We start from the raw sequence: 1,153,433 nt of genomic DNA, 5'->3' as shown, positions 1-1,153,433 counted from the left end.
AAAAATGAAATAATTCGGAGGTGTACAGATAGTCCAGGACATGCAATAAATGTTTGTTAAATGGACTCATGAAATAAGTGTGTATGTGGAAAGGGTTTTTTGGTTTTTTGGTAGTGATACCACACAATATATGAGTTTACATTTGCTTTTTTTTTATTCAGTAATATGTGATTAGCATTATTCTATATGACATCATGTATTTTTAAATTTTTCTATATTTAACTCTATTGAAAGATACCTCAATTATTTCAAAATATTCTGTATACAAAAAACATTCAGTGAACAACCTTGAATGAATGATATTCATTGCACATTTGTGCTGGATTTTAAATACAGAGCTGCTTGTCAGAAGTTTGCTTATTTAAAGTGTTGAAAAAACAAATTGCCCTTCAAGAAGTTTTTACTTACTCTGTCACTCCCAAAAATATATGAGAGCACTTCCCTCCCACCCTGTTACCAACACTAGATGTTATTGGTCTTTAATTTTTGCCAAACTGATAGTTAGTGGTTAGTATTTTATTTTAATTTGCATATCTGGGTCTTTATTGTGGCTAAGTGTTTTTAATGTGTTCATTAGCCACCTCTCTTTCTAAAAGATATAAGTTAGTCAGGTTTTTTAGTGGGAAAAGGAATTGAGAAAAAGTCTAATTTCAGAAAACTGTTTTTAAGATGTGCTCTGAAATTTAGAATACCATTTTTCCCCAGGAAGCCTCCCGCTCTTTCTGCCCAAGCAGGTGCACAAGTGCACGCAGTTGCGTGTGTGCACACACTCAGACCAGGCAGTTTCACTTGTTACCTGCTAGCCTTTGATCATCAACAAAGCTTTTGTTTATGTGTTCAGAAATGTCTGTCTGGTAATTTACCAGACTCCAGTTCACCTCATTTGAGACCTTATGTTACTTGCTTGCTTTGTCATCAAAACTAATTATTAAAAAAGATTGTCAATAAAATTTTTATTAACTACTTTGTTTTAGGTTTGTACATACATACATATATATATAAAACACATCAGAATCTAGAAATCAGAAATTTAGACCAAAAGTTGTCATCCTTAGCAGGTTTGTTTGGGGGAGGCATGTCTGAGGACAAGTCTGGCAGCATTATGAACAGCACTGGCACCAAGGGCAACTGTAGGGGGTTAATGGGGACCCTGCATCATTCCTTGCCATGTGCCTGGTGAGTAAACTCCTAGAAGTTTCCGGGAATGGTAGCAAGTGAGGAAAGGCTGTAACCAACAATCAGTGTCACAAAGTGGGGATGACTAATTTGCTGAGGACCCCATTGAGACAGATGTTTAATTAGCTGAAGTCAGAGTGGATAAATTGGGAGAGGACTGCCTATGCAGGGAGATGCCTTTTCCCTCATCTCTCATTTAACCATTTTGTTGTTGTTGTTGTTGTCCTTAACATTTTCTTTTTGAAGGCAGCATCCTTAGATTGAGGGGAGAAGAGAAGGTAGAAAGTACCAAGGGAATAATTTTTATTTAATTACATTCTACTTAAAACTTACTGTAATCCAGGTATTTTTGTATTTAACCTTTACAAAAGACCTTGTGAGATGAGATGGGCATTATCTTTGTGTTCTTTTTTTTTTTCAGTCAAGAAAACTGAGGATATATATAAAATAGAAGATATGTATACACACATACACACACACCTATGTATATAGTGTGTGTGTGTGTGTGCATGCACATGCATTTTGCTAGCAAGTAATCTTGATGAAATTTGACTCTTTTTTTTTTTTTAATATTTTTTAGTTGTTGATGGACTTTTATTTTCACTTATTTGTATGTGGTGCTGAGAATCAAACCCAGTGCCTCATGCATGCTAGGCAAGTGCTGTACCACTGAGCCACAACCCCAACCCTGAAATTTGATTCTTGATCCCTGTGTGTTTTTCCCTATATCACAGCTTCCTCAGTTAAAATGGAAGACTGATCCAGAGCTCTCTGGAGTCAGGGTAATAGTAAGGATTTAATCTGTATAATGACAGGGAATCTAAGTATTGGCAGGAGCTGGGATCAAACAGGTATATGTCCTTGTTAAAACTGTCAAATTGTATTCATGAGATTTGTGCATATCATCATTTGTAAATTTAACCCAGAAGTAAAAAGAAAATCTTAAACATCAGACTGGAGTTAATGGTTTCCTCACTAAAGTGTTTAGAGCAAATGTACTGGTGTCTGTTCCTTGCTTCAAATGCATTTTTAAAAATAGAATGGATTGATGGGTCCATATGTGATGAAGCTAATATGGTACATTGTTCATTGTAGGACCTAGGTGGTAGGCAAGTAGGTTTTCAATGTGTAGCTGTCTCAACTTTCCTGTGAAAAGAAATTGCTCATAATAAAATAGGAAAAACTCACCAAAATTAAAAATATAATTTAGACTTAGCTGATATTAATGGGAATTTCACACACACATACATATATATGCTTGTGGCAAAGAAAACACTAATCTTTTCTTTAGGATATTTTATTTTTCATTACCTAATATGTTAAATAACATGTTTGAGGTCACAGTTTCTGCCATTGACCTTTGGTTTTAAGTTGTGAACATATTACAGTGTAATAATGGTTACCACTTACTGATACCTGGTCTGCTAAACACTTTTTTCCATTACATTCTAATTCTTAAAAACAACTATTTGGATTGCTTGTTATTTTTGTTTTAAGAGAGAACTGAAGCTCAGAGGCTGTAGAAACTTGTGAAGGTCGCACAATCTAGTGGGAGAGCTGAGATGTAAACCCTTATTTCCACAGGCCATCCTGTTCCCTACTGTGCTCCCACTGGGTAAGGTTGCAAACCCAAGCTCAGAGGAGGCAGGTGTACTTTTCTCCCTAGAAACACCAATGACACCTTCTTATTTGGGTGTGGCAGCATGAGTGGATGGAAAGGACGTAGTCTTTGGAACCAAACCAGCTCAAGTCCTCAGCCCAGCTGTACCTTTCACAAGCCGTGAAGTTAGGCAAATCATCATCCCTTCCCCCCTCAGCTATCTTTTCTGAAATAAGGGTAATAATAACTACCTCTCAGCGTTGTGGTTTTGAATGGACTCATTAAAAACCCAGTCTATAAAAGTGCTCACTGGATCTCAGTTGCTGTCATCCCTTTTGCCACCACTGTGCCAGGTACACCAGGAAACCTGGCTTTGTCTGCAGGATTCAGTTTGTTTCCTTTTCTACACATGAGACTTGGCCTTCTCCTGCACTTGTTGTTTTCCAGTATATTAAGTCTATGGAAAGTGTGTCCCCTGTGACGGAATGAGCCCTTGGATTGTGTTTGAATTTGATTCTGCTGGAAGCACTGTTTATTTTGAACAAAAAGAAAACTAGATCCAGAGAGTGAGCTCTCATGATTTTTAACTAATAAGGTAACCATACCCTATATAGGGGGTTGGTTAATTATCCCAAAGCTCCTTCATCATGTGGCTTATACCAGCAAATTTGATTTCCTAGGCCAAATATTCTAAAGTGAGCAAACTATAATTGCCTGTAACAAATTTATTTACTAGTGATTTTTAAAGTTTTTGTATTAATAGTTTAGTACTTTCCAGAGCCTATTGCTTCTTCTCACAAAACATTTAGAAGAAGACATGTACTAAAACATCAATGTGATTTTGGAGAGAATGATTATAGAATACACAGAAGCTTGGAGTGCTGCATCTGCCCCTTACATCTCTACAGCCTCAAGGAAGAGCCTGTCTGTCCTAGCAGAAGGCCCTTTCTCCAAGTGGTTCCTGTGTTTATCCTGTTAGTGGCTATAAGGAAAACTCTTCCTCCACCAAGACTAGTTTTAGCTATTTTCCAAGAAAAACTGTTGCTTCAGAAGAGTAACCTTACTCCAGAGATGACTTTGAGACTTGCCAGGGACCTAAGACACCTCATTCCTGTCCCACTGCTTTCAGAGGCCTGACACCAGAGCAGTTTTCCCCCAAAAGCAATTTAAAAGACAGTTTTTAACAACTGCAATAATGTTGTGTAGAATTTTCCTTTTTGAGTCAAATAGTGGCACTTTCTCTTGCGTATCTATAACAACGTTAAATACGTTAAGGGGGAAAATAAGAAGAAGAAAAGTAGCTAGTCAGAGGATATTTTTTCTGCCTTGCAGTGACAATATCCAGAGACAAAGATCAGGCAAATGGCACTAGATGAGCACAGGGAGGTAGGTCTGGAAGGGGAGGTATGAGCATCCCCCTCTCTAGTTCACTAGCTGCTGATCACAGTCAGTGAGGCGTGTGGATGCCAGTGTCATCCAACCAATTTTTCAAACAAAATCGGTGAGATGTGATTAAAGCTGAAGTGCTGCAAAAGATACAAGGTGGTCTATTGGAACTCTTCAGTCTTCCTGGAAACTGTCACCACATGATCGTAGAAATATCAAATCATAGCAAAACTCAGCTAGCTTACTCGCTTGCTTGCTTTTTTTTTTTTTTTTAACCCATGCTACATTTAATAGCAGAACAGTGTGAATTTTAAGATAAAGTGTGATTTAAATCTTAAAAAAAAAAAAAACCAAACCTGAGTGTCCTGCAGATCTTGCAAGTACAGTGTATTAGAAAGCAAACTGAACATTGAGTACCTATTTATGGAGCCTGTACTGTGTTCCAGGCAGCTCACGTTCTAATGGAGAGATGGTGAATAAAAAGTAAACAAATCAACAAGACACATTTGATAGGGATTTTTGTTTGCAACATTTATGAGTTTTTCATTTTCCTACAGAAAGGACTTCCTTGAGTCCCCAGGTTTGTGAGTTCCCCTGCTGAAGAGAGACTCTTGTTCAGAGTATCAGGCACTTCATTCAGTCTTTCCACTTATTTCCATGCAACTCTTATTTTGGCCATTCCTGCTGCTGGGAGAAATGGACCAGGCAGCAAGAGCTGGGTTAACTCCTGAGTTGTGAGTGTCTCCATCTGGATCAGCATAGACCATTAAAAGGAAGAGCCCTATCTCAGTCTTGGACGCTGATAGAGAGAACAGTCCCTCAGCGATTTGGCCCTGCGGCAGAGGCGTCCTGGGACTGTCTCCAGTAAACCCCTAATGCAGTGGTGTTGTGCCAGCTGTCAGTGAGAACCTTGAGAAGGAAAAGGATGTGAGCCTGCCTTTTCCTTTGGGAGAGGCTGTGGGAGAATGGTGTTGAGCTTTAATTGAGTAAACCATGTAAATGAAAGTCCCTTGAGGACAGTTACGATTTCCTTTTGGGTTACGAGTACCACTGCTGGCCAGTTGGTTCATTGGCTAACGTCTTTTGTAAAATGAACTGAAAAGTCAATCTATCACCCACAGCCTCTTCACTCCCTGCCAGCCCAGGCCACCGCTGTCTGTTTAGGAGCAGATTCATCACATTTTGATTATCAGAAGTCAGATTTTTTCTGAGAATTAAATTGAATCATTGAATGGAAATGCTAATATCTTAAAATGAAAAGTCATACACATTGGTTGAAATCATTGTTACCACACAAGTTCCCGTAATGACACGGTCTCTTGGAAATCCTTGAGGAGCCAGAGGAGTATCCCCCAGGCAGACACTGGAGGAATGGTAAGGGGCCCAGCAGGAGGAAGCCACTGCACTGTTACAGAGGAAGCAGAGTACAGCCCTCTGGCCTTCAGGAGAAGTGTGGGGTGGGGAGTGCGTGTTGCACGCTCATCTTCTGTGGTAGAAGCTGCAGATACTGTTTGGTATTTATAGTAGTTTTTACAGTAGCTAAATAGGAGTGCTAATAAGCAAGCAAGCAAACAAACAAACAAACCATGAAGATGAATACCTGAAGAAATAGCCAAAAAAGCTTGAACTATTTGTCTACAAGGAGGAACTTGGGGGGAGGGGGCAGGGAGTTACTGTTTTTGACTATGGTACTTGCAGTATTATTTAGTTTTAAAGCCATGTATGTTACTTTGATGAAGTAAAAATAATTTTCAAATTTGTAAAAAGAAAACAGCTTACATTCAAATTCTAGGGCTCAGGAACCTCTCTCCCTTACTTACACGAACCTTCTCTATTTGGAAACTTCCTTCTCTAAAAGCTAGCATCCTTCTCATTGGATTAGATGTCAACAAGAACATCATTATTAAATAGTTGCTTCCCATTATAAATGTTTCCAAACTTTTTAAGAACAAAATGTCATGAGTATAACCATCATATTGTGATTTTTGCTAACGTTTTTGTCTCTGTGACCTGTGTTTTCTGTAGGTTAAAGCATAAGCTATTAGCTGAATACTCTGTCCCAGTCTAAGAATGACTAATATCTCTAATATAAATGAAAACAGCTGCTTTTCCATAACATTAGAATCCCAAACAGCTGTCACATGTGCATTTTGACATTCTTTTTTCCTTTTAAATCAGGACAAAAATTAGTTTACTGGATCTACTAATCTGGTTAAGTATATAGTCTAACTTCTTTGGAGAGGTAGAGGAGAGGTCACAGAGAAGCCAGAGTTGAGCTGGAACCTAGACATCCCCAAAGGCTTGGCTGTACTTAGGATGAAACCCGCGATGAGACCCTTCTGTACCGAGAGCATAAGGCCCCCATGGGCCTGGTAGTGGCTTCGCACCACTGTCGCCGTTGCCGGTGAGCCTGAGCCTCCAGAGATGGCCATTGCTTTCCTCTTCTACTGAGGATTATCTCCTGAAAGTCTGTACGGGGACCTTTTCCTCTGCAGCCCTGATGTCAAAGGCTGCTGTGGATCAGAAGCTCGTGCTTTCTCTGTTGGCGAAAGCCGACCCTGCTGTTGCTCACTGATGACCTTGGTCCTGTCATTTCCTGAGCTCCTTGCTTTAGTTTGCTCTTCAATAAAATTAGGTCCCATCTACCTCCCAGGCTCTAGGGTGCTCTTGACTGTGGAGGGTAAGTCCTGGCTGTCAGAAGACCCTGCCTGGCTCCATCTTGCCCTGTAACTTCTGCTAGCTCTGTGTTGAGTTTTTATTTATGTATCTTTCGTTTTAGGTTGATACATTAGTTTGATTTCATGTGCTGCCGAGGATCTAACCCAGTGCCTCATGCATGCTAGGCGAGCACTCTACCACGGAGCCACCACCCCAGCCCCCTGTGTTGAGTTTTTTAGCCTGTTTGAACTACATTTTCCTCAGTTATGAGGGCAATTGGTGATAGTGTCTTCTTCATAGCACTTTTGTGACAATTCAGTAGTCTTTGCTGCTACTGTATTTCTTGATCAATGTCAGTCTCTGAGACCCAGTCAAACTCAGTTTTGTAGTATAACTTTGTGTTGTTGTTATTGTTGTTTTAATGTCTATTAATATTTTGAGTCATAATTCAATAAGATTGTAGCTGCTAAGGAACACAGCTTAAATTTAGTTCATGTTAGGTACAGACCAGAGTGTGTGCATCTGTCTGCTCAGCTGCTCATTTGAGCTTTTCCAGGGGTCTCAGGCCTTTGTCAGAGCAGCAAAGCATCAGCAAGAACCCAGAGTATGCTTGTAGGCATGACCTGGCCAATTCCTCCGGAGCACCTTGCATCTGGAGCTGGATATGCAGAAGGGTTAAAAGCAGGAGAAACTTTTGTCATAAATTTTCTTTTCAGCAGGACTTCCCAGGGAACATCTGACATTAGCAGAGAGGAAATGCTGATTGGCCCGGGAGTCAGCTGAAGGAGACAGGAACTGCAGTGGAAGCTGCTGGATTTACTGTTATTAGCAAGGCAAATGGAAAGCCAGCAGGGCAGCCCGCTCCCAGATAATAGATCTAACAAAGAAAACTCCCAGAAAGGAAAATGGCTGGCAGCCACCACGCCTCTCTGTCATTTCTTTCCATTGCTCTTACCTTTTTGTTTTGTTTGAAGCCAAAGGAAAACCATATTTTAACATCTTAGTTATAAGTCACAGTTGGCTTAAAATAAAACAGGATTTTTATATAATTCAGCTTCTACCTGTTTGAGAGCTTGAGGGTCACACATGGCCAAATGTGCAAAGTCATATTGGTATAGTAATAGATAGTCGCTCCTGAGTACTTAGGTGCCAGGCTAAGTGCTTTCCTTGTGCTGTCACCTCATTTAATCTGTACAAGAGCCATGTGAGTTAGGAATCATCTTGCCAAGGCGAAGAGGTGTCTCCATACTGGGGTCCAAGGAGTTCCCAGAGAGAAGGGGGAAGTTGACTCAGGACCAGAGGGGTTCTTGGCGAACACGACAGACAAGAGTTTCAGCACGTGCCAGATAGAGGCATCGATGGGCTTATTTAGGAGAGTGATACACATTCAAGGGAGAGTGCCAGCAGTCTCCAGAGAGATGTGATTTGCCGATTCTCAGCTCTTCTTTTAAAAAAGGAAACTTGGTAAGGGGCAGGTATGGGAAAGATATATAGGAATAATATCAGTTTGGTGATCTCAAGATGGTTTATAGTGGTCTGATCAATCTCGGGATTGTAGGCTGGTCTTCATTATCTGATCAATAGATATCTCTGGAAACTACCCTAAATTATAGCTTTCTGAAAATATCTTATCTCTCTTTACTTAATCTATTTATTGGGGGTTAATTAACAGAGCTCAAGATAATTATCATAAGTGAACAGAATTATGGTTGACCTTAAGATTTTCAGATTTCCTATGAATTTGGGAGTGACTGGCCCAGGAGAAAGCATTAGAACAGATGAAAACTAAAAGTCCTTACCTTTAAATGTTAAAATCAAACTTATCCCAGAAAGATGCTCACAGATTAAAAGGGGCTAAAAGACTGAGACACTACATCTACCTAGTTAATTCAGTTTGTCAAACATTTCCCAAGTTCTGAGGTTGCAAAGATGAGTAGACTCCTGCCTCTCAGTCATACTTCTGGGGCTCATTGGGTCATGGAGAGTCATGGCAAGTGGAATCCTTCAAAATACTGAAATTGTTCTCTTGGTCAGGTCTTCTTTTTTCCAAGCAAGTATGGTTGAATTTAGATAAATTAAATGTGTAATCGATGCACAGAGAAATCCAGGCAGGCAGGTGATGTCAGGGGAGAGGACGAGTGGAGAACCTAGCAGGGCACCAGGCCTCGGGGCAGGGTTCTGGGCCAGGGGCAAGGGCAGTTACTGGAATGAAACCTGAAGGCCAAGCCAAGTTTTTTGAAAAGGAAGCCTTGCTTTTGGTTGGCCTGGGATTGTAGAAATTCTTTTTGCTTGGAGCTGAGCCTACAGGGGAGAGGAATGCTGAGGGTGTAACCATCTCTTATAGGGAAAGGAAGGAGGCCACCATGGGGATCTGGTAGGGCCTGATGTCACCGGAGTCAGAAGGAAGGACTTAGGGAACACCCATAATGGAGGAATGTGACTTTGACAAAGTAGAGGAGCAGGTGATCTGGGCACAGCCAAGGCAGGGAGGAGGGAAGCCATGAGGTGAATGCACTAAACAACAGGGAGACCAGTTCAGCTGGGTCCTAGAAGACAGGTGGCAAGAAGTTAGAATGGGGGCAGGGCCTGGGCAGTTGGGTGAGGACTTAACATCTAGATTGGTAGTCCTTGGGGAAATCACAGAAGCCATAAGACTCCAGAGAGCATCCTCCAACAAGAAGGTAGAGAGCGGATGACTGGAGGCCAGGAGATGTTGGGAGGCCACTGCTAGGGGCAAAGGAGCGTTACTAGTGGGTAATGAGACAACTTGGGAGAAGGTTGAGTAAGACTGTTGTTAGCGCTGTGTTCACCACGGAGTCCACAGAGCTTCTTACTCATCTTCTCGGGCCCAGTACATAGTAGGAGTGTGGTAAGTGTTTAAAGAAGCACTGAGTTAATTGATGGCAAGAATTGGGTGTCATCACTGGAAACACCATTGCAAGGAAAAAGAGCTGGTTTAGGAAGAGAAGATTCAAATGTTCATAGTTGATTGTTCTAAAAATTAGAAGCTAAAAGAGGCCTGGAGTGTTCTCTGTCCCTGCAGAGGAGGGACCAGCCATTCATGCGAGTGGTGCTACCCTGGAGGGTGGTGGAAGCCCCCGAGGAGCCTGTGGCCTGCCGCCTATGCCTGAAGGGTCTGGCCCCCCACAGCCGCTCTCGCTGAACTGTTTATAGAACACTGTCACTGGGCCTCACTGAATCTGCTCAAAGCCTGTTCAGTACACAAGACCGTTATCCTCATTTTACAGAGCAAGAAACTGACACGCAGAGAGGACGTGGTTTATCCAAGCCATTCTCTGACCTGAGCAGATCTGCAGGGAAGTCTCTGGATTCCAATGTCCCATTACAGAGCTGAGTCTGGTGATTGAAAACAGTCTGTCCCGAGTGTGCTCTCCATTGGCTGTGGTCGGAGTCACTGCTTTTATGTAGCTCAGAGAAGGCTACAGACAAATGAAGTCTCCTTTTTGATTGTTTCTTTTGTTTTTGTCCTTAGGTGCTTGTGACTAAATTCACTAATTTCACTGGCTGTCAAGGCTGTGTTAAGCAAAATGGGTTTGAACTGCTGTGGTTTTTGAGTACTGGACTGGATGTCAGAAACCTTTGCCATCACGGGAAATTCTGTCACTCTGGATTTACTATCTGTTCCCCTCAGCTGAATTCCTCAGCAGCGTGATTTAGCGCCCTGGCTCCCCATCAGCCGGTTTTGGCATTTATTTGAATGCATTACCCCACTGGTTTCCATAAACTATTTTACAATTGTTTAAAATAAATGACTGTTTATTTCCACAAAAACCATCTGTATTTTTTTACAGAGCAACCGATAACTGTATGTAAAATTTGGTAATGTCACAGTGACTCAAGTTAAGAGAAACAGAGTGGATTAAAAAATCAGATGCTCAGGGACCGAGTTAAAGACTCCCATCCCCTCTAATAAGCAATACCTGGATTTGAAGGAGGAAAGGTATTTCTTCATTACAAGTAATATCAGGCTCCCTTCTCTGTATGTTCTCTGGCTGGATAGTGATAGGGTGTAGACGGAGCACACCTCATGGTAGCTACATTTCTGCCCCTTCTAGCACATTCTCTACATGTGATGGTGGATGGGAAGCTCCTGTCGATGACTTCCTGCCTTCTCCACCTTTTGGAGTTTAGGATGTCCATGCCTTCCCTCTTGTTCTGATGTCGAGTGGGTTCCGCATAGGCTGGTGGATTGTAGCTAAGTTGACCCTAGGAGGAGACATGTTTGGAACAGGGCGCTGTGGCAAGAGAAGGTAGCCATGAGGAGGGAACCAGACTGATCAGGAGGGGCCTCTGAAGGCAGCGATCTTCCATTCTCCAGCCAGTGTCCAGGTAAGCCAGCTGGGTCCATGCTGATGCAGTTGGGGCCTTGATGGAGGGCTCTGACAGGGCAGGGTCTGGAGGCAGATGAAGACGGAGCTCCAGGGCTGCTTTCAGCCTCCACTTCTCCCTAAACACCCTGTGTGCTAGGGCTGTGAAGAGCACTCTCCACCCTCAACTTCATGCACCTAGTGCAGGAGATCTTCTTATGGGTTACTCTGAGAAGTCCAGAGGCAGTGCAAGGAGCAGAGTTTTGCTCCTTGGGTAGAACACATGGACTGTGGAAAAGGAGGGAAGACTGTCTCGGATCATAGGGACACTAGGAGCAAAGGCACGGAGGCTTTGGAGTCTGTTTCTGGGTTACCACATCAGTTGAGGGAGAGATGAGACCAATGTGGCAGCCCTCCAGAGGTACCAGCCACTGCCAGACAACTAGATTTCTCTCTTCATCAAAAGCAGAAGCAACAGCCCAGGGACATGGACCACATGGCCAAAGCTACACACTTGCTGTAAACTGTGGGCTTGGCTCTTTACCTATATTAATTTCTTAGAACAAGTCTGAATAGGTGCTGTCATTCCTGTTCTATAGATGAGAAAGTAAGGCACAGAAAGGGTAGGTAACTTGTCCAGGGCCACACAGCTGATAAGTGATAGAGCTGGGAATTCAAACCCAAGCAGTCTGACTTATCAGTGTTATACCATTCTGTCTCAGAATTTGCCAGGCATTCCCTAGATACATGCAATATTAAGCTTAGGATAGAGATAAAATCCAGATCTTTCTCCTGTCCCTAGCTATAGGGATGGACTTCTGACACACCATTTCTTACCTCAGAACCTAAGTGAATTTTTAAGTCTACTGTCAAACCCTAAATGGTATCAAAATTCATAAGGTGAGAAGCAAAAACTGCCTTCTTTGTTACTCTTACACTCCTGAGGTGACTATAGTTAACAGAGCAACTGTAAGAACAATGTGGCTCATACCCTTTCAGATTGTATTTGTGGCATACATGTGTATTGCATGTATTTAGTTAGGGTTTTACTCTATTAACATGTAGCATACTCAGAGTGTATGTGTGTGTGTGTGTGTGAGAGAGAGAGAGAGAGTGTAATTTTTTTTTGTGTGTGTGGCAGTACTGGGGATTAAATCCAGGGAAATTTACCACTGAGCAATATCCCCCCCCCTGCCCTTTCTTTTTATTTTTTATTTTTTTAATTTTGAGACAAGGTCTTGCTAAATTACTGAAGTAGCCTCTAACTTGTGATCCTCCTGCCTCAGCCTCCTGAGTTGCTAGGATTAAAGACATGCGCCATCGTGCCTGGCTCAGCTGTTCAGTTTTAAATGCCACCCTGTTGAAGGCAGACTGTTTGCCAGAGGTTGTGGGGCGCCAACAAAGCCTGCTGCTGTGCTAGAGCCCTATGATTTCAGGTGGAGTTTTTAAAAAGACCTCTAGCCAGATCTTCAAAGAGTGCCTTAATAATGGATGGGGGGATGAGAAATAGGCAAAAAGCATCTAATCCAGCCTTCTCAGTGTACTAGAGAAGGCAAGGTCCCCAGGAAGCTGGGTTGAAAGAGCTCTTGATTCTGATGGGGAGTCAGGCACGGCTGCCGAGAGGTGGGGCTGTGCCAAAGGTATGCTCCTGACTCCTCCCGCGAGCCCATCCCTGCAGCTGGGTATTCAAGAAGAAATTTGTTCTGAAGAATTATGATGCTCCTGCATTTTCTCCTGCACAAAGAAGGAAACTCGGCTGCACGCCCTTTCCTTTCCTCCTCTTGGCACTTTCTGATTGATGATTGGAAATGATGGCAATACATAAACTATTTTTCTTTTTATTTTATGACCTGGTAATAGCAGTAACATATTTCCAGTAAATGTTTTCTATCGCAATAAAAAAGTTGTAACAAGACTAGAAATGGGTATAGTTAAACCCTAAAGAAATCACACTTTCAGAACTGTGGATTGAGGCAGTAACTCTGTAAATCATTTAACTTGGAAAAAGAGCTCCCCCTTAAAAAACAGTCAGGGCAAGCGTCTGGAGTTCACCGTAAGTGCCTGCTGCAAGGGCCGCTGGACTCAGTTCTGACCCTCAGGACCAGCTGCCCACTCAGTCCTCCCACAGTCTTGTCCTACCCAACACCCTCACTCCTTTCTGAACTGATAAATCATCTCAACCTTGTGGTGCTCTTTGTGTGTGTGTGTTTAACTTAAAGATCAAAAGTGATACTCTTTTTTTATGGGATGTGGCCTAGGAGAATGGCTAAGAGCCCTGGCTGTGGAATCCCACACCCTGGATTCTTATCCTGGCCTCACCAGGGCCCGTGACTGCATCACTCCAGGACAGATTTTCCTCCTGGGTAAGTGGGGCCCACCTCATAGGGTTTTAAGAGGATTTTGGAAGCCAGTGTGTGTAAAGTGCTTTGTTAAGGGCCTGGAAAGTCCTCTGTGTTAGTTTTGTTATAGCGTGGAAATGAAGCCATATTTGACTTGCTTTCAAAAAGGGCAAGTTGATCATTTTGTCAAATTTGTACAGCAGCATACTACCTGACATTCATTGACTGCCTATTAGGAATGAGGCATTGCGTTCTACATTTTTGTAGTTATTTCGTGAAGGTCTAGATCAGCTAACTTGCCCAGTATTGCACAGTTTATAAAAAGACCCAGGTTCTCACACCATTCTTTCTGTTCTGAAACCCACACTCTGACCACCTCCCGCTTCTCCCTCTCCTTCTAGCTGTAGATGCTCACAACAGGAGAAATGTGAGTAGTTCTGAATCACACCACATACAGCCTCCTTTGGCTGCTAAGGACTTTCCATGACAACACTGAGAGCCTTTGCTCTTGGAACTCCAAGGCAGCCAGAAAGCAGCGTTTCCTCTCCCCGCTTGCAGGCAGAGCCACTGCTCCTCTGCTCACCCTTGTTTAGGCTCTGTTATCCTTCAGAGGATGAATGGCTGCTGCTTCTATGTGTCTGGTGTTCTTAATGTGCTCTAAAAATTAGGCCTTTCCCAGCTTTTGTCTTTAATTTCTGATTCTAGCTGACACCTTCATTAATGGTCTAGTCCAAGCTTTCTGTCGACTTGAAGACTACTGTGTAAAAGTGGTTTTGCTGTCCTATCAATAATGGTCATAATTTCCCCAATACTCTCATCAGCAGTGAATTGAGTCTTGCAGCAAAGAAATGGAAACCCCAGTACAGTGGTTTGAGAGCGATTTGTCTTACAGATGGCGTCTTCTTTCAGTAAAATCAGGTCAGTGCGGCACTGCTGGGTTAGGTGTGAGTCTGAGACAAATTAGTTGGAGGAAATTGATCATTTGAACCTTTAGTTATTTTTAGCTACAGTCGCCTTATCATATCTGCTTTTGCTTTATTTACATTTGTTTTAATAAACTGTAATCACTGGGATCATCAGGCAAATTAAATGCCTTCCCAGTTTCAGCCAAGCCTGAGGTAGAGGAGAGCTTACGCTCTGTCCACCCCACACAAACAGCCTTCCCCATAGTTGTGGGGTTTGCTTCCATTCTGAAGGTGGTATTGTTTAAACTGGGAAACCCACCCCTCCTCGTCCTCTGGCCCCCTGGCTGGGGTTTGTTTATTGCACAGACTGGCCCCTTGACCAGTCTCTTCTTCATTGCTATTGAAAGTTAATGGGGGCAGAATTGCATTCCCAAACATTTGAACCTGAAGAGGCCAGGGCAGAACTTAGTTGATCTCTGGTGATCGGTTCAATTTAGTTACGATTTTTTGCCATTAGGCTGGGGCTGAATGATGGTGATTTGGTTGAGGCCAAATGTCTGAAGAAAATTGGCTCTCTGATAAGAGTGCTGTTATCGGAGGGGGCTACCTTCTCATTTACATTTAGATGAGTATTGATTATTTATTTACTCAGAGAAGTGAGATTCGTTTCCAATCTTATCTTTCTCGTCTCTGCTTGTCAGCAGAAAGAGAGATAGAGCTCCTGACATCAGGCCAAGATAACAGCACTTTGTAGTAAAGATAAAAGTTGGAATGGGCCTTTTTCTAGACTTGACTGAAAGGATAAGTTTTAAAAATTAGAACTGATGGGTCATGCTTTCAAAACCTTTCCTGAAGGTTCTACAGTTTAACTAGGCAAGAGAATTGGTTCATTGGAACAGCTCTGGTCTTTCTTCTTTTGTAATAGGAATTGTATTTAATTTGATTATATTCAGCTGTTTCACTGAGAGCAAATTGTGTATTGGCTCAGAAGAAGCTGAAGTGTGACCTTATTGTCATGTCAGCTTGTTCCTTTTTTATTATTTAAATTCCATATTATCCAGTTTGAGCCATAGAAGGGTATAGGCTGCAGTGGTTATCGCTTACATACTGTTCGGTGTTTGTGTTAAGATCAAGCAGAAAATGATTGTAGTGGCCCCTAGAGGAAGAGCTGTGAGCGTTGGAGCTGAGCTCAGTGCAGACCTATTGGAGGAGCTGATGTTGGGTCAGAGCTCTGATGTGGACACTTCAGCTTGTTGCTGATGGCTTTGGCTCAGTGCGGAACTTGGGATTCAACTGAGCAGACAAGGCTTGGCACAATTTGCCTCAGATGGGTCTCCCTGCCGCCAGTCTTCTCCAGCCTATTGTCAGCAGTGCCACCGCATGAGTCTTATCAAAACATAGAGCTGATCATGTCATATTCCTGCTGTTAGCATCTGCAGCTTTTTTAAAATATGCTTTTAGTTGTTGATGGACTTTTATTTTATTCATTTATTTATATGCGGTGCTGAGAATCGAACCTAGTGCCTCACACATGTGAGGCAAGCATTCTACTGCTGAGCCACAACCCCAGCCTACCATCTGTTACTTTTAAAAGAAAATCCAAGTCTTGACCAGCAGCCTGGGCCAAGCTTCCCAGCCCGCTTCCCCTTGCATCCCCAGGCAGCTTGGGCTTCTTCCACATTGTTTCCTGTGGCCTGCCTGGGGTCCTCAGGACCTCTGGGGGAGTGCACTACCTTCTCTGCTTCTTTTTTTTTTTTTTAGAGAGAGAGAGAGAGAGACAGAGGATTTTAATCTTTTATTATTATTATTATTTTTTTTTTTTTAGTTTTCGGCGGGCACAACATCTTTGTTTGTATGTGGTGCTGAGGATCAAACCCGGGCCGCACGCATGCCAGGCGAGCGCGCTACCGCTTGAGCCACATCCCCATCTGGCTGGCCATCCTCTTGCCTGAGCCTCCCTTTGTGGGATTACAGGTGTGCACCACCATGTCCCCTCTCATTTAATCCTCACAGCAATCTTCTGAGGGAAGTTCTGTTATCCCCATTTTACAGATAAAATTAAATAACTTCCCCAGAATGTACAGCTGGCACTGATACTCATCCTAAGGGTACAGATACCTGCAAGAGTCAGGAAAAGAGCAATGGGAAGGTGAGAGCACCCATCCTGATTTTTTCTGTTCAGATTCGGCCTTCACTTTTATTTGCTCTTACTTAGCTTTTTCTGACCATAGTCTCTCCTGGATTAAACCAGATCTTTTAAGTGGGTGAATGGAAAAAAGTTGTCAGGAGGCATAACCTAGGTGTGTTCAGTCTTGACTATCTTTTCCCCCTTACTAGAACGAATTTTCAAACTCGTTCTAGCATTCACAATAGTAGTGATAGATTACTTTATTTACTCCTACCTCCATCCAAAAAGTATTTGGAATTTATACAGTAGGCTAAAACATGCACTGACCAGCGAGGAAATCACATGAAGTAAAAGGAAAGCAAAGGTTAAATGGCAAGTTGAATGTGGAGGAGGGGCTGGCACAGAGACGTGTGCTCAGGTCACCACAATTGGGGAACACATTTAGTGCTGAGCTTCCTAGTGGGCAAAGGAGAAAGGCATGTGATACCAATCGGAGACAAGATTTGTGTTGAACAGGATACAAGAGCAAGCCAGTTGCCTGACACCAAGGATGGAAGGCAGTTTTTCTTCTTTAGGAAGAAGTAGGGATAGGAAATGCAGTATGGCTTCCCTCTTCAGGCTTTGACAGACACTTGCTTTCCATAGGGTTTCAACGCTCAGCGAGCTCTCAGCTGATAAAGAATTGGTGCTAAAACATTTTGGGTTTCAGTCTGGGGTTAAAGAGATCAAGGAAGTGACACTGAACATGTATCCACCATCCAACAGATTCTGCAGATTTTCTTTGAAAAAATCTTATGTGTTTGCCTCAGGTTTACAAAATCCCATAAAAATCTGTCTGGGTATGAAAACTTGGAACCCTCCCAAAGTGCCCAGAGCAGTATTTTGTTCCCAGACCATTCGATGACATAGCATTACTGCGATAAATACATCATTGAATGCCCAAGCAGGTTTTCTCAGGCTGCAGAGTAACTGCTTCCCAGAATCTTCCCTTTGTGTTCCCCTCTGCTGTGAGGTGGGGGGCATATGGCTTCATGTGCAGCTGTGACATTTTAAAACCTTTTTCCAAAGGGTGGATGTTGCCTTGAGAACTACGTCCTGTTCAGTGTGAAAGAGCCTTTTATATTTCATATAGTCATTTCTTTGGCAAAAGTATATTCATAGAAACTGACCTCACAGTGTGTCTTTTTAAAATGGCTTTTGGCTACTTTTGTTTTCTTTCCTTCCATGTCAGCTGCCCGCCAATTAAACAAGCAGCTGATGGAGACTCATTTGATATATAGTGGGTCTGGGTTATCATGATCTGGATTATGTTCAACAGTCACCTATTAAGAATTTGATATGAGTGAGGTGCTGTGGTTCACAATGTGTGTAGAGAATGCAGACCTAGTGTCCCTGATCCTGGTTCCCCTTCTTCCTGAAGGACATCATGCTTAGCTTCTTTAAGAAGCTTCTGACTTCCTCTGTAAAATGGAATTTGTACTCTCCGTGTCTTATGTGACTAAAGAGTGAAGGAAATGATCTATAGAGAAGACATGGCCCAGCCCCTGGCACGAAGTAGGCCCTGTGTTGGTGAGGAGTGGTCAGGGATATGGTCTCGTATCCTGGTCAGTGAGTCAGACTCCCTGCTGACTGCCTCACAACTCTAGCTCACTGACTCCTCAGACAGACAGTCGGTTGAGGTAGGTCCTGTCATTACCCCCATCTTACAGATGAAGAGATAGACAGAGGTCAAGTAAGTTGGCCCAAAGTCATACAACTGAATTGCTGAGCCAGGAGTCAGAATAAGGCCGTCAGGCCCACCCCATGCTGTCTTGCCTCTTGTGTGTATCTATTGTCCTGTCCTTACACTGTCTGGCCTGAAAGTTGGCCCTTTTCTGAGGAAACGTATGAAAAAGTCTTTATATGTGAGGTCTTTTAACTGGTATCTGGGCAAGAATTAGGAGAGAAATCGATTTGTAAGAGGCAGTTTTCTGTTTGGGTTTAGATCTCAAGTCACATCTTCAGCTCATCCACCCTGTCTTCTCCCAAATCAAGGCCCATCAGCCCCTCCTATGCTCAGAAGTGGATTTCCAACTTGTTCTTTACTGTTATGGGAAAGCAGAGAATACCCAGAGCAGAAGGCAACACTCAGAATTTCCATTACTGACAAAATTTGGCATGGGTAGGATTATTCTTAAGGAAAAATGGGAAGGTCGTTCCAGATAGATAGGAAGATAAGGAGATCATGTCTTCATAAGGGGGCTTTGTCTACCACGAACCCAGAATAAAGTGATAGTATGAGAGATTTAGTATGTGTGTACTTTGTTAGCGTAAATTAGATCATTTTCACTTGAATTTATAGAAACCACAAGTTAAGTGATTCAGAATCCAGATGAATCCACAAATCTACAAAAATCTATATTTATAGTATAAACTATGGCCTTTTATAATTGGTCAATAATTTATAGTTTGTAAGAGGAAGAAAGGTTCAAAGCACACAAGCTTTAGAACCTTGGGCTTTATTTTCTCTTCCTACTCCCTATCTTCATGATCTTGTGCAGGTCACTTCAAGATCCCAATGTGGGAAATGTGGATGATGACATCGTCTCCCAGGGTTGCTCTAAGGAGTCAGTGAGGTAACACACAGAACGTGCTTGACACATGATGACCACGTGGTAGAGATGAATGTCATTGTCCTACTAGGATTCAAGGAGAAAGTCCTCAAAACCACTTTCAGGAAGGAAACTGTTTTTAATAGAAGTATCTCAAAGTCCTTTAAAAAAAAAAAAAGGTAGAAATGTCAAAATGGTGGCATTTATGGCTGTGAGAGTAGGGTAGGGAGTTGTGGTTAAGGATAAGGGACCTTTCCTGGTGTTCGCTGAATCCCCTGGCTTCCCTGATCCACATTTCCTAAGCAACTGCAAAGACTAGAAGGAAAAAATGTGCAAAGGAAACCAGCCTGAAATCCTCTCTGATGCCCAGGCCTTGGTTCCCAGTGATCAGAACAGAGGGGGCATGTGGACAGCCCAGCTGTCGGGTAGGCTGACAGCTGGAGAAGTCCAGTGCCAGGCACTGTTCTCAGAGTGCCCATGCCAGGGCACAGGGTGACTTAAGATGAATGTCAGTCTGCAAGAACAAATTCTATCTGGTTTTGAATAAGTTATTACATGTGAACGGCCCATTGGAGATGCTACCATGTATGATAATTATTTTATTCTCAGAAAAGTGATAGTAAGAAGTTTCAGAAATTGGGGGTGGGTGGGTACCAGGGATTGAACTCAGGGGTACTCATCCACTGAGCCACATTCCCAGCCCTAGTTTATATTTTATTTAGAGACAGGGTCTTGCTGAGTTGCTTAGCACTTGCTACTGCTGAGGCTGGCTTTGAATTCACCATCCTCCTGCCTCAGCTTCCCAAGCTGCTGGGATTACAGGTGTGTGCTACTATGCCCAGTGAGAAATTTGAAAACTTTTAAACATACATAACATTTGTTAAATTATCCTAGATAATAATAAGTACTTATTTATTATTAGGAAATTTGAAAAACACAGAGAAGCACAAAGGAAAAACAAAAGCACTCATGATCCCACTAATGTAACTACATTTTAGAATGTAATATATTTTAGAAATAAATACCTCATAGTGTTTTTGTCCCGTATGCTTTACAGTTGTAATCATCCTGCAGATTTTGTGCTCTAATCTGCTATTTTCAGAAACTAGCACAGTAAAATTTTTTTTCTGGTACCAGTGATTGAATCCAGGAGTGCTTAACCACTGAGCCACATCCCCAGGGCTTTTGATTTTTTATTTTGAGACAGGGTCTCACCAGTTGCTTAGGGCCTTGCTAAATTTCTGAGACTGGCTTTGAACTTGCAATCTTCCTGCCTCAGCCCGCTGAGCCACTGGGATCACAGGCATGTACCACCATGCCTGGTTAACATTAAATATTTTTGTAGGATAACTTTTAATATCTTCATGATATTTCACAATATTTTACTTAGTCAGTCTCACTATTAGACCTAAGTTCTTCCCAAATTTTGACTATCATTTTTTTATAAAATGAACATTAAACTATCCCTCTATATCCATGGGGTATTGGTTTCAGGAACCCCTATTGGTACCAAACCTATGTGCTCAAGTTCTTTATGTAAAATTTGCATGAAACCTGTGCACATCCTCCCCTATACTTTAAATCATCTCTAGGTTATTTACAATATCTACTACAATGTAAGTGCTATACAAATAGTTGTTAAATTGTATTTAGGGAATACTAACAGTCTGTACATATTCAGTGTAGACAATTTTTTTTCCCAAAATATTTTCCAACCTCAGCTGGTTGAATCTGTGGCTGGTATAGATGGCGACTATATTATGGCTAAGCATTACCAGACTTCACTGTAAATTCATAGGTGTAGCCTCAGTACCCCTACACATTGTGTTGCTGGGAGGTATTGGGGCTGGAGACAATCAGGGAGACCAGGCCAGTGTCTTAGAAAGCAGCTCTCCAGGTTCAGGGATGACTCCTTCTCCTCTAAATGGTCCAAAGAGGTCCACAGAGAAGTTATCTTGAAATTCAGCTGTGCATGACATTTCTGTGAGTCCTTCCTACAATGAATGTGCCAGGATCTGGTAATCAGCAGCAAACATGCCTATCAACCGACAGATGTTGGCACTGGCAGGTGACAGGTAGCAGGGATTGTAACAGTCACCTACATTTCCATGCTTTTATTTACATAATTTTTTTGAAATTAGAATTTTGCTATGTGTGTTGTTGAAACACAATACCTTCTTGATTTAAATGCTTCGCATTGAGTTTGAAAAATTGTGTTTTTGAATATATAATTGCTTAAATAGTATGAAAAGGACTGATTGTAAATAAAAACTCTGAGAGGAACTCTGTAAGGACTCTGGCAGAAATGCTAATATTAATTAGAGAAAAGATAAACATGAAAATCAAATGAACCTCTACAGTGCTACAGACGGACATAGAACACGGGAGAACTACTGGAAATGAGTAAAATGCCCAAGACTGATGAAGGGGAATTACTGGTCGTGAATCAACAAATTGACAGTGGCTGAAACATATCTAAAAATATGTTATCCACCTGGGAGCCCCACACGGCCTCTGCTGCTTTCCTCAGATCTCTCCCACCTTCTTCTGTCTGACTAAACACACCTTTCAAAGTCAAAATAATAAGACAGTTTCTTATGCCTCTCATCTTTTCTCTTTTTGGTACCAGAGATTGAACCCAGGGGCACTCAACCACTGAGCCACATCCCCAGCCCTTTTTATGTTTTATTTTGAGACTAGGTCTCGCTAAGTTGCTAAGGCTGCATTTGAACTTGTGATCCTCCTGCCTCAGCCTCCCCAGGCATTGGGATTGTAGCGTGCACCATGCCTGTGGGCCTCTTATCTTTTCAGTTTCCATGAACAAATCATAGGAGCAGTCTTTTGTTTCTGACCATTGGGCCCATTCGTTCCCATTTGTTGTTATCTGAGAAGAGCAACATTTTCATTTGGGTTAACTAAGAAATATATGAATGAATGTATAAAATGCCCCAGTGTTAGTAGTACAGTCTGCCCAAACCCTTTGATGAAAGATAGCTAGAATTCCTGACTTTCAGTTATTGAACTTACTAGTGTCTGTTGTGTTTTCATAAATATTTTTTGACAAAAACATGAACTAGGAGTCACTGTCAACCTCATAACCTGGAAACCTGAGATTCTTTTTTTATGGTTCTGGGGATTGAACCCAGGGCCTTATACATATTAGGCAAGCACTCTACCACTGAGATACATCCCATCAGGAGATTCAGTTTTTTGTTTTGTTTTATTTTAAGTTTTTTTTTTTTTTTTTTTTTAAGGTGGACACAATATCTATAATACATTTACATGGTGCTGAGGGTCAAACCCAGTGCAAGGCAAGCACTCTAACACTGAGCCCCAACCCCAGCCCTGAGATTCACTTTTTTAATTTTCATGTTTTTAAAATTTTATTTTGAATTTTGAACTGTTTCCATATTAGAGTTTTAAACACTGTAATGATTGTTTAACTATTATCAATAAGTACCTTTGTAGCAGTGCCTCCTATGAGGCAGGTACATTCCTAAACAGACATTTTTCCTGTATCATCACTGATTTTCACAGTGACATAAGGATTTATACATTACACATTAAGAAGCAGAGGTTCAGGGCTGGGGCTGGGGCTAAGCGGTAGAGCGTTTGCCTGGAATGTGCAAGGCCCTGGGCTCGATTCTAAGCATCACAAATAAATAAATAATTCATTGGCAACAACAACACAAAAGAAACAGAGGTTCAGAGAGGGTGGGTGACCTGCTCATAGCTAAAAACAGTGTGGCCGTACTTGCTTGTAGGTCAGTCCGCCTCAGAAGCCACTTACCTGTCACCTGGTATGGGGAAAACTGAGTGAGAACAGACAAGTGCGGGAAACAAAACCCAAACTCTTCTGTCCTGGGTAACTAGACCCTTGAGACAGACTAGCGTTTTCCTATGGCTTTCCCAACTTTTCATCAGCATGCGGTCATTTCTAAATGTTAAATTCACTATTTCAGACTCGCTCCCCTCCTCCTGCCCCTTTGATCTTCCAGGCCCTCAGTACCGCCTGGAGAAGCAGAGTGAGCCCAACGTCGCCGTTGACCTGGAGAGCACGTTGGAGAGCCAGAGTGCGTGGGAGTTCTGCCTGGTCCGCGAGAACAGTACGTTGGCTGTCTCCCTGCGTGCCCACTTTGTCTTTTGCAAACGTGCTTAGAAGTCATGGGTTTGAACACTCGCTGGCCTGGCTTCCCTAGGCAGATTGAAAGTGGCTGTTTCCCAAGGCAGACTGCAGCCTCTGTGCCAGAAGTGTATCCCAGAGTGAAATAATAGATTCCGTGCTGTTGGCTAGAGTCCACATCCTGTTTAGCAGCCCGTGATTCATATTTGTCTGTTGAACTGTGTCTTCCTCTGTTAGGAGCAGCCCTGAAGACAGTTTAGAAATAGGAGGCCCTTTCTGAGGCAAAGGCAGTTTTGTATGTAAAGCAGCTGGGCCTGTATCGCTGTTCAGACATCAAGTTCACACAATTGTAGCCTTTTGAATACTTAGCAGAAGGCAATGTTGAGATTCCTAGAGCCATGTTGAGCACTTCTCTAACACTTCAGTTAATTCCTTTCCTTCTCTCTTCAGAGCTTCTGGGTTGTGAATTTTTCCTATCCCTCTTCACTGTACTCCCACGGACACAGAGGATAAGTGATGTGTGACAACAGATTGTCCGTGGTCACTCCTGCCCAAGGGCTTTCACAAGGGCTGTTTCTTCCTCCTGAGACACTCTTTCTGCCATTCTGGTTTCTCATCCTTCACTTCAGTTTAAATGTCACATCTTCAGAGAGGCCACCATGACCTCCCTTTCTCCCATCACCTAAGCCTGATCCACCCCTCATTTGGCTCTTCCATTATACTCTCAGAGGCCATACTTCTTTTTAATCATTGCATTTCTATTTACAATTATATGTATATTTATTTACACACACACTTATTTATTATAAATAGATATACATATGATTATAAATATTTATAAGTGTGTGTATAAATAAATTTTTCTATTTATAATTATAATATATTTATTTACACACACGCTTATCTATTTTTCTCAGTCATTGTCTGTCTCTCCCACTAGACTGTCAGGTCTGTAAAGATGTTATAGCAGCTTGTCTTTCATTAATTCACTAGCCCACTAAAGAACGTGTGCTGGAGGAGCTCAGTAAATATAGACTGAAGAGTGAATGAGTCGTCGGTCTGTAGTCACACCACTGACCCTCTAAACCAGACCAGACTGCTGCTTTTCGACCAGGATTTCTGACACCCTTTTCTGGAGCCGCATGCACACAATTCACTGAGAGTGTGAAATGTGCTCTTGGCGTTCAGCAGCAAAGTCTCAAAGCTTGGTGTCCGCACAGTCTGCAAAAATTGTTTGTAAATACACAGCAGTAAAAATCACTGGTTCCCAAGTGATCCAAAAATGTTCACATAAATAGTAAACATTTGTTAAATTGTTCTTCCCTATCAACATCTTAAAGCAAAATGTAGTACTTGTTACCTACCCCATAAGCCAGAACTTTCAAGCAGAATCCTGGTGGTGGAAAAGCACAGGGAGAGAGACCCCAACACTGGCAGCAGGAGTGTGAGGAGTGTGCTACAGCTGGTGCACCGAGCAGCATCAGAGTGCTTTCCCCAGTGTTTCTTTTTGGAAATCTGTCTTGAGAGTATCTATAAAATGCAACAGATATTTATATATAATACTTTTCAATGTTATTTCTAGTATCTGACATTAGAAGAGTAGTCGGATAATTAGTGGTGTACTCCTACGTTGGAGAATCATGCAGGGTTTCATATGGGATATGCTCTGGGATCACAGTGAAATGAAGCTGAAACCAAGAAAAATACAACTAGATATTTGACAGTGTTTGTGTATATTTGGAAATTGAGACATAAGCTTCTCTGAACCTGTAGCTTAAAAAAGAAGTAACAGAAATTTGAAACTATTTTGGTGGGAAGATAATGAAAATTCTACATTTTAAAATTTGGGGTTATGGCTAAAGCAGCACTTTAAGGAAATTTTACAGTCTTCAAATTTATGTTATCAAAGAAAAACTTAAAAGTAATGAGCTAATAAACATTCAACTCAAAAAATTAAAAGGAAATCTAAATAAAAGGAAGGAAGCAATAAAGATAAGAGCAGAAATTAATGAAATAGCAAATTCAGAAACATCAAAAGGAAGTTGGTTCTTTGAAAAGACTGGTAAAATTAGCAAAGCTCTAATGACATGGATCAAAAATGTGGAAGAAAAATAACAAGAGAGACAAGGAACAGGAAAGGAATGGAGACACACTACAGATTCTGCAGTCAGTATGCCAACAACACGAGGTTATCTTGAAAACTTCATTCCAAAACTTTGGAAAACTCGGATGAATAAATTCCTGGGAAAAGACAACTTACCCAAAAAGACAAAAATAAATAGAAAACCTGCATGCTCAGATTCAGTTTTGAAAAATGGAATTAGTGATTCAAAACCTTCCCACTTAAAAAAAAAAAAATCCAAGGACGATGATTTTACTGGCTAGTTCTACCCAATACCTAAGGAATGAATAACTACAGTCAGTTGTTCCAGAGACTAGAAAAACAGATTACCCTCTCCAGTTCATCTGAAAAGGCTATCTTAAATTGTGGTTCCAAACCCCTGTAAAGACCATACAAGACAGGAAATTTTAAGGCCAATCTTAAAATATAGCTGTAAAATTCCTAAACAAAATGTTAAAAAACTGACTCCAGCATTTATTAAAAGAGTTATATGTTCCCAAGTTGATTTTTTAAAATATATATATATATTTTTTTTTACTTGTTGATAGACCTTTGTCTTTTTTATTTATTTATGTGCGGTGCTGAGAATCAAACCCAGTGCCTTACACATGCCAGGCAAGTGCACTACCTTTGAGCCATAGCCCCAGCCCCCAAGTTAATTTTTTTGAGTTGAATGTTTATTATCTCATTGCTTTTCAGCTTTTTTTTTTTTTTGATAACATAAATTTGAAGGCTGTAAAATTTCCCTGCTTTAGCCATATCCCCAAATTTTAAAGAGTATAGACTTGGTTTACCATTATAAAACTCCAGTCCATACGATTTGCCACAAGAGTTTAGTAGTGAGAGCAAGAGAGAAATAATTTTGATGTAATCTTAAAGGGAAAAAATTAGAAGAATAAAAAAGAGCACATATAGGCTAGTCCCAACAACATAAAAATAAAACAAGCAAATAAAAGATACAGAAGAAAAATTGGAAGGATTTTTCCGGTTGACAAGATTCCGGGTAGTTCATTTTCCTTTCTTTTGGTACTTGTACTTTCCAGATTTTCTGAAGTGAGCATACATGACTTTCTAAGAAGAAAAGCGAAAAAAAAAATAAGGGCAAGTTCACATATACAAGACTATATAATGAGTACATCGATTAGTGCTCTTCTTGAGACAATTGAAATTTCAAACCATTTATACAGACATACACAGTACCACACCATGACATGTCAACAGGAAAGGTTTGCCAACACAAGCCTTTGCTTTCGCAGCTTGCTTATCTAAATTCTTTACCTGATAAAAATAGATAATGGTGCCCTCCTTCCCTGTCATTTTCCTTCATTCTTTAAAGATTCCCAGGTTTTTTTATTTGGTGGGGGGCGGGAGGGGGTGATGCTGGAAATCAAACCCAGGGCCTTGCACATGCCAGGCAAGTACTGTAGCACTGAGCTACATCCCCAGCCATTTTTTAAGTTTTATATTTTGATACAGGGTCTGCTAAATTTTCTGGCTTGCCTAGAACTTGAGATCATCTTGCCGCCACCTCTTTAGTTGCTGGGATTACAGGCCTGAACCACCAAGCCCAGTTTAAGGCTCTCATCGTAAACATACTTGGGGAAGTAATTCACTTATAGAAACTTTGTAGTAGATTCTGTTTCAAAATGTTGACCTGTTTTTATGCAAACAAGATAAAGTGTATTATTAGAATCTTGGTAAATATTTTGGATAAGTAATACACATGTAAAATTTTTTTTCAGATAGTACAAAAGTCTATAGTAGAAACTAAGCCTCCCTCTTCTGTTCTGTTTCCCTCCCAGAGACAGCAGTTGTGCAATCTTTCCAGGGATCGTCTGTACGTGTGCAGTCATTCTGGCATGTCTGTGAAGAGTTGTGTGTGTATATGCAAGCACACATGCACACACTCATGTTTGTATTCCTCCATTTTTAAAACCACAAATGATAGCAAAATATTATTGCACTTTTCTTTTATCATTTTAACAATTTATAGAGATTATCCCATATTAATTCACATTTTTTTCTACATATAAATTCACCAGTTTTTTAACTGCTGTACAAGCACAGTATTCCACAATATGTTGTGGTTTCAGATTAGTTTTGTTTTTGTTTTTAGGATGAGGCCCAACTTTTATACATAGGAAAGAAAAGCTGAGAGGATTCATGGATAAAGCTTTGAAATCTGTGCTCTGGTTCTTATTCCACTTCTAAGTATGAACAGTCTTAATTTAGTTGTATGACCTCTGTGAGCCTCAGCATCTCTGTCTCAAAGGATTTATAAGATACTTGTAGTTCTTACACTTTGTGAGTCAAAATCACTGTTAATGAAGGAAGCCCTTGCCAGCATTTACAAAGGTAAAGGCAGGCAGTTGCTGAAAATCAGAGGAATATTATAACTAGTCTTATAAAATAGAAGTAAATTATGAAAACAATACATTCTTTTTTAAAAACAATTTTTGTTAGGTGTCGATGGACCTTTATTTTATTCATCTATCTGTATGTGATGCTGAGAATCAAACCCAGTGCTTCAGGGGCTGGGGATGTGGCTCAAGCGGTAGCGCGCTCGCCTGCCATGCGTGTGGCCCGGGTTCAATCCTCAGCACCACATACAAACAAGGATGTTGTGTCCACCGAAAACTAAAAAATAAATATTTAAAAAAAAAATTCTCTCTCTCTCTCTCTCTCTCTCTCACACACACACACACACACACACACACACACACACTCTCACTTTAAAAAAAAAAACAGTGCTTCATACATCCTGGCAAATGATCAACCCAGCCCCAATATGTTCTTTTTACAGAAAGAGATTGTTAAATTTCATTTATTATTTTGTGGTACTAGGGATTAAATCCACGGACACTTTAACATTTAGCTACATCCCCAGCCCTTTTTAAAATCTTTAATTTGAAACAGTTTTTCTCTAAGTTAGAGAGTATAACCTTGAATTTACGGTCTTCCAGTATCAGCCTCCTCAGTAGCTGAGATTACAGGCTTACACCACCATGCCCAGCCAAGAATGATGTATTATTCTCCAGTAGCTACCTATTAAGAAGTTGGATTAAAACAAAGAAAAATATATCAAAAATTGAATTTTTTTCATTTCTCTTGGTTGTTTGATCAGGACAGGCTCATATCCTTAAAGTCATTTTAAAAATGTATTTATTTATTTACTTTTGGTACTGGGGAAAGAAACCTAGGGGCACTTAACAACTGAGCTATATCCCCAGTCCTTATTATTTTGAGACAGGGTCTCACCAAGTTGCTAAGAGTCTCTCTAAGTTGCTGAGGCTGACCTTGAACTATGATTGTCCTGCTTCACTTTTCAAAGTCACTGGGATTACAGGCATGTGCCACCATACCTGGCCATGAAAGCCACTTTTGAAGTGAGCTAAGTTATGATCAGTAAGTATTAAGCACTGTGTAAAAGAATGTGCTGTGGAGCCAGACTACCTCAGTTCACATTCTGACCATGCCCCTTCTAGTTCTGGGACCTTAGACCCTTTACTTTTATCTCTTTTGGGTAGTTGATCTGCCCTGTCAAGTTGACAGAAGGATTCAGTGAGTTTTAATCTTAAAGAGCTTAGAACAGTACCTGGTCATAGTAAGTACCATAAACATTAACTGTAATTAATAAATAATGAAAGAACAATATTCTGTGGCTGACAGAGCAGATGGGCACAGATGTGGAGGTCTGGACTCACAGAATTGTCAGAGCCCTCAAGGAGATGTAAGGAAGGGATGATCCAGATGGAGGGAAGGAGAGTGCTGGGAGGGGGCTGTCTGTAAATCCATGTCATAGGACCAAAGAACTTAGAAGCAGGGTACTTTCCAAATGTGTTCTGGTGTCCCAGAAAAGCTGTATACTTTATATTTCAAGAACTGTTTGCCATAAGTGTCGATAGAAGCCTTTCATTTTTTTTTTTTCTTCAGAGGAAGGATAGGGCACAATATTTTGTATCATCCACATCAAAGGGTATTTTTTAAATTATTTATTGTAAGGCCTTGTGCTAGATATTTTGCAAAATGCTTTCTCTTTAGTTTTCATAACTACCCTGCAAGACATTCTCGTTGTAAGGAGAGGTTGTGACTTGTTCAAAGTTAGCCAGCCAGTAACTGTCCTAAATTCTAAGACAGCTGTCTGATTCCAGTGCCTAGTCTCAGGTTGTTGCTAACCTTTCCATCCCAAGAATAGTGATGACAATTGTCTTTATGCATTGTGAGAAAAAAGCTTGCAAATGAAGCTCATACAACAAGAGTATCTGCCTCGGGACTGAGAGCTAACATTTGTGCTTGGATCTTGGCCTAAATAAGAAAATGACAAGCCAAAGTCCTTGAGCTTTCCAGTTTGGATTCTTGTCTGATAATCTACTGCATCCTTCAGCCAACTGTCTGCTCGAAGCTGGAATCAGACCAGAAGGAAGCAACGAGTACATTATGGAGAGGATGTAACATTAGAAGACTTCCATCCTTGTCCAAGCTTCTATATAAATCCTGGCACCAAACAGCCTCAATTTTCTTTTCTGCCAAATGTTCCTGGTGACCTTTCCCACTGATCATATGTGGATAGTCCATACAGGTTCTTAAAGAAAGAACCAATTTATTCCATAGCTTTAAGAGAGAAACTCTGGAATTTTCCATCATCAGGGCCAAAATAGGCATGAAATTAAACTGGCTTTAGGAAACACCTAAAGTGTCAGATACCGTGTCTTTCTGTTTTGTCGCTCACTAGGCTAAGCACAGTGTTTAAATAAATCATAGTCACCAGGATCAGGCAGACCTCGGGTAAACCACTTGTAACTGCTGACTTCAGAAAAATTGTATCACTCCTCTGAGCCTTAGTTTCCTATGTAAATGAAAATGATTGGATCTATTCCACAAGATTTTTCTGAGAATTGCATGAGATATGGATGCCGTAATATAACATTTTAGGCTAGTGTGGTCATCACCTTTATTTTATAGAAGAGGAAACGGGCTCAGAGGGGTGAAGTGGTTTGCTAATGTCACACAAATAATAATGAGGAGCCTGGAGAACTGTGTCTTCTATCCATTAAGTCTGGTAAAAGAGCTGAATCTAATTATTTTATTTCCTCAATAGAAGCTGCTGTAGAGAGGCATCAGTTGCTTTGTAAACGTCAGCTTCATCTGCTTGGATCTCCTTTTCTTTTGAAGGAGATTCACAGATGCTAAGACCTTCCACTATTGTCAGTACTTTATGAACTTGTTAATTTCCTTATTTTAAGGTGTTCTGAGGAAGGGTGTGTGGTCCTCCAGGTAGACCCCATGGCTAGGGAGAGCATCTGAGGGTCACAGTCTGAGAGTCCTCATTCACTGCCTTGAAGACCCAGGAGAGCAGGCAGTTCCTTCTGGAAGGCTCTCCAGACTACTCACTGGGCTCAGAATCCCTCTCTGATCATTGATTTCATTGCATGAATTTGCCCACTCCCATACTAGACTGTCGCTCTCACTAGACAGGGACCAGGTGTGCATTCGCATGTCTAGCCAGACCTGGCTCCTTCCCTTGATGGAGTGAGCCTTCTACCTCCCTGACATCATCAGACTTCTCACTGGGGGTCCAGGGTCAAGTACATGATGATTTTTAAGGACAGGTCCTCCTGAGTTTGGGTGAGTATCTTTGTCTGCAGAGGTTTCTTTGTGATGGTATTTGGACCCTCCCCCACTACTAAATAGAAAAGGAAAGTGAAAAAGCAACCAGGAGAATGCAGAGAATGAATGTGCACATATGCTGGGACGTTTCCAGATCCTTTTTTTGATGCTTATTCATAATGGGCCAATTCCTCCTCCTGCTTAACTGTGTGCCAGGCCTGGAGACTCCCTGGTGGTTCCTCTCTGCTTCTGGAGGCTTTGCCTTCTTCAGTTTCAAATTGCTAATCTCTCCAATTTCTGTCATGTGACCTGATTACCAGGGCTTTAAGCCTCTTTTATTATGCCACAATAATACTCTTCAAATACAAAAGAAAATGTGACCATGCAAATAAACTCTATTCATAAATAGAAATGACTTGTGATGCTCGTGGTGCATATTTTAGGTTGAATTATTGCTGAAAGCCAGTCACAAGTCTTGGCATGGGCATTCATGGTAAGGAGTTTTCTATATGGGTGAGGGTTTTTTCAAGTTGATGTTGCACATTAGCTCCCTGGACACTAATAGAATTTAAATGAAACAGAAATATTATCCCTGAATACCTGTGTCCACCTCCTGCCATCTGGATAATGTGGGCTGGAGGCAGTGTCTGTAGGGGAAAAGAGAAATACTTGGCACCACTGAGTCACCTTGGGCAAGTCCTTCTCCCTTGTGAACTTCATTTTTCCATCTATCAAAATGTGATGGTAATCTCTACCCTGGAGGGCTTGTGTGAGGATTAAACCATTGGAACAAGTCAACAAGGCTGTACATCAAAAGTGCTTTGTGAACTATGGTGCACTGTATAAAGCATCTGTGTGCCTGAGACAGAGGGCAAGCCCCTGTCACAGATACCGCAGCAAGTCTGAGCATGCATGTGGTAGCCTTTTCCCTCCCTGTTAGTCCTCCCTTCTCTCTAGCTTCTTGGACTTTTCACAGGCCCCTTTGGGCAATGGAGTAGCTGATACCTAGGACAAAAAGCTTTGATGACCTGTACAAGAAGCAGACCTGCCCATGTCCCCACCTCCTTCAGTAATGATTATCTGAATTTTGCTGTGTGGGCTGAGAACTTCCATGTGAATTGTATTTTTCACCCTCCCCCTTCCTCAAAAGGTCCCCCCTTTTCATTTTATCATTAGGTAGTAATTAGTATTCAAGGGAAATTGGTCTTAATATATTAAAATTGGTTAAGTGCATTTAGACCTGTACCACAGCCAATGTCTTATTGGAAAATGTAATTGGGGACTCTGTGTATGTAATTAATTGAATTACAATTAAGAACTTTCATTAAGCGATACACTGGTACATTAGAGCAGTAAGGAAACATGTTTGACGAGCCACAAACCCTGTCTGGGCTCTAAGTGAGGGCATAGAGATTTGCATTCCTCCAGTAGGCTCCTGCCCCTGCAGCCCCTGACTAATGTTTGGGTAATGCATCAGGTGACGTTTCTGCAGTGACTCTGAGTGGGAGGCGAGGTTCTTCTAGCAGATGTGTCCTTATTCCCTGATTCCAGTGTCAGGGAGAGGGACACCTCAGGGTTGATCAGATGTTACAGCTCTTAGATATTTTACCATGTAAATTGTCAAAAATGCCAGTTTCCTTAGAAAACTCCATTACTTTTCCTGTGCTTCAAACAGGAACAAAGACATTGAAGGAAGAGGAAGTCAAGAGAAATCTGTCACCCTAACTTCCAAGCAAATCTGAAATGAGCTGTATAGGTCCAACCCTTTAGTGGTCACAGTACATCCTCCAAAGGCTGGTTGGATGCACTTGGAGCACATATTTGTTAGTCTGTTCCCCAGCGTTAACATTGGAGCCCTCCTCTGGGCCAGCCATTGTTCTGGTGCTGGTAGGTGGTAATCAGTGCTACACAGGTGGAATAGTGGTTAGCAGGACCTAGAGCTGGTGAGAGCAGCAGGGGAAGGCTTCCTTGAGAAAGGAAAAAAATAGTTAAATAATGAGTAGGAGAAGAATGTTGCAGGCCAAAGGACTGCTCATCTGAAGGTCTTGAGACCAGAAGGAGCTCAGCACACTTGGAAGTGAATAAATGTGTGCAACAGAATGAGCAGGGGCGGGTGCTGCAGGGTGAGCCCGAGGAATAGCCAGGTCCAGAGTGCAGAGCCTGTGGGCCCCTTCCACGTTCTGATTGTTTTAGAAATTCTATGAATCTGAAACTGTTTCTTTCTGATCACCTCATAAAACAAGATTACCTTGAATTATTGAAGGAGATCCAAAATTTCCATGTGGAAAGTCCTCCACCCTGGCAGGCACTGGCTCTGAGAATCCAATCAGTTAAACACTGGGACAGCAAGGATCCCTGCCCTGGTTGGAGCGTAGCAGATTCTAGTGAAGCATCTGTCCTTACTGCATGATCCTGATGGCTCTAAGAGATTACTGAAGAGGCTTGTGTGTTATTGTATATCACCTATTGATCGTTTTTTAGAGACCAGCAAAAATGACTAGCAGCTGAAGGGGAAGTGTTTAATAGAAGAGAAGCTTTGGGCTTATGAGGCTTTGGGGACCTAAACTGCCTCTGGAAAAAAATGTGATGGATGCAGAGAGCGAAGGAAGAGTTTTTCTCCATGACTCACTTATGCAGTCAGCTCTGAGTCTTACTGAAGGAGTCAACAGTTAAGTTTTATCCCTGATTCCTTTGTTATGGCAGGGCTAGGCGGAATTGAGTTCTTAGATGTTGTTGTGGCCCATACAGTTGTATTTTGCAGCCCATCAAAGGAATGGTTTTACCCACAGGGGGTTATGTAGCAATTAAGGGCACAGGTTTGGAATTAGACCTGGGTTCAGTTCCTGGCTCTAGCTTCTACTAGTTGTATAGCTGTAGGAGCAGCATGACAGTCTGAGCCTCATTTTTTTTCTCACCTGTATACAGAGGATACTCTCCCACATAAAGGAGCTTGGAGAAAATTAAGTGAGAGAATGTGTTTGAAGTGCCAAGCGTGGTGTCTGACATAGAATAAGCACTCAGGAAATGCTGCTATTGAGAAAGGATCCCTGTTCTCAGTGCACCCATTCTGTTGAGGAGTCTAAATGGCATGTTAGGTTCTATTAACCATGGTAAGTACAAGGAATGGTGTGTAAACCTGAAGTACTGTTACGGTTAACATAAAATTTCACTGCATTGAAGTCTGTGGTTGCATCAAACTTTGTTCATTCCACTGGCAGCATTTACTGAACATCTGTGATGACACTGTGCTATGTGAAGCAGAATTTTCCTGGCTGTAAGGGTCTAGCTCACAAGGAGACTATGGATGCTAATGTAAGAGACTCACCGTGAGAGACTTCCACAGAGGGCTGCAGATTTCAGGGGACCAGGGAAGGCTCTATTTGGACTAGACCTTGAAGTATATAAATTTTGAAGAGTGGAAAGGGCATCCTTTCCCGCAGGTATAACCTGAGCCATGTCCAGCTTGGCAGGAGCAGGGTGATTGCTTGTACAGTTGCACCTGGGACCTGGGACCTGGGACCGTGGAGTGGAGGATGGTTCACTTGCCCTTTGCTCAGGCAGTTCCTCGCACAGCAGTGTTTTATTGTGAGTCCGGGCCTGAGCTGAATGTTACACCTGACTTGAAGAACTTTCTTCTCCCCTGCCCTGCCACTTCATTTTCCACGGCTCCCCTCCACACTCTCTCTGCTGCAGCCAAAGACAAGCACTTGTGTGCATGCTCACCATTTGTGCACTTCCTGTTTTTCCCATCCTGATCCCCTGTGGATTGCTGGGACCCCCTTCCAATGATGGGAGAAGCTCGCCATCCTCCTGAGTTCCTGAGCACTGGCACAACACTGGGTGTGTGGCAGGCTAGTAACTCTTTCTGGATTAGAAGGAGAGGTCAGCAGGATTGTGCTATGGAGAGCTGAAAGGTGGGGGTGTAACAGTGGCCGTTGATCTTCTGGTTGAGTTTTAGAGTTGGCACAGAGCTGTTTGGAAAAGGGAGACTGAAGTTGCTTTAGCTTACACTGGATTAGGGCCTTTTATAATTGGTCTAAGATTCATTGAACTGTAAAATGGATTTAAGTTCCATGTAGTTTATATCTATGAGTATAGAAAATCTGCCAATAATATACAAGTTCATATGAGCTTGGATTTAGTGATCAGTGCCTGCTTGTTTGAAAAAAAAATCATATACCTCTATGGTCTCCCTCAATTCCAACAAAATCACATGAACTATAAATAGTTCAGTCCTCAGTACCAAGAGTGGGAGAATGTAAGCTTGAAAACAATATTGGCTGTAACTAGCCTTGATCTCATCACTGCTAGCAGAGCTATTCTTAGATGTGTGAACAAGCCTTCCAGCTGTTGTCAGGTGGCAACATACACACAGCTGTTACTATACTATGTGTCTATCATGGTTGTGCAAACCCAGGTCCAGGGACAATAAAAGCACACCATGCTAACCAAGCAAGTCAGCAGCTCTCAAAGTGTGTGGTATCAGGACTTCTTTACACCGTTAAAATTATCAAGGTGAGCCAGGCGCTATGGCACATACCTGTAATCCTAGCAGCTCTGGAGGCTGAGGCAGGAGGATCACGAATTCAAAGCCAGCCTCAGCAACAGCAAGGCACTAAGCAATTCAGTGATACCCGTCTCTAAAATGCAGAATAGGGCTGGGGGGTGTAGCTCTGTGGTTAAGTGCTACTGACTTCAATCCCCTGTACCAAAACCAAAAGTTATGGAGGTGGGCCTGGGGATGTAGCACAGTGGTAGAGCACATGCTTAGCATGTACAGCTCCCTGAATTCTACCCCAACACCAAACAAGACCAAAAATGAAGCCCATGGAGAACTGTTATTTATTGGATTATATCTATCTATCTATCTATCTATCTATTTATCTATATATATATATATATAAAATTAATCATTTAACATTAACATAAATAACAAATTTTATGAAAAATATATTTCCCTTAAAATTTTTAAGGAGAAGAGTAGTACTATTTTACATTTTTTGCAAATTTCTATAATATCTGTCTTAAAGAAGATTCAATCTGTTATGAATACATTATTTTGATTGAAGTATATGAAGAAAATTTGTCATAACACAGATATAATTGTTGAAAAAGAGAGGAGTGTTTTAATAGCCTTTTTAGACAACCATGGATATTTTTATTGTACCCAAACTCAAGTGATAGTTTCTTAAAAATTATTTGCAGTGTAGAATCAGAACTATTTATTGCTTCATGCACTAGGAAGAGAATGGGCATGAAAAAGGCAAATGATGTCTTCCTGTTATTATTCTGAAAATAGTATTGAAATTACACACCCCCTGAAAGGGGTTTGGGGATATGTCCCATAATGGGTCCCTGACTGCACTTTGAGAATACCCAACTTAGAATTTACCCTTACTTAAGTCATTAGTCTCCTTATCCTGCTCATAGGAGCATGGTGAGGTGGGTGGGGCAGGAGCGGCCTTCAGCACCACTCAAAGGAAGGGAAAGGAGCACTGGAGGGCAGACTCTAGAGTCTGGTAGTCTGTCCCAGCTCTGCAAGTTGGCTCTTGGGAAAGAGTTTGACCCTAGAGTCAGGGTTTGAATCAACATTGCTGAACTCTATATTCATGTCCCATCTAATGTAATTGAGCCCAGGCCACTTCCCTGCTGTCTCACAGCATTCCTCTTTCTTTGCTGCAGGCCCCAGAGTCACCTTCGTTCGTCCTTCCTCTCCTCCTCTCTGGTTCCCTTTATCCCTTCCTGCCCCATCCTTGTTTGACCATTCTTCACCTAGGACAAAGACCTGACTTCATTCCTTCATTCCTCTTTCCTATTTCTCACTCCACAGGGTTAAACCACTTCTCTGGATCCTCTGCCTGCTGCTACCTCTCACCTTTCCACACTGTGAAGAACCCTTGTCTTGTTTCCAGAGCCTGTCAGTTCATTTGAGCTCTGGTCCCCATCAGTAATAGGCCCCACCCCAAAATTTGATCTATCACAATATATCTATGAGTTATTGCAGCTCGAGCGTTTTGACACGATACATTATGGTAATCCATGGCACATAGAGACATTAACACTCCCGACTTTGACAAAATACATCGTGAAGTCTTTGAAGGCACCATTACAATTTATCTTGTCATTCAGGGAGAGACTCAGTTCAGCATTAATGTAGATGAACACAGTGTGGCTTTTGTTTCATTTAATTGCTTGTGACCTTTTTAATTGCAAATTTAACAAAATACAAAAGGTTATATTTCAATTAAATTAATGGTTTAGGGAGTGGGGGGTTTTTTTGGTATGTTTATTTTTAAGACATTCTGGCACACCCTACTTTTCACTTCTAAGATGATAAAAATGGCTTCTCTCAAACACAAGCGAGTTTTTTAATGTGAAGTTTATAGTACAATAATGATTTTAATATGCCAGTGGTGTAGTCCCAAGCATCTTTGTTGTGTGGTTGGGTTCACCCTTTTCCAGAAGAATACAAACACTAAAGGCATTTACATCAAGGCATAGAACATTTCTGGTCTGAAAACATAACTTTTGATATAATGCTTTCTTCAAATGTTGGTATTTAGATAAAGTGTCCGTGGCATGTCTCTTTGGGCTTTTCTCTCTGCCTGTTTCTGTGCTCTGTAGTCACCTGCAGCCACACCTCACCACCACCACCACGCTGCCCCCCCACAACCCCGTGCCCCTCGCCCCCCCCCCCCCCCCCGCCTTCCCACAGCCTTGCATACTGCTGGCTGTGGGGATGTCACATGCACACACAGACATGCCCCTCCAAGCAGAGGCACTCCTGGGTCTAATTTGAGAAATGGCACCGGAGCTCCCAAGTCCAGCGTTTGTTCCTGTGCAGCAGTTAACCTGCTTTGGAGCAAGCAGCATGAACTGGAGACGAGTGCAGGACTGTTCCTTCCCCACTCTCCAGGTGCTGTCGCCCTTCTGATCATAAAAGCAAACACACCCCTTGTCAGCGGGAGCAAGGCTCAGAACTCACTCGAGTATCAGGGTGACTTAAGTCCTCAAATGGGATATGAATTTACACTGGCAGAGAGTAGAAGGTCAATGCACAGAGCATTAGTGTGCTGAGCGGCTCCAGCTCTAGAAGGCTTGAACAAAATTAATATAAGGAAATTGACAAGCCTTGCTGGTTATTCCGTAGCTTTAAGACCTCTACTAAAATCCTATCATCTCATCTGCCCATTATTAACATTTCAGCAAAATATAAAGTTTTCATTAATCTCCCACAGCAAATTTAGGAGTGAAAACTGGCACTTGTTTGAGCTTTTAGGACTACATTAGCTGGTGTATTAAACAAAATATGTCATTCTTCAGTAGCTTCTGTAAGAAGCTAAATCAATTTCCAGCCATATTTATGCACCACTTTATCTAAAAGCATCTGAATTATCATTTACAGCTAAGATGCTTTATTAGCAGCTGGCATTGAGATTGCTCGGTAAAAAATTATATGTCACGTTATAGTAATTTTTAAATTGGTTTTAATCCAACATCATAAAATGTAAAAATCTTATGTGTGGATTTTTTTTCTTTTAGTAATTGGCATTTTAGCATAATGAGCTGTTACCTCTTTCCAAATCAAATACCTGCAATATTTAAAAAATATTAATTAGTAAAGAAAATAGAAGTTCTGGAATTAAGAACTAAGTTATATCTAATGCATTTTCTCAGAAAAGAAGGCTTTAACCAACTTTTTAAACATTAAAGAATTTTAATATTTTATTAAAATTCCCTATAATTCTCATGTATAAAAATGTTCTAAAATAAAAATAAACTCATTTTGGCAGTTAAGTGTCAGTAAAAATATAGATTGGAAAAAGTGAATGATTATTTTAAACTCTAAACTTCTAGCCAGCCTCTCAGGTCAGATGTGAACACTGCTCAAGAGACAATAGCGACTGTGATTGTGACACAACTGTCCAAATTCATAGGTGTTGCAAAGAAAGGAAATGGGTCATGCAGTGGCCCCTGCAGATGTGTCCGAGCAGTGTGATGTTGGTTCAGTCATGCAGCCTCTCTGACCATTGCCTTCCTGTGGACATGACACCTGTTCACATTCGTTCAGTAAATTTTCATTGAGCTCTTGCTTCCTCCTCAGTACTGTAGCACTGGCAGAGTCTGGGCCTGCTCTCTGGGGTCTACAGTCTAGTGGCAGGCAATAAACTACTTATGAAAACACGCGGCACAGTGGCATAAAGAGCCAAGCTAACATGGGGGACTGGGCTCAGGGAGCATTTCCCTGGAGCACCACTTGATCTAAGCTCTTCAGGAGGCCTAGGGAGATAGCAGGAGGGAACAAATGGGGAGAAGGGTTTGCTGGGCAGAGAGGACAGCATGTGCAAGATGCTCCGAGGTAGAACTCAGTTGGAGGCATCCCACATCCTTACCAATTAGAAGGCCTTATTGAGAGTGCTGAAACTGCCCAATTTGGGAATAACTTCAGTGTCCGAGTTCAGTGTGACAGCATCAGAAACCAGCTTCTTGAAAAGCTCGCCCTATAGACAGTGATTAGGGGGGAAAAAGGCATATAGCTGTCAGACTGCCAGTTATGTAACAGAATTTTCCAGTTTGATACCCAAGCCTATAGTTTTCCATTCCCCCAGCCCTGTCCCAAGCCATTACTATGTGGGTTTCCCTATGGTCCCCTACACAAGGCCTATGGCTCCTGCTCTGGTTGACCTCTGCTAGACTGGTACTCCCCTCAGCCCTAGAAGACGAGCAGCATCCACAACTTCAGAAGCCCACATTCCAGACTCTAAAGACCAAGGGGTAGTTTGCCTTTAAGTTGTGTAGCCTTGGCCATATGACTTGGCCTCCAAAAGCCTTAGGTTCATCATCTGTATAGGATGGAAAATCAGTTGTCATGAGCCTTAAATGTGGTGACATGTATGATGTGCTTAATACCATGCTTGGCACATAGTAAGTCCTTGTCCCTACCAGCTGTTTTCTACTTGACAAGATTTAGTGAGCATGCCAGTTGCCTATACTGCTTACAGGAGAAAATACAGACATAAATAAATACTTTACTCACCTTCACCGAGCCTCCATATTAGGACAAAGCAACCACTAAACAATTTTATTGCAAGGCTGAATATCATCCTGAGAATTGAATAAATAAACAGTAGCCATGATTATTTTAAGCATATTATTTGATTTTTTAAATGAATTGTGACAGTCTGTGAGTGGCAGAAACTGGAGTTCAAAACTGGAGTTCAGAAAAGTAACGTCACTTGTTCGAAGTCACACAGCAAATTGGAGGCAGAGCTGTGAATTGAGACCAGATCTACCTGGCTGTAGGGTCCAGTATCCACTAACCATTGTGGAACTCACTGCCAATGAGATCCATCAGAAAAGAATTCATGGAGAAGGTGGAGTTTGAGCTAGCCTGGGGGAGGGAGCAGATTTTGACAACTCTGGGTGAGGGTGGAGGGAGCACTGCATGAGCAGAGGCCCAGAAGCAGAAAACCCTGGACCCGTGTGCAGTCTGAGGAGCATGGGAAGAGCTCCCCAGGGAAGAGAGGAGGCATGTGTAAGGAGTGACAGAGGGTGGGAAGGTACATTTCAGCCAGATTGTGGGCTGCCTTGATTGCTTGGCTGAAAAAAAGTCTGCTGTGTTCAGGAGGCTCTGGGAAGCCAGGGAAGGCTTTGGAGCGCCAATCTTCCTATTTGTCTCCCGAGTCACATATCATAATACTTAGCATGCACAGGGCTCTCAGTAAACATTTGGTGAGTGAATGAATGATCAAACCTTTGGAAAGATGAATTGAAAAGTCTTGTGGTGCAGAGGGAGCCTGGCGGCCAGGCAGCCAGTGAGGAGACTGTCACAGACATCCAAGCGCCAGCAGGCTTCCACCTGAACCAGCAGAGACTGGAGTGCAGGGCGGGGAAACCATTCAACAGACGGTTGGGGAATCCTGGAAGGAATAGGGATTCTTCAAGGAACATGAATTACTTCTCTGATCAGGAAAATCACATTTAGAAGAAAAGCAAGAGGTTCGGCCACCCATGCTCTTGTGATCTTGACTTAAGTCTTACGGAGACTGAGCTCTCACGGAGAGCAAGCAGGGATTTTTCTATCCTCCTCTTATCCTACTGCCCAGACGAGACCTGGTGTAGAATAGGCTGTGTTTGTGGAATTAATTGTTGAATGATTAATATGTTACCATCCTCTGTTTACTGGAATGGCATTATTAAGTCATTGCTCAGCCTTTTCTTCTCCAAATTAAATAGCCCATATTATTTTAATTTATCCCAAAGCATTTTAAGCAGACACCATTTGCCAAGCCTCATGTATCTTTATGTGTTAAAGTGCTTTTTTCCTCCCCAGGTTCAAGGGCAGACGGGGTTTTTGAGGAGGATTCACAAATTGACATAGCTACGGTACAGGATATGCTTAGCAGCCACCATTACAAGTCATTCAAAGTCAGCATGATCCACAGACTACGATTCACGACCGATGTACAGTTAGGTAAGTACACGGACAGGTGATGAACTGAACTCTTTCTATCAGTAGTCCATATAGAAAGAGGGAAAGAAGTGACATACAACTTTTATGTGACCTGAATGATTAAAGCTAATTTGTTAGCTGAGGACAGTGGCGCACATTTGTGATCCCAGCAACTGGGGAAGCTGAGGTAAGAGGATCGCAAGTTTGAAGCCAAGACTCTGCCTTAAAATAAAAATTAAAAAGGGCTGGGGATGCAGCTCAGTGGTAAAGCACCTCTGGGTTCAATCCCTAGTACCAAAATAAAAATTAAAAAAGGTAGGTTGTTTTCTGAGAAAATGTTGAATGATGATGAAATTTAAAGTACATCTTTTCCCACCTCTGCTCTATCTTGTGTCTTCTTTACAAAGTAGATTAGAAGTAGAGCCAACTTGAGATTCTGTTCAAGCTCATTGACTTTGGTGAAGTTCTGTGATCTTTTCATTCTGTGATTCTGTCCTCAGGTCTGTTGTGTGACATCACTGCTGCCTTTTGTTCCTCTGTGAACTCGTTGTTTTTTTCATTCAGGAATATCATAATAGTAATATTAATACAATATTGTCATTGTTGCCATCTTCATCGTCATGGCTACCCTTTGTAGGTAGCCACTGGATATTAGTCACTGTGCTGAGTGCTTTGTTTGTGCTACTTAACTACCTAAAACATAGGTATTTTTACTGTCCCCATCTGACAGAGAATGTAACTAAAGTACAAAGAGATGCAATCTCATCCATCTCACAGGCGGCTGATGGTGGTGTCAGAGTGGAACCCTGGGGTGTACCTGCTCCCTATCAAAGGGACTCCACATATGTTTGGGGAGAGGAGGAACAGGTAGGGATGCCAGGTTCTCTCAATCAGGGAGCCAAACCCTCCTGACTCTGCCACATCACCCCTTCCTGGCTCTTGTGTGCCTATTGCATAGAGGAAAAAAGCTTAAATTCTAATTCTGGGGCCCACTGATTTTAAGTTTCTCACAAATGCTTTGTTTCTCAATTAATTCTTTTCTGTGTTGGCATTACTCTAAATCTGGATAACATGTAATAAGCCTCAAAAATCTCACATATTCCTTCCCAACTTGATTGACAGGAACTTGCAGCCTGCTGACAACACAGCTTAATAATTAAGAGATGGACCCATGAACCTCGCTGGGCATAATGCTGTATCCATAACTAGCCATGTAACCATAAGCCAGGGTCTTCATCTTCCTGAGCTTCAGTTCTGCCCTATTTAGATGAGACTATCAGCAGCATCAACTTCTGAGGATTGCAGAGGGCCTGGAAAGCAGTGAGTGAGCAGCGTGTGAGGGCTGTTAGGTGAGAGGCAGTGTGGCTCAGTGTGTAGAGGATGGGCTCGGCAGGTAAAGCCTGGTTTCAGACCCTGGGCATTTGTTAGCTGTGTTGCCATTGGCAAATGATTCAGAGCCCCAATTTCCTCATCTGTGAAATAAAGATAATAATAGTCCCTATCTCTTAGGGTAATTATGAGGATGAAGTGTCACAGCACATGCAGAATACTTAGAAAGGTGCCTGGTGTATGGTAAGTGTTCGGTAAACAGTAGCTGCTAGGGTTCTGTGGTGTGACTCAGCATTTGTGAGGCCCTGGATTCAGTCCCCAGCACCAGAAGAGTAACACACAAACTCAAACGTGAGCTGCTAGAATGATGATGATCACAACAAACTAAATAAACAAATCAATAACTTTGACCCAAAGTACAAAACCTACCTTCTCCCCGCTATCTATACTTGTATTGTCTCATCAAAAACAAAACAAAAGGGCCAGGCGCAGTAGCACACATCTGTAATCCCAGCCGCTAGGGAGGCTGAGGCAAGAGGATCAGAAGTTCAAAGCCAGCCTCAGCAACTTTAGTTGTAAGGAACTCAGTGAGACCCTGTCTCTAAATAAAATTTGTAAAGGGCTAGGGATGTGGCTCAGTGGTTAAGCGACCCTGGGTTCAATTCCTAGTATAACAAAAACAAAAAAGTATACAGCTAAAGTAGTAAAAATGTTATTTAATATATAAAAGTTGCTTAGAGAATAATAGAAAAAACCCTGGGGCTGTTTTTCCTGGTGACCTTCTTAGAACTAAAAATAAGAAGACTGTTCAAGAAGAAGCCAGATCTCTAGCTTAGGGATGTCGCACGATGATAGAGCACTTGCCTACCATGCATGAAACCCTGTGTTCAATCCCCAGCACTGAAAAACAAATGAAGGAGAGGAAAAAGAAAGAACATGCCACATAATTCTACTTATATAATGTTCCAAAAAGTCATCATCAAAATACCCTTGTGTAAGGAGTGAGGATATCAGAAGCTGGAGGGAGAGGTAGCCCCGTTCTAGGTGGGGCTTCTGGGAGACTGGCAAACTTCTTGTTCTTCATCGATTCTCAAATAGGCTGATTTGTAAACTTTTTGGCAAATTCAAGTTATATGTTCAGGATTTGTGCCTTTTCTGTGTGTGCATTTTTAATTAAAAGTTTTCTAAAATAAGATTATTCTACAACATCAGTTTGTGTTTGGCAGCAGTATTTGCTCAGTAGCAAAGGATCTGCTTTTTTCTGAGTGGTCCTGGTTTTAAGAAGTCCAGTAAGTAGCCCAGCTTTGGTCAAGACAGTGGCCCAAGGCCAGGGATGTTCCCTAGTGGGCATGATCCGCAAATTGTGGTTCGTAGTGTGACAAACTGTGCCTGGGAACCATAAGAGGTCCTGCGCTTCTCTCCCCCACTTTCTTTTAAAGGCAGAAAGACAAATCTTATTGCCCAGATTCTGATTTTATATATTCATTCAAAGGAAAAAGTGAACAGAAGAATTTGTGGGAGGAGCCAGCTCTGCACTCATTCAGGGTTGGCTTTGAGTCCCCACTTTGCCACTTGCCTACAGCCAGCCTGGGCAAGACCCTTTGCTTTTCAATCTTAAGTTTTTGCCATTTATAAAATGAGGGGCTGGGGCTGTGGCGCAGAGGTAGAGCACTCACCTAGCACGCATGAGGCACTGGGTTCGATCCTCGGCACCACATAAAAATAAAATAAAGGTTATTGTGTCCACCTACAATTAAAACAAATTTTTTTTAAAATGAGGATTGTGGTGTTTTAGTCCATATGAAAATGGTCCGTAGAACTGCATTCTAAATGGTACCTTAGAGGTGGTGTTATCACTGTCATTATTGTTTATTTTGCCCATTGCCATCTCTCCTAGTCCCTCATCTTGTAGGTATTGAACCAGGTCACTCAGGTTAGGTGGTGGCTCTCCTGGTAGAGTTTCATCTGTGGCTACAAAGGAGTCTAGAAAGTTAGAAATGGATGGTACCAGTGATGCAGGTATCTCTCCCCAAAATAGTGGTTCTCTGGAGGGAGGTCCTGGTCACGTGGTGATGCTTCCAGTGCCACACATAGCGCCCCCTGGTGGAGTGTCACAGTTCTGGGGAGTTTCTAAAACAGATGGCATTAGATCCTGTGAGGGTAGATCTAAGTTCAGTCTTTAACCTTAAAAGCAGAAAGTTCATTAATAAGTCCTAAGCAGTTTTGTGACAACCAGATAAATCATGCCCATGAGTATTGTATCATGCTAAGAGTGAATAGCCTTCTTTTCCAACAGAGATTAGGTCAGGTGTATAATTTCATACTTTCTCCCTCCTTACAAAGCATGTAACAGCCCCCCTTTACTCTCACAAAAACAGCAAAAACCTGCACACAGCAATCCAGAAATTCTTTCCTTCAATTCTGCTGCAAAACACAGGCCAGCAAATAACCCTTTATGAGCATTCAAGAGAGCAGCTGGATTCTGAGATCAGTAAATAATTTATTTTATTTCACCTGACTAGCCAGGTGCTTCAGATCTTTCTTGACACTGATGGATGGTCTCCTCTGCCCGTCCATCCTGTGTCATTCAGAGCAGAGATTTCATGTGGCCCCTGAGACAAGTCTTCTAAGTGGTAAGTGTTCGTGTGCAGCATTTACCCAGCTTCCCTGCTGATTCCACAGAAAGCCACTGTCCCACACTGAATCCATGGTATATGAAAGCACGCAGCAGAGGAGAGGAATCCTCAGGCTGGGCAGTGTCAGTGCAGCTACTTGTCTTTTGTGGGGCAAAAGGGACTGGTGCTCCAATTTTACCATCTGCCATTTGTTTCTTTTTTCTTTTTTTTCCTTCTTTTTTTAAACTTTGAGACTTAGGCTCATTGAGTTGCTTAGGGCCTTACTAAGTTGCTGAGGCTGGCCTAGGAGGCCTGTGATCCTCCTGCCCCAGTCTCTCAAGTCCTGGGATTACAGGTGAGCCCCATCATGCCTAACTCAAGATCTCTTTTAAAATGATATTAACAAATATTACTTTTTTAAAAATTGTTGTTATCTATCAAAGGTTTAGTATATGCCAGGCACTTTTGCTAATCATCTTAATCATCTTTTTTTATTATTATTATTTTTTTTTAGTTGTTGATAGACCTTTTTTTTTTTTTTTTTTGAGAGAGAGAGAGTTTTTAATATTTATTTTTTAGTTTTCGGCAGACACAACATCTTTGTTTGTATATGGTGCTGAGGATCAAACCCGGGCCGCATGCATGCCGGGCGAGCGTGCTACCGCTTGAGCCACATCCCCAGCCCTGTTGATAGACCTTTATTTATTTATACATGGTGCTGAGAATCAAACCCAGTGCCTCACATATGCCAGGCAAGTGCATTACCACTGAGCCACTAATCACCTTTTTACATGCATTGGCACTCGAAATCACAGCACTATTATTAGATTATGTATTGACATTCATTTTTTCTAAAATTTTTTTTAATTAAACATAATATTTTTATGTGGTGCTGAGGATCAAACCCTGTGTCTCACACATGCTAGGTGAGTATTCTACCTCTGTGCCACAACCCCATCCCATTGACATTCATTTTTTATATGAGAAAACGAGTGTAGGGGAAAATCTAGTAAGTGATAGAACTGGGATCAGAACCCAAGACTGTCTAAGGCAGAGTCCTGAGCCTGACTACTGACTGCATTATGTCCTAGGTGCAGATTATTGTTTAGCTAATATTCTTGTTAGTTCTGTGACAAATGACAGTTTGCAAATGACTTTTACCCCTGTTAGTGCACATGGCACATTGATATTGCAGTTCCGTTTTATAACTGAGGAAACTGAGGCTTGAAGGAGTTAATGAAATAATGTGGTCTATGTAAAGAATTTAGTGTTTACTGGCACATAGCTAGTACTTGATAAGCACTTCCCTTCAGCCTCTTGATTGGTAGGGGTTGCTGATAGGGCTGTGTAGGAAAGGTGAAATTAGGTCTGGGCCCAGAGAGAAGAAATTAGTCCCAGTCTCAGAACTGGAACAGAAACCCAGTCCCTTACCTGAGCCAAATTCAGCATGCCCAAGATGTCTCATTCATTCATAACTTGGCCTTCTCAAAGGAAGTAATCCTTCCAGTTGGCTTGTTCCAAAACCTGTACGTCCTTCCCTCTTCTCTCCCCTAGTTCTGGTAACGGATGTCCTCCTCCATTCTCCTTTAAACATTTTTGTAAAAAATCACTGTTCTTCTTCCCTCTGTGCCCAAACCTAATCTCACAGTCCTTTCCTTTACAGTCCTATAATCAGCCCCTACCAATCGGTTCAACAATTTGATTCTTAAGTTGATACCCATTTGCCAAGCCCTGCTCTGCCAGCATGGAAAGCTCAAAAACAAAGCCATCATGTCTGACCACTGCTGTATTTCTCTTAAACATTCTCTAAAACATTTCTTCTTATCTGCTAGGGTTAGGCATAAAGAGCAGATGCCCTTTAAGTGTACACCTTGCCTGAGTTCATATACCAAGTTGAGGCTATTTTCATTAACCTGATCTTCCATTTGCTTGGTCCTGTGCCTGGTTGTTTTAAGGAGATCAGGAACTGAATGAAGCAGGGTACTACCCAAAAGTGCCAGGGCTGGTAGCAGGAAGTAGGTTTGAGAGACAGTGAAACTGAAAGGGTTGGATGGTAAATGCCAGCTGTGACCCAGAAAGCCTATAATACTAAGTATTTGTTGGCTGCCTGGCCAAAGCTGAGTTACAGTGCCCCAGGCAACAGACTACCCAGAAACCAGGGCCAAGGCATCACCATAGTGATACCTCTCATCTGCAGAGCACCTTAAAATGGCGATTCTAACCGACCATGTATCAGAGCCCCTGGCCTCATCCAAGTCCCTGGCCTTGTACCAGACCTGCTGGCTCAAAAATCCCCTCCTAATTTTGGCATTTGGGAAGCACAACTCACAGCATTGCAAGAACTCTGTCACCCCTTTTTGTTTCATCGCACTTGTTTTAGCTGACTAGGCCAGTCAGTTTCCCAAAACCAGGGTCTCAGGCTGAGAAGTGATTTGATGTTGTGGGACTTGTACTAAACTGCTTCCTTTGCCTTATCATTTGTCATTGTGGACCCTTCCTGTGTCATCAGAGACATATTACTGAACACATGACATGCCATGAATTCCATGTGTCGTAATTGCATAATACAACCCTATGTAGGATATATAGATTCTATAGAAGATTTACAGATAGTGTATTCAGTAACCTCTATGGAAAGGTTCCATGGTTACCTCCATTATAAAATAATCTATTATGTATATTCATAATACTTGTGATCATGATAGTTATTTATCAAAAGTATCAAGTACCATACCACATATCTTAGAGAAGACAGAAAGGTTTTGCCTCTAATCAGGTTGGTAACGGCTGCCCAGAGCATTGTGCTGAGACAGCATCTCTGGCTGTGTCTGAGGGCAACCTGAAGAAACTCTGTGATTGATTAAAAATGTCTGCCCTGGGCCTGAGCATGATGAGAGGCAGCAGATTTGCCATCTATTGTCTTCTCCACTTTATTTGTCCTACTGCAAGTATTATTTAACTCCCTAATCAATTACTATAAGCCAGTATTCAGTAGTCATAATAATAAAGACTTTATTAGAATTAAAGGAAGACTTTATTAGGATAAGGGAAGATTTTATTATACAGTGTTATCTTTCAGTATACAAAAATGCAAACTTAAGAACCACACAAGCCTGAGAGGGAGTAAAAATGAGCAGCTGTGGCTTGGACTTTACTACTCCTCAGGCTCCCAACATGGAAAGTTTCGGTGGCTGTGCAAATGAAGTATTTCCCTTGTTAGCTTTCAGTGGGGCCCCTATAGCGTACAGTTCAAGGTATTACATAATACATGTTCTTAGGAAGTAGATTGATCCTCCATGTTTCCATTTCCTTGTCTCCCTGAACATTAAGGAGATACCTGCTGGGGTTGTGCCTTAGTTGTAGAACACTTGCCTAGTATGTGCTAGGCCTTCAGTTCAATCCCCAGCAGTTGGGGGAAAGATACCATTTGCCATTCCAAGACACTAAAGAAGACATGCACAAAACCTGGCTCCAGAATCCCTATTAGTCATTTGAGAAAAGCAATTCTACTGTTAAGGGATTGTTCTGTCTCTACTTTGAAAACATTTCTGAACCAAAATTCAGCATTGTGTTTAATACTAATGGACTTATGAGGTAGCAGGCACTAACAAGACTGCTTCCAGAAAATTCTTTTACCACACTAATGCTTAATGCAGTGATTGGCTTGAAGGAAAATCCCCTGACTACCAATGTCAGCAATTCTATGGGCTTTTTCTAACTACATACCTTCTTCTAATTCCTGATCTCAGAGCCCCCTTTTTTAAGACTTCCCATAGAGTAATCCAGGGTTACTCATGACAATGTGCCAGGTTCTCTGGGTGGTTGAAAAAGAACTGAGTGTCAGAAAAAATTGAGAAGCACTAGCATAATAAAATTAAGGGGAGCTAGATTCCTGAGAGCTCACCCAAGGGTCTGAATTCTTTTAATGACCCACTCTTCCTTGGTGTTTGAGCTCCAACAGTGCAGCTGGACCTGAACTTGGGAAAGATTCAGGTTTTCCCACTCTGTGAGTGACATGATAAATTATCTTAGGAAAGGCATTATGGCTTCCTAACTGGCATCATAAACTCACCTGAAATGTACATTCCCAAAGGAGTATTTAGTTTAGTGATCTAACTACCTCTCTACAGAAAGATCTTGGCCCTCATGCAGAGACAGGTGCCATTGGGCTAAACAGTCCTGGGTCCCTTTAATGAGCCTTCCCTGGTGCCCAGCCCTGTGCTAAGTTCTGCTGCTCAGATATGCGTAGGCTGTTGTTAGTTTGCACGCATGCCAAGGGTAAGTCTACTCAAGTGTGCTCTCACCTCTCACTGAGTCTTTTACTGGCCATACTCTGGGATTGTCAGCTATTAGCCATGGTTCCCAGACAGTTTGGATGGTTAGCCCCAGGCACAGCACCCCACTTGATCTCAAGAAAAAAGGGCTCTCCTGGACTTTAACTGTGCCCCAAATGGTTTGGGGTGCCTAACCTACTACTGGAGGGTGCTTTTTATATTGTGATTCATCTGATCAGTGTGCGAATAGACCCACTAGACAAAAAATGCATTGCAAGGCAGGAGAGCTGGTCTGTCTAAGCTCTGGCCTGGTGGTATGGAGATATGAATTATGGTTACAGCTCTGTCATTAATGGTTGACATCAGACAAGTCATGTCCCAACCCTGAGCCTCAATTTCTTCATATGGAAAGTAAAGCCCCAGACTAGGTGATCTCTAAGGTCTCATTAAGCCCAAAGAAGCTGTGTGTCTGATCCTGTGTGTAAATTCAGACAAGTTTCAAAGGCTTCCCTGACTGCTCTGTAGATGTTATCGATTGGTTGTATATATTCAGCAAAATCCACTCTGGCCAAGAGTTGTTCAATGGCTCTCCCAGGGGCTTTTCCAGGCTTTCATAGGCTCTAGGTAACCTGAAGACAAGAGGGTTGTAGAATTGTATAAAAAACTACTCCAGGATTTAACAACAGGGGGGCTTTTGTAGTCTTAGATTCAGAGCTGTAGGAAATTGATGAATGAACCACAGCTCATGAAGTCTAGGCAAATAAACAGTAACTCAGGAAATACACTGAGACGTGGAACGTTAAATGCCTGAATATTTGCCAAGGTGTTGTTTTAATTTGGGGGAGGCGAGTTTAAGTGTGACTTAGGACAGGATGTGACTCCTCAGTCAAATATTTTCCTCTGGTACAACAGAAATAACCAGTGGGTGGGAGTATGTCCTAGACTTAACCGGACCTGGGCTTCAGATCCCACTCTGCAGTTTACTAAGCTGACTTGCCCTGGGCCAGTACATCATTTTGCCTTTCTAAAGTTCATCTTTAATAATAATTTGATTTATAAGGAATTGTGCGCTCCTTGTGCACATCACATGCCAAGTGTTCTATGTGCTGTGCTTTTCCATCTTCACGACACCCCAGGAGCTAGTGCTGTTGTCACCCTCATTTTACAGAGGGGGAAGCCCAGGCTCACCAAGAAGTTTCCTTGCCCAGGATAATACCAGCGGGGATTCATGACCTGGCAACTATGGGGTGAGCATTTTCTGGCACAAATGTTTCCACAATTCCATGTCTGGGAATGTTTTATTCCTGATGCTGAATTGAATTCCTGGAGGTTCAAGACATGCCCAGTGGCACTTGGTGATGGGAGGTAGTCAGAGGAATTCATGGGGATAAGGGCATTGGGGCCCCATCTGAGTAGTTGTTCTGGGTCCAGGAGCTTCCAAGACTGGAGTATAGAGCAGGTGTCAGGGTCCAAGCCTTGGGTCCTTGTTCATACTCCTCCCATGGATCCCTGAGCTCCCCAGTTCTGACCTTCATCCCCAAGTCTATGTCACATCCCTCAGCCCACTGCCTGACTGATTGGTCATTAGAAGTACTGGTATAGTAGGAGTAGTAGTCGTCATCACTACAGGAACTGTTAACAAGCATGTTTCATGCCTTATTTTACTTATTATTCACAGCAGCTCCATTTTACAGCAATTTGCCTAAAGTTACCTCATTAGGACGTAGGAAAGCTGATATTTCAACTTAGAACTTCTTGACTCCAAAATCCTTGTCCCTAACCTCTTTGCACTCTTTAAATATAAAAGGGGCTAATGCCGCCTTCCTGATAGAAGCGTTGTAAGCATTCAGTAAGCAGCTGGACACAGGAGGATCTAGCTCAGGAGCTGCCAAAAGTGGGTACTCCATCTGCATTAGCAGAAGATGATATATAGTGCTAATTTCCTTTTATGGAAATCTTTTGGTTAGTTAAAACAGACGAGGGTCCCCTTGTGATAACTCTAGAGCCTTGGACAAATGGTTTCCCTGGGGAGTTGTATATACATTAGAGTTGTGTTTTGTTTATTTTGAGCTGTCTTGTTAAGGAAGGATTTATATGCTGGCGTTGATGTAGGACAGCAATCAGGCCGTGTTTTCTGCCTTTGACAGTTGGTGTGATAGTTTGCTTCCAGTGAAGTTTGACTCACTGTATCTGGAAGCTGTCAGAAGTGGGAGCATGAAAAGGTCATGATGGATGGCGATGGGTAAGTGGGTGGGGAGGAGAGCTGGTGGAGGAGACTGATGGCTTCCCTGTATCCCGGGGAAGGGCGGACCCTGCCCACTCCAGGCCAACCCCTGTGTTTCCTCCACACCTGCCAAGGCTGATGGGGGCACCTACTGGGCACCATTTTTGACAGTGGCACCAAGTTGAGTGTAATGGTGCTCATAGCAGCCCTTCCTAGCAGCTCAGCCCTTTGGGTACATGCAAACTGCTAAATGGAAGTATTCTTAAAATTAGGGTCACTTTTTTGAGGGGGAGGTACTGGCGACTGAACTCCAGAGCACTCGACCACTAAGACACATCCCCAATCCTTTTTTGTATTTTACTTAGAGACAGGGTCTCACTGAGTTGCTTAGTGCCTTGCTTTTGCCGAGGCTGGCTTTGAATTCATGATCCTACTGCCTCAGCTTCCCAAGCCACTGAGATTACAGTTGTGTACCACTGCGCCCGGCAATTTAGGATCACTTTTCATGATTATCAAGTACAGGATTCAGTATATTTCTCTTCCCCCACACTTTAAAAATTAGGACAGGGAACTAAACTCTGAGTTGGAATCAAAAAAGTCAACTTTTTAAAAAAATATATTTTTCTTTAGTTGTAGATGGACACATTGACTTTATTTATTTATTTTTATGTGGTGCTGAGGATCGAACCCAGTGCCTCACACATGCGAGGTGAGCACTCTACCACTGAGCTACAACCCCAGTCCTCAAAAAGCCAACTTTTAAAATAATTATTGGGCTGGGGATGTAGCTCAGTGGTTTGATCCCCAGCACTTAAAAAAAAAATTATTTTTAATTTTTGGCAAGGTTTTTATTTTGGAAAAATACAGAAAAGGAAAGAATGTAATCCTACTGACTAGAAGTGACCTCAGTTATAGTTTGGAACATAATCCTTTTCATCTCCTTTCTATAAATATTTTCCTGCCCTTTTCATTTAGCATTGTGTCATAAGAATTTTTCAAATCAACTTTTTGGACTGGGGATTGAGCCTAGGGATGCTTTACCACTAGGCTACATCCCCAGTCCTTTTGTTTGGGGACAGGGTCTCACTAAGTTATTGAGACTGGCTTTGAACTTGCCATCCTCCTGCTTCAGCCTCCCAACTTGCAGGGATTAAAAGTGTGCACCACTGTATGCAGCAAGTTAACCTTTTCTTATGCATAATTTTTTTGGTTATGTGTTGACTATTTAATTTGGAGAAATTTAAATTTGACAAAAGTCTGCTTCCTATATTTCCTTGGAAATACATTTGTAATTTGAATTACTTTAAGTCATGCGTAAATAACCCTCTAAGGAGTACCTCTGCCTTTCCTTCAGAGATTTTACATAGAAATTTTAGCCAAGGAATACCATGCGCAGTAGTCAAAAGAAAGAATATTGATTGGGTTTTGCGCTCCAGTTTGCCACATATGAACAAAAGTAGATGTGTGCATTTGTTGGCACCTCTGAGCATTTACTTTTTCCTCGTTGAAAGTTGAGAGGAGTGGGGGCTGGGGTTGTGGCTCAGCGGTAGAGCGCTCACCTCACACGTGCCAGACCCTGGGTTCGATCCTCAGCACCATATAAAAATAAATAAGTGAAATAAAGGTATTGTGTTCAACTACAACTAAAAAATAAATATTTAAAAAGAAAGAAAGAAAGTTTAGAGAGGAGTTAAAAGGTGGCCTGGATAGAGTTTCTGTTCTGTCTTCTTGACTCAAGTGGATGAGGCTGGGCAGAGCCAGGGAAAGAACCAGGACTTGAGAACAAGATGGCTCAGGGTTTGGAATGGCTTCTCCACTTGGAAGCAAGCACCTTCCACTCTCCCAGAGTATGCTGTGTAAAACACTTAACATAGTTCTTGCAAACAGTGTAGTGACTGAGAGCATAGGTGCTAGAACTTCCTGGGTTCACATTCCAGCTTTGCCCTTTAAGAACTGACTGGCCTTGGGCAAGTTATGTGACCTTGTATTTCTGTTTCCTCATCTATAAAACAGGGATGAACGCAGGAACCAAGTTCATAAGGTTGTTAGGATATTTGAATCAGTGCACACAATGGAATTCTAACCATGCTTGCACATCACTCGTGCCAGTTAGTTGTGTTAAAATGCTGTAGACACTTAATGAATGGTGTCTGTGATTAGCATAAAACCTGCTGGGTCTTGAGGAAGATGAGCCTCAGCAGTTCTTTTGGTGTTCCACTGTCACATGGAAGTAGTGCTGCTTCTGGCACCTAATCTCACTTCCTTCCCTTAGCAGTGGAGAAGCATCATTCATAAGTGGGTGGGGCCCATCTGTTTGACCTCACCGCTTGAAGGTCCCACCAGCTGCCTCCTCCACAGAACTACAACCTACCTCAGTGTCCCCATCCCTGACATGGACTGTGGCTCCAGCCTCGTATATAACTGGTCTTCCTCTGCCAAGCTAACTACTACTTCCACCCAAAAGAAGACCAGCCAGGGAAACCTCTAGGCTGGAGTCTGTGACTCTCTTCAGCTACAGGGTCTAGGCCAGCTCAGCAAGGTGGGCTCCACAGTGGGTAGCCTCCAGCCCGTCCAGACTGGGTGCAGTGCTTGTTCAAGAAGAGCAAATAGGGCCCTGTGGGGCTGAGTGCTCAGCTTAAGAAGCTGAGAACTCACACACTTCTCAAATAGAGTGAAGTTATTTAAGGTACAAAGGATTTTTCCCATCAGGAAAGATTCCCCTACAGGTTCCTTTAAATAGTGACTCCTGGAGGCAGGCAAGAGTTTTACAGATCATTAACTACTTGACTGAAAGCCTGCGGGGCAGAAAAACTTCAAACTCAAGTGAGGGGAGTCCCTGCCAATTACAGATCAATCCAAAATGAAGATAAAGTATCACTGGAATAAGAAGTCAGTGGAAAAATGTGATTCGATTCAGGGACAAAAAAATCCGATTTAATGCATCTTTTATGTTAAAATGGTGTTCTACTTGTCTGCCCATCTTCAACCTATTGTGTTCATTTCCCACATCTCCTTTCCAAAGCCCCAGCCTTGGGGTTCCTCTCTGGGTACAGTGACTGCACAGTAACAGCAGGAAAGGGTGTCATTGGGAAAGTGCTCTTGTGGCCAGGCAAAGCTTAGGCAACTGATGCAGAGATACAGCCTGTAATGGATGAACCATACAGTAACAATTTGCAGATAAAAATAATAGAAGTTAAAGTGTACTTTACATGATAAAAGAAAGATGAAAGAGGATGAGAGTCTGTTACATCTGAGATGGTTACAAAAGTCCTGCTTTGTGAAGTAGGCTGTGTTGAAAAGATTGATGCAATGGGGAGTGACCTTGGCTTGGAGCAGGAGCTGGTGATGTATGTATGAGCATCCCTCTGCTAAATGGACCCAGATTTGTAGCACTAATATACATGGGAGCCCAGAACCAAACTCAGTATGGCAATAAATCAACAGCCACTTTGGGTGTCATTTCTGGTTTATATTCCACTATTGTTCTATCACTTTAATTCATGTCACTATCATCTTTTCATCTGGAACAGTTTTATATAATTTTCCAGTGGAGTTACCTGACAAATCCTATCAAATTAACAAGGTACATTAACAATATTGACTGACTACGGCTTCAGGAGTTGCAGGGCCACAGAACAAAATTCTAAACCACCTCTCTCGGGTGATGATTTTTTTCTCTCTTTCTAAGAAAGGAATGTGGGGCAGGGTTTATTTCCACATAAGAAATATGCACATTTATTTTGCTCTGCTCATTTCAACTTTTACAAATGTCAAAATAAAATAAAAAGAAGAATAAGGAAGAAACACTTGTACACACACACATACACATATATGCTACTCACACCCATGGCTTAAGTACTTTTCTTTCAGGAAACTGTATATATGTCCAGATCTTTTGCAATCAATGACCAAATTGTAGGCAAGAGTGTAACTGGGAAGTTGTAATCTATTTTAAGTGAAATGTAATAAAATTGATCTCCTGGTACTTTCTCACTCCCTGAAATCATCTAGACCTGGGCATCCAGTGTCAGTTGGACTTATGACATGATACCTAATTGAAATATGATGTTCCTGAAATGTGTCGGATGACAAATCTCAGTGTTTGATTAATTAAAAAAAATAAAAACCAGTTGTTCGTCTTTACCTAAGACTACGTAATGACCAGGCTTAAGCACATCACTGCCCTGTCTCTTCCGAAGACAGCAGAGCCCTGCTCTCGTCCATCTGTCCACCGGCTTTTGCCTTTGTCTAACTGGAATTTGGAATTAATCTATCCAAAATATAAAATAGGAACAAATGGAGTGTGTGGCAGACTTAATCACCAAGATTGGGTGTTTTCTTTTTAATTTCCAGTTTTCTGTCAGACCGTGGTTCTTTTGTGTGTCTATATTTTGGTTTTTTAGGGGACATTAGTTAAGCCCTTTCTTTTATCTGCCACCTCTTCTGGCTTACTATTTTCTCATATTTTGTTCAAAATTTTCTAAGTATAATCCATAGGATGAAATTTATTAACCCCAATTGTTTTTTCTATTACACTTGAGTATGTACATTTGATTATTTTAATTGTTTCTTATATCTTGACTTCATTTTGCTTTTTTTTTTTTCCTTTTGGACTTTGACCCTGACCTTTAAACTATGGCCTAAAAATTAATTACTTTAAGGTTCCATATGGGGCTCACTCCAGAGTGTGTATTAAAGGTTTTTGTCTCACTTCATGAACACATTCTTTAATTTTCAGCAAAAGAAGAAAAAGAGTGCATCTAGGTTAGATCATGAGAATAAAGTTAAGAATGAGAGCACGCTCCTGAGATGCCCAGAGACCCACTTCTGTGCGTGTCCACGCTGACACCAGTGTACCTCCTGTGCCAGGCGCTGTCTTTATTCTACAAACACCTTTAATCCCGGCCACTGTGCAACATGATATGTCTTTCACAGCCCTAAAATAAAACCTGAAGTGCCAATATTTAACATTCTGGCTTCTGGCTTCGAGGTCTTTTGCATAGAGCGCATACCCAGTGCTAATCTGTCCCTCAGCAGAGAACCCAGTGGCCTCCATAGCCTGAAGCCAGGCTCCAGGACTTGAACTTGGAAGGCTTTATATAAAAGACTCTTTGATCCTCCCATGACTTCTTCCTTAAATATAGTTCTAGTAATTATTTAGTGTCCCAGAAGGAAAGAGAGATTTTTTTTTTTCCTGTTTAATTAGTGTGTAAAAATTTCCAGATCAGAAATTCTTCATGGGTAGCTTAGCTCTTTAAGCATAAGTAATATTAATTCGTCCATCCCAGGTCATCGTTTTAAAAAAAAGAAAGAAAGAAAAACACTGATCAAAACTATTTTTAAATGACCCTGAGTTATAGTTTATTTCATTAAATGTAGAAATCATGTAGTTAATAATATGTAGGTAAATTCTCTATTGTGTCTATATTATATCTCAAAGGCATGTTTACCAAGACTAGATTTTCCTCTAGTTTTGGTTGTTATCTGCCCCCCATAGCTCACCCTCTTAGGAAACCAAACTGTGCAACTTTTCCATGCCATTTAGAGTCTCTGTTGTAAGAAGCCCGGCATTCCTCGGGGCCGTAAGAGGTCTCGTGTTCCTCCAGTTCAGGATTTATAAAGTAGGTCAGATTATTACATTGAAATCACTTACACCTTCCACTTCTTCTTTTTTGTCCTCCCCTTGGCCTTCCAGGTATCTCTGGAGACAAAGTAGAGATAGACCCTGTTACCAATCAGAAAGCCAGCACGAAGTTTTGGATTAAGCAGAAACCCATCTCAATCGATTCTGACCTGCTCTGTGCCTGTGACCTTGCTGAAGAAAAGAGCCCCAGTGAGTAGTCCCTTTTATTTATGTCTCCTCCTCTCTTTCCCCTCTCTTCCCCCGTGTGCTGGGTGCCAGGAGAATATATTACCAGTGTGTCCTTTTTTCCTTGGGTCTGTTTAATTCATTACCAGAAATTTCTTTTAATCAGACAGGATTATATTTTGGTGCCCAGAGCCTGAAGTGAGCCCCTACCCTGATCATTCTTGATGGCGCAGAGAACCTCACAGCCCTGCCCTGGGGGCTGGAGCATGGGGCAGATTTTTCCTGGGAATCCCATCTCACTTTGTGCTCCTGTCCCTTCCCATTTGGCCAATCAGACCTGGACCTGCTTTCCTTCCATGCCAGATCAGGGGAACCAGGGGTTTTCCCAGCATCTAAAAGCTAGATTTAGATATCCATCATGCCAGAAGTGTCAGCACCTCCAGGTTATTGGCACCTGCATGACCCACCAGCTTGTAATTCAAGTCCTGCCTGGCCTGACAGAAGAGATAGCTGCTGGGTTAGCATTTCTCCACTTAAATTATCACAGCAGATACAGTTTGGTTGTATATTTTGACATATTGTATTTTTGCAGTTAAGTAATTAGATATAGTATATAGATTAATCAATCATTTTTAGGTCTTCAGTCTCATCAGGGGGAAGAAAGGACACACTGAAATTCCTCTATGGAGGGAAAAAATTTAAACTATGTAAGATTTCATGAGCTGCCTGGAGAAGGCTATGAATAGTGGTTCTCAAACTCTGATACTACCTACCAGCATCGCCTACAGAGCCTGTCTGAGGTGTGGCCACACAGAGCCCACCCCATAGATACCGATTCAGTACTAGACATATGGATCGAGCATCTAATTTTTATTAATCCCTCATGTTTCAGTGTCCACAAAATTTAAGAACAAATGTAATCCCATACTCAAAAGGAGCAATAAGAAGTGTCAAGGCCAGCAAGTATTTCATATAATGTGGCCCAAGGTTGGTTTTTTTTTTTTTTTTTGGTTTTGTGGTCCAAGATTTTGAGGTAATACTTACTAACAAAGGGCCTACAGAACACTGAGCCCTTTCAGGGAGCTCACAGACTAGACACATGCTGCATGGCCTCATTTAGGGCTGGGTTATTTAATTTCTTAGTCAAATTCAGCTATTCTCCTTTCAACTCAGCCTCTAATTTAGCAAGAAGGGGAACTTACTGGGGCTCAAGGAAAGGAGTAGAGCTGTCCCCACTCCCCTCTTTCATTCCTGTCATCCCAGAGAGACCTCTGACTCTGCAAGATGGCTGCCTGAAGAGGCAGGGAGAGAACTGCCCCATGACTGCTGGACTCCCTCTGCCTTTGGAAAACATCATCTTAGTCCCACTCACTCCAGCTTGTCAGCCAGTAAAGGTGGCACTGTTCTGGCATCTTTCTTCCCGAGAACTGAGGATCTTTTTAAAAGTAACATTTCTTGAACTTCTTATGTCTTGGAGAAATGAGAGGCGATCACTTGTGTGTTGCATGGAGGGATGAGCTGGAGGAGAAGGTCAGGGAAGAACCACAGCCAAGCTCCAGGTTTCTCTCACACTCTCACCAGGCACGCACTGGGCCTCAGAAGGCCGCAGCTCAGCCCTGGAAGCTGCAGGTGTCGCACACCTAGCAAGTGGGGAAGGAAGGACAGACTCCCTGCTGTCTCCCAGTTGCATCCTGGGATGCCCAAAAGTAATTATCACAAGTGTGTGGGTGAGGCCACTTTTCAATATCGGAGATACAGAACATACGTGGGCCTGCCGTTTCAGTATTGACAGTCTTGGGAGAGTCTTGTCTTATTATTAGGTATACTAGATGGTTCTGTGTAAAAACTGCACACATGGATCTTACAGAGGTTTCCTTTTTTCACTGTGACTCCAGAGATCTAGAAACTGTGGTGCTTTCCTGAACAGAGTCTCACTGTCCCATAATAGTTTTTAAGTCCCTGTCCCCCGTAGCAGTTCCTTTCATTCCATGTTCTCAGAGCTCAGGGGGGGGAGAGAGAGAGAGAGAGAGAGTGAGTGAGTGTGGGGGGGGTGGGGGACAAGATTAGGCATAAGGCCTTCCCTCCAACCAGAAGAAATCTATTTTTTACTATTTTGGGACTCTGTATTTTAAAAATTCACAGATAAAAGGATTTTGGTACTTAAAAAAAAAAAAAAAGAAAGAAAAGATTTGAAAGTTACAGGCTTACAGAATAAACTCCAGACTCCTCAGAACAGCCTCTGTAGACATTGACAGCCACTGACCACTCTGGCCCCATAGACTGGAATTTTTCCATCCTAAATGTGCACCACGGTCGGTCACTGTGAGCTGCTGCACCCCACTGGCAGTCCACCTTCCACTCTACCTTCCACCCCACCTCTTCCAACTCAACCTTTCTACCTCCCACACTCTTCTCTCAAGAGCCAGCTTCACAGCAAGGCCCTGTCTATTAACTTGGCCCCCAGGAGACTGTACAGACCCTGTGTACACACACTGTGCATCTGCCTGTGGTCTGCCCCTCTCTCCCACCCCCTTTCCCTGTGACAGTTGGCCCAGGGCACCCTACCCCACTCCAGCATCCTCATTTCCTCACATGGCGCCTGCAGAGTTGTCCTCAATAAATGTCAACTTGAAACTGATCTTAATGAGGCTAAAATTTAGAAACCAAAAGTTATTAGGCGTAATTTATATTGTGAAGTACCCAAACAAGGAGGTGTTAAATGAATCAGATTGATGCTGTGTGTTTTTATGATTTCCAGTATCTTCACCAAATTAATTCAGTGACTTAATCTAAAAAGTTCATCCTCAGACCATCATGAGACCAAGAATTAATCTCTGGGGCTGCTTCTTTTTCTTTCTTTCTTTTTTTCTTTTTTATAGGATTAATGGTAACCCTTTTTATCTTTTGTGTCTGTTGAACCTTAGAAAAAAGTTATTTTAACAGCACTAAAGAAATGAAAGTCACTATATTTCATAAGTTTAGCCTGTGATTTTTATCAGCATAGTGATGTATGTTTGTAGCTGAGTTTACATCAAAAATTATTCTTGGGGCCTTCTTGAATGAATTATGGCAAAGAGAGCCAGTCTAGAAGTAGATAAGGTTTTTGATTTCTGCAATATATTTCCTTTTTCATGTTTTTATCTCTCGTAACACAAGTGTCTTGCTGAAGACCAGAACGTGTGACCAACTGGAATAATTTAGTTGTGGAAACAGCAGGCGTGTTATTAAACAGCCTTCTTTACAAAGAGGCATTAAGTGTTGGGAGGATAATGAAGTTGTCCCTAGTCTTACTTGAGACATGTTTGTCAGAATTTTGAACAGAAAAGAAACGGTTTTTAAACCCTTCGAATATGGCCAGTTTGCAGTGTTTATTGAGAAAGCCACTGTCAAACCATTAATTTGGTCGTCATAAGGAACACAACTCAGGTTTAATTGATGCCATATCCCAAAAGTGTGTGAATAGCTGATTTGGCAGAGGGACTGAGCGTCAGAGCGCCTACACAGAGACACAGTGACATGTGCCGTGGAGGCGGAGGCCGCACTGCGAGGTGGCAGTTGGCGGCTCCTTCCTCCCTCCACTTCTCCCTTTTAGGTGCTCAGAGGGAAGATTTATTGCTCTGTCCCTGTGAGTGTTTAAGGACCTGGAACTTAATGACTAAATAGATACGTGTCTTAAAAAAAATTGTACATAAAAATACAGACTCTCAAAAGAGCTGAGAAAATCTGCGTATCACAAGCTCTGAAAAATTAAGAATAATTTCTGCCTTCTAGATTTAAGAGAAAACCACGCTGCCATTATTACTCAAGGCACTGACATCTCAGTCCAGTTTGCCACTCCTCAGGCTGTCTTTTGCTGCTTATGTATTTATGTCACAAACCTCCCAAAAGGTGAATTAACCTTAATTTCTTTTAACTGACCAAGGATGTGTCTGGCCCCAGGAGAGGAGAACATTTCTAGGTCGCACTTCCCTGCTTACGTTGTCCATCCTCACACAGGTCTAGGCGCAGGCTTTGGACGCTGTGGGCTGTCTTTTCAAGGCCAGCCTCAGATTCCTCTGCTGAAACACAAGCCAGAGACCTTTCTGTGAAACTCGTCCCCATCAGAGACTCTCCACCAGGCCAGGCCTGGTCTCATCAGAAGCTTGTGCAGGTTCAATCTTTAAAGGAAGTAGCCTATCATTAAGAAATCAGATTTAAGCCTTAATAAAGTAGCTGTCGTCTTTATAGCTGAAAAGAGCTCTGTATCCCAATTAAGTATAGATAATATACAATCTTAAGGAAGCAACATAATAGAAGTAACCTGATTATGTTCTCTTGCAATAGTATAATCTAAAGGAAATCTGATTCTGTTTATGCTGGTTATGTTGGTGGGGGATTTTTTGGTTTATATGTTTGTTTTGTCCAAAACACTGTTTGGACACAGAATAGGAACTCTTTGGGGTTATGAATTAATCACAGCTGCAGGAGGCTCTTAAGCCCTAGTAAACTGAACCTGGTGGATATTTGAGATGAGATTCCGTTAAAACTATGAGTTAAATTAGCTGGGCTTATTGGTGACCTCCCGCTTAAATGAATCTTTCTTTCATAAGTACTTGACAAGATCTGTAAAGTAGTGTATTTAATTTACTAATTAAATTAAAGCTGCTGAATAATGATTTGTCCACATTGATTTAACTTAAGCAGAAAAGATCAGCATTGTTGTGATCTTCAGCAACCTTAATGGCCAAGCCAGTTAGACACAAAGGCCTCTTGTGTTTTGTGGGTCAGAAGTACAGAGGTAAGCCCAGGCTGTAATTGAATTGCCTGCTCCGCACCCTGCAGTTGCGCTTTCCTTTGCCTTCCCTTTCCATTGTTGCACTGGGGTTTAAGAGAATGTTAACGCGGTAATAGGCACAGGGCCTTCCCCATTATACGTCTTGCTATCGAGCGGTTCTGCATGACTAGTTAAAGAAGATGGCAAGAAGATTAATGAAAGCCAGGCTAATACAGAAGGGGGTACTTTTGCAAGACTTCTACCGAGGAGATATTAGAGCTGAACCAGAGCTTGGCTTTTTCTTTATCCTGTGACCTTTGAACCTGCCTTACTGTTGAGAGCTGCCAGGGAAGTCGACATTTTGATTGATGTTGGTACACGAGTCAGTCTTTCCCATTGAATTCCACATCTGCACGAAAATAGCTTTTCCAGCAGAATTCATACTGGCTAGAAGTGATAGCCAAATTGATGGCTGAAATGCTTTTATGTAGTTTTCATTTAAGCCTAAAGGTGTTTGATGGTTTAATTCAGTATCCAGTTTTCATAGATTATATATATATTCTCTTATATGTTCTTAATGGGCTCATCAACCCATAGTGAAAGACTAATATTAAGAATGTTCAAAGGTTTGCAGACAGAGCTCCAAGCAAGCTTTATGGGAGAGTAAAAGCAGTCATCAAACAAACCCTTCACCGTCCTTAAAATAGAAAATTCAGTCTGAGGGCCCAGGGAAACTGACTTTAAGGTTTGTATAAATAAAGCAAAGCATCCAGTAGTTTTGGGGAAGACTATAGATGGAGAGGTCTGAAGTCTCACCCCTCACCATCTCCCCCACCAGCGCCAGTTCAGAAGCTATCTTGATAGACCCAGTGCTGCTCACCTTGACCTGGGACACTAGCATTCCATCTGAAAGGGATTGTCACAGCCTACTTAAAAGGCAGCCCTGTACAGATACAGACCTCTTCCTCACTAATTCAGTTACCTTGGTTGTGGAGCTGTTTGCTGTGTGTGTATAAGAGGTTGCTGGGGAGAGAAAAGAGGGAGAAGATGGGCTGTGTGTGCACCCCCCCACTCCTCTTCCAACAAAGGAGAGCAGGGAGAGTGGCAGCAGGGCTCAGGTTTATTCCCTAAATCTCCTTGGCACACCCCAACCAGTACATTGAATCCCTTGGCCACCCAGTTTCTTTTCTCCCTTACTTGACAGGGGCAGTTTCGAAAGAGAATATAAACTGTACACTCCCCCACCCCTGCTCTCTCTGACATGACAGTTTCTGAAGAAGGAGATACCCAGGAATTCTGTCCTATTCTTTAGATGCTCCTGAGAATGTGTGCAAGAGGAATAGGTAGGGTGGGTGGACAGATGGCCATGGCCATGCTGGACTGCAGACCCCTGGAGGTGAGGCACCTACGTTTATATGCCAATGGCACAGGAGCCCAGGAGGGCTGCAGCCCATTCTCAGACTCTGCCTGACGCCCAGGAAGTCTGGGCACTCCAAACATTAGTAGACAAGCTGGGCTGTATTTTTATTCTCTGACAAGGACTTATTTCATAAGTTCCAGATCAAATACGGTAAGTACTGCCTGATTACAGAACACAACGGACTCTACCATATTAAATGCCCCAGTTATTGAATTGCCTTTTCATAAGAGTACTCTGGAGCACAATCAGGAGCAGGCAGTGCCTCATCCTTTTAACAGATATGTTTCCTAGCCCTATTAAAAGGGGTCTTCATCTATCCTGTCAAAGGGAGTCTGCTGGGGTTTTTTAGTTTAATTACACTATCCAATTAAAACTCCTTGCTGCATTTGGATGCGCCTCTCCTTGGGCCTGAGTGGATATGACATTTACAAGGCTCGCCTTTCAAGCAGACAATAGTGTGATTGATGAGGTGCACATTCAGTGAAGGCGGCGAGTGCCTGTGGAAGTGCTGCTTAGTGCGTTTTGATTTATTTATCATCTCCTTCCAAAACAAGGGAGCTGCCGGTGAGATGGGCTTAGGCAACCAGGGGGACCACCTCAATTTTTCCAAGAGTGTGGGAGGGAAAGACCTGGACTGTGGCACAGGAGAAAGGTGAAGACAAACAGCTGGGACCAGCTTACATCATCAGATGCCAGCTCTGTTCTTAGGTTCTCTGACCCAATTTGGTTTCCAGCAACCTCAGGCTGCGATCTGCTGTTAAGTGGGCCGTCGCCATGTTTCAGGAATGGTTCAGGCCCCTGAGAACTTGGCCAACCAGCCTTTGTCCCATTGACTGACCTGGTCATGTTCAGCTGACACCTGACTTTCGCACTGGCCATGCCTGCTTATGCTTCTAGCTGCACTTCCAGAAATCCAGCAGCTTCTCCAGGGGCTCCAGCCAGTGCTCATGGCTCCTGCCCTAACTGCCAAGGCAGGCTGAACATTTAAAAGTGCTTCCAGAATTGTAATCAGCCAAGAGCAAGTGTGGCTCTTCAGCAAGGAGAAACGGAGGCACAGTGGGGAAGTCTCCAAGGTTGTAGTGACAAGGCAGATGCAGAGTCTTACTCTGAAACTGCTACTGCTGTTTACTCTCAGCGTGTGATAGATGGGACCATAGTTTCTGGAAAAGAGGTGTTTCGGTCCAGTATTCCTGGAAGGGTCAACACTCATGAGCTTAGGAGGCGGCAGTTCTCCTGGGAACCTCGACATTTGGTAAGAGGAGCGCATTACCCAGACTAGGTGTCGGGGCTACAGCTGCTCCCAGGGCTGCTGGGGCATGTTAGGTGATACGCAGAAGGTCTGCATCCTGGGGAAGATTGGCTGGTGCTGAGATACTAGTTGAGTTTTCTTACATTCTCTGCAAATTTTCTTCATTTTTTTCCCTAGGACTTACTAATAAACAAGAAGGAATTTGCTTGTGTTGTTTGGAATGTTCATTAGAGTAGAAGACATTTTGAGGGTATCAACATTTTTCCACCTGAGAGAAGCCACCTTCTTGCTATTATGCTTCCACTCAATTGTTGACTTGGGCTCATGGACCCATAATAACAGAACAATTTTCTATGTATAATGAACATTTTGCACACATTTTCATTTTTCTAGATTTCCTTGATAGTCGTTTCTTCAGATTCATTCTTTTCTTGATTTTTAACCTCAGGAAGAGACGAAGAGACCCTGAGAAGAGGCTCTTCCCTACTGAAAAACAGAGAGAGATTTCTCAGCTGGATAAATAATGGAGAAAATCTGTATTCTTTTGCCTCCTGCCAAGCTCCAAATTATATTTTTGTAATAAGTAAATGGGGCACTTAGATTTTAAGTTATTACCAAAGACATGGAAGAAGCAAGCATACTTTCATTAAAATCAAAATGTGTCTTGCTTATGAGAAGCGCATGTGTAACATGCAAAACAGGGTAACTGCTACCAGATTCACCTTTCTATCATAAATGATTAGAAAATGGACAATTTTTTCCCCCTGTGGTGCTGGGGATTGAACCCAGGGCCTTGTGCATGTGAGGCAAGCACTCTACCAACTGAGCTGTATCCCTAGCCCTGGACAAAATAGTTTTAAAAACTTGTTTCAGCCCTTGGAGAACAGGCAGTTCAGGCTTGTGATCTTGGGAGAAGAGAAGTGAATGAGGCAAGGCATCCCGTTGGCTTTCCACCTGCCTTTTCAGGGAGGGAGAACCTAAGGCCAGTGTAACAGTCTCATGAGCCAGGAGACCAAGAGAAGAGCTGGGGATACTGAGGCCTTGGAACTCACAGAACAAAGGACAGAAGAAAGGAGCTGGGACAGAGCTCTCAGAAGAATCCTCTGTCTTTCATTGCATGCCAAGCTGTGCAGGCCCAAGGTAGGGACCTCACAAGGCCAGCAGAAAACAGCCATAAACCAGAGATTGGACTAACCAGAGTGGGACATCCAGGGCATTTAGTAGTGACTCTAGGGAGGCTGTGCCTTAGGAGCAGGACTGCACTACCCTAGGTTGAAGACTGCTCTAGTCCTTGCCAAACAAAGCTTTAAAAGGAATCTTGAAAGGATCAGACTGATCCATAAGTAAATAATCTGCCTCCAGAACAAAGCCCAGTTCTCTCTAAAGGACAGCAACCCGTCACAGATGTCACAACCTGTGTAACATTGATAGTGTCCAGCATTCAATCAAAAATTAGACATGCAAAGAAGCAGGAAAATGTGTCCTATAACAGGAACAAATTCAATCAATAAAAATAAAGTCAAAAGTGACAGGATTGATAGAAATAGCACACAAGTATGCTTTAAAATGGCTATTATAAATGTATTCAAGAACTTAAAGGAAAAAAGAACTCAGAAGAGAAATGGAAACTATTAAGAAGAACCAAATGAAAATGTAGAGCTGAGGGCTGGGGCTGGGACTCAGTGGTAGAGCGCTTGCCTGGCGCTTTGTGAGGCACTGGGTTCGATCCTCAGCATCACATAAAAATAAATAAAATAAAGGTATTGTGTCTGACTACAACTAAAAAAAAAAATTTAGAAAAAGAAAAAATGTAGAGCTAAGAAAATAATAACACATTGGGCTGGGGTTGAGGCTCAGCGGTAGAGCATTCACCTAGCACGTGCAAGGCCCTGGGTTCAATCCTTAGCACCACATAAAAACAAGTAAATAAAGGTATTGTGTCCAACTACAACTAAAAAATAAATATTAAAAAAAATTTTTAAAAATGAAAATAATAACACATGGATCAAAATATTCACTAATGGGAGCAAATTAGATTAGGAAGAAAGATGAGTGTGTGTGTGTGTGTGTGTGTGTGAGAGAGAGAGAGAGAGAGAGAGAGAGACAGAGAGACAGAGAGAGAGAGAGAGATCGATCTATTGCTACATAACAAATTGCCCCCAAATTTGGTGTTGGCTTATGGTATAGTCTGGTGGGTCAGGGATCTAGCATAGCCTCATAAGACCTAGTAAAGATGTCAGCCAGAGCCTGAGCCATTTGTTCAACTGGGATGGAATCTGCTTCTAGGCTCACAGAGGGGTTATGGCAGAGTTGAGTTTGTTCAGTTCCTTATCACATGGGCCTCTCCATAGGGATGCTCCCAAGATGGTAGTTGGCTTCATCAAAGTAAATAAGAGCAAGAGGGTGGTAGCAAGGAAGAAGTCAGTCCTGGATAGCCTCATCTCAGAAATGACATCCAGCATGTCTGTCAAATCATTTATCTATTAGAAGAAAGCCACTATAAGTCCAGCCCATAAACAATACCAGAGAATTACATAGGAGCATGAAGAGCAGGTGGTGGGATCAATGGGAGCCACTTCAGAATCTGCCAGCACAATCAGTGACCCATAAAACAGAACAATACAAACTATTCTAACTGAAACACAGAAGGAAAATTGGATGAAAAGAATAGAGACTGTGGAATAATGTCAAGTGTTCTAATATACATACTTACAGTGTCAGGGAATAGAAAAACTATTCAAAATTTGGTTAAAAATATCAAACCACCACTCTTGGAGGCCCAGCAAAGGCTAAGCAGGATAAATATATATTAAAAACACATTAAGGCACATCATAATCAAATTTCCAAGAACCAGTGACAAAGAGAAATATCTTTAAGCAGCCAAAGAGAGAAGATATGCTGTGTAAAGGAACTGAGATAAGATTGATTGCTGACTTCCCATCAGAAATAATGCAATTCAGAAGACAATGGAGTGGCATCTCAACATGCTAAAAGAAAATCTGTCAACCTGAAAATATTCAGTGAAATATCATTCAGAAATGAAGTAGAAATAAAGACACTTCATACAATCAAGAAATGTGAGAATTTGTCACCACTAAACCTTCACTACAAGAAATGTTAAAGGCTAGAGGAGGAAAATACCAGATGGGAACCCAAATCTACACAGAAATTAAGAGTGCTTGAAGTGTCACTGTTAGCAACTGTATGGAATGAACCAAGAGAAAGGAATTGAGCAAGCGAAACCTCTGAGCAGGGATTGGCAAACTGGCCCACAGGCCAAATCCAACCCACCCCGTTTTCATGTCTTGTGAGATAAAAATGATTTTTTGCAGATGAATATTTGCAATCGATTTCATGATAGGGAACAGTTAATTTAGAATTCTATTTAGGTAAAATATCATCCCCCAACTAAGCCAAAAAAAAAAAAAAACAACACTATCCTCATAGTAGACCTGTATTATAAAATATCCTTAATTTTGCCCCTTGGCTCATAAAACCTAAAATATTTACCCTCTGGCCCTTTATAGAAAAAGTTTGTCTTGGAAAGTGTTCCAAGGCTTCACATGTGTCACTTAACTCTTGCAGCTATTTTGGGTTTTATCTACATTTGTTATGTAACTTCAAGATCATTTGACTTTACCCTAGCATTGTATACTCCTAATAACTCTGGGAGGCAGATATTATTCCCACCCATCAAGTGAGTAAACTGCGGCTCAAAGAAGTTGTGCCGCTTGTCTTATGTATGGAAAGGTTAATAGGCTGTGCTTTTCTCTCTGCCACTGACACAAAACCAAACAGTCAGATGTCTGTGCTTCTCGTAGATGACTAGCCCAGCACCAGCTCAGGCTTTATAAAGTCTTTTTAACAAACTTCAACCATGCTTACTTATCTGGCCTCTTTTCCTAGAGCTGGTTAAATGCAGGTGATTCTGGATAGATGAGGCCTTGTTATTGTTAATTAGCCTCACATAGAACACTTGTAAATTCTAGCTTGTCACAGACTGAGGTCCTTCCATGGAGGAAATTTCCAGATACAGAACTTATTTTTTGCTAACTTTCAAAAGCTTAAGAATAAGAGCTTAAGAATTAGTCAATACTTGGTTATTGAAACAGCTTAGACTTCAATGAAATCATCAAAAGGCCCCCTAAACCTTTGCTCTTAATTCACTTCCTGAAGTACACACAAAGCATTTCTGCTGCATACGGAAGTAGAATTCTTGTTTCTTAAGGCAAAACACTTACAAAGTTATTTTTATTTGAAAGAATGACTGACAAACTATGGTTATCCAAAATTGAGTCTTTGGCAGACATTTTTTTAAAAGTAAAGGAAGTGGATCTATCACTTCAAGAAAAACAAGTGACAGTGCTCTTTGCCAGTGATGAAATTCAAGTCTTCGGGTGAAAACTAGTTTTCATCGCTGTGAGGTTGGCTTCTCGTTGCTTAAAGACTTTTCTGATGGGCACCAGTGGTGCTATTGATGAAGGTAATTTTTTTTGATGGTGTATAATAAAATATTTCAACATCTGGAAGGTCAGCACAGCTTAGTAAACCAATATTTCCCAGACTACTGCACAAAGTTACAAAAAGATTCAGAGTGTGAAACCCAACTAATGGATTTTAATGTAACTGAGTACAGAAAGTTTACTAATGAGGTTTTATTTGTTTGTTTGTTTTTAAAATACATTTTTTAGTGGTCAGTGGACCTTTATTTTTATTTATTTATATGTGTTGCCGAGAATCAAACCCAGTGCCTCACCATGCTAGGCAAGCGCTCTACCTCTGAGCTACAATTCTAGCCCCAAGGTTTTACTTTAATAATTTCTTGTTATTGTAATTTTTATACCTTTATTTTTTAAAACATTTATTTTTTAGTTGTAGCTGGACACATACTTTTATTTTATTTATTTATTGTTTTATATGGTGCTGAGGCTAGAACCCAGGGCCTCACACATGCTAGGCAAGTGCTCTACCACTGAGTTATAACCACAGCCCCACTAATGAGATTTTAGATTCCATATTGTAACTAATCTTTAAGAAAATCCCATTTATCAAGTTTGGGGTAGAATCAAAAAATATTTAGCTGGCGCTGTGACACACGCCTGTAATCCCAGCAGCTCAGGAGACTGAGACAGGAGGATCACGAGCTCAAAGCCAGCCTCAGCAAAAAGTGAGACACTCAACAATTCAGTGAGACCCTGTCTCTAAATAAAACGCAAAAGAATAGGACTGGGGATGTGGCTCAGTGGTTGAGTGCCCCTTAATTCAATCTCTGGTACCCCAAAAAAAATTTTACAAAGAAAATTTCTTAAATTTACCTCCTGGACTAGGGGTATGGCTCGGTGGTAGAGCACTCCCCTGGTATATAAGAGGAATTCCTTTTTCTAAGAACATATCTGTGTGAAGCTGGCTTTTCTTCACATACCTCAACTAAAATATATCATCACACATCAAATGTAGAAGCACATAGGTTAATCCAGCTGTTCTGCTAAACTAAATATCAGAATTCAAAAATACAAAATAGTGCTACTCCTAATTGTTTGTTTGTTTAGGAAAATATAACGATTTTTCCATTCATTAAAAATGAAAATGAAAGAAATGTTTATGTTAACTTGTAGTGTTTTTTTTTTCCAATGAATAATCTTAGATTTCTGTTTTAATTCTAGGACAATAAATATTAATGGGTATAATCCTCATAAGCAAAGCTTTTGGTCTCTTCAATAATGTTTAAGAGTATAAAGAGGCTTCTGAGGTCAAGAAGTTTGAGAACTCTTGATCTGAAGTCTTGATCATCTTAAGATGCTTGGACTTGGGGCTGGGGATATGGCTCAGTTGGTAGAATGCTTGCCTCACATGCACAAAGCCCTGGGTTCAATCCCTAGCACCACCACAAAAAAAGAGAAGAAGAAGAAGCTTGGACTTGATTCTGATTCTCTTGATTCTCTCAATCCTGATTCTGAGGATTACAGGAAAAGAAGCATTTTAGAGTCTTAAGGAGGGAAGGGAGGCATTCTGATGTGCTGTGTTTTGTTTTGTTTTAGGGATTGAAACCAGGGCAGTTTACCATTGAACCACTTCCCCAGCGTTTTTTGTTTGTTTGTTTTTGTTTTTGTTTTTTTTTTGTTTGTTTGTTTTTTGAGACATGGTCTTGCTAAATTACTTAGGATCTCACTAAGGTACTAAGGTCTTAGCTTTGAACTTGCAATCCTCCTGCTTCAGCTTCTTGAGTTGCTGGGATTATAGGTATGTGCCTCCACTCCTGGCTCCTGTGGGTAGGTGCTTAGATCTGAAGAAGACATGATCCAAAGTAGGAGAACCAGAGAGGACTCAGTGGGTGATCGGGACCTAGGTGAGGAGTCCTGATTAGGGAGCACTGGAAGGTGAACATGTGAGAGCTATTTAGGGGACCAAACGCCTAGAACTGGACTTGATGTGTGGTGAGGCCTCCAAAAGCACTGACCGCACATTTTCTTTAAGGGGAGATGTTGTTCCGGTCATGCTGAGATGCTGGCCATGTGAAGATGGCCGCAGAAAGAACTGCGGGTCTGAAACTCTGGAGAAGGGTCTCGGCCAGATACTTGCTATGGGATCATGAACACATAGGAGTAGTAATTAAAATCCAAGGGGCAAACTTGACAGAGGACACAAGTAAAGTTAGAAGAGGTGAAGAGCGAGGTGGAACACAGGAGGATCACCATTAACAGGAAGGAGGGAGTGAAGACAGAGAGGAAACAGAAACTGGCAAGAGAACTGGCCTGAAGAACCAAGTGGCTGTGGCTCCATGGAAACCCAGGTACGGGGTCGAAACCCAGGTACGGGGTCTTCAGGAAATATCGGATACAGCTGAGAAGGCTCTTCAGAGGCTCTCAACATTGAGTGTGTAGTGGCCTTAGCAGGAATGTTTTCACAATATTAGAGGAAGGGGGGAAATCACGTTGCTGTCGGAGTTTTTATAATTAGACTTAATTATGTTTACAGAAAAGAACCAAAGAGCGAGTTTGAAAAGTACAGGCAGAAGTGTAAATAGGTCAGATGCAGCTGCTCCAACAGTCAGAGAGGTCATTATAGTCCCTCCACCTCTGCTTCTGGATGTTCAGGGAGGAGCAGCAGTTGAATTGCCAGTTGAGTTACATTGAACTGAAGCTCTGCAGGCAACTCAGGGCTGATGCTCACAGCGAGGCCCAAGAAGGCATGCATGTTCAGCTCCGAGACCAGAGTGACCCAGCCCAGCCTTTCCTACAAGCACCTACAGAAGAGTACAGCCTTTCCCAAAGAAAGTACACCTCCATCAGTTTCTCCCAAGAAGCCCACACCCTTTCCAAACCAGGGGGATCAGGAAAAATCGGACCCTAGAAATTCATTTTTTTTTTAAGTATCATGCCTATTATAAAGGAATTGAGAAATCCTTAAAAAAAAAAATTCCTCTTGGCCTTCTTTATGATGCTGGCCATTTATGCTAAGCCGGATGCCCAGGAGTCAGCAGCATGAACTGTGGTGCACATCTCCATACTGGTGTGAAGTGCAGCCATTGAAAGATGGCTAGGGCCAAGTGTGGAGGTGCACACCTTAACCCCAGCTGCTCAGGAGGTTGAGGCGGGAAGATCCCAAGTTTGAGGCCAGCCCTAGCAACTTAGTGAGACTTTGTCTCAATATAAAAAACAAAAAGTGCTGGGGATGTAGTTAAGTAGTAGAGCACCCCTGGGTTCCATCCCCTGCAACAGAAATGGTTGTAGAGACAGACTGTGTTGCAGCAGAGGCAGGGGTATGATAAAATGTTAAATTTAAAAGAAATTTAGCTCAGATTTTAGTATACAATGCTGTAGGAATAAAATGATTACAACCATGTGAAAAACATGAGGACAGCTAGAAAAGTGACCATGATGTCCTTGTGTACCAGTGTTAGGATCATGGAGTGAAATGTGTCGAGTTTTCCTTTGTCTTCTGTATTTCTAGCAATTTTTCATGTAAATTTTTAATTGAAGCAGAAAGAAATTCAAGTTTATTTCTGGTGTTCTTGACAAGGAATTTTAGACAAAGGTGGGTGCAGGCTCATTTGGAAGCCCCAGCTTTGACTAGTCATTACCAGCCACAGTGCCACCAAGTATGCTAAGGGACCCTCCTGTCCACAATCTGCAGTGGGAAGCTAAGCACTGTTTTGGCAGGGGGTGTCGAAGTCGCTGTCCTCTTAGCCTGAGCTGCCCCATTTCTAGGTACCAGCAGTCTTTCTAGGGTGGCTTCTCCCCTGCAAGGGCCCAAGGAACCTGTTTCAAATGCATAATGCAGAAGATAAATTAAAGCACAGAAGCTCAAATGTCTCCACTTCTGACATTCATGCTGCTAATTGGTTTCTGCTCAGTGTTAGATTCCATCTTCTCTGGTTTACTTTGAAAAAAATATGTTTGTGTAAATACATTTTTGCATATCCACATTTTCATTTCAATATTCAAAAGCAGATGTATAGTTTCAGTGTCTTCCTTGAGTGTGTGACCAGTACTTAGATGCCACATTTATACCATGTTACATTGCATTTTATTCCTACAGCACTGTAAAAGCTAGACTGTTCAGACAAGGACAAATTAAAATCAAAATCTTTAAAGTAATGAGCATTTTATCTTCAAATATCAATTCCATCACAGTTGTAACGAATTACCACCACCCATTGAGCCCAGGGATGTATATGAGATAGACACATTCATGCATGTGTAGGTGTAATGTGCATACATCGTGTAGTTGTGATCATATGTGTGGAGGTGATGACACGAAACCCCACAGGTGGAGCTCACCCCAGCTCTACCTCCAGGGTTCATGTTTTTATTCTCAGCATGTCAGGTTTCCAGGGTTGCCTTAATTTCCAAACAGAATTTAACAGTCCAGGCAAGTTAATTGGAACTAAGTGGAATATTGACTTTGATATACAGTTTTTCTCAGCTGACACTTTGATAGAGGCACTGTGCTCCCATGGCTTACCCCTTTCCTATGAAACTGCTGGTATTCTTTGAAATTTTGAGGGTAACTTGCCCACCTGATTCCCTCTAATGCCCCGAGACAGATGCCCTGGTGGGCTGCAGCCAAGAAGGTGGCCTGAGCCCTCTTTATGCCTTCCCAAGGTGACCTGGAGACACTGAGGCTGGCAGAGGGTGACACAGACTCTTCTTACTCAGTTCATCAGTGTTCACATGCAGCTTGTTCCATCTTCCCAGACACTTCTAGTAAAAATTTAGCATGTAGCATTAATTACTTGTGTTTATTGACAGATTTGTTTTCAGCAAGTGGTGAATTAACTTGTTATGTTTGACTGCATAGGTTTGGATTGGTTAAAGCTATACAGTGTGCGTTCTGATGATTAGCTGTTATTCTGATGGAGAAGTCCACAGTTCTGCCGTGTTCCCTTCTGTGTGGTCCTCTAGCAGTCCCTTTTCAGCATGCTTCCTGCGCCTGTCAAGATCAAAACCACATCCACACCTACCTTTGTGACTGTGCATCTGGTCTCGCTGCCTCCAGGGGTCCAGGGAACATCCGGAATCACAGTTCTCCCATTTATTTTACTGCCTGCTCAGAACACATTAGTGGCCCTATCAGCTCATGAAGCTCACGTTTTCCCATGTCACCTCCTACTTGCCCATCATGCATGACCCTGCTCTACTCGGGGCTCCCACAGAGCCAGTTTGTCAGTGCTGTGTCCTTGCTGTGTGGTCCCTGCCTTGTTACACTCAGCTAACACCCTGTCCTCCAAGATTGCTCAGGTGTCAGCTCTCCAAGAAACTGTCCTTGAGGGCCCTCCTCACTCCAAGCCAGCCACCTCTACCTCCACGTCTCCACGGCAGCTCCCTGTGCTCACCTTCCCCCTAGTGCTCACTGCACTGGACTATCTGTGTTCATTTCCTGTCCCTTGTACTAGCCTGTGCTCTTGGCAGAGCCTGGACTGAGTAAAATTGCCCTCCTGGGCATCCATCAAAACAGCAGGCCTTCAAGCAAGAGCTCTTGGGAGTGAGCTCCCCTTTGTCCTGTGGCGTCTAGCATGGGTGAAAACATGGCTGCTGCCCTTGAACTAGGCTCACAGGACAATTATCAGCTAATTTTTAAAAAATTACCAGCTAATTTTTTCAGTATACGATTTATACCCCAGGGCTCTTGCTCCTGGCTCTCCACTGCTGTGGCTGTCCACCAGCCTTAGCCTGGTTACTAAATGACAACTTTAATTGTTTTGGTACAAACACAGCACTCCAGATGGACCCCTCCATTCCCTCCTGGTGGGGTGAGCGGTTTCACTGGGAGGGAAGAGCACATCAGAGGTCGGGCGAGATGGCTCTTCTTCATTCTACCTGCTCCTCTCCCTCAGCCGGACACTAGAATGAACACAGGGGACAGGCAAGGGACCCACAGCCCCCCATGCACAGCAAAATACAGAGCACAGGCATGGGGTCAGCTGACTTTTCAGGAGACTTGGTTTGGGATAATTTTTTTTTCTTCCACATGACTATTGTCCCTCTCCCCTGTGAGCCTGCAGTTGATAGGCTCCATGGTGACACAGCCCCAAGGGGAGAGTATCCAGGCATCCTTCCTGAGGCCCCAGGCCCATGCAAGCTGCACATCCCAAGTGCCATTTTTAGGTTTGACTATACCTAAAGTCCCAGACTGTCTTTAATGGTGTCTCAGCTTTCCAGGCAAGCATGCTCCCTGCATCTTGAGATTTAGTTTTGTCAGTGACGAGCAGGAGCAGGTGGTGTAGACCGTGCATGAGATCACTTATCAGAGGGGCCAGTGAACCCCGAAGCTTCAGGTCTGCGGGCCTCCCTAAGACCTTCTGGTCCTTTCTAGCCCTAGGCTCTGGTATCTGTGTCTGTCATGGCCACGTGTCAGCAGTAAGGGCTCCTGCGGGGGTTGTCTCTGTTCGTCCTTCACAGCCCTGTGTCCTTCATAGATGGCCAACAAAGGTATCTCTGTTGTTCCTCCACATGGTGATGTCACCAGCAAGACTCCAGTGTTCTATGATGATGACTGCAGACAGACACACACCCCGATTTAAGTAAGATTCACTCCCTTATCAGAAATAAGTAATTTATATATTAACAGTGATTAGCTTCCAGTCAAGCATTCTGACTTTTAGTGCCATGATTTAGAATCAGGCTAAATTTGTCAAGTGACCGAAAGTGGGGTTTTTAAGAAATTATCAGCTAATTTTTTCAATATACGATTTATAGTCACAATTAGTATTTCATAATGATGTTTCCAGGATAAAATGCCAGCAGCTCAACTTTTCTGGCCACAAATGTACAGCATATATCAGTTTATTTTTGGAGATCTGAAAAATTAACTACTGTAAATAAAGTCTCCAAGATTTCTCCCGGAAAGAGGTGAACTTACAGTAATATGGGTGATATATTATTAATTAATAACTGACCAGCCACAATGAAAAAGGAGGTCTACTGGAAGGATATGCTGAATTTTAATCTTCAGGCACTGAGATCCACTGGAGCAGACCAGGGGAAGCGTTTCTGGCTGATGCAGGAGGCCGGCCACAGGTGGATATGGGACCCCCCTGCTCTTGGCTTTAGGCAGGTTTGCCGAGCATCAATGACGTGTCGCTCTTGGACAGTGTTCTTTTGGTGCCAATAATGGAAACCAGTTTCAAAATAGCTAAGAATAAAGAATTAGTTCTTAGAGAGCTGCTGGGGCTCCCAGAACCCAAGGACAGCACATGCAGATAAGGGACCTTCACATGGGCTAGACCAAGAGTCGCCAGGCAGGCCGGCATCTGTCTCAGTTCCGAGGAGGGATCTGGTTGCTGTGTCTGGCCCAGAGGTCAAGCACAGGAAGCGCAGACATGGCTGCAGGTGTGGCAAAACAAGAAACAGGTTTCCTTAACAAGCCACGTGCAGCAGGGCAGGCCTCCACCTGGCCATGCGTCTATGAAGACTCGCCCAGTGTGGCACCATTTGAGCCAGGTCACCAAGGGCCAGCAAGGCCTTTGCACAAAGGTCAGTAAGAGGGCATCCGAGGTAATACAGAGCTTGTGCAGAGGTCAGGGCAGCACCACAGGCTGCCTGTGGGGATATGGGGACATGGGGACATGAGGCTAGATGGAGTAGGCCCAGAAATGACACTGTTATTCTGTAGGGGTGGGAAACAGGAAGGAGTTGGACTTGGTGGGATTTGTGTCAAAAGAGCTGGCCCCTTAGGCAGTCTGCTCTGTGAGGCGCCACCCATGGTCTGTAGAGCCGTACCCTGTCCATCCTTCTGGGGCGGAAGTGACCAGCAGCTCTTGAGAACAGCTTCCATCTGGGGCACAAGGCCAGGAACCCCTCCAGCAGGACTCCTGCTCCTCTAGGAGCCCAGGCCGTGGAGCAGAAGCTCCAGGAAGGGGCTGTGGTTGGCCCTGCCCTGCCTGCTGTGTTTACTTGACTTTAAACAGTGTTAGTGCATTTCCAGAGTAATAATTTGGCATCAGTTGGCTCTACCTTAAAAATATTCCCTTTCCACACAGTTATCCTATGGAAGCAGCCCCGTGGTAATGCAGAGCCTGTGCAGGAGCCTTCCTGGGGTGGCACTGCCTGCACACACTCCAGAGTGGAGTGGGCCCAGCTGGCCACTCAGTCTGTTCTCCTTTACTGTCCATTTTACACCCAGCCTGGGACGTGAAGACCAGCCACTCCAGGAACAGGAGATCTGCCCAGCCTCCACCTACCCTCCAGTCGGGATGGTGAGGGGAGCACTCATGGGACCCTCATCACTGCCTCCCTCTCTCTGTCTCTCCAGGTCATGCAATATTTAAACTCACGTATCTAAGCAATCATGACTATAAACACCTCTACTTTGAGTCTGACGCTGCTACCGTCAATGAAATCGTGCTCAAGGTGAGTGCTTCTTGACTCAGGGATGGGTCGAGTGCTCCTGCCTGTGCCCTGTCTGTCTGGCCTGGCTTCAGCCACTTTCCCTCCCAGTAGGACTTGGCTCCTGGGCCCAGTTTTGTAGATGAGGGAACTGGTGGCTCTGCTGATGCGCACCAGGCCCAAGCCAGGCCTTGAGGTCAGCAGCTCCGTGTCAGCCTAGCTGAAGCAGGACCCCCTTCAGCTGCCTCCCAGCCCCTAATGGTCCTGCTCCTCCTGTATCCCTGTGGTCCTTCCATGCACCGTTTATCTCCCTCTGAGCCCTGGCAGCAGCTCCTCAGGCCCCTGGAGCAGACCCAAGGAGACAGTTGCTGGGAAAAGGCTTCATCGTGCTTGGGGTGCCCATCAGCACCTGTTGAAACGCACCAGCTCCTACTGGGCTTTACCAACCACAGCAGTCCACCCTGAGCTCCACATACCATGGTGTCAGGCCAGTCCCTGTCCCCAGAGAGCCCTGCCTTTGTCAGGGGAGACGGAATGAAACAGAAAATTCACAAAAGATGTTAATAGTCACAGGGTGCCAGGTAGATGGGAGTCTGGGAGAGCAGGACCTGAATGACGTGAGAGAAGGCACAGTGTCTAGCAGCCTGCAAAGGGCACAGGCAGAGGGGTTTGAGCCAGAATTGACCCCCCACCTCTGGTTGTGTGACCCCACCTCTCTGAGCCTCGGTTTTCCCACCTATGAGGTGGGGTCATGGTACTGATGCTGCCCCACCCCACCAAAGGGCTGCCAGCATGCAGAGCAGATGCCGCATGCCAGGACTCTCTAGGCATGGTCCATTCTTTTCTCAAGAGGAGACTCATCAGGCAGTGACAATTGAAGCCATGAAGATACGCTGAGGGACTGCCCTATGCAGGACCTGGGCCGGGGGCTTCTTAGACCCAGTCTGGTTGGTCCTTCACAGGGCCACGAGACAGGCACATCCAATTGTTCCCATTTTCTGGGTGATGAGGCTCAAAGAAAAGTAACTTAGCCAGGATGATGACTCTTAGCAGAACTAGAACTCGGCCCTAGGCTTAACAGTTTCCAGAATTTATGTTCCTAATCCCCCAGATGTGTGTATCCTTAAAGAATTGAATGGGAGATTCCAACCAAATGGAATCGCTTCTCAGGCATATTCTGAGCTCAAGTCCCATGACTGCAAAGGTCTTTGGAAGTAGCAGGAGAGAAGTCAGAAGTCTCATGCTGCTGGGAGGATAGTTAGGACGAGATGGTCAGTGGAATGGAAGGTGGGAGATTCATGACCACCTTGACCAAGCCTCCCTCAGATAGAGAGTGAGAACAATGTACCCACCCGGCACTGTGGCCACCAGCAAGCTGAGATCATCACAAGACAGCCCAAGGAACTGCCAAGTGTTGGGGAGTAGGTGAAGAAATATTCCAGTACCCCGTCAGGGACTGGACTTATTTTTATAGCTAGCATTAAAATATTCAAGACTTGAGAAGGATTCTAGTGAAATTATAATCCTGTGTTTGACATCAAAATAATTTTCACAACAGCAGATTGATGACAGAAACACAGGTTTATGACTTCAATATGAGACTGTGGAAGATCAAGTGCAAAGAAATCATTTTACAGGACCAAATGCTCCCTGGAAGCAGATGCTTTTCTGCAAAATCCCTGAGGCCTGTCGCCTCCCCTAAAATGTCTGTTTTCATATCAAAATGTTTGTAGAAATATTGCATCATGCAGAAGACTCCAGGAGAGTCGCAGCGAGCCCAGGCCTGATTTACTCAGAGCTAATGATCATGGTCCTGATGGAAGATTAAACTTCACTTCCCCCACTTCTGATTTTTATGGCAATTGGAGTACTTAGTCTTAGCCACATTCCCATGGTGTCGGGGCAGGCACCAGCACTGGCTAATAGAGCCCAGCCCTCTGCCCAGGAATTTAGCAGAAATGTTGCCCTTAGAGGCTCTGCAGGGTCAGTCTCTCTCAGGAGTTTTACATGAAATGAGAGCTTTCATCAGAGGACAGGTTACAAGGAGAGGTGAGAGGCAGAGCTGATGCTTTCCGTCACTTCACCTCATCGTGTCTCGCCCCTTGTAGAAATATTAACATCTCCCAATTTTTTGAGACTGACTACACATATTTCATGTCCGTTATCTCATCCAATCTTCCCAACTGTCCTGCAGAATGTGGATGTTGTCCCCATTTTATAGATGAGGAGTTGGAGGCTCAAGGCCACAAAGCACATCAGAGTGGAGCCTCAACTTGAACCTGGCCCCGAGGACTTCTAGAGCTGCCCTAATTCCACCAGAACGTAATTGAGCTAAGCCATGTGTGGTCCCTGATTCTGCAGGCTTGGAGATGAATCTCCGAGGAATCGTTGGGCTCTTCAAATCAGGTTCTTCTCGTGATCGAGTGACGGACGCTGTGGCTTTATTGACCATGAAAACTCCCTATATTTTTATGCCTTAAGCTGTAAAATGCATTGAAAGTGAAACACTCTATAGTGCATAAAATTGTGCAAGTTTTAAGACACAGCATATTAACCAGCTAATGGCAGACCAAAGGGCGTTTTTATCTTTTGATTATTACATTAATCTTCCATTAAAATTATCTATGTGATTATCACAAAGCACTGAAGATAATAAATTTAGGAAATAGTTGGCTTGTTAAGGATCATTTTAAAATGCTTTTATCAAATTGCATGTGCCAAAACTACACTGAAAACTCTAGGTTGGCTGAGTGTGCAAACAATATAATCCAAAGATTGCTTTTATTAAAAATGATAAAACCTCCTGTTTCCATACATTGTCTGCATTGTCCCAGACGTGCACCCGGCCTGCAGGCCTCATGATTTATTGCTCTCAGCTGGTGCCTTGGCGAGGCAGTGGCCGAGCGTGTCAGGCCTTCTGGACCCACATGCCGGCCCTCCCCGCCTGCTGCTGGCGAGGATCAGAGCAGAAAGTTAGGAGGGACAGTGTCAGAGCCTGGGTCCTGCAACTGCCATTCTTGCTGTCTCCTCCAGAGCCTCTGGTTCCTTCTTGGCTAAGCAGAGGCCCCTCCCTCCAGACCCAGGACAAGTGGCCCTCAGAGTAGAACCAGCATGGTGCCAGCTGTCTTCCCTCGCCAGGAGACTTGGGTTTCTAGTCTATTTCTAGACTAGAAACTAGTTCTATTTCTATAACTTGTAGAAACGTGAGGGCTCAGAGAAGCCATGGGGTTCACTCAAAGCCCAGCCCGGTGACAGCAGGCGGTGTCTGAGGAGGCTCTGTGCAGTGTGGGTGCTGCTCATGCGACCCTGAGAGACATACACACCCCCGCAGGGGAGTGCAGAGAGCAGCAGACGGCTGAGCATCTTCACGGCCCTGGCCCTGACTTCAGCCCCCTCGGCCTCCTTTCGGAGCCTCCCTTTCCTTAAGGTTGAATGAGCCTTGGCTTCAAGGCCCCGGAGCATTAAAGGAAATAGTGCTGGAAGCTGATGGGGGTCTGAATGGAGAGCCCTGTCTTGCTCTGTCGTCCCCACGATGGTTTCGTCTGTCTCCTATGGAAAGTGAAGCTCGGAGAGGTTCTGTGCAAGTCCGAGTAGGCAAGGGCAGAACCACAGCCAGGGCAGACCTTGGGGCAGCTCAGCTCAAGGGGGGGTGGGCACTGGGGCTAGGGTCAAGAAGCCCCAGCACTCGGGGCAGAGGAGCCTGAACCAGAGCAGGACCGTATCCCTCCTGCCAGCGTGCTGGGTGCGGGGAGTCCAGCCACACAAAAGCACTGGGCCTGTGGCACCCAGCCCAGAGCGGGCCTTCCTCCTGCCCTGCTTTGCCCCGGGCAAGCAGCACGCATGGCTGGCAAGTGACGAGCTGTGTCCTCTTGCTTCCTAGGTTAACTACATCCTGGAATCACGAGCAAGCACCGCCCGGGCTGAATATTTTGCTCAAAAACAAAGAAAACTGAACAGACGTACAAGCTTCAGCTTCCAGAAGGAGAAGAAATCAGGGCAGCAGTGACACTGGCCCCCAGCCTCAATCTGTTGCCACAGATTGAGCTGCCTGCCAGGGCCAGGTGGCCCTAGAGCCCACCCCGTGCTCTGCAGTGCTTGGGGGAGGCCAACTTACGGGCACAGGGTCAGTGGGCTCTTGGGCAGGGGGTGGGGCCAGGGGGCATCTAGGTTGGAGGACAGGGGACATTGCCAGGGGACTGCAGCCTGATTGGGGGTGGCTTTGAGTAACAATGCCCAGGGCCAGACCACCCCCCGGCAGAGCCATGTGCTGTCCAGCCGCCTTCACTGCCCGATGACCCTGCCCGAGGATGTACATAGCCATGCCAGATATTTCCTTGCAACTTGATCAAATTTCTTAAAGCAAATGAAGAACAAAGTGTATATTTCTTTTTTCCTTTTAATAAACAGGTGTACTCTTTATCATGGTTGGTATGATGGACCATTCTTTGGGGTGGAGATTGATTATGTTATTCTCTTTAAAATCTGTTCCCATATTGAACAGGCAGATTGGAAAAGCTATGGTTCGATTTCTCAGAAGAAATGTTTAAGGCTTAGTCAATAGTTTTAACTATGCCATTTGTTTAAATGAGTGCATTTGCTCTGAGGATAGTTAAGGAAGTAACTGAGTTAGGAACGAGGGCAGGGTGCTGTGTGTCCAAGGCTGTCACTTTCCTCTTCAGGAGCCTTCCTCCTCAACACACCCCAGCACCTCTGATTTCAGAAATGGGTCTTGGGACGATGTGGAGACATCTTCGGGCCATGCTGCTCCCGGCTAGAGTGGCCTCTCCATTTCTTAATATTAAGTGTAGATTTCTGCTGATAATTAGACCTGCGCTCAGGTTTTCCTGGACCTGGAAGAGTCTCTGCTTCTCTGGCTTTGAAGGGCCCCATCTCCCCTCCCATCCTCCATACAGTGCCTGCCCGGCATGCGCAGGCCAGAAGCTGCTGCCGTCCACCGTGTCCTGGAGAAGCGACATGGAGGGAAGCCGCCTTCCTGCCACCTCGCGCCCTGGTGGGAAAGGCAAGGGGTCGGGCACCCCTGACATCACACCTCTGGCCACACCAGATGCCTCTGCAGGTCTTGCCAGGGTCCCTCCCATGATGACATCCTTTCTACTGTCCCTGGCCAGGGCCAAGAGCTGGATGTCTCACTGACGGCCTGCATTTAAAACATTTTTTAAATCATTGTACAAGAAGAGATGTGTCTAAACATCTCCAAGTCAAGTGGGTTTCTTGCGCAAGGGGTCCTTTTAATGACTTCCTCTTTCGCTCTGCTCTTCATCCGGCCGACAGGAGCACCCTTTTCTAATGTCTTCCATTCCTACCCCCAGAAATAGAAGAAATATTATTTGTAGCTTGCTACCTGTATTTGAATTTTTAGCAATTTTCTATTTAGATATCTTTGAAAAATGTAAATGACTAATTTGGTCATTAAATCTTGTGGCATTCAATATTAAAAGTCCTATAAATACCCACCTTTGCCTATTGCTTTGCATTCCTTGAGTCTTGAGCACGTAACACTGCAGACGGTGACTCTACCAGGAATCTTCTGGGGGTGACAGGTGCTGGCAGTTGACGAGGTGCCCAGTGTCTCTGCAGTGCTCTGAGAAGCAGCGCAAGAAGCAGGGCCCCTTCTCTCAAGGGTGACACCGACATTGTCACCACCTCCAGTTACCACATCAGTACCATTCCTGCCCTGGAATACAACACACTCAGTTTACATAAAATATACGTCCAGCTCAAGGAGTAGTTTAAGGGGACCACTGTGGCCACCACCAGATGCCAGGACTTGACACTCAGGTTTTCCTCAGCGCTCCCTCCCCGGGCCTTGAGGCTAGCCCATGAGCTCCAGGACATGAGCATCGCACACCTTCCCCGGCCCCAGCATGCAGAGTGGGAGCTTGTCACGACCCAGGTGACACAGGCCCACTTGAGCTTTCCACCAAGCCACCTGACCTGGTGCCCATGTGACTCCTGCCTGACGTGACGCAAAATACCAGTGCGGATCATCTCTCCCAGCTGGGCCTCTGAACTCAGCGTGTTCTGAGCGACCTGGCCTCGGCTGGCTTTTGCCCACCGCCTGCATCTTGTGCGGGCCTACTGTGCGCAGGCAGGCCACATGCTGGCCCTGTGCAAAATGCGCGCCATCCCATGTCACTGCCACAACAGCCCCTGGTGGGTCCTGTCGTTACTTCTACTGCAGAAGGGAGGACCCGGGGCTGGGGTCACCTCGCTGCCCAGACACACCACGAGCAACGGGCGGGCACCACTCCTTGCTCTTCCCTGCCCCTTGCCTCTGCCCCCTGAGGTTGGCAGCCTGCAGCTCTCGTGGGTCGTTGCTGGCCAGGCCTCAGAGTCCCGGTGAGCCAACCCTGCAGGAGGGAAGGGGTTCTGGGGTGAAGATGAGGTCATGCGGTCCAGCCTCCTCCCTCAGGGCGCTGAGTGCCTGTCACCGTCCCCTCTCGGTCTGCTGCGTGCCTCTGGCCATGGCTGCTCACTGCTGGATTCCACGTCCACCTCGGCCATGTTGGTGAGCCTACGATGGCTTTGACTGTCGGATCGGAATTCGCCCAGCTGAGCCCAGGTGCCCTCCTCACCGTGCAGCGCCTCTCTGGCTCTGAGCCGGCAGCTTCCTCCACACACCATCCCTCCCAGGCCCTGTCCCTCTCAGTCCTCGCTTCACAGGGCCAAAGCCTGGGAGCTGGCCTCCGCCCTGTCATGTCCCTGACGACCTGTCAGCTGCTGCTTCAGGCTCCGGGTTCCCAGCTCAGGGGCTGCAGAACGTCAGGGATGCAGGGGGGATGGAAGCCCCAGCGTGGCAGCCGGGACCTCTGCCTAGTGAGGCCAAGGGGTGGGCAGGTGGCCCCAGGCCACCCCTCAGGTGTAAGCGCTTGGAGACCAGTGTGCTGGCCAGCAGGCTCAGGTATGAGGAGCAGGGGACTCCTGTCAGCCCTTCCCGGTCCTGATGGAGAGAACCCCACAGCTTCCTGGGCCCTGACAAGCCCCTCCCTCTCCGTGCCCCAGGACAGCTGTGACATGGCGGGTCCCTGAGCTAGGAGGATGGGGCAGGGCTTCCGCAGCCTCCCAAGGGAACTGAAAGCCCCAGGAGGGCAAGGCCAGTCCTCTGTGGCCAACACAGGATGTCAGCAGTACCCCCATAGCATGGGACGGGTCCCCAACTTCTGGCAGAGACTCCTGCCCCGACCCTTGCCTCGCTGCCACGGAGCTGCTTCCCTTCCTCCAGGAGGAAGGGGCCTGGCTTCCCCCAGACTCAAGGTCAGAGGTCTCAGGGCACAGACCTGGAATCAGAGCCCAGCCCCCAGGCCCAGGCTGTGAGTCAAGTTAGTCACGTCACTTTCCTGCCTTGGAGTTGGGGAAACCCTGTGGACCCACTTGAGCTCTGGGGACCCATCAGTCAAGGGTGGCTGGGGTTTAGTGTCCAGGCCGGGACCAAAGTCCACCTCCTCTCCTTGCCCACTTTGTGCCTCCAGGTAAGGGTGGACCTGTCTGTGCCTCACTGTCCTTGCCCATAAGCGGCCGTGAAAGCCTGCCCCTCTGCGCGGGTCGAGGCTCCATGGGTCAGATGCACAGAGCCGCGTGCACAGGGCTTGAGGATGGCAGCAGTGACACTGGTGTGTCCTCCCACCTCTTCTTGATGCCATGTTACCCTGTGGTGCTGACCCTGAGGGGACCCCAGCTTAGCCCCAGAGCCCAGCTGCCTCCACGCCCAGAAGGAGGGCACAGAGGAGCCAGGCCTTTGCCTGGGCGGGACACAGGTCTCTGCCTCAGGGACCTGCAATTCTGCCTGCTGCCAATCCCTGAATTTACTAGAAGGACTCAGACTCAGATGTGACAGGCCAAAGGAAGGTTTTAAGTCAAATGTGCCTGGATTAAGGACTATTTGCCACAAATTCCACCCGGGTGAGGTCAGCATCAGCTTTGGCATCTGCAGAGTGGAGCTCCCATAATGACCTCCTCGGGAAGACAGCATGATCAGAAAATCCACTATGCCTAGGTACGTTCCCAAATGGATTGGAAGCAGGGACTCAGACACTGGGTCCTTACAATGACAATGGCGAGGACTGGACATGCTTCCTGGTCAGGATGGGCCAGGCTATGCTGCAGTAACAAACAGCCCCCGAACCTCACTGGCTTACCAAAGCAAGTTACTTCTCCTTAGCTGTCAGCTGTGGGTCCAACATCGTCCTCGGGCTTCCACAAAGGCCAGGGCAGGGATGGGAGGGCTGGAGATGGAGGGACATCTGCAAAGCTGTGTGGAAAGGAACACATGCTGCCACCCACTCCCACTCACATTCCACCCACTAGGTCACTCCCATGCTGACACCTACCCCAGAGGGCCTGGGGATATAACCACCGAGGATTCAGCCACAAATGTTTGAGAAGCAAAGGGCTGCCACCTTGAGATGACACCGTTCTTCCCAAGTGTCACCTTTCATAGGCCACTTGTCTACAATTTAACATTTTCCTTTAATCTAGGCTAATGTTCCCCACCTTAAACCCTATTCAAAACAAGGATAGCCATGAAGTCATGGAGTTGGAGAGCCGCATGTTTTCTGGCACACGCTCCAATAAATACACAGCTGTCCTAATTAAAACACGGGTCCTCACTGGATGCAGTGACGCATGCCTGTAATCCCAGCGATTCAGAAGCAGAGGCAGGAGGCTCACAAGCTTAAGGCCAGCCTCCGTGACTCAGCAAGACGCTGTCTCAAAATAAAAAATAAAAAGTGATGGGGATGTAGCTCAGAGCACCCCAGGGCTCACTCCCTGGTGCCAAGGGAAAAAAAAAAAAATCCCCTTACCCCCCAAGTCCTGTGTGTGTGCAGCATGTGACCATAGGTGCATATGACTCACAGCAAACAAGTGACATCAGCGCTTCCCGGTCTTTCCCCAGTGCCCACCTCCTGCCAAGCTGTCAGCAAACGTCACGGTTTCGTTCTCCCCCCAGCCTCATGCCCACCCAGCCCCCATTTTACAGACGAGGAAACTGAGGCAAAGTCCCTCCCCTGAGGCTCTTTGTCCCCCTCCGGCCTCCATCCCCACCCCAGCGTCCCTCCTCTCTCTGGGCCCAGGAGCGCCAACACGGTGGCCCCTGCAGGCCCCTGCGGGGAAAGCAGTGGAGCGGCGGGGAGCTGTCACCTCCTGTTCCCACCAACCACCTCCGCGCAAAGGCGAGTCCCAACAGGGCGCTCTCCGGAGGCCGGCGTGACTGGTGAAGTGATGGGATTGTGTCCCCGGCCTGTTCATTACCCGCTTAAGTCCTCCACAGGAAAACTCAGAGCTGAGCCTAAAGTGGAGGACTAATGTGCCCATTTATTCATTTTTCTGACAAGTCACAATAGATTTTTAACTGCCAATGAGTGGCCTCCCGGAGGTGTGGCGGCTGCCAGGGGCCGGCCAGGCACTGAGTGGTCATTTCCGCCGCAGCCCCGCTGGCCCGGCTGGAATTCCTCCCGGGGCCAGGCAGCTGCCAGCCCGAGCCCCGCACTCGGCCCCGGAGAGGCCAGCGCGGCCGGCCGGCGGAGCTGCCCACTGGGCTTCCCGCTCCTCTGCACAGAGGGCCGGCGGCCGCACAGAGACAGGTAGCTTGAAGTCACCCCAGGTGCACCCGGGGACCCACCCACCCTGCTGTCCCAGGAACAGCCCCTGCCTCCCGCGGCCGAGCCGGAGAGGGCACCGTGAGGCGCCCGCACACTGTGCAGTTCCCAGCCCACCACACCCCAGCCTCTCTCCTGGCCCTGCGTGGCTCTTCCTAGAAGCGAGGCCCACAGGTAGACCTGCTCTTGGGGCGGGGGCGGGTCAAGGGATCTTTGGGTCTAGCACAGGGCCAACATGGAGCTGTGGCCAAGAACGGGTGCTTCTGACTCACCCTGCCCACCCCTGACATCCGTGGAGCATGTCCAGCCAGACCTGTTCTGGGCCCTTGGAAAGCAGGGGACACAGTGTGGTGCTCCCTAGGTCCTCCCACCTAGCAGGGGAGGGGACTTTGTCTGGAGAGCCCCAAAGAGATGAGAGCTATAGTGGGGAGAGGGACAGGCTGGGCTCAAGGCCCTGCTCCAGCCCCAGGGAACAATAAAAGCCCTAAGAGTCTGAGAAGGAATGAAAATCCTCTTCCCCGTGCTGTGTGACCCTGGACCCCATTACTCAACTCCTCTGAGCCATTTTCTTATCTGCACAAGTGAGACAGAATCCCACCTTCTTCAATGAGGAAGAAATATGATAATGGGCAGAGGCCTGCCACACAGCTGGGGACCAGGAACAGGTAGCCATGGAGCCATAAGACCCAGTTCCATAGTCACTGAGAACACTCTGGCCTCAGCCTCCTTGGCCGGCAGGGCCTCAGAGTTCAAGAAGCAGGCCCAGCCCCACCAGGGAAGCCCCAGAGCACAGACAGGAACTGAGCCTTCCCTCCCGGGGCACCGGCCACCCTCCCCTCGCCCCCCCCTGCCTCAGCCAAGAGCCCCAGGCAGGGCTCGGTTCTGTGTGCATTGACTAGGAATCCACAAGAAATAGGCTAATTCTTTTTAAAATGATAGAATTTGTCTATATTATAGCATTCCAGCCCCCAGCTTCCTGAAAGCTAAAAATATTTTAATGTCATATTTCCATGTAAATTTTAGTTTAGAATTTAATACCCTTTTAACATACATTAAATTTTTAGCATTCTTTAAGCCCTTGACTATTTTAAGGGCTTAACTGATGTGCGTTGAAGAAAACGGCTGGAGGAGGCTGTAAATTAGGAGAGAATGTTCTAGAAGCAAGGTTTCCCCAAACCTCCGTGCCCTCCTCATCTCGGAGATCACTCTTCCCCCCAGACCTGGACTCCTGGGGAGGTGTCAGAAGTCAGTTCCCTCCTGGAAAACTGGCTTCCCTGGGGGTGGGGAGGAGTGGGAGGACCTAGGCCGGGAGGGGAGGCTGCAGCCCACCTGAGTTCAGACCCAATTCTACCCCTTGCCCACAGGTGGCCTTCTTAGGCTTGTCTGTCACCTTGCCCAGGAACGGGACCAATGTCAGGGTCCCTGAGTGGGAGATGTTCCTGGGGAAAGCAGACGTTCTGTGGGCTCCACAGAAGAGGGGAGACCCAGGGCGGTGGCCGGCCTTGTAAGGGCTCCAGATGTGACAGGTGTGGGTGACAGATCAGGCCCAGGCCCCATGGACTGCCGACTCCACAGCCCCAGCCCTCCAGACAGGCGCCCGGGAACACCCGGTGCCAGGACATGAGCAGCTCACGGCTGCCCGGCTGGCCTTGGGGTCCGGGCTCCTCACACTGCTGCAGAAGGGACCTGCTCAGGACGCTGGGACCCTCGCATCTGGGCCTCTGGGCTGGAGAATCGCAGCCAGGTGCTGAACAGAGCAGCATGTTGTCCTGACTTCGCTGTGCACCCAGGTCCAGCCACCGGGCCCCTGGGCGCAGCCCAGCATGGGCCTGTGAGTTGCCCTCAGTACAGTCCCCCCACCCTCAGGGCCAGGCCCAGGAAGGTCCGGAAATGGCAGGATGAGGGGGGTCTTCATGCCCCTGGGCTCAGGAGACAGGTCTGGGTCCTACTGGGGACACTCAGCCCACATTGGGGTCCAGGCTGCCATGAGTGCCTGCACCAGAGCTCTTGGGTGACCCCTCCATCTCTCCAAAAGCGCATCTGGGAAATGGGGACAGAAGGGACAAAACCTCCCTGTAGGGCTGCTGAGAGGGCCAGGGATGGGCACAGGAGGGGCCCAGTGCTGGGAGCTGGTTGTAAGATCCACCTCAGTGAGGGGACAGCTCTACGTCCTCCTCCTTCTCAGGCACAATGCAGTGCACTGACGGCAGAGCCCAGCCAGTCTGGGTTCCAGCTGGTGTCCGCCCCCCAGCAGGCTGCGAGGAGCCGATGGGAGGACCCAGGGCCAGGCCTGCCTAGTGGGCAGGTGGCCACTAACGAGATGTGAGCAGTTTCCTGATAAAGAGGCGAGATCCTGCCCAGGAGGGTGTGAGCCCGGCACCCATCAGCAGGCCCCACCCTGCCCAGGCCCGGCCCTCAGCACCCTACAGGTGCAGAAATGGCCCTGCTCAGAGCCTGTTCTTGGGAGACCGACAGTCCATGGGGCTTTGGCTCTTTCTCTAGTGCTCAGGGGACTGGACGTCTGTTAAGGCAGCCATTGGGCCGGGTGGGACAGTCCCCATCTGCAGCAAGGGGCTGAGGACTCCACCTGGCTCTGATGGGTCCCTTCGGTGATGACAAGCTGGTGGAAGCCTGGAAAGGACAGATTCCGAGGCAAGAGGAGCTTGTCACGTGACAGGAGGGACCAGGGTGACGCAGAGAGGGTTCTCACCTTCCCTGGGCTCAGAGGCCTTTGCGTGGGGCTGTGGACCACAGGGGTCAGAGGTCAAGGTGCTATAGAACCCGGCCTCAGGGTCTTCTGAAGGAGAGGGAGCTTTGCCCAGCCAGGGAGGGGCACTCAGGGGACCTGAACCTAGTTCTGACTCTGAGCCCTCTGCCTCCACCATGCAGCCACCTTTCCGGGCCCAGGAGGGAGGCAGGGCCCCCGGGGACAGCAGCCAGTGTGTGTCTGTGGTCTGATGTGAGGTCGGTTGTGTGCACAGGTCAGTGTGTGAGACTTAAGTCCCACGTGTACGTGTGGAGTGTCTGTCTGTGGTGCACACGTATCTGTGCATGTATGCACACGTGTGCATGTCTGTGCCTGTGGTGTATGTGCACGCCTGTGTCGTGTGAGTTCCTCTGTGGGCGCTGGCCCATGCACACACCTGCGCCGCGGGTGGGCCTGCAGCTCTCGGAGGATGCCACGGAGGTCTGGGACTCGGCCTGTACCATCTCAGGGGCTCCAGGCCCTGAAGTCAGGAGCAGCCACCACAGAGGCCCGGGCAGGCAAGGGGCCCCCCAGAGCAACGTGCACCCCAGCACGGGGGCAAGAATCCCCCTTTCTGAGATGAGGTCACCAGGCACTTCTCCTCCTCCCTCTTGTCATCTGGTGGTGAAGACACCAAGGCCACCAGGCCAAAGCCACCTGGACGCCCAGGGTCCCTCTCAGCCTCCCAAGCTGTCCCTCCCCCACCCTGAGCACTGTTCCTTGAGGCTCTGGAGGTGGGACAGGGCCCAGTGGGAGCTCTCTGCCTACCCACAGGAAGTTGGGGCAGTAGAGGCCAAGACCAGGAGCCTCCTGCAGAGACCAGGGCCGTCCCCCAGGGTGGGGACCCAAGGAAGTGACCACAGACGGTCCCCTCTCTGAGGGCAGGGATGACACTGGCTTCACCCCATCAGTGTCTGACAGGAGCACACGCTCCTCAGAATTTGTTAAAAGGTGTCCTGGTTCCCAGAAAGATTCTGTGGACACAGAGGTTTGGGTGGACATTGCTAAGCAGGGCTCTCCTTGGGACCCCCAGAGCCTTTTACGGCCACCATGAACTGTGCTCCAAACGGGGTGACAAGCAGCATTTCCCTTGTTGCCAGGGTCTGTGGCCCTATCTCAAGAAATGGAGTCGCTCAGCTCAGAAGCTGCGTCAGCACTGGGAGGCGGGTGCTGTGCGCAGTCAGGCAAATCAGCTGGCCACCCTCCCTGTGGCCTGGGATGAGCCACCGGGCCCCTCCGAGCCTCAGCGCCTGTACACGTCCCTGCAATCCTCAGGGCCACGCCCGCCTTCCTCCAGGCTGCACATCACCCTCCGTCACCCTCCTGGGCCACCCTGCAGAGGCCTCCTGGGCTCCAGTCTGACTCCTGCCCGAGGCTGAGAGCTCTGTGCAGGACCCCAGTCTGTCCTCTTCCCCCCCTGGCACAAAGGAACCTTGTTGAATGAATGAACGCACTGACCAGCCACCCCTGCCCGAGGCCCGGCTGCCCCCTCCCACACCTGGGACCTTCAAGTGGGACTTGACCCCAAAGGAGCCCCACGTCCCACTCAGCAAACATCGATCCCACTCAAATAATCATGTTGATGGAATTGCCAGATGGTGAGAGACGATTCAAAGAAACTCACGTGCACATAGAAACACTGACTCCTGTCCCCACAGCCGTGCAAGCCACCAGGCTGGCCGCAGCGCCTGGCACACGTCAGCCCTTGACTCCGGGCAGGACCAGAGCTGCCCACACTGTCATCCTCATGGCTCTCATCTGAGCAGTAGGGACACTGGGAAGAACATGGTTCTGGAGCCACGTGATCTGGGTTGGAATCCTGGCTCTGCTCATCTCTTATCTGTGTGACGCTAGACCAGTCCCTTGTCCTTGCTGAGCCTGTTTCCTCATCTGTGAAGTGGGCTAATGCCCCTCCTCTATGATGCCCTGAGAAACCAGTGAGCTAGAAGACCAGAGATTTCCAAGGCAGAGCCAGCATTGGGGCTGTGCGTGCTCAGAGGCGGGCAGAGGACCCCAGGAAATGCTGCCCAGCAGAGGAAGCCCTGGGCTGGGCCCCGAGGCTCAGAGTCCAGCACGGTGGCCAGCCTGTAAGGTGCCAATAAACATTTGTGAAGTCAACTATTACCTTCTGCTGGCACAAGCTGGGGCACAGACAGCACAGGGCAGGACCCAGGGTCCCTTTGAACAGATGACAGGAAAACAAGACCCAGCCAGAGCAGGGAGGCTGAGGCCCCAGGCAGCCCAGGTCCACTTTCCAGCTTCGAGAACTCCATGGGCACACAGCCAGACGACGGCAGCTTGGGTCAAGGTGGCCACACCTCAGGATGACCCTGCATCAGCCGAGGTGGCTGCCACACAGCAGCCACATGGGCCCCCAACACAGGTCCATGGGCAGCAAGAGCCCCACGGTGATTAGCCCGGACAGCCCAAGCCCTCCGAGGGATAAGAGGAGACCCGAGAGCCGCCCGGGGCCCTGAGGATGCTGGGTAATTACTTTCCCCTTTGTCTTTGTCTTTTCTTTTAGCAGAACCACCAAGAAGCAGCCACAAAATCAGTTAAAGCTTCCAAAGTGCTTCTTTCTCCAGAAATCTTTTATAAAAGGTGAAAGATTTACAAGACCTGAAGAGCAAACCAAGCAGGATAATTGTTTTTGGAATGACCCCAATATTTTCACCCCGGCGACCCTGGCTGGGCATCTTGCCCCATATTTATGATTCCTGGTCCTCTGCGCACTGCTGGGCGACCTTTCTGAGCCCCCTCTGCAAGCCCCCAGTCTCTTATCAGGCCTGTAACTCACCCTGACGTTATCTCTCGGGAGGGTTTTATGCACTTTAATTTACCCCTCATCATTATTTCCCGGACTTCAAGGTTCCTCTTTGGAGCTGCCCTTCCTGGGACAAGCATAATCTGTTTGCCATCAAGCCCAATAAATATGTTTGTGCAGGAGCTGGGAACCGTTTGGGGAAGCAGCCCCGGCTCTCACCCCCTTGCGGGCTCCCAGGCTGCTCTGTGTCCTTGAACCTCTGTGGGTGGGCAGGGGAGGAAGCTGCCCCCGGTAGGGCTCAGGCTGGGTGGCCAGATCTGGCAAAGGAAAACCCAGGACACCCGAGTAAATGTGAATTTCAGATAAACAAAATGTTTTAGTGTCAGTATGTCCTGTGCAAGGCATGCTCATTGTTTATCTGAAATTCAAATTTAACTAGATGTCTTGCGTTTTCTGTGTTATCAGCTCCTAAGGTGCGCACACACACACACACACACACACACCCCTAAATGCAGATTAATACACTGAGGGTGTCTTGGCTTACTAGGGCTTCCAAACAAAGTGCCAAACACTGGAGGCTTAAACAAGAGAGATTTACTGGGCTGGGACCTGGCTCACGTGGTAGAGCACTTGCCTAGCATGTGCGAGGCCCTGGGTTTGACCTTCAGCGTGGCCTCCCAGTTTGGGAGGCTAGAAATCCTCGTCGAGGTGTCGGCCTGGTGGCTTGCTCTGGGCCCCTCTCCTCGGCCTGTGCACGCTGACTTCCCATCAGCTTCCCTCTGCCTGTTTCCTGAATTCCTCTTCGTTTGAGGACTCTGGTCAGCTTGGACTAGTGATTCCTTTTAACTCAATCCCTTCTTTAAAAGTCCATTTCCCCTAATGGTCGGTTTGCGAGGTTCTGGGGGTTAGAAATTCAGCATGTGAATTTGGGGTTGGGGTGCCACTCAGCCCACAGTGGGGTGTCCAGCCACTTCCCACCAGAAAGCTCCAGAGTCTGGTCTTCTTGTGGGGCAGTCCGGTCACAACAGGGACCTCGTCTGTCTGGCTTATCGGTACTTCCCCCGTACTTGACTCAGAGCAGGCCTACAACAGGCCATTTGCGATCAGGGACCTGGTCAGATGTCACCCACACTACCCCTGACCTCACCACCACATAGCAATGCTGGGGTCAGGTGTGATTGCCAGAGGTGCACAGCGAAGGAATGAGGACCAGAGAGGTTGGGAGCAACCCTGAGCACACAGCAAATGAAGAGCAGCTCCAGGCTCACAAGTCGGCCCCAGATTCCATGCCTCCTCCCACCCCACCCAGTTTATGCCTTTAATGGTCTTAGGATCCAAACAAGCTGACTGCCCTTGAGGGACCTTTTTGCAGGAAGCCATGTGGGGGATCCAGCCAGTCCAGAGGGACAGTTTGGGTCCATGTTAGGGACAGCCTGTGAGAGGAGCCTCCCCTCCCTGGGCTTTCTGGATGAGCTGGTCAGGCCAAGGCTCCAGGGCGACCGGAACTCAAACCTGCCCAGCAGCTTCCGGACATCTGTGGCCGCACTGGGCCTCAGTTGCCTGTCGGCAAGAAACCTAAAGTAGGACAAGATCCGAAAAATGAACCAAGATGCTTGTCCCCCTGGCCACCCCTGCGTTCCTGAATCCTGCCCATGCCAGGGAATTGTGTCTTTCCCAAACAAGGCTGCTGTTGGAATTTGGGACTGGACCAGTCTGCGTTTGTGGGACCATCGATGTCTTGAAGGGTGTGTCACATTCCTGGGCCTGTGGTTCTACCTGCCCGCTCCCCCACCTCTCAACTCCTGCCCATGCAACAATCCAAACATGGCCCCATTACCCGGTGACCCCTGGGGGAGGAGCGGCCCCTAGATGAGGCCCTCAGACCCACTGCTCCGAGAAGGAGCTAAGACAGGCTCTAAAGACAGCAGGGTGGGAGGCACTGAGGGACTGGGGGTCTTTGGGAAAGGGAGCTCTGCCGCCAGCCTGGGGAGGGGGACAGAAATGACAGAAGACCCCAGAAGAGGTCTGTGGGAGCCAGAGGAAAGAGTAAACAGGCCTGGGCGGCTCCCGGCACTCTCTCCTGGGTGCTAGGGTGGTGCAAGTGTGCCAAGGATGCCACCGAAGCCACAGGGTGTCAGCGGACCCCAGGAGCCTGGCGCTGGGGTGCAGGTCCAGTGTGGGTGGGGCTGCCAGGTCAGACGCCTGCTTGAATTGAGTTCGAGCACCTTCCCATAAACCTGCTGGCCAGTCGCGGCTGAGAAACGTCTCTGCAGGTTCTTTGCCCGTTTTTCACTGTTGGGTTTCAGGTCCGTTGAGACTTTGGATACCGGGTGAGTCCATTCTCAACATCACAGAATGGGTAAGTTTTAAAGAAAAAAGGTTTATCCCAGCTCATGGTTCTAGAAGCCTCAGGTCCAGGCGGGGCCTCTCACAGGCAGAGTCCCTGGTAGGCACAGGGCATCTACTGTGTCCTGGACCCCTCCCTCTGCTTTCAAAGCCACCAGTGTCCGATCATAGGCCGTCCACCTGCCTTCACACTGGAGGCCTGGGCACCTTATGCTGCGGGAGCTACACCTCCGTCCCAGAGGTAGGAAACCCGGGACGCGGTGCAGCGCCGCGCCTGCCCCAGACCCTGGGTCCCAGTGCGGCGGGTTGCGGTGGCGCCTGCCTGTCATCCCAGCTCCTCAAGAGGCTGAGGCAGGAGGATCTCAAGTTGGAGGCCAACCTTGTTAACTTAGCGAGACTCTTTCTCAAAATTTAAAAATCAATAAAGTAAAAGTTAAAAGATTTCAGGATGTAGCTTAGAGGTACAGTGCCTCTGGGTTCAATCCCCAAGGCTGCAAAATAAATAGATAAATTTAAGAGAAATTAAAAAAAAATACTTGTTAAATGTGTGTGAGTCACACAAATCCGTACATAACTCTAGATTCTATAAACACACACAGAAACGACCACAGGTAAAACCTGATGAATCTGCATTGAGCTGTGTCTACTTAACAGTATTATGCTGGTGTCACATCAGACCCTGGGGTTGATACTGTGTCCCAGTCATGTAAGATAGCACTTTGGGGAGAAGCTGGGTAAAGGGCACTCAGGACTCTCCACACTTTTTTTTTTGGTAGTGGAGGGAAGTACCAGGAATTGAACTCAGGGGCACTCAACCACTGAGCCACATCCCAGCCCTGTTTTGTATTTTATTAGAGACAGGGTCGCACTGAGTTGCTTAGTGCCTTGTTTTTGCTGAGGCTGGCTTTGAACTCCTGATCCTCCTGCCTCAGCTTCCAGAGCCGAAGGGATTACAGGTGTTCACCACCATACCTGGCTCTCCACACTAGTTTTTCAAATTCCTGTAAGTCTATGATTACTTAAAAATGAGGATTTTTTAACTTAAAACTATGACCCTCAAAACAAAATCTTTATTTACATAACATTTATTAACCTCCAGGGAGAATACCAAACATAAGTGAAATACCAAATGTCAGCTTTCAATATTTCTAAATATTATTCATCAACATCTTAGCTTTGATACTTGATAGCCCAGATTTTTTTTTTAAAGTGGAAAAATCATGTTCTCAAGACAGAGAAATCTACAGACCCAGCAAAGTTCACGGGGTGAAGCAGCGACTGGGGCAGGCTGTACCCCCAGAGGGCAGGGCCATGTTTTTCTCCCTGTCTCATTCCAAGGCTGGCACAGAGAGGTGCACAGCGATACTGTTGTTGTTGTGTGAATGAGTGAGTGAGTGAGTCCTGCTTCAGCCGACCTCACTGAGGGGCGACCCTGCTCGGGTCCTGGAGGCCCAGCATCCAGATGAAGGCAAAGAACACCACTCCTCCCCAAAGAGGCCTCAACTGCGCACTGCACAGGAGCGGCCAAGGCCTGTCCCTTCCCTGACGCCCTGGCCCCAGGAACCTGCCTTCTGGGTTCCTGGTGGAGCTGGCTGCGGCAGAGGGAGGCCACCGGGAAGGGACAGTTGCCGGGCTCCAGAGGCCTGGCAGCGACCCGGCTGCCTGGGGAGGCTTTGGCCCTGGAAAGAACTGAGCTTCTGCAAGGGTCCCCTGACACAGTCAAAGATCATCGGCTAAATAAAACAAGAAGTGACTGGGGCCACTAGGCCTGGTTGGACTGAAACCGAGTGAGCAAAATGGCTCTCTCTGAGAGATTTATTTCTGGCGCTGGCTTCAGGCAGGCAGCCCAGCTGGAGAGACCAGGGCTGGTCTCCCTCCATTTGGGGGAGGGGAGTTGGGTTTTTTATTTAATCTTCCAATGAGTGGAACAGTGGAGATGGCGTGAATGGACATTAATTCTGAAACAGATTATTAAAGCAGGATCTGGGATTCCGGGAAAGCCGTCTAGCCCTGCCTGTCCACCACCTCCCTCACCCAGGCTGAAAATGCCTCCCCTGTGCTCAAAACCCAAGGCCAGGCCAACTGGGCCGGATATGGGCTAAGGAGAAAGGCCCTGAATGCACCCACGGCCAGGGCCAACAAAGCAGCAGGCCTAGCTGGCCATCTGCTGCCTGGGCGGTGGCCTCTGCAACTACCCCACAACTGCCTTCTTGTTACTTGTGCTTGCACCAAAGGAGAACCTAGGCCAAGACGCTGCTCTCCACATGGGCTCAGCCTCCACCACCTCCACCACCCTGGGTCTCCAGGTGTGAGAATTCTTGCTCTCAGAGGGCAGAAAAGGGCAGTTTACGTCAGCTGGATGACACACCAGGCACTTGGAGAGGGAAGCTGTCCCATACAGGTGGTGGCAGCCAGCTTTCCAGAGGACAGCATTAAGGGCTGGACAGGACCCCCTCAGACAGGCACTAATGTTAACAGTGGAATCACAGCTCACAGTCTGGCCCTTTCTGGGTACCGGAGCCTGGACTAGCATTCTATGTGATTCCCCAGTGGAGGGGACTCCCATTACCATGTCTGTCCTGAGATTCAGAGAGGGTGTGATATGCCTGTGGTCACACAGCTTGGAGACAGGAGTCCTGTTCAAATTCCAGAGTCTGTGCCCCTAGCCACTCTGCCCCAGGCCTTGCATTCAGGGACTGGGGTCCCTAAAGAACACAGGTCACCCAGCACACACACACCCAGCACCCAGCACCCAGATGGGGGCACAGAAAGAGCAGAAAGTAGAAGGGAAGCCAGGGTCCTTAAAGGCACTTAGGAAGTCAGGACCTGGTCCAGAGGGCAAAAGGGAATCATGGCTGGGTTTTAAGCTGCGGAACTTCATGGACAAGTCTGGGCTTTAGGGCTGCCTGGGAATAGACAAGAGGAAAAGAGACTCCAGGCTGAGCAGGAGGCAGGAGGCATCAGGTGGCCAGGGAGAGAGGGGTGGGGTGAGGAGGGGTCCTCACAAATGTGACCACAGTCCCAGGTGGCCTCCAGCTTTGGTGACCTGAGGTTGGACAGGAGCCCTTTTCTCTGGCATTGAGACCCTCCGGGCTCTGGTTCCTGCAAGGCCGTCCTTTCCCCAGCCCCCTCTGATCACATCATCCCCCCGGTACCAGGCATGGATGAAGGGTCCTTCCGGCTCTGCAGGGCCAGAGATCCCTGGATGGGCTGGGACCTCCTTGTCACCTCACCTAAAGGCCCCAGCACCTGCTAATGACATGTGTAGCTTTTGGAGTCCTGGGAATACCTAAAAGTCCTTTGGCAAGCCAGCCTCTGGACAGCCAGCTCTGCAGATAGCCCGCCTGCCTTCCAGGGCTGGCTTGGGGCTCATCAATCCCACCTCCAACCCCGATGCTGGCCCTACTGTTAGTGGAGCCCCCAGGCCCGAAGTCAAGACACCACCCAGACTCAGATGCCACCTTCAGGCTGGGTGACTTAGCACAGTTCTGCATCCAGGCTAAGGAGAAGATCAAAAGGCTTTCTCCAGGCCCACGCAGATTCAAGAGGACGCACACAAATGTGGGGACGGTGACACTGTCCTATTCAAGGCATTTCCTTGCAATCGGAGCCAGGGAACCGCTCAGAGCAGCCCCCGCTCCCGCGCTCCCCGCGCCCCGGGAACAAAGGCCGCGCAGGGCCGGCGGGTCGCCATGGGTCCGCCGCCTCCGTCGTCGCCGAGGCCCTGCGGTGGCAGCTGCGGGACCCGGCCGGGCCGGGGAGGAGGGCGGCCGCTCCTGGGTCCCCAGGTCCGCCGCCCGCGCGTCCGTCTGGGCCTGGTCTCGGCCGTGGCCTTGGCCTTGGCATGGCCCCCGACGCACCAGACTCACACGGGGTCCGCGGACAGCGGCGGTGGGGACGGCCCCGCGGGGTCCGGGCGGACGAGGCAGCAGCGGGGCCGCGTGGCGGGTCCCGGGCCGCGAGGGAGGCCAAGTGCAGCCTCGTGGCGCCACCTGCGGTCCGGCCCCGCAGGCTGCCGCCCGCTCCCGCCGCGCAGGCCCTGCGTTTGTCGCTCCCACCCTGGGCGGCGAGGGGCACCCGGGCCACAGCCCCAGCCTCGCCATTCACCCCCCACTGGCCCAGAAGCCCCGACGCAGCCCGGGGAGCCCGAGTGCAGCTGGGACCCCAACTCCCGCCACAAAGAGGGGCCACTTCCACATTACGGAAGGGACCTGAGGGCCCCTGCCTCACAGCCAGGCCCGCCTGGGGACAAGTGGAATTGAGCACCTGACCCTGGCCGGCGACCTCCCCCAGACCACGACCCTGCAGGTCTCCCCAGGGCCCTTCACCCAGGCCGCAGCCCTCCCTCTGGGCCTCAGCACCCTCCTCCTGCTCATCTGTCCCCAGGGCCACCCACTGTTCAACCCCGTCCTGGATTCCTAGGAAAATCACACCAAGAAAAACGATTCTTGCAGACCTGGGCTCACCTCCAACCTGGACCCCAGAACCAAGGCCACCCAGAACCTTTGCTCTGGCCTGATGGTCTCCTTGTCTGTCTAGATTAAGAACCTTTGGCATCCCCTCCCCCCATCAATACCCTACAGTGCCCAGCAGGGACATGGCACCCAATGTTCATGTGGGTTGACCACTGTGGTCCTCAGAACAAGGCACCCCTGGGTGTTGTCACTGCTTCTTCAGTCCACAGACAGCCGGGCTGGTCAGGAGACGGCCCAGGCTCTCAAGCATGTGAGTGGCAGAGCTGAGATTCCAGGCTGATTTTTTTTTTCTAAGAGAGAGAGAGAGATAATTTTTTTTTTAATATTTATTTTTTAGTTTCCGACGGACACAACATCTTTGTTTGTATGTGGTGCTGAGGATCGAACCCAGGCCGCACGCGTGCCAGGCGAGCGCGCTACCGCTTGAGCCACGTCCCCAGCCCTCCAGGCTGATTTAAGACCTGCTCCGGAGCTCTCCAGGGCCTCCTGGCCAGCCCACAGCCGGGACCTGGAACCCACACTGACCCCGTGGCATGACCCACCCTGGCATGGGAAGTGGCCACCCCTCACATACATCAGATGAATCAGTGTCACGTGGGTCACATGGTGTGAGGGTGCAGCTCAGATCTGGCCTTCAGGGTCCGCAAGTGTCAGATGCCTGGGGACGGAGTTCACAGAGGCAGGCCCTTGCTCGTGGTCACACAGAGCAGTGATGGTCTAGGCTGCTCAAAGCCCCGGGACCCGAGACCCTTGCATATTTCCGGAGCTGTAATCCTCACCCCTGAAGGGGCTCCTCTGCCAGAGCTCCCAGTCTGGGGTACAGGAGGAAGTAGAGGGACAGGTACTGACATCCTGATATGGCCACTGAGCTGCAGGGCTGGGCTGGGCTTGGGAAGGCCCAGAGGAGGGTAGAGGTGGAAGGGGTCAGTCAGGCAAGGATTTCCAAGGAAGTGACATCAAATGGGTTTTGAAGGATGAGTAGAAATTTACCAAGGGAAAATGCAGGGAGGTCCTTGGGCGTAGAGGGGGCTTAGCTGGTTAATCTGTAAGAGTTGACAGTGTGGCCTTTAGGGGACAAGTGGAATTGAGCACCTAAATTCCACAAGTGGAATTTAGGCCAGCCTGGGCCAGTTCTGGGTCCTGCTGGGTGACCTCCAGCAGGTGACCTAACCTTTCTGAGCCCCTAATTCCTTATCTGTAAAATGAGGATGCCATAGCAGTGCTGCCCTCAGCCATGGGACAGGTGGAGGTTAGCACAGGTTGGGACACACAGGAACTCACCAGGAAGGACTCAAGACTATGGGTGGGGAGCAGCTGAGGAGAGAAGCTAAGGTTGATGAGGTGGTAAGGTCATCAGAGGTCAGTCAGACCGTGAGGGGTCTTGAATGTCACTTTGAAGACACTGGGGAGTCATGGAAGTGGTTGGAGCCGAGGAGTGACAGATCTGATTTGTGTTTCGGCAGGTTTCCGCTAGGCAGGGGTTAGGGTCTCCTTGAGAAAGGACAGAGACCAGGACCAGGAGCTCTAAGCCTCAATTCTGTCCTTACCCAGGTCCCCCTTGGTCCCATGCCTTCCCTCAGCCTCTGCACTTCGAGAGTGAGGAGCCACTCTGCCCTGATACCCACCGGGGCAGGAGGGAGCTGCCCTGAAGCCCCCACTGTCCCAGCCCAGATACCCAGGCCCAAGCTCCTGCACCCCAGAAAAAGAAGCGGGGCTCCCTGCGTCCTGGCCTCCCCAAGCTGCCCTTCCCCCACACAGACACTGCACCATCCCCATTACAGAGAAAGGACGGTGGCATCGCCATAATTTCTATTTCCTTCTAAATAGATGCTCCCAGGCCTGCTCCCACAAAACCAATTAAAGCACCTGCCGGGACGGCCTTTGTCAGCAAATTATTTTCAGCCTTCGCGGCCCGGGAATAAATCCTGGAAGGATGAAGTGGATGGGGTGAGGAGGGGAGCGGGCGACGGGGGACAGGAGTGGCGGGGGTCACTTTGTTCCAAGAGACCTCAGGTGGGGTCTCTTCTGTGACCTCCCCAGGCTCCTCACCCTGGACTCCAGTGTATGGGCACACACATGCACACGCACATGCACACGCACACACACATGCACACGCACACACTCACAGAGAATAGCTGCCAAGGAGCTGGACATCCTGGCTCCACATCGGCTTGGGATGGAAGTGGCTCATGTGGTCCTAGGGGTGGGGGGTGGCCTGTGTAGCTCCACCCCTTGTCCCCAGTCTCTCCTGCACCCCTTAGCCGCTTTCCCACCATGCAACTGTAAGCAGGTACAAACAGCCTCCTAACTCACTGTGGGACCTCGAGGGGCACCTCCCTGCTCTGGGCCTCCAGGTTTCTCTCTGTAAAATGGGCAGGGTGGGCGTCTGGCCAGCACTCCCTGATCCAGCTTCTCAGGCACCTGTGAAATTCCATAGGTTCAAGCCCAGCTAAGTCTCTGTCCTTGGGCAGAGGCTAAGGCCAGGGATGGGTGGAGTCCTGATCCAGTGCAGCCACCGCTGCCCAGAGCTCACAGCCTGGCAGAGAAGGGAGGACTGGGGCAGGCCTGGGTAGGGAAGTGGGCAGTGACTCCAACACAGAGGGGGAAGGGTCAGGGGACCTGGGCTTGAAAGAATGAATGGGAGCTCACCAGATTTCAGATGTCAAATTCCCAAAGAAGAAATGACTCTGATTCACGTGGCATCTCCATGAGAATTATGGAAAGACACCCTTTACTCCCATCTTTCAGAAAATTGTTCTAATCTTGGAAAAACCTGCTGTGTCTATGACATGAAGAAGGTCCCTAGTATTGTGCATTACACAATGTGGGTAACAGGGCACGGGGACTCTAGGAGAATAAGCCAACGAGGGAAGGAACTGCCCGTCCCACCAACCTTGAGAGAATCTGGGGCCTCCTACCAGCAGAGGGATGGGAGTGGGGTGCCTCCAAGATGACATCAATGTGCTCCATCCCCAAACATTGTAGATTTAGAACTTTCAAAGGTACTGAGAGGGCTCCCCCAGTTTGGACCACAACCCTCAAGGGTACACAATGCAGACTCTGGGCTCAGGGATGCAGTCACTTCACCCCAAGAATCTCTGCCCAACCCTGCAAACAGGATGTGGTGGAGGAAACTGAGGCAGCTGCAGGTGTCTCAAGCAGACCATGTACCTAGGCTCCGAGTCAGCAAAGGCCCCGCAGGCCACTCAACACATGAGCTTTGATATGGGGCATTCAGTGTCCACCCCACTGGTGCCCAGAAAGGACAGGACAATCACCCAACATCCTGTACTTCCCCCACAGCAAGGGGTCAAGATATGTGGCCATTAGTGCAGCAAATGGGACAGCCTTCTCTCCAGATGTCAAGCCAAAGGACATCTGTACCTGTCTGTCCCCCTAGCCTGGCCACCCTGCCCTGTGGTCCAACAAGGGGCTCAGGAAGGACTTAGGAGGGCACCCTCATGGGCATCCTACTCTGACCACCCCCAGACCTCATGACCTGTCCGGAGCGCAAGGAAGTCAAGCACTGTGCAGTCACAAAGTTCCTGCATCTGGGACTGGATTGCACCCAGGTCCCCCGGATGCCCCAAAGCTCAAGCTAATTCCCAAGGTGCCCAGAAGTGGGACTCATCTTTTGATGCACAAAGCAGGTCAGCCTGGCCAGAGAAGCTGCTGGGGGAGCCAGGGTAGAAGGTGGCTGGGATCCAGAACCTTCCAACCTCTCCAGACAGGGGATATTGGTGGCATCTGGTAAGTGCTGCAGGGCATCGGCCCATGTTGGTGGCCCCAGCTGCAGGCCCAGGGCTGTAAGCAAATCTCCAGCTCTCAGCAACAGTGGCAACCACGGAGAGGTGCAGCCTGGGGGACATGGGAGCCCAGGACTCTGTGGCTCAGCCCACAGCCACACTTCCCAGGCCACAGAGGACCAGCATGGCTGGCTAATGTTGCTGCAGATAGTTTTATCCTAACTCTGGGTCTCTGAATTAGCCTGAGGAACCCTGGCAGCAGCTCCATAGCTAGGCAGCTTGACTAGCCATTTCATAGCTACGAAAACTGAGGCTCACAGGGTGGCCGTCACTTGCCCAGTGCTGCCCAGCTGACAGGGGGGAATCACAGTTGGAAGCCAGGCTGGGTGGGAGGGAGGGCTTTCCAGGGTCTCCACAGGATAAGTACTATTGCACTCCAGTGGTAATGAGAGAGCAGGGACCCCAAGAGGGCAGAGGCAGGGTACAGAAAGACCTGCTGGGCCAGCCAGGGAGATGAGTCAGCATGTCCCCTTACCATGAGGAGTAGGGCCCATGAAAAGGCCCACTGCAGGCGTGGTGTTCTAAAATAACCAATGGGAGCAAGTGGGGTGAGGTCTCAATCAGGTCCGCACAAGGAAGAGAACGGCTCACAGCTCAGCATATGACGGGTCTTTCCAGGCTTGGGACCACGAGCTTCCCTCCCTGGCACCCCGCCACCCTACCTTGGAGACTGCTCCTTTCACCTTCGGCTTCCATACATCTGCACTTAGCCGGTTACTTCCGTGTGTTTTGTTCAATTCTTTGCTCGGGACACAAAGGATCTGGATCCCGACGGGACATTCCCAACTCCAACAGTTACACACTTAATGTCACCAAGTCAGAGAAAAATATAGGCAGCCCTTGAAGCCCAACATTTGGTGGACATGACAGATGAACAAAATTTTGAGCATATTTTTTGTGAAGCAAGAAAAGCCATAAGTAAGTGAGCAGCAGGGGTGACACTATCACGGACCGCTGAGGGACAAAGGTGGCAACCAAGGCTCAGGGCAGCATCCAATTCTCTGCTCTCCAGCCAGCATTCATGCAGAAACTGCTGCAGGTCCCAGAGTGAGGGGACCCAGGCAGAAGACCTGAGGCCATTTGTGTGCCAGGCTCTGCTGGGACTGGGGACACACAGAAGTGCTCCCCTTCTAGATGTGGCTAGAGGAGAGAGCAGAGGCTCAGAGAGGTGGGACCACATGCCCAAGTCGTCATCATCCCCCATCCCTGCCCCCAAGGACAGCAGGTGACAAAAGAGCTGAGAAGCCAGAAAGGACAGGAAGCGACCTGCAGATCATGGTAGCAGGAAGCCATAGGCGGCCCTGGGGCAGCTGGCGCTGTGAACTGAGAGAGGGGAGAAATAGCCTGTTGTCGCCATTCCTCCCCTCCTGCCCCCCGCAGTGCCTCCTGGTGACCATTGAGGGTTCTAGAAACAACTTCAGGGCGGGCCCTGTAACAAGGAAAAGCCAAGACGACCAGGGATGGTTGGAGGGCGTTTGCACAGACTCGGGGGCGGCTCAGCGGGAGGTGCAGCCGGGTTTGTAGATGGCCCTGACCCCGCTGGCCTCCTTTCTGTGTTAACACAGCGCGGGCTCGCAGCGCGTCAGGACTCTGGTTGTGACAATCCCACTCAAGCAGACTAAACACGGAAGAAGGGAATTTAACAAAAAGCCACAGGGGAAATCCAAGGACAGGACCACAGCCTGGAACCATAATCAGGAACAGCTCTGGGGTCCCTCCGGCGTCCCCCGAGGCCTCCTGCTTCTCCCCGGGGCTCCCTCCTGGGGGACCAGGCTCCTCACCCCGCAGGCAGCTCCGCATTCACAGACTGAGTCCGGGCTTCCTGAGGCCTTTTCCAAACTCCTGGGGAAGGAGTTCTGATTGGCCCTGCCCAAGTACTGAGCCTGTTCTCACCCAATCCGTTATGGTCAAGGGGGTGGAGTCAAGCCCCCCTGGGTGGGGAGCACAACCCATGGATGGATGGATGGATGGATGGATGGATGGATTGATTGATTGATTGATTGATTTGTTGTAGGTGGACACAATACCTTCATTTTATTTATTTATTTTTATGTGATGCTGAGGATTGAACCCAGGGCCTCACACGTGCACAACCCCAGCCATGGATTTTGAGCTGGGAAGTCCCCCCCAAATCTGTGTCATAAAGAAAGTGTGAGAAGGTATATTCTTAGAATCTTAAAGAAACCTCTGATGCTTCTTTTCAGATTTGCCCATGTGCATCTATTGTTCTTATAATTTTGAGATCATGCTAGATATGCAATTTTCATCTTGCTGTTATCAGTTATTGTACCACAGTCATCTTCTCATCTCTTGGAAGAACTTAATGGTGGTTTTCCCTGATTTTATTTGTAACATAATAAAATGGTGCCTCAATCAGCAGTCCAGCCCAGGTGTTCCCTGCTGATGAGTCCCTAAACTCCACCAGCGGCCAGGAGGGACCCTTTCTGCCTTTTTTGTCACAAAAGGGCAGTAACTGCTGGAGTTTTCTAAAATCCTTTTTTTTCTGCAGAAGGAAAGCCCAGGAGCCCTCTGCCACTGGGCTACATCGCAGACGTGTGTGTGTGTGTGTGTGTGTGTGTGTGTTGGGGGGCTGAGGAAGGGTCTCGCTGAGTTGCTGAGGCTGACCTCGAAGTTGCCTCCTACTGGGATCACAGATTGTGCCACCCCCCAGACTCTTCCGAGTTTTTTGTTTGTTTGTAAGATTTTTCAAACACAGAAAAGTTGAAAGAACTGTGTAATGCGCACTAATATTCCCTCTCTCCTCTTTTTCTCTTTCTCTCTCTCTCTCTATATGCACACACACACATATACATGTGTATATATATGAAATATTTATATTTATATATTCCCTGTATGGGGAATTATGACCAATGCTCCGTCCCTCTCCACCCACTAGGCATTAGTACCTAGCCCCCCAGTGTCTTGGGGCACAGAGCATTTTGTTATAGTTTCCCCATGTGAGTGACCTGCTACCACCCTTTTGACACCAGCCATTCTGAGTTAAAAGAAGAAGGAATACCTCAAGTGTGGATCTGATGAGGTCTTTATAAATATTACATAAATATTATACAAATTTATAAATATTATATAAATATTTTATATTCACATTAATATGTAAATATTTGTATATTAAACATTATGTAAATATTTATATTCATATAAATATATGAATATTTATGTTATATTACATAATATTATTTTATTTATATGATTTAATTAAATTTATGTAATATATGTAATTAATAAAATTTTTCTGGAGCCACTTGGAACTAACTGGCAAACATCATAACCTTTCACTTCCAAACTTCTTTTGATCTAAGAATAAGGACACTTATACTCATTGTAACTACAATGCCATCATTACACCTAAGAAAATTAACCATGACTCCTTGGTTCTGTTAAACATTCCAAGGGACTAAGTCGAATTTCTGGGAGACGAAGTACCATGGGCAATTTCAAGGAATGAATGATAAGTGTAGAAGAACCTAGTGTGGTGCCTGGCCCAGGGTAGGAACTTGGTCAATGTCAGTGTCCCTCACCCCCAGTCCCCCACTTCAGAAGCATTAGATAGATCAGAGCCAGATTCCAATCCAGAGGAGGGCACATCTTGGTGAAGGAAGGGAATCTGGAGGAGTGGTTTACACTGTACATTTTTTTTTATTTGGAGACAAGCTCTTGCCAAGTTGCTTAGGGCCATGTTAAATGGCTGAGGCTGGCCTCGAACTTGTGATCCTCCTGCCTCAGCCTCCCAAGCCTCTGGGATTACAGGTGAATGCCACTGCTCTTAGCTCTGTCCAGATTTTTAATTGTGATCATCATTAAGGAATAGAAAAATGTTTGACTATTTCTCTGCTCTTGGAAAAATCCAATGCTCTCATGAATAAGAGGAAAGAGAATTACTTTTAAATATTAGGACACTGACGGGAGATAAGGACAAACTTGCCAGTATAAGAATTCCAGGGGGTGCTGGGGTTGTGGCTCAGTGGCAGAGTGCTTGCCTCGATGTGTGAGGGCCTGGGTTCGATCCTCAGCACCACATATAAATAAGTAAAAATTATAAAGGTCCATTGACAACTCAAAAAATATTTTTTAAAAATAATAATTCCAGGGAGCAAGAGAGACTCCCTCTTCCCAGCCTGAAGACTGCATTTGCAAAAAATGATCACACATCGGCACCTTCAGAGATGATGGGGAACATTCCAAAGCCACTGTCAGAGAATGTAGTCTCACAACTTTGTGGAAAGATGATATGAATTTAAATGAAGATAAAAAGCCCTTTCCACTGTCGGGGAGGGTCTTCAGTATCAAAAGAGAAATGATGAAGCAGGGTGTTAACGCCGCTTCTAGCAGGGGCTGGGGCGGGGGCGCAGTGGTGAAGCCTTTCTGTGCCATGCAAGGCCCTGGGTTCCATCCCCCAGCACTACACAAAACCACTGCTTCTAAGACAGGAGGTCTTAAAATTAGCCAATGGATTCCACTTCAGGAGTTCATCTATGAACTGAAAATGGGGTCTGCAGGGGAGGGACTTGGAACAGACCTGGAGCCCCTCCGAGTGTCAACCAACTATCCTGAGAGGGTCTCTCAGGAGAAATCTGATGGGGAGCAGCTCATGGGGAATTATGACCACTCCCCCTCCCTCCCCCCCTAGGTGTTAGTACCAAGCCACCCAGTGTCTTGGGGGACAGAGCATTTTGTTACAGTACCCTCCTCCCGCCATGAGTGACCTGCTACCATCCTTTTGACACCAGCCATTCTGAGTTGAAATAGAAAGGAATTGAATACCTTGAAGGTGGATCCAATGAGACCTTTAAAAGCCAAAAGTTATTACAGACTTTCAGACTGGAAATGAGAAGACCATTAAAGTATCCCACAAATTTTAATTTCTAAACGAGTAAATATCAGCCTCCAAAACCCACTGAAGCCAAAAGCTTGCAGAATCCTTCCTTACTCTTAGGACTTCCCTAAGCAGAAAAGGTCCTGCAGGCCCCAAAGTGAGACGCCCCAGGGGCTCTGCCCAGGTGTGACCGGGCCATTTCTTGCTCTAACCTCCCAAGGACACATGGCGGGGAAATTTCAATCATGGCTGTATAAGGACCTGGCTGGCTGGGCATTTGTCCCTCACACAGGAGCTCTCGGAGGTGACATTTTGGACCCAGTCATCAGGTGGTTTGGTGGCTCTGGTCTTTTTACACTGGTTTTTTGACTTGGGTTTTTTGTTTGATCTTGGTTTTCGTTTGGGGGCTTTTGTTGTTTTTGCTTTGGTTTGTTAGCACTTTTCTTTTTAAGCTAGGATCCTTCTGTTGCTCGGGACTGTAGTGAGAGTCGTCAGAGCAGTGGGAGTGGCAGAGGCCCAGCTCCCGCTAGGAGACTGCCCTCAAGGACCGTTAAGGGTCCTGAGGGACATTGGGCAGCGAGGCTTTGCCCAGGTGAAAGTAGCTGGCCATTGGGACAGAGGTGTCCATGAAAGTCCTGCCAAAGGTAGATCAGAACGTCCCTGTCCTGTTGGAACCAGATGTGACGAAGACCCTGAACACCCAAATGTGATCCAGCTGTTTCAAGTTGTTGAGACCATTGGAAATATGTGCACCGTGGTGAAGCATGCAGGTGGGGCAGGTGGGGCAGCTCCGGCACCCTGTCCCGGAGGCCAGTGGCATGCAGGAGAAGGAGGCCCAGGGTGCTCAGGCAGATCCTGGGTGTGGTGCACTACTGCCCCGAGAAGGGCCCCGCATGGAGACCCGAAGGCCGAGCGCATCCTGGCGGACTCCGGAGGAAACAGCACACTCACCGCCTTGGGTGGGCCTGAGCAGCCCGTCCACAGCTGGGCAGAAGCTGGGCAGGTTCTGAATACGAGGGCCCCCTGGTGGACATCTGGAGCCGGGGGGGTATCATTTTATGTTTCATGGTCACTGGGGGCCACTGCTGGGCAGCTGAAGCAGCAGGTCTGCACACAAGGTACCGCGTTCCCTCTCGTTTCCACCAAAGCGTGAAGCCTCACAAGGCCCTAGGCAGAGGCCCCCAGTGGACCAAATCATGGGGCACCATGGCTCAGCCAGGGTGAGGAACATGTGCCCAGTCATTCCAGGGAGCCACTCCTCAACGTCCAGACCCTGAAATAATGGCAGTCGCGTTTGACGTGGGACGTAGCCCCCATAATACCTGGGTGTCTCATAAACAGGCAGTTCAGTGAGGCCTTGGCCTCGGACCTGCTAACCCAGGGGCCAGGCTGCATGTCAGGTGAAGTCCCGGCACCCTAGGTGGGGTCTCCCCATGCCCCACAGATCCTTCCATTTTCCACCCGATGAGGAGTGCCAGTGACCCTGCCCCTCATACTGTCCCCTTCTTGCCCTGTGAGCATCAGCTGCCCGAGGAGGCCAAGCAGCAGGGCAGACAGGGCAGCCTGCCTGGCGTTGCTCCCCAATGCCTATGTGCGAGGACCCCTCACAAACCCCCCAGTGGGTCCCTCTGTCCCCCACACCCAGCTCCTGGAGGATCATCAGTCAATGGGACCCAGAGTGCTGCACGTCCTCCCAGGGCACGTGGTCAGAGGAAAACTCCTTCTCCACAGGGCCACACCATGGGGCCGAGACCAGGGGTCCCCTGTGCTCCCACCTGCGAGAGACACCAGAGACTGTTTCCCTGGGACATGTCCCCTGCCCTGCTCCTCTCTCCCGGTCCCCCATGCTTCTGGGTAGCAGAGGATTTCTGTTTCTCACAAATCTTATAATAAAAAAATAATTTAAAAAAAGAGACGTTAGGTCATTCCAACCAGTTTTCCTCTCTGTGAGGCCATGTAAGAGTCACGGCCACCCAAGGAACGTTCCAGATGGGCTCCCCACCTCTCCACAGCAGCCACAAAAGCAGACACTGAAGGCAAGAGGAAAATTGCTGGGAACAAAAGACAGAGTCACAGGGCGCGAACTTGGCCTTGCCAACCTCCCAGTGATGGCGCCAGGGAGGGGCTCGGTGCCAGCCACCGCCGCTCAGCCACAACGTGGCAGACAGAGCCGGGCTCCTGGCCGGGGTCCCTCCACTTACCAGGGCAAGAGTGGGATTTTTTTTTAATTGTTTTCAAAACAGATTTCATGTGGTCCCAAAATGAGACCATGATTGTAAATTAAAGTGTAATTAGCCTTTACGCTTTTATATTCATTAACTCCTCTCTGTTAATGATGCTAGGCTGGAGCAGAAACCCTGCATTATGAAACCACATCCAGGAAATAAAATAGTGATTTAGATAATGGCCACAATGTATTGCTACTTACACATAATTAAACAAATGCTCCATTTGCACTTGGAAACATGGCTGAGTGTTGATTACCCTCGCCCGGCAATTCTGCCCGGGCCTGGGAAGGGAGGCCGGGAGCTGGTCCGGAACGGAGAGTCTGGGCCAGCCACGGGGGCCCGCCCTGCCTGCCTGCCACAGCCACCAGCCACACCTGGGCAGGGCGGGTGAGTGTCCCTGCCCGGGAGCACAGGATGACCACAGGGTGACCACAGGGTGACCCTCGGACCACTGGGAAACCACCACGCTGAGCAAAGTCAGCCAGACACGGAGGACACGTGCTGTCATTTCTATTCCACTTCTACGAGCTCCCAGCAGAGTCACGTTCACAGGGACAGAGAGCAGAAGGGTGGCTGTCAGGGGCTGGGGGAGGAGGATTGGGGACACGCAATGGGGACAGAGTGCGGCCTGGGTGATGGAGAAGTTCCAGAGAGGGATGGGGTGACTCTGGCACAACTATGTGACATGTGCCAAATCTGCTGGACATGACACCTGAAACGCACAGTTCCCTGAAGCTCAGTGTTATCTTACGTATGTTTCACCACAATTGTTAGAGTTCATTTAAAGCATAAGGACAAGAGAGGGTGTCGCCCCAGCTCCGTTGCCAGCTGGGGGCAGGAAGCTGGGAGCCCCCTCCCCGGCATCCACTCCCCCAGCTCAGCGTCGGCCTAAGGGGACCCAACCAAGGTTTTATGGAGGTACTTTATATTTTTAAAAATTAGAACGAAGAGTTGTTTAAAATGTAAACAGTTCAGATTTGTATTGAATAATAAGTCAAGTTTCTGGTCCTGGAGCCACCCCCATCTCTGGGGCGGGAATCTTTCCCAGCTGCTCCGTCTGTCCTTGTCCTATGTGTATATTTTCCAAAGAAAGCCTTGCCTTGGTTGGGCCTCCCCAAAGCAGACCCTGAGGGGAGGCCCGGGGTGGATTTTGATTTGGGAAGTGAGCCAAGGAAAAACCGGAAGGGGGTGGACAATGAGGGAAAGCCTTGCGTGACAAATGACCCCCAAACCCCCAAACCTAGTAGCTTGAGACAATGATTCTCGGTGGCTCAGGGATGGGGGGCGGTGGTTGGCTCGGCTGCAGGGTCGGGGCCCAGCTGGGAAACTCAGGCTGCAGCTGGGCATCATCTCAGGGCTGCCCACTCGCACATCTGGCAGAGCTGGCCATCCACTGAGGGCCTGGCTGGAGCTGGCAGCTGAAATCCCCACCTGTGGCCTCTCCAGGTGGCCTGGGCTCCTCCACGGGGTGGCTGGGTTCCAAGAGCGAGCAGAGAGGGGGGTCCAGGTGGAACTCCCGGCCTGTTCTGAGCAGCCTCAGGGTCCTGCAGTATCTCTCTGGCCTCCAGCAGCACAGGCCTGCCCAGGTTCAAGGATGGAGCCATGCCAAGGCAGGTGATCGGCTCCCCACCTGCGGGCGGGCAATGGTGTCACCAGTCCTGAGGGCCACCCTGGGCACTTCTGGCCTGCAGGACACCTCCTCAGAGCAGGCTGGGCCGCCAGAGAAAGTCCTCCAGCAAGAGAGGGAAGCTGGGGCTGGGGGTCACCCTGTGAGGCCAGAGGGAGGAGGAGGGGCAGGGACCGTTTCCCAGGAAGAAATCAGTCACCGCCATGAGGTCACTGCGATTGACAGAGACTGACCCAAATCCACCTGCTAATCTCCCCTGAGGCAGATGCAAAGTTGGGATTCTGTGGGGAAGGAAGGGAGGAGAGAGCCCCACTGTGTCTGCAGCACTCCCCACAGGCCAGGCGCTGCACAGGGACACAAAGATCACGCACACTGGGGCGGGAGGGGTGTTGGAGAAACATCTGTTAAGATGCAGCCTCAGCCTCAGCCTGGGTCCCTGAATCACCTCGTGGAAGAGAGCTTCTTCCCTCAATCTCACCCCCTCTCCACACACACCTGAGGCTGTCAAGTCAGTAACAATGTGGGGTTTTGTTTGTCTGCTTTTGCAGTCCTGAGGAATGAACCCTCTGTGCCATGGAGCTACATCCCAGCCCTTTTCATGCTGAGATAGGGCCTTGCTAAATTTCAGAGACTGGCTTCAAACTTGCCTTCCTCCTGCCTCAGCCTCCAGAGTCTCTGAGATTACAGGTGTGAGCCACCGAGCCCAGATCATTTTGACAATTTTCAAACTCTTTTAAACACCACCAACCCAACGCCACAGGAAGCTCATTGGGTGTTTTTCTGGGCAATCGTCACAATACTTCTAGGGATAAACTTGAAGCCATGGAATTTCTGGGTCAAGGGTGAGGACATTTGTAAGGCTGGAAAGCACATTGCAAAGTTGCTCTTAGAGAGAACTCACGGGTGGCTTCAGGCCCCTTGGCGGGCTGGGAGAGCAGGGCACAGGGACTGTTCTGACCTCGTCGGTCCCCATACATGAGTGGGGCCTGCCGATGGTGACCGTCCTCACTGACCTGGTTTCAACTGATGTGCCACATGGAAAATGTTCCCAGAACAGAGCCAAGGAAAGCCCTGAAGGCAGGGTGATCTGGAAGAAGGGCTGGCCCCTGGGAAGCGTCCTCCCCTCTCTCTTCTCTGCCACCTGTCGTGGGCCCCTCCCCTCCTCCCCCCAACACACATGGGGTGAAGGCCCATCTGCAGTCCCACCAGGCTGTAGGGACCGTCCCCAGCAGGCCAGCTCAGGCTGCTGAGCAGGTTCAGTGGGGACACTGGGGACCAGGAGGACCCCTGACCCAACATCATGAAGAGTGGTAAGGTGGGGACCTAGGGACCCAGGCTGGGGGCCAAGGGAAGCTGCTCTGAGGCAGCAGCATTTAAGAGGGAAGAAAGTTCCAGAAGGAAGGAGCAGCACATGGGGAGGCCCGGGGTGAGAGAGGAAGGCACTGAGGGTCCCTATTAAGGAGGCTGGAGCATATCCCAGAGCAATGGGGAGCCATGGAGGGATTCAGAGGTATCCCTCTGACCACTTGATGGGACATGGACCCAAGGGGCTGAGCCTAGAAGCAGGAGAGAACTTAAGACCTAAGTTTCTGTTTTTATCTCCTGTTTATAGCTTCTGTTCACACCATAAAGATTACTCATTTCTTATCTGAACAATACCATCCTCCTTCATAGTAGGAATCTTCTCCAGAAATCAAAACCCAGGCAGGACTCCAACCTAGAGTTGGGGCAAAATGAGACACTCACAGCATCAAAGGTGTGTGCCCTGGGCTTCCCTCCTGGGTGGGCACAAGCCACGTTCCCTGTTTCAGTCCATTTATGCTGCTGTAACAAATATATAAGACTGGATAATTATACAGAATAGAAATTCAGGCCGGGTACTGTGGCACACACCTGTAATCTCAGCTACTGGGGAGGCTGAGGCAGGAGGATTGCAAGTTGGAGTCCAGTCTCAGCAACTTATCGAGACCCTGTCTCAAAATAAACATTAAGGGCTGGAGATATAGCTCAGTTGTGAAGTACCCCTGGATTCAATCCCCAGTACAAAAGGTAAGTAAGTAGATAATAAATAAACTTTATAAACAGGATTGAGGTGCATTTTCTTGCAGGGCTGGAGGCTGGAAAGCCCAAGATCCAGGTGCCAACAGCTGCTGTGTCTGGCGAGGGCAACTCCTTCACACAGTGGCAGGGAGACAAAGGGACCAACGCTGTCCTCATGTGTCAGAAGAGATGGAAGGCCAGGCAGCCCTCCAAAGCATCTTTGTAGGACACTGATCTCATCAATAAAGGCAGAATGACCAGACCTGGTCACTTCCCTGAAGGGCTCCGCCTCTCAACCGCAGGACCTGGGGGTTAAGTGCCAACATTTGCCCTTTTTGGGGGTGGGGGTAACCAGGATTGAACTCAGGGGCACTTGCCCACTGAGCCTCATCCCCAGCCCTATTTTTTTATTTCATTTAGAGACAGGGTCTCACTGAGTTGCTTAGTGCCTCGCTTTTGCTGAGGCTGGCTTTGAACTTTTGATCCTCCTGTCTCAGCCTCCCGAGCAGCTAGGCAACATCTTGCCTTTTGGAGGGACTTAAACATCCAGGCATAATGCTCTCAGCCTGTGCACCTGCTCCCCTCCGCAGTCCCAGCCTCCCCTGTGCGACCTTCTGCAGGAAGTCTGTGCTCCCCGCAGCTATCAATGGCTCTGCTTTCTCTGAGCTCCCAGCTTTCACCCCAGCATGTTTCCAGTTCTTCAGGTTGTTCAGGCTCAGCTCAACTCAGCCTCCTCCCCAGCCCAGCTCACTGCCCGTGACCCCCTCTGCCTCTGTCTGACTTTTCTCTGTTCCAGCACCAGCGCCAGCCTGGACCCAGCGAGCACCCTCCATTCACTCACTCACCCATTTGCCAAGCAGGCACAGGGCACCTCTCTGTTCCAAGCGTGTGCAGAGGCTGCTCGCACTCGTGTGGCGTGGCGAAGACCCGTCCAGCACTGCGGAGCTCACAGAGCCGGGGCGGCCCAGCAGGCACCAGTCTGCACAGGGAAGTGGATGGGCTTGGTGCAGCTGGGAAGCAACTTTCCCAGAATGCCTTTCTGGGCGGATCCTGCATGTGAGCATTTGAAATTGGAAGTGAAGCAGTGACCTCTATTCTCTGAAGGTCACAGTAGTCAGATAGGGTGGCAGAAAGACCTAAGTGCTTCTCCTTGCTCTCCTCCATTCTGCCTCCAGCCTGCTGACCAACGGTGGCCCAGAAGCTCTGTCAAGAGCCTACAGAAGCAGCGACCACAGGGACACCGGCTCCCATGGGCACCCCCCTCATTCACTTCAGTGGCTGGACATGTCTGGCTTCTCGGATGGCCTGGTGGAGTCACCTTCTCTACCCTCAAAGTCTCCTCTGGACCTTCACCTCCCTGGGTTCTCCCACAGTTGGGTCAGGCTCCGTCCCCACAATGAACCTCTGTCCCATATATAAAGCCACTGAGGCTTTGCTTCCTGACCGAACCCTAAGTGCCATGGTTGCTGGGCTGGGGAGCTTCCAGGGAAGAGGAGCTAGAGGCTGGGGACCTGGCATGGCTCTCTGATCAAGGAGATTTAGAAGGATGCTGTCCCTGGGGGTAAAGAAAGGGACATACTGGTGGTCCACACCATGAAGTGAAGTACTTACCTAAGCCCTGGAGTCGGGTGCCTGAGAGGGCTCTGGGTGGCCACGTGGCTCCTGGCATGGGAGGCGTCAGCGGGAATGAGGAGATCTGCTGGGGGTGGTCTCTAAGTGCACTGGAGAAGGGCAGGGGGAGATGAGCCCAGGCCTTTGAATTTCCAGGTCAAGTTCTGAGTGAAGGGCAGAAGAGTCTCCCTGTATCTACACGGCCTCCAGTGGCCTCTCCCAAGGTGATGTCCTTGCAAGACATTTGGGATCCTCCTCAAAACTCCCCCCACCTCCAGGTGCTTCTAGACCTACAGCCAGACTCAAGACCTGACAAGTGTCAAGGGATCAGGTGCAAAGTGGGACCCAGGAGGAGGCATCACCAGCACCAAAAGAACTAGGAGATGTTGCCAACCCAGGCCCACAGGGGACACGCATGGGAGTGGAGCCCGAGGAGCAGCACGGGGTCTGGCCTAATTCACAGGTGCAGGAGGGGCACTAAGCAGGCGCTGGATTTGCTGTACTGGCTCAAGCAACAGGGGTGGCCAGGAGGGTCGGCTCTGTTGGCTCATGGAGACTGAACTCAAGGACGGTCTGCATCGAGCAACTCGGAGATGGCAGAATTTCCAGAGCAGTGCAGGTGCGAGGTATCCAAGAGATCAGAGAGACGAGTGGACTGGCAGGTGGCAGTCTGCTCACTCACTCAGCCTTCAGAACGTCCCCTGTGGGGGAGAGAAGGGACAGGGGAAGAGAATCAATAGGTCATGGCAACCCCAAGAGCAAAACAAGTAAGCCAGCCGCTCTGCCCGGCTGCAGCAGCGCACGCCTGTCCACCCAGAGGCCCTTGAAGCCAGGGGAGGCCGGATCCCCATGAGGAAGGACCCTGCCACAGCTGAGAGCACACACCATAAACCTTCCTCCTGCTTCTCCCCAGGGGGCCAAGGCCAGAATGACTGTGCACTGAGAGGGAAACCCAGACGTTTAGGGATTATCGAATGGTGGCTCTGGCTGACACTAATTCCAGGAGACCCCAAATGCCACTGGGATCCAGGCAGAGTAAAGGTTCTGGAAGCTTTCCGGACGTGTGTTGCTGTGTAACAAATGCTTTCCTTGGGTCTCATTATTTGGGGTCTTGGTTTGAGGCAGGGCTTGGAGACGACTCTCCTGTTCCTCATGGTGTGGACTGGGAGCATTTAGTGGCACTCAGCAGGCGAGGGGCTGCTGGAGGGTGTGTGTCCGCTTCTCTCAGGTGCCTTGGCAGGGCTGGCTGTTGACCAGGGTGCCTGGGGTGGTCAAGACTCAAGGGACCCATGAGCACCCTCTTGTACTGCCTGTCCTCAGAAGTCACACCGTGTCACTTCTGTTATACTGGATTGGTAAAGCAGACTCAAGAGAAAGTTGACTCTACCGCTTGGTGGAAGAAGTGTCAAGGACTGTGCGGCCATGTTCGAGTGACGTTGTAGGAATCGGACAAACAGGAGAGTTCGCTCGGGTCCCACTCACATGATCCACGGATCCCTGAACACAGGGCTAGTTTCCCAGTGCAGCAATGCACGGTGGAACTAATGTTGTCTTGGTCTGTTGCTATGACAAAACACCTAAGTCTACCTGCGGGTGTAGCTTATTAGAGCACTTTCCTGGTGTGCACAAGGCCCCAGGTTCAATCCCCAACAATGAAAAATAAAAAATGAAAAACAAACAAAAAAACCACCTGAGACTGGATACTTTATGCAGAAGAGAGGTTTATTTAGGTCACAGTCCTGGAGGTTCAAGGGCACGTGCTGGCATCTGGTTGGCCCTGGTGAGGACCTTCTGGCTACAGCACAATATGGTGGATGGTATCATAGTGGGAGCGTGTGGGGCAGAGAGGTCACGTGGTGGGAGAGATCACACAGTGACACGGAGGCCAGAAAGATTCAGGGGCCAGATTTGCTCTTCTTATAAAATGCCTTCTCGTGGGAAATAACCAGGGTCCTGCAAGGACCACAGTGTTCCCTTCTAGGGGCAGTGCCTCCGGTGACCTGATTACTTCCACTAAGCCCCACCTCTTAGAGGTTCCATGACCTCTCAACCTCACCACATTGGGGACCAAGCTTCCAGCACATGAAACTGTGGGGGACACACTCAGCCACATTCAAACCGTGGCAGATGTACCCGCCAACTGCAGTTCGTCATCTATGGAGCTGTGTGGCGGGAAAGGCCAAATGGAGTCTCCTACCAAAACAGTAGGCCAGAAGCAGACCACACTGCAGGATGGCAGAGATCAGTGCCATCATCGACACCTTGAGGGATGCAGCCGTGGTGGACGCTGACCACACCCCGCTCACTCACCTGTTGGGTCTGTACAGAGGCAGATGGCTTTTGGAGATTGGCAGCAGAGCACCATCAACTTGAGCTGGCAGTGATTCTGATGGCAGCTACCATTCCAGATGTGGTTTCCTTGCTAGAGCAGGTCCACATCTAGAGCCCAGAGACACTGGTTGCCATGCACTTCCACAGGACTAGCAGACTTGTCTGCCATCCCCCAGGGAGACCAGATCCCACCTGGTGGCAGGTCAGTGACTGAGGACCCCTTCTGTCATAGATGGAACTGGTCTTTGTTCTCGCTGCCATGAACCCTTATTCTGAATATCAATTTGCTTCCCAACCTGAAAGGCTTTTGCCAAGACCACCATCCACAGAGGTGCAGGAGGCCTTATTGGTCCCCATGAGATTCCACAAGGCTGCTTCTGCCAGGGAACCCAAAGGCTGCACATGACATGTGTCACGGGGCCTGTGGAATTCACTGGCTCATCATGGGATGGGGCCTGTGTTTCCCGTCAGCATCCCGCTATTCCTCCCAAGCCAGGAGGTGGAGGGTAGGATGGAGGAGTCTCGCCACTCTCACCCAGAGGGACCCTCCAGCAAATATTTGTTCCCATCCTTGCAGTTATGAGTTCCCACCGAGGGACAGCAATAGATCCCCTAAACCAGAAGCCATCAGGCCACCATGGTTCCTTCACACCTCTGAACAAGCAGGTGGTGACTAGTCCTGGCTGTGAGGAAAACTGCTTTGCTAACTATCCCACGGGGCCAGCCGGGGATACAGTGGCCTCTCAGAACCGTTGGGGGATTAGTTCCAGGACACCCACGGACACCGAAATCCACAGACATTCCAGTTTCCTCCACGGCAGCGTGGCATTCGCATAGAGCCCCCTCCCGTGCACTCTAAGTCATCTCCAGATGACTCGTAGTAACTAATGCAATGCAAATGCTATGTAAATAGCTGTTATACTGTATTATTTAGGGAATAATGACAAGAAAGATGCCTGTACCTGCTCACCGCAGACACAACTTTAAACAATATTTTCACTTGGAGGTTGGTTTGAGTCCCCAGATGCAGAACTTCTGGATTCGGAGGGCCGACTGGGATGGAAATGACAGGAATGAGGACACTTTAAGTCACCCTGCCAAGCCAGGAAGCACCACCCACCTGGGTGCCGGGTGGGAGCACCCACAGTGTGGAGAAGCAGTGGACGCCGCGTCCACTGCTGCACTGGTCTGGTTTCCGCCAAGTGTCTTTGTGTTTGTGACCCATTTTTCCTTTTCTTTCTCTCCCGTCTCCTTACACTATGAAGTGAAATGCACGGAAGTAGTTGAACTTGGGCATCGGTGCTCAAGTTCTAGGCTCTCGAGGGGGAGAGGGACCCCACCAGGAGAGGAATAAGCATGGTCCAGGAAGGAGGAGGGCCTCTGGGGCCCGTGTGCACCCGTGGCTGGCGACGCACAGGGCAGCCCTGCACCCTAGCCATGGCTCCTGTGGTCTTCTCCAGGGGGCGCCCGCACAGTCAAGTCGGGTGCCCCCCTCGCTCTGCAGACCTACTGACAGGCAACGCCTTCCCTGATCCTCATTTTTCCTTCCAGATTGTTGCTTTCTAGATCCTTCCACAAGGGTGCCAGGGCTATTCCTGCTGTTAAGTCCCTTATCTCACAACATGCTCGGGGATAGGAGTGCATGAACCCCAACAGGTACAAGGAACCCTGGAGCGAGGACTTGGAGCCGAGGGTGTGCAGGTGTGTTCTGTCTGGACCGAGAGGCAAGGCCAGGAGGATGCCGGTCCTGGGGCCTTGGAGCCCTGGCCCAGGCCCCATTTCCTGCATGAGGAAGTGAGACACAAGCCCCAGGCCACTAAGTCCACCTGGAACCCAAAGTGAGCACAGAGCCCTCTCCACCCATCAGCCCCAACCTGCCGCTGCCACCCTGTCGGCCTTGGGCCAGTCCCGCCCCTGTGTGTCTGTTCACAGGCAGAACACTCGTGTACAAAGAGCTTTCCCAGTTTCCAAACTTGCCAGGTCTCTTAAGGGAAGAATCTATTTTGGGAGAAGAGAGCCTCTCAGCAAAATTAAAAATAAAAAAAATAGCACATTAGCAGGACTGTAAATTAGTACAGCCACCATGGAAAACAGCATGGAAAGTCCATCCTCAAAAGATTAAAACTAGAACCACCACATGATCCAACAGTCCCACCACTGAGGGTGTCCAAAGGAAATGGAGTCAGCGTGCAGAAGACACGTTCCCATTCCCACGATCACTGCAGCGCTCTCCACGACAGCCAGGAGGTGGAGACGGCCCAGGTGCCCATCAAGAGACGGATGGATGAAGGAATCGTGGTGTATCCAGACCGGGGAGCACCATCCAGCCGCAACGAGAAGGAAAGCCTGCCATTCACGTTGACGTGCAGAGAGAGCAGACAAGAACCGCAGGTGCCCCTCATGCGTGGGGCCTAAGAGAGCTGACCTCAGAAGCTGGAGCTGAGTGGTGGTGACCAGCAGGCGTGGTGAGAGGGAGTGGTCACGGGGGAGGGTGACCAGTGGACACTGAGTTACGTTAGGAACAAGAAGCTCTGGTGAGCTCTTGCCGCAGGGTGATGACAGGCAACAGTTACGCCCTGAACATTTCAAAAAGCCAGAAGAAAGGATTCTGAAAGCTTTCACCATAGAGAGATGGTAGAAGTGTGAGGAGAGAGAAATACATTGAAACTATGTGAACAGTATGCAAAACGCACACCTGTATCGAAACCCTGCTCCATCAGTATGGACAGTTTTTATGTTTCTGTGTATTCATTAAAAAATAAGAGGCTGGGATCTGGCTCAGTGGCTGAGGCTTACAGAGCATGCACGAGGCCCCGGGTTCCCCCAGCACCACCCCAAATAAACAAGTTGAAACACACAACAGCCAGTTACACTGGCCCCGCTTTCCTGACTCAAAACATGCCCCTACCCCCGCCAGAGAAGACTCTGGGCCATGGCTAAGGCCAAGAAGGGGCAGCACTGTGCCTGCTGAGCCCAAGGCCTCAGGACTATGGCTGTGGAACAGGGCTGAGCATAGGTAGGACAGCCCCCTCCAAACTTCAGGACTGTGGCCAGTGACATTACCAACAGCCCTGGTGGGGTGACTGGGCAGGAACTAGATACTTACTGAGAGGTTAAGTGTCCTCAGGCCACAGGAAGTAGAGGGGACAAGGTCCTGCCTCCAAAGCCCTTCCTGGTGGAGGCTGTGACCTCAGTGCAACCTTAGCTTCCTGGGGCTTCTGGAACTAAGTTCCACAGCTGGGTGGCTTAGACCCTGGAAACATAGCATCTCATGGTCCTGGAGGCCAGAGTCAGAGATTACCGTGTCACCAGGGCTGTGTGGGCAAGTTCCCTGCCTCTCGCCTGGCCTCAGGTGGTTTGTGGTGACCTATGGTGCTGCCAGGCTTCCAGCAGCCCCAACTCTGCCTTCACCTCGTATGGGGCTCTCCCCATTTGGGCTTCTGTCTAGAAGGACACTAGTCACCAGTCATGTTGAATTAGGCCTCACCCAGCGACCTCCTTTTTTGAAGTTGGGGGACTTTATAAATACCTGTCTCCAAATTAGATCATGTCCTTTTTTCCCTCTTTTCTTTTTTTTTTTTTAATTTTGAGATAGGATCCCACTAAATTGTAGAGCCTGGCCTCAAACTTGCCAACCTCAAGCCTCAGCCTCCTGAGTGGCTGGTATTACAGGCAGACACCATCACACCTGGATCAGGTAAGGTCACATCCTGATATCTTGGGTTTAGGGTTCAAGATGAGCCATAGTCCTGCCCTTAACAATGGCTGAGAGGGGCTGGGGTTATGGCTCAGCAGTAGAGCGCTTGCTTAGCACATGTGAGGCCCTGGGTTTGATCCTCAGCACCACATAAAAATAAATAAAATAAATGTATTAAAAAAAAAAAAAACAACGGCTGAGAGTCCCGACTCACTGGCCCAGCTCTGCTTCACCCCAAACCTCCCCAGGATGGTCCCCTTGTTCAATCCGCAGCAGGCTGGTCACAGTGGGCTCAGAAGCACAGGGCCAGGCTGCTTCCTGGAGCCAGGTCTGGATGAAGCAGGTGGTCACCAGTGGGCGGCAAAGTGCCCTCCCATCTCCACCCAGCTGTGTCCTTGCTGGGCACCTGCTAGGGACACCTCATACATGCTGTCACCTGCAAGATAAGAAAAAACAACTCCCATTTTAGAGATGAGAAAAACAAGACCAGAGGAAGGAATTAACCTGGTCACAGTGTCACAGATGACAAGTGACAGAGCTGGAATCCAAGGCCCAGCAGTCTGGTCTCACCCCTCACACTCACACAGAAATACACTATGGGGCCCAGTCTCTCGCTGGCAGGGCCAGGGGAAGAGGTGGACCCAGGCACAGCTGGCAGCCAGCTGGGCCTCAGGACGCACTGGGCCAGGGCTGTAGCAGCTCTTACGGGCGGGCTGTCCCCTCAAGCCCCAGTTCTGCAGTAGCTGTACAGAAGGGTGGAACCCAAAGCTCTACACCACTGGGGAGGCCTCAGCAAGGTCCACCAGGATGGACTTGTGTCCCATGAGGGCAGGGCTGCCTGTCTTACCCACTGCTGGGACGCCATGCCTGGGGGAGCCTGGCATGCAGGAGGCACTCAGTAAACACAACACTGACTTCCAGCTTCCAGATAAGAGGGTGATTGGCAAAGTCACAGCTCTTCCAAGCTGAGGTCCCGAGACAACCAACCAGCCCACAAGGACAGCTGGGACCCAATGGCACAGATGCTGGGCACCACTCAAGCTGATGGCAAGGAATCTGTCTACTGTGATTTGAAGGTGCCTCCCAAAATGTGTTAGCGATTCAGTCCCCGGAGCCACAGTGTTGGGAGGTGGGACCTAATAAGAGTGAGTGGGCCCAGGGCTCTGTGCTCTGAGCAGGTTAATCCAATCCTGTGAGTGGGTGGAACACAGCCACCCAAGACCAGTAAGACATCGGCTGAAAATTCTTGCAACTTGCCTAAGGTAGAATGTGAGCCAGTGTGAGGCAGAGCACCCCTGGGTGCTGTGGACACAGGACTTCCTGCCCACGTGCAGGCTCCTAAGTGTTCATATGGAAGATCACATCCCCAGCAGAGGCCCAAGAAAGCCTCCTGCAGTTCTGGGTCTCCAGTTCCCCTCTCTCCACTATGGATTAAAAGCTTTCAACAGCTAGGGACAGGGTGGGAAAAGCTCTCAAGGACAGATGAAGACACTTTGTGGGTGAAGGAATCAAGTAGGAAAACCCTCTTAACTTAGGAGCGGGGCAGAAATACATCTTGCACTCTGACCCTGGGGATCACTGACCAGTGCCTGCCTCACACTAAAGCTGAACACTGGAGAATGCCACCAGACTTAGCAGCATTAACAAGTGACCATGATCTAAGGCAGAGGTGGGGGCAAGAACAGAGAGAGGGCACTTTCTGAGGAGCAAATATAACAGGAAGACCTAAAGCTGAGGATAGGGTAGATCTTGGGGAAGAGCTTCTTGCAAACCAGGTCCACCTGTAACACCTACCAAGGCCAGAGGAATATCAAGCAGCAATAAAAATGGGCAGAAGAGCTGGGCATGGTGGCACACTCCTGAAACCCAGCGATTCAGGAGGCCAGACAGGAGGATTGCAAGTGTGAGGCTCACTAAGTTGTCAGCCTCGGCAATTTATTGAGACCCTGTCTCAAAATAAAAATAAAAAGGGCTGAGGATGTGACTCAGTGGTCAAAGTGCCTGGGGTTAAATCCCCAGTTCCAAAAAAAAAAAAAAAAGCAAAGACTTTAAATCACTCCATCAAAAGATACACTTATAGCAAATTAGCACGTAAAAGATGCCTTGTTATCAAGTGAGGTAAATCTAGAGGCACACCGAGCACCGCAAGTAAACAAAACGACAAAACCAAACCCAGCTCCATTGCTGGCTAGATCGACTTCACTCCCTGGAGGAGAGGCCTGGAGTAAGATGTGCGCCCATTTTCAGGTGGTCAGTCCTCTACACCAGGTCCAGCTTTCAACCCAAAATTATGAGACACACAAAGAAGCAAGGAAAGAAAAAAAAAATCCACCATGACAAAGCAATGAGCGGAACCAGACTTAGTGACGGCCCAGTGGCCTGCTCCAACTGGGTTTTTCAACTTTTCAATGGTGTGAAAGTGGTATGCATTCAGTAGAATGCCAGACTTCAAAATTTGAATTTTGATCTTTTCCAGGGCTAGAGCTATGGATGCTGTCTTGTGGCGCTGGGCAGAGCCCACCTCCCAGTCAGCCACAAGCTCAGAGTGGAGACTCCACAGTGCACAGTGTTGCTGAAGCAGGATGCTTGGCAGACTAGGTATATTAAATACATTTTTAATTGGACAAAACTTTATTATAAGTTGAGGCACATTCATATTAAGGCCTTTTTTTTTTTTTTTTTTTGGTACTGAGGATTGAACCCAGAGGTACTTAACCACCAAGCCACATTCCAGCCGTATTTTATATTTTTATTTAGAGATAGGGTCTCACTGAGTTGCTTGGGGCCTTCCTAAATTGCTGAGGCTGGCTTTGATCCTCCTGCCTCAGCCTCCTGAGCTGCTGGGATTATAAGTGTGCACCACCACACCCAGCCTATATTAAGGGGTTTTCAATAGCTATGATTAATGTTAAAGGGTTTGAGGGAAAATGTGAACATGTGTGATCAGTTGGGGGGTTTCACTGAAGAGATGGAAACTCTAAGAAAGAATATAATGAAATTGCTAGGAAAAAAAAAAAAAACAGAGTAAAAGAAAATGACATTGGGCTGGAGGTGTGGCTCAGAGGGAGAGCACTCATCAAGCATGTGCAAGGCCGTGGGTTCAAACACCAGCACTGGGTGGGGGGGACTTAAAAAAAGAAAGAAAGAAAATGACTCTGTACTTAGACACAAGTCAATGGACATTGTCCAACTGAAATGCAAAGATAAAAGGCAATGGGGTAAAAACAGATGCAGAGCAGAGCATCCACAAGACTCATGAGACAATGTCAACCAGCCTAAAATATGTGTTATTGGAATCCCAGAAGAAGAGAACAGAAAGGAAGAAATATTTGAAATAAAAATGGCTACAAACTTTGCAAAATGAACAAAGGATGTCAAACAACCGATCTAAGATGTTCACAGACCTGAAAGTAAAATATCAAACTACAAAACTTCTAGAAGAAAACATAGGAGAAAATTTTAAGATCTTAGGTTTCTTTGACACAATACCAAACCCACAAAAGAAAAAAAAAATTGATAATTGGACTTCATGAAAATTAAAATTGTTATTTGAAAAATACTATTAAGAACATTAAGACAAAAAAGAAAAAAGAAAAAGCAGATAAATTTTGGCACTCGCCGCACAGCCAGCTCACTGTTCCCTGCTGTGGAGTGAGCAGTGGAGTAGCAGCGTGAGGATTTGACTGGGCTGGAGCCCACATGGGCCTGAAGTGTGGTGGGCTTCCAGGGCTGCTAGGGAGCCAAGGAGCACCAATCTGTTGTCTGCAGTAGCCAGGCCCAGGCCAGCCAGCCCGATGCAGGCACCCAGTCCAGGCAGCTCCAGACACCCCCACCCTGACCCACCAGGCTTGCAGATTCACTGACTTCAACCCCCTGCTTCTGGAGAAGAGGGGAGAAAATGGAAGGGCCCCTCTCACCTTGTGGGAGTTCTGTTTCTATGCACACATGAGAGGGAGAGAAGAGAGAATTTTTTAATATTTATTTTTCAGTTTTCGGTGGTCACAACATCTTTATTTTATTTTATGTGGTGCTGAAGATCGAACCCAGCGCCATGCACATGCCAGGCAAGCGCGCTACTACTTGAGCCACATCCCCAGTCCCACACCCTGCTCTTACAGTCACTCATCCTGGTCTTTGGATTTCGTTCTTCCAATGCATGAGACAAGAACACAGAAAGAAGAAATGGATGGTGAGCTGCTGGGGTCATGGCCCGCCACTAAGAGCTGTGACATGTTTCTCAGCTGCAGAGACCTGCAGCTTATGCAGACCTCACCTGCCACAGAAGCAGAGAATAGAGATTCATCTCAAAATTTGAGTTTCGACTTGACTCTCAAAATTAAAAACATGTGCATCACAGGAAATTATAAAGAAAGTGGAAAGATAACTTGGGGACAGACAAGAGGGAAGAAATCTTCTATCTGATAAGGAGTTAATAGACAGAATATATAAAGAATTCTTCTAACACAATAACAAAAACAAACAAACCCAAACAACCTAATTAATACAATGGGCATGGCTGGGGGTGTGACTCAGTGGCAGAGCACTGGCCACACATGCATGGGCAAGGCCCTGGGTTCCATCCCATCATGGAAAAGAAAAAAGTTGGTAAACATATTATTGACAAACATAAAATAGTAAATAGTTGCAAATAATTACTTTTGGGGATAAGAACTTAGGAGGGAGAGAAGAAGGGCCAAGGGACCACTAGCTTCTTTCTATTTGTAACTTTTAGTACTATTTAATTTTTTTAAAAACTATGTATTTATACTACTTTGGGGTGAAATAAAAATGATTAAAATGCACTAAAGAAAAGGGTGGGGTGCAACTGGTGGGTCTCAGAAGCCTTCCACCTCTGCCAGTCTGTGGTTCTACAACTGTAATGTGGGCCTGCGAGGGCCTTCAGATCTGGAAGATATTATCAGCCCCAGATGCCTCATTACAATGAGGCCCAAGCATCTGAGAACCCCATTTGCAAGTTCAGCCAATTGTACTAGTCTTTGTCTAATATTTTCTTTAATTGTTTAATTTCATGGGTATGTTTCAGAAGGTCTCATGGGTTACATTGTGTTCCCCCAAAAGATGTATTGAAATCCTCACCCCTGATACCTGTGAATGTGTCCTGATTTGGAATTGAGCTAAAATAAAATCATTAGGGTGGGCCCTAATCCAGTTTGATTGATGTTCTTGTCAGAAGAGGAGAGAGACAGGGTGAAGATGACCATGTGACAAGGAAGCAAAGACTTGAGAGACACAGCCACAAGAGACACAGAATCCCAAGGACTGAAGCCACCACCAGAAGCTAGAGGCACAGAGAGATTCTGTCCAGAGTGTTGGAGGGAACATGGTCCCATTGGCACCTTGATTTTGGACTTCTAGCCTCCGAATCTGTGAAAGAATAAATTTCTGTTGTTTTAAGCCACCCAGTTTGTGGAACTTTGTTATGGCTACCCTAGAAAACTAACTCAGCACAGAGCTGGATTGGGTGGGTTCTTTACCTTGCCAATTTGAAGAATGAAGTTCCCGGACACAAATATTGGAAGGTGAGAACAAAACAGCAGGATTTATTAAAGTAATAGAAAGAAAGCAGAGCTCCCAAAGGGGGTTGCCAATGGGTATCTGTTGTCTAGGGGTTAAAGTAAGAGTTAAGTAAGTTGGCCCCCACCCCAATCCTGGGCAAGGCACTCAGTGCCCACAAATTCTTCACTCATTCTTTGGTCCAATCAGGTTATCTAACTGGTGCCTTTTTGGAGGGGTCTGGACACAAGGCAACAGATGTCTCACTATCAGTTTTTCTGCTTCCATAGAAATTAACCTGATCTTGATGAGGCCTGGCTTTTTTTGTCTGCAGTTTAAGGAGCCCAAGTTTCCTTTCTATTTTAACTCTTTCTCCTTCCTCACTAAGAAGAGAAGGCAACTGGAAACCAGCATCCCTTGCTGTAAGCCTAAGATAACTATGCAAGGACTGCTTGTTCCACCTGAGCACCACTTAGCTCCTCTCCTGCCTGCAGCCAAGCTGCCCTTCCGCTCTGCATAGGTGGATTCTGCTTCCTGCTTCCAGGCAGGGCCTGAACTCAATACACCAGAGCTCTTTCTCCAAGCCAGACCCTCTGCTGTGACAGCACCACCCTTCTGACTATTTCTGACTTGCTGCAGAGGCTTTTAAAATATTCTCCCTTGGATGGGAATGGGAAAGACAGTAGAATGAATCAGACATAACTTTCCTATGTTCATATATGAATACACAACGTGTGTAACTCCATACCATGACAACCACAAGAATGGGAAGTTATACTCCATGTATGTACAATATGTCAAAATACAGCCCTACTGTCATGTATAACTAAAAAGAACAAAAAGAAAGAAAGAAAATATTCTCCCTGCCTCAAGGGAGGGCCCCTACTGGGTTGGGAGCTCCCTGTGTGATTGGGAGCCTTCTCTTCAAGTAGAAGAGGCAGGTAAGGGCCCGGGGTCTGAATATTCTATAGTCCAAACAACCTCACTCCAGGGAACTTTCTGGCCACAAGTGCAGGACTCACACATTCTACACCAGATAGCTGAGGGACTCTTGTTCACAGGACCATTTCAGGGGAAACCTCACCCAATAGATGGAGGGACCCTGACTTGTAGCAGATGAGCACAGGCTCTCCTTGAAAAGGCTTCTTCTCTCATTGTCTCTGTCCCCTCCCTCCCTTACCCCCAGGGTCTCCTGGCCCACAGCCTTTCTCTGTTAAACAAGTTCATCATTCTGGAAGGCAGGTTCATGGAGTGTGCTGGAGCTAGGAATGTTCTGGAAGGGGATCCAAATAAATAGGAAAATAGAGCATGAGTCAGGAGGCTTGAGCTTGAAGCGTGTGTGCATGTGTGTGTTGTGTGTGCACCTGTGAGTGACTGTGTGTGTGTGAGTGTGTACTGGACCAGAGCAAAGGGGCGCTCTAAATTCAACCAAGCCCACCCAGATGGCTCTCCACCCCCAAACTTTGTGCCAGGTTTTCATTGAAACACCATCCCACCCCCTTTCTCTCCCCAGTCACTACTGATCCCAATGATCCCAGCCTCCGCTCTGCCAATGGGAAGGGTTTTTCCAGCCTGGTGCTCACCAGCTTGTGACCAACTTCCAGGTAGAGTAAAGGATTAAATGGAAGGCGCAATAAGAAGTGAAACAATTAGAATTTCTGCCTCATTATCATGGTAATCTTATCAGTCGGATAATGAGGTATTAATGGAGATTTAATGTGCATCTCATAACAGAATCCCTTGGAGAAAACACACAGGGAAATTGCTGTAAATCCACTTAATGATGGAGAAGTCCCAAAACACCATATTCCAAAGGATGAAAAATGCAGGATGCAAATGAGAAAGAATCAAGGTCAATAACACCGCGGGGACGGGCCTAATGGCAGATTTGGAGATATATGTAATAAAAATTGCATGTTGCTTTTAAACCTCACCCTCTGTTGTTTTCAAATATGCATTCCTAGTAATGAAACACAGAAGTTCAGCCAGAATGATTTGTATGTTTTAGAAACCGTAGGGGGGATGGAAACACGTCTGGAAACCCATCAGGCCCCCCATGGGGAGCCATGGGAAATGGGGTGTTTTACCAAGAGTCCTCCAAGTGAAGGGGCGGGGGCAGAGAAAGAGCCCTTGGAGAGGGAAAGCAGCCCAGCCAAATTCAAGGTCATTTGGGAAATGCATGGGAGGGAGTCAATGCATTCACTTCCTCTCTTTCTGGTGCCACTGGCAGGTCAGCTCAGGAAGGTGGACAGAGATATAAGCCCAGGATAAAGGCTCCGATAGACAGAATGCCTACTATGAGCCAGACACTGTCAAAAGGTCAAATGTGAATCATCTCATTTAATCTCATCAGCAACACTGGGAAGCAGAAGCTATTAAGATTCCCATTTTTCAGATAAGAAACTGAAGCTCAAAGAGATTAAGCTACCTCAAATTGCACCTTGGCCTGAACTTCATCATTACATTAGGCTGAACGCTGTGAGATTTCCCATGTTTGACTGTTTGGGAGCCACACAAAGGGAAATTCAAGCTAATACCTATTTCCCAGCTCGGACCCCTTGTAAATATGGGAGCATCTAAGAGAAAAGGCAGAAAAGGGGCAGAAGCTGCATGCTGAGCAGAGGGCTACAGAATCCAAGGAGCTGCCAGGTCTGCAGCCTCAATGGGGGTAAGGGAAGAGGATCCGATGATCTTGCCATGGGACTCAGTGGGACTCAGTCAGAGAGTACAGCGTAAGCAGAAAGGAAGCCCCAAAATACTCATCCAGTGATTTAAAAACACCATGTAAATCTAGAAATACTGAGCAAACATTGGCTGTTTGGATCTTGTCATTTATTGATGATCATAAATAACCTTGGGTCTCCCAGATGTTTCTCAAGATTGAAGGTAACATTAGCCTTATTTTTGGTTTATTTTAGGAAATGGGGAAGGAGAGTTCCGTGGGTGCCAAGAGTGAAAGTGACCAACTGTCCTGGTTCACCTGGGACTGTCAGGATTTAGTCCTAAATGATGCCACATCCAGGGAAAACCCTCAGTGCTGGGCAGATGGAGATGGCTGGTCACCCTGTCCAAGCACGGAGGTCTGGACTCCCAGGGTTGTAGTCAGGAGGTGATGCAAGGCCATGTGCATCCAGTGCTGGGCAAGGATCAGTAGATAAGCTTGCTATGGTCATGGGTTGTCTGGACGAGCCTAGGTCCTCTGACTTAGTGACAGCCCGTGAGTGTACAAAGACAGAGGAGGAGGCCAAAGAACAAACTTCACCACACAGTGACTGACCGGGCTCTGGAACAGCCAGGGGACACCCAACATCTCCCTTATTCCTCTCAGGAATCCTGCAGCAAGGGCATTGCCCACTTGACAGATAAGGGAGCTGAAGTGAGGGCTGCTGCTGGGCCTTGCCCCAAAACACTGCATCCCGTGGGCAGCTGAGGGGCAGAAGAAGGATGACAGGACCCTGCTTGAGGATAGGTGTGGCTCCCTGAGAAGGGGTCAGCCTGATCCAGGGAAAGGCAGGAATCGGGCAGTGTTGCTGGGGCCTTGCAGCTGTGTTCCGTTTAATCACAGACTACAAATTGAATGAAGTTAAGACAGTGTTGCCTCTTTGAATTTCCCCCAGGCCCTGTTGAATGAATAAATAGGCATGATTTGTAATTAGCTTATCCATTGTGCGAATGCTTCGAGAGCACCTGAAGTGAGTTAAGCCAGCCCCCTGCAATCTTGTCAACAATATTTAATCGCTCTGCAAAACTTCCTTCCTGGTCCACAGTGCATGTGACCGAATGATCACATATTGCTCTGCAGTGGACATATTGAGAAAAATTGGGATTTTTTCAGTCTGGAAAGATGAAGACACAGTGTCCTCATCAGTCCTGCCTCCCAGTGAGGGATTTGGATGCTGTACGCATGGTCGTTTTCATAGTGGATGCTAAATAAGCCACAAGACAATCCCACATCGTCTCCCTCAACCAGCCATTAAAATCCCTTAACCACAGGAGGAAAGGTGTCTGGTCATTAACACCACCTCACTGAGGGCTGAACTGGGCCAGGGGTCTTCACCCATCTGGGCTGCCTTTTTCTTGTGCAAGCTGTTGTCTGTTGCAGTGGCTGCCTGACCCCCGAGGCCGCTGTCTGAGTCCGCTAATTCTTGCCAGGCTAATGGGTGTCCTGAATCATTTATCCTGTAATTGGGGGTGTTGATCAGTTTTGCCTAGTTTCTGTGCTAACCATGTGACTGCTGCTACTGAAATTCCAAATCCTCATATTTTCCTGCTTGGGGCTGGTGGGAGGACCCCTCAGCTCAGGTAGCCATCTCAATTGCAACCACATTTTCCAGCAAAGGGGTTTCCATTCATCTTCATCATGGGTTCAATCTGTGCACAGGGAGGAGGCAGCCGCCCAGTGGGACTGCTCTACCCTGTCACCTGGAGGCTTTCTCTCATCTGTCCCTCCACCTTCACAGCCATATTGATATTCTACCTACCCTGCTACTTTCTGCAGGGTCTGCAAGGGATCCCCAGCTACTGTCTGGGCCCTGCGGGGGGCGGGGCGGAATTCAGATGCCAGCCAGCTGCAACAAAGGAGGAGGTGAAGGTCACCTACCCCTTCTCTTTCTGAATACGGTAGATCAGTCTGTCCTTGCTGTGGCCTTGATACTGGGATTGCACCTGTACTGGATTTGGCAAAGTGGATCTTCCCTCCTTGGGAGTCTAAAATCCAATCTGATTTGCTGATGTCCTCCAAGTGCCACACTCTATGCTGGGTGTTCAGCCCTGACCTCGAGGACTCACATGCACAAGAAGTGCACACCAGGATTGGGATAATAGGAACTGTCATGGGCAGCATCCTCCACAGTTTGAAGAGCCCCTTCCTCTCCCCAGATCCCATGATCCCACACAGTCCTGTGAGGCTGGCTTTGTAGAAGGCAGACAAGATCTCATCATAGCTACAAAATACAGACTTGGGAATACTTAAGATCCGGATTCAGATCGTAGCTCTGCCATTTATTTATTTATTTCAGTAAGGTTTTGAATAAGCCACTTCACCCTTTCTGAGTCTCAGCTTCCTTTTCAGTAAAATGGGTCTTATAATGCTGACCTTGCTGGAAGGCATTGTGTGTAATCACTCACACTGCACCTGGCACATGAAAATAATGGTCTTGCAGCTCCAGGTGTGACTGTGACTAACAACACAGGTACCTCCAGCAGCGCCTCCTTGCAGAAAGGGACAGGTGGATTCCTGTGATTCTCACGACTGTGTCCAGAGAGGTCTTTTAGAGAGGTCAGAGCTGTACTCAAGGCACTGGCTATGCAGCAGAGCTTTCGCAACACCTGTGAAGTTGGAATAATAACCTTGTCATTCAGTTGCTACAGAAAAGCTTAATGTGATGGAAATAATGACTATTTGCCAGAACTCAGGTTGGGCTACAAGGGATCCTGGTGTATTCATGGAACCTGGTGTATTAGTGTGTTTAAAGCAGAGAACCTGGGCCAGTTCTGAGGTCTGTCTAGAGCTGTCCTAGTGAAGGGCTGGGCTGATTCCATGCCCCAGAGCACCCCCTCCCTCTGGGCATCCTTACTGCTCTTCCAGAGGCTGGAGGAGCCCTTTGCTAAGCTGCCTTTTCAGCCAATGGTTTGTACCTATACTTGGCCACAAGATGTCACTCAAGGAACAGCAAAGCAGGGCCCTGGGAGGAAGTTGGCCAACCCAGAAACCAATCCAGGGAACAGTAGATTCTAGAAAAGCACCTGTGCAAGGCAGGTGGCACCCTGAAATGAGGTTAAATCTGAGGATTTCCAAAAGAACAGCACATAGGTTTGTAGATGCCACCTCAAATAATAAAAAGGATGAGAATGATTACTTCCCCCAATAGGAGGAAACTGCTCTCAGACAAGGGGGTGCAAACTGCAAAGGGACAAGCACACTTGGGTGGGATCAGGGAGTCAGCCCGGCAGGATGAGGTATCCTCCTGGCTGTCCTGAGCCTAGTCGGCTGCAAGTAGACAGGAGAGGCTACAGGGTGTGGCATGTCATCTGCCCCATGCGTTGGTCTCAGCCTTCCTCCTCCGGGTTGTTCGCTCCCACGTGGTCCAGCAGCACCCACGCGTGGCAGCCCACAGGGCGCCTGGATCCCAAAGGGGAGGAGGGCAGGAAGGTCACCCACCCCGCGACCCGCTGGGGTCCGCGGCAGGAGCCGGCCACTCCCCCATGTGCCCCCGAATTCCCAGACCCGGGCCCGGTGGCGGCCGAGGTGCCCATGGACCTCCGGGGTTCTGGGCGCGGTGGAGCCTTCTCGCGGGCCGAGACTTGGTGCTCGGTAGTGCCTCCGCCAGCCACACCAGCACGGCGAGGCCAGGGGCTGTGGGCTTGGTGAACTTCCGAGCCCCCGCCCGGGGAGGTACAGGAGGGAAAGTCCCTCACTTGGCAGGAGCCGAATTAGGAAGGAAGGGAAGAATACTGGCACTGAGGAGTTCCTCCAGCTACCCATCACCCCCATCAGCAAACATTTGGGGCACCTGCCATTTGGAGACACGAGAGCTCATGTTCCAGGGGTATCACTGTCATGTAGAGGGATAGGTTCGGGGGCAAAGGGGGTCATGCCTCAATGAGGAGGGTAGGAAGGGGGTCATCTGGGGAATGTCCTCCAGGAAGGGCCACTTGGGGCAGAGTAGGGGTGGTCATATCAGAGACATGAGCAAAGGCCTAGCTGCACTTTGGTTAGAGGTGACAAGTTTTGAGGGGCTTGGATGGAATTGGAGGGGGTGTACTGTAAAGGTAGGCTGGAACCCAAACAGAAAAGATTTCAGGCAGAAGAGAAATCTGATCAGACTTCATTTCTCAGGGCACCTAGGAGGGGCTCGAGGGAGGCCTGGAAATGGCAGGGCACTGTGTGCAGCAGAGGCAGGTTCAGGAGAGGTTTCCTCAGGAAATTTGGGTGGAGTAAGGGGGCAGCCAAGAAGAGAGGCTAAAACAGGGCAAGCCGGCGCTGAGGAGGGATGAGTAGGGAACTTTCGGATTAAAGTTTCAAAACCAGGACAGGCATTTCATGATTCCTATTCATGGCCACGGATCATAATGGAACTTAAGCTCTCAGCTGGTGTTCCTGGGCCACCAGAGCAGAGCCAGTGCTGGCTGCCTTCAACCAGGGTGTTGTTGGCCTTTGTCTGAAGGGTGTCTTTCCAGGATTTCCCAGCCTGAGCTGTCTATATGCTAGGTTGGAAAGACTCTTGGCACCTAAAATTTCTGTTCATTGGAAAGACTCAAGTTCCCGTGGAGTCAGCTCAGTGGAGAGCATTTCCTATCCAGGAGTCCAAGCACCCCTTATTCCTGGCAGTCTCTGGTAACTTCTTGCCAGTTACGTGCCCTCAGTTAAGTGCCAGCAGCACAGGAGTAATAGTTCAAGATTTGATACACGTGACAAAACTAGAGACTGCATGGGACCCATGAGGCCACAGAGCCAAAATCAATAAACACTCTTCCCAGAGGCTGTCACTTGCTTTAGGTCTGGTTCTTGGCAGAGATCAGATGAGACCCACCTTCCAGTTCCTGAGCCTGGCACATGCATGTCCACTTGAAACCCTTGGATTTTCAGTTAATGAAAAGAAAGTCCTTGTCCAGGGAGGGGCAAGACCTCTTTAGGTTTGTTGGTGTGGTCCTATCTTGCTGTGGAGGTTTGTTGGACATTGCTGGCTGCACTGTGCCAGTCGGATGGCCCTCACCCCCTCCCTCCCACCCTTTACTGCACAATTGCCTCCTCTGGCCTGGTTGACTTGAAGCTCCCACCCATCCAAGCAGCAGAGGTGGCCTCACCTATCACCATCACAGCCACAAGAGAAGGAAAACAGGGTCACCAGAGGTTAAGATGTAAGGTGGGCCAGAGGAAAGAAAATAAATCCAGGAGTGGGAGTGCCCGTACTGACTGGGGAGCTGGCAGCTATGACCTGTTTCCAGTAGGGCAGGCTGGCTGCACTGGGGGGAGGCTAGGGACTGCGCTACTGTTGCTGCTGTTAAACAGGGGACATAGGTTTCAAATGGACACAAGACACAATTGAAACAGACATTTTAAAAGCATACAGTGGAAAATGAGACAAAAAGATGAAACAAATTTGTGTATATCATTGACTACAATCCTCCTGGGATGTGTAGTGACTTGAGGTTAAGAGACAGCATTACATAACTCAGGGATTGTGAATGAAGAAAACATGTGGACTTAAGCATGTGAAGAGACATCTTTAGAGGGTTACTGGACTGGCAGCAGGCAAGAGTCCTCGTCCCTTGTAAGGGTCGACTCCCATTCATATAAATGTCCCTGGTGGGATGTGGAGCCAGGTGTTTGTGTGGATTCTGTAATGAATCCCAAATTTTCCTGAGTATGAGTCAGCTGGAGGCCCCGTACCAGAAATGCAGATTCCTGGGTTCTTCCCCAGAAATTGATATATGGTTATGGGAGCACAGGCATGCAGCTCTATGAATAACAGTCCCAGGTGGCCATACAGGTGGGAAGACAGTGGCCCTTACTTTATGAATGCTGGCTCTCCTGGGATTCTCACTCATCTGAGTGTAAGAGTCACCTGGAGGACTTGTTTAAAGATTCCTGGTGCCACTGCCTATGGATTCCAATATAAGCCAACAAGCACACCAGGAAAGTCTTAACAGGAAGTCTAAGAGATAACGGTAGAGTTCCCTAGTGCGCTGAAAAAAAAATGGACTAATTCCTGGGTCCTACCCCAAAATATTATAATTCATTTAGTCACGGAGGGTCAGGTCAGCAGCAGTGTCTGTCAACAGCCCTGGTTACAAAAGTTTTATCAAAACTACCAATTATGGGGGTAAGGAAAGCAGATGAGAAAATATCTATTTTAAAAAATAATATTGGATACTCTTCGAGAGAGTATAAGATTTCATGCAGTTAGCCAGCAATATGCTGATTTCTGTACAATTAACAGAAATAAAATTACCATGGCTTCATTTTCATTGTCTACAGCAGATCCAGGGACTCAGAATTGAGCTTTTTCCATTTTAGCACAAAATGTGGAAGATATTTTTTGGGTCCCCACAACCAGAAATTTTCCAGCCAATATGGTTTTTTGGTCAATGTTTTCTGAAGTATGAGGACTGCATTTCACTACCCTACGCAAATAGAAAGGACTCTACCGAGGCATAAGCTCTTCATGTAATTATTTAGGCAGGGGTCACATTTATAGCTGCGGGTCTAGTTTGGCTTTCCAGGGTCATCTTCAGGGCAGAGCAGCACCTCAGGCAGGCAGGAGGAGCTGGCTCAGTGTCTTTTGGAGAAAAGTTACAGCGCCACTTATCTAGAGAGAGGGTTGAGTGGACAAACGTTACTAACAAGACATAGGCAGCTCCAAGTTGGGAAGTTGAATTCTACTTTCAACTTCAGACAAGTCCTCCCACCTACTTTAATACTGAATCAAATGAATGAAAACCAACCCCAAAGCCAGCTTTCAAATGCTTCCTTCTAAATGAAGTGCAGTCCACATGGAGAAAGCACCTGTCCACCAGTGAGGAGACTCAGAGGAGCGGGCCTATGTAAGCTGGGGCTCCTGTCTAGTAGTAGCCACCCTCTGCTGAAAGGGTTGTACAGGCTTCTGTACATATTGTACAGCACTTCCATATTCAGAACTAAGGCTGAGGAACAGCTACAAATGTCAGACAGAAGTGTGCAGAAACAGCGGCTGTTCACCATCTCTCAGCACTGCTGGGCCACTTGGATTCCTTCCCGTCCCATGTGGACAAGTATCCTCGGATGTTCAGATGAAAAGGACAGTGTGAATCCATGGAGAACATCAATCATATTCGAAAAGCCAAATAAAGTTTCAGAAATGCTTCTGAATACAAAATAGATGATGGAAACATGAAGGCCAGTGAATGAAACTGCTCTCCCTTTTAATCAGTTTTACAGATTGACGCCATACAGCAGTAATCACATTGGGAGACAGGATGGGCTTCTTGTTCATATACAAGATTGTGCAAGCTCATGGACTGAGGCTTCAAGGTGTTACCAGTTTTGAGACAGGAGGCAGTACAAAGCTTTTTAGTACAGGGGAAGCACAGGAGGAGACGGTAGACAAGACGATTACCTTGGCAGAGGCGAGTTAAGGTGAGAGGCCAGTGCTGCTGGGCCTTCCTCTATCCTGAGCTCTGGTGGTGGCTCGTGCTGCTCCACAGGACTCTGCAGCTCAACCACAGCTCTCCTGCTGCAGCAGATCTACCTTCATGTCTCCAAGTGTTCTCATGAGTAATAGAGCTATTCTTGGTCATCCTGCTTCTTGGTAACCTACATTCTAACATACATTAAGTCATTAAGTAATTACTAATCTGGCAAATCTTTCAAGAATTTTGGCATTCAGAACATCTCAAATACCCCATTACTGTTAATCCACTTACTAAAACTGTTTTTGAGTTTCAAGAAGACGGTTTCTGACCCCTCCCCCCATTATAACAATTACATATAGACTCAACTAAAGGGAGGGAAAACAGATTTTTCTTTAAAGGAACAAATCTGGAAAGGCAGAAGGCCACCCAGGCTACACCGCTGAGGACGCTAACTGCACTACATTTCTATCACGTCTATGCAGTCCACTAACGCTATTCACCAGCCTTTGAACAAGCATGTTCCTGCCTTCCCTCTTCACACCCACTGGCAGCAGAGAAGACATTTTCAAGACTCATACATTTAAAATACCTAGCTGACCTTTACTTGGCCCAAACTGGAATTCTTATAGCAAGCAATAGGAAGATGGTGCCTAGGTTTGGCAACTGTCAGGTACCAGTTCATATGGCAAGAACACAGCTCCATACTGTTTCGGCTGGATTTTTGTTGTCCTGCTTATGCACCTTAGGAACATGTATTTGTAAAGTCCACTTTAAACACAGGCTTCCAGGATATAACAGAAAAAGAAAACCATGCATCATAGCTATTTTCAATCTCCCAGAAAGCCTATCTGTATAAAAGACTTTCCTAAGCAGGTTTTTATAAAGGAAAAAAAAAAAATGCAATTATTATGGCTGAGGTTTTCCCTAAAGTGAAGAGAAACAACAAAATATTCACTAGGTTTTTTCCTAAAAAAAAAAACTTTATAAGAAAAGACTGTGTTCAATCTGTATTTCTCTTACTTCCAGAAACAAAATATTAATACAAAATGGTTTTTCTTTTAAGAAAATTCCACGAGACTGCAGTGAGCTGAGCTACTATCTCTCCATAGAATGTGCATTAACTCTGTAAGTTCTGTATAATAACTGGTGGCTCCTGAATGTTCCCAATGGTGATTTTGTACCTTTGCACTAATTCTTCATGTAAAACAAGTATTAGAAGGTAGTAAAAAAGCCTTGAAGAACAACTGTTCCTCTTTCCTCCCCAAAATGTAATAGTCATTTTTCTGTCTCACATACTATCATTGCCATACAGAGAATGACTGATTCAGAAATCAACACTTTAAGAAATACTATCATGAACCCAGAGAGGTGATGGTTAATGATGAAGTCCCCCTGCTCCTGAAAGGGACTTTAGGGGGAGCTGTCCCTGAAACGGCTGTCCTATGCTTCTTGGTCAGCTTCTGAATCAATGGTTCTACGTCAATACTGCTTGAGCACTGCAGAACCCCAATTCTTGCCTGCAATGTAGGCCAACACCCCAAATCCACAACCTCTCTTCCACAGAAAAGAACCCTGGTGCAATGTCCACATCTTCATATTTATTTCCACAGTGATAAAACATGGAATATATTTAGCTACCATAGTAGAGGGGAAAAAAATCTTTCATTGATTTATGATTTAAGTCCCATAACAATGAATCCAACTCTTCTAAGTCTTCAATTGACTAACATTTACTCAATCAAATGCTGAAGTAAATGGACCCCCATCTAGGTCTCAGAAGTCATGTCATACAGTTTGTCTTATAATGTACTTATGATGGGTTGTGACTTCTAATACTCAAGCAGGGTTGATAGTGAGCGACAGCCCAAGAAGCACATGGCTTTCTACATGATTTTTTTTCTTTGCAGTGATGGAGATTGGAACAAGGGCCTTATGCATGTTAGGCAAGTGCTATACCACTGAGCCACAACCCCAGCCCCCAAATTCACTTGTTTTTTGTGTGTGGTACTGTGACTTGAACCCTGGGCTTTGAGCATGCCAGGCAAGCATTCTACCACTGAGTGACTTTCCAGCCCTGTACATGGATTTCTTGACCTAACATTCAAAAGGTCATTTTGTAGTACTAATTTAATTTTGATCTTTCCCTAAAAGACAGAAACCACATCCCACACTCCTATGTATAACTTATTATTTGGGTGTTTTAAAATAAATGAGCAAGAAGTGGAGGCATGAAAAAAAATCCAGCTTCTTTTGGCATTAGGAGACACAGAGATCTCAAGAAGAGAGCAGACAGCTTTTGTATCCACCTGCTCATGGCTGGTTGTCACAGTTCCCTTAAAAACAAATGCCTAAAATTGCTGCCAGCAATGAGGGGCTCAATGGGACTGTGTTTGTTATAAAAGAAGATAAACATGTTTAGGAAACATACAAAGCAGAACAAGTTGGTGATGGCCTATGTACAAGATTTGTGCTTGAAGCTTTGGTGTACCTCCTGGGCCAGTTGCTCAGACACCAAAGCCCATTCCTGATTAATTATCAATACACAATTCAAACCAAACTACTGAAACATATTACTTTTTTTCAGAATAGGGAAATAAAGGCACAGAAACCTGTCAAAATAGATTTTTTTTCCATAAGAATAGTATGGTTGGTTAAAATAGTTTATCACTAGTAAAACCTGTATCACTAGAGCAGACAATACAAATTAGTTTTAAAAAAAAATGACATTCACTGAATTCCTGGTCTGTGCATTCAATGTGAATAATCATCAAAAATATATTACAATTAAAGGAGGTTTATAAGGAGCTCCGTCTGGGGTTTCTATAGCATACTTAGTATTTTAGATGAGAAGTACCACACTGATATCTTGGCTGTCTACTGTTCCTTTTTATGTCACCTAGAGAGTCTGTCTCTTAGGAGTGCAGGTTCACGTGCTTCCACAGAATGCTGTGCCTACATGACCTCCTCAGGGACTTCCAGACTCCTCATCAGATTCCACATCTAAGAGTTCAATGACCTGTATGACACTTTAATAAATATTTCTGTGTTTTTTGCTTTTAAGCTCAGCTTAAATTTTGTCAAGGAAACCATTTCACAAGAGGGTTTTTCACAACCTACTATCAGCAATATTCCTTGTTTATTAGAATCTGAAGATGTCCATATTACATCAAATATAAATATATATTATATTTACATTTCCTTCTTAGCTTTTCAACTTAGGTGAGTGTATTTATAGATAATGCCACAAATGCACTACTATTATAACCCTCAGTGCAGCTGGTATCTTTCTTCCATTAGATGCATATAAGACAGCATCTTAAAAGAGGTGTACTGTTCTTTTTAAACAATAGGAAAGAATGGGGTATCCACGAATGGACGTCTAGGAATTCCTTAAGAGATTCTGTTCTGTTTTTCAATATTTCAAAATACCTGAAAAAATGTGGTCCCTTTTTGCAGTACTATTCTCTACTTGGGGACAAGAAAATTAAATATGCAACTTAGAAAGGAAAAGAGCCCAAAGAAAAGAGAACCTGCTTGTTAGCTCATTAATCTGTTTTAGTAAAGATCTGTTTTAAAATGTCTGAATGCTGTACAATATTATACAAAAACAATCTTCAGCCTTCAAAGCAGCTGCTGCATTTTCTTAGAGATCTGTTTGCCTGACTAACAGTCTGCTGCCATGGTGGGCCTTTGTCTTGGTCACTTTCGGTCATCAATGGTTTTAATGAATTCTACTGCTGCTGTGAACTGCATCCACCAATAGGACTCTTCTCCAGACAGACAGCTGGCATAGAAGCTGCTGATGTACTGCACAGTGGACAGCAGGCAAGGTGGGTTTGCCTAGAGAAGTGAAAAATGAACAAGTCAATTACTCAGATGCTAAGCTCTGCCCAAGTCATCTTAGCATGTGTTCTTTAAATGTTTTTTTTTTTTTTTTTTTTGTGTGTGTGTGTGTGTGTGTGAAAGAAATACCAGTCCTTTTGAAAATAAACTCTACATTGCTTTTTGGAAGTAATCTATAAACAATATACTGGAAAGGCAGTTGGGTTCTAATCCTAGCTGAACTACCCAGAGCCTTCCATCCTGGCAAATCACCTAATCTTGGTAGCCCCTCAGGTGGCTGAACTAATCTCCATAATCTTCTTCAACAGTCCAGGATTCCAGCAAGTTAGATAAGAAAATAAATGCTGTGGGCTAACTGATAATATCTGGTTAGGAAGTCCAGGTAGAATCAGCTGAGAGTAAAAAAAAAATAAATAAAAAAGGTAATGTGCCCCCTATAGCCCAGAGGGGACACAGAACATCTTCTGTTTGTTCACTTTCTTTCACATGGACAGAAAGGACATATGCTATTAAATAGTTTTTAAATAGGACAAGCTGAGCCCCCTTCCTTAAAATCTGTTCAAAATGGCTCTGCAGAAGGACTAGCCAGATCACACTCAGAATAGAGAACAGCAAAGGCCAGGAGAAGTTGCACCTGCCTGTGTGCGGGGTTTCTGACTCTGAGCCAAAAGTTTCAGTTGCAGAAATACCACCAACACTAAAGATTAGGAAGATATATGTCAGACGTACTTTAGATATCAGCGGCTGGGGTGTGCTAATATTCAGTGATGTCACTTGGGGCTGTGTGCACCCAAACTGCATGGTCACACCCAAAATGTTCAAAATAAAATGTTTAAGTGAATTGTAATTTTAGAGTTCAAAGAAAGACAAAGGGATATAGCTCAGTTGGTAGAGTGCTTTCCTCACATCCACAAAGCCCTGGGTTCAATTCCCAGCACCATAAAAAAAAAAAAGACAGACAAAAGATGTCAATACTTTTTAAAATAACGAAGTATAATTATAAAATAAGAGGCTCAAAGAAGATAGAAGTGATTGGTAAATCTGGTGGTCTATTTAACAACCATTATAAAGAATTCCATGTGAAAGAAGATTACAAAAGTACAATAAAAAGAACCTGTTTTCATTCACTCAAGGATGACACATTAAGCCCCAATTAAGATCTATAGGCACTGGGCTGGGTTTGTGGCTCAGTGGTAGAGTGGTCGCCTAGCATGTGTGAGGCACTAGGTTAGATCCTCAGTGCCACATAAAAAAATAAATAAGTGAAATAAAGGTATTGTGTCCATCTACAACTAAAAAAAAAAAAAAAGAAGAAAAAAAAAGAACTATAGGAAACTACTTAGATACTGAAAATGTTCATCTAGGAACTGATCCTCTCTTGCTTTGTTTTGAAAACTGTGACTTCTAAACAGAACAAATCTTGACATTATACACTTTCTTTCTGGATAACACAGGACTTGAGATGGAGAAGAGTCCAGGTCTCTAACACTACACCACATTAAGCCCTGTGCCACCCTACTCAGGATGCCACCTAAACTCTTTAACTGATAGTAGATAAGAGACCCACCTTTATCAACACAAACACCAACACAGGAACAAAGTCATCTGCTCCAGGGACAGAGTCCTCATTGGCCAGGCTCAGGAGGTTCATAATTGTAGAGCACATTCTCAGGATGCACTGCACTTTGTCCCGGGGGGTTTTATAAGCACTTATTGTCCTGATTTCTGATTGTGCAGATGGCCACGGTGCTTCCCGAAGATAAACCTAAGTGAGACCACAGATAATAACAGACCCTCAATACAAGGGCAATGATCTGTTGGAGTGACCATGGCAACCTCCAACCCAAGTCGGGGACAGGCTAAGGTGGCTGCTTTCCTCTTTCTTCAGTAAAACTGGACTTTAGGTCCTTCCCCTTCCACCCAAGATTATAGTTATCTTTTAAATGTTTATGTAATATACTTTGTGTTTTAAAATAGAGCAACACAGATATACATTAATAGAAAGGGTATACAATAACAAAGAACCAAGAATTCATAAAATTTCAATGATCCTTTTTTTTTTTTTTAAGAAAGAGAGAATTTTAATATTTATTTTTTAGTTTTCGGCAGACACAACATCTTTGTATGTGGTGCTGAGGATTGAACCTGGGCCACACGCATGCCAGGCGAGCACGCTACCACTTGAGCCACATCCCCAGCCCCAATGATCCTTCTTAAATAGCTAGAAAAGGACTTCTGTACATTTAATAGCATGAACAAGCTATTAAAACAAGATAATTTAAGAATTAATATATACTTTCTTACAATGGTTCTTGAAATGAGATCCAAAAATAAAAAAGAATTAAAAATTTTATGCCAATTAATGTTTCATTTGTGGGGAATTTAATAAAAACAACCAGAACTAGCTCAAATAGCTGAAATTTTCCAGATTTCTTATTTTGTAAGAGATGTATGCCAGGTAAAAATGCTAGTATCAATAACTAAAAGGTAATCTGAGACCATGCCATATTTAATTACTTCTTTTGGAACAAAATTCCTCACCTTCTTTGGAGTCTCACAAGCCCCTTCTTCAAATGGGATGGCTGTGTAGAAACAAGACTGTAAGAACACCAAGACAGCTCGCTGCCCAGGAAGGCAGGGCTTGGGACAGAAGCCAGCAGCTCTGGGGAGGCACTCTCCTCCTCTCCTCTACTGAGGTCCCTTTCCATGCCAGGGAAATTTAACCCTGGGAACATGACAGAGTGAAAAGTATCTAGTGCAAACGGTGCTTTCTATTTTATCACACTCCAGTTCCCTGACATAGTGGTAATATGCACATGGTACACCATGCAAGTTAGTTAACATGTAACCCATGGTACATAAACCTGTATTACCTCTGGGATCTGAAGAGCTCTGTGATTTGCAGTCACTACTTTAGACAATCTCTGGATATGTTCATGAAGAACCCTAAAAACCAAAATGCAAATGTAAATATACATTTCAGAAAATAAGGCATAAAAAAGCCATAGTCAAATTTTTTCAAAACACTCAAAGTATTTTAGACTTATTTATTTATGCAGGTTACAAGTACAGTTGAGACTCTCATGGCCATAAATTTTCTTTTTTATCAGAAAAGGTTCAGATTTAGGATCTGCTTAGAAATGCCAAATGAGCTGTGGGGATGCAGATAGGGTAGGGGAATCCTCCTTTCCTGGACTAGGACAGCATTCCAAGGAACAGAGGAGAGAAGCCCTTAGCTTGAACACACTGCTTAGTAAAGGAGAGGAAAAAGAAGAAAGTGAGAGAAAGTAAGAGGGATCAAGAGCCAGAAACCAAAGATCAGGCTTTCAGATGGAGAAGGGACTCTGCCATTCACCAGCCCCTCACTTTCTATGTGAAAACAGGATTAAAAGGTATAGGATTTGCCTCAGTAGCAGGAGCTAGAATAGCTTCTTGACTTCCAGTGTCTGGAAAGATCCAGACACTGTTTATTGTCTTTAAACCTGCAGAAATGCCATGAAGGAGTGGGTAGGAATACTCTACTTCAAAGTTGCTCTCTGCAGTAAATGTAACTTCAATATCCCATTCTATATTCCATGCCGAACACCAGAAATTGGTGCTCTGGAGAGAGAAAAGGCCCTGGGGTAGGCTAACAACCTCGGAGACGATGAATACATGAGAGAGGCAAGTTGGAACAACTCTAAGTGATTTCACAAGAATGTGAATTCTCTCAAATTTATGTGCAACCTCTTAAAATTTCTGTAGGCCTGGGGGTGTAGCTCAGTAGAGAGTGTTTGCCTAGCATGTATAAGGCCCTGGGTTGCATCCCACAAAAACAAAAACAAAACTTGCATGAACTATTAATAACCCTTCTCTGAGATACTATTGCACAGACCCCTATTAGTTACTGGGCTGGGAAGCATGGAAATAACTGTTACACACTTAGGGCAAAAGTAGGACTGCAGAGCAGTACTTAGGAAAAAAAAAAGGGTAATAACGGATAACACACTTAGGGCAAACGTAGGACTGAAGAGCAGTACTCAGGAAAATTAAGAAGAGTAATAATGAAAATGATAATCCCTCCATAGTCTCAATCCCCAAAATACCCAATGTCACTATTCTACATTTTTTTGGGGGGAGGGTGGGAGTGGGATGGCGGTTGCCTTTTTTTTTTTTTTTTTAATTTTTATTTTTTGAGACAGGGTCTTGCTAAATTGCTTAGGGCCTTGCTAAGTTCCTAAGGATGGTTTTGAACTTACCATCCTCCTACCTCGGCCTTCTAAGCCACTGGGATTACTTCTTATTTAATATTTTTGCAGTAGGCATCAAACCCAGGTCCTTTTGCACTCTACCACTTAACTACATCCCAAGCTCTCAGTATTACTTTCTAAAACAATTTTATTCAGACATAACTCACATACCATATAATTGCTGATATTTGTTGATAGTCAAATATATAACTGTTCATTCCTAATAAATATATAATGAGTACATATTAGAAGCCAGGCACTGTGCTTGATGCGATGACATTCATGCTCTCACAGAAGGGACAATCCAGTAGGAGAGAGAGCATTTATCAAATGATTACACTAACTAGTAATCAAGAACAGGAGAGAATCATTACCCTAAGTACATGTATGAAGATACGAATGGTGTGAATATACTTTGTATATAACCAGAGATATGAAAAATTATGTTCTATATGTATAATATGAATTGTAATGCATTCTGCTGTTATATATAACAAAGTAGAATAAAAAATAAAAATAAATAAGATTAAAAAAAAAAAAAAAAAAAGAACAGGAGAGAATTTTTGGTTGTCACAATTGGTTGGGCATTACTATACCTAGGGTGTTCAGGCAGGAATGCTGCCAAACACTCTACCATCTATAAGACAGCTTAGTCTTCACAAAGAGCTGCCTGATCTCAAATGTCAGTAGTGCTGGGTTGAGAAACCTTGACTTAAATAAATGGCAAATAACAATCATGCAAGTGTTAAAGAGGGGTACTAGGCCTGAGACAGCCCTAAGGGGATTTAAGCTAGTCAGGAAAAGTTTCCCAAGGAAGTGATGCTTGAATTGAAATCTGAATGATAAGTAAGAGTTAATCAGACAGAGAAGGCAGGGAAGAACATTTGAGGGAGGATACAAAGCTGTGCCTTCCAAAAAGGCCACACAAATTCATATACCTGCCAGCCTGATGACCTTCCTGAAAACTGGGTATTTATTATTATTTTTTAAATTATTATTATTATTATTATTTTTGGTGGTGCTAAGGATTGAACATAGGACCTCATGTATACTAGACAAGTATATACAACCACTGAGTTATATCCCAGGCCTTTTTCTAATTTTTTATTTTGAGACAGGGCCTTGCTGGCCTCAAATTTGTCATCTTCCTCATGTATGTCCCCCAAGCATCTGGGATTACAGATAAGCCCCTCCATGCCCTACTTATCATTCTTTTGAATTGCATAACTCTCATGGGTGAAAAATGATAACTGAGACATTTCCTTTACTATCAGATGCTAAACCACAGGTACGGCTTGCCTAAAGTATGGGGCTACCTGATACACACATCCAGCACAGGCACTCAACATAGAAGCACTCACTGGTCACGAAGGATATCCCCATCCTGATTAGGGTAGAAGGCAAGCTTGAAAATGCGATTCATCACACTTCGTTCGATGGCCAGCTGAGCATCCTGCAGCTGCTCTTCACTTGCATTTTGCCATATGACATCCTGGGCCATTGCACCATAAAGAAACTGTAGAAAATCTTCTACCTGAGCAGTTTTATCATCAGCTGCTGTGAGTTTCTGAAAATCTTCAATGCACAAACAATAACTTTTAAAATACATCATATGAATAAACTTAAAAAGGAAATTTTAGAACTTTTCCCCGTTTTCCTCTGTTTCATTTCCCCTCAATCCAACATATTAAATGGAAAATTCTAGAAATAAACAATTCATAAGTTTTGAATTGCAAGCTGTTTCTTGGTAGGCATCTCATTATAGGTTATAGGTATAGCATATAGAGATCAGTATTAGACACAGTTTCAGGCATCCGCTGGGAGGAGGGGGTGTCTTGGAACATATCCCTTGCAGATAAGGGGGGACCAATGTATTAAAATCCGTTTTTTTTTTTTTTTTAAATATTTATTTATTTATCTTTTTTTTTTAGTTATCGGTGGACACCACATCTTTGTTTGTATGTGGTGCTGAGGATCGAACCTGGGCCGCACGCATGCCAGGCGAACGCGCTACCGCTTGAGCCACATCCCCAGCCCCTTAAAATCCGTTTTTAAAATATTTTTTTGTAGTTGTAGATGGACACAATACCTCTATTTTGTTTTTATGTTTCTTGTTTCCTCAACAAGTGTGGTGCTGAGGATCAAACCCACTGCTTTCCACATGCGAGGTGAGCACTCTACCACTGAGCTACAACCCCAGCCCCTAAAATCATTTAATTGCTAGTGATACAGATATTAAAGCCTAAAGGTTTTGGAGTGCTTTATTTTAGGACAATACACAGCCAAGTCATTAAAATCAGGAAAGAGTAAGAAATATCTAAATATTTACGTGCCAATGAATTTGTTTAAAAATATGTTGTTTGTAAAAATGAGAAAAATTGTGTGAATCCAAAGTTTTACCAACTTCCCCAATTTTTAAAATAAACTGATATTCAATCTAGGAGAAAAAGAAATTTAGAGATTTGATATCAAAGTGTAATTATTAAGAATCCACAGGGGCTGGGGATATAGTTCAGTTGGTAGAGTGCTTACCTCGCATGCACAAGGTCCTGGGTTCAAGCCCCAGCACCATCAAAAAAAAAAAAAAAAAAAGAATCCACAAACTAACTAGGTATTTAAGGAGCTGGTCTAAAGTATGCAGGTACTTACACAAGCTAGCAAGCAAAACAAAACAAATTTTCCCAATCTTCCTAATAATAAATGGTTGAAGACATGCTTCCTCTAACAGTAGTTACCTTGAATGAATTCCCTGATCTTCTTTTCTTTGCTCTCAAGCAGTAACCTCACACAGACAGTGGTAAAATATCGATTGGCTACCTCTTTGTCCCGTAAAACCCTTTGCAAGAGCCTCTCCAGGTGAGCCTGCGTAGTCTGCAGTCCTTGTCGACAGCGAGTGAGGTAAGCGATATATGGGGCTCTTTTCCTAAAAGGAAAAATGCTTTGCAGGACATCAGATATGTACGGTGCTTACTTTTTTTTAAAAAAACTAAGAGTTCTAATTTTTTTCACTTCATAAACTTTGGCTTTACAAATTGGCATGTCAGGCTACAGACAAATGTCCTGGGGAATATTTATGCTGCCAGCTCAAGAAACAGAATCCTGTTTTTCTTAAGCTGGCAGCGTGAATTGTGCATGTCTGTGATGAACAGTATCTTTTGAACTGAATGTTTAGCTCCCTAACTCAGTGAATATTACTAAGGCTCTTCAGATTCTAGGTTTATTTTATACTGGAGCACAGTCTCCCCACTAGTAGAACCTCTTACTTAACAGGAAATGAACAGTTACAGAAAATTGAAAATAAGTTGGGCATGGTGGTATACACTTGTAATCCCAGCTCACTTGGGTGGCTGAGGTAGGAGGATTACAAGTTTGAGGCCAGCCTGAGCAACATAGTGAAATCCTATCTCAAAATGAAAATTAAAAAAATAGCTGGAGATACAGCCCAGAAGTAGAATACTTCTGGGTTCAATCCCCAACCATCACGCCCCCCCACATACAAAAAAAGAAAATGGTGATGATTAAAAATAACAACAAAAAACAAGCTATACAAACTAGTTCGTTAAACACTCCCCACCAGCTATTTGCTTATGGTGTTAATGTGGAGCTCGTCCACTAGGACATGAGGCCTCCACACTGCCCATGCATCTCAGTTACACTCTTCCCCATAACCATCAGCTGGCAGCCAAAGAAAAATATACTACTACTTCTGTAGTCCACTAAAGTAGTATTTACTAATGTCCCTTTAAAAGAAAGTAATAAACTAGTTATCCTAGCCTCACAATCTAGACAAACCTCTTTACTGTTTTTGTGCAAAGCTGACATAAACTGCACTTCTCTATTAGGAAGAGCTGCTCATTTGTAACTACATTTCTGGAGTGTGTAGCTTAGAAATCTATATCCAGGTAAACATAGACATGCACTTGGTAGTAGGCCTAGACTGGTTTGTGAAACAAGGACTAAAAAGAAAACACTTGCAGCTGAGAATGTCTGTTGAATGGGTTGGGTATGTTACCTGTAGTCCTCAGCAATGGATGCCAGCAGTTTCCTACATGTCCTATTATCAAAACGGCATACACAACGCATTGTTTCTTGAAGTTGAGCCATTAAGTTCTTATCTTGTAAATTAATTGCTTCAGCTATTTGAACTTTTAAGAAGCATACAATTTCATTATCTAAATAAAAAAATAAGAATTACATTACTATAGAGAATTTCCATGGGCTTACATATATACTGTCCCCAGCATTCGGGACATTAATTCTACTGTACCATTTATCACCAAAACTAAGCAGTAGTGCCACTGCCATTTAGAGAAAAAAAAAATTGATAAACTATCAGTAATCAAAGTGCCCTTAAGTGACATGAAAACAAATGTGTTAAGTTGAACCATGGAATATTAATACAGCTGAAGAGTGAAATACTGGCAATTTCATTGGTTCAAACTGTAAATACAGAAGAAACTAAACTATCCAGAACCAACTTGCCTTCTGGGTCTGTATGGTCTGGTAATCCGTTCCTTGTTGAATGGGTTAACACTGGGAAGGCAACAGAGTCCGCAGAGCAAAGAGCAAGCCTCAGTTTCTTTTTCGCATCTCTGAATAATGGGTATAAAACACATTAATTTCTTTGTCCAGAATGGTCACTTCTTTTTTGGGGTGCTAGGAATCAAACCCAGGGCCTTGTACATACTAAGCATGTGCTCTATTACTGAGCTACCTCCTCACCCAGAAATGATCACATTTTATAAATATTTACTGTATGAGGGCTGGGATTGTGGCTCAGAGGTAGAGCGCTTCCTGAGCATGCAATCCTGGCACCACACAAAAATAAACAAAATAAAGGTATTATGTCCATCTACAGCCAAAAAAAAATTTAATTTACTTTATGAATAAATATGCTACTTCAGGATTCAAATATTTCAAATGTTTATTTTTATGTGGTGCTGAGGATTGAACCCAGCGCCTCACATGTGCTAGGTGAGTGCTCTACCACTGAGCCACAACCCCAGCCCCACAAGTATGTGTGTGTGTGTACGTACACACACACACACATTTATATATATATATTTTTGAGGGGGTGGTGGTGCTGGGGATTTAGCCCAGGGCCTTAGGCACAGGAGGCAAACACTCTACCAACTGAGCTATATGCCCAGCCCCCTAAAAAAATAATTTTAACTTACATCTCACTCTTGCTTGAAAGAACACACTTCTAATTACCTGAGGAACAAGGTTATAAAAGTGCTCTGGGCAAGGACCTCCCCATAGGGTCACCTGAATCAGTCAAACAAACCTTTTCTGACCTTCCGTCACATGCTGAGTTTTGCCTCAGGAACTCAGGAGAACCAGACAGCATATGTGCCAGAGAGGTCGCCAGCTCACCCCAGCACTCACACAAGAACACCTTCTATTGCATCTCTTGAAAAATTCTGGTCCTGCCACAATATAAATTTGCCCACTGACAAGAAACCCTTTTTATTGCTCTGTTGCTTGAGAGTTTTTGTATTGGATTCCTCTTAACTTCCAAATGCTGAACCACCTACTTCCACCCAGTAGCTGAGCCCGCCTCAGCTAGGGGCTACCCTCCACAGCAATGCAGCTCTCCCTAACGGGGAAGCATTGAGGCTCTCTTATTTGTTAGTGCCTCTGGTCTTTTCTGGTCCTGTGGGTCACAGACCAGAATGTCTTCAAAATAATCAAATCTGCTATCTAGATAAAGGAGTTTGAACACCTTAGAGAAAGGCCAGAGAGTGTGCCTCCTCTGTAGGATGTCACTTGTCCACCTCATGCTAGCTCTGAGTCTTTCCCTACTGGATTTCTTCCTATAAAATGAGAAATTTAGATATCAAGATGAGGTAACATTCACCTCATTTGCCAAAAATATTATAAAATACATAATGGTAAAGTCACTTGATGAGTTTTAGAAAGTAATTCATGCTGGAAGGTAATTCTATCTGCTATTCCCCCAATTATACTGCAGGAAAAAAATATGGAAAGTTCCAAAAAGATTTGTGTTTCTTTTTTTTTTTTGGTACTACAGATTAAATCCAGGGGCACTTAACCACTGAGCCGCATTCTCAGTCCTTTTAATTTTTTAAATTTTGAGACAGATTCTCACTAAGTTGCTTAGGGCCTCACTAAGTTGCTGAGGCTGGCTTTGAACTTGAGATCCTCTTGCCTCAGCCTTCTGAGCTGCTGGGATTACAGGCGTGTGCCACTGAACCCAGTAGCAAATTTTATTTACAAATATTTTTTGCATAAATATAATAATATATTATATTATTTTAATATATAAATATAATAATATAATATATAAATATAATAATATATATATTATTTTAAGGAAGAGTTTCCTTAAAATAACTGGGAGGAGGTAAATATGGAATAATACTGGTTATGTGTTGGTAACTGTTGGATCTGGATAATGGGTACATCATTGTATCTATTTGAAAATTTCTGGAATAAAAATATAAGCCAAGTGCAGTGTCATACATTTGTAATCCCAGCAAATCAGGAGAATAAGGCAGGAGGATCACGGGTGCAAGGCCAGCTTCAGCAACTTAAACTTAGTGAGAACCTGTCTCAAGGCATCCCTGAGTTCAATCCCCAGCACCAAAATTAAAAAAAAAAAAAAGTAAAGGAGAGAGAGGTGGGGGTGGGGATGAGGGAGACATGGGACACGGGACTTTGCAAGTCCACAAGAGATAACTAGTGCTTTAAAGCTGAGGCTTCTTGTCTGAGGAAACCGAGGATCGCTATCAAAGAACCCTGAAGTCATTTTTTTTCTCAAGCCCTATTAGAAATAGAGGCCTGCCCACGTAATGAGGATGACGACAAAAAGAGAGGTTTACTGAGATAGTGAGTTGCTCCATCACTGTGTGCAGGGCGATTCCAAACTACCCATGCCCTCTCCTAATGTGAGCCACACACACTCATAGCTTTGCACAGGCAGGAGCACTGCAACTTGTTTTGTTTGCTTATGTGTTTTATGTGGGTATATGAGTCTTTTTTTTTTTTAAATCTCTGAATTATTGCCTTTGATACATGACATCCAGAACTGAAGCAACTCTTCTCAGTAACTATTTCATTCTTATCTGTTTCATAAATCTATTATTAAAATGACTTAATGAATCATTTGAATTGAATTGACTGCAATAATGATTAAAAGCCCAAACCCCAAAGTCCCAAATACTACAAAAGAAATACCTATAAGAAAAAGCTGAATCCTGAGGGTGGGCTGCTTGGCTCGCAGAGTCTGGGAGATCATCAGCTGAGATGTTCTGTAGTGTTTCATCCCGAGGAGAATCATGTGCACTTTCACCATCACCCATGACCTCTGGAGAACAAAACCCATCACCGAGAAAAGAATAGTTATATTAATTTGTAATATTCTGGTATTGGTACTAGTAGGTAATTCAGAGCAATTCAATCTTAAATTAGTAATATCTTAGAGTAAGAGTTCTTCAGAAGATAAAATAGAAAGAAGGAAAAACTCAAAACATTTGACCAAATGGTCAAAGCAACAATAATGTATCATGAGAGCAGATGCTGGGAATGGTTTTAATTCTTTTTTTTATTTAGTTGTAGATGGGAACACTTTTTTTTTTTTTAATTTTTTATTCTAATTTGTTATATATGACATTACAATTCATATTACATATATAGAGCACAATTTTTTTTCATATCTCTGGTTGTATACAAAGTAACAATTATCTTTATATATATATTTTTTAATGTGGTGCTGAGGATAGAACCCAGTGCCTCATGCAAGCGCTCTACCACTGAGCTACAGCCTCAGCCATGGTTTTAAATTCTTATCACAATCCTAATCCGAAACAGTGAAAGTCTGAATTAATAAAGTTAATATTCCATAATCAAAATCACTGAACCACAAAACTCAAAATCTTCAAAAGTCATTTTACATAATAATTCACTTTAGAGACATGGACTCCTTCCCAGTCAAAAAAAATTGCTGGTTCTACATCCCTTTGTTGCACAATGGCTGAGGTGGACCAAGCGCATGGATCTCCAGACCTTCCCCCCACAGCCCTCTCACCATACCCAACAAAGAGCAAGAGGACTACCACAGAAAAGCCAGATCTGTGGGTCCCTCTACTTGTTCTGTTTTTAATTAGTCAATCAAGAATACAGATAAACAGGTGCTGGAGTTGTGGCTCAATGCTAGAGCACTTGCCTAGCATGTGTGAGGTACTGGGTTCAATTCTCAGCACTTTATATAAATAAATGAATAAAATAAAGGTCCATCCACATCTAAAAAAAATTTTTAAAAAATAGAATATAGGGGCTGGGGTTGTGGCTCAGCGGTAGAGAGCTCACCTAGTGCGTGCGGGGCCCTGTGTTCGATCCTCAGCACCACATAAAAATAAATAAATAAAAACAAAGGTATTGTGTCCAACTACAACTAAAAAGAAAAATAAATATTAAAAGAAAAGTTAAAAAAATAGAACATAAACATACATAAAACAACATAAAATCAAAGGGAATAAAAAAATTCCTGAATATAAGGAAGATTCTGTGTTTTTATAGGAAAACATTCTTATTATTCAGAGAAAATTTCAAATGCTTCAGGAAAAAATGGAAAAACATATAGAAAAAATGTTAATAATTGTAATGTTTACAAAGAAGGTATATGAACGTTCAGAATAGAAAAGTGGACATTCTCTTTTCCCATGACTCCCTCTCAGGCCCCTACAGTCTTTCTCAGAGCTAATTCATATTCCCAGTTTCCTGGAGATTCTTCTAGAAGATACTCCCAGCACACATAAGCATAAATGGGTGCAGACACTACTTAAGCTTTTATACACTTTTGTTTCCCTTTAATTTGAGGACTGTGTCATATTTTTCAGACAAATTATTCAATATTCTACTGTGAGAAAAACATAATCATTTAAAAAATAAGAACCAAGCAACAATGGATAACCTAAGAGAGTGCTGCCTCAGCTACCTGAAGAGAGATAACTGTATGAAATTACAGTTCTATAGGCAGTTGCAAAATAACCTCTTCCCTCCCGCTAAAGCATGCATCAGGTCACTCTGGGCAGTGACTCCAGGATTCATGGGATGATAACTCAGGCATCTGAACATCTGACGTGCCCAGGCTTAGTGGGAGAGTACAGAGAGGGACATCAATTTAATCTGATTGGGTTATCAAGTTTGTAATTTTAAAATAGTATATTGATTCTCTAGCTATTTTTTTAAAGGGTACTTAAAAGATTTATCTTTATTACTATGGTAAAAATGACTGTTCAAATCTTTATCATGATTATCACCTGCATTTTCATAGTTTGCCATTGCTCCTTCACTGGGGCTGGTCCGTTTAATGGCATTCCGGTATTTGTCCAGAATATCCTCAGCAACCTGAGCTTGTGCAGTGAGCCTAGGGATGGGATCATCTGCAGGGGAAAGGAAGGTGAGAGAATTAGTTCCTTGGGTTTGTACTAGCGATGATGTTAGTAATGACACCAGTAGCACATCCCAAAGGCAGATTAGGAGGTCAGACTTAAAAAGAGCACATATCTCAATGTTAAGAGGCACCATGCAGCTGCCTGCTCATCCCATTTCTAGGTCTAAGAGCCTTGTCAAAGCAGAAAATTGGGAGGAGTCACTCCACCTTCTCATCATCACCAGAATTCTGCATGACAGTGACAAACTTCAGTGCAGACTGAATGGATAACAGGTTTCTAAAGGGCTTACACTGAAATCACTGTTAATAGCAATTCATGCTAACAAAACTTCCAAAGATGCACTTTTATATGCAGACTTCATTTAATCAAATATCTCTATGATGAACAAAAAAGAACTATTTAAACTTAAACTCTTTTTAATGATGAGATGTGCCTTTCTCTATTCTTTCTTAATGAATTAATTCCTTTCTACACCACATCTGAAAGTTATAGATATTCATATACTATCTCACTAGATCTCACCACGATAGTGCAATTGCTGGCACACAGCACTTTTGTGCATACCATGGTCAGCAACACTCAGAGAATCTAGACATCCTGAGAGAGTGCTGGAATGGTACCTGAATGCTCTGAGAAAAACTTAACATACCCACAAAACCACAGCTTTGTTTACCTATAGAACTGTTAAGCTGACAAAAAAAAAAAAAAAAAAAAAAAAAATCAGCACATCAAAAGTGTTATCTTGGAGTCTTAGAAGTTATTCATTAATTGACTGGGCTGTCAAAGCAAAGAACTGCTATGATCTACAGGACAAAATAAAGTTTTATGGTAAAGTACAAACACCTGGGATAGAGCTAGGCCAATAGATAACCAACCACACCTACATTTAGTTAGAATCCCATTTTATCTATTTTTGGTTTTGGGGATTGAACCCAGGGTTGCTTAACCATTGAGCCACATCCCCAGCCTATTTTATTTTTTATGTTGAGACAAAATCTTGCTAAGCTGCTTAGGACCTAAGTTGTGCCACTGCAACTGGCAGAATCCGTCTTTTACTAAGAAATTCTAAAATCATATCAAAATCATTAGATTTTATACATATGCATATTAATAGTGGCTAAAAGGCTGAGGGTGCAGCTCAGTGGAAGAATGCTTGCTCAGCATGTGCAAAGCCCTAAGTTCAATTCCCAGCAAGAGAGAGAGAGAGAGAGAGAGAGAGAGAGAGAGAGAGAGAAGTAGCTAATATTAGCAGCAGCTAACATTTACTGAGTGTTTACCATGTGCTAGAAACTGCACTAAGCACCTTAGGTGGGCTATCTCAATTAATCATCAAACAATCTTATAAAGAGGCACTATTATCACCCCACTTTACAGCAGAGCAAATCAAGGCACAGAAGTGAAGCAGCATGTTCGTAGCTTCTTCTTTTGTTTCTATGAAACAATAATTTGGTGTTCATGTCTCTGTAGAATTATATTCAACTATATAGAAAAAGAATTTCCAAAGTAATTTAATCATATTTAATTTCATGATGAGATCCCTAATAAAATTTTATCTTTTTAAAAATGTCAATTGATAGAACCTTTACTATTACAGAATCTTGTTTTGGAGGGGGAATACTTTTTGCTGATAGCTTTTGAGTGCTAATAAAGGCTCTGAAAAAGGGGCAACGTAATTTGGCTACACACAGTAAGAACCATAACCATGTTGTTATAACCTATGTTTCTATTAACACCATTCTTAAAATTTTTAACCCAGGAAAATACTTAAAACAAAAATGCTATGTATACAAAGCAGTAAGGACGATTTTCATGGCTAAAAACTGGAAAATATTTAAATATCCAATAGAGAATGTTTTACTATAGTAAAATCAGATTATTTTATTGTCAATAAAAATGATTCAAAAGCCAACTAGATCTGGTAGAAATTGAGAGTTCATAAAATGTCATGTGGTGAAAGAATACAAAGTTTCAAATATAATCTAATTCAATCATGAAAAAGCCACTATGTACAAACACAGAAAAAACATTGGAAGAGAATATGAGAAAAATAGTAGTTAGGGCAGCAGGATTACTGCCAGATTTGTTGAGAAATGTCCTTTTGTAAGATTTCTAATTAATTTAATAACTTTCAATGGGTCATTAATTAAGACTGGGTAAAAATTTGGGGGGGGGGGGGCGGTTACTGGGGACTGAACTCAGGGGCACTTGGCCGCTGAGCCACATCCCCAGCCCTATTTTGTATTTTATTTAGAGACAGGGTCTCACTGAGTTGCTTAGTGCCTCATCATTGCTGAGGCTGGCTTTGAACTTGTGATTCAGCCTGTCTTAACTCCTGTCTCAGCCTCCCGAGCCACTGGGATTAGAGGTGTGTGCCACTGCGCCTGGCAGGACTAGGTAGAAATTTTTACACCCACAGGGAAGCTTAACTACTTGAGTCGAACCTAAAGAAAATGAATCACTATATTTAAAACAAAAAACAACAAAAAAAACCACTTATTCTACCTACTTAGCTTCTAGTGTCAATACCAAGAATTAAAAACATATGCCAAAAGGCCCAATAATTTATAATTTCACCAGTTATTAATTATTTTTGCACCCAGGGCCTTGCACATGCTAGGCAAGTGCTCCACCACTGAGCTACACCAAAGTTATTAATTTTAAAAATTAAATATTAAAGTAATTTTACCCAAAATAGTTCAGTTTGTATGTACTGGTGTTCTTCTAACACTAAGAACTAGGAAATGGAAAATATACATAAATACCTTGCCAAAAAGACAATCTCTTTCTCTTTCCAACCAGACTGACAAGTCCCTATGAACCAGGGTCCTATGCGATTTGACTGAATACCCACAACATGTAACACAGTGCCTGGCATGAGTCAGATGATCAACAAGTATTTGCTGATTAAATAAGACAAGCTGGGCTGCTCTCAACAGGGAACTGTGGCCTGAACACCCTTTCTTACAGGGAAGTCACCATACCCAATAAAGAAGGTATGCTTTATTTGCTATGCCAGGACATGGAGATATAGCTAAATATACAAAACTAGGTACTAGAACTATAAGCATTAAAATGGGATGCTACCTGTACCATACTGATCTCTTTGAGGAGGCTGTTCTTTTGAGCTTTATCCCATTTTTTAATTATAAATCTTCATTTTATACTGGGCACCAAAGCAAACATGTGATCCCAGCTATGTGGAAGGCTGAGGCAGGAGGAAAACAAGTTCAGCAACTTAACGAGACCTTATTTCAAAATAAAAAAGTAGAAAGGGCTGGAGATGTAGCTCAATGGTAGAGCACCCCTGGGTTCAATCCCCAGCACCACAAAAAATAAATAAAAATTAAAAAAAAAAATCTTCATTTAAACTATAGTAGGACAGTAGGATAACTTATTTTAAAATCAAAATTAGGGGAAAAAAAGAGGTGAGAAATGAACTACCTTCTAGGTGCTCTATAGCATTTAGGAAACAATACCTAGTTATCAAATTCAAGGTTGGGTCATTAATACTACCTCTCAAACTCTTTTCTTTTAGGGTACTTATTTATAATGGGCCAACAAAAAGGTGCAGGAATACAAATGCTGGATACAGTAAAAACCCAATCCCTAGTTGTATTTTCCTTGGGTCAGATAGCAATGTTAGAATGGCTCAAGCTGTAAAAAATTAGTAAAGTTTTAAATCTTTTATTATAATAGTTGACATTTATGATACTGTTTGAACACTTTATCATGGGGGAAAAAAAAAGGAAATGATTAGGTAAAAGAGAATTTCACTGTGCTCCTGAATAGACAAGAACAAACTGTAGATGGAAATAAATTTAGAATTCTATGATCATTGTTAGAGAAAATTACTCAATCAATGATCTAAAGGTCTGGCATGCACAGTACAATTGTCACCACTCTCCCATAGGCACTATGCCATCAACCCACTAGACGGCGAGCTGTGGAGGGTGCCCAGAGGCTCAGGATCAGGGCCCTCGTCATAAACGTAAGTTATGACAATGAGGATGAGGATGGTGGTGGCGGTCTGCAGGAAGAGCACACTGAGATTCACTGTGGCCACCAACTGGAAACCACAGGGCTATGAAGAACACACTCCCCACCGTGCACACACAGACACACTCTTCTAAAAAGGCAACACTATGGCACCCAAGAAAAAGTGTTATGAAATATGTGCTCTGGGAATGAAGGAGCCAGGAAGTCCATGGGTCTACAAACCTGTGAGTGTTGAGAATCTGTCAGGCCCCAGATCATCTTTGTCTTTTTCTTGTTTTTCTTTCTTTCTAAATGGTATAGGAGCTGGAAATTAAATAAAGTCAGTAGTGTGACATATAACATACTGCACTACTTGGAAGTTAACTGGTGTGCCAACATTTCTAAGTGAAAGGAGGAGGAAAAGTTTAAAAGCTAAAAAATTCCCAAGCGTCGACTGATAATCATTCTTAAAAAATAGCCCTGAAGGTTCTTAAAGAAGCTTTCAGAATCTGCCTAGAGTCATCCACCATAAGAAGAATAATTTAGGCGGGATCATGGGGACTAGATCAAAACCACTGCCTCTTAACCTCTCCGCAAATCAGCACAGTCAAAAACTCTTGCTTCATTCTTTCTTCCCCACCAAGTGGGCTTGAGTATGGCATGGAAGCAGCTCTCCTCAGTGCCTAGGTGCCACAGCACTGGGAGAGGCCTATGGAAGAGGTTCCTAGCTGCTGCTGATCTCTCCTTTCAAGAAGAGAGGTTTTTTTGCCAACTCAAATGATGCCAGGATATTCACACAAAAAAAGAAAACAATATTATACAACTACCTTCCAAAATAAACACTGCATAATACTTAGGGTATAAACATTTTCAATGAACACAGACATAAAAAGCTTAAATTTGTTCCAGGACTACAAAAGATGAATTTTCAATATTAAATTACCAATGGCATCCATTTTCCTGCAATAAATGATAGCAATACATTTGTCAACAGTCCAACATGTTTAACTTCAACAACATATGACCAGCATGACTTCCATTTATGAAACCACTACCATTTTCCTGCAAAGAATATTTCTAATCTCTGCCTTAGCATTCTTCTGAGTGAACCCATTTCCTACACTCGCAAAACAGCTAGAAACTTAGGCCCATGAAGCCTCACAGAGGAGTTGAGATATTGGCTCTCCAAGAGAGATTTTGGGGTTTTGTTTCTTCTTGCTAATACAGTATTCTAAAATTTTATAATATTACCTTTAGGCATGGCTGAAACAAAACGTTTTCTCCACCAAGGTCTGTTCCTGTCTGACTTCTCGTCATCGCTATCTTTGCGTTCTTCAATCTGCAGAAAAAGTTTAATGCTTTATTTGGTGTTGATACCTATGGATAAGTTACTATAAAAAAGATTTCAGAAAGTCTATGAAATACAAACACCAGGCCTATGTGCCTTAAAGCAAAACTGTTCGTTTTGCCATGTAGGTAAATTCTGGAACATGGAAGTTACCTCTCAAGCACTAGACTGTGATCTGCTTGAGGGTTTATCTCATTACTGTTAGTTAACTAGAAGTTTAAGGAAGAGCCTGATATAGAGTAGGAACTCCAAAAATACTTATGGAGGGCTGGGAATGTGGCTCAGTGGTAGAATATATACTTTGTATGTGTGAGACTCTGGATTCAATCCCTGACAACACACACACAACACACACACACAATAAACAACAACAACAAAAAACTGATGGATAAGTAAACACAGCTTAAATAAACTCTAGAGGGGTAGTAGAGATGGTGGAAGTAATAGTATTAATAATAAAACCAGGTGTGAACTGTGTGCAAAAAAATAGATATTATCTCATTTAATCCTCACAGTAGTCTTAGAGACAGGCTGTATTATTAGGGCTTTTTATAGATGAGAAATACATAGCTAATTGAGATTATCTCCCTATCTTCCCCAAGTTACACAGTCTGCATGAGGACAGCTAAGACTCAAACTTAGAACTAACGGACTTCAAAAAAATCCAGATTTGAGCTGGACATGGTAGTGCATGCCTGTAATCCCAGCAACTCAGGAGGCTGAGGCAGAGGCAGGAGGATCTCAAGTTCAAGTCCAGTCTTAACAACTTAATGAGACCCTGTCTCAAATTTTATTTATTTATTTATGTATTTTTGGTGCTGGGTATTGAACCCAGGGATGCTCTGCCACTGAGCTACAACCCTAGCTCTTTTCATTTTTTTTGAGACAATGGTCTCACTAAATTTCTTAGGACCTGAATTGCTGAGGCTGGCCTTGAACTTGTGATCCTTCTGCCTCAGCATTCCCAGTCCTGGGATTATAGGTGTGCACCACTGAGCCTGGCTCAAAATTTAAAAGAAAGACTGGGGATATAGTTAATGGTAAAGCACCCCTTAATTCAATCCCTGGTATGCTCCCCACCCATCAAAAAAGTCTTGGTTCTGATCACCATTATACAGAGTTATATTTAATTTTGTCATGTCAAAGAGAAAGGACTATAATTCCTTCACTAGCCTATGGTGTGACCTCACACAAATCTCTTAAATTTCTTTTCCTCACCTATAAAACTGGGGTTGAAAATACCTTCTCCAAGGGCATCTATTTGAATAGAGAATCAGACCCTAAGCAGAGAGATAGGGGCCTCTGTGCCAGGGAGAAGTTAGCAATAGTGATGGGAAATTAAATACATATAAGGCAGACTGATCAAATAAGTACATGAATAAAGAATAAGAATAGCAGGGTTCTGGATTGGGGATGGGATTGTAGCTCAGTGGCAGAGCATCTGCCTAGCACATGTGAGGCACTGGATTCAATCCTTAGCAACACATAAAATAAACAAATAAAATAAAGGCATTCTGTCCATCTACAACAACAACGAAAAATTTAAAAAAAAAAGAATAGCAGGGTTCTCACTATTGAAGAATGGAGTTATAAGCATGGAAGGAAAAAGATAAATGAATACACAGGTAAATGTGTAGATAGACAGACATACACACACACACACACACACACACACACACTCTCTCTCTCTCTCTCTCTCCCCCCGCCCCTTTACCTAGCTTTGTCCAATGAGAGGTCCAGGGAACAGCAACATCTCTATAGAAATGGATGCTGATTGATCTCAATTTCTAAAAACTATTTTTCACTAAAAAGAACCAGGGCTCCTTGGAGAAATTACTGATTTCAGGACTAGAGCCGTCAAAGTACAATATAAGCTTGTAACATCTCATGCCAGGAAGCAAAAACAGAAACAAACTTAAAAAATGATGGAGACAAGTCAAAAGAACCCTGGAGTAGGCATGGTGGCGCACACCTATAAGTCCAGCAGCTCAGGAGGTTGAGACAGGAGGATCCCGGGTTCAAAGCCAGTCTCAGTAATTAAGCCAGGCACTAAGCAACTCAGTGAGACCCTGTCTCTAAATGAAATACAAAATAGGGCTGGGGATATGACTCAGTGGTCGAGTGCCCCTAAGTTTAATCCCCGGTACCCCCCCCCCCCAAGAAAAAAAGAAAAGAAAAAGAACCCTGAAACCAGCTTGAAAGGTTTCTAACTAGCCAAATAGGGACAACTGGGCTTCAAAAATAAACAACACTAATAAACCCACTGACCACAAGAAAGAACCAGAAGACCATAAATATAATCGTTAAGTATACAAATTTAAAATTTTTATAAATAGGATAGTTACATTTTTTCAAAGTGCCTCCCCCAAAATACTCATTCATTACAAAGGAAACAGAGCAACTCTCCAAGAGGTAAACCTTGGCAGATACCACCTTCAACAAATGATCCAAACGAACAAATTAAAACTGTGTACTCCTTAATTGGATGCAATGAAAAGAATGCAGTGACACCTTAGTGATAAGATTGCTAAAATAAATAAATAAATGAACTAAATTTAATTATGAGAAAACATCAAATTCAAACTAAGGGACATTTTAGAAAAGAATTGGCCTATAAGTTTCAAGAGGATCAAGGTCATAAAAGTCAAGGAAAAACTGAAGAACTATTGTAGATTCAAAGAAACTAAAAAGGCATGACAACTAAAAGCAATGTGTCATTCTGAATCAGGTCCTTTTACAACAAATAACTGGAGACACACAAAGAGGGGTGTGAGAATTAAATGGTAGTCATGTATCAGCATTCATCTCCTAATGTTTATGGTTGTTTTATGATGTGTAGAAGAATGTACTTATATGTAGCAAACTTATTCTAAAGTTTTCAGAGGTGAGGGAGAATCAGGTTAGCTTCGAACTTATGCTCAAAAGGGGAAGAAGTGTTCTTTTGTTGTACATCCAATGTTTGTGTAACTTTACAATTATTTCAAAATTTAAAAATCATACTAATAGGTGTGGTGGTGCGCATCTGTAATCCCAGAAGCTCAGGAGGCTGAGGCAGGAGGATCACAAGTTAAGGCCAGTCTCAGCAACTTAGCCAGACCCTTTTTAAAAAGAAAAAAAGGGGGTGGGGGGATGGGGGTTCTGAGATTGTGGCTCAGTGGTAGAGCACTTGCCTAGCATGTGCAAGGCACTGGGTTCGATCCTCGGCACCACATAAAAATATATAAATAAATAAAAGTTATTATGTCTATCGACTGATAGCTAAAAAAATATTTAAGGGACTGGGATTGTGGCTCAGTGGTAGAGTGCTCGCCTACCATGCATGAAGCACTGGGTTTGATCCTCAGCACCACATAAATGTAAATAAAGATATTGTGTCCACCTAAAACTAAAAAACAAATATTAAAAAAAAATTAAAGGGCTGGGGATGTGGCTCAAGCGGTAACGCGCTCGCCTGGCATGCGTGCGGCCCGGGTTTGATCCTCAGCACCACATACAAATAAAGATGTTGTGTCCGCCAAAAACTAAAAAATAAATAGTAAAAAAATTCTCTCTCTCTCTCTAAAAAAAAAAAAATTAAAAAAAGAAAAAGGGATGGGGATGTGGCTTAGTGATAAAGCGCCTCTAGGTTCAATCCCTAGTAACAAGAAAAAAAAAAATCATACCTCATTTAGCCATCTCAGAGGGATACTGTGAGTTTTAAATGAAATTAGATACAAAAACTGCCTGGAGAAAAGTGAAGTATTATAAAAATACAAGATAGTATTATTATAAAACCAAAGCTATACAAATTTCCTATGGGTTGTGGCAATGGTCATACTAGTCTAACAGCTCATCTTTAGTGAGTATTACAGTCTATCCTTAATTTGGGAGTTACATATTCATGTTCATTTCAGAAATCTAGAGAAACTGGCAGGCAGAACTCTGAGCCGAGCACAATCAGCAAACTCTACATGGCTGTGTTCCCATACCTCTCCTCTTGAAGAGTCCTTACTCGGGGATGACGATGATGAGTGAGGTGCAGCCACCAAAGAAGTAGCACCAATGGCTGCAGCTGGAGGGAGTTCTCGCTCTTCATTCCCTGGACGACGGTTCCAGCTGGGGTCACTCATGGGTCTCCGGACAGAAGATACTATATCAGAGCTCCTGCTGCGAACTAGTCTCTCAGGGTAAGAATGCCTTTGCTTAAAAGCCTCCATTTCAGCTGGAGTTAACATGTGGGAACCAAAGTTGGGCAACCTGGCCTCATTTCCTCCCACTGCTCCTTCCAGGATCGGGGGGTCTGGGGGTGGATGTGATGGCCTGGCATAGTGAACCTTTGGCCTTACTACAGCAGAAGCCCCTGCAACACAGCAAAAAAGCTTTGCAGTCAAGACACAACCAATTCAATAAAGGCATTACCAAAAGAGTCTGGTTTCTTTCTTCTATGACAAGAGTCCAGAAGTTCCTTTCATTAGTTTACCTTCATGTGAAGACAGAGGATCAAACATGGCGAGCAGAGACTCTGCCTGAGAAGGAGGAGAGGTCAGCTGGTGGGCGCCTGGAACAAGAGGGCAAACTGTGAGACCACACTAGAAATCAGAGGACTTCAATACACGAGTGAGTGGTCTAGTGTTCTTTATAGTTTTCTTTTTTTTTTTAAACAAATTTTGTTTTTATATGACAATGGAATGCATTACAATTCCTATTACACATATAGAGCACAATTTTTCATATCTCTGGTTGTATACAAAGTATATTCACATCAATTTGTGTCTTCATTCATGTACTTTGGATAATAATGTTTATCCATTCCACCATCATTTCTAACCCCATGCCCCCTCCCTTCCCCTCTCATCCCTCTGCCCTATCTAGAGTTCATCTATGCCTCCCATGCTACCTCTCCTTACCCTACTATGAATCATTCAGCATTTGGCTATTTTTTTAAAAATTTTTTTATTTTATTTATTTTTTATGTGGTACTGAGGATCGAACCCAGCGCCTTGCACATGCAAGGGGCTGGGTTCGATCTTCGTACCTCATAAAAATAAATAAATAAAGGTATTATGTCCAACTGCAACTAAAAAAATTTTTTTTAAAAATTGAGGGTCACACCAGAAAAAAATGAAATTCTGATTATTTCAAATTCATTTCATTTTCATCTTCACACATAGATATTCATTACTTTAAGGTTTCTAGAATACATGTGCCTATTAATTCTAATGACCCAATGCTACTATGGTTAATACAGACAGCACAGGCCCAGAGACCTAAATTATTACACTGAGACTTACCTTCCCCCCTAGAAAAATAGGGAAATATTATCTATAGAAGATATATAAAAAAAGAATGGTAAAATTTGAAATCCTAATATTGCTCTCTGCAAATGATTTATTGATTTTATTAATGCATCTAAATATACCCATTAAATGGTAACATCAACTACCTTTCAAAATAAAAAATAACTATTTTCCAAAGTAATGAGAAGAATGGCACTGTTTAACATTTTTGAAAATTTCTTTAATGCATGGTTTAACAGAACCCAGTTGAATTCTCATATCTGCTTTGTTTGCTTTCTTTTAGGTGTAGCACTAGGGATTGAACTCTGGAACAGTCTACATCTGGGCTAGAGCTCCAGTGCCCCCAATCACCCCCGCTCTTTTTCTTTTTGAGACGGGGTATTACCAAGTTGCCCAGGCTGATCTTGAACTTGCAATCCTCCTGCCTCAGCCTCCCAAGTTACTGGGATTAAAGGTACACAACACCAGCATTTGAATCTCTGCTTTCAATGTGTTCGGTATGTGTTTTTGGTTGTAGTATATAAGAAAAAAACTCTGACTTCACACAGATATGTAGTTGGAAAAGGGATGATTTTTTTTTTTTTAATTGCAATTCTGGGGGGATCAAATCAGGGCCTTCCTGGCACATGTTAGGTAAATGCTCAACCACTGAACTACGATCCCCTGCATAAGATGATATATTAAATTGTGGATATTCTTTGATACTCTACCAAATCTTGAAAAGGGCTAGTTTTTTAAAAACCAGCTACAAGGTGGAAACTGAAATCAAATCAGTAAACTTTTATTCTCTATTACATTAAAGTTAACCGGTTTGTCTTATACTTTGAATGGATCTTGTAACTATGCATAATTTTACAAGCTCGTGAGTTGATCCTTTAGAAAATACTTTTTTAATAAGTTACATAGATCTTCCAAATGCTGACATATTTCACCATGTAATATAAAAAGACATTGGTATAACCTCCAATCTCACCAAAAAGAATTTAAATAACAATGCTGTCAAACTCATGAAAGTGTATATAGGTTTCCAAAATTCTTAATTTTTATCTGTTTGAATTTTACCATTGGTACAAACTATACTAGTAATTTTCCTTGAAGTTAACAGGCTCACTTTGTTAATTTTCCAAAAAATGTTTGCTGAGTATATATTCATAAAACCACAGTTTGTCAGTTACTCAAGTAAAAATGTTTTTTCAAGAAAAATAAAACAACTGGCTGTTAAACTAACAGCTCAATCATATAATTGCTCTTCCTTAAGACATCATATTTCAGAATGCAGCATTATAGGTATTTCTATTTCTTCACACAGAATATTAAAAAGATGTGTATTCACGGGTTGAAATGTAATGAAATAATATTTACTGCCAGGTGAGGGGGTGCATGCCTGTAATCCCAGCAACTCAGAAGGTTGAGGCAGGAGGATCACAAATTTGAGACAAACTTCAGCAATTTAGCAAGACACTGTTTCACAATAAAAAGAGCTAGAGATATAGCTAAGTGCTAAAGCATTTGCCTAGCATGTATGAGGCCCTGGGTTCAATCCCCAGTACCACAGGGGAAAAGAGAGAGAGAGAGAAAAAGAACAAGCACAACAACAGTATATATAATTTGCTTCATTCAAAGACATCCATGATCAAAACTTCCCTTACTTGTAACTGTCAGTGAAGAATTCATGGTGCTGATATGGTTTGGTGCCCTTATTTCTTGCTAAGGCCCCAGCAAATTTTATCCACCTTTGCTTGTGTGCCACCAGTGCAAATAGCAACACCATGAAAAAGGACAATAAATTTTTTTAATTTTTTTTTTTTTTTAGTTGTAGATGGACATAATACCTTTAGTTTTTATTTTTACATGCTTCAGGGATCGAACCCAGTGCCTCGTGAATGCTAGGCAAGTGCCGTACCACTGAGCCACAACTCCAGCCCCAGGACAATAAACTTTAATAAATAGTTTTGACCTCATATTCCCCTATTCTAAAAAGAGTCTTAAAGACCGTCAGTTGTCCACTTTGAGACTGCCGCTTTAGAACTATGGTTCTCAACTGGTGGCTATTTTTTTCCCCAAAGGGATCATTTAGCAATGACTGGAGATAATTTTGGTTGTCATGACTCTGGAGGGTGGCAGGCATGAACTACTGGAAGAGGTCAGGGATGCTTCAAATAATCCTATAACATGCAGGACAGGCTATCACAACAAAGAATTATCTGGCCCAAAATGTCAACAGTGTTGAGTTTTAAAAAGACCTGGGTTAGAAGTACTAGAGGTACAGTTCAGTGACAATGTGCTTGCCTGGACTGTGCAAAGCCCTGAGTTCAATCCCCAGCACCAAGAAAACAAAGCAAAAAACAATTCCAATTTAGAACAAGTGTAAAGAAAGAAAAGCTACTTCAAAACCCACAGTCCCACATATAATACCACTGTTAGCATTCTGGTACTTCTTCCCAGTTCTTTTTCTATGCATATAGGTTTTCTTACCCCTACCCTGGAAAGGCTCAAATATGCAGAGTTTTTAATGCTTTATTACTTTAATTATAAAATTCTATAAAATATTTTCCCTGTAATATTATATTCAAGGTATTTCTCTAAGTTATTTCATATTCTTTAAGAGCATCTTAAAAAATCTGCATAAATTTTAATTAGTGGTTACTTAAAAATTCACTTAGTCATTCTGTTTTTCAATTATTGGTTACCATTTTCTACCAATATAAATGTTATAAAGGCCATCTTTGTGCATAAGAATTCTCCTTCTCCACATATGGAATTATTTTCTCATGACAGATTTCTAGAAGTAGACTAACCAGACAAAATTTAGAATACAAACACTGCAAGTCTTAAGTACATATTGACAAATTATGCCCTAAAGTGCTATACCAATTGGTATTATGACCAGCAATGTGGAAGAATGCCAGTTTCGACTACACATGAGATCGAAAAAAAATTTTTAAAAAGTCATTCTCATTTCCCCTTCTTACCATGAGTTATTTCATCCATGTCCGGACTAGTGACAGAATCTTTACCCCCAAAATCAGAGCTACACTCAGATCTTAGGTCTTCAATCTTATTAGGAATATCCTCAGAGGTTGCACTTATACCTTTAAGAAAAAAATAGTAAAAAATAAACATCACGAAGGACAAAATAGCCACACAAAAAATATTTATAAAGTTTAAATAAATGTAAACATTCTCAATTTATGTATGTCCCAGGTGTATACATGTGAGTTATTTAGAATTTATCCTTTATTATACCATTGCTCAAATATACTTATCTTGCTTTATACAGCATAATTAGAATTATCCTATGGTATCTAAATACTGTAGCAGAGGCTACCAAGAATGGAAACAGTTGTATAGGGATCATTTGCCAATTACTTCAACAGGCTCTAAAAGCCATTAAATTTTCAAAGATTAAAGGGGCCATAGAAATCACTTGGTTTCCTGGAAATTACTCAGCTCTCAAATAAAACATATCTCTTTGGCATCAACCTTACAAAGGGGGACGGGGGGAGATAACATCTTCTAATTCCTAGACCGACCTTAAAACAAGACAGACATACCCGACACGACACTGAGGCCTGGTGTGCTGGGGCGGGAACTGACCTCCCTGACATCTGTATCATCAGATGTGCTGCCCAGTCCAGAACAGCTCTCCAGCTCTTGTAGGCGCTCCTCCTGCTTTAGGTCCGGGGCCTCTAAGCAAAAAACAGAAGCCACATCAGTGATTCTGTCAACATGCCACAATTTCAGCTTTTGTGACCTAGATAAACAAAGCTCACCAGGTATGAATGAAATCAGTATAAATAGCTTTCTAAGCATAGGCAAGTTAGCAAACTAGTTAGATTAAGTGTTAAAGAAGTTACAGTTGTGATTTCATCCCAATGTAAGTCAGTTTGTTGGGTTTCTAGATCACTATTATAAAGTATGCTCTTGGTTAATATGTAAAGTGGAAAAGAATATATGGAATAGCTTAGCAGTAAATCAACCAGCTCCTAAAAATGAACTTGTACTTAGATGGATACTTGATAGATGATGAGCTAATCCTACTGTCTTGCACTCATCTCCTAACAAGGTTAGCATGTCTGAATGCTTTAGTATAGCATTATAAAACATATCAGGATCACTTAATCATTCTTACACCAAATAAATCAAACAGAATGTAATGCAGAAATAGTTACTTATATTTGCATTCTGTAATTGACATTTAGTTGAAGGTAAAGATTTGTCTTCAAAATCAGAAAAAAGTAAGACTGTAATACATACATAAGAAAAAAGAAAAGTACAAAATACTTTATATATATTTATAAAAAAACCCTACACAGAAGAATGAATTCTTAGGAACACAGTGCTTCGACTTTAATTTATGTATTTTAAACTACATTAAACATCTTTTAAAGGGTAAAATGTTCCCCTAAGATAAACCTAGGCATGCTCACCAGGAAGTCAACCACTCAGGACCTGAACTATGTTGCTACTCTTACCTTGGGATAAGTTGGTGGGAGACACTAAACTCTGTGACCCATTTAGAACCCTAAAGAGTTACAAACAATTGCTTCCAAAATAACTGAACACAGAAAGCACCTTTCATCTTAGTCTGTACTATCCAACAATGTGTCTTTTCTTTTTTAAAAAAAATATTTTATTTTAGTTGTAGTTGGACACAATACGTTTATTTTTATTTATTTATTTTTTTTATGCGGTGCTGAGGATCAAACTCAGGACCTTGCATGTGCTAAGCGAGCGCTCTACCACTGAGCCCCAGCCCCAGCCCCATGTCTTTCTTTCTTTTTTTTTCCAGCTTACTACAGTGTCTTTATTTATTTACTTTGTTTTAAATAAATGACAGTGGAATGCATTACAATTTATATTACACATACAGAGCACAATTTCCATGTCTTTTCTTAATGGGAGGAAAAAACTCTAATTTTCCATTTGAAATTCTTAGCAATGTGATTACTTGTCAAGTGTACATTTGACATAACATAGAAATTAGGAAACCTTATATTTAAAACTTCTGTGCAAATGAAAAAGCAAACAATGATAGCCTACTAACCTGAGTCACTTGGTAGTACCTCTACACTCCAAGCTTCACTTGTTGTCTCTGAGATGGTAGAACCAGTGCAGGGGTCAAGAAGTACTGACCCTGAACCTGGGAGGCACAGCAAACTGCCTAACATGTTCTCCGCGGCTGCACCTGTGTGATCAGTAGAGAGCAAAGTATGAAGAGAGATCTGATAAGAGGCAGTGATGCTGGGGGAAGGAAAAATATTAAGCAAGCAAACTTTATTTTCTACCCACAAAAAAGAAGCCAAGATGAGAGTGATTTCAGTTGGGCATACTTCTAACAACACAAAGTTCCTATTCTAGTCACAACGGCACAAACTCCTGTTCTTCAGATTCCTCCTGCTCAGCCTTGATCCTCCACAGAGAAAACAAATTTGTATTTCAGCAAATTTTATATGTGTCCTAAAGTGCTTTCTAATATTTATAGTCCTACAGGGATTACAAACACTCAAACAAATAGATTTAGCCACAGAAAGTTATACTGACCCAATATGTTTTCTTCTGGCACACTAGTCACATATTCAGAGCAATAAAATATATTTGCAGAAAAATACACAGCTCCTTTATACTACTCACTCAACTTCAAATATAGCTCATTGCTCAAATACTGCCAAGAATAATACTACTTTGGCATCTGGAACAAAGTAGTGCAAAACCAAATAAGAAATCTATTTACACTATTTAGGAATACAAATAGAATTAAATATTATTGTATGCCTGTGTTAAAAATACTCAAGAAGAGAATGCTCCGTACTTTTGATTAAACCTAGTAAAATAATGATTCTATTCCCTACATGAAAATATTTTGAAAGCAAGTGCATGTCTATAATCTCAGCTACTTGGGGGGCTGAGGCAGGAGGACCACAAGTTCACCAACTCTGGGCAACTTAGCAAGACCCTGTCTCAAAATAAAAATCAAAAGGGCTAGGATGGAGCTCAGGTGTAGAACTCTTGCCTAGCATGATCAGGCACTGTATTCCATTCCCAATAATGAGGGGAAAAAGAGAAGAAGAAGAAGTTACAAGTGAAGTTACCTTTTAAAGATAAATCACAAAAGAACTGCAAATAATGGGGGGCCAGGAGATTAAATGCAGAAAGGAAAAACACTACCTATATTTAGATAAACAAAAAAGTAGCCAAACATCTCGTTCCGTATAGTTAACCAGTTTCCCAGTTAGTGCTAACACATCTGTGTTAACACTCTAATCCATGAAGGGTGGGTGAATCTGAATAACTCAGTAGCAATCTTCCAGAGACACCGAATAGCAGTTACCTGCAATTTCTTGCAAGCGATCTTCATCGATGTTAGGGTCAAAGTCACTTCCCAAGACATCTGTACTCCAGGTCTCACTCACTGTTTCTGATATGTCCCTATCATCTGTTAGTCCCATCATGTCACGAATCTCAAACTTCCTTAGCTTATCATCAAGATTATCTTGTGTCGTAGCTAACAAAAACAGAATTAAGCACTTTGACAATGGAAGCACAGCTATGATTTTTTAATTAACATTTTAATCAACTTTAAAGAACTTTACATATTTGAATTTGAAGTTACATATTTTATCATTATTAGGCATGTATTACCATACCATTCTACACCTAACTGGGCCAGTCTGTTTCCCACTGACCAACTGATCCTTAGTTAAGATTAGCAGAGCTCCCTGCCACCACCACTGGTGACTATAGATGTCTGAGTGAGCCCAATGCAAGTGAGAAAAACCAACCAGTTGACCCAGATCTAAGAGCAAAAATATATGTTTTGAGGTGGTTTACTGTGCAAGATTAGTGTAGTAATAATTAGCTGATAAACACACACTAAAAATGTTTTTCACTCGACTTGGATAATTGCTATTTACTTTCTAGAGTTTTCATTCCTACCCAGACCAATTTTTCCTCAATTCACATTTTTTTCTTTGTTTTTGTTTTTGGTGCTAGAGACTTGGACTGAACCTATGGTCTTGTGTCAACTCACTTCTTAGAATTTCACAAAATGTAAACTGCCAACTGCCTACATCCAGATCACCCAGAAAGCTTGTTAAAGAGATAATGTTCATTTAGCTTGTCATAAACTAATATTATTTTAAGTTTTTCTGTTATTTGCAGCAAATCTAATTTTAATTGATACATTGATGAACTGATCCTGTAAAACACAGCAATGCTTCTACTCAAGCCACACAGTCAAATGGCAACATTCTTTTCTTTTCTAAACATGGACTAAACCAGGGGCTGGGGCTGTAGTTCAGTGGCAGAGTGCTTGCCTAGCTCATGTGAGGCATTAGGTTCGATCCTCAGCACCACATAAAAATAAGTAAAATAAAGGTACTATGTCCATCTGCAACTACAAAAGATTTTTAAAAAAATGAACTGAAGCAAGATTTCTAGAAGAAAAGCTTGGGAAATAAAAACATGGAAATGCTCCCCATGTACACTAAAGTCTAAGAATCACTGCCTCCAGCCTACTTCAGGGTATGTGCCCTAAGCTAGAAATCTTACAATGAACAAATCCAAAAAATGTTTCAAATTAATCTTCCCTAAAGCACTAGAGTAATCCCCCACAACCCCTCATTTTCATTAAACCAAAAACTTTCAATGTTTTTAAGTTTCAATTCAGGTATAGACTTCCTCCTCTCCAGATCTCTCCCATTTTTTAATCTTTACCTCCTCACTCATTGCTCTACTTAACACCTGAGTAAGCACTATGGCTTCACTTCTTTTAATTGTTTGTATACTGGTCCTTTTTCCTACTCCTACCCACTGTCACTGGCCTTCAGGATAGTGTGTTCTTCCAATGTTTTTATCTATACCTCAATGACCAAAACAGTCTTCCCATATGTTCAATCATTTGTGTACCATTCTTGCCCTATTCTAAATTCCTTGAGCCCTAAGTATTTATTGTCATGTCCCTTAAGTATGACAGAATTGAGATAATATAACTGAATTAAAAATAATTCCTACTGGTGTATATAATTTGAACCTAAACAATTCACTTAACAATTTAAACATTTTTTTTAACCTTTATTTTGTTTAGTTTTTTTATGTGGTACTGGGGATTGAACCCAGTGCCTCACTCATACTAGGCAAGTGCTCTACAACTGAGCTATAACCCCAGCCTGACAATTTAAACATATTTTTATAAGAAATAAAGGAACACGAATAAATACAAGTTTAACAGTCATTATGTAATGAAATTTACTCTCTTAGTGAACACAGGCAACTTCTATGCAAACATATTGCTCACCTTGCAATCAGGTGAATTCTTTTCTACTTGTACAACTGTGTTCAACTTCACCTTACCTTGTTCATGTTCTAACAGCTGTAGAGCTTCAACTCCATTACTCCCAGAAGGTCCTGCTCCAAGTTCTGATACAGACTCTCCTTCCAGGTCTAGAGAGGACACTGAATTGGACCGATTTGAAGGACCTAGAGAAATGTTTACTCTATGAGCAATCTTTAAAACATTCATGAGTCACCATGCAATTTTCATGCCTTGATAAGAGATTAAATACTAAAGTGTTTTTAAAAATATACATGCCCTTTGAGAGAGCAATTCTGCATCTAGGAATTCATCTTAAGGAACTTATCAAAAATTAAGCAGGGTGTGGCTGAGGCAAGAGTATCACAAGTTCAAGGCCAGCCTTAGCAACTCTGCAAGACCCTCAGTAATTTAGCAAGACCCAGGGATGTGGCTCAGTGGTAAAGCACCCCTGGGTTCAATCTCTAATCCCTCTCACCGCCCCCCCAAAAAATAATCTAAGATGGCTTGTTGCAGAACTTATAATGTCTAAAAAGTAGAAGCAATCCACTCATTTACTCAGAAGAATGCTGAAATAAATTATCATATGCCCATTTGAAGTTAGAGAAAAAAGCCATTTGAAATCATGTTATTCAAGAATGTAAAATTACAAAAGGACATGTTAATGTTATTAAACAAAAAAGGTTATGAACTATCATTTTCTTGCTACAAATAAGTCAAAGTGTTAACTAATATTAACAGAATGGTAAGATTATAGATGATTAGATCTCTTTTCTAAAATGAATATGTTATTGAAGCTGAGGTTGTGGCTTACTGATAGAGCACTTGCCTGGCATGTGTGAGACACTGGGTTTGATGTTCAGCACCACATATAAATAAATGAATGAATAAAATTAAAGTCCATCAACATTTTTAAAAAGATATTAAAAATAAATAAATAAATTGAATATGTTCTATATTACTTTTGAAAATTTAGAAAAAAAAGGAGAAGTAATTACGATTACTTCTTTAAAGTTTATTTATTTTAGTTGTTGATGAACCTTTATTTTTTTTATTTATATGTGGTGTTAAGAATCAAACCCAGTGCCTCATACATTCAAGGCAAGCGCTCTACCACTGGGTCACAACTCCAGCCCTATATTTACTTTTTTTTTTTTTTTAATACTTTTAGTTGCCAATGGACACAATACCTTTATTTTGCTTATTTATTTTTATGTGTTGCTAAGGATCGAACCCAGTGCCTCACACATTCTAGGCAAGTGCTCTACCACTTAGCTACAACCCTATCCCCCTACATTTACTCTTAAATGTTAGCAAACTTGGGCTTCTTTTCATTAAAAAAGAAAATTTGTCCTAATATGTAGAATGACATATTCTCACTTAACAATCTTAGCTTTTAATTTTCTTTTTTAATTCCTATTTCCATTGTTTCCTACTTTATGAAGGTGTGTGTGAACAGAGGAATGCAGAACATTAAAAGTATATACAACATCCTGAAATACTAGTTAGTCCATTTTTCCCCATGTGTACATGCATTATATCCTTCTAAAGGAGCGCTATAAGCTTTGGTATATATTTATACTGAGAAACAAAACTTGCTATTATTCTATTTAAGTCTAAATAAAGACTTATATCTTCTTCATTTTATATGACTAACAGCCTCTTGCAATCTTAATTTTATTCAGGATACAATCTTTACAGCCAACTGTTCAAGCTCATTAGAGGAAAATTTCATTACTCTCCTCAGTGAGAGGCACAGATGGTATATTATAATTTATAAGGCTCCTTTAAAGAACACAAAACAAAGTATTACTTGAATCACACAACTCCTTGAATGAAGTAACCCTTCACCTTCAGATATGCCTTCCAGATTATCACTGCAGAGGGAAAAGCGCAAGGTTTTATCAGGTTTACCGTGGAGTTTGTTTTCATCAACAGGGACATCTCCTTGTCCTCCATCGGAAAGCTGCATGTTTAGGACCTGAAAAACAAAACATCAACTTTGGTTTATTACAAATTAAAGACTGCTAATAAAATAAACCACAGCAAATTCATATTTCAGTTCTTCTTTTTTTTTTAATATTTATTTATTTATTTTTTTTAGTTTTTGGCGGACACAACATCTTCGTTTGTATGTGGTGCTGAGGATCGAACCCAGGCCGCACGCATGCCAGGCAAGCACGCTACCGCTTGAGCCACATCCCCAGCCCAAGTTCTTCTTAAATTACCATTTTTAATTAAAACTCATTTATAATGTCTATCGAGCTTTTAAAAGAGTATTTTGGGGATGGGGTGTACCAGGGATTGAACTCAGGGGCACTCAACCACTGAGCCACATCCCTAGCCCTATTTTGTATTTTATTTAGAGACAGGGTCTCACTGAGTTTCTAAGTGCCTCACTTTTTTCTGGGCTGGCTTTGAACTTTTGATCCTCCTGTCTCAGGCTCCCAAGCCACTGAGATTACAGGCATGCACCACCGTACCCAGCTCTACACGCTTTTAAATCCCATAGAACAAAAAGTCTATCAGTTGAGGGCTAGCCTTGCCTAGCATGCATGAGACACTTAGCACCATATATATATAAACAAATAAAATAAAGGTATTAAAAATATAATAACATTATTTTTTTTAAAAGTCTATCACTTGAAACAATGGAAGCTATGCCTTTCCATTATTCCACTAGTGCCACAGACTGAACAATGAGACATAGGATGAACAGTAAGTAAGACTATAGATCAGAAAGCTTCAGTCTTTCTTTGTCTGTATCATGTCATGTGTGACCACAGAGGTCCATTCTGTTAGCTTAGTGGTCAGCAAGTGATTTGGCAGATATAACACCTGGAATACAAAACAAAAACAACTGAAAACCTTCCCAAGTCACTGCAAACTGGCTCTGATTGGGTGCTTCTTCCACCCTTAACCAGACAGTCTGCAAATACATCTTACCCTTCACCATCTGCTGGTAGTCTTCTATAGTCTTTCACAAGTGTATTTATAGCCTTCCAGTCCCTGGATCATGAGAGTTTTTCAATGCCCTATATCTCATATTATGTCTTTCCCTGATCTTTTACTTCAGCTTTTTCATCTGTCTGCTGCTTTTGAAGCTTTTTTTCTTTTTTGGTGGTGGTGATAGGGATTGAACCAAGGGCCTTGTGCATTGTTAAGTATACACTTTACAACTGAGCTACATCCTCAGCCTCTCCATGCTTTTGACAAATGCCAGCTGTGAAAGTGCTACAGCTCTGGGGAACATCAGAGGCAGGAGAAACAAAAGCAAGCCCTTGAGCTGATCATTGAAGGATCCACCAGACAGATAAAACTCACAATGATGATTCTTTGAAAATAAGGTCCATATTGCTCTCTTAGACACTAAAAAACTGCACAAGAACGAACACAAGCTGCTCTCTTCAAGGCAGCCACTGAATTGGGGATGGGGATGGTAATTGGGTGAGGTAAAATGTCACAGAGGTCTCTTATAAAACATTTTTTTTTCTTACTTAAGCATTCCACTGTCGTTATAAGTCCCCCGACCAAACACACACATACTATGGACTGAGTCTAGGGCCTTGAACCTGAATGTTCTATCACTGAACTACACTTGCACTATTTCTTAATCTAAGTTTTGAGACAGGGTCTCACTGTATTTCTGAGGCTGGCCTCAAACTTGTGAACCTCCTGGCTCAATTTCCCAAGTAGTCGGGATTACAGGTGTATAACATTAGCTAACAGAGACAAAAATTCTTGAGGTATACTTTCTATTCTTTGGCTGATCAGGAAAAAAAATGGAAGAGATAACTGAAAAGAAAACCAAGAAAGCTGGACATGATGGAGCATACCTGTAATCCCAGCTACTTGGGAGGATGAGGCAGGAGGATTGCATATTTAAGGCTAGCCTCAGCAATCTTGCCTCAGTATAAAAAATTAAAAGGGCTGGGTGTGTAGTTTAGTGGTTCAGTGTCCCTGGATTCAATCCCCAGTACTGGGATGGGAGGGGGAAGACTTTTTAGCTCTGTAAAGCAGGAATACCACTAATGTACCACCAGAAAATAAATAAATAAATGGATGGATGGATGAATGAATGAATGAATAAATAAATAAATACAGATCATTTTCTACAAACCACTGGAAAAGTCTCTTCAATTTCCACACCACAATTTCTTGGATTCCTGGCTCTTCTACTACTAGGAAAATTCCTTTTGAGGTGGGTCTGTTCAGTAACTTCAGTGCCATAGATGTATGTAATGTGAAGGGCTCCCTCTGCAACTGTTTTTAACAAGCTTGGCTTCTGATTATGTGTCATCAGTAGACCCATTACAGATAATGAAGAATACATATTAATACATATTAAATACATTACATATTAAATAAAACTTTAAAGTTTTTCCAGAATTGATATGGTAAAATCCTAACCTAACAAGATGATGTTAAGTATTAGGAGGTGGGGCCTCTGGGTGGGCAACTGGATCATGCATAGGATTCATGCCTTGTAAAACAGGCCCAACGAGTTCATTTGCCCTTTCCATCATGTAAGGACACAGTGCAGAGGCACCATCCATGAACCAGGAATTGGACTCATAAAACACTGAATCTACCTTAATCTCAGAATTTCCACCATTCAGAACTCTGAGAAATAAATTTATTATTGATAAGCCATCCAACCTCTAGTGTTTTGTTATAGCAGCCTGAACAGACTAACATATAAATATTGATTTATTGAAGCAAGTGACCATTAATTTGAAGAAAGTAATTAAATTTCTTAATATTAATAGTTGTTAAGTAATTATAGCCATAGATTCATACCTCATTTTCTGACATCATCCCTGGAGTAAGCTGGGGACCTGTCCCTAAGGAAATGACCAACACTTCTTCTGGTTGGACCTCCTGGATGGTTTCTTGAGATGATCCTTCATGGTCCATATGTAGGTCCATTAGCATATTAGTGCGGCTTCTGCTCCGAGTTGCTAACAATTCAAATAAAACCAAATAATTTAAACAAAAAGTCAGAATAAAGAAAATAGCACAATGAATAAAAAAAAGTTTTAGTGTCAAACATTTGCACATGCACAAAGACTGATGAAAACAAGGATAAAAAGAAGCAAAACAAAACTAAAAATTAGAATCAATTACTCCATTGATGACTATCATACAGATTCTCCTCCAAAACTGATAATCAGAAACAATAATCCACTGACAGGGAGTACCACATATGATCACATCCGCAGTCCAGCAAAACATGCCTATCGATTAAGACTTTTGGATAACAAGAAGAGCACTACCTTATTTCTTTTCAGAAAACCTTCACTATTTTTCCTATAAAATGATTAACTGCCACAGGCTTCCCATAGTATTAACTGAACTTATAAGTATTAGAAACTTTCATGTGGAGCTAGATGTGGTGGCACACACGTGTAATTCCAGCAAATCTGGAGACTGGGGCAGGAGGATCACAAGTTCAAGGCCAGCCTCAGCAATCTTAGCGATACCCTGTCTCAAATAAAAAAAAATAAAAAGGACCAGGGATGTAACTCAGAGGTAAAGTGCCCCTGGCTTTAATACACACTCAGAAAAAAATAAAAAGTAAAGAAATATTTTCATATGGAAACATGATAATCATATAAAGTAATATACTTTAGACAATTACAGACAAAACCACAGTTTTTGAAAGCACATTTTTTTTTTCCTGAAATGTATTAACCACTTTTCAGAGATGCAAAAGAGAAGCTCTTCCTATTTTTGAATATGAGGTCTTTATGAGGTCTTTTCTGCTTTATGGAAACATTTTGAATAAATAAAGGATTCAATTATTTTTGCTGTTTTCCCTTACCTATAATTAAACAAACAATACTTCAGAAAAAAAAAAAAACTGCATATCTTTTAAGAACTTTTTGGGGGCTGGGATTGTGGCTCAGTGGTAGAGTGCTTGCCTAGCATACGCGTGGCCCTGGGTTTGATCCTCAGCACCACATAAAAATAAATGAATGGAATAAAGGTATTGTGTCCAACTACAACTAAAAAAAAAAAAAAAAAGAACTTTTTGGGGAGGCTGGTACTGGGGACTAAACCCAGGGCCTTGTACTCTACCAGTAAGATACCTCCCAAGCATATCTACTTTTTTTTTTTTTTTTTTAATGGTACCAGGGATTGAACTCAAGGGCACTCAACCACTGAACCACATCCCCAGCCCTATTTTGTATTTTATTTAGAGATAGGGTCTCACTGAGTTGTTTAGTGCCTTGCCATTCCTGAGGCTGGCTTTGAACTGGTGATGCTACTGCCTCAGCCTCCTAAGCTGCTGGGATTACAGGTGTGTGCCAACGCACCAGCTCCCAAGCATATCTTTTAAGAACTTTTAGACATAAAACATTTAGATTGCTTATGACAAGTTCTCTAAGAGTTTTGGTCTTCTGTGATAAGTTTCCATTTTTCTCAGAGCAATAAAATTAAATTCAGCTAGAATACTAAATAGAAATTATCTTTCATTGCAAAATAATTAAAACACACATAAAACAAAAACACTTTATAGAAACAAAAATCTTTCAACTTCACTTTGAGTAAAATCTGACCTCCTTGAAGACAGAAAGAGGCAGAAATATAAACAATTGTCTTTAATTCAGAATGTTGTACATCAGTTCATTCACTACTTTTAGTATGACACTTTAGGACACATATCAATTTCCAAGAGTCTAAAATAGTCCTATTCACAACTTTATTTGATGTCTTTCACAATCTTCTACTGAATTGTGAACTTAAATTCAACTTCATGAGCAAGTCTATGAATTTAAACTTTATAACTTACATAAATGCAAGTAATCAAATTTCAAGTAGCAACTTAATAAACAGCAAAAGCAACATGCACACCGAACATACTTGTAAACACTATTTCTTAAATAAAAGTTATATAAGAGAAAGAACAGCCTGTTACCCACCAAATGGGGTTACTAGTGTAATATGAGCAGTAAGATTGGTGGCTGAGGAATCCCAGGCAGTGATGGCTGCTAACTGTTGTCCTGGGTTGCGAAAACATTAAATAGAAAGAAAATCAGCCCTTTGAAGAACAGATACATTTTTTAAAGTATGCAATAAATGCAATGACCAGGACATGTGGCTATACAAAACAATACTGGGCAAATATTTTAAATCTCTTTTCCATTAAACACAATTTTAATGACACTTTCAGATGTAGGAAATGAAAAAAACTAATGCACAGCAATAGACAATGTGTGTGTGGGGGGCCTCTTTATTTACCCAAAATTGTGTAGTTCTTCATGTTAAGAGAATAAAAATAGCCCATATTATTAAAGATTACTAAGTATAAAAATGTTATTTTTTTTTCTATTTTTAACTAGAGCTGACATTTTGAGATGCAGAAAACCAGACTTGAAGAATCTGAAATCATATGCCTGATGATCTAATTCCATATTATATTAAATGTAAGGTACATTAATTTTAAGAAGTTGTTCTTAACAAATCAGCTCATGGAAGTTTAAAAAATAAAATTCCATTCTTCAAAATGCATAAATTATAACAGCTACTCATATTCCTACATGTTGCTGACCTCCTCATCCTTACAAAATACTCTGCTCCTAAATACTTTCCCTGCTTGTTTACTCTAACTTTATTCATCCCTCAAGAGAGAGTGTCAACTTCAAGATCCTCTCTTATACTACCACCATTTGGATAAATTAGTATCCTCATGCTTATCTCCAGCAGAACACCTTAGTAATTTGAAACACACTGGTCTTCTTCCAAACTACGTATCAGCAGCTAACTTAAGAGTATGGGTGTGTCCTAACGGTCTTTTTATTCCCAGGGCCTAACACAGTGCTTCATGTGCAAAGTAGATATCAGCTGTCCTCATAGGATGCTTCCATGGCTTAAATAACATTTATAAATGTCTTACCTAGTATCTGGTACATTCTACATGCTCAATTAATTTTTGTGTATATGTAAGTAGATGGATAATAAATGTTTGCTAAGTGAATAAAGCTTAATAAACATAATTCTTAAATGAATAAATAAGATAAAGTGAAACTTTTGCTTTATAACATTAAGATATTTTAGCTGAACTGCTAAGAAACTGATTAGTAAGGAAAATAATGGAAAACAGTAACTATTATTTTCCACCTAATTAATGCAAACTTCTAACAGAATATTACTTATTACATTATTACATTATTTAGAACTTTACAGAAAGGAAACTGCTACCTAACTAGAATAATGATTACTTTTAAGAAATGACATTTTCTATGTCTAGATTAAAGACTGCTGATAAACCTTAACTAATCTTGTATAATTTTTAAAAACTGAAATACTATCAGTAAACATGGAAAAAAAGAATTTTTCAAAGTATTTAAAACTATATTCTAAAACAAAGCAATAACAGGGGCTAATGAAGAAATACTGAATTTAAAGAAAACTCCAATATGAGAAAGTCTCATTACCTATAGGTAATCGATTCTTTTTATTTGCTGGAGTGGTTGCTGGGGAGAGCTGAGGGGTATTATAAGGAGTCATTTCTAAACTGCTGCTTTTTCCTGGCTTAGCCTGGGGTAGATTTGCCAATAAATTGTCAAGAGCCATTCTATCTTCTCTCAGTTGATCTCCAGACATCACACTCTTCATGAAATTTACCTGGCAAAAGTAAAAAAACACTGGCTAGTGAAATCAATTTTTCAAACAGAATTTATATTTCTCACACAATGTACTCATCTATGACTCTGTGCATGCTTAGCTAAAATAATTTTGAGAAAAATTCTATAAAAGAATAAAAGCCATTACCAGAGTAATAAGCTGACTGTAGGTTATATAAACCACAGTTCTGCTCAACCCTTCCAGAAGATTAACAGAGGACATTGGAGGGGTCTCCACTGCACGGCCCCCAATCACAACATCAAGGAAAGCAGCAACACAGCTCTGTTAAAACAGAAAAATATCAAAGTGAAAAATTTCCCCTTTAAAATACTGGAACAAAATTTCTGATTAAGGTAGCATAAGCAAAGTTTAATTTAATAAAAATTATTTTAAACTCAATTTAAAAAGATGAATCTCTTTATATAATGGTAAAGAATAATCTCAAGATATTCAGGCAAGGAAAACAAATATAACAGGGAACATTGTCTACATATGCCATTTCTGAAAAAGAGAGAGGTGGTGAGTGGGACAGCATATGTAAGAATATGCATATATACCTAGACCTTTAGGATACACACAAAAAATGGATAACTTCAAGAATATTTTGAAGAAGGAGGTTGGAGATGAGAGGTGAAAGGGAAATTTCACAGAATAACCTTTAAACTGAAAACCAGGATGAATGAATATCCTACTCAAAATCTGACCAGTGAAATTTTTATTTAACTAACTGAATAATATTATAAATGTTAATTTATGAAATACGCTAAATATTATAAGATTTTTGTGATTGATATATCCATAGGTTGGATTAGTGATAATTTTTTGAGGCCAGCCTCCACAATTTGGCTGGTTTAGTAAAATTTAAAATAAAATAATCTTAATAGTTCTTTCATTCTCATTAGAACGACATCTCTCCAATAAATCTGTAAAGGAGATAGTAATCTTTAGTGGAATCTTCCTGTTATGAGGAAGATTCCACTAAAAATTCACATGTAAATCAATGCAAAGAAGGTTCAGAGGAGAAATGATTGGGTTGTAAGAGTCTTGACCCAATCTCTGATAGGGATTAACAACATAACTGAAGGGATAGGGTGTGGCTGAAGGAGGTAAGAACTGGGGCATGGCTATGGGATATGTATTTTTTATCTCCAGAGGGGAGTCTCTGCTTCTTGATCACCATGATGTGAGCTGCTTCCCTCTGCCACAAATTCCATGATGTTCTGCCTCATCTCAAGCTCTGAGGAATAGAATGCCAAACTTGTATGGACTAAGACCTCCAAAACCATGAGTCCTCAAATAAACTCTTCTTCCTCTATAATTGTGCTGGTCAGGTTCTTTAGCCACAGCAGCGAAAAAGCAGACTAAAACCCTTCCTAAATTTAAAATGCTGCTGATTCAAATACTGTAGCTAATTAAAAAGCTAATTAACCACTGTATTTATTAGTTTACACATCCTCTAAGGACAAGATTTAAGAAAGAGAAAAGTTAAGATCAATGATACTTTGCCAGAATTTTCTACAAACAGTATTTCACATGGCACAATATTAATTCTTACTTTGTCAAATTTTCCAAGGCTGCTTTTTGTCCGAGGATCTCCCTCTTCAGAGCCAGTCATTGCTAACTGCTGCAGAAGGCGGCCAACCTGCAACCCAAAGCAGTGGTGGGCAGACACAGGCTACAGATACTTATGAATTCTGCTCTGTGAAAGTACTCCTGTTCTATTCTAAAATTCTATTTCATAATAACATTCAGACTCACCCAACCAGGCATACAAAATAGTGTCCCCTATAAAATGTGTATCTTGTCTATGTTAACTTTTACTATTTTCAGATTAAGTGTTATAAAGAGGAGTAGAAAATCTTGCTGTAATTTCTCTTTAACACAACATATCAACATGATAGGAAATTAAAAGTACATTTGTTTCTCATAATGTACTTTCATGTGTTAGGAAAATTTTAAAATAATTTATAAAGAATGGGGGCTGGGGATGTGGCTCAAGCGGTAGCACGCTCGCATGGCATGCGTGCGGCCCGGGTTCGATCCTCAGCACCACATACAAATAAAAATGTTGTGTCCACCGAAAACTAAAAAATAAATATTAAAATTATTAAAAAAACAACTTTTATTAAAAAAAAAAAAAAAAAGAATGGGCTGGGGATGTGGCTCAAGCGGTAGCACGCTCGCCTGGCATGTGTGCGGCCCAGGTTCGATCCTCAGCATCACATACAAACAAAGATGTTGTATCCGCCGAAAACTAAAAAAATAAATATTAAAAAAAAAATTCTCTCTCTCTCTCTCTCCCCCACTCTCTCTCTCTTAAAAAAAATAAATTATAAAGAATGACTCACTATTGCTGAGGATATAGCTCAGTTGGTAGAGTGCTTGCCTCACATGCACAAGGCCCTGGGTTCAATCCCCGGCACCACACACAAAAAAGAGAATGACTCACTAAACTACTTCAAGGTAACATGAAGGACTTTTCCCTATAGAGTCCACAAAGCCCTTAATAGAAGTTTTTGGGTTTTTTTGCTTTGTTTTGCAGCACTGGGGATTAAATCCAGGGGCACTCTATCACTGAGCTATATCTTCAGCCTTTTTTATTTTTGTTTTGAGACAGGGTCTTGCCAAATTGTGGAGGCTAGCCTCAAACCTGCATTTCTTTTGTCTTAGCCTTCCCAGTAGCTGGATTACAGGTGTGCACCACTGTGCCCAGATAAAGTAGAATATTCTTTTTCTAGATTTAAATGCAAACAATTTGGGGCTGGGGTTGTGGCTCAGTGGTGGCACACTAATCTGGCATGCGTGAGGCACTGGGTTCAATCCTCAGCACCACATAAAAATAAAATAAAGATATTGTGTCCATCTAAACCTAAAAAATAAATATTTAAAAATAAATAGATAAAATAAAAGTATTGTGTCCATCTACAACTAAAAAAAAATTTTTTTTTAAATGCAAACAGGGGCTGGGGTTGTGGCTCAGTGGTAGAGTGCTCACCTAGCACGTGTGAAGCCCTGGGTTTGATCCTCATGACCACATAAAAATAAATAAAATAAACGTATTCTGTCCAACTACAACTAAAAAATAATTTTTTAAAAAATGCAAACAATTCCCACAAAACATAAGCTGTTAGATAAATACTAATTCATAGAGGAAGTTCCTTATTGCCAAAAAATGAATTATTAATCTATTCTCTTTAAGGACTCTGTGTAGAAAGTTAACATCATTAGAGCTTTATCTTCTTAGCATCTGGGATAACCCTCTTTTCACTCATTTTGGAAATATGCTATTCAGTATGTACTAGAATGATGAAAATAAAATTACAAATGCTATCATGAGGAAACATGTAACATTTACAGAAGACAAAAAATTAAAAATTTATTTCAGGGATTTCTATATAATGAATTGCTAAATTCCCAAGATGATAAAACTGATCATGAAAAAAGGCTTATTACTACCTTAAAAAAAAATTCCAATGATAGTCTATTCTAAACAAACCAAATCTCTTTGTCACAGTATTTTGGGGGGATAAAATGATTAGAAGACTTGTAGAGCACATGCTGAGCACTTGCTTAGCATGTATGAGGCCTTGGGGTCAACACCCAGCACCAAAAGAAAAAGGAAATCTTCTACAGAAACAACATGATTTCAATACTTCAGATGATTAAAATCCTTTATTTGAAACTCTTAGAGCTAAAAGAGCTTCAGACTTCAGAATTTAAGAGATTTTCGAAAGGTAATTTAGTGTATATATGCAGAACATCCAGTATATAGGGTGGTGGCATCCTATAGTCAAACACATTAACATATCTGCAACAAGTATCTGCTAGCACTAAAAGGAATATCAGGACTGAGAGTGCTTGCCTAACACTCAGGGTCCTGAGTTCCATCCCCAGCACTGCAAAAAATAATAATAAATAATAATAAAAGGAATACCAATTTTAAATAGCCTTGTGTTAGTTCAGTTCAGGTTTTGCTCCAGCAAATGAAGTACAAAAGACATTCTCAGTTTTTAATCATTCTGGATTTTGAAATTATAGAACCAGGATGGTAGAACTGTCTCAGAAAATCGAATCAACTATATATTTAAGGGGTTGGGGATGTGGCTCAAATGGTAGCGCGCTCGCCTGGCATGCGTGTGACCTGGGTTCGATCCTCAGCACCACATACAAACAAAGATGTTGTGTCTGCCAAAAACTAAAAAATAAATTTAAAAAAATTCTCTCTCTCTTTAAAAAAAAAAAAACAACCTATATATTTAAGACTGTGAGGGCTGGGGATGTGGCTCAAGTGGTAACACGCTGGCCTGGCATGCGCAAGGCACTGGGTTCAATTATCAGCACCACATAAAAATAAATAAAGATACTGTGTCCACCTAAAAAAAATAAATAAATATATATAAAAAAAGAGTGTGAGGATTCCATTTTAAAATTAAACCCAAATTTTTTAATGACTACATTATTTTAAATCCCAATATGACTGCTTTTATTTCATAAGAAGCAAATACTTAGGAGAGTTGGAGGAAAAGAAATGATAAGAATATATAAACACTGTCTTCATATTCTCTGTTCCCACCCCCCAGTCCAAATCAACTGATTTTAAAACCAAATGCCACAATAATAATAATAGTAAAAGCATACCTGCATTAGATTAAATCTTGCCACTTCATTAATAGGAGCATCAGAAATTATGCCATACTGTTCTGGATTGACAACTGCAGGACAAATAAAGCAAGCCAAGAGGAGATCAGTACACATTGCCCTGACCTCTCCGACTTCCAGTCTGTCTACACAGGAAAGAGTTTTGTACATTTGTGACACAATCCACCTCAAACTATGTGGAAAGCAATATGTATTCTGTTTGAGATAACCAATAAATTTGTTCACCAACGCCACCAGTTTGGCTTCATTGGATTCCACCATCTCTTGAACCTTTTGCCTAAATCTATCTGAGCCTTTCTCTCCAAAGAGTTTTTCCTGTTGATAAGGGGAGAATCTTTCAATTAACTTGTTTGGATCTGTTTCCAGGTGATCTTCATCTTCAACAAGCAGTTGCATGATTGGCTCGTGTAAAGTAGCTGTGAGGAAAAGTTTGGCAGAAAAGAGTCCCTCGGAAAAAAGTTTAAATAAGATGCTGAAGGCACAAGTTCCTCTCCTCAAAAGTCGCCTGGGGTTGTCACTTTCTTTAAGTTCAAATTCAATCAAGTATCGCAAAACCTGAAGGAGGTAGCTTTCATCTTCTTGCATAATACAATTGCCATATAGAGAGGTAAAAACTGTGTAAATAACACTTTGTGTGTTCTCCTGATTAAGTTTTTCTCCAGCAACCAAAGAGGAGGCAATAAGACGAGGATTCTCCCTTAATCTACTCAAGAATTCTCCATAAGCAGTCTCCTGAAATCCTAACTGCTTATAACCATCAACAAACTGTGTATCTTCCAAAATCTTGGCATGCTGGCAACATTCAGCAGGGGAAGCTTCAGCACTAAAAAAATAAGCAAATAAGCAAAATAATATCAATAGCAATAATAATATAAGACATGTAGTATACAGAAACATGAAACTATGAGTTGATTGTAGTCCCCACCTAAAGATCACTAAAACCTGCTAAAATCTTTTTTTTTTAAATATTTTTTAGTTGTACACGGACACAATATCTTTATTTATTTATTTTTATGTGGTGCTAAGGATCGAACCCAATGGCTCACGCATGCTAGGCAAGTGCTCTAGCTGAGCCACAACCCTGCTAAAATCTTTTAGAACAATAGCATATGAATTAGTAAATATAAAACTATAAAGTACAAAGGAGTCTAATTTCTTCATATAAAATCAAGCTCAATGAAAAATATCAATTTGAAGGTTCTAACAACTATTACCCAGAGATGCACCCTATTAATTTAAAAATTAATTAAAAAATTCGGCCAGGATAGTGGCAATGCCTGTAATCCCAGCAGCTTAGGGATCTGAGGCAAGAGGATCATGAGTTCAGGGCCAGCCTTAGCAACTTAGTGAGGTCCTCATCAACTTAGTGAGAACTTGTTTCAAAATAAAAAATAAAAAGGACTGGAGACATGTCTCATTGGTAAAGCACTCCTGGGTTCAATCCCCTGTATGATAAAAAAAAAAACTGCTAGTTAAATACTGCTTATTTATGGTTATAAACACAAGAAAGTGTACAAATATTCAAGTACTGGGCTAGGGCTGTAGCTCAGTATTAGAGCACTTGCCTACCAAGTGTGAGGCACTGTGTTCGATCCTCCACACCACATAAAATAAATGTATTGTGTCCATTTATAAAAAAAAAAAAAATTCAAGTACTAAAAAGTGATCAAAACTAAGTCTATGTGTGGTATATTGTACAACCTTTTTCAACAGCAATCTATACTTCAACCAGGATTTTTACTTCTGGAAGCAAATCTTAATAAAATAAGCCTTCAAGAGGATGTAAAAATTGTCAACAATGTTTATAGCAGCACACATTCCCCCAACTTACCTTTATTGAGGTAAAATACAACAAAGTGCCTAAATCTCAAGTGCATAGGTTGGTTGATTTTTATGTATGTATGCACCCAACACTCGGATTAAGATGTTAACAGTCAGATGCAATGGTACACATCTGTAGTCCCAGCTACTTGGGAGACTGAGACAGGAGGATTACTTGAGCCCAAGAGTCTGAGACTAGCCTGGGCAACATAGCCAAACCCCATCTCAAAAACAAAGCAAAACAAACTGAAAAAAAAAAAAAGTACCGTGTTGGTGGGGCCTTGTGCATGTGAGGCAAACACTCTACCAACTGAGCTATATCCCCAGCCCAAAATGTACCATTTTAAGCACCCAAAGTATGCTTTTACATGCCCATTCCTAATCAATACTATCCTTGCAAGTCCAAGAAATAACCATTATTCTGATTTCCATTATCAAAGATAAGTCCTGTCTCTTTTTGAATTTCAAAATGAAATTTTTTTATATCTGACTTCTTTAAGATTATACCTCAGCACTATTGAAATTATGGGGATTGAACCCAGGGGCAATCTACCTATCACTGAGCTACATTCCTAGCCCTTTTTACTTTTTGAGACAGGACCTCCCTAAATTGCCCAGGCTAGCCTCAACCTTGTGATTTTCCTGACTCAGTCTGCTGAAATGCTGGGATTACAGGTGTGTATCCAACAACATTCCTATTCTTAGAATTAAAAACTGCTTCTGGGAACAACAAAACATTGAGAGATTAACACAATGAAATATGTGGTTTCTAAACCTAAAATATACATATAAAATATCAAAACATGGAAGTGTATATATTAAATAATATTATGAGAAAAGTAGAATACAAGGTAATTTACTCTCTACAAAAATAAAATATCATATGTATAAACACAAAATTAATTAGTGTAGTATAAAATCTTAATACTGGGGCTGGAGTTGTGGCTCAGCGGTAGAATGCTCCTCTCGCATGCGCGGGACCCTGGGTTAGATCCTCAGCACCATGTAAAAAATAAATGAGTGAAAAAAGATATTGTGAATAAATATTTTAAAATTAAAACAAAATGTTAATCCTTAGTTATAATTTTCTGAAGCAGTACTTAATAAAATAAACTATTTTATAAGCAAAGACTCAACATTGATTCAAACTATCTTTAACCGTGCACTTGATTGGAAATAGACTGTTAGTTACAATTAGCATAGAATTACAGTGGTTCATAGAATTTCTAACCTGAAAATATTTTCTTTACCTGGTTATGATAAGCCGATCCAAATTAATTCTCTGTTGCTTTGCAATCCATGCTGTACGATACAACTTTTCAGCTGTCTTAAGTACATCCGCATTGAGCCTCTGAATGAGCTGTTTCTCAGAGTTTACATATAAGCGCTCCTGCTTGAGGTGATGTGCCAAAGTATGAATATCGAGCTTCACCATTTTCAAACGTGAAAAAGGTACAAAAATCAATCACTAAAAGTAAAAGAACAAAATTTAAGTTGGTCACGTAAACCCTCTTCTAAAATCAAAAGGGGTGGGAGAATATACTAAGATTTAGATTACACTTAGTAACACTATTAACTCTAATTTTTAAAATAATCTATATATTTTTATTACAGAAGCTTTAAAGGTTTAGTTTTTAAAATTGGTAAACACAGGTAAGAAAAAAGAAGGAAAAAGTTCCTAATAAGGTCATTGCTCAGAGACAGCTTCTGCAAACACTGTTAAGTCCAGTATCTACCTACTACCCTGAAGTCATCCTTGACCATGCTCTTTCACATCACAATCAACACATTCTGTTGATTCTGTCTTCAAAATATAACTCAAATCTGACTATGCCCTGCTTCCACTGCTAGCCAACTACCATCTCTCACCTGGAGGTCTATAATCACCACTTCCTAACTCACCTCCCTGTTTCTTGTTTTGAACATTTGGAGTCTGTTCTCTTCATAGGGTTAACTCAGATCACTTTATCCAGCAAGAAACCATCTGAAGACTTTACCTTACATTTAGAATGAAATATGAAGGTCCTACCTGATCTCCCCCAGCTATTTCTCCAGTCCCATCTTCATCATTCCACCCTAGCTCATGCAGCTCCAGACATACCTGCCACTTTGCTGTCTCCTGAACAGGCCAAGTTGCCCCTCCCTCAAAGCCTCCACATTTGCTGATCCCTGTCCAGAAGGTATTTCTTCCAGATAGCTCCAAGACTAGTGCTTTCACTTCACACAGGTTTCTCTTGCTTAAATATTTTCTTAGGCCTATCCAAACAACTGTTTCTAATATAGAAAAGATTACTTCCTAAAAGCACTTGCTCCTAGCTGGCATTCTGCTACAGACATGTACTTGCATGTTAGTCAAACTTATTGGATGGCTTCTCTGCTAAACAGTAAATGCCACCAGAGCCAGGACTGAATAAATAGTTGCCAAAGATATAAATGAAATCACATAAATTTTGTCTGTCTTGTGGCTAAACAAATAGCCCATGTATTTTAAAGCATTATTATTTAAGATATACTCTTGAACCTAGAATGTCTGACTAATGTTTGTACAATAATAGAAACATCTATTACACAGATCACAGAAAACAATGTTGTGTGTCCAGAAATGCATTAAAAATGAAACATACTGGTCATGATGGTGCATGTAATCCTAGCGACTCAGGAGGCTGAGGCAAGAAGATTGCAACTTAGTGAGGCCCTAAACAACTTAGTAAGACTCTGTCTCAAAATAATAAAAAGGGCTGGGGATGTAGCTCAGTGGTAAAGCGCTCCTGGGTAAATCTCCAGTACCGAAAAAAGAAAGAAAAACGAATATTTGCCAGACATAAAGAAGATGGTGGGCAGGTAAACTTCTGAAGAAACAAACAAGCAAAGGCATGCAGTATAACAAAGTACATTCGGAGGGGCTGGGGATTTATCTAGTGGTAGAGTGGTTGCCTAGCATGCATAAGGTTCTGGGTTCCATCCTGAACACTGCAAAAAATAGAAAAGGCGGGGGTTGTGATAGTACATTTAGAGACCTACACATAGATTGTTATAGCCTGGGGCTATGTGTGTTTCTATGTGTTAAGAGTGAGGACTGGGGAAGGAAGAAAGTCATAAAGAGAGAGAAGGCTACAGGGACAGAGGGTACAAGAAGTTAGAGTTAAGAAACATGAATTTTGCCTTGAGTTAATGGGAAGAACTTTAAATGAATTAACATGATTAAATTTATATTTGAGACTATAAAAGATGAGGAAGTAGAGCAGGATACAGTGGAGAACAATTGTAATTCCAGCTACTCAAGAGGCTAAGGCAGGAGGATTACAAGTTTCAGTCCAGCCTTGACAATTTAATGACATCTGTCTCAAAAATAAAAAATAAAAAGGGCTGGGAATATAGTTCAGTGGCAGAGCACTCACTTAGTACGCATGAAGTCCCACGTTTGATTCCTAGGACAAGAGAGAAAGGGAAGAGGAAGTGGGGATGAGACTAAATAGAGACTAAGAAACTGTTCAGCAAGGAATGTTGCAGTTGGGCAAAAAAAAAAAAAAAAAAAACGGACAAATTTGAGAGAAGTAAGGAGGTAGAAAATCGAAGATTTGCTGACACCTACATATGGAAGTAAGGTACAAATTTCCAACTCTGATAGACAAAGAGGGTGTGGTGTTATTCATTACAACTGAGCACATGAGAAAATACTTTATAAATAGAAAATTGTTCCTGGTGTAATTCAAAGTTCTTAGAACTTTGCACAATATCCCTGAGACAGGTACTTTATAGCTAAGGAATCTAAGCCCAGGGGTATTAAGAAACTTGTATACCACATAGGTGAGAGGTGAGAGCACCAATACATGATTATTATTACTTTGATCTCTACATATGCCTTGAACAACTTTCCATCACTTTAACTCAATTATATTAATTATAAAAAAAAATACTCTTCTCCCCTGAAAACACAATCTCTCAAAAACCCTTTCTTGTTTTCCAATTTTTTTCTACATCTGTTCTTCCTGTAGAATCTCAGTGTATCTCCAGCCAGCATTCTTCTTCATACTGTGTCATTTGACACTTAAATTCCATCCTTGTAGCATACTTGTGTCTCAATTATTTAACACCCCACCAAATGAATATATTTAAAGCACTTACCACAATTATGTTACTTTTCTTCTGCTTTCAACATTTTCAATGGTTTTCTATTACTTTCAAGTAAACAGCTCAGTATTTAGGTATATGGCATTTACAGCCTTCTGAAGCCGAGTCCCAAATAATCTACCTGCCATTGCTCCATTATATGAATCTTTTAACTTCACAAAAATCTTTTACTTGATAACCTAACAAAACCCTTTTTTAGTGACCTTGCATGCTCCTACATTTCTGCAGTATTAACATGAAAATCAAACATGCCCTGCACTATACCCCTCTATTGCCCTGACTGCTATTTAAATATCTTACTAACTCATATTTCTCACATGTTCACATCCTATCACCTTCTGAAAATAGATAAGACTTTCAGGCTAAAATACCTAATATTTTAGCCACTAGACACATGAAATTATTGAATTAAAATTAAAAATGTAGGGCTGGGACTGTGACCCAGTGGCAAAGCGCTTGCCTTGCAAGAGGCACTGGGTTCGATCCTCAGCACCACATAAAAATAAATAAAATAAAGCTACTGTGTCCATCTACAACTAAAAAAAATTTTCTTAAAAATTAAAATTTATGGGCTGGGGATGTGGCTCTAGCAGTAGCATGCTCGCCTGGCATGCAAGCAGCCCGGGTTCAATCCTCAGCACCACATACAAACAAAGATGTTGTGTCCGCCAAAAACTAAAAAATAAATATTAAAAAATTCTCTCTCTCTCTTTAAAAAAAATTAAAATGTATGAGGGGCTGGGGTTGTAGCTCAGTGGTAAAACATTGCCTCGCATGTGTGAGGCACTGGGTTTAATCCTCAGCACCACATAAAAATAAATAGATACTGTGTGTTCATCTACAACTAAATAAATATTTTTTAAAAATTAAAATGTATGATACATGGAGCTGGGGCTGTAGCCCAGCATCAGAGCACTTGCCTAGCATGTGGGAGGCACTAGGTTCGATCCTCAGCAGCACATAAGAATAAATAAATAAAATAAAGGTATTGTGTCCAAATATAACTAAAAAATATATTTTAAAAACCTTATAAACATGTATAATACACATCTTTTATTTATTAATATTTTTAGTTGCAGATTGGCACAATACCCTTATCTTATTTATTTATTTCATTTTGAGACAGGATCTCACTAAATTACTGAGGATGTCCTCAAACTTGCAATCCTTCTGCCTTGGTTTCCCAAGTCACTGGGATCACAGGCATGCACAACCATGCCTGGCAAATTCAACTTTCATAAAACATTTTAGTTGAATTTAAATCCAGTCTCATAGTCATACTAGCCACCATTTCCATTACTAAAGGACCACACATACCTAGCAGTCACTATATAAGCAGTGCAGACAGAACACTTCCACATCACAGAAAATTCTACTGAATAGCACTGCTCTAGAGCACAAATAATGTCTGAATCATCTCTGAACTCAAAAAAAAAAAAAAAAAAGAAAAGTATCTTGCACAGAGTAAGCACTTTAAAAATTACCTGTTTCTTTTATTTCAATTCAATACAAGCAAGCTTACTTTGCCAGATTAATATTCATATAAGCTTTTCTATTATACCAGCAAAATTATTCCTAGCATTCTTTTATTTTTTTAACTCAGAGTACTGTAATTTTTTTTTCAGGGGGTGGAGTATCAGGGATTGAACCCAGGGGTGCTTAACTACTGAGTCTTATCCCCATCTCTCTTTATTTTGAGAAATGGTCTAAGTTACTGAGGCTGGCTTTGAACTTTTGATCCTCCTGCTTCAACCTCCCCAAGAGCTGGGATTACAGATGTAAACCACCACACAAGGCAATTCAAGAGTCTTGATGGGCTCTTGACTGAGGGAAAAAAGAAACAAAAACCATTTTGGTGACACCAGAGAAATCTTAATATGGATTAGATATCTGTATTTAAAAAATAGTGTTGATGGGCTGGGGATGTGGCTCAAGCGGTAGGGTGCTCGCCTGGCATGCGTGCGGCCCGGGTTCGATCCTCAGCACCACATACAAACAAAGATGTTGTGTCCGCCGAAAACTAAAAAATAAATATTAAAATTCTCTATCTCTCCCTCTCTCTCTCTCTCTCTCTCTCTCTCTCTTTAAAAAAAAAAAAAAAAAATAGTGTTGATTTTATTATATATGACACTGGTATTATGGTTTATACAGGAAACTATTGTACTTTTAAGAAATGCACTCAACAGGATGTGATGGCACACACCTGTAAACCCAGCAATTTGGGAGGCTGAGGAGGAGGATCACAAGATCAAAATCAGCCTCAGCAATTTAGTCAGGCCCTAAGCAATTCAGTGAGACCCTGTCTCTAAATAAAATATAAAAAATAGGGCTGGGGATGTGGTTCAGTGGTTGAGTGCCCCTAAATTCAATCCCCAGTACCAAAAAAAAAGTAAAATAAAAAGTTGTTTTTTTTTTTAATTAGCAAAATGTTAAATGAGTTGTGGGTATATTGTTGAATACTGTTGAAATGAGTAGTGGGTATATGGTGATTACTGTACTAACCTTCAAGTTTTTATGTTAGAAAATTTTTATAACTAAAAGTAGGAGCTAGGCCTGGTAGTACGTACTATAATCTCAAATACCTGAGAGGCAGAGGCAGGAGGATTCTGAGGCAGAGGTCAGCCTGGACAACTTGGAGGGCCCTACCTCAAAATAAAAAAATAAAAAAGGCTGGGGATGTGGCTCAATGATACAGTGCCCTGAATTGCAAACCTCCTGCCTTAGCCTCCTGAGTGGCTGGGATTATACAGACATGCCCCACAGCACATACTTGGATTAATACTTGGAATCCTATTTTGTTTAATAAATGGCACATGCCTCATTACAATGATATTATACCTTTCTCCATTGCTCCCAGTAGACTAAACTCAGGATAAAGGCTAACTCAACTTGAGGGCTGAGGTTATGGCTCATTGGTAGAGCACATGCTCAGCACATGTGAGGCACATGTTCAATCTTCAGCAACATATAAAAATAAGTAAACAAACAAATAAATAAATAAAAGAATTTTTAAAAAATTAACTCAGCACCCTAGTAGTTAATGATAGAAAGAAGTTCAGAAATGTTAACTGAACTCAATTCAGCTAGTACCAAATCTACTGGCTTGCACAATTTGAAAAAAAAAAAAAAAAAACAATACATAAAACATATAACAATAGCAAACAGGTTATTTTTTGAAAACAACAGTTAGAGGGGTGGGGATGTACTTCAGTGGTAGAGTACGTGTGTAGCATGCTAGGCACTAGGTTCAATCCCCACCACCAAAAAATAAAAACAAAAAACGTTAAGGAAAAGGGTTTGCTGGGTACCCAGGTGAAATTCCAGCTACTAAAGAGGCTGAGGTGGGAAATCACAAGTTTGAGGCCAGCCTGGGTATCTAATCAAGAAACTGTTAAAATTAAAAAATGAGGCCCATGTGGTGGCCCATACTGTAATCCCTGTGACTCAGGAGGCTGAGGCAGGAGGACTGCAAGTTACAGGCCAGCCTCAGCAACTTAGCAAGGTCCTATGCAACTTAGTTAGATCCTGTCTCAAAAAATAAAATTAAAGGGACCGGGGATGTGGCTTTGTGGTTAAATACACTTGGGTTCAATCCTCAATACAAAAGAAAGAAGAGGGCTGGGATACAGATCATTAGTAGGGCACCCCTAGGTTTAATTCCTAGTACCATAAGTTAATTAATTTTGTAAAACTGCTAGGGATGTAGCTCTGGTGGTAGAACATTTGCCTAGCATGTGCAAGGGCCTGGGTTCAATCCCCAATACTGCAAAACCAAATAAATAAATAAAATTGCTTTACTCTTCTAGAATACCACTTAAAACACAAGAGAATTTAATAGTCATAAGTTAAGGAATAGCATAAATAAAATATAGACATAAATAACTAAAAGTAGAAAAAATTTACCATACTGAAGAAACAGGAAAGCAGAGACAACTGGCAAATAAATTAGTTTTTTTAAAAGTGGCACATGCCTGTAATCCCAGCGACTCAGGAGTCTGAGGCAGAAGGATCAAAAGTTGAAACCAGTCCAGGCAACTTTGCAAGACCCTTTGTAAAAATTATAAATGAAAAGGACTGGAAGGATGGGTGATGTAGTTCAGCGGTAGAGTGACCCAGGGTTCAATCTGCAATACAGAAAAAAAAAATGTAAAAATATCAGAATAACAATAACATCAAACTAACATTTCTTTAGACTAATTATGTCAAGAATTCTGCTGTTTTTCCTTGGGGAACTCTCACAAACCTGTGTCATCTCATTATCTTCATCTGGCAGTTTAGGAAGATGATGACACAAGTAGTTAAGTAGCCAAGTAAAGACTCAAACAATTCAATTTTTACTCCAAAGATGCACTTGCTCTCAACCAACGAACTTAAGCATTATGTCAGCAATAAAAACTGACTCCTGAAAGTTTTTGTTTGTTTGCTTTTTACTATCAGTTTTTACAGAACTTTGGGTTCTGGCAATATCTACATCACTTGAGTTTTCCCTCAAATACAATATGAATTGGCAAAGAGGTAGAGAAAATTGAACCCTTGCACACTGTGGGTGAGAATGTAATTTTGTATAGCCACTATGGAAAACAGTGTGAAGGTTCCTCAAAAGATAAAAAATAGAACTACTACATGATCCAGCAATCTCATCATTAAGTATATATCCAAAGGAAGTCAATATAGCCAATAATATATTTGTACTTCCAAGTTTACTGCGGCATTATACACAATGGCCAATATATGGAATCAACTAAGTGTCAATCAATACACGAATGGACAAAGAAAATGTGGCATATATACACAATGGAATACGAATGAAATTTAACCATGGGAAAAAAAAAAAAAAGCTGGGGGGGGGGGTGTGGTACACACCTGTAATCCCAGACACTGAGGTGGTTGAGGTAGGAGGACCACAAGTTCAAGGTCAGTCTCAGCAATTTAGCAAGTAGAGACTTAGTGAGACCCTGTCTCAAATTAGAAAATTTAAAAAAGAAAGGAGGACTGGGGTTGTGGCTCAGTGGTAGAGCACTCATCAGGCACATGCGAGGCACTGAATTCGATCCTCAGCACCACATAAAAATAAATAAATAAAAATAAAGGTACTGCACCCAACTACAACGGAAGGAAGGAAGGAAGGGAGGGAGGGAGGGAGGGAGGAAGGAAGGAAGGGGACTGGGGATGAAGCTCAATGGTAAAGAACCCTGAGTTCAATCACCAGTATGGGGTAAGTGAAATCCCCTCATTTGCAACAATATGGATGGAACTGGAGATCATTATATGAAGTGAAATAAGCCAAGCACAGAAAGACAAGTACCACATAATCTCATGTGGAATTTTAAAAAATTGATCCCCAGCCCTCATATGAACTTAAATTCTTTTTTCTTTACTTGCAGTGCTAGAAATTGAATCCAGGGTCTTAAGCATGCTAGGCAAACACTGTACCAATGAACTATACCCATCAACCTCAAATAGTTTTAACATCCTAATATGAAACTAGAATCTCAGAATTGGAAAAGCTATTAAAAACTATCTTCTATTGCCAGGCACAATGGTACACCCCTGTAATGCCAGCTACTTAGGAGGCTCAGGTAGAGAAAGGCAAGTTTGAAGCCAGCCTAGACAACTTAGTGAGACTCTGTCTCAAAATGAGATAAAATAAAGGACTGGGGATGTACCTACATGGTAAAACACTTGCCTAACATATGTGAGGCTCTAGGTTCAATCTCCAGTATAGCAAAAGACAAAACCAAAATAAAACAAATAGTGCTGGGGCTGTGGCTCAGTGGTAGAGTGCTTGCCTAGTATGCATGAAGCAGTGGGTATGACTTTCAGCACCACATATAAATAAAGGTCCATTGACAACTACAAAAATATTAAAAACAAACAAAGCAAACCCAACATCTTGTCCAATTTAATTCAATTCAACAAACATTTTCTAAATTGTTTCACTATGACAAACCTTGATAACATAGTTCAGAACAAAAAGACACAACCACTGTTCTCATAAAGAATAAATACCCAGCTTTGGGGCTGGAGCTGGGACTCAGCAGCAGAGCACTCGCCTAGCACATGCGAGGCCCTGGGTTCGATCCTCGGCACTACATAAAATAAGTAAAATGAAGGTATTGTGTCCAACTACAACTAAAAAATAAATAAAAAAAAAAAAAGGAATACTCAGCTTTTAAGTTAGAAGCAAGTAAATTATGAAAAAAGGGGAAATAAGAGTCTAACATTCAAAAATCTCCAAAACAAAACACAACAATATCCCTTCTAAAACCAGCAATTGTTTCGGACCTTCTTATTTTGGTCATGGCAGAGACTCCTCAAACACATCTTTGTTCTCAGCAGTAAATCTGCCATCAAGTTCAACTCTCTGTCCTCAACTTTCTAATTCCTCTGCAAATAACCAAATTCATTACCATGACAACTAAAAAAATTTCCTAATGTGTACTCTTCTTGGTTTCTTCTCTCTCCAATCCATCCCACATTGGCAGATTAGTATTTCCAAAACATTTCTAATATAAAACTTCCCAATCCTTCCCAAGACCCCTTTAAAATCCATTGACTTCCTAATAGTGTCAGAATATATTAAAACATCTGCAGATGTCAGCTGGGAGTCTGTGTGCTCAATTAAGGTTGCCCCTTAATTAAATCTCTTTGTTCCCAATAATAGAAATCAAATGGAAACCCCAGAAAACTCTGAGTGTATTTGGCAAGAAAATCCCTCTGCTTTTTCTCACCCCCTCACCAAGACCACCAAAACCTACTCTGGCCCAACCAGGTCTAAGGTCTAAAATTAGCCTGCCTTTACTTATTTTCATGTCCTCCACCCAAGAAGCCCAGAAATCCCAATACTTCATCCTGCAGAACCCAATTCCTAGACAGCTTACCTCCTCTAACCTCACCTCCTGCCCTACTCATCTCTTCCATCCTTTTCAGTTACACTTGCAGCACAAATTCAAAGATCAGAAATTTCCCTGTAACTTGAACCTTTTCTGGAAAGAAACCCCTTTACCTTCTTGCTTTAACTGAATCCTGGTTTCTCCACAGGAACATTGCTTCTTTTATACACCTGTCAGGCATAGCTGTTTCCTCTCCCACACCCTTCACTTCACACTCTTACAAGCACTTTCACACCATTCTCTGTTCCTCATTATTAAAAAACCCAGCTTTGACTCTCATATGATCAGACTGTATTACTGCAGTCATATGCTACAATCTTTCCTTACACCCCCAATCACCAACAGTCACATGACCCTACCATGACTTTCAGGTTGTTAATCCTACCACCTTTTTAAACTCACCCCTCCCTCTCTTACCTACTAACATAAATCGAATGGCAAACATTTTATTTTTTTTTAATTTGTTCAGATTAGTTATACAAGACAGTAGAATGCATTTTGACACATTGTACACAAATGGAGCACAAGTTCTCATTTCTCTGGCTGCACACATTGCAGTCACACCATTTGTGCAATCATACATGTACACAGGATAATAATGTCTGTCTCATTCCACCATCCTTCCCACCCCCACACCCCTTCTCCTCCCCCCTGCCCAATCCAAAGTTCCTCCATTTTTCTCTACCCATCCAGTTACCCATTATGAATAAGCATCTGCTTATCAGAGAAAACATTCAGCCTTTGGTTTTTTGGGATTGGCTTATTTGCTTTGCATGATATTCTCCAGCTCCATCCATTTACCTGCAAACACCATGATTTTGTTCGTAATATTCCATTGTGTATATTTTCTTTATCCATTTATCTGTTGAAGGGCATCTAGGTTGGTTCCATAGTTTAGCTATTCTGAATTGAGCTGCTATCAACATTGATTTAGCTGTATCACTGTAGTAGGCTGATTTTAAATCCTTTGAGTATAAACCAAGGAGGGGGATAGCTGGGTCAAACGGTGGTTCCATTCCAAGTTTTCTGAGGAATCTCCAAACTGCTTTCCATAGTGGTTGCATCAATTTGCAGTTCCACCAGCAATGTATGAGTGTACCTTATTCCCCACATCCTCACCAACATTTATTATTGCTTGGATTCTTGATAACTGCTAAAGACAAACATTTTAATCACTTTCTTGAATGATGCACACCCTCAATTTGCCCCTCACTATACCACAATCCCAGTAAAATCCAATGCTCTGCCTTATTGACACCTGTGGATAGGAAAACACACATACACTTGGTCCCACTAACATCACTTTCAATTCATGAACATAAACTCCAGATGGAACTTCATTGCTGCACAGCATGCACACTCTTACTTCCAGTTCATCCACCGCTCTCCTCGTCTCCAGTCAGTAAATTCATATCATCCTTTCCACAAACCCAATACCTCTTTATTCTCCACAAACCCAACATCATTATTCTCAACTCTTTGATTTCTACCTAAGAAAACTAAAGCAACAAGATTTCCCACAGTACCATATACATATATGTATGCACACACACACACACACACACATTTGTACATGTGTGTGTTTGTGTGTGTGTATGGTGAGCTCTCTTTTACTCTGAATGAACTGCCTTGCCTTTGCTGGTCAAAACCAACCCTTTTGCCGGGCACAGTGAAGCACGCCTATAATTCTAGCAGCTCGGGAGGCTGAGGCAGGAGGATCACAAGTTCAAAACCAGCCTCAGTAAGAATGAGGTGCTGAGCAACTCTATGAGATCCTGTGTCTAAATAAAATACAATAGGGCTGGGGATGTGGCTCAGTGGTCAAGTGCCCCTCAGTTCAATCTCTTGTACACATACACATACATACATACACACACACACACACACACTTGGAGCACCCCAAGGCTAGACACTCAGACCTCACTCTTTTCTTTCTATACACTGCCCAGGTAATCTCATTTAGTCTCATGGTTCTGCCATCAAAATACTGATGACAGAGGCTGGGGCTGTGGCTCAGCAGTGGAGCACTTGCCTAGCATGCACTAGGTCCTGGGATAGATCCTCAGTACCACGTAAAAATAAAGGTATCGTGTCCAACTACAACTAAAAAATAAATATTAAAAAAAATACTGGGGGGCTGGGGATGTGGCTCAAGTGGTAATGCATTCGCCTGGCATGCACGGGGCACTGGGTTCGATCCTCAGCACCACATAAAAATAAAATAAAGATATTGTGTCCACCAAAAACTAAAAAATAAATATTTAAAAATTCTCTCTCTTTAAAAAAAAAAAGAAAGAAAAGAAATACTGGGGCTGGGGCTGTAGCTCAGTGGCAAAGTGCCTGCCTAGCACGCGTGAGGCACTGGGTTCGATCCTCAGCACCACATAAAAATAAATAAAATAAAGGCATTCTGTCCATCTACAACTACAAAAAAAAAATTTTAAAATACTGATGATAGTCAGGCATGGTGGCGCACACCTCTAATCTCAGTGACTTGGGAGGTGGAAGGAGGAGGATTATAAATTCAAAGCCAGGTTCAGTAATTTAGTAAGATTTTGTCTCAAAATAAAAAAATAAAAAGGGCTGGGGATATAGCTCAGTACTAGGATACTCTAGTTCAATCCCCAATACTGGGGCAGGGGAGGGGGACTGACAACTTGCCAATTAATTTCACCAGTCTTAAACTTTTATCCTGAATACCAAATCTGTACATGCAACTGCCTACTCGGCATCTCAAACTAAACGTTCAAAATGAAACTATCTCCTCCTGCAAAAAACTCCCCATCCCCACCCCAAAACCCAGCCTTCTTCATCTCTATCAACGGCAATTCCCTTCTTCCAATTGTTCAGACCAAAAAATTGTGTCATCATTTTTACTCCTTTTCCTTGTTCCCTGCATATTTTGTCTAGACAAGATTGTCCTTTGGTGGGTGAGGGGGAAAAAAAAGTGAACAGTAATAAAATTATCTTTAAATGTTAATTAAAATAAATGTACTATACTGAAAACATTAAAAATCACATCTGTGAGTTTCATGAAAGACTTAAAGGAAAAATGGTGCTCATAATTTTTAATCATTCCTTACATTCAAGAGGATAATTTCCAATTCCTTAGCTTAGTGTTCAAGGCCCAATCTTCCTTGGCCCACCCCTCCAATCCTATTTTACACTATTTCCTTATATTAAAACAGTTGAGTAAGACAGGCCTTCTCATTTTTTTTTACTATTTTATTTTAGTCCTTTGGGTATAGACTGAGGAGTGGGATAGCTGGGTCAAATGGTGGTCCCATTCCCAGTTTTCCAGAGATTCTCCATACTGCTTTCCATATTGGCTGCACCAATTTGCAGTCCCACCAGCAATGTATGAGTGTGCCTTTTTCCCCAAATCCTCTCCATCACTTACTGTTGTTTGTATTCTTAACAGCTCCCATTCTAACTGGAGTGAGATGAAATCTTTTTTTTTTTTTTTAAGAGAGAGAGAGAGAATTTTTAATATTTATTTTTTAGTTTTTGGCGGACACAACATCTTTGTTTGTATGTGGTACTGAGGATCGAACCCAGGCCGCACGCATGCCAGGCGAGCGCGCTACCGCTTGAGCCACATCCCCAGTACCAAGATGAAATCTTAAGAGTAGTTTTGATTTGCATTTCTCTAATTGCAAAAGATGAACATTTTCTCATATATTTGTTGATTGACTGTATACCACCTTCTGAGAAGTGTCTGTTCAGTTTCTTGGCCCATTTATTGATTGAGTTATTTGTTTTGTTGTTGTTTTTGTTTGGTTGGTTGGTTATTTTTTTTTTTTTAAGAGAGAGAGAGAATTTTAATATTTATTTTTTAGTATTCGGTGGACACAACATCTTTGTTTGTATGTGGTACTGAGGATTGAACCTGGGCCGCACGCATGCCAGGCGAGCGTGCTACCGCTTGAGCCACATCCCCAGCCCCGCCCCCTTTTTTTTTTGGTGTTAAGATTTTTTTAGTTCTTTCTATATCCCAGAGATTAGTGCTCTATCTGATGTGCATGTAGTAAAAATTTGTTCCCTATTGTAGGCTCTCTATTCACTTCACTGATTGTTTCTTTTGCTAAGAAGAAGCTTTTTAGTTTGAATCCATCCCATTTATTGATTCTTGATTTTAATTCTTGTGCTATAGGAGTCTTATTAAGGAAGTTGGGGCCTAATCCCACATGATGAAAATTAGGGCCTACTTTTTCTTTTAATAGGCGCAGTGTCTCTGGTTTAATTCCTAGGCCCTTGATCACTTTGAGTTTTGTGCATGGTGAGAGCTAGGAGCTTAATTTCATTATATATATATATGATGTTGATGGACCTTTATTTTATTTGCTTATTATATGTGGTGCTAGGAATCGAACCCAGTGCCTCACACATATGAGGCAAGTGCTCTATTGCTGAGCTACAACTCCAGCCCCTTAATTTCATTTTGTTGCATATGGATTTCCAGTTCTCCCAGCACCATTCGTTGAAGATGCTATCTTTTCTCCAATGTATGTTTTTGGTGCCTTTGTCTAATATAATATAACTGTAATTATGTGGGTTAGTCTCTGTGTCCTCTATTCTCATACTATTGGTCTACAAGTCTATTTTGGTGCCAATACCATGTTGTTTTTGTTACAACATTGCTCTGTAGTATTATTTAAGGTCTGGTATAGTGATGCCACCTGCTTCATTCTTCTTACTAAGGACTGCTTTAACTATTCTGGGTCTCTTAATTTTCCAGATGAATTTCATGACTGCTTTTTCTATTTCTATGAGGAATGTCACTGGGATTTTGATTGGAATTGCATTAAATCTGTATAGTGCTTTTGGAAGTATGGTCATTTTGACTATTAATTCTGCCTATCTAAGAACAAGGTAGATCTTTCCATCTTCTAAGGTCTTCTTTCTTTCTTTAGTGTTCTATAGTTTTTCAAGTTGATTCCCAAGTATTTTGTTTTATTTTTTTTTAGGCTATTATAAATGGGGTAGTTTTCCTCATTTTCCTTTCAGAGGATTTGTCACTGATATACAGAAATGCCTTTGATTTATAAGTATTGATTTTATATCCTGCTACTTTGCTGAATTTATTTACTAGTTCTAGAACTTCTCTGGTGGAATTTTTTGGGTCTTCTAGGTATAGAATCATATCATCAGCAAACAGTGCTAATTTCAGTTCTTCTTTTCCTATCTGTATCTTTCGTCTGTTTAATTGCTCTGGCCAGTGTTTCAAGAACTATGCTAAATACAAGTGATGAAAGAGGGCATCTCTGCCTTAATATTTATTAAGTTTTTAGAGGGAATGCTTTCAATTTTTCTCCATTTAGAATGATGTTGGCCTGGGGCTTAGCATACCCATTTTTATTTTCAATTCAACTTCATGTTTATATCAGGCCCATCTAATCTACATCCTCTAATTTCCAAGCCCTAACTCAATAAAACCTTCCTCCCCTCCCATACAGGCTATCCCCCAGTGACAAATCCCAATTCTGAACTCATGAAGCACTCACTATTCATATCACTAACTTGACACTGGTTCTATTTTTTTTTTCCATCTGTAGTTTCTACATCCTATCTTTTCAGCAAGAAAGAAGGTCTCTTCAAAGTCTGAGAGCATATCTTAGACCTATGAGTTTTGCCCCATCCAAATATCATGGCCAAACACAAGAAATTCTTAATACGCATCTGCTTAGACTTGCATTGTCACAAACTGCTGTGGAAAAAGAGCATGAATAATATCAAGGAATTTTAAAATGAACACTAGGTATACCTAAAAATAATATATAATTTTTCCTAAAATTTGTAAGCATTTTTCTGATTAGTGGACGGGTACTAGGGATTGAACCCAGGAGTGCTTTACCGCTGACCGCTGAGCTATATCCCAGTCCTTTTCATTTTGAGGGAGGGTCTCTCTAAGTTGCTAAAGGGCTCATTAAATTGCTGAGACTGGCCTCCAACTTTGATCCTCCTACCTCAGCCTCCTAAACCACTGGGATTACAGGCATGATCCACTAGCTCATTTATTTTTGAAATGGTCAAAAACTAGACTTTGACCACTTAAGTTTAATACCACTTACCACTTTTTCTACAAAAATAAAATAAAGCTAGAGTGGTATAATCCCAGCTATAATTCTACACGGGAGGCTGAGGCAGGAGGATTGTAAATTCAAGGCCAGTCTCAGCAACTTAGTAAGACCCTATCTCAAAATAAAATATAGAAAGGACTGGGAATGAGGGCTGGGGTTGTGGCTCAGTAGTAGAGAGCCCGCCTAGCATATGCAAGGCCCTGGGTTTGAACCTCAGCACCACATAAAAATAAATAAATAAAATAAAGGTGCTGTGTCCAACTACAACTAAAAAATAAATATTAAAAAAATTCTTTCAAAAAAAAAAAAGGCTGGGAATGAACTCAGTAGTAAAGCAAACTGAGTTTCAATCTCTAGTCCTCAGAAATTAACTAAAATGAATAGATTATACCAATGCATATTAAATATTAAGCTTTTGAAGAATAAATTTAAGCTTCTCAACTCACATAATTAATATGCATCACCAAGAGCCCAGTGGAGAGATTTTAATGGAAATAGTTAAGCACAATGAGTTTCCGTATACTTCCACAATGATAATGGAGTAGGGACCAGCAAACCATGGCTTCTGGGCCAAGTTTAGCCTGTGGTTTCATAAAAATGAAGTTTTATTGGAACAAATCCATGTCCATTTGTGTGTGTGTGTGTGTCTGTATATATAAATAAATAAAATCTGGCTGCATTCATGCCACACAGCCACGATGGTAAAGTTTAATAGTTTTAAGACTCCTCCATAGTCTTTATGGCCCATAAGCCTAAAATATTTACTATCTGGCCCTCTAAAGAAAAACATTTGCCAACCAATGCATGATAAGCAATCATACCTACACTAATGCCAAGCATGAAGAGGCAGCACAGCCTAATAAGGTGGAATTCGTGAATTATAAAATACATTAAAAATTCCAAGGAGGGGCTGGGGGTGTGGTTCAGTGGTAAAGAGCTTGCCTACCATGTGTGAGGCACTGGGTTTGATCCTCAGCACCACATAAAAATAAATAAATAAAATAAATATATATCAATAACTAAAATAATTTTTTTTAAAAATTCCAAGGAGGGCCAGGAGTGGTGGTGCATGCCTCTAATCCCAGTGGCTTAGGAGGATGAGGCAGGAAGAGCGTGAGTTCAAAGCCAGACTCAGCAACTTAGCAAGGCCCTAAGCAACTCAGTGAGAACCTGTCTCTAAATAAATTATTTTTAAAAAGGGCTGGGGATGTGGCTCAGTGATTAAGCATCTCTGGGTTCAATCCTTGGAACCAAAAAAAAAAAAAACAGTTCCAAGGAGGATAAACATTACAAATGTTAACAATTACACTTAAATGAATTCCTAAGACTCAAGAGAAGGTCTCAAAAGTAGGAAAAATATTTTAAAGTTTCTATGGGACAAAAATCACATTCCAAGTTTTTACTGTTGAGAATTTCTAATTAAAGGCATCCCAACTTAATGATATATATCCAACAGTTCTAAACTGTGACAACTAGAGTTGTCAGGTGAACAAACTAATCACCTCTTTATCAACCAGATAACACTCAGGAATAACATTAAGACAGTCAATACAAGAAGACCCACTTCCTATTTTCTTAGTTTAATACAGAATACTTTCGTTAACACAGTGGAAAGGATACTAAAACTGGAACCAGAAAATCTGAGGAGTTGAGGACCAGGCTGTGACGCCCACTGGCAAGGTGACTTGCAATTGATCACTTCAACAAAGTTGAGATAATACCCTTATCTACCTCAAACAATAAACTGTGAGAGGTCTAAAAAATGACTCCACAGTGAAGGATGTCATTATTCTTGTTAAATAAAAAGTAATTTTAGGCAGACATCATTACCCTAAGTAATGTATGAAAACATGAATGGTGTGACTCTACTTTATGTTTAACCAGAGACATGAAAAATTATGCTCTATTTGTGTAATATGAATTGAAATATATTCTGCTGTCATAGATAACTAATTAGAATAAATAAAATATATATATATTTTTTAAAAGAAGAACATCATGGGAAGAAGTGTCCCGTATTAGAAACTGCTCAACCTTCCTGAAGTTGAAAGTTCAGATGGGCAAATGCTACAAAAATAATAATAATAATAATAATAATAATAATAATAATTTTTATTATTTCACTGGGACAAAGCAGACAGACTCTATGTCCATCAAATGACAGAACTGACCAAAATGAACCTTTTCATAAAAGTAAGTGGCAAAGACTGAAGTCCTAACTAAAGTGGTAAGACAGACTATTTGCTAACATTATGGAAACTATGCTGGAAAAAGACTAAAAGTGAAATTAAAGGGCCAGTTATCTTCAATCTAAGAGCATAATTAGTAATATAATATGCCTCAGCACACATGATATGGCTTTGAAATTTGAGAATAAAGCAACATTTGCAAAGATCTAATTTAAGATAATCCCATTAAAAATTATACAATGACAGGGCTGGGGTTGTGGCTCAGCAGTAAAGCACTCGCCTAGCACATTCGAGGCCCTGAGTTTGAACCTCAGCACCACATAAAAATAAACAAAATAAAACTATTGTGTCCAACTAAAAAATAAATATTTTGAAAAAAAAAAATTATACAATGAGAACTAAATATAGTATGCTGGAATAGAAAAACAACATTAGGTGAAAACTGAAGAAATCTGACTATAGTATGAACTTTATAGTGAATAATTATATATCAATATTAGTTCACTCTTTGTAACAAGTACACCATTTATTTATTTATTTATTTATTTATAGTTATAGTTGGACAACACCTTTATTTTACTTATTTTTTTTTAATGTGGTGCTAAGAATAGAATCCAGTACCTTGCCCATGCTAGGTGAGCACTCTACTGCTGAGCCACAATCCCAGCCCCCAAGTACACCATATTAAGGTAAAGCATTAGTAATAAAGGGAATTTGGTACTGGGTCTAAATTTAATTTTCCTATAAATTTTAAACTGTTCTAAAAAATAAAATCTTAAATTTTTTAATTACACAAATAATATACTTCTAACTTCAAACATCCAATTTAGCAATTATTTTCAGTAAGAAAACTTAAACTTGAAAAAAGAATTTGAACACTGTAATTTATCACTCTCTCTAAAAACCATCACCTAGAAAACGGACAAGCTACCATGTGATGTTCTAAAACTCATTAACATCTGGTAATATACTGCAAGGTTTTAATAATCACACAAAAATGTTCTTTTAGTTAACTGTGATCAGAAACAAAATACATAAATCTGACACAAAATTTCCATAACTCTACTACTTTTTGCACTAATTTCTGCTGTCCTAAAGGAAGGCAAATATATTTCTATTTCTTGTTTAAGAAAATCCGGGTGGACTGAGGTTGTGGCTCTGTGGTAGAGTGCTTGCCTAGCATGTGTGAGACACTGGGTTCAATTCTCAGCACCACATATGAATAAATGAATAAAATAAAGTCCATCAACTATATTTATAAATTTTTTTAAAAAGTACACCAAGTGTGGTGGTGCACACCTATAATCCCAAAGGCTTGGGAAGTTGAGGCAGAATTGCGAGTTCAAAGCCACCCTCAGCAAAAGCGAGGCACTAATCAACTCAGTGAGACTCTGTCTCCAAATAATATACAAAATAGGGCTGGGGATACAACTTAGTGGTTGAGTGCCTCTGAGTTCACTCCCAAGTACCCCCTCAAAAAAATTTTTTTTTTTAAAGTACACACTTTACCACCCTATTATACCCCCCAGCCTAAAAGATATGCTTTTTTAATATTTTAGTTTTTAGTTATAGGTGAACACAATATCTTTATTTTATTTTTATGTGGTGCTGAGGATGGAACCCAGTGCCTCATGCATGGTAAGCGAGCTCTCTACCTCTCAGCCACAACCCCAGCCCCCTAAAAGATATTCTTAATCACAATTTACAGCTGGGGAAATTGGAAAATTTAAGTATTTTCCCAAAATCAAATTAGTTACTAGCAAAGTTAAGAACAGAATCCAAGTATATCTGGCTTCAGAAATCAGTTTTAACGACTAAGCCAATCATCTTTTAATAATGAATGCTTTAATTTATGGTCAAGGTTACTACTTATAATAGCCTCACTCTTTCTTCAACTACTAATATATAAGTCAGCAGGTGTACAACTTTCTTGGAAAGCTTCCAATTGCTTGACAAAGTAGCTGGACTTGAGGACCAAGTAAATTCTCTCAACTTCTAAGTTAAAATGCTACATGGAAGTATATAAAAAGTTCTTAGGAATTAATACAGAATGGTGCAAAGATAATAAACACACTCAGCCATACACAACAGGTCCTCCATATATTTTAAGACTTAAATATACTAATAAAGTTCTGGATAGGAAGATTCTAAAGAATAATGCAATGAAACTAAAACTAGCTATATAGCCACGCATGGTGGTGCACACCTGTAATCCCAGCTACCAGGCAGGGGGAGAACTAAGGCAAGAGGATCACAACTTCAAGATCAGCGTGGACAACTTAGTGAGACCTTGTCTCAAATTTTTAAAAGGTCTAGAGATATAGCTCAGGGTAGGACACTTACCTAGCATGTAGAAGGTCATGGGTTCAATCCTGAGTACTCCCCATACACAAAACATATCCAAAAAACAAACTCCATATCTATGGCCGGGGGAGAAGGCGGGAGAGACACACTATCAAAAAAGTCATTAAAGCCAGACATGGTGGTGCACACCTGTAATCCCAGTACCTTGGGAGGCTGAGGCAGGAGAATCACAAGTTCAAGGCCAGCCTCAGTACCTAGCAAGATTCTTTCTCAGAACAAAAAGTAAAAAGAAGTAAAAAGGGCTGGGGATGTAGCTCAGTAGTAGAATGCCTCTGGGTTTGCTCACCAGTACCACCACTACCACCAAAAAAAAGTATTAAATAAGTCTTGGAAAAAATAATATTATGCAACTAAAAGATTAAGCATAGGAAAGATTTTTATATACCGATGGCTACATTGCCATAGAACTGTCATTTTAAAAATTACACTGCCAGGTGCAGTGGCATAGGCCTGTAATCCCAGCAACTTGGGAGGCTGAGGCAGGAGGATATAGTAAGTTTTACGCCAGTCTCAGCAACTCTATGAGACCCTGTCTCAAAATAAAAAATAAAAAGGGCTGAGGATATTGTTCAGTCAATAGTAAAGCACCTCTGGGTTCAATCCCCAGTATCAATAAATAAATAAATAAAATTATAGACACACTTTTCCTCATAGTATTTAACATTCCTATTAATGTGATAAGACGAAAAAGGACATGATTACCATTTTTTGTGACCTGCTACAATGTTATCTCTGGTGTTCTGTCAATCAAATAATTTTAACTTGAGCTTCTTAATTACCCAACACTTTTCAGTGAACTAACCAATCCATATAAGAGAACAGTGCTCCTTGCAAAAATTTTTTATAGATACCATACTGAATTACAATGATTTGTCTACACTTGTTTCCCCTTACAACACATATCTCCTTTAGTGCTAGAACATTTCTTATTCATTTTATAATGTTTTATTAAATTTCATTATCTAAAAATTGCCAGGTAATAAATAACATACTAATATAATAAATTAATTCTCTTTCCAAAAAACTGAGACAAATACAATAAACTTTAATACTTCCTTCACTCATATATTCAATGAATGTTTATTATTAAATACCTACTATGTGCTAGGCAGTGATGAACAAAATAGACAAGGTTTGCCCTTAAGGGGCTCATGTTCTCTTAGGGACATACAACATTCCAATGACAACTCCAACTGTTTCTCACAAGACAGTCTTCTGTGTACCCTCTTTTTAGATGTTCTGCCTACTCCTTTCATTGGTCTGTTAGATCCCATGTAGGCATCTGGCACAGCTCAACACAACAGAGGCTTAAGCCACCATTTCCTTGACTCAGACACTTCCTCATTTGGGCCCATCTCTCCCACTGCAATTTCACACTGTTTGCAGCAAAATGTGTTTTCACAACAAAATTCCCAAGTTCCCCAAAGTAGGTATATACCCATCTTGTTACCCTCCATTACTCAGCACAGTGACTGGCCTATAGCAGGTGCTGAATAAATGTTTCAGTTTATAAATAATTAATTGCACCACAAAAAATAAATAAAGATATCGTGTTCAACTAAAAAACTGAAGAAAAGTTGAGGCTGTAGCTCAGTGGTAGAGTGCTTGCCTCGCATGCACAAGGCCCTGGGTTCCATGAACAATGAAGAATGAAGGGCAATGCTTCAGATTAAAAATTAGCCATGCTGGGCTGGGGTTGTGGCTCAGGGGCACAGTGCTTGCCTAGCATGTGTGAGGCCCTGGGTTCGATTCTTAGCACCACATAAAAATAAGCAAACTAAATAAAGGTATTATGTCCAACTACAACTAAAAAATAAATAAATAAATATTTTTTTAAAATTAGCCATGCTGTTGCTAAATAGTTCCAAAATGATTAAAAAACAGCAACCAGGGCTGGGGATGTGGCTCAAGCGGTAGCGCGCTGGCCTGGCATGCATGCGGTCCGGGTTCGATTCTCAGCACCACATACAAACAAAGATGTTGTGTCCGCCGAAAACTAAAAAATAAATATTAAAAAATTCTCTCTCTCTTTAAAATATATATAAATTAAAAATTAATTAATTAATTAATTAATTAAAAACAGCAACCAGGAGTTGGGGTTGTGGCCAGCGGTAGAGCGCTCACCTTGCATGTGCAAGGCCCTGGGTTCAACCCCAGCAACACATAAAAATAAATAAAGGTATTTAAAAAAAAAAAACAGTAACTAAATTTAAGTTGAAAATATATTCTAACTTTCCAGTGAGCATATTTGAAATCATTCTTGTAGTAAGGACACAGCTCAGTGGTAGAATGTCTGACTAGCATGCTCATGGCCCTGGGTTCAATCTTCAGAATCACAAAAAAAGAAAGAATTAATAATGTACTGAAGAAAGTTTTTGCTCATAATTAAGAAATAAATATTGGGTTGAGGCTGTAGTTCAGTGGTAGAGCACCTGCCTCACACATGTGAAGCACTGGGTTAGATCCTCATCACCATATAAAAATGAATAAAGATATTGTGTCCATCTACAACTAAATAAATATTTTTTAAAAAGAAATATTAATGAGGAATAAAATTTGAAACTTGATACTTTAATATCTTCATCTGGTGCATTTGAAATAAGAGTAAAACATGGCAGAAACAAAGAATGTGCTTAATACCAAATATTCCTGCCTGGAAACACAATAAAGAATCAAAAGGCCCATTATTTGAAGATACTAGTAACAAAAAGTCATTTAGTATTCAGAATTCAAATTAACATTACAACAGACTTCTTGTTATGACATCAGAATTCCAGATCACCAAAAGTAAACAAAATAAAAACAGATACTGATTTTACCTTAACATACTAATTTTCCAGAACTAAAGAAGATTGCTAACCAAAAAAAATAATGAAACTCATGCATAACAAATCGTGTGTGGACTAAGCTCAGATTTTATTACACTAAGACAATATCAAAATATTTGAACAGCTAATATACATTACTTAGAAACAACAATGTTGGCTAGGATGTAGCTCAGTGGCAGAGCGCTTTCCTAGCACTGTGAAGCACTGGGTTCAATCCTTAGCGCCACATAAAAAATAAACAAATAAAATAAATGCACACTGTCCAACTACAAAAAAAATTTTTTTTTAAAAAGAAAGAACAGGGCTAGGGATATAGCTCACTTGGTAGAGTGTTGCCTCACATGCACCAGGCCCTGGGTTCAATCCCCAGCATCACAAAAAAAAAAAAAGAAAGAAAGAACAGGAGCCAGGGCTGGGACTCAGCAGTAACGCACTTGCCTGGCATGTATGAGGCACTTGATTCGATTCTCAGTACCACATATAAATAAATAAAATAAAGGTCTATCACCAACTTAAAAAAAATAAAAATAAAAAAAAGAAGAAAGAACAATGTTTCCTTACCATGACAATTCATTCAAAATCCTTGATGTTTTTATAGTTTTACTCAAAATCATTTTAAATGAGATTAACAGGATTGTTTCAAAGTCATGAAATTAAATAAAGTCACAGTACATCATACCACAGAATACTATCATTATTAAGGAGGTAGAATTACAAAGAAAGATGCTAGGAAAAACAAACCATAGAACACTAAAAATGGTAAAATTCCAAAGGCACTCTACTACTTGGCAAAACTACTTGGGCTCGGGCTGGGGATGTGGCTCAAGCGGTAGCGCGCTCCCCTGGCATGCATTCGGCCTGGGTTCGATCCTCAGCACCACATACAAACAAAGATGTTGTATCCGCCAAAAACTAAAAAATAAATATTAAAATTCTCTCTCTCTCAAAAAAAAAAAAAAAAAGACTACTTGGGCTCAAATCTCAGCTTTGCCACTCAGTAGCCGTACAATACTGGGCTAGTTGTTTTATTTCTCTATGCCTAGCTTTCGTCATATGCAAATAGATAAAACACAACCTAATATATAAGATATGTTCACAGAACAGAATTCTGAAAGTTAAATAGTTAAGGTGTGTAAAGCATTTAGCAAACACATATAATGTTAACTATAATTCTGGGGGAAAAAAGAAAAACTTTAAATCATACAATATATACACATACTATGTGGGGAAGAAATTTGCTAGGCATGATGGTGTACTCCTGCAATCCCAGCAACTTGGGAGGCTGAGAGAAGAGGATCACAAGTTTGAGGCCAGTGTGGGCAATTTATTTTGAAGCAATTTAGTGGCTCAGAATAAAAATAAAAAGGACTTAAAGATGTAGCTCAGTGGCAAATCCCCCAGTACTGCACAAAAAAGAAAAGCTTTCATATTAGCATTTTTTAAAACAAAGAACATTGATTACTTTAGTAATTAAAAAAAATAACAACCCAGACACAGTGGTGCACACCTATACCAGCTACTCAGGAGGCTGAGACAAGAGGTCAAATGTCAAAAGCCAGCCTCAGTAACTCAGCAAGACCCTGTCTCAAAATAAAACATAAAAAGGGCTGGGATGTAGCTCAGAGGTAATGAGCCCCTGGGTTCAACTCTTAGTATCAATAATAACAATAATAATAATAACAACTTTGCACTGAGAAGTTGTCTGCTGATGATCGCTAATGCAATTACTGAAACAGAACAAATTCTGTGAATAAAAACATATTAAAAGAAATTTTCAAGTGCAATAGAAAAGACACAGTACTTAATTTCAAAATAAGACTTACTTCAACAATAACAAGCTATAACCCAGTAAGCAGAACTGCAATGACATTAAAATTATATCCCTTTATTTCCCAGAAGAAATAAATGATACAAAACTATCCATGCCCTGTAATCCCAGCAACTCAGGAGGCTGAGGCAGGAGGATAGTGAGTTCAAAGTCAGCCTCAGCAAAAGCGAGGCACTAAGCAACTCAGTGAGACCCTGAAATACAAAATAGGGCTGAGATGTGGCTCAGTGGGCAAGTGCCCCTAAATTCAATCCCTGGTACCCGCCAACCCATCCCCAGCCAAAAACAAGACAAACTATCCATGCAATCTAGAAAAGGGTATCACGAACTTTCATAAATAGATAAATTTCCACTAATTTTATTAGGTTGAAATTAAATACCACTAAATTTAACTTTCTCCAATTCAACAATCTCTAATGAAAACTAAGATAGATATATATATATATATATATATATATATATGTATGTATGTATGTATATATGTATATATGTATGTATATGTATAAATTTAAAAAAATTTATATTTTATAGATGTAGTTGGTCATAATACCTTTATTTTACTTATTTATTTTTATGTGGTGCTGAGGATTGAATCCAGGGCCTCTTACGTGCTAGGCGAGCAATCTACTGCTAAGCCACAACCCCAGCCCAAATTTTGAGATCAAGATGAACCAAATAACTAAGAAAAATCTAAAATCCTCAGGGGCTGGCAATGCAGCTCAGTGGTAAAACACCTGTCCAGTATTTGAGAGGCCCTGGACTGGATCTCCAGCATCACAAAAAAATTAAAAATAAAATAAAATCCTCAGAACCCTCTGGAAATTTCTGAGAGGAACACTTCCCCACCCACATGCTTTGAGGAAGCTCTAGTCCCTGGGATAAACTTAGCTTCTTCCATAAATATAGTGGGCGTACAAAAACAACCAAATGGAGGAGCAGAAAGAGAACTCTGAGCTTCTGCTGCATTTTTGCTGAGCAGTAATACTAGCAAAGCTTGCTTCAGACTTAGGAGTTCATATTCAAAATTAAAGCATGTAAGCAAACAGGCCATTATGTCTGTTTCGTTACATTTACCAGAATGGTATTTCATAAAACTGATAAATATTTGTTGTTTGTATTTTTTATTTTGAGAATTAATAATTTCAAACAGTTTATACAATGACTTAGAAAAAGAGAAGGAACTTAATAAATGTTATCACTCTTTATCATTACCATTATTATTAACGTTTTGAGATGATGAAATAGAAACTTACTCATAGAAGAGTTTGATTAGTTACTTTTGTCAGAATTCAACTTGTCCCATCACAACATTAAATGGTTAGATGTTAAAAACAAACACTAAAGAATTCAAACTTAGATTCTTTGGTTCAAAAGAAGGCAGCGTAGATGAAAAAAATTCTGCAAAAGGAATTAATCCACCAGGCACAGAGGTACATGGCTATAATACCAGCAGTTTTGGAGGCTGAGGCAAGAAAATTTCAAGTTCAAAGCTAGCCTCAGCAAATTAGGGGGCCCTGTCTCAAAATTAAAAATAAAAAGGTCTGGGGATGTAACTCAATGTTAAAGTGCCCCTGGGTTCAATCTCTAGTATTTAAAAAAAAAAAAGATTGTGGGTGGGTGTTATAGTCCCAACTATTTGGGAGAACGAGGCAGGAGGATTGCTGGGGCCACAGGAATTTGAGGTTAGCCTAGGGAATAAAGCTAGACCCCATTCCTTCCCCTCAACCCCCCAAAACAAAAAAAGACTGCTTGAAAGAATACTGACTGACTCTGACCCTGAACAAAGTCTAATATCCCTTGATTAATTTGTGTTTTAAATTTTCCAAGAGAAAAATCAGTTGAACCCTTCCAAAGACTCACAGAAAATAATTAATAAAACAAATTAGTAAGGAAAAAAAATTGAACACGTTTTACAACATGCTTTCCACTAGTCTCTGCGTGGATGTACTGGCACTATATAGGAGCAAGACCAAGAAAGCACCTTTTGGACAGACATCTTAAGTAATAAGCAGACATCATGCCTGTTTTTACAGTTAAAAGAGTATGTTTAAAGTCTTATATTAAGAAGATAGCATACTAAAAAAAATGTGCATAGAAATACACACAAGGGCTTGGGAAGTATCCCAGTGGTAGAGCAGTTGCCTAGGCTTGTGTAGCATGCTCAAGCCCTGTGCTGAATGCACAACACAGCAAAGACGCAAGCACACATGCACATACACGGTTCTAAAATCAAGTTATGCTTTTCTTTCAGTTATAAGTATTTAAGGTATCTGGTTCACCTTGAAACTAAATTATACAGACTCCTATGAAGTATGTTTTTTCCCTTTTTCAAACATTTGTTCAACCATCATTTTATTTATATATATATAAATAAGAGAAGGCAAAAGTATCAATAGATATCCACCACTTACTCTGACAGTGCATTGCAGTGTCAAGATTAGGTTTCAGTTTAGGAACAAAAAAGAAATGACCTTCTCAAAATGTCTTTTAAAAAATTATAACACATACTGAAACATATTCAGAAAATAGAGATAAGCATTTTAAAAAATATTTTCAGTTGTAGATGGGTACAATACCTTCATTTTATTCATCTTATGTGGTGTTGAGGTTCGAACCCAGTGTCTTACACATGCTAGATAGGTGCTCTACCAGTGAGCTACAACCCTGGGCCCCAGATAAGCATTTTTTAAAAGTTCTTTAAAGACAAGAAAAGAGTCAGGTGCAGTGGCATCTACCAGGAATCCCAGTGACTCAGGAGGCTAAGCCAGGAGGCTAAGCCAGGAGGCCTGCAAGTTTGAGGCCAGTCTTAGCAACTTAGTGAGACTCTGTCTCAAAAAAAAAAAAAAAAAAAAAAAAATGGGCTGGAGATATGGTGCCCCTAGGTTCAATCCCTGGTACCAAAAAAAAAAAAAAAAAAAGTTAAAAAACTTCATATTGTTAGCCAGGCACGGTGGCACATGCCTGTACTCCCAGTGGCTTGGGAGGCTGAGGAAGGAGAATCGCAGGTTCAAAGCCAGCCTCAGCTGCAGGGCACTAAGCAACTCAGTGAGACCCTGTGTCTAAATGAAATACAAAATAGGGTTGGGGATGTGGCTCAGTACCCTTGAGTACCCTTGAGTTCAACCCCCCCAGTACCAAAAAACAAAACAACAAAAAAAACCTTTATATTGTTAGCTGCACCAACAAGTTAGTATATACTGTCTCAATTTTCAGAATGTCATTATCAGGCAGTAGCACCTTGTAAGACAGTAAGTGCTGTACCCCATCTGAAACACAGATCACAACACTCAATAAAGCCCATCAGGTGAAGTGGGAAGTGAAAGTACTGTGACAGTAGCCAAGAAGACACCAAAAGAGCTTGTTTTAAAGTATGGGATAAGGTACCAAGGTGGAAAAGTAATGGAGGTAGATTTAGAGGTGGGGCACCAAATGATAACTATTAATGACTGAGTAAAAGCCATGTTCCTATGTCATTAGTAGATTTAATCCTACTTGGCAGGTACATATCTCCTCTTCTTCACAGAGGAGGAAAAAGATTCAGAAAACTCAAATAACTTACTGCCTGATCATTCAGCTATTATATAGCAGAGAAGGGATTCAAACTGAGATTTGACACCAAAGTCCCATACTCTTCATTTTCCCCATGCAGCCTCTCTGGTTCTTTGCATGTACACTGAGTTCAGGCTCCCTGTAAGCAATTCACTACAATGGGCTCGAGGTAGGGTGGTGACCTGAGGCAAATGATCGCTCTCATAGTGAACTTCTGGTTATAATGGAGAGAGAAGGTGGGTGGCCCAGATTTTTCAGCCTTTCTTCATCTCAAACTACCTTTATAATCTTTCCTACCATTTTTCTCTTTCAGATTTAATGCACTAGGGCCCAGAAAAGGGCCTGGATGTTTTCCCATTCAATTTACAAATTCCTTTGTCCTTGTCTTTGTTCAAGTTGCTTCTCCACTTGAAACCCTTCTCTAATATCCCTAGAGCCATATATGACTCAAGGTGCAGTTAAAATGTCATCTTTTCCATTCCTGGATTCCTCATTCTGCCATTTAGTAGTAAGTATCTCCAATCTACTTTTTCTTTTTTTTTTTTTTTTTTTGTTGTTGTTGTTGTAGATGAACCTCTATTTTATTTATTTATTTAAATGTGGTGCTGAGAATCTATCCCAGTGCCTCACAAGCTCTCTACCACTGAGTCACAACCCCAGCCCTCCAATCTACATTTTCATGACCCTTCTGACAAGCACCTCTATTAAAATCATGACCTCGGGGCTGGGGTTGTGGCTCAGCAGCAGAGTGCTCACCTAGCATGTGGGAGGCCCTGGGTTTGATCCCAGCACTACATATAAATAAGTTAGTAAAATAAAGGTATTGTGTCCAACTACAATAAGAAAGAAAGAAAGAAAGAAATTATATGACCTGGGCTGGGGATGTGGCTCAAGGGGTAGCGCGCTTGCCTGGCATGCGCGGGACGCTGGGTTCGATCCTCAGCACCACAAAAAAATAAAAAAATAAAGATGTTGTGTCCACCGAAAACTAAAAAATAAATATTTTTTAAAAAAAGAAATTATATGAACCTTTTTTTGGGGGGGAACTGGGGAACCCAAGTGCACTTTGTCACTGAGCTACATCTCCAGTCCTTTTTATTTTGAGACAGGGTCTCAATATTCCTGACAGTCTTGCTAAGTTGCTGTAGGTAACCTCAAACTTGTGATCCTCCTTCCTCAGTCTCCTCATTATGGTATTAGACATGCAATACCATGCCTGGCTAGAAATCACAACCGAAAAAGTAAAAAGGATAGTCACTCCGCAAATTATTTATTAATTCAAAGGAAAAAATATGTCTTTACAAGAGAAATCTAAACGTTACCTTAATCAAATTTACATCAATGACAAAACTGGTATCATGTTCCCCTGATGAGCTACACTAAAAGAGACCTAAAATCACTTGTTTTAATCTGAATCTGACCATGAAGGAATGTTCAGACAAACTGCAATTGAGAAGCATTCTACAAAACAAGTGGTAGGGATGCTTTAAAAATGTTACTGGGGGTGGGGATGGGGGCTAGAGTTGTAGATCAGTGGTAGAACAGTTGCCTAGCAAGCATGAGGCACTGGGTTCAATCCTCTGCACCACATAATAAATAAATAAATAAAGGTATTGTATCCACCTACACATAAAAAAATATTTTTAAAAAATGTTACTGTCTGAGGCTGGGGATAAAGTTCAATGGTGAAGCAAATGCTTTGCATACATGAGGACCTGGGTTCAGCACCACAAAAATAAAAAAAATAATAATAAAATGTTACTGACACAAGAAACCTCAAAAAGGCTGGAAAAATATCCTAGATTTGGGACTAGAGTTGTGGCTCAGTGGTAGAGCGCTTGCCTAGCAAGTGTGAGGCATTGGGTTAGATTCTCAACACCGCATATAAAAAATAAAATAAAATGGGGGCTGGGGTTGTGGCTCAGTGGCAGAGGGCTTGCCTCACATATGTGAGGCACTGGGTTCGATCTTTAGCACCACATAAAAATAAATAAACAAAATAAAGATATTGTGCCCATGTATAACTAAAAAATTTAAAAAATAATAATAAAAAATAAATAAAATGAAGTCCATTGACAACTAAAAAAAATAAAAAACAAAAAGATCCTAGATTTGATACCATGCAATACCATGCAAGATCTTTAACTAGATCTTGAATCAAAAACAAAAGACAACAACAAACTAAGGACAGTATTAGGAAAAGTTGAAAGAGTAATCATATTACATCTATGTTAAAAATCTTAATGTAACAACTAAATTGTAGATATACAGAGTCCTTGTTCTTGCGAAATAAAAGCTAAGTATCTGGGAATAAAAAGAACAAATAATATCCATATTCACACCTAACTTTCATATGGTTCAGCAAAAAGTGTATGCATTCTCTGTGTAAAGCAAAAATGACAAAATGTTAGCAATTTGCAGATCTAGATGAAGGCTAAATGGGTGTTTATGTATTATTCTTCTATAGGTTTGCAATGGGGGGGGGGGGCCGCAGGTGTTACTAGAGGTTGAACCCAGGGTGCTCTACCTCTGAACTATATCCCCAGCCCTGTTTTTAATTTTCTATTGAGTCAGAGTCTCGCTAAGCTGCCCACATTGGCCTTGAACTTGTGACCCTCCTGCATCAGCCTCCAAAGTCCCTGGGATTACAGGCATGTGCCACTGTAGCCAGTACACTAGTTATTCCTTATAGAGCTGCTTTTCTCTTTTGACAGAGGCAAATCTGTAGGCCTCAAAATATAGAATGTAATTAGCAGGGTGTGGAGTAGCTACTCAGGAAGCTGAGAGAGCTGGTTTTGAGACCAGTAGGCAAGTGAGGATATAGCTAAGTGATAAAGCACCCATAAATTCAATCTCTAGTAAGGGGGAGAGAGAAGAATAGGAGAGTAATTAGGAAATAAAACCACTAACCTAAGATCACACAGTAAAAATACCTGAGCAAAGCAGAGACCTTTTCTTTTATCACATCATCATAGAAAGTTAGGGGATAACCAAAACCTGCATAGCAGCAAGCACTAAGAAAAAGTAGTGCCCAGGGCTGGGGTTGTGGCTCAGTGGTAGAGTGCTCACCTAGCACGTGCGCCCTGGGTTCCATCCTCAGCACTACATAAAAATAAATAAAGGTATTGTGGGGCTGGGGATGTGGCTCAAGTGGTAGTGTGCTCGCCTGGCATGCGTGCGGCCCGGGTTCGATCCTCAGCACCACATACAAACAAAGATGTTGTGTCTGCAGAAAACTAAAAAGTAAATATTAAAAAATTCTTTCTCTCTCTCTTTAAAAAAAAATTGCTATATGCAAAATATGACTGCTTTCCTTAAAAAAAAAAATAAAGGTATTGTGTTCAACTACAACTAAAAAATAAATATTAAAAAAAATAAATAAGTAGTGCCCAGGGCTGCAGTGATACAGTATTGGTCCTAGTATGACCAAGGCCTCAGGTGCAATCCCCAGTATCACGATAAATAAATAATTAGTACCCAAATGGAACCAAATGCCCACAAAAGCACTACACAGTGTTCAGGAAATAATATTCTATCTTTTAAAAAATATACAAGATGAAGTCAGGCATGGTAGCATGCTCCTGTAATCCCAGCAGCTTGGGAGGCTTTGGCAGGATTGAAAGTTTGAGGCCAGCCTCAGCAACTTAGTGAGGCCCTGACCAACTTAGTGAGACACTGTCTCAAAATAAAAAGGGCTGAAGATCTAGCTCAGTAGTAATACACCTCTGGGTTCAATCCCCAGTACTTCCCCAAAAAAATTAGATGAAAACTTTCCGTTTCATTCAATATGGATAATACTATTTGCAAGACTTTAAAAAAAAAATGACGTACTTTATTCTTAGAAATAAAAAAAATAATCTAGTTCCTGTGAATTAACACATTTATTCAACAAATATTTACTGAGTACCTATTATAAGCCAACCCTTACTATGACAGAGCAGTGAGGACAAGGTCCCTATTGTCACAGAACTGACATAAAAGTAGGAAAGAAAAAGATTAAAATATTCAACAAATATACAAATAACACATGCCATAAAGAAAACATAGGGGCAGGGCTGGGGCTGTAGCTCAGTGGCAGAGAGCTTGCCTAGCATGTGTGACGCACTGGGTTCGATCCTCAGCACCATATACAAATAAAATAAAGGTATTCTGTTCATCTACAACTACAAAAAAAAAAAAAAAAGAAAAAGAAAAAAGAAAACACAGGAGCAGCAGGCAAAGAATGATAAAGGCAGCAATGCAAGGGCACAGATTGACAGGGATGACCTCTCCCAGGCAGGGACTCATAATGGAATGTTCAATTCTACACAAATACCAATCATATTTCATAAAATAGTTTTCTTTAGGAGCTGGGGTTGTAGCCTAGCAATGGAAGGCGTGCCTAGCATATGTGACACATTGGGTTAGACCCTTAGCACCACATAAAAGTAAATAAAATAAAGGTATTGTATCCATCTACAACTAAAAATATTTTTAAAACATAGTTTTCTTTACATTTTAATACTCCCTCTTAATTATTTTCCAGAAAAAAATTGCTGCAGTGATTTTTTATTACTGCTATTATTTCAGAGGTGGAAAATCCCACCAAATGTTGACAGGTGTTTCACAAAGTACAAATTTTAAGATACACATATTCTGGGGGAAAAAAATGCTGAGTGATTTATCAATGAGAAGACTAATAGAAAAACAAAGAACTCCAAGAATCTGAAACAGAATTTAAAAAAAAAAAAAAAAAAATGACTTACCAACTCTTCAACTCCATAATCTCTACATTTACTTCCTATCATATATGAAAAAAAGGCTAACAGGAAGATAAATTTGGATAGAGACTCTGTTATTTTTCTCTTAAAGGTAAAGAAAATTAGGATATTCTCCTCTTTAAAAGCCATACCACCCTCATGATTTTAAGAAAAATCAGCAAACACTAACATTTCCTTTCACAGGATTACACAAGAGCTTGGAGGACTTAGATTACTCGGAACTAGGGAAGCGCCTTAATACAAAAATCTGAGGGCCAAAATATTCACTTCCCTTTCTTCCTCTGATTCTTTTGCTGATTAACAGTACCCTGAATGAAAAATCTATTGTCTGTCAAACTACCACTGTGGTATAAACAACAACTATAAATCAACTACTCTGATTCTATCCAAATCTTTGATTTCCTTGATTATGAAATTCTTTTTCATCTACACTATTATCCTGTCTACTTTGTCTTCTGTTTTACCTAATGACAGATATTTCCAGGCACTCATAGATGCCCCAAAACTTCTCACTTTTTTAGGAGTTTTTAGCCATTTGTGCTATGGACTGCTTTGGAAGTCTGGTGAAGCCTATGGTCTCAGATTGATTTTAAATGCACAATATATATGAATATGAAAGAAACCTATTATACGGAAATACTAGCAAAACAATAAAAAAAGATATGGAGATTATATATATACAGCTTTATAATCACATTAGTTATAAGATCTGGTAACCCCATAAATTCGAAGAAATGATAAGCGTAAAGAATATCTTAGATATGTACATCAACTGTAAACATGATACAACAATATCTGTGATTTTTATTGGTAACAACTACAAATCTAAGACTGTGCATTTAAAATCAATCTGAGACCAATATTATTGTGGTTTGTTGTCTACTTTCCTAACTGAAGGAAATAATAAATTTCAGCTAGTGGTCAACAAAAATAAAGATGCAATTTTACCCCTAATCTTGTTACAGGACCCTTGAATTCTATCCACATTCTTTCCACTAGTGAACCCTAGATTGAAACTCTTTCCAAGCCCTGCTCAAAATGATTTTTGTCGCTAATTTTAAAACACTGATTCCTCTCATTGAACGTTAACACCATGTCTCCTTGTTCTCATGCAGATTTATGTATAAATTCCTGTTTATTTCTGGGGTTTGCCTAGCCGGCACTCATGACAATTTTGCCAGTCTATAAAACGTGAAGTTCAAGGAAAACAGAAGCAAACAAACGACCCACAGCCCCTCACTTCCAGACCTCCACCCGCAAGTGGAAAGAAGCCAAGTAAAGGGTGAGCGTTTACGATAGATGAGCTGCCCCAGACCCGTGCGTCCAGCTTGTCAAGATTCCCCGGTGCGCGACATCCCCGCCAGAGTCCTTCGGAAGACACCCCACCCGCTTCTCGCCTCGGATGCTCAGTGTCCTGTCTGCCGGGGGCTCTCCCTGGCCCGCACCCCCAGCCGCCCCGCGGTTCTCCGGCCCCTTCCCACCCCATCCCCCATGCGTCCCTCCCTCCGGTCAGTCCCAGGCCGGCCGCCCGGGCCCCTGCGCGTTGCCTCATCTCCTCCCGGGCCTCGCCGCGTGTCCCCCCCACCACCGCCTCGCCAGACATTGAAGGGAAGGGTGCGGGGCCCAGGGGTCAGCTGCACCCGGCCGCCCGGCCGTCAGGCGCAGGCTGCGGCCCAGGCCGGAGCAGACGGGCTGCCCAGCACGGAGCCGTGCACTCGGCGCAGGATAGCCCGGGACGCGCGCTCACCGACGGGCGCATGCGGAAGAGGGCACCGAGGTCCGCGTCGGACGGCCACTCGGCCACGGAGCCGTCGCCCTTGCCGCGAACCGCCGCCGCCGCCGCCGCTCGCTAGTCGGCTTCCCTGCGTCCTGCGGCGGCGCTGCCGCCACGCCAGCGCGCGTGCGCGGCGCCGCGGGGGCCCCTGGGATCGGCGGCGCGGCCCGGCCCGGCCCGGCCGCCCGCGGCTTCCCTTCCGCTGTCCGCTGCGGACCCGGCAGCTGCGCGCGTCCCGTCCCGCCTTCCTGAGAACCGCTCGCAACACCCAGGCCCTCGCCTCCGCGCACAGGAATGTTGGCCGTGAAAAATCCGCCTGAGCAAATACATGTAAAGACTTTCACGTGCCAGGGACATTATTTGAATGATTTTCACTCTCACCCCTGGCACACTTGCTCTTCCTTTTAGTTGAAAGCGTCGTGAATCGGTTGGGTGGTAGCTGGATTTGCAATATTAAACCTGGTTTCCCACTTGCCATTTTATCGAATTTTACATATGGTAAACTTGACTTACAGTTATTTTAAGTCAGTCAATTGACAATTGAACAACTACTTTTGGGGGGGGGGGGGGCAGATGAGGATCGAACAACTACTTAACAGAATACTCAGATGTATTCAGAGGTTAGGTTAGCCCAGTTTAACAGCCATAGAAACCTTAAAATTGGAAGACACCTTAAAGGTCATTAGTGCAACTCCTGCCCAAGCAGGAATCCCTTCTTTTACATTTAGCCAGATGGTCATCTTTTTAACAGTTCACATTTCAAGGAACTCATAAGTATTGCAGCCTGCTCCACTATTGGACAGCTCTAAATGTTAGAAAGTTCCACCTCCTGCTGAGCTGAAATCTGCTTCCTTTAACTTCTTTCCAGTGCTAGTAGTTATACTGTACAGCATGTTTTTCATTTGGCAAATGAGCCTCTAAGCACAAAAAATAGTAATAAAAAAAAAATCATTTTCCCAACCATTTCAGATGTGAATCAAATCCCAGACTGCTCTCTCCATCTAGTCACCTTCCTTGATATACCCACTTTAAAAATTGTTAGAATTTGCTTTATTCTCTGGTAGCTAGTTAGGTACTAATGCTATCATGTTGCCCATTCAACTGATTCAAGGATTCAATTCAAATATTACTTACCAGCTCTTTTTTTAAATTTTTAAAAATATTTATTTTTCTGTTGTAGTTGGACACAATACCTTTATTTTATTTATTTTTATGTGGTGCTGAGGATGGAACCCAGGACCTCACACATGCTAGGCTAGATAGAGTTCTACCCTGAGCCACAACCCCAACCCTTATTTTTTATTTTTAACCAGGAATTGAACTCAGGGGCACTCAACCACTGAGCCACATCCCCCAGCCTTATTTTTGTATTTTATTTAGAGACAGGGTCTCACTGAGTTGCTTAGCACCTCCTCATTGCTGAGGCTTTTAGCTCGCCATCTTCCTGTCTCAGCCTCCTGAGCCCTTGGGATTACAGGAGTGCTTACCACTTTACCTGAATCTATTTACTAGCTCTTGTTACATTGTACAAAGCAGCAGCAAGATGAAAAAAGCAACAGGATACAATTTATAACCTACAGTGGAAAAAACTCCTACAGATTAAGGATTGTAAACTGAGGTAGGAATACTACCAGATTCCCAGATCTCATCAGGTTGTCCTTATGGAGGAGGTGACACTTGGAAGTTAATTAATGGCTGAGTTCAAGATGGAAAATGGCATTAGTGAATTGCTAAGAAAGAACCCAGCCTGCATAAAATGAACTTGTTCATAGTGAGTTCTGGAATACTGAGTACTCTAGACAGACTGGAGCACACAGGCCAGAGAGGAGGGGAATAAAAGGCCTCCAAAGTACCTACAAGAATCTTGAGGGTCCTCAACCAACTATATTGTACATAGTAAGTGAAAAGAGAACTGGAATGGTTAGTTAATAACTAAGCCCTATTCTGTCACCTATGAATGAAGAACTTGAGATAGATAAACAGTTTCCAATCTTCTTTCCATTTGGCACACCCAAGGAATTCAATTCTCCTACCAGGGCTATGGATTTACAATTCTTGCAGAACGTGGACTAGGTAATACACTTACCACGTTTTACTCCTATGGGCAGAGAACCTGGCTGTCTTCATGGAACCTGTTGTAATAATATTTCTTTTGGCAGGGGTGAAAAAAATTTTTTTTTCTTGATTTTTGGTTTTTGGTATTGGAGACTGAACCCACAGGCATTTTTAACTACTGAGTTATATTCTCCAGTCCTTTTAATTGAAGCTGGTCTCAAATTTGAATTCTTCCTGTTTTGATCTCTCAAGTTACTGGAATTACAGGCATGTGCCACCATGTATAGCTGCTATTATTATTTATTTATTTATTTGGTACTGGGGATTAAACCAAGAGGCACTTAGAGATTGAGCCACATTCCCAGCACTTCTTTTCTTTTCTTTCTTTCTTTCTTTTTTTGATACAGGGTCTCACTAAGTTGCTTAGGGCCTTACTAAATTGCTGAGGCTGACCTTGAATTAGTGATTCTTCTGCCTCAGCCTCCTGAGTGGCTGAAATTACAGGTGTGTAACACCACACCAAACTATTTTGTTTCTTAAATAGGTGGGATAAATAAATTGTGACCTCTGTCCATTTTTTTTTCCACTATACCACTCAACCATCCCTGACATAAAGGGATATTTACTTGTCCATAGTCACAAATTCTTACTGAATCTTGATAAGAGTTCAGTTCTTCAGACATCCAGCTTCTAATTTCCCATTAAAATATCCTTCTCAGAATCACAGAGCAATGACAAAATGAGAATTTAAATATATAAAAAAATTGTCTATGTGTGCATAGCCGGTCTTAGAAGTAAAAAAAATTTTTTTTAATATTTATTTTTTAGTTTTCGGCGGACACAACATCTTTGTTTGTATGTGGTGCTGAGGATCGAACCCGGGCCGCACACATGCCAGGCGAGCGCGCTACCGCTTGAGCCACATCCCCAGCCCGTAAAATTTTTTTAAAAAGATGTTAATAATAATAATAAAAGATGTCAGGCTGGAGATAAAGCTCAGGTGGTAGAGTGCTTGCCTTGCATGCACAAGGCCCTGGGATTCATCCCCAGCACCAAAAAAAAAAAAAAGTCTATGCCAGGTAATATGAGGGGACTCTGGCAAGTGTTTCTGGACAAAAACACTGTATCACCAAGTCTATCAAAGACCCCCAAACTTTGTCATTAGTTATAGATATTTTTAACTAAAGAGGCTAACCATAGAGGTGAAAACTTGCTCAAAAGCAATAAATAGTATTCCCTGAGGTTGTCTTATTCACCATTGTCTTGCTGGAACCTGGTATGCTGCCTAGAAATAAATATTTGCTTGGTTTTTTTAATATTTATTTTTAGTTGTCGTTGGACACAATACTTTTATTTTATTTATTGTATGTGGTGCTGAGGATCAAACTCAGGGCCTTGTACATGGTAGGCAAGCACTCTACGCTGAGCCACAACCCCAGCCCTATTTGCTTGTTTTCAAATGATCTATTTAAGTTCAGAGTCTCAGGGATCATCTACTCTACACCCTCATTCTTTTGGAATTTGGAGGCTGTTCTTCAAGACATCCTACCATGCCACTGGGAAAAGAAACATATTAAGATATTAATATGCTCAGCACCTACAAAAAGGAAAATATGACAGTTAAGTGAGTGCAAACCATACCAGAAAGAAAAACATGGCTGCATCTAGAAATAAAGAAATATTAAGAAGAAGAACAAGATTAAAAGAAGAAACCAGGACTTAACCTATGGCATGTTTTTATCTATTGGGCACACAGTTTGAAAAAGAAAACACACAGAAACGTTAGTATACACCTGTAAAGCTTTTGCCTGTGGAAAGATTAGTGTCTCATCTGAGTCAGTTAAATTATAGGTTAAGTGACAAGGAAACGCAGCTACAACAGAAATAGACACCAGTACAGCACAGAATTCATAACTTTACCATGAAATAAGTCTAAAACTGTATTTTCAACTGTAACACAGATGGTACCAATCCTACCTATCCCACTTGGTAGTTATGAAGATAAGACCAAAAGATTACCAGGCACAGTGGTGTGTACCTAAAATCCCAGTACTCAGGAGGTTGAGGCAGAAGCATCGCTTAAGCCAAGGAATTCAAGACCAACCCTGGCAACCCAGCAAGACATCAATTCAAGAACAAAGGATGCAGGTCAAAGCTGTTAACATAGAGCAAAACAAAAATGTAAGATGCTATATTGTGTCATGGTTCAAACTCATAAACTCCAGATGAGCATTTAAAACATCCAATGCTGGGCTGGGATTGTAGCTCAGTGGTAGAGTGCTTGCCTAGCATGTGTGGGGCATTGGGTTTGATACTCAATACTCCAAGTAAATAAATAAAGGTATATTGACAACTAACAAACATTTTTTAAAAAGATCTAATGCAGAAAGCAACAAGCCCTTTTTAGTTTATTACCTTTAGGAAAATTTTTCAATCAAATAATAGAGGAATCCATTTTGCTCTTTAAAAACGTTATCTAATTATACCCAGGGAGGATACTGTTGTCAATTTCAAAGGTATCTGTCCAAATTTTCTCTCTCTCTCTCTCTCTCTCTCTCTGTGTATTTAACACAAATAAGATCACATTTTACATACTATTCTACAGCTGGCTTTGTTTGTTTGTTTGTTTGTTGACTAATAAATCTTAGCCACTTACTTGTTATCCCAGAGACTTGAAAGGCTGAGGCAGGAAGATCACACATTTGAGGCCAGCTTGAGCAACTTAGTGAGACCCTGCCTCAAAATTACAAATGAAAGAGGAACTGAAGATGTGACTCAGTGTAGATTCTTCTGGGTTCAATCTCCAGTCTCAATAAATACATAAATGAATAAATAAAGCGTAGCATCTTTTCATATCAGTGTGTAAAAATTTATTTTATATTAAACTTTGCACAATTTATTAATTGATTGATTGGTTGATTATACTGGGGATTGAACCCAAGGATATTTAACCACTGAGACACATCCCCTGCTCTTTTTGGTATTTTATTTAGAGACAGGGTCTCATTGAGTTGCTTAGGTCCTCACTAAATTGCTAAGACTGGCATTGAACTCATCATCTTCCTGCTTCAACCACCCAAATCACTGAGATTACAGGCACGTGCCATGTATTTCCATAGTGTAATCCACCATAGTTTATTTAGTATTCCATACATGGACAATCAGATTGACTCATGACTTTTTTTTTTTTTTTTTTTTTTTTTGGTACCAGGGATTGAACTCAGTGGTGCTTAACCATTGAGCCACATCCCAGCCCTATTTTGTATTTCATTTAGAGACAGGGACCCACTGAGTTGCTTATACTGAGACTGGCTTTGAACTCAGGATTCTCCTATCTCAGCCTCCTGAACCATCATGCCCAATCAGCATGACTCATGACATTTTGAATTACAAAAAAAAAAAAAAAGAGTAAATTAACCACAAATAAATACCTATATACATAAATCATCATCATCATCATCATCATCATCATCATCATCAAGTGGTTCTAAAGCTCTGGGAATCCTATAAGTAAAAAAATTCAGAAAGACATGTTCAGAAGCTGTCTTAATACCAGGTGGCACAAAATTATCCTTTAAAAAGGTCCTTTTGGGGCTGGGGTTGTGGCTCAATGGTAGAGTGCTCGCCTAGCATGTGTGAGGCCCTGGGTTTGATCCTCAGCATCACATATAAATAAATAAATAAATAAAATAAAGATATTGTGACCAACTACAACTAAAAAATAAACATTAAAAAAGAAAAAAAAAAAAGGTCCTTTTGTTGCTGGGCACAGTGGTGCATGCCTGTAATCCCAGCAGCTCAGGAGGCTGAGGCAGAAGGATTTTAAGTTCAAAGTCAGGCTCAGCAATTTAGCAAGGCCCTAAACAATGTAGTTTAAATAAAAAACACAATATGTGGTTCAGGCTCAGTGGTTAAGCTCTTTGGGTTTAATCCTTGGTACAAAAAAAAAAAAAAAAAAATCCAACTGCACTTTGAAAATGGGACAGAATACCAGTTACAGCCTTAGCCCATGTATGTTCTGGGCCCTTGTTTGTCCTGCATGGATTGGCCGAGAAATAACAGTACTCAGGAGGTCAATTTAACAGGTCACTGATAAGAGATATGATTTAAGATCCCTTACTTGCTTGGCGACCCTTCCAAGGCCCAAGGGATGTATTCATGTAGTCATATGGCTTGACAAAGTTTGCTAAGGAATTTTAAATTATTGGACAAGTTGAGGGCAACAAAAGCCTTGAATTTGCTGGGCACAGTGGCACTCACCTGTTATCCCATGCGGCTCAGGAGGCTGCACGAGGATCCTTAGTTCAAAGCCAGCCTCAGCAAAAGCAAGGCGCTAAGCAACTCAGTGAGACTCTGCCTCTAAATAACGAAATAGGGCTGGGGATGTGGTTCAGTGGTTGAGTGCCCCTGAATTCAATCCCCAGTACCCCCCCCCCCACAAAAAAGGCTTAACTTGAGAGAACAGGGTCTCACTAAATTGCCCAGGATGGCCTTAAATTTGGGACTACAGACGTGCACCACCACACCTGGCTAGAAATTAGAAGGATTTTTTTTTTTTTTTTTTTTTTGCGGGGGGAGGGTGTACTGATCTACATTTCTACCCCTTTTATTTTTTATTTTGAGCAAAGTCTTCCTAAGTTGCTTAGGGCTTTAATAAAGTGCTGAAGCCGGTTTTGGACTTGCAATCCTTCTGCCTCAGCCTTCTAAATTATTGGGATTACAGAATGTACCACCACATCCAGATGAAATTAGGAGTTTTAATGGCTGTATATTATTTCATCATACTGATATATCATAATTTGTTTCAAAATAGAAATTATTTCTGATAAAACTTATGCAAATTTTCTAAAAATATAGAAAAGTTAAATAGAAATGTGAAATTTTATAAAGTTTATTTTACAAATAAATGTTATAGGGCTGGGCATGGTGGTGCATGCCTGTAACCCCTTGATTATGAGGCTGAGGCAGGAGAATCAGAAGTTCAAAGCCAGTTTCAGTAACTTAGTGAGGCCCTAAAGTAATTTATCAAGAGACCCTGTCTCAAAATAAAAAAAAAAGGGCTGGGAATATAGCTCAGTGGTAAAATGCAGCTGGGTTCAATCCCCAGTATCAAAAAGAAATAACAAAAGAAATAGATGTTACAATATTATCATACTATAACTCATTTTTTGGACTTAACAGATATAACAGATTTGTTTTATGAACTTGACAAGCTGATTCTTAAACTTATATGGAAACACAAAGCTCTAAGAATAGTCAAAGGCATTCCTGAGGGAGAACAACATGAAGGTTTGTTCTTCCAGATATCAAGACTTACTATTAAGCTATAGTAATTAAGATAAAGGTTAAAACTATGGTAATATGAAAAAACGGTGCTAGGACAATTGGCTATCCGTGAAGGAAAAAAATGAATTTGACTTATACTGTATACAATCCATATAATACATTTAATTCTAGGTGACTTACAGCTCTAAAAGAAGTTAAAAAATCAGTTTTTAGAAAATATCTTAGCTGGGTGTGGTGGCACATGCTTGTAATTCAGGTACTGGAGAGAATGAGTGGATCATTTGAGATTGAGTAATCAGGGAAATAAAAATTTAAACCACAATGAGATGCCAGTATACATTCACAGATTGTCAAATAAAACATTTATATTAACTGCTTTGGGGGAGGGTACACAGGATTTTACCCAGGGGCACTTAACCACTGAGCCAAATCCCCCAGCCCTTTTTATATTTTGAGACACAGTCTCACTAAGGTGCTTAGGGTTTCACTAATTTGCTAAGGCTGGCTTCTAACTTGCAATCCTCCTGCCTCAGCCTTCCGGGCTGCTGGGGTTACAGATGTTTGCCACCATGCCTGTCTTGATTTAACTGTTGACAATGATATGGAACACTAGGAAGTCTTGCAGATTTCTGATGAGTGTATACATTTCTTCAAGCACTCTGGAAAGCAAGTTTGTCATAACTTACTAAAGTGGAGGGTATTCAAACTTTTCTGTCCTCCCCCCATAGTAGAAATGGAACCCAGGGGTGCTCTATCACTGAGTTACATTCCCAGTCATTTTTATTTTGAGACAAGGTCTTGCTAAATTTCCCAGGCTGACCTCAAACTTGCAATCCTCCTCTTTCAGCTTTCTGAGTAGCAGGGGTTACAGGCATGCACCATCACACCCAGCAGCAATTTTACTTTGAGAATTACACATACAAAAAGACTACACGATTTATCCCCACTATTATTTCCAGCTCACGGATTAAGAGTGAAACTTGTTTGATGAAGTGATTTTCTGCTAGTTCCTCAAACAAAAATGCACCTATGTGCCTAATATATGAAAATAAGTAGATGTACCAATTTAAAAGCATTTACAAAAATCTTTGTCAAATTAAAAGTATTTATTTTCCATTAAAAGAAATCTTGGGGGGTGGGCTGGGGATGTGGCTCAAGCGGTAGCGCGCTCACCTGGCATGCGTGCGGCCCGGGTTCTATCCTCAGCACCACATACAAAGATGTTGTGTCCGCCAAGAACTGAAAAAAAAATAATAAAAAAAAAAAATACATATTAAAAAAAAATTCTCTAAAAAAAAAAAAAAAGAAATCTTGGGGCTGGGGTTGTAGCTCAGTGGTAAAGCACTTGTCTTGCATGCATGAGGCACTGGGTTCAATTCTCAGCACCAGATAAAAATAAATATTGTGTCCATCTACAACTAAAAAAAATAAAAATAAAAAAGAAAGAAATCTTGGCCAGGTATGGAGGCACATGCCTGAAATCTCAGAGGCTCAGGAGGCTGAAACAGGAGGATCACAAGTTCAAAGCCAGCCTCAGCAAAAGTGAGGCACTAAGCAATTCAGTGAGACCCTGTCTCTGAATAAAATACAAAATAGAGTTGGGGATGTGGTTGAGAAAAGAAAAGAAAAGAAAGAAATCTTTTTAAAATTTTTTTTTAGTTGTAGATGGACACAATACCTTTATTTTGCTTATTTATTTTTATGTGGTGCTGAGGATTGAACCAGTCTCTCACATGTGGAAGGCAAACGCTCTACCACTGAGCCACCTCAGCCCCAAGAAAGAAATCCTGAAAGCTGATCCTCAAGAGGTGACATTTGAAGAGCTTCTAAAATTTCCTCTCAGTATATTATTAATAATAACATTACCATGATTACACAATTTTCAAAGAACTTTCACATATAGCATCTCATTTGAGCCTTGAAACAATTAACTAAGACAAGACAGAAAGCACCCCCACCCATTAAACAGATGAAGAAAGTAAGTTTCCCACGTACATATATGAAAATACCTAAGTGAATCCCACCATTATGGGTCTTAACTAGAATAAGGTATATTCCATGCTTATCCAATTGTGTCAAAATGGATTCTAGTAATGTCATGCATAACTAAAAAGAACTACAACAACAACAAAACTAAAACTGGGGCTCTGAAAAGCATCCCTCCCCAACAAGGTCACGTGCCCCATCTTCTATTTTTTTAATATTTATTTTTTAATTGTAGGTGGACACAATACTTTTATTTAATTAATTTATTTTTTTGTGGTGCTGAGGATAGAACCCAGGTCCTCACACATGCTAGGTAAGCACTCTACTGCTGAGCCAAAACCCCAGCCCCCTATTTTCTATTTTAATGTTCTCTCCAACAAATCATGTAGAAGATTCTCAATTATCAGTGTCTAAATGGTTAACTTATACATTACTCAGACCCTTCCATTTTCATTCCTGTTCTCTGCCTTTCATTTATCATTTTCTTTCAGAAAGATTACCTGGGAGGTAAATGATATCCAATCCTAATCGGTCCAACTTTAGCTCTCTGAAATGGCAAATTGAAATCTATTTTCTTACTCAGCCTCTTGAATTTGTGGGATTATAGTAACGTGCAAACAGTTTGTTTTTAAATATCTTTATTTGGAGGCTGGAATGTAGCTCAGTTGGTAGAGAAGCACAAATCAAATGAGCTAATTTAAATTAGGCAAATTACACTTAGCCATCATAAATTATCAAAATATGTGACTACTGGGTATCCTATAAACCTGAAGCTCAGGATGACAACCTGGACTAAAAAGGTTAGAAATCAAACTTCCAAGGGTAAAATTTGGGGCTCATTTCTTCACAGTTGTGTGATATCCTGGGCAAGTTTCAGATTCCTTAGTTCTAAAATAGGGGTAGGGCTAGGGTTGTGGCTCAGTGGCAAAGTGCTTGCCTTGCACATGTGAGGTGTTGGGCTTGATCCTCAGTACCACATAAAAACAAATAAACAAAGATATTGTGTCCATGTATAACTAAAAAAAAATAAAGTAAAATAGGGGTAAAAATATTTTCATAAGAATTAAAATAAATATGTATAAATATTTAGCAGTGTCTAGCACTTAATTATTGATAATTTGACAGAGATACTATTATTGGCCTTTAACATTCAGCAAATTGGTTTTGCGTATGAAATTTCCTGTTCTACCTATAAATAATCATGTTTTGGATGCACTATAATATGAACCATAATATACATAAAGTATTTAAATTTCCAATTCTTTGGAAGTTAGCCGACATTGTTTTTCTAAGTCATAGAAAAAGGAGAGTTGCAAAAGTTTTCACTAATCAAGGGTGAGGCTGGAGGGTTTTATATATATCATACTAGGATTGAATATCCAGTCGTGCTCTACCACTGAGCTACATCCCCATCCCTTTTTATTGATTTGTTTGACAGGGTCATACTAAGTTGCCAAAGCTGACTTTGAACTTGTAATCCTCCTGCCTCAACCTCTTGAACTGTCTGGTTATAGTAATGTGCAAAGAGTTTTTTTTTTAATATCTTTATTTGGGGGCTGGGGATATAGCTCAGTTGGTAGAGTGCCTGCCTCACATGCACAAGGCCCTGAGTTCAATTCCCAGCACCACATAAACAAAAACCCACAAACTTTAGTTTTATGTGGTGCTGAGGATTGAACACAGTGCCTCACATGTGCAAGGCAAGTGCTCTACCACTGAGCCACAGTCCCAGCCAGAGTTTTGTTTTGCTTGAAATGGCTTAAAGCTGTAATATGGCCAAATGATGAATTCTATCTTGCTACTGGACTGATATAACCCAAAGAAGGGTCAATGTTGCAGCAGTATTACATGCCCTGTAGAAAGAGATGCATGATGCAACCTCTCCAGTAAGAATGGAGTCAACTCTGAGTCATCAGTATAAACTTTCAGGAGCACTAAAGGAGAAAGCAAAATTCTTGAGTACTGACTTATTGGCTCAACATCATAGTGAACTGGTATAAGATGTTTGTTTACCATTTGGATACAACATACCCTTAAATCTCAAAGAACGCATTTAGGGATTTGGGTTATGGCTCAGCAGTAGAGCGCTTGCCTAGCCGGATGAGACACTGGGTTTGATCCTCAACACCACATAAAAATAAAATAAAGGTTATTGTGTCCACCTACAACTAAAACAAATATTAAAGAAAGAATGCATTTAATAGCAATACTGCAGTCATCAGTACCTGACAGTGATAATGTACCAAGCATCTTCTTAAGTACCTAAGAATATTTTGTATCAGGGCTTTGGCCAGTCCATAGTAGATGGTCCAAAAAAAAAAAAAAAAATTGTTGAATGGATGAATTATAATAAAAAGTTATTAGGAACATTGGCGGGCTGGGGATGTGGCTCAAGCGGTAGCGCGCTCGCCTGCCATGCGTGCGGCCCGGGTTCGATCCTCAGCACCACATACAAACAAAGATGTTGTGTCCGCTGAAAACTAAAAAATAAACATTAAAAATTAAAAAAAAAAAAAGAACATTGGCTATGGAGTAAAGTTGACCTGAATATCAATACTAACTCATTACTCACCAAACCAGTGACTGGTCTAATTATTTAGTCTCAGTGTTCTCACCTGGAAAATGGATTTCCCTTTTTCAGCCTATTAATGACTTAATTATAAGGCCCAAATAACACATGAAAAGCACACAAAACGATGCTTGGCACATAGTAAGCAAAGTAAATGGCACCCTCTATTATTTTTCTATTACGATATTATACAAGAGTAAAGAAGCATTATCAAGACGACCTCTGACAAATGCATTTAGGATACCCATGCATTGTATAGGACTGAAGATAGAAAGTGTCCAGAAGGGATAAGGAAGGACTTGTAAATGATAACTTGAGCCAGAAAGGGAGATGGGCAGGGGAGAGGAAGAAAAGGGGTGGCAAGTGGCTTTAATATCACAGGAAAGGGTTATCACAGTAGGGAAGGAAGGTCAGGACTAGGAGAAAATTGCCTGGCCAGGCTAGTCCTGGGAACTAACGAGGGTCAGGGTACTTTTGGAGAAGCCCGAAATAGACAAAAATAGTTAGGAAGGGTACAGGGGTGATTTAACTATTTGGGAGGAGCCATGATTCGCTGCCCGATAGCCCCAAACAGGCCCAAGCTCAAGAGCTGCGGGCCGGTGATTAACAAAGGGCCCTGAGGTTCCGACATTAAAAAACCGGCAGCGGATGCGTCGGGTGGAGAAAATAAGTTCTGGAGAGTTCACCGCACCTACGCTGAGGCCAGTCTGGTTTGGACGGAATAGAACCCGGGAGGAGAAAAAGCTGCTTCCTGCTTTGGGATTAGGAACAGAGAAGGGGAGGGCCAGCAGTAAAGCTGGATCTCAGGTACCACAACCCCAAGGGAACAGGACCGCGAAACCGGCGCCAGTCCCCCAGGGGCCATCGTGAAAATACGTTCAGAGCGGTTACCGGCGGAAGCTGCGTCGGGGTGAGAGGTCACACGAAGGACAGGCAGCTGCTGAACCAATGGGACCAGCCCACGGTGCGGATGTTGCCTCTCATTGGTGGCTGCGAGAACGACTAGCAGCCAATGAGTCTGCCCGGGGGGCGTAGCGGTGACGTAGATTGCGGAGGAGGCCGCTTCGAATCGGCTGCGGCCAGCTTGGTGCTCTGAGCCAATCAGTGGCCTCCAACGAGCAGCACCTTCACCAATCGGAGGCCTCCACGACGGGGCTGGGGGCAGGGTATATAAGCCGAGTCCGCGACGGCGCGCTAGTCATTGGCGGAGACAACACAGACGGGTAGAGTTGAGACGTTTGAGTGTGAGAGGTAAGTGCTGCGGCCTGCTTTCCCGGGTCTGCCTTTTACGTTGTTCGCAGCTCCTTCTGATGCCTTGCCCTTGCCATTCTTAGACCCGTAACCTCACTGCACTCAGCTGCGGCCTTTTGCTGGATTGCCTGCGATTTCTGGCTGTCTGCTTCCCTGCCTGCTGACCGAGAGCAAGTGGCCGACAGCTACGGAAGATGAAGCTCTCTCTGGTGGCCGCGGTGCTGCTGCTGCTCTGCGCGGCGCGGGCCGAGGAGGAGGACAAGAAGGAGGATGTGGGTACCGTGGTCGGCATCGACCTGGGGACCACTTACTCCTGGTAAGTGGGGTTTGCAGAAGGGGGAGAATGGGGCGTGGCCTCCTGGTGTGAGAAGTGCAGTACTGATCCCTTTGCTGTTGGGTTTTTCCGCCAGCGTCGGGGTGTTCAAGAATGGCCGCGTGGAGATCATCGCCAACGATCAGGGCAACCGCATCACGCCGTCTTATGTGGCCTTCACCCCTGAAGGGGAACGTCTGATCGGCGATGCGGCCAAGAATCAGCTCACTTCCAATCCTGAGAACACGGTCTTCGACGCCAAGCGGCTCATCGGCCGCACTTGGAATGACCCGTCGGTGCAGCAAGACATCAAGTTCTTGCCTTTCAAGGTTCGACCAGGCTATTCTCCTCCTGCTAGAGAGTGGGTGGGATAGTGGGAGTATTTAGGGTTAAGAAATCTCTAAAAATAGTTTTAAGAGAATAACAAAGGATAGGGATGAAATGTAATTGAATGCTTTTTTAGTTTGTTACGAAACAGAACCTTGAAGTTGGCGAACAGTCTTTTCACAACAGTTTAGGAATAAAAGATAATTTGAAGAAAATTATAATAAACCTACATACCCCTAGTATTTCTAGGCAATATTCAGCTTCAAGTGACCAAAATAAACCAAATTATGGGCGAAAAAGTGGGTCTTTTTAAAGCCTGGATTATAGTTGTTTGAAATATTACTTATTAAATCTTTCTTTAAAATAGGTGGTTGAAAAGAAAACTAAACCATACATTCAGGTTGATATTGGAGGTGGGCAAACTAAGACATTTGCTCCAGAAGAAATTTCTGCTATGGTTCTCACTAAAATGAAAGAGACTGCTGAGGCTTATTTGGGAAAGAAGGTAAATATTTCTAGAACAATGTTAAGTGTTTATTTTTTTTTAAAGATTATTTGATTCTTGGTTGATTTGTGGATGCCTTATGGTGTTAAAACTTTGAATCTGAATGACATCCATGTTTGTCAGGTTTACTTTTTTAATGCTTGACCATAGGCCAAACAAAATGGCCAGATACTTTTCATGTGTTATCATTTCATGCATGCAATTTCTTGGATATAAAGTTGTATATAATATACTCTTCCTACCAGTAAACTGGCATAGATACTAGAGTGGTAGTTTGACTAATTTAAATAAGGGTTAAACCATGTATAATAATACACTTACTTTCTTTTGATATTCTTTTAGGTTACCCATGCAGTTGTTACTGTACCAGCCTATTTTAATGATGCCCAGCGGCAAGCAACCAAAGATGCTGGAACTATTGCTGGCCTGAATGTTATGAGGATCATCAATGAGCCGTAAGTATCAAATTCAAGGATATGGCATATTTGCCAATAGGGGAAACTTGAACCTGACTAAGCATTTTCCCCCTTTTTCATTCAAACAGTACAGCAGCTGCTATTGCTTATGGCCTGGATAAGAGGGAGGGAGAGAAGAACATCCTAGTGTTTGATTTGGGTGGTGGAACCTTCGATGTGTCTCTTCTCACCATTGACAATGGTGTCTTCGAAGTCGTGGCCACTAATGGAGATACTCATCTGGGTGGAGAAGACTTTGACCAGCGTGTTATGGAACACTTCATCAAGCTGTACAAAAAGAAGACTGGCAAAGATGTTAGGAAAGACAACAGAGCTGTGCAGAAACTCCGGCGTGAAGTAGAAAAGGCCAAGCGGGCCCTGTCTTCTCAACATCAAGCAAGAATTGAAATTGAGTCCTTCTATGAAGGAGAAGACTTTTCTGAAACCTTGACTCGGGCCAAATTTGAAGAGCTAAATATGGTGTGTTCCTTGTTTTCTGCTTTGCTAATTAGATGTATTTAGCCTCTCTGAATTTAAGATAATGTGTCCAATATCTAGGTATAACAGGCATCACAATAACCATGTCTCTTATTTTAGGACCTGTTCCGGTCTACCATGAAGCCTGTTCAGAAAGTACTGGAGGATTCTGACTTGAAGAAGTCTGATATTGATGAGATTGTTCTTGTTGGTGGCTCTACTCGAATTCCAAAGATTCAGCAACTTGTTAAAGAGTTTTTCAATGGCAAGGAGCCATCCCGTGGCATAAACCCAGATGAAGCTGTTGCATATGGTGCTGCTGTCCAGGCTGGTGTACTCTCTGGTGATCAAGATACAGGTAGGTTACAAAGCTTTGGTAGTTTGATAGGAAGAATATAATTAGCAATTGCTTTATAAAACAACAGAAGTGTAAGCTACAAATTTACCCAGCTAGTAAAGGTATAGTGAAGACAAGTCCTAGTGCAGTCTTAAGATTCTTAGCAACAACTGTGTAATTCATTTATCCTAAATTGTTTATGCCTAGAACCTAAACAAATGACAAAACAGAAAAATAAATTTTTAAAAGTTTGTGGAGAGATTGCTTGTAGTGTTCTTGCATCAGAACTTACCTTGATTAATTTACCTTTGCAGGTGACCTAGTACTGCTTGATGTATGTCCCCTGACACTTGGTATTGAAACTGTGGGAGGTGTCATGACCAAACTGATACCAAGGAACACTGTGGTACCCACTAAGAAGTCTCAGATCTTTTCTACAGCTTCTGATAATCAACCTACTGTTACAATCAAGGTCTATGAAGGTAATTACTTACATTTGTTACTATTGTGGTGTGCTTTAAAAGAATGTGACTCCTTGTTTAATATACACTATAAAAATGGCTAGGTAAAGGAGAAGCTGCTGTTTTCAAGATGGGGGAGGAGGTCCTTAATTTGATGCTGAGTGTCATATATTCAGTACTTATTTAGCACTCTTTCCCATTAGAAATAACTTCTGAGCTGGCTTCTAGAATATAAGAACAAAAGCGAGTTTTCACTTGAAAACAGGTGAAATTTAGTTAAGGGTTAGTAATAGTGTCACCCAGTTGCTGTCTTCAGTAGACCAATAAAACTTTTGGTTTGAAGTGCCCTTGCCCCATTATGTGTTCTAATAGACTGAAATGTAGGGATCCAGAGTTGTCAGTAACAACTTTTTCTGTGTGTAACTTCTAGGTGAACGACCCCTGACAAAAGACAACCACCTTCTGGGTACATTTGATCTCACTGGAATTCCTCCTGCTCCCCGTGGGGTCCCCCAGATTGAAGTCACTTTTGAGATAGATGTGAATGGTATTCTTCGGGTGACAGCTGAAGACAAGGGTACAGGGAACAAAAATAAGATCACAATTACCAATGATCAAAATCGCTTGACACCTGAAGAAATCGAAAGGATGGTTAATGATGCTGAGAAGTTTGCTGAGGAAGACAAAAGACTCAAGGAGCGCATTGATACCAGGAATGAGTTGGAAAGCTATGCCTATTCTCTAAAGAATCAGATTGGAGATAAAGAAAAGTTGGGAGGCAAACTTTCCTCTGAAGATAAGGAGACCATGGAAAAAGCTGTAGAGGAAAAAATTGAATGGCTGGAAAGCCACCAAGATGCTGACATTGAAGACTTCAAAGCTAAAAAGAAGGAACTAGAAGAAATTGTTCAGCCAATTATCAGCAAACTCTATGGAAGTGCAGGCCCTCCCCCGACAGGTGAAGAGGATACATCAGAAAGAGATGAGTTGTAGACACTGATCTGCTAGTGCTGTAATATTGTAAATACTGGACTCAGGAACTTTCGTTAGGAGAAAATTGAGAGAACTTAAGTCTCGAATGTAATTGGAATCTTCACCTCAGAGTGGAGTTGAAAATGCTATAGCCCAAGTGGCTGTTTACTGCTTTTCATTAGCAGTTGCTCACATGTTTTGGGGTGGGGGGAGAGGAGGAATTGGCTATCTTAAAAACTGGATATAAAAATGTGGGTCAGGATGTGTGTTCACCTCAGAAATGTTCTATTTAACAATTGGGTCATGCACATCTGGTGTAGGAACTTTTTTCTACCATAAGTGACACCAATAAATGTTTGTTATTTACACTGGTCTAATTTTTGTGAAAAGCTTCTAATTAGATAAAACATTCCAATTTAAGGTTCTCATTTGTGTGTACTTGGTTTGAGGTTATTTGAAATGTTGAAATAAGGAAACATTTCTGTTTAAACTAGACAAATTCCCTGGAAATATTCATCTAAGAAAAGGTGAGGAGGTTCACTGTATCCTGACCTAGTCAGGGGCCATTTCAGAGGCCAAGAGTGGAGTTTTCTTGAATATAATTAAAATTTCCTACTTCCCCTTCTTAAAACTTACTATAAATGATGCTTACTATAAATGATGCTTGTAGCTGCTTAGGTTATCTTTTTTTTTTTTTTCTTTTTTTCATCCCTCTGAACTCAGGGGCTGTACAGTGAGCTGTATCCTAGCCCTTTATATTTAGACAGGGTCTTCCTAAATTGCCCAGCTAGTTTCAAAGTTTGCAATCTTCCTGCCCCAGCTCTAGTTGCTGGGATTACAAGGGCAGGCCACTGTGCCTGGCTGGATTCTCTTCTAAGAATTGATGGAATTTTCATTAGATTTTTCAATTTAAAAAGACTTAATTGCACACACACAAAAAATGGGGCCTGATCACTGATATTAACTTTTATATACACTTAGATTTTCATTTTTTAAATTTTTTTTTGGATTACTGGGGATCAAATCCAAGGCTTTGCACTTGCCCAGCACACACTGCCGCTTAGCTGGATTCATTTTATTTTATTTTTTAATTTTTTATTTTTTTTTTTAATGTTTTATTGTTGGTTGTTCAAAACATTACATAGTTCTTGATATCATATTTCACACTTTGATTCAAGTGGGTTATGAACTCCCATTTTTACCCCATATACAGATTGCAGAATCACATCAGTTACACATCCATTGATTTACATATTGCCATACTAGTGTCTGTTGTGTTCTGCTGCCTTTCCTATCCTCTACTATCCCCCCTCCCCTGGATCCATTTTATAATTTTAAAAAGGTAAAAAAGGAGGACTTTTTAAGCTCCAGCTACAGTAGAATCCTCCCTGAAATTTCTCAGTGGTAGTAGGGTGGCATCTAGATGGTGGCCTTAATACTATATTAAACTATCCCATTTGTAAGACAAAGGTATTGGATGTGACATATCTTAGGACTATTTGGATTGGCATTTTGAGCAAAGTGATATGTAGGTAGATGACTAGTAAAACTCAATAAAGGTCTTTATTGTCTGGTGCTAACATGAAATCCTGCACTGTCCAAGGAAAAAGTATTTTGTGATGGGCAACCAGCTGAAAGGTTAATTTTTTAAGGATGGGGACCCAACACCAAATTTTTCTGAATACTAAAGCTTAGACTTCTGCACTTCCTCAGAAGCATTTGGGTAGGCCTGTAGTGTAATAAGGTCTGCAGGCCAAGCCCCAGCAAATGTTAAAAAAAAAAAGTGACCTGTTGGGCCCGGGTTGTGGCTCAGGGTTAGAGCACTCTTCTAGTACTTGCAAGATTTCTATCCTCGGCACCACATATAAACAAAATAAAGGTATTGTGTCTACCTACAACTAAAAAAAAATATTTAAAACAAAAAATAGTGAACTGTCCCCACAGGCTATTACTACTATCAAATAGTCTGCACCTCTTTATGAGGATCAACTAATGAATATTAACAAGAACTTTCAACTGGCAAATGTCCACTCTAATACCTATGACTTGTCTTTACTTAGGGTCCTCCCCCCAGGACTGAGGATTAAACCTTGGGGTACTCTACCACTAAGCTACTACATACATCCTCAGCCCTTTATTTTGAGACGGGGTCTCACTGAGTTGCCCAGGCTGGCCTCAAACTTTTGAACCTCCTAGGAGTTCAAAATTGCAGGGATTACAGACATTCCCCACCATGGCCCACTTTTACCTAGGTTTGGTTGCTGGTAAAACCATTTTTACAATAGAATTTTTTGCACTGGGCTGTCAAGTCATTACCTACCAAAGTAAGATGGATATATTTTGCAGAAAAAATTTGGAAGCAGAAAACTGTTACAGTTTCTCTTAACTTTAATGAAAGTAACAATATTTTCTTTTTTTTTTTTTTTAGTCAATTACAGTCACAATACAATCATTATAGATTTCCCCTTCTGTATTCATCCCACCAAACACAAAACATAGAAGTATGTCACTCTGGCTTTCCTCAGGTGTGCTGCCACATGGTGCCACTCTGTCGGTGGAATCCCCTTTCTCAGTTTCATAGTTTAGGGTAACAGAATTTGAGTCTTCTTTCTCAGAAATAGATGTCACTGGCCATGGAATAATACACATGGAATGGTCCAAACGTCCAGGGGGCAGCAAAGTATCAAATTTAAGCAGAGACCATAGCTGTTTTTCTGGCAGGGGTAAAGAACAAAGGCGCATGTTATGAAATTTCTTTTTTTTTTTTAATATTTATTTATTTATTTTAGTTCTTGGCGGACACAACATCTTTGTTTGTATGTGGTGCTGAGGATCGAACCCGGGCCGCACGCATGCCAGGCGAGCACGCTACCGCTTGAGCCACATCCCCAGCCCCCATGTTATGAAATTTCAAGAGATGTTCTCTGATTTACTGCATCAGCTGAGTGAGGGAAAACAAACCCAAAAGGCAGTGTTACTGCTTTAATGATGTCATTCCCTGTAAGTTCAATTTTCATTCCTTTGGATTTAGACATGGAGGAACCAAATTGAAAAACCAAGGCATTATGTCACTTTGCAAAACACGTTTGCACCACTCACCTATGTGATACTGGTACATTTTGTCCAGTGCTCCGGTGGGAGTCATTCCTCCAAAGACATATATATGTTTTCCCAAAGTCACAGCTGAGTGGGCAGCACAGCCTGCTGGGGCCACCCCTGTGGGACTGAGCTTCTGCCACTTCATGTCACCTGCAGAGAGAAAGAGTTAGCACTGTACAGGCTAAAATGTGGTTTCAAAGTTATCTAATGCAGTTTGCAAATCAATCACTCAAAGTCATTCACTTGGAACTCTAGAGAGGTGACAGAGCAAGGTCTAGTGTGCATAAGAACTACTTGGAGGTGGGGCTTGAATGGGTAGTCCAGGGAGGGAGGGGAAACACAATTAACCTAGAGGATTCTGATGAAGCACACTGAGAAATGTGATACAGCCTTATTTAGTGATTATCACCTTTGTTCACACCATTAACTGCCCAGAAGCAGGTAAGTTGTATTTTAAATACCAAGTTATTCAGAAAGCAACTTTGTAAGCACTGGCTGGCTACTTTCAATATCTCCTTCACTTAATTCTCATACAAGCTCTGTGAATTGCTATTATTTGTGCCTACCCCCCACCTCCCCTTTTTTGTGTGTGTGTGTGTGGTGGTGGGGATTGAATCCAGGGCCTCTTGCACATGTGAGGCAAACACTTTACAAACTGAGCTATATCCCCACCCCAGCCTACCACTTTCTTACAGATGAGCACAAGGGGATTATTAGAGAGGGAAAGAGGCTTGCTTGAGATCCCACAGCTTGTAAGTGGCAGAGCTAGACTGAGGTCCTGCTCCAAAACCTGAGTTCTCTACAACTTGCTGCCTTCCTTAGCATCTATTTCCAAAACTTTTTTTTTTTTTTTTGGTACTGGGGAGCCCAAGGGTGCTCTACCTCTGTGCTACATCCCCAGTCCTTTTTATTTTATTTATTTTGAGACAGGTCTCACTAAATTGCTTAGGGCCTTGCTAAATTGCTGAGGCTGGCTTTGAACTTGTGATCCTCCTGCTTCAGCCTCCCAAGCCGCTGGGATTACAGGTGTGCCCCACCTTTCCCAGCTAATTTGAATCTTTTAAACAAGAATTTAAGAAGCATTTACATGAGGCAGGATATTATTAGATTTTAGGTTTAAGAGAACTATTTGGGTAGGCAGGAAAAACAGACAGGAAGTAGTCCTTCAGCACAAGAGAAAAGGACTTCCTTTTGAAAAATAAGCATAAAAACCCCATGGGACCACCTGCAAGGAATGCTTCTTGTAAAGAATGAAGATCATGTTCTAGGATTGTGGCTCAGTGGTAGAGTGCTTGCCTAGCACTCATGAGGCACTAGGTTCAATTTGATCTCCAGCACCACTAAAAAAAAATTATTTTAAATAAACAAAGGTTAAAAAAAAAAGAATGAATATCTGTTTCCACCTGTCAGTGTGAAGGGGGCCAAGTATTTGGGGTCACAATTCTAGCCAATGTTAGAATCCCAGTCAGCATCCCCAGGCTTCAAAGAACCCAGTGCTTGGTAAGGAAGTCTGCACAGGAGTTCCCATGCCTTTTGCCCATTGTTCCATTGTTCTTGAGTCTAGAGTAATGTACAACTGTTCATTTATTAATCTACCCACTCATAAACAGATGTGTATTTCATCACTTAGAATGTTCCAGACACTGTGCTAAGTGCTAGAAATACACCAGCAAACAAGAGATGAGTCCCTGCCCAAAAGGAGCTAGAACCCAAAGGAATAATCCAGAAGGAGACCAGGCTCTCCAGGGCCTGTCAGTGCACGTAAACTACTTAGAGACAATTCTCATGTTCTAACTTTCCTCTTCCTGTGTTTTCAAATGTTTAGCCTGAGAAACATGTAATTCTGGTCTTTTACCTTCAGACACATCCTAAATGTTATCCTGGTCTGGTGTGGCTAATGCCTGAAAGAAATCCAGTTGTAGAGCACAAAGCATAATGAGCAGAGCACAATGGTGCATGCTTGTAATCCCAAGGACTGGGGAGCCTGAGGCAGGAGGATCGAAAGTTCGAGGCCAGCCTCAGCAACTTAGAGAGGCCCTGTCTCAAAAATAAAAAATATAAGAGGTTGGGGAGCTCAGTGATTAAGCACCCCTGGTTCAATCCCCATTACCAAAAAACGAAACAGAAAAGAACATCTAATAAAGAACACACACACACACTTTTTTTTTTTTTTGGTGGTACAGGGGATTGGACCCAGGGACTTGCGCATGCTAGGCAAGTACTCTACCACTGAGCTGGATCGCCATCCCTTTTTAATTTGAGACAGGGCCTCACTAATTTGCCCAGGGCTATCCTTGATCTTACAAGTATCCTTCTACCTCAGCCTCTGGAAAAGCTGGGATTATAGGAGTCCACCACTGTACCCAGCTTCTTTTAGGAAATAACATGTTAAGCAGCCAGATGTGAGGAAGCATGTTTATAAACCCAGCTACTTGGGAGGCTGAGACAGGAGGATCACAATTTCTAGGTCAGCCAGGGCAACTAACTTACCAAGACCCTGTCTTTTTTTTTTTTTTTTTTTGATGTTATTTATTTTTTAGACACAACACAATGCCTTTATTTTTTGTGCTGAGGATAGAACCCGGGTCTCACCTGTACTAGGTGAGTGCTCTACCACTGAGCCACAATCCCAGCCCTAAGACCCTATCTTAAGGTCTATCTAAAGGTCTGAGATGTAGTTAATGTGCCCCGCTAAGGGGTTCAATCCCAGTACCACAGACAGGCCTCCACACACTCTACCCTACTTACTTGTATCGATGCAATGGAAATCATCAAAGAATTTGTCCCCTGCCAAGCCTCCATGGATGAAAAGCTTTGTCCCTGCTGCCACCATCATATGACCATGCCGGGGAGATGGAGGACTTCCAAATGTCTCTGGCTGTGACCAGGTCAGAGTATCTAGAAAGTAAATTCATTGACATCAAGTGGCAAAGCTATGAAGCAAGAACGAGAGCAACACATCCAAGCTTCTTGATCACCTCCCAGCAAGCAGAGATGCTCTAAGCAGGAAGCATCCTTCTTAGAGACAAATCCATTCAGATCTCCCTCACACTACAGCCTGCACAGCCTCTGCTTGGATGCTCCCAGGGCTGGAGAGCACACTACCTAACATGCCTGCCCCTTCTCTGGGGCATTAGGAGACCATTTCTTATTATATATATATATATATGTATGTATATATATAAACACACACTTTTGTTTTTCAGGTGGAGATGAACACAATACCCTTATTTTATTTTTATATGATGCTGAGGATCGAACCCAGTGCCTCATGTATGCTAGGTAAATGCTCTACCATTGAGCCACAACCCCAGCCCCTATTTCTTCTTTTGAATTGAAATGATCTCCTCTTAAGTTTCAACCTAGAACTTCATGAAAGTTAAAATGAACAAATACACTTCTTCTGTGACAAGATTTTTAATTTATTTTCTTGGTACTGAGAATTGAATCTAGAGGTGCTTTTACCAATGAGCTACATTCTCTCTTGCCCCCCCTTTTTTGGGGGGTACCATGGATTGAACCCAGAGGCATTCAAAGCTGAGCTACATCCCCAGCACTTTATATATATATTTTTATTTTGAGACAAGGTTTTGCGAAGTTGCTTGAATTGTGACCCTCCTGCCTCAGCCTCCTGAACTGCTGGGATTACACATGTGTGCCATGCACCTGGCTATTCCCAGCCCTATTTATTTATTTATTAAAATATTTTGTTTATTTAGTTGTAGTTGGACCCAATATCTTTATTTTATTTTTATATGGTGCTGAGAATCGAACCTAGGGCCTTGCATGTGCTAGACAAGTACTCTACTGCTGAGCCACAACCCCAGACCCCTTTTTATTTTTTGAGACAGGGTCTCACTAAGTTGCTCAGGGTCTTGGTAAATTGCTGAGGCTGGCCTGGAACTTGTGATCCTCCTGCCTCAGCCTCCTGAGAAACTGGGATTATAAGCTTGTGCCACAGCACCTGGGAAGGATTTAGTTTCTATGGGTGTACAAAATGGGGAGAGAGACAATACCTACTTCTTAGAGTTGAGGTATGAATTAAATGAGATAGTATACATAGTGCATCTCTTCTATATGTTTGTATAAATTAATATATACATACAAAGATTAATATATACAAATGTTCATTGTTCCAATGTCAGCAAAAAGCTAATCAGTAAGAAAATCAATGAATAAGATACACATAGAAGGATATGCTTTGCATGGAAATTGGTACTGACTTAGCAAGCTATTCATAAAGTATAATTAAATGAAGAAATAATAACAATAATAATATAAATATAGTTAATATTTATTAGGTACTTTTTATGTCTCAGGAACTTTATCATATTATCTCATTTAATCTCTCTCTTTTTTTAAAAAAAAATAATCTTTACAACCTCTTACTGGGCATGGTGATGCATGACTTGGGAGACTGAGGCAGGAGGATCACAAGTTTGAGGCCAGCCTCAGTAATTTAGCAAGACCTTCAACAATTTAGTAAGACTGTCTCAAAATAAAAAAAAAAAACAAAACTAAAAAGATCAGGAGCAGTGGCACATTCCTGTAATGCCAGTGGTTGGGGAGGCTGAGGAGAGGGATTGCAAGTTCAAAGCCAGCCTCAGCAATTTAGCAAGGGCCTGAGCAACTTAGCGAGACCCTGTCTCTAAAGAAAATATAAAAAAAGGGCTGGGGATGTGGCTCCATGGTTTAGTGCTCCTGGGTTTAATCCACGGAATTAAAAAAAAAAAAAAAACATTTTTTTTTTTGTGTGTGTGTGTGGTGAGCACTACTATTTTCTCCATTTAACAAGTAAGCAAACTAAGGCTAACAGAGATTAAGTCACTAGCCTAAAGTAACAAAGAAACCATGTATCAGATCTGGTCTTGATCCCAGTTGTATGGTTTAGAAGTGTATACTTTCAATTACTAAAAACCTACTCCTACTCTAAAAGAAAGGTGTACTTCTGGGTGTGGGGGAGCATGCTTGTAATCCCAGTGATTTAGAAGGCTGAGGCAGGAGGATCTCAAGTTCAAGGCCAACCTCAGCACTTTAGGGAGGCCCTAAGCAACTTAGAGAGACTCTGTCTCAAAATAAAAAATAAATAAAACTGGAGTGTAGCTCAGTGGTAAAGTGCCCTGCCTTCAATTCCCAGTGCCAGAAAATAGATAAGATAGATAAATGAATATAAGATGCAGAAAAGTGTATATAATCTGATTTCATGTATGTGTTTTTAAAGTTTTTTTATATGATTTAAAAATTCACAGAATATTTATATATGCACCTATACACAAACCTGTATGATTTATAAATGCGTAGGTAAGTCTGAAAGGAGAGAGAAGAAATTGCTAATATCGGGCTGGGGATGTGGCTCAAGTGGTAGCGCGCTCGCCTGGCATGCGTGGGGCCCAAGTTCAATCCTCAGCACCACATACAAACAAAGATGTTGTGTCCGCCAAAAACTAAAAAATAAATATTAAAAAAATTCCAAAAAAAAAAAAGAAAAAATTTAAAAAAAAAAGAAAAAATTAAAAAAAAAAAAAAAAGAAATTGCTAATATCATTTACTTATCTAAAGAGTAGTAAGGATAGGCTGAAGAGGGAACGTTTACTTTTCTACTTTATGAAGTTTACTGTTTAATTTTTAAAAATTGATCATGGATATCTTTTCAAAGCAAATGTTGCTACAAGAAAAAAATACATATCAGCAAAAAAGTCTAGAAGTGAAATATTTGGCCACAATTTCACTTTCCAATATTTGCTTCCTATACATTAGGTAAACTACCAGCCAACATAACCCTGAGCAGGTTAAATGATATCCCTGATACTCCATACTTGCGTCAAACACATGCAGCTTCATATCCTGCACAGGCTGGGCACCTCTCTCTCCACCCCCAAAGACATAGAGCTGGTTTCCAATAGCTGCTGATGATGTGTGGAATGTTCTTGGAGACGGTGGGGGGCCGGTCACTTCTGGCGTCCTCCAAATCCTGGTTTCTGGTCCGGAGAGAAGGCAGGGTTCTAAAACATCCAGGCCAAGGGGACCTCTGACCCTTACTCCTTTTGTGTGTGTGTGTGGGGGGGTGCTAGTGACTGAACCCAGGGTCTTGTGCATGCTAGGCATGCACTCTGTCACTGATCTACAGCCTCAGTCCTTGACCTCCAATCTTGGTAGGGCTAGGCAGGGTCACTTTATTACCCTGATCCTTGAGAAGGACAGCTGAGTTTTAGGTAAGAAGCTGAAATTTAGCTGAGCACCGTGGTGCACAACTGTAATCCCAGCAGCTTGGGAGGCTGAGGCAGGAGGATCTTGAGTTCAAAGCCAGCCTCTGCAACAGTGAGGTGCTAAGCAACTCATTGAGATCCTGTTTCTAAATGACATACAAAATAGGGCTGGGGATGTGGCTCAGTGGTTAAGTGCTCCTGATTTCAATCCCTGGTACCCCATCCCCATGGGGAAAAAAAAAAAAAAAAAGAATGAAGTAAGCCACACACAGTGGCATGCACCAATAATCCCAGCTACCTGGAAGGTTAAGGCAGGAAAACCATAAGTTCGAGATCAACCTCAAGAATTTCATGAGACTCTGTCTCAAAATAAAGAATAAAAAGTACTGGGGATGTAGCTTAGTTATACAATGCCCCTAGTTCAATATCCAATACCAAAAGAAAACAAACAAACAAAAACCCCTCAATATCCTCTTTATATTATACACTTTGTTGACTACCCTGTTCATTCAGAGGAGCTCAAAATTTGCTAAAATTCATTCCAACTAGATGCCAGAGTCCAAATGTGCCAAATTTCCCAGAAAGTGTAGCCATTAAATGAAAGCAGACAATATTATTACAGTTTCAGTGCCAATAATAAGAGTCCCTACAAAATAATAAAGCAGTGCAGTGGTACACACCTGAAATCTCAGAGACTTAGGAGGCTGAAGCAGGAGGCCAGCAGATTTGAGGTCAGCCAGGCCAACTTAATGAGACCCTATCTCAAAATTTAAAAAAGCAAAACAATAACAAAAAAACTTTAAAAATGGCTGAGGATGTAGATCATGGTAATGCATCCCTAGGTGGCATGCGCATGCACACACAAACGAAGTACTAAATAAATGTTAGATTTCCCCTTTTACAGAGAAGGGAATTTAAGCAGAAATACATTAAGTCACTTTTATTTACAGTGACCAGGCTAGTAAATGGCGGAGTTGGGATTTAAACTCTGTTTCAATAACACTAGAATCTATGATTATTCTCCTCTTCTGACTTGAGAATAAAAGCTTGCCACCTCGTAGATACATAGAAACAGACGTATCAACTGAACAGCTTCTGTGTGTAAGATCATTGCCCTGAATATTCTGCCACTCCCAACATCCTCACTCACCTCTTGGAGGTGGGTAAAAAATATTTCCATTTTGGAACGAGGAAACTGAAGCTCAGAAACTTAAAATCCTGTCCCCCAGGTCATAGCACATCTGAGAAGCAGAGAAGGAGCGTGAACTCATCTCTGTCCCATACTTGCTCCACCACAACATCTCAAGGATTAGTTCTGTTCCTTTTTTTTTTTTTTTTGGTAACTTTTCCTTTTTTATTTATTTATTTTTATTTTTAGTACCAGGGATTGAACTCAGGGGCATTCAACCATTCCCGGCCCTATTTTGTATTTTCTTAAATTTAGAGATAGGGTCTCACTGAATTGCTTAGCACCTCACATTTGTTGAGGCTGGCTTTGAACATATGATTCTCCTATCTCAGCCTCATGTGGCTCGGTGGTTAAATGCCCCTGAGTTCAATCCCTGGTACCCTGGGATTACAGGCATGTGCCACTGCACCCAGCTTATTTTTTATTTTGAGACAGACTTAATGAGACCCTATCTCAAAATTTCACTAAGTTGCTGAGGCTGGCTTTGAACTTGCAATCCTCCTTCCTTAGTCTACTAGGCCACTAGGATTACAGGCATGTGCCACTGCATCCAGCCTAAGGATTATTTCTTGCCTGGAAAATTCTATGCCTTTTGTAAAAGGCCTGCATCCAATATGCAAAATGCTGCACAAAGCATCTGCAATATGTGTGGAACTCAAACATGAACTTGGAGACTGAACAAATCCCAACCCACATTCAAAGCAAAATATAATCGTCTTGGTAGCTACAGACGTTGGACAGCTTTTGGGACTTGGAGTTAGAAGGTGCAGAAGTCAAACATCAACACAACCACAAAGGAGTCTTAAGCCATTTGAAGGGCTTGCTCTGGTAATAAAAGCAACTAATGATTCACATTTTCCATATTTCTTGGGCACTGTGTCAATTATACTTTCCAGGATAAAAAGGGATACAGTGAGAAAATCAATTCCTTTGTAGAAGCTTTCCAAAGTTTCACTGTGTTTTGCTTTTGTATTTTTGCTACCAGGGATTGAATCCAAGGACACTTAACCACTGAGCCACACCCAGTCTTTTTAAACATTTTTTATGTTGAGCCTCACTAATTTGTTGAGGCTGACTTCAAACTTGAGACCCTCCTGCCTCAACCTCCCAAGTCTCTGGGATTATAGATGTGTTCGACCGTGCCTGGCTCACTGTATTTTATTTAAAGAATGCTGTCACCAAGAATCAAAAGGGTAGGTCCAGAACTGATTTCCATTTTCCAAAGCATACCTACATTAACCACAACAACTAACAAATATTGAAAGTTAAGTCTTTGCCAGATATCAAATTAATTTGAACCCTTGTCAAATTAACAAGGGATGAAACATTTCTATCCTAGTGTGACACAAAAGAAATCTGAGGTAGAAAGAAGTTAAATCACTAGCTCAAGGTCATGGTTAGTGCCCAGCAGAGCATATCCTGATTAGTGTTTTTTGTTGTTTGTTTGTGTGTTTGGTGCTAGGGATTAAACCAGAGACTGTCTCATGCTAGGCAAGTGTTCTACCACTGGGATACATACCAAACCCTTTTTATTTTATTTTTTGAGACAGGGTTTTTCTAAATTGCCGAGGCTGGACTCAAACTTGCAATCTTCCTGCCTTAGCTTCCTAAGTAGCTGAGATTGGTCATGTGCCACCACATCCAGCTTGTCAATAATATTCATAAAGAAAAAAGCAAAATTTTAAAAATGACAAAAAGACAAGTCCACCTCCCACAAGTAGTTCAGCAACCTCCTCCTGGGAGTGATGCTCTCAAATTGCTTTTCCTTTGATACAACTACTAGTGAGACTGGAAAGGGATCAGCCAGTTTTGGCTTAAAGAAACACTAACAAGACCTGAGGCAGAGTATCTTACCTTTGGTATTGACTGGCATTTTAGAGCAGTCCTGTGCCTCACAGGACATAAAGCAGCATCTCTGAGCTCTAACCACCTGATGCCCATAGCTACCCTGACCCCAGCTGTGAAAACCAAAAATGTTTCCAGATATTGCCTGATCTCACTTGTGGGACATAAAAGTCCTCACTAGAGAACCACTGATCTAGGTAACCTGGGTTCTATCCTGGCTCAGTTACTGACTCCCTGGTAACTTTAGGAAAGTCACATCCCTCTCCTTGGATCTGAGCTGCCCACTGGCATAGGTGTTCTCTGAAGTCCTTTCCAGCTTGGATATTTAAGGAGTTGATAAATTCATGTTTTTTATGAGGTCAGAAAAGTTAAATGAATTAATTAGTTCAATCCAAACATACTGAAATTATGTGTGCAAGATGAAAATAAACCAACCTTTGGCTACTTACCAAGATTTAGGACTTGGAGACAATTTCGATTTCCTGAATGGTCAGCCCCTCCAAATACCCAGATGCTGCCAGGTGTGCAGGAAGGAATGAAGCTGGCATGTTCATACCGCGGCAAGAGGCCCCCATAGGTAGCTAAGTCCCACTGGTGTGTCCCTAGAAAACATTTCACTCAGTTCCTCAATTGGGGCTGTCAAATGCTTATGTTGGTTGGCAAATTTGGGGAGGGTAGTTAAAAAAAAAAAAAGACCAATAGCATAAATGAACAACTATTAAGTCACTTAAGGGAATGGGGTCAACCTATGAGATGATTGATAATAGACACTTTGGGGGCTATCTGCCTGTCCATATGCCCTAGTCTATGGAAACTATCCTCATTCTCCCTTCTAACCACATGGGTAGAGCCCAGACAAAATGTCTGTATCACTTTGACTTTCTAGTCTCAGTTGACTGAATAAGAGGTAGCCAATTAATCTAAATGGGCCAGCAGATTCACTGTTTCCACTCTCTCATGAGGGGATGTGCTTCCTGCCCCTGGATTCTGCAAAACATCTCTGATATCTTTATAAATTTCTCCTTTTCTCTCTCTTTTTAAGTGGGTGTCTCTTACTATAACTAGCTGATTTTGGCTAAACCAAGTTCACTGAAAAATAACACCTGACCTATTAGTTGTTTTATTTTATTTAAAAAAAAAATCTTATTAGTGGGCTGGGGCTTAGCGGTAGAGCACTTGCCTCGCTCATGCAAGACCCTGGGTTCAATCCTCAGCACCACATAAAAATAAATAAGTGAAATAAAGGTATTGTGTCCAATTACAACTAAAAGATAAATATTTAAAAAAACTTATTAGTTGTAGATGGATACAATGCCATTATTTTATTTATTTATTTTTATGTGGTGCTAAGGATTGAACCCAGTGCCTCATACATGTTAGGCAAGTACTTTACCATTGAGCTACAACCAGAGCCCTATTAGTTGTTTTAGTTAGAAAACCATTTCCTAGGATGTTCCAAGGCACCATCTTTTTGGATCATTATGGTGGCCAACAGAAGCAAATTATATCCACACTACATTGTACTCTGAGGTCCAGATGGTTTAGCCAGGACCACAAAGCTAGTAACAGGTGGCAAGGTGTAACTTTGGGCTGGGTATGAACTTAGTGGTAGAATGCCTGCCTAGCCCTGAGTTTTATTCCCACATCACAAACAGAACAAAACAAAATAAGATAAAATTAAAAAGTGAGTTCCTTGATGGCTGAAAATGACTTGCATTTTTTCCTCCAGTCCTGAGCATCAAAATCAGGGTCTTGGGCATGCTAGGCAAGCATTCTACTAGAAGAGATTCAATTTGCCTTGGATTTCCTAGTTCAAGGAGTAGAGATTCAAATGCCTAGAGTGGAGAAGCAAGGACTATGACAACTTGGAGAATCAATGTCCCATCAATAGGTGTAGCTCAGCACCAAATAATTGTTACCAAGTAGCCATGCAGGTCTAGAGATGTCAAACCATTTTAAATTATCACGAGAGAGACAGTTGTAGTTCAGAGGTAGAGCATTTGACTACATGTACAAGGACCTGATTCAATCCCCAGCACTGGGGGGAAAACAAAAACAAAATAACAACAACAACAACAACAAAATGATTTGGCTTCTTAGGATAATATGTGTGTGTGTGTGTGTGTGTGTGTGTGTGTGTGTGTGTATAGTAGGCCTTGCATGTCCTAGGCAAGCATTCTATCACAGGGCTATATCCCCAGCCCATCAATTTTTAAATGTAGACCCCTGCTTATTTTGTAAACAACATATGACTAAAACAAAACAAAACAAATTATATGGAATTAACAAAACATGTATGTGGATCACCAGTTTTTAAATTCTTCCCTAAGTATAGCACATAGTAGTCACTGGTTCATTAGTTTGTTCACTCACTCATTCCTTCCTTCATTCATTGATTCATTCATCCAAATACTTAAAAAGCACCTGCTCTGTGCTAAGTGCTCTGGTAGTGGCTGGGGATACAATGATAAATAAAATAACCATGTTCCTTTGTTTCCAAAGAGCTTACACTCTGTGGGCAAGAGCCTTAGGAAACAATCCCATGTGCTATGAACCGTGAAGGGGAAGAGGTTTGGACAGTGCACAATACTGTGGACCACAAGAAGGTAGTGACTAAACTAATCCAAAAGTACCAGGGAAAGAATCCTGACAGAAATAATTAGTTCTTTCTTTTCTTTTCCTTTTTTTTTTTTTTTTTTTTTGTACCAGGGATTAAACCCAGGGGTGCTTAACTGCTGAGCCACATCTCCAGCCCTTTTCATGTTTGAGACAGGGTCTCACTAAGTTGCTTAGGGCCTTGCTAAATTGCTGAGGCTGGCTGTGAACTCGTGATCCTCCTACTTTAGCCTCCTGAGTTGCTGGGATTACAGGCATGAACCACCATGCCCAGCCAGAAATGACATTTAATTTGGGATTTGGGAAGAACTTTCCATGCAAGAGTATGCCATGGCTTGGAGGGGGAAGTTCAAAATGTATTCAAGGAGGGCTGGGGTTGTAGCTCAGTGGTAGAGTCTCGCCTAGCACATGTGAGGCACTGGGTTTGACCCTCAGCACCACATAAAAATAAATAAAAGATATTGTGTCCAACTACAACTAAAAAAATATATTTTTTTTCAAGGAAATGAAGGCTATTCAGTGTAGCAAATGTGGGTTGGTGAGAGCCAATAAATGAGGTTGGGAAAGGCTTAAAAAGGAGACTGATGGGGCTGAGGCTGTAGCTCAGTGGCAGAGCACTTGCCTAGCATGTGTGAGGTAAGGGGTTTGATGCTTAGCCCACATAAAAATAAACAAATAAAATAAAGGCATTCTGGGCTGGGATTGTGGCTCAGCGGTAGAGCGATTGCCTAGCACGTGCAGGACCCGGGTTCGAGCCTCAGCACCACATAAAAATAAAGGCATTGTGTTGTGTCCATCTACACCTAAAAAAATAAATATTAAAAAAATATACATATAAAATAAAGGCATTCTGTCCATCTACAACTATAAAGAAAGAAAGAAAGGGAATTGGACTTGTATCTAAGACAACATTCTCTGGCTAGGTCTAGAAAATGCACTGTAACCAGGCTGGGGATATATCTCAGTTGGTAGAGTGATTGCCTTGCATGCACAAGACCCTGGGTTCAATCCCTAGTGCCACAAAAGAAAAAAAAAAAAAAAAAAAAAAGGGCTGGGGCTGTAGCTTAGTGGCAGAGCGCTTGCCTAGCATGCATGAGGCACAGGGTTCAATCTTCAGCACCACATTAAAAAAAAATAATAAAGACAAATAAAATAAAGGCAGTCTGTCCATCTACAACTACAAAAATATTAAAAGAAAACTGGGCTGGGGTTGTGGTTTAGTGGTAGAGTTCTCGCCTAGCATGCACAAGGCACTTGGTTCTATCCTTAGCACCACATGAATGTAAAATAAAGATATTGTGTCCATCTAAAAAACTAAAAAATAAAATTAAAAAAAAAAGAAAATGCACTGTACAGTGGGTAAACTTGGAGACAGGGAGACCAGTGAGGAGGTGATTCCAACAGTCTAGTTGAGAGGTAACAGTGGTTTGGACTACAGTGGTAGTAGTGAGAATGGACCAACATGGATAAAGATCGGAGATATTTGTGACCCAAAGATTCTTTGAATATGTGAATGGAAGGAGAGGTGGGAGTCACTGATGTCTCCTGGAGAAATATTTGATGAATCAGTGATTGGATGTCCTGGGCTCCATATGGGCCCATAGGAGGTCTGACCCCCTAAACAAGGAGGCACTGGTCAGGTGAATATGTGCCAATCTGCTGAAACCTGTCAATGATGCACTTTTTTTCCTGCTATCTGGTTGGAGCTGGTATTCTGAAGAATGCTCTGCTCACACCTGGCAGCAAAAGCCAGTTGCATTCTGCAGCTATTGATCTTACCCAGATTCATGGTGTACACATCAGAGAAGCTTCTGTTTGGATTTGCTCCTCCAACAATGACAACCTTCCCTCTCTTGGCATCACCAACTGGGGGTAAATATGAGCAACTGTGGCCAACTCGAGCACAGGGGCTGTCTCCAGGGGGAGTCAAGGTGTACCTGCCAAAGGGAGGATGTATTCAGGAGACCTAAGCACAGAACAAGTGTAGGGGTGTGTTCTTTTCATTGCTCATGAAGCATTCACAGAAGGAAGGACCTGATACATACACAGACACTTTAACTGTATCCAGCAAAACAGCACTTCCCTGATCAACAGGAGTATCTTCCTATGTTCACAGCTTTGGTTTTTCAATTTTGTCACTACTTCCACCTTATATAACCTAAGGGAGATGCACTGGGCTGGTAATGACCCCATATGGTGGACAGGGAAATGACATCCAGAAATGTTCACTGTTATGTCTTGACACAACAGCATAGTTAGTGGTTATAAACGCGGTTTGTGAATTTGGACAGACCTGGTTCTAGTCTCAGCTCCAGTACTTTCTAGATGTACGACCTGGAAGTCACTTAACCCTTCCGAACTTCACTTTCTTCATTTGTAAAACAAGGAGAGCAACAGGTCTTACCTCAAAAGGTGGTTGTGAAGACTCAAAGCCAGTAGCAGTGTAGGAAGGGTCTTGTTAAAGGGTGCCTTCATGGGGATGCCTACAGACTCAGGTTCTTGCTACTAACCAGTGATGTCTCCCTGTCCAGAAAAGTTTTCTAGGATTTGTGGATTTTAAGAGCCTTTCCAGATTACTCATAAAGCTCAACCTGATGCAAGCCAAAGCTAAGACTTGGAAAATTGCATACAGGATCCAGTCATTCCATTCTCTAAAGTTATTCTGAATGCTAACTGAGAAAACACATTTTAAAGTTTCATGCTTAGAAAAGAAAATTCCCCGGGCTGGGATTGTGGCTCAGTTGTAGAGCGCTTGCCTAGCATGTGTGAAGTACTGGATTTGATTCTCAGCACCACATATAAATAAACAAAATAAAAGTCCATTGACAACTAAAAAATATATATATATATTAAAAAAGAAAAGAAAATTCCCTAGCTGTTTTTTAGGCCATGTTTTATTGACATCTCTGATGTCTGGTATTCCCAACCCTCCCCTCCTCCTTTTACCTTTCCCCTAATCTTGCTTCACCATACCTCTACCTTTTGAATCTCCATTCACTTTTCTGTTTCCTTCTCTGATTTCTTTCCTGACAGCCTCCTCCTAACTCTCAGTATCCTCAGAATTCTCTTTTTCTCAGTTTATGTTTGCTTCAATTACCACCATCTCTATCATCATCCATGATTTCCAAATCTCTACTTCATATTCAGATCTCTTCTGACTTCCAGATCTGCATACCCCATTACCACCTGGATAGTTACTAATAATGTGCCACACACACAACTCTGACAATGTGCTGACATTACAACCCTGGTTTCATTTCATCTGCATAGAAGCAATTTGAGGATCAGTACTATTATCATCATTTGAGTTTTACAACCGAGGAACTGAGGCTTAGAAAAGCCCAAAGATTAATAACTTACCTAAGAACACAAACATATCTAGATAGATGGTTAATAATACAAGGCCTCAAAGCCCTTACAAACTAGTTGGGAAGAAACATTAAATAAGTTCACAAATATCTATTTCAGGACAGGACTAGCTATTTGTCTAACACAAGACAAATAAAATGGGAATGTACCACAGGAGGGCTTCACCCTGTAAAGAGAGGTGGGGGTGGAGCGGTCAGAGGCAGCTTCCTGAAGAAGGAACATTTGAACTGAGATGTGAAGTAGGAGTAGAAATTAGCTGGGGAAAGAGAGATGAAAGTTGAAGGGAAGGAGAGGTCCAGGTGGAGGAACTAGCATGTACAGGACCTGAGTGGGACACTGAAGACAATGCTAAACGAAGAGAGAGCAAAAAAATAGGTAAGGATATTTGAAGTTGGAAGGAAAGGCAGAAATAGAATTATGCAGGGACCAGTGGGAGAGTATAAGGAGTCTGTCAATTTTTCTTTTCTAGTGCTAAGAATGGAACTCAGGATCTTGCACATGCTAGGTAAATACTCTACCATTGGGGTCCACCCCCAGCCCTCAAAAGGGTTTTAAGCTAGAGAATGCCATGATCAGATATGTGTTAGGTACCCAACAGGATGGAAACAGGGGAGCCATAGGAGGTTCTCCTTCAAGGTCCGTGGAAACACTGCCACTTCTATGCAGCTTTCTTTGACCCTGCCTCAGCACTGATCACATGCTATCACCAAGACCTGCTTAGTCTAGAGGCCCTACTACACAGAGACTGTTGATCTTTGGACCTCCAGACCCTCCACAGCAGCTGCTTCTGTCAGAACAGTATTATAGAATGAAGGGTTGGTTGAACAAACATCTAAGAAACAGTGAAGCCAGTGAATTTGAATGCAAATTCAATTCCCTAAAAATTTTAAAAATGAGTCACAGCTCGGGGGGAGACACCACATTGGAGTTGAGGATGCCAGATGGTCAGTGCCTTACTCTTCTTGGTAAAGGATTTTAATAAAATTAACATCTGCTCTGTGATAATTATTGCCCCCTCATCTTTCCTCTGGAGACCTTCTCAGACAGTTGGAGTCTAATTACCAGAAATTGCAGACAGTTTCATCTCTACTCTTTTTCACTGATGACCAAATACATTAGTAAACTATTTATAAATGAAACAAAAGCTTCTGTGTGTGTGTGTGTGTGTGTGTGTGTGTGCATGCACATGTGAGTGAATCCTCTTTTACAGACCATGTTGCTTTCCTGGGTTTGTCTCCAGGCTCCAAGACTGGCAGCTGCTTCATGGTGTCCTACGCATAAGAATAAAAGACACTTTTAGATATTTAAGATTATCTTCTTCATAAAACACAGAACAAATCAGGTTACCCTCCCCTTTAAAACCTCTCCTGTTGAGGGGTTGGGGATATGGTTCAGTGGTTGAGTGCTTGCCTAGGATCCCCAGTACCACAAAACAAACAAACAAACAAACAAAACTTTCCTGTTGAATGTACCAATGTCTAAGGCCTGATTAATCTGAATATGAATCACGAAACTTTTCATATAATATTTTTCTTTTTTTTAGTGCTAGGGGTTGAACCTTGACCTAGTGTATTGTTAGGTGAGTCCTCTACCTTTGAGCTACACCACCCAACCTTAACATAACTTTCTTAATATAACTATATGTTTTTGTTTTTGTTTTTGCTAAAGTTTTCTATGTGTCCTGTGATTCTCATGGGGAAGGGGCATATGCCAAAATTTTAGAGTTTTTAAGATGTTTGTGTTTATCAAAAAATAAAACATCCTAAGAGTCTGAGAAATATTGAACTCTGGGATAAATCTTGGCCTCATCATGACAGAAGGTCAGGCCTTCTGGTGTTAACTGATTTTCTGCAAAGTGACTTCCACAATGTCTTGCAATACTGGGCTTTTTGTTGCTCCTATTATATGGCAGGTCGTTTTATCACTTGCAGCCCAAGCAGCTTTCCCTACTTGGAATGTCCTTTCCCTTCTTGTAAACTTGCAAACTCCTAGTCAGCCTCTAAAGCCCAGCTCAAATATTCCTTCAAGAAAAGCTCTCTCTCTCTCTCTCTCTCTTTTTTTTTTTTTTTTTTTTGCTTTTCACTTCTACTCCCCCAAATTATTTCCTTCTACCTGAGGGCTGACATTTTTTATTAAGCTATCATTGCAGGGATTATTCTTGGTCTAAGTATCTATTTAAAAGTCTCTAAATTCAATTCTAGATTAAATTCCTGGAGTGCTGGGCCAGTACAATTTGTTCTGAGAATTTACCAATGGACCTGGAATAGAGTAGAAGGGAGTGAAGGATGAGTGAATGAAGAAAGGAAATGGATTAATGAAGAGATAAAATGATAAAAACGAACTGAGGCCTAGGACACTGACTATAGCCCCAGAGCCTAAAGCTCAGTGGGTGGGCTTTGCATGAGCAGGGACCTCTCCCAGCCGCCCCTGCTAGCTCCCTCGCGGAGTCCCATCCCGTTGTGGGAACTCTAGGGTACAAGAGACAGGGCGAGGAGAGAAATGCTGGTGGCCGGGTCGGAAACTGGTGTCCACTCCAAGGTAAAAGATACGCCCTTCGCCCTCCCCCCAGAGATTCCCCAGGTTCAGGACTACTTTACCTGCGGCAGCTCAGGCCAGTCCCTATCCGTGGCTCCGCCCCTGAAGGGGGCGGGACTCAGTCCATTGCCCCTCCCCACAGGCCCCGGAAGCGCGTCGGGGCCAACAGCTTCCAACAGCTTTCCGACTTGGGCTGTCAGCTGCCTGGGAAGGGGCGTAGAGGGAACGCTCGGGACCCCGAAGTCCTCCAGCAGGAACAGGCCGGGCTTTCCCTGAAGTCCTCCCTCCCCAGCGGAGAAAATAAGCCAGGGTTACTTGGAAACGACATACAAGCGAAATGCCCGGCGTTGGATGTCCACTTGGGCAGCTGGTCTGTCCTCAAGACCAGTTCAAGTTTGGTGCCTTAAATAGCTGACTCATTCTGTAATTGCCATTTGAATTATAGCATGCTCCGGACAACATGCCCTGGCCTCTAGGACTTTATAGTCTAACTTGAAAATGGAGAAACAGGAATGATTGTAAAGAATGAAGGGAGGGGCTGGGGCTCAGTGGCAGAGCACTTGCCTTGCACGTGTGATCGATATAGTTCGATCCTCAGCACCACATAAAAAATAATAAACAAAATAAAGGTATTGTGTCCATCCACAACTAAAAAAAAAATGCAGGGAATAAAAAGCTCATCACTTCTCGAGAAGTGACTTATTCTGGGCCTCAGTGTCCTCCATCTTTAACATGGAGCCAATCATATTTCTGTGACAGTAGTCGTTGGAAGTACAGGAGATAATGTAAAGTGCTCAGCACCCAGGTGCTGGCACAGAGCAGGTCCTCTGTGAAGGGATAAAGCTCTTTGTGGTTATACATGAACTACTGTGGGTAGGTATGCACATCTGCATTTTTAAATTATAATTTTAATTAATTTTTTACACTGGGCATTGAATCCAGGAAGTTATACTCCCAACCTTTAAAAAAATATTTTTAGTTGTTGATAGACCTTGATTTTATATGTGGTGCTAAGAATTGAACCCTGTGTCTCACACATGCTAGGCAAGTGCTCTAACCCTGAGCTACAACCCCAGGGCATCCCCAGTCCTTTTTATTTTTTATTTTAAAACATAGTCTTGCCAAAGTGTCCAGGCTAGCTTTGAACTTGCCTTTCTCCTGCCTCAGCTTCTCTAGTCACTGGAATTACAGCCACCCATTATTAGCTTTTTATGTTTTAATTTAGGGCTGGGCTAACCAGTTAGACCTCACTAGTCACACTGAAACCACATGCAACCTTATCTTATTTCTGTCTTTTTTGCAGAGCTAGGGATCAAACTCAGGGCCTGTGCATGCTAGGCAAGCACTCTACCACTGAGCTATACGTTCAGCCCCTGCATTATCTCAGATTCACATCCTAATTATAGGTTCTTTGTGACCTTCCTGAAAGGGTGGCTCACCTATGTCTGATTTAGAGAATCACACGCTGAGCAACAGTGTTGTATCCTAGGAACCAGAGAAAATGGCTAAGACTGGAAAAGTAGGAACTCCAGGACTATAGCACTATGGTAGCTTAGTGGAAAGAAGTCAGAATTACTTGTGTTCAAATCCAGGCTCTATCAAGAACCATCAGACTCTCACACTGGGCAAGTTCATTAGCCTTCTTGAACCCTAGTTCCCTCATCTATAATGATAGGGATAATAATGCCTACTGTGCAGATACAGGGGTCAAGAGGACTCCATAATACAGGTGAAAAGCCATCTTGGTAAATGTTTTAGCTACTTGAAGCATAATCAAATTATGGACAAAATGGAATTTGAAGGCTGCAGCTCTCCTAACTGCTTCATGATACTATTTCTAACACCTATAGAGTTTTCGTGAATTCCTTGTTAATGGCGAAATCCCCACTCACTGTCAAAGAGGAGTTTATGGATACACAGTCATTCTGTTCCTCTTCAGGAAAGAAAACTAAGGCCAGGTTTGCTCTACCTTATGTCCACACACATCTAGATAGTGATTTCTGCTCAGAACTGTAGAATACTCTTAAGTCTCGTGGGTCTTTTGACTAGGTCTACTTCAAGGCTCCATGCTGGATATGGCATGAAGTGTCATATGTTAACAAACAAAAAATCAGAAAAGGTCTGTGAGCAAAACAACAACTAGTCAGGTGAGGTGGTTCATGCCTATAATCCCATGACTCAGGAGGCCCTGGCAGGAGGATTGCAAGTTCAAAGCAAACTTCAGCAATTTAGTGAGGCCCTGAGCAATTTAGTGAGACCCTGACTCAAAAACAAAAAAACAAAAAACAAAACAAAACAAAAAACAAGGCTTGGGGATAAAGCTCAGTGGTAAAGTGCCCTTGGGTTCAATCCCTAGTACCAAAATATAAACAACAACAACAACAAAATAACAACCACTTTTTACTGTGGAACCTATGGTTCTGGACTAGAAATCACATTTGAGAATTCTGGAAGGAACATTTGAAATTTATTTTTTAAATGGGAGTCATGTAGGCATGGGGGTGCACACAAGTAATACCAGTGACTTGGGAGGTGGAGGCAGGAGGATTGAAAGTCCAAAGCCAGCCTCAGCCAATTAGTGAGGCCTTAAGCAACTCAGCAAGAAACCCTGTCTCAAAATAAAAAATGAAAAGGGATGGGGATGTAATTAGGTAGTTAAGTGCCCCTGGGTTCAATCCCCAGTACCAAATAAAATAAAACACTAAAATGGGATTCAAGGCCTAAAGAAGTAAAAATCACTTACCCACGTAAATGACAGAACTGGGAGACCAGATCCTCTGCTCTGTGGAAGGAAGACAAAGAACACTTTCCAGTCATTGAACTGTGTACTCTTTCAGACCCAAATCATTCAGTATGTCTTATCTTTCCTAAGAACATGCCCAACACTCTGAGGGATGCTTTCCTCCTCTCTGCTGTGGACACGAAGAGTAAGTTTCACTCTATGAGGTGGGTCTGCAATAGGGGCTTCTTGTGGTCAGTTTGGTAAAGCACTGCCACTTCTTTTCACCAGAGGGCACACCACTGATCCATTCACTGACTTATCAGCAATGAATGCAGGTGACACCTTCCTTTTAAGCACTTCACAGTTTATATAAAAGCTCATATTCATCTCACTTTTTGTCTTCTTTTCCACTTTTAAGAAGGTATCTTGAGTATAATTTATTCCCAATTATTAAGGTTCAGGGATGAAATGTGAATCACCAGCTTTCCTAAGAAGATTGCAATAAAAAGACCAACTAACAATAGCATCTTTTCCCCATTTGCGATTTTTCCCAAAGAAAGTATACTATTTTATTTTTTGCAACTCTCAAATAGTTAACTCTTCAGAAAGATCTTTCTTGTCCACCCAATACTTAGTGCTAACAATTATACAGGCTTTACTCTGTGCTAGATGTTATTTAAGTCACTTTCGTGTATTTACGTTTTAAACTTCAGCACAAGCCTATGAGGTATTATTTTTATCTCACTATGATGTGGGCACTATTTTTATTGTTGACATATTGCAACTGAGAAAACTCTTCCATATGACTTCAGCTCTTCCATATGACTTCCCCCAGATATCTACATATCTCAAAAGGATAAATAACTTGCTCAAAATCACACAGTAAGTAGTAGAGCCTGGATTTGAACTCTAATCATTTAGTGCCACTGGGATTACAGGCATGTGCCACCCTGCCAGTCTTCTCATTAAAATTTATTCCAATGAGACGGGTGCAGTGGCACATGCTTGTAATCCCAGTGACTCAGGAGGCTGAGACAGGAAGATCACAAGTTCCAAGCCAGGGTCAGCAATGTGGTGAGGATTTAAGTAACTTAGCAAGATCCTATCTAAAAAAACAAAACAACAACAACAACAACAACACAAATACAAATAAAAATGGGCTGGGGATGTGGTTCGGTGGCTAAGTGCCCTGGGTTCAATTCCCTGTAATAAGAAAAAATTTTTTTTAAATTTTATCGAGGTTAGAGGTATAGTAGTTCAGTGGTAGAGAGCTTGCCTAGCATGTAGGAGGTCCTGGGTTTGAGCTCTGGCACCACCACAGTGGGGAAAAGTTTATCCCATTGTCCCCAAAATATACTCTAGAGCAAGAGGATTCAGTCCAGGATCACTCTCTTCTTGTACTGGGGATTGAATTTAGGGGTGCTTTACCACTTAGCTACATCCCTAGTCCTTTTTATTTTGAGACAGAGTCTTATCAATTGTTGAGGTCGCTTTGAACTTGTGATTCTCCTTCCTTACTGGGATTACTATTTTTTAGTTTTTGGCGGACACAACATCTTTGTATGTGGTGCTGAGGATGGAACCCTGGCCGCACGTATGCCAGGTGAGCGTGCTACTGCTTGAGCCACATCCCCAGCCCCAGTCCTGTCTCTTAAACAACAAATATTGATGATGCACTTGCTACTATAGGTTATATAAGTCTTCTAATATCTCAGTTGCAACCATTGCCCTCTTGTAGTCTCATACAGCAGCCAGAGTGATCCTTATTTAAAAAGTCAGATAATTTTACTCCTTAATTTCCTTTAACATCAAAAGTTAAAAAAAAAAAATCAGCTCTTCTATATGACTTCTCCCAGGTATCTGCATAGCTAACCCCCCCATTTCTTTGTTGTTTTTCTTTTTTTTTCTGAATTCATGGGCACTCAACCACTGAGCCAAATTCCCAGCTCTATTTTGTATTTTATTTAGAGACAGGGTCTCATTGAGTTGCTTAGCGCCTGGCTGTTGATGAGGCTGGCTTTGAACTCCTGTCTCAGCCTCCCCAGCTGCTGGGATTATAGGCAAGCACCACCTCACCCAGCTTCTTTGTTTCTTAAAAACGCTCATTACCCCATCTCTCTCTCTTTTTTTTTTTTTTTTAAATTTTTATTGTTGGTTGTTCAAAACATTACAAAGTTCTTGACATATCATATTTCACACTTTGATTCAAGTGGGTTATGAACTCCCATTTTTACCCCCTATACAGATTGCAGAATCACATCGGTTATACATCCACTGATTTACATATTGCCATACTAGTGTCTGTTGTATTCTACTGCCTTTCCTATCCTCTACTATCCCCCCTCCCCTCCCCTCCCCTCCCCACCCCATCTCTTTATCCTACTGTTTTTTTCCCTCTTCTATCACATATCACTTTTTAACGCAATAAGTAATCTATTATTATTTATATTCTGTCTTCTATAAACTACAGGATGAGGATAAAGATTTTTGTTTTCCGTGTTCACTGAATTACTCAAGTGTCTACAACTGCAATGGTACATAGTTGGTGCTCCATAGAATAAACAAGCGTAAAGGGTACACTAAGTGCCAGGTACTGTTCTTGGCATTGGGGATCAACAACAACAACAAAAAAACTTCCAGCCTTTGTAGAACTCCTACGGGAGTACGCTTAAGTCAGTAGCCTATTTTCCAATCTTGGCTCCACCGTTTCTTTCCTATGAGATTTTGGGCAAGTTTAACTTCTGGGCCTCGCAGTTTCACCAGTCCTTATGCGGATTAAGTGGGGGGAAAAATAGCCTCTGTATAGCATTTAGTGTAAGAAACAGTTTAATATTGGTTTCCCTTCCTTCCTGTTCGGAGGACGGGAGAGTGACATCTGTGCCACAGGTCTAGGCGAGGTCTTCACAAGGCCTTGGAAGGTGCAAACGGGTTGCTATAGTCAAGCTTACCCGATTTTTAACTGAAGATGTTCTGGTGGGAGAGTGCTTAACAGGGTCGGCATGAGAAACGAGTGAATGCCTAGAGTCACCCACTTCGCCGTTTTGCCTCGGAAAGGTCCCGCCGGTTCCCCTAGGAAGAGTCACAAGGAAGGGAAGGGGAAGAAAAAGAATAGTTGGCTACACTTGAAAACTACAAATCTCGGCTCGCCCAGCGGTAGACAACTACGCGTCCCAGTCGGTGTCTCTGGCCGGATCTTCGGGGTCCCTTAGGGCTTGTGACCGGTGTTCAGCCAGCCTGGGCACCAGGTAGCCCGAAGCTGCCCGGAGAATCCGCCAGGCTCTGACGTCGCTGCGCGTACGCCACTCACGGGCCGGACGTGACGTAGGGAGAGTTCCGGCTTCGGCCTCCGCCGCTGCCTCCGCTACTCCAGCGCCGCCGCCGCCGCTGCCGCGGCTTGTGATTCCTAAAATGGCGCCGCTAGATCTGGACAAGTATGTGGAGATAGCGCGGCTGTGCAAGTACCTGCCGGAGAACGACCTGAAGGTGAGCCCGACCGGAGGGAGACCCACTTGCGGGGCTCGCCCCTTCCGGCTGCGGGGCGTCCGCCGGCCCGCCCTTCCTCTCCGCGGGACCCCTGCCGGGTGTACCGGCGGGTCGCAGTGGAGGGCCCTCCGCGGTGCCTGATGATGCGGTCCACCTTGGCGTCACGCGGAGAGCCGGGGAAGCCGGAGTCCCGCGAATGCTGTCCTGGTTCCCTTGGCTGCGATCCCGAGGGATGTCGCGGCCTCTGCCCCGGGGTCGCCTCTTCTGGCCTTCGGACTGTCCCAGCTGCTTTGCTTAAAGGACTTGTCCTCCAGACGCACGCCCGGGTCCGCCGAGTTGGAGGCGAGCCCGGGGGGCTGTGAGCCGGGAGAGGGTCTTCCCCACCAGAGGTGACAGCGGCGCGGGAGGCCGGCATCTGACAGGCGTACCGCCCGTGGGTTCCTGAGGAGTGGGAAGGGGTGGACCGCAGCAGTGTGGCAATGATGTGACAGAATGTTAGGTTGTCTCTTTTAACTTACCACTCTTTCACGTCGCCTTTTTTGAGCGAGTGCGTTCGTACTTCAGCATGAATCCGGTTTCCGAGCACGTTATTGAGCTTATTTCAGTGAATAGTCAGTCGGCAATGAGTCCTTTAAGTTGTCCCCCCACCCACCCACCCAATAACCTCTTAACTCAAGATTTAGTTTCATTGGTTCTCTAAAGGAGGGAACTTATTCCTCGTTACTACCGAGTCCAAGGAAGACAAAGATGCGGGCAAAGGAATGAAAGTAAAGATAGAGGAGTGTAAGTGGTATACTGTTTTTTTGAAATGTTTCTGTGTTTTGGGTAAAACCAGTATTTAGGTTCCCTATAGTGTTTATCCGCTAGTGCTAGTGTCTGTTTTATTTGTTCAGTTAACTTTTGTTTTTGATATATGGTAAATGGGTAGACTGTTGATAACTTGAGTTCGTCTTATGCTTATAAGCTATGGATATAAAACAATTTATTTTTCAAGAAAAAAGTTACTTGTCAGTGAATTGTTTCTCTCAAGGAAGATTTTACTGTGTTCTCCCCCTTCCCCCATTCTCCTTTGGTATAGAAGTTTGATATTTAACATCAGTCAACAAGTATGAGAAACGTTAAGGTCCCATATGCTGTTGTGAATGAATGTAACTGAATTGCACTTACGTGTTAACTATATCTGTTAATAGGGGAGTCATTCGTGTGCATTTTTCCATTTTTAATACAATGATTTAACTAAGGAGAAAACTTTTACTAGAAGTAATGCAGCATTCATATTCATCCAAGTTCATCAGTTTGTGGCTTCTGTTTTGTGCTTTCTTAGGAAACAACACAACTAACCATGAGACCTAATTAATGAAAAACTAACCACACCTCTTTTGATGGCATTGTTTTGTTTTTGATGCCATAAGTGCACTCAATCATTGCATGTTAGTGAATTCACTGGAATTTTTTTTCTTTTTAGTATGTAGTATTATAAAGTTGTTTTATGCTTTGTTTATAATTAATGTAAAGTGTTCTTTTTTTTATTATGAAAATGTATCTTCATCCCCCCTACCTCCCAGAACTGGGGATTAAACTCAGGGGTGCTCTAATACTGAGCTAAATCCCCAGCTTTTTTTTTTTTTTTTTTAATTAGAGACAGGATCTCAGTGAGTTGCTTAGCATCTTGCTTTTGCTGAGGTTGGCTTTGAACTTGTGATCCTCCTGCCTCAGCCTCCCGAGCCATTCCCAGCTCTTTATATTTTTTATTTTGAGATTGTCTTCCTAAGTTGCTGAGGCTGGCCTTGAATTTATGACCTTCCTGCTCCAGCCTCTTCTGTTGCTGGCATTACAGGCCTATCCCATTGGACCTGGCATGTATTTTGATATTGACTTGACATTGGACCCTGAAACAATTTGAAAAATAATCAGTGAGATTTTTCTGTAGACTTCTCAGTTTGACCAACATTACATTTCCTTCCTACCTTAAGGAAATATAATTATTAAACCATTTTATTTCCTGTTGAAACACAATTGGACTGTATTTAGCTTTTATCTGTTTAATAAACCTTTCTTCCCCCAACCTTTTGTAGCTACTAAGAAAAGAATTCTGGATTTTTCTTTGCAAGTAGAGACATTTCTTCTGTCCTGGAAATGTTTTTATCAGATTAATTTTCTTGTGCTGCTTGGTGTATTTAAAGACATTTAATTTTGTTTCTGTTTCTTGGCATTAGTGCAAACTAAAAATAGGTAGGCCAAGAAAGTATTGCAGGAGTACCTTTTCTGAGGCTTTAAAGCCAAAATAAAAGATTCTATCAGAGGAAGAAATGTAATTGGGGCCACTTAATGAACATGATGGAAAAGATTTTTTTTCCTGGTAGAAAAGAAGTCAGAAATTTGCTATGTTTTAAATTGATCAGATGTTGGCGGTACTAGGTCAAATAATAAATATATATTTCTAGATCTAATCACAGTTTCTCAATAGCTGAATTGGAAATGGTCAAATCACTAGTACCAAATGGAATCTACCTGCTTTAAAGGAATAAGAATGAAGTATATAAACAAATAGACAGCAGTGTAACCTCTTTTGTAGAGAACTCATTTGATTCTCATCCACAAGAAAGATTTTAGAGAATACCGTAGAAGTTACAGATTTCATACCTGGCAAAGTAAAATAATGAATGATAAAAGGCAGATTTGTTGAATACTTAAACTTAAGAATTTTGGTAGTATTTTTCCCTTTATTTCGGGGGAGTGCTCTGCCATTGAGCTACACCTCAGCCTTAAACCTATGGAGTTTTGGAGGAGAAGTTCTATAACTTGAAAATGTTCTGATCTGTTGGACAGTTTTTAAAGGAGACATGTAAGTAAAGAATTGCATAGTGAACTACTGTTCAGTTTTTAAACAAATTTTTTAGTTGTAGATGGACACATTCCCTTTATTTTGTTTATTTTTATGTGGTGCTGGGATCCAACCCAGTGCCTCATGTATGCTTGGTAAGCACTCTACCACTGAGCCACAACCCTGGCCCTTTTTTTTCTTTTTTTTTTTTTAACTGAAAAGCTGAAGACATTTATTATAGATGAGACTGGGAAAATACTAGAATCTCTCTCAAGGCTGAAACATAAATAATTGTATAATTCCATAGTAACAACTTTTATGCATTACAATGGGATCTTTTTTGGAACTCACTTTATGTTTAGTCTGAGCCATTTTTCAGTTTTGTTTTTTATCTTTGTATGTGTGTGTGTGTGTGTGTGTGTGTGTTTTTCTTGGAATTCAACCCAGGGGTGTTTTACCACTTAGTGATATCCCCAGCCTTTTTTATTTTTAAACATTGCCATCCTCCTGTCAGTCTCTTGAGTAGCTTTTTTTTTTTTTTAATTTAAAAAATGTTTTTATCTTTGAGTACATTGACACAGGCCTATAATCCCAGCAACTTGGGAGGCTGAAGCAGGAGGATGACAAATTTGAGGTCAGCCTTGGCTAATTAGTAAGGCTTATCTCAATAAAAACTAAAAAGGGCTGGGTAATCTAGCTCAGTGGTAGATCACCCTTGGGTTCAGTCCCTGGTCGTGAAAAAAACAAATAAAAAAATCATTTCCAACTTTTTTTTGTACTGGGGATTGAATTCAGAGGTGCTTTCTCACTGTGCAACATTCCCAGCCCGTTTTTTATGTTTTATTCTGAGAAAGGGTCTTGTTAAGTTGCTTAAGGCCTCACTAAATTGTTGAGGCTGGCTTTGAAATTCTTCCTGCCTTAGCTTCCCCAGCCACTGGGGTTACAGATATGTGCCACTACACCCAGCTCTGTTCTTTATTTTCTAAACGGACATTGCTTTGCTCCATGGCACTTTACTGCTCCATTTTACCATTTACAGTGTTCTGCCTTGTATGATAGCATGCATGTCTGTTATTTGATGGCAAGATTCTTGAGGAACAGAACCATTTCTTGTGTATTTTCCAGTTTTAGAACATTGACTTGTATATGATAATCAGTAAAGAGTTCAAGTAGAAAAAACAAGAAGGAAAGAACATGTGAGCAGAAAAAAATACCATAAACAATAGTGTGTAGTCCTGAGAGAACGCAGGTTGTTCAGAAATTTGAAGTGGTTTGGTATGGCTGGAGGTGGGGTTGGGAATATAGGTAGAAGCTGAATTATGGAAGACAAAGTTGATGTGCTTGGATTTTTATCTCTTGGGTGGCACATGAACGCATTGCAGTTTTTTTTCCTGTGTTGGGGATTGAACCCAGGGTCTCATGCATGCTAGGTAAATGCTCTACCTCTACCACTGAGCTACGCCCCAGGCCTGATATGCTTTTTATATTTAATTTAATTTAATTTAGTTTAATTATTTGTTTTTGGTACCAGAGATTGAACTCAGGGGTACTCGACCATTGAGCTGCATCCCCAACCCTATTTTGTATTTAATTTAGAGACAGGGTCTCACTGAGTTGCTCAGTGCCTTGCCATTACTGAGGTTGTCTTTGAACTTGTGATCCTCCTGCCTCAGCCTCCCAAGCTGCTGGGATTACAGGTGTGTGCCGCCGTGCCCAGCTTTTCATATTTTTGAGAAAACAAATCATACTGTGATTTTGGGATATTGTTAATATGTGGCTAATTAAAAAAAGTAGATTCATTGAAAACTAATATAAGAGTATACTCTTGTATGTTGTAGGAATATGCAAAAAATCATGAAGGAATCTGAATTGATTTTGGAAAGCATAGCTATAGACAGGAATGCTCTCGGGGATTTTTTTTTCCCCCCCAGTGCTAGGGGTGGAACCCAGTGCTTTGCACATCCTAGGCTAGAGCTCTACCATTGAGCCTCATTCCCAGCTCCTCTTGAGTAATTTTTTTTTTTTTTTTTTTTTTTGCGGGGGTACCAGGGATTGAACTCAGGAGCATTCAACCACTGAGCCACATCCCCAGCCCTATTTTGTATTTTATTTAGAGACAGGGTCTCAGTTGTTTAATGCCTTGCTTTTGTTGAGGCTGGCTTTTGAACTCGCAATACTCCTGCCTCAGCCTCTTGAGCCGCTGGGATTATAGGAATGTGCCACTGTGCTCGGTTTTGAGGGATTTTTAAGGAGAATACTAACAGTAAGATTTAGAAATATTATTCTGGTAACATTGTGAACCATGGATTGGAATGGGACAGAAATGTCATAGAAGCAATAGAACAGGTGACACACTGTGAGAGCCTGAAGTAAGAGAAGTGATTATGGTGTTTTAAAATAAATAAGGATTGTGAAGAACTTGTAGATTAGGTCTAGGTTATTAGAGAGAGAGGAGTTAAGTATAACCTCTTAGATTCTTGCTAGGCCAGACAAAAAATCTTGGTAGAAGGGCACGATATAGGAAAACTTCTGAGCTTGTGGCAGTCAAGAAGCAGAAGCAGATTGAAAGGGGCCTGGGACAAGATATAGCCCCTAAGGACACACTTTCAAGGGCCCATTGCCTTTAATCAGGTCCCACCTCCCACAGGTTCTGTCACCTCTCAGTAGTCCATTCAGCTGTTAGTAGATTAATATAATAATGATGTTAGAGCCCTCGTGATCCAATCACTTCCCCAGAACCCCATCTGAGCATCCCTACATTGAGGACCAAGTCTTTAATACAAGAACCTTTGGGAGACAGTTCAGATAAGAGATGCTTCCAAGTTAAGACATTGAGGTAGAAATGTCCAGAAGACTGCTGCATACAGGTGAGTTAAACAACAGAATAATTAACCAACTAATTTATTTCTGCAGTATTGGAGAATGAACCTAGACTGGGCAAATACTCTACTCTTAAGCTACATTGCAGCACAATAAAACACATTTTGTTCCTGGTTCTAGGGATTTAATCCAGAGGTGCTTTACCACTTTATCACTGAGCTACATCCCCAACCCTTTTTATGTTTTTTTTTTTTTTTTAAGATAGGGTCTCACTAAGTTGCCCAGGCTGGCCTTGAACTTGCAAACCTCCTGCCTCAACATCGTGATTTGCTGAGATTACAAGCTTGTCTCATCTCACCTGGCAACAAATAATTTTGCTTGCCAGATGTGCTCCAAACACTGTTCTAATTGTATTAAACTTTGGAGAAAGATCTAGATCAGTGGTCCTCAACTGGAGACAGTTTTGCCCCCAAGGGGATATTTGGCAATGTCTGTAGACAGTTTTGGTTGTTACAGGTAGAGGTGTGAATCTTGTGAGTATATAGTAGGTGTAGAAGTTAGGGATGTTGCTGTTGTACAGGATAACAGCTCCCACAATAAAGAATTAGTAGTGCCATGGTTGAGAAACAGTTTTGCCTGAAGGTACAGATGTTACCTTATGGATCATAAGCTTGTGAATATAACTATCATCAAGGATCCCTTATCTTCAATTTCAGTAATTTGTATATAGTATAGACTATGTAAAACAAAATTTAGGATAGATTTTAATTTCTTAAGCTATGAGTTTATTATAAATACCAGTATATAAAAATAAATATAGGTAGTAGTTTTTAGCTACGTGTGGTGGCACACCTCTAACTTGGGAGCCTGAGACAGGATATCACAATTTCAAGGCCAGCCTCAGCAACTTGTTGAGGCCCTAAGTTAGTCTCCCCCCCCCCAAAAAAAAAGTCTTAGATAGCAAGATCAGCTAAGTGAAGAATTTAAAAAAATTAGAACCCAGTATATTTGAGGGCCAAGAGGGAACAAGGAGCAGAATGTAGAATAGAACCACAAACAAGTATTTTTTTTTGCAGGGGAGCAGGATTGAACCCAGGAATGCTCATTGAGCTATGTCTTTTTATTGTTTTTTTTTTTTTTAATTTTGAGACAGAGTTTTGCTAAGTTGTTGAGGATCTTGCTAAGTTTCCAAGGTTGACCTCAAACTTGCAATCTTCTTGCCTTAGACTCCCAAGTAGTTTGGATTATGGATGTGTGCCACTGTGTCTGACCATAAACACATATTATAAGGACAAAGTAGAGAAGAAAAATAAGATCTCCCAAGAACGGGGCCACAAACGTCTTCTTGTTCAAGGATTAGCAATTAATTGGGCCAGAAAAAAGAGAGAGGAGTATGATTTGTCTTCAGTTTGGAAGAACATTTAGAATCTTTTCTCAGTGACTGTTATTGAGCAGTAAAGGAAGCCATGCATTCTGCAAACCAAGTTAGTAGAACAAAGCTATGAAGCTTTGGAGGGGAAGAGTGTATGTTGTGCCCATGGCATGGCTGGACTCTTGTGAGTTTACCATGTATATTGTTGGTGACCTACATAAGGTTTATACTGAAATTTATAGATTTTTCTTTTTTTGTGTGTGTACTGGTTATGAACTTCTAAGCAACTGTTGAATTAAAGAGATGAGAGGCAGTAGCTTTGGTTTAGACACATAGCTCTCAAAATCTTTAGTTTGGATCTGCAGAAGTGGCAGTGATAGGCAGCAGCTGCATTTTTACTCTAGTTAGCATGCCTGGGCTCCAGGTGAAGGACTCTGCTTAAGTAATTTTATATGTTTTCTCCAGACAACCTTTGAGATTGACAAGGTGTGACTGTGATATTCTTCAATTTATGGTCCTTTGTTTCTTTTTTCCTTTTTTTGGATATTATTGGGAATTGAATCCAGGGACATTGTATGGCTGAGCTACATCCCTAGCCCATTTTATTTTTTATTTTGAGTCCTTCTTGCTAAGTTGCCCAGGCTGGTCTTGAATGTGTGCTCTTCCTGTTTCAGTGTCCTGAGTACTGGAATTATGGGTGTGCACTAGTGTATCTGGCTCAGTGTTACTTACAGACCAGCACTGAGAGTGTGGGCCAGTCATCAGGCAGGACTAGGAGGCATAATGACTTAGGAGAGCCAATCACATGATAATGTAAATTATGGCCCATTGGAACATAGGGACCTTGGAGTCCCTCAGGATTCTTTGTTGTGACTATTTACAATATGTTAATTAAATGATAATTTACTTTGTTCCAAAAAGGATATAGGGTGGTTTGCAAAAGTGCATTTAGTGTAGCAGTATAAATTACTTTTAGAAATAAATAAGAAAAACAAGTCAGAGAAAATAAAGGTAGGAAACCAAGACGGACTAGCAGTAAAAGTAAGAATTTTACGTAATAAAATTTGTGATGACCAGGTTACTACTATTTTTTTATATATGTATATAGTATTTACTTTTTAAAAAATATTTATTTTATTTATTTATATGTGGTGCTTAGAATCGAACCCAATGCCTCACACATGCTAGGCAAACTCTCTGCCACTGAGCCACAACCCCAGGCTCCAGCTTACTTCTTAAAGATTAGGCCCTAAGTTTTCCAGATGCCTCCAGAAAGGCGGAAACTGATCAATTTAAAAATACACTGAATCTGTAAGATGATAATACAAAAGGCTTCTCAGAGAAATTAACTTCTATCCTTGATAGAGGGAACAGAGAGACATTCTTACCCTGGGTCCTCTGTGAAGGATCTTGTATGTGGTCTACACAGTAGTAAGCTCTGTAGAAGAATTATCCTATAATGGAAACAAGTCAGTGACTACAGTTGATGGCATGACATCATTGTGTAATTTTTGGGAAAGCAGTTGGGAAAGGAGGGTAGTATTAGGATGAGGATAGTCCTCCCAAGAGGACAGTCTAATTCAGGGGTAGAGTTTATAGTAGTTTTATTTATTTGTTTGAGTAATGGTTTAATAATTGATCTTTATAGGGCTGGGGCTGTAGCTCAGTGGTAGAACACTTGCCTTGCACATGTGAGAGGCACTGGGTTCGATCTTCAGCACCACATAAAAATAAACAAATGAAATAAAGGCATGCTGTCCATCTACAACTACAAAAATAAAAAATAAAAAAATTGATCTTTATAGAGTTGTTCACAGTGGAGCTTCCAAGTTTACAAATAACATAATTTTCTGAATATGATCCAGTTGAGAGATGAATATTCTGAGAAATAGAGAATTTTTCCCTCCCCCAAAAGTTGTGGAAATAATGGAAAATGAGCTCCCTGGAGGCTTGTATCAGAGGATATGTTGGAAGAAAATATTGTTTGTATTTCTGGTACAGACTCTTTACCTGGTGGTAGCTAGGCATGGTTTTTTTTGGTACTGGGGATTGAACCCGGAGGTACTTTACTACTGAGCTACATTCCCAGCACTTTTATTTTTTATTTTGAAACAGATTAAGTTGTTGAGGGTCTCAATAAGTTGCTAGTTGCTGGGATTACAGGCATATGCCACAGTGCCCATCTCCAGAAGGCCTATTCTTTTTAAAAAAAATTTTTTTTTTAATTGGACACAATACTTTTATTTATTTATTTTTATGTGGTGTTGAGGATTGAACCCAGGGTGTCACACCTGCTAAGGGAGCGCTGTACCACTGAGCCGCAACTCCAGCCCAGGCCTATTCTTAAAAGATATGAAATCTGAAAGGCAGTGTGGCTGGGACAAGTAACTGATAGCATAAAAGCCTCATGGAGAGCAGACTTGGAAACAAAAACTCTGCTTATTTTGGTTTGACTTACAGCAAAGCACTTCATATATATATTTAATTGTTGATAGACCTTTATTTTATTCATTTATTCATATGCAGTGCTGAGAATCGAACCCAGTACCTCACACATGCTAGCCAAGTGCTATATCACTAGGCCACAACCCCAGCCCACAGCAAAACACTTCTAAAGTATCTTGGTGGAATTCTTTGAGGAGGCTTGGCACATGTACCAGAGAAAATACTGCAGATATAATGAGCAAAGCATTATACCTAAGAAAGGTGGCTGTTGTCCTGAGATAGATACCTTAAAGCATCACTGTATTATTTTAATTTTAAAATTATATAGTATCAGAAAAATAATTTAAAGTATTAACTGGTACTGTGAAGCTAATCTAAAAAGAATAGTGCTTTTTATTTTGGCAGAGTAAAGAGGAGGGAGATTGTGATAAAAAACTAAAAAAATTATAGGCCAAACAGAATTATTTATCAGTTTCTCTTATATTTGTTCTTTGGAACTGCCCTTAAGCCAGAAGTGAATTTGGATTCGAAAAAATGCAACTAGGTATAAATTTTGGATTTTTAAGAAAATCTTTATTTTGTTTACTCTTTTTTTATGTAGTGTTGAGGCAAGTGCTCCGCCACTGAGACACAACCTCAGCCCATAAATTTTGGATTTTAATTACGGTGAAATCAATAAAAATTTAAATCAGTCATGGTGGTGTATACCTGTAATCCCAGCTACTCAGGAGACTACAGCAATAAGACTGAGAGTTGGAGACCAGCCTGGGCAGTTTAGGGAGATCCTGTCTCATAATGAAAAAAAATTTTTTTTTTTTTTGGTGGTGCTAGGGAACAAATCCATGGCCTCGTGCCTGCAAAGCAAGCACTCTACCAACTGAACTAAATCCCCAGCCCTCATAATTAAATTTTTACAAAGGGCTGGGAATTAGTGGTAAAGTGTACCCCCCCAAAAAAAAGTTTACGTCTCCCCCCAAAATTAAGTAATAAATTAAAAATTATATATCACAGATCTAATAGATTATTAATAGGAATATGATGCTGTACAACTCTGATCTTTTGAAATTGGATGGACAGTCTAATCAGAGGGACGAAATTATGTGTTTATGGTCAAGGTGGTGATGATTAATTTTAATATGTAATATTTATTTTTTCTTATGAAAAGTGATTGCCTAGAAAGTGAACATGGAGACTTGGGGAGTGCCTGCTAATGGATATTTGGAGTTTCTTTTTGGAGTGATGAAAATGTTCTAAAATTGATTGTGGTGATGGTAGCATAACACTGTGACTATACCTAAAACCATTGAATTTTATACTATAAGCCATGAATTTTATGGTATGTAAATTATATCCCAATAAAGTTTTTAAAAAATGAGTCTAATTTCTGGTCACCAGCTTTCCAAACCAAATCCAAATATATTAAAACAATCTGCTCATGAAATAGTCCATAGGAAAGACTTCATAAAAATTAAAAAGTTTTGCTCTTTGAGAAATTATTGTTAAGAGAATGGGAAGGTAAGCCACAGATTTGGATTAACCTTTTGCAAGATATAATACAGGATTGTTATCCAAAATAGACAAAGAACTCTTAAAATTCGGAAATAAACTGGGCACATACTTGTAATCCTAGCTACTAGGGAGGCTGAGACAGGAGAATGTCAAGTTTGAGTCCAGAACACTGACAACTCCAAATGTGGATGAAGTCCTGGAGCAAAGGGAGCATTTGCTCACTGCTGGTGGAAATGCAACATGATATAGTCTCTTTAGAACTGTTTGGAAGTTTCTTACAAAACTGAACATGCTGGGCTGGGGATGTGGCTCAAGCGGTAGCACGCTCGCCTGGCATGCGTGCGGCCCGGGTTCGATCCTCAGCACCACATACAAACAAAGATGTTGTGTCCGCCAAAAACTGAAAAATAAATATCAAAAATTCTCTTCTCTCTCTCTCTCACCGCTCTCTTTAAAAAACAAAAACAAAAACAAAAAACGAAACTGAACATGCTATTACTATTACCATATGATCCAGCAATTCTGCTTTTTAATATTCACCCAAATGAATTGAAAACCTATTTCCACACAAAAAGCTGTATGTACATGCTGTATAGCAGCTTTACTCAGAATTGCCAAAACTTGAAAGCAATCAAGATATCCTTCAATAGATGAATGGATGAACAGACTGGTACATCCAGACAGTGGGATACACTGTCTAAAAGGAATGAACTCACAAACCATGAGAAGACATGGAGAAATTTTAAATGCATATAATTAAGTGAAAGAAGCCAACCTGAAAAGGCTACTTTTGTATGATTCCAACTATATGAATTCTGAGGAAGGTAAAACTATTGAAACGGTAAAAAAGATCAGTGGTTTCTAGGATTTGGAAGCAGGTAAGGATTAATATGTGAAGTGCAGGATTTTCAGGGTAGTGAAACTACTCTGTATGATACTTTAGTAATAATGATGTGTCAATGTAGATTCTTTAGTTGTGACAAATGTACCATTTAGGTGCAATATGTTGATAATGGGGGGAGGCTGTATGTATGTGTTTGGGTGTATGGAAACTGTACTTTCTGCTCAGTTTTTCTGTGAACCTGAAATTGCTCTAAAAAATAGTCTATTTAAAAGGGTAAAAACAATTTAAAAATTTGCTCTGAGAAAAATTATTGTTAAGAGAATGGGAATCTGCTTTCCTTGGAGTCTTAACTCTCTTAGTAATGACTGTTTCCATATTTGTAGTTGCTTAGACCAGAAATCTTAAGTTACTTTTAGTTCTTTATATCTCTTAACACTTTGTAACGAGTTGGTCATAAATCTTGCAAATGCTACATTCAAAGAAAATACCTGAGTATGTCTACTTGTCATCATCTTTCTACTTTTACTACCCTGGTCCAACGCAGGATTAACTTATTGTATAAACCATCTAATTAGTCTTATTCTTTTTCCTTTACTCACCAGCTCCTGTCCCCACCCCCCCAGTAGTCTGTTTTCTACAGTAGATTTAAAGTCATGGCAGTCCTTTTTCAGGATGTTGTAATGGCTTCCCATGACTCTCAGTAGAAGTCTGGGTTCTCTTATATTCACACCAGTGACCTTTCCAATTTTGTGGTACTTTTCTGTCTTTCAGAATCTTATTCAATTTATAATCACACCAGTCTCCATATTTCTCAGACAGTAAGCCTGCTTCATGTCAGGGCTTTTTGTTCTTATTTATTGTCCCTCTGCCTGCAGTGCTCTGCCCCATAGCCTTACCTCCTTTAGATTTGTGTTCAAAAGTCACTTTATCAGTAAGGGTTCTGTGCTCTCCATATTTAAAATATCACCACCAGCCTTTCACTATTCACACTCCACATCCTTCTTCCAGTGTTTCAGTTTTCTCCATAGGTCATAACTCCATGTAACAAATTACTGTATATACTTTACTTATTATTTTAAGTATTTTTTAGTTGTCAGTGCATCTTTTATTTATTTATATGCTGTGCTGAAGATTGAACCCAGTGCCTCACAGATGCCAGGCAAGTACTCTACCACTGAGCCACAACTCCAGCTCCCTATTTTACTTATTTTTTAAAAAAAATATTTTTAGCAGGCTGGGGTTGTGGCTCAGCGGTAGAACGCTCGCCTGGCATGAGCGAGGCCCTGGGGTTCGATCCTCAACACCACATAAAAATAAGTGAACAAAATAAAGGTATTGTGTACAACTAAAAAAATAAATATTAAAAAAATATTTTTAGCTATAGTTGGACACAATATCTTTGTTTTTTTAATTTTTATTCTGATGATCAACATAGTGTTTCACACATGTGAGGCAAGTGCATCACCACTGAGCCACAACCCCAGCCCTATACTTCACTTAATTTATTGTGTCTTTCCCTATTAAAATATGATCCGCTTGAAAGCAGAGCTTTAGTTTCATCTTTTTTTTTTTTTAATCTTTTTTCTAGTTGTCATTGGGCCTTTATTTCTTTATATGTGGTGCTGAGAATTGAACGTAGTTCCTCACGCATGTGAGGCAAGCGTTCTACCACTGAACTACAACCCTAGTCCTAGGTTCATCTTGATCATTGTCATTTACTTTGTGTTCAGAGCAATACCTGATAACATTAGACACCAGTAATTATTCGTTGCATTAAACAACTAAATATTCAAGATAGTATAGTGGGAAAGGTAAGAAACCTGGATTCCAGATCTGTTCCTAAGATTAAGTAGCTTTGTGACCTTAATCTTTGTAGGCCACAGTCAGGAGATTTGGCATAGGTGGTTTTTAATGCAGGCCAGAATTTTATTTATTTATTTTTGGGGGAATTATATCTTGGATTTATTTTTAAAAATCTTATTCAAAATATTAAATAATACAATTTGAAATATGAAAAAAATTACTGCAGTAAAACAGTTCAGGTGTATTTCCATTGTGCTTCCTTTCCTCATTGGGACAGTCAAGTGTCCAGCCGAGAGGAAGGATGGACGGTGCTGCTTCTTCCATCTCTACACAAAGCACATGACTGTGGCTCGCTCCGGCTTTGTTTAACACATAGTAGAGGTGATGCTTTCTGAAAAGTTGTAGTGACACTTGTAAGTCAAAATGGTTCAAATCACTTATTTACATACTGATCAATTCTTTGTGATAGAAAGACTCAAAGGAAATGTAGTAAATAATTTCCAGTTGCTATAAAAAATAAATAAGAAAATAAAACAAATTCAGGAGAGGAAAAGGTCATTGTACACGTATATCTTTTATGTATACAAATAACTTCATTCAGGTATAATTTTAATTTGAAAGACTGAGATGCAGTCTTATTTCAGAATTTTATAACTGGTATCTGTTCCTATAATGAATGATGGATGGTAGGGCTTCAGGTTGGTTTGATGAAGCATGTGAGGGTTTGGGACTCTAGGCTAGAATGACAACAGGCCAAAAGGAGGATCTTGTCTTTGAGGTGCTATCAAAGATCAAGAACTTATCATGGGAATAAGCACAAATCATTTTATTTTGAAGTCTTCTGTTTTGTTGTCTAATAATTAGGAAATAAACAGTTGTATTTACTCTCATTTTCTTTTGGTGGGCCTTTTTTCATTATCTTCCTCCTTCCACTCCCGTTGTGAATTCTATCTCATGCTTGCCTCTGTATAAGTGTTAAAATTGTTAAAATGTATCTCTTATATATTAAAACAATTGTAGCATTTAGATTCCTTAGTTAGTGTTTAAATAATATATATATATATATATATATTTTTTTTTTAGAGAGAGAATTTTAATATTTATTTTTTAGTTTTCGGCGGACACAACATCTTTGTTTGTATGTGGTGCTGAGGATTGAACCCGGGCCGCACGCATGCAGGCGAGCGCGCTACCGCTTGAGCCACATCCCCAGCCCCTAAATAATATATTTTTGCTTATTAGATTAATTCTTCCTTTCTTGGCAGACATATTGTAACATCCAGTAAGCCTCTGGCAGTAGACTAGTAGTTCCATCCAAACTGATTTTATATGGAAGATTCCTGTCCACTTTCTGTATGTCCACTTCTGTACATGTAGCTGAGGATATACTTCTCTCTCTAGAATGCTATTGTGAGAATATGTTTTCTCTGAAACCACATTTCTTTGGTTTGAGTGTGAAACAGAAGACAAATATATATCCTTCCCAACCCTGTGACCTTACTCAGGGCCTTGTGTGTGCTAGGCAAGTGCTCTACCACTGAGTTATATCCCAAACCACAGGACAAATATTTTTGAAATGCAAACATTTTAGAGTTGTGGTTTTTTTTAAGTGATGTGACTCTTCAATTTGAGATTTCCATTTTATAATTACTTAATTGTAATCTTTTTATGTTGAAATAATTACAGATTCACATGCAGTTGTAAGAAATAATGAGAAATTCTATGTATCATTTACCCAGTTTCCCACAGAGTGACATTACAAAGAATTGTAATACAGTACCACAACCTGGATATTGACATTGATACATACTTGATCTTGTTCATATTTCTGTAGTTTTGCTTGTGTGTGTATATATTCTCTATAATTTTATTATATTTGTAGGTTTATATATCCATTTTTATTATATTCCAGATACATAATAGTTCCATCATTAGAATTCTTTTTGTTGTCCTTTTATAACCACACCCATTTGTTTCCTGCTGTCAGCAACTCTTGGTTTCTGGCAACCCCTAATCTGTTCTCCATTTCTATGAATTTTCTCATTTTAAGAACATTACATAAATGGCATCATATAATATGTCTGAGATAGGCTTTTTTCACTTGGTATATATATACTTCAAAATTAATCCAGATTGTTGTGTGGCAATAGTTCATTTCTTTTTATTGTTAGGTACTATTCCATGATGGGATATACCACAACTTTTTATTTGATATGTAAAGTTTTTATTGTCAAGAGTGTAGTTCCTGGGTCATGGTAAGTACATGGTTTACTTTTAAATTTAGCAGATAAAACCTTTTACTGTTAACATTACATATTCTTGGATTTATTCTTTTAATTTGGTGAAAGCATCATTTTATTGTTCCTTGTAAAGTTATGTCTCCTAGAACCCATTATGTAGCCAGGGGGTTTGCATTAGGGGATAGTAATTGTGTCATTCTTTCGTATTATGAACTCTGTTTGAAAGCTGACAGAAATCTTTTTTTTTTTTTTTAAGAGTTAGAGAGAGAGAGAGAGAACTTTTTAATATTTATTTTCTAGTTTTCGGCAGACACAACATCTTTGCTTGTATGTGGTGCTGAGGATCGAACCCGGGCCGCACGCATGCCAGGCGAGCGCGCTACCGCTTGAGCCACATCCCCAGCCCAAGCTGACAGAAATCTAACCCCTTTCAAAAATTATACTTAGTCTTTTAAAATATTAGTCCTTGTATTTTTTGTACTTGGCCCTTGATTTTAATATTGTAGTAAATGTTTGCATTTTATTTTTCTTCTTTCAGCGGCTATGTGACTATGTTTGTGACCTTCTCTTGGAGGAGTCAAATGTTCAGCCAGTATCAACACCAGTAACAGTGTGCGGAGACATACATGGACAGGTGAAATTTTCATAAAGAATTTTAAAATTTTTATGTTGTCCATGATTCATTTGTGTTACTACTTTAAAAAGAAAAACGGGAAAAAAATCCCAAATAAAAAAAAAAATCTAACAAAAATCCCCAATAAAACAGAAAAACCCAATTTGTGGTTAAATTGCCTCAGTCTCTGTGGTATTAATAATTATTGACTTACTGTTCTGGAAAATAAAAGCAGTGATCAAAATTACTCATGAGGTGTTTTAAAATTACATTTTAAAATTGAATAAAATGCTCTGTTAATTGTTCTGTGCAATGACAGAACTTTTTGGTGGCAGTAGAAGATATAAAATACAAATAGGGGCTACTTGTACTAATTATGATTGATAGGAGATGTTTTCCCCCATTTCATTCTATTTATTCTTTTTGTTCTTGTCACATATTATTGAAATTTTATCATTTCATTCATGGTAATGAGGCTAGCAAAGGTTCAGAAAAATAAAATTGTTGGTACATGCTTTCACAGAAAATTATTGATAGAATGAAATGAAAAAGATTTGAGTTCATTTTTTTTCCCCCATCTGCTGGGAGTTTGTTTCAAAGTAATGACAGGAAGGGCACACCTCACCCTTAGGCTGTACTGTCAGTATTAACCTAGTTGGAAACCTTACATGTATATATAGAATTTTATATATATAATATAATATATATATATTTTATATATATAAAGTTGAACAGGTCATTCATTGCCTGCCATGAGTGCAATGTAGTTGGAACTGTATTACCTAGAATACATTGTGAACAATATAGTCTTTTAAAATGTTTTTTGGAACTGGGGATTGAACCCAAGGGTACTCTACCATTGAGGTACATCCCTAGTCCTTTGTATTTTTTATTTTGAAACAGGGTCTAAGTTGTCCAGGCTGGCCTGGGATTTGCGATCCTCCTGCCTCAGCCTTCTGAGTTGCTGGGATTACTAGTGTGAACCATGGCACCTGAGTATAATACAGTTCTTTTTTTTTTTTTTTAATTTATTTTTTAGTTTTCGGCGGACACAACATCTTTATTTGTATGTGGTGCTGAGGATCAAACCCAACCCGGGCCGCACACATGCCAGGCGAGCGCACTACCGCTTGAGCCACATCCCCAGCCCATATAATACAGTTCTTATGGATACCAACAGGACTTGGTCTGCCTTAAATATGACTATGTGAAGGAGCAGAAATGTATCTAAATTGGCCCTGATTAGGCCTGCTCTATAAATAAAATCCTATTTTGACTACTTATAATAAAGCTATTTCCTTTTTGCTTTTTCAACTTTTTTCTGAATGATGAGATTATAATAAATCTTACATCTGCATGACATTGGCTCCTGAATAGAGGCCCTATTATGTCATCTTTGATTTGTTAAAATAGAAATTCTCTATAGTAGACTTTAGGAAATGAATTTCTTCAACTTTCTGTGTAACTTCTCTCTAAAATTATTATAAAAGTATTATAGGACTGGGGATATAGCTCAGTTGGTAGCATACTTGCCTCATGTGCACAAGGCCCTGTGTTTAATCCTCAGCATCTGACACAAAAAAAGTATTATAAGCATTTGTATTTTGCTAATATCAAGAATATTAATATTAGGGCTGGGGTTGTGGCTCAGTGATAGAGCACTTGCCTAGCAAGTGCATGGTCCTGGGTTCGATCCTCAGCACCACATAAAAATAAATAAATAAAATAAAGGTATTATATCCAACTACAACTAAAAATAAATATTAAAAAATATTAATATTAGCAGTGACTACATTTTTTATATATTTTTATTTTATTTGTTTATTATTTTCTTTAATGTGGTGCTAAGGATCAAACCCAGTGGGAGACATGTGCTAGGCAAGCACTCTACCACTGAGGTACAACCTATATCCCCCATACCATGTATAATTTTTTCAGTTGTTGATGGACACAGTATCTTTATTTTTATGTGATGTTGAGGATAGAACCCAGTTTTTCACCCATGCTGTGGTACAACCCCAGGCCTACATTTCATTCTCTCTTTTTAAATTTTTAGTTGTAGATGGACACAATGCCTTTATTTATTTATTTATTTTTTATGTGATGTTGAGGATAGAACCCAGTTTTTCACCCATGCTGAGCTACAGCCCCAGGCCTACATTTCCCTCCCTCCCTCCCTCCCTCTCTCTCCCTCCCTCCCTCTCTCTCCCTCCCTCCCCCTCTCTCCCTCCCTCCCCCTCTCTCCCTCCCTCCCCCACCCCCCCTCAATTTTTAGTTGTAGATGTTCACAATACCTTTACTTACTTACTTACTTAACTTGTTTGTTTATTTATTTATTATGTGGTGCTGAGGATCGAACCCAGAGCCTGACATGTGCTAGGCAAGTGCTCTACCACTGAGCTACAAACCAACCCATCCTTCTATACATTTCTAAAACTAGGGTAAACCAAGTAACGTTTTCCCCTGGTTGTAATATTAAAATTGAGGAGTTACTTGTGTTATCCAAGGACTTTATGATATGTGAATTACAGCTATATCAAACATCAGAAAGTTAGAGACAACCTCAAACTACTAAAATAAAAGTATACAATTGTATTGCTGCATTACATATACTTTTAGCTATAGATGGAGACAATATCTTTATTTATTTTTTTATGTGGTGCTGAGAATCAAACCCAGTGCCTCATACATGCTAGGCAAACACTCTACCACTGAGCCATGATCCCAGCCCTTACATATACTTTCTTTCTTTTATTTGTTTTAATTAGTTATATATACTTTCAATCAGTTTTACAATTCTTGCTAACATTTCTTTGTTTTGAGGTTAACAGTGTGCTTTTCTATACTTTCAATGTCAGATTGTTTCAATCATGTTAGGTAAGTTTTTAGAAAGTGAAACAGAGACTATGAAAAACTAAAGAATTAGCCCAAATTACACAGCCACTAAGGGGTAGAACTGAGATTTGAAATACCCTGTTGCACATTTTATTTGAAGAACTATCACCCAACTGTGAACATTGTTTCTCTTATACTTGATTCCTAAAAATAATTGCTAATCAAAACTATGGGATTTGAGCTTCTGAATAGCTACTGACAAATTAAGTCAGATGTAGGATATATCCTTTGGGTCTTGCACAGTTGCCTAACCCCTTGGGCCAGTTTAAGAATTGCAAGATTCAGTTGAGTATGAATGAACATGTTGGCAATAAGTAGTGCTGACAAACCTTGAAACAGTGTAATCCAGGGAGGAGATTACAGACTTCAGAATTAGACACAGTTTGACTTTGGCTGCATACTAACTATTTAAGAAGCCACATCAGCTAGCACACAGATTCCTTAAGTGTGGCCTACAGACCATTTGCAGGTTGTCCAGAAGTAATGGAGGGTAAAATTGTTGGTGCCTCAGCAAGAAATGAGAGAGTGGCACTGGACTCTGCTGGCTGTCATTATTATCTTCACCAGCATACATGTACAGTAAAATAAAATATCGATTTATGCATGTCCTTGATGAAGCAAGAAGTATTGATTTTATTAACTCTCAACCCTTGAATGTGTACATCTTTAGGCTTTGCTGTGTGATATAGTGGGAAGTATGCATAAAGCGTATTTGCTATATACTGAGGAAAGATGATTTTACTCAAGGCAAAGTACTTGTGTACTCTTTTTGTTTTTTTTTTTTTTTTTTTTTTTGGTTCTTGAGTATATATGTTTTACTGAAAAAAATCATTCATAAATTAACATAAAAATATACAAACGCATGAATTAGTGACAGCGAAAAATATTTTTAAAAACATCTTTAGATTTCATTGCAGAAATGTCCCCCTGGCACCTCTTAAAACATAAGAGCAAGCTCAAAAATGTTGTGCAGCCCTTTTTTAATTGCACACTGGTTTTTACTTAATAGATCAAATGACAGACTATGGTTATTCAGACTTGGGTATTTGGCAGCCATTTTTGCAGAAGTGAAGAGAGTAAGTTTAGTCATTTCAAAGGAAGCAATTGACTATGTTTGTTGCCAATGACAATAATTGTATTTATTTATGAGAAATTGGAGTTTTAGAGAATTTGAATCTGCTATCATGAAGCTCACAGTTTCTGATACTTTTAAAGACTTTCTTGATGACATAAGTTGAAATGTGTTTGAACTTGTGATCCTTCTGCCTCAGCCTTCCAAGGCACTGGGATTACAGATGTGCCCCAACCACCATGTGCCTGGCAATGACAAGTGGTGATATTAACAAATGTAGTGTAGGTTTTTTTTTTTTTTTTTTTTTGTTGTTTTGTTTTTGGTACTAGGGATTTGAATCTGGAGGTGGTTAACTACTGAGCCTTATGCCCAGTCCCCCTCTTTTTAATTTTTTTTTTTTTTAAGTTATGGATGAACATGATACCTTTATTTATTTATGTGCGGTGCTGAGGATCAAACCCAGTGCCTCACTCATGCTAAGTAAGCACTTTACCACTGAGCCACAATCCCAGCCCCATGCCAGCCCTTTTTAGTTTTTGAGAGAGGGTCTTGCTAAGTTGCTGAGGCTGGCTTGAACTAGTGATCCTCATGCCTCATCTTCCCAAGTCATTGGAATTACAGCCATGTGCTACAGTTGGGCCAAATGTAGTTTTTTGAAGATATTTAATGAAATGTTATTTCCGTCTTCCAAATGACCAGTGTAACCATTCATTGAAAGCTTAAGCGATGCCAGTCTAACAGTGTATGAATATACCACTACAGCCAAGTGATGGTATGTTTTCAGATTCATTTAGAGATGGTTTTAGTTTTCACATTGTGATTAATATTATTAAGCTGCCACTTGTTGAATTTTGGTATAATATTAAAAGAATATGCACAATTATCTGAAAATGTTAGCAAATACTTCTCCCTTCTGTAACTACATATTTGTGTGAAGCTGGATTTTCTTCATATACTTTAATCAGTATGTCCCAACAGATTGTAGAGGCAGGTCCATTAAATAGCTAATTTTGGAAAACACAGTTTACTTTTATTAAAACATTACAATTCAATGGGCTATTTATTTATTTATTTATTTATTGTGGTACTGTGGATGGAACCCAGAGCTGCTCTACCACTGAACTACATTGTCAGCCATTTTATTTTATTTTATTTTTGAGACAGGGCCTCACTAAGACCCAAGCTGGTCTGGCATTTGCAATTCTCTTATCTCCCCCTCCTTAGTTACTGAGATTACAGGAGTGTGCCTAGCTATGGGTTTTTCTCATTCTCAGTTTTATTTCTAACATGTTATGTATCAATTTGTATTGGCTACATAAATTAAAGCTTTTTTTGGGACCTCTACATTTTAAGACTATGAATAAGTCTTAGAAACAGAAAGCTTAAGAAGTATTGAACTAGGGCTGGGTTTGTGGTTCTGTGGTGGAGTACTCACCTGGCATGTGTGAGGCATTGAGTTCAATCCTCAGCACCACATAAAAATAAATAAATGAAATAAAGTTTTTTGTGTTTATTGATAACTATAAAAAAGAAAAAAAAAGTACCAAGCTGCTTGGCTGTTTTCTTGCCTCTGATGATGGAATAAAATTTGCTTTTTGCTATTGTTTTTGGTTTAAAATGAGAACATTTATAGTGTGTCAAAGATATGAAAATCATAGTTTATTTATGAAATGATGAGATGGGCTTCCAGTAATATGGGATGAAGATTATTGTCTGCAAGTGTTCACACTAAATATTCATTATATTAATGAAGTTTGGAAAAAACTTAAAATATGGGGTAAGAATTGTGGGTCACAGAAACAAAATATTTAATTACCTATTATATAGAAGGTAAATGGAAACTTAGAAAGCTTTTGTTCAGGACCGGTTTCTTCCCCCCACCCCAATAGCTTTCATATATTTATTTATAATTTTTTTAAATGTGGTGCTGAGGATTGAACCCAGTGCCTCATGCATGTGAGGCAAGTACTCAACCACTGAGCTACCACCCTAACCCCCAGGAACAGGTTTCTAAAAACATCAATAGAAAAATTTAACAACACTCTTCCTGCTGAGGTACTATGGATTGAACCCAGAGGCACTCTACCATTGAGCAATATAATTAGTCCTTTTTATTCTTAATTTTGAGACAGTCTTGCTAAATTTCCTAGGCTGACCTGGAACTTGCAATCCTTCTGCCTTGGCCTCCCAAATTGCTGGGATTCAAGCTTGGGCCTCTGTGCCTGGATTTCTCAATACTTTTATGAAAGCAACTGACTCATAAAATTTACCATATTCCCTTTCTTACACTGGGCATGCACATATTCACTGTTTTACATAGTAAAATTTACATTTTAGACTTAGCTTTGTGTTCCATATTTTTCCTTAATCATTTTTCCATTTTGCTTCATAGTTTTCATCATAATTCCTATTCATGACTGTATGAAGTCCTTGAATTGGTAGATCATAATTAGAATATTCCTTTATGTTAGTCATGAAGGTTATTTCTTTTGATTATAAGTGATGTCATTAAAATATATTTACATAGCATTTGATATATATTTTTTCCCCTTTAGTATGTTGTCATAGAAGTAGAATTACTAGGCCAGAGTTGTGGACATGTTAATAGGCTTTGGAATGTTTCAACAGATTGTTTTCTAAAAAGTTGAGCCTGGTGTAATGGTGCATGCTTGTAGGCTCAGCACTCTGGACAATTGCTTGAGCCCAGGAATTCACAGTAGCCTGGGCAATGTAGCAAAACATTGTCAAGAAAGAAAGAAAGAAAGAAAGAAAGAGAAAGGAAGGAAGGAAGGAAATATATAAACATATATAGTAAGTACATATATATAACTTACTATAGGAAGTTATATATATGTACAAGGTTTACTGTTTTTATGTGATACATGGTATACAAACTATGTATGCTTCTGTAGACTGGGAAGTATATTCCTTATATAGAGAGGGACTCCACATAGTAGAAAGGAACAGTAAATATTTTGAACAAATAATTATATGCCATTTGACTGAGTTAAGTGGTTGTTTATTTACTTGCTAATTTTAAGATGACAAATTTTATATTCCTGGAAGTTTATTTTTAAAAATATGAACAGTAAGGACTTTAGACTTATAAAACATTGTAGATGTTTAAATTTCAGTTTTGTTCAATGGTCTATGATTTCTGTACTATTTTAAGTGTTACAAGGTTAAAAGATAATCTTGCTCTTGAGTGTAAAGGATATTGGGTTGAAAATTATTAGTTGTATTGGTACAAAATGTTATAATCAATTCACTTACTGCAAAATCCTTTTATCAGAAAAATTGTGAGGTTTTCTATATAAATTAGAATTAGGATACTCTAGTTGACAGAAGTTTACCAAATACACAGTTTGTTTATTACCAATTTTTCAGTCAAATAGAATATAGTGAAATATGTAATTCTTTTTTACTTGTTATTGAGAAGATTATTCATGGTTGTAAACCCAGAAAGTACACAACTCTAATAATAGTGTCCAGGAAGGTAGTTCCTTACATGACACTGTGAAGTATCACATAAATTTGTTTTTTGGGGAAAAAAAAAAAGTTCTTACCCATTTGTCTCTTTATTTTTTATCTAATTAAAATGGATGCTCAATATGGGCAGAGTGCTTAAGATTAACTTTTTGAGAAGTTGGGTAACTAATAAATTATTTCAACATTCTTAGATGAAGATGTATGAAATAAATTTGTGAGGGAGGCCTATATATTAATGATCTAGAGATGACTTTATGGTAATTGTGAGTTTTGTGTAGGGTTTTTTGGTTTGTTTGACAAGGCTTGGAAATTGTGTACTTGGCAGTTTGGCTTATACTTTGTTGTTGTTGTTGGGTTTTTTTTTTGTTTTTTTTGTACCAGGGATTGTACTCAGGGGCACTCAACCACTGAGCCACATTCCCAGCCCTATTTTGTATTTTATTTAGAGACAGGATCTCACTGAGTTGCTTAGCGCCTTGCTGCTGCTGAGGCTGGCTTTGAACTCATGATTCTTGTGTCTCAGCCTCCCAAGCTGCTGGGATCACAGGCATGCACCACTGCACCCACCTTGGTTTATGCTTTATTTCTTCTTACAAATGTAAATATTTAGAATCCTCTTAATTAATAATTTTTTCCACTTTTTTTTATTGGTGCATTATAGTTGTATACAATGATGGGATTTATTGTTACAAATACTGCTTCATTATTCTCAATTTATTATTTTACTCCTTACCAGGAACTTATAACCAGCATATTTTGCCTTTCTTTTATAGTTTTATGACCTTTGTGAACTATTCAGAACTGGAGGTCAGGTTCCTGACACAAACTACATATTTATGGTATGTAAACACCAGTAAAATTAAGGGCTTATTTAAAATGGAAAGGATCTGACTTATTGCATGTAAATTGCATAACTGCATTTTCTTGTGACAGCTTCTATTTAAGTACATGAAAAGATGATTCTGTATTTATCTAAATTTTGCTATATCTTCTAGTTGAGAACTGCTTTTTGTAAACCACTGTACATATGGGGCTGAGTTGTAGCTGTCATAACAGGCAGAAAAATAGCCTAGAACCACTGGTTTTAGTCATCATCTTCAAATACCATTATTTTATCAAACTTTTTGAGCATTCATTTTCTCTTACTAATGTATGAATAGAGGAATATACACAAATATGGTTTTGTGTTCTGTACTTTTCCTAATATACATTTGCTTCCATGGTTTGTGTTTGCTTAGTTATCTTTTTCAGTGTAATGTTATTGTTGAATTTTTACGGAATCCTTATTTTATATCATTTCTTCTGGAAATTTCTGGGTCATCTTTATATTCTCTTAGCTGTTTTCCTATTGGTGTCATATTTGCCCAAGTTGGACATTAGTGGGAAGTTTAAATAATGTGTTATCCATCATGTGTGGTCATTAGATACCAGTACAGCCTAGGATGATACTTGTTTTTGCATACAAAACAAAAAAATTTTTAAGTAGGCAACTCTTTGGATACAATTGAAGTTGATTTTTATTTTTTTTGAGAGAATTTTTTAAATATTTATTTATTTATTTTAGTTTTTGGAGGACACAACATCTTTGTTTGTATGTGGTGCTGAGGATCGAACCCGGGCCGCACGCATGCCAGGCAAGCGCGCTACCGCTTGAGCCACATCCCCAGCCCCTTGAAGTTGATTTTTAAAATTAAAAATTAATTAAAACAATTTTTACTCAGACATGACCATTTACTAACATCTACTAAGGTAGTTAAGAAAGGATGAAAAAATGATGGTTTTACAGGGAAAATCCTTGAGAAAATTGGACAGCAAATTTCTGTAGGCCTCTTCTTGAGTAAGTATAGCAGAAACATTTAGGAGAATCAGCTTTTACTTCCATTTGAATTTTTTGCAGACACAATTTCCAAATGATTTTGTGTATAATTCTTCATTGTTATTAAGGACTATGTCTCTGAGTGTGTACACTTTGATATAATTTTAAAAAACTTTTGTGGCTACTGTGTTGTTTGTAACTGTGAATTTTTACTTTACAGGGTGATTTTGTAGACAGAGGTTACTATAGTTTGGAGACCTTCACTTACCTTCTTGCACTAAAGGCTAAATGGCCTGATCGTATTACACTTTTACGAGGAAATCATGAGAGTAGACAGATAACACAAGTGTATGGATTTTATGGTAAGACCATTTATTTCACTGATTCTGAATATTATTTTACTTTTGGAAAAAAAGCTACAGGAGTCATACATGTGCTTCCCCCCATCCCCCCTTTACTTCCTTACTCCTTAACTTTCCCATTTCCCCCAGTCAACTGAAAATTTTGTTATAGAGAGAAGACCTCTGTCAAATTTTTGGTGTATACATTTTTCTGAATCAGTGTGAGGGTGCAGTCTTAAGTTGGCCTCATTTGGATCACCCAGTTGCTTGTTAAAAATGTAGATTGCTGGGCTGGGGATTTGGCTCAAGTGGTAGCGCACTCGCCTGGCATGCGCAGGGCACTGGGTTCAATCCTCAGCACCACATAAAAATAAAATAAAGATATTGTGTCCACCTAAAACTAAAAAATAAATATTAAAAAAATATATATATAGATTGCTGGGCTCAGTGGTAGAGAGCTTGCCTAGCAGATGTGAGGCACTCGGTTTAATCCTCAGTGCCACTAAAAAATAAGTAAATAAAATAAAGGTATAAAAAAAAAACCCAATAAAATGAAAAAAATATATAGCTTGCTGGGTTCCATGTCAAGCTTAATCATCAAAATCTTTTGCAGTAGGAACCTAGAATCTACTATTGATTTGAGGGCTCACTTTTTTTTTTTTTTTAGTTATATTTTATTTATTTTTTTAATGTGGCTCTCAGCCACATTTTGATATTAAGAAATTTGAAAATATTAATTTCAGAACCTTTAAGTCTTAGATTTCATAGACACATGTGTATGTATATATTTTTTGTTCGTTTGTTTTGATAGTGTTGGGATTGAACCCAGGCCTTGCATGTGCTTGACAAGCACTCTACAACTGAGCTACATCCCCAGATCTTATTTTAATTTTTATATGTATTTCATATATGTATATATAATATATATGTTTTAGTTCTAATTAGTTATTATATTTTGAATTATCTTAAGTTTGTTGTTGTTGTTTTGGATTTTTTGGATAGTGGGGATTGAACCCAGGGCCTAAAACTTAGTAGTCAAATATTTTGCCACTGAGCTACATTGCCAGCCCTTTTAATTTTTTTTTGTACTGGCAATTGAACTCAGGGACACTCAATCACATCCCCAGCCCTATTTTGAATTTTTATTTAGAGACACTTAGTTGCTTAGCGCCTTATTGTTGCTGAGGCTGGCTTTGAACCCATGATCCTCCTGTGTCAGCCTCCTGAGCCATGGGGATTACGGGTGTGTGCCACCACACTGGGCTCAAAAATTTTTATGTTTGACACAGGATCCTGTTGCCTAGGCTGGCCTCAAACTTGTAATTCTCCTGCCTCAACCTCCCTAGTAGCTGGAATTACAAGCATATACCACCATGCCTGGCTTCTAAATAATGTTTTAATATTAATCATGAAATTACACGACTAATATTTGTCTCCTTTATATGACTTTTCTTAATATTTATTTTTTAGTTGTAGATGGGCATAATACCTTTATTTTATTTTTATATTTTGCTGAGGATCGAACCCAGTGCCTCATGCATGCTAGGCCAGCACTCTACCACTGAGCCACAACCCCATTCCCTATATGACTAATTTTGATATTTCATTTAAACATACCCTATACTATTTGAATAAAAGTTAACGAGTCTTTTGTGAAATAATCAACATTTTGAATGTGTTAGGTCAGTAAAGCAAGACTAATATAAATTCTGAGGAATGTATTATTAGATGATTTCATTATTGTGTGGACATCATTATTAAGATTGACTACTGAGACCAGATGTGGTGGCACATGCCTGTAATCCCAGAGGTTTGGGAGGCTGAGGTAGGAGGATCGAAAGTTCAAAGTCACCTTCAGCAACTTAGCGAGGCCCTGAGCAACTTAGACCCTGTCTCAAAATATGAAAGAAGGCTGGGGATGTGACTAGTGATTAAGCACCCCTGGGTTCAATCCCTAGTGCCCCCACCCCCACCCCTTGCTCCTGCCAAACAAAAAGATGGCTACTGAGTAGAAGTTGATATAATCTTATCAGACTATAGTTGCATATGTGGTCTTGTGTATAACTCTGTGTGGGTGTGTGGGTGTGTGTGTGTGTGTGTGTGTGTGTATGTGTATACACACATACACATAATACATAAAATGTAATGTTATTTATAAGGCTAGTAAATATAACACATATACGAGTTGTATACTTTATATTATCCCTCCTTATCTGAAATACTTGGGACCAGAAGTGTTTTAGATTTCAAATTTTTTGGATCTTGGATATTTATATATACATAATGGGACAAAAATCTTAGGAATGAGACCCAAATCTAAACCCAGAATTCATTTATATTTTGAGTATACTTTATACACATAGACTGAAGGTAATTTTATAGGATATAGGTTGAGCATCCAAAATCCAAAAGTCTGAAATTTAAAATCATTAACTCTAAGATCTGAAACTTTTAGAGCTATCATGACACTCAAAAGTGTCAGATTTGGGAGTGTTTTGAATTCCAAATTTTCAGATCAGGGATGTTCAACCAGTAAACTCTATTCAAATATTCCAAAATTGAAAAAGAAAAAAAAAAAAAAAAAGACTACAAAATCTGAAACATTTTTGTTTCTAAACTTTTTTTTTTTTTTTTTCCGGTGCTGGGATTATATCCAGGGGTACTTTACTGCTGAGCTACATCCCTAGCCCTTTTTATTTTTTTATTTTGACATAGATTCTGAGGCTGGCCTCAAACTTGGGATCCTTCTGCCTCACTCCCTAGTTGTGGAGATTCCAGTTATGTGCCTCTTCCAGCTTATTCCAAGCATTTCTGATAAGGCCTACCAAACCTGTATTTTTATGCACCTTTTTTTTTTTTTTTTTGTGGTGGGGAGCAGATATTGGGGATTGAACATCAGGGGCACTCGACCACTGAGCCACATCCCCAGCCCTATTTTATTTAGAAACAGAGTGTCACTGCATTGCTTAGTACCTCACCTTTGCTGAGGTTGGCTTTGAACTTGTGATCCTCCTGCCTCAGCCTCCTGAGCCTCTGGGATTACAGTTGTGCGCCACTGCACTTGGCTATGTTCATGTTTTGAGACCTGTCATGTGAGGCCCAGTGTGGAATTTTCAAAAAGTCTGGGATTTTAGAGTATTTAAGATTTCAGATTTTTAAATTAGGGATGTTCTATCTGTATATATATTTATATATCTGTGTAATATATTATATATGTAAGACTATTTACATATACATACACACATACACATAATCTCATATATATATATATATACACACACACATACATACACATATATATGTATGAGACAATTATATATATGTGTGTGCATATATATGTATAGATGTAAAATTGTGCTATAGAATCTGACTAGTGTTCATCAATGTAGGGCAAAAGAGTTTAGGGAAAAAGGGAGGGGAGGACATGTTAGTCAACATGTTTTGTCTGAGGAAAATGACAGCACAGTCTGCTATTTAACTTTTTTGTTTCCAAAGCTATGTTCATCTAGTGGGTTTTATGGTTTTGTTTCATAAAAGGAAGTCCAGTAGCTCCTCAGGAAGGAGATAATTTGAATGGTTATGGAATTTACTTAAATCTGGTGTTACTTAAAAAAAAAAAAAGAGGTATATACCCTGTTAACTACATAGAAGTATATACCCTGTTAACTACATAGACTTTAACATTGAGTTAAAGTCATATATGGCTATTATTTATATTGGCTGCTCAGTTCACACTGATGAACATACACTGGGCAATTTTATGAACTTTGTTTGAAGATTAAAAATACATGGCTCCTTGCTGCAAACTGATCTCCATGGTAGAGCTCTCTCATGATAAGTTTGCATAAGTATCTTACTTTACATAGATAAATTAGGAAATTATGAGGATTGACCATAAACCGCAGGCTTCTGTTTTGTATCATTTTCAGCTGCACTTAAGGAAACAGTGGTATGTCTATTTTTATTTCAAAATTAAGGTAGAAGCCAGCCGTGCACAGTGGTGCATACCTGTAATCCCAGAGGCTCAGGAGGCTGAGACAAGAGGATCGCAAGTTCAGAACCAGCCTCAGCAAAAAGCGAGGTGCTAGGCAACTCAGTGAGACCCTGTCTGTAAATAAAATATACAAAATAGGGCTGGGGATGTGGCTTAGTGGCGAAATGCCCCTGAGTTCAATTCCTGGTCCCTCCCCCAGCCGAAAAAATTAAAGTAGAAGCCAAACAGCAGAACTTCTCTGGTGTTACTTAAAAGAAAAGAGGTGTATACCCTGTTAACTACATAGACATCAGAGAGAATGGTCAACTGGGAATATGTGAGGACCTGATTGATAGTTTGTCCCTAGTAATGACTACAGATGTACCTACTGTACGTCAGGTACTCAGTTGCACAGTTTATAATCTCAGGAAAGATAACTTATGCCATTGAAATGTTGAGATAGCAATTCCTCATGCTCATATAAATAAAGGTCCTATAATTTGTTTGATTATCTCCTGGCTTAAGTCCCATTAAATAAATGCATTTATTTGATGAATTGCCTCATATTAACATAACTGCCCAGTGCATGTATTTTGGATGGCATAAAATTAATAGTTAGCTTTCTGATGATAGCATTTTGGCTAATTTAGCTACTTAGTGCCATTCCTGGAGTGAAAAGCAGAACCCTTTCCTCAGGACATGTATATTTAGACACTAGACTTCTTTTAGCTCTCTGAGGAGGGCCTATTAGGGTTAAATATGTTTCATAATTTTCTGTCCTAGTCTAAGCCAAATTTCTGTTGTACTGAATGCTGTTCCAGTATTAGATATATTGTTTATTTTTATTGGCAGATTCAGCACTTCATTAATTATACTTTTTTTTTTTTTCCACAGATGAGTGCCAAACCAAATATGGAAATGCTAATGCTTGGAGATACTGTACCAAAGTTTTTGATATGCTCACAGTAGCAGCTGTAAGTTTACATGATTCTTCTTAAAACTTGTCAAGCACAGTGATGCATGCCTGTAATCCCAGTAACTCTGGAGCCTTCAGCAGGGGAAATTCAAGGCCATCTTTGGCGATTCAGCAAGACCCTGTCTCAAAATACAAAAACCAACCAAACAAAAATACCTGGTGATATTATTCAGTGGTAAAATGCCTCTAGGTTCAATTCCCTAGTACCATTCTCTCTCCCTCTTCCTCTCTCCCCCTCTGTCCCACCCTCCCTCTCTTCCTCCCTCTACCTCTCTTCTCTCTCTCTCTCTCTCTCTCTCTCTCTCACACACACACACACACACACAGAGTCACACTCAAAAATGATTTTAAAAAGGTATTTTTCTGTCAGTAATACATTGCATTTTTTTATCTAATTGTCATATCAATTATATTGATGACCTTAGCAACAATTGATGAATTTAGATATGACTGGGTTTATTATTATACATTTAATCCTTTATTATTCTCCTTTGCTAGTTAATAGATGAACAGATTTTGTGTGTTCATGGTGGCTTATCTCCTGATATCAAAACACTGGATCAAATTCGAACCATTGAACGGAATCAAGAAATTCCTCATAAAGGAGCCTTTTGTGACCTGGTTTGGTCAGATCCTGAAGATGTGGATACTTGGGCAATCAGTCCTCGAGGAGCAGGTTGGCTTTTTGGAGCAAAGGTCACAAATGAGGTAAAGCCCATGATTTTGGAAAAGTAGTTTGTTGGTTGCTAAAAGAACTGTTATTTGGTGGCCCAAATAACAAATCTGTAGTATACTTAAACTATGGTGGTTGTGGATATAAAATTTTTAGTTCAGTTTATTCATTTATGTGTTTCCTTAATGGTTAAGCCTGTAATCTCAATGACTAGGGAGGCTGAGACAGGAGGATGACAGATTTGAGGCCAGCCTTGCAAACTTACTGAGACCCTGCCTCAAAATAAAAATGGCTGGAGATGTAGCTCAGTGACAGAGCATCCCAGGGTTCAATTCCAAGTACTGCCAATTAAAAAAAAAAAGTAGCTGGGACTAAAGTGTGGACCACTGCAACTAGCTCAGAAACATCAGCAAATTAATTATATGGCCATGCAGTTTCTATAATTCTGTGATTGAATCAGGGCAGAACGACTCTGTTTGCCTATATTTGTCAAAATTATTGAGGATAATTATATTCTCAACTGATTACAAATACATGATGGGTACCAAAATTATAAGAATTTTAGTATTAATAGGATTTGTTACTTCGTTTAAATGGTTAGTATATATGTAGGTTGGTTTTTTAAAAAAAATATGCTGAATTCTTAATGAAGTCTTTCTAAATTGCAGTTTGTTCATATCAACAACTTAAAACTCATCTGCAGAGCACATCAGCTTGTACATGAAGGATATAAATTTATGTTTGACGAGAAGCTGGTTACTGTGTGGTCTGCTCCTAACTACTGCTATCGCTGTGGAAATATTGCTTCCATCATGGTCTTCAAAGATGTTAATACAAGAGAACCAAAGTTATTCCGGGCAGTTCCAGATTCAGAACGTGTTATTCCTCCCAGAACGACGACGCCGTATTTCCTTTGAGGCCTTCGCCCATCCTGCTGACCCATTTTTCTGTCCTCCTCTTACCCCAACTTTCTTGTATTATCCTCTACAATATACTTTTTATCAAGCACTTTGCTGCTGAAATGCTGCCTCTTGCCTTTTTTTTTTTTAATTTTAAATTATCTAAATTTATTGTTTGTTATGGTGTCTATAGCAATGTTTTTCTATCAATTTTCTCCCCCATCCCATCCCCACCTTGGACTCATTTGAGAAGACTTGAGAAATGTCTTAATATCCACACTGCTGCATGTAGCTCTTGCTTATTTACTGGTCTAGGGAAACAGGATATGTTTCCTTTTTTTAAAAAGCCAATTGACAATTACAACGAAATACTCCTCCTTTTGTATCATTCAGCCTTTTGTTTTAGTTTGGTAAGTTTTAAGAAATTTCAGCAGCAAAGTTGTTATTCAGTGGGCACGATGGACTATAATAGATGCCTCGAGTTATGTATACCTGTCCCAGCTGTAAACTTCATTGTCCTTTGTTGGATGATATTTTAAAAGGATATAAAATAAATTGGTCTAAAGGGCTGCCCTCCTTGTTGTGTTTTTAAATTTTAGTTAAAAACTGCTACAGCTTATGACTTTGTACATTAAGATAATTGTATTGATCTTTTTCAGATTCCTTGTATTTTTTAATAAAGTAATCTTAAAACTCAGACAGGTTAAGTGTTAGAAATTTTAAACAGCTTACATTGTTAGCTTAAAGTTTTTGTTTTTTTCTTTTTTCCTAATTAGAATTCTTTACCCTTTGGTTATTGAGTTCAAAATTTCAATTGAAATTCAATAGTATTTATTTTTAAAAAAGAATCACTAAACTGTGCCTAAAGAACATAACTGCCATATTAATGTTTTGGTTTATATCCTCTATAATAATAGAAAAACATTTAATACTTGTAATGCTGATGTGTTTATTTGATACCAGTTGAGTAGAATGTGATCAATCCAGTTTACAATCTATCATGAGTATCATTGAGTAAAAATATATGTACTTTTCAATGGGAAGCATTCTTTTCTTGCTGTAACACTTGACCCTAACTTTTAGGAAGTGTACATTTTTAACTGCAACTGGAAAGGTTGAAAAGTCAGGACTCTTGTATTTGTGAAGTGTAATCTGAAGCAGATTATTTAAAGTGTAGAAGGAAACAAACTGTCCTTTTTTGTAAAGGTCCGTGATAACATATTTCGGCTTTATGTAAGTAATTTGAATATCCAAAGGGTTGTGATGATCAGTTCTTGATATGCAACTGTCCACTTAACAAGGACAAGTGTTCCAGGATCTCTTATGACAGTGGTCATAAATGATGTTGGAATGTACTGTTTTGTTAAATAATTGGTATCCCTTTACTACTATTTTTGTCATCCCAGGAAATCCATGTGAAGCCAGCCAATTAATAAAGCACTTTAGCATCTGTTCAGGTAGTTTTAAACCCAACATTTGCCCTTCAGGATAAGAACTTCCAGGTTACCTAAAAATGCAATAAAAATCTTTATAGTCTTAGCTTCTTGGCACATAATTTTTCATCAGGGTTTTAATTTACTGAATGAGCACAATAACTTTATTTTTCCCCAACCACCCAGCTCTTTGTACAGTTTTTAATTGTATAATTATATGAAAGAAGTGCTGAGACGTTTGCTGCACACACTTGAACTCATGCAGTAGCTTTGTGTTACTGCCCAACCCCAGTGTAATTCAGGTGGAAAGGTGTTTTTATCTTACAGGGATATGTAGCTATGTATTTTACTAATTGTGAAACACTGGAATTAATGATGCAGACAACTTGGTGTGGTCTTTGAACAGCTTTCTGCAGTATTTTTTCCTGTTACCATATATTGTATTTAAGTGCTTGCCCTCCACTGCTTTTAATTTGTACCAATAAAACTGGTAACCCTCAGACCTACCTTTCCATTTGAGACTCCTTAGTTTAGACTGATGTAGTAGTTTTCATTCTCCCTGTAATGTGACTTTTATTTTTAAGTCATGGTGTACTGCATTTGTCTGTCACTAGCTGGGCATGTGCCAATAATATTCTGTCCATTCCTTAACTGCCATCTCTGTTTTGCCTGATTTCAACTGAATAATGGCTTTTTGCATGGAAAAAAGAATAGTTTTTACTATTAGACTTGTAAAGGGAAGAGAGAGTGAATGTATTAGACTTTGTAAGCCTAAAAGGAATATTTGGATCCCTCTAATAAATAAGGGCTATGTATTATATAGAGTTAATCATGTGGTGGAAGATACTGCAAGTCATAGTTTTGTAGGCAAAAGGATCTGTTACTCCCTGTATCTAGGCTGAATGTAAAATCCCTTATGTTGTATTAATGGGGGTAAGAATTATTTTTATTTGCTTATGATATATATACTTGGTTTCTAATAAAGTGTCCTAGGCTCTAGTGAGAACTGTTGACTTTGAATTGCCATCTACTCCCTTTCCTCAATTGACCAACATGCCCTTAGCTAGCTTTTTAGAGGTCAGTGTTTTACTGGAAAATCTCACTACTTTGTGTTCCTTTGGGTGTGATCCTAAAATGCCTGAATCAAGAGTTCATCTAGTACCCCCGGCATCAGCTTCTATTCCATCTGGATGTCTGGAACTATTGGAAGATTTGACTTCTTTAAAAGTTGAGTTTTACTTTTGAAATAGGGTTCAAGATATTGTTTATTGCATTAAGATTTGTGTGTTTTTGTGTTCTCAGCCCAGCACAGGTTTTGGAAAATGCTGATAATGTGAAAGAAAATCAGGACTCTTTCTGAGCCTCTGTCATTGTCAGAATGGCTTTCCATCAGCATTCAGATAATTATGTATCAAGTCGAAGAGATTTTAACAGCAAGAATCTAGATTTTTAAATGTAATTGTTTTTTAAATGCTAATGTTTGTAAAGCACTTTCAGTTCTTTGGGTGAAAGGTGCTGTATTCCCTCAGTGTAAATTAATAAAAGTATTATAGGAAATTTGTCAAAATAATTTTATCTAATGCATAGTCTGTAGTATATCCTGACAGAAAGTTAGTGTTTTATATAACATAATTTAAGTTAAAAAGGCTTATTCCTTCTCTTGGTTGCTTGACTGATAAACAGAAGTGAAATTGTTGTTCTGCAGTTGGTTCTGGGCTGTGTTCTGTTCCATGGAAATATATTTATTGTTACAACCTGGATGCAGTGCCCAGAACCATGCTTCATGAGATCATCACAACTCTTTCAATTGTGTGTTTGCTAAGGAAATACACAGAAGTAGAAAAGAACCAAAAGAGACGCTTGGAAATTCCCCTAGCATGATGCTAAACATACTAGATGCTTCAGGAAGTTTGGTTCCTTATTCCCCATATTTAAATTTTATGTTTCTTTGTTAATCAGTTGATGAATGTGTACCTTTCTTCCCTGCATGAGAAGAAAGCTTTCATGTTGACTTAGATCATTCAAATGTTTTCTTGATTCAAAAATGCACGAAAAATTTATAGCAGATTTGTGTGTGTCAACAAAAGTATTTCTTACATAGTATAAATACCTGGGTACCCACTATGGTCCTCAGCACTCTGATTTTTCTATATAAATGGGAATGGTATAAAAGATACCTGTATTGCGCACACTTAGCTAAATGCTATAGATGCCCTATTTTATGGTACCCTTATTATGGAGTCTGTCACTATGTTACCTCTCTTTTGTTTTCACCAGATAAGGAAATAGGCTTAGAGAGGACGGGAAACTTGTCCAAGGTTGCCCAGGAGAGCTGGAACTTGAATGCCTGTAGGGCACACCAGAATACATCGTAAGCCTTCTATTTTAATCAGTATTGGTTTTTGTAGCTATGTGACCCTGAGCAAATTGGATTCTCTGAATCTTAAATTTCTGTGTCTAAAATAGGAGAGTACCATACAAGGTTGATCTCAGTATTAGAAATAGCACAGTAGCTGGGCATAGTGGCATCCTATAATCCCAGCAACTCTGGAGGCTGAGGCAGGAGGATCGACAGTTTGCGGCTAGCCTCAGCAATTTAGTGAGACCCTATCTCAAAAAAGGATAGGATGTAGATCAGTGTTAAAGTAACCTTTGGCTCAGAACCTGGCCCTAAAGATGCCAGTATTGAGGAATCACACCTTGCCCCAAATCAGTGTGGTTTCGGAGATATGAAACAATGGCTAACAGCAGAGCTTTGTAAGTAAAACCATTTTGGAGAAGGAAATGTTTGCTATAGGATGGAGTGATTAGAGGAATATTTAAAAAGAGGAAGTGTGAAATGTTGACTGGAATGGTGGGATATACATGTTTTACAACGTAAAAGGACTGAAGTAGAGATTGCCAGAACTTGGGCACAACATGAAGGTAAGACTTGAGGGTACTTCGGAAGGAATAAGAAGAGCTGCAGTTCTGTTGACACTGTCTATTACTTATCAGAGAGGGCTGGCCAATCATGGAAGACTGGCTAATCATGGAAGAAAAGTAGGCAGAGGATTTTAGTCACTATATATACAAGTTTTTCATTTTTTATATGTGGCGCTGAGAATCCAACCCAGTGCCTCACACATGCTAGGCAAGCTCTCTACCACTGAGCCACAACCCCAGCCCCTTAGTCAATATTTTTATAAGAAACAGAATAGTGAGGGCAGGGGTTGTGGCTCAGTGATAGAGTGCTTGCTTAGCATGCATGAGACATTGGGTTTGATCCCTGGCACCACATAAAAAACAAAGGTATTGTGTCTACCTGCAGTTAAAAAAAAATTAAAAAAAAAAAAAGAAACTGAATAGTGACATGTCAATATTATTTCCCTAGTGAGTTGATGATCCTCATCAGGACCCCCTTTAATCCCTCCTCCCTTCTTGACTGAAATTATTTTGGAATTATTACCACTTTCTGTATTTAAAATTTTCAAGTTTATTTTTTGGTACTAGGGATTGAATCCAGGGGTGCTTAACCACTGAGCAATATCCCCAGCCCTTTTTATTTTTCCTTTTGAGACAGGGTCTCACTGAATTGCCAAGGCTGGGCTCAAACTTGGCATCCTCCTGCCTCAGCCTCCTGAGTTGCTGGGATTATAGTTGTGTGCCACCATGCTTGGCACCTTTCTGGATTTATAATATGGGTGGAACAGGATTGAGGTGATTTGTAGGAATTACATAAAATATGTGGGGGAACATTAGGGTTTTAATAACTTTTTTTTTCCCCAGTCAAATCTATTTTCAAAATTCTCAAGAGGGCTGGGAGTATAGGTAGCTCAGATGTAGAGCGCTTGTCTATCATGCGAGGCCCTGGGTTCAATCCCAAAAATAAAAAATAACCAGTACAGTTTACTATCACTGTTACTTCATTAAATAAATAAATAAATAAATAAATGGCAATTTTAACATCAAGGATGTAAAAGAAAAAATCTAAAAATAAAGAACACGGGCTGGAGTTGTTCTCAGTAGTACAGTGCTTGCCTAGCATATATGAGGAACCGGGTTCGATTCTCAGCACTGCATATAAATAAAATAAAGGTCCATTGACAACTAAAAAATATATTCACATAAAGAAAATAAAAAACAGTCATTTATACCAAATACATTTTGGTTTTGTGAAAAACTAGTATCCTAATTCTTCCCATTTAGGAATATCAGAGAGAAATTTGTCCATCACTCATTGGTGCACGCTGCTGTTACAGGCTGCCACGTTATTGATCATAAATAAAATAGAAGGAGCTTAAGAGAAAGTTTTATGCCTCTTCCCAACCCCAAACAGATAAGATGCACAAACAACAGCTGTACACAGCAATAGAGATGTAGAAGGGACTTACCTTAAATAATTTTATATTAGTGAGGTGTGCCTTATTTTCAAGGATGGCCTTGTCAGTAGAAGAGGAAAGGTAATATTTATCGGGCTTACTTGTTGGTAGTTTTGCATGCTTAGGTTAAAAAAAAATGCAGTAAAATTTATTTTAAAATTGATTAACTGGTGTAGAACTTAATCATCTACAGTATCACAGAATGGCTAGTTCACACTCGGGAATCAATTCTGCTTAGGCCTTTTAAAATGGAACACATTCCTTTTAGTTATAGCATTGTTTCCGTTTGCAGGATTTATTTTTCTTTGACGATAATTAAAAAAACAATTCCTTTCTTAAGAGCCTGCACCCAACCTTGTGATCTTTCCTGAAGAGGACTGAGCAATGCTGTGTTTTGGTGGATTCTTAAAATTTTGTGACTAGATCCTCTATGAGGGATAGCACCGAGCTGAGACCATTTCCGCAAGATGTAGACAGGGACTGCATTCGAGATGGTTCAAAAGGATGCTAATTTGGGAGAGTTGCGTCTCTGTCGCACTTGAGGGAGGTATTTGGAGAAATTACAGCCCTTGACTTTTGGTTCCGGAGCTGGGGGGGATGCGGGGTGGGGTGATGTGCTGGTGGATGCCAGCAGGTGTCTGGAGTGTCAGACGCGGAGCCAAGAGAACCTGCTCAGGGCAGGTGTCTGGCGCCGGAGTTGCAGTTTCCATGTCCCGGCGCACGGTGGCGCTTAGGTCTCCTCTGGCCCTGCCAGAAGTCTCTAAGGCACCTCCGCCGCCACCTGCAGTCTCAACCAAACCTCTGGGTGGGCAGCGCGGGATTTGACGGCCCGATCGCCCAATCGACGGCCAGGCTTTCGGCCACACTGCGGATGCAGCCAATGGCATCCGAAGAGACGCGCGGGGAGGCGGGCCCCGCGGCAAGCCTGGCAGAGGCGCGAGGCCCTCCTCCCGCCTCTCCGCCTACTCCATCCTCCGCCGCCTCAGCTTCCCGAGCGAGCCCTGCGGCCGCCGGAGCAGCTCCCGCGGCGGAGCAGGAGCCGGATGGTCAGAGGAGCCCGGCAGCCCCAGCAGCCGCGGAGTCGCCTGGCCCCCAGGTGGGGCGTGGGCTGGGTGCAGGCCGGGCTCGGAGGTGGGGCGGGGGCGAGGAAGCGGGCCCAGGGGCAGCGGCTGGGGCCGCCGAGCTTTGGGGGCGCTTAGGCTGGAGGGGCGGGGGTGCAGGCTGGGGACGTCTGGGGGGCGCCCAGGGACCATGGCGGTCGCATGCTGCAGGCGGGTGAGAGCGACGTGAGGGGGAGGGGGCGCCGAGGCTGGGGGCGCTGGGCCGGGAGGAGCAGGGCGCGCGCCCCGCGGAGGGGCGGTGGAATGCGGGGGGCGCTCGGCCTGGAGGGGCGGGGCTCTGAAGGTCCGAGCGCGGCCAGGAGGGGGTGGGCACGGGGAAGGGAAGGATGGGAGGGGGCTTGCGGGGTTGACTAGGCAGACAATGAGTAGGTAGGTGAAGGTGGGTGGTTTTGGGGAGCCAGATTGTGACGAATGAGACTGAGGATGGGCTGAGGGATCAGGAGGCAGAGCAGGGCTTGGGCTAAGGGGGTTATTGGGGGAACATCGAGTCCCGGGATTGCTTGGTGTTGGTAAATAGGGGAAACGAGGCTTAGGTGTTTGTAAGGACAGGTATGGGCATGGCGAGCCTGAGGTCCCAGAGGGTGGTCATTGAGTTATTGACTGGCACAGTAGAGCCTGGCAATATGTTGTATGTTAACTTTTAGTTACCGTCTTATTTGTTTGGTCTGTAGACTGACTGGCACAGTGGAGAAACCACCTCGAAAACGGAAAAGCAGGTAAGGCCAATAAACGCCTTACTCTTTTGCTTCGTGTTCGTGTTTTTCTATTTGCCTGATTGCACCTGTGCCATACTGCATAATTGTACATGGTCAGGAGATGAAATTTCCTGTTTAGCTCACTTTTTTAGTGAATATAACTACATGCAAGGTTTTCCTTTCAAATTACTACCTCTACTTTTTTTTTTAAATTTAAGATAATGTGGGAAACATAAAAAATTGAGAAATCCCTAGTTTTTTTCTTTAGTTATAATTTCAACTTCTCTACCATCTCTGAAAAGCACACAGCTGCTGTAGTGCTTTATCACCTGTAATCCATGAGGAGACCCAAGATAGTACATAGATACTGTCATCAGTATTGTCATCATTGTTTTGCAGAATAAGGAATTAAGTCACAGGCCAAGTATATACCCAAGATCATACATCTGTCTAATAAATGGTAAAATGAGGATTTGAATCTGGGCAGTCTGATTGCAGAGCTTAAACTCTTTTAACTGTTAACCATTATATTATAATGCTTCTAATACACATTTATAAATACATTTTCTTATTGATTTCTTTCTCATCATATGTAGAATACGAATAATAGAAATGGTTGATCCTTAGGAAAATAGAAAGTAACAAGGAGGGCATAAGTAGGCCACAGACATGTGAATTATTCCTTAAGTAATGGAGAATATTCATTCCACAGATATTTTTGAGTGCATTCCATGTGTCAGGTACCACACAGTAATTCTGTGGAGTCATTAGAAGCTTCATTTTGTCAATATGTTGCTAAAAAAAAAAAAAAAAAAAAAAAAGTAAGCTACAGTAGTGATGATGTGACCAGGACTATTAACTATTAACTAATTCTTAGTTAATACCTGCCAAGTTATTGGTTAGAAATCTTCAATGTTAGGTAGATATAAAATGCTCATAGTGGAAGTACTGGTAGCCAAAGTACCTTTGCTATTCTTTAGGCCTGTACTGCTCAATATGATAGTCACATGCAGCTACTGAGCACTGAAATGTGAGTAGCATGTCTGAGGAACCAAATTTTTAATTTAATAATTAGAATTAACTTAAATTTACAGACTGACCACTTATTGGAAATTAAGTAGTCTTAGAGCTCCTTGGGTATGTGAAGCTATTCTATCATTTGTAAATTTTATGAAGTCTAAATCCTATCAAATATTTCCAGTGAAAATCTAGTGCCTGAGCCAGACGCAGTGGAACACGCATCTGATCACAGCTACCGGGAAGGCTGAGACAGGACGATTGAAAGTTCAAGGCCAGCCTGGGCTGTTTAGTAAGATAGTGTCTCAAATAAAAAAGTATACAGTTCAGTGGCAGAACACTTCCTAGCATGAGGCCCTGGGTTCAATCCCCAGTATGAGGTGGAGGGGGGTACAGCAGGAAAAAAAGAAAATTTAGTGTTCAAAATGAGATAAATATAAAATATATACTAGATTTCAAGTTTGTACCCCCCCACAAAAAAAGTAAAATTTCTTAGTCCAAATTTGAATGGTTATTTAGAGACATATAATCTGATATATTAGGTGTATCAGATTCAATAAATTGTAATATCAATGAAATAATTTCCACTTATTTCTTTTTACTTTTTCTCATGGCAGCCACTAGGAAATTAAAAAAAAAAATTGCACATATGGTTTGCATTGTATTTCTTTTGGACAGGCCCGGTTTAACCCCACTGCCAGCCTCTTATAGTAGCTTTCTATCTGGTTTCCCTACCTTTCAATCAGTAATTTATTCACCATTCTGTATAAGTCAATCATGTATTTCTCATTCTTTGGTATCTTCTGAGGTTCCCTATTGCTATTGAACATAATTCAGACTTAATTTTAGCCTAATTATAATAAATTAGTGAACATAATTTTAGCCTTATTAAAGGGCTGAATTTATTTTACTTCCACCTACCTTTCTAGCCATAGGTTAGTACTGAGGCCATAGAAATTCTTGGTAATGAATATATTAACTATCTACTCTTAAATGCTTTTACTTTCTGATGAACCCTTAAGATGAATGAATTGCTGAATGCAGGTTCTGTGTGCTTTTTCCAGAACTTATGTTCTCTCTGCTTTGGGTATTTGTACATGATTGCTTTCTTTGTGGAATAGTTTCTCCTTGCTCTTTGATAAGCTCTTTCCTTTAGTACTTGGCTCACACTTCACTTCCTCAGTGAGGGCTTTCCCCATTCTCTCCCTTTCCTTCCTCTGCTCTTAATTCCCTCCAGTGATATCCTGTATGTACACTTATTTGTAATGGTCTTGCCATTACACATGAATTTGAATCCACCTGTCAAGTACAAGTTGTAATCATATGTAAGTTGTAAACCCTCTGATTCTCAGGTTCCTCAGCTATATAATGGAAATAATAATAGTTCAACCCTTCTAGGATTGTAAAGTGTCTAGACTAGTGCCTGGCACATAGAAATTTCTATACACGATAAATTTTGTGTTGAAAAGCAATGATCAAGCCAAACACCATGGATCACACCTGTAATCCCAGATACTCAGAAGGATTTCAAATTCCAGGCCTGCTGATCAACACAACCCTGTCTAGAAAAAAAGCACATTTCAAATACAATTTTCCTTTCCCTCCCTTTCTCTCTCTCTCTCTCTTTTTTTTTTTTTGGTAGTACTGGGGATTGGACCTAGGGCCTTATATGTGTGAGGCAGGCAGTATATCACTGAACTATACCCCCAGTCCTTTTTTATTTTGAGACAGGGTCTTTCTAAGTTTCCCTGGCTGGCTTCAAACTTCAGTTATCCCATCTCAGCCTCCTGAGTAGCTAGGACTATAGTTATGTACCACCATGCTCAGTTTCAAATACCTTTTCTCACCTCTCTTTAAAATCTGTACATTCTAGAGGATTACAAATAGATTACAACAAAGAAGAAATGAGAGAAGAATAAAATTAAAGCAGAGGCAAAATTAGTATACATGTCAGAAAGTACTCTACAATTACCAAATGTAGATTCCGTTATCTACCTCTGAATTTCCTGGAGTAAAGAGAAGAATTAAATAAAGCTCATTTTTCAGATTCATGGTGTCTATAAAATCAAATGTATATTCAAAAGAAACACAACTTTTGCGGGGAGTGAGTACTGGGGATTGAACTCAGGGGCACTTGACCACTGAGTTACATCCTCAGCCCTATTTTGTATTTAATTTAAAGACAGGGTCTCACTGAGATGCTTGGTGCCTCCCTTTTTGCTGAGGTTGGCTTTGAACTTGTGATCCTCATGTCTCAGCCTCCTGAGCTTCTGGGATTACAGGCATGTATCACTGTACCTGGCACAACTTTAAAAAAAATGTGTATACACACACACACGTATATATTTTTAGTTGTTAATGTGCCTTTATTTTATTTGTTTTTATTTGGTGTTAAGGATTGAACCCAGTACCTCACACATGCTAGGCAAGCACTCTACCACTGAGCAGCAGCCCCAGCCCCACAACTTTTTTGTTTGACTGTTAAACCTGAGACACATTCTTCTTAGGGGTCTTCATATTGGGGACACTGATTTTGTGGGGAAACAATTCCAATGATAAACATAATAGTGGGGTTTTTGTGTTTAAAAAAAATTTTTTTTTTGGGTCATGCTGAGGATCAAACCCAGGGCTTTATGAGTGCTAGGCAAGTGCTCTGCCACTGAGGTTTTAAAGATTGCTTCTCTGAATGCATCTCAGTCCTAGTTGGGGTACTGCCAGTGAACAGTCTGAAAAGGCACCCCATAACCTATTATTATTATTTCCTTGAAAAAAAATTTTTTTTTTTTCAGTGCTGTGAATTGAACTGAGGGCCTCATGCAAGCATGGTACCAGTGAGCCACATCCTAGCTGTCCTTGAAACCTTTATTTCCTTGTCTTGGATCATCTTTGTACCTAGTATTGTTTTGGTCCTAGTAGAAATCATACATTCTTAGCTTTGTGCTGTGTGTGCCAGTAATCCCAATGATTTGGGAGGTTGAAGCTGAGGCTGGACCAGTGCAGTGGCACTCACCTGTAAACCCAGTGGCTGAGGTAGAGGGATTGTGAGTTCAAAGCCAACCACAGCAATTTAGTGAGGCCCTCAGCAACTCAGTAAGACCCTGTCTAAACAAAATACAAAAAAGAGCTGGAATGTGACTTACTGATTGAGTGTCCCTGGGTTCACTCAAAATTAAATAAAAATTTAAAAATGTGCCAGGGATATAGTTCAGAGGTAGAGCACCTCTGGGTTCATTTCCTAGCAACATAAGAACAACCACAACAACACACATACATACACATATTCTTTGTGCTTAGCTCAGTAAAACTAGTTAGCCATCTGGGTGTTGTGAGACACACCTGTAATTCCAGTAACCCAGGAGGGTAAGATAGAAGGATCACTAGTTTGAGACCAGGCTCAGCAACTCAGGTCCTCAGCAATGTAGTGAAACCCTGTCTCAAAAAATAAAGGCTGGGTATGGTGGCGCATGCCTGTAATCCCAATGGCTCCGGAGGCTGAGACAGGAGGATCATAAGTTCAAAGCCTCAGCAAAAGTGAGGTGCTAAGCAACTAAGTGAGACCCTTTCTCTAAATAAAATATAAAATAGGGCTGGGGATGTGGCTCAGTGGTTGAATCTCCTGAGTTCAATCCCTGGTAACACCCCTGTCCCCCCTCAAAAAAAATTAAAAAGGGCTGGGAATGTACCTCTGTAGTAAAGTTCCCCTGGGTTAAATCCCCAGACCAAAAACAACAACAAACTAGTGAGCTAATAAATGAATTTGTGGCAAGAGGAATTAGTGTGGGATGGGGCCTTGGCAGTCCAAAATTCTGTCCTAGTATTGAATGCTGAATAGATCAACCGGAGTATTAAGGTTAGGAAGGTAGTTTTCCATGTGGTATTGGAAATTTCTGAAGAGTTTAATATAGTCTGCTAGTAATGTTTGGATTATGAGTTAGAGAATTCTTTCATGTCCTCTTTGAAACAAGACCCATTTGTTTGATTAAAGCTTATCTGATGCACTAGGCCCTGGTTTCTTTTCCCTTGAACTTGGGTTCCTCCTGCCTCAACCCCCCAAGTTGCTGGGATTACTACCACACACCTGGCTTTCTTTTCTTTCTTTTTGGTTATGTATTTAAAATCAATGGGATCCAGGCATTTTGATGATAGATGTAATTTATTGAAGAAACCAGGCACCAGGCAAAGTGGCACATATCTGTAATCTCAGCTGCTCAAGAGGTTGAAGCAGAAGCAACTCTTTTGAGTCTAGCTTGGGTAATTTAGCAAGATGCTGCCTAAAAATTTTAAAACATGGTTGGGAATGTAGCTTGGTAGTAGGGCACTTGCCTAGCATTTGTGAGCCCTGGATTCAATTCCTAGTACCTCCATACTGCACATGCTTGGGGACAGTAGACGTACATGAGTGAAATTTGGGGAAAAACTCATTTATTAATAGTGAAAACAGACATGAAATGTGAAACAGTGTAATGACTTTGTTTATATACCAAGGTTTATACAGTGTTTATAAAGGGTTTGTAGTAATTCTGCATAACTGGTAGTGAGGGCAGTTTCAAAAAAATATTAATCTAGGTCTTGAAGAGTTAGAAGGTTAATTCTGGTGATAGTGTGTTCAAATGATGGAGACAAGGCCTGGTTATAGACTGACTATGCATCTTAGGTGAGCTGCATTGAACCAGGGGTATTTGAAGAAAGATTTGAAGAAGTGTGGTGTCAACCAAGCAGGGGTTCTCAACTAAAGGAGCTTTTACCCTTTAAGGGGTGTTTGACATTAGAGGCATTTGGGGCCTCTGCTGGTTAGAGGAATGCTGCTGAATGCCTACAATGCACAGGACAGCCTCCTAGTCCCAGAACTACCCAGCTCAAAATGTCGTTGGTGCTGAAGTTGAGCAATCCTGATCTAGAGTCTGAATCTCAGTGCTCCCAAATACTAACTTTGGGCTCTTGGACCAAGTATCTAACCTCTGAACCTATTTGTTTTTCAGCAAAATGAAGATAGTCGTAGCATCTCTGTGGTAGATTATTATTCTCCTTTAAATATACACTCCAGGTGCAGAGAGCTGTGTGTTTTCTTTACTGTAGCATTCCAGCTTTCACACAAAATAGGTACTCGACCACTCTTGGCTGGATGATTCAGTGAACTAATGTGTGCCAAGTGCATGGTGTAATTACCTGACACACAGGAGAGACTCAGTAAGCCATGACTGTGACCATCATTCATTTAAATATTTTTATTTTGCTTTTTCTTCAGTTTTTGAAAAAAAATCAGCTTTACTGAGGTATTTACACATGATAAAGTTCCCCATTTTTAAGTTCACAGTTGAGTGAGTTTTGACAGATGTGTGTGGTTGTGTGACTGTCCACTGCTATCATGACATAGAATATGAGCCACAATCCCAACCCACATGTTTAAATTGTAAAGTAGTTGCTAAATTGTTTTTCAAAGTTATGTTCCCACCTGCACTGTGTGAGTCCCTTTCTTTAATGTCTTCACCAATATTTGGTATTGTTAATTTTTCTTCTTTTGGGGGGGTACCAGGGATTGAACTCAGGGGTACTCAACCACTGAGCCACATCGCCAGCCCTATTTTGTATTTTATTTAGAGACAGGGTCTCACTGAGTTGCTTAGAGCCTTGCCATTGCTGAGGCTGGCTTTGAACTTGTGATCCTCCTGCCTCAGCCTCTCGAGCCACTGGGATTACAGGCGTGCACCATGCCTGACATATTTTTTCCTTTTTACAGAGCTTTATTTTGGAATAATTGGAATATAATAAGATGCATACTTTTAAAGTGTACAATTTGATAAATTTTGAACCCTTGATACCATCACCATTATTTTCCATTCTGTGGTTGTATAGTGGTGCATATCATTGTGGTTTTAATTTCCTTTTTCCTTGATGACTAATGATGTTCAGTATCTTTGCATGGGCTAATTTTCCATTCATATAACCTTCTGTGAAACATCCAAGTCTTTTGCCCATGTTTTATCAGTTTTTTTTTTTTTTTTTTGTCTTCCTTATTGGTCAAAAGTGTTTTCTGTGTATTCTGGAAACAATTTTAAAATCAGGTATATATTTTACAGTTATTTTCTCCCATCTATAGCTTGTTCGCCTTTTAATTTTTTTTTCACAGTATATTGAGGAGTTTTTAGCTTGAAGAATAGGTTGAGGGCTGGGGTTGTGGCTCAGCAGTAGAGCGCTTGCCTAGCACGTGTGAGGCACTGGGTTCGATCCTCAGCACCACATAAAAATAAATAAATAAAGGTATTGTGTCCATCTATAACTAAAAAAAGAAAAATTAAAAAGAAATAGGTTTGAGGACTGGGATTGTGGCTTAGTGGATAAAACAAAGGTATTGTGTGCAACTACAACTAAAAAAAATAAATAGGTTGAATGGGAATGCTTTGAATTGAGGCAGCAGATATAGAGCAAGAACAAGTTTGGGAGGGTGAATATGAATTTATTTGGGCTATCTTGAGTGAAGAGTGTGTCAGTGAACCATCTCTATGCAGGCAGGTAAAAATAGGAGCCTTTTGCCCAGAAGAAGTCATCAGCAAACACTTGGTGATCCAAGTTATGAAAATGAACCAAATAACCTGGAGAGGGCATGTTGAGTGAAATATAAAGAAACAGAATGTTGTAGTAACATTGTGTGGAAATAGCTGGGTGTGTTTGCACACGCCTGTAATCCCAGCAGCTCGGGAGGCTGAAGTAGGAGGATCACAAGTTTGAGGCCAGTTTCAGCAAGTTAGTGAGGCCCTAAGCAACTTAGTGAGACCCTGTATCAAAAAATGAAAAGGGGCTGGGGATGTAGCTCAGTGGCACAGTGCCCCTGCATTCAATTCCGTTTTGTACCAAAACAGAAACTCTGTGGAAATAGAACAAACTGTTTTCTCTTTCTCTGCAGTATTATCTCTCTGCAGGGTCTTTGTGCTGGAAATTGACCTTAGGGCTAGACGGGTAGTGTAATCTCTAGGAGATAGATCTCTGTGCTCTGTTAGGAAACTGAGATTCTGGAGGGACTTAAATGGAAAATTGGGAGAATGTTTTTAAGGATACACTAAAACACAGGACTCTCCTCTGCTTCTTTGTGCTAGAGTGCGCCTCGGCAGCATCCCTGCAGCCAATGCAGTGGTTTTGTTGGAGCTGTTTCTTGTAGTATATGTTAGTGAAAACCTAGGGCATGGTGCCAGATTCAGTTCTGTGAAAGCATATTCTGCAGAAGCCAAGATGGCATGGTCAGTATGTAGCATTTTCATGGCAATATTTAAGAATGAAACCTAGAAAAGTCAAGCAGTGATGTCACAGATGTTCAAGGTCTCCCTAGAGGGTGGAGTGCCCCAATAGCCAGAAGGTTAAGCAAGCTAGTGCCCAAGGCTTCACTTCCACTTTTATGTAAGTGTAGGTGTAAATTTCAAGTAGAGAATACTACCTGCATGAACCTGAATTGTTCTTCATCCAGCTGTAATAACTGTGGACTTAATCCTATTTCATCTTTACACTCTCTGTTTCACCTGAAGCATATTCCATACATTACCTTATTCATCTGTAAAGATTTCAGCATTTATTGTTGAAAGGTAAGAAATCTTTTATTTAAATTTTTTTTTTTTTTTGGGTGGTACTGTGGTTTAACCTAGAGGAGCTGTACCAATGAACTACATACCCAGTCCTTTTTTTTTTTTAATTGTAGATGGTGGACACAATACCTTTATTTATTTATTTATTTATATCTGGTGTTGAGGATCAAACCTAGTGCCTCATGTGTGCTAGGCAAGCACTCTATTGCTGAGCCACAGCCCAAGGCCCCTGGCCAGTTTTAAAAAATATTTTTATTCAAACAGGATCCAGATAATGTTGGTAATTTAAAATTAGTTGATTAGGTATTAAGCCTTTTTTTTTTCTTTTTTAGTTACTGAGGATTGAACCCGGGGCCTTGTGCATGCTAGGCAAGTGTTCTGCTCCACCACTGACCCATGTCCCCAGCCTTTTATTAAGCTTTTTAAAAAAACATTTATTTTTTAGTTGTATTTGGACACAATACCTTTATTTTAAGTGGTGCTGAGGATCAAACCCAGGGCCTCTCACGTGCTAGGTGACCGCTCTACCTTTGAGCCACAACCTCAGCCCTAAATCTTTATAAATCTACAGGATTTCCAGTCCTCTTTTTCTGTTAGTTTGTTTAAGAGAGCATGTTTGTTATTAAGAATGTCCCACAGTCTGAATTTTTAATTTTTTAAAAAGTTGAAGTATAATTTACACTTGATAAATTCAACTATTTTAACATGTAGACCTGTAAATGTTAACAAATGCAGTTGCATAAGGACAACTGTAATTATAGTATAGAGCAGTTCCATCTCTCTCCAAAATTCCCTCTGTACCCTTGACCACTTGGCAAGTACTAACCAGTTTTTCTAGTTTGAATCTTATAGACCTTATTCCCAGGGGATCATTTAGCATGTTTTTCTGTATTTCCTTTGTGTCTTATAAACTGTTGGTTAGAGCTAGTTCTACAGACTTGATGAAATTCAAATTTTTTTTTTTTTTTGGAAAGAATATATCATAGGAGTGGTGTGCACCTCAATTAAGACTCTTTTCTTTTTTCATATTAGGAATATATAGTGTCTAGACTTATTTCATTTGGCATTGCAGATGGGGATCATCTAATTCTTTCATTCCTTCTTCATTATTATCTGGAATACTTTCTAGAAAAATACATTTTTCTTGTTAACTTAATTTTTTAAAAAATTTCATTATTTATTTTTTTGGTGCTGGAGATTGAACCCATGGCCTTTCACATGCAAAGCAGGTGCTCTTGTGATCCTCCTCCTTCAGCCTCCTGAGTTGCTGGGATTGCAGGTGTGTGCACTCATAGCTGGCAAAAAATCTTAATATTTTGATGGAATAGTTTTTTGGAGCTTACTTTGAAACCCCCAAAATTCCTTGTTTGTAAAATATATCCCTAGTTTAGTACATTAATTGACCATATATATAACAAGCAGAAATCTTAGTTTAAAAAATCAGGTAACCAGGAAATGTACAATATTTTATTTCCTTTAAGTGAAATTAAATCCAATCCCATTCTCTCCAACTCCCCAATTCCAGCAAACTGATGAGAAATTCAGTCTCAGTGATTAATAATGGGCAACCACTTCTCCTTAGGAATCTGAGAGGCTTAGGAGGAGCCAGGAGAAGGGTAGAAGATGAGTGTTCAGTCCATTTGGCTGTGTCCAGTAAGTATGTCATCTAAGAAGATGTGAGTCTTTGTACTTTGGTGCTTGATGGTTGTGGCCACCCTCAGGTGTGAGATCCGTGGGATTCTGGAGTCTGGGTTTCGGCTTTCCTTAGTACAGCATGTGCCCATTTTCCTGGAAGGATTTGCCTTGTATCTACAGCACTGCCTGGAAATGAGGTTGCAAGGCCCCTTCTTTGAAGGGTCCCTAAGATTTTCTTCCCTTTCCAGTTAAATCACTCCCTTTTCCTTCTTGTTTCTACCTTTCTCCCCTCAAAGACACTCATCCTTCCACCCTTTCCTCAGCATACTCCTCAAGGAGATCACATTTTCAGAAAACAAACACAAACCTCCCTTGAGGAAGCAAATAGGAGGACTCTTGGGGACTGGGGACTACAATGAGAATAAACACCCACTGATGCCTCCATAACTTATCCAGTGACCTTCTTCCCCCTCCTTAATTCTTTGGGTCTCTGGTGGTGATTTTTTTAAAGATCTATACATAAATTCTTCGATTTTACTTTCTTTAAAAAGTGAAGCTTAATTCTCCCCTTGAATGTGGACTGACTTGGTGACTTCTAGAGAATACGACACAGCAGAGCTATGAGACGCACTTCCTAGTTTGGAGTTTAAAAAAAAAAAAAGATTGTTTTCCACCTTGAGGTCCCCCTCCCCCTTCTCTTTCTCTGTCTCTCTCTTCATTTGCATTCCCTCCCTCCCTCCCTCCCTCCCTCCCTCCCTCCCTCCGTGTGTGTGTGTGTGTGTGTGTGTGTGTGTGTGTGTGTGTGTGTCTGTCTCTCTCTCTCTCTCTCTCTCTCTCTCCACTCTCAACTTGCTCTGGGGAAGGCCCACTACCATTATGTGAAGCAGCTCTGGAGAGGAGGAAACCAGGCACCCAGGGGAGGGCCATGTGGTGAGGAAGTGAGGCCTGCCAACAGCCACAAGAGTGAGCGTGGATCTTCTGCAGTTTGCTGGCAGCCTTGTGAGTGGCTCACACCAGCAAACTTGGAAGGGGATCCCCTTAATCTGGTTGAGCCTGGAGATGTCTGTAGTTCTGGCCAGAAGTTTGACTCATTGTCCTGGCTTCAGAAGGCTGAGTTATGTGAGCTTGAGATTTTCCTTGGAGAGTCTCCTTTTTCCTAGTACTGTACCCAAGGGACCCAGTATCTTAAGTTTTCTCTCATTCTGGGTAGGCCTCTCATGGGCAGAGAGAGAGAGAGAGCGCTAGCACGTGTATGTGCACAGGAGAGTAAGAGCAAGAGCTTATGTGTGTTTTGGAAGCAGGTATCTTTTGATTCCAGGCACTGAAGTTTCAGGCAGTGATGTGTGCCTGTCCTAAAACTGAGCAAATGAACCATTTGCCTTCACTTCACAGACATTGCCCTCCCTGCTCTCTTGCCTCATATTGGGAGGTAGTCCCCTGCTTGGGTTTGTCACCAGGTTTTAAACTCTCGTCATCCTTTTCTTGACAGTCTAGGAGTAGTTGTAACATAAGTCAAATCAGACTTGTAAAGTCCAGGAAACTGTGGTGGTAAATTTTATGTTTCAACATGACTGGGCCATAGGGTACCCAGATATTTGGTCAAATGTTGTTCAAGGTGTTTTGTGGATGAGGCTAACATTTGAATCAGAAGATTGAGTAAATAAGATTGGCCTCCTTCATGTGCATGAGACTTATTTAATCATTTGAAGACCTGACCAGAGCAAAAAGACTAAGTAAGACAACTCCTCCCACTTAACTCCTTGTGATGGGACATTGGTCTTTTCCCAACTTTGGGCTCAAACCAAAATTTTGGCTCTTTAACCAGAACTTATTCCATTGGCTTTCCTGGGCCTCAGGCCTTCAGACTTGTTCTAGAACAACACCATTGGTTTTCCTAAGTCTCTAGTTTACTAACTGCTGATCTTAGGACTTTTCAACCCCATAATTACATTAATCAATTCCTTATAATAAATCTCTTTTGGTTCTGTTTCTCTGGAGAACCGACTAATACACAAGCCTAGTTGTTTTTGTTGTTGTTGTTACTGCCAGGGGCATTTTACCACTGGGGTACATCTCTAGTCCTTTTTAAATTTTTTTGTTTTGAGATAGGGTCTCACTAAATTACTGATGCTGGCCTTGAACTTGTGATCCTCCTGTCTCAGCCTCCCAAGTTGCTTGGATTACAGGTATGTACCACCACACCTGGCCATAAGCCTAGTCTTTTATGGCCTTGCTTTCTGTTTGATTCCAAGTTTTCCAGAGTATTTCCAAACCTGTCAGCGCTTCCATGTTACTAGCTTTGTGATCTATTCTGATATGTCATCTTTACCACAAGCTAAGCAAAAGGAGAGGGACTCAGATTTTCATGAACTTGGCAGCTGTTTGGGAAACATTTCCCTCTAGGGCAAGGCACCACTCTCTGCATTCTTTCTTTTCTTTTTAATTATTTATTTATTTATTGAGAGAGAGAGGGAGGGAGGGAGAATTTTAATATTTATTTTTTAGTTTTCGGCAGACACAACATCTTTGTTTGTATGTGGTGCTGAGGATCGAACCCGGGCTGCACGCATGCCAGGCGAGCGGGCTACTGCTTGAGCCACATCCCCAGCCCACTTTCTTTTCTTTTAATATTTTTATTAGTTGTTGATGTACCTTTATTTTATTTATTTACATGCAGTGCTGAGGATCGAACCCAGTACCCCACACATGCTAGGCAAGTGCTCTACCACTGAGCCATAACCCTAGCCCACCACTCTGTGCATTCTTATTGGGTTTCTTTCCTCCTAAGTCCTCCCTTTATGTGTTCCACAGGCTTTGAAAGCATTTGTGCCTGTGTTTTAGTTACTTTCTGTCACTGTAATAGATACCTGAGATAATCAACTTACACAGAGGGAAAAGGGCCAGGTGTGGTGGTGCATGCTTGTGGACTGAGGAGGCTAAGGCAGGAGGATTACAACTTCAAGGGCCTCACTAAGTTGCTGAGACTGTCTTTGAACTTGCGAATCCTCCTGCCTCAGCCTCCTGAGCCGCTGGGATTACAGGTGTGTGCCACCAGCCTGGCTAGAATTTTTTTTTTTTCTTTAAATTATTTTTAAGTTGTTGATGGACCTTTATTTATTTGTATGTGGTGCTGAGAATCAAACCCAGTGACTCATACATGCTAGGCAAGTGCTCTACCCCTGAGCCACAACCCTAGCCCCCCTGGCTAGAATTTGCATTTTGAAAAGAGGTCCTTGCTTTTGAAAACACTGGGAACCACTGGACTGAATGGTCTCTGGAGCCATGTTTTGCTATAGTTTATAAAAAGAGGACTGGAGCTTCAGCCTGGAGCCTGTGTAAGAACTCGTTTATAGAGCAGGTAGCACCCATGCTGGTGAAATCTCCAGAGCTGACAGTTCCTGTCACTCCTGTGCTCGTCTACATGCTCAAGGGGTTTGGTTCATGTCTTCCCAACATCTGTTATATAATCTGTTGTCTCTCTGTCTGTAAACCCTACTTTGAAACAGGATGCAGATACCTTAGCTTTTCCTTTACCTTAAGGAAATTTAATGTTTTTATTTTTTTTAAGTAACTATTTTTTTAAGTTGTTGGTGGACCTTTATTTAATTTATTTATTTATATGTGGTGCTGAGAATTGAACCCAGTGCCTCACACATGCTAGACAAGTGTACTACCTCTGAGCCACAACCCCAGCCCTGATGTTATTTCATTTTAAAAGGTTGTTACCATTACTAACAACAGAAAATCAAATGAACGAATAAAAATTTGCTTGTTTTAGAATTTTATTAAAGATAAGAGGTTTTCCTGATCTTCATTGAAATTTAAATGAGGACATCTGTTTTCTGATAGTGGCTAGAACTAAGTGGTGTCAAAAGGTTCATCCAACTTAATGTTTAATTTTTAGTGGGAATTTATGTATTTCCTTTATTACTCTTTATTTAAAGTATATAATTTTTAGTTGTTGGTGGACACAATACCTTTATTTTATTTTTGTGTGGTACTGGAGGATTGAACCCAGTGCCTCATGCATGCCAGGCCAGCTCTTTACCACTGAGTCACAATTCCAGCCTGTCTTTTATTTATTTTTGTTCTTTTTATTTATTTTTTTGTGTGGTGTTGGGGACTGAACACCAGGGCACTCCCCACTGAGCTACATCCCCAGTCCTTTTTAAGTTTTTAGTTTTGAGACCAGAACTCACCAAATTGCCAAGGCTGGCCTTGAACTTGATGATCTTTTGGCCTTAACCCCCTACCCCCCAATCATTGGGATTACAGGAATGTACCACTCTGCCCAGCCTTATTACTTTGATTCTGGGGAATTATTTACTTTTTCTTCTCTTTTTCTCTATTACAGTTGGACTGTGAAGATAGTTACTAGTAGGCAATTGGATTAATTTAGTTACAGGGGAGCAGAAACTCCAGGTTATTGTCTTCCATCTCTTTGCCCTTTGCTGCTGCTGCTTCTTTTTTTTTTGGGGGGGGGGTGCGCCAGGGATTGAACTCAGGGGCACTCAACCACTGAGCCACATCCCAGCCCTATTTTGTATTTTATTTAGAGACAGGGTCTCACTGAGTTGCTTAGCACCTTGTCATTGCTGAGGCTAGCTTTGAACTCCCAATCCTTCTGCCTCAGCCTCCCTAGCCGCTGGGATTACAGGCGAGTGCCACCATGCCCGGCTTTGCCCTTTGCCTTTAAATGAAAAACCTACTTAATAAAAACCAATAAATACTGTTAACAAAAGGTCAGCTTTGGTATATTCTGACCTACAATCGTTCCGTTGGTATGACAGATTGTATTACCCAAGGATGTCTATAGCAGTGTCTTTCAATCTACATGTTTTACTTAAAATGTGACTTTGACACTGTTCCCCATCTCATGAAGACTCTTTCCATCATTCAGGCCTTCATAACTGTTTCCACTAATGACATGTTAGTGGCTCCAATAATGCTATGTGATTTGGGGGCTGAGTCATAAAAATGCCATGTACTTCTGCCTGTTTCTCTTGGTACACTTGCTTCTGGAACCAGCTAGCATGCTGTGGTGTGAGGAACCCAAGCAGTCCTGAGAGGCCCGGATGGGAGACAAACTGAAAGCTTCTGTCCCTTAGCCCCATGAAGCTCCCAGCTGACATCCAGCATCTGCCTGCCAGGCACATGCATAAGCTTCTTAAAATCAGATCCCACTCCTCCAGATCCCCATGAAAGTGCCCCGTGGGTGCCATGGAGAGCAGAGATGCACTGTCCCTGCCACATCCTACCCAAAATGCAGACTCAGGAGCACAGTAAAAGACTGCTTTAAGCCACTAAGTTGTATAGCAGTAGATAATTGGATTGATATTCTGTTTGTCAGAATGTTGAGATCACTCTGTGTATCAGACTGCTTTAACCCTAAAAACAAGATGTGTTTCTACCTTCAGGAGCGTTGTTAGTTTTCTGAGAGGAAAAATGGATTTGATGTCCTCTTCCCTTATTTTATTTACTTACCTATTTCAGTACTGGGGATTGAACCCAGGAGTACTCTGCCACTGAGCTACATCCCCAGCCCTTTTTATTTTGTGTTTTGAGACAGGTTCTCACTGTGTTGCTTGAGCTGACCTTGAATTTGTGATTCTTCTGCCACATACTTCTGAGTTGCCAGAATTACAGTTGTGTGCCACTGTACCTGATTTCTTCCCTTTATTGATTATTATTACCTCATTGATTTGCATTTTTCATATTATATTTTGAATTGTTTACTAAAGAAAGTACAAATTGGGCAATAACACCCATGTCCAGCTAACTCCATTATTGTGTTCTAATTTAGAAGGTTATGTGTATCTTAATAGTAAGCAGTGACTTTGGATTGATTCAGGCCAGGTGTGTAGCTTTGTAAGGCAATATCCTCTTTGTAAATCAGCTTCTTGTGAAGCAATGATATCTACTTCCTAGATGATCTGTGAGTGTAAAGTGTTTAGATAGTTCCTCCCACAAGATGCTGACTGTTCATTTCTACTTCTAGTCACCACTACTACTGCTGCTCCTCCTAGTGTGGGTGTTATTATTTTTGGACTAGGAAGGGAGAAGGAGAATCAGCAGAAAGGGTGCAATCTGAAATGGATTACACCCCCAGAATGAACAGCACTCCCAAGAACTTCTGCACAGGGGGATGCTGGGAAGGCTAAAGGGACTGAGGAATTAAAATAGGCGTGTTTTAGATTTCTCCAGGATTAAAGATTCTCTGAAGAAGTGAAGACTAAAATGACTCTTTGGGAGAAAAGATTAGGAAGGAGGTAATGGAGAGATTTCTAAACAAGAGTGGGGTGGACTGATGTTTGTTATGGGACCTCTTTATAGTGTTAGTATCAGGGATTTACTGATAGATTAGGCAGTGATACTGCAAGTTATTACTTGTAATTATTTTAAATGAAATATAATATACAAAAAGTATGTATGACATGTACAGTTTAAAGAATGATAATAAACCTCTTGTTCCCATTGGTCAACTTAAAAAATAATATATTTTCAATACTCGGAAGTCCTGATGTTCTTTTCTGTGGCATTCACCATTATTTTCATTACCTTGCATTTAAAAAGTTGGACATGGTGGTAAATGTGTATAGTGCTAGCTACTTGGAAGACTGAGGCAGGAGAACAGAGTTTGAGGCAAGTCTGGGCAATTAAGCAAGACCCTGTCTCAAAAAAAAAAAAAAAAGCGCGGGGTGGGGGGCGCATACTGATGGTGTTGCTTAGTGGTAAAGTGCCTATGTAGCATGCGTGAGGCTCAGGTTCCATCCCCAGTACCAGAAAAATAATTTAAAGAAGACGATGGGGGCTAGGGTTGTAGCTCAGTGGTAGAGCCCTTGCCTGGCATGTGTGAGGGCCTGGGTTCGATCCTCAGCACCACATATGCATAAACAAATAAAGTTAAAAATCGATTGACAACTACAAAATATTAAAAAAAAAAAAAAAAGATGATGATGCCAGGTGTAGTGGTGCATGCCTATAATCCCAGAAGTTTAGGAGGCTGAGGCAGGAGGATCATAACTTCAAGGCCAGCCTCAGCAACTTAGTGAGACTGTGCCTCAAAATAAAAAATAAAAAGGGATGGGGATGTGGCTCAGTGGTAAAATACCTCTGGGTTCAATCACCAGTCTACCCCTCACCCTGCTAAAAATTTAAAAGGCACGGGCATGGTGGCTCATGCAGCCCTGGGTTCAATCCCCAGTACCAAAAAAAAATTAGGTGACTTTACATATGGGACATAATTGCAAATATATTAAAAATGATATGGATATAACTGTAAATATATTTTTTGGTTTTAAATTTGTTAAATTTTAGGGCTGGGGATGTGGCTTAGTGGTAGAGTGCTTGCCTAGCATGCATGAGGCATTCGGTTTGATCCTCAGCACCACATAAAAATAAAATAAAGATATTGTGTCCACCTAAAACTAACTAAATAAATAAATATAAATTTGTTAAACTTTATATTTCTTCCGTTCTCTTCATTCATTATTAGTAGTTTGAGATTCATTCATGTTGGTGCATATAGATGTGTTTCATTAATTCTCTGTTTACTTGAGTGTTTTACAATTGGTCCATTCTTCTACATGTGGGCAGTTGATTTGTTTCTAAAACACCAACAGTGCATTCAGAAACATTTTAAAAGTACATCTGATATATACATATGCAAGAGTTGTTTTAGGCTATTTATCTTAAGAGTTTCTGGATCATACAAAATGAGCATTGTCAAGTAAATTTTGACAGCTTTCTAAAGTGGTGGTACCAATTTACATTCCTTTCAGCTATTTCTGTCAAGGTTCCAGTTTCTAGAGCCAACATTTGATATTTAAAAATTTTAACCATTACAGTAGGTATATAGTATACGTGTGGTTTGTTAAAAAATTATTTAATTCTTTAATAACCACAATTAATAATGGTGTGTGTGTTGGACTGTACGCTTGCTGTCACACCTTGAAATCATATTGGGTTCACCTCATTTTTTGTACTATATGATTGTCACATGAGATAAATATTTTTTATACTGTGGATTGAACCAAGGGGTACTTTGCAACTGAGCTACATCCCCAGTCCATTTTTAATTTTGAGATAGGGTCTTGCTCTGTTGTTGAAACTGAACTTGAACTTGCTATCCTTCTGCCTCAGCTTGCTGAGTCCCTGAGATTACAGGTATGTACCACTCGTCTAGCTTTTTTTTTTTTTTAAACTAGCAGCCACTGAAAAATAAGCTTTGCAAAGATAAGATAGAAGTAAAAGGAATGTAGAGTTAACATAAAAACTGAATTACCTGTACTTTGTATATTATCCTATAGATGTCACTGTATTCCCCTAAAAATTTAAAAATATTTGTCAATATGATTGTCAGTTTGATGTGGTGCCATGAGGTGCCTGAGCACACACTGTGGAAACCATGACCTTGGAATCATGATTACCTTCAGAGAGTGGAATTTGGGGTAATTGTTATTTCTTTCTTTATGCTCTCTGGATTTATCATTTCTTTTTAAATGAACATAGAACACAAGATATCATAAAAATATGATTGTATGTACTTCTAAATTTTTTTTTTAACAAAAATTGATACTTTATTCCACTTTAAAAAAAAATTCCAGGCCTGGGGATGTGGCTCAAGTGGTAGCACGCTCGCCTGGCCTGCATGCGGCCCGGGTTTGATCCTCAGCACCACATACAAACAAAGATGTTGTGTCCGCCGATAACTAAAAAATAAATATTAAAATTCTCTCTCACACACTCTCTCTCTCTCTCTTTAAAAAAAAAAAAAAATTCCTTGTCTAGGGCTGGGGCTGTAGCTTAGTGGCAGAGTGCTTGCCTAGCATGTGTGAGGCACTGGATTCAATCTTTAGCACCACATAAAAATAAATAAAGGCATGCTGTCCATCTACAACTACAAAAATTTTTTTTTTTTTTTTTGTCTAATATCCTTTTGGTACTCCACCCGGGGTACTGCATTACATGTAATTATATTTTCTTGAGTTTCTCTTGATAGTGACAATTTCTTAGACTTTTCTTACTTTTGATAGTTTTGAGGAATATTTTGTAGAATGTCTCTCAGTTGGGATTTGTCTGGTATTCTTATGATTCGACTTGAGTTATAGTTTTTTTTAATATTGTTTAGTTGTCAGTGGATCTTTATTTTTTATTTATTTGTATGCAGTTCTGAGAATCGAACCCCATGCCTCACACATGCTAGACAAGCGCTCTAACACAGAGCCACAACCCCAGCCCCTTAAGTTATGGACTTTTAGGGAGAAAGACCACAGAGGTGAAGTACCATTCCTATCATATGATATCAAAGGTACCTGCTGTGTACATGATTTATGACAGTTGATGTTAATGTTGATGACATGGTTGAGATGGGGTTGTCAGATTTCTTTCCTGTGAACTTGGTAGAAGTCACTGTGTACAGTCCACATTGACAGTTGTATTCCACTTCCTTGAAGGCAAAGTATTAGCAGAAATTAATTTCAGTTCTTCATATTTAATTATGTATTTTTATAATTGGACTCATGGATATTCATTTTATATTTTTGGTTATAATCCAGAAGTGCTTTATTTATTTTGTTGCTCTAATAGCTCGAGCTTTGACCATTGAAGAAGCCTTTCAGTTAGTTGCTATGTCCTTTTGGCATGCAGCAACCATTATAGGTTGATTTTGTTTTAAGCACCAACTTACTTTCTGACACTATAGGATCATCTGGTATATTTCTTGCCTCAGTCCTGGATGCAGACATTTCTCTGAAGATTCTTGCTTCTTTTTACTGGAGAATCGTAATAGAAGCCGAGATCTGGAGCACAATGTGTGGTGTTTTTTTTTTTCTTTTTTTTTTTGGTACTGGGGATTGGACCCAGGGGCATTTAATCACTGAGCCACATCCTCAGCCCACTTTTAAATTTTATTTTGAGACAGGGTCTTGCTGATTTGCTTAGGGGCTTGTTAAACTGCTGAGGCTGGCTTTGAACTCTCTGTCTCTATCCTCTTGCCTCAGCCTTCTAAACTGCTGGGATTACAGGCATGCACCACCATGCCTGGTTCACAATATGGTTTTGATTTCTGTTAGTTTGATGATGAATGAAGTCATCCACCATTGTATGTGTTTATTGGTTGTTTGTATAGCCTGTTTGTCATGTGACAAGCCTGTTCAGGACCTACGCAGCATTGAGTAGTTTTTGTTGTGTTGTTTTGGTTTTGGTACCAGGAATTGAACCCAGGGGTGCTTAACCAGTGAGACACATCCCAAGCCCTTTTAGTTTTTATTTTTGAGACAGAGTCTTGCTAAGTTGCTTAGGATCTCACTAAGTTGCTGAGGCTGGACTTGAACTTGACATCCTGTTTCAGCTTCCTGAGCTGCTGGGATTACAGGCATGAGCAGGGCACCCAGCTGCATTGACTCCATGTCTTATAAAACCTAAAATATTTACTATCTGCATGTTATAGAAAAATATGTGTATTCCTATAATATTTTTAATGTCAATATTTTTTGAGATGGGTCTCACTGAATTGCTGAGGCTAGCTTCAAACTCAAATCCTCTTGTCTTCAACCTCCCAAGTAGCTGGGATTATGGGTGTGTATCACCACACCTGGCTTCTGGATTGTTGTGACTGGTGTTCATTCTTTCATTTCCTGGCTTCTTAGCATGCCTGTTAATCTTTGCTTCAATGCCAGACACTGTAGGGGTATGGATACTTATTTTTTTTTTCTTTCCTATTAATCTTGAGATTTTCCCTGGGATATAGTTAAATCATGTTGAATGTTTTGGTCCTCTCAGGTAATACTTTTAAGCTTTGTTAGGTGGAACCAGAGCATCACTGAGAGCTGTCATCACTAGGGCTTATCATTTTGTACTCTTCTGACAAGACCCTTGCTAATTAACTTTACCTGAAATGGCAAGGTTTCCCAAGTGTGGCTGGTGGGAACAGGTATGGTTATTGGCTCTGAGTGAGCTTCAGACTGTTCAATCGAAACAGGCTGCTGTTCTACCCTTGGTAGTGTTCTTTCATACATGAGCTGATCAGTACTTGACTCTATGCAGCTGTCCAGCGTCTTCCTCTGTGCAGCCTTCTCCTCTGTGATACTCTGCCCTCTGATCCTTAGCTGCGTTGGACTTTCAGTTCCGTCTCTTCAACTCAGGGCATCACTTGGGCTCTGCCTGGTTCCCTGGCCCATGCCACACCCTGAAAGAACTCTAAGGAAGTGAACTGAGGCAATTGTTCCTCGGTTTTGTCCCCAGAGATCTTTGTTCCTTGTTGTCTCTTATCCAGTGTCTTGAAAACCATTTAGTCTACTTCATAAGCTTTCTTTTAGCTGTTTGAGGTTCCTGTTACTACATCTTGGCCAGAAGTTGAAGTCCTTGGATCTTTTTAAAAATCCTGAAAGAGTATTTAATTGTATCAGATGCTTTTTCTGTGTCTCTTGAGATGATTATGATTTTATTCCTCCTTTTTATTCTTGCTGATGTATTGATTTTTTTCTCCTACTTTTAAACCAATCTTGCATTTCTGGAATAAACCCTAATCACTTTTGACATGATCCTTTTCTATATGTTGCTGGATTTAATTTGGTAATATATATTTGAGAATTTTTGTATATATGTTCATGTTCATTATGACTTTTATTCAGATTTTGACTTCAAGATTATTCTTTTTTGTGATGGTGGGATTGAACCCATGGCTTTGTGCAAGCTCTAACTTAATTCAAATATCTATTTAACAGTATGCTTCAGATAATACAATGTTTTATTCTTGTACAAGAGCATCAAAGCTTAGAAAACAGATTGGGAAGGTTTTTACTTTTTCTTTAGAAAAATTTCTCTAATACTGATTTTTTTCTTTCTTATGGTTAGACACATTTTCTTTTTCATTTGGAAAGCTGTTTAATAGATAGAGGATATTCAAATTTTCCATTTGCTTTTGTTTCAGTTTTCATTAGCTATGCTTTTCTAGGAAGAAAAATGATCTGTTCAAGGTCATACATTTTATAATGAACAAACCTTTCCAGAAGGTACTTTTACAACTATGTAATGCCACAATAGTATATATGTTTAAATTTGTATATTCTTCATCCTCTTCACCAGAACATAAACCAGCAGGCAGGTTCTATATCTGGTAAAATGTTGTATTATCTGAAGCATAGTGCTAAATAGATATTTGAATTAAATTAGAGCATACATGGGATTATATTGAAGTTTTTTTTTGTGGTGCCAGGAATTGAACTAGGGCCTTGTGCATGTAAGGCAAGCACTCTACCAACTGAGCTATATCCTCAGCCCTATATTGAGGCTTTATAAGGAGAAACTTTGACCTACGTACTTGCGTCAGTTTATTTGGGCTTCATCAGTCTTTAAATGTACTTTTTGCCTCTTCAGCCATGGTTACTATTGATTAGGGAAAGACATGTTGGAGTGTGTATTGAATAATAAGGTGGGGCTGAGCCAGGCGTAGTGGTGCACACCTGTAATCCAGCAACTTGGGAGGCTGCAGCAGGAGGATTGCAAGTTTAAAGCCAGCCTCAGCAAGTAATGAGGCCCTTAGCAACTTAGTGAGGCACTTTCTCAAAATAAAATAAATAGATAAATAAGTTAAAAGGGCTATAACTCAGTGGTAAAGTGCCCCTGGGTTCAATCCCTTGTATCCCCCCCCCCAATTAAATAAGTAAATAAGGTGGGACTAGTGAATTGGAAGTATGGTTCATAAATTTTGGAAATACCATTTATATTATTTCTTTTTAAAAATTTTTTTTTCTAGTTGTAGATGGACACAATATCTTTATTTATTTTTTTGTGGTGCTAAGGATCAAACCCAGGGCCTCATGCATGAGAGACAAGAGTTCTACCACTGAGCTACACCCCCAGCCCTATATTATTTATTTTGTAGATTGTATTTAATTTTATTTTTAATTTGTAAGGCATAGTATAATGAATATCTTCCCATAATTCTAGGGCAAGTAAAAGAAAAACAACTCACGTTCAGACAGAATATGATTTACCAAAACCATTTCTTATTTCTATTTATGAGAGATTGTAATTCGAATTGAATCCATCTGTTCTGGAAATTTCAATAAATATGTTAACATTTTAGTACCATAAAATATGTTCATCTTGTTTTACAAAATTTAGTTTAAAATTCACATTTTAAGGAAGAATGTGGGTTTGAGTTGTGAGGGTTCAGTTGAAGGTCTGTTTCTGCAAAGTATGTAGGTGGTTTGTTGCCAAAGGAAATATTACCCAGCAGCAGTTCACATGCGCCAAGAGGGGCAGAGAAGTCTCATGGTAGAAATTGTGTAGAGGAGCTGTCAAATTAGATTCCCGAGGACGTCAGACAGGAATAAACATACAATGCTGTTGGGCAAATCTATTGGAAATGTATCTTACAATGCTTATATTTTTTATCATGCTTTTATGTTGATTAGTTAGTTACACTTATGTAATTTAAACCAAAATTCCACAAATTTTCTAAGAGCATATTGGCTAAATATTGACTTTTAAAATATGTTTTTCCAGAAGGTGCTTATCCTCTGAAATTAAGGTTTGGAAATTTATGAGGAGAGGGGTTTTAAGTTCTTGGGGATAAAATATAGTATTTAAACAATTTTCTTTTTTTGTCAAAATGGACGTATAGGAAACATGTATAAGCAATTATGCCAGAGCATCTGTGGTTCCCTTTATTTCTGGATGCTGCATATTGAGATGCACTATGCAGAATTTAGGGACTTTGAGCCTGAAGCCCTTTCAGAGAACATCTATTTGAATTTTTTTATTTTGTGGGGAAGAGAAATGATACTAGGTACTGTTAAAGTACAGATGACTTGCTCGGTGGCTGAGGGAATAGAAGTGGATAGAGAAATAGAGCCTTTCCTTAATTATTATTTCAATAGTGAGTTATTTGAATTTCAGTGGTGTATAATGGCCTCGGTTTTCTCAGCACCCACTGACTTCTGAAAGTTGATGCATCTGTGTACCACCGAAGTAAAAACCATCAAGCCCTTTTGAAGGCCATTATTATTCAGGAAAGAAACAGTTTGACACTTTAAATAAATTAAGAATGGTTTTAGGTTCTCAGAATTTAGAGGTTACTGTTAAATTATTTAATTTAAGCCTGCTGGGCTGTTTCTACATTGGTGACCTATTCCCTCCATCTTCTGCTTAGTGAAGTTCAGTAAAAACCACTAAATTAAATACTTTACAGAGGTGAGCTTTATGTTATGCGAATCATATCTTCATTAACATGTTATAGATAAGTCCTAGGTGTTATGGATAGCTTACTTAAATAAGCAATAAAAGGTTATTTTGTGATAAAATATGAATTGGAGTCACATAGCAATTTACCACTTCCATATCAAATGATGACTGAGATGCAGCTGGGAAAAAAAATTGCAGATTCTCCAGCAAATTCAAAGTTAAACCTGGTGTTACAAAGTTGCCAAAAATGTTATGGCCCAGCATAACATTTTTGTTGTTTAGTCTTGATTTTGGGGCATGGGCCATTTTAGTTAACCACTGAACGTTATCCCTGGCCCTTTTTTAAATATTTTATTTAGAGACAGGGTCTCATTGAGTTGCTTAGGGCCTCACTAAGTTGCTGAGGCTGAACTCAAAATCCTTCTGCCTCAACCTCCTGAGCCATTGGGTTAACAGGTGTGTACCACCTCGCCCAGATGTAATTTCTTCTTCTTTTTTTAAGTATTTATTTTTTAGTTATAAGTGGACACAATATCTTCATTTTATTTTTATGTGGTGCTGAGGATCGAACCCAGTGCCTCATGCATGGTAGGCAAGCGCTTTACCTCTGAGCCCCAGCCCCAGCCCCTGTAATTTCTTCTTATCTTATCATAGGTTTAGTTTTTCTTATGTACTTATCCAGTTCAAGCTATCCAGGGCTAGTCTGGCAGATCCACAGAGATCCAGGCTCCTTCTGTCTTCTTTGCTCTGCTGTCACTTGATTTGACCAGGGGTTTATGTTATTTGAAGTGATACTAAAACCCTCCTAACTTGGAGAAGATTCAAGCTCAAGTGGTTAATTTTGACTTAGGGCCAATTAATATCTTGTATCAGAACTAGCCAATAACTTCTTGAAGAATATTATCTTAAGGTGATTTTAGTTTATGCTTTAACAGTGCAAAGAGTTCCCCACTGCGCCAGTTAAACTTGCTCTCAGAAATCTCTTTATTTTGCAGCATTTGTGGATTTTTTGTTTTCCTTTAGTGTGTTGAGATACAGCAAAGATGATCTGACAGGCAGAATTAGACTAAAATGTGTTGGGGAATTATGAAGTGTTTGGATTCTAAAGCTGAGAGCTTACATGAAATAATGGCAGGAGCAAAGCTGTAGCCTTTAAAGTGTCACTGACTTATGATGCATTCATGCCTCTGCTCCATTAAGATGTGGAGTTTACTTATAAAATCTAGTTACAGCCACATGACATGTATATGTATACTGGATACTGCTTTGTCATTTTCCCAGTTACTTTTGGGAGATGGGTTTTAATATAGTGGGAAGAATTGTTGTGATGTGAGCTCTGTGTGCTTTGAACTAGAATGATTTTGTTCTCTTGTCAACTTGAAGAGTCCAATCAAATCACTTTCCAGGTGACTGGCTTTATTTTTGGTGTGTAGTTTTTAAGTGTGATTTTTGCTTGTAATGATTCTGTTAGGATGTATCTAACCAACTATATGGGAAGGTGTAGCTATATGAAGCATAAAATTAGATGTGCTTCCTTCCTTTGGCTCAGAATCTAAATTTAGTAGGCAAGAATCTCCTTTCCTAGATATCATTAAAAATAGAAGATACCCATCTGTCTGGAATGGGTTAGATTGAATTTTGCCTGCAGGCTCAGAAATGAAGTATGTAACCATGGCTTCAGCCTAGCCCTAGGATTCTTAGAAAAACAGTTTTTCTTTAATACGGAGGCTAAGAGTATACAGTTTACAAAGTTGACCTTAAATTGTTCTTTGAATTTGTGAAATTAAGAAAGACCTAAGAGAATTGAATTTTGAAGAGAAATTAAAAAGATGAAATCATGTCACTTAAGAAAATAATTCATTTTGGAATCAAATGTAGCCTCAATCCTAGATTTATAATTTATGTAAGAAAGTTACTTAACCTCTCTGAGACTGCAATTTCATTTCTATGGTTAGGCTAGTAAGGCCTACTTCATTGGGTCCTGAAGGAGTAAATTAATGAATTAATATTTATAAAATTTTAAAATACTTCTTCAGTGCCTGGCATATTGAAGGCATTTTTGGTGCTGTTAATAATTTTTGGTTCCTTTCATTAAAAAATTTGCCAACTGCTGGTCCTGGTAGGCACGTCTATAATTCCAGCAACTTGGGAGACTGAGGCAAGAGGATCTCAAGTTCAAGGGCAGCCTCAGCAACTTAGTGAGGCCCTAAGCAACACAGTAAGACCCTATTTCAAAAGGGGTTGTAGCTCACTGGTAAACCGCCTCTGAGTTCAATCTTCAGTACAAAAAAAAAAGGAGGGGGGGCAGAATATATAATATGATTGTAGAGATAAACAAAGAATTCCTAGGAGTATTTGTAGTCATGGAAATCATGACTTTTAGAGGACTAAAAATCATCCCCCAAAGAACTACTTATTTTCAGTGAAGGCAAAAGAAACAGGGAAACAAACTGAGAGAAAGCCATCAGTGAGAGGAAGAGAGAACTTGGAGGTTAATGTTACGGAATTCAAGGAATAAATTTCTTACCAGATCTCATGTAATTTCTTTAGTTTATTCAAAATGCAATGTCACATAATGGAAGGATCCTGAAGAAACTATTGAACAAGGCAGGTAGGAGGTTTTGATCTTTGAGAGAAGAAATATCTGTAGACTAGATTTTATCAGGCAGAGAATTAGATGTGAGGAAAAATGGAGGCCATGATGTTAGCTAGATCCTCATGAAAGTTTAGTTGTTGCCTTAATCCATTTGGTGCTGTTGTAACAGAATCCCTGAGACAGGGTAATGTATAATGAACAGAATTTTTTAAAATACTTTTTTTAGCTGTAGATGGACATAATATCTTTATTTTTATGTGGTGCTAAGGATTGAACCCAGGGCCTCATGCATTCAAGGCAAGCTCTCTACCACTGAGCTACAACCACAGCCTGAACAGAAAATTTTTTTTCAAAGTTTTGGAGGATGTGAAGGCCAGGCTTAAGGTATTGGCATCTGCAAGGACTTTCTTGCTATTTCATTCCATGGCGGAAGGCAGAAGGGCAGGAAAGAGAGAAAGGGATGAAGGGAGAGCAGAAGAATAAGCATTCCTACCTAATATATACACATGCACTCTTAGCCTCAAACTTTTTTTATAGTTTACATTATTCCATTCTTGAGGGTGGAACCCTCATGACCTAAACATCTCCCATTAGGCTCCACCTCCCCATGCATTGGGGATTAAGCTTCCAGTACATACTTTTTGGAGGACTCATTCAAACCTTAGCAGATTTAAGAGATAACTTAAAGCACAAGAGAAAGTATTTGAGTTTGTTTTGTTTAGGAAAGGGAAAAATTAGCATGTTGGGAGCTAGAGGGAGAAATTAATCCTTCTTAGCAGAGAATGATCTGCAGGTTGTGGTATGAGGCAAGCAGAAATAGTCTCCAAGGCACTGGTTGGGGCTGAGAGAACCAGCTGTTCTTTTGGAGAAGAGGAGGAATGAGGAAAATAACTCAATTTGAGGCTAGAGGGCAAAATGAGGAAGTTCATGTTTAATGGCCTCTATTTAAATAGAGAAGTAGATAATGAACTTATTGAAATAATTAGGATAGATTGAACAGATCCTTTTCTACTGCTGAGTAAGTTAAAATCAACTTATAAATAAAGGAATGTTGGCTAGGCACTGGTGGTGTGTCACTTGCCAGTAATCCCAGCGACTTTGGAGGCTGAGACAGGAGAATCAGAAGTTCAAGATCTACCTTGGCAAAGTGGTGAGACACTGTCTCAAAACAACATTTAAAAAACCCTGAGGCGGGGCTGGGGTTGTGGCTCAGTGGTAGAGCGCTCGCCTAGCATGCATGAGGCACTGGGTTCGATCCTCAGCACCACATAAATAAAACAAAGATATTGTGTCCACCTAAACTTAAAAAAAAAAATTAAAAAAAATAAAAAATAAAAAACCCTGAGGGTGGGGGGTGGTATGGAAGACTGGGATTGTGGCTCAGCAGTAGAGTGCATACCTAGTGCGTGTGAGGTGCTGGGTTCTATCCTTAGCACTACCTATGAATACATAAAAAAAATATTGTGTCCACCTACAAGAAAAAAAAAAAGAAAAGACCTGGGGGTGTACCTCAGGAGTGGAGTGCCTTTGAGTTCATTCCCTCAATCCCCAGCAAAAAACACACACACACACACACACAAGAATATTATTCATTTCCTATAGAAACACATGTTGTAACATTAGACCAGTGATTCTCAAGTGGGGACAGTTTTGTTCCCCAGAAGACATTTAGTGTCTAGAGACACTTTTGGTAGTCATGGTGGGGAAAAACTACTAGCATCTAGGGTGTAGAGGCCAGGGGTGCTGCTAACTGTCTTGCAACGCACAAGACAGCTTCCCACATCAAAGAATGGCTGTGTCCCAGATGTTGGTAGTATTTGGACTGAGATCCTTGCTCTAGACTAGATTGCCCTTAAGCAAAAGCCAAGTAGTTTGAGTAACAGCTCAATATACTTCCTCTTTTTTTTTTTTTTTTTTTTTTTTTACCCGGGATTGAACTCAGGGAGACTCAACCACTGAGCCACATCCCCAGCCCTATTTTGTATTTTATTTAGAGACAGGGTTCTCACTAAGTTGCTTAGTGCCTCACTTTTGCTGAGGCTGGCTTTGAATTTGTGATCCTCCTGCCTGAGCCTTCCAAGCCATTGGGATTACAGATGTTATCATCCCGCCCAGTCCGATACACTTCCTCTTTGAAAGTCACAGTTATGTATTAGTCTGAAGTTACTCAGGAGAAAGTCTCAGCTGTCCAGCTGTCTGCCCGCTCTCTCCCATCAAAGCGGGCAGCCCTGAGGAAAGCATTTAGGAGCGGGCACACGTTTATCCCTTTGCCAGCCGCTTCTCACCATTCATCTTTGTACTTTTTTTTTTTTTTAATGTTTTTTTAGTTGTAGATGGACACAGTACATTTATTTTAGTTATTTATTTTTATGCAGTGCTGAGGATTGAACCCAGTGCCTCACACATGCCAGTTGAGAGCTCTACCAATGAGCCACAACCCCAACACTATACTTTTAGTTTTGAGCACAATGCCTAGCACATTTTGTTGAACTGAATTATGGTTTTATGTATTTATTTTTTTGGCAAGGGATTGAACCTAGGGGTGCTTAAACCTTGAGCCACATCCCCAGCAGTTGTTTATATTTTATTTAGAGCAGGGTCTCACTGAGTTGCTTAGAGCCTCCATAAGTTGCTGAGGCTGGCTTTGAAATTGTAGTCATTCTGCCTCAGCCTCTTGAGCCACTGGGATTACAGGTGTATGCCACTGTGCCTAGCTCTGAATTATGGTTTTAAGTTTAAGTTTTGTTTTATTTTATCAGATTCATTTGTGACATAATTTTGTTCACAGTTGAGCATATAGTATTTTTAAAGATAATTATTAGGAGGCAATGCTTACCATAGGCTGCCAGCTCCCAATGTTGTAACTCTCGCCCATGCCCTTCCCCTGCACTCTGGACTACTCAGCTGCCCAGTAGCTTCTCAAGACTTCACACATTCAAAGTGGGACTCCTGACAATCCCTGCAGTCCTCTACCCATCCCAGAGAGTGACTGTTGCATCCCTCTAGTAGCTCAGACCTGAGGCCTTGGAGTCATTCTTTACTTTTTCTTATATCTACCAGCAGCCCATTAGCAAATCTCCTATCTGCCTCTATCAAATATTGAGAGGTTGGCCATTTCCCACTCTCCCTCTGCTACCATCAGCGGTAGTTCCTGGGTGGCTAGAGTAGCCCCCAGCCTGGCTTCCCTGCTTCTGTCCTTTCAGCACTGTAATCAGCAGGATTCTTTTCAAATGTTCTTCATATCATGTTGTCCCCTCTTTCCTTTGCATAGGAGCTGAAGTCCTTTCTTTCTTTTTTTTTTTTTTTAATGTTTATTTTTTAGTTTTCGGAGGACACAACATCTTTGTTTGTATGTGGTGCTGAGGATCAAACCCAGGCCGCACGCATGCCAGGCGAGCGCGCTACCGCTTGAGCCACATCCCCAGCCCGGAGCTGAAGTCCTTTCTTGGTCCGTGTAGCCAGATGTGAACTGGCTCTTCCAGTGCCCCTCTGACCTCATCTGACCTCACCAGTCTGTGGCTGGTCCCACTTCAGTCCTTCTTAATGTTCCTGCTGTTGCTCAGACATACCAGGCAAGCTGACTCAGGGCTTGTGCACTTGCTCTGTTCTCTGCCTAGAATAATCTTCCACATTTCTGTCATGGCCTATTCTTTCACCTCCTTCAGGTTTGCACACATGTCTTCTAGGTGATCAAGACTGTTTCTAGTTGCAGCTTTCTTATCTACCTTATCTTTCTTTTTCTCCAGACCACTTATCACCTTCTTGTAAGCTATATGATTTACTTACACATTTGTTCTGTCTTCCCTGACTAGAGGTAAATTTCACTAGGCCAAGACTTTTTTATGTGTGTTTTGTTCATTGCTGGGTCACCTCTGTATGCAGAGGGAAGAGGGGAGCAATAGGACCTGATGGACAGTTGAAAACCTGAATACTGCCTGGCATGCAGTAGACTTTCAATAAATGATTGTTGAAAAAATGAATCAGGATAAAGCAGAGACTGACTTTGATCTAAATGTAAGTTCTCATGCTAGCACTAATCTGATTTATAATCTTCAGCATATTTTGCAGTTTCTCTGCCTTATTTGTTCATTTGTAAAATGAAACTAATAGGAACCATACAGGTTTGCCTGCAGGATTCAACCTAAGAATCTTTATAAAGATCTTATCTCCAGGGCTAGGGATATAGCTCAGTTGGTAGAGTGCTTTCTTTGCATGCACAAGACCCTGGGTTCAATCCCCAGTACCACCACCAAAAAAAAAAAAAAAAAAAAAAAATCTTAGTTCCAAATGTAATTAATAGTCAATAAGTTGGTTGGCACATGCTTGTAATCCCAGTGACTTAGGAGGCTGAGGCAGAAGGGTTGCAAGTTTGAGGCCAGCATCATCAATTTAGTAATACCTTGTCTCAAAAACAAAAAATGGCTGGGGATGCAGCTTAAAGGTACACCACCCTGGATTCAATCCCCAATACTAAAACAAAACAGAAAAACAATAAAAAGTCAATAAATGATAACTATTTTTTTCTTCCAAATGTGATATCCCAGGCTACGTCTATAATACCCAAGTATGTTTTATAAGTTGTAATTCTAAAGTAGCTCTAGGCCATGTGAATAGGCAACATAGGATACAAGAGCTACTTTTCACATATCTGTAGAATACACTGATATTTGTGCTTTAAAATTTTACAGTAGAATATGGCAGTTCCTCAAAAAATTAAATATAGAATTATCATGTGACCTGTCAATTCCACTTCTGGATTTATGTCCACAGCAAATGAAAGCAGGGATTCAAACAGATATGTTTAACAATGTTCATAGAAGTATTGTTCACAATAGCCAAAAGGTAGAAACAACCCAAACGTCTGTTGATAGATGAATGGATACACAAGATACATATATACATATAGTTGAATATTGTTCGGCTGTAAAAAGTAATGAAATTCTGACACATGCAATAACATGAGTAAACCTTGACTATGTTATATTAAGTGAAATAAGCCAGACCCCAAATGACAAATGTTATATGACTCCATTCATATGAAGAGTATAAAGTACTTAGATTCATAGAATTCTGCATACCTTACCAACAGGCACATAATTTCCCCGTATTTATTTACTCACCCCACATTTGGAACATTCAAGTCCACACAGAACCTAAGCCAAGGTATCATTGATAATTCTTACGAAGTAATGGCATGTAGTTGTTATTATTTGGGAAAAAAAGTTATTCCTTTCATAAGACAATTCTGAAGGATTTGCATTGTGATCAGTTTACTTTGGAGGGATATCTGCATATATATTTTTTCCACATATGAATATGTATTCTTTTTTTAATATTTATTTTTTAGTTTTTGGTGGGCACAACATCTTTTATTTTATTTTTATGTAGTGCTGAAGATCGAACCTAGCGCCCCGCGCATGCCAGGCAAGCACGCTACCGCTTGAGCCACATCCCCAGCCCTGAATATGTATTCTTAAAGAATGTTACAGTATCAGAAATAAACCTTAAGGAACTACTGTCACTTCTCTGCATCTTAGCTCAATCTCCTAGAAGTAAATCTGTTTTTTTAAAATGATCTAAGCTGGGTTGGGGTTGTGGCTCACTGGTAGAGCACTTGCCTAGGATGTGTGAGGTACGGGGTTCTATTCTCAGCACCACATATAAAATAAAGATCCAGTGACAACTAAAATAAATTTTATATATATATATATATAATCTTTTATTGATTTTATTTTTTTAAATACACGACAGAAGTGGGATGCATTACAATTCTTATTACACATATAGAGCACAATTTTTCATGTCTATATAAAGTATGTTCATGCCAATTCATGCCTTTATACATGTACTTTGTTTCTTTCTTTTTTTTTTTTGCATTACAATTCTTAATACACATATATACCATAATTTTTCCTATCTGTGTTTGTATATAAAGTATATTGACACCCAGTTCAAGTCTTCATACATGTTCTTTGGATAATGATATCCATCACATTCCACCATCCTTGCAAATCCCTTGCCCCCTTTCTTCCCCTCCCACCCCTCTTCCCTATCTAGAATTCATCTAATCCTTTCCAGGCTCTCCCTCCCTATCCCACTATGAGTCAACCTCCTTATATCAGAAAAAACATCCCGCTGTTTTTTTGGATTGGCTAACTTCACTTAGCATTATCTTCTCCAATGCCATCCATTTACCTGCAAATGCCATGATTTTGTTCTTTTTTAATGCTGAGTAAAATTCCATTGTGTATATATTTTAAAAAATGATCTAAGCCTGGTGTGGAGGCACTTGCCTATAATCCCAGCACCTTGAGAGACTGAGGCGGGAGGATTGCAAATTCAAGGCCAGCCTCAGAAATTTAGTGAGGCCCTAGGCAATTTAGCAAGACCCTGTCTCAAAAAATAAAAAGGATTCCCTGCACAGTGGAGCATGCCTGTAATCCCAGGGGCTCGGAAGGCTGAGGTAGGAGGATCTTGAGTTCATAGCTGATCTCAGCAATAGTGAGTTGCTAAGCAAATCAGACCCTGTCTCTAAATAAAATACAAAATAGGGCTGGGGATGTGGCTTAGTGGTTGAGTCTCCCTGAGTTCAATCCCTGGTACCGCAAATAAAATAAATAAGTAAATAAATAAATAGGACTGGGAATGTAGTTTAATGGTAAAGCACCCCTGCATTCAAATCCTACAACCCAAAAAACCTAAAACATTTGTATCAAAGACAGTGTTGATCACATTTATCAAAAGAAATCATTCTTTTTAATTTGCTTATTTATTTAATAAGTGATTTTTGCAATTGAGAAGAACTAGAAACAGGAGGGAAAGTTTTCATGTCTGATGATGTACATTCACTTGCTGATTAAGGGATAAGGGCACATTTGTACAAACCTAGGAATTATCAGACTTCTGCTAAACCAACAACAACAAACCTCTTCTGTCTCCAGTTCTAGCCTGTGTAATTGCCTTTGACACAGTAGCTATTACCTCCGACAGAGTAAAAGTTTAATAACTGGATTGGAGATTTCCCTTTGCAATACACAAATAGGAAAAACGCCACCACAGAAGTTTTTTCCCACATCTGACCTCCTCCCTTTCTGAGTTTTCCAGCAGTGTGTGTTCACCTTGATTCCATGCCTCATTTTAGCATTCTTAAATTATTACAGGTTGTTGGCCCTCCAAAATGTTTAATGTGTAACGTTGAACCATTACAAATGAGATTAAAACAATATTCCCACTCATGGTTGAAGGCTTCTGTTTGATTTTTGTGCCCCAATATAGACATTTTGTGGAAAATGAATAGTACACTGCTTTTTTCCCCCTCTTGGTACCAGGGATTGAACCCAGGGGTGTTTCACCACTGAGCCACATCCCCAATCCTTTTTATTTTTATTTTGAGACAGGGTCTCACTAAGTTACTTAAGTCCTCACCAAGTTGCTGAGGCTGGCTTTGAACTTATGATCCTCCTGCCTCAGCCTCCTAAGGTGCTGGGATTTCAGGCATGTGCTACCAAACCTGGCATATTACACTACTTTATTAAGTCACTTCTTTTTACTTATAATCCAGATTTACCATCCAATCATTTTTATTATAGTTTCAATTATATTCTGAGTTTATGTTCTTGATGTTGAAATATTGAAATTTCTATTTATATTAACTATTATTTTAATTCTTAGAGTTTAATTTCTTTCTTGAAGTGTAGGTATATTTTAGGCAACATACCTTTCTGGAATATCCAAAATCTATTTTACCAATAATAAAAAAATATTCCTTAGAAATACCATAGTTCTAATAGGAGTTAGACTTATATATAATCTAAATCAAAGACTCAAAGGAAGAACATTCTGATTTTCTTTCTCTTTTCTTATTTTATTTTTTTGATGGTACTAGGGATCACATCAGGGACTCCCACAAACTAGAAACTACTCTGATCCCTAGCACCTTTTATTTTGTTTTGCTAAGTAGCTGAGGCTGGCCTTGAACTTTAGATCCTCCCTCAGTCGCCATAGTCACTGGGATTACAGATATATTGCTACTGTATCCAATTATCATCCTGAATTTTTGACACAAATCTTATCTATCTCTAAAAGTATTTATATATTTAAGCACTAATATATTGAAGATTATATATATGTATATTTTAATATATTTCAGACCTTTAAACTCCTATCTATAGATTATGCATTGCTGCTTTCTGGTGTTCCCAGAAGTCACTATACAGACACACAGACACACACAGATTTTATTTATATATAAAATCTTTCTTTTCTCCTTGATGAGCAGAACTACAGGAGTGAACCAAAGAACTTTCTTTTTAAAACTCTTTAACTTTTCTCTTCCAAAAGTGTTTGTTGTTTTTTTAAACAAATAATTGTTTTATCTTGTTTTTTTTTGTGGTGCTGAGGAGTGAACTCAAGGCCTTGCTCATGCTGGGTAAATACTCTACCACTGAGCTACAGTCACAGCCTTCAAAGGTGTTTTACATATTTATTTAGGTTTTTAATTATAGGTAGTTGTGCATCCTGAAAAACAATGAAGTGTGTGTGTGTGTGTGTGTTTTTGTGTGTATTGTCACTGTATATGGTCTGTGACATTTTAAGTGAAAAGGGCATGATATAGTTTATATCATGCAATTTATTTAACAATTTTTATTTTAAAATTATGTTTGATATGCAAATTAAAAAGTCTGTACAATTGTTAATGGTGATGAACCCTAAAGAATGAAACAGAAACTACTTGCCTTAGGGTGGGATTCCTGACAGAACTTGAAATGAGGATTTGTGGGAAAGTGACTTCCTAGAAGAGTGTCAGGGAATCCTGGTAGGGAGGAGGAAAGTAAGACTGGGAGGAGAGAAGGAGGCTGGAGGCCAAGTCAAGCCTGAGGGGTTGAATCTAATGTATGAAATATGATATGTCAAGAGCTTTGTAATGTTTTGAACAACCAATAAAAATAAATAAATAAAAATAAAGTGGGACAGTAACAGTTCTAAAAAAAAAAAAGCCTCAGGGGACAGTTTAGGCTTTGTCATTCAGGGGAATTCTGAAGCTTACACCTAGGAGTGGTCCTTGTCAGGAAGCAAAGAAAGATAGAAGCCAGGCTGTTGGCATGCACCTGTAATCGCAGCAGGAGGCTGAGGCAGGAAGATCTCTAGTTGGAGGCCAGCCTGGACAATTGAGTCAGACTCTGACTCAAACTAAGATTAATAAAAGGGCTAGAGATGTAGCTCACTTGGTGAGCATGTGAGAGGCCCTGGGTTTGATCCCCAGTATCACACACCCCCCTCCAGAGAAAGAGAAAGAAAAAAAATCTGGAGACTTTATATTCTATTTCCCATCAGTAATTGCTTACATACCATCTGAGGGGGAGGACTGTAGTCCTTTTACAAGAACAGCAAGTGCTGGATGTTAGGAAGGAGAGCTGGGGATGGGCAGGATATGTGAGTAGAGGTCCCCAAAAGTAATTGTATATGGGGCTGGGGTTGTAGCTCAGCGGTAGAGCACTTGCCTAGCATGTGTGAGGCACTGGGTTCGATCCTCAGCACCACATAAAAATAAATAAAATAAAGGTCCATTGAAAAAAAGTAATTGTATCTGTTGACCCATGTTGTAGGGATTTAAACAAAATAAAGGTTTAGTTTTTCTTATGTACTTATCCAGTTCAAGCTATCCAGGGCTAGTCTGGCGGATCCACAGAGATCCAGGCTCCTTCTGTCTTCTTTGCTCTGCTGTCACTTGGTTATTGCCACTTCTTGTGTGGTCCAGAATGCTCAAAATTATATCCATATTCCCATTAGAAGAAATGGGGAAGGATCATATTAATTTCTCAAAGAACCAGTTTTGGAATCTGTATACATCACTTCAGCTTAAATTCCACTGACCATAATTTAGTTACATACTCACACTTGGATGGAAGGAAAAATAGTTTTTATTCTGGTCGACCTTATGTCCAGTTAAAAATAGGAGACCGTTATGCAACTGTTTCCCAATTAGGGAAGAACACATATTGTAGAACTATCTATTGTAGGAATGTTCATTTTCTTAGTGATATGGTTTCTTTTTTAGTTTTAAGAACAAGCCTGTATTTTTTTGTTTTAACTGTGTCACAGGTTCAGGTCTCTAGGAAGCAGAACTGGAGACAGAATTTGAGGTACAGGATGTTAAAGAATGCCCTTAAGTTCAACAGCCGCAGAAGGGATAGGAAAGAAGCAAGATTTGGCAGAAGAAGTTGAACTATGGCACGGTTCTCAGCAGAAGTCTTGGTGACTCCACAGGGAGTGCGGGAGCTGCAGCGGCCTTTCAGAGTGGTCCTGCATTGGGTTGAAACAGCTGGACTGTTTATACCCTTGTGTTTTGTTCTGATGAACTTGCAACTGAATCTCCCCAAATGTGTTAGTTGGGGAGTTCCCATGAGGGAGTAGTACCCCAAACTGTCTCTGATTTTTAGTTCAGGCCTGGAAAGAAAGGGGAAACTGGGGGATCCTATGACCCTGTTTCTGTTGGCCATTGGTATGGGCTGCCACAGGAAGGACATGACCTGGGGCCAGGCAGCTCTGCAGAGGTGTTCCTGACAGGGGTCATCTGCATTCTCAGCAATTTCTTTCTTTAAGGGATATTTTGGTGGCCATCTCCATGTATAAACTGTGTGTGTGTAGAAGTAATCCCCCTCGCCCCTCATACTGGGAGTTGAACCAAGGACCTTGCAAATGCTAGGCAAGCACTGAGCTATATCCCAATCCTTTTTATTTTGAAACAGGGGGCCTTGAATTTGGAATCCTCCTGCCCCTGCCTCCAGAATAGCTGGGTTACAGGTGTGTGCCACCACCCCTGGCATAACATCATATATCTGTTTTGTAATTTAGAACGAGTAGTATATTGGAACACATGTGTCTGGGTATATGTGGATGATCTTTACTGATTGCCTCCGTTTCTCAGTGAAATATAAAACAGTTGCCATCAGCTAAAGAGTGAGGATGGCGATGAGATGTCACTTGTTTGAAGAAAGGAGAAAGTGGAAATAGTGCTCCCAGAAAGTAAGAGTGAGTGGGCTAGGGAAAGCAGTGGAGTGCCCATTCTGGGTCAACAGTGAGACCAGTCAGCATGACTGTGGTGTGTTTCTTCAGCCATATTTAGCTGCTCAAATGCACAGAGTAGGTGGAGGTTTGTATTAAATCAGGTAATAAAACTGTTCGTTTTGAAAGCTGCTTCTTTCAGGATGTTGGTGATGTGAATGGAATTTAGAATTTCAGATTTTTAAATATACTCATTTTGGAAAGCTAAATGTAATAAGTGACAGGTCATTGAGGGGAAAAAGGCACAGTAAATTGTTCCAGGAAAAGTTTTTGGATGTTTGGATGAAAACTATAGGCCCTAATTCTGGCTAACATAAGCAAAAAAGGGATTTTTTAAAAATATTTTTTTAGTTGGTAGATGGACACAATCTTTATTTGTTTATTTTTATGTGGTGCTGAGGATCGAACCCAGTGCCTCACACGTGCAAGGCAGGCGCTCTACAGCTGAGCTACAGCCCCAACCCCAGAAAAGGGATTTTTTTGAAGATTGTCAAATACCTCATAGCATCAATGGAAAGTCTGAAGAATCCTGTTCATAAAACAGGCAGAACCAAGGGAATCAAAAGATCTGGAATCACTGTCACACTCATGCTGCTGGAGGAGAGGTCTGGTTGGGATGCTGTTGCTACCATTTCTTTCTTTCTTGTTTTTTTTTTTTTTTAATTGGGGATTGAGCACCCAGGGTGATTTACCATTGAGTCACATCCTCAGGCTTTTTAATTTTATTTTTTGTTTTTAGATAGGGTCTTGCTAAGTTGCTGAGGCTGACCTTGAACTTTTAGTCTTCCTACCTCAGCCTTCCAAGTTACTGGGATTACAGGCATGGCCACTGTGCCTGTTGCTTGCTAGTATTTCTGAGTCCAGGTATTGCAGCTGTCAGATAATTTCTGAGCTTTCCCTTCATATTGGAGTTGCATGTCTCTATCTCAGAGAACTTTAAAAAGCTCATTCTGGCTGCTATGTTAAGATTGTAATAGGGGTTCAGGTTCAAGAGTGGAGATGAGAATGAGTCAAGAGATTCTGAGATAGATGATATTGACTTACATTAGCATAGTGACACTGGTAAGGAAAAGCAGTAGACAGATGTATGAAAAGGCCTGCTAGGCTGTTGCTAAAGTTCTTGTATAGAGAAAAACATATATTTCTTCCTTCTTCCTGTTCCACGTATCGTCTTCTCTTTCCTCTTCTACTTATTCTCCTTTCATGAAACCCAGACCTTCTTGGATACTTTTATAAAAGGAATTCTGTCTTGCACAGGAGAGTGTTACTTACCCAACATTTCATAAAATCCTGCAATGTTTACATCTGTTCATTAAAGAAATCTTTCTAAGTGTAAACTGCTTTGCCAAAGGAGGTTGATAGTTTTAGTCATTCTAGAATTGGGTTCAAGCATAGACACTCAGAAATGACTTGTTTCAAGACAACCACATGATTGCCAACTATGTTTATGTTAACTGTTTTTTTCTAGGTGTGGATAAGTAAGAATACATGATATAGAGCTGGGCACAGTTGTCCATGCCTATAGTTCCAGCTACTCAGGAGGCAGAGGCAGGAGGATTGTTTGAGTCCAGGGGCTTGAGGCCAGCTTAGCACCTATCTCTAAATAAATAAATAGACAAATACAAACATACAACATAAGATCTAACTTTCATCTCAACTTTGTTTCCCAATACTCATTAGCCCCTTATTGTAGTCACTCACATTTTGGTTCTTAAAAATTTTTTTTTTAAGTTGTAGATGGACAAATACCTTTATTTTGTTGATTTATTTTTATGGAGTGCTGAGGGTCTACCGCGGAGCCAAAAATCCCAGCCCCTTAGTTCTTTAAAATAAATTAAATGTGTATCCATTATATTCAAAATAACAAGAAAGAATAGTATCTTTTTAAAAAAATGTTTTTTTTTAATGGGCTGGGGCTGTGGCTCAGTGGTAGAATGCCTGCCTCACACGCACGCCTGAGGCCCTGGGTTCGATCCTCAGCACCACATAAAAATAAATAAATAAAATAAAGTCATTGTGTTCATCTACAACTAAAGAAAAATATTAAAAAAAAAAACTTTTTTAAGACTGTGATTTATCCTCAGAAATAACTAAGAAAACATTTTAAAAATACAGAATTCCAGCCTGGTGAAGTTACACATTCTGTTAATCCTAGCTGCTCAAGAGGCTTAGGCAGGAGGATTGCAAATTTGAAGTCCAGCCTGGGCAACTTAGTGAGACCCTGTCTCCCCCGCCCCCCCAAAAATTGCTGATCATATAGTTTAGTGGTAGAATTCCCCTTGTTTCAATCCCCAGTACCACAATCAATCAAATAAATAAAACATCAAAGAATTCCAACCCTTCTGAATCATATCTATGATAAGTAAGTCCCAGAAATCTTTATCTTTAAAAAATAAACATTGCGGGATAGTCACTCAGATTTAGAAATAATAGCATTATGCTATTCAGATAAGCTTTACTCTTTACCAGGATGCTTAATTATTTTCTTTCTTTTTTTTTTTAACCGTTAATTCTTTATTAATGGGAGGGATCCATTATAAAGGAGTATTTGGATTTCTCAGTTTAATTTAAAAGTATGGGGGCTGGGGTTCGGTGGTAGAGTGCTTGCTTAGAATACATGAGAACTGGAGTTTGATCCTCAGCACTACAAAAGAAATAAAAGTGAAAAAACAAGATATCTGTCTTACTTTTGAAATTGGCTTGATAAGATTATAGATAGGTTTTTTTGGGGATGAGAGAGAAGTGGATTTCATTAGTTTTTCTTTTACCCTGTGATTATTTTGTAATCCTACAGTTTTCATTTAATCTTCCTAAGTAGAAGAAACTTATTCTCTATATTACAAGAATATAGCCCACTGATCTACAGCTTCAGGCAATATAGAAACAGCTAGAGTCACTGCTTTTCAAACTTTTTTTTTTTTTTAATATTTTTTTAGTTGTAGACGGACACAGTACCTTTATTTTATTTGTTTATTTTTATGTGGTGCCAGGGATTGAACTCAGTGCCTCAGGCGTGCTAGCTAGGCAAGTACTCTACTACTGAGCCACAACCCCAGCTTCTGCTTTTTAAACTTAATATGCATACAGGTGATCTGGAGAACTTGTTAAAATGCAGGTTCTGATTTAGTAGGTCTGGGGTGGGGCTGAGATTCTTCTTTCTGTTACATACTGGGGTGATGCTGCTGCTGCCGGTCTGTGGATCTCATTTTGAGTGGTAAGAAGCTAGATGATAATTGTATCCTTTATACTTTTCATCTTTGCATGCTTTGGGGCATGCTTTTTGGCTATTTAATTTGACCAAAAGTTGAGTTAGTACATTTTAAGAAAATTGAATTATATAACCTTTTCCTGCTTTCTCCCATGTTCTCAAAGGTTATAGTACTAAATATAGCTTAAGGATTGTAGTTTCATGTTTCCCAAATGAATTAAAAGAAGAGAAGTGTTAGAGGCAGCATAATGTTTACTGAATCATTAAATTTGCAGCAGCAAAATTGACTCTTTTACTTGGGTTAGTCTGAACTAAGTATATACTATTAGTAACAAAATTAAGTATAAAAAAAGATATCCTGTTGAAAATTGTTATCAGAAATGCAGAATCGACATAAGGAGTGGGAGATTTATGTTTTGTAGGGTTCAAGAATGCTTGGATAGAGCATTACTTATTAATGGGAGGGATCCATTATAAAGGAGTATTTGGATTTCTCAGTTTAATTTGAAAGGGGTGATTTTGCCTCTCTTGTTTGGCCATATCGGGAGACAGTTTTAGTTATCACAATAGATGGAGTGGTTGTGGTGCTACGGGCATCTAGTGGGTAGAGTTCAGGAATGCTGTTAATACCCTACAATACACCAGACAACGCCCCCACCCACAAACAAAGAATTATATAGCCCAAAAGGTCCATAGTGCCAGTGTCAAGAAACCCTATGTTGAAGTATTTTCACAAGTACTTGGATATTTCTTTAAATTAAAACAAACAGAATATAATCAACCAACATGGCATATCCCTGTAATCCCAGCAATTTGGGAGGCTGAGGCAGGAGATCGCAAGTTCAAGGCCACCCTCAGTAACTTAGTGAGGCTCTAAACAACTTAGGAAGCCCTGTCTCAAAATAAAAAATGAAAGGTGCTGGGGACAGAGGTCAGTGGTCAAGTGCCCCTGGTTTCAATCCCCAGTACCAAAATATATACATATAATCATCTGTATTTCTACCAATCAGAATTGACCTATATTAACCTTTATCAGATTTTTGGTTTAAGAAACATCACCATATTATTTTGGGAAAACAATACACAATCATTATTTTGAATTTAAACAGTGTTGAAAGTTCAAAGATGAAACTCTACTTACTCTAACCACCCAGAAATATCCATCCTTAACTGTGGGTAAACACCGTCCCAGATATCTATGAATACATAGAGAGAAGAATAGAGAGAAATGCTTTTATGAAATTGAGACCAGAGAATAGACATACTAAAAACCTTTTTTTTTACAAAAAAATTTAAACTTACAGAAAATAAACAAAATAGAATAATGACTTCCCATGTATTTATCACCTAACTTCAACAATCATGAATTCATGGCCAATTTTACTTCATCTACATCTACACCCACTCAACTAATCGAGTACTTTGAAGCAAATCCAAGACATCAAATCATTTCAAATGTCACTATTTCAGTGTGTGTCTCTAAAACATAGAGACTTTTTTTTGGATCCATTTTCATACACATACAATTACCAATTCCTAATTCTTCTTTTCTCCCTACCCACCTCATTACGTTTTCTTTCAGATTTTTCTTTTGTCTAATGAGATTGCACATGATGAAAGATCACTAATTTTACAAAGAAAGGAGAATGGATGCTACATAGGCCAAAACAAAAGCTATCGCCGTAAATATTTTTCATATTTTCTTTCTAGAATGTTTTAATCTATTTGGATATGCCATGTAAAATAATGAAATGCATAATTTTTCTTTTACTAATCTGTTTTCTCCGGTGGTCTTGTCTTTTCCAGTGTTTCTCTGACCTTTCTGCTTTGCTGTAGGAATGGCCTGTGAGCAGGAACAGGAGTATCCCTGCAGGCATCCTTTATTTAATTTGTGGGGACCTTTTTGAAGGCAAGGACCACATCTTACCAACTGGTTTGACAGATACCATTAGCCTGATCTGAGTATTAAAACACGGGCTAGCAATATTGAGGGAATCATGCCTCAGTATTGATTGATGTGTTAATCAGTACTACTGGCATTTAGCAGTTATTTACAATAAAACCATTGATGTAGAACAGAAAATTAAGCTCATTTAGCTCTAACACATGCATAGAAGAGAACAAGATTCAGATGCTAGTATCTGCTTTCTCTGGTCACGTGCTCTTGTTTTCTTATAGTATTTATTTATCTGGTTACCATATATTCCTGTTTGCCTGACTATCTCAGTTTTTGCGTAGTCTTGATACAATCATTAATAAAACCCCTCTTTTCACAGAATTTCTCAATTTAGATGGTAAATAGTAATACTACTTGTATAATATTTAATGCATGCAGACTCTTTTAAGCATTCTGCATATATTCTCATTTAATCTTTGTGACAACCCTAAGAATTATATCCAATTATTTTCCCAGTTTTCCATATGGGAAGATAGAGGCACAAGTTAAATAACTTTGCTATGATTGTGCAACTATTTTTTGAGGAGAAAGTGACAGAGCCAGGATTTGAATGTTGGCATTTGGTACTGGTGCTCCCAATCACTCTGCCATTCTACATCTGTGCTGGTCCCAGTACATCAGCCTTTGTAAAATATATGCTGACTGCCTGGTAAGGTGGTGCACGCCTGTAATCCGAGCCTCTTGGGAGGCTGAGGCAGGAGGATGTTGAGTTCAAGTCTAGCCTCAGCAATTCATGGAGGCCCTAAGCAACACAATGAGACCCTATCTCTAAATAAAATACAAAAAAAGGTTAGGGATGTGCCTCAGTGGTTAAGCACCACTGGGTTCAATCCCAGTAACTCTTGATAGATAGAACACTCATCTGTTTCCCCCACCCCTAGTACTGTAGGTTGAACCCAGGGGCACTCTACTACTGAACTCTAACCCCAGCCCATTTTATTTATTATATTGAGACAGGGTCTTGGTAAGTTGTCCTTGAACTTGCAATCCTCTTGGCCTGAGTCTCCCAAACCACTAGGATTACAGGTATGTGCCACCATGCCTACCTCAACATTCACCTGTTTTATGCTTATAATGCCAGCTCTTTGGTATTTCCTCCAAGACTGTCAAGTAAATGAACCACCTCAGATTCTGGAGATTCTCAAGTCTCTGCTATAGTTACTTCCTTCTGGTGGTCTTTGATATCTTAAATTCATTCACCTGCCCAGTGTGATGGCGCACACCTGTAATCCCAGCTACTTGGGAAGTTGAAGATTGCAAGTTCCAGTCCAGCCTCAGCAACTTAGTGAGACCCTGTGTGCAAATAAAAAATAAAAAAATGGAGATGGAGCTCAGTGGTAAGAGCACCCCTGAGTTAAATCCTCTCTAATAACAACAACAAAAAATCCACGCACACCCAGTCCCAGCACCTAGAATGGTGCCTGCCGTAGGTCTTATACATGTCTACACAGACTTTTCACTACCTTGAATCAGTTCCTATTTTTTTTACTTCTTTTTTTTTTTAAGAGAGAGAGAGAGAGAGAGAGAATTTTTTAATATTTATTTATTTTTTTTAGTTTTTCAGTAGACACAACATCTTTGTTTGTATGTGGTGCTGAGGATCGAACCCAGGCCGCACGCATGCCAGGCGAGCGCGCTACCGCTTGAGCCACATCCCCAGCCCCTTGAATCAGTTCCTGTTTTGAAATTATCTGGGAACCGTGTTCAGTGCACTTGGATCAGGGACTTTGAGGAAGAAATTATTTGATACAGCTAGTAAACTAGTCACTTTGAAATAACTTCCAGTTTATTTAGTAAAGATGTAATGAATGTGCAGAAATAACCATGGTATAAAGCAACTGAGGTGCATGAGAAAGTCACTTAAGAGTCTGGAGAAAAGCACATGGTTCCAGACAGGGCTGATCCAGAAAAGTTTTATGGAGGTGGGCACATAAGCCAGTTTAACCCATTTTGTCCCACTGTCTCAGATGTGGCACACCTGTAAAACAAACCTGACATATAATTATATAATATACTATGTAATTATAGAATAGTAAGGCTATAATTATAAAATAATCTCTAGATCTATATAAACTTTATAATCTATATAAACTGTAGCCTATTTTAAAAAGCCTGTGTCAATTATGTTGAAATAGTTGCAGATTTGAAAACTTGGGACTGAAATTGGCTAGAGAGTTTCTATCACCTATCTAAGAATGGGCCTTAAGTTTGCCCAGTGTCGAGGCTTGGCAGAAGAGTGACACTTGATCATTTTTCTGCAAAAAGGATTTGATATGTGACACTTGGTCCTGTTTTGCTTTCAGTTGTCATCATCATCCCTGTGGCCCATTTTGATCCGCTAGGTGTGCTGTAGCAGCAGGAGCAGATGGAGCTCTGTAGCGGCTGACCTCTTCAAGTCAGCTGATACCCAGAGGTCTTTTTTCCTAATGAAAACATTGTCTACTTTTATTACAATATAATTACATTTGCTTTTTTACTCTTTTATTTGACATCTTGATAAGAAAAAATTAATTACATTTGAATAGAACTTATCACACTAGTCTGGTGAGATACAGAAGTGTTCATTATCCTTTTTTTTTTTTACAAATGAGGGAACTAAAGTTAGGTTGAATTGTGAGCTGTGTGGCTTTGGGGAAAACAGACAAAAAAAAAGTGTGTATGAGTGTGTGTGTGTGTGTGTTAGAGATCAAGTCCCAGGCCTTGCACATGCTAGGCCTAAACACTACTATTGGGACTTTGTGTCTTCAGGATTCAAATCCATTGTGTGCCTCATGATCTTATTTTAACTTACTAAATTAAAAGAAATGTAATCAATGTCAAGGCAAAGAATAATGAAAGTTGTGATCCTCTCACATTATGAATTCCTTTTTAAAAATTTTTTTAGTTGTAGATGGACACAATACCTGTATTTTATTTGTTTTTCTTTCTTTCTTTTTTTTTTAATTTTTATGTGGTGCTGGGGATCAAACTTAGGGCCTTACATGCACAAAGCAAGTGCTCTACCACTGAGCTACAGCCCCAGCCTCACACATTGGGCATCTTTTTTTTTTTTTTATTAGTTGCTTAAAACATTACAATGATCTTGACATATCATATATCATACATTTGATTCAAATGGGGTATGAATTCTTATTTTTCCCACGTGTACAGGTTGCAGGATCATATTGGTTATACAGCCACGTTTATACATACTGCCATACTAGTGTCTGTTGTATTCTTCTGTCCTTCCTATCCCCCCTCCCCTCCCCTCCCTTCCCCTCCCCTCATCTCTCTCTATCCCATCTACTTGTTTTTATTTTCTTATATATTTGTTTTTAAGTTGTAGTTGGACACAATACCTTTATTTTATTTATTTTTACGTGGTGCTGAGGATGGAACCCAGGACCTTGCATGTGCTAGGCAAGGGCTCTACCGCTGAGCCACAACCCCAGCCTCTTATGAATTCCTTTTAAAAAAAATATTTTTAGTTGTAGAAGATACAATACTTTTTTATTTATTTATTTTTGTGTGGTGCTGAGGATTGAACCCAGTGCTTCACACATGCTAGGTGAGGCTCTGCCATTGAGCCACAACCCCAGCCCACACATCTTGTGTGGGCAGGGAACTATACCTGTAGCCACATTGGAACTGTACATTGTAGCCAATAAGTGGAAAAGTCTGGTATTGGGGACTTCTCCTGGAGGGTAAGATCTGCTCAAAAAGGTCCTAAACAGCACCGGAGATGGGGGTGACCTGCTGTAATCACAGAGCCTCTCAGAGATGGGTGTGACCTGCCAAGATGCCAATAAACCTGTTGACTGCAAGACATGAAGCAAGACTCTACCCCTGAATCTTATTCCTGCCTTTGATGTGCTCCCTTAAATAAATCACTGAAGCCATTTTCTAGTTGTTCAGCTCCAGCTTTTGTGTGGGCTGGACCTATCAGGTGCTCCATCCTTTAAAACTATAATTCTGACTCTCTCTTTTTGTTCTTTACTAATTATTTCAGACTTTAAGTTCTTTGGAGGCTTATCACTCTGAGCAGGCAAAAGTTCCCTGGCGAGGTGCTGGCCACCCCATGATAGTGGGGTGCTGGGGATTGACCCCAGGGCCTTGAGCATACTAGGGCCTGTATTCTTCCCTGGCCTAAAGTCCCAGCCATTTATTTTATTTTGAGACAGGAGCTCATAAAGTTGTCCTGGCTGGCATCGAACTTGTGATCCTTCTACCTCAATCTCTTGAGTCCTTGGGATTATAGGCATGTGCCACCGTGCCCAACACTTTGAGGAAGAGTTTCTTCTTCTTTTTTTTTTTTTTTAACCTTTTTTGCTCCTGGCTTGTTGCAGACAAAACTTGTAACTTAAGAAAGCAAGATTTGCACAGTGTAGATCATAAGTATCTTTTGGTGGGTTATTGTTTTTTTCTGCTTAGTACACATCAGGTGTAAGCTAACATTTTCACAACTATTAGCCTTCTCTCATTGAATGCTGAGATATTGGTATGGGGTCAAATTACATACACAGACCTTGGGCTGCGACTGCTCTTATCTTTGTATGTAATTAAGAATTAAACATCTATGTGGCCTGTACTTCTTTACATGCTGAATAGGAGAAATGTCTTCTTGTTTGGGTATTGACTGAGGCTCTTGCCTGTACATTTGTTCTCTCTTTGAATTTTCATGTTATAAATCAGTGGCTTTTTGTGTGTGTGTGTGTGTTGGAGGATCAAACCCAGGACCTTGCATGTGCTAGACAGGTGCTTTAGCACCCCCAGCACATTGGATACTTAAAATGAATGTGAAAACTAGCTTGGTGGCATACACCAATAATCCTGTTCTCAGGAATGAGGCAGGAGAATTGCTTGAGTTCTGGAGATTGAGACCTGCCTGGGCAACAGAGAGACCTCATCTCTCTCTCTCTCTCACACACACACACACACACACACACACACACACACACACACACATACACACATTGAATTACTTGATATTTGACTACAGCCTCTGTGGATTCTCTCCTGGAAACAGTTTAAATGATTTGTTAGCAATAGGCTACTTCAGGTTCTGCCTTCTCACAGTAGGATTCACAGTAAGATTTTCTCCAGGATTCATATTTTTGATGTCTTCTTCCATTTTGTGTATTTTGTGTATCTAGGCCCCTCAGTTTCATAAATACACCTTGCATGTGTCTTTTATCTTTATACCTTTTAGATAACTACTTAACTAGACCTCAGCTCTCCATCTTGATTATAGAGTTTTGATTTTGAGTTTGTTTGTTTTTTTCCTAATCAGATCATAACGGAGCATACTGTAGTATGTGCTTTGGTGGAAGCAGGGAGCAGCTTATAACTTCAAGCCTGGAGTTCTTAGGACATTCTTTCTGTTTTTTGCCAATGAAAAAAGTAGTAAGTATCATGAAAGTAAGAAAGAATGAGAGTGCATTTTATGAGAGCCAAGGAAATTGAAAATATTTGGAAAAGAGGCCTGCAATCTGCAGAACACAAGGCTATTTGATTTATCTGAGGAAAAAAAAATTTCAGAGTAATTAAATCCTATATATTTAATTTGATTTAGATTATACTTGTGTGTGTGTGTGTGTGTGTAAGTATGTATGTGAGTGGGGATTGAGCCCAGGGGTGTTCCACCACTGAACTACATCCCCAGTCCTTTATTTATACTTTTTATTTTGAGTCAGGATCTTTCTAAGCTGCTGAGGGCCTCGATAAATTGCTTTGGCTGGCCTCTAACTTAACAAACCTCTTGCCTTGGCCTCCCAAGTCACTTGAATTACAGGCATGTGCCACCGTGCCTGGTTTTTTTTTTTGAGAGAGAATTCTTTAATATTTGTTTTTCAGTTTTCGGCGGACACAACATCTTTGTTTGTATGTGGTGCTGAGGATTGAACCCAGGCCGCATGCATGCCAGGCGAGCGCGCTACCGCTTGAGCCACATCCTCAGCCCCTGGTTTTATTTTTTTATTAAATTTTTAAATTGCCCAGGTTGGCCTCAAACTTGTGATCTGCCTGCCTCAGCCTCTAAAGTAGCTGGGATTATAGCCATGCTTTACCCTGACCTGCAAACTAGTTATTTTTAAAATTCTATTGTATGAGTATCTTGTTGCTACATAAAAATAGTCATAGTATAGAATTTCCTGCAAAGAAGATCTACATATGGCTAAGAAGCACAAGAAAGATGTTCCATATTACTCATCATTATAGAAATGCAAATCAAAACTGCAGTGAGGACTGGGGTTGTGGCTCACTGGTAGAGCGCTTGCCTAGCATGTGTGAGGCACTGGGTTCGATTCTCAGCACCACATATAAATAAATAAAATTAAAAGGTCCATTGACAATTAAAAAGAATTAAAAAAATAAAACACAATGAGATGCTACTGCACACCCATTCAGATGGTTATTACAAACAAGCAACAAACAGAAAAATGAGCATTGGTGAAGATATGGAAAAGTTGGAACTCTTTGTGCCTCATTTTGGAAATGTAAAATGGTAAAGCTACTGTGGAAAACAGTATGATAGGCTTAAAAACAGAATTTCCATATGAGCCAGTAATTCCACTTCTAGTACACACCCCAAAGAATTGAAAGCAGGGTCTTGAAGAGATACTTGTAAGCCTTTGTGCATAGCAGCATTATTTACAGCAGCTAAAATGTGGAAGCTACTTAAGTGTCCATTGACAAATGGACATGAAGAATATGGTATGTGCAGCTTGGTGTGATGGCACACATCTGTAATCCCAGCGGCTTAGGAGCCAGGAGGATCGAAAGTTCAAAACCAGCCTCAGTAGCTGCGAGGCACTAAGCAACTCAGTGAGATGCTGTCTCTAAATAAAATACAACATAGGCCTGGGGATGTGGCTCGGTGGTTGAGTGCCCTGAGTTCAACTCCTGGTAACCCACCTCACCAAAAAAAAAAAAAAAAAGAATATGGTAGTGCATGTAATGGCAGGTTAATCAGCCTTAAAAAGGAAGGGAATTCTGGTATGTGCTGCTGTGCACGGAGGAACCCTGAGAACATTATGCCTCGTGAAATAGGGCACTCACAAAAAGACAAATGCTGTATGGTTGTAGTTATATGAGGTACTTGAGAGCAACAGAAGCGTAGAGACAGAAAGTGGAATGGTGGGTGCCAGGGACTGGTGTGAGGGGGAAATGGGAAGTCGTTATTTCATGGGTATAGAATTTCAGTTTTACAAGATGAAGAGAGTTATGGATATTGATGGTGGTGATGATTGCACAGCATTTTTAATATATTTAATAAAATCATTGAACTGTACACTTGATTAAGATGGTAAGTTTTTAATATTTGTATTTTACCATGATCCAAAAAAAGTGAAAAAAAAAGTTGTAGGAATAAATTTTCATAAGTGGTTTTCTGTGTTTTCCCATTTCTTCTACTTCATGCCTTCATGTACCCTCTGAATCTTCATACACTGTTTTCTTTGCTTTGCTGTTACTTTTATACATCAGAATGATTTAATCCTTATTTCAATTAGTTGAGCAAGAGAAAAAATATTTTACACATTTACATCTTTCCTCATTAATTAAAATCTCTCTTGTCCCCTTTCTCTTGCCCTTTGGCTTTCTTTTCTGGTCCTGGGTACAGCAGATACATGCACATGTGTTTACCCTCAGTAGAGAATTTTTTCCTTCCCCTGACACACCTTGCCCTGATCACAGCTCCGTTTCCTAAGTCAGTAGGGACCAGACCCCTAGAGCATCCTGGTGGACTGGCGGAGAGAAGTGCAGGAGGCAGTAAGTGGGGTCGGGTGGTCTCTCCAGCTCTTGCCTGACTCTGTGCTTTCATCTTTCTTCCTGCTCTTCTTTCACTCCTTTTACTGCAGAGCTTTCTGTTAGTTGTACTGTGTCTCAGTGGAATTAGTACTGGAATTTGCATATTTTTGTGTTAGATAGACACATCTCTTTTCCATATTTGGTAGGCAGAATGATATCTTCATAGTGTCTTGGACAACATTTTATGGCCTTCTGGCTGTTCATCACTGCTGTGCTATGTCCTAATTCCTTTGGCTTCTTAAACTATTTTAGCCCTTATGGTCTTAGTCAGTTTCCTTGTACTTTTTGTGTGTGTGCACTGAGGATCAAACCCAAGGCTTTGCCCATATTAAGTCCATGCTGTACCCTTGAGCTACACCCAAGCCACAGTTTCTTTATGCGTTGATCAGTGAGAAGTTTGGTAACCATGAACTTCTCTTCTACTTATTTTAACATATAATTTATTTTAATAACATTTTGTTTTTAGAAAATGATTTATACATAATTCATGATGATTTTATGCTCTCCTTAATGCACGAAGATTTTCATACTGAAACGACCAGCTTTTGGAGCTCTGTCATTTGTTCATATTATAGGAATACCATCTGCACCAAGCATAGCTTCTTGTTCCTTTTACACCAAATAAGGCAAATCTGTGACCCCCACCCCACACACCATGTTTTGGTATTCAGTATTTTTTAGTTTATGTTCTATTTTTGAGCATGTTCATGGCAATTTTCTAATAGTTTAAGAATACATTTAATTTATAGGACAATTTTGCATCCATTAGAGTTCGGTTTATTGTTTGATAGCCTTATTAAATAGATATTGCTAGAATTAAATTTTTACAGCTAAGAAAATATATGTGATACTCTATGTTCATGTGTAATTATATGGCCATCCCATCTCTTTATATGTCTTTCTAAAATTCTTAATGTCATAAGAAAATGAACTCTTTCCTTTTTTGGCGGGGAGTCTTTTCTTTTACCACATTTTAAAAATTGGTGCTTTATAGTTGCACATAATGATGGGATTTGTTGTTACAATTTCGTAGATGCACACAATATAATACTATGATTTAGCCAATATCATTCCCCAGAATTTTCCCTTTCCCTCCCCTCTTCCTTCCCCTGTCCCTTTCCACTACTGATCTCTGATTTTCATGAGACCCATCCCCACCTTTCTTTTCCTTTTTTCTCTCTAGATTCCACATATGAGAGAAAACATACAACTTTTGACCCTTTTGAGATTGGCTTATTTTGCCTAGGTTTCAAGTTCCATCCATTTTCCTGCAAATGACACAATTTGATTTTTCTTTATGGCCAAATAAAATTTCATTGTATGTATACACAGTGTGTGTATATATACTACATTTTCTTTATCCATTCATCTGTTGATGGACACTTAGGCTTGGCTAGTTTGAATTATGCTGCTGTAAACATGGGTGTGCAGTATCATTGTAGTATGATGACTTTAATTCTTTAGAGTAAATACCGAGGAGTGGTGTGGCTGGGTCATATGGTGGTTCCATACTTACTTAGTCTTTTGAGGAACCTCCATACTGATTTCCATAGTGGTTGTAATAATTTACAGTTTCACAAACAGTGTGAAAATGTTCCTTTTTCTCCATATCCTCTCCATTATTTATTATTTTTTTATTATTTTTATTAGAGAGTTATAATTATTCATAGTAGTTGGGTTCATTTTGACAAAATCATACATGCAAAAAATTTGATTTTAATCCCCATCCCCCTTGTTCCTTGCCTTCTCTCTCCTGTACTATACAGATCTTCCTTTTGTTCCTTTATTTATTTACTTATTTTTAATATTTTTTTCAGCTGTAGATAGACAAAATACCTTTATTTATTTATTTTTATGTGCTGCTGAGGATGGAACCCAGTGCCTCACACGTGTGAGGCAAGTGCTCTACCACTGAGCTGCAGCCTTAGCCCCACTTTATTTATTTATTTATTTTTAATTTTTTTTTTTAAGTTGTTGAGGACCTTTATTTTTATTTCTTTATTTGTATGCGGTGCTGAGAATTGAACCCAGTGCCTCACGCGTGGTAGGCAAGCACTCTACTGCTGAGCCACAACCCCAGGCCCGTTTATTTACTTTTGATTGGGACAAAGGTGAACTTCCCTTTGGTACATTTACATATGCATAGAACATGATTTTGTTTGATTCAGTCCATATTTCTTCCCCTTTTCCTCCCTCCCTCTCATCCATCTCCTTTATTCCACTCATCTTCCCTATATATTTATATCTGATCCCCCCCACTCTGTTCTCTTTCTTATTTTCCACAGTTTGTATTCTTGATCACTGCCAGAAAATGATCTCTTTCTTAGCTTATGTTTTCTGTAAATGTTTCTTTTCTTTATCAGAATGAATTTTGCATTATATTTTTATTTAATTTCCTGTGTACTTAACATATTTTTGTCAGCCTGTTTCCCTTGTAAGTTTAATCATAGAAACATTCCTTATTGTTTTAAAACACCGCTAACTATAGACTAATAATGGTAGAGATAAACATTAGGTAGTGTTTTCAAGTTTCTTTCATACCTGATAATCTCATTTTAATTTCTACTACAGTTATTTGAGTTGGTAGGACAGGTTTAAATTGTTTCTTTTGGTGGGTTGACTGGAAGTGTTAGCTAAAGTTACTAGAAAAGGTTAGGACAGGAATGTGTGGGCTTCTCTCTCTTCAGTGCTCTTCCCGTGGCCACTATGACTTTGTTTATTCTCTTGTAATATAGGAAATACCATAAAAGTGTTAGGGTAGCTGGCACAAATCTCTGCAAGAGATGCATTTCTGAGTCCAGCAAAGGTTTATTGACAGAATATCTGCCAGGCTGCCCTCTATAAGGTGCAGCAGACTGCTGGGAAAAAATTCTTAATTGTATAGTCATGTACAATGGAGTAGCTAAAAAATAACTCATCTGGTCTTGTGAATGTAACTTGGTGGTGTTACTTGGTGTCTTTGTTGTGGTTTCAGTAGTTAGGGACTTTTGGGGTGTGGGCCTAATGGGAAGGTCATGCCTCGGTGGGCAGGTGTTGATTTTCAAAATGGAGTTTGGCCTAAGGACTAACATTAAGTAATACAGATGTATCATTTTCTCTCTGGATTTCTTTGAAACTTTCATCTTGCAAATCTCTTGCTCAGAATTAAATCCAGAGTAGCAGTTTCTCTTGATGCTTTGTTGAAAGACTTCCTATAAAAAGAAAGTGTCAATAAGACAGGTCAATAATTTGCCAAATTTTCTGTGTTTAGTAAACCAAGTCATAAAACAGTTGTCCTCACTTATTGCCATTTTGCCTATTTTTCTGTCTTGTCATCCCTGTTAGGACTTTATATGTCTAAGTATTAGTTTCCTAGACCCACTATAACAGAGAAAAGGGCACTGAACCTTATTAGTCAGAAAAGAAATGCTAATTAAAGCTAAAATGAGAAATGACAGTTGGGGTAGGTTAAAATAAGAGAAATTTATACTCTCTCAGTTTAGGATGCCAGAGTCCAAAATTAAGATGTTGGAGAACTGGTTCCATCCTAAGGGCTCAGAAGGAGAATCTGTTCATGCCTTTCTCTGAACTTCTGGTATTTGCTAACAGTCCTTGGTGTTCTTTGACTTGCAGGTGCATAATTCCAGTCTGTGCTCCCATCTTGTCAGGGCTGTCTTCCCTCTGTGTGTATTTTGACATGGCTTTCTTTTCTCTATGTGTCTGTCTCTTTTCTTACGAGGACAGCAGTCACATTGGATGAAAAGTATTTCTTCATGTCACCTTACACTTCAACTACATCTGCAAAACCCCTATTTCCAAATCAGTCACATTCATAGGAATCAGGGATGAGGACTCCAACATATCTTATTGGGAGACACAATTCAGCCCACAACAGCGTCTTTTTAGGAATCTCTTTCCCAGGTGATAGGTTTATCCGTGTGCTTTCCTTAACTGTCTATTGAACTGACTTTGTTTATATGTATTTTATCACATTATTTTAATTTTATTCATAAGTATTATTGCTTGATTGATTGAGTGTGGGGCCAGGTGTTGAAGCCATGGCCTGCAATGTGCCAGGCAAGTGCTCTACCACTAAACTTAGCTGCTGTTCACTCTTTTTTTTCTTTTTAAAATCATTTATTTATTTATTTATTTTTTATCTTTTTAATTTTTTTAATATTTATTTTTTTTTTTAGTTTTTTTCGGCAGACACAACATCTTTGTTTGTATGTGGTGCTGAGGATCGAACCCGGGGCCACACGCATGCCAGGCGAGTGCGCTACCGCTTGAGCCACATCCCCAGCCCTCTTTTTTTTTGTTTTTTTTTTAATTGGTTGTTCAAAACATTACAAAATGCTGTTCACTCTTTGCATTTACTTATACATTGTAGAATTGTCCATTTCTACAAACAAATATTTGGGAATTTGATTGTTATTACGCTAAATATATAAATTGGGGAGTTAATATCTTTATAATTTTGAGGTTTCTAGTCACAATATAAACAATGTATTTTTAATTTTCCAGAAGTCTTCTTTATTTGTCAGTATTTTACGATTTTCTTTAATGAGGTCTTATATGTCTTCATTATATTTATTTCTAGTTACCAGCTACCTTTTGGTGCTGATAAGTATTTCTTTTTTTTATCCATTTTAAATTTTTCCTTGTTGAAAAACATTATTTTCCAATGATGATAATATGACTAATTATTTTCTCTACCTAAATACATAAATAATAATCTCAGCATATCAACATTAACATTACTAACAGTGATCCTATTCTGCAAGTGGTTCAAGATTTTCTGTAGTCATTTTGTCTCTAGAGAGTATCCTTGTAGAGATATAGAACCAAATTATGTTTTAAAGTAATTTTGAATTAATTCTCATGTAGTTTGTCATCAATGCAATACACTTAAATTATTTCCTTTATTTTTTTAGGGACTGCTTTTTAATATTTTTCTTTTAAAATTATCTAAAAGTATTATATAGTTCTAAATTAAAAGCAATAAGACAAAGTCTTACCAGTTCCTAGTTATTTTTTTTAACCTCTGTTCCCTTCTCCCTCTCCCTCTCCCTCTCCCTCTCCCCCACCGCCCCCTCTCTTTTTTCCGTATTGGGGCTTGAACACAGGGGTGCTTAACCACTGAGCCACATCCCCATTCCTTTTTATTTTGAGATAGAATTTACCTAAGTTGCTTAGGGTCTCGCTTAGTTGATGAGGCTGGCTTTGAACTTGTGATCCTTATGCCTCGGCATCCCAAGTCACTGGGATTACAGGTATGTACCTCTGCACCCAGGTAAGCTCTGTTCCCTTCTATCTTGTTCTCTTCCTCTCCTCCATCATTAATCATCTTTTAAAAGAGTTTATGTATTATTACCTTTATTGCTTTTTAAAAAAGTGAACAGATATTGTCATATACACATATCCCTTTCCTTTTCTTAGGTAAATAGAAGCTTCCTATAAATATTATTTTCTTTTATTTTTGGTACTGATGTTGAATCCAGCAGCACTGTACTACTGAGCTACATCTCAGCCCTTTAAAAACATTTTTTTTTTTTTTTTAGACAGGGTCTAGCTAAGATGTTAAGGCTGGCCTTGAACTGTGATTCTCCTGCCTCAGCCTCCTGAGTCTCTGAGATCACAGGTCCAATTAAATGCTCTTCTCTTCTTGCTTTTTTCACTTAAAATAGTAACATAATTAAGTAATAAAATTGAAAAATTAAAATGTCATTTATGTATTAAATTTCAGACAAAATAACAATATATGAAGACATTCCTTATTTCTTTTTTTATTAAACTACTTATTTATTCTAGCTTGTTATAAATGATGGCAGAATGCAATTTCACCATCATTCTACCATCATTCCTACCCCCTTACCCCCTCCCTCCCTTTTGTCCTATCTAAAGTTCTTCCATTCCTCTCATGCTCCCTCCCGCCCCGCCTCATCACCATTATCAGTCAGCATCCTCATATCAAAGAAAACATTCAGCCTTTGGTTTTTAGGGATTGGCTTACTTCACTTAGCATTATGTTCTTCAACTCCATCCATTTACCTGCAAATGCCATGATTTTATTCTCTTTTAATGCTGAGTGATGTTCCATTGTGTATATATATCAAAGTTTCCCTATCCATTCATCTACTGAAGGGCACCTGGGTTGGTTCCACAATTTAGCTATTGTGAATTGTGCTGCTATAAACATTGATATGGCTGTGTCACTGTAGTGTGCTGTTTTTAATTCCTTTGGGTATAAACTGAGGAGGGGGATAGCTGGGTCAAATGGTGGTTCCATTCCAAGTTTTCCAAGGAATCTCCATAGTGCTTTCCAGGTTAGCTGCACCTTGCAGTCCTACCAGTAATGTATGAGTGTGCCTTTTTCCCCACATCCTCGCCAACACTTATTGTTGTTTGTCTTCATAATAGCTGCCATTCTGACTGGAGTGAGATGAAATCTTAGTTTTGATTTCATTTCTCTAATTGCTAGAGATGCTGAACATTTTTTCATATATTTGTTGATTGATTGTATATCCTCTTCTGAGAAGTGTCTATTCAGTTCCTTGGCCCATTTATTGATTGGGTTATTTGTTGTTTTGATGTTAAGGTTTTTTTTTTTTTTAAGAGAGAGAGAGAATTTTTAAGTATTTATTTATTTTTTAGTTTTCGGCGGACACAACATCTTTGTTTGTATGTGGTGCTGAGGATCGAACCCGGGCCGCACGCATGCCAGGCGAGCGTGCTACTGCTTGAGCCACATCCCCAGCCCCCTGGTGTTAAGGTTTTTGATTGCATTATATATCCTAGAGATTAGTGCTGTATCTGATGTGCTTGTGGTAAAGATTTGCTCCCATTCTGTAGGCTCTCTATTCATCTCACTGTTTCTTTTGCTGTGAAGAAGCTTTTTAGTTTGAATCCATCCCATTTATTGATTCTTGGTTTTAATTCTTACGTTATAGGAGTCTCATTAAGGAAGTTGGGGCCTAATCTGACATGATGGAGATTTGGGCTTCCTTATTTCTTCTTATATGCTGTTTTTATGATGTAGGATATTGTAGATACTTGATATCCAGCAAATGAATTAATAATTCGAGGTACAGTGATCAAGACCTCCAGATGACCCAGTGGGGATTTTCTCAACATCATTATAGTATCCAGTAATTTGTTCTTAAAGATAGAGAAATATGGTTGATTTTTAACCTTTTCTTTAGTGATTTTTCTTAACTCAGTAGTGAATTCTGATAATTTTTATGTTGATTCTTTTGAAATTTCTGTGGAAATGTTTATATCATTCACAAATACTGACAGCTCTATATCTCTTTTTAGTCTTTGTACTTTCTTTTTCTCTCCATTCAGGTCTGCATCAGTGATAGCAGGCATTCACAATCTCATGGGGAAATAGAACACCCTTTTATCAGAAAGTATGCTTATTGCCGTAGTTTTAAAATCCAAATTCATTATGAATGGAAGAAATTATATTTTTGTTCCTAGTTTCCTGAATTTTTTTCTTATTTGTGAGTCAATGTTAGATTTTATCAAATGCATGCTCTGCATCTGTTGAGCAACTGTCGTATGATTTTTTGCCTTCATTCTCCTTATGTGGTAAGTGATTACAGTGATTGATTTTCAAATATCAAATCAACTTGAGATTCCTAAAATATGCCCAATTTTGCCATGTTCTTTTTATATATTGCTGAATTGGACTTGTTAACATTTGGTTTAGTGTATTTGCATCTGTCCTCATTAGTTGGAATGGCCTGTAATTGTCCTTTCTCATAATATCCTTGTTAACTTTTGGTATCAAAGTTGTGTTGGTCTCATAAAATGAGTTGGAATGTGCTGTCTTCCATGTTCTTTAACAGTTTGTATAAGATTGGTACTTTTTTTCTTCTTTAGATACTTTGTATAATATGCTGGTGAAACCATCTGGGCCTGGAGTTTTTGTCACGGATAGGCTTTCAATTTCTTTAATTGAGAACTATTTAAATTTCCTAGTTCTTTTTGTAAAAAGTGTTTCTCTCACTGTTAATTTTACCTGAATATTCAAATTGATGGGCTTAAATTTATTCATAATATTTCTGCTAACAATCATTTTATTCTGTAGTAATATTCCTTTTTCATTTTTGATATTGGTTATTTGTTCTTTATTTCCCCAGATCACTTATGCAGGGGTTTTTCTGATGCAAGGAATCAAACCAAGGGCCTTGAATATGCCAAGCGCATGCTCTACCACTGTGCTACCCCAGCCCATCTTGCAGGGTTTTATTAGTCTTTTCAAAGAATCAACTTTTAGATTTGTTGATGCTATTGTGTATATGTTTTGTATTTAACTAATCGCTTTTTTTTTTCCCCCTTCTTGGTGCTGGGGATTGAACCCAGGCTCTTTATAATGCCGAGCTACATCCCCAGTCCTTATTTTTCATTAAAAAATTTTTTTTTTAAGTTTTTAAGTCTATTTTTTTTCTTTTTTAGTTATAGATGGACACAAACCTTTGTTTTATTTCTTTATTGTTATGTGGTGCTGAGTATCAAACTCAGTGCCTCAGACGTGCTAGGCAAGCACTCTACTACTGAGCTACAACCCATTTAAATTTTGAGACAGGGTCTCACTGAATTTCTTAGTGCCTTGTTTAGTTGCTGAGGCTGCCCTCAAATTTGGAATCCTCCTGCCTCAGCCTCCCAAGTTGCTTGGATTACAAGCACGTGCTACCACACCTGGCTTATTTTTTATTTATACTATAAATATTCATTTAGGTTGCTTCTTGCTGTCTGTATTCATTAACATTTACCCATACATTTTCTTGTCTCTTGTTCTGTATTTCTTCCTGTATCTTCAGACGTTCATTTGATATTATTTTCCCTTTGCTTAAAGGACTGTTTCCTTCACGGAAGTTTTGCTGGTGATACATCCTATATGTATCTTTTGTTCTTTCTTTTCATTTTTGGTGGTTTTGGGGTCTAGGCAAGCACTCTACTTCTGAGTACAGTCCTGGCTGTTTTTTAATTTTATTTTGTGACAGGGTCTCACTGTGTTGCTGAGACTGGCCTCAAAACTTGGGATCTTTTTACCTCAACCTCCCAAGTAGCTAGGATTACATGCATGCATCACTACTTTTCTCTTTCTTTTGTTGACATGAGATCTCACTATGTTGCTCTGCCTGGCCTTGAACTTGCAGTCCTCCTGCCTCAGCCTCATGAGTAGCTGGAATTATAGGCATGTTCCCTGACTTTCTTTCTATTCTTTTTTTTTTTTTTTAAACAAATGATGGTTGTTTGTTTAACTTTGATGGAATAACCAAACTTCCTATTGACTTGATCTTAGGTAGGTGTCAGGGAGAGATTGCATTGTGAAGGAAAGTTTTACCGAAAATATGTCATTTGAATAATATCTTTAATTATGGTATAAATTTTCCAGATGAACAAAATAGGCAGAAAGAAATACGTAAGAAAGTAGGATTTGTTTAAAGACTTGCGGTATTTCATTGTAGTTTGAGAATAGTCATTGTGTTGAAGTAGTAGGTAAGATTGGAAAGAGAGACAGGTCTTGAAGGTTGGCATATGCTAAGCTGAGCCTGTCCAACAAGCTAGCAACTCTTCAACAGTTCCCTGTATTAACAGTAATTTACCAGTAATGATAGTTAACATCTTCATAAGATAATTTTTCCAAAAGTGTAATTGCTATGTCTAATAGAATGAGTGTTCCATGTGCCCTCATACATTCAGTGAAATCCATGGGGTCAAGCTAATTTACACTGCCTCTAGCAAATATGCTGGTTTCAGTTACTCAGCTGCTATAACTAATGTATTTTTAATGTGTTCATTTTGTTATATTTGGTTTGCATTTTGTCTCTTACTGGTGAGATTTAATATTTTTCTTATTATTGATTTATTACTCTCATTTAGTCCTCAGACCCCATTCAAGCCTTACCAGTTGTCTCAATAATATTATTTACAGCAGAAGGACCAGTTCAGAGACAGTCTGAAGATTTATAAATTGGTAATTTTTTGTAGCGTGTCTCTCAGGTTGGTTTTGTCTGTTTCAGGTTATGTGTCTTTGGCAGGAACCTCTCTTCTCACTGTATGGGACTTGGACTTGGCCTGATTACTAATGATGTTCACTTTGCTCACTTGATGAAGGCAGTGTCTGCCAGGATTTACTACCCAAAGTTACTTTTCTCTTTTATATGCATTTTGTGGGAAAACGCTCTGAAATAATCTCACTATCAAACTTTCCATTGATTTATTCATTTGTTTATGTTGGTATTGCCTTATGATTTATTTTTCAATAGATTAGAATCTGTTGCTATCATTATTTGTTTTGGTGATGGAATGCTTGCATTTCGGCCAATGGAATCTTCAGATTGGACCCTCAGTCCTTCTGACATGTCTCTATCAGTTTTTGAGCACTTTCCCTTTTTTTTGGCCTAAAATATTCCAGACTCATCTTGTGCTTTTCTACACTAGTCTGTAATTAGCCAATTGCAATTCTGCAAGGAGCTTTGGTATGAGACTGGCTTTGAACTCACGATCCTAGGCATGCACCACAGTGCGGGCTCTTTGGTACATTTTATTGGAGAATGGAATTAGAAGCCAGGAGTTAGGTTCTCAATATGTTTATACCTTTGGAGAGGGCAAGTAGTCACTTCCCCGCCTGCTTTCAGTAGACAGAATCACAGAGCTATGGAATATGCATGTGTGTATGCTCGTGTACACACACACACACACACACACACATTCTGCACACTTATGTCAGTATATTTAGAAGTCAATCATTTTACCTTTGCTTGCAAACCATAGGGTTTCTTCTAACCTTTTTCTGTTTCTGTATTTTACCTCTCTCCTGCAGTATCCTGGGTCCCATTGTCCTTGTTAGTTTGTCTGATTGATGTCCCCCTCTTATTGCTGCTTCTAAACTCTTCCATGTGGCCGTTGTCCTGATCACCTGCTCAGGGTCTCCCATCCCTTCCTGCTCTCCGCCCTCCTGCTTGCCCTCCATGTTGTTCAGGCTTTAGCAGCCCATGCAGACTGGCCCTCTTAGGGATGGCCTCCTGCATGGCTTAACTCTAACACCCAAGCAGGCTACCTCTGTGTAGACAGACGCCTAGTAGATACAGAGAGATTCTTTCAGGAAGGGGAAAGGATTCCTCTGGATTCTTGTTTAGTTGAATGTTTCAATTCTGGAATTTATTCTTCTATTTTTATTTTTATTCTTTGAATCCTTTCAGTTTTTGGTCTTATATTTTATCTCACTTTGGAAAATTTAGTCATTCTTTCTGCAACTTTTTTTTTCTTCACTTTTTTTTTTCTTTCCATATATACCATTAAGTAGATGTCAGTTTCCCTCATTTCTCTATTCATTTATCTCATGTGCATTGTGTGTTGGTGCAGGGGATTGAACACAGAAATTTTTTACCACTGTAAAGCTGGTAAAACTGGGTATACCATGTTACATCCAGGCTTAAAGAAAAAAAAAAGTTGTTGTTGTTATTATTATTTTGGTCCTGGGGAATGACTCCAGGGGTGCTCAACCACTAAGCTACACTCTCAGCCCTTATTTGTATTTTGTTTAGAGACAGGATCTCACTGAGTTATTTAGGACCTCCCTAAGTTGCTGAGGTGGCTTTGAATTTGCGATCCTCCTGCCTCAGCCTCCTGAGCTGATGGGATTACAGGCGTGTGTCATCATGCCCAGAACTTGTGATTTTCCTGATCTTCACTCTATTCCATACCTCTTGATTTTTCCTTTTATGTGTCTTATTTCTTCCTAATGTCTTGGCAGAGTACCTTAAGCCTGATATTTTTAGCTTAATAATTTTTTAACTGCATACTTTTGATTTTCAGTGCATCTATTAAGTTTATATTATTGATTGTATTTTTCACACCTAGTATTTTATTTGCCTCCTAATGAGTTTCTTCCTGTTTTATTTCTAGTATTCTCCCTTATTAAACTTTTGTTTTTTTAGTACTGGGGATGAAACTCAGGTCCTACTACAAGCTAAGCAAATACTTTACCACTGAGCTACATTCCTAGCCCTTTTTACTTTACTAATTTTTTAAAATTTTGAGACAAGAGGCTTGCTAATTTGCTGAGGCTGACCTCAACCTTGTGGTCCTCCTGCCTTAGACTCCTAAATAGCTGCCATTACCAGCGTGCACTGCAGCACCTGCCTGAAACATTTATTTATTTATTTTCTAAATTTATTTTAGTTGTAGATGGACATGATATATTTATTTTTATTTATTTATTTATTTTATGTGGTGCTGAGGATTGAACCCAGGGCTTTATGCATGTGAGGCAAGCGCTCTAACTGAGCTACAACCCGAGCTCAAAATATTTATTCTAAATTTTGTTTTTTTCTCTTGTGAACTCATATATCCTAGGGATGTTAGCTGGCAAGATTATGAGATGGAATGGGGAGAGCTACAGCCCTGTTGGCACCTCCTTGGTGCCTTTCCTGCTGGGTGGGGAAGGAATAGGGTACGTGGCAGGTAGTGGGCCTACTCAATGCCAGGGTCCTTTCTGTTACTTCCCAGGCAGCACTTTTTAAGATCTGTTTCCTGCTAGTACATGGAATGAGGAAAGAAGTGGAGGGAAGAGGAAACACGTGCATGTTCACAGACCACCCAGTGCTGTTCCATTGTCGTAAGTGACACTACCAGCTGGCTCCAGTGCCACCCTTATGTTACCCTGAAGCTCCATGGTAGCTAGGTTTGCTGACAGTTTTCCTGCCTTGCAACCACAATTGCCTGTTCAAGACAGTTTGGAGAGAAAAATATTCACCAAAATAACTGTACCACACCCTAACTTCCAGCTCTGCTTTCTGGCCTTCGTCTTCTCAGCCTATTTTTTCACCCTACACTGGGGCCAAATTTCCCTGTTATCCAAGAAATTCCTGTCTGTAAAAAGATGAGGTTTCCTTTTTAAAATTTAGAATAGCTTACCATTTTAAAAATGACCAATTAATATAATTGATTACACATGGAGGTAGTTTGGATTCAATAAAATATTTTAAAATATATACCTCTGTGTATGTGTGGATGGCAATTTTATGTCCCTTTCATACTGAAGTATCCTTGTATTATTTCCTCACCTTCTTAAATATAAATGTTAGTGATAGAGTAGCAAGCGTGCAAGGATTGTAAAGTGAAGGGCTTAACGGTTTCCCTTTTGGGAGCCTTCAGGTTTTCCATTTAAAAAAAAAATATTTTGTTTTTTTAGTTGTAGCTGGACACAATACCTTTATTTTATTTTTATGTGGTGTTGAGGATTGAACCCAGCACCCCACATGTGCTAGGCAAGTGCTTTACTGCTGAGCCACAACCTCAGCCCCTATTTTCCATTTTTAATTGTTGTAATAAACTGGGCATGGTGGTACATGCCTATAGTCCCAGTGACTTGAGCGATTGAGACAGGAGGAGTGCATGTTTAAGCCTGGCAATTTGGTGAGACTTTTTCCCCCAAATAAACTCAAGCTGGATGCAGTAGCACAAACCTGTAATCCCAGCAATTTGGGAGACTGAGCCAGGAGCATCAATAATTCCAAGCTAGCCTCAGCAACTTTATAAGAACCTGTCTCAAAATAAAACATAAAAAGGGCTGGGATGGGTTGGGGGTGTGGCTCAGTGGTGGAGTGTCTGCCTTGCATGTATGAGGCCCTGGGTTCCATCTCCAGCACCACAAAAAAAATTTAAAAATTAAAAAAAGATTGGGGGTTGCTAGGGATATAGCTCAGTGGTAAAGCACCCCTGGGTTCAATCCCCAGTATAGCCAGGGGAAAAAAAATTAATTTGATAATGAAATGTGGATTAGATGGCCTCTATTTGTAGTCATTTTCCAGGATGGATTTACACACTGGATCAAATGAACAAATAGGTGAAAATTATCAGTAATTTAGATTTGTTAACCATACAAGGAGTGCCTAAAATAGAATAAGTATTCAAATAATGTTTACTAAGAATATTATAAAAAGTTGCTACCAATTTTCATTCCCATCAGTAACACAAAATTATCTATTTTTTAACACCATCTTATAAAATTTTTTATTCTGATTTGTTATATATGATAACAGAATATATTACAATTCATATTACATATATAGAGCACAATTTTTCATATCTCTGGTTGTATACAAAGTATATTCACACCACTTGTGTCTTCATACATGTACTTTGGATAATGATATCCATCTCATTCCACCATCATTTCTAACCCCATGCTCCCTCCGTTCCCCTCCCACCCCTTTGCCTTATCTAGAGTTTGTCTCTTCCTCCCATGCTCCCCCTCCCTACCCCACTATGAAACATCTTGATGCTGGGTTATTTTATTGAATCATAATAATAGCCATTATTTAGCAGGTGGTTAGTATGTGCCCAATACTGTTAAAACACTTCACAAACTAGATGTTTTTTAAAAGTCATGTTTGTTGAGATATAATTTATATGTGGTATAATTTGCATTATTTAGTTTTATAGTTATATGAATTTTGATAACACAAATATAAAAAATGACAACATATAAATATGGATATAAAGTACTACAGTAAAGATACAGAATGTGTTACCTTTACTTCTTTTTCTTAAACAGAGAGAAATCAACTTTAATATATTTTCATTTAACCCAATGGATTACCAACATAATTTGCAAAGAAAATAATTGTTAGTAAGATATTTCATGTTCATTTTCTTTGTCCTAGTAATTCTTTGGAATCTAATGTCTATTTAACACATAGCACACCTTAATTCAGGCTAGATACATTTCAGATACTCAGTAGCCTCATGTAACCAATGGCTGCCATATTGGCTCCTTTCTCCATCTTTCACCTTTTGGTGAGTCATATGTTATAGGCTGCATGATAAGCCCCCTTGTTAGGTGGTTTCTTGTCGAGTTCCATCAGAAAGGGACACCAAACAGATGAATTTGGAATACCCAAGAATTGAGCAAGGTGTTTTATTCTTCTCTATAAGATACTATTAGACTGTGAGTTGGTTTCTACATGCTTTTGGTGGGAATAACTTAAGTTGGGTCACCTTCTCCTACAAGTTTTTCATAATGGCTCTCTCTTCTTTCACCTCCTATCTCTCCACAAGTTTACAGAAGGAAAGGTGCTTCACAAAATTTGTTAATTTCCTTTACCCTTCCCCTTACCTTTAAAAATACCTTATAAAACAATTTTTATTCTGATTGATCTTTTTCATCCTTGAATCCTGAATAATGGATTTTTAATTTTTAAGAGAGTAGAATATACCTCATCTCATATCACAACCAATGTAATCACATACTAGATTAATTATATATATAAGGTGTAAAATGCTAAAACTTTTTTTTTTCAGTCTGTACTTGAGTAGTGTTTATTTAGTGGACTTTGGTAAAGCCCTTGATACATATTAATCTCTTCACAGTACACATTTAATGATGGTCCAGTAATCTCAAAAAAACAAAAACAAAAAACCAAAATAACAAACAGCTTTAAAGACTAATCAATAAATTAAACAAAACAAAACCCACACAACTCCCCCACCCAACCCCCTCCCAAAGCTAACAGTTGTGAGTTGTATTTATATTGAAACCTAATGTTTTAAAAACACTTCTGGTTCTCCAACCACCCCACCCCACCCTGGGTATGCAGCAATAGTAATCAATTATTTTATTCTACCCCTCCCCGATTAATCCAGTGTTCTTTAGCTTTTTTAAATATAAATTGGGAAAAGTGTTAATAAGCTTTTAAAAAAGGCATATTCTTCTATAACAAGAATGACATACAAACCAATCAATAAAAGCATTTGACAAGACATTAAAATCACCACAGGCACTGGTTGTTGTTTCAAGTTAGGATTTCTATCCCAATATCTTACATTCATAGCATTAGTGAGGTAGTTAAAATACTGAAAATTGGACTCCAGGTTGCTGAGTTTGTGAATGTGAAAGATATACTATCTTTTGAATATATTTTCCCCCCAATGATTCAAGTTTTCTTACAGTAAGAACTACTAAACCTGCTCCAATTAGCAGCCTTTTTAGAGGAAAAATGATGATACTTTCAGAAAGCAGTTTCCACACTTGAAAACTGCCATGAGCGAGTGTTCTTACCTGAGTGGTTTTTTAAATTTACCAGACTAATAAATGCACATCATGCCCTCTGTATTCTAAATTATATAAAAGTTATTTTCCTTTTAAGGAGAGGACATTTCTCTTAAGAATTCATGCTGGCAGAAGCCACCCACCCACACTCAACCACTAGAGCCATTTGGATCAGTTCTTTGCTGTGTTGAGCCCCTTCCCTTCCTCACAAAGGCCATTGGCTTGATTACTGAGACTCCTGCTGTATACCCACAATATCATTATGTTTGTCTTCAATGCACATTGTGGTGGTTGCATATCTGCCATGCAGATGCCCTCTATTCAAGTGCTATCCTTAAAAAAACACAAATAGACACACCTTAATAATTTTTAAACCAGAAAGCATCCCTCCACCAAATCTCTCTTCTCCCACTAACAAGAGAGTAATGTATACAGTTTATTCGTTATTATTATTTTTTATAATAATAAAAAATAATAATAACAACAAACAAAACATTTTCTCCCAAGTTGCCCTTGCTAACATGACTATTATTGTGTTTTCACTCATCATGAGTACAGTGAAATATGCCAGGGCAGTTGTGGGCCCAACCTAATGAAAGCAGCTACTGAAATTTAGAAATCAGTACTCTTGTCTGTTTAGACCAACTAGCTGGATTCCATGGTTGCTTATAAAACCTGTCTTCCACATAACAAAGTGCTGCACTAGCACAACCTGAGTACTACCCTGGCCACTCCCCACTCCAAAATAAATCTATGGGACTTTATTCTAGTACTGATATTTTACAGTTATGTCTTCCTTTGAAAAAAAACCTTTTTCCTAAGAGTATTCTCAAATCTGAATATAAATCATTGATTGCACTGAGAAATGCAAAACCTGTATACATGTTATGAATCATAGGAACCACCACTTCATTCATTCTGTGCTACAATATTAAGTTCTCATTGGAAAACATATTTTAGCATAGGAGTATTTAATCTATGTTATAAAGGTAGTTCATACTATAACATTCCCAAAGCATGTTGCATTAAGTTAAATGTTTCCAAGTAGTACAAATTCCCTGAGTTAATGTGTTTTAATTCTAAAGAGTTGAGGCTGAACACTTAGGGGAAAAAACAAACAAGCAAGCAATCACACAAAAGTTATGACCATGATTTCAAGACATGGGATCTACTCCACCCCTAAATTTAGTACATAAATTCAGATACCTATATTATTTATGATAGGAAGTTATACAGAATCATCTGAAAAAAATTTTTACTGCACAGATTGGTATAGCATGTCAATTCATGAGTTTAACCTTAGTCAGAAATTAATCTGTAGGTAAACAAAACAAAACAAAACAACTCAAAACTGCAGAATAAACAAAAGATCTCTTCAAAAATTAATACTGTAACTTTCCTTCATAGAAGACGGTTTGGCAAGTCCACAGATAATCTTTATAGTCTTTGACATATAAACTAACATAAGACCCAGAGCCTACCACAGGTCAAACCTCAAAATGGCAAATTGGAGTCTGTCCAAATTTGTTGTTGTATTGAAAATATTTGAAATATTTGGACCATCAGCCAGGCCTGAACATATCTGTCTCACAGGATTTTGTAACAGGATTTGACACACACTATTAAGTGTTTGCTTAGTCCTCCTAGATATTAATGGTGCACTGAAAGGGATATTCAGTCTTCTGGTAGATCCCTTTCCTTCTGAAGAGAAGTTTACAAAGTTTGTCCCAGAGCTTCAAGTCACAAGACAGTCTGGGTTGGTTACTGCCTTTGCACATAATCACCTTTGAAAGCATGGGGTAATACAAGGATAATGTTCATTTATCTGGTAACTCCGGTTATAAGAAACACTCAGACAGGGTTTAACTTCTACTGGTTTTGCCAGGGACATCCCAACACCAGTCTGTATGTGCCCAAGGCCCTGACACTAGTTTGGAAGCCAGCAGGACATGTCTGTAGTGTGTAAGACGAGGTGTGTGTGGTAGATACAATCTGCTGACAGCTTGGTTGTTCTGATACAGGATGGCGATATTGCAGTGAGGTCTGCTGAGTCTGAGGGAGATACTGAGGCTGCTGAAAATGGACCGGCCGTGAGGGCTGGGAGGCTCTCTGGAACACACCTAGTTGTGCTGACTGAGGGCCTGCCTGTCCTCTCTGTTTGTTTGCTTCTTTTACATCATTATCATGAGCAATCAGCAGTCGTTCAATACACTGTACTAAGAAATCCCAGGAGTAAGCAGTTAAGACGATGTAGTCTTGTAGGCCTCGTTGGAGAAAGACAAAGTATAACCCTTGAAGAAGCCACACATGCAGCAGTTACTAAAGAAGGTGCATAATTTAGAAAGGCATAATCTTGCAGAGATACTTCCAGGAAGTAATCTGCATATTTGGCCATGTAGAGTTTAGTTTTTTTCCAAGCAAATCATTGGCCAGCCATCATGAAGATCTGTTTCATGTACTGCTTCTGAGAGATAATACTCGATAAAGTGGGCAGCTGTTGGAAAGCAGAGGTTCCACTGAAAGGTTTCTAATAATAATAGTTCCATATGTAGCAAATTTTGTTTGTTAATACTAGATTCATATTAGTCATACAACCCAGGCTGTTGAGCTGCTCCAGCTTCTTTTTCTTCAAATTTACTTGCTAGAAGCAGACAGGAAAGCGCAACTAAATGCAGCTGCTGGATAGAGATGTCATAGCCATCCATAAACAGGTCCAGCAAATAGACAGCAAGGGCAGAGTGTGAAGCGATTGCTCACAATGGCAATCAAATCAGCAAAATACCTTCTGAGACTTAGTTGAGGGGACTGGCCTTTGTAGGAGGGCAACTTCAGCTCCTTGTACCGAAGCGCTTGGTGAATATCAGCAGCCAGTTGTCCTCGCCACCACTGCCCCTCCAGCTCCATGAAACTCCGCGGCGCGCCTAGCCAGAGGCAGCAACTTCAGTCTGGAACCGCGGCCTTCACAGCCCCAGCCCCGCGGCGGGCTGGGGACCCCGGCCCTGCTCATGCTATGGACAGTCGTCAGCGACGCCCCGGCCTCAGCTCGGGCCCAGCACCCGGGCGCTGGCGCCGCCCATTGTTCTAAAACTTTTAAAGAAAATATTTGTGTAACTTTGTGAAGAGAAATGGAAAACAAAAAAAATGCAAAATAAACAAAACCCTGAAAAATTAGATGATATTGTAGTTAAAATTTTTATGTGTAAGAATTTATCCAAAAGGATTGAAAGAGACATAAAATGAATTACTGGTCATTTTTGTTGTTTAGCTTGACTTTGTTTCTCCTTTGGTTGGCTTTTCCTTTATTGTAGTTCTTCGCTTTGCAGATATCATTCTTGTTTTTCATTTCCTCCTTGTGGAATATTTTGCCAAGAATGTTCTATAGTGCAGGCTTTCTTGCTGTAATTTTTTTTAGCTTTTGTTTGTCATTGAAAGTTTTTATTTAATCGTCCATTTTGAAGCTTAACTTTGCTGGATATAAGATTCTTGGTTAGCATCCATTATCTTTTAGAGCTTGGTATATGTAGTTCCAGGATCTCCTAGCTTTGAGAGTCTGGATTGAAAAATCTGCTGAGATCAGAATTGGTCTTCCCTTATAGGTAATCTGATTTTTCTCTCTTGTGGCCTTTAAAATGCTATCTGTATTCTGTATGCTAGGTATTTTCATTATAATGTGTCTTGATGTAGATCTGTTGTAATTTTGTACATTTGTCTTATTAGACCTCTTGTATTTGATTTTCCTAGTCCATTCTTCATGCTTGGGAAATTTTCTGCTATTATTTCATTAAAGAGATTGTGCATTTCTTTGGTTTGAATCTCTGAACTTTCCTCTATCCCAGTATATCTTAAATTTGGTCTTTTGATGGTATCATAATTCTTGGGTATTCTGTTTATGGTTTTTTACTATCTTCACTGTGAGGTCAGCTTTATTTTCAAGATTGTATATTTTGTCTTCATTATCTAAGGTCCTGATTTCCAAGTGATCTAGTCAGTTGGTGATGCTATCTATTGAGTTTTTTAATTGGCTTATTGTTTCTTTCATTTCAAAAGATTTCTGTTTGTTTTTTTTTCAATATCTCTTTCTTGAAGTAGTCTCTTGCAACCTGTGTTTGTTCTCTTGTCTCTTTGTTGGATGATCAATTTTTGCCTGTATCTGCTCCCTTAGGTCATTCTTTAATTTCCAAATCATTTTAGTTATGTATATTCTGAACTCCTTCTCTGATGGTTCACCTTCTCTGCTGTCTATGCATTCAATTGTTGTAGTATCTTGGTTTGTTTGAGGCACTTTCCTCCCTTGTTTTTTCATGATGTCTATGAATCTTCGTCTCTTGCAGTGTGATCTGAGGTATTACAACTTCTGCCTCATTGTCTTATAGTGTCCCTATACCAATATCCCATTTTTAAGAGAGAGATCAATGTTACAGCACTCAGTGTGCCCAACGTGCAGCCATATATCATTTAGCTTCTATTTTTATATTTACAGTTTTGTCACTATAATCAGAAATGATGAGTTCGGTTATCTTCTACCTTATAATCAATAGGTCTGCGTAATGGTTTACAGTTTCTAATGGTAGAAGCAGGGGCTAGGAGGTTGGCTGAGATGTTTATGAGGTAGAATATGAGAATATGGAGGTATTAGATTATATGACTAGTGAGAGGGTAATCATAAGAAGTTGACTGTTCGTAGGAGAAACGAGATAGGCAACCCTATGCAAGACCCCCTGTTACCTCAGCAACAGGATAGCTATTAGCACCTGTAGTAGAGATATTAGGTGCAGCCAGGCCCACAGGGACCTTGGTGATGTCTTACCAGGTACTTATTGTTATCCCTTGATAGAAGCAGCGATATCCCAGTTTCGTGTGGCAGCCTCAAGCCTATATGTATCCTGATGTTGGGCTGTGGAGCCAGGCTTTGGTGAATAAGGAACCCCAGCACAGGGTGGCTCACTGTGGATCTCTGGGCTCTGGGAGGGCCTCTCCTCCTGATCTCCAGGCCGCAGTGGTCCATCTTATAAGATTATATTGGTGATCTGAGTATAATCAGAAGAATTCTATATCTATCTTGGGAAAAAAATCCTATCAAATAATATAGCTAAGTTTTGCTTCGGTTTTTATTTTTACTCACAGGGTAAATGAACATATGTTTTCTTACAGGACTGAATTTGCCCTTAAAGAAATCATGTCCTCTGGAGGTGCTGAAGATGATATCCCACAGGGAGAGAGGAAAACAGTCACAGATTTTTGTTATCTTCTGGATAAATCCAAGCAGCTGTTCAATGGATTAAGGTTAGTGGATTCTTGATGCTTTAAATTTCCTGTAGTTCTTCATTTTTTTTTTCCTGGCTGATTTGTGTAAGTGTCTGAAAGTTATGGATAGAATATTAATAAATACTTGTAGTAGAAGTGATGCTAACTTTTTTTTTCCCCTTTGACACTGTTTAATCTTAGGTGAATAGACAATAGGAAAGGAAGAAACCTTACTTTTTACTCAAGTTGAGCTGTTTCGTTTGTGGATTTATATGCACTGCTTGCACCATTCTCGATTTACATCTATTTCATGCCGTAGAGATTGAGGTCCAAGGAGCTTAGAAATACAGTTAAACGTGGAACCTCTTGTTGCAATTTTGTGTATTTGTTTATTCGTCTCTTTTACTTTTTTTGGGGGGAGGATAAAATATCTGATCAAAGTAATGGTGGAGTTCTTGTCAGTGTCATTTTTACTTGGGTTTGCATGCTCTGAGAAGACTGGCAGCTAATGCCATGTATGCTTTTGTCAAAATGTGTTTTTGAGTACATTCTTGTGTATGATGGGTAAATAATTTTCTACCATTTTATTTTATTGAAGTGATTTAGCCCATAGTTTAGTCCTTGAGAGTCTTAGAATATTCATTTACTTCTAGTTCAGTTTAGTCATAAACAGATTCATGAATTAGGTAAAATACTAACGGCAAACAGGTTTTATTTTTTGCACATTTATATAGGAATGGATGATTTCAAAAACAGTGAATTATTTTAATTTATAGTTTATTTTTGGGTGGAAATGCAATCTTTTTCTCCTAAATTTTCTGATTGTATTATGTACCCCTAGGTTTAGAAACCTACTGGCAGTGTTTATGCACGCGATTGTCAGATGGCTCTTCTGTGGCCACCCTCTTTACAGCCACCTTTCAGGCATTTTCTTCTTCCTGTATTCATTTAATTGTTTTTATAATGCTCATCACTACTTTAAATTGTTAAATTTGCTATTTATGTCTACTGTACATTAAAACAAAGTGTTTGTCACTCTCTCTCTAGCACATTAGCCAGTGTCTTGCATGCCATAGGTACTTTGTTAATTTTGGCTAAGGAAAGGATTCCTAAGATAGTGTTCTTATCTTCTACAGTTTGCTACTGTGATTAACCTTTTCTTTTGCTTTATAGGTGTATTTATTTTTTAAGGAATATTATTTTTCACCATTTTAATTCAACTTGGTAGGCCTAGGTTTCGTCTCTTCTTTTTCTAAATGTTTTGAACATTTTATGTTTGCCTACTTTGATTCGTTTTCTTTGTCCTGCATCATATTACAGGGATATTTATTTATTCAACAATGAGCTGGTACCAAGTGTGTACCATATTCTCTATTTGATACAGAAAAAATCAGACATAAAACTATCTTGTCTCTGAGATACTCTATGAGGAAATTACAAAAAACAAAGCCCAAGGCAGCCATTTGCTCACTACCAGCCTGATTTTCCCTAATTATTGAGCGTATTTCCTACATAACTCTGTATACCTGTAGAAATTAAGGCAAATAAAAAGTTAAAGAATGGTAGATTTAAAGGATAGGAATCCATTTAAAAACTTGCATGAAATCCCTTGTGTAACTTTTGGCACCTTGCCTCTCAAACTCTTTGTGTGTGTGTGTGTGTGTGTGTGTTTGTATTACTGGAGATTGGACCTAGGGGCACTTTATCCCTGAGCTACATCCCCAGCCCTTTGTATTTTTTAAAAATTTGAGGTAGGGTTTCACTAAATTGTCCAGGCTGGAGTTGGACTTGTGATCCACCCGCCTCAGCCTTCCAAGTGGCTGGGATTTCGGGTGTGGTGTACCACCAGCACCACTGGCTCTCAAACTCTTAAAGCATGAACACAGCCACAATAGCTCTCACCTCTCCTCATCCTCTTCGTCTTCTCCAGCTTATGGAGCTTTATTTACACAGAGTAAAATTCACCCAAAGTTTACTATTAAACAATTTAGTATATTCAAAGAATTATGCAGCTATCCCCACAATCTCATTTTTAAAGCATTTTATTCATCTCTAGAAGAAATTCAATACTTGTCAACAGTGATCTCCATTCCCCCAAACTTTAACCCCGACAACCACTAATCAATCTATCTCTATGGATTTACTTGTTTTGGACATTTCGTGTAAGTGGAATTATATAACATGTGGTCTTTTATTATTAGCTTCTTTCATTTTACATAATGCTTTTCAGGTCTGTCTGTGTTGTAGTGTGAGTTGGTAATTCATTCCTTTAATTGCTGTTTGATATTCCATGGTAAGTGTCTACCACATTTTGTTTTCCAGTCTCTTTGGTAGACATTTGAGTTGTTTCATACTTGTTGGCTATTATGAATAATAGTGCTGTGAACATCTGTGCCCAGGTTTTCACATGGATACAGGTTTTCAGTTCTTTCTGCTATATCCCAGGGAGTAAAATTGCTGGGTCTTATGGTACCTCTGACCTTTTGCGGAACTGCTGAACTGTTTTCCAAAGTGGCTACACCACCAGCAATGTATGAGAGTGAGCAGTGTTTCCTGGCCCCACCAACTCATAGTTTAATCAACACATCTTACTGAGTTATAGTGGTATCTTTGTGACTTTAATTTGCCTTTCCTGAATAGCTAAGATGGCGAGTAGTCTTTTCATGTGCTTGTTAGCTATTTGTATTCCTCTTCTTTTTCTTCTTTTTGTTTTTTCATTTTTTGACACTAGGGATGAACCCAGGGGTATGTAACCACTGAGCCACATCTCCAGCCCTTTTAATTTTTGTTTCAAGACAGGGTCTTGCTAAATTGCTTAGGGCCTCACTAAGTTGCTGAGGCTGGTCTCCAACTGGTGCCACCCCTGTATCAGCCTCCTGCATCAATGGGATTACAAGTATGTGCTACCATGCCTAGGTGTAAGTTATAGCTCTTATGCTTAGGTCTGGGTGTAGTCTAGGTGGTCTCCTGTTGGTGCATGGTGTTCAGCAGTAACAATGACAGACACATTTGCACATAGCAATCCACAATTTCTAAATCAGTTTCAGGCACATTTTTATCCTTTGGCCACATGACCACAATGAACAATACCAAAACGACCTGTTATTTAAAACTGGCTTATATTTCACCTTTTTGAAATGTTCTCTTAGTTTTGTAAATATATTTTCACAGCGCAAATGGGCTCTTTTTTTTTAATCTTTTCTTTAAGTGCCATTTTAACTATAAGACAGATTTTATTTATTTTTAAAGTAATTGTAGAATAAAATATATACCTAGAAATAACAGAGGCTAACCTTCAGGATTACTTATTCATTGTGGAGAAAGGTATAATAATGTGATTGAATACTGATTACAATTTAATCCTTGAGCACTTAAAACTAATCTGGTTAGGAATTAATTCTTTTGATTATTGTTCTCTGAAACAAGTCAATAAAAACCATTAAATTTGACATTTAACTTCTCGGTTAAAAAGTTAGAAAGTCTATCAGTATATATGTGTAACTTGCAGATGTCACAAATGACCACCTGGAAACCAGTGCCTTTCTGATATATTGCTTGCCTCCCAGACACAGAGCAGTATCTTCCCAAAGTTTTGTTTAAAATTTGACAATAGGGCTGGGATTGTGGCTCAGCGGTAGAGCGCTCGCCCAGCATGGGCCAGACCTGGGTTCGATCCTCAGCACCCATAAAAATAAAGGCATTGTATTGTGTCCATCTACAGCTAAAAAAATAAAATAAAATAAAATTTGACAATACTGATAATGATAAATTGTGTTCTTTCACCTGGAATAGTAGATAAGAAAATCTACCAGGGATTAAGTTTCAGTGTTTTATATGAATGACCTTCTTCAATATAAATGAGCCTTAATTATCTCTACAAAAATATAGGTCTGTGGGGAGTAAAATACACATCTTCTCCTGAGCGCTTTGGGCTTTGAGCAGGATTGGCTCATGACTTCCCCGTTGGGCCCCATAGGACTGCATTTACTGAGAGCTTAGCACTTTGACTCTTTCTTATTTTTTTCACTTTTAGAGAACATCAGACAGTTGTTCTTTTTTTTTTAGGAAACAATACTTTTAAAATTTTTTTCCTCTTTAGATATACCTGACCATAGAGTATATTTTGACATATTATACATACATAGAGTATAATTTCCCATTCTTGTGGTTGTACATGATGTGGAATTACACTGGTTATGTATTCATATATGATTGTAGGAAAGTTATGTCCGATTCATTCTAGACAGTTTTCTTTTAAATAGTTTTATATTATACCATATCTATATGTCTCCAACTATCTTTTAATATGGAATTATTCCAAGATTTTGGCAGAGATATAAATGAACAGTTGCCCATGTGGCATGATTACATGGGAAAAAAAGCAGATTGCAAAAATGATATATATTATATAATCTTGATTTACCAAAATCCTGTATTAATTTAGTTTTCTACATACCAGAAAAACTTAGTAGGATGCCGCAGTCCGGCTGCAGCAAAATAACCGGGGGGTGACAAGGAACTTGTGTAGATTGATACAGAAGGAGTGGAGCCCTTTATTGTAGGACAATAGAGGTATTTATACATTCCACACAGCTTATCTTAATTAACATAAACTAGATACAGCATTCAACCAATAAGGAATCTCCACACTTAATGGCCCGCTGGTGTTACTTCACAAACCACTCTCTCTGCAAAATGCCAGGCGCCATCTTGACTTGTTTACAGACTCTAACAGTAGAACTATTTGTCCTTAGTGTCCAGCTTGGTCTCTTTCTCCTGAGAGGCTGGTTTTCTCCCAGTGTCCACTGTGCGCGAATGTGCCTGTTTTCTGTGTTTATATAAATGTAAGTGTTCTTTGTTCAGTGTTAGGCTTTGGTTGGAAAGTGCTTGGAAGAAGCTGTCTTTATCTGTTTGGTGAGTCTTCCTTAGATTTCCATTTGGTGGCTGGTTGGAGGCATCTCTGGTGTTTTCAAAACTATTCACTCTGTTGGCTCTCCAAGATCTTTGAGTTATGTGAAGTAAACACCTCTACTTTTAAGCATTCATTTCTTTTGCAATAGACAAGACTCCCTCTGGAATAATTACAGGAAGGATTTTTTGGTTGTCTCCTCCTTTCTCTATCTGTGTTGGCCTGAATAGGAAATAGGATCTCAGTGCTTATAGAGAATGTGGACCATGTTGGTGGTTATTGGGACCAGTCCTCAGCCTGGGGAAAAGAGGTGAAATGGAATCTTGCTGGAATAATGTCAGCTTTTAACATTGGGCCCTTTCCTGGACATTTCTTTCACTGCTAGTGCTTGTCTTTTTGCTTACTTTGCTTTGGGTTATTTTTCTTTTTTTCAGTTCATGAAGTAGGCATTAAACTTTTTTGGGGCGTGTGTGGTTCTGGGGTTTGAACTCAGGGCCTTATGAAAATACTCTACCACTAAGCTACATCACCAGCTAAAGTTATTACTGAGGTATAATATGTTTGCAGGAAAGTGCATGTAAGTGTTTGTTTTTAACTGAGCATACCTACGTGACTTGCACTTAGATAAAGAGATAAAATATGCAGCCAGACTCAGAAGCCACCTCAGATCCCTCTCACTTGCAGTTTATAACTATATGAACTGAGCTAAAAAGTGTGTTTTATTGCATACACATCTTCGTATTTTCTGTAGAATGTCTTGTTTGAGATACAATAATTTCTCTTTTTACTTTGAAAATGTGCCTTTCCACCTTATATGAGCTGTTCATCTGAGTTGTCAGAGCCTTTCGTTTTCTCAACTATGACTATCTATTTTTTTTAAATTTTTTATTGTTGGTTGTTCAAAACATTACATAGTTCTTGATATATCATATTTCACACTTTGATTCAAGTGGGTTATTAACTCCCATTTTTACCCCATATACAGATTGCAGAATCACATCAGTTACACATCCATTGATTTACATGTTGCCATACTAGTGTCTGTTGTATTCTGCTGCCTTTCCTATCCTCTACATCCCCCCTCCCCTCCCCTCCCCTCCCCTCCCCTCTTCTCTCTCTACCCCCTCTACTGTCATTCATTTCTCCCCCTTGTATTGTTTTTCCCTTTACCCTCACTTCCTCTTGTATGTAATTTTGTGTAACCCAGAGGGTCTCCTTCCATTTCCATGCAATTTCCCTTCTCTCTCCCTTTCCCTCCCACCTCTCATCCCTGTTTAATGTTAATCTTCTTCTCCTGCTCTTCGTCCCTACTCTGTTCTTAGTTACTCTCCTTATATCAAAGAAGACATTTGGCATTTGTTATTTAGGGATTGGCTAGCTTCACTTAGAATAATCTGCTCTAATGCCATCCATTTCCCTGCAAATTCTATGATTTTGTCATTTTTTAATGCAGAGTAATACTCCATTGTGTATAACTGCCACATTTTTTTTATCCATTCGTCTATTGAAGGGCATCTAGGTTGGTTCCACAGTCTTGCTATTGTGAATTGTGCTGCTATGAACATCGATGTAGCAGTGTCCCTGTAGCATGCTCTTTTTAGGTCTTTAGGGAATAGACCGAGAAGGGGAATAGCTGGGTCAAATGGTGGTTCCATTCCCAGCTTTCCAAGAAATCTCCATACTGCTTTCCAAATTGGCTGCACCAATTTGCAGTCCCACCAGCAATGTACAAGTGTACCCTTTTCCCCACATCTTCGCCAGCACTTGTTGTTGTTTGACTTCATAATGGCTGCCAATCTTACTGGAGTGAGATGGTATCTTAGGGTGGTTTTGATTTGCATTTCTCTGACTGCTAGAGATGGTGAGCATTTTTTCATGTACTTGTTGATTGATTGTATGTCCTCCTCTGAGAAGTGTCTGTTCAGGTCCTTGGCCCATTTGCTGATTGGGTTATTTGTTATCTTATTGTCTAATTTTTTGAGTTCTTTGTATACTCTGGATATTAGGGCTCTATCTGAAGTGTGAGGAGTAAAGATTTGTCCCAGGATGTAGGCTCCCTATTTACCTCTCTTATTGTTTCTTTTTTTTTTTTTTTTTTCCTTATGTACCTGGTTTATTTATTTTTTTATTTTTTTTTAATTTTTTATTGTGGGTTGTTCAAAACATTACAAATTTCTTGACATATCATATTCCACACTTTGATTCAAGTGGGTTATGAACTCCCACCTTTACCCCATACCCAGATTGCAGAATCACATCAGTTACACATCCATTGATTTACAAATTGCCATACTAGTGTCTGTTGTGCTCCGCTGCCTTTCCCGTCCTCCACCCTCCCCCCTCCCCACCTCTCCCCTCCCCTCCCCTCCTCTCTCTCTACCTCCTCCACTGTATAACCCTGAGGGTCTCCTTCCATTACCATGCAATTTCCCTTCTCTCTCCCTTTCCCTCCCACCTCTCATCCCTGTTAAATGTTAATCTTCTTCTCCTGCTCTTCGTCCCTACTCTGTTCTTAGTTACTCTCCTTATATCAAAGAAGACATTTGGCATTTATTTTTTAGGAATTGGCTAGCTTCACTTAGCATAATCTGCTCTAATGCCATCCATTTCCCTGTAAATTCTATGATTTTGTCATTTTTTAATGCAGAGTAATACTCCATTGTGTATAAATGCCACATTTTTTTTATCCATTCGTCTATTGAAGGGCATCTAGGTTGGTTCCACAGTCTTGCTATTGTGAACTGTGCTGCTATGAACATCGATGTAGCAGTGTCCCTGTAGCATGCCCTTTTTAGGTCTTTAGGGAATAGACCGAGAAGGGGAATAGCTGGGTCAAATGGTGGCTCCATTCCCAACTTTCCAAGAAATCTCCATACTACTTTCCAAATTGGCTGCACCGATCTGCAGTCCCACCAGCAATGTACAAGTGTACCCTTTTCCCCACATCCTCGCCAGCACTTGTTGTTGTTTGACTTCTTAATGGCTGCCAATCTTACTGGAGTGAGATGGTATCTTAGGGTAGTTTTGATTTGCATTTCTCTGACAGCTAGAGATGTTGAACATTTTTTCATGTACTTGTTGATTGACTGTATGTCCTCCTCTGAGAAGTGTCTGTTCAGGTCCTTGGCCCATTTGTTGATTGGGTTGTTTGTTCTCTTATTGTCTAATTTTTTGAGTTCTTTGTATACTCTGGATATTAGGGCTCTATCTGAAGTGTGAGGAGTAAAGATTTGTTCCCAGGGTGTAGGCTCCCTATTTACCTCTCTTATTGTTTCTTTTGCTGAGAAAAAACTTTTTAGTTTGATTAAGTCCCATTTGTTGATTCTAGTTATTAACTTTTGTGCTATGGGTGTCCTATTGAGGAATTTGGAGCCCGACCCCACCGACTGTAGATCGTAGCCAACTTTTTCTTCTATCAGACGGCGCGTCTCTGATTTGATATCAAGCTCCTTGATCCATTTTGAATTCACTTTTGTGCATGGCGAGAGAAAGGGATTCAGTTTCATTTTGTTGCATATGGATTTCCAGTTTTCCCAGCACCATTTGTTGAAGATGCTATCCTTCCTCCATTGCATGTTTTTAGCCCCTTTATCAAATATAAGAAAGTTGTAGTTTTGTGGATTGGTTTCTGTGTCCTCTATTCTGTACCATTGGTCCACCCGTCTGTTTTGGTACCAGTACCATGCTGTTTTTGTCACTATTGCTCTGTAGTATAGTTTGATGTCTGGTATCGCTATACCGCCTGGTTCACACTTCCTGCTTAGCATTGTTTTTGCTATTCTAGGTCTTTTATTTTTCCATATGAATTTCATGATTGCTTTCTCTATTTCTACAAGAAATGCCGTTGGGATTTTGATTGGCATTGCATTAAACCTATAGAGAACTTTTGGTAATATCGCCATTTTGATGATGTTAGTTCTGCCTATCCATGAACAGGGTATATTTTTCCATCTTCTAAGATCTTCTTCTATTTCTCTCTTTAGGGTTCTGTAGTTTTCATTGTATAAGTCTTTCACCTCTTTTGTTAGGTTGATTCCCAAGTATTTTATTTTTTTTGAGGATATTGTGAATGGAGTGGTTGTTCTCATTTCCATTTCAGAGGATTTGTCGCTGATATACAGGAATGCCTTTGATTTATGCGTGTTGATTTTATATCCTGCCACTTTGCTGAATTCATTTATTAGCTCTAATAGTTTCTTTGTAGACCCTTTTGGGTCTGCTAGGTATATAATCATGAACTATGACTATCTTAATGGAGTATTTTTCTTGATCAAAAATACCTTTTTATAATATGTGCATAATAAATTAGCTCCTCTTTCCATTTTCTGTGTAAGAAAACATAGTCCAGAGAGCAAGAAATGTCTAAAATGAATGGTGTTTTGCTTTTAATAGTGTTTGCATGTAGTTATAGTAGTGATGAAGTGAGAAAAATGTTAGAAAAAGATTTGAATGCTGTCAGAAAATGATCAAAAGCCCAAGTGTTTCCAGGGTTCTGGTTGCCATGGTGATTAAGACTGTCAAAGCAGAACAGAATACTTGATGGGATTACATAAGGGAGCATGGAGAGACCTGTGTTTGAGAACTGCAGATGTGTCTTCCAGTGATATCTGTAACTTGTTGTGCTTTACAAAAGCAAAGGACTCCCAAGTTTTTGTTTATATATATATATTCCCTGCAAGTGAGAATTGTACAGTGAAATGTAATGGTCTTAGATAAAAATAATCACTGAAATTATTTTTTATTAAGTATGCTTCTAATATTTAAATTAAGGAAGAAATCATCATACCACTTCTTGAGAAGCCTATTTTTAGGATGCCCTTTTCCTAAATAAGAGGATAACTGAGCAGTTAGAAGTTTGTTCCGTTGTTCCCTTTTCCCCCTCCTCTGCCATTTTTTTCTTTATTCTTTTTTCCTCCCTCTTTCATCTTGAGAAAATTAACATCCTCCCAGAGGCAAGTTCTGCAACTCTGCTAATGCTATTTCTGCGACAGTATGCTAAACTATCTATATGAGCTTGGGATGTATGCTTTCATTTTATATGGCTTACCACTCAAAAAATTAGACTTGCATTTGAGGTGAACACCCGCCAGAGTGCATTAGTTACATGGTCTATGGGAATTTAATGTGAGCCATGCAGGCAATGTCAGATTTTCTAGCCACATTAAAAAAAAAAATGTAAAATAAACATGGACTAGGGATGTGGCTCAGTGGTAGAGTGCTTGGCTGGGATACGTGAGGACCTGCGTTCAATTCCCAGTACCACAAAAAGATTAAAAGAAACAAGTTAAATTTAGTAATATAGGGGCCTGGGGTTGTGGCCAGCGGTAGAGCACTCACCTAGCACATGCAAAGCCCTGGGTTCGATCCTCAGCATCACATGAAAATTAATAAATAAAGGTCTTGTGTCCAACTACAACTGAAAAATAAATATTAAAAAAATGTAGTAATGGGCTGGGGATGTGGCTCTAGCGGTAGCGTGCTCGCCTGGCATGCGTGCGGCCCGGGTTCGAACCTCAGCACCACATACAACAAAGATGTTGTGTCCACCGAAAACTAAAAATAAATAAATATTAAAATTCTCTCTCTCTCTCTCTCTTTCTCTTTAAAAAAAAGTAGTAATATTTTATTTGGAAAAGAATGTCAAAATATTTTATTTCAACACATAATCAATATAGAAAAATTGTTAGAGACATTTTACTTTTCCTTTTCATACAAAGTATTTGAAAGAAGTGCCTGTTTTCACTTAGATTCATTTTAGATCAGCTCAGACACATTTCTGATGCTTAGTGGCCATGCAGAGCTCACGGCTCAGGGGTCCTTCCTTCCAGCGTGAGCTTCTGCTCTCAGCGTGGCCCACGCTGCTTTCTATGAATCCATGTTGGCCGTTTTGGGTTCTTGTCTTCCCTGGTCCATCACATGTCTCTGTTTGCATCCTCTGCTTCCTCGTGTGTAGATGCTTGACGGTGTGCCAGTCTCTCTTGGCTGTTGGTAATTTGTCCCCACCTGCCTGGATTTGGGGATATGACAGATACCTTAGCACTTATTATGTTCATTTGCTGGAGCTGTCTTCAAAAAGCACCGCAGATTGGGTCACTAAACAACAGAAATTTATTTTCTCACAATTCTGGAGGTTGGAAGTCCAAGAGCAAGATGTCGGCAGGTTCGATTTCTTCTGAGGCCTCTCTGAACCATCAGTCATCATGTGTACATGGGCCACTGGCATTTCTCTGTGAGTTCTAATCTCTTCTTATGAGAATACAAGTTGTACTGTATCAGAGCCTACTCTGAAGGCCTCATTTTAACTTAATCTCTTAAAAGACCCGTCTCCAAGTGTGGTCATATTCTGAGGTACAGAGATCAGAACCTCAGTGTAGGTATTTGGGGGATAAGCAGTTTGGCCCATAACACTTAGTTCTGCTGAGAATGTTGTCTGTTATCTAGTTGTTCTGTCAGCTTTGGGAAGAGATCTGAGTTGATTCAGAACTGTTCTGTCATCATTTCTCCAGAGTTCAGAAAATTAGCTTTTTAAATACTGTATTAAAATATTGAACAATAAAACAGATTCTAATTAATTTTTTTGTTGTTAATATTGTTTGCTATCAAAGGCAAATATAATGTGATCCTTTTTTAAAATATTTTTTTTAAGTTATGGGTGGACACAATACCTTTACTTTATTTGTTTTTTTTTATGTGGTGCTGAGGATTGAACCCAGTGCCTGCACTTTCAAGATGAGTGCTCTACCACTGAGCCACAACCCCAGCCCTATAATGTGATCTTATAAGTTGGTTCCTCTAAGATCTCAATTGTCAGGTCTGACTAGAAACAAGCCAGGCTTTCTTTTATGTTGCTGGTGGAAGCTGGATCAGAGATTGGTATTTGTGGTTAGTTTTTTTTTTTTTAATATTTTTTTATGTTGCATATGGACACAATACTTTTATTTTATTTTATTTATTTTTTATGTGGTGCTGAGGATCAAACCCAGTGCCTTCCATATTTGAGGTATGCACTCTACCACTGAGCTACAACCCCAACCCTGTGGTTAGTGTTTAAGGTTCTCAAGGAAGAATATTAAGAGAGAAAATAAAAAATATATGTAAGGAATGCTGAAGAATTCATTATGTCCTCTGAAGAACTTCATGAGTGTTTATTATCTTAATTTTTACAGACGAGAAAATCAAATCTTTTGACAGATAAAGTAATACCCTATGTTAATATGATGCATTATAATTTTGGAAGTGCTGCCTTAAATATTAGTTTTTCTGCAAAATAGGAGTAAGACTCCCAAACACAAGTAAATGCTTGATGGCGTCCTGACTTCTCACACTTGTCTTGATTCTCAGAGGAATCCACATCCCTGATGCTCCTTTCAGTCTCACCACACATACAGAAGTGTGATGAAAATTTGCCAGGACAAGTGAGCCCTAAAACCCCAAGAAGGAGCATGGAATTTACAAGTAGCAACTTAGCCAGGAATGGTGGCACACGCCTATATTCCCAACTGCTTGAGGCTGAGACAGGAGAATTCCAAGTTTGAGGTCAGTTTTGGAAATTTAATGAGAACCAGTCTCAAAATAAAGACTAAAGAGCTGGAGATATAATTCAGTGAAGAGCACTTGCCTAGCATGTGTGAAGCCCTGAATTCAATCCCTAGTACCAAGGACCTGGAGGGATTCTCAATCTGTTGTTCTATGAGCAAGATACCATTTGAAAATACAGCTATTAGTAGCTGTGTGTTTAAATTAATGCCTTCCTTGAAACTGGTTCACAGGAGGAGGAGATGCCACTCCATAGCCCCATTTTTCTTGGCATATCTAAATTCAGATTGGGAGCAGTTATACAAAGCTATTCATCTTCATAAGCCATCATTAGGAATGAACAGTGCACTAAGTGCCGTTCATGTGCCAGTACAATTCTAGGTTCTGGGCTAGGCATAGGATAGGATGCAAAGATAAATAGGGTGCCTGCCTTTAAATGAATCCAACATTTGTGGGCCTTTCATCTCATTTGAAAAAAGCTTTGCTTCCTGGGTGTAGTAGCACATATCTGTAATCCCAGCAGCTTGGGAGGCTGAGGCAGGAGAATCACAAGTTTAAAGTTAGCCTCAGCAATTTACTGAGGTCCTTAGCAACCCAGTGAGACCCTGTCTCTAAATAAAATATAAAAAAAGGGCTGGGGATGTAGCTCAGTAGTTAAGTGCCCTGGATTTAATCTCCAGTACCAATAATAATGTAGCTCAGTAGTTAAGTGCCCTGGATTTAATCTCCAGTACCAATAATAATAACAACAACAACTTTCTTGCTCTTAAATGAACACAGAAATTGTTATGGTGGCATTGTTAAGATATTCCGCCTTGCAAGAAACATTCATCCTTTTTAGTCTGGGTCTGTGATCCCCTTGGCATTTTCAAGCTTACAAATCCACTCGTATACCTGATTTTTTTATATATTTATTTATTTTTTGTAGTCTTACACAGCAACTTTATTTATTTATTTATTATTTATATGTGGTGTTGAGGAACCAACCCAGGACCTTGCACGTGCAAGGCAAGTGCTCTACTACTGAGCCACAACCCCAGCCCTCTATACCTGATTTTTAAAGCTAAGCTTAGCAAGGAGGTTAAAAAAAAAAAAAAAAATGGTGATGCTAAACAAGGAAATGCTCACTTGGGCTTTGTCAGTCTCAAATATAAGCACAGATTGGAACAAAGATGTCCCTGTTGTGTAGTGCGCCCTGTAAACAACTCCTTGGAGTTTAGCACTGTGGGAGTGGGCACTGTGCTCCTTGATTTTGAGAAGTTAGCTTATTGCTTGGCCTTTGACCGTAGCTTGTTGGAGGTCAGCAGCATCCTGAAACCTGGGGAGCAGAACTATGTCCCAGAAAAGAACCACTAATACAGAAACTCTAGTTGGTTGTTTCATCTGGTAGAAAAGAGAGAACAGCTGGGGGTGGTGATACCTAAACCCCACCTACTTGGGAGGCTGAAGCAGGAGGATCACAAGTTTGAGACCCTGTCTCAAAATAAATGAATGAATGAATGAATGAATGAGGGTGTAGCTCAGTGACAGAGCACTTGCCTATAGTATGTGAGGCACTGGGTTCAATCCCCAGTACTTGGAAGAATAAGAAAGAGAGAGTATTGAATTGTGAGGGGAGATTTGAATTGACACATAGCTTTAAAACTTACTGACCACAGTTCCTAAGTAATTTAGTGTATGGATGTGTATATATGTACATTTGTGTATATTTGTATATGTACCTGTAAATACACACATACCTTGGGAAAGCCAAGCATTTTAAGGACTAGACTAAGCAAAAAGAAGCCAATGGAATAGATAGTAAGAAGAGAAAGAAGTCAGAGTGGCCAGAGGGTGAGGAAGTGTTGAACAGGGTCATAGCACAGAGAGGACGGATGGAAGGAGGATGGAGGGGTCTGCTGGACTTGGAGTTTAGGTGCAGGAGGCACCAGTGATTCAGTAAAGATAATGGATTTATAGAAACTTGAAAGAAACTTTCTGCGTTTTGACACCTCAACTCTACATTTGAAACATCCCTGAGAATCAGGTTTGATCATTTCTTCCTGCCCTAGTCTCCTGACTCCTATTGATAGCACTGAGGATTTACAGAGTGAGATTACTGCCATACTTTCACTTTCCTCTAAAGCCTTTGAAAAAGAATATGTCCAGCCAATTTATAACATAGGTGCCTTTGCAAATGTGAACTATAAGGTCATTTAGCTTATGGGGTAATTCACAGAGCCCCATTTAATGTAGTTCCATGGACCATTAATTTCCTATCTCTACTGACAGTCATAATGACCAAATGATATACTCAGAGTTTAAAACCAGAGTCAAGCTCTGAATAGTAGAAAATTTTGTCTAAAACTCTTTATAATGTACCTGAGTTAATTTTAAACTCATATTATGGCAATTTGTGATTTAGCCTCTGTATGTCTCATTAGAGAAAGGGTGAACAAAACTGCTGTCTATACAGCTGATTCTTTAGACTGGAAGGGTAGATGTTCTGAATTCTTTTGTGGAAAACAGAAAATTTAGGCAACATTGATCATAGCTACAGATCAGAAAATACATTTACTGTAAGAACCTTGCTTGAGGTTTTAAGTCACACTCTGTGAATTTAGCCCTCACACAAAAGTCTCTTCTCCTCTTCTACTTTCTGCTACACATCTGAAATATACAGGCATGAAATAAAATATTGGTTGTGGTTCTATGTCCTCCTCAACAGGATATACTCCTGAGTTTATTACAGTTGTCAGTTTAAGAAACTCAAAGGAACTTGAAGGCAAATTCTTTCTTGAAAATTTATACTTTTAAAGAGGTTCCCAATAATTGTCAGTTGTCAAACAGTTGATGGTGCTGACAGATGCTTTTATATAACAGTACAGCTTCCTAACAGCAGCTGCGTGGAGTCTAAAGAGCCCAGCAGCAGCTTCCATGTGGAAACATCTGATTGGGTCTCCCAAACAGCCTCTCACCAGAGAGCCACATGGACATGAAAACTTGAAATAAATGGGGAAGCCAATAGCTTTAGTTAACCTATTTCTGTAATCTGAAATGGATTTTTACTTATTATAAGGATAATAGAAGTGAATTAAAAATGCAATTAGCCAATTCTTGGTATGTGTGAAAATTTTTACCCAGGAAGACTTTTGCTTTCTTATCCATTGTCTTAACTTTTGGTGCAGAAAGGTAGATACTTGCCAGGCACTGTGACACACAGTGTATATATTTAAGTACATACATACACTTAACATGCACAGAAAAATTATTCTTAATGGTAGCAATATCCCCAATACAAAAACACAATAAAATAAAAAAGAAAGTTGTCTGCCTGACTGCCTTCCTACCAGGACAGTACTCCAGCCCCCTTGGCTCGGCCTCATAGGCTGCAGCGTTAGTGCAGTCTCACTGTGAACACTTTCAGGTGCATAATTAACTACACACGGAAACATGTTGGAACTAAGCCCAGAGATGGCCACAGGTGGGCAGAAGGTGAGAGCCATCTTTATCTTTCTAGAAGGGGGAAATGATTCATAACTGTCAGAAATCTGATTAGAGTTTTAGAAATTCATGAAATCACTTATGTAAATTATAAATTTGAGTCATGATTCTGTTTATTTTGTGACTACTGAAAATGGATAATTTTTCATCAATATAGAAAATAATTATGAATCACCACAATTAAAAAAAAAAAAAGATTGCAGCCAGTATGGAAAGCAGTATGGAGATTCCTTGGAAATCTGGGAATGGAACCACCATTTGACCCACCTGTCCCTTTCCTCAGACTATACTCAAAGGACTTAAAAACAGCATGTTACAGGAACACAGCCACATCAGTGTTTATAGCAGCACAATTCACAATAGCTAAACTGTGGAGCCAACCTAGATGCCATTCAGTGGATGAATGGATAAAAAAATATGCCATATATATACAATGGAATTTTACTCAGCAATAAAAGAGAATAAAATCATGGCATTTGCAGGTAAATGGATAGCGTTGGAGAAGCTAAGTGAAGTTAGCCAATCCCAAAAAAACAAATGCCGAGTGTTTTCTCCGATATAAGGGGGCTGACTCATAGTGGGGTAAGGAGAGGGAACATGCAACGAATAGATGAATTCTAGATAGGGAAGAGGAGAGGGAGGGAAAGGGAGGAGGCAGGGGATTAGCAAGGATGGTGGAATGTGATGGACATCATTATCCAAAGTACATGTATGAAGACACAAATTGGGTGTCAACCTACTTTATATTCAAACAGAGATATGAAAAATTGTGGTATATATGTGTAATAAGAATTGTAATGAAAAAAAACCAAGTACATGTATAAAGACACAAATTGGCGTGAATATACTTTATACAAATCTGTATGTGTAATAAGAATTGTAATGCATTCCCCTGTCGTATTTAAAAAAATAAAAAAGAAAAAAGAAAGAAGCATAAAATCTCTGATAATGTTTGTTAAAGAAAAAAATAAAAAACAGTCCCCTTCCCTAGATGCATAGCTATGAATAGTCTCCTCTCATACTGTCTCTGATCTTGTTACGAGATTTGCTTTGGCTGATAGTATAGTAGCAAATATGAAACAAGGACTTAAAAGAAAAACACAAATTAGAGCTTGCCCTTTTGGGACACTTGCACCCAACCCCCATATTATTTTACCAAACCAAGCTAGCCTGCTGGATGATGAAGAACATGTGATTGACCAAGCAGGCAATGTTAGTTTTGAGGGAGGCCCTTGACCGCTAGCTGTCTGAGTTATATGAGTGAAGTCTGGCTGAGACCAGTAGAACTGGCCACCTAAACCTAACTCAGACGACCAATCATAAAATCACTAGCTAATCAGTGGTTTTGTTTTAAGCTGCTGTTTTTGTTTGTTCTGGTTGTTTTACAGTACTAGGGATTGAACCCAGGTGTTCTTTACCTTTGAGCTACTTCCTCAACCCTTTGTAAAATTTTTATTTTGAGACAGAGTCTTGCTAAATCGCTGAAGCTGGTCTCGAACTGCCATCCTCCTGCCTCACCCTCTGGAATTGCTGGGATTACAGGCATGTGCACCATACCCAGTTTAAGCTGCTGAGTTTTGAAGTGGTTTATTATGCAGCAAAAAGTAGCTGAAGTTGAGCATGGTAGCACACTCCTGTAGTCCCAGCCACTCAAAAGACAAGAAGATAACTTGAGCCCAGATGTTCAAGGCAAGCCTTGACAAAATAGTGAGACCCTATCTCATTTAAAAAAATGAATTTAAAAAAGGAAAAAAAAAGTTAACTGATAATATCTTCAATCACAAAATCATCACCAGCTCTTCTATAAATTGTGTATTTGAGATATAGATTACTACTCTTAAAAATTAATAAAGAAATATTAGCACGGTTGACATTGTATATGCTGAGAGCTATAAAACCCATGAATAAGGCACAGTTCTTTGGGAAAGACAAAGAATTTTCTGGCAATTGGTAGGTTTCCATGTATTCATGGTTCAGAGAGCTGAACTGTGAGCTCTCACCTTTATCCAGCTGTTCTGACGCTAATTGATACAAACCTGCTGGACTAATTGTTCTAGGAGCTGCAGTCCATGTATAGAGCTGAGAGTGGATTTGCCCAAGAAACATGCTCTGGGAAGATGAGCTAGCCAGAATCGCCTGACCTGCTCAGACTTTCTTCTAGGAAAAGGAATCAGATCTCCAAATGGGCTCATTCTAAAACACACTCACTCCCCCTTACCTCTTCCCACCCACACCCACATGGGAGAAAACACCTTCCTCAAGGCTCAGACCTCTGAAAATTATCTACAATAGAAACTAAGCAAATTCTGTAAACTTTTCTTCTTCAATAATATGCCATAGATCATGGCTCAGTGGTAGAGCACATGCCTAGCACTCTTTGAGACTTGGGTTCCACTTCTTACACCATCAGAAACAAAAATTAAAATCAAAACGGCAAGAAAGACTTTTAGAAAACCAAAAACACTGTATCAGGATTAAAATTCACATCAAGGACAAAGATTAGAACTGATAACTACTTAACGACATTAAATTAGTATGTTTTTGACAAATTGAAGATGATCTTTCAATATCCAAGAGAAAATAGTAAAATTGGAGTAAAAAAAATGAGTAAGATACAGCTAAAGAATTGTCAATATTTTTTTTTTTATGGAGAAACAGAAAAATTGGAATAGAAAATGTCAAGATGAAACCCTCCAAATTTTTGCAGCATTTGAAAAACATCTGGGTAAGCAGATCAAGAGGACATATTAAAAAAAAAAAAATGCTGGTTTGGGGAAAAAATATTTGGAGACTGATAGCTGCTGGTCAAGAAATAAAAACTAAACAGAAAATCATAAATTAGAATGTGATGATATTATAGGCTTAGCGAACTACCCATGTACAACTGTCAAAATACACTGCACCCAATTCATCATTTAAAACACTTTCTAGCAAAACATAGCAGGTTGAACTAGCTACACAAATTCTGTTCAGTGGCTTTCTCAAGGATGCCTCAAAAGCTAGCACTTTCGTTTGACCTGTCAGTTTTTATTTTGATAACCACAAAATTAGGTACAAGAAGTTTGTCTTTAAAACCGTTTGCTTGAGTTGTGGCTCAGTGGTAGAGCACTTGCCTAGCATGTGTGAGGCACTGGGTTCAATTCTCAGCACCACATACAAATAAATAAAATAAGAAGGTCCATTGACTATATATATATATATATATATATATATATATATATATATATATATATATATAAAAATATAATTTTTTAAAGTCCTTTGCTTTAGGCAAAGATTACTAATATTTATGGACACCTAACATTAGAAACAATTTATTTAAAGCAAGAGAACACATATGACTAAAAAAAGTTTGGCAAGAAATATACTAATATATTAAATTTAATTGATTAGGTCATGGATTGTTCTTTTCATCTTGAACTTTTTTTCTTAGTGTAAATGTATTTGTTGAAAACTTATTTTTGGAAGTAACATATGCATATACACATACACACAATTATATATATTCATAAATAAATAAATGAGAATTTCTAGAGTGGAAAACAGGGTTACTAGGAGCAGAAGTAGAGAAAACTTCATCATCCAATGCATATTGGATGTTTTGTGCCTTTTGAATTATATACAATGTCTATAAAGTTCTAAAATGGATGAAAAGATAATTCCATGATTAAAAAAGCATATGTTGGGCTGTGGTTATAGCTCAGTGGTAGAGCAGTTGCCTCACACGTGTGAGGCACTGGGTTTGATCCTCAGCACTGCATAAAAGTGAATAAATAAAATAAAGATATTGTGTCTATCTACAACTAAAAAAAAATTTGTTTTAAAAAAGTTTATGTTGGGACTGGAGTTGTGACTCAGCCATAGAGCACTCGCCTACCACATGCGGAGGCCCTGGGTTCAATCCTCAGCACCACATAAAAATAAATAAACAAAATAAAGGTAAAAAAAAAAATAAAAAAGCATATGTTTTCAGAAAGGTGAGAGCTGGATGTAGCTCAGTGGTAGAGTGTGTGCTTAGCATGCAGGAGACCCTGGATGCAATCCCCAGCACTGCAGAAAATAGAGCGAAATAATATAAAGAGCTCATGCTAACAAATAGTAGTGCTCTGAGCTCCTTCTCACCTTTTCCTGGTTTTCAGAGTGCTTCTGATTTCACTTTTCCTGGTGTTTATCTCCATTTCTCAGGTTAATACGCTTATATCACTATTTCTTCATTTACCAGTTTGTCTGTTTTCTGTTGACACTCTGGCATGATAAATGAAGATCTCATTTGCCCCCAAAGTTACCCTTTCTCCTGCTTACAGCTTCCCATAGAAATAACAGCAGTAGTAGTATCTATCTAATAAAAACTAGCAGCCCACTGGCCAAGTCCAGTGGGAGGATTGCTTGAGCCCTGGAGTTCAAGATCAGCTGGGGCAGCCTAGTCAGTCCCTATCTCAGAAAAATAAAAGACCATATTATGGCTGGGGTCGTGGCTCTCTGGTAGCATGCTCACCTTGCATGTGTGAGGCACTGGGTTGGATCCTCAGCACCACATTTTTTAAAAAATAAATAAATAAAGCTATTAAAAAATTTTTAAAATTATATCAAATTACCTTTAGGCTAGGTGTGTAAGGTATATGAAACATGAACGGCTTTGATATTTGGACTAGGGTCCTGTCTCCAACATGTCTCATTACATATGTATGAATATTCCAGAATTCAAAGTTGGAAGCACTTCTAGCCTCAAGCATTTCAAATAAGGCATGCTCAATTTGTATTCCTGTTTTACAGATGTAGCAGAGAGTCTGCTTACTCAAGTCACACAGACAGTTAGCAGCCAGGCCAGTCTCTCAACTCTCATATTATCTCTGTGGCATTTCTTTGCTCCTCATTTAATCAGATGAGGAAATTATCACTCCTACTACTTTCTTCATTTTTTTCTCCTCTTCTTCTGTCCTTAATTTTTTGTCAGTTATAACTTTACAGTTTCATTTTCTGGAACATGTACTTAGAGTTTTATGAGTTAAATATTTTGTGTGTTTTTCTGTATGTGGATTGTAATAGTTGAAAATGAATAATAAACAGCATTTTGACATATCACTAAATATTTTATATTGCAGGGCGAGGAATTGAACAATGATTACTTTTCCTTCTCTGTGACTCCAACATATAACTCGAAGCCATTCATTCGTAGGTTCAAATTTAAATGCAATCACTCATTTTAACACTATTTATTACTTAAAATTGTGCCATTTTAAAGTCATTTTTGCCTTTCTTCTATAGTTTTTGGATTAAATTATGTACTACATACAAATTGCTAGAACAGTGTCCTAGGATTGATCAGCTTTGTCAACACTGTCTTGTGGGTTGGATTTACTCTTTCTAGATTCTGTGCTCACCTTACCAGTTCTCTTATTTTGGTGGAGCATTTCTTCAGGCTACTTCTCTCTCTTTAATTTTTTGGTACTAGGGGTTGAATACAAGGGCACTTTACCACTGTGCTACATTCCCAGTACTTTTTAATGTTTTTTATTGTTGTTGTTGTTGTTTTTTTTTTTTTTTTAATTTTGAGATAGGGTTTTGCTAATTGCTGAGGCTAGCCTCGAACTTGTGGTCCAACTGTCTCAGCCTCCTGAGTTGCTGTGATTACAGCTATGCACCACTGAGCCCGGCTTGCTCAGGCTACTTCTCGGGAATGGGTGTATGGAGGTGCTCTTCTAAGTCCTTCCATGCCTGGAAATTTCATTATTATTCCTTCTACCTGATTAATAAGCTTTGAAAGCAGTTTTCCCCTTTTTTTGGAGGGGGGGTATTATTTTAATACAGCATTTCTGATGAAAAGCCTGGTGCTAGTCTGATTCTATGTCCTGCAGTTTGTTCTTCCTGTTCTGCATGTCATGAAGATGGGTCATTTTTCATTTATCTAGTTTGCTACTTGGTATGTCCTCAATTTGTAGATATTTCTTCCTTTAGTTTTTTGCTCTATAATTTGTTTGGGTGGCACTCTATTATTGATTATCTCTTTTGTATTTTTCCATCTCATTGTTTTCCCTTTAGCTTTTTAGTAGATTTCCGTCTTCCAATGAAGTATTATTTCAGCAATAATTTTTAAAATTTTCAACTTCTTTTTTTCTGAGTTCTTCACTCATTGAGTTTTGCTCTTATTTTTATGAATGTATAAATTCTGAGAATAATAATTTGAATTGTTTTGCTTTTTATCCTGTTCTCTGAATTATGTTTTGTCATGTTACAAACTTTCCTTCAACATCTAACCAATTCTTATTGAAGAATGACACGATAGAAAGTCTGACCAAGGTCACTGTTTATGTAGGCCCTGTTTTCAATGGAGAGATGTGCCTTATGCTAAACGGCTGACCTTATTCTGGGCCCACTCCCACCCTAATCAGTCAATGCCAGAAGAGAAGTTTATCCAGTTTCTCTAATGAGAAACCTCTCCCCTCCTGCCTTCTGGTCCTCTCCCTCCCCTCTCTGTTCCTTTCCCTGTGCCTAGGAGGATAACTGCAGAGGTAATTGGCATTTCAGGTGGGGATTGGGGGGGAGGACACGACAGGTAATATTGGGAATTCAACCCAGGTATGTTCTCTCACTGAGCTACACCCCACCCTTTCTTTTTTTTTTTTTTTATTTTGAGATAGGGTCTTGCTAAATTACCTAGGCAGCCCTGAATCCTCCTGCCTTCCCTCTAAATTGCAGGGATTACACTGTATATGGGCCCAGCAGCAAATGGTTCTTATGTATTCCTTCAGTTGGATCCTTGTTTGAAACATTTTAATTCCTTTTGATGTTTTGTAACTTCCTTTTAGCTCCTCTTCCCTCTTCAGTTTTTCTAAGGTGCCAGCTTTTCTGCTCTCTTCTGTGAATCACAGGGCTAGACGTTTTGAGGTTGTCCCTCCAGACCTACCTTTTATCCTTTTGCCTCATTGATTAACTTGAGAGATTGACCTTCATGGCTGAATCAACAGGCTGCTGTGCACCTGCAGGACATGGAGGGCCAGGGGAGCCAGCATGGATGCTTTCTGTGCTCACTGCTTAAATGCTGCCTAGCTGCATCTGGCACCGGGTGTGGCAAAGTGGCCTGAGGGCACATCAGCATTCTGGTGGTTTCCCTTCTCCCTCTGTTAAACTCTTCTCAGTGACTCATTTGGGTGCTCTCTATTTCCTGCCAGGATTTTGAGTGACAGGAAGTAATAATATTGACATTTCTTGATATAACAATGTTATTTCTTCATCACATGTTGTTTTTCCAAAAATTTGTTGAAATCTCTCATCTGTTGATTGCCTACCTCTTTTTATTTTTTTATATATAGATTCTGGAGAGAAAACAGAGATCATGCTTTGCTTTTTTTAAATTTCTTTTTTTAAAGGACAGTTTTGCTGAGGTATTATTCAAATACCATATAGTTCCGTGTATACAATTCAGTGGTACGTTTCACAAAAATTTAATACCTTTCAATAATGTGAACCAAGAAATATAACACCTTTATGGAAAAAAATTTCAAATTTGAAAAATAACAATATTTTCAACAAATGGAATGAATTACTGTTGATACTCAAAATTATGAAAAATGTCAGTTCTTTAAATTGACCTCTAGATCTGTGCAGTTCCCATTAGAACTCATTAAGGTTTTTTGTAGAATTTGATAAGCTGATATTAAAATTTGCATTCATATGCAAATATAAGGAACCAAGAATAGCCAAAGTACTCCTAAAAAAAAAAAAAAGAGAAACATGCTACACTTATTATAAAGCTAACTTATTATAAAGCTAACTAACAAAATGATGAGGAAAAAATGGACTAGTGGAATAAAACAAAGATCTGATATATAAGCATAGGGAAAATTATGGCATCACTTGCAGTTCTACCATGTCGGTCAAAAAGGACATATTTTGAAAAATCATTTAAACATAATTCATTAAACATGCCTGAAACCCAGTTTGGTCTTTATGAGTGTTAAATTTGAAAATCAAACCTTTAAGTCTTTTAGAAGACAATGCTATTGTGTGGATGGATTTATTTAAAAAGACAGAAAAGGGCTATATTCCCAACTACTTGAGAGGCTGAGGCAGGATGATTGCAAGTTTGAGGCCAGCCTTGGCAAATTTAAGAGAACCTGTATCAAAATTTTAAAAAAAAAATTTAAAAGGTCTGAGAAATTGGCTCAGTGGAAGATCATTGGCTTAGCACGCATGAGGACTGGGTTCAATCTCTAGAACTGGGAGGAGGGAGAGAAAAGAAAAAGAATTAACCACTAAAATAAAGATGGATATGTTTGTTAAGTACTCATTAACATTTTTCAATAAAAATGAGATGACAACTCAGAGTAGGATGGGAATAGGTATGGCCCCTTTATAGAGCAGGTGACTTTCAGCTGCACAACTCTCATGAAATGTAGTTGACTGGTTCATTCAAGTTAGTTCCATGTACCAATAGCTATGCCCATGGTTTCTGAGACATCTCTTTCTGTCTTCTAGACCTTATCACAGGTACTTGAGCTTATCAGACTTCTACAAGTCTGCCAAGTCCTTGGAGTGTTTTCCCTGATCTGTCCTGTCCCAATATGTGAATGTGGGGGGCCACCTGCAGTTAGAGTCTTTAACTGAAGGGCTTTTGCCCTGAGGATGAGGCTGAGTCTTAAGGGGCATTTATACCTGGCATCTCAATTGTGTCTTATAGTTGAACATTAGTAATTGTATGTTTCAGTCCTGAAAATTCTTGAGTGTGTGGATTTCCTTTTCCTTTTCAACTTCTCACGGCCAGTTCTTTGTTGAATTTGTTTTCCTTATGTTTTGTTAAGTGCAACTAATAGCACCCGGGGCTAGTTGCATACATTTTCCTGACTTCTTTGTATAAATCCACAGTTCCTCAGTCTCATTACCTGCCTTTGAGGTAACTGCAGGCAAATGTAATTTTACCACTGTGTTATATATGTTCTTGTTTTTCAGTCTTTGGTAGCAGTTTCTTCAGTCCAATGCCAGTGTCACCTGTGTTAGGAGTTATGGCAGTAACCTAATCCTGCTACCAGTTTCTGTAGTAGCTTTCCCTAACTGAGGTTGCTATAACAACCTCCAAATTTTATGCTTTATTTCAATAGAGATTTATTTCTAGCTCCCATGTTAGCTACACGATGCCAGTGGTTCTGAGGCTCCATTAAGTGTCATTCTGTGTTTCAAACTGAAGAGCAATCGATCTTAGGTCAAGGGTAGAGTGAAAATGTTGAATCTTAAACTCCTCTTCATCTTTTCCTCAGATGTGAAGTAGATAACTTGCAGTTGTATTTTACTGACCAAAGCAGGTTAATATGGCCAAGCTCAGTTCATGTTTAGCAAATGTTTGTCTCTCAAGGGCATGTACTGTAAGTCACCAAGCCCAAGGACAGGGATTTTTTTTAAAAAAATATTTTTAGTTGTAAATGGACACAATACCTTTATTTTGCTTATTTAGTTTTATGTGGTGCTGAGGATCGAACCCAGGGCCTCAGACATTCTAGGCAAGTGCTCTGCCTCTGAGCTACAACCCCAGCCTCAAGGACAGGAATTCTATTTCTCTTATGAGAAGAGGATGGTGGAGTTGAGAACTGTAACCATTTATCTACACACTCACTTCTAAAACACTTCTAAGGCTGCATTTTCAAACTGCTGAAGTCTTAGCTGAAGATGAGCATTTGGGAGTTATCAGTGTGTATGTGAGCATAAATAAGATCACCAAGGGAGAGGGAAGGAGAAGAGTGCTGGATCCTCCTGGGAGAGGTACCTGCGAAGGACACTGGGCATGAGCTGTGAGAGGTAATGGGGTGACTAGAAAAGAAAGTGACCTGGACTTTTGTCATAGAACTAGTTTTTGCTCCAAAAATTATAATTAAAAAAAAAAAAAAAAAAAACTAAATGCAAGTACTTTAAATTTATCCAGTTTGTACCATCACAGGAGAGAATTTCCAAAAAGCTGAAGAGACTTAAAGTTAATATATGCTTTTTTGTTATTACAGAGATTTGCCACAATATGGTCAGAAGCAGTGGCAGTCCTATTTTGGAAGAACTTTTGATGTTTACACCAAACTCTGGAAGTTCCAGCAGCAGCATCGGTAAAGGAATTGTATAGTTAAGGGAGAGGGTAGGCCTGTTTTATCGTTGTTGCAGTTTTGACCTTTAACTATCTAACTAGTGTTTTTTATCTTGGTATTTTTAAAACAGTTTATTTCACTTTCATGATTCAAAGCAAAGGGAGTTTTTCCCTGTTTATTTAAGATTTTAAAATGTAGTGGTTTGGGTTTTGTTGTTGTTGTTTTTGTACTGGGAATCTAACCCAGGGATACTTTACCACTGAGCTACGTCCCCAGCTTTATTCATGTTATTCTTTTAAATTTGGAGACAGGGTCTCACTAAGTTCCTGAGGGTCTTGCTAAATTGCCAAGTCTAGTCTAAATCTTGTGATCCTCCTGCCTCAGCTTCCCCACTTCCTAAGATTATAGGCAAGTGCCACCATCCCAAGCTAAAATGCGGTGTTCTTATCTGATTGTTAACCACAATGTTGTATCTGGAATGTTAGATTAACTCTAACTTGGGTGGGATGGTCCATGGTTTCATCCTAAAGTCTAATGGCCAGAGCTATGTGGGGAGGGGATGTTGCTTCCAGTTTTCATGGGCATAGCTCAGAGCAGTTTCTTTTTATATCTCAATTTTCTTTAAATAGATATTTAACAAATTCTTTTTTTAGTTGAATGATTATGTTGAAATCTCATGAGAAATTCATGAGCTTTGCTGATTGGTATTTTATCCCATTGAATTTACTGAATTGGTTATTTAAAATTTATAATCTGTTATTTCTATTTCTTATCTCATATAAAACAGACAAGTGTTGGATAATCGATATGGCTTGAAGCGGTGGCAAATAGGGGAAATCGCTTCCAAGATTGGGCAGCTATACTACCATTATTAGTAAGTGACTTGCTAACAGTGAGAATCAAGTGTTGCCCTGCTGAGGAGACAGCATGCAGGAGTCTGCATAGTTACTCACTTGCTAGACACTGAGTTATGAATGGAATCTGGTTCAGAACAGATCAGTCAACACAGTATCATGAAATGGCCTTCCGTAATACAAATTGTAGTACTTGCTTCAAGGGCTCCTGTTGTAACATTTCATTTGGTCAGACTTTAAGGAGTGTGACCTTGACTTTTTTTTTTTTTTAAGTTCTGTTTTGTTCTCAAGTTTTTGGAAGAACTTTTGATTAGTACTGAATGAATTTATTGTTCTTATGGCTTCTTCTAAGTCGTGATACTGCGAAGAAGCATAACATATATATGATGAATGAGTGATTATTTTTTTCAAGGATGCTTTTAAAAATGCATACTTATAGGATATATTTGAAAGGTTACATGAGGTAAATGAAAATACTTTGGATTATATTCACAGAGGAATAATATCTCTGCAGTTTCACCCTTGAGCCAAAGAAAGAAGATTCCTTTTAGGAATTTAAATCTCATTATCATGAAGTGATATCATTTTACAGTAAAAATGACTTTGACCATTTATAAGTGAAAAGACAGCAAAGTCCATTTTCCTACATTTTGGTGTGTCACCCAAAATGCCTGCCCTCAAAATTTCACTCTCTTGGATAGAATGTGCTCTGAAAAGTGCCTTGTAAAACTAGAAATACTAAAGCTCAGAACATAACTCAGTAACATCCAGTGAAGATTAATGTGAGTTTTCCTTTAATGAAGTTTGTGAGGAAGAAAATTAAAGTGGGTCAGTGTTCAAGCAACTATGAATTTGGGGAACGTCATGGAAGATCTTGTTCTAGGAGCAGATATAACCAGATAGAATGTTGTTTGGAGGGTCTTTTCACAGAGTGAGAAAGAAGTGTACTTTGATTGGCATCCAAAAATCTTGGGAGTGGGTTGGGGAGTATTATTATTATTATTATTATTATTATTATTATTATTATTATACATTTTAAGGATGGTGTGATTATGCCTTGCTGATTCAAATTTTGGACCATCATTCCCATCCCCTGTAGATAAATAAGTAATATGGAATAAGTCTTTATCATGGTGTGGAGCTTCAGTTTCAGTCATGTATAATATTCTTTTTCTCACAGCTTACGCACATCTGAGACCAGCTATCTGAATGAGGCTTTCTCCTTCTATTCTGCTATTAGACAAAGATCTTATTATTCTCAAGTCAATAAAGAGGACAGGTATGTATCTACTCTGCTTTCAGAAAGATGAGGATAAGACAATCAAAGTCTATAGTCTGTGTAGAAATTGTACAGAAAAGCACACATTTGTTTATAACTTTTATTCATTTAATAGGCTTTATTGACTGTCTGCTATGGAGCAGGCCTTCTAAAGCATGCAGGGGTATATATCACCTAAAAGCAATAATATAGATATTATAATGTATGTCACAATTCCAGAGCCGGGTCATAGCACAAAGGAGGGTTGGGGTTATTCCTTTATAGGAGATAAAAGTCACAATGATTTCTTAGAAAAGAGTTGACTCCAAAGTAAGCCTTAGCTAATAGTCTTTGTTCTTTTTAGCCTGTGTAGTCTTAATTCTGATGTTTTCACAAGGCTGTTGACAACGGTTATCTAAGACCAGAGAAAAGAGTTCTAATGCCATTTGAATTTTCTTTTGTAAACCCAATACTGTTTTTACAGTTGTATAGCTTCACTATTTAAAAAAGAAAATCATATGGAATTCACCATTTTGTAGAAATCTATTGAGCAGAATTTTGTATCTGGCACTGTGGCAAGTACTTGGGTGAAAGAGAAAAAAGAAGGTGTGCTAGTTCCCTTTCAAAAGTTTTATCTTCTATTGGGATTGTAGCCATATTTGGGACATAGGTGGATCACAGTGTTTAGGCAAGAATGGAATTGTGGATGAAATCAAGGATCTGGAAGGTCTTTGTTGCTAATATTCCAAGAGTTGTTGGAGGAGAAAGTTCAGGTTCAGAATGTCTGTGTGTTCTCTCTACTTCCAGCAAAAGGACTCATGGTGGTTATGTAGTGAAAAGATTATATCTTCTTAGCAATAGAAGAAAACACAGTTTTGATATATTTTTCTAGAGCAGCTTTGTGGTTGACTATTGTTAAACAAACTTTGTGGTTTGACTATTGTTAAACAGCTTTGTGTTTGACTGTTGTTAAACTTTTGTGGTTGACTATTGTTTAAACTTAAACACTGCTGAACAGCAGTGTTTTTTGGAAAGCCCAGTCTGATAAATCCCCTCTATTTCCTTGCATATCTTGTTTGGACTGGTCTAGGGGAGTTTGGTTGATACAGTATGATTTGTAGATGCTGAATTCTATATTTTCTCCTGATGTCTTTTCTTCTTTCTTTTCTTTTCTCTTTTCTTTTTCTTTTTTTTTTAAGGGACAATGGCCAACCTTGCTGCACAGAAAATACATTGTTATGAAGCCCTTTGCATTTTCTTTTCCTTCTTCCTCCCTAAACCAGCACAAATATAATATGTACTACTTGGAGAAGTGTTTTGATCATTTCATCTCCAAAAGACAGTATTTCATTATGAATTTTAGCAAGATATCTACAAAATCCTTTATTTACCACCCCTACTTTTAACATACCTTGTGCACTTCTAAACACTAGAAAGACTAGATGTTTCAAATAAGTACTTCAGTTTGCCTCTTGGTGTCTTTTTGCCATCCCTTTATTTCATCCCTTATTGAAGTTCCATCAGTTACGTTTCTTTCAGGTTTTCTTATGCTGTGATTTACATATTTTTTATAAATATTTTTTACATATTTACATACTACAGTTCTACAGGTATATTTTTTTCCAATATTTTTGTTTTTGTATTTTTTTTTTTGTATTCATGATCTATTGTCTTTATTTCTATTGTACTTTAGACCTCATGCAGGTGAGGCAAGTGCTGTACCACTGAACTACATCCCCAGTCCCATTTGTCTTAATTCTTGTCTTAAATTAAATTCTTAATTTAAATTGTACCTCTAAAATATGCAAAAGGGCTGTGTAACATTTTATTAGAATTAAAAATACAGGGGCTGGGATTGTGGCTCAGCGGTAGAGCACTCGCCTACCTCATGTGAGGTCCTGGGTTTGATCCTCGGCACCACATAAAAATAAATAAATAAGGGGCTGGGGATATGGCTCAAGCGGTAGTGCGCTTGCCTGGCATGCACGCAGCGCTGGGTTCGATCCTCAGCACCACATACAAATAAAGATGTTGGGTCCACCGAAAACTAAAAAAATAAATATTTAAAAAATTCTCTAAATAAATAAATAATGTCCAGTTACAACTAAAAAATAAATATTTAAAAAAATACATATAAGCAGAGAGTTATTTTAAGCAATAGCAATAGACCTTGTGTAATTTACTTTTCTGAATTTTCTTATGTGCCAAAATGGAAATTGGCCTTGAGCCCTGTGGCTTAACACCCAACAGGTTGATTTATTGCAGTCATTTTCTACTTAATAGCAAATATCACATCTGAATTATTTTCTTTTGCTGCCTCTAGAGCAGTACATTATCTAGCAGAGCTAGGAGTATTTGGAACCAGAATGACCACATTTCTTGCTTTAGACCAACAAATTAGAATCAAAGGACAATCTTGCATGTAAAACCTTGACCTTGTTCTGTGTTCTTAGGAAGGGCTTTGTTCATTTGCAAGGTTGTTTCTTAGTTTACAGGGGCAAGGGTACCAGTTAAGGTAGCGATCAGCAACAGCTGCTAACTAAAAGTGAGATCAGCAGCCACTAGATTAAACCAAATAAAAAGGCTTTCCATGAGTGCTGGTGTTGTGGCTCAGTGGTAGAGGGCTTGCCTAATATGCGTGAGGCACTGGGTTCGAGCCCTGGCACCACATTAAAAAAATAATAAGTAAAATAAAGGTGTTTTTTTTTTTTTTTTTAAAAGGCTTTCCAGAATTTTACAATTCGTTTAAAAGGCAAAAATCTTCCCCCTGCAAAAGAAATAAGTTTTTCCTGCACTGCCTCAGCACCTAAGGATTATATGGAGGCCAATGTTCCAGCACTCACCGAGGTGAGGGTCTGTCACTAAGCTTAGGCAGCTCTCAGAACATCCCACTCTGTTGCCATCCTGCTTAGGAGAGGAGATATTATCACATAGTCACTCATTCTGGGAGCCGCAAGCCCTGACTTTTGTAAATGGCCAAATCTGCACCTGGGCAGAGTTAGATGTGGAGGTGGTGGTGTATCTGAGCCCACAGGAGATGTGGAGAAATGTTGCAAGGAGCCACCTGGAGGAACAGACACTCCAGATAAATGTGAAGTTAAAGAGTCCACATCTTACAAGTGGTAGGCCTGGCAGGCTGGACAAAACTGGAACTCTGGAATCCATAGTTAGTTAAGAACAACATGATTTTAACATTAGGGGTGACAGTATTGAAGTTTCTTTTCTTTTTTTTTTAAATAAGAAACATGAATCTAAAGTAAAAGGCTTTGGCACTTCATAGGGTGGGACCCATGATGAGGAGGACTTGATGTGGCCCTTTCCAGTGAAGGTTTCATCTGCAGTCACCAGTAGGGCTGTGGATGTGATTCTGGTTTTCAGATGCAGTGGGGGTGGCCTCTCACACAAATGAGTGCATAGCATTGATGAATCTAATCTGTGCTTTGCTGCAGTTCTACACAGTGTTTTTGAGAATGGAGTCACCCACTCACTTCTATATGATCATTTAATGTAGGGGTCAGCAAACTAGGTCTGCTTGCCTGATTTTTCTACCTCCTGACAACTTAGAAATGCTATCACACTTTACAAAATTGAAAAAAATAAAAATATAAATGTACAAGAAATGCCATATATGGCCTGCAAAGCTTTAAATAGTCACTATCTGGAGTGCATCACGATCAAGTAGGGCTCATCCCAGGGATGCAAGGTCCATGTGGAAATCAATAAACATAATTCATCTCATCAATAGATTTAAAGACAAGAATCATATGATCATTTCAATAGATGAGGAAAAACATTTGACAAAATACAGCACCCTTTTATTCTCAAAACCCTAGAAAAACTAAAGGATAATAGGAACATACTTCAACATTATAAAAGCTATATATGCTAAACCTAAGGCCAACATCATTTCTAAATGGAAAAAAATTGAAAGCATTCCCTCTAAAGAACTAGAAAAAGACAAAAAGATGCCCTCTTTCACCACTCTTATTCAACATCTTGAAACTCTAGCCAGAGCAATTAGAAGAAAGAAATTAAATGGATACAAATAGGAAAAGAAAAACTCAAAGTATCACTATTGGCTGACAACATGATTCTATATTTATAAGACTGAAAAAGTTCCACCAGAAAACTTAATAGAACTAGTAAATGAATTCAGCAAAGTAGCAGGATATAAAAATCAATACCCATAAATCAAATGTGTTCCTATATATCAGTGAAAGAAAATCCACTGAAAGAAAAATTAGGAAAACTACCCCATTCACAGTACCCTCAAAAACCATAAAATATTTGGAAATCTAATAAAAGGTGAAATATCTCTATAATGAAAACTACAGAACACTAAAGAAAAAAATAGAAGAAAACCTTAGAAGAAAGAAAAATCTCCCAAGCTCTTGGATAGGAAAATTAACATTGTCAAAATGGCCATACTACCAAAAGCGTTATGCAGATTTAATGCAATCCCTATTAAATTCCCCATAACATTCTTCATAGAAATAGGAAAAACAATCATGAAATTCATTTGGAAAAATAAGAGACCCAGAATAGCCAAAGCAATCTATTGCTTTGTTAAGGAGGCTTAACAACACTAGACCATAAATTATACTGCTGAGCCGTAGTAACAAATGGCATGGTATTGCTACCAAAACAGACACATAGACCAATGCTACAGAATAGAAAATACAGAGACAAACCCACATAAATACAGTTATTTCATACTAGACAAAGGCACCAAAAACATACATTGGAGAAAAGATAGCCTCTTCAACAAATGGTGCTAGGAAAACTGGAAATCCATATGTAGCCAAATAAAATTAAACCCCTGTCTTTCACCCTACACAAAACTCAACTCAAAGTGGATCAAGGGCTTAGACACTAGAACAGAGACCCTGTTCCTAACAGGAGAAAAAGTAGGCCCAAATCTTCACCATGTCAGCTCATGAACTGACTTCCTTCACAAGACCCCCAAAGTGCAAGAAGTAAAATCAAGAATCAATAAATGGAATGCAATCAAACTAAAATCCTTCTTCATGGCAAAGGAAACAATCAATAATGTGAAGAGAGAGCCTACTGAATGGGAGAAAATCTTTACTGCATGTACCTCAGATGGAGCATTAATCTCCAGGATATATGAAGAACTCAAAAAACTTAACACCAAAAAAAAAAAAAAAAAAACCAAACCAATCTATAAACAGGCTAAGGAATTGAACAGATACTTCACAAAAGAAGAAATAGAATGGATCAACAAATATATGGAAAATGTTCAACATCTCTAGCAATTAGAGAAATGCAAATCAAAACAACACTGAGATTTCATTTCACTTCAGTCAGAATGGTTATTATAAAGAATAAAAGCAACAATATATGTTGGCAAGGATGTGGGGAAAAAGGTACACTCATACGTTGCTGGTGGGACTGCAGATTGGTGCAACCACTATGGAATGCAGTTTGGAGATTCCTCAGAAAAATTCAGAGTGGAACCTCCATTTGACCCAGCTATCCCTCTCCTAGATTTAAACCTGAAGGACTTAAAATCAGCCTACTGCAGTGATGCAGCCACATCAATGTTTATAGCAGCTCCATTCACAATAGCTAAACTATGGAACCAACCTAGGTGCTCTTCTACAGATAATAGATAAAGAAAATGTGGTATTTATACACAATGGAATATTACTTAGCCTTAAAGAAGAATGAAATTATGGTATTTGCTGGTAAATGGATGGAGCTGGAGAATATTATGCTAAGTGAAATAAGCCAGTTCCAAAGAACCAAAGCCCAAATGTTTTCTCTGATATGCGGATGCTAATTCACAATAAATGGGGGCAGCTAAGAAAGAATAGACATACTTTGGATTAGACAGAGGGGAGTGAAAGGAAGGGAGGGGGTATGGGAGTAGGGAGGATAGTAGAATGAATCTTTGTATGATTACATGACCTGGTATAACTCTACATCATGTACAACCAGAAGAATGAGAAGTTATACTCCATTTATGTATGATGTGTCAAAATGCATTCTACTTTCATGTACAACTAATTAGAACAAATAAAAATAACAAATAGATAAATAGTTATTTTTTGGCCCTTTATAGAAAATTTGCTGGTTGTATTACCTGTGATATAGATTCATAGAACCTATATTTTTATCAAAAATTAAAGGGCTAGTCATTAATAGTTCAAGTAGGAATTGATGTCATCCTTCTCCTGATTTTCTTTTTGTTTTGAATTCCATTTCTGACAGGGTGGTAGGCTAGATAACCTAAAATACTTTCTGTCTGAAAACACATAGACATGCTGACTAACATAGACTAGTCATCCCTTCAAATGGACAGCTCAGTTTCAGGAAAGAGGGTCGTCCACTCTTTATTGTGACTAGTGTTGTGACAACTTTGTAAGAGATGGTGGGGTGTGGTGGCAAAAGAGCAAGGAAGAGGAAAGTTAGAGCTAGAAGAAAGGGATGTTGTGCAGTACGGATCCATGAGAAAAACAGTACCCCCTTACTTACTAAAACAAGACTTTGTAAAAAACAGTGATCATTGTGATAATGGCTGATTGGGGTTGTTAAAATGGGAATAAAATCCTATGTAACGTGATTTATTCTGAAAAAGGATAAAGAACTAAATCATTCTTATAAAATCCTTTTCATAGTTTAGAAGAAGCATGGAGTCAAGAAAAGTTTACTAATAAAAATTTTAAGAAAAGAATTTTTAAAAATATAAGGAGAATTTGGGAAAAATAGAAGGGAGAAAGGGACTTATATATTGTATAATAGCATGCAGGAAAGGAGAAAAAATTCCCAAAATGTATAGCACAAAATAATAAACACAAATTCAAATACAGTGGTAATCATGGTAAGTGAAAGTGATCAGAACTTTCTAGTTAATGACAGATTACCAGTGTATATTCAGTGTATATTTTTTAGAAAAACACAGTATTATACTGTTAATTATAGACTCTCTAGAAACATTAAGTGCAAAGAAAAGAGAAAATGAAAAATTTCCTAAGAAAAAGAAATTTTAGTGAATTGTATATTTATTTAACATAAATATATAATATTATTAAGGGTAGAAGTTTATTGTATAAAAATAAAAGCAACAACCCAAGATAATATAAAAATTCTTAACTTGCATATGCCCAATACTAAAACAGTATAATAAACCAAAAATTGGGAAATTGATAAATGGTCTAATGTACATGAAAAGTTTGATATATCATATTTAATAATTTATATATTAAAACGAAAAGTTATAAGAAGGTTTGAGTGAAATTTGATAACTTATTCTGTGTGCATAAAACTATACACAACAATAAGAAAATAAATTATTTCCAAGCTATATGAAAACTGTGTGAAATTGAAAAATCAATCTGCTACAAAAAAATTCAATACATTTTCTAGGAAACATCTTCTAATGATGGTGTGAGTCCATTATAAGAAAAAAAAAAACAAAGCTTTAAAAAAAAAAAATCAATGCATTTGTCAGTATTCACATTTCTAAATACTCCTGAATGAAAGATTTTTTTTTTTTAACTATGGAAAATGTCAAAAATATATGAAATTGTACACTTGTAAGGTTATTGTAGTTTTGGTGTGGGATATAGAAAGCAGGAAGTAGAAGTTGGAAATGTCACATTTGAATTGATAAGAGGTAAGTGTGAAGTGTCGGGTGTGAACAGGTACAATATTGGTAAGTTAGTGCATATTGCTACTCCTAGCAACCACTGAAGGTACAATAACAAAGAAGAGGTATAAATAAGAAGTCAATAGAGGATATAAAATGGAATACTATAAATGCTTTATTAATTAAAAGGAACAAGAGGAACTCTAAAACGGAGAGGGCAAATGGGGAACACACAATGTGCAAGGTAGTTGACAAACCCAGCTAAAACACTGACAACATGAAATGTAAATGGTTTGGGTACATCAGGTACAAGGCAGAGATTGTCCAAAGTGGATAGAAAAGAACCTCACTATATACAACTCATAAAAAAAATTCACTTAAATTAAAAGTCACAGATAATGGAAAGTAGAAGTGTGGGAAAAGGCCTGTCATATAAACAGTAAGCATGAGAAGCTAGTTGATTTATGTCATAAAAATGGGACCAAGAATGTTCTTCCTGGACTACTATAATCTCATATTTTTCCTGCCTGTAGTCTTCTGCTCTTCTTTATAGTCCTAAACATTTACTGCTTTCCCCAGGAATCCTTTTCTCACCCAAGACCCAGTACTGTGGGCTGTAGTAGTAGTCTGTTCCTCTTGCCATCCTGTTTACTCTTCTGTGCCTTAAGTGTCTGACTCCTCTGTATTTTAAGTACTTTTCTGTCTCTAAGGTCTGTAAAGGAGGGGCTTTGTTCCTCTCTCTGTATTTTAATCATGGTATTTTTAGCATTCTGCAGAGTGCCTTAATCACCTAGGTTCTCAATAGATATTTGTTGAATGCATAAATACATGAATGATGACTTAATGAATCATGAAGAACTGTGTTTGAAAGGCCATGTTGTTCTCTGTGGCAATATTTGTAACTGTCCAAAAAATGACAGTTTTTTAAAATCATTAGAAAGTTTAAAAATTTTAAAAATCATGTATTCTGTTTTCATTTAATGAGCTTTTTTTTTCTATTTATCTGCCATAGACCCGAGTTAGTAGTCAAGAAACTGCGATACTATGCAAGATTCATAGTAGTTTGTCTTCTTCTCAACAAAATGGATGTTGTGAAGGATCTGGTAAAGGTAACATCCTTTAAAATAAGAAAAATCCTAATCTCTATTTGTATACAAATAGTTTTATTAAAAGTGGATTTTACACTGGGTGTACTGGTGCATGCCTGTAATCCTAGCTCTTGGGAGGTTGGGGCACAAAGATCACAAGTTCAAGGCCTACCTCAGCAATTTAGTGACACCCTGTCTGAAAATAAAAAGTTCCGAGGATATAGTTCAGTGCTGGAGTACTTGCCTCGCTTGCATGAGGTCCCCGGTTCAATCTCAATATCGTAGGCTAACCTAATTTGTGCATATGTATGGTACTGGAGATCTTACCCAGGGCTAAATGTATGATAAACATGTGCTGTACTACAGAGCTACTCCCACCCCTAAGCTAATTTTGATATATCTAGTGACAACATTCAAAATACAGTACCCTCTAACAAAAGTAATGATAAAAGTTTCCCACCTCTCTTCTTATTTTAAACATCTTTACACTGCTCTTAGATAATTATCTTATTTTCTTTTGTCCCTTCAGTATGTTTTACACTTTTACAGCCCATCAGTGGATTGTTGAGAAATGTAAACAAAGTTGAAATATTTTATTTAGGAGAAAATGATTGAAAGGTTAGGTTGAAAAAAATTTATAAAGTTTTATAGCAGTATTGTGAATGAATTTTTTAGTTTATCTGTATCACTCTGTCCTTCATTCACTCAGGTGCTTAAAAGCTAACTGTCTTGAGGGTCCACTTAGTTATTGCATAGTCCACAGTTATTGCATACCAAACTCAGCTTGCTCTACTACCAGTGGTTTCAACAGCATATTAATATTTGGTTTTCAAGTATGACCTACTAATTTTCACAAAGCCACCAGAAATAGCTCTGTATAATCCTCCTCAGTCTTCCTCTACCTCCAGTTACTAATAATACTCCTTCCAAAATACAGTATGATATAAAACCAAATAATATCAGGAAGCATTTTAAAACACACACACATATACACATACATATATATATAGGATGCACTTAGTACTCACAGTTTGCATACCAAACTCAGCTTGCTTTACTACCAGTGGTTTCATCAGCATATTAATAGTTGTTTTTCAAGCATGACCTACTAAAATGTGTGTGTGTGTGTGTGTGTATATGTTATAATATAGCTATGTATTTTTATATGTTTTTTATATGTGTGTGTGTGTGTGTGTTTAGACACAATACCTTTATTTTATTTATTTTTATGTGGTGCTGAGGATCAAACCCAGTGCCTTGCATGTGCTAGGCAAGTGCTCCACTGTTGAGCCACAATCCCAGCCCTGTATTTTTCAAATTAATTAATTAATTAATTAGTTCTAATTTGTTATTAGAAATTGTTTAACATTAAAATTCATTAATTTTTCCCTTTAGACTTTTCTATTAATAAATTTTTTGTTGATGTAGTGCTAAGTAGGCATTATAGCTCTATAAAGATCTTATTTGTGTGTATCATTTTGATGTTTTGAGTTTTGAAGCAAAAACCATGCAATTTTTGTTGTTTTCAATTATAATTGGAACTGTGTATATCCTCTATGAGAACTATATCATGTTCTGTCAAGAATGTTACAATATAGCTATGTATTTTTATGTGTGTTTTTAGTAACCTCTTTTCTTTGTGGTATTTTAAAATCAGGAATTGTCAGATGAAATTGAGGATTATACTCACAGGTTTAATACTGAAGATCAAGTGGAATGGAACTTGGTGCTTCAAGAAGTGGCAGCTTTCATTGAGGTCAGTGTTTGGAAAGAAAGACTACTAATTATGGATAAGCAAATGGCTGTATGGTGTATGTTTTTTTATTGTGGATATATGTCAAGAAGAAGAAATAAATTATTATAGTGATCTTTTTCTCACCATCAGCTTCTTGCTTTTTCTTTAGGCGGATCCTGTAATGGTGTTAAATGACGATAATACCATTGTTATCACATCTAATCGCCTTGCTGAAACGGGAGCCCCATTGCTGGAGCAGGGCATGATTGTGGGACAGTTGTCTCTGGCTGATGCACTTATTATTGGTAATTGTAATAATCAGGTAAAGAATTGTGAAGAAATTATGCTTAAAATTCACTTTAAAATATATTTATCATATAGAATTCTTTGCTTGTAAATATCCTAATATCTTTCAGTGAGGAAATGATGATTTAAATTATGCTGTGTGCATGTGTGGCGACCCAGGAGGCTACAGCAAGAGGATCACAAGGTGGAAGAAACTGAGCAAGACCTTGTCTCAAAATAAGATAACAAAAAGGACTGGGGATGAGGCTCAGTGATAAAATACCCACGGGTTCAATCCCCAGTACAAAAAAAAAAAAAAATTATGTGCATATTACTGAAATTTAATTGTTTAGAATGAATTTTTAGTGACGCAGGGAGATTCTTATGATAAGTGAAAATTCACTATGGAAGTATGTAAATAAAATTATATTATGTGTCAGAAGTCTATATACATATATGCACAGAAAAGGAATAGCAAGAAATTTACCAATGTCTAAAAGGTTTACCTCTCTACAGCAGAATTACAAGTGTCTTTTATTTTTTTCTTTGCAACTTTCTAAGCTATCCAAGAGTTCTATATATAATATTCATAATCAGGCAAAAGTAAGAGAGGAGTTGTTTTTGAGTACATTTGTGAAAAGTGAATCTTGGATTTTTTTTTTTTTTTCATGATAAAACAGTTCCATAACGATGATAAATTTTTAATGTACTAAAAATGTAAGTTACTAAATACTGCTGGATGTTGAAAAAGTCATGAATTTTTCTATATGTGTTATAAACTCATGTTTTAATTTTGGAAACTTCCCTAGGACCTATCATTTTTCATTCTGTATTTTGCTAGTAAGTACTCTTTCATTTTTTATTTATATAGCTATTATTTTTCCAATTTTTAAATTAAAACATTCTTAAAATTATGTGCACACATGAACTGGACAGATTTTGAAACATTTAGTCTGTTTAGTTATATTATCTGAAGGATCAGTATTTTTCTCACTTTTTTTAATTCAAATAAAATTTAATCAAAGAAAAAAATTAAAATTTAATTAGTTATACATGACAGTAGAATGCATTTTGACACATTGTACACAAATGGAGCACAACTTCTTTCTCTGGCTATACATGGTGCAGTCACAGTGGTAGTATAATCATACATGTATGTAGGTAATAAAGTCCATCTCATTCCACTGTCCTTCCCACCCTCCCCTCCCATCCCTTCACTCCCCTCTGCACAATCAAAAGTTCCTTTATGATTCCCTACCCCCTCCCATTATGGATCAGCAAAAAAATTTGTATTAATCAAGGAAATGTAAAGTAAAACCTAATGACCTGGGGCTGGGGATGTGGCTCAAGCAGTAACACGCTCGCCTGGCATGCGTGCAGCCCGGGTTCGATCCTCAGCACCACATACAAACAAAGATGTTGTGTCCGCCGAAAACTAACAAATAAATATGAAAAAATTATTAAAAAAAAAAAACAAAAACCTAATGACCTTGGCTCACTGGTATGTACCTGTAATCCCAGACACTTGGAGTCTGAGGCAGGAAGATCCCAAGTTCAAGACCAGCCTCAGCAATTTAGCAAGACCCTGGCTAAAAATAAAAAATAAGGATTGGGGATGTAGCTTAGTGGAAGTGCCCCTGGGTTTAATCCGTGATACAAAAACAAAACAAAATATTACTTTATCTTTTACATTTAGATCTGTGGTCAATCTGGAATTTGTTTTTATTTTGGTGAGAAGTATATAGGTCAAAATTTCCATGTTGATTTCAGGAGATTTTTACAGAATTTGCTAAATAGGCCATGTCATTTTTATCACAAATATGTGTCAAATATGTTTAAATCTGATTCTGTTCTTTTGGTCTGTGTCTTCTATGTTAATATCATATTGACTTCATTATCGCTTTTTTTTTTTTTTTTTGTACACTGGGGATTGAACCCTGGGGACATTACCACTGAGCCACATCCCCAGCTCCCCAACTCTTTATTTTTTATTTTGAGTCAAGGTCTTACTAAGGTGCTTAGGGCCTCCCTAAGTTGCAGAGACTGGTTTTGAACTTGCCATCTTTATTCTTATCTTCTGAGTTCCTGGGATTATAGGAGTACGCCACCATGCCTAACTTCATTATTGTACCATTCTATTGGGCCTTGATATCTTGTTGTAAATGAAATATTAATTTTTCCCTATTCTTTGTCTATTTTTTCTTTTTTTGATTTCTGCTCTTATTTTTATTGTTCCCTTCCTCCAACTTTGAGTTTCATTTGTGCTTTCTTTTTCTTCTAATGGATAGATCCTGGGACTGTAAATCTTAAAACTTTTTTCTCTTCTAGTATAAAAATAGAAAAGTATAAAATTCCCTTTAAACGTTACGAATTTCATTCCACAGATTTTGATAATTTGTATTTTTTGTTTTCTTTCAGTTCAAAATGTTTCCTAATTTCCTGTGACTTTTATGACTCTTACAGTGGTACATAGCACACACCATCCTCTTTGCTCTTGTTGACATACCTTCAATTCATGTTATGAACCTCAATATGGCTAAAGTAAATTATCTTTTTTTTTTTTTTTTCATTACTGGGGATTGAACTCAGGGCCTCTGGACTGCTAGGCAAGTGCCCTACCACTGAGCTACTTCCCTAACTCTTTAATTTTATTCAGACAGAGCTTTGCTAACTTACGTTGGCTTTAACAGACTTAAAATCCTCTTGCCTCAGACTCTTGAGTAGCTGGGATTACAGTCATGCACCACTGTACCCAACCCAAAATTATCTTTTGAAGAAATTTGAAAATGAGATTAAAATAAGAGTTTACATATGAGCTCAGCTTGGTGGCACATGTCTATAGTCTCAACTAGTATGGAGGCCTAGGGAAGAGTATTGTCAATTTGAGGCTAGCCTGGGGCAACCTAATAAGACTTTGTCTCCAAAAAAAAAAAAAAATCTAAGATTTACCAACTTATTTGTAATATCCATTCTTCATTTTTTAGTGTAGAATTGAGTTGTCATCTGTTATTACTTCCTTCTGCATAAGGTTCCTTTAATATTTCTGGTAATGTAGTATTTTAATAATGAATTCACTTGGCTTGTTTTGTTTTTGTTTTGCATATTTTTTTCTATTTACTTCATTTTCAGTTTTGAAAGATTTTTGGGCTGTATACAAGATTCTGGTCCACTTTTTTCTACAGTTTAAAGATTTTTTTTCATTGTCTTTTTATTTGTACAATTTATGATCAGCAGTCTGAAAAATTCTGTCTTGTAATATGTCCTTTTTCTTTTGGCTGCATTATTACTGGTTTCAGCAGTGTGATTATGATTTTAATTGTGTGTGTGCATGTGTATGTGTGTTTATTCTTCTTAGATTTGTTGATTATCTTGGATATATGTGTTTATAATTTCCTCAAACTTGAAATTTTTTCAGGTAGTATTTTCTCAAACATTATTTCCATCCCTGCTTTACTTTTCTGTTTTTGAGTCTGTGGTTCAAACTGTTAGACTTTTATATTATCCCTTAAGCCCAATGAAGATAATAAATTTAATTGAATTTTCATTTTATTTTCTTTGGTACTGGGGCTCACACCCAAGGCCTTACACACAGTCTGGGTAAATACTCTACCACTAAGTAGTATCTATAGTCCTAAAGCTTTCTTTCTGTCCTTCCCTTGGGTTGATTCTATTGCTTTTAACTTTGGTTCACTGATATTTTATTTTTTCAGTATTCAATGTGCTGTTAATCAGATCCCCAAACATGTTTATTTCAGATGTTATATTTTCATATGTAGAGCTTCCATTTTGTGTCACCGTTTCTGTTTCATTATGTATGTTTGCTTTAAATATTTGATTAGTTATAATACCTGTTTTAATAGCCTTATCTTCTAATTTTTCTTCATTTCTATATCTGCATCTATAGATTGGTTATTTTATTTATTTTTTTATTATTGATCAGTTTCCTGCTTCTTGGCAGTGTTTAATAACTTTTGATAAAAGTAGAGGTAGTAAATCAAACATTTTGTAGATTTTAAAGAAAACTTGTGATTAGGTATTTTGCAGGCTGAAGTGTTTTGCAGGCCGAAGCCTAAACTATTTGCATTGATTTGGTTTAACCTTTAATTCTCTGTATTTCATATAAGAAATTATTCATATTGTCTTGTACACTTGATGTTTATTTGTATTTCTTCTCATTTGACTTTCTTCAAAGTATTTTTTCATATGTACTTTGAATGAATTTTCTCAGTTTTTATTTGCCCTAATATGTCTTTATTGCCCTGTAATTTTTTAGCTCTATAACTTGAGCTTGATTCCATTGTCATTTTCTACATCTAATTACATTTTCTCTTGTTTCTGTTGAGAAATGACCTATTTTTGTTGAAACTGTTAGATTTATTATTTATCACATATTCTGTTTAAGGAAATATTTCTTTCCTATATGTTCTTTAAAGATTTTCTATCTTTGTTTCTTGCAGTTTTACTGTGGTATAGCCAAATGTATTTTGTTTTGTTTTTTTATCTGGCTTGAGGTTCACAGAGTTTCTAGAATCCGTAGGTTGATGTCTTTCATGTATTTTAAATATATTTATTGTCTCCAAATACCATTTATCTTTTCACTGTTTTTCTCCTCCACTTTTAGGACTCCAGTAACATGTCTATAGAGACCAACAGTGTCACTTGTGGCTGTTACATTCTTTTCTATATTTTCTGTAATTTTGCTTTTCTACTTTAATTATTTTCACTTCACTTTTTTTCCACTTCACTAATTTTCTTATTTGTCTAATCTACTATTAAGCCTTTCACTAAGTTTAAAATTTCATATGTGATCTTTCCTAGTTCCTTAGCTTTCCACTTGATTCTGTTTGTATAGATATTAATTTTCTAACAAAGCTCTCTTATTTGTGTGCTACTGTGTCTCTCTATCTCTTTTTTTTTTCTTTTTTTGGGGCGTGTGAACCCAGGGGCACTCTGCCATCCCCAGACCACTCACCTCCCATTTTGTTGTTGTTTTATTTTTAGTTTGGAGATATTTTGGAGATTGGTCTGGCTATAGTTGCTAGAGTGGGCTTTGAACTTGTACTCCTCCTATTTCAGCCCCTCAAATTGCTGAGATTGCAGGCATGTGCCAGTATGTCTGTCTACATTTCCTTTCTATCTTATTGATCACATTTGTCAGTTACTTTAAGGTTTTTCTGCCAACTGCATTATCTAGATCACCCATGGTTCTGTTCTAATGCCTATTTCTCTTTCTTACTTCGGTTTTATAGTCTTAATTCTTTGCTTGCTTGCTGATTTTTGATTGACTCCCATGTAGTGAAGTTTGCATATGGTAGTAACTATCCTTTAGTAAAGGGGTGTTGATGATAATGGAGAATGGTTTCAAGAAATACATAGAGCTGCGTGTTGTGACACAGATCTATGATCTCAGCAACTTTGCAAGACCTTATCTCAAATTTTAAAAGGGGGCATAGAATGGGGCTTAGTAGTAAAGTGCGCTGGGTTCACTCCACAGTTCTAAGAAAAAGATAGAAAATACAGCCAGAAACATTTGGTAAAAAACTGGAAACAGAAGGAAAGAAAGAATAGATGTCAAAGACTGCTTGAGTTTAGGGCTTGGTGTATGGGTAGATAGGTAGATGTAGCAAAGGAGAATTAAAGGGCTAGCTAGTGAGGAGCTAAAGGACTGGAGGAAGTTTTCCTACATTGAGGAACAGGAAATAGAGCAATTCAAGTGAGTCCTGGCATGACAGATCATTTAAGGACTAACAGGTTTGAACTCTGAAGTGCAGTGTGTTCTTTTGACAGGAAAATAATCGATTTCAAGAGGGGTAGCTGTTATCAGGCTAATGTGAGGGTCTGTAATTCTGTTGTGCGTAGCATCTGTTCTTTAGTATGCTCCGGTGGTGGACCTTGCCAGTCATACCCTGGAGCAAGCACTCTTACTTCTTTGCCTCATTTTAGACAAAGAAAAAGAACAGATGATGAGAGTTTTTAACATCTAAGCCCTGGTCTGAAAGGTATTTTTTTATTCTCTTGTGCAGAGGTAATAGAGGTGGTAAATATGTGGATCTTTAGGGCAGTTTTATGTCATTTCAGAAAACTCAAGTAGAGACAGTAAGCATGGCCAAAAATGCCCATCTATGTGACTTTGTTCTTTGAAAGTTTGAGAAAAATTAAAAATTTTGTTCAGTCTGCTTAAAGGTGTATTCAATGAGGGCTGAGGGCTGAGACTCAGTGGCAGAACATTGCTTAGCATGCTCAAGGCTCTGGGTTCCATCCCCAGCACTGAGGGGGAAAAAAAAAAGATAGATATAGACATATGTAGATATAGATAGATATTTTAAATGAGTTAAATGTTTGAAACTCTAGTGAATATTCTTCATAAATGGATTCTTTCTTTAACTAAAAAATTCCTTTTATTCTGTAGAAGTGGGTACATGTGCCCACCTGAAGTTGTATATAAGTATTATTGAAAATGAAAAGGGATGCAGTTTTAAGTATTGTGTAGTACCAACATATACTGAAGAGATTATTCAAATGAGTCCACATATATCTCAGCCTAGCTGTGAATCAGCATGTTTTGTAGGAAATTATATAGTTTCTGAAACTACATTTCTGTTGTTTTTAAAAATACCTGAGGCTGGGCACAATGGTGCATACCTATGATTCCAGAGACTCTGGAGGCAAAGGATCCTACATTTGGGGCCAACCTCAGCAGCTTAGACCCTATCAAAAACAAAATAAGAAAGGCTGATAAGGGGGCTGGAGTTGTGACTCAGTGGTAGAGCGCTTGCCTTGCATGTGTGAGGCACTGGCTTTCATCCTCAGCACCACATATAAATAAATGAAGGTTGCATAGTATGTCATATTTTTTTACACCTAAAAAAATAAAAAGAAAAGAAAAAGTAGAAAGGCTGATAAGGTAGTTTGGAGGTAGAGTGCCCCTGAGTTGGATTCCCAGTGCCAAAACAAAACAAAACCTAAGGAGGGGATATAACTCAGTGGTAGAGTATGGGCCGAACACGTGTGAGGCCCTGAGTTTGATACTGAAGGGGACCAGGATGGCTAAAACAAAAAATCCCTAAGGAAATGAATGGATCAATAGAGAGATGAATAGACAGAAAGATGTGTGATGAGCCAACAACAAGAAATTATAGAATCTGGATGATAATCATGTGGATGTCACTGCATAATTCTTTACCCTTCCTCTCTTTTGAAAATTCCCAAATACTCAATTCTATTAACTACACATGAAAGTCAAGAGTAATAATGTGATTAAAGTCCACAAGGTCTGGGGCTGGGGGCATAGCTCAGTGGCAGAGGGCTTGCCTAGCAAGCCCTAGGTTCAATCCCCAGCATTGAAAAAGGAAAACAAAAAAGCAAAAAGCCACAAGATCTGCATGCTGCATTAATGCCCAGGTTTATCTTTCTTGCAGGTTAAGTTCAGCGAACTAACTGTTGACATGTTTCGGATGTTACAAGCCCTGGAGAGAGAGCCGATGAATTTAGCTTCCCAGATGAATAAGCCAGGAATGCAGGTGATCTTCTTCCTACATTTGCAAATGTGGCAACTCCCTTGCTGCCTCCATGTTCCTCATGTGGTATTTATTGATTTTTACATTCAAATGTATGCATATGAACACAGAGCTCTCTCTTGATAGGATAAGGAGAAATAGATCATACACTGAACATAAAAAAGGATATTTGATAGGGAGGAGAGGTAATGTAGGCATTGATAATTCATCTGTCAAATATGCTTTTATGTGTATTGGTTTCTGTGTGTAAATATAGGAATCAGCTGACAAACCTACCAGACGAGAAAACCCCCACAAGTATCTGCTCTACAAACCAACCTTCAGTCAGCTGTACACATTCTTAGCAGCATCTTTTAAGGTATGTGTAATACAACACTTTTTCCCATGTGGGGAAAGTATGCCCTGAGGGGATCCAAGAGTCATTCTTATCTGAATATTTGAGTTAAGAGTTTAGGTAAAATGTGGGAAATGAAAAACTTTAGAATAATAGTCCTAAATATAATAAATAAAAACTTCAGAATATATACATAAATGAAATTTATAAATATATAAATTTATATATTTATAAATATATAAATACAAACTTTAGAATATAGTTTTAAATATAGCTATTTTTGGAATGAAAATTGCTTATAATTTGTAAATGTTTCTGACCATGAGTTAATGAGAATATTGATTAGTTGTCATTCTCCAGCCTTCAGATTTTTATTGCTAAACTACTTTAGGTTTAGCAGTTAGTGCAAAACTGAAAAACAAGAGCAGGTTGCATAGCATGTCATATATTCAGGCAACTTTCTGAAACTTTTTTTTTCATTTACTGTGAGAAACATTTTAATCATCTGAAAAAAATGATGAGAAATGGTAGTATGCTCTAGGTTTGCCTAGAGAAATCTGTGGAGAGGTATAGAACTGTGATCAAGATCTTTATTTCTCCATCCCACGTGCAGTGGCTCATGCCTATAATCCTGGACACGTGGGTGGCTAAGGCAGGAAGATCACAAGTTGGAGACCAGCCTCAGCAACTTAGCAAGACTGTGTCTCAATAAATAAAAAGGACTGGGTATATAGCTCAGTGGTAGAGCTCCCCTGGGTTTCATCCTAAGTATCAGGAAAAGAGCTTTAGTTCTGTACTTCAGGTTTTCAGAGAACGTTATCTAAATAGTGAGGGTTCTGAAGCAGAGAATGTCTTGACAGCTTTTGGCAAGAGTTATATGTTAGAGATTCATAATGAACCTTTGCCATGTAGATAGTTCTAAATCAGAACCAGCAAGTGACTTTTCCCTTGGATAAAACAACAATATGTTACATTACATTCTTGTTTTCCCCACAACATAAAATGCCCAATAAAACTGTGTTGCTTTTCCATGTTTGTTGTTTTGTATATGTGATTTTCTTTAATTTCAGGAGCTGCCTGCCAATAGTGTGCTTCTAATTTACCTGTCAGCCACTGGCGTTTTCCCCACAGGTCGTTCTGATAGTGAAGGTACAATAAAGGAATGCTCCCTGTCGTGAGCAGGGCTTGAATTCTCTTTCTTTTCTACAAGACATTGGCCCACAGCCCACAGACCACCTCACACTTTCTAAAGAGGCTTCCAGATTTGAAAACTGGTTTATTTGAAGTCCATAAATCATCAGAAAATTAATTTAAATGCATGCTTCACTATCAAATTTGCCCAAAGCCTTAAGGAGTTTCATGTTTTAAAGTGGAAAGGGGTAGCTGGGCGTGGGTGGCACACGCCTGTAATCCCAGCAACTTGGAAGGCTTGAGGCAGGAGGATCATAGTTCTAGGCCAGCCTCAGCAATTTAGTGAGGTCCTAAGCAACTTAGTGAGACCCTGTCTCAACATAAAATGGACTGGGAATGTGACTCGGTGGTTAATCCTGGGTTCAATCCCCATTACCAAAAAATAAATAAAGTAGAAAAGGGTGATGGAATAAAAAGTCTAATTATTGACTTAAAGTGAGTGATTTTTTTTTCCTGAGCCGTTAGTGCATTAGAGGGTCTGGTCAGTGGCTACATTATGGCTGAAAGTCTTTGTAGAAATCAGTGTACTTTTGTAACTGTGAAAGTTCAAGTCCTTGTTATGCTTTTGTTTTCAGTCCTTTATTTTGTTTTTATGGATTTAGTGTGTGAAATATTGGGATGCTGTTTCAGAACAAAGCCTAAAAACTGTCCAAATATATGATCTAGAAATTGGTCAGAATAGATGATTAGCTTGGATGTAAATAAGGCAATTAAATCTTTGGGGAAAAACAATTTCTTGACATTTTAAACATTTTCCTCCTCATCTGTTTGTTGAAATTTGCATTCCTTTATAAAGTGCATGTCCCTTCCATCTTCCTTGCATGACCTACAGATTGTCTTAAAATGTTAAAATGAAAACAAAGCAGAACAAATCTCTATAATATTTCCATTGATATGTTTTAAAAGCATAAAATATAAAACTTTGGCAGTGATGTAAAATTTTAAAGTACTTTAGTTCTTTTGTACAATAAAATTAGTAATTTTACTTATAAATAACTTTTTCATGTCTTATGCCTTATACTGTTTTCTGGGTTCCTGCTTGATGTATTGACCTTGAGAGAAATTATCCATGCATCCCACAATTGTTGTTCTACTTAGACAAGAATTGGCTAATCCATATGACTAGGGGGAAAACTAGAACTGAAGTGACTGATATAATAATGATAATGGTAGATTTTTTTCATACACTGAAATTTGGCAATACATATCTCGAAAAGGCAGTTTTAGCAATCAGATTCTCCAATTACATTAAAAATTTTCTCTAAATGCTACAATTAGTAGCTCATTTAAAATTATATGTATTTTAAGAGATTAAGACTTTAGTCTACAGTTAGGCATAGTGGCACACACCTGTAACTGTATTGACTCAAATTGGGGCAGGATTGCAAGTTTGAGACCAGCCTCAGCAATTTAATGAGACCCAGTCTCAAAATAAAAAGGACTGGAAATGTAGCTGATAAGTGCTCCTGAGTTCAATTTTTAATTGACCCCCCCCCATCAGTCTACAACTATTCTTTTTAAAATAATTGTTTTAAACCAGACATTTAAACTTCGCTTGAATTTTCTTTGTGTGTGTGTATGTGGTACTTGCAATTGAACCCAGGGTACTCTACTACTGAGATATATTCCCTGGCTTTTTTATTTTTAATTTTGCGAAAGGGTCTTGGGAATTTGCTGAGGCTGGCCTCAGGCTTATAATCCTCCTGCCTTAGTCTCCAAAGTATCTATGATTACATGTGTGTGCCACCATGCCTAGCTAGATTTTACTTGAAATGTAAAAGTCATTCTCAGTATCCCAGGTCTCATCCCCTTTACTACCTAAATTAATGGGATGTAGTATATTCTAGTTTGTTTCTCTTTATGTTGTTTGAAAAAATTATAATGAGATGATTTCTTAAAATGTCAAAATAGGCAATATATTGAAATCATTTAAATGTTGGATTAAATTAAAATGTTACAAATAATTGAAACACTTTGTAATTATTGTCCACTTGTATTACTGAGAGGTTCATGTAGTACTTTTGTATCTGAATCAGATCAGTGTCACCCTCCAGTTGAAGTCTAGGATTCTTCCCTTTGTTTTTATAGGTCCTTATGATTTTGGAGGTGTACTTACTAATAGTAACCGGGATATTATAAATGGAGATGCTATCCACAAACGAAATCAGTCCCACAAGGAAATGCACTGGTATGTATACTGGTAATCAACCCCCGTGTAATTAAAGTGAAATGGACACTTTTTTCTAGGAAAGGTTCCCTTAAACTACTATTAATAACACTTACGTGCGGCTGGGGTTGTGGCTCAGTGGCAGAGTGCTTGCCTTGCTCATGTGAGGCACTGGATTTGATCTTCAACACCACTTAAAAATAAATAAACAAAATAAAGACCTTATTTTAAAAAATCAAATTAACACTTATGTGGATTCTAGCAATATTTCAGTTTCCAACTATCTTAGGAAATTAGAATTTGGGACTGATGTTCATTTAACAAATATTGAGAATCTACTATATGTCAGGCACTATTAAAGCATTGCTATTATAATAGTGAACAAAACTGCATTGCAGTTGAAGGAGTCAGTAAATATTTACATCAATAAATTAAAAGTTAGATCCTAATTCCTATTAACATTAATATGAATCTTTTTTTGATGCGGGGTATTGAACCCAGGGACTCCTGCATGCTGCATGGGCAAGCACAACCACTGAGCTATACTTCCAGCCCAATATAAACTTTTTAAAATTTTCTTAGTTGTAGATGGACACAATACCTTCATTTTATTTTATTTTAGATTTTACATATTCTAATTTGTTATATGACAGCAGAATGCATTTTAATTCATATTACACATATAGAGCACAATTTTTCATGTCTCTGGTTGAACACAATGTAGTCGCACCATGTGTGTTTTCATACATGTACTTGGGTAATAATGTCTATCTCATTCCACCTTCTTTCCTAGCCCCACGCCTCCTCTTACCCTCCTTCCCATTTGCCATATGTAAAATTTGTCTATTCCTCCCATTCTCCCCCCCAGCCCCATTATTAATCAGCATCCTTGTATCAGAAAAAACACGTTTATTTTATTTTTGTGTGGTGCTGAGAATCAAACCCAGTGCCTCGCATATGCTAAGCAAGCGCTCTACCACTAAGCCACAGCCCCAGACCCCCAATATGAACTTTTAAATGTAGGATTCTGTTGGTTTTATCTAGCGCAGATGAACTGAGTTGAACAATTTCAAATAGAATCTCACCTATAAAAGTTTGCTTTTTTTTTTTTCTCTTTTCTTTTTTTTCTCCTTGGTACTGGGGATTGAACCCGAGGGTGCTTTACCACCAGGTACATCTCCAGGCCCCTCCTTTTTTTTTTTTTTTTTAATTTGAGTTAGTGTTGTGTCTCATGACTAAAACACTCAGGGTCACTCCAGGTGAACTGAGCTGCATGAAATAATCACACAAAAGACAGAGACACCTTTTTCTTTGGGTCCTGTGGTGGCTCCTCTGACCTTAGGGGTCCATGGAAAGAGAGAGCACATGCTGGAACTTTTATTAAGGAGAAGCCATTCAGCTGGGGCAAGGGGTCAGGTTTCAAGGGGTTGAGTCTAGCTTCGTGATGTCTGTTGTCAGCAGGTTGACTGACATCTAAGGAGGCCATGCCCATCTAATAAGCTATGTGGGGATCATTGAAGAGCAAGTGGAAAGACCAGAGCGAGGCCTGCCCAAACAGGGGGGCAACAATAGTTCTACTTTGTGTGCTCAGTGCCCATAGTTCACACACACACCGCCCATGGCTGGCTTGGGCTTGCCATATCTTCACATTCTCATCACTCAAGGCTAAGGGGTACTCGATTCCTATGTGGCAGGTCCCAACAAGTTAGGTTCTTGCTAAGTTGCTAAGGCTGGACTCAAACTTGAGATATTCCAGTCTCAGCCTCCTGAGTCGATGGGTTTTCACGCATGTACCACCATGCTTACTGAAAGTTTACTCTTATTTCTAAGCACAGTACCTTGACTGCTTGAGCCATTATTAGCTCTAGCTAAGGGAGAACAATTGTTATTTAAAAAAAAAAAAAAAAAAAGAACTTGTCTGAAATCCCATTCCTAGTAACACTTGACATAAAAATATCAACTCTTCATATTAAAGAATGGGGAAGGGAGATCAGTCCAGTGATGTTTCAGATTAAAGTTCCCTCCATCCACATGTTGATGCTGTTATTGACCTTAATTTTGAATTATTTATATTAGGTAAAGTTAACAGAGATATGAAAAGGTGCTCAACAGCACTAATCATCAGGGAATGCAAATTAAAACCATAATAAGATATTATTTATTACCTGTAAGAATGGCTATTATCAAACAGAAAAGAGGGATCTGGGGTTGTGGCTCAGCGGTAGAGCACTTGCCTAGCACATGTGAGGCGCTGGGTTCGATCCTCAGCACCACATAAAAATAAAGGTATTATGTCCAACTACAACTTAAAAAAAAAAAAAATCTGGTGCTATGAATAGAAACATAGTGTGCATACACACACACACACTATTTTTTTTTTTTTTTAAGAAAAGAGATAAGTATTGGTGATGGTATGGAAAATAGCGAGCTTATGCAGACCGTTGGTGAGAATGTAAGTTGGTACAGCTATTATGGAAAACAATGTGGAGATTTCTCAAAAAATTTTAAAATGCTGATAAAGTGGTAAATGCCTGTAATCCCATCTATTCAGGATGCTGAGGCAGGAGGATCACAGGTTTGAGGCCAACTTAATGAGGACCTGTCTTAAAATAAAAAGGGCTGGGGATATAGCTCACTGTTAGAACACCCCTGGGCTCAATCCCCAATACTGCAAAAAAATTAAAAAATAAATAAGAATAGAACTTTCGTGATCCAAGAAAATGAAATTATGTATCTCAGCAAAATATGTCAGAGAAATTACACTCTCAGCTCATTGCAGCATTAGTAACAATATCCAGTATCACAATATCCAAGGTCTGGAAACAACCTAAGTGTCTAACATGGCTGGCACCTGTGTGTTCACACACACACACACACACACACACACGGAATATTTTTCAGCCATAAGAAAGAAGGAAATCCTGTCATTTGTGACAACACCTGTGAACATGGAGGACACCAAGGGAAATAAGCCAAACCCAGAAAGACAAACACTGCATGATTTCACTTCTTTGTAGTGTTTGAAAGTCAAACTCAGAAACAGAGAATAGGAAGGTGATTGCCAGGGTTGAGGGATTGGGGAATCCTAGCTCAAAATGAAATAAAATTAAAAGGACTTGGGACAAGGCTCAGTGACAAGGCATGTGTGAGGCCCTAGGTTTAGTTGCCAGTACCACCCCCCCACACATATTCACAAACATGCACAAAACCCTAGATATTGATTTTGAAGACTCACTAAATACAGCTCTGATTGTGTTATTGTCTTATTTTCAAAATATGTTCTTAGAGGAAACATTGACATCTGTGAAGCAAGTACCTATATGTTGAGTTTTGAGGATTTCATGCTGTGTGCTTACTCATTTTTAAGCATGTAAACTTCTCCTTAACTTAGATTTCTCAAGTAATTGTTTCTGAACTTCCCCCCCCCCCCCCCAAATAAAACCAACTTGCCTGTCCTGGGAATACAGACATTTTTTGTCTTTCGCTTGATTGACCTTTGTTTTTCTCTCAGTGCTGTCATGTAAAAGAGCTATGAGCCATTTCCTTTTTATTTTATTTTCTGAGATTTGGCTGGCATAATTGCACAACCCCTCACCATTGTTGTTTCCCCAGCCTTCATCCTGGAGATCTCTACCCGTTCACAAGGAAGCCCCTGTTTATCATCGTGGACTCTTCCAACAGTGTCGCCTACAAGGTGAGTTCCACGGGAGCCAGCGCACTCATTGGACTTTATGGCACCAGCCCCAGTGTACCCACTCCAAACTCGTGCCTTTTGTTTTTCTTTATTTTACAAGGTTTGTATTTAGTGTTTCTTTTCTTTTGAGGTTGTGCATGCTAATCAGGATCTGGTGCTATGAATAGAAATAAGAATATGCATGAATGGACACTCAGTGGAAAAAAATAAATACTCCTGCAGGAAAAAAAAAAATCAAGATTTCCAAGATCTGTGATGGGAGGTTTATTTTTGTTATGTAACCCAGAATAATTTTCTTTATACATGAAGAGACCTGTGGATTAATTTTATTTTCTAGTTTTAAAACATCTTCCCTTCTTCACATCAGTTCACTGTAGTTTTTGACATTTTGGTCTGTTGTTCTACAGTGATACTCTTTGAACATCAACATATTGTTTTACATCCCTTTAATTTTTTAATAAAATTTTGACAAGGGAAAAGAATGATGACCCTGAATACTGAAATAATATAACCTAAGTATCCTTTTTTTAATACTTTGCTATTTAAATGATGTTTTTTTGATCATTATGAATAGAATGCCAGCAATGAAAACCTTTAAAGTTGAAAACACAGTTTTTAGAGTCCTTTGAATTGTGTTGGATTTTTTTTTTAAATATTTATTTTTTAGTTTTCAGCGGACACAACATCTTTGTTTGTATGTGGTTCTGAGGATCGAAACCGGGCCGCACGCATGCCAGGCGAGCGTGCTACTGCTTGAGCCACATCCCCAGCCCCTGGATTTTTTTTTTTTTTTTAGTTGTAATTAGACACAATACCTTCATTTTATTTATTTATTTTTTTTTTTATGTGGTGCTGAGGATGGAACCCAGCACCTTGCATGTGCTAGGCGAGTGCTCTACCACTGAGTCCTAGCCCCAGCCCCAGCCCCTGGAATGCTTTATTAGTGAAAAATATGCTCTTAAATATAGTGGGATGGGCTAGGGGTATGGCTTAGTGGTAGAGCTCTTGCCTAGCATATGTGAAACACTGAGTTCGATTCTCAGCACTGTATAAAAATAAATAAACAAATATCAACAACTAAAATACACACACACACACACACACACACTGGGTGCTCAGACTGCCGTTTGTGCTGTTTCTGTTGTGGGTATTCATATGTGTAGTTAGGTGGAAAAGCAGACCTTAGTAGGTTTATGTCAAGAGAGCAGTGGAAATACCTGCAGCAGGAGAGTTGACACCATGTAAATGTTTCCTATTTCATTTTCATGTTTAGTTCCTTTTTTTTTCTTGTAACAACAGGCAAAGTATATTCATCTATTTTTTTTAACATTTTTTATTCTATTAGTTATACATGGTAATAGAATGTATTTTGACATATTATACATCTATGAAGCGTAAGTTCTCATTTCCTGGTTGTACATGATGTAGAATTACATAGGTCATGTAATCATATATGCACATAAGATAGTAGTGTCTGATTCATTCTACTATCTTTTCTGTTTCCACTTTACCTCCCTTCCCTTCATTCCCCTTTAGTTTCTTTTCTTTCTTTTTTTTTTTTTTAAGTAAACTCTGAAGTATGAGCATTCAACCTACCTTAAAATTTTTAGTGTATTTCCTGGTACCCATTTTGTCCAATTTAATATTATAACCCTTGATTTTTAGGATAGTTATTTATATACTTTGTTAAACTCTGTGTGTATTGTAAGAGGTGGGAGAGGGTTAGGAGGCTGCTGAAGGAAAAGGTGTATTGGTTGCCTCATTTATACTTACAAAACCAGAAGTGTCCAGGCCACATGTCTTCACAGAATTCACAGACAGCATCCTGTCTTTTCAATTAGAAGGAATGAGTTGTTATAGTTTGCTGATATGACAGAATGTGTTGCCCTTGGGCCAGGTCAAGTGTGTTGTTTAACATGATCTAGAATATTTTAGTAACTTGTTGACTTCTCTGCATTTGATTGGACATTACTGAATGCCACCTTTTATAATTTCATGAATGCCATTTCTTGTATGTGCCTGCTGTTTTAAGAGCATTGCTTGAATGTAAAATGAAGGTCGATTGCTGATTTTTAAAAATATCATTGTGCATAATTAGAAATGTTTTTATTTAATTATGCACCATTATTTCATTCTAGATTTCAAAATTCTGTTGCCTAGGGTAACTGTAGAATAATAGAAAGGACTTTTTTGTGTTTGGTGTTTGTGATGGCCCATGCAATGTCATTCCTCTAAAGAGTTAAATCAGCCAGAGCCAACTGATTTTCAGAGCCCTAGTGGGGAATCCACATGCAGTAGGCAAATCAGTCCAATTTGATCTTTTTAACCATTAGTGTCTCTAAAGCATCCCATTCACATCTGCAGACCCCTGGGGAACACCCGAAGGTATCTGATATTTACTTTTCCCACAAAAACTTGTATAAAGAAATCTTAAAAATGACCACTTTAGAAGTTACTAATGAAAAAGGAGAACTGGGTCCTTGATGAATTGTTTTTTGAGCACCAACTTTGTTTTATATGTTTATATATATTTTTATATATATATTTATATATATATATATATATATATATATATATATATATATATATGGATTTTTTTTTTAAAGAGAGAGGGGGTGGAGAGAGAGAAAGAATATTTTTTAATATTTATTTTTCAGTTTTCGGTGGACACAACATCTTTATGTTTTTTTTTTTGAATTTTATACAATTTTATTCATAAAATTTTAGATTTATTAAAGATTTTTAAAATAAAATTTATAAATAGTCAAACATTTTGCAAATTTGTTAAAAAAGTATGAGTCAAATGATAAGGCTATTACAAAGGACACTAAACATAGAAAAGCAATATATGTAAGATACCAAATTTTGAAAAAAGTCAATCCAAAATGTATATGCAATAAAAATATTTTTAAAGACATATTTGAAATAAATACACTTTCAAAAACATAAAATCTAGAAGTATTCATCAAATGCTGACCCATCACTTTAAGAAATAACACAGAAAGTCTTTCATGAGGCAGAAAATTATAACAGTAATCTGAATCAGTGCAAAAGTCTGATAAACAGAAGAATAGGTGGGCACATGTAAAGATATTTTTTTTTCATTTAAAAATATCTTTGAAGGATAATTTTTTATTTTAGCAAAGTATTTAAAATACAGTACAGAATTTGCAAGGTATTTAGAAATGATACTTGTGACACTTTTATAATAGCTGTGAGAGGAGATAGAGAATAAAGATACATGCACATATATTTTCAGATGGAGTCCTTTCTCTGTAACTAATTATGGGTAATTTTCGTAGATTGAGTTTCTGTGGCACAACATTATTAAGCTTCCTTGGATTGATTGACTCATTTAGGTACAGCAATAAAGATTTACTAGACATTTTTTAAGGTCTTAGAAAAAGGTTTTACAATTAAACTCTTTGTATGAAACTGTCGCTTTGTGGACAAAAATTTAATTTGCTGAGAAATTGTATTTTTTTTTTACCCATGAATATTTTAGCAAATAGATCAGTACATGGCCAAAAAGTGGGGGAGGAGGGCATGAAAGGATGATGATGAAGGGGCTGAAGTCCCACTGTTCCCTTCAAAGGAAAACTCCCAATAATCTACAGACCTCTCACAAAACCCCACCTCTTAAACCCCCTTTAAAGTTTCTACCACTTCCCAATGGTGCCACCCTAGGGACTCATCCTTTAATAAATGGGCTTTTGGGGTACATTTAAGAAACTAACTATAGCTGAATATTAATTTAATTTCAACAAGTATGTATTCAATTTTCATTTTTGATTTATTATTTGCTCCAAAGAATATTTTAAAATGTATTACTTAGTTTTAAAATGTTTGGTGATATACCTGGTATCTTCTATTAATTGAAATAATTATTAGTTGCTCAACCTAACATATAAGAATCTTACAACATCTTTATGTTATTTTTATGTGGTGCTGAGGATCGAACCCAGCGCCCCGTGCATGCCAGGTGAGCGCGTTACCGCTTGAGCCACATTCTCCAGCCCAAGAGAGAGAGAATTTTTTTAGTATTTATTTTTTAGTTCTCGGCAGACAAACATCTTTGTTGTATGTGGTGTTGAATCAAACCTGGGCTGCACACATGCCAGGCGAGCGCGCTACCGCTTGAGCCACATCCCCAGCCCTATATATGAATATTTATGGACATGTATGTGTTTGCTAAAGGTTACTTCATTTAAACACAAACATTTTAGGCTTATTTCTTCATTTAAATATTACTTTTTATTTCACTTTTATTTTTATTTTCTAATATTTTTTAGTTGTAGATGGACACAGTATATTTATTTTTATGTGGTGCTGAGGATTGAACCAAGTACCTCACCCATGCTAGGCAAGTGCTGTACTATTGAGCTAAACCCCAGCCCTACTTTTTGTTTTTATGAAAGTAACTCGTGTGTATTGTTTAAAGCTGTAGTTCTCAATTCTTTCTATGCATCAGAAACATTTAGAGCCCTTTTCAAACCCACTTGTACCTAATCCACAGATCTTGTGATTCAGATTCAATTCACCTGGGATGGGCCTTAGCTATCAGCATTTTCAGGAGGTTAGGGGGTGGGAAAGAGTCTCTGTGTTGCCCAGGCTGGCCTTGAACTCCTGGGCTTAAGCAGTCTTTCTGCCTCAGCCCCTGAGTAGCCACCACACCCAGCTAAGGCCAATTTCATTGTGCTGTCACAGTAAGAACTAAGGTGGAAATTTCCTTCAGGTTTGTTGCTAAAAACAGGAGTCACCTACTCTTTTGCCCTGCCCTATTTGTTTCTTCCCAAGGACACCATTAACATCTTGGTCTTTTTTTTTTTTTTTTAATTTTTTAGTTGTAAATGGGTACAGTACCTTTATTTTATTTATTTTTATGTGGTTCCTAGGATCAAACCTGGTGCCTCATAGTGCTAGTCAAGTGCTCTACCACTGGACTAAAACATCAGCCCCAACATTTTGGTCTTTACCTACCATTTTTCTATGTATTTCACTAATATTGATAGCTCTTGATTGTTCAGTTTTAGGCGTTATGTATTAGTTTCCTACTATGAAAGAAATGGAACTCTTTGCTCTTTCTGTTCCCAACACACATTTCTACCCTTTGCGTCCTTTTATCCACTCGATAATTTTAATAGATAATTGTATGTATATAATCTCAATTAGCTAAATATTTGTTGTTTATGTACTGTAAATTGCTTTGAACAGCTAAGCAACATCATAAACTATGATTACAGTTCCTTTTCTAGAAACATTTTCCTTTTCCTGAAACAAATAAATGTCTGTCTTAATGTTTTTTGCATTTATCAGTAATTCAACCCCAGTCTCCTCGCTGGCCTGGATCTGCTTTCAGGATGTCCGGATGAATTTCACTGTCCTAACAAACTGCCTTCGTAGTCTCTGCACTTGTCTCCACACACACTGCACAGCAGTCTCCCCACAATCTCTGTTCTTCTTTTAGTGTTCTTCATTTCTCTTCTGTTTAGATTCTCTGTTCTCAGATCCCGTGTCTCCCTCTTTCTTGGTTCACTGTCTTATTTTGGGACAGCATCCCCTGCAGTAGCTGCATCTTCCTGAGGAGGGTTAGTGTGAGGTAAAGTATTCAAGGTCATGCATCGGTGCAGATGGCTTCAGTTTATCCTCAAACAGGAACCATAGGTTTAGTGTAAGTCAGAAATTATTTCCTGCCTGAATTTTCAGTACTTTCTAGCCTCCGATATTCTTTTTTTTAATTTAATTTTTTTTTTTTTAGACATTGATGGACTTTATTTTGTTCATTTATTTATATGCAGTGCCTCACACAGCTAGGCAAATGCGCTACCACTGAGCCACAACCCCAGCTCCTAGCCTCTGATATTCTTGAGAAGTATGAAGTATACAGAGGAATTTTATTCATATGTTGGATCTTCTAGTCCTCTATTTTTTATTTTTTAATATTCTTTTTTGCTGTTTGAGAAAATTTTGGGCTTTAGGAAATTCCTTTATCATACTTTCTATTCCTTTTAAAAAGATTTTTCACTTCTTTACTAATTTTCTCTCCATATAGATATAGAAATCAATGCATGTACATACATGTAACCCAGAAAAATCAATGTATGTATATATATGTGCATATCTGTGGGGTGGCATACATATAGGTATGTTTATATGTATGTGCTATATGTGTGTGTATGCATATGTGTATATGTGCTGTACATGTGTATTTGGGTGTATATGTAGCACATGCATGAGGGTGTATGTATGTGTGTACATGTAACACACACGTATATATAAATATATAAATGTATATATTTTTATATATAAATAATTATCTTTCTTTGTCATGATTGAAATATCTTTTTATACCTTTAAGAATGTCAGTAATCATTTTAAAATTATTCTCAGTATTGAGTTGTTTCTGTTCATATTAGAGACTTTCTTCAAAAATATCAAAATCCTCAATTGTGTGCTTGTGTTTAAGTGTGGAGGCCAGCACATTGGTACTCTGAGGGAGTGAGCAGCGCTTATCATTTTGTTGGGTAATCTCTAGTGTTTGTATCATTAGGTTTTTCTTTATTGTCTGGTCATATTTACCAGAGAAAACTCAGCTATTGTGCCTACAATGCAAAGGCCTGACTACCCGCCTATGCTATGCTTTCCTTGAAGTGTGGGTACGTACATATGTGTCCTTACAGACATTTTTTTTTTTTACTATTACTAAAAGCTATTCTACTCTTATCATTATAGCTATTTTATTTATTTTAAATTATTTATTTTAATTAGGTATATATGACAGCAGAACGCATGATTCATTGTACACAATTGCAGCACAACTTTTCATTTCAGTGGTTGTACAGGATGTAGCGTCACACCATACATGCAGTCATACATGTCGGACATTTATCTTTATGTCCCCAGTGCCTCACTTAAAAGATTCTTAATAAGTGTGTGTTGAAGTGAAGGCACTGTTGCCTTATTTTATACTTGAGAAAACTGTCTATGTAGAGGTGAGGAATCTTGCCTACCACTTCCAGAACCAGTCTTTCTCATTCCAGAGCCCCTGATCTGGGCACACCTGGGAGAAAAGGTGCTCTTCATGCTAGTCTGAGCCTGTATGACAAGAGGAGAGGACTGAGCTACTGAGATCTGTTTGACAAACAAGACATATATTTTGGCTCTCAGGTTTCCCTCAGGGAACAGGCAAGTCAATTACCCTTGTCTGTAGTAATGGAGTTTAACAGAAATGCCTTCGTAATTCTGGGCAATACCTCTTTTAGTTCTACTTTCTTTTCTTGGAAGAACAGAATCATTTTGAGCATTTAAATACTTATGCCAGCTGAATCTCTGCTAGTGAAAATGACTTAACATGTTTGTTAAAACAGGTATATTTATCAGAACATCCTGAAACATTTGACTGTTGTGTGCAGGTTTCTGTGGTCTGTTCAGATCTCCCCAGAGATCCAGTATGCAGGGAGCCCCTGTGCCTGCCAGCCTCACTCTCATTCCGTTTCTTTCTTGCTGCTTTGAAAGACCTCTGTGTTTCTGGTCCTATAGTTACAGTGCATTATGTCTAGGCTTGGTTTAACCTTTTGTGGTTGGTTGGACTTTTTGTGAACTGTTAGATTGGAGTTTTTCATTACTGCTGTAAATTCTAAGCCATTATCTATTCAAATACAAACTACCTAAGCCTCTCTCCAGTCTCTTCCTGGAATTCTGATTAAATATGCATATTAGATATTAACACCATGTTTTCCAAGTCTTTTAACCTTTTCCCATCATTTGTTTTCCTGGTTGAGATTTGTATAACTTTTTCGGATCTAGTTTTAGTTCACAAATTCCCTCTTCAGTTCTAACTCACTATTAAATCCATCTATTGAGTTTTATGTTGTTTATGGTATTTTTCACTTCTAAAAGTTCTGTGAATTCTTTTCAACTATTTCATTGTCCTTTTTATAGCTTCCTATTTTTAATCTTTTCTTTATTTATTATTTACCTGATAATTCCTACACCTTCAATCCAATTTTGCTTTTTAGGATTCCCTTTGTTCTTTTTGTGTACCTGTATGCTTGATTATTTTTGACTATGTCTCTTCTCATTATCCTTAGAATTGTTTGTAGGAAGTTCACAGTACCTTAAGATGAAGATTCATTCATCCAGAGAGGGTTTGCCTCTCCTTGTTCCAAACATGCAGAGGCACTACCAGTTGTTACATTAGCTTGTTTTGGGGATCACCTAGGTGATAGCTATTTGGGTCACAGCTCTTCAGTAGAACTAGCTTGTACTGAGAGCTCTCAGGAACTAATTTTTTGAGGAGGAATTTCTTTGCTCAGCTCAGCACCAAGAAAAATTTCCTTGCAGTGCCATGAGAAGTGGTCATGGGGGAGGGCAGGGGTTTGGCCTTGGCTCATCCTTCCACTGGGGGTGCAGCCCCCAGTCTACTGCAGGGTGGGTTTTCTCTTAGAGCCTGTTCTGGGCAGATGCTGAGCTGTGATGTCTGTGTCCTTTTCCAGGTGAGGCAAGTTGCTCCATTGCTTCAGGGCAGCACAGGTCTGGAGCCTGCTCGTTGTCTCAGTGTTCCTTACTGTTTTTCCCTCATCCTTCTGGCCTCTTGTCCTTGGAGCACCCCTGTTCCATTTGTTTTCCATGAACAAACTGATACTTTTATTTCTGGTGCTGGGCATGGAACCCAGGTCCTGGCGCACACTAGGCAAGCTCTCCAACCACTGCACCACACACCAAGCCCTCCTCCGGATTCTCTTCATCTAGTTTCATTACTTTAATTACTATATCTATGCTGGCTGCATCCAAATGTTTTATCTTCAGGCCAAACCTCTCTCTGGAGATAGAGTCAAATATCATCTACCTACTCTACATCTCCAGTTGGAAACTTGACTAAAGTTTGCAAACTGCCCATGCCCAGGACAGAACCCTAGACCAGTTCACCTCCGTCATCCCCCATTTCAGAAGTGGCTGTCATGCTAGTTTCCCCAGGCCACATCCTTAGTTTTTGGCTTGGGTTGCTACTCCTTCCCATCCCACATCCATTTAGGGAAACCCTTTTGTCTCTGACTAAATATCCAGAATTTCATCACTTCCACTTCCCCACTGGGTTTCATGCCACTACTGTTACTCACCTGAGTTGTTACATTAGCTTCCCGACTGCTGTCCCTCCTGCCTTGTTCCCTACAGGTATGCCTGTGAGTCAGGTATGCTCCTCTTCTACTTGAAACTTGTGTGGTTTCTCCTCTCACTCAGGCCGAAGACCTTATTTTTTGTGCTCACATATGCTCTCTAATCTCCCTTGCTGGTCTCCTGATTACTCAGTTCTTCTCAGCCACACTGACCTCCTTCCCAGTCCTGAGTATTCCATGCAGACTTGTTACCCAGGCCCTTTGTATTCTGTTCCTGCTACCTCAAGTTCTCTGCCAGAGGCTCCCACGTGGTTCTTCAGGTGTGGAGCAAATGCAGCTTCCTAGTAAGATCTTCCCTCGTTACCCTGTCATAGGTCACGTTCCTTCTCCACACTCCTTATCCCGTTTTTTTTTTTTTCCTTAATAATTGTAATAGTTGACATTTATATAGTGACTACTGGTGCAGTAGATTATTCTAGGTACTTTGTGTATACACAACTAGTCCTCACAAAACCAATGTGTAACTTTTATTATCCTCACTTTACTAATAAGAAAATCAGGGCACAGAAAGGTTACATAATTTTACTCAGGGTCACGCATAGAACTGTTTGGTGATCAAGGTGAGATTTAACCACAATCTGACTGTGAAGTCTATGCCACTTATGGTGTGTGCCCATAGCACTTGTTGACTTTTTTGGGGGAGAGCTGGGTACTGGGGATTGAACCCAGGGGTGCTCAGCCACTGATCCACATCCCCAGCCCTTTTTTGTATTTTATTTAGAGACAGGGTCTTGCTAAATTGATGAGGCCCTTGCTAAATTGCAGAGGCTGGTGTCAAGCTTGGGGTTCTCCTGCCTCAGCTTCCCAGGTTGCTGAGATTATATGCCACCATGCCTGGCTAGTACTTGTAATCTCTTGGTTTTATGCACCTTATTTATTTTATTTCCTGGGGATCTGCACCTGGACACCTCTCAAAATGTCAGCTCCATTAAGACATGGTTTCTTCTGTTTTGTTTACTATTGTATCTCTAGCACCCAGAACAGCATCTGGCTCATTGATTCAAAGGGTATTTGTTGAATAAAAAGATCTTTATAGAGGATACTATATAGGCTGTAATACATTAATACATTCTAATATCTCAGATAATTTATTGGGAGGGGAGAATGAACAATGAAGGAAATCTGAGAAGCCCATCACGGTGCGTGAATGGAGAACAGTTATCAAAGTCATCTACTTTTCCTCACTAGAAGGGCTTCCATCCCTGCTTGGATACCACCGAATACTTGTAAACTTTTGCAGAGACACAGGGTAGTAAAAAGAATCAGAACTGTCCATCCATTGTGTAGCAGTGAAGTCATCAGGCACTAATGGGCTTCAGCATGTGGTCGGTCTCCTCTGATCCCCTTCCCTGCTCTGTAGAAGAGATTGCCAACACTCACAGGGTTGTTTGGATTATAGGTCAGAATCTGGAAAGCTGTAGTAATCGCCCTTGGAATGTAAGTAATGGTAGGAATTATTGTGATAATGACACTATTTCTAGACCAAAACTATACACACACACAAAAACAAACAAACAAAAAAACTACCCCAGATTAGTTTATCAGTATAGAGTAGATGAGTTTAAATAAACTAGCAAGTAGGCTTCTTAATAGAATAATATATGAAGAGTTTGTCTGAATCATGTGTGAAGGTTAAATATATGAAAATCAACATTATAAACTATGTCAGGACAAATACGAATGTGACATCCTTATCTCTAGTCATTTTGCAAAACCAAATAAAATTTAGTGTCCATTTTTAACTGATACTGAGCTGATGATGAAGAGCTTGTATATTAATCAGCTTCATACATACACTGAGGAACACTATAAGTATCCCTAATTAGGGAAGAAAAAGATTGCCTGCTATTACTATTGTATTATAACCTTATTTTAGTTCTGATCAAAATTTCATGAAATTTTCAAAGTAAAACAATAGTAGTTGTTTGGACTAGTAAAAGAAGATACAAAACAGGCATAACAGGTGTAAATATTAGGAGAGATAAGCTGGGTGTGGTGGCCCACACTTGTAATCCCAGCAGCTTTGGAGGCCTAGGCAGGAGGATTGCAAGTTCAAGGCCTGTCTCAGCAACTTAGCCAGACCTCTCTCAAAATTAAAAAGAAAGACAGACAGACAGACAGGGTGTAGCTTAATGGTAGAGTGCTTGCTTTAAAGATGAGGCCTTGGGTTTCCTCCATAGCACTGCAAAAATAAAACAAAACAGTTCCCAGAAACTAGCCAAGGGTCAACTTTGTAAGCAGACCTTTCAGAGGAAGGTAATTGGGCCTATTATGGCAACTCTTCTGTACATAGTATTTAAATTTTTTTTTTTTCCAGAAGAGAGAGGTTGATTAGCAAAGGTAAAATTAGAGAGGAGAATTGGAAAAATAACAAATGATGTCCATTTTAACACTGCTCAAGAACATGAACAGCATGCATGGTGAAGATCCAAAAGCCATCTTCTCAGTGTGGAAGACACTTAGTCAATCTGCCTTCTCTGAGAGATCCTTAATATCATTCAAATTATTCTCTGTGGTTTTGTTTTATTTTATTTTATTTTGGCCCTGGGATTGAACACCAGGGGTGCTCTATCACTGAGCCACTTCTCCAGCCCTTTTTATATTTTAGTTAGAGACAGGCTCTCGCCAAGGTGCTTAAGGTCTCAGCTTCCCAAGTTGCTGGGATTACAGGTGTGCACCACCATGTGTGGCTTCCCTTTGTTTTGAATGCAAGATATTTCTAAATTATCTTAATTATTTGTTTAATATTTTTGGTATTGGCATTATATTCACAAAGTTGCAAAATAAAAAATTTCAGATAGGCACTGGGCACAGTGGCTCACATCTATAATCCCAGCTACTTGGGAGGCTGAAGCAGGAGGACCACAAGGTCAAGGTCAGCCTGGGCAACTTATTGAGACCTGTCTCCAAGTTAAATTAAATTTAAAAAGAACTGGGGATGTAGGTCATTGGTAGAGCATTCCTTAGTTCAATCCCAAGAAAACTAAGAGTTGCAAAAGACTTTTTTAAATGTTGAGGAATATTTGGATAAAGAAACCAAATGGTGGTGCATGCCTGTACTCCCATTGACTCAGGAGGCTGAGGCAAGAGGGTCACAAATTCAAAGCCAGCCTAAGCAACACAGTGAGGCCCTAAGCAACTTGGTGAGACCCTGTGTCAAAATAAAAAACAAAATGGGCTGGGGATATGGCTCAGTCATAAGGCACCCCTGGGTTCAATCCCCTATACCAAAAAAAAAAAAATTAAAAAAGGAACCAAATGTTAATTATGGAAGTGAAAATATTATGGTCATCATTTTATTTATTTATTTGGTTCTGGAGCTCTAAATCAGGGACACTTTACCACTGAGCTACATTCCCAATGCTTTTGGTATTTTTATTTTGAGATAGGATCTCAAGTTGCTGAGGATCTCGCTAAGTTGCTGAGACTGGCCTACACCTTGCAATACTCCTGTCTCAGCCTCCGGAACAGCTGGGACTACTGGTGTGTGCCACCATATACCTAGTCTATACATTTGATTTTTTACAAAAAATTTTCTATAGGGGTTGGGGTTGTTCTATAGGCACTGGGTTCGATCCTCAGCACCACATAAATGTAAAATAAAGATACTGTGTCCACCTAAAAACTAAAAAATAAATATTAAAAAATTTTATAGTTGTAGATGGACACAATGTCTTTATTTTGTTTATTTTTTATTGTGGTGCTAAGGATCAAACCCAGTACCTCACACGTGCTAAGCAAGTACTCTGCCACTAAGCTACAGCCCCACCCCTATACGTTTGATTTTAATAGATACTACTAAATTATCTTGTAGAGTTTGTACCCATCTAAATAGGAGTGTTTTCCCCCATGTTCTTGCCAGGAGTATATATTCTCAAACTTTGGAAATTTTGCTAAACTGGTAGGTCAAAAATGATATTTTAGCATAGCTTTGATTTTATTCTTATTATCAGCAAAGTCTATTCCTTTTTCTATGAATTCTGTTCTTATACTTATTTTTGTATTGAGTCAGTGAACTTTTTTCTTTTGGATTTGGAGAAGGTCTCTATATATGAAGGAGATTAGTCTTTCATGATGTGAGTTTCAGATCTTCTCCCCAGTTAAATTTTCCCCAGTTTGTCTGGGGGATAAACTGGGGAGAAGATCTGAAACTCACATCATGAAAGATGGCTTTTGATTTTAGTTGATCCTGCATTTCCCTATGCACAATTTTTATGTAACTTGGTTTATTAATCTTAGTCGTAATATCAAGGTCTTCTAGGTCATCAAAATAATTCATATTTTCTTTCACTACTTTTATTGTTTAATTTTTTGCATTTAAATCTTGGAAGTATTTGGAATTTATCCCAGTGTGTGGCATGAAGTATTGAGTCAATTTTTTTTCTAGATAGCTATCCACTTTTTTTCAACCATTTTGAGTTGTCATTGCTAGTGGAGACACAGAAGTCCTAAGTGTTTCAGGTCTAATTTTGGACTTTGGTTCTGTTCCATTTGTTTTTTGCCTGCTCTTGGGCCAGTGACACACATTTTTCGTTATGTGGCTTTAAGGTGTGCTTTAGACTTTGAGCCTAGCTCCCCCTATGCTCTTCTTTTTCAGAGTTTTCTGGCTAATCTAGTTTTTGCATACGAACTTTAGAATTATTTTTTCACTTGCAGGAAAAAAAGTTTTGGCTATTTTTGTTGAGGTGGGTTTAAATTTTAATAAATTAGTGTAATACATTTTAGAACGGTTTTGTCTCTAAAAACAGTTTGTCTTTCCATTTGTTCAAGTGTTCCTTATCACATAGGAACATTTTAAAGTTTGTGGACTTATTTGTTATTTTTGTTTTTTTCCATTTTTTACTCAGTTCACTCCTAGAAATTTTGTCTGTCTTATTGCTTTCAATCAGGGTATGATTTTACTTCCTATGTAGATTGACATTTAAGGAAAAGATATCCTTAATTATGCAAAGCATATTCTAGTATTTCAGCTTAATTTTCACTGTAAGTCGATACATTGACATTCTGCTATAATAGAGTATCCGGTGTGGGCAATGACTATGATCTTCAGTAAGAGATAGACAGTAATCCTCACATACCAGTAATTCAGAGTTTGGAGCCTTCAATGCAGAAAGCCAGATTCTAGATCTTGGAAATTCATCCTTGTATATCTGATGTGTGTTGCCCAGTGGGGTGGGTGATTTCTTAGTAAATAGGTGGATCACCTCTCCCCATAGTGCTACCATCATGTATGTGCCTTTATTTAAAAGTCAGTAGTTCGTCTAGTAAACTTGGAGACCCCTTCAGCAAGTCCATGCATGGTCTTTCGATATGAGGGCATATTTGCAGTGGTGCTGATGTTTCTGCAACTATTCATGAGTTAAAGGGCCTAATTCATACCAGAGGGCATTGGGACATTACTAAGTAACCGCTGTTGGTCAAATCTTTAATGAAAGATTTAAATTCTTATATATTACAGAATTTCACAAACTTGTTTGGACAGCCACTAGTCTGCTTGCTTTCTCCTACGGCATACCCAAAAGCTTTACAAGGTATGTTCTCTCAGTGCTTGTTACACCTGTAAGTCACAAATGAATAGTATCTGCATTTTGAATAATACTGATCTTTGTTTTTCCCTCTCACAATGATTACGAGTGGATTTATGGTGTCCGTGTGGCAGGTGTCAATCTGTCATATAATCAGAAACCTTGCCAACAACCAGACATTCCTAACGTGTTAGGCCTTGAGATAATTCCTCCCTGAGAAAGAGGTGGTTGGCCCCTTGCTGTTGGGGACCTCATGATTTATAAACTATAATTTTGTTTTACAGGTGTGTGTTTTGATTTGCTTCTCATTATCCGTACATACCTTTGATTACATATTTTAGGCATCTTTCAAGACCACAGGATTGCTGGTCTAGGAAACTTCTCAGCCTATGCCTCAGAGTTAGGTTAACCTATCTGGCATAACTTAAAGGGTTTATTTTTTTTCCTCCATTTTTACCTTGTAGTACTTTTTAAAGTAAAAGCACCTCTTCTAAGTCTGCCAGAGAGACGAGTTAGCAGCTGGGCGTTTTCTCCAGTGGCTGAGAATTGACAGACTTTTTGCCCTTTCTGATTTGTACTTAATAGGTAACACATAAAACCTAATTCTAACTCGCAGTCATTGAGAAGGTAAAATACTAAGCAAACCGTAACGCTGTTTTAGCAGTACTTGTCACTGTTTCACTATCTCCCTAACTGTGAATAGTGCTGATGTCTCTCTGTGGGAGATGGCATTTTACTGCTACTTCCCAGCCAGAAGTCCTGTCTGCTGACATAGTTTGACACAGGAAGTGATGGTCAGCATTTGAATGCCTGAGAGAAGCTGGAGACTTTCACCGTTGTTTTAAGGTAAGTTCTGCTGTTTAACAGGGAAAAACATATAGAAATACTAAGCTCATGTATCCAAAAGCCAAATTACTAAGGGATAGAACTTACCTTCAAACAACGGTAAAATTCTCCTGCTTTGAGGATTTTGTCATCCTGTTTCTTATTATTTCTGGAGGAGTGTAACCCCTTCAACTCCTTGAGTGCTTTTTGTTGTCATTCTGTCCTATGATGATGCAGCTTTAGTTAAAATTATATGGTCAGGGCTGGCATGGTGACGCACACCTATAATCCCAGTGACTCAGGAGTCTGAGACAGGAGGATTGCAAGTTCAAGGCCAGCCTCAACAACTTAGCAAGATCCATGTCTCAAAATAAATTGAGGGGGAAAAAGGGTGTGTATGAGGGTGGTGTAGCTCAGCAATAGAGTGCTTGTCTACCATAGCTTGCAAGAGGCCCTCCCTGGTTTTGGTCTCTAGTACCAAAAATCAAATAAATAAGTAAAATACATGTTCAGGATTGGGGATATAGCTCAGTGGGTAGAATGCTTGCCTATTATGTCTGAGGCTCTGGGTTCAGTCCCCAGTGCTGCAAAAATACAAAAATAAAACAAAAAAGAGTTATGTGGTCAAAGGGGTTAATACCAACACTGTTTATCTGAAACAATTTATTATGTAGAGGAGGAAAAAAAAATGCAGATTCTGAACATAGACTGAATTTGAATCCCCGCCCAGCCGCTTAATTGCTATGTGACCTTGTAAAGTTACTCAGCCATTCTGTACCTCAGCATCTTCATCTTTCAAATGGAAATAATAATAGTACTTATAATGCTAATAATGGGATAATACTAGATATTCAGCATGTACTATTATTATCATTAGTGTGCTTAGTGTAATAAATGTCCTTAATACTTTTTCTTTAGGACCTTGTCCTTGTCTATAAGGCTTAGATCTCAGTTACATTAAATAAATTATTCAGTTACATAGACAAATTCAAAATTCTGTTGTGACAAACATTTAGGATTTATCCAGTGACATTATTGCTACTCATTCTACAAAGGGTGCTTGTCCTTCGCCTAGGCACTAAGTCGCAGATAGGTAAGCCTACAGCCCTTATTAGCCAAGGCTTAGCTTATTCATTCAACAGTTATTCAGCCTGTATTTATCAGGCATTGTGTTAGGCTCTGGGAGTGGACTCTGGCCTTGTACACATGGTCACATTTCTCACAGAGCCACAGTCTAGAAGATAGAGAACCTAACAGGCAAGTGCCTAAGGGCTCTGTGTGTTTCGTAGGTGGTGTCTAAAGTGATGTCCAAAAAAAAACAACTTGATGTCAAGGGCATGCAGACTTACATGGGGATGAGAAATGACAGAACAAGAGTGTGTGGTGGTCCTGGGATAGGAGGGCTCTTCTAGCTAAAGGGTACAGTTTGGGATATTGCAACTGAATGATGAAAAATCTCCTAAAACTTGTTTAGTAATTTGAATGGAGGACTGTGGGTGTAATAGAAATTTTAAACAGAGGAATAGCATGCAAGAGCAGTCAGTCAGCCCGCAGAGGATGAGTTGGAGAGGGGCACTGAAGGGAATAGGGAGATGGTGGGGGCCAGAGCGTGGGCAACTGCCTAGGTTGCTGGCATCAAGGACTCTGAGCCCATCAAACCAACAAAACTGTGATGAACTTGTTGTGGGAGGACGGAAGAACAGGGAGGAGGAGTAGACTTTAGGTCTCTGGCTCAGTGCTGGAGGAGTAATGAGAATTGAGGAGAAGCCTATTTGTGGAAAACTAAAGGGAGAGGGACTTGCTTAAAATTGCTGACATGTTGAGTTTGAGATGTCGTTGACAGTTACTTTGAATGTAGGAGACTAGAGTGACAACATCCTATCAAAATGTAGAGCAAGTCACATATTTCATTGTAATTCATTGTAAATGTCTGGTGCCTACATTTTTAAAAATAAAAAGAAACAGGTGAAATGGCTGTTAACAATATGTCTCTTTGTACTTTCACTTGACTTTGAAATCTGGGGTGTCTCAGTGGGTCTGAACTTGGAGCAGTCTCATTTTTTTTATACATTTATTTTTTAGAAGTAGATGGACACAATACCTTAATTTTGTTTATTTATTTTGATGTGGTGTTGAGGATCGAACCCAGGGCCTCGCACGTGCTAGACGAGCACTCTACCACTAAGCCACAATCCCAGCCCCGAGCGGTCACATTTTTAAAAAATATTTTTTTTAGTTATAGTTGGGCACAATACTTTTATTTGTTTATTTTTATGTGGTGATGAGGATCAAACCCAGAGCCTTACACGTGCTAGGCAAGTACTCTACCGCTGAGCCACAACCCCAGCCCCTGGAGCAGTCATATTTTAAGTGTTCACTAGCTACCACAGGACAGCATGGTATTGGCTCTAAGGAATTCTGTCTGGGCCACATGAAGAGAATATAAATCAATAGGCATATAAATGGCTACTAAAATAACAGAAGTTGGTGCTATCAGCAGTAAGGCCAAAGTAGGAGACTGTTGATATTTAAGGGTTAATCAGAGAAAGTGCAACTAACAAAGGAGAATGAAAATGATTGGTAATTCATAGTACTTACCTGAGAATTCTATCTTGGATAGCCCATCAAGATAATAATGGTGGTGCACACCTGTAATCCCAGCAATATGGGTGGCTGAAGCAGGAGGACCAAAAGTTTAAGGTCAGCCTCAGCAATGTAGCAAGGCCCTAAACTTAAGTAAGACTCTCAAAATAAAATTTAAAAAAGGGCTGAGGATGTGGCTCGCTTGTTAAGTGCCTCTGGGTTCAATCCTCCAACCTCCCCCAATAAAAGATTATCTTGGCCACATTTGGATTAAATTTGTTAGTTGGGGTTAAAAAGTAGTAAGGGATATGTTTATTTGTTTACTAGACTCTTATTTTAATTTGTTCAGCAGAAGACAACATGCTTGGTGTGTGTTTTTTGTAAATTTATGCAGAATTTGCCGATTTGAATTACGTTTTAATGATTTAGCCTTAATTTTATACATTATCAGTATACTAAAATGTTCCTCATGTATGTTTTAACCTTTTGCAAAACTGTTGTCTATATATGTAACATGTTTGTTATTGCAGATCAATCTCAACGAGGTAGCCTCTTCACTCTCTTTTTGAACAATCCTCTCATGGCCTTCCTATTTGTCTCTGGATTGTCAAGCATGCGTAGAGGCCTATGGGAAAAATGTCAAGAATATCTTCGAAAAATCAACCGTGATATTGCCCAGCTACTGACCCATTCACGTTCAATAGGTACCCTACTAATCTAACTGCACACTTAACAGAATGTTCTGTAATGGGTTAAAATGCTTACTTATTTTAAATTGTTTTAACTTTTAAAGGTATTTGTCCTTGGCAGGAAAGTCAAGAAGGCTTTCCTGAAGTTTCTTCCCCTTTGAAATGTAGTTGTTGTGTAAGCCTCCTTCTACTGTCACCTTTGTCCTCTTTGCAGATCAGGCATTTCTGCAGTTTTTTGGAGATGAATTTCTTCGTTTACTTCTCACAAGATTTATCTTTTGTTCAGCCACCATGAGGATGCACAAGATTTTTCGGGTAGGCAAAGAATATTAATTTACCATTTTCACCAATTTTACCATTTTAGTTATTTAAGAATCATGTATTATATTTTGCTTATATTAAATAAAGTTTAAATAGATAAAAAATAATGTTTAGAAATGAATATGTAAAGTATAAAGATTAATGATATCAAGACACATTTGAATACCTACCTTCCTAATTAAGACCATCTTCATTACCTTTGAAATCCTCTCTAGGTCCTCTGATCCTCCTATCTCCTTTGCAAATGCAACTGACATGCTGAATTTTATGGTTAAATTTGCTTCACTTTATAATTTTGTCACATGTATTTGTGGGATTTTTTTGTTTTGTTTTTTTTTTTTTTTGCAGTACTGAGGACTGAAACCAGGGACACCATATTGTTAAGCTACATCCTCAGCCCTGTTTTTTATTTTATATTATGATACAGGGTCTGGCTGAGTTGCTTAGGCTGGCTTGAATTTGTGGTCCTCCTACCTTAGCCTCCCAAGTACCTAGGATTTAGAGGTCTGCACCATAGTGCCCAACTTATGTTTGTATTTCTGCACAAGATATTGATGGATACATATTGGTTTTTTTCCTTCAGTTATATTCTTTTTCTTTTTAATATTTATTTTTTAGTTGTATTTGGACACAATACCTTTATTTTACTTACTCATTTTTATATGGTGCTAAGGATCAAACCCAGGGCCCCACACATGCTAGGCCAGCGCTCTACTGCTGAGCCACGACCCCAGCCTACTCCTTCAGTTAAATTCTTGAGATTGAGCCATATTGATGACTCCAGCTTTCTTTCACTTGTTTTGGCTATATAATATGAGGCATTATTTGTCTATGTCATAAATTATTTATCCATTCTATTGATAATGGATATGTGGATTATTGCCAGATATTATTATTACATAAACAATGCCACTATGGAATTCTTATGTCAGTTTCCTGGTGCACATATGTAAGATTTTCTCTGGAGAATATACCTAATGGCAGCCTTGCAAAGTCAGAGGATGTATGCATATTTAAGTTTATCAAACCATTTTCCAAAGTCAGTTCGTGTTCACACTCACACAAGCAGTGTGTAAGAGTTGCTATTACTCTGAGTCAGTGTGTAAGAGCTGCTATTACTCTGAGTCTTCCTTGCCAGTACTTGTTGAACTCATACTTTACATTTTATGTGAATCTCATATGTACAGAGTCATAAGTTATTGTGGTTTAATTTTCTTCTCTAGGATTACTGTCAAGGTTGAACTACTTCTCCTAAATGTTATTCTGTGTTCCTGTTTGTAAGAAATGTACTCAAGTCTTTTGCTTGACTTGATAGTTCATTTCACACTGTTTCTTTTTGTGTATTCCTGTACCTACACATTATTCCTTGAGGTTTTTAAAATGTTAGCCAGCCAGGCATGGTGGCACACACCTGTAATCCCAGTGACTCAGGAGACTGAGAAAGAAGGAATTCAAGTTGGAGGCCAACTTCAGCAACTTAGTGAGACCCTCAGCAACTTGGTGAGACCCTGTCTCAAAATGAAAAACAAAAAGGACTAGGGATATAGCTCAGTGGTAAAATGGTTCTGGGTTAGATCCCCAGTACTAAAAAAAATTAAATTAAACATTGACAATTATATTTTCACTTCTAGAAGTAACATTTGGTTCCTTGTTTTCTTTTTTTTTCCCTCCTTTTTTTATTTATTTACTTTTATTTTGTCGTAATGAGGATTGAACCCAAGGGTGCTTTACCACTGAGCAAGCTCTTTTTTTTTTTTACTTTGGGACAGAGTCTCACAAGTTGCTTAGGGCCTTGCCAAATTGCTTAGGCTGGCTTTGAATTAGTGATCCTCCTGCCTCAGCCTCATTTGGTTTCTTTTTCCAAATATTCCTGAACATTTTAAAAAGTCTTTTGCAACTTTCAGTTTCGAAATACTTTTTAAAATTTTATTATACAGTAAACAGTCATATATGTACCCTATAGGATCTATAGTTATTTTGATATGTTTGCATTCCATTTACTTTTCCCTCTTTCTGTTCACCAGTACATCTTTTTTTATGCATTTTGAAGTAAATCGTGGCCATCCCTAGACTTTCCTATCAACATTCCATCATGTATTTACATGTTCACAGTCTTTATTGAAAGTTTATATATAGGAAAATGCATACAACTAAGTATGTGATCGGGTGAGTTTGAGGAGGACATACCCTGTGGGACCCAGACCTCTATCAAGTTACACAGCATAGCATCGTTCTAGGAAGTCCCCTGCATACCCCTTTCTGGTCAGTCCACAACCCAGTCATATTTAAACAGTCATCTGTTGATGAACACATGGGCAGTTTTAAATTATTGGCTATTATAAATAAAACTGCTTTTCCTTATAAATAAAAAGGCTTATGTATGTTTTTATACAGACATGTGTTTTGACCATGTTTCTTTGGTCATGGAGCTGGCATGTGTTTAATTTTTTTAAGAAACTACGAGACCTTTTCTTGAAGTGTTTGTACCATTTTATACTCCGGCTGACAGTATATGGAAGTTGCTCTGTATCCTCAACAACGTTTGGTGTTTCAGACTTTTAACTGGTGGGTATGTAGGGATAGCTCAGTGTAGTTTTCAGTTTGCATTTCTCTAGTCAATGTTGACATTGAACATCTTTTCGTGAGTTTATTTTGTCTCATTCTGTGACTTGAAGAATCTGAAAAAACAAAAAACTAAATAATTTTTTTTTTCATTTGTAGTTTGTGTTTTTGTGTATTAGCCAAGCATTCTTTGCCTGTCTTGAGGTTACAAAGATTTTCTCTTATCTTTTTTCCTAGGATTCTCATAGTTTTAGCTTTTACATTTAGGTCTACAGTCTATTTTGAATTAAGTTTTGCTTCCAATGTGAGGTAAAAGTTAAAATCTATGTATTTGTTTGTTTGTTTTTGTAGTGCTGGAGATTGGACCCAAGGGCACTCTACCACTGACTTACATCTCCAGTCTTTTTTATCTTTTTTAAAAAATTTTGAGACAGCATCTTGCCAAATTTTCAGGACTGACCTTGAACTTAAAACCCTCCTATCTCAGTGTTCTTATTTGCTGGGATTATACCCATATGCCACCAATTCCAGCTTAAAGTTTAATTTTTTATTTGGATATTGCAAATGTTCTAGTACCATTTGTTGAAAAGATTATGTTTCACATACAGTGTAGTTATGCTACAACAGTGTATTCCCATGTGCTTCCTCTCATCATCTGTACTGCTACTGACCATCTGCCTTTTACATATAATATATACTGTGAGATACTGTGACTATCATAACATTTAACAATTGTCTTTTTAAAAAATCTTAATGAGGAAGAAGACTTTTTGTTTGATTTGGTTTGGTACCAAGGATTGAACCCAGGGGTACTTAACCACTGAACCACTTCCCCAACCCATTTTTTGCATTTTATTTTAGAGGCAGGGTCTCACTAAGTTGCTTAGGGTCTCACTAAGTTACTGAAGCAGGTTTTGAACTTGTGATACTCCTGCCTCAGCCTTCCAAGCCTTTGGGATTACAGGTATCAACCACCGCACCTGGCGAGGAAGAAAATTTTCAAATATGTGCCATTTCTGACACTCTGTATTTCTGTGTATACATTATTTTTCATCTGGTAGCATTTTTCTTAAATATCAAATTTCCTTCATGTTTCTTATATTATAAGTATGGTGTTAATGAATTCTCTTCTTATTTACCTGAAAATAGTCTCATTCCGACTTTTTTTTTAAACTCTCAATTATTGAGAAATGTGTTGTTTTATATCCAGTGTTTGTTCATGTTCTGGATACTTTCTTCTTTTTTATATCTGATTTAATTCCTATATGGTCAGAGCATATATTCTGCCATTTGAATTCTAAATTTATTAAGACTTGTTTAATTCAGTGTGTATTCTATCATTATAAATATTCTGAGGATGCTTGAAATGATGGTATGTGCTAGTGCTTTTGGATGAAGTGTTCCATAAGTATCTGTTAGATCCCATTGGTTTATAATGTGGTTCAAGTTCCTTATACTCTTTCTGATTAAGTCTACTTGTATAGTAATTATTGCAATGTGTAATGTGTCTTTTCATTTTCCTCTGGCTGATTTTAAGATTTCCTCTCCATATTGTTTTCTGGTCATTTGATTAGGATGCACTTGAGTGGTTTTCTTGGTTGTTGTCATGGCTTTTCTGCATGGGATTCATCAAGCATCTTGAATGTCTGGTTTATAACTAAAAGAGTTTTTGGCTATTTTTTTGGCCACTACCTCTTCACATACTTTTTCTTCCATCCTCTTCTCTTTCTGGGATGTCAAGTACACATACGTCATATAACTTAACATTGTTCCATAGGCCACTGATGTGTCCCTTCCCTTTCTTTGCTTTTCCTTCCATTTCTTCTTATCCCACCCCTTTTTCCCTGTGTTTCACTATGCATCGTTTCTTTGCTACGTCTTTAAGATCTCTGATCTTTCTTTTGCAGTGTTGAATCTATTAACTCTGTCCAGTTAGTTTTTCATTTCAGATATTAGGTCTTTTCATCTCTAGAAGTTGTGATTGACACTTTTTAATATCTTCCATTTCTCTTATTTGATTTCATTTTTTTGAATGTGAAAGTCCTTATCTGCTAGTCACATGTTCCATCATTATAAAGTTAGAAATACTTATTTCTCTAAGTTTTTAAGCTCATTTTTAAGCTCTCATTATAGCTGGGTGCGTGGTGCACACTTGTGTTCGCAGTGACTTGGGAGGCTGAAGTGGCATGATGGCAAATTCAAAGCCAGCCTCAGCTGTTGAGTGAGGTCCTGAGCCAACTTAGTAAAAACCTGTTTCAAAAAACAAAGAGGACTGGGGTTGTGGCTCAGTGGTTAAGCAGGGTCTGCTTACATTGTTTTCGCCACTGGTTGTAGGTCTTGTATACCTGGTTCTTTATACATCTACAAATTTTGTAATATAGCACAGAAAATAGACACTGTGAATTTATTCATTCATTTTGTGTGACTAGGAATTGACCCAGGGACACTTTACTCCTGAGCTACATCCCCAGTTCTTTTTATTTTTTAATTTTTACATAAATTTTTTGTACTGAGGATTTAACCCAGGGGTGCTTTATTGCTGAGCCACATCCCTAACCCTTTGTATATTTTATTTTGAGATAGGATCTTGCTACATTTCTGAGGCTGACCTTGAATGTGCCATGCTCCCACCTCATCCTCCCTGTCTCTAGGATTACAGGCGAGCATCATCACAGCTGGCTGAACATTGTGAATTTTGTGATATTGAATTCTGGATTTTGTTGTCTTCCTTTAAAATTTATTGGAGAAATTGGGTGTGGTGGTACACACCTGTAATCTCTATGACTCAGGAGGATGAGGGAGGAGGATTACAAGTTCAAGGCCAGCCTCAGCAACTTAGTGAGTTGCCTAGGAAGGCCCCAAGTACTATAGTGAGACCCTGTCTCAAAATATTAAATAAAGGGCTAGGAATGTGGTTCAGTGGTTAGGTGCCCCTTGGTTCAATGCCCAGTACCCAAATAAATAAATAGATAAATAGACTATTTAGACTTTATTCTGGCAGGAATTATTTTAGTTGTGAATTTCTTTCATCTTTTGCAGCTACTATTAAGTTTTTACAGGTGGATTTAGAGTAGACTTCTTAGGCCTAACAGGCATCATTCTTTTTTTTCCTTTTTTTTTAACTATTTTTTTAAATTTTTTAATTTGTTCTTTTTAGTTATACATGACAATAGAAGGTATTTTGACATATCATACATACATGGAGTATAACTTCCCATTTTGGGGGTTGTACATGATGTGGAGTTATACGAGATGTGTATTTATATATAAACATAGGAAGGTTTGGTCCAATTCATTCTACTGTCTTTCCCATTCCATTCCTCCTCCCTTCCCCCCACTGTCTTCTAGAGGCATCATTCTTTTGGGGTCTCGTTATACATTAGCAAATATTTTGTACTCTGAAGGATGTTTAGTAACTCAGACATCATCTTGCTGTGAGCTGAGAGAACTGTTTAACTTATTGTCCTGTAGCAGTTCTTGACTTTTTTGTTTTCTTTTTAAAGTTTTGAAGCATTACAATTTTCTGTTCTTCATATTATTTGTGTAGTAAAGTAATGTTGGCTTTGTCATGTTATGAGTAAATCCTGTAAGGAGAGAGAGAGAGAGAAGTGACATTTAATATGTGAATTGTCACGTGAGATACTTGAAACAGTAGTCACTTATTTCTTTAGGAAATTGTAAATATGTGGCAGAAGTATAGTCTGTAGAATTACCAAGTGAAGAAAACTTCCAAGCAAGAATTACCTGATTCTTGAAATGGTCTTTTTGCTTCCATGTCAAGCTTTTTCAGTTTTATTTCTTTTCTGCCTGCTTTTTTTCCCCCCAATTTTTCTTCACCTTTGTATATATCTGCTTATCTCCTTTCTTCACTCCTTTTCCTTTCTTGATTTTTTTTTTTTTTTTTTTGAGAAAAAGGAAAAAGAAAGTTTATTGCTTTGCTAGCAAAGGAGAAACACAGAGGAATCCTATCCCAAAGGCGTGATTCTGCCCATCATCAGGAAAAGCGATTTTCACTCCCTTTTCTAGTATCTTAAAAATCTCATCCAATTTTCATTGCATCAATATTTATTTTTATGAGGAGTACATCAGTGTTTACTTACACTGATTAAATCTATCTTCTAAGATACAGCCCTGAATTTTCAAATTCTGGTTATGGGGCACTTCTAATCTATTTTGCCCTATTATCTCAAACAAAATACACTTAAAACCTGAAGCTTTATACTGACCCCAAATTATATCCTCCTGTATCTCCCTTTTTCTCTCAGTAGCTCCCAGCCCTCTGTCAAGTCATCCATTTCTGAAATCTTATTTTTGACATCTCCCTCTCCTATAATTAGTTACCAAGGCCCATTAAGGTTACTTAATGAGTGTTTCTCTTGTCTTTTCCCATTTTGATTTCCTGTCATCTATCTATTCATCCATTGAACAAAAATTTGTTGAAATTCTATATGTGCTAGGATTTTCCCCTCAGCAAGAAGGAAAGACAGTTTCCATATGACATAGAGCATCGTGCCTAGCAACCCATTCTTCAGCAAACGTTTTTGTAAAAACCAAGTAAATATATTGTTAAATCATGTGAAGTTATAATTTTTAGAGTTCTAAATGGTCAAATGCTAGTAATTCAATATGTTCAACAAACATATTTCTAGAAATAATCATACCATAGAGAAAAGCAAATATCAGGCTACTTCTTAATACTGTATACCTTTTGCATATAATTTTCTTCTAATAAATAAAAAGCTTGACTTTTCTCTTTGCCTACCAGGAAACACGAAATTATCCAGAATCATATCCACAACTGCCAAGAGATGAAACAGTGGAGAATCCTCATCTCCAGAAGCACATTTTGGAATTAGCATCCATTCTGGATGTTCGAAATGTCTTCTTTGAAAATACCATAGATGACTATTAAAACCATCTTGTTGAAACAATTTTTCATTTTCCACAGATTTTAAATGGTGCAGTTTTCTAATGTGATGACAGACACATAGTGTGTTACTTAGTTTTTATTTTTTAATTTAGGACCACCATTTTAAAAGCAAACAAAAATAAAATGTTCAGACTTTTAGGGTAACTGTTTTAAAATGCAATCTTTCAAGTCTTTTAGAAAATCAATTAATCTTGTAATTTTTATGTTTTGGTTTTGATGTATGGATACTTACTCAAATAGTCACTGTTCTCACTCTGAGAAGAGTAAATCATTTATTTTTGTATAATGAGAAAAATCCAACTCCTGTACCTGGACCTTAAATGTCCAGATTTAAAAAACATATAATTATTCATAATGATGAAACTGGCCAGCATGGACTACTAAAAATCAAGATAAGAGTCCTTCCATAATATTTCTTTTCATTCCAAGTTAATAGGTAGAAAAATATATGATTTTTTGAAGCATGATTAAGACAGTTCTTGAAATCATTGAATTCTTTTAAATACTGTCAAATTTTCAGAAATGGTATAGAATTGATTTTCCTCTGAAAGCTGCGTCTTTGACTTGAGATAATATTACTTGGAATATCTGAGTACTGTGTTGTTAAGAGATTTTTTTTTTTTTTTACATATTTTGATTTCTTTGTAGTCTTTGAATGCTGGAAATGAAAGGGAAAACAGCTTTTAAACATTTCAGTCAAAAAATCAGGTTGTTCATTTCATAATACAAGTCTCCAGTTGGAATTGTATTTAAATACTTAGTTCATGAGCTCATGTTTAAAAACTGAGGGCTGTGGTTGTGGCTCAGTGACAGTTTCTAATTTCTTTGTATAGTTCAAATGTATGAAACTTTAAAGTCAGAGATACTATTATTTTTAGTGGGGTAACTGGTTGTTTATGAAAATTAAACTATAAATTGATTTTTGCATTGAAATTTTGGAAATAAGATTTGTTTAAACTCCTTGTATTTAGTTACATTATATTCATGCAAATGTTTTATTCTTATTTTAAATGGGACTCAACGTATAATGTAAAATTTTTGTGTTTTCATTCCTTTCATCCCCTCATAATTTCACCAGCACTAGCTGTGAAGGTTTTTTTCTCTTCCTTTGATTATGCAGTATTTATATTAAGAAATCTGTAAATCAAAAGACCTTCTTCCTAATTCTCTGTAAGGTTTCACAGTCTACCTCTGGCTGTCCCAGGGGAAATTAGTGATGGCTTTTCATACCTTTTTCCTATGTCCATAGGGAAGTTTTACTGTAATATTTCTAACTTGGTTTTCATTTTTGGCCAATAATTTTGGGCCTAAATTTCCCCATACCTGCTCCACTTTGCTGATTTTTCCATGTGAAGTCTTAATGTGATTGTTCTTCGGTTTAGGGACTTCAGGGTGCTTTGTTTACCTTTTTGTTCTTTCAAGCAGTATTTCAGAATGCTTGGGTAAAGTTATCTTAGAATGTGATTTATTTGGCTGGTGTGTTGTTTTTCATTTTCAGGTAGACCGCTTTCCTTTTGTTCCTGTACCTTAATATATGTCATAGAATTCCTTTCATAAGTGTTTACCTGAACCATAGCAGTAGACTGTCATGAGTTGACTGGCCTCTTGTTCCAAATCCCCTGAACTTCTATACCACTTATATTTCTACCAACACACATTTTCCTGATTCTCTAGTGTTTAAAATAATTTTCATTGTCCTGAGCCCTATCCTCACCAGCTAAGTATAAGGAATACTGGTCTGAGAACCAGGAGATCTTAGTTCTGATCCTAACTTTCCCATAACTGGCATTATGCCCTTTGACAAATGTGTTCATGTCTCTTCCTTTTACCAGTCTCCCCCATCTCCCCCATACAATGGAGGGGGTGACCCAAGGTCCTTTGCAGCTCCGTGACTCTACCATTTGGATTCTTGGTTCCAAAAATATTGATTTCCCTACCCTCACTACCAGGGAAAAATGCTTTGTTTTTAGCGCACACAGCATTCTTTTCTAGATCATATTTATTGAAACTCTGTTCAAGAAAAAACCTGGATTCCAGTTTGCTATTTTAGAGACCAGTTTGGAGAGAGACTGTCTTGAAGAAAGTAGCTGTCATGATTAGAAACCTGTCCACCTTAGGAAGCACAACAGGGATTTAGATAATGACATGGCCCTTTAAGCTAATAGTAATGTAATTCCTTACTGGTAGGCAGAGATCTAAATTGGTATGAAGGGATCTTGAATCTTTAAGGAGAGCAAAACTGCCATAGAAAATTCTAAGCTATTGTTTCATTCATGCCTTCATGAAAATTGTATATTATGCAACCAGATTTATTATACATTCCAGATTTTCTTCTGGGCCCTGGCGAAACAATATCCTTTTTCTTCATGACATTCACATTCTCAGAGAAGTCAGGCAATAAACCTAAGTAAAATTTATGTTAGCAAGTGATAAGTAGGATGAAGAAAATTTATATCATGGGAAGGGAAATCTTTTGTTTGTTTATTGAGAGAATATCTGTGTTTAAAAGAGAGACTAGGGTAAGCATCATTTGCGAATGGGGCGTCTGTACAAACACTTCATATTCTGTCTTTACTTTTTATTATGGAAGTTTTATACAAGTGATTAATGATTCCTTCTTGTGCCCTCTGCCTGGCCTCTAAGTTTTAAAGCGTTAATCAAGGAAGAAGAAATGTAGAAGGACAATCACCTAATGGGCTCAGTGTGACAATGCCAGTGAATTTTATGTTTTAATTGCTTCCCACCTATCTTTATAAAAATCTTAAGCCCTATTTATTTAATTGTAGAAGTCATAAAAATTTAAATATTGGAACCAACAGCAGAGCAAAGCAATGGGAAACAACTTCCTTTCAAATTGCACAAACTCCCTGGCGATTCTGATACAGTCTCTAGTCTCTCTTAAAAATGATCTTAACAAATTAGCATAAAATTGCAAGCAGTCCAGTTATAAACAAAACAAAATGAAGCATAATGAAATTTTCTCTTTATCTGATTTTCTTCCCCTTAACCCAGGGGTGCTTTTACCACTGAGCTATATTCCCAGTCCTTTTTGTTTGTTGGTTTTTTATTTGTTTTTTATTTGAGACAGGGTCTCCCTAAGTTACTTAGGACCTCACTAAGTTGCTGAAGCTGGCCTTGAACTTGTGATCCTCCTGTCCCAGCCTCCCAAGCCCTGGGATTACAAGCATATGCCAACCACACCCAGCTTCTTTATCTGTATATTATTTCTCAAGTTGGTAAAGCAACCATCTTCCCTGTTTTATGGAAAAGAAAGCTGAAATCCAAAAAGCTTATCTGATTATTCATAATGATAGAACTAGAGTTCTCCTAGTCTCAGCCCATCTTCCCAATAGCTCAGACTCTTTTCTATAATGAACAAGAAAGTAGTTATTAGAGATTTATATTTTGACACAAAGGGTTTTGGTACTTTTTTAAAAAAAAAAACTGTATCAGACTTGAAACCAGTGAGTTAGTCAGTCCAAACAAATTTTTGTTTATTAATTATAAAAATCAGCTATTTTATCTTTGATTTCATCCAGGATGTACTATTTGTATGTTTGTGTTTTCCTCCCTAGAAAGTGGTGCTCTCAAAATCTCTCAAAGCACAGAATTCATTGTGTCCTTTATATTTTTACCAAGCTAAACCATTTTGAGAGTTTAGAAACAAAGTGCAATCCAATTCTGATATAGGATCTGATCCACCCTTCATTTGTGGCTATTGCCATTCATTTTCTTTGTGCAATAGAATTCCCTGACACAAATTACTTGGTAATTGTGCTCAATTTAATTAAAGTAAAGGGAAAAGTGACAAATCAAATTTGTACATCAATTATGGAGCTTTATATTCTTCTCCTAGTTTAATCTCTGACCTTTGTGATTTAATAATTTTATGTCTCTGAGGAGTGGTTGGGATCCAGTTCAAAAAAATCTTGTACTCAGTTATCCATGGAGACTTGTAATCAGCCTAATCTCCAGAGAACATTCTGGACTGGAAATATAGTAAGGTGCCAAGGTCTGCAAACTTGGCCACTGACAGTAATTCAGAATCACCCACCCACCCCATGTGAGTAAAATACTTGATATGAATATGAATGCTTTTAGTCTCCTGGTGATGTTTTGGGTGTTTATGTTCTTGTGTGTTTATCTGGAAAATATAGAGTATTTACGTTGAGGGCTCTATTTTGACTTATTTATTTGAAATTCTTATTTTTTATGGCATGTGTATATTTTTGTGATGCTAAATGCAATCCCTGTGTATACTTTTTGTACATACATGTACATATCTGTAAATATATTGGTATGCAATTATGTAGTATGTGTATATTATACACCCATACCCATTGTGGGCTGAATTTATTTAAGTTCTGTGAGGACATCCTAGTGGCATTGTTCGTGCTGCTGTAATTAGGTTGTGGCTGGATCTCATTCACAAGCCTCTATTTTGAGGGGCTTGTGTTGGGATAAAATGAGCTCATTTAGAGTTGAAATTAGGATATGAAGATCTTAACAGAAAGCTGGACATGCTTAGCTTTAAAATAATCTGTAAACTTCCACTTAAGTGGATGATAAATTAATGATATGACCCTAAAAAACATACATATGTGAACTGCAACACCAGCAGGTTCCTAAGTTGGATTACTCTTTTATTTGCTTGACCATATTTATCATTACTGACTAATAAACTGTTATGTTGGGAATTCATGTAGGGGCTATGGAAAAAATTTTACTTTGTCACTTTTTTAAATAGGTAAGAAATTGCCCTTTAAGTGAGGGAAATATGTTCCTATTTGTCATTTCAATACCTGATACTAAATTTTAAATTTATATTGTTTTCATTAATATGCCTCGTTCTATATGTCTCTGTGAGGCAAAAAGTGGGGGGCATTAGCTAAGGAAGGCCTAACCTAGGTGGGTAAGAGTTCATGAGGAACAGGAGGCTGTTAATCTGTATATTTGCAGCAGCTATGATTACTTTAGTCATGTCTTGGCATTTCTGACTATAGATTTTTCTTATTGGAATTGCATTTCAAAGATGAGTATGGTCATCTGAGAAAATGCTCCCAATGAATAGAATGCCTCCAGATGTATGGCTGAGTCTCCATGAGACCACTTGTGTTCTGCAATCTGACCATATATTCACACATGAAGTAGATCTCTTAAAATTAGGTGCATAGTATGATATAAAAACTTGGGCCTTCAAGCCTCTTCCAAGGATGATAAGATTTGGGCCCATAAAATTATAGAAAATAAATGAAGTGCCAATTTGTGAATCTATGGGCTATTGCAGAGGGTCAATGTTGGCTTACTCCTATCTTCATTTGATGTGTTTATTTGCATGAATGAATGTAAGAGATGTTTAATATACACTTGAATACATTCACTGCAGAAATTAAGTAGAAGTTATTTTTGCATGAAAAAATACAACTGCAAAGCAATGTTTGACCCCATTCACATTAGATTAAAGTTAGAAATTAGTTCGGGAGTCAGTTTTACCACCCCAAAGTGTTACATTTGCCTCCTTATCGTATTTTTAATTAAACATTCCCTATTCACAACACTTTTCAATTATAGTATTAAGTTTAAAATACAATTATTATAGTCTTAAATATGAAAACATAATGATGTATTATTTCTGAGAAATCAGTGAAAATGCCCATAGACTCTAATGTTTTGCTGTTTTAGTAACCAAATAACTTTTTTGCAGTTGGAGAGTAATAGCAGAGCAAATAATACGCTACTTAAAATTCATGGAACTGTCTCAGGCTCAATGTGGACATTAATTTAAGAACAATGGCAATTAAAAAAAAAGTGCTGTAGGTAAAACTGAAATTGCAGATAGCACCTCTGACCCCACAGTTATAAAGCCAGTAACTTTTCAGTTGAGTAAGACAGAGTTGCCAAGAAACCCAGGCCCTTTCCACATTCTCCTACACTTGTACACGTCGACACTCCGTACATACAGTGGGTACCCCTTAACTTTAAAAGCAATCACAAATTAAAAAGCGATTCACTTTTCTCAAACTAGAATTTCAAGATGCAATATTATACTATGTCCTAGCTTTACTGAGTTTTGTACACAAAGACTTATTTAAACATGCCTTCTATTCTATTTAAGGGAAAATAATTGATGTGTGAATACAATTGACAGGAAGGGCATCAGGATGATACAGGAGATATGTGTTTGATCAGGTAAAGATAAATGTATCAAATTAAATATAACTAATTTGTTGGTGCCACAGAAATATTTTCTTTGGAATTCTGTAAATATGAAATATTTTCTAAAGCTAAAGATAATATTTTCCCCTTTTTGGTTTGTTATAGGGAGCCGCTTCAGAAAACACTCTTAAGTCTGAATTCAAATCAATAAGAGCTTAGCTTTATTCACCTGGCAAGGGACTGTCACCCACCTATAGAGATGATGCTCTGTGGGAGAACAGCTCTTGTAACAGGTTTTTTTAATAGAAGGCAGCAAAATGGAGTCTTATGTCTATCTATGACTGTTCTTGCTTTATAATTGTCTTACCTCATTTATCAAAATCCTATATCTCTAATCTATATTTTTTACTAATCTATAACCTATAATTTACATTCTTATTAATTGCATTCATCAGTTCACACCACAACATTCCCCACTGGTTTTATGGGACTAAATCAAATCATTGATATTCTAAGTTTCAGTTTTAACTAAGTTTACCAAGTCATAATGATATTTTTTTAAGGACCAGCAGTTTAATCTTTAGAATCGGGCTTCCTGTCTTTTTAGAGGTGTGTGCAGCGTGCATGTCTGAAAGTGAAACAGAACAGAAAGTAAAAATATTGTTTATTGTCAGGTGTCTTCAGGTGGATTTTTTGTCCGAGTTGTTTCATGGCAGTTGGAGTGGTCAAGGTAACTGGAAAGGGTCTGTGCCAGCAAGGCTCTAAGGTAGATGGATGATGGCTCCCGGCTGGAACGGCTGAGTGAGGGTCTCTCTTGGAACTGGCTGCCGGCCTGCCTTTGTTAAAGCCTGAGTCTTTTGGGACGCTTGCTGGAGAGCCTGTAAGGACTTAAGAAGTGAGGGGTTACTTATTTTAGTTAGTTTTTTATCTGGGAACCAGCAGGGGTGGTCTTTTAAATATTATAAACCTTTTATATAAGGGGTGTATAAAAGGAAGGAGGTTGACCCAGTCTTTGTTAGGCTCCACCTTTAAGGGTCTTTTTTAGAATTTAATTTATCTTTTTTATTTTTCCTAAGCTCTAAAGTCTATATATAATATAAGTCCCATTTAATTTTAAAGACTTTAGATAAATTTTGAGTTATCTTAGCTATGAAAGCTGGTACCACAGAAATATTGGACCATATTGGACCCCATGGCTATTGGGAGGCCAAACCGGGCAACTATCTCCTTAAGTGTCCACATATATCAGTAAATATTTATAACCATACTGTCTAGGTTTTTCTTCAGTGAACTTTATTTTTCATCTTTTTCCTGGTGTTTCTCTTTGTAGTCTGGTTCCTGTAAATTGGCTTACCTTTGGGTTAGGATTTACTTGAGCCTGGCACCTGGAAGAAACTTATCTTGTTAATTGAGTTAACTTAGGGATATAAAAGTTTTTTTGTAACAATTTAGTTACCTATGTGTGTTTCTTGATATAATTGTTCAATTAATAGTTTTTCCAATGTCTCTGGAATCAAGATCTTTTTGTCCAGTAGAATCTTCCATCCATTTTGGTCCTCGTCACTCTTTTAAGGTTTTTCCTAGGATTTTTTTTTCCCCGTATACATGGGGGAAGTAGGTAACAAATGGTTAGGCAGCAGCACAGGCAAAATCCATAAAGTCCCCATTGGTTTTAAAGCCATCTGTTTAGTTGTTTTGTCGGCAAAGGAGTTCCTTTTTGTCTCTGTTGTCTCTGTTCTGGTGGCCTCTGCAATGTATGATAGCCACTTTTTCTGGTAACCAGAGGGCATTTAGCAAAGCTAGTATCTCCTTCAGCATTTTTGATATCTTTCTTTCCTGAAGTTAGTAGCCTTCTCTTTTTATAGAGAGCTCCATGTACGTGAACAGTAGCAAAACCATATCTTCTGTCAGTATAGACATTAACGGTCTTTCCTTTGCCGGGTCTGAGAACTTGGGTAAGTGCAATTACTTCTGTTTTTTTGGGCAGAAGTTTTATGTCCCAGAGGTTGAGCCCAGATAATTTCATTTAAAGTAATTATAGTTGCCCCCCACACCTGATTTAATTTTGGATGTAGCTGCTGCCATCAGAGTAGAGTCTCTTATCTGGGTGTGGCCAAGGTGTGTCTATCAGGTCCGGCCAGACATTCTGGAGTGACTCCAAGATTTCCTGCAGTTGTGCAGCGGCTCAGAGGGACCATCGTCAGGAAGCTGAGGTTTTTAGGAATTTTATTCTGGGCTAGTCTAGAAGAAGGGCCTGGTATTGGGTGACACAAGCATTGGAGAGCCAGCGCTCTGGAGGGCTCCAGAGTAAGGTCTCCACAGCATGTGGGGCTATCACCTGTAAATCTTGCCCCAGTGTAAGCTTATCTCCTTCCTTAACCCGGATTGCTATGGCAGCGATGTCTCAGAGGCAGTTTGGCCATCCAGCCGCAACATAGTCTAGTCCTTTGGATAGGTATGCCACTGAACGTTTCGGTGGCCCCAAAGTCTGAGTAAAAACCCCTTTTGTTTTCCCCTGACTTCATGTACAAACAGTTGGAATGGTTTTAGAACATCTGGGAGGGCCAACGCAGGTGCAGAAACTAGGGCTTGCTTCAGTTTGTCAAATGCCTCTTGTTCTTTCTCAGTCCGAGTCAAAGAGTCCTCTTTTCTTCATGTACTAACATACAGGGGCTGAGCTGGTTTGGCAATACCCAGTGGCCCCGAGGAGCTCTCGCATCTGACACTTAGTCTTAGGGCGAGGAATCTGCATGATTGCTTTAATTCTGCCTGTGACAGAGTCCTTTTTCTAGGTTGTAGCCCAAGTAGGTGGCTGTTGAGGAGCATAATTGGGCCTTTTTTGTTGACACCTGTTACCCCAAGGTTTTTAAGAAGTCTCTAGTGGCCTGTTCACATTTAGTTATAGTTTTTGGTGGTTATCAGGAAATCATCTACATATTGTAAAAGTACAGTCTCAGGGTATTGCTGCCTGTAAGCCACAAGGTCCTAGCTTAGAGCCTCATCAAATAGAGTTATAGCATTTTTGTTTTTGTTTTTGTTTTTAAATACATGACAACAATGGAATGCATTATACTCATTATTACCCAAGTACAGCACAATTTTTCATAACTCTATATAAAGTATGTTCACGCCAAATTATGCTGTGTTGGAGAGTTTTGCCACCCCTGTGGCAACTATGTCCAAGTCAGTTATCCTGAAATCTCCCATCTCAATCTGACCATTTAGAAGTAAAAATTGGTTGGCTTGTCTTACCCAATGGCAAGCTGAAGAAGGCATCTTTGAGGTCCAGGACAGTGTATACTTGCTGAGAAGGAGGCAATGAACTGAGAAGAGTGTAGGGATTTGGTACCGAGGGATGAATGGTTTCCACTCTCATGTGGACTTTTCTCAGGTCCTGCATCAGTCGGTAGTCCTTTGTCTCAGGTTTCTGGACAGGCAGCAATGATGTGTTCTAGGCTGATTGGCAGAAGATGAGGATATCAGTTTCCTGCAACATGTAGATGTTAATGGCTATGCCTTTTTTAGCTTCCAGTCTGATAGGATACTGTCGGATCTGCACAGGGTTGGCAGTGCTGGTGAGCTGCACTATAATAGGTGGCTGGTACATGGCTAGGCCAGGAGAATTGTTTTCTGCCCCTTTTAAATCTTGTGAGGAGATCGGAAGGTGGGGTATGGGTGTCTTCTGCTAACTGCAGGTATTTTTCCCCAATGGGACAAGTATATATAATAGTTTTGGGCCCTTTAAATGACAGGTTGACTGTGCCTTTTTGGAAAGAAATGATGGCTTGCAATTTTTGCAGAAAGTTTCTGCCCAATAGTGGATAGGGGCATTTTGGCATTACAAGGAATGAGTGTGTTATTGTCCCTTCTTTCAAGTCAGTTCTCATTAGAAATTGGCCCTTCAGTTTCTGTTCCTGGGGGCTGTTGTCATTTAGGGAGTGGAGCCCTTAGGGGTTATTGTTCAGGTGCTCGAGACCTCGAGACTCTGACATAGCCATCACCAAGACTCTTGTCAACCTTTTGGTTTGTTTTTCTTGAGGGGGGGGGGGTCTCTACTATTGCAGACCCTTTGGGCTATTTCCACCAATTTTGACAGCATCTTTCCCTCAAATTGTTCCTGTCTCTGTAACTTTCTCCTAATATCTGGGGCCGATTAAGTCACAAAAGCAATATTAATAGCCCTTTTATTCTCTGGAGCTTCTGGGTCTTTTGGTGCCTGCACATGACAAGCCTCAAGAAGGCACTCCAGGAAAGCAGCCGGGGGCTCATCTGGTCCTTGAATTGTCTTGCTTACCTTTGCCAAATTGTTGGGTTTTCTAGTGGCTGCTTTGGTCTCTCTTAGTGGAGCCTGGCATTACTGGTTGGTTACCTCCTCACCTGTCCAATTGGGGTGAACTGAAAGGAAAATGAATTTCTCGTGAGGATCTTCAGAGAGTTAGCCATCAACACCGAGAGTAGTTTTTGGCTTTTCTTCTGATTTTAACAGGGAAATCACTAGTAGAAAAAGGAATATATATATATAATTATAATGGGAAGGCTTAAGCATTGAGGGGGAACTCGGCGCCTGAGGGGCAGAGGGATCCGGAGAAGGAAGATCCAGGTCCTTGGAGCTCTTTTGCAGAACCTCTTTTGGGGAGGAAGGTTTTGTTTTTCTTAGCTGTTCCTGAAAACAAAATCTTAACCATCTTGGCTCCTCTAAGAAGATTTCAATCCAAACCTGTATACAGGGTAACTGATATGGATGGCCAGGCCGCCCGGAGATGACTCTATGAGCTTGATAGGTGGTGGAGAGGTCAGTGGTCCCTTCTGGGGGCCATCTGACTTTTAAGGTTGGCCAGTCTAAATCAAAATTTTCTGAGAAAGGAAGCATTACATGATGTTACAACATATAATTAGTTGTTCTCTTTGAAAACTCTTTAAATTTAAAGTTAGACAAAAAAACATTTAAGGGATGTACAAAATGAATATGAAGTGGACTGATTTTGACCTATTATGAGACACACAACAGACAAGGCGCTATAAAAAAACCTAATTGATCTGGGGTTTTTAACCCCAGATGGGCCAGTGAGCAGCTTCTCAACACTGCCCTGGACTGGGAAATATGTGCTGCATCCAGCCTTCCCTGATGTCCCCAGACTGTGGATCCACACAAACCAAGTTTCAACTTTCAAGCTTACCTTTCCCAGGAGAACTAAGTCACAGGTGCAAATCGCGAGTGCTCTCAATACTCAGTTTGCAGGTTTGGCAGGAGCCAATGGGGAGGGGACCTCAGAGGCCTTCCCCAGGTTGTCTCCTCAGAGGTCTTCCCCAGGTTGTCTCCAGCTCACTGGGTTCTCCTGGGTGTTTCTTAGTGTTTTCCTATTTATGAGAAGAGAAATATCTCTTTCACCCCGGACGAGCCCCCAGAATATTATGGGGAGCCGCTTCCGAAAACACTCTTAGGTCTGAATTCAAATCAATGAGGGCTTAGCTTTTTCATCTGGCCAGGGATGTCACCAACCCAGAGACTGAAGCTCTGTGGGAGAACAGCTTTCATTTCAGTTTCTCAGAAATTGCTCTTGTAACAGTTTTTGTTTGTTTGTTTTTTTATAGAAGGCAGCAAAATGGAGTCTTAGGCCTATCTGTGACAGTTCTTGCTTTATCTCACTTATCAAAATCTTATATCTATAATCTATATTTTTTTTACTAATCTATAACCTATAACTTACATTCTTATTGATTGTATGTATCAGTTCACACCACAACAGATTCAGCGTAATACTGACTTGATACTTCCATTTTGAAATTGTCACTTAATCACTAATTGAAGCACCATTTCTTAATTTTAAAATCATTCTATTGCTTTCTTTGTGGTTTTAAAAATTATTTTAAAAGTAGACTAGGCAGTGTGATTTTCTGAAACATTTGAATGGTAGATTCAGAGTTTTTTCATGAATATGTATATTACATTACACACTACAGATTCACTGAGTCAAGTCTAAATTTGGTCCTAGACAGACTATAAAGAGGGAGTGTTTTTCCTGTTTTAGTGGACAATTTCAGTCTATATCCTAAGACAATCATCTTTTCAGGTATAATATTGTTTAAAATGAAACATGGGTAACTTCAGGTTTCAGATTTTTGCTCTTCTCACAGGCTTATGGAGTGAACATTAATAGGCTGGGTTATTATATCACTTTCCCAGTGAGGGTAGAAACTATGGTTAGCCTTCTTACAGGTAGGCAGTGAAAGGTATTTACATGTTATATTTATCACTAATATTATTTTATCATCTGAAACTTGAGAATGTCCACTTGTCCCTGATTCAAAATTGAAGGTTTTTTTGTTTTGTTTTGTTTGGTACTAGGGATTAAACCCAGGGGCACTTTACCACTGAGCCCTCTTTATTTTGAGACAGAGTCTTGCTAAGTTGCTGGGGCTGGCCTTAAATTTTGATCCTGCCTCAGCCTTCTGAGTCGCTGGCATTACAGGTATAAACATTATATCATAAATTGAATCATAAATTTTCTTTAAACACCAAATGAATATAAATAAACATTGTAAAATCTGAAATGATTTATGATAATCCCCAAGTATTTCTTAATCACAGAAATAACCACAGTATTTTTTCAAAAATTTATTCCCACCTTCCTGCATATGCTATTGATTTTTTTTTTCTAAATTTAACATACCCAGTGTGATATGTTAAAAATCTGCAGGAAAACTGTGCTTTTAGTGTTGTAGTGCAATAAGAATTTTTATTCCTGTTTCCTGAAGGATTCTCTTATTATATCATTAAAGTTACCTTCTAATAGTTCAGTAATATAATTTAGAACTTGATTTTCATGACTTTTTAGTTGTCTGGATGCATTCCTTTTACCACATAGACCCTACCACTAGCTTTCCAATTTTTTATTTTTAATAAACCTTGCTATTCAACTATCAAAGTGTCTTATGTTTTTCAGGATTCTTCCAGTTGAGGTAGTAGAGCTTAGATAATAAGAAACACAGATACAATGTCCTTACATTTTCATAGTAGAGCTTATTAGTGAAGGAATTTGTCCAACTAGGGTATCTTTATTTGTATAGCACCAGTATAAATAGGACTTGCATTCATCATTAAACCAGATTAAACAGTTATAGTTTTTTTTAGTTTGCTGTAAAGAATATTATAATTTCAGGCCACTTATTTTCTATGAGCAGTTCCCATTGTAAAATTAAGTATCCTTTTTCTTTATTCAAAGCATTACTAAAGGTTAATTTAACCAAGTAGGAGAACAAGTTTTGTTTTTGTTTTCACAGAAAATAATGGTGAACCTATTGTCTACACTTTGAATATTAGGCAGAAATGCACTTGTTTAAATCATAGCAGAAATTACATTTGGAGGATATACTTAACTTGATTTTCTAGTGGTGTGAAATACTTTTTAAAAAATTGTGCTTGTCTGTAACTGAAATGTTATAGAATTGTAACACTATAAGGATTAGAGTTATATTAGCTCTCCTCAAGAGATTGAAGCACAATAATTGTCACGTAACAAACTTTATCCAAGTGCTGCTAATCTTATCGTGCAAATAATCAAGCTATTTGGTTGCCTATCTAGCTATTCACTGTAGTCCTTAAGAGTTAGTCTTGTTGTTCATTTGTATTAAAATTTGGGTATTGTAGGTTAATACTCTAGAACAAAATCCATCAACTCAGCTCTGTTAGAGGCTAATTGTTTGGATTCATTAGTTTTTAATGTGTGTTATTAGTAGAGTACATTTTGAAGGGGCTATTCACCAATGACTAAGGGGGAAATTATATTGTCAATATCATTTGACTTAAACATTTGTGGTGTTGTCAAGTCTTGTCTGATGGTGTTTCTAAATTGTTTAAGCCATATGTTCTCTGTAAACAAGGATTTTTGTTTTGTTTTGTTCATTTCCAGCAGCCTTTTTCTGCTTTGTCTGTTACAGTTAATACTTCATAGATTTTAGAAATTGAGAAGTTCTTAAAGCATTTGATTTTCTTGAGTTCACTTTTGGCTCTTGTATGATATGTGATTTGTCTAAAAGATAGCAAGCCTTTCACTACTTTACTAAATGAATTTCAAGTAAACACTGTGATTCTGCAGAGCAGATTCCATAGGCTTTCCCATGTTTTTTCCTTTCATACAGTGTCTACCACTTGGAGGGAGGGCACTTAAATATTAGAGGATGGAAAGTTAAACATTGTTGTTTTTATGTTTTATTAAATAACAGAATTACAGAGTATTTGATTTTTGTTGTCAGTGTATTAAAGAAATTTTTGCATTGATAAATGTTCTTTAGGAATGTGACTACATTCATCAGGTGTGAACTCTTGTAAATGAATTTTGTATCTTGAATCCACGTATATATTAAGTGTATCATCAATATAAAAATAAACATTATTTGCTTAAAGTTTTGTGTACTTCTTCAGTTTTGTTGATTATTTAAGTGCTAAACTGTTAGGGTTGCTTCTTTCAGATGACTCCTCAGATGCTTTGAACTGTCTTAGGGTGTGGATTCCGTGCTTATTTTAGTTTGTTGTTATCTTCTGCATCCTAATTTTTATTTTTCTGAGGCCTTTTCCTGGTGGTCAGAACTGGGACGAGGGCAAGGGTATTTAATTTTTTTTTTTTTTTTTTTTTTTTTTTTTGAGCCAGGTGATTGGCACATACCTGTAATTCCAGGGAGGGCTGAGACAGGATTGCAGGTTGGGAGGCAGCCTCAGCAATTTAGGAGGCTGTAATCAATTAGTGAGACCCTGCCTCAAAATAAATTTTTAAAATGTGCTGGGGATGTAGTTTCGTGGTAAACTACCCTTGGGTTCAAACCCCTGTTCCAGAAATCAATCCATCGATCAATTAATCAATCTGTTGGAACTTGCACTGGTGTTGGGTCTGGGCCAGGACCAAAGTTCCTTAAACGTGCAGCGTCTAACTCGGCTTTGAGGAATCTGGAGACCTGCCTTAGGGTACTAAATTCGTAGTGACTTTCAACAAGGCAGTTTTTATGCTTTGGGCTTTTATCCTCTGTTATATAAAGAGGCAGCCCATTGGTGAATAGTCACCGCCCTGTAAATAACAAGCCGTATATCAGTGATGCACACTAGGGGAAGGTTCTGAAACCTTTCGGTTGTACATCCTGTGTGTGCTGGGTTGTGACATAAAACGTACAATCGACGGGATGTCGAGACGCTAAAGTTAGAAGAAGGGTCACAAAGCGCAAGGCGCAGTTTTAGTTTTTGCGGGCACAGGTTTTCCAGACTGCCTACTTGCGGCTGCATAGGGGGTTAGCGGGACCGGGGCGCAGACTGGCGCCCGGCCGCGCCGCGTGGCCAACTCCGGGGGGTCTGTCCAGCAGGGCCCGTGGCACCGACTGCACGGGGCTCCTCCCACTTAGCCCTCTCCGCACCATCCATTTAAAGAAAAGAAAAACAGCGACCGGCCTAAGCGAGCCGGTCAACAAGTGCGGGTCTGGAGTCTCGCTGACGTGGCTAGTGCGCATCAGGGAGCCCGTCCGTGCCCTCCGACCGTTCTGGCCAACAGCCGGCGACGGCTTCGCAAGGCCGCGGAGGCGAGCACTGGCGCATGCGCGCGGCAAGCCAACCCCCACGCAGCACTTCCGGCGCGCTGGGGGACGTGCGGTTCCGGGTCGCTGCTCGGCTCACCGGCCGGTGGTGGGGGCTGGTGACGCGAGCGGTCGCTCACGAGAGGCCCCGGAGGCGGGGCTCTGCCAGATGCCCAAAGAGCGGCAGGTGCGCGGGCCGGGGCCCCGGGGACGCGAGCAGCCCCCATTCTCCCGGTGGCCTTGGTGTCCTCAAAGCGGCCTTGCCGGGGTTTCCCGGGACCCAAGCCGGGGGGCGGTGCCAGGTGCTGTAAGGGGCAGGGTGGGAGCGGAGGCGGGCTGCCCCGGCCTGGGAGTCCGGCGTCTAGGGTTCCGGGATTCCTCCCTGCGCGACCGAGATGAGCCAGCGCTCCCTGGGGCCGAGTTTCCCCGCTGTCAAATGGAAGAGGTGTTGGTTCCTTCCCTTTGACAGTCAAGCAAGGGCGTGGCCGGAGGGGGACTGAGGGAGTGGGAGCCAAACTGCCGTGGCTGGTACCTCCAGACGTCAGTAAAGGTCCTACCTGTCTTTTACTCAACTTTGCCGTTCTTTTGCTCAGAAACTGCCTCAGTACGAATCCTGCCCAGGGTCTGGCCAGGTAAACAGTGTCTGTTTCAGCGTCAGCTGAGAAATAAATGCCGGCCCTGGGAAACCTTAATCTCATCAAGTTGTTTTGCCTAGGGCCCCCAAGGAGCAGAGAATTTAAGCATATGTTTTGCGGTGAGCAGTTCCGTCCTTTGTAACTGTGAGTGAAACTCTAGGCAAATCACAATTCATAGGGACACAGGTGAGGGATGGCAGTCCACTGAGTGTTGAGGTAGTGACAAGTTTTCTTCCCCCACTTAATCTTCCCTTCCTCTCTTCTGCATTTCTCTCCCCACCCTCATCTCCACCCACCATTTTGGTCTTCTATTTGGAATATCCAGCCCACTTTAGGTTTGTCTTCATGCAGGACAGAATGCATCGACCTCCAGGCCGTTTTAAATCTCGTAGATAAGCCAGGTGAGTAAGTGATTTACAGACATTTAAGGTGAAGTTTTTGAGGAATTTTTACAGACTTGATGATCTGAAGTGGTAAGAAGTCTTTTGAAGATCTTAGAGCAGAGTTTAGGTATCCTCCAAAAAACATGGAAAGTTAAGGCTGAAATCTGAATGTTAATATTTTATACACCATTGGGGGATATTTTTGTATCTCATGTTAAATATCGTGTCAGGTACACTGAAAAAGAAAAGAGATTGTGTGGGGTTTGGGAGTGCATGCCTTTAATCCTGCGGCCCAGAAGACTGAGAAAGGATTATCTCAAGTTCCAGGCCAGCCTCATCAATTTAGTGAGACCCTGTCTCAAAATAAAAAATAAAAAGAACTGGAGATGAAGCTCAGTGGTAAAGTGCCCCTGGGTTAGATACCCTGGGCGGGGGTGGGGAGTGGGAATTAAGATTTGAGGTAATTTTATCATACTTAAAGAAAACCCAATAGTATTTCCAGGAAAAGTTAAAGGCTATCAGATACCTGATATGTGGTTTTCTGGCTTGCCTGATTTTTTTCTAGGTTATGATTTTTTTTTCTAGAAAAAGCTGATTGCAAACCTGGAACATTAGAATATTATCTAATATTACCTAGAATTTCCTCATATTGAGTTACATGTTTGTGCCATCAACTTCAAAAGGGGAAAAAGCACTCACCACTGATTAAACTTATTGAGACAAGGATTCAAAATCATTAATTTATGATTTTGTGATGTTAACCTGTCAAATTTTACTGTGTCATAGGCCACTGCCAACATGGTATAATTAAAAAAAAAAAAAAAAGGTTAGAAAGGTTGAGGCTTTTAAGTCAGGTTCTGTGTTCAAATACCAGCCCTGTCGGCCTTTGGCAGGTTCCTTCACCTCTTTGAAACTGGATTTCCTTATCAGCATGTCAAGCACCTGAGTGATTTTTAAATGTTTAGTAATTGTGTTCTACTAAGTATACATTTAAGTTTTGAAACTTAATTTTGAAACCTGAAGCTTAACGTAACTCAAATGTGAAATCTTTCCTATGTTTGACTTATAGATATCTCTTTCATCTGATTTGTAGATACTGTGTTGCCATATGCCTTTGACCCACATTTAAGTTGGAATGCAGATAGTTTGGATGTCTGAAACTTTTTAGGCACCTTTGTCTGAATCCTGGTTATTGAAAACTATTGTGGTAGTTCAAGAACTGGTCATCTGTGCAGGATAGCCACATAGCAAAAATGTTTGCAAAACTAAAGAAGAAAATTGCAGAAGAGACTGCTGTCACTCAGAGGCCAGGAGGTGCTACAAGGATCCCACGGTCAGTGAGCAAGGAATCAGTAGCCTCTATGGGAGCTGACTCAGGAGATGACTTTGTAAGTATCTTCTCTAGCTTTGAATATTTGGTGCAGTATCAAATTTTTTAAATTTTTTTAAATTTTTGGTACTGGGGATTTAACTCATTAAAGGGGCGCTTTACCATTGAGCTACATCCCTAGTCCTTTTTACTTTTATTTTTATTTCACGACAAGGTCTTGCTAAGTTGCTGAGGGTCTCCTTAAGTTGTTGAGGCTGGTCTCAAACTTCCAATCCTCCTGCCTCAGCCTCCTGAGTTGTTGGTATTATAAGCATACACCCCCATGCCTGGCTTCAAAACAGTTTAAAAATAATGTTGCACTGAATCCTTCCAACATGTATTTTTTTATTGCATGATTCATCTATTTTGTAGTTTATAGCTGTTTAAGAACCTGATTATATATCTGGTTCTGTACTTAAGATACCTTTTTATTAGTGTTGGTTTGTTGATATTAAGGTAGCTTTCTTTTTTCTTATTTTTCAGTGAATCCCTTTCCATATTCTGTACATTGTCCTCTTGTACTGCTTTTCTATCTGTATAGTTTGTGCATCTTCTTTTACATGCGGTCTGTCAAAATGTCTGAGCCTGTTTTCTATGCAGGCATATATATACTTTGTCATTGTTGCTTTAACAAGGCCTGCAAATTATGCCATAGTGCACTATTTTATTGGGAATATTTATGGAAAGATGGCACTTATGAATATAGTATGTCATGTTGTTTGTAAAGTGTCTTTGGTTTAATAAGATTTTTAAAAATGAGGATGCTGTTATATTCGAGAAATATGCTGAGGATCAAAATGTTATGTTTGACATTTGACAGGATCCTTGTAAGTTATATGACTTTAAAAAGGATTTTATAGGGGCTGGGGTTGTGGCTCAGTGGTAGAGCGCTTGCCTAGCATGTGTGAGGCACTGGGTTTGATTCTCAGCACTACATAAAAATAAATAAAGGACCATCAACAACTAATAAAATATTTTTTTAAAAAGTATTTTTAATGCTTGATATATATATAAAAGGATGTATACAGTGTACATATAAAGCATAAAGCAGGTTGGATCCCTAGCACCACAAAGAAAAGATAAAGCATAATGTGTATGTGAAGTATGAAGCAAGTAAATCTGTCACCCATCCAAAGAAATAGAACATTATCAGTATTTACATGCTACTCTCCATTTCCCATAACCACTACATTTTGTTTTTAATTCCCATACTAATTAATATATCGTAACAGATACATATGTATTCATAAACAATTTTGTGTTTGTGTGGTCCTGGGGACTGAACCCAGGAGTGCTCTATCACTGAGCTATATCCCTAGCCCCTCCTTTTTATTTTTTCAAGACAGTGTTGCTAAGTTGTCGAGGCTTGTCTCAAACTTGTGATCCTCTTGTCTCAGCCTTCCAAATCACTGGAATTTCAGGCATCCACCACCATGACTATAGTTTATTACTTAATACTGCTTATTTTTGAACTTTTTAAAGATGGTATACCATAGTCTTCTTGGACTTACTTTTTATTTAGCTCAACATATTTCCAAAATGCATCTGTGTGGCTTGAAGCTGTGGTTCATTTGTTTTTACTGCTATTTATTTTATAAGATTATTGCATTTGAAAAGGTCACAGTTTATTTCTATCTTCTCCCAGTGGTAGACATTTGTGTTGTTTCTATGGTCAGATGACTCTTCCTTCGTTCTTCCACTGCCTGAATCCCTGGTCGGATTACATGACAGAAGCTATTAGGTTATTGCAGTAGAGCAATAAGATTACCTGATAAGAATGTTATTCACCCCTGTATTTAACATTAAATGTAAGTGAAAATTTGATTACCAGGATAAATGATATAGGTTTTGCTGGTTTGTTTTACAGTGCTGGGGATTGAACTCAGGACCTTGCACATGCTAGGCAGATTCTTCTACCTCTGTGCTACCTCTCCAGCTCTCTGAAAAATGTGGTTTAAATGCTGAGTTCACAGCAGAAGGACCTGCTTTCCCCTCATTCTGACATACTAAATCAAATCTCTCATCTAGAATGTGTTCCAGACATAGAAACTGACCTGAATGCAAGGAATACTTTGCTTTGAGACTTTTCGAGTAATCTTTTTGAACTTAATTACATGTATAGTGTCATCCTCACTCCCTGTATCCACACCTTTATATCCAACTGCATTTATTTCTCCAAACAGATGCCTTCCATATGGTATCTGACATTCTAAATGAACAATTGAAATTGATAATTCCATCTCCATCCTACCAACTCACCAAGAGGAGGCCCTGAATGCTTTTTAGAGTCTTTTCTCCTTTCACTTCTTGGTATCTAATCAGTCAAATATTTTGTTTTCCATTTTCCAAATATCTCTCAAATTTAACCTCTCTATGCATGATTTTCTTTCTTGGGGAAACATGGCAGCCTCCAATAGCTCCAAAAATGATCTTTCTAAAAGCTGATCTGTTCATATCTCTTGATGCTTAAAACTTGGTGGCTTCCTTATTTTCAGGATGAAGTGCCAATTCATTATCATTATTCCATATGGTATCTGACATTTTCAGATGGTATCAATTATTGTCTTTAAATGATAAACTGCCAGGACTGGAGTTGTGGCTCAGAGGTAGAACACTCACCTAGCATGCGTGAAGCACTGGGTTCGATTCTCAGCACCTCACAAAAGTAAAATAAAGATATTGTGTCCACCTATAACTAGAAAATAAACATATTTTAAAAAATGATAAACTGCCATGTTTTTTCACAGCTAACCAACCCAACTTCATCTCACTCAACTTTCTTACACCCCATGCTGGAGCCATACTGAATCTATTGAGCTTCCTGGAATGGCTCACATTACTTTCTGCCTACCAGTGTTTGCCTATACTGTTCACTCCTTCTGGAAAGTCTTCTATCTCCCCTTTCACTCTTGGATTCCTCTGACAGATTCTGCAGCCTTCAAGACTTAGCTCACATATTACTCATGGAAGCCTCCTCAACCCTGCCCTCTCTTACCCCGACCCCTCACCCTTCTGGGTGAGTTTGGTGCCTCACCTTCTGCTTACCTCTGTGGTAGTACCTGTTATACTACATTAGTAGTAACAATTTGGTTGTTGGTCTCTGCTGCTAAAACTGGGAGCTTCATGAGAAGCAATAAAGTGAAGCTCTTAGGAACTCAGGTCAGATATAGAGTCAGACCTGAATGTGGTTCCTACTATATCATCATTGCGTGACTGTGGACAAATTACTTAATTTTTCTATACTGTACTTTCCACATCTGTAAAATAGAGAAAGGTCCCAGTGACTTGGGAAGTTGAAGCAGGAGAATCAAAAGTTTAAGGCCAGCCTCAGCGATTTGGCAAGGCCCTGTCTCAAAATAAAATTTTCAAAAAGGAGCTGGGGATGTAGCTTGATGGTAGAGAGTGCCCCTGACTTCAATCCCTGATACCACAAAAAAAAAAAGTTGGGGGATAATACCTGTGTCTGTCTTTATTAAAGTATTATGTCAGGGGTTCCACAATCACCCCAAGTTCCATTATTCAGTAGAAGTACTCACAGAACTCAATGGTGTAGTTTCTTGCAGTGAAAGGATGGAAAGCACAATCAGCAGAGGGTGAAGGTGCATGGGGAAGAGTTGGGGGCCAAGCACAGCTCCAACTGCTGTGAAGTACAGAGGATAGGCTTAATTCCCCGTGCAGTGACTTATGACAATGAGGTAAAATGGCTGGTAGGGAAGCTCATTAGAGACCTACTGTCCAGGGTTTTTACTAGATGCTGGTGGTGTAGACATCTCCCTAACATGTACCAAAATCCAAGACTCCAGAAGGAAAGGCGTTTGGCAGAAACTGTGTTTATGCACAAATAGTTTGAACACAATCATTCACTCTTATCAGGAATTATGGGAATGTTACCAAAGTACAAGTCCTCAGTTGCCTCAATGGGCCAACTTTACAAGAAGATATTTTTAATGATAGCAGTCTCAGGTCTTGTTAACTTTTTTTTTCATAGTGTATAAAGCACTTAGCATAGTACCCCGCTCTTGGTAAGTGTTTCCCCGTTGCTACTGCTGCTGTCTTAGGAAGAGCCTGTCTCACCACAGTTCCTAATGCTTGGCATGATGCTGAGGCCTAGTAAGTCTCACTAGCAGTAATAATCAATAATTTCTTACATTGCTAATTTTATTGTCTAAATGTTTATGTCCCTCCACAGTTAACAATGGGATGGTACCAAGTGGTGAGGCTTTTGAGAGATGATTAGTTTGTTAATTTTTATAAGAGAACTTTTATAAGTGCTCTTATAAAAGAGGGCCCAGAGTGCTGCCTGTCCCCTTCCACCATGTGAGAACGTAGCTACGTGGTGCTATCTATGAACCAGAAAGTGGGCACTACCCAGACTCTGAACCTGCCAGAACCTTTACCTTGGACTTCTCAGAGTCTAAAACTATGAGCAATAAATTTCTGTGGCTTATACAGTGCCCACTTTATGGTATTTTCTTTTCTTTTTTTTTTTAAAGAGAGAAAATTTTTTAATATTTATTTTTTTAGTTTTCGGCAGACACAACATCTTTGTATGTGGTGCTGAGGATCGTACCCGGGCCGCACACATGCCAGGCGAGCGCACTACAGCTTGAGCCACATCCCCAGCCCTATAGTATTTTCTTATAGCAGCCTGAACAGACCAAGACACTAGTATCAGGTGACATACTTAAAACTGACTATATGCCATGCTCTGTTTCACAAATTTGTCAAGTGTTAGTTTATTTAATCCTCTCTCAGCTCAGCAAGGTAGACCATATTTGTTATTATAGTTTACAGAATGCCTGCAGGCATTCTGCAGGAAGGATGTACCCCGTAAACAATAGTTTACAGGAATGGAACACATAAGGAAGTTGAATAATTAGCTGGAGTTCTTCCAGCATTAAGTGGTAAAGCAGGGACTTTAAACCTGGTCTTTTGACTCTAGAGATTCTTCTTACCAGTCTTCAGTACTCACGCTCAGTAAATAGTAGATGAGCAAGTGACTGATAAATAAATATTTAAAGTGAATTATGAATTGTTCAACCATCTTTTAGAATATTTTGGGGATAAAATGAGAAATGTGATTAAAGACTGAGTATTATTGTAAGTTTTATTAAGTATGGTAGTGGTATTATGGCTATCAAAAGGTCCTCATTTTTTAGAAATATTTATCAATATATTTAGGATGAAATGTCATAATGCCTGTTTTTTTAAGTAGTTCAGGAAATAAGAATATGAGAAAACATGGACCATTGTTAAAATAAACCATTCTCCCAGCTTTTCTTTCTTTTCAAAACTTTTATAATAAAAAGTAAAAAGACTAGTAATAAGAATTAAAAAAGACTAGGAAAACAACCATCCAGGCATCCCACTCCTCAGTATTTATCCAAAAGAACTAAAATGAGTATACCATAGAGATATATGCCTGTGCACATCAGTGTTTATAGCAGCACAATTCACAATAGCCAAATTATGGAACCAGCTCAAATACCAGCTCAGATAAATGCATAAAGAAAATGTAGCATAGGGGCTGGGGATGTGGCTCAAGTGGTAGCGCACTCGCATGGTATGCGTGCGACCCGGGTTCGATCCTCAGCACCACATACAAACAAAGATGTTGTGTCCGCCGATAACTAAAAATAAAATATTAAAAAAAAGAAAAAAGAAAAAAGAAAATGTAGCATATATACACAATGAAATAGGGTTTTTTCCCCCTAAAATGGAGTTTTAATCACATAATGGCATTTGCTGGTAGATGGATGGAACTGGAAAACGTCATGCTAAGTGAAATAAGCCAGACTCAGAAACTCAAGGGGTCAAATGTTTTCTCTCATATGAAAAAGCTAGACCAAAATAAGTGGGGAAAGTGTGTTTTGTTTTCACGAAAATAAGAGGGAGATCAGTGAAGTAGAGAAGGAGATTGAGGGGAGGGATGGGAAATGGAGGACCTACAGAATGAAATTGACCAAATTGTGTTATATAATATATGAATATACCACAATGAATTTCACCTTTATATGTCTCTATTAAACAGTAATTTTAAAATGAACTATAAATAAGTAGAAGGAAGACCAGTAGAGGAAGAGGAACAGGGAAGAGAGAGGGAAAGGGGAAATATTGGGGACTAAAATGTAGCAAATTATATTCAATGTACGTATGGTTATGAACCCCAATATTATGTAAAACTATAATGTACTGGGGCTGGGGATGTGGCTCAAGCGGTAGCCCGCTCGCCTGGCATGCGTGCGGCCCGGGTTCGATCCTCAGCACCACATACAAACAAAGATGTTGTGTTCACCGAAAAACTAAAAAAAAAATAAATATTAAAATTCTCTCTCTCTCTTAAAAAAAAAAAAACCTATAATGTACTAATAAAAACACTTTTAAATTTTTTTTTATGTTGTAGATGGACACAATATTTTATTTATCTATGTATTTATTTATTTATTTTTATGTGGTACTGAGGATCAAACCCAGTGCCTCACACATGCCAGATGAGTGCGATACCACTGAGCCACAACCCCAGCCCTAATAAAAACATTTTTAAAAAAGTAAAAAGAGGGGGCTAGGGTTGTGGCTCAGTGGTAGAGCTGAGCTCACCTAGCATATGCGAAGCCCTAGGTTTGATCCTCAGCACCACATAAAAATAAATAAATAAAATAAAGGTATTAAAAAAGTAAAACAAGGTCAGGGGTTGTGACTCAGTGGTAGAACACTTGCCTTGCATGGTTGAGGCCCTGGGTTTGATCCTCAGCAGCACATAAAATAAATAAATAAATAAAAACTAAAGATATTTTAAAAAAAAGTAAAAAGATTTTGAGAGGTGGGGTATACTAAGGATTGAATCCAGAGTCACCTTACCACTGAGCTATACCTCTAGCCCTTTTTAATTTTTTAAAAATATTTATATTTTAGTTGTAGTTGGACACAATATCTTTATTTTATTTATTTTTAATGCCGTGCTGAGGATCAAACTGAGGGTCTCACATGTGCTTGGCAAGCACTCTATCGCTGGGCCACAACCCCAGCCTCCTTTTTTATTTTGAGACAAGGGTTTCACTAAATTGCCTAAGGCCTCACTAAGTTCTGAGGCTGTCCTCAAACTGGGATCCTCATGCCTCAACCTCCTGTATCATTGGGATTACATGCCTGCACCACAGTGCCCAGCTAGTAAAAATTTTTTGTTTTTATTTACTTATTTTTTGGTACCAGGAATTGAACCCAGAGTGCTTAACCACTTAACAACATCCCCAGGTCTTTTTCATATTTTATTTAGAGACAGGGTCTCACTAATTTGCTGAGGCTGGCCTTGAACATCTTCTTGCCTCAGCCTCCTAAGCCACTGGGATTACAGGCGTGCACCACTGTGCCTGGCTTAAAGTCAGTTATTTATTAGCAGTAACACATAATGCCCAAAGTAACCATAATACTTTAAGTTTTAGACTAATCTGGGGCCTGGCATTATAGCTCAGTAGTGGAGCATTTGCTTAGCATACACAAGTCCCCAGGTGAATCCCTAACACTGCAGGTCATCATCATCATCATCATCATCATCATCATCATCATCATCATCTGGGTTTTGGGGAGAATAGATGTTTAATTAATATATTGGTATATTGAATGATATATCTAAAGTCTTTGATGGATTTTAGAGCCTTAGATGACATTCTCTTGTTTTATACCTGAGAATACTAAAGCTTTATTAATATCAACATAGACTCTTAGTCAGAGACAAGACTTTGATCCCTTGTTGAAGAACCCTCCCTTCTTTTCCCAGGAGTTTAATCCTTGGAAAATTGAAGTGATTTATTATTTTTGTTTTTGTTTTTTTGTGGTACTAGAAATCAAAACCAGGACTTCAAGATTGCTAGGCAAGTACTCTAACACTGAGCTTACACCCCAAGCTCTAAAGTGATGGGTTTTTTTGTATTGTTCTTGGTGTAATATGGTTGCAGTGGGTTTATTTGCTGCCATTTATTCCAGTAGCATGCACACACATGACTTACTGTATCTCATCTCACCTTCATGTTACAGAGGCAGGTAGCGTTGCTTTCACTTTATAGCTAGAGAAGCTGGGGCCACTTATGTGAAATTTTTTGGCAATCATAATTAAAGTGCAACCAAACCTAAAATAAGAATTGTTAGTGCTGAGAATGTGAATCAGTAGTGGAGTGCTTACCTAGCATGTGTGAAGCTATGGGTTTGATCCCCAGCACCACAAACAAAAAAAGAAGAAGAATTGTTGCATTTCATACTAGTGGAAAAAAAACACATATGAATATGATCTCTCCTTCTGTCTGCCTGTCCAACAGGCTTCTGATGGAAGCAGCTCCAGAGAAGATCTTTCATCCCAACTTTTGAGAAGAAATGAGCAGATCCGGAAGTTAGAGGCCAGACTTTCTGGTATGTCTAAGAAGTCATAAATATGAACAACAGGAAACTTATCTTGTCTGACTCTTTCTCCCTATGAATAGCCTATAGGATAAACTTTATAGTTATTTTGACATAATATTCATCTCCTTAGTCAGAAAGGAATAATCCTCTTATTTTTTTAGTGTACTGAATAGTGTCAATTCAAAACTAAATTTGAACATCTATTTTTTTTTTCAAACTTATTTTTCTGCTCCTGAGGTTTCTAGCCATGGACATAAAAGGTATTAAAGCACACACAGAATAGATTTGACCATCTTCCACCATTAGCATAGCTTACTCTCAGGTAGAGAGGGGCGGAGGATAATGTTTATATGGAATGACCAAACAAATGTTGGATTCATCAGTTCTAGAGAGGGTCGGTGCTAGGTTGCCCATTGCTTTAGCTCATATCACCTGTGTAAGTATTGTTCTGGGTTTTCAGGCCAATTTTCAATGGAATTTCTAACTTCAACTCCTGCTTCTATAGAAGCTGTAATGCTCATTGTGTCTTCATGTGCAGTTTACAATTTACATAGCTCCCATATATCCTTTGCCTGCACAGGGCATGTTTGTGATAGAATTGTGAGCTCTCATTGTAGTCTCTGCCCGTGGATATATTTTGACAGCTTCATCTTGTAAAGTGGTCCATGGCTTTTGTGTCTCTTTTTGTCCCTTGACCTTATGCCCATTTTATTGGAGTGAAAGTAGAAGGCCAAAATTCACCAAATTTTATGTAAGATCCTTACATTTGTATAGCTATCAAAGATTCATAGCATCTTAATCATTTTGTTTTCAGAGTAGCCTTATTAAACTTAGAGTCAAGGTCACACAAGCATTTAGTGATAGAGCTGAAGTCCAGATTCAGACTTTCTTGATGCTAGAGTCCATACTCTTAATTACAGTCTGCTTGAAACTCTCTTGGTACTCTCCTGTTACTCCTGCTCAGAAATGATATCAGCAACAGAGGTGAAGTAACCAGTATGTGTTTAATGTTGAGAAGATAGTGATAAAGTAATATGTACCTTCCCTAAAGAACAGGCTTAACCTATGTTAGTAATGGAACAGGGAAGAGAGCTGAGATTTATTGAGTCCACTTAATGTCATGGATATTGTCCTACAGGCTTAGTGTGAATATAACAGTACAGTAAAACCTACCTTTTATTGAGCACTGTGGGCCAAGCTTTAAGGCATATGAAATACTTTATTATCTAACGCATTCTTTGAAGTAAGTACGATTAATATTATTATTTAGTACTTAAAGAAACTAATACTTAGGATCAATACTTTGCCTAAGGTCCCCAGCCAAGGGGGGGTTTGAATTGAGATTTGAACTTATATCTACTTTTTCACAATACTATGCTGTCATCCTTGGTTACCCAGATAATTAATTCTGACTTTCACCTTTGGTATGGCATAGGGAACACAGTTCCTGGATACTTGTCTATAGAATTAAGTACCTTCACTATAGAGACAGTACCATGCCAGGGTGCTTGCTGTTGCCCTAACCACTGTTCTGAGTTGTGTGGGTGACAAGTGAGCTTTAAGTAAGTTCCCTTGATCTGTCCTATGCTAAGGCCAAAAGGAGAAGTGAACATTCAGACTTGAAACTAAGTAATGGGATAATAATGTGGTTTTCATAGCAGGGTATTTCTTATGACTAGGCCCAGACTAATTCTTGTTCACTATCAAGGCTAAACGAATCTACCTGTTGGCATTCACTGTTTATACTGTGGGCAGTTTGTACTATACCTGTTCGCCTGTGTTGTTCATTGTTAATGGGAGGCTATCTGCCTAGCTTTCCTTAACAGGACTGGTTTTCAGGTTGAGAAAATCATCATCATTTTCATTCATTTTTTTGTTTAATTAACTTCCTTTCCTGATGTTTGTCCATTCCTGGTATGTGCGTCACCCTCCTCACCCAAGACTATGCTGAACAGGTCCGAAACTTGCAGAAGATAAAAGAGAAGCTTGAAATTGCATTAGAAAAGCACCAGGATTGTACGTATTCATTTCCTGCTTTTCTCAATCTTTTTAGGGCTAGTTTTTGAAATAAAACAGTATATTCTTAAATTTGTCCTTCGTCAGAACTCATATCTTTATTTTATAAGTAATGTACTTCTGAATCAGGTTGATATGACATTTATCTGATATTATTAAATGTGAACTTGTATTTACATTGCTTTTTGGGCACGCTGCTTATGAAGGGGTCATCTGTGCGCCAGTTTGTCCCTATACAGTTGAGCCATTTATAGGCTGGCCTTAGTTTTTAGTAAAATCTAGTCCTGGACGTTGGGTTCTAACCATAGCTTCATTACTGCTGTGTTGGGCAATAGGGAGAGCTCTGTCATCACACCTCAAAAGTTGAATGTACACTTTCGTTAATGTACCCTAAGTCCTGTATTCTCCTTTGGGTATTATTCCAAAAAATGCAAATAGAAGTAGAGAGTTGAGTCTTTGTTGATACTATATATACTAAAAAAATTTTTTTAAGATAAATAAAATAGTTTCTTTTTGGTTTTGTTTCTGGTTCTGATGAAGGAGTAGCAGCTGTCTTTTAGCAACAGCATTGTTGTTTTCTGGCAACTTACAGAAAGTGTTTTGTTGTTGTACCACTTAAAAAGTCACCTTTTGACATCTTCCTAAGTGTGTGCACTTTGCTATTACAGAAAACAAAACAACAAGGGACCAAACAAGCAAATAGAACCCTGGCCTGTTTCCAAGGCCAAAGGTTCTTCTGGGAGTTGAGATGGAGCAGGGTTTCCCAGCCTCACATATATGACCTTGGCCTTTTTTTGTCTGGTGACATTTGTAAAGTAATTACATGGGCTTTTTGTCATGCTATTTCTGAAGTATTTCCATATCTCAAATAGAGCCTCTTTGTTAACAGCTTCCATGCGGAAATTTCAAGAGCAGAATGAGACATTCCAAGCCAACAGAGCCAAAATGGCAGAAGGACTGGCTTTGGCATTAGCCAGAAAGGACCAGGTATTTTGTATGTGGCCTGCCCAAGACTGGTGGAAAGATTTCACTTAGTGACATGACTTCAAAAATTATGACATAAATCTGGTAGGAAATATTTATAACCTAGGAGAAAAGAAGTTATATGTATGTTCTTTAAGGTTTCATTTGACCGTTTTTTGTAAAGTTGAACTTTATAGTTTTAATCATGACATGTCCAGAATGGGAGAGAATAATCCTCTGTATCTGTGTAGCTTTGTAAACTTGAGAACATGAATGGTGTGTCTAAAACCTAATGGTGAGCCCCAAATAAAGACAATGGTTTCTGCCCTCCCAACACACCTATCTCAGAGCCTTGACCCCAGACACTCACCTTTATATAAGAGGACTTTTTTCTTTTTTTTTGGTTCTGGGCATTAAACCCAGGGGCTGACACATGCTAGACAAGTGCTCTACCACTGAGCTACATCCCAGGCTTTTTATTTTTTTATTTTATTTTATTTTGAGATGGGGTCTCATTAAGTTGCTGAGACCGGCCTTGAACTTGTGATCCTCCTGCCTCAGTCTCCTGAGTAGATGAATTGTAGGTGTTTTCCACTGTGCCCACCTTAGAGAATTTCTTAACCTCAACAGAAGCATTCTCTAAAAACTGCCTGATAAAAGATAAGAAAGGAATGTAATACTGTTGCTGGTTATTTCAACGATTATAAAGTATATTTTGCTCAAGATAATGTCATTTTAATTGAGATAAACATGAGTGTTTTATAATCATCCTAATTTATCTAGAAAGGGTCAATTTATTATTATTTGATCTAAGAAAATGTATAATTAATTTTATGGGTACAGTGATCAGTTTGTCTTAAAGTGTAGATTTGTTTCCTAGGACATTTTCTGTTCAGAAAAAAAAATCACCAATACTCTGTGGATAACTATAGTACGAGTATATACAAATAAAAAAATAATTTAAGTTGGTAGGTTCTGATTGTAGGCAATCCAGCCTTCTATACCATTGGTTATTTTCCCCCATTTTAAAATGGTTATTGAATAAAGGGTATCATTCCTTTTCCCTTGACACATAACAGAAGGCACAAAGCATTTTAGTCAAGGCAAGATAAGAAGGAAAATAATTACCGGTATTGCTGATAATCCTCCCTGCCACTTTCAGTAAATTCATTTCTAAACATCAGTTGCAGAGTTATCAACTCAGCTGGTTCCAGCTGCCCACTCCCAGGAAGCAAGAAGCAATAACAGTACCCATGGGAAAACTCTCAGGATTAAGCTAAAAGCTGCATGAAAACAGCAGATACAGCTTTGTGTGGGTGCCCTGTTTAGCAAAAATCTGCAGGTTTATATTTGTGTTCTAGAATTTTATATAAGGTTCATTTTCTTCTTCTTCAGGACTCTTTAACATTTTTAATATTACCAAGTTCTTCCTAGTTCGTTCTTTCTTTCTTTATCTTTTTTGTCCATTGGTTGGTTGTTTTGGGGGTTGGGGAGGATTATGTTTTGTTTTCTGAAAATCTTAGTATTTCAAATACTCTTCCCTGGAAACTGTACTTTTTTGTTTTGTTTTGTTTTAGGAATGGTCAGAAAAGATGGATCAGCTTGAAAAGGTTAGTTCATCTTAATTTTTGTCTTATTCATGTTGGTCTTATCTCTGGGGCTTGGAAATGTTTTTTCTGGTAGTCACTATACAGTACTGACTGCAATACCACCTCCTGGAACAGGGCTTTGTAGGAGTAGACATCGACTTGAACAGTTCATGCCTTCCTCTAGAATTTGTCTGTCCTGTTGGCTGTGCAGAATGCCTTTGGTTGTTCTTCCTGATACGCCCCTCTCTGTGTACCCTCTGGCCTCTGACTAGATTCAGCCCATGGGGAAAGTAATGTGGTCAGAATGTTTATTCCCCAACTGTGTCTTCTGTGGGCTCCTTGCATCCTTTGGCCAAAAGTCACAGCTTCAGTTGGATCTTTGGACATATCTCTTGTGATCTCTTCACCCATTTGGCCCTAGCTGGTACTAGCATGTTATCTCTTTTGGGCTTTCTTTCTTTTTAATTTTTTTGGGGGTTTGGGGGTACCAAAGATTGAACCCAGGGACACTTAACCACTGAGTCACATCCCCAGCCCTATTTTGTATTTTATTTAGAGACAGAGTCTCACTGAGTTGCTTAGTGCCTCACTTTTGCTGAGGCTGGCTTTGTACTCAAGATCTTCCTGTCTCAGCCTCTGGAACCGCTGGGATTATAGGCATGTGCCACTGTACCCAGCTCTTTTGGACTTTCTTATCCAGTCCAAAGTTTTAATAAAACAGCTAATTTGAGTCTGCTGTTTCTTGCAAAGACCCTAATTGATCCTGTGGTAGTATTAGGAACATGTCATGATAGAATGTGGGAAATGAGAGCATTTCTCAAAGCTCAGCATGGAATAGGTAAGAGAACTTTTTAGCTAGACAGAGATGAGGAAAAGTGAATATTCTAGGGTCATAACATATACCACTGTGTAGATGCCTAAAGTAATGTGTTTCTGGCTCTCAGACATAAACATGAAATTTCAAACCTACAATTGGAAAAACATTTTAATTTTATAATAATCAACAACGAATGCTCTCAACACAAATTATATGCTGCTACCTAATCCATTCCTTGCTATCATTGAGTACTCCTAAATTATTCTTCATGGTAGAAAAATTATTTCTGAGAATGATATATTCAGTTCCAAAGTATATTCACTATCAATTTTATTAAACAAATTAGTTTTATTATTGCTCCATTCTTCCCATAAAACACTAAATTAAGCCAGGATTTTCTTTGTGCATTTTGTAGAAGTCTGATGTTAAACAACCAGAATGCTTTAGCATTTTTCTGAAAGGAAAAATACAGAAAAGTTAAGTTCCAAAGAAACTTCTATTTGAAAATAAATCCAGGCTAGGTGTGGTGGTACATGCCTGTAATCCCAGCAACTCACGGGGCTGAGACAGGAGGATCACAAATTCATAGCCAGGCTCAGCAATTTAGTGAGACCGGAGCAACTCAGTGAGCCCTGTCTCTAATTGAAATGTAAAACAGGGCTGAGGATATGGCTCAGTGGTTAAGCACCCCTGGGTTCAATCCCCAGTACTAGAAGAAAAAAAAAAGTAGGGCTGGGGTTGTGGCTCAGTGGTAGAGCACTTACCTAGCATGTGTGAGGCACCATGTAAAAATGAATTAATTAATTAATTAAATGTCTGTCAACAACTTAAAAAAAAAAACTAAATCCTAAATCCAGAGCATTGTTATTGATGGTCTTAAATACGGAGGTATGAGAGTTAGGGTAAAGCTTTCTTTTTTATTTATTTTTTTCTTTAATTCTGTGGATTGAACCCACAGACACTTTACCACTTAGCTACATCCCCACAGTCTAGTGCTAAATTGCTGAAGTTGGCTTTGAATTTGGCAATCCTCCTTCCTCAGCCTACCAAGTTGCTAGGATTACAGGCATGTGCCATCACACCCAGCAGATTTACTTTTCTTAAAATAAACCCTTACTATATGAGAAGTGAATTCTCATTGAAATGTTTTTATCTTTCAAAATTATGGTAAAGGAGATCCATTTAGGATTTAACCAAATAAAATCTACCTCAGTTCACCAAGAGTCGCTTAGCCCCTCACCATTGCTGAGGCTGGCGATCCTCCTGCCTCAGCCTCCCGAGCTTCTGGGATTACAGGTGTGCGCCACAGTGCCTGGCTAAGTCTTAATTTTTTTTTCCTTGCTAAATTCTATAATTTTTTAGGACTTTTAGTTGTACTCCAGTTATGTTTTTCAGCCAGTTCAATGTGTCAATAATTACAAACATGCAAAACATGTATATGGAATTGCCAAGTAGACTTAAGAGCACAGTTTTAAGTAATTGTTGCTTTTGTTCTCTTTATTCACAGTTATCACTTAAAACTTATTTTTTACTGAAGGAATTTGTAAGTGATGTCATATTGGTCATATACTGTAATACTTCCTGTTAACCATGCATTACTATCTATTTGCATGAGATTTCCTCAAGATTTTCTTATCTTATGAATTCTACTTGTGTAATACAGATTTCTAATGTTTTCATTGTCTGAGTTGATGTCTTCTTCCATACAGGAAAAAAGATTTTTAATAGCTCAGCTACAGGAAGTGAAGAACCAGAGTTTGAATCTTTTCCAAAAGAGAGATGAAATGGATGAATTAGAGGGTTTCCAGCAACAGGAACTAAGTAAAGTCAAGCACATGGTATGCACTTTTATTTAAGAAGCTCAATACCGAATAACACTCCTGAACAAGAAACACTGTTTGTTTACTCTGATTTTGTTAATCATCACTGTAATTGGTGATAAACAGACCTTAGTAGATTTTGGGGTTTTTTTTGTTTTGTTTTGGTTTTTTTGCTTGTTTATTTTTGGTACCAGGGAATGAACTCAGGGTGCTTCATCATGAGCTGCATCCCCAGATCTTTTAATTTTTTTTATTTCGAGGTAAGGTCTTGCTATGTTTCTTAGCGCCTTGCTAAGGTGCTGAGGCTGGCTTTGAACTTGCAATCTTCCTGCCTCAGTTTCTCCCTCTAGGATTACAGACCATGTGCCACTGTGCCCAGCCCCGGGAGTTTTTAGTGTTGATCACATTTGATTTTTTTTTTTTTATTATTGAAAGGAAAAGTTCTATTTGAAATGTTTTCCTTTTTCTTTCTTTTTTTTTTGTTTGTTTGTTTGCTGTGTAACTAGCCTTATAAGCCTTCTGTTTTTGTTTATTTTTAAACAGAGTTTCATTATATTGTTTTTTGATTTTGCTTTTATTTTTAAATAAAAGACAGAGTCTCATTGCCGAGGCTGGCCACCAACTTACAATCTTCTTGCCTTAGCCGTCTGAATAGCAGGCTCATGCCACCCCATCAGCTCAGCCCTCTTTTAATCCCACTGAAATGTTATAAAAATTTGAGTACTCATGTTTTTTTAAATACATTTCTTAGCAGTAGCTTTGTGAATTTTTATATGTTTGTTTCAGCTTTTAAAAAAAGAAGAAAGTCTGGGAAAGATGGAGCAAGAGCTGGAGGCACGAACTAGAGAACTTAGTCAGACCCAGGAAGAGTTGATGACCTCCAATCAGATGTCATTGGATTTAAGGCAGAAGCTGGAAGAATTACAGAGATGCTACTCAGCGCTGGAAGAGCAGAGGTTCTTGCTTGGTCTGTGGGGCCCTTGGGAAGAGGTGTTGGTGTAGCTCTATCTATAGCCCACTCACCTGTCCCCATTGCTCATCACAACACTTTCTGATCTCAGGGCTGGCAAACACCTCTAGACTTGTCCTTTCCTGCCTAGGATCAGGCCTTCCATGCCATCTCACCACCAACCCTCTGTCCCCTTCATGAACCTAGGCTTAGAATCATTCCAGTCCTGCTGAGCAATTCAGTATGCTTTAATTTTGAAGTTTTTGAGTAAGCAAAAACATTAGGATTTCTTGCTGAAACCTGGGTGGACTTTTTGTCTTTGGGCTTTTGCTTAAGAGAGAGCCAAGAAGTCTTTTCTATTGATAACCTTCATGTGGCTAATAATATTTGCAGCCCTTATATATAAGGCACTATCTGTATTTTTCCTCTGGAGAGTGTGTTTATAGATGAAATATCCAAATTTGTTCATTGTCTGCTTCCTTTTACTGAAGAGATCATGTGACAGCTTCCAACGCAGGTGCAGAAAATAAGATCACAGCCCTGGAACAAAAGGAACAGGATCTCCAAGCATTCATTCAGCAGCTTTCCATTGATTTGCAAAAGGTGAGTGAATAGTGGGCCTTCCTTCCTAAGATTCTCATGTGGAGGTTAAAAATAAATTCCATCAGAAATTTCGTCCTTGGGATGACTGCTAAAACATGTATCTCATGCAGTTCATATTGCTCTACTTCATGTTCTAGCCAAGCCACATTGAGATGAAAAATGGCCACCCAGCAGAACAAGGGTTTCTTAACTGAAATGGAGGACAGTATTGTCCTGATAGGAATTATCAACGTATACCATATGTATTACAGTACCACATGATGCATCTTGAGCATAAAAAACAAAACATACAAAAAAAAAAAAAAACAGCTCTGGTTGATGTAGCCAGAGTTTTACCTTTGACAAACGTGACTCTAATCCAATTTGATATCATTACAACTTGGTTTTTCATTTGGTCAACATACATTTATTCTCCCACTGTAGTCTTTTGCTAAATTCTAAGAATATGAAGGTGAACAGTAACAATAATATTGGGTATAAAATAATGTTTCTCGGTGATGTTTCTTATTGGCATTTTGTACAGAACAATTTGTGTCATATGTTTGTCTCTTACATTGGAAACAAATGTCTTTCCTGCCTTCTGGGTTCTACATACCAACAGCTTCTTTCAGTCCTTGACAGCGCAGCCTTCTCCTGTGACAGAACATCCTCTATCAGATGGAGCCCCCCACCCTCTTCTCATCTCTTGAGAAATACTTCTTTCAAATGAGGCAGAGACTTACAGCATATTATAGTACAGTAAGAATTATGTACACTGAAGTCTGTATACCCCTTCCTACTGAGTATTATCATATTTGGAGATACCTAAATGGAAACTAAGGTTACATACCTTGTTCAGAGTTCCATAGTCAGTGATCAAATTGACTTCTAACCCATGTCGGTTTTTGCAGTCCTGGAGGTTAAATAACCCAGGGCCTCTCTAGACAATGCTCTGCTACTGAGCTGCACCCCAGCCTTGTAGTCTAAGGTTTACTCAGAATTTATGCTTACTCTACTGCATTTTATTACCTCAAAATGGAAAGCACCCAGAAAATATATCTTCCATGAATGAACAACTTTGATACAAGGACCCTAATGAACTTAAAATCTAGACATATATATTATTGTTCCTCAAATCTCCTATACCCACAAGAAAAGAAGAATCACAAATAAGTTCTATATAAGTGAACTAGATGTTTCAAGTGCAGAAGACACACCATTAGGGAGAGCACGTTTCCAGGCAGGAGTACAAAGGTCTTCCTGGAGAAACTGAAATGTGAAGGATGGGTAGGAAATCAGGAGATAGAAAAGACAGAAAGGTACAGCATCCATTTGAGCAGTAGAGAAAGGGTGTAATAGACAAGCACTGTTGGAATTCAGGGGACCCTTCACTTTCAGTTAAAGCTGTTCATCCCTTTTATAATTAGAAGAAAGAGGCTCAGGGAAGTCCAGACTATGGTCACATGATGGTTACATTAATATTTTCTTTCTGAAAAATGTTAGTTGAACCTTACTGTATTCTGGGGTCTACTCTGGTTGTTGGAAATACCATGATGAGTTGAACTCCCCTTGCCTTTTTTGGTCTATAAAGTCAGACCGTAATCAATAATCACACAAATATTTAATGACTAACTTTGGTGAGTGCTCTGAAGGAAAACAAGAACTCAGATCTGGTCTTGGAATCATAGAATGTTTCCTCCAGGAAGTAAACTTGACATGCTCCTGGGGCTGAAAGGGAAGAGATGATGGGAGAGAATTTCAAGCAGAGGACAGTACAGCAGAAATCCTGAGACAAATAAAAGGCTTAGCACACTCAAGGACCTGGAAGAAGGCTGGAAGGAATAAGGAAGAAGAAGAATAAGGAAGGGAGCTAGGGATATAGCTCAGTTGGTAGAGTGCTTGCCTCGCATGCCCAAGTCCCTGGATTCAATCCCCAGCTTCCAAAAAAAGAAAAAAAAAAAAAAAAAAGAATAAGGAAGAAGAGTATATTGCTTTGTCAGTCAGGAGGAGGTCTACTGGAAGAGCCTTCCAGGTTGGAAGCTGGTACTGTTGTCCACCGTGAGCTGATGGTAGCTTTGACGAAGACTGGTGCTGAAGAGCTGGTCAAATTTAGGAAGTACTGAGATTGATCAACTTGCTAAGGTGTAGATAAGGGAACAGGAGAGCAAGAGAAAAGGGTGTGTTAGGAATTTCTGTGTTTCTGGTTTGAACAACTGCATGGCTAGTCTACAGGAATCGCAATTTTAGCATGAAAATCATGAGTGTGGAATTGTTTTTTGTTGCCCTTCTCAATATTAAATGTATATTAAATAGTATTTGTAAAATTTGAATAAAGTAGAAAATGTAACAAGGTTAAGAAAAATGATAATGTTTGTCTTTGTGGCTCCCTGTGCATCTTTCACTGTTCCAGCCATTCTGTTGCTTTTTCTTTAGAAGTAAATTCTATTCATAATTTTTTCATTCCTTGTTTCGTTCTATAATTTTTTCATATTTTGTTCCTAAACAATATCTTATTTCTTATGCTTGTTGTATAAGTGAAATAAATTATCCTATAGGTAGTATAAAACTTGGTTTTAATTTAATTATTTTATTTATTTATTTATTTTTTTTCGGCGGAAACAACATCTTTGTTTGTATGTGGTGCTGAGGATCGAACCTGGGCCGCACCCATGCCAGGCGAGCACGCTACCGCTTGAGCCACATCCCCAGCCCCTAATTATTTTATTTATTTGAGGTGCTGGAAATGAAACTTGGGGCCTCACACATGCTAGGCAAGTGCTTTATCACTGAGCCACATCTCCAGCCCTAAAACTTGCTTTTTTTGTGCCCAACATTATGTTTCTAAAAAACATTTGTTCTTTTCTCAACTGTGTATTATGGACATACAACATTTATTTATCCATTCTGCTTACAATAGATATTAGGGTGTTTCTGGTCTTTACTGCTACAAATAATACTGTTGCAAATATTCATCAAATTGTGCAAGAGTTACTTTAAGGCTGGGCATGGTGGTTCATGCCTATAATCCCAGTGATTCCAGGGGCTGAGGCAGGAGGATCATAAGTTCAAGGAGGGCCTCAGCAACTTAGCAAGGCCCTAAGCAACTTAGGGAGACCCTGTCAAAATAAAAAATAGCGTCTGAGGTTATAGCTCAGTGGTAGCGCGCTTGCCTAGCACGCGTGAGGCACTAGGTTTGATCCTCAGCACCACATAAAAAATAAAGGCATTCTTGTCTATCAACAACTACAAAACAAATTGCAAAAATAAAATTAAAATATAAAAAAATAAATAGGGCTGGGGATGTAAAGTGTCCCTGGGTTAAATCCCTGGTACAAAAAAAAAAAAAGTTACTCTAGGCCAAAAAGCATGGGTTCCATTATGTGTACATTTTCAGCTTTATTAGCTAATGCCCTGGGTTTTTTCTATAGTTATTATTGATAATGTACACACTTCTACCAGCAGTAGGAGTTTTTGCTGCTTCTTTGCCAACATGTAAAATTGTCAAACCTTTAATTTTTGACAATCTGCTGAATATGAAAGATCTCATCATGATTTTAATTTGCTTTTTCCACATTACTAGTGAGGTTGAGCATCTTTTCATAGTTTGTTGGTCATTCAGGCTCTTCTGTGAAGTGCTAGCTCAAATCTTTGCCCCATTTTTCTGCTGTTTTCTTTTTCTTTTTACTGGAGGGGTTTCATTGTTGCTGTTTTGTTTTTTTTTTTTTTTTTTTAAGTTGTCAGTGAAACTTTATTTCATTTATTTATTTTTTTAAATGTATTCATTTTTATGTGGTGCTGAGATTTGAACCTAGTGCCTCATGCATGCAAGGCAAGCACTTTACCACTGAGCCACCACCCTAGCCCTGACTGTACTTTTTCATATAGGTAATAGCTACCACCATCTTTTGTAAGACGTATGGCTTGCATCTGCCTTGTTCAGGTTTCTGACATGGGGTTTGTCCTCTGCTCTTCCATCCTCACCAGCCTCATGGTCTTGGGGAGCTTTGTTACCTCTTCACCCGAGCTGCCCTCTATCTAGAGTGCTGGTGCTTCTCCAAAACCATTCTACCTGGACTTGCCTGTTCAGAGGGCCTGCTCTGGTTCTTCACACAGTAACTCATGGTCACCCGTTGCAGCATGAATGTGTTCCTGTATAGCTAGGCATTTGCTTATCTGTCTCCATCACCAGCTTCAGTACTCTTGTGGGTCAGTCCTCGAAGACAAAACATGGAGTTTAGGCCTGATAAAACTTTAATGAATTGTAGGGCTGTGAATCACTCATCAGCCTCCTGCCCGCTACTTCCATTGTCACCCCAGCAACAACTCAAAATAGCAGGTGCTTCTCAAAACTCTAGGCAAAAGATGACTACCTCTTATTCTGAGCAAAAATTGACTGGGTTGCAAGCTGAACATGAATGTCTTGGCTTGAGATGGAGCAAAAGAAGCATAGGATTAGGATGAGCAGAGTGAATGCGAGCAGGTAAGCTCCAGGGGAGAGGCAGCCGCCATGCTGCCTTTGTGGGAGAGGAGGACACACATCCAGGATGCAGGGATCACCAAAGATCTGAGAACCTGGATATTTAAAGCCTTCTGGATCCTGTGTTTTGACGTTGAGCAGTGTTAAAAGATTGGTATTAGTGAAAGTAACAAAGTTAATGCCATCTCCCACCACCACCACTGCCATCATTGCTAAGGAGACAGACTGAAGTGGGCAGTGTTGGTCTCATACCAGGCAGGCAGCTCTGCTGGGGGCCCTGTGCATAAGCCAGGGGAATACCATCATTTGTTGCAGGAATTCTCTCATTGGCCTTAAAATCAGTTACATTGGCAATGTCACTGTTTCATCCAGCCCCTCAAGTTCCAGAAGCATTGTTCAGTAGGTCCTAAGAGGCAGAACAGACTAGGATCTTCTTGTTTGGGATTAGCTCTGGAGGCAGACAATGGCTTTGTTCCTTCCCAGGGTGTCAGTTGCTTAAATCTGGTTGAGTGCTTGCTTTTTGCTGACCTGAGTCTCTGAACTGCATTCCTAAGAATCACTGGGTTCTTATCTGACATCTCTTATGTCCCGTTGTCAGGGAAGATTTTCTGTGAGTTTTTCTAGGGTGTAGTTGAGAACAGACTTCCAGGTAAACATGATGGCCCAAGAGAAGACAGAAAGCAAGGGATAGAGGACTTATGGTTCATTATGACCTCTGCTTTCTCCTGAGCAGGTCACTGCTGAAACTCAAGAGAAGGAAAAACTCATCACACATTTGCAAGAGAAGGTTGCATCCTTGGAGAAGAGATTGGAACAGAACTTATCAGGAGAAGAACATGTGCAAGAACTCCTGAGAGAGGTAATTTTCACTCTGTACCTGAAGGTATTGGAAAGGCATTGTAACTCTGGTGAGTTTCATGAATCCTAAAGTTTGTTGGGCATGGTGGTGCACACTTGTAATCCCAGTGACTCGGGAGGCTGAGGCAGGAGGATCACAAGTTCAAGACTATTGTGGAAAACTTAGCAAGGCCCTGTTTCAAAATAAAAAATAAAAAGGTCCGGGGATGTAGTTCAGTAGTAAAGTGCCCCTGGTTTAAGCCCCAGCACCAAAAAAAAGTCCTAGAGTTTCAAAACCAGAAGGTCAAAGGGTCAGCAAGCAGCTTGGTGAGAAGAGAGCACGCTCCAACTTTGTGGAGGATTTTTTGTTTTTGTTTATGTTTTGAGATGGGGTCTTGCTTTGTTGCCTATGCTGACCCCAAACTCATGTGTGCAAGCTGTCCTCCTGCCTTAGCCTCCCTGGTATCCCAGCCTATCAGCCTGTGTCATGGCACTTCTACTTTAGATTGTCCTGCTTTCATCAAAAACAGCCTTGGGGCCAGGTTTTGTGGCACATACCTGTAACAGCCCAGCAACTCAGGAGGCTGAGACAGAGGGATTGAAAGTTCAAGACCAGCTTCAGCTGAGACAGAGGGATTGCAAGTTCAAGGCCAGCTTCAGCAACTTAGCAAGACCCTAAATAAAAAATCAAAAGGGTGGGAATGTGCTTAGTGGTAGAGCACCCCTGGATTCAATCCCCAGCATCACCAAAAAAAAAAAAAAAACCAACAAAAAAAAACTAGTCTTATGCCCCCTGTGTGCTTCTTAGGGAAGAGAGGAGCTTTGTTCAGAGATACACGTGAACAGATGGCCCCCTGGTCACCTAGTGACTTATGCCCCAACTTGAGCTGTGTTGTCTTCCTGCACTGTTTCCTTCCTACTCTGCTATGAGGCAAAGAAATAGCTACCATCTCCCTTTGACATGAGCAAAATTACCTGGGGCAGGGGATGCACTTCTGCTGAGGGGGCTATTGAATAGTCTGGCCTCTTGCCCAGTGACCGTAGGTGAACTTTCTCCTCAGGTCTTAGGTCATTCTCTGCCCGTGTTCTGTCCCTCCTCCTCTTTGTATCCCTGTTATTGACCCCATCATGAAAAAGTGACAAAGCCAGGCCCTTGGGGCTCAGCCTAGGGTAGAATCACTTATACTGTCTCCAATTTCAACTGAATATCTCCATCTCTCCTGCCACTGTTGTACTTCAGGCTTCCAGAGTGCTAGCCTAGTGTGCATGAAGGCTCCAGACTGGCTGTCCAGGATCAGCCTCTCCTTCACCCTCTGACACAGTCTTCCACCTCACTGCCAAACCGACCTTCCTAAACAGCACTTCTGATCATATCACTCCCTTAAACATCTTCCACAATTCCCTTAAACAGTCTACAGTGAGTATAATATGGGTTCCAAATTTCTAGAATGAGACATCCATGTTCATCTCTTGCTTCTTCTACTTACGAGCTTGTAGCCTAGAGCAAGTAACTTAATCTCTTTGTGTTTGTTTCCTTCTCATTAAAATTGAATTTAGTATTGTACCAAACACAGAATGATTGTTAGGATTAGATGGGTGACAATATGTCAGTGCTTAGAATGATGATTGGAACATGTTCCCATCTCACTACATGTTATCTATTAATATTATAAACATTATTGTATCTGGATGCTGTTGTGAATGCCTATAGTCCAGATGACTTGGGAAGCTGAGGCAGGAGGATCACAAACAAGTTCAAGGCCAGCCTCAGCAATCTAGCAAGGCCCTAAGCAACTTAGCAAGACCCTATCTCAAAATAAAAGGTAAACTGGACCGGGGACAAATAAATATTAAATAAATAAAAGGTAAACTGGACTCAGTGGTAAAGCATTCTGGATTCAATACCTAGTACAAAAGATAATTACTATTATTGTTTAGTCATCATCATTGTAGAGTGCCTAAGAGTTACTTGAGAGGTTGACTAAAGTATATATCTCTGGCCCTACCCTGAGAAATGCTCATTTCAGTAGGCCTGAAATAAGGCCTCAAGTTTAACTAACTACCCCTGGTAAATCTAATGCTAGGGTTTGGAAGGCCCTACTTTGAAAAATGTTGTATACAGAATAAAGTTTTAACTTCTTTTTTTCCAATACTGGAGACTCAACCCAGTTGCACTTCACCACTGAGCTATATCCCCAGCCCTTTTTATTTTTTAAGTCGGGGTCTCAGTAAGTTCCTCAGCCTGGCCTCAAACTTGCAGTTCCCCTGCCTCATCTTCCCGAGTCTCTGGGATTACAGGCAGGTGCCTTGCACTTGGCTCAAACTTCTTTTTGCAGCATTAAAAATCCTCTTGTTATCCAGCCCTTTTGCCCAACTTTCTAGTCTGAATTCTTGACCTAAACCCATCATCTCTTTGGCTTGTGAGGAGTTGTAGTTCCTTGAACATAGCAAGCCCTTCTCATCCCTGTCATCGCCCTCTGCCCTGGATGCTTCCAGTCCTGGCTGCCTTTCAGTTAGGAACTGCCATTTACCTTGTGGCCTTGTCTCCCCAGCCATGTGCCTTCTTTGCAGAAACTTATTACACTCTGCTGAAAATTTTTTGTAATTGTTGTTAGTCATTTGCCCCAGCCTTGGGAACAAAGAACTGTGCCAAATCTATGTGTACTTTACCATCTGTGAATTATTTATCAGTTTGCTGGGGTTTTCAATGAGCATATGTTCCCTGTGCATGGCACAAAGCATAGTGTGTTGTAGGCATCAATAAACACTTATTCAATGGAGAAATCCCTATTTTCTTTTTAATTTTATTTTATTTTGAGATAGAGTCTTGCTAAGTTGCCCAGACTAACCTTGAATTTGTGATCCTTCTGTCTCAGCCTTCTAAGAAATGACTATTTTCTTTTACTTGTCTTTCAACTTACAGAAAATTGTTGCCGAGCAGAATTTGGTGGATACCAGGCAGCAGCTTTTGGCAGCCAAAAGCAGTCAGGCCAAGGCCATTGATGTCCTGGAGACTCGGGTACTGATCTTATTCTTCGTGTGCCCTATGTTTGGTTGGAACCTGGCTGAATGATGTGGTGTGGCCACGAATTCCTTTGTTCAGCTCTTCCATACTATGAGTCTACTTTTTGGGTCTTATACAGGGGTATTTTCTTTACCTTTGCCACATTACCATCATTACTTTACACAAAATTGTTCTCTTGCTTACTGATTCCTTTTTATTTCCACTTGAAACCAATTAACCACTGAAACCACTTGAATGTGGTTCATACAGACCATTTTATGGTGCAATATTGACCTAAATTGGGTAGCATTGTTTTGTGTGCTTATTGGTATTGGGAATTGAACCCAGGGGCCCTTTACCACTGAGCCACATCCCCAGACCTTTTTATTTTTTATTTTTTGAAATAGAGTCTTGCTAAATTTCTGAGGCTGACCTCAAACTTGGTAATCCTCCTGCCTCAGCCTCCTGAGCTTGGATTATAGATAGGCATATGCCACTGTTGCTTGGCCATGTGTTTTTAATCTCTGTAAATGATGCAGCTGTTGATTTGTCTTCTCTGATATCTTCAACTGCACTGTCTTCTGTCCATATCTACTGCTTGTTATACCTACTGTACTGTGTAGTTACCTGTCACATGGCAGACATCCAGATTGCCTTGCTCTTCTGGCCAGCACAGATTACACTGCAATGACCAACCTGTTCTAAGTCCTTAAGGGTGATAGAAAATGAGACTAGAACAAGATTGTTCCCAAAGGACTGCACCTGGCTTTCCTTCTCCAACAAGCATGAGGTTTCTAAATCTGCATTTCTGCCTTTTCCAGCATTGGCCTTTCATGGCTTTGTAGTTTTTGCCAACTTATTTATTGTGAAGTGATAGTTCATAGCATTAGTTTCATTGCCAAGATTGTTAATGAGTTTGGCCATCACTTTATATGACTGTTAGTCTTTCAGGTTTCTACTTTTAGAATTGTCAATTCATATCCTGTGCTTACTTTTCTTTGGGTGTTTCAGTCTTTTATTTTGTTGGAAGGATTCCATTGTATAGTCTAGTTTGTATTATTTTGTCATTTTCAGTTCTGAACCATTATGTTAACTTTGGTGATGTGTCCTTCCTTGAACAGAAATTCTTAAGTTTGATAAAGTCAGGTTCATCAACTTTTTAATAAAAAAGCATGAATCCATTGCTCAAAAATATTTTTTGTTGTCGATGGACCTTTATTTTATTTACTTATTTATATGCAGTACTGAGAATCGAACCCAGAGCCTCACACATGCTAGGCAAGCGCTCTACCACTGAGCCACAACTCCAGCCCCTTGAATCCATTTTTATTTAATTTTAACTAGTTTAAATCCTTGAGGAAGACAGCATCACGTGGAGTCTGTGTCCAGTGGCCTTGGAAGGAAGGTTCCTTCAGAATTTGGCCCAAACCATGCCACTGTTTCCATGAGCAGAAGTCACCTTTCCCCAGATCACTCTGGCATTATTTGTTTACTGTTTTTTGCTTTGTACACATAAGCACATCTCTTGCCCAAATTGAATTCAGCTCTATCTCTGGCATAAACACCTTCAATTTTAGAAGGAGCTGCAGACTCCTTTTGATTCCAAAGACCCAGCCTATAGCTTCCAGACATATTTGGCTTTTAGAAGTCCAGTTCCCAGCAGCCTTCACAGGCTCCTAAATGGCAGAAAGAGAAAGGCCCCATCAGTGTTTTTGCTCTGTGCGTTGACGTTTCATTTAAGAAATACATTCTTGCTGGGCATGGTGGTGCTCACCTATAAAGCTATCAACTCAGAGGCTGAAGTAGGAGGATTGCAAATTCAAGGCCAGCCTCAGCAACTTAGTGAGGCCCTAAGCAACTTAGTTTCAAAAAATAAAAAGGGGGGCTGGGGATGTGGCTCAAGCAGTAGCGCGCTCGCCTGGCATGCGTGCGGCCCAGGTTCGATCCTCAGCACCACATACAAACAAAGAGTTGTGTCTGCCGAAAACTAAAAATAAATATTAAAAATTCTCTCTCTCTCTCTAAAAAAAAATAAATAAAAATTTAAAAAAGGGGCTTGATGGTAAAGCGTCGCTAGGTTCAGTGCCCAGTATCCCCACCAAAAAAATGCATTCTTATTTCTAAGTCACAAAGATCTTCTGTATTTTTTCTATTCATTTTATAATTTTGTTATTTGCATAATAGATCTCTAATTCACATATACAGACTGTGTTTATGTGTGATTTTAAGTAATAATCAAGCTTAACTTTTCTCCGGGTTTCTCAACATCATTTGATGAACAATCACTCTTTTCCATGTTGATCCTTATGCTCACCATATCACGAACTAAGCTTCCATTTGCACAGGGGTTTGCCCCTGCCGCCTTCAGTACATTCCTTTAGTCAGACTGTATGCTCTTGTGTAGATTCTACAGTGTTTTTATTACTATAGTGTTGTCAATACTAGATCTTGATACCTGATACGTTCCCCTTTTCTTCAAAGGTTGATTTAACTATTTGTAGAAATTTAAAATTTTCAGTTTAAAGTTCTTAAGTTTTGAGTTCAAAAAGTTTAACTTGGATTTTAGTGAAGTTACATTAAATGTATGGACTATGTGGGAGAATTGTCATTTTTATAATATTAAGGAATCCCTTCTGAGAATATATATAAATTCCATTTATTCAGATTATTTTATACTCTTTATTAAAATTTTACACTTTTCCCCGTAGATGTCTTATTAACTCCTAGAACCTTCATAGTCTGTGTGGATGCTTTGATGGCATCTTATTTTTAATTATACTTTTGTTGTGGTGGTTGTTCATTTGAACCCATGGGTACTGTACCACTGAGCCCCAGTTCTTTTCATTTCTTGAGACGGGGTCTTGCTAAATTGCCCAGTCTGGCTTCAAACTTATGATCTTCCTGCCTCAACCTCCTGAGTTGCTGAGATTATAGACATGTGCCTGGCTTTTTTTTTATGGTAAAATATATATAATATAATATTGGCCATTTAAGCCATTTTTTAGGCATACGGTTCAGTGGTTTTCAGGATACGTTGACTTTGTTGGGCAGCCCACACCATCTATCTCCAGACCCTTTTCATTTTCCTGAACTGAAACCCTGTATCCACTAAAACAGAAACCCCCATTCTCTCCTATCCCAGTCCCTGGCAAATACCATTCTACTTTCTATCTCTGATTTTGAGTATGCCAGGTACATCACTTAGGTGGAGTCACATACCCTTTGTCTTTTGTATCTGGTTTATTTTACTTAGCATGTTTTCAGAGTTCATTTAGGTCATAACATATCAGAATTTCCTTCTTCAAGGCTGAATAATATTCTGTTGGGTGAATATATCACATTTTGTTTATCCATTTATTCATTGATGGACATTTGGGTTGCTGCTACCTTTTTGCTATTGTAAATAATGCTACATGAACATTAGTATGTGAGATTTTTGTGTGAAGTTACATATTTTCATTTCTCTTAGGCATATACCTAGAAGTAGAATTGCTGGGTCATATGGTAACATTTCACTTAACCTTTTAAGGTTATGAATCTTTCTTGAGCTCTGCCTCTAAATTGACATTTGGTTGATATTTTCTGAACCCAAGAATTGAAAAAACTGGGTTTTAATCTGGGCTCTACCACTACTAAAAGTTGTAATCACAGATAAGTAACATTACTGTTGTCCAGCATGGAAATAGTAACCCCCTCCTCATGGGGATGTTTTTAATGTTTTTTTTTAGAGAGAGAGAGAATTTTAATATTTATTTTTTAGTTATTTTTTTATTTTTTCAGTTTTCGGTGGACACAACATCTTTATTTTATTTTTATGTGGTGCTGAGATCGAACCCAGCGGCCCGCGCATGCCAGGCGAGTGCATTACCACTTGAGCCACATCCCCAGCCCATGGGGATGTTTTTAGTTAAATCTTTTTAGTGAATGTATGTGAAGAACCTGATGGTTAAAGCTGTCCTCTCAGGGTCTGAGGATATAGCTCTTAGCACAGCGCTTGCCTAGCACACATGAGGCCCTGGGCTTCATCTCCAGAACCAAAAAAAACCTAACTGCCAGTTACAGTGGTACACACCTGTAATCCCAGTTGCTTGGAGGCTGAGTCAAGAGGGTCACAGGTTCAGCCTAAGCAACTTAGCAAGATCCCCTCTCAAAAAAAAAAAAGAAAGACTAGAAGAGACAGTGTTAAAATGCTAGTAGTTTTTTTAAAATATATATATATATTTTTTTCTAGTTGTAGTTGGACACAATATTTTTATTTAATTTATTTATTTTTATGTGGTGCTGAGGATCGAACCCAGGACCTCGCACATGCTAGGTGAGCGCTTTACCACTAAGCCACAACCCCAGCCCAAAATGCTAGTGTTTTATAATGGTAGGCTTCTGGATATTTCTTTTCTCATTTTGCATTTTTCTGTCATGTACCTATTTTATTAATTTTTGTTTTGGTGCTAGGGATGGAACCCAGGGCCTTGTGCCTGCTATGCACATGCTCTCCCACTGAGCTATACCCCCAACCTAATTTGAATTTTAAAACCATTTGTTAAAACTGCTCAGCTTCTTGTAAACAGAAAGAATGCTTTTCTTCCCCATAGGTGAAGGAACTGGAACAGAGCCTTCAGGCCTCTGAGGAACGGCTCAGGCAGAGCAGGGATGTCGTGGCTGCGCAGGATGCACAGATCCAGGAACTCGTGAGTGCTTCTTGGGCACTAGGTCTTGGGCTTTCCCATTGATCTTGTGCAGGTGCTCCAGACACACTCTCAAGCATCTGCAGCAGTGTCTGGATCTGTCCTTGGACATAGTTATTATGGTAGACGTGAGCATGCAGGCAGAGCAGGTCAAGGACTGAGAAGCTGCCGAGGATCCCAGTGACCTGAAGATGTGGACTGACTGGGTGATCCCACCAACACCCAACCTTCAGGCCCTGGCCCACTCTGGGGAAGTTAGAGGTAGTAGCTCCTCAAGGGGTCCAACCTCAGCTTGTGATCAGAAGTGTGGAGAACTGGTCAAAGCTCTAGTGAGAGCGTGGGCAAAGAAGTGTCATCACAGCCTCATGTGTGTTGAATGAGTTAGAGTTAAAAGTAGTCAGCAGCCAGGGCTGGGGCTGGGGCTTGGTGGCAGAGCTCTTGCCCAGCATGTGTGAGGCACTGGGTTTGAGCCTCAGCAACACATATAAATAAATAAATAAATAAAGGCCCATCGAGCCTCAGCAACACATAAGAATGAATGAATGAATGAATAAATAGATAAATAAATAAAGGCCCATTGACAACTGAAAAAAAAGTACTCAGCAGCCAGGCGCAGTGTCCACTCCTGTCATTTCAGCAATTCTGGAAGCTAAGGCAGGAGGATCACAAGTTCACTGCCAGCTTCAGCAACTTAGAAAGACCCTGTCTCAAACTAAAAAATAAAAAGGCTAGGGATGTAGCTCAGTGGTACACTGCTTGCCAAGCATGCTTAAAGCCCTGGGTTCAATCTTCAGCACCACAAAAAATAAATACTAAAAAGCAACCATGGGCTGGGGATGTGGCTCAAGTGGTAATGCGCTCGCCTGGCATGCGCGGGCCACTGGGTTCGATCCTCAGCACCACATAAAAATAAAATAAAGATGTTGTGTCCACCAAAAACTGGAAAAATAAATATTAAAAAATTCTCTCTCTCTCTCTCTAACAAAAAAAAAGCAACCATAATTGATTTCATGACTACCACATCCGAGGTACTATGCTGAGTACATTACACAGAAGTTTGCTTAGTCCTTGCAGCACACCTAAGAGGCACACACTGTCATCTGCATTTCATAGAGGTCAGCTCAGAAGGATTTTGGTCACTGGCCAAGGGCTTACAGTCAGCAAGTGGCAGGACTTGCATCTCTCGCATGCAAAGCCCTGTTCTACCACTATATTCCACTGCCACTCTAGAGAAACATCAGCTTAGGGGGATATTGTGCAGCCATTGAGGAGGCCTGCTTCAGGAACAGGCTAGTTCCCAGAGCTTCCCCACATGCCATGAAGGCACAGCAGTGGCATCAAAACCAATGCCAGGGGCTGAGGTGTAGCTCAGTGATAGAGAGCAGAAAGACCCATGCTGGGCTGTCTCCTGGAACAGGGCAAGTCTGCCATCAATAGGCATGGCCTGCAGGGGTTCCTCAACGATACCTGGGAGGAGGCCGTTAGGAAGAGGATCTATTTCTATTGGGTACCATGTTTGGGCCACAAAGAGCCAGAATAAAATTACCATCCCCTCCCCCAATTTTTCTTTTCCTTTTCACTAACTGGCTCTGGTTTCCCTGCAGGCTGCGGCGAACCGGGACAGCAGCCTTGCGCAGCAGCAGGCCCTCACCCTGGAGCAGCAGTGTAGGGAACGCACCCATGTGCTGGAGGTCCAGATGGCGGCCCTGGCGCAGGCACAGGCAGTCGACCAGACAGCTGCTGAGTGCAGAATGGTGAGTGGAGAACAGAGGGAGGCGGCTGAGCATCAGCACTGGGCCCAGGCACAGCTCATCTGCCCCATGCTTGACTCCTGACCTAAGTTAAGAATTCACTTCAGGGGCTGGGGATGTGGCTCAAGAGGTAGCGTGCTCGCCTGGCATGCGTGCGGCCCGGGTTCGATCCTCAGCACCACATACAAACAAAGATGTTGTGTCCGCCGATAACTAAAAAATAAATATAAAAAAAAAAAAAAAAAAAGAATTCACTTTGTACAAAAGGTCAGATCTTTCTAACAAGCCCCTGCTTGTGAGACCCTGTGAAATGGCAACTTTTTAGAGAAATCTAAAATAATGGATTTTTTTTTTCCCCCGAGGGCCTTCCTGGCGCTTCCTGACCATTCCCCTCAGCCTTTTCATGTTCTTTCTGAAACTCATGTTGTTTCTCCCCAGTGACTTCTCCCTTTTTATGGTCCCTCTCCCTGCCCCACAAGTTTGAGAAGCATGTTATTCCTCTTTGAGAAGTTTATAATTTTTTTTTCTTTTTGGGTACCGGGGATTGAACCTAAGTTAACTACTGAGCCACATCCCCAGCCCTTTTTTTTACTTTTTGTTTCAAGATAGGGTCTTGCCCAGCATGGGGCACACTCCTGTAATCTCAGCAAAAGCAAGGCACTAACCAACTCAGTGACATCCTATCTCTAAATAAAATACAAAAAAGGCCTCTCAGTGGTTGAGTGCCCCTGAGTTTAATCCCAGTACCCCAAAATAAAAAAAAAGGTAGAGTCTCACGAAATTGTTTAGGGCCTCACTAAGTTGCTGAGGCTGCCTTTGAACTTGTGATCGTATTGCCTCAACCTCCCAAGCCACTGGAATTACAGGTGTGTACCACCACATCCAGCTTTTTTTTTTTTCCTGTGGTGCGGGGGGTGAAACCCAGAGCCTCACACATGCTAGGCAGGTACTCTACCACTGAGCCAAACCCCAACCCCCTCACCCTATTGTCATTTCACATCCCTACAGTGACCAAAAGAAAAGGCATTTCAAAGATGCCGATCTTTATGTGTTCTTGATTTGCAGAGAGAGCTGGAACAAGAAAATGCAGCCCTGAAAGAAAGCAGAAATGAATTTGAACATTCTTTACAGCATCATCAGTTTGAGCTAAAGAAGCTGAAGGTATTTATCTAATTGAATCAGAGTTTCACAAAAGTGTTTATATCTTCTACAAGTGTGTTTGATCAGCCAAAGTCCTGCACTTGGTGCTTACCTGGCAGAGGAGATACCATGATCACCGAAATTTTGTACTTACAGTGGAAACATGCAGCTAGCTTTAGTTCAGTGTTCCCATCAGGCAACTGCTAGAAAGTGTCACCTCATTAAGTCCTCTCAGAGCTCCAGGACTATATTAAGAATTATCTAGCTGGGCGTGGTGGCGCATGCCTGTTCTCCCAGTGGCTAGGGAGGCTGATGCAGGAGGATCGTGAGCTCAAAGCCAGCCTCAGCAAAAAGTGAGGTGCTAAGCAACTCAGTGAGACCTTGTCTCTAAATAAAATACAAAATAGGGCTGGGAATGTGACTCAGTGGTCAGGTGCCCCTGAGTTTAATTTCAAAAAAAAGAATTATCTAGGTATGGTACACCTAATCCCAGTGATTGGGAGCATGAGGCAGGAGGATCACAAGTTCAAGGCCAGCTTGGCAAGTTAGAACCTATCTTAAAATAAAATTCAAGTATAGTTGTGTTCAATCTCTAGTTCTGTTTAAAAAATAACAAGATCATGGCATTTGCAGGGAAATGGATGGGATTAGCATTATACTAAGTGAAGTTAGCCAATCCCTAAAAAACAAATGCCGAATGTCTTCTCTGATATAAGGGGGGTGACTCAAAATGGGATAGGGAGGAAGAGCATGAGAAGAAGATTACCACTAAATAGGGAAGAGAGGTGGGAGGGAAAGGGAGGGAGAAGGGGAATTGCACAGAAGATGGAAGGAGACCCTCATCGTTATACAGAATACATGTATGATGTTGTGAGGAGAAAAAGAAAAAAGAAAAGTGTGTCACGTTAGATTGGATAGAGAGAAAGGATGGGAGGGGAGGAGAGGGGAAGGGGGGATAGGAAGGGCAGCAAAAAAGAATAGACATTATGATTGCTGTATGTATATAGGTGACTCTATGACCAGTGTGATTCTGCAATCTGTACAATCAGAAAAATGAGAAATTATGCACCAGTTGATTCAAATGTATGAATTGCCAAGATCATTGTAATGTCATGTGTAGCTAATTAAAAATAATAATAATGCTCATTTGGCAATTAATGTCATTGAACTTCCAAGTATAAGTAATTTGTAATTTGTCCAGATTTCATAGTTAGGGATAGTGCTGATCTGACCTTTCACTCCACGAGGGTGGCCCAGTCCTTTATACCTCTGTGTCAGTTTCCTGGATGTCCTGATGTTAGAGCACCTCCCTGGCTTGTTTTTTTCAGTGAGACAAGTAAAGCAAAGTCTTAAAAGTTCATGAAGACCTTGTTTGTATCAGGGACCTTGAGCAGAAATATAGACACCCTTTCTTTCTGTGCACTTGGTGCTTGAGTCAAATCCTGCCTCCCTGACATCCCTGGTCTTGTATGCTCAGGCTCCTCTCCCAGTTCCTGGGGATGATGGGTCATTGGAATACTTGCCTGGCTTAGGATGTTCTCTGAGAACGTCCATAGCCGAATGGTTCATAAGCTTTCATTACTGGTATCTGACAGGTTGCTCAGACATCATCGTCAGTAGTTGGCAGCACACACCTTGAAGTCAGAAATTGTTCCATGCATTCCTTAACCAAACATCAGAATGTCTGTAATTGCCAGGCACATTGTAGGTGTGGAAATCTGGCAATGAACAAGACAAGACAGACAGAGCTTTTCTCCTCCATGGAGCTTGTAACTAGAGAGAAAAAAACAATGGCAAATAGTGATCATTATGAAGAAAATAAGGCAGGGTGAGGTACAGACAGGAGGAAGGAGAGGCCACTTTTCTTTATGCAGGTCAAGGAAGACTTCTGTGACATTTGAGCCAGAGATCTGATTAGTGAGAAGGAGCCAGAAATGTGAACATTTGGAGAAGGAATGCTCCAGACAGAAGAAATAGCAAATACAGAGGCTCTAGAGGCAGAAAATAGCTTGGTGTGTTCAAAGATCAGTCCAGTGTGGCTGCAGCTGAGCCGCTGGGGGATCGCAGAACCTGAGTGAGGAGGCCGCAGGCATGAGAAAGTACAGCGGGCGGCCTCTGCAGCAGAGAAGTGATGTATAAGGGCTTTGTTTTAAGACAATTTCCCTGGCTCAGGGTGGAGAAGCTTGTAAGGAAGCACAGGCAGAAGTGCTTTTAGGAGGCTTCTTAGTAATGCAACAACTACATGTGAGTGTTGGGTTTGGGGAGAATTGTACAGACTCAGGATGTATGTTTGATACAGAGCTTTCATCACTTGCCATGAAAGGAATGAGAGGAAAGGGAATTGGAGGTGGCCCCAACACACCATCTGTATAACTCGGGGTTTCTCACCCTCAGCACCGTTGATGTGCTAGGCCACAATCATAGTGGGGGGCTGTGCTGAGAATGTGTGGTGTGTAGGGTCGAGGAGAATCTTGGTCTCTACTTTGCCAAATGTCTCTTGGGAAGGCAATATTATACCTGGTCCGGGAACCACTGGGAGTCTGGGAGATAGCTGGTTATTTTTGGCTAACAAGTGTTGAAATACCAACTGAGGTTCAGGATAAATATATAAAGTAGAAAATCATTACAATTTTTCCCCCTCTGGTACCAGGGACTAGAACCCGAGGTGCTTAACCACTGAGCCACATTATCAGCCCTTTTTATGTTTATTTAGAGACATGGAAGTCTAGCCGAGTTGCTTAAGGCCTTGCTAAATTGCCGAGGCTGGCTTTGCACTCACGATGCTCCTGCCTCAGCCTGCCGAGCCACTACAGGCATGTGCCACTGCATCCAGCTACACTTTTATTTTTTTGATTTACAACCAGAGGACATGCAATGAGTATAAAGAACAGGACCAAAAGTAAAGACCAGGGTCGAGCCAACATTCCAAGGTTCAGAAGAAAAGGAGGATCAACTAGAAGACTCTAAGGGAACTGCAAGTAGGAGATTAGTGGAACCAGAAGAAGGTTGAGCTCCGGAAGGAGAGGACAGAGAGTGCTACAGGACAGAGAAGGGAACTGTCACATCAGCTGACAAGTCAAGAAAGACTGAAGCCTACATTGGCGAGGTTGACAAGTGTTCACTGTGGAGCAGTGGGGACGAGGCTGACCAGAGCTGGCTGAAAGGAAACTAGAGATGCTTCCCCTTCCCCAAGGGCACAATTCAGACCAGCTCGCCCTGGAGTGTGCAGAAAAGCTGTCCAAAATGAGAACTTGCCTGTTGAAGGCATTGGGGAGCCTACCGCACGGGGAGCAGCTTTTCCCTGGGGATTCCTGCTGGATGTTTATCCAGGCTTCCTGCAGCTTCTCAGAGCTGGAGATAAAGGTTGGAATTTAAGACCCACATTGGGTTCAGCCTGGGAGATCCTTAAAGATTTGGTTTGGGACACTTAGGAGTAAAGGTAACCCAGAAGTAACCAACACCACATCCCCACCCTGCCTTGGGGTGGATTGAACTAATTAAAGAAATAAGGTGGCCCAGAAAATCTCACTGGCTAATTTTGGATTAAAGTGATCCTAGATTGGTGAAGGGAAATTCTAGATGGAAGTACAAAGGATGTCAAGAGGTAAGAGGGAATGAAGAACAAATCTAAATGAACTTATTAAAAAAATAGTGATTTTTTTTTTTAAAGTCTTGTATTTCCATATTGTATGACATGTGCAACACAAGTATTCAACCTCACAAGGACATAAAACCCCCACTTAGAGCATCCATTGTGCCTAAGGGATGGAATAATTTTATCTTAATAAACATATAATGTAAATAAAATATAAGACAAAAATAACCCAAGTCAGATAAGATCAACGTAGTCAGTATTCTCAACCCCTCACATCTTCTGGGAATTGGACAAAAATACCAAGTAATTTTTGGCTGAGTGTGTAGTGTGTAGTTCAGTGGTGCTTAGCACACAGAAGGCCCTGGGTTCAATCTCCTGCACCAAAACGAACAAAGACTGGACTTTGACAAGACAAAGATGCATATTGTGATCTGTAGATTAATCACTGAAAAAAAAAAAAAAAAGGAATAAAAGGGTGTGTAGCTTCCAGACTTAAAAAAAAAAAAAAAAAGAAAGAAATTTTAAAAATCCAGAATAGAAAATAAAGGGTTAAAAGTGAATATCGAACATGAGTTAAAAAGCATCTTAAGATAGTGATTTTAAACTCAAACATGTCAATATTTAACCAAATGCCACAATTAAAAGATAAAATTTTTCAATTTTTAAAGTAACTAACTATATGCTGTTTATCAGAGTCATGTCTAAAATAAGGAAACAGAGGATTGAAAATAAAAGGTCGGGAAATCAGGAAAGTGTCACATCTGTGATTCCAGTGACTGAGGAGGCTAAGACAGGAGAATCACAGCTTTGGAGGCCGGACCCACAACTTAGCAAGGCTTTCAGCAACTTAACCAGACTGTCTCAAAATTAAAAAAAAAAAAAAAAAAAAAGGCTGGGGGTGTAGGTAAATAGTGAAGCATCCCTGGGTTCAATCCCCAATATGCCCCCCCAAACACCAAAAAATGAACAGGAATCCAGATATCACTAGACAAATCTACATTCTTGGATATTTTAACAAATTTCTATATAAGTTTTCTGAATAAGTTGAGAGAAAGTTATAAGTATAGATTTGAACTTAAGAATATTAATATTCTTAACAGGAGCTGGGGATGTGGCTCAAGCGGTAGCGCGCTCACCTGGCATGTGCAGGGCGCTGGGTTCGATCCTCAAATCCACATAAAAATAAAAAATAAAGACATTGTGTCCACCTAAAACTAAAAAAAAAAAATAAATATTTAAAAATATATATATTCTTAACATACATGGAGCTCTGCACCCACCAGTTGTAAAATATGCATAGCCTTTTCAGGCAGACATGGAATAATTAGAAAATTTTATCATAAAGTAAGTCTCAAGAAATTTCATACAGAGTATTGAAGACAGACTATATTCTCTGACCAGAATCCAATTAAGTCTAAAATCAACAATAAAAATAGAGAAAACCTCTGTGTGTATGTTTGCAATTAAAAATGCACCTTCAGGGACTGGGGTTGTGGCTCAGCAGTAGAATGCTTATCTCGCATGTGCAGGGTTCTGGTTCGATCCTCAGCACCTCACAAAAATAAAATAAAGGTATTGTGTCCAACTACAACTAAAATATATTTAAAAAATAAATAAAAATTAAAGAATGCACTTTCAGGGACTGAGGTTGTAACTCATTGGTAGAGCACTTGCCTAGCATGTATGAGGCACTGGGTTCCATCCTCAGTACCACATTAAAATAAAATGAAGGAGTCTTGTTAAAAACATGGGTTCCTAAGCTGAAATGTTGGAGTGTTGACCCTATATTTTCTTCTAGTATGTGCAGGGATCTCTGGTCTAATTCATAGGTCTTTGATCTACAACTTAAAAAAAAAAAATTTTAAATGCACTTTCAGCATTTCCTGTAAGAACTAGAACAAGACAGGAATACCCTCTCTCACCACTTCTATTCAACATAGTCCTTGGAAACTGTAGCCAGAGCAATTAGGCAAAAGAAAGAAATTAAAGGGACATGAATAGGAAAAGAAGAGCTCAAACTATCTCTGTTTGCCAATGACATGATTCTATATTTATTTATTTATGTATTTATTTTTAAAGAGAGAGACAGAGAGAGGTTTTTTGTTTGTTTGTTTGTTTTTTTAATTTTTATTTTTTAGTTCTCGGCGGACACAACATCTTTGTTTGTATGTGGTGCTGAGGATCGAACCCGGGCCGCACGCATGCCAGGCGAGCACGCTACCGCTTGAGCCACATCCCCAGCCCCATGATTCTATATTTAAAGACCCGGAAAACTTCTAGAACTCATTAATGAATTCAGCAAAGTAGCAGGATATAAAATTAACACCCATAAATCAATTGCATTCCTATACAGCAATGATGAATCAGCTGAAAGAGAGATTAGGAAAATTATCCCATACACAGTAGCTTCAAAAAAATGAAATAACATGGGATTCAATCTAACAAAAGAAGTGAAAGACCTTTACAATGAAAACTACAGAACACCAAAGAAAGATATTGAAGAAAACCTTAGAAAATGGAAAGATCTCTCATGGTCTTGGATAAGCAGAATTGAAGTGTCAAAATGGCTATCCTACTGAAAGTGTTATACAGATTTTAACACAGTTCCTATTAAAATTCCAATGACATTCTTCATAGAAGTACAAAAGGAAGTCATGAATGAAATTCATTTGGAAAAATAAGAGACCCAGAATAATCAAAGCAATCCACAGCAGAAAAGTGAAGCAGGAGGCATCACAATACGAGACCTAAATTATGCTACAGAGCTATAGTTACAAAAACAGCATGGTATCAGCACCAAAACAGACATGAAAACCAATGGAATAGAGTAGAAGACACAGAGACAAACTCACATAAATATAGTTATCTCAGACAAAGTCACCAAAAACATACTTTGGAGAAAAGATAGCCTCTTCAACAAATGGTGCTGGGAAAACTGGAAATTCATATATAGTAGAATGAAATTTAACTCCTATCTCTCACCCTACACAAAATTCAACTCAAAGTGGATCAAAGACCTACGAATTAGACCAGAGGTCCCTGCACATACTGGAAGAAAATATAGGGTCAACACTCCAACATTTCAGCTTAGGAACCCATGTTTTAAACAAGACTCCTTCATTTTATTTTAATGTGGTACTGAGGATGGAACCCAGTGCCTCATACATGCTAGGCAAGTGCTCTACCAATGAGTTACAACCTCAGTCCCTGAAAGTGCATTCTTTAATTTTTATTTATTTTTTAAATATATTTTAGTTGTAGTTGGACACAATACCTTTATTTTATTTTTGTGAGGTGCTGAGCATAAGAAGTAATATAAAAAATTAATAAATGGGTTTATATGAAACCAAAAGGCTTCGTCACAGCAAAGGATACAATCAAGAGCATGAAGAAAGAACCTACAGAATGGGATAAAATCTTTGCCACCTTCACTTCAGATAAGGCATTAATTTCCAGAATATACAAAGAACTCAAAAAGCTTAACACCTAAAAAGCAAATGACCCAGTCAATAAATGGGCTAAGGAACTAAACAGACACTTCTCAAAAGAAGAAATATGAACAGTCAACAAATACATGAAAAAATGTTCAACATCTCTAGCTATTAGAGAAATGCAAATTAAAACTACACTGAGATTTCATCTTACTCCAACTAGAATGGCAATTATCAAGAATACAAGTAACAACAAATATTGGCAAGGATGTAGGGAAAGGGTTCTCTCATACATTGTTGGTGGGACTGCAAATTAGTGCAACTACTCCAGAAAGCAGTATGGAAATTCCTCAAAAAACTAGAAATGGAGCCACCATTTGACCCAGTTATTCCACCCCTTGGTATATACCCAAAGGAGTTAAAATCAGCATACTACAGTAACAGCTACTCAATGTTAATAGCAGCACAATTCACAATAGCTAAGGTGTGGAACCAACCTAGATGCCCATCAGCAGATGAATGGATAAAGAAATTGTGGTGTCTGAACACAGTGAAATATTACTCGGCCATAAAAAAAGAATGACTTTAGGGCCGGGGTGTAGCTCAGTGATAGAGCACTTGCCTAGCATATGTGAAGCACTGGGTTTGATCCTTAGCATCACATATAAATAATTAAATATATAAAAAGGTATTCTGGGCTGGGGTTGTGGCTCCGCAGTAGAGCCCTCGCCTAGCATGTGCAAGGCCCTGGGTTCGATCCATAGCACCACATAAAAATAAATAAATAAAATAAAGGTATTGTGCCTAACTACAACTAAAAAATAAATATTTGGGGCTAGGGGTGTGGCTCAGCAGTAAGCGCTTGCCTAGCACGGGCGAGGCCCTGAGTTCGATCCTCAGCACCACATAAAAATTAATTAATCAATTAAAGATATTGTATCCAACTATCACTAAAAACTAAATAAATATTTTTTAAAAAATAGAAAGGTATCATGTCCATCTACAACTAAAAAAAAAAAAAACTTAAAAGAAGAATGACTTTATTGGCCAGTAAATGAATGGATGTGGAGACTATCCTGCTATGTGAAATAAACCAGTCCCCAAGAATAAATATTTTCTCTGATATGTAGATATTAACCCACAATAAATGCAGGGGGATAGAAGTTCAGTGGATTAGACAAGAGGAATGAAGGGAAAGGAGAGGGGACAGGAAAGTCAGTAGAATGGGAATGAATCTGACATAATTCTCCTTTGTGCATATAAGAATACACCACTGTGAAATCTCACCATCCTGTACATCCACAAGACAAGGATCCTAATTAGGATCTATTCTATGCCTGTATAAATAGATCAAAATAGATTCTACTGTCACATGTAACTTTTAAAAAGAACCAATAAAAAATGCATTTTTCCAATCACCACAGGGTGAAAGAAAAAAATCACAACGGAAATTTAAAAATACTTTTAAATACAACATCATGTGAATACTATCTGTCCAAACTAATGGAATATAAAGCAATACATAGAAGGAAATTTTAGCATGCTATAAATCATCACTATGTATCCTGAGACATAAAACAGATAAGACGTATAAACCACCTTATGCCAAAATGTTTTAAAATATACTTTTTAAAAAATATTTATTTTTTAGTTTTAGGTGGACACAATATCTTTATTGTTTATTTTTATGTGGTGCTGAGGATCGAACCCAGTGCCTAATGCAAGCTAGGTGAGCATACTACCACTGAGCCACAACCACAGCCCTAAAAATCATTTTAAATGGTAAAATTCTAGAAAAATATAACTTGTCAAAACTGACTATGTGGTAGACTGAGTAATGGTCCCAAAATATATCTACATCCTATTTTCTAGAAGTTCCCTTATATGGCAAAGGTCAATCTGCATTTGATTGAGGATCTTGATATGAGGAGTTTATCCTGGATTATCTGTTTGGGCCCTAAATAATTACAAGTGCCCTTATACAGGCAAGACAGGCAGATTTTAAACAGAAGTCAAAAGGCAATGGAAGCAAATAGAGATTTGAAGATGGACAAATGGGCTACAGACCAATGAATGCAGTTCTAGAAGCTGGAAGATTGAAGGAAATGGAACTTCCCAAGGTCTCCTTCAGAAAACAGCTCTACTGATACCTTGATGTATTCCCCCAGGGCTCCATTCAGATTTCTGACCACCAGAACTGTCAAATGATAAACTTTGTTGCCATCAAGTTTATGGTAATTCATTATAGCAGCTATAGGAAACTAATACACTGACACTAGAAAAAATGGAAATTCAGACCCACAGTGTGTTATTCGTGGCCCAGTTAGAAGATAGAAGTTACCTAGTTTTTCGAGTGAGAAGATGTAAAAGCTTTGTGGTGGTGGTGGTGGTGTTCGAGGGTTTTTTGGTACCGAGGATTGAATTTAGAGGCACTTAGCCACTGAGGGCACATTCCCTGCCCTTTTATGTATTTTATTTAGAGACAGGGTCTCACTAAGTTGCTCAAAGCCTTGCTAAGTTGCTGAGGCTGGCTTTGAACTTGTAATCCTCTTGCCTCAGCCTCCTGAGCCACTGGAATTACAGGCTTGCACTACCATGCCTGGCTTCTGACTTGTTTTCTAAACTAAAAGTCTGTCTTAGCAAATATATCATCATGTTTGAAAAGAGTATATATTCTGCTGCCATTATGTATTTTGTGCATTCTAATTAGGTCAAGTTGGTTGATAATACTATTTGAGTCTACATAGTTCCTTATTTATTTTTGTCTACTTGTTCCATGTGAAGAGAGCATACTAACTCTTCAACTACACCTGTGGATTTTGCTACCTCCCTTTAGTTCTGTCAGTGTTTGCTTCTTTTATACTGGGGATTGAACCCAAGTACACTGTACCCAAGAGGGGTGGGGGAGAGTTGTTTTGTTTTTTTTTTTTTTTTTTTGAGACAGAATCACACTAAATTACCTAGGGTGGCCTCAAACTTGTGATCCCCTTCCTCAGTCTCCTGAGTCACTGGTGTTACAAGTGTGTACCACCATGCCTGTGTATTCTGAGGCACTGCATTTTGTGAGCCCCCACCAATGAATGCAGTTCTAGAAGCTGGAAGATTGAAGGAAATGGAACTTCACCAGATTCATCCCAGGTGCAGAGGCTGATGTGTGGGTCACTTTATGGCTCCTTCACGATGACTGCCCTGCTTGCTGCTGCAGTGAACCCAAGCTGGATGTATCGACCTTGAATCCCACAATATGGGGCCCAGCACAGACTTTAGAGCCATATATATCCAGTTTCATATGCCAGCCTAGTCCCTCACTAGCTGATTCTTGAAGGAATCCATTTTCCCTTTTTTAAATAGATGATGGTAACCCCTGACCTCAAAATATTCCTAAGGACCCAACATGGCCATGGATTAAAAGAGCCAAGGACAGTGCCCTGACTGAGAGGTGCCCTGAGTCTCTGCTTCCTGCCCTGGCCTGACCTTACTGTCTTCTCACACATGCCTCCACCTCTTGACCTCCTGGACATCAGCAGTCAAAGTTGTCTCTTCTAACCTTCCCCAGGAAAGCCTCCCCAGGAGGCACAGCAGCCTCCCCTCCAGGACCCTCTCACCCTCTCTACCAAGCTGAAACCTCTTGCTCCTTCCCCTCAAAAGAGCCACTCCCTAGACCTCTGCTTGGAAGTAGGAGGGCCTGGGAGGACCCTGCTAAGGGGTGTTGTCCCAGCCCCAGCCTCAAGTATTCAGCTACCAGGGAACACCCTGTCAGCTCAGGGCAGGGCCAGCATGTCAGTGGCTGAGGCTAACATGGGAGGTTTCTTAGGAGGAGCAACTCACAGAACCAGAAAGACCAGTCGGACTGGAACTGGGGTCTGTCACCTCCTTTCTCTTGTTGCCATTGTTCATGCTTTTGTCCCATCATGTAGGCTGCATCCTGCAGTGTGGTGGATATGGCCACAGCAGCTCCAAGCTTGGATCATTCCAGCTGAGCACCCACAGTGGCAGGAGGGCGCCTCCCACTCAGCTTCAGCATATAAAGAAGGATCTTAATATAAAAGAGATTCTGATCATTCATCTTGGGTGACAGAGCCATCCTTTAGATGTTTACTTGGTCAAGGGGACCAAGATACTATGATTTGCCAGGCCTGAATCATATATTGAGAGCCTTATTAGAGTCATGTGGAATTTTAGGGTGGAAATGGAGAAAGGATCAATGAGCATTCACCTGCCCCCCCCCCCCAATCAGGGGGATCTGGGTAGACAGAAACAGGAGACCACCTCATGTTCTGTCCAGGTCATCTCCCTGACCAGTGGTCAGGCCCCTAAGAAGTTGTATTTTGCAGCTGAGGGCTGATTGGCAAGCACAGGCCTCGGTGTCAGGGAGGAAACCGATGTGTTTATCTCAAGGATGATCCCTGAGTGTTCTGGGGAAGGTTGGGGAGGTAGAAAATGCTCTGAGGGAGGGTCTCTCATCCAGAGCCCTAACTCTAGGACCATGGGCAAATCATATAACCCTTCAGAGCCTCCATTTTCTCTCCTATAAAAGGGTGTGATCACACTTCTATAAAATTTTGATGAATCACTGACATTTTGCCCTATTAAAAGAGTAACTGCTGATGATGTTTTCTATAACCAGATTGTTCCAGTCCATTCACATATGCTGTGTTGATTTCATTAGACCACCTCTTTAAGTTGGGCCCTAGCCTTGGCCTGGGTTTTGGCTTATATGCTTGTGGACAAGTGCCAGTGTCCAGAGGAGTTAGAGGGGTGTCCACCAAGACCATCATCAGCAGGGGATAGGAAAGCAGGAAGAATGTTGGTCTAGCCTTTCAAAGCAGAGCTGCCTTTGTTAGGGTTCATGTGAAACATGCAGCTGAGGAAATGTGAACTAAGGTTTAAGGCTCAGTCTCCTACCTGTTTTCTGAATTGTAGGAAGAGTGGAGCCAAAGAGAAATTGTGAGTGTGGCCATGGCTCAAGCCCTGGAGGAAGTGCGAAAACAAAGGGAAGAGCTCCAGCAACAGGTGGGCCCTGTCTGATACCTAGGTTTGGGCCCAAGTGGTGATGCCCTCTCCTGCAGTGCCCCACTGTTGTGGGACTGTCGAGGTCCATCTGTCTAGGGTTGGGGTGGACACCAGTCTCCGAGATGCAGTCTGCTGTGGGATGCCCTGTGGAGATGATGTTCAAAGAAACCCTTACCCCATAGGTTACCCTTTTCTGATTTTGGTGGTCAGATACTAATTGTCTAACCATTACCTGAAGGAAGTCCTCAGCCAGGGACTTACTGGACTCTTAATTCTATAAGGTGGCCCATCACTGCCCATGTCCACCAAAAACTCCAGAAGAGTGGGTTGATGTTTTGGCAGGAAGTATGGGGAAAGCCACCTTTGGAGACAGACTTAGCCTCTGGGCCCATCCTTGCTTGTTTACCAACTTGAGGCCTTTAGTGAGTCCTTGACAAATCTGAGTCTGAGTCTCCTCTGAAAAAGGCTTCAGGATAATCACACTTCTAGACAGTGGAATGAAGTTCACATCATATATCAGATGCCCACCCAGTATGTCACATTGCAGGTGCTCAGCAAAGGGAAAGTCAGGGTTATGACAGCATGTTTTGGAGGGCTACATCTCTGTCTGTCTCATTGTGGGCCAGGGGAGATCACCCTAAAGCATGCTGGCCCCTTCCCAGGAGGATGAATTTGCACATGTCCATAGGATCAGAATTTCCTTGGGATTGTTCTAGGTTGCCACAGTCTGGCTGGGCACAAATGCCGCAGTCTGGCTGGGCACACAATCACGAGCCACCACACAGCTTGTAGATTCAAACAGCAACTCTTTATTCCCGAACTCACACCAGCCGTCTACAATCACGTTCTGGGGAAATCCACGTTCTCTGCCCAAATCCAAATCCACTGGGCATCTATCTCCAAAATATACTGTCTGAATCCCGTGAGAACTCAAGGGGAACTCAGGCAGCAGGATACGCCCTATTCCCAGGAGGAATAATCTTAAACCTGGAACGCCCTAAACTGGATTATCCTAAACTGGGAACACCCTAATCCGCCCTGGTCCTTGAGCAAGGTCACCTACATTCAATGTCACTGCAACATGGGGTACGCTGGCAAGGAAATTGTCATACCTACTTGGCTAATGGCTCCCAGCATCTCCCCCCTTCTGATTAATTAAACAACAAGCAATGTGGCTTAAGGACCCTGCCTGGTAGGTTGTCCAATTCAACATATGGTTCTTACCCGTCATCGGAAAACTGACCTTTAGGCGTCAGCCTCCTGTCTTAGGTTGATACCACTGCAATTGAATCATACCCGTCACTGACTGCCGGTCCAGCATACAGCCATACTTGTGGATAGGTCTATGCACCAGTGGGGGGGTGAGGTTCTTTGCCTCACCTCTGTTGGCCCCCAAATTTGGCCTTGGTGCCAGTGGGGGAATGAGGTTAATGTGGCTTAAGGACCCTGCCTGGTAGGTTGTCCAATTCAACATATGGTTCTTACCCGTCATCGGAAAACTGACCTTTAGGCGTCAGCCTCCTGTCTTAGGTTGATACCACTGCAATTGGATCATACCCGTCACTGACTACCGGTCCAGCATATAGCCATTGGCCCCCAAATTTTAGACCATCACTAGCAGAAGGGAGGAGGATACAGAAATGCCACAACACCAAGCCAATTGACGGCTCCTTGGGAAAAATTGCATCACTGGTGACACCATCAGCAAAGATATGCCAGCACTACCACAACTAACATGGGGTGCGCTGGCAAGGAAATAAAAATTGCATCACTGGTTAAGATGCCAAGAATGGCCAAGCTGGAGCTCTGGACATCAGCTGTTATGGATTTGAGTCAAATCATCTTCTTTTCGATCTGTAGAAATTGTTTTAGTTAATCTCTCTGGAATCCAAATCGGCTGCTGTTCTCCCTGTGGAAACACACAAACAAAACCCCGACTCCAGACAATCACTGGGTCAGGACCTTTCCATTGTCCTGTTAGAATATCTTTCCAAAGTACCTTAGGCTTATGTACATTTTTTGGATACATATGTCTTTCCGCAGCACTAAGTCCTGATGAATCCAAATTTAAAAAGTTTAGAGTAAAAAGGGTTATTTTAAGTTTATCTATGGGGGATATATACCCCTTTCCAATTCCCTCTTTTTGTTTTAATAAGTATATGTCTGTATCTAATAGTTGTCTTAGCTTTTTGCATTTTCTATCTGAAATACCTTACTTGACATTTTCAATCTTATTTCTATGTTCTAGTTTTTTTTTTTCCTAAGGTTTGTATTTTTACCCTTAGTTGCTTATTTCCCTCCTAGTTTTTTTTTCTTCCTATTTTGTGGGTTTAAAATTCTTGTCTTCCTACATTTTTTTTATCTTTCTACATCTTCTTTATCTTTTTTCTTTTTAACTTTCTATACTTCTGTCTTTAAAGTTTTTCACTTTAAATTTTTAATCTTCTTTATCTAAATATCTTTTATCCTATTATCTTCCCATTTTTTTAAAGTAATGCCTTTAAGATTAAGCTTCTTTCCTCCATCATGAAGGCATTTTAACCACCTTTAACCTTTTAAAGCCTTCCAATTATCATCTATACTGTACTTTTAAATGTACTTTTTCACCACCTACAGCTTCACTCTTTTAAAAGAGGGTTAGATTTTGTTTAAATCGTTTCAATGTTAGTTTACATGGCTGCCCTTCAACCAAAGGCTTTTTTTTTTTTTAACTCCATTGAGAAACTTTGTCTCAGTCTGCCATGTACAAATACCTTTTTTTTATTTCTTCCTTTCTCAAGCTTTTAAAGTAAGTCTAGTTTCCTCAAAATTTTTTTAAATGGCATTTTACAACTTTTTACTTTACCACACAGAGATTATCTCATCTAAAAACATTTTTTTCCTTTAACCTTTTATATTAAAATATATTTCCATATCTTGAATCTTTTTCTCTCTCTTTTTTAACCGTTAACCCTTTTTATAAATTTACATTCTGAAACAACTCTTATAAAATTTCTGATTTAGACAAGTTACTCCACTTTAATAAGATGAAAGACTTTCATGTTTTTTATGATACTATAATGCAATATTAAACCTTTTTCCATTTACCAATTTATGAAAACACACATAATGTTTAAATATATTACTTTATGGAACTTAATAAGTAAAGAGTACTTGATTTCATATTTAGTGGTTGATATTTTAACACTTTAGCTTTGTAAATTAATCAGATGTCTGTAAAAACCAAGATCTTAGACAAGTGTAGTAAACAGAACTAGCCATCTCTTTCTTGTTGAAGAAAAATCCTTCTACAGGATACCATGATGGTCTCATTAATATACTTAATAACTCATCTTTAAAAAGCCATTGGCTACATTTTTGTATTGTATCAACATATGCCCTAATTGTTCTTGGTCTCACTGGGGTGCCTCCTTCCTCTAACAATTTCTCTTGCTCGGAGGCAAACAACTTCAAACCTTGAGTCAACCATTTTCCCCAGTTTGCCTGAGAAAGTTCTAGGAACAGGCAACTTGAAATAAAAACAAAATAAATCAAAACAATAACACATTGTTTTTTGAATTGGTGACCCATTCTTTCTCTCTTCCTCAAGGGTGAGAAATTTCACTTACCTCTAAGCTTCAGAAGTTCCCCGTAAGAGCCGCCAAATGCCACAGTCTGGCTGGGCACAAATGCCACAGTCTGGCTGGGCACACAATCACGAGCCACCACACAGCTTGTAGATTCAAACAGCAACTCTTTATTCCCGAACTCACACCAGCCGTCTACAATCACGTTCTGGGGAAATCCACGTTCTCTGCCCAAATCCACGTTCTCTGCCCAAATCCAAATCCACTGGGCATCTATCTCCAAAATATACTGTCTGAATCCCGTGAGAACTCAAGGGGAACTCAGGCAGCAGGATACGCCCTATTCCCAGGAGGAATAATCTTAAACCTGGAACGCCCTAAACTGGATTATCCTAAACTGGGAACACCCTAATCCGCCCTGGTCCTTGAGCAAGGTCACCTACATTCAGTGTCACTGCAACATGGGGTACGCTGGCAAGGAAATTGTCATACCTACTTGGCTAATGGCTCCCAGCACTAGGTCATGGACTTGGGGGGCTCGTGGGCACATTGGGCACTAGCAGTCCTGTGAGAACTGCTGTGAGCCCCCTCTCACACTGGTTTCTCTTCTCCAAGGCTACTGAGCTGACAGCTTCAATAGACAAAAAGAACCAGAGTTTGCAAGAAAAGGCTGAAGAGCTACTCCAGAAGGAGCAGGAAATTCTCCAGCTGGAGAAAGGTGAGGAGTGGATTCCTGACTATGTCTGGTGTCCCTGCCCCAAGCTGGCCCTGTCATACAGCTGGTAGACCAGGGATCATGCTGCATACTCCCTCTGCCGCCCTAGGTCATGCCTCTGCCATGCTGCAGATGCACCAGCTACAGAGTGAGCTGGAGGCCCTGAGGAGTCAGAGGGCCGAGGAAGTCCTGGTGACCACAGTGCAGGAGGAGCTGCCAAGGCTACAGGGCCAGGAGCCATATGTAAGTCACAGCCATGTACCGAGGCAAAACACAGGGCACTTGTTCTGTGCTGTGGTGTCCTTTCAGTGGGGTGTTCAGCTGGTGAAGAGGCTGTGAGGCCTGCATGCCTTCGTGTGTGTGGCACCTGTCAGTGTGCAGGCTGTCAGTGTGACTGCGTGAGAAGCTGGTATCCCTCTGGAAGGCACTGGGCGGGTCTTGTGTTGAACACTGGCTCCTGGCAGCTCAGGAGGCCACACCTATGGAATAAGCTCTCCTCTTCCCCATACACCTGCAGCTTAATGTCAACATTACCTGTCCTGCTCTCAACTTGCTGCCACCAACCACCCATAGGTAACCTCAGAAGCTATGCAGGACCCCATGTGCCAGCTTCCAACTGCAGACGGAACACCAAATGGAGAGGTTGGGGCCATGGATCTAGGGCGGCTACAGAAGGAAAAACAGGACTTGGAGCAGCAGCTTACAGAGAAAAATAAGGTGAGGCCCTTTGTCTCTGTCCCCACCCTCAGCCTCAGAGTTTGTCTGTTCTCAAGGGTTTTGCCAGTGCCCCCAGGTCCTCTGAGGAGGTTTTACGTGGCTTTCAAAAGGTCTTCCTCCTGCTCTTCCTCTTCTCACTTTTGCCCTTCTTGCTTCCACTTCCCCCAAGCCTCTTGAGCTACTGTCCAGAGTATCTGAACCTGAATGGCAGTCAGCCCAGCTGTCCTGCTGGCTCCCAGCTGGGCCGTATGGACAGCCCCTCCCCTCTTCACTTCCTCTCCACAGCTGGGAACACCATTGATCCTGGCCTCTGAGGGGTCCAGGTAGTTAGAAGGAAGGTGTTTGTTAAAAGGACTGCAAACACTGTGGTATCTGGTGGAAGGTCAATAAATGTCATGATTCCACCCACCCCACCCTGCGTCTGCACCTATGAATTCAGGTTCTCATTTCATCTTGGATTTGAAAGTGCCCTGCAAACTTAGGGGCTAGCTGGATATTGCTCTGGCCTGAAATTCTTCCCCTAAATTTTTGTGGGGGCAGGACTTAGATGATAAAGGAGAAAGGTGTTCATCCCCCCTTGAATCTCTTCATGTGAAATATGATATGTGTAATCCTAGCACCTCAGGAGGCAAGGCTGGGGATGTGGCGCAGCTGTGGAGCAGCAGCAGTTATAGAACCTCTGGGTTCCATCCCCAGTACAAAAAATGAGAGAAAGAGAGTACAAAACAAATGTGTGGTTCAGTGAACTAACACTGACATAATCAGAACATTGCCAGCATCCTTGAAGCCAAGGCTCCCTCCGGCCCCACATGGCCCCCTGGTGGCCAGGATCCTCTCATAGAAATGGTTGCCCTGTTATCTTTAGTACTACTGCCTCAGCGCATGTTCCTGGCAGTAGAGTTTAGTTTTGCCCCTAATGAACTGAACTTAGCTTTGCTCTACCTTCTCTCCTCACCACCCCCCGTCCTGCCTCTTCCACCCCACGCTCCTGCCTTGCCTGCACAGCCGCCCAGCCCTCCTTCCATCCCACTCCTCTCACCTCCTCACTGGCCTTGGTCCAGGTGCTGTTCTCTCCTCTTGCTCCATCATAACTTTTTCCTCCAAGTCATTCTGTCCACTGACAGTATGAGGTGATGAGACTGTATCATGCTGTTGACTCCCGTCCTCGCCTCCGTACTGCCAACCCCTCTACCCTCCTCTAGTGCAGGTTGGAACTTGTGCACTTGCCATCCTCTTTTCCACTCCTGTTCTCATCCGCCCCAGTCAGGCACTCCCCTGCCTCTCCACAGAGAAAAAGCTCTTGTCAAGCTCACCAGTGACATCCACCTTGCTAAATCCAGAAGTCAGTTCCTAATTTTTCTTCTAATTGGTAGCACTTGGCATACATTTCTGCCTTGAAGCTCACCTCTGATGGCCCACTCCTTCTCTGCTCCTTGAGGGGCCGTGTCCTCCCCACTCCCAACACCATGTAGCACAGGGTCCAGCCCCAACCTCTATCTACACTGCACTTTCCCTTGGGGATGTCACATTCCTAAGCTGCATCCCTGCCTTCATGAGATGGCCCCATGAATACATCTGCTCTATTTCCACATGAGCGTTTAAAAGGCATCTTAAACTTAAAACATCCAGAACCAAACTTGAGCTTTCAATTCTCCGTAGCTTTACTGCCATCTTTTCCATCCCAATAAATGACAAAATCCTGAGAGTCATCCTTAGCCCTCTGGTTCTGTACCACCAACACCAGAACAGTAGCATATCCTTGACTATCCCTTCAAACTATACCAAAATCAATTGCTTCTCACCACTGCCACCTACTCTAGGTTACCATAATCTCTTCTCTAGAAGGTGGTGTTGGATTTCTAGATGGTTTTGCAGTGGCCATAAAGACCTGTCATCTCGCCTCCCCGCTTTTAATCTCCTCCATCCCATCGCCTCCTCTCAGCCTTGTCTTTCTGTGAATATATCAAGTACCCTCTCACCTCAGTGCCTTTCTGCTTTCTGAGCCTTTGGCCTACGCAATTCTTGCCCTGATTATTACCCTCATCACTTCATTTATGGTGTCACTTTATCAATGAGGCCCTTGCCACCCTGACAGATCTTACCATCAAAATACCCTAACCCCTTACCTTGCTTCTGTGTCTCTCAATACCTTCTGATATGCTACATATTACTTACTGTCTTCCCTCTGAGGGTAGATTTTTTTTGGTGGGGGGCGGGGAATGCTGTGGGTGAGCCCTGGGCCTTGAGCATGCTAGGCAAGCATTCTACCACTGAGCTACAACTCCAGCCCATGACAGTATTTGGCACATCAGTAATTACTAGATGAATGAATGAATGATCAGGAAGCCAAGTAAGACAACATAAAATACCAAATATACTTTTGGGGGAATGTCCAGCCTCATGGTCAACCAAAAGAATACAAATTGAAACCACATTGTGCCATTTTATATATCCAGGTATGTTGCAGATGATTTAAAACGCATGACAGTCCAGGAGCTCGAGGTACTTCTGTGAGTCTCTGGAATCTCACTCCCACTTGTGGGAATACCTCTTGAGGAAACAAAGCTTATTCCAGCCTTGTTTAAAAATGGGGAGCCAGGGACTGGGGTTATAGTTTTAGTGCCTAGTACATGCAAGGCCCTGAATTCAATCCCTAGCACCACACACACACACACACAAATAATAAAACTGGAAACCCAGCCACATAGTAAGATATGGGTCTTCCCCTAGAGCTATTGTCAAAACTACTATTAGGAAAACTAGAAATCTGTGAAAACTGATGACAAAGTATTCAAAATGCTAATGACTCAATGGAAGAACTGGAGATTGGAATTAGAAGTACACAAGAGGGGCCTGGGGTTGTGGCTCAGTGGCAGAGCGCTTGCCTAGCATGCGTGAGACACTGGTTTCGATCCTCAGCACCACATAAAAAATTTAATAAAGGTATTGTGTCTGTCTGCAACTAAAAATACATATTTTTTTTTTAAAAAAATGTACACAAGTACTGGGGATATAGCTCAGTTGGTAGAACGCTTGCCTCGAATGTACAAGACCCTGGGTTAAATCCCCAGCACCACACAGACCAAAAAAAATGTACACAAGAAACCCTCATTTTGATATGTGACAATTGTGAGATTTTGGAGAAATTTTTATTTAAAAATTCTTCCCTGGGCTTACTTCTTAACTGCAAAACAAAAATTAAAATTCCCAGTCTGCAATTCAGCAATTTAGGAAGCTGAGGCAGGAAGAGCACAGGTTCAGGCCAGCCTGGGCAGCTTAATGAGACCCTGTCTCAAAAATAAAAAGGGCTGGGATGTAGCTCAGTGGTAGAGTACTCCCTAGCATGTACAAGGACCTGGGTTCAAATCTCAGCACCGCAGAAGAAAAAAACAATTCCTGTATTGCTGATTACAAAATTTTAATTGGAAAAATAGAAGTTAGCATTCCTAGTGAATAATGGAAGGTGTAATAAATTTTATTCAAGGCTCATAATGCCAATTAGCTTACTAATTTAAAATAAAATAAATGACATAAAACCCAGTGTTGGTTAATTGTGTAGAAAGACTGGTCTTTTACACTGTTCAAAATAGCACTGCAAATTATTATAGTATTTCAGGAGAGCAATGCTGATGAGCACTACAAATTCTGGCTCAAATAGCCTACTTGGGGATCATGCCTACGTAATAGACTTCTTTCTTTCTTTGTTTTTGACACAGTGCTGGAAATTGAACCCAGGGCCTCCTACAAGCTAGGCAAGCCCTTTACCACTGAGCTCCATTCCCATAAATAGAATTCTGAGGACAAAATAATGTTGTGCAGAGCTGTTCCCAGCTGTGCTACCCTCAAGCTCAGACCCTGGAAGCAGGCCCCAGGTTACAAAGGTGGTTGGGCAGTAGTGCAGCTGAAGAACAGTGTGACATGGTGACCACTATGGTACCTGAGGAAGCAGGGGAGTGGAGAGTGGCAGCATGGGAGGGAGAGAGCCGTGCATGGGCCGGCCAGTGCATGTGGCGGCTGAGCATGAGCTTCTGGGGAGGGCAGAGGCTTGTACAAGCAGGTGTTTAGGGAACCCAAGCAGATGTATTTGTTTTCATTCACACCTTGGAAATAGTCAAATATGCCTCTAACGACTGGGTGTGGGCGGGTGGGGGTTTATCTCAGACCATAAAGCAGATGCAGCAGAGGATGCTGGAACTTAAGAAGACGCTGCAGAAGGAGCTGGTGAGTGCCCATGCCATGTGCCCACCCAGGTGCCCGGCCCCTCTTCTCCCCGCTCTCACGCTCTGGTTTAGGTCATCCTGGGGTCCCTTGCTGCCTGATGGTGTTCCCCCAGTTGTTTGCCAAGGGATTTCCAGGAGGTCAGGTGTGGGCAGGTAGAACAGCAGTCTTGGGCACATGCCTGTCTTCTCTGTGCCTGTGTCCTCACCTGCAGGTGGGGCTTGCACTGGGAGTCCTTGTGGTAGTATTGGTACAGGGTGTATATGGCAATGTTTGGATCAACATGGGACAAGAGCAGCATCTTTGTTCCAGGCTGGGATGCTCATTGTCTCAGGGATATGTGTCCGGAAACATGACCTTATGCCTTCCTAGCCATCAACCCTACTCGTAGGAGCTGAGCCTTCCTCAGACTCTGGTGCTTTCTTCCAGGTTAGGGCCCTTTTGCCCTGTAAGGGGCAGGTTAGGCAGAGGTGATCGCAGCTGGGGCCAGGGAACAAACTCCCCCACCCCACCCGTGATTTCCTACCTGTCTTTGAGGGTTCAACTTAACACTTTTCCCATTGGTTTGTCAGAAAATCAGACCCGACAGTGAGCTTTTTGAAGTCCGGGAAAAGCCAGGCCCTGAGATGCCAAACATGGCCCCTTCTGTCACGAATAATGCTGACTTGACTGATGCCCGGGAGATCAACTTCGAGTACCTTAAACATGTTGTTTTAAAATTCATGTCCTGCCGAGAATCCGAGGTAAAGAGCTTCCAAGCTGCCTTTTGGGTATTGAGCCCAGCCCTGCTCGTAGCTTCCCACCCAGTCCACTTCCTTCCCTCCCCCACCTCCATGTTCCATGTGGATACTTGGCCATTTCTCAATCAGAGCCATAGGAAGGTAGAGACCACGGAGGAAACTGGCTCATAGGGGAAGATATAAGCTCCACTTTCAAATCTTAACTTGGATGCTAAGGCCAGAGTCTTGGGAACAGAATCCACCCAGCATTCCTGAGTACTGCCAAAAGAGCAGAATAACTGCAGAGGATGTTTTCTTGGTCCTTCCAGTCCCCAGAGTGAGAGATGGGCGGAAAACAGAACATATCATTGTTGACATACTTCAGAAAGTACAAACTTCAGCTACTTGTCCTTGCTAATCAAAGCAAACAGGAAATGCTGTCCCATTTAGTCCCCTTACTTTCTGCCCCCACCCCACCAAGCAAAACCTGTTTTGTTTCAGGCTTTTCACCTTATAAAAGCTGTGTCAGTGTTGCTGAACTTTTCACAAGAGGAAGAGAATATGCTCAAGGAAACTCTGGAATATAAGGTAGGGTTCTGATCTGCTGTTTCAGCTGCCAAACACTCTAGTCCAACATCCCAGCACTGGCAAATGAGACCAGCCCCTGGAGGCAGGTAACCAGTCACAGTTGCATCATCAGCTGAGCTGCTTTTGGATGATGAACTTGATCTGAGTACTGAGGACTTCTTTTTTTGCCCAAATGTGCTGCATTTGACGAGCAGACTGTATTTTTTTGAAGCATTTTTGTTGATAGCACTTCATCAACAGCATCACATTTGGCATAGCACTTTAAAAAAAAAAAAAAAAAAAAATTCTGGGTTGGGGATGTAGCTCATTGGTAGAGTACTTACCTAGCATGTGCAGGTGCCCTGAGTTTGATCCCTAGCACAACAGCAAGAAAATTTTTTTGAAATCATCTGCATAAATACTGAAACAGAAAAAATTACCAGGGTATGGCAGTGCAACCTCTAATCCCAGCTACCAGGGAAGATAAGGGCAAGAGGAGAATCACAAATTCCAGGGCAGCTTTGAAAACTTAGCAAGACCCCATCTCAAATTTTTATTTTTTTTATTTTTTTAGAGAGAAAGAGAGAGAGAGATTGAGATTATTTATTTATTTATTTTTTAGTTTTCGGCGGACACAACATCTTTGTTTGTATGTGGTGCTGAGGATCGAACCCGGGCCGCACGCATGCCAGGCGAGCGCGCTACCGCTTGAGCCACATCCCCAGCCCCTCAAATTTTTAAAAAAGGGCTAGGAATATAACTGAGCGGAAGAGCACACTGGGTTCAATTCCCAGTTACAAAAAGACAAAAACTTACAATTCTATTGCTTTGTTCTCATCACCTCAAGTTTCTTTCCCACACTTAGAATGGGGCTCTCAGCTCTGCAGACTGGTAACTGGAACCATCTCCATTGCTTTGTTCACAGCCAGTCAGGACAGCAGGAGGTTGGGAGCAGGGACTCAGGGAAGGAGAGGGGGCTGTTTCTGCTTCCTCAGCACCCAGTCCTGCTTCTCTTCTCAGGAGCCTTTTCTGTTTCAAACACAGATGTCGTGGTTTGGTTCTAAACCAGCTCCCAAGGGCAGCATCCGGCCGTCTATTTCAAACCCTCGGATACCATGGTCCTAGAGGGAACACCCAAGGATGGAGCTCCGTGGGTTGACATTTTTCTGTGAAAAGAACACTGACACACCAGCCTGGGTGGGTTTTTAATCACTGTAAATGCAGTATTTTGTACAAGCGTCTAAATATTGTTTACAAGACTTTAGACTACCTTCCTGCAGGCTGACATGAACCGCAGGAGGGAGCTGATCCTGTTATTCTGGTCACCCAATGGGGAGGGTCCCAGCACTACCCAGACTTCCAGTGCTGCTAATATCCTAGCCCTGGCCAGCACCCGAGTCCTCTTAACATTAGCACGAAAAGCTGAAGCAGCGATCAGTATGTCAGGTTGCAACTGACTCATCATGTACAGGTGATGTATAGAGGCGACGACAGCCCTTTGAAATGGTGCCCAGCAGGCCAGACCCACCTGCTTCTGCCACAAAAAAGCCAACTCCGTGAAGGTGGCTTTTAAAAGTCCCCTTCCGTTGGCGTATTTTGGATCAGTTGAGTTAGGAGAGGCTTTTGACCCTTCCTCTTGAGAAAACATCATTTCACTTTGTTTCCCACACCACCTAGAACTTGAGATGTGTGCATCTTTAAGGTACTCTGGGGCCAGTGTGGATTCATGAAGAATATGCAACTTTCTGACGGTGTCTCCATTTTACTTAAGAGAACTAGCAGTCAGATAAAGAGATTCTTAGTACCAAATACACTCAATTGCCTTTTTAATGAATGTACTTATCTTGGATAGGTTGCTGGTAAACCATTTTAAACTATTTTTTATAGCTAAATAGTTCTTCACTATTATAAACATATCTTCTGTATTATAAAATCCATTTAACTGGTGTTCTTAAAGGAAGATCAAATCATCAAGAGGAAATGTTTCTATAAACGGGATTCCTGTCCCTCTGTGATTCTGTTCTCTGAAGAAGCCGTGGTATGTCATCAACTTTGCTCTAAATTCTTACTACCACTGCTTATCACACTTTTTCTACTTAAGGATAGTCTGCTTTATTCAACCAGAGCAGCAGCTGTCCCTTCTTCCCTCAGCCTTGACCAAAACATTGGTGGCAGTCTGCCTTGTATGTGGAGCCACTCTCCCCATCACCCTGCCCCCCTGTATTTGACACTACATTCATGTACAGCGTCCAAACAGCCCCAGCTGGCTGCAGTACTTGATAGCACACACATGCCTCCAACAAGAGCTGACAAAAACTAGTATTCATTATTATGCTTGTTCTGGATAAGCCACAACATGGAATCTAAAAGGAAACCATTTACTGATTTATAGTTTGATAAAAGTTTCATTGATAAATAAAAAACTACTAATAACTGGAGCTCCTAAATTTATTATGTCATGTATCTATGTAAAGTTGTTCCTCAATTATGCTTAAGGTCAAAATACATATATATACAGACATATATAAAATATATCTCACAGAAAAACAAGTATTGGCAGTTTACTTCATTTCCATGAAGTACCAAGCCAGGGCAGCAAGACCTTAGCCCAGCTCAGGCTCTCCCATGCAAAAGAACCATTCTCCAGTTACCTACCTCCTTGTGTGGCCCTTCCTGCAGATGTCTGTCCCTTTAAAATGCTACTTCCCACCTAGTGGGGACATGGAACCGGAGCCCCTTTTGTTTGCTAACTTTGATGAGGAAGAGGTAGCTTCCCCCTTTTCACCTGTTCCAGGAAAGAATCCAAGGGGACTGATAGTTCACGGCTTACCAGAGGCCGCTACAACATTTCTGTGGAAGCCTGTGCCACTCCCTGGCAGTTTGAGGGGTGGCTATGAGGCCCGTTATGAAGTCCAGTAGCTTAAGACAGCTCCCTCTGACTAGGCTTTCCTCCTGCATGTTGAATTTCCTTCAGCTTTAAGAGGAAGAATGGAGTAAATATTCCAAGTGATTTAATGCACTTTTACTTTGTATAAAACTTTCTGTGATACATATATATATATATTGCCCTTTATATGAGCATCAGACCTTGATCCACACTCTCAGTGTTGTAAATAGGAACTGTATTACCTAAAAACTGCTGTAGAAAATTCATTTGTGGTGCAATACACTTTTGGATTAAAGCTCTTCAAACCAGAGACAACTACAGTGGGTTTTACTTGATATACCTTGACATTTCTTGACTTGTTAAATCTAACATACTGTGTCTTATATTTAATATTTCAAGGGTTGAGGTTTCAGAAAGAACTTCCCCAGGCTGGGCTTTTGATTACATGTGATTTAATGGTGCCAACAATCTAGTCTTCCCTCCCAAGCATCACATGGTTCTGCAGAGGAGCTGGGGAAGGCAAAGGCTTGTAGTCACTTTGGTCAAAGTCTACATCCAAGGCCTGCCTGACTGTGAGAGCTTCAGGAATACGAGTAAGGGTCCTTTAACAGAATGCAAGCTGTAGTTACACATGCTGAGAAGCAGCTCTTCTAAGAGGCTCACCGTTGGTGGTTATGTGGAACAAAATTTTGTTCTTTTTATGTCTGTTGGCTGATTGCTAACTGTTTCTGGTAGTTCTTTAAAGAAAACTTGTCATTATTCCATAAGATTCCTGGAACACAGCAGACCCAGCATCAGGAGATGTGACTACGTACAGCCAAGGCCTACTCTCAAAAGACTCAAAAGTGTAATCACACAAACTGAAGACTTTTAAAGCCTTGATGAATTAGTAAATTTTCTGGCACTTTATTAAGTTAAATAAGCTCCAAAATTACATACAAATAAAATGAGTAAGAAACAATAAATAGTTTTTCAACAAAACACCTCTCTGAAGCATCCAGTGACTCTGTAGCCAAGGCTTGCTGAAGTTCTGTGTGACAAGAGGCCTCCAGACTTCCATGCTCTCTCCCCAGGGATGGCTGGACAGAAAAGCACACCCACCCATTCCACATGGAGTTTCTGGAACAGTCAAACTCTTCATTCATGACCAACCCATTCATTATACTTTTTACATACATGAAACACACAGCAATGATATACTAATAAGCCAAGAGCTTTATTGATGCAGCAGGCACTTTACAATGAACCCAAGAGAGTCCGCCTTCTCTGGGAAGACAGGATGTCTGTACAAACTCTCAGGTTTTTCCACTTCAAAAACACAAGCTCTCCCTTTCACCGTGGCCCTTGGATATGCACCTGCCCAAATCATCCCTCCCCCATTTTAAACAAACAGGCAGTGCACACACAATGACCAACACTGGCCAGCCACTCTGTAGACAGTTCTGCATCACTCTATAGCGATGTCAGTTCTGCATCGCTTTGTAGACAAAGGCAGACTCTCGGATCCTGCAAAGGATTTAGGAAACAGTAAGATGATTTCTCCCTCCACCTCAAAAATAAAATACATTTCAGCCGATTTCAGCAGATATGTGTCCTGAAATACTTAGTTGGGAGTTCCTAGGAAGATGGTCCATTGTCAATCCCTTCTTCACCAGCCTGGGCATCCAAAATTCTTCTCAAGGTAACATGAGTCTTTTTTTTTTTAAACAGTCTTTCTTGCTGTAAGAACTCTTATAATGGAGCCTAGTCCTCCTACAGCTAAGGCCTGTGGGGGCAGGAAAAGGAAGCATGTCAAATGAGACCTGTATGACCAAGGGGGAGATGGAACCATGCATTCCTGGACCTAATCCCACTGTGTCACAGACCCTCTGACAAAGGATTCTTGCGAAGGAAAACAAGTTCTAGGAAAGGCGGCTTGTCTGGAGCCGAGGGTCCCAGGAGCTGCCAGCATTGAGGCAGTAGAACTGGCTTGAGAACACAGTCAACAGGCACACGGCAGAACACAAGTTTCCCTCAGGACAAGCTCACTGCTCCCAGCCTGTCAGCACTGCCCAAGACGAAAAAATGCACACCACCCCACAGGGCTAAGGGGATGAAAGGACCTGGCTTCCATGCCACACAGAGGGCTTGCTCACTCTCCTAAGCAACAAAGCCTCCTGCACCTACTGAGCCACAGCAAAGGGGAGGCCAAAAAGGAACAGCACACCTAACAGCAGGACTAGAGGCCACAGCCAGCACCCATAACCCAGCACCATGGCTACACGAGGATCTAACCACCAATAAGGGAAACATTTTCAAAACTCAATGCTGGTTTCCTAGGAAGGACAGTGTGTTAGCCGGGTCCTCTTTAATGGCAGGCATGCCCACTGTAGTGTTATAAGGAGTTGGAGGTCGGGAGGGCTACAGTAGCACACAAGACAAGCTTGACACAAGGCCTTGTTCCTACCCCACAAGCCAAGGGCAGACATAGCTTTTTTTCTACTTCAAGTGGATTAAATGACCATCAAGGTTTCTGCCCATGGTCCCTATGGGTCTGGAGAAGCCAGAAAGGCCAAGGCAGGAAGCCCTCAGAATAGGTGGGAGGGTTGAGCCTGCATTTCTAAGATCCCTCCACCCAACTCCCTCAGCAGCTATCTCCACCAATGCAAAGAAGGTATCATGAAGCCACACCCAACCAGCATGCCTCCCTCCTAACCATGCCATGGCACCTGCCCCCATGTCCTGCCTGGCATAAATCCGCAGCTAAAAAGCAATAGCAACCACGATTACCAGAGACAACATACCTACCAGGTGCTTCTGTGGAAAAGCAAGTGATCGTAAATCCGGGATTAGGCCTGTCATTCTCACTGGCCCTTAGACTAGCCTAGGTTTATTTTGGAAAATCTGGCCTACTGATTTGAATGCTGAGGCATGTCAGCAGGCTGCCTGAAGGGGGCAATGTGTTCACGTACCTTTTCGTGCCACTGGAGTAACACTGCGCTGCTATTTTCTGTGGGCTTCTCAAACCCTTTATAAATGTACTTCATTAACAAGTCAATGCCATTTCTGTCCAGTGACTGCACAGCCTGCTCAATTTCGCTGCTTTTAAAGTTTGTGAGCACTTTCAGCACCACACCCTGGGCTCGCTCCTACAAAGGAAAGAAAAAGGGAGTGAGGTCCACAGCCACACCCCAGCCACAACCACACTCACACCCACAGCACCAAATCAAGTGGGCAGAACTCACCAGAAATCTGCTCAATTTCAAATTCATCTAGGACAGTTGAAAAAATTAAGTAGGCTAATTTTTTAAAAAAATTAATTTCAATGTTACCCCCTTACTTATGCCAGGAAGTTATTCTACTTATTTTAGGGATTTTCTATGACATCAGCAAGGCCTCAGATTCCACAAGATATAAAAAAGCAGTGAGCTTTTCTTTTTTAAAAAAAATACTGGCTTACTTGGCTGAACATACCCAGAAATAAAGGGGCTGTTCCCCTCCACCACTGCAAAGGTACAGCTGCTAGGTTACATCAAGATGCTTTCAGAATCCTAGCTGCAGGGAGGCCCCTCTCCCTGCACCAAGTTAACAGCATAATTATATTTTTGCACCTAGTTTTTAAAAGGCAGGAAGTGCAAAAGCACTTAAAATCCTTATGCATATAAAGCCTATTCAATAGCTATAAAAGCATAACCACTGATAAGCCCCACATGGCAGCTCATTTATCTGTTTTGCTAATCATCAAGGGCTGGGCTAAGTTCTAGCCCCATAAAGCCCTAGAGAAAAGTCAGTGTTTCTTTGGGGAGCTTTTATTATAAACATAGCTTCAGGGCTAGGAGTGTAGCTCAGCAGTGCCTAGCAAACATAATCCCTGGGCATCACAAAAAAAAAATCACAGCTGTGATGTTAGAGGAATCTCAACATACGGGGAGTGCCAGGAGGCTTCCATGGAAGTACTACCCAGTGCCACTGTCGCTCAGATGAAGCAGACACTGTCCAGACCCCAAGAAGCTCATGCTCCAGCGAGACAACTGCAGCCCTGGTCCCAACAACACCCAGCAGAGCTGCAGCACAACCCCCTTTACCTTCACAGCTTGATTCTTGGTGTTGACTGGAGAGTTCCGCAAAGCTGCATGGAATGCCCGAAGCATGTCCCCTGTGCATCACTGCCAGTTAAGGATGGCTAGGCTGAAACATGTCCATGCTTTTACTAATGAACTCACTTAAAAAACAGCTCAAAAGCAGAGTGAAAAGGGATCTAACACATTCCACCCATCATGCACTGATGGCCTCCTCCAAGTGGGCATAGCCTGTTTACACCTCAATCTTTTCTGAGCCTCAGGGAGGGTGAAGGGCACCTCTGGCGACCCTAAGCCCTTCCTTCCACCTCCCATTAAAAGCAGCTGTTCTTGAGGAGTAGCTTACAGTAAAAAGTGTTTAAGCTTGCTTGTACCTGTTTAGTACTAGGCACCATATCTGCCCTACTGGATCCTCATGGCAACAGTGCACATGAACTAGAAACCACTCTCAAAGAATGAAGGCACAAACAGGTCTAACTCTTGCCTAATACAACTACTAAACTACTAAAGAAATCAAGATGTGCTAAAATTTCTATTTCCCGGGTCAATTAAGTCCCAACTTTTTTTTTTTTAATTGTAGGTGGACACAATACCTTTAGTTCACTTATTTATTTATATGCGGTGCTGAGGATCGAACCCAGTGCCTCCCACATGCTAGGTGAGCACTCCACCGCTGAGCCACAACATCCCCAGCTGAAGTCCCAACTTCTGTGAGAAACTTTTGCCAATAAAATGAGCTGATCTCCATTTCCCTGCTCCCCCAAACTTAGTTGGAATCCTGACACCACATTTTTTGCTGAATTCTGAATACCCAGCACACAAAAGAAATTACAATCTGGGTTAGGTCCCCAAAGGTGACACCTATTTTAAACTGAATTACATCAGCCGACTTTCATTTCCTCATGTGAAACATTGGCTGCAGCCAAAAAGCTTCAAAAATAGAACAAGGAATAGCTCTGCCCAATCAGGTCTTTACTCCTGCACATGCAGTGATACCCACATGTGAACAGAGAGAGCCTCTGGTGCAAAGCTTAATTCCCAGCTTCCCTAGTGTGGACTCCATCTTGACGGAGCTGGGTCTATGCCACCAGGCAAGCCACTCCCAGCCCTGGCTCCCCTGCTCCCTGCCTGGCTCCAATCCACCTTCTACATTGGAGCAGCAGCCCACCCCTCTTATCTTTCAGCTCCGGAATTCCTTTTAACCAGCCACTGGTAACCTCTACCACGCAGTTTTGTTTTTTCCTGGTACTAGGATTTAACTGGGGGCACTTAGTCACTGCACTATATCAGGCCCTTTGTATTTTCTATTTGGGGACTGTAAGTTGTCCAGGCTGGTCTCAAACCTGTGACACTCCTGCCTCAGCCAATTACAAATGTGCACCACCATGCTAGGCTCCTCTCTTCTACTATGGTGTCCTCAAAGCAAAAGGCAAGGTCCCATAGACTTAATAAGACATATGGGCTAGCTCACTCTTCACTTCAACCTAGCACAGTGAGCAATTAGTCAACAAGATGGATGGGGAAGGGCAAGGATGATACAATTAGTGGATGAGGGCCAAAAGTCACTGTTTTTAATGTGAAGTCCCTGCAGCACTAGTCTATCAAGGAAACAGTGCAGCCAATGACATAGGAGAGCCTGGAGCCACTTTGGAGAACTTCCTTGTAATCACATATCATTTATGAAGCTGGCCTCTATACCCTTCTGGCTTTTAGGCTCATTCAAAGAACAGGCTGTGACAGCTGGGGGAAGCTTACCCAGCCCCTAGTCTTTTCTAGATTATTCTCAACCATGGTACTACAGATTTTTTAGACCACATGATTCTTTGATGTGGGATGCATCCTATAATTAAGCATTATAGGATGCATTTCAGCATCCCTGGCTTCTATCCACTAGATTCCAGTTAACACCCTAAATTGTGACAATCAAAATGTCTACAAACATTGCCAAATTTCCTGAGGGGCTGGGGAAATCCTGCTTTAGTCCTTACTATAAGGACCAGAATTGCTTTACTGAGAAAAGGTACTATTGCCACAAGGCCTAGGACCTGGTCCAGATGCTTTTCATATAATTTTAATTCCAAAAACCCTTTGTGACAAGAACCATTATTTCCATTTAAAAGGTGATGAAACTGAGGCTCTGAGAAGGAAAATAACCTGCTTAAAAAGTCAAAAGTTAGGATATCCAGCTGGCCTTCAAATGCAAGGTTTTTTCTATTTGTGTTACTGGGGATTGAACCCAGGAGCCCTCTACCACTGAGCTCCATCTCCAGCCCCTTTTATTTGTTGAGACAGGGTCTCGCTAAGTTTCTGAGTTTGACCTCAATGTCATAATCCCCCTGCGTCAGCCTCCTGAGTCATTGGGACTGCAGGTGCACTCCACCTTGCCTGGCTCAAGCTCTTTCGACAATCTCTTGCTGCTGCTCTATCACTGTCCCAAGCTGTATGTCTGGGCACACTTGCTGGGTGCCCAGTGTTGCTCCCATGGAACTGATAAGGCCAGCATGGCTATCTTTTGTTTAAGAGAAAAGGATGCTGAGGTTTAGAGAAGGTATGTGACCTATGCAAGGTCACCAGAGCACAACAAAGCAGATCTGTATTGATACACAGCCCATGTTCTTTCTACTTCTTCAGCATGATCTCCCACCATGACATACTTCCCACACACTCCCCAGTACTACCCTGAAACAGGCCTCTCTCTCAACGCCTCCACCTCAATCAACCTCTCTCCTGTTCCCCTAAGACTCTTAAGAGGTTCTATAGTTTAAATTCAATGACCTAATACAAGTCCAATACTTGGCACATAGTAGGGACTCAAATAATAGTTCCTTCCTACTCCTTACTTTGGCCCACATTTGCCACGATTTCAGTTTTCCTCATCTGCTAACCTCCTTTTTCCCAATTCCAAATAGTATATACTCTTCATAGTAATGTTTCTGGCACTACCATTAGTGGAAAACCTATTAACCCCTGCATGTGGTAAGTCTAGACCTCTAAGCTGCCTCAAGAAACCCAACTATAACTAGCCCTGGGCTTAGGGAGACATAACCTTCAACAAGCCCTTGTAGCAACAAGACCAAGGCAGCAACTGGACCTGGCCTTGGTCTCTTCACCTATGGAATGAGGGTTCTGGACCAAAGGCCTGACCCTGGAGCCTTTTCAGCACTGTCTGCTCATGAGGCAGGCCCTGCACCAAACTAGAGAACCAGGGGGCCCTCCTCATGACCCCATTTCACCAGTAGGGAAACTGAGCAATCTGGAGGGAGCAGGAAATACAAGTTTCAGTGTTCACCTTTGAAAACACATTCCTGTCCAAAGAAAGTCTGAAGGTTTTTGTTTTAAGGGCATATTAGAGGAGCACTACAGAACTCCTCCCAAAAAAATAGTGGGCCTGATTTTCCAAGCTGAGTCAACTGATTAAACACTCAGAACCTGATTTATATACAGCAGGAGCCTCCAACCCTGCCCTGGTGAGTGTGGGGGAGGGGAACACACTTCCTGTAACACCATTTGAATAAAGAAAAATTCTTCCTGTGAGAATAAGTCAGTTTCCTGTGCTAAGGGACCAAGCAGGCTGTGACAATCACCTCTATTTTTAATCTTCTGTTCTAAATGCTTGTTTTCTGTGGCCACAAGAACCGTCATTTCTAATCTTGGGACTCTACTTTTACACTTCACTCTACACTGTATGGTTTTTCTTAGCTCTAAACTAGTAGGGTATTTTTTGCACTGCTTCCTGTACAAGACTCCTGGGGGAGTCACAACTCACTTGTTGAGCTTGGCTGAGACCGTGAAGGTCCAAAGCCCAAGGTGTTCAGAAAAAAATGAAAACAGGTGAAAAAGGATGGCATCAAGCCGACTCTTGGGTAAAAGGCGCACAATCTCGGACTTCAGTGCTGGGCTAAGGCTGCAGCCTTCATTCACCCCTTGGTCCTTTCTTCCCCGCAGTAAGCCACCCGCCCACCCACCCATGCTGTGCTGTGCTGCAATCGCGCCCAAGAAAGCAAGTAGGAAGGCCCACGACGGTGCCCCCACCGCCTGACCGCTCAAACACTCAGAGGTGCTCGCTTCGGGCCCCTCCCGCCACCGTCAAAGGGCCTAGGTGCTTCAAGGAGGGATGGAGTTATGGGGCGCCCAAGGCAGGGTCAGCTTGAGAGGATGAAGCGGCAATGGGAGGGGGACCCGCCGAGGGAGCCTGCACACCAGGGTCCTGGGGCCGCGTGGGGCTGCGCTGCTGAGGCGGCGGCGCCAGGGGTGAGGGAACTGAGGGAACGTGGGCGGAGGGCAGCCGGCTCGCAAGGGAGTTGAGAGCGGCTACAAGGGGCCGGGGTAAGGGGAGTGGGGAGGCCGGGCCCGAGGGGCCTGAGCCAGGGATGGGGAAGGTGAGAAGGCGGGGCCGGAGCGGCGTCCGGCCGGAAGGGAGCGCTTAGGCCCGGCGCCGCGCCGGGGAAGGATATTGCCGCAGCAGCCCGTCCACCTCGCTAGGGTCTGGGCCTGGCTCTCCTGCTGCTGCCGCCGCCTCCTCATGCTCGTCCACGAATTTGTTCTCGTCAAACTCGTCGATGTCCACCCGACGGAAGCGCGAAGACAGCGTGTTCCGGGCCATGTCGGGAGCTCGGAGCCTGCCTCAGCCGGCTCCGCTCCGGGCCCGACCGCGGCTCCGCTCCGCTCCGCTCAGCACCGGCTAGGGCTCGGGGGCGGGAAGCTGCCGCCCGGCACCTCCCCCGCGCGCAGACGCCGCCGCACGCCCACTTCCGTCCTGCGCCGGAACCGGAAGCTCCGGGCGGGGCTCGACGCGGGGCGTGCCGATGTGATGGGACAGCCTGACTTGGGGGGTAGTGTTCTTCCCGGCACATACCGGGAAAGCTACTCTCATCTTCGTGAGCCGAGTCTTCCATTGTAGGGAGCGAGCGTCCCGTGCACGCACGGATCTGGCATTCTGTGCGCCGTAACTGTGCCTCCCTGCCTCCGAGGAGACTCTGGCCCAGGGAGGCGGGCCCGGGGCGGCCACAGGCGAGGTCTCCCGACGTGGTCACTGCCCAGACCCGAGGGACACCGAAGCCGGGATGTGTTTCTGGAGCGCCGGATAGACTTCTGCGGCCTGAAGGAAGTAAGAGTTCTTATGCCCTGGGGAGTGACCAGAGAGGGAGTCCCTAAGCCTGGGAGCCTTGACCACCACCACACTGAACCAGAGGAGGTTGCCAATGCTTTATACATAAAAGTGACCGTACTGTTAAAGGAGCGAGAGATTTTAAAGACGTTTAAAGTGTATCCAGGGGGCTGTCAAGACTCTGACAGATTTTACCTTGGGCATGTCGCAAGCTTGCAGTATATAACATTCACCATGGCCCTGCGGGTAGGGGGCCAGGAGAGGTACATGACTCCGTTGCCACCATACTGGCCCAAAGGGCTAATTCCGAGTGTGGAGAAGTTCTGACCAGACAAGTGCATCTTAAGAAGCTGACTTCCCAGAATCTGATGGAAGGTGAGGAGGTTAGGACAAAGTCTAGGACAACTGAGATGCCATGATTAGTTTCCTGAAGGGTTCTGTTAATTGACCTTTGACCCTTGCCTTAGGCTAACATGAGCCTTTTTCATACAAAAGTGTGAAAACTATTTTCATTACATTTTCCTCTGATTGTACTTTTTATTAAAAGTAGTTGAAACATGACTTGTTTTCATTGCTTTAAGCCACCCAGTCTGCTATTTTGTTATGACAGCCAAGCTGACTCCAACCCCACTCCCAACACTGTACTGAGGGATTGCTAGGCAAGTGCTCCATCACTGAGCTATATCCCCAGTCCATTTTCATTGCTATGAATACTTCACACTGAACAATCTACAGGTTAAAAAAGTAAAAAAAAAAAAAAAAGGGGGGGGGTTGGGGATGTGGCTTAAGTGCTCAATCCTCAGCACCACATAAAAATAAAATAAAGATATTGTGTCCACCTAAATAAAAGTCAATATTTAAAAAAGGAAAAAAAAATATGCTGCCAGACTGTGATGCAACCTAACCTTGGAAGCTAAAGATACAAATTCCCACCATGGAAGTCTGAATAGTCTGAAGTTCTGGAAACTATCAAAACCCATATGTATTTCAGCTCCATACCTGGGAAGACATTTGTGTGACTCTGGTAGTCCACAAATCAGTAAAAAGTTCATATCCCCCAGAACATCCTGATCAGAAGATACTTGAAACCAGAAATGCTTATTTTACAAGTAAGGAAACAGCCCCCCAAAAAGTGGTGAAAGAAATAATGTTATAGCTCATGGTCACAGACTTCCAGTTGTCAGGGAGATAGGATTCAAAAATCCAGGGGCTGAGGATGTGGCTCAAGCGGTAGCATGCTCGCCTGGCATGCGTGCAGCCTGGGTTCAATCCTCAGCACCACATACAAACAAAAGATGTTGTGCCCGCCGGTAACTAAAAAATAAATATTAAAATTCTCTCTCTCTCTCTTTAAAAAAAAAATTAAAAAAAGATATTGTGTCCACCTAAAACTAAAAAATATTTTTAAAAAGATTCAAAAATCCAGATTATACTATGTCAGTAATAACTGAGTACTGAAGGGAAAATTTCTTAGATGAAGAATGCAGTTGTGCAGGATGCAGGGCACATGCCTATAATCCCAGGGACTTGGGAGGCTGAGACAGGAGGATCGTGAGTTCAAAGCCAGCCTCAGCAATGGTGAGGTGCTTAGCAACTCAGTGAGACCTGTCTCTAAATAAAATACAAAATTAGCCTGGGGATGTGGCTCAGTGGTTGAATGCCCTGAGTTCAATTCCCAGTACCAAAGGAAAAAAAAAAAAAGGATGCAGTCGTAACTCTGAAGGGACAGTCCTGGGAACTGTGAGCACAGGAGTGATATGACCTGACTTCTGATTTAGTTGACAAGGAGTTCTGTAGCAGCTGTATTAGGAACACATTTGAGAGCAAGAGCCAAAGCAGGGATGATTTAGGTGTTTGTTGTTGTTGTTGTTGTTTGGTACCAGGGATTGAACTCGGGGGCACTCAATCATTGAGCCATAGAGACAGGGTCTCATTGAGTTGCTTAGTGCCTCATTTTTGCTGAGGCTAGCTATGAACTCGTGATCCACCTGCCTCAGCCTCCCAAGCTCCTGGGATTACAGGCATTCACCACCGCGCCCAGCTAGCAGACGTTATTTAGGAGGTTGCACCAATGGTCCAGATAATAGGCAGTGATAGCTCAAGCTAAGCAGGCATGAATAAGGGTGGTAGGAATCAGGTATATTTGCAAGGTAGAGTGAATGGGATTTGCTGGTGGCATGTAAGAAACAAGGGAGTCAGATGTGACTTCAAATTCAAAATATCAAACAAGCATTAATTGTAATAGAACTATAAGCATTTGGTAAATAGGACAGCAAAGCCCTGGTATACCTTTAGACTTCCATCTCAATCTAATCCATGCCAAGATTGCCCTGTCTGTCCTTTTACCCATGTCCTTCCATTTCCTGGAAATCTGTCTCACTGTGGTCTGGGGCAAGGCTTGTTAACTCATTCATGTGAAAAATATCCATGGGCTGGGTCTGGAGACCATAAAAACAAGTGGTTCTGCCTACAGGGAACTTCCAGGTTGGCTGTGAAGACAGATACATAAGCACATCATTTAACTATGTTTAGGGCCAAATCAGGTTGCACAGAGAGTCTGAGACACAAGGAGAGGTTGCTACTCATTTTTTTTTTTTAATATTTATTTATTTAAGTTCTCGGTGGACACATCATCTTTGTTTGTATGTGGTGCTGAGGATCGAACCTGGGCCGCACGCATGCCAGGCGAGCGCGCTACCGCTTGAGCCACATCCCCAGCCCCTGGTTGCTACTCATAATGGGGTGGAAGAAAGCTCCCAGGATTAAGTGACACCTGACAGCAAGCAACCAGAGGCTTCTTTTTTTGGGGGGTGAGGTACAGGGATTGAACCCAGAGGCACTTTATATCCATGAGCTACATCCCCAGTGCTTTTTTATTTTGAGATAGGGTCTCACTAAATTGCTTAGGCCCCACTAAGTTGCTAAGGCTGGCCTTGAACTTGTAATCCTCTTGCCTCAGCCTCAGGAGCCACTGGGATTACACGTGACTGTAATCCCAGTGTAACAAGAGGCTTTACTAGAGCTCTAAGAGATGGCCTATCTTTGTTAATGGCAGTGGAGGGACACCAGAGTACCGCTGATTGGGGCAGCAATGGAAATGCCCAGTCAGAAAACCTAAAACCCTCCTGCTTTGTGAGTTCCTGTTTAATTTTCAGGGTCCAACTTAAGTGTTCATTCCACTAAGAACATTAATACCAGTGATTATTATGCATAAAGTCTTGTACTGAGTTTTGTATGTATCTTCTCTAATCCTGGTAAACACCCTATTTCACAGGTGAGAAAACAGACTTAAAAGGGGGAAGGGATTTGTCAAAAAGAGTTTCAACTAGTACCTGGCAACACTGCAAGAATTTGAAACCCGTCGAGTTCACTAAAAAAAGCTCTGTGGATGCTATTTCCACTGCTGCATACTGCCTCCACCAGAACGTTTAGAGTTGGATAACAGCCATCTGACTTCGCCTCTTCCCGCCCACCTTGCACCATAAATTCCTCCAAGACCGTGGCTGAGTTAATTCACCTTTGAAAACCCTAACCTTTCATCCCCTCCGCACCTCCAGACCACTAGCCCCTAGCTGAGCAGCACAGAATGGGATAGCTACAAGGTTTCCCGATGAATGAACAAATAAATGAGTGGGCAAATTCAAGCCCATGCTACTCTGCCATCTCTGGTCAGAGGCTGCCCATCCCAGGCCTCAGTTTCCCCAACTGCACCGCTCAGGGCCCATGCCAACCTACATAACCCCGGACGCAGCATAAGAACGCACCTGCGGAAGCGGGGCGGGCTCCGCGGGCGGGACGGGACGGGGCGGGACCGGACGTACCGCGGCGCTCCGGGAGGAAAGGGCGGAGCCGGAGAGTCCTAGTCGCGGTGCCATTGGCCGCGATCGCCGCCACCCGGCAGTAGTTGCAGGGGTCAGCTCCGCCTTTTCCTCTTTCCCTCGGCTCCGGTAACGGCGGATCGTGCAGCTATGGTGAGAGCGAGAAAATCCGGCGCCATCTGGTCGCCTTGAAGTTCCCGGGCTAGGATTGGGGGTGCGGGCTGAACACCGGCGCCTCATCTGCCGGCTGGGGTTAGGGATCTCCGGGGATCTCCGCGCAGAACGGCTTAGTGCCGCCGCAGCCCGACTCTTCTCTGCCGGCTTAGACCCGGGAGATGGCGCGCGCGGCAAATGCCCTCATATTTACATCGCGCGGTGGGCTGATGGCCCAGCCTAGTAGCCCTCCTGGCCTCGGGTACCCTGCCAGAATCACGACCTGAGGGTGGGTGCTGACCCTGGCTGCCCATGGCAGAGACAAGACGGTCCGTGGGGTGTCTGACCCACACCTTTCCCGCGCGCAGGCCAAGATTAAGGCTCGGGACCTTCGTGGCAAGAAGAAGGAGGAGCTGCTGAAACAGTTGGACGACTTGAAAGTGGAGTTGTCCCAGCTGCGCGTCGCCAAAGTGACAGGCGGTGCGGCATCTAAGCTCTCTAAGATGTGAGTAGCCGGCATTGAGGGGCGCGTGAGTGTTGGGAGGACTTAGGAAGTTGGCTTCAGGAACTGGCCTGTTCAGGTGAATCATGGGGGCGCGGGAGAGACTCGCTATGTGCTTACTCTTAACTGCCTTTGATTTTGTGTGCTTTTTCTCTGGAGCTCCCTTGGTCAGCTTTTGTAGCTGGAAAAAGAATTGGTTGAAGTCCCTGAAGCTCTTAACTGTTGTCTTAAGGGTATCGCCAAAGCCTAACTGGAACCTTTCCTTCCACCTCTAATGAGCACTTGATTTCTTTTTTCCATGCCTCGGACTTCTTATTTGAGTTGTAACTTACTTGGTTAACTTGAGTAAGGATCAGGGAGACTTATGAAAGGAACTAGGATTTGGAGTCATTTCCCTGAGTGTAAATTGCATTTTTGCCACATCTTACCTGGTAGGTAATTCAGTTCCTCTTTAAATTATGCCACCCTACATACTCATAAAATATCTGCCTAGGCAGGTGAGACAGGTGATTGAGGTGAGGAACACATAAGCATAGTTGTGTGATGGGTCCTCTAGACTATGTTTGTCTGTTCTGATACTGAGGGTTGACCCCCCCAGGGCAATCTACCCTGAAGATATATTCCCATCCCTTTTTAAATTTTTGTTTCTGAGGCAATCTTGCTAACTTGCTGAGGCTTGCCTGGAACTTGTGGTCTTCCTGCCTCAGTGTCCTGAGTTGCAGGGCTTGATTATAGGCAACTGGACCTCAAGACCATATTTGCCCCAGACTGCTCCTAGATTTGTCCCCATCCCCATTGCATTTCAACTTCTTGAATGTCAGATGCCCATGACCTTAAATTAGGCTGGTTACCTGGCTTCTGGCATGATTCCCTCTCCTCTCCGCTAATTCAGATGGCGGATTGGGTTTTCATAGCCTTCATAAATTCTTGGCTTGGGATTGAAAGTCTTCTGATCCTCCTTGCCTCTTCATTAAGCTGCCTCAGGTTTTGCCTTAACCAGCACGTCCTAGCTCAAAAGCACTGGACTTATCAGCCTTTTACTCTATTCCGAGTCCCTGTACATTCTCACGTTCAGAATCCCTTTCTCCAGGTTGAACATGGATGGCTTTTGTCCCTGCTCTACAATGTCACTATTAGCCCTGAACAAGATACTTGGAGATACTGTGTGTCATACCCACCTTCATTGATGTTTCTGTTTTGTAGCCGAGTTGTCCGCAAATCCATCGCCCGCGTTCTTACTGTCATTAACCAGACTCAAAAAGAAAACCTCAGGAAATTCTACAAGGTGAGGGGGCCCCCTGGGGACTTGGCAGCAGAAAACAAAGTTCCAGTCCTCCACTGGCCAGGGGGCGGCTTTGTGAAGTGGTTCTTTTAGGGTTCGTGGGGCTGAGAATATTTGAGCTCGCCAGGGCCTCCCAGTTTGTGTCTGGGTTCACGTGTGCGTGTGTGAAACAGGATCTATTCTGTCCAGGCTGAACTCATAATTCTCGTACCTTAGCCTCCCCATCCCTTTGCTGGGATCATGAGCGTGTGCCAGCACACTCAGCTAGAATTCATCTTACCAGCATGATTGCAGATGTCAAGAATGGTGTGGTGGGTAGTGGATCTGGCTGAAGACAACTTGAGCATTTTGGGGGTAGGGGTTATTTTTAAGTTTTGGAACAGAGCTTTGTTAAATTGCTGAGGCAACCCTCTTGAGTTGCCAGGGTTACAGGCATGGGCCACATTGCCTGGCAGGGTGGTTTTATTCTTTTTTTTTTAAAGAGAGAATTTTAATATTTATTTTTTAGTTTTTGGCGGACACAACATCTTTGTATGTGGTGTTGAGGATCGAACCCGGGCTGCACGCATGCCAGGCGAGCATGCTACCACTTGAGCCACATCCCCAGCACCTTAAGCATATTAGGCAAGTGCTGTTCCACAGAACTCTATCTCCAGTCTAGGAATGCCAGGGCTATGTGTCAGTCACTGGCAGGCATCTGCCATTCTCATTTGCCAAACCCCAGGGTTCAGAGAGGTCACGTTGCTCAGAGTCATCTACAGTCAGAAAAGTGGCAGGCCTAGCTTCCTAATTGTGTCTTAGAGAGGACTTAATGGGTGCTCCTCAGATTTCCACAGGTGTCTAGCCCCTTGACCTTGAATGTTAATGGCCATTTTTGTGGCTTATCTTTAAAGTTAGCCTTATCCAGGTGCCAGCAGAAGCCATTGGGTTCTTAAATTCACACATTTAATTTACTGTCTGGAATTGGTTCATGTGACTAAGACTCATGACACCACTGAAAGCTGCTGTCCCGGGTCAGATTTCTTGGAGGGCACCTCAATCTTGCTTTTAAATGCTTTTGACTGACTGAATCAGCTGCCTGGATTACTCTGGATAATCTCCCTTAATTGAAGTCATCTGATGGGGATTAATTAATGCTATCTAATGGCTTCACATCAGTACCCAAGTTAGTGTTGGGGTTTGACTCACCAAAAAAGCTACTATGGGACTGAGGCTGGGGCTCAGTGGTAGAGCACGTGCCTTGCACGTGTGAGGTGTGAGGCACTGGGTTCTATCCTCGGCACCACATAATAAATAAAGATTGTGTCCATCTACAATTTTTCCCTTTTTTTAAAAGCTAGTATGGTGTTATCTGGGCCAGCTTCCCAGAAGACACTGGTATGTGGTTACCCTCCTGATAGGGTGTGTGCACATTTGTGTGAGAGGACATTTTTATTCTTAGGAGTGAGTCTGGAGCCTCATAACTAGCCATCCATTGAGGGCCCCTGCTCTCAGCTCAAACTGCTCAGTAGAGGAGGTAGGGGTGAGGGCTACAGAGGGGAACACTGATGGTGATGTTCCATGCTACACTGTCAGCCATGTGTAGCGAGTGGCTGCTGTATTGTACAGCAGAGCTTGCAAGAGGTAGTAAACTTGAAGTGAATTAAGTGCCCCACCAGTACCAGCAGATGAGCAGGAAGTGGGTGGACAAGATTTCCTTTCCTTTGAGTTCCTTCCAGGGCTTGCCCTCATCGCCTTCCATAGTTTCTCTCTGTGGTTCTCTGCCTTGTCTCCTGCCCATTGGATGGCTGGTTCCCCAGGGAGAGGTGTTGAGGCTTTTACACATGCCCTGCTTCCTGCCCTTTCAACAGATGGCTTTCATGCTAGCCTTTGAGGCTGTTGCTGCTAAAAGAAGCCTTCCTGAAACTTCTGCGTCCTTATCTTTGGGCCTTGTTGTCTGTTCAGTCTTTTTTACTGGGATGGGAGCTCCTTGAACAGAAACCAGGTCTGCTTCCTTGCTATGCTCAACAGCCTTGTCCTCAGGGCTGTTGCTGAACAAAGAAGAGACCAGTGAACCACCCTAGTCTGGGGCCCTTGGCTTGAGAGGAGTGGGAGCCAAGGGTAAACACTATGGCTCTTTTTCGGCTCTGGGCAGTAGGGGGCAGAGCCTGCCCCTTATGCTGGTAATCTGGGCCAAATCTTCCTCAATATCTGGCATAATTGAAAGCCAAGGTAGTAGTTAGTAACCACCCTGGGATCTGGTGGGTGTCACATGTCCTTTGTTGGATTGTGATATGACTTTGGCTTCATTATTGTCAGCCTGGCAAGTAGAAGGAACACTGAGGTGTGGGCACCTCTAGAACCAGTGAGTCAACAGCCTTACATAAAATGAGGACAGCCCCACCAGCCTTGGATTTGGGGCTGGTGAGTGAGCATGTGGCCTGCTGGCCTTCGGTCCCATATAGCAGCCTCTTATTGGGTGAACGTCCTACAACCCCTCGCTGCAAACCAACTTCTCTGTCCCCACAGCACCTTCCCACCTCCAGCATCTTCCTAGTGGTTTCTCCAAGTCTCATTCTGGCCCATCGGGTCGTCTTCATCCTGCTGTTGCCCCTAAAATCCTGTTCTCAGATTGACCCTGCTGTCTGTGTCCCAGGGCAAGAAGTACAAGCCCCTGGACCTGCGGCCCAAGAAGACAAGAGCTATGCGCCGCCGGCTCAACAAGCACGAGGAGAACCTAAAGACCAAAAAGCAGCAGCGGAAAGAGCGGCTGTACCCTATGCGCAAGTACGCGGTCAAAGCCTGAGTGTTACGGCGCAATAAAACAAAAACTGGCTTTCAGTGCTTTGTGCTTAATGCTGTTTCCACAGACCAGACTGAATAGGTGGTTTGGGGCTAAGGCTGGAGCTACAGTGCCAGATGTCTGGTGGTGTCCTGCTACCCGTAGACGTCAGCTGCCTTGGTGTGGTGCTGGCGGACCTGGCTGCAGGGTCTGATGGGCACTCTTAGTTACTGTGGGCCTGTGTTGTTCAAGTGTGACTTGAACAAGCAGTGGTCTTGGTGTCTCACCTAAATAGCAGCTCCAGACACCAATAGTTTGCCTTGTCGGGTGAAGGCACAGGTGTGGGCCACATCCAGAAATCCCTGCCAGAAGCACAGCACCAGGCTCCAGGTCCTGAAGTCCTTCCTGGATCCCTCACTGGGGGCTGCAGCTACAGGTCTTACCTTCAAGGTCTCAAGGCACTTTCCTGTGTTGTAGTCCCAGACTTTGATCTGGAAGTAGAAGAATAGGGGACAGGAACCTCAATAGGCCACAGTGGCATCTTTGAAGCAGCTCCCCAGCAAGTCCCGGACACCATCATGATCTGAAGCTTCTTATCTGCAGGGTATGTTTTAAATGGCCTTCGCCATGTCATGCCTGAAGCTATATAGGCCATAGAAGTGTCAATTCCACTGCAGTCTGGTCTGGCTCAGACCTTAGTGCTGGCGAATAGATTGGGCAAGTGGACTTATGGACATTTCTGGAAATGGGTACTGAAGACTCTGGGAAGAGGGGCAGGTGAGCAAGGAGTCAGGAATGGCTGGGTTGGGCTGGATAGGTTACCGTTCCCGAGTAGCTAGCGCTGGCCAGCTGCCCCTCATCCGGAGAGAAAGCTATGCTGTTCACCCAGGCTACATGGCCCTTGAGCTGGACCATCAGGCTGCTGGTATTGGGTTTCCAGATGTGGATGTTCTTGTCCCAGGAGCCAGATCCCTAAAGAGAGCTCTGTGCCAGTGAGTATGGGGCCAGCATGCTCACTGGACACCCAAATGGCTCTTTAAGGGTCTCGTGTCCAGCCAAAGACTATCCTGAAACCCAGGGCAGCCCACCTTACCAGGAGGCCAGATGATGAATAACACAGACAGCTGATGTTGCCGCTGTGACCCTCCAGTTCCTGATGGAATACAGCTGGGGTCCCTACCCGCAGGTCCCAGATGCGCACAGTGGAGTCCCATGAGCCTGTGGCCTGTAAGCAGTGGCCAAAACTGGAGTAGCCCCAGCCTGCCCTTCTGGGGCCACTGAGGCAGGGGTCAAGGTAGAGGTGAAGCTTACCAGGCAGTTGGCATTGGGGGAGAAGTCGCTACTCTGGATGGAGTCATGGTGCCCTTCTAAGTGGCGCAGTTTGTGTCCCGACTAAGGAGAGAGGCAGAAGGCAGACCCAGGCCCTCCCTGCTTGGCAGCCTGGGTATTGTGATAACAGCACTGCCTGGGGAAGCACTGGGGGCCTAGATAGCAGGGAGGAGAGGCAGCCCATATGGGGATCTCCTGCAAAGGAGATTGAGGCCCAAGATCTGATGGGGTGTATGTCAGGAGACTGGGAGAGGGCTGCAGTGGGGAACTAGCAAGGGTTTGAACCAGCAAAGCAAGAGGTGTGGCAGGTGGTGGTCCATTCTGACCCAGGCCTGGCCGTCCCCAGCCCTTTCACATACCTGCACTTCCCAGAGCATCACCTGCTTATCCCAGCCACCTGATGCCAGCTGTCTTGAGTCAGGGCTGAAGCTGAGTGTCTCCACACTCCGCTGGTGACCTGCAGTCACCATCCCAATGACAGAAGTTGGGGGAGGTGAAACAGGATACAGGCCTGGAAGGGGACCCAGGCTGGCCATGTGGCACCCAGGCCCACCCCCACTCACCCTTCAGCACCCACAGACATTCGGCTCTTGATAGGTCCCACAGGCGGATGGTACGGTCACTGGAGGAGCTGGCAAAAAGGTAGCCATGGGGGGAGAAGCAGCAGAACTTCACGGGGCCTGAGGCAGGGAGTTCAGGGCACTCCCTCTACCCCCTGCTCACTGCCCAGGTCTTGTGGCCGCCCACCCCTTACCCAAACTCCAGTCACCTGAAAATGCTTGGATTTCCAACCTGGGCCTGGCCAAGGCTCAGCCTGGAATATCTGACCCCAGTTGTTAATCTGGAAAGTCTGCTCAGATGTAGGCACCTCCTCCCTGAAACCTCCCTAACTCCCAGCCTCCGTTCCAGTCTGCCTTTCAGCTCCCCAGCCTGGACTTCCCTAGTCATCGTGTTAAATAAGTCTGCTCTGCAATTTCCTGGTTTTGTTTTCCTTCTCTCCCTAATAGTTAAGTCTACTTGGTCTTTACTGGGTGCTAGGCTTTTTGTGTTATCTGATTTTGTAAGGTAGCAACTTATCTCCATTCTATAGAGGAAGGAACTGGGTCAGGTGACATGACAACCAAGATCGTAGTCCAAAAGTGGTAGATAGAATATGGATGGCCCTAGAAGGCATGCTAAGTGAAGCCAATGAAAAAGACAAACACCATTGATAAGACAGGAAGTAGAACAGTGGTTGGGAGTAGGGAGAGGAGTTGTTTAGTGGGTACAGTTTCAGTTTTGCAAAATGAAAAGAATTCTGTAAATTAGTTTTGTAACGTGAGTGTACTTATCTCTGAACTCTACCTTTAAAATGGTTAATAAGTGCCAGGTGTGATGGTGCACGTCTGTAATCCCAGCTACTTGGGAGGCTGAGGCAGGATTGCAAGTTCAAAGCCACCCTCAATAATTTAGCCAGACCCTATTTCAAAAAATAAAAAGGGCTCGGAATGTAACTAAGTGGTAAAGTGACCCTGGGTACAATCCCCAGTACTGGAAAAAAATAAAAATTAAAGTCTGAGTTCTGATCTAAGAGCTGGAAGCCCCAGCTATCAAGAAGTCCTGTCTCCTTGTCTGGCTGCTCCAGCTATGTCCAGCCCCAATGCCCAGGACCAGTGTTGGAGGTCACTAAGTTAGGCTCTGCAGAATGCCAGCACAGATCTATGGGCCTCTGTCCCCCAGCCAGACTGCAGAGCCCCACCTGTGTGGCCACCCAGCCTCCACAGCAGCTGCCCACTCTTGGTCTCCCAACCGTACAGATAGCCGTCCTCAGAGGCTGTGAGCAGCGTCTGGCCATCAGGAGAGAAGGCAGAGCAGTTGACCTGGAAGTAGAGCACAGATGTGGTCCCATTTCTGGGACAGGAGATACCTGTCCATTCACTTCTGATCCCATCCTCCTGGGCCAGCCCTAAACACGGCCCAGGAACCTGCAGTGGTGATTTGGACTTCAGGCCTCACTGTACAACCCAAGCTCAGAACCCTGAAGCCAGAGCTGGAGCCCGCCTTAGAACCCCAGAGGCAAGACCCCATTACAGCGGGGGAGCCGAGAGTCGCAAGTTCAGAGCAGCCCCGAGTTCGTTTTGGAGCCAAAGCCCAAGAATACTGGAGCCAGCAGGAGCTTCAAGCCCTCTCTGGAACCAGAGCCCAAAACCTAGAGCCCCATTCTGGAGCTGAAGCCCAGGGAACACCCTGAACCCCCATTACACAGAACCGGGGACTTGACTCCCAAGCCAGGAGCCTAGAGCCTGGCAAAGCCCATTGGGCCTCACCTCCCCGCGATGCCGGCCAAAGAATGTCACTCTCCCCACGGAAAGTGGAGCCCTGCTATTCATGGACCCCCGACGGTCCGACCTTGGAGGATTCCCTCCTAGGCCAGCGCTAGTCCCGCCTGCGGAACCGCGTTTAGGACTGGCCCAAGGAAAAGGGGAAACTGTGTACAAGAGATCTCCATGGTAATAAGGGCGGGGCGCGCAGCCGCGTTGGGGACTTTGGGAAGCCACATGGAGAAACAAAATCTGGGGAAGAGCTCTCAACTTGGGGAAGGTGCGGCAGCGGCTGGCAGAACCGCCGCGGGCTGCTGGGAGAAGAGGCTTCCCGCGCTGGCCATTGCCTGCCCCGCATTGGGCTGCGCAACCACGAGTCGCGACTGCTCAGAGCAGCCGCTAGAGGGCGCGCCAGATACGCACCTCGGCTCGGCCCAGCCCCCCCGCACGCTCTGAGCCCATGTTCAATGTTATGCAGTTAGCAAAGCGCTCCGCAGATCTCTTTAACAGGACTCGGGGTAGCAGTGAGCCCATTTACCAGCATCTGCACACCGGGGAGGATCAGCCCTGTCCGGCAGGACTCCAAGGCTGAACCAAGCACAGGGAGGGCCTGGCACACAGTAGGTGCCCAAGAGGACGGGCTCTGGAGCCAAGAACCTTCTGTCTAGGAATGATTGGTTCAGAGGCTGAGAAAGACCAGGAGAAGACTGGGAACAGTAGCCATCACCACCCTCTAGGTTGTGGGGAGCCAGAGGCAGTGAGCGCAAAGTTCAGAGCATTAAAAAGTGGGGTTAAGCCAGGTGCAGTGGTGCACGCCTGTAATCCCAGCAGCTCCGGACATTGAGGCAGGAAGATTGCGAGTTCAAATCCCGCTTCAGCAAAAGTGAGAGCTAAACAACTCAATGAGACCCTGCCTCTAAATAAAATACGAAATAGGGCTGGGGATGTGGCTCAGTGGTTGAGTGCCCCTGATTCAATCCCTGAAAAAGAAAAAAGTGGGGTCAAATCCCAGTGACTTGGGAGGCTGAGGCACGAGGATCTCAAGTTCGAAGCCAACCTGGCAACTTAGCCAGACCCTATCTCAAAATAAAAAGGGTTGGGTTGTAGCTCAGTGGTAGAGTGCCCTGGGTTCAATTTCCAGTACTGCCTCACACCCACCAAAACAGGATCTGGCTTGGATAACTTGGCCAGAAATCTGGAAAGAACAGGTCCTGAGGAAACAGGACCCAAGAAATGGGAGACTTGCCCAAGGCCACTCAGACAGTAGAAGCGGGACCAGGATTTTGTCCCACATCTGACTGACTCTGGGATCTGTATCCAGACCATGTGCTGTGAATTCCAGGGTTTGGAAGCAGGTGCTATATTCGCTGACTCCTGGTACATCTGGAAAACTGAAGCCCCCAAGGGGACAGAATTTGACAGTCACCCAGCAGAGCTGAGGACAGAACCCAAGCTGTCTCCCAACCAGCCCCAGCCACAGTGGAACAACAAGGTGGCACAAATTCACCCCCAATGGATTCCAGGATCCTTGAGGCAGGTGGGCAGCTAGGCAGCTGGGCTTTGGGTGTTTCAAACTCAAGGGCTCCCATCAGGGACTCAGCCCCTCCCCCCAGGCCCCTTGGCCAGAAACTTCTCACGTGATAGCTGTGTTCCTGCTCTATTTTAGGCCCCAGACAGTCAGGCGAGTGAGGGGGCAACAATGGTGGCTTTGAGGCAGCCCCACCCCCATCTACACTCCCAGAGGACCCAGGTCACTGAGTTGGCTCCTCTAGTCCCCGTCTGAGCTGGAACTAGATGGCTGGCCCCCAACCCCGGGCATGGGTCCCAGACGCTTTCCCCCAGAATGAGATCCCTGGCCCTTGGCCTCCCCCTGCTCAGATACCTCGACCCCATGCCCCTTCTCTGGGCACATTTTCTAGCCACCTGGTCACTCTTGCTCACTCTGTGGGCCCAGAACTGCCTTCTCCAGCCCACCTGTTACTCCCAGAGCCCTCCCAGTCAATCTTGTCTACCAGGCCCAGTGATTCCTCTGCCCATGGGGTAGAGCTGGGGTTAAAATGTATCTCCTTGCTCCTGAGGTCTGGTATTGCGGTGAGCTACCATGAACCCTAGTCTCGGGGCTTCATCCTACCCCCACGCCCACGTTGCCCCTTCTGCCACCATCACCTTCACCTGGGCCTGTTAACAGCAGTACCTTCTGCCTGGAGTGCTCTTCTCCATCCTCAAATCAAGCTCAAACCTCACTTGATTGTCCACTACCTTCCCTTGCCAAACCTTGTCCCTCAGCCTAAGTTAGAGTTCCTGCCTCAGAGATAAGCAAACCCAAATCCCCGGAGGACTTCAGTCTGCAAAAGGAAGGAAGCAAGGAGACTAGCAATGGCAGGCATGACTCCTGCTCCAAGTTGCCAGAGGAGTGTCCTCTGTTCTTAGGAGTCAGCCCTGCCCACCTGGCCCTGCCCACCTGGTGCTTCCCACCTCTCCCCACTCTCCTGGCTTCCTGCTCTCTGCCTCATTCCTTGTTCCTCCCAGGCCTGAACAGTTTTTGGAGCTGCTGGGTTTAGGCTGAGGGGTTATGTAGCGCCAGGGTTGGGCGGTGTTTTCTGACCAGTGCTTTGAGAAGCAGAGAAAATGTTTTGTGGCAAGAGGGGAAGCAGAGAGTTGGAGCTGGCTGCCCAGCTCCTGCCAGCTCTCGGCTCCCCGCTCCAGTCCCCAGGCCTGCCCCTCCAGAACTAAAAGAACCTTACAGTGAATCCCTTGTGCCAAGTGAGCTCTGACAGGTGCTTGCCACCCAAAGGACCTTGACGAAAACATCTCTGTAAGTTCCAGAAGTTGGTACCCAGTACTTTGTTTCTGGGCCTCTTCTCTGGGGCCCCCTACAGTCATTTGCATACTGGGATCCTGGTTCCCCATGGGTCCCCCAAGCTATAATCAATGCCCTCAAGTCTCTGTGACTTCCTCATGACCTGGATCACCTCTGTTAGTACACACTGATGTGTGTTCAATGCCCCTCCTGGTGTTTGGGGACCAGAACTGTTCCTTACGTGGACTGGCAACTGCTGAGTGGAAAGGCACTGTCCCCTCCAGTTCCTAGACACTCAGTCTCTAGTAAGGTGGCCTGCAATACCAGAAGCACTTGTGGTTTCAGCAGCTGCATGAGTCACTACAAACACAGCATGTGCTTTTTCCCACGAACTGCTGTCCAGCCAACTCTCCCTCCCCATCTGGTACTTGCAGTGGATTCTTCGGAAACACATGAAGACCTTATATTACACTGGTTAAATGTCATCTTCCTGGCTCTCATCCACTCTTGAGCACTGTAAGAGTCCCACTTCCTTTGCACAAAGCATTAATTCTACTGTGCAGCTGCAAATTTATGAGTAGGCTTCTGGATTTCGAAATCCAAATTGGGGAAATGATGCTCCGTGGGACGGGGCAAGGACAGAGCCCTGTGACCAATCACTACAGACCTCCAGTGATGTTGTTTCTGCTCCTGCCCATACCCATGGGAATCAAGGACTAGCCAGTGGACCCAGGGGAGGGCACACTCCCGCAGGAGATGTCCAAGTGGGGAGAAGGTAATGCAGCCCGAGCAAGACTCCAATTGCAAACAACTAAACCATGTATGGCCATGTGAGACAGGCTGGGCGTCACAATGGGAAGACAGAAATACCATCAGGCTAGGAAGGACAGGAAGCCAAACTGCCTTTTCCAAGGGAGATTGAAACACTTCATTCTTGAAGAGCATGTGATTGACCCAGAAGGGGGTTATATGGCCATCCCTTGGCTAGGGGAGGTCAGCACACCTTGATTGGCAGTCCTTGGAGACCTGGGCTTCTGCGCCACCTCCTCCCTGCTGTCCGTCAGTCAGGGATCTATCTCTAGGTCTGTCTAAAGCCAGCTGTGCACCTGCGCCTGTGTGCTCTGGGGACAGACAGTTTCATCCAAATCTGGCTCCATCACCTACCAGCTGTGACCTCGGGCCATTCTCCACCTGCCGCATGCCTCTTCTTCAACTCTAACTTAAGGATGGTGACCAACCCTTCCTGGGAGCGTTGACCTTGGGGCTCAGTTCATGTCTGTCCAGCATATCTGGCCCCCAGTGAGCAGTGAGCGTATCCTCAGCTCTGAATGGTTAGCTAGCATGGCCACATCCCCTAATGTGAGCCCAGTCAGGAGCCTCAGAGATAGCAGGGAAAAAACGCTGTGTCCAGATTTAATAACTGGTCACCCTGTTTTTTTAAGGAGGGGCAAGTGGTTTGATTTAACTTCCATTGACCCCCCTTGGCTTCTCTGGCTACTGCTTCCTTCTCTGAGCACTCAGGCCACCTACTGAACAATCTGTCTCATCAGTGGACATTTTTAAGTATTATTATTCTTTACATTTTTATTTATTTATTTATTTTTATGTGATGCTGAGAATCGAACCCAGTGCTTCACATACGCTAGTAGGCAAGTGCTCTACCCCTGAGCCACAATCCCAGCCCCCATCAGTGGACATTTTGGCCATCAAAACTGCCTAACAGGGCGGCAACTGCTGGGTTTGCCATTTCTAGAAAAGAAGCACAGTGGTGCTATCTTGCTGCCAGCTTCCAGCCTCTGAGCCATTCAGTGTGGTATAAACTCACACCTTTCACACAGGCTCCTCTTTCTCTTTTTCTGTTTAGAACTGGAGATTCCCAGCCTTTCTATTTTTGTATTTTGAGACAGGGCCTCACTAAGTTGCTGAGGCTAGACTCCAATCCTCCTACCTCAGCCTCCCAAGTCACTGGGAATATGAGCATGCACCACCCCACCCAGTAACACTCTGGCTCTTGTGAGATACAATTTCTCCAGCCAAAAAACTTCTGTTTGGGTAGCAACATGACCCGGATGCCAGAAGAAAACTGAGAAGCTCAGAGGGCCTGACCACCACCCACTGTCCCCAGCAGCTCCTGGCCCTTCCAGCTCCAGGGCTCAGGGACTTGTGCCCACAGGCCTCCTTGGGCCTCACCCATATTCCTGTGACTCTTACAGAAGAAAAGAGTGCTCTGAGGCCCTGGGATGGACACAATGGAAGCCTTGAGCCTCCACCCTCCTAGTGCCTGGCCCAGTGTTGGGATGGAGTGAGGGGCTGGTGTGGTATCCAGCTATGCAGCCAGCAGGGCCACAGCCCAGACAGAGAGGACTCTTAGGTGTTCCACTTATTTCATGTTTTTTTAATCCTTAAATGTTTCTGGACATGACAATGGTAAAGAGTCCTCTGGGGACACAGAGACAATCACATGTTGTCCTACTCTCCCAGGTTCTTGCCCTATTATTCTTCAGGTGAGCTCCTTGTCTACACTTACAAGGATTTTAGGGTTGCATCCTGGTCCACCCAGCTCTACCAAGACCTAAGCTGTCCCAGAGGTGGCAGGGTGGCCCAGGTCTCATGACACCAAGTGTCTAGCTGACTTCTCTCTCCCTCTCCTGGTCTCTGTCAGATTTCTTTCTTTCTTTCTTTCTTTCAATATATATATTTTTATTTGTAGATGGACACAATGTATATATGTGTGTGTATGTGTGTCTGTGTGTGTGTGGGATCACAAGTTTGAGGGGGTCCTGGAATCCCCTTCCCTACCAGAGCCTGGGGAGGTGGGCTTGGCCCCAGGGTGGGCAGGGAAGAGGGGGACGGGGGTGTGGGCTGGAGGAGGGCAGGGGCAGTGCTACCAGACCCAGGCTCCCCCTTCCCTTCCTTCCGGGTCTCTGCCCTCCCTCAATGCCTCCCTCCTCCTTGAGCCCTCCCTCCTCTACCCTCTCCCTTCCCTCCCTCCCATACTTGCTGAATCTTGCCCCTTGACCTGGCTGAGCCTCACCTGCCCCCTGAGCTCTGTTGGTGAGACAGCCTAAGAGAGCCCAAGGAGGAGAATGACCCTCTCTGGGCAGTCTAGGGGGTCTTCTGGGAGGAGGCAATGGGCTCTGGAGTGAAGAAGTATTTGCCAGATGCAAAACAGGGAAAAAGAAGGTTCTGAAAGTCACCTCTTTATAAAGGTCCCAGAGGCACAGTTGCAGAGCCTGTTTCTAGAGCAGCCAAGAATGGGGTGTGGTGGGCACTGAGCCACCAGGGGACACCTGTGGAAAACAAGAATTCTAGGCTGGGGAGGAGAAATGAAGCCGAGGCCAGGAGTGTCTGGCCAGGAGACCTGGATTGCCTGCGCCAGACAGCGGTTCTCACGGCAGCTGTCATGGAGCCCTGGGGGGTGAGAAGGGGCTTGGAGTTCCCCGAGGGGTGAAGGGTGGGAGGAGGACCCCCAGGGATGGAATCTGCGCCTCTGGCTCCACTTCAGCCAGAATGACTGCGACGCCACCACATTCATGGCCGCCACACAGTGGGAGAGCCCTGGATCCCTGAAGGGAGCTGTCAGGAGCAGAGGACAGCCAGACAGCATCGGGAACCAGCTCCAGCTGGCAGAGAAGAGGGACTGAACCTGAGCTGCAGGGTCAGGTGGCCGCCAGGCCCCTGGCTCAGGTTCTCTGGCCTCCGGACCTCCTCTTGCGCCATGAGGTCGTAGTAGTAAATAACAGCAGCAGCCACCCACCCACCACAACAGAGCCACCAGGCACTGTGCTGTGCTCTGCACCTGTCACACACCAGGCAGGTACAGCAGATGGGGAGTTGAGGGCCAGGAGAGGAAGCAGCCGAAGCCAGGGTCACCAGCCAGTTCTGTGGCAGAGCCAGGGCGTGGACCCAGGGTCTGGTCTCCCACAGGTGCCAGGTCCCTTCAGACAGCCTGGAGCAGGTGCAGAGCAGCTGCTATGGTGTCCAATCCCTGGCTGGAGCCTCTTGAGGCCACCAGCTCTCTCTGTCCACCTGTCCACCCAACTGTCCCAGCCGCACCAGGCACCCACTTGTGCTATGGAAATCTGAGTGGCCTGCATTGCCCTCCACGGAGACAACTGGTGGGTGGGGGTTGGGAGAGCGAGGGTGGGGTAGAAAACAGCTCAAGCCAGAAAATGTGAGTAGCTCTGGCAGGGTAGGAACCAACTTGCAGCCTCACACTTACTGTGTGACCTTAAGTCCCTGCTGGGCCTCTCTGGACTAGGGCTGTTCTGAGCTGCCTGGAACTTGGAGCTGCAGGGCTAACTGTAGACAACTTGTGGGTTCTGGGGTTCACCAGCTTGTGCCTGGAACTTGCCACTGGCCCCACAAGGTGCCAGCTGATCCTCCACCTTGCTGCCAGAGAGATGGGACCTGACAGGTGTATGACCCCAGGCTGGTGACCCTATCTGGGGCTTAGTTTTCTTGTGGAGGAGTTGGGGGGGCGGGCTGCAGGCCTCCCCTCCCTCTTGCACTCTAGGTCTTGTCGCAGCAAGCTCACACACACACACACACACACACACACACCACACCATACCCTGGGGCCATGACTGTTTCACTGACCATTTTGTCAGGCGCCAGGGCCAGGGAACTGAGGCTTGCTCGGCTGCCCCTCCCCAGACATCACGATAATGGGCTCTTTAACCCCTGGGGCCTGTGTCTGGGGCAGGGAGCCGGAGGCTGTCCTTAATCCTATCTGAGGCACTTTCCTTCCTGTCCAGGGAGGTAGATGGCCTTTGTCAGACTGCCTCCCATTTTCAGAAACTCAGGCTACTCAAGTGTCAGTTTCCCACCACCCCCAGCTGTGTGTCCCTGACCAAGTCCCAGCAGCCCTTGGCCTCCGTTCCCCACTGTGTAATGGTCCAATGCCACTTAGATCTGGGTTCAAGTCCCCAGATTAAATCCCACCATTTATTGGCCTCGTGCCATGAGCCTCGATTTCCTTATCTGAAAAATGGGGTACCTGCCATGCTGGCCTCCGAGGGGATGAAACCATGGGACCTGACCGCCCAGGCAGCTCTTAGCTGGGTGACTTTGGGCGAGTCACTTGATCTCTTAAGTCTCCTCTGAGGCTGGGGACTGATGATGTCCCTTGTCAGGAGTCACAAGACAGAGCACAGACCTGGCACACAACTGGTGTTCCATAAATTCTGACTTAAAAAACAACTCAGGAGCAATGGGACAAGATGGCCATACTTCCCTTGTCCCCACACACCAAGAGGGAAGGGCCTCAGCAGCTAATGGCCCCGGGCCCCAGTGAGCCCTCCACCTCTGCTCCTTCCCTCCCTCCCTCCTTCCTTCCTGCCCTCCTTCCTTCCTGCCCTCCTTCCCTCCCTCCCTCCTTCCTTCCTGCCCTCCTTCCCTCCCTCCCTCCTTCCTTCCTGCCCTCCTTCCCTCCCTCCCTCCTTCCTTCCTGCCCTCCTTCCCTCCCTCCCTCCTTCCTTTTCTTGAGTGGTGCCGGGGATTGAGCTCAGTGCCTCACACAAGCTAGGCCTCTCCAGCCCCATGTCTGCTTCTTTTGCAGTCATGATTTTGTCCTTGAAGTTCTTTCATTTCCAAATGTGTGGGGATTTCCTTGTTACTTTTTTTTTTTTTTTTTAACTTATTTCTAGATTGAGTGAATTTGGTCACACCACTCAGCATGACCTCACGTTGCTCTGCGGCTCAGTGTGTGGACACCTTCTATAAATGTCGCATTCTCCTTCGTGGAGGTGTGGGCTGCGGGGTTCCAGATGGAATCATCAGTCAGTTTTCTTGATTTGTCGTCTAGATTCTCACTAACTTTCTTCCTGCCTTTTCTATCAATTACTGAGGAACATATGTGATAATCTCCCATTACCTTTGCAAAATTTGTCTGGTTTTCCTTGCATTTATTTCAATCTGTGTTTTATGTTTTGAAGTTACTTACTTAGGTACATATAATTTAAAAAATTGTTCATTTTCCTGACAAATCAAACCTCTTGGGGCTGGGATGTGGCTCAAGTGGTAGCGCGCTCGCCTGGCATGCGTGCAGCCCGGGTTCGATCCTCAGCACCACATACAAACAACGATGTTGTGTCTGCCGAAAAAAACTAAAAAATAAATATTAAAAAAATTCTCTCTCTCTCTTTAAAAAAAAAAAAAAAACAAATCAAACCTCTTGTCACTAAAAAATATTTTTCTTTCTAGGAATGATTTTAGCCTTAAAATCTATTTCGTGTCAGGTGCAGTGGCACACATCTGGAATCCCAGTTACTTAGGAGGTTGAGGCAGGAGGATGGCAAGTTCAAGACCAGCCTGGGCAATTTAGTGAGATTTGGTCCTCAAAATAAACTTTTTATTTATTAATTTTTATTATTTATTTTTGGTGCTTGTTTTTGAATCCAGGGATACACTGAGCTACATCCTAGCCCTTTATATATATTTATTTATTTTTTTATTTTGAGAAACAGTCTTGCTAAATTGTTTAGGACTTTACTAAATTGATGAGGTTGGCCTTGAACTTTCCATCCTCTTATCTCAAACTCTGAAGTCCCTGGGATTATAGACATGCACAACTACACTTGCTTAAAATAGAAATTTTAAAAAGGGCTGAGGCTATAGCATGCTCGCCTGGCATGGTGAGGCCTGGGGATCAATCTCCAGTAAGGTGGGCAGGGTATTTGTTTGCTATTGATAAAGCTATAGTGATTTTCTTTTGGTTGTTTTCTGCAAGCTATATTTTTTCCACCTTTTTTTTTAATCTTTCTGATCATTTGGTTATAAATGTATCTCTTAATTGTATCAAGTCCACTGACACTTAAGGACTAGTGTCTAAGTTTATCATCTTCTTCTCCTCTTTTTTTTTTTTTTGTGTGTGTGTATGTTTATGTGGGGGGGGGGGGGACCAGATATTGAACCCAGCACTTAACCACTATTTTTAAACCTTATTTTGACAGCAGTCTCTCTAAATTGCTCAGGCCAACCTTGAACTCGAACTTCTCCTGCCTCAGCCTCCCAGGCATGTGCCACCATGCCCAACTCAATTTATGCTTTTAGTCTAAACTTTTTGATGGTTAGTTCTGGACTCTTACTCTACTTTTTGTGTGCTAGGATCGAGCCCAAGCCTCACGCCAGCCAGGCAAGCACTCTGCCACCGAGCTATACCCAATTTTCTTTTTTTCATCCCCTATTCTGACATATCCTCAGAAAAAAAAATCATTTTTTTACAAAGTGAATGTCATTTAATGTCTTTTGTGATCATAAAAGTTACACATGTATAACTTAATAAACACTAGACAGTAATAATGGTAGAAAGAAAATAGTAAAAAATCACTTCATATCCTGCTCAGTAAAGATGTGGACATTATGGGGTACATATTTAGACGTGTCTGGGGACAAGGGTGACATTTTCCATGTTCCCAGTTGTATCTGTGGGATCTGTTTGGATTTCCAAAACTCAGTTTCCCTAGCTCCGACAGGCCTTTCGGTGGGGGTGATAATTAGTGTCATGTGTCAACTTAGCCAGACTATCACACCCACTTATTTGATCAAACTCTAATCCAGTGTTGCTGTAAAGGTATTTTGTACACGTGGTTAAATCGGCATTTACAGCTGACTTTAAGATTACCCAGGATGTGTGGGTGAGTGGGTTTCCTCCAGTTGAAGGACTTAGGAGCAAAAACCAGGTCAGAGAAGACATTCTGCTCCCCGCCCCCGCCTTCCCTATAAACTTCAGACCTGTCAGCCCCCCCTCGAAATAATAACTCTATCTGTCTGTACCTCTCTCTCTCTCTCTCTCTCTCTCTCTCTCTCTCTCCATCATCTGTCTAATATTCCCTATCCAGGACCAAGGGGTGACAGGGCAGGTCTCATCTCTGCTGCTGGAGGGAGATCCAAGGTCACCCGGGAGCCAGAAGCCAGGCCTAGTCTCCCAAGCCAGTGCTCTTGCCATAGATAAGGCACTGAACAAGGTCACCTGATGCCAGGCCACCTGCCTTGGAGCCTCCATGGGAGGCCAAGCACACATTGAGTGTCTCCTGATCTAGGGTAGGAGTCACAGGGCCACCTCACAGGGTCGTTTTTCCATTCTCCATGCAAGTAGAGCTTAGCTTTGTTTAGGGCACACAGTAAGTGCAGACTATTGGAGCTATTAATAAAAGTCTGTGTAATGCATTTCACCAGAGCACAAAGTCGGGCTGTGAGCCAGCTCCCCACAGGGCTCCTGTGGCTGGAGGCCACAGTCCTGGTGCTGGGAAGGGAGCCAGGCTCCTGGGAGCACTGCAGACCTGGAGTCTGGGCCTAATGAGGGACATCAGCTGACCTTGACACCAGCTGAGCAGAGAAAGGTCCCAGGGTGAGTCTCAGCAAAAGTTAGCAGGGTGTGGGGTGGGGGGCCCCAGAAGGGCCCCAGTGGCATCCTCGCCCACAGGGGCCCCTCTACAGGGCCATTGGCACCAGGACCATGTCCATCCCTCAGCTAAGAAATCTGCTGCCCCACTCAGGACCCCAGGGAAGCAGCTCCAGTCTGCTGAGCCTCCGAGGGAGCTGAGGGAGCCCAAGAGGGGAAGCAGAGATGCCCCGCGAGCCAGGGTTACAGTTACCACCCTCTGCCACCTGCCCATGCCTCAGGTGCAGGCAGGTGGCTCTGTGACCAGCTCCTCCCAGCCTGGCCAGGCTTCCAGAGTCTCACTACAGTCCCGTCATTCCATGTGTTCTTTGAGTCATCCACTGCATCCCGGGTCCCATCTGAAGATGGAGAAAGTGTGGCTCAGAGGGGAGGGACGCGCCTGAGCTCATGGCCAGATGGGACCCTGCCCTGTCCCACCCGCCAGCTCAGATTCCAGGATGCCCCACCCGCCCTGCCCCACCCAGGGCCTTGGCAGGCTGCCCCTGCTAGTCGCCAGCCCACCACAGACCCTCCCAGCCTCTTCCTCTGCTGAGCTCCAGGGCTGGCATCAGAAGAGCACCGCTGGGTTCGATTCCCAGTGCAAACAAGAAGAGGGCAACCCTGTGCTCATCACATGCCACTTACAAAGGCCCTGCCAGCTCCTCGGGGCTCCTGGTAGCCCTGGCTCTTCAAGTTGTTCCATGGCGTGACTTTGCTTCTCTTCACAAATTTAATCCTTTAAACTTCTCAGCCAGTTTTCCCTGAGCATGAGCTCCCAGGGGGCTTTGGGACAATAAGAACGATTGTTAATGATTTGTCAGAAGCTCACTAATCGCCAAGCACTGTGCTAAGTGCTTTCCACACATCACCTCGCTGATTCCTCAGGGCTCTGAGGTGGGCCTGGTGTCAGATGAAGACACTGAGGCCAGGGCTTTGAGCAGGGGACTGTGCGCACTGGCAAAGTAATAGTAACACAGCCCACGTGCGCACTGCTGCTCCAAGCCCACGTGCACACTGGGTCACTTAATGCTCACACGTGTCCTTATTCCAGAGGTGGGAAGCTAAATTTCAGAGGACAAGAGATGCCCAAGGCCCCTGGAGCTGGGCCTGGGAAGTAATTGGGTCTGGGGTGTAAATTAGGGTCTGCCCCCACTCAGGTCTGTGGACTCCGAGAGGCAGAGGTGGAATTTGAACACAGGACCCACTGCAGCCAGGCCCGGCTCTCCCCCAGCTTCTCTCATGGGGCGAGGAAGAGCCAAGCCCAGGCCCCAGACCGTGGGATGGCTCCGGCACATTAGGGGCAGAAACCGCAGCTGGGAAGCTGGCCAGCTTCCAGGGGTCTCGGCTCAGCCCTCAGTCCGAGGAAGTGGCTTTGGCCAGGACCCCTGAGGGGGTGGGGGGTTCCCCAGGGGCGGCGCTGGGCCAGGCCTGAGGCTGAGTGCCGTGCAAGGAGTGGTTTCCCTACCACCAGCTGCCAGGTTCTTACTCTTCCAATAATTTTTGCAGATGAGCCTTGCAACCACTTTCAACAAAAATTTCTCAAACATAAAATTCAGAAGTATATGTTCAGATACTATCTCTTTTTATGTAACCTCCATGTTTTCTGGAAGCTACTGTTAAATGTGCATCTTCCAAGTCAGCTTTGAAAGGAAACATGGAATGAAGCCTGCTGTGAAGGTGGGCTTAAGAACCTGGGCCCCAGGCTTGAGAGGCCTATTTGACCAGCTGTGTGTCCCCAAACAAGTGACTCCACCTCTCTGAGCCTCAGTGTCCTTGTGTGCAAAGTGAAAGTAATATGAATTTCTCCTTCTAGAACCTGAACATGAAGCCCTGAGGACATGCCTGGGAGGCAGGTTGTCCCTGGGTAGGGCACTCTTGGTACCATCAGGACTGAGGAAGAAGCCAAAAGACCCATGTGCCCAAGTCAATTGTGGCTTTGCATCAGGCCAGCTGCGAGGTGCTGAGCCATATTCTGGTGACCAACCCATTTTCCTTGAGGGATGGTCCTCTCTCTGAGTCCTCAGCCTAAACTGGGCCTTGCTTCCTTCCATTTCCTGGTGCTGAGGCAATGCCCAGCTGGCAGTGCCCCACCCAGGCTGCCCTGGGACCGTGTGTCAGCATCTGTCACCAGTGCATGCAGCTGGCAGGCCTGCAGCACCGGACATTACTGTGCCAGGCCCTGGGGGCCAGAGTCCTCTGATCCCAAGAGGCAGGATATGGAAGAGGTGGAGGCTGGAGTAGGGCTCAGCCTCTACCTCCAGGCCCACGTCGTGGGGGGTGTCCCCTCTGTGTGTTTCATATCATGATGACGCCAAGAGCATGAAGTAGAATTCCCCCTTTTCTGCCCTCATCCTACTGCGGTGATGACATCTTCTTCTACCTTTCCTGTTGGCGGGAATCCAGGGGTTGTCCTCTGTTCCTTTGTTCCCACGGCTCAAGAACTCCCAGGTCTTTTGACTCCACCGTTAACCTCTCTGGAGTCCTCCACCTGCCGGGTCCTCACAGCCCCTCCCAGGCCCCCTGCCCTGAGCTCTGACCTAGGCATTGACTCTCCCTCAGCCTCCAGCCTGCCCTCCTCCTGCAGGCACCTGGTCCATCCATGACTTGATCCTGCTGAAAACTTGCTTTGGCCCCATCCGGACCCCCAGCCTCAGCTGGGGATCCTCCACTCAGCAGCGAGTGGCCAGCGAGCGAATGGGCGACTAGACAAACATCTCCTGGCACAGGAGTGACTGCCCTGGCAAAGCTTGTAGATCCCAAGACTTTATTAAAAGACCCAGATGTTTCAATCCTCCAAATTCCTGCTTTGGAAGAAAAAAGAAAAGTAAAACATAAACACCAGTATTGTTTTCTCGTGAAGATTCACCTTTTTTACTTTGCTTTTAATCCTGAGCCCAGCACAGCCTTTTGGGTCTTTGTAACAAACTTGAGCTTATCCTGGAAGGAGGAGGAGGGGACCTCAAACTCCAAGAGGGAGCTCCTGCTGGAGGTCAGGGAGGGAGGAAGAAAGAAAGGGAAAGAAGAAATTCCTAGCACCCCATGGGTTCTTCCACATCTCAAATAATCCCAAATGGATGTTTTTCTTCATTGAAAAAAAAAAAGGCTTTGTTTTTGTAAAAATGTCACAACCCCTTATAAGTGATGCTCGTCACATCATTGAAAAAGTTTAAACCAGCAAAGAGGACAAAGAGGAAAAGAAGATGACTCCACACGGCACCGCCCAACTGCTTGTGTGAGTGTGTTCATGTGCATGGTGTGTGCTACCCTTGAAAAAATCTCACCACCCAAGAAGCCGATGTCCTCTGCCACACCTGGCCTCCGCCTCTGCAGCTCCAACCCCCAAACCATTCTCTGGTGATTCACGCACCTGGACAATACCTATTTACTGGGGCTGAGGATGTAGCCCATGGTAGAGCACTCCCTATAGGCGACATAGAGCCTAGGTAGAGAGAACCCTGGTCTCCATCCCCAGCACAGAAGAGGAGGAGGAGGAAGAGGGAGAGGAAGGCGCAGGAGAAGGGTGTGTGTGATGTTTAGTTGCAACTGCAGCCAGAGCTGCCGGGGGTGCTCCTTCCTGAGGAAGCTAGAGGGAACTTTCTGAAGAGGTGACAGTTGGTCTGAAGGAAGAAGACGCATAAACTGGAGAGGTAGAGAAACTGCATGCCCAGCAGAGGGCAAGGCCAGTGGGCAGGAAATTCTGATGTGGCCACCATGACAGACTGCCAGTTCCCCTTCCTCCACATGGAGACTTGATTTTTATTCTAGTGTCTCCCCTCCCCAAATTCACTAATTTACTAGTTTACTCACGTTTCCCCTGGAGAATCTAAGCTCATGATGGTAGCCTCGTCTCCTTGCCAGTGGTTTTGGTGAGGGGATGGGTGAGCGAATGTGACCTGGTCTGATAAGAAAAGGAAGGAACCAGAAAGGTCTGCAGAGAGACTTCTGGGAAGCACCAGCCAATTGCTTTTCTGCATCCAGATACCAATGGTGAGGTTGTGATATCCAGATTGTCACAGCCATCTTGAACCCCTGAGGATGAGGCCAACAGGTTACGGTGACCGAACAAAAAGAGAGCAAAAATCTGGGCTCTTACTGGTGTCAAAGAGCCTTTGAAAAAGGCTACTCACGAGGCTGAGGCAGGAGGATCACAAGTTTGAGGCCAGCTTCAGCAATTTAGAGAGGTCCCATCTCAAAATAAAAAATAAAAGGGCTGGGGATGAAGCTTAGTGATAAAGTACCGCTGAGTTCCATCCCCAGTAGAGAGAGAGAGAGAGATTATGAATGGGGACAGAGCTCCAACCCCCAAACCATTCTCTGGTGATTTCTTTGGCAATATCCAGCAAAAGCTTACTTTTCTTTTGTTGGCACCACCTGAGTCCTCATCTTGTCCCCACCCCTGGCAGAGTCAGAGCTCATAGTAGATGTTTGTGAAATGGAAAGATGGACAGATCTGATTGTCTGTAGGAGAACAGCAAGAGTTGGGGGTGAGTGGCTTGCAGAGGTAACCCTACTGGCCTCCTGCTGGGCCTCCTGCATGGACAAGAACCATGTGGACACAGCGGTACCTGGAAGCTTTCAGGCCCTCAGGAGAGTGGCCAGGGTAAGTTCCCCTCTGCGGCGGTCCAGGATGAACTGCGCAGGTGCAGCTGGGGTGAGCAGGATGGCAGCATCACCAAGCTGCACTCCAGGGCCCACTGGGAGTTTCCCTCCAGGTTGTTCAACTTGCTGGTGGCACTGAGTGAGGTCCCTGGGCTGTGGCCCTGTCTTGATCCGACCTTGGGAGTGTGGGCACAGGGTTTGGGTCTGACTTCGTAAGCTGCCCCTGGAGCTCAGGTAAGGTGCATGGTGCCTCGTCTTCCTGAGTGTCCCCCATGTTCCCATTCTCCAAGTTTTTTCACAACCACAATCTCATTTCCATCTCACAACGTTCCTGGAAGATGGAGGTTGTCATTCCCATCTGACAGATGTGGAAAGTGGCTTCAGACTTAAGCAGGGGGTGGGTGGCAGAATCAGGATTTAAACTGAGATTGATAAAATTCCTGGCTTAAACAAAAGACCTGGGAACTTGACTTTTGAATCACTCTCGTCTAATCCACTCTGGTGCTGAGCCAGAAGGAAGGAAGGCTCTGGCCCCGGGGTGGGGGTCAGGGAAGACTGGGTTGGGGGGAGGCTCTGCACAGATGGTGAGGGGTGGAGGCCTTTTGCTAGGGAAGAGAATAAGGTTTCTGTCCTTGCACAGTTGGAATGAGAGCCCTGGAGCCAAGCAGCTAGGGCCAGGGCCGGGCCAGCCAACCTTTGGCACGTGAAATGCCACCCCGTGCTCATGGCAGATAATTCTGGGTGATAATTCACCCTGCCAGCATGCACCAGTTCTGAAAGCCCCCTCTGTTCTGCCTCACTGGGTCCCTGTAGGAATGTCAGAGGTCGCAGGCTGGCCTTGGACGTAGGCAGAGATCAGGCTGGTTGGAAGGGAGGGGCAGCGTCTGGGTACTGCCTGGGCCAGAGGGAGCCTTTGTGTTCTGCGCCTCAGGAGCACCCCAGCCATGCAGACACCCTACTGCAGAGAGATAGCTGACCCCCACCCCTGCCAGGGCTTGCTTTCTCTGCTTCTCCAAGGGCAGCCTGGATGCGGCCTGTCATCTGACTCGCCTCCCCTTTTTCAGCTTTTTATGACAAGGGCCTCCAGGTCCACCCCACCATGCCATCTCCAGGCCAGCGCAGGGCATTCTTCAGGGCAGCAGGCTGGGGTCTCCATCCCAGGGTCTCCACCCAGGATGCCTGGCATACTCTCCTGGGGAGATCTTAACACCCACCACATCCCAGTCCTTGTTCCCGACAACTCTGGAGTACTGGTCTGGGTGGCACCTGGGCATCAGCATCTTTTAAAACTCCCCAGGGATTCTGAAGTGAGGTGACAGGAGGTGGGGTCAGGAGCCACTGGTGAGAAGCCTTGAGAAAGTGGTGGCACAGCTCAGCCACCACCAGCTTGTGACCTTGAACATGGGACATAGCAGTGTGTTCCTTAGTTTTCTCGTTTGTGAAATGTGGGCAGCAACAGTTCTCACTGGTTACTGGGAGGGTTCCGGGAGATAGCACTGTAGATTCCACAGCGTGCTGGGCCAGAGCCCAGCTCTGCTCCCATGGTGCAGTTCCCACGGATGGTCCCTATTATTTCTCTCTTTCCCACCCTGGCCAAGGGCAGATTGTAGGGCCTTGAAGTCCCAGGGTGAAAATCTCAAGGGCAAAGAGATCCCTTTCAAGGACCACACCATCAGTGGTGACCAGAGGCAGCTCCTTCTGCTCTGACATGGAAACTGGTTGGGGTGGTGGCTCATTGGTCCCCAGGGAGGGATTCCTGTGATTCCACACCCAGGGCCCCAGGGGTCTCTGCTCTTACAGCACCAAGAACACCCTGGGCTGATAGCTGCTTCCCGCCTCCCAGAGAGCTTTCAAGGGCCATGAGGAGACATTTCAACCTGGCACTCCTGCGCCTCCCACGTGGAAGGGAGCAGTCAAGGTGGACGGTCCATGGTGCGTGACTTGAAGACCTGCAGGGCAGTGGCAGAGCCTCCCTCTGAGCGAGGAGTGGACTGGTCACGGCTGTAGCAGCAGCCTCTGCTCCCTGGCACTCCCATGCCAGCTTCATGACGTTGCCCTGGCCTCCTGGCTGCTCTTCTGCTCTCCTGGACCAAGCTGACAAGTCAGAGAAAGGCCCGGGCAGCCCGGACCCACCCAGCTCTGCGGCTCTGGCTATATCACCAGAGTGGCCTCAAACTCTGAATCAGGGTTCAAAGCCACAAGCTGCCTCGCCCAGCCCCACGATGGTCTTATTGTCACAGACAAGGGAAATGCCACAGCTTTCCTTGCTGGGCATGTCACCATTGCAGACCAGGGTGGGGTCTTAGGCAGGCGTTTCCCCCGGAGGTGGGTTTTCATATTTCTCTCTGATCTCCTGTCTTAGCTGTCTGAAGCTGCCTTTTAGAGATTTCCAGGTGGAACCTGACTTCTGGGCGGCTTCAACAAATAAATGAAAGAAGGGTGGCTCAGCCAGTGGCCACAACCTCAGTGCCAAGGGTGGCTTGCTCAGGACACCCGAAGAACCTGCCCATGCTGAGGCAGGTCACTCTGATTGCAGACGTTCACTGGGACTCCTAGGCACTGGCGTAGTGAGGGACAAGCTCTGTTCTGACAGAACCCAAGCAAGTTGGCTCATGGGACCGGGCTAACTTCAGACTCGCCCTAAGTGACAATCTCCCTGAGGAGTAGGAACCTGAAAGTCACAAAGGAGGCAGCTATGTGTAGGTGCATGTACCAGAAAGCCCTGCTAGCTGGAAACTTGGACCAGAGACGGTGGGCAGTGGACAGAGGGAAGTGGACAGCACTGGGGGGGCGGTGACAGGCCTGAGGGGAAAGGCCAGGTCCACTTACCCTAAGCCCAACCATGTTTGGCTTGCATGGGACCAGGGTCAACCCTGGGTGGGGTGAAAAGCAGGGTGAGAGGGGCATGGTCCCAGAAGCCCCTGCTCTGAAGCCGTGGTGCTCTTCCTGGTAGGTCTGTCCTGTGGAGAGCCGGAGACCTGTTATTGCTAAGGTCCACAGCGGCAGGGCCCCCTCCCGGGTGACAGGGGCTGGGGAGAGAAGCCCTGGCCGAGTGTGTCCATGTGTCTGTGTATCTGCAGGAGGATGTGTTGGTGTGAGTCTGTGTCGCTCATCAGTGGTTCGAGACAGCTCTGGGTGGTACCTCAGCCACCACGCCAAGGGCCACTGAGTCATAGGGGAGAGGGCCCTTCCCTCCAACTCCACCCTCCAGTTACTTGAGGACGATTCATGCCCTCCTGCTGCTGTTTGCTGTCCCCTTTAGCTTTACACCCCTCCACATTTGCAGATCTTTTTTTTTTCCCCCAGTGTGTGGCCCTTGTCCACACTAAGCAAGCCCTTGACTGCTGAGCCACATGCCCAGCCCCATAATAATCTTCTTTTTTTTTTTTTTTTTGTACTGGGGATTGACTCCAGGGGCACTTAACCACTGAGCCACATCCCCAGCCCTTTTTTATATTTTATTTAGAGACAGGGTCTCTCTGAGTTGCTTAGCACCTTGCTAAGTTGCCGAGGCTGGCTTTTGAACTCATGATCCTCCTGCCCCAGCCTCCTGAGCTCCTGGGTTTGCCATAAGCTTCCTTTTCTTTCTTTTTTTTTTTTTTTTTTTTAACAAAGGGAGGTGACTGGGCCTGGAGGTTAGCAGGCACAGTGCAGACCAGAAGGTAACAGTGCCATTTGATTTCGACAAAGCATCCCTGATTGTGGTCATTGTGTATTCGTGGTCACTGATACTGACTTTCTTTTTATAATTGTAATGTAAACTTCCTCCCTTAAAAAAATTGTTGTGTTTCGTTTGGCTGACCACTTATAAAGCTTCCTTTGGAAATAAAATTATTTTAGTAAGCAGAATGGAATCATCTGAAGAGAAACAGTGTCATCCTGCAGATGGGAAAAAGAGATGACGAAAATTGTGGGGAGGGTACCCAAGAGACAGAAGTTTGGGAAACGTAGGCTTAAGAGCTTTCCAAGGCTCCTCTCAAATTTCCCGGGAAGTACTTCCTTTTGTTCTTAGCTCTCTCTCAGCTCCACATCCTGACCCAGAAGCTTGTGGAAACAGCAGTTCTCTCTCTGCAGCCCTCACATGAAGCTGGGGACAGTGACTGGGTGGCCGGGTCTGCCCACCTTTAATGATGGCACACCTTACTTCTCCCGGAGAGGGTCTAGTTTTTAGCCAGAGTTGAATTCTGTGTAGCTCATCGTTCTTGTTAGATCCTAGGACCCATGGAGCAGTAAGGCCACTTTGTACAGCAAATGAAAAACTTTAAGAAAGTTATTAAATGTGTTATGATAAAGATACAGACCATAGCATTTATTGTTTATTGATTGATTGATTTGGTGCTGGGGCTGGAACCCAGGGCCTCCAACAGGCCAGGCAAGCCCTTTGCCCCTGAGCCATGCCCCAGCTCTAGACCACGGTATTTAGTTAAGACTTTTAAATTAAGCTTTCATTGATGGATTTTATTTATACATGGGCCACCTTGATGCAAAAAAAGTATTGTGGCAACTTACAAAAATATATAAAATACAATAGAATAAAAATAAAAAGATCAAGGCAAAGGAGCAAGCGGAAAGCTAGAATGGAGTGAGTCCAGCAGGAGACTCAGTACAGTTGTTAAAAATGATCTCAAATTTGACATTGAGCTTCCAGCAGCCACAACCAAGAAGAGAACATACTAGTTACAAGATTCTTAACAACGGTTAATTGGGAGTTTTGGTTTAAAAATCGACCTGGTTCAAATCTTGCCTCTCTACCTGTTAGGAACCCTGAGCTGACTACCTAACCTCTCTGAACCTGAGGCTCATCACCTGTAAAGGGGGAAACGATGCCACCCTGGGGGATCTTGGGTGGATGAGTGACAATACATGTCAAGGTGCCTTCCAGCTCTCGGAGGGGACTGTGGGGGTCTTCTGCTGCCCTCTGTCCTCACTAAGCTGCATGTCCTCAGCTGTATGAGGAGTTAATGTCCCTCCCCATGGGCAAAGAATTTGCCCAAGCTTGTAGCATGGAAGAGGGGAGGCTGGGTTCCAGACCTGGGCTTCTACTATTTCCCATCTCTGACATCCACGCAGTGCTGTGTCCTTCTGAAACCACAGCTGTCTCCAATGGAGCAAAAGGTGCTCTGGAACACACGGGCTTTCAGGCACTCTCATATCCGCCTGGAAAATTGCCTGACTTCCCCTTCTTTGCTGCTCCAAGGCGGAGGCATCTTCCCTCCTCCCCAGAGTCCGAAGATTAAATTCAAGACCTGGGGACCCGGGGGCCTGGGGACCTGGTGGGCCTGGGGGTGTGGCCTAGTGATAGAGAATTTACATAGCAAGTGCCAGGCCCCCCGTTCCACCCCCAGCACGAGGGGAAAAAAATAATGATAAGGCCTGGAAATCTCTAGGGAGGAATCCAAGGCAGCAGCCAAAACTCCTTCACGCATCACGTTGTTCGGAAACATGAGACCGATTCCTTTGGCTTCACAGCTAAGGTCAGTAAGAAACGGTGGCCCTCCCTGGACCAGGCCCTTCCTTGTTTGAAGTACTTGTTGCCAAATGTAATAAAACCCAAGATGGATTTAAAAAAATAGCTGACAGGGTCAGGTTTCCTTTAGAGCCTACAAGTTGGCAGATACGGGCTGGTGCCAGTTCCCCACGACACACATCCTTCCCCACCTTCAATCACAGACAGGAAAAAATCCATTTAGAATCCATCTTAAAATTGCCTTTTCTCTGCCAATTTAAATTCAACTTTGCTCCAGACACGACTCGCTTGGCATGCAAGGTTCTGTACAAGCTGGCCCCAATCCCCTTCTTGTGGCTCCCCTCCTGGCCACACTGGATAAGAGCAATGACCACTGCTTCTGGAGCTGCCATTAAAGTGGCCACAGGTGGCAAAGAAAACGTTCTGAAACCCCAAGTCTGCCACAGGCTAAGCTACTGTGTGACTTCAGTGTCCTTGCTTATAAAATGGTCACATTCAGAGTATTTATCTTCCACTGTGTCAGGAGGACAGGACCTGTGGGTGGCACTGTTTTATCACCTGACTCTGAACACTGAACCTCCCCTCAGCTGCCCATGTGACAGTCTCTGGACTCCTGCGTGACCATCTGTAAATGAGGAAAAGAGCTGTCCTTAGCACATAAAGCACATACAAGGGCCTTGAAAACGGAAAGGGCCCGGTGCATATTTGGGGACCGTGACCAGCATCATGTCCCTTGGAGAACAAGGCTGCTTGTCCTTTAAGTTTTCAAAACCAGCCCTCTCGAATGCTCCCTTGTCTCAGACTAATGAAGAAATGGGGCCTGTACTCACATGGCTGGGCTATGACATCACAAACACAGCCTTGTAAAACCCACACCCAGGGCCAAGGGAAAGGCCAGGCCCCGCAGCCCCCTGAAGAGGCTAAGTTGGGTGGGGGAGGCTGGATGTGTCCTCCTCTATGAGTCAGACCTGGCCTGGTTGGGTGTCATTGTCCCTCTAGATTCCAGTGTGAATTTTAGCTTAAGCAAATCAATATCACCTGACAATGATGGGAGAAATGTTCTCCGAACAAAATGCACTTCCTCGCCCTCTTGGCCGGGCGGCTGAACTCCCTAACAGGGCAACTGGGTGTTCAAATCTACAGAAATGCAGGGAGCTGGCAGGTGGGCTCAGGGAAGGGAGCAGGTCCAGGGGCAGTAGGGATTGGCAATGGGTACCTTCAAAGGTGCTAGGTGGCTTGGGTGCCGCCGATTACCTTTCCAGGCAGAGCTGCTCTGAGCCAGGAGAAAAAGGGTATAGACAAAGCCCTTCTGGAAGGAGACTGGCTGTGTGTGCCTCGAAGCCATCTTCTAAGCCTTTGGGGGCCTATTTTCTTTTTGACTAAAAAGGGAATTTCTTTAAGTGGCTAGGGAGGAATCCAAGGCAGCTTCCTTTAGAGCTTCTTTTCAGCTCTAAAGTTACTGTCTGAAGGAATGAGCATCAGGTTTAAAGGTCTTGTCATTTAAAGGTCTGGGCTGCCCGGGTCTGAGACTCTGGGAAGCCTCCAGAAGCACCAGACCCAGTGGCCCACCTGGGAATCCTCAGCCCCAAATCCTGGGCTCGAGGCAGCCCTGGCCCCAATATTTTGAAGCCAGGAAAAGCTCGCTGCTCAGACCTGCGTGCCCCAGCAGTGATCAGGCCAAGACTGACCAGGAAGAGGGACCCGCGCCATCCTGGACCAGCCACCTGGGCTGAGGGCCTTGCTCATGGCAGACCTGGGGGTATCCCTGAGTGTGTATAGGTTGTGGCTTTGAAGGCCCAGAGAGAAAGAACCCTAGTCCCCACAGGAAAGGCCAGGAAGGGGACCCAAGGCCTAAGCCAGTGCTTTGGGTGGACAGGGCTCGGCCAGCTGCCTGGGGCCTTCCCAGCTGCTGCAGAAACACAAGCTGCTGCTGAAGAACAAGGGCCAATAGGAGTGAGGGCAGGAGGGAGGGGCCTCGGGACAGCGGCCAGGATTTTCTCTTGGGGCGTGGTTTCTGCTCAGTGGCTAGGTGACGTGGAGGTTCGGAATGTGGCTGGACAGAGGGTGGGGTGAGGTAGGGGGGCTGGCCAAAGACAAGAAGCAAAGACATTGGCCCAGGGACCCAAAGCCCAAGGCCACCAATAGCTCAACCAGAACAAGGGCCGGGGGTGGAACACCAGTGCATTGGCCCCAAAAGCCTCTCTGGCTTTGCGTGGGAAGGGAGGCTGGGAGGACAGGGGAGATAAGGGGAGAGGGCTGGAGGTGGGGGAGAGCTTGGTGAAATCACCTCTTCTGCAAAACAACAGGAACACAGCCTGCCTGATCCCAACTGGGCTGCTATCTCTCTGGGCCTCATTCTCCTCATCTGTAAAATGGGCTTGATGACCTCCACCTCCAAGGGAGGCGACGGGAGGATCCAAAGGCTAAGTGCTTGTCAACCTCCTGGCATGTGCTGTGCACAAAGAAGAGAGTGTACTGGCTGGGTGCTGAGGAGGTGCTCTCCTGGCTGCTACCACAGGCCCAGCCCCCAGCCCCGGATGCTCCAAGAAATACTTGCTGACCGTGGGTTGCAGGAATTGCTGGGGGAGTCCCCGTGCCCACTGTGGCCTCTCCTGTGAACACAGGTCCCCGCTCAGACCACAAAGTGGAGGGTGTAGGTGAGTTGGTGGCCATTGTCCCAGGCGTAGAGCACCCGCTCCTTGGGGTTGTAGTCGATCTGGGTGGTGTAGGCGTGCTCGTTGAGGAAGGGCAGCTGCGGCCGAGCGTCGGTGCCCGTGTGGGTGTCGAAAGCGTAGGCCACCTGGCCTTGGTGCTGGTTGTAGGTGTCCACAGCATATAGGACCCCGCACACCAGGAAGCAGTTCCCGTAGGAATTCCGACGCAGCCGCGTCTTCCACGTGGTCTCCCGGTGCACAGAGAGGTCGCTGGGATCCAGGCGGCTCAGCACGATCACCTCGTCCTGAGCCTCGTCGAGGTCGTCCACGGCGGGGTAGATCACCCACAGGCCGCTCTCGTCCACGGCAAAGTCGATGTCCGAGTGGCCGCGCCACTTCCAGGGTGTGGTGTCCTCGTACACCACGTCCGGCAGCAGCGCCCAGGAGGCCACGAAGCGCTGGCGCAAGTCGTACTTGATGATGTTCTTGGTGAAAGCGCGGTTGTAGTAGAAGGCGCCCTGGTACACCACGTGGCCAGTGCCGATCCAGTTGTAGGGCAGCTTGTACATGTTACTCCAGCGGCCTGCACAGTGGAGGGCCACCGTCACACCAGAGCCTCCTGGACGACCCCCAGCCCACTGTGCACCCCGAGAGATCAGCAAGGGCTCGGAAGTGTGGGCAAAGCACTTAGTACGCAGAGTGTACCATGTGCCTGGGCCTGGACCCAGCATCCTATGCCATCACCACGGGGCCATGAGGAGGTGCTGACGCCGTCCTTGTGCCGACGAGGACACAGGCTCAGAGGGTCCCTAGCCGTGGAATGGCTCACCCTGCAGAGTGATGCCAGTCCAGGGCCTCTGCCCATGCTGATCTTTTTGTCTGTTCCCCCTCCTTCCCCCTGGGTCTGGGTGGGGAATGCTTGCTTATCTTTCAGGACACTCAACCAACAGGACCTTCTCCAGGAAGCCTTCCCTCACCTCCCCAGGCTGCGCTGAAGCACCTTGCCTCTGGCCTCCTGTGACCCTTCACCTTCGCTCTTATCACTGGTTTTCTCCACCAGCCTGTGAGCTGCTCGAGGAGAGACCAGGTCAATTTTGAGCTGGCAGAAGAAAGACCTAGGGATTCTGGTCTATTCTCTGACTCCATGGCTCTCAGGGTGCTCGGGGGCCTCCCCCAGGCCTCGCCAACCCCAAGCCACACGCTTCCTGTCATTGCCAGTGCTGTTTGCCTGGCTCCCTCCTGTTCTTCCTCCAGGACTCTGCTCAGCCCATTGCTGCCCCTGGGAGTCTACCCTGACCTCCAGCCTGGCTTCCCACAGCGCCAGAAGCTGCACTCCTCTAAGGCTATCCTGAAATTGTCTCTTCAAGCCTTTGCCTCCCTTTGCAGACTGTGACCTCTGGAGGGCAGGCCATGTCTAAGTGGTCCCTTTCCCCCATCAGGCCCCAGATCTGGTAACTGAAATTCTGCCCTTCCCTGTGCTAACAGCCCTTCAGATCCCAGGCCCCGGGCCTATTCACCTGTGAGATAACTCTCACCCCAGAGACTTAGGAGATGCCCTGAGCTGGCACGTGTGGGTAATCAGCCCACGGCAGGCACTCGACCAGAAGACACTCATTGTCCCCCTCAGTGGTAAGTCATATTCCTGAGGCAGGGCTGCATCTGACTTGTTTGCCCCTGCAGAGTAGCTCCTGGCACAGTGCCAGCACGCCAGGTGCCATGGGGTCTGCTGGGCCCCCAGTGCAGCGCCCCCAGACTCCTTTCCTTAGGGGAGCTGATGATGGGGAGCTAGACCTGGCTGGACCACAGGAAATCACAAGGTAAAGGAGGGCCAAGTTTCCAGGGGCTGTCCCCAGGCTGCCACACCTTGCCCCCTCCCACATCCTGGTCCCTGACCTTGCTTGAAGTTCTCCAGGTTGCGGAACTCCACCAGGCTGTTTCCATAGTAGTAGTTGGTGACATAGATCCTGTCATCCCGAGCCGCAGGGTCCTTCATCCAGGCCCCTTCGTGGCGCCCATAGCTGTGGTGCCTCACGGGGGGGTCCACAGCCCGTAGGGTGCCCTCGCAGCTGGCCTCCCTGCCTTTGGGGAACAAAAGGTACAGGATCTGGTACGTAGGCCCACAGGCTCCAAGCCAGAGCAATGACCCAGGGATCGAGATCTGGGTCTAACTTAAGTCCTTCCTGATGTTTTGTTTGTGACCTTTTCTTTCCCCATGATCTACCAATGCCTGGTCATTGGAACCTGGTCATGGAACATTGCTGGGCACGGTGGCACATGCCTATAATCCCAGCATCTTAGGAGGCTGAGACAGGGGGATTGTGAGTTCAAAGCCAGCCTCAGCAACTTAGTGAGGCCCTAAGCAACTCAGTGAGACCCTCTTTCAAAATAAAATATAAAATAGGGCTGGGGATGTGGCTCAGTGGTTAAGTGCCCCTGGGTTCAATCCCTGGTACCCAAAAAACAAACAAACAAACAAAGAAAAGAAAACATGAAACATGGAACATTTAGAAAAGGAGAATGGAGAAAGTAAATAGGACTCAAAATTCCTTACATCTATTATAGGTGGAATCTAGAAAAGTCGAATTCACAGAAGCAGAGAGTGGAATGGTGATGACCAGGGGGCAGGGGATGGGGAAGTGGTGCTCAAAGGATTCAGTTTAGTTGGATGAAGGAATGAGTTTGGTACATTGTGTATTTGGAAATTGCTCAGAGAGTAGATTGTAAGTGTTCTAAACACAAAAACTGGTATGTGAGGTCCGACACATGATGACTAGTCTGATGTAGCCTTTCTGTATGTATGCCTGTATCCAGACATCATGTTGTACACCATACCTATACACAGTTTTTATTTGTCCATTAAAATTTTTAAAAATTAAGAATCCTTAAAGAAAATAAAGTCCTAAAAAGAATTTCATTATCCAAATAATTATTAACCATGCCGTATTTCCTTCCTTTTCTTTTTTCCTTTGCGTGTAAGCCTTGCGGACGTACCTCACGACCCTGATTCTCCTCAACACACGGTTTGCATTCTGTTTTCTCTTTCCACCGAGCAATCTCTCACCTCATCAAATAGCCTGTTAATGATGTGGTTTCTGGGTCTTGTCCGGCCACCAGACAGCTGTGCCCTTTACTTTATTTAACCTCCCCACAGTGTCAGTGCTCTAGGTTTCCAGTTTTCTGACATTAGAAGTAGCACCGTGAGGCAGCTGTCGTCCACGATGCTGGAGGATCCTTCAAGAGAGAGGCCTGCCAGCGCAAGCACCAGACCAAGCAGGGACAAGATCGATGGTTCCCTGCCGATTTCTACTCTGCGACATAAGTCAAAAGTATGTGCGGACATAAAAACAGTCAGAGAGGGCTGGGGGTACGACTCATTGGCGGAGCACTGGCTGGGCGCTTGAGATCCTGGGTTCAATTCCCAGCAGGGCAAAAACAACAGACAGACAGCCTTGCCAAACTGAGAAATGAAAATACATGCTGGATTATCCCCCCGCAGTACTGGGGATTGAACCCAGGGCGCTCTACCACTGAGCTACACCCCCAGCCCTGTTTATGTAGGTATTCATTTATTTTTGGAGACAGGGCTCATGAAATTGCCATCACTGGTCTGGAACTTGGGATGTTCCTGCCTCCTCCCAAGTCCCTGGTATCACAGGAATACTATGTCTCACCAGCTCTAATAACTCTTTAAAAATGTAAAAACCTTTCTCAGTTTGAAGGCCCAACAAACAGGCCGTGAGCTGGATTTGGCCATGGGCTGTAGTCCGCTGATCCCCATGAGGTTTACTCACCTTGGCGAGGGGCTTCTGGGCGTGAAGGTGGCTCTGTGGGCAGGGGTCTGGTGGTGGGGGCTGGGCTGGTGGTGGTGGTGGTGGGGGCTGGGCTGCTGGTGGTGGTGGTGGTGGCAGGGTATGAGGTGGGGGTGTCGGGACCCAGGTTGACTCCCTCTGCGGCCCTTGGTCCAGCCTTGTCCTGCTCCGGCTCTGCAGAGTTGCCCTCGGGGGGTCTGCCCTCCACCTTGGGTGGCAGCTGCTCCAACCAGGAAGTGCCCTTGAGGGCATTGTCTGCAGAGAGAAGACTCCCGCTCACCCCAGGCCCCCCAGGCATCTGCAGAGCCATGGGCCAGGGAAGGAGAGGCCTCCTAAAGGTCCCCCCCACATGGGAGGAAGTGAAAGTTTCTGAAGTGGGAGGCGGGAGGTCTTCCTGGCCAGCGGGCAGGCCCCAGGCCCAGCTCCACCGCCCCCACTGTGGGACAGTTTTTATGGGCAAGTCTTCCTGCCTTGGAGGCCTCAGTTTCCACCTGTGTGAAAAGAGCACCACGAGGCCCACCAGTGTAGGCTACTGTGTTGGTTAGAGGAAAAATATATATAAAATGTTTATACAGGTCCTCGCAAATGTGTGCTTCCAAACACGAGGTTCCTCCCTTTTCTCAGTGTCGAGCACTTTGTACCAATTCTTTCATGTCCTAGACTCAATTCCAGGGCACAGTCCCTCTAGTCAGGGGCAGCTGCAGGGGACCTGGCCTCGGCAGCCTCCCAGGGCCCATTTCCCACGGGCCTTGCTGGTAGAGTCAGATGCCTGCAGCTGTTCCTGGGCAGTGGCCCAGCCAGGGTCAGGGGTCCTGTGCTGTGGCCAGGCTGACATGGCAGGGATCATGGACAGCAGCTGGCACCAGGGTTTGGGGGAAGAAACCCCTGAGCTCTGAGAGGCCAAAAAACAAGGGGGTGTTGAAGGAAACAGGAACCTGACTGTCCCACCTCCCTCCCAGCTTGGACATGGGCCCCACAGAGGGTTTCACTGGACAAAGTGGTCAGCAGGACCCAGAAAGGGGGAGTAGGATTAGGACACCCCTCAGGGGCCTATCATTTTATTCCCAACAACCCTCTGAGAGGGTATTAGGCCCCATGTGGATGAACAAAGGGGAGCCACAGGTAAGCAAGGGATGGAGCTGGAATCTGGGGCCATCTGGATGCAGAGAAGACAGGAGGATCCCTGAAGGAGGCCGTCTCTCAGCAAGGACCCACTCCCCAAAATTCCTCCTCCTTCCAACTCACCAGCTATGGCCTCAGTCCCCTCCTGCCTGCCTGCCTTGTAGTAGGTGAAACCCCGGATCACGGCCTGCTGCTGGGCCAGAGCTCGGGGCTTGGCTGTGGGCTGGGGGAGTCTGCCCTTGCTGCTCTCCTTCCTCAGCTTCTCCACCTTCAGCAGCTTCTCCTTAGGCACTTTTGGGAGGCCCCTGTCTGCAAAGCTCTTCTGCATGCCGCCATATTTGTTGGTATCCTTGCCTTTCCCTCCAGCTGTGTCCTGGGCGAGAAGGGAAGTCTCAGGCTTGGGAAACAGTAGAGAGGATGTTGTGGGGGTCATGAGAGCACAGCATGTGGGGGCTGGGGATGGTCATGTTGTTTCAAACCCTACATCCCAGGTGTTCGTAGGCATTGCGTTCCTTCCCTCCTACAATGGCAACACCCCTGACTGGTTTGCCTCCGTTTCTCCTTGAAGCTCTCTAGTTCCCTTGCAGACTTGAGATCCAACCTGATAGGTTAGATTCCTGTCCCATTCTTCCCAATTTCTGTCCTCTCTTCGCCTGGGGGTAGATAAGACTGGCCCCTAAGAGGCAGCCTCACCTGCCTGCTTCCCAGGTTGGCCTCTCTTACTGGTCTTAGTGTGTGGGCATGCGAGAGGTTCTTGGGTCCCTATGCAGGGTGACCACCTATTCCTAATGTGTCCAGAACTCCCAGTTTTAGCATTGAAGGCCCTGCATCCTGTGAAACCCTTCAGTCCCAGGCAAACTGGTGCAGTTGGTTCCACTACCCCAGGACGTGCCACTTCTAATGTCTGTGATTTTGTTATTTTCACTTCCTATTCAAATGCCTCTGATGCTGGCTTGGCACAAGAACACAGGACCTGTGACATCACCCATTGTTAGCCAGAAGCTCCGGCAGATATGGCGAGCACAGCATCGGGTTGCCTCTGTGCGGTTGCCAAAACAGCACTCATTTGCGCCTGCGGAGCTGGCACTGGAAAGAGCAGGAAGCCAGCTCTGGGCCAAGGCACAGGCTTCCGCTGTGCCTTCTCAGTACTCAGGCGGTCCCGGCTGCCGTTACAAATGGCCCCACTATCACAATGTCAGCACAGGAGGCTGAGAGGTGGGGAGGAAGGGCTGGGGCTTGGCAGTCACTCAGCCACCTGCTCTCTGCGTGACCACTCTCCCTGCATTCTCGTCTGTCAAACAGCCAGGGCCAACCCTCCTCCAAGGTGGCTCTGGAATTAATGGATAACATCTATGAGAAAGTCAGGTTCAGAGCAGGAATTCCAGCAATGTCAGGTGGCTTCTGCTGCTCACCAAAAACCAAGGTCACTGGGCTGTGTCCTGCCCCCAGGCAGGCGGGCAACTGACTGAGGGGCCCGGACACGTGTCCATCATAGGAAGGACACTGCTCAGTTTATCCACCCAAAGGCGCCTCTCTTTGTAATTGACCTGTCCAGTGCAAGGACTTTATTTTGCAGTGTGCCTGCAGGGTGGACCTTTCTCAAATCTGCACTAAGACACGTTAGCACCCTGTGCTGAGCTTGAAGATGGGACGGGTGGGGGAACTGGTGTCTTTCTACAGGGTCACTCTACAGAGGCATTGCCCGCATCCCACTGAATAGGCACAACCCAGCCAGGAACCTGGCCAGAGCTGGGGTGGCTCAAGGCAGTTTTGCAGGAGAGATGACCTGGTCTCTTGAGGCCAGATGGGGAGTGTTAATCCACAACTCTAACCCTACTAGTTTGGAAATTTGGGAATAAGAATATTACCAAACACCTGACTGGCCCGTTGGCCAAATCTGCACATCTGCCCCAGCGGGCCCAGAGCAGCCCCCCACCCTCGCCCTGCCTGCCGTGGTGGACCCTCCAGCCTGTCCTCCAGCCTGTCTCACAGCCCCAAGCCTACCCGAAGCTGGCCCTGAGGGCTAAGTCCTGGTGCCCTGTGTCCCCATCACCAATTCCTGTCACCTTCTGGCCTGTGGTCAGAGCTGGAGCCTTACCTGAACCTTGCTACCGGGGCCCGTGGCAGAGGCAGCGGCAGGGACAGCAGCTGCATCCCGCTGCAGCAGCTGGAGGCCCAGGCTGGACAGCTCTTTCTTGATGCTCATCATGATGTCCGAGTGGTTCTCGTAGCTCTTGAGCTGCTCAGTGAGATGGCGCACGCTCTCCTTCACCACCTCGTTCTCCTGGCTCAGGTTGGCCTTGATGCTCTGTGGGGCAGGATGAAGGTCACTCCTTGGCCCGCTTTCTCAGAGTCCCCATCTCAGAGGGATGCCCCAGCTTGGCCATGCAGCCCTGCTGCCCAGTCTCCTGGGCTGGGCTGGGGCAGCGGGTAGGGGCCCAAGCAGGGATGACACCGGGAAAACCCAGGTGGAACAAAGCATGGACTAGGAGGCCTGGTGGCTATTCATGTTTTAAATTTAACAAGTGAAGGAATGAAAATATAGATAATACACGTTTATGGTACTAAATTAAAAAGATATAAATAAATGGGTCTAAAATATATATATCTTCCTCTCAGCCTTGTTTATTTCTCAGTGCTGACAATCGTTATGCATTTCTTGCACGTCCTTCTAAAGAGTCTGTACAGTGACAGGGACAAATGTATATGTACAGCCAGGCTCTGGGCACATCTGTAATCCCAAGGACTTAGGAGGCTGAGGCAGGAGGATCATGAGGCCAGCCTCAGCAACTTAGCAAGACCCTGTCTCAAAATACGAAATAAAAAGGGCTGGGGATGCAGCTCAGTGCTAGGGTATCTCTAGGTTTAATCCCCAGTACCCCCAGAAAAGCATATACACATATAGCTTTTCAAAACTTTTCTTTTTCATTTAACAGCTTATTTTGAGAACTGTTCCATATCTGTCTATATAGCTATATAGTGCTCCCTGTTTTTTTTTTTTTTTTTTTTCTGTATCAAGGATTGAACTCAAGGGCACTAGACCACTGAGCCACATCCCCAGCCCTATTTTGTATTTTTTTTAAAGATTTAGCTTTTTTTAATATTTTTTTTTTAAGTTTTAGGTGAACACAATATCTTTATTTTATTTTTATGTGGTGCTGAGGATCAAACCCAGTGCCTCGTGCATGCCAGGCGAGTGTGCTACCACTTGAGCCACATCCTCAGCCCTATTTTGTATTTTTTAAAATATATTATTTTATTTGTTGACAAATACAATATCTTTATTTTATTTATGTGATGCTGAGGATCAAACCTAGTGCCTTATGCATGCGAGGCAAGTGCTCTACCACTGAGCTACAATCCCAGCCCTATTTTGTATTTTATTTAGAGACAGGGTCTCACTGAGTTGCTTAGTGCCTCACTTTTTCTGAGAATAGCTTTGAACTCACCATCCTCCTGTCTCAGCCTCCCCAGCTGCTGGGATTACAGGCTGGCCCCTGTTCCTTTTAATGGCCACTCATTGTACCATTGTATGCACAGCCAGAATTTAGTTAGCCCTTAGGGAAGGTCACTTAAGTTGCTTTTGACCTTTTGCTATTTTAAAAGTATTTTTTAACATTACAAGTAATACATAAATATATGCCTTTCTCCTTCTTCTTTTTCTTAGTACTGGGGATGGAACCCAGGCCTCCAACAAGCTAGGCAAATGCTTTACCTGAGTTACAGTCCCAGCCCATAAACACCTTCTTTTTATAACATACTTAAACAATGTAGTTGGAGTAGACTGTCTGGGGCTCTGCTGTGGGGCAGTCTCCTGGGCCTGGGGGTCCTCCCACAGCCCTGAGCCCTGCCTCTCCTCCTGCTGGGGCCCTGCTGCCCAGGCTAACTTTAGCAGCTCCCAGCCCATCCGGAGTCTACCCCTGGTTCTAAATCCTGCTGGCAACGACTGCTCAGAACCAAGATGCTCCTCACTCTGAGTCCTCCGTAACCTCAGGATCCTGCTGGGCTGCTGTCCAGGTTGGCCTTGCCCACTGCACAGCACTCAGGGAAGCTGGGTGGGCCGGTAAGATCCCCAAGACTCCAACAGGCCTGGGTATGTCAGAAACTACTTCTGAGCTGAGGCAGGAGAGAGCTCCAGGGAGCACTTTGCTGAGAAGCCAAGGAGCATCTGAGTTTCATTTCAAATTTCACTCAGAAACCATTCTAGAACCTTAAAGTGGTTCATGTCCAGTCAGCCCTGGGGGACTCAGATTTAGGCACCAACCAGGGGGAGCCAGGAGACTGATACACGTGGATTCAAATCCTTCCTCTCCACTTTGTGGACTGGGTAACTTTGGGTGAGTGATGATATTTCTCTGAGTCTCAGCTTCCTTGCCTGTAAAATGGGGATCCCCATTAAGATGCAGGGTCACTGTGAGGACCAGAAAAGCTAAGGAATGGGAACGTGCATTTTATTATGTTATATTTTATTTTATATTTTTAAGGTCCTGATTTCTTTTTTTTTTTAATTTTTAAAATTTGTTCTACTTAGTTGTACGTGATAGCAGAATGCATTTCAATTCACCGCACACACATATGGAGCGCAACATTTCAATTCTCTGGTTGTACATGACGTCGAGACGCACCATTCCTGCAATCATACATGTACCAGGGTAATGATGACCATCTCATTCCACTATCTTTCCATCATTCACCATCTTTTCCCGATAACCTCTCCTCACCCTCCCCTTTGCCCCACCCAAAGTTCCTTCCTTCTTCCCATCCCCCCACCACCCCATCATAGATCAACATCCACTAATCTGAGAAAACACTCGGCCTTTAGGTTTTTGGGGATTGGCTTACTTCACTTGGCATAATATTCTCCAACTCCTTCCATTTACCTACAAATGCCATAATTTTAATTCACTTTTAATGCTGAGTAATATTCCATTGTGTATATAAACCACAGTTTCTTTACCCATTAATCTATTGATGGGCATCTAGGTTGGGGGCACGTGCATTTTAAACTGTGATGACAGTTAAGGCAGAAGTTGAAAAGTTGTAAGGCAGACTTCTCCACAATAGTCAGCATTATTGACATTTGCCAGGTGGCCATTTGATGCAGGGGGCAGTTCTGCACATTGCAGGGTATTTAGCAGCATCTCTGGCCTCTACCCACGAGAAGCCAGTGGCATCTTGGCAACCCAAGATGTCTCCAGATATTGCTGGCTGAGGGGGACAAAAATCACACCTGGCTGAGAACCACTGGTGGAGGAGAACAGAGGAAAGCTGGGACCCCACATTGCTACCTGACACCCTGGCAGGGTCCTCCCCTTGGCAGAGGGAGCCAGCTTCTCCTGAGAAAGACTGCTCTCTCCACTCCCTCCCAGAGATAGCAAAGAGCTGGTTTTTGTCCCATAGGTTTATCACTTAGCAAACCACGGTTAACAAAAACATAGCACAGATAATGCAAAACAGAAGACAATTAAACAATCATTTCTCTGTGGCTGTGGAAATCATTTCTGATTTGTTCCAGGCTCAGCAGACTACCTTCCAGATCATCTGGCTCAGTTACGTGAAGCGGGTTAGTGTTTCCTGAGATTACAAGAGGAAAGGTCAAAGGAGGAGAGCCTCAGAGCTGGCACCAGGAGAGCCTGGATTGTGCCAGGTACACAGGAAATACAGGTGCACAGAATGAATTCAACAAGCGTGAGCTCTCCCCCACGCAGGCCTGGGCTTGGCCAACAGTAGACCTCACCAAACACTTTTTGAATCTTTAAAGCCACTGTGACCAAAGCTTTGGGCTAAGGGGTTAATCTCCCACTCTGGGGCACAGGATGCCCAGGTGCCCTCTCTCTCTGTAAAGGAAGCTGGGAAAGGAAGCCCCCACGCCTGCTCCTGGCAGCTGCAGGCTCCCAGACACCCAGTGGCTCAGCAGAGACCGGATGCAGGAAATGGGAGGAGGCCAGGCTATGCCAACAGAGAGGCCAGCAACCCTTGAACCTGTAGCCTGGACCCCCACGCTCATCTAAGGCTCTCCCTGTCCCCAGAGGGTAGTCCTGGCTGTCTGCCCAGCCCTACAGCAGATTTACCCTGAATAGGCAGGATAGTTAGCACTTTGGTCTCCCCACGGATGGTTCTGGGACAGTCATGCTGTCCTGAGTCCAGCCCCAGCCAGCTTAGCCAGACCTGCCATATTGTATGCATCCAGCAGGCACCACCGACCTGGCCACTTCTGTGAGTGATTCCCTCAGAGCTATCCAGTGTGGGGCCTGACCTTGGCTCACTGAGGGCAACTGCAAGTGCCAGTCCCTGTGCACCTCTCTCCTACAACAGCAGGTGCCTTGGCTTCCCCATCTAAGCTTCCAGCTCCCTATAGGCCCTGGAGCTGCAATCAGACCTCTTCTCCAAAGGCTGGACCCCGTGGGCCTCGCCTCCCTCCCCCAAATCCCTCCTGGAGTCCAGATCCCAAAGCCCACCAGGATCAAGCCAGAATTGCCCAGGTGGACCCTGCCCTCAGCCCCCAGCACTGCACTAGCCTGGCCCTGGCAGGAGCCCGTCCTTACCTCTTCCAGTGTGTCCATCTGGGAGGCCACCTTGTGGACATAGGCGTGCACTTTCATCAGGTCCATGCTGTACAGAGCGCCCTCCAGGAGATCCACCATAGACTGCAGCTGCAGGGGAAGGGGAAGGGTTCCGCAAGGCCCAGTGAGGAACCTCGGAACCCACAGCCTCAAAGGGGTCAGCCTGGGCCTGCGCACCCACTAGTCCCAGGGGCTGCAGATCCTCCCTTGTGAGCTCCCATCACTTGCCAGGCTAGGGGCTTAGTGAGTTCTGTCACTTAGTCCTGGTAGCAACTTCACGGGGTATAGAGAGGACACTGGGGGCTTGTCTAGATCTCCTGGGTCCCTATTTCCTGTACCCACCCCTGGCTTCCATGGGCTTCCTTTTAAAATTTTTAAAAATTTATGCATTTGTGGGGTGGGGTTGTGGCTCAGTGGTAGAGCATTTGCCAAGCGTGAGGCCCTGGGTTCTTTCTTCAACACCACATAAAAATAAATAAGTAAAATAATAGCATTGTGTCCATCTACAACTAAAAAAATATTTTTTAAAATTTTATTTATTTGCACTGGGAACTGAACCCAGGGATGCCCTATCCTGGAGCTACATCTCCAGGTTTTTTTTTTTTTGGTAGATGGACACAATACCTTTATTTATTTGTTTATTTTTATGTGGTGCTGGGGATTGAACCCAGTGCCTCACGAATACTAGGCAAGTGCTCTGCCACAGAGCCATAACCCCACCTCTAGTTGTTTTTATTTTTTATTTTAAGACAGGAACTTGCTAAGTTGCCAAGGCTGGCCTCTTGCAATCCTCCTACCTCAGCCTCCCAAGCTGCTGGGATTACAGGTGTGGGCCATTGCACCTGGCATTAAGTCTATTTTTTGTTTACACATGATCACTGTGCATATTGATGTGGTACGGTGTGACCTTGTAATACATGTATATGCTGTGTAATGATCAAATCAGGGTAACTGGCATAGCCAGCGCATCAAACATTTACCAATTTCTTTGTGCTGGTATATATTTGAATATTCAAAATTCTCTCTTGTAGCTATTTTGAAATACACAATTCATTGCTGTCAGCCACAGTCTTCCTACTGTGCTGCTGAGCATAGTGGTTATTCCTCCTCTCCGACTGCACCCCACACCAGCTAACCATCCTGGTGTGCCTTTCTTTTAAGCAAATATATCTGTGATTCTTTTCAAGGATCCACTAAGCTCCCAAAGTGCTAGGCCACCTTGGGAGTGGCTCTGAGGTGTGACTGATGAGTGTGGCATCCCAGCTTCCTTGCCTCAGTGGGGAGAACTGGAGTTGCCACTCCCACCCCGTGTTCCCCTGGGAACCTGGCTGAGGCTGGCTCTTGTCCTGGGCCACACCCTTCTGGACGTCTCCCCTCTCGGCCCTGCTTCTGCCCCTTTAGCCTCTCTGGAGAACACCTTCAGAGTATGTCCCTTGTCCCTTGCATACAAATCTCTGGTTCCCAAGCCTGCTTCCAGTGACCCAACCAAACCCAAAGGATGGCCAGTGTTTATCCCCAGGGAGGTGAAGTGACTTGCCCACGGCCAGCAGGTGACAACAGTGGGGCCAGGCCAAGGGTCCAGGTTAGAATAAACCCGAGCGTTTCCCATCATGCTCTACTGCTCCTGTCTTGGGTTCCCACAGGGAAACAGAGGCTCGGGTGAGGGGCTTCACAACAGGTCCACGGCAGGGCTGGGAGCAGATGCCTGGCCTTCTGGCCCAGCCCAGGGCTTGCTCTGCAGCTGCCCCCGCTCCCTCAGGATACGACACCCCCCCCCCCCATGGCCAAGATGCCAGCAAGAGTGTCAGGGAAACCTTGGCACGAGGGACTGGCTGGGAAATCAGCCCTCCCGGCTTCTTGGGAAGGGCAGTTCCTGTGGCCCACCTCCCACACGGCTCCCTCCCATCCGCAGCCTCTCTCAGGGCCTGAGGAGGCCAGTGCGCCTGTCTGGCCCAGGCCAGCTATTCCCAAAGTGGAAGTTTTACTCCCACTTTCCCAGGGGTGTTCAAACTCTTTTAAGCCAGGGAATTTTTCTCTGAGGAGAAAAAACAGAAAAGGGGGTGGGCACCCCTGCTGGGAGCCGTGGTAGGGCCCAGAGACCTCTCTGCTCCCTCACAACCTCTCTCTGGCCCTGGGGGGTTGCCCAGCACCCCCAGGCGCTGTGGAGCACAGCTGGAGAGCCCTGCATCAGGGTCCTTTGCTGTGAGATGGGGCAGTAGGGCTGTGGTAAGGAGTGGGGACTCTGTGCTGAGTTGAGCCCAGCTGGGCACACAGCAAGGACTTCTGAACATCAGTGCCACCGTCACTATTCCAGGGGGCAAATGGGCAGCTCCCAGCCTCACTCTGTGCCTTCACGGCCTCTGAAACTAGTTTTGACAAGGGTCTCTCCCGCATATGGTGTCCCTCCTCCTGAGCCTGGCATTTGATACGCCCCTGCCCCCCTCTTCACGCTCAGCACAAGTTTACACTGAGTCACGTACAGAGATGAACAAGATGACTTGAGCCCCCAGCGTCCTCTACAGACAAAGACACAGGCGGTGACACACAGGCACCCAGAACAGGGGACACAGGCAGTGACACATGGATGCCCAGATCACTCATGGTGAGGGGCCGACTTTGTCTGGAGCTGGGTGTGGATTAGGAAAGGCTGCTGGGGAGGCTTTGTTGGAGCCAAGCTCTGACAGAGGAGCCCACATCCGGCTGAAATGTCCCAGAAAGGACATTCCGAGCAAAGGGTACAGCGTGTGCCACGCGCTGGAGGTGAGGAGAGACACAGTGTGCTGCAGCAGGCTGCTCCGAGTGTGTCCTGTGACTAGCGCGGGTTCAAACTGCCCACTACGTCTCTAATAAAATGATTACAGAACACGAGACAGCTTCTTAGAAAGCTTTACAGCCACTTGACAGAGCAGCTGTATATTTGTGGACTCAAGAAAACACTGGCTTACATTTGGCATGTCTGTCTTTGTTTTGGTTCATTTTTCTAATAACTCATTGGTGTTTTACAAAAATATTGTCTTTGACAGATTTTTTTTTATTTTCTTTTTTAAAAGTCAGCCAGGTGTGGTGGTCCATGCCTGTAATCCCAGCGACTTGGGAGGCTGGGGGAGGAGGATTACAAGTACGAGGCCAGCCTCAGCAAATTACCAGGTGCTAGGCAACTTAGTGAGAGCCTGTCTATCAAAAAAAGGGGAGGAGGGGCTGGGGATGTGGCTCAAGCGGTACAGGCGAGGGGCGCTGGGTTCGATCCTCAGCACCACATTAAAAAAAAAATGAAATAAAGATGTTGTGTCCATAAAAAAAAAAACTAAAAAATAAATATTAAAAAATTCTCTCTCTCTCTCTCTCTCTCTCTCTCTCTCTCTCTTTCTTTAAAAGAAGGGGGGGGGAGGAGCTGGGGATGTGGCTCAGTGGTTAAGCACCCCTGGGTTCAAAACAAAAAACAAAAACCAGGTGATCCTTCACTGCAGATAGTTTGAGAAACACTGTATAAGAGGAAGTGACAGGAGGCCAGCAGGGCTGGGGCAGAGAGGGCAGGGAGGCCTCTGTCACATGTACTCCACTGGCCCTGTCCAGAATGGCCTCACTTCTCTGCCTGAGGAACTCCTACACATCCTTCAAGGCCCATCCAAGGTTATCCCCTGCTTGCGGCTCTCTCAGTCCCTGGGACATCCCTGGCCCAGTACTGAACACGCTGCCTTCTTGGGGTCAGTAGCTGTGTCCTGACAAGCCTGGGGACTCCTCAAGGCTAGGCCACGTGTGCCCCATGACCGGAAGGCAAGGAGTAGAGGAGAGGAGGCCACCAACCTGATCTGGAGGGAGTGGCGCAGAGCCCTGCAGGAGGCCAGGTCCCAGCTGGAGCTACCCCCTTGAGGGGAGGAGGGCGATGCAGGCAGGTGCCCAGCTGAGGGCCCCCCGGGATGTTTCAGAGAGCCTCCTGCCAAGGGGGGGCCACACTGAATGGGAGAAGCCAGTACCTTGCCCCTTTCTCCTCCTGGGGTCCAGTGGGTACCCTCGGCACTCACTCCTGCCCTGTGAGCTCAGTGAGGTGGGATCCCCTCGGCCTGCTCTGGCCCCACCTGCTCAGTCAGTCCACCTTCACCCTACTCTCACCCAGCTCTCCAGGGCTGAGTCAAGTCCCCCATGTCTGCAGGGCATGAGAAGGCCTAAGGGACAATGGCCTGGTAGAGAAGGCTCCTGGGTGAGAGAGCTGCCTGTGACCTCTCTTGTGGGCAAGGGGATGCTACAGGGAATTCCCTGCTTCAAATCTTAGTACTGTCACTCTCTTGCTGTGTGATCTTGGGCAAGTCATAACCCCTCTCTGGGCCTCAGAGTCCCTTACAAGTAAAGCTGGCACCATAAGTTCCCTTTTCCAAGGGTTGCGGCAAGGATTAAAGTAGCTAGTGTTCATGAAAAGAGCTTTGTGTGTCTTCATGTCAAGCATCTTTATGATTCAGTTACTGAGACGCCGACTGGAATAGGAATTGAATTTGTCCCTGTAAATGAAGACAAGTCTGTGGCCTGAGTGGCTGAAGTTGCTTGGGAATTTCCAGGAAGACAGTGTGGTTCAGTGACTGTCAAACTGTCAGGAGGCCTAAAATTCACCTTCCCCCTCCAATTTTGTAAATATTTGGCATGCAACATCCATGAAACTGTCAGGTTAGGTGTTATGAAAATAAATCTAAAGGTAAAATTAAAGAAAACATTCTTAGCCAATTGCTGTGAGACAATTTTCTCTTTCTCTTTATTTTTTTTGGGTGGGGGTTACTAGAGATTTACCACTGAGATACATTCCCAGTCCTTTTTATATTTTTGTTTTGACACAGCCTCTCACTAAGTTGCTAAACTTGTGATTCTCCTGCCTCAGCCTCCTGAGCAGCTGAGACACCATGTCCAGCATTGGAGACAAGTTTTCAGGGTCTCTTGCTTTTCTGCACGTCTTGCACACAGAGGAGCTGTCTTTGTTCCCAGCCATCTCGTTGTATAGGAAACAGCTCTGGAAGAAGGTAAGAGCAGAGCATTTCCCTCTAGAAAATTATAAAAGGTTCAGATTTCCTTAACTCAGGGCTCTTCTCTATAACACTGCTCCCTGTGTGTGCTGTGGGTAATCTGCCTCTAACTGCATCACCCCATGGAAACTTGAGCTGGGAAACCAGTGCAAGAAAATATTTGCTGGCCGGATACAGTGGCCAGTAATCCCAGTGGATCCAGAGGCTGAGGCAGGAGGATCACAAATTTGAGGCCAGTCTTACCAATTTAGCAAAGCTCTAAGGAACTTAGGGAGACCTTGTGTCAAAACGAAAACCCAGGGCTGGGATTGTGGCTCAGCGGTAGAGTGCTCGCCTAGCATGGGCAGGACCCCGGTTCGATCTCAGCACCACATAAAAATAAAGGGATTGTGTTGTGTCCATCTACACCTAAAAAATAAATATTAAAAAAAAATGAAAACACAAAAGAATTGGGCTTGTGGCTCAGTGGTAAAGTGCCCCTAGGCTAAATCCTCAGTACTACTAATAATAAAAATAAAAATAAAAAATTGCTGTGAGTAGTAAGATCCTTTGTCTTGGACCCAGGAGGCTTGAGTCTTCTGCCAATGTCTATGAAACTGTCAGGTTAACTTGTTAGCTCACAGGCAGGGTAATCTTGCATGCTTTGTGACACCAAACAGGCAAAACAGACACATGTTTGGAAGGAGTTGAAAAAGATACTTTGAAAAGATGCCAACAATCTGGCCCTTTTCAAGAGAAAAAAGAGAAAAGCCCTTGAAGCACCTGCTCTGGACATAGTAGAACCTCAGTTCCAATCCCAGCCCCATCAGTCTTACTGAGTGCCCTGCTGGGTTTGGTATGAATGGCACAGAGGCATCTGGCTGGCAGTGGGGACTGAGATGTACCCAGAACACACCTATCCTTGGGCCTAGTGGTGGGCCCTCACCCTGGTGCTGGCTCTCCCAGAAATGGGACCTCTCTTGAATCTGCCTATGGGGATGCAGTTTCTAATTCACACAGAAGTGGAGTGTCCCTTATCAGAAATGCTTGGGACCAGAACGTTTTGTATTTGGATTTTGATTTTTTGGGGGGATTTTGTAATATTTGCAAATACACGGCTTGGGGATGGAACCCAAATCTAAACACAAAATTCATTCTGTTTCACAGACACTTTACACATATAGCTGAAGGTAATTTTATATAATATTTTAAATAATTTGTTCAGGAAACAAAGTTTCACGGTATAGAATTTTCCACTTGTGGAATCTCAAAAGTTTCAGGTTGTGGAACATTTCAGATTTTGGATTTTCAGATTAGGGAGGTTCAACCTGTGTAGACAGAGGCTGCCTGTCACTGGGTGACAAGTTACCTAGCTCCTCGAAACCTCCAGTTTTCCAAATCATAAGATGAAGACGATCATCTCACATGTCACAGAATGGTCTAAGCTTTCGGAGAAATGACTTATAAAAGGAGTTTGGCTGAACAGTCGTGGGCAAGAAGTGAGTTCTCCCTGGGGAGCTTCAGTTTCCTGATCTGTGAAATGGGGTGGTAACAGCACTTGCCTCCCAGAAGGTGGTGCGCTGTCACCGAAGGACGCCTGGCACCACCTCCCTGGCCCTTCCACGCCTACCTTGAGGAGCTCAGGTGCCTGCCTTTTGAGTTTCTCCATCTTCCACTCGTTCTCGCAGGGGTTGAGCGAGGAGGGCGGCGCGGTGCAGGAGCAGCGGCAGTCGGTGCCCGAGCTCAGGGTCTCCACGGTGTAGAAGTCCTCCACCCTCGCGCGCCCGCTGCGCACCCGGCTGCACGCGTCCTTGCTCAGCGGTCGCATGATGCACTTGCAACGGCAGTCCGAGCCCTCCGACGTCATCCGCACCTGGTCCAGGTCACCGAACACCTGTGGGGATGAAGGAGTCAGGGGGCTCCGCGCGACGTCAGCCAGTGCCGTGGGGTGAGCAGGATCCAGCCCGGCTGGCCTGATGGGGGGCGGGGGGTAAAGGTGGTGGTGCGGGCGGGGAGGGGGGGGCAGCCCCTGCAGGGAAATAGGGCCCTTATGTGTCTGCGCAGCTGTCACCCAGCAACCTGGGAGGCCAAGGCAGCAGGATTGCAAATTCTGTCTATCTAAGAACCTGGAAGATCTTCCCATCTTGAGGATTGCAAATCTGAGACTTCGGTAATTTAGGCAGACTGTTGCCTTAAAACAAAAAATAAGCTGGGCATGGTTGCGCACACCTGTAATCCCAGTGTCTTGGGAGCCTGAGGCAGGAGGATCTTGAGTTCAAAGCCAGCCTCAGCAACTTAGTGAGGTCCTAAGTAACTCAGTGGGACCCTGTCTCTAAATAAAACGCAAAAAAAGAATGTTAAGCACCCCTGGGTTTCCTCCCTAGTACCAAAAATTTTAAAATAAATAAATAAAAGTGCTGGGGTATAATTCAGGAGTAGAGCCCAACAGGCTTTAATCAATAATGATGATGATGATGATGATGATGATAATAATAATAATAATAATAATAACAACATTGCTATTATTGCTACTATTACTATTAATGGCTGCTATGGAAAAGTCTGGTGGGTCTTCAATAAGTCAAACAGAATTACTATAAGATTTTTTAATTTTTTTGTATTGGGGATGGAACAGAGGAGCATTCTACCACTGAGATATACCCCCCAGATCTTTTTATTTATTATTTTGAGCCAGGGTCTTGTTAAATTGCCCAAGACCTTGCTAAATTGCTGAGGCTGGCCTTGATCCTGTGATCCTCTTGTCTCAGCCTCTGAGGTCATGTGGATTATAGGTGTGTGTCACTGCTCCTGGCTGATGCAATAATTCTTTGTTTGGAAAACAGGTATCCAAAGACCTGTGTGAACATTCATAGCAGCATTATTCAAACAGACACAGAATGAACACAACACACATTCCAGCCACTGAATAGTTAAACAAAATGTGGTATGTAGACACAATTAAATATCACTCAGCCATAAAAAGAAGTGGGGTACTGATTCAGGCTGCAACACAGATGAGCCTTGAAAACATAATGGTAAGTGAAAGAAGCCAGACATGAAAGGTGACATATTGTACAATTCCATTTATATGAAATATCCAGAATAGGCAAATCCAGAAAGACAGAAAGCAGACTAGCAGTTGGAAGGATTCAGAGGGAGAGAGAAATGGGAGTGGCATTTAACAAGATTTCTTTTTGGGGTGATAAAAATTTTCTGGAACTACAGAGTGGTGATGCTCACACAACACTGTGAATGCACCGGTGCACCTCCCACTAAACTATATACTTTTTTTTTTTTTTAAATAGTACTGGGAATTGAACCCAGCATGCTCTACCACTGAGCCACATCCCCAATCCTTTTAAATTTTTATTTTAAGACAGGATCTTGATAAATTGTCAAGGCTGACCTTGACCTTGCAATCCTCCTACCTCAATCTTCCAAGTCACCAGGATTACAAGCCTACATCATCATGCCTAACATAAAATGGTAACTTTTATGTTACTTTTCTAAAATGTAATATTTATGTATTTATGTATTTTATGTGTTTTTTTTCACAATGATAAAGTAGGAAAATCTTTAATTGAGCACTTACTGCATCCTAGGTTTTACAGGCATTATGTCCTTTAATAATACATATGTGAGGGTATCATTACCTCCCAAGTCCTAACCATGTGACCTAATGCTCTTGCTCTAATCTCTCTTCTTACTGCCCTTCCCTTCTGATGGCTTACTCCACTTCAGCCTACGGTCCTTTGCATATGTAATGCTGTCACCCTAAAACCTCATCCCTTTCACATTCCCCTGGTTTGTTCCATTATGCTGCTTATTTCTCTGCTCACGCGTCACCTCCTCTGAGAAACCTCCCCTAACTATTCTTTATGGCCTTATTCAGTCTTTGTTTTTTCATTATGTGACCACCTGAAATATTGTACCTCTATTTGCTTATTTTCTTTCTTTCCTTCTCTTTTATAGGCAACATTAGAGACAGGGTTTGGCTGGGAGTTTGGTTCGGTAGCAGAGTGCCTGTCTAGCAAGTTGGTGGCCCTGAGTCCCATCTCCAGCACCAACAAAAAAAAATATTATTTAAAGATAGGTGCTGTGTCTAGTGCTCTCCTGTACCCCAACCGTGCCTACTTGACCTCTGCTGAGAGTAGGAGCTCCACAAGTACCTGCTGGACAAGCAGGCCACCTTCCATAGAGAAGCCAGAGAGCATCAGGGCAGGTGCCTGGAGCCTGGAGCCCGGGGAGACCGTGGGCAACTCCACCTTTCTGTGCCTAAGTTCCTCATCTGTAACATGGGCTACTGCCTCTGGGGCTGTTATGAAGGTGAGTTCATGCAGCTGTAGGACAGGGCCCAGCATGTCTGAAGTGTGCCTTCTCTACGTACTGTCAGTAACGTAGGTTAAAAAAAACAGGTTCAGCGGAGTGAGTCACAGGCTTGAGGTCACACACCTCTGATGTAGAAGATCTGGTTCCAGAATACAATCCACAAACCCCATACTACTTCTCTTACTGACTCATTCCCCATGTCCTGAGTGACTTGAAATGTGTTACACAACCTTGCTGAGCCTTGTTCCTTCCCGTGGTAAAAATGGAGGATTCTCCATAGCCAGCTTCCTCATGGTGGGGATCAAACCAGATGACATCAGCCCTTCCCTTTTCTTTCTTTCTTTTTTTTTTTAATATTTAAGTTTTAGCTTTAGGTGGACACAATATCTTTATTTTATTTTTATGGGGTGCTGAGGATCGAACCCAGTGCCTCACGCATGCCAGGAGAGTGCGCTACTACTTGAGCCAAGTCCCCAGCCCCAGCCCTTCCCTTTTCTTTCAGCCCCCTCCTGGGGGGACACACTGAACACACCGTCCAGGTGTGCTGCTCACTGTTCACTGGGGGCAGCAGGGCTTTGTGCCCGTGGGAGTCAGCCTAGGGCGTCCCGCAGCCTGCCTTGCCCTGACACACCTCTGGGCCCTGGGCCCCTGGGCAGCCTCCCCCCTAGCTGGCCCAGCTGCCCACACTGGGCTCTGGGACCTTGACCATTATTCATGGCTCAGTCAACAAACTTTGCTGGCCTTGGGGCTGCTTGGCTTTTCCCGAAGGCCCCCAGGACTCAAGTGAGCTTGTGGCTCCCTCGGGCTTTCTGCCAAGCCCAGGGCTGTGGGTGTCCCGGGCCCTTCTGGGAGGGCCTTGGGTACCCCACTTTTGCTCAGTCATCTATCTGAGCCCCTGGTCTCTGCCAGGCCCTGGGTGCTAGCTAGGGGTACAGAAGAAAGAGATTGAGGCATCCTCTCGACCTTCGCAGCCTTGGAGAAGTGTCTGGGTGAACTCTGAGAGCAGACAACTCAGAGGAGGGCCCCTTTGGAGGACGTCTCTCAGGGGGACAAGGGCATTCTGGGAAGTCAATCAGACAAGTGAAAACACCCAAGGGCTTGGCTCTCCGGGGGCCTAGAGGTGGCTCACTCTGGCTTGTGTCTTTGGGGGCCAGGGTGGCAGGAGGTGAGGCTGGTGCGAGTGGCAGAGCCCAGTTCTTGGAGGGTCCTACGCTGGCTGAGGATCTTGGCATTTTTCTGGAAACACTAGGGAGCCTCGGAAGGATTTTAAACAGCAGAGAACCCAGATCAGATCCACACCACAGGAAGCTCACTCAGGCTGCTGCCGGGACAGATGGCAGATATGCGCAGCAAGCTCAGGACACGCAGCATCCCAGCCGGCATTTCTGGAGCACTCCTTCAGCATTGGGGCAGTGGTAGAACACAGTCATGGGCCACCTACAGCTGTGTGCTCTTGGAGGGATTACTTAATATCTCTGGGCCTTCATTTCCTCATCTGTAAAATGGGGGTGTTACTAGTGCTTACCCAACAAAGGTCTGTGTGAGGACTGAGATGGAGTCCCAGAGCACACAGGGTATCACCTATACTGCAGCTGTCATTCTCACTGTCAGTAGTCCTATCGGGCGTTGGCTGTTCATTTCTCTGTGGGAGTGGCAGATATTCTCTCTTTCTTTCTTTCTTCTATTTTTAGCAGCATCCTACAGGCAAGGAGACAGTTCTGGAGCCATCAAATGAGAGGATGAGCCCTTGTTGTGTGGACTTCCCTGCTCTCTGCAGCTATGCAGGAGGAGGGGAGAGTGGGAGCTGAGGAGGGTGGGGAGGGGTGGAAGGAGTGTGTCCTGGCCACTGTGGGTCAAGTCTCTCCTGCCTGTGAACACTGACAGTGAGACTTGGGAGCCTGTGGATTCTCTAGGCTTCTGGGAGTGCCCTAACCCTGCCTTTTCTTGCCAGTCCCAAGATGGGGTCAAGAGCCCAGTAGGGCCAGGCTCAGTGACACATGCCTGTCATCCCAGCAACTCAGCTGAGGCTGAGGCAGGAGGATCCTGAGTTCAAGGTCAGCCTCAGGAACTTAGTGAGGCTCTAAGCAACTTGGCAAGACCCTGTCTCTAAATAAAATATAAAAATGGGCTGGGGACGTGGTTCAGTGCTTAAGTGCTCCTGGGTTCAATCCCGGGTCCTAAAACAAGACCAGCAGATAAATGTGGTTGTGTGCTGTGTGGTCAGGCCAGAGAGGCCTCCCCAGGACCCGCCTACCCAACACCCACCCCACCAGCAGCAGCCTCCACATTAGGCTGCTACATTCCTTCCCTCCCCAGATGAGCTGCTATGTCCTGCTGGGGGCGGCCAAGGCCCTGACACAGGCCAGGAGTTGGAAGAGGTCCTCTGCTCCCAGCCCTGGCGGCCAGGAGTCCAGGCACATCCCGCGAAACTGAACTGGGGACAGCATAGTGCCATTTTTAAGTTGGGGAGTCTGAAAACCATTGGTGCACCCAGAGCAGCGGGCAGGGATCTGGCACAGAATAACTTCTCTGAAAGGTACCTGCTTTGGCCGCTGAAAACCCTCCCTCATCTTCACCCATCGTTTTCTATCCCTCTTTTTAAAAAATATTTTTTAGTTGTCAATAGATCTTTTATTTTATTTATTATTTATTTATATGTGGTGCTGAGGCTGGAACCCAGGGCCTCACACATGCTACGTAAGCGCTGTTATCATGAGCCCCAGCCCAGCCCTTTCTATCCCTCTCTGCTATCACCACAACCCCATCTTAGGAATAGAGAAGCTGAGTGTCAGAGAAGACTAGGGGCTTGCCCAGGGTTGCACAGCACAACCAGGCTCCAAAATCTGGTTTACATGTCGTCCCTCCCAGGACCACCCACAGTCACCAGACAAGGGCTTCTCCCCAGCAACTGAGCTGGGACAGATGGGTCTGCAGAGCAAGGGGCCCTGGGGGGAATAGGGGCTAGGGCTTCCCTGGGCCTGACCCACCCTGCCTTGGCAGGAAGACAGGAAGTTGCAGCCAGGTAGGAAGTTCCTGCCTCAGTCGCCCTCCTCCTGTAGCCGTGCTCTGTGCTGCTGCCAAAGCCCCTAGGCGGTTTTTATGCTGAAAAATGTCCAAGGAAATCTCACAACGAGATGGCAAGAGGGTGTACTTGAGATTTTTCTGAAGAAGAGATGTATAAATCTGACCAGAGTGGGAAGGGAGGGTTCAAGCTGTGGAATGTTCTAGCAGTAGGGGAACAGGCTCGAATGCTGTCATGTTGAGGTTGGGGCTGCCCTTGGCTCTTAGAGCAGCCCAGCCGGGTGAGACAGTTTCCACGCAAAGCCTCCCCCTGGAGCCCACTGTCACTGGACACCTCTCCTGGATCCCAGAGGCACAGAAAACTTGATCCATCCAAGACCAACATCCATCCAGCCTTCTTCTCCCAAACCTGTGCCCACCTACCTTCCTGCCCAACCTGGATTTCTGGATTTCTTTTGTTCCCTACATGACCTGTCAGTCACCATGTTCTTCAGGGTCTTCACCCTAAGTGTCTCCTACCTCTGTCTACTCCAGGGACACAGCCCTAAGTCAGGCCACATGAATGTTGTCTGGACAACCAATAGGGGAGCTTCTTCTCAGTTCATCTTCCAACGCTCTTCTTTGATGATCAGTGTTACTCTTTTGCTCCACAAACCTCTGTAGCTCCCTATCACCCCCACAAGTTCTAAACAGTGGGTCATGCCTCAGAATGACTTGGGGTGCACTTGGAAAATGCAGATGTCTTGACCCTACTTGCCACCCCCTGATTCAGACTTTTTCAGGCTCCCTAGGCCATTTGGATGAGAACTAAATGCCAAGAATCTTGAAGCTCTAGGAATCTCCAAACTCTCACGTTCCCTCTGTTGATACCCAAGCAGCCCCAGTTGACTCTGTTTAGGGCTCAAGTCCATCGGATATGAAGGGTCCGTGAGCGCCTCAGCAGATTGTGCATGATTGTGAATGTAAGCGCTGGGCACAGGGTTTTCGACACGGAATACTCCTCAGGGCTTTGTTCTTGTGTCCCAGTCAGTCAGGGTGTTGGGTAAGACCTTCCCTGCAGAGCCCCGGTGGGGACTGGCCTCATGCATTGGAAACAGGAGGAAGACTCCCTCACTCAGCCGCTCTCCCAGCTCAGGAGCCTGCTTCCAATTACACCCACAGGCGGAAACTCTGGGAGCAGACAAGAAGCAACACCTAAGCCCCTGGGACGGGCCTGGAACATCTGACCCAGCCTGGGACATCACAGCTTGCCTGCTCCAGCCCCTCCTGCTCCCCTGGTCTGGCTCCCACAGCCCTTGGCCTTCGCTCTGCCTCCAGGATCCTGGACAGAGGGATGAACAGACACTCTCTAATGCATGCAGGAAGTAAGGTGCAGTACCCCTTCTGCAGATGTGAAAGCTGAGGTAAAAAGGGGAATTCTCAGCCCTATCCAAGCAGGTTCCCTGGGGTCTTTGGTGCCATTACTGGGTGTCGTGTGGTTACCTGTCCTTCCATCCCAATCTCCAAGCTGGGCAGCCCTTCAGAAATGCTGGGGAAGCAGTGAACTCCCTTTCCTACTCCCAGGCTAGACAAAGCACTTCCTTAGATGGAAACTCCGAATTCTATTTAGGACACACATTGCTATAAATGTGAAATTAAAACACAGTGAGCAAGAAGCTGGCAGAGGAGATACCGACAGAGTTCCTTGGTGATTCCTGGGAGTGAGTTGTCCCTGCATCCCTAAAGGTTCTGGACAGGAGGGGAGACTGGACCTCCTGATCAGGAATTCTGCCTGAAGAGAGGTCAATTTAACCCTTTAGAGTGCTAATCCACTTCAAGGTCCAAGCTGGGCTCCCCACCAACCGGGGGGAAAATAGGACAGGCTCAGAGAGGAAGGAGGGGCTATTATGGGGGAAGCGGTGGTGATAATGAAAACAGCTCTCTCAGAGCCTGCAGGAGTCTGGCCAGGCTAAGGAATGCAGAGTACATTCACCCATCACTTGATTTTTATTTTTCCCAGCTGGCTGAAGTGGCACATGGGTGGGAAGTGTCTGGGGGAGGGCTGTGCTGGGTCCCCCAGCTGCTTCATCCTCCCAACTCTTGGATGTGCCTCCCCACCCCACCAGCCCTGGCTTGCCCTAGGACAACTAAACACTCCCCCCCCCCAACCTAGCAAGTGTTTGGCTGACTCACTACATAAACAGGGTGTTGGGTTTTCTTTGTCTTTGCTTTGTTTTGGATGTGAGCCCTCCCTACAAACTACAGCCCTCTGCATAGCTCAGAGAATGCCCTCCCAGTCAAAGATCAGAGAAGCAAGAGGTGACAAAGCACTGATCAGGTTATTTGGGATTTTCTGTTCTTGTTCTCTTACCTGAGCTCTCCTACTTGAGTCATAAAGGGCCTCAGATGGAAAAGAAGTGGGGGGGGGTGTTGTTTTTCAGATGGGGGAAATGAAACCCAGAGATAGGCAGTGATTTGTCCAAGGTTACACAGCAAAAGAAAAGCTTCTGCCTTTTACCTGCCTATGGGCAGAGCAGATCCACTTCCACTAGGAAAGAGGCTGGAATGACATTCAGAGAAGTCACTCTAGCCTTCATGTCCTGTGAACAGGGCCCTAAGGATCTCTTTTTCTTTTAGGCTCATCTTCATCAGGTCATTTTCAAAACACCCTTAAGGGAGCCCTGCTCTCACTGACTCTAAGTGCTTTCTCTCTGTACATTCTGGATCTCCCACCCCCTTTTGGGATCCCTATGATAAGATTCCATAATTACAGAATCATTTATTGAGCACCTACTAGGTTCCAGTTGTGCTGCTAAGCATTTTACAGGTATAATCTCATGGAATCTAGAGATCATCAACAGCAGGGAGTGGGTACTATTTTTCTTCCCGTGTTTACAGGTGAAGAAATGGGGACTCAGAGAGATAAAGGCACCAGCTGAGAGAAGGTATGCGATTTAAATTCAGGTGTGCCTGACACGGGAGCAGGGAATAGTTTAGGTCACTTCTGGAGATGCCTCATCCTCCAGAGAGTGCAACTGACTCCTGGCAACAAACAGCATCAGGGCCAGGCCAGTGGAAAGCCCAGATGTGTTCACTGGGAAGGATTCTGGGTCCCTATCCCCGGCCAGAGAGCCTTGACTTAGCGCCCACCACAAACTTGAGGGTTGCTGGGTAACAGTTGCCCTGGGGTCTGCCCCCACGTGGTCAGCCTCCCGTGGAAACCCGGGGCCAGTTTCCGCGCTGTCCCTTCCCAGAGCTCCTGGGAATGCCCCCCTTGGTTCTGGATTTCAGCGCTGACTTCCTCCACACATCCAATTGGGTATCAGCACCCCTTCCTTAGGCTCCGGGTCCCAAGCACCCCATCCTCTCCAGCGCTTCTTCCCGCACATGATCCTCTCCCAAGGTCCTCGCTCCCATAGCTTCCTTGCTAAATCCCAGGTCAGATCTCCCCTTTTCTGGGTCCTCAACACCCTGCGGGTTGCACCCTCCTTGGCCGGCACCCCCAGCACCACGCTCCTCGCACGGAACCTCTCCCAACTGCGGCAGGTCGGAGGGGCGCGCATACCTTACTGTTGGCAAGCACCGGGTCAGCCCGCAGCAGAAGCAGCAACAGCGGCAGCAGGAGCAGGGCCATCGGCCGGGGCAGGAGGGCGGCCGCGGCCATGGCACCCAGGCACCGCGGCCGGGAGCGGACGCTGGGAAGCTCGGACAGCACAGCAAGCTCCGCTGCGCAGCCGGCTCTGCCGCCCCGCGCGCCGCGCTCTGCTCCAGCTCCCCGCCCCGAACCCCCTCGGCTCCGCTGGGGCGGAGCTAAGGCGGAGGGGTTCCCGCCCCGCCCGCGCGGGGCCTCCCTGCCATCCCGTGGCTTTCCAAAGGGCATCCCTACCAGGACGCAAACAAGAGTCCGGTTCCGAGCCCGCAGGAGAGCGAGGCCAGAAAGGGGAGTCCCATACAGGTCGAGGTCCTATTCTGTGAGATGAAGGACCTTGGAAGTGTCCCTTAACCAATTTGAGCGTCAGTTTCCCCGAGGTAAAATGGAGAAAATCGCCCTTCTGGAGGGGCTGTGAAGTTCCAAAGAACGATGTTCCCAGCAGATGAGCCCTTGCGCTCTCTCAAGCCATCCCCCTTCTGTCCCCGGGACCCTGCTGACTCTAGTCTTCTCAAGTCTCAGCCCCTTCCCTCTCCGACCCTCCCGTGGGCTCCGAAACTCCAGCCCCAACTACCTTTTAAACTCCCCCTCTTCTTCCTGTCCCCCCAGAACAGTCCGGGGGCAGCCCAAGTCTCAGAATCCCCGCTTATCTTCTCGCCCTGGGGGTCTTCAGTCTCAATTCTTCACCAAGATGCCTTGTTGCGTCCCTGTAACCAAATCCTCTCCATCCTTCCTAAACCGACACCCAAGTCACACCTTCCTGAACCTCGCCCTGGTTTGTCTTTGGTTTTCCTTATTTCATAGGGGACTCCTTCCCGGTCTTTTGAAAGCCCTTCCTCCCCTGAACACCCCCTTGGGCCTGAAGCCCCTCCCTCTTCCTTCTCTACCAAGTCAGTGTACTTGTCACTCTCCTGGGCTCAAGACAGATTGGCTGTGTGCTTACCTGGCCTTGTAAACTTCTGTTGCACTAAAAGGAACATTTACTTGTGCCCTAGATGCTGCCACCGCCCCAGCTCCCGGCTTCCCACCATCTTCATTTTCTCTTCACTCCATGGAACTGCCTTTCTGGTTTGACATAAGTTTCCCTTGTAGGAAATAGGTCATTAATGTGCACACTTTCATTGTTTCCAAGAGTAGCTGACTCAGCCATTCTCAAAGTGAGGTTTCCTGGCCAACAGTCTCAAGTGTCACTTGGGAACTTGTCAGAAATGAAGATTCTCAGGTCTAAGCCCAGCTACTGAATCAGAAAAAGGTTCAGCAGCCCAGCAACAGATGTATTCAAAAGTTCTTCAGGGCTTGAGGACCAATGACCTAGCACAAACAGGTTCTCAGTGACTCTCAGCCGACTTAAGGAATCACATGTAGGCTATGTAGAGTTATATGCCTCTAAACTGGGCAACTCGGGAGGCTGAGGCAGAAGGACTGCAATTCAAGACCAGCCTCAGCAATTTAGTGAAACCCTGTCTCAAGAAAAACAAATAAAACCCAGACACTAGTATTGCTGTATGTATAAACGTGGCTGTATAACCAATGTGAACCTGCAATCTGTACACGTGGAAAAATAAGAATTCATACCCCATTTGAATCAAATGTATGATATGTCAAGATCATTGTATTGTCTTGAGCAACTAATAAAAAAAATAGCTGGGGGGCTGGGGATGTGGTTCAAGTGGTAGCGCGTTTGCCTGGCATGCGCAGGGCGCTGGGTTCGATCCTCAGCACCATATACAAATAAAATAAAGATGTTGTGTTTACCGAAAACTAAAAATAAATAAATAAATAAATAAAAACCCTAAACCCCAATAAGTGGTAAAACCATAAAAAAAAAAAAAAAAACCCAAAACGATCTGGGGATGTAGCTCAGTGGAAAAGTGCCCCTGAGTTCAGTACAGAAAAAGAAAAAATCACATACAGGAGGCATTCAGTACAATTTTCAGTACAATTAAGGATCTTTTATAACTAGAGATCTCCTTCATAGGGAGGTGTCAAAATCAGGCTTAATGTGAAAAATAAATATTGTGTTTTTATGTACTCAGATGATCTCTGAAAGGGCACACAATATATTCATATGGTGGTTATCTCCAAGGAGTGGGGATCTGGTTGGCAAGAACTGGAGTCAGGAGAATTTCTGTTGAAGACCTTTTTTTTTTTTTTTTTGTGCATTCTGTGGATTTTGCAACTTGCTCCCTACCTATTAAAAAACCAAAAACCAAAAAGACAAAGCGTACTTAAATGTAGCCAGGCAAAGGTTCTCTTTCTCCCAAATGCAGCCTGGTTGCCTGGATTTCTAGGAGAGTAGTAGGTTGGCTAGTCTGCTGTCACTAGGAGTTCTGCCCCCTACTGGCCATTGTCCCACACAACCTGATGGTAATCTGGGGTGTCCCTCTTCTTGTTCCAAAACCATGGAATCTTCCACTTCCTTAAATGTGCCAAGCTCTGACTTACCTTTGGGAACTTTTGCTTGTGCTGTTTCTTCAACTGGATATCTTTCTCTCCACCCAGTCTGACACACTCCTACTCATTCTCTTCACCTTATTTGAATGCTCCTTATCCCAGAAAGCCACCACCAACTATAGTGAGCCCTGTTGTACATTCCCCCAGGATCTGGAACTTCTGAGTTCTCAATTGTAAGACTTTCATGCCATTGTGGGTTTGAGTGATTTCCTGATTTGATTAGTGTATGTCTGCCTCCTCCACCATAGGATAAGTTCCCCCTAAAGACGCTGATGCCTGCCTTGTTCTTTTCTGTATCCTTTTCTGGTCCTGTTTGTTTGTCTGCTTCTGGCCTCAGGACCATTCCCCATCAGATCTATCCTTATTCTTTCTTTCCTTACCAGCTCTTCTGTCTTCAGTACTACAGGTGCTGGGGGGAAATCTTTTTCATCTTTCTGAGTCTATGTATACATTCCCCTTGCTTTTCTCAGTGCTGTGGTATTTTGATTCTTCCTAGAAGCATTTTCAGTATCTGGGACTTGGGATCACTTTCTAAATAACATTAGTAACAGGTTCCATTTATTAAGACAGACCTTACATTGCTTTGTATATTTATTTTGATTCCTTTCATCCAGCCAGCAATTGGGGTTACAATGATGAGATAATAAAGAGCTTTGAGTAGTCAGGAGGATCTGGGAAGGCTTTTGGGAGGTTCAGAAGCCTGTGATAGATGGGAAAATTCTGATATATTTTAGAAGGCAGAGCTGAGGGAATAGCGCAGAGGATCCATCTCTTCTGTTTCTTCTTTCCCCCAATGCTACAGAATCTCCTCTCCTTGTAGGAGAGGCCAGCATTGCTCCCTGCCCTTGGGGGAGCTCAGAAATGGTGGTGAGGAAGCCATCACTGAGACCATTTCTTACAGTCTGCACAGAGTTCAACAGACCCTTGCGGTAATATAGAGGAGAACTAGTTGTTCCTTGGTTGGAAGTATTAAGGAAGGTGCCACTGAAGAAGTATTTTAACAACCTATAAAGATGAAAAAGCATTGGGAGTGGGATGGGTGAAATCAGCATTCCAGCTTTCTGACCAGCTGGGGTTGGAATCTTACCTCTAGGGGATTTCATCAGTGTATGATAAGGGCAATAACTAGGCTACCTCCTTGAGAGACCCTGAGGTTTAGGCAACAAAATGTTAATGTAAATCTCTCAGAACAGTAGTCAACACAGATAAAGGATAAAGAATGAAGCACAATGTTGGTAACCCCCCAAGTACTAGGAAAGCGTTGCAAAACTTGCGTAGCAGGTGAGGGAAGGGGTGCGATAAGAAATGTAGACGGGGTCAGAACAGGAAGGAATGCAAACGCCAGGACAAGGATTTAAACGTAAGGAATCACACAGAGGAGCTAAAGAACTGGCGGGGCGATGGAGTGGAGGGAAGGGGAGGGAAGCCAAGGGGAGGGCGGGAAATGAGCCGCCAGTGAGGAAGCTGCGGCACAATCCAGCAGAGAGGCGGGGGAAGCACCAGTATTCTTGTTCTTTGTCCTCAAGCAGGCCAGGTAGGGCTCAGACCCTGGTCAGTAGCTGCAAAGAGTACTTTCCTGAGGGCGTCGCTGAAAGACAGCCTAGCAGGCCCAGAGGCCGGTGGCCGCGCGCCACCTGGTGGCCCTTGGAGGTGTGCTCCGGTGGGAGCAGCGGAGAAAATCCAGGATTATGCTCTCAGGAAAATTCAGAATCTTGGGCCGGGTGTGTGTGGGGATTTTTCACCCGGACCCCATGCCTAGTCCAACCTCATTTCACAGGGAATCTGAGCAGAGGGAAAGGAGCTTGTCCTCCGGGCAAGGGGCCACTCAAATGGAGGGCTGCAAGACATCTGGAGTTAAAAGCCTAACGTTTTCTTTAATGGTAATCAATGTCCCCGAGCTTAGTTTGTCCATCTGTTCTACGGGCAGGGGGAAAATGAAAGAAGAGGATGAGAAACTTTACTCTTTCCCGCCCACCCGGAGGTAAAAAGCTTTAAACACTACCCCGGAAAGCAGAGTTGTATAGATTCATTTGCATACGAACGCAGTCACCCCGAGTTAAACTCCGGCCCTTTAATCTTCGGTCCAATTTGTCCCACAGCGGAGGAGGAAGACCTTAGTGAATACCTCCAGGCCCCGCCTCCTCGGGGCCCCGCCCACAGGGCTGGGCTTCGTTGCACGTGCTCACCCGGCTTCTTTTCGATCCACCTCCTTGGGAAGACTCATTGATGGGGTAGGGGGATAAGTGGAGTCGTCGAGCGCTTCGATCACGGATATGTCATAATAAAGAGAAGACCCTGAAACAACCGTTTACTCAGTATTTATCAGAAGTTTTACCAGGTTTCGTGTTATCGACAAGCCTTGGATTCCTTTTTTCACGGCTGCTTACTCTTCTTCGTACCCATTCAGTTGGTGAGGTCCTGCGTGGCCGGCCTCTCCAGAAGGACTTCACTTCCCAGCGTGCCCCGCGGGGCCGTGCGTGGCAGCGGCGCGTGACGTCAGGGGAAGGAGCTGGCCAGTGCTGAGGGGGCGCGGCGCGGAGGGGCGCGGAGGGGCGCGGAGCCGGGTGGCTCGGGGCCCAGAGAGCGCCGCGGCCGGTAGCCAGCCGGCTCCTGACAGCCCCCCTCCCCCCGGTGGACGACGACGACGACGACGAGTGCGCCGGTCATGGCGGAACAGCGAACCCAGCGCGGTCCCTGAGCACCTCCGCATGGAGCGGGACGAACGGCCGCCTAGCGGAGGGGGAGGCGGCGGGGGCTCGGCGGGGTTCCTAGAGCCGCCAGCCGCGCTCCCTCCGCCGCCGCGCAACGGTGGGTGAGGGGCCTGCGGAGCCCTGGCCGGGCGAGGGCCGGCCTCCTCCCGCTCTTCCAGGGAGTCCTCTCTTCTCGGCCGACTTTAGCTCTGGGAAGCCGCAGCGGCTCCTCAGCGTGGACCTTCACCCCGGTCTTCAGCGCGGACCCTTCCTCCTCCTGGGTCTCTCTCGCTGCAGACCCTCCCCTTCCCTTCCCGCTGCCCTCCGCGCGGCCTTCCCCCTGCCCGGTTCCCTGGGCACCGAGCTCCACTTCCCCCTCCCGGTGGTGTTCCCTCAGCACAGGCCTCCCCTCCCCCCCCCCGACCCCTCTGTGCCAATCCTTCCTGCTATCCCCGGGCCCCCACGCGGGTTCCTCTCCCCTACCCCTGCGTCCCCTCCGGCGGACCTCACTCCCTACGCTTGCGGCCCGTTCGTGGGGGCATCCGCCTTCTCCGGGTTCCCAGAGTCCTTCCTCCAACTAGGGGTCTCTCACGCGGGTTCCTCCTGGCCCTGCAGACCCGACGCCACACCCTGGTTCCCCCACCTTCCTGGAGCCTTTTCCATGCCACAGCCCCGCGCTTCCCTTCTTAATACCGCGAGCCCCTACACCCCCACCCTGCGCGGAGCCCCTGTTGATTGGTATCCTCATCGTTTCCTTTTTCGGACCTCTTGGTGCCTGTTACTGCCTCGGCCTCACCTTCCCAGTCGGCCGCAGTCTCCTGCCTGCCTCCGTCCCTGCTCAGCCTCTTTAGCTAAACCGCCACTTTCTGCTGGCTCAGGTCTAGCCCGGCTGGGGGCCTGGGACACCTGCCTCTTCCTGGCGTCTGCCGGCGCGTCCCGGCCCGCACTTGCCCAGCCTAGTTCTCTTTCCTGGCTCGATCCAGGTCCTCGGGCGCTAAGAATTCCTCACCTGGCCGGACTCCTCCTGCCAACCTCCCCCTGCCCCCCGGTCCTGGTGTCCTCAGGTTCCTGGGGGCTCCCCTCCTGCAGGGTTTTTTATTTGTATCTGTTTGATATTTTCCCCCCTCGGTGTTTGCGGCGGAATGTTTTTATTGGTAACGTGTAAGGAGCTTTTGTGAGGTCGTAAAAGGTGAACTTTTGAACTTGGAAAGCGCCCTGGAGCAATTAGCGCAGGCGATAGCCCCGGGAGGCCTGCATTACAAAGGGTGCTCGAACCGGCCGGCAAACGCTCCGGCAGCAAACCCGATTTATTTATTTATTTGCCCTGCCTTCCACCTTTCACATCTCCTCATTTCCGAATAAAGGGCAGGCTCTCCGAGATCCGTGCCTCCTCCCCTCTCTGCGCCATAAACTCGCAATTCTCTGAAAGATCTGGGACCGAACAGTGTCTAACAAGTAACAGATTTCAAATTGAATACAAACACCCGGGACAGTTAGGAGGCACTAAAAATTAATTGCTTCGACAAGAAGTTTCTCAATCAGGACAGTAACTTGGCAGGTGCGAAGAAAGTAACCTGGAAATAGGTCACTTGGCTAAGCGCTCATTTGTTGGATGAGTGAAGAGCTACACAAGGGAGAAATCTTGGGTTGGATCTGTGCCTTCATAGGTTTATTAACTCATCAAACGTTTATTGTTAATTCAATAGTCTAGTTTTTTTTTTTTAAACCATTTAAAGGAAAAGTGTTTAGAAGAGAGCCTGGTTAACTTGATGTTGCTGATCAAATAGTGATATTCAGAGCTCTTGTTCTTTTGAAAGATGTGTATGATGTGTGGTGTCTAGGTGGCTGGCTATCCCATGAAGTGTCTTTGGAGACTAATTTCTGAATGTGAACATGTTTGAAATCAATAAAACCCCATGTCACAAAAGAGAAGCCTGGAATCCAGTTAGGGTCTAATGGGAAAGTATCATTGAAACAAAGGATTTCCTTAATGCGTTTGAGTTTTAAAGCTGGTTTGTATGGAGTTTTGGTTTGGTATTAATTTGTGAATATTGTAAGTCCTAGTTTAAAATTTGCTGTGCTTAGTTTTTAAACCCAAGCACCGCAGCTATTGTATGGCCCACATACTAGTGAGGATGTTTCCTTAATGTCTTCCTATGTGTGAATACTTCCTGTGCCACCTGTGCATATAATGTAGATGACAGATTTTACTGCAGACATTACTTTCAGTTCTACTTGAGAATATTGTTGTAAGGGAAGCTAAAGAACTGCATTTGTTATTAATTATTCATTAGTACATTTTAAAGAACTAAATGGTAATTTTAACTCTTAATCAGATTTCTCATTCATAGTCTCATTTCCTGAATTGGTCAGCAGCATTTAAAAGGATGTTATTGAGTAATCTATTTCTGCTAAGGTGGTTTTAATATTTCACATCAGTCCAAGTTAGTAATACAAATATTTTCTTTTTGTTGGAAACACGATGGGAGCTTCTAGCTTGATGGGCTTAAAAGAAAATATATAAATAAAATGGGGTTGTGGGTTTTTTGTTGTTTAAAATTAACGTATACTGTTTTACAATTCATGTTTATTAGTACTCAGGAACTTAAAATGTTCAAAGAAGAATTGCCCAGAAAAAAAAAATCAAATATAGTTTGCCTTTGGAATAGTGGGCATATTTCTTTTTCTTTTTTCTTTTTGCTTTCTAATTACTACTTTCCTCCAACAACAAACAAAACTGTTCAATCTCTAAGCGCACGCACACACCACACACACACACACACACACACACACACACAAAGAACTCCTGACTTTTTATCACAGTGACAGATTTCCATTTTGTATGAAGTGGTTGCAAGAGATAGCTATTTAGATAGGAGGTCTTTGGTCTGTGCCATGAAGAAATAAACTGGAGGTGGAATTTTAAAAATGTTTTCCTGCCGGAAACACCACAGATGCTGAATTTACAGTCCTTTAATTTTTTTTTTTTTTTTTTTTAATTCTATCAGAAAAGAGTGGTTAGCCTTTTGATATACCATCACCCTTGCAGGAATTCCTTGTGCTGACAATGCTGTTTTCAGTTGTTGCTTGTAGGTTTTCATAACAAACATGAACTCAGTGATAATAGAGGTTTTTGCTCCCTTTTGGGATTTCCAAGGCATATGAATGATTTGATGAGGCATATGCTGAATGTTATATTTACTCGTTTTGAGAGTAAATTTTTAAATATTTAAAGCAAAAGAAAGTTATAAGGCATTACAAGTAATTAAAAGCACATTTTTATATAATTACACTTTATAGGAAATTGGGAGTTCACTAAATAGTATGATGCCTTTTTCCTGCGTACTATGCCAACTAAATGCTTATCCCTGAAATTAAATATTTTCCATGACAATTTAACTTTTCCGTTCTGTTACTTTAAAATTTAATTGAGTTGACTCAAAATTTCTGCTTTTGTTAAATCAGTATGCTTATACCTACAGTACACAGATTTCTTTTATTAGTAGTAGGTTCTGTGACCACAATAAAAAACACCCAAAGGCAACAATAAACAAATCCACTTGTAATTTTGGGCAGCTGATGTGGGAGATAACATTTCCAATCTGATGTACAATTTGCCATTTTTTTTCCTGAGCATTTCTGACTCTCATATATCTCAGAATATGATCATGACATGCTTCCTAACCCATAATTCATTCTGAATTCTCTAACAAAAAGGTGTATGCATGGGATGTGTTAGCATGTAAAAATGAGTTAAATGGGGGAGTTAATGAAAAAAACTGCTGGCAAATTTCCAAAAGTCTGCCTGTATCATGCATTTCTGTGTTTCATCCACCATTTCTTGGTTTCTCATTTCTTTGTTTTTTTCCTTCTCACTTATGGGGCAAAGATAGAAAATAGACTTTTAGATTAAAATTGATTATAGGTGGACATGGTGCCACTGTAATCCCAGCAACTCAGGAGGCAGTTTCTTTTTGGAGATGGAAAATTTGAGGCCAGCCTCCTACGTTGTCTCAAAAAAGATAAAGGGCTGGGAATGTAGCTCTGTGGTAGAGTGTCCCTGGGTTCTATCCCCAATAACTAAATAAATAAATACTGATTATAGCATAACAGAGGATGGTAGATTGAAATGACAACTGCTACTTGATAAAAGGGATATTTCCCATACCATTTCTTGTGCAGATTTAAATTGCTAATGATGCTTCCCATGATTTGTTGTATTAGAAAAACTGGTTCGCTAATGAATTGTGTTCAGATGGCAACTTCTAGCTTCAAAATTTCACCATGCTGGGGCTGGGGTTGTGGCTCAGTGGTAGAGCGTGCGCTTTGCGCATGTGAGGCACTGGGTTCTAGCCTCAGCACCACATAAAAATAAATAAAGATATAAAAAAATTTCAACATGCTAGGATAGATCCTTCCACATCAAGAGAGACTTTATTGTCAATTTGTCTTGGTCTTTGGGTTCTTGTCATTTTTTTTTTCCCTCACATTCATTTTTGAGTTGTGGCCAAGTTAAATGTCATTTCTTTGTTCAGTATTTTTTCAAAGTATATAATTAAGTAGAAAGTTAAATCTGAGAAGATGCCTTTTAAGAGTAAATTTTACATTGTTGGTAAAATCTATTTTTTAAAGTAGGACAATAAAAGTGTCTTATTTTTTCTCTAACACTTTGGAAGTATTTCCAGAACCAACAAGTTGTAAGGGTAAATGTTTTCTTTCTAACTTTTTTTTATATTCTTAAGGTTATTTATTTTTTTAATTTTAAAGTTTTTCCAGACACAGGTAATTTCTTAAGGATTTATGGATGCCTTCAATTGACAACTGGGGTTCAGAAATACCAGAATTATTTAAATTGGCAAGAAGGAGCTTGGTATTGAGCAGGTAATTCTTTTATGGCTATTGAACTTTTTGTAATTGAAGTTTCGGATTCCTCTGAGCTTAATCTTAACTTTGAAAAACAACCTGTCCCTAGAATCAAGCCCATCTTCTGTTTATTGGTCTTCTGGTATAGCTTTTCTTCATGAAAAAGGTGAAGGGTGTTAGATCATAGGTAATGGAAAATGAGATTAAAAAAAAAAGTGAGATGTTCAACCTGCTTTTTCATTGTGGTTTAGAAAGCTACAGAATGGAGAACTGTATTTGAAAGAATAAAGGTTTTCCTACCTTATTTTGTTCTTTCTCATTGCCAGTTCAACAGCAGTCTCTCTAGAACAGCTTCTCAAGAAAATAGATTTTTCTGCTAGTTACAATCATTTTAAAAAGACTTTACTGGTGTTCCCGGTAATTCTAATTAACAGTGATTTAGTTTGGGAGCAGACCAGGATTTCCTTAGCTGGCTGCTGGGGAGCTGAATTGCTTTTCTCCCCACCCCCAGCTACATTGAATCTTTTGATCCCAAGCTACAGTGGCTGTCATTTGAGAAAGCAAACCGAGAGAAAATAAGTTGTGAAAATAGCCTACTTTGAACCTTCATTTGCATGTTGGAATTTTTGTTCTTTAGATTATAGGAATAGTTGAACCCTCAAAATTTTATCTTTGTGGAAGCAAGCTGGCCAAATTATTGTGTGTAAATAGAAAACTCCTGAATTTCCTTAAAAAATACATTATTTTTCTTTACAAGTTTGGGGGATTGTTTTAATACTGACAATAGCCATTTCAAGAAAGAAACTACCCTCATTTTAAATTCATAGAAGGCATTTAAGAGTTTTGAATTTCTTTAGGAGTGTATGTTTGATTGAAAACAAAGTTAGTCTCTATTAAATGGAAACATTTAATTCAAGGTAATTGTGGGTTTTCCTTCAGTATTATATAAGCTCAAATTGAAGACTCTCACAAATTCTTACGTTTCATACTAAATTACTCCTACAATTTTGTTATATTAAAAATTAACAACTATCTTCACATCTTTACATTTAATTACAAACACTACACCCTTCGATTTGTTTACACCAGAGAAGCCATTCAAGCATAAACCACAGATGGCAGTAGTAGTATATTTTTCTATTTTCTGGACTGTTTCTTGCTTTTAAGTTGGTGTCCATTCTATGGGCACTGTTGATAAGTCAGCTGGCAGGTGTAATGTTTCTAAAACCAATTCCCTGGACAGCAACATGTAATGTATTCCGGGGAAACAAATCCCAGCATTTGATTTGAAGATATGCTCTGTGGGTGGTTTGAACAATAATACTTTTCTCTCATTGCCAAATTAAGATATTATAAAAAGAATTTGGTGATAGTAATCGAAGGAATTGTTAGAGTAATAAATAGCCCATTGAAAGTGGAAGTGTAGTTATTGTGGTATTAGCAAAGAATGTGTTAAAAGATATTTGCTTGGCCAATAATTTGCATTGGAAATAATTTATAATTCATTATATATTTTGAGAGAAATACTTATGCGGAAGAGGTGGATAGCCTTCTCACTTTTTTTTTTGGTGGTGCTGGGGATCGAACCCCCAGGGCTTTGTACATGCAAGGCAAGTACTCTACCAATTGAGCTATATCCCCAGCTCTGCCTTCTCACTTTTTAATTTCCAATTCCTCCTTTCATTTCATAAATCATGGACTGTTAGATATGTCTATATAAAAGCATTTCAGAGGTTTGTTAACAGTTTAACTTGTTCTTCCAATCCTTTGCTGTAGTGCCAAAATTTGTGATCTCTATTTTTTTCTTCTAAAACACTGAATAGGGAGATAATTGATGAAATTAAAATGACTGGGATATATTACCTATAATGTTTCTTTAACATAATCCCGTAATTTAGGAAACTAGTACAAATCTGTATTAAAACAAAGGATAGACTAATTTTAGCAATGAGAATTAGCTTAACCATTCCTGGTTTTCACTTTAAGGATTTCTTCTGTTTAATTCGTGTGCTAATTTAAATCTGAAGCTGTATGACCTTGGAAGAAATAAAAAATCAGTTTTGACTATTTTCATTAGTTTCTTATGCTCTACTGCATCAGATACAATGTTCTATTTATCACCGTTTATTCCAATTTATGTAATTTAGTCTTTTACAAAAGAAAACATGGATAAGACATTGCTTTGTAGCCTTATATATCCTTTTCATCATCCTTATTTCTTGCCTTTTAAAGTTTATAAACAAAATAATGAAGAAGTTAAAAATAATGAAATAATCACTCAGTTGGACTGTGTTTACTTTCTATCATTAATCATTGTTGACCACTCACTATTAAATTGTTTCAGACTTAATTTCTTCTTATTTATTGAGTTCTTAAATTTATTTAGGGTTGTATCTAAAGTAGTAGTTTTCAAAATGTGGTCTATGAACTTCTGGGGGTCCCTGAGACCCTTTCATTATGTTCTCCAGGTCAAACTCTTGTCATTATATTACTAAGACATTTGCTTTTTTCTCCACTGTATTGATATTTGTACTGATATTTTTAAAAAACGATTGTGGGTAAAAACTGCTGGTTCCTTATAGGAAATCAGGGTACCAAACTATTCTTTACCTCCATGCATTTTTTTTTTTTTTTTTAAAGCCATTTTCACTTGAGAATGCTCTTGAAGAAGCAGGGAAAAAAAATTAATTTTATTAAATCTTTTTTTTTTTAATTTTTGTAGTTGTAGATTGACAGCATGCCTTTATCTCCCTATCTATCTATTTATTTTTTTAATTGGTGCTAAGGATCGAACCCAGTGCCTCACAAATGTTAGGGCAAGCGCTCTGCCACTGAGCTACAGGTTAAATCTTAACCTTTGGGTATCTGTGTTTTTGTTGTATGTGTGATGAAATGGCAAGTACACAATAAAGCATTTCTTACGTATACTTCAATAGAATGGTTGTTTTTTAAGGAAGAGTGCTTGTGTGATCATATTGTGAGCTGAATTGACTACTTCTTTTCATTTAACACCATATTCACTTAAAAGAGCAATTGACATACTATGGTTTGTTCATTCAGTCTTGGGCATTTGTCTGACCTCCAAAATGAACAGTGAGCTTGTCACATTAAGGAAAACTAACCATTTGTTGCCAGTGAATAAAATTTGAGCTTTCAGGCAACATTTAGAATTTTGAAAAACTTGTACCTGTAGCTATGAATTTGGCAGCTTACCAGTAACTTAAAACATTTTCTTATAAGATGGATGGTGGTAATAACAAATGTGATTTTTAAAAAATATTGTATATTGAAATTTGTTAACTATTTGGAAGTTCTGCATATCTCAGTGATACAGTCTTTTCCAAAACACTTAGGTGTGATAATTAAAAATCCTGTGTGGGCAAAAGACCTTTTAAAAAGTCATATTGAGCTGGAGGTGGTGGTACATGCCTATAATCCCAACAGGCAGGAGGATCTTGAGTTCAAAGCCAGCCTCAGCAACTTAGCGAGGCCCTAAACAACTGAGTGAGACCCTGTCTCTAAATAAAATGAAAAAAGGGCTGGGGATGTGGCTCAGGGTTTGAGTGCCCTGGGTTCAATCCCTAGTACAAAACAAAACAAAACAAAACATATTGACCTGTAGATTTTAACTTAACGGAGTACACATAGTTTGCTGTCAGTAGTTTTAGATAGCACCTTGAATTCAACTACAGGAAATCACCATTTATTGAATTTTGGTATAATATCAAAGGAAAACATGCATAGCTATTTTAGAAAGTGAATTCTTACTCCTTTTCCAATTAGGAATCTCTTTTAGGCCAGATTTCTACCTATACATCATCCAAAACCACATGAGAAACAAAATCCTGAACACATACATACATCACAACACACTGATTGGAGAAACAGGAGGATCTAGCTTTTGCAATTAAGCCAGATATTGAAGAGATTAGCAAAAATGCAACAGTGTCACTCTTCTAATTTTTGTTTTATTTGAAAATGTAATTATTTTTAATGTTATTTTTGTTAATGCCTTATTACTTTCAAATGAATATTTAAAATATTTTTGAAGGGGCTGGGATTGTGGCTCAGGGGTAGAGCACTCGCCTAGCATGGGCGGGACCCGGGTTCGATCCTCAGCACCACATAAAAATAAAGGCATTGTGGTGTGTCCATCTACACCTAATAAAATAAATATTAAAAAAATATTTTTAAAAATTCAGTTTTATTCTTAAATATGGTAAATACCGATAGATGAACTCACATAAGCACCAGTTTTTTGGGTTCTTCAATAATATTTAAGAGTATGAAAAGGCTCTTAGGAGGGCACTCATACAAAACTATGTGAGACTCATCTAAATGAACCAACTTAATTTGTAATAAAATGGTAACTTCATCAGATGCTATTAGTACTTCTTAACTTTAGGATTTTCTTATCTTTCCCCTTTCTGTAATGGAGCTACCTTTTGCTGGAAATGAGAGGGTATTATTTTAAATTTTCTTTGCTTGAAGCAAAATGAAATGTGTCATAGTTCACCCTGAGTTCTCTGATAAGCCTTTTGTTACCTGCTACATGAAACCTGTTGCTTAAATGCTAATTATCTTGTGGCAGCAGTTTTCTAACAGAGCCCTTTTCCTCAGGAAGGATAGACTTAAAATTGTGGGGAAAAAAAATCTGACGATACAATAATTTTTAATAAGATTTATTGCTATAAAAATAACAAAATATTAGATAAAACTCCCATCTTTTAAAAATATTTGCTTATTTGCTTTTCTTAGACAAGTTTAGCTTTCATCTTGTTTTTAAAGTTGTGGTTTTTGGCAATGTCATTTTGTGGGTTGGTTTACTTTCAACCTGGTTTTCCCTAAGGTGGTAATAAAGTAAGGAGCAGCAGCTCCTCTTCTGGTCTAAGAATACCCTTTCTTAGTGTGAGTAACATTTTAGTGTAAGTCAATTACTATGTTGTTAAGGAGTTAAGGATTTATTCCTTAGGGTAGTTGTTAGACAGAATTCTTTCTGTAGTGGGCTTGGTGTTGAAGAAATGTCACATAACAATGTGAATAACAATAAGGAGTTACTGCATCAGAATTTTAGGTGAAGATTGGGTTGGCGATGAAAGATTAGTGATATATTTAGGCTTTCTCATAGTTCTATGATTACCTTGATGTTCATGGAGTCTCATGAACCTTTTAAACATTTCTATGTTTTGTGGGGGTTGCAGCTTAGTTATAAGATACATTTTACATTTTAATGCTTTGATTTTACTTAAAGTTTCAGCTGAATTTTTTGTTAATTTTTTTAGTTGTAGATGAACACAATACCTTTATTTATTTTTATGCGGTGCTGAGGATCGAACCCAGGGCCTCCTACATGCTAGGCGAGCGCTCTACCGCTGAGCCACAACCTCAGCCCCCAGATGAATCTTTAAGTGTATTCTCTATTTTATTTTTGATTTTGAAATGTGGTCTTGCCATATTACTCAGACTGGTCTTGAACTCCTGGGTTCTCGTGATCCTCCTGTCAACCTCCCAAGCAGCAGGCACTATAGGCATGTACCACTAAACCCAGCTTTTAAATGCATACTTTAATTGAGTTAAATCACTTTAAGTATTTCTTTAAAATATTTTTTTTTTAGAAGTAGTTGGACAAAATACCTTTATTTTATTTATTTGTCTTTATGTGGTGCTGAGGATGGAACCCAGGGCCTCGCACATGCTAGATGAGCGCTCTACCACTGAGCCACGCCACAATCCCAGCCCATCACTTTAAATATTAAACCCAATAACTGATGCAGATTTTTTCCTCCCATGTTCTTACTGTACTCTTGAAATTTAATTTGTCATGAGATTTCCTCTCTAGCTTTGCAGTCCTTGCCCCAAGATACCATTTTTGCAGGATAATAAACCACCTGGGGGGAGGAAACCCCCCATTGACATCCATTTAGAGAGCTTTGTTTTTTTTTTTGAAGTGCCAGTAGTACTTCCATCTAGGAGGAGGAAGGATTTTGGTAGATGGTGTGTGAGGGAAAGGGCAGGGACTGCTCTTCTAGAGGAATAATGGTTATAGCTATGTAACTTTTGTCACTTGACCTCTCTGAACTTCAGTGTTCTCATTTAATAAAGGCAACTAACATTTACATGATGCTTCTATAATACTCCAAGCAGCTTACATATATTAGCTCATTTTATCCTTATAATCCTATGAAGTAGAATTATTGTCTCCATTTACAGATGGGAAAACTGAGGCCGACAAAGGGTAGGGTTAATCCCCTCCCCTATTTTCACAGTAACAGCCAGGAAACAGTTAATAGTTTGTTCACTAGATTCAATATGAACTCCTGTATTTTAGCACCTTGGAATTTGACTAGAGTTTATAAAGATCTGTAAAGTGCCAAGCATAGTGTCTATGCTAAAGCAGACATTTGAGAATACAGGCCATTTATAGTTGTTGAGGCCAGGAATTCAAGTCCTATAGATCAGAGAGACACAAAGATTCACTTTTCAAGTTCCTGTGACTTTTTTTTTTCTTTTTCTCACGTTGACTTTAGTAAGTAATTGACCAGAAATTTTTATTTTTTATTTTTATTTTTTTTTTGCCAAATTGGTAAATCTATGGAGTGCTAAGGAAAATGGATTTTGCGCTGCTTAAGGCAGGGATGATATCTTGTACCTGTACTTCAAGCACGTGGAATTGATGTTTCATGAATGTTGAATGAATGAAAGAAGAGGCAGTTCAGAAATCCGAGTCTTGTACTTAATCAGAATACTTGGTTGGTAGTCAGAAAAAAAAAAAAATCTAAAAAGGGAAAGGGAGTTGGTTTTTTTTTTTTTTTTTTTTTAAAGCTGCTTGTGAAAATTGAGGCCAGAATCTAAGTTAAGCAGTATATTAGATTTAGTAAGCTGAGAAAGTTGATGTGTCCCTTTGAAAATAGAAATATAAGAGCTAGCTGGCCAAAGTGTGAAATATAGAAGGTGATTTCCTAGCAAAGAGATAGAAAAATGGAAGATGATAGATAGTGTGGGTTAATAGATTGAATGGTAACAATGTAGTTTGAGTAGGAAGGACTTCACCTTTTTTTTTTTTTTAATATATTTTTTAGTTGTCAATGGATCTTTTATTTATTTATATGCAGCACTGAGGATCAAACCCAGGGCCTTCATGCATGCCAGGCAAGTGCTCTACCACTGAGCCACAACTCCAGCCCAGGACTTCACCTTTTTTGGGTGTGTGCTGGGGATTGAACCCAGGTGTGCTTTACCACTGAGCTACATCCCCAGGCCCCCCATCCCTCTTTTTTTTTTGAGACAAAGTCTCGCTAAATTGACAAGGTTGCCTGCGAATTTGTGAACCTCCTGCTGTAGCCTTCTAAGTTGCTGGGATTACAGGTTTATGCCCCTGTATCAGGTTTGGGGAAGGACTTCACAGAACAGACCACATTGAGATGCTATAAGTGAGGCCCAGGAAGTAGTTTTATATCTGAATTCTGATTTTTTACTCTTTTGCAAAGGCATATCACTCTGGGCCCACTTATGAAATAAAGGGGCTAAATTATATAATCCCTGAAGGTGTTTTCCAACTTTATGTTGGAATGAATCAGTTGTAAAACAGGAAGTTGCAATTTAGGAAAGCCTTGCCTAAAACAAATAGCTGTTTGTGGTACCTACTGCCCACATTCTCTAGGATTATTTCAAATTCTATTTAATCATCCCTCTAAGAACACTTATGCGTAGTCTCCCTGTTTATTCTTCACTTGTCATTGGGCCTTTGTTTCATTTATTTATATGTGGTGCTGAGAACCCAGTGCTCCACATGTGTTAGGCAAGTGCTCTACCACTGAGCCAAACCCCAGTGCCTCCCCTCCTCCCTGTTTTGATTTTAGAACACCTCGCAGGACCACATAATTTAAAATTCCATTCTGAGTCTGATTTTTGTTTATAATTAAAGTTCTAATTTTATGGGAGTTTATAATATAAATTGAGATGTTCATTTTTGTTTTTTAATATGACCTCTTTTCTTTCCTCTTATAATTTCTTCCTGCCACATTTTCTTTTTTGTGAATACAATTTCATTTATTGAGTAAAATCCATAATTAATTTCAGAGTTTTCCCTAATGACTTGTAAAGGGGTTTTTATCTGCAAATTTCATTCACATTGAGAAGAGTCGTATCTTAAGATTAGATGCCTTGCCTTTGAAAATGTGGGTTCATTAAGGAAAATTGCAAAACAGAAGAGAAAACTTAAATGCTGCTGGCCTGTAAAAGGGAACCCAGCAGGAAAGGGGCGGCAGTGCGTGGGGGAGGGGCAAAGTGGGGGGTATAGCAAGAGAGCTGCAGTTGAAATATTCATCAATCATTTTACTGGCACCAGGAAACCAATCAGCCTTTTAAAGAAGAGAACTTAATCAATCACCTAATGTGGGAAAGTACAATTGCTTTCCTACAAAAAAATATTCCTTTTCTTGTTGACAGATTAACTGAAAGATTGGGCTAGTTGGAATTTAGAATTTAACTGATGGCAAGTAGTTACTGAAAATGCTACTGTGATGAATGCATTTAACATTTCAAGATAAAATTTCCTATCTGCTGTGAGCCGTTTCAAAATATTTCAAAGTAAGTTTGCTTTTCATATATAATGTTCATTAATTAATGAACATTTATGGGCAATACATGTGAAATACTGTAAATTTATTCTCCAAGCTAATTCTGGGAGCACAGATGGGACTGGGCTGTATTTCAAATACTTTGTTTGGAAAGCAGTGTCAGAGCTTTGTTGAAAGGGGCATATCCTGGGGAACACAGTTGGAAGTGATTGCATGTAAATAAAAATCAGGAGGGATTTAGCCTGTATCTTGAATTTAGCTTTTAAGTGGTTCCTGACTTCTGTGCTTAAATTGCCTATTATCCTTATATCCTTAGGTGTGAACTGCTTAAGAATTTAATGTTTTAGAGTAGGAAGTATGTAGTCACTGTAGAAAATATAGAACATGAAAGGAAAATAACCTAACATCCTTATAGACTTTTTTCTTTTTTTTTTTTTAAAAAAGAGAGAGGGTTGGAGGGAGGGGGGGAGGGAGAGAGGGAGAGAGAGAGAGAGAGAATTTTTTTTAATATTTATTTTTCAGTTTTTCGGTGGACACAACATCTTTGTTTGTATGTGGTGCTGAGGATCGAACCCGGGCCGCACGCATGCCAGGCAAGTGTGCTACCGCTTGAGCCACATCCCCAGCCCTATAGACTTTTTTTCAAATACTAGTTTTTTTGCCATCATATTGTAAATACTGTTTTCTGTATTTTCTCATGTAATAAACTTCACTCAATAGCAAATTTATATAAAACTCGATAGCTGTATGATTGTTTTTCATTGCCATCCATTTTGATAATTTTAGTTTTTCACCGTTTTTCCACTGCTGCCCATACTATTTTGTGCTTTCTTTGGGATGGTGGTGGTGGTGATTTTAAAAAGTATATATCTACCTCAAAGTACCTTCACTAACAACTAGTTTATACTGAGATACCTCAACTTCTAACTTATAAGGATGCTGACTAGAGATGTCAGTTGGACTAATTTTTTTAAAAAATGAATGCTTGGTGCTAGAGATGAAATTGAGACACTGTGGTAGGCCGTTTATATTGTTTTTTCTCTCTTTTGGTGAGAGAAAATTTTTGCCAGTGCTTGTTTTTGAACCTTTTGGATTCTAGCACTAGTTTTTTCATGCACGTTGCCTCCCACACCCACCCAGTATTTCCAGTTTGGTCAGAGCAAGGCTTAAGGACCTTCTGACACTGCCTGCTTTTCTTTTATAGATTTTGGGTGAATGAGTGGCAAAGATACTCTGGAACCTTCTCTGGTTGTCTCTCAAAATCCTGGGAGAATGAACTGATACGAGTGTGTCTTCTAATACATTTATTTTCTTCAAAGTCTTTAATATGTTTTGAGACTTTTCAGCTGGGTATGATTATAAATTAGGTACATGGAGAGATGAATTAAACTTGAATTTCTTTAGAAATCTGCATAATCTGCATGGGTTTCTCTTTTCTGTCATGACCCTGCCTCCAGGTTTGATGGTGAAAGGATCTACATAAATCTCATACTAATTTGTTTTTCTTTCCTTTTTAAAAATTATTTTATTAGTTATATATGATAGCAGAATACACTACTATGATATGTATAAATGGAGCATAATTTCTCATTTTTTCTGGTTGTACATGAAGTAGAACCCAACTGGGTCGTGTAGTCATATATGTACATAGAGTAATAATGACTGATTTACTCTCTACTGTCCTTCCTACTCCCATATCCCACTCCCCTCCCTTCATTCCCCTCTACCTAATCTAAAGTAACTCTATTCTTCCTTAGCTCCCCTGCCCTTATTTTGGGTTAGCAGCCACATATTAGAGAAAACATTAGGTCTTTGGTCTTTCTGGAATTGGCTTACTTGGCTTAGCATAATATTTTCTAGCTTCATCCATTTACCAGCAAATGCCATAATTTTTTTCTTTTTTAAGGCTGAGTAATATTCTGTTGTGTATGTGTACCACACATTTTCTTTGTCCATTCATCTGTTGAAAGGCACCCCGTTTGGTTCCATAGTTTAGCTACTGTCACTGTAATATGCTGATTTTAAGTCCTTTGGGTATAAACTTAGTAGTGAGATAGCTGGTTCAGTGGTTGTTTCATTCCAACTTTTCTGAGGAATCTCCATACCTCTTTCCATAATGGTTGTACCAATTTGCAGTCCCACCAGCAGTGTATGAGTGTACCTTTTCCCCCACATCCTCACCAACATTTATTGTTGCTTGTATTATTGATAATTGCCATTCTGAATGGAGTTTTTATTTGCATTTCTTGATAGATTGTATTTCTTCTTCTGTGAAGTGTCATACTAATTTGAAAGACTTTCACATTTTTTAAACTGGGATGGAAATGGAAACACTTTGATTGTCTATAAATTTTTAATTAAAGATAAGTCATTGGCTGAAATAAAAAGAAGGCGTCTTCAAGTCTTTTTAAAGGTGTGTGTCATTGACCTGGGCATGGTGACGCATGCCTGTAATCTCAGCAATTCAGGAGTGTTCACAAGTTCAAAGCCAGCCTCAGCAAATATAATAAAATACAAAATACAAAAATAAAATATAAAAAAGGACTGAGAATGATGCTCAGTGGTTAAGCGCCTCTGGGTTCAATCCTCAGTACAAAAAAAAAAAAAAAATCTTTGTGTCTATTGAAAGTAAACAAATGTTTGAAGATTCTGTCTTTGCTCCTTTGCTTACCACTGGTGGTCTGAGAACTTGAAATTGTCCAAGACAGTTGTTTATAATACTTTAGTAAGAAAGTGAATAAACCAGCTGTTCTTTCTCTCAACTATACCAAGTATATACCTCCTCAAATTCTGTTAGTAATTAAAATCCTTGAGATGACCTTGAATTTAACTGAACTACAAAAGCTGTCTTGAGTTAAATTTATAGCTTTTGTTGATTTCAAAAGAGGTTGGGTAAAATCCTATTCTGTTTGCTAAAGCATTAAACTTAGTCTTGGGTGGACATTGAAGATCAGAAATGATGAGAGGCACTATTATGCAGAAGAGAAGCTCATATAGAACATTTAAAGAACATAGAAGTTCATATTGAACATTTAAAATATTTTTTGAAAAGATTTAAGGTTGAGTGAAATTTCTTTTTTTTTTTTTTTGGTGGACAGAATACCTTTATTTTCATGTGGCTCTGAGGATCGAACTCAGTGCCTCACATGTACTAGGCAAGTACTCTGCCCCTGAGTTACAACCCCAGACTCTGGGTGGCATTTTTCAAAATGTCAGTTTGGGCTATTCAGATTTGCTGAAAAGACCTATCTTTTCCCTATGTTTTTTTAATTTTCCCTATCTTAATATCAAAGAAATTTTTATTGTATGTGTGTGTGTTTAGTTATAGTTGAACACAATATCTTTATTTATTTTTATTCAGTGCTGAAGATTGAACCCAGTGTTTCACATGTGCGAGGCAAGTTGTCTTATCACTGAGCTACAACCCCAGCCCAAAGAGACTTTTGAATCTTTTAGAGAATAAGAACAAATATTTACCACTTTTAAAAAAGTAAGTTTAATTGATTCTTAAAATATATTTTACAGGATTATGAACTTTTGTTAATAAAAGTTTATGATTATACTTAGTGTTAAAGTAAAAATATTACTATTTAAAAAATGCTTTAGGGGCTGGGGGATGTAGATCTGTGGTAGAGCATGTACTTAGCATGTGCAAGGCTCTAGGTTCCATCCCTAGCACCAGCACACTCACATTGCTTTATATACAGACTATTTTATATGATCTATAATTTTTTTGGTTTACCCAGAAGTTAGAATATATTCTCAGTTGTTAGAGATCCTTGAACTACTATCTTATTGATAGAAGGAACTTTGAAATTGTTACTAATAGGAAAAGTCAGGTTTTATCTGTCAATAGGAGAGAGAAAACTTGTCTCCTAGCATCATGTATGTGATAATTTCCTGAAGAGTCCAGCTGTAAAAAATAGTTTGAGCAAGTCTAAAAGCAAATCTAAAAGCAAAGTCTTTTAGATTTTAGAATTAGTTTTTATATTTATTTTATGAGACTAGGGTAGACACATTTTGACAAAATAAATTTTGTCATGAAATCATATGCCTGTGTTTCTGTGAATGAAGCCAACATAATAAAAGGAAAAGGTCTTAGTACATAGCAGGCATTTTCAGTCAAGAGTCCCTAATGATAGTAATGGAAGTTCTCAAGCAATTTCAGCTCTGAATTTGATCTGAAATCATATGAGCAATAAAGAGTATCCAGTCTAAATAAAATAATGACATCTCTGTTTTTTTTTGCCTAAAGTAATGCCACTCAGTCTGAGTAGCAGATACATATGTTTAGGTAGTTATTGTATTAGGGTGTGTGAGGGGTTATAGTTATATCAGTAATTTTTTAAAAAATTTTTTTGACATTTATTTTATTTATTTATATGTGGTGTTGAGAATCAAACCCAGTGCCTCACACATGCCAGGCAAGTGCACCACCACTGAGCAATATAGCTCCAGCCCAGCAAATTGTTATTATGATGTAGTGATTATTAGATGTATTTGAGCATGAGTTTTCAAATTAGACCTAAGGTAAATCCTTTGTTTCCTATTATTTGACTTTTTGGAGGAGGGGCAGTGGTAAAAGCTTGTGGAATCGCCACATAGATTTTACTGGGGAATGAAATGAGATAGTACGTGAAGAACCTAGAATGTAGCTGTATAACTTTAAGAATGTGAATTCCTGAGTTAATTTCCTTTTCTGAATTTGATATGAAATCATATGAGCAATAAAGGTATGCAGTCTAAATAAAATAATGTAAATAAAGTTACTGAGTTCACAGGTCAAACAAACCAGTTCAGCAAAATCCAAATCACTGAAAACCAGTTTGCCACATGTTCAGTTTACTTAATATCTAATGCAATAAAAGTCAGTTTGCTAAGTCATATTTGTAGAATTTACGGAATCATTGTTAATTTTCCTCTCCTTTATCCTGTCTTCCTTTCCTTTCTGGAACTTCCTTTCCCATTCCCTGCAACCTACACTAGTCCGGATTTTTTCCACCAGCAGAGGTCCTCTTCTTCTTCCAGTTCTTTCTAGCAACAGGAACAGAAAGCTAGGAGAAAGACAAATTGAACATTCTTGAAAATGCTGTTATCCTGTCAGTTGTCACTTGGCAGAAATCCTTAAAGCTAATCAAAACGACCCATCAGTATTAATTGTAATAAACTACCTAAATACTAAAGCAAATTTTGGGTAAATTTAGAAAATTGTGGAGAGTTGGTGATTTGGTGAATTGAGTTGGAATTACTTCACAGATTTGGAAAAATTAGGAAATACATATAAAATAAAGTGGCCATTCACATAGGAGTAAGACTTTTTTTTTTTTTTTTTTTAAATGTACTCATTTATTTTTTGTGGTGTTAGGGATGGAACCCAGGGACTCTGACGTGCTAGGCAAGCATCTACCACTGAGTCTTTGGTGTTTTTGTTAGGAGCATTCTACTTAGGGTTGGATCTTTTCCTTTTTTCTCCTCCTCTGGGGTTTTTCACCTGTGAGTTCTAGTTGATTAGTAGCAGATGATGAAGTGATAAAAACTGGTTCATGGGCCACCAATCACTTGGTGATTACAGCAATTTGAGTTTGCCTTAATGAAGTATCTTAATTTCGCCTGGACTTCTGTTATAGAATGGCCCTTCCTTTCTTGGTACCTTCTGGGGTTTGACTTCTCAGTGATTTAAGATATGTACTATTCTTTCTGTAGCACTTTATTCCCAGTCACTTGCTTGTAACTAAATCATTAGCCTTAGGAGATTAGACTGCAACTTTATCAGGGTAAAAAGCAAGGCGAGGTCCCTGGAGGTTCTTAGTGGGAAGTATTACAACCAGAGGAAATGCTCGGGTTTTAATATACAGGAAGCCTAGCTTCCCTAACCCTTTTCCATATACTCTTTCCCTAGAGGTCTCTAAAAGTGCTTTCAGATAATATTCTTTAGTTGTTGAGCACTCAGTTCCAGGCACTGGGTTAAACTTATTTGTGTAATCCTTTCTGTAGTTTTCAAAGATTGTGATAGGCCCATATTATAGTTAGGTTAACAGAGGCTTAGAATTGAAAAATAACCTATCAGCACTTGTATCACTATTCCAGTAAACCAGTTTGTGTATGTGTTGCTGGGGATTGAACCCAGGGCCTCGAACATAGAAAGCATGTGCTTTAAACTAGTATTTTTCAAACTTTAGTTTTTTCTTTATTGCCATCATGATTTTTGCCATTTTCTAATATAGTTTATTTAATATTTGGATTTATTTAATAGTTAATACTTTACAGCCAAAGGAATTAACTATTTTGGGTTATAGTTAATAAAAGCATTAACTATAACTATTTAAGACAAAGTTTGTCATTATTTTAAACAAAAAATTATTTACCACAAAAGAAGGTAACAGTTAAAATATGTTCCATGAAAATAAAATTGTGGTGGCTGTGGCTCAGTGGTAGAGCACTTGCCTAGCGTGTGTGAGGCCCTGGGTTCAATTCTCAGCACCACATATGAATAAACAAAGTGAAAAATCCATTGGCAACTAAAATAAATAAATAAATGAATGAACAAACAAATAAATAAATAATAAAATTGTGTTAAGTTCTGACTAGATGCTATTGTCTACCAGTCTCTGATTAGGCCTTTCATAGAAAGGTTGATTAATTTGGTATAACTAGTACCAAACTGAAATTTTTCTTCTGATACTGTCAGAAGGATCGAAAGAGAATTGAAAAGGTAATAGCTTTGGAATAAAGTAATAAAAAATACAAAAATAAAATGAAATAAAAATAAATAATAAAAAAATAAAGTTTTTTTCTCTTTGAACCACTTAAAATTGTGAAGTGGTCATCTTGCTTTGTGAAACACTAACACAAGTGATGGTGTGCTCATTAGATGAATAAACTGAGGCTTAGAGGGGAGGACATTTGTTTTAAGTTTGAACCAGTAGTTCTACACACCTTACTACTTAAGCACACCCTCTTCTTCCTTCCTTTCTTTTCCTTATTTAACCTCAGTCAACTTCTGTCACTCTTCTTGCTTTTCTTCTTTTCTTCCTCATCTGGAAGAATTCAGTTGACTCCAGAATGGAGGAGATTTTTAGATTCATATTTCTGATGTTTTGTTATTTTTACTTAACTATTGTGAGAGAGAGTTTCATCTGAAGGAACTCAGGTCTTTTTGAAAACATTGCATTTCTTGAATGTAGTTCTCTGAGTTGGCTATAAAATAATTTTATAGGCACTTATACCCCTACATAAAGTGATTGTTGAACTAACTATAAAAAGTCATAAACCTTACTTTGACTTCGAATTACATAGTGTTGGGATGTGCATTTGAAAAAAGAAAATGCTAGCAATTTTTGAAACAGTTGTTATCTCAAATGCAATTGAAGTAGTTTCTCTGGTTTTATTGTCTTTTGTAGTTTTATAATTCATATTTATAATAATTATCATTTTAGTGGGTTATGTTCTGTTGGAGACAATAGATACCAGATATAACTATCATAATTGGAGTCTAGATTATAATTTAATTTGAATTCTAAAGATGCCCTTCTTTTGAAAAAGGTGATTATTTTAATTTGATTTTAAATCAAATTAAATATTTTTTAAATCTTTTAAACTTTATGATAAGAAAAAAACAATCTGTTGACATTTTTTCTTTTTTTTTTTAAGTTGACAATTTCTTTATTTTATTTTATTTTTTAGTTTTCAGCGGACACAACATCTTTCTTTGTATGTGGTGCTGAGGATCCAACCCGGGCCGCATGCATGCCAGGCGAGCGCGCTACCGCTTGAGCCACATCCCCAGCCCCGACATTTTTTCTTATTTAATTTTGTATTGTGTTGGTTACTTCAAATACAAAAAGAGGAACTTTTATATCCTGTATTTAAATACTATGTTCCACTGGTTACACACAAAAAAGATTACAGTCTGAATTATTTTAAAGAAATCTTTGCATTTGGAAAGAAATTATGGAGGGATTTTCTTAGAAGTCAGATTTTCCTATGTCTCACTTATTGGACTATATGTACGCTAGGCATATCTTTGAATATTTACTATAAATTCTTGATAAATCATCTTATGAAACCTATTTCGAATAGGTTTCTAGCCTTAGGGACTAAATTGATTTAGTGTATAGAGGACCACACTTGGTTTAATTAATATTTTATTAAAAATTTTCTGATACTTGGTATATCCTAAATGTATAATTCACCGCTCTGAGACACTTTCAATCCAGAATTTAGCTCAGGGTAAGATTTGTCAGTATGGGTTGGGGATGTAGCTCAGAGGTGGAGTGCTTGCCTAGCATTAGCATGTGCAAGGCCTCCTCACTTGGGGAAAATTTGTCAGCATGCCTTGGTATGAAGTAAGCAAGATTTCAAACTCGAAGTTTGAAATTTTATTCTTAAGCTCATATCTACACAATCTAGAAAAAGTTTTACCATTTAAATTATAAATCACACAAAAACCATAATTTCTGTCTTTAGAGCACACATTAAATTATATGTGTTCAGGGCTGGGGATGTGGCTCAAGCGGTAGTACGCTCGCCTGGCATGTGCGCAACGCTGGGTTCGATCCTCAGCACCACATAAAAAAATAAAATAAAGATGTTGTGTCTCTCGAAAACTAAAAAATAAATATTAAAAAAATTCTCTCTCTCAAAAAAATTATATGTGTTCTTATTAAGAAGAAAGTTTTTTTCTTGACTGAACTGTGGTTTTTAAAAAATTTCCATTAATGTCCACGTTTAGCCTAATTAGTGCTGGGGTATGACTAGTGTCATTCTCTGAAGATTTTGTAGTTAATGATTTACCTTTTGTTTTTTCTTAAACTGAAATTTATTGTGTGCTCGTTGTGGGTTAATTATATGCAGAAATCTTTTTTTATTTTCAGTTGAATGATTGTTTTTTGTTTATTTGTACCACTCCAGTTAAATATCATAAACAGTGGCTGGTACTCTTGTGGCTCAGTGGAGGTGGTATTGGTGCAGGGGAAAGTTGGATATGCTTGGATTTGAATTCTCACTCCGCAGATTTTTCTGGGTGTCAAGTCAGGTTATTTAACCTCTGTCAATATCAATTCGCCGTCAGTTAAACAGGGATTAACTTCACTCTGAGGTTGTTAAGAGAGTATGAGAAGTGCAGTTCCTGGCACATAGTAAGCACTTAAAAATATTTCTCTCCTCCTTTTTCTTCCATCACCACTATTAGCATTTTCCCTAGCATCAGCTTCCTCTCCACATCAGGGGAGCATATCACAGGACAATCAGATGTTGTTTTCCCTACTTTCCTATACATTTTTTTTTTTTTAAATCTGACAACATTAGGTTTACATTTTCCTTATCTATATCTCGAGATCAACAAATCTGATGATTATAGTAGCTGAAAGGTGGCTCTTGACGTTAAGCAAAATGAGAGAAAATTCTGTTCTACTTTTTTTTTTTTTTCCATATTGGTGTGCACATATTCCATTAAATCAGTGTTGGGAATAGGTTTTTATTTTTAAAAGACATTAAATGATAGTTTAGGCCATTATCCCCAACCATGAATAGCTTGGGCATACATATACTCTGCTCCCTGGTCTTTAAAATGAACTGGGTGTGGTGGCACCTGTAATCCCAGCAGCTCGAGAGGCTGAAGCAGTAGAATAGTGAGTTCAAAGCCAGTCTCAGCAAAAGTGAGGCACTAAGCAACTCAGTGAGATTCTGTCTCTAAATAAAACACAAAAAAGGGCTGAGGATGTGGCTTAGTGGTTGAGTGCCCCTGACTTCAGTATCCAGTACCAAAAGAAAAGAAAAGAAAAGAAAAGAAAAAGAAAAGCAAAAGAAAGAAAAGAAAAGAAAGCAAGCAAAACTTTTTGAAATCAATCAGTTGAAACTGAGCTAAGCTGAAGATGCATGTAGCTACTTGGCAAATCCATATTTCTACACTTTTTGGGAGCCAGGATTGATAGGGCTGATACAGCCTCACACTTCCAGGTCTTTTTATTAGGAAGAAAGAATAGGCTTGGGTACCCTCCTTTTTTGTTGTTGTTGTTGTTGTTTTGGTTTTTGGTTTTTTAATTTTATTTTTTTTTATTAGCTACACATGACATTACAGTGGTCTTGGCAATTCATACATTTCAATCAATTAGGGTATAATTTCTCATTTTTCTGATTGTACAGATTGCAGAATCACACTGGTCAGAGTCACCTATATACATACAGCAATCAAAATGTCTATTCTATTCTGCTTCCCTTCCTATCCCCCCTTCCCCTCACTGCAGAAATCTTATAAGGAATAATATTATATGTTGCTGATGTGAGAACTGAGAACAGTAAAGTGATTTGACCCAGTAAATGGTAAAAATGGGACACAAATCCAGGTGTTTGAATTCAAGGTTTGCATTTTGGATCCTCTTTTACCAAAAGCTGAAGCTGTTTGCACTCTGAGAAATCTGGTAGGTATTTAGGAGACATTGCTTTAATGTCAGATACAAGAATTAAAACCAGAGAGGAATGTCTCCTCCATTTTTAACCTTAGGGATAGATATAGCATGTTCTTTGAAAATTGTTTAAACAAGAATTAAAACCAGAGAGGAATGTCTCCTCCATTTTTAACCTTAGGGATAGATATAGCATGTTCTTTGAAAATTGTTTAAAAAATCTTAGCCCATCCTGTCTCACCCTTTTTTTGAACCCAGAGGTGCTTTACTACACTAAGTTACATCCCTAGACTGCCCCTCCTCTTTTAAAAATTCTTTATTTTGTAAATTGCTTAGGACCTCACTAACTTGCTCAAGCTGGTTTCAGATTTGTGATTCTCCTGTCTCAGCCAACCAAGTTGTTGGTATTACAGGCATGCCTGGCTTAATTTTTTTCTTACCTGATCATGATTTTTTTTTGGTACCAGGGATAGAACTTAAGGACACTTAACGACTGAGCCACATCCCCAGGCCTTTTTTGTTTTTTATTTTTGACAGGGTCTCACTGAGTTGCTCAGCAGCTTACTAAGTTGCTGAGGCTGAGTTTCAACTTGTGATCTTCCTGCTTCAGCCTACTGAGCTGCTGGTATACTACTTGCCTTGCCATGATTTTTTTAACATAATTATATGTAGTAAGTCCAAACCCACTGTGTGCTATTGGAGAAAGATGCTATTGTAAGTTTTGAAACAAATTCTTGCCAGTGAAGAGGCAAGTAAAGAATATCTTGCTTAAATGTTGGATGTGGGCATGTGACAGAGAAGCATATCTCTAGAATGGAAGACTTCTGATCCTTGATGCCTTTTAGGAAATAAAACACAATAGCATAAGGCTAAATATTATTGAGAAAAAGATGAAGAATGAATAATGTAAACACAAGAGCCATAACATGGTAGGGACTATAAATAACCAATGTATTTCTACAGTTTTAATTCCTGTGCCAGTTTGTATTTTGGTTTGCCTTAATTGACTTTACAAGTATGCCCTTTTCATTTTGACAGTATTTGCTTTTTAAAAATTACGATCACTTCAGCTTCTCAGAAATGTGAGGCATATTCAAAGGGAGGATTATTAGAGTTAGATCAGAACATCTGTATACCAGCTAATGATCTCTTACTCTGGAAGCCCAGTACTCAGTATTTCACTTAGTGTTGAGATGTAGGGAAATAAGAATGCAATTCTAACATTGTTTTTGCTAATGCATGATGATTCTAGAAGAGGAACTTCCTCTCTGAACCTGATGCATTTATAACAGGTGTTGAACACTATAAGGAAGCATGTATTATACGAGTAGGGTTGTGATTTTAGTAAGGTAGGGTAAGATTAGAATCTGTAGCACTTAAATATACCCTAATTATGTATTTTGTTGATTGGGAGATCTGAGACATGAAGTCAGTTTTCCCGGCTTGTCAAGAAGTCAGCATCTCAAAAACAGCACTAAAGGAAAACTTAATAGACTTAATAAAAGTTCCCTTTCCTTCTGTGTGCATAGAATGTAATATTTTCTTATAGCTGCTGCAAAATGTTTTAAATTTTTTTTATTTTTATTTTTTATTTTTAGGTGGACACAATATTTTATTTTTACGTGGTGCTGAGAATTGAACCCAGTGCCTTACGCATGCTAGGCGAGCGTGCTACCACTTGAGCCACATCCCCAGCCCGTAATCCCAGTGGCTTGGGAGGCTGAGACAGGAGGATTGCAAGTTCAAAGCCAGCCTCAGCAAAAGTGAGGTGTTAAGCAACTCAGTGAGACCCTGTCTCTAAATAAAATACAAAATAGGGCTGTGATTGTGGCTCAGTGGTAGAGTGCTTGCCTAGCATGTGTGAGGCACTGGGTTTGATCCTCAGCACCATATAAAAATAAATAAAGGTATTGTGTCCATCTACAACTAAAAAAATTTTTTAAATAAAAAAGTTTTAAGTATTTATATTTGTACTTTGGAGGGTGAAGATTAGAATGACACAATGATAATAATGGGTGACTTGTATTGAACATTTACTATGTGCCAAGTACTCTCGCAAGTGCTTTTTATTTATTATTCAATCCTTATGGAGTAAATCCTACTTTTTCCTTTTTTAAATCAGAAAAATGTGGAAGCCTTTGATACCATAGTTAGTATTTAATTCACAGAAATGCTACAAACATTAATTCTTATTCATAATTTCTTCCTTCTGTAAAATGTGGGCTAGTGAGGGATAGATGAGATTAGAAATGATTTGTAGTATCCCTGAACTCATGTTACTCAAGTGTTAGCATTGTAAGATCTTTGTATAATTTTATTATTAAAAGATCTGTTATATGCCAAAAAAGAAAAAATTAGAGGCATAGAAGGGATAGATTCCCTGGTTTTACACAAATGACTTATTAGTAGAGCAAAGCCAGTGTTCAGGTGTCTTGCCTCTCTAGTCTTATCACTTTATTGATTGTTTTTTAAAATAAATATTTATTTTTTAGTTGTAGTTGGACACAATAGCTTTATTTATTTATTTTTATATGGTGCTGAGGATCAAACCAGGGCCCCTGCACTTGCTAGGCGAGTGCTCTACCGCTGAGCCACAACCTCAGCCCTTATTGATGTTTTCATATTAGGAAATTGCTTTCAACATCAAAATTTGTACATTTTTATATCTGTGTAAAGATAGTTTGAAATTAAGAATTTGTGTGTGTGTCCAGGAAAATAAGGTGGTAAAAAGTAGCTTTTCAAATGTTGGATTTATTATTTTATTTTAAAAATTTGTTCTACTTAGAACATGACATGTAGAATGCCTGACAGTAGAATGCATTTTTTAATTATTATTTTTTGTACTTGTAAATGGACAGAATGCCTTTATTTTACGTTTATTTTAATGTGGTGCTGAGGATCAAAACTAGTGCCTAGGCAAGTGCTCTGTCTGGGCTGCAGCCCCAGCCCATAGAATGCATTTTGACACATTGTACACAAATGGAGCACAATTTCTCCTTTCTCTGGCTGAACGTGGTGCAGTGTCACACTGGGTAGTGTAATCATACATGTATATAGGGTAATAATGTCTGTCTCATTTCACTGTCCTTCCCATCCTCGTAACTGCTCCCCTCCGTTGCTCCTCTCTGCACAGTCCAAAGTTTTTTCACTCCCCCGTTATGGATTAGCATCTACTTATCAGAGAAAACATTTGGCCTTTGGTTTTTTGGAATTGGCTTTTTTGGCTTAGCATAATATTCTGCAGCTCTCATTCTTCTTTAAGGCTGAGTAATATTCTGTTGTGTATATGTACTACATTTTCTTTATTCGTTCATCTGTTGAAGTTCATCTAAGTTATTTCCATAGTTTAGCTATTGTGAATTGAGCTGCTGTCATCATTGATGTGGCTGCATCTCTATAATGTGCTGATTTTAAGTCCTTTGAGTATAAACCAAATCAATAAATCAAGGAGTGGGGTGACTGGGTCAAATGGTGTTTCCATTCAAAGTTTTCTGAGGAATCTCCATACTGTTTTCCATAGTGGTTGCACCAATTTGCAGTCTCACCAGCAGTGTATGAGTGTACCTTTTCCACCACATTCTTGCCAACATTTATTATTGGCTGTATTCTTGATTGCCATTCTGACAAGAGTGAGATGAAATCTTAGAGTAGTTTTGATTTGCATTTCTGTAATTGCTTGAGGTGTTGAACACTTTTTCATATATTTGTTGATCATTTGTATTTCTTCTGTGAAGAAGTCTCTGTTCAGTTCCTTAGCCCATTTATTGATTGGATTATTATTATTATTATTATTATTATTATTATTATTATTTTGGTGTTAAGTTTTTTGAGTTCTTTATATATCATAGAGATTAATGCTTTATTGGAGGTGCATGTGGTAAAGTTTTTCTCCCAATCTGTAGGCTCTCTCCTCACATTATTGTTTCCTTTGCTTAGAAGAAGCATTTTAATTTGAATCCATCCCATTTATTGATTATTGATTTTACTTCTTGTGCTTTAGGAGTCTTATTAAGGAAGTCAGAGCCTAGGCTGATGTGGTGAAGTTTAGGGCCTATTTTTTCTTCTATGAGGTGCAGGGTCTCTGTTCTACTGCCTAAGTCTTTGATTCATTTTGAGTAGATTTTTGTGCAGGGTGAGAGATAGAGGTTTAATTTCATTTTGCTACATATGAATTTCCACTTTTGCCAGCACCATTTGTTGAATAGGCTGTCTTTTTTCCAGTGAATGTTTTTGGCATCCTTGTCTAGTATGAGATAACAGTGTTTATGTGGGTTTGTCTCTGTGTCCCCTATTCTGTACCATTGGTTTACAAGTCTATTTTGATGCCAATACCATGCTGTTTTTGTTACTATAGCTCTGTAGTATAGTTTAAGTTCTGGTATTGTGATGCCTCCTGCTTCACTTTTTCTTGCTAGGGATTGCTTTAGCTATTCTGGGTCTCTTGTTTTTCCAAATAAATTTCATGATTGCTTTTTCTATTTCTATGAAGAATATCATTGGGATTTTAATAGGAATTGCATTAAATCTGTATAGCACTTTTTATAGTATGGCTATTTTGACAACATTAATTCCGCCTATCCTGAAGCATAGAGATCTTTCCATCTTCTGAGGTTTTCTTCAATTTCTTTCTTTATTCTGTAGTTTTTTTTTTTTTTTTTAATATTTATTGTTTAGTTTTTGGCAGACACAACATCTTTGTTTATATGTGGTGCGGAGGATCGAACCCGGGCCGCACGCATGCTAGGCGAGTGCGCTACCGCTTGAGCCACATCCCCAGCCCAAATATTTATTATTTATTTATTTTTTTAATTTCGGCGAACACAACATCTTTGTTTGTATGTGGTGCTGAGGATCGAACCTGGGCTGCACGCATGCCAGGCAAGCGCGCTACTGCTTGAGCCACATCCCCAGCCCCTCTGTAGTTTTTATTGTAGAGGTCTTTTTACCTCTTTTGTTGGATTTATTCCCAGGTATTTTATTTTATTTATTTATTTTTTTTGAGGCTATTGTGAATGGAGTAGTCTTTCTAATTTCTCTTTCAGTGGATTCATCACTGATGTATAGGAATGCATTTGATTTATATGTGTTGATTTTATATCCTTCTACTTTGCTGGATTCATTTATTAGTCCTAAAAGTTTTCTGGTGGTATTTTTTGAACAGAACATCCAAGAATTATGGGATAACAAAAGACCAAATTTAAGAATTATTGGAATAGATGAAGGAGTAGAGATACAAAGCAAAGGAATGCACAATCTTTTCAATGATTAATAGCAGAAAATTTCCCAAACCTAAAGAATGGAATAGATAAATACAAGAGGCTTATAGGACCTTAAATGTACAAAATTACAGCAGACCCACAACAAGACACATTATAACACACAGAATAAAGATAAAATCTTAAAGCATGTGAGAGGAAAAAAATCAAATTACATATGGGGGAAACCAATTTAGATCTCAACTGAATTCTTAACCCAGACCCTCAAAGCTAGGAGGTCCCGGAATAATATATTTCAAGCTCTGAAAGAAAACGGATGCCACCCAAGAGTTTTATATCCAGCAAAATTAAGTTTCAGATTTGAAGATGAAATTAAAACATTCCATGATAAACAAAAATTTAAAAATTCACAGCTAGAAAGCCTACACAACAGAGCTATTTTCTTTTCTTTTTTTTTTTTAATTAATTTTTAAAAAAATATTTATTTGTTTTTTAGGTGTAGATGGACACAACACAATGCCTTTATTTTTATATGGTGCTGAGGATCGAACCCAGGTCCCGCCCTGCTAGGTGAGCGCTCTACTGCTGAGCCACAATCCCAGCCCAACAGAACATTTTCAACAAAATGTTTCATGAGGATGAAGTGAAAAAAAAAAAAAAAAAAAGTGATTACCAGCAAAGGGATGATCTGCTTTTGATGTTGATTTGTTCTTTTTCTAGGGCTCTGAGATATAATACTAAGTCATTTATTTGTTGACTTTTTATTCTTTTTAATGAATGAGTTCAATGCAATGAACTTTCCTCTTAGCTCTGCCTTTATAGTGTCCCAGAGATTTTGATATGTTGTTATCAGTGTTCTCATTTACCTCTAAGTATTTTTTATTTCCTCCTTGATTTCTTCTGCTATCCATTTGTCATTCAGTAGCGTGTTATTTGTTCTCCAGGTGTTGGAGTAGCTTCTATTTTTTATTTTATCATTGATTTATAGTTTTATTCTGTTGTGATCTGATAGAGTGCAGGGTAGTATTTCTGTTTTTTGTGTTTGCTAAGAGTTGCTTTGTGGTCATTTTAGAGAAGGATCCATGTACTGCCAAGAAGAAAGTATATTCACTAGATGATGGATGAAATATTCTATATAATCTGTTAAATCTAAATTATTGATTGTATTATTTAGTTCTGTAGTTTCTTTGTTTAGTTTTTGTTTGGAGGATCTATCCAGTGGTGAGAGAGATGTGTTAAAATCACTTAGTATTATTGTGTTATGTTCTTTTTGATTCTACATAGATGTTTCATTGTTTGGGGCATATATGTTTATGATTGATATGTCTTATTTGATGTATGATTCCCTTAAGCAGTGTGAAATATTCTTCTTTAACCCTTCTGACTAACTTTGGCTTGAAGTCCACTTTATCTGATATGAGGATGGATACCCCTGCTTGTTTATGCAGTTTATGTGAGTGATATGTTTTTTCCCCAAAATGTTGAATTTATTTATTTCTGTAATTTAAGCCCGTGAGTGCCATGCTAATGAGTTGAAAAAGAGGAATTAATAGGATTTTTGAGTGGATCAGGAAGTTTAAATTCTGAGAGGACAGTTTTAATAGTTTAGAATTCTAGGGTGATTAGAAGATTTCAGTTAGGTCTGTAGAGATTAAAGAGAGGATGACTGAGATGGGAATTTGGGGAAGGTTAAATAGGTGCCTAGGAGTGATCCCTGGGAATCTTTATTGGGGACTGAGAATTAGTGGTACCTAGAAACCTGACTGGGGATACAAGAAGCAGGTTTCAGAGAGAAAGTAACAGTTTGACATCTTGAATTTGACAGTAGGCAGTTTGACAGATGGGTCTGTGATTCAGAAGGGTCTCATCTGGAAGTTTTTGTGTGTGAGGTCAACAGTTGGGAAATGCAAATGAAACCATGTGTGTCAATGGGACCATCCAACCCATGATGAGACAGTAGTGTGTCTGTACCAGAATAGGCCTTGATTTGCTTGATTTCATTTAGGAAACAATGTGCCAGATAGGACCTACATAATTCTCATCTTTTTTATGATTGCCTCTGGGGAAAATATTTGCTGGTGCGGGTAAGGACATCCAGAAGGTATATATGGCTTGCTGAGTTTTATTGATAGTCTTTATTTATTTATTTATGTTGTTGATAGACCTGTATTTATTTGTATGCGGTGCTGAGAATCGAACCCAGTGCCTCACACAGTGCCAGACAAAAGCTCTATGGCTGGGAGGCTGAGCCACAGTCCCAGCCCTTTTGTCTTTATTTGCATTCTTATTTTCATGCTTATTAGTTTGATTCAAGTGCTACTTTTGCCATTAAGTCTTTTCTGGTTTTCCCTAGAAAGAAATAAGAAGGACTGTTTGTCCTTGTATCCAATAACTTTTCTGTTTTCTCTAGCAAGTGATCACAGTCTAGGGATAACCAGATTTATTCAGCATTGTTTCCCTTTTGTAATCTAGTATAGTGCCCTGTCCATTGAAAACACTAGATACATATTAATGGAATTTAATTTTAGAATATGGAAAGTTTGAGTATCTAAGAAAAACAGTTCTTCTCCTTAATCCTGTTTGTGTAGTACCCTTTGTATTTGTGGAGTGTCTTCTGTCTTAACTCATCAAATTTGAATAGTCTTAAAATTTCTTTTCAAATTATTTCACAGATATAATTAACTAGTTTTACTTCAGATTTGAAGGTTTCTGGAGCGCAAGGTAAAAGAAGTTGTATCTTTTTGTTGCCACACAGTGGATTTCTGAAGTTGGTAGATGATATTGAGCTTTAGATATTAATGACCAACCTAGTATTCTGAAAGAATCCTATTTCTAAAACGATGGTAACATAAAATTCAATGGAGAATGTCTTGCATTTTCTTTTTATTCTGTTGATGTGTGTGTTTTAGAGTTTACTGAAATCATCTTGTTTTGAGGATTTAAAAAGTGTACATTTCTACATATAAAAATAATAAACGTTTTTTGTTTTTTTCTTGGTGATTGAACCCAGGGATGCTTTACCACTGAGCTACATATCCTCAGTCCTTTTTTTTTTTAATTTCAAGACAGGGTCCTGCTAAGTGCTGAGGCTCTCACTAAGTTGCTAAAGTTGGCCTCTGACTCGTGATCTTCTGTCTCAGCCTCCTGAGTTGCTGGGATTATAGGCATGCTCCACCATGCCCGGCGAAAGTGTTATACTTTTAGTCAGAAAAATTTGATGGAAGAAATCAGCTGTAACATTCATGCTTAGAGATAATCATTGGGAAATGATACCAAAATGTGTTTTGTCATATATATAGGTGTTAGAATATAGCTGAACTCACTTTGAGGAATACAATTTAATGTTACACTTTAAAATATGGCATTATATGATACTGGCCCATTATAGACTCTTAATTGACTAGTTATTCCTCATTGAATAGTTATTCCTAATTTATTCCCTTGGGGTTGAATTTTTAGGTGCTTCCAATTGTGTACTCTTTTCTTTATTTCTGTCTTAGATTTCTAGGGTGGATTTAAACGGACATTTTAAAGGCTTTTCATGCATCAATTTTCATATAGAGGTTTTAAAAGGAAATAAAAATAAAATAAAATTCTGCCACTTGTGGGTCATATCTACTCCTTTCTAATGAATTTCCCCCCAAAAGTTGGCTGGCTTCTACTGTTTCATCACACCATCTGTTGAGGACAGTATAGGGCACTTTCTGAAATGACTTCATAAGTTTTCTGACCATGTTCAAACAAACTCCTTGGCATGTGAGGAACTTCCCCTCCCCCCAGTTTTTGAAATGACAGCCCCCAAGAAACCAAAAACCAAAAAAAAAAAAACCCCCCCAAACCAAACTTCACTCTTCCCCAATCCTGCTGGGAACATTCGAGTTTTCCAAAAGGTGCTGTTAGCAGGGATAGGGTGTACCTCAGTGGTAGAACACTTGCTTTGCCTAGCATGCCTAAGGCCCTGGGTTCAATACCCAATATTGAAAAAAAAAAAAAAAAAAAAAAAGGCAGCAGTTAATGGTTGCTTCTGACATGGACATCTTGGATTATTCAAGAAGAGGCTTTGCTGTCATGAGTGTGAGGATTTGGTCTTCAAAATTACGCCAAATTCCCCTCTTCTGGTTGTTGCAAAGCATGTACTATGCAAAGGTAGGGTTTTATTAGTTAAGATGTCTTCAAGTTGATTTTGATTGCTGTGTCTTTTTTTTTTCCTTATAAAGTAATCTCTTTAAACCTATAAGATGGAAATGATAGTATCTCTTTTTTCAGTAAGAATTCACATAAAGCTTCAGGTTGACCATTGGCATGTAGTAAAGATTCAATAAATAGCAGCTGACAGATTGTTTTATACATTTTTGTATGTATACTTTTTGAAATTTCTTTAACTTTCAAGTGGAATATGAAATTATCACCAACCCCTTTTGTTCCTCCAGAGAACCAGAAATTGTAAATGAAAAGTGTCAAAGATGGGCTGGGGTTGTAGCTCAGTTGGTAGAGTGCTTGCCTCATATGCACAAAGCCCTGAGTTCAATCCCCAGCACCACCAAAAAAAAAAAAAAAAAGTCAAAGGCTTATCAGTATACATGCATGCAGTTTTCTGAGAAATCCCTGTACTATTTTCCCCATGGAAACACTACTGACCTCTGACTCATCAGATTGAAAATTGTTTTTTTTTTTAACCTTCTGATTCTGTAGCCGCAGCCTTGAATCTGGGTATTTTTTTTTTAATGGAATGTTTTAAAATTGAAATGTCATAATCTTTAGCTGGCTATTCTGCCTTCATCTACTTTCAAGGTTATGATTACAAAGCTAGAAGCCTGAAAAATGATATAAAAGGTGATATAGGTTGATCAGAAAGAAGTCATTAATGTTTCCATAGAAATATAGGCAGTTTTATAAACTTCATTTATCCTGAGCAAATATGTGGGCATAATAGATTTTATAATTAAGACTCCTTGACACACTCCTCCATCTCTGCTTTTTTTTTTTTCCCTTAGATTTCATATTAAGAAAATGACATTAGGGCTGGGGCTGTTGCTCAGTGGCAAAGCACTTGCCTAGTACATATGAGGCACTGGGTTTGATCCTCAGCACCACATAAAAATTAACAAATAAAATAAAGGCATTCTGTCCTTCTACAACCTCAAAAAAATTAAAAAAAAAGAAAATGACATTAGGAAAAGGACATTTTTTATTGCAGTTAAAAATTTTTTTTTAGTTGTAGATAAACACAATACCTTTATGTATTTTTATGTGGTGCTGAGGATAGAACACTGTGCCTCACATGTGCTAGGCAGGCATTCTACCACTGAGCCATAATGCAAGCCCTTTATTGCAGTTTTTAAAATGTGACCTTGACATTTGTAAAGGTGGAGAAGGGGAACTATTACTTGAAGCTCTTCCAGCCAGCTTTTGCTGTGTGGACTCCTGGTGCTAGGTCTTTGCATTCAAAAAAATCCATTTTCTGGATCTTGAAGTATGGTTTGTCAGGTTGCCTGTAAAAAACAAAACTAATGGTCCAAGTGGTGCCTCATTCCATGAGTAGAAAGGCAAGAGGCAGATGTGAATTTAATGCTCAGCCAATCCAAAGAAAAGGGGTCTTGTATTTGCTTGGGTCTGGAGCTAGCTTGAAGGCATTAACTCAGCTGTATCCCAGACTGTGGTCTGACTAGCTGATGTTACAGAAATGGAAAAAAAAAAAGGGAAGCCACATTTCTTCTTAGCATATACCCAAGCCATGCATAGTACATAAGCCATCTAGAATGTGGAAGGGGTTGGAGGAGGACTGTAAAAATTGGGAAGAGTTCCTAGATTTAAGGAGTTGTGGATGGTTTACCATGTTTCTTGGCTAACAACAAGAAAGCTTTTGTATTTTTTTTTTAAAAACTCTATGTGCTTTAGTTTCCTGGTTGAAATTTTAGAGCCACTGTATTGAAATATAGTTGGGCTGGTATTATTCTACTTCCTTAGCTATATCTGTATTTTTAGTTACTATTGCCATAGGATAAAAGCCAAAAACTCATGTATAGTAATTAAAATGTCTTTATGCTAAGGCCCTGGTAGCCCTCTACTCAAATCAGATTGTCAGGTAACATTCTGTTTCTGCTGTCCATTCCTTTTACATGCTGCTTCCTCAGAATATATATGTCTCAGAAATATCCCTATTTGTCTTGTGAATGCTTGTTTTCCTCCCCATACTCCTGACTCCATGATTACTGCTTTTTCGCTCTCACTAATATTGATCATAGCAACTGAGCACTTTCACTGACTTTAAGTGCCTCATATCACTGAATCTTCATAATAGTCTACAGAAAACAAAATTGTCTCTGCGAGGTCACTTTAACAATACAATTATTAAGTAATTTCAGTGTTTGAGTCTATTCTGCTATAAAAAATTATGGTCTTTTACTCTGTACTTGTTCATATGTCCCCATACAGTTAGTTTTTTTCAGAAATATTGTTTGATGTTTTTTCACTAGGCGTTATTATATATATATTTTTTATTGGGGTAAAATATACATAGCATAAAATTTACCATTTTAATTTTTTTTTTAGAGAGAGAATTTTTAATATTTATTTTTTAGTTTTCGGCAGACACAACATCTTTGTTTATATGTGGTGCTGAGGATCGAACCTGGGCTGCACGCATGCCAGGCGAGCGCGCTACCGCTTGAGCCACATCCCCAGCCCCCATTTTAATTTTTTTGATGTAATTTTCTTTTTAGGTGTAGTTGGACACAATACCTTTATTTTATTTATTTATCTGTGGTGCTGAGGATTTAACAGGCCTCGCATGTGCTAGGTGAGCGCTATACCACTGATCCACAACCCCAGCCCTTTCTTACCATTTTAACTTTCTAAATGTACAGTGTAGTTACATTATGAACATTCACATTATTGGGCTCTCCAATTATTTTAGTCTGTACTCCACTGGACTGTTTATTCTTTCGTAGTTAGTTATTCATGTTCTAGGCCCCAGGCTTGCTACAGCATGGGTAAATACTTAACATTTCTTGGAGTGAGTGACTGCATTTGCAGGCTGATGGATATATTATTCTGATAATAACTGATACAGCCATCTATAATTATAAGTCAGATAGCAAATAATTCTACCTTATACATTTCCATATTACAAACTGCAACAGAATTCAAAACACTTGACCTGATAACATCTAGAAGGATGGGTGACTTTTAGACTTTCATTGTCCAATAGTATAACCTCTAGCCTTATGTGGCTATTTAAATTAATTAAGGGTAAAGTTAAAAATTCAGTTTCTTGGACAGTATAGCTATATAACATTTCCTTTATGGTAAAAATTTCTATTGGACAGCACTGTTCTAGACCTTTAAAGCTGAGAAACTCACTTTCTCTCTCAATTTGTTTAACTCATTGTGGTTGCATAGTTATTTACCATCATTGTCTTTTGGAGAAACAGTTCTTCAAGCATTTACTAAGAACCTTTCTTGGGACATGGTAACCTTCCTCAGTCCTGAGGCTACAGCTGTAGTTGGAGCTGAGACTAGATCCAGCTGAAAGAAGATAACATAGTTTCACTGGAGACCTAATTAAGATTAGGTGAGAATTGATAAAACTGATCAGAGCTGGTTGGTCCAGAAAGGACCAACATGTGACTATTGTATATCAGTAGAAATCCTGGGTAAAGTTTTCTTTCTTTCTTTCTTTTTTTTTTTTTTTTTTTTAGGGGAGCCCAAAAAAATAAATTTCTAGATTCTTAGGTTTTAGAGAATTTGGGTTCTAATGGGCCTGATCATGATGTGTATAGAAAGCACAGAAGCCTGTGGGAGCATAGAAGAGGGGCACAAAACTAATCAGAGTAAATCAAAATCTTTTTTTGATGATTGGCTATTTTATTCTTGGAAGCCTGGGTTCATTTTTACTTTATTTATTTGTGTATTTTTTGGGGTACTGGGGATTGAGCCCAGGTGTGCTTTACACACTGAGTTACATCCCCAGTCCTTTTTTTTTTTTTCTTTAAGAATTTAACCTTTATTTATTTGTTGTTGTTTACTTGTTTTTATGTGGTTCTGAGGATCGAACCTAGGGACTCACCTGTCCTAGGCCAGTGCTCTACCTCTGAGACACAACTCCAGCCCCATCCCCAGTCCTTTTAATTTTTTTTTCTTGAGACCTACTCTCACTAAGTTGCTTAGGACCTTTCTAAATTGCTGAGGCTGGCATTGAACTTATAATCCTCCTGTCTTAGCCTGCCAAGTCTCTGGGAATACAGGTAGTGCCACTGTACCTGGCTTCTGGTTCACTTTAAAATTTTTTTTTTTTTTTTTTTTTAAGACATTGATGGACTTTTATTTTATTAATTTATTTATATGCAGTGCTGATAATAGAACCCAAATGCCTCACACATGCTAGACAAGCACTGTACCACTCAACCACAACCCCAGCTCCCTAGTCACTTTTATATCTCACATTGAAAACAATATAAAACTTGAGGGGCTGGGGTTGTGGTTCAGTGGCAGAGTGCTTGCCTTGTACATGTGAGGCACTGGGTTTGATTCTTAGCACCACATTAAAATAAACAAATAAATAAAGATATTGTGTCCATGTATAACTAAAAAAATATTTTAAAAAAGACCAATATAAAACTTGAATTGCAGTGGTTTGGGTGAAATATTCTATCTTGCATTTAATTAAAATATTTAAATTTCAAACTTGGAGATTATTTTAATGTTTCTATGATCTTGAAACCAGTTTTCCCTCCCTTTAGAAAAGCTAAGTTCTAATTTACTGTTTCTATGAGGCCTAACCCAAACTGTATAGCAGGGGCAAGATTGAGGAGACCTGATCTGAGTTCTGATCTTAGAGTGGTGATTAGAGGTGGGTTTAGTTGGAAAAGATAGCATGTGCAAAGGAATGGATGCTGAAGAACATACTGAATTCAGGGAGCCTCAGTGTAGTTCATTATGGATAGAGTGTACACTGTTGGTTGGGATGTGGTGAAACGCAAGAAATAAAGTTGAAATGGTAGGCAGATTATGAAGGACACACACACACACACACACAGTTATATCACCAGCCCTTTATCTTGAGACCTAGTCTCATTAAGTTGTTTAGGGTTTTGCTAAGTTGCTGAGGCTGGCATTGAATTTGCAATCCTCCTGTCTCAACTATAGTGTGTGTGTGTGTGTGTATATATATATATATATATATATATATATATATATATATATATATAAAATGTGTGTTTGAATAGAATTATAGAATTTATCTTTTAAGGGTCTCACCCTAACTCTCACTTGTGGACTGCTCAATTTCAAAATATACTGAGTAACTAGGATCCAGTGCTCATTTGTCCTATTCCCATCTTCCTCCAGTCAGATTAAATCAAAACGTTCCTTCTGGGTGTGATGGTGCATGCTTGTAATCCCAGCAATTTGGGGAGATTGAGATAGGAGGATGGACTCCCTGTTCCAAAATAAAACTTGAAAAGGGCTGAATGTAACTCAAGAAGTAGAGCATCCCTGGGTTCAATGCCCAGTACTGTGGTAATTAATAAATGAATACATATAAAACATTCCTTGAGTTAACACTGACTTCAATTTTTAAGATACATTATAAAGCATAGTTTAGCTATTGTTTCAGGCCTGAATTTGTTGATGGGCATGACCCATAGCCTTTATTTGTTTACATTTGGAAAAAGTTACTCAAAAGTTTTAACTGTTTCTCCTAGTAAAGTAGTTTTGTAGTTAAAAAAAAAAAAAAAATCAGTGACTCTAATCTGTCACTGTAGCCAGTCACAGTCTAAGGAGTCATTGGTCTTTTTGTCAGATGCCTGTTAGGAGAAGCTTGTCAATTGAACCTTGTCTTGTATTAAAGAGTGTTCCTTAACTTCAATGCATACATTGATCACTTACATATACTCACCAAATCATAGCAGATAAACATGATGGCTATTTTTAATCCCCATTTCAGGAGGTTAGGGTTAGGGTGGTTAATTAAACAGTGGCAAATCACACAGTGGCAAATCACAGTGTAACTTCAGATATCTTGTGTGTACACTGAATTCATGATATTTTAGGAATATATTTGTGTTTCTTGTTGGAAAGCAATTTAGGGTCCCAGCTAGAGACCATGGATTTGTGATAATATTTTCTAATATGTTTAATGTAGTGTATTCTGTGAAGCAGATGGCATTGGGGGGATATTTTATATGCTTATTGGGATTAGGTGTCTGCTTTCTACTGAATAACTGATACTTTTTGCCTTTGAGTTGAACCTACCTGAAGAAGTCCATTTGGGATTATGTCTAGCAGTGGTTTGCATCCTTTTAGGAACAAACAAATAATTTTGCTAGCTAGATCTGGTTGCTGAAGTCTGGGTAGATTCTGCTTGGGAATGGTAACCAAATCTGCCCATTGCACTGATTTAGAAATGTGTGGTTTGTAGGTAGAATTATGTTGTTTTTTATAAAAATCAGAGATATTCTTAGCTGATTGTCTCAGGATGAGATGGTGGAAATGTGGACATCAGTTACCGAGTTCCATAATTAGAACATTTTGTGACTCTTGAAGAAATTTATTTTGGGTAAATATAGAGAGACCTTTCCTCAGGGAGTAGCAAACATCTTGAATCATCACATCAAATAGTTTTAAAGCTGAAAATATAAAAACAGGTTTTAAGGATTAGAGCAGTTACTTAAGGTGACATTATTAGGGTTCCATTCAGTGTCATGAATGGCTCAGTAGTTGCCCTTTTATGATGAACACTTTGTCCCCACAGTCACAGCATCAAATTGAATGGATCCCTAGGAATTAGTTAGCAGTAGCTCACCTATGTTGAGCTCTGTAAGTACTGTGCAAAGTCTTTTACATGCACTATCTCATTTAATCCTTTTAATACCCGTATGAGATAGCTGCTGTTGTCAATCCCAGTTTATAGGAAGGATAGGGTCAATCTGCCTTGGATCATATGGACGTGGGAGTGGAAGTCTCCAAAGAAAAATTAGGGTTTCATTAACAGAAGGAGGGAATGATTGCTAGGCAGATTAAAGCAATAGATGTCATTATTATCAATAATGAGCATTATTAGTATTTTTTTTGTTTGTTTTTGAGTTACCTTCTCTTTATGATCAGTCTATTGCTTTGAGTTCAGAATGCTTCAGAAGGAACATTAAGCTTTGTCCTTTGTTGATATTTCTAATATAGATGTTTTATTTAGGGTTGGGGAGATAGCTCAGTTGGTAGGGTGCTTATCTTACATCCACAAGGGTTCAATCCCCAGCACCACAAAAAAATGAAAGAAAAAAAATTACTATGACATAGATGTTTTATTTAATGTCTGTAATCTGAGGCCCATAGTAGGCAGTGACTTGCCTCAGGTCATATAACTAAAAGTGGCTGGAGTTAATCTGTGGGGGGTGGTATCTGTCTTTCCCATTGTCCTTTCATGCCTTCCGGTGATATCACTCTGTTTTTAGGTCAGTTATGGATTAGGAGAATGTGTATTCTTTGTTTTAATTCTGGCAGGATATTGAGTATTCAGTGAATGTGTAAATGATGAGTTAGTTATTTCCTCATTGCCAGGTGCTGTGTCCGAATGTTTATCCTTCCCAAACTTGAATACATAATTTGAAATTCTTTTTTTTAAAAAATTTTGGTTGTAGATGGACACAATGCCTTTATTTTATTTATTTATTTTTATGTGGTACTGAGGATTGAACCCAGTGTCTCACAAATGCTAGGAAGCACTCTACCACTGAGCTGCAACCCCAGTACCCCTTTTTTTTTTTTTTAAGTGCTGAGATTGAATTCGATCATGTGCTCTACTATTGAGGTACATCTCCAGTTCCTGAATAAATCAATAGATGATAGGCACCATATTTTCATTTTGTACTCCGCCAGCTTTTCAAATTATAAAGGCAGGACCTGGGACAGGGATCCTGCATGACGTCATTAACCCAATCTAGTTTATAGTATTTTGTTATAGCAGCCTGAGTGGACTAAGATACCTGGAATCTCTCCAGGGATCTTCAAATTTCCATTATTTGTATGTAGAGAGACTTTAAAATGGCTCTGAGATGAGCTTTCCCAGGCTTCTCAGCTGTTCTCAGCAGCTTTAGAACTTTGGAGTTTCACATTCAGTCCCCTTTTTCAGGCCTTCCATATGCTGTTCAGGCTGCCTCATTCTTTGCCACTCAGATATACCTCTAGCTTAAACAGTGCACTTACTATAGAAGAATTGCTTCCGTGTGTATATATGGGTCAAAATTTCAGCATCTGTGAAAATTTTAAATAAAATTATTTTGTTTGATATTTGTTAGAAGCTCTTATTTCTCTCTTTGGGAGAGAATTTTTTTTTTTTTTTTTTAAGTAGAACATTACAGGTCTGAAATGAAGTGTAATTTTCCTATGTGTTTTTATTCTAACAGACATTGGCATGCTTACTCATAATTACTTGTGCTACTGCTTATTGAGCTCCTACTGTGTGATAAGTTGTGCTTAGCATTTTATATTGCTGTTTCCCTAATCCTCCTTGCAACTGTGTAGTAAGTGCTGTTTTCTCCATTCTGAATTTTCCCCCCACTTGGATAATAGTTCATATTTGAAGTTAGCTTACAATAATTCACGAATCATAATCTTTTTTTTCCTGTTCTTTCTCTTCAGGTTTCTGTCAGGATGAGTTGTCAGAGCTTGATCCAGGCACTAGTAAGTTCCAATTGTTACCCAATGTTTGTTGGTAAGGAAAGGATGTGTGTGTATGCTTTTAAGTGTATAACTTAATATGTCATTGATAAACCTTCTATAGTTTGATTCTCAATTTGTAATTATGGGAATGCCATTCTGTTTTTCTAATGATGACTTTTCTTTTCCATATATATATATATATATATATATATATATATATTTTAAAAATATTTATTATTTATTTTAGGTGTAGTTGGACACAACACAATGCTTTCTATGAAATGAATAGATCCTGGCTATCCATATATTGTTTGATAGCTAGGATCTATTCATTTCATAGAAAGTTGGTTTGCTTCAAGTTTCTACTTAACACTAATCTCCTTGTTCTGTTCCTCATCCTCCTATGTCACTGGCAAAAACAACAAAAATGTATGCATTCTTATGTGCACATCTCAACCATATATCACAACTCAACTCTTTTCTAAAATATTGACTAGTTTTGACAGTTTATTTCAAAGAAAGATTATTTGTCATTTAAAAATTTATAATTGATAACTTTGTACCAGTTTAATTTGTAAAGCATTTGCATCTACATTCTTCAGGTTAAGGTTTAAGAGTTACCATTTCAAGATCTAATTAAATGATGATCAAAGATAATCATTTGTGTTTTTCATGCTACCAAAATGTACCACACAGTATTTTGGTAGTTCTGGGATATGGTATATAATTGTTAGAAATAAACACAAGCAAATCCACTGTGTATGGATATTTTGCTATATGAGAAAAGGTTAAATGATGATTTAGAGTAAGACTTCATGAGATTGTCTAGAGTTATTTCTGGTGCTAGAACTTTTTAAAGGTAATGGGGTCATTTGTCACCAGTCTGCTCTTAAGGTAAGTGATAAAGTGGACCTTATACCATCCTGGCTATACCAGCTCTGAGAGTATATGGACTTTTCATATTTTCCCACGTACCTTTGTAGTATAAATATCCATGTTTGTTCAACTATTCTGAAACAAAATAAGTCCTGTGGTACGTATCAAACAACAGGAAACAAAATTTATCTTTTTGGAAGTCATAAAGTTCAGAATCCTTATTTTTTTAATTTTTTTGGTGAGGGGGCAGTACTGGGGATTGAACCTAGTGAACCTTCACACATGCTATGTAAGCATTTTACAACTGAGTTACATTCCAAGCCCCTTTAAATTTATTTTGAGATAGGATCTTGATAAGTTGCCTAGGCTGGCCTTGAATTTGTGTTCTTTCTGCCTCAGCCTGCCAAGAAGCTGGAAAATATAGGCATGTGTCATGGTGCCTAGCTCAGTATTTGTTCTGTAATAGGTCATATATCCCCAGTATACCAGTAACTGTGGGTAAATACATTACTTTCTTTCTGTCCTTCTTCTTTTGAATAGCCTTAATAGGAGGAGGAAAAGGTAAATTCAGTTATTTTCTTGAGTCGTTGTCCTTTCCTAGAATTTTTGAGTGCTAGGAAGGATGTTGAGATACTATGTAATATTTCAGAAAATCATATAAAACATACTAAATAAACTGAAAATTCATTTTATTAAACATTGTGTGTTCTCTTTGCTGCAGGCCCCATTCTAGGCTCAAGGGTTGTACAAATGATGAGCTCCTGCCCTCACCTTTTGACAGTCTTATGAAATATTTGAGAAGAGACTTTTCAAACCTTGAATTTAGGACATAGTACCCAAATTTATTTTCATTTTATGCACCTAAGAGCAACTGAAAGTAGCTCCTGCTATTTTCTGAGAAAAACCCTTGATCTCATAAAGATTATTGTTGAATTATTCTGCTTTCTGAGCCCAAGCATTTTTTTTTGGTTCATTTAACATTTCTGTTTACAATTCCCAGCTAAATATGCTGATTTATAGACCTCTCCATTCCATGAGAAAGATATAATTTTATATATCAATTTAGAATAAAAGTCACCAAAAGTATCACTTTAAAAAAGTACTTCGTGTATGTGGGTGGTATTCTCAGTAATTCTTAAGTTTTTATTTATTTATTTAGTTTTCGGCAGACACAACATCTTTGCTTGTATGTGGTGCTGAGGATCGAACCCGGGCCGCACACATGCCAGGCGAGCGTGCTACCGCTTGAGCCACATCCCCAGCCCAGTTCTTAAGTTTTTATCTTGGTGAAATTAGTATTTTTATTCTTTCTCTTTGAAGAAATACATAAAGATCTCATTAACAATAAATAGGCAAAAATAAAATTTTATTGTCTTGGGGTACAATTAGGCATGCATTTTTTACGGGGGTGGGGGGTATCAGGGATTGAACCCAGATGTGCTTAACCTCTGAGCCACATCCCCAGCCCGTTTTAATATTTATTTTAATATTTTATTTAGAGACCGGGTCTCATTGAGTTGCTTAGGGCCTCGCTAAATTGCTCAGGTTGGCTTTGATCTCGTGATCCTCTTGCCTCAGCCTCCTGAGCTGTTAAGATTACAGGCACGCGCCACTGTGCCTAGCATGACATGCTTACCTTGTGAAGTTACAGGAAGCCTCAAAACTGAAATGGGCTGTGTATGTTGTATTAAATTGATTATGGTTTTAGATACTGCAAATTCTGTAGATTTGGACTGGAAAGGAATAACATTTGTTAATACCTCATGACTTTCGCACATTAGATTGAGAATAATAGGGATTTTTTTTTTTTTGTTGTTGTATCTTTGGAATTTGGAGGCCTCATTTTCTACCCCCTTTCCAAATTCCTGGTAGGGAAGCCTGTTCACACTTGCCTATTTTGTAATAGGAAATATTTTTGCTGCTGATTTCCAGTTGTGCTTGGCAGTGGTTATACATGGAGATTTGGGATAACACGTTGTATGTGTTGAAACAAGTACTAACTTGGTCCAATTCAAGTGTGTGTGTGTGTGTGTGTAATTTTTTTTTTTTTAAACCTTTTCTGTAGTTGAGCAGATGGAAAGCTATGTTTGGAATATGGGCAGCTGTTCACACTCTGGCTGCTTTCCTACGATTCCTGGGCTTCCTGGAGTCCAATGTTATGGCACAGGTTCAGGCTAAGTTCATTTCTACAAGAAATGTCCCTATACCGTGTCCATTAGCATAAGCTAGGGACAAGGGCAGTCAAAGGTCAAGAGAAGTTCAAAACAGCATAACCTTTCTGTGCTTCTGTTTCCAAATAACCCCAGTCTGGCTTGCTCCCCCAGTTTTTTCCTCAGCCATCATGTTTACCGTGTAGTTGTAAAACTCAAGAGAACAAGAACTGACTTGATACAAGGGAAGTTAAAGAATAGAAGTCATTGTTACTTAAAACAGGAGAAATAATTGATTTATGTTTGGAGGCCAATTAAGCTATAAAACAGGAACAGTAAAGCGACCTGTGACTTCACAACAGCTCCTGTTCTGATTTCTGTTCCACAGACAAGGGGCTCCCCAATAAAGACTGTCAGCTTTTTAGGCTAAATTATTAATTCCTTTCATGCCTCCCTCAGGGATTGTAAACAGCACATAATACAGGGAAACAATTGGTACTGTTCACTTATTGGGCAGATAGAGGGTCAAAGGGTAAATAGTTGGATTAGCAACAGCTGTCTTTCCAGTCTCTAGTCAAATTTTTGTTTTATTATATATATCAGCAAAATTATTCCCTAATTTTTTTACTTGTGTGCAATGAAATCCATTTCTCTTGTTGCAATATCCTAAAATGATTACACAAAGAATAGACACTGGACAAAATTGAAAATTCTTATTTTAGTTCAGCTTCCAAAGTTAAAGATGAACATTCTTTTTGAAATGTGTTATGTTGTCTGATGTTCACAGGATACTATCCTCAGGAAAGCAACCACTTGAAGTTAGCTAGGATCTTTTTATCTGTTCTTTTGCCAACTGGTTGAGGACTTTGGTGCAGTTTAATTAAAGGAAAGAAATTGCCTTTGTAGAATAATATATGTTCTTTCTGGAAACACTAAAAGTAAAATGTAAGCATCCTTAATCCCACCACCTAGAGGTAACCAGTATTTCTCATCTGACAGTATGTCCTTCCAGTTTGTATCTGAGCTCATCTTTTTCATAATTAAGAATCATACTATAAATGCAGTTTTGTTTCCTGTTTGTTTTTCCACTTAGGAGACCATTGTCTGAAGTCTTGAAACATTTTTTTCACAAATATTTTTAATGGCAGGATAATTTTTCATTGAAACTGAATAGCTTTACCATGATGTACTTACCATTTTCCATTCTTGGGTATTTAAATTATTTCTCCTTTTTCGGATATTATATGTAATGTCACAGTGAACAGTTTGTTTCAGAGTTTTTCACCTGCATTTCAAATGAGTACTTTAGCTTTTTGTATAAGCAAAAACTTCGGAATTAGGATCATGAACTATGGCTCAAGATTGCTTGGATTCAATGTGGCTTTAATATTTATTAACTCTGCATTCTTGGTTATGTTATTTAATTTCTCTGTGTCTTGGTTTTTTTAATCTATAAAATGGGGACAGTAAAAGTTTATTTCTATTTTATTAGAGCTTTAGTATAGATTAAATGAAGTAATATATGTAAAGGGTTTGGAACAATTCTTGGCAAATGGTAAAGACTATTAAGCATATGCTATTCTAAGCTATGTAGTATAGTGTTGAAATTCTCAGTCTGTAGTAATGGGCTATTGTAACTGCATTTTATTCAGTTAAACTAGTCTGTATTCCAGTTATCGGCAGGTATAAATTACTGTTTCAAGTAAATAGTTCAGTCATAGGAACAGAGCCCATGCACTTTTAATCATTTTGGCGAAGGTTTTTCTTTAGTATCTGGTTAGTTGTTACAGGGTTTGGCTTCTAACTAGTGGCAGATAACCTTCCAAATGCCCATCTGCAAACCCATTTTATCTTTAGGAGATTAAAGAAGTTAACTCTCTACTTGGCTGGCTAGCTGGCTGGCTTATTTATTTATTCATCCATTCATTCTGGGGATTGAACTTAGGATGCTTTACCACTGAGCTACATCCTCAGCTCTTTTTTATTTTGAGACAGGGTCTTGCTAAGTTGCTGAGGCTGGTCTTGAACTTTCAGTCCTCCTGCTTTAGCCTCCCAATTCACTGACACAGGCATGGATCACTGCATATTTAAAAGAAGTACTCAGATTATGTATTTTCTCTTTGGTTAATAGCAAAGTGTAATAAAAGTATGCTGAGGAAAGGATTTATACAATTAAAAATCTGACTGTTACCATTTAAAAAACATTATATATTTGGGATTCTTGCTGATCCAGACTTTAAAAAGCAAAATATATTCTAATAAAGAACCTAGATAAATAAGCCTTTTGAAAGACATGTGGGGATGTAGCTTAGTGATAGAGTGATTGCCTAGCATGTGCGAGGCCCTGGGTTCAATCCCCAGCACTGCCAAAGAAAAAAGAGACTTGAAAGTTTAATCATTGCCCTTTTTTGCTGTACCAAGCAAGGATGGTGATAGTGGAATAAATGAGTAAAATTAAAAAAACAAAACAAAACAACAACAACAACAAAACAGGCTCATATTAAGATAGCCTGTCACCACCAACTTGCTCACTTTGCATTCAACTGTCAAGTATGTTGGGATCCCAAGGAGATTCTTTTGTATCCATACATTCAAGTATAGTGTACCCATAGGTACTAGCTAGAATTCCTGAATTCTGTCCCATGTCCTATTGGGTGTATTCATAGTTATCAAACTGCTACAATTTTTGGCTTCAGCAAGTAGTTCATGTAGGTTCAAGTATTGTTGTAGAGAATGAACTTAAGACTGAATGTTAGATATCAAAGAGGGAAAGGGAATTACCATTTATTGGGTAGAATTTATGTGCCAGGTACTTAGGATATGTTCAGTAGTTGTGAGAAGGGTTAATACCTAAGAAGCTATCTAATTTCAGGTTCAGTTTTTTAGTACCTGTCCATTTAACACAGTTACTGTTATTTTTTCCCTCCCTGATTTGTATGCCAAACTGCTGTTCGTACCCTCAAGGGACTGGTTAAGTCAGGAAGGACAACACAAAAGTTGATATGGCTTTTGTTACAGAGTAGTAAAAGTATTACACATGTAATACTTAACATGAGTTTCTTCATTAAGCGCTCATAAAACCTGTTTAAAAAGACACTATCCTGGGCTGAGGTTGTGACTCAGTGGTGGAGCACTTAACTAGCAAGTGTGAGGCACTGGGTTTGAGTCTCAGTACCACATATAAATAAATAAAAGGTATTGTGTCCATCTACAACTAAAAATATTTAAAAAGAAAAAGAAAAAAGACACTATATTACCAGATGAGAGTTGTGAGGCCTAAACAGGTTTTTAAATGTCTGTAGTTCTCTTGTTGATTGTGACAAATCTCAGATGCCAATGGTGGAAGACTTTAAGGCAGTATAATGATTTCTAATATATATAGTGGGGCTTTTTTATTTTTTAAAAACTAGTATTTTATTTATTTTTATGTGGTGCTGAGGTTCGAACCCAGTGCCTTGCATATTCTGGGCGAGTACTCTACAGCTAAGCCACAACCCCAGCCCCATATAGTGGGGCTTTTATGTACAGAAGAATAATTCAGGTTATTTTATTTTCAAAGTAATATTTGAGTCAGACATGGTGGCATAAGCCTGTAATCTCAGTGACTTGGGAGACTGAGGCAAGAGGATCTCAAGTTCTAAGCCAGCCTCAGCAACTTAGGCTCTGTCTCCAAAAATGAAAAAGTCTGGGTCTGTAGCTCATTGGTTAAGCACCCCTTGGTTTAATCCCTAGTGCCCCTGCCCCCCAAAAAGTATCATTTAGGCATCTTTTGTATATATTAGGATGATTTTGGATATGAAGTGGAATAATTCACTATGCAGTAGATCCCAAAGAAATATCTTTTGTGGCTCAGGTACAGTATTATTTCATCAGTTATCAGACAGATTCTTTCCTGAAGATAAATTCACAAATATGCCTTATTTCTCCTCTTTCTGTCTCCCTTTCTCCATAGCATTCATAACAGTTCAGTAGCCTGGTTCTAAAACTTCACCTGAATCTGGTGCATTGTTGCTAGATCAAGTCTCCTGAATGTGTCCTTTGCTGGGGAGTTCCCGTCTGATAAGGATTCTTTTGAACAGGGTGGGGGCAGTATGAGACCCAGAGCTTGAGCTGAACTCTCATCCCCTTAACCTCTGCCCCTATTTCAGAGTTTATACTGACTTGGTAGAGACTCTGTATGGAGCCAAGAGTTCAGCACTTGTTTACAATTGATGGAAAGATAGTTGTATTCAGAGGCGGTTGTTGGGTCCTTGGATAGTCATGGATGTCTGCCACTATCTCTGGTGGGTGCAGGGAATGCTTGAACATCTAAGACTGGAGATTTGTAATGGATGACTAAGAAGGAATGAAAAAGAAACTCTGATGCTAGATAGGTTGTAGCAGTTGTTTTTTCTGTGGGAGCAGAAAAGAGAGATCAGAGAGTCTTATAAACCTTTATTTCATAAACAAAAAAGCTGAAATTGGTTGCTTAGATTGAAAATTTCTTGTGTTGGGCAAATATATCAGTAGTGGAAGGATACCCTAGATCAAAGCTACCCTTTCCCAAATTATGCATAGTTTTATAAATCAGCATTTTCTTAAAAAAATCTTGTGGTGCTCTAAGTAAGCTGAGAGTACAGCAGCGTAGTCCTTATGAATTTTTTTCCCCCTTTAAGTTTCTGGGGGATCAAATTCATGGCCTCATTCATACCAGGCAAGTGCTCTACCACTGAGTTATACCTTAGCCCTCACAGGTTAGTCTTTACATGATTTTTCTGGGTACACTGTAGCTTCTGTACCTGAAGTAGTTTTGTAAATGAATATGAAAGAAAAGATAAGCTTCTTTCTTGGAAGATTGTTAATAGTCACTGTGAACCAAAATTGAACATACTTTTTGGTAAACATAGGAAAAGATAAACTATAGAATATTAAGATTCAAAATGAGAATATGGTGTTATAACCTTTTCTAATGTCAGCACAAAATTCAACATGCTGAGTATGGTCTGCCCTATAGATAGATTTTTGTCTCACTTTCAGGATGTTTATTTTTAGTTTTTATTTATTTTTAGATTTTTATTTTAGTTGTTGGAAGCAATACCTTTATTTTATTTATTTATGTGGTGCTGAAGATTGAACCCAATGCCTTACACGTGCAAGGCAAGCGCACTACCACTGAGCTTAATAGTTAGCATATCCTCTTCCAGACTAAAACTTGTCCTCCATGCTATTTAATTACTCCCCTATTAAACTATCACACATCCCCAGCCCAGGATATTTAAATGAAAGCATGTTAGTTGTCAAAACTTGCAGGGATTTTATAAAAATTTAGATTTCTGGTTTTCTTGATATATTGAAGATCTAATATTGAGCTTGGATTTCTATGTGGAATCCATTGCTGAAACAGAGTGGTGTAATGTCTGTCCTCTTTAGATAAGCATGCACTCTCAGGTTTGTCACAGACCCATGTGGCATCCTGAAGTTTCCTGCTAGTTGTCCACAGACATTTAAGTTTATAACACCTATGTTAAAGAATGAAAAATTTTAGGGCTGATGAGAGTTTAGGAAAATGGAAACTCTTATAAGTGTAATCTAATAATATCTATCAAACTGATATTGTGTATGTTACTTTTGCAGTTAACAGTTTAAATTTTTTTTTTTTTTTTTTAGAGAATTTTTTAATATTTATTTTTTAGTTTTCGGCGGACACAGCATCTTTGTATGTGGTGCTGAGGATCGAACCCGGCCGCACGCATGCCAGGCAAGCGCGCTACTGCTTGAGCCACATCCCCAGCCCCAACAGTTTAAAATTTAAAAATAAAAAATTTAAAATTACAAATTTAGGAGTTTATTCTAGAAATTAATCCTAAAGAAATGGTAGTTATATTCAACAGATATTTCTTTCAGCATTTATAGTAGTAAAAATATTTGAAAACAACTCAAAAATTAAATAGGGGAGTAATTAAATAGTGTGGAGGACAAGTTTTAGTCTGGAAGAGGATATGCTGAACTGTTAACAGTGATATCTTTAGAAAAATGGGATTACAGGGAAACTCACTATCTTTGTGATTTCATTTTTAAAAAAGAATTATTAAGAAAAAATACATATTTTTAAAAAACCATTAATTCTCATTTCATGTGCCAAGTTTTCAAGGTACTTCTCTCTGCCAAATTGAGCCACTCAGGCTCTAGCTTCTTACTTAGAGTGCAGGTTTTATATTCAGGGTTATCTTTTTTTTCTTGTACTGAGGATTGAACCCAGGAGTGCTTTACTATTGAGCCACATCCTCAGCCTTTTCTATTTTTTATTTTGAGACAGGGTCTCACTAAGTTGCTTAGGGCCTTGCTAAATTGCTGAGGCTGGCTTTGAACTCTCAATCCTCCTGTCTCAGTCTCCATTGCCTCAGTCTCCAGAGTCAAGGATTACAGGCATGTGCCACCACACCCAGCACAGAGTTCTGTTATGAAGTTGCTCTAAGGAATGGATATCAGTGCCCTCAAGTAGCAGAAAGTATCTTGAAATCCAAGAACAGAGTGTAAGCCTAGAGTAGCATTTTAGGCTTCTTTTTGTAGCTCTACCTCTTCCACTTACCAATCAAGCCATCAGATTTGCTAAGCCAGGTGGATTGAGATAGTACTGTCAAGAATGAAGGGGGCTTCTCAGTAACTTCTTGAATTTGGCTGTCCTGACAGTTACAGGGTTAATTGCTGAATTAATTGCTCTACTGGATTGTGACCCCACTGGAACACCTGGTGTGTGGGACAGTGGGAAAACATGAGTGAAAGTTTGCATCCTGGTATAACTGCTTCTTTGCTGAGTAACCATAGCAACCTCTATTTTTTTCATCCCTAAAACAGTAATAATCTCTGTTAGGGGTTGTTTTAAAAAACAAATAAGATAATAAATATGAATTACCCAGCATTTAGCTGCTATAGTCATCCCTGCATCTTTTTTCTTCACTTAAATAGAGAACAGAAATTTGTAGCTTTTTTTAACATTTAATGATCATTTACTGTATGCTTACATTATTAAAACATCTCATTTACCCTTCCTGGCAGCTCTGTGAGGTTATTCTCTTGTTTTCTCCATTTTACAGATGAGGAAACTGACAGTTTAACACTTGGCCAAGGTCACACAGCTGGTAAGTGGCAGAGCTGAACTCTGTGTGATCCCAAAGCCTGGGTCCTTTTTATCTTTTTTTTTTTTTTTTTAAAAAGTTGAGGTATAGATTTACAAACAATGAAACACAGATCTAAAGTATAAAATTAAATCATTTTTCACAAATGTGTGTACCTTGTAATCGACATTCGATCGAGGTAAGAACATTTACACCCCTTCAGAAAATTCCATTATGTTTTTTCCAACTCTCTATCCCAAAAAGTAAAAACTTCTGATTTTTGTCATGTTAGATTGGTTTTGCCTGTTCTAAAATGTTACGTGCATAGAATCAAACAACACTTGCTCTTTTGTGCTTTTATTTTTGAGACTTAATCCGTGATGCAGGGGTATTAATAGTTTTTTTTTTTTTAAACTGTTGTGTGGTATTCCATTGACTGTGTCACAATTTATCTGTTCATCTGTTTATATCTGGGCTGTTTCTAGTTTTCACCTACTACAAATAAATTGGTTATAAAATTTTTGTACAAGATTTTTATGGATGTATATTTTTATTTCTCTTAGACATACTTTAGGGATTGTTTGGTTACATGGTAGGTGTTTTTTTTTTTTTTTTCTTGTTTTGGGGATTGAATCCAGGAGTGCTTTGACACTAAGCCACACCCTCAGCCCTTTTTATTTTAAGACAGAGTCTTGGTAAATTGCTTAGTGCCTCGCTAAATTAATGAGGCTGACTTCAAACTTGGTGATTCTTCTGTTTTATCCTCTGGAGTGCACCTAGTTGTATGTAAACCTTTTTGTGAAATTGTCAAACAGTTTTCCAAAATGTTTACATATTTTACAGTTCCAATAGTATATGAGTTCCAGTTGCAGATATTTGCAAGCATCTGGTGTTGTTAGTCTTTTTAATTTTAGTAATTTTAGTGAGCATTTTTATAAATGGATTGATGTGGTTTTAATTTTCATTTCCTCAGTGATTAATTGTGTTGGTCACTTTTTAATGTATTTACTGGTTATTCATATATTATCTTTTTGGTGTCTTTTCAAGTTTTTGACCATTAAAAAATTGTGTTTTTTAAAATTCATTTATTGAGTTCTAGGTGTTTTTATTCTGGATACAAGTCCATCATCAAAGATGTGTATTTTGAATATTTTCTATTAATCTGTGGCTTTCCTTTTAACATGTTTTATAGTGAGCTGAACAGTTAGGGTTTTATGAAATCCAGCTTATGATTAATGTTTTCTGTGTCTTTCCTAAGAAATCTTGGCCTAACCTGAGGTTGCAAAGATATTCTATGTTTCTTCCAGAAATTTTATGGTTTTATTGTTTACACTAATCTATCTTAATTTTTTTTGTGTCTTTTTTTTTTTTTAAAGAATTTTTTTTTTTTTTAATATTTATTTTTTAGATATCGGCGGACACAACATCTTTGTATGTGGAGCTGAGGATCGAACCCGGGCCGCACGCATGCCAGGCAAGCGCGCTACTGCTTGAGCCACATCCCAGCCCCTTTTTTGTGTCTTATTAAATAGAAATCAAAATCTTGGGGCTGGGGTTGTGGCTCAGTGGTAGAGCGCTTGCCTAGCACTTGTTGAGGCACTGTGTTCAATCCTCAGCACCACATAAAAATGAAATAAAAATATTGTGTCCACCTACAACTAAAAAATAAATATTAAAAAAATCAAAATCTTTTTTATGTGAATAAAAATAAAGACTGTCTTAATATTTTGATGCTTTTGTTGAAAATAATTTGAGTCTACTTAAATAGACGTCATATCTCTTTCATTAATCTTTTTATCTTCTTACAAATACCATTTTGAGTTGCTTACTGTAGCTTCTTTATAATCTTGAAATCAGATAGTGTTAGTCTTCTAACTCCATTCTCGTTTTCAAAGCATCTTGATCTAGCTTTTCTTCTTTTTCTTTTGTTTCCATATAAGTTTAGAATCAGCTTATCATTTTTTTTTTAAACACAAAACAGCTTGCTAAGTTTTTGATTGAATAACATTGACTCTATCCATTTGGGTAAGAATTTTCATCTTAATAGCAGTGAGTTTTTCCTCTTATTTAGGTCGTCTTTATTTTTTCTCACTAATGTTTTAAAAAGTTTAGTGTTGAGATCTTGTATATCTTCCTTTAAACTTATCCCTATTTTGTTTTTTAATACTACAATAAATCATATTGTTTTTAAAATTTATTTTCCAACTGTTTTTTTCTAGTGTATAGAAATGCTATTGGTTTTTGTGTGTTGAGTTTATATCCTATGACATTGTTAAATTTGTTTACTAGCTCTTCTAACTTTTAAGAAATAAACTCATTGGGACTTGTATATCTTGCGATGTGTACTTCTGTGAATAAAGACAGTTTTATGTCTTCCTTTTTGATGTTTATGACTTTTATTTTTCCTAATTTATTGCATTGGCTAAAATTTCCAGTACAGTGTTTGATAGAAGTGATGAGAATGACATTCTTGCCTTGTTCTTAATCTTGAGGGGAAAGAATTCAGTTTCACTATTAAGTATGATGTTAACTCTATAGGGTTTTCTTTTATTTTTAAAACTGTGGTAAAATACACATAACATTTATACCATGTTAACTATTTTCAAGTGTGCAGTTCTGTGGCATTGAATACATTCATATAAATTGTGCAGTCATCACCAATGTCCATACACAGAATTCTTCTCATTTTGCAAAACTGTAACTTGGTACCCATTAATAGTAAATACCTGGGCTGGGGGTTTAGCTCAGTGGTAGGGCATTTCCTAGCACACGTGAGATACTGGGTTCGATCCTCGGTACCACATAAAAATAAATAAAATAAAGGTATTGTGTTCATCTACAACTAAAAAGAATTGTAAATACCCATTCCCCTCAGGTTTGTCAAATGTACAAATAAAAATAAATGTCCATATATGTGAGGGCTTTTGCCTAGGCTCCCTAACTCATTGTCTTATATGTCTGTCATTATGTCAGAACCACTGTTTTGATTACTGTAGCTTTGTAGCAAGTTTTTGTTTTCTGCCTCTATGAATTTGACTATTCTGGGTATCCCATATAAATACAGTCATGTAGTATTTGTCCTTTGTGCTTACTTCAGTTAGCATAATGTCTTCAAGGTTTATCAATATTGTATATCAGTATTGTTAGAATTTAATTTTTAAGGCTGAATAATAATATCATCTATATATACCCCATTTTGTTTATTCATTCACCCATCATTGATGGACACTTTGTGTTTCTTCCAACTTTTGGCTGCTATGAATAATCCTGCTCTGAACATGGGTTTACATGGATGTAACTCTTTGAGTCCTTACTGTAAATTCTTTTGGGTCTAGACCCAGAAGTAGACTTGCTGGACCATGTAGTAATTCTATTTTCAATTTTTGAGAAGTGCTATACTGTTTACCTGCTAGCTTTACCATTTTTATATTCCTACCAGTAGTGCCCAAGTATATTAGTTTCTCCACATCCTTATCAATACTTTCTGTGTTTTTGATGTACATTTAAAAAAAATATTTATTTTTTTGTTTTAGGTGGACACAATATCTTTATTTATTTTTATGTGGTGCTGAGGATCGAACCCAGTACCCCGCGCATGCCAGGGCAGCGCGATACCACTTGAGCCACATCCCCAGCCCCTTGATGTACATTTTAATGATTAATGATGTTGATCTTTTCATGTGCTTATTGGCCATTTGTATATCTTGTTTGGAGAAATGTCAGTCTATTTTTTTGTCTGTTTTTAAAATTAGATTCCCTAAGGGGTGTTCTTTCAGTATTTCTGGTTATTAACCCCTTATCTATCAGATATATGATTTACAAATATTTTTTTCCCATCCTACAGGTTGTCGTTTTGCCTTGTTGGTTATGTTTGATCCACAGGAGTTTAAATTTTTTCTTGTTTTGTTTGTTTTTGGTGTTGGAGATCAAACTCAGGGCCTCCTGAATGTTAAGCAACATATTCTACTACTGAGCCTAGCCCTGGAGTGTTTTTGTTTGATGTACAATTATTTTTTTTCTTTTGCTACCTGTGCTTTTTGTTTCATAGCCAAGAAACCATTGCCAAATCCAATGCCATGGAACTTTTTTTTTTTTTTTTAAGTTTTATAGTTTGGGCTTTTGAATTTTAAGTCTTTGATGTGGAACTAATTTTAGCTTGTGGTATAAGGTAAGGTTCAACTTCATTCTTTTACATGGAATATAGTTTTCCTAGATTTATATGTTAGGAAGATTGTTCTTTCCTCATTGAATAAGGAAACATTGTCAAAATTCATTTGGCCTGCCTCAGCATGTGCAAGGCTGTGGGTTAAAACTCCCAGCAACCCCCAGCCCTCAACCCCTTGCCCAATCATTTGTCCATATATATGAGTGTTTCTTCCCTGGCTCTCTGTTCCATTGACTTTATGTCAGTATTACATGTATCAATTACTGTAGCTTTGTAAATAAGTTTGTTTTTTTTTTTTTTTTAAATGCTCTTCCCCACACCCCCCCATACTGGGGATTGAATCAGGGGCCTCATACATGCCAGGCAAGTGCTCTGATATTGAGCTACACCTGTATCCAGTTGTAGATGCTCTTTATCAGCTTGAGAGCTTTTATCATGAATATTTATAAAACTTTTCAACTTTTGATATTCCTGCATCTTGATATTTAGATTGTTAATGTGAATTATACTAATTGAATTTTGAAAGTTGAACCAGCTTTATTTATAATCATCTAGTCGTGCTATATTATAATTTTCATATCTTACTGAATTCAATTTAATAGTGTTTTATTATGGATTTTTATGATCATGTTCCTAAAAGCCAATGCCTATGTCTTAACCTCACCGCCACACTGTCTCCAAGATTTTTCTTTGACTTGTTATTTTAGGTACATTTCCTCTTGTCTAAATCTGCATTAGTTTTTTTTTTGTATAATCTTAAATCACCCAAGTGTATTTCTAGATAGGTGTAAGCTTTCCTTCTACTTTAAATTTGAAGTCCCATCCTGTCGTTTGTTCTGTAAGCAAAAAGATGAGAAGTTGGTGCATTGGTGTGTATTCCCACTTAGAATCCACTAGGTGGCAACAGGGCCTAACTGAAGAAGAGCAAAGAGTGAGGACTTGGACTGAAAAAGAGCAGAAGACAATATTTGGAAAACTCAAAATTAAGCAGAACAAAAAACAAAATTTTCTATAAAGTAGTACTTCTAGCCTTCAAAATTTGAGAGAATGAAGTTATACCTTTATTTCATTCTAAGAGCATGTTAAAATACATGGGAATCCATTTTGGCATCTTTTTTCCTTTGCCTCTCAAATGTCAAAATCTTGGCTTACTCAGTAGATATCTAGTCACTTTTCTCTGAATATTTGAGTAAGGAAGAAGCAAGATGGAAGGGTAAGGTGATAGAACAGAGAAGGACATGTTTTTTCCAAGAGTCATTTACTGAGTGTGGCACACATCTTTAATCCTATCTACCCTGGAGGCTGAGGCAGGAGGATTACAGGAGACTGCAGGAAGAGGCATTAATGGCCCCATCATGTTCTCTGGATCTTAGCCTCCATTCTTTTGGAGTCCATTTATGAATGTCTAGTCTCAGATGTGGAATTTTCTTATAAAAATGGAAGTGTGAGAACAAAGATTTTCCTGGGTAAAGAATTAAGATAATGGTGGAGGAAGAAGATGTGAGGTTCCAGGAAGCTATGGGTAGGATTTATGGGGCTGTGACAAGTAAAAGAAAGGGGTAACATGAGTTTATAATGCTAATCTGAGGTAATTAAGAAGAGGAAAGACAACTAGACTGAAAGCAGTGTGAGCTGGCAAGGTAGGCCAGCTTGTTTAGTATGACATTGAGGCCTGCTGTTTTTTTAGTATGACAGTGATGCTGACTTTGGCATATTAATGATCTTATTACCTACTTAACTGGCATGGTTCTGATTTGTAACTGAAAATAACTCATTGGTAATAAACTATTATCTACGAATACATTTGTAGTAACAATGATGTATGTAATTTGGCAACTGAAGTTCATATATGAAGTTCATATTTGAAACATGACATATACCTGTCACCATCTAGTTACTGGAAAATTATAAAATAAGGAAAGTGTTGATGCAATCCCTTTCATCATACACAACATGTATCAAAGTAAATTGAAAATGCTGCTGCTGAATGAATATAAGTGAAGATTATAAAATCTTAGTAAATATGTGGTATATATAAATCTATTTTCTCTTATTCTTTCCTAGCAATTGAAAACTACCACTAATTCCCTCTATAGTGATAGTGGAGTTCTGAGAACTGTAATATTTCTCATTGATTTTATGTGTGTATTCACAAAAGGATCTTTGCAACTTGCTACCCATTTTGTGGCAGCCAGGTTTAGTAGAAACACCAGAGTGTTTTGTTAGCTGAGTGTGGCACACACCTTTAATCCTAGCTACCCTGGAGGCTGAGACAGGAGGATTACAAGCTTGAGGCCAGCCTGGGAAACTTAGTGAGACCCTCTCTTAAAACAAAACAAAATAAAAGTAAAAAGGGCTGGGGACATAGCTCAGTGGTAAAGTGCCCCCTGGCTTCAATTACAAGTACCAAGAAAAAAAGAAAAAAGGACGTTTTATTGATGATTCAATAGAGAAATTATTAAGAAAGAACAAAATGGAAGTTCTGAAGTTGAAACATAAATGAGAAACTAAGGAGGAACCAGCAGCAGATTTGAATTGACACAGGAAAGAATGGTTGAACTTGTAGTAGATTTGTCAATCCAGATTATCAAATATAAAGAACAGAGAAAAATGATTGATGAAAAAGAACAGATTTTATGTGAGATCTGTGTGATAACATCAAGTATATGTGTAATGAGAATCATAGGAGATAAATGAGAGAAAGAGGTAGAAACATATAAGAAGAAATAATGGCCCCTGAATTTGATGATAAACATTAATCTATAGATCCAAGAAACTTGACAAACTCTAAATAAGATAAGCTTCAAATTGTTGGAAGACAGCACAAACAGAAGACCTTGAATGTAGCAAGAAAAATTCATTATGTATCAGAAACAGTGATAGAATTTGTGTTGACTTCTCATCCAAAATAATGGAAGCTGGCAGTGGGATAACATATTCAAGGTATGGAAAGAAAAATTTGTCAACCAAGAATTCTGTATGCAGCAAAACTATTCAAAAAAAGAGCACAAACATTCTCATATAAAAAGACTGTTAGTGGACTTGCCTTAATTTCCTTAAAGGAAATTCTTCAGGATAAAAGGAAGTCATATCAGATTAACTCAAGTCCGTGAGAAGAAATGAGGAACACTAGAAATAGTAAATATGTGGTATATATAAATCTGTTTTCTCTTTTAATTTCAAAAGAAGATATAAAATTGTATAAAGCAAGGATTATAACACTGCCTTCTTGAGTTTATATCTTCTAGGTGAGAATAATAGAAAGGGAGGGGGACAGGAGACATTGGAGAAAGTTTCTGTATTTCCTAGAATTAAGTTAGAAGTAGATTGTCATAGGTGAAAATGCATGTTGTGATGCCTAAAATAAATGACAAAACATGTAAAGAAATCTCAAAGGGATTAAAATGGAATACTAAAAGTATTTTGTACAAAAGGAAATAGTAAAGGAGAAAGAGAGGCTTAAAAATATTGGGACAAAGCCAGAAAAATGGCATATATAAGTCCTACATATCAATAATTATGTTAAATGTGAATGGATGAAGGCTGGGATTGTGGCTCAGTAGTAGAGTGCTTGCCTAGCATGTATGAGGCAACATCTTAAAAAAAAAAAAAAAAAAAAAAAAAAAAAGTGAATGGATACACTATTCAGTTAGCCTGGGTAGAAATCCAAATTTAGACTGTCAATAATAGACATACCTTATTTTCAAAGACATGATTGAAAGTGAAAAGGTGAGTAGAGTGAGATTGTGCAAAAAGTAACCACAGGAGAGCTGGAGTGACTTTATTAATATTAGAGTTTAAGATAAGAAACATTACTAGAGACGAACTTTTCATAATGACAAGAGTCCACCAAAATACACAAAGCAAAAACTGATAGAAATTAAAGGAGAAATAGCCAATTTAACAATAATATTTGAAAATTTCACTGTCCCACTCTTAATAATGATACAATAATTACACAGAAAATTAACAGAAATATAAAATACTTCATCAGCACTATCAAACAATTTGACACTTGTGTTGAGTACTATATGCAGAATACATGTTCAGGTTACATGGGACAGTCTTTAAGAATGTTCTGACAGGCTGAGGACATAGCTCAGTGGTAGTGAACTTGCCTACCATGCTCAAGGACTTGGGTATGATCTCTAGCACGGCCACCCCCGCCCTCAGGAAAAAAAATAAAAGGCAAGGGGGAAAAAATGTAGGTCATAAAATAAGTCTTAATTATTTTCAGAGCAAAACCATACAGGGTATATTCTGTGACCACAATGGAATTAGAGATTTTTAACAGAAATCTATGATATTCCCAGATATTGGAAATTAAATAGCACATTCACAACTTAGGATCAAAGCAGAAATTCCAAAGCAAAATTTAAAACACTTTTAATTAAATGAAAAGTCAACATATATGAAATGTAGCTAAAGCTTTGCTTAGAAGATTGATGCCTCCCATACTGCTTTCATAATTTCCTGTAGTAGAAAGCAGTGAAATAGATGGCACAAAAACAATAGTTTAGAGAATGTTAACAAAACTAGAAGTTGTTTCTCTAAAAAGATCAAAGAAATTAACAACCCAACCCCCTACCTACACTGACCAAGACAGTAAAAAGGACAGATATAAAAATCAGGAGTAAAAGAGGTCACTACTGCCCCATAGAAATTTAAAAGGACTACAGTCAAGGGGATGTCATGAACAACTTTATTTTAACAAATTAGACAACATATGAAATGGACAAATTCCTAGAAAGAAAGATTATCAAAAGTGATGGAGGAGGAAAATAGAAAATAGGAACAGTCATAAAAATGAATTAAATTTTCTAGATATGGAAGCCAAGTCCCAGGTGGATTCATTGATGAATTCTATCAAACATTTAAAAGAAGCAATAAGAGTAACCTTTCACAAACTCATTAAGAAAATAGAAGAAAAGGGAACACTTTTCAGCTCATTTAATGAGTGTAACATATCCCTTATAAACTCAGGCAGAAAATGTTTTAAGAAAATATTAGCAAACCAAATTCAGCAACATGAGAAATATATAATGGATTATATACCAAATATATATTGATTACTTGAAACTTATTTCAGGAGTGCAAGCTTGAATTAACACATAAAAATTAATGTAATATATCAATTGTCAACAGATGTTACCTTAAAATATAAGATATGGGATTGGCTCAGTGGAGTAATGCTTGCCTAGTATCCACAAGCCCCTGAGCTCCATCTCTAGCATTGCAAAGAGGAAACAAACTACCACCAACAAAAAACCCAAAACAAAACAAAAGGCAGGCAGGTGGTAAATATTTTAGACTTTTGGCCTATATAGTCTCTGTTGGAACTACTCAGCCCTGTTTGTTTACTACCATATGTTAAAAAAAAAAAAAAAAAATCGATGTGGCCATATTCCAGAAAAACTGTATTTATGAAAATAAGATAGTTTGGGCTTGGAATGTGACTCAGTGTTAGAGTACTTGCCTAGCATATGTGAGGCCCTGGGTTCAGTCCCTAGTACCATAACAAGCAAACACCACCCCCATCCCTGAAAAAAAATCCATAATAGATAACTGGCCCACAGGTCATGGTTTGCTTTATTAATAAAGGTTAAAAAAATGTAATCATCTACATAGACAAACATTTGGCAAAATCCAACACTGGTGATTCATGATTAAACTTCTCAGCCAACTAGAAATAAAAGGCACCTTCTATCTGATAGAGTATCTACGAAAAGCGTACAACTAGCATATTTAATGACAGAATACTGAGTATTTTCTCCCTAAGACTGAGAATAAGGTGGGAAAAAATGGCAATTCCTACCAAGTCTTTGAACATCATACCGGAAGTTCTAGCTAGTGCAATAAGAGAGAAAAAGGGATCCGAATTGTAAAGAAATAATTAAAATTGTCTTTATTTGATGAATAATTCTATATATAATCCTAAAGAATCCACAAAAACAAAAATTGGGACTGATCAAGTCACAGGATACTAGATAAATACAAATATCAATGATATATTTATTTATATACTAGCAGCAATCCAAAAATAAATGTAATGAAACAATTCCATTCATGGTTGTATCCAAAGAATAAAATACTTAGAAATTAACAAAATCAGTATAAGATTTATACAGCTATGAAATACTACTAAGAGAAATTTAAAAGATTTAATTAAATGCAGAAAATTCTGTGTTTATGGATTAAAAGTTTTAAGTATTGTTAAGTTGGTAATTTTCTCCAAATTGATATATTCATTTAGTGCAGTCTCCATAAAAAAAATTCTAGCTAATTTTTTTTAGAAGTTGACAAATTAATTTTAATGTTTTTATGGAATTGAAAAGCACTTAAAACAGTACAGTTTTGAAAAAGAACAAAGTTAAGTTCGAAGAAATCACACTATGCAGTTTGAAAAATAAGAGACACAAAAATCAAGACAGGTGATACTGCTGTTAGAGTAGGCAATGGAATTGAATTGAGAGTTCAGTAGTGCTTTTTTTTTGGCTACAGGGATTGAGCCCAAAGGCACTTTACCACTGAGCTACATCCCCAGTCCTTTTTTTTTCTTTTAAATATTTTTTTAGTTGTTATTGAGCACAATGCCTTTATTTTATTTATTTTTTTGTGGTGCTGAGGATCGAACCCAGCGCTTTGCACGTGCTAATAAATGAGTGCTCTACCAATTGAGCCACAACTCCAGTCCCCATCCCCAGTCCTTTTCATCTTTTGAGACAGGGTCTCTCTAAGTTGCTGAGAGTAACCTTGAACTTGCCATCCTACCTCATCCTCCTGAGTCACTAGGATTACCGGAATGTGCCACAATACCCAGTTTGAAATAGTAATGGTAGTATATCTTTTATTTATACGGTCAGTTGAATTTTGACAAGATTTCCAAGACAATTCAATAGAGAGATGATAATTTTTTTTTCAACAGATGGTGCTGGGAGAGCTGGGCACCGTTATACAGTTCTGTAATCCTAGCTAGTTGGGAGACTAAGGCAGAAGGATCCTAAGTTTGAGTCCAGCCTCAGTAGCTTATCAAGACCCTGTCTCAAAAAGGAATGGGGATGTAATTCAGTGGTAGACTGCCTCTGGGTTCAGTCCTTAGTACTGCAAAAACTAAATAATATAAAACAAAAACGAAATGTGATTCTGGGGAAAATGGGATATATACTTAAAAAAAAATCCTAAAAATAAAACTCAGGCCCTTTATAGTAGAAACAAACATTAACTCAAAGTGTATAATACCCCTTAATATATGACTTTTTTTTTTTTTTTTTTGTGGTGCTGGGGATTGAACCCAGGGCCTCATGCCTGCCAGGAGAGCAGTTTACCACTGAGCTACACCCCCTGCCCCCAATATAAGTTCTAAAACTACAAATTGTACCAAACAATAGTTTTGTGATTTTGGATGAGGCAAAGACTTCTTACACATGACACTAATGGCACACAGTCATAAAGGAAAAAAATTGATAAAGTGCCAACATGTAAATATAAAACTTAGACTTCAAAAGACATCTTTAAAGAAGATGAAAGCAGGGCTGGTATTGTGGCTCAGCGGTAGAGCGCTCGCCTAACATGTGAGGCCCTGGGTTTGATCCTCAGCACCACATTAAAAAAAAAAAAATAAGAAAATAAAGGTATTTTAAAAAAGTAAATGAAAACATAAGCTTAAAGATTGAGGGAAAATATTTGAAAATCAAACATGATAAAGGAGTTGAATATAAAGGATTCTTAACAACTTGGTAAGACAACTCAAGCTTTACAAGCGGATGAAAATTATTGTATGAGTCTACAAAGAGCCAAAATTATAGAGACAAAGTGAAATAGAGGTGGCTAGGGGATGTGGAGAATAGGTAGTGTTTAATGGGTACAGAGTATTTGTTTAGGGTTATGAAAAAGTTCTGAAAATGGACAGTGATAATTGTTGCACAACATTGTGACTTCAACACTACTGAGTTACACTTAAAAATGATGAAGATGATAAACTGGGCATTGTGGTGCACGTTTCTAGTGCTAGCTACTTGGTGGGCAGAGGCCGGGGGAATCACTTGAGCTTAGGGGTTGAGGAACCCCCCACCTCTGCCCTGGGGCAATGTAACCAGACAGTGTCTCAGAGTAAAAAAGAAGAAGAAGAAAAGTTTAAAATGGTAACTTTTAAGTATATTGCATCACAATAAATATGTTTAAAAAATTTTAAACCATAGGGCAAAAGACTTTAACAGACCTTTCCTCACATTTAAAAGTGTTCAATACCATTAGTCATAAAATCATGAAAACATCCACTGTACATTTTGGAATGACTGTCAAAAAAACCATAAAATGTTTGTATGTGTAGCAAATGGAAATCTTGTATGTTGCTATAGGAATCTCAAATGGTACAATCACTATGGAAATCAGTTTGGTAGTTAAACATAAACTTGCTATATGCTCTGGCTGTTTCACTTCTATCCAAGAGATAAAAACATATATCCACACAAAGACTGCATGCAAATGTTCATAGTAGCATTATTCATAATAGCCCAAGCCTAGAAACAATCCAGATGTCCATTAGCTGGTTAAATGATAAACAAAATGTGGAATACCCATATAATAGAATGCTCTTCAGCAGTAAGAAGAAATGAACTACTGATACATACTACAATGTGGCTAAGCCTAAAATTCATTATGCCAAATTCAAAAGAGTATATACTTTACATTTACATGTAAAGTCCAGAAAAGATAAATTTATAGAGAAAGAAAGCAAATCAGTAGTTGTCTATGGGGATTGAATGCAAAGAGGCTCAGAGGGAATGTTTAGGGTAATGGAAGTGCTTTAAAATTAAATTTTGGTGATGGGTGCAAAACTCAGTGAATTAGTACAACTCATTTTTGAGTTTACTAGGGATATGGTTCAGTGTTAGAATGCTCCTTGCTTCAACCCTTTGCACAAACAACAACAAAAACCCCCTAATAACAACAAAAAAAGTCATTGAATTATACACTTAGAATGGATGAATTTGAACATATGCGAATTATACTCAAGAATGTATTAAAAGCAGTACCTAAGATTAGTTGGAATGAGGGGTAAAAAGACTTTTTGATAAAATATTGCACTGATGATTTGTGATATCTCTTATTTGTCATTTCTTGAAAATCCTTTATTCACAAAGCCTTACCCTTTGCCCTGATCTACTAGAAAGAAACTTCTTGTTTAGGAGGGTTGAATCAATTGTTTGGCATATGATTTTGGTGGACCCCAAAGTTAATACACATCTCATCAAGGCTGATGCAGAAAAAGCCTTCAAGGTCCAGGTTATATGTTAACTCTCTTCAGACATCTCACAAATGTGCTACTGACTGACATGCAGGCAAGTGTTTGGGAAGTGAAGGGATCTTGTCTATACTAGCTGAAAGTGGAGAACCCATGGAATGGTACCACCAGAAACTGCTGTTGGTAGAACAATTTTCACATGTGTTTCCTCACTGAGGCCTTACAGTGATACAAGATATGGGAAGTGTCTTTAGTTTTTCCTTTACAGAGAAATAGTAGGTGTTTTAGGGTGGACCATCTTGTTCAAAGAGCATACAGTCATGATAGAGCTGGATGTACATGAAGATTTTCTGACTCAGTATCCCATATTGTTTCTTCTTAACCAACTGTTTTGCTCCAACTATTTACTGGTAAGAGGGGAGAAAGTATATAGACTTTGTGTGTTTTTTTTGTCAGTTAGTCTGAATAGGAAGTGAAGTTGGGCTACAGTGTAAGTTTATGCATGGGTTGTATTCTAAGTACAATCAAGATGGCTTTGTTCTAATATCTGGGACCTATTAAAATTATACCTAGTGGAATTGTAGTTTGTGACATGGATGGCTGAAAGTTTCTTAGTCTTGATTTGAGGAACAGACCACTTTCTAAATTATAAATTGTGCCAGAAATCCTACGGAAATTCATTTGACAAACATTTACAGAGTGCCTACTTTTTGCCAGGCCTCTGGACAGGGTATGGGATCCCATAGCCTGGTTAGACCCTGTTGAGGTACAGCTTAAGAGAAGTGGAATTGCATGGAATTTCCTTCATTGTTTCATTCTCTGAGGATGACTGTGTCTGCCCTGCTTTCCAAAGTGGCCACTTCCTTCATGGACCTAGAGCCCATTATTTTCTACTATCCCTGCAGCTGTGCTTTTCCACAGTTCCCCTTTTTGCTAAAAAATAGTTTATCTTTCCTTCCTTTTCCTGTGGATTTTTCATCTGCTTTTGTAATTCTACAGTTTAGAGATTACAACTGTTAACATGTTTTTTTTTTTTTTTTGGTTTGTTTTGTTCTAGTCTACTTGAACTTCCAGTCTGCCTTTTTTTTTTTTCTTTTATAAGCACCGGCTTGGGTGTATTATACACTATGAGATTAGCATTTTGTGTATTAGGTTCTGTATGAGGTAACTTACATGTATTCTTACAAAGCCCTTTGAAACAAATACTATTATTATATCACATATTTGCAAATGACATAGATTTAAAGGTTAAGTAACCTGCCCAGTGCCTATAGTTAAGTACCAGAATTCTTACCTTCAACCTCTTTATTACCTTTCCAGAAATCTACTTCCAGCCATGACGATTGTGCCAAAATTGTTCTTTTCAAAAGTATCATTAATCATTTTTTAAAATCCTGCCTCATTTTTTGATGTTGAAAATGTGTGAACTGCATGTCTTTTGTGCAGTTTAGCTACACTTTTGTACATATACTTTTGTGAAAACACTATTGCTTCTTTGGTCCCTCAGCTCTGCCCTGAATGCTCACCTTGTCTATCTCACCCAGGTATTTATATATACCTTTAAAGTCTTCTTGAATATTATTTCTTCAAGGAAGCTTTTCCTGACTCTCTTACCCAAGACTGCATTGGTTCCTTCTATCATTTACTCCCATAATACCTTGTTTTTATCTTTTGCAGAGCTTTTCATACTTGGAATATTTGTTCAGTGGAATTTGTTCTGCCCTTTTCATTTTATACTTTTGTTTTTTCGATTTCTCCTGGCTCTTATTTTGCATTTGAGGTAAACAGTAAGTGTCCAATAACTATTTGTTAACTATTTTTCTCTTTCTGCTTGTAGCTTATTTACTTTTAACTCCACGATTGTGAATCATAAATAGCATCTTCCTGTAATTTGTACTTTTAGCTTTTCAGATCTATAATCCTCATGACTTCCTAACAGTTTTGAACTGTTCTACTCTTTCCCTTACTATACATGCCTTTTGTTTTCTCTATTGCATGTATTTATTTAGACTCCCATCTACAGAATATACCCTTAAGCTCACATAGTTGTCTCCCCTCTTATAGCACTTACTTTTAAAAAATATGTTTTATTTTTTAGTTGTAGATGGACACAATACCTTTATTTTGTTTATTTATTTTTATATGGTACTGAGGATCAAACCAAGTGCCTCACACATGTTAGGCGAGTGCTCTACCACTGAGCCACAACCCTAGCCCTTACTTTTGTCTAAAAGAAACTGCAGAGAATTTTGGTTGTTGAAATATGTCATTGTTTTATTGACATATTTAAAGCCTACTGATTTTCTTTGTAAATAAATGGCATGTTTGTCCAAATGCACATTTTTCAAAGAATGAATGTGTCATTCTTTTCTAATGTTTTCAGAAAACTTGGGAATAATTGGTGGTTAAAAATAAATGCCCAGAATGCTTGGCATCTGAGAAACATCAACACATGGAATGCCTTCTCTGTGTCCACAGTATGACAGAAGGAAAACTCCTGGGTTTCTATGAAGACTTATTGGTAGAATAGTCATCTGAATTTAACCTAGTTCATTCATTAGATTCTTTAGGTATGAGAGCATAAACCCAAATGCAGATCTGTATTTTTGGCTGCCATAAAATAATACAAATATTTATATACTTTGGAGAAACATACTCAATAACAAAACAAGTGTGATTATACCTCTCTCTATTCAGAAGAACCATGGCAGGAAAGATTTGGCAACAGTTGAAAAATAGATAGCATGACGCCGTGGCAGGAAGCCCATGTTAAGCTGGTAGATTTGGCTTTGCTTTGGGTGAGTCTTCAGTGGCTCAAAGTCAACTGGTGCATTTGTTAAAAGTATAGATTCTAGGGGCTGGGGTTTTGGCTCAGTGGTAGTGTGCTCGCCTACATGCATGAGGCACTGGGTTTGAACCTCAGCACCACATAAAAATAAAGACAATAAAGTCCATCAACAACTAAAAAAGTATAGATTCTAGGGCACTGTCTCTGGTCTAGAGTAGGATTCTGGGATCTGCATTTTTAAAACTTTAAAAAAAATTTTGTTGTTGTTGTTGATGGACCTTTATTTTATATATTTATATGCAGTGCTGAGAATCGAACCCAGTGCCTCACAAATGCAATGCAAGTGCTCTACTCTGAACCACAGCCACAGCCCCTTTAAAACATTTGTATTGGTGAATTATAATTATATATAATAATGGGGTTCATTATGCCATATTTGTACATGTACATAAGGTAATTTGATTAATTACGTTCCCAGGTACCTGCCCTTTTCTTCCCTTCCTCTTCACCCTGAGCACTTGCTGTATCTACTGATCTCCCTTATATTCTTATTATTACTTTACTATTTTAATTAGTGCATTATAATTATATATTATATATGTATATATATATAAATATAAAAGTGGGATTCATTGTGGTATATTGTGCATGGATATAGCATAATATGGTAGATTTCATTTGCCAGTACTTGTTCTCTCCCTTCCTCCCTCCCTCCCTCTTGATCCCCTTCATCTGTTCTCTTCATTATCTTTGTATTTTTGTGAGCACCACTCTGTTTAAAAAATTATTTCTCCCCCTCTTTCTAGCTTCTGCATAAGAGAGAAAACATTGGACCCTTAACTTTGAGCCTGATTTATTTCTCTTAGCATGAAATTCAGTGGGTTCATCCATTTATCAACAAATGACATAATGTCATTTTGTTGGGGGGGGGGCGGGGGGTACCAGGGATTGAACTCAGAGGCACTCAACCACTGAGTCACATCCCCAGCCCTATTTAGTATTTTATTTAGAGACAGGGATTCACAGAGTTGCTTAGCGCCTTGCTATTGCTAAGGTTGGCTTTGAACTTGTGATCCTCCTGCCTCAGCCTTGGAGCCGCTTTGGATTACAGGTGTGTGCCACTGTGCCCAGCTTGTCTTTTTTCTTTATGACTGAGGAAAACTCTACTGTGAACATATTCCACGTTTTCTTTATCCATTTGTCTGTTTACAGGTACCTAGACTGATTATGTAACTTGGCTGTTGTGAATTGTGCTGCTTTGAACATTGATATGCATGTATCAGTAGAGTATGCTGATATTAGATCTTTTGGATAAATACCGAGGAAAGGAGTAGCTGGTTCATGTGGTGGTTCTGTTCCTGGTCTTTTTCTTTTTGATACCAAGGATTGAACCCAGGGGTGCTTAACCACTGAGCCACATCCCCAGCCCTTTTTTATTTTATTGAGAGACAGTCTTGCTGAGTTGCTTAGGGCTTTGCTGAGTTGCTAAGGCTGGCTTTGAACTCTTGATCCTCCTGCCTCAGCTTCTCAAGCTGCTGAGATTATAGGCATGTGCCACTGTGCCGTGCTGTTCCTGGTCTTGAGAGTGGTTTTCAGAATGGTTGTACTAATTTGCCATTTTCACATAAAAAAATGTGTAAGTGTACCTTTCCCCCCACATCCTTGCCAACAGTTATTGTTATTTGTATTTTCAATGACTGACATTCTATTTTGAATGAGATGAAACTATATAGTTTTGATTTTTATTTCCCTGATTACTAGGGATGTTGAACATTTTTTCATATATTTTTTGACCATTTGTATTTTTTTTAATAAAAAAACTGGATATCCATATGTAGAATGAAAGTAGACCCCTGCCTCTCAACTCTGCACAAAAATCAACTTAAAGTGGACCAGAAACACTGAAACTGTTAGAAGAAAACACAGGGTCAACACTTCAGCATATTAATGCAGAAACCATATTCCTTGATAAGACTCCTAAAAGCTCAAGAAATAAAACCAAGAATCAGTAAGTGGGATAGCGTCAAATTAAAAAGCTTCTGTGCAGCAAAGGAAACAATTAAGAGTACATTTTTCTTTTGGCTTTGATTTGTTTTTTGGATTCTTGTCTCACTGTTCCTGCATTGTTGCTTCCTTTCTATCCTTGAGAAAAAATTTTGGGGAAGGCTAAAATTGACAAAACTCTTCTCCTCGTGCCTTATTTATTTGACTTTGCTATTCTTATAAGTCTGTTTCTTTCTGTCTCAGACTTAATATATGATAAGGCTCATGTTTTCCTTTCATTAGCATGAACATTTTAGTGGCTCATCTTACATTTAGGATTTAGGAAGTTGATATTACATTTTAATTTCTGTTAAGAAGAATGTGGTATGTCTGCTATCTTACTTACGTATTTTTCTTGTTTGAGACACATGGTTTGCAAAGGTTAGAATGAATGAATTTTGTACTTTCAGTTAAATGAAAAAATTTAAGACATTTGAACAGTGATTACTAGGGCATTCATACTAAGACATGCTATATAGCCATTTAAAAGATTGTTACATGCTATCAATAATATGTAGCTGAGTATAAAAGCAAATTGTAGAACAGTAGGTATAAAATGAGCTCATGTTTGTTTAAGCCACTCCCCAAACCCCTCAAATTAATATATTTGTCTCCTTATATGTGCATAGATAAAAGTCTCAAGGATATAAACTAAGTTTTCAGGGCTGGGATTGTGGCTCAGTGGCAGAGTGCTTGCCTTCCACATGTGAGGCACTGGGTTTGATCCTCAGCACGACATAAAAATAAATAAACAAAATAAAGATATTGTGTCCAGAGACTGGGGTTATGGCTCATCGGTAAAGCGCTCGCCTTGCACATGCAAGGCCCTGGGTTCAATCCTCAGCACCACATATAAATAAATAAAATAAAGTTAAAAAAAAAAAAGATATTGTGTCCATGTATAACTAAAATATTTTTAAAAAATAAGTTTTCAGTTTATATTAATTTATTATCTTAGTAATAGATAATATCAAATAATTTTCTTCACATGTGATTTCCACTAAGGAATTGCTTAATTTAAAAATTATAAAAGCATTGGTTTTTAAATATAATGTGATATTAAAATCTATAATGTGGGCTGGGGATGTGGCTTAAGCGGTAGCGCGCTCACCTGGCATGCGTGTGGCCCGGGTTCGATCCTCAGCACCACATACAAACAAAGATGTTGTGTCCGCCGAAAAACTAAAAAATAAATATTAAAAATTCTCTCTCTCAGGCTGGGGATGTGGCTCAAGCGGTAGCGCGCTCACCTGGCATGCATGCGGCCCGGGTTCGATCCTCAGCACCACATACAAACAAAGATGTTGTGTCTGTTGAAAACTAAAAAATAAATATTAAAATTCTCTCTCTCTCTAAAAAAATAAATAAAAATAAAATAAAGATATTGTGTCCACCGAAAACTAAAAAATAAATATTAAAAAAAATTCTCTTTAAAAAAAATCTAAATGTATTGGGCTGGGTTGTGGCTCAGTGGTACACTGATCATCTAGCATTTGTTAGGCACTGGGTTCAATTCTCAGCACCACATATAAATGAATAAAAAAAGGTCCATTGACAACTAAAAAATATATATATATATATATATATATATATATATATATATATATATATATATATATAATTTATTCTCCCTGTAAAATACCATTTCCTTAGCCAAAGTGCAGTGGTACATACTTGTAATCCCAGTGGCTCAGGAATCTGAGGCAGGAGGATTGCAGATTTGACGCTAGCCTCAGCAATTTAGAACTTTAGCAACTTAGAGCTGGTCTCAAAATTAAAAAAGAAAGAACTGGGGATGTAGCTCAGTGGTAAAGTGCTCTTGGGTTCAATTCCCAGTACTGAGGGTAGAGGGTGGGGAGATGTGTGTGTGTGTGTGTGTGTGTGTGTGTGTGTGTGTGTGTGTGCACATACATATAATTTCCTTAAATCTAGAACATTGAAAAAATAGTACTAGGAATCTAGAGAGCTTCCTCTGTATTAGAACCAAAGAAATAAGAGAGGCTTAAATTAGTGTGTTGGAATCCCACACAGAGCAGTAGCTGATATGCACTGGTGACGCTGTTTTGGTTTTTTGGGTTGTTTGGTCCGCAGTTTGCATTCATTGATCAGTGAGTCAGCTCAGATCCAAACCCACCGACAGCAATGAATGTTGAGTGCAGCCATCAGTGTTTCCAGTCTGTGGAGTTGCCTTTGTCCTCCCCACTCCTAGCTCTTCTTTTCCACACTGGTTCTTTGAAGTCTGTTTTTGTCTTAGTAATCAGCTGTCTGCATGGTTGCCAGTTCACATAAAGCTGGGTAATTTCTTAAAGGTGGAAAAACTGTGAGAAGGAAAGAGCTCCTAGAGAACCTCACAGGTAGCTCTGTGACCATATAGGCAGTACCTGTGTATTGGTAACTGTAAACCAGAGCTCAGGGACCCTGCTTATGTTTTGCTTTCTGTGTCACACTTAGAGCTATGAGTACTTTTTTCAAGGTAATTTAGCACAGATTATGTTTGGAGTTAAATAATAGGGTTCATATCTAAAGCATTTGCTGTGTGCTAGGAATGGTTCAAAGCAACTTAAATATATTATTTCTTTGAATCTCAAAACTTCATGAGGTAGGTTCTCTTATTCATTTTGTACATGAGAAAATAGATTCAGATACTTGCTCAGTCACACATCTAGTTAGAGGGTTGAGCCAAGATTCATTCTGGATCTGATTCCAGAGCTAACTTTTTGCTTGAATTTAAGAAGCATTTAATAAGCATATGTTGGTATGGAAATAGTGAGGCAATAGCTCATAGCTGTTAAAACTTAACCACATAAACTAATTGGAGTTGGGATGTGATAAGTACTATATAGATATTGGACAATTTTGAGCAGTTTTGCTGATTAAATCATATCCTTGCCCATAGTGGAAATTTTTGAGGGAAAATGGAAGAAATGTGCATAAAATATTTGACTAGGTTTTATTCCAAATTTATTTTTAAAAAATTTCTTCTTGATGTTGATATATTTCTTACCAGATGTGTATTTCTAGGAGGCATTAAATATAATAGTAGGTCCTATCATGGAGCTCTCTTAACCTTGTTAAAATGAATCACTCTGTAGTCAAACACAGCAAAAAACAAGAAACAATGGGTAATTCAAATAGGTGGGGGACTTTAAAAAAAATTCACTTTTGGGGACAGGCTGCAGGACTGTTTTAAGGTGGTTTCATGTAATGTGCGAACAGATAGCCTACTCCTTTACTTCAGGAAATATAGTGTTGTTTGTAAGGATCCCAAGGTACAGTCAACGGTCGGTGGTTTTTTTAAATCCCAAACTCACCGACAGCGTTGAATGTTCCATGGAGTCCTCTTAAGGCTGGCCTGGTGGCCCTTCTTCAGCCTGCAGTTGTGTTCTGAGGGCTATTGAGCACTGAGACCACTAGTGATGGAGGCTCACACATTCTTTTCCAGGTTTTAACTGAGAGTATTCAAATTATGAAATCAGTTTGTATACAGCAGAGAGGTGGTGAACAGTAGGACTATAGGTTATAATAATTTATATACAAGCAGACTCAAATGGATATCTGATAAAATGGCTTTGAATGGATTTATTTTGTAAGTTTGAAGATGGCAGATACTCAACTTTAGCATAGTATTTTTATTATTAAGGGATAAAAAAGAAATTAACATCAGGGACCTATTGCATGCTTGTATTTGTAAATCCCATTAAATTCCTAATCCACATTTTCCTGGTTAAAAAAAACCTGATCTTTATTAAAAAGATGAAGCATACAAACCAAAACTTGATGGACATGATTTTCTAGTGCTCACTAATCATATTGCCTCTTCCCTTCTTTACTGCAAAACTAACTATTGATATCTGGGGGTAGAACCTTTACTGCAGAGCTAAATCAAACATGTGAGTTTCCTTTCCTTAACTGCCTGTAGGCAGAATGTTTCATAGGGGAAGATGGGAAAAAAGTGACCTCCGTAATTGGTGATTTCTCTGAGAATCCTGGATCAGTCCACAAGTCATTTTCCATATTGAAAAAAGTAAAAATAAGTAAACAAAAAAACCCACCTGCTAATGGAAGGCCTCTTTTCCTTCTCATTAAGGACACAGAGTGGCCTAGGTGGTATAGCTCATACTGAGTTCAGTCCCCGGCACCACAAAACCAACAGTCTCCCCCAAAAGTAACTAAAATGCATGTCTTTGTTTTGGCTGAAAGGCCATTAGTGCATTATAGGATATAATGGTTATTTTAAATTATTTGTTGAATGTGATGAAATATCTGGAAGATTAATTAATATTGGTCTTTTCAGAACATAAGATTTATAATGGGAAGAATCTAGGAGTGCTCAGTAGGAAAAGGGTTTATAGAACTGTTGGATGAATTGAGGTTAATCTCCAACCAGGAATAGTTATTACCTTTTAGGTTTAAATACTAAAGGCTGACTCCTCCCTCCCTCTCTCTCTCTCTCTCTGTACCAGGGTTGCTTAACTACTGAGCCACATATCCAGCCCTTTTTTATTTTATTTTGAGACAGGGTCACTAAATTGCTTACAGTCTCGCTAAGCTGCTGAGGTTGGCTTTGAACTTGCCATTCTCCTGCCTCAGTCTTGAGCTGTGGGATTATACACATGTGCCACTGAGCCCAGCTTCAATTTATTTTTTAAAGTAACCAAATTGTACACAGTAAGAAGAAAAAAAGAGCTGGATGTGGTGGTGCATGCCTGTAATCCCAGTGGTTCTCAAGGCTGAGGCAGGAGGACTTCCAGTTCAAAGCCAGTCTTAGGAATTTAGCGAGGCCCTAAGCAATTTAGCAAGACCCTGTCTCTAAATAAAATACAAAAATGAGCTGGGGATGTGCTTAAGTGGTTAAGTGTCCCTGGATTCAATCCCTGGTACAAAAAAAAAAAAAAGAAAGAAAAAAAAGAAAGAAAGAAAGAAAGAAAAAAAAAGAACAAAAGAAATATCAACCAGTGAGAATTTGGCTAAGGTGTAAACTGTTTATGTTCTACATCAATTCTTTTACCCTCCATCAAAATTCTCCACTAGCAACATTTGTTTTCAATATTATGAGAGTATACCATATACAAATGAACAAAAAATTTAAGCAATTATTACTGTGTAGTATTTTTAAAAATCTTTAATGGATTTACTTTAAATGATCTTCCCCTTTGGCATGAAGAAATATCAAGCCTTAGAGCATTTGGATAAATATTCAGACTTAAAAAACATACTGATTGGGCTGGGGTTGTAGCTCATTGGTAGAGTGCTTGCCTAGCACATGTGAGGCACTGGGTTTGATCTTCAGTACCACATAGAAATAAACACAATAAAGGTATTGTGTCCATCTGCAACTAAAAAAAAAATTTAAACAAAAAACCAAAAAATACTGATTTCTGCTACATCAAAACCATTCAGTGCTTACAAAATAGCATTTCTTAAATTCATGGCATTCTAAAAAGAATGCTTTTCATAGCCTTGATAAACTACAGAGGAGAGATAGGTAGGTTTCTGGAATGACATAGGAGCATTTCAGATTGTGTATGAGACAAATAACTTTCATACCCTAGAGACCACCATCCCTTATTCGTTTAGATTGCTTTAAGTTTCTATCATTCAGCAAGTTTAAGTACACTTTGGGGTTTTTTAAATGAATTTGGCCAAGGTATTTATGTCCTCAATGCAAGGATAAATCTAAAGGGTTAAAAAAGTTCAGGATTAAGTTAGCTAATGATTACATAGTTATATAAACTGAACATTTAATAAATTGTTCTTATTTAATTTAGACTGGTTTAAGTTAGTCAGAACTCACCATATCTTTATTATTTCACTTACCTCTTTTCTTTTCCAGAGATACCATGAAATATTGAAACCCACATTTCTCCAGCTTGGAGATGTAAATGTTTTCATAGTCCTTCTGTGGTCTCTTGATATATTTGGAAGAAACAAGAAGCATAAACTCAATAAAACAATATATTTTAGTGATTAATAGATAATAGATGAAGAGTCACTGTCTCAGGTGGCTGTCTATCTGCCTAGAAACTTCCCAAGCACCAGCAGGGAACATCACTGGAAGCATTTAGAGTAATGCTGCTAGCTTCAAGGATAATTCTTAAGTTGTAAAGATGACAACAGCATGTCAGCATGAATCTGTGTTCCTTTTAGCTGAACTGTGCTAGTTTTCTGCTGCTTCGTTTTAACAGTTCAGCAATAGAATCCTAAGAATCCTTTCTCTTTTACATAGTCTTTCCCATCATGGAGCCCAGTATCTGCCTAGGGAACTAAACAGATAAAGCTGATGAAGAAGAAGATTGACCCGTATGCTGATGGAATGGTATGAATTACTTTAAGGGAGAATGAATGAGGACTATTTCTGCCTCTCAATGATAGGAAAGGTGTATATGTAAGTAGGTCATATATGATATGATAGGCTTTCAAGGTTTAATTGAATTTTACTAGACTGAAGGAAAGATAGTCCAATAGAGGGAAAAAACATGCACATGAAATCCTAAAGGCAGGAAAGTTCAGGTAATGGTGAGTAGTGAGATTAACCTCTCAGTGTTAATTAACTGCTCTTTAAAATGTGGGACACAAAGCACTTGCTCTTCTGCACACACAGCTGTGAAATAATAATGAGGTTATGTATGTGAAAGAGTACAAATGTAATCACTAGGTTCTCCTCATTGCTCATTATTCTCTTCATATGTGCTAACATAGAATAAATGAAGTACCTTATCATAATAGACATTTTCAAATTGGATGATTCTTTGGCTTTCAGGTTTTTTTTCTATAAAATGACTATAGTTAAAATTTTCATATATTAAATGTTTACAGAAGCAGTATAGCATAGTAAGGGCACAGACATTGAGCCATAATGATGAATTTGCAGTTTCCTAGCTATGTGGCCCTGGGTAAATTACTTAACCCGTTTCTTTGTTTCCTTATCTATAAAATAGGGATGATGATAGTGTATACCTCATAGGATAATTGTGAGAGCTAAATGAGTCAATATGTCAAGTATTTTAAATAGTGCATGACACGTTACAAGCTGTATTGTTATTTCAAAATTACTTAAATTATTAAAATGATGATTATTCATGTTACTAAATAAAATTGCATGTTTTATCCAGAAATTGGCTTCTAGTAATATATATTAACATAAAGCCCTGTTTTATGGTTAAAACAATCTCTGACTAGCATATTTATGTACACATATGCATGTTTTAAAAATATTTGTTAAATTAATGCTTTACCACTTTCTTTTCTCAGAATCTTAATTTTCCTCAATCTGTAAAATGAGAATGTTAGTATCTATCTTATTGATAGTAAGGATTAAATTAGATGAACAATTTAAAGATTTCTGGAAAGTTATGGATTTTCTTCCAGAATGCAAGCACATAAACACAAAAATTTGAAAACAAATTAAATTATGGAATCCAGGAACTTATCCATTGCCTCCTTGTCTGTTTGGTCTATGAAATTCTGTTGCTACACTTGAAAGATCTGATCTCCACTTTTTTAAGAGTAGATACCTGCTAGTGGTGGTGCTACTGTTTCTGTCATCCTAGTACATCCTTCCCTGTTTGGTGGAACCAGACAGTGATAGTTACTGGAAAAGTAGTTGTTCAGACATCACCAGGTTGTGTACTAATTACATATGCCAACCATTAATTAGTAACTCTGTGTTTATACAATTACAACCTCTAAAAGAAGTTACTAAATGAGAAGTCACACAAATATTTGAATGAATTTAACTATTTAACTTAGTAAGTTTTTCTCCTCCCTCCACATCCCTACTAATCATTTGGTTTGAGTCTGTCCCAGCACTATGACTGTTAATTCTAGTTTTAAGTTAGCCATAAGAGTGTGGTGTTTCAAGGCAATACAAAGGAACCTACTGAATCCAGTGTGTTCATTTGAATATTGGGAAGGAGAAAAGAAAGCTTGACAAAGCATAGTTGTATGTGAAATTATTGGTTATTCTTACATTTAATCTGCTTGATGTTTTAATAAATCAAGGGCAGGATTGGAAATTTAAACTGAATAACTTAGAAGATTTTACAGTTTGGCATGACAGCTTTACATCAGCTTACTTCAGATACTTGAGATTGGAGGGTAAGAGAAAGTGGGCAGCCAGCAATTTTGTGGCAAAATGGCCTGGTACTAAATGCAGTATACATACTTCAAAAACCTTTAAAAATACTCTGAGGGCCCCCTGAGTTCTCCATTCCTATAGTTATAGTGACTTCATGTTTTTGAGGTATTACTGTTCTAGGTTTTACAAACTTGCAGGAAGCAGCACTTCATTTTTCCATGGTAAATTAATTCACAGTATATCTGTAGTCAGCGAATAACTCTTTTAACTAACTCTGCCAGAGATTGTTGTTCAGCTGAGATGAGTGCATAATGGATTGGGAATATAAAGCCATCAAAGAAATAAGAACCAAAGTCATCAGTAGCGGATATTCATGGAAATTAAGCCAGTTGGCATGTGTTTTTTGACAATAAAAAAAAATAAATAAACAAGAATGGTTATCAAAGGACTCAGTCTTTCCCTTTGTACAATAGTAAAACATTTGTGAAGCATCAGTGATATAAGATGATGTATTTCTTTCTCTGACCCATTAATTTATAGTATTTTATGCTTTAAAAACTCTGTTCTTGGGGCTGGGGTTGTGGCTCAGTGGTAGAGCACTCGCCTAGCATGCAGGAGGCCCTTGGTTTGATCCTCAGCACCACATAAAAATAAACAAAATAAAGGTATTGTGTACAACTAAAAAATAAATTAAAAAAAAAAACCTCTGTTCTTAGAAAGTTTAATTTTTGCCTCAGGTAGATTATAGGTTTGTTTTAAGGTACTCTAAGTTATGAATAAGTTGACTTATTTATTCCATAACTTTTTATTTTTTTATAACATGTAGGGAAAGTGCTTTTCTTATGTTGCTTTTCTTGGCTATTTCCAGCAAATAGTTGGATCTTTGTAACATATAATGCCTTAAAACTTTTATTTTTAATGCACTTTCTCTGGGTCAGCTGTACTTAGATCTTCTTCATACTTTCCAGAAATGAAAAAATGTTAGACAAGTTACTAATATTGACTTGTTGCTTTTAAATTTATGTCAACATTGCTAACCTGACATAAATTGGACATCCCTGGTGTTTGAGAATGCTAATCATAGATGGGAAGAAAGTTCTGAGTTGAAAGAAGGGAAAGTTAAGTACCATTTTTTAAGTTTTATAACTTTAAAAACAATAAAGGTCATTTAATCTAATGGTTTCCAAGCCTGACTTTGCATCAAAATTGAAAGTGATAGTGGGAGGAAGTATAGCCTGTTCTAAGGATCTTAATTTAACAAGTGAGAAAAATCAACTTGGAAGGGAAATGAAGATCCCAGGGCACACAGCAGGGTCGGAGTCGGAATCCTTGAGTCTGTGTGTATGTGGGTTTACTTATTAAACATTGCCTCACTGCCTCTCTGTTATGACAAAGCATGTTTTTTTTTTTTTTAAACAGAAGTTTCCTAATGCCCTCTGGCCATTTGCAAAGTACATAGCCTAACAGTTTGCTTTACAGGTGAAACCTCTTAGCCTTAGGTATACATCCTGAAATAGATAAATGGACTATTGACTTGGATTGTGTCTGTTTCCTGAAGTATTTGACTCAGTAAGTAATGCTGAGTTTTGTTGACTTAAAAACTGTCCATGGTATTAAATGAGAAATAGTTGTTAAGTAATCAAAACTCTGTGACTATCCTCCAGGCTCTGACATTTATTTATCAGCTGCTGCCACACTCTACTGCTTTTCTCTAATCAAACGTGACTACCACTGGATGGAAGAGGCTTGAGAACCTCTGACAACTCTCTGGGGAGGAATTTATTTTAATTGCCAGTGAGACGATAGGAATGATTTTAATAAAGATCAAGAACTTCCAAATCATCTGAAGCATGGGCTCCTGGCCAAGTGTCCATCCTCAGGAGGGAGTTGGTGTCAGCTGCTGCTTTGTGACTTGAAGGTATTTTAGAAAAGCCAAAGGCATTATGGAAGCCTTTCCTGAGTTGGCAGGCAGGAATGGCATCAGGAATAAAGGCCTGACATATGTCATCAACCTGCAAAAAGTGGAGTTTGGACACTAATGATAGCTCTTCTCAAGGCTCAGTGTGATAAAGCCAGAAGACTCAGGTTGGGGTTTAATTTGCGTAGGAGGGGAATTATAACTTAGAGAATATCTGCCAAGAGTTTTCATTGTTTGGATTGTATGTCAGTGATGTATCCTTTATCTTTGACTCCTGTCACTCCTTCTTAATATATGATGGTAGAGATATCAGATGGGTAAAGAAGAGAGGCAGCTTGGTTATATCTAGCACATCTCCCTGTTTGCTTATTTTCTTGCTATTCTCTGTGTTAAACTGAATTTATATAGTCATACTTTAGGCTACTGTTTTGTTCTTTCTGTATTTGTAGGCATACTGGGCCAGAGTCACAGGTGATTTATTTCCATAAATGCCACTTTGCTGATTATAACATAGGTGTTTTGATAGGCAGTTGTAAGGTGGCATTTTTGTCAATATGTCTATAAAAGTATTATTATTTTTAAATATTTATCTTTTGTGGTTGTAGTTGGACACCATAACTTTATTTTATTTATTTATTTATGTGGTGCTGAGGATTGAACCCAGGGCCTTGCACGTGCGAGGCAAGTCCTCTACTGCTGAGCCATAACCCCAGCCCCTAGAAGTATTGTTTTAAAATCCCAGCCCTGCCACTTAGTTGCTGTGTGACTTTTATATATTATATATATAAAACAGCGGAATGCATTACAATTCTTATTACATTATAGAGCTCAATGTTTCATATCTCTGGTCTGTGTGAGTTTTTGACAAGGCTAAATTTAATCCCAGTTAAAAGATCAGGAATATAAAAATACCTGGCACCTAATATCCAAATTTAAATTATTGTTATAATGGTAATTATTTGGTCAAACTTCAGCTTACTGGGAAGGGTTTCTAAACTATTAGTGAACAGAGGAATTTTGTCATATAGTAAATATTATAAATATTTACAAATATAAATAAATATTATACATATTGTAATAAAATCAAGAATGATTTTGTAATATATATTGGTCATTTGGAAGATACTCATTCACAATTATGTATATTTTATAAATATTAATATATTTCATTATATAATATTGAAATAGGGGCTGAGGGTATAGCTTAGTGGTAGAGTGCTTGCCTAGCATGCACAAGGCCCTGAGTTTGATTCCCACCACCACAAATAAAGTTGCATATGATTTTAATGTGGCTAGAGGTCTAATTAGCCCAACCTTAAAAAAAAAAAAAAAAAAAGTCAACTTTGTTGTTATCACTGCTGATCTTATCAGAAACATTAAGTATGGGGAAGTGATGAAGCTCACATTGGTAGATATGTATTTTCCAAAAATTCTAATTTTTGCTTTGAAGCTCATTTTATGCTTTGTAGTAATATTGTCAGTAACATTCTTGAAGTAACATGCTTGCTTTGTACCTTTTCAAGAAAATATTTATTTAAAAAATATATGTTTAATACTCAAGTTTGAGTAACCATAATTTGTTATTTGTTCTTTCAAGTAAAATGATGGTCCATGAAAGAATTGACTAGTTTAACTTTTATAACCCACATGCTTTCCTTTCCTTGAGGTACCTAGTATATAGTAATACTTTATGTGTGCTTTCTATTCTGCCATACAAGATATTAAAGACGTATATCCAAGGGTCAAGATTTATAAAATAAATAAATCTTACTGCCTTATCAAGAACATTTTTGAGCCGGACGCGGTGAAGCATGCCTGTAATATCAGTGGTTTCGGAGGCTGAGGCAGGAGGATCATGAGTTCAAAGCCAGACTCAGCAAAAGTGAGGTGCTAAGTAACTCAGTGAGACCCTGTCTCTAAATAAAATACAAAATGGGTATGGGGATGTGGCTCAGTAGTCAAGTGCCCCTGAGTTCAATCCCTAGTGCCAAAAAAAAAAAACAACCAAACAAACAAACAACAACAAAAAAAAAACTTAATTTTTCCCCTGGAATATGTGGCAGTGAAAAATATAGTGACTATCAGTACTTTTTTCCAACTCTTAAGATCAAACAGTAACTCCTAAATTTGCTAATGTTGATTAAATAGTGCCCTCTTAACTTCTAAGGGCATGGGAGGATGCTGATGAGATGCTACTAAATTTACCTTCTTTTTTTAAAACTGGGTTTGAATCCCAGGGTGCTTAACCACTGTGAGCTACATCTTCACCCCTTTTTATGTTTTATTTTGAGAGAAGATCTCACTAAATTGCCCAGGCTGACTTTGAATTTGGAATCTTCCTGCCTTATCTGATTTGTTGGGAGTGCAGGTGTGTGCACCTCTGTGCTTGGTAAATTTACTTATTTTTAAATTAAGGCGGATGAAATAAAGTTATAAAACTCCAAATTGCTGGTCTTTTTTAAGAAATTTTTTTTGTAGTTGCAGATGGACAGAATGCCTTTATTTGTTTATTTTTATGCGGTGCTGAGGATCCAACCCAGTGCCGTACACATGCCAGGCAAATGCACTACTGCAGAGCCCCTTGCTAGTCTTTTTAACATGAGAGGTGTACTCGGAAATCAGAGTATCCATATCCGTCAGTAGCTGACTGGTGATTATTTATGCTTCTAAAATAAATAGCGATTAGAGCTGCCAGTTGTGATAATTGCTTGATTCTGTATCTATGAAATTATTAAAGAGTAACATCTATAAAGGGATTAATTATAAATATGTAAGAAGCATTTTTAGTGGGAACTTGAGGTTGGGTAGAGGAGAAAGAGTTTTAGGTTCTTTGTAAGCCACATGTGCAGTGGCACCTTTTCATTGTAGAATGCCCTCAGTGTTTCTTTTGTGCTTCTGGGAAATTCTTGGGACTGGATCCTTTCCTCATTACCCTCTTAACATTTTCTTAGTGGGGTTTTAATTAGGCTATGTGACAGCAAACTGGTTAAAGGAATTTATCCCAAAATTCCCTGATTAACTCTCTCAGGAATATTTGAATATATAAATGAACTAGTGAAAATTTAGGCTTTTAGAAGTAGAATCTTTATTTATATTCTTCCACGAGATGGAAATGAAGAGGGGCCCTTTCTCTCAAACCATAGGTTAGTACATGTTAGACTAAGGGTTTGGGGAGTAGTGAGAACTTGACATGAGAAAGCTGTTGATTTGGAGCTTTTATAGTTTGTGTATACTAACTGGGGCCAAGATTGTATATAAGGATCTGGCTCATTTGGGAAGGATGTCAGCTTCTAAATATGGGAGCATGGTCTTAAAATGATTGTGATCTTGAAAGAAAATGTAATTGGAGTATGATTTATTCAGAAATAGATAGTCACTAAAAATAACATTAGGCTTAATAATTCAATTTAATATTTTCTTAAAGTATCTTAGAAATATATACTGATTACAGGTTTTTTAATTTAAGAAACAGTCTAGTGATTTTCTTTAGGATTTATTTAAATGAAATTGAATTCCCCCTTTTTTTCCTTTGGTCTCTTATGACAACCTTCTCAGTCCCTTTAAAAATATTATGAAGGGCTGGAGATGTTGATCAGAGGTGGAGCAGTTGCCTAGCGTTCACTCTAGGCCCTGGGTTTGATTGATCCTACCACTACCACCACCAAAAAAAGGGAGGCTTATGTGCTCTCTTTCTTTTTTTTTTTACATTTATTTTTTAGTTGTAGGTAGACATAGTACCTTCATTTTATTTTTATATGGTGCTGAGGATCGAACCCACTGCCTCACACATGCTAGGCAAGCGCTCTTCCCCTGAGCCACAACCCCAGCAAGCTTATGTGCTTTCTAAATACAGTCTCTTGCCTTTTTTGTAGACTCCATCCATTTAATGGATGTGTATGATTGGAATAGATGTTGGCAAACTTAAGAAGAAAAGATAGACTGAATCTGATTATTAGTGATAACAGGGAAACCTGACAAGGGAAGATTAATACCATCTGAGGTTAGATATTAGACATATTTGGGGAAAAGGTCATGGGGCATTCTTGTGGGCTACTATAAATGTCCATTTATGACTTGATGTGGATGGTAGTTGCTTATATGTATACATCTCTAAAAATTCATCAAACTGAAACTTAAGATTTGTTCACCTTCCCATATGTAAATTATACTTCAGAAAGTAAAGCAGCAATAGTCAAATTAAAAATAAATATTGATCTTGTTGAATGTGGGCCATAGTTATTGTACTACTGTCACTTTTTTTGATAATTTGAAATATTTTGTAATAAAAATTTTAAAAAATCCTGTCACTTTAAATAGGTCAGATTGTATCTGAGTTAAGGGAGCTAAGGCCTTCCCCTTTTTTTCCTTTCTTTCAACTGTCCTTTTCCATGTTTGGAATTTTGTTTTCTTGCATATTACTAAGGGGATTAGAGAACGAAGACTTTTAAAAATATATAGATATCAGTTGTTGAAAGGGGAGAAACTTAATGTTGTAAATATGTAAATTCTTTATAATTTTGAATCTGAGCAAAAAGAAGTCAGATCACTTATCTTTTAAATATTATGGTAGGTTTAATCAAACATCCATTTTAAAAGTTTTATCTTTCCTAAATATTTCCATGTGTTTGATATTATAAGAAGAACCGTCTTGTAGGATCATGTTAGTATTTCATTTTGCATTTGAGGACACTGAGGTCCTGAGATCAAGTAACTTGTTTAAGTACTCATGACTGAAATAGGGAAGGCTCCCCATCCTTAGCTTGTACAAGGTGCCTAAGCTTCCAATGTCAGAGTATAAATATAAAGGTAATTATCACTCTTATTAACTGATGCTTTATTGTCATAAATTGATAACTACTACTTTAAGAGCCATGCTTGTACTGTTTTATAAATCTTTTTTTTTTTAAGAACTTGTTTTAAGTGGCCTTTAAAAATCTCAGAATCATTTCTAATACTTTAAAGAAAAAACTTGTGGGTTGGGGCTGTGGCTCAGCGGTAGAGCGCTCACCTGGCACATGTGAGGCCCTGGGTTCGATCCTCAGCACCACATAAAAATAAATAAAAATAAAGATACTGTGTCCAACTACAACTAAAAAAATAAATGTTTAAAAAAGAACTTGGCAATATGGCTTTATTCTTTAAAACAAAATCTGGAGTAAATAATTTATTTCCCTTTGGTATTAAAAAGTTTAAAAAAGGTCATCTTTTTTTAAAAAAGGTAAGAAATTCTCTTCAAACCACATCAGAACCCATGCCAGCTTGGTACAGAGCCCTCTCCAGAGTAGTGATGTAATAATTTGAAAGTGTGCATAGTGCAGTTGCCAAAGCTTACAGTGTTTAGTTTCAACAGTTTGCCGGCATCCACAGCTCATTATTTTTTTTCGATATGTACCACATTATAATCACATATTGATCTCGTTGGGGTAGCAGAAATAGTTAGATTATGTTTATGCTTTCCAAGGTAATGGTGCTGTTTTGCCTCTTACCTGCTTCTGAGCATTATTCCCCTACTACTATCATACTTATTCACTTGGGTAAGTTCTGCAAAATTGTGACAGAGAGGGGCAGTTTCCACTTTGCCTAGTTATGGTTGGCAAGGAAACCCTTCTTATGCATGGGTATCTATTCAGGCAATTCCATGTGGTACATTCCATTCATTTACCAAGTCTTAGATTCTTATCCAAAGTTTAGTATTTGGGTATGCAATTACATATTATACATTACGGCAAGAGCATACCACCCCCTCTCCCCACCTCTCTTTGAGAAAGCTCCAAGCCAGTGAAGCAAATCCAGATGTTATGGGTTGAGGCTGGCACCCTCTGTTCAGAATTGTTGATAGCACAATTTTGTTTGGAATGTACCAGGCTTACTCAACACCTGCTCTTGCTAACCATCATGTTTTTATAACCAAAGGGTTTGGAGTTTGCCCCCTTTCCTGAACAGAAGGAACTACACACTTAAGCTCCATGAGACTAGCTCCCTATCATTTAAGAGAAATAAGGGCAGGCATGCAGAAGAGGGTAGCCTTGCTGCTGGGAGTAAAGTCTGGGATGAGAGCAGATGCAGCTGCAACTGCAGCTCCTTAACCATACCTGGCCTTGTCTAAATTTTAAATAGAATTGTTTGACATCCACATAAATGAACTACTGTGAGCTCTCTGGCCAAATAATGCCTTGCATAAGGGGTAAGTATACATTAACCATACTCAATGTCTATTGGCCACCTTCTTTGTGTCCCAGGCAATGTGCTAGATACTGATGATAAGATATTTTTTCAAGAAGTCACAATCTGGAAAGAGGCACAGACTCTTAACAGATAAATTAAAATTCACTGATTTTATTTTTTGCTCATACAAGTTAATATCGTGTTCACTTTATAAGTTAGCTAGTGAAGCCAGCTCACAGGATTGACTCTCTGACCTTCTAGAATAAGCATGAAATTTCTTTTAAATTCTAAAGTATACCTACTAAATTGTATTTTTGCCTCTTTAGATACCTTTCTTGACTTACCAGAGATGACAACATGTGGAGTGTTGGAAGGAAAAAACTATGAAATGGAGAAAGGCATTTCTAAGGATTCCAGAATTGACTGTCCTGTTCTAAGTAATGTTTCTTTTACCTGAAAAAGATGAGAATGCACAAGTTTCCTTAGCTGTGTTGATTATCAGGCTGTTGTAAGGTGAAAGTAGGAGAAATGATTTCCATCTCTTTATGGAATGTAGGCCTCTTTAGCTACATTATTATGCACTTAAGGCAGAGTCAAAAAGCACATTTTCTTTATAGGTACTTATGGATGGGTGAGATCACATTTACTTAGTGATGCTGTTACTATGTTGTAACTTCTTATTTAGCCCCATTTTTTAGGATGGGCATATGAATACTTCATTAGGCATCTTATTAATCAAGAGAAGAATATTAAATGGCTCATGTCCAAACTCAAAACAATCTCAAACAAAATGTGTACCACTATTTAAATAATAATAGCTAATATTCACATAGTACTTATATTTCAGGGTTTTTTTTGGGGGGGGGGGTACTGGGGGTTGAACTCACGGGCACTCAACTACTGAGCCACATCCCTAGCTGTTTATATATTTTATTTGGAGACAGGGTCTCACTGAGATGCTTAGGGCCTTGCTAAGTTGCTGAGGCTGGCTTTGAACTCATGATCCTCCTACTTCAGCCCTCCCAAGCCCCTGGGATTATAGGTGTGCACCACCGTGCCAGCTTGTTTTAGGTATTTACATGTAAAATATTTAAAAGATGGGTTGGTCTAATTCTCACAACAACTTAGTAAGGTAGGTACTTTTTTTTTTTTTCATTTTACAGATGAAAATAAGAAGGCAAAATGAGGTAAATAATTTGCCTAAGATCACAGATAATAAGTGGCAAATCCAGGAAAGGAATTCAATAACTCCATCTCTATACCTATCTTAATCACTACTGATACTATACCATTTCATATTCAGTTTAACTCTGGCTGAAGTAGAGTTTCCTAGAAGCAAGGGGTGACAGTATCTACCATTTGAATAGAGTGCCTCCTGTGTAGCTAGGCATTATACATGTCATTTTACTTTTTAATCTCTGGGCCTGTGAATCAGTCTCCATTCTTACAGATAATAACCAACTTAAATTTATTAGACATTGTACTAAGTGATTTACTTAATTTCACTTAATGTTGACAGCAGTTCTGTGGATAATTACTGTTCTCGTTTTGGAAATAAGAAAACTGAAGCTAGAGAAGGTCATTTGCCTGTGGTTATATAGCTAAGGAGGAACAGAGCTAAGATTTAAATATAGGTTTGCCTGACTCAAGATCCCAGTGTCTTAACTACCACATAATGCTTGGTGGGAAGCAGTAATTAGCTAGAAATTCCATCAGTGAAGTCAGTCTCAGAGCTTCCAATCTTATTCCTCATGCCTGATTCTCATATATTTGTTGGTTAATTGTTATCCTTGCTTTTCTCACTTTTTCAGATGCTTACAAGAGAGAAACATGTTAGGTGTCAGAGGTAGCTCTTTTGTCTAAAAATAGGAGATTCTTGTCTGATGTCTTCATGAAGTCATGGCATTTATTGAACTTGTCTTTTATTAAGGCTTTAACTTTTTTAAAATTTTATTTTCTAGGATCATCACTGTATGGATTTCTTTCTATTATCTTTACAGGGATTTCTGGAAGTTGTAGCGGGACAATCTTAAACATCTGTGAAATTCTATTTTTGAAATAACATAGTTTATCTTGTCTCCTTAGTATTACAGGTTTTTCTTTTCTATCTAATATATGTGGCTGGTGTTGAAGATTTGTTTGTTTCAAGTAATTTTTTTTTTTTTTAATGTAGGAACCTGTAATGTCCCTCTAAATCTCAGTAGTTGCAGTTAGCTCTTGAATCTCATATGTAGTTCATTCTCAGGGACAAAGCCAAAATCAGTTGCCTTACAAATGAGTATTTTCTGTCCCTTTTCCTTTTTCCAAAATATCTCTAATTCTGGATTTTCTCTTCTTTCTCTCCAGTCTGTTTGTCACCAAGATTTTTTATGTCTGACTCCCAAATATCAAAATCTGATATAAGGTACTCAGTAGATATAAGAAAGATGAAAAAAAATTAAATGACCTTCTATTGCATATCCACAGACTCGCTAAATTAAAATAGTAAACAAAACTGATCACACAAAGTGTTGATGAGAACAACTGGAACACACACTGTTGGCAGAAGTGGAGTGTGAATTGGTACAAACCCTTTTGAAACTTTGAGTTGCATCTATGAAAGTTGAACACAAGCAATTCCATTTCTATGCATATGCTCTACAAAAATGCATAAAGTATGCTCTGAAAGACATGTAGAAGAATGTGCAGACAGTATTATTTGTAATAGTCCCTAATTGGAAATAGCTAAATATCTATTCACTAAAATGGATAAATAAGTTGTTGTAAAATGGAATACCTTATAGCGGTGGTAAACCAGGACACACTCTCACAACATGCAACACAGTATGGATGAATCTCCTAGACAAAATGTTGAGCAAAATAAGTCAGACAAAAGATTATATAGTACATGATTTCCCTTTATATAAAGTTCAAAAAGAGATTAAACTAATCTGAGGTGATGGAGATCAGAATAGTAGTTAGTTCTAATGAGGGAATAAAATAACTGGTAGGGCACAAGGTATTCTATCTTGATTTGTATATTGGTTCCCCACGTGTTCCCTCTGGGGAAAAAAAAAATTCATTTAGGGGCTGGGATTTTGGCTCAGCAGTAGAACGCTCTCCTAGCACGGGCAGGACCCGGGTTCGATTCTCAGCACCACATAAAAATAAAGGCATTGATATTCTCTCTCCTCTGTCTAAAACAAAAAGTTCACTGAATTATACATCTGAAATGTATATACTTAACTGTATTTGAACACTTGAATACAAGATTTTTTTTTTTTTTTTTTTAAGAGCTGAGCCGCAGTGTGGTTTAAAAGTTTGAGGGCAAGTCCAGAAATCAAGGACTTAAAATACCATTTATGACTTTGGTATCGTTACTTTAAAGTGGTCTTCAAGAATGACTTTTTACCCTATATATTTATATTAAAGTTAATATAAAATCACACCAAACTACTAATGCCTTAGGTTGTGAATAGAGTTGTACAAAAGTTGACGAAGTTTTACTTTTTTACTAGGTAGGGATCCTATGTCAGGCCTCAAGGATGCTAAGCAAGTGCTCAACCACTGAGCTACACTCCCAACACAAGGTTTCATTTTTTATTCTGTCTTAATATTTCTTATATTTGAGTTATTCATTGATTGATGTTTTAAGCATGCTCTTTATTTAAAAGAATGAATGACTTTGATGGAGGGAATGTTGAGTAGCAGCATGTCAAGTACTATGGTGAGATATTTGGGGCCATGTAAAACTTCATGGTGCTTTGCAAATCAGATCTCATTTAGCCATATTCATTTAGCAGTTCAGGAAAATAACATGAAAATAACCAGCCTGTTCAAATGTCTGTTTCTCTCTCTCCCCCTCCTTCCGTCCCTCCCCCTTTCCCCCTCCCTCCCTCCCTCCCTCCCTCTCTTTCTCCACCTCCATCTCTCCCTCCCTCCCTCCTTCCTTCCCTTTTGCATCCTTTTTTCAACTGTTAAAAACACAAAATTTACTGTCTTAACTCTTTTTAAATGTATGGTTCAGCAGTGTTGCACAGTCACATTGTTGTGTAACAGATCTCTAGAACTTTTTCATCTTGCAGAAGTCTCTACCCATTAAATAGCAATTCCCATTTTCCCCTCTTCTCAGCTCCTGGTAACTGTCATTTTACTTTGTTTCTATGAATTTGACTCCTTTAGGTACCTCACATAAGTGGAATCTTAAGAGTTTTTGTCTTTTTTTGTGATTTCATTTAACATAATGACCTCATAGTTCATCTATTTTGTAGCATGTGACAGCCCTTTGCATTGTTATTGCCACAACTTTGTTCAAAAAACCTCATCATCATTTCATCTGAATAACTGCAACAACCCAAGTTGTCTCTACCTCTGGACTTGCCCACTCTTACCCCATCTTCCACCCAGTGGCTAAATAAATGCACATTTAACTTTACTTGAATACCCCAGTGTCCTGACTACCTTTAGATAAAATCTAAGTGCCTTAACATGAAGTGGGTTTATGTTATTGGACATCTTGTTCTCATTGCTCCTAAACTAGGCATACCCTTTATGCTTCATCCACTCTGAATTTCTTCCTTGTTTCATGTTCCCAGTCAGTATTTGTTGATAGTGAATCATAACTTTTGCTTAAAGCCAACCGCCTCTGCATGGAGCTAACCTAAAGACTTAATGTCAGAATGTAAAAATTTAGTAATACAATGTAGACTTTCCTTTTCTTAGCTTTTTGTAGCTTAACAACTAATGATAGTGACCAAACAAAGTATTTGAGAAATTATGCTGACTAAATTCATGTGAAAGAAGGGTAGAGGAAAGAAGGGAAAATTATTTTAAGATCTTAATTACACTGGGCTCTTTAATAAAGAAAACAGATTTTTTTCCCCTCACCACAAATTTTAACAGTATTTATTGGGGGGCCTATTATGTACATTCATTCCTGTGAGTCATCAAAGTGAAAATCTGAGAAGACTTTCTTGAGCAGCTACCCCAGTTATCCAGTTCAGATAAGTTTTTGTTGTTGTTATTTTAAACATGTTTCTCAGGCAGAGTTTTCTCACTGCTAGATGCAAAGTGATTGTGTGTATTTAAAACAGATTGGGGGAAACTAGCATATAAATCTAAAATGGAAGTTACCTTTTTTTACATAAATTTAGTGAATTTTACTACAGTAGGGCTGGAGTGTCTTTGACAGCATGTACTTTATGAAGAAGCCCCCTTGAACCTCCTCAACTTTACCGGTTTCCCATAAGCTTTAGCTGCATTGCATGTGTTTTCTTGAGTACATGGTTTTGTCTGTAACATCCGTACTTTTGCTCACACTGTTTTGGTGCCTGAAAATCTCCTTTTTTCTTTATTTTCTACAGATTGCACTTATCTTTTAAGATTCACCTCAGATCTCTCTTCCAGGTCATCTTCCAAGTTCAAGTGCTGCTGCTTTATGCTTCCTAACATCCTGGCCTTTCCTTTTAGCATAGCGCCCATAGTCTGTTCACAGGTTTATCTCTTCTCCTTGACTATGGGATTTTGATAGGCAGGTTTAAGGCATTTTTATGCCTGACTTGCCATGGAATGGGTGCTCAATGACTCTCTGGATAAATAAATTGTACTGTTGTTGAGTGATGGTTAAATAAGTACCTGACTAAATGAATAATAGAAGACCAATATGAAACCTACTAATGAAACAGTTGCTCTCTAGCCACAGATTTCTGGGCAGTGGAATCCTTGTTCTTGCATATTCTGTAGCAAACTTTGAATTCTAACTGCCCTCATAAGAGAAATAAAACACTAAGGGAAAGAGAATAATAATTGAACACTATTCCATCTTTGGCATAGGCACTTTATCCTCAAAGACTCATCATTTTTGCTGTATGAGGAGCTCTTTTTTACATCTGAGGCAACTGAGTCTTAGAGATATTTAGTTAGAAATATAGTAATGAGGAGCTGGGGCTAGGGCTCAGCGGTAGCGCACTTGCCTGGCATGTGTGAGGCACTGAGTTCGATTCTCAGCACCACACGTAAATAAACAAAAAAATAAAGATCTATCAACAACTAAAAGAAAAAAAAAAAGAAGAAGAAGAAATTGAGTAATGAAGCTTTGATCATGTTGTCTGTGCCCTTTTTTTTTGGTTTACATTTGGCTTTCTGCCCCAAATTCAGAAACATTTTTGGTGAATGCGTACCAATTTCTTACTGACAGTAACTACAAATCCCAGGGGATATTTTAAGACAGAACAAGTACCTTAAAATAATAACAACTGTTTTGTTTTACCATTTACATAGGGCGTTTACATTCATATATAGTCCAGAGATGCCATTCTTCTAAGATATTATATATTCTTTTAGATAACATTAAAGTATTAGCACAGTGTTGGCACAATGGAAACTAGTGTGGCTATTTTAGCAAATGCTGAATATACCTCTCCAAATTAGACTGTATTGTTTATACTTCAGTTTTCACTTTTTCTGGAGACTCGAAGCCTCATAAATAATGATATCTAGCTATTTTTAAAAGTTCTGTGCATAATTTAGGTTGTATACTTGCTGATATCCAGAAATCTATTTTCATTGTATGTAAAATTGCATTGTACAGACCCATATCCTTGTGGTTTTAGAAACTGGTGTTTTTAGGAAAAGAAAAAAAATTATCTAGTCTTTGACAGGAAAAAATTGAAAGGGGATAGAATTTCACTGAACCATAAAAAATCAAACTGGTTACAGTGAAATGAACAAGTCCCCAGGAACAAAGACATCTGAGTTTAAATCTGGACTCTCTTTTAACAATTTTGACAACAAATAAGTCATTTCTTTTCAGTCTTTAGTGTCTCAATTGAGAAAATGGGCTGATAATATTAAACCTCGGCCTCTAGTGAGATCCTGTCTCAAAAAGTTAACGAAATAACTCAGAATGCTCCTGGGTTCAGTCCCCAGTAACACACACGTGTGCATACACACATACTCACATATGAAAAAAGAAAAAAAATCAGAATAGCACTGCATAGTGTTTGATATATAGCACTCCCTTTATAAGTGGTATTTCCTATTGTTTGGGGAGGTGGAATTTCTGAAACTCATTGGGTATATGCAGATATCAGTTTAGATGCAAAACTTTACTAAAAAATCCGACTTTTCAAAGTGGGCATATCAGCTCCCATTTATGGTGTGTGGAGTTACTGTGATGATTTCTTATGTAGTGCACATATTCCAACAGTTGCAGGAAACCTGAATTTTTATTTTCTGTTAAGAATTCTTTCTTGTAGAACTCAAGCAGGCTATATAGAGAAAATAGCAAGGAAATGAAAAATGATAGGAGTTCTGTTAAGAAGTTTTTTTTCCTTCCTGTTAGTGTTTACATTCCTCTTGACTACAGGTAAACATAACTGTACTGGTAACAGGCAACGTGAAAGGAATCTAATTGGATTGGATTGACTTTTTATTTTTCCCCCTCTAAAGAAATTTTTACTTTTGAAATTCAGTACAATGATCATTTAGGACAGGATCTTGAAATATTTTCTTTCCTTTTTCTAGTCGTAGTCAGAGATGTGTTATATCAACAATTAGGGCAAATGTTGCATGTATGCTAAAGATTACTCAATGTATTCAATGGAAATTGAGGAAAGAGTGCTTCTTAACTTTCCATCTAAATGAAAGTGTCTGAAGCAAAGTTGGCATTCAATAAATATTTGTTGAATAAATATTCAATAAGAATTTATTGAATTTTCTTTTATATTAGGAAAACCAAAAATAAGTATCCATCTTTAATGCTGTGATGCCCAAATTTGAAAATGATTTAGACATGAAAATATTGTTTTTTTATGTATCTTGTTTTATCAGCAGTTTTCTATTCCCCACCCCCTGCATTGATGGGACACATTCTTGATCCATTTCATTGGTTCCAAGTAATGAATTGTATCCATAAGAAAGATTGTTTTGATTTAGTTTGGTTTGTTTTTACTTCTACAATTTTTAAAGCCTGGCATTAAATTTATACATGCTTCTTCCTATTAGAAGGTGTTGAACATTGCTATCAACTATCTAGCATTTATAGGGGTGTATAATTTATCTTATGAGGAAGACCTCTTGTACTTTCTCATTCTTATTTCATTTTGAGTTTTCTTTTTTCATCATTGAGCAAACAAAACTTTATTAGATTAGGGTACCAGCTAATTATGTATAGCACATTCTCAGTGTTTGTAGGCTTAGGGTGAGAAAGGTGCTATCAGTCCCTGCTGATAGGAGTGTAAATTGGTCATACCATAAAAATTAGCAGAAATGTGGATACTAAGTATATTCATTGAAGTATTTATATTAGAGACTAACTAGAAACCATCCAGATATCTATAAAAGCCATTTTAATGACTTGAGAAGTGCTTATAAGTGAATAAATCAGGATATGAAAATATTGAGAATTGATTCTGTTGCATATGAATCTCACTAAGATGTTAATAAATATTTTCTCTGGTGTTATAGATGACAAAATTTCTTTAAAAATATTTTTTTGTTGTAGGTGGACACAAAGCCTTTATTTTTATTTATTTTTATGTGGTGCTGAAGATGGAACCCAGTGCCTCACCCGCACTAGGCAAGCAAGCACTCTACTACTGAGCCATAATTCCAGCCCTATAGATGACAAACTTTTATGTTTAAAAAAAAAATCTAAATTTATTCATATTCTCTCTCTCTCTCTCTCTTATTTATTTATTTATTTATTTATTTATTTATTTATTTGGTACTGGGGATTTAACCCAGGGGTGCTGGGTTAAATGTCTGAGCTACATGCCCAGACATTTAAAAATTTTTTTTAATTTTGAGACAGAATGTCATTAAGTCTCTGAAGCTGGCCTCAAACTCATGATCCTCCTATCTCAGCCTCCCAAGTCACTGGGTTTATAGACATGCGCCACCATACCCTGCAAGAATCTAAAGTTTCTGTACGGATTAGGTGACTTTTATATAATAGCAGAAAAATTTTCATTATTTAAAAACTCTTGATATTAAAATGAATAACTACAAAGTAAGACTAGAAGGAAGTTTGCCAAATGTTGGTAGAGGTTTTCTTTAGGTAACGGGATTATGAATAATTTCTGTAGAATTATGAATACTTTTTTGTCTTCATGATTTTCATATTTCTCAGTCTAGTTACAATAAGCAAATAAAGTGAAAAAAAATTTTTTTTGAGGTATATCACTGCAATCAGCCTAAGAATTTGCCTTCAGAGAAAATTGTTATGAGATTTTTATAATAATCTTTAGAGGAAAAGAATTGCTTTCTTGATGGCTAAGGCAGAAATTTAGATCCCAAATCTTTTTATTTTTATTTTTTTAAATATTTATTTTTTAGTTTTCGGCGGACACAGCATCTTTGTTTGTATGTGGTGCTGCGGATCGAACCCAGGCCGCACGCATGCCAGGCGAGCGCGCTACCGCTTGAGCCACATCCCCAGTCCCCAAATCTTTTATATAGAGTTCTTTTATATAATTTTCAATTAAATTTTGTGAAATAGTAATACTACTAGACATAAAGTGCCTATTCTTTACAATTTGTTTGGGTATTGGACCTATTTTACCATTGACATCATGACTTTAGTCTTCTCATGTATTCTTGCTACCTCACATTTTTGGTTTCTATACAGGCAGAACCTTATTAATAGCCAGAAAGTTGAGTTTTATTCATTGACAATTCTTATTCTGTTTACCCTTAACATCTGAAGCAAATATATCAGATACACTTACGCCTTTGAGACTTATTTTTAAAAACTAGATTGAGTCTTTTAGGCATGAATATGAAAGCAGTGTGGATAATATTAATATCTGCAATTTGTAAAACCATAGCTTCTGTGTTACTGTAAGATAAAATCTATGGTGTTAAGGCATTATGTTAGATACAAACATTTTATAATTTTCACAACAGCCTTATGAAGTAGTATTATTTCCCATCCTTTGCCCCAGAGGAGATACCTGAGATTCACAGAGGCAGATTTGTCTAGAGTTACAGTTAAATGATCACGTTGAGACTAGATTGAAGTTTTTGTGACTATAGCACCCAAGGATGTTTACTACTGTCTATTCTGTGAATACAGTAGGGTTTAGCATATAGGAAGCACTGAATAGATACCCCTTGAATGAATGAATTATATACCTATAAACTCTTAAAGGGTCAAGCAAAAGGATTTGTTATATCTGATAATATAAGATTATTCAGAGACAAATTATAAGGCTATTAGAAAGCCAAATGGAAGTAATTCCACTAAAATCTAGATCACAGTAACAGATAACCAAAGGTCTTCCTTTTTTATTGTTAACAGTCTAATTTGCTTCAAGTACATCTGTCAGACATTTTTTTCCAGTTTAACTTTGATATTCAGTGAACAAAGAAGCAAAATCCACATGGTAATTGAGTCTTTACTAATGAGAAAAATCTAGGTGGAAAACAATATTCTATAAGCAAGTAACCGGAATGGGAATTTCTTGATTGGGACTTTTGGATCTTGGGAGGTTCTATGGAGATAACATTGTGCCATTGTGGCACATATGGATGCATGTACTTCACTCCATTGGTAACAGCAACTTTATTTTATAGTCTATGATAGCAAATTCCAGCTGGAAAGGGGGTTAATATTTAGATACTTAAAGGCATAAGGATTCTGATTTGCAAGGAGAATTGCCGTAGAAACTTAAGACTCTAGTCTTCCCTTCTCTTCATAATGATCATCCATCTCTGATAGTCTCGATTTCTAAGTGCCAGCTTAGTCATGGTTTGAATACTGGAGTCCTGGCGTGCATCATTAAAGAAAATGCTAAGTGCCAAGAATGTGTCTTAGGCATGAGGATGAGAAGAAATATATATTTTAGTCTCTTCCCTGCCCAGACTCCCTTTATTTTATCCCCTCCAGAAATTATCTTATTCTTGAGCTTCCATCAAAAGGAGACTCAGGTTTTATATGATAGAGGTTTACCACAGATCTGACTAATGGTCTTTGTGAAACCAGTCTTTGTGTTGGAACATTTTTCATCTCCTTAATGGCTTAATGATTCTATTGAAAATCCATTAAGATCCTGTAGTTTAGCATACCTCCTTGCTTGAACCAGTTGGAACTGAGTATGTACATTTTCCCATTATTTTATGAATTACATGAGTTTAACAGAAGTCAAGACAGTTCCTCCAAATCACTGGACCTATTCTCAAGGTTTCTGAACTCAGTTCCCTACCTTTTTATTATTATTTATTTCTCTGGAATGATGGGGATTCTGGCCCTTTATTACCTCATTTTATAACAATCAGCTCCATGAAGGCAGGAGCTCTATTTTTTATTTTAGCATTCAACCTGGGTCCAACACTGTGCATGTTACTTACTGAGAGCTTAATAATGATTTGTTGAATGACTGGATATAGAGGGCTCTGCTTGATTAGCATTTAATAAGGAGACAAAACCATCTGCTGAAGATCTTCAGGAACCTTTTCTGTGTTTTATCAATGATGGCATTCATGGAAATCCATGATACCAGACCTATTTATTTATGTACATATGTGTATCTGTGGGTCTTTCAATCTATCTGCTAAAGTGTATAAAACATCTTGTGGCTAGATATTGGAGAAACTCAATTTCATGAATACCCTCTGGCAAATTCTAACCTTAAGTACTAAATTCTCATTTTTAAGTGCTATTTGTTCTTTTGGTTCTGATATGAATGTATTTTTGGACTACCACTGGTAATAGAGGCTTAGAGAACTGGCTTAGTGAAAATTACCTTGTTAGATAGTGGCAAAGCTAAGATATAAATTCATGTCTGGGTTGGACAGTTTTTAAAAGAAACACCTCCGTTTTAGATTTTCTATTATACCACATTATCTCCCTTACAGTTCTGCATTGCATGTTCTGAAAAGTTACGTGGCATGTTCAACATTTTTCAGTTATTCAACATCATTAGTAAACACTTACTAGCCAGGCATGGTGGCACATGCCTGTAATCCCAGGGGCTTAGGAGGCTGAGGCAGGAGGATCACAAAGTTCAAGGACAGCTTCAGCAATTTAGTAAGAACCTAAGCAATTTAGCAAGACCCTATCTCAAAATAAAAAAAATTTTAAAAAGGACTAGGATTTTGGCTTAGTGCGTAAGCACCCCTGGTTACTGCCCACCCCACCACCCCCTGCTGCCACCAATGAAACACCTACTATTTCTTTATTTCTACTGGATTATTTTCAAATTTAAAATGTGTCCACTGATGTTGTAGGAAAATATTTTGCCCAGGAATTCTTTCTGTAGTTTTGATTTTAAGAAAGATAAATTTTCTGCTGGGTGTGGTGGCACATGCATGTAATTCCAGCTACTTGGGAAACCAGGGCAGGAAGAGCCCCAGGTTTGTGGACAGCCTGGTAATTGATCCTGCCTCAAAATAAAAAGTGCTGGAAGCCAGACATGGTGGTGCACACCTGTAATCCCAACAAGTTCAAAGCCAGCCTTAGCAACTCAGCAAGACCCTGTCTCTAAATGAAATATAAAAATGGGCTGGGAATGTGGCTCAGTGGTTAAGTGCCCCTGGGTTCAATCCCTGGTACTGCTCCCACCTCCAAATAAAAGAGCTGGGGACGTGATTTAGTAGCAGGGTGCTTGCCTAGCATACTTGAGGCCCTGGGTACCATCCCCAGTACTGCAAACAAACAAACCCAGATATGAATTTTCTTTCCCATGCCAGTAGGAGGCTATTTTAATTTCTCACTCATGGATGGTACTTTAGGACTTACATGTTTTCATTTAATCACTAAGATGAATTAGTAGTACTCTTAATACAAAAGAGTCTCAGGGAAATTCTAAATTTAAGAAAAAGATTCGTTGGTTTTTATGCTTAATAGTACTAAATTTGACACAGCATTAAAATATACCTTACATTATTATAATCTGATGTCCTACCTCACTTCTCAAATAATATTTTTCCTATATTAGTTCAGGTAAGTCAGTATCTGTGTTTCTAAGATTTTAAATTCTTTGAGTAGTATTGACATTTTTTACATTTATGTTTGTTTTTAACAGAGGATAGCATGTGCTCTGACTTAGCCCATTCTCTGTGTCTGGGGAAGGTCTTAAACAGTGAAGTAGACCTTAAGCCCTTAAAATTTTTCATAGAATTGGCATTTTCAGAGCATTTTTCACATGCCAAAAACAGCCTTAGGTGTTTCATATTCATGATCCTTGATCCTTAAAACAGCCCGACCAGAAGGCATTAATATTTCTATTATGTGGATGAAAAAAGACTGTGACAAAGAGGGAAGTGACTTACCTAAGATCCCATGGTAAAATAAGCGATGGAACCGATTCCAACACATGCCCACTTGACCCCAAGATTAATGTTTCTTGCACCAAGTACAAATAGAATAGACAGGTTGAGAATGGTATCAGAGACTAAGAATCTCATCTAATGAGGGTAGATTTGGGGATTAAGACATGTAGTGATGATAGAAGTCGATTAGTTTTTTGTTTTGTTTTTTAACGACTAAAGCCTTGAGAGGAGGTTCTACTCATTGCTTCTAGTGTTTACATAAATCAAGTTCACAATAATCAAAGGTGTTTGGGTTTTTTTGCCTGTTCATCTCTACTGTAATGTAGATGGTTTAAATTTTCCTTGTTAAAAAAAAAAAAAAGCTCTAAATCAGTGTTTCTTAAAGAATTTCCATCTAAAGTTTTCCAGTATGCTTCAGTCATCTAAACAAGAGAAAATGGACTTCTTATCAATACAATTCTAAAATATCTTTTTTCCATTTTCCCAAATAGTAGTTGAGTTCCCAGTATTTGAATACTGTTTTTTTACTTATTTAATAGTGCACATGTACCTCTTGACAGATCAAAGATTATTTTTCTTTTTGGCTATATAACATGGTCCTTCTGTGTATCACCTATGCCCAGAAAAGCCCATAAATACAGCTTTCTGAATACATAGAGACCTTGCTGGTTATTCGAGCCAAATATGACATGAGTTTTTCTGGCAAAGCCAAGGTGCATGGGGTGGGTAGCATGGTTACACAGTGGTGGGAAAAGATGTCTGACCTCCATATATTTACATTTTATTCCATTGAATTGATGTGATGTGGCCAATTTATATATTTTGGCATAGTTGCTTATGAAGGCTTGCCTCATGTTTTGAATGGTGTCTACAAGGAGTCACATTGACTGAAATGAAAAGGTAAAATGTAATAAATAATAGATAACCTTTTTCGAATCCCTTTACATGCTTGGTACCTTTCTAAATGCTTTGTATACCTACTGTAGCATGGCCTTTTCCCTGTTTTGCAGATAAATATACCGAGTCTCAGAGAGGTAAATTAGTTTTGCTTTATGTCATATAGCTGATACAGTGGATGCTAGTAATAAACTCACCCAGGTTTGACTGACTTCAAGACCCTTGCTTACTCTTTATTATTCTGTATTGTCTGTTACAGTGATACTGTAAGGATAACTATAGAATTAGTTGCCATATGTTGATGAAGAACTTTTTGACACTAAATTAGAACCATTGCGGAATGTTTTCCTTATCCTGGCCACAACTACTTGTCTGCCACTGCTGTCTTAATATTCTTCATAACTTCTTCATTTCAGACCAAGAAATGAAAGTACATCCTTTCCTTGCCATTGATTTCACATACATTTGTAAGCATCTGTCAAGTATCTCATTAACTAGCTATTTTATTATGCTTGTCATTGTATTTTTTTCTTAGATTTTTTTTTTCATGTTCATCTGGATATGTAGTTGAAGGCAGGTGTGCATGAACATGGTTTGTATCACTGTCCAGTAGGACTTTCTACACTGATAGAAGTATATCTGGGCTGTTCAATATGGTAGGCACTAGTCACATAAGCCTATTGAGAGCTTGAAATGTGGCTAGTATAAAATGAAGAACACAAATTTCTATTTAATTTAGTTAGTTTAAACCTAAACAGCCACATGTGACTACTGGCCACTGAATTGGACAGCACAGTTTGAGACTGTAAGTGATGTTGTGTTTGATGAGTGGTGATAGAATGAGGAAACTCAGTTGTTGGTAGTTTAAAGGTTGCTGATTTGTATGCTAGCAACATTAAATATGGTATATGTTCAACTTAAAGTGTTATTTAAAAAAAAAATATATATATATATATATATTTATTTATTTTTTAGTTTTAGGTGGACACAACATCTTTATTTTACATTTATGTGGTGCTGAGGATCGAATCCAGTGCCCTGAGCATGCTAGGCCAGAGCTCTACCACTGAGCCACAACCCCAGCCCTAAAGTGTTATTATCATAAGATGAGATAGAGCAGAACAGTTCACATTTCCAAAGTACTTTTTGGTTTTTTTCATGATCTCATCTGATCAATCTTTCAGATATGATATCTTGGTTTTGCTAGTGCATCACAGAGGAACAAAATTAATTACAGCTTCCTTGTCCAGGGTCTCCTTTTCTTTGAAATGGGACACTAGTTTGGCCTTTTGGTGGTCAGGTTGTAGCATGAGGGCCTGGACAGAGCCCAGCCCATGTATTCTTTCCCTCTCGTCATTGATTGAGATTGGAGAATTCTGTCTTCTACCTCACTTAGAATATACATTTATTTTATTTTTTAGGTCTCAAGAAAGTGAAGTAGAGGTAATTTTTAAATTAGCCAAGGAGCTACAGTAATTTGATAACTAACAAAAGAAAATATAGTTTTCCTTTCTAACATTCCAAATAAAGTGCTTGGGGACTTGATTTTAATTTTTATTTTGGCAAATACAACCCAGAACTCAGGAGTTCTATATGTAAGACTGTTTTTAAAATTGTTATATATTTTTTAAAGAAGCATTTGATGAAATTAAATAATAAATTTTATTTGCTATCTTGGAGGAAAAATTAGTGCCCCTAAGAGTTTTGATATATTTGATTATATTTTGATTATCTGGTCTTGTGAAATAATTTTTAAAAGATACTTTGTGTTACTTGTACTAAGTATATTTTCCCCTGACATTTATATAATGTTCCTGTCTTTTCTACCAGAGCATACAACCAATCAACTCTGGATGCTTTTGATATTTCTGACTGTGCTGGGCATTGAATGAAATTCCCTGGAGTGAGAAAAGAGAGCACATGGAACTCGTGACTTTATGTACTCCACAATAGAGCTTTTATGACACTGGAGGTGGTTTAAAAAGCTAGAAGTAGCTCTTAAACATGGCATCTCTGTGTTGCCTTTTTTTTTTTTTTTTTTTTGTATTCTCAGAGCTGCCAGGAGTGCATGGAGCCTGTAATTTCCTGTTCCCTGAATCCCCCATCTTTCTGCAGCTCCAAGCTTTGTGTCCCACAGCCTGTGACTCTGTGCTAACAAATCGCTATTGTCCAGTGGGGCGAATGGTGGCTGGAACTAAAGAATTGCTGTCTGGTTTCTATTCAAATCCAGGTAGTGAGATATATGAATGGACTTTTCGAATCGTCATGTGAATAACGTCTGCTCGGCATGAAGGCTCAGAGCCACGCTAGGAAAGATTAACTCCTAGGCTGACCACTAACATCCTTTGTGGTAGACGGTAGAAACATTCCAGAATATCATTTTATGTACACTAATGTTCCATTTCATACTGTCAGAAGTAGGATTAGCCATTTAATTACTTGGCTGCTTTTCTGTTAAGTTTTAGTGTATCTGTTGAGAATATGGAAGTTTGGGGAAATCCTAAGTTGTTTTCACTTAGAACACTTATTTTCTCTCAGAAGTTTTTAACCTTCCATTTATTGTAACATTAAGTTATCTTTATGGCATACAAGCAAAAAGTAAGAGAGAGCTGCTTTCTCCAAGAAACCAGTTCTTCAAAATACTTTCCAACAATGAAAGGATAAATCCTCCTTTTTTCTTTTTTTTTTTTTTAAGTGCACTCTACTACTTTGAATTTTTTCTCCCCAAATTCAAATTTTTACATAGAAACTAGAGAAAACTTCAAATGGAGTATTTTCACCATACAAATCTCTTTCAAATTAAGGAGCAGACCTAAGCATTATAACAGAATCAAGATTTTTTTTTTTAAAGCAAGTTTGGATCTTGACTATAATCCAGAGTTCTCATTTTTCCATGGAAAATTATTTTATCTTTCTTCTGTATACCTGAAAAAAAATCTCCACATACTTGAATAGCTGTGTTTTTACACTCCTTCCATATCATAGGTACTATGAAATGGAGAGCCTTTTATGTTTCTTTTTGTCTTAAACTCAGACAGCTTTGTAAGCAGTAGTGTGTAGATTACAAGAGTTAGACAAAAGCAGGCGCGACTGAGAAGAGTTGGTTGTGGGGGGAGGCTTGGGGGCACTTCCTGTCACTCAACACATTCCAGATCACTAAAAAATTTCCACACCCTCTACATTCCCTCTAGCCCACCCCAGTTCTCAGCATTTTCTGATTCCATACGTTGTGGTATTTATCATAACTTCTTTCTCTCACTGGGCTCTGGCAAGACTGCTTCAGAGGAGATACATTCCTTTAGATTGTACAAAAGCATAGCTGGGAAAATGGCTGGCAGTTTCAGAATCTAGTCACGATCGCACGCATGAGCACCTCACGCATCCATGCCCCTTCCCCCCTCCCGCCCCTGCAGCTGGCTGACCTGTCTCACCCACTGCTGGCCTATCGAACGGCCAGGACTGTCTGGTTTTGGCTCATGCCTTTGTCCATGTCTGGCTTAGTTCCTCTCTGTCTATGCTTGCCTCTACCCCCACCGCCCCAGGCGGCACAAGTGTTTGGCCACACAAAACTACAGATAGAAAAGGTGGTAATAACTTCAAACTTTGCTAGATTCTCTAGCAGTTTATTCTTTTGTGAATTTCTTCCTTCTTTAATTAACTCTGCTTTAAGAAAACAACTACAAAATTAATTATCTAAAGGCAAAGAATGCAAAGCAACCTTTGTGTTCCTTATAATAACTGACTTCATAACTCTTCTCCAGCTGCGTTATGGGGTGTGTATAAAAGCTTCTGTTCTGAGAACAAAGGAGCACGTGCAGAAATGAGACTAAAAAATTCACTGACAGTATTTCACTACACAAATTACTTAAATGATTTTAGTCAAGCCTCTCAACAGATTCAATTTTAAAATGGTTTTTAGTTAAAAAAAAACAAAAAACAAAAACAAAAAACAAATTGAAAGTGCTTACCCAGTAAAAGAACCGAAGTAGTCCTGAACTGTTACGTAAGACTTTTTACAGTTGGATCTTTGTCAAAGGGGATGGGGGTGATGGGAGAAAGCAGCAACAACAATCAAAAAAGTTCAAGCTGCTGTGGCTAAAGGACAACTTCTGTGCTTCCAGATAGGATTCTTGCTGTAGAAATGGAACTTCCAACCAGCACAGCATCATGTCCTGGTAGAGAAATGAGTTTGTCAGTTAAAAAAAATAAAATAAAATAAATAGATACTGGAACCCAGGCTAGACAAGGTATTGAACCGCGCCAGATTTCCTTGCAGCCCTGTCTGCTCAGCTCGCATTGAACTATATATGACCCAGATGATGGACAGAAGCACATTCAGTCATGTGCACACTGGAAGAAAGCGGATTTGCTGGTCCCTGGCAGTGCAGGGGTTTGTCTTCTGATTGGGCTGTGCCCTGATCAGTGAAATGTGAAGCTCTCACCATTCAGAGGCCGTAATTCAGGACTGGCAGTTTGAGTGTCTGGCTGCTTCTAGTCACTGGGAGAGACTTTGAAGGTGTTGCTTTTGTTTGGTGGCATTACCCACTCAAAGGTTGCTTACACGTATGTGCTTGTGTCAGGAGAAATGTTCATGTTTCTAAAATGCAAGAAGGCAGTTGATTTTTGCCTGAATCCTAGGTTACCTTATTGTTGATGAATTGGGCTCTAACTTAAACCAATTATTTGATTTGAGAATTTATTGTGATCCTATCAAGGTTTTATATGCTGACCACCCCTTGGTCCTGATTTTATGGGTTTGATAAGATAAAAAGAACAGTAGCATTTAACTTTGAAGCTTTTCTAGGTGGTGTAAATTGCTCTTAATGAAAGTTGGATGGATGAACAGGAGAGAAGTTAAGTTTTGGATTCTGGAATCTTCGAACACATGGAGAAGAAGCTTTATCTCTTATTATCCCCTTTATGAGACTGTCACTTTTATCCCAGTCCTTAGACACATTAGGGGATTGCCAGGGGGGAGCTATGAGAGCACAGACTCCAGTGAGCTGTGACATAGCTTTTAATCTCTTATGGTCTGCCCTCTTCAGTCTGTAGGAACTAGGGTCCTTGGAGTTTATTTCCCCATCTTTCGGTGTCACTGGAAAACCAGGTCATTATACTGGACTGTCAGTTGTGGCATTGTTAGTACATGATAGTTGCTTTGTTTAATGCAAGTTGACCCTTAAAAAAAAAAAAAAAACTGAAGCAATAAAGTTGTATTAGGAGACCTTGACTCTGATATATGAAATTTACTCTATATGCACCCATCTTTTTTTCCCATAGACTGACTTTCTCTTAAGGTTATATAGTCCTAAATCAGTACTTAGACATACATATACTTGGGTTTATTTTCTACCTCTGTCACACTTGTTGAAATAATTCCATGGTCACTGTCTAAGCATTTATTTTGCTGTAAATTCTGGGTTTAAATGTTTGTGTACTTGTAAATTTTTAGGTGTTTACTATGTTGTACAACATCTTTTGTATGAGGATTTTGCTAAAATTATTATCAGTTCTGTGAGAAAAGCTGGGTTGATATGCTGCCAGATGTAAGGACACACAAAGTCAGAGAAGAAGAAGATGAGCACTCTTCCTTTCTTCTTTATAAAAAAAAATTTCAGTGGGCTGGGGTTGTTGCTCAGAGATAGAACGCTCGCTTAGCATGTGTGAGGCATTGCATTCAATCCTCAGCACCACATAAAAAAATAAAATGAAGATATTGTGACCACCTATAACTAAAAAATTATTATTATTATTTTTTGCAGTGCTGATGATCAAACCCAGGGCCCTGCAAACCCTAGGCAATTGCTCTACCATTGAACTATATCCCAAGCCTTCTTTCTTTAAGCCATAGATCTTTTCTTAAAAAAATCTTTTAAAATGGTAAAAATATACACAACAATTACTATTTTAACCATTTTTAAGTGTGTAGTTCTGTGGCATTAAGTACATTCACATTGTTCTGCAACCAAAATCACCAACAATCAATCTTCTCATCTTGCAAAACTAAAACTCTGTACCTATCAACCACTAATTTGCCATTTCTCCTTCCCCTCTACCCCTAGTAATCTTTGCTTTCTGTCTCTATGAACTTGACTGTTCTAGGTATGTCATATAAATAGAATCATGCAATATTTGTCTCTTTGTGACTAGCTTATTTTAGTTAGCACAATGCCTGCATGTTTCATCCATGTTGCAGATAATGAGAATTTCCTTACTTTTAAAGGTTGAATAATACTACCTTATATGCATATGCCACATTTTCCTCACTCATTTGTGTTTTTTTTTTTAAATTTAAATACTTTTTTAGTTGTATATGGGCACAATGTCTTTATTTATTTTTATGTGGTGCTGAGGATTGAACCCAGTGCCTCACACATGCCAGGCAGTGCTCTACCACTGAGCCACAACCCCAGCCCTGGTTTTTAAAATTTGTTCTTTTTAGTTATACATGACAGTAGAGTCTATTTTTTAAATTAATTAATATTTTTAATTAGATATATATGACAGCAGAATGCATTTTGATTCATTGTACAAATCGAGTATATTTTTTATTCAATCATTTGTTAATGGACACTTGAATTTCTTCCACCTTTTGTCTATTAAAACAGTTGTTTTTAAAATCTTATGAGGGCCTCTGCTCTGACCCATCTCAGGAGCTCTTTCCATTTTATAAGTTAGAAGCATTTTGATGTGCTTTTTAACTCTAGAGACTAGTCCTTAATAACAGGTTTGCTAATGAAGGGAAGATTCTTTTCATCCTTCCTGCTGTGATGAGACATAGTACATTCTGCACTCCTACTAATTGTGTTATATTTATTGTTTATGGGTTTATATTTCCTATTATAATTACTGTGAGCTGTTACAGGGTAAGGACCATGACCAGTTCTTTTTGTGTGCCCAATACTGGGGATTAAACCCAGGGCCTCACATATGCTAGGCAAGTGCTTCTGCCCCTGAGCTACATCTCCGCCCTGACCATTTCCCCTTGAATTGTACCTTGTGCCTCTTGTATAGGCACAGGGACTACATAGTAGATATCAATAAACATTAGTTGGAAAAAATGTGAATACATGAATAGTAATTTTTATTGAGCTTTTGTAATATGCCAGGCACTGTGCAAATGTATAAACGATATATATGTTTAGCTTATTTAATCTTTAAAATAGCCCATACGAGACAAATAATGTTATCTTCACTTAATAGATTATAGATATTGCCAGAGTCCTCACAGCAAAGAGATATAATTGGGATCTGAATTCTCTTTTTTTAAATTTGTTCTAATTAGTTATATATGATAGTACAATGTATTTTGACACATCATACATAAATGGAACATCTCATTTGTCTGGTTGTACATGATGTAGAGTTACACAGATCATGTAATCATATATACACATAGGTTAATAATGTCCAGTTCATTCTACTATTATTCCTATCCCTATGCCCCTTCCTCTCCCTTCACTCCCCTCTGTCTAGTCCAAAATACCTCTATTCCTCACCCCTTTATTGTGAATTAGCATCCACATATCAGAGAAGACATTCAGCCTTTGGTTCTTTGGGACTGGCTTATTTCACTTAGCATGTTTTCCAGTTACATCCATATACTGGCAAATGTCCTAATATCATTTGTTTTTAAGGCTGAATAGTACTCCATTGTGTATATATACCACCGTTTCTTTATCCATTCATCTGTTAGAGGACACCTAGGTTGGTTCCATAGATTAGCTATTGTGAATTGAGCTGCTGTCAACATTGATATGGTTGTGTCAGTGTAGTATGCTGATTTTAAGTCCTTTGAGTATAAACCTAGAAGTGTTATGACTGGGTCAAATGGTGGTTCCATTCCAAGTTTTCTGAGGAATCTCCATTCTGCTTTCCATAGTGGTTGCACCAATTTGCGGTCCCATCAGCAAGTATGTGAACTCTCTTTCTTTTGACCCATGGGCCGACTTCATAGTGAGGATGATCATCAGTGGGTCTGAAAACATGAGATTTAGGCCTAACACTGGTTCCAAACCAAATATTCTTTCATTGGGTGTTAGGAGCAATAGCCTTGTAATAGATAGGTTTCATGATGCTCAGAGGAAAGCTTCGCCCATTAGCAACCTAGTAACTTAGACCTCTTATAGAGGTTTAACAACTGCTAAACTCAGTTCACATTCTTATGTGTATAATTCTCTTTCATATATTATTTTGAAAATATAAATTCTGACATCAATAATGTGGCCCTGGAATGCATGCATCAATGTTCTTCATTCATTTGTTTGAGTATAATATAAAATATAAACATATAATGAATATAAACACATATGTCTATATGTTTATGTAAGAAAATGGCACTGTTCTTGTTGTCAAGAATAAAATAGAAAAGATTCTTAGGGAACTTTCATTCTAGTGGGAAAACAGAAACATAAGTTCCAAAGTACTGTGAAATAAAAGAAACCACACTCTAAAGGAAGTAAAAATAGGGTAATGGAAATGATGGAGAATGATTAGGGAGTTGGTATGAGGTGGGAAGAGCCTCCTTTACTAAGGAAATGTTAGGTAGGGTTGCCTCTCCAAGGAACTGACTTATGCAAACTGATAGCCAAATGAAGAAGAACCTATCATACAAAGAGCTGGAAGAAGTATGATTTGGGTGGTGAGGACAAAAGAGATGCGACTGCTCTGCAGTAGTTTTGAAGTTGGTATGTCTGAGGAGCAGAAAAGGTGGTGTGGCTAAAAGTGGAACGAATGCAGGTAGGAGAGACTTGGGAAAAGCAGGGCAAGCTCATATCATGTAGGAGCTTGTCAGCAACTGTAAGAAAATTAGATTTTTTTTCACAGATGTATTTTTCCTCAGATGATAGAACATTATATGGTTTTAAAATTGTTCTGTTGGCTAAAGAAGACCACCTCTCCTAGTTCTTGTCTGTGTTTGGTCTTCATAGAATCACTGGCACCACCTTTATTAACAGGTTTTTCCCAGACTGGGAAGCCAGCTCTGAGTGTCCTGGCAGAATGATACTTCTTTCAGAACAGTATTGGATCTAATACTGGTTTGTTTGATTGCTGTTTTTCACATAGAGAGGGCTTATCCAACAAGAGCTTCTCTGAGTGTTTTCACATATCGCTGTTAATCTGAATAGAGTTTTGCAGTCTGATTCTCTGTATTCATTTAGGATAAAGTTTAGTGTTTAATCAGACCTGATTTTTGTCAATAATTTGGAAGAATTTGTCTTGGGCAAATAATATTGATTGACTTCTGTTTATATGAAGTAGTTAAAGGCACACTACTGGGAAGCTGAAATTGAGAAATAGAAACTTTTTTGTGTTTATAGAGAAGATTGCATTCAACTAACATTAATTGCTAACATTTGGCCTACATTATTTTATTTTTATTTCTCAAAAACTGAAAAATACAAAAAAAAATACATAGACCTTTTATAGTCCTATTTTATCATAAGTCAGTGGCAGCTGGTATTTTCATGTAGTGAAATATGTAATCCGATATTTTCTCCTTTTTTTTTTTCTTTAAAGTGTTATTTGCAGGTCACTAAATTGATTTCACAACATACTAAAGGGATAACCTGAACTTTGAAAAACATTCTAGGTGAGAAAACTGAGACTCTTGAGAGGTTCAGCATCTTGTCCAGTGTCATATAGCGAAGATTGGCAGAGCTGAGACTTGAACCAGAGCTTGATTCAAAAGCTCGTTTGTTCTACTACATTGAATAGCTTCCCTAGTGACAATAACCTTTAAAGAAATGAGAGGGAAAAAGCACAGATGACCTTTAATAATGATTACATAAAATGTAAATTTCCAAAGCAGAGCCTACAGGAAGGGGCAGAAATTTTCTTCCTCTGATATTGCTTCAGCATTTTTTATTTCTTTTTTATTTGTTTTTTTTTTTTAAATACACATGACAGCAGAGTATATTTTTACAATGCTTCATTTTTTAACAATTAAAAAAAATTTAATTGTAGATAGACACATTACCTGTATTTTATTTGTTTATTTTTATGTGGTGCAGGGGATCAAATCCAGTATCTCATGCGTGTGTGCTAGACAAGCGCTCTACCGCTGAGCCACAACCCCGGCCCTACAGTGCTTCATTTTTCAAAGAGCTGTTGGCCAATTGAAATTGTGTGTCCATAGCTTGGGCAGAATATAATTGACAGTACTCATTAGTTATGCTGGGAACACACAGATGCCCAAAGCACTTATATCTCATTACACACCTAGCTCTAAGCTAATTATTTTAAAATAATAGCTGGATGTAAGACCTGGCTTCTAAGTGAGAGAATGGCCTCTTTAATGTGAGCTGTTGAAGTGTGGCATGAAGTCAGTGCTCAGATATGGGAAAGGATGTATTTAGGGGCTGGGTCCAGCCACATTTCTGAACTGGTCATGGTAATGATTGAGGTAGTTTTATGGAAAGGAGAAAGGATGTCCTCTTTTCTCCTTGAAGTGGATATATCAAAGGGAAGGGAGGCACATTAATGCCTAATCTTGCCTACTGTGGTCCATGCATACTATTATGACATTTAGTAAGGGTTTTAATTTAATTTTCACAACACCTCTGTGAGGAGAAAGGTATTTTCCTTATGTTGCAGAGATAAATATGTTAAGGCTAGAGAGAAGAAATGATTTATGAATGGAGTGAGATAATACTGAGGTTGAGACAGAAACTTCTCCATTCCTTAATTTTTAAAAGCATACCTTCTCTTTCAAGGTGGATATAGAGTCCTGTACTGCTGAGACATTGTAGGAGGGAACATTCCTGGGCATTGGGAATAAAGGTTAATGTCATGAGAAGCCTAGGAAACTCTGCAGTGTGGGAGCTGTTTTCTAACTCCTGTGCAATGTGGGGCTTAACTGAGATACCACCACCACTCTTTTAAATTAATTTTAATTGGTGCATTATATACCTAGCAGTGAGGTTCATTGTGACATATTTGTACATGCATATAACATAATTTGGTCAATTTCCACAGTTTTTTCCCCTTCCCTTCCCTCCCTCTCCCCTTGGTCACCTTCTTCTGCTTTGCTGGTCTCTTTTCTACTTTTCATGGGGAAACCCCGCCACCACCCTTTCCTCCCCTCCCTTTTTCTCTCACATGAGAGAAAACATACCACTCTTCACATTCTGAGTTTAACTTATTTTGCTCAAATTCCATCCATTTTCCTGCAAATGACATAATTTTGTTCTTTATGGCTGAATAAAACTCCGTGTCTGTGTCTGTGTGTGTGTGTGTGTGTGTGTGTGTGTGTGTATCACATTTCCTTTTCATCTGTTGATGGGCACCTAGACTAATTCCATAACTTGGCTATTGTGAATCGCACTGCTATAAACTTGGGCATTTATGTATCATCATAGTATGCTGATTTTAATTATTTTGAATAAACCCTGAGGGATATTTTTGCTGCATCATATTGTGGTTTTATTAGTAGTTTTTGAGGAAGCTCCATACTCATTCCATAGTGATTATATTAATTTACATTCTCACCAATAGTGTGTAAGTGTTTCTTTTCCCTCCACATCCTCCCAACATTTATTATTACTACTATTTGTATTCTTGATGATTTTTTCCTTCTAAATCTTCCTCCATTTTTAATCAATCCAGATTCAGGGATTAGGGGCTTTGCAGTGGCTTTTCAATGAAGAACTCTTTTCTAGCTTAGTCTTCTCTATCTCCCTTTAGCCAGTTCATTTTTGCTGCCCCCCGCCCCCCACCCTGCCATTACTTGGATATAGTTTTCTTCTCCTTCCTTAAATTTCCTGGATCTCAAACCTTCCAGACCTTACAGTTTCCTGAGGGAGGCAGAAATGTCCAGGTGCTAGCTACTAAGGAGCAAATCACATAGGTAGAATCGGGTTGAAGGACTGGACCATAAACCTTTTCACTCTTATGGCTGCTGGGAAAATGCTTACTTTCTGAGAAGAGTAGACTAGCCCAATGTTAATAATTTGATTGTATAATTAAAGCCAAGGAATTAGGGTCATTTCTTTGGATAGCTGAGGAAGCCCATTTTAATACTAAACCATGTATATAGAACTTTCTATTTTTACTGCATTTCCTCCCATCTTCAGTTTTGTCATTTATGGATCATAACAAGGGCAAAGATGGCACAATAGATTGGGCAAAAATGAAGGTCAGAAACCCCATGGGCCAATCCCTAGTAATAGGTACTTTGCAAAATTGTTACTTTGAATAACAATTCAATCAGTATTGTCAGATCCTTTTTTATACATATGAGGAAACTGACTTGTTTATAATGTTCCTTTATTTTCCTTTTAATATCTATGGAGTCTGTAGTGATGTCCCCTCTTTTTTTTTTTTTTTTTTTTGATTCCCAGCTTTATTCATGTATAATTGACTTTTTTCCCCTTTCTTTTTTCTTTGAAAATATATTTATTTTACTTCATTTGAAGTATAGCTTACTTAGCTGGGCATACAATTCTATTATTGGCAGTTGTTTTCTTTCAATACCTTAAATATATCTGTGGACAACATTCCTTATTGAGGAATAATTGATTTTTTTTAGTTTTTCATTTCTGATATTAGTAATTTGTATCCTGTTTTTCTCTTAGTTATTCTTGTTAAAGGCTCATTGATTTTACTGAACTTTTCAAAGAACCATCTTTTATTGATATTTGGTTTTGTTGATTTTCTCTTAATTTTCTATTTTCAGTTTAATTTATTTCTGCTTTGATCTATCTGCCTGCCTTTTCATTTTTTTCTTTTCTCCCTCTATCCCTGACCACTGGTGATTGCACCCAGGGGGGCTGTACCCTGAGCTTCATCCCCAGACTTTTTATTTTGAGATAGGGTCTTGCTAAGTTGCTGAGATTGATTTTGAACTTCCAATCATTTTGTCTTAGCCTTCCAAGTAACTGGACTTACAGATATGTATCCCCTCGCCTGGCTATTTCTGCATTTTTTTTAATTGTTTTCCTCAATTTGGGTTTAATTTGCTTTTCTTTTTCTAGCTTTCTAAAGTGGAAGCTTTGCTTATTGATTTTAGATCTTTTCTGATATATGCATTCATTGCTCTAAATTTCTAAGCACTGCTTTCACTGCATTCCACAAATTTTGATAGTTCATATTTTCATTTAGTTCAAAATATTTTAAAATTTCTCTTGATGATTTCTTTGATTCATGTGTTATTTAGATTTTATTTTTGTAATCTCAAGTATTGGGGGATTTTCCAGGTATCTTTCTGTTACTGATTTGTAGTTTAATTTCATGTGGTATGAGAGCAGACATTAGGTGATTTCTGTTTTAAAGTTGTTAAGGTGTGTTTTATGGGCCAGAATGTGGTCTGTCTTGGTGAATGTTCCATGTGAACTTTTGTAATCTGCTCTTGTTGGACACAGTAGTCTATAGATGTCCATTATATCCAGGTGATTGGTAGTGCCGCTGAGTTCAGCTGTGTTCTTATTGAATTACTGTCTATTGAATCTGTCCATTCCAGGTAGAGCACTGTTGAAGTCTCCAGCTCTCATAGTGGATTCATTAATTTTTTCCTTGTAGTTTTATCAGGTTTTGTTTCGTGTATTGTGACACTCCATCGGTAGGTACATACACATTAGGGATTATTATTACTTCTTCTTGGACTGACTCCCTAATGGTTATTCCTGATAACTTTCCTTTCTTTGAAGTCTACTCTGTCTCAAATTAATATTGTTGCTTCCACTTTGTTTTGATTGATGTCCCCTCTTTCATTTTTTTTAATTCTTAGGTTTATTGATGTATAATTGACTTTATTTATTTACTTACTTACTTATTTATTTGAAAATGTGCTTATTTTACTTTTATTTGGGAAGAATAACTTACTTAGCTGGGCATACAATTCTATTATTGGCTGTTATTTTTTTTCAACACCTTCAATATATCTGTCGACAATTAGCATGGTATGCATTTATTCATCCTTTACTTTATTCAGTATATGTCTTCATATTTATAGTGAATTTATTATAGGCAATACAGTTGGGTCTTATTTCTTGCCACTCTTTTAATTGGTGTATTTAGACCATTGACATTTAAATGATGTTAGGGGTGAGCCAGTTCTGGGGTCCAATCTCAGGACCTCATGCATTCCAGGCAAGTGCTGTACCACTGGGCTACATCCCTGTCCTCCAACATGATTGTCTATATAGTTGGATTAATATCTACTTCATTCCTATTTTTCTCTTTTACATCTTGATTTTGTGGTTTTAATTGAGCTTTTTATATTCTCTCGTTTTTCTTTCCTTCCTGGTTTTACTTTTTTTAAAAAAAGCTTCCTGTAGTGGTTGCCCTAGAAAGAGAGAATAGCATACATCTACAACCAATCCATATCCACTTTTTTTAAATTAGTTCTAATCAGTTATGTATGATAGTGGAAAGTTCTTCCATTCATTGTACACAAATGGAGAAGAGTTTTTCACTTCTTGTACACAAAGTAGAATCACACCATTCGTGCAGCCATTACATGTACCTAGGGTAATGATGTTTGTCTCATTCTACCATCTTTTCTACCCCTTTTCCCCTTGCCCCCTTCTCCTTTGCCCCATCCAGGTCATCCCCTCATCCTATGTTCCCCTTCCCCCCTTATGGATTAGCATCCATTTCCAGGTCCACTTTCAAGTAACACTGTACCACTTACAGGTGGTATGTGTACTTTATAATTGTAAAAATATTTCTAATTCCTTCTTCCTATACTTGTTTTATTACTGTCATTCACTGTGTGTGTGTGTGTGTGTGTGTGTGTGTGTACATTCAGCCTTTTAATTTTGAGATAGGGTCTTGCTAAGTTGCTGAGATTGACTTTGAACTTGCAGTCATTCTGTCTTAGCCTTCCAACTACCTGGCCTACTTGTGTACACACACACACACACACACATACACACACACACACACAGGGATATTCCATTAGAGCTTGTTCTTGGTGTTGTACATTATATGTTTTGGCCAATGTATAATGACATGACATGGGCTTTTTATGTGGACATTCCTGAGTAGTGGAATTTGGAGAACATTGGTTTATGGATACCACAGAACAGAATATTCTTGGAAAATCTAAAGTACAGTCTTTGTAGAAGCCTAAGATGTTTCAGTGCTTCTCTGCTTTGCGTAGTACTTGAAGGGGCTTCAGGATATGGACTGTATGGCAGTTGAGTTGCAGGGATGCAGTCTTAACTTGCTTAGGTGTCTTAACAAAGGCTGTGAAAGAGCTGTCATGTTGAATGATAGGAGCCTGGAGGCAATAGAGTCAGATCTGGGTTCTCTATCACACAGCTGGAATCTGGACACACATCAATTTGTATACATTTCTCTTTCTTTTCACCAGTGTATCTAAAATATGGTGGCACATATTAAAAGCCCAGAAAATTATTTAATATTAGAGGATCAGTACATACCTGTCTTTCAGTTGTCTAGTGAAAGAACGGAAAACTCTCTTTTATTATATACAAATTTACAGTAATTTAAAAAGTGTATTTTTTTCCTTGTATTTTTTATGAAAATAGAATGTCTTTCTGATTTTTAAATGTAATATATATTCATTGTCAATCATGTCTTTTTAGTTTGAGACATATGATTACTCTTCTACTCAGAGCTGCTTGATAAAACTGAAACCATTGAAAGCTCAAGAGAGGGCTAGTGGGGCTGAGGTTGTGGCTCAGTAGGAGAGCATTTGCCTAGTACATGCGAGGCGCTGAGTTTGATCCTGAGCACCACATTAAAAAAAATAAAATAAAGGTATTATGTCCAACTACAATTTAAAAAAAAAAGAAGAAGAAGACAACTGGGGATATAGCTCATTTGGTAGAGTGCTTGCCTCGCATGCACAAGGCCCTGGGTTTAAACCCCAGTACCACGAAACAAACCAAAAGCTCAAGAGGCACATAAAAAATGATTTTTGTATTTGATACATGGACCTACACTAACTCATTCCTAGCTCCAAGCCAGAATTTTCATGCCTTTCAAATCTTTTTATCCACATGACTCTCTGGTCCCTCACATTGGCATGCTCTTCTGTTTTCCTTACTTTTTTTGGTGGATCTAATTAAATAAAAAATGAACTGCAGTTATTTCTGTTATCTTACTTTCTTATGACTTCCCCATCTAGTCAACTAGCCATTTTGGTCATTGCAGTTGATATGTTATATTACTTTTGTATTTCTGCCATCATCACCAAATGACCCACCTAAGATTCCTTTTCTTCCCCATAGTCATTTTTTTTTTTTTTAAGCTTACACCTGTTGGTTGCTTAATGTACCAAAAATTGGGTGTTTCTCACAGATGGGGGTTGATCTGGCAATATCTGGAGACATTCTTGATTGTCACAACTGAGGGGAAGACAGGGATTGTTACTGACCTCTAGATGGTAGGGGCCAGGAATGCTGCTAAGTTTTTTATTATGCACACACAGCATAGCTCCACAATTATTTATATATATATGTATGTGCATATATATGTATGTATGCACACGCACATATATATACATGCACATACACACACACACACACACATATTATTTGGCCTGATATATCAGTTGTTTGGCCTGAAATGTCTACAGTGTAGAAGTTGAGACTTCTGAACTAATGTTAAGTGTTTCACATGTTATGTAGTTTTCAAAACAAATCTTTAGGTGCGTTTAATTCTCCCTGTTTTATAGATGAATAAGCGGAGTCTTAAAAGGATTAAGTAACTCATTCAAAGTCATGCAACTAATAAGTGATGGAGCCAAGTGCAAACAGTTTTTATTTTCTTGCTAGCCCTTTATTCTTTACCTTTTTCCTGGACTGGTACAATGGGCTCCCTCCTGATTTCCTTGCCTCTGGCTGTTACTTCCCCCCTCCCCCTTCCAGAGCTGTGGTTTGAAGCCAGAGCCTTGCATATGCTGGGGAAGGACTCTACTACTGAGCTATAACCCTAGCCCTTTTTTATTTTTATTTTTTTAAATTTTGAGATAGGGTATTGCTAAGTTGCCCAGACTAGATTCCAACTTGCAGTCCTCCTTCCTTAGCCTTCTGAGTGGCTCAGATTACAGGTATGTGCCACTGTACCCAGCGTCTTTCCATTTAATTCTGTCTTAGGCATGGCATAAGACATTCATTATGCTGCCCTCTGCTCGCACCTTCCAGCGTACAGAGTGTAGCTTTGGTTCTCCAACCTGGAATTCAAGACCAAGGACACTGCAGTCAGTCCTTGACCTACCTTCCCAATTAGTTTTTCACAATTTTCTGCAAAGTTTTTGAGATATACTTTATTTACTTTTTTTTATTATTTACATTTGCAAATATTTTGTGATATGCATATGCTGCTATTTTAATTTAAAATGTTATTCTTAATGGAACGTAAAGTGAAAATCTAGCCCATGACAGCACCCAGGAATCACAAAGTAGAATGATCCTATTTTTATTTAATATAGTGTGTGTGTGTGTGGATGTATGTTGTATGAGAGGGAGAATGAGGGAGTTGGGGGAAGGTGTGTATAAAAAATTGGATATTTATATATCAATTATATTACCCGCCTTTTTTTTTTTTTTAAGACTCTAGACTTCTCTCATGTAATCCTTTTTACATGCTGTTCTTTTGTCTGGAATCCTACTTATCTCATGGTCAGCTATTTGGTCAACTGTACTCTATTTGGTCTTCAGGACCCGGCCTGTGCACTGCTGTTTGCCAGTGAGTCAGAGTAGAGATGAAGAGCATGTGCTAACACTGCTGATAGGGCTTAGTTTGAAATCTGGTTCTTCTGATAGCTAGCTGTGAGACCTTGAGTAAAGATCCCAGCCTCATTTAGTCTTTTGCCTCATCTGTAAAATTGGGATGGTATCTAGCTCATAGAGAGCTGGGAGGATTCAGTAAGAGCTTACATGTAAAATGCTTAGCGTTGGGCCTGGCATGCTCTAAGGGCTCAGTGAATGTTAGTGAGTCCATTATCGTTACTGTATTATTTTCTCCCCTTTCTTCTCTCCTTCCCTTCCTTGCTTTATTCCTTCCTTCTTTCCTATAATACTGAAGGTTGAACCCAGCAGTGCTTTAACAGTGAGCTTCACTTCCAGCCCTTTTTATTGTTTGAGACAGAATCTTGCTAAGTTGCCCAAGCTGGCCTCAAACTTAGTGATTCTCTTTGCCTCAGCCTCTTAAATAGCTGAGAGTGTGGACAAGTGCACTGCACCCAGTTAAGATTTGTGTGTGTGTGTGTGTGTTTTGTGCATGGTAGGTAGGTGTTCTACCACTGAGCTACACCACAAGTCCTTCTTCAGTTCTTTAATTCATACTTCTACATCTGTTAATAATATGAGCTATAGAGGTAGAATTCTTGGATTTAAATCTTGGCTCCGCAGTTAACTAGTTATATAAAGTCAGCAAATAACCTAGCCATCATATATGCTTATGTTTCACATCTAGAAATATAGTGGTAATTGTTCTATAGGGGTTGTTTAAGGATTAATATGGAGAAAACATAGGTAAAACAGCTAGACTAGATCTGGCGCATTATAAAAGCTCACTTAGCTATTATCACTACTCTTCTAGCACGTACTACTTTTTACCTGTGTGACACTTGTACACTTATAGCTCCCTTTTTTAGAGGGTTAGCTCCTTAAAGACAAGTGTTATACTAATTCTTGTATTTTGTATTTAATTATAAGAAATCTCTATTTATTTCACTGAATTAAGAGCTTTCACAGAAACAACTAGATATCTATATGCGAAAAAAGTGAATCTAGACACAGACCTTACACCCATCCCAGAAATTAACTTAAAATGGGTTACAGGCTTAAATGTTAAATGAAAAAACTGTTAACTCCTAGAAGAAGAAAGGAGAAAACCTAGATGGCCTTGGGTTTGACAACATGACTTTTTAGATATAACACCAAAGGCAGGACACATGAAAGAAAGAATTGTAGAGTTCCTTAAAATTTTCTCCTCTTCCAAAGATATCAGCAAGAGAATGAAAAAACAGGCCAAAGACCGGAAGAAAATGTTTGCAAATAACATATGATGAAGGACAATTATTGAAAATATATGTGGAACGTGTGAACTCAACAATCTGATTTTAAAAATGGGCCAAAGACCTTAACAAACCTCAACAAAGAAGATAATGCAGGAGGCAAAAAAGCATATGCAAAGATTCTCTACATCATATATTATTAGGGAAGTACGCAGTGAATTAACAGTGAGATACTGCTCCACACCTATTAGAATGACCAAAACTCATAAAACTGATACCAAATGTTGGTGAGGATGTGCAACAATGTGAACTTTCATTTGCTGATGGTGGGAATGCACTTTGGAAGATGGTTTGGCAGTTTCCATCAGTACTAAACATATTCTTAACATATATTCAGACAAGTAAGCTCTTGGTACTTACCTGAGTAAATTAAAAACATGTCAACACAGAAACCTGTGCATACAGATGATTAATAGTAGCTTTTTTCATAATTGCCCAAACATGGATGCAACCAAGATGTTGTTTAGTGGGTGAGTAGATAAATAAACTGTTATATATCTAGACAATGGAATATTACTCAATGCTAAAAAGAAATGATAAATCGAGAAAATTTAAATGCATATTTCTAGGTGAAAGAAGCCAACCTGAAAGACTATGTACTGCATTATTCCAATTATATTTCTGAATAAAGCAAAATTATGAAGACAATAAAAATATCAGGGGTTAATGAGAAGGGAGGGATGAATAGGCAGAACATAGGATTTTGGGGGCAGTGAAACTATTCCTTGTGATAGTGGATAATGTCTCATCATGCATTGGTCAAAATGGTCAAGGCAGGACTGTCTCAAATTCTAGGCCAGCCTTTATACCTTAGTAAGACCCTTAGAAACTTAGTAGTTCCCTGTTTCCAAGTAAAATAAAAAAGGACTGGAGACATAGCTCAGTGGTAAAATGTTCTTGGGCTAAATCCCCAGTAAATACCACAGTATATAAAGGAAGGAAGAAAGGTTGGCGGTGGGGGGTGGGGTGGGGGGGTTAGCTTTTTAAATTTTCTCCCTGCATTGCTGAGCATTGAATCCAAGATTTCATGTGTGCTAGGCAAACAGTCTACCAGTGAATTAAACCCCTAGCCCAATGTATTGGCTCTTTAAATCACAAGCTAACATATTTCATGGTTGAAAAATTAAGATTTAAGAGAAAAAAAAATTAAATCACATGTAGCTTTACCATCTAAAGAAGACTAATGTTGAATTTTTTTTTCCTATGCATATGCCATTTAAGAAATGAAATTGGGGGCTGAGGCTGTGGTTCAGCAGTAGGGAGCTTTCCTCACACATGCGAGGCACTAGGTTTGATCCTCAACACCACATAAAAATAGATAAGCAAAATAAAGGTATTGCATCCATTAAAAAAAAAAAGAAATGAAATTGGCTTAAACTTTGCTATTATAACTGCTTTGGTATTTTCTGTAGCCCAGCTTTTCCTTATTAAACATCCATAACTGTTTTTCCATTTAATTTGATAAAAATGCTATGTGTTTTTTGCAATGAGACCTCACTCTGTGCAAATATAATCCAGATTATTATCCTCTGATTGATGACCTGATTCATTCCAAAAACTCAAGGTAGGAGACAAAAATATGTTAAGTCAAAGGCTATACCCATATTGCAAAAACATTCAAAATAAAAAAAATTCCTTTGACAGTGCATTCTGAAAGTAAATTTTCTCAACATATAGCTACAGTGAAAATAAATAATGAAAGCTTTTAATAATTATAAAAAAATCCTCTCTGAGGTATAGGCAATCCACATGGAGATTAATCTCATTGCTTAGATTTGGACATCACCATGTGTACAGTTTCTTTAATCCTCCCCTAGCTATTGAAGTGGATTTAGCAGTTGGCATCCTCTTTTTTTTCTGTCTGGGGCAATTGGAGCTTTGTAGAATTTGGCCTGCTGGAGCAGCGATCTTGCTTTCTCAATTTAGGATGATTGTGGGGCTTAGAACTGAATGTCAGTGAAGACATAGTATGGCTCCAATGTGGCCAGTGATAGTACTAGGGCTCCTGCTTATGTTTATGCAGGAAGACTGGGAATTAGATTCAGCTTCTGATTTAATTTTCTGTGACACATTGAGTCTATGTCCTAGCCTACAGAATACTACAGCTGTGCCCTAATTCTCTTTACCCTCCCCCTTCTCTACCCTGTGATCTTCATATCACTGCCTTTTAAGGCATTGCTGTTCTTGGCTTATTATTTTACATTTGAAATAACCAGAGCAGAGTGTGAAAGACAGCTCTGTGTCAGCCATGTAAACAAGAAAAATTCATCACAACAAAGAAACCAAGAGCAGTGGCACGTGTTGGGATTAGTGGTAGGTTATTTGTTCCTGGAACTCATTTCATGTTTTCTCTACCAAGTAGGAAAGCTCAGTCAACAGAAAAAGACTTAGATAATTTGTCCAATGACCACTCTAAAGAACAGTAGTCATAATGACGGTAACTACTATTTTCTCAGGCCTGCTCAGTATGTAGTTCAATGCTAGGCCTAGGGGCACAGAAATAGATTGGATAAAGCCCTATTCTCGAAGAGTTTGCAATCTAGTAGGGAAACACATTTATAAACTGGTTGTCACACTGCAGTGAAAGCAGCTTAGTAGTGCTGAGAAGTACAAGGTTCCCTGAGCATGAGGGAACAGAAAAAGTCAGAATATATTTTTAAGAAGGAATCATGTGTTTTATTCTTTTCTGTACATAGTTTAACCTATTCCCACCCTCCTCATAATCCTTTGCCTAAATGTTTACCTAGCTCTTCTGTGCCAGCTTAGGCTCTTTATTATTACATGTGCCTCCTGTACTTGGTCATAGTTTTCATAATTATAATCAAATATTTTTATATAATTGCATAATTTTTGTTCTTTCTACTAGATTGGGAGTCCGTAAGGATAGAGACCATGCCAGTCTTGTTTGCCACTGAATCTTCAGCCTGGAGCTCGTAGGGACCCATAAATCTTTAATTTAATTAATTATTAAATTTTTACCCTCATAGAGTAGATTGCCTCAACAAAGTACAGTGAGTCTGACATTTAAGAAAGAATAAGGCTATAATCTTGTGGGAGAAACATCCCACACCAGATCTAGTGTTCCTGCATGACATTGTTAGTTTACCAAACCTGTGTCCCTTATTAGTTTATGAGCTATGGCACAGAGTAGAAAGCTCTGACACTATGTTTTGTTTCTTTTACATTTTCTACTATGTCACTTTTTACCTACTGATGCCTCTATTTACTGGGGAAGGAGAGATAGGTACTAAAAATGGCTGATAAATTATTTTGATTCCCAACATTTCCCTGCAAACTCAGTATGATTGTTTTTCTTTGAGTCTATCAGCTTTGCAGAGGTATTAGAGTCAGCTAAGCTCTTCTCCAGGTTCAGCCAGTATGTATCCAGGGTATCATGTATGACCTTTCTGTTATGAACTGATTAGGAAAAGCATGTTGCAAATTTAGGAAAATTTCAGAAGAGATCTCACAAACCTTCAGGATCCCAAATTCTTGTACTAGCTCAAAAAGTAAGTGGTAGCTGCTAGAATTGAATAGATCTGAATTTTTCATCTTTATGGGAGCACATGGCCAGAAAAGTTGAAATGGTCTTTGGAGGAGGATTCTTGGCCCCATTCTCTCTACAGTGCATACATCTTGACAGCTAAACCCAAGATTCCATTTTAGGCTTGATCTATGGGATTACAGAGTAGTTTCATTTCTTTTGAAGCTATATTGCAGAAATGAAAACTGCATAGAATATATTTTTTTCTTTGTAGCAACTTGGGAGACTAATATGTAGATTAAAAAGAAAAGAATCACTTATACTTAATCACTGATATAGATACTTATATCCAAATATTTCATCTCAAAGTAAACTTTGTGTTATAACCATATTCTAACTAATTCAGGAAATATAAATATTAAACTAAAAATTCTAGAAGTATAAATATATTTTTCCTTACTTATTTCATATCACTAATCTTCATTTCCCTCTCTGGGTCAGGGGAGGTATAATAGACATATTCTATATAGAGCTTTAAAACTGATTCATAACAAACATTCATTGATCAGCTGCATTTCTCAAACACCATTTATGTCTCTGAATCTGAACTTGCCTGATTCTGGTTCATTTCCTTTATTGCTGACAATAACAAGAGAAAGCTTAAGGATGATGTCTCCATTTTATATGAGAAAACTAAGACTCCTAGCAATTTAGCTGATTGCCCAAGCATTAAAAATATGAAATAGTAGAGCAAGAATAGGAACTGAGGCTGTTTGATGTTAGAATTCATCCTTTTCACTATTGGTTTTTAAGAAGCTGTTTGGAGGAACTGGAATGGGTAAGTTTTTAAGATGTAGTAATTCTAATTATTATTTTGAGGAGTTAAATTCTAGGCATTCTATTGTAAAATAGAATTCTTGAGCCATGCAGGATGGCAGGTGCTTGTAATCCCAGCTACACAAGAGGCTGAGGCAGGAGTATCACAAGCTGGAGGACAGCCTGGGCAACAATAGTGAGAACTCTGTCTCAAAATAGGAAAAAAAAGCAGGGGAGGTGCTAGGGATGTAGCTCAGTTTTGAGAATACTTGCCTAGCAAGTATGAGACTCTGGATTCAATCCTTAGTACTGCCAAAAAAAAAATTTTTTTTTTTTTAATTAAATGATACAATGATAAAATAGAACTCACATGGCTATGTTCAAAAGTATTCATTTTAATCTAGAAATATCATTTTAAAGATTCTATTACTTTGTCTTGATTGCATGAACAAAATAATTTGTAAAACATGAATTACTACTTTAGCATCACCAACTGTTCATTGGGGAAGGTTCTTGCCTTTTGTTCACAAAGCATTTTACAATTTAATTTCAAATAACCATAGTGAGATAAAATTGCCCTAAAAGTTGGAGGAAAAATTGTCAGTGGACGTTAGTTCCTACCTGTGTCAATGACTATTTTGAAAACACATGCAAGTGATTTCAAACTTAGCAGGCATGATTTTGTTGTTCTTCAAGTTGGAATGACTAAGAAGCTACAACTACAGTGTTTATCCCACATTATACAAAAAATGATGTGTTAAAACTGCAGGGAAAAACTCTCCCATTCTCTCAGGAAGTATTAGAAGTTAAAAGAAGCAGGACATCTCAGGAGAGTAAGAGGCCTAATAGAACTTTGATAGCTTAGGGAAGTGGCCTTGAAAAAGGAAAAACACACTAGAAATTTAGAGAGTCAGGTCCTACCTCTGCCCATGTGGACATTTGACACTTTCATTTTCTGAGCTTCAATTTTTTCACTAGTAAATTGGGGATAATGATACCTCCCAAAGTTTTTCTGAAGTCATGGTCTTAAGTGGATTACTTTTAAATGATCAAGATGAAGAAATATGTTTTGAAACTACTTGAATTTCGACATTTTACCAGTGATGTAATTCCAACAGCAATTTTATTTAAATAAACTTCGGTCACACTTTGTTAGGAAAATACTTTCTCATTATACAACTGGTTTCTACTTGGCTATTTTAATATAGCTAAAATTGAGTTTAATTGGCTTACTAACAAACAATTCTTGTTTCATTATTGATCATTCTGCAGGTTTCTGTCCTTGATTGTAGACTCTGTACAATAGTAGAAAATGCATGCAGACATGGTAACACATACCATTAATCCTAGTGACTTGGGAGCCTGAGGTAGAAGCATCACAAGTTCAAGGCCAGCCTGGGCAATTTAGTGAGACCCTGTCTACAAGACTTAAAAAGAGTAGGGGATTGGGGATGTAACTCAGTGGTAGAGCACCACTGGGTTAAACCCCCAGTTCCACACACAAAACAAACAAATGAAGAAATTCAGTAGAAAATGTAAAATTAGTTTCCCTTTGTAACTCTGCACATTTGTGGCAGGAAGTATGTAAATTAAGGATGGATCCTGAAAGGCCATCTGGGATGGGAAAAGGAAAGTACTTGCAGGGGACAGAGGCCTCTTTGGCATGGTTTTGGTTTGACTTGTCACTTGCAGTTGAGATGGTCAGCACAGAGAGGATGTGCTGTCTTGTTAGTATTAAAAGCAATGTGTCTAGGGGCTGGGGATATAGCTCAGTTGGTAGAGTGCTTGCCTTTTGTGCATAAGGCCCTGGGTTCTAATCCCTATCACCACCCCCACAAAAACAAAAAAACAATGGCCAAAGGTCTGGGACTATACATCAGTGGTCAGAGACTTGTCTAGCATGCCAAAGCCCTGGTTTTAACTTCCAGCATTGTAAAACAAAACTCTGGCTGAGCTGAGCATTGGCCCTTCTAATCTCTATACAACCATCTTTTCCCCATCTATATTTCGTTCATCGGAACCACTACACTTTCTATTGCTGTCCTAAATAAATAAATAAATCTGCTTGTTCTCCTTTGCTAACTTGTCCCTTTTTTAAAAAAATCTGTATTTCTTTTCTTTTTTTAAAAAAAATTATTTATTTTTATGTGGTGCTGAGGATCGAACCCAGGGCTTTGCACATGCGAGGTGAGTGCTCTACTGCTGAGCCATAACCCCAGCCCTGCTAATTTGTTCTTTAATCCAGACTTTTGCTGGAATAGAACTTCTTACTCTGTCATTCTTCTGAAAACCCCTCAACCTATTTCCAAAAACTGCTGTGACCCAGTCCTTCTTGCTTTCTGCCTTATGAGCTTTTTGCCATTCTGCATGTAAGAGTGAGTGGAGGAAGGGAAAAAGACACAACATATAGTTCATCATTCCCTTTTCTTTTAAAAACAAGAGTAGAGGTTACTTAATATATGGTTATTCTGTAGTCAGAGACAGGTCACTGGAGTCAGATCTTGGTTCAGATCCCAGCTGTACCATATTCTAGTTAGTAACCGCAGGCTAAAACATCTAATTTCTCAGCTCCGTTTCTTCATTTTCATAAATAAAAAACATAGTCTTTGTTTTACAGATGCTAACTGGGAAACAATATATGCAGAACATCCATTACAGTGCTTAGCATTTGTGAATTGCTCAATAAATCTTGTATTCTTTTCCTCCAGAAGCATTTTTCTTTTTTGTTAGATGATCTATCTATCTATCTATCTATCTATCTATCTATCTATCTATCTATCTATCTATCTAATCTACTTATTTATTGTGGTGAGAAGGATTCAACCCAGTGCCTCGCACATTAGAGTGCTCGCACTCTAATGCTGAGCCACAACTCCAGCCCCCAGAAGTATTTTTCTAAATAAAGGAACCATGCACACATGTGCACGTGCACACACACATGCATACACACATGCATACACACATGCATTCATCCCCTTAATCCATAAAATATGTATTAATCACCTTCTGTAAGGATAGCTTCAAAATAATCATTTGTCCTTAAGCTCCACTTTATTATTAGGAAAAGACTTTCTAAAATTCTAGGCAGCTGGCTTAAAAGTGACTTTAGAGAATATATATATAATTTGTAAATCAGGATCTGCCATGCTGGAACAAAAAAGAGCTCTGAAGGTAAACCTCTGGATTTAATTTATCCCTGATGTTTCTGACCCTTACTATATACAATAGGATGATCATTGTGAATTCTAAACAAAATTAGATCTTTTCCAGAGAAACAGAACTCAGTATGATGGAAGGATGGATTTATGGGTGGATAGAGATTTTTTTATAAGGAATTGGCTCTTATGATTATGGAGGCTGACAAATCCAAAATCTGTCATTAGTATTAGCAGTTGGAGAGCCAGGGCTGCAGTTATAATCTGAAAGCTTATAGGCCAGACACCCAGGAGAGCTGATGTTCCAGTTTGAGTCCAAAGGCAGTATGCTAGAGAGTTCTCTGTTATATGAGGGAACCTGATTTTTGTTTGTTCTTTTTGGTACAGACAACTGTGATTAGATGAGACCCACCCACATTATGGAGGGCAATCTGTTTTACTCAAAAGTCCAGTGATACAAATGTTAATCTTATTCAAAAATGCCTTCACCCAGAATAATGCTTGACCAAATATCAGGGAAACTTGTTGCCTAGCTAAACTGATACACAAAATTAACTTTAACACTAGATTTAATTAAGAACAGAAAGCCTAGAGATTCCAGATCACAGACCATCATTTTTATGCCTTTTAATGATCACAGTAATGGTTAGCTCTTTCTACTGTATTTTCACAAGCATTATCTCAGCTGATCATCACAGTAGCTCTCTGAGATAATCAGAGTAGAGCTATAACCCCATTAGTCCAGAGAGAATACTAAGATCTAGATTAGGAGACTTGCTCAAGGTCTCATAGGTAGTGAGTAGCAGTTACAACATGCCCAGTCCTATAACTTTAATCCCAGGCATTTCCCCCTGGTACATCCTCTCGTGGCATCAGGGGAATTCTGGAGATAGTTTGAGTGCCTTCTCACCTTTCTTGTAACTAATATTATACTCCTCCTCAAAACCATTTTGTGATAGAAAATCAACCAAATATATATTGGCAGAATCTAAAGATTTTGTTTTCAGATGACTTTAATGATACCCTGTGGTTAAAAGAAAAAAAAAAAAAGTGGAGGGGGGAAGGCAAGTTAGCAACTGAAAAAGTAATGTCAAAAAGTAATTAGAGCAGGACAAATGGATTGTGCTGCCATGTTCAAGGCTGTTATTTCTGAGGCAGTGAGGAGGAAGGGCACTAATGCAATGTGACGGATCTGGAGCAAAACCCACAGCACTGAGCAAACTGCAGAGACTAAACCTGTGGAGAGGCTCAAATCATAAATTTTGATGGAATAATATTTGATATTTGAAAGAGTTTCATGTGTTTTGTGGATTATAATTGTTTCAAGAGACCTATTTTCTTCAATTCAGCTTTTGGGAAACAGCCTGATGGACCTGTGAAAGTAGTCAGTGTGTCTCCTAGGAATGTCAGGATGGTCCTATCCCAGCTTCCAGTCCCTACTCCAGTTGGGCAGGAACATAATACCAACAGGGGTTTTAGAAGAAAAGATACCTAATATGAAACTACTTGGAGTAGCTAGATGTTGCCTATTCAGAGAAGAATAAAATATTAGTCTTATCAGTATTCAGCTTGGTATTAGAAAATTGATCCAAAGAAGGTTAGAAAATGTAATATTTCGATTTGCTAGCCTAGCTGACCTTTGACTGTGATCCCACTGCTGCCACCATGTATAAGGAAATGCCACAGCTCTAAAGAAAAATAGAACTTCCTTCATTTCCCTGGAAGGAAATTTTTACAAAGGGAAGATTAGATTATTCCCTGTAAGTCACCATGTCATTGAAGTCTCTTAATAACTGTTGCTACCAGTATGGCATATATTTAAGTGTTTGTGCCTTAGTATTCAGACATTCATATGTCATGTGGATTCATGTTCTAACCCTGCCCTTTATTAACTATTAGATCTTGGGCAACTCACCTAATCCTTCTGAGCCTCAATTTCTCTCTAAAATGGGGACAATAAACTTCCAGATTTCTTATGAGATTGTTGTGGGATGATAGACATAAAGCATTTAGTACTGGTGCCAGGCACAAAGTAAGGGCCCAATAAGAGTAGAAGATAAAGTGTGTGGGAGATGAAGAGGCTTATACTGTCTACCAGACAGGCATCAGTGGGAAGTTAGACATCCATTCTTCTTTAACTCTCTGATCTAAGCAGAGATAAATGTTTTTGTTTTTTTTTTTTCCCCTTAAGAAACCACAGTACAGGGGCTAAGGTTGTGCCTCAATGGTAAAGTGCTTGACTAGCATGTGTGAGACCCTGGGTTCGATTCTCAGCACTGCATATAAGTATATAAATAAGTAAAGGTACATCGACAACTAAAAAAATATTTTAAAAAAGAAGAAGAAACCACAGTATAGCTGAGATAGGGCTAGAGTTTTTTTTTTTTTTTTAATATTTATTTTTCAGTTTTCGGTGGACACAACATCTTTATTTTATTTTTATGTGGTGCTGAGGACCGAACCCAGCGCCCCGCGCATGCCAGGCAAGCGCGTTACCGCTTGAGCCACATCCCCAGCCTGGGCTAGAGTTGTTAAACCAGATTTTCCTTACTCAATGTTCAAGGGGTAGGAAGGAGAAATTGTAAAACAGAGTAGTAACATTCTAAACAATTGGACTCACAAGGTATAGATTATTATTAATTCCCTGGAAGGAATTACCTTTCTTTCCTAGCTCTTGGCTTGCCTAAACTGCCTGTCCTCACCCCTCTAATGCTCAAAACTGACCATAGATGAGTTTGTTGATACCTTGCCATCACATCCCTACCGTTCTTCACCTTACTTCCTTTTAACAGATATTTTCTCTTGCTCTGTGATGTGGTGCACACTCATAATCCCAGTGACTTAGGAAGCTGAGGGAGAAAGATTGCAAGTTCAGCTTTTATGATTTAGCAAAACCCTGTCTCAAAATAAAAAAATAAAAAGGGCTGGGGATGTGGCTTAATGGTAAAGCTCCCCAGGGTTCAATCTCTAGTAGCATGGAGAGGAAATCTTTTTCTTGCCATGCCACAACTTCTGCCGAGGACTGGCAGATATGACGGACAGAGAATCCTGCCACCCACTACAGAGACAGACTTCTTACTTGGCCCACTGTAGAGAGAAACATTTCTGGACATTTAGAAGTGTCCTCTGCCTGATGCTGGGTTCATAGCCCACCCCAACCTTCATCTTTTGTTTTCTGTGGCAGTGGAGAAGGAGGTACTAAGGAACCCAGAACCCAGGTGTACTCTACCACTGAGCTATAGGAAAATATCAATTAGTTGTGCCAAGATTTTCTTGCTCTTCCAGTTGCTTGCCTGGTGCTGGGACACCTGTAGAAATGGCAGCTCTTTTCATTTTTTATTTTGAGAGGGTCTGCTAAGTTTCCCACACTGGACTCCAACTTGTGATCCTTCTGCCTCAGCCTCCTCTGAGTAGCTGGGATTAACCATGTCCAGCTCATAATGCCCTTCTTATGATTCTGTAGTTTTATTTCATTTTTAGTTTTCTGAGGGATCCCAACAACCATTAGTTTATGGAATTGTTTTCTAAGCTTCATTTCTTTATCTCATTTTAAATTTGAACCTGCTTGAATTGTACATTCTGCCCTTTGTGAGAAGTTCAGTTAGCCCAAAAGCCAGGGTTGAGGTTAGTTTCCTGATTTTTTTTCTCAGGTTTCCCAGGGCTTTTCTTGTTCTACTCAGAAACGCAAAATCCTGTCTGTGGTATGTGTGTCTGTATATTTCCTGATAAGCTTTATCTTCTGTAGGAACCCAAATCCTGAAAAATATGAGATTTGAAAAGAAAAATTTTAAGTATAGCGTAGGATTTATAATTTACTCAATTTACATGTTTTCTAGTTATTTTAAAGGCCTTTCACCTCGGAGAATGTAATTAGGTAAAATTGCCTCAATGTGCATCAGACACACAAACTGTTTGCATTAACAGTGTCAGAACCCTGATCTTTTCAACAGTCATCAATAGAAAATATCAAGGAAACTGCTGTTCTGCCTTCCGCAACCTTTCCCCCCATTTGGAAAGTGGGACTATATTGTTGACCCAAGTTAGTGTCAAAGATTCAGGATTTTCCACACAGAACCAGTTCTTTCCTGCTGCAGCTTTCTAAACTAGTCATTGTAGACTAGAGAAAGCTATGGGAAAATATTGGTTGGTTGTGCTAAGATTTTCTTGCTCTTGTAGTTGCTTTCCTAGTGCTAGGATACCTTTAGAGGTGGCAGGTGCAATGTAGCCTTTTATATTTAGCAAAATGATTATCAGAAATTAACCATCTTTCTTCCTTCTTTCCCCAAAATTGTGTGCAAAATGGTTTTAATTTTATTGTTATTTCTCCCAAGTTTTTTCTGTGTAAAATGAAGTGAAGAATACATTTAGAATGCATTTGATTATTTTTCATAGAAGTAAGAAGCTTTTATTGAATCCTATTGTGTGCTAAGCATTTTATGAGCTACTGAGAAGGAAATTTTATCTTGCTTTTCAGATTTGTATATCCACGACAATCTCACTTTTAGCCAGACTGTGTAAGGGAAAGAAAAAAAAATATGTCACATTTCTTAAGTGCACATTAATTAAAAAATTAAAGAATCAGTGAACTTTGGAGGGAAAAGCCCCTATCTGTAGAGTGTACACCTATAGTGTGATCAGTGTTTGATTATCCCTGAAATCATCAGTTCTCTAGTTGATATGCACTTAAGTTGCTTCCAGTTTTTTTTTTTTATAGATAGTGCTGCTATAAACATTCATGTGCAAATCTTTGGACATATGTTCTTATTTCTCTTTATATATGTTTTAATTATAAAAATTACTTGTTTTGAAAAAATTTCAGCGGGCTGGGAATGTGATAAGAGGGCTTTTTGTACAAGGCCCTGGGTTCAATCCTAGCACCACAAACAAAAACTTTATATAAAAAAGTTCAATACTTGGTAAATCAAAGTCACATCCCTAATTCCTCTCCCTAGAGGTGGTGATGTTAATCATCCGAGTTCCTGAGCATTTGCTATATATCCATCCGACACTGTGTTGCTTTATTACAAAATTCACATATTTTTCAAATTCGTTAATTTCATTGTATTAATGAAGTGATTTTTATCATAATTCTTTAAGGTGATTTTATTTATCTCCATTTATGGATGAGGAAACTGAAGTTTGAGGATTAAGTATAAAGTCACACTTTTAGTGAGGCAGAGCCAAAATTTGAACCTGGGTAGTCTGGTATTCTTATAGACTTTCCAAGTTTTTTCAAAAATTTATTTTAAAAAATTAAACTTATATTCTTTTATTCGGTAACTTGTATCATTTCACTTGTCTTAGACTGTTCTGTGATAAGGTTTATAAACCTATTTCATTAGTTTTAATGGCTTCATTAATGGATATGCCAAGATTTGTTTAATTCTCTTTTCTTCCCCACCCCTTTTGTTTTGTTTTGGAGGACATGGATTGTTTCTATTCTATGTTGCAAACAGGGCCACAGTGAATATTTTTCTAACTTATGTCATTAATCTTATAGTGTAAAATTTTAGAAGTAGAATTTCCAGATGAAAGGGTTTATTTATTTGAATTTTGGTACCATTCTTCTCTTCCACAAATGGTGGCAAATAACTGCTCCCACATTACTACCCCCTTACCTCTGTAGTGCTGTATTATATATTTTTTTTAATGTGGGCCATGATATAGATCATATAAATATTCCATAGAGAAGTTACTCTATCAGAGAGAGACAATGATGAACAACTGGTAAATCGACCATAGTTTCTAGCCTTTTGCTAGATAAGGATGTGGTGTTTCTGTAAGCTCTCAACAGCTGAAACATGGAAATAGCTCAAACTTTAGGTCGCATTACTTCAGGATGACTTACTTGGTTGATGACCTAACTCAAACACTGTTTGAGGCATTTCAACAATAGCTGTTTGCATTTTATTAGACTTGTAATCTAACTGCTCTGGGCTTTCAGCTCACTCACTACTCCTTATAGTATTCCTTCCTTGCCCCCAACTTGTTTAAAGCAAAGCTAAGGAGACAGGATGAGACTTTGGACATCTGTGGTAGGTGAGTATGCTTGCCCTTACCATTTTTACCTTCAACATAAACTGCCAAGGTAAGGCCAACAGGCTAATGCATCCTCTTTTAGTCTCCCCAGGAGTAGGGCTCCAGGTATTTCTGTTGCTGGTAAGATCCAAATTGATAAAGGTGAGGCATGGTCACTATGGCCAGTATACCAGTATATGTACTTGTTAGGGGAAGGTGAGTTTTCCGTCATGGTGCCAGTAAATGAATCAAGGATACATAGTGTTAGATGTTGCTAGTTTGAATAATCCATGTTGCTTTGCAAGAATGTAGGCCTGCCTTTATTCTTGGGAGCCATCCTTAGCATGCCTTGTGGACTTTGCCTTTGTCATCTGATCATTGCTTTCCTCCCCACTCCAAGACCTGATATCTACATCTGTTAATCTGGATAATGCTGCCCTCTCCTGGTCAGCTGAATGGGTCACAGCCATTTGGATGGATCTGACCACTATAGGAAATGACAAAGCTACATGGAGCCAGACTGATAAAAGCTTTCTGATATTTTCACTTCATAGTCTAGTCCTAAAACTTCTTCCTATGAAAAGAATTAATCTGGCATTAGAAAAAAATATAAGTACACAGACTTTCATTATAGCATTACATGTAATGATAATATCTGGGTATCTAGCACTAGCTAATTGTGTTTCTGTTCAGTGGAATGACTTACTGCTGCTAAAGTTGATAGTGTAAAAGATAACGGAATAATGAAAATACTTGTCACAAAACAGCAAGCAGGCATAATATACATGGAAATATATGTAGGGAAGTGCTAACCTCTGATCTTCAAAATGAGTTGTCAAAACTTGGTTGGTTTCCTTTGATGTTAGTATTGTTAGTAAACAACAGGGAGAAGGGGTCTACCTGAATGATTGTCTGATAGTCTAACTAAAATCCAGAATAAGTCTTGGAAGGTTTAAAAGTTTCCTATTTCCTCAGTCATCTGACTATTCCTCTTGATGTGTATTTAAGTTTTCTTTAGCTTTCTAATATTGTGACTAATGTTCAGAGATCATCCTCACACATTTATCTTTGTGAACACATATGAGTACTTCTGTACAATAGAGAATAGAAGTGGACTCTTGGGTCAAAGGGTGTGTGCACTTTAAATTTTGGTAGCTACTATATGTTGTTTTCCAGCTCTGTATCAACCACCAATATTATATGAGCATACCTGTGTTAGTCAGCTTTTCATCATGGAAAAACAAAGGAAGAAAGATTTATTTTGGCTCAAGGTATTAGAGGTTTCATTCTGTGGTCAACAGGTCCATTGCTTTGGAACAGAGGTGAGGCAGAACATCATGACAGAAGGACCTGGTAGAACTGCTTACTTTATGGCAGCAGGAAAGCAGAGAGAAAGGGAAGGGCCCAAGAAACAAGATATACCTTTCCAGGGCTACTCCCAGTGACCTATCTCCTCCATTTTCCACCACCTCCCAATAATGCCATCAAATGATGAATTCATCAGTGGGTTAATCCATTAAGAGATCAGAGCCCTCATAATCCAGTCACTTCCCAAGAGCCTCATCTCTGAACACTGCCGCAATGGAGACCAAGTTCAGTACATGAGCCTTTGGGACATACAGATACAAACCATGTCAAGTCCCATTTCTTCAAACCTTCTTCAACACCAAAATATTCTCAGCATTTTGTTGTTGTTTTGTTCTGTTCCGGGTTTTTGTTTATTTTTTTGTGAGTTTTTTTTTTTTTTTTTTTTTTTTTTGCATCACTCTGACAAGAAATGGTTAATAATAGTTGCTTTATTTTGAGTTTTTATTGGTAACCTTTTCTTTATATCCACACTATTTTTTTTTATATTTAGTTTTTAGTTGGACCCAATACCTTTATTTATTTTTATGTGGTGCTGAGGATTGAACCCAAGGCCTCGCACATGCTAGGCGAGCGCTCTACCGCTGACCCACAACCACAGGGCGCCCCCCCCCCCCCATTTATAATAGTGGTCTTTGCCTGGCCATTCTGTGTCCATTGTAGTTTTTTTCATCTTTTTTTTTTTTTTACTAATTTGTAGGACTCTTTATGTTTTATAAATGTTAATACAGTCGGGCACAGTGGTGCATGCCTTTAATCCCAGCAGCTTGGGAGGATGAAGTTGGAGGATTTTGCAAATTCAAAGCCAGCCTCAGCAAACGTGAGGCACTAAGCAACTCAGTGAGACCCTGTCTCTAAATAAAATACAAAATAGGACTCAGGATGTGGCTCAGTGGTTGAGTGCCCCTGAGTTCAATCCCCAGTACCAAAAAAACCCCAAACAAACAACAACAAAAAAATAAATGTTAATACATGTGTGTGTGAGTATGTAATTCATTTCTGAAAAAGATGCCAGGTGTGGTGGTATACACCTATAATTCCAGCAACTTGGGAGCCTGAGACAAGAGGGTTTCAAGTTTGAGACCAGCCTCAGCAGTTTAACAAGACCCTCAACAACTTGAGTGAGACCCCATTTTAAAAATAAAAATTAAAAAGGAGCTGGATGTAGCTCATTGGTAAAGCACCTCTGTGTTCAGTTCCCAGTATTCCCTCCTCAAAAAAAAAAAAAGAGCTTGTAGCTGAGCACCTGCTTATAAAATTTTGCATCCTTTGAAAACAAAAACTTCTTATGTTTCTAAAGAGTTTGTTAATTGCTTTGTGGAGGAATGAAGAATTGGAAGGGTGGGAGAATTAGAATTGTGGAATATTGGAATATTGTGTTGCTTATTTATAGCCTTTTCTGGTTTCTTGTGTCTGGCCTCTATGGAACTCACCATATACATTTTCTAGATTTGTAAAGCTGCTGTATGGCCCTGTAATAGACCAGAATTTCACTTCTAGTTCATACTTGGCTCCCACTCTAGAATCCCACCTACAGGTGCCTGCCCTAGTTGCCTGCCAACAGTCTATCAAGTCACACTATTTAGCTGAGTATTGATTTTCAAATTATTGTTATTCTTATCCTGAAGCACTTGCTTGTAAAGAGCACCCAACCCATTTTCTTTTTGTTTTGTGTTTTAATAAGGACATTATAACTATGGAATTGTAACTATGGAATTATGTTCTATGCGATCTTTTTTAGGGTACATTCATCTGAGAAATTTCAGTGCTACATGATAAAGGATCCAAGCTCTCCCATGAATTAACTTCTTTCCTTCCATTTTCTTTAGCAATAATAGGATTGCACACAGGGCTTTGCACATGCTAGGTAAGTGCTCTATCACTGAATTATATACCCACCCATTTTTATTTTTTACTTTGAGACAGGTTCTCCCTAAGTTGTTTAGGGAAGTCTCAGACTTTAAATCAATCCTCTGCCTCAACCTCCCAAGTAGGATTATAGGCATTCATCACTGTGCAGGCTCAAGCTCTCCAATTTTCTATTAACTCGATCTGAACAGAGGTATTCAGTGGAATCCAAGTATCTTATTTGTGTGAAAAGTGAACCTAACCAGAACTGAGTAAACACCATTAAAAAGGCAATACCAGGCTTTGAATCCACAGTTACATCATTAGGACCAAAAGGGCAAGTAAGATTGTAAAGAGCTGTTTTCCAAGAAGAGGCTCACATGGATTACCTTAATGCATCTGAGTGTCTCTTGCAAAGAAGATACTGGTGAATGGGAAAGTCTGCTCTGGGCAGAGTTGTAGAGGCCCTAAAAGCATCCAAGAGAAAGGGAAATTCTCAGTGTGGTTGGCCACTTCATCAAGAAGGGGTTATGATGATATCATTAGTCATTTTTGTGCTAGTTTGCAAAGGGGATTTCTGTTAATGATGGTAGATTTTGTCTATGTCATGATAAGCCTGAGGCAGAGTGTACTTTTAGGATCTGTTCTCTCTGGTTCCTGACTTGCCTCTCTGGCTCCTACTGACTTTATCCATCTTTCATCCCACAAACTGACCATCACCACCTGTCTTAGTTCTAACATATGGATTGACTATGTCAAGTAACTAAACTGATAAATCAATCAGTACTTTTAGGAGAATACCTAAGAGACAGATGTTGAGAAATATATGAATGCTAATCAAGGTCATCAGGAAATAAATTCTCTAACCTAGAAAGTCTTCAATTCTGGCTGGGGAAAATAAGAATAAATTCTTATCCCTGAGTGAACCCTAGAGATTGTTCTGCTCCTTTTAAGTGCTTCTGTCCCCAGCTTTGGTTAGTTTTCTCTTAAAAGTGCACTGACAAGACCCTCACCAACTTGAGTGAAGACTTCAGATGACCTATACAGATCTTGGTCATGATTTCTCCTCATAGCTTTCTTCCTCTAGTCCACTGCCTGTGAACTCAGCTGTTCTGATTTCCTGGACTCTCAACTCTTAATCCTTGATTCCAGAAGAATATTGAGCTCTTCCTTGTTTGTTTCTCTTTTGCCTCCTGAAGTCCAGTACCTGAAAATCAAGGTTTTATATACTTGGACTAGTTCTGTAGTTGTCCCAGTCAGGAGGCTGAATCTAGTCCATCATAACTCCATCTTGACTAGAGCTGCAGAAGTTCATTTTCATACTTTTGTGTACTCCTCCTCCCCTCCCCCTCCCCACCAGGAATTAAACCCAGGGTGCCTGCCACTGAGCTACCTGTTTTATTTTCTATTTTGAGACTAAGTCTCACTAAGTTGCCAAGGCTGAACTTGTAATCATCTTGCCTCAGCCTTCTGAGTTGCTGGGATTCCAGGCATGTGCCACCAAGCCCAACCATACATTTTTTTTTTTTTTAGTTGTAGTTGGAAACAATATCTTTATTTATTTTTATGTGGTGCTGAGGATTGAACCCAATGCCTCACACATGTGAGGCAGGTGCTCTACCATTGAGCTACAGCCCCAGCCCCAGCCAGCCATACTTTTATATACCTTTAAGTATACTTTTATTTTCATAAAAGCTATCAAACCGATCTTTTTTTTTTACATTAACAATATGTTCTAAATTTCACCTCATTCTGTTAAAACTACATTTATTATATAGATTTAGTAGCTACCCCAGTTTTTTTTTTTTTAAGATGTATTTAGCCACAGTATACAGTGTTGCAATGAATGTCTTTTTATCTTGCACAAGTGTTCCTGTACAATACATTCTTAGAAGTGCTATTGCTGGATTAAATGGTATGCTTACTTTAAAGGTTAGACTTGGTTTTAATAAATATACCAAAAATTGTCCCTCAGTGTTGTACCAGTTTATAGAATGAGTATGTGAGGGAAGATTCTAAAAACTAATCCTATAAGCTCCTACTTTGCATTGATACTAATAGGATATATAGGAGAATTTGCCTATCCCATAGTACAATTGGATTTTTATTATTATTTTTTCACCAGTACGGGAAATTGAACTGAAGACCTTGCACATGCTAGGCTATCACTGAGCTATACCCTGAGCCTATAATAGGATAATTTTTTTTTTAAATTCTGCTCCCCTCAGAATTATTTATTTATTGGTGGTGCTGGGGATTGAATCCAGGGCCTTGTGCATGCACTCTACCAGCTGAGCTACATCCCTATCCCCTGTAATGGGATAGTTTTTAAGGGTATGCTGTCTTGGCAGGCAAATTTTGAAGGCCGGTATGATTTACAACTGATATATCTACTAATCCAGTTAAGTAAGTCAGAGGAAGGGATAATCTGTGAAGTTCCTTTGCATAGTATCCAGATGTGAGCTCTCTTTACCCATATCCCTGAGACCAGTTTCTTTTTCTGCAGTGCCATTTAAGTCTTGCAGAGATGCTCGGCTTTCTGTCCAGGCAGCATTATCAAGAAGATATCTTGGACAAGTCTCAGGAAAGTAATTTGTGGAAGTCATTTGTCCCTCAGGCCTGAAATTGGTTTGTTCTTTCGCTGCTTGCCACACCCCAGTTTGGCTGAATCCAGGATGAGGTCTTTGGAGAGGGGCTGCAGAAATTACACCTTTTGTTCAAAGTGAAGGTCTGTTCCCACGAATCTGAAAGGACTATGAGAGTAAGGTGCAGGAGAGAGGAATGGTTCCAAGTGCCCAATGGAAATCCATCCTCCTTACCTGACACCTGATTTTAATTCCTTTTTAGCTTTATCTGGAAGCCTTATCATAATTATTACTTGTAGAAGATGATATTCATAACAGTAATGCTCTGGATTGCAAAAACTGAGCAGTATAGCTTCAGCTTATCTATCACTTCATCTGGGAAGCCCCTCCAGATTTTTTTTTTTAAATCCATCAAATAATCAAATATATATTAAACATCAAGAGCACAGTGCTTAGGATTGGAGCTGTAGCTCAGTGGTAGAGTATCTGCCTAATGTGCATGAGGCCCTGGGTTCGACCCCTAGTATTCCCTGTACACATTCACAAAAGAACAAAGTGATGAGCTGCTCCCACAGGGCCAGCTAAGACCTCCTCTCAGCACACCTTGTTTTTTTCCCCCCCACTTCTAAGATATATGATATTGTCTCTCCCACTATCAAGAACAGAATCTTGACTCACTCGTCTTGACTCACCCATCTCCAGCTTGACACAGAATAGAAATTGCTTGATATTGGTCTGCTCTGAATATTGAATTCCATGTCTCCAATTCTGGACAAACAAAGGAAAGCTGTCTTTGATGGTGATTTGGGTAGACCTCTGTTCCCCACTTCCCAGATGTCTGAGTAAGCATTTTATCTTTATAGTAGGCTTGAGGACAGAGATTCTACTTGAGAACTTGAGTCACATGCCTGAGAATAAGGAGAACAGTAACTGTTGTTAGATTTGTCATGCCCATGATAGATTCTTAGTATTGTGATCACATACATTCTCAACCAAAATGGCCTGATCCTAGGGTTTTTGCTTTTGTTTGGTAAGGAAAGTGAGGCTCAGAGAGATGAAGAAACTAAAAATTTCTATTGTGAGACCCAGAATATGTTTAACTCCATACTGCCTTCCTCTTTCCATAGTAAGTTTAAAGAAAAGCTAAACTATTAGATGGATTAGAAAGAAGATATTCTCAAAAGGGCACTCTAACCTGAGGTTCAGAGAGGAAAGTTATTTGGGGTCAAAAGCACCTCTCCCCTCATGTTGGTATTAGTTTCTTTGAAATGTTCAATGAGAGTTGAAGTAATTTCTGTAGTCTTATTCCCCGCAAAATGGCAAGTTTTTTTCCCCCCAACTCTTTTATCTAGCTTGCTTGCTTTCTCTCTCCCTGGTTCCTTTCCCTCACCTTCTCCCACTCCGTCCCAGGGCCTCATGCCTCGTAGACAGGTTCTCTACCACTGAGCTATACCCCTAACCCTGACTTGTTTAATTTTGAGATAGGGTCTTGCTAAGTTGCCCAGGCTGGCCTTGAACTTATGAACCTCCTGCCCAGCTTTATTAGGTTTCTTGTGCATTATTGATCCTGTGCTCTCTCACAGAATAGTATCCTAAATCACCAGCTACTGTCAGCAAGGTAAACCACATGCTCAGGGTGCTGCTGCCTTATGTCCTCCACAGAAAAGTTTAATGAGAAATAGCCTAATTATGAGATGGGCACTCACATAAATTTGGTATACTTTTTTTGGTGGGCATGTTTGCAATGCCATTGAAAATTTTAAATGTGCACATTGATTTAGCTATCCATCTTTGGCAAATATGTCCTAAGAAACTAATCAGAGTTAGTCAAATATTAAGTTAATATAAAATAGTTAAGATTCTTTATCTTTTAAAATATTTAAAAATTTAGAGTAGCTCAAATGTCCAATAAAAAAGTATTGTTATACAACACCGATTAATGAAATACTTTGCAATTGAATATAATCTCATATTTAATATAACATGCAATGTAAAATACATTATACATGTATAATACATTATACATTGAATAATACATTATACAATTGTATAAAAAGATCATACAAGTTTATATAATGTTAAATATTATACTGAGTGTAAAAGGAGAGAAACTATTGTTTTGTTTTGTTTTTCATTTTTGAGTACCAGGGATTGAACTCATGGGTACTCAACCACTGAGCCATATCCCCAGCCATATTTTGTGTTTTATTTAGAGACAGGGTCTGACTTGCTTAGCGCCTCTCTGTTGCTGAAGCTGGCTTTGAACTCTTGATTCTCCTGTCTTAGCCTCCCCAGCCTCTGGGATTATAGGCATGTGCCACCATGCCTGGCAATATATTCCAGTTTTATAAAATATAAAAAAGTATATGCACCCACAGGGTAAAATAAAGATAAATATACTAAACTGTAAAAAATGTTACTTGTATTAGGATTAAAAGTGGTTTTTCTTGTTTATACTTTTTTGTTTTCTGAGTTTTTTCACTTGCTGAACAGGTATTATTTTATAAGAAATGTTGTCCTAAATAATATTAACTGTTAACAAGATTGAATGCCAGATGTTATATTGAACATCTATTCCGGTTCTTGCAGAGACTCTGGAGTAGATAATGCTAACAATCTATTTTTACAGATGAAGAAATTGAGATAGAAGTTATGTAGTTTACCTACAGTCATATAGCTAATAAATTTGTAGAATCCAAAATTGGAATCTAGAATTTACCCTAGAACTAATGCCTGCATAAAACCTCTTTTGTTCTGTCTATTTTTTTTTAAATTTTTTTAATATTTATTTTTTAGTTTTTGGCAGACACAACATCTTGTATGTGGTGCTGAGGATCGAACCCAGGCCACACGCGTGCCAGGCAAGCACGCTACCGCTTGAGCCACATCCCCAGCCCCTGTCTTTCTATTAAAGAAAAAGATATCCTGTGCATGAGAGAGTTGGGGCACTACAGGTTTATTGGCCCTTGTATTGGAGTGCACATCCCAATCCTCTAATAACTCTGTTCCCTTTACTCAACATGTTAAAGATCAGGCTGGCAAAACCTGAATTCCAAAGCCCTGGTTTGGACAGTATTTCAGGATTTACCAGAGAGGGAAGTGAATGAATACATACACGGAGACAGTAGATAAAAGGAAAGTAGCAGAGGAGGAAGCCTCAACTTCCTAAGTAGTGGGTGGTAGGTTGACTCTATTGGTAGTAATGTACTCAAAGCCTGTGAGGTAAGACAGGCTGCTGGTGGGGTAATGAGATGCAAACCAAGGGGTACTGGAGTTTGCTAAATTCTCACATGATTGTTATGGTGTGTTGAAGATAATTTTAGTTACTTTGAGCTGTGTACTTGTTTAATCAAAAACCCTGGAGAGTAGCTATTCCCATTTAAAAGATGTGAAATGTGAGACCAGAGAATTGAAGTCCTTGGATGATGACGACAAAGGTGATTATACCTTGTTTTCCCACCAAGCGCAAGCTGAATATTTCTGTCCTGGTGAAATAGTAAAAAATTACCTTAAAAAAAAAAAAAATGAGACGCCTTGCCCAAGTTTACAAAACTAGAGCATACTGTGCAGCTGATATTTGATTCAAGATTTCTCTGACTCTAAAGCAGGTAGTTAATTCTAGGCCACCTCTTATTTTGGTTAGTTGGTTTTGTAAAATAATGGACTTCTTAGCCTTTTTTTTTTTTTTCTTTCTTTTTCTTTTTTAAAATCCATCAAACATGGGCTGGGGATGTGGCTCAAGCGGTAGCGCGCTCGCCTGGCATGCATGCGGCCCGGGTTTGATCCTCAGCACCACATACAAACAAAGATGTTGTGTCCGCCGAAAAACTAAAAAAAAAAAATATATATATATATTAAAATATTCTCTCTCTCCCTCTCTCTAAAAAAAAAAAATCCATCAAACATGAAACAAGTACTTATTTGTGTTTGATTCTGTGGTAGGCACCAGGAATACAGAGACAAATCAGCTCTTGCCCCATTCTTGGAATATTCACATACCCATGGGTGGACAGGTACACAAAGGGATGAAACTATGAAAATTGACAGGATTGGAACTTTTAGAGCAGGGAAGAATTGAGGAAGATTTCTTGGAGATTTGATTCCTGAATTAGATGAGAATTAAATGATTCATGGAAACTAGTCAGGCTGAAGGAACAGTACATGCAAAGGTACATTTTGGAAACTGCAAATAGTTGTTGAGAACATAGGGAATATGAGAAGGGAGAAGTTGACAAAGAGATTCAATCTGAAAGGCCTTTGGGAGCTTGAAAGATGCTTTATTCTGAAGGCAGTGAAAGATTTTAAGCAGGAGTATCATGGTTTTATTTGAGGTGTGGAAAACAGCCAGGCAACAGAATGGGTTGGGAAGTGGGTATTGTGGAAGAAAGAGAAGTGGCGGGAAAAAATAGGAGTTAGCAAGACCTCTTCAAGGAAGTCAGATAGATGGGAGATAATGGTGGCCAAGGCTATGGGAGTGGAGATAGAAACAAACAGATGAATTCAAGAGTATTCATTTTATTTTTTTATAAAGCAAACTTAGAAATATAAAAAAATAATATAATAAACCCATGCATACCTGGGCTTAACTATCATCCAGTGAATAATTCTGCCTTGCCTGTACCTTTACCCATTTACTCCTCTTTGATGTTATTTTGAAGGAGTCTTAGATATATTTTATCCATTAGTATTCTTGTCTGTATTCATAAAGACTTTTTTTAAATCCGTGGATTTTTACTTTCTCTTTCTAATGTAATGCAAATTAAATAAGAATTTACATTAAATTTGTCTTGTCTTGTTGAATTTGCCACAGCCCAGATTTTGCGGATTATATCCTTGTGATATAGGTAAATGTTTAAGAATTTTTTAATGAAAATACTAATTAATATATGTATTTTTGTGAATATTTTAGGGATTCGGGCAACATGGAAGGAGGATCTGATTTGACTGTCTGATCTGAGAGCTGAGAGAATGGAGACTTAGAATATTTCCCAGTGGAGGTGATATTGAAATTGAGTCCAGAAAGATGAATAAGTGGGAGAAAAAGCTATAAGGAACAAGTTAGATGAGTCACTCTAGGTAATGGAATAGTAGCATATTTGCACACACGGTTCTGTGTGGCTGGAAAGATAGGTAATATGAGGAGTACTTGGAGATGTGGCTGGAGAGGTCAACAGGAGCTGGATTGTAAAGGGCTTTGGAAGTTTGGACCTTTCTACCACAGGTGCCTGGGAACCATTGACAGGACTCAGTGCTAAGAAATGCCATAGTCATTGGGGGTGGGGTGGGGTCATCTTGTTTTTTATAGGCCCTTCACACAGAGCCATGTTCTCATGGGCAGGAGCCCTTTGCTATCTCATTTGACTTTGTCTCAGGTCAGGTAAATGAACTCAAATGAAATAATCTGAGAAATAAGGACTGAGGCCAGACTGCCTGGAAACTACCTGGTGGTTTTCCTTTTCAGCACCACCAAAGGAGCAAGACCACCCATTTGCCCTGCCCCCAATTTGGGACTGGCTTTTTTAATTTTTTTACTACTTTGATCTTTTTTACTTCAGGTGTACATATTGCCTAAGAGCAGCTTGATCTCTTGCTAGAGCCAGAGCTACAGTATTTATTTGCATTAATCTCTGGGCTAATCTGTCCTCTGAAAAAGGTAAACAGGCAAGGCAAGGTACCATATAGATGAATGAGTTCAACTTGTTCATATATCTCATGAGGCAAAATAATTAACTGCATTTATAAGTTTGTATGCCATTTACATGTCATGTTTCTTTTCTTTTAATTCAAAAGGAACTAATTTATTCATACTATAATATCTGTTCTTTTTAAAAAATACTTTTTAATTGTAGATGGACACAGTACCTTTATTTTATTTATTTTTATGTGGTGCTGAGGATCAAACCCAGTGCCTCACATGTACTAGGCAGTGCTCTACGACTGAGCTACAACCCCAGCCCATAATATCTGCTCTTGATTGATACTTAAAATTTCCTATGTAAAATCTTGACTGGGGAAGTGTGAAGTTTTTTTTTGTTTTTTTTAATGAAAGAAAGCTTATCTTTTCTAGATTCCTCATTTTGCTGGTGGAAACTTTTCTATACTTCACCAATATTTAAATTTCTTTGTTATTTTTTTCTGAAAAATGTTTTTACAATTGATTTGTTCAGTCAAGACTCAAACGAGGTACAAATATTGCACATGATTGTTATTATATGAAGCTATTTAAAAATACCTATAGTCTTTTCTTCTACTATCATATTACTCTTCTTCATACAGAATTAAGTTCTGATTTCATAGCCTAGGAATTACACAATCTTTTGGGACCTTCTCTGTTCTACCTATTTCCTTTATGTCCTGAAATTGCCTTTCTTGTTTACTTATGGAACTCAAAGGCTTAACTTATTGGCAGCCCACTCTGATCTAACAAATAATTTTTTCATATGTGTTTCCCTAACACTTTCCATACCCAATTCTGTTACAGAACTCATAACATCTTATTGTAATTTAGTGTGGTTAGTGTATTTGCATTACAAGTGGGTTAGTATGGAATGGTGGGAAATGAAGCTAGAAAGGACAGTAGATGAGTACCTCTAGAGCAAGGATCACATAATAGTCATTTATGTCACTCATAGCCAGCATAGTACCTACCTTCTAGGACACACTCAATGAGTCTTTATAGAATTGAATGAAAAACTCATTTCTGGAATATTTTATTCCAACTTTTTTGAGTGTTTTAGATGGCATAACGGTGGAACATCTAACTGTGTTCTTTGTCGCTCCTGTTCTTTTTCTGCACTCAAGAGGTTTGCTTTTTAGTCCTGGATAGAATGGACTTAATCTGACTGTGATTTCATTATTATTGTTTAGTTGAATTAAACTCTTTCCCTCCCATAGGGAATGTCTGTATCAAAGATCTAACAGATGAGAACCAGAGACCTTGGGCCCTTTTTCTGTTTTGTTTTGATTTTGTTTTAACCTTTGCAAAGTTTATAAGAAATTTAAAACATTTTCTGCCTATTTCTGATTTTCTGAAATGGATAGAGGTCCCTCTCCATTAGAGTGGTCACATGGCTTTCACTTTGTGTAGACTTTAATCAGAAGCTTCTTAAAAACAAATAATTACATGATCTTGTGGCCACTAGAATTGCTATCTTTTGTTTTATGTTGAAGGACTAAATTTATATTACATTTCAATGTGCCTTTCAACTTCAGAATCTGCAGTCCTCTTTGAAAGCTGCCATTTGAATAAACAATCTGATGGGAAATAGTGTCAAATAGAGCATTTAATTTTATTTTTAATTTTTTTTTTTTTAGTTGTTGACAGACCTTTATTTTATTCACTTATTTATATGTGGTGTTGAGAATCGAACCCAGTGTGCTCTACCACTGAGCCACAACCCCAGCCCCAAAATAGAGCATTTTAAAATGGGGCTTTCTTTACCTTTTTGTATCCCAGACTTGTGGCAGAATGGATATTTGGATTTCTTCTCAGTTGGTCTGATGATTCCTGCCTCTTCCTTTCTTTGGACCTCAGTTTTTCTGTCTTGAAGATGAAATGGAACCAGAGTCTTTATAGTTTGGACTAACACAGATGAGTGATATACAGTTTTGTTCATTTGCTCTTTTTATCCTACAAAGCTAATATTAGCAAGTAGAAAATGTTGCTGATTTATTTTTTTCTCCCCTTCCCCTCATGGATTCCAGAAGTCCTTTTAATCTTCTTCTTCTTCTTTTTTTGGTACCAGGATTGAACTCAGGGACACTCGACCACTGGGCCACATCCTGGCCCTATTTTGTATTTTTTTATTTAGAGACAGGGTCTCACTAAGTTGCTTAGTTTAGTGCCTCACTGTTGCTGAGGCTGGCTTTGTATTTTTTTTTTTTTTTTAAGAGAGAGAGAATTTTAATATTTATTCTTTAGTTTTCGGCAGACACAACATCTTTGTTTGTACGTGGTGCTGAGGATCGAAGCTGGGCCGCACGCATGCCAGGCGAGCGCGCTACTGCTTGAGCCACATCCCCAGCCCCTGGCTTTGAACTCTAGATCCTCCTATCTTAGTCTCCTGAGCCACTGGGATTACAGATGTGCACTACTGCACCCAGCTCTTTTTAATCTTCTTAAATGATTTTTCTTCTCTGTAGTTGTTTTTAATGATCTTACTGGGAGCCTTGGGCAAGATTTAGTTTGTCTTTTGCATTCACATTGGCAGTAAAGTCATGTTCACTCCTCTTAACACCCTTTCTCCCAGTAGTTTCTATATAAAGCACTCTTGAAAACAAACAAAAACATGTGGGACTGAGAATACTGAAGAAATATGCTCTATATCCAAAACAGACTTACCTGTCTTCTCTACCACCACCACAACCACCATCCCCCGCCCTTGCCAAGTATTGGAGATTTAACCCAGGGCCTCACAATGCAAGGCAAGCACTCTACCACTGAGTTACACCCCCAGCTCTTATTTTATTTATTAATTTCAGTACTGGAGATTGAACCTAGGGGTACTTTACCACTGAGCTACATCTGTAGCCTTTTTTATTTTGAGACAGGGTTTCACTAAATTGCTGAGGGTTTCACTTAAATTTGGTTGGCCTCAAACTTGTGATCCTCCTGCCTCAGCCTCCTGAGTTGCTGGGATTACAGGTGTGGGCCACCACACTGGGATCTAATTAATTTGAAATAAGGTCTTCCTAATTTGCCCAGGCTGGCCTCAAACTTTTGATCCTCTCTTTTAGCCTCTCAAATAACTGTAATTACAGGTGTATACCACTGTGCTCTGCTAATAATTAACTATTTCTTCAAACTATGTTAAAAATTTGCTTTTAGGCTTATGGGTGTGTGAAGGGTTATTAGGAAACCCTACCATTAAAAATCAAAGTCTCTGCTTCAGTCTTCCTACAGGGAGCCAGGCTGATAGCCTTCTATTTAATCTTTTCCTCCTAAAGTTAATGCAGTAAAGAACAGAGGCTTCTTATGACACTTCTGTTGTACACAGGTACCAAGTTCAGATAAACTTCAGGAAGACAGAGCATTGCCCTTTGAAAATAAGTGTCCAATTGAAAAGCTTTTTTAATTTTTAAATTTTATTTTATTGGTTGAAAGCTGTTTATAAGTAGACATTCCTCTTCAGTCTCTCACCCATTTTAGTCAATTTGCTAAAATTATTCAGGAGCTATTTTAGGTTCCACAGGGACTGAGAAGAAAATCTTTGTTAATCTCTTGTTAGCATGGATGCAAGAAAGCTGGTAGATTTTGTGTGCTTGTGTTGTAAGATGTGGTGGCAGTGGCAGAACATTTATTTTTAGACAAATTATAGCCTTTTCTCCTTTTTAGAACCATTGTTCACATTCTTTCTAGGACCTACTTTGTAAGGTGATACTAATGTTCTCTGTTGATTAGGAATGTCCTCTAGTAATGATGATTCCACTACTACCCCAGTAGAGTCTCCCTTTTTTCTGAAACTGCTGTAAATGTACCTGGTCTTTAAGTTACTCCCAAATCTTAACTAGAGAGGAAGGGAAATTTCATAAAATGAATTACTTTGCACAGTTAAAAAGTGTTTATCCTTAGGAATCAGTCACTTCTTTTTGGGCTGTTCTACCTTCTCAGTAGCCTCCTCCTGCCGCCCCCCCACCAGGTAGAAATCTAACCAGGGCCTTAAACATGAAGCTTGTCCTTTTTGTGTGTACTCTGATATCTGAAAGGATAGCTGAAGGTTTGACATCATAGATCATTAGCATATAGCTCAGATTTGCTAGCCTCTCACTCTGTGCCAACAACATATGAGTTTGCGTGTTGCTGGCATGGTTCATGAAGCAGGGAGGCTGTAGTGTGATGATGGAAATCACTTAAGATCCTAGGAGTTTTAGAGGAATGAAGCAAGAAGCTTACTTTAAAAATGTAACCTCTTGGCTAGAGGCAAGGGATGAAATTTCTAAACCTTTGCTTTATAAAAGGATTTTGCAGACCTAGTTTTCTTTCTTCCATATTCTTTCAGACTAGTGTGTATAACCAGGGCATGGAATAAAGTTAAAGGGAGCCCTACAAACAACTTAATAGTCCCTCATTTTAATTTTCTCAGAAGAATTGCCTTGTCATTGTTTATTATAATGACAAAAAAAAAAAAAAGAATTCACTCCCACCCCCACACAAAAAGGACAACAACAACAATCCCCCCTCCCCCTTCCCCCCCCCCCCCGCCCCCATTTAACACTGTTTTTGTTTTGTCATTTATTTGGGTCAAAGTAAAACCTTTAGAGCTAAAACGCTCTAAATTTTCTAATCCAGAATATAGACTAGCTTTTGAAAAAAAGACAGCCCCCCCCACTGGACTTCTTAAATTTAGTCCTTCTAAAATGCTGCCTTTAATTTTAGGATCTCAGTTTAAGACTAGAAGAATATTTCCCTTAAATGTTTCCATGTTCATTTTCAGAGATGTGCAAAGCTGTATTGTTAACTAAAGAAAATAAGTCTATCAGTTCCACTTAGATAACCTTTGGTAATAAACGAACTCCATACACATTGTGACCTTAGAGCCTGAACTTTGTAATCACATGACCAGCTTGTAAACTGACCTGTGAGGATGACTGTCGTAGTCCAGCTTAGAGAAAGAAATTGACCAAGTGTCGGAAGGGTGGTCATCAAGCTGGACTTGTCCTGTAATCTCTGTTTCTTCATGGCTGCAATAGAACTTCTCAGCAGACTCCGAGAAGCATGAAATGGAGACATGGGAAGGTAAGGGCTGATTAAGTCTGGGGCCCAAATCTAAGGTTTAGAAATTTTCTTTGAAGGTTTAGATCAAATAGTAGCTTTGAGGGGGAAGGGAGGCAAGTCTACAGACAACTGTTTTTTGTATCTTGGCAGAATTTAGCCAATAAGTTTTCATTACATAGCTATTAGCTGTAAATGTTTTGTAATACAGGAAAGAACTGATGGAGAACTATAGTGAGTTGATTGTTGTAGTTGATGTTTTTAAGGAGAAAAGGGAGGGGTGATGGATTTAAATTTTATAGTGAAAAAAAAATTTACACTTCACATTCCAGTACATAGTAAAATTACATTTTAAAAATTGTTTACCTCTTGACAGAATTTGTTTATATTTTAAATTCTTTAATCCGATTTACCATCTGCCAAAGCCTTATTTAGTACTGTTAATTATAGATAGAATTGGGGTCATGAGGCCATTGATAAGGCAACCTCATCCTCTTTGGGGGAACTTTAGATGCTTTATGGTTTGGGGTATAAGACTAAACCATTGCTAATTTCTTTTTTAAAGGTTTTTTTAATGGGTATTTTGTATGTATATGCAGTTAATAGTTACTGGATAGCATTATACTTTCTTTATTTGGGGTAGACTGCTACTTAAGTGAGAAACCCCAGTGTTCCATAACTTTATTATTTGGACCAGGAAAGAAATGTATAGCCATAGAAACAACTCAAAGATTAGTCTTAGCATTAAGGATTCACTGTGTTTATTAAGTACGGAGTCTAAGAGATTATGGAGTTTGAATTCTTACAAGCAGGACTGCTGAGCTGTAGCCGGAAGAGTTCTCACTCTTTGAAGCAGTTGATGAATTCCTAGGAATGGCACTAACCCTATGAAATCATCCTGGGAAAGCTTCCCTGCCTCTTGCAGCATGGCTAACATCTGCCATAGGCAGCTTTGCAGTTTCATTCTCACTCTGGGGATGCACAAACCAGGGGGTGGGACTCCCCTCATAATAGCATTCTTCTTTATAGTGCTGTCTTGCTCTCTTCCTTATATGTTGTTCTCCAGCTTCTTACATGCCAGAATTACTTCATTGGTTTTTATTGTGAGTTAGTAGAAGCAAAGAATAGAAATTACCAATTATGAGTAAGATCTGTTAGTTTTATCTTGAACAGCTTCCTTTCCTTTGCTTTTTGTGTACTAGCTTCCAGAAAGTAGTAGTTTAAGAGGTAAGATTTTCTTTGGCTCCATTGGACAAGAATTTAAGAAATGGGCAGAGGCACCAGAATGGTGGTTACATGAGTTTAGAAGTAGCAACTCTGTAGAGTTTCAATGTTTTTCAACTAGTTTGAACTTCTCAGTGGTTCTTGTCTGCCAGCTCTGAGAGAAGAAAAGGATTTATACGGAAAAATTTCCCCTAGTGCATTTTTTATTAACTCTTAAATCTTCCATTTTTCTTAACTTTCAATGGCAGAAAATAACTTAGAGCTCCAAAACAAGAACCTTCATAAAACAAGAAAGTGAATTTAAAAATTTTCACCTGAATCTTCCATACAAAATTCTAGTAAAGCAAAATGAATTAACCCAGCTGAATGAGGGAAGCTTAAAAACAAAATCAACTGCTTACAAAAGAGGTCAGTGAAAATGCTACTGTAAAAAAAGCATTGCCTGGTTTTAGATATTGGGCCCTTGTCCATTTAAATTAACCTTTGTCACAGCTGGGCATACAAATGTTTTGTTTTAGTTCACAGAGGGTTAACTCTATTCAAGCTTTCACTGTGGCCGGCCTGATCTGTGGAGTCATACAATCTGGTCTTTCAGCCTGGCCAGTCGCTAGGCAGGAAGTCTTATTTCTTAAGCTATCTTTCAGAATGGGGGGTTGGGATTTGGAGAAAGGTGGGGGAAGGGCCTTGGAGCATCTGTAAGGATCAATAACAGAGGGAGAGAGCTGCAAGAGAGGCCATTGTGCACACTTCAAGATAGATGCAGCCCTTGTGCACGGCCCCTGCCTGGCAGGACAGACACCTAAAACCAAAACAATGCCATGGAATGAATTCCCTGTGAAAATTAGATTGCTCTTTAAAGGAGAAAAAATAACTTAAGTGCCCTTTCAACATTTGGGAATATTCTCATTCATCAGCTTGCAAAGATTAGGCAACCCCCACCAGAAATAACTCCAAATTGATTTTTAAATGCCTTTTGTCCTCATGCTAATACTGTATTGAATTGGAGAGGGTGATCATTTTGGTCTTGGTTACATGCATCAAAGCATTGAGTAATCTTTTATTCTTTCTCCTCTTCATCCCTTCCTTCTTTTTTTCTTTATTCTAATGTTTGCTTTACTCTATTGGTTTTGGAGGTATCATTAAGGGAATGAAAAAACCCAAGATTTAGTTAGGATTCCAGTAAGACATGTGTGAAATCCCTCCCCCAACAGCTGGTATTGGCTCTCAAAACTTCAACTAAGCTAAACAGATGCTCTTAGTGTGTTATTTTGAGGTCATTTAAACCAGACTTGTTGAAGGAATCTACAAAAACCTTAGGTCTTATTTAAAAATGCACTGAAGTTGTGATATGACACATATTAATGCATATTATTTGGGTTTTAAACAAAAATACCTGAAGTTTGGGAAAGTGAGCATTCTGCTACTGAGATTGTGATTTTTGAAGTACCATCAAATTTGTTGTTCTTTTACTGCAGTCCAGATTTTCATTTTTTAACTTTTCCTTTCCCAAGTTTTTCAACTTTCCTATTCCCAAACCCAGCTATAATATTCCTTTCTTAGTGTATGTATCCTTTTCCAGAGGAGTAAGACAATAATTCGGTAGGGACTTTTGGAGTAATGGAGTCATTGCTGCCTCTCTTCCTCTAAACCACCAAAGTATTGGTGACATCTGATGGTGAGAGCCAAGAAAAGTGGAATCATAAACAGCCTTCCAATTCAATAAATCTTCCAGGGATAAATGTAATAAGCCAACTGGGGGGCCATAATCTGACTTGCAGACATACAAGTGGAATAAGAGGTAGGAAGAAGGAAGGCATGCATTTGAAATAAGCAGCAGGTTTAATTTAGTTTAGACTCCTTGAGTTAAGACTTGACATATTCTGGACACTTTTTTGATCCTAGGGCAAATATTTCACAGATCATCTGGATATTTTAAATTCATCTCTAAATCATATTTTTTTTTCCTGGGGAAAATGATGTAACAAAATCTGATATAATCACCACAAATAAATAGTGCCTTCTTTATACCATTGTTTCTGACTCTCTGATATATTATAATTCTGCATTAATATTTAAACCAAAGGATCAGTTCTTTTATTGGGCATTTTCCAGGGACATATAAATATTGCTAACAAAACTTGGAAATTCAGTTACCATTTACATTGTATTAAAATGGGGTATGAAACCTACCATGACCCTTTTGAACAATGTGGTCTTTAATGTGTATTAGGGGGAGGGCCTAGTGAAGGAAAAGCCATAAAAGTCTTCAGGGTTCAAGATGAGGTTGGGATTTTGGCCTATTGCTTTTGTCATTTTCACACACAAACATCATTGCAATCATGTTTGATTTAGCATCCTTAATACAATGAGGTGGAAGAACAAAAGGATACCAGAGGCATAAGTATGGAAGCCAGTCTCCCACCTCCAATTTTTTTCAGGTCAATTTTTTTCTCTGTTCTCCTGCTACTGAGGAAATTAATCATTTTGCAAGAATCTTCTTTTTGCATGCCTCAGTTTGCTTGTGTAATTGAAAAACATCCACATCTCAAATTTATTTTTTAGTCACATAAAAAGTTATTTCCCCCAAACTTGGCAAAATCCATAATTACAGGAAAAAATGCATCTACTCATATTTCAAGGTTGAGGGTTTGGGGGGCGGTCCCAGTGCCCAGCTGTTTTGCATATTTTGAAAAGCCTGAGAAATGTAAAGGTCATTGCTAACTCTAAAGGGTCTTGATGCTCACGCTGTGATCCAAGGATCTTGCATTCATTAGGGTGAGAAGCATGGAGGGTCAGAAGTCACTAGACAGGAGGGCCTGGATAGCTTGTCAATAGGGCCAATCAGAATTCCTGTAGAATTTTTAAACCATTGAAACAAAAACAAAAACCGCTGCTGCTTCTGTAGCCTCTAAGTGGATCCCTTGGTGTGTTGAAGACTGATCTCCTGCTGCCCAGATGGCTCATAAAAACTTGGCTTCATCTTTTGCATTGCTACAGGCTTCCTGGTGTTGGGGAAAGAACTTCAATAACCTGACTCTCACTTGGCAAAGTCATTTGACCTATACTAGCCATAATTTCCTCATATATACAATAGGGGATGGTAATACATATCTTAGAGAATTGTTATGGGGATTAATAAGAGAGTCTCCATCGGAGTGCCCAAAACATGCTTAAAATGGCTTGAAATGGAAAGAGTTTCAAAGAGAAGCAAATTTAAGAAGATAAGAAAGGAAAGAATTTTTGAGTTAGCGTGTGGCTGGTGCTGTTTACACTCCCAAGTAGAAAGGTCCTCAGGCTCCATTCCTTGTAGGCAATAGTCAGGAAGGGGGCCTTGGATATTTAGCCTGGAAAATGCTGTACAACCAGTGGGGCAAGCTGCTGAGCCTTCTCCTAGAACTAATTGCTCTGCTAATATGCTACTTCTTTGCTAGTGAAAACAATTCATAATGATTAGGCTCCTTCAAAAATTGTGACCTTTTCCTTACAGAAAGTCTTTTTGCAGTTGTGGTCTTTGGAAGAAAAAGGAAAGGAGATGGGCTCTAATAATAGCAGAGAGGTTAAACCATGATCAGAAAGGGAAGGGTAGTAAAGTTAGTGAAAAGTTGGGAATAATAGATTGATTAAATAAATTAACATAGGTATACAATGGAATAATAAGCAATTACTTAAAAGATTATGTGTAAGGCACAGGGTTCGATCCTCAGCACCACATAAAAATTAAATGAATGAATAAATAAATAAATAAATGTTAAAAATAAAAAAAAGATTAAGACACATCTACATTTACTGTCAGAGGAAGATAGCCAAAGAAAGCAGAGAAACACTATAGAGTGGCATGATTGATGTGACCCTGTTTCTTTTGAAAAACTGTAACATACATGTTAGCACATGCATGTTTTGTTGCATATATTGGTAAAAGTTTGGAAGCGATTATCTTTGATTATTTGGATGGGGAAAGAAAATGAAGGGGACAGACAAGAAGACATTTTAAATCTATTGTCTCTTTAACACAAGTATGTATTACATTTGCATTAAAAATATTAATATGGAAATGTGTATGGAAAGTGGAATATTAACTCTTTCCTCCACTAGGAATATAAATTTCACAAACACAGTCCCTGTGTAGTCTTGTATCCCAAGCTGCAGCAAAGCTCAAAAATATTATTTAAGTGGTGAATGTATGAATGGAGGGATGGCACCTATATATTTTGTCATATTATGAATTATGACATTGATTTCAGAGTTTCAAGCTACTTCCCACATGTCAAACTTGTTAGATAACCCTTGATCAGAGGCAGGAGTTGGAAGAAAGAATACAAGGGATAAGAATTTAGTCTTAACCATAATACTACTGAAGAAGACTTAGAAGAATTCATATTTAACTTCTCTAATATTTCAATCAAGCATATTGTTTGAGTGACTCCTAAATAGGCTTGTACACCTCCCCAGTGATGAAGTGCTTACTTCCTTATTTGAAGCTAAAATATGACTCCTTACAATAGCAGCATACTTATCTTAATGTAATCTGTGGATGTTCAACCTGAAAAAACCTATTCCCTTCCCTTTTCCATCAAGAGTTTTATGGCCTAGTTCCCCAAACTGACTATTCTATGATTTCTAGTTCCTTATCACACTGGTCATCTGCCTTCCCCTCTGGACCTCTGGATATGTTCTTGCTTAGAAGGATCATGTGAAAGTATGATACTCAGCATCTAGCAAGCCATGATGAGTGTAGAACAAGAGAGGGAGACAATTCTTCTTGCCTTCTGTTTGGATACTGAGTTTGGGGTTTTGTTTATTTTTCAGATAGGGTCTTGCTATGTTGCTCAGACTGGCCTTGAAGACCCCTCACATCCCGTACTTCCCTATCCTGGGAATTTAACCCAGGGCCTTATTTTAGGTGGGTATGCCAGGCAGGCACTGTATCACTGAGTCAGATCCCTAGCCCTATTCCTAGTCTTTTCTTTCTTTTTTGGGGAGGGCGGTAGGTATGTTTTTTGTCCTACTTCTAGTCTCCAGGTAGCTGAGACCGTAGGTGCACACCAAAGACTATGTTTTTAATTAATGCGATAAAATTTAACTTTTAAGGGAGCCAAACTGTGTTTATGAAAATATATACTATACAACTGTATAAAAGATAATGGATTAATATTATTAATTAGTCCTGAGCATATAGTAGCTCAGTGTCTCTGTCTTTTCGTGTTTCACTGCTAAGTTGATTCATTCACATCCTGTAATGATAAGTTGGGTCTTTGTGCCAAACACAGACTTGGTTTTATTGACTTGTTTGAGTTACCCTAATTTTCCTGCCTGTTGAGTTATGGCTTTCCCTTCATCAGTAGAAGCCCACAGCCTTCACTGCACATCTGTACTTCTAGCATTTATACAACAAGGAAGTTGATAAGGATCAAGCTAGGCCTGTGATCTCAGGTTGATCACTTCTATTTCTGAAAGTGGTATAGAATAGTAATTAAGAACAATAGCTATGAATTCAGACTGTCTGAATTAAAGTCTCAGCATTGACCTATACTGAATGTCATGTTGCTTAGACTATATAGCTTCAGCTCCATTGATTAGTGTCTCTATGCCTCAATTCCTTTATGTGTCAAATGGGAATAATAGTAATACTAAATCTCAAATTTACTGTGAGGATTGAAAAATCACATATATTATGCTTAGAACAGAGTAGTTAATTTCTAAAGTTCCTGCCTTTTAATAAATACTCAAAAAATGTCTCAAAATACCTATCAGTAAAATGAGGTGCTATCAGTGCTCAATGGTAGAGCACTTGCCTTGTGAGGCACTGGGTTCGATCCTCAGCATCACATAATTAACTAATTAACTAATTAGTTGATTAATTAATATACTATACAACTGTATAAAGATAAAAGATTAATATCATTGATTAGTCCTGAGCTAACTTATTAATTAATTAATTAAGGTATTGCATCCATCTACAACTAAAAAAAAAAAAATACTTTAAAATGAGAACCAGTGGTGCTGGGGATGTGGCTCAAGCGGTAGCGCGCTCGAGTGCTCAACTGGCATGCGTGCGGCCCGGGTTCGATCCTCAACACCACATACAAACAAAAATGTTGTGTCTGCTGAAAACTAAAAAATAAATATTAAAAATTTCTCTTTCTCTTTAAAAAAAATAAAATAAAAATAAAATGAGAACCTGTGATTTCCTGTGAGAATGAAATAGAAATGTGTGAAAAAGTACCCCATAAATTTTAAAGTTCAGAGTGCCTGTGATGAAGGGGTACAGTTTACCTGAGTGAACTGTATAATTCTTGCATGCCTGGGGTCTGCTGTATTTGCCTACCAGTCAGGTACAGAATGGTATCTTCATATAGTAGCTGTATGCGTCTAGCTCTCCCTAGCAGCCTGACTGTTCCTATTCACATTCGCCTGTACTTCCGAGACTACTTTATGTGTTAGAGGACCAAAAATTTATTTATGATCTTTTATTTATGGAGTTTTTGTAGTAAGTTACTCTCAATGTCTTGTTTTTTCTTGTTTTATTTTTACTGTAGTTACAGAAGCAAAAGCAATGCCAGCTTTGTATTCTAGTCAGTCACCATTTTAGTTGTGTGACGTAATGTCTCAGAGCATCAGTTTCCTCGCCTATAAAGATAGGAATACTTATTTTATAAGTATTAATTTTATAGGCTTATTGTGAGAATTGAGAGATTATAGGTAAAAGACTTGCAGAGTACTAGTAAATGAAGATGTGAATCATCAAATTTTCGTGGTATTTTGTTATGATCATGATTGTGATTTATCAGGGACTACAGTTCTCTTTAGAAGTATCTTCCACAATTGAGTTTAATTTACAAGCCTTTATTAGAAAGGCAAAAAGTACACATGATGCAGTTATGCCAAAACAGCCAAACCAGAATTGCCAAAAATACCTTGTAGAAGTCGGGGGACTACTGTTTAGGCGCTGTGGTGCTGAAGGGGTGGTGGCTGTAGACTGAGGTGGTGTTTTGGCTGCATGTTGGGGGCGAAGGCTGGCCCAGCATCAGCTCCTTGCTGCCTGCCTCTCTACTCTCTGAGCTCATATTTCCCCAGGGTCCTGAGCCTGAGGCTCTCTCTGTCCTCCAGCCCCTTTTCTGCAGCATGTGGTGCAAGCAGCTGCTGGGACCTCCCCAGACATGGCTTGCTGAGCCGGGAAACCCTACTATTCCTCAGCCCCAGGGCCTCCAAGAGCAGAGTTGAGTGGGTTTGGATGGTTGGAATTATGGAAGTATCCTCCCAGGGCAGGAGGAACACCCATCACCATTAAATTTTCTGCGTTCATGTTGCAAGGACTGTGTGCAAGTATGGTATAATTTGGTTTCCTGAGGGTCTTAGTGAGAAGGAAGTGGGAAATACTTTTGAAAAACGAACTAAATAAGAAAGCCACATCTCATTTTTACATAGTTGTCACCTTACTTACCAATATGGACACTTTTCCCAATGTTTTTCCACCTGGTGGAAACAGTGGACTAAATTCTGAATCTTAGTTCCAAAAATGTTAATTGGTGAAAAGTTACAATGTGATCATCATAAAACTAATTATCAGACTGTTGAAGTTGAACATACCAGATTGCAAGGCGAGTACGTAAGGTTATAAAATGAACTCAAGTGCCTATTGAATGAAAAGGAAAAATTTCAGCTACTGCTTGAAAAGCTAAAAGGGGAATTAGTAGAGAAAACTAAAGACTTAGAAGAAATAAAACTTCAGATGTTAACTCCACAAAAATTGGTATTGTTAAGAGCCCAAATACAACAAGAATTAGAAACTCCAATGAGAGAATGTTTACAGAATCTGGATGAAGAAGTGAAGTATAGAGCCAAATATAATAAGCTTCACTATGAACATAACATTTCTCAAGTCAGAATTTGAATATCAGAAAGAAGAGTTTGCAGGCATTTCAGATTAAGAAAAAATAAAATTTGAATCAGAGATTGCAAGACTGGAGACAGATAAAGAAGAACTACATAACCAGCTGTGTAGTGTTGATCTCACAAGAGATAACAAATGAATGGATCAACTTGTACAAGAAAAAGTCCATTTGACTCAGAAATTAAAAAGTTTATAGGCTGAAGTACCAGAATTAAGGGCTGAAAAAGAGAATTCTAATGCTTAGTTAGGAAATATCCAAAGAATACAGGTACAACAGTTAGCTGACATGCACTGGCTACAGTTAAGTCCCTGGAGCTGAAAACAAGTCAACTAAGCTATAGGCTGAATGTTTGGGAAAAAAGCTACAATCAAGCAATGAACAAAATACTTTTTAACCAGGAAATTGCATAAAGCTGACCAAGAAATAAATACATTGACCAGTAAGATGTGGATTTTATGTGGAACCTATTTCTTTCTATGTTTTCAGGACCTTTCATAGATGGAATTTCTTCCAATAAAGATACTTCTGTTTCTCATCCTTTCCTCATTGGCTGTAGGACCTTCTCTTCCAGATTTGTGTCTAATTCTCAACTTGTTATTGTAGGGTTTTATTGGATTCATAAGCAAATTATCCTTGACCTGCCTTCTCTTACCATCTCATATTTTATATATTTGACTTTTATGTATTTGTTATTTTCTATTTTGCTTCCATAGTTTTATATTTGTATAATGTTGTAATATTGGTTTATTTAAATTTTATATCTGTGTTAAATTTGGACACTATGATGTTGTAATGAGAAAAAGAAAAAAAAGTGTGTCACATTAGATTGGATAGAGAGAAAGGATGGGGGAGGAGTAGGGAGGATAGGAAGGGCAGCAGAATAGAATAGACAATATGATTGATGTATGTACATTCCATGTATGTATTATATGTCAAAATACATTCTGCTGTCATGTATGACTAAAAAAAAAATTTAAAAAAAATTTGGACACTACTATTCCTAATCTTAGAAGTGCTTTAAAAGGTAAAGGCTACAGAAAATGTTAATGGTGCAAATTGGAAAAAGAAAGATTTATTGTTTGTTGTTTCACTCCAGCTCCTAAAATAGTGCCTGACACATAACAGGTGTTCAATAAAGATTTGTTGAATGAATGAAAAAAATATCCTTTAGAAAAAGTGTATGTACCAAAAAAAAAAAAAAAATGTCTTTGGGCTTCTTCCAAATATACTCACAGGAACTTTCAGTGTTATGGCTTCCAACAGTCACAATCCTGTGATTCCATCATCTGACACTGAATTACAGTTTGATTTGGCTATTGAGGTTTTTCATTGAAAAGAATATAACTGTAATTCCTACTCAAGTGATTAGGTGTCTGAGTCCAGAGAAGGAAAGTAATTTGTACAATGTTAGTGTAAGTAACTCCCATACTGCAGCTGCTTCTGTATTTTATTTGGCCTTTAAATGATTCATGCATCTCTGACACTCAGTCATTGCTATTCTGAACCACATGAATTTGCATTCTGAACTTTCTATTCTAATAATAAATTGATGTCTCTTTGCAAAAATGGGGGAAATTAGAATCATCAGGAATATTAAGGCAGGTTCTTGAAATTTAAGGATGGGAACTCCCAGAATCCTAATACAACTTCACATTGAAATCCTTAAAATATATACAGAACCTTTAGGCAGAGAGACACTTTATCTGTCCTGATCACTGCTGTATCTGTCCATTGAGTCTTATACAGTGAAAGCACTTGGGAAAGTTTGCTGATGAATGAAAGAAACTGGCCATTATCTGAATTCTCTCCTTTTTGAAATTCTTTCCTTGATTGGCTTCCAGGATACCAGTCTCCTGCTTTTCCTCCTATTTCTCAAACCAACAGCTTCTTAGTCTATTTTATTGTTGCTCTTGGTGTCTTCTAAATGTTGGCATGTCCCCCAGGAGTTAGACCCTTGACTTCTTTTCTACTAATAGTCTCTCCTTTGGTGACTTCAGCCTTTGATTGGGACAATTCCCAAAAGTCTATCTTTAATTTAAAACCTCCATTTAGCTTCAGACTTTTGGATCTCAACTGCTTGTTTAACAATTCCATTTGGGTATCTAACAAGCATCTCAAACTTGTTAAAGTCAAACAGAATTCTGGACTCCACACCTACCCCTCATATCAGCAAGTTTTCTTGGATAATCTCTCCCATCTTAGTAAACAAAACCAAAATCCTTCAGTTGTTCAAGACTAAAAACTCAGAATCGTCCCTTAATTCCTTTATCTTCTTTTATGTTCCGTCAGCAAATTCTGTCACTTTCCCGGCCAAAATAGATCTCAAATCTACTCTTCATTGCTGCTATTACCACCCTAGTTTAAGCCACCATCATCTCTCACTGAGATGACTATTCATATATTAACTGGTGTCTCTAATTTTCCTTAGTTCCCTATACTCACTTTCCAATCCATTCTATAATGGAGTCAGAAGGATATTTAATAAGAATTCTTCTGCTCAGGCTGGACATGATGACTCATGCCTGTAATCCCAGCTACTCAGGAGGCTGAGGCAGGAAGATTATAAGTTTGAGGACAACCTGAGCAACAAAGCAGACCCCTGTCTCAAAATCTAAAGAAAGAAAAGAAAAACAAATAAATAAAACAAAAATTCTTCTCCAAATATTTTAATCACTACCTCTTGAACAGGAAATAAAATCCATGGTCTGTAGTGCTTGCTGTATGATCAGATTCTAGCCTGTCTCTGGCCTCACTTATTTCTGCCCTTCCTCAACAAATTGTGCCACACACTGGAAATAATCCTTTCTCAAGCAAAAAATAAAAGCAATTTATATCTAGGGAGAGGATTACAGAGGACTAGATCATAATATAGCAGTTCAATTGCTTTACATTCCTAAATCCCCCAAAGCACTGCAGAGTTGTGTGAAAACCCCCTTGATTATCAAAGAGGACTGGGAGGAGCTGGGGTTGTGGCTCAGTGGTAGAGCTCTTGCCTACATGTGTGAGGCACTGGGTTTGCGTCTCAGCACTGCATATAAATAAATAAAATAAAGGTCCATTGACAACTAAAAATTATTTTTAAAAAATGAGGACTAGGAGTGGTAAAAGGTATAAAGCATAAACTATGATTTTAGAATTTCATGGAAATGTAAGTAAACCACTTCAGTAACTAGAAATTGTACTTCCTGTCCATCTTCAGTCATTTGATATTTATAAAGAAAACTTATCAAAAAAGAACCTGTATCCAAAATGCATAAAGAACTCTCGAAACTCTGTAAGAGAACAACCCAATTAAAAGTTCAAAAGACTTGAATGAATACTTGTCCCAAGATGATATGGCTGGCAACTAAACTAGAGAAGCCCAAGTTAAAGCTACATGTTAGCATGACTAAAATAAAAAATGACAATATCATGTCGTGGGGATAATGTGGAGCAGTGCATTCATTTATTAAAATGAGAATGCACATGATACAACCATTATAGGAAACACTTTGACAGGTTCTCAAAAGGGTGAACTGTGCCTTAATGACCCTGTAATTCTACTTATTTGCCACAGACAAATGAAAACTTAGATCCACACACAAACCTGTACACAAGTGTTTATGGCAGCTTTTTACAAAATCACCCCAAGTTGGAAGAATACAGATGTTCTTCAAGAGGTGAATGGATCAGCAAACACAGAATACTACTGAGCAGTTAAAAAAAAAACAAAAAACTGTTGATGCATGTAACATTTTGGATGGATCTCAAAAGAAGCCAGTTTCAAAAGTTTACACACAGTACTTACCTGGCAGGGGAGACACCATGATCACCAAGGTGGTTTTTCCAGGGCAAGGCTTATCCATTGCACTAAGGATGTGCTGACCCTTGCAATTTCCCCCAAATGTGGGCATCTCAGCTGCATAACTTTTGAGGTAGTAGAGGGGTGGGGGGGAAACTATGTTCACATTTTCCTCCAGTTTGGCACTTCAGAAGTAGCCTAGAGAACTGGGTATACACATGGGTATAGCTCAGTGGTAGAGAGCTTGCCTAGCGTGTGTGAGGCCCCCGGAACTACTCTTCCCTCCAAAACATATTTTACGAACTCTCTTATTCCATTTAGGTAACATTCTCCAAATTAACAGAACAGATCAGTGGTGGTGTAGGGATTAGGAATAAAATAATGGTATGACCACAAAGTTGTATAATGAAGAGTGGTTTGGGGATAGAGAAACTATTCTGTATCTTGGCTGTGGTGGTGGTAGAACGGTTTACCCCTTCCCTCACAAAATTCAATTTTAATGTGTGCTAATTATAAAAGAAACTTAAAGCACCTAAAATTACCCATCCACCAGCATTATAATGCTTTGATCCCTGGGTCATCAACTATTACACAAGATGTAAATAAAGTTACAGTGATTATCTCAGTAAAATATAGGAGCACAGCCTGCCATAGAAAGCCAAAAGAAACCTTTAGTCTAAACTAGTGAAAAAGTCTAGATAAGATATTGTTAAGACTGTATTGTCCCTGTTACAAAAAAAAAAAAAAAAATACAGCAGACCCCTTTTTTTTTGTCCCCTAGAGGACAGGTGGCCCCTTGGTTGAGAATATGCTTTCTTAGAACTACTTCATGGACACCTCTCCCTCCATGGTACCTGGCAGTTTGTAGTAGTGTTGAGTAAGCTACAGCATGCCTGCCCTAAATTCTAGCAGCAGCTTCTTTTGTGTTAAACTTCCAGTATCCAGGTCTCTAACTCTGAGACAGAACTATGTTTCTTTCTAGCAAAGTCTATTAGTCTCTTTCAGCATTTTTGCAAGGAGACAGCTGGCAGGAATGTGAAGAGGGCTCATTCACTTAGGGGTTGTACATCCATTCCTTCACAGATCAAAGTTCTCCCTAGGGTTTCCTTTGTATATAAAACTAACCAATATTTCTGTCCTATATGGACCTTATAACTTAGCCCATATTCTGCCAGGTGGTTTTTTTGTTGTTTTGTTTTTGAGAGAGAGAGAGAGAGAGAGAGAGAGAGAGAGAGAGAGAGAGAGAGAGAATTTTTTTTAATATTTATTTTTTAGTTTTCGGCGGACACATCTTTGTATGTAGTGCTGAGGATGGAACCCGGGCCGCACGCATGCCAGGCGATCGCGGTACTGCTTGAGCCACACCCCCAGCCCATTGTTCCTAGGGCCCAGAGAATGGAGTTAGATTTAGTGCACTAGTAAAAAGTTATAGGGTAAAAAATGTCCAAACAGAATAAGGAAAAACTTAATCAAAGCTGTTCTGTAGTAGTGAAAGTATGCTGGTATTCATTCCTTAGGCTGCGGTAGATGACTGCTTGATATGCCAAATTCTCCCATGCAGGGAGAGTCATAACCCTTACAGCACACTTCAGACAAAAGAGCAGAGAGCTTTCTACTGTCTTCATTTACCGTTTTATATCAATTACCTGTGGGTTAGGGTTTCAGAGATACTACCAGATGTGGTAACTCACACCTGTAATCCCAGCAACTCAGGCAGGGGGATTATGAGTTTGATGCCAGTCTCAGCAATTCAGCAAGACCTTGTCTCAAAATAAAATTTAGAAGGGACTGAAGATGTAGCTCTATGGTAGAGTGATTGCCTAGCAGGTATGAAGCCCTGGGTTCATATGCATATACACAGAGACTAGATCTATGAACCATCTTTTTTTCTTCTCTGTTGTCCATGTTAGGATATCCCATGTTAGCACCTGTTTTTAGTTGTGGAAGTTTCAGATTAATGTAACCTTAAACCATAAACTGTTCAGGACAAGTAAATTGTAACAAAAATTAGATCTCATATAGTCAGTCTTCCTCATGTAAAATCATGCTCAGTATCTTTCAGGCCTCACTTTAATGCTCTTTTATGATCATACCTTGGGAAGATAGTCACAGCCTTTCATAGATTTTACTGAGTAGGATTTCAGGAGCTCTCCAGGCCCTGGAGAGGACAGCCATCCATGTCATGTCCATGCTCCTCCTCCTGTGGCTTTCTTAGACTTCTGGTTTGGATACAGCTTGCCCTTAGGAATTTCTAGAAAATTTTCTTGTCTGGTTTGCTTATGGAAGTGTTTCACTGTGAAAGTACTTCTGGTACCCAGTTAATTTGTTGGAATTTCTTCCATTTTTGTGTATATATACCACAAGTCTCCACCTAGCTAAATCTACTGTGGAGCAGAAAGGGCCAAAAAACTCTGGTTTGATTCCTGGTTTCCCCATGTGTTTTCAACTGGTTTGTCCTTAGGTAAGTAAGTCACTTCTCTGAGCTTCAGTTTCCTCACTTGCAAAATGGGTATTCCTTCACCAACCAAACATTTTCAAAAGAGTAATTGTTTCTACCTTTTCTTAAAATCTAGTTCATTTCTCTCATAAGCCTGAGGTTGCCTTCAGATGATTCCTGATAATAATCAGTGAAAAGATCAGTATTAGTGCCATACAAGGCAAAAGGAAAACTGGTCTTTCATTTGTTTTTTGTTTTGATTGTATTTTGTTTTTTTTGCTGGGCAGGGGAATAAACCAGGGTTCACACACAGTAAGCAGGTCCTCTCCACTGACCTACACTCCCAAACCCCTGGTCTGTTTGTAATTTGTTATTTTGTTCTTGTATCTTCCTTTCTTCCGCCCTATGGATTGAACCCAAGGGTATCTGCCGCTGAGCTATGTCCCCATCCCTTTTTATTTTGAGACAGGGTCCCTCTAAGTTCCTGGAGCTAGTCTCGAACTTTCGATCCTCCTGCCTCAGTTTCTTGAGTCACTGAAATTACGGGTGCCTACCTGCACCCAACTTAGTTTTAATTTTTTTGTTTTAATCCCTGGTGCTAGTGATGGAACCCAGGTCCTCATGCATGTTTAGGCACACTGTCTATCACTGAACCCTGATTTTTAAAAATATTTCATTAAAATATTTATGTTGATTACTACTAGGTGTTTCAGTGTTGCATAGAGGTCCCCAAAGGGGGTCATCTACCGTGACCTAACAAATGAACACTAGCATATTTTTATAAATGAAGTATTCACTACCTTACCACAACAGAAAAGCTTTGACTGTTACCAAGTTCTTCCTTCTTCTGACTTGAAATCTTTGACCTAGTAACTTTCTACCCATTGGATCTAGCTCCATTCCCAGCCCTGCCTGTAGTTTTTCCCTCGGGTAACCTCATCCTTCAGCCTGTTCTTACTTCATGCCTCAGTTTCTCTGCACTGTTGACTGCCCCTGGTTTTGCACAGCTGTTTCTTTGACTTCCCTGGCGTTATGTTATCCTCGTTTTCCTTCCTCCCTAGAGCACTGTTTTTTCTCTCTTTGTTCTTCTTGATAGAGACTAAATATAGACTCTCTTTTTTTGGTGGTCCTGGGGATCATTCATGCCTGCAGCCTCCCTAGTGAATGATTCCCTGTGTCAGTTTAACCTCTGAATCACAGTTTTAGTGTTCATAGCTGCCCCTCATCTCTGTCCACATCAGATACCATGTTCATAAAGCACACTGAAATACTTGCAGCCAGCAAATCTGTGCTTGTGCTGTTCGCATTTCCTCTGGCTGGAATCCCCTTTGATATACTTTTTATACTAAGGCTCAGTCCCAGTGATAACTTTTTTTAGGTAATCTTTCCTTCTCTGCCTCTCTGTCTAGCTGCAGAATTCACTCTTTGCCCACTAAAACTTCTCATTTTTTTTCCTCAGACTTAAAGTTTTTGAAATTATTATTTGTTTATTTATTTATTTTGGTACCAGGGATTGAACCCAGAGGTGCTTAACCACTGAGCCATACCCCCAACCCTTTTTATTTTAGGATAAGTTGCTGTGCCTTCCAAAGTAATCATTTTTTTAATAAGTGAATAAGGAATACTTAAAGTTCTCAGTGTCAGTCTATATAGGACAAACCACAGCTTTGCAAGTACTTTTCTCCAACTGGAAAACCTAAATTTGCAATGAAAATAAAAACTGTTTTCATCACAAATAAAACTTGATTCCTGATTCAAAGATTCCTGCATATAGGAGAGAGGAAGGAACTAGAATTGTTTTATTTTCTGGCCCCCATCTTTATTTGGAATGTTGAGTGGAGGGGTGGCATTTCCCCTGGATTCACTTCCTGTGGCTTCAGCTATTTATAATTTGTGATCTGTTTCACCTTTGTTTTTAGGCCTAAGCAGTTAATGGCATCAGTAATTTTTTTGTCTTTTTGCCATTTTCTTTCAGTGATCAGTAAAGATAACTCCCAAACATTCGGTTGAAACCAATTTTTTTTTTTAATCAGTGGTTGAACCCAGGGGCACTTTACCACTGAGCCACATCCCAAGCCCTTTTGATTTTTTTTATTTTGAGGTAGGATCTTGTAAAGTTGCTTAGGGTCTCACTATGTTGCGAGGCTGGCCTCAGTCTCTAGGATTACAGGTGTGAGCCACGGCACCCAGCTCCCTTACCAATCTTATTAAAGCAAAATTTTAATTATATTTGTGGGGTAGAGTATGACAATTTGAAACATGTATATAAGGTATAATGATCAAATCAGGGTAATTAACATTTCCATTTTCTTAAATGTTCATTTTTTTTTTAATATTGGGAAACTGAACTCCTCTCTTGTAGTTCTTTATTATAATAAATTGTTGTAAACTGTAGTCACCCTCTTGAGCTGTAGAACACTAGTACTTATTCTTCCTATCAGTTCATACTAGTCTTGTGAATTGCTCACTTGTTTTCATTCAACTAATGCCATTCTTTAGCAATGTCTCATGAAGAACTACATTATGTGACCTCCAGAAATGGATTTTTTTTTTTTCATATGGGGATTGAACTCAGGGGCTAACCACTGAGCCACATGCTCAGCCCTATTTTGTATTTTATTTAGAGACAGGGTCTCACGGAGTTGCTTAGCACCTTGCCATTGCTGAGGCTGGCTTTGAACTCATGATCCTCCTGCCTCAGCCTCCCAAGCCATTGGGATTACAGGCGTGCACCATGCCCAGGCAGAAATGGAATTTTATAGTGGTCCATGCAATAAAGTAGGAATGTATATGAATAGAGGAAAGCTCCTCTGATTTGTATTTATTTATGTTTAAAATCTGTTTGTAAATGAAATTTCAAATTTTTCTGTTCCCAATTTCAATATTTCATATCACCTGAGGCCTTCATTTCAATGGTGGCAACCTGTGAAATTGGGTGGAATCAATACTTAGAATGTACAGCTGATCAGGGAGTTGGAACTAGTAATTGAGGTGAAACAGACCCCTTTGTTTTAACTACTCTTTGGCCAAGCAAGTTCCAAATTGCCTTAATTGTCAATATAATTTTGATTAGGTGAGTAGATAGATACATTCTCCATTTCCTAAATGTGACCTTCATCACAGTCTGAAAAGCAGGTTTTGATAAAAATCAATGAGCCCTTGGAATGGGTAAAATGCCCTTCTTGGGGGTACCGGAGGTATCTTGAAGGCTGAGTGAGGAATGAGAGTAAGAGATCTTTTTGTTGTTGTGCTTGGGATCAAACCCAGGGCCTTATCATGCTAGGCAAGCACTCTACCAACTGAGCTATATCCCCAGCCCCCTAAGAGTCCTTTTTGTAATAGGTTTTGGCATCTGTTTAACCAAATTAAAGTACAACTGGTTGCTAACAGGGTATGTAATACTTATAAAATAGTAAGAATACATCTAGCCCAGCACAGTGACGCATGCTGTAATCCCAGTGGCTCTAAAGGCTGAGACGGGAGGAACTCAAGTTCAAAGCCAGCCTCAGCAGTTTAGTGAGGCCCTAAGCAATTTAGCAAGACACTGTCTTAAAACATAAAAAGACCTGGGAATGTTACTGAACGGTTAAGCACCCCAGATTCAATCCCCAGCACTTAAAAAAAAAAAAAAAGAATACATATAGTTGATTCCTTTTTCACAGATTTTGTTGTGACTCTTGTAGTTTGTACCCTCCACAGGACAGCATTTGGTATAATGGGAAGTCTGTTTTCAAAAAAGGGTAAGATTAAGGGGCTAGAGTTGTATCTCTGTGGTAGAGCGCTTGCCTAACATGTGTGAGACACTGGGTTTGGTTCTCAGCACCATATATAAATAAATTAAATCAAGGTCTATCAACAACTAAAAATTTATTTTTTTAAAAAGTGGTAAGGTTGAGGGTTGGGATTGTGGCTTAGTGGTAACATGCTTGCCTTGCATGGGTGGGGCACTGGGTTCAATCCTCAGCACCACATAAAAATAAATAAACAAAATAAAAGTATTGTGTCCATTTACAACTAAAAAAAAATTTTTTTTTAAAGTGATAAGGTTGAAACTAATGTCTATCACTGACTTGCTGTGTGAACTTGGGCAAATCATTTTACTTTCCTGACCCTGGGCAAGTCACTATTTTTTTTTTTTTTTCCTTCACATGTCCACTTTTTTTAAATACTTTTTTTTTAGTTGTTGATAGACCTTTATTTTATTTATTCATATCTGGTGCAGAGAATTGAACCCAGGGCCTCACACATGCCAGGCAAATGCACTACTGCTAAGCCCCAGCCCCAGCCAACTGTTTTCTTTTCTTAATAAAAATAAAATGCATGAAAAAAATTAAATTGTTTCACCGACTTTATTTTTCATTTAAGTTTTTATTTTGAAGTATGCCTGGATTACCCTTTGTTTTTTAAAAAGCCTTTGTTTCAAAGGCCAAATGATTTCTCCTGATATGTAGATGCTGATCCATAAAGGAGAGTGGGACAAGGGAAGAATGGAGGAACTTTGGATTGGGCAGAGGGGAGTGAGGGGAGGGAAGGGGGTACTGGGTGGGAAAGGTAGTGGAATGAGATGGACATTATTACTTTATGAACATGTATGATATGGTGTGGCTCTGCATCATGTATAACTAGAGAAATGAAATGTTGTACTCCATTTGTGTACAATGAGTCAAAATGCATTCTGATGTCATGTGTAACTAATTGGAACAACAAAACAAACAAACACCAAGTGTGTGGATCTCTTCTAGTTTTTTTTTTTTTTTTTTTAGTTTTCGGCGGACACAACATCTTTGTTTGTATGTGGTGCTGAGGATCGAACCCGGGCCGCACGCATGCCAGGCGAGCGCGCTACCGCTTGAGCCACATCCCCAGCCCTCTTCTAGTTTTTTTTTTTTTTTTAAAAAAGCATCTGGTTTCATCTTTGCTACTTCCTACAAAATGTTTATCACTCTTTGATCATGATCTATAACTAATTCCTCTTGTTTATTTGTTTTTGCCATCCTGGGCATTGAACCCAGGGCCTCCCACATGCTAAGCAAATGCTGTATCACTGAGCCACATCCCCAGCCGTTTATAAATTTTATTTTGAGACAGGGTCTTAATAAGTTGCCCATGCTGGACTTGAACTTGCAATCCTCTTGCTTTAGCCTCCCAAGTTGGGGTTACAGGTGGGAAGGGTGGTGGAATGAGATGGTCATTATTACCCTGTGTACATATATGATTGCACAAATAGTGTGACTGCATCATATATAACCAGAGAAATGAAAAGTTGTGCTCCATTTGCACCACTGCACCCAGCTAATTATTTCTTAATGAGTCACTTGTTTTTAACTCAGTGTGATTTTCGTCCCAAGTAGTTCATTGAAATGGTTCCCTAGAGTGATTTTTGAGCTCTTCTTATTCCTCACACTTTTTGGTCTGTTAATTTGATAATGCTGTCTTCTTTGTGAAGTCTTTTTTATTCCTTACCTTCTGATAATCATAGGTTTTTATTCTACTTACCTGTGTTCCCTAAATAATTGCATTTAGAATATTCTGCTTAAACTGAATATTCTCTTAAACTGAAGCTGTTGATTTTGTCCTTGCTCAGTTTTTGCTTTCCACTTTTTTCTCAGTGATACTGCATTTCTGTAGACACTTTGGTTTAGAGTTCATCTTTGACATTTCACTATCCCCCACATCCTTTTAATCTCTGTAATCTGGTCAACAAGCCCTCACTAGGCTTTCTAGGCTTGCTTTTTACTTCCACTCAGCCATTTTTTAACACTGCTGTTTCCTAGATGCCCATGCCATTCATCTTTTCCCTCTCTTTTGCACACTGCAGATCATTATGAGATTAATCTCTATTTTAAAAAAATAAAAAACAACCTCAGTAGCCTTCTGTAAGAGAATATTGTTGCAGGATATTCTAAACTAATTTTTTGTACTTATCTCCTGCCACTTCTCCATAAAGTCTCTCTGCTTAACATTAATATCCTGTGCAGTTGCCTCAAGCAACCTTGCGTTTATTTTCCTTCCTTTCACTCTCATCGATGTTATTTCTCTTTTTCTGGAGTATCCTGCTTCTTTTGTTTTTTACTTTTTTATTGTGAAATATTAGCACTTAAAGAAAAGGGCATAAAATACAAATTTATAGCTTAATGAATTACTATAAAGCAAGCACCACCCAAGTCAAGAAATAAAACATTACTAGGATCCAAAAGTTTTTCCCTATTCCCTACTCTCCATTATGCATGTCTCTTTCCCTTTGCCAGTTTTGCCCCCACTTAATACAAATGGAAATCAATAGCATATATAGTTTTTGTACAAGTCATCTCTGTTGTTGAGAGATTTTATAGTTCACAGTGAGACTTAATTGAAGGAAGTGACAAAGCTGAAATTGATACCAAGGGCATCCTAAACACCAAGCCAATGTATATCAGACTTTACACCTTGATAGCTAGAATCCCACTGTGTATGTACACATGAAAAAATGTGCATACTTCAACTGGAACAAAAGTTCTACCACTGAGCTCATTGTTTTCAGACAGTGTCTTACTAAGTCGACTGGGGTGGCCTCAAACATGCCATCCTGCTGCCTCAGGCTTCTGAGTTTCTGGGATTATAGGCATGCACCATTACACCAGGCTGTGTGACTTTTATTGGTTGTTTTGCTGAACTACTTGCTCTTTTAAGAAAGAGTAAGATTCTTCTCAGAGGAAACCCAAGGTGAAAAGGGGTTTCTAAGCACCACATTGAAGACATGACTTTATATGCTAAATATTTCTTCGCCTCTCTCTCTCCTCCACCTTTGCTTCCCTAACTGGTAGTCATAATTCAAAACTCATCTCTGCTAGAAAATGTCATTACTTTCCCCTGCCACCAGCTTGAGTATTCCTCTTCTGTGCTAGTTTAATTCTTTTTAAGTTTTTAGGTTTTTAAAAAAAGATAAGACTTTATCAACGATATTATCAAGCTCTTACTCTTCACAGAGCTCTTTCATTCTAGTATAGACCATGAGAGAACTAGAGCTCCATATTATTTAGAGGCAGTTTCATTGATTCTCACAACAGTTCTTTGAGAAAAGTTAATGTAATATTTTATTCACATTTTATAGACTAAAAACTGAAATAATTCTATGGAGTTTAAAAACCTTGACAAGGGCTGGGGTTGTGGCTCAGCAGTGGAGTGCTTGTTTTGCATGTATGAGGCACTAGGTTTAATCCTCAGCACCACATAAAAATAAATCAATAAAATAATGTTAAAAAAAAAAAAAGAAACTTTGACAAAAAACACAGCGAGCAAGTGATAGAAGCTAGATTTGAACCCAGGGAGTCTGATTCTGGAATCCAAGCTCTTAATCTCTTGGCCAGATTTTAATCTTTTTGTTTTGTCTCTGCCCCAGAGATTTATACAGCCAACAGTTGCCCTCCCCCTCCCTCCCTCCCTCTCTCTCTCTCTCTCTTTCTCTCTCTCTCTCTCTCCCCCCCCCTCCCCCTCCACCTTGAGGTTTATCTTGCTGTGGACCCTGAGATCAATTCTACCTCCTCACCTATGCCTGTTCCCTTGGTTGCCATTTATTTCTGTTCACCTTATCCCAATCTTCTTGATTTCATAGTTTAAAGTTTTTAAAAAACTTATCTTGGGTCAGGCATGGTGGCACATGCCTATAATCCCTGAGATTTGGAAGGCTGAGGCAGAAGGTTGGCAAGTTCAAGACCAACCTTAGTAACTTAGCTAGGCCTTAAGGACTTAGCAAGACTTTGCCTTGAAATAAAAATAAAAAGGGAGGCTGAGGTTGTAGCTTAGTGGTGGAGCACCTACCTAGCATGTGTGAGACACTGGGTTCAATTCTCAGCACCACATATAAATAAATTAAACTTCTGTCAACAACTAAAAAAAAATTTAAAAAAATTAAAAAGGCCGAGGATGTATGTAGCTCAGGGGTAACGTGCCCCTGGATTCAATCCCCAGTACCAAATAAATGAACAAATAAATACTGTCTTGATTTTCTCTCTGCTTACTGTTGGGGAAGGAGCACAAAAGACAACAATTTCCAGTGGGTTTTTTTTAATTTTATGTATATTTTAGTTGTTGATGGACCTTTATTTTATTCATTTATTTATATGCAGTGCTGGTACTCATACCCAGTGCCTCATACATGCTAGGCAAGCACTCTCCCACTGAGCCAGAACCCTAGCTCATTCAGTGGTTTTTACTTTAATGTTTAATTTTTTCTCTTTTATTTTATCAGTTTTCAGAATAATGAATTTGTGTCCTAGCAACCTCCAGTGATAACTGGAGGTTTTTCTTTTTAAATAATATGAATTCTTTTATTTTGTATTGGAAATATTTTAATCCATTGTCATCCGTATTCTTTTTGATGTATGGATTGCTCCATCTTAGACTAGTGAGATAATTTTTACATTGCTCACTGTATCATTTTGACATGACCCTATTACTAGTTTGGATAGTACAACCAACCTCATTTTATCTGTATTCTGCCTCATGCTTGGAATCAACCATTTCTCCAAGAAGTCCCAGCTTCCATTCATAGGAATTGGTATTTAAAGTTTGCAGTCTGAGACCTTCTAATACTTCTGATAAGACAGACATTCAATTTCTCTGATGAATTAGAATATGCTCTCTACCCACACTATTTTTACCTATTGATATTTTTGTAGATAGCAAGCAGACTACCTTATTCAAGGTTTCAAATATCTGTCATGTTTAAACCCTCAGCTCTTTATCAACTGCAGTTACTGTGAGCTGTGGTCTTAAGTTTGAAGTGCTAATTTGGCCCATTTTTTTCTCTACTATATTTTAGTAGATTAATACAAATGAAGAAAACTAAATTAAGTCAGGTACAGTGATACACACCTCTAAACCCAGCTACACAGGAGACTGAGAGGCAGGATGATTGCAAATTTGAGGTCAACCTCCACAACTAAGCAAGACCCTATCTCAAAAAAATAAAAAGGACTAGGGATGTAGCTTAATGGTAGAGCATCCCCGGGTTACTTCCCAGAACCAGAAAATAAAATAATAATATAATAAATTATCTCATAAGTATGCTTGTGATTACATTTGGAGACACCCATATAGTTCAGAATAATCGTCCCAATTCAAGATCCTTAATTTGATCATCTCTCCAAAGACCCTTTTCCCTTGTATGTAGCATTTCACAGTTCTAGGGATTAGGGCCTGGTACCTATGGGTGGCCCTAATTCAGCTTACTACAGTGGTAATCATAGAGACTTATCACAAAGTTGGCATATCATAAGAGCTCCATAAATGCAAGCTTCCTTCTTTCTCTATATCCTTCTTATGTATGTCGCCATGACCCTCCTTTCTTTAAAATTACTTTCAAATGCTTTTCTTGAGAGGAGTAGCATTATGTCTATACCTGTTAGGATAATAAAAATAATGACAATAATAACACTTACTAAATGATTATTGTAGCTAAGCACTGAGATGAGTTCTTTTTTTAAAAATTTTTTAATATTTATTTTTCAGTTTTTCAGCAGACACAACATCTTTGTTTGTATGTGGTGCTGAGGATCGAACCCGGGCCGCACGCATGCCAGGCCAGTGCGCTACCGCTTGAGCCACATCCCCAGCCCCTGAGATGAGTTCTTTATCCATGGGATATAGATACCATTATAGTCCTTATTTTACAGAGGAAATAATACCTAGGCAAAGTAACTTAATTTTGCCCAGTTGGTGGTTCATATTAGATTCAAATTAGGCTCTAAATCAGAGCTAGGGTTCATTTAGGTTTAATTGTAAGGACTCTTTTTCAAAGTGTAACGATGTCCTCAACTATTGTATCTTGCCTCTTACTTAGGAATGTGGTTCAAGTGTCTGGTTTTCTGACCTGGCCTCTGAGGAAGATCTTTTTTGAACTTTTCTTGAGCCCACTGACAGGGTCTCACACCTTAGTTCACCAGGATGCCCGTTCTTTACAGTTGCTTGGTCTGAAGAAAAAGGAAGAGGAATAATCTTCCTCTTCCTAACTTCCTAACTTCCCCTCGTCCTAACTTGTTTGCTGCAAATCAATGAATTCCTTGGCTGCAGGGATCGTGCTGATTTATTTATATCCTAGGATAGGGCCTGGACACAGAATAGATGTTCCTCTGGAATGTAAATCCTACCAGGGACTGACACTCACTCGAATATCTCTCTCTCTCTCTCTCTCGGTGTGTGTGTGTGGGGGTGTGTGGGGCAGTGCCAGGGCATAGTACATGCTAGGAAAGTACTCTCCCACTAAGCTGCATGTCCAGCCCTTTCAGGGATTTTTGTCCACAGCAGCATTCATGCCTTAGAAGAGTGCCTGAAGTAGAATAGTTGCTCAATAAATATCTGTTTTCTCTGTGGTATATATACACAGTGGAGTATTATTCAGCTATAAAGAAGAATGAAATTATTATTTGCAGAAAAATGGATGGAACTTGGGCTGGGGATATTAGCTCAGTTGTTAGAGTGCTTGCCTCGAATGCACAGGCCTTGGGTTCATTCCCCAGTACAACACACACACACTGGTTGGAACTTGAGAACATTGTGTTAAGCAAAATAAGCCAAACTCAGAAGATCAAGAATTATATGTGTTTTCTCTCATGTGGGAGCTAAAGAGGAAAAAGGAAAAGAAAGGTTGGGGGGATCAGTAGAATAAAAGAAAAGAAAGGGAACAGGGAGTGGGAAGAAGGGAAGGAAAGGGGAATGGGGAGCGTGCTAGGGAATGATATTGGCTAAATTATATTGTTACATTGTGTGCGTATAGGAATATATAACAACAGATTCCACCATTATGTACAACTATAATGCATCAGTAAAAAAAAATGTGGATAAAAATACCTGTTTTCTGTGTCTGGCTGGCTAGCTACTCTGGGCATGGTTTAAACTTCTTCACTTGTAAAAAATTACATTTACTATTTATTGGATGTATACTAACGTATACCATGTGCTAGGCACTTAAATATATTATCAGTAATCCTTGCCACCTTCCTAACAGGTAATATTGATGGGCTGTGGATGAAGAAGGGAGAGGGGAGAAGTCAAAGATTTTTCCTAGGTTTCTGACTTGGATATTGATCCAAGTGATAATGAAACTCCTGGGGAGGTTTATGAGGGTTTTTTTGTTTTGTTTTGTTTTTCCCCCCCCCAAGATAAGCAGTGTCTGTGATATCTGCAGGTAGATACAGGAGTCTGTTCCTGTGGCAAAGGTTTCAGAGATGCCACCTGTATACCAGTTAGTCTGAAGATGGTGGTGGTCTTGATCTTTCCAGAGCAAGGATGCTTCTTTTAGGAACTGTGGCCTTAAAGCCATTATTTCCACTGTACTCTAACTTGAACATGTTTATTAGTTTCTGTTCCAGATGATCGGGCCGAACAACGAACCTGTCTTATTTGTGGGGACCGTGCTACAGGCTTGCACTATGGGATCATCTCCTGTGAGGGCTGCAAAGGGTTCTTCAAGCGGAGCATTTGTAACAAACGGGTATATCGATGCAGTCGTGACAAGAACTGTGTCATGTCTCGGAAACAGAGAAACAGGTGCCAATACTGCCGCCTACTCAAATGCCTCCAGATGGGGATGAACCGGAAGGGTGAGTGGTACTCAGTGCTCCTAAGTGCCCACCCTTCACCCATCTTGTACCTTTAGTATCAGCTATTATATTTTAGAGTTATTAATTTCCCAAGCCTGCACTATACATCAGGTCTTACCTTGTATGCTCATAACTCAAAAATATATCTCCTGCATATGGGAACCTCCCAGTTTAGGTGAGAGGAAAGACATATGATGTTAAGGATTCTGTGGCAGCTAATGCATAGGCCCTGTATGGTAAGACCCCAGTTAACAATTAGATCCTGGCTGGGATTAATATACTCCCCTAGTTTTTCAAAGAATGATGATAATATAAAGTAGGAATTTAGATGGTTAAAAGTCACGTATGAGACAGGCGGTCTTGTGAATGTGGTATAATTTTGTTTACTAAAACCGTGGTGTATTCAGAGGCTGGATGTGTTCAGAAATCTGTATCTAGGTTGATGAAGAGTTTGTGGTTTATTGGGAAGTTTCCTAAGAGCCATTAGGAAATTAATTAATATACTAAGATTAATTATTAAAGGGAAGCTTTGAAGAATGGATTGAGGTAGGAGAAATAGAAAAACTACCCAGAAAGTTTTTAGAAGAGCCCAGAAGGATGGTGTAGAGAACAAAGTAGCACAGATGGAAGTTGGAGTTATGGAAGAAACTCACCCAATAGGAGTTGGTGACACACTTTTAGGCAACGTCAGAAGTTAAAGTTGAGGATTTGGATTAAGAATAATGGTCAGGGGGCTGGGGATGTGGCTCAAGTGGTAGCACGCTCGCCTGGCATGCGTGCGGCCCGGGTTCGATCCTCAGCACCACATACAAAACAAAGATGTTGTATCTGCCGATAACTAAAAAATAAATATTAAAATTCTCTCTCTCTCTCTCTCTCCTCTCTCACTCTCTCTTTTTTTTTAAAAAAAGAATAATGGTCAGGAAAAAAAAAGTCAGGCCAAAGGGCAGAATGGAGCAAAATGTTCACCTTGGCAGTTCCCAGTTTGAAGTACCTCAGAACACCAAGAAGTTTGTGAGCTATTGGCACAGAGAACCTGGATGTAGTTAAGAGAAGGGCCAGTGCCAGAACACTAGATTATGAATAGAAGAGGACACTGTCATTCAGTAGAAAGGAGGCTCTAGAAGCAGACCACCCTGTAGACTTAACAAGTTTACTTTATGTCTCTGATATTTTATATGATCTTACCTTTGAAATGATATGTGAATACCTTTCAGAGTTCTGTAGAGGACTGAATATGATAATGTATGTGAAAAACACAGCATTGTATTAGAGGTTCATAGCAGCAGTACATGAGAATAGAGGAGTTAGATTTGGTGAACTATTCAAGTTGGTTTTGTAGCATTAATGAATGTAGGCATCCAGATGTACTTTTTTTTTTCGGGGGTGGGGGGGCGGGCAGTGCTGGGAATTAAACCCAGAGTCTCACATATACCAGTCAGATGCTCTACCATTGAGCCATATCCCTCCCTGGTCACCAGATGTCCTTTAGACTGATTCTACTATGTGAGGGATAAGAAGGATCTTTTTAAGGGGCTGGGGCTGTAGCTCAGTGGTAGAGCATTTGCCTAGCTTGTGTGAGGCAATGAGTTCAATTTTCAGCACAGCATATTAATAAATAAATATCCACTGACATATTAAAAAATAATTCTATACTTAAAAAAAAGAAGGATCTTTTAAAAACTTACTTATTAGGAAAAAAGGTTAAGGGAGATACGAGAGAGCATTTAGATAAATTTTGGTGGTTTGTAATTTATTCATAATACTATTGAGCACTCACATGTACCAGAAACTCTTGTACTTTCCATGCATTATACCATTGAATACACATAATAACCCTTTTATTGACTATTATTCCACTTTATAAAGGTAATTTAGGGAGATAAAACTACTTGGCAGTAGTTAGTTTAGGGATGGTTATGACGACAATTAATAATTTCTAAGTTAGAATTTGTTGTTAGTCAATCAGAGCTTAGGCATTATCACATGGACAACTAAGTGCTTCATATGTCTGTGACATAGCTATATGTGTGTTAGAATATCATGTTTACTGAATGCTAAACAAATGCCACAGTAGGACATTTGAAGTGTTGCTAAGTTTGATGGTCCCTGCCTATCTTTCTAACCTTTCTTTCCAGAACACTGCCTCTGGGATGATTTAAACCATTTTGCCTGTGCTCAGCCTCTTCCTTTATCTAGAAATCCTTTCCCTGCCCACTGTCACTTTCCTCTTATGAAAACCTTTCCCAGCCACCAGTACCAAACCAGTACTGTCTTGGAGAGTCTGTAGTTGTCTTCCTGCCCTCACCCTGATTTGGTTTTTTCCTCTGCTTTTCTCATTACCCTTTCTTGCCTTCAGTGTGAATATTTTATCTAAGAATAATTGTGGGATACCTTCTTATTCTCTGATCAATCATCTGCTTTATTCAGTTAGATTGTGAAAATTCTGAGACTTCCAGCCAAACTCACCTATTTTAGGGAAGAAAAAACTTATAACTTCCCTTAAGCATAACTGGAGATTAAACATGGAGAATGAGGGATAGAGAGTTGTCCATTTATTTGCATGTAAAGCAGGCCAAGCCCCGTTGCCTAGTGAACACTGCCTCTCAGAGACAAACCCTGCCACCTTCTGGTTGGTGCTGAGAAAGCAGAATTAAAATTAGTTGTCATACTTTGAAGGTAAGAAATAATCTGTATAAAACTATGATAGCTGATAAATATATACATTTGTCAAAACTCATAGAACTATACACCACACAAAAAGTGAATTCTACTGGATGTTACAATTATTTTAATCAACCAGTATGTGATAGGTTTGGGGGCAGGGAACTGAGAACTGGAATATGCACTATGGCAGTGAATGAATCTAACTGGTGTTATAACAAGTCACATAACCACACTGAAGGGCATAGAGAAGAAAGGAGCTGACCTTGGAAAACAGTGTTTTGACTGTATATTGTAAGGCAAAAGACACAAAGAATTGTGTACAAAGCACTCTAGTTTGTAAAATTTATTTCTCTCAAGGTTATATGTTAGGAATTTTGTTCCTACTTTAATTGTATTTTGTGATTAATATATTGTAGGTGATGAGAGTCAGGTTTTGCATATCAGAGAAGATAAGTCAAGAATGGTGCCTGGCACAGTGGTGCACACCTGTAATCCCAGCAACTTGGGTGGCTGAAGCACATTTGAGGCCAGCCTGAACAATTTAGCAAAATCCTGTCTCAAAATATAAAGTAAAAAGGGCTGAGGGTGTAACTCAGTGGTAAGAGTGCCCTTGGGTTTAATCCCCAGTACTACAATCAATCAGGAAAGACCAGGATAAAACCTCAGGTGCTAATTGGAATCAGTGGTATCAGAATGGACTCATGTTTAGATAACGGACAGGAGGGTGGAAAAAATAAAAAGCAGATGTGTGAGGATACATGACTTAGTATATCTATATGTCTTTCCAAGCTCTAGCCACTAGAAGGGGCTAGGAGCAGTTATACCCCAGTTGCAATGAGCATACCTAGCACCCAGATCTTGGTTTCTAAATACCAGTAAAAGGAGTCAGGACTGGTTGATTCTAGATCTGGGACAGGGAAAATATCAAATGAACCTGGAGTATCTTGTGGTGCAAAAAATTTAGGAAATACTAAAGAAAAAGAAGAAGAAATGGGGAGGGGGGGTGGGCAGCAGCAGCATGTCAGAAGGACACAGAGCCCAGCCTGAAAGTGCTTCCAGTGGTCAAAATTGGAACAATTTAGGCAACAAAATAATTCTAGTATTTGTTTATTTGTTTTGTTCCGTTTTGTTGTATTGTGTTTTTTTGGTATCAGGGATTGAATCAGGGGTGTTTAACCACTGAGCCACATCCCCAGCCTTTTCTATATTTTATTTAGAGACAGGGTCTCACTAAGTTGCTTAGGGGCCTTGCTGAGTTGCTGAGGCTGGCTTTGAACTTTTGATCCTCTTGCCTCAACCTCCCCAGTTGCTGGGATTATAAGCAGATGCCACCATGCCCGGCCTAGAATTAGCTTTTAACCCAAGGAATAAAATAAATATCCATGAGTTCATGCTGAAAGAAATACCTAAGTCAGTAAAGTGAAGGGACAACTTTTCCTTGTAAGAGAATTCCAGTTGATAAATGTTGAAGGCATGAAGGAACACTGTTAAAGCACCATAGTATTAACTGCTGCAGACAAGATGAACTGATAGGTCCAACATAAGTGACATCAGTTTAAACAAAAACAGAATATTTGTATAGTCTGATAATATTCAATAATTACAAAGGGGAAAATATTTTCCATAGAGAATTGTACTTTAGCCAAGAGGTCAAGGTTAAAATAACCAGTAAAACATACTGACATTATTTTACACCTGATGTGATACATTGAGAAGGGCATAGGTATATACACACAGAAAGCTAATTTCATTCTCAGTCCAATCTCCAGAAAACAGACAAGCCCATATTGAGGGACAGTCTTCCAAATAACTGACATTCTATAGCATATTCTTGAAAAGTGTCAAGGTCTCAAACATCAAGGAAAGATAGAAGGACTATCACAGATTTGGGAAAACTACGGAGAAATTGCTACTAAATACAGTGTGCCATCTGTGATTGAACAAAAAAGGACATCTGTGGAACCACTGTAGGAACCCACATATAGTCTTTACTGCTTTTTGGTTAATAATATTATTCCAAAATTTATTTCTTAGTTTTAATAGTCTATAGTCTATGGGATATATAGTGTAAAAAGAAGGAAAAAGGTAGGTATAGAGAACATGGAAACTCTCCATACTATTTTCACAACTCTTCTGTAAGTCTGACTTTACCTCAAAATTTTAAGAAGTAACTTAAAAATGCAACTGCCAATTGTGGCTGGGACCATGTATGAGCAGCCCTCTCTTGTTCCCCATCTTTAGATAGAGAACTAAATATCTTTCAGACCTGGAAGTTGGCTGGTCAGGAAATTAATTATTAAGGTAGTGAGTAAAATCTAAAGGAGGATAATGAGTGGAAGCTGATCCCCTCTGACTCTGTCCAGGCCCATGACTGGCCCAGTACTACTCCTCCTCATCACCCGCCCCCCACATATACCCCTCACCCAAATTGCAGTCTTTAGGATAAAGTCAGTCTCCTCAAAAAGGTTTTCCTTTTTTGTTGTTGTTGTTGTTATTATTTTTGTTTTTGTTTTTTTAGTACCAGAGATGGAACCCAGGGGTGCTTAACCACTGAACCATATCCCCAACCCTTATTATTTGTTATTTTGAGACAGGGTCTCACTAAGTTACTTAGAGCCTCATTAAGTTGCTGAGGCTGACTTCAAACTTGCAATCCTTCTGCCTTAGCCTCCCGAGTCACTGGGATTACAGGCGTGTACCACCACATCCAACTCTCAAAATTATTTTCAGGGCCCCTCTGACTCTGGCATCAGCTACTTCATCCTTTCCCTTTTCTGTCTGCTGCTCCCCATCACAATCTGCATTCCAATCCAGGTCTTCAAAAACTTCATATTTCAAGGGCTTTGCAGATATGGTTTCATCTTCCTGGAATATCCTACCCCTTCTTCTTCACCTCACTATATATTATATACTTTTCTTTCAAGGCTCAACTTTTATCTGTAACATTCTCTAGAAGTCTTCTGTGGCACACACATTCCCCCCACACCAATGACCCTCCTTTTTTCCCATAGCCCCTGATATGCCCTCCACTGTAGCCCTAATTACCTTGCATTGTCTTTATCTGTTCACTTGTCTGTTTCCCCATCATTAGACAATGAGACATGTGAGGACCATGACCAAGTCCTGCTTTTCAGTGCCCCTAAGCAGATAACCCAGTAATGATAGGATGCTTCCTAATTAGATGAATTGATGGAGGGCCACAGCAAGAAGGGAAATGTCAAAAGAGAGAGGAAGATGCATTGGGCCTCCTGGGGGGAATCCATGTCAGTTAAGTAATTAATGTAAAACATGCCTCACTGAGTATGGTGGCATACACCTGTAGTCCCAGCTACTCAGGAGACCGAAGAACGAAGCAAAAAGATGACAAGTTCCAGACTAGCTTGGGCAATTTAGGGAGACACTATCTCAAAAAGTAAAAAGGGCTCAGGGTATAACTCAATGGTATAATCCCCTGGGTTCAATCCCCAATTTAAAAAAAAAAAGATTCTTAATTTTGTGGTTTCATAACTTGCTAATTATAGTAATGGTTCAGAAGAAAAAGGTTAAGGACAGTTGCCTAGAGGAGGTGATATTTTCTGGATGCATTGTAAGACAGCGCTTCTCTGGCATTGGCATATCATTGTATCAGGAGAAAAAGTGCCAGAACACAGTACAGAGGCCTGAATGGAGCATTGAGAAATCTCAAGGACAGATAACATTTGAGCAGCTTCTTAAAGGAATCAAAGTTTCAACTCCTTACAAACTTTAAGGGGAAAAAAGACCTTTAAGTTTGTAAGGAGCTGAAACTTTGATTCCTTCAAACCAGGGATTGTTCCTAGGGGCACTTAACCACTAAGCCACATCCCTAGCCCTTTTGATTTTTTATTTTGAGACAGGTTATTTTGAAACCTCACTGAGTTTCTTAGGACCTCGCTAAATTGCTGAGGCGGGCCTCAAACTTGTGATTCTCCTGCTTCGGCCTCCCCAGTCACTGGGATTACAAGTGTGCACCACCACACCTGGGTTAAAGGACTTTTAAAACACCTTTAAACTTGGTTTTCGTGTTTTATTTGGAAATGATTTCAAACTTACAGAAAATTTGCAACAGTAGAACTTCACTATGTCTTTAAAATCAGGGAATTTAACATGATACTTTTTCTAATTAGCAGACTTTATTCAATTTTCACCAGTTATCCTAATGTCCTTTATAGCAATTGTGATTTTCCTGATCTAGAGCCAGCGATCCAGGATCATTGAAGACATTTGTTTATCTTTAGTCTTCTCTAGTCAGAAATAGTTCCTTATATTTTGTCCTGAATAACATTTTTTACTTTGAAGCAAATAGGTAATTTATTGAAGAATATTTCTCAATTTGGGTTTGTCAGTTGCCTCATGGTAAGATTTAGGTTATACATTTTGGGTGAAAATTCACAGAAACAATGTTGCATTCCTCTAAGGTCATCATATTAAGAGCATGTGGTTGTGAGTTTGTACCATTATTGGTGCTGCCGACCTGAATCATTTGGTAAAGGTGATGTCTTGGGTAAAGTGGTTTTGCCAGACTTCTCCACTGTAAAGGTTTTTTCTGAGCAGAGGCAACATATGGTAGAGGTACAGCTGTGGAAAACAGCATGGCATCCTCAAGGACTAACAAATAGTTTTCTGCAGCAAGGGAGTAGCATTTATGGCCAGAGGTGAGGATGAAGAGCCCCATAGGAACCAGATCACAGACAGTCTTGAATGCCACGCTGAGGAACTTAGGCTTTTAGCCCCTACACCAGAGAAAGCCACCAACATGTTTTGAGCAGGGATTGGATGTTTTGTGTCACATTTCTGGTTTCTGGGTTTGGTTGGTTGCTAAAATCTTAACTGAAATTTCAGCTCTGTCAGTTCTTTACGAGTAATCTAGAGTAAGTCTCTACCTCACTGAGCTCTACTTCCTCATCTCTAAAAGACATGGATAATAGTAAAAATGTGTACCTTCCAAGGTGGTTGTGATGATCAAATGAAATAACATATACACAACTATGAGCTGTAATATAATGCAGGGTTTTGTTTTAACAGAGGCATTATGACACATTGAATTTTTTCCCATACTTCAGATTTCTGCATGCCATTTTGATGAATTTTATCATCTTTACCTTATCTTCTCCTTTAAATACACTTTAAAAAAATAAAAGTTGAATGAAAAAAATCAGTATTTTAAATACACATTAGAATAAAAGAGTTTATGTACCACATAGAAGTATGTTATATTTCTCCAGTAGGACACATAAATGTTATATGAAATAATGGTAATGGAAAGAAGACTGGTCTTAGAGTTTTATAGTCTGCGTTTCAACATTGATTCTGATGTTTATTTTCTATCTCTCTCCTTGAAGAAAATTCTTCATTTCTTTGGGCCTAACATTGAGCTCTTTAGTGGGAGCAATGCTAATATTCTCCTCATGAGTTTTAGTACCTAATACATAGCACATGTCCATCATATGTGAATTTTCCTTGTTTCAGTTGGGGTTTAGGGAGGACATAAACTTTCCAGTTTCAGAATAAGAAATGGCAAGATATAAGACTTTAGGATCTGTGGTCCTTTAAACAAAATAAAAGTTAAGTTAAGCATATTGAGTTCCTTCCTCAACCTCCAGGACAGTGAGTGTGAGATGTCTTCTAAAAGATATTCAGCGTTGCACCATTCAGTGTTAGGTCTTTGATTTATAGCTGTAAGCTGATAGACATGTGAGATGTCAGTATAAGAAGTGACTAAAGTTATCATTGACCCTGGCATAGCAGAGAAGGAATTTTAAGGATTCGTAGAACTCACAATTAGGTCTAAAGCGAGCTCCCAGGCAACAGCTTGCATACGTCTAACTTAATATAGACTATGTATGTTTCTTACTCCATATTCACAGCAGACTTGTAAAGCTGACTTTATTGCCTTGGTTTTGTAGATGAAGATATTAAGACTTTTACAAAGTAAAGAATGGAACCTTGGGGGCTGGGGCTGGGGCTCAGCAATAGCGCACTTGCCTGGCATGTGTGGGGCACTGGCACTGGGTTAGATTCTTAGCACTGCATATAAATAAATAAAATAAAAGGTCTATCAACTAAAAATAATATTAAAAAATAAATAAAAAACAGGGCCTGGGGTTGTGGCTCAGAGGTAGAGTGCTCGCCTACCATGCCTGAGGCACTGGGTTCGATCCTCAGCACCACATAAAAATAAAGTGAAGATATTGTGTGTCTACCTGTAACTAAAAAATAAATATTAAAAAAAAAAAAGGAATCTTGGTTTGCTTATCTCCTTTGTTCAGAGAAAAAAAGGCTGGGGAGAGGGAGAGTCATTACCACTATTTTGTACTTATTTTAACTGTACTATTTTATGTAACATGACAAGTACTAGTATCCCCTCTTTACTCTTCAATAAACTTCAGAGGGGTAAAGAAATTTGTAATTACACAGATTGGGCAGAAACAGGATTTGGACCCAAACTTGTCTAATTCTGAAATGTAAAATCTGAGGACATCAAGGATGATGTCTACTTTAAGGAAAATGAACTTTCCATCAGAAACTGAGTGTTATGTTTACAGCTCTCACTATTTGCGGCAATCAGCCTTTCCCCAAGGACTTCCTAGATTCCTTATGTGCTTTTTTGTTTGTTTTTGTTGCAAGTGTATTATGGCAAAGCTTGCTCTCACATAATGGCATTAGTATATCCTCTGTCATTAGCATTACCTCTTTAAAGCCACCCAAGACAGTGATCATCACAAAGATTTTTCAAAAATACCAGTGTGACCACATCACTCCCTTGCATCTCTGCCCGTCCCCAGGCTCCTCAGCTGAAGTCCATATCCTTAACCTGACATTCTAGGCTCTTGATGACCTGGCCTCTCTTGGCCTCTCCATCCTTATTTTGCTACTTTTCCTTCACATACCACCTTCACCCCTCCAGTGTCTTATCCAGATCTAACCACCTGGAAGTTCCTAGAAAGAGCAGTCCATTCTTAGTTTTGACTTAAAGCGTTTCCCTTTTTTTGGTGTTGGGCGAGGATTGAATTCAGGGGCACTCAATCACTGAGCCACGTTCCCAACCCTATTTTTGTATTTTATTTAGAGACAGGATCTCACTGAGTTGCTTAGTACCTCGCTTTTGCTGAGGCTGGTTTTGAACTCTGGATCCTCCTACCTCAGCCTCCCAAGCCGCTGGGATTATAAGCTTGCACCACCATGCCTGGCTTGACTTGAAGCTTTTCTATACTCTGTTCAGTCAACCCGGAGCACACTTTTCCTGCTTGCCTAAATCCTCCTCGTCTTTTAAGACTTAGTTCAGAAGTTGTCTTTTCCAGAAAGCTTTGCCTAACGATCAGGGTCCTACTTTAATTTCTAATCAGGTCTTCCTTCGTGTGTCCCCATTTTTTTTTTTTTTTAGAGAGAGAGAGAATTTTAATATTTATTTTTTAGTTTTAGTTTTCAGCGGACACAATATCTTTGTTTGTATGTGGTGCTGAGGATCGAACCCGGGCCGCACGCATGCCAGGCGAGCGCGCTACCATTTGAGCCACATCCCCAGCCCCGTGTGTTCCCATTTTAAGTGGTTCATTAACACTGATGACGATAGTACTAGTAGTAGTTGTTCTTAGTGTGGCTAGTACTATTTAAAGGATGTTTTGTATAGTTGGAAAATGCTAAGCAAGCTCCTACAACCACAAAGGAGCTCTACTTACTACCTTTGTGCCACTGAGTTCAAAATTCCAATTCTATTAAAAAAAAAAAAAAAAACTGTTTTCCTGATCCTACCAGACCTAAACTTAGGTTAGGAATAAAAAATATTTTATTTAAAAATATAAATATTCTCAGCCAGGTTTGGTGGTTCAGGCCTATAATCCCAGCAGCTTTAGAGGCTGAGGCAGGAGGATTGTGAGTTCAAAGCCAGCCTCAGCAATTTATTGAAATCCTGTCTGTAAATAAAATAAAAAAAAGGACTGGGGATGTGGCTCAGTGGTTAATTGCCCCTGGGTTTAATCCCTGGTATGAAGAATAAATGAGCAAACAAACAAACTGTTCTCTCTCACCTGGAATTTACCAAAGCCTTAAGATGCATTATCCTGGTGGGATTTATGTAACTGTGGACTAATTAACAATGCTCTTACTTTTGTTAGATTGTATTGAATGTATACAGTGTGTGCAGTATATTCCTGGTGTCCTGGGGGCCCCAAAGTATCCCCTACCTATAAGGTTGCCTACAAGAACAGAAAAGAGTATGTGCTTTGGGTCCAAAAACATCTGTGTTTTAATCTTGGCTTCACCAATTACTACCTTGCTACTTTGGGCCATGTAAATTCTCTTTTTAAGTTTAGACTTGTGAGCATGCTTCTGACTACTTTAACTTATGTTTCCTTCCAGCTATCAGAGAAGATGGCATGCCTGGAGGCAGGAATAAGAGCATTGGGCCAGTCCAGGTGAGTTCTAGGCCCTACTCTCTTGTTTTGTCCTAGAAGGCCTGGGCTCCATATGCTCCTGTAGCTGCTCACTTTAGACCTCTCATTTGCAAGATACTTTGCTGTTCATTTCATCTAAAGATTATCAGCAGAATGTTCATTACCTTATTAATAGAGTAATACTGCTTTCAATCTCACAAACATTTGCTAAGTTCCTACTTTGCCAAGTTGGTGGGTTTTGGGGTTCCCCCCCACTTTTATTGAAGCTAGGGATCAAATACATGCTATACATGCTAGGCAAGCATGCTACCACTGAGATACATCCCCTGCTCCCTTTCAGGCTCTATACTATGAACTCTGTCTAATGGGAGAGACAGAGATGTAAACAGACAACATAGTATCATAAGATTTAACAGAGAATGCCCCCTTCACTCCATGGGCCTAATGATCCAGCCCAGGGCAGGGCTTCTCTTTCCTTTGGGCTGGAACCTTGGTTGAGACTGGAGGCACTTGGGGAAAGCTTCCTTGAGAAGGCAAATTTGAACTCAGTCTTGAAAGAGGAGGAAGAATTAGCTGTGTTGGGGAAGGGTGGGAAGCTAAACGTTTTTAATTTGTCCTAGACTGTGAAAAGACCCAAAGATGAACGTTTTAAGGAATGACAAAGAATTTGTTCAGTGAGGCTGTAGCATTCAGCTCATGTAATAGAGTGGCAGGAGATAAGGCAGATTACTTGAATTTGGAGTCAGTTCTTTAAAAAGTGGCCTTTGTCTGTCTTTGACTGTATGAACTAAGAATTTTTGGTGTGAGCCAAGAGCAAGCTACTAAAAGAGTTTAAATGTGGGTGAATGGGGCGTACTCAGATTCTCATTTTAGAAAAAAAATTTTTTTTTTCATTTGTTTGTTTGGCAGTACTAGTGATTGAACCCAGAGCCTTATACATGCTAGGTAAGCGCTCTAGAAAAATCATTCTAACAGTGGAAATTTCCGGTTTGTGAGGAGTGGAACTAGAGTAAATAAAACTAAGAAAGAGAAAGCAGGGGGATGTGGCTCAAGCGGTAGCGCGCTTGCCTGGCATGCGTGCTGCCCGGGTTCGAGCCTCAGCACCGCATACAAACAAAAATGTTGTGTCTGCCAAAAAATAAGTAAATATTAAAAAATAAAAAAAAAAAAAGAAAGAGAAAGCAGTGTAAAGGGTTTTACAGAAGTCCACTCCAAGAGATATAGGTAATAGTTTGCAGTAGAGTAATGACAGTGAATTTTGAGAGGAGGGAACAGATTCAAGAGATAATTAATTGATGGTATTTCTCCAATTAAATGTGAACAAATGAAGAAAGTCAGGCACACACTTATGTATGGGAGATTTCCTATTACATGAACTAGGTACACAGTATGTACTCAATCAGGGTGTATGTGTTTGTGTGTCCATATAAGATCCCCAAGCCAGGCACAGTGGTGCATGCCTATAATCCCAGCAGCTCAGGAGGATGAGACGGGAGGATCACAAGTTCAAAAGCAATAGCGAGGTGATAAGCAACTCAGTGAGACCCTGTCTCTAAATAAAATACAAAATGAGGTCAGGGATGTGGCTCAGTGGCCAAATGCCCATCCATGGGTTCAATCCCTGGTATCCGGAAAAAAAAAATAATGACCCCCAGAATTGTTGTGTCTTTTTTTTTTTTTTAAATGGTGCTGGGGTTTGAATCCAGGGCCCTGTGTGTACAAGCATGTGTTCTTTTTGTAAAATAATTTTTATTATTATTTTTCAAGTCATATTTTGTGAGTTAATCTATTTCAATCTGGACTAGTAGTTGCTTTTTTTTTTTTTTTAATGGTAAAAGATATACAGGTAGTGCACACCTATAATGCTTGGGAGGTTAAGGCAAGAGGACCACAAGCTCAAGGCCAACTGGGCAACTTAACAAGATCCTGATTAAAAATAAGAATTTTTTAAAAAAGTATAGCTCAGTGACAAAAACATATAACATGAGTTCTACTTTGAAAACTTTTTTTCCCTTTGCAGCGCTAGGGATTGAACCAAGGGCACGCTTAGGCATGCTAAGCAAGCACTCTGCCATTGAATTACATTCAGCTCTTTTTGTTTTATTTTGAGACAGGGTCTTGCTGTGTTGCCCAAGCTAGCCTCAAACTTGGGGTCCTCCTGCATTTACAGGCATGAGCCACTACACCCAACTACCTTGACAAATTTTCAAGTGTCCAGTTCTTGACTATATGCATATTGTTACATAGCATGTCTCTAGAACTTTTTCATCTTGCACAACTGAACTCTATACAGTAACACTAACAGCAGCTCCCCAGCTCCCGACCCCCAGCCCCTGGCAAACACCATTCTACTTACGTTTCTAAGAATTTGACTACTTTAGATGCCTCATAAAGTAGAATCATGAAATATTTGACCCATAGCTTATTTTATTTAGCATAACATTCTCAAGGTTCATCCTTGTAGCATATATAATAGGAACTCCTTCCTTTTTTAAGACTTTGTGTGTTTATAGAACATTTTCTTTATCCTTTCCTCCATTATTGCACATTTAGGTTGTTTCTACCTCTTGGCTATTTTGAATAATTTTGCAGTGAACATGGAAGTGCAGATATCTCTAGGAGATTCTGATTTCAGTTCTTTTGGGCAAATACCCAGAAGTGGGGTTTCTGGATCATATGGAAGTTCTGTTTTAAGAATCTTAAAACCTTAAGGTTTTAAGGAACCTCCATACTGTTTTTCATAGCAGCTGTACAATTTATATTCCCACCCACAGTGCACAAATCTATCCAACTCAAACCTGTGTAATTCTTTGCTTTAGCATCCTGTAAGAGAACCATGAGCTACAGGGAGGTAATGTTGTTTTCATTTTTCAGATGAGGGGACTGAGGCTTAGAGAGCTTGAGTAACTTACCCTAAAGCACCCAGCTAGGAAATGAGGAAATTTGAACCCACTCTCAATATGTTCTGTTTTCTATTCTGTGTATCACTGATTGCCCAGTATCCCATTGGTGCACAGGGAGAGAGACAGGTTCAGCCCCCAGCTGAAGTAAGCTGACTTCACCAGGACCCTTTTCACCCAGCCAAAGTTTTTCTGGCTCTTCAAGCTCTGGTCTAGCTCTCACCACAATCACTGATGCTACAAAAAAAAGGGGGGTGGGGGAGTTAGAGTTCTGAGAACGCCTGAAGAGAAAAGACAGACATATTTTATTTCTTCTTTTTTTTTTCTTTTTTTCTTTTTAAACTATATACAACTCCTACTGAATTAAAAAAAAAAAAAAATCCTTCCAATGTAGTATGTAATCCAAAGGATTTCAAACCAACCTTTCAATTTATGTACCAGTTAAACCTTTTCTTATTCAAGCCCTGTGTGCTAGCTGTCTTCCAATTCTGAATGTTTCTGTATTTATAGAGGTAACTCAGGGTTCTCTTAGAGGCTGGTGGAGCAAAGAAGTATGCAGATTTGAGTCAGACAGGTTTCAAAGAAAATGTCCTCCCAGGTTTCCATAGGAACAACACATAAAAAGTCATCTGGCCCCACCTCCTTAGTACTCTCCTTCTGTGTACTGAATGTAGCCAGTTAGACCTCAACTCTAGGTGAAAGACTTTATAGAAGAAGTGTATTTACTCTCTATATGGTAGTAGCTAGAGCACTGGACTGAATACTTGCATACTCCGACCTCTTCCTCAAACTCTGCCCAGATGTAGGCATACAGTGTGACTTTGTTTAAGTCAGTTCACTATGTGAGCTGCCATTTCTTCTTTTACTTAATAGGATTAGAAATGTATCTCCTATTGGGGAAAAAATGTATTTCCTATTCACACATAGGCAGTATTTAATAAATGGAACATTGTGTGTGTATTTAACATACATTTACTAAGTACTTCTTCTTTTCTAGGTCCTTTCATGGCCTTAGGTCTTTAGAGGATACTTTTATATGATACCATAGTGCTATAAAAATAACAATGACACTTGGGCACAGTGGCACACACCTGTATTCTTAGCTACTTGGGAGGCTGCACAGGAAGATTGCTTGAGCCTGGGAGTTTGAGACCAACCTGGGCAACATAGCAAGACCCTGTCTAAAAAAACATTAAAAGTAAAGATGAAGATGGGCATAGTGGTGCACATCTGTAATCCCAGTGGCTCTGGAGGCTGAGATAGGAGAATCATGAGTTCAAAGCCAGCCTCAGAAATGGTAAACTTCTTTTTTAATGTTTTTTTTTTTTTTTTATGAACACAATAACTATTTTTTTTAATGTGGTGCTGAGGATCAAACCCAGTACTTCACACGTGCTAGGCAAGTTCTCTATCACTGAGCTACAACCCCAGCCCCTTGAACTGACTCTTAAAAGGAGATTGTCATTGAGTTAGGAAAGCGTAGACTCGAGGACAAAGAGGAGTGTCAAGGAACACATAGACTGTGTGATATGAGAGCAGGTTAAGTGGGCAAGGGGAAGGCTCTGATGAACTGTGTTTGGTGCTGGGCAGTATGCAGTCAAGCTGTCATAAGATTGGGGGAGACCTGGAGTATGAGGTGGAAGAGAGGGAACCTGGGAATCCAATGAGATTTAAATAAGCTCTGAGTCCTGAAAGACAAACAGAGGGTATCTTAAGCACCGAATCTAACATATATTCATTCCTTGTCAAAGATATCAGAAGAAGAGATCGAAAGGATCATGTCTGGACAGGAATTTGAGGAAGAAGCCAATCACTGGAGCAACCATGGTGACAGCGACCACAGTTCCCCCGGGAACAGAGCTTCAGAGAGCAACCAGCCCTCCCCAGGCTCCACATTGTCCTCCAGGTGAGCTTTAAGGCAAACTCAGGATCTCCATCTAGGGTCTACCCAAAGAGTAGAACACAAGAAACCTCTGGCTGAGTATTCCTGCCAGGCTCTCTCAGCCATTGTGCTCTTACTCCCTCAGACTCTGGGGTAGGGGAATGGATTATGCCATGTTTCCCAGCCCATTTTATGCTAAAAACCTTAAAAATGTCAGTGGTCTCTTCTATAGACTAATCACATATGCCCATAAAGTCTTCATCTGGCAGAATAATGTTTAAATATAGTGCTTTTCCTTTATTTACTTAATTTATTTATAATGTGCTAGAGTTCAAATCTCTCATTTTATCATTAAATAAAACAAATCATACTGACAATGTCTAATTGTTGGCCCCGTATGGTGGCACACACCTGTAATCCCAGCAGCTCTGGAAGCTGAAGCAGGAAGATCGTGAGTTCACAGCCAGCCTCAGCAATTTAGCTAGGCCCTAAGCAACTCAGGGAGACCCTGTCTCTAAATAAAATATAAAAAAGGGATGGGATATGGCTCAGTGGTTAAGTATTTCTGGGTTCAATCCCCTGTACACGAAAAAAAAAAAATCAAATTGTTATAATTTCTTTTAATTGCCTCATAAGGATCAATGTTTTTTAGTTTATAAATTTTAAGAAAGAGTTAAGGTGTTGTTTTTTATTTGTTTGTTTGGTGTGTGTGCGTGTGCGTGTGTGTGTGTGTGTGTGGTGCTGGGGATTGAACACAGGGCCTTGTGCATGCAAGGCAAGCACTCTACCAACTGAGCCTCCCCAGCTCTTGAAAGAGTGAAGGTTTTATAAGCCAGTCAAATTTGCTGCATCAGGGAATACAAATTTAGAGACTCTTGTTTCAAGCATGCTATGTTAAGTTAGTTGTCAGGTGTGAAATAGAACCTTCAGCTTCAGGGAAAGTCTATTTTTCTCCAGAAACCTTTCTTTTAGGACAGGGGTTGACAGACATTATAAAGACTGTATGTATTTCAGACTTTTCAGCCCTAATGATCTGGGTCTCAGCTACTCAACTTTACATTTAAAGTGGGAAAGCAGCCACAGACCACATGTAACCAGTAGGTCTGAATTACTGGTTTACAAAGTCTCATTTACCAAAACAGACCACAGTCTACAGGATGTAGTTTGCCAAACTTGATTATAGAATATATGTCTAGGTAAAAGCTAGAGAATTTTTTTTTAAATTAGTTCAGAAAGTGGTGAGATTTCCCCAAGAAAAGGGAAGCCAGGGATGAATATGAAGTCTTCCTCTTCATATTTAATCATAGTTTTTATTCTAGGATTATTCCTTAGTTTGTTCCTTCCTTTGAATAGTTAGGGGGGGGGTTGCCACATGCCATGTTCCTTGCTTGGTACTGGATTTGTTCTGTGGCCTGACAAGTGGTCTATCTATGCCTTCATTTTCCTAGTGGTAAAATAATGCAAACACCCACATTTGTCATCCTAGTCTCTGAGTATCCATTAAAAACTCTTCAGATGTAGCACCTGTACAAAGAATTCATTCAACTAATATATATTCAGTACCTACTCTGCCAGGCACTTGAGTGTCCAATGGTGAACCCACATTTATGTCTCACAGATGGGAGTCTAGGAGACATGCACATAACCATTAATTATGTCCCCTGGCTTGGTGAGACACAGACCTCATGACCAAAGAACATCTAAGCCACTTGCTGACTTGTTTTCTTTGAGTAGGCACTGGACCTGCCTTGGCTTTGCTTGACTTGAAATTTTTCTCTCCAGTAGGTCTGTGGAACTAAACGGATTCATGACATTCAGGGATCAGTACATGGGGATGTCTGTGCCTCCACATTATCAATACATACCACACCTTTTTAGCTATTCTGGCCACTCACCACTTCTGCCCCCACAAGCTCGCAGCCTTGACCCACAGTCATACAGCCTGATTCACCAACTGATGTCAGCTGAGGACCTGGAACCATTGGGCACACCCATGTTGATCGAAGATGGGTAAGTGAGCTCTGTGCTGCTTGACCCTTGGCAATCTCAGTATGTTCCAACAGTGCACCCACTTGCATCCCTGGCTGGTGTACCAGAGGCTTGAAATGAATGAGGGGTTAATGAGTGATGATTTAAGCATCAGAAGACAAACCTGTACTTATCTTCAAAATCAGTCCTTAAGCATCTTTTCTCATAATAAAGTTGGAGTTACTTTTCTGTCTGTGTGGAATTGGTATGGAAGAGCTTTGTTTCGTCATGGTTAGGTAAACCAGGCCCTAGGACATATCTGAGTGCTTCTGCACAGTAAATTTAGCTATAATTCTGGGGGTAAAAATGTATCATGTGTAGGCTCCTTAGTATTTGGCAGACACAACATCTTTGTCTGTATGTGGTGCTGAGGATCGAACCCGGGCCGCACGCATGCCAGGTGAGCGCGCTACCGCTTGAGCCACATCCCCAGCCCATGTGTAGGCTCCTTAACAAGACATTCAAAGCCCTACCTGATTATGGCCTGTCTGCTGCATCCCTTGCCAGCATACCATGGGTAGCATGTTGCATGTGACCACCTTGGGTGGGCCTAAGTTAATGGAGTAAATCCTCTTAGTCTGCAGTTAGCTTTACTTGAGTAAGTTGTAGTCCAGCCTTCAAACCCATACATTGCTTACCTTTGGGCCTAGAGCATAGGCTGTTTGAGGGTTACCAAGTTTATATCCCCCAAAGATATCCTGAGGTTTTTCTTAAGTTAGTCTCTAGTTTCAGAAGAGACTCAAATATCTACTATCAAGAAGGTCATACAAATCTTTGTATATCTGGATGTGGGGTATGAGAAAGAGGATATTAAGGGAACTTGAGAGGAAGAAACCCGGGACCCCTGAGTCTATGGCCTCAGAAGCCCCCTTTAGGTCACAGCTGAGAAATGCCATGCTCTTTCCATCCAACTATAAGCCTGAAGAAAGGGCTGAGCAGTCAGGTAAAATGGCTCACGCCTCTAATCCCAGCAGCTCAGGAGGCTTAAGTAGGAGGATCTGAGTTCAAAGCCAGCCTCAGCAATTTAGTGAGGCCGTAAGCATCTCAGTGAGACTCTGTCTCTAAATAAAAAGGGGGGCGGGGGCTGGGGATGTGGCTCAAGCGGTAGCGCGCTCGCCTGGCATGCGTGCGGCCGGAGTTCGATCCTCAGCACCACATACAAAAAAAGATGTTGTGTCCGCTGAAAACTAAAAAATAAATATTAAAAAATTATCTCTCTCTCACTTTTAAAAAAATAAATAAAAAATTTTAAAAGGCGGGTAGGGGTCATTGAGAATGTAGCTCAGTGGTTAAGTGCCTCTAGATTCAATCCCTGGTACCAAAGAAAAGAAAAAGAAAGGGCTGAGCAGTTCTAGTTCCTGAACTCTCACCACCAGAGGGTGCAGTGAGATAGGAAAAGCTTTTGGACTCCTTTTGGCTTTGGCTGTCTTGCCCTAAGGCTCATTTTTGTGCTGGTGCCTGAGTTTGGGTGAGCACCAGATCACCCCACTGAAGTTTACGTTGCTAAAAGTGACTAGGAATTTTCTGAGACATAGAACATTAGAGGACACCAATTTGAAAAATCATCCTTCCTGGGGCAGCCCCTCTGAGGGTCCCCTCTTGCCCCTGCAAGAGTCTAATATGAGTTGTATATGTTTCCTTATGCTTGAATAAATTCTACTTTCATTTTGGGGAAAAAATACTATACTCCCTGATAATTGCACAGGTTTCTAAATCTCTTTTCCTCGCAGCAACCTTTTCTCACAAAAACCATTTTTTTGGCCCTGAGCTTGCTTCTGGTCTGTCTTGCCCCTTTATAAGAAAATTGAGTTGAATGATACTAGAGATCTCTGTAGTCAAGGGGAAGGGAGAACTGCCAGGGACACTTTGTACCTTTAAGACTATCCTTTCCCTGGGTCCCTATCCTTCCCCTCTGGCTGATGGAAGTGATTTTCCTGTCCCTGCCCCCAGATATGCTGTGACACAGGCAGAGCTGTTTGCCCTGCTCTGCCGCCTGGCCGATGAGCTGCTCTTTAGGCAGATTGCCTGGATCAAGAAGCTGCCTTTCTTCTGCGAGCTCTCAATCAAGGATTACACGTGCCTCTTGAGCTCTACATGGCAGGAGTTGATCCTGCTATCGTCCCTCACAGTTTACAGCAAACAGATCTTTGGAGAGCTGGCTGATGTTACTGCCAAGTATTCGCCCTCTGATGAAGAATTACACAGGTGAGGCTGCTGGCTGGGGAGGGAATCCCAAGCAACCAAACCCTTCTCATCCCTGCAGGGTAGGGTTGCCTGGCCCTCCAAAGGATGGCATCCAACCATACAGACCTGAGTTTGAATCCTTATTCTGCCACTGACTAGCTTTGTGGTGTTGACTAAGTCTCTGATCCTCAGATTCTGAATTTATAAAATGGAATGATAACAATACCTCCCCAACAAAGTGGTTATAAGAGTAAATGTTGTACAGTCAAACTTAGCAAAAGCTATATTGTTATTTTTGTTACGTCTGGATTAGTGAAATAAAATAATATATCTAGGAATAACAGAAATCTAATCTGCCTACAAGGCAAGAGGGGTTCAGAACTGTAGTTTACAATCCAGGAAAGAAACCTAGAGATCACTTTCGTATCTGTTGTATGCCAGGCACTAGGCTACATATTTCATGTTATTATTTTCTTTCCACAGCCTCCAGCATTATAGGTGTCATTGTGCCTGTTTTATAGGCGAGAAAACTGAAGTTCAGAAAGCCCATACCTTGAAGTGTTTGGTTTTGAATCCAGAGCCTAGATTTGAACTTATAGCCACTTATTGCAAAGCTTAGACTCTTTCATGGCATCAGGGATGCAATGAGATGTCAAAGCATGAGACTAAGGGCCCAAACTGTTTTCTTGGTCATTTTCTGCCAAAAATTTCATCCCAGATAACTCACATCTTCCTGTCTGCTGCTTCCATGGTCTGTCCTAGCACTTTTTTAGTCACTCACTTTAGAGACTTGGGGACATGGTGACTATATTTTCTGACCTCAAAATCAAGACAAATGATTTGTTGAGACAACTTTTTTGGCTTATTAATTTACTAGTATGAAATATGTTATATAGCTTAATTCACATTCAAATAGACACTTCAATAAATCACTTTATTGGACAGATTAAAATAATGGAAGTCATGGGATCTCATGGCATCCAAATGAAAGAAAAGATGAATGAAAATTGAGAAGGTGGAGGACCAGCCCCCATACTTCTCTGCACCTCCCCCAACCATTCACTCATGGCATACAAACAAGGCTGGGGCTTAAGCGGAGAGTCAAGTTCCAAGACCTTCGAGGGCCTTTTGCACAGCTGAGGGAGGGAAGAGTCTGGGTGCTGACCCTCTCCCCTTATTTTCTAATATTTTCTTATTAATGGTGCCTGCTGGCTTCAGGGTGATCTATAAATGACAGAGTGTTGAACTCAACTGACCCTTTATTCTATAAACAGTGCTTTCTAATTTCGCAGATGACCTACACCCTTGTCCAAAGCCTCTTAATTCATCGTTTCCATCAAATTTCTGTCTCTAGCTCCATAACTCTGGGCCGAGGAGATGTTTGTATGGCAGTCAGCCTGTCTCAAGTTTGTCAGTTTGCAGAGCTGGCCCAGGGAGCCCAGCCTCCCTATTTTCCTAGAGTCTACCAGTTCAGCCAGAGGCTGCCTACTGGGCTCAGCTCCCTGTAGAGTGATAGGTTTTCCCAGACCCTTTCTGGATAGGTAGGGATCACAGGCAGTACAGGAGACTCTGACTTTGACCTTCATAAGGTAATTTATCCCACTACAGCCAATCTCTTGAGTCCTAAGACTAAGGCAGGCACCTATTACAGATGAGTTAGTGAGAAAACTTACTTCCTAGAAAAGTTCCTTACTAAGGAGTCTAAAGCTGCACTGTCCAGTATAGTAGCCACTATCCTCCTATGGCTTTTTAAAGTTAATTTAAATTAAAAATCCAGTTTATCATATGCTCGTGTCACATTTCAAGTGCTCAGTAGCCACATGTGGCTAGTGGCTACTATGCTGAATAGTGCAAATATAGTCATTTCCATCATCACAGAAAGTTCTGTTAAGCCGTGCTGACTCTAGAACACATGTTGCTGCTGAGCTTTCAAGGGAGCTCTGAGGATAAGAAATGGATTGTTGTTAGACTTCTTACTCTACTATGGAACCCATCAATGGAAGAGTAAGAGTTAACTTCAACGTGTTAGTTCTGACCCATGGCCATTTACTGAGTATGTGTGTATGTTCAGGAAGGGGTGCTGGGGTCACAGATATTGCAGACAAGGTTTCTGACTCTGAGAAACCATATTCTTGGTTTAGAGGTTTGGGAGGCACATAGAAACAGTCTCCAATGCAGGGTCATATTGGAAGAGACCAAGGAGAATATGAAGGACTGTAGAAACACAGATAGGAATGAGGGCTACTTGTTGAACCAGGGAAGGCTCATCAGAGAAATAGACATTGGAAGGCTGGGGGTGTCCCTCTGGGTAGAGTGTTTGCTTAGCATGTGTGAGGCCCTGGGTTCTAGCCTCAGTACCACAAACAGTAACAATGATAATAGACATTTAAACTGTACCTTGAAGTGCAATATTTCTAAGTTGTACAGAAGAGATGGAAGACAGGAGAATAGCACAAAATTCTAGAAGTTATGCAGGGACCCAAAAGCAGTCCTGTGGATTCAGGGCATAAAGAGAATTATGTGAGAGACAGAAAAATGAAGGGATCAGTGACTGAGGAAAAAATATATAAACGAGACAGTTCAGAAAGGTGCTCGAATGCCAATCGAAAGAATTTGGGTTTGAATGCGGTTTTACATGAAGGAATCACATAGGTTGTATTTTAGAAAGATTTCTGTGGCCATAAAGCTCAGGGTGGATTGGACAAGATGAGGTAGTTGATTAGGAGGCTATTCCATAGCCAAGTGAAAGAAAACAAGGCCAGGCATACATGGTGGCACAGTGACTTGGGAGGCTGAGGCTGGAGCAAGTTGGAGGCCAGCCTTAGCAACTTAATGAGGCCCTGTTTCAAAAATTAAAAGGGCTGGGTTAGAGCGTCCCTGGGTTCAATCCCAGAACCAAAAAAAAAAGAAAGAAAACAAGACCTGGACAAAGCAACAGTGATGTGGGAGTAGAGAGGGCAGCACAAAGCTAAATGATGTCAAGGAGGTAAAATCAGTGAGACTTCTGTGAGTGAGAAAAGTTGGGGATGACTGCTGGGGTTTTGGATTACCTGGGCCCAAGATAAAGGAGCCTGAGAAGAGCAGGACTGGAGATGAAATGCTCTGATTTGGTTTGGGTGTCTGTGAATCTAAGGTGCATGTTGGACCAGGTCATAGGATATAGAAGTGTGAGAGCCTCTGGAGTCAGGCTAATCACTGTAAAGCATCCCCTCTCTGCTAGAATCCTAGGATGTAGAGTCTAATTGGCCATAGCTCTTTCCTGCCTGTGTTACTCCCACTCCCCCAGATGGCCTTTGCTTCTTCACAACTTTCGAGTGTGAGTACCTACTGTCAGGAATAGCTATTCCCAGATGATGCATGACCACCCCCTTTCTCTTCTCAAATATCCAATCAAATTTATGGTGCCCATATTCCTTAATCAGACTGTTATCAGAGAGTGAGCTGGATGAATTTGATTTAAAGCAGATTGTAGCACCAGCCAGTGACTGCTCCTGGCCCTAATCAACACTCCTTCACTCCTAGGAGAAGATGCCTTGAGCTAGATGGACTTTAATGGGCACTTCTATCTCTTAAGCACTAGCACCATTTTGGCCAAATCTCTGGAAAGTTGCCTCTCAGCTTCCCAGGTTGGACCCTATAGAGCTCAGGAAACACAATCTTTTCTTTATGAGGATGATACTAATACTATTAATAATAGTTAACAAATGTAGAGTTTTTTTATTGTGCCAAATTTCATCTTAAGTGCTTTTGATTTGTTATTTGTTGAGTGTTCACAAATTAGTGTTGAGACTGGACTAATACTATATCTGTTATAGAGATGAGGAACATGAGATTAGTGAGAATTCACACCTGAAAAACTAGAAAGAGGTGGAGTTAAGACTCATCTAGATTTGTTGTACCCCCAAAGCCCAGGCTTTTTACCATTACGCTATACAAATTTTCATTTTTCCAGAGCCTTCTCAAAAGGTTTGACTTTCTGGACTTTGTCCTGGTGCTGTAATCTGACTTTTCATCTTGGAGTCTGTATGTGGGTGCTGAGACGGCAATTCCTTGAAGCTTGTAGCTGATGACTGCTCCTGGGAAAAGATGCATTTAGATGAATGGCAAAGAGACAACTGGGCTTCTCCGCCCCTTAATGGGATATAACTTATATAGTGTCAGCTGCAATTGCTGACTGAATGGTCCAATGATTTGGGGGATCCTGGTAGGAGTGTTTTCCTTGTCCTAGCATGCTTGTGTGATAGGAACCTAGAAGAAGAATGGGTGTGTTTGTCCAACTTTATGGCTTTGAATGCTGATAATTTGTAGACAGGGAATACAGGGGCGTTAGAACTGTGGAGTGGGCAGATGTGGAGGAGGCATGGCTACAGGAGGAAGCAGGCCCGTGGAACAGAGAACAACTTTGTTTATCTAGTGGTGGGATGTGGGTGTAGAGGAAAGCTTTGCAGTCGAGTTGAGGAGACAGAGTGGGGGCTGTTGGGCTGGCAGCCAGCCCCCGACCACTGCCAGGGGTCCATGATGGTTGCCTGTTGTAGGAAATTTTGAAAAAGGGATGTACTGTCCCAAGGAGAAAAACAGATCTGGTGCATATGCACAGATCAAGCACTTAGAGCTCCTTTGTGTCTCCCAAGTCAGGATTGAGCCAGGAACAGGTTTGGCACTGCTGGCTAGGCTTCTGGCTGATAGCCACACACCTGCAGATTCTGCAGTGCCAGAATGAGTACTTGGGGCAAGAGGTTGCTGATTAAGGGACAGAGCATTATCTTTACTTGCTACACTACTGAGCCACCAGACAGATGCTGCTCTCCTTACCTCACCTCACCTCATCTAATCCCCAACCACCCTTCAACACAGATTCTTAAGGGAATCAAGCCCCCCTCCCCCTTTTTTCCCTCTCAAGAGCATAAGTAGCCAACAAAGTAGTGTCATGAGGAGTGGACTTCACTTCCAGGCACACTGCTTTCTGTGATCTCGGTATCATGGAGACACCAAATGCCCACCCAGGACTGAACCTGACAGAGTTGGGGGTGAGCGGCAAAGCACTGGGAAAGCTTATAAGCTGGGAATTAGAAGGCCCAGGTTTGAACCTGGGCTCCCCCAGCATGCACTTCTCTGTAACTTTGGGGAAATCACCTCTTTTTCTGCTCCCTCATCCCTAACATAGAAGTGATATTATTTATCCCACAGGCTATCATGTGAGAAACAGGGGCATAGTAAAGAACCTCTCTAAACAAAGGGGATTATGATTAATATATATTTTTTTGAGTTATTAGGAGTGGCCAATGAGATCATGTATGTGCAGTAAAGCACCTAGCAGGTAGCACTTGGCAGAATCTTTACCTATCAGCCAGCCTGGGAAAGTATCAATAATGCTGTAGAAGCCATTGGGCCAGATGAGAAAGAAATTGAGTTAGCCATGATATCTCAAATCAGCAAACTAAGAGAAGCTTAGACTGACTGGGAGCCATGCCATGAGGCAGAGGGGTCAAAGCTCCTGATTGCAGCTACCTATTGCTGTGGCTCCCCCTGGTGCTTGAGAATTGCAGGTACCTCTGGCCCCAACCAGTGCCAGAAAAGAAAAAATATCCTACTTGTCCAGGAAGCCAAAACCTTCAAAATTAACACAAAAATAAGTAGATTCCAGAAAGCAAAAGTGTATTCACAAGTGTCCAGAACACTCGGGATACCAAAATAAGCTCCAGTGCCCAGATCTGAATCAAGAAGCAGCCATGAGGTTGAGTATCATCTCTTTGTAACTGAACTGCATCTAAGGCATGTGTGGGTGGAACTCTCCTTGGCCCACTGTCCAGCCACCCCTAGATTGATTCTGGCCAGTCCTGACCCCAGTTTTTACAAACTTCTGCTTCCCCATTAAGCACTTACCTCCTTAGTTTATTGGTATCTCCATTTTTGGTATGAAGCATACCCAGAGCATTAGTCCCTGGGGTGGCCTAGCCTGGGCTTCTTTGCCTAAAACTTAATCTTTTCCCCACGATCTCATTTCTGACCCAAAGAAGGGACCATGGCCAGCTTTGAGCCCTTTCTGTTAGGATATACTGTTGGAAAAACCAAGGCCTCAGGGGATTAGCCAGGTTCCAAGTTCTAATTCTGCCACCAGCTAGCTGTGTGCTGGTGAACCAGTCCCTTCCCTTGTCTGAACTTCAGTTTTCTCATCTGCACAACAGTAATGACTATGTCAGCTAGCTCAAAAAATTGAAAGAATTAAATGAGAAAATGCACAGAAAGTGCCCAGCACAGAGGTTAGCATGGCATGGAGACTCAGATGTTTTCTTCCCACCCTGGCTGAAGTCAGGTATGCCAACAAAATTTTTCATTGTGCTTAACCTCAACCCTGCTTGAAACAGTGAACCTAAACGAATAAAATTGGCAGTTTTTTCAGCATTGTGGCAGAGGCTCGCATAGAGTCACCATGGCAGCTGCCATTGGTATTGGAGGCTGCATCTCAACAAAAGCAGTATCTCAGTATTGTCCTATCTCTCCACTTTACATCCTAAACCTCCTTTGGCCCTTGGTACCCAAAACCAGCAAGTACTATTATTTTGCAGAGGAAAACCTCAAAGCTTAGACAGGGTCAAATGACTGTCCCAGGGGTGTGTGATGGAGCTGGATTTGAACCTAGATTTGATTGACTCTGCCTGACCTTGGGAATAGCAGCTGGCATGAGAGACCTGTGGATTCCATTTCCCCCAAGCTTATCCTCTTTGCTATTGTAGATACCTTAAGGAGCAAGCTGTAGGAGCCCTCTGTCTGCTTTTTCTGGCCTCCACTGATATCAGAGCCTGTGGGTAAACCCTATGTCTGTTCCCCAGATTTAGTGATGAAGGGATGGAAGTGATTGAGCGGCTCATCTATCTGTATCACAAGTTCCATCAGCTAAAGGTTAGCAATGAGGAATACGCGTGCATGAAAGCAATTAACTTTCTAAACCAAGGTAAGTAGCTGGGAGAGAGGCAGTGGGATTTCCCCCCCTCCCCCACCCGTGAGCATTTAACCTCTGTTTCACTCCCTCCCCTTCCTTCAGGACTGTCACAGAAGCTCTCATACCATGTGGCTACCAGTTTTAAAGGCCTGCACTCCCCCTTGTCATCATCCTACCCCTTTACAGTGCAAGGAATGCTTTGTATTTTTTCTTGAAATCTAAATGCCACAATCTCTATAACTCATAGAGGAAGGGAGAGGATTCACTTTGTTTAGTCAGTTTTAATGCATTTAAACACAGACACCAAGGACAGTACATGCGTCATTTAAAATATGTGCTAGTTTACCAGCGACTAAAGAAGAGCAGAGTGACTGATGAAACTACTGGAGATAAGGCCTCTGTGACAGGCTGGCAGTGGTTCTGATACCTCTTCAGGGAAGAGTAGTGATGCACAAAAACTCAGCACATGCATATCAAGCATGGTTTTTAATTAAAAGAGTGGATGTGATTTACGTGGAGCATTACCTGCAATGTGGCACTTGGTAGCTGCTGGTAACCAGCATATAAAGGAGAATTTGTGTTCTTTTATCCAAAGTAAAATAAGTGCTCTGCTCCCAGAGTGGAATTGGGTGATTTTGGTGCCTGTGGCACTGAAAGTGCTCTCTTCCTGTGCTGTTTCCCAGCTTAGATAGAGACTCTTGATTTCCTCCTCATTGTTCAGTCTCCCCCTCATGCTGGCCAGACCTCCTTCTGCGGCTTCTGCACCATTCATGCATGTATTTGGTGCTCTGCATGCCTCCCGTAGGCCAAACCCTGTGCTGAGCATTAAAGGCATCGACAAACATTAGACCCCCAGGTTCCTCCAGAAACATGCACTCTACTGGCACTTGACACATAAATTGTGCCTCAAATGGGGGAAATCAGTAGCAGCTTCTTGGGGGAGGAGAAATTTGAGGTGGGCCTCAAAGGCTGGGTAGGGTAAGGTTTATATAGAAAATATTAATACATATTCTATATATAATATGTATTAATATATTATCTGTATTAATATTATATATGACATATAATTAATATTAATATTAATGTTATATATCATGTATAATTAATAATTGCATTACATATAATATTAATATAGAGGATATATAAATACATAATAGTCTACATATAGAATATATATATTAAAATATTCTATATATAGAATATTACATATATTCTATGTATATTCTTTATATATAGAAAAAGGATTTTATGTGTGTTGATTGATTAGATAGGAAGGAAGGATGGACAGACAATAGCCCAGGTAGAATAGTGAGAGAGACATTAGAGATCTCATGCATGTGTTTGTGTGTGTGTGTGTGTCTGTCTGTCTGTCTGTGTGTGTTACATACACCAACATATAGGTATCCCCAAGATTGGCTCCAAAGATGAGAAAATTCAGAGATATCATGAAGGATAAATTTGAAAAATTTCAAATTTATGTTCATCATTCATGATGCCTGTTTTGTAGTACACCCTGTGCTGGGAGCTGAGTATGAAGTTAAGAAAGACACAGCTTAGCCCTCAAAAGATTCAATCTAGTACTATTCTTTATGTTATTTTTTACTTCTCTTCCCTTATCCAGAACTTATTTCCTCCATATCAAAAAGGGAAAAGAGCCCCTGTTGTGACAGTGTTTAATAATTTTTAATTGAGGGATGTACATATTAAAGAAGCTATTATTTTTCCTCATTAGAAAACCCTTCCCATTCCTCGTGTGTGTGTTTTGTTTTGTTTTTCTACAGATATCAGGGGTCTGACCAGTGCTTCACAGCTGGAACAATTGAACAAGCGATATTGGTACATTTGCCAGGATTTCACTGAATATAAATATACACATCAGCCAAACCGCTTTCCTGATCTCATGATGTGTTTACCCGAGATTCGATACATTGCAGGTAATGTTCTAGGTCCTGGGCCCCCAACCCTTCCTTGCGTGTCTTAGCTTGTGTAGGATACAAGATTATAAGTGTTTTCTGGATGCTTATTCCAGGCTCATTACAACCTGTGTAAAAGAGTTACTACCCTTGCTCTCAGAAAAATTCTGTTGTAGTAAGAAGTTTTTGTCTTCTTTGTAGAGAAGCTCTCGTTTCAGGAGCTCCTATGATGTGCAAGGTACCTATGGCCTTATTACCATTTAAATTTAGAACAATTTCTGCAAGGTTGATTTGGTATGGTCCTTCTGTGGATAGGAAAACATGCTTGGAGTATTGGAGTATCTTAAATTAACTTCATTTCCCAAATTGTTTATTTTAAGAGAGTAAATTTTATGAGAATTATATCTCAGTTTAAAAACAAACAAGAAAAAACCTTATGTCATAGGATTACCTATGGGCTTTCCAGGGTCATTTAAAGTGGTGTCTTTAAAATTCTGTTTGCAAAGGAATTTTGTGTATTGGGATATGTGTTTGTGTGTGGTCTTGACCCCCACTCCACTTCTTGACATTTAATAGGTCCACTTCCATGCATAATCTTGGCTTTTTTGTTGTTGTTGCTTTAATTCATTTAGTAAGGGTTCATATTTCTAGCTGTCCAGCATGTACTGAGGAGCAGCTTAAAAATGTGATCTCTAGATTGTGATTATTCCTACAAAATTCAGCAGTACAGTTTTTGAAGGAAAAAACTTCAGTCTGTCAAAGGAGGATTTTTTATTTGTTTCCTACTTTTTGGGTCACAGAGCAATGTAGCAGATATAAGCTGGACCTGGCAGCATTTAAAAAATGGACATAGTTATCTCAGCTAGGAAGCTTTAAAAAAATGTCAGTGTTTGGGTTGCACCTTCAGACTTTTTGGTTTAATTGGTATGGGGTGGAACCTGGGTATCAGTGTTATTTAAATGCTCCCCAGGTGACCTGGGTTACTGTCTGGAAGAAGAACCACAGGCTTAATTTACCTTAGTTTACAGAGTATATTAGCATGCTAAACGCTCTAAGAAGCCCTGCAATAAAAAGCCTGTAAAATTCTTTTAACCCCAAATTTCTCAAGGTTCTTTGCCCCTACAATCCCTCTCCTTTCTCCTCTGTACTTTTAGTAACCTATTTGCTATTCTGAAAAGCATTATTTTGTAGAATAACTAGATTCTACAAGGGAAAAAAGAAAAAGGGATAGGTACTTTAGCTGAAAGAGGGCTAGATAGGACCACCTTTCGTTTCAGATTCTTCATGTATAAAATGAGAATGGAAAGTGTTTATTACACAGAAATATGGTGAAATTAAATGAGATAATGCATTTAACACCTAGCACAGTAAGTATTCCCTGGGCAGAATGATTATGAGTCTTCTGAGGGCACCAAAATGAGTCGATAGCAGAGTGGTTCTCTGCATCTGGCCTTTGCCATACTACTGGCACTTCCCTTGCCCATCACTTACTCAGGTGATATTCCCCCTTCAGCTGCCCAAGAGAAAGCAGGTGCCCTCTTCTACTAGTGGCCATTGCTAACTCCTCTTCTCCTACCTTTCCCCAGGAAAGATGGTGAATGTACCCCTGGAACAGCTGCCCCTCCTCTTTAAGGTGGTGCTGCACTCCTGCAAGACAAGTGTGGTCAAGGAATGACCTGTTCCCTGCACCAGCCACAGCGCCTTGGATAGGCAGGACAGGCTCCAGAGGAAAGAGCCAGAGAGACCAACATGGAGGCTGTGCAGCTGTTGTTTCTATTGCAGGAAGAGTTTTTTGTTTGTTTGTCTGTTATTTTAACCTCATTTTTCTATATATTTATTTCACGACAGAGTTGAATGTATGGCCTTCAACATGATGCACATGCTTTTGTGTGAATGCAGCAGATGCATTTCCTTGCAGTTTACAGAATGTGAAGATGTTTAATGTTACAGTGTTGTCCTTGTATAGAGATAGTTCTTTTGTATTTTGAGGGAGAGGGCAGGGTGGCTGAGATGACTATGTCCACAGTGTTGACGAAGACGACTACCTCAATGGAAATGGGGGTGTGACCATCCCTACTTTTTCCACATTTTCTCACAGACTTATACATTTGTCTGTCAGAGAGCAAACTGCCTTTTTCTAGCCACAGACTTGTCAGGTAAAGAGTGCACCAAAGTGGTGCTGGGAGAAGTACTCATTGAGGTGGGTGAGATGCAGGAGATGAGGATTAAGCCATCTCATTTCTTTGAAAAATATGAAAGTTGAGAGTAGGCACAGTGACCACATCTAAAGCAGATGTCTTCCCACCCAAGAAGTCCTGAGGGCAGAAGACTGTCTGTCCTTACATCCTGCTGCCCCCTCCCATCACTATCAAGTTTCTGCCACTGTCAACTTTTCATCCAGGCAAAGTCCCAGCAATAAGTCAATCCATAGGACTTGCCTACCAGCTCCCTTGGGGCTTACAGCTACCTAATTTCCTTATGTGGATCTGCTAAGGCCTGTCTTCATCAATCTCCTTCCCTCTCCCATATAAATTTGACTTCCTGTCAGCCCTTTGAAAAGCTGACTGAGCAGAATGGCAGGTTTTCAATACTGATGCCCACTACTCATTTTTTATTATTATTTTCTTCAAAGGATAGTGGGATAAAGGCCAGGCTGCTGAATGAATAAATACTCCTTCTTTGGAATCCCCTGTTCCTCTCTCCACCCTACCCTACCCTCATGACTGAATCAAAAAAGTATAGTCTCTTTTTTAAATAATGGAAAGGATCATTCGCCTATCTGCTGATCAGAAATTTTTGCTCCTAAGTTTTATTCCAAGTTCTCTTAATCTCCCCAAAGTGAGGCCAAATTTTCCCAGCGTCCCAGAACAAAAAGCCCAGAGTAGCCCCGCTTACCCCTTAGGTTGCCTGCTGACCAGGGCTTGAAGGGCTGGAGCCAAAAGCATCTGGAATGAAAGGGGTGGGGCCCTACACTACCTCATGTTTCTAAGGGTCTGGCTGCTACCTCAGCAGATATGGCCTAGACCCCTTTATTTTGCTACCTGCCCTACCTAATTCCAGGACATTTTTCTTGCCTCTTTTAACTTTTGGGCAGACATCAGGTCTGTCTTGGAGCTCCTTCAGGAGTTTTTCCCTTCTCTGCCTTAATACAGTGGCTGCTCCTGCCCACAACCAGGCACCTTCTTTTATAGCTAGTGCATCCTTGGGTGGGCTTGAGGGGCCCATAGGACCTCCTTCTGCCTTCTGTTTGATCAAAGGCTGTTGCTCTCCCCCAACTCAGCCTAGTAAACCTACCCAGGGGGCTGTGACATCTTGTGCATACTGAGTTGTCTGGGTTTGATTGTAATATTTTCTTTCTGACAAAATATTACGGGTATCAACAGAGTGATGATTTTTATCCTTTGATGGATCTAAAATTCAGAGCATTATTTCTCAGTTCTATTTCCCTAACTGCTCTGAGAAAGAAAGAAAAGACATATCCCTCAGGAAAAGCTTCAACTAGCATATTTTTCATATAGCAATGGGAAGATTTGTGTGTGTTGTGTTTGTTTCTGTTTTTTTTTTTTTTTTTTTTTTGTAAGTTCACAGTATTTTTCTTGTTTTCCTGAATTCTTTATTTAACCAACTAGACCATATTCTTTGGCTACAGGTCAGATTCCGGGCTGCCTTCCTCAAGATGAGGAGACACATATCAGAGACCCTTCTCTAAGACAGCTCCTGTGTGCAGCATCTTTCATGGCTTAGACCTCCATCTGTCAGATTATTATTTTTTAAATTGCTGTTAAAATTAAGCATTTTACCTATTCTGTTGGGTGTCAAAGGAAATTGCTCTTTGATGAGGCAAGAACATCTCTCTCCAATAATGTAGTATTAAACAGAGCAAGTTGTTAATTTGTGGAGTGGGGGAAAGGTTCTGCAAGTTGCCATTGTATAAATCCATTTTTACAAATGTTTGCAGCAGATTCCACAGAACAAAGAGCCCATTCATTGCCGAGAGCCCTGCAGAATCTCTGAGCCAAGTGGCTGTGTGTTCCGAGCCGGAGCCTGACCTGTGGCCCGCCTTTAATGTCTTCTGCACCCAGTCCTTTTATGACGTGGGCTTCTTCTAAACAGGGTAAAGTGAATGTGTTGCATTGCAAACTCAGGTATTATGAGGAGAAGGTAGGAGTGTAGCTAGCTGTGGAGACATTAGGTCAGCCACTAGATGTATTTGTGAATTTGGTTTGAAGGACACAGAGAAAGGTTGGAGGGGGAGGTTTGGTATGTTTGTTTTTTGCCTTTCTTCCCATAATGTTTGGTTAACAGGCAGCCTTTTTGCTAGTGGAAGAAGAAAAAAGTTGTACATGCTGTCTCTGATTCCTCTGTCTTCTGTCCTTTCTCTGATCCCAGCCACCAAAAGCACTCATTTTGAGTGAGAATTTTCCCACCATAAAAATGTGACCCAGAAAGCTGTGTGGAAAGGAGAATCCCACCTCCTTGCACTGTGTGGAAACATGCAAGCTTTTTCCTTCTTTTCCTTTTGAACATTTTCTTGACCCAAAACAAAAGTTTGGAATTTTAGAGCTTCATCTGTAATTCATGCTGTCCAGCTCCCTTTGCAGATTTTTGGAGTTCTTTGCAAAGTTTAGTGGTCTTTCCCTTAATCTGGAGAATTCCCCCAAACCTGTCTAAAAGCACTCCACCTGGTTTAGAGGGCTCCCCACCCTGTGCACAGCCCACAAGTGAGGTGGGCAGGCCTCCAGGGATAGAGGGAAACAGGCAGGAACCTCCCTATTCTGATACCCAGAACCTTAGCAGGGATGGGGGAACTTAGGGATCTCCATGGCATCACTGGAAGTCATCCATTCCACACCAGCCTGCTTCTGACCTTCCCCCACTTATCAGGGGAGTGAGTGCCTGCCATGGGCAGCATCACCAGATCCTTAAAACTCTGGCCTCTCTGGGTTGGCTGCCTTGCTTTGCTATACCCATTCTCCATAATTGTTTATTCTTGATTTCCTGGGAAATGGAGAGATGGAGATAGACAACCTGGTATGGGAAATATCTAAGCCATGACCAAGGTTGGCCAGAATAAAGGGACCCTGGTCTGCCAACAGGAAGTTGAGCTGTGATTCCAAGTCTTTAGTTTTGGGCCTCTGATCTATGTGTTTTATCCTTGTTGCTTTTTAAATTTTTGCAATTGTTTTAAGAAATCCAGTCTTTCAGATCATCTCTTTTTTTAAACTTGAAATTTTTCTTTATTAACTTTTTTAAAGTTTAAAAAAAAAAAAAACTGAATTTAAAAAAAAAAAAAAAAACACTACTCTTACCCCCCCACACACCTGGATCCACAAGGGTACCCCCACACTCCCTTCTGCCTCCACAGTTGATCATTCTCCCTTTTTCCTCAGCTGGAAGCATCTATGTCCAGCATCTATGAAATGATGTTTTATCTGTGTCTCAGGATGAGAAACGGCAATCATCCCACCAGGTGCTGGAAACTGGTGAGCCTTGAGGCAAGGGTTTCTAGGGCCATAGCTCAGGGATGTGTATTTAATTACAGGGTCCCCAGAAACCCCTGTCTTGGCTGCCACAAGCAACATCTTCTCTTCTGGGCTTGGGATCCAGGCCTGGACTGTTTTCTCAGAGGCAGGGGCCCCCAGAGAGCCTGCTGAGTGTGAGCAAGCTGGGGCTTCCTCTTTGGCCAGGCCTGGCCTACCTTGAGACTTGAAGATTTCTGACTGTCCTGCGACATGAGCCACAATGGCCCTGCCTTTACCAGCAAATAAACCTGGCCCCTTTGTTTAGACCTCCCTCTTCCAGGCCTGCAGCCCTCAGAAGTCAGCTGTAGGCTTGAGAGGGAGCTAGGAGGAAAGCCAGAGCCTGCTCCAAGCCTAAGAAAAATGTCATGATCCTAATGGACACTAGTCCTCCAAATCCTGGAGCCAGCCCTTGCCGGCCAAAGGATCCTCTTTGTCCTTTGATGACCATTGTTTTCTTTGCTGAATGTCTTATAATAGATGATAATATTGTTGACCAAATTTCCATGGAAAAAAAAAGAAAAACTACCTCTTGTGACATCCTGGTCGATTCCTCTCAGAGGAATCCTGTGGGAAAAGAATATTGTCGCTGTTTACATGTTTCTATCGGGGAAAAAAAAACCCGCCTGCCCTGGGGTATTGGTGTTTTTGTCTGTGTTGCCATCCCAGGCCTGTGATAGGGGCTGTGGCTGCATTGTAATGTCTGGGCTGTGTCTGGGGAGTCCTTCCCACCTGCCCGGCTAGGGCCAAGCCACCCCTTGAAGAGGCCTCCATCTCTTTCTTGGGCTCCAAGGCATAGGGAGCATCACCTCCCACAAACACCACCTTCAGGGGCTCTGATGGCACCTGCATCATGAGCCTAACCCAGGCAACCTACCCTGGAACCACTTCCACCTGCAGTCCTGTGTAGGAATCGAGTAAATGGGATGTCTCTGAGCCCTTGTTCCCAAAGGGCCGGCCAAGGGCTGCCTGCCAGCTTGGCTCCATCAACCCTGCATGACCAAATGATAGTTGGCGGGCTCTGCAGGCTATTCAGGCCCTCTGCTACCTCCCACACTTGCCTGCTGGCAAGGGATGGGCCCTGTTCTGTGAATTGACTACCTGTGGAAATGTGACCAATTAGTGTGAAATGCATGTTTAGCAAGTGTTAGGTACTGTATTTGAACCAATAAATGTGAATCCTTCTGCACATGGCATCTGTCTAAGAAGCTTGTTTGGGGCTCTGGGGAGGGATGGTGGGTGCCCTGAGGTGAGGACTCAGGCCTTCAGACCTGGTTCTCCTGCTTATGCCAATATCCACCCCATTGCTACTGCCAAGAGCCCAGCAGAGGATGCTGTCAGAATTGCTTGAACCAGTGGACCTGTACAGACGGATGAATCTGCTATGTGCCAGGCACTGCCTTAGGACCTTGCACAAACCTAAGCCTCCTTGAACTCTTATTTTATAAATGAAGAAACTCAGATTGAGAATGGTGAAGGGACTCAACTAAGGTCACCTATCCAGAAAATGGCACAACTGGAGAAACCAAGTCTAGTGGAAGAAGCATATGGAATTTTGAGGCACAGTGAAAAAAGGATTGTAATTCAGGACCTATGTGGGGTAGAAAGGGCACAGAGAAATAGTGACTTATTCTACTGGGAAATCTCAGGAAGGGTTTCCCAGGTGAGTATTGTTGAAGGAAGCCCCCAAAGCAAGTCACTAGGCACAGAGAGGAAAATAGACCAGGTAGAGAGATCAGCAGCATGTTCAAAGGCCAAGTTGTGAATCAGACATGAAGTATTCAGGTATAGCAAGGGACTGCCACGGCAGAAGTGGGGTGGGGGCTTAGCTGGGGCTGCAGAAGCAGCAGTCAGCCTAGAGTGCCACACAAAGGAATTTGAATCTTCTGGGTCTTTGGAAAGAGCCACATCTCAGTGACAGACAGTAATGTGCTGGTTGTGTGGCCTGCCTCGTGTGTTGTTGTGTCCTAGCAAATGAATACCTGTCTTTCCAGAAAATGGGTCAGGTCTCTTTCTTGGTTTTGGAACTGGGGATTGAACCTGTGGGGGTGGGGGAGACTCTAACACTGAACTATACCCCCAGCCCCTTTTATATTGAAACCGGCTCCTGCTAAGTCATCCTGGCTGGCCTCAAAATTGTGATCCTCCCGCATCACTGGGATTATAGGCATGTGCCATAGTAGACAAAGATTCTTGTTAGCGTTTCAAGAGCTGAGCAAATGGTGGCTCTAAGAGGTCAAGGGACACTGCCAGAGTCTCACAGGAAGTATCAGAATCAGGCCTTGAGCCTAGATCTCTACAACTCAAAAGCCTAGCTGTTCTTTGAGCCTGCTCACATGCTCAGAGTTTGGGTTGAGGGCTTTGTGGAGACAGGTGAGAGGAAGGAAGGTCTGGGGGGATGAAGACTAAGGAGAGTCTTATCAAAGTTCATCAAATCCTCTGTGTGAACTGGGGCCTGCCAGCTGCCTTCCATGCCTTGGCTGCAGCACAAGAGACCAGAGAGCCCTTGAGGCTTGAAAGAGGTGGTTTCAAACAAAGGAACTGCTCCAGAAGGAGTTAATGGGCTGTCTTCTCTGCCCACAAACTAAACAGACACAGAGGTGCAAGGAGGAGAAGGAGCCCTGACTGCTGCCTAGTGAGAATAGGTCCTTTAGCTGGTGCCTCACTGGCATGGTCTCATGAAGTCCTCAGGATACTTAAGGAGGCAGAGGTCTTAGCCTCACTTTACTCTGAAGCAAACTCAGGCTTAAGAAAGATAAGCCATTTGCCTAAAATGACACATGACACATGGGCAGAATTCTCTTTTTGAATACAGGTCGATCTGATACCAAAGTTACAACTACTTCCTCCCTGCTCCGCCTTAGCAGTTAAATAGTGCTGAATATGAATGTCTGGAGTTTGTAACAAAGCTCAGGAATGGCCTTTGGTTGAACTTTTTGCTATTTAAAAAAAAAAAAAAAAACTCCATTAAACCATTAAAGAATTAATTCTGTGAAAAGTGTCTTGTCCCCAACACCCCAAATACAGGTTGAACACTGCAGACACTAAGTCTTATGATTTCTCAGAATGTAGACATCCCCTGAGGTGGCCCGGTTGACAAAGAACAAGTTCTGTTGCCAAAAATGTAGGCTATGCTGTTCTCTATTTTCTTCCCAGTAATTCCCAACTGTCCTTGGCATATTAAAGGCTCTGAGAAGTCCTACTAGAAGAAAATTTTGTTTAGCACAGGTACTGCCAAAAGTATGTGAGCATTAGACATTTTCCTCCCGTTGAAATTCAGTTGAGACAGTGTTCCATGGAATAAAATTTAGGATGCTGCTCCACATTTAAAAATTGCTACTTAGGTAACACTGAGCTTTTGGTTTTCTGGAGTGCTAGGCAATAATCTGGAAATAAATAGTAGTAAAGCAGGGCTGGGGTGTGGCTCAAGTGACAGTGGTGCTTAGCATGCTGAGGCTCTGGGTTCCATCCCCAGCACCAAAATAATAAGTAATGAACATAGAGCAAGGCACTGTGACAATGTTTTATGTGGATTAGATTAGTAATTCTCCAAAGCAACTTGACAAGGTTGATGCTGTAATGATCCCAATTTACGGAAAAGAAAACTGAGGCCCAAAGCACAGTGATTTGCCTAAGGTTACATAATTAGTGAGACCTCAGGAGTGACTCAAAACCAGCACTGATTATGTGCTTCCTTTTAGCAGAATCTGCGCTGAGAGCTTTCTAGGCAAATGCAGCTGCGTAACCAAAGAAATGGAATGCTGACATTCAGAGAGCACTCTGTTGGTTGTATTAGAATCTGAAACCAAAACCCCCAGAAACAATGGCAGGAGAAGGTGTTAGGAGTAGGTTGGGACTGGCTCCATGGAGTCCTTCCCAAGGATCATTTCCCTTGGGCAGTGGATAAGACAGTGGCACATCAACCAGGGGTCTTGCTAAAATTCTTGTTCTTTTTCTATTTTTTTGTTTTTGTTTCCTGGTACCAAGGATTGAACTCCGCTACTTCCAGCTCTTTCCTTTAACAGTCATTAGTGACCTTGACTTGGATACCTCTCTGATCCTCATTTTCCCTATCAATAAATAGAGGTGATAGTGCCTGTGGTAAAGGGGTTTAAGGAAGATTGAGGCTGGCTCAAAGTTGGGGCTCAATAAAGTCAATACATAAAAAAGTTGCAGCCCTACACCTCAATCATGGAAGCCCAGCAGCACCAGGAGCCACTCCTCTGGTTTGACCTGGCTGCCCATCAGGGTTTTAGGTCTACAGTAGTGATCAGCCTCTCAGCCTGTGGCAAAAGTGCCCAACTGCCAGACCCAGGGCTCTTGGAGTCTTGTTCCCTTGGCAACAAGTCTCACCATGGAGACCACAGCCCCATCCTTGCCCTCCTTGCAAGCTCCCTCTCTACTAACCATCCCTGTTCAAAGCCCAGGCCTACGAGCAGCATAGGTATTCAAGAGTGCTTTAATGAAGCACTCCTGTAGGGTGAGGAGTTCGAGGCACAGCCAACAGGAGCAGCAACGGAACCCCCCTGTTCTGAGTGTCCACTTTGTGCCTGGAACGGTCCTGAGGCATCTACTCCATGGTCTCCTTTTGGTTAAAGCTAGGCACTCATTCTGTTTAACATAAGCAGAAACCCAGGCTCAGGAGGCAGCAAGGACCATATCAAAGTCTTCAAGCTATTCATTCTCGGAATTTAAACTTGAATCCAGAGCTTCTGACTCAGGAATCTGTGTTTGTTTTCTGCAACCCCCTTCCCCCCAGTATGGCTAAGACAGCCTCCAACCACCATCTGGGGAGGGTTGGATAGTTGGGAGGACCTCCTCCATCCAGACCTCTGTGGCAGCACAAGCAGCAGCAACCAGAGGCCCTTTGAGCCCTGGGCTGGGCCCAGCAGCAGTGGAGGAACTGCACTATTTTAAGCCAGGGCCAGAGGGCCCCATGTGGGCACAGGGAGAGTGGCCTCGGGCCCTTGGCCAGCTTCCCGGAAGTCACCATGGCCTCCCTCCTCTCCTCCGAGCAGCTTTCTGAGGCAGTCACTTCCCCACAAACAGGAAGGAGGCTCTTAGGCCAAGACCTCCAGCTCCAGCTTCCTCCCCCTGCCTCCCCCTACCCAGTCCTCTGCTATATGGGGGAGTCCACCAGCTCCAGATCCCCATCCACATCCTTATCCAGGCCAACTCCTAGCAGGTGGGTGGGAGGGGCCCTGAATTTATGTTGCCCCAGCCACCCCAGTTCTCCCATGCCTCCACTTTCCTGAGTGGACCCTAAGAGCAAAGAGAAAGAGCTAAATGACTGAATGTAGCAGAAAGAGAGAAATTGGGACAATCTAAGAGAGATATGCAGGAATAAACAGTGACTGAGCCATCGTGACAGAGACAAAATTAGAGACAGTGAAGAGATACCAGAGCCACCTCTACAAGGGGCCGGGGCCAAGAGGGCAGGGACATGACTCTGAGTGGTGGCTCCTGACCACCCCCCAAGTACAGACACAGTCTCAGGGATGTGGGGGGCCCACCGGCTGCGTGGCTGAACAAGAATGTGGGGAGCAAGGCTGGGTCACCCCTTGAGGGCCAAGCGTGTGCACATGAGATAAGCTACCCAAGGAAGAGGGCCCCAGCTGTGCTGCACGCTCCAGGAGCCTGGCGGAGAGGCCCAAGGCTGGAGCCCAGCCCTGCCAGACGGCCCACACCTGCTTCTCCCCCTGGGGCTCCACCAGGCCTCATTCTAAAAGGTCTCAGGTCCCTTGGACCTGCCTTTGAGGGTGTGCAGGTTCTGAGCATGCCCGTTCATAGAAGAGCAAAGCAGGTCCCAGAAGCAGTGCCAGCCACAGAGAGGCTCTTGCCTGGCTCCTCACAGTCTTGGCGTGGGTGAGGGGACAAGGTGGGTGGAGGACACCATGCTGACCAAGCACAGCAGGGACAGCAGCAGGCTGTAGAGTCATGCTGGGAGGGGGTGCAGCTCTGCACTGGAATGTGAATTGTCCCCATGTGGTATTGTGTGCTCCTGTGTGAGTGTCCGTGGGATGTGTCCACATGCTTCCTTGAGCATGAGTCTGTGTAGAGGTGTATGTGTCCACATGTTGTGAGGAGCCCCACGCAGCCTCCACTGGGGCCCGTTCTCAGTCTAGAGAAGTAACCCCCAGAGGTATCTGGTATCTCCCACCCCCAACCAGGTGGTCCAGCCTGGAGAGCCACCAGGAGGAGGGGGAAGAGCAAGCAGGTCTAGGGCAGGCCCCCCGCCTCCCTCCCCACACTGCAGCTGAGGCTCCCGCTGGCCACGGCCTTGACCCAGCACTATGGACTTCTCTGACATTGGCATCGGATCTGAACATCTGGCAGAAGGCTGATAAGGGGTGCAGCGGAAACAGTCTCTGCTGCTGCCAACAGGCCCGCCCCCTCCACTACCCTGAACAGGGTCTCCATGTCCACATTCCCTCTGGGCCCCTGCCCCTCTCTTCTCATTCTCTGCCGGAGTCTCCATCTCTGTCTTGTTTCCCTCTCATCTTTGTTTTTCTCCTACATTTCTCTTCTCTCTGTCCCTCTGAATTTCTTCTTTCTCATCCCCAGTCCCTGACCTCCAGGGTCTGTTTTATTTTTCTTAATTTGTTTTAGTCATAGATGGACATAATACCTTTATTTTATTTTATTGTTAAGATTTTTTAAGATGGACACAATATCTTTATTTATTTTATTTCATTTTTATATGGTGCTGAGGATCAAACCTAGTGCCTCACACCTGCTAGGCAAGTGCTCTGCCACTGAGCCACCACCCCAGCCCATGAGGGTCTTTTTTGTTATCAGGGGTCTTCCTTTTCTCCCTCGCTCATCTCATATTTTGCCTGTCTCGCCACAGCTTCTCTCTCTTTCTGGTTCTTTCTTCACTGTATTCCAATTGCCACCCGATGAATCTACCCTGCTCCCCTCTGTTTCAGTTTCTGGGACTCTGATTTATTTGTTCTTTAGTTCACCTCCAGGAAATGAGCCTGGCACTTTGGGAAATCCCCACTCAGGAGAGAGACCCTGGGCTTTGTTTGCCTGGGGAGGGGGAAGTAGGGAAGAGCCTAAGTCAGGACTACACCCCTGCTCCCTCCCCTCCGGTAGGTCTCATGGCCTGGGACCACCTGGTTGGAGTTTGAAGGAAAAGGCAAATAGACAGGCCACCCAAGGCTCCAGAGTGAAGAGGAGCCTGAGCCTAGAAGCTAGGCAGGCTCTGGACCCCCACTGCCTGGATTTGAATGCCGAGCCCATCACTTCTTGCTTTGAAACTTTGGAAATATGCCTGTATCTCTGCTAGGTCGTCTCGCGGGGCTCATGGTGGTGAGCAGAAAATATTGCTCACCTTTCAGGATGGTGGAGAGGGTTTCAGTCATTCCAAGGGCACCTAGCACATAGGGGGTGCTTTTGAGTTCCGGCTGTCAACCCGTCGGCCCCCCTACCTGTCCCCATGGAGCACCCAGTATGAGTGAGGACCAGTATAGGTGGGAGATGGGTAGCCCACAGGAAGTAAAGATGTCAGTAAAGATATCCAGGGTTGATTAGGGGATGAGGAGCATCCAGCCTGCATGGTGGCAGGTGACAAGTGACAGCTATTGTCTACAGAGGAGACAGCATGGAGGTCATAGAGCCCTATACCTACATCAAGCATGCAGGCCTTTGGTGAGGGCAGCAGTCATTCAACAAGAGCTAGCCCATGCTGCCCTGGGCTGGCTGCTCCAGACCCAGAGGTAGATCAGGCCCTTCCTTGAGGGATCCCCCTGCCGAGTGAGTCAACCCATCAGAAGGGCAAGCAATGTTTGTGGGGATGTTGCATTGGCAGACTCAACACAGAAAAGGCCTCTAAGGGCAGAGAAGCCAGGCCTTCAGCTAGTTGTTTGTTTGTGTTTTTCTGGAATTTACTGAGCACACATGACAGAGCAGGCAGCCACTGAGTATGTTACACATGCTGTCTCATTTTGTCCCCATTGTGCAAGGAACACATGAGGCACAGAAAGGAGATGACTGGTCCCAGGTTACACAGCCAGAAAGAGACAGAACTGGGATTTAATCCAGAGTTTGCTACCAATTCCCCTTCTTGGAGCTCAAGGACTCACCACGACATGACACGATGGCAGAGCAAGGCTGGTTCTTTCCATATTATCCCAGCATTAAAAGACCCCATTTGTCCTGTTCAAGAAGGCAGGGCTGGGAACAGTAGTGCACACCTGTGATCACAACAGTTCTGGAGGCTGAGGCAGGAGGATTGCAGGTTCAAAGCCAGTATCAGCAATTTAGTGAGGATATAAACAACCTAGTGAGACCCTGTCTCAAAATTAAAAAAAAAAAAAAAAAAAGATAAAAAGGGCTGGGGATGTGGCTCCCTGATAAAGTGCCCCTGGGTTCAATCCCTGGTACTAAAAAAAAGGAGGAGGAGGAGGAGGAGGGGGAGGGAGCCCCTGAGATTACACGCGCATAATCCCCAATTGGGAGGTGGAGGCAGAAAAATCACTAAGCAACTCAGTGAGATCCTGTCTCTAAATAAAATGCAAAATAGGGCTGGGGATGTGGCTTGGTGGTTGAGTGGCCCTAAATTCAATCCCTAGTACCCAAAAAACAAAACAAAAAAACAAAATCATTGCATTGAAATAGGAAAAAAATTTAAAATAAAATTAGGAATAAAATGAAATGAAATAAAGTAAAATGGAGGATTAGTTTTAGGTTCCAGACATAGGCAAGGGAAGTATCTCCTGTAAGAACATTTATGGTAAAAAAGACATGTGGTCATGCATGTTAAGGAATCAGTTATGATGTAGGTAGAATTAGAATATATATACTCAGAATAAGTTATGACTGTCATTAAAATTATGTGTTCACAAATTTTTTTTTAATGACAGGCATAATAAGGAAAAGACACACTCAGTTTTAAATATAGTTGGCTCCAGAAAAATCCCCCTCATCCCAAGCCAGGTAAGAGAGGTACCTGGCATGATTTGCCCATTTCTTCAAATGAAGATGGAAGGGGCATGGAGGGAGTTCCCAGCCGTGATTGCCCTGAGGTGCCCTGCGCCCCTCCCCACCCACCGGAACAGTGGCTGGAAGGTAAATCCTCTGAGGATAGAGGCTTCGTCCCTGTTCTTAACTGTGACCTGTGCCTGCAAAAATGCCTGGCCCCTGGAGCATGCCGTCATCCTGAGATGAAGGAGGAATGCATAGAAGAACGTGTCATATCTGGGACAGGTGCAGGGCCCAGCAATCTGGGCCTGACAGGACCAGGACAGTGCAGGACCTGCCTGGGCCAAGAGACTGCCAGGAAGGCCTGGCCTTCCCCCTACTCTGCCCTGTTCTAGCCTAGTTATCAAACCAGACCATCCCAGGGTCACTGGAGCCAATTACTTGCCCCCAAAAGCAGTCTCAGCCCCACCTCAGTCTCCCCAGCTTTTGATGGGGAATACCTGTGGCTCACAGTAGATGAGAACATTTAGGGGTGACATCAAACTGAAAGGTGTTCAGTCAGCTCCTCTGCTTGCCTTCCAGCCCCGTCTTCCTTCCTCCATCTTCTAGAAGAGTAAAGACCAGACCGGAGCTGCTGCCCACCTGGTCTATCTTGTCTATCTACCTGGTCAAGTCGTCCATGCCCCTACCTGACACTGGCCCATGCTGACTCTGCTCCCATGTCTGGACCAAGCTGGACCGCTCCAGGCCAGGACCCAGAGAGGAAGCCATTCTAGGGGAGAGAGGCCAGGCTGCAGGCAGGGTGGGGAAGGAGCTCATAAATCAGATCCCACTCCCACCCAGTCACTAACAAGCGGGCTGCCTACCCGCTTACGTGGGGTCCCTGCCTCTGGGCTCCCACAGCGGCCTGGAACGGCCAGCTGGCCAAGGCCTCTAGAGTACCTTGGCCTCCACCCCCACCCGCGGCCCCCAGATAGATAGGGGTATTTTTTTTTTCTTTTAGGAGAAGAGAAAAAAATAGACCTAAATGAAGAGAAACACCAACAAAGGAGGAGAAAGGAGGCCTGCAGAGTCACGTGGGGGCAGAGACCAATTGGGCCTCTGGTGGCCCCCCCCAGGGCGGGGAGGAGGAGGAGGACGAACGGACAGGGCCAGCTTGCCGACCGCCCGCCGCCCGCAGTGGTGTGAAGGAGTTCCTGCGCGCCCACCGTCACCACTGCCTCACCTGGGCTTCCAGAGCCTCCCCCGACCCTGGTGCCCACTGTCCACCCTCATCCGGCTTCAGAACTCTTCTTCCGCTCCGTAAGTGAGGGCCTGGGCCCAGGCCTCTAATGGCCAGCCTCCCTCCTCAGTGCCTCCCTGTGGCCCAGGCCGGCCACAACTTGCTCTGTGGAGTGACCAGTGCTCACTTCTCTGGGTGGGGAAGGGGCTAGAGGTCTCTCTAGACTCCCCTCCTCAGTAAGATACCCTCTCTTCTTCCCTGGGCCGCTGATGGGAGGAGCCAGGCCTATGGCGACAAGCGCTGTGGGGTCTGTGGGTGTCCCGCTATCTAGTGTTGACCGGGTGTTCACATCGGTGTGTTGGTGGGAGCCTAGCAGTCTGAGAGTCTTGTGAGGTCTCTGGGCCTGTCTTGGGTCTCTGGGTCTCCTGTCTGGGCATCTGTGTGGTCTCTATGGAGGTCTCTGAGCCTCTGTGTATGTGTGAGTCTGTCTCCAGTGTTTATTTGTCAGTCCAGGTTCTGTGGCTGGCACAGGGTCTGCTTTGCTTCCCTGGGTAGGTGGGTAACAGGCTGTGAGTTCCTACATGGGGCAGGGGCAGGGTGGGTGCAGTGAGCCACCGGCTCCCAGCCTGAGGTAGTAGAGCCCAGGGGGTGGGGGGCTGAGATGGAGGCCAAAGGGGAGGGCTGGCTCAGAGCCCAGCCTCCCACCCCACCGGCCCCCAGCCCAGACTGCACTATGCTGCTGGGCCTTCCTCAACAGCCCAGGTGGGCTCTACCGGAGAGAAGCCCACTACCCCTGAGGAGCCCATCCCCCACTCCCCTCCACTCCCTGCAGCCTGGTGGGTGCTGCCGAGTTCCACTGCCAGAGGGCAGAGGGCTCCTCTCTGAGTGGAGGTTGTTCAGAGGCAGAAAAGCCCCCCAAACCCCCACCTCCGGCCTCCAGGCCCGACACAGACTGCAGTTTCTCAGGGGCTCAGGGTGGGGATCTACCACTAACTCCTCTCTGGCTCTCTCTCCTCCCTCCGCACCAAGATATGTCCATGGAATCTAATGGAAACTGCAGCACTCCATCTGGAGGGCCGGGCTTTCCTTATTACATACGGAGAAACTGAGGCTCAGATGAATGAAGTGACTTGCTGGCAAGCCGACCGCAGACTCTGCTCCTCACTCTGCGGGGTGAGCCAGGCGATGGGTGGTCTGCGTGGGTTTCAGGCCTAGGCTCTCAGGACCATGGCGCCAGCTCCTGCAGGAACCAGAGGCCTCCGTAGTGGCCCTGAAACTTTTTGGTCGGTAGCATCTCTGCCAATGCAAATTGCGGTATTCCTCGCTTGAAGCTGCAGCTTTCTGGCCTCAGGGTCCCCAGCCTCAGACCCCAGGTGCCAGAGGGGCCAGGGGCAGGCTTCCTGCAGGCCTCTTTCTCCCTCCTGCTTCAGTTTCTTCACCAGATAACGGGAGTGGCCCCGTGGACGTTCCCCAACCGTGAGCAATTGCTCTGCCCATCCCGGCCAGGGCTTCCTTTGTCCCCCAGGCTTCTACGAGCTCTCTTCCTCCGCCCTCTGCCTGGGCTAGAGCTCCGAGGGGTGTGGGGGTGCCTGTCGCCCACCTCCAGCTCCGCTCTCCCAGCCCCCGCGCCCTTGGAGGCTCTGAGTGCTCACCAGACCTTGGAATCTCGCAGAGGTGCATTCCCAAGATTCCCATTTCCTGCCGGCAAACTGAGGTTCACAGAGAAGGGGATTGCCCCAGGTCTCCCGCTGGGCGTTGTAGAGACACACCGCTATGCCGGGCTTGTGCTTCGCCAGCTGCATTTCGGTTCATCCTTACAACCACCCTCCAGGAAGACCCGTGGTCATCCCACTTCACAGATGAGGAAACTGAGGACTGAAGAAGGTTACTTACCGCCCAAGTGAGGAAATGTGGCAGGGCAAACACCAGAAGGTTCTAGCCTTGAACTAATGCCTTGGCCACAGGCCCACACGCTCGCCCTTACCCACTTCCAAGCTGCAGAACCACCAGCGAACCCAGCTTGGCCCTGGCCACGACTAAGCTGGACTTGCAAACAGCAGCTCGCCTCCTCCCACCGCCGGAGGCACCTCAGCGCTCGACACCTGTCTGGATTCTGGGGCGCTGGGGCTCCGCCGTTCTCTTGTAGCTCGGGAGCTTCTGGGGGGCCTGGCTGGGGATGGGGGGCCCGAGAGGATGAGGGTGAAGCCGCGAGCAAGCTGGGGGGAGGGCAGGGCGCAGGCCGGGCTGGGGGGAGGACGCGCGCCGGGCCTCCGCCCCCGGATACCGCACGCGCCCATATAGAGCGCCCGGCCCCTGGCCCAGCGCGGCGGGTTCGCGCAGCGCGCAGTGGCGGCAGACGGGCCCGGGTCCCAGGTGCGCCTCGAGCGGCCCCGGAGGCGGCGGGGGCGGGGAGGCGGTGGGGGGAGCGCCGAGGCCCAGCGCAGCCAGCCCCGCGCCCCCGCCTCCCCGCCCCCGGCCCCAGCGGCCGTCATCGCGGGCGGGCGGCGCTGCGCCCGGGTGCGGCTCATCGCCGGCGGCGGCGCGGCCGGGAGGTGCGGGTCTCCGCACGGGCTGGACGCGGAGCGCTGCTCGCAGGAGCCGCGAGGTGGGCGCCGGCCGCCGTCGCGCTCCCTCTTTGGGACTCTGACTCTCCGCCCGAGGTCGCCCCCATCTCCGGCCCGGCCTCCCGGAGCCTACGGGACCTCCGCCCGAGGTCTCCGCGCCCGGCGCCGGCGGTCTCCGCCGCGCCCTCTTCGCCGTCTCTCCGTCCGACGACTCGGTCTCGGCCGCGCAAGCCGCGCCTCTGGTTGCCGTCGCTGCCACGGGCTTTGTCTCCCCTGGCCCGCAGTCCCGGGCAGCTCAGCGCTTTCGGGCTCTCCGTCCCTGGCGCCCTGGTTTTCCGCACCTCTGGACGCGGGCCCCTGGCGGTCCGACTCTGCGGGGCCACGCCTCGGAGCTCGGCTCCGGGTTCCGGCGCGTCTCCAAGTCCCCGACCCTCTTGCTGGGCGCCTCGGTCTCCCCAGGTTTTCTCTCCGCGTCTCTGTCACTCTCTCTGCCCCGTCTCCCCCGGTGTCTCTCGTCTCTCGGTCTGTCTCTTGTCTATCACTGTCTCTCCGACTGTGCATGTGTTTCTCCCGGGTTGTCTCTGGGCCTCTCTCTCTCGGTGTCTGTGATTCGGTCTCTTTCGTTATCCATCCATCCATCCTTCCATCCATCTATCATCTATCTATCTATCTCGTCTCCCTAGGTTTTTTTTTTCCTGACTCGGCATCGGTGTGTCCCCGTCGCCCGGGTTCTCTCTACGTGAGCAGCGTCGGTCGGGGTATCGCGCTGGTTCCGGCGGGTCTCTCTGTCTCTCCCAGACTGTCTCTGCCTCCTTCGTCTCTGTCGGGTTCCCAGCACACCTGGGCCGCTCGCCCCACTCTGCCCGGGCTCCCTGGCTCCTGTTTCACCCGCGCCGGAGCCTGTCTCCTTTTCTCAGAATCGGGGTTTTGTTCTCAGACAAACGAATCCGGATCGAAGCGCATCGAATCCGAGGGTCCGGGATCGGGCGCGGCAGCGGCTGCGCGGGAGGAGCCGCGCGGCGGGAGCGCGGGACCCACACTCGGGCTGGGCCCATGCTGCGCGACCACCTGAGCGCTGCAGTGGGTCCTGCCGCCGCCCCCTTCACCTGGACGCGGCCAGGGCTACCGCAGCGGGCGCTGTGGGTGCGGCCGCCGCGGGGTGCGAGATCCGCCTGGCCAGACCAGCCGCAAGCCCCTCGCCGTCGGCCCATGGTGACCCTCTCCTCTCTCCTCAGGCGGACGCCGCGGGCATGGACTATTCGTACGACGAGGACCTGGATGAGCTGTGCCCAGTGTGTGGGGACAAAGTGTCCGGATACCACTACGGGCTGCTCACGTGCGAGAGCTGCAAGGTGAGCGCGTGAGCGGTGAGTCTGCAGGCGGGCGGCAAGGGTGTGTAGGGCGCGGCGGAGGCCGGCGCGCGCTCTGGGCCGAGGGTCCATCGCTCCCACGCTGACTCCCCTCTCTTTCAGGGCTTCTTCAAGCGCACTGTGCAGAACAACAAGCACTACACGTGCACCGAGAGCCAGAGCTGCAAGATCGACAAGACGCAGCGCAAGCGCTGTCCCTTCTGCCGCTTCCAGAAGTGCCTGACGGTGGGGATGCGCCTGGAAGGTGCGCGCCCCGCGGGACTCCGACCCCTGACTTCTGACCGCCCGAGGGAGCAGAGGGTGGGGCTGGGAAAGGTAGCTGAAGAGAGGACATCACTGGCCTTCTCGAAGTTTTAGGGGCCAGGCGATTGGCCCCTAGCCTGACTTAGGGCCTGGTCTCTTCAAGGGAGTGAGGGGACAGGCGGGGGTTGGGCTTAAGTCCTGGGGGAGGGAGTTCAGGCAGAACCAGCCAGGGTTGCCTTAAACTCAACTCCAGGGAGACGCCCTTTCGGCAGCCCAGCCAACACAGACAGAGCCCCAGCAGTGCTTCTCCCCCTGAAGAAGCTCCAGCCCCCACCCCAGCTAGAGTCAACGCTTTCAATGCCCTTGTCAGGTTCGAGTCCCAGTGACACCACTTACAGGCACTGGGTTAAATTCCTTAACTTCTATGATCTACAGATTCCCCAACTTTAAAATAGTAGTGCCTCCCTCCCTCCCTGAGTTAGTGTGAGGTTTGAGAGAAGTTACGGAAAGTCTAAGGTGCCTGGTACACAGTAAACACTCACAGGTTAGCTATTATTACTATTGTTATTTTATTCTTATGCCTTCTCCTTTTATTTATCCACCACCACCCAGGGATCACTGGGTTTTTTCACTCCAGCGGGTGAGATTCCTTCCTATCTTGTTCCTAGCCAGCCCTGAGAGGGCTGAGGAATGGGTAACAATTTCTCCAGAGGACGTAGGACTCTTCTGCCCCCACCTCTACCCCCATTGCAGTCCAGAGAGGAAGAAAGACGTCCCAGAAGGAGAGACCCAAGGGTGGACACTAGTAGCTTCCACCCCATGGCCCCAGCTGGGCTATGAGCCCAGCCAGCAGCTGTTGGCTGAAGTTTCTGAACAAGGAGAAGCCCCCACCCCCAGAGGCTCTGAGAGCTGCAGACCACATGTCCTACAGCTCCTAGCTGGGGGGGGGGGGCGGGGGGAGGGAATACCCTGCCCTGTCCCAAGAGCCTACATCCCTAGCTCCAAGTCCTGAGGGGCCAGAATAGCTGGTTGTTGCTGGCAGCCGAAGCCCACAGGGCAGCCTGCCTGAAAGTATGGCAGGAAGATGTATGTCTGGGAGGTTCCATCCCTGCTGAGCACTGCCCTCTGTCTCCTGATCTCTTCCTTCTCCTAGAGCCTGGGCTGGGGTCCTGTCTAAGCAGGGGCGGGGGCCACACTCCAGCTGCAGAGATGCACCTGTTGAGTCTGGCTGGTGACACATTCTTGGCTAGACAGAGGAACATCTGGTTAGCAAGAGAGGTCCCTGCCTCCATCACAGAGCCAGCAACCCCTAAACCCACCTTCACATTCAAAGTCAGTAGGGGAAACCCAAGTCATCTTGCCAGTGGGGTTCAAAGAGTCTGGGATTTAGTCCGTACTGAGTTTCCAGCTGTGAGGAAGACTCACAGGGTCCCCTTCCTATCACTGTCTCCCTGTCAGGCCCAGCACTGGGCATCTGAACCAAGAGACTAAGAGCTGAGTCCCCAGGACCTCCCAGAGTAGGGCATATGGCATGGTACACTCAGCATGATAAGAGTGGGCCACAGGGCCAAGGACAGGAGAGTCTGCCTGGGCAAATATAGGAACACTTCTTGGAGGTGGTGACATTGAGGCTGGGTGTTTGGCAAGCACAAGAGAAAGAAAAGGCTTTGAGGAAGAAGGACTATTAAAGATGGGGGGCGCGGGGTGGAGGCTGAGGGAAAAGTGTCAAGCCGAGCAGCAGTGTCTGCTGAGGTGAGTAAGGTGGAGTGAAAGGGACACTTGATCCCCTGAGGGATGACCTGGAAAATTGAGCAGGACCTTGAATGCCAGGCTAAGATGATTGTCTTCCCCTGTGGAAGTCATGAAAGGCTGTTGAGCACGGGAAGGGCACAGTTAGCTCAGGATAGAGCAGCATAGAAGGTGGCATGGAGGGGGGAGCCTGACCCTCTGCCCCTGCCCACAGCCGTGCGCGCTGACCGTATGCGGGGCGGCCGGAACAAGTTTGGGCCCATGTACAAGCGGGACCGGGCCCTGAAGCAGCAGAAGAAGGCACAGATTCGGGCCAATGGCTTCAAGCTGGAGACAGGCCCCCCAATGGGGGTGCCTCCGCCACCCCCTCCCCCACCGGACTACATGCTGACCCCCAGCCTGCACGTGCCTGAGCCTAAGGGCCTGGCCTCTGGTCCACCCACTGGGCCACTGGGCGACTTTGGAGCCTCAGCACTGCCCATGGCCATGCCCAGCACCCATGGGCCACTGGCCGGCTACCTCTACCCTGCCTTCCCTGGCCGTGCCATTAAGTCTGAGTATCCAGAACCCTATGCCAGTCCCCCGCAGCCTGGGCCGCCCTATGGCTACCCAGAGCCCTTCTCTGGAGGGCCCAGTGTGCCCGAGCTCATCCTACAGCTGCTGCAGCTGGAGCCTGATGAGGACCAGGTGCGGGCACGCATCGTAGGCTGCCTGCAGGAACCTGCCAAAGGCCGCCCCGACCAGCCAGCACCCTTCGGCCTCCTGTGCAGGATGGCTGACCAGACCTTCATCTCCATCGTGGACTGGGCTCGCAGGTGTATGGTGTTCAAGGAGCTGGAGGTGAGTGCCTCCTCCGCCGCTGGCCCTGGCTCTGGTGTGGCCTCCAGGCTGCCTGGACCTCTGTCCTGGTGGCCCCCTGAGTGGTCCATCCTGCCCACTGGTTTTAGGCAGTGTTAGGACATGGAGGTTCCCCTGGGGACATTAAGGAGCATTTTTGGTCTACCACATCCTCCTGAGTGTCCCTCACTCCTGCTCACTCCCTCCCCTCCCTGGCCTTGTTTTCTAAGTCTCTGTCTCTCATAGTCTCTGTCTCATCCTAATGTCCCCCTGCACCCCCAGGCCTGTGGTCTCTCTGCTCCTCTGTGTTTTTCCAGCCTCTTCAGTCTGAGGCTGTTTCTCTCCCAGTCTGGGTTTTCTGGAGGCATTTCCTGCTTTCTCTGAGGCCTTGGACTCCCTCAAAAGACTAACTGGGTCTTCTTATGTCCCCCAGGCCAATGCCAGGAGGGGGTCCAGCCCATCCTGTCATCCCATTCAGGGAGGCTACCAATCCCCACCAGTTGCATATGCCATGGATGGGCTCTTAGTGTCTGAGGTTTGGATACCTGTGGGCCCTCCTCCACCTAAGATGAAAGGTCTCATTGCCCCTGTACCTCTTACTTACGATGGTTGGTTCCGTGTTTCTGTGTGTCTGTGTGTTTGTATGCCTACAGAAGGAACTGGGTGGGGGATCCCAGGGCCTGTCAGTGATCTTGCCAGATGAAGCAGCTTTCTTTTACCTCAAGGGCTTCTTTCCCCCAGGTGTTAAGGTACCTAAGCTAAAGTAAACAGAAAGGCAGCAGGAAAACTGAGGCCAGGTATAGGGAAGAACTTCCCAGTCACTTTGCCTAGGGGTGTGAATGGCCTGAGGCTTGGGAGTTGCCCCTCCAATGCCCTGGCTCTCTCTGAGGCTTCCCCAGAGACCCTGAAACCCTGGCCAAGGTCCCTTTCTCCCTGGTCTGGGTACAGCCTTCCCAAGTCAGCCCCCTAGCTGTTCTGAGGTTGGTTATAAACAGCAGAGCCTTTGCCCTCCCTGCTGGGGCCACTGCAGCCTTGAGCAGCATTGTCAGTGCTGACGCCACTCAGGCCTGGGCTTCCTCCAGGAGATGTGGCCGGATAGGCTGGGGGCACTGCCTGCCCTGGCTGGCAAGGAATGGGAATAAGGTGGGGCATGGGGACTCAGAGCCTCTGGAGCATCAGGGCATTAGGGACCTAGGGGGATCTGGGAGTCAAGAATTTGTGGTGGTGATTCCTGCTTCTACTGTGGAGGGCCTGTCATGGCCAAGGTCTGGGACATGCAGTGGGTCTACCATGGGATGGGCTTTTCACCAGTCCCCTCTACTGGCCCTCTCTGGGCTGACCTTATGCAGGGATACTCCCACCTGCTTTCTGCTCCTGGCTGGAGGCCCTGGGGGATGAGGACCCAGGACTCTGGAGTTGGTTGCTGGCTTCCCCTGCAGACTTCCCATAAGCCCCTGTGCAGAGGGAGGAGCAGCGGAGCATTCCCAGCCTGGATCCAGGGGCAGGGCACTTCCTCTGGCCGCTTTCCTACTCTCCCGGGGCTTCACGCAGGATGGGAAGGGCCTTTGTCCCAGCTTTGCTGAGTGTTTTTTCCTGCTCTGGCTTCTCTATGGCCCAAATCTTCCTGCTTCCCCTTCCCAGAATCTCTGTATTGAGCCCAGGAATATGGCCCACAGTCATCACCTCTGTAAAGGAGCCTTGCAGATAAGCACTAGCCCAGCCCTTGGAGCACGTCTAGTTTGCCACATCAAATTCTTTCCCACTGCTCCAGTGGGCCCTGGGTGGTGTCTGTTTGTGGAACTGAGGGGTGAGTGGGCAGAAAAGCAGAAGAGTGCTGAATGGCCCTAGTATCCCTTTGATTCACCATTCAACACATCTCAGCAGACAGAAGAGGGGCTCTGGAACAGAGCCATCCAGGGATGGCTTTGGGGCATCATGGATGTTGGGGACATTGAAATGAATTGGACCCAGAAAGTTGCCAGGCTAGAGGAAGAGACAGAAGTGCACATAGATAATGCCAATACAGGGTGCCCAGAGTGCCCAGGGCTCTGAGAGTGATGGGAAGGGACTGAGAAGTCTAGTGAGAGAGAAGATGGCTACATCTGAGGAAGTCAGAGGTTTCCAGAAAGAAGTCAGAGAATGCTAAGGATGTTCAAGAAATGGGAATAGCCCAGGGGAAAGTCCATAAAAGTGTGAGGACATCCGGGCATTCCAGGTGACCCCATGAAGTGGGCTGGCAGCATCGGCAGAGCCCGACCCAGGAGTGGGCCCTTGGGCAGCAGATGATGGACAGCCAGGACTGGCTGGGGCCCCACATCCAGGGAGGGGCTCCTACCCAGAGCCAAAACTCCATGCAGATGACCAGTCAGCTTCTCAGGGGAAAGCCTGGGGTCTTAGCTGAACCATCAGGGATGCTGGGGGCCCAGGTATGTACGATCCCAGGTGCCCTCTAGGACTTTCCCTCCTCTGTCCCCTTTCCCACTTGATTGGCTGTCCCTCTGTCTCTATTTTCCCACCTTGCCCAAGCATAGCATGTTGGAGCTGACAGTGGCACAGAAATGAAGACCAGAGACCAGGCTCGGGGGGCTTACTACCAAGCTGTGCAGTTCTGCTTCTCTGGGCCTCAGTTTCCTCATTTATAAAGGAGAGGGATGTGGGTAATAGCTACCCGGGAGGGTGGTTATAGGGGTTTAGTGAGCCCGGGTAGGTGAAGACCTCAATACAGGGCCTGGCGCTCAGGAAACCCAGTCGTTGGGCTCCCCAGCGCCCTTCCTTTCTGCTCTCTGCACTGCACCATTGACTGCCCACTTACAGGTGGTCTCCAGGCCTGGCCAGGAGGAGCAGAGTAAGAGATGCTGAATGCACGCTCCTCTGAGCACTGTCTTTACAGACTTGCTCAGGGCTTGTAAAGCAGCTTCTTACCTACAAGGCAGCAGGGACTCACCCTTCCCCGCTGTGCAGTGGGGGCAGGTCCGGAGCCAGGCAGTCAGCCCTGGACAGTTACCGTGAGGGATAGGCTGCGAGGGTGCAAAACAGGAACCGGGGAGAGGGAGGGGAGCCACGATGCCTAATGACCCATCTTGACACCAGTTCACCCTTGACGTCCAGCTCCGAGGCCCCCATTGGCAACAGATTTAATTGCCCAGATATATGGTTTCATTTAAGCTGCAGTAACTCTTGTTAGTCCTCGGCTGACAAACGATGGCCCACCGACCACTCGGCCTGGAGCGCGCCAGGCCAGCCTGGGGCATGTCAGCCACCCGAGAATTACCGAGCCTGCTGGCCTTCGGCTGCCAGACCGATCAGACCCCAGGGGGCTCTAGAGGGAGGCCCGCTGGGGGAGAGGTCAGCCGGCACCCATAAATAGCCCTTCTCCAGAGCAGGCTGCAAGGTGTCAAGGCTCTGGGAAGATTTGTGGCTGCCCAGAGCAGGAGGGGTGGGTGGCTGGTGAGCTCATGGATGGGCTAGGCTGGTAAGGGACTCTGAGGCTGGGACTGCAAATGTCCTTGTCCCGAGGGCGGAAGGGAGGTTAGAGGGTAGGGGAGGAGGGACCTTGAGTTTAGGAAGAAACCTCTGGAAAGGGGACACCAGCCCTCCTTGACTGAGTGAGGCTCTTGGCCACCTGCTTTTTTATGGAGCTTCACTCAAGTTTTTATTTGTTTGTTTTTGGGGTACCAGGGGTTGAACTCAGGGGCACCCGACCACTGGGCCACATCCCCAACCCTATTTTGTATTTTATTTAGAGACAGGATCTCACTGAGTTGCTTAGCACCTCGCTTTTGCTCAGGCTGGCTTTGAACTTGTGATCCCCCTGCCTCAGCCTCCTGAGCTGCCGGGATTACAGACTGTGCACCACCGCACCCGGCTAGTTTTCTTTTAAATACAGAGGTGTGTGTGCCCGTGTGCAGGAGTGCCTATGTGTGCTCATCGTGTGGGGAGCGTTTGGGAGTTGGGTGTCTTTATGTGTCCATTGGTCCATCTGAGTGAAGAAGTGGAAGTCTGGCAGGAAAATGCTTGGCCGAGGGGTAAGTGGGAGCCCAGCTTGAGTGGCATCCTTGGGGGAGTTGACAGTGGGTTCACACAACCCCTTGCGACCCATGCTGTGTTCATAGGTTTTTCTGTAACTGAAGGGGGAAGATTATTTCTCCCATTTCATAAAGTAGTAAGGAGGGTGAGAGAGGACGCATAGTGGGGCAGGGGCATGGAGTGCAGTCAAGGAGGGTGAGAGAGGACGCATAGTGGGGCAGGGGCATGGAGTGCAGGCATCAGAGAGCTGATCTCTGCCGTCTCCCAGCTGGGCCCCTCGGCAGGGCTGCCCCCACCCTGGGGTCTGAGGTCTGGAGTCTGCTCCCGGATCTGAGCCAGCCAGGTCACTGTGACCCCTTTGCTTTCTCCCTGGAGCTTGGCCTGCTTATCTTCTAATTCCCCCCTTATCTCTTCTCTTCCATGCCCCCCCCCTTCATTCAATTTGGGCACAAGGGTGTCTGCTCTTAGGGTCTCACAATGGGTGGGGGCAGAGCACAGCCCTGCATGGCCTCCATCTGGGTCACCCTCAGTGGGCTCAAGAGCTCCTTGCCTGACACCAGTGTGACCCCTGGGCAGACTTCTCCCACCTCGGCCTGAGGCAGAAGTTCCCAGAGCCCCTGAAGATGGACCCAGTAGGGCCGACTGGGCAGAGCCACTGCCCACGCGTCACCTCGGGCAAGCCTGCTTGTTTCTCTGCAACACGGGCAGGATGTCACTGGGGCAGGGCCGATTGATCCTGATGGTAAGTCCTCCCTCAGCTTTGCTTTCTTCTTGGAAACTGATGGCAAAGCTCCTACCCGGCTCCACAGGCCAACCACTTCCAGAGGAGAGGGAAGGAGAAGTGTCCCCTGCCATCTAATGGCTGGTGGGGCCAATCCCAGGTCACCTAGGGCTCTGCTCTGATGGCGATGAAACTCTGGGAGGAGGGAGAGAGTGGGCGCTTGGCCCAGAGATGAGGTGAGGAAGGGAGGCGGTGGCCCAGAGCAGGACAGACCTGCGCAGACCGGGTCCTTTCTTCTCGCACTGGGGAGCGGGGTGCGAGAAGAGACCTCGTTTGTGTGTCCAGTTCCTCACTTTCCTCTTGTTCTACCTTCTCCTTTCTGCCCCTGTTTGCCTGAGGACAGAGGCCTCAGAGATGGAGAGGAGGTGACAGAGGGAGGAGGGACTTCTACCCCAAGAAGAGAGAGTTGTTTGCCAGGGCTCCTTGGCTCCTTGGGGGAGGGGTAGGTGTCTGGCAGAGTTCTATCAGCTGCTCCCTGAGGCCTCCCGGAGGGGCCCAGAGCTGAGCTGGACACCAGGCCTGCCTTCGGGCGCCTCATGGCATCAGGGAAGGCAGAGCATGAGCTATAAGATGTTGCACATTCTATGTCCAGAGGGTGGGAGGGCACTGGGAAGGGAGGACGGATTGAGGAGGGCTTCCTGGAGAAAGTAAGAAGTTGACAAGAGACCACGAACCCATAGATGGCAAGGGAGCAGGGTCAGGTCTTGTCCCACTCCAGTAGTGAAGAGCATAGATCTGGAACCAGACAGAGCTGGGTGACCTTGGGCAAGTTACTGACCTTGGGCAAGTCACTGTGCTGTTTGGTCTCTCCATGAAGCTAGTAGCAACTGCACCAACCTCGCAGGGCCGTGGGACCCCAGCGCAGGGACTGGTAATCATCATGGCTTGTGTTCACCACAGAGATAGTCCCAGGAGGGAGCTGTGGATACCGAGAGGGACCAAAGCCTGGGTTGTCCTCCTCAAGGAGGACTCAGTGCCTGTTGCCACCTAGGTGTTCAGAATCTTCTGTTCCTACTGCAGATGTTGCCGTCTGCCTGCCCTCTCCCCGATCTGTCCCCAGGCCTGGGCAACACTTTTCCTCTTCTGGGCTTGAAAGCTCTGCAAAAGTCCCAGGAGAAGCCCTCTGTTTCTTCCCCTTGGCTCTTTGAGAGCAGTTGTAGCTGCCAGAGTTGACAGCAGGCCATATGGGCACACTGTTCAGATGAGTGGTGTCTTCACAGAGCGTCTCCAGGGACGTTTGTCCCTAACATCTACTGAGTGTTTAATACGTGTCAGACCAGCTTCTAAGTACCTTGACCACTTTACAAATTAGAAAACCAAGCACATGCCTGTAATCCCAGAGGCTCAGGAGGCTGAGACAGGAGGATCGAGAGTTCAAAGTCAGCCTCAGCAATTTATGGAGGCCCTAAGCAACTCAGCGAGACCCTGTCTCTAAATAAAATATAAAAAATGGGCTAGGGTGTGGTTCAATGGTTAAGTGTCCTTGGGTTTAATCCCTGGTCCCCAGAAAAACAAAAAAGAAAGAAAACCAAAGTACAGAAAGGTCCTGGAACTTGCATCAGGTCCTACCATGTGTGAGAGGCAGGGCTGGGGCCTGAAGCCTGGCGCAACCAAGCCCTAAGCATTTCTTTTGGACCCTGTCATTGTTAGACCTTGGCCACACTTGATGCAGTAGAGGGAAGGGCAGGCAGGACACAGAGAGGTGGTCACTTTTTCGGGTCACACATCTAGATCATTCTCTGAACTGAGAGTTGGGGGAGAAGGGTGAGAGGAAGGTCCCTAACTAGACCCCAGTAGGACCCCAGACATCCATGCGGCTCTTCCTTGCAGGTGGCTGACCAGATGACACTGCTGCAGAACTGCTGGAGTGAGCTGCTGGTGTTCGACCACATCTACCGCCAGGTCCAATACGGCAAGGAGGGCAGCATCCTGCTGGTCACTGGCCAGGAGGTGACGGACCCTGCTTTCAGAATTCTGAGCTCTGGACACCCTGAATTCCATCCCTTTCCCTCGTTTTGGGGGACATCCCCTGGCCAGGCCTCTCTGTGGCCAGCCCTGTCCCTGGCCTTGTAAGGAGTCAGCCTCTGGGAGCCCTGCTCTGGGGGACAAGATTAGAGGATGTGGGAGGATCAGAGGAGGCCTTTGGAGGAAGGGACAGTGGCACTGGGTCTCTCAAGAATAAATTTTTAAAAAATCAGAATTGATTGAATAGTGAGAGGCGATGGGGGGGTCTGTCTCCACTCCCACACAGGTGGGGGGACAGCAGGGCACAGGATCTGAGAGGGGGTCCAGAAGTGCTGTTGGGGGCCTTCAGGGTGGGAGGAGATAAGAGATGAGGCTAGAGGGGTTGCTGGGAGCCAGCCATAAGAGGGCGAGACCTCGCAGACTCCGGATCCCAAATAAAGGAATGAGGGATGGAGTGAATACGTGGGCCAGAGGCCTCAGGGAGCCCAGAGTCGGGCTCTGGCCGCTTAGATCAGGGAGATGGGACAAGAGGGTGGAAAGTGGAGCTCGGAGGCTCCTGAAGACAGAGCTGGAACCTTGGGAGGGGGGACACGCTGACCCCAGGAGGCAGGGGAGGGGGAAAAGGGTGGAGGAGGTGGGGGCAGCCACCTGGCTCAGAGTGGGGGGGCCGAGGAGGAAGAGCCCAGGAGGAGCAGGGGAAAGAGAAGGCAGGAGGGAGAGGCGACAGGAGATTGATGCCCTGGGTCCAGCTGGGTGGTAGGAGGACTCCCCAGGTGGGGACACGGGCTAAGCAGTGGCCTAATGGGTAACACAGGTGGGACAGAGACTGAGGTCCTGCTCCTCACCCCCTCCCCTCAGGACCTCTGTCCTCATCTTCACTTGTCACCCTGGTGTCTCAGGCCACTGGGGGGTAGGGGACAGGGATGTCCGTCCTAAGGGGTAACTTTGGGGCCCCTGTGGGTGCAGGTGGAGGGAGTTTGAGATGTGAGTGTGAGTATGTGGGCCAAAGTCTCTGTGGTCACAGAGTGTCCTGCATGTGTGTGCACCCTCCTGTGTTTAATTGTGCAAATCCCATGCAGAAGCATGTGGGCGTCTGTTTCTGCCTCTTACCACATGAGTGTGCTCAAACACGCAGCTGTGGGTTACTGTGAGTGCCCCTCCAAGTGCACGTGTGAGTGTGTGTGCAAGTGAGTGTTGCCTCCACTTCATGAAGCTGGTGGCCGCCCTGTGAAGGTGTCTGCGTGTGATTGTGAGCTGAGCTTGTGTGAGCAGGCGGGTGGACATGTGCACGCGTCCACAGCTTCAGGCAGAACTGCCCTTCCCTGTGACAGAAGCACGGAATCCGTTCGCACCACTGGGCCAAGCAGCGGCTCTTTGTATATGAAGGACCCTTTAGTTCCCCTGTGGCACCCACTTCCTGGTGTCTGCCCTGCTGCCATCAAAGGCATGCAGGCCATGGGTGCCCCGACTCCAGGCCCAGCAGGTTGAGGAGAACTGGGAAGGGTGGGTCCTTGACATTGGTGGGCCTGGGAGGGCTCCTGGGTTCCCAGGAGGGCTGCTTGACCCAGGCCCCACAACCGCTGTCCTGGGCCCATCCCCTCTGAAGGGCCCCTGACCTTCCCTCTCGACTCCTCCCCCCAGGTGGAGCTGACCACAGTGGCTGCCCAGGCGGGCTCCCTGCTCCATGGCCTGGTGCTGCGGGCGCAAGAGCTGGTGCTACAGCTGCATGCACTGCAGCTGGACCGCCAGGAGTTTGTGTGCCTCAAGTTCCTCATCCTCCTCAGCCTCGGTGAGTGGCAGGGTGCTTTGGCCGTGGAGGGCGGTGGTGGGGGGTGAGTGGGCAGAGGAACTCCAGGGGCCCCCGCTGTAGCCACAGAGGCCACCATTGGGTCTTGGGGTCCTATACTCAGTATAGGGCACCTGGCCAGTGGTTGGCGCTGGGAATGGGCACTGCCCTGCTGGACCTGTCTCTCTGTGAAAGTGTCAAAGGTCAAGACAGTGTCCAATTCTTGCCCTTCATGGTACAAGGACCCTTTGTAGAATGTGGCGACTCCTGGATGACCGCCCTGGGTGTGTGTCCGTCCCCACCTGCAAACAAGCTGTGGGAGTTCCGGCTTCTACTCCCGGCTTCCATTCTGGGGCCTTAATTCCCTGGCCCACAGGGGCCCACATTCTACCTCTGAGCTCTCTGGGGCCCAGACCCCCCTCCCACTCATTCCTTCATTCTACAAGCATTTGCTGAGCATTGGCCCTGCGCATGGCCTAGGGTTAGGACATTGAGCCAAGAAGATCCCCAAGCCCCTGCTTAGCAGAACTGGCCTTCTCTAGGAAAGAGCCAAAAACCTTCGTATGATCAGTGAAATGTGAAGCCAGGCAGATCGCGACAAGCGCTCAGATGGTGAGGAAAGTGGGGAGCTGGTCCGTGGGGCAAGCCCAGCCCACCAGCTCGCCTCCGACCACAGCCCAGACTGGGCGGCTCCAGTCTCCAAGCTCCCTCTGGCCTCCCAGCTCCCAGAGCTCACCAGAGCCTTCCCTGCAGCCAGTGACATGCGCATGGAGGTGTTCCTTGCCTCAGGAGCCCCCGAGCGGGAGAACCCTGCAGCCCTGCAGTTAGGGCTGGGACAGGGAGATGGGAGCAAGGGCTATGCCTGCAAGAGGAACATTTGAGCAGGGACTTGGGGGATGCTTTGGGTAATGGATCTCATAGCAGAGGAGCTGCCATGGGATGAGGGCTGACTGGGGAAGCTGGCCGTAGAGCCACAGGGTGTCTATAACATACCTGAGGGAGGGGGAGTGGGAGGTGCTGGAGAGCAGAGAAGAAGGGAGTCGATTAGGAGGTGGGAAGGCGTGGGGGGCAGTGGGCTGGGTCTCCTGACCATCCCTACAGGCTGGCGGCTGGTGGGTTTCTCTGAGAGGTTCCCTCTCAAGCAGCCAGCCAGGGCTCTGCAGGGTGGTTACAGGACAGTCACTGGGAAGGGCAGAAGCCTGAGCAGCCACAGCCACCTAGGAGCCGCATCGGGAAGTCCTTAGAGGAGCTTTAGCGGCCTAGCTGGCTCCAGCTGGGGGGACACTCTGTCTTACCTCTGCCTCCAGGGGCGTCCTCCTCACCACCTTGTCATTGAGAGCTGCTTCAGGGCTCTGAAAACTGGCACAGATGTGCGTGGCCGGGGGTCCGTGTGATGTGGGCTGCGGACAGGCAGGAGTGCTGTGCGTGGGTGTGAGTTTGCACATGAAGACTGCACGCTCGGGTGTGTGGCTGGGTTTTCAGGTGTCGTGTGGCATGAGGAGCTGGTGTGAGATTGGGGAGTGAAGGGAGATTTGGAACACGAGGGCCTCGGAGGGGTACGTCATGCTTGGCACATAGGATTGTAGCCCAGAATCTGTGACGGTCTGGGTGATAGTTCTTGACCCGACTGTCATCAAGGGGCCATGGAGAGAGTTCTGGGGGAAGGCTAGAAGAGGGGGCTCTTGCACCAGTCTCCTTGGGACTCCATCTTTCCTTGAGTGTCCCCTAAAGAGCCCCCAACCCTGCTTCCCACCAAAGCCCTGGGTGGCTGCCTGGCCCAGCACAGCTCTGGCCACCCCCTGTGGTAAATCCAGAACTCCTCCTTCCATGGGGCGTAGGGAAGAGAGCAAGGCAGAGCCCACCCCTCTGTTCTGGGGCCCAGGTAGGTGTGTGCCCAGAATTGGGAGTGCCGGGCACCTCCTCCATCCTGTGCTCCAGAGGCGGCTGAGGCCTGAGGGACTGGGCGAGACTGCAGGGCTCAGCAGGAGGCTGGAGGGGCCGGGGACCTGTGACCATGAGCATGCGTGTGTGTCCGTGAGCAGTGGTCAGGGGAGGGTGGTAGAGATGGACCAGCTGGGTTTCACTCAGGTCCCTCCAGTTTTATGCCCTTGATCAAGTCATTCTCTGCTCTGAGCCTCTATTTCCTCATCTGTGAAATGCCCACCACGACTACCCTGTCTTGCTGCAGGAAGTAATGAGAGAATTTCCCCAGGTGCTCGGCACTGGGCCTGCCCCTCAGAGGCATGGGCCGGTATTGTGTTTTATTTTTATTTTATTTTATGTTAATGGTACTGGGGGTTGAACCCAGGGGTGCTTTACAACTGAGCTTCGTCCCAAGTTCTTTTTATTTCTTATTTTGAGACAGGGTCTCACTAAATTGTTGCGGGTGGCCTCAAAACTTGTGCCTCAGCCTCCCGCAAGGCTGGGATGACAGGCGCGACCACTGTGCGACTCGGATTGCTTTTATAATCCTCCTTCTTAGTTAATGAGCAAATGAATGAAGCGGATGCCCAGGTCACAGGCTTCATCTTCATCTGAGTGTCTGGCTCAGGGCCTTACTCTCTTTGGGCACAGAGACGAGGACCAGGCTTAGGAGCGGGCTGTGAGGGGGAAGGAGGTGGCTCTGGGACCTGGACCTGCAGGAGAGCAGTGGGAGGAGACCACGGGGCCACGAGGCCTTTGGGGAGCAGGTTCCAGGTGGAGAAAGAACTGGAGCTGCCCTGTAAGATGGGGGTTGGGCTGACTCCATGGAGGGGGGACATCACTGAAGCCTTCTCAGGTGAGGCGTGTCTGAGACGGGGCCTTGCAGTAGGAGTAGGAGTGTGATGGGTGAAAGGAAGCAAGCAGGGCTGGAGGATCCCCCACCGAAGGAACAGCCCCCCGAGGGTTATGAGGAATCCTGAAGGGACCCTGTGGCCTAGGGGACTGGGCAGGGGCGAAGAGGCTGTGGCAGAGGACAGGGGCTGAGCCCTTGAGCATCAGGCCAGGTCCCTTGGGTTGGGTTGTACCTGGAACCAACAGGATCAAACTTGCATTTCACCAAGGCCCTTCAACAGCGGCAGGGGAAAGGATGGCAGGTGGGCAGCCCAGATCCCTGCAAGAGGTGAGATCTGGGGCTGGGGCGACTTGGATCCCCAAGTCAGAAACAGAGGGCTCCGACTATGATTCCATCCAGACCAGAGCTGGGCACAAGGGAGCCAGAGAGGGACTGTCACTTTTCTGGAGGCTCCCAGCTGGCATGCAGGGCGTCACCCTCCGCAGCACCTCCCTGGGCTGGGTAGCCTGAACTCTTGTGAGGCCTGTCCCCCCACCCACCCACCCCACCGCCGGTCCTCAGCGCCTCCTTCTCGCCTGCCTCTGCAGAAGGGTGCCATTTGGCGTCTAAATAGCTGTCTCGGGCGGGCTCAGAGGCAGGTAAGGAGGTTTAATTAAAATTAGTGCCTCTCTCCTGGCAATCGCAGTGTTTATGAAGATGGGCCCGGCGGGCATTGTTCTGCCGAGGACTTAATCGAAGCTTAATGGATTGACCTAACATTCGATTTCCTGATTTCCATTGAGGCGGCGGCAGCAGCATTCCCTTAAGCGTTTGCAATTTACCCACTGCTCCGAGCCAACAAAAGGCGGCCTGAATAGCAGCCCCACTCGAGGGGCCATTGTGCGCGGGGGCGCCTGCCTGAGTCACCGCTATTGGGACAACATTCTTTATGCCTCACTGGAATGAAAGGATTATTCAAATATTCAATTAAACCGTGAAAAGGGGGCTTTTCTGAGCTCCTGGGGGCCCCAGAGCTCGCAGAGCTAGCAGGCTGCTCTCTGAGGTGGGGGTGCCATCTCCCAGCCCCCTCCTGCCTCCCACCTCCCACCTCCAGGACTGCTGGGAGCTGAGCAGGACAGGGATAGGGACATAGGTCTGTCTCCAGCTTGGTCACTTCCACTCTGTCAGGCTCAGGGCCCTGGGCCAGACACACAGGAGAGGTCTGGTCTTGGAGCTCCATGGGGCAGAGATCAGTTTGCCCCCATTTTGCAGATGACAAGAAACTGAGGTTCAGAGAGGGGAAGTGACTTGTCCAAGGTCACCCAGCTGGCTGTAGGGCTAGGCTTTGAACCCCTGACACATTTAGGAGACATCTGCAGACTTGTTTGTCTCCTGCTTGTGTCTAAGGTTAGAAGGGTGAGAGCTCATCATGGGACATTGATTCTGTTAGGTACCTTGGAGTCTTCACCACAAACTTTTTAGAAACTGGGGACTCTGGGGAGCTGGAGAGGTGGCTGACTATCCAAGTCCTCGAGCCCAGAGCAGCCTCTTTGGGGGAAACCTGGGACCCCGGACAGCAGGGCTTGGATGGAGTCCTAGTTGGATGGAACATGAGGTATGTCCAGTTCCCCAGGACCCAGTGTCCAGGCGGACCCAGCCCTCGCAGCAGGAGGCTCGAGAATCAGAGACCTGGGTTTTGATGCAGGCTCTGGTTTTGGGGGCCCTTCCCTGAGAATTACCCAGGTTGGCACAAGGTGTCAGGGCGCAAGGTGTTGGCTGGGTGCCCAGGACAGTGGATCCAGACTCTTGGACTGTAGCCATTAAGGACGGTGCCCCCTATCCCTTGTAGCTGACCTTATAGGGATACGAGGTCTCAGCCTCCTGAGAGCCAAGAGACCAGAGAACTGCTGCAAGGGGCTGTCCCTGAAACCTGTCCTTGTTCTGCACCCACCCCCTGCAGTCCGCCCCGGCTTGGTGTTGCCGAGAACAGTAAATCCCTGTAAAGCCCAGGCCCTGGTTCTCCCAGGCCCCTCCCACCCATCCCCACTGCAGCATGCTAGCCTGTCCTCCCAGCCCCAGCTCTTTCGTCTAGGCCCCTTTACTGCTTTCACTGCTGTGTGGCTTTGAGCTGGTCCCTATCCTTCTCTGAAATCCCAGCCTACTACTGTGAATTGGCAGAAGACTGTGTCAGACTTGCCCAGCTGTGGGGATGGTGGGAGTGAAGGCAGATGGGGACAGAACTGGAATTGAAAGAGGTTTAGGACAGGGATGAAACTAACGCACCTGCTTCCAGGAGGCCAGCTAAGCGGAGTGAATTCTCATGACCTTTGGATGGGCCTGGAGCAGCCAGGTTAGGGTGCAGGCTATTCTACACAGTTGGGCAGGTCATTCACTGCACAAGGGCACAGAGGCGGGGTAGGACTGGGGGTCTGAAATCTAGCTCCATCTCTATGGACAAGGGCCGACTTGTCCATAGAGATGGAGCTAGATTTGTGTCAATTAGAAAATTGACACAAAGGTGCCTTGTGGGCCAACAGTGGTCCTGGGAATAGGGGGAGAAAAGAACCCTGGCTTGCTTAGTGAGGGAAGGTGAGGGACAGGGTAGGGATGGAGGATGGTGGCCTGTCAGATCCTGCCATATGACCCAGGCCCAGCTCAGGTTTCCCTAAATCCAACTTTGGACAACATAGGCCTTGGCAAGCGCACCGGGGGCGGCCCAGGATCAGGGTTGCCAGGAGCGTCCAACTCTCCTGGCGCGGCAGGTGTTAAAGGGATTAGAGGGCCCAGGGCTGCACATGCCACCTGGCTGGCCGCCCCCACAGCAGCAGAGCTGGGGTGATGGGTGGGGAAGTGGATGGAGGGTCATTTTCTGAGCCACCGGAAGCCACATCCCAGGGGAGGCCAGGCTAGGATTTGAGGACTGGGGACTGAGCCCGGGGATTCCTGGTGACCTTGAACCCCTGGACAGGGCAAATTCAGCTAGAAATGCTACCCAGGAGTGGAGGGGCCTGTGAGCCATGGCGAGGGACCTGGGCACAAGACACCTTCCCAGGCCTTCCCCACCCCTCTGCAAGGAGGGCACGGCTCCTGCAGAGAGGAGGAAGGCGTTTCAAGGGAGGGTCACTGCTCCAACATGGTGGCTCGGTTTGAACCCTCATCTGCCTCACTCCAGAGACATATGCCTGTGACTCAGGTGGAGGAATACACTAGTGAACCTCCCCACATGCTGTCCCTCTCGCTCTGCGGGAAACAGCCTTCATGTCTGGGGCAGATCATGTTGTTCGTCCCCGTTCTTGTGTATTGTGGAAGGAAACCAGGGCCTCGTGCGTGCTGGGCAGGTGCTCTACCGCTGCACCACGTCCCCAGCACCATCTTTGACTGATGTAAACAGCCTCACCCTCTGGACCCCCTGGACCTTCCCCTCCATTCCTTGTTTTCCTCTCCATGCTCTTAAAGATCGGTCCCTGGGCTCTGGGTTCTGTGTGCCCCATACTACTCGCCTGTGAGGCTGGCATGCGGCATCCTGGCCACCTCCTGGCCACCATAAATACTGCTGTGGTGAACATCATGTCCCCAAGGCCCCGTAGGAGACCTTCCTTGGGCTGCTGAGCCTCTTTCGTGGTCACAGGGTAAACCCACAGCATGCCTGTGGTTCTCTGGAAGGGGCTTCCAGTTTTCATGCCTCACAGCTGTGAGATGGGTCCTTCCACTCACAGTGCTCCTCTCTGGTCACGGTGGCAGTGAGGTGACAGTGGTGAGTGGCAGTGTGGTGATGCTGATGGCAATGGGATGAAGGTGACATGATGATGTTAACCATGGGATGGTGCCAGTTATGGTAATGGTACCGACCCTGGCCATGATAAGGAGGTCACCCAGTGACCTTTGTGCCAGTGACTGTTCTCCTAGGCATTTCCCCCAAGTCAACTCCTCAAATTCTCAAAGTCTTGCAGGTTCCATTGTCACCCTCATTTTATAGTTAGGAAATGGAGTGGTTTAAATAACACGCCCAGGGATGCCCGGGAGCGATCGGTGAAGGTCTTGGTGATGATCGACATCCATCCTGACCATCAGGGCAATGACAGAGGCAGCGATGTTGGTGACAGTGACTGTGGCTTGTTGATGGTGGCATCTGCCACACTGGTGACAAACACAGGGATGTAGTTGGGTGGTTGATGAGGATGGTGGTGTTGGTCAGCCACATTGATGCGCATGACTTGGTGGGTCACAGGGAAGGTGTGTTGGTGCCAGTGATGTGTTTGCGGGGACGGCCGGAGGGTGACTGCGCTCCTCCCTTTGCAGATGTGAAGTTCCTGAACAACCACAGCCTGGTGAAGGACGCTCAGGAGAAGGCCAACGCTGCCCTGCTCGACTACACCCTGTGCCACTACCCACACTGCGGGGACAAGTTCCAGCAGTTGCTGCTGTGCCTGGTGGAGGTGCGGGCCCTGAGCATGCAGGCCAAGGAATACCTGTACCATAAGCACCTGGGCAATGAGATGCCCCGCAACAACCTGCTCATCGAGATGCTGCAGGCCAAGCAGACTTGAGCCCGGGCCGGCCGGGGCAGGCGGGCCGGGAGGGCGCGGCTACCCGCCGCCTCCGCAGGGCTTATTCGATTAGGCCAACCCAGGAGCCCCATCCCGTAGGCCCCTGACCCTAAGCTCTGGAGCTGTGTGTTTGGGGTGGTGGGTAAGGACGGGCAGGGCCTGGCTGAGGTGGGGTGGCCCTCACCAGCCACTGGCACTTGCCTGCCACTCAGAGTGCCCCAAGGAGGCGGCTGCTACCCACCCCGCCCTCCCCCTGCTCCCAGCTTCTGTCCTGGAGTCTGAAGTGCTGGCTGTCCAGGGAGGAGGTTCGGGATTCCCTGGTGGGCCTCGATGTCCCTCGGGTCAGAGGTCATTCTTTCCCCCTCTGCTAGAATCAGAGGCAGGGGGAAAGTCGAGCAGGCATCAACAGGGATGGCAGGTGGGGGGTCTCCAAAGCTCCCCCATAGAGGGGACGTAAGTCCTCTGATTTGTAAACTAGGGATAATGGAGTTTGCTAAGTTGGGTAGAGGCTGCAGGCCCTAGAGGACACTGGGAGACTGGTTAGGACAAAAGACCTCTCCCCTACCCCTCTACCCATCTGACTTCTGCAGGGGAGTCTCTGACCCATTACTGGAAAAGGATTTTGTTACAGTTAACCTTCTGACCCTCTTCTGCCCACCCAGGAAGAGTTGGGTACAGTCAACAGACCAGTCCTGCCCACACCTGGCCAGCCCAGGCTGGTACTAACCTGCAAGGGTGTAGTTAAGAGGGTTTTTCGGTTTTGTTTTTTCCTTCTCTACTTCTCAATCTCTTAGACATTGCTTGAAAGGTGTGTGTGCTGGAAGGCAGGGGACAGATGTGGGGACTGAGCTAGGTATGGGGATCAGCACCAAGTACCGCCCAGGCCTTCTCCCTAGACACTTTCCACCAAGACCCAGTGGTGCTGGGTTGTTCCTGAGCCCCACCACAATACAGAGAAGAGCTGTTGCTTGCCCTCCAGCCCACTAGGTGAGCAGGAGGCACTGTGTGGCTCGGGGTCTCTGTGGGTGGGAGTCTAGGTGAAGGTGGGAGGGCACCTGGGTCTTTGGATCAGGGTCAATGCCAGCGAGCCCCTTCCTTGTGGCCTTGGCCCACTGGGTTCCTCACTGCAACCCTTGAAGCTGGGCCTCAGCTGCCTGGACTCCTACCTTGCCTCCCAAAGGATATTCTCCAGGGCCAGGAGCTAGGGAGAGGCCTCAACTGTCCTCTGTCCCAGGCTAGACACCCACTGTCTGTCCTGCTTTCGTGTCGCCGTTTGAGCTTGCGCTGAGCCTGCCCAGTCAGACAAGGCTGGATGTCCCCCCCCCCCCGCTGCCTTCTGCTGCCCTGTCTCAGTCCCCATTCTGCCCCTGAAACGTGTGCCCCTGCCAAGGCCAGAGACCCACAGCCCCAAAACAAGAAGTGCCCTTACGACCCCGCCCCTGCCCGGCAGCCTTGGAATAAATTTTGCCATTAGTTTCCAGCCACCTTGGCCAGTTGCCATCTGGAGCAGGGCCCCCTGGGTGGGTTAGGGTGGTCTGAGGTTGGTGGTTCTCTGATGGGGATAGAGGTGACATGCAGATGACATTTGGTTCAAAACTCTAGGGAGGCAGGAAGGATGGCAGGAATTGGGGTGAATGGATCTCATCTCATTCATGGGATTCCCAATGTACCCAGAAGGCCTGGAAGATTCTGTGGCCTTTTAGAGCCTTCGCCTCAGTTCTACCCTGCCATGGCAGCTCAGCCCCTATCTTGGGTAGAAGGGAGCAGTCATTTAATGAGCACCTACTGTGTGCTGTCCCTCATCTCACTGTCCTACAGGGTTTATACTTCAGGAAGGATAGGCACCTGCCAAGGGCCTTTTCACAGTCTGGGGATGCAGATCCCAACCTGGGTCCACTGGACTGCAGGCACTGGCCTCTTCCTCTCTGGGCTGTCATGAGGTCCCTTTCTCCCCATCTGTCACTTGGTGGCAGCAGTGAGCACAGCCGGCATCTGATGACACTTGCGGTGGCCCAGGCGCTGTGCCTGCCATTTTACCTACCCGTTCTGTTTTCCAATATGCTAATCAAAGCCACTTCCATAGGTGGCAGCCCAAGATTTCAGATGAGGAAACTAAGGCATGGGAGAGCGAAGTGGTTTTCCCTAGTCACAATGGGAACGCTGTCCTGACCCTCCTCCACCAACTTGGTTAGTTCATCTGCAGAGCCACGCTTGGCCTAGCCAGTGCCTCTGTGCAAATTAGAAAAGGGCACTACTTCTAGGGCAAGGTAATAAGGGCTTTTATGCCAAGATAAAGGGGTCCCTCTCCTTGGTGCCTGTAGAAGTGCAGCAGGCCCCCAGCTCCTGCCCCTGCAATGTGCAGTGTTGGAGGAGGAGACTGTCTTACTCAGATTGTAATCTGATGTGTTGATTTGGCTCATGTAACTGAGCCAGATGAGATGAGGAAGTGATTGAGTCTGTTCCTGGGGGGATGGGAGAAGGAACAGGAAGGCTTTATAGCTGTCATTTAAATTGGGTTTTGAAGGATGCCTAGGAGTTCACTGGCTCAATGGAAGTTGGGGGCAGTCCAGGGAGATGGAATAGCATGAGAGCAAAGGGATGAGGAGGTCAGCAGGTGTGTTTGACTGGAGAGTGAAGAGGGTTTGTGTGAGGGGGAAGAGTACGAAACAGGACAGGGCTGGAAAGGACTCCTTGGTCCCCGCCTTTGCAGTGTCCACCTAGCCTTTATGATTGGTTGAAGGGACACAGGAGCCTTCTGAAAGAGAGGGGAAGGAGTCAGGGGACACCGAAAACGCAGGCAGTCACGGGCCCCAGGTGCCCTGCCCAGTTCAATTCCACCTCCTTGTTGCCCTGCCAGCCCCCACAGCAGCTCTGATTCTGGCTTGGGGAGGGTGGTGTTGGCAGCCTCTGCCTGGCAAGTCCCAGCCCTGGGTCCTCCTTGGCCCTAAGCCTGGTGTTAAGCCCTAACATATCCACGGCTCCTCCACCTTTCTACCCAAGAAGAGGCCCAGACTTGAAGAAGAATCTTGCCCCTGGTGGCACAGTGGGTGGTGGCCGGGTCTGATTCCACAAAATGACTCCCACCAGACCCGAGGAAGCCCCAGCCTCCTCAGGATGGCTGTGGTTGCCAGAGAGCTCCTCTGAGCAGACTGCCACTCACACCACCTGCAGCTGCCCCCTGCACTACATGGCCAGGAGACCCCAGATCTGAATCATGGAGCATCCTCCTCTGCACAAGACAGGAGAGGCTGGTCTCAGGGCCGAGGTGAGGACCCCAGCTGTGGGTGATAAAAGGCTCTGCCCTGCCAGCGCAGGTGGTTATAAATGTTGACTGCATCCACCCTAGTGACAAGGCTGAGTGCCAAAACCAAAGTGGAAGCTGTTCTCACTCCCTCACTCATCCCAGGGCGCCTAGAATCTTCTCCTGCTCCCCAGACCAGGAGGACCCCCAGACAGGGACAGAAAACATCTCAACAGTATTGTTTATTACCAGACACTGCAGGGCATGTCGGAACCTGGCGACAGGTGGACAGGGACAAATCTCAGGAAGAGGAGACAGTGGGCCATGCTGGGGTTAGCGGGAGCCCCAGGAGGGGTCCACACTCAAGCGGGCTGCTGCTGGGAGTAGCTGATCCACGGCTACTCTTCTGTCACTTGAGGCTGCCAGCTGTGCCTCTTATCCAGATTGGGGGTCCTGGGAGGGTGTCCCCAGGCCAGGTGAGCTGGGGAGGGGCTTGCAGGAAAGCCCCTGGACACTCTCTAGAAACCTGGAAGGAAAGCGGCCCAGTGACCCAAAACCGCTAAGATGGGGAGGAGTCTGGGAAGGAAGGCTGGGGGAAGACCTCGGGTGGGAATCCAGGCTTGGGCCACCCTGGGCAACCTCCTAATGGCCTCTGAGCCTCGATTTCTCACCCTGAGAACACCTGCGTTACCCCGGGCTCCATGGGCTTTCTGGAGGGGCGGGCGGCACCGCGAGGGACGGCACAGCCTCCACTCCCCCGCACACTGTCTGAGTGGGCTGCTGGCTGGGATGAGGGATAGGAGCGGGAGCGTCGGGGGACCAGGCCAAGGTTGGGGTCCGGAGGGTGGGGCCGAGGTGGAAGCCGCTCCGTTGCTACGAGCGGCCTTAGCAACACACATATTCAGCAGAGACAAAGGCGCTGTCACTTGAGCGCAGAGGCGCGCAGCGGCTCTTGTTCCCGCAGATGCGCTGAGCCCGCGGGTGCGGATGGGGGCGGGGCCCGTGGGGCCGAGGCCCCGCCCCTCGGAGCGCCCTGCGCCAGCCCTGCTCCCACTCGACCCGCCTGCAGGGGGCGCTTCCGGCCCGTTTTGCAGCTGGGGAAGCTGAGCCTCCAAGGGACTGATCACAGCTGGAGAGTCACACAGACCTGGGTTCTCTCGTGCTGGGGCTCACACTCATATGACTATGGCAGGGCCTCAGTTCTCCCATCTGTATGGGTGGGCCTGCCCCCAGCTCTGCCTCTGACTCTAGCTAGGTGCTGCTCCTTTCTGTGCCTCAGTTTGCTCAACCGTGCAATGGGAGGAAAGCAGCATAGCCTCTTCCCAGGCCACTGGATTAAAATGAGAAGATGTCTGGGGTTTGGTATGGCACTGGGCCCCAGTAAGAGCTCCCCAAAAAAGGCTTCTCACCCCTTGCTGGAAATAGTGTGTGCCAGGTGTGGTAGCCCATGCCTGTAATCCCAGGAACCTGGGAGCCTGAGGCAGAAGGATCACAAATTCGAGGCCGGCCTTATCAATTTAGAGAGGCCCTAAACAACTTAGTGAGACTCTGCCTCAAAATAAAAAAGTGCTGAGGATGGGGTGATGTGGCTCAGTGGTTAAGTGCCCCTAGGTTCAATCCCCAGTATAAAAAAAAAAAAAAAGTGTGAGGCTGGCCAGTGTCTGCCTCGGTTTGTGAGACTGAAGACTTAGAGAGGCTGAGGGAGCTGTACAGACAGCTCCCCTGGGGCCAGCCTGAGCTCCCTGGACCTGGCCTGGGATGTCCCCAGTCTTGCCAGGCTGTCTGCAGGCATGGAGGGAAGCACTGTCCCTCACTGGGTTTGGAAGGGCCCTCAGAGCAGCAGGCTGGGCAGCAGGACTGGGGACCAGGGAGAGTGGACAGAGGGCAGGCTTCTTGTTCACTGCCCCTGCAGGGAGGACCAGGTCTGGGAAGGTTTCCTCCAACCTCACCCTTAAGTGACCCTCTCCCCAAGAGCTCTGCCTTGTCCCTGCACAGTCCAGTGTCCTAAAGGAAGACTCTCAGACACTATCAGGGAATAAAGTGAGGTCAGGGCCCCTTAAATTGTGGAAGGTGGGTGTGGTTGCTTCTCCAATTACTTCTATCCTGGTAAAGTGGGGTGAGGGGGTGTCCAGGCCCAAAGGGGGTAGGGGAACCCCCCAAGGTGGCCATACCTGAAGCCTTGAATGCTGTTAGCTCCACAGCCTGAGGAGAGGGGAACAGGGTGGCCTGGGTTCCTCCTCCCTTCCCCTGGGAAACCCCACCCCCACCCTCAGAAACCTTGGTGACTCCTCCTCCCTCAACCCCAGTGGCCTTGACCTTCAGTTGTGCCACCCACAGGCTGCAGCTCTCTGCTGCTCCAGGGCCTTTCAGCCCAGCAACTGAGGGACAGGACCCCAGGAGAAGCCCCCACCCCACCCTACTCCCTGTGGCTTCCCCAACCCTGTCGGCCACACTTGCTGGTCCCCTGGGGCCAGGCCTGTCCCAGCCTCACCGGTCTCTCAGGTTCTGCAATAGAAGAGAAGGCTGTGGGGATTCTGGGGCCGTGGATCCCTAGTAGGGGAAGAACATGGGATCAGTGCGCTTTCTGAGACGGGAGCAGAAAGCCCTCTCCCTGCTCCCCACGCTGGGTGGGGTCCTCGTTATCTAACAGTCTAGGAATCCACTCAAAGCTTTACCCAGGTTAGTGATGAGGACACTGAAGCCCAAGGGGATGCAGGGGGTTCGCTGGGGGTTGGGACTGGAACGTAGACAGGACGTGAGGTCATTTAACCCATGCCCTGCCTCAGGGCCCCAAGCCCATCCACACACCTGTCTGCAGGAATCTCCCAACACCCCCTGCATGGACACTCAGGTCACCCCAGCTAGTCCCACCCCTCCTCTGGCTGGGCCCCAGGAGTCATGTGTTGGTGCTGGGGATGGGGCCCTAGGTTAGCTAGGTAGCTAGCTCCACAGCTGAGCTACACCCCAGCCCTTGACAAGCCAGTTTAAAGCCATTTCCTGCCCACATTTGTTTGAGGACTCTCCAGGGCCTCCGTTTCCTGTCTTTCAAATGGGCTAATAGGATCTGCCATGGTCACTGTTCTGCCACAGCACGGGGACCACAAGGTGCTGAGATCTGACCTCTGAGAGCCACATGTCTTCTCGGTGGAGTCCGGGGCGCCTCCCAGGGACCTGGAGGCTGCTGGCTAGAGGGGCCCGAGCAGGTCCCACAGGAGATGGTGACAGTGGTGGGCCCGGCCTGCCCCACAGCGAGCGCCGCTGCTTTCTTCTCGGTCATCCTCTGCAGGGCGCTCCGCACCTGCGGGGACGCGCAGAGGTCAGGCCCCAGACACCTACGCCCCACATTGGGCCTGTAGGGGAGGGTTCTGAAGGTCCCACAGTGACCCGCCTCCCTGCAGCCCTAGGACCCAGACTCACCTCCCCATTGTAGGCAGCATAGACCAGGAAGATGTAGGGCCCCTGGGGACAGACCCAAAATCAAACCCTGAGACACCGCCCAGCCCCACCCCAGCCTGGCCTCCTGCCTTGTGGTCCCCAGGTCACAGCAGAGACACACACACAGACGTCAAGCCCTATCCCCACACCAGGGGGGACTGTGTCCCAGTCACTGTCCTGAGGGCAGAGGTTGTGCCTAAGACAGAGGCTGGAGGTGGGGTGACAGGAGCAAGACACAGCCAGGAGACGGCATGAGCAAGAGCCCGGGCTCAGAGCTGGTCCTGCCCCCACATCGATGGAGAGGGAGGGATGCGGCCACTCTGGAGTCAGGAGTGTGCAATGCAGGGTGCCCCTGGGTGTGGCCCCCACCGACCCCTAGCAGTGCCCACTTTCTGTCCTCTCCCTCTCCACTCCTGCCTGGCAGGTGGTGGAGTCCCAAGGCCCAGGGGAGAGGACAAGAGGGCTAGCACCCCCAACCCTCCCTGCCTCAGCCCCCACCAACATGTCAGTTCCTATTCTGGATCATTGGCTGCCTTCCCCAAATTTGAGTTCCAAGGGAACAAGTAGAAGGCCCGCACGGGGCACAGGTGGGTGAGTGACTGAGGCAGGGCACCCTCCCCAGGAGCATGCCTGGGCCCATCTGTGGTCATGCCTGACCACCCCAGTGTTGAGAAGCCACACTCTGGAATCAGGCCCCAGGGCTGTTCCCTGCCTGACAAACCAGCTGTCCCCTCTGGGTTCCTGAGTGTCAGAGCCCCAGTCCGGATGGGCCAGAGCCTAGAGGTACCTGGAAGGAATTGAGGCCCACAGCAATGTAGGCCCAGACCGGGCTGAGATGCACCAGGATGCCGACCAGCCAAGTTAGGCCCAGGATGGGCAGAAGGACCAGTACTGGTTTCACTGTGGCCCTGTGGGACAGTGGGCAGGGCTGAGGGGGCTGGGGCACTCCCTTCAGGGAGGGTAGCACCTGAGAAGTACCTGGAGACGGGTGGGACATGTAGACAGGGACCACAGCACAAGTAGGACTTGGGGGTAGCTAGAACCTTCTGGACTCTGCTGCCCCTTACCAAATACCCAGAGGTGGCATGAAGGACAGATGGTGACACTGGAGAGAGAGGGTCCCAGAACCAAACCTGGTTTGAACAAATGGGGGCAGATACCCAGAAGGAGACCTGGGCAGGGGACAGGTGCACAGAGTCCAAGGGGCTTCCCTTTCTCTCTCCAGGAAGACCTCGGGCTCTGGGCTTTTTGGGGTCTCCCTGACTTGGCTGCCTGCCCTTGGTGGAGAAAGAGGAGGGGAAGAAGGCAGGGGCCCCTTCCCAGCAGGAAGAGCGATAGGGTTCTTGACAAGGGTAGGGACCCAGAACTTCACCTGAACTTGAACTTCTGGGGGTTATCTGATTCTGGGGTCCCTCACCTTGTCCCTAGAAGGCTATCAGTGCCTTCTGCAGACAGGGAGCCCCAGGGCAGTGGCTGGTGTCCCACTGAGTCACTCTGGATCGATGGCCATCCTCACATGACATGCATGGGTGTGTGTGACACGTAAGCAAGGACACGTGTGCATACCTGCGGGCACACCTCACACCCACACAGCCACACCCCCAGGGTGCACACACATGCTCACACCAGCGGGCCTCGGGCGGCTCTGCTTGTCCCGCCACCTTCCCAAGCTGGGCCTCACCACATCTGTATCTTGATCTGCTGCCGCAGGCCAGGCTGCGGGCTCAGCATGCTGGCACGGCGGCGGGCGCTGGACACGGTGACCATCACCACGCGGAACAGGATGTAGGTGTTGGCCTGGAGACCTAGCGTCAGTGGGAGAAGGGGTCCTCTCATCCTGAAAGCAGCCCGCCCTTCACACCCCCCCCCCCAGCTCACCAACAGCACGAGGAGTACCGGCCCCGCGAAGGCCCAGATGGTGTCTGTGTGCACATCAAGCCAGCAGTGTCCGGCGGCCACATAGTCATGGGGGCTCGTGGCCATTGTGATGGCCACGATGACCACAGGCATGCCTAGGGAAAGGAGGAGTGGGTCTTCTCTGCAGGGTACTGATCCTTACCCCCAAGCAGCAGCCACAGCCCTGGTAGCAACTGCCTGGGGACACTGGGGAGACTAGGGAGCAGGGCTAGGGGCTGGCACTGTTGGGGTGGCATTGGAGCCATGAGTATTTTGGGAGTGGGGAAGCTGAGATCGGGTTGAAGGCTTAGGTCTGGGAGTTGGTGCAGGTTGTGGATTGGGGGCAGGGCTGGAGGTGGAAGCTGAGGTTGTTGAGGTGGAGGAGGATTAAGAGGAACAGAGGCGCTGGGGTTGTGGCTCAGTAGTAGAGTGCTTGTCTAGCATGAGTGAGGTGCTGGGTTCAATTCTCAGCACCACATAAAGGTCCATATATATAAAAGAGGAACTGGGGTAGGGTAGAGAACTGAGAAAACTGAGCTCTTATCAGAGATCCTTACTGAATGATGCTGGGTGCTGAGTGTTGTGGGGAGCTGGGTGCTGAGTGATGCTGGGTGCTGGGTGGTGGCAGGCACCAGGTAGAGATGGGCCTAGGTGGTACTGGGCATGAGGTGGTGTTGAGTGGCAACAGAGGCTGTGTGGGGGCACAGCTGGGAAGAACAGAGCAAGAGTGGAGAGTGGGGGTCTCACCCCAGCCTATGACATAGTAGAGCCTCATCTTGGGACCTGGGCGCATGCTCACGGCTACCACCTTGTTCCATAGCAGCAGTCCCTCCACCAGCATCCAGGAGAATGCCACCAAAAAGAGAAAGTGCATTGCAGCTGTGACAGCCACACATGCCACCTGTGGGAGGGTGGAGTGTCCCCAGTGAGGTCAGCTCTGGCACAGCCCACCCTGGGTCCCACGCTCGTGCCTGGCATTACAACCCAAACAGGGGTCAGTGGGCGGGGGCCCCAGGCAGGCCTTGGGCTCCACCACCCAGGTCCTTTCCTCTCTGGGCCAGCTCTTCCCCAGGGGAACACAGCCAGCTGAAGATGTCAAGGGCGGGGGACAATCCAGAAAGGGCCCCAGTTGCTTCCCTGGGCCCCCGAGTTTGCAAGTCCATCTGCTGCCTGCCCACCTTGTTGTCCTTTGCCCACTCACTGGCCATGAGGAAGCCCTCAGCAGAGGCCAGGGAGAAGGTGAGGTTCTTGTGGACTGTGGTCCTCTCTGACTTGGGGACCCTGGACAGGCAGAGGAGTTGGTAACAAGGACAGCACAACAGTCCCCAAGCGCTCTCAGACCCCATCCTGCCAGGTCCCCTGCGGCTGGGCTCATGGAGGCAGAGAAGGCGGCTCTGCCTGGGACCCAGCAGGCCCCAAGGGGAGACCTCCCACCAAGGTCACTGGGAACAGGAATGGACTGAGAGGCCGTGCAGGCCCATGAGGGGTGAGGTGCCAGGAGCTGTCCTCACCCAGCTGCCAGGAAGAGCAAGAAGGTGGTAGCAAGGGCGCAGAGGGACACGCCACAGCCCACAAACGAGAGGGTCCTCAGAAGTGACTCCTCCTCGGGGCCTCTCTGTGGGGAGGGACAGAAAGGACACTGTTGCCACCCGGACGAGAACAGACTCTCCCAGCACCAGCCTTCAAGGTCCAGGCTTGCACACAGTAGGCCCTTAATAAGTGAGCATGTGCACACGCGCCTCTCCTGCTGGTTCTCTATCCTGGCCCCATACGCCCAGGTCCGCCAGCGTGGAGAGCGCTGAGCTGGAAGCAGCTGACGTGCCCACGGGGAGGGGGGGATTCCACAGGAGAGACAACTCGCCATGGGTACCGCGGGATGGTCACTAAGAATGGGCTGTGGCATAAGGAAAATTATGTCATTTTCAGGAAAATGGATGGAACTGGACACCAACATGTCACGTGAAGTAAGTCAAACTCAGAAGGTCAAGGGTTGCGTGTTTTCTCTCCTATGCGGAAGCTAGAGAGGTAAAGAAAGGTGGGGGCGGGTCTCATGGAAATCTAAGGGACATCAGTAGAGGAAAGGGACCAAGGGGTGAGAGGGGGAGGGAAGGGGGAGAGCTGGAGTGATACTGGCCCCATTATGTTGTTATGTTGATGATCGTGTGTATGTTCAGATATGTAGCAACAACCCCCACCAGTATGTACCCCTGTAATAAAAAAAGGAACAGGGCTGTGGATGGGTTGTTTGCGACATGGAGGAATGTCCAAGCTCTGTTTTTATAGGAAAAAAAAATGTGTTGATGATGTCTTTCTAGGGTATTCCCAAAACTCCAAGTGACCCGGCCTTCCAGAGGCTCCAGCCCTATCCAACTTGATCTCCTAGCAAGTGACCTGGGAGTCCTTTCCAGCTCCATGGAGCCCAGCCTCTCGGTCTCCTGGAGTTTGTTCCCCCCAACCTGTCACGCTGGCACTCAGGGACTCGGGTGTCTCTTGGCCAAGCCTCCTCTTACTTCCGCCTCACCAAGGCCCCTGGCTTTGCCCTCTGGCTCTGCATCTCCAGCAGAGACACTCGACTGAACACCAGACCCAAACCCCTTCGAACCCACCGGCCACTCCCATCCATTACCCACCTGTTCCCTCTCAGGGCCAAGCCCCCCCCATTCCCAGTGGTCCAGACTTTGTTTTTGTTTTTTGGTACTGGGGATTGAACTCAGGGGCACTCCACCACAGAGCCACATCCCAGACCTTATTTTGTATTTTATTTAGAGACGGCTCTCACTGAGTTGCTTAGTGCCTCACTGTTGCTGAGGCTGGCTTTGAACTTGCGATCCCCCTGCCGCAGCCTCCTGAGCCACTGGGATTCCAGGCGTGCGCCACTGGGCCCGGCCAGACTTTAGTCTTTGACCTGCCTTCCTCCCTCTGTCCAGTGGGGGTCCCCTCCTCCCTGTGCTTGGGACCTCTCCCCCTGCCCTTCTGCTTCATTCCTGTTCATCCTTTAAGACGCCCTGCTGCCCCTCCCCGCTGCACTCACCTGGATGTCGTACACCTGCAACAGGACAGCGAAGCTGGTGCTGTGGTTGCAGAAGCAGGCAGTGGAGTCCTGGTACAGGGAGAGCACGGAGCAGCCCGCGGTGGCCCAGGAACCCCCTGTGTGTGGGCTTGGGGGTGGGGAGGGAACAGAGGGCTGTTGAGACCCAGTGGACATGGGGGGGCTCAGGGAGCAGGCAGGGGAGAATGTGCTTATCCATCTCAGGGATGGTAGGGGGACAGGCTGAGACCAGGGATCACCCTAATGACCAAGCAGGTGTCACTGCTTCCACTCCCTCAGGTAAAGGTGCAGCACGGGATTTTGGTGCTAATCCCTGCAGCCTCCTCTCTTCTCAGTGACCTCGGGCCTGGCCCCAAGTCTTACACCCATTTAACAGACAAGTCTCCTCGGCACCTCACAGGGTGAGTGTGGCCTCCCTCCCACACCTCCCACGACGGGGAGCTCACTACCCACTGGGAAACGCATTCTCCTGCCCCAGCTTGCCCTGGAGCTGGGTGGGGCCTGGAATCTCCCCACAAGGCAGTTTTTGGAGGCCCCAAATTACACTTGGGTCCTGCCTAATTTGCAAGCAGAAAGAAAAGTCTCTTTCTTTCTTTTTAAAGACTGTATTTTAAAAACGTGGAAGTGGACACTCACCTGATGCTGAAGTTCCAGAAAGCACAGACGGGCTCCACCAGCTTCTGAGGGAAGGCCTGGACGGGACACAGGGACGGGGCGTGCATGAACACGTGTGGGGCACAGGGCCCAAGTGTGTCAGGAGGGCGAGGCCAGAAGGATGGAGCGGGACAGCAGGTGCTGAGGACTCTGTGTTTTGGGGACCGAGGGCTGTCCAGTATGGAGAGGAACACTGGTGCAGGGCAGAAGGGAAGGTGCGGTGGCCATCCTGGGGAGCAGGTCACACCGGTGACTCCTCCCTCCCAGGGTGCTCCGTGTCTGTCAGATCAAGGGGTCTCTATTTATTGATGCAGAAAGACCTCCATGATTTGTTGTTCAGTTAAGAAAAAGTTGCAGAACATGATGCAACCCGGTGTCATGAGCCCACCTTGGGACAGAATTAAGCTGTGCGTCCTGTGAAAACACACAGCTGATCTAAGGGTGGTCAGATCTCGATTGCATTATAATGAACATGTTAGTTCTTGTGAAATTGAACAAGGACTACAATATAGTTTTTTTTCTTTCTTTCTTTTTTGGCACTACTGGGGGTTGAACTCAGGGGTTCAACCCTTTTATTTTTTATTTTGAGACAGAGTCTTGCTAAGTTGCTGAGACCAGCCTTAAATTTGTAATCCTCCTGTCTCAGCCTCCTAAGTAGCCGGGATTCAGACATGTGCCACCAGGCCAGGCAACAATATAGATTTTATAAGATGTCAATAAGCAGTAAAAAGCTATCAGGCAGCTTCTGGTATTAACCCTAGTCCAAGCAGTAAGGGCAGTCTGCTTGGGACTTGGGCTGTTTGTCCTGACTGGGAAAGGTAACAGCAATGTCACCTCACTTGGTGTTTTGCCAAGCACTTTCATGTCCTTAATTTATTTGATTGTCACAGCAACTTAGGAGATAGGATAAGAATATGTCATTTCAGATGAGGAAACCAAGGCTCAGAGAGGGGGCTTAGTTTGCTCCAGATCATACGGCATGGAGCTGAGACAGGGCCTCGGCTTGATCAATGGCCCTTTTCCCACTTTGTGATGAAGGCTCCAGAGAACTTACTGTTTCCTGGGTTGACTTGACTAAAGTCTCATCCTGTGTATCCATTCATAGTATTTTTCCTTGGACCAAGAACACAAATCAAGCCACCCTATACTTTCAGAAATGGGTTCTTATTGTATGACTGGTGGCATTTTCAAGGGGTGCAAACTGAAATATAAATGTAGCTGTGCACTCAAAAGTCACAAGACTTGGGCTGGGGTTGTGGCTCAGCGGTAGAGCACTCGCCTCGCACGTGCGAGACCCTGGGTTTGATTCTCAGCACCACATACAAAAATAAATAAGTGAAATAAAGGCATTGTGTCCAACTACAACTAAAAAATAAATATTAAAAAAAAGGACAAGACTATCTGTGTCTCATGCCCCACACCAGGAAGCAGTCACCAGAATCAAACTGACTATGAGAGAAGATGTGTGCAGGGTGGGGCAGGGCTCGTGGGCTTAGGGGAGGATCATGCTCACTTTGGACCATTCCCTGTAGAAGAGAGTGGTTGTGGGTTCTGAACCCACAACAGCCCAGGCCTCCCCATGCAAGGATTGAGCAGCAAGTGACAGGTCAGTGAAGGGCCACCTGTGACGGAGACAATGCAGAAAACAGCTGCAGAGAATGACAAACCAACCCACAACCACTGGCTGGCTCCGTTGAGAGAGCAAGTCCTTGGTTTTGCAAAAGGAAAGAAATATTCATAGTGGACCTTTTCACTAAGATGGCGCCTGAGGTGGAGAAGGGCACTCCTCCCTCTCGAAGGCAAAGACAGTCACACTCTGAAGGCCAAGAAGGCAGTGCCGCAAGGTATCCCCAGGCACAAAAGAAGAGCTGCATATCTTTTGGCAGCCTGAGACGATGCCGCTTTGGAGACAGCTGACATCCTCAGAAGAGCGCTCGCCAGAGGACCCAGCTTGACCACCATGCAGCCTCAAGCTGCCCTGACCACAGAGCCTTCTGCGAAGACGAGAGAAGACAACAGACACTGTGCTCACTGTGAATGTCAAGGCCAGCGAGTGCCAGATGGAGGTGAAGCTCTGTGACAAGGATGTGGCCAAGGTCAACATCCTGGTCAGGCTGGCCTGATAAGGTGTGTGTTCCATCAGCTCCTGATGATGACATGCTCTGGATGTCACCAACAAAATGGGGTCATCTAAACTGAGTCCAGCTGGCTGATTCTAAATATATATTTTTTCACCTTTAAAAAGTAATTGTGTTGTGGGCTGGGGCTGGGGCTCAGTGGCAGAGTGCTTACCTAGCATGTGTGAGGCACTGGGTTTGATCCTCAGCACCACATACAAATAAATAAAATAAAGGTCCATTGACAACTAAAAAAAATTTAAAATAATAATAATAATTGTGTTGTATGCCCAGATAAAGATTAAAGGTAAATACACCAAAATGTTCATACTGGTTATATCTGAGTAATAGTGTTTAGTCGTCTTTATCCTTTTCTACATTTCCCAAACTTGCCAAAATGAGGATATTTTATTTTTAAGTCATATTAATAAAATACATAAATATAATCTCAAAAGTTAGTCCTTTGAAGATGGTTAGCAGGTGCAGGAGGATAGTTGGGTAGGAATGTAGGTGGATAGGAATACTAGAAAATCTAATGTTTTATGTAGCATAGTAAGGTAACTATGATTGACAACAATCATATTATAGTAAACTACAGAACACATTATTCATGAACATAAACTCAAAAATCATTAACAAAATATTAGAAATTTAATCCAACAATTATTCAGAGGATAATACACCATAACCAGGGGGAGTTGATCCCAGGAATCCAAGATAGGCTTAACATTTGAAAATCAACTGATGCAATTTACTGTGTTAACCTAATAAAAGAGAAAACCATAGGATCATGTCAAAGTTGGAAAAGCATTTGACAAAATTCAGAACCATTCCTGATAAAAATTCTCAGCAAGCCAGAAAAGCAGAGAAATTAGTCCAATAAAGGGCATCTATAAAACCTCATAGCTAACATCACACTTACATGGTGAAAGACTGGATGCTATGCCTCTTATGATGGGGAACAACACAAGGATCCTGACCTCACTACTGTTATTAACACTGAACTAGAAATTCTTGCCATTGCAATAGGACAAGAAAAGGAAAAATAACATAGATTGGAAAGGGGAAAACAAAACTATCTTTGCAGACAATAAGATCAATATAAAAAATTCCAAGGACTCTAGAAGATAGCTACTAGAAAGGCAAAGTGAATTCAGCAAGCTTTCAGGGTACAATGATATTGTGCCAATTGTATTCCTATATAAAGCAATTGTGTTCTATATACTAGCAATAAAGGATTTAAAATTAAATTTTAGGGCTGGGGCTGTAGCTCAGTGGCAGAGCACTTGCCTAGCATGCATGAGGCCCTGGGTTTGATCCTCAGCACCACTGGGCAACTTAGCAAGATCTTGTCTCAAATAAAATAAAGGCATTCTGTCCATCTACAACTACAAAAACCAAAACTTTTAAAATTAAATTTTAATTTTAAAATTAATTTACAATTAAATTAAATTAAAATTAAATCAAGGAGGTGTAGCTCAGTAGTATAGCACCTGCCTAGCATGTGTAAGGCTCCAGGCTTGATCCCCAGCACTGAATAATGAACAAATGAATGAATGAATAAATAAAATAAAATTAAGAAAACAATTCACATCTAAAAATATGAAATACTTTAGGATATATTTAACAAGATATCTTCAAGAGCTGCACACTAGAAACTGTATATCAATGCTGAGAGAAATTTAACCTAAATAAATAGAGGGTTAAGCCCTGATCATGAATCAGAAGACTCATTACTAAGATGCCCGTTTTCTCAACTCAATAATATAGATTCAATGAAATCTCAGTCAAAAATCCCAAAAGATTTTTTCCATCAATAATGACAAGCCAATTCTAATATTTTTTTGGAAGTGTAAACATCTTAGGATAGCCAAAGCAAATTTGAAAAAAAAAAAGTTGAAGGGCTTCTATTACCTGACTGTAATTTATTCTTCAGACTCATTAATCAGGACAGTATGGGATTAGTGCAGGGACAGACGTACAGTCAATGGAACAAAACAAGGAGCCCAGAAATAATCTACACATATCTGGACAATCTATTTTCAACAAAGATGTCAAGATAATCAATACGGGATAGAATCTTTTCAACAAATGGTATTGGAACTGGATGTCCATAAGGGAGACATAAACTTTGATCCTTAACTTGCTTAATAAACAGAAATTAACTGAAATAAAAGACCTTCATATAGAAGCTACAATGATAAACTTCTTTAAAAATATCTTTATGACGTGAGGATTAGCAATGCTTTCTTAGAATACAAAAGCATGAAGCTGGGTGTGGTGGCACACTCCTGTAATGCCAGTAGCTCGGGAGTCTTTATAGGCAGGAGGATCACAAGTTCAAAGCCAGCCTCAGCAAAAGCAAGGCAGCTCAGTGACTCTGTCTCTAAACAAAATACAAAATAGGGCTGGGGATGTGGCTCAGTAGTCGAGTGACTCTGAGTTCAATCCCTGGTACCAAAAAAAAGCGGGGGGGGGGGGGACAAGCTGTATACTAGGAGAAATATTCACAAAACACATATCTGAAAAAGGATTTATATCCAGAATATATAAATAAATCTTATAATTTGATAACAGAACAAAAGATTTGAACATACATTTAACAAAAGATATATGAATGCTCAACATGTCTATGAAAAGATGCTCAAAATCTTTGGTCTTCAAGGAATTGCAATCTTAAAACATAATGAGGTATCAATATATAACCAGGAAGAAGGCTGACAGGTTGGGCGCAGTAATCCTATCGACTCAGGAAACTGAGGCAGGAGGATTGCAAGTTTGAGGCCAGACTGGGCAACTTATCAAGATCTTGTCTCAAAATAAAAAGTAAAAAGGGTTGGGGGTATGACTCAACGGTAGAGCACCCCTGGGTTCAACCACAGAAAGAAGAAAGGAAGAAGGGGAAGAAAAGATGTTGGCCAAGATGTGGAAGAAATGGAACTTTCATATTGCTGATGGGAACATGAATGGCACGAACACTGGGGACAACAGGTTGACAGTCTCTTAGCAGGTTAAGATGTGTTTATCATGCAACCCAGCAAGTTGGCTTTCTGGAATGTACTCAATAGAAAGAAATCTCATGTTCACAAAAAAATACCTGTATGTGAGTCCTTATAGCAGATTCACAGACAAGAGCTCAAATGGGAAAACAAATGCTAATATGCCAATGTGGTAGAATACTACTTAGCAGTAAAAAGGAGAGCAAGGGAAGCCAGACCTCAACACATACAGTGATTGCATTGTATGAAGCTCCAGCAAAGGCAGGCATGATCCATGGTCATGGAAAGCAGAGCAGTGACATCCTGGTATGGACAACTGACTGGCACAAGAGAGGCCCAAAGAAGCCTTTTGGGAAGTTGGAAGTGTTGTGTACCTTGACTGGGGTAGTGGTACAGGGGAACACACGAGGTCAAGGCTTATCAGATTGCATGCTCTATACCCTCCAGCCTCTGTATCCTCAGGTTCAACTGTGTATGGAAAATATTTTTTAATTGCATCTGTACTGAATATGACTTTTTTCTTGTCATTATTCCCTAAACTATACACTATAATAACAACCATTTATGTAGCAGTGACATTGTATTAGGTATTACAAATAATCTAGAAGTGATTCAAAGTGTATGAAAGGATTTATGTAGGTTATTGCAACTATTATTTCAGCTTGAGCTTCCTTGGATTAAAAAAAATTTTTTAGTTGTAGATGGCACAATACCTTTGTTTTATTTTTGTTTATTTTTAATGTGGTGCTGAGGATCAAACCCAGTGCCTCCCACGTGCCAGGAAAGCACTTTACCACTGAGCCACAACCCCAGCCCCCATTCTTGGATTTTGATACATCATCGAGGGGGACATAGAACCAGTTCCTCATGGATGCTAAGGGATGACGGACACTTTAATCAAACTGATTGCTCAAAAGTCTTGGGAGGATATGCAAAAACAGTAAACTGTGGAATGTGTGCGTCCAGAATTACCTGTTGTAAGCAAGGGAGCTTTCTCTGAAATATTCTGATATTTCAAAAGGGAGAAGTAGGTGTCTGGAAATTACATGTGATAAAATCAAAAGACAAGTCTTGGAGATCTTTCTGTGTCAGTTTATAGAGGAATACCTCGCTCTTTATGTCACATCGGCCGACCAGTCCTGTGGGCAGCTCCCTGGGGCTTTCTAAGCGGTGCACTACAGATGGACATTGGAGGTGGCTTGTTCTCTGTGGTGCTGGGGGTGGAACCCAGGGCCTCGTGCCTGGCAAGCAAGCACCCTACCACTGAGCTGCACCCCCCGCGGGGTCTGTTTTCACTCCCACGCTGCACACTGCAGGGAAGACCCTGAACGTCACCCGTGCACACGCTTCAGCGGCTGACCTGCGTGATTTGGTTCTTCAAGTTACACAGCTCTAGAATGAACCCCACCTGCCATTTAAGGCTGAGGCCAATCACATGGCCTCTCCCAAGGGCACAAGAAGCAGCTGGAGGGTGAAATGAACGCTTCTTATCAGAGGCGGCCGGCAGGTAGAGAGCTCACCATCCATGGCTTCCCTTCCCATTCCCTTGAGGACGGCGGGGACCGTTCCCGGGGGAATATTGTTTCTTGGGTGTGTCTAGACCTTGGCTGTTCAATGAACAATATTGGGGGGTTGGGTGGAGAACTGGAGCAAGCATTCCTGGGGGCTTTTCCCCAGAAGGACCACCAGTACCTGGGCCTGGTGCTGCAGGTGAAAGGTCACGGCCGTGCTGACCTCCCCGACAGCGTCCCACACCTCGGAGGAGAGGATGGCTGACCCCACCTGTGTGCTCAGGAACCTGTGGGAGAAAGGGAGCCTTTAGGGTGGTGGTAGCAGGGAGAGGTCATGCCCAGATGTGTGTCCAAACATCTGGGAAAGCCCTGTGCTGGGACTTGGGGTGTTGGGTTCCAGTCTTCCCTGGGGACTCGCTGGTGAGTCCTGTTCCTTTCCTGAGTGTCAACACAGAAGACAGGACCTCAGATATGGGGTGAGCCATGTTGTACCAGTGTTCCCTCCGGCAGGCCCAGAAGGGTGGGGATAGGAAAGGGACCCTGGCCTGCCAAGATCTGCCCACCAGAAGGGGTCTCTGGGTGGGATGGAGGACTGGTCTCCCCTGTGAAGAGAACACAGCCCTCTGGCAGCCTGCTGGGTGGGGCCCACTCACCTCTGCATCCTGTGGGCTTCCTCTGAGCTGTCAGAGGCCTGGGGTTCCAGGGCAGGCACCCCCAGGGCGTACTGGAAGACACTGGAGGTGAACCAGCTGTGGATCATGGTGACTCCAGAGAGGCCTGGTTGAGTGGGAAGGGGACCCAAGCCCCCGCCTGGTGACTGATCAAGCACCAGCTGGCTCTGAGTGTAGTGCTCTCCCACTTTACAGATAGGGAAACTGAGGCTCAAAGGGGTTAAGTGACTTCCCTAAGATCACTTAGCTAACAAGTGACAGAGAATAGCCATAGCCACGCACCTAGCCTTGCAGCTCCAAATCCCTTTGTCCCTTGCCCTAATCTTTGCCCCTTTGTGGGACTAAGGGCAAGTGGGGGGCTCCCTCTACCATCCACCTCTGAGGAAAAAATGTGTAGGGTCAGTGGAGGAGATTCATTTGACACTATGATGTGGTAGATGCTTTCACCCTCATAACAACCCACAAGGCAAGGACCACAGGTATGGGGTGAGCCATGTTGCACCAGCCCCCACCACTGCCACTGCCGCCGCTGCGCCGCCGCCTCCTCCTCCTCCTCCTCCTCCTCCTCCTCCTCCTCCTCCTCCTCCTCCTCCTCCTCCTCCTCCTCCTCCTCCTTCTTTTTGGTACTGGGTATTGAACCCAGGGGTGCTTTACCACTGAGCTACATCCCCAGCCCTTTTTATTTTGTATTTTGAGACAAAGTCTCACTGAGTTTCCCAGGCTGGCCTCCTGAGTCGCTGGGACTACAGGCATTGCGCCACCACACCCAGCTAATAGGGTCACCACAGATAAGGTAACTCATTCGAAGTAGCATGGCTGACAACATCAGAACTGAGGTCTGGGGGGACCCCCGCAGGACCCAGCCACCCCTCCTCCCACCCACCTTTCCCGAGGAGCCGCCTCACTTCACCTGCGGGAATGTGGATGTGGCCGGGCCCCTCTGGATGCCCACCAGGCATTGTGAATATGTAGCCCCCAGCACTGGCCTCTCGCAGGTGTAGGCTCCGCACCTCCAGGCCTAGGATCAAATGGGGCTGGTGGCTGTCCCCACTGGAATGAGGTCTTTCTGACAAGCTGCCCAGCTGGCAGGGTCAGCTTGTCCCCTCCCTGCCACCATTCCATCTCAGAGAGGCTCGGCCATTTTTCCCAGGTACATCGGATTTCTCCAAGTCCAGGAGAGAGGGTCGCTGAGAAGGGGGAGTTCCCTGGGAGTCAGGACCTGAATACCAGTGAGCACCACAAGACACTGGGTACCTGAGGGACAAGCTGGTGCCTGAAGGTCCACTCTAGATGTGCCCCCACTCAATTGACACTCAGACTGTGGACCTGGGCCTCATGCAGAGATGGCTCAGAAACAGCCCTGACACTCAGGGGGTATCAGGCAGAGGGGACAATCTTATAATTACCACAAATGCAAGGAGAGACACGTTCAAGATGCTGGGGTAACTGAGGAGGGGGGAACCATCAAGAGGAACTCAAACTAGGAAAGGCTTCCTAGAGCACTCGAGGCTCAAGCTGGGTTCTGAAGAACACATAGGAGTTTTCTGGGAGAAAAGGCATTTTGGATGGAGGATGCAGCTCTGGCAAAGGCAGGAAAACAGAATGCAGTGTCTGTCAGGGAGGAGAGCTCCCAGGGAGCAGGCAGAGGAGGGTCCTCTAAGCCCCCAGTGGGAGGGTGGGTAGCAGGCTCACCTGCATGATGGTGCTGGATGGACATTCGGGGCTGCTCAGAGGTCAGCACGGTACTCAGCAGGGGTGCCAGGCGCTGCATGCTCGCCACCAGGGCCATAGGTCCACCGACCACCTGGCAGGAAGCCACAGCTCAATTCCTTCTCACATCCCACACCCACTGCCACCAGCCCTGGCCTGGGGTTACCAGGCTCAATGTTCTGAGAGGCGGCCCTGCTCTTCTCAGAGAGGGGAGAGAGCAGGAGAGGGAGGCGGGCAAGTCACGTGTTCACCAGTAACTCCTCTTCACTGCCTGAGCAAGACAGGAGTGAAGACCCCCATTTTCCAGGCTCTGTCTCTTCTCCATCTACCTCAGTGCCTCCAACCCCTAATCAAGGTGGGCTTGAATGCTTCCCCGAATGGGGGGCTCATTATAGGTCCAGGTGACTCATTCTATGGAGCCAGCCTCCTGGGTCATGCCATTTCCACCCTAACCCCACACCTTGGTCCTAATTCCATCCTCTGAGGCCACAGGGGGACCACATGTGCTCCTTTAGCCCCAGAGATTGGCAGGCAATGTTCATGAGCTCTTGCTTCCTCCCTTCTCTGGGTCAATCACTCCTAGGCCTATGGCCATTTTTGCCAGGATGAGGTGTCCATCCGCCTCTCCAACCAGATGGAATCTTTCCTGTTCTCCAGAGTGTTTGCTGTTTTGGCAGACAAGATGGTCGGACCACTCAGCATAGAGGACCTGCCACTTGTGGCGGTAAGCAGATTCTTGGATATGGGGAAGGCCCTTATTGACTAGTGGCTCTTAATCATTTTAAAATACAGACACTGTTGTTCAAGTGGAAGTTCAGCTTATAAAGTAGATGAAAAAGAGGAGCTTCTCCCAAGGGATGGGGAGATGGAGCCTAAAACTGGGTGCCCACTTGAGCCTAAGACTACACAACAACCTGCTAGCAAGGGCAGAACCAGAGCCCAGGCCCCTGGCCAGCCCTGCAGCCTCACCTCACTGAGGGACAGCCACGCTCCAGCCACCTGCTTCTCCAGGATCCGGCTGGCCACAGACACGACACCCCTGCCCAGCTGTTCCCAGGGCCCTGTCAAGGGCTCTGGCTCCCCAGCCCCAAGGGCTGTCACCCTCTTCAGGAAGTGCAGGGTAGCCAGCAGTGCAGCCGGCCCCAGTGGAGTGGTCTCCTCCACCAGGACTCTGTCCAGAAGGCCCAGGAACCTGGAGGCCTTGTCCAGGGTCAGGGCCTCAGGGGCTTCAGAGAGGGGGTCTGGGAGGAGCTGTGGTTAGAGAAGCCAGTTACTGCCTGTCTGGCTGTCACAAGGGATCCCCTAGGGGCCACACTTGGGCTTTTCCAGGGTCTTTTTGGAGGGTGCAGTTCTAACTTGTCATAAGTTTTCAAGGCTATAAAATAGGGAGCGTGAGGAGCCTTAATTCTGAAGAACAGTGGGTGTCCCCTTACAGGTGAGGCAATTGAAATGCGAGGTGACCCACAGTGCCCACAGGCTCTCCAACCTCCTTAGGAGAAGCTCACCACAATGGCGTTGGCCAAAGCATTGACTTTGCTGATAACATCCTGTCCTGGCCACAACCGGACATCCTGCAGCTGCTGATAGGTCTCTGCAAACAGGCAGATGCCAGACTGGGCCTTGGGCAACTCCCCTGCCCAGAGGTGCCAGCTGCTCAATAACCCCCACCCAGGGGGGGAAGAGGAGATCCACAGCTGTGTGTCTGAAGCTTCACACACTGTGTGCTAGATAGGGAAACTGAGGCACAGAATGGCAAAAATCATTTGCCTAAGGTCACACAACTGGGATTCACCCCCAGGTCTGTCTGATCCCGCTGCCCTGTAGTCTAGACTACGAGGAGGCCCTGAAACTCAAAGAATCCTACACTTTTCTGGTCACTGGCTCCTCCTGTTCCCACTAGCTTCATGAGAACCCAGGGGCATAGCTAGGGCGCACCTTTCTGGTAGCAGCAGAGGAAGAGCAGCGGCTGCAAGCAGAACTCGGAGCCCTCGGTGGGGGGTTCTGGGTTCCACGTGGGGCACTCTTCTGAGGGCACTGGCCAGAGTAGGGGAGGTGTCAAAACCATATCCTAGCTTCCTATAGTCTGTGACCCACCCACAGGTGCCGGCCTCGAAGGTGCCTGCACACCTGACCTGGAACCAGGGCGCACTGCTCTGGGGTTAGGGGGCGACGTGAGTCGCCAGGTGAACCCACGCAATCAGGCTACTGGGACTCTGCGGCTGTCCAAGGGTGCATAAGGGCGTGGCCAGAGTTGAGCCAGGGCGGGGTTGGCAGAGGGTGAGCTGGGTCATGCAATCAGAAGGTCGCTGAGTTAGGGGGCGGGCCCAGAACCAACCAGGGGGCAGGGGGTTGAGCCAGCAGAAAGGGCGGGGCCTGGCAGCAAGGGGCGGCCGTGCGCACCCGGACACGGAAGGCGCGTCGGAACCGGCTGCAGCAGTGAGGGTGTGATGTCCAGGGAGCCGGGGTCCCAGACGAAGAGCAGGCCGTCTGGAGGCGGGTCGCAGGCGCGTGCGCGGTGCAGCTGCGCGGGGCTCAGCACCCGGGCCCACAGGTGGAAGTCGGTGAGGTTGCCGCTGAAGGCGTCGCGCGCCGAGAAGCCGCCGCCCGGGGAGTCCTGATCCTGGCCCAGCACCAGGATGCCACCGGGCGGCACCGGCTGGTCCGCGCCCAGTCCCCGCGCCGTGGCGCGCCGCCGCCCGTCAGCAAACAGCGCCCAGCGCCCCCCGCGCTGCTCCCACGTCGCGCACACGTGGTGCCAGCGGCCGTCGGCGCGAAAGGCTGCGAGAAAGGGAGCGTGGTGCCCGCGTACCACCAGCGCCGCCCGCACCGCGCCGCCCGGCTCGGCGAAGGCCCGCAGCTGCAGCGCGTTGGCCAGCGCGGGGGCGGCGAGGGAGAAGATCGCGGCCACTTCGGGCGAGCGGCTGTCCCACTGCAAGTGCGCGCACGCCGTCAGCGCCTCCAGAGCTGGCAGGGGCGTCCGCAGCCGCGCCGCCCTGTCCGCCGTCTTCTCGCCGAACACCAGCGCCACGGTGGTGCGCTCGCCTTGAGAGGGGGGACATGAGGGCCGCGACCTCAATTTCCCAGCTGCCCACAGGGTCCTGCGGGGGGGCCCCAGCTGCGGGGCCCTTCATGAGATCTGGGGTGCATCCCTGCCGCCGGAAGAAAGAAACGGGGCTTCTAACTCCCCAGCCTGGGTCAACCGCTACTTCAGTCCACAGCGAGGACATATGGAGATGTAGCGGGGTGTTGCTCCAAGATCATTTCACAAGTATCGTCACCGTGAGCTCCTATCTCTGAATGTCACCAAAGCTCTCTTCCCCTCCCCCGGGCCCTGGGTCCACACTCACTCCTCCGTGGGGGCCTCCGCAGGGAGGTTTCTCTTTGGCCCAACCAGACCGAGTCACGAAGCCGCGAAGCAGGAACCCCATCTGGGGGCCCCATTGGCAGGTGGCCAAACCGCTGCTCACAAGACTCTTGGGCTTGCCACCAGCTCAGCCGCTGCTTTGGAAACTTGCACACCCCATCTGAAATCTCCATCACCTCACCAGGGGCCAGCGAAGCTGGAAGGGGAGAGGACAGAGGGGATGAGAGAGCATTTTGTGGGCATCTCACACTCTGGGGGATGGGTAGGGTGAAGGACACTGGTGCAGGAGTCTTGCTGGCCTATCAGATGGGGCTGCCCTGGCCCCAGGCCATGCTCTATGACCTGTGTCATTCCCTGCAGTGGCTCTCCAAATCTGTACAACGGGAATGAGATGGTCAGGAGTGAAGCATTCCGCCCAGTTCTTGGTACTGGGGTCTGAACTAAATACCCTCTCCTCCCTTCCTTGGAGTTCCAGGCCAGTGCCACTGGGATCACAGGCAGTTCCTGGGGGAGGGGCTTCAGGGGGGTGATCTCTCTTACCAACCTGCCACCCAAGGGCGCCTTGTTTCACCTGGGGAGTTGGAACAGGTCCCAGAGAGACTCCTGATCTGAGAGAGAAGACAGGTGGGAGCTGGAACAGCTACCCCATTGCCTGTGTGCAATTATTGAATCCCTACTGTGTGCTTCAGGGGGAGCAGTGGAAGCTGCAGGCTGTGCTGTTGGTCTTGGGCAGGGCACTTCACTGCCCTGAGCCTTTCCCCCTTACCAGGAATAAACAAGCTGATTGAATGTGAGAGGCATGCCACCTAGTGTGTGTGTGTGTTTGGGGATTGCCTCGCACATGCTAGGCAAGTGCTCTACCACTGAGCCACAACACCAGTCCTACTGGGTGCTTTTATTTTATTTCTGTGCCGGGGCTTATCTTGTGTAACTTTAAAAAAATATATATTTATTTGTTTGGTATAGTTGGACACAATGCCTTTATTTTATTTATGTATTTTTATGTGGTGCTGAGGATCCGAACCCAGGGCCTCGCACGTGCTAGGTGAGTGCTGTACTGCTGAGCCACAACCCCAGCCCCTGTGTAACCTTTATAGTGACTTCATGGTGTGAAACCCTACAGCTTTGCGTCCCTTTTGACCTCCTTCCCCAAACTCTCCTCCCCACAGAAGCTCAGATACCAGAAGACAGAAGAGGCAGTAACACCAGAGGGCCATTCTGATTCCAGTAGGAAAAAATGAGGGACAGTTGGGATCACAGACCTGGCCAAAGTGGACTGAGAAAGGAAAACACACACACAATGAAATTAGCTTTGCACCCTGCCTTGCCACTCCCTGGCTCTTGCAGGTCAGGGTGCCCTTTGTTTGGTCCCCAGACCCCACTGGGCTGGAAGCCAACCAGTGGGAATGGAGCCCACCCCTGTGGCCCATCCATTAGGGATGACATTTGCTTGCACAAAGGGATGGTCTCCAGGAGTCCTCTCAGGAAGGAAGCTGGGAACTGTAGCCCTGGTGAGCTGGGGAGGGCAGCAGCCATCCACTGGCCAGAAAGGGGTAGGATCAGCTCAGGGGTCCTGCAGGGGGAAGCAGGGAGCTCAGAACCTGTGTTCTCTGGGGTTCCCAGTTTGACATTCAAGGCATCCCCTCACAGCCCCCTTTCACCTTGCTCCCCAAAGTGCATCCTTTCTCCAGACCTTTGTCCATCCCCCACCCCCTTCCCGAATCTGGACTTGCCTCTCTCTATCTCAGCAGCACCTCCTTCAAGATCAAGGTTCAGTCACTTCAGCCACCAGAACCGGGGGCAGAGTCGCGACAGCCCGCAGTGTATTAAGATGTGCACACCCTAATCATGGGGATTCGGGAGTCACTCCTGGCCAGTTGGGGGCTCTGCAGGGGGAGAAGAGCCTCCTGGGTCTCTGCCCCAGTCCTGGCCATGCACAAATGGGTCTCAGAAAACAGTCCTGCCAGCTGGCCTCATGCTTTCTGGGAGTCTGCAGCCACTACCAGGGACAATTCATACCCTTTCTTCTCTTCCAGAGAAAGTCTGTAACATGGAAATCAAACGTGCCCCAGCGCAGAACTTGAGGGCCCCCCTTTTTCGGACTCTGAAAAGCACCAATTGATTGTCACTTTCCCTGCTTTTAAATTGCATCTGCGTCCTCCTGTCCCAGGCCACAGCGGCAAGGAGGGCGGGGATTTTAAGAGTCCGGTTGGTGCCTCATCTGGGCTGGGGCACGGTAGGGGCTCTGTCGCTGGGGCTCAGTAGATGCCCACTCCCCGCTTCATGCTTCCTGGGTCCTGCCCCCTGCACCCCTCGGCGCCGCTGTCCTTGCTCAGCACACACTGACCCCGGAGAGAGGTGCGAAATCTGGCCACCCTGCGCGTCCCCTCTCTGCGAAGGGCCATTGGGGAACTCTCCTAGGCCGGTGGCCTGGGGCAGGAGTCTCCCTCACCCGCTGGTTCCTCCCAGTTCCCAGCCCCGGTTCTCACCCGCTTCGCTGGGCGCCAGGGCTCCTCACCGTCTCGTCTGCGAGTGTGGCTCCCGCCTCCGCTCGGCCTGTCCCCCGCCTGTCCCCCCACCAACTGGGCTGGGAGACCCCGCCCCTCGGCCCAGCCCGAGACCCGCCCTCGGGGAGGGCGGGGTTGGGGAGACTCCTTAGCGACGTATGGACGCGGCCTGTCATCGGTACCTCCCCAACACTCCAGTAAAGTCACCCGATTAGAAAGGGCCACTTTGTGAGACCTGGGTCCAAAATAAACTCGGGGCCATTGGCAGAGTCTTGCCTGGAATCCTGGTCTCCGGGTCTTCATCAGGCCGCTCAAAACCTAAGGCAGGGAGGAGAGAGGGCCCTGGGGCAGCGGAGGGGGCACAGCCAGGACCGAGGGGGCAGAGGGAAGCCAGAGCTTGGGGGGATGCTGGGGCACCCTTGCTGGCCTCAGCAGAGAGATGCCCAGCTGGGAAGGAGCTCAGGATGGGTGACCCCAAGGCTTGTCAAAGTTCTGGGGTCCCACGGCCCCAGGTTCATATTGTCTCTGACTTGAGGCACTGCCACCCACCTCACTTCTCTGAGCCTCAGTTTCCTCACCTGTCACGTGTGCTATGCTCGCGGATTCGCAGTGAGATGGAAATGACATCAACTTCACATGTCCAAAGCCCATTGTTTGTACCACGTGGTGCCAGGCACACAGTCCCTTCAGCATTCCATCAAAACTTGACATTAAAGTGTGTGTGTGTGTGTGTGTGTGTGTGTGTTATTGAAGAACCTCTAGTTTTTAAATTCGTTTTCTTCTATGCGGTGCTAAGAATTGAACCCAGTGTGTCTCACACGCAGGCAAGTGCGCTACCACTGAGCCCCAGACGCAGCCCCCAAATATTTTTAGTGTAGTTTGCTGGCATCAGTTGTCATTTTCCCCTCTTCTTTTTTGGGGTAAAATACAGAGGATATTAAATTTACCATGTTCTGATGGTTTATTCTTAAAACACAAAGTGAGCTATGTGTTGGTGTTCAGTGTGCTAGTTTCTCAGCTGTTGCCCAGGATTGAGACTTTTCAAAGTGAAAATTAGGGGACAAGAGGCCCCTATTGGGGGCAGAGCTCTGAGATTTCCAGCTCTCTGGGCCAGCAGAATGAATGCAGGACTTGGCTCTCCTGTTTGTGACCTGCCCACTTTACACGAAGTCCAAGTTTCCAGAAGCAGTGGGAAAGGGCAGATTTGGTCTGAGTGCCCCCGAAGGTTCGTGTGTTGACGTTTAACGTCCATTGTGAATCCTAAGAGTGGACATTCAGTCCAACCAGGTGTTTATGGTGGGGCCACCGGGAGGGGATTAGGATTAGATAAGGTCATCAGGATGGAGCTCTGATTGCATCCTGGCAGCTTTATAAGAGAGAGACCAGAGGCTGTGGGTGCACACACTCATGCCCCACTATCTCTCTCCACGTGATTGCCAGGTAAGCTGTTTAGCTGTGGACCTTCAGGACTTGAGCCAAAATAAGCCATTTTCCTTTATAAAGTAGATTGCCTTGGGTCTTTCATCACAGTAATGCAAAACATACACCACACTTGCACCATCTCCAAGTTCTTGAGAGTCCATTGTACAGATCTGCAAACTGAGTCCAGAGAGACAACGGGATCCGTGAAGGTCACACAGCAAGGATGGGATGTACTCTGGGTCTTTTTTAGCCTCTGCTCTTTTCCCTGGAGCTGGCGTAGGGTTTAAATTGACCTTGTCTGCCGATCTCCTTCGATGCCCTCTGATCGTGCCTGTTGGCTCCATCCCAAAGCTCTCCCTGGAGCCTAAGTAACAGGCTTGGCATTCCAGGCAGGATGCCTGTCCTGGCCCCCCAGCCCAGCTCCTTCCCTTCCACGGGGTCACATTTCACAGGCGTTCCTCCTGGAGATGGCCAAGTGCACAAGGACCTCAATTTGAGGCCCCTCCCGGTCAGTGGGGGCGGGCTTGGGTTGTGGTCTGTCTTAGTCTGTCCTCCCCAGAGCCCACGCACTGTCCAGATGCCAGCCGGGGACCATCCATCGGCTTTATAGCAGGCAGCTCTGACAGGCCACTTGTCTCCCCAGACAGGACCTGGAGGCTGTGGGGGACTGATAGCCACTGGGCACCTCCTGGTCTTTGTCTGGGAACAGGGTGGGGAGTGGAGAGGGCAGCCAGGCCCCAGGGGAGCCCCGAGGGTGAACTGAGGACAGTGTGGTCCTTATCCCAAGGCCCTGGCCCTGTCTAAGTCCCTTAGCCAAACCTCTCATAGTCCAGAGGACTCTGGGGAAAGGGAGCTGGCCGCTCTGACAATTTCCCCTCGGGGCCACCATGACTGCCATAGAATTGAGACTTGGCCATCAACCAACGTTTATGTGACTTGGGTCAGTCTCTACTCTGTTTCACTTCTTTTTTTGTGGGGGCAAAAAGGGTGCCTGGAAGAAGAGGCTCCTGTGTTGGGGTTACTGTCATCTTTCTCTATAGACACAGTGGAGTCCCTCCTCCTCCCCACATGCCTACCTGGCCCCTGAGTACCTAGGATGGACCCAGAGTCAGTCCTGCCTTCCCTCTTGCCTGCTGCAACGCCTCTCCCACGCAGCAGTCCCAGAAAGTGCTATCAAATTTCCATTTGACCCTGTTCCTCCCCTGCTCAAAACCCTTCCATGGCTCCCTGGTGCCTCACGGAGAGGTTCCACCTTGCTCTCATGGTTAACACGATCCCCTTCTTCACTGGGCCCCTTCCCCTCTAGCCCGAGTGAAGATCCTCTGGCCTCACCTCTGGGCTGTTGCACGTGCTCTCCCTCTGCTCAGGAAGTTGGGGGCTTCCAAGTCTTTCCCAGTTCCTTTCTACTCCTCCTTCAGGTCCCAGCTTAGATGCTTTCCCTGTACCCCTACAGTGAACTGATTCAGGGGTTCCTATGAATGCCAGAGAGTTGTTCCCCTGCCCCTGTACCCCCTGCAGCACTCAGGCTGATCTTGAGAGGCCCTTTGTGTTTGTTGAGGGACTGAAGAAGATACAGAAGACCTAGGTGCACTCAGACAGATACCGTGTGACTCTAGGTTTGATTATATTTTGGGGAGCATGGGGAAGTGGGAAAAGGACACTAATGGGCCTGGAGGATCTGACACTGCCCTGATGACTGTTGTCACCAGGAGGCCAACCAACTTTTGGTGCCCACCTGGGGCCATACCACCTCAGTCAGTGAGAACAGAAGTCCCTCCCTGTCACCTGTCACATCATTCCAAGCTGGAAACTGGCCTTGAGTTGGGGGTCAGAATCCCTCCTCCATCTCCCATCCCAGGCCCCTCTCTGCCACCAACTGGTGCAGGGACCCAAATAAGTCATGACTTTGCTCTTGGTTTCAGTTCATCTTTAACAGATCCAGCCTGGAGGCTGGTACACAATAAGTGCTCAATAAATACCTATTTGGCCTCTTGTTACTAGGAAGCAATAGCAGGTCAAAAGGCAGACTCAAAGATGGCAGAGTCCCCAGAGTGACAGATGGGGGTGGGAGGTGGGTCCGTGACATCATGATGCTGCTTCCCTAACCTGGAGACCACCTACCAGTGATCTCTTTGGTCTTTAAGGAAAATAAGCCTGCAGGTATTTAAAGCAGGTACTTGCAGCCGGGAGCATGCCTAACTGGACAATGGACAAAGACTTAAAATCTCAATGGACTGTGCCCAAAACCTGGAGTCCGACAAGCTGCAATTCCAATCTCATTTCCCCTACTCTATTACCGTGTGGTTTTAGGTAAACCACCTCCCCTCTGTGCACCTCACTTCTCTTGGGGCTTTTGAAGGGTAGAACACGACAGATTTGAAGTCCTTGGTTGACGGGGTTAGTCTCATGGAATAAAAAGTCTGAACAAAAAAGAAAGAAGAAATAGCTATTGTGTTTAAGGAGGGGGGTCAGTCATGAGTCTCCCCACCCCGCTCTTTTCGTCTCGAAGCTTCTTCAAGGCGGCTCCGAGCCTCCCTTCCAGGGCCCCACCTGGAGCGGACAGGTGCGGCCCGGGCTGCGGCCGGGTGGCGCGCGGGGCGGCGCTAGGTGGCGCTCGCGGCCCGCGGCGGCCGGGCGCTGGGCAGCTCACCTGGCCCTGGCAGGCGGCGGGGCGCCGGGGAGGGAGCTCCGCCGCCGCCGCTGTGACTTGCGGTAAAAATAATCAGGAAAGGACAGCTGCTTCCTTGTCAGCAACCAAGAGGGAAATAAAGCTCACGTCCCCTCCAGCGAAAACCTGCTCTCCGGGTCCCCTGGCTCCTGCCACCAACTGCTCGACGTCCGCGTGCCAATCCAATTTGAACGCCTGCGAGTCACCCGAGAGGGCTTATTTTAACTTCATCAAGCGCAGAGCAAGCACGGGCTGGAGGGGGCGGGGGAGGGGCGGCTGCTGGCCCGGCTGGGGTCCCGTGGACCATGCATGCCCCCCCCCGCCAAAATCCGCTTCCGCGATTGAACAAGTCGTTCATTTAATGGAGGCTTAGTAGGTCCCTACTGGGTGTCCCCTGAAATAGGGTCAGGTCCCCTCCTCTAGGTCTTGTAAAGTCCTTCCCAATATCCTCAGCCTCCTCTCCCGTCATTCTTCCCAACTTTCTCTTCCTGGGCTGCGCCAGGCTCGGCGACCCAGGCATGTCCCCTTCTAGCCCTGCTGGGCGCCTCTGCCCCCTGCCTGTCCTGGTGGAGGGCCAGGAGCTCCTGGTCCTGCTGCAAGACTCGACTGGGTCCCACCTACCACTTCCCACCCCCTCCAGGCGAGGGGACTCAGTCTCCCTGGGGACCCTGCACATCCCTCTGTTTTAGGTGAGCATCTCCCTTCCTCCCTTTTCACCCCCCCCCCCCACACACTTTTTTTCTTGCTCCAACGAACGCACAGAACCCCCACTTTCCAGGACCCTGAGCTGGGTGCTCAGGACAGATGTCAATTCCAGCTGGTCCTCCTAGTCAAGCAACACCTGTGTGGACAGGGTCATCCTGACTCCAAGCCATTCCAGGACCGCTGGGCAGTCCAGTGAGGAAATGTCCAGAAATAGCCGCTGCATCCAAGCAAAGGCAGGGACAATCACATCTGGTTTGTTTTTTTCATCCAATGGGTTCAAGAGGTTTTTCTGACTTACATCCCAATGATAGGAGCCTTACTTTTTTCGTTTGCTTAATCATTTCTGTATTGTTTGAATTTTATGAGCAGGTACCACATTTACATGACATAGGTCCCATGAGATTATGATGGACCTGGGAAATTCCACTGCTCAGTGCTGTGGCTGTCATCCTTTGCTTAAATACATAAACACTTCTCATTGGGTTGCAATCGCCCTCAGCATCCAGTACAGTGTGGTGCTTGCAGGGCTGTAGCCCAGGAGTGCCACAGAGCCCTGGGTGTGGGCTGCACCCCTCTGCTCTGTTGGCACAGAGACAAAATTGCCTTCCGAGGCATCTCTCAGCGTGTGTTCTCCTTGTTAACTGACACACGCATTCTAATTTAATAATGCAAATAGCAATGCACTTTTAAATAATAGATGTGAAATAACATTTAGATAATACAAAAATGAGTTTATTTTTTTTCTTTGCTTGGCTTAGTCTCTAAGGGGGCGTTGGCTCTCTCTCCCTGGGAGACCTGTTTAGTCTGGCTGCACAGTTAGGAGAAAGCCAAGTGGCCCTGGCAGCCTGGAGCTGGGTACAGAGGACACTGCTGTGTTCCTGCAGTGCTTGTTCTGCAAGGGAAAAGCAGGACCATGGGACATGGGCCCCCAGGAAGGAGCAGGGTTGGGTCCCCACTCCATCTCTTCAGGTGAACCCCACAGGGATGGGGTTCTGGGCTTGGTGGAGATTGTCTGTTCTGAATGGTTGATAATTTGGAAAATCTGAAAGTTTGTTTCTTAGACCATGTTGGAACATCCTGGCCCCAACGGGAGGGTGTCTATGTGTCCCGGGGGTCAATACATGGCTAGGCTAATTCCCCAGCAGGCTGTGGGGGGAGTGTTGAAGTGGGTCTTTTAGAGAGTGAGTAGTTGGGGTGAGAAGAGGGAATTCTAGGTGCCTGGGTCTGCTCAGAGAAGGAAAGCAGCTCAGAGAGGGAAAGCAACTTGCCCAAGGCCACACAGCTGGAGTGGCTGGTGGGGGGGGCGCTTTGGCCGCAGGTCTGATGTGTGGCATCTCCTGTGAGTAGCTGGCGCTGCTGACTTGGGCTGTGCTCCTAGGAGGTGACCTTGGAGCCCTCTGTAGCTTTGTCTTCTTGACCCACACACTGGGCTCCAGGTGCCCACACCTGGGAGGATGGCTGCAAGCCCTTCCCTGACACCCGAGACCCTGTGCAGTGGAAGGGGGAGCACCCAGCCTAAGTGGGGGACATCCAGGATTGGCCATGTGCCAGCCTCAGAGGGCTTCACTTCCTGGGTGTCCAGCCCACCTGTCTCTCCTGGGAAGCTCTCCTTGCCCATCGTCCGTGTGATTCCACTCCAGCTACTTCTCCTCATGAACAGAAGTAACGCATGATTCACCAGGAGTGGGCTGAGGGCTCTACTGACATACAACTTTTTTTTTCTTTAGTGTAGAAGAAGTCTGGCAGCAGCCACTCCAAGGCTCATGTGAGCCACTGAGGCAGTTGGCCTCACCTCATAGCCTAAAATGACTGCCACAGCTCTGGCCATTGCACTCATGTTTTAAACCACAGGAAAGAGAAAAGAGAGACCAGGTCGTGCTCCTTTTAGGCATTCTTCCCAGAGGCACTACAGGACATTCTGTTTATATTTGACTGGTGGCAAGGGAGTTTGAGGAATGTCATGCATTAGTTGGGCATTGTGCTGTCCTCCCACCAAATAACAACCAACAAACAAAACCAGGCGTCTGCCTCTCCACAGGCTGCAAATCCATGTCCCTGTCATTTCCATAGGTGGCGGGAGGAAATAAAACCAAACCGAGAGGAGGGAACTCTGTGAGTTCAGACGGAGGCAGGGGGAACAGAGGGGGGCAGAGGCAGAGCTGGGAGAGGGACAGGACCCCCTGGGGTGCTGAGCCAGCCCGCCCTCCCTTCAGGGGGCCTGGATCTTTTCCCATTTGACTCTTTCTTCTGAGACGGGGATTCTGCTGCCTCCAGTGAGGAGGGCGAATGTGCCCCCACCCAGCCCGGGGCGTGGGCCTGAGCCACCTGCTCTTCCTCCTGTGGCGGGGGGGGGGGGGGGGGGGGGGGGGTTCTGCTGCTCTTGCTGGGCTCCCAGGAACCTGCAGCTCCGGGTCAGGCCTGGGTTCCTGGACGCTCGAGAAGCTGCGGAGGGTGAGAAGGTCAGAGGGGGCAGGAGGTGGGGGCACTGGACGAGAGACAGCGCCTACCAGTTTGCTGATGGGCCTGGCGCGGGCACAGGCAGAGGGCGAGGACCCACCGGAACGGGGCTGGTGCTTGGGGTGGGAGCCGGGCAGAGCCAGGGGCTGGCCGTGGGGACTCACACGGGGGGACCCAGCCAGCCCCTTTCCTGCTCCTGGAGGCAGCAGCTGGGTTTCCCGGTCCATGGAGCTGGGAGGGCCTGAGCTCACCCCATCACCAGGGGCGGTGGATTTGCTTTCTGGAACCGCTATGGCATGTCACCACAGCACCTTGAAACCACGCAGATGAGTGACCTCACGGTGCTGTGGGTAGGGGACTCAGCGTGGCTCCTCTGTGTCCCACCTTGGGAACTTGCTCACTGGAGTCAAGGCATTGGCAGGTCCATGTCTCTGGGGGAACCACTCAGGCACTGGCCAGAGGCTGTCCCTGGGACTGTGGGACTAGGGTCCATCCCTTGCTGGCTTCCTCTGCCTGCTTCTCCCACCTCCCTTCTCCGCTTTTACGGGCTCCTGTGAGATGTATCAGGGCTACCTGGGTCATCCAGAGGGGTCTAATTTCAAGGTCAGCAGATTAGTAACCTGGTTACATCTGCAGAGTGTCTGCACAAATTAGCCAGGGTTAATAGGAAAACAGAACCTATAGAATGTGTGTGTAGGTAGGTAGGTAGGGAGGTAGACACACAGAGATTTATTTTAAGAAGTTGGCTCACATAACAAGACTTGGCAAATCCAACATCTGCAGCAGGCCAGAAACCCAGGGAAGATTTAATGTTCAAATCCAAAGGTAACGAGGTGGCAAAGTTCCTTCTTGCTCACGGATAGTCAGTCTGTTTTCTCTTAAGGCTCTCGACTGATTGGACGAGGCCCACCATGTTATGGAATTAATCTCTTGTACTCAAAGTCTACTGAGTTAAATGTTAAACATACTTTAAAAAAAAAAACAACTCTCTTCCTATGGAGCACCCAGAATAATGTTTGACCAAATATGTGTACTTTGTGTCCCAACAAGTTGACACATATAATTAATCAGCACATGGTAGCACCTAGTTAGTATTTGGTTGAATATCCAACAGTGGAAATGCTGGGGTGGGGCACACTATTTATGATTCTGACTACCACAGGAGGGATATGATCCAGGATCATCCAGGGTCATCCACTCATATTTGGGGAACAGACTAATGACTCCTTCAGTACAGAAATGTTTTGGTCTTTCATTTGGGATGCTGCCCATTTATGTAGCTTTCCAACTTGTTCCATTGTTATCATTTTTGTAAAAGCTTTATGATTCTGGGGCTTTTTATCAGGTTTTTTTTTATGGATCAGTTTGACCTTGGCTTATTATTCTAGCAATCAGAATTATGTATCAAGAATCTAATTTGGGGTGATGCACGCCCATAATCCCAGTGCTCAGGAGGCTGAGGCAGGAGGATAGCAAGTTCAAAGCCAGCCTCAGCAACTTAGCAAGGCCCTAAGCCACTTAACCAGACCCTGTCTCAAAGTTTAAAAAAGTAAAAATAAAAAAGGCTGGGGATGTTTCTCAGTGGTTAAGCGCCCCTGTGTTCAATCACCAGGACTAAAAAAAAAAAAAGAATCTAAATTGGTGTAGTAATCGTTCTCTCCCAGACATTCCTACTTGTGGTCCCCTACTTTTTACAGTTTTATTTTTTTTCCACATTATTTTTTCTACAAAGAACAATGACAGTTGGTACAGAAAGTGGCTCAGTAGAAAACAAGTCCTGAGGGTGGGATTCTGAGATTGCGTCACTTATTAGTCAAATGCGTTGGGGCAAAAAAAACCCCAAACAAACCTGGGCAGAGGTTGGAGGGCGGGGCAGGGGTCAGTGCCTTAGCGCCAGCACTTGAACACTAAGGTGGGTTGACAATCAGGTGAACTCTGTAGCTGGCTTTTGTGAATGATCTTGGAAACTTCGAAGAAAGAGAGTGGCCAGCGCGGGTCAGATAACTCGGGGCGTCTTGTGAAAACCAGAGCAGCTCCGCAGCAGTGTTGAGGGGGCACCGGTCTCTCTTTGGGGCTGGCAGTCAGGCAGGGTGTGGTTCTAAGGACGGTAGGGTTTCTCAGGAGATGGTGTGCGCAGCCTCCAAACAGGTGTCCTGGGCTAGCAGGGTCCTGACGGGGGAGGACTGGCTCCCGGGGGCCTGGAATGCTGACATTTGTGTAGATGTGCCTGAAAACCTTCAGCCAACTGTCCCCTGAAACCTCTGGTCCCCATGGTGTGTGGCTGGAGGTGGCAAGAGCTCCTCACCTGGAGGAGACCCATTTTCCTAAGACCTGTGCCCACATCCAGGTGAGGTGGTGGCCAAGCCTCGAGGTCACATGGAATGTGTCTGCAGCTGGAGGAGCCGGGGTGGGATGGGCCACGGCGGCCCTGGTCTTCCTGGGTGAGGAGCCCTTGCCACCTCCAGCCAGGGTCTGGCTGAGCCACGCCCACTGAGTGAATGAACGAACAAATTAACTAATGTTCTGATGAATGAATGTCCACTTCATTGCTAGATGTGGTTGGCCCCCCAAAGATATTGACCTTGCAAAGACCTTACCCAGGTTAGATCCTTGCAAGCTTATCCTTCTCAAGACCTAAACTTGACTCCTGTGACAGTGTCCCATGGCTACTGTGACAAATTACCAGAAACTGAAATCAAGGCCAGTTCCTCTCTCATGGTGCAGGGTCAGGAGTCCCAGCTGGGCTCCTGGCCCAGCGCAGGCGTTAGCAGGGCAGGTTTCCTCTGGAGTCCCTGAGGGGAGAATTAGGTTCCAACTTCCCGTGGTCACCTGCATTCCTTGGCATGTGTCCCCTTCCTCTGTCCCCAAAGCCACCTCTGTCAATCATCATACCTCTTTTTCCTATTCTGGAGTCAAATCTCCCTCTACCTCCCTATGTGAGGACACTTGGTGACTACATTTAGTGGGGACCTGGATAATCTGGGCTAATCTCCCCATGTCAAGACCCTTGACTTAATCACACCTGCGAAGTCCCTTTGTCAGGAAAGTTAACATCTTCATAGGTTCTGAGGATCAGGACACTGACATCTTTGGGGGACCATCATTCAGCTGAGCGTGTCCAGCAACGAGGTGGACATTCATCCACTGGTCCCCATAGTTTGTGGCTGGAGGTGACAAGAGCTCCTCCCCTGGGGGAGACCAGGGCTGCCGTGGCCTGTCCCACCCCAGCTCCTCCACGCCACCCCTTGGCTTGGCCACCACCTCATCTGCATGTGGGCACACACAGGTCACTCTGGGTCACTGCTCTCTTGGCCAGAAAAGAAAAATAAATACGGTCTGCTCTGATCCGGTGACACTCACAGAGCACCTGTCATGTGCCTGGCATTGCACGTGAATTAGCTTCTTGCCACCCGAGGCCTGGGGCTTCCTATCACCCTGATAGGCATGGGGGGTCAGAGAGGCCAAAGTCTCACCCACGGTCACACAGAGTACGAGCGGCAGGTGGAACCGAGGTCTGGGGGACTCCAGATCCTGTGTCCTCCCCCTTCACGAAGCTACAGACAGGCCCAAGAATGAATGAAGTCTTTCCTCGTCTCTGAGCCTTTCCCCCTCAGCCCCAGAAGTTAGCCCAGCTCCTCTGGACCAGCAGATTCAGCGGGAGTCGGCTGGTGGCCCTAGGGATGGAAGGCGTTAGGCTTCCTGGGCTGATCTCCCCCCAACCTGCTGCCCTTGGCCACCTGTTCCCCCGACTGCTGTCACCTTTTAATAGATTTCTTGGGGAATGAGCAATTTGTTCCTGGTGCCGGCTCGGTGTCGGGCAGGAAGTCCCTGCAGGCCTGGAGGGTCAGTGAGCAGCCACTCAAAGGCCACTGCTGGAGGAGGACGGTGGTCAGTGCCGGACACTTGACATGGTAGTGCCGCCAATTACCGCCTGGCTTGCTTCCTGCCGCGGACGTGCCCAGGGCCAGGGCTTTGAACCTTGCGGGGAGGCCAGCTTCCAGTAAACAACCCAGGGCAGCCGGCAGATTGACAGCGTGACGAGGACACGGGTGGCGGCTGGCGCTGCCTTCTGCTCCTGCTGCGGGTGGACAGGACAGCGGTCCCTGAGGTTGCCGCAGCCTGGCTCAGGGGGACCGACAGAGACTGAGCCTCACTTCTGGGTAGACAGGCTCTTGCCATGTCCCACAGGGTTTCTGGGCCATGGAAGGGATTTCTGTGGATAGGGGATGAGCCTGGGCTGGGTCCCTTCTCAGCCACCAGCCTGGGAGGAGGGGTTTGGAGAGAAAAGCCTTGGAGGGACATCAGGGCCCGGCTGTTATTCTCTCCCGGGGAAGGTCTCAGGAGAACTGGGGGCCAGGTAGGGCCAGGTGCTGGGCTTCCCCCCAACCCCATAGGTTAAGAGGAAGGAGGGGTGCCCCGTGTCCGGGAGGGTCAGCCTGTCGGGACACTAGGAGGTGGTTGTCCTCGGGGGGCACTGACTGGACAGGCCGAGGGAGGTGGGAGGAAGGGTCTAGATCCCAAGTTGGCGGATGGGGGAGGCTGTACTTGTCAGCCAAGTTCATCCGACTGTGTTCTTCAAACCTGTGCAGAAGCTGGGGGAGCAGAGGCGGAGAGCCTGGGACACACACTTGACGCGCTCACGCCACACCACACACGTCCCCAGCACACTCACGCCAGCAGCGCTGTGCCACACACTCACACACGGACTCCTCTGCACACTCCCTTTCAACCATACTTCCTTCTTCTATGGTCAGGGCTGGCTCTCCACCACCCTGTCCTCAGAGAAGTGGTTCTCTTGGTCACTAAGGCCCAGCCACGTGCACGAAGGAAACGGGTAGGACATGAAGTGAAGGTGCCCATGGGTGAGATGCCAGCCTGGTGTCCCCTGGGGAGGGACAGCCCCCCCAGCACCCTGCGCCTGGCTGCGTCCCGTCTCCTGCAAGCCCCTGGGGTCTGGAGTTGGGGGGCCATTTCTTCTGTTCTGGTGGCCGGATGTGCCCAGCACCCGCTCCCCTCACCACGCAGGACTCTTATTTGCCAAAAAGCAAAGGAGAACTCAAATTGGTAGGCGGCCAGTTGGGAGGGTCTCTCACTGGCCAAATCTGGGACAAATGGAGAGACAAAATAATCAAAAACCAGAGTGGATTGTAACATAGAATCAGAAAATCTTGTGTGAGCTTCAAAAGGAGGAGAAAACAGCGAATCTGGCTTGAACCACTCGTGCAACTTTCTGAAGGATTAAGAAATTTCAAAATAAAAAACCAGGGGGAAAATAATATGTAGAGAATTTGTTCTTTTTTTCCCCAGTATAGGGGATTGACCTCTATCACTGAGCTACACCCCAGAAAATAAAAATAAAATATTTATTTTGAGACAGGGTCTGACTAAATTGCCAAGGCTGCCCTTGAACTTAGGATCCTCCTGCCTCAGCCTCTGAAGTTGCTGGGATTACAAGTGTGCACCCCTGCACCCATCATTTCTCCTTTCTTTATGTCATTAAGTATGTATTGAAAATACGATTTTTTTAAAAAAAAAATTTTTGTTGTTGATGGACCTCTATTTTTATTTATTTGTATGCGGTGTTGAGAATCGAACCCAGTACCTCACGCATGTTAGGCAAGCATGCTACCACTGAGCCACAACCCCAGCCCCTGAAAACACAATTTTTAAAAATATTTTGTGTTAGTTGTAGTTGGACACAATACCTTTATTTTATTTTTATGTGGTGCTGAGGATGGAACCCAGTGCCCCGCATGTGCTAACCGGGTGCTCTACCACTGAGCCACAACCCCAGCCCCCAAAACACAATTTTAAAAAAAATCTTTATTTTTTAGTTTTAGGTGGACACAATATCTGTATTTTACATTTATGTGGTGCTGAGGATTGAACCCAGTGACTCATGCATGCTAGGTGAGCACGCTACCACTGAGCCACAACCCCAGACCCCAAAAGACAATTTTTAATGGTCTCATAAATTCCCTTATAAATGATTCAGCCATTCCTCCATTGTTTTGACATTAGTTTCTAGATTTTCACTATAATTTGTTATTTATTATCTATACATTATGCATTCTAATAATAAATATACAATCTATTATCCAATACAATATCCAACATATAGCCCATTATAGAATCCAGTATAATTCATGATAAATAACACTATAGCGAACATCTTTGCATGCTACTCTTTGTCTGAGGATAGATCCTTTGAACGGGGACTTGGGGACCAAGTGTTTTGAGCTTTTCCAAGGATCTTGGACCATTCCATTCTGAAAGTGACCAACTTTCCAGAAAGCCTGAAGTGCTTCCCACTCCTGTTAGCACATCTTGGCGCATCATCCTAATGCTGAGTACTACCAGCGCAATTAGCGTAATTAGACAAACAGTCTTTGATAGATTTGAAGTTGGAAAGAATCTGAGAGGTGGTTCAGCCCCACTGCTACCTTCCTGTCTGCGTCTTGCTGGCTGCTCAGTGCTGCTGGACTCAGGTGTCTCCCTGCACCTCGGGCCCCACCTTGGCTCCCTTCCTCTGGCTGAAGCCTCCTGCCGGCCCACTGCCCCTCCGCCTGCACCCACTCCACCTTTGCCTGCCTGAGCTATTTACCATCCAGCCAGCCCATGTTGCTGCTCCCTCTCCTTCAGCAAGCTCTCCCGTGACGGCTCCTCCACACCCAGGACCTGCCCAGCCTCCTGGCTGCTCTGGGAGAATCCCTCTTTCTCTGTCCCCACCCCAGGTTGGTCTTAAGGCACCCACGTGGATGGACCTTCATGCTGCCACCAAGGCAGATAACTGCCCCTCATATCCAGCCTTCAGCCTGACCTGTCTTATCTGGTGTCCTGTACCCCTCTCGCTGTTCTTCCTGCCACCACCTGGCTCAGGCGCCTTCCCCTCCCCCCTGCTCTCTTCTTTCCAGCCCCTCCTGGCCCAGCGCTTCTCTCCCCTGCTGCACAGAACACGGCTGGGGTCGCCTGGTCCCCAGCTCCCACCTGCGCTGGCCTTTGGTGCTGCCGCCTTGGCTCTGCCCCTGCTCCCAGCCGATCATCCCTTCGAAGTCGCCCTGCTGGCGCGTGTCCACTCAGCGGGTCCCCTAGGGAACACCCTTCTCTGCTCCTGCGCCCAGCCCCCTTCACCTCCAGAGTCTGTTTACCGTCTGCAATTTTCCTAGAACATTTGCTGACACTTCCTCCCCTGAGGGAGCTGACTTCTTCTCCCTTGAGACTCTGTGAATCCCACCGAGCCAGTCTTGGAACCTTCTGATCTCGAACTTTCCTATTTATTTCTGTATCTGTCTCCCTCAGGGGTAGAGTCTTTCTGTGCCGGTACCGGGTGCAGCGTCCGACCCAGGACTGAAGTGTGGTGAAGGAGCATCTGAATGCACGCACACGGGGCAGCGGGCCGACTGTGGAAGGGCAAGGCAGGGCGGAACCATGGAGAAGACAATGGAGCCGGACGAGCCTGGGAGGGGTGCGGGGGAACTCAAGGTGGACGTGCAAGGTCGGTGGAGAAGGCTTCCCTGGACTGCGGGTCAGTGCCTGGTCCTTGGGTGGCACTGCTCAATCTCCCTGTGTCAAGAGGCCGTCCCGTTCCCCAAGAGAGGCTGTGGTGCTTCTCTCCTTAAGCACCTGCTGTGGCTCCCCGGGGCCCCTGGGCTCCCGGCTTGGGACAGGCTCCCCTGGGCCCCCAGCTTGCCAGCCTTACCTCTCTGCCTTGCCTGGCCCGTAGCTACACGGACCTGCCTGCTTTGCTGCAGCCTCGACATGCTCTGTCCTGCAAGCTGTTCCCCGTCTGGAAGGCTCTTCCCTGCTCTCCACGGCCTCAGTTTCACTTCCTCCAGGAAACCTCCCTGACCGGCAGGGAACGGTGTCTCCTGAACCTTCTCTATGGGGAGAATGAGCCCGATTTCTGAACTCCACCCTCCAGAGCCCAAGATGGTCTTGACTCTCCCTCACTGTGTGGCCATGGGCCAGTCTCCGATCCTTCCCAGTTTCAGTTTCTTTTTTTTTTCTTTTCTTCTTTTTTTTTGTTCCTTCTCCAGTGAATGGGTCCCACCTGCCGTTCCTTCTCTCAGGGGTCTGTAAGAGAACCAGACTCACAAGGTTTGGGTGAGGAGCAAGAACTCTGGGCTGGGTTCAGCTCCAGTTCCCTGGCTAAGCAGCTGTGTGACCTTGGATCAGGCAGCTCCTCTCCCATGTGCAAGTGGGACATCTCATAGGGCGGTTGGGGGGACTCACGGGTGGTGGCCTGGGAGGTGCTTAAGACAGCACCTGGCACATCGGGAGGTTTCAGTGAAGAGCTGTAACCAGGATGGTTAAACCAGGGAGGGATGTGCTGTGGAAAGGGAGGGCAGCCTCGCGACTTCACTGTGGCCAGCACAGGCCTGGCGAGGACAAGGGGAGCCCACTCCTGCTCAGCTTCCCCTGGGGCTGGCACAGTCAGGGCCCACCCAGCCCAGGCCCTGCCCACAGTGATTGGGCTTCTATGGGTCTCAGACGGGCCCCAGAGTCTGCTAAGTGCCCCAGAAGACTCTGGGGCAGATACCACGTGTCCGTGCTTCCTTTCCACTGGAGCTGTGTGTCTGCTGGCTGTGCAGCGAGGCTTGGCATCTGGGTCCTGGGCCAGGGGCCCTGGAACCTGGAGCAGCTGCACTAATTCATGCAAAGGAAGGCGCCCAGGTTCGCTCTGTCTATTTATAGCTTATTTATGAAGAAGGAAAAACAAGGGCCCAGTTGCCATAGCAACCAGGAGCATCATGGGCTGCTTTCCCTGCAATGGGAAGATGGCCAAGTCTGCCTGTGCAGGGCACCCTGGGATGTGTGTATCCTGACAGGGGCCGGGGCTGGGCCTCCAGGCCCCGTCCCACCCTGGGTTCCTGCGCAGCCTGAAGATGGGTGGGTGGACGCTGCTGCTTGCCTGGCCCTTGGAAAATCTAGGGTGATGCTGGGACCAAGCGCCCCTGAATTCTCTGCGTGGAATGCACCCTCTGCTTTCCTGGACTTGGGCTAATTCTGTCCCCTGAGTGCCCACCTGCTACCTCAGGCAGATTGGGGAACTCTTCCCCCGGCTGTGTCTCTGACGGCACTTAGCCCATCGGCACAGTCCTCAGACCAATGCCTTTAAAGGCTGTGATCTGCCATGGAGCTAGCACGAAGCCTGGCACCAACGAGGGACTTAATAAACACTGAATGAATGAAAAAATGAGTGAGGTGTTTCTAGTTGATGAGGCAGATGTGGTGACATAAGCACTGTAATGTTCTCTCATTTTACAAAAGAAGAGACTGAGGTTCAGAGAGGTAAGGAGAGCAGCCTAAGGCCACACAGCCAGTCATTAACTGAGTTAAGGTGGAAGCCCTGGAGGACAAAACCTTGCTTTTGCTCTGGAAAAATCCCAGGTAATGTGGTTGAGCCCCGACTCGGCTATTTATCAGCTCTGTGACGTTGAGCCAGTGATTTCACCTCTGCAGACTTCAGCGGCCTCATCTGTAAAGTCGGGCATGATACCTGGTCTTTAGGGACCACCAGCTCCCTGCCGGCAGGCTCCGTGTCTGTCTCTTGCTTTTCATTTTTCCCAGTGTTGGGCATGTTCTAGATGGCCCGGCCGATCCTGAGGTCCTGTATATAAGTGGTTAAGTTGGAGCTCATGTCGTTGGTTGATTGGTTAACTATGTTTTTTGGGAATTGAGGCACAGAGAGCCTGATGAATCTCCTGAGGTCACAGCCACATCCAGAAGTGGTAGTCACTGGTCAACCGGGCGTGGTGGAATGGCCACGGAATAAGAGGACTGTGTCTAGACTGAGAGAAGGGCATTCTGGGCTGGGCTGCAGTCCCAGGGAGCTGCAGCCTTGTTGGGACAAGGAGGCTGAGCAGGAGTAAGTGTGCGGAGACCTGAGGTGGCCCTGTAAGGTTACTGGGGTGGCAGTCTTCCCTGGCCCACGGCTGACTTGGGTTGGTTAGGCCTGGGGCTCAGTCACCTCCCAGTCCCAGGCTGCCTGGAGGCTCTTGGTCGCCCTCTGCTGGGCTCTGGCTGCCTCTGCTGGGCCACCTCCAGAGGCCGTCAGGGAGGCGATGCCATTTCTCAGCTCTGTCTGGCAGGGGAATGATACCAAAGAAGCCCAGGTAAGAGGAGAGCCGCCCTGCAGACACACCCCACTTCCCTGGCTTCTTTGGCTCCCGACAGACCCTATGGCAGGACACAGCTGTCCTGTCACTACCCTCGGCTTCTCTTTACTGCAGCCGAGGAAGACTCATTCTGGTTCCTAAAAATGATGTCCACATATTTTGGCTTAATTTTTTCTTTTCTGTATCTGTCCCTCTGGACGTCTTGTCCCATAAGCTCATAACCTTGGACTCTCTAGGCTTCCGTTGCACCCCATCTCTACCCTGTGTGCCCCTCTGCCAGCCCCTGAGTGCATTGGGATGTGAGTTCCTCTGGGGACTTTCTCTCCTCCTCATGAAATGTATGAGTTGGCTATGGCTGTCACAACAAAATACCCCAAACGGGTGACTCAGATGGTAGAAGTTCACTGTCTCATGGTTCAGGTAGTTAGAAAATCAAGGTGACAACAAAACCAAGTCCTTCTGAGACTGTGAGGGAGAATCTGGCTTAAGCCTCTCATGCAGGTTCTGAGGGTTTGATGGTGACCTTTGGTGGTCTATGCTTGACACATGTCACCCATCTGTCTTTGTCCTCACATGGTGTCCTGCCTATGTGCTTTACATTCCCCCTCAGCTCAAGTTAGGTTGAATGAGAGTCCACTCTCCTAACCTTACTTGAACGTGATTACCTCTGTAAAGTCTTATTTCCAAATAATGACACATACTGAGGGGTAGGACTTCAAAATCTGAATTTAGTTTCCTTATTTCATAAAAAGACCCAGAGATGTAGCACAAGTGAATTCAACCTTTGGCAAGTATTTCTTTTTTTTTTTTAAGTATTTCTTTTTTGTAGTTGTAGTTGGACACAATAACTTTATTTTTTTATATGTGGTGCTGAGGATAGAACCCAGGGCCTTGCATGTGCAAGGTGAGCACTCTACCGCTGGGCCATAACCCCAGCCGCCCCCCCACCAGCAAGTATTTCTTGACTATATGCCTGTGATAGACACTGGTTTTTAGGCACTTAGGATGTCATTCATTCATTCATTTGCACATGGAATCACGTGTGACACATAATAGGTGCTCAATAAATATTTGCTGAGTGAATAAATTAATTCTTCTGTTAGAGGCAGACAGGTGTGAATGGTGGGAACATGAGGTTGAGATAATAATTCTATAAATGGGGCCCACTGTGCTGACCTCCATATGCTTTCTTTTCTAATAAACAATTTCCCTGCAGCTCTGCCTGGCTTAAGTGGACAGGTTATGTCACATTCTTCAGCCAACTACCTGTTGTCTGCAGGAGAAATGCAGGCCTAAAATAATGTCGGTAAGAGGAACCCAAGTTATCCTGAAGGGGGAGATTTTTTTTTTTTTTTACTTTTGAAAGCATTTTTTACTGGTGCATAATAATTATATATAATAGTGTGACTCATTGTGACATATTCATGATATAATTTGATCAATTTTACTCTCCAGGACCGGCCCTCATGCTCCCCTCCTCCATTGCCCTGATCTTCTTCCTCTATCCTCCTGGTCTCCCTTCTATTTTTGTAAGATTCCTGAAGGGAGAGATTTTTATGACCCTTTTTATGCATCAGATCCTGAAACTCAAGGAGATAAGGATAATTCCTCCTAATCATAAAACCTTTAAAAATTTATGGTTAAGAATCTAATTAGAACTGGTCAGCATGGGCCAAGGTGACAGAGTTGTCATGGCAGTGGGGATTTGAAAGTCTGGTGTCGTCTTGCTGTCAGTCAAAAGTCAAGAGGTGGACCTGGGCAAGACTCTCGGAAAACTTCTCTGGGATCCCCAGTAAAACTGGAATGTAGGAAAATCATGTGGTCCCTCTCCTTTCTGAGGGGACCCACTCTCTCCCTTGACAGTGTCCTCTTTCCCTTTTCCAACCCTTCAATTAACTCATTCCTGTTACCCTGAGGGGCATGTCTGAAATCTTTCTGACTTGATAGCAAGAATGGGAGTTTGAAGGGTGGGTGGTCTTTGCATTGCCTCAGTTCCCAGGAAGGACCCACCTTTATAACAACTTCACAGTCATTGAGGCTGTCACTGACTTACTATGAAAATTTGAGCAAGTTATCTCACCCAATGAACCTTAAATTCCATTAGCAAAATTATTTCAATTTCAGAGCTACCTCCTAGAGTTGTTGGCAGGAGGAAATTAATGTATTAACAATAACAGCTATTTCTGAGAAGCTGCTATGTGTCAGTATAGATGGTTTCCATGCATAATACAGCAACCTTTTAAAGATCAAGATAAAACTTACATAATGAAATTCATTATTCTAACTATTTTTAAAAAAAATTTTTTTGGTTGTAGATGGACACAATACCTTTATTAATTTACCTTTATGTGGTGCTGAGAATCGAACCCAGGGCCTCACACATGCTAGGTGAGTGCTCTACAACTGAGCCATAATCCCAGCCCTATTTTAACTATTAATTTTTTTTGTAATTGTAGATAGACAATATGCCTTTATTTAATTAATTTATCTTTTTTGTAGGTGGTGCTAAGGATTAAACCCAGTGCCTCACACATGCTAGGCAAGTGCTCTGCCACTGAGCCCCAGCCCCAGCCCCTATTTTAACTATTTTAAGACATGAGCTTCAATGTTTTAGCATAGTCATATTTTACGCAACCTTTATCACTAACTCCAGGACATTTTCATCACCCCCTCAAATGCTGTACCCATTAAACAGTCACTCCCTAGTCCCTCCTCCCCAGTCTTTAGCAATTTCTTTCTGTTTCTATGAATTTGCCTATTAAGGACATATCATATATATATGTGTAAAATATGGAATAAGTATGATTTTTACATACATATATATGAATATCACTGGAATTGTGCAATATATGACCTTTTGTGCCAGATTTCTTTACCTTGCATAATGTTTTCAAGGTTCAGCCTTGCCACAGTATGAATCTGTGCTTCATTGCTTTCTATCGCTGAATAATATTCAGCTATATGGATAGGCCACATTTTGTTTATCCACTTTTTTAGATATTTGGGTTCTTTTCATATTTGTCTATTATGAATAACTTTGCTGTGCATATTCGTGTGCAAGCTCTCCGGAACATGCTCCTTCAGTTCCCTTGGGTGTATACCTAGAGGTGAATACTTTCAGGGCAAGGCCAGATCCTTTTCTGGAGCAGTTGCACCATTTTACTTTCTGCCAGCCACAAATGAGAGTTCTAATTTTTCCACATTCTCTCCAGCCTTGTGATCTTTTCTCTTCCTGAGCACAGCCGTCCGTCCTAGTGGGTGCAAAGCAGTGTCTCACTGTGATTTTGATTTGCGTTTCTCAGGTAACTCATGGCGTGGGGCATCTTTTCATGAGCTTATCCTTCTTTTGAGGAAGGCGTGTGGTTCGGTTGACAGTGGAGAGAACAGATTCAGAGATCTGAGAGGACTTGCCCAATGGAAGGAGGTGGTGGAGCTGTGTGGGACTTGGGTGTCAATGTCTCAGAGCCCCATAAATGGTAGAAATAGGTATGGTGTAAACCTGGTGGCAGGCGCTTTTACCACATTTTTTCCCCCTGCTCTGGGTGTGTTTATCCTTCGCGCCACTTGAGGCGCTGTACATACACAAACATCTCTGAGCCTCTCTAGGAATCAGGACTCTAAGATCAACCACTCGCCTTGCAGGTTGTCCCTCCCCTTCAGCCCTGTTTGCTGGCGGCGCCGGAAGTGCTCGGCTGTTTTTATTTGCCCCGCCTCCGGCCCGGAAATACTTTCTTGGAAAGATGGCGGCTGTGTCGGTGTATGAGCCACCGGTTGGAGGGTTCTCTTTTGAGAACTGCCGCAGGTTCGACCGTGCCCCGGGTCGCGTTCTGGGCGGGAGTGGGAGTGCGGTGCCGGGGTCGGAGCTGGGCCACGGCCACATCGGGAACATGCGAGCGAAGGGAGGATGACGGGGCCCGGGGCTCGTGTGACTCAGGGGAATCGGCCTGAACTTGGGTTTCTCTCGTGGACGAGTCGGGCCTCTCATTTGCCCAGTGATGCGGGACACAGTATCTGTCTCCCTCAGTTTAGGCGAGTCGTCGGTCCTCTCTGAGACGCTTATCTGAAAAAAGGGGCGATAGTGCTGATGGTGGGAGGATTTATTGAACAGATAGGGGTGACAGCAGATTATAGTTTTCCTTTTTCCTAGTTCCCAGGACTTCTCAGTGTGGTCTCTCCCATTAACTCTCTTGTTTCCATTTGTGCTCTCAGGAATGCCATCTTGGAGGCGGACTTTTCGAAGAAGGGGTATAAGCTTCCAAAAGCCCGGAAAACTGGCACTACCATCGCGGGGGTGGTCTATAAGGTAAGCCCGGGCAGGCTAAGAGCCGCGGTGACGGACTGATAACAAGAACCAGGCCACTTGGACTCCTTTGTCTCTTTCAGCTGGGTCTGGAAGGGCAAATATTATAGAGAGCATCAGGAAAAAGTCTTTTAAAAGAGACTGCTTTTGCCAGGACGTTTTGTGTGCTTACAGGTGTATTCTTTCCTCACTTAGGATTTTGATGGGAGGATAATCTGTTCTTTCTTAAGTTACTTTAGGAAGCTGGATGGTGTCACGGGAGAGCACAAAATTTGGGGTTAGATCTCACGTTTTTATTATGCTTCCACTTTGGGGCAGTTCATGTTACTTCTGGTGGTTACACCTTTTCCATTCATCAGATAAGGATACTTCTTGCCTTAAATTGTTGTAAAGATCAAAAGGGATGATGAATAATGTTTCAGCTGAAAAGCGACATTTTTAAAAAACAAATTGGCAGAGGTGCCTATTTTAATGGAAAAATTTCTGGGACTTAACGGAGATTTTTCTCAGATTAGCTCTGGATTTGTAAGGAATTCACTGAATCTTAACAGAAAATGGGAGTGTTAATTCTTAACACCTACTCAGGATTCAAGCTGTAATGTTTATTAAGAAACCTTTTGTGGGGCAGGAGTTGTGGCTCAGTGGTACAGTGCTTGCCTATCATGTGTCAGGCCCTGGGTTGGATTCTCAGCACCACATATAAATAAATAAATAAAGGAAAAAAATCCATTGGCAACTAAAAAAAGCAGTCTTTTGTTAATCCTGAGCATGTAGAACACTATTTTTTGGTGCATTTTTGGTGGTATGGGATTGTGGGAGCAGGATATGACTAACATTGTTTTCCCTAACTGGAAAGGAGAACTGAGGCTTATATGTGTAAAATTGTTTAAAACTTTTTTTTTTTTTTTTTAAAATAGGATGGGATAGTTCTTGGAGCAGATACAAGAGCTACTGAAGGGATGGTTGTTGCTGATAAGAACTGTTCAAAAATTCACTTCATATCTCCTAATATTTAGTAAGTATTGATTAGTTTGAGTAGCTCTTAAATTTTCAAATGTCAGGGATAAAATTGAACTTACTATCATTCTCCCCGAAACCTGTTGTTTAACTTGTATTTTCTATCTCCTTAAAAGGTTATTACCACCTACCTGTCACCTAAGTTATTTACAAGTCCTCTCTTTAGTCTTAAGTTAATTTGGTAGCCAGTTCTGCCTTCTGTATCTTGAATCCATTTCCTTCTATCCCTCCCTCTGTTAAGACTGACATTTGTGTTTTTTTCTCAACTGGAATATTGGAGTTGTCATTGTTACTCTTCTGCTGTACCAGACTTTGTAAAACAAAGATCTGATTTTGTCCCTTTTCTTAAAAAAAAAAAAAAAAAAAACTTTTCAGAAGACTTTTCACATTTTCACTTGTAGGATAAAGTAAAAATTGTAGCATGACATTTAAGACTCTGTACAGTGTCACAAAAAGATTACCTTTCAGCCTCTTTTGGCTGCCATTACCCCATGCTCCAGTTCCTCTTGACAGTAATTTCCTGAAGTAAAAGGATATTATTCCCTATTCCCTCGTACCCCTATTCCTGTTTCCCTTACTTCTAAGTTGTATCACCTCTGCATACCAGTCTCTTTGCTTAGAAATGCTCTCTTTTCTCTGCTTAGAGAGGGGTGTGTGTGTGTGTCTGTGTCTGTGTATGCCTATGGACCAAACCTAGGGCCTTGGACCTGCCAGGCCAGTACTCTTAATACCAAATACATCTTCCAAACCCCTTGTATAATGTTTTCATTCTTCCAAATCCAGTTCATAGAAAACCTTTTGTTAATGATCAGAACTAGTCTCTCCTCTAGTTTCTCAGAGCATGTTATACTTATGTTACTATACTTTATTATGTGGTATATTACAATTTTTGTTTGTCTCATCCACTCAGTTTGGGAATTAAGAATCAAATTGTATTTTCTATTTTAGGTACTGGGAATTGAACCCAGGGTTACTCTACCACTGAGCTAATTCCTAGTTCTTTTTATTTTTCAGTTTGAGTCAGGGTCTCTTTAGATTTCTTGGAGCCTTGCTAAGTTGCTGAGACTGGCCTTGAATTTGTGATACTCCTGAAGCTCCCGCTTCAGCCTCCTGAGTCTCTGGGGTTATAGGTGTGTGCCACTACACTTAGCCTAAATTACATTTTCTTTGTTTCCAGTGCTTGGTATTATGACTGGTATCTGGTAGTAAATACTTGGCAGATATTGAATTACAACACACCTTGCTTTTTTGTAGCACTGGATACATTTGTAGTATTACTAAAATATGCACTCTGTTAGGTTCATAGAAACCAGTGATTTTGAAATGTTCACTGGGCTGTAGAAAACATATTTGAATATAATTGGATGTGTATTCTCAATTTTGGGTTTACTTAAGATTGATTAGAGTAGTTGCATTGCAGATAGACTTAAATCCTCTCTGTATACTTGAACTCAGCTTCTAATTGAGACTCCTGGTAATTGAATGTCAGCTAAGTTTCTCGTGGTATTTTTTAGTTGTTGTGGTGCTGGGACAGCAGCAGACACAGACATGACAACCCAGCTCATTTCTTCCAATTTGGAGCTCCACTCCCTCTCTACTGGCCGCCTTCCCAGAGTTGTAACGGCCAATCGGATGCTGAAGCAGATGCTTTTCAGGTAAGATTCCAGGACAGGGATTTCTTTAGCATCTTTTTCTCATATGTTAGATACTTAGCCAAGGGAAACCTGGAAGCTAGAGAAAAAACATTCCAAAGTACACATTTTATTTCAGAAGTCAATTGTTATTAAATAAAAAGTCATTTTAATTTCAGAAGGCATTTGATAGTGAATTTAAATTTATGGGGTCTGATTCCCCCTCCCCAATAAATCACAGGCATCCAGGTGAGTAATTTCCTGAAGTAAAAGGATATTACTGGATAAAAGCAATCTTTTGTTCATGGTAGGAAAGAGAGCTGGGGGAACTTTTTTGAGTTTGTCCTACAAATCTCACCTCTCCACGTCCAACACACAGATGATTTTTTTTTCTCCCTCTTTTAGGGGCTAAATAACAATGCAGTGAACAGTACTACTTGTAGTTGAGTGTAGTGAGTGAGTATGATAATATTGATATTATCTGTCTCTTTATCTGTCCCTTAATTCCATTGTAGGCTCTGTGTTAAAGTGCTTTATGCCTGTTCCCACTTTATCCTTTAACTGTGAGAGAGGGGCTATTACTGTCTCCTGTTTATAAGTGAGCAGACTGAGGCTTATAGACATGTAGTGAGTTGGCTGAACTTCACCCTATGCTGATGCCCACCTATGAGTAGTTTTGTTTTTTCTTCTTTAATAATCACATCATTACTTTATGTTTGTGTAGGTTTTGACGGTTTTCACATCTTAAGTCCATTTTCTCATTTGCTGTATATAAGAGAGGCAGTACATTGCAGTGGAAGTAGGCTGGGCATTTAGTTTTGAGTTGGAATACTGACTTCTTTTGGGACCTGCCTCACTTTCAGTAGTTTTTTTTTTTCCTTATATGTGGAATGGACATCATGATACATGCTTCTAGAGATTTTTGTGAGAATTAAAGGAAAGCATGAATAGAAAGATGATGAACTGGTAGGTCATAGGCCATGGTCTTTAGAGGAGTTTACTTAGGTCACATGGCATTTAAAAAAACAGTGGCTAATAATTTATAAAGTTGGAGATTTGAATTAAAAATACACAAGTTTCTGGCTTGGAAAAGAATTCAGAAAGATGTTCTGGAACTGAGTGGTGAATGTCACCTTAGATGTAGGAGTGCCCTGTCACAGTTCCTCCCTGGCTCAGTTCTCTCTGTTTCTTACATGGCTGTTGCCTTGAGGGTCCTCATCTACATGTCTTGCTCTGGCTTCTCAGTAGTGTATATGCAGCAAGGATATTAGTATAGTTTCCATTTTACAGATGAGAAAATTAAGACTTGGCGTCATGTGGGTAGGAAACCTATTCTACCTAATTCCTGCTCTGGCTGTGCTGAGCCTTTGTGTATATAATCATCATTATGATCCAGGAGAGTTGTTGCCAACCAGTTAAATTCTTAGCTGTATTGTGAGTGGAGCTTGTTGAAGCACACCTACTGAGTGCCAAAGACATTTGTGGATTTTAATTTTAAATACAAAGCTCCCTCTGGTGGCTAATGTGGTTCATTACATTTTAAACAATTTTCAAACTTCTAAAGTTGCCATAAATAAATATTGTATTTCAAGATTCCTTGCAAGGTCATTTAATGTGTTTAGCAAAATAGTTTAGCAAGTATTTTAATCATTCTTCCTGGAATATTTCAGGAATTCTGAAGTATTTTTTTTCAATGTTTTATCATTTTTAGGTTAATAACACTTTGTAAAAATTAAATTTTGTCAAATATTTTTGAGAGGAACATGTAAAAATTTAATCCAGGGTTGTTTAGTCTTTTATGCCCTGTTGTCATTTTTGGTGAGGTACATAGAGTGAATCAGAGTGGTGAAGGGGGGAAAAAGCCTAGAATTTTACTTTGGCACTTTGGTTCAAGTCCCTTCTACATCACTGCCAGCTATGTGACTTTGGCAGTTCACTCTATCTTTTCTAAACACAGTTTCTTTCTCAATAAAGTAAAGATACTAGTTTCTGGCTCTCTGACTTTTGAGGGGGAAAGGAATAAAGAAGCAAGGCTTATGATGGTGGGGCGGGGGGGGGGTGCTGAAAATCTTTGAGATGTATTTTTTCATTCTATACTTATACTCTCATATTTACATATTAACAAGAATGGCATGCCATTGTGTGTGATGTTTTGTAACTTACTCTGTTCACGTAATTCTGTACTGTGCATCTTGTTCCTGTTAGTAGACAGCTTAGAATCAGGAGCTCTCCCCCTTGAACCCATGGAGGAGTTCTAGAGATCTAGAACCTCTTGAATTACAAAAAAACCTCTGTGATCTTGTTGGGGGAGGGTTCCAGAGTCTTTAGTCAGTTTTTCAAAGGGGTCTGTGGAATTGTGTTTAAGAACCATGGATCAATATTATAATTTTTGATGCCTTTGGACCAGTTGCTCCCTGCCATCTGGCCTATGTTCCCTCTTCAGGCTTCCTCTAAGATTCTTTGCTAATATTGAATTTTTTATTTAAAAGTGGAAGATTCTTTTTGAAATAACAGTTTGGTAATCAAAATACGGGGGAAATACTGGACTTGACTAATCTGTTCACCAAATGCTTTTTGGTGTGTAGCTGTTTCTCAGTCTAAAACTATGACTTTTTGGTCTTTATGTTAATTTATTTGTATCAGTTTCAATGATTATATCATATGGCAAGTTTGGTGTGTGTGGGTTTTACTTTTCAAGGAGGTAAGGCTAACAGCAGAGAAGTTTAAATTCAGCATCTTTATCCAGCATAGCATCTCTAATGGCAGGTGAACTGAATACAGGGAAAATAATACATAGAAATGGTAAATAAACCAACTGTGTAAAGAGTTCAGAGGAACAGATAATGTGACCAAGTGGAATGAGGTGGGAAATGTATTTCTCTGTGTTCTTGAAGAGGCACGGCTTTGTCCTATGGTAGGAGCAGTGGTTTAAAGGCTTTCCTGGAGTTATTATTCATGTTTCTAAATGATGAAATGCTTTCCTTTTATTCAATGTGAGCTTATATCTGTGATTTGAGCTCAGAGGCAAGGTATTTTTGACATGAGCCATTTTCCTGTTGTGTCTGTGATAAGGTTGGTTTTTAGAAGAGCTGGGTAGCTCTTCATTGTTAACTCTGAAGGGGGCTTATCTGCTAATCACAGAGAGGTGTGAAGGCGACAGTGCTTGTGATCTTTGGAGTAAGCTAAACTTACTCTCAGACACTGAGCAAATACTTAATGTCTCTGGGTTGATTTTTCTCTTAAGTAGGAATGATAGTACTTTTTGGGGGCAGGGGTAATACTTGGGATTGAATCCAGGGATATTTTGCCACTGAATACATCCCCAGATTCTTTTTTTATATTTTAGAGACAGGGTCTCACTAAATTGGTAAGGCTGGCCTCATACTTGGGATCCTCCCATGTCAGCCTCCTGAGTTTCTAGGATTACAGGTGTGGGCCACGAGCCTGGCAATAGTGTCCTTTTTAAAAAAAAATTATATATAACAGCGGAATGCATTACAATTCTTAATTACACATATAGAGCACATTTTTCATATTATAGTGTCGTCTTTTAAAGGAGGCTGAGGCTGAGCTGAAATGAGGTATATGGAGTACTTCACACAGTATACTGCATAGATGTCCCTCTAATGTTAGTTCCTTTCTCTTTTTTGTTCCCATAAAAGTAATAACCCCTTAATGAAACAATATAAGAAAAACTTTTTGTTGTCTGAATTCTCATGCAGCTTTTGATTAAGTTACAGTGGTGCCATGCAGACTGATGTTTTTTTCCTTATGCATACTCTCATCACCAGGTATCAAGGTTACATTGGTGCAGCCCTAGTTTTAGGGGGTGTAGATGTCACTGGCCCTCATCTCTACAGCATCTATCCTCACGGGTCAACTGATAAGTTGCCTTATGTCACCATGGGTGAGTTTGATGTTTTATTTATGTTTCAGAATTCTCCTATTGCCAGGTTTGTCTCTTTAAGTGTGGTATGTTTCCTATTAAAGGAGGCAGTGAAATTCAGTGCTTTGATAAATATTTATTGAATGCTTACTATGGATTAAACTTGATGTATGGCAGACAAAATTTAGAAAAATTCCTTTCTATGAGGAGTTTTTTTTTTAGAGGAAGCAGACAGTAAGCAACTATAAAATACATTTATAATGTTAGGAAGCAAAAATACTGGAGAAAAAAATGCTTTTTTCCCCTCCTTGTGTTTATTATACAGTGATATTTTACAGTAGTAATGTATTTTGGGGAAACTGGGTCAAGGGTATTTGGGAACTCTGTATTTCTTACATCTCTGTATAAATTTACAAAGATGAAAACAAAAAGTTAAAAGATACATACAGCATAAGAGTACTTTGGAGTGGTGGGCAAGTGAGAGGGTGGAAGGTTGGGGTAGGTCTCATGATGAAAGTGAGATGTGAGTGGAAGAGCCCTCTGGGCAGATGGAAAGGTAGAGTTGAGGCCTCGCTTCTGAGCATGACTGGTATATGCAGAGAGTGGTTTTCTGTTTTTTAAAGCTGTGAGTGACTGTGGTCCCTCTTTACCATTTAATGTCTGAGAAATCATGAGTTTTTGATTCCACCTTGAACCTTGATTCCCTCAGCTGTGAAATGTCAGTATTGCCTACATACCAGGTGCTTTTCACGACAAGGAGCTGTATATAGAACATCTGCTCCAGTGTCTGGCCTATAAATAGTAGTAAATCTTTTCAGATCAGCTTTTTATGTTTGTGTTTCAGCACTGCTAGATGAGAGAATTTTCTTTTAATGATCCCATTAACAACAACAACAACAACAACAACAAACCAGTGATAAAATTATACTTAGAAGGATTAGGACTTTTCAGACTCTAACTTTTTGTTAAATATCTGAGTTAGATGATATAAGTCCAAAAATTTGAATAGTCATGCAGCTGGTATTTTTCCAACCAATTATGTTGTCTGGTTGTCTTGACTGTAGCTAGAAGTCTGCTGCCTTGAATATTGGAAATTGCCAATTTGAGACTTTGCTCTCCCGTTGTGTTATTTAGCTTCTTACAAGGTTTTCTACAACAGATGTTCCCTGTTTGTTGGAGAGAATGATTTACCCTCAGATACCATAGGGATGGAACTTTATAATTATTTTAAAATGAAGATACTTAGAGTAATTTTAGAATTGCTTTATTCAAATGTAGTTTTTATTTCCATTAAAGTATTGCTTTTATGTCTCCCCATCTAGGACTTTTAAGTGGCAGTAAAGATAGAATAACCTTTTCTATTAAATAAGTAGTTTCATTATTTTTTGTTTGAAAAATTTCAAACTTGGCAGAAAAATAGCATACACAGAAAAGTTGACAGCATATAATGAATCATTTACCCAGATTCATCAGTTGTTAACATTTTACCTTACATACATAACATCATCATTGTCGTTATCATCATCATCATCATCATTATTACCATTATTTTTTGTGTTTGGAATCACTTGAGAGTAAATAGCTCCCCACCTCTAAATCTTTCAAGGAGTTCTCTTTCATTACCTGGATAAAATCATCAATTTCAGGAAATTTAACATTAGTACAAAGCAGTTTCATTTTTAAAATGGGAAAATTGAATTAGTTTCTTTTGTTTTTGAACTGTAATTTTTTGTAACACAAAGCTAAATTTAGGAAAAGTTGTTGACAGTGAGTAGTCGCACAGATGTGAGTCTGCTTTTACCTCTGAGACCTGCCTTTTGCTTTGTTTTCATTGCAGTGTTTTTTTTTTTTTACCTCCCCAAGTGTGGTTTGACTTCAGAATGATGGGTGTACAGCTCTGGGTTTATGGAGTACTTTCTTTTGGAAACACTCCTGCCAGGCATGGTGGTGCCTATAATTCCAGCAGCCTGGGAGGCTGAGATAGGGGGATTGCAAGTTTGAGGTTAGCCTGGGAAATTTAGTGATAGCCATTCTATTCTCAAAGGTAAAAAATATAGGGCTGGGATTGTGGTTCAGTGGTACAGTGCTCGCCTAGTGAGGGTGAGGCACTGGGTTCGATCTTCAGCACCACATAAAAATAAATAAATAAAAATAAAAGCATTGTGTCCACCTACAACTAAAAAAAAAAATGTAAAAAATATAAAAAGGGCTAGGAGAATAGCTTACCTGGGTTCAATCTCCATACTCTGCCCCCAGGCACCCCCAGAAACAAAGAAAAAAAAATGGAGCAAAAAAGAAACAAAAATTTGCTTTTGGGGGCTGGGGCTGTGGCTCAGTGGTGGAGTGTTTGCCTAGCATGCCTAGCGCGTGTGAGGCACTGAGTTTGCTCCTCAGCTCTACATAAAACTAAATAATAAAGGTTATAAAACAATTTAGAAAGCGTTTGCTTTGTAATTCTAAACTGTATTGAGAAAGAAACAGCAGCAATGTCTGATTTAATATGCAATCACATTGTTTCTTTGAGATCTTGCGTGTTCATTCACTCATCTGTGTATTGAGTGCCTTCTGTGTAAAGGCACTATAGCAGACAGCAATAAATGGAGGGCCTTGCCTGCAAGATATTCATCATCTAATAGGAGACAGTGGTAGATGCCAACTGGGATAGTAGATAAAAAGAACAAAGAGTGAGTGGGGCTGTGGGAGAAAGGGTCACTTCTAAACTATGGTCATTTAGGAAAAGCTTCACTTCCCTTGAGCTGAGTCTTGAAAAGGAGAATAAGGCTGGGCGTGGTGGCACACCCCTATAATCCCAGGGAGTTTTAGGGGCTGAGGCAGGAAAATTTTAAGTTTGAGACCAGCCTGGGCAACTTGATGAAACCCTGTCTTAAAAAATAAAAAGGGGGCTGGGGATGTGGCTCAAGCGATAGCGCACTCGCCTGGCTTGCATGGGGCACTGGGTTCGATCCTCAGCACCACATAAAAATAAAATAAAGATGTTGTGTCCACCAAAAACTAAAAAGTAAATATTAAAAAATTCTCTCTCTCTCTCTCTCTCTAAAAAAAAAAACAAAAAAATAAAAAGGGCTGGATATGTAGGTCAGTGGTAGAGCACCCTTGGGTCCAAACTCTAGTTCTGCCAAAAAAAAAAAAAAAAAAAAAAAATCCCTTTACTTTTATCAGGTGTTTATTTAACATCATTTGTGCTGGGCACTGGGAATGTGGTGGTCATCACAGTGCCACTTCAGCACCTGTAGCCTGGTGGGCAGGTGGACATTAGATGAACACACCTTAATCTAAAAGAATGCACAGTGATAATTCCCCTAGAGAAGAATGATAGTCACAAATAATAGGAAGGAGCTGGGCACAGTGGCACATGCCTGTAACCCCAGTAGTTCAGGAAGCTGAGACAGGAGGATCAGGAGTTCAAAGCCAGCCTCAGCAATTTAGTGAGGCCCTAAAGCATCTTAGGAAGACCCTATCTTTAAATAAAATATACAAAGGACTGGGGATGTGGCTCAGTGGCTAAGCGCCCCTGGGTTCAATCCCCAATACCAAAACAACAACAACAAAAGAATAATAGGAAGTAATATGTGGATGATTGATGTTTGGGAAGTCCTTTCTGAGCAAGTGACACTTTAACATTTTCTAATGAAAGTAGTTTATGAACATAACAAAACACTCAAGAGGGACAAAGAAATGTTTGTTTCATGTTGTTCCTCCAAAGTTATCAATGTTAGGGTTCTTATTTTTCCTGGGAAATGTTTTATGGTACACCTTCACACAACCCTTTCTCTATGATCTATCATCTATCTGCATGCATATTTGTACCTTATGGAGTACACAGTGTTTCTCCCTTACAGTTAATTTGTTTTGAGAAGGGTTTATAGCAGTGTGTTTAGATATATGTCATTTCTGTAATAGTGATCGTATAGAATCACTCTCTGGCTATACCATGGTTACTGACCCATTCTTCTAGTAATGAATATTTTGATGCTTTGGTTTTCTTAGCTTTGCAACAAAGTGCCTTCATCTATTTGCACAAGTACATGCTTGATTTAGATAAATTTGTAGTTGTTTAATTTCTAGATTGGGATATGTTCATGTGCCAGTCAGAATTCTCTGTTATAAGCAGTAGAATCACCGGTGATTTAAGGAGAAGAAATTTTTTTTTTTTTCAAAGGCTAGCAGGTCCTGGTTCACAACAAAGCTGAGAGGGCAATAACTGGGTTTGGGGCTAAGAATAGTGTAAAAAATCATTCTTCTGTATCGGCTTTGGCTGGTTGGGGCAGCTAGTACTGCACCTCAGTGGCCTCAGAGCCAGGGGTGTCTTCTGTTTTCCCTCTTGCTGCCAGAGGGCTCCTTACAGGAAAGGGTGGGTACTTCTGATTGGTCCAGTTCAGCCTCCCATTCTTGTGTGGGTGGAGTTCCCCAGACAGGAAGGAAATACAGCTTTTGGGCAGTCCCAAAGAGTGACAGATGATAAACTGTACAGTGCTTTATGCTTTTTTGAGAGCTCTTGCCAAATCCTAAAAGATAACTAGTTTACTCTTCCACTGAGAGAACACAAGGATGCCTTTCTGTTGCCGCCTTATCAACAATGGGTATTTTTGTCTCTGATAAAGTGAAACAATGGGAAGAAATAACATTTAAGCTAAGATCTGATGGATGAATAGGAATTAACTGCCCCACTCCTGCCCCCAAAGGAAAGGCTCTTTAGGCTCTGTATGATCTGTGTGACCAGGGAACAGGTAGGCCAGGGTTTGCTGGAGGTAAATGGGGGAGGGTAATACACAGAGGGAAGCAGAAGCAGCAGTGGGGAAGGATGAAGAGGAGCTGTGCTGTGAGTGTAGAGCAGAAGCGAAACTGAATACAGGCCTTACATGGGCCTGGTGCTGTAAGCTGAGCTGTTTGATTTTGTTCTGGAGGTTTCCACCTAGAGTTTTCAAGCCAGGTAGTGGTAGGTTTAGATTTGCTTTTAGAGCAGTCTGATAGCTGTAGAGAGCATTGGCATGTGGGAGGCTGGGGGTAGGGAGATGCATTGTAGCCAGAAATGTTGAGGATGTGATGGGTCCAGAGGCCGTAGGGATGGCCCCTGTCATTACAGAGACTTCCAGAAACCGGCCAGCTCTTAGGCTGGATCCTGGGTTTGTGGCATTGATTTTCCGTTTTCTTCCTCAGTGCCAGTCCCCTGCTGTCTCTTGGCTGCAGTGTTGCTGTAACTCCTCCACCCAGGCCACTTCTCTTTCCAGTTGATCCTAAAACCCCCTTTCCCGTTGCATTCCTGTTAAACCTCCATTGTACCTCCCTGAATAGCTACCAAGATGACTTTTGTCAGAAATGACTGCTGCCTGGAGTGTCTCCCCTGTCACTCAAAGTCTAGCCCCAAAGCCCTTCCCTCCTGGTCATTTAGGCTTGTGTTGCAAGTCCCGATTTGAGCACTCTAGCCTCTGCCAAACTCTTTTTTACCTAGCCCTTGTCCCTCTTGCTCCTTTAACACTCAGCCATCTCTTCCTCCCAGAGTCCTGCAACTCAATGATTATTTGATGGTGAATTAATTTTTTCATTCTCTAAACTTATTTGTGCCAAAGAACATCTGAAATTCAGCTGCTATTCATTGTTTGTTCACAGCACCCCTAGAGTTGGTTTAAATTGACTTCTGTTTATGTGGCCTCAGGTTAGCTGTAAGAGACTAGAACAAAGCATTGTTTGCAAGACATGTCCTTTTTTGGTCGTTGTTGAAGCTTAGTATTATTTTAAATGTGAAACATTTATGCAGTGTCTCTGTGCCAAAGTCTGCTGGGTGCTGTCACATTATTTTCAGTTAAAATTCCATGCAAGGGATTCTGTTATTGCTGTTTTATTGATGAGAAACCTAAAGCTTCGAGATATTTAGCAAATTAGCCAATATCATTCAGCCTGTAGGTGGCAAAGCTGGGATTTGAACCCTTGTCTCTGTTAAGCAAGCCCTGGTTCAACATAGCAACTATGATTTTATTTTATTTAGTAGTAAGTTTTGTTTCTGAATACTAAAAATATTAATCCAAATTCTCAATGGGCATTTTGTCCATATTTTCAATTGCTCTATGTGTAGATTTTGTACTCTGCATGTTAAAAACCATATTTATTGGGCCGGGGTTGTGGCTCAGTGGGAGAGCACTTGCCTAGCTTACGTCAGGCACTAGGTTCGATCCCTGGCACCACATAAAAATAAACAAATACAATAAAAGTTATTGTGTCCATCTACAACTTAAAAAAAACACAAACAAAAAGGTTTATTGAAACAGTTTTATAGTATCAAAGGAAATTTTAAAAATTATCCATGTTTGTGTGACCCCAAGATAAATGATTTCGATTTTTCTTTCTGATCCAAGTGCATTGTGAAAGGAGTCCATTATCAAGAATGTAAATACATTTTTGTACCTGCTCTGGGCTTTGTCTCTCTTGCCCTTTTAGCTTCTTCTAGCAATTGTTCCTTATGATAGTAGCTGTGCAGGGCTGCCTTTCTTCCTAATGTGGCTTTGATTTTTGTGTTATTTTGTCTTTTTCTTCCTCTTCCTCTTTCCCGCCCCTTCCTTTGTTTTTGAGGGCAGCTGGACATAGAGAACTCCAGAATTGCCAAAGTTTGATGGATTTTGCTTTAATTCATTTAATTTCATGAAGAACAGATAAAATAGGGCCCTCCTCAATTCTGTGCCTCCATGAGTTTGACTTGAATATTTCATCTGAATTCTCATGTTTTGTTAAATTAGGAGTTTTTTTGTTATGAGAAATAAAAGCAAAACTGAAAAACTTTGTAATTAACCTTTTTTTTTCTTTTTGAGTGATTTGACAGGAAGAGCTGGAAGCTACAAATTATTCCTAAGACAAGGGTATCTAAATTTTATCTACCATGGGCTCATATTGGCGACTAGCCAGGTGCCTGAGGGCTGCCTTCATTTACATGATTCCTGGCTGCCCACCCTGTCTTGCTCATCTTCAACCTGCAGGCGCAGCTCTATCTGCATTGAGTGCTGGGTCCAGGAGCCCACTCTCTGAGGACTGGCCTTCCTGAGGGTTTCCTTGGGAGACAGATACATTGAACACATCATGGTGTGGCCCTGTCCTAAAGCCGTCTTTGTGGACAGAAGGGTGACCATAAGAATGGCAGCACTTATTTAGCTGTAGTACTGGCAGCTGTTGGGGGGGGTGGTACTTCACTGATTTAATCTTTGCCAAATAGAGATGTGGCTGCTCTCATCCTTGCTTGAGGAAACTGAGGCTCCTGGAGATTTCTTGCCAAGTTCATACAGCAAGGGAGTGCATGAGTGGGAATGGGAACCCTAGGATTTCTTTCACTTCTCTTTAAGAGAATAATTCAAGAGACTGCGGTTGATCGATTGTGATTGTTGAAAGCTGGGAGAGAATGACGTTATTAAGAAAGGGAGAGGGGCTTTAGTCATATTTTTTAATAGACAAAATGTGAGTTCTTTTAATTCTCAGATTAATTAGCTTTTTCTTTGAACTTGGCAGCTTTTCTTTATTAGGCAAACTGAAGTAGTGTCAGAAGAAGCTTGGGGACCATCTTTTGCTATTAGTTTGGCAGTGTTCCTTGTAGCAGCATTGGCAAGGTATATAAAATTTTTATTTTTGCCTGCTTATCCACATAGAGAATTAATATGAATAAAATTTCAAGCATGACATTCCTGGAAATGAGGCCCTTGGACAATTTAGGAATACTAACTTGAGGAATAAACATTGGTATGCACCATTAGGGAAGACTTGGGGTCACAGCCAGGGCCATCCAGGTAAAATTCTATCTCCAGATAAACTGGATATACAATTTCCTAATTACTAGAACGCACAAACCAAGTCCCAGCTTACAGGGCCCCTGAGCAGTTAAAAAGATGCGGGACAGAAGAGGAAATATACCAGATGTCTCACGGCTTTGCCAAAAGAATCCTAGATTAAGTTGGAACATCAATAGGGGGTTCGGACTTGCCGTTTTCCCTGCATTTTTACACTAAAGTGAGACCTTTGTGCAGATATTTTGATGTCTCCACATGATTTGATGTTGAAAGTTCTCCTGTGTTAGAAAAAATTAGTACTCTCGTGATGACACGTTTCTTCCATTTTCATTTTCATTTCTTAAATCAGATGTGAATTTAGCAGCAGCTGTATTTAGTTCATGGACCTTCACAAGAGCCTCCTCAGAGGACATGTGTGTGGACTTTATAGCTGTGGTGTTGCTGGTAATTCTTCATTCCATAGTAGGGCCTCATGTAATTGACTGCTGAAGAGGCCCTGGAAGCATGTGTTGCTGTGGGTATTGGAGTGTGTCTACCTGCCAAGGGCTGTGCGAGGGAGGAGCCGGGCCGGTTTAGGAAACCTCATTCCATTGGAAGCTTTGCTCAGACAGCCGTGACTGACTGCTCAGAGTGGGCTTTTCCGTAGCTACCGGAAGTGTAACTTAGAACTCTACAAGAAGCCCTGGAGCTTGGAGCCTCAGATCTGCTTTTTTTTTTTTTTTTTTTTTTTTTGTCCTATAAATGTTTATTTTTTAGTTACAGGTGGACACAATGTATTTACTTTATGTGGTGCTGAGGATCAAACCCAGTGCCCCATGCATGCTAGGCGAGTGCTCCACCTCTGAGCCAAAAACCCACCCAGAGATCTGCTCTTTCTAAAATGAAGTTGGTGCGGTTTGTGGTGGCCTTTGTTTGGTTGGTTTCTTGGGAAGGCCATAGGTTCTTGGGGTGCTGTGATGCCATGGCGTATGTGAACATACTGTGCAAATCACTGCACTTGATGTGCAAGTATTGGTCTTGGCGTCGCTTTTTGAGGCACCATGGCTTAGTTGAAAGAGCTGGTTTTTGGAATCAATCTGGGTTTAGATCTTCAGTCTAAAATCACATTAGCTAAGTGCCTTGATTTCTTGTCCTGTAAAATGGTAGTTAGAGGAACTGCCCAGGGGAAAGGTATGAGGATGTGTGAGATACTGTATAAGAAACATAGCACATGCTAGAAGTTTGGTGCATGGTGTTTTAATATTTTTTAGTGCCATCATATTCTCTGTGTGCAGTTCGATGTACAAATATTTCTCTGGTACTTTGTCTTGCTTTGATCAATATAAGTAAGGGGCATTTTAAAAGATTTAAAATGTACAATTCATAGGATTTTATATCTTAAAATTTATGCTGCTGTGGAGTACCAGGAAGAAAACAACTGAGAACCAAAAGCCCATGAAAGTTTAATTATATCTCTTGCTTCCTGGTTGTTGCAAAGGTGGTACTAAGCCAATAGATGGTGCCATTATGTTAGGAAATGAGAAAACATTTAACAAATTCATCATATTGTTACAGGGAAGGTAATGTACTCAACATTGCCAGTTCTTAATCTGTTCTAATCAGAGTGGACTTTGTTTTTGGTTTGGTATTTAAAAAAAATTGAACATCTCTTATATATACATAAAATGGTAAAATATGGAATTAATGTGTAGTGCATTTCCCTCTTTTTTCCAGCTTAAATATTTTATCATGAAGTTTTATCTTTTCTGATTTGAATTCAGTCCTTATTTTGTCTACACTCAAATAAAAAAGCTCTTGCCAGGAGTGTTTTTCAGAAGAGTTAAATGAAATGCTCAGTTTTAAGTTTGTTCTTTAGACCCCACTTTAGGGATAGTGTGGTGAACTAATTTTTCTTTACCTGCTCTTATCTCACAATTGGATCTGAACTGGCCTTGCTAAAGAAAAGCACCTTCTACTTTGTGGTCTGGAACTTGCTTTCTTTTACTCTTATTGGTCAGAATGAGTGGAAAGTCACTTCATGCAACAACAGGCTTTTCCCTGGGTAGTGCTTAGAATGATGTTTTAGTCAGCTTTTTTTTTTTTTTGCTGTGGTGACCCAAAGACCTGACAAAAACAATTTTAAAGGTGGAAAAGTTTATTTGGCTCATAGTTTCCGAGGTCTGAGTCTAAAGATGGCTGGCTCCATTGTTCTGGGCCCAAGGTGAGCAGAACATCATGGCGGAGGAGTGTAGTAGAGGAAAGCAGCTCAGTACATGGCCACCAGGAAGCAGAGATAAAGTACTGTGCTCATCAGGGGCAAAATATATACCCAAAGACATGCTCCCAATAACCTTCCTCCTTCAGCCACATCCTGGCTGTCTGTGGTTACCTCCCAGTTAATCTGTTCATCTGGATGAACGAACTAATTAGGTTAAGGCTCTCATAACCCAATCATTTCACCTCTGAACTTTCTTGCATTGTCTCACACTTGAGCTTTTGGGAAACAACTCATATCTGAACCATAACAGATGGCTTTGCTATCATTCAGAACTGGGTTCAGATTCCCACTTTGCCATTATTGGCTGGGTGAGATTGAGTGGGTTCCTTCATCTCTCTGAATTTAGCTTTTTCCCATTTCTGAAAAGGAGATAATACCATCTAGTCTACTGATTAACCTAAAAAAAAAAAAAGTCTCTGCCTCCCTACTTTTTTTCAGTAAGTAGGATTTCCTTTTGTTTGCATATAAGCTCTGTGGGCAAGATATTCCTTAATTTAAGATTAAAACTAGGTATGCTTTATCAATGATTAAAATCTCTGATCTTTCTCTTCTTGAAGATCCTGAGAGACATAAAACTTGGAAAAGGCCTGCAGAGTAGACTGACCTACAATTTGGGAAGTTGTTTTGAAAAGCGAGCCAGAGTAAGGGATGCCTTGCCCTTGTGCTGCACGAGGGTGCAGGGTCTGCCCTATGCCACAGCATGCTCAGTGGGAGCTCCTGTTACTGTGGGCCTGCCACTGTGGGAGACAGAGGAGGCACATCTGTAAGCATTTTTTTTCATCCTCCACGTTAGCCCATAAACATAGGATTAGGTGGTGCTTTGTTTTAAGGGAGCATTTTCTCCCCATACCTGTGGCATTTCAGTTAAATGCATTAATAAAATAAAACTTTCACATTTTAGGCCTGAATGCCGCTGATTATTAGTCTTGTCTTAGGAGTGTTTATAAACTATCAGGTCCATGAGATGTTGCAATTGCAATTATAAGAAAAATTCCTGTTCCCTTCAAGTAGTGTTTTAAATTATTTACTTAGAAATTTAACTTCTCTTTGACTATATTACATTGCATTTAGAATAGGAACTGTACTTTTTGAGAAATTCGTTTTGGAGTGAAAAATGTTGGATGATTTTAAAATGTATTTTTAAGCGTATGAAATGGGAAAAATTTTTTTTAAAGTCATTGGGAATAAAAGGTAGACTCTGACATTGAAGTACATTTGCTGATGAAAAGGAAGCATTCTTTCCCCTCACGAGGGTTTAAATGTAATACTCAGTGCTTACTCAGGAGTGAAAACATCAAATTAAACTGTTTATGCTGACAAAGGACAAATCTGGATTTCAGCAAGCGATGCAAGATTGTCTGATTGCTTGGTTTGCCGCATACTCAGAAGCTTTTGGCCAAGGCTTATAATGAAATACATGCATACAATTAAACCATTTAGTCTGTGGCTCCATTTTACTGAGCCTTGAGAGGTGCTCCACTGCTCTCTAGTGGCTGAAAACTGTCCCCTGGCACCAATGTTGTTTTATATTCATAAATCAGCTCTTCACATGTTGGCATTGTTGGTCCTCGGAGCAAGCACTAGTATCAGGAGATGAGGCCTTGTAGCAGGAATGGAGTGAAAAATGACCCCCATCCATGGGTCTGTGGAAAGCACCAAATTTTCCCCAGGAAGAGTGGCCAGTTGCCTAACAATGAGCAAGTGTGACTAAGCGCTCTGTCAGCGAGAGCTGACACTGATGGATTAGAAGTTCTGCGGGTGACTCCTTTATCGCTGCATATATCTTCCACCTTGGCAGGCCATGGTGGCAAACAGGTCCTTGGGTGCTTAAAATGGACTGCTCCTTAACAGAAGGAGCAGCTTTTTTTTCCTGTAAAGTTCTGGTTAAATTGATTTGGGGAAAAGCAGTGGGAATCCATATCCTGCTGCTTCCTCTCGGAACTTCGTGACTTTGAGAGAAGAAATTTTGAAGACCTCTGTTGCCATTAAAGCTGCCAGCCTGGGGACTTGTCGAGAACAAGTGTATAAAATTGCTGCTAGAGGATGGGGAGCTTGTTTTAAAGTCATTACAATAACTAGCTTTTATTGAGCTCTTACTATGTCCTTGGCATTCTGCTTTTGCTTGTTTCATCTTGTGCATTCCTCACAGCCGCCCCTTTAGGAAGGTGCACATGCTCGTCATCTCTTTTGTGTTGGGGAGGGAAACCAGGGCATCAGGGCACTGCACTGCATGGTTTTGATCACTTTGTGCTTGAAGGGATGTTGCCTCCTGGTGCAGCGCAGCCAACTTGTGCTTAGAGTCCCTGCCCAGGGGAGCAGGCAGGGAGCATCAGAGCTGTGCCCTCCCATGCAAATGTGTGATCCCAGAGCCTGCACCCTACTAGGCCCAGGGGAAGTCACTTCTGAATTGTGGCCCATCTGTATTGTCCTAGACAAATTAGTTGAAAGTAGCTGAGCATCAGTTTCCTTTTCTATACAATAGGGCAGTACCCTAACACTTGAATTTAGGGTCAGAGACCCTTCGGAGTTTTCCTCTTCCCTAGTCTGAGAATGAGCATAGATCTTATTTAAAAATGCAAATTTCTACCTTCCAGTTTTCAGATCCTTGTTTAAAGAGTTTGATTAGGCATCAGGTTTTAGGAAGTAACTTCAGTCTTTTAGTATTTCTTTAGCATGACTAATAACAGATGATGGAATTGCTAAATTTGATTTAGCATTTCAAGGAACTCTGATATGTAAAAATAACATTAAATAAATACAAAAAACACTGGCCAGTTCAGATTTGCCCTGACTTGAATTGTTCTTTCAGGAAAAAGTTAGGTTCGAATTGAACTACAAGTTGAGCACCCCAAATCTGAAATGTTTCCTAATCTAAATCTGGGTGCCAGCATGACTCCACAAGTGGAAATTTCCTCAGTTGACGCCCTGTGACAGATCTCATCAAAACTCAGGCACACTAAAAATATTGTATAAGATTACAATCAGGCTGTGTGTCTTGGATGTATGTGAAATAAATGAATTTTTTGTTTAGAACTGGGTTCCATCCTTTGGATTATCTTATTATGAATAGGCAAATATTCCAAAATCCAAAACAATTTTGGCCTCATCATTCTTGCATGAAGGATACCTAGCGTGTACTAATGCTGATAAGATCAAAAGCATCTTCTGAGGCTTTGGATAAAAAAGAGTAATTTTGTTGTTGTTTTTTTTTTCAGTGTGGCTATTTTAATATACAGTACTCTTAGAACTAGTACTGAGTGGCATTGCTAATCAGTGAATGGTGTGTATTTAATCATTTAGATCATTTAACTAAAATTTCATTCTTGCTTGAACTTCTAAGCAAAACCACACAAATTAACTATATCCAGATGTGTGTTGATCATTCTGAAATCTGAACAAAAAGGAAGCTTGAAGGCATGCTTTTTTGGGGTGGGAAGCTAAGAAAAGATAGCTGCTTCCAGGCTTACTTGCTAATCTTGACTTAAAGCATTTGGCTTTGCTATTTAAGAGCAAACATGGTAGAATGGAAAGAATATCACACACTCTAAATTCAGATAGATCTGACTATGAAATCCCAGCTTTGCTAACCACGTGATGTGGGTAGGTTCCTTACCTGAGCTTCAGTCTTCCCTGTTGTAAAGTGGGGCTGCTGCCGCCTGCCATGTCTGAAGAGCAAGCAGAACTGATAGGTGGAAGTGTGCTTTGAAATGCTCAGCACCATGCGTGTCTGTTGCAGCTAGCTGCACTGACTGTACTGTTCGGCACTGTTTGCCAGAGTGCCGTACTGGATAATTGGGGTCTAACTCTTTGCCAATATGCGCACAGGTCTTTATTACTAAGGTGACTTTTTTTAAGTTGTAGATGGGCATAATACCTTTATTTATTTATTTTTATGTGATGCTGAGGATCGAACCTAGTGCCTCACATGTGCTAGGTAGGCTCAGTACTACTGAGCTACAACCAAGACAGCCCCAAGGAAGCTCTCCTAAGACCTCTGGTAAAGAGAGGCATGATGTATTTATTTGTATTGATTGATTGCTGTCCTACTTTGGGACCATTGACTCATGCATGGATTGACCTTCAGGCCCCGTATAGAAATTTCAGGAATAAGTTGCTGCTATTAAAGATGTGACAAGTAGCAAGGGGTTGGTATTTTGGGATCCCCCCCCCCCCCAATCATTTAACACTGTTGGGTTGTCTCCCAGTTTATACCTTAAAAAATTGCAAGTATACATGCTCTTTGAAGGGAACACACGCGCGCGCGCACACACACACACACACACACATATATACAAGCAACAATATGAAAGTAGCAACACTCAGAAATGAGCATATTTTGATTTGTTCTTCCAGGTTTGCATAGTATGTATTACATAAGCATACCTGTTAATATTGCATTGGAACATATTTTCTATCACTAAATACTATATCATGCATATCTTTCCATTGTCTACACCCCAAAACTTTTGTTATGTTTAATGATTTGTGTATGTAGTTTATTGTTAAAACTTTATATTTATCTCTAGGTTGGCTTTTTTTTGTGTGTGTGTGTGTTTGCTAATCTATAAACAATGGTCTTTTATATACGTGACTGGGTACTTGTCCGTTTATGTTTTTGGAATAACTGCCCAGCAGTAGCATTGCCAGCTTGGTGGGTGTGTATAGCTTGTTAAATTCCAGTTGATGTTTCTCAGTCCTGAGAGGAAAGTTCTATGCATTAGTGTTTTAGTGTGCTCATTTTATTACACCTTTGTCAGCACTGACTTAATCTTTGCTAATTTAAAAGGCAAAAGATGGTATTTTATTTCAATTTATATTTGTTTGATTACTAATGAACTATATTTCTAAATATGATTTTTGTAAAGAGTTGTCTTTTCTCTGTTGGAATATTGATGTTATATATCTGCAAGCTCTTTTTAGTTATTAATATTCTGCGTGTTGCACATATTTTCTGAGAGCTTATATTTTACTTACAGGAATTAGTGATTTGTTTTTAAGCCAATGACCTGTGATTCATAAGACCAGATATTACATTTTAAAAGCTTGACTAGAGATATGGCCCTTGAGGCTTGACTGCTTGGGCCCCTTCTCCTGTAGGTCAACAGATGGGGGTGACCCCCAGCATCATGTCAAAGGTCTGTGGGTGAGTCAGGCCCTGGGAGTCAGCAATGGAGCAGTCTCTTTCTGGGCCTCCACAGGGTGTCAGTTGTAGGAAGAGTCTTTTAATGAGCACCTGGCTGGAGCAGCTGAGGTCAGGCAGTGCCTGTGTGAGTGGTTGCTGCAGATCAGGGCATGCAGAGAATGGCTTCTTGGCCCTGCTGGTGCTGGAGGATTGAGTTGCGTATTCCCCTGTTCTGATCTTCCCATAGCCTGGCTCCTGAGTGGGTTGGGAGTTAGGAGTGGTTGAGCAGGGTGCGCGGTTGCATGGTGAACTTGGAGGAGAACAGTGTGGGTAGAGGAGGCAAGGTGTGGAGTGACTAGTAGGTAGCCATCACAGTACATGGTGGTCTTTCTGAATGCTGGTTACTGAATTGCAACTTGTTTTTCTGTTTTAAGAAGCTTTGTTCTGGAAGCACCACTGGCTACTTGGTAACTGTGGATGGGCTGAAAAAGGCAGACATGTGGAGGTTGCCAAGGAGCAGCTATACACAAACTCCTGATGAGACTGGGAGCTTCACTAGTAGGATTGCAGAACTCTTAAGAAGGGCAGCCTACTCCTGTGATAGTGCAGTGGTTTGGATCAGACTGGGACATAGAATAAATAGCACATGGTTTTGTGGCTTTAAATCCTTTTATCCCTTTTGAAAAATGATCCTGCTTTACATATACCTTTGTCTCTTACCCAGCCAGGTATGGTAAATTAGGCAGTACGTGTTCTTTTGTATGTATCAAGGCATTTACAGCTCTCATCACTCCTCAGGGCCAGCTCAGAATGCCCGCTCCTTCATTTGGCTAGTGGGTGGGGGGAGTCAGCTGTGCCAGGATGGACAGTTGCAAGGATGAGAGGGATGAACACCCGTGGGGCAGAGTGGTGATCAAGGAAGGCTTCTGGGAGGAAGCGATGTCTCAGCTGGGGTTTGAAGGGTGACCGGGAGTTCCATGCACTGTTAGGGGAGCAAAGGGACTCCACACACCAAGGCATGAAGGCTTAGAACATCATAGGCATTTAGGAAATGAGTGTCCTGTGGCATTGGTGAGCATCAAGTGTGTGTGCATTGGAGGGAGGAGTGGGTTGAGAAAAGCAAGATCTGATCATGGAAGATAGTGGGAATGCTCTCCTCAACTGTGTTATTGCATACAGAACTTTCTCTTTTTTTAAAAAAAAAATTTAATACCTTTATTTCACTTATTTATTTTTATGTGGTGCTGAGGATCGAACCCAGGGTCTCGCACATTCGAGGCCAGCGCTCTACCGCTGAGCCACAACCCCAGCCCCCACATACAGAACTTTCTGTTAAGAGAGTGACATAGAGACAGGAATCCTTCCTCTATGCTTGTTAGTCCTGTAGCCCTTGACAAGACTGTTATCACTTCAGTGGGCTGCTAGGGAGATGACTGAATGACAAATACATTGTGTGATGTGGCGTGTGCCTCACATAGGGCCCTAGTTGTTTCCCCCTCGGCTGCCTTCCCCTCTCTGCCGGGTGTGCATTCTGGAGTAATGGCATCCGGCTTCGGATCCTGGCAGTGGAATAATGGATGACTTGGTATTACGAATAGTTTATGGGGAAAATGGGATGTAATATTTTAATGTTTTGTAGGTTGCATGTCTGTTGATTGATTGTATTTGGTCTGGGTATTGGACCAATATCTAGGAAATGTGAATAAAATTATTAGAGAATTCTGATCCCATTGAGTTTGCTGCCTCCTCCTCTTCATTGCTCCTTTCCCCTTGCCTTCTGTACTGCATTGTCTTGGAATTACCTGAGCACTTGCATCTCATTCTCACACTGCTTTGGGCATCACGGTGTTTGTGAGTTCCCAGCCCAGTTTTCTCCACAGCAGACGCACTTAGTTTCCCAGATGCCTGTTGACAGTGGCGGCCATCGCCTAGTACTTCTGTGTACTTCTAAAAAGGGGGCGCCAGAGTCCTCCTTTCCTAAAAAGCTAGGCACAGGAGCTCATTTGTAAGTGATTTAGAGATTATCTTGAATGTTGAGTATTCCTTTCTTTTCAGGTTTGTTTTTTTTTTTTTTTGGGAGGGGGTTCACTTTTAGGAAGTTTCTGCTTTCCTGAAAATTTCTCAATACTGTGTGTGTGTGTTTGGGGGTCAAGATGTAAACAGGGGAAGCCAGAATGCATTGTAGCAATAACCTGGTGTCCTTCCTGTGTTCACCTGCTCTGTCAACTGTTAAAACTTGTCTTTGATACTGTGAAGTGGCTCCCTACACTGGGTAGACCTGCTTTGTTCCAAGAGTCTGGGGACTTCAGTATGTCATTTCCACTTCGAGAAGTTTTGTCTGAGGTGTTGTTTCTAAGCAGGATAAAAATGTTTCTGACAAAGGACAAATTATTCTGTTGAGATGGAAATATTTTTTCTTTTCTTTATGAATGAAACTGAGCAAAGGAATATATATACCTAGGAAAAAGAACAGAATCAGGGTTTTTATTGTGGAAGTGCCAAAAGAAAGGAGAAAACCTAGCCAGTTAAGTGTTAAGGAAAAATGTCTTTAGATGAGCTTGGTTTTCTCCTTCACAGTAATTTCTTATAATTCTCCACAAAGTTGTTAGCAGATACCTGGCTTTGGATTTCTGGGCTCTGGTTCCTTCACCCTTTGGCCTCTGGGATAATCTTGGACCTCCTAGGAAAAGGCAAGCCTGCTGTTGACTACTGTGCAGGAATGAGTATTTTGTATCTGAAAGTATTTTTTTCCCTTCTGAGATTTCCTTATTCTCAGTTTTCTTGTTCTTCTGACAACTATTCTTTGCTTTGTTTTATTTTTTATTTTATTTTTTTGAACTAGTGAGACTGAGACTGATTCTCATTTGTGCTTTAAAGCAGAAACTTAGGTTACTTTTTCCTCTTGACCTCTAAATCTCAGAGTGACTGGTGACTTACCAAACATTGGTAGGATTTGATGCCAGTTCTTCATCTTCAAGGACATATTTACTTTGAAATTTACTGGTTAGGTTCGGGTACATTTTCTCTGTATATGTTCTGGTTCTATGTTTAATTTTTTTTCCCCTTTCCAAAGGGCTTCTAATGTCTCTTTAGATTAAAAGACCACTTTAGTTTTTTTTTTTTTCTTAAGGAGAAAAAGATTTTGAGAGGGGAGAATGGGGTTTGCCTTTTGTACCCAAAGCCTAAATGAATAGTCATTGCTTGTAATGCTGGCCTCCGCTTGCCGCTTCCTACGGCTCGAGACGTGATGTATCCAGTGCCGGGGAGGTAATGATCCTCAACCGCAGCAATATTCCGTAACAGGAGTATCTGTCATATTCATCGGGATTACCATGTTCATTGATTTGTGTCTGTAAATCTGCTGTTTCTACCCTTTAAATTTGATCTATAATTGGACCTCCTTAAATGGTTCAGATAAGGTAGTCTGTATTTTCTCAATGCAGTGTTGCTGTCAGCTTCTCCTTTTTCATTATACATTCAGCAGACTTGATAAAATCAGCAGGACACCTCATTTGAAACTGTTTAATCGCTGCCTCTTTCCTTTGCTAAACCATTGAGGTGGTCAAGCGATGTACACAAATCATTTTAAATAGAAAATATGGTTTTCTCTGTGACCCAGCTAAACAGATAGTGTTATGCAAAACAAGTTAAAAAGTAATAAATGCCAAAAAAATCTTCTAATTGGAGTAAAAAATTGTGGGCAACTCTATCCTCTCTCCAAAAGTAGAGTATCCTGAAATATTACTGGGACCCTGTACAGACAAGATGATGATTTTCTAAAGATTCTCTGGTTTCTGAACAAAGCAAGTTTACATTTTCAAATAGTGCCGAGCTGCCTTTTGCATTCGTTCAAAGGGAATCCGTACTTATTTGAAATGCCTTTACATCCTACTTTGGTAGGGATAAATTTGCTATCTGTTAATATCTATGCAGTGTAACCTTTCAGCCATTTGCTATTGTAATAGTAAATTTTTGTTTCTTTGTCTGTCATTTTGTCTACTCAGCTGTTACTCTTCAAAGTACAAACTAAAAATAATAGCTCCAAATAAATGCCACATAATAAAGTGTTTTACAGTTGTAGCTGGAATAACCTGGTGGCTGCAGCTCGCAGTCCTATTACCATTGCTGGTGCGGTAGTTTCTTCCCTGCATGTCAAGGTGACTCTACCAGGGCCAGCTCATTAAAACAATGTATTCTTTCTAACTGCCTTGGTATTTAGCACTGTACCCAGCAGCCCGCCGGGCCACAATATGGAGCACAGCTTCACAGCATAGGATATCTGAAGTTGTGTGGCATTCACTTTTTGAAAAAATACAAATTCTACATAACCTCATTTTCATACTTCAGCATTTTATTGTGAATAATTTACAATTAAATCCATCAGTAGTAGAAGTAGGCCCAGTTGCAGATTTATCCAAGTTAGTGGTAAGTGTGACTTCAGGTGTTTTGAAGAGCACTCTTTTTGACCCTGTCGATGTGGCCCTATAGGATTGATATTTACATTGTATTTGAATGTGATACTGGGCCTGTTTTGCTTTTTTTGCTGTCCTGAGGTAAACTCGATATGGAGCAGCTGGGAGTTGGCAAAGTACACTAAAAATGTATCTTTTTCTTACAGGTTCTGGCTCCTTGGCAGCAATGGCTGTGTTTGAAGATAAGTTTAGGCCAGATATGGAGGTATGTAAGTCCCTGCAGTTTTATTCTTTCAAATATTTTTCTGGTTGTGTTGAACATTTACAAATTGATTGTCAGTTCCTCCAGAGCTTGTATAACCCTGTTGTTAGTTACAGTGCTCTTTGGCATGGATGGAAGGAATATTTGCTGAGGAGACTGGCCACTCAGGAAGGCATCTTTTTGTAGCAGCCCTGTCATGCTGTCCCTTGGACTTAGGAGCCAGCATTGTTGAGCAGTTTGCTCTGGGCTTCGGGCTGTTTAGAACTCTTCTTGGCTGTAGATGCTGCTGCAGTGTGGAGTGTTTTCTTGTATACTAAGATTTCTGTGTCATGATAGCTCAAAGTGACAGATTTTTCTGTTCTTTCTAAGAATAGAGCAACTGTATACATCTTTACATGTCATGCAGACCTGACCTGAAAATGGGCCTTTTTCAAAATCCCTATAGATTGTTCAGCATCTGGCAGAAGAAATGAGACAAGGTCATGTGTGTGCTGAGTCTTCTCAGGGTATAGTGGCTCTAGTGTCTAAAATATATTTATGAGATTCTTTTACTATGTTTTCTTTGGTGGTGGGGAAGGAGGTATCTGTGAATGATATTCTATATAAGTGTGCTTTAATGATAGATGTTCCTCTTCATTAAGCACCCCCCGCCCCATGGAAAATAGGTCCTCCAATAACAAATCCACAGATCTTCCATTGCCTCTTTCAGAGGAGGTTTCAGTGTGCTTGGATGCTCAAGGTACCACATTGTACTACATTATTTCTCTACTGTGTATCATCTGTGCCACTAAACCAGCATGTAGGCACTTAAGTCCTGGCGGCAGCCTTCATCCTCTGCTTTTGGTTTTGGGATGGTTAATTTTTTGTTAGTAAAAATAGGCAGTTTATGAGTGGTTTACCCCATTTCTTAGTATATTTGTTTCTGTTATTTATGACTTCACAGTATTTTGTTTGGGAACCAAAGGATTTGCTGAAATTACTCTTTGATAGTGCTTTATGCCTAGTCATCTTGGGGAAGATCACATGTTTTGTTCTTTCACCATCTCATTATCATTGGAGCTCTGAAGCTCTTTCTGCCTTTGGGTGTGGCTCAAGCCAGAGAAAGCAGGTAGTAGATGATGACCAGCCAGGGCAGGGAGTTTCTACCAGAAATCACTGTGCCCTTGGTACATGAGGACTGCACAAGTACGACACTCCGTCAGTGGGCTGGATGTCTGTCCTTTCCTAGACATCTGTAGGAAATTAAACATAGAAACTGAAAGCAATAGTGTCTTGCGGCAATTAATAGTAAACAGGGCCAGGTATAAAACTATAAATAAAATTAGTTTCATTTCTCAGTGTTAAAATTTATTCCCATATCAGCATTATTTTCCATTTGGGATTCTTAAATATGTGAGGAAAAGTAATACATATCAGAGGTCACTTGGGGGAAAAAAATGTTTCCCAAGCTTCTGACTAGAGGCGAAGAGTTTTAATGTCAAGCCCTTCTTTAAACTACACTGATTAATCTTTTTAAATTCTCTTGAAAATTTTGTCTGTTTCCAGTAGATTGGGACCTCCATATGTTAAAGAAAAATAAGAATTGCAGGAGAAGTTGAAAATATGAGGTATATTAAAAGATACTTAACTCTGCTAAAGTAATTGTACACTAGTTAGAGTTTTGGTTTGAAATGGTCCAAATACCATGAATTTAATATTAATGTGATTTGGGGGAGGAAATGGACATGTCAGCATCCTCTCAGTGGAACTTCCAATGTTTCTTAAAGTAATTATATCTGTAACTCAACACTTAATGTTCTGTACTACCTATGAGACCTTGAAACCTGATGAATCAGTTCCCATTTCAGATTGATTATGTAAATTTACAGTTCTGTTGTTGTAGTATGAGGCACATTGAAAATCAGTGAAGGTCACTATCAAGCGTGAGGTAGTACCTGCTTCTCCCATTTAAAAGGAGACAAAAGGCAAAGGAGAGTATAACAACTGTCAGTTGGGGACACTTTAAAGATATTTAAATTCATGTTAACAGGGACGCCCCCCCCCTCGACCCCCCCCCCCCCCAGGGGAAAGCCAGGCTAACATTGCTGGCCAGACTGCTCTCTCATGGTGAGTGTGAGGTGAGGCTGTGTCAGTGGAAAGCTGAGGCTGCTAGTGAAGTTGGGAGGACATTGTGCCAGGGACTTCTTTGTTGTGAAAGAGAGCTTGACTGCAGTGTCATTTCTGCAGCATTTGCATAGAACACATAGAAAGAAGATGGGTTGGTTTTAAATTTCTAAACCTTTTGTTTTCTTTCTTTGGGTTACAGGAAGCCTCATAACTTTTCTTTTTTGCCTAAATAGAGACTGTAGGGTGGGGTAACCCTTTTAGCTTGTGAAAGGACTCTAGATATGTCACAATCAGAAAGAAACCCAGGAGAGCAGCTGCTCCCTCTCATGTCCCTCTTGGTTTGCTGGGACAGCAGCTCTGCCTAGGCAGAGAATGGTATTAACAGAGGCTACTTTTGGGCTGTTGTAATTTTATATTGTTTGTCCAACACTAAATTTTAGGGCCAGACTAAGCCAAGAAACTTTTATTGTTTAAAACAAATAATAAGAGGAAGCCCAAAGTCTTTTTTTTTTTTTAATCTGCAAACCTGTGTATTGGATAGTGCTGGGCTGGGACTAGCAGATCTATGGAATGAGAATGACTGTGGTATTTATGGAGTGAAGATTCTACCTTGCTCAGAAGCCTTTAGTGTTTCCTCATTGTCTGTAGCTCTCTGATCAATATGGTAGCCACTCTCTGCATGTGGCTGTTTAGTACTTGAAATTTGACTGGTCAGTTGGAGGAAGGTCTGTAGGTAGAAAAACACCACAAGATCTCAGAAATTTAGCGTAACACTTTTTAATATCTCAATAATTTTTATATTGGGCTCGGGTGTAGAGCAATTAGGAGAGAGCTTGCCTAGCATGGATTTGAGCCTCAGCACCACACACAAAATATAAAATTCATCATATGTTGAAGTGATCAGTTAAATAAAAACATGAATAAAGCTAATTCACTTTTTTTTTTTAGTTGTAGATGGACACAATACCTTATTTTATTTTTATGTGGTACTGAGGATGGAACCCAGTACCTCACACATGCTAGGCAAGTGCTCTGCCATTGAGCTGCCACTTAGCTACAGTTGCAGCCCCTTCGCATGTCTTTGCTTAAAATGTGGCTACCAGAAAATTTATCTAGCAGGGCTAATCTAATTGTCTCTTGAACTTGTCATTATCGTATACCTCATTTTTTTTTCTGCCATATTTTGGTGCCATCAGTACTTTAGCCTTGAGAATATTCTTTAAATGAACTTACTTTTTAAAAAAAAATAAATGGAGGTATATTTTGTGTATTATAAAATGCATAGGGCTATGAGTTTTGGCAATTGTAATCACAAGTAACTGTCATTCAAATCAAGACACTGAACATTTCCTTTACCTCCAAGTACCCTTCCTAGTCAGTCCCTTCCTGCTCTTTCTTATAGCCACTTCAGTTCTTCTTAAATTTATTTTATTATTAAAAAAATTTTTTTAGTTGTAGATGGACACAATACCTTTATTTATTTATTTTTATGTGGTGCTGAGGATTGAACCCAGTGCCTCACACATTAGGCAAGTGCTTTACCACTGAGCCACAACTCCAGCCCCTTAAATTTATTTTTAAGTATAGTTTATATCTATGAAATCCTGGGTGTGATACGCTGGTTATAGTTTTCTCCAAGACACGTGAAAACAGGTGCATACTGACAATAGAAACAGGAATGTGTTCTGGTATCACCATCATGTGTAAGCACAGGGGGGATGAATATTAAGCTCCAGGGACTGTGGTTCTACCTCAAGACATTCCTGTCTGCTCCCTGTTCTTGAAACAGTGTATTCTTACTTGCTGCTGACTCCTTCTCACTGCTGGTGTCTGCCAGCTAGGGGCTTCCTCATTTATATGTGTCCCTGTGCTCTATTGGACACACCCTGTTCCTTTGTTTGGTGGCTCTTTTTAGAGGCACCTTCCCTGCTTGCCAATGACAGTGGGAGCTTCTTGAGGGTAGGGGCCATGGAATCATCCCTGTTCTCAAGCTCCTGGTGTTCAGTACGTGCTTGCCGAGCTGAGACAGTATAACTGAGCTAAAGCAAAACTGTCTGTGAAATGGAGGAACTTCCTCCTTCCCATCTGGAAAGTGCTGTGAAGTAACAGAGGAGGATAACTGATACTCTTAAGTAGTGTACAGTATTGGGGCAGAGTCAGCAAAGCAGACACCCCATTAAGTGCGTGAGTGAAAGAAGATGGAGCAGGGGGGCAGATGCGCATTGGGAGAGTACAGGCCAGAAAAGCTGGACTGGTAACAGCCCAGCCAGGATTCTTAAATGCCCAGCATGAACCTCTGCTATTCCAGGGCACCTTAGCCAAGGACCTGCTTCAAATGAAACCCTTGGTTCAAAGTTTTCTGCCGAATAACCAGTGAGTTCAAGGAGTATGAAAGGTCTTTAAAAATTCTCACCCATTTGTGACCCAAGTGCTGCCTTAAGTGGTCTTGTAATTTTCATTTTCTTGCTGTTAGCCTGGAAGTTCATGAACAGGGACTGTGATTATTCATTTGTTTCCTTACACCTAGCGTGGTCACTGGTACCAAGGGGGTATTCAGCCAGTATCTGTCGATGGGTAGATGAAGAAGGGCCAAAAGCAACCTTACCTTGGGTTCTCACTGAATTCATCATTCTTTGAACGTTTAGTGCTCATAGTTCTCAGCTGTGTTGGAAATGAAGCCTCATGAACTTGTATTTCTTCTGGATGATAGGCCTCACACTTTATTAGTAAAAGGTGTTTATTCAGACATCATACCAGTGTATCAGAATAGTGGATTTTGAAATATGTGAGTTGACCTGATTATGAGGGTCAGTTGTTGGAGTAGTGTTTTATGATGATAAATTGCATGGAGCCATTTGTTCTTCCAGCTTTTCTGTTGTTAAGGTTGGTGTAAAGTGAGTACCTGGTGCTGGTTTTACCCATAGGGTTGTGGGGCAGGAATGCTGGTGCCAACCGCCCTGAGGCCTTTTCAATCCATTTCCCAGATACCCTTGAGGAATTTGACTATGGTATCTGGATGTTAGTTTGGTGGTGGTTTGTATCTTGAAAGTTGTTGAAATAAAATACAGATTTACTTTAGAGTGGGGAGCAAATTAAGGGAATGAATCAGATAACTTAGTTTTCTTTCCATTTCATTTCTTTGTAAGAAGAAATGTTTTCATTTGGCCTAGTGAGAGATTTAAACTCCTGAAGATTACAATTCATTAAAATGGGTAGAAGATTAATATTTAGTCTGTCAAGATCAATACTGTCCCCTTTTTGCACTAATTGTCAGAATATCGTGTGAGGGCCGCCGAAGGGTAGTGGTGTGCGGCAGGACCCTCACATCACAGGGAGATGATTCAAAGGCAAACTGTCCTGCACCCTCTGGTATCGACTTGCAAATTAGCATCTGGAATCTAATTAAACAAGCTTAATGAAAGTAGCAGCTGAATGCTGCTGGAAAAGACAATCAGCTTCCCCCCTCTCTGATACATATTCTGTACTATTGAAGTTGGTCACCAAACACATCGTGTGAGCACAGTTAAAAAAATTAGCATTTATTTGAAGAATAGAAACTGTTTTTCATTCTGTTATGCATTTGGCATGCTCTGGCGTCCCATGAGAGCCATGCCACAGCAGATAGTGCACAATATTTATAAATCCATGACAGGCAATAATAGCAACTTGAAAAATTCTTTTGCTAGAATCTCAAGTTGAGAGCTGCCAAAAGCTGAGAGGATCAGATCTGCAGTGGCAGCTGCTGTGCCCTACAGTTAGAATTCTAGACTTTGAAGATGCTCAACTTAAAGAAATGAAGACTGCAGGCCTAGCCAATTTTTGCAGGTTTCTAGAGCTCTGGCTCTCTGCCTTTTGAAGATGACTTGCTGAAGCTTCTCCTCTGCCTGAGGCATGCTAACACCAGCAGGATCTTTTTCCCCAGTCTTAGTGTGTCTTCAGTTTTAAGTAGCACATGCTTAGTCAGTGCCAACTGTGATGGTCCTTTTTTTGTGCAGCACTGGGGGGTGACTCTTACCCTATACCCTTCAGAGGGAAGCTAAGAAGATAGATGGTGACGTATACAAGTGCCACTTCAACCATCTGATTTATGGAGTCATATTTCATCACTCGGCCAGAGATGGCCTCTAGAGAAGCCCTTGTAGATTGCTAAAGATGTGAGCAGCTCTTGCCCTAAAGGCTTGTGGTTACCTCACAAACGTGATGCCAAACACCTGGCTACTGAGAGGAAACGGAATTAATCTGTCATTGTAGGCAGCTATAGATCCACTTTAAATAATGAAAGACTTGATACCAATATGTTGTTCTGACAGCAGATTTTAGAAGTAACTGTGTGTGCTTTTCTTTAAGTCCAATAAAAGACACCAAAGTTACAGATTCTTTTGTGCTTTGCAGGTGGATAGTAGTGTGAGAGATCTGTATTATTTTGACTTCAAAAAAAAAAAAGGACTGTGTTTAGTTTGGCACATGGGATGGTTCCCGAGGAAAGCATAGAACATGAGTTCAATATAGTCAGATGGAAAAGGGCCTAAGGGTTTAGGCCCTGGAGGATTGGGCTGTGAGCCTCTTTCCACTATATTCAATGTGTGACTTGGGCAAGTGGCAGGGAGGTCCTCATCTGTGAGATGGGAGATTCAGAGACCTACCTGCAAGTTGCTTCAAGGAATAGGTGTGGGTGTAAAACACCTTCTTTGGTGGAGCACACAAAATTGGCTCTAAAATATGGCAGCTGCTTTTATTTTCTAGTTATTTAATAGTAGTATACAAAACGTCACATAGCAATGACTAACACGATTATTTGTGCTGGCATCAGGCTTGGTGATTGGTAGCACCTGCTTAACCTATAACACAGACCATGAAAGTACTTGTCCTATTGTGAGAGGGAGGTTTGGAAAGCACTATCATAGTAGTCAGTGTTTACATCTTGTCAGGCTCTGTTCTAAGAGCTTTTTCTGCATTATCTCATTTGCTTTTTAAAAACTCTTGTGAAGTCAGTACTTTGTTATCCCCATTTTAAAGAAAAGAAAACTGGGGTATAGGGAGGTCAAAAAACTTGCCTGAGGTTACTGAGCTGGTCAAGGGATGGAATTGGAATTTGAACCGTGATCAGCCTGACTTGGGAGTCCTGTGAGAAAATTTGACCACTAAAAGGCTTCTCTGACTTTTTACTAGGTCTGTGTATAATTCTTTGACAACAGAATGGGGAAGACATCTTAGTCCAGAATAACAGAGGCGTGGGCAGCTTGGGCTTTTCCTTTTCTCTGACGAGGTCTTTGGAAAACCTGCCAAGTATCATAGGAGGTATGGAAATATCTTGAGTGAGCTTGGTGATGTGAAATATCCTAGGAACAGAAAGGTGCAAAGGAAGTCAGAGGGGGGTGGGGGAGATTGGAAACCTAAACAGAGATACAGATTGGTAAACGTAAATAGGTCATTTGGCTATGGAATATCCCTTTTCCCCCCCGTCTGAATTCTAGGACCCCCCCCCCCATCTTTTACCTGTTCTCTACCACAAATATTCTGTGATAGCCCCCCACCCAGGGTTCACATATTATCTTCAAGAGCCATTTTTCTCTAGAAGCTGATGTACGGATTGGTATAGCCCTTTTCACATTTAGTAATGAGACCAAGAAGTCTTTAACTACTGGTGAGTGGCATTCGTCCACTTGAGGGAAATCATGAATAACTTGAAGAAAAATAAAGAAAAAAATAAGCAAGACTATCATATTTGAATAATGAGGTGCTCTTTTTTTCCCAACTGCCAAAACTTTTTAATCTTCGTCAACAATTGTTCTGTCCTCCGTCTTATTTAGGTTGCATCTGTGGACTCTGAGCTCAGGAGCCCTGACAAGCGGCATATGAATTCTGTATTCATTAGTGATCTTGATCCAAATGCCTCTGTCCCTGCCACGGGGGCTCAGGTGTGGAAGCTGCTGGCTAATCCCACCAGCTGACATTTGGAGGTTTAATGACTCCATAGGAAGGTGACCACTTGCTGGGAGGTTTGCTGGCGGAACCCACACAGCAGACAATGGAGATCAAGGAAGACGATCAGTGTTTAGCCGAAGCACCTTCCTGTGCAACTTGAACCCCGTTGGCATCAAACACAGAGTTTTAAGTAAATGCAAAAATTAAAAAAACGTGACCTTCGACAACTACTATAAACAGTGATTTTCCTCTGTTGATGATGCTTAAGACTGTTTCTTGTAGTACTGTTAGCTTAATTAGCTGAATTTGTCTTACTTTTCCGGGATTTTCAAATTTATGGTTATGTTTGTCTTGTAGTTACCTCGTCTTAGGTGTCTTGTATGTCTGGGGAAAATTGTATAGTTAGAAAATTCTTTTTAAAAATTTTATTAAAAATGCCTTCAGGGAATTAGGCTAACATTTTTGTTTATTATGCTCACTTTCTTTTAAAAAATTACTATTAGAATGCAGGTTTATGATTAACTTGTGACTTATCATTAGATGTTTTGACTGTTTTTAGGTTCTCTAGTCTAAGTTGGATGCCTTATTATTATTTGGTAACAGCTTCATTGATAAATAGTTCATGCCCATACAGTTTACCTGTTTAAGTGTACAACTCAGTGATTTTTAGTATACTTAAACCACAATTTCATCAACTTCAAAAAACAAACTCCAAGCCTATTAGCTGTTCCCGCCCCCAACCCACCCAGCCCTAGGCAACAGCTAGTCTACTTTCTCTCTTTATGGTCTTGTCTATCCTGAACACATATGTGCTTGAAGCCATACATGTGATGATTTCTTTAATCTATCACAATATTTTCATAATAATTAATTCATGTTGTAGCATATATTTTGATGATTGAATAGTATTCTACCATGTGGACATATCAGATTTTATGTATCCACTCATTAATTGATGGCATTGGATTGTTTCACCTTTTTGACTGTATTTATAATGCCATTACTGTGAACATTTACGTAGAAGTTTTTGGTGGACGTATGTTGTGATTTCTCTTGGCAGTATACCTAGGAACTGAATTGCTGGGTCATAGGGTGACCTTTTGTGGAAGAGCCAGACCTTTCCATAGTGTCCCCCCACTACCAGTGTATGAGGCTCTGATATCTGCACATCCTTTGCCCACATTTTGATTATAGTCATCCTGGTGACTGTGAACTGGTATCATGGTAGTTTTAACGGATCCCTTATTGCTTAAGAACTAGTGCAACAGTGGAAGTGTTTAGATAAATCAATTCAAACACAGGAAATGTTTCTTATGCACCCTGGATTTGCGTAGTAATTGGGTTGATTGTGCATATATTGAAAGATCCCTTTTGGAGGCTCTATATGAGGGTGTTCCTGCCATTTTTTTTTTTTTTTTGGTCATAATTCCTGACTATTGGCTCTCCTTGATACCTGAAGCATTAGATGTAGTGAATTGTGTATTTTTGGACCCAAAGATGTGATTTTCCTCAATTGTTTTCTCTTTGGTTTTATTTAACATAAAACATTAGCTTTTCGAGAAATCAGAACCTTAAGATACAGTCCCCCAGGGCCCTCATGTGGAATTATTTTTAGTAGTGATTTCTAAAGACGTTAACCAGTTAATTTTAGAAATGAACAGATTTCTGTGGTTCAGTGGGTAGAGTTAGAAGAAGATGAGAAAAACTGTCAGTGGTAAAGCCTTGCATCAGAATCAGATCCCCTAAGTTGTTCCTCTTTTAAAGTGAACTCATTCTCTTGAACTGGAATCCACTTGGCAGCTACTTTGGAGAGGCAGAGCGGGGGTAAGGTTACTCTGTTGGTTCTTGTTCCATTTGCATTTTGTGGGATTGTAGAGGGCAAAGTTTTCTTTGGTCTTTCACCTGATGATTCAAGATTGGCTCTGCTTTCTTCCATACAGTGATTGGATTTCAGAAGTGATTACTTCTCTTCCTTTGATTCTCTGAGATGTTAGTCTCCCTTGACTTAGAAGTGGCCACTTAAATGTTAGTCCTCTGGCCAAGGCCCTGTCTTCTTTATCTCTGTTTTTTCCAGAGCCCCAGTTAATGGTGGTGGATAGTTTTCATTTCCACTCTTGCTGTTATTTTTTGCCATTGATAAAAGGTAAAGTTGAAAGTGGGATATTTCAGGAAATGGGTGAAGGAAATTTTGTGAAGTGTGTCTTATTCTTTTGTCCTTAGTCTCAGGAAGTAAAAGGGTGGTGGTGGTGGGGCTGAGGAGGAAAGTATGGTTTACCAAAGTCTCCTTTTGAACCAGACCTCTGGAATTCTAGAATCAGTAAACCTTGAGAAAGTGATCCTTTATAAATTTTTTGAACATATCTTTTTCTGATTTTTTGAAGAATAATGAAAGGATAGTTGCAAATAATATACTGGCAAAGTTATTGATTTAAAAAAAATTTTTTAGTTGTAGTCGGACACGAATACCTTTATTTTATTTGTTTTTATATGGTGCTGAGGATTATTGAATCCAGTGCCTCACACATGCTAAATGAGCACTTTTACCACTGAGCCATAATCCCAGCCCAAGTTACTGATTTAAAAAAAATTTTTTTCTGCCCAGATTATTTCTGTTCTAAACCTTTTCATGTCTTTTGTCCTGTTCCGTAAACACTGAATTTCATGTTCTCATATAACCAACATGAGCTCCATCCATCCGCAAATACTTACCTGGTATCAGGTGAATGCAGTCTACTTCACTTGGTGCTGCAGTAGGGCTGGTATTATAAGAGGTCCTCCTGAAGTTTTCTGCACAGATATTAGCAAAGCAAGTTGAAAAGAAAGAATATTTCCCTCTGTAGAAGATAGGTAATTATTTATGATGCATTTCTTTGGAGCCAGGTGTCCCATTAGAAATGTTTTTGCTTTACATATTTCTCCTGTGTGTAGGGCATACCATATAGGAGATATTTCATAAAGTGTGGTGCTTGCTGTGCCTGTGGTGAAAATCTATTAGGGAAAATGTTAACTTTTTGGTGACCAGGGACTGTTTAGTCAGAGTCTAGAGCTAGATTCAGGGATAGTGCTGAATGAAATGTATGTTTGGTAACTTCCAAGTGTACAGTTGGAATTCAAAGGAAGATATTGGTAGTAAAATATTCAGCATCATGATATCAAGAAATGAACTTCTTTACTTTTTTTTTTCCACCAAATCAAATTGCCTCTGCCAAGTTGGGTCTCAGTTACATAACTTAAGGCACTAAAAATGTTTTCTTTATCTGGTACTTTCTTTTTCTGGTACTTAAGCCAAGATTTAGGGTATCAGAGCTCCTTGGGAAAAGATACGAAAAAAAGTCTTTTATTATTCACTGATTTCCTTCCATTTTAGAAATCTATTTTATAAAAATTTTGAATCATAGCCATTTATTGAACAGTGGCTTTCAGGAGAAGAGGGGACTCCTATGAAATTTACTGTCAAAGTGAGTGTCTGTGCCACAAATCCAAGAGGTTATCTGTGGTTAGAGGCTTGCAAGCTTTTGAACAATGGATTTCCACTTGGCCTGCATATGGGTTGGAGAAATACAAGAAATGAAATATAGGACTGAGTGTTACTGGATGGTAGCTTAGAATCTTATAAGTTTTGTCTTGGCAGGTAATTTGGCATAAATTGTTAATGTAAATCTGGGTTAGTGGTGAAGACGTTATTTTAGTAAAAAAGATAAACTGCTGATTAATTCAGCATAGAACTCAATTACAAATTGAAAGTGTCTCTGCGGGACTCCCGGGCCCTAAAGACAGCAGATGTTGAATTGATACTCCAGCATATTTCACAGTGGTATGAAATATTAACATGGTTTATTATACTTGTGTGGTGTGCGATATTGGAAAGGGGGAGGTGGTGGGCAGGTGGGTGTGCAAAGCAGCCTGACATTACACATCCACTAAAACACTGAAGTGTGATTGTGAATTTTAGGAAAGTTTTCTTTCTTTCTTGAAATGGCTCTGTGGAAAAATTAAGTTTATAATAACATTTGGGTCTAAATATTTAAATGTAGTATGTGTAGGCTTACATTATATTTGCATGTTAAACATGAAAAATGGCAAATTTTATTAACGGTCATGTAAGAGTTTGATGGGACCACTAACCCCAAGAATAGGGGCCTGGAGGGCCCTACTGTTTCACCGAGTTGGTTGTCAGCTTTCATTGTCTGGAAAGTTTTAAATTGCTGCTGTACTATTTTTATCTTCTGATCTAAAACATTGTAATTCTAAAAATGCCTCTGTATTTCACACAGGCAGAGAAGTCTCATTTCTGTCCCCCCATATCCCCAAAAAGTGCTTCATAGTTTTCATATATCCCTACCCAACTCAAGGGGGAAAAGCCAGCAAATTTCTTATATCAAAAGATTTGAATAAACAGAACTGCAAATATTTGATGGGACTGACAATTCTTAAGAGGGATGCAACTAAAGTTGGCTTAGATAGGATATTTCAAAGCCATTGCTACTCAATGACAGGTTTTTTTTTTTTTTTTTTAATGAAAGCCTATATCAAGTGTAGTGTTTGCTAGCCGAAGTAAAGACAGTTCCAAAAATAGCCAAATGATTCCAAATGTTATGGTATGACTACACCCTGGATACCTTCTGCTCTTGTGAAGATTAAAAAAAATATTAAAAAAAAATCATGCCCCTTCTTACATACAGCTTGGCAGAGGCTGGCGGTGGCAGCGGATGGGAGGTTCCCAGAATAGTGTCTGTGTTGCTCATGAGTTGCCATTTGGCTTCTCTAAGCAGCCAGTGGGTCATGGTCCTTCAGAGATGTGGAAGGTGTGCCTGTGTTCCATGCGCCTGTGTCATTGCAGAAGCTCTGTGCCTGCTCATGAGACGGGATTCCCTTTCTGAGTGACATCTACAACCTAGTGGGTTGGACAGGCCCATAAACAGCTGCTAAAAGTGTGACATGAAAAATATGAGAATGTTCCATATGAGGAGGGCTATTAAAGTAAGACAGACGCAGAATTGATGGACTCTGTCTGGGAGACTTATTTAAGAGGGTGTCAAAGAGCATGTGGTGGGTTGGGGAGGTAGGCTAGTGTGTGAGGCCATGAGTTCAGTTCAGAAGAAGAAGAAAAGAGCGACTCCTTATTTGGTCTTGGGGTTTGAGGACAGTAGGACTGGAAGCCTGAAGAGAAGAGGAGACCATTCTAGATGAGGAGCATCATGCACAAAAGCATTTCAGTAGGGTAATCCTGGAAGTTTGGACAGCTGAACATATTTGGAAATAGGAAAACAAAACTCCAGACAGTATCTAAAGTTGTCTGGATGGTCATTTCTTGAGTCAGTGTGGCCTTTTAATTAGCATCCACTCTTCAGTGCGAGACACGGCCAGGGCTAGCAGCCCTGTCCCTGCGTGTGAATATTTAGTTTAGAAAGCTGCCACGTTCCATTAGAGGTGGTTGTGTTTCAGCAGTGGGTGCAGGAGCCGTGTAGACTTTTCAGATGTCCTTTGAGATTTACGTTGCAGTGTAATTGGGAGATGCTGGTACTTAGTGTGTTGTGCATGGCGGAATGTGAGATTACCTGCTGTAATGAGACCCCAGCAGCATACCTCAGGAAGGTAGTTAAAGTTTTAACCTTAACAAATAATGTTACTTGTGAGTTTCTGTGAGGTAATTTATACCACTCTCCCCTAACCCTGAAATTGTACAGAAATGAACAAAGATACGAGGTTGTGCTTAATAGATATTTTTAAATTCCACCACCTACTGGTACAGATTTTTAAAAATATTTGCAGTGAGCACTGTATCCATAGAATGCAGTCACATTTGTAGTTATTGTCACCCTGTCATGACATTGGAATATAGTTCCTCTAAATTCGGAACTGTGGCAATAACATACAATTAAAAGGTATAAGTACCTATTAACTTGATTTCTTGACAAATATATTGGCTCTTAACTCAGATGAATGGAGTTGAGATGATTGAATGGTAAAAACAGGCACAATGGGAAGTTCATGTGTGGGCTTTGAAGAGGTCTGAGTTTGAGGATTGAGTTTTGCCTCTTGGGTAACCCCCGGTAGCCTCAGTTAATAAAGTAGAAAATTCGCTCCTAAAATGGGTTGAAGTCAGCCCTTCAGGGAATTGTTGGGAGGGTCATGTTTGTGGGTTAGCAGAAGTTTGCTCTCGATTTCACTCATTCTGTTTGCAGAGAGCTTTTCTATATGTGTTTTAGGGAAAGGTGAACATTTGGAGGCAGTACTGATGCAGTGATTCTCACAGACTTTCCTTTGGAATTTGATGAGTGTGAATTCTGAGGTAGAGAAGCATCAGGATGTTTTACCACATGCAATCAACCAGATGAACCATGGGATGTTAGAGCAGCATTGTTTAAGTCATGTTTGCAACTATGAAATAATTTTAGAGGTGAAGTGCTTTAAAAAGATAAACTTGAGTGATTGATCACGAATGTCTAATTAAGGACTAGACAAACTTCATTAGTATGTTTTTGACATTTTGTCTTTTGGCAGGGCTAGGCAAGCATTCTACCACTAAGCTTTTTTGTATTTTTTATTTTGAGACAGGTGTCACTAAGTTGCCTAGGATGACATTGAACTTGTGATCCTCCTTCCTCAGCCCCTGAGCAGCTTAAATTACAGGCAGGCGCCACCATACCTTCCATTGTTTTCTTGGGTGAAAACAAACAAACATGGACTTTGGAGCTAGACCAGACTGTGTTGCATCTCAGACCTGCCGGTTGTTGGTCTTGTGTCTTGGGTTAGTCTTTTCCACTCCTCTGGGTCTTAATCTCCTGGGTTGGTAGCGTTGGGTAAGGGTAGTAGCACTTGTAAGTGTTGTTTTAAAGAGCAAGTGGAGCTGGGCACCGTGGCACACACCTGTTTATCCCAGTGATTTGAGAGGCTGAGACAGGAGGATCCCAAGTTCAGCAATTTAGTGAGGCTCTAAGCAACTTAGTGAGACCCTGTCTCAAAATGTAAAGGACTGGGGATGTGGCTCAATGGTTAAGTGCCCCTGGGTTTAATCAATCCCTGGTACCCCTCCCACCCCCGCAAAAAAAGTAAGTGAAGTAATGTGCTTTGTAGACAGCCTGAAGGCAGTAAATATAAGCTTTCTGACTCCTTTTAGAATATAATTTCTAGTGAAAACGTGCTACTTCGTACACTTGTTAGTGTGACATGGCAGTAAATTCTTGTGTGAAAGATGTGCATGGGTGTCAAATTGCATTTCACTTGATGTATAATGATTACCTTCCTCACCAATTTGAACTGGGAGTACTGAGAAACCATTGCTTGTTGCATTAGTAGTTGTGGAAGAGTGAGACTTTCGCCTTGTAACTTTGGTTGTGAATGTTAAAGAAGGGAGTAGAGTTAGATCTGTCATGGATTTCTTGTGTACCAGGCACTGCACTAGCAGTTTCTCCTGTACATCTGCACATGGAGTACCTTGTGTAGTTCACATCTGTTGAAGATCAGGTGCTAATTAAAAGGTTAGGTGCTAGGTGCAAATAAGGAAATTGGGACCTTAAAAATGTTGACTGACTTTACCACTGACATCACACAGCTCGTAATCAAAAGAAGTGGATTTGTACCTAGATCTTTACATCTTTACTTCTTTACATCTAGGTCCCCACACCACACTCAATATACTTAGCATACTAATCAGCCCCAGACCCTATAAGCTTTCTTTTGCCCTATTTAAACCTGCCCCACATCCAAACTGAATTTGTGTAAAGATTGTCTGAGCTTTGGAGCTCAGGAAAAGGTGATCAGCCAGGAGCTTCATGGAAAGAGATCTCAGTTAGTAGCTCCTCATGATCTCCCCCACCCACACCTTACTTACTCTGCCTTACTTAAGTCCATCTGCTTCTACTTCTTTACAACTTGACCTTGCACAGGGCCAGACCCTCATGCTCATGCGTCTCCCATAGAGTTTCTCTCTGCATTCAGTAGTCTTGCCCCTACAGTTAACTGATCCCTTGCTCTCTTTCTGCCACTCTAGAGGCCAGACAGGTTTTATTTGGGAGTCCTGTTATCGAAGAAGTGGTGTTGACAAATTGATCTCAGCCCCAGTATTTTTTTCTCCCTGGAATGGTCTCAGTAGACTTTTAGTGATTCTAATTTTATCTTGTCTCCTTTAGGTAACATCCTTGAATCTACTACAGAAGCTTACCATTATTTACAACATATATTAAGTTAATCGTTGTCTTTCTATTAGCCTGCCAGAAAAATAGTCATCTTTGTGTGTAGGCTGCATATGTTCAGAGGAGTGGTCAGTGCCCATGGCCAAGACTAGGAGCCCAGGTGGCACCTGCTCCTTCCCCTCTTGCATTCCCTCCTGCCTCACGGCTTCTCCCCTCTCACTTCTATGCTTATCCTTACTGCCCCACTATCCTTTTTCACTGGGAATATTCTTAATATTCTTTTGGCAATTCCTCCCCCACTGTTTCTAGTTGCAGTTTCTGAAAGCACAGTTATAACTGTATCATTCCATAACCTAAAAATTTCCATGTCTTTTCATTGGTTAGCATGAAAAGTTTTCACTCTGTGGCCTATAAGATTCTCTGGAATTTGGCCCTACTGGACTATCTGATCTTTGATTTGTCTGTCTTTCACCCCTATCTCAAGATTTGGCCCTGTCCTCATCACCTGCATTCCCTGAAACCTCTGAACACCTACCTGTAGCTCCTTTGTCAGGCCTGTCCTTTTTTTTTTTTTTTTTTTTGGTAACTCTGACTTCTTTACAGTATGATTACCTATTTGCTTCTCCTTGGGGCTCTATGCTCTTCCTGGGCAGGCGCTCACCTTGGACCTTCCCGGTATGCAGCATCTGCAGAACAGGTTCCTGTCTGGGCATAGTGCACACTTGCTAAACTAAGCTGACCCAGGCATTTCTGTTGGAGCTTTTGCATCATTTGGAATTTTGTTCATTTGTGGCCATCTTGAAACTTCCTAGAACTAGGGTATGCTGTACTTCTTTGGTTGGATCTCCTCCCTGTCCATTCTAGGCCTTGTGAGGCTGTAGGAGCAGGATCGTGCAGACTCCCACACGCACACTGCACTGGATGGTGGGTTCCACTCTCTAGACCCTAGAAGCAGGATGGTGGGTAGGCTCTGTTTGAACAGTGCTTCTGCTGGCTGCAGACCCTGTGTTCGGCCTCCACTTCTAACAGGACTGAATTTCTGTCATCACTGTCCTGAGACATGCCTGTGGTTGACCCACAAAGCAGATTCACTTGATTGCTTCCTCCTGTATTCAGGTGATGGCCCTTTCAGTGTCTCTAGGAATTTATTACTACAGTCATCACTGGCTACTTGCTTTAGGAGAGAGAGATTATTAATATCTTATTAGTGTTGTTGAGCACATTTCTCACTTTCTTTAAATTCAGTCTTTTCTTTTTTATTGTTTTTTTTCTCTGGTTATGTTTGATTCAATGCAGCCTTGGAAATATATATTTGTATACACATATGCTGTGAACACTGATTTCTTTTCCTTGTGAAAAGCAATATGTTCTCATCTCTTTTGGTCCCTTTCCCTCTGGAAGCTTAGGTATTTTTCTTCCATTCACTGTCACAGATTCTAGCAAAACCTCTTGCTCGCCACCAGTTTTCCTAATGGTCGTGTAGGGAAACATAGGCTTTGGTGATGTCAGGCGCTAACTTGGCACAGATCCCCGAGTTTCCCACTTGCACCCAGCTGTATGCCTTTGAATGGATCAGCCAGCCTTTCTGCCAGCCTCTGTTTCCTCAACTGTACAAGCAGACAAGGGTTCAATAAGGAACAGAAGCGTGAGGCTCAAAGCTGGGGTTGGTGTGGGTGCCCGGTGTTAGTTCTCTCACACCCTTGCCTTTTTCCTTCTGTCCTAGAATTTGCTAACAAATATGGCAGGAACATTACTATCTTTTTATTCTTCTTCACAGCCCTTGGTTAGAGTTATTATTTTCATTCTTACAAGGGGACAACCTGTGGCTCAGAGCTTAGAATTGTGTTAATGTGTGACACAATTCTAATGTCAACCTCTCCTGGGCCATTGTAACACCTCTGTTTCTGCCTTGAGTTGCAGTCACACTCTTACTCCTTTGGTGATCTGGTGTAAGTCCAGTTACTACTAATGCCTTACCCTTAGATCACTTCTCTGCACACCACAGCAAGTGAGTGGGCAGTCCAAATGTGACCTTAAAGCCATGGTCACCAAGCACTGGCTATGCTCACCAATTCCCAAGTGTTTGCATAGGCAGCAATGTTTACCTGGACAGCTCAAGCCAGACCCAAAATTTGGACAACTTTGCTTTTGATACACTGCACTGTCTGAAATAAATAAGTAAGCAAGTAAGTAAGTAAATAAATAAATTTGCCTTTTCCGCTGTGAAAGATGTCACCACACATGGGATGCATCAGGTTTGTGCAGGAAGCCTACTGCTGGGGTTATGTATTGCTATTTTAAATACTTTTTTTGAGTTCTTTAAATTTTTATTCAATCACTAGTCATTAATGACTCCTTTAGGCCACATCATTGACTAGGTTAGAACTTAACAGGACACTAGAAAACATTGTGTTAAAACTTCCTTCCACAGCCATCTTGAGTGGTCCCCACTTGGAACTGGCGCAATTTTGGAATTACCTCATTTGGTATTATCTGTCTCATAATTTTTCCAGTGTCTGCAGAAGGTATGAGGTGCCATCCCTTAGGTGCAGAAGTTTGGTGCTCTCTTTTTAGAGTCCAAATTTACATCCCACCCAAACTTTTAGCTTCTGTGATACAGATCATCAGAGCAATAGTTTCTGTTTTATTTATTTTTTGCTGTGCTGAGGATCAAGGCCAGGCAGGGCCTCCTGTATGCTAGGCAAGTATTCTACCATTGAGCTACACCCCCAATTCAAAACAATAGAATTTTTCCCTATTTCAAATCAAAGTGATAAAAATAATGTAGATTTTCCGAGATGAATTTAGACTGCTTCGATTTTTAAAAAAAATCTTTTATTTGTTTATTTTTATGTGGTGCTGAGGATTGAACCCAGTGCCTTGCACATGCGAGTAGGCGCTCTACCACTGAACTACAGCCCCAACCCTCTGCTTCAATTCTTTTTTAAATTATTTTTTGACAAAAATTGTATAGATTTATACAGGTTGCTTTGAAATACATATACATTGTGGATGGCGAAATCAGGCTAATTAACACATGCATTACCTCATGAACATTTTTTGTGGCTGAAAACATTTAAAATCTCTCAGCAATTTTCAAGAATATAATACATTATTGCCTGTACTTAGCATGTTGTACAGTAGATTTCTTGAACCTTTTCCTCCTGACTGTATTTTTGTATTTGAGGGATATCTCCCCAGCCCTTCTGTGCTTTAGGTCTTCCTGAGTTAAATCCATGGTTGATAATATTAAGTAGCAAATCGTTTCAAATTAAATATGAACTCAGTAGCAGATGGGAAAATGGATGAATGCCATGTTAATTCAGCCTGAATTCAGCCAGATAGTGGCTCACATTCTTGTTCATGCTGGCTCCTTGGCTACATAAACAGCAAATAACCAGTTTTGTTTCTTTTTAAATTCTTCAAAATTTTAGTGGAGTTTCCAGTGACTCATCATATACATGTATTTTCACATTCCAAAGCTGTGTCTAAAATAGAATGTGAGGTTTTCAGTCAAATACATATTTAATATTTTGCCTGTCCTCCACATAAGTAAAGCCTGTTCAGTATGCATAACCTAACAGTCAAATGTGGAGGGTTTATTTAAAGAGTGTTAATTTGATGCTGAACTGTCCATAGTGCCCATTGGCTAGCACACCTCCATTGTACTCTGGTGACATTCCCAATCTCAAAACCACTTTAGTGAGAAGAGGAATTCGATTGTAGCTGTAGACAAGAATAATGTGGAAAAGTTTCTTTGCAGTACTAGTTTGGATCTGCACCATAGCGGATGCCGAGGTAATCTATCAGTTTGTGAGTGTCTACAAAATGCAACTCTCTAGATAACAGGTTTAAAGTAAAGATTTAATACAGTCTCCATCTCCTATGATGTTGCAGTGACAGTTTAAAACTCATTCTCTAAATCTCAGCAGACTTTATAGCCAGCAGTGGGCCAATATAAAGTTTAATAGCATTACAACACATAAATCATCTTTTAAAGATGCTACTAGTAGCTCCAATATTAAATGCAGACAATCGCCTGTGGTATAAATAATTTATCAAACACCATTTCAGATTAGCCTTCCATGCTGAGTTATTTATTTTAGCCTTTTCTGTACGATTCCTAAGGCACTTTTTGAAAGATCCATTACTGGTCAGTTTAATGAACTTGGGGGTCTGTTTTGTCCCCTCAAGCACTCGGGTACAGCTGTGGTGACCATTACGTGGCCGACGTGGCCCTCTTTGTGCCTTTTACAAGTGCTGCCCATTTGTCATGTAGTGGTAAATGGAGCTGCACATTGGAGTCCAGGGACACATTGTGCGATGCAGTGATGGAGACAAACAGATAGCTCTATAAAGTGCTGCTTGTCACAGCTGACTTGTAGTACAGTACATCACTCTTATTGTAATCTCATTTAAGAAGCAGGGGTGGCCCCGGGGACTGATATTCCCAGTTAGTTGGTCTTTGTAGCCATAAAGCAGGAAGTGTTCCTTTTATATTCTCTGAACTTTTAGGGAGTGTGCTTTTTGCTTGGATTAATTATTGCAGGAACTTCTTGATGGCCCTGGGTGAAGATCGGTTGGCAGGTTTGCTAGGACCTCCTCCTGGTTTGGGGCTGGGTGCAGGCATTCGCCGCTAAGAGATAAACTATGTTTTTTTAGGAGCCCTCTGGCTTGCTTTATTAAATAAGTTCCCAGTTCTTAAGCAACAGCTGTATGGCAGAGACTTAATAGGTGCTTTCTCCACTTGATTTCTAATTTGCCGCAATCCTCTGAGGTAGGATTTATTATCGTTCTGTTATAGAGGAGGAGACTGAACTCAGAGGTGAAGTGACTTGCTCAAGTCTGCATAGCAGTAAGTAGACTAGGGATGCAAACTCAGTCTGTCTGCTTCCACATCTGCCAGGTGACCTTGAACCTGTGTCCCTCAAATACCATTCAGTTTTCAGGGTCATGGTGGTCTTTTTGAGCATCTCAGTGTAAAAGGAAGCCAGCCCTTCTCCTGGAGGGCTATTTGTTGAGCAGCTGGGATAAGTCCTGTGGTCCAGCCACACACTGAATCTCCAAGTCCCTTGCGGCAAGCAGTGTAAACCCATGAGCAGCTGGCCAGGGGAGGGTGCTGGCCCTACCAGGAGAGAGCATTGCACCTGGGCCTGGTCAGCTGGGATCCCAGGCTCTGCAAGGCCCTTGTCATGATCTCCCTGCATCAGCTGTCCCCAGGCAGATGCTGCTCAGGACCCAGGTCACTCTGCATCTTCCCAGAAAAAGGAGGTGCCATTTCCCTAGGAACAGTGAATTCTAAAGGAAGAGACAGTGTTTTCTGCATTTACTGCGGACCAAAGGCAGATAAAAATGTGGTGTTTCCTCCTTCTTGCCTTTAGTTTGTGGTTTGTCTTGTTTTCTTAAATATTTGGTATCACGTGTTAAAGACAAGAGTTGTTTAATTGTAAAATTTTACTATAAAGAAAACACAGCATGAATATGCCCAGTAGTGTATTTGCATATGTGTCTAGAATTCTGTGTATGGAATACTGTAGTTAAAGACAGTATTCAACATATAAAGCAGTTCTTGGAACACAGTAGGTCTCTGGGAATATCTATTGAAGATCTTAGCTGTGTGTGGAATGGGCAGATAGAAAGAACTCTTGGTCATTTTTGACCCTTTTGTGTTTTAAAGGGTTTTGGTGGTGAGGCAGGGAATAGTGAAGTGAGCCCTTTAATCTTGATGTTGGCCTCTGATGTTAAATGGTAGAAATGTTATCCCAGCGAGGCTGAGAGTAGAGAAGACCCTTTGGGCTGGGGGCTGGGGGCAGTTTGGGAAACACCTTGCAGTGGAATGAATGTCAGAGAAGCCTCTAGTTGGCTCACAGAGAAGTTGGCAGGCAGCAGCTTTCTTCTCTTATAGTTGACCAGATTCTGAGGACACTAGTGATAGGGAGTGAAACAGTCCTGAGTCAGGGGACCGCTGCCTGGTGTCCCCAACTAGTCCCCAGCCCAAAGGTTACTTGTGAGCTGGTGTGTTCTTGGCATCTGTGGCCCTAGGGTCCTATGGACCTATTTCAGTATTTACTATTGACTAGCTGTGTGACCTTGGGCAAGCCAGTGGTTTCCTCTCAGCCAGTTTTCTGATTATACCATCCTCAGAAGATGATTGGGGGCAGGAGTAAACAGGGTAGCGATCGCTCAGTGTTTGGTACATTGTAGTAGGTGCTCAGTAAATGTAAGGTTTGTTTGATAACATCTTTAGTCCTGTGGATATGGGGGGTGGGTGGAGAGTTAGGATCTTGTGGGGTTTTCTTATTTAAGGAACCATCTTCCCTAGGATTGGTGAAGAGGAAAGAGATTTAAAAGATTTTTTTCTCAATTTAAAAAAAAATTTACATTTAATAGCACACATGATAGTTTTATGAGTAAATCAAACTATACATAGTACATTTCAAAATTTGGCAAATTTTAAGTTTAATTAGTTATCTACTTATATTACAGAATATTTGCAAAATAAAAGTAGAATCACCCGTACTCCCAGTGCACTGTCAGCAGTCTGGTTTCGGTGTGTTCGGTTGGATTCATTGGCATTAGATATGCATGTCTAATAATATGTGTTTATTTTGGTTTTCTCTAAATCTTCCCCCATCCTCCGAAATGCAACCATTTGAGAAATTGAGACCTGCAGCCCTAGGTGCTGCCAGCAGGATTGTGATGACCACTAGTGCTGTTGGCTGGTGCAAGTCCCCAGCTGCAGCGATGTGAGAAGACAAAGCAGAGGAAATGGGTAAATGTCGGAGAAGAGCAGGAAGAGGGAGAGGAGCTGAGAGGCCAGGATGAGCAGGTCATTTCCTGAGTGCATTGGGGCACACGCTTCTGAGGATGGTCACCAGTAAAACAGCCACGCAAGTTGAAATGAGGATGCGTTTAGTGAACTGGTGGCTGGGTTTTGCTGTCTGTGTGGCAGCAGCACCACCAGCAGCCATCTCCTTGGCTGAGGAGCAGCTTTCCCCTCTGGTTTCTGGTCAAGTGTTTGAGAGACTATTGGCAATGTGGGAGAGTCCCTGATTAGAGAATCCTGTTTAGAGTGCATTCCTACAGGACCACATGTGCCCCAGAGAGAAACTGTCTTCATTGACCCCACATGGATCCCACTCAGAAAAATAACCCCCTGGTTCTGCTGCTGGCTTGGTGCAGATCAGATCCCCTTCCTGCGAAGCCTCTCTGTTTTTCTTTGTCTGTAGAGGGCGCTCATGTCACTGGTATCTGAGGCTGGCCAGAGGCTGGCAGAGGAGCAGGAGCCTCGGGTGGGCTCACATCTCCTTACAACTTAAAGCCAGTGAATCTTTTGAGGCTCTCAGGTTGGAGTTTGGGCAGGGAATCTGTTTCTTGAAGGTGGTTACTTGGGCAGCAGCTGCAGCACAGCATAGAGGCCTTTCTTTGGGACGTTGGTCTGTTTATGTACATGTGGCCTAAAGGGCTTGGACTTGGGCTGCCTTTGGTTGCATTGCCCTTTGCCGAGTGCCCTGTGTCCTCCCCGAGGCTTTCCCGAGCTGCCAGTGTTCCCGTGACTCCTACTCAGTCATCCTTCTGTCCTCATCACACTGTGCTCTGGTTACTTGAGTCTGATGTCCCTGCTGAACTCTTGGGTCCCTAGAGGGTAGGGACTTTGGTGCTTCATCCATCTCTGCAGTCCTGGCACCTAGCACAGAACCTGGCATGTGATGGCCTTTTTAACTAAGAAAGGAATGGCTCCACCTGTTCACCAGTAGCTGTTGGGGACTCATACTTGCTGCTTCGAGGTGGAGTAAAGGAGAGAGTGATTCAGAGCATTGAGTCACTTCAGTGAACTTGCAGGATCATTAGTGGGAGGAGATAAAGTCTCTTGGGCAAGAAGTCCCACCCTTGGCTCTGCCAGCGTTTTCCCAGAACTACTGTTGTGTTGGTGTTCGTCTACCCCCACCCGACCCACCCCATGACAATGCCTTTCCATTACGTTACCTTTTATTAATAAAGTTTTATTGGGACAGAGTCATACCCATTTGTTTATGCATTGTCTATAGCTCTTTTGTACTACCTGGTAGAGTTGAGCAGTTACGACAAAGACCTACTCTATGCCTACAAAACCTAAAATATTTACTACCTGGTCCTTCACAAGAAGAGTTTACTGACCACTGTTTTGAATGATAAATACTACAGCCCATAGTTCCCAAGTTGAGGTGATCATGTGATATGGAGTGGTAAGGTTGAGAAAAGGGGTTCATGCATAAAGAGTTTGAATATCTCAGGTTCCCACTTATCTGCTGGGAGGCCTTGGGCAAGTTACTGAGATATGAGATCGTTTCTATAAAACCTTGTTGAAAAAACACTGCACGGGGCTGGGGTTGTGGCTCAGTGGTAGAGCGCTTGTCTAGCATGTGTGAGACACTGGGTTCATTCTTCAGTACCACATAACAATCAGTAAATAAAATAAAGGTATTGTGTCCATCTACAACTTAAAAAAATACAAAACACTGTACAGCTCTCAGAAGATTCTGCACACAGCTTGTGAAAGTACCTTGTGGGCTTCAGAACAGGTGTGCAGCTTGTCTGGGGACGGTACACATGGCTTCCTCCCTTTTTCAGGAGGAGGAGGCCAAGAAGCTGGTGAGCGAGGCCATTGCAGCTGGCATCTTCAATGACTTGGGGTCTGGAAGCAACATCGATCTGTGTGTCATCAGCAAGAGCAAGCTGGACTTTCTTCGCCCCTATTCAGTGCCCAACAAGAAGGGGACCAGGTGAGTGAAAGAGAAGATATTCTTCCTGTGCCTCTGGCCTCATGGACCTCTTATTATTTCCATGGTATCTGGACCAGGTTTCTTTCCCATGTTGAGAAAAGCTGTTCCAACCAGCCTTCCACGGGTCTGTGAGTCTGCTTTATGACAGTAAGCTACTGCCAGATGTGGGACAGTGACTAAATCCATAAAGTTTTGGTGCGAGAGGTGGAATGGGCTCAGGAGAGAGCCCTTGGCTGCAAGTTGGGATGGAGAGGTTTCAGTCATCTTTGTCCTTTCTTGAGTGTCTTAAAGAATCCCCTGAACTCTGCACGGAGTTCTGTGAGGTGTGTTTTCCAGGGTGCTCGGCTCACAGCTTTTTACTTAGACTGCTCCAAGATGCCTAAAAGCCTCTAAACCAGTAGCTGGGAGCCTCTGGATGTTGGCCGTGGGAGTTAATGGTGTTTACTACACCAGAGGGGAGTCGTGCCACTGAGTTGGTGGCACATGCCATGCAGGTGCCTCATCTTGGTGGTGTGGGCCAGGCTCAGAGTAGTGAGTGAGGTTCTAGTAGATTTGCTGAACAGAACTGGCTGTTGTGTGTGCAGATGAGCAGCTTATTGGCCCTTCCTTGTGGGTCCAGCTGCTTGACCACCCTGTGGCTTCTGATCTCTTCCTGGAGCTGGGAAGCCAGAATGTGGCTCTTGGGCTCATTCCCGAGTGAGGCACAGCTGCACCTGTGACCTCTGCCACCTCTGGAATGCTTGTGTTCAACTCCGCTGTGGATATTCACCTCCAAGATTCACTCACAAGGAAAGAACAGCCTTCAGAGCCAGCAGTGTGCACTCAACTCAGAGTTCAGTGTGAATTGGGGTAGACGCCCAGCTGCAGAGAGCCCTCTGCAGGTGCTGGGGAATGCTGTGGCCGACTTGCTGTGGTGGCTTTGGGCATCATTCGACCTCCATTTGAAGTGGTGGAGCTAGACAGGGGATCACAAGGAGCCCACGAAGTTCCCTGGGCCTTGAGCAGGAAGGGAGGCCACCCTTCAGGTACACAGTTGTGCTGGGAGCAGGCTTCACCCAGCTCCCTAAAGATGAGAATTGATAGTGTGGCTGGAGCTGGTTCATGGGGAGGAGGTGGGGGATGGGCAGAGAGGGGCTCCATCCATTCTAGACTGGAGAGTGTCCTGGGAGAGGATTCTGACAGCCACATTTGAGCCACAGTATTTGTGAGCTGGGGGTGTAGCTCGGTTGTGGAGCATTTGCCTATCATGCGGGAGGCCCTGATTCCATCCCCAGCACCGCCAAAGAAAAAAGAGAAGAAGAGGAGAAAAGTAGTATTCTTGGTTGCCAAAGGAATCTGTGCTTAGCACAAGAATCTTTGTGCATAAGGGAGCGCAGCAGAGGCCTGTTTACCTGTAAAGGAGACTGAATACAGGGAGCAAAATCAAAGTGGCTAGGAGTGCTGGCTGGAAGACTAGCCAGGTAATATGCCAGTATTGGGCACAGGATAGGTGTGCCCCTGCCCTCAACAGGCTGCTCCCTGCCAGTGCCCTGGGGCAGAGAGCACTGCATTCACAATATCCACAACCTCACTCTCATCTTCTTGTCTGGTCATTGACGGTGGGGCACTACCCAGGTGAGGGGATTCCCATAGTGGACAGCAGGTCAGGGCAGAGCTAGAGTCCTGGACAGGGTCCTGTGTCCAATGCCAGTGTAGACCTGGCCTCAAAGATTCCTGGTGCCCTGTGGTGCAATCTACTGTTGTCCAAGGCAGAGGCCCTCTTTGCATACTGCCAAAGCAGGCACCTGGGCTTGGGTGCAGGGGAAGAAGCTTTTGGGTTTCCCAAAGACATTGGGGTGTGGTACACGTGAGTCAGGCACATAAGGGCTACTGGGACTCTGGCTCCAAAGCACGAGGCTGCCAAGGGCCAGCTTGGTGGGAGTTGAATGACATCTTCAAACCTACAGAGGGAGGAACACATTATGAAGAGGTACAGTTACTCACACCCTTGATAAAGAACACGGTGGGGACAGGAAGGTTTTGCAGAAATAAAGGGAAGCCTTTCTTTCTGCTCCATCTCCTGAATTTAATACACAACTGTCAGATGTCCACTTTTTATTCTTCTCCCTTGAGCCCAAGTACCTGTTTGAGAGGCAGACTGTTCCAGGAGCACATGGTAATGGCCCAGCCAGCAGCCTTCCAGTAGTGCATGCCAGCAGTACTGCCCCAGCTAGGAACATCCCAGAGGACCAGTTGGGTTGGTGCTGCTGTTTGACACTGTCCTAACTGCCAGCCTCAGTGTGGAAGTCCACAGTTAACATATGGCTTACAGGCTGCCCTATGCTCAGAGAGGCCCCTGTGGGTGCACTGCCAGGATGGCAGTATTGGTGGGTGCCTCCTAGTGGTGACCTCCCATGTACCTGCAGAGGCCAGTTAACTTTGCCTGAGTCTTGAGTGTGGGTTCTAAAATGATGAGCTCCAAGTCTGGCTGAGGACTATTTTTGTGCCATTGCGGTTTCAGGATAGTTTTAAAGAGTAGCAAGCAAGTGATAGTTAAGTAAGTTGCTCTTGTTGCTGGCAAGAGAAGGGCCATCTTGGCTTGATGAGAGGCTTCACTTCTGAGGGTTACTGACAGGTAATTTGGGGGAGGTTGGAGCCTGCGGTCACATAATCAAATGTTTTCTTGTATGTATGTATGGGGGGATAAGGTGATGGGGAAGGGGAGGTATGCACCCCCAGTGTCCTGGGTGCTCTTTTTTGACCTAATGGGTCTACCAGGCTCTCCCATTCTGGAGCACTAGAAAGCTGAGGGCAGGACTCAGGGCAGCCACTTTCTGCTCTCTTCAGCCTTCTGTCTGGCACCTGGAGGAGAATCCCAACTTTGTGTTTTTGTTTTTTCTCACTAGGTTTGGCCGGTACAGGTGTGAGAAAGGGACCACTGCGGTCCTCACTGAGAAAGTCACTACCCTGGAGATTGAGCTACTGGAGGAAACTGTCCAAACAATGGACACTTCCTGAATGGTGCTAGTGGGTGGCTGGGTATCACTCTGGAAATCGGGGGCACTGGAAACACCCCTGTGACACCTTCATTTGGTTCCTGTTTGCTAAATGAAGTGCAATAAAAAAAAAAAAATGAAAACCACAATGGGTAGCTGAGACCTGGGGACTCTGTGGTCATGGGGCCTATCAACCTTTCAGGCTCTTGATCCCTCGAGTACCAATCTGGGTTCAGGTGAGTGTCAACGGTGAGGGCCTTCTGAAAATAGCAGGCCTCCTCTGGCTGGAAGCCAGACTTGGTTACTTGGATTCTTCACGTGAACATTGCTAACTTACCCCTTGTGTTAACTTTCTCTTTGTTCAGGGCAGCCCCAGGGTATTTGGTTGTCCTAACAGGGTGATGAGTGCAGGGCAGCCACTGCCTAGTAACTGAGTAGGAAAGCAGTGTTGGGATGATGAGAGTGGGTTGTGGCGTGGCTCCGGGGCACGGCACCTGCCTGGCATGTGCAAGGCCCCAGGTTCCATCCCCAGCTCCGGGACAGGGATGGGGGTGGGGGGGCGTCTCCAAGTTTGAGTTCTCAGGCCCCACTCAGTTTTAAGCACCGAGTAATGGCAGGCAGGGGATGGTGGCTTTACCATAGCTTCATCAAACTGGGTGAGCTGCACATCTGACCAATTTCATGGAGTCACAGAGGAATGTTTACAGGCTTAGCTGGATGTGATCACTTCACAAACCTTCAGACTGCTGAGTGGTGGAGGGTTCTCACGGAGTAGGAAGTGGATGGCATGCAGAACACAAGCTCATTGGTGTGCCAAGGCTGCTATGCCAAGGGCAGACACAGCAGGGACTCTGAGAGCCATAAACAGAATATTTGCAAATAATCTGTGTGGAATCAGAAAACTTTCAGTGGTCAGTGCTAGGCAGGAGACAGGGACTTGACTTTCCTTTGGAGAGAACATTCCAGGGTGAGCCCACTGTGAGGCCAGCTGCCTTGTGAAACTGCGGGGAGTGGGCCAGGGAGAACAATGGGACTATTGAGGGCAGCAGCTTGGCTGATGATTATCAGAATTATTTGGGGGAGCTTAAAAAAATTCCAGGATTACTTGGAATGTCTGGAGCTTAACAAGTTGTTTCTAAAGGCTCTGCAAAATGTCGTGCTGCTGACGTGTTTCATTTAGGACCTCTCAGTTCAAGAAGAAATGTGTGGAAACTTAAAACTGTGCCTGACTCCTCCTCTTCCCAGAAGCAACTCCCTTCCCTCATTTTATTCCCAACATGGAGAACAGAGCAGAGGCCGCATCTGGAGACAGTCTCGAGCCCAGCATTGTCACACAGAGCTCTGCTCAGAGATGGAGCAGTGGCCAGCCCAGGTCCTTTCCCTGGGGAAGCCTGGTCAGCAAGTTAACCCAGGGAGCCAGGTGAAGGTGAGGAAGAACCTGGCCCAAACATCAGCACTGCTGAGCTGTCACCAGGTGACAACAGCGTAGACAGAGAGTTAACTTGAGTACAAAAACAAAATTCAAAGTATTTCCTCCAGAGCTTCAGTTTCCTTAAATTCACATTTATAAATTAGTCTTCACAGTTAATCCTGTTTGGGAACAAGAAATATGTGAACACGCTTCTGGTTTCCTACACATAATACAGTTGCACTTTAATTCTCAACTTGCATAGTCTATGCACTTGAGTTTTCAAAATGGTGAATGGCTCTCGCTATTGGATCATCTGCAGTATGCTAACTTGCCTCTTTTATTTCAAATTCTGTCAGCAAACCTGAAGGTAGATTAAATTATCCTTCCATTTTACAGATGAGGAACTTAAGGCTCAGAAAAAGCTATGAAACTTGCCCAGGTAACACTAGGAAGTTGCAGAACCAGAAATTGGAAAGAACAGCTTTGGGCAGAGCCATTAGATTTTTCATGTAGTCCATGCTTCCTTCTCACAGAGGAAAATGCTTAACACTGATCATGCAAAGAACCATCAGCATCACAGGAGGTGACAGTGCCTGACACAGGGCAGGTGTTCAGGAGAAGGTGGCAAATCAGACCTCAAACCACACGCTCCAGGCCGTTTGCCTCGTGAAACTCGATGCTAGATGTTGGGTTTTCCTCCCTGTTACTCAAGTTACAAAATGCAGATAAAAATATTAGCAAAATCTCTACTCTACTTACAAAATTATTTTCACTTATCCCTTTATACAACAGAGTAAATTAAGCACACAGCTTGATTGTTTGGAAAGATACTTAAGAACTAAACTTCACTTGCTAGTCTTTGCGAAGGCTCACCACACAAATCACACCTGTCCTGTCCGTGGAGACTTGGCCAGGCCCCTGGAGGAATTGCCCAAAGATTCACATTACGGTCCAGATACGAGGGGGCTTCAGTGGCTCACTCTATAGCTCTTGTTAACCCAGCCGAGATTGCCCGCAACAGTACAAAGAAGGGACTTTGGAATTTGCCCATTGCCCGGTGCTCTGCGTTCAGTGTCTGCCTTAAAGGCTGCCTTTGGGGGACCTGATGGACCCTCTCGTGTCAGCTGATTCAGGCTACCAGGTGGTCACTTCAGAGAAGAGTACTCAAGTAAGGCAGAGTGGTGTTGGCTTTTGACAAGGCACGGTGCACGCGTGTTCAGGTGCTGGACATCCAGATGTGCATCTGTTTGGCAGCCTGGTGCACATACCCGATGTCTGGTCTCTGGTCAGGGTCAGGATAGATACACATGCTGACCAGTTCTCGAAGCTGCAAGGGAGAGAATTTTTCCTGTTAATCTTGAGAAAGCAGCCTTATTGGGCACTTCTGTGTCCTGTGCACACCTTTGGGCAAATCTGTTTGCGTGTGCACGCATGTGTGTCTGCTGTCAGTCATGCAGAGGCCCAAACCAGAGGACGAAACTCAAGGAAAGGGCTTATTGATCATAATAAATGCATTAACATGCAGCAGGGCTGCAGTCTGCCCACCCCCTGGCCTCTTCATTGTGCTCATGAAAGACGGCGCTTTTAATTATACAGACACTGAAGGCTTTGCCCGCCTGGGGTGGGGGAGGGGTGCCTTAAGCCTCTGATCACCTCACATTTTGATAGCCTGAGTGCCAATTATTTTAATGGTAATTAAAATAATGACCTTAAAAAGCCTGCGTCTTAACTTGCATCTCTTAACTTGCATGGCTGGGCTCACTGCTATGTTTTCCATTTAAATATGTGCTGCTGGAGGGGCTGGCTGCCTGCCCTGCGGGGTCCTTAGCAGCAGCCAGGAGAGTGGGGGTCCTGGATAAGAGGGAGCCCAAGTGGGTTCAGTGGCCACACTCTGGGGAGGGCCAGAGGAATGTTCCAGGAGACCCAGGGGCTGCAACACACTATCTTGGCTAAGGGGGTCTGGGCTTTTGCAGATGGGGGCTGCTCTGCAGTGGGCATGTCCTAACTGACCTGTTTGTAGACCATTAGGGCATGCCTTTGACCTCCGCAGGGGGATTCCACTGTTGAAGAAACACTGCCAAGCTCCCGAACAGATGAACAACCCTGGGGTTCTGAGGTGGCCTGTGCACAAGACTACTTTCCCCTCACAGTACTTGGGAAGGGAACTGCGCTAGCCTCGGATGGGTTAAATCCCCCAAAAGCCAAAGCCAGAGTCTGAAGTCTGTGTGACCACACAGTTGGCAGTAAGTGCACATTTGGGATTTTTAGAAACAGAGAAAAGTAATCAAGTCATTTTCATTTGTAAGAGGCAGTGTAACTTTAAAAACAGGCTATGCCAAGGGCTCTGGTGCTAAGCAGTAGTCCTGGATGTGCGTGTGGCCAAAGATGTCACAGGCAACCTCTGAAGGGGGTCCAGTGGATGGGGACAGAATGGCCAACGTGGGCAAGTGTGATCCAGGTGCTCATGTCAGCCTTGCAGCTGGGGTGGAGACGATGGTGCCTGTTGGATTGGCAATGAAAGGCAGAAAAATAGGGATTGGCGCTGAGTTGTGCCCGGCTCTGCTATTCGCTTCTGAATGGTACAGAAGTCCAAGTTTAAAAAGAAAGGGAAAAGCCAGTGAGCCTGTAAGCTTGGTAAGGAAATGCCACTAGCTTTCTTCCCTGCCAGCGTGCACACCAGAGCATGAAGGTTCTCGCCAAGGAGCTTGTGAACGCTGCCAGCAGAAGACGCTGCACAGCCCCCACCCCCTGCCTGGTGCAAGCTGGCAGGAGCAGCCAGGCCTGGGATCTGGGGCAACTTGCTTGGAGCACCACTGGCCTGCCCCAGACCCTGGCCCTGGCATACATGAGTGTGCCTTCCAAGGCCTCACCTACTGGACTCTGGCTGCTGAGGACTTGCCGTTGAGAAACATGATGGCACTCTAGCTAGGTGTGGGGTCATCTGGGTTCTGATCCTGCCTCACAACTTACAAACTATGTCATCTATGATGAGTTCTTTATCCCATATGGGTATTGGTAAGGTGGGTGAGGGAAGATTCAACCCAGTAAGTCAACATGAGGCAGTGGCCTCTGGGCCTGAGAAGGCCTCACACCTACCAGCATTGACCTTGAACAGCAATGACTGATGCCAGGTACTGAGCTTTTACTGAGTCAGACCCAGTGCTGTATCCAGTGACCATGTTCTGTTTAGTGCTGGGATGGAACCCAGGGACTTTGTGCATGCCAGGCGTGCGTTGTCCCACTGAGCTACACCCGGCCCTGAGCGGCTGCTGTGGGTGGTGGAGGAACACCAGGTGCCCAGACATGCATGACCTTAATCCTTACAGTGATCTTGATCAAAGACCCTAGTCTTATCCCCATTTTACAGATAGGAAACTGAAACGCCAGGAAGGTAAGTGATATACCCAAGGACAGTAAAGGGGGCCTGAGAACCCACGTCTACACACTTAACCCCTGCTGTGCTGGGAAGCCGTCCTCCTTAGTTTACCCATGAATGACATGATTTTAGCCCTATCTACAAAATGATGACTGAGGAAGGTGATATTCACACGGCCAGTACTGGTGTGGCCTGAGCCCCTGTACCCAATGAAAAATGTGAAAATGAAAACCCGAGGCGTGACTTAGGTCTGCTGTAATAAGCAGGAGACCAGTCAGTCCACCTGCTGTGGTTTCTTGTCACAGAAGCTAGTGACCACCAAGGATGGGTGAATGCTGGTGCCACCCTGCTACCTCCTGCCTCCTATCTGGTTCCCAGTGTCTGGTACCATGTGGATCCTGGCCTTGGGATCTGGGACAGGTGGCCTCACATTCAGACCCCAAGTGGGAAGCCAAATAGTGTTGTGGCGGCTGTACCAGCCAGCTCCCGAGGGCTCCTGCTGCTGCGGGCAGGGGTGTGTGGCACTCTGGAAACCCCTTCAGTAAAGTTCACCTGGCCCCAGCCCCCGCAGGCACCTCCCCAAGCTCTTCCCCTCACCCTGTGAGGTGCCCCTGAGCTCAGCCCTGTGCTGAGTTTTGGAAGTGTCCCTCCCGTGAGCTATATGGCCTTCTGGAGACCCACTGAGCCTGGCCACCTCACCTTCTCAGAGTAGTGCTCCCCCGGGAGTGGTGGGTAGTCACACTGCTCAATCTTCTGGCAGAGGGAGAAGAGATTCATTTTGTCTCCATAGAAGGGGCTCTGGAGAGCTGCCATCTGCAAGGGAAGGGGACAGTACAGCAGTTTCAGCCTCAACGTCCAGCACTCTACGGAAAGGGGACCACCAAATTGAGGCAGGGGCTCTCTCTGGGCCTCACTGCAGGACTGCCCAGCAGCACTTTGCCCTGGAACTGCTTGGACGTGGGACTGTATATAAACAAATGGGGACAAGGGTTCAGAGATGGGAGGGGGCAGCTGAATACTGAGGGGATGTCCCCCTCCCCACTCAGGCCCCAGCTCCCAAGGATGACAGCAGGGAGAGGGTGCAGACGGGCTTGCCCCAGGCCATGGGCCTGGGCAGGCAGGTTCTCCAGCCAGGTTCTCTGTCCTCTTCACCTGAAAGGCAGTTCCCACGCCCTGAGGGAGGCCTGCTTTTAGGAAACTGCCTGCCTGAGGCCCTGAATGGGGGGTGGGGGTGCGGTGAGGGGGGGAGGATGTGAGAGCTCAGGCTGTGCTGTGCTCCTCGGCAGCCCTCTGCGGAGGGTTCTTAGAAACCAGAAGCCCAGGTATCCCTGGGCCAGGGACCCTGTGCCTGGACCTGTGCCACGCTCGCCTGTCTGGCTAACTTTCCTCTGTGAGGTGGAAAGTGGCCCTGGCCTGCAGGGCTGTGGTGAGGTGTAGCCAGCTGAGCTGTGTCACCCTCGTGGAGACTGATGGTGTGAGCTCCACCTTGAAGGGAGGCCAGCAGCAAGGGCAGTGGGAGCAGACTGGTGGCCCCAGCCAGTCCTCCTCCACTGAGGAAGCACTGGGCCTCCTCCACCTGTGGGGGGTGGGCACCCGGACTCTACACCATGCCACTCAGAACCAACGGGAGAGCCTTCAGCGAGGTGTGCGGAGCCATGGAGTGGCTCCGTGAGGTGGTGGCCAAGCAAGGCATCCGCCGGCCCCATCTGCTGATTAATCTATAATGGGATTCAAGTGCTTCTTGTCACTCCTGCTCACTGTTACCGACGCAAATGACGGCCCAGTGCCTCCTGCTAATGAAGTGCCGTCAAGTAATTGTGCCAGACTTGCTGCCCTGCCCTGGCTCCCTTTGAGGACCCTGGTTGTGAAGGCCGCTCTGCTCTGGTTTACTGGTTGAGGGGTCCCTGGCTCTAGTATTGGGATGCCTAAGGTATCTTCACTGGACCTCATGTCCCAGAGAGTGGGCCAGAGAGCCCTAGCTTAGGGCAGGGAGGAACCCAGGGTAGCCCAGGGAATGCCTCCACCCTCTGTTCACCCCTGTGACCAGTATGGTGCCCAGAGCAGGGCCTGCCTTCTTCAGAAAAACCTACGAGGGCTTTGGAGCCCAGACAGAGTCCCTGGGTTTGCAGACGGCCTGTGGGGAGGCAGCATTCTGAGGTTTCCTCAGGCCACGTATGGCAGTCTGCCCTGGAACAGCACCTGTGGCCCAGGTGCTTGCTCCTGACCAAACGTCTATATTCAGATGGGGCTACAGGGGCAGCATCCCCTCTCCTTCCACACACCCATGGCTTCGGCCCCTCTGAGGGGGGCTGACCACATGTGAACCATGAACCTACCCTGCAGGAAGGCTACAGAGAAACATTCTGGCACTTGGCAAGGGAGAGGGAGTCTGCCCACCTGACCAGGAGCTGGCCTTGCCTTGGGGTCTGAACATGGCGTGACTAGGGCGGCACATCTCCAAAAAACGAGAGCCTCAGTGCCAAGGGTTAATTGGGCGGTTTTGAAAGGACATCCGTTGCCACAGCAGAGAGCAGCTGTGACTCCAGGGTGGTCACTTGGAGTGACCCAAGTGCCCTCCCAGCCATGGCTAGAGGATCCAGATGGCTCGTCATGGAGACTTTCTGCTCGGGGTAGACGAGGTGCTTTCACTTATGGCCCCACTAATGCTGGCCCTGGTTTTTTATGCATCTGACCTGAAGGGGAGCTGGTCACCCTTTAGACAAATCTGATTCGGTTTTCACAAACCTGGCTGCTTGGGACTCCAACACGACCCCAGAAAATTTAAGGGGGCAGTGAGCCCTCCCCTCCAGATGACTCTTCCATTCTTCCTGGCCCTTCCCCACAGCCTTTCAGAAACCCTTCTGAACAGGGCCAGCAGTGGGCTATGCCAGAGGGCCATCTTGGCCTTCCCCAAACAGGGACGTCTCCATTTCTAACTGCAGATTCCAGCAGAAGCAGCATCCCCACCTGCCCCCCTTCCAGCTGCTGGCCACTGGCCTTCCACCCAGATCAGGGCGACAGGCTGTGAAGGAATCTTTGGGGCTGCTGGCGACACTGGGATTAGAACGATTATTCGGGACGGCGAGATCTCCCATACCGGCGGCCACCCAGCCTCTGCTGTCGGAGCAGAGGAGAGATTACTGTTCAGGGTGACACTGGTTGCCTCGCTAAAACTGCCAGGGCCATGGCTCTCGGCACTGCTCCTCTGCTCCTCGCATGCAGAATTTCCCGGCATCATTGAGATGACACACAGCCAAGGAGCAGGGGGCTGGTGAGCACTTGCCCCCGCTGGGAGGGCTCAGAGAAACTGGTACGTGATCAGAGATGTCAGAGGAGAAGTGGGGATCTGCCTTCAGCAGAACAGTGACTGCATCTGACTCCTGCCTATCGGGCCCCAGACACCCACCTCATCACCCAGCCTCTCCCAGGCACGTCCAGGAGTGAAGGGTGACCCAGGGCGAACTGGCAGTCTAAGCCTTCATCCCTGAGGGAGGAGCATCCCGGCTCTTCTGCTGCTCAAGTCAGAATCTTAGAACGGCGTCCCATGTGGGCACAGCTGAGCATCCCTCAGCCCACTTTCTTGCTTCTCTCTGTCCCAGATGGGGCCTGGAGTCTGAGGGGTTCCAGCGGGGGTTCCTGGCACTGAGCGCCAACGCCTTCAGCTCCGTGCTCAGATGTGGGCTTGTGTGTGAATACATGAATTCTGTAAAGCCCGGGGGACCCCTAAGTGAAGCACTGGGCCCACTCTGGCACCTCTGCCCAGGCTCCGGGCTGAGGACGCCCCTGCAGCCAGCCTTTGATTCCCATGGTTTGCTCCTGTGCCCAGGGCTGTGTGGCCAGGCCATGGGGCATGACTCCTGAGGCCAATGCCGGCCGCACTTGGCCCCACCGTGTGCTTGGGGGCTCACCAGCTGGGGGCCAGCATCGCATCTGCGTTGACTTCAGGAGGTGCGTGGTGGTAGGTGGATGCCCAGGTGCAAAAGGGGATGCAGTGGGCTTGATAATAGCCCCAAAGACATACACGACCTAGTTCCCGGAATCAGCAAATGTCACTTTATGTGGCAAATGGGATTTTGCAAATGTGATAAAGTTTAGGATCCTGAGGTGGGAAGGGACCTTGGACTGTCCGGGTGGGTCTCACTAATCACAGGTCCTAGTGATGACAGAGGGAGACCGGATGTGTTGACGGAAGCGAGGGCACACTAAGGGCAGTGTTCCAGAGAGGGGTACCCTTCCACTTTCTGTGGAAAAGGCAAAGAAACAGGTTCACCCCTTGACACCCCTGCCTGGCCAGAAGAACCAGCCTGCTGACACCTGCCCTTAGCTGGGGACAAGGACTGGGCTTTCTGCCTGCAGCGCTGTAAGAGGGACATGCTGCTCGGGGCCATCAACCAATGTGATCTGTCACAGCCACCATGGAGAGCTAGTATGCGGCACTTTGAGACTTCCAAAGCCACGCTGGGGGCCGGGGGGCCGGGGGCAGTGCTGTCCTTGGCTGGGCATGCCTCAGCCCCTGGCCATGCTGCCCCAGGCATGTGCGCCCAGCACCACGCCAGATCGCCAGTCGGCATCTGCGGGTGGTGGTGGTGGGGGGGCTTTGTCACAGCTCTTCAGGCTGGCACCTGGGAAGACCCTGCAGGCTGACCAGCGGAGGCTGCGACGTGACACTGGGACATCTCCTTCCAATTACTGCTGCCCAGGCCCAGATGTGGCCCCTCCATGTCTGCTGGGAAAACATCCGCTTCTCCTTCCCTGCCGGGCTGCGGGAGTGGGGAGAGGGGTGCCCTGTCACCCTTGAGGGGCTGGCCACAACGGCCACATCTGCCATGCTGGCCCTCTTCCGTGGGGGGCCCAGGGCCATGAGGTTTAGATGGGCGCCTGCCTCCCTGGGGACACTCAGTCCCTGAGGGACTTGACTGACTGATCACATCGGCTTCCCGCTGACGCTCTGTCCCTCTGGCTGCAGGCCACGTGGCCCCACACACTGCCAACAAATAAATCAAGTCGCCCAGGCGGGAGCCTGATGCCGGGGAGCCACCAGGGTGGAACGCTGCCCCTGTTGGACATGTGTTCAGGAGGCCGAGACGGCCGGAGCTGGCCTGCCTGACTGGGAATCCAATGAGGCTGGGGCTGCATCTGCCTCTGAGGATTGGGACAAAGGCTTGCGGCAGGGAATGGCTGGCGTGTGGCAGAGGCCTTGGCCAAGCTGAGGGTGCGCCCACCCTCCTCCCAGGGTCCCTGGGGGATGCGGCGCTCTCCCCCAGCCGGCTTGGCCTGTGTTGGTTTATATTAGAGACCCTCATGGCTTACGGGGGCAAGAAGCAGTTTCCAGAAATAAAACAGTAGGAAAAGAAAAGGAAAAGCCATCTGGACTAGGGTCAACATCCATGAGGACAGAGACAGGGGAAGCATACAGGGACTGAAGCTCAGCTGCACCAGGGCTTCCCACTGGCCAAAGCAAAAAGGGAAACAGGGCCAGCTACGGGAGCCTTGCCTCAGAGGTGGGCAGTGGACACTGATCACCCAGCTCGCATGGGCTCAGCAGGCTGGTGGTCAGGCTGAGGGCACCTCTGAGCGGGCACCTCGCCCCCAGGGTGCATTCACTCCTGTGAGGCAGTAGTGACCCCAGCTTATCCACAGTGTGACGGCCCCAGCAGTGGGGGCTGACCTGCCCTGGCCCTTTGGCAGGCAACTGCTGGCTGGGACTTGGAACTCCTGACCACAGTCTAGGCTCCTGCTGGGCCCTGCGCCTCTCCCCCAAATGACCACAGCTGTGAGTTGTGAGTGTGGGCATGTGTGGACACACCCAGAATACCTCACTGACCCTGCCTCCTGCACTGACTTGGGCTTTGGGAGTCCGGAAAAGCTGTCCCTACCCCTCAGGACCTGACACCTGGCTATGTGATGTCCATTCAGAGGTGGGTCTGAGTCCCCCTTGGGCCCCAGGCCAGGCAGGTGGGTGGCAGGGCTGCTACACTGAATCCTGAACTGGGTGAGAGCTGGCTGTCACTGGCCCTTGGTGGCCGGAGTGTCACCTGCAAAGGTGACACGGAGCGATGGCTGGAAAGACCCTGAACTCACGACTCACCTCGGGGACAAGCACCAGCACCACGGCAGTGCCTATGGCCTAGCAGCTCCCTGCTACTGTGACTGTGCCAGTACCGGGCCCCAGGACCAGCCGCTGTCCTGTGGTCCTTGCTGAGGACAGCTCTGATTTTCATCTCTCCTCCTGTTGCTAAGGACATGGCTGCCCTCCAGACCCGCCCTGCACCTCTGTCCCTCCCCAGAGCCCACACCCCACCCTGCTCACCTGCTTTGGCTTCAGCCCATCCAGGACCTGGGCTGTGGAGAGACAGGTGGGGAGCCATGCTCTGCACGCCCCAATCTGTGGCGGCCACTCGGGGCACTGCCTGGCCTCGGAGTGCCCAGCCACTGCTCATTAAAGACCCTTCCTGCATCTGACACCTGCAGAGTCCAGGAGAGGGAACACGGCCTGCCCCACTGCTGACCACCGGAGCCTGACTCGGCCACAGACCTGGGAGGTGGCTCTGGGGTTGCCTGCTCTGCTGAGTCCAGGAGAAGGGGCCACACCCGAGCCACATGGCCACCCCTAGCCGGACCTCAAAGATGTGTCAGCTGGGGCTGGGGGTGCAGCCCATGGTGGGGCCCTCGGCCTGCCTTCTGAGGCCCTGGGCTCCATCCAGCAGCACCCCCCCCACACACCATACCACACACAGACACACACACAGACACACACCCCCCACATCACACGCAGTGATAAGGTGCAACATCTGTTCTTATGACTCACATGCCCCTGATTTAAAAAGACGGTAACATCTAAACCTTACAAAGAGAACAGTTGTGGCCTCAGTGTCCATGAGCAATGCAGGGAAGGGCAATCCCACTGCCAAGGGGACACAAGGGCTGGCCCAGGTGCTGCAGGATGGGCAGCAGGAACCGCAGGCTTACCCACAGGACCACGGGGGCGAGTAAGAGGTGACCCCTCCCAGGAAGCAAAGGAAATGTCCTGTCCCTGCCACAGAGTGTCCCCACCCACATCCCCTTTAAAGAGGTTCCTCAGCTGATCAGCTCCGCCGGACCCGTGTTGGCTCCAGGGAAAGCAGAGGAATAGTCAAGGTTCCAACCAAAGCCCTCCGCCCCGTCCGTTTACCAGGGCTGTGACAGTGCAGGGTGGGGACACTGGCGTTCACAAGGTGGACAGACTCCGAGAGCCGTCCAGCATCAGGTGGCCTAGGGCAGGTCGTGCAAGTCGGGCACCCCTCCGAGACGCCAGAGGGCCCAGGCGTCCCTCTGCTGGGGGCTGTCACAGCCCTGTGATCAAGAGTGCGCGCTCCCCGTGTGCCCAGTCAGTGGGCGGGGCTCGGCCCACCAAGACACAGAAATCGCCCTGTCCCTCGGTCCAGCCTGGCTCCAGGTCTGGAAATGGCCACCCAGTGGCTCTTCCTCAGCTGGGGGCGGGATGCAGTCTTTGGTGAGACCCGCATTCCCAGGCCTGCAAGGACGCGAATGCCTCTCTAGCACAGCGACTCATCCATGAGGCCTGATGCTCCCCTGTCCCCAGCACCCTGCACGGGCCCCATCCATCCTCACATAATGAACAACAAGCAAAGCCATCAGCATGCCGACGCAGTCACCAAGGAAACAGCGGGGGGCAGTGAGGGAGCCTGAGTGGCCCACGTCACCTGTCTGTGTCCCTCTGTCTGCTTACAGTCCATCCCTCATCCCGGATCTGAGCAGCCTAGCAGGGCTGGCCCCGGCCTGCTGCTGGCCACTGGGCCACATCGCTAACCAAGCCAGGCGCAGCCCTAGCTTCCCACCTGAGCTCTGCCCTGCCCGGGAGTCCCCCACAGACGTGCCCCCAAAGACCACAGAGCTGTGGGAGAGGCTCACCTCGTACAGCAGACAGCCCAGGGACCAGATGTCCGACTTGAAGTTGTAGCCATTCTCGTGGATCCTCTCCGGTGACATGTAGTACGGCGTCCCAACTGAAACACAGCAAGGGGCAGGTGCTGAGGGCCTGGGCCAGGACGGGCAGGAGCACTGGGGCTCTGGGAGGGGACAGAGCAGGCCCCAGCCTCTGGGCAGCCCCCTTCCTCTCTGGGCCTGTCTTTTCCTGTCAGGTGTGAGGTTGAGTGGGGGCAGCTACCCATGCTGGAAGGGCATCAAAAGCACCTGCGAACTTCAAGGAGCTTCCCAGGACCCACCTGAGAGCCAGGCTGGGGCTGGGCAGCCAGAGGGTGTTTCTGCCAGCCATGGGGGATGGGAAGCAAGCAACCAAAGGTCCTTTAACATGATCGTCTGAATCAGAAGAGTCTGGATGAGGCTTTGAATGGGAAAAGAATCACTGCTGACGGTGACCCTTCCACACTCTCTCACTTCCAACAGCCCATGAGGAGGCAGCCCCATTTCAGAGATGGAGAAACTGAGGCTCAGACAGGGGAAGAGGCTCCCATAAATCAGCAGAAATGGGGTGTGACCCCAGACCCACAGGCGCCCAAAACTGTACATAGCCACCATCTGTGGCTACACCTTGTCCAGACTTGGGGTTGGCTGAGCTTAAGCAGGACAGAAAAGGCACAAACCTCAAAAATATTTCATTAAAGTGAAGAACTTCAGTTCATCAAAAGACACCATTTGGAGAGTGAAAAGGGAAGCCACACCTGAACACGGTGGCACACACCTGTCATCCCAGCATCTCAGAGGCTGAGGCAGAAGGATCCCAAGTTCAAGGCCAATCTCAGCAATTTATTAAGGCCCTAAGCTAGCAAGGCTTTCTCAAAACAAACAAGCAAAAAAAAGTGAGGGCACTTGGGATGTGGCTCGGTAGTAAAGTGCCACTGCATTTGATTTCTGGTAGCAAAAAAAGGCAAGCCCCAGCCTGAGGAAATCTCTTCAGTCCATACACCCCGCCCCCCTGGACTGACACGAAGGATACATTTTATCTCATTCATTTGTTGCAGTGCTGGGCACACGTGCCCTACCACTGAGCTGCACCCGCAGCACTCCCCCCCCAAATTTTTATTTATTTATAGACAGGGTCTCATTAAGTTGCTTAGGGCCTTGCTAAACTGCTGAGGCTGGTTTGAATGTGTGATCCTCCTGCCTCAGCCTCCTAAGCCACAGATTTCAGGCACGAGCCAGCTGCTTATCTTTTAAAACTTCTATAAACCAGTGAGTAGAAGAAAACAGCCCCGCCCCTCAGGTGAGCAAAGGGGTGCCTCAGAGAGAGAGGACCCGGAACGGCATCGGGCTTCTCAGTACTCATCAGGGAGACTCAAAATACAAGTAAAACAGGTTGCAACTACACACCCACCTGAGGGCTAGAGAGAAACCAAAGCCAAGAAAACAAAGCAGGTGACGCACAGAGCCACGGGACCTCCTGTGTTCCATGAGAATGACAAGAAACAGAACAAAAATCTACTGATGCACAGGTTGCCGGGGCTGTCACCCAGCCATCCCACTCCTAGGTGGGTGTCACCCGATGCTCTGTCTCTTAAAAGACACAATCAAAGATGTGCAGAGGGGATGTGCAATAGCCCAACATGGAAACAAACATCAGTCACCAGATTGGATAAATTGACAAACCACATAAACTACAGCCTAATCATAGGTGGAATACTATATAGTATTACAAAGAACAAAACTAGGTCCATTCATAAGCAAAATATTAAGTGAAAGAAACCAGGCCAAAAGAGCATGCACAGGGAAAGTGGCCCAGGAAGGGCACTAGGGGACTTTACTGTACACATATCACACCTCAATTAAAAAGTAAAAAAAAGGTGGGGGCTGGGGTTGTGACCCAGTGGTAGGGGGCTTGCCTCGCATGTGTGAGGCACTGGGTTTGATTCTCAGCACCACATAATAATAAATAAAGGTCCACTGACAACTAAAAAATTAAAAAAAAAAAAAAAAAGGCCAGGTGCGGTGGTGCACACCTGTAACCCAGATACACAAGAGGCTGGGGCAGGAGGATGGCAAGTTTGAGGCCTGTCTCGGCAACTTAGCAAGACCTTGTCTCAAAATAAAAAGTAAAATAAAAAGCTGGGGGTGAAGTTCAGTGGGAAAGCACTGTGGGTTCATTCCTCAGTATTGAAAAAAAGAAAAGTTTTGGATGATGAGGATGAGGCTCGGCCACCAACAGGAGGGGACTCTTCTGGTGGTCCCCCTCTTCCCTCAGAAAAGGCCAACACTCAGGACATCCTGGAAGGGTGTGCTGACCTCCAGGCCCTGCCGTGCTGCCTCTGGAACACGCTTCAGAAGAGCTGAGCTGTGCAAGATGGGGACACTTCCTGAGAGGGCACGAGTCCCCACCCGAGGCAGCAAGCTGTGGCAGAAATGCTGCCTTGGCCAGTCTGGTGGGGCCCAGGAACTAGACTGTCATCAGCCCACATGGAGGATGACTGTTGCGGAGGCTTGAGGACCAGGTTTTGAAATGTGCTCCACAAGAGCATTGTCACTGTCCTGGAGACGTGTGCCCCACAGCAGGCTGCGGCAGTACGCAGAGGAAGGAGTTTGGGGTCCAGCGTGGCCAAGGTGACACAGGGGTCCTGAGAGAACGGGCCATGTAGCAGCGGCCCAGGCTTCAGGGCATCTTGGATGGTGTGCCTATGGGGGACAGGCTCGTAGGGTCCATGGGGTACACAGCAGCAAAAGACATTTGGGGGCAAACACAGGGTGGGTTTTGTGCCAACTTAAGAAGTGAGCCGGGGAGATCATTCCTTCTCTAAGTGGAAAAAAAACTGTATTTTTAAAAATTATCCCCCCCATAAAAACCCCAACTATCCCTTAGTGACAGTATTATCTGAAATAAAAGCACAGGAGCTGGGGCTGGGGCTGGGGCTGAGTGGCAGAGCGCTCGCGTAGCATGTGTGAGGTGCTGGGTTTGATCCTCAGCACCACATAAAAATAAGTGAATGAAATAAAATAGTTATTAAAAAATAAAATAAAAGCACAGTGTGAAAAAGTAGCAAACCCTTAATCTCAAAGTCTACCACAGTCCTTGACACGGAAAAAGTGAACTGTCTGAGCCTGTTATTATCTTGGTTTTCTCGTCTTATCAGAAAAGGAGGAAAACTGGCTGCCCCATGAGCAGGGGTGCGGGTGGCGCTGGGTGCCACTGCTCTAGGCTGTGGGCTCCCCAGGGACAGGGCCTTGCTTGCCGCCGTGACTAGCACCCTGCTCCAGTACAGCTGAGCGCGGGTGCCTGTGCGCGTCCCTGAGTCAGTGACCCACGTGGGGCTGTGCCAGGGTCTGTCCCCTTCCCTGTAGCCTCAGACACCCCTTCAATACGTATGGCCACCATGGAGGGACGGTCTTTGTGAGCTCAGGGGTATAAACCATGACTCCTGCTTTACGAGGCCACCAAGCTCCCTTCCATGGCTGTGCTCCCTGAGGAAGGGCAGCAGCCGTCCCTTCCAGACCTGATTTGGAGAACCGCCATCCTGTCTGCACACTGGACGGCTGGAACCGGGGGCTGAGGGCTCTTCACAGGGAGGGCTGTAGGTCACCAATGCACCTATGGGAGTCCACGGGGAAGGCAAAACGGGGACTCCTAGAAGCAAAACCACCTTCACTGGGGTCACAGCCAAGTGTGAAGGAGGTGCCTGAGTCACCATGGCGACTATTAACAGGAACACGGTGAGCACCTCGGGCTGATGCAAGTGGGTTCCAGCACCCGGCTGCTGTGGATGGTGTGTCTATGGGGGACAGGCATGTAGGGTCCATGGGGTACATAGCAGCCCTGAGGTGATGGGTGGAGGTGCTGTCCCCTGGGAGGGCTGGAGTGCCCCTCATGTCTGCTCTGCACCCTCAGGACCCCTGTGGAGGTCCCTGCTGGCTGGCCTGGCGGCTCCTCTGTGCTTCAGACTTCCCTCTGCTCACTTGACATCTGCCTGGGCCTTCACAGGAGGGATGCTGGGACAGGCCAGGATGACCTGCACAGTGGCCAGGCCTTGGCTGCTTCACTCGCACTGTGGGAAAGACACGAGTGCCTCGGGCAACTGGGGGCTTTATTCTAAGATGCCAGGACCTCAGACCGCTGCCCACCCATCATTGTCCATCTGTCTGGCCCTCAATTTACTGTCTGCCAACAGTGGGTGCATCCATCTATCCCCTGGTCATCCGTCCACCCCCTCCATCCAGTGGTGACGGAGGCTGCTGCTGAGTGGGGGCCCTGCTGCAGGGGACCCGTCAGGAGGAAGAGCGGCCTGTCTCCGGGGTGCCTGGGGGGGAGCCAGCTACATGTGTCAAGGCTGGACTGATGGGTGGCCACCTGGGAGGGCTTGCGACAATGTGGACCCCAGCACTGTGGCGAGACCTCCAGGCGGACCCTGGGCACCTGCAGCTCTCACAAGTGCTGGGGGCTCTGAGGCAGGCTCCAGGGCCAGGGAAGGCTGAGCCTGGTGGCCCACCTGCAGCGACTTTCAGGTGCTCAGCAGACGGGGACAAAACCCAGTGGATTTAAGAAGCATTAATGGAGGCAGGTGTGACCCATCCTGGGCAGGCGGGGTCCTCAGGTCCCTCCACCGAGGGGAGGGTCTGCTCCCCTGGGTATGAGCACCTTAAAGGGGGGTGCTCTGGGGTCCATCTCTGCGCTGCTGTGGGGCCAGAAGGGCAGGGCAGCGCCTCTTCCGCTGCACCAGCCTGACCTGGAGCGAGTCACGTGCAGCCCGCGTCCGCCGACGGCACATCTGAGGTGGATGGAGCAGGCGCTACTTGCTGAGTATCTAAGATGAAACGAGGAACTTCAAAGACACCCGAGCTCGCGGTGGGCCACTGGGGATGAGGACTGGGAGAAGCTGGCAGGAGGAGGTGTCTCCACAGACAGGGACTCTGTCCCTGGGGACCTCTGTGGGTGGCACAGCCTGCTTCATGAGAGAGCCACCCTACAGTGACACACAGATGCCACTGAGCCCACCTGGCCTGGGCCTTGACCCATCTCCCAGCAACTACAACCCCCCAGCGGGGGGTTGGGTGGGGCCTGCAGGAGAGACCTAAGGAACCCTGGCCACCCGAGTCCCCACTAGGCCTCGTGATTTCAAACCCGCCCATATCAGAGGAGAGCGCACACGGGCCTCAAAGGGGCGGCTGATTAAAGGCGCTGCTTCCCGGGACGCGCCTGTCAACACAAACCTCGGGTGTTTTGAAAGGCTCACAGTGTTTGAAACGTGTTCATTAGATGTGAAAAAGGCAGACTGCACGTGAGGGCAAGGCCTGGTATCTGGGAGCTGCCCCTTCCCCAAACGGAGCCAGGGCCACTGCGTCTCTCCCCAGGCGGGGCCCTCCTGGGGCGGCAGGGGTGTGCACACCACAGGAACTTGGAGCCAGACCGCGGTTCCACTCACTGCAGTCCCTGCTCCCCAGTGGAGATCCCAAAGGCCGGCCCTGCCTCAGCGTCCCCACGATAGAGAGGGTGCCCCTCCTGCCGCCTCACTTCCCACTCTGGGAAAGAAGTGGTGATGAGCCTCGTCCCAGGCTGCAGGTTTCCCCGAGCAGGGGCCACAGCGACCTCGGGGGTCCATGTCGAGGGGCTGCCTCTGCCTCCAGGCTCAGACCCATCCCTCACTCCGTCCCCTGAAGCCCCCTCAGCTTCCCTGGCAGCAGCTCATCCAACATGGCCACACCTGGCCTCCCAGCCCTCGGCCCCAGAACCACCTGAAACTCAGGCTGGTGCACTACCCGCTGAGGAAGGTTTCTGGGTCAGAGGGACTGGCACGAATTGTTCCCAGGTGTCCTGCGCTGTGGGCAGGAGGAGGCCAGGCTTGGAACCACACAGCTTCTGTCTCACCCCAGGGTCACGGGGGGCATCTGGCTGTGCAGACGGGCAGACCCCAGTCAGTGCAGGCAGGTCGCAGCATGGCACGGTCTCACGTGGTCCCACGCATGGCAGCACTGGCCCGTGATGAGGAGAGGAGCCCCATCCTTCCCCGTGGGCTCAGGACAAGCCCCCAGGCCCCCGCAACGCTCTGGCTCCTTCCTTCCTGTGACATCAAGCCCTGGGAGCACCCAGTGTCTTCTGCCCCAGAAGCACCTTAGGATCCTCTCAACCCTGTCTCTGGGCACCCATGGCCCAACCCATCTCCCACCGCACTGTGGATGTGACCACAGGACTGCGGTGATCCCTGGCGGGGCCCCAGAGCCTCTCAGCCTCAGTTTCCTCATCCATAAACAGCCTGGTTGTGATGATTTTCTTTCCCTTTTTTAAAGCAAAATGTTTTAAGAGTGGCTTTTGAGCCTCTTCCTCCTCTGACTTGCCCTTTCGAGTTCAGAGGCTGGAACAATGAAGCCAAGGGTGGCTCTGGAGAGGCTGAGACAGTCCAGACCCTGGAGACCCTGGAGACCCTGGAGACCCTGGTGCAGCTGGAGTCCCTGGCCAGCATCCACTTGTGTGCACTAGGCTTTCAGGAGGGGTCTCCTGTCCTCTCACCAGGCCACCTGGGACTGCCTATGTCTGTCCCTCTGTCAACATGGCGTCCCTTCAATGAAGGGAAGAGTGCAGAATCACAGACCCCTGCACCAGCTCAGGGAAGCAGGAAGGAACATGAGTCTTTTGTACGTAATGGGGGCTGCCCCCAGCGGGTCTATTCCCCAGCCTGAGAGGCCATGCAGTGCCCTACCCAGGCCCTGGGCACGAGCCAGCCACCCTTCCCACCCCCAGTGCCAGCCCGCGGCCGCCTGTCCCTGCTGCAGGCGAGCAGGGCCTGGGAGCCACTCTGCAGCCCCTGGTTGTCTTGCAGCTGCTGCGTTGCTTGGAGCGAGACACTTGCTTGTAGCTTGTGAGTGGTGTATAGGCAAATCTTTCATTTTTCTTTCATTACGCCGGCGTGTACTGTCACTTAATTTTTATGTATGCAATCCTTCCTGACAAATATGATCTGCTGCCTGGTAATTCGTCTGACGCTCATTCTGTTCCGCGCTCTAATTACGGCTCCTATTCCTGACACTGAGGCAGCCGCTCTGCCACCGCTGGGTACCGCACCTGTCAGCCCGACCATGGCACTGACTAATACCCTTTCATGCCAGCCTCATGTTAGCAAATACAGCGGCAGCGAGGGGCGGGGGAGGCGGAGGAGATCGGATTTGCATAAGCCCAGGTCCTGGGTCAGCAGACCTGGGAGACGAGGTGGTGCCAGGACAAAGTGGCCGCCACCACAGCATCCTCACATAGTAGGTACACATCAGACCCGGTGGATTCATAAGTCGTACCCACACACGGGATGTGAAGGAGCCCCTGCCTCTGTGTCCTTCCTGAGTCTTGATACATGCCTATTAGCTCCATCTCTTGCCCAAATGTGTGTCAGACTTAGCTCTCTGCAGAACCTTGCTGTGGAGATTTTGGGTCCTGTGCTTTGGCTCATGCTGTCCCCTTCACAGAGCCTGGGGATGCAGAGTCCTGGGTTCTGGGTGCTTATCCAGCAAGCAGGGCCTGGCCGATCCCCCACGCAAGCCTCAGCTCAGTGGTGTGTCCCGCATGCTGGGTGCACAGCCCGGAGCGGGGACGGGCCTGTGAAAGCTCCTTCCACCCATCACATGTCCTGGTCGCTGCTCAGAGGCATCAGGAAGAGCCTGGCTCAGGGGGGCGGCCTTTTCCCAAGTTCCAATTCCTTCTCATTAATATAATAAGTGCACCAGTCCGAGTGGATCAAGATCACGCTGTCGGAAGAGACGGTATCTCTGCCCGTCCCTAATGATGCGATCCTAACCAGCTCTGACGAGTGCCGCCATCTCTTCTGCAGTGGGACAGAGAAAGGCTCAGGCCTGACTGATGGGCCCAGGAGGCAGGGACCTTCACTCTTCTATGACAGTTTCCTAGCGTGCTCTGGCCCTTCTGAAGCTCTGACGCCAGATGGGGCGACTGGCAGTGCGGCTCAGTGGTAGAGCACCTGTCAACTAGGGCAGAGGCTGATTCCATCATGAGGTGAACAACCAACCCAGCTCGGCCAACAGCCCCAAACTGACAGGAACACCTTGTTTTTCACCAGAGAGGTGTCTGAGAGGACCTGGAAAGACAGGGAGTCCTTCTGGCAGTGGAGAGCCAGTGGCCGGGGTCCCTGGTGGAGACTCCAGGTTGTCTTCTGTGGCCCCAGCCCTGGCCTTTGGGAGAAAGCATGGGTTCTGGCAGGAAAGGCCCTCATTCGAGTCCTGGCATGAAAATAAAATCACTCCAGCTTCCTGGACTAGGGACCCCTCATCTGTGGAAAGGAAGGGTGCCACAGAGCCCAAGCCTGTTGCAGAGATGAAGGCGCATCCTAATCTCCCTGGGGACGTCCTTGCAAATCCTTTCTTTTGGAGTCAAAGGAAGTGGCCAGGCCAGGTGCCCCCAGGATGGACAGGGAAACTCCCCCACCTCACTCCCAGAAGCAGCCTGTACATTTCTCCTAAGTGTGTGCCAGACGTGGAGTCTCTAAGCCCTCAGGACCTGAATGAACAGTGACAGTTTCCATAGAAAAGCCTCTTCCCGAAAGCACCTGTCCTGTCACCAGAAGATGCTACTGGCACACTCAGCTGGCCACAGGCCCCCAGGTGTCAGGGGACGGGAGATGCCTGGGTCTGAGCCGTGCAGTGCGTGGAGTGCCCACTGCCGCTCCAGGGAGGCGGCCGCCTGTGCGCGGGTCTAGCTCCCTTCTGTCACCCAGGGTATGTTGGCCGGGGGCTGGGCAGCACAGTGGGTGCCGGGAACTGGCTCTGGGGAAGCAGGAGGCCCTGCCCATCCCACGGCCTCTGTGGTGGCCCCATTTCCATGCTCTATGGGGGCTGTGCTCCTCCCTGTTCTGTAAGTCAGCACCTCCCCACTGTCGTCACCCAAGCCTCAGGCCCATCACACACAAGCACAGGGACTGACACACCCAGTCGAGTCTCTCCCTGCAGCAACTCCTGCATTCAGGGCCTCGCCTCCCTTTCCTGCGACCTCAGCCTGTGGCCTCCCAAGGACCCTGTCCCTACCACACCAAGGCGCCCGCTCAGCTCCACCGGGAGGCTGGCCTGCTCCTTCTGCCCACCCTACAGCTCTCATTCACCCTGCACAGCAGCTGCAAGGCCACCTCCTGGGTGACAGCTGGCTCCCCCCAGCTTCACAACTGCCTGTTCAAAACAACCCAAAAAAATGGAAGCAATTCAAATGTGCAGGGAACGGAGTGTGGGTGGAAGAGCGTGCATGGGGAGAGGGGGGAGAGCGGGCAAGGTCAAGGACCACTGACACCTCCTGCCCCCAGCCTGGGCTCCACTGGCCTTCCCTGGAGGGGGCAAGAGTGGCCCACGGCTCCTCAGGCCTGTTCACTCCTTTGGGGTCTGTTCTGAAAGGACGAGTCAGCTCTGGGCTTCCAGAGGCATTTTCCTATACTAATCCACCGAACGCCCCCGGCCTCCTCCAGCCCCAGAGCTGGTGCAGCCAGGTTGCTAAAGACATGGCCCCCCGGGACTGCAGGGCCGATGGGCGCCTCACCTAGGGAGTGGGCCGCGGTGGTCTCGGAGCTGAAGAAGCGGCCCAGGCCGAGGTCGCCGAGCTTCACGATGCCCGTGGCCGTGATGAACACGTTGGCAGGCTTGATGTCTGCAGGGAAAGAGGAGAGTTGGTGAGTGACAGGTGGCCTGGGTGGCCAGGGGAGGGCCTTGCAGGTGATGGGCTCCCTGAGGGCAAGGCCAACTCCTACTAGGACATCAAAGCCCACATCAAAGTTCCCTTCTCTGGGCAGAGCTGGTGCCGCACTGGAACTGGCTACCTGTGCTGGTGCAGACTGGCCTGGAGACCATGTGCAGGTGGCCCTCCTTCCCTGAACTTAGGTCCCCTGCAGGCGGTTGCTGACACGGAGCAGATGTGTGTGCAGCTGCTGGACACATCTGCCCTGTGTGGGCAATGCCAAGAGTTCTGACTCCTCGTGGGGCTCCCAGGAGCAAGGGGAGCCCGGGGAAGCTCTGGGCGGGGCTCAGGTGCCTGACCCACCTCGGTGCATCACCCGTCGCGAGTGCATGTGCTCCACGGCGCTGCAGAGCTGCACGAAGTACTTCCACACCGTCCTCTCAGGAATCAGCCGCTTCTGCTTCTTGAAGTACTGTGGGGATAGACGGGCAGGCCCAGTGAGCAGGCTCCCAGGCAGACCATGAGCCTGGACCAGGAGGGCCACCTCCACAACCGCCTGGGCCCAGGTTGGCACTGGGGGCGGCCTGGCCCAGTGCGAGCTGGGGGAAGGTCATCTCCAGGTGCCCCACAGCGGCCCTCGCAGGCCTGTGGACAAGCCCACGAGGAGGGCAGCTGCCCTGCCTCCTCCAGCCCCAGAGCTGATGCAGCCAGGTTGCTAAAGACAGTGGGCCACCTCGAGGAAGCAGGTCCACATTCTCAACAGCCCCTCTGTCAGGAGAACCCCACTAAACACTCCAGAAAAAACAACCAAGCACCACCCCTCGGCTGCTCTGGGGCAGGAAGCAGGCCTGGAGGGATGAGGCGGGACTCTTCCTGAGCAGTGGCCACATCAACAGGTCTGGGCTGCGGCCGGGGGCCAAGGCTCCTGCTCCAGGTGTCTGAGCGGCGGTCTTCCTCCTGGGCTTTCCCCTTCAGGGCAGCCATGTTTTTACCAAGCTGCCAGAGGCAACGCTGTGCCCATTTGTCGGGCAGCTGCTCTGGTGCAGAGAAGCCAGTAGCTGACCTAGGATCTCTGCCCCACCCAGGGAAGGGCTATGGGTGGAAGAGAGGACCAAAGCAGGGAGGACGGTGGCCTTTCACGAGGGCCCAGGTCACAGCGTAGCCCCAGATTTCCTGCCTAGAAAGCCCCAGGTCCCCGCCCACTCCAGGAAACTGAGCAGGCACTAGCTCAGAGAGGTTGAGGAATGTGCCCAGAGGTAACCAGCTGCAGCACTGGAGCTGGGGCCTCCAGAAGGGGGACAGTCACAACTGGAAGCTCCTGGCCTCAAAGCAAAGTCCCTTGAGGCTCTCTAGGAGGGGGACCTCGTGGGTGAACTGTCCCAGGCTTCCAGCAGAACCCCCCAGGGCCACCCCAGGGCTCGGGGGTGGTCGGGCTGGGATATTTACACCGTGAAGTTACCGAATCCTCATTACAGTGTTCACGCGGAGATGTGCACAGCCGAGTGGTGATTTTCTAAATGTCACATCCTCTCAACGTCACCTGACATTTAGTGGGAAGGCACGGAGTCTCTGGTGGGTTCTGGGGCGGCAGCGGCATGTCTGAGCTTTGCTGTCCCTCGTAAATAATGCCTGCCCCATGCCTATGGAGGCCCTCCTTGGTCCTCAGGCTGCAGGACCCGGGGACAAAGACCTGCTGGCCAGCAACCTCTCGGGCCAGCTGGCCAGGCCCCTGTTCTCCAAACCCAGAGTGAGCTGGAGAGGGCAGGGTGGGGAGGTGGCTCCCTCCCTGCGCCCAGCACTGGGCTAGTAAGTTAGATGAGAAAACGCCAAGATCACCTGTGTGTGTCTCAGGTGTGACCAGGGGCCAGGTCTGCCCCACCCTGTCTCTCCCCCTGGTCGGGGGCTGCCCCAAACCAAGTTCTCAGGTGAGTCCCTCGCAGCTGTCAGAGGGAGCAGGGGTGGGCAGGGTGGAGGACGTGGGAGGAGAGATGGCCAGTGAAGGGGATGAATGCCCAGAGGCTCCCCCACCCGCGTCCTCACCCCGTCCTGCAGGGCTGGTGACTGATGTGAACCCTGAACCGGGGGCCTGGGAGAGCCAGGAAGAGGCACGGGTGCGCAGGCTGTCCATCCCTCCTTGCCCCTGCTCTCTTGCAGCCTGGAAGAGTGGGCACCTGCCTGCCGCTCCCACAGTGCCCTCTCCTAAACGGTCCCTGGGCTTGGGTGACACTGAGGCCCGGGAAGGGAGGGATCAGCATGGCGGCACCCCAACCCCTGCCTGCCCACAGCCCCTCTGCGTGGATTGAGGCTTCGAGGGGGCCGGGCCGCAGGGTGCGACCTGGACTTGTTCTGCTACTGCGTCCTGCCCTGGCCCTCCCATGGCCCTGCGTCCTGTCCTTCTCACACACGGGGCGGACCACGTTTGCTCACTGCCGTGAGTCTCGGGCAGTCCTGCAGACCTCAGGGCATGGTCCTGAATCTTGAGCCTGGGCCAAGAGGCCCTGCGTGACCCCTCGGTCCCCACCTCATCTGGTGCCCTCAGAGGACCAAAGTGCACAGCTGTTTCTGCCGCTGGGGGTCCCCTCGTCCAGGAAGCCTTCCCTGACGTGCACAGGCTTTCCTGTCAGGGTTTGGGCTCCCTGAGAGCAGAGCCAGGGCAAGTGGTCAGCATGGGGCCGACCCACGGTGGGAGTCGAGCGTCCGTCGGGGAGAAGGACAGGGGCAGAAGCGATGAGGTGGGGGTGACATGCGGTAGAGCACATCTGCTCCCACCGGGGACCCAGCGGAGATTAATGTCCCTGCAAATGCATTAACATGTCAAGGAAAATATAAAAGCCGGTGATAACAGCTCAAGTGACGCTGCTTCCCAGTGACGCCTATTCCTAGGGGCCGAATTTCAGAGGAGTGAGTGCGAGCAGGGCTCAGCCCCGGTGCCTGCTGGGAAGGCAGAGAACCCACGTCTCCCGCCTTTCCAAGTAGGAAAGGGGTGGGGGGTGTGGGCTCAGGGAGGCAGCGATGGGATGGGTGCCCACGTCAGGGCTGAAGGGAAATGTCCAGGCCGGCAGGAAGTGAGGGCCTTGGCGGGGAGCCAGGGGCCGCTGCGGGCAAAGGCTCCTGCACCCAGAGGCTGTGAGGCTAAACCTCTTTGAGCGTGGACTCGGGGTGCGTGAGCCAGCGAGGCACAGCTGTGGCTGATGGCCAGAGCCCTCCATCAGTGGAGCTGCAGTGTCCCTGATGCCAGGCTCCCAGGTGACTTGGGCAGTGGGGGCAGGGGAGGCTCGCCAGGGCGAGGTCTGGCCTGAGGCTCCCTGTGTCACGTGGCCAGTCCTCAGTCCCGAAGGCCCCAGACATTGGCCACCACATAGAAATGAAGAGTGTCCCCCCAGCTCTGGAGGGATTGTCTTGGGGACAGTGTCTACTGAATAGTCCCAGGTCAGGAAAACAGAGCGGGCCCAGCACGCCCTGTGCCCACTGCTGGCATCTCAGGCAAGCCTCTAACCTCTCTGGGCTCAGATTTCCCCTCCTATAAAACGAGGCAATGGGACCCCCCCCCAGGGCACCTTCCCAGAACCTGTGAGATGGGGTCTGATCTACAGGGTGCTGTCCCTGCTCCTTTTGTGAGGAAGAGTGGCCGTGGCCCCCCGTGCCCTGGATAGGCTGGGGCAGTGTGGGTGGACAGAGGAGCCCTCGCCAGGCACCCCCTGCCCAAGCATGGCCTCTGCCTTTGTTGGTACCTGCTGGGGGCTGTCGAGGGACATGGTTCTCAGCTGCCCACGGTGGCTGGGGATGGATCCTGCAGACCCCACCAGGCCAGGGCTGAGGCCAGGGCAGTGAGGACTGGGGGCCAAGAGGCTGCTGACCTGGGGCCCAGGTCTGGACAGCCCCCGAACACGCTCCCTGGCACCCTGACCTTGATCATCTGTGAGAGGTCCCCGGCGTCAGCCAGCTCCAGCACGATGTTCAGCTCGTTGTCCTCGATGAATGAGTCCAGATATTTGATGATGTTCGGATGGTTCAGTTGCTGCGGCAGGAGAGAGAGAGCGAGCGAGTTGGCATCCGTGACGGACGGCCCAGCCCAACGCCTGCCCTGCGGGCTCAGGAGGACGAGCGCCCAGCACCTACTGGAGAGGGGGCGCCCGGGGAAAGGTCTGCACGTGGGAGTTGGCAGACCTGGGTGACGCTGGGAAAGCCGTTTGTGTCCCTGAGTCTCAGTTTCCTCACCTGTAAGATGGGCGTGTTTTGAGGAGGGCTGGGAAGGGGAGTGGGCTAAGAACCTGGAAGTCCCCACAGCACTGGTGGAGAGCTGAGGGGGCAGGTGGCAAGTGGCAGGGGGCACTCCTGAATATTTGTCCCCATCACCTGACTGATTCCCTCAGTGCGCAGACCCAGCCCCTGGCTCCCACACCAGAGCCCGTGCTGGCTGAGGTGGTCGGGGGAGCCCATGCAGGATGCACCCCAGGGGCTGGAGCAGAGCGGAGCCCCTGGTGACTGAGTCCAGGAGGTGGGAGCAGCGGGACCCCAACCCCTCCATGACGTGCCCAGCCCTGTCCACACACCAGCCCAGCCAGAGCCCCCGAGAGCAGCTTCTAAAAGGCTGAGAGGGACGTGTATCTATGCTGCGAGCTGACGGTCCCCAGAATCTAGACTGGGGGACCTGGGCCGACACAGCAGAGCCACGCTGTCTTTCAGTGCAACCGTCCAGCCCGCCAACAAGGACTCCTGCCTGGCCCAGAACACTCACCTTCAGGAGGCCGATCTCCTTGACGCAGTCCTGTCTGGCCTTGGCGTCCATCATCTCAAAGATCTTGACAGGAGGGAAAGAGCCGGTTAGACCCGAGCCCGGGAGTCACAGCCGGCATTCAGGTCCCAGCTCTCCCACCTCCTTGCCAAGGGGCCCCTAAGAGCAAGAGCTCCCTCTGACTGAGCACCCACAGCCCGGTGCTGCACTAATGGTGTCACCCCTAATCCCAGGACCACTCCTGTGATGGAGTCACTGTACCCAACTCTCAGAGGAAGGGACTGAAGCCCCGGGACCAGCGAATTGCTGTGGCCACACACTGGTGAGTGGCATGTGCTCAGAGCCTCTGTTTCTCCCTCTGCTTATGGGGCTAACAGCCCGGCCTGTGTGGTGTGGGTCACTGTGTCCCCGAGTCCCCAGTCCCCCTTGAGCTCACTCAGCAGGGTCCTCCCGGCGCCTCTGGGGATCAGAGGCGCAGACCGCAGCAGCCCCGATGTGGCCCTCACCACGGCACCGGAGAGGCTGACAGCCCAGGCGAGCCTCTGGGAAGGCCCCCAAACAGGCCCTCTCGGACACAGGAGCCGCTGCCCCCCAGTGTCCTGAGGCACACAAGGGTCACAGGTCTATAGGACACCATTAAGTCGTCCCCCTGTCCCCCTCCTGGGACTGGTGGTCTGAGCTGCCCTCTCCCTCCTGGACAGAGGAGGCGCAGGCTGCTCGCCTCGCTCTTTAAGGACCAATGAGCAAACAGTGGCGCCCGGGAAGCTCCACAGGATTCACTGGAGCTCACTGCCAGTGTGCACCGGGCCTGGCTTCGCCAGGGGACACCTTTCCTCCATTTAGAAGGGACGCAGAGGGCAGGAAGGACCCTTGGAGCCCAAAACCATGGAACAAGCTCAGGCATGGGGCCAGTCACGTGCAGGCCAGATCTCTGCTCCCCCGAACTGCCTGTGGCCTGGGGAGCCACTTTGTCTGCACTGTTTTCCTCAAGTGAAAAATGAAACAGTCACTCCACGCACAGGTTATGCAAGGTTCATGCATTCTGAGCATGACTCAGTATACAGCAGGGACTCAATGCATGCTCGTTTTTTCTTGTCCTTTATGGTTCACAGTGAGCATCCCTCCATGAGCCCCCTGGCTCTCCCAGTGGCTGGGTGGCTGGACACTGACTTCTGTGTCCACAGAGGGGCGGGGGGCGCCCCGGCCAGGCGGCAGTGTCAAGGTGCACAGCCCACCCCAGGGCTGCGGCTCACCTGCACTTTCTTCAGAGCCACAGTCTTCCTGTCCAGCAGGCAGGTGGCCTTATAGACCTCGCTGAACTGTCCTCGGCCTATCTTCTTCTCGATCTGGAAGTCCGCCAGCGAGCAGCGAAAAGACAGGGTGCTGGGGTGTCTCTGCAGGGGAACAGAAGGTGGGGTGAACAGACAGACTGGAGTGGGTTCTCTGGGTCCCCAGTACCCCCAACAGCACCTCCCGAAGGTGAAGGAGGCTCTGTTTGCCAACGCCACCATCAGAGCCTCCAAGGAGCCCCCAGGCATGGGACTCTTCACCCTGGTCCCCAGAGCTGTGCCCAACAGCCCGAGGCACGTGAGACGTGGAGCCCCCTGCCCCCACCACGGGTCAGCATCCTTCATATTGAAAACTGACCCCAGAAGCCTGGCTCTTTGGTCCCGGGGTCCTTAGCCACCCTGATCATCCTTGACTCTCTGATACGCAGGTCAGGCCCAGCGAGCAGGGCATGCGTGATGGGTGCAGGACACGGCTCCGGCTCGCTCTGTCCCATCAGCCCCAGACCCTGCAATCAGCACCAGAAACAGCAAGGCCCTCCCTGGGGGGAGCCACCCCCAGCTCAGAGTCCCACTGAGCTTCAAGCCCACAGCCCTACATTCTGAGCTCCCCTTATGGTGACCCAAACCAGAGACTTCATGGTGACTGTAGGGCCAGCACTGAAACCTCTGACTGAGCTATAGCGCCTGCCCAAGGACGAAGCTGCCAGCAGAGGCCACTGTGGCCAGCTGCCCCTCCACGGTATGTGTGCAGATACCCCCATGGGAAGGCAGAGGGGGCCCAATGCCGGGCCCAGGTGGGGAGGCAATGCCACACCCCTGATCAGCCCCACACCCCCAAGTGAGGTGGCCCCTGTATGTCTACACTTGACCTATGAGGAACCCGGGGGTGCAGAGGGACAGCCCTGCCCACGTCACACAGCTCTACATGGCCTTCCCTGGTGGTTTTAGACAGAGCCTCACTCTCTCCTCCAATAGTCCTGCTGTGGGGAAGGAGGTCACTGACACTGGGGACCACCTCCCCAGCTGAGTGGTGACATGGGACAAGGACTGGGTCTCAGTATCACCCAGAATAAAAATACTTAAAGTAACCAGTTTGGTGTGACCGACAGTGGGTATGGGCTTGGTGCACGGCTGTGGGGCCAGATGAGCTGGCCTCAGTCCTGGTCCAGCCGCCTGCTGGAAGGAGGCCTTGGGCAGCTGTCCAGCCCCTCTGGACCTTGACTTCCCTGTCTGCCAATGGAGACAGGAGAAGCATCCATTTGAGAAGATCACGTGAGGTAGCCAGGCTTGGTGTTCCTCACAAGCCTGGCACCAGAGGTGTTCAGTGGCCGCTGTTATGGTCACTGACAGGCCAGCGCAGGGTGGCCGCAGCCCAAGCCCTGGGCGGCTCCTAGTCCTGCTCCAAGCCTTCTGCTCAGCTGCGTGGTGGGGCTGGTGCCAAGGAAGCTCCGCGGACATGCTCCTGCCGGTTGTGAAAGATGAAAGCCCGCGGCTGCCCACAGTCACACGCTCCTTTTCCCAGCAACATAAAAGCTGGATGACCTTGACTTTGAAGTCTTGGGGCGTAATTACCTCTCATGATGGGTAGTTTGGGGACGTCCCTGCCTGGAGACCCGTGCGGGAGGAAGATGATGATTCCACCCACCCCGTGCAGAAGTCTGACCCTGAGCCTCGTCGGCACCCGTGTGCCACCTCAGAGGCAGGCGTCACAGAACGCTCAGGCCTGCCAGGTACCGCGCCCATGTGCCATCACGCCGGCTACTCAGACCCTAGTTGCCACTGCACTGGCTCCTCAGATGGACCTTCTGGGGCCTCACTGCGGTGGCCACCTCAGGAAACGAAGCAGTGGCTGCTGCAGATCTGACCCTGGACTGAGGACCGTGCCTCCTGCTGACAGGGCAGACTCTCTACTCAGACACCCCAGCTTTTCCTCCAAGACCCTGCAACCAGCCAGGCCAGCTGCCGGCTGCCCCGCCAGGCTTCCCTCAGTCACCTGAGCCCTTCCTATGCCTTGACCACAGGCTTCCCCAGCAGGGGCCTCTGTCTCAGTCCCCTCAGTGTCCCCTGTGCCAACACTGAGTGCTCTGACGCATGTATGCTGAATGACACTAGGGAATATGCTCAGAACAGCGGGGCACAACAGCGGGACCCTGTGACCAGGCACTGTCACCTTCAGGACCACAGCTGGATCACACTCTCAGAAACAGCCACAGCGGCTCTTGGAACTTGGGAGACCCATCCGTCTTTATGCGATGCCAATGCCCGGAGCACTTGGGTGCCCGGTGGCAGTCCCTGCAGCTACCGAGCTTCTCCGGCCCAACAGCCTGCAGGCGGGCGGATGGCTGACCCGTTATAAACAAGGAGGGAGTCAGAGGCTGGGCTGCAGAGCTCGTCTGTGGAGCTGGGACCCACTCCTGTTTGACCAAGAGCCAGCTGTGCTACTGGGCCACACAGGGTGGTCCCTCCTCTCTTGGCCTCAGTTTCCCCCAGTACAATGGGTTAGCAGTGGTCTCCGAGGGCCCTTGCTCTGGGGGAAGGGTGGGCTTCTCACTGTGACGAGTGGGCGCTGGCTGGGCTCCCCAGCACTCTGCCCAGGCCGAGAAGCCACTCTGTCCAGTTTCCAGCAGTCTGAAGGCTCCAAATGGAAGTGGGTGACTGCTGGCCTGGGGAGACCTGGCTGCATGTCTGCACATGTGACCAGATCTGCTCCTCCCGTCACAACCCATGCGACCCAATTAGAGGAACACACTCATGGCACAGCCCGGGCAGGCCCACCGTGCACTCAGGGCACAGTCCAGCCAGCTCTGGGGGCCAATGCTGCCCACAGAGGGTTGGAATAGAGGCCTGTCCCCAGATGGCTTCTGCCCAGGTGAGGGGCATCTCAGGACACAGGGCTCCCAGGTGAGCTACCTAGGCCGGCGGAGCCCTGACTCTGATTTAACTCTAAGAAAAGAATGGGCGAGCTGTCCTCGTCCACGAGGCCAGCCTCTCTCTGTTGTCCCCTCCAAGGCCTTTCTCCCCTCCTGTGAAGCTCCCAGCAAGTCCCACCCCTGTCCTGGCACTCGAGTGACCCTGGACTAGTCATCTGTTCAGAGGGATGTGACAGCTGCCCCTGGGTTCTCGGAGGACTCCAGGCGATGAGGTGGCAGTGAGTCTGTGGGGCTCTCCCCACAGGGCAGACGGGGGCTGGTCCCAGGGCAGCTCCCACTGGGCACACCGAGCACCTCATCACCTTCAGAAAAAGGTCACCTGTTGCTTACTATCCCCTGTCCGGGCTCCTGTGGATAGAGAATGCCCCCCTAGAGACCGTCTCACAAACAAACAAAAACATCCCCTGCCCTGGCACATGCTGGCAGGGAGCAGCCACCACTGTGGCTCCGTCAGGTGAGTCCGATGCTGGGCCCTGGAGCCATGGCTTCAAACCCTGGCTCTGCCACCTCTGGGCTGAGGACAAGTGCTTCTGGGTCTCAGTTTCCTCATCTGTATAACTGAGAGTATATTACATCATTAGCAAACGAAGTACGGGTGAAGGGCCTGGCACCTAGAGAGGGTGGCATATGAACCTTTGTGACCATTGCGATTGTTCCTGCTTCTGGTGCTGTGTCTGTGGAGGGGCGAAGGCTTCCCAGGGGCTGGGGGTGAACTGAGTGGGGTCCCGTGGGCAGCTCTGTGGGTTCTTGGCTGTGGCTCTCATCTCCATCCTTGTCCCCACCCCATGGAGGTCTGCTGACTCGGCTTGTAGCAACCTCAGGACTTGCAGGTGAGGGATGCAGCCTTGTGACTTCGTGGCCTCTTGCCCAGAACTGTTTGCCAAGTGGCCTTGCTAAACAGCTGCCCTGGGCCTCCCACCTGGGGCTGGGCTGCGGGCTACTTGTGGGACAACACCCCAGGAGGCTGTTTCTGCCTCCCGTGTCCCTGCACCAGGGTGTCATGCCACTCAAGTTCTCCTGCAAAGGTAGAAAAAATGGGGTCACGGTGCCAGGAGGGGGACACAGGGGTGCCAAGCCTGCAGCATCTGGCAGTGGACCCAGGGAGGAGGCCTAAGCTGCTTCTGAGGCGGGGGAGACGGAGAAGCCTCAGGGAGCAATGACCTTGGACAGCAGGAGGACCTGGCAGACAGGAGCCAGGGGGACACTGAGACCCCTGAGTCACCTCTAGTCCCAAAGGCACCTTCCCTAGAAACACCACCAGCTTCCTCTGGCCGAGTGGGGCTTAAATGGAGACCGGAGGGTGGGGTGTCTCCAACCAGCACAGGCTGCCCCACTCCCGAGAGCTCTGAAAAGCTCTTCTTCAAATCACATCAAATTAGGCCACAAACACCCCCCACCCTTTGCTAATTTGAGTTTAAAATGTTTGAACCACAATAAGCCTTAGCCATCGACAAATCCTTTTTTTAAAAAAAAATAGGAGCATAAAATTACATGTTAAAAGAATAAAAATGCATCCGCCCAATTAATTTTCTGAAATCTCATTAAAAAATTTAGCCTGACTAAGTCAGACTTCTGACCTGAATCTTAATCATCTTTACACTGGATGGGCCTCTTTTCCTTGATATTTGCAATGCACCATTAACTTTAAGGCAACTGTTCCTATGATTTTAAAAAGCACACTTCATCAGACTGACATTTCCTGTAAACGAATTTCACCTTTAAAGGCATCTGACACCGCGTCCAGGGGAACTTCTGATGGGCTGGGTCCATGTGTATACAGGGAATGTTTGAAACCCGCGCTGCCCAGGGAAGGGCCTGAGTTATAGAGACCACATCCTTGGAGCCCTCGAGGCCAGCCCCGCTCAGCGCCTCGCCATCTGGCTAATTCAAAGCAGAGGCCGATCTTCACTCTCAGACCTGGTGGCCTGAAGACACCCTCTGGGGCCACAGAGACCAGGCTGCATTCTGACTCTGTCACATTTCAGTTTCTTTCCCTACAAATGAAGCACTGAGTGGGACCTGCTTCTCTGAGTCGGCAGGAGGACTGAATGAGATGGGTGTCACCACCGTGTCCCAACCTGGGAGCTTGCACAGAGCCCCACAGGCCATCGGCTCATGGAAACAGTGATGTCCACAGCACGGACTGCTAATGACAGACCTCGGGTCACCTAAAGTGATTACGGTTGCTCCCCCAGGGCGATCCTTATTAACCCACCTCAAAGAAGCCTGAGCCCACACCCGTGGATGAAATCTAGAACCTGCTTCGAACACTGCCCAGCCCAGAGCTGAGGGGAGAGACCACAGAGCCACCCAGCACCCAACCAGAAGGCTGGCGCAGCCTGTCTCTGCTCTCCTTCCATCTGGTCACCAAGTGCAGCTGGCATTTCCCCATGGACATCTCTGGAATCCTCCCTCCCCAGGCTCAGCCCCTGCAGCCCCAGGCCTGGTCACCATGGATCTTCTAAGTCCCAGTGGGCTCCTCACTCATACAGACTCAATTTCACGTGGTGTAGCACAGATCTGAGATCTTCCACGAATGCCACCCGTTCTTCCAACTTAGCACAGGCATGTAAACGCCTTATCTAAGGCCAGGCACCTCTTCTGGAATATTCTCTTCTCCCTGTTCAGCCCCAAACTCTGATTATCCACTGGCAGATACAGCCGCCCCCTTCTCTGGGCTCCTCTGCGTCCGTCCATCCTTCCACCTCTGCACGCTGACTTTATTTACACGTAGGGACCCCAGTAGACCGAGAGTCCCTTGATGGCAGTCGTGACAATGCTCCAGGCACCAGGAAGGCCCAGGAAACAAACACTTTGCTGAATCTACAACCGTTAGCAAACACTCTCAAATCTTAATGCCTGTTAATATTTGGCCATTAAATGTGATCCAAGCACCATGGTTTCTTTGGGAGGATTTTCTTGCAGATTTCAGTCTGTGCGGGGCACACCTACTGACCACTACCCACCACCTGGCAAAGTTCTGCACACTCCCTGCTCCAAATAGAACTGAGCTTGGCCCGTCTCACACAGGTTTCTAAGGCTCCCAGGTGGAAGACGCATTAGCAGGGACGTCTCCGGCAAGAACACCTCTGCCCTGCTTGGAAGCTCATGTGCTTCCCCGAGGGTCGGCCAACCCAGCGTTTCACTCCTGACAACATCTGCGCACACACAGGGCATTTTCATCCCCTTCTCTGCTCCACGCATCTACCCGTTAGACGCTCCAAGGTGTCCAGCTTCCCCGTGTATGTGGCCTGCACTGACACCTCGGCCACATCCCACAAACACACTTTCATGTGCTAATGGCTCTCGAAGCTGGAAAGCTGCGTGAAATGGACAGCCACTAGCCCTGGGCCTCGAAGGTGAATCAAGACCACAGCTGGAGCGTTCACAGATTGTGGTCTTTCTGCAAAGGTGGAGCATGAAGGCTCTAGTGAGCTCTCAAAAAATTAGGATCCATGACTTATTTCCTGGCTAGTGTTCCCACACCGCGTCTGTGCCACGCTGGATGTCGGTGCCATGCTGGACGTCGATGCCACGCTGGACATCGGTGCCACACTGGATGTCTAGTCTCTTACCTCACTTAGTCTTTACAGCTGTCTCGTGAGAGAGGCTGCACCCGCTTGACAGACGAGGAGACTGAGGTTCAGGAAGGACACTGACTCAACGTCACCTGGCTGGGGAGGGACGGAGCTGGGAGTGGAAGGCAGCCCAGCCCACAAGTGAGCACACGGAGCCTGGTCCTTGCTCCGAGGCAGTTGTGGGGAGATAGTATGCCTCCTGCCACGGGGGCAAGTGCCTCCGCTGTCCCATGTCCTTGGACAGGAGAGATTCGGCTGTGCTGTCTCCCAGACAGGGCTGAACACCAGTGCTTCATGAGGAAGTGGCAGGAAGAGCCGGACTGTCCCCAGTGCCTGCCCCAAGCCGGAGCTGGCATAGCACGCACGACCGTGCGCCTGACTCTGCAAACCCGGCCAGATGCTGGTGGGACTGGGGGCATCCTGGCGGACAGCCGCTGCCCAGCGCAGCCACCGCTGAGTGATCGTATCTAATTACACTTAACTATGTCATTACCCACTCCAGCATGTGCGAGGAGATGCTGAGGACACCGCCACCACCGTGGCCACCGCCTCCTCGCCTCGTGCGAGGAATAATTACAGGGCTCTCTCCTCTGCCAAATGAGGCTGTAATTAACCCTAATTGCTCGAAATGCAACTGGCTGATTCTGGGAGATTAATCAAGGGGGACTCAATTGTTAGTGAGTGACTTAGTATGACAAATCGCTACATCACCAAGCAGGCCCCAGCGCCCCCAGCCCTCAGCACCAAGCTCTGGTGGACCCTGCACAGGCAGCGTCCCAAGGCTTCCCAGCTTCCAGGGAGCTCCCTCCCCAAATTCTACCTAGGAAATGGGCCCCTGCAGCCCAGTCAGTAGCGGGCATGGAGAGTACAATTTGCGTAGATGTCTATGGACCCTCAGCATGCGTGTGTGTGTACATGCACACGCAGCGTCCCTAGCTCGTGTCACATGCATGGGAATTTGCAGCAACACCCCTTCTCTTAGGCTAATGCAGCCCTGCACCACGGACCTTGGCTTGGTGAGAGGACAAGTGCAGGGGAAGGACTTCAGACCCGCCTGCCTGCTTGGCCAGGTAGCTTTGTGCAGTGTGTAATCTGTGCAACGGTACGCGGTGATGCTGTAGCTCTCCAGCAGGAACTAGGAAGTCAGAAGCTGTGACAAGCTGCCGTGGCTCAGGAATATGACCGCATCTGAGTCTCCCCTGATTAAGTTCTTAGAGCCTTGGGACAAATAGCTAACCCCTGGAGAAGAACCTGTCATCATGCCCAGGGGATGCCTCTGATCTAGTCCCTAGTCAACCTGCCCAGACAAGCTTGCTGTGCCCTCTAGACCCAAGCCTGCCACTTCTTTTTTTAATTTATTCTTTAGTCAGACACAATATCTTTATTTATTTATTTTTATGTGGTGCTGAGATTCAAACCCAGGGCCTCTCATGTGCTAGGCAAGAGCTCTACCGCTGAGCCACATCCCCAGCCCAGCCTGCCACTTCTTGAAGAACTTCTTTGACACCCTGGTTTGGATCAGGTGCCTTGCTGGGTTTCTTCTGCTTGGTGTCTTTTCTCCTGTGAGGCTGTGTGTTCCTCCGACAAGCAGACCCAGGTCTGTCACTCACAGCTGCGTCCTGGGGTGGCACTATAAGGCAACGCGAGCCTCCTGTGATGGCCTCGCTGGCAAAGCCCCCTGCAGGACCCCGGCATTCCTGAGACTCCTCAACGCGCTGCAGACAAGGAGAAGGGCTTACCTGTGGGTCGGGTGGGTGGGCAGGCCCCGGGGTGTGGCAGAGGTTGTTGGGACTCCCTCCGTGGGGCATGTGGCTGGGCTGTCCTGCCATCCTGCATGCCAGCCTCACGAGCACACGGGCTGAAACAGAAAACGGGGCCTGTTCACTTTCTCCTTGAGGCAGTGGCAGAAGGAAGGACTCCCCGGCCTTGTTTTACAGTTCGTGAGCTCAGGGGTGGCTGCAGTTGAGGGACAGCCCACGGTTGCCCTGCCCCACTCGGAAGTGGCAGGGCCAGGACTTCACACCCCGAGTGACATCGTCTCCCTCCGTTGTGTTCTCCTGACCAGGTTGCTAGGATTATCCCCATCAGAGAGGGAGAGACCCAGGTCCTCAGCAGGGACAAACCAACTGGTGGTCCCTGAGCCCACAGGAGAGGTGCTACATTCAACCCTGGGAGGCCAGGCTCCCCAGCCCTGTCCCTCCCACAGCCTCTGGGGGAGCTGTTCTGTGGGGTCCCCCAGCACCACTCTTCCATAAGCAGGTGCAGCAGGAAAGAGAACTGAACCAGACTTGGGCAGCAGCTGCAGGAAGGACCACACACCCACGTCCCTGCTGGGCCCTGCTGCACCAGGCCCCCCACACTGGGAAGGTCAGTCCCCTGGGTCCTGCTCAGTGTCCTGCACAAACCTGTGGGCAGGGACAAGGGTCCTGCTGCAAAGAAGCAGCACTCAACCTCCAGGACTTGGTCTGCCCCAAGAATTCAGGATGCATGTTGGCAGTAGCCATGGCAACTGCGGCAGCGGGGCCTGGTGGAGCACCACTGCACACCCCGCCCTGAGCCACGGTGTCTCCCCAGGGCCACTCTGGTCCTGGTGTCAGAGGCAGCCTGTGGCCTCCCCACCAGACAAGCCCTCTGGGGCAGGGACCAAACCCTGTACACATGGAAGCCACATGGCTGAGGGAAGGCAGCACCCAGTCCTGCGATCCTCCTGGGGAGCAAATGTCTTCATCCACCCTAGACCTTCATCACCCTCCACGTTTCTGTAGCACCCCGTGGGCCAGGGCCGGGCCTGAGCGACTGCAGGGCATGTGCAGAAGGCACCAGTACCACTCAGGCAGGTGAACCTGGCCACTGTGTCCAAGAGACTGGATGTCCCAATCTCTTGCTAGCCACATTCATCAGAGCCCCCAGAGGACTGGCCCAAGTTGTTGAAGCAGCTTTTCCGGCTTCCTGGAGAGCCAGAAGTCCCTAGGAATAGATGGCCCTGGGTGGCCCTTACAGAACACGTGACAGTGCAACAGGCAGGCCAGTCCCTGTCTCAGGCCAGTGGATTCTGTCTGAGATGGCAGCCTTGCTCCCAGTCCTGGTCCTGCCTCCCTGAGGAGCACAGAGCACACAGCATCACCCCCGGGGGCCTTTTGAAGAACAAGACCTAAGAGATCATTTGTATTAGTGGATTTTCTATTACTGATAATGAAGTCACTGAGGCTGGTGACTTTACAAAGCAAAGAGGTTCATTTGGCTCCCAGTCCTGGAGGTTCCAGGGCATGTGCCAGTGTAAACTCACTCTAGTGAGGCCCTCATGGTGGGCACCATTGCAGTGGGAGGGCAATCACACCATCAGACAGGCAGCAGGAGCGCAATCCCATGACCAGGCTGGGGTTCTGTAACAGCTCGATCCCTTGAGAACCAACTCGGGGTCGCACAAGAACTACCATCTTTCGCCTGGCCAGGTACCCCAGCAGCCTCAGCAGCCTGTCCCCGGCCCAGTGGGTCAGCAGCCCTGCCGTGTGTCTTGGGACATGTTTTGGGCAGTGGGAAAGACGTCAGCATGGGGGGGGGCGTGTCTCAGTGTCCTGGAGACCTGGTCGCTGTGTCCCAGGCTGTGGCCCAGTCTCCCCTCCATCAACATGACATCCCTTGCTCGGCATGTCAGAGGATGCCCACCAGCCCCTCAGTTTCCTAATGAGCTTGACTTTGGGGCTCCCGGCTGTGCCCTCCACAGCTCGCACGCTGTCCCCCCCCACTGCTGGGTGGAGCCGCTCTCCAGCCGCAGACACAGGTGAGCCCCAGGGAGCAGTCGCCACCGAGGAGGCACGGACTCAGGGCCATGCGCTCCTGGCTGAGGTCTCTGCCTGGGAGGACCGTCTCCGGCCCATGACACTCAGCAGCCCCGGACCAGCCATGCGACATGGCTCGTCCTAACGCACAAAGGTACAGGCAGACCTCTCCTCCTCTGGGCCCACGAGAGCCTCGGTCTGTGGTCACGTGGTGGGCACCGCAGTGGGGGGGTTGCCCGCACTTCTGAGGCCCCTCCCCAGCCCTCTGCTTCCACACAGGCCTCGTCTCCCCTCCACCGCTGAGGCTTGGGGCCTGCCGTTCTCCCCACCAAGTCCTGAACACAGATGGGACCAGAGGCCCTGGGCATCTCCCGCCATCTGGCTGAGCCCCGCGCTGGAGCATCCCCCCAGGGGGACATGGTGCAGGAGCCAGGGTACAAAGAGCCCCAGGATAACTAGATAAACACGAGCATCTTCCTCGGCTGCTACTCAGGGGGAAAGCCGCCCGCAAGCCGGGAGGAGTGGGATGGAAAATGCGCATGAATTTGAAGATGAAACCGGAGACTCCTGCAGGCTCAACAGCTGCTGCGGGCTGCACCCCAAGACCCCTCGGGGTGACTTGTTCACCATCCTCTGCCCTCAGGGAGGCCTCAGGGAAAAGGCTGGAGAACCGTCTTCAGGAGGAGGTTCCATCTTTATCTCAGAAGGCTCCGGAATGGACTCCCAGGCTGCCCCCTCCAGGCCCACCCACACCCTGGCTCCCGGCCCCTGCCCCAGGCTTCCAGCCCATTCCCAGATTCCCATCCTGCATCTGTAGTCTGCTCAGCCTCACCTGGCTCCAGAGTCCCCGCGGGGGCCCAGCCACCTCAGTAAGGACAAGGAGCACTAACACCTGCTGTGCTCTGACTGGTCGGGTCCTGCTTCCTGCACTTCACCCCCCATCCTTCACATAACCACAAGATAGGACCTGTTGTCCCATTGCACAGCTGAGAACTGAGGCACGGGGAGGTTAACGGGTTTGCCCAGGTCACACAATCACAGGTATAGTGCCAGCTGGGACCTCTGAAGGCACCTTCATCTGAAGCCACCACCCTGCATTCCTCGTGGGCTCTGATGAGCCTCTCTCCACTTGGCTGGGGCCACAAGGATGTGTAGGGGTCCCAGTAGAGACCACTGGTCCCTAGGGAGACCTTGCCTCAGGACCATACCCAGCTACTGTCCACACCACCTTTTCTACCAAATCCCAAAGCTTTAATAAATGACCGTCACCAAGAGCAGTTCTGCTCAGGGAAGTTCGAGCTCCCAGGGAAGAGGAGAGGCCCTCGTTTAGCAAAGCAGCTCCCTCTCCACTGAGCCCCAGAAAGCGAGTCCCAGAGGGGAAGGAGGCACAGCAGGGAAAGGCAGAAGAGGGGGAGGGAGGGGAGAATGAAGGTTCTCGGAGTCCTTTCAGTGGGCTGGGTTTGCTGCGTTCATACTGGGGCTACTGCTAGACCCATTTTGCAGATGTGGAAACAGGATCAGAAGAGGAAGCCGGATGCCATTTGGATGACAATCTGCAGAGGGGACTTTAGACTCACACCTCCCTGACCCCGCAGCCCCTCCTCATTCTGAAGACTCCCCTTGACTCTTGGGATTCACTGGGGACACTGGATTTGGGGGACTTGCTTTCTGGCTGCTCTATCTCGATGGAAATCTGAGCCCCCTACACAAGAAATTGCAACCAGAAACTGCCTCTCAGGGGTTCAGATGCAGGAAGACCATGACAAAGGGCACCTGGAAGGACGGGGCATGGGAGCCGAGGAAAAACCCCACGGCGCACGCGTGCAGGCACTCGGAGTAACACAGGGAGCCGCCTGCCCCTGGGATCCCGCGGCTCCTGCCAAGTTGCAGAACAATGAGCCAGAGGCTGCCAAGCCCAGCTCAGGGGCCAAAAATCTGTGGAATTCCAGACCCAGAGCCACAGGCCACGCTGAACACCACCTCGCAGAGGGCCTGCCTCACCGAGAGCCAGGGCCATGCATTCCCACGGCTCTGGGAGGCACGGGCAGTGCCCAGCCCAGCCGAGGTCCAAATGTTGGCTCAGTCTCCTCACCTGGCCTAAGAGCAAGATGAACCTCTTGGGGTCACGGGGAGGATCGCACGGATCATTAGATTGTGTAAAGAGCAGGGCGCAACGAGGGGCAGTTCGTGCTTACCCTTACTGAACAATGGAGGAGCGGCTGCCTCCAAGTGATGGTCATGGGAATGAAGGCTCAGAGATGGGCAGGGGCTTGCCCCAGGTCACACAGCTGGTGGGTGCCAGAGAGGGACTGCTGGACTCCAAACCACCTCTCCACACCCTGCCCTGCCCGATACGCACAGGGACCACGGCTGCCTTGGCAAAGCCCTCTGAATGTCCCCCCACTGCCGTGCCCTGGACAAGGAGTTTTACTGATGGGAGTGGCCCTAGGGAACCACAGGGGCCTGGTTTAATCCCTGGAAGGGCTAGGCTGGGTTCTGAGGTTCTAAGTGGCCTTTCACACCAGGAGTGTCACCTGGCCCTTGCTTACCTTCTAGAAACTTCACCTATGGGGAAATTCCACCTTTGCCTCCTGCCATACTTCATGGAGGCCAGCAGCTCCCTGAGACCTCTCTGAAAGAGGACGTGCCAGGAGGGCTGTAGCCAGGACTCTGCCTGGTGCGGCCTTGGAAGCCCACGCCCGAGGGCCCATGTGTCGCCCTGAGGAGGCAAGTTCACGGTGCTCGTTCCTAAGGGGTGCTTGGGTCAGCCACCCGTCTCCTGCTCCGGGTGGGCGTGCACACAGGCATGGGCAGGGCTCCTGATGTCCACAGGCCAGTGTGGGCCCAGTGCCTTCTCGTTCCACCCACTGGGGCAGGGACTGGAGGTGGACAGGTCCCTGGACTCCCAGCAGACAGGGGCAGGCCTCCATGCTGCCCCAGGTGAGCAGCTTCCCATCTTGTGTCCCCTGGGTGGGAGGCTGTCCCCAGCTGCCATGTACATCTACCGTCCTCCTTCCTCCCCAGGGAACCACCCAACACCAGTGCCACCACCTGAGGCTATGTCCACAGTCTGACTGGCTCTGGGAGGAGGCGTCTGAGAACCCTAGAGAGGCCTCACAGGCTGGCACTGCCCATCACTGCCCCTGCTCAGCTGGAGAACCGAGGCCCAGCAAGGAGATGCGCGCAGCAGCTCAGGGCGCCTGGCTGTGGGTGGGGTCAGGCTGCATCAGCTGGCATCCATGGGTGACCTGACGTCTTGCAGGAAACCTGACAGGTGCCATCACCCTATTTTGCAGACGAGAAAACTGTGGCTCTGAGAAATATGACTTGCCAACCACACATTGGCAAGGGCAGCCATCTGAACCTCCTGCTCAGGTCAGCATGGCTTGGCAACTAGAGAAAGGAACTCAGCTGACCTTAGAGTCCCTGCACGAGGTAAGGGCAGTGAGGGACGCCCCATCCTCAGAGCCTGGCAGGTGTCAGGCCTGGACCAGGCGTGCATCAAGGGGTGGGCCTACCACGTTCACCTTGGAGACGTCCTGGGCAGAGGCCGCTACAATCCATTGTGCAGAGGAAGCAATCAAAGTTGAGAAGTTTAAAGGCCAGGCCCCCGGGCCACACAGCGGAGGGCAGGCGGAATGGACACCTGAGAACTAGTCGGTCTGGGTCATTCCGTTCTGCCTTGCAAGAGGGTGTGAATGAGGGAATGAGGGAGGGGACTCTGGCCAGGGGTGTAGCTTTGACTGTGGTGGCCTCCCCCGCCCAGTGCCCCTTCTCCTCTAGTCTTAAAGTTTCCCATTTATCATTGACATGAAGCAGTCACATCCCAGGCCAGTGCTGTGGGGCCTGTTGAGCTGGAGGGGACGAGCCACAGATGGTGTCTGGTTTCCAAGCTGGTCCCGTGGCCCCCACCCTCCCTCTCTCCCAAAGCAACACACGGTGCTCAGATTCGGTGGCTCCATTACCAGCGGAAGCCGGGCTTCTCTAAGGCGCAGACTTCACCAAAAGCCACTCCCTGGAGGCAGGGCACAAGCTATGCAGAGGTCCCTGACGTCCACCTCCCAGCCAGCAGGGCCTCTCCAGGGAGCACCTGAAGGTCCGGAGCTGGCAGGCTGGGGCCTTGCAGTGCCACGGCTGCACGGGCACAAGTCTCTATCCCCTCAAGCCCTGCCCCCAGCACCCCGCCCACCCTGCCCACCCAGCTCTGCTGTCTTCACACATCAAAATGACCCTCACTTTCTCTCTGGCCAGAGGCCTCTCTGCAGAGCTCCAGCCCCAGTCACCAACACCACAGACACTGCACATGCAAGACACCGGAAGGGAGCCCACCCTTCCCTGGGTCCCTGTCTCAGCGAGCAGGCTGCCTCCCTGTGTGCCCAGAGACCCAGCAGGAATCCAGGCGCAGCCCAATGCTTGCCTTCCTGTGGCCCACCCCAGGCTGGCCTTGACCCTCCTCAGTGGGCCCCGCAGCCCCCCCGCCTGCTTCCCCAGCTCCACTCTCCCTCCAACCCGCCTCGGAAGGCTTTCCTAACACACGAGTCTCACCTGCTGCTCCACACCCAAAGTGCAAGGCTCAAGGCCTGTGTGCCCAAGAGAGGCTTCTTAGTTGGTGCAAGCTGCCCGCAGCGTTAGCCGGTCCTCCAGAGCCCTGACCCACAGCCACACTGAAACCTGCCTGCCAGTGACACATGCCCGGCCCCTCCAGGCTTCTCCATGCAGCAGGCTGCACCTGGAAGACCCTGCACAACCCCCATGGGCAAAGTCACCCTCATCCGTGAAGACCAGGCCTCTGGACCTTCTCAGGGGTGGCACTTCTTGTGGATCTTGGGAGTGTGCCATCTTCTCCTGAGCGTTGATGTACCCATCCATAAAGAAGAGGAGAAGCTGGACCTCCCAGGGCGGCTGGGAGGTAGCAGTGGACACACAAAGAACACTCGGTTGGCACCAGGTCCCCTCCTCCCTTCTCCATCTAACAATTGTCCACACGAGCTTCTCCCTAATGTCAGGCTGCTAGGGACACAACTGTTTCCTTTGTCACCCAGTCTTGCCTCCAATGCTGGCCTTTCTGAGCCGGGACTGATGGTACCTCTCCACCCTCAGTGCCTCACCCAGGTTGGCACACAACAGGGATCTAGTGAGAGTCGGTCGAGTCAATTCTGCCCAGAAGGTGGCGGGGCTCCCCCGAGCTCCGGAAACCCCCAGGAACCTCAAATCCTCATTGTCACAGATCAGACCAAAGTCCCCAAGCAACTCAAAACAAACTGCACCATATACCACAGGGTTCCCAGGACCTTTGTAAAAATGAGGCGGCTCCTGATCACATTTCACTTCCTCCTTCCTAGGTAATAAAACCAAATTCTGGAAGAAAAAGAATGTAGGGGCTGTAACCATCTCGCGTTTCAGTCAAAGAAAGAGGCTCCTGGTTTCTGTCTGGGGAGGCTGGGCCTGGGGCCCCTGAAGACCAAGCTGAAGTCCGCTGAGCACTTCCTTTGTACATGGCCCACCTGTGACGTCTGCAACCTGCCCCCATTCTGCAGACGAGGAAGCAGGGACACTGGGATCAACCGACTTGTCAAACTCTTGGAGTGGGTAAAGAGCACAGCCTGCGCTTGAACTCAGAACTGATTCTCCAGAGAAAGCTGGACTCTCACTGCTGGGCCCCTCAGGCCCCCTAGCAGGCCACCATCCCAGTGACCCCTGCCTCCCAGGAAACAGACTGCTATTTCTTCAAGACGGAGGCAGGCTCTCTGTCCCCTGCCAAACCTCACTCCTCGTTCAGTGCCCAACTGTCCAGGTGGCCTTCCTGGACTCCCACTGCCGGTCAGCCCCAGCTCCACAGCCCTGGCCCCTGCACTGTCTGCCTAATTGTGTCTTCACCTCCTCAACAAGGAGAGTCCCTGAAGGCAGAATCTCCAAGGGCCTGCTCACCTCCCCACCCCGCAGGAGTAGAGTGGACGGGGAGGTCCATGGCTGCCAGGCTAGGAGAAGCCTGGTGCCCCCTGGCCAGCTCATCCAGGCGCCGGTGGGAGTGGGCATTTCAGAGCAGAAAGGCCTTTCCTGCCATGGCCCACCTGAGACCACGCTCCCCCCGGGGGGTTGGGGGGCCTCGGGGTCTGTCACCAGCTTGTCCTGGGCCCCAGCAGGTCCCCACGCAGGGCAAGTTCTTGGGCTCTGACCGCCTCTAATTTTCTCTCCTGCAGACAGGGACCCAGGCAGCTGGACCCCCCAGTGGGGGATGGCAGCTTCCCCCCCCCCCCCCCCCGCCACCTCCTCCGAGCTCTGCTGATGCCAGGGATCACTCAACGTGACACCAGCTGGCAGCAACCACCCTGCCCTGGGGTGGTGGCAGAGGTCCTGCCAGGTTCCCGGCACTGCTGCCCTCGCTGGCTACCCACTGGGCAGGTGGTCAAGCAAGCAGTGGGTGGCAGAGGTGCAGCCAAGGCAGGTGGCCCCGCAAGCCCAGGTCTCTGGGGCCTGGCTCCCTGCCACTGGCTGAGCACACCCTGGGACAGAGGCGACAGGAAAGGGCCAGCAGTTCCCCCATGGCCGGAGGTCAGCAGAGGCTGCATACCTTTCCAAGTGGCTCCTGAGCTCGGAAAGATCTGCTGGTCTCAGGACTGAGGGCAGGTGTGCAGCGCCAGGGCCCCAAGGATCTGAGCGGCCTCTGCCCAGGCGGGTGAAGGACGGGGCCCTGCTGTGGGGGACTTCCCCTCCCTAAGACGCCGGTCCCCATACTCCTCCAAAAGGAAACTCCCCCGCCACACGCTGCTCCAAAAATAGCTCCGGCTGCCACCTCCATGGCAAAAGGAACTTGTCACCACCGCCACAGAGCCTGCTGCTCACCAGGGGCAGTGGCCAGCAGACAGTCTTGGACGACAGTCACAGTCCCCTTTGGGATCGCCCTGCCCTGCTTCCCCACTTTACCCACCAGAAAACTGCAGCAGGCGGGCAAGGGGTGGCCCAGGGCGGTGGGCAGCAGAGGCAGCTCCTGTCCTGAGACCAACGCCCTGACCACACCCCCCTGCCCCCCGCTGCTCAGGCAAAGGGATGCACCCTCCAGGCTGCTGCCCCACCACAGGGCACCTGCAGCTGATGCTGGAAGAAAGCCATTCTGGGTTCTGGGGGGGACCTTGTGCTGGTCCCCACCTATCCCTACCAGGGTCAACAAGTGCTAAGGAGCGTACAGATTCTGGCTGTCCTTTTAAAAGCCAAGGCTTCCCATTCTTTCCTGTGTCTGCTGTCACGTGACAGGACAGCTTGGTAGGTGCCAGTCCTGGGTTCAAGTCCTGGCTTTGCCACATCCCCGGTGTGTGACACGGTGTCCTCAAAGGTAAACCGGGAACAAGGAGAGATAGCATCTACTACCCAGGGATGCTGGAGAGTCACGTGGCATTCCAGGGTGGAAAGTGCTTAGCTGTGGGCCTGGCACCTAATCACAGCCAATGGAGGGGTCACTGATTCTCAGGACGTCATGACTTGGGCCCTGTGCTTCACTCTCCAAAATGGGGCCCTGAACTCCAAAATGAGACCAGGAACTGAGCATGCCAGTCCCACCTGCCCTTCCCTCCACACGCCCTTCCAGCTGCCTCCTCTGTGCAGGGCCTGCGCTGACAACTGGGTCCCAGGGACACTGTGGACCAAGACAAAGCTCTTCCTCTTACTGGGTCGATAGGACAAAGCCCTGGACACCCACAAGACAGAGAAGAGCACACAAGTATCCCAGCAAGAGGACTAACGCCTCCTGCTCCTGGCAGTGCCGGGTCACGGCCAGCTTGTCACCACGGGCGGAGTCTGGGGTGGCCTAGATGATAGGTGGGACGGGACTGAGGGGAAGGGAGCCCCTGGCAGAGGACACAGTGGGCTCAAGGGCACAGTGGCCAGGTGGCTACGCAGGCCAGCCTCAGCCCGCAGTCCCCAGGAAGAGCTCTGGGTGGCCACACCTGCCTCCGCCTTCAGAACAAGAGCCACCTCTACCGGCGCCAACCACCCCCGGAGCCCCATCTGCAGCTCCGCTGCCGCTGGGACTGACACAGGCATATGGCAGCTGAGCCCCAGTGGACACGTGGAGCCAGATCCTGGCACCGGGCTCGGCCACCTGCCAGCACACCTTCCCCACCAGCCGGGCCCAACTGTCAGGCATATGCCAGGTGCCGGCCCCTCCGGCGGCTGCAGCTGGACCTAGGCCAGCCATCCACCCGTCTGCAGGGGCTGTACTCCCGGCCCAGACCCTGACCGTGCAGCTCTCCCCAGGAGGAGGTGGCCACAGACCTGTGGCCCCCACGGCCTGCTAGGTGGGGGTCACCAGCCTCCATTCATGGAGTGGCTAGGGCTTCTGGCAAATCAGAGCAAGAGCTTCCATCAGTGTCATGTGGCTGAGTGCAGCTCCGTGTGTCTGGGTGACAGTGTCTCCTCCGTCCAGTCCTGCGTGTTATAGGATTGGTGCCTAATCACAACTTCTAGGGTCACCTCTAGTGTTGCTGCCCTGGCCAGAATCCTCACTGGACCCAGAGTTGGGCCTAGGACGTATATGGCCACTATTAACTCCACAAGAACCATTCTTCCTTTGTGCCATGGCATGTATGGCCTGGTGGCCTGGTGTTCACATGGCATGGACTCTCACGGGGCTGCATGGTCTCAGGAAAGTCACAGCCTGTCTCTGGGCCTCAGTTTCCTCACCTGCAACACGGTAGGTGGGGCTCCACAGTCCAGCAGGGACCTTCCTGTGCTGATGTGTTTCCTAAGGCTGACAGGGGCTTGGGGACTCTCTGAGGTGCCCTGGAACTGAGCTTGGGGGATCTGGTACCCAGTTGTGCTCATTTCTGGGAGGAAAACCAGGTCTTCTGGGTCTGGCATTGCTAGGAGGATTTGTTCTCTGGCCCTGGGACACTTTGAGTCCCCTGCCCTGTGTCCCCTGCCCTCGCCCTCCCCATGCACAGCCAGGCACAGCCTCCCGGGAGCACGGCCATGGAGGTGGCGTGTGCATGGAGGAGGGGGTCACACACAGAGCACACCTCGGTGCCAGGTGCGGGGCCAGATCCTTCATGTATACTGGCAGCTGTGTGCCACCCTGCAAGTTGACATTGTACCCATTTGGCAGAAGAGGAAACAGAGGCTCCGAGCCATCCTGTGACTCGCTGGAGGTGAATCAACTGGAGGGAGGCAGAGCTGGGCGGGTGCGGGCTGAGTGTGCACCTGGACTCCCTCTGCAGTGCAGATTGGGCTCCTGCCCTCAGAGACGCAGCAAGTGGGTGGGGGACCAAATCAGAGTGCTCCATGGTGTTGCTGGAGGAAGCCGGGGGCCTCCAGGGAGGCAGCATGCTAGATCCGGGTGAGGAGGTGGGCAGGACGCCCAGCACAGACTCTGGAGTCGCAGAGCCCAAGTTCAAACTCTGTGCTGCCTCTGTCTAACCACACAAGGTTGGGCCCGTCCCAAGGTCACTTCTTTGCAGTTCCTTCCTCTGTGAGCAGGGGCCACAGTAGTGTCCACCTGGTGGGTTGTTGAAATCCTGAGGACATGTGGGCAAAATGCCAGTCTAGGACCATCAGGGCCAAGTATGCACAAGAGCTCCTGCCGTCCTGTGGTCCCTGACCCACACAACAGCACCCAGCAACATGAGATCCTGCAGCAACCCAGCTGCGAGCCCACTGCTAACGGTGAGGCCTCTCTCTGCAGGGCATCCCCTCTCAGGGACAGCCAGGCTGTGGTCCGTGGGCTAGGCAGGGGGCATCTAAGGCCTGATGCTCGAGTCTTCACAGAGGACAGGGAAAGCCACACTTCCTCCCAGAAGCTGGGACATGGTGGCAAAGCATTTTACAAAGTTACCAGGATCATGAACTGCGCTCCCCTCCCCCTACCATCTCAATAAAATAAATCTTGGCCAGAGGCTCGCAAGAGGCCCTGTATATTTACATGACAACCGTGCCTCATGATCACAGGGCACGTGGTTCCGGCAGGCGGCATGTGGCAGGGATGACAGGGGTCCTAGGAGAGTCACTATTTTCCAGTGACTTTTATTGTCCATTATATCCCGGCGTTTACAGGGCTCTGCTCTGGGCTGGGCAGGAGTGTCACACACGGTGGGGCTGGTGGAATATTCTAGCCGCGATGCTGCAGACCCTTCCTGGGGCTCACCTGGGTAGCCAGGTCTTTGTGTGATACTGAGACCCCAGGGAGCTCCAGGTCCTCAGACAGGGGAGGGCTGTGGGGTCTAAAGCACACACAGCCCCACCAAGCCACCGGCTTAGCTGCAGCCTGAAGTTCCAGCCCAGGGACACCCCCTTGGCTTCGCTGGGGCATGGGAGCTGTGCAAAGGGGAGGGGACAGAGGTGTGCTAAGCTGGTTACTACCGGCTCGTGGTGGCTGCCCAACATGACCATGGGAGGAGTCTTTACACCATGGAAATTGACAAATGTTACAAATCAGGGGTTGGTACAATACCCCGCCCCTAAACATCCCATGGCACTTCCCAGGTGGGGGAACCCATTATGAACACTTCAAAGGACATGTGGGCTGAAGAGTCAGGAGTGACTCCTAGCTTCCTCAGCTACTTGTCACATGACCTTGAGTAAGTTATTCTCTTTTGAGCCTCTGTTTCCTTATTTGTGAGATGGGCACACCTAAACTTCTGGGCCAAGTTCCCTAGGTGATGCTTGGCATATAGTAGGGGCTTAATAAATGATAACTGCTACTCATCTATCTACCCCAAACGCAACTGAGCACCTGCTTTGTATGAGATACTGTCTATGTGACAGGGATACAAATATGCCCCAGGAGGTGATAGATGCCACATTCTTCTCATCTGGGCAGTTCTTGATGGTCTTCAGTGGGATTGGGGTCAATCTCTTATGGCCACCTTGAAAGGTGGGCAGAGCCAGAACAGTGTCCATTCCTGAGATGAGGAAACGGGGCTATGGGGAGCCTGGCTTGCAGGAGATCCCTGAAGAGGGTGGCAAGGTAGGGCTCAGCCCCAGGTCCCCATACCTCCTGCTCTGGGCCTGTGGTAGCATCTTCCTATCAATTCCCGGGCCCAGCCAGGCAGCCCTCTCCACTGGCACCAGGCCACCCAGTGGGCAGGGGACTCCACATCTAGGATCCTGTGTTACAGTCTAGGCTCATGGCCTCCTTGTTCTCCTTGTTCTAGATCTTTCCCTTTCCAGGCCCTGGGACCCTCCTCAAAAGGCCTAGAGGGCTATACCCCAGGTGCTCTTGAACCCCATGATTGTGGGACTGTCTCTAGGCTTCCTGGCCTGGCCAAGCGTCCCTCAATTCAGGGAGGACTTGGGCAGATCAACATCCCCCGTGCCTCAGCTGGATCCCGGGCGAGCCAGGGCCTCTTGGCATGAAGGCAGAAGGGAGTGAGCCAGGCAGGGCTCTCAGACACCATGCTGGGATCCCCACCTCCCCCGGCCAGGCAGGGCCCACCCACCTCTTCCACAGATGAGGAACCCGAAGCTCAAGAGGGGCACATCTCTCCCCCAGTGGTAACCCCCAGAGCTGGGATTCCACCCTGGGCTGGCAGTTCCAGAGCACAGGGCTGGGGTGCCCAGCAGAAGACAGGAAGCTACCAAGTCCCCCAGTTTAGACCTGGAGGCCCACACACTGGATGCTCCCGACCACCCAGCCTCAGACCGAGTGGCTGATGAGCACTTCAGTGCATCAGGAGAAAAGTGCATGCAACCTGATGACTCATGTAACCTTTGACACGGGAGGCGGACGGAAGTGGGCAGCATTTCTGGTGGGTGTCACCTGTTTCCTAGAAGGACACGTCACTGGCTTCTGTTTAGTCAGTACCTGCCCGACCCACCATCCACCACAACCTGCATCTGGCATGGTACTGCTCAGCTGGCCTCCCCTGCAGCAGTCACAGCCTGTCCACAGGGGACACCTCACTTAGGGCAACAGGCTGGGGAGGGGGTGCTGGCTCCGAGACACATGGCAGGGTCTTAAGTCTTCAAAACTCCTTTGCCAAGTGGTTAATTTTCCTGTTTGCAGGGACAAGGGAGGAGAGACCATCTAGAGCTTTGATAGAAAGAGAAAAGGAAGAAAAAGAAGTCACGGGTAAACGGAATTGCAGCCAGGCCCCGCCAGCCTGAGGAGGCAGTCTGGATTCCTGTGGGCTGAAGGGTCACGCGACTTCCTTTGCAAAAGGCAAGGTTGAAACAGTCTGCCGGGGCGGGAGGGGGGCGGGGAGTGTCCACGAGACCAGGGATCATGAGTTTCAGCCCTGGCTGCCCTACTAACTAGCTGGGTGACCAGAGACCAGTCCTTGGCCCTCTCTGGGCCTCTGTTAGTCCTATTTGTTTATTCTGCACCAAGCATTGTCCTTGGAATGACCTTCACCTCCTTAGTTCCCACAGCCAGCCCGAGACACAGATAACAACTGTTCGCACTTTATGGAAGGGGAAACGGAGACAGGAAGATAGGCGGCCTGGTGCAGGTGGAGGAACTGGGTGCTTCAAGTCCAGAATCAATGCTCCTAACCTCTGGGTGTCAGGTCCTCTAGCTGCAGCAGGCGCTGGCTGGTCCCTAGTCCTTCCTGTCCTAACAGGCTTCGCACCTGTGGCTCGGAGGCCACGGGTTAGCCAATAGGCCTGGGTGTGGAGAGACTGAGCCGCTCCCTCAATCCCGCCTCGGCTCCCATCTGCCGTCTTCTCGGTGAATTCCAATGTCTTTGCTGGGCTCAACAGCCTTCCTAAACTACAGGCCAGGAGCGCCTCAGGAGGCTCCCTGGGTCACAGAGGCCATCGACCTGGCTCTTTGAGCCCTGCTGAGAGCTGCAAGTCCAAGCAGGAACGGACGACCCCACTGTGACGTCCGTTTTGGAGTTTTACACTCAGGCCGGCCTCTGGGACTGCAGGAGGGAGACCGCCATTCAGGCATCCAAGAAAGAGAGAAAAAAAACATCTATTCATGGGCAGACAGAGCCGGCTCTGTGGAAGCGATGCTACCAACGTGACAAGCAGCCCAGCTGTGCAAGGGATTCCCGAGAAGCCTGACCTCGGAGCATCCACGTGGAAGGCTCAAAGGCTTGGGTGGTCACCAAGCTTTACAACACGCCTGGAGGCACCACCGTGCGATTCCAGGGAGAGTGCGGTTCTGACCCAAAACCTGGGCTCGTCTTCCAAAACAAAATTCTTCCGACAACAGACATTTTTTGGCTTAAACAGACGGCCGATCTGTTTCGCTCTAATCTCTAGAGTGAGGAATGCTCACGCTAAGAAGAATCAGCCACGAAATCACAGGCCTACCCCGGGGGGGCGCGCTGAGCCACATGTTTGGGTTCAGCGGCTCCCCCAGGGACCGTGGGTGTTAACATCTCCATAAGGAAACTGAGGCTCCGAGAGGCGCCAACCCACACAGCTGGGACAGCTGGGTGATGGCAGAGGAGGGGGTTTAAGACCCAGTGCCAGGGCCTGGGAATGTAGCTCAGAGGTAGGGGGCTTGCCTAGCACATGGGAGGTTGTGAGTTCAGTCCCCAGCACCACACACACGCGCGCACACACGCGCACACACACGCACACACACACTCAGTGCCTGCCTGGAGTGCACAGCAGAGTCCCAGCAGAATCTGGGAGATTGAGAGGACCGCTCACCTGACGCAGGAACGCAGGGAGAGCTCCATGGGGCAGTGGACGCTGTCTCCGGCCCAGATGGACTACTCTTCCCTCCACAGGCACCAGGAGAATCCCCTGGGAGCAGGTGGGGAAGGAGGGGGGGGTCCAGCTACCACACCACCAGCTTGCGGGCAGCTGGAACACACAGCGCAAATCACTGGAATCCATTAGCTGTGAATCTGTGCTGAATGCCCAGAAAGTTCCAGAGCTTCCTTCGCACCATCTCGGCAACATCAGATCATCACGAAACACACTCTCCCGCAGGTGCTTCTAGCTTCCATTCCAGTCGCAGTGGAGACCCCAGCCCACTTATTTGGGGCCTCCTGTCTCACTGGACACCTTGGAAAGGCCCCCATAGAAGCTGCCGGTCCATATCCTGTGTTTTTAAGACAAACAAGCCAAGGCATGCAGCAGAGCAGTGACGTGCCCAGGAGCATTCAATCCACACACCCTGGGCGCCTACCTTGTGGCAGGCAGGGGACCAGTCTCTGTCCTCAACGGGCCCCTCTATTTAGAGGTGGGAGTGTTATACACCAAGAACCACGACCCCCTGTGACCGCCATTTTGCACCCCAGGGTGTGGAAGTGCAGGGGAAGCTCTGTGCAGGCTGCCCGGGCTCTGGGAGCGTTTCCTCAGAACAGGAAGCAGCTGCGAGTGGAGGGGCAGGGCGGCGCTCCAGGCAGACGGCAGAGCACGTGCAGAGGCCTGGACGCCAGGCAGGCCCAGCCGAGCTGTGGGACAGAGGTCGGAAGGGCAGCAGTGGCACCAGGACAGCAGGAGGAGGGAGCAACGGGGCGTGGCAAACACCCGCACGCGGCCGGTATGGGGTGCAGAGTCAGGACTGAAAATGGGCTCTCTGGACGCCCCCTCCTATGGTGCCAAGCGTAGGGATAATGTCATTCAGTAGACCACGCGACATCTGTCCCCTGCCCAGTGTGATATGTACACACCCGACCTCCCCGCCTGTGCCTGGTCATCTCCAGTGTCCACGTGTTCACAAGCTGGGAGGAGGAAAGCCCTAGAGAATCCCCTTCTCAGGAGGCCCTGTGGCAGGACCTCAAAAGCCGAGCTCCAAGACATACTCTCTTATTTGGCAAGTACTTATCGAGCACCTACTGTTTGTCAGTTCGCACGAAGCTAAGCACAAACTTCGCATGGGTTGTCACAACTCCTAAGTCACCTCACTGTCCTGAGTCCTTCTGACGTGGGCAGGGCTGGGATGTTACCAGTTCAGAAAGGGAGAGGAGGCTCTGAGGGGAGCAGGCTTGCTGGAGATCCCTCGTGGGGAGGCATCGGGCTGCGCTCATCCGGAAATGTCTGGCCACACAGCCTTTGCCAAAGCAGATAAGGGTCCTTGGGGGAACGAAAGGGCCTGGATTCCCTCCTTCCTGCCCCACACGCTGACCTTTATCCACAAAGCGGGGGAGAGGGACCTCACTGGTGGGTACTTCTGGGAATGGTGGGGTCCTGTTGTCGCTGGGAGGGGCCGCTCACCAGGGCTGGCGCTTGTGCTGAGCTTTGAGAAGCTCTTGGCCCTCAACTGTCCTAGCTGATGCCACCAAAGTATTACATGGATGTCCTATGTTTAAAAACAAATGAACTGCTGAAGATGGTCTACTCACCTGCCTGTCCCACGCTCACCCCCAAGGCCCGGATGAGTGGGCCCTGCAGTGAGGAGCCCCTGCATCTGCTGAGCCTCAGGGGCTAGAAGGTGGAGGTGACATGGCCTGTACCTGCAGCCCCTCACTGTAGGGTGGCTCTCTCGCTAGACTCTGCTCCTCATGTGCAACTGTCCCTCCACAGGACGGCCAGCAGACTCCCTGGACCCGCCAGCCTGCCCTCCCTCCTGCCTTATGCCTCCTGAACTGGGTTGCACGGTGTCCCCCCAGAACTCATGTCTACCTGGAACCTGGAAATGTGACCTTATTTGGAAGTATCCACAGTTCCTAATTTATGATGATTGTGGTTTTGTTTTTGTTTTTTTTTTTTTTGAGTTTATGATGATGTAGAAGGGTTGTGCCTTCAGTAGAAATCATGCTATGAATTCCGATTTGCCTGGGCTGGCCGTAGGCGGTGCCATATCCTCACTGCGCTGGGAAGCAAGCCATAGTTCAGTCAGCTACATGATCTGAAGGGAGACGCGGGGCCCGTGTATGGCATGGATAAGGACGCTCGGCCGGTTAGGTGTCCTAAGCACACTTTTTAATGGTGGTATTTTCCATTTCCAATGGGCTTATCTGGATGTGCTACAGCAAGTCTGGGAATACGCCTAGGGTTTTACAGGTAAAACTGAGTTAAGTTGAGGTCCCATGGGACTAGGGTAGGCCCTAACCCAATGACTAGTACCTTTACACGAAGAGGGACCGGCACATACCAGGAGAACACCCCGTGACAACAGAGGCATAGCTTGCAGTGCTGCGTCCACACACAGGCTGGAACACCGAGTAGTGCTGGCATCCCCGGACCGTCCCAGAGCCTCCATACGGAACCAACCCCGTGACACCTGGATTCCCGACGTCTGGCCTCAGACGGAGCCAATGGCTCTCCCCAGGCAACCGACACCCTGGGCACAGCCAGCACTGGTTCCCGTGACCACGACTTGTCCCGTTCAGAGGCACTGGAGCCTGCCTTGGACCGCGCTTGTGTTCTGTGTGCAGAGGAGGCCATCAGGGGTTCCCAGGCCTGGGGACTCCACAGGCTGATAAAGCTTCCCCCAAACTTTGAAGACAGACGTAAGGCTGCCAACTTTTTCTGGCATCTAAAATAAAATTTCCATCTATTATCGCCATCCTGCGTGGGGAAGGACGCCTGACATCGGGCGCAGCCTCTGCCAGGCCTGGCCTTCTGTTTTCTCACTTCACCATGAGCAGCGGGGGGTCTCACAGCCCCGGGCGGCCGGGCTCCGGATTTGGGTGGGACCCAGGAAACTCGAGCCCTGTGCTTGGTGATTCTTCTATTTCCGGCTGAGGAGGAGGTGGCCTTCTCCTCTCTCAGTGAGCCCAAGAGGAGCCGCCCCTTAGAAAGCCGGTTGGTGTAGTCCAGCGCACCTGTGGCAGTTCCAGGTGAGGCCCTCTGGGGGCACACACCCAGCGTCCTCAATAACCCAGCTCCCTCGTCAAAGGGAAAAGAAAATGGAGACAAAAAGCAGAGTGGGATGGGCTGGGGATGTGGCTCAAGCGGTAGCGCGCTCGCCTGGCATGCGTGCGGCCCGGGTTTGATCCTCAGCACCACATACAAACAAAGATGTTGTGTCCGCCGAAAACTAAAAAATGAATATCAAAAAAAGATCTCTCTCTTTCAAAAAAAAAAAAAAAAAGCAGAGAGGGAGGGAGAAGCACTGGCCCTTCTCAAAAAAAAAAAGAAGAAAAAAAACCCCAAATTGTGAAATTATGCAATGTGCAGACGTGACGGGCCGGTGACTCCAGGTCTCTCCAAAGCCACCTCATAAACCCTCGCTGGCTATGGAGTGAGAGGCCAGATGTCTTGACGCTCTGGGAGGAACTTTCATAACATTTGGCCCTAGTGGCCCGATGACCCAGTGGACAATGGTCACCCTTGTGTTTCACGACATCACTCCCACATCTGCCCCCAGTAACCGGGGAGATGTGCGGGAAGCAACATGACAAAGGCTCCCTCCCAAACTCAAGAGCACTCCTGTTGCTAGAGTCATGTGGCTCAGAGCTGGGACAGTGTCCCACAGGGAGGCCAGCCTGTCTCAGACGATAAGGTCCCACGCCGTCGCCTTCCAGAGCCAGAGTCCATGTCCCCTCCCTCCCACTCTGCACACCCAGGCCGGGCAGGGTGGGCCCAGTTCTCGGGAAGCCAGGAAACACACTCTTTTCTGGGCTAAATGCCCAGATTCCTTGAGCAGTCACAGGACACACTTTTTCTGAGCTGATCCAAAGCCACAAGCCTGAGCTGGGAGTTTTTTCTGGTTCCGCAGGGACCAGACAGGCTCACCTGGAATCCCAGGCTCAACGCTGGTCAGGGAGAGCCAACCCGGGCCAGGCAGGGACTCCGATCCTGACCTTGAGGGACTAAGGGATAGACCTGTCCTCTGTGGGCTGCGGTGTCCTTTTGAAGACAACAGCAGCTAACATGCTGTGCCACCATTTGTCAAGCACTTTGTGAGAGGCTCAGGATGCCAGGCACTGCCTGAGGGGCTGGGGACACAGGAGATGGGGCAGAGAAGGCCCTGCCCTCCTGAGGCTTTGAGCAGCTGGGGTGTAGATGTAGATGTGGAAGCAGACACAGTCGCTCAGAACAGTGAGCGCTGAGGGGAAACAAAGCCAAGAGGGGTACAGAGGAGGGGCAGTGGCCTCACAGGTCACTGGGACAATTAACTGAGGTCATAGACTAGCATTCAGCAGAGAAGCAGGTTCCTCCTGATCCTCCATTTCACAGGCAGGACAGCCAAAGCCAGGAGGAATGCTGGGGCTGCCCCGCAGGAAGGGGTCTGACCTGGGGTCTCATTCTAGTTCCACGTTTTCCAGGGACCAGAGGGAGCCCCCTGCCCTGCTGGATCCCTGCTCATTTATTTGGCTAGAAAGCTATGCCTCTGACATCACGCCCCAGGCTAGCCCACCCAAAGGGTCCAGCCTTCTAACACTTATTATTAATTAATAATAATTATTATTTTATTAGTTTCCCGACCCTCATGCAGCCACCCATTCTCCCAACAACAGGACTGGTCCCGCAAGTGAGTGTCCTCTCCAGGATCAGGTTAGAATTTAAATCTGGGACCCTCCACTTACTTTCTGGGAAACCTTGTCACCTCTCTGAGCCTCAGTTCTGTGATCAGATAAAATGAGATACTGCAAAGTGCCCAGGCTATGCCTGGCACTCAAGAGGCTCCCAATAGGACTGATCCCTCCCCGGGGGATGCCCTGGATGAAGGACCGGCCCTGAAGGGGAGGGAGAGGGGACAGGGAGTGCGGATGCAGGCCTGGGACATGCCGGGTCCAGGGTGTCTAGTCATCTGAAGGAAAAGGCCGAGTGGAGGGCCTAGCGCTCCCAGGGGTCGGGGGTGTCAGATGAGGGGACAGCAGCTTCTCCACTGGGTGTCTTGGCTTCTCTGAACCTCAGTCTACCCTGGTATAAAATGGAGGTCTGGTGATGGCAAGTCCAGACAGGTGAAGAGTTGACATCATCCAGCCAGGATCTGCTACCACGTGATCACTTCCCCTCGTTCATCCACTTGACCCCAGGGCAGGGTCAGGCAGTGCAGGCAGCTGCTGAGCCCCTGGCTGGTGGGCAGAACCACCCTCCTCTAGGATTACCCTGGGGTTAGCTGGCTCTGAGAGGGGGTGAGCAGGGGCTGCTGGGCTGGCCTCGGCTCACCTTCCTGAGAAAGCTCGCTTCTGTGGAGTCTGCTGGACCGTTCTCAGGGCACTGCCCCACACCAATGTGACCCTGAGAACATCAACTGGTGCAACCCCAGCCCAAGCCATGAGCAGACAGGGATTAAAACTCAAAGCAGCTGGTTCTCACAGCATCACCTTGGACTTCTCTGGATCCACTCAGTAAATAAGTAAAGGGAGGCTCAGAACGGTCACCAGGTCACCAGGGAGCACAGCATGCTCCCCAGAGAGCACGTCGGACCTGGGGCTCCTGCAGGTTAGTGAGACAGTCCAGAAACGTGCTCCAAGGCAGGCGACTGGAGCAGCCCAGCCTTGGCGGACGCACCCCCTTCACTCCAGCTTCTCCCATCCCCGGAAATCAAAGCAGCTTCTCTGATGGGGAAAAAAAATGACTCGCAGAAATCCGGATTTAGGGAAAATAACACATACATGGCACTTCTTTCCTTCACTGCAAGCTTTACATATTTTATCATTTATTCTCACATTGTCCCCAGCAAGTGGGGAGGCGTCGGCCTTGTTTTTCACAGGAAAGCTGTCAGAGAGGCTGGGTGCGGGGCCTCCCACCCGGCACCTGGGGGCAGCTCCATCAGTAGAGCTGCGGCCGCAGACAGTGGGGAGGCTCACGATGCCCACGCTGGCATCAGTGCCTGGCGCCCAGGCCAGCCTCCTGGCCTCACCCGGTCCCACCACCACCCTCGCCAAACCATTCTCCACACCACCACCGGGAGCACATTCCCAAAGCCCCTACCTGACCACATTTTCCCCCATCAACCTTTAAGTTCCAGGAAAAGTCACCACTCCTGAGCTTAGCACCTGTGGCCTCCCGGCCTCTCTGACCCCAACCCAGGTGACATCTGTCTCTGGCCACGTAGGCTCCACTGCTGCCCGTGTCTCATGCCCCTGCCAGTGCGGTGGCCTCGTGCTCTACCTGCATGCCAACTCCCACTGGCCCTGGGAGGCACCAGCTTAGGGACTTCAGGGGAGACAGGTGTGGGTTCAGATCCTTGCTGAGCAAAAGTCGCTTTAACCTCTCAGAGCTGTGAGTTCACTCAAAAAATTGAGCTGTTTAAATATGAGGACCAGCCGATGGCACCACAGAAACCCGGGGGGCTCTGACGAGGAAGGAGCAGCAATGCTGGTTGGTGTGCATGCAGCAGCCGGGCGCTGCGGAGAGAACTGGCATTTGTGGAAGCGGTGCTGGGTGGAAGGCCACGCTCAGGCACTGTCCCTGCTTGACACGCTCTAGGGACACACAGGGGGCCTGCGGCTCCCACGAGGTGACTGAGGGTTCCACAGCAGTCCTTTCGAATGCCTGCGGGGAATCCATGTTGCTTTATGGGCTCGAATCCTTCCCCTCTGGCTCTGGCTGACCCCACGGCAGAAGCCTCAGACTCCTCTGACTCCCACTCCAAATCCAGGCAGCAAGAGTCGAGCAACAGACCCCCCCCCCCAACCTACCCCACCGCCCCCTCATCCCACTCCACCCCACCCATCACCCATCAGGAAATCCTCCCCAGACTCTGGAGCATTTAAAATTAAAGCCACGGGGGGACATTCTTTCTAAGCCGTAGCCCAACTCAGGGCTCTCCAGATAGGAGCCCAGGGAGAGGCACTGGGGCCTTCCGGCTCCCCTCAGGCTGTCCCCGCTCCCCCTTGCCCCAGGCCAGCCCTCCATCCTGACATTGCAGTGCCCAGCAGCTGCCCAGCTCCCAGAGCTCTAGTGCCCACCATCCACAGGCTCGAACCCAGCTACCTGGGAGGATCAGCCGTAGCAGGCACGATGGGCACGTGAGTCACAGGTTTCTGCTACCTGGGGCAGGTGCCATCTGTTGGGCTGACCTGTTTACCCTCAAAGAGGCCTGAGGTTTGGACACAATGTCTGAGCCTATAACTTGGCTGCCTGGTGGAAACAAGGCCCCAGGAACAAACGGGGATGCCCTGTCCCTTTCTCTCATAGCTGTCACCCAAATCTGCCCAGGCCAGGCACCAGGCGGGGATTCAGGAACAGAGAAGAAAGTGGGCCTCTCCCAGCCCTGGAGGGGCTCCTGGTCCAGGGGACTGACTCGTCACTGGGCCCCACAGGGTGGGGGCTGTGCAGAGGGAAGGAAGCACACGGGCTGTGGGAGCCTCCAGTGTCCCGCAGTCAAGGAGACCTGCTGAGGACGGTCATTGCAGGACAGGAGAGCCCGGCTCGGCACAGCAGAGGATGGGCCTGGCAGGTGCTGGCAGCAGGTGGGGCAGTGAGGCAGCTGAAGCTGACATTTCTGAATGCCACCCCTTACCCACGAGTTCTGGGCTCCTCGATGGCCATCTCCTCAGTTGCCCCTCCCCAGAGGCCCATGAGTGAAGCATAACCTTTGCTTCAAAGATGAGGACCGCAGATAGGAGGACGTGGAAGGAAGGGCCCTGGCTTTAATAGGGGGGCACCTGAATCTCATCCCTGGAAGGGACCCAGAGCCTTTGTCCTTCTGTCTGGTATTTGTGTGCCGGGCTCATGGTCTCCCCCTCCTACAGTCTATGGCGTGGTGAGGCCCACGGTCGACTAGTCATGAGAACCAAGCACGCTGGTGCCCCTGAGTCCACGCTGGGGTTAAGAATTGTATTAACTCAGGTCTGGCCCCATTCATGCCCCCCTCCTCATTCTTGGGCACACAGCAGACATCGCTAATCAATCCCACAGTCTCCAAAGCCTTCTCGACACGGCATCGCAGGGAGCCATGATCAATCTATCAGAGCTGGCATTGGAGATGACAATTATTGCCACCCCTGCAGCAAATGGGCATGCAGGATGCAGTTGGCCTGAGAAAAGCCAGCTCCCCATCACCTCCTCATTTTCTGGGTCCCAGACCCTGAAATTCTACCAGGTCTCCGGAGGGAACATCTGGCATCCGGCACTGCCGGACCTGGGTGTCAGCTCATTTGCACATGGAACTGGGATGTGACAGGGCAGGTTGCTGACAGGCAGCTGGACGGAAAGGCCCACAGAGAGTCCCTCCCTAAGGCATCCCCTAAAGAGGCACAATGGGGACAGATGTGAGTACCCCACAAAAGCTAGGTCCCCTCCTCCCGCTTCTCTGCACTCAGCAGGGCCGAGGTGCATAGGGAACAGGCCCCATTCAGAACCATCAGGCACGGACGCCATCACATCCCCTGTCACAGTCAGGGTGGCCCGCCAGGGTGGTGAGCAGGTGGTGGGACGGCAAGGGTCCCTCTCCTCCACTGCCTAAAAGCTTGAACACCCAAGGAACCTTGGCCAGAGTTTTCTCTCGCAGGCTTACTTTTTTCTTTCCTTCCGCCTGTAAGCAAACTGCTTGGCGGCCAATCCTGCCTGTCCCCAAGGCAGTTCCAAAGGGCCCATCTTGTCCTGCAGAAGTGATGGCAGCAATTCCATTAATGGGAAGCAAGACAAATGGTAGCCTGTGCCCAAAGTGTGTGAGGCAGGACGGATCGGGGCCCGGGGGAGGGGAGCGTTGCTGGAGCTCACCATCCTTTGGGGCCTTATTAGGTCTTGAAAGAGCCACCGCACTCGCTAAAACCTGCTTTTGCCAGCAGAAGCCTCATTTTACAAATATATAACAACAAAAAACTCATAAATGGGAAGAAAGCCCTGAAGATTACGCTCCCCTGCTGCGGGGAGGCGGCCGGCGCGCAGAGCGGGTCTTTAGCCTCCCGGCGCCCGCTTTAAATAAATGGGCCTAAACGCCAGCTCCGGGCTGCGGGTGCAGAACGCCCCGCCGTTTAGGGCTGTCTGCCACACTGGGATGGCGGTCCGGAAGCAGTCCTTCCACGAGACCCACCCCCTCGCTGTCAGTCCCCAGAAGGGCCAGACACGCACCCCTTCCCCAACACACACACCCAAGCACAGTCACTTCTTTAATCCACCCTGAGATCAGTGGCATGTGGAAGGCATTTTCGCCATGGAATGGGTGCCCATTACAGAGCTATGCAAAGGGTTCACTCCACACATGCCCACAGTGAGGGGCCAAGCTGCCGAGCCGTTCTTCAGGCCTGTCCATCTGATGGTGAGAGCCAGGGTTGGTGTGGGGAGTAGCCATGGTGGACAGAGACTGAGCAAGGGCTCGGGGAGTCTGGCCACTTGGAGCTGTGTGACCCCAGCAAGCTGAGGAACCTCTCTGGGCCTCTAACATAAGCCTCCCCATTCTGAGCTGAAAGTCGTTTTCTCAAAGACCCCTTAAAAAGCATTCAAGCTTCCTTGGGTCCTGAGGGGCGCTGGGACCTTACATGAAAGCCAGCAGGTTTAATCTCCAGCAATGGCCCCACAAGAGAAGAGACCGAGGGAGCTCTAGTCCTTCTTGCCCTGCCCTGCCCTGCTGTCCCATGCAGGTGCCCGACATGGCTTTCCCCTCTGGTGCGTCCCCCACTATCTGGCCAGTAACCCTGACTCATTCCTTGTTTATGAGCCAGAATGCTGGCATAGTGAGGGCAGGGACTTTGTCCCCGTGGCTCATTACTGGGTCTCTCAACAGTACGTGGCTCTGTCAGATAAATGAATGGCTGAACAAGAAGGGGGGGGGGATTCCAAGGGAGGGCAACCCTGGCCTGAGTGACCTCCATGTGTCCCAGCACAGGGAGATGCTTATGAGCATCACAAGCACCACCAGGCCCCAGTCCTCACCCCACCCAGCGTCACGACTGTCAACACAACAGCAGCCACCGACTGCTGAAGTCTCCCCCAGAGGCGGGAACCCACTGACCCCCCCCCCCCCGCCACTCCACAAATGAGAAAACACGGCGGGAGGCGAGAAACCCAGGGGACACGGTGAGCAAAAGGTAGAGGTGTGACCTGCGTCCAGATTCATGTGACCCCACCACCTGCCTCCTCCCTCTCTGGGTATGAGGATGGCCACAGAGCAGCTGGGTTTACAGGAGGAAAAACGAGGGTGACCGCCCAGAGGCAGGAACAGGCAGGCAGCAGCACGGGGATCTGGCTCCCGTCCTGCCCCGGCGCAGCAGCAGGGACAGGAGACCCAGCCCAGCAGGGACTACAGCTGTCCAGCCAAGGCTTTTGGGGGCCAGCTGGGCCTTGCTTCAAACCTGGGTGCAAACTCTGTGGCTTACGGCTTTGGACCAGTGGCTTCCTTCTCTGAGCCTCACCTATTCTCATATGAAAAATGGAGCCTGCCCAAGGCTGTCACGAGGATCAGAGGAGACAACACAGCCTGGCCAGGTCCCTGGTGCTCAGCAGGCACCACGCCCTCTCCCGAGCCTCTCGTGTTTGCTTATGGAACATCTACTCCTTGTGACTGCCCGCCCCAAGTTCAGGGCTGGGATCAGCCAGGGGGGCTGGTGGAATCCGAGCTTCCCTTGCCCCCTATCTCTAGGGCATCGCCTGCTTGGCAGCTGTCCAGAGAGTGGGTCAGCAACCTGGTCATTTGGTTTCTGACCCTTGTCACTCAAAGGCAGGAAGTCCAAGGAGATGGATCTATCAGGAGGATACTATCTGGCAACAGTGTGACTGCTGGGTCCACAGCATGTTCTTATCATGAGAGGCCCAGGGTGAGAGGGGGACGTGCTGGCTGAGTAGTGGTCACTGCTGGGCCATGGTTGGACAGTGCTTAACAGCCCGACTTCCCCTCCCGATAAAATCTGGCCGCAACACATGCCCAGCACTGAAAATGGGACCTTGCTCTGTGCTCCTTCCCTTTGGGGCCAGCTTCACGAGTGTGTCCACAGCAGAGACACTGACCCTCCCTGGGGAAGGGAGCCTGAGCTTGGGGTGCCACGCTCTGTGCTCGCTGCCTGACGTGCTCCATGGGGTCTTTCAGTGTGTTCTTGAGTGACATCTGGTGGAACCAACAAGCCCGGGCCAGGTCTGGAGCCTCGCCCTCGTGTGGTCCCGCCCCCCAGGTGGTGCTCAGCACACCTCTCCCAGCAACTGCCACCACCCCCACAGCAGGGACCCGGGTGCAGGTGTGGGAGGGTTGGGCAAGGGTGGGGTCCCGCATCTCCTCAGGGGCTTGTGCTTGCCCTGAGCTGCCACAGGCCCAAGAGAACCGGACCCTAAAACAAACTGCAGCACTGGGGAGGCGGAGGGTCCCCAAGGAAAAGAGGAGCGTGCTCCCAGCCCTTCCTGCCCCCTGCACGGCGCTCTCGCGTTGTAATGGGCCCTGCGAAGGATGCAGCTGGTCCTGCCTGCCATTACATGACCCTCTGGCTCCAGGGGACCTTCAGAACACCTCTGAGTTGCTGCAGAAGTGGAGGACGTCACTGGGTGTGAGAGCGTCACCGCCCTGGGATCTTGTTCCTTGCCTGTTCTGTGGCCGTCTGTTGTGTCTGGCGGCCAGGCTGGTTCAGGTGCGGGGTTCGTGATGCCCGACTGACCAAGGCCTCCACCTGGAGGAGCTCCCTGGACCCTGAGTGGTGACTAAAGGAGGCCGGCTTGGGACGGAGCGCCTGTTGCTTGTTCAGCAGGGGCACTGGGGTCGGCGGCCCAGCCGGAGCCCGCTGCGTCAAGCGGGGCCTCTCTTACCTAATTCACTGGGCCACCCCTCGATTCCTGCCAGGGCCCTGCAGGGAGAGAAGAAGGCTGAGCAAAACCAGAATGAAAACAAAGGTAGGAGGGTGAGAACCACCATTTCCTGAGCACCTACTGTGTGCAGGGCTCCGGCCCACAGTGGCTCTTCTATGCCCCATGCTATTGAGTGACAGCCCTCCTGGGTTAGGGTTCATTCCCGTGGCTTCTACTCCTGCCCAGCGTTTTCCACACACTGCCCCGTGATTTGGCAAGTCCACTTAGGATGGGCCAGGGGTGCTCCTGGTGGCGGCAGGGGCCTTTTGAATGCAACCCACTGGCCGCAGAGATGGACAGCACAGTGGCTGAGAGCTGAGGTCAATCTGAGCTTGATCCTGGGCCTCCCGAGAGTTGCGGGGTCTGGGGACCCAGCCTCAGTTTCCCAGCTGTGACTTGGCATTACTTAAAAGTCCCACCCTCTCCAGGTGCCGTGGGGATGAAATGAAACGATATGCATATAGGGTGTGGTACACAGAAAGTGCTCAATAAATGCCAGTCATTACTTCTGCCCCAAAACATCCCATGAGAAACCGAGGCCCGGCGTCTGCCGCGACTCTGTTCCCAGACGCCCCTCCCCCGCTGTCAGGCCGCATCAGTCCATAAATATTTAAACAACATGTCACCAGATTATTATAACATATGATCTATAGCACTGATGTGCTGCAGTGCCGTGCATTCGGGCTTCATTTTCAGAATATCGAGACATAAAATATTTATGTATTTAGCCAACCACGAGATCTCACATTCTGTCTCAAAATGCTGGGTGGTGGCAAGACGCTGAACTGAGACGCAACGTGTGAAGGGGGTGCCTTGTGCTCACGTCGGTTCCTGGGGCATCTGGATGGGTTCTGGTTCATTCTGGGGACATTATCACGTGGCCCATGAGCAAGAGCTGACCGGGTTTATCACAGCGAGCGGCGGGCCAGGATCCAAAGAACCATCCAACCACCAGGACCCACGTCATTTTCACTGCTATGTCTTGATGGATCTGTGCATATTAGGTGCTCAGTAAAGGACCACCTAAACCAAGAGATCCCCCTGTGGCCACCACAGCCAGGTGGCTGCGAACGGCAGGAGTTCAGCAACATCTGCATCCTGTTCTGCGCTATCCCCAGCGCCCAGCACCAGGCCACGAACAGGGGGGCCCGCTGCTGGATGAATGGCAACTGGAGGAATTGCCAGATAAAACTGTGACTAGATTAAAAAAAAAAAAACTTAATTAACTAATAAATTAATGGGGGATAATGACTCCCTCTCTGCAGGTCCAAATTACACAGTGCAATTTCTCATTCCTCCTGAGGAAATATAGGCCCTCCAGTGCCCGTGGTGGGCAGGAAGAGCAATTTTTCTTTAAAATTAAATATCTCAATTGCTAACATTAGCGCATCATAGTGCCGTAAGTCCTGGGTCTTCAGCAGCACGCAATTTCAAAGATGCTGCCCCATACGCCACTGGGGCTTCCAGGAACTTCCCACGCACCAAGGAGCATCATCCAATGGTCTCTCCTGTCCCCAAATGACACTAAAACAAATACTTTTACAGACCACTGCCCTGAGGGGAACAGCGAAAGTGGGGTCATCTCGTGCAGGTGACCAACGTCAGAAGACTCGGGGTGTGCAAGGGAGAGCCGTTAGCTTGGAGGATAAGTATTTTCTTTGCAAGTTTCCCCAGGAAGAGACAGGAACCTCGTCTGATCCCCACGTTTCCCACAGCGGCCATCAGCAGCTCCTTCCTAAACAGCACCAGGAACCTGGACCTGAGTGTCACCCCTGGCAGTGACCCCAGTGCCCAGCCCAGGTGGCACAGCACCCACTGCTCATCACCCTGACAGAAAACCACAGATGTTTCCCAAGTGCCATGCTGTCACCACCAGGCTGGCTCCACGAGCAGGCAGTCCCCACCCTCGTCCCCAGCCTCTGCACAGTCAAAAATGAGACAGTCCTCATTTCCACTTGGGCTGGCTGAGGAGGCTGGCATTTAAAACAAACACAAAGGCCACTAAGATTCCTGGAGGAGACAAAGGAAATGCACAGGCTCTGAGTCAGGCGCAGGGAGCTCACTGAGGTCCCGGGGAACCGACTCCAGCAGCCAAGCCCTGGGGTGGGCTCCTCCACTCCCTTTCTGCTGCCGTCTGGGCACCCAGCCTGGTGACAGCCAAGGCCACACCAGTAAAGGGGTTGCTGCTCCTTGAGATGCTGGGGTGGGACCAGGGGGCAGGTGCTCATCTTCTAATAATAGCACCTTGCCCAGAGGTCTCCCATGGCGGTGTCCCCTCCCCCTGCTTAAGAACCTCACAGACACACCCTCTGGACGCCACAGCATGCCCAACAAAAATGCAGCTTCAGAGCTATGGGAGAGCTCGGCGGTAGAGCGTGCTTGCCATGCCCAAGGCTCTGGGTTCAATCCCTAGCCCCGGAAAAAAACAAAACAGCTTGGACACACGGCCCCCAACCATTCCAGCCACCCAAGCCCTCCTGTATGTGGGAGGAGCTGCCTCTGCAAAGAAGGGGCACAGGAAGGAGACTCTGGCAGGTACAAGCCTTCTGGGCTCAGGTTCCTCCCTCAGGTTGAGGATTCCTTTTCTGAAATGCCTGGGACCACAGTGTTTCAGAGCTTGGAGTCATTTGGATTTTGGGATATTTGTACAGACTTTTCTAATCTGAAAATTCAAAATCAGAATTGTTCTAAAATCTGTAATTTCTGAGGGTCATGTCATCATGCTGGTGCTCAGAAAGTTTCAGATAATTAACTGAGCTCCTACTATGTGCCAGGCATAGTGCTAGGCAGAGAGGATACAACTGTGGCCACAGACCAAGTCTTACCCCAGCGGAGCTTATGTTCTAGTCAGGGAGTCAGATAACGGATGTAATGCTCTGTGCCCCAAGCACAGGACCCGGTGCATGCCGTTCCTTCCAGCTGCCCGGGAGGCTCCGGGCCTGGCTGCCAGCTCACAACCTCCAGAAGGCAGCCTCTGTCCTCTGACTCTTCAGAGGGCCCCCTGAATGCTGTGGGTTTCCTCAAGGTAACAGACTCTGCTTCTCTGCATCCTCCTCTATAAAATGAGCATATTGATAAAGTACCCATGACACGGAACTGGTGGAAGGAAGAAGTGCATTCACTCATGTAAAAAAGTGAGGCCAGGACATGACATGCAGCAAGCCCCTGACACAGAGGGGCCAAGGGAAGGCCAAGCAGGCAGGAGAAGTTCCTGGCTTTGCGCTGCCCAGGGTCTGCCAGCAGCCTAGACCCCAGCCCACAATAACCCACCCACTCACCCTGTGGTCTACCTGCCTTTCATCCTGCCCTCTCGTCGTCTATCCGACCTCACATCTCCCTGCGTAGACACCCCTCACTCCTACTTCCCCAGGCAGGAGCCCCAAGAAATACCTCCAGCAGGGCTGGAGTTGTGGCTCAGTGGTAGAGCACTCGCCTAACATGCACGAGGCACAGGATTCGATCCTCAGCACCACATAAATGTAAAATAAAGAGACTGTGTCCACCTAAAACTTAAAAATAAATATTTAACAAAAAAGAAAGACCTCCCGCAAAGCATTCACAAACCTCTGACTCAACTCCTGTCCCCAGGTGGTGAGAGGCCAAGGGGTGGGGCAGTCAGAGGCCTCTGTGCCAATTCTGTGCAGTGCCTGACCCAGAAGGTGGGTGCATTCCCTCCCTCCCTTCCTTCCTCCCTTCCTTCCTTCCTTCCGTGTGTTTTTTTACCAGGGATTGAACCCAGAGTCTTGCAGATGGCAGGTAAGTGCTCTGCCACGGAGCTACAGCCCCAGCCACAGGTGCATTTCTTGAATGACTGAATGAATAGCTATGTACCTACTGACCAACATGGCACTGCTGGTTAAAAGAACAGATTTCACTCAGCCAAAGGGACAATGGATGCTCTATTTCACCCATATTCCAGGCCCAGGTACCACGATATCTTGGCCTGAAAGTTGGGAGTGATCTCATTCACTCCACAGAGCAGACATGGGCTGCATGTGAGAGCTTAGGCTGGTCATGGTCTCACTCCGCACCTCGGTGTTCCCATCTGAAAAATGGGGAGCTTCTGGGCTTTTCTTTTTTTTTAAGCATCAGATTTTTTCTTTTCACGTAACATATAATTAACACCCACCTTCCCTCCCTCCCTCCCTTCCTTCCTTCCTTCCTGGGATTGAACCCAGGGGTGCTTAACCACTGAGCCACATCTCCAGCCTTTTTTATATTTTATTTACAGATAGGTCTCACCAAGTTGCTTAGGGCCTTGCTAAATTGCTGAGGCTGACTTTGAACTTGTGATCCTCCTGACTCAGCTTCCTGAGCCACTGGGATTACAGGTGTGCACCACTGCACCCGGCTGACTTTATCTTTTTTTGGCAGTACCGGGGAATTGGTCCCAGGGCCTCCCACATGCTGGGCAAGAAATCTTACACTGAGCTATATCCCCTGCTCCAAAATCAACAGTGCTAAAGTGGCATGTGGTACATTCACAATGCCACCTCTACCCAGTTCCAAGGCATTTTCATCACCCCAAAAGGACACCCACACCTTTGAGCCGCAGCTCCTCATTCCCCGGTGCCCACTGACCTGCTCCGTGGGCTCCTCTATTCTGGGTATTTCCTAGGAGCACCTTCTCTTAAAACACCTCCTGGACAAAACCTACGTGAAACAGGGAGCAGGAAGGCAGGGGAGGTTGCCAGCCCACATGGAGCCCACGTCTCTTGTCCCTAGTGGACTTTCAGGGCGAGCTCTGATCCCAGGTCCCTTACTTTTCAGAATTCTAATCTTGAAGTCGACTTCTAAGGCAAATCACCCCAAATTATGCCTGAGAATCAAGGGCCTGGTGTTACCGGCCTATTTTCTGGACGAGGGAGTGGCAGGTGGCCAGCAAAGCCCTCAGGTGAGCTCACCTGTGGGGAGTGGGCTCCACAGCTTGTGGCCCTCTCCCCACCACTTAAGCGACCTAGGGTCTCAGGTGTAAGAAGCTGGGCAAATTCCCACAGAAGCCACCTCAGGAGAGGTGGCCACTTCCAGGAGATAAGGATCTCTCTCCTCCTTTAGGAAGAGGCAGTCTGGGGGAACCCAATGGCTCAGGAGGGCTCCCAGAACATGGGGGCCTCCCTAGGCCTCGCTGTGTGGACCTTCCCTGAGGCCCTGGGCAGGAAGAAGAGGGACAGACCTCTTGCTCACTTCTGTCCCCAGTCCCCACCCAGGCCTGTGACAGACGCTCCTGTCAGCACAGACCTCTGCTGCGGCTGGTGCTGTGTAAATAATTAACAACACATCTGCCTGGCTTCAGGACACCACTCGGAGGCCTCAGGCGGCCCTCCAACGCCACACCAAAAACCTAGGGGACTTACTTTCCGCCCCTTGGCGGGCGGAGGTGGGAAGAAAGCAAATTCTCACTTCCAAACATTTCCCCGAGAACCACACTTGAATCTTGCCTCTTTCCAAACTGTCACTGCTTCATTCCCCTCTTTTTTGGGGGGTCACGATCACAGGAAAGTGCTTTGGAGGGATCTGGATGGGGTCCCCGGCACCCTCCTCCAGCCTGTTCAGGGCCTCAATGCAGACCAAAGGCGTGTCATGAAAAGAGCCTGGACCTTCCTGCTGTGCCACCCTGGGCAGGTCCTTGTAATTAAATGCCTCCCACATCTTACCGGGGACTGGCACCGAGCACCCATGCTGTGGGGATGCTTCATGTGCATCGTTTGATGTAGTCCTTCCCCAGAACCTCACGGGGTTAGGATGCTGGTCCTGTTTTCCAGATGGGGAAACTGAGGCTGAGGGCGGTGGATGACTTGCTCTTCAGGTCTGAGTGAGCACCTCCCCATCTGGGGCCTCAGTTTCCCTTCTGTAAGAGGTCACCATAGGTCAGGCACCCTTCCGACCCTGGAAGTCTACCACACATACACGCCAATGGTGTCCTGCACCTCTTCTCCGGGTGGCCACGAGCCTGCTGAATTCCTGGCTTCAGCCTGGACTGATCAGAGCTGGAGGTCACTGGTAGAGGAGCTGCCTCCCTCTGCAGGTCTCTTCCAGAAACCTCCATTTCAAAGGGTTTGAGGACAAAGAACAGAGAGGGCAGACACTGGAAAACGGGGTCATGAACAAATTCCCATCTGAGGGACTCCACATCTGAGGTCACTCCCAATCGCCTCCACTACAACTGGGGACGAGGGACTTCCCCCAAAATGGTCTCTGTTCCCCAGGGTCAAGCCGATTTTGAAGTGTGAGGGTTAAACAATTTGGGGAACCTGCAGGCACTGCAGGCTCCCCATGGCCACCTCCCTCCCCCTCCCTGTCAGGATTCCTTCACACTCTATGGAATTCCTACACAAAGCCCCTTTTTTCTTTCTATGAGGTCACCATCAAGCAGATGTCTAAGAGAAAGAAAGAACGGCTCCATGTGGCTCAGGGCCTCCAGGCCTTTGGAACTGAATGTATTTCAGACGCAGAGGCCCCACCTTCCATTCCCATCGCCGTCCTGCGTCAGCTGCAGAGCCCAGCTCCAGAGTGGCGGGTTTAGGGAGCACTGGGATCCTGCCCAGGAGATGCCAAGAAGCCTGACTGGAAGACCAGTGCCTTTGCCACCAGACCACAAGAGAAGCCATCTGTGGAAAAATCCAGAACTAGAGACAACAGAGCTGCCTGTGTGGGGGTCTGTTTTCACACAAGCAAGTCCTGTCAGAGGGACCGATGTCAAAATACTAGATCACACTCTGTAGTCAAGTTCCCAAAGTTAACATCACAGGAAATAACACGCTAACTGATGTGCCCCAATGTCACCTCTGTCTGGACGTCAAATCTGAGCCCGAGGCCACTGGTTTAATTCAGGTTTGGTCAAAGGACAGAACCACATGTCTGTCACCCATTTCCAACAGCAATGGGTGAAGTTGCCGGCCTGTTTCTCTTTCAACTAACATTTTCCAGAGACCTACCTTGCTGTTCCCCAGGAGTTGGAAATGAGAAGGCTGAGCAGGGAAAAGCCACTGAGACCCTCGACAGTCTGCCTCAGACCTGCAGCTAAGCCTGGCCATTCCCTGCCTGCTCTCTTCTAAGCCCTTCATACCACCCCAAGTGAACCCCTCATTTCACAAGTCCCCTTGCTCCCCAGGGCTCCGAGTCTCCAGGTGATGGCCTAGGAGGCTACCATGGCCTGTGCACTCCACTTCCTAGGAATGACGTCAGCAAAAAAGGAAAAAAAGATAAAAATGTAGAAACAAGGCCTATTTTTACCTCCCCAAATCACAGGCCAGACGGGAGAGAAATCCATCAATGCCAGAAATGTGGCTGAGCCTTCGCACAAGATCTATTATTTCACACCTTAAATTAACGCATCCTGAAGCCATTTGCAAATGTTCATCAATTTGCAGAACATGCTTGGAAGGGGGAGAGATGGCTTTCCTTTTCAACACCAAGGACACTCACAGGGGCACAGTGCAGCTCCAATCAGGCACAGTGCAGCTCCAATCAGGCCCGTCCTCACACATAGCATTCCTCTCAAGCACAGACCAGCAGAAACCCCGATAGGAATGGAAATGAGAAGGAAAAGAGACGGGCCCAGGACTGAAATGACAAGTGACAAGAAGCCTTCCTAGAAGTGATCATGTTGTCACACACTCAGAACAAAGAGTGAAGCCCTGTGCAGGTAACTCTCTGTCCCACGGGTCAGGATGCTGGGCTCTTCCTGGAGCAATGTCTGGCTTCGTCCCCAAACAAGCCTGGAGGTGCCAACCTGCATCTAACCGGGGATGGATGATTCACCAGGGGCCTCCAGCTCCACCCTCCAGCTCCCCTGCTTGGTCCAACCCGAGAAGAGGAAGGAAACACTGTTCTCTTTTTGACAATTGTTTTGACACTTCCCTAATGAAACCGATCCTTGGCACTTGGAAAGAAAACTGTGAACTGCAGCCCCTTCTCTTGGGAAGCTCTGATCCTGGTGTTGGTTACTCCAGAGGTGCAAGAGGGGACAAGGAAGGCCAGCAGCACCTTTGTGAAGACCTCTCCCAGAAGTCTGGAGCCCAGCAATCCTTGTGGGACCCTGGCCTATCTTAACCCAGTGACTTCGCAGCGTGCTGGAGCAGGACAGCACAGGAAGGCAGCCACACGTGGTTTAAGGTTAAGAACTTCAACCCTGGAATCAGAGTTTTGCCAGTTTATAACCTGGACCAAGTTATTTAACCTGTCAAGTTTCTAAGTTCAGTGGGAAGACTATGAGCTCTGCTCTGACAAGCCTGGGTTCAAATCCAGGGTCTACTGCATATTAGCATGTGATCTTTGGCACATTATGTAATCTCCCTGTGACTCGGTTCCCTCATCTGTGAAATGGGTATTATGATAATCCCCATCCCACAGTGCTGGCGAGCGGATGGAGTACAATAAGACCCCTAAAGCTGTGAACACAGGCCTGGCATATGGTATATCCTAAATAAATGGGGACCGTTAGTCGTAGTGCTACTTCAACAAAATTATACAAGTCAGTTCATGTCTCAGCATCTTAGTTTTTTCATCTGTAAAATGGAGAAAATAACCTCTATTTCACAGTGAGAATTTATTGAGCAGACGTGTGTTGAAATCCTCAGTCCCAGTCTATGCACCGTAGCAGTCATATATTACATTCTGGGTCAAACAAGAGGAAGGACTGTGAAGTCAGGCAGGTGACCTAGGATTCTGTCGCCATCCCCTCTTCAGCTGTCCCAGACACAGGCTTGACCTCTCCACACACCCATTTGCTCATGCATAAAATCAAAAGCCATTTTCTGTAGCAGAAATGACCCCCAGAACTGTTCCCAGCACTGGAGGTGCTCCATGAGTGAGTCTCCTCCCCCTCCCCCTCCCCCTCCTCTTTCCTGTTCAATTCCACCAGAAATGCCACCTGGTAAAGCCAGAAACTCCATTTCTGGAAACCTGAACAGCTCTGAATCCAGACCCACCTGGCCACTGCTTAAGTCGGAGACTTGATTTTGTGGAGAAAGAAACGACTTTTTAGTCATTTCCGAAGCAGACGGGACAGCAGAGGCTGACAAACCACAGGGACCATTTTAAATCCTGGGCCTTTTCTTCTGGGAAGTTAGGCAAGAACCTTCCCAAACGTGGGGCTCTCTGCCAGGCAGTGACTCATTCCACGGCTCCCCACAGGCATATTTTATTTGGGGGTGGGGGATCCAGGGAGGGCCTGGCCTTGATGGGGGAGGCAGCATTTCCAGCAAACTCAGAAGGTAAGTTTTTGGTGGTTTTTTTTTTTTTTTTTTTTTTTCATTTTCTGGACAAAAAGAAAAAAGAAAATGTGGGTCTTTTTGTTTCCTTCCAGGTTTTGTTTGCTGAAAGAAGACGTCCAAAGTTCACTCCTAAGCTACAGTGTTGGGAGCAGGCTCTTCCAGCGGGCTCTGAGTCTCTTTCAATGAAATTTTTCTTCCATTAGTGACACAATTCTTCATGTACCTTCAAGGTCCGGTGGCCCAGGCTCCAAACTCCTAAGACTACATTTTCCCCTCAGAAAGGCAAGCTGAATTTTGAAAATGCAGGGCATCTAGGGAGCTCTCAAGTTTCTAAAGTTTGCTTTAAAGCAATTAAGACTTTCAGCTGTGAAGATTTGCAACAATTATAAAGTAGGAGTCAGTGAACAAGAACCTGTTGGTCAAAACGGGAAGGGCAGCCCTTGGAAGATGGTGTCCCGAACTTGCTGTGGCCAATTTTTTTACTGTTCTTGGGGGCTCACACTTGGATCCAGGCTTGGCACAAATAAATCAGACCAATTTAATCTACTTAGCAGGACAGAAGAGAGAAGCCCTCAGATACATGGATAAGTGTCTCCCTAGAATCAGACCCCAGGTCTGGGGGGAGGGTCAAAATGCCTCCTATCTGGAGAGAGTCAAGAACAAGGCCAGAAACACAGAAGGCATTTAGAAAAATTGGACCCAAGTCCTCTGATGCCTGGACAAGGTGCCCTCATAATGCCCACCTTGCCGATGTAGCCTTGGAGGGTCCTGCCAAGGGCTGGCTCTAAGGTTTCCACAGTGCCAGGCTCAGCAGGACTCTGCATGTCTGTCCTCTGGCCTGGTTCACCAAACCAGGCCCCCGGCACCCACCTGGTCAGGAGGCCTGGGCCTCTCCTTGGGCTTCCTGTCTTGGAGGCCAGGGCAGGGCACATCACGCACACAGGCCCGGTGGGTGCAAGGCCAGGGGCTGCTCACCCTCTCACACTGCAAATGCAAATTACACACTCACATCCACACAGGCATACTTTTGCTCTTAGAGGCTCACACGTGTGCACACAATCACTTGGGAACATGAAGACACGTGGGCACACAGCTCAGCCCCACACTTGGTCCAGCGCTGCGCACACTCCCTGGCCCACCGTGAACGCTCCACAAGTGGGTGGACGCGAGCCACGCCGTCGCCGGTCTTCCACCCACACTCCCCAGCCCGACCCTCCGAGGCGCACCCCCGCGCGCGCACACCCCCCAAGGACCGGCGGACACGCCACCCACTTTCGCTCCGCCGCCGACACACGCAGCCTCGCGCGTCCGCACGCACCGCGGCCTCACGCGCGCACTCCCCTCGCCCGTGGAACCCCGGGCGCGCGCCCACGCGCCCACACCGGGCCCGGCTGTGCTCCCGGCCCGCGCCCGGCCCCCGCCCCTGCCCCGGCCGTGCGGCCCGGCCCCGGCCCCAGGCCACTCACCGGCGTGCTGTGGGCTCCGCTGCCGGCCGAGCACCGGCGCGCGGACAGTGGGCGACCGGCCGGAGCGGCGGGTCCCACACGAGTTGGCAGCGCCGCGGCCGCACGCTCGTCCTCTAGGTTCCGCCGCCGCCGCCGCCTGCGCGCGCTGGCGCGCCCGCTCCCGCCCCTCCCCGCCGCGGGGCCGCGCCGCCCCCTGCGCTCGTGCGCGCTACCGCCACGCAGGCTCCGGGGGGTGCCCGGGCTGCGCCCTCTGACACCCGACCCTTTGCGCGGAGCGAGTGGCGCAGTCAGCGTTTGGTTCAGCCGAGGACCCCTCCCCATTTCAAAGCTGGGGAGACTGAGGCCCAGACGCCAAGTCCCAGCCAGGGGACTCGACACTCTGCTCTTTGCGGGCTCCTCACTCTTGGGATGAGGGTCTGCAGTCAGCCAACTCGTGGACCCCTCTCGTGCGTCCTCGGGGTCCCCATCAGCTAACAATTGGCCCAGCAACAAGCAATTTTTTTTGCACGGGCTGAATGCAGGCATCAAAGCAGGCTTCAGGGCATCCGGATGTGGTAAAGGCCTTGCTCCCTGCTCTCAAAGCACCAGGTGTCTTACCTGGAGCTCCTCCACTTCCGGTGGACCCCCAGGCCAACGAGGGTCAATGTGCAGAGGTTTCTGGAAGTAGTAAAAGACTGCAATAATCAATGTTTAACACCCCCTCTAAGAAGCCGGTCCGTTTGGGGCCCACAGGCTGTTAAGTTCCCTGCTTCACTTTCTAAAGACACCCCCCTAGGGGGTGCTCCTGATTGGGACGGTTCCTCTTTCCACTCTTGCTGCTTCTGCACATTCAAAACTCTGCTCTCCCCTCCAGGAGGGTCAGGGGAACCAGGCACACTGGCCGCCTGCCAGCTGCCCAGAGTGGCCACAGAGAGGAGCTGGGTAGGGGGTGGATGCCCACTGAGTGACTGTGCTTTAGCTGACTCTGATCTGTAATACCTTGGCCTCAACCTATCACATCACCCTGCTGCTACATGCTTTGCCTGCCTTTGGTGTCCAGTCCCACAGCCACTCTATGAAGGAGGCATTATGCTACCCTGAGCCCATTTTACAGATTGTGTTAATGAGGTTTAGAAATGAAGCTTAGAAAAACACATTCTCTGGCCCAAAATCACCACATGGTGAGTGGTTAATCTGGAAGGTGGCTGCAGATTGTCTAATTCCAGCACCTGTGTACCTGATCACTAGGCACCCAGGCCTCATGAAGAGCTTAGTTCTGGTATGAGAAGGGTTCAGCAGACAGCCCAGAGGAGCCAGCCTAGTCCCAGCCCTTTTTGATGAAGAGGCAGCTGTCACAAACCAACAGGGAGGAAATGGATCGTTCTGCAAATTGTTTCGCTGTTTATTTGGAGTCCATTTATACCCTCGCTTCACGTAATGTACACCAAAGCAAACGTCAGATAGAATGAAAAGTTAAATATAAGAAATAAACATTGCTGGTGCATACCTGTCATTCCAGCTACTTGGGAGACTCAGGCAGGAGAATTGCAAGTTCAAGGCAGTATCAGCAACTTAGAGAATTTGCCTCAAAATAAAAAAGGGCTGGGGATACTGGTAGCTCAATGGTAGAGCACTCCTGTTCACTCCACAGTGAAACAAAGAAAAGGAATAAACAATGCGAAAAGTAAATAACAGAAAGAGATGGACATTCTGAGAAGTGTATGGCAGTGTTACTAGTGGATCAGTGACATTGGCTGTATCTGTGCCACCAGGGGTTCACTCATTCCCCCTCTAGGCTCCAAGCACCATCCAGTCATTAGGATACTACAGCCAACAAACACAGCCCAGACTCCAGGGGCTTCAATCTAGTGGGAAGAAGACACTGGAAATATCTGGCATTTCGAGGAGGATAAGTTCAATGGAAAGAATCAAGCAGGACAGAAGGCAGAGAGCCCAGGTCTGCTTTTTCATACAGGGTATGAGGAAAAGGCCTCTCATGAGGGGACATTTGAGCAGTGGCCTAAATAAGGGAGTTCAGGCAAGCAACTAGAGGTCTGCTTGTTGATCAGGTCCCATGTTCAGAGAACCATCTGGTAAGCTGCAAAGCAAGAAACCCAAGACTCCTCTTAGGAAGAACTTTGGGATCAGTGGCAAACCATTGGAAAGAGAAGGACTGGGGTGCCCCATCTCGGCAGAGCACTCTACTGTTTCAAAGCCCTTCCCTAGGCTCACCAAGTCCCTACAGCAAGTACTTGTAATATCCTTATTTTTCAGTTAAGAAACTGGCTCAGCCAGGCGTGATGGCACATGCCTATAATCCCACATGTCTGTAATCCCAGTGGCTCGGGAGGCTGAAGCAAGAGGATCGTGAGTTCAAAGCCAGCCTCAGCAATTTAGCGAGGTCCTAAGCAACTCAGTGAGACCCTGTCTCTAAATTTAAAAATGTAAAAAAGGGGCTGGGCATCATGTGGCTCAGTAGTTAAGTGCCCCTGGGTACCAGAGAAAGGGGGGAGAGAGAGAGAGAGAGAGAGAGAAAGAGAAAGAAAGAAACAGGCTCAGAGAAGTCAAGCAACATGCCCAGGACACACGGCCAGTGGTAATCAGCAGAGGGAGATCTGGCTGCAGGCAACCTGACGTCTACTACTGAGCATTAGGGGTATAAAGAGGCCTCTCTCCCCTCCCCCTTGGACTATAATTCAGAATGGTGGAAGTGTTCCTTTAGACTTACACAGTCAGGAGGGCACAGGACTTGAGGGCGAGGGCTGGGAGAAGTCATCCCCACCCCGTTTTTCCTGACCTTCCTCCTTCTTACCCCATACTTCCTTCTCTGTGGCCTGTGCAGATGGTCCCAGCCCCTGTGACATGCTGGGGGAGGGGGAGAATCAGGTTCAGTCTGCCAAGAGAACCTCAAATTCCCTGCAGTATCCCCACTGGCTGGGGCTGGGGGAAGGTGCAGGGCAACCTGAGCCCCACTCAACTTTTGTTTTTAACTCAAAAGCAGTTTTTAGTGAATCCCAAAATGAGTCACTGCAAAGAGGTGTTTTGCAAAATGACTCCTAGAATTAGAATCACCATCTCCCTGTGCACAGTGCCTGACACTCTCCTCCCACGGTGGCATCTGTGAATCTGGTCTGGAAGAAAGGCTGTCTCTGTTGAGCCCCAAGACTTTCAGGATCAGGCTTGTATTGTTTCATTATTTCTCTGCATCAGAGGGCGGTGGGGCTACAGCTTGCTGCATGCCTTCCCTGTGCCCGGTTCTGTGGGAGACATTTATGCTCACAGCGTCTCTTGGTAGGAGTCATGATTGATGGAAACACAAGAGGCAGGCGATGTGCATGAAGCCAGGGTTTGCATGGGATTCACCCAAAGCTACCTGATGTTGTCAGGGGCGGGGGCAGCACGGGAGAAAGAGAGGCATCAAGATCTGGAGTCAGACCATATTCCTTTGCAGGCCTTTGTCCCTAAAGTTTTCTTGCTAGCTTCCTGATGATGGGACTTTTGATAGAGTCCCGATTTTCCCAGGAGATCTCATTTGCTCTTGTCCAGATATGGCTATTCATAGCACCCCCTTTCACTCTGAAAACACTTTTTTTTTTAATATTTATTTTTCAGTTTTCGGCAGACACAACATCTTTGTGTGTATGTGGTGCTGAGGATCGAACCCGGGCCGCACGCATGCCAGGTGAGTGTGCCACCGCTTGAGCCACATCCCCAGCCCCTGAAAACACTTTTGTTTTGGATGATCAACTTTAGGGTCACCCGGTTGTTTGCAAAGGCCACTGAATCAGAGGATTCATTTCTGACATTATATCAGTACAGAATGGGACCCTTGGTCATCTGGACCTTTCTCCACATCCTGATGTCTGTGTATCTGGCCGAGATGCAACAGGATAGTTTGTACAATGGAGTCACATTTTCAAGAGCATCAAACCCCACTGGCTGGGGAAGCAGTCAGGACCTTCTTCTGCCAGCTCTACTGTCAATCCCAAAGGGGCTCTGGATTGGCCCCTAGCTGGTGAAATGCAGGTGGGTCTTCAAGTGCTTTGTTGACCTTGGCTTTCAACCCAGGGCACTCTGGAACATTTGGGTAACAATTGGGATACAGAAAGCATCACCCCACCTACCCACCCTCTCAGCATATTGTTCACTTTATATTATTTATTTTGCAGCACTGGGAATTGAACCCAGGGGTGCTTTCCCACTGATGGATATCCCCAGCCCTTTTTATTTTTTATTTTGAGACATGGTCTTGCTAAGTTCCCTTGGCTGGCCTTGAACTTGGAATCCTCCTGCGTCAGCCTCCCTAGTAGCTGGAATTACAGGCCTGTCTAGTTGTTTACTTTTTAAAGTGGCAAACTCAAAATTCAAAAAGTAGAGAAGGGTACAGGGTTAAAAGTGCCTTTCCACCTCTGTCTCTTGGTTCTCATCCTGGAAGGAACAGATATTGCCAAACATAGTTCTCATCTAATAGGGGCTGACAGAGGCTGTCTTTGCTGAAAACACTGACTCTTAGGACTGTAGATGTTCCATGGGAAACTGTAAGCAGAATGAAGCTTGGCATCTCTGCCTTCATCTTGTGCCCCTGTTCTTTATTACCTTCAACTTTGGGTCATGTTCCCACTCATCTCTGCATGTAGGCATGTCAATCATTTAAGGAGGCTCATCTAAAAACTAGCAGTTCAAGGTTTGTTAGCCCTTAATTTACCTGCTGATCTTATTCCTCTCGAAGACTGATGTGAGATTTGCAGCATCCTGATTCAGACACCCGGACAGTGCCTACAAGTCTTAAGTCCCCACTCCCTTCCAGAGTCACAGGTCCCAGAGTTAAACATCCTGAGCAACAAATGGAAATTGCTCCCCTCAAGTGGCAGAGAAACTTCTCTGGAGCTACTCACAGAACCAAAACCAAGAGAATGATCAACCAGACCACCATCTGACCAAGACTGCTTAATTATGCATTACCCTGCCCTGCCCCAGTTCTTCCTCAATTTGAATCTAAAGCCCTTAGCACCCAGAAGTTAGGGCTGAGACGCTGGATCTCACTTGCCTTCCCCATAGAGCCATACTGATTCACATTTGTTTTTCTGCTTTTCATTATTACCTTTTCTGTTCAGTGCTGGGGATGAATGGCTGGACCTGGTTTGCTGGGAGCCCCTGAGTCAGGCCTCCAGCCTAGGACACTGATACACTCAGACAGCATGCTTTGTGCAAGTGGTGTACGTACATGAATGTACATGTGTATGGATGGGCACAGGTGTAAATTTTTAATATTTTATGTAAATGTTTGCCTGTAATTCCTACTCCTGTATCCTTTGTATTCTCTTCACTTCTTGGAGACCATTTCCTATCACTTCCCTTTTTGACTGAACAGTTTTCCAAAGTATTTGCATTTTAATCTACAAGTCCCTACTCTAGGTACTGGTCTAAGTTCTGGAGGAGAAAACAGAAGTCTCATCCATGGCCCCTGCCCTCAAGACTTATGAGCTTATTGGAGGACAAGAAAAACAAAACATTAGAAGAACAACAAGGAATAATCTGTCCACAGGACCCAAGTTCATTTTAAGGTTTGGCTTTGACACTGATGTTCTTTTATTCCCAACTCCAGACACTTGTAGGGCTGTTGAAAGAACCTTGATATGGGCTGGGATTGTGGCTCAGCGGTAGAGCGCTCGCTGAGTGCGTGCAATGCCCTGGGTTCGATCCTCAGCACCACATAAAAAACAAATAAAACAAAGGTATGTGTACAACTAAAACAAAATAAATATTTTTTAAAATGTCTAAAAAAGGGCTGGGGATGTGGCTCAAGCGGTAGCGCGCTCGCCTGGCATGCGTGCGGCCCCAGTTCGATCCTCAGCACCACATACAAACAAAGATGTTATGTCCGCTGAAAACTAAAAAATAAATATTAAAATTCTCTCTCTAAAAAAATAAATAAATAAATAAAAATAATAATAAAATATCTAAAAAAAAAAAAAGGCCTCACTCAGTCTGTTTCTCCTTTGTGGCACAAGTTCCAGCAATCCACTCCTCCATTCTGGGCCTCAGTTTCCTCATCTATAAAATGGGAGTTGTCAGCCTTTTGCGAAGATTGCTGTGGTCACATGAGATTGTATTCCTAAAAATGCTTAAGGAAGAGTGGAATGCTGTCTGCTCCAGGGCGAGGAAATCTGGGGAGGCAAAGAGGAGACTCCAAGGAATGACACACTAATTGCAGGGTGTCATGGCGCTTCCTGCCTGCAGGGAAGCATGTCATCAGCCTTACATGCCTTGCTGATCCTGTGATAGAGCCGACTCTGCCTCCTTGCCTGGCTGGGAGGCCTCACACCCACATGAAGGCAGAGAAGGCCCTTGGCAAGTACCATTCCAATCCTAGCTTTGTAGATGGGACTTGCTTAAGGCCATGCAGCCAGCAAGAGGCCGAAAGGTACCTGGTGCTGTCCTGGCACCCGGTACCTCCCTGCCCTTCCCCCCAACCCTCGCAATGTCAGCTAAAGATTCAAATCTACCATCCACAATGAGGACCGAGAACCGAGCCTGTCTTGAACACCCTTGGCTGATCTCAACTGCGCTTTGAGGAGTGATTGTCGCCCATTTTACTGGTGAAGAAGCCAAGTGCTCAGAGCTTGTTAACACTGACGTGACAAGGGAGTTGGCCGGATGCCACCCAGGTAGAGACACCGCCACTCTCCCCAGGAAGAGAATGGGTGTTTGTGGCTGCCAAGAGCCCACGTGTATGGTGAGGAGGACATATTACTTGACCTCTGAAGGAGTTTCTTAGGCTCCTAGCACTGGGACTGAGGCTGCTTTGCTGTTGGGACACCTGTTGTCTCCTGATGTTGAGTTGCAGGAGATGGTATGTCTTGGACCCCTCCTACCCCAAGGCAGGGAGTGGAGATGGATTCACCTTGGCCTCCTGCATCTGCTTGGAAGCCCCAAGATTCACGGGGTGGCCGGCCGAGGTCCCTGCATACCCAGGATGGATATGTAGGTGATGCCTGTTCTCCAGTATAATTAATAATAGCACCCCCTCCACACTCAAAATGTTCTGGATTGGACAATAAATGACATGGCCACTCCTGATTTGATGTGGCCTGAGACAATAACTGGACAGATGAATGAACAAGCAAACAAATAGATCACCATGTCTAAGCGCTGAGTTCTCACCAGGGAGCCTGCAGTTAGTTTGGTGATGTGGACGTCAGTGTCCTGATGAGAAAATGTACAGAGGACGAAATCAACACATGCTGAAGTTAACCAGTTTGCCTGAAATACATCTGATTGGGTCGGGAATCTGTCTTCCTACTTGATCTGAGATGCCTGAGGGGGTGGGGGAATGGAGGTGCTGAGTCAGCCAGGTCCCCATCAGTCAGCCCCCACCCACCCCCAGGCATCCAGGTGAGTGAGGAGGCCTAATTGCCCCTTCCCAAACTCCTGGAGCATGTGGCTGAGGACTATTTCCCCTCTGGGCCAGAAGCCTCCCTTGCTTGCCCGGAGAGCTGGCTTCTCCCAGAGCAGATGGAGGGAAGAGCCCCTGGATTTAAGGACAGTGACATCATCTATCCATCAGTCCCAACTTGGGGCAAACTTCCTGAAGGAAGAGATGGGAATCTGGCTGGGGATCTCTCAGTTCTGTCTGTTTGCTGTGATTTTGGGGGGGCCTTGGGACATGCCAGGCCTGTCTTGGGGTTGGGATCGGAAGAGGAACCAGAGACTGACACGTGGTGGGAGTGGGAGGCAGAGGGCAGGGGCAGAGAATTAGAAAGGGTGTGTCCAGTTTCTTTAAGAAGGGGCTGGCAGGAGTCTGGGCTCTGGCACTCCCTTCTGCTTCCCCTAAATGAGTCCTCTGTACCAGGAGTGGCAGCAGTGAGGCTGGACCTCTCAATAGGAAAGGAAATCCTGTCCCCCTACTGCAATGATGTTCTTGGTTAGCAGTGGCCCTTGCTGTTTGGGGTGATTCCCCTGAAGCAGATGCACTGGTAGAGAGGGACACTGAACACAGGTAGGGAGTCTGGGGGCTCCAGAGCCCTGAAGGAGACGCATGTGGCTTGAGGCTGCATGCTCTGGCTCTGAGCCCAGTCGCTCAGGCAGACCCCTGGCAGAGGTGGCCGTCGGTCCCCATGCATCCCACCTGAAGCCCCGCGCCAACATCACAAGCTGAGCTCTGCAGTCAGCCTCCCACAACTGAGCTGGGGCTTGGGGGTCCGGGGCGGCAGACACCCAGCCTTGGAGGCAATCAGATCAAGCCAGCCTTGACACCTACTAGCAGGCTGACTTTGAGCAAGTCATTTCAACTCTCAGGGCCTTGGTTTCCTCAGCAGGAATTGAAAGTGCCAATGTCAATCTCACAGGTTCTGATTCGGCTTAAAGAGACCTGCAGGGGGCGAAAGACATGGTCCCTCACCCATCATGGTCGGCACCCCTAACACAGGAGACCGCTTAACAAGAGAAAAGGATAACGAGTTTGTTCCATGGTTTTAACATGACACAGGGACCTTCAGGTTTGAAGACCCAAGACCCAGGCCCAAGGATCCATCTATGTTTCAGTTTGATGACGTGCTGGTGGCCCTGGGGAAATATGATTGAACAAAAAGCTCTGGTCCACAGAGGTAGGCTGGGTGGGGAGACCCAGCAAGGCCTGTCTGTGCAGCCCCCCTCCCTCCCTTCTGAAATGGCATCTTGTGATCAATAATCAAACAATGCAGGGCAGTGAATTCCTTAATGGTCTGGGGAGGTCAGAGTGATGTTTTAGAACTTCTGTCTGGCTTTGGGGGAAGGGGACTCTCGTTTCTATGGGCTGCTTTGGGAAAGGGGCATTCTACTTCCTGTGGCTTACTGTAGGGGGCTGGGGGAGGAGGACAGTAGGAATCAGGAGGGCAGAAGAAGACCTGAGAGGGACTTTGCTTTGGGGCCTCTACTTTAGGGTACTGCTGTTTTGTTTGTTTTTGTGGTGCTGGGGCAGAACTCAGGCTCTTCCATGTATCCAGCAAGCATTGTACCCCTGAGCTGCATCCCCAGGCCTTGGGATATTGTGGCTAAAAATAATACCTACTTTTAGGGAACTCACAGCCCAACACTAATTTTTTTTGCATACATCATCTCATTTAATTGTCCCTTTAAGCCTTTACTGATACCCAGAAAGCTAGATATTTGCCCCAGTTTCCCCACCTGATAAAGGCTCAGAGAGGTCAAGTGTCTTGCCCAAGGTCCCATAGCTAGGACATAGTGAAGCTGTAATTCACAATAGATATGTAGGTACATTCAGCTGGACCAGGCAGCTGTAGAGTCTCCTCTACAAAATAAGTCTACAAATCACTTCCTGCTACTGGCAAACCCCATACTACAGGCCTTTATTTAAAAAATAATCCCAGCCAGATGTGGTGGTGCATGCCTGTAATCCCAGAGACCAGAGGTTGAGGCAGGAGGATTGCAAGTTCAAGGCCAGCCTCAGCAATGTAGTGAGACCCTGTCTCAAAAATATTTAAAAAATAAATAAAAAGGGCTGGGGATGTGGCTCAGTGGTAAGGTGCCCCTGGGTGAATCCCTGGTACCATAAAAATAATAATAATAAAATAAAAATACAAATAAATAAAAAAAGAAATCCATCACTTGTAGGGTTTGCCAGTTTCTGTGGTGTCAATACTCCCACTATGACTGATTTCAAGCTACCAACAACTGCCTGCAATTCCCAAATGTTTAACAAGTGGCTTCCTCCCCCAATGCTGTGAATGGCAGTCTGGCCCTTGAGCATGCTAGGCAAGTACTGTATTACCACTGAGCTACACCCCCCAACACCCGCCAACAAGCAGCTGTTATTTAATAATCAGCTCTTGCCAGGAAGTGCAAACCAGTGCTAGCACATCACTGCTTCCGTCTCCCTCCCCAGCCTCTATAAAGGGGTGTCCCTGGTCTCAGAGCCTTAGGATTCAATTTTTCAGCTGGGTATGACAGCTCACACTTGTAATCCCAGCAGCTTGGGAGGCTGAAGTGGGAAGATGGCAAGTTCAAAGCTAGTTCAGCAACTTAGCGAGGCCCTAAGCAACTCAGCAAGACCCTGTCTCAAAATTAAAAGTAAGGACTGGAGGTGTGGCTCAGTGGTTAAGCACCCCTGGGTTCAATCCCTGGTACCAAATCAATATGTAAATAAAATTAAAAGGACTGGGGTTGTCACTTAGTGGTAGAGCACTTGCCTAGCATACGAAAGACCCTGGATTCTAATAAATAAATAAATAAGATCCAATTTTCCTTTTGTTGGGGCTCAGAACACTATAAACAATATCCCAAAGTATAGTGCTCGGCATGTTGAGTATTTTGAATCAAAGGACCCTGGAATTTCTCCAAAGCAGCCTCACAACCAACCTGGCTCTGACCTTTCCCATCCTTTCCCATTCTCCTTCTGCATTCTGCTGGAGGCAGCCAGAGAAACTAGAGTTCCTTTTCCCCAAGCCAGGTCAGAGGATCCAGAACTCATTTTCCCCAGAGCCTAAAACTGTCACCCTAACCTTCGCCTGACCTTTCTGACCAGGAATGGCCATAAGGACATTCTCTAACAGACTCTTGTCTGATAACAGGTCATGAGACCCTCATTCCAGAGGGTCCTGCCTCACACCCAGGAGGCAGGAATGCACACAGCCAGGTCAAGAAGTATCTGCACAGACAGGCCCTGCTGGTTTCCCACTCGGTATTTCCATGAGCTCAGTCCCTTTCTGTCCAATCACATTTCAACATGGCTGACCATGTGTCACAAACCTAAGCAGAAAATACACATTTCCCTTGTGTCTTTGAAGCCTCTTGTTCCTGGTAAAACTACGCCTAAATAAATTTGTTCTACTTGTCTCTTGTTAACCTGCCTGTAACAACAGGCATAACAATGGGATGTCTGCTACGTCACTTGTGGTGGGGAGGAAAGGGACCACTCTTTCCACCCCTACACGGCTAGGGAGGAAGGAGGGTGGTCAGCCAGCACAGTGGCCCTCAGTGGGCCAGGCTCTGCGTGGCTGCGTCTCAACCCTGGATTCTGTTACTTTTCATAACAACATTCCTCGAAGGCACTGAATCCTCACTTAATAGATGGGGAAACTGAGGCTGGAAAAAGTGGTCTACTGGCCACGGTCACCCAGAAGGTCAATGGCAGTGACAGGACTCAAGCCCAGATCTGCTTGACAAGAGTCTTTCCACTGAAGACTTCAGGTCTCAAAAAGGTGAGGTCTGACACAAGCAATTTACCGGCTTCCTGGGCCTCAGTCTCCATATTTGTAGAAGACGGCCTTGAACAATTAATTTCCGGTCTTCCTTTTGGGCCTAAGGAGGCGTGATTTAAGATTCCAAGAGTACAGTGTGGGGGAGGGGAGGATGACATCAATGGAATGAGTAAGTGCCCTGAAGGAACAATTTCACCCCTCACCCAGGGAGGGCCTCAGCAGGGGCCCCTCCAGCTGGACCATGGACTTGGAGGCCATGTGGTGTCCTGTGCAACCAACCTGGACTTGAACTCCAGCCCTTCCATTTCTTGGGCTAGTAGCTTTACCCCTCCAGTTGGTTTTGGTCCTGCTAGTCGTCTGCCCTGTAGTTTCAGAAGACAAAAGAGACAGTGAAGGGACCCAGCGTGAAAGCCTTCGCACCTGATGGACATGTGGAAAATCCCCTCACCGTTCTGCGAGGTCACGATCTCTTTCCTTTTCCAAGCTGTCATGGTTCTTTCTCGCCCAGCCCCATCTGCCTAAGCAGGTCTGGGGGAAAGCCAGTGCTCTTTGCCTCTTGGCCTGGAAGCCCAGCGCAGCTGAAGGGGAGAGGAAGCCTGGGTTTCTGCTTTCAGCAAAGGCGGAAGCCAAGCCCCTCACCCTGGCCCCTGGGCCCACCTCCTCTGGCCTGCACCGGTGGCTCAGGTTTCTGAAAGCCATGTTCCCAGAGGAGGCATGAGAGTGGAGGAATGCAAGCTCGCTGTGACATGTTGAGGGGGCCTTGTGAGAAGCAGTCTGGGGGGGAGCCCTGCCCCAGCCAGCTGCATCCTGGCCCAGCCACTGGAGAGGAGGAGAAAGGAAGCGGAAGGGAGAAGAGTCCCGCCGGCTCCAGAGGCCTTCCTGCACTCGGAGGTGGAGAATTCCTACGTGGGGAGGGGTGGGAACAGGGCAGGCTTCGACCCACTGCGAGGACCTGCTGGGTTTGGGGGCTTGTTATGACCGTGGAGCAGGGTCCCAGTACCAGGAGCTTACTGGTGAAGATGGAAGGAGCTGGAAATTCATTGAGCAGCTACCCCCTGCAGGCATTTTCAAAGTCTCTTTATTTGGGTGATCAGCTAGAAAGGTGCTGTCCTGTTCTCATTCCAAGACCAGTCTCAGCAGGAAGTCCCAAGTCAGGAAAAAGATGTAGCAAAGGCTTGGGGCCACAGGACCAGCCTGTCTGTGCTGCTGCAAGGCAGAGCAGCTCTTTGAGAGCAGGAGCTCTGCGGGCCCAGAGCGGGAAGCCAGTCAGCGCGCGCTCTCTCCGAAGGCTGCTCCTCCAGGTAACTGCTCACGCCTCTCCCCAACTGCGTCCCGCCTCCATTTCTCCATCTCCATCTCTGAATCTCTGTTCTTCACCAGGGGGTCATAAATTCCAACTTCCCAAGGACAGTCCTTTTTTATGGCTGTTTATTACCAATAGTGCCCCTCTCTAGCTTAAAAGTGTCCTGGGAGAACAGTAAAGGATATGGTTCCCTCCTCACTTGCCATTGACCTTCAACGTCAGCAAAAAACCAGCAGCAAAACCGTTTGTGGCAACGGCCACCCATCGGAAGTGAGGGAGAAGCCCCCTGCTAACACTTGTACCGTCTTGTCCTCAGAGCCTCAGCGCCTTTTCCATTCCATCCAAGATGGACCTTGCCCATCAACTCCCCACTCCATAATGAGGACATGAAGGCCCAGCACTTAGCATTTGCTCCAAGTTCAACATCAAGTGTTTCCCAAAGTGGGATTCAAACCCGGCTCTGCCTGAATCTGAAGCCTCAGTTTCCATGATGCCAGGTCAGGATGCTGGCCGGAGAGGACCTGCATAGGTCATCCTTCTTGTTTCCAGGAGAAAGCAGCGGCCTCCCTTATGCTACGGGTGGAAACCTCTAGGCCCAGAGAGGGCTTGTGCCTGACTCCAGGTCACACAGTGTGTCAGCTGGGAGCAGAGTGGGCTAAACCAGGCACCTTGTTCTCAAGCTGACCTTGAGTTTTATTTATTTATTAAGACTCAGTGTCCCAAAGCCAGGGGAGTCTGGGTCACTAGTATGTTCCATGGTGTTGGTCCCACCCCTGCAGCTGAGCATCTGCCTCAGTTGGCCTGCAATCTTGTCTGAGCCTCTCTTCCTGGACTACCCTTGCCACCCCTTTGCTAAGAGAATGGAGCCCAGGCCCACCCCACCCCCCCAGTCACAGCTCCACCCCAAGTCAGTGTCGTGGGCCTGGGAGAGGAGAAGCAGACCCTGCAAACTTTGGGGCAGTGCCTGTGCATCTGGGTCACCAGTGTGGAATGCCACGTCAGAGTCGTCCCAACTGTGTCATCTAAACTCAGTGCCATTCAAGGGCCTCTCTGCTTCCCCTCCTGTCCCTGTCTCAGATGCATGCCATGTTCCACCGTACCACTCCAGGTACCAGGGCTTGGGGAAGGGCACCCCAAAATGAAGGCCTCAGAAGCAGTGTCATTTTGACCTCCTGCCCCCCTGTCCTTCAGCCCCCATCTTCCCTGAGACAGGCTAAAGAAACTAGAATCTCTCTTCCCCAAGGCGGGTCCCAGAAACCAGAGCCTCTTCCCCTCAAAGCCAGATATAAAACCTAAAAATATCCCTGCAGCTTCCTCTGCCTGAGAGCCAGCCACAAGGCCTCTGACGTACCCTGTTTGATTGTAGGTCCTTGGACCGCCATTCCTGAAAGGGTCTGCCTCATCCCGGGGAGGAAGAGATGCTATACCCCAGGGGCCACAAAGCGTCTGCAGAGACTGGCCGCCGGGTCCCCACTCTGACAGATTCCCCGAGCTCAGGCCCTTTGACCCATCCCATGTCTAGCTGCCGCCCCTGCTTCATTGATCCTAAGCAGAAGAATAGATCTTCGGGCCTTTGATCTGCAGGCTCCTGTGTCACATAAAACTATATCAAATAAATTTGTTTTGCTTTTCTCTTGTTAACCTGTCTTCTGTTATAGGCCTTTGGCCACGAGGTTTTTGACGGGCAGGACAGGGATCGCCCCCTCCTGCACGCTACACAAACATGCCACACCTTCCCAATCACCAGGCTCCTGCACATGCTGAGCCCTGCCCTAGAGTGTCCTTCTCCCCACCGGTCACAAGAACTCTTACTCATCTACCAGAACCCAAATCAAATGCCCCTTCCAGAGCATCAATAATCAGCTGGGAGACACCGAGGGGTTCCGTGGACCTTTGGCAGCCAAGGTCCCTTCTGATGGGTCAGTGACTGTGGCAAGCATATGTAGACTCCTCCCCCACAGCCTCTCCCTCTGTGAAGTCCTCCCTGACCCCAGGCAGGGTCCTCCTTCCTCTCCTGAGGTGTCTTGGCTGCACCCTATGCCATGGCTGCTCCGATCCCTTTGGTCTGCCTGCCTCACTGGACTGAGCTCCAAAGGGCAGGGTCCAGGATTGGCCATCATGGGGTCTTCCTCAGGGTCCAAGCCAGTGCCCAGGAGAGAGTTCTGGCAATCCGGACATGGGTTCTACTCCTTGGAAAGGGCTTCTAGAAGTTGGAGGAATTCAGGGAAACCTCATTACAGCCCCCATTCCCTGATGAGAGGTGCTTCCTATGGGCCACTTGTCTTGTGATCTCGTATCCCTTCCATATGATGAGTACCAACCACATGTTACAGATGGAGAGACCAAAGCACAGAGAGACTAGGGAAGTCAGCCAACATCACACAGCAAATACGTGATGGTACTAGGACTTGAACCAGCTCTAATTCTAAAACCTCTGCTCTTCCCATCCGTCTCTTTGAGTCTGAACTCCAAGGACTCTCCCAGGCCTGCAGACCCTGCTCAGGACTGGGGATGGGAGGTGGGCAGTAGGGGGTGGACACAAATTCGCTCTCCTGCCCAGGCCCCAGGAGGGCTGCACAGTATGGTCTGACCTTTTGCTCTGGATCCCCTTTTTCAGGCCTTCTAATCAGTCCTGGCCTTTGGCTGCCCTTGGCATAAATTCCAGACAGGGATGCTAGGAAGAGACGTGGGACTTTCCAGAATAAACCAAAAAGAGAAGACACAAATGTCGCTCCTGGGGAATCACATGAGTGCTAACTACTGAGCACGTCCTCTCTGACCCAGAGGCCACCCACGTGTCCCACTTGCAGTTGCTTGGGAGAGGATTTCAGGGTGCCAGCCCACGCCTTGAGCCGCGAGATCTGGGTTCCAACCCTGGCCTGGTACTTCACTTGCCTGTGACCTAGACAGCCTCTTTTCCTTTGTGACCCTTTTTCTGTAAGTGAAGGGATTGGTGGGGAAATTAAATGGTGTCCTAAGCATCGAACGCCTTGATGTCCCTTCCACAGATGGACTCAGAATCAGAGTCTAGACCATCCCTGTCACTCTGCAGAAAGTCCCTCCTCCCTCTCCCTGCCAGCCTCTGTAGTCTGCGAATTCCCCGGTTAAGATCCTCGGGTCTTCTCGCCTCGGCACCTCGCCTCGGCACTGGCTGGTTTGCCCTTCAGGCTCCGTGGGTGGGGGAAACACGCCTCCCTGACCTCTGCTCTCGAGAGCTTTCTCCCTCCAGGCCCACGTGGGAGGTCTGGGCTTCTTTTAGATGAGATTATTGCCACAGAGAAAGTCCCTATGTCCTCCAAACCATCGAAACTCGAGTCCTGCCACCTCCATGAGGTTTGGACTCACATTTTGCAGAATTTGACTGAGCTGTAGACCCAAGACATGAAAATCCCGACTCATTAACACAAAGGTCACCTCTGAGGATTCACTGCTGCCTCCTTTAAACAGTCAGTTCCCCCAGTATGTCATCAATGGGTCTCCTGTTCCAGAAGTTCAAACTCCACACAGGTCCATGACGCCTCTGGAGAGCCACCTGAGATCCACCGACTGGAAGCCCCACCATGTTGCAAGCATTTTTTCTTCTCTCTCTCTTGGTGCAGGGGATTGAAACCAGGATGATCAGCCACATGCTTAGCCCTTTCTATTTTGTATTTTGAGGCAGGGTCTTATTAAATAGCTGCTGAGGCTGGCTTTGAACTTGTGATCCTCCTGTCTCAGCCTTCCAAGTTGCTGGGATTACAGGCGTGCACCAACACGGCTGGCCTGAGCAGGCATTTCAAGTAGCAGCCTCTATCCTGGGCTTCATAGATTCACACCCAGACTCACACCCAGGACCTCACTTGTGTCTGACTGGAGAAATGTGAACCCCAATTTTTCTATTTGAAAAACTGAGGCCCAGAGGTTGGAAGTGGCCTGCTTCAGCTCCCGCCTGCAGTGAGGCCAAGACTGAGCTCCCCGGGGTCCCTGTGCTCTCTCTAATCTAAAGGTGAAGTTTACAACATTCCTCTAGCTCAGAAAGAGATCCCCCTGTGGTTTCTTTCTGGGCTCCCAGTGTGAAGTCCCAACTTGTAGAATGACGTCCTAGGTTCTCCTGCGCTGGCCTCTGCTGACCTCTCTAGCACCAGCACCAGCCGTCCCCTGTGTTCCAGCTTCATAGGACACCCCTTCAGGGCACCAAACGTGACCCAGAACTGTTGCCCATGTCAATTCCTCTGCCTGAAAGCTGCTAATGAGGACCAGCATGGTGGCCATGAGAGAATGAAAGCTATAAACGGGGCGAGGTTTCCCTGGGTGGGAGAGGTCAGAGCAGGCTGCAAGTCCCAGGGCAACAGGTGGGCCACTGCAGGCGTGCCTTGGGGTTTCTACTTGGTCGTGGTGAGGACAGCTCTTTCTGCTTCTTGAGCCACCTTCCTCCACCACACTCTTCTGCCATGAGGTTCTGCCTCGCTTCGGGCCCCAGGGAATAGTCGGCCGTCTGTGAACTGAGACCTCTGAAACTGAGCGCCCCCCAATAAACTTTTCCTTCTCTAATTGTTCCGGTCAGGTTTTTTGGGCACAGCAGTGAAAAAGCTGACTCATATGGAGTTCAAACAGAAACTTGTACGTGAACATTCACAGCATAAAGTGGAAACAATTAAAATGTCCCAAAGTGGAAACAATTAAAATGTCCACCGAAAAATGAATGGACAGACAAATGTGGTATAGATTTCAAACAATGAAATGTTATTTGGTCATTGAAAAGGAATGAAGCAGTGAGATCCTACAAAATGAATGGACCTTGAATACATTATGCTACATGAGAAAAGGCAGACATAAAAGGCTGCTTCTGTGTGGAGCTTATTTACAGAGTGAGGGATCGATGGAAATAAGATGGGGAATGTGGTAGATATTAACTACCCACACCGACATTTCCTTCCTCTTCTTCTGAGCCCATAAGATCAAACTTCACTGCCACCTTGGAAGTTGGACATGGACACATGATTTGCTTTCACCGATGAAACCTGAGCCGATGCCACTTCCACAAGGAAACATCTAAGAGCTGATGTGCGTCCTCGTGCTCTTTTCCCTTAGTGCAGCTGGGTGCCTTTTGCTGAGATGACAGCATCATAAAACAGGGGAGCATCCCTCAGCCTGGATTCCTAAGAGACTACAACAAATATGGTCCTGTCTCATCAACCCTCACTGGATACAGAGAATGAGAGTGAAATACTCCTTTGTAGTTTAAAACAATTGAGATTTTGGAGTTTGCTTGTTACCTCAGCATAACTTAGACTTTCCTGACTAATACAGGAAGCATGGATTGTATTTGTAAGTTTTTGATTTTGTTTTGTTTACAGATCTAAATATTTATTTTTAACATGAGGGGTAGTGTGTACGTGAATATTTGGCAAGTAACTTTTCATACCTTCTGACTGTTTTAAATATTCAAAATTTTAAGGAAAAGGATTGTTATAGAGGAAGGAAGGGAAGAAGAAGAAGAGAAGAGTCAACAACCTGAGTGATGGGCTCCATTTTTTCTACCCCCAAAGTGATTTGTCCATCTACCCTTTGGGTTTGGGAAGAATGGTTTGGCTGTGTCTCCAGCCAGATCACCATCCTCAGCCACCTTCTCCCCTTGCATTTTTATACCACCTGCCACCTCCTGGTATGTCACACACTTATTTCTATGGTCATCATCCCTGGATTTGGAAAGCCAACTCCTTGAGGATGGGAACTTTGATTTAAAAACCCACTGCCTAGAGCAATGGCTGGCACACAGAACCACTCACACCTGTTTATTGAACATACACAAAAGGTGGCTTCCGTCAGCCGTCTCTGCCAGCGTGGCCCGGGATCCCACCTTCCCCTCACTCGCCCTCCCCCGCCAAATGAGCACCTAGTGGAGGTGGTGGAGATGTGAGCAGCTCTGCACTCCAAGGTCCGGACACACGTTCCAGAACCACATCTCCGTGTCTGGCTGCCTGTTTGTGGATGGCTGAGGAGTGCAGGGATGTCTCTTCCCTCCCCTGCCAGGCTGGAGTGAGGTTAAGAATGGCCATCATGGCATGGACGGATGGCACTCTCTGCTCCAGGCCTCCTCTAGGCTTCCATGAGGGTCCTGGGGCCCAGCTTCCTGCAGCAGAGGTGGGAACACATGGCGAGGACCCCTCAGCAGCTCTGCCCCACTTCTTGGCTGCAGAAATTCCCCAGCCACCTGGGCATGGAGACATTCCGGCTCCACCAGCCCACGCAGAAGCCTGAACTCAAGTAATTAGACATAATGACATATGGCAGGGGCTTCTAGAATCCCATGCTCTGATGACACACCACCTCCCGGCCCATCCAAGGGGCCAGCAAGGCCCTAATTAGATCTGGCGCCAGCAGGTGGGAGATGCGCGGGGTGAGGGGCAGGGAGATAACCCTGGAGTTTGTCAACTTGGCTCCAAGTCCAGCTTGGTTAGTCTTTGGCTATAAGTCCTTTCTCCAAACCTCCACTTTATCATCTATAAAATGGGGCTATGAACTGACGTCACCAAGGGCTGAGGGAAGGAACCGGAGTCCTTTCCTCCAGGGAGGTTGCCAATGGAATCCACAGGGGCCTGGGTGATTGGCCTGCATGGCCTAGGCCAGGTCTGGGTCCTGAAGGGGCACCTGGATTGGGTACAAGGGAAGCCGTCAGACCTCCCAAAGCCAACATGGTAAAAGGTACTTCTCCAAAACTCACTAAAGGACCCTGCCCCATATTACCACCTTGACCAACATTTCCAGAAGCTTATTTAAGAAATATTCTCTTTATTATGTTCCGTATACATTCTTCTAATAGACAAAGTCCCTTCCTGAGCAGTGTTTCAGGGATTATCCCATGTTTCTAAAGCAAAGGAGTATAAAGCATTTATTCTTCTTAAATGTTATCTTATGGGTATGTTCTTCATAGCATTATAGGGAATTTTTCATTTTACTTATTTTTTTTAAAAATCCCTGTATTATAATTTGGCCCTGACAAAAGCCCATGTGTTGAAGACTTGCTGTCCCCAGCTTGTCATATTGGGGGGGGGGGGAGCAAAAACTTAAAGAGGTGGGGCTAAGGCTAGGGGTGTGGGTCAATAGCAGAGCATTTGTTCAGTATGTGTCAGGCCCTGGTTCCATCCCTGGCACTGGGAGAGAGAGAGAGAGAGAGAGAGAGAGAGAGAGGAAAGGACATACAAGTGGGACCTAGTGGAGCTTTTAGGTCATTGGGGAGGCATGCTCTCAAAGGAAAGTGGGCCCTGGTCTCTCCTCATCATCCTCCTCCTCCTCCTCCTCCTCCTCCTCCTCCTCCTCCTCCTCCTCCTCCTCCTCCTCCTCCTCTTCTTCTCTCTCTCTCTCTTGCACATCCAGGCCACAAAGCGGGCTGCTTCCTCCTCCACATGCTCCTTCCATGATGTGCTGCCTCGCCTCAAGCCCAAAGCCTTGGGGCCAACCCAAATTAACCTTTTCTCTTTATAAGTTGATTATCTCAGGTATTTTTTACGGATATGAAAGCTGACCACTACATCCCTACATCCCTGAAAAAGTAATGTCCTGTTTTATCAGCACTTTAGCATTTGGAGGTTTCTTTTGCAGATTTCCTTAAATAGTCAACAAATTTTCAAAATTTGCTGCTTAGCTCGAAATGCATTTCGTGTGTGTGTGTGTGTGTGTGTGTGTGTGGTGTGTATGTGTGTGTGTGTTTCTAAGTGTCCATCCCCAAATTGTCTCAAACACTCCCCAAGAAGGTGAGTTTATCAGATAATCCTTCTGCTTCCTCCTTTTCTTGAAAATATACACCCAGGACCCTCCTTTAACACTATAAAGTTGTACTTCTTAGGATTTAAAAATAATTTCATTTTAAAATATTCAGATTACAGAAATGTGCAAGAATAGTACAGAGAGCTCCCTGCGTCCTCCATCCTGACTTGGCAGTGAAGTTTCACCTAGAGAAGGGGACCCAACCTGGCATCTCTTGTCTCCTTCCACCCAGAACAGTTCCCCTGTCTCGCTCTGAGTTCCACATCCTTGATATTTGGAGGATAACGAGGCAGGGTTTTTTGATAGGACATTCTCTCATGGTTATGCCCAGACTTTGCCCCCTGGGCAGGACTGTCCGGGGTGATGGTGTGCTCTTCTCAATGTACCTTACCCGAGGCACCCAGCATTGATTTTTCGACTCTGGCGATGTTAACTCTTAGGTCAACTTTCTCACTGTCAAGTCACTTTGCTACTTTTGTAAACAAATACCCCCTTCCTCCTTCCGTCCACACCCTGGGTTTAGCAGTCCTCAAAGTCTCTTAGCTGAAATGATAATTATTCTAACAGTTGCCAAAGGGTAATTTTCCTTTTTTATTACTTGGCATTCTCTTCTGACCATTCATTTATGCACTTATTTGTTCAGTGGGTTACAATCCATTGCTATGGTTATTTCTTTGATGTTCAAACCACACTTGGCCAGAGAAAGCCCCTTGCAGTGGGTCCCTGTGCTTCCCCGACATGTCCCCGTCATTCTCTACCTCCTGGCACGACCGGATGTTGCGGGCTCATCTGTGCTTTTCCTGCCCCAGCTGGAAATCAGCCGGTCCTCTGAAAGCCTGGTCCCCTGTTAGGGGAGAAAGATGTTGTCACTGCTACCTTCGTGGTGACAAAAGCTGGGTCACACCACACACACACACACACACACACACACACACACCTCAAACCACGCGTTCTCACCCATCGTCCTGATTCCAGTCCAAGACCACGAGCTTCCTCTGGCCATGTTCATGGCTCCCCTTTTCATCAGGGAGGAACCTGGCCCTTTCATCCATGAGCGGTCCATGTCCTCTGTCCCCTGCACAGACCCATCTGTGAAACTTGGAGGTTGCTGGCCCACGCCAGTGTGACCCAACCTTGCCAAGGCCACCACCACCCAACTGGATGAACTGAGGCAGGAAGGGTGGAGGGGAGAAGGGAGGGACAGAGGGAGGGAGGGACAGAGGGAAACAGGCAGCTGTGGCACGGTTTTTATTAACTTCAGAAGATTTCTGGAATTTCCAGGTGTAAGGGTAAAAGAAATTGAAGTTAAAGTGTAAAAGTTAAAGGGTAAAAGACCGGGCATTGTAAAGTTTCTAAGCTGCAAGGCCTGAGTTAAAATGTAAAGGACCTGGTATTGTTAAGTTCCTATGCTACATGCAAAACCTGAAATTCCTGTAGCTGTTAAGACAATACTCGAACTGCCCAGTAGATATTCCCCTTGATCGCCTGGTTGTTTAATAACTTAAGGGCTCTGTGTGGTCTTGCACGCAGGCATTGCAGGGCCTGAACCAATCAGTTTGAATGGGTACCCTGCTTTAGAACTGACCTATCACCCCCACCCGACCTGTTCCTGCCAATGTATGTACTAATCAAGTCTAAGAATTGTTGTTTGATTTTCCCACGGTGTATGATGATTTGTTAAAGGAGACTGTGATGTATGTAAAGTCCCACCCTCCCCAAAAAGTGTGCTTAAGCATTGCACAACCCCTGCTCTGGGCTCTGGGCTGCTTTCCCTTCTTGAGTGAGCATGGAGCCCCAGCATGCTGGAATCTCAATAAACCCCACTTGCTGTTGCATGAGTCGCGGTCCCTTGGTGGTCTCTTCCTCCAACGCTTCGCCGGACCCTTACACAGGAATGATCCGTTTGGCTTACCCCCACCTTCCTGTTGCTGCCTCCAGAGGGATCAGAATAAAGACCCGGGGCCAGTCAGCCATGGCCCAGTCCTGACTCCCTCCCATGGCCCTCAGATGCCTCACCAACTCATCTCAGACACATTGCTGGAAATTTTTTTATCGGTTCTTTTTAGTTATACATAATGTTAGGATTCATTTTGGTATAATTATAAAAGCGTGGAATCTGTTTGCTCTAATTCAGTCCCTAGGACTCCCCCTCTCTCTCCTCCGCTCCTTCCCTGTTCCCTTCTCTCTACTGGTCTTTCTGCTGTTTACTTACAGGTTTTTGTTGTTGTTGTTAGTTAAAGATGGTGGATAGACAGGATGGGGAGCTGCACTGTGGGGTATTCATACGTGTACACGGGAAAGTTAGGTCAGATTCATTCCTCTGTTGTCCCCTTCGCCCGTCCCTTCTTCCTCCCCCTCGGTCCCCTTCACCTAGTCCACGGATCTTCTATTTTGATGGAACCCCCCATTTTCCCTTTCTCTCGTTCTCTCTCTCTCTCTCTTATTTTGGACTTGCTTCCTCAAATCAGAGAAAACACTTGGACTTTGGCTTCGAGTCCGGCTTAGTTCACTTAGCATGATGATCTCCAGTTCCATCATGAGCCAGCGAATGCCGTAAGTTCATTCTTCTTTATGACCTGATACTCCACTGTGGACATGGGCACGTTTTCTTTATCCAGTAACAGGCCCTGGGCCGGCTCATAGCTTGGCCATTGTGACTTGCTGCTATAAACATGGGTGTGGCTGCGTCCCTATAGTGTGCTGCACTGTTGGAAATCTTACAAATTAGAAAATAAACAGCTTCAAGTCAGGATAGAGTTGGTGAGCTCCCTGGGTTGGTGACGTGGCAATATGATCTTTGGTGACTGGACATAGCTGAGGTGGGGGGGGGGGGGGGCAGGGTGCTGCACTCTCACACTCAGAGATCCCTTCATTTTGCACGCAGAGTGGCCCTGCTCAGCCATACCCAGGCCTCTGGGCCACCTTTTGACAAAGGGTAGAGAAGGAAAATGGAGTTCTGCTGGAGCCCAGCTGACCAGGTGACTCTGGAGAAGCCCACTGCCTTCCCTGGCCTTTGGTTTCCATCTGGGGAAGGACAGGTTGGGCTCTAAGTCCTGTGCTTCTCAGTCTCGGGCGTGTAGCACACGTGGCTGGGGACCTGTGGCCACCAGACCCCTGGGGCGAGGGAGCTGCCTGCCACCCTCACCCTCTCCCAGAGACTCAGGTCGCTGGCTGGGCCTGGGCCTGCAGCCAAGCGGAAGCTGAAGACAATAAACCAGTCACCCAGGCAGGTTGGGCAACTTCCGCCTGCAAACAGGACTTCGGCCCCAGGACTTTGAGTTCTGGGCAGCATCCCCACCCCCCGGAATGCAGGCCACCCAGTTTAGGGGCTGGGGCTGGGGTAGGTGGGTAGTGTGCTCTCCTAGTTCCAAGGACCCCACGAAGTGGCTCTGAGTTCCATGAGGAGGCTCCCACCAAGAAGGGGTCACACACATGGCTGTGGGGACAGTGCAGGAGCCTGGCCCAGGGGAGCCCTCTGTATGGGACAGTGTATGCTGCATCTGCACGTGGTGTGAGCTATGGGGGCACCGTGCACACGGCCATGGTCACCCACGTGGGAGTGACAGTAGGGGGCAATCTGGGTTGTGCTCTGTGCTGAGGGAAGCACACAAGTCTGTGGGACTGTGATATGTGCCCTCCAGTGTGAGGACACTTGGGTCCACTGACAAGTGTCTGTGTGTGTCAGTTATTTGCATTGGACACATGGCAGAGCCATGCATGTGACATTTTGCACACAGGTGTGATTCTACAGGGGCACAGATAAGCGTGCGGCTCTGTGTGTGTGCTGATGAGTGCACATGTGGTTTCTGTGAAAACCCACATGTGCATATATGTGCACAGTGGGGGGGCATGTGTACCCCTGGGACACACGTGTGTTATGGCGTGTTTACCATGTGAGCCCCGGGTGCTGAGCACACGGTGTCTGTGGAGGTGATGGTTTGTGAACATGTGTGGCCTTTTTTGTACCTGTGAGTGCATATGATGTATGGATGTTCATACAAATTCTCCTGTGGGACACATGTCCTTGGGGCTTTGGCTTAGCTTGTCACGTGTCACCTCCTTTGTTCCCCATAACATGCCAGTGGCTCTCAGGCTTCCAGCAAGTCTCTGTTCTGAGCCTCAGTTTCCCCACCTGTACTGTGAAAGGCGAACGTGGACAGGAGGAGTTCTCAGGCTCTTCCCACCATCCTGGTGGCTTGAGAGCAGTGCCCCCAAAGAATGTTCAAATATGGGGAAAATGAGAACCCAGAAAACTTAGAATTTGTCTCAGTCCCTGGGCAAGTGACAGGAGACTTTGAGTGACAGACAGAGCCAGGTACCCAGCACCTGCGTCCCTCAGGAAGGCCCTGAGGGATTTGCTGGAGCCTTCCATCTGGCCTGGAGGCAGGGGACTGGCTGAAGCGACTTCTGCCCAGGGCTCTGGAAGGGTGGAAAGGAGTTCAGGGACCAGGGTGGAGGACCCCTGAGAACAGCCTCCAAAAGGAGTCCCGGTGACACTGGTTTGGAAAAAGGAACACCCTGTACTCGTTGGGAGGAGTCTGTCCCTGGCTCCCTTCCTTCTTGAGGACCAGGGGACAAGGCTGCATTCCCTTTAGGGCTGGTTTGGGCTGGTCTTGGGGAAGATTCTGAGGGAGAAGGGAGCTTGCTAAATGCTTGCTCGGGGCTCTTTGGAGAGGGCAGGAAGGTCCTTCTTCTTTTCCTTCATCACTTTCTTCTCTCCTCTGCTCTCAGCAGCTCCTTCCACCCTTCAGAAGGATAAGTAAAGAGGTGGCACAGCAGCACGGTGACACACTTGATCTGTGCCAGCACACAGGGACAGTCAGTGCTGGCCTCAGAAGGCTTTGTCTGCCTCGGGACGGGCCCACTGCAAAGAGCATGAAGGAGCTGGTGCTTCCTCCAGCCAGCCTCAGGGGGCAGGACCTCAGGGGCTGCCTCTGACCCTCCAGGATAAAGACTAGGGATGGAGAAAGGGGGACACTCCAGGGCAGAAGGACAGCCTGGACACCCTCTCTGATCAGGGCCAGTCAGACGAACAGAAGCCACTCCCGGTATTTCAAACAGAGGAATTTAATCTAGGGTATTGGTTCTAGGCCAAAGGAAGAGCTGAGAAGCCAACCAGCAAACAGGGAGGCAACTCCGTGCCCTCAGTGCCAGACGTTGCCACCACTCTGGGGCTGGAGGGACTAGAGGAGGAGGTGGGGAGACTGCCTGAGGGCAGCTTGGACCATGGTGGGGGAGCTGGAACCACACTCATTAAGATGGGGGAAGAGGTATCCTGACTTCCCTCCTCCTCTTCCCCTGCAGTCTCCTGCCAGCGCTTCCCATTGGCCCAACTTAGCAGGTAAAGGAGCCTGGGGAAAGTAGCTCTCAGCAATCCTACAGGCCAGCAAACAGGCAAGGCCACACACCCTGCCCAGGGGGCACCCTGCAGGGCCTGCAAACTTGTTGGGAAAAGCAAGAAATGTTTGGCAGCATCCCCAGGACCCGGTGCTCCCCGAGAGGGGCTTCATATTGCCCCCCACCATCCAGCAAACTCAGGGCAAGGTTCCCCCAGCTGCAGCTGAGGAAGCCAAGACCTTTAGGAAACAGTGTCATCTCCAAGCCCCAGAGCTCGAGAATGGCAGAGCAAGGGCCCAAACACGGGTGGGTGTGGGACCTGGGGGCTGGGAGGAAGGGGGTAAGTCTGGGATCAGGTGTTACATTTGGGGGCAAATGCTGTTACCAACCTGGGCTGAGGCCCTGGGTCATATTCTGAGGAGAGAGGCAAGGGACCAGGGCGGGGCCAGTGGAGGAGAGGACCACCAATGGCTAAATGGGAAGCACAGTGGCCAAGGGAAGGACTTTGGAGCCCAATGGCCTGGTTCAAGTCAGCTCTGTACCTGCTGATCATCTGAATCAATCTCTCTGTGCCTCAGTCTCCTCATCTGTGAAATGGGTGTAATAGCAACAGTAGTATCTGTTTCTCAAAACTATTGTGAGAACTGAGGGGCTGTGTAAGTGCCTTGGGCAGTTCTGTGGAGTCCTTACTCTGAGCCAGAGATCTACAAGACTCTATACGTTATCTTACGTAATTCTCTAAAACAAAGGATGTTACCATTTTTATGCTCATTTTATGATTGAAAAGGCACATTTCCGGGGTGCCCCATCCCTGTTTTTCTTTTTCTCAGCTCTTCTAGTGTCGTGGATCAAGCCCTGGTATCAAATTCCTTCTGCTTTAAAACCTAGAACACTTCAGATCGACCTGCCTGAGACAATCATCATTTTTCGAGGGTCTCCTTGGACAAGGCAGTCCTGCGTGCATGTTGCATATGAAATGAATTTAATCTCATCATACCACAAAATGGGTTTAATTTACTTGTATCATAAAGAAAAAACAAAGGTTCATTTAGTTCACAGTTTGGGAGGCCGAAAGTCCAAGATCAGGTAGCCACGTCTGGTGAGGGCCTCATCTTGTGTCACAACATGGTGGCTGGCATTACATTATGGGAGTGTATGTGACAGCAGGGGTTCCCACGCTGAGCTGAGGTACCCGACCTGCTTTATAACAACCTGCTCTGGAGAAAAGCATAGCTCCCTGAGGACCCAGATGTCTGAAAGGCCTCAGTACCACACGTGGGAAACGAAACCTCCATGTGAGTTTTGGTGGGGACCAACCACAGTCGGTCCCCAGCATGAACCAGCCCATGGGCCAGGTGACATAGAGGAGGCCGAGGGAGGAGAGGGGAGGCCGCTTGCCTGGGACCCTGCAGCTAGTGAGGGGAAGAGCTGGGCTTCCCAGTCAGAGGCTCAAGTCCTGAGCGAACCCCCTGACCACCTCTGGGGGCTGCTTCACCTGCCATTGGCCACCACTCAGGCGGTCAGCCTTCCTGACTTCAGCTCCTGGCTCCATCTGTCCCCTCTTGCAGACTACATATAATTTCTGTCCCCTCAACATCCCTTCAGAGACCCAAGGACAAGAGACAGTGTCTCCCGGCGTGTGCCCTCAGCTGAAGACCCCAGGGCCTGGGAGGGGAGGAGGTGACTTGGGTCTCCCTGGAGGAGGCTGCGAAGGCTCCTCACTCTGGCGTCTCTTCCCTCCCAGCCTTTGCCTCCCCACCCCGCCTGCCACTGGTGGCCCCAGTCCCTCCCAGAGGACCTCCTGTGACTCACCCCCACTAGCACCTCCACTTCCTTCTCTCAAGGCACTTGTGACCTACTGCAGCTGCCAAGAGGGGGCCTCCGTCGGGGCTTCCGAGGCCCTGAGGGGTCACGTGGGCCTGCCGAGGGCACCTGAGGACTAGAGGGTGGCAGGAGGAGCTCTGGTCTCCTCGACAGACACTGTCCACAGGCTCAGCCACGGTCAGTGCCTTGGCAGGCTGGCACTGAGGGAGAGGGGCCTAGAGTGTTAAAGCTGGAGTGGAACTTACTGGTGGCATTGAAGGGGACACCTTCTTCCATTCATCCCCCCATTTCAACAGTCTCTCTGTGCCGGGAAACCAAGGCTGGCTCACTCCCGTGAGGAGCTCACAGCCCTGGTGTTGAGAGCAGGGTTGGGGCAGATCCATTAATAGAAAACCCAGCACAGTGACTGCAGGCCTTGGGGAGGGCGGGTGGGGCAGTGGCTCACCACGGGGCAGGGCCAGGGTTTGCAGAGCCTGAAGTTTCACATTCTGTGAGGCCCTTCTTTTGAAATAGAATATAAAATTAGATTCAAAATGAGTACTAATTTAGAAAGAGAAAAGAGAACCCAAGGCAGAGCCGGGCACAGTGGCCCACCCCTGTAATCCCAGCAGCTCTGGAGGCTGAGGCAGGAGGATCGCGAGTTCAAAGCCAGCCTCAGCAACAGGGAGGTGCTGAGCAACTCAGTGAGACCCGGCCTCTAAATAAAATACAAAATAGGGCTGGGGAGGTGGCTCAGTGGTCGAGTGCCCCTGAGTTCAATCCCTGGTACCCAGAAAAAAGAAAAAGAAAACCCCAGGCAGTATGGAAGCTTGGAGAGATTTCTGAGATCTCTTCACTCATTTTGCCAGATATGTTTACACAGAAATCCTCTCTCAGTACAACTGGGTTTTCCCTCTCCCTTGGAGCACTCTATAGCTCCCAGCTACCCCAGGCAAGAACAAAGACTGAAAGTTTATCCCTGCTGGTGATGATAGTGCAGTCGCCTCAGTGCGTTGCACAATTCTGTGGGCTCCGTTCCTATCCTGGTTGGAGGGGACGATGCCTGGTAAGTGACCCAGCTGTGGAGTCAGGTGTGGGTTACACGCCCTGCATGGCCATTTTCTGACTGTGTGACCTTGGGGAAGTTGCTCATTGGCTCTGAGCTTTGGTTTACTCACTTGTAAAATGAAGCTATGATAGAAACGCAGCATTGTGGCCGAGATTCAGTGTGCTGGTCCCCACGGGGCGGTCCTGGACACGCTGCCACCGTGACGCACCTGAGAGACACCAGAGGTCACAACAAACCACTGTGATGGGGGCCTGTGGGCGCCTGATTCCGCCTGTGTGTGTGTGTGTGTGTGTCTAGCAAGTGGTTGGGAAAACCTCCCAGGACAGGTGACATTGGCGTGGGTCTCAGAGGAGAGAGCAGGGAAGGGTGGACCTTCCAGGCAAATGGAAATGGACACAGGAAGGCCACGCTGTGACCAGGGCAGGACCTAGGCCACTGCTGCTCTGGACAGCTGTGTCAGGACTGGGCCTGAGCGTCCAGGCCTCCTGGGGCGGCCTTCAGGGTGGCATTCTGTCTGGCCCAGTGTCGTGTCTGGGTGGGGAGGAGTGCCCCGCAGTTTTGGCCTCTCGCCCCTTTGCTCTCGCCCGTTTCCGGGGCTGCATTTCCTTCCCCTGCACAGACCACAGAGGCCTCTCAGAGAAGCCACTACTTATTTTAGCAGCGATCCCTAGACACCCCCAACCACAGCTGCCCCTGTCTCCGGGCTGGAGAGGACTGAGTCTTTCCCTGAGCCACAGCCCCAAGCACTCGTGGGGGAGGACAGGTCCCACCCCAGGCTATCCCCTTGCACCCACTTCCTGGTAGCAGAGCAAGGAGGCCTGGTCTTGCCACTGGGGACATGAGTTTGAGTCCAGCTCTGACACTAACTTACTGTGTGGTCCTCTGTGAGCCAGGAGATCCTTCCAGGCCCTTGTGTCCCCACCTGTGCTACAGGACCTGACACTGGGCAGCACTGGCCTCCGGGCAGGGCAGGGAGGAGGGGACAGATGCTCTGCCATCCTGTCCTGGTCTTTCATAGAGTCTTGGAGGCAGATAGACTTGGGAGCCTGAAGATTATACTTGGAAGATCCATTTTTTTTTTCCTTTCTTTGTTTGGTGTTGGGAATGGAACCCAGGGTCTCACACATGCTAAGCACGTGTTCTACCTCTGAGCCCCACCCTCAGGAGGTCCATGTTTAAGTAAAAAGACTCAAAATACAACTTTACTTATGAAAGTGGATTTTGATTTGAAAGGGCCTGTGCCTGAGCTCAGAAACTTAACACTTCTTCTAGAGTCACGGCAAATCTGCACTTGGAGAATGTCCCCAATGTCCTCGGGAGATAGTGGGGAAACTGAGGCCCAGGGAGCAAAGACCACAGGCCCAACAGATAGCTGGCAAGTGTCAGGCTAGGACTCGATCCCAGGTTTACTAAAAATTAATGCCTGCGCCTTCCTGCCTGCCCTCAACCACCTCTGGCAGCCATACCTGGCTGGAGCATTCAGGAGGAGGGAAGAGAGGGAGAGGAAGACTCAGAGACAAAGAGCTGGTACAGAGGGGACGTGGGCACTGTGGATGGACAGACTGGCTTGGCCTCCTCTAGCTGTGTGGCCCTTCCCAAGCCTGGTAGAGGGGGTGATATGGGGCTGCCCTGGGCACCCCGCAGCAGCTAGAACTCCTTCCCCAGGCCTTCTGAGTTCCCCTGAACCATGTTGATATGAATGACTGACCCTGGTTGAGTGCTCAGCTGGTGCCAGGCTTGGTCCCCAGCACAATGACATAAACATATGAACTTATCGACCCTGACCACACCATGATGAGGTGGGTATGAAGAGCACTCCTGTCACAGATGGGGAGAATGGGGCTCTGACTCCACGCAGGGCTCCCTGTCGGGACCAGGGATGCAGCTGTGACCCAGACATGTCTTTGTTCTTGAGCCCAGGGCTGGCGGGGACAGAGGTGTCACCACTATATCTATTGCAACACTGGATGGCTGCCAGTAAGTGTCAGGCTTGGGGTCCAAGGGAAGTACCAGGAAGGGAGGAAGGGATTCCTTTTGATTAGGAGGCTGGTGCGGAAGCTGTCATCTGAGCAGAGCCTGCTGGATTCCTACAGGGCTCTCTCAGCTTGGTGGCAGTGGGATTCCAGGCGGAGGGGACAGTGTGTGCACAGTCACGCAGGCCCTAAGGTCTGTGGGGAAGGGAGAGGAGCCACAGGTTTGTGAATCTGGGGTGTGTGGCTGGCCAGACCAGTGCCCATGTCCATGTGTCTGTCCACTTCGTGTCCATCTGTGAGTCTGCACTTCCAACACTCACCTGGAGCCATCGCTGGTGACGCATGGCCCCAACTACTGAGGGCTGTCCCGGTACCGAGGGCTTCTTCCCACCCTGCCCAGCCCCCCTCCCTGCCTGCTTTCTCCGGCACCACAGGAGCTTGCTCAACACTTCAGGGCCACCCAGACAGGCCAGACCTGGAAATGTCCCCAGGGGCAGCCCTCACTCCACGAGGGATGGCGGGCGGGGAAGAAACACCCTGGCTTGCCCACGATGGGACAGCTCTAGGCATGTTCCACACTGCCACTTGGTGGGTCCCCTCTCCGCTGAAGCCTAGTGTCCCCTGAGGAGCCTGCTTATTTGCTTTCTTCCTTTCCTGTCCCTTTCCTGCCTCCCTCCTGCTTCCTGAGGTCACCGCCTCCCAGATACACCACCCCAGCTGTGGGCCACCCTACTTCCCCTCCAGCCTCTGCCATGCCTGCAAACACTGGTGGTGCCCACTCTGCCGGACACTGTACTGGAGCCCAGGGAGCAAAGGTGCCGTGCGTGGGCCAGCCTGCCCTCCAGAGCACAGGCCTGGGCCCCCAGGGCTGGACAGAGCTGGGTTTTTATGTCATCGCTCTCCCTTCCCGTCGGGTGAGCTGGGGCAGGAGACACCTCACCCGTGTGCTCTAACATGAGAACCCAAGCACAGCGCACATACCATACACAGAGGTCGTAATATATGTGTTTACTTAGTGCATTTGTATCCATAAGCAGACACATGTGCATGTCCATCAAACTCAGGGACTCATTTTCCTTTTCTTTCTTTTTAAAATAGTATTGGAGTTGAACCTAGCGCGGCTCTACCACTGAGCTACAGTCCCAGTCCTTTTAATTTTGAGACAGGGTCTCACTAATTTGCCCAGGCTGGCCTCAACCTTCGATCCTCCTGCCTTAGCCTCCTGAGTAGCTAGGATTACAGTCATGTGCCACCCCACCCAGCTAGGGACTTGTTTATGCACACATGTACTATCTGGGCATCCATAAGCTTACATACTTGCACATGTGAACAGGCATCCACACGTGTGTGTGTGTTCCCAGATGGGCTCATGTACGCACATCACATTTGCTGTCCCACGTGCCCCTGTGCCCAGGGGACTGGCATCCATATGCCCTCCCGTGCGTTGACACAAGTACAAATTAGCGGCCAGTTTGAATCCTTTACTTAAAGAAAACTTGTGACTGTATTAAAAATGTAGGACACATCGGCCAAATAATTAAAGTGAGGAGCGCGGCAGTGGGACTTCCCGCCACTCTCTCGGGGCCGCCTGTGCCGGGCTGCGCTCAGCGTGGCTTCGTCCTATATATTTGAGGAAGAGGCACTTTATTACAGTAATTTATCACCCCCATAAATGTGGCTCCTCGGTAACGCAGAATAATTTGGAAAGAAATATGTTTTAAAAATTAAAAATGCAGTCGGCATGCGCCCCGCCAGGTCTGCTGGGAGACATAGCCACCACTCTGATAACTGCCCGTGTAGCTCTAATACCTACAACTTCCATTATTTAAAGTGTGATTATATTTTTCCTGCTTGGAGCTTTGTCAGCTATAAATAAAAGATAAGGGTGAATTGTTGCGGGGCCTAGTAAGCACTTCCATTATTGGTACTTAAGGGGGCTTGGGGATGGAGGGAGTGGGCAGGGCTGAGGAAGGAAGGGGAGGCCATTTGGGGGTACTGCCTGGGCCTGGAGGTGAGTTGTTGGGGTGGTGGGCCTTGTCCTTTCAGGACTTGCGTTTTCCTTTGGCTCCCGGGTGCCACGGCCCCGGGAACTTAGACTCTATTGCCCACATGCACCAGGGACCACAGTGGACACCACCCACAGAGGCAGCGGCCTACCCTGTCTCCCCACAGGCCTGATCCCTTCCCAGGGTGGCCCAAGGGACTCCGCGATCATGGGGAGAAGGAGCCTATGAGAGAAAAGGGCTTGTCCGCTTAAGATGTTTGTTTTCCACAGTCGGGAGCTGATCCCGAGTGAGACCAGCGATGCAGCAGGGGGGCGGGAGGTTCACAGGGAGCGTATGTAGGTCGGGATGGGGGGCTCCTTATCGGGCAAAAGTAGGTCATTGACTTCAGAGTCGGAGGGTGATTCCAATTAAACAGAGAGCAACAGGGAAGGAAAGGAGCGTCCTTTGAGAATGATCAGATTGGAAAACAAATTTGTTCTTTTTGCAAAAAGCAGTAAAGGATCAAAGCAAAGCTGAATGAAAACTAGAAAGTCTCATTGTCCCCAACTGTCACTCATGCACATTCCCTGAACCAGAAAGCTCGGAGTGGCGTCCTGGCTCTGCCGGTTCATAGACACGGGACCGAGGGCAAGCCCTTTCCCTTCCTTGAGCCTCAGTTTGCTCATCTGGAAGAAGCAAAACTATAGAGAGAAGAAAAGGTCATTGGCTGCCAGAGGTTGGGTGGGGGAGGGAGGGAGGCAGGAACCTGTGAGTGAGCAGGGGATTTTTAGGGCAGTGAATCTGTTTTGCATGACACCGTAAGATGGTGGAGGCATGTCATTGCACATTAGTCATAGTGAAGACATTATGCTCGCATCCATTAGTCATAATACATTATACATTTTTGTTATGCACAAAATATACAACACAGTAGGACTATGTCAACTGTGGACTTTGGCTAATAATAATGTATTGATACTGGTTCATCGATTGTAATAAATGTAAGATGTCGATAATAGGGAAATGGTGAGTGTGTAGGTGATACCTGGGAATTCTCTGTACTTTTTTTTTTCTTTTTTTTCTCAATTCTCTGTTTCTTTTCCTGTAAACGTAAAACTACTCTAAAAAATAGTTTCTAAGGCTGGTGTTGCAGCTCTGTGGTAGATGCTTACGTGGGGCCTGTGTTCAGCTTCCAACACTGCAAATTAAAAAGTCTTTAAAAAATTAAAATTAAATCTCTAAAAAAAAAAAAAGTTTAAAAAGTTGGATGAAGGTCAACGCTGGCCGTCTCCTTGGTTATTTAAAGAGAGCAAGGCTGGACAACATCTTAGCCATCATTCCACCAGTGGTTTCCAAGCACTGTTTTTCTTCCCATGCAATAATTCCAAGATACTTAAAAAACACTATGATCAGAACAAACCAGAAGCAACCAACAAAGCTGAGATTGGGAGCTCCCTGACTGTCCCTGTCCTCAACTCCCTGGGTTGACCTGGTTTTAAACAAGCTGGATGAGTGGAATTTGGCTGAGCTTCATGATCAGATGTCACTGATTCAAACCATTTGGAGCCATTACTGGCTGATTATATTTGCCCTAATCCATCACTGGTCACTTTGGAGTGGCTGAAATTGGCTTTTAGTAAATATAGGGATTTGCCAAGAGAATATGACTGAGCTAATCAATGAGAGGATTAAAGCCAGAAGGGACCAATATTGAGAAGAAGGCAACGCTGGTGGATTGGCAGATTCCCTAAGAATCTGAGATTACAGTAGTGGTGGGTCTTGAGCAAGGGGATGGAAGGATAGAAGGCAAGTGTTAGTATGGGGAGGGTCTCTATAGAGTGTGGAATCGGGGCCAAGCCAGGATGGAGACTAAACAAGGTCACATAGTGATTTGTGGCAGAGGAAGAGAATTCTAGTTCTTGGCCTTTTAAAATCATTTGCTCATGTATTCAATAAATGTCCACTGACTGTTAGGTACTCTGAATATCAAGAACATGGGACTACTTCAGCCAAAGGAGTGTGTGAGTAGGAAGACAAATACCCTAGCTTCCTTGCCCCTTAAATAAGGCACCTCCAGGGCTGTCAGTTTCCTAGTGAGATTGGGCTTCAGTTGCATAATAGTGCAACTACAGTTTGGAGTGGGCATCTATTTTTTGATACATACTTCATTGGTTTTCCTCTTTGTGTTGCTCCCCCAGTCCTCTATTGCTTTTTGCTGGGATCAACTTTAAAATAACTAACTGCTCACACTCAACCCTTGTCCTAGGATTGGCTTCTGAGGAAACCTAACAGAAGATAGTTGGTGTTGCAGACGGTCCTAGGAGGTCGTGGGCTGGAGAGGTGGCAATCCCTGGGGTGCTGCATGGTCCCTCCCTCGCTAAGCCTCTCTTGGAAAGATTTGAATGTGAAACGAAAGCCATGGATGTATTCAGTGGCTCTAGCATTTGAAAGATAGGAGAGTAATGATAACTTTAAGGATTTTAGAGGTTAACGGGCAATTAAAGCCCTAAAGAAAGAAAATAACAGGCTCGGGTCAGTCAACTATCAATTTAGGGCCTATTGTGAAAGCTAGAAGACTATCAGGCAGTGCTTAAATACACCCTTAATTCCTTAATCTGGAAGGCTGACCTCTGAAATCAGACCCAAGATCTGATTGAAAGAGCATCGGCCGCACAGAGGAGGCTACATTCACGGCCCCAGGAAGACTTCTATGCTGGAGCCAAGAGGGAAAGTCTGGACCCTTGAGACCTGACTGGGAACCTCTGGGTAGATAGGCATGAAAATCCTGAACCTCACATTCCCCTCAAAGCCTGCTGGAAGTGCCCCCTTCCCTTTGCTAGAAGAGAGCAGTTTCCCCTTTGGTGGGAGATCATGCAAAGTCCTCAGGTGGATGCTATGAAGATGACATGAATTCTTCCCCCATTTCCCCTAACTGCTATTCAGACCAGTAGCTAGGGTCAGGTCTTAGCACGGTCTAGGGTTTCTTTGGCAGGAGGAAATGGATTAAGCAGGAGCTGGCTAATGTGTATCAGTGGGAGCCAGGAGAACACCCTCAGAGCAGATGGTGAAGGTCTTACTTTAGGGCAGAGAGAAAAAAGCTAGATATGGATCACTGTCCTATGACCCCATGAGGAGCCTGGGGTCATCCTGTTACGAGGCTGTGATGGCTTCTTGGGCTCGGACGTAAAGTTGGCCTACAGTAAATAAGACAGATGACAAAAAGGATATGGCAAAGCTTTGAAAAAGGAATCAAAAAGCTCAAGTCAGGGGTCTGGGGATGTGGCTCAGTGGTAGAGCACTTGCCTGTCATATGTGAGGCACTGGGTTTGATTCTCAGCACCACAAGTAGAATAATAAATAGATTTTTTTAATAAAAGCTCAAGATAGTAAATCGGAAATGATACCACTTCTTAAGGGAATAGCAGAGATTAGAGCCACCTTCAAGGACTTAAAGAATGCAGGAGTGGTGATTCCTGTCACGACCCCACGTTGTTCCCCAAGATAGCCCTGGGAGAATGTGCTGGATCCTGGCAGGTGGTGGTAAGTCACCACAGACCTAAGTGGCAGCCCCAGTCACAGCTGCTAAGCTAGAGGTGGTCACCTAACAGAACAGGTTGTCATGGCCTCTGGCACTTGGTACATGGCTATTGATGGACAGAATGTTTTGTTTTCTGATGCCACCAGAAAGGAGGTCAAAGGTTCATGTTGACCAGGCACAGGGTTATGTTAATTGTCCTGCTTTCTGACACAACATAATCAAAGGGTTCTCAATCAGTGGGTCCCAGATTCCCTTCCCTGCGTAGCTCTGGGATAGAGGGAGTCGCAGACCTTTTCAGTGAAACGAGGAGGTGGAAGTAAAGTACCAGACAGGGCGTCGCTTCACGCTTGGAAGGTGGGTGCGTGGCGTGGGGCACTCTTACGGCCCACATGTGTTATCACAGGGCAGCAGCCACATCCACAGCTTTGTGGCCTCTTGTTGCTCTGTCCAAGCACCCATGTTCCAGGCACGACTCCCGGGGCTGGGGGACAGCGAGACAGGCCTAGTTCCCGCCATTGTGTGTGTGTGTGTTTGTTTGGAGTACCTGAGATTGAACCCACCCACCTGGGCCCCTGCTCTTCTTGTTGAGCTTATATTTTCTTGGAGGTTGGGGAGGAATTTGGAAACCGCGTCAGAGCCAAGTTCTTCAGAGCAGAGCCTGAGCTCTGCAGGTACAGGGTGAGTCCACGGTCAAGTTTAGAACGACCGGCTCTACCCTCGTCTATCCACTCTCTAACTTTGTTTCCATCTTTATCTGTCATCTCTCTTCTGGGTTTGTATCTACAAAGATGAGAATCTGCAGGACACACTGTGAACCCTGAGCACTGGCTACTGCTGAAAAGTGGACCAGGGAAGGAGGCTCACCGATGGAGGCAGAGAGGACCACAGGTGGGCCCAGGCCCGGCAGGTCAGCTGGTGGAGCCGACCCCTGTCCCCCTGCCCTCCTCACACACTCACTTCTGCCCATGCTCGGTCCTCACTCTCTCTCACCCCTGGGGCATTGCAAGGCCCCAGACTTTCCCCTGAAAACCCCAAGTGCCGTCACTGCCTTCTTCCTGACTCTGCGGTTGAGGGACAGAATTAGAACTTGCCTCGTGGTGGGAGGTGGTGGCGATGGCCAGAGAGAAGTGACTTTCAACTTCTAGGAATCAACTCTGGCAATCAGATAGGGCAAGGGCTGAGTCACTGGCAGGGGGCCCCCCTCCAGTTGGGTTTCAATCGGGTCAGATGGTGGCAGTGCGGGGGTGGCGGGGATGCAGGATGCAGAATGCAGAGGCCTCCGGTTCTACTTCCTCTCTGGGAGGCCCAGGCCTTTCAAGACTGTTTCTATCCCAAGATGGGGAGGGCTTGGCCAGCAGATGTTAATGGGTCCAGCTGGGGTGGGCTAAATTTAAGTCCTAGGATGTCACAGCTGTGAGAATCCGAAATCTGCTTTTGTAGATGAGGAAACGGAGACCTAGAGGTCAAAAGACTTGCCCATGGCCACACAGCAAGTTAAAGTCACAGCTGAAACTCAAATCTGCTCTTTCTGAAACACCCAGCCTAGGCACTGCCCTGGGGCCCACCCTGGGCTGGGGTTGGGGGTTGGATGGGGGCACTGCTCTCCATTTGGGAGAGCAAAATTACTTCATTTTTCTTAAAAATGGCTATAAAGGGTATTATTGTTGGATTAAAGGAGCAAAGGTTTGTAAGATTGCCCAGAACATAGTAGGTCCTCAATAAGTGAGAGTTCTGTTTCTCTATGCAGTGATTTTCTAATTTGGCAGGATCCTGGGTGTTTGGTCCTGTCTTGGGGGCTCTGGGCAGGAGGCAGTGAGAAAGAAGCAGAGAAGTCTGCCCAGACCCCCCAGCTCCGCCTCCCCAGTGCAACCCCCGAAGCACAGACCACCTGCTTCGTGTTCTCCAAGATGGTCCTTCCATGTAGTCCATCCGTCCCCCACTGCCTGCAGATGAGAACCAGGGAACTTGGGGACTTCAGGGAACTCAGATGTGTCTTGTACCAGGCCAGGGCCACATGACCTCACATGGGATTTGCAATCACCCTGCAGGAAGAGGTTGTTATCACCATTTCACAGATGAGGAAGCTGAGGCTGGGGAGGGAAGTAACAGGCACAGAGAGGAAGGGACTGGGAGCACAGTTCAGATAGGGCAGGGCCAGGAGCTTGACTTCAGATCAGAACCCATCTCGAGAGGGTCCAGCTGGACGTGCTGGTCATCTTTTGTGCTCCTTGGGTCCTTCACATCCCTTTTCTGAAACCTGCCTCTCCCCACGTGCAGCCTCCTGTGCCGTGCCGGCTCCCTTCCTCTCTGCCCCCAGGACAGCTGATCAGATCAGGTGGGGACACCAATTCAAGCTGGCCAATCAGATCCTCTCTCCTGGGACTTGGGCACCGAGCCTCAGAGATGCTAGGCAGATTTCTTGGCTGGTTATTTGAAATGAGACAGAAAGCTGGGCCGGGCTAGCCGTGTGTGGTCATGTGCTCAGAGAAAGCCCCTCATAGACGGAAATGTAGCCATGGGAGAGGGGAGAGGGAGAGGGAGGCAGGGAGAGACAGGAACCCAGACAAGACAAGACAGAAGTACAACCACACAGGGAAGAGAGGGCTAGGGAGAGACCAGGAGGGAGGAGGTAGAAAAAAGAAAAAGAAAGATCCAGTGGCTCCCTTCATCCATGGGTTCTGCATCTGCCGATTCAACCGACTGCAGGTTGAAACAATCTGGGGGCATAACCCGCTGTCTGTGCCGAACATGTCGTTATTCCCGAAACAACACAGTGTAGCTACTACTAACAGGTTTATTTTGTACTAGAGGTGATTTAGAACGTTGGAGGACAGGCCTAGGCTATATGCAAATACTCTGCCATCTTACTGAAGGGATTGAGCACCCTCAGATTTTGGTGTCCATGTGGGCACTGGATTCAATCCCATAGATACCGAGAAGTGACTGTAGTGACAAGGAGCCTTCAGAGCCACCTCCAGACCTCCTGATGACTTTTCAGGCCCCCACTGCTGCCTCTCTGAAATTCTACCTGTCCTCCCTTGAAGTCCTGGACCCTCTGGCCACGAAACCGCCTTTGTGCTGGAGCTGGTTTGAGGAGTTTCTCTTACTTGCAGTTAACAGCAACAACCAAACCTACAACAAGGCAAGGTGACTCCTGTGATCAGGAGCATTGAACCCAGCCGTGGCTGGGGGTCACCTGCACCCAGCCCCTAGAAAGGTCCCCCCTCTTATGCTGGGGGTACTGAGGTCCTGGTCCCCTGTGTGGGTGTGCTGGGACAAGTGGACAAGGCCTCCGTGAGACCCAGCTTAATGGGCAAGGAAACACCGGATGAGGAAGCTGCGGGAGACATTGAGCCTCACGAAGGTGCCGAAGAGTGGGTGAACGAACATGTGGATAAACAAGTGCCTGAGTTCACGGTCACCAGCGGCTGGGCCCAGAGCCGCTTTGGTCAGCCCCAGGACACACACGAACCTGCCGTGGGATGAACCTGCCCACAGGGCGACGGCCTTCGTCAACATTCTGCAGGTCCATTTAGCTTCTCCTTGTGCGGCCTCTTCACTTCAGAACACAGGAGCTCTTGTGAGCAAAAGGCCACCAGTGTGCGTGCCACCCAAGCCCAGGGGTTGGAATCTGAGCTCTGTTGACTGCTCACACAGGAAAACAGAGCGCGGAAACGATCAGGGTCTGGTCAGAGCACCATCCCCTCCGCGTGTGTTTTAGCACATACTTTATTTTTGCCTGGGGTGGGGTGAGAGTCAAGGAACTACTAATAACAGTTGCTTATTACATATAAATTTTGATTATTAATTATACTATAAGAGTCATTGAGAAAATCATTAATAAGCCAGTATTTTTACCTTCAAAAGAAAAAGTGAGGTCTCTGGATCCCAGGGCAGTGTGGCCGAGGGCCAGCAGGAATGGAGAGGGTGGGTGGGAGTGCCTGGTGGAGATAAAGAAGCCCAGGCTGCCTGTTGGGCAGTAACAGGGCATGAGAAAGATGGCTCCGGGGTGCAGCATGGCACAGAGGGCTGCAGATGTGTCCTGAGAGGTGGGCGGAGCCTCGAAACACCATCTCCTGGGCTGCTTCTGAACTAGATGGGTGAGGGAGCTGTGGTCGTCCCTTCTGCAGAGAGATAGGGCCCAAGGCTCATGCTATTGTCCCGTACCTGCTGTCCTCATCTGTTTTCTGTTGCTATAACGGAGCACTTGAGACTGGGTGATTTATAGAGAACAGGAATTTTCCTGGCTCACAGCTGGAGGCTGGGAGCAGCCTTCTTGCTGCATCATGACTAGCAGAGGGCATCGCATGGTGGGACAGCCAGGGTGCCAGCTCGGGTCTGTTCTTATAAAGCCACTAGACGAGGAGGCAGGGAGACCATTTACCAAGAGGCTAGTTAGGGGTGGGGATCGTCATCTTGGGGAATGTTTTGCTACTTTTTGAACCCAAGCTTTCTCACTCTGTGGGGGCACCTGCATCTCAGGAATCCTGGTAGAGCAGAGGTCAGGATGAGCTACCCAATCTGCAGAACAAATTATACAGACGGTAATCGTGACTCCAGTGCAAACCGGAAATGCAGAACCCCTTGATCAAAAATGATGACGGATTGCAAGATGGTGACAAAAGAACAGGAAGGCCAATATGCAGCTGCCTGGGTCACATGTCCTCCTGAGAAGGGTACTTGGTTTCCCAGCACCACTTGCAGCTCAGAAAGCCCACGGGTGATATTTAATAGATGATATCTACAACCATGGATTCCGGGGAGGACGCCTAAGGACAAAGGGCAACAGAGGAGAGTCCCCAACACGGAGCCTGGGCGTGAGAGAATTCAAAGGTCAACAGGGAAGAAGAATCGAGGAAAACCCGGAGCCAGAACTGTGGAAATCAGGACTTCTCATGGAAGCCAGGAGAGGAAAGTGTTTTTCAAGATTGAGGAACTGCTGGGGACTCGAGTACCTCTGCTGAGAGGCTGAGGGGCCAACCATGGGGAAGGGGTGGAAGTGGGGTGACCAGCTCCCTGGGTCTGCGCTTCTGGTTTTGCAACGTTTTTATTAATGCGTTACAGTTATACATACGAACGGGCTTCGTTTTGACGTACTCATGTCCGCGTGGCATGTAACTCGCTCCACTTCAGTCCCCGGTGCTTCCTCTTTCCCTCCCCGAGTCTCCTCCTGCGGCTCTCCTGGGCTTCCATCTATTTATTTCCAGTGCTTTACAGATACACGTAAAGGCGAAGTTCTCCGTGGCACGTTCACATACAAACACAACACACTTGGTCAGTTTCACTCCACCGTTTCTCCCTTTTTCCATCCCTCTGTCCCCACTCCTCAGTCCCTGTCCTCTGCTCCACTGAGCTCCCTTTCATTTTTGTGGGATTATTTCTTAGTTTTAATATGCACAAAATCACCTAAGGGTCTTACAAAACCGCAGGTCTGATTCCTCAGGTTCAGGGTGGAGCCCGAGACTGACATTTTCTAACAAGCTCCCAGGTTTTACTGAGGCTGCTGGTCCTCGGACCACACTTTGAGTAGCAGCCTCTAGAGCAGTGGTTTTCAGATCTGGCTGCATCGTAGAAACATCCAACAAGCTCAGCCAACATGGCCCACACCCCAGACTAATTAAATCAGAATCTCCAGTGGGAAGGGCCAAGGCCCTGGACATTTTTTAAGTTCTAAGGTGATAGAATGTGTACCCAGGGTCAAGGAATAGTCTTATGGAATTCATAGCATATATCAGCTTCATTTGTTACTGTAATTAGTTCTTCTTTTAAAATCTTTACATGCATATTATTATTATATATTTGTATTATGTGTTATTATTGTGATCATTATCATAATTTAGAACATAATTATTCTTAGAGTTTATTGCAATGCACTGAGCTAGGCACTTTTCATTCATTATCATCATTACCGTTATTGTTTTGTTTTGTTTCTGGTACCAGGGATTGAACCCAGGGCTGCTTAACCACTGAGCCACATCTCCAGCCCTTTTTAATCTTTTGCTTAGGGACAAGCTGTCACTGAGTTGCTTAGGGCCTCCTTAAATTGCTGAGGCTGACCTTGAACTCACAATCCTCCTGCCTTGACTTCCTGAGTTGCTGGGATTATAGGCGTGGACCACCGCGCCTGGCTGTGATTGCTATTTTTAAAGTAGGAAGAGCTACCAGAAGGGAGAAGGATGAATAGGTGGCGCACAGAGGATCTGCAGGGCCCTGAAACCATTCCCTATGACCCTGCAATGGTGGAAAAGGTCATTATATATTTGTCTAACTAACCCTGTCGGATGCACACCAAGAATGAACCCTAAGGTACACTATGGACTTTGGGTGATAAATATGAATCAATGAAGGTTCATCAATTGTAACTGCTCTTTGGGGGAATGTGGACAATGGAGGGGGCTGGGCAGGGAGCAGGGAGGAGATGGGAAATCTCACTACCTTCTCATCAAAACTACTGTGAACCTAAAATTACCCAATAAAGATAGAACCTTTTTTAAAATATTTTTTTTTTAGTTGTCAATGGACCTTTATTTTTCTTAGTTATATGGGGTGCTGAGAATTGAACCCAGTGCCTCACACATGCTAGGCAAGTGCTCTACCACTGAGCCACAACTCCAGCCCTAGAACCTTTTTTAAAAAAATAAATTAATAATCCAATAACTAATAAAAATTTTTTTTTTAAAAAAAGAAGAAGATACAAATAGGAAAGGCTAATGTGTATGGAACGGAGGCTTGCCTGTACCAGATCCTGATCTAGGTGGTTGGTATGCATTATCTTATTTTACAAATGAAGAAATGGATTCAGAGATTAAGAAAGTTTTCCATGGTGCTGGGGATGTAGCTCAGAGGCACAGGGCTTGCCTAAATGAAATCCTGAGTTCTATCCCCAGTGTCGTAAAATTTTTTAAAAAGAAGAAAAAACTTTCCTATGATCACACAGCTAATAGCTTGTGCCCACAGCTTGCAACCTTGGTTGTTTTAAAGCCTATATTCTCATCTATTATTCTATAGATGGTGTCTCTCAAATGTCCCAAATGATAAATGTGGTCTGAGACACTTATTAAAATAAATAAATTCCCAGAATCATCAACTTGCGACCCTTTGAAGTGTGACTCAATCTCTATATTTTATCCTTCACTCCAGGTTCTTATCTTCAGGAGAACTTGGAAAACACTTCTATACTAGCAAATGACAGGATCATGGTACAGTGGTTTTATTACGGACAATTACTCATTTCCTTCCCTGTAAGAGGATCATCCAGCCCCGCCCTTGCCCTGCCTCTTGGTGGGCAGGAGGATTGTTGTCTGCAGTGTGTGTGGAGAAGTGAGTGACATGACCTCCACATGTCAAGCAAAGTTTCTTTCTGCCATGAGAATGACACATCCCAGAGAGAGACTGTGATGGACTCAGCCTAGGTTCAAGAACCAGAAGACACGAGGGGCAGAGCCTACCTTGTGATAAATAAAGTTTTGTTGTTGTAAGCCATTGAGATCTGGGGGGTTGTTTGTTACACAGCCCAACTGACTAATACAATAGTACTTATAATATTATATAAGAATAGTGACATCCCAAGTGCTTTTCATATGTAAAGCACTCTCTGATTTTTAGCAAAAATAACCTTTAATCTAGGGACTATAATCTCTATTTTAGAGATGGGGAAACTGAAGCTCAGAGTGATAAAGTGATTTATCCAAAGTTAACCCTGCCAGGAGTGGCAGAGCCACTGTCTGATTCCAAAGTTCTTCACCTCACAATGGAGCCTTTTGTCCCCTCCCCTGCCTGGTCTTTCTCACCTCTCCCCTCCATTTTCTGCTAGGATAGGTCTCAAGTACAACCTGTTGGCAGAAACAGACGTGCAATATTTAACTCACTTTAATTAAAATATATTTTAGTGGATTTTTTTTCCTGCGACATAACTCATCTTGATGGGAACCCATTGGATTTTAATGGGAAACCTATTAGAGGAACATATTGTGATCTTTAATGAAGCTGGGCTGCTTGGAGAACCACCTACAGGTAATTAGAAGCCCTCCAGGCCCTTGGGGAATAGGGTGAAATGAACTTCGGTTTGTTTAAGACAATTAGTGCAGACAATGATCTGGGAACGAATTAAATGGTCCTTGATTAGGAGCAGCTGTGCAGGTGGCGTTCTCAAAAAAACGGGACACACAAGTGGGGTTTTTAAGAAAGAGCGATTATTAGTGCTTATCTGTTTATATTGGCAGCAGGCACTTCCTCCTGGCTGGCGGTTTGATCAGGTGGCCCCTCCCCGCCCCACCTCTCCCTGCTCTCCTCCCTCATTGATAACCGCTCCTTCTAGGCTGGCCAGGTGCCTCCTGGGCTCTGGCAGCAGATGGGCGCATTGGTACTGGCAGAGCAGGAACATCTCCACCCACTGGTAGATGCTCCCATATCGACAGGCACTTCTCTACCGGGACTGGGAGCCTCTACATCCTCCAGGGTACTGGTTAGAATGGGCACTTCTGCCACTACACACAGGCAGGTTTTCACAGTTGCTGCTGTGGGAGCCTCTGTCATTCTGAAGGGAGCCTCTGCCCCAGGTCTGGGATGGGCTCATCGTCCTGAAACACGGGGCGCATCCACACCAGGAGGAATTATCAATAGTCATGGGCCATGCCTGAGGCTTCTATACTGGAGAGATGAACATTTCTCCTTTGACCTGAGCCTTTAGGACTGGAAGGAAGGGCATCTAGAATGAGCCCTGATGGGAGTTGGCAAGAGGGTGACAGGAATGGAGCTCGAGGTGCAGAGGCTTCTACCGACCAGAAGGCAAGCACCGCGGAGGCCGAGCTGGGAATGGCCGCAGGACAGCTGTCAGCAGGTGTCAGGGAGGGAGCTCTGCACAGAGATGCGCACATCTGCAATCCCATGAATAGGGACCCCTATGTTTTCTGGAATAAGCGCTTTAGTAGGTGATCATGTCTACATGGGGCACATCTACACTGGCAGGGGTTAAGCTCTACAGAGGCACCAAGCTTTTCCCCATCCTCTGGGGAGGATGAGTCTCCCACCTGGCCTCTGACACATCTTGTTTCTTCACCAGTAAAGCCGGAGTGGCTCTACTGACTTCTCCTCAGTTCCAGATCCCTCCCAGAGCCCATGGCGTGGGCGACCCTGCCCGGAGATAGAAGAGACTGCCATGCTGGGAGTGACATGGGGCTGGGAGAGACAGGGGATGACAAGGGGAAGCAGGACCACTGGTGACCTACCTGCCCAGGAACGGACGAGGCAGGGAAGGACCCTAGCTCAGCCCAGAGTCCAGAGGGGATTCCAAGCAAATGTTCTTGGTACCCAGAACCAGGGCAGCCAGGTGGCAGCCTGGATCCCCCAGCACCACCCCAAAGCCCAGAGTCTCTTCCCTAATCCCCTCTTAGCTCCAGCTCCTGGCAGGGGCTGCTGCGAGATTCCCCATGCAACCCTGACTCGGGGCTGTAGCTAAAACATTGGTCTGGCAGTTTTCCCTCTTTAAGTTGAAGTGTGATGTTGGCAGGCAGCGAGCCGTGGTGGCAGGCTGCCAGAGGGAGCATGTGTTGGAAATCCTTGCTCCACGTTGCAGCAATCTGGGGCTCCCCCACCCACAAACTGCTCCAGAGCCAGCCAGCCATGGGGGCCAGAGCCTGGCACTGATGGGGAGCAGCCACCAAGATTAGGGGGATGATGGGGCAGAGGGGCTTGAGACCGAGGATGGAGAGAGACATGAATAGAACCAGAATGGGGGAGGGGACATGGGAGACAGAGAAACAGACCCACAGGCAGGGACAGAGACCGGGAGACAGACACAGTCAGAGAGAAACAGAGACATGGAGAACCAAGGCCAGAGAGGTCCAAGGAAGACAGAGGGTGACAAAAAAGAAGATAAGCACAGCTTGGCATGCTGGAGGGCACCTGTAGTCCCAACTACTCAGGAGGCTGAGGCAGGAAGATTGCTTGGGCCCAGGACCAAGGCCAGTCTGAGCAACATAGTGAGACCCCATCTCAGGGAATGGGAGGAAGATAAATCCAGTCCAGTCTCTAAATTCTGGTTATAACAGAAAAAAAATGTGCAGTTATATAAATGTATGCTATTGATAACAGTTGTAGAAAACAAGAGACTCTTCAGTGGACCAAGAACTTTGTGGAATCCCTCAAAAACTGAAAAGCAGACAGACTGGACTCGACAGAGGAGTCCACACCTAATTAACAGGGGTGAAGATTCCTGTGCACAATAAGGCTGGTCCCAAGAGTGCCCCAAGCTGGGAGTGGACAGGACCAAGGGACACCTGACCAGCAGGGGAGCCTGGGACCATCATGAGAGGGAGCAGGGGAGAAGCCGCACTTATACCATGAGACTGTTGGTCCTCCCTGCCCCAATGCCCCCCGCCATATGCAGCACTCATGCCAAGCAGCCCTAGAGCCAGAGTAGCGAGTGGGAGTATTTGAGTCTGAGAGGCCGGGATGTGCCCTGGGCTACCTAGTGGGCACTAGGAATAGGAAGACCACCTTCCACACACAGCACCGTAGTATTTCACAGCAATTATCAGAAACAAGACTTTGTGCTCCAAAGCATCCTTTAGAGACAGGCAGATAGGGATTCTCAAAGCAAAGCAGAAAACCAAGAATACCAAAGTAATACGGAAAAACCAGCACTGAGAAATAAAGGCATCATACTAACAGCTCAGGGGGGTGGACTCCAGAGAGCAAGCACAAACACAAGACTTTAAAGTAGTGTAATTGCCATCCTTGGGGACACTGGAGAAGATTTCATGCCCATAAATTGAGAATGAGCTGTTACTAAAATGAATCACTGAGAAATCTTGGAAATTTCAAATAATTGTTCAAAATTGAAACTCAGTAGGTCAGCTGAAGAGTAGAATGAATATAGCTAAGGAGAAAATTGGGAGAAAATCTAAAGATATGCAGCTTGTGTGCCTCTTCTAGGTGTGGTTAGTGAGACTCTCATGCTTGTGTAAGGAAATGTGTTTGAGAACTCACTGTGGAACTGTTAGTAATAGCAAAAATTTGGAAACAACTTACAATCCAACAGAGAATGGATAAATAAATCATTGAGCAAAAGATTTGAAAGGAAATTTTACAAAAGAAGATATTTGAATGTCAATATGCACATGCAAAGGTGCTCAGCTCTGCCAGTCATAATATAAATTAAACTAAAATAATTATAAAATACCACTGCACACTAAAGTTAAAAAGACTAGTGATCCAGTGTTGGCAAGGGTACGGAGCAACTGGAATGCTCAGATTGCTGGTGGGAAGGTGAAATGCACAGACACTTTAGAAAACAGTATAAAACCATCTCATAAAGGTAAACATACTCTTGCCCTATAACACAGGAATTCTACTTCCAGGTATTTATGGAAGAGAAATTAAAACATGCCAACACAGAGATTGGTACACAAATGTTCATAGCTGTGTTATTTAGGCCCCAAACAGGAAGCAACCCAAATGCTCATCAAATGGCAAATGGAAACTGCATTATTGCACATTCATACTTAGGACCTACTACTCAGCAATAAACAGCAATGAAACATGAATAATGCAAAATATGGATGCATCTGAAAATATTATGCTAGGTGAAAGAAATCAGGCATAAAGCACTATGTACCACATGACTCCATTGATAGAAAATTCTAGAAAAGGCAAAAATTACAGTGACAGAAAGCAGTTACTATTCAGGGCCAGGGAAGGAAGAGGGGATTCACTGCAAAGGGAATAAGAAAACTCCTTTGGGTGACAGAATTGTTACATATTTTTAAAAATATTTTTTAGTTGTAGATGGACACAATATCTTTATTTTGTTTATTATTTTTTTAATGTGGTGCTGAGGATTGAACCCAGGGCCTCACATATGCGAGGCAAGCTCTCTACCGCTGAGCCACAACCCCAGCCCCTGTTATCTATTTTGATTGTGATTGTGATTACATAATTCATATAATTACCAAAATTTTTCATGTGATATAAAAGATAAGTGAATTCTGTTGAGGGCCACAGCCGAGTCGGGATGACGCATGGCATTTTTGCCAGAAGTAGTGGTTGAGAGGTGACGTCATCGAGTTCTCACGGAGTTCCCGTTGAGTTCCAGTTGAGCTCTCAGGGGGGGGGTGGGGATTCCTGGAGAGTTCCGATTGGTTGGGGAAGTGCTGGAGGAGGGATATTTCCAGTTGCCGGTTCCTGGATGAGCCGCGTGGCATTCGGGAGGATTCCTGGGGAGCGTGTGTGGAGTGTGCTGGTGGAGTTCAGAAATAAAGTTTGTTCCTGCTTCAGTGGCTCATGATTTGTGCCCAGCCAGACTGCGGCAGAATTCCATTGTATAAAAATTATATCTTAGGGCTGGGATTGTGGCTCAATGGCAGAGTGCTTGCCTAGCATGTGTGAGGCACTAGGTTTGATTCTCAGCACCATGAATCAATAAATAAAATAAAAGTCCATTAACAACTAAAAAATATATATTTAAAAAAATGTATCTTAATAAAAAGGTAATTTAAAAACCATATCCCAAATTCAAAATAGCTATTCTCCCTGAAGAGGGAGGGAGAGGTAGGCTGAGGAGATGGGAAAATGCAGACCTTCAGTTGCAGTAGAAGTATTTTGTCTCTTAAAAACAAAGATAAGGAATGAAATACCAGGGACATTCTTTACAGAACTATGAAAAAACAGTCCTAAAATTCATTTGGAAGAATAAAAGACCCAGAATAACCAAAGCAATTCTAATGCAGCAGGCATCACAATACCCAACTTCAAATTACCTTACAGAGCTATAGTAACAAAAACTGCATGGTACTGGCATAAAAACAGACACATAGACCAATGGTACAGAATAGAAGACACAGGGACAAACCCACACATCTATAGTTGTCTGATCCTTGACAAAGGGACCAAAAATATATTGAAGAAAAGACAGCCTTTTCAACAAATGGTGCTGAGAAAGCTGGTTATCCATATATAGAATGAAATTAGACTCTTATCTCTCACCCTGAACAAAAAACAATTCAAATTTGTTCAAACATCTAGAAATTAGATCAGAAACTCTACAACTAACTCCTAGAAGAACATGCATATGTGTCAACATAAAGGTGCAGGCAAAAAGTTTCTCAATAGGACAACTAAATCTCAGGAAATAATTCCAAGAGTTATAAATAGAATGGCATCAAACAAAAGCTTCTGCACAGCAAAGGAAACAATTAAGAACGTGAACAATTAAGAATGTGAAGAGAGAACCTACAGAATGGGAGGAAACCTTTGTTAGCTACTCTTCTAACAAAGGATTAATATCCAGAACATATAAAGAACTCAAAAAGCTTAACACCAAAAAACTCCCCAAATAACCCAATTATTAAATGGGCAAATGAACTAAACAGGCACTTCTCAAAAGAAGAAATACAAAAGGTCAACAAATATATGAAAAAATGTTCAACATCTTTAGCAATCAGGGAAATCCAATCAAAGCTACACTGAGATTTCATCTCACTCCAGTTAGAAGGACAGTCATCGAGAATACAAGCAACAATAAATGCTGGAGAGGATGTGGAGAAAAAGGAACAGTTTTACACTGTTGGTGGGACTGTAAATCAGTAAAACCACTTTGGAAATCAGTGTGGAGGCTCCTCAAAAGGCTGGGCATGGACCTACCATATGACCCAGCTATACCACCCTTCTGTATTATCCTGAGGAATTAAAGTCAGCATACTATAGTGATACATGCTTATCCATCTTTATAACAGCACAATTCCCAATAGCCAGACTATGAAACCAGCCTAGGTGTCTATCAACAGATAAATGGATAGAGAAAATGTGGTATATATAGACAATGGAGTTTTATTCATCCATAAAGAAGAATGAAATTATGTCATTTGCATAATGTTAAGTGAAGTAAGTCAAACTTTGAAAGTCAAAGATTGTATGTTTACTCTCACATATGAGAACTAGAGAGGAGTAAGAAAAAGACAGGTGGATTACTCTCAGAGCAGAGGAAAGGGAGCAGGGGGAGGGAGAAGGGGATGGAAAGGGGAAATACTGGGGAGTGATATTGACCAAATTATATTGTTGTATTGTACATGTACAAATATGTAACAACAAATCCCACCATTGTGTATAATCATAATGCACCAATAAAAATATGGAAGAATAGAAGAAAGAAAGAAGGAAGGAAGGGGAAAGAAAGAAAGGAAGGAAGGGAGGGAGGAAGGGAGGAAAAATAAATATGGAGAAATGTTAAGATCTGACAAAATCTAGTGTTGTGTATCAGTGCATCTGTTATTATTTATATTTTTGTATTATTGAATATTTCAAACTGTTTTTGAAAAAATGAATTAATGAGTTAAAAAATAAGCTGTGGGATATTCTCAGACTATTGTGCGAAATGACCGAGAAAAAAATAATTTTTAAAAAGTTAAAAGACAAAGACTAGGTACAGAAGTTTCAACATTTATCTAGTGCTTAATAGAAGCTCCTTGAGAAGAAAATGGAGAAAAGAGAACAATCAATCAGTCAATAAAAGAACATTTCTCCAAACTGGAGAAATGTGGAAGTCTTCAGGTTGAGAGGACAGATCAAGTACTAAGCAAAATAAATAAGTGGTGTCAGGAGGGTGATTCACTCCTCGAGACAGAGGTAAAATTTTGGAGAGCAAGATCTTAATAATAAAGGTTGGGGGAGAGGAGACTATTCTTAGAGAAAGAAGAACCTGCTTGGCAGATGACTTCTCTTTGACAATTCTGGAATACAACAGAAAATGAGCTTCAAATTTCTATAGAAATTTATTATTTTTTTAAAAAATATTTTAATTTTTAGTTGTAGTTGGACACAATACCTTTATGTTATTTATTTATTTTTATGTGGTGCTGAGGATTGAACCCAGAGCCTCGCACATACTAGGCGAGCGCTCTACCACTGAGCCACAACCCCAGCCCCACATAAAAAATTATTTTGATGCCAAGACATGACATGTAGAATGTATTTTGAAATCACACATGCATGGAGTATAACTTCCCATTCTTGTGGTTGTACATGATGAGGAATTACACTCTACGTGTATTGATGTGTGAACACAGGTTAGTTACGTCTGATTCATTCTACTGTCTTTCCCATTCCCATCTCCTCCTTCTTTTCATTTCTTTTTGTCTAATCCAAACTACTTCTCTTCTCCCCCAGCCCCCACCCAACCCATTGTGTGTTAGTATCCACATATCAGAGAGAACATTTGGCCTAGGGTAGAGTTACTGAGCAACTCTAGATGTATGTGGAAAGATACAGGCAAAAGTATGTGTTAAACATTTAAGAGGAGATTTCTGTTTCTGGGCTGGATGTAGTGGGCTACCACAGGCCAATGCTCTCATTACATTAACTAGGTCAAAAAGAGATACACTGCAAAATCATATTATAAAAACATCACAGAGCTGTGGCAATGAGGACAAGATGAACCAGGGAAGGGAAATTTTTTCCTAGTGAGTTGATATCATCATTGTTCCTCTCAGTTCCAGGCCTGCACCAAGGACTTTGCTTGGCGCCGGTGAGAAGCTCTGCTGGGGAAAGAGAGGCCAGCAAAGCTTTTGATAGTCTTGTAGAGCCAATGTCATGGAAACTAAAGGAGTTCCCAATCCATAGCCATTGTTTCCCACAGAACTTTCTGGTTTTGTTTTTTGTTTTGTTTTTTAATTCTGGAGCTTTAATGAGGCTGAGTGTCTAAGCTTTCTGGAAGATGGAGTGAAATCTTCTATGATCTCACTATGCTTAGTCCCACAAAGGAGAGAGGACTATAGCAAACACCAATGCTCTCCTCACCGGGAGGCTAAAGAACTAAACTCAAATGGAAGAACTGAATGTCTCAGTTATTTAGTGCTGAGAAGATTGAGTCTCCCATTCTCTCAAAGGCCCAGGAGATCTATACCCAAAGAAGAGGCATGAATCAGACATAGACTGTGACTTACTAAAAGTGCAACTCAGCCCTGAACGAGCACAATTTCCAATTGTATTGAAGAACTGGCTCAGGGTTGAGGGTGTAGTTCAGTAAACTTCTTGCCTAGCATGAGTGAGGCCCTTTTGATCCCCAACATCAAATTAATTAATTAATTAATTGTCAATAATAAATTAGCCCATCCATTGTACCTAATTAACAGAGGAATGGGAAGATCTTCATCTAGATCTTCTATTTTCTTTATTGCATGATGTATGACAAAAATTTTAAATTGTTAGATATACATATAAACAGGAAAATGTAACCAATAATCAATAGAAAAAAATTCCACACAATAGAAGCAATCCACAAATGTACCAGACACTGGAGTTAACATATGAGGAATTAAATTAATGGATTAATGGATTAAATAAAATCATGAAAAAATATGGACAAAATGAGTGAAAAGATGGAGAACCCAACAGATATTTGAAATTTATAAACATAGTCAAATGAACATTCAAATGAACATTGTAACATTCATAAGACCCTGGGTTCGATGCTCAGAAGTGCCCCCAACCCCCCAGAAAAGAAAGCTAAAATTAAAAACTCACTAAGTGACTCAATAACAGTTTAAATGCATCTGAACAGGGCACTGGAGTTGTGGCAGTGGTAGAGCACTTGCCTATCATATGTGAGGCACTGAGTTCAATTCTCAGTACCACATATTAAACAATCAATCAAGTAATTAATTAATTAAAGGTCCATCAACAACCAAAAAACAATTTTTAAAAAATGAAGCTAAACAGATAGTTAGTGAAAAATAGGCCAGAAGGAAATATTCAGATAGGTTGGAAGCATGGAGAAGGGCAAAAGAATGGAAAACTCAGAAAAGAGGCAAAGAAAGACACATGGGATACAATGAAAGTAGAGTGGTTTTTCTCTATGGCAATGGTGCAATTGTCATTTCAGAAGGAAAGAAGAAAGAAAATGGCATGGAAAAAGAATGTTTAAAGAGATAAAGAGTGAATTTTTTTTTAAACCAAGGAAAAGAAGTAAACCCCAAATATAGGAAGTTTAGCAAACCCCATGAAGATTAAAAAATAAGGAAAACCACAAGTAAGGGCATTACAGACAAATTGTTGAAAACAAAAGATAGAGATCATCTTAACAGAGGAAGACACAGAGAGGGAAAGACACATTATCACCTCTTCAAAGAATGATAGTAAGACTTACAGATGATTTTCAATAGGAAACCACAGCAGCCAGAAGACAATGGAACGAAGTCTTTAAAGTGTAAAAAGAACATCTCTGGCAAGCTAGACAGCTCTGCACACACAAACACCCTTCAAAACCAAAGATGAAATAACAATGTTTCAAATAAACAAAGGTTGACAGATTCATTGTCAGTGTTTTTCAGATTAAAGAAGGCATCCTTAGATCAGGAAAATGAGCCCAGATGGATGATTATAACTGCAGGAGAGAATGTAGAAAATAGATAAATATTTTTAAATGCTTTAAAACATTAATGATACAAATGTATCATGGAGGTTTGTAAAATATGTAAAAGAAAAATACATGGAAACAACACCACAAAGATCAGAAAGGGATAAATAGAGTTAAACTCCTGTTAGACATATACAAGTAGCTGGAATCCCAGAAGTAGAAGAGATAGAAGAAAGGAGTCAGAAGAAACATTTAAATAATTATGGCTGAGAATTCCCCAAAATTAATGAAAGATAACAGAAACAAATCACAGACCTGAGAAGCTCAGAAAACATCAAGAAGGGTAGTTATTTTTTTAAAAGAGTGTTTCATCATATTCAAATGCCTTAAAATTAAAGATGAAGAGAGAATATTGAGTCTTACAGGCAGTTAGAGATAAAAGCCACCTTCCATACAGAGGGACAAAGTTGAGGATTATAGTAGACTTCTCAGAAAAAACACAGAAGTGTTTAGAGTAACATCTTGAAAGTATCAAAAGAAAAAATGCTTGTCAACCCAGATTGATCTATCGAGTGAAAATATCTTTAAATTTTTAAAAGAAATTGAGAAAAGACACATTAGAAGAAGTTTTGTTTAGTTTTTTTATGGTATTAGGGATCCAACCCAGGGCCTTATTCATGCTAGGCAAGTGCTCTGCCACTGAGCCACACCCCAGCCCTGAAGAAGTGTTTTAGACAGGAGAAATTACAGATGACAACTTGCATCTACAGTAATAAATAAAGAGCAATAAAAATAACCTAAATTAAATATAAAATTCAATGTTCTGTGTGTCTACAAATATGCAAAAGTAAAGTATATGACAAAATAATACAAAGGATGGGAGAGAGGAATTAAAAGTCTACTGTTATATAATCCCTATGCTTCACATGAAGCAGGCATCTTACTTGAAAACAGACATATTGATTAAATATAAATTAATTAATTAATTAATGATCCATCAACAACTAAAAAATAATTTTTTAAAATGCAGCTGAACACGTAGTTAGTGAAAAATTGGGCAGAAGGAAATATTCAGATAGGTTGGAAGCATGGAGAAAGGCAAAATAATGGAAAACTCAGAAAAGAGGCAAAGACATATGGGATACAATGAAAGCAGAGGCAACCACCAAAAGAGTTTTTTTTTCCTAAAGAAAATTTCAAGAGGTATGAACAATAAGCCAATAATGAAGACAAAATAGAATCATAAAAGAATTAATCCAAAGGAATGAAGAGAAAACATTTTTTTAAAAAAGCTAACAAAATGCTATTTTTAAATTTAACCATTTTAGTGACTCCATTAAGGCAAACAGTCTAAATATACAAAATAGAGGAAGACTATCAGATGATATTAAAACAAATTGCAAGACCAACTGCAGTCTATCTATAAGAAATCCCTTTTAAATATAAAAGCATAGCCAGGGTAGAAGTAAGAGTGGGAAAAGATAGACCATTCAAACACTAATCAAAAGAAAAATGGAGTGGCAGTATTAATATCAAATAGTTTTCAGAAAAGAAATATTACCATAGAGAAGGACATTTCGTATAGAAAATGGAGTCAATTTATCAAAAAGATGTAACACATAACAACAGAAGTTCAAAAATACATGAAGCAGAATTTGGTAGAATTGGAAGGAGGAATAGTCAAGTCCACTTACGCTTGCAGATTTCAACATAACAAAAATAAGAAGCAGACAAAAATCAGAAAGATTACAGACAACACTATCAACAAACTTATTTATTTTTAGTACTAAGGATGGAACCTAGAGCTTCACACATGCTAAGCAAGATCTCCAGCATGGAGCTACATGCCCAAACCATACTAATTAGTTTTTTAAAAATATACTTCCCAGCAACAGAAGAATATATATTCTTTTCAAGTACACAAGAAACATTCATCAAGATAAATAATATTCTTGGGGAAATTATCTTAACAAATTAAAATAATTAAATTCATATGAAATATGTTATTATTAGATCATAATAGAATTGAACTAAACATCCATAACAGGCTGGAAAAAATACAGCAAAATACAAAAAAAGAAAGAAAATATTAAAAACAGGAAAGTAACTCGAATATCCCCAAAATGGTTGAAAATGAACTCATACATTTATAAGTGACACTTGCTTCAAGCAGAAAGTCACAAGGAAAACTTTTAAATATTTCTAATTGAGGGTCTGGTGGTATAGGTCAGTATTAGAGAACATAGTTAGCATGTGCAAAGCCCTGGGTTTCATCCCCATCATCAAAAGAAAATCAATTGAATAGAAATTAAAATATAATACAAAATAAATATATAATATCAAAATTTGTTGAATATAGCTAAAGCAGTACTTGGAGGAAATGTGTAGCATCAAATGCTTATATCAGAAAATTAAGATAATTTCAAATCAATTATCTGTGCTCCCAACTTAATAAACTCAAAAAAGAGGGTCCAGTTAAACACAATTAAGCAAATAAAAAGAAACAAAAAAGACACAAACAGCAATCAATGAAATTGAGAATAGAAAAATGATCAGAAGAAACTAGAAGCAAGTCCTTGAAAAGATTATTAGCATCCCTCCATCTTTAGCTAAACTAGCTATGAAGAAAGGAGAGAAAACACAAGTTATAAATAGTAGGGATGAAAGATATGATTTCAGATGATTTCATATGTAGAAAGAACGGTGAGAGAATTTGACAAGCAACCCCATGTTCATAGTTTCAACCACATAGATGAAATAGATAAATTCCTCGAAAGACACCAATGATCAAATCTCACTAAAAAAACAAAATAAAATAGATTTTTTAAAAAGGAGAAGAGGAAGAAGAAGAGGAGGAAAGGGAGGAGGAAGAAGAAGGAAAAACTTGAGTATTCCTGAGATTGGTGAGAAAATTGGATTCATGACTTTAAAACACACAACAAAATTGTAAGGATGGAGCCCAACTTCAATCAATTCAATCAATCATTCAATCCCTCCCTGATTGGAATAAGATGAGTTGCCTCCATCTGGCCTTCTGCCTGACAGAAGCAAAAGAACACCCTCTCTGGAGAAAGAGAGCATCATCCAGAGCCTCAAATTATCTCCATAGTTTTTTCATACACAATACCCAGCTCTCAATCAATGAAAACCAGGCATGCAAAAGACACGATCTGATAGAAAACTAAGAGAATAAGAAAGCAAGTAAAATAAGTTCCATTTTTTGCCAATGACTGAGTAGTTTGAGTTCCTATCAAACCACTCCTACCTAAGGCAACAACTGCAGACTCCACAACATTCAACAGCCAACTGTCTGAAAGCACCGCTGAGCAGAAGCAAGCAGAAACTATAGACATTTGAAAGGGAGGCATTGGGTGATTTGTGTGTTTCAACAGCTCTTGCTTAAAAGCTGAGCTGGTCAGCACTATGTGGAGTTACTAAAACTTAGAAAATTCAGTCTTAAGAATCAAAAGACTCAAAATAAGCTAGAAATTAAGGGGGAACTCTTCGAAAGAAGAAAGCCATACAGGAGTCACTCTCAAATTCTGTGTATAAATTGCTCAGATCTCCTAATGACCCTGAAACACACATTCATTGGGAAGGCTCCAAGCAGCTCATCCAAGACTAAAAGAATTGATCTGAAGTTTTAGCTGCCATCCATCACAGTGAAGACAGGGTTGACAGTCCAGGTTCAGCCAAGGGAAATGCATGCTTTAGCATAATAATAATGATAATGATAGTAACCCAGTACTTTTAGGCAGAACATGCTGGAATCTAAAGTGACTACAGATTATTATTTATAATGTACAGGATACAATCCACAATTACTTCATAAATAAATAGGAAAAACATGATACACATTCAGGAGAAAAGATGATCAATGGAGAATCACCTTAAAATGGCCCAGATATTGGAATTAACTAGTAGACAAGCATCTTAAAACAACTCTTATAACTATGTGAAAGAACATAAAGGAAAATACACTCACAATTGATGAAACATAGAAAATATTATAATAAAAATAGATATTATGAAAAAGAACCAAATAGAAGTTCTGCAACTAAAACCACAATATTTAACCACAAAATTAAAAAGATGTACTGAAGACTTACTAGCTTACTAACTTACTGGGGATAAGGGAAGAGTTAGTGAATTTGAAGGTAAATCAATAGGAATTAGCCATTTTGAAGAACAAGGACTCAGGTATCTGAGAGAGTATATCGAAGAAGTTAACACCCGTGTAACTCAAGTGCCAGAAAGAGACAGAGAGAAAGGAGCATAAAGTAATATGAAGAAATAGTTTAAAGTCTCGCTTTTCTTTGTCATGAACAGAAAAAGAAATCTTAAAAGGAGCAAAAACCTGACAAAATCCACATACAGGAACCACTGGATTCTCACTAGAAATTTTGGATGCTGGATAACACTGGAGAAAAATGCTTAAAGAAAAAACCATCAGCCTAGAATATTATACCTAGTGAAAAGATCCTTTAAGAACAAAAGTAGGGCTGGGGATGTGGCTCAGTGGTAGAGCGCTTGCCTAGCACATGTGAGGGCCTGGGTTCCATTCTCAGCACCACATAAAAAATAAAGCTATGAAAAAAAGTTACCTCATTTTTAAAAAATGAGCGAAAGTAAAATAAAGATGTGTTCATATTTTTTAAAAAGGAGAGGACTGAGACATAGCTCAGTGTATAAGTTATGCTTAGCATCTGCAGGGTAAGGCCCTGAATTCAATCCCCAGCACCAAAAAAAGAAAGAAAGAAAGAAAAAAAAAGACGGAGAATTCATCACAAACAGGTTTTGCACTATATAATATGTTAACGGAAATTCCCCAGCTGAAGAGGAATGATACCAGATAAAACATGGATTGTTAGGAAGAAATGAAGAGCACCATAAATGTAAACATAAAAGACTATTTTCCCCCTGATTTATCTAAAATACATATGACCATCTAAAGCAAAAATTATAATATTTCACATGAAGCTTATAAAAATGTAGATGTAATACTTATGACAACTGTTAGCAGAAATAATAGAAAGAAAGGGAATAAATCACCCCATATGGTTGCAAAGGAAATTAAGAAATGATACTTCAATCTGTATCATAACTCTAAAAAGATAATGGTGAGAAATATAGACCAAAATACAATACCTTAATCATGATACAATTCTAAAACAAGTTAAATCAACATAAAACATGATTTTTAAAAAAGCAGCCAGAGGAGACAAATATACAACAAATTGTAAAATACTCAACCTAAATCTAGTCATACCAGTAATTACATTAGAGCTAATGTATTGAGCCCTACAGTTAAAAGTTGGCTGTCCAAATGAATTAAAAAAAAATCTACAATATACTATCTATAAATAGAGACCCACTTTATTTTTTTTTGAGAGAGAGAGAGAGAGAAAATTTTTTAATATTTACTTTTTAGTTTTCAGTGGACACAACATCTTTATTTTTTATTTTTATGTGGTGCTGAGGATCGAACCCAGCACCCCGGGCATGCCAAGCAAGCACGCTACCACTTGAGCCACATCCCCAGCCCGAGACCCACTTTAAATATAGATTGAAAGTAAATAGAAGGTAAAAGTTATGCCATGAAAAAGTAAATATAAAAATAGTGAGAAGCAGGAATGGTTACATTTGTATCACTGCAGATCAAGATCAAAATTGAAAGGTTTTCTTACCTGAATTCAAATAATCAAGATTAGGTGGTACTACCCTAAAGATCAAAATTTATCAATGGAATAAAATAGAGAGCTGTTATTTAATTTTTTTAAAAAAAGGTTGTCAAATGAATTTTTTATTGATTTTTTAAAAAAATAAATGACAGCGGAATGCATTACAATTCTTATTACACATAAACAGCACAACTTTTCATATCTGTTTGCATATAAAGTATGTTGACACCAATTCGTATCTTCATACATGTACTTTGGATAATGATGTCCATCACATTCCACTATCCTTGCTAATCTCCTGCCCTCTCCCTTTCCGTCCCATCCCTCTGCTCCATCTAGGATTCATCTATTCCTCCCATGCTCCCCCTCCCTACCTCACCATGAGTCAGCCTCCTTATATCAGAGAAAACATTCAGCATTTGTTTTTTGGGATTGGCTAACTTCACTTAGCATTATCTTCTAATGCCATTCATTTACCTGCAAATGCTATGATTTTATTCTCTTTTATTGCAGAGTAATATTTTATTGTGTATATATGCCACATTTTTTTTTATCCATTCATCCACTGAAGGGCATCTAGGTTGGCTCCACAGTTTAGCTATTGTGAATTGTACTGCTATAAACATTGATGTGGCTGTGTCCCTGTAGTATGCTGTTTTTAAGTCTTTTGGGTAGGAGAGGGATAGCTGGGTCAAATGGTGGTTCCATTTCCAGATTTCCAAGGAATCTCCATACTGCTTTCCATATTGTCTGTACCAATTTGCAGTCCCACCAGCAATGTATGAGTGGGACTTTCTCCCCACATCCTCGCCAACACTTATTGTTGTTTATCTTCATAATAACTGCCATTCTGACTGGAGTGAAATGAAATCTTCATCATGTGGGATTAGGCCCTAAATTCCTTAATAAGACTCATATAGCACAGGAATTAAAACCAAGAATCAATAAATGGGATGGAATCAAACTAAAAAGTTTCTTCTCAGCAAAAGAAACAATCTGTGAGGTGAACAGACAGCCTACATCCTAGGAGCAAATTTTTTACCCCTCACACGTCAGATAGAGCACTAATCTCTAGGATATACAAAGAACTCAAAAAGCTAAGCACCAAAAACACAAATAACCCAATCAACAAATCAGCCAAGGACCTGAACAGACACTTCCCACAAGAGGATATAGAATCAATCAACAAATATATGAAAAAAATGTTCATCATCTCTAGCAATTAGAGAAATGCAAATCAAAACCACTCTTAAGATTTCATCTCACTTGTCAAAGGAATTTAATGGAGGAAAGGTAAATGTTTCCAACAAACGGAAGTAGGGAAACTAGATATCTACATCAAAAATAACCTTGACCCCTTTTTCAAATTATGCACAAGAATTAATTTGAGATAGATGACAAGTCTAAACATCAAAGTTAAAACTATAAAGCTTCTAGAGGAAAATGTTCAGAGCAAAGCGAAATCCTTCTATATCATTGGTGGCAGACATCAAAATCACTTTGGAATGAAGGAGGCAAGAAAAAGATCAGCAGTTGCCAAGGACCGGGGTAGAGAGGGAGAATAGGTGGAGCACAGAGAATTTTTAGGGCAGTGAAAATACTGTGGATGAATTGTAACCGTGGATACACGTCATTATACATTTGTCTAAACTCAGAGAGTAGCACACCTAGGACGAGCCCCATGGTCGACTGTGGATTCTGGACAATTAGCAGGTGTAGATTCATCAGTTGTAACAAAGGTATCACTGTGATGGAGGTGTCTGCGCTCAGGAGGCTACGCCTATGTGGGGGCAAAGGTGGATGAGCATCCTCTATACCATCCTCTCAGTTTGGCCTTGAACCTAATATTGCTCTTTAAAAAAATGAAATCACTTTGGAAATAGTTCTAGCAGTTTTGTATAAAGCTTAACACATGTCTATCTTCCTGATGACCCTGCAGTTTCACTCCTGGGTATTCGAAATAAAAATGAAAATCTACAAAAATTGTTTACATAAAATTGATTCTGACGAGCTCAAAACTGAAAACTGCTCATGTGTCCATCAATGAGAGAATGAAAAAACTATTATATATTCATAAAATAAAGTATTTTTAGTAGTAAAAAGGAACAAACTACGAAGACATGAGTTTTTTTAAATTGAGTGAAAAAGCCATTGTACAAAAAAAGTACATCCTGTGTGATTCCATTTATGTGAAATCCTAGAGGAAAACTAATTGGTGGTTAAAAGGAGTAGAATGATGGTTTTACTAAAAGGGAGGTAGAAATGGGATTGACTGGAAGGGGTATAGAGAACTTTCCAGGATGCTGGCAGTGTTTCCTAGGTGTGTGCTTTGATCCAAATCCATGGAAAGGTGCACTTAAAATTTCTCCATTTCTTTTCATTTATATGTTTCCTTTTTCAAAAGGAAAAACAGAACTATAAACTAGTATTAAACTAGTATTAAACGCAAGCCTAGGGCTTCCTTTGAAGAACACAAAATAGAAGACAGTTTGATGGCTGGATATTAATACTGAAAAGGGAAGAATAACTGTCACTTTTTGAAGATGGGGGTAGAAAATCTAAAGGGAAAATAATGAAAAGTTGTTATAAACAAGAGAATTCAGTAAGGAGGCCGGATGTAAGGACCAACATGCAAAAATGAATAGCCTTCCTTGCCATTAGACTAACCAAGGAGAAAATTTCCCAAGGAAAAATCCCACTCAAAATTGTATAAAAAAACATAAAGTGTTCAGAAACTTCAGAAAAGTATAAGGCCTATATGAGGAAAAGTACTCTCTGTTACTAATATAAAGAACTTCTTTTAAAAGATATGGTAATATTTTCATAAATTCATGGCAAGAAACTGTTTTTAAAACTGAAAGGAAAAGATAGATATGGCAAAGCACAAATAAAATTTCTGCATTATGAAATGTAACACAAATAAAAGAAAGCCAATAGGAGAGACACGGGTAGCATAAGTACCAGGTAAAAGATAACCAGTACATAACAAAGAACTACAGACCTATCAGCAACAACTCAACAGAGAAGTGCGGGGAAGATGAAGAGCAATTTAAAAAAAAGAAATTAAACAATAAATGAGATTTTTCTGAACTATAAAATAGTGATATCCACTGATGGAAAGAATATGGAGAAAAAAAGATCTATGAAGTTATAAAATACTTTGGATTTCAATGTGGCATTATCGATTCACAGATAGATGAATGGAATGAGCTGGCAGAACAAATCCTTCTTCAGTCATCTGAGCTGTAGAATCATGCATTGCCCCAAGTGTATGCACTTTGATTTTCATCCATGGAGGAGTAATTAAATAAATCATAATATAACCTTATCACAAAATGTTGGAGATCAGTTAAAAAGGCTGAGAGAGAACTCTGTAGCCTGGCATTGGGAAAATCTTCTAGGTAGATTAAATCAAATCTATAAATATGATATGATCACATTTAAATAAAAACAGAAATACATATTGTGACAGAAAGGACTAGTTATTTAGCCAGTATCTTTTTTTTTCTTCATTACTAATAGAAGTAAAACATAGCTAGCTAAAAGACCATAGACCCCAGCCTCCCTTGCAGCTTGTGGTGGCTATATGTCTAAGTTCTAGTCAATAATATGTAAAAATGAGTTATTAGGACAGTCTCCTTGGGAGGTTCATCAAAAGGGAAGCAACTGATGTGCTCTCTTTTTGTCATTGCATCTTTTCTCCTTCCTTCTGTCTTGAATAAAGACGTGATGGCTGGAACTGCGGCACTCATCAGGGACCAAGAAGGAATAGAAGCCAACACTAAGGATGGCAAAGCAGAAACTTCAGAGGAGTCTGGGTCCCTGATAACTGTGGAGCTGCCATGTTGCCTATATTTAGACCCCGTGTTATAGACAATGTCATACACATGGGAAAGGAGGATGTCAAGGCCAAGGCAGAAGTCCAAGGTCTCAACTTGGTATTATAATCAGGGAGCCAGAATACTAGAAAAAGTGAGGCAGACACATGATCATCTGATGGAAGACAATGGAGGAGAGTACCGGTAAGTGAGGCACAAATTCAAAGTTTCAGCAAGATACATGCCAGATGACCTTTTGAATATAAATAACTAGGATTTATGTGTGTGTGTGGGGGGGGGGTACTGGGGATTCAAGTCAGAGGTGTTCTAACAATGAGTTACATCCCAATTCCTTATTTTTATTTTTGAGACAGAGTCTCATCAAATTGCCCAGGCTGGACTCAAACTTGCACTCTTCCTGCCTCAGTCTACCAAGTCCCTGGGAGAATTTGGATTCTTGAAGGGATAGGTTGCTTTATCTGGTTAAGAATCAGCAAACATCCATGGCTTGCTCCTTTTCCACCTATGGCAGACATCATTAATCAATCTTGGAACAATTTCCTATCAAACTGTACAAGGTTTATAGTTCTCCCCAATAGAGTACTTTGGGTAGCCACTACCCATCAATTTCCAATTAGCATAATAGATGAGATTATTTGACTCCCTAGTTATTTACAATTTTTCCCTGTGGATGTCACCTGCGGGAGCTCATGGCTTCCCAGGATAAAAGGCTTCTCTCTGCAGGAGAGCATCATGGAGCACAGCAACCTCAGAGCTCTCCTTGGTGCTGAAAATCAGTCCCTGCCACTTTCCACCCAGCTGCCATTGTTCACATGGACCAAATTTCCCATAATTACCAGAGAGATACACCTTGTAGATAAACAGAACCCAGACTCTCCTAAGGGATGAGAAAAGATAGGTTTGGGATGTGAGGAATTCTGAAAGAGATGTGTTAGTATTTGTTATGAGGTTGGCTTTAGCAAGACAAGAGCCTAGACGATGTAGGAGCTGGTTTCAGAGAAGCTGTGGGTGAGCAACAGAACATTCTGCAAATCATGAGTGAACCTGAGAGGGAAACCCAAGGTTATCAGCCTATAGCACATCTTTAGGTTTGGGACAGTGTGAAGACAGAGTAGGTCACAGAGACAGAAAAAAATCAATCAAATTTGGGTACTAATCACATGGTTCTGTAAATTGAATATTTGTGTCCCTCCCATTCATATGTTGAGATTCTAACCCCAAATGTGATTGTATTAGAAAGTGGATGGAACCTTTGGTATATGATTAGATCTTGAGAGTAGAGCCCTCGTGAATGGAATTAGTTTTTCGTTGCTGTCATAAAATACCTGAGAAATTCAACTGAGAGGAGGAGAGATCACAGTTTGAATCACAATTTCAGAGGTTTTGGTCCATGGTTGGCTGGATCCATTGCTCAGGCCCTGAGGAGAGACCCATCTCATAGTGGAAAGGTGTGGCAGAGGAAAGCCGCTCATCTCATGACAGCCAGCCAACAGAGAGGGAAAGATCAAGGAAGACACCAGCAATCTATGTCCTCTGACACATGAGCCTTTGGGGACATTTCAAATCCAAACTATAAAAGGGCCCTTATAAAACAGACCCTGGAGGGCCCCTTCCCCCTTCTACCATGTAAGGAAACAGCAAGATGCGGGCCCTGGACCAGGAAGTGGGTCCTCACTCAAGGCTCAACCTGCTGGTGCCTTGATCTTGAACTTCCCAGCTCTGGAACTGTGAGAAACAAATTTCTGTTGGCTAAGCCACAGAGTCTTCAGGATTCTGTTAGGGTCCCCCAAACAGATAAAGACACATGGGCAGACTTTTGTTGGTTAAATTCTAGGGGACAGACTTTTGCTGGTTCATGGATATTTATTTCTTTATAGATACTTTTTTTTAAATATATTTTTAGTTGTCAATGGACCTTTATTTATTTATATGCAATGCTGAGATTTGAACCCAGTGCCTCACACATGCTAGGCAAGCGCTGTAGCACTGAGCTACAGCCCCAGCCCCATAGGTACTTTTTAATAGCATATTTTTTTGTTATTTTAAATGTAGCTTATGGTCATTGTGGGAACACGGGGGCAAACAAATGTAGAAATGAGAGAGAGGGTTGAGCCCAGGTTCCAAACACCGTCACTGATGCTGTGGGGGCGTATGTATTTCAGTCTTGTTTCCTTGAATATTGGCATAATTGAGATGATGCTGTTGGGGCTCAGAAAATGACACCCCCAAAGTGGTTTGACATATAAGTGCTTTGAACTGAAGGATATGAGGAGGGCTCAGAAGGAGCCTCAGGGGAGAGAAAAAAATTCTCTCTGACCCCCCTTAGTCCTCCTGTCTCCTGTCCCTCTTCCTTGCCCAAAATGAGTCACAGAAACCAGGATTCCTCTTCCCCAAGGTGGGTCACTGAAAATAGGACCCCTGTCCCCCAGAGCATGTTTTAAAAACTGTGCCTTCTCCCCTCTTCCTAAAATCTCTCATTCCAGAGGGCTCCTGCCCCATTCCCAGGAGGAAGGAATGCTCCAGAGAGGTCAAGAAGAATCTGCACAGAGGCGCCTTGGACTTTCCCGACCATCTGTAGAATCAGAGCCGCCCTGAGTGCGCTCACGCTGCCCTGGGGTTGTTCGTTCTCAGACCTGCACGTGGAAACGGTTTCCCCAGGGTCTCTGAGCCTTCGTTTCTGAAGATCCCCATATCACATAAAACTTCCATCAAATAAATTGATGATACTTTTCTCTCGTTAACTTGTCTGGCGTCCTGGGACTGTTGGTCCGTGACTCTTATCATGATTGAGTGAAGAATCATAACTTTCTGTTATGATTCATGCTGATTTTCTTTTTTACTTAACATGATATTATTAGCATTTCCTAAGGTTAAAAATTATATATAAGAATGATTTGTGGGCTGGGGATGTGGCTCAAGCGGTAACGCATTCACCTGGCATGCACGGGGCGCTGGGTTCGATCCTCAGCACCACATACAAACAAAGATGTTGTGTCCGCCGAAAACTAAACAATAAATATTAAAAAATTCTCTCTCTCTCTCTCTCTTAAAAAAAAAAGAGAATGATTTGTACTGGTTGCATGGTATAGCATTGAGTCTGGATGGACTCTAATCTATTAATCATTCTCTCGTTTTTTTGTTGTTGTTTTGTTTTTCTTTGATTCTTTATTTTTTAATGAAGATCACAGCCCTGGTATGTATTTGAACACACTTGTGTCAATATTTCTGCCCATTTTCTTAAGCTCCAAGAAATGGAATTATGGATTTAAAGGATCTAAACCTTTAAAGCTCCTGATACATGTTGTCCAGTCAATTTTTTTGGTACAGGAGATTGAACTCAGGGACACCCAACCACTGAGCCACATCCCCAGCCCTATTTTGTATTTTATTTAGAGACAGGGTCTCACTGAGTTGCTTAGCGCCTCACTTTTGCTGAGGCTGGCTTTGAACTCATGATCCCCCTGTCTCAGCCTCCCTAGCTGCTGGGATTGCAGGCGTGAGCCATGGCAGCCAGCATCGTCCAGTCACCTTTGAGAAAACTTGTGCCCATGTAACCTTTCCAGGCTCTTCATTCCAGGCTGATGCTATTAGGTAAGGTCTAGGCTAACCTTTGTATCAGAAAAAGACAAGTGAACCCAAGATGAACAAGATGGACACTTATTTCTTTATAATTAAACAATCCGAAGGTAAGAAGCACCAGGTGGAGGAGGCAGCGCTCCTAGAAGACATTCTGGGGCTGGAGTTCTTGTCGCTTCTTCCACCATTTCCTGTGGGATCGTCTCTAACCCTATGGTCAAAGGGCCTCCATGCCCTCATCTGGTTTCTTTCTGTAAGAAGGAGCAGGAAAAGGCGGGAAAGGACAGACAGTTTTGTTTGGGTGAATGAACTGAAGGCAGCCTCTCCTGCTCTGCTCTGCTCTGTGCTGTGCCTTGGGAGCTGAGCTCTGCAGCTTGCTTGCCCTGGGGCTTCTGGTTTAGCTCAGCCATTGGCTAAGAGGCCAGAGGGTGGAGGAAGAGATCCCTGTCCACTTCTCTGACTCTCTCTTTGCTGGGGATCGCCTGAGTCACTTTATGGAAGGCGGCATCCCCTGTCTGACGACCCGCTCCACGTGGCTTTCTTGGGCTTGCACTTGCTCCCTTCTCTGGCCCCCTGTCGCCAGCCTAGGGGTGCTGCGTCATCGCTGGCTGCCTCTCCTTGACCCTGCTGGCCGTGTCTCCTGACACCAACCCCTCAGAATTTGGCTAGACTACAGGTTAAGAGCAAGGTCTTCCCCAAGACTCCCTCGCTTCGGACGCTAGCTTCAGCCCACCGGCACCTCTGTCCAGATGGCTACAAATATGGGGATTTCCACTACTTCCTCAGATTTTCATTATTCTAGAACAACTCATAGAACCCAGGATAGGATAGCATTATATATATATGGTTCACAAGAAGCTACAATAAAAATCAAAGAAGGAGATGTGTCAGGGCAAGGTCTGGGAGGGTCTCAAACACTAACATCCCATCACATCAGAGTGTGACAATATGCATAGTAATGCCACTTAGGGAAGTTCATCTAAGTTTCAGTGTCCCATTTTTGATGGGGTTTCATTACATGGGCAAAATTGATTAGAGGATTGGCGGCGTGGTTGAACTCAAACTTCAGCCCTAAAGGTAGGGCTCATATCATGTGTCTCAAAGTCCCAATTCTCTAACTGCATGGTTGGACTTTCTGGTAGGGTCAGGCTCTGTCCTTAGTCATCTTAGTAACAAAACTGTCTAGAGGTCATGAGTCACCTCCTTTGCATGACAATCTTACGAGGTCCAAGGGGCCCATCGGAACAACAAAGATTCTCCTTCACCCAGGAAATCCCCAGGATTTGAAGATTCCCTCCCAGAACAAAGGCCAGGCCATTCTTCATTCCACACTGCCCAGACCTTTCTAGACTGTCCCTTTATTTAGTCCCTTCAACTTTCCTAATTTGAGGGTGCTACCTCCTTCCTGCTGTGACCGCAATTAGCACAAGTGGAACTAAAACCAAACACATCACTTCTGACACTTTCTGTAAATGAATTGAATCCTACGGCCACGCCCACTGCAAGGAACCTGGGCAATAGTGATTACCCAGTGTCCATGTGCCTCCCCAAACCTACAACTGTGGTAGAAAGAAAGATTGTATTTGAGGAATAAATAAGTTTTCTGCTTTGCTAGAGACTAACGTTTTTTAATCTTCGCTAGCTTGGTAGGTGAGCGATGGTGTTTGGTCATTTTGCTCTACACTTAGGTGTTTGGCTAACTAGCAAGCGTTGACCTCCTTCCATTCCATATTGGCCATTGGTCTTCATTTAACTATGAAATTTTTTTTCAGGTTTTTGTCCATTTTTTCATTCACTTTCTAGAGTGATTTTGAGAAAATGATCTCTTTTTAGGATTAAAGATAACAACTCTTTTCTGTCAAAGCAACTTAAAAAAAGAAGTTTAAAAATGAATTGGACAAACAAGTAAACATAAAATTCATTTTTAAAAAGACCAGCTTTGCTGGGGTCCTACTGAAGTCCCCTCTCCCCTGGCCACTTCCTCCAGGTGGATTTATAGGCGACATTCCTTTGTCTCCGTCCTCTGGGTTCAGGCTCCTGCCTGGTGATTTTATGTGCCATCATCGGGAACAGGTGAATTAAACATCCTGCTGTTCTCACATCCATGACAGGCCCTCTTTTCCAAGTTCAAATTCCCTGTTCCAGGGAGCAGGAGATGGGCACCTAATTCATAGCCTGTTTCTCAGGAAGGGAGGTTATCACGACTGTGGAGGTCCAGCAAGCAATGACCCCTTTATGATAGCTCTGCCATCTGCCCACTTCTGGAGAGTTCTGGTGAACCAGTTGCCAAGCTGTGACTTCCCAGAATACGACCCTCCGTGTCTGAGTTTGCCTCCCCTCATCAGAACCTAAGACAGGGACTAAGGGCCCGGGAGTTTATCACTAGGTCATACCAGGAAACTGAGCACAGGAGGAACGAGATGGAGAAGGAGTGAAAGCCAAAACATGGTGTTATTGACCTGGCAGATGGGGTGCATCTTGCTGGGGACTCCTTCAGGAACTGTGTAGAACTGTAAGGAACTCGAAACTGTCTCTAACGAAAGGAGACAGAGAGATGTTTGTTACCAGCTCCCTCCTGCACATCCCGTTGGTTGAAAGTTGACCACAGCAGGACTGTTATTACCTCTCCTGGATGTTGCAGCTGCCTTGGAAAACCCCAATCGCCACCCCAACCGCAGGTGGGTCAAGCGGATGTGATGAGTGCCACAAATAGACTGGCGACACTGCCTTGTTTCCGTATGTAAATACTTCAAGCACATTCTAAGAAGAGCACACTGTTGTACATTGGGCCAAAGTACCCTGGAGCCTCAGAAGTCAGGGCGGTTGGGGGGCGGGAGACGAGGAGCTGGTCTGCTCGTCTTGGGAAGGGGTCTCTAGATGGCGTAATGCCCATCAAACTCTGATCTGGGAAGGACAAGGAGCCTGGAACAACTTGACCATTTGTACGTTCGCCTGCAGCTAAGCCGAGTCCCCTGCTACAGGTCTGGAGGGCTGGGCAGTCCGACCTGCAGTGTGACCCCTGTGTTCCCAGCCCAGGGGTGTTGAGGGTGGGGAAGGAGGCAGTTCCATAAGAACAAGATGTGCCCAAGTGCACAAAGGTTCAGATAAGGCGTCTTGGCTTCGGGGTGTTTATTACAGCAATTTGAAAAGCTAAACTGGGCAGTTGAAAATCACAGTGCAAGCGATCACAGTGACTCCAGTTCATGGGAATTACAGAAGACAGGGGACACAGAAACCTGGGTGAGCAAGGCCTAGACGGGGAGAGGCTACAGGTCAAACAGCCAGCTCTTCTGCCCAGTGTGACAATGCCATCAGTGGTAAAGACAACTGCACCTGGACAGCCTGGAGCCCAGGTGCTTCCCCCCAGGCTTGCAGTCTGAGCACGAAGAGGCCTTTGGGATTAGGTGATCCAGGTTCCACTCCCACAGGCCACCTGCAGGCTATGACCTTAAGAAATCCATCTGTTGGGAGGCTGAGGCAGGAGGATCACTAGTTCAAAGCCAACCTCAGCAACAGCGAGGTTGAGACCCTGTCTCTAAATAAAATACAAAATAGGGCTGGGGATGTGGCTCAGTGGTTGAGTGCCCTGAGTTCAATCCCTGTACCCAAAAACAAACCAAAAGAAATCCACCTGGTCTCTGAGTCTCAGTTTCTTCATTGGCACAGTGGGGTTGTAGAGGAGGGGAGAGGAGGTCAAATGCTCACATGCTCAGCCAAGGTTAGCCGTCAGCCCACTGCAGCCTGCCCTTCCTGCCCCCTTCCCTCCCACCATACCCAACATGCAGGGTGCTCTTTCTTAAATGCCAACTTGATCCTTTAACTATTCCTGACTAAAACCTTCCACATGCCACATGTGGTTTCTTTGTCCCCTGTTAAACTATAAGCTCTTTGAAGCAGACCATATGCAAATGAGTCACATCCAAATTAAGCTTGGAAATCCTGAGTGGCCCTATGCCCAGGTCCCAAGTCCTCCTCTACTTCCTGTCTCCTTAGCGGGGGCAGAGAAGCACATGCCCCAAGAGGAAGGGTCAGCAGTGCCCCTCACTGGAGACTCCTTTTGGAGGCATCCACCTGGCTCAAAATGACCACTTCTCTCAGAACACCCAGATGTAGGCCCTCTACCCTGGACACAGCCGACTGGACCATGGGCAGTGGCCCAGATGGTCATGTGTCAGCACAGAATCACCTTCAAAAGACAATCATGAATCAGTAATTTTAAAAGAATTTCGGTCTTATCCTGAATTTCAAGAACATTAAAAGGTCAGAACTCAGAATGGCATTTCCCCAGCTCCTCTTTGTCCCCGAAGCCCTCACTCCTGCCTCCACCCAAGGACCCCCTTCTGCAGCTGTTTTCCTCATCGCCTTAGCCCCTCCCTGTCGCCCTTCCTTCCTCTCGGCTCCCACCTGTCTGTGCCACCCTTAATTCATCGCTTCTGGAGACCTGGGGACCAGGCTGGCAAATGGTGGGGCAGGGGGAAGAACTGTGCATGACACTGGCACGTGAATAAATACCCTGCCCGACACGTACACAGGGGACCCGGTACATCAGCTCCCAGCACTTTCTTCTGACACACGTCTCACGCATGATTTGCATATCATTACCATATTTATCCTCGGGTCTTGCAGCAAGCCGCAGACACCCACAGGAGCGCGCACACGAGCCCACACACCTGCGCACACGTGTCCACACGAATGTAGAGTCTCCAGCAACACAAGCTGCGGGCCTGCTGGGAAGGCTTCATTAAAGATGGGAGAAAGGGGCCTGAGCCCACTGCTCCTTCCCCTGGGCGGCCCTCCACAGCCACCAACCTCCCTCCGGGACCCTTAGTATCACGGCCACTCCTGTCCCTCGCCCCCTCCCGCGCACTCACCCTTCCTGAACTGAGCTCTGCCACCAGGCTCTGCTGGGACCTTGTTATTTTTACAGCTGCAGGGAGCAAACTCTTGGAGAGAAGGGAAGCTTTGCAGGAGGCTGGCCCTGATGCCCTGAGCCACTGCCAGCCCAGCTCCTCAGGGACAAAGTCCCTGCTCCACTGGGATGGTGACACTGGTCAGCCACAACCAGCCCTGGGGTCTGCCAGAGGCACTGTCCCTGGCAGGCTGGTTCTGTGCTGCCAGTCTGGGCTCTGCGTGGGGAAGGGTTCCCAAACCAGCAGCCAGAGGAAGGTGACTGCATCAGTGGGGACGCAAGTGGGTCCCGGGATTCTCCCTGTCTAATTCCCCCTTTAGGGCAGGGAGCTCCAGAGCTCCATCTATTTGTGCAGATCAGAGGACTTGCCCCCCCAGGGGCCTCCACAGGAGTCTGGGGGCAGAGGGAGAGGCTGGTTCTGTGGATCTTTGCAGGAGGAAAGGGGAGAGAGAGGCAGAGGGAGACTTGGGGGGGCAAAAGGACAGAAGTAGAATGTGTCTTTTCATGCGTAGAGTCTCCTGTTGGATGCAAGGCCAGGGCAGGTCACCCCCCAGAGCCCCTTCCATCTTGAGATCTTGTTCCCACCCTGTGACACACCTGCCCATACATCTGGCTGCAGAGACCCAGTGTGACATCAGACCTCCCTCCTTTCTCCTCCCCCATCCCCTCGCCGCCTCTCATGCCCACAACCAGCTTCCCGAGCCCCTAGGCCTCTGTCAGAAGCTATGGACAAGAATGGGCACTTCTGAGTCCTTGGCCATGCAAGGAGCCTCCCCAGGAAAGTCAGGGGCGCCTCTCCCGGCACAGGGCCAGGGAGCGTCCTCCAGGGCTCCCCAACAGACCATCCCCTCCCTGCTGCTGAGCAGGAATGTTGTGGATTTCGGTGCAAATAACTCATTATTTCGCTTTCCAACCAGAAAGCCCCACATGTGGAGTTAATCCCCATCCTGACAGAGGGCAAGTGCCAGCCAAAACTGGGAGGTTCACTCAATACCCCCGGGCACCACTGTTTCCATCACAGGGTTAATTAGTCCCCAAGAGCTTTGAGCCAAGGGAGGTGGCCTTAGCTGGGGAGTCCAGAATTTGAATCAGCATCTGCCCACGACCGCGGGAGCTTCGCAAAAAAGGGCTCTTCCCATCACTGGGCCTCAGTTTTCTCATCTGCAAAATGAGCAGGTGAGTTCATGTGAGCCCCAGGGACTTTTCCTGGCAGCTCAGAGTTTCCGTGGCATTCTGTGATGCTGACATTCGGTAACAGCCTACCCCCGTCTAGGATGACGTTCCAAGTAATTCCATGACATTTACAGCCATCTACAGCATTCTATGATGACACTGGAAGGGGGTCCCTGACATAAGATGACATTTACAACCATCTACAGCATTCTGTGACATCCTTTGACATTTACAAGAATTCACGATGCCCTGTGATATTCTTTGACATTCCAGAGCATTTTACGACATTCCTTGACATTCTACCACGCTCTGTGGCATTCGAGGCACGGTATTCGGTGGCATTCTGTGACATTCTACACTTATACCACGTGGGTTTGTCTTTCTTCCAAGGTGCCTTCCTGGAATGGCTGGAGGAACCATATCCCCACCCAGGGACCCTGTGCCCTGAGTCCACTCCTGCCAAGGTGCATAACCCCTGCAGTCAGAAGTCCTTGAGCTTGGGCTTCTAGAGACATCCGGCCACCCCAGCGCCGATCTTTGGGGTTGGGAGTTGGAGGAACTCACCAGCAACAGTGATTTCCTCAGGGTATTTTGTGCTGAAGAAACATGTCCCCACCCCCACTGCCACTAAAACATTCAAATTAATGGCTTCTTCCTTCAAGATAAGGGGGTCTCCTTGGTCTAGCGTTACAGTTAAGCACACCAGATATTTGAACATTTTGACCAGTGGGAATGACAATTTCGTGTGGTTCGACTTAATACGACAGAAAGAATGTGGGCTGAGAACCAAACGGTCCGGGGACAAACACCAGTGCTGTGATTTGTTAGCTGTGAAACTGGGACGGCGTCTCCAGGCCACGCTTTCCTCGTCCACAAACACCCAGGGGTTGGTGGAGGACCTAGTGAGATAGTGGTGCCCAGGCCCCGGGCAAACGTGAAGGCCTCAGAGGTCTTCCCTCCACTAGAACAACAGAAAAATCGAGTTCTTGAGGGAGATGGCAGGGGCAGAAAATGAGGTTGGTCTTGGCAGGTCTTTGGACTTGACTCCTCCTTGTGGATCCTTGAGAAGATTATTTTGTTCTGTGGGCCTCGGTTTTACCATCCATAAAATGGGTTGGGAAAGAATCCAGTGAACTGGAGGGCCTTTCTGGGGCTTCTCTGGGTGGGGGAGGAGGAGGGTGACAACAGGGAATCTTGATGTTTGGGCAGGCCTGGGACCATCATAGTCTGTAAGGCCAGGATACTGGAAAGTGGGTTGAAATCACCAATGGAAGGCAGGTCAGATCTGATGAAGTGCTTCTTTCTAAATAGTGAGATGATGGACCTGGTTGTAACGCTGCTCCTCCATGGAGTTGAGGAGAACAGCCCCAGGGTTTCTGCCGGCCTGTGCTCTCTCCAGCCCTCCGGGCCCTGCCTGGTAGGAAGCACCCGCGCTGGTGTGGAAATCTTAAGACGCTGCGCCCCCTGGTGGCCAGACTCTGTCATTACATTCCAGGGCTCCCAACCTGGGAAGGTGCTTCTCACCTGCTCACCTGTGGCTGGGCCAGCAGGGCCGACAGTGCGGAGCACAGCATGGAAAGAAGTTGACTCAAGTTGGGGCAAGCCTGAGAGGATAAAGGCTGAAAAGACCCTCCTTAACCTCTTGAACAAACACTTATTGAGCACCTACTATATGCCAGGCAGTGCGTTGGGCTCTCGGATCCAGTGTTGAACAAGACAGAGCTTTGCTCATCAAGAAGCTCACACAATCCAAGGCTCATGGGCTGGCTGAATACCTACTACATGCCGGGTTTTTAACTCCTGGTACCCGTCACAACAACCCTGGGAGGTAAGAATTATCATCTCCATTTTGCAGGTGAGAAAACTGAGGCCACAGCTAGTGGTAAGGGGCAGAGCCTGGAGTAAGAGCTAGATCTGGGTGACTCCAAAGCTGCCCATCACGTGGGGCCTGTGTAGTGCAAAGAGCCGGTGGCTGGGCCTCCTCTGGGAGGTGGAGCTGGGAGGTGCCTGGGTTAGCCAGGTGGGGTGTCTGGAGGCCCCGCCCTGTGCCCAGTGGGATCTCCTTCCAAGGAGGGGGCTGCTCCCTGGGAAGGAGGCGGCCCAGGGTCCCGGCATTGTTCTCATTGTCTTGGCCCTCTCTTTGTCTCCAGAGCATCCGGGGCTTGCTCCTCCCCCAGCGGAGATGAGGGCCAGCTGCCTGGAGAGCCGGCCTGCAGGACTGCTGCCGCTCATTAGAGCCTCGCAGATGCCTCTCCCGGGACTCCCCACCCCAGGGTCTGAGGGAGAGTTTGACACGAATCTAAAAATAGCTGCTGTTTTGTTCCTTTGTTGGAAGGGAGGGGCTGGCAGGGGGCTCGGCTCCCCTTAATGACCTGCCCACAAAGAACAAAGCCTTTTCTCTCGTTTGCTGGGCTTGGGGGGGGTGGCAGCAGGTCCAGCCTCCTTAGCCCTCTGAGAAGGAGCCAGACGGGCTCCTGAGGGTGGTTCCTCCTGAATCAAGGTCCGAGGCAGCCCAGGGCCAGGCCTCTGGGCAGGACAAGCTAGGCCCTAGGCTGGACGGGCGGGCACACGGTGGACACTGAGGTCTGTGAGATGCATAGGAGGAGGTCTGCCCGTGTGACATCGTCTGTGATGTCACATCACATGGCATAGCCAATGGGACGGCAGATGACCGCATGTGGCAGGTCATAGGCAGATGACTCTGAAGGGTTATATGTGACCAAGCCTGGGGACACTGTGTGCAGGTGATTCTATGAATGACTGTATTGGTGACCCTGAGGAAATTGCAGGACCGTATATGTGGTGCTGTGTGGTGGAACTGGGGGTGAACAGGGGACTGCGTGGCTGTGCAGACGACCCCTTGGGTGAATGTCAGCCGCTCCTCAAGAGACTCGCCAGAGGCAGGTGACAGTGTGTGCATGCTGGGTTGCCAGGGGGTGTCAGGACTGACTATGCAGGTGATATTCAGTGTGACTCTGTGACTATATTGGTGACACTGGGAAGAGAGGGTTAACCGTGCAGGTGGCACTGAGACTTCGTGCAGGTGGTTCACTGCTGTGGTTTCCTGGCACTTCACTGGCCATGGGACTGCGTGCAGGTGACCATGACCAGTGAAGTGCCAGGAAACCACAGCAGTTCCCAGGCCCTTCAGGACCTGAGGAGGCTCCAGTGGCCTCTCTCAGGTAGCTCTGGTCCCCCTCTTACGGTCTCCTTGCAGAACCTTCCACTCACCTCCTGCTATGCCCTCTCGGGACACCTCTGTCAGTGCGCCCTTGGGGGTCAGGAGTGTTGCCTGCCCCACGTGTGAGGAGCAGGAGCTCTGTGTGGGGCTGAGGCCTGTCCAGGGGCAGGAGACAGTGGGGAGCCGAGGCAGAAGTGGGCAGGGGCACCCCAGAGGCTATCGGGAAGGTCACACCCATGTCTGTCACCCCAGCGACTCAGGCTGCTGAGGCAGGGGGATCACAAGTTCAAAGCCAGCCTCAGCAACTTAGTGAGGCCCTTTCACAAATCAAAAATATAAAGGGCTGGGGATGTGACTCGGTGGTAGATGCCCCTGGGTTCGATCCCCAGTAGGAAAGAAATTTAGCTCTTTTTTTTTCTTCTTCTTAGTTTTGTTCTTACAATGCTGGGGATGAGACCAGGGCTTATGCGTGTTGGGCAAGGCATTTACCTCTGAGCCATATCCCCAGCCCTCGGTCCATTTTTAAAAGGGAGGACACGTACGCTTGCACAACTCGATTCTTTTTTTAAAAAAGAATTGAAGTAAATGTGATCAAACGGTTACTTGTTGTTAATCTAGGTGGTATGATTATGTATGACTCTTATGCCATCCTTTGATTTTTCTGAATTTTTAATCTCAAAATAATGAAACAAAAGCAATACATGTTCATGACAGTTAGCATTGCTGCGCTAACTTCGCACTGTGGGGTGCTGTGCCCAGAGGGCTTTCTGTGGATTGTCTCATTAGTATTTAGCACAATTCTTGGAAGGGACACTGTTAACATCCCCTATTTTGTGGGTAGGGAAACTGAGGCCCAGAGTGGGTATTAAACTGCCCTCTAGTTCACAGCTTATAAGCGGTGAAGCCAAGATTTGAACCCAGGCCTACAGACCCAAAGATTAGTCACAGACTCATATGATTCTTGTCCTCTCTCCCACCTTCCAATCCTTTTAGGAAAAAAAGAAGGTCAATAAATAGAATTTTTAAAAATCTCCCAGGAGTACATTGATTTCAGTTGATCACAGAACCTTTCAGGTATTTTGGATCCTGCACACGTAGCTGTGTGCATCTCCCCCCAGGGTCACATAACGTGGATTCACATCTCAAGTTGAAAATGCGGATTGAAGTGGTTTCTTTTCCTTCTTCTGGACCCACAGCCACTGGGCAGCAGGTGACTGAACCCTTGGTCCTGTGTGGTCCAAAGTGTGTCCACGCCACTCAGCCTGCTGTTCCTGCTTGTCCGGCCTCCCGCTTCTTTCCCAGTGGTGGCAGCTGGATGTTAAGGAGGAGAGTGGCTCAGTGAGCTGATGCGGGGGGCGGGGGGGAGAGTTGGGCTCTCGGGGTCACAGCAACCAGCAGCCTTGTGGCCTCTCTGTGGGCCATGTCCTACTCCCCTGGTTGTAGTGCGGCTGCTGGAACTTCCTGGCTATGCCCAGAGTTTCTCCCATCCTCCAACCAGCCCAGTGGCCAGCCGTCCCTGGCCAGCCTCTCTCTGCTCCAGGTCACCCTCTCCCGCCAGGCTGGTTCTCACCTCAGCTTCCATACCATGTGGGAACTCAGGGAGGCTGAGAGTCCCCCTCTGCTGGAGGCCACTGTGGCTCAAGGGATGTCCAAGTATCAGTGATGGAGGATGCGTGATCAGTCAGCCTAAAATGGAATGACTCCGCACAGCAACGGTGGTTTCCTATGGCTCATGGTTTCTCTGAGTGGGGAATTTGGAAGTGGCTGGGCAATTCTGGATGAGTCGCTCCTGAGGGTTCAGTGGTACATCAGCAGTGCCGCAATGATCTGGAGCTTTGCCTGGGGCTGGAGGATCCCCTTCTGAGTTGGCTGATTCGCATTCTCTAACAAGTTAGCCCGGGTTGTTAGCTCCTCTCTGTATGGACCCCTCTGCAGGGCAACTTGAGCTTCCTTACAGCATGGCAGCTGGAATCCGGGAGTGAGCATCTCAAGAGAACCAGGAGAAGCTCTGTGGTCCTTAGGCCTGGGCAGGAGCCTAGAAATGACCCGCTCCCCCAGTGGAGCATGACGGGGGAGCACCAGGGCTAGGAAGCCCACATCTTCTCTCACTGAGCACACCAGCTGTGGGCTCCAGCAGGAGATACTGTGCTTATCTTTCAAAGCTGCTTGTGACAAACAGCCTTGAAAAGATAGCCCTGAACAAAGGGCTGTCACACCTTGCCCACAGTCCTGCCAAAATATGAGAGTTCTGTCTCAGTCTGTTTGAGCTGCCAAAGTCACGTGCCTCAGACTGGGTGGCATAAACAAGGGAAATGTATCTCTCACGATTCCGAAGGCTCCACGTTCAAGATCAAGGTGCCAGCCAATGTGGTTCCTGGTGAGGGCATTCTTCCTGGCATGCATGTGGCCACCTTTTCACTGTGTCCTCACGTAAGGGGGTGGGGGGAGAGTGAGTGTTGGTCTTCTTGTTTCATAAGCCCCACCCTCCTGACCTCAGCGAACCTGAATTTCCTCCTAAAAGCCTGACCTCCAAATATTGGCACACTGAGGGCTAGCACTCGACATATGAGCTCTGAGGGACATGATCTAATAATCCACCAGCATTACCTAAGCAGGGATGGTCTTGGACCCAGGCTACCACAGCCCAGGCTTGTAGTGTCCTTGGGTGATCTTTTGGCTGAGGCAAAAATGAGAAGTGGGGAGTGTAGCCCTCTGTTGTTTGGGTGACATCCCTTCACTGACACCCTTCCTCCAAGCTGAACCCCAAAAAGTGGAAGCTGGTACCATCGTGTCTGCCTTTCTTCCCCACTCCCACCTTCAGGGTGACCTCTTCCCACTCACACCCTTCCTCCCCACTCTGACCGCAGGGTTGAACATCTAATTGATATATAAGAACTGCAGGAGCCAGGTACGGTTGTATGAGCCCGTGAGCAACATGGGAGGCTGAGGTGGGAGGATCCTGAGTTCAAGGTCAGCCTGGGCAGTATAACAAGACCCCATCTCTAAATAAAAGAAAGAGAACTATAGGAAGTTGACTGTTTTCTGGCTGCCAAATTCTATTTTTTGAGTGCTAGAAGTTGCTTACCTTTATCTTTTCATTCCTTTTATAACATTACTAATCCCTCCAGGTAGATGGATGTTCCCTGACCTGTTGTTGCAAACATTGTGTACATAGAAATAAAACGAAAAGAAAAGTGTATTAGTAACTTTCAAAATACCAAGCCCATTTACACAGTTTTTTCAAAAACACAAGTGGGATTATCTAATACATATTGTTTTCAATTTTGTTTTTTATTTACGGTGTGTGTGTGTGTGTGTGTGTGTGTGTGTGTGTGTGATGCAGGGAATCAAACCCTGAGCCCTCTGTGTGCTAGGCTGGCACTCAACCACTGAGCTACATCCCTAGCACAATTTTGCGTTTTATATTAGAAAAGTTATGGATTCTATGTCAGCAATATGGCTCTTCTTTACTCTTTTTAATAGTGTAACAGTATTCCAGAACATAGATATACTGCAATTTACTCAGCCGTATTTCCTCTGAATGACATTTAACTTGTTTCTAATATTTTTGCATTACAGATAATGCTTTAGGGAATAACCTCACAGACATAGCTTTGCATGCATGAGCTGGTAAGTTTATAAGATATATTATTTTACAAGTGGAATTGCTGGGGTGTAGAATATGCATACTTTATGTTTTGATAGATATTACTAAATGTCCCCTCTGGGTGATATTAATTTATATTCCACTCAATAGTATGTGAGTGCACTCATACCCTACACTCTCTTCATCATTGAATATTATGTTTTTAGTTCAATAAATCTGTTGAACAAACAGTGGTTTTGCCACGTTTTAATTTTCATGTTAGTTCAGAGCTTAAGCTTTATCTATTTACTAGCCATTTGTAACATTTGTTGTTGAAACAATTGACCGTATATCTAGCCCATATTACTACTGGGATGCTGTTATTTTCTTATTTGTTTGTGGGAACTCTTTACATGTTATAGATACTACTTTTTGTCTACATAAATTATAGGTACTTATTTCCAGTGAATTTTTCTTTTAAATGTTTGATTTCTTTTGCTGCATAGAACATTTTGCTTTTATAAAATTGGAGCCATTGATCATTTTGGTGATAATTTCTGGATATCATATTTTTCTAGTATACACCCTTTATGGGGCAAAGATATTACTCTTTTAGTACAAGTGGGTTTTGCTGTCTGAAGATTATCTGATATTGCAGATGATTGGAGGTCCTGAGACTTCAGCCAGAGGAGCTCACCTCCTGCTATCCTGGCATCCCAGAGGGTAAAGATGGAGGCCACGAGGGCCCATCTAGTGATGTTTTTTGAACAAAACAAGCTGACTCTTGGGAACAGGTCCCTTTGGAGAGGTAGAGCTTCTTAAGAGGCCCCAAGAGAGAGCCTGGGATAGTTGGCTGCCTGGAAGCCTGAGGAGGAGCTGCCTGTACCTGCAACTCTCAGGCCTCTCCCTCTGTTCTGGCCACACGCATCAACCCCACCCCAAACATGCACACCCAGGCATCCAACACAGCTGCAAGGCCCACCTGGGAACATGCAGAAATGCACTAAAAATGCACGGATCCACACGTCCTCATGGCCACATCCTCACAAACAGTCACATGTACATCATGAGGTTGTCCACATCAACAAATCACATGCGTATACGTGCACAGACACAGGAACACGCAGGAAGTTCCACTCAAGAGATGCAACGTGCAGGTTTGCACACCCCCACTGTCACGTTCCTTGGGATATAATTTACATTCAGTAAAACTCCCTTTGGAGTGTATAGTTCTATGGATTTTGACAACCAGGGAGTGTCATGTAATCCCAGCACGATGAAGACGCAGAACATTTCCATCCACCTCAATGTTTCCTCATGCTTCTCGGCCACGAGTTCCAACAGTTCCAACATTGATGTGTTTTCAGTTCCCATGGTTTTGTTGTCTTCTAAACGTCACACGTGTCGAGCATCACTTATCCAGAATGCTTGGGATGTGAGGTGTTTGGGATTGGGGAATTTTTCAGATTTGGGAATATTTGCATGCACATATGAGCTATCTTGGGGATGGGACCCAAAGCTAAACAGAGAATTCTGATGTTTCAGATATCCCTCCTACCTGTTGCTGAAGGTGACTTTAGACAGTAGTTTTAGCATGCCTGTGTTCTGTCTGTGATGTCATATGAGGCCAGGTGTGAAATTTTCCACTTTTGGGATGATGTTGGTACTCAGAAGGTGTCTGATATTTCAACCTTTCAGATTTCAGATTTCCTGATGTGGGGTGCTCAGCCTGCGCAGACGACTTATGCAGAGCATGGCCTCTGGTGTCTGGCACCTCTCACTTACACAGTGTGTTTGAGATTCAACCATGTCATGAGAGTGATAATGCTTCCCTTTTGTTACCACATAGTGTTCCCTTGAATGGATGTACCACAGTTTATCTACTTGCCAATGAAGTTGTTTCAGATTTGACAACTATGATTAAAACCACTGAAAATATTCACATGCTGTTGTTTGTGTGGACCCATGTTCATTTCTCTTGGTTAAATACCTGGGCGTGGGGTTGGAGGGCCATATGATAAGGGAGTGTCAACTTCATAAGAAAATAGCAAGCTGGTTCTTAGGCAATTGTACCTCATTTTGCTTTAATGTCACTCTTTTCTAATAATTCATTTTCATTGTATTTTCAAAAACATGGATCTACAGTGGATTGGAAAGAAGGAAAAACCCTGGTTCTAGTTAGTTAGGTCTAGAAGCTCTAGTCTGGGGAGAGTCAGTCAATGAAGAACAGAGGAAAGGCTTCTCTGCAGACAGCCAGCCACACATGCAAAGGTCCGGGGGCATGGAGAGGACTGAGAGAACGGACTAGGGAGGGCGCTGGTGAGCTGTGAGGCTCAGAATGGGATCAGGTACCAGAGGGTGCCAGATGTTGGGGGGTGAGTTGAGGCTTTATCTGGAGGACCATTGAAGGGTCTTAAGCAGAAGGGAAAAAATGATTTGATTTACATCAAAGAAAGTTTCCCGGGCTGGGAGAGGCAGCCCCGTGGAGACAGGGAGCTCCTGCGGGGGTCCAGGCCAAGGAGAGGAGTCCTGGGCTAAGGCCTCGGTAGTAATGGGCTAACAAGGAAAACCGGGCAGGATCTGGGGGCGCCAGGTGTGGTGGGGAGTGAGGCTTTGAATGGAGTCAGGGGTCCCAGCTGCCCTGCCTTGGGCTGGCGCCCCTCGGGCAGGCGGTGGGATGGGGAGGGCCTGTGGGGGTGGGAGTCGCTGAGGGGAGACCTCCCAGCCCTGCGGGGCCTGCTGCAGGGGCGCCTCCACCGCCCCATCTGGATCCGATTCAGCTGTCACTCAGTCCCACCAGGGCTCTGAAAGACCCCAAAGAGCGGGGGATTTGTGCAGGCCTGGCCAGCCCATTGTCCCGCTGGCTGGGATTTGGTCTTTGCCAAAAGTAACAAAGAGCTCCGCAAAGAGCTGGCTCTGGGGGTGGGGTGGGGGGTGCTCCTCCCAGGCCGGCCGTGCTTTCGGCCTCCCTCTCCCCCAGGTGTGGGCCTGTTGGCAGCTGGGCCTGCACGAACCCTAAGCTGTGTGCCTGTGCCGAGGCGTGCACCTGAACGTGGGCACCGTGCCCTGTGCCTGCGACCGGGCCACCGTGTGCTCCCGCGGCGTCTTCTTCTGTGCGCGGCCTAGACCTTCTCTGGGTGCCTCTCTGATCCCCTGCACCCTACTCCGTGCCCCATGGAGGCTGCGCCAGTGGAGCAGGCCCACAGGGCTCCATGGCCTCCAACTGTCTGGCTGACGGTTGGGTTTGGCCAACGGGAGGTCCTGCCAGGACATCAGAGGGCAGGGGAGGCCTCATGGCTGGCTCCTTCCCCACAAGCCTGTGGATGGCACTGGTTGCTGTCCTCAGTCCCTCACGGCCTCAGTTTCCTCTGGGCAACTCTTCCCAGCTCCTGCGACTGCTCACTCCTGTGATCCTCCAGGCCTGGAACCAGTAATGGCCCCTCTCCACCACTGCCAGCCCTGGGGTGCTTCATCATTGCCTGTGGGCTCCCTTGGCCTCACCTCACCTTCTCAAAGGGGCCCCTGATGGGATTTTCCTCTTCTCCTTTGGGCATGTCAGCTGCTTCCTGCTGGGGTGCTGGGGCGTGGGTGTGTGCATTTGGTTTTCTGTTGTGGCAAGATAAATGAACATAGAATTTAACATTTTAATTCTAAGGGCAGGCCTGGGGGATGGATAATGAAACTGACAATAAGGGCCTAACAAATTGAGAGTAATTTTCTGTTTATTGAATCTAACACTTTTTTTAAATTTAATTCTTAGTATAAAGCACACATTCACATCATTGTGTGATCACTGCTAGCCACTTGCAGAACTGTCCATCATCCCACTTGGAAACTCTGTCCCTGTGACACACTAACTCTCCATTCCTCTGCCCCTGAGCCCTTGGAAGCCATTATTCTACTTTCCCTCTCTAGGAATTTGACTCTTCTAGATTCTGCAAATAAGTGGGGTAAGACAGTGTTCACCCTTTCGTGGTTGACTCTTCCACTTAGCATAGTGTTGTAGCAAGTGACATGGTGCTGCTCTTCTTGAAGCTGAATGACATTCTGTTGTGTGTAGAGATGACATTGGTCAGCCATTCATCTCTCCACAGACACTTGGGTTGTTCCCACCCTGGGGTACTATGTATAAAGCTGCTCCGAATGCTGGTATACAAATAAGAGATCCATATTTTAAAAATCATTAGATTCAACAAACAGAAAATCACTCTCAATTTATTAAGCGCAGTCAATTTCATTATCCACCCCCAGACCTGACTGCTAAATGGCACCTGTGGCCCTGGCCCTGGCTGACCAGTCTCTACCTTTCCCAAGCCCAGGGCCTGGATTCCCTCCCTTCCCAGTCACACTCTTCAGTTCCCTGAGCTGTGTCACCACCTGCTAGGTGGCCTGTTTGGAATCCAGAGCTCCTGAGGGCAGAACTAGCTCTGAGTCTCCTCCATCTACAGCACGGGGGGGCCGGGGCAGGCCAGGCAAGGGGCTTAGAGGAAATGCAGCCAAGTACATCCCCCTCGTCTGAGGGGACAGTGGGGAAGAGGGGCTTGAAGCCACACGTCTCTGGCTCCCAGTCCACACTCTTTGGTTGAGGTACATAGAGTAACAACTGCCCCCTTGTCTTTGGCCTCTGGGTTAGTGGCAGCATTCAGGGGCTGCCCATCTCCAGTTGTCATTAGTTGTCACACACAGGATTCTTTGGGCTTACAGGGACTCCACCCCCTTCTAAGAGTCACTTAGTCAACAAGTGCTATTTCTCACGCTGTGTTGGTTCCTGGGCCGAGGATCATAGATATGCAGATGGACTTTGGATGACGATGAATGTCAACTGGTGTGGTCACCTGGTCACACATGTGCAACCATATACATGTCACTTGGAGGGTTCAGAATGTGCAATCTGTGTTTTAGACAACTCGAAGTTTGGTTTTCTATTTTAGAGAGAATAATTATCTCATTTCAAAGACCAGGGAACAGTGAAGGAGATTTTAAAGTGTCAGGAACTTAAATCTCGTTCATGGTTGTCTGAGCTTCCAGAGGATCATAGAAAGTTGAAAAAGTGAAGAAAGATGAAATAAAGACACACACCCACAGATACTTAGACTTCGAACACACAAGCCTATGCACTCAACCTTGACTGGACCATAAACACACGCAGAGGTACACACATAAACCCAAAGACAACCACATACCCGTTACACACACCAACAGATAATAATTGCCAATATTTATTACGTGTTTCCTATGAACCAGGTGCTTTACGTGCAGTGTTTGTTTTGTCTCTGCAAAAAATCAATCAGGATAGACATGATTTTCATCCCCATTTTCCAGACAGTGAAGCCATGGGGCTGGGGATGTAGCTCAGCAGTACAGCACCCGCCCAGCATGCACGAGGACCTGGGTTCCATCCCCAGCACCACGAAAGATAAAAATAAAAAAACTGCTCTCAGTCCACAGAGTTAGGAAAAAGCTGAGCTGGGATTTGAATCTCAGGTGAAAGTTCAAGGTCAGAGTGCATAATCATCACACTGTTTGCTAACACACAATTGCATACATCACAGAAATGTGAATTTATATCCAGCTCACGTGTCCTGACACATTGATGCATACATATAGGCACATGCATGCACACAGATGTATACCTATGTGGCATACTTGTGCACAGAAACACAAAAATACACATGGGGCTGAGGTGGTGGCTCAGGGGTAGAGCGCTCGCCTAGCATATCTGAGGCCCTGGGTTCGATCCTCAGCACCACATAAAAATAAATAAAGGCATGTGTCCATCTACAACCAAAGAATAAATATTAAAAAAAAAAAGAAACACAAAAACACACATCTACACATACCAGCACAGACTCAAGACACATGTGTTGGTGTCCCTCATCTGCGATTGCACACGTAGACAATGCAGATCCGGGTCCTGGCACAGGCTCCTCCCAGCTCCCTGCCCGCCCCACCCGCTCTTGGCAGGTACAGGCGTGGGGGTTGGGCAGTATTGTGTTGAGCCCTGCCAGCTGGTGGCTCTGCTCCTCCAGGGACAGCCTGTCGCCTCCTGCTCCCACCCAGCAGGTAAGCAGAGCCACCCTTGGGATCAGCATCACAAAACACCACACCTGGGCTCCTCCCAGGAGAGGCTGAGCTCAGAAAACCTCCAGGTGGCTGCCACCCAGGTGCTCCCCAGCCCCAGCCCAGCCTCCTGCTGCTCCCAGCTCCCTCTGCAGACACAGCTGTGGATTATGGAAGCAGTGACCCCCACCTCACCTGCCTCAGCTTCTGTTCATCCTCCCAAGTCACCTGCACCCCGTTATGCAGGAAGCACAAAGCAGCATTACCTGCCTGCGGAGCCTGGAGTCAACAGCTTCCCGAAGGGAGAGGTGTCTCCACTGTGCCTGGCATTAGCCAGGCAAGTCAGGATAGAGAAGAGCCATAGCCAGAGGGTCGCACATGCAGAGTCTCAGAAGCAAGAGGGAACCCCATCTCTGGGGACTTGCAATTGATTCATCTCGACCAGAGGGGAACAGAAAGAGCTATGGAGTGATCAAAGCCCTTGGCTAGGGGGTGTACTGTGCCCTGTGAGGTGGCTTTCCTGGGCAGGGTAATCTAGAACCACCAGGGCCAGGGTGGTCACGAAATTCAGGCCTCCTTCCTATGGCCATCAGATCATGGATGACAGCCACAGATGCTGTCTCAGACCCAGGCACTGGGTCATTGTCCTTTGGCTGCCAGGCAGCCCAGGGTTTGCTTACCCCCAAATCACTGGCCACGTCTGGCTCACAGGTGGCACTGCTGGACTTCACTATTTCCACTTCATAAGAGGGTCACTGAGCCCCGTGGATGTGATCTGTCCAGAGCCATCCGTGAGGAGCCCTTCTGGGAATGCCTGGAGAAAGCAGCCTGGCAGGACGGCACCGGGAGCTCAGGAGGCCGAGGAAATCAGAAATGGAGGGGCCTGGCACTCAAAGACCCCGAGTCAGGGTTCCCTTGGATGGGAAGGACCTCTGGTCTTTGGAGTGGCTTCTAAGGCACTCCTCTGCTTTGTTTCACGACAATCACAGCCCCTGAGTTCTCCAGGAGAGTCCAGGGCCCCCTCGCACCCCTATGAATGGCTCCAAATAAATCTAAGAATTCTAGAAAATGCCATTAATTTTAATGAGCCCCAAATAATTTTCCTGTGAGGTAGATTTCTAGTTACAACTGTGGTGATTCCAACCCTAGGGTACCCTGCTGATGGCCCCTTCTCACCAGTCCCCAGCTCAGGCCTTTCCTGAGTCTAGGTCCTTGGTCCTCAGAGGGTCAACAGACCCCTGCCCACGAGGGGTGGGTGCAGGATTAGGAATGATACAGACTGGGGTTTGCATCCTGATTTGACTATAGAAGCTCTCTGGCCTCAGATAAGTCCCCTCCCCTGTCAACCTCAGTCGACCAACAGGTCAGAGTGGGACCACTGTAACCATCTTGAGGTGGTTCCTTAGAAGGTTGACATGAAGACAAAATGAGAGGCATGTGGGGGTGGCCAGGCATCAGGCCTGGGCCTTAGCCACAGCTTTACAAGTGGATGGTGATTTTTATGTGGTTCTATATTTTCTGTGGGGAAGAATCTAGGTTCCTCAGCTCAGATTTTTTTTTAATATTTTTGTATTTATTTTTTAGTTGTAGATGGACACAATACCTTTACTTTATTTATTTATTTTTATGTGGTGCTGCGGGTCGAACCCAGGGCCCGGCACGTGCTAGGCGAGTGCTCCACCGCTGAGCCACAACCCCAGCCTCCCTCAGCTCAGATTTTGAGGATTTTCTAAACCAGGCCTCGGCCCACCTCCACAGCCTCATCGCCCCCAGCAGGTGGTGGGCTTGGCAGCAGGGCTCAGGGTGGTGCAAAATGTGCATTAGGCATCACCCATTGGGGGAGGAAGCTGAGGTGCTGATATCCCTAACCTGTGCTGGCCTGAAAGGGATGCTAGGATGGGGGCCAGAGCAGGCGGGCGGGATCTCTCTGGATCCACTGTAGGTGGTCTGCACAATGTCACCTCCCCTTTATCAGTTAAGGCTGCCACCATGTCCCGCAACCAAAGCCTTGGCCACGGTTGGCAGACAGACTATGGGTGGAGCACACAGGGCATTCCAAATCAGCCCCTTGCTAGACTTGGACCCATGTCACTTGTGTTTGCTGACTGTCCTGGAGAGACCTAAGATGGATCCCCTATCCTGGTGAGAATAGGAAGGGGGAGGTTTTTGAAGATGTGTGGAGGCAACAGGAAAGAATGATTAACTCACTAACCAGATATTCCCAGGTCGAATTCCAGCTCTACCGTGGCGCTCATTTGGATGAGACGCCGTCTGTCACTGTTCCTCAGTCTCTGCATCTGTAAAACAAGGGAAAGCCTGCCTCTGGTGCAGACCCCTCAGGTATGTTAAGTGAGATGATATACGCGTGACTTTGGAAGGGTGCCTAGCATCTAACGGGCATGCTTGATCCCCATGGTGATCCTAGCACTCAGGACAGTTCCCCAGTCCGGCTGCCTGGCTGCTGTCCGCGGTGCTGATAAAGATCCCACTCTCTCCGGTTCTCCCCCACCCCACCCCCACCCCGACCTCATCATTCTCAGAGGTTCCTGGGATGGGGCTGGTAAAAGTGCTTTCACAGTTTCTCTTTGACACTTATCACCAGGCTGAAGGTGCAGTCGTGGGATCAAGGCTATGGTGCCCACGTCAGTAGACAGGTTCTCTTCTTCCTTGCACAAGTCCACATTGAGTTCCCTTTGTGTGGGGCCCAAGAATCTCAGCTTGAAAAGCAGAATTGTAACTTTTTAAAAATAAAGGACAAAACACAATGGTGTTTCTGACCACTGATTGCTAACCAAGCTGTCTCCAGGCTAATAAGCCACTGTCCAGAAATCCAAATACTTTTAACAACACCTAAAAAATGACTGCCTCCTTCTTCCTTTCCATTTCTGAAAATGTGTAGGAAGAAGCTTCCAAATCTCTCAGTCCCTGTCACTCCAGGCAGGGACATGCCCAAAGCTGTGACAACTCTCAGCCCTCACTGTTAAGCAGGACCAGACACACACATGGAAGAAAAAGAGCAGGGCACTTGGGGTCAATCAGACCTGGGTCCAAATCCCAGCTGTTACTCACCAGCTCTATGAAACTTCTTTGGACCTGAGCTCTCTCACCTATTAAGTGAAGTTAATAATTTTGTCTCCTCTATCAGGTTATTGGGGTACCAAAGGAGACGTTGCTCCTAATACATTCAGCCACATCTGGAAGGCCCAGCTTCTCTCCACTTCCAGGGCTGTTGTACCTCCCAGAGCACCAGGGTCCTCCTCTTTCTTTCTGTACTCAGCTCTTGCTCTCATCAATTCTGGTCTTGTTCAAGTCTACCTCCTCTGAACCTCACTCAGCCTTTGGGTAAGACAGACAGGCAATCTGGGTTGGAATCCTGACTCAGCACTCACTAGCCAGGGCACTTGCAGCAAGTCATTTAACCTCTCTGGACTCCATTTCCTCGCCTGTCAAATGGTAATGGTAGTGGCCCCTTCCTCTGAGATTGGTGCAAGAAGCAAAGGAGAAATTGCAGCAGAGGTCTTAGCACAGGTGCATACAGTAAGTGCCCATCACCAGCTCACCATTATGGTTGCTCTCAGTTTCCTGGATTGTCTTCCTGCTATCCTTTTCTAGGAATGCTCTGCCTCCTTTTTGACAAGTGGGAGGATAGAGGGTCACACCCTAAGCTACTGTTCCCTCTTCTGAAGCAGAGTGCACACCTGTATTTGGAGCCCATCAGGTGTGCTCTCACCTATGGGGGTCCCACTCTCGGAGCATGTCCTGTAGCGCCTGAGCTCGGTCCTCTGGGAATCTTTATCTCTTGCCTTGAGTTAGGATCCTCATTGGAATGCCAGCCTTTGTGGTTGTCCTTGGAATAGTGTGTGTGTGTGTGTGTGTGTGTGCGCGCGCACGCGCGCGCACGCACGTGTATGAGATTTTGTGTATTATACCTGTGATGCAGAAATAGGTATGGAAGTGTGTGTGTAATAGGGGTGTAAAAACATGTGCAGATGAGGAAGGGTTGTGTGTATAAGGTCTTGTGCATGTGTGCAGCTGTTGGACATGATGCCAGCTCTTTAGCCATCGGCAGGCTCAGAGGGTCCCTGGCAATTCACAAGGTTGCTGATTGCTGGCACCTGCCTCTCTGAGCAGCATCCCCAGCCTGTCATTTTGAGAATAATCATGCTTCAGTGATTCAAAATCCTGCTTGCTCATAATTTTTCATAACCTGGCTTAGACAGGGGAATGTGAAATAGTTGGCCAAGCACACCACTAGTACTGGAAGAATAATTTGCTTTTTTAAGAAAAAGTTTTCCAAGACTTTTTAAACTACTCAGTTTGAACCCCTTGTTTACTGTGAGTGCTTAATTACTAGTGATTCCTATCTGTTCATTAAAGTAACCCTCCAGAGGGACCATGTCTCGACAATACAGGGTTAGTCATTAATTCACATTATTTTGAAAGTAATAAAATTTTTGCAATGTCCCATAAGTCAGACTTATCACTAATTCACAAACATGCCCCATTAATCCAAATAAGGAAAGTTCTATTATTTAACAGCAATATATATTATACTCAAGGGAAATAATTGCCATGTCACATTCAGAATTCAATAATAGTAACATGGCATCATATACTCCTTTCATCACAACGAGGTGCTTTCTTCTTCTTCTTCTTCTTCTTCTTCTTCTTCTTCTTCTTCTTCTTCTTCTTCTTCTTCTTCTTCTTCTTCTTCTTCTTCTTCTTCTTCTCCTCCTCCTTCTCCTTCTCCTTCTCCTTCTCCTTCTCCTTCTCCTTCTCCTTCTCCTTCTCCTTCTCCTTCTCCTTCTCCTTCTTCTTCTTCTTCTTCTTCTTCTTCTTCTTCTTTATTTTCCTGTAGTTCTGGGGATGGAACTCAGGGTCTCACCCATGCTAGGCAAGCACTCTGCCACTGAGCCACACTACCAGTCCAGAGTGCAGGTTTTCAAAACATTGAATCATTCATTGTATCATCTAGTTCCCAAGGTTAAGGCATCCATTTGTCACAGGGAAACATGCTCATGGTGGTGAAGTGAATTGCAAAGCAGGCTCAGAAAGCCAGGCAGCAGAAGCATCCAGAATTCAATCCAAGGGGGCTGGAGACGTGGCTTGGTGGTTGAGTGTTTGCCCAGCAAACTTGAGGCTCTGGGTTTCATCCCAGCACCACAAAAAATAAAAACAAAACAATAATAACCAAAAAAAACCCTCCAAAAACAAAAACAAAACAGATTTAAGCACAAGGGGTCTCAGTGGCCTTGGTTTCTCAAAACACAGTGAGGTGCCCCCCAAAAAAGCCAGAAGGCACTGTCATGGTTGGCAGTGGGAGCAGGAAACATGTCATTGTTCTCAGCAGTTTGTCATCTCGTCCACCCCAGGGTGCTGCTTCAGGAGAGGGTGAGAAGCACAGGGGGCTTAGCAATCTTAGAAATCCCTCAACAACATGTTTCTTCTCCGCCTGTGCGTTCTTCTGCCTCTCCTCAGACACGTGCCAGGCCTGAGCTGGGCACCCAGGGAGATCCAGGCCCCCACGTGGGTCTGCAGGCTGCACTCAAGGGCCTCGCCATCTAAGAAGGACAGATGGAGCCATGAAAACAATGATTCTAACCAGCTCAACTGTGGGGCAGAGTGGGGCATGCAAGGGACTGTGGGAGCCCAGAGAAGGATGGTCAATGTAGCCCTAGAGGGAGGTGTCAGAAAAGGGCTGGGGGTGATATGGAGCAGGGTATGCCAGGCCAGGTGTTTGGGCTTCCAAAATTCATATCGTGGAAGTCTTCATTCCCCAGTGCCTCAGGAGGCAACTATGTTTGGAGATGGGCCTTCAAAAAGGTAATTTAAATCAAAACGAGATTATTTTGGATGAGGTTGGTCACCAATCAGACTGGTTCTTATAAGAGGAAATTTGAACACAAACACACACAGGGGGAGGTGATGTGAAGACACAGGCATGAGGTGGCCCTCTTCATGAAGGAGAGAGGCCTGCACAGGTCCTTCCCGCAGGGCGCTAGAAGGCGCCAACTCTATCAACACCTTGATCTTGGACTTCCAACTCTCAGAATGGTGTGAAGATAAGTAAGTCTCTGTTGTTTCAGCCGCCCCATCTTTGGCCTTTCCCAAGTAAACTGACACACAAGGCTAGACCCTGACACATCGGGAGTGGCAGGTGCTCCCCTGACCGTGGGGCCCCCGTGATCAGGGCAGGTTAGAGGGGCGAGACCTGAGAAGGACGCTGGGATCTGGAGGAGAGGGCTGCACGTGCCAGGCTGAAGATTTTACATTTTTCCTGTTGTTTTTCCATGTGATACCATAAAAAAATTCTAAGCAAGAAACAGACCTTAATTACTGATACCCAAAAGAAGAGAAAACGCTAACAAGGACCACAACCAAATCTAAAGAGTAGCCTCCGATGGCCTCTTGGAACATGGAACTAGCTCCAGAGGAGGCCCTGCAGCAGAGACAGCGCAGGCAGCACCAACAACAGTTCTGGGGTTGAATTGTAGCCTCCGATTTTGTTCATACATTCACTGATTCACTCAGCTAACAAATATTTCCTGAGCACCTGCTCTGTGCCACATTCTAGCACTAGGAACACCTCAGGCCCGAGCAGGAGGCTGGAGGAATTACAGGGGTTCAGCGAGGGAGGGAGTGTGGACAGGCCGGTGGCTGCTTTCCAGCCCCTTCCAGAGGGAGGGGGCTAAAGAGCCAGATGCCACAGTTTCCAGACACCACTGGGGAATTTGACCAGTGTCCACCAGAGGGAGGGGCAGGGGCCCAGCAGGGCAGGTGAGTGGGAGGAGAGGGAGACAGCAACTCCACACGTTTTTGCTGACAGGGAGACCAAATGCGTGGGGTGGTCCATAGAGGGAGGGAGCAAGGGGGTCATGGAAGATTTTCTTGCATTTCCCATGATGATGGGATGGATTCAGCAGAGAGAGAAAAGAGGGTCCAGGAAGGAGAGGAGATACCTGCAGAGGGTGGGTCCTGGCAGGACGAGAGGGGAATGTTCTGGGTCTTCCCCTGCAGGCACCAGCCTCACTGAGGAGCGGAGAAGCTGGGCTGGGAAGGTAGAGAGCCCGTGAAGCTGCCGAGGAGGACGGTGGGAGAGCCAGGGGCGGCTAGGGGAGGCCTGGAGTGTCCTGGGGCTGGCTCGGAATAGCAGATGGTTAGAATTTTAGGACTTTAGGCTATGGTGTGGACGTTTACACCATGGGAATTGGCAAACGCTCACCTGCACAGAGGCTGTTCATCCAGAAAGCTGGTCATTACATGTTTATGTTCTTAGTAAAATACGAAGGGGAGGTCATCAGCTGAGCAGGAGGAGAGAGATTTGAAGGGAAAGGACTATGAAGATTTCTAGGACTGGGGCTGGGGTGGTGGCTCAGTGGTGGAGCGTTTGCCTAGCACATCCTCAGCACCACATACAAATAAATAAATAAATAAATAGATAGATAGATAGACAGAATAAAGGTATTGTGTCCAACTACAACTAAAAAAAAAAAGATGTCTGGGTTGCTGGGAGGGTTGACAGCCCATGTCTTAGCCAAGTTACCCTGGGCAAGTCCCTTGGCCACTTTGAGCCTCCGTTTGCACACCTGTAAAACTGCAGCCCTAAATTGTACTTTGGGAGGGTCTTTGGAGCATGAATGAGGCACTTAACAGAGCCACCCAGAGATGGGAGCTGTGGCCTGGCTCAATGAACTGTGTCCTTCCTGAGTCTCCGATTTGCAGAAGGAAAAGCCTAGAACAGCTCTCACTTTTGTCTTCTCAGGGGAGACTGGCTGAGCCCTGACATCCTTTGTGAATTGGGATGAGGGGAGTCCAGCTCCAGGCTGGGAACCCGTTACCCCAACTTTCCCCAATCTATGTAGTCAACACAATACAGCGACTGCATAATTCAAAGTGGGTGTTAAAAAATATTTCGATGTGTTGTGTGATTTTTGCATTCCTGGGTGAAGAAAAATTACTGCAAGAAGGTGGTTAATTATTTCAAAAGACAAATTCCATGAAATAAAATAAAAATAGACTCCTTGTCCAGAGAGAAAGTGAGAAAGGCGGGGTGGGGGGAAGCCACAAGGAATGCTCCCCTCTAAATAGAATGAGGCTGTGTCTTCAAGTAGCAGGTGCATGAGGAGAGGCCCACTCTCACCTTGTCAGGAGAGGACAGGACAAGGGGCAGAGAGAGTGGGAGCAGGGGCCAGGGAAGAGGCAGTGATCATTCAAGAGCTGACTTACATGTCAGGTGTGGCAGTGCATACCTGTGATCCAAGCAACTCGGAGACAGGAGGATCGCAAGTTTAAGGTTAGCCCCAGCAACTTAACCAAAATAGTGAGATGCTGTCTCGGGGAAAAAGAAAAGGAAAGAAATAGAAAAGAATCACTGTCTTCCTGCCTGAGTTCTGATCAATTTAAGAAATAAGAAGACTGGCAAAGGTCATATATCATCACATTAGTTCCTAGGAGGCTGGGGTAAGACTTGTGCTTTAGGTGACAGCCAACTGGGCCTGTGAGCTGAATCCCAGAAGTAGGCTCACTACCTGGAAATCCCAACCTGAGGATCCTGACCAGGAATGGCATACAGGAGAAGAGAATTCCTGATCCTAGTGGACAGCTTGCTCCCAAGGATAAAAGGAAACACCAAGCCCAGTTCACTCTTCCTAAATTTCTCAACCAGCAGTCACCCACCTCCTCTGGGGAAAGAGACAGAGTGCACGCACCACGCCTCCCCCACTGGGAGGGCGCCCCAGGCTGAACCCCTCAATGGGCTCACAGGCACAGGAAGCAAGAGGGCAAGCAGGGTTGTGTTAGGTGCAGGACAGGCTGAGCTATGTTGTCTGCAGGGCAGGCTGAACGGAAGTTAGCTGCAGGGTGACCTGGCTTCTCAAACCCTCTGTCTGGTTTTTTATCGCCTGTTTGCTTCAAGCCCAAACGCCCAAGCCCCCGCTCAAGGCTGAACACTCAACCCCCATTGCACCAACAAGGCAGCTTGCAGACCCAGAGACCCCATTAGATTTAGGCTATAAAAATTCCTTCCTGCCGAGGCCCTCTCTCTCTCTCTGTGTCTCTTGCTCTTGCTCTCTCTGTCTCCAGATCTTGCTTTTGCTCTCCCTTGCTCTCTCTTTCTTCTCTCTCTCTCTCTCTCTCTCTCTCTCTCTCTCTCTCCTCTGTTGCACTGCTGCAATAAAGATCTCGTGGTCGAGTGTTGTGGTCACTTTCCTTTCAGGTTGGTCACCCTAAATTCGGAGGTGGCATGGGAGAATTGTGGGACGAGGGAGGAGAGGCTCCTCTGCCCTCGACCTGGAACTTGCAAGAGACCCTGAGACTTTGTGCCTGGGACCGTGAGTTCACACCCACTTCCTGCACTCTGAGCCCCTCGGCTGGAAGCGCCCCTTCCTGCACGGCTCTCTGCAGAGCCCGAAGCTCCCTGCTTGGGATTCGTCCCTGTCCTCTCCTCCTGGCACACAGGAGTCTCTGATGCTCCTTGAGATCCTCAGCGATCCTCAGCAGAGTCCGTGACACACTCTTCAGCGTGCACTTTCCTCTGGCATCGGGTGGCCCTCTCCTGGGGCACAGACTCGCTTGCCCCTCCTGCGGGTAGGGCAGAGGATTCATGCCCCAGTTTCTCCCCCAACTCACTCCCGCAGCAGCCTCGGGCAGGCGGGCGACCAGCCCTTCTTAGTGGCAGCGCTGTGATCACTGTGACTGACTTGATGAGAGGGAGGCTCACCTGGGAGCCCCTCTAGAAGGACACTCTTTCTTCAAGAAGGAAAACACCCTCCTCGGGGCCGTTGGGTCAGGTGAGGCCTCAGGGCAGGGCCCTAGGGAGGACCTCAGAAGGCCGGAGGCAAATGGCTCTTCGCATAAAGGGGGCAGAGAGTCCCGAGAGTGCTGGGAAGGAGGGGCTCTGGGGGGGGAGAAGCGTCTCCAGGGACCTTCGCTGCGGTTGGGCCTCCTCACTGTTTCCTCAACCACCAGTGCCTGTCACCCCCAAGAGCCTTAAGAGAGTTGGTCTTTCTTTCAGAACGAAGGAAGGGTGCAGTTCCAGGGTGCCATGCTGTGCTCAGCACCCTGGAGAGGTGACCCCAGAAAGAGCTGCGCATGAAGACCTGGAGTCATGGGAGAAACTGGCAGTAAGGTTGGCTTGAGACCACCCCACTAGCCATGGAGAGAGAAGGAAAGTGACAAGGTGACCTAGAGGGACAGGACCAATGTAGGAGCAGAGGCAGGAGGGTGGCTGGATCCTGCCATCCACAGAATGGGAGTATCCACTTTGTTTAGGTGTTAAGACTAGGAGGTCCCCGGATTGCCAAGGCCCTGGAGGCCACCAGACGATGGCTAAGGGTCATCTTTATGATGATGTCACTCCCGCTCACTTGCTTTCTGCTGTGAGTTCTTGAGAGAGGAAGTCTGGGCATTACAGCCTGTACCTCCGTGTCAGGGCCACACATCAGGCTGACATCATATATGTGACAGCAGAAAAGAGGTCACATCTCACAGGCATGGATAGGCAAGGGATGACTGGTATAGATGGTGGACAGGGTCCAGCCTTCCCAGGGCCCTGAGGGGCACCTCCTCCTCTGGCCTCTGTGGACCAGCCAGCCTGAGGGCACCATGCACTCTGTGCACTGCACATAGTGGGGCCACAAAGAAACAAAGACAGCCTCTGCCCAAAGGGAGTGCCCAGGGGTGTGGACCTGTGTGTGCGGTGCGGACCTGAGGGGTGCAGTGCTACAGGGAGGATGTCTATCTGTCTGAAGAAGAGTAAGCTGGCAGCGTGAGAGGCGCTCTGTGTGGGCACACGTGTGCCGCCGGGTCTGTGGTTAGTGGGCGTGGCGGGTGTGTTCAAGGAGAGATGCCGCATGTTGTGTTTCAGGGTGAATAGGCCAGGGTGCCTACACATGGGCTTGGATCCCACCCATGTGCTTGGGGACACCCAATTGCATGCATAGTTGTGTGTGTGTGCACGTGTCTGGAAGTGCATATGAGTAATGATTGCAGAGCCCAGCTAGAATTTGGTGGCTTTATTCAAATGTGCATGTCTCTAAGTGTGACTGTGTGGGAGTGTAAGTGGAGAGGGCAGGCATGTACACGTCTGCGTGTGCATGGGATGTGCCTGGGACTGCACATGACTAACTGGGAGGCCTTGGGCAGGTTATTGAACCACTCTGTGCCTCAGTTTCCTCATCCATAAAGTGGGGATGCAGTGAGGATTCAATGGGATCATGCATGTAGAGTACTTAGGAGACTGTGTGTCACACACTAAGTATTCTGTCCACATTTGCTATTGTTGTTACTAAAGTGTTGGTTTGCACATATGAGCATTCATGTGACTGTGTGTGTGCACATGCACATATGTGTGCCCTTGCATGTGAGTGGGCATGCCCAGGTCTCAGGTGGGCAATCCCTAGCAGCCCGAAGGCCTGCAGGGAGTCAGGAAACCAAAAGCCAAGGCTGTACAAGCCAGCTCCTCTCCCAAAGGACCAGAGCCCCTTCCCTCTACCTCCCTGGGGTCACAAGGGCCCAGGCCACACCAGGATTCAAGGGCCATCCTGCCCTCCTGCCCCTGCTGCCTAACCAAGGATCTGATAGGAGGTGGGGGTTGGGGACAGACCAGCCAAGGGACCGATCCCTCCCTCTCCACAACCTGACAGCTGTGGCCCAATTAAAATCAACAGTTCACAGGTGTTCCTGGTAATGACTCACGCACCAAAGCTCCACTCCCTTTAGGGCTCTTTTAAAAAAATTTAGAGCTCTTTAAATTTTATTCACCCACAACATCAAACCTAGGGAGGAAGTAATAAACGAGGAGGGAGGAGGAGCACTGCACACGTGTATATGCACACACACTTGCTCATGCATAGACACACATACGTAGCAATACTCTGTAACATGCATTCACACCCCTTGGCCCTCCAACAAATGCGCTCTGTCTCTCTCTCTCTCTCTCTCTCTCTCTCTCTCTCTCACACACACACACACACACACACACACGCACGAACGCCCAGGCTCATACTCAAATGCAAGCCATCCAAGTCCAGTCCACATGGGCTGACAATCCCAGGCAGCCACACACCTTGCACAAGCTCATGTGCCCCAGCTGTTGGCTTTCTCTTGCTGCGTAACAAATCACCATGAACTTAGTGGTTTAAAATGACACATTCGTGATCTCACGGTGTTTGTGGATCAGGAGTCCCACTTGGCTGAGCCACGTCCTCTGCTCAGGCCTGGTGAGTGTGCAGTCAAGATGTAGCCAGGGCGTCTCCATCTGGACCTCTGCTGGGGGATCCCTTTCCCGACTCCTTCCAGTGTTGGCAAAGCACTTTCTTTGGGGCTGGATCATCCCAGCTTTTTGCTGGTTGTCGTCTGAAGATTGCCAGCAGCTCCTTGCCCCGTGGGCTCCCCCAGCAGAGCTGGCAAGAATTTCTCTAGTTCATCCAAGCAAGTCAGAGCCATGTATGTGTGTGTGCATGTGCATTGTGTGTATATGTGTGGTATATAAGAGTGTGTGCACCTCTGCATACATTTTCATGTATATGTGCACCTGTGTGCACGTGTATGTAGATGTGTGTATGTAACAGTGTGGGCATATGTATGCAAATGTGTCTCTGCATAAATATGTGTGGACCCGTGCGCACGTCTGCATGTAGCTGTGTATATGTATGCATGTGTGTGGATATGGGCCTTTTCAATTGGTGCAAAGCCATTGGCCGGGCCACTTGGTTCACTTTTCGGTATATTTGCTTAACTTCAACAACCAGCTTTAAGATAACAAAGAGGATGCCTAAAGCCTGGCTGGCACCTGGGACCTAACAGCTCCTCTGTTAAACTAGCTTCTGCTTTCTGAAGAATGTGCCCCTTGGTGAGAGGGCAGGAAGCTTCTGTCTTCTGTTTGCCTTATCCTTGCACCAAGTAATAGTCTCCATGTTTCTCTGTCCACCGACTCATCCCTGCAGCAGCTTCAGTTTGCTCTGAACATTTTTCTCAAGCTTTGACGGCTCCCAGCCTTCGAACCTTCAGCTCACGTTCCGACCCCTCCGAGGTCTCTGGAATCCTTCCTAATTACGCTGCTGCTTCCACCAAGGCTGAGCTCTGGTAGCGGCCCTGGGTGTTTGCACTGAGGTCCCCACTGCACCTCCCTTCCTCATCCGCCCCTCAGTCGTGTTGTCAGGATGTCCTCTCTGCACGTCTGCCATCCTGTCCAATCTGCTGCTTAATAACCAGGCTCGGCTTCCTTGTGAATTCTCTGACAGCCACTCCTCAAGGGAAATGCGAGCTGTGGGATCCAGGTGCTGCTGGGGGGATGCTGTAATGTGGGGGACGCCCAGGAACCTACCTACTGGCCAGCCCTCCTGGGTTACACCTGGAAAAGGTTTGGGCACTGACTGGTGGGCCCTGGCAAACCAGGACTCATGGTTTGAATTAAAAACAGAGACGGAGCTGGAGCTGGGGCTCAGCGGTAGAGCGCTTGCCTAGCACGTGTGAGGCCCTGGGCTCCATCCTCAGCACCACACAAAAATAAATAAATAAATAAAGGTATTGTGTCCAACTACAACTAAAACAATAAATAAATACTTTTTTAAAAAAAAAAAAAAAGAAATGCCTTTCTTTAAAAAAAAAGAGAGAGAGAGACAAAGGCTGTCAGAGTCGCACCTGAGGAAGAGGAGATTTGTAGTCCCTGGCTCTGGGCCTGGCGTCGCTGGCGGTGGGAGGGAGCTGAGGTCAACTGATAGGGAACAGACAGCAAGCTTTTGTTTGGGAGCAACGTCTAGTGAGTAGTTTAGGCTTGGCAAGTAAAGTAATCCATACCTGAATGGGTGGGGCTTCATTCAAATAGAACCATATTCACAAGATAGGCCTCGGTGGCCAACCCCTGGTGGGGAAGGCAGGCCAGGCTCTGTGGAGCGCCTTGAGATAGCTGTGAGGACAGCTGTGATGACATCAGGCCAGGGTGCCTTAGCAGAACCAACAAAACCACACCAACCGCTGCTGCCTTGGGATGGAAGTACACTTCAGTGACGGGAAGGGACTCCGGTGACTTCCAATGAGAAGTGCTGGCTCTCTCCAGGCTTAGTGTCCATCACTGTCCACAGTAATAATTCCCAGATGATGAATGGGCCCATGTCACCACAGCCACTGATGGGGTTTGTGGGGACTCCTCCCTGTCACTCGCTCATCATCATCTGGCACCTCTCCCTCTCCCGCCTGCTCCATTACCGTTCATGCAGGTCCTCATCACTTCCCTCCAGGAAGCAGCCTCTCCTGCCTCCTCTTCCTCACTCCTGGCTAAGCTTTCCTAGATCTGGTCATGCTGGGCCTCCCAATCCTTCCCTGGCTGCTCCTCGTGGCCTCGTTATAAACCCACACTCCTTAGTTTAGTGCAGTGAACATTTATTGTTTGGTTGCCGAGCTCCTTCCATTTCTGGGATTCCGGTACTCTTTCTGGAAACTTCTCCTTAACCCCTAACACACACACACACACACACACACACACATTACATTCACAGAATCATGGTGTGAATGATGTTAGTCAGCATGACTTCACCCTGAGCCACAGGTGATTGGCTCCAGGGATAAGAAAGTGCTCAAGCTGGACCAATCAGAAGCCTTCCCTGGAATTTTAGGCCTGGAAATGAAATGAGGAGTCAGGCTCTTCGGATGTTGGAAACGCAGGACTTGTAAATGAAAGAGGCCTTTTTGGCTATGCCCTGTCATGTGGATCCAGGAGAAGAAAAAGTCACTTGTCAGAGAGAGGGTGGAGCAGAGCAGAGGCACAGAGACTTATAGGGCATGGGACACAGGGAACATCTCCTGGAGTGGCTACTGGGGCCTTTAGGCCAACTCACACCCTCAACCAGCCAGCTAGGTCCTTCGGCCCACCCTCACTTTTGCACTTGAGTTTCCAGTGGTAGGTTCTGTTACTAGCAGCCAAAGGGAGAGCCTCAATATTTGACAACTGGGTTGTGACCATCAGTGGCATCGACCCTGGAATAGGGTTTTATAGAGCCTCTGGTGTTCAGAACATTAACCCTTGGGTTGCTGAAGAGTAGAGAGGACCAGATGTTCCAGTGAGGGTCTGGGTGGCCTGGTATCAAGGGTGCAGTGTGGCCAGCAACTACTTACCAACTGAACGGAGTGATATGCTATCTTAGGAAGATGCCACCTGGGAATAAACCCTGATCACCAGCAGAACTGCCTGTATAGCCAGACCCGTGCTGCCCGAACTCCCCCGGAACTGGAGCCTGAGCTGCCATAACAAGAAGGCAGAGGCTGGGCGGCCTCAACTACAGAACTTCATCCTCAGTTCTAGGAAGTCCAAAATCAAGTGCCAGCCCATGGAGCCCCTGGTGAGGGCTCTCTTCCTGACTTGCAAATGTCCACCTTCTTGCTGTGTCCTCGTCTGATGACAGAGAGCTTGTGAGCTCTCCCCTCTCCCTCCCATGGTAGAGAGTGCCCTGGCTGTCTTGGGGCATTAGTCCCACTGTGATGGCCCCACTGTCATGACTTCATTTAATCCTAATGACTCCCCAAAGGCCCCAGCTGCAAATGCTATCCTATCGGGGACTTCAATATATGAATTTTGGGGAACACAAACATTCGTTCGTAAGACCACCTGCTTTCAACATTCACTCAACACACGTTGTCACTGTGTCAGGCACTGAGGACTCAGTGGTGTCGAAGGCAGAGCTGGTCCCTCTTTCCATCCCTGCATGGAGCCGTGCAGTTGGGTCACCATTCTCTCCGCAGGCATGCCAGAGTGACACCATTGCCTCTGGGGTGACTTTCTTCTCTGTCCAGCTGAAGTCATTCCAGCCTCCCAATTCCTCTTCTTCTCAGATGCTTCCAACTGTGTGGCCCCCTCCCTCTGCCCCATTTATTCCCCTCACCCGCCATTCTACTCTCTGAGTCTCTAGAAACTGCCTCAGCCCTCACAGATGGGTCTGGTCTCCATCTCCCAACCACACAGAAACCAAGAGCTTTCAGAGGACTGGGATGGATCAGGGTTATCTCCATGTCTCCCCGGCAGCAGCTGACCTAGAGCTCTGCACATAGTAGGGGCCTTAATTGCCTGTCTCACTGATCACCGGTAACCCGTCTTATTCTGCTGGTGCACATTGCTGAAAGACGGAAGGGCAATTGGAAAGAGCCATAGGCTATGAGGAAAGCCATCACCCCCTTTAAATGTCCTGCTGCTCTCCCCGTCCATAGCCAACTGGAAAGGTCAGGCCTCCTGACTCAGGTCCTGCAACAGCCCCAGCTTCCCCAGAAGCTCCCATCACCCTGATCCACTAACCTGTGGACCTTTGCACATACTATTCCCTCTGCCTGCACCTGACTCCTCACCCTGTTCCTCTAAATGCTAATGCTCCAGGAAGTGGGTCCTGACCACCTCCCACACCCACCCCTGGGGACCTGGTCCAATGGTCCCCTGCATGCTCCCATGGATCCATGTACTTCTCTAACATTTTGTCATTGCCTGTTTAATTGTCTATACTCATCCTAAGATCTACTTAGGCAGCAGCTGCCTCTGGTCAACCTAACATGGTGCCCCAGAACCATGGGAGGGAGAGAGAGGGGACCTGGCTTTTCCAAGTGTGCTCTGCACCGCAGTAGTAGCAGCATCAGTATCAGCCAGGTGCTTGTTAGAGATGCAGCTTTTAGCAACCCCACTCCCCCTACCTACTCTGCCATGATCTGAACTTTTCCAATTCCCAGGGGACTTATGTGCACATAAAGTCTAAGAGGCACTTATCTAGGTCAGTGGTTCTCAAACTTGGTTGCACACTGAAGTCACCTGTGGGGTTTAAAAATCTCCTGATGCCTGAGTTCCACCCACGGAGAGTCTGATTGCTTTGCTGTGGACTGGGGCTTGTTGTCTGGGTGGTTCGCTACCCAGTGCACAATAGGGCTTAAAAACTCCTCCTCTAACACCTGTTAAATGAATGAGGCAACATTTATTGAGCACTTCATATGATCTTTCCAACAACCCCGCCAGGTATGAACTAATAGTGTCCCCACTTCTCAGATGAGGAAGATTAAGGCTGGGGACAGTGAGAACTGCTAAAAATAAGCAACAGGGTCAAAGTCATGTTCTCTGCCTGCTCTAAGCTGCCTCCCTGGACAAGGACAGAGTCAACAGAATCAAACTCTGCTCCATCCTGGCTCCTCCTCTTTGACTAGGCAGAAGCCCCTGTAGGCACAAGGAAAAACAAGCCCCTTGGGGCCCTGGGAGGCAGAAACACACATAAATAAAACTTGAACCCCGGTGCCCGCTGCGAAGATTAGGCATATATTTATAAAAATCACCAGAGCCGCTGTTCCTCGGTTTCGTGTTTCATTTACGGCGAACACAAATAGCTTCGGCAGGAATATCTGGAATCAAAACAGAGCTGCAGGTTCCGGAGCATCTGTGCTATAGGGGGTGCAGTATGCACTGAGATAATTTTAGCCGAATGTGTTATAAACAAGATCTGCAGATCCGCGCGGCGGGCTGAGTTTTGAAAACTTAGGATTCTAAATGTATAAATTGTTTGGAACATTTAACATCTAGTCATTAAGCAGGCACCCCTTGCCCTCCGTTTTCAGCAGCATGGCAGCCTCCAGCTGACACCCCCTTCCCAAGTATTAAATAGGACCACTAGACTGTGATGCGCACGCACGCGCTCACACACACACTCACACACACAGGCACGCACATGCAGGCTCACATGCACACACACCAGCTGGTCCAGATCTTCCTTGGAAGGCAGGAGCAGCACCAAGGCAAAACATCCGTTCACCGCTGTGTCGCAAAGAATGTTTGTCAGGGACCCAGGCCTTTTTTTTTTTTTTTTTCCTATTGAATTTTTTAAGCCAGTCTTACACCTCGGGTTCCAAACACCCGCCTAGGATGGAGGGAAAGAAGGAGGGGGAGAGAGGCAGTGAGGGAGGAAGGAAGGCCCCGGGGTGTTCCTGCGTTGTCATCAGCTCTATGTCATCACAACCTGGCCAGGTGTTTACAGGGGCAAACTGAGGCAGGGAGAAGCCACCTGCCCCACATCAAAGCTGTGTCAGGAGGTAACGCTGGGACTTTAACACAGGGGAAACTGTTCAAATGGCAGCTGGACAGATAAAGGGTCTTGACGTCCACCTGAGTTGTTTCTTTGGGTATCTTTTCCTGTTAAATAATCCTGTTTGAACCATAGGGCTCTGTGTACATAGTAACAACCAAACGGTTCCCAAGTGTTGGTGACAAAAACTCAGCAGTTTCCCAGCCACTCCTACCTCCCCCATCCAGGCCCATCTAAAAGGATTTTTTTTAATGTGTCTTTCTAATTCTCAGGTGGGTAACTCCAAATCTCTATTAATTTCCTTTTCTCTCTCTTTCTTGGTTTATCATCTTTATACAACATCAACTCCATGATCTAAATGATAGGAGTTTAGCTCAGTTAATCTATCTATCTTTTTTTTTGCCCCCAATGTATGAAATTTAAATAATTACTTTTAAATCTATCTGTTAGTTTTGAAACTTTAAGGGGTATGAAAATAATTTACTTAAAATCGTTGCTTCATATTTGTGACCCTTTAACCATTTAAAAATTTTTCTTGACCTCCCCAACTTTGAAATTGAGAATTTTTTTGCACCCCTTCCCTCTGCTCATCCTTGCTTCCAGCCACATCTCTCTCTCTTCTTTATTCTAACTTGTTGTATATGACAGCAGAATGAAATTCAATTCATATTACACAAATACAGCACAATTTTTCACATCTCTGGTTGTACACAAAGTAGAGTCACACCATTCGTGTTTTCATACATGTACTTAGGGTAATGTTGTCTGTCTCATTCCACTGTCTTTCCTACCCCTATGCCCCCTCCTTTCTCTTCCCTCCCTTTTGCCCTATCTAAAGTTCGTATAGTCCTCCCATGCTGTTCCCACATCTCCATTATGAATCAGCATCCTTATATCAGATAAAACTTTCAGCATTTGTTTTTTGGGGATTGGCTTACTTCATTTAGCACTATATTTTCTAACTCTGTCCATTTACCTGCAAATGCCATGATTTTATTCTCTCTTATTGCTAAGTAATATTCCATTGTTTTTATATACCACGTTTTCTTTATCCACTCATCTACTGAAGGGCATCTAGGTTGGATCCACAGTTTAGCTATTGTGAATTTTCCAGCCACATCTCTTTTTACATTGTGAAATCCACTAGTATTTGTGTTCTGACCTTTGACCACAACCAATTTCTCTGTGCTTTCTCCATTTCTAAAAGTTGCAAATCAATAAACAGCATTTCTGTTATCATGTCTGTGAAAACATTATGTATTGCTCAGTCTTAGGAGTCTTAGGATTCCATTTCTTAAAGTCCAGTGTTAAGATCCATGAAAGCCTGGCAGGACACTCTTCCTGGCATCATGGACTACTTGATTCTCTTTTCTAATACTCTATCAAACAGTCAAAACATTGCCACATTTAGTTTGTTTTGTCTTTGGATCATGACTTTGATGACACATTTCATTTTTTTTATTTTTATTTATTTTTTTTTGCATTTCCTGGAGTTCTTAATTGCCTTTCTTTTCTCTCTTACACTTTATCGTATTTTCAAATTTTTATTCCTCCACTAGACAATCAAATTCCGTGTTTGTTCATAAACTTCCTTTCCTGACACATCCATTCTCTTACTCCCTCTGGACAGGTTATTCTCCAACTCTGCAGCCTCACTGCCTCCCGGGACTTCTAATTATTGCAGTTTTAGGTTGGACCCATCATTTCAGGGTCCCGTGTCATCTTCTTTCTTGGTTTATTTTTGTTTTTGTTGTTTATTTCTTTATTTTGCTAAAATAAATGTTAATATAACCTCCTAAAAAAGGAAACACAGAAAGTACAATTTGTGAATTATTGAATGTTTAATATTCTCTCTTCAACATTTGACTGTTGGTGATGAGAAGTGAAGTTGAAAATAATTTTCCTTCAGGATGCTAATTATTTGTCCTTCATCTTTTACTATGCTTCCATTTTTTTTAAGACTGCTTTTTCTCCCTGAAAATCTTTAGGATTTCCTCTTTACCCAGCTATTTCATGAAAAAGTGTCTAGATACAGGTGTTTTCTCATGCTGGGTGCCTTTCAATGCAAATACTCTGTCCTCCTTCAGTTCTGGAGAATTCCCTGCCGCTCTCTCTTTTGACTATTTTCTACTCTTTCTGAGACTTGAGTTGATCCATAAAGAACTCATCTTTTGTAAATTTTCTAACCCTTTGACATTTTGTCCTACATACAGGAAGAAATCTTTCTCTTTATGGTCTAGGATTTCTGACTAATTTCTTTTTTCAATGACAGTTTTCATTCTTTAGAATTATCTCTGTTCTCCTAATTACTCATTTCTTACAAAAACCTGTCTTAGTTTTATGGTCATATTATTTTCTAATCTGATCTTCTGTCTTCTGAATTAGTTCTACTTCCTCCCAGGTCAACTTTTCTATTTAGCTTCATTTTTCTCTTTAATGAAATTGATTCTTCTTCTCCTCCTCCTCCTCCTCCCCCTCTTTCTGTGCTGACATTAAACTCAAGACCTCACGCATACTAGGTAAGCACTCTACAACTGAACTATACCCCCAGCCCTTTAATTTGTCTTTGAGAGAGGGTCTTGCTAAGTTGCCTAAGTTGGCATTGAACTTGAGATCCTCCTGCCTCAACTTTCTGACTAGATGGGATTATAGGCCTGTGCCACCACACCCAGCCTGATTCTCTCTTTTTTTTTTTTAATTTTTTAGATGGACACAATATCTTCATTTTATTTGTTTATTTTTATATGGTGCTGAGGCTCGAACCCAGTGCCTCATGCGTGAGAGGCAAGTGCTCTACCACTGAGCTACAACCCCAGCCCCTGATTCTGTCCATCTTAAGAAGAATCTGTCTTGTGTAAATAATTGACAAGAACAATCTAGAAGTGGAAAAGTTTACTTCAGTTCAGTTGTAGAGATTCAGTCCATGGTTGGCCATCTCCATTGCTTTGGGCCTAAGGCAGAGCGTCATGGCCAAAGCGTGTGATAGAAGAAGGTTGCTCAGCTCCTGTGGCCAGGAAAGGGTCCGGGGGGGGGGGGGTGTTTCCCAAGCAAGATGCACCCTTCTAAGGCACACCCCCAGTGACCCACCCCCTCCAGTGCTGTCTATAGTTACCACCCAGTTAGACCATTCAAACTAGGATGGACTGATTAGGTTACAGCTCTCATAATCTAATCATTGCATTTCTGAATAGTCCTGCATTCACATATCCAAACCACAACGTGTCTGTTCATGTTTATAAATGGACTGAGTAGTTATGTGGGCCCTCTGCTGATTTGTAATAAGTAGTATTGTTTTTCTACTAGGCCTCTCATCTACTGAAAATTCTGACTATGTGGTCTGTGTGAGACAGGATGAGCTACGTGACTGGCAGACTTTGTTTCAAGGCAAGGATGCCAAGAGCCAGTGTGTGCAAGGTCCCCCAAATGCCAAAGGAAGGGGATCTTCAGTGTAGGTCACCAAAATGCATTCCAAGAGCTTTTCCGAATGACTGCCTGGCTCTCTTAGACACAGCTTTCTGCTTGGGGCCTGGGAGCAGATGCTGTGGCTTGCTTCCTCTCTCAGGTGTGGGCCTGGGCTGCGGAGGCACCCAGCTGTGCTCCCAAAACAAAGCCACAGGCAATGTCCTGCCTTCAGCCCCTCTTCTCACTGCCCTCCACCAAGCCCACTGGCTCCAGGGTGGGGTCTTCCCAGGGCCTTCTCTCCTCCTCCTCTGTGACCTTCTTGGAGCATATTCTAGGCTGGGCCCATCCCATCCATCAGCCCACTCCCATCTGTTTCTACCTTTCACACATTTTCTGAAATCTCTTGTTTCAAGAGAAGGAAGGAGAAACCGCCATCTCCCACATTTGTTATTGTGGACTTATTCCTGTATAATCATTTCCACTTTTATTTTGGTGATGCGTCAGGAGCCATAGGGGAAAAGGGTGAGTGCTTCTGGTTCATCTGAACTCGGGATGCTGAATGCCTGGGTCCCAACAGGAGTAACTGTGAAGGAGCAGGAGGGTGGGGGTGGGGGGGGAGTTGCTACATTTCACAGATTTTAAATAGCAATGACTTCACACTAAAGTCATTTTGTATAAGGTAATTTAATGCCATGCAATTTACATTAGGTAAATGACTTTCTACTAAATGGTAATACCTTAACAATTTTTAAATAGCATGGAAGAAGGTCCTAATGGGTGGTTTTCATTTGTTCAATGTGGCCACTTTCACAGTGACCCAGGACGGCTGGCATATTGCCTATTCTTTGCAGATGAGAAAATTGAAACTCAAAGAAGTTGAGTTACTTGCTCAAGGTCACACAGTCAGGAAGTGGCATTTCCCAGGAAAGTTTCAAGGATTTAACAGGGCTAAGATCAGGGTGAAATTTGGACAGACTCCAACTTAAGAGGAAATGGTGATGTGTTCGCATCTCTCAAAAGAAGAAATTCAAATGGCAAACACTTATACCAAGAAATGCCCCAAATCATCTGCCATTAGAGAAATGGAAATCAAAACCACATGGAGCCTGGCAAGGTGGCACCTGCCTGCAATCCCAGCTACTTGAGAGGCTGAGGTGGGAGGATTGTAAGTTCAAGGCCAGCCTCGGCAATTTCGTGAAACCCTAACTCAAAATTTTTGAAGATTTAAAAAATAAGAAAAGGGATAAAGCTCAGTGGCAGAGCACTTGCCTAGAATGCACAAGGCCCTGAGTTCAATCCCCAGAACCACAAAAACAGAACTAAGAAGAACAAATTAAAAACAAAACAAAACAACCCATGTTGAGATCTCACCTCGTCACCGTTAGAATGGCTATCGTAAAAGAACAACAAATGCCAGTGACGATGTGGGACAGTGCTTGCAAGTGGTAGGTGGGAATGCAAACTGGCATAGCCATTGCAGAGAATGGTAGGGAGGGTCTTCAAAAAGCTAAACCTCCATCCATCGCACCAGCCAGCAACTCAACTTTCAGTCATATATCCAAAGGAAGTGATGTCAGCATACCAAAGAGATACCTGCATCCCTGTGTTTATCACTGCCAGATTCACAATCACTAAGATATGGAATCCACCCAGATGCCCACGGATGGGTGAGTGGATAAAGAAAATGTGGTGTATATGCACAACGGAGCATCACTCACCATAAAGGAATGCAGTCCTGTCGTTGCCGCCAATGAGTGGAACTAGAGGATCTTGTGTTAGGTGAAATAAGTCAGAAAGGTAAATACTGCATGTTCTTGCTCATGTTTGGAAGCTAAAATAACATCAGTCGGAATGTAGAATAATTGATTACTAGAGGCTGGGAAGTGGGGGAGGGGAGAGAGGTTGGATAGCAGATATCAGAACACAGAAGCAGTGAGTTCTAGTGCTCCACAGCACAGAGGGCTGACTTGCCATAGATAGGAAGAACAGGGCACAGCTGTGCCCAGCCTCTGCCCATGAAGTCAAGGTAATGAGGTGGAAGTGCTGTCCCTCTGATTTGATCAGTGTACCTTATAGACCTGTATGTACCCTATAAGTATGTAAAATTATTATATGTTATTGTATGTTAACCAAAAAAATTTAAAAATAATATTTAAACCAGGTGAGGCAGGAGGTTCAAGAGCAGTCTCAGCAAATTAGTAAGACCCTGTCTGAAAATAAAAAATAAAGGGGGTTAGGGATGTGGCTCAGTGATAAAGTACCCTGGGTTCAATTCCCAGTACCAAAATAAAAAAAAAAAACAATGTTTAGGGAGAGGGAAGTGCTAACTATCCTGATTTAATAATTATACATTGTATGTGTATATTCAGTTATCACACTGTACCCTATAAGTTTGTACAATTAAAATAATAATATATTATTAAAAAAATTTTGCAAATCGTACATCTAATAAGGGATCTGTGCCCAAATAATGCAAAGAATACTTTTAATTCAATAATAAAAAGACAAAAATTCAATTTAAAATTGGGCCAAGGATCTAAATAGACATTTCTTCAAAAAAAAAAGATCCAGGCACAGTGACACACAACTATAATCCCAGCAACTCTGGAGGCTGAGGCAGGAGGATCACAGGTTTAAGGCCAGCCTCAGCAACTTAGGAGATCCAAGCAACTTAGTGAGACCCTTATAAAAAATAAAATGGACTGAATGTGGGTAAGTGGTAAAGTGCCCCTTGGTTCAATCCCTGGAAGGAAGGAAGGAAGGAAGGAAGGAAGGAAGGAAGGAAGGAAGGGAGGGAGGAAGGAAGGAAGACAAAATAGCCAATGTGTGAGTTGTATCTCAATAAAATTGTTAAAAAGAAACACATACAAGAATGAAAAAGAGGGAATGAAACCACTGTTGCATTGTGGAGGGTGACAGGATGGACGGGGTGGGGAGGACATGACCAGGTGAGTGGGGGAGGGGACAAGAGAGACCTTAGCAGAGTCAGGAAGTTGGTGACACGAAGAAGAGACCAGACCCAGAGGATTGTTTGAACAGTCACCTCATCCCTGCCTGCACCAGTCCTAAAGAGGCAGCAAACCTGGCATTATGGTGACCATGGCCTCCTCCCGTCAGGCTGGGGCAGGATGAGGTCCTCTCCAGGAACATCCCACCCTCCCCCATCTTCCTCAGACAGGCTCCACTTACAGTCACAGCTAACTAACATCCATGGCAGGCAGGGCGGATCCATTTAAAGCTGTTTTTATTATGGGACATTTCAGACATGCACAGGGATGGGAAGGTGTGCCGAGCCATGCCCGAGCTCCATCAGCTGATGTGCTTCATTTACACACCCGACGCCACCATGCAATAACCACCAGGCTTACACAGCGTATCTTGTTGAATCCTCACAACAAGCCTCAGAGCTTGCCCCCACATCCCCGCCAGCAGCCCCCAGTCCCCACCCTATGCCATCCCTCGTTGCCAAGAGGGGACCAGGTGACCCATCTTGGAATGAGTGTTGAGCCAGAGAGGCTAAGAGCTGCCAGGGCAGGATAGAAGCTGCAGAGTCCAAAGCAGGAGCCCCGCTATGGCTGACTGTGACCTTGGGCAGGTTCTCCATGTGTCTGCCGGGACCCTCCGTCACAGGGTCCCTCTGGAGCTTCAATGACGCAAACAGTACCAGCGCCTGGCATGTGGCGGGTGCTCTACAAATGGTGGTTGTTTTAACAGCAAGGAAGTCACATTGACCTTGAGTGCATGGTAGGATCTGCAGGCAAATTCCAGCACAGGAGCAGGGTGGTCGGCAGGCAGGGGGGCAGCGCCACACCTTCTGGGAGGAGCGCTACTTGGTTGGAGTGGAGCCTCTTTAATAAAAGTCAGAGATTTTGCACCTCTGTAGGGTCTCAGTGGCCATGACATCCCAGTTCTGGGAAATCAGGGTGTCCCCTCTAGACTCCATCTCAGCCCTGGCACTGGAATAATAATGACTATCAATGAGACCTTCACCATGTGCCTGACCCATGATGTCCCTGGACTAACAGGTAGAAGTGACAAAGTGTGATCTCCAGGCTGAGCCTTAAGAGACCCATAGCTTCCACGTCCTCCTCCACCTCCTCCTCTACCTCCTCCTCCACCTGTTGAAATACTTCTCCTTGGAGCCTGTCCCCAGTGTGTGCGGAGCCACACAGAGAGGTTCATGGGGAAGAAAAGTAAGGTCCCTGTCCTGCCACCCCAGCCGAAGCTCTGGCCATACTGCTGACAGTTCTACCTCCTCTGTAGGGAGGCACTTTTGGACTCCATGCCTCCCAGAGGCCTGGAGGACACTGTGTGGAGCAGGACTACTACCTGGTCAACCCACAGGACCCTGAGAAGCAAGAATAGCTATTGTTTTAAAGCTGCAGGGTTGGGGCTGGCTGTGATGCAGCAATGGTCCCCAGGGCACCGCATGTTGGTGATGTGGCAATGGAGTGAGAATGGTTAAACAGCGGGAATTCCTGGAATCTGGATTCAGTTCAAGTGCAGAGCCTGTGACTTTCTCAAGCACAAGACGTGGCCTCAACCATCCAGCCCTCGAGACAGCAGTGGGACTGAAGGGAACAGACCTAAAGGGAGCCGAGGGAGACTGAGCCATGGCTTCCGGAGCCCATCCCAGCTTCTGGGTCCTACTTGAATGTCATTGTGACACATCCTTGTGACACGGGGCTGTCTGTGTGAAGAATAGGGGTGCCCTGTTCAGCATCTGGGTGTCTCCCTCTGGGTGTTTGTGTGTCTGTGAGGACGTGGTGTGTGTGTTGTCATTTGGCACATGTTGATCTGTGGTTGTGGCGTGGGGAAGGTGTATGTGTAGAGCGTGGCACATGTTGGTCCCTGTTTGTTGGGGGTGGTGAGTTTTGTGTTTGTGTTGAGTGTGGTGTGTGCTGTGCGTGGGGGCGGTGACTGTGAGTCGTGTGGCATGTGGCACAGTGTGTGCAACAGGAGAGGAGAGGAGAGCCGGTGACTGGTCTCGGGCGTGCGTTCCCTCCTAGAGCGTCCCGGCATCTTGCTGACACTGATCTGGGTCTGGGAACGTCTTTCCTGAATAAACATGATGTCATTTCCATTCCATTCAGCCTGCGCTGGGACAGCTGCTGTCAGCATCACTGAGGGAAATGCCACCTCGGCCCTGACAGCTGCCACTTGGCACACTTTGTAGAAAGCTTCTCTGGGAAGAAAAAAAAAAAAAACCAGCCAGTCATGCAGATGCTATTTAAAGTATGTTGCATCTTGATGAGAAGCGTGCAGAAAGCGCAGTGTGCTGCGCGGTGGCTTGGGACCTGGGCGGGGAAGGGAGGCTTGGGTGACCGCCTCTCGGGCTCTGTGGATCTGGAGCCAAATGTCCCTCCTCCCACTCTACAGGTGAGCAAACTGAAGCCTAGCCCAAGGTCAAGAAAATCAAGCTCACCAAGCATGAGTGCCTTATGTCACAGAATCTTCCAGTGTAATGTCCACATTGTACCAGCAGGGAAATTTAGATCCAGAAAGCAGAAGTGATTTGCCCAAGTTCATGCAGAAAATCAACGGCAGAGCTGGAGTTAGAACCCAGTCTCGGAACTTGTGGCCTGAGCACACCGACAGTCTCCATCTTGCACACAGTAGGAGCTAACTAAATACATGATTCAGTTTATGATTTTTCAACTTTGCAGAGACGTGAAAGTGCGCTCATATGGCCACTCTGTTTTGCAGTTTCAATGCAAGTGTTCACTAAATTACGTGAGCTGTTCAACACTCCATTACAAAACAGGCTTTGTGTTAGATAGTTTTGCCCAGCCACGGAGTCAATGAATATTCTGGGTGTGTTAAAGGTAAGGCAGTTGGGGCTACTAAATACAATATTTAGTACAACATTTCTTTTTTAAAAAATATTTTTATTAGTTATTGATGGACTTTTTAAATTTATTTAATTGCTTATATGTGGTGCTGAGACTCGAACCCAGTGCCTCACACATACTAGGCAAGCGCTCTAACACTGAGCCACAACTCCAACCCAAGTAAAATATTTCTAACTTACAGTAGATGTATGGGACATTCCCTCATAGTAAGTTGAGGACCATCTGCAGGTGTTAAATGACTCAGGAATGCATGGAAGATTCTGTCCTCATCCCTGCCCTTCACTTCCTACACTCTGGAATTGTTTTTCTGTTTGTTCATTTGGAACAGCAGGAAATAGCTAAGATGCTCCTGGATCAGGGCAGGGCAGGGAACTTTTTACTCTTGTTACCTTGAGTAGTCAGCAAATCCAGGCTGGAGTTTGACCCATGCTTTACTGCTGGTCTCTCCACCCCATCCAAACTCCTTGCAGAGATATTCAAAGCTTGTCATGCTCGGGTCTCTTTCTACTTTTTCATGCTTATCTCCCATCTCTTCCCACTAACTGTGATCTTGTAATTTCTCATTCTTCCTGAGTAAGCCGCTGCTTCACACTGTCCCACACTTTTGCATGCACTTTTGCCTAGAAGGAAGGACCTTTCTCTGCCTGTCAAACTCCTATTCATCCTTCAAGATCCTATTGTAACATCAGGTCCTCTGTGGAACAGAGCAGTTGATTTGGGCTTACAGCCTCTTGGATATCCCTCAGTCCTAAACTTCAATTAATTATCTGATTCTCCTACAAGATCAAGAACTCATGAAGGGCAAGAAGAGAGCCTTAGCAACATCTATATCCCCAGCATCCAGCTCAGAGGTTGAAACATAAAAGGTGTTGAAGAAATGTTTATTGAACCAATGTCTTACAGAATGACTTACTGATGGTCCCTGGCCCAGAGGCCAGCCTGTCCCCAGAGAAGCAAAGGGAAAGAATGGCACCAGTAAAGTATTGAGTTACAGGCCTAATTAAGAAGCAGACCTCTAGTAATTCATAAAATTCAGCCAAGTTGTCTTTGAAGTCTGTTCTCCACCCTCTTCTGGGCCAACTCTGCTCTCAATGCCAAGTCCTGCTACCTATCTGATACCCAAAGCATCCACCAGACTTTCTCTGTTTCTTGGTGGCCAAGTCTCTAAAATAGCTTCTTTTTTCTCCCTTGACTTCCAAATAAATTCCTCCACTTGCATTGAGATGACTGCCTTGGATGTCGGGAAAGCAATCTGATTGGACGTATTAACACAAGAAGGACCAGCATGCCAGCCCAATTTCCCAGAGATGTCTGAACAAAGAAAGGACGAAGGGAGGAGTTGAGAGATGTTAGTGATATGAGATGTGACAAGAAGGCAGGACTGGAAGTGAACTCAATCAAGAAGGGCTTTCTGGGCTGGCTGCGGCTCAGTGGTAGAGTACTTGGCCCGCATGGTGAAATCCTGGGTTCAGTTATCAGTGCTGCAAAACAAACAAACAAACAAACAGTGCTTCCCTGCTATCCACAAAAGCTTTGAATGACCACAAATTTATAGAATCCCCAGCTGTTCCTTGACTCTCTGTGTCATTCCATATAACTAGCTGCTTTAGAATGTCATTGCTGGTGGCACCCCCATAGAATCCAGCCTCTGTGTTATATAAGGTTCAGGTGCCCATCTTAACTTATTGAAAATGTATTATTTTAGTTCTGTTCCTTTTTTAAAAAAATATTTATTTTTTAGTTGGACACAATACCTTTGTTTTCTTTACTTATTTTCATGTGGTGCTGAGGATCGAACCCAGGGCCTCACACGTGCTAGGCAAGCGCTCTACCGCTGAGCCACAGCCCCAGCCCAGTTCTGTTCCTTTTAACTTGATGCTCTTCAAGATCCCACACTCTTAACTCTGTACTAAAAGAAAATGTCCCTGATGAATCAATAAATATTACTAATATTGTTGTATCTCATCTGTGGAGTGCACATCTTTTTAATATTCTATGTGGGAAAAAATAAGAAGAGCACATTGTGCTGCTCTGCTACAAATTTCAATGTGGTGGTTATCACCAGGAGAAGTGTCTGTGTCATCATCTGAGTTGTGAGCTGAACATCCACGTCCATAGAACACCGTTTGTCGTTCAAAGAACCGCTAGCAAAGGAATTGAGTTAATCAGACTTGGAGGGGTTGGCAGATATTTTCTCAAAAATGAAAGAAGTGAGGCTGTCACTTTAAGCAGAACAACTGCAGGCATTTGTGGTCCCCAGTAAAACTGGAGCTTTTTAGGGAAAATTGGGCCTGATCATTTCCTTATGCTTCAAGCGTGATGCGATATTGTCCAGTGTGATTATTTCCGTGATGAGATGTGTCAATATTTGGAGGGATCTGCATAATCCAGTCCATCGATATTTTCCAAATAACAGTGAATGATGTCACCAAATCACACGCAAAGGGCCAGAGCGGTTCAGTGGTAGAGGGCTTGCCCAGCTGGCAGGAGGCCCTGGGTTCAATTTACTGCAAAAAAGAAAAAAAAAAAAAGGGCA

The 1,153,433-nt window shown here is 43.5% G+C and overlaps 16 protein-coding genes and 3 pseudogenes across 45 annotated transcripts in view; 11 read left to right on the top strand and 8 right to left on the bottom strand.

Moving 5' to 3' along the window:
- The window catches only part of Mapkap1 (MAPK associated protein 1), a 230,116-nt gene extending 147,780 nt beyond the window's left edge, over positions 1-82,336 (top strand). Inside the window, exons 8-12 of one of the 3 annotated variants that reach the window (XM_027944287.2) lie at positions 23,110-23,217; positions 41,297-41,437; positions 57,554-57,691; positions 77,844-77,941; positions 81,798-82,336. In XM_027944287.2, coding sequence (XP_027800088.2) covers positions 23,110-23,217; positions 41,297-41,437; positions 57,554-57,691; positions 77,844-77,941; positions 81,798-81,923 — 611 coding nt within the window. In that variant the 3' untranslated portion in view covers positions 81,924-82,336. Of the gene's footprint in view, positions 1-10,313; positions 10,613-23,109; positions 23,218-41,296; positions 41,438-57,553; positions 57,692-77,843; positions 77,942-81,797 lie in introns of those variants that run through there. The other 2 variants (XM_027944296.2, XM_027944306.3) reach the window with 2 other exon arrangements.
- Positions 82,337-137,430: 55,094 nt separating this feature from the next.
- Gapvd1 (GTPase activating protein and VPS9 domains 1) lies at positions 137,431-225,681 on the bottom strand. Of its 8 annotated transcripts, XM_071600957.1 has the most exons (29): positions 225,548-225,681; positions 201,004-201,352; positions 197,281-197,433; positions 190,429-190,646; positions 187,337-188,180; positions 184,254-184,340; positions 182,846-182,980; positions 182,509-182,698; positions 180,994-181,074; positions 178,868-179,028; positions 175,919-176,048; positions 174,109-174,234; positions 172,088-172,261; positions 170,804-170,944; positions 169,311-169,445; positions 168,729-168,848; positions 164,940-165,017; positions 164,449-164,819; positions 160,384-160,471; positions 159,376-159,456; positions 155,023-155,145; positions 152,939-153,068; positions 150,221-150,330; positions 149,751-149,910; positions 148,474-148,661; positions 147,100-147,313; positions 144,383-144,455; positions 143,077-143,274; positions 137,431-141,506 (listed from the first exon to the last, which is right to left on the bottom strand). In XM_071600957.1, the coding sequence occupies exons 4-29, from the start codon at positions 190,611-190,613 to the stop codon at positions 141,366-141,368; spliced, it is 4,464 nt and encodes a 1,487-aa protein (XP_071457058.1). In that variant the 5' UTR covers positions 190,614-190,646; positions 197,281-197,433; positions 201,004-201,352; positions 225,548-225,681; the 3' UTR covers positions 137,431-141,365. The 8 variants fall into 8 exon arrangements, with proteins under 8 accessions (XP_071457058.1, XP_071457057.1, XP_071457059.1 ...); XM_071600956.1 differs by lacking the exon at positions 201,004-201,352; XM_071600958.1 differs by lacking the exon at positions 201,004-201,352 and having other exon boundaries at positions 175,982-176,048.
- A 12,985-nt stretch (positions 225,682-238,666) lies between these two features.
- Positions 238,667-242,945, top strand: Hspa5 (heat shock protein family A (Hsp70) member 5). Its single transcript, XM_027944355.2, has 9 exons — positions 238,667-238,721; positions 238,805-239,037; positions 239,132-239,363; positions 239,729-239,866; positions 240,209-240,321; positions 240,411-240,801; positions 240,919-241,156; positions 241,450-241,617; positions 242,027-242,945. Exons 2-9 carry the CDS (start codon positions 238,916-238,918, stop codon positions 242,587-242,589), a joined length of 1,965 nt encoding a protein of 654 aa, XP_027800156.1. The 5' UTR covers positions 238,667-238,721; positions 238,805-238,915; the 3' UTR covers positions 242,590-242,945.
- A 1,993-nt stretch (positions 242,946-244,938) lies between these two features.
- On the bottom strand, positions 244,939-269,504 carry Rabepk (Rab9 effector protein with kelch motifs). 4 transcript variants are annotated; one of them, XM_027944362.3, is made up of 10 exons: positions 269,098-269,492; positions 266,171-266,209; positions 263,490-263,631; positions 262,105-262,163; positions 259,303-259,460; positions 255,357-255,509; positions 251,484-251,645; positions 248,416-248,565; positions 245,668-245,817; positions 244,939-245,282 (listed from the first exon to the last, which is right to left on the bottom strand). In XM_027944362.3, the coding sequence occupies exons 1-10, from the start codon at positions 269,148-269,150 to the stop codon at positions 244,993-244,995; spliced, it is 1,356 nt and encodes a 451-aa protein (XP_027800163.2). In that variant the 5' UTR covers positions 269,151-269,492; the 3' UTR covers positions 244,939-244,992. The 4 variants fall into 4 exon arrangements, with proteins under 4 accessions (XP_027800163.2, XP_027800170.2, XP_027800176.2 ...); XM_027944369.3 differs by lacking the exon at positions 251,484-251,645 and having other exon boundaries at positions 269,098-269,504; XM_027944375.3 differs by lacking the exon at positions 263,490-263,631 and having other exon boundaries at positions 269,098-269,142.
- Positions 269,474-304,675, top strand: Ppp6c (protein phosphatase 6 catalytic subunit). Its single transcript, XM_027944383.3, has 7 exons — positions 269,474-269,632; positions 286,028-286,123; positions 294,332-294,397; positions 295,595-295,736; positions 300,583-300,662; positions 301,163-301,372; positions 302,006-304,675. Exons 1-7 carry the CDS (start codon positions 269,558-269,560, stop codon positions 302,252-302,254), a joined length of 918 nt encoding a protein of 305 aa, XP_027800184.1. The 5' UTR covers positions 269,474-269,557; the 3' UTR covers positions 302,255-304,675.
- A 4,336-nt stretch (positions 304,676-309,011) lies between these two features.
- On the top strand, positions 309,012-477,055 carry Scai (suppressor of cancer cell invasion). Of its 6 annotated transcripts, none has more exons than XM_071600952.1 (21): positions 309,084-309,126; positions 309,823-309,867; positions 320,017-320,087; positions 322,179-322,255; positions 358,354-358,466; positions 382,069-382,200; positions 408,076-408,171; positions 408,938-409,024; positions 410,185-410,283; positions 418,887-418,983; positions 420,620-420,718; positions 420,867-421,019; positions 428,401-428,502; positions 428,756-428,857; positions 429,904-429,982; positions 432,113-432,212; positions 435,804-435,885; positions 450,520-450,592; positions 454,525-454,698; positions 454,898-454,998; positions 462,332-477,055. In XM_071600952.1, exons 6-21 carry the CDS (start codon positions 382,094-382,096, stop codon positions 462,476-462,478), a joined length of 1,698 nt encoding a protein of 565 aa, XP_071457053.1. In that variant the 5' UTR covers positions 309,084-309,126; positions 309,823-309,867; positions 320,017-320,087; positions 322,179-322,255; positions 358,354-358,466; positions 382,069-382,093; the 3' UTR covers positions 462,479-477,055. The 6 variants fall into 6 exon arrangements, with proteins under 6 accessions (XP_027801384.2, XP_071457051.1, XP_071457053.1 ...); XM_071600951.1 differs by having other exon boundaries at positions 322,175-322,255; XM_071600953.1 differs by lacking the exons at positions 322,179-322,255; positions 358,354-358,466.
- Positions 378,698-379,821, bottom strand: LOC114100780 (cyclin-J pseudogene; annotated as a pseudogene).
- Positions 477,056-478,275: 1,220 nt separating the features above from the next.
- Golga1 (golgin A1) lies at positions 478,276-539,358 on the top strand. Of its 6 annotated transcripts, XR_011704160.1 has the most exons (24): positions 478,276-478,394; positions 479,168-479,243; positions 480,319-480,613; positions 488,904-488,994; positions 490,927-491,001; positions 491,891-491,988; positions 493,542-493,574; positions 496,080-496,208; positions 496,977-497,146; positions 497,631-497,742; positions 502,932-503,057; positions 505,959-506,054; positions 510,632-510,727; positions 512,329-512,478; positions 513,541-513,636; positions 525,565-525,654; positions 529,836-529,938; positions 530,045-530,178; positions 530,509-530,652; positions 534,814-534,873; positions 535,443-535,613; positions 536,091-536,177; positions 537,201-537,353; positions 537,437-539,358. XR_011704160.1 is itself a non-coding variant. In XM_071600947.1 (23 exons), the coding sequence occupies exons 3-23, from the start codon at positions 480,479-480,481 to the stop codon at positions 537,279-537,281; spliced, it is 2,277 nt and encodes a 758-aa protein (XP_071457048.1). In that variant the 5' UTR covers positions 478,276-478,394; positions 479,168-479,243; positions 480,319-480,478; the 3' UTR covers positions 537,282-539,358. The 6 variants fall into 6 exon arrangements, 5 of the variants coding, with proteins under 5 accessions (XP_071457048.1, XP_071457046.1, XP_071457045.1 ...); XM_071600947.1 differs by having other exon boundaries at positions 537,201-539,358; XM_071600945.1 differs by lacking the exon at positions 537,437-539,358 and having other exon boundaries at positions 479,194-479,243; positions 536,779-537,293.
- Positions 539,359-539,925: 567 nt separating this feature from the next.
- Positions 539,926-547,829, bottom strand: Arpc5l (actin related protein 2/3 complex subunit 5 like). The gene is made up of 4 exons (XM_027944407.2): positions 547,556-547,829; positions 543,108-543,180; positions 541,995-542,171; positions 539,926-540,808 (listed from the first exon to the last, which is right to left on the bottom strand). The coding sequence occupies exons 1-4, from the start codon at positions 547,702-547,704 to the stop codon at positions 540,746-540,748; spliced, it is 462 nt and encodes a 153-aa protein (XP_027800208.1). The 5' UTR covers positions 547,705-547,829; the 3' UTR covers positions 539,926-540,745.
- A 4,247-nt stretch (positions 547,830-552,076) lies between these two features.
- Rpl35 (ribosomal protein L35) lies at positions 552,077-556,783 on the top strand. The gene is made up of 4 exons (XM_027944419.2): positions 552,077-552,179; positions 552,548-552,684; positions 553,885-553,966; positions 556,599-556,783. Exons 1-4 carry the CDS (start codon positions 552,177-552,179, stop codon positions 556,746-556,748), a joined length of 372 nt encoding a protein of 123 aa, XP_027800220.1. The 5' UTR covers positions 552,077-552,176; the 3' UTR covers positions 556,749-556,783.
- A 214-nt stretch (positions 556,784-556,997) lies between these two features.
- Positions 556,998-566,873, bottom strand: Wdr38 (WD repeat domain 38). Its single transcript, XM_034636072.2, has 10 exons — positions 566,800-566,873; positions 560,360-560,498; positions 559,792-559,912; positions 558,617-558,733; positions 558,413-558,510; positions 558,036-558,116; positions 557,818-557,949; positions 557,547-557,696; positions 557,168-557,215; positions 556,998-557,086 (listed from the first exon to the last, which is right to left on the bottom strand). The coding sequence occupies exons 1-10, from the start codon at positions 566,871-566,873 to the stop codon at positions 557,012-557,014; spliced, it is 1,035 nt and encodes a 344-aa protein (XP_034491963.2). The 3' UTR covers positions 556,998-557,011.
- Positions 566,874-580,429: 13,556 nt separating this feature from the next.
- Positions 580,430-612,730, bottom strand: Olfml2a (olfactomedin like 2A). Of its 2 annotated transcripts, none has more exons than XM_071600943.1 (8): positions 612,657-612,730; positions 602,366-602,629; positions 595,733-595,840; positions 591,286-591,495; positions 589,311-589,560; positions 588,048-588,320; positions 586,150-586,335; positions 580,430-584,839 (listed from the first exon to the last, which is right to left on the bottom strand). In XM_071600943.1, exons 2-8 carry the CDS (start codon positions 602,600-602,602, stop codon positions 584,235-584,237), a joined length of 1,869 nt encoding a protein of 622 aa, XP_071457044.1. In that variant the 5' UTR covers positions 602,603-602,629; positions 612,657-612,730; the 3' UTR covers positions 580,430-584,234. The 2 variants fall into 2 exon arrangements, with proteins under 2 accessions (XP_071457044.1, XP_027801323.2); XM_027945522.2 differs by lacking the exon at positions 612,657-612,730 and adding an exon at positions 611,630-611,824.
- A 3,949-nt stretch (positions 612,731-616,679) lies between these two features.
- Positions 616,680-828,767, top strand: Nr6a1 (nuclear receptor subfamily 6 group A member 1). Of its 4 annotated transcripts, none has more exons than XM_071600940.1 (11): positions 616,680-616,975; positions 658,555-658,596; positions 668,675-668,719; positions 792,887-793,129; positions 804,173-804,228; positions 808,859-809,013; positions 810,775-810,999; positions 812,968-813,222; positions 820,032-820,153; positions 821,923-822,075; positions 823,641-828,767. In XM_071600940.1, exons 1-11 carry the CDS (start codon positions 616,876-616,878, stop codon positions 823,727-823,729), a joined length of 1,485 nt encoding a protein of 494 aa, XP_071457041.1. In that variant the 5' UTR covers positions 616,680-616,875; the 3' UTR covers positions 823,730-828,767. The 4 variants fall into 4 exon arrangements, with proteins under 4 accessions (XP_071457041.1, XP_027800234.1, XP_027800250.1 ...); XM_027944433.2 differs by having other exon boundaries at positions 810,772-810,999; XM_027944449.2 differs by lacking the exon at positions 668,675-668,719.
- LOC114094056 (centrosomal protein of 83 kDa-like) lies at positions 774,742-783,483 on the top strand (annotated as a pseudogene).
- On the top strand, positions 779,112-779,290 carry LOC114100991 (U1 spliceosomal RNA; annotated as a pseudogene).
- Positions 828,768-837,718: 8,951 nt separating the features above from the next.
- On the top strand, positions 837,719-861,803 carry Nr5a1 (nuclear receptor subfamily 5 group A member 1). The gene is made up of 7 exons (XM_071600942.1): positions 837,719-837,800; positions 841,520-841,636; positions 841,757-841,898; positions 843,861-844,486; positions 851,121-851,240; positions 852,897-853,044; positions 860,096-861,803. The coding sequence occupies exons 2-7, from the start codon at positions 841,535-841,537 to the stop codon at positions 860,341-860,343; spliced, it is 1,386 nt and encodes a 461-aa protein (XP_071457043.1). The 5' UTR covers positions 837,719-837,800; positions 841,520-841,534; the 3' UTR covers positions 860,344-861,803.
- A 4,854-nt stretch (positions 861,804-866,657) lies between these two features.
- On the bottom strand, positions 866,658-886,346 carry Adgrd2 (adhesion G protein-coupled receptor D2). Its single transcript, XM_071600414.1, has 21 exons — positions 886,172-886,346; positions 885,535-885,598; positions 884,974-885,186; positions 884,027-884,668; positions 883,562-883,660; positions 883,132-883,217; positions 882,596-882,877; positions 881,609-881,720; positions 880,800-880,934; positions 879,899-880,022; positions 879,427-879,532; positions 878,052-878,054; positions 871,947-872,099; positions 870,427-870,530; positions 870,094-870,196; positions 869,663-869,816; positions 868,898-869,031; positions 868,701-868,816; positions 867,807-867,927; positions 867,002-867,043; positions 866,658-866,882 (listed from the first exon to the last, which is right to left on the bottom strand). The coding sequence occupies exons 1-21, from the start codon at positions 886,205-886,207 to the stop codon at positions 866,658-866,660; spliced, it is 3,054 nt and encodes a 1,017-aa protein (XP_071456515.1). The 5' UTR covers positions 886,208-886,346.
- Positions 886,347-908,572: 22,226 nt separating this feature from the next.
- Psmb7 (proteasome 20S subunit beta 7) lies at positions 908,573-963,590 on the top strand. The gene is made up of 8 exons (XM_027944503.2): positions 908,573-908,669; positions 909,077-909,170; positions 910,085-910,182; positions 911,699-911,839; positions 915,607-915,722; positions 935,483-935,541; positions 960,315-960,466; positions 963,352-963,590. The coding sequence occupies exons 1-8, from the start codon at positions 908,608-908,610 to the stop codon at positions 963,461-963,463; spliced, it is 834 nt and encodes a 277-aa protein (XP_027800304.1). The 5' UTR covers positions 908,573-908,607; the 3' UTR covers positions 963,464-963,590.
- A 1,393-nt stretch (positions 963,591-964,983) lies between these two features.
- On the bottom strand, positions 964,984-1,038,932 carry Nek6 (NIMA related kinase 6). 4 transcript variants are annotated; one of them, XM_027944492.2, is made up of 10 exons: positions 1,038,917-1,038,932; positions 1,000,096-1,000,214; positions 991,813-991,953; positions 990,563-990,625; positions 989,732-989,842; positions 986,188-986,296; positions 985,690-985,797; positions 976,140-976,234; positions 968,928-969,041; positions 964,984-966,179 (listed from the first exon to the last, which is right to left on the bottom strand). In XM_027944492.2, the coding sequence occupies exons 2-10, from the start codon at positions 1,000,183-1,000,185 to the stop codon at positions 966,069-966,071; spliced, it is 942 nt and encodes a 313-aa protein (XP_027800293.1). In that variant the 5' UTR covers positions 1,000,186-1,000,214; positions 1,038,917-1,038,932; the 3' UTR covers positions 964,984-966,068. The 4 variants fall into 4 exon arrangements, with proteins under 4 accessions (XP_027800293.1, XP_027800286.1, XP_027800276.1 ...); XM_027944485.2 differs by lacking the exon at positions 1,038,917-1,038,932 and adding an exon at positions 1,038,320-1,038,401; XM_027944475.2 differs by lacking the exon at positions 1,038,917-1,038,932 and adding an exon at positions 1,034,100-1,034,119.
- Positions 1,038,933-1,153,433: the final 114,501 nt, after the last annotated feature.

This window comes from Marmota flaviventris, chromosome 13, assembly GCF_047511675.1.
Source record: "Marmota flaviventris isolate mMarFla1 chromosome 13, mMarFla1.hap1, whole genome shotgun sequence".
Taxonomy (NCBI): domain Eukaryota; kingdom Metazoa; phylum Chordata; class Mammalia; order Rodentia; family Sciuridae; genus Marmota; species Marmota flaviventris.
This window is presented reverse-complemented; position numbering and strand designations above follow the sequence as displayed.

What these genes read in the sequence shown, in the direction of transcription:
- Gapvd1 (XM_071600957.1), bottom strand. Translation starts at nt 190,613, where the DNA reads ATGGTGAAGCTCGATATTCATACTTTGGCACATCACCTCAAGCAGGAG. An exon ending in ACAGTCAGCTTATTACTCTG is followed by an intron (nt 182,699 to 182,845) that starts GTAATGGCTTTT and finishes TACTTTTGCCAG; the next exon opens with GTAAATTTCATGAAGAGTGT. An exon ending in TCCATTGCTGAGGACTACAG is followed by an intron (nt 148,662 to 149,750) that starts GTAACATACCCA and finishes TTTTCCTTTTAG; the next exon opens with GAAAAGAGCCCCATATATCG.
- Hspa5 (XM_027944355.2), top strand. Translation starts at nt 238,916, where the DNA reads ATGAAGCTCTCTCTGGTGGCCGCGGTGCTGCTGCTGCTCTGCGCGGCG. An exon ending in CTGGGGACCACTTACTCCTG is followed by an intron (nt 239,038 to 239,131) that starts GTAAGTGGGGTT and finishes TTTTTCCGCCAG; the next exon opens with CGTCGGGGTGTTCAAGAATG. An exon ending in TCAAGTTCTTGCCTTTCAAG is followed by an intron (nt 239,364 to 239,728) that starts GTTCGACCAGGC and finishes TCTTTAAAATAG; the next exon opens with GTGGTTGAAAAGAAAACTAA.
- Rabepk (XM_027944362.3), bottom strand. Translation starts at nt 269,150, where the DNA reads ATGCCGACCCTGTTAAGCACTCTCCCACCAGAACATCTTCAGTTAAAA. An exon ending in CATCTTCAGTTAAAAATCGG is followed by an intron (nt 266,210 to 269,097) that starts GTAAGCTTGACT and finishes TTCCTTCCACAG; the next exon opens with AGCAGAGGATCTGGTCTCCC. An exon ending in GCTGCATGTGTTTGACGCAA is followed by an intron (nt 248,566 to 251,483) that starts GTATGGAGTATC and finishes TTTACTTTCTAG; the next exon opens with ATACTCTGACCTGGTCACAG.
- Ppp6c (XM_027944383.3), top strand. Translation starts at nt 269,558, where the DNA reads ATGGCGCCGCTAGATCTGGACAAGTATGTGGAGATAGCGCGGCTGTGC. An exon ending in GCGGAGACATACATGGACAG is followed by an intron (nt 286,124 to 294,331) that starts GTGAAATTTTCA and finishes TTTCTTTTATAG; the next exon opens with TTTTATGACCTTTGTGAACT. An exon ending in GAGCAAAGGTCACAAATGAG is followed by an intron (nt 301,373 to 302,005) that starts GTAAAGCCCATG and finishes TCTAAATTGCAG; the next exon opens with TTTGTTCATATCAACAACTT.
- Scai (XM_027945583.2), top strand. Translation starts at nt 309,074, where the DNA reads ATGGTCAGAGGAGCCCGGCAGCCCCAGCAGCCGCGGAGTCGCCTGGCC. An exon ending in TTGTGAAGGATCTGGTAAAG is followed by an intron (nt 418,984 to 420,619) that starts GTAACATCCTTT and finishes TTTTAAAATCAG; the next exon opens with GAATTGTCAGATGAAATTGA. An exon ending in AGGTCGTTCTGATAGTGAAG is followed by an intron (nt 429,983 to 432,112) that starts GTACAATAAAGG and finishes TTGTTTTTATAG; the next exon opens with GTCCTTATGATTTTGGAGGT.
- Golga1 (XM_071600945.1), top strand. Translation starts at nt 480,479, where the DNA reads ATGTTTGCAAAACTAAAGAAGAAAATTGCAGAAGAGACTGCTGTCACT. An exon ending in GGGAAGAGCTCCAGCAACAG is followed by an intron (nt 525,655 to 529,835) that starts GTGGGCCCTGTC and finishes CTCTTCTCCAAG; the next exon opens with GCTACTGAGCTGACAGCTTC. An exon ending in AATTCTCCAGCTGGAGAAAG is followed by an intron (nt 529,939 to 530,044) that starts GTGAGGAGTGGA and finishes CTGCCGCCCTAG; the next exon opens with GTCATGCCTCTGCCATGCTG.
- Arpc5l (XM_027944407.2), bottom strand. Translation starts at nt 547,704, where the DNA reads ATGGCCCGGAACACGCTGTCTTCGCGCTTCCGTCGGGTGGACATCGAC. An exon ending in CCAAGAATCAAGCTGTGAAG is followed by an intron (nt 542,172 to 543,107) that starts GTAAAGGGGGTT and finishes TTTCCTTTGTAG; the next exon opens with GAGCGAGCCCAGGGTGTGGT. An exon ending in TACTCCAGTGGCACGAAAAG is followed by an intron (nt 540,809 to 541,994) that starts GTACGTGAACAC and finishes CTGCCCCCACAG; the next exon opens with GCCTTAGCTGTAGGAGGACT.
- Rpl35 (XM_027944419.2), top strand. An exon ending in GCATCTAAGCTCTCTAAGAT is followed by an intron (nt 552,685 to 553,884) that starts GTGAGTAGCCGG and finishes TCTGTTTTGTAG; the next exon opens with CCGAGTTGTCCGCAAATCCA. An exon ending in ACCTCAGGAAATTCTACAAG is followed by an intron (nt 553,967 to 556,598) that starts GTGAGGGGGCCC and finishes TCTGTGTCCCAG; the next exon opens with GGCAAGAAGTACAAGCCCCT.
- Wdr38 (XM_034636072.2), bottom strand. Translation starts at nt 566,873, where the DNA reads ATGGCGCAAGAGGAGGTCCGGAGGCCAGAGAACCTGAGCCAGGGGCCT. An exon ending in TTGGCCGGCATCGCGGGGAG is followed by an intron (nt 559,913 to 560,359) that starts GTGAGGCCCAAT and finishes CTCTACTTCCAG; the next exon opens with GTCAACTGCTCTGCCTTCTC. An exon ending in CCCCCAATGCCAACTGCCTG is followed by an intron (nt 557,950 to 558,035) that starts GTAAGCTTCACC and finishes CACTGCTTACAG; the next exon opens with GCCACAGGCTCATGGGACTC.
- Olfml2a (XM_027945522.2), bottom strand. Translation starts at nt 611,728, where the DNA reads ATGGCCGCGGCCGCCCTCCTGCCCCGGCCGATGGCCCTGCTCCTGCTG. An exon ending in GCCCCGGTAGCAAGGTTCAG is followed by an intron (nt 589,561 to 591,285) that starts GTAAGGCTCCAG and finishes CTTCTCGCCCAG; the next exon opens with GACACAGCTGGAGGGAAAGG. An exon ending in GGGGACTGAGGCCATAGCTG is followed by an intron (nt 588,321 to 589,310) that starts GTGAGTTGGAAG and finishes TTCTCTCTGCAG; the next exon opens with ACAATGCCCTCAAGGGCACT.
- Nr6a1 (XM_027944433.2), top strand. Translation starts at nt 616,876, where the DNA reads ATGGAGCGGGACGAACGGCCGCCTAGCGGAGGGGGAGGCGGCGGGGGC. An exon ending in GATGGGGATGAACCGGAAGG is followed by an intron (nt 793,130 to 804,172) that starts GTGAGTGGTACT and finishes GTTTCCTTCCAG; the next exon opens with CTATCAGAGAAGATGGCATG. An exon ending in AATTAACTTTCTAAACCAAG is followed by an intron (nt 820,154 to 821,922) that starts GTAAGTAGCTGG and finishes GTTTTTCTACAG; the next exon opens with ATATCAGGGGTCTGACCAGT.
- Nr5a1 (XM_071600942.1), top strand. Translation starts at nt 841,535, where the DNA reads ATGGACTATTCGTACGACGAGGACCTGGATGAGCTGTGCCCAGTGTGT. An exon ending in GGTGGGGATGCGCCTGGAAG is followed by an intron (nt 841,899 to 843,860) that starts GTGCGCGCCCCG and finishes CCCTGCCCACAG; the next exon opens with CCGTGCGCGCTGACCGTATG. An exon ending in CCTCATCCTCCTCAGCCTCG is followed by an intron (nt 853,045 to 860,095) that starts GTGAGTGGCAGG and finishes CTCCCTTTGCAG; the next exon opens with ATGTGAAGTTCCTGAACAAC.
- Adgrd2 (XM_071600414.1), bottom strand. Translation starts at nt 886,207, where the DNA reads ATGGCCCTCTGGTGTTACTGCCTCTTCTGTCTTCTG. An exon ending in AAGGCGCCCTTGGGTGGCAG is followed by an intron (nt 885,187 to 885,534) that starts GTTGGTAAGAGA and finishes CTCCCCTTCCAG; the next exon opens with CTTCGCTGGCCCCTGGTGAG. An exon ending in GACGCGCCTTCCGTGTCCGG is followed by an intron (nt 883,661 to 884,026) that starts GTGCGCACGGCC and finishes TACTCTGGCCAG; the next exon opens with TGCCCTCAGAAGAGTGCCCC.
- Psmb7 (XM_027944503.2), top strand. Translation starts at nt 908,608, where the DNA reads ATGGCGGCTGTGTCGGTGTATGAGCCACCGGTTGGAGGGTTCTCTTTT. An exon ending in TTCATATCTCCTAATATTTA is followed by an intron (nt 910,183 to 911,698) that starts GTAAGTATTGAT and finishes GGTATTTTTTAG; the next exon opens with TTGTTGTGGTGCTGGGACAG. An exon ending in AGTTTAGGCCAGATATGGAG is followed by an intron (nt 935,542 to 960,314) that starts GTATGTAAGTCC and finishes TCCCTTTTTCAG; the next exon opens with GAGGAGGAGGCCAAGAAGCT.
- Nek6 (XM_027944475.2), bottom strand. An exon ending in ACCTCTCACAGATGATCAAG is followed by an intron (nt 986,297 to 989,731) that starts GTCAGGGTGCCA and finishes CTATCCCCACAG; the next exon opens with TACTTCAAGAAGCAGAAGCG. An exon ending in CACCGCGGCCCACTCCCTAG is followed by an intron (nt 976,235 to 985,689) that starts GTGAGGCGCCCA and finishes GCTGTGTTTCAG; the next exon opens with TTGGGACGCCGTACTACATG.